This window comes from Chrysoperla carnea, chromosome 4, assembly GCF_905475395.1.
Source record: "Chrysoperla carnea chromosome 4, inChrCarn1.1, whole genome shotgun sequence".
In the NCBI taxonomy this organism is placed as follows: Eukaryota; Metazoa; Arthropoda; class Insecta; order Neuroptera; family Chrysopidae; genus Chrysoperla; species Chrysoperla carnea.
In genome coordinates this window covers 27,276,345-28,429,777 of record NC_058340.1, presented here as the reverse complement: position 1 = coordinate 28,429,777, position 1,153,433 = coordinate 27,276,345, and the positions used below count along the sequence as shown (strand labels likewise).

Genomic DNA, 1,153,433 nt, shown 5'->3' with positions numbered 1-1,153,433 from the left:
AATCAATTTTTATTAATTTTATCCTGCCTTTCAATTAAAATCTTTCCGGGGCCCCTTGTCTCTGTGGAAAGTTGGTAAATTTTTTGTCCTTGAAGCACCTTTGATATTACTTGCATTTCGTAAATATTACACCTGAAAATCCAATACTAAGAGGATGCTATTGCTCTTTTCCAATTTTTTATGATACAGAACTCGTATTTGGAAACTATTTCAACAAAGAATATCATTCCTTAACTGTCTAAGCAGAAACGTAGCTCAAGTTAAAGTGTTTTAAATTAATGAAAAAGAATAAGCAAGGTAAAAATGGGTTCTATATATACTTTCTAAAATAATTCGATATTTTCCCCGTTTTATGTCTTTCGTGTGATCAAATCCCACAGGAAAATTTATCTTCAAAACACTAAAAAAGAGTATGCAACTTAAAATACGGAATCCTTATAGTAAAATCTAATTTTCTTTGGTTTGACTAGCAATAAATTTATTAATAAATACAAATTATGGAAAAGTGTTGAAAAATAAATTCAGTAAAATAAAAACAAAATTTTATTTTATTATTCTTCTCTTATATGTGCTAGATATTCACATACAAACACAGAAGACACTATCTTTTGAATTTTTATAGCTATTTTATACAAAGAAAAATATTATAATTTAAGACAATCATTTTTAAAGATGAAAATATCCTTAAATGATACGGTTTGTTTAACGAAAGGATATAAAATTATTATTTGGTCTCACCTCAATTCAAAAAGAAGTTTGTCTCGCCACCGATGTTTCTGTCTTTTAAATTCTAAAAACGAATCTATTTAAGAGTTTTTTCGTTATGATATTCTTTTATATTCACACCATAAAATGTTTGGCAAATTTTTTGAAACTAAAAGAGTTAATTGCAAGAATGGATATTTTTGGAAATCCATGTTGAGAGTATTCTGAATTTTGGAATCGAGTTTTGCACTGATTGTCATGTAAGAAATAATTTTTTTCGTATTTAGCCAAAAGCTGAAATTTTTTTTTAAGTCCATTTCTGGTTGTTTGATTTTAATTATACTTATTTCATAACAACGCAAACAAATCTTAAATCTAGGCTCCCCAATTATAGATATCATGTCGTTTTAAAGCTTTTCGCATATTTACAACTAATAAAAGGGTTCAAAATATGGCTAAATACGTCTGCTCTCACTCTCTGAATAACGCCTGCTCTCACTCTCTGAATCATTCCTTTTCTTCAACACGTACCAAATTTCCAAATATGAGACGCCGAAGTTTTTAGCTAATCATTTTTTGTCTAGGCGCTTTGTTTTCGAAATAAACATTCTTGTAAATAAAATGTGTTATTTTTGCAATCTTTGCAGGTATTTTCTTAGTAAACGCAGCTCCTGTCAGATGAATTTTCGCTATGGCTACAACAATTTTAAAGTGTAATGGAAAAAACGTGAACTATTTATTCTTCCACTTCCACTCTCATAATTATTATTTGCATAAACAAGTGAAAACAAACAATTGACTGAGTTAATTGTTGAAGTACCATGCATAAATAGTGTTGATTACTCTATCATATTGCACATACATATACAATTTATATAATACATACTTTACAATTTACGCCTAATTTGCGCCCTCGCGGGTAAACAGTGTTGTTTACGAAAAAATGTTTCAAACAAAAGTTGTTTATTTTTTTATAAGGAACATTTTCTACATGTAAACTTTTGTTCTATCTCAAACGGTTTACAATATGGGTCCTACGGACCCATAGTCTCAAGACCCGATTGACCTATGTTGCTCATTTACGAACTCGACCTCATTTTTTATGTCCTGAGTACGCTGTAAAAATTTCAGCTTGATATCGTTTTTCGTTTTTGGGTAATCATGCCCACAGGCGGACGGACGGACGGACAGCCGGAAATGGACTAATTAGGCGATTTTATGAACACCTATATCAAAATTTTGTTGGTAGCATCAATATTTTTAAGCGTTACAAGCGTGGGACTAAACTTAGTATACCTTGCATATTACATATATGCATGGTATAAAAATAGAGTTTATGATTTGATCGATACTTGAATGATATTTGAATGAAAAAGTTATCCACGTTTCCTCTTTCTCAGCAAAAATATTGCTTCTAAAGAGCAGAAAAAACAAAACAAGATTATCAAAATTATATTATTTTACCTACATGTATTAGTTTATATGAAACAATATGATAGAGTTCGAAAAAAATAAATTAATCTAATTATATTTATAAATGTTTATAAATTATACAAAATTATTTCATTACTCATCCTAAACAATTATATATAATTAGTTGACGTAAACTGTCCAATAAAAATACTGAAAATAGATTATTGTATTAATTTATTAAATTATAGTAATTGAAATAAATATTTATGTATAGTTTGAATATTATTATTCATTATAAATGGCCTAATTACTATCACATTTATCATTTATCTATTTATTAAAATGAAAAAGCCTAATTTATTGAGTATTTTAATACTGAATCTTTATCTGTTCAAATTCATAAATTATTTAAAGACCCTTTAATGCATGTAGCCCGAAGAAGACGTTCAAATTTCCCATTTTAATATTCGTCAAAAACGGAATTTTCGAAGGGATATTCTTTGACAAATTCGGAAAATCAAGCAATTTTTATTGTTTTCGATTCTAATGAAACTCATCTGCTTAGATTTATTACCAAATTAATACCAAAAAGTAACAAAAATTTTATCGGTCGTATGGATTTTATGATATGCCCTTATATTTTCTTCGACTTTGAGGGATTTGAACTTTAGAAGCTTGGTAGATCCGCAAAACTACTTTCATATATTGATTAAACAAGTTATTTATGTCACCCTGTAAAATGCCCTTTGTTAAAAATTAGAGGACAATTAATATTTATCCTCTTCTCAATTTTTCAAAGTGAAAATGATTATATGATTTTACAATAAGTAGGGTTCTATTCGATTTTGTTCAGTGGCTTTTACCTGTATTTATCCTTCTACAGCAAGTTAAAGGTTTAATGTTTAGTATTTATGCGATAAATTTATAAAGATTTCTAAGAGGATAAGAGCATTCAATAATGTTTTGCTTTAGAGGTATAGATCGAAAACTATCTAATTGATAATTGAGAAAATTGTATATCTTTAAGAAAAATTTTTGGTTTCTTTGTTTAGGTGATACAAAATGTTCAAAATCGTTTTTTTGTCTTTTTACAATAGTTTAAAAATCATTTTCCTGAAGATGAGAAGCGCAAATAATTATATGAACACCTTGACTCAAAAACACTTTCGCTAACATCAACAATTATCATTCTTTCTGATACAAATTGTTTGCAATATAACAGTTATTTGCTTCGAGAATTACCCCTTTTATTTTGTTATTTTGTGTTATTCAGAATACTTTCCGGTTCGCTTAATGTTTTTATGTGTCTGCCACAAACAAAATATGACTACGTGTTATATACGAATTATAACATATATCTAATGTTTCTTATGTGTATTAAAGTTTATTTAAGAAACAAACAAATAGTATGCTTATATACACACATTTACCAAACGTGTTCTGCAAAATAATAATTTTTTGTTACTACGAAAGCATTTTCTTAGTTATAGACCGAAACTTCGACGAAAAACAGGTCTTGAATCGGATCTAGACGCTATGTAAATGATATCAAACTGTAAAACTAAAATAAATACCATAACAGAATTTATAAGCTTTCATAGTTTACTGTCCGGCTTTTTTTTTGAAAAATAGCGTTTTATAAGAAGCATCTACGGGGATTCTAAGAATTAATGTCACTTCTATTATATCACCTGCTTTACCCAATTAAGAGAATTCTATATTCATTTTTACAACGTAAATTGGCAGCATAGGTCAATTGGGTCTTGGGTATGTAGGATCCATCTTGTAAACCGTTAGAGATAGAACAAAAGATTAAGTGTAAAAAATTTAAACTTAAAAAGTTTTGTTTGAAACATTTTTTTTGTAAAAATCACTGTTTACTCAGGAGGGCACACATTAGATGCAAACTGTATAGTATGTATTAATATGTGTTTATCAGTTATGTATTAGTGACATGTATAAGTATATGTGTAATGTGATAGAGTAATCAACACTGTCTATACATAGTATTTCAACAATTAACTCAGTCAATTGTTTGTTTTCACTTGTTCTCGAAGAAAATTCGTCATTCTTAATATGCAACGAAGAATATGATTATTATTATTTGAATTTTTATTCTAAAATTATTCACATCTTCAAATTCGTACTTAGTAAATTAAAGAATATTTAACGCGCGATTACCGAACGGTAGACGGGGGTCCTGAGTGTTCACTACCCTGTACGTGAAATATAAGTTACAATGTAGCTTTTATCATTGTTCAAGCCCTGGCCAACACCTTTAAACAAAATATTATACTCTTAGATTGGGAGATAGTGAAAGGTATCATTTCGTGACTTTCTCGTATTATTTTTGCTTAAATATGGAACCCTTAACAATCTTGTCTCTGCAGCTTTTGTAAAAGATTCTCCCAAGAAAAAATATAGGTCATTTGTGTAAATGTTTTTTTTTTATCTGACGTTTCATTACCGGAGAACTATCTAAGCCGATAAGAATTCTTTCAACTATTTAATGAATGATACTTGGATTGGAATCTGCTACCAATTTTCGAACAAGCTACCAATCTATAAGTTAAACAAACAATATGGAGAGAAATGTAATAATGGACAATAATAATACACAAATATTATAGTTATAGATATTAGTTTTTTTATCAGTTTCTTTTTGGGGATAATATTTTCATGATATTGTTTATGAAAAAACTGTCGTTGGAAAAAATATTCAATAAATAATTTTGGAAATATTCCAGTGAAATACAAAGTACTAGACATTAAGAATACAAAAGAAAAAATTAAATTTCAAAAAAATAATTGGATTTATTATAAATATATCGAATTTCGTCAAGGTTGTCTCGATAATAAACTGAATCATAATTTGTTTGTATGAGCGAATTGCCGAAGAAAATGGAGCTATTGCTTTTGTACTGATAATGGATTTTTTAAACCATCCGTGATATTATGAAATTCGAAATACACACTGTGAATTGTAATAAATAACAGTAAAATACCTTTGCCAGTTTTGAAATGAGAAATGAATTTAAAAGTTCATCGAAATCTCATTTAGTTTTCTTCTAACTGTGTCGAAAAGTTTCTTTCTTTAAACAGTGCTACTGCATCTTTTCTGATTGGGTCGTTTTTTCGAGGTTTTTCAAAGAAGATTTTCCAAAAGTGTGTCAAATAAAGAATGGTTTCTGTACTGACCCAAATAAAAATGGGAAAAATATGTTCATAAAAGAATATGTTTCAAAAATAAGAATAACATTCATTCAAAAATATTACCACAATTTGAGTTAGGTACACAAGATAAAAACCATTGGCATAAGTTTTTTTTTCTAGTATGGGTAAATAGTTTTTACGTTCATATCCGGAATGATTCAATAAAAATAGATTCACCATGAACTATTTACGGACAGATCAAAACCTATTTAATATCGGCAAATACACTCACACATATACAGGGTGTTCTGTTATTAGAAAATTATATAACTAAATTAAGCTTATCCAGACAAATCGAAAAGTCTTTACCAAATTTCGACCTGAGACCTGATTCGGGAGATATGGCTATGAGAAAAATAGAAAGATTTATGAATTGACAGATCGATCAAATTCATTAAATTAGTAGGTGTCACTCTCTTTAGAATATAGAGGTGACTATCATAAAACAATAATTGAATGTAAATTAATTTAATTGGGTAGGCAATACTATAAAAACTATTTTGTTATAAATAAAGACAACAACAAAATATTACATATTTATCAGATTATTTCACCAATACAGAGACACTTAGATGTGGGAGTTATCAAATTACATATTAATATAGGTATGAAGGAGAACTAAATTGTGTAATACATAACACAAAATCTTATACATCGTATCCTTTACAACTTTTGTGTGTATCTTAGAATCTATTGTATTAAAACGGACTATGGTCCGTTTTTATATAATATATGCTTAAGGTATGTGATATTCGTATAATAGGTTGCGTACATAACTTAATGTACAAAGAAAGGGAGTGTAATAATACTTGGTTTTTAAGGGTTATTTATAATAATATAAGAAGTCAAATAGAGTTTTTTCTTTGTAATAATTTTCATTTAGAGACTTCTTCCACTATGATAAAATGCATCCTCTGTTTAAGTAGTGTTTTATTGGATGAATTTGATTTTGAGGAATTCAATTCTTATTAATTGATTATAATAAGATTAGGATAATTATCTCGTAAATTAGGCGTCAGATGCAAATTTGGTAAAGAAGATTTTCTTCTTTTTTTTGTCAGCTTTTTCAGGAGGCAAAAGTTTTGCAGTCAATAATAGGACACACTGTATATACACATTACATATATTAGGCATAAACGTTTATATGTGTGAAACCCACACACATAATAATAATAAGAAAAAGTACCTTTCTCGAAAATATTTTAGTCGAAAATATACGAAAATATTTTTGTGCATGCATGTATATTACCTATACAGAAAAATAAATATATTTCTGAAAGATATAAATGAAGTGAACTGTAAAATATACTCAAGTGACAAAATATAGATGACCTAGAATCTTCGACTCGGCGACTCAATTCGACATGTTTGTGCAGCAATATATACTATATATGAGTAGTATATGTACAAAGTTTATTTCCTTTCGTTTAAATAAGAAAGATTCTTTTACGAGTGTTTCCTCCATACATAAGATGCAACGTGGTATGCGGTTTTATATAAGGCATGTAATCGAAGTTCAATTAAACGTTCTTTTAACCCAATTCGATAATGGGAGCATGAGACGTGGACGTTGGATCTAATTCTAATAGATTCATAACTCTTTAGGTGCCCTTTAAACCACTATTTAATTAACTAAGCAAATCATTTAAAAAAATTTAACATGTGAATAAAAAGATGATGGTTTGTATTGTCTACGAAAGAGGACAAACAAATTATTTAAATGGATAAAATATTGACATAATATGTTTGCAAAATCCAAAAATATAATACATAGTATTTTCTGGAATATTGTTTCGATGTTTTGCAGGAAAAATTGGGTACTATTGAAAAAATACAAAATTAACGTCAGCGATAAGATAAAATCTGACAGATTCAATAGCAACTTTGAGGAGAAATAGTGGATTATGTTTTTGATAAAATGCAGTTAATGAACCTTTTAAGGTTTTAAAGAGACTTTAGCTTAAAGGTAGACGAGTGGACACGTGAGGCGCAAATTTAACTTTGCTGCTTTTCTTTCTTTATTTATATGTGACTTGATCTGACTAACACTTAACGGTTCCAGTGCGAGTATAATATCTTCAGTAACGGAAAAAAATCAAATGTAACTTTGAGGTGCTATATCAAGTCCACTTTTTTTTTGCCACGCCTTCTTTTAAAAACCTAGTCTTCGAACCTCAGCAATTACCCGCTCAGTGATATTCAATAAATAATTATTAATTACAACGAGCTTGATGGTCCACCCTTTATTTTTGATAAAGTAGTTGTTGCTCCAGTTCCCACCAGATTTATTTTTTAATAATCCTATTTATATCAGTGTACATTATTCATGATAATATACGAACAATTTTCTATACATAGATTTATTTTTAAGAATCATGTCATAGTGTTGTTGAATATTGAAATGATTGGTATTGATATGTAAAAAGAAAAAAAATTGTTTAAATGGATCATAAAAAAATTGAATTTATTATAAATAAAAATGTTGAATAATAAATATTTTAAACAGCTTTATTTATATAAATAAAAAGAAAAAAGCTTCTATTAGAGAATGAAGAATAGAAAAAGTTATGATTAAGTAAACTTTATATGGTATTTATTGAGAAACAAAAACTTTCTTGAAAACTCTATAAGCAGATTCAAAGTAAATTTTCTTCAATTCCTATCTTTTTCCCTTGAATGACCACATAGCTTCTTTAATATTTCGAGAATTTCAGCTGTCATTCTTTTTTTATAAGCTTAAAGACCAGGAAATCAGAAAACAAACTTAATCATATTATTATCAATTCATCAATTTCGGATTTGTGATAACGTGGAGGTTATAGACAGAGCAAAACTATAATATGTAGATAAGATACTTATTTTTAGAAAAAAACTCATCGTCTAAAGTCTAACAAATTTAATAATTTAACTCGATCGTATTGATAAGAGAGAATCTATTGATAGAGACAATATCATTACGACCATAGTTCATTTCTTAATTAAAATCGAAAATCAATGGAAAGTAAATTTTCTTAACTATGTAATAAAAACTTTTTTGCAAATTATCAAATTTGATACTATTATTTTACGTTCTGAATCATATAATTTATATATTGAATTTATTTTCTTTAAAAGAATTGTACATCAATTTGAACATTTTACTCGAATAATGATAGAGAGTAGCACCAAAAAAAACGAATTGATTTCTAAAATACATCCCACATGATCAGTACTTTTAAATAGTTTGTTTAACAAGGTTAATAATTTGCTATTTCGTGATTGCGTGGCTAAAGGTTTTCTTTATTTAGTACTCAATATCAGGAAACCGAGGCCCACCACCTCGAAGACGTCATGTTCCCTAACCAAGTGTAGATAAAACAAAAGTGTTATTTTATCTCCAATTACAACCTATCGACTATTAAGTAGATTGAAATTTTAACCTTTAAAATTTAGAAAATAAATTTATTTAATTGATATTTTTCTTTCCGGGTGGAAAGTGTGAAATTTCGTCTCGCTGTGCTAGATGAAGCGTTGCTTTCCGCTCCCGTCGCGTAGAAAAACAATAGACATACCACGAGTGCAAGTAAAGAATGTCTCAGATCTGATGTTCAATGTCCGAGGCGAAGCCGAAGGCTCTTAAATTCGGTCCTAATTATTCCAGTCGTTATATTTGTTGTTAACTCATTCAATTACTTATTTGTTTTTTGTTCCACTTTATATTTGAAGTTGAAATATTTGTATAGATGATTGGCGTCAGTGTCCTCGATAAACATGCCATTCAATTCCAATATAGGTTACCAATATAATTTCTAGTAAATTTTTGAATTTAAATTCAATTTATATTTTACGTATACTTTTTCTATCAATAATGGATGTTTACAAATAAATTGTAGTTATTTTTTTTATACTTTCCAGTTCGTTCGATACCCATCTCGAATAGCCGTAAAAAACATTCTTTTGTTTATACAGTAAAATATTTTGGAAATTTTTCAAAAATAATAAATTTTTGTACGGAAAACAAAGTAATTTCTTGAAAATTGTTCTTAGTTTTCTTCTTAATTTAAAAAATTGAATATATTTTGATTTGCAGAAAGTTTCAGAAAAACTAAAGATAATAAACTACTCGTTCTAAGTAAATGTCTCTATCTACAACAACCTTACCGTATTATATTTGCTTGTTTTAAGAAACTAAGTACCTAAATACCTACATAAAACATGAATTTAAATGATATAATATATAATACTCTGATATTAATGACCTACTTTTGCCTTTCTTCGAAATTTAGATCAAAATAATTCAGTACATCATCAGTCATTCTTTAATCTGGTATAAAAAAAATTCAAACAAGACTATTACTGGATTGCAAACATGAGCTTTGATACATAACATTGTACATAATTTTAATGCAGGAAAACGTCTATTACCATTATAATAATTTTATCGATTTTTACAATGTGTCTTAAAATAAATTACAATATTTTTGGAACTATGTTCATTATCACACACTATCGTTCTGATTTGTTTGATGGTTGGCAGGTAAAACCAAAAAAAGGTCGACAAAAATACGACACCAAAACCCGACACATAGTTTGCTTAGAAAGCTATTACTTTTTCAATCAATTCAAATTGTCAAGAATTTTGAGAAAATGAAAAAATATTTTTTTAACTGTTAATTTGTATTTTTCGTCAAAATTTTATGTTTTATCATTTAAAAAAGTGAAGGAACGAAAGTTATCAGAAGTTAAAGGTAACAGGGATAATTTATTACAATGAAATTTTTACGTTACGTCATAATAAGTATCCTGATCAAAGCAAACGTAATGTACATACATTGACTACTAAATCAGACGCATGTCTACTTTAAACAAATTGCGTGGTGAAAATCGTGGTGTACGTCAGTATTAGATATTGAAAAATTGTTCTTTAAGAAGCAAAACCTATCCACTCTATGATAGACTCTGAAATAGAAAGATATTGCGATAAATCAATAAGAAACCCTCTGCAGTAAACATCTAGAAAGTATCGTTAGATTCATCTTTAAATATGATACAGTTTTATGTCATCTCATTTTAGCAGATATTAGTTCTTGAAAGCAAGTATTCCTAATACTATTAATAATAGCGTTACGTTTTCAACCCAAACGTTTTGAACGAAGATTTGTTCCTGGCCAACAGCTTTATTATACTTACTATTTTTATCTAATATATTTAAACGAGCAACTCTTGTATATATCAAAAATTTGGGAAATGGCTACAACCATTTTCATGAAATTTATTATAGAGGGGGTTTCGGGGGCGAAAAATCGATCTAGCTAAGTTTCATTTTTAGAAATGTCGGTTTATCCGTATTTCCAGAAAAAACTTACACATCAACTACAAAATATGAACCTTCCTGACATCTATTGGCGAGTATATACACTGTACGTGGTTCGCTTTGTATGAATTGTATAGTGTGAAGTTCGTGTGACTGTTCGTGTCAGTTTTGGTTGACGAAAAAAAGTATATTAGCCGGACATTTAAATTGGTACTTGCGTGGAGACATTTCAAACTGTTCTTATATTAGTAGTAAAATTTGTATCTTTTTAACTAAAAAAATACGGAGCAAAGCTCGGTCATACGAGTATTTTTATTGTAAAACATTTTTATACAAAACGTTAAGCAAAATGCTTTGTTTAATAACAATTTTCTTGGGTCAAAGTATATAAAAATGTTTTTCAATGCAGTAACTAGTTGCGCTGCATAAATGTGCGTCGAGTCTATATCTGTTGTAGCACTGCATTTCTTACTCAAGTTTTGTTATACTTTGTTTTTACACTTACAGCTATATATAATTTACATATACATGTTAAACGTATATATAACATACAATATATTTTCTTTTCTATACTATACATATAATATATACATACATATATGTAGACATATAATGTGATAAAGTTTTTTTAAAAACGAATAAAATATACCTTTTGATATATTTTTGCAATAAAAACTTTGTAAAGAAATTATAGTTTGAGGTCAAAAAATTTATATATATATATGGAAATAATATAGTACAGTATTATATACATTATGTTATTATTGTTGTTATATAAAGTAATATGTAAAACTACAACAATATATTATCATCATATACATCATACAATTGTATTGAATGTGTTTTCTCCGATATCCACTGTAAAGGACCTGAAAAATGTCCGCCCTATTCTTCATCATTCCCAGAAATGTGATTAGAGTTTGGTTAACACGAAGAATGCCTTTTTTTAAACCCCGAACTAAAAAAAAGGGGTGTTATAAGTTTGACCGCTATGTGTGTGTCTATGTGCGTTTGTGGCTATGTGTGTGTGTGTACGTCTGTGGCATCGCAGCCACAGACAGCCAATCGGATGAACCGATTTTAGTTTTTTTGGTTTCGTTTGAAAGGTAATTTAACGGAGAGTATTCTTAGCTATGTTTCAAGTGCAAGTTTAGCATTCCGTACCCGAAAACTGTGTCAGGAGTTTTTTAAATCTTGTAAATTTCACTTGTTATACTAATGTATTTAGGTAAGAGGAAAACGTAAGCTGTAGAATCTACTTGTAAATAGCAGATGTAAGGTTACTACTCCTTATGCTGATCACTGCAGTGTTTTTCTAGGAAAATGAATGAAAATTTACTCGAATAACTCTAAATATTTAAACGTACACCAGCTTTGCTACCCTTTGTGAAACGTTACTTTCCTTTTGCTATCCCCATTTCTTAAAATAGCACAGGACAGTTAATATTTTGGAATGAAATATCGGCCAAATGTAAACCTACCATGGTTGTAAGTCACGGGAAAATTAATAGAATCTTCGGAGCCGATCAGCTCGCAATTAATATAACCTACCTTTCGTACACAAGCTACTGTAAGCATCCAAATGTTTCCCTGGTGGTCTGAAAAGTGTGCTAGACAAACTTTTAATTCAACAAGAAATATATGGACAGAGTACAATCGTAAGCATTCTTAAGACATTTATACTTCTTTTCAGAAGATCTATTATAATAAAAGACTTACCATTTCAGCCTACAAATGCATAAAGAATACTGTAAGATCTGCCTATTGTTCTTGTTGTACTTTCTTATGGATCCAGGTGAAGTAGGTATGCCAATGGTCTGTCTAAGTATGCTAACAAAACTCTTTATCATTAACATTTTAGTTTAACTATTTTTGATAAAAATTGATACATTATTTGGTGACAAAGGAAATAAAGACAATTTTACCCACTTTCTGGGGATCCCACTTGTTGTGATCCCATATCCAAATTTTATGATTGTGTGAAAGTGTGAAATTCTATGATTGATTTTACAACAAGTTTTAAATTGTATAATATAAAAATATAATTATATTTTATGTGCGAACATTTACTTTTAAATAAAAAAAGAGTTTTTATTACAACGATTTCAACGATTTTTATCATAATTTTTATTTATATATTTTGTATTTTTTTGTACAAAAAAAAAAGATCATATATTATAATCGTGTGAAAAAAAGGTTTCCTTATTTTCAATATGTAAAAGCTAGTCTTTATGGGCAATAGTTTTCAAATCCTAGACCTTCCTTCGACCTTCATTTTAATTTGACCTACTATTTTCTCATACATTTTAATACTGAAAATAGTGAAGCAAATCGAGTAAGATGATGTCATTTGCTATTCGATTATCTTACTGTTAAAGTAACAAGAAAAACTAATACCTTTCAATTTAGTGCTTTAAGGTGTAATCAAAAAGCACGAAGAATTTGTCTGTGATGCAGTTCGCAAAACCATAAAGAACACAGTCAAATACAAAGTCTTAATCGTAATGTAATCAGTAAAATGTTTCAGCTTGAGCCTGCGAACCAAAAATGATATACTTATTCTATAAAAATATGATATTATGATGGAAATACTCAGGAAGAGATTAAAGTGACTTAATAACTCTTAAGTATTTATTCAATTGTTTATTTTCGATAACAAAACTTTAAAATAATAGACAGTATTCCCTATATCAAAATAGAAATATGTGAAATAAAATAAGATGAAATATTATATTTAGAATAAAATATACAATCCTTTTAGTTTAAAGTTAAATTGTTTACTTTCTTATTTATATTACAGCTTTAAGGCATGTGAATATACACGAGTTTTAAACAAAATGTAAACAAATAAATAAAATTAAACTGTGTAGACTGCACATTTATTACTTCAACTGCCAAAAAAACTCATATTTAACCCTTAAATAGTCTTGTATAACAATTTTTAGATAAAAAATATATTTAAGTAGGTAAATCATCTTTAAGCATTAGTTACATTATATTTTTTGTTTTTAAATTCTAGCAACCATAGAAAACATAACTACCGCTATACGAAATTCGATTTCTGGTAATCGACTCTTTATCGAAAATTTATCAACTGTTTGTAAATAAGTTCCTTAGAAATCGAAAATTGTGAGCCTCGTAAATTGGGTCTTTTCATAATTTTGTTTATTATTTGATAGTATAATTTTACATCCTATTGACAAAAATATAAATAAGTATTGCACGTAAAAGTGTGCGCCTACAATCAGCTTCAAACTTAACTTTGTAACTTCTAAGTTCATACGTAGCAAGAAACTTGTGGAAATCTTGTACGATTTCATTGACGTTTGTTTACTATATATATTGTCAAACAAAATCATTTAAAATGTATCTGTTTTAGGCAACGTATCTGTTACATTTAATTAATCCATTACGAGAGTTTCAACTTTGATAGTGAATATCTTTTAAAGTTAACGAGCAAAAAATTTTGAATTTAACAATTCACAAATGACGGTCACTTCATTTATCTACTCAAAATTTTATTTAATGTCTGTAAAAAAATGGATTTACGGACTTTCTACCTTAATGTACTTTCTCTATGTCTAAATACTCCTTTCCACATCGGTGAAGACATAGATGTCCTTTGAACATTTCGTTTTTTAGAAGATATCATGTTATGTAAATTTTCACGGTTTTGTGTTGTATAGGTAATGATTAATGAATACATATTTTTCCAACATATCATCAATTCTATGTTATCTTAACATGCAAATATATAATTTAAAGAAAAGAATTTAGAATTTCATACAAAATATTTTTCTTGGGCTGTATTTTTACTTTTAATTTAAATTTGTCTTTAATTTCAAATGAAAGGCCTAAAAATTTATCTTAGAAATTATGTTGGGTCACATACCGTATATTTTTTTGTAAATTTACAACTGCAGGGTTCATATTAAAAGCACATAATTCTCCAAAATCTGTAGGTATTTTTAAATTGATTTTGAAGCTTTCAAAATGCGCACACTACTTAAAATCAAAATTTTAAGAACAGACAAAGCAAAATATTATTGGCAAAATCATTTTGCTATTCAAATTTTATGTACTTCATACAAGTCAAAGTCCCTCATACATGATAGTTTTAATAGCTTTTTCTATCTCAACAGACTATATCACTTAACATATGAGATTGTACACTTCAATGGAAAACGCACATTAGGTATATTCATTTGACAATAACATAAAGACGAAAAAATTACACATTTCCCGAGACTCGAATCCGAGCCCTCCATATACCCGGTCGATTTAAAAATTTGCAAACACTCATGTCACGGCTTAAAAAATGATTTTTTCCTTAGACAACTTATATTTAACAATCCTATAGATATGGTGGTCAAAAAGAATCATCAAAATTTCATTTCATTTTGGGATAGTATTATAACAAATGTTCCAAGGGCTGTGCCCACGTAAATTTTGAATTTGTCACCAATTCGGTATTTTGTAACGAATATTTATCAAATGTCAAAACTTGACTACTTAGAAAACTTCTCTAATAACTCTTCCGAAATAGAGGTTTAAGCTTAAAGTTCGTTTTTTTTAAAGTTTGATGTTTTATTTATTTATTGCAAACTGAAAAAGTGTCTTCTCTATATGAAGAGTATATGAAAGAAAAAAAAAATGTAAGAGAGACGATAAAATGAATAATTAATTTTTATTCTGAAATCAATACAAATATTGAAATATGGATACAAATAGATGATATTGAAGGAAAAGTTAGTTTTTATATTTGCTTCTAGCAATATTTATATTGAATCATCATCATCGTATATATAAAAGTGTATATATATACAAGTTCTTTCTCCGGTTATCTCGGTTCAGTTGTATGTATTGACTTATTGAATATATTAATTTTATATGTATGCCTGCAATAAATACAAGATGAAAAAAATCTGTAGAAAGTACAACTTTCTTTTTATTACATATTGATTGAAACAAAATATTTTTATATTACTCAATTTACATTGCGCGATCATGATCATGTCGCAATTGAAAATATGTTATTTACTCGCTGCGTGTAGAACCGAATTTAACGCATATCACGGGAAAGTTTGTAACTTCCATGCATTTTTATAAACTATTTATATGAACTTTCTTACAAACTTTTCTTCGTATTATTTGTTCGTTAACTATTTTATTTATATATTAGTTGGAAATATAGGAAATATTGTTACATAATTAAATACTTTTATGAAAACTCATATTAATAATAATTGAATGGTGCTCAGTTCGATTCTGCACAAAACGAATAATATTTTGTATTTTACGGAGTGAAATAGATATTTTTATTTTTATACCTGTTAATTCAAATATTTTATTTTGAAATTCACTGGTACAAAATAACATCTTTGCTTTCCTCATAATTATTTAATTCCACACATATTGTAGAAAATATTTCTTGAAAGTCTTAGTTCAGAAATATAAATTTCTGGTTTGAATCTTGCAAGTTAAACAGCTTCAAATGTAGTTCAGGCTCTTTAGAATGGTTTTTGTTGTACGATTAAAACTGTATGAATATTTATTTTCTTTATCACAGAATGTCTTAAGCAAAAAAAATTTGTCGTGGTTAGTCAATATAGACTTTGCACGGAATGACCTTGAATTTGAAAGGAACATAAAACCTCAAAACCTTCCACGGCGATCAGATTAACGTCTCTTAGCTTTATTTTCTCCGAAAAATTCTTCAAGCACATGCTGCTCTTATCTAAATTTTCCGAGAAGCACCTGATTTTCTTTTTACTTTTTATTCTACATCTATATATATTACAAATGCGAAAGTAAGATTGTTTGTTTGTTTGTTTGTTTGTTTGTTACGCTTTCACGCTAAAACTAGCGAATGGTTTTAAATGAAACTTTTATATAGGTTATACTTCAGAATAACACATGATATATAATTTATAAAGATATATTAATAAAAAAAAAAAATTTAATTTAATTTGACATTACCATAAATTACAGATTTCTGTAAAAATAGTCATTTGACATTACCATAAATTACAGATTTCTGTAAAAATAGTCAATATTTCAATAGGCTATCTTTTGTAATATACCAAATGAATAATTACGACTATTATACATTTAAAAAAAAGGAAAACCATACATATATTTTACCTGTGTAAAACAATCCTTGCCATTATTTCGAGTGTTCTAGAAAGGGGATAAGCGAGAGCAATCTTATTAATCTTTACTTTTACACCAGCAAAGCGGGTGGGTATCACTCTAGTGTTAAATAATAAAGGCAACTGTAAATCTACATTAATAATACATGTTTACCGTTTAAGTAAAACAACAATTCCGAAAACCGTTCATTGTTAAGTAATAAACAATGTAATATTGGATGCTTGAACAAATTTTAATTAAAATCAATGCAGAGCGTGTATTTGAAAGTTCATTTTCTCAACAACAACAAACTTGTATTAAATTGAAAACTTAATAATATGTTATTATTTTATAGAGAAAATATTGTTTTATTTTTTTTTTAACCATAATTATTCTTTTTATAGTAGTAACACATAAACAGTATGTTCCCAATATCCTTGACCACCAAACTAAAAAAATGAATGATTTTACAGGTATTTTATCTCTTTTACTCCAACAATATGTGGCTAAAATTTCAGCCTAGGTGTCCATGCAAATTTTAAGAAAAAAATCATCATAATACATTGTTCAAAACCAATATAATACATTGTTCTTATGGAGAAATCTCAAAAAACGACTTATTTTGAAAGTTTTTGATAATTTTGTTTTGGAACGAATTAAAATAAATTAAAAAAACTTTTTAATAGAAAGTAAACAGATTTGAAAAATTTAAAAAAAAAAAACTGTATGTGATGGTGAGGTTATCAACATCAGACAGTCACTTAACGGCTCGTCAATTGTTTTTCAATTCACTTGTTCAATCTGGCCGGAGAATGATATGATGCGGTTTATTCTTAGCGTACTTGTACTACCGTCGAGACGAATCTGTGCCTATAGTAATGCGTTCTTCAGATAACCACTTCCAGATCACGTTGTGTATTGATTGAACAATTTCAAGTGACTGAATTGCATGAGCTTTGAACCCTAAAACTATGGATTAGAAGTCCAACACTCTACAAAGCCTACCACACAAGCCTATTTTTTGTTGCTTTGAAAACTAACTCTTTGCACAATTTTGTCGTCAGAAATACCTTAAAATCCAAAACATTTATTTCATAATAAATTTATTTGAACAATTTATTTTCCTCATTTACATTATTTATGTGTTTCAAGATCTTACCCTTATAAATCAAATTATTGATCAATTTTCTATTCGCATGTAAATATCCTAGAACATTAATTAATTAATTCATATTAGTGTCATAGATGGTATCGTATCTCTGAATATTCTATGAATTATACAAAATAGATTATAATTTACTTTACGTACTAGTAATTATGTATGCATGTTACTACACACATCTCAAATATAGATGTGAAAATAAACTATTTAAGATTATTTATGGTATCTGTAGTAATTAATATAAGAAGTACGTATTTTCCTTTTCATAGAGTTGTTATATACCTATATATTATAAATGTGAAAGTAAGTATGTTTGTTTTTTACACTTTCACAAAAAAAACTAGCGAATTGATTTGAATGAAACTGTACAACAATATAGCTGATACATCAGAATAACGCATAAGATATAATTTATAAAGATTTAAAAAAAATATAAAAAAATAAATTTAGTTTGACATTTTAGTGCCCCATCTATGATCGTCATTTTAAACCATAAATTAAAGATTTCTGTAAAAATTTCTAATAGTAAATGTCAAACAATTCATACCCTTCTTTTCTGATATACTCAATGAATTATGGCTATTTTACACACACAAAAATTGAAAATTGTACAAATATTTTAGTTGTGCAAAACAATTCCTTCGAGTGTTATGGAAAGGAAATAATTGAGATTAAGAGAGTTAGAGGCTATTAAGGTGGTTTTTACTTTTCAGCCCAGTGATGCGGGCGGATATCAATCAAGTTAATAAAGTAAAATCAGGTTAATATAATGAATTGATTTAGAGTTTCTGAGATATCGCTATATTTGGATCGATTTTTGTCTGTATCTCAAAAACTATTCGATCAATCATCAAATGCACCCTATTTTTGTACTTTTTGGATCAAAATTATACTGACTTTTATCGAAATTGGAGATACAAAAAATTTTTCGATTTTTTGCAATTTTTGAAGGGATACTTTGAAAAAATCGAGAAAATCGCAAAAAAAAATTTGTTTGAAAATAATAAATTAATGAATTGGTGACAAATTAGAAATTGAGAAATACTTGTTCTCATTTGGATTGGATGCAGAGTTTCTGAGATATCGAAATATTTGGATCGATTTTAGTCCGTATCTCAAAAAGTATTCGACCAGTCATCAAATACACCCGATTTTTTTACTTTTTGGGTCAAAATTACTTTCATATTTCTAAGGTTTATCGAAATTGGAGATAACAAAATTTCTCGACTGCAATTTTTTACCCTTTGAAAAAATCGAGATAAACGCAAAAAAATAAAGTTTTGTTTTGGACTTGGACAAAATTTCATTATATAAAAAAAAGGTTAAGTTGCCTCTATCATCCTATGTTTCTCTTCGCATACTACTCTACAATAATATGTAGTACATTATTTATTCAGTATAATAATAAATCACTTGTATTTTTGCATGTTTTATACAAACATCACGTTCAAAACGTTTTATTAAACCAGGAAATGATGATTTTTTTTGTACAATTTCTATGGGCAGAAGAACGTATAGAAACAGAACAGAACAAAAACATATGACATAATTAAATTGAATCAATTAGGATAAATTTATATAACTTATTGTGTACATAATTAAGTAATGTTACGTGATGTTATTTTACAAAATGACTTTGAAGAATTAAATAATATAAAAAAAGATCGAGAAGTATCGTGGCACATCCGGTAGGAACTACGCTATAATTTTTATATACCTACTTAAGGTTTTTTGAAACCACTTTAGAAGTGGGCATCGTAGCCATAAAACCACGGCCTCATTGGAATAATTTTAATATTTCAAGCCAATAAGCTACAGCTAAAATATTTGCACAATTTTAATTTTTAAGTGTAAAATAGATATAATTCATTGAGTGTATGACATTTACTATTATAAATTTTTACAGAAATCTTTAATTTATGGTTTCTAATGATTATCATAGATGGAGCAATAAAATGTCAGATTAAATAAATTTTTTTTTTAAATCTTTATATATATATACCGATTTTGAGAAAATTTGCGTGTGTGCAAGTGTGCAATTGTTTTTGAAAAAATGAAATTTCTTTAAATGGTGGGAGCGCATATAAATCATATTACATTATATTACAACTTTCTATGTCTACTATGTATTTTTAATAGTATTCAAGTATTGTCAATAGGCATTTATTAGAGCCATATATATATTAGAGCGCAGCGAGCTTTAATATCAAAGGCCAGGCCAAAGGTCGAAGGTCAGGCTAGTCCAATAAATAGAAGTTAAATTGGGGTTTAGCGGGATGGGTTTAGCGGACAGGCTAAACGTAGTATAGGTATTAATGAATTGGAGTTACGTTTGCACGGGACAACGTCTGTCGGAGCCGCTAGTATCTTTACTAATTATAGCTCATGTGTTATTCTTATTCATGAGCTATATTGTTGTATCGATCAATTTTATTGTAATTACATTCGCTTTTTCGATAAATAATCGTCAATGTGTATAAATTTTCATTTTCTTAGAATCTGTTCGACATTTTCTTGATCTTCATAATTTAATACATAAGAAAATAGGAATTATGAGAGAAAATAAAACAGAACGAATACTTAATCTAATAATTTAAATAAATAAGGTATTGAGAAGAAAAATAAATTTAATTATACCGTAAAATAACAAATTGTTCACAGAACAATGTACACGTATGTAAATGCGTCTCAATTAATATCTTTCATCTAAATTTTCGTTTGATTTTGAACATTAAATAGATACATAATTATTAACATATAAACATATCGTCCTCAAAATTGATGATAATTTATAGGGTGAGTCACTTAAATTTTTTATACTTTCCTATAATATGGCTATGGAATGAAAGGATTTATTGCAAAGAATACGAATAACTTATGCAATGACAATACATTTTTATGGTAAGCATGACCTGATTTTTCCATCGCTTCTACTATAATTAATGTAGGTTAGGTTAGATTAGGTTAGATTAGGTTAGGTTAGGTTATATTGGCTGTTCATGAAGGACACACTTAGGTTTTCTGAGGTTGGGTGCACCTCCTTCATGCATATACCATGCACTACACCAGTCCATCACAACTATTAATTAAATTAATTTTGTTGCGACGGCGGGAATCGAACCCGTTACCCTAAACATACCACGGACGGAATTGGTTATGCCTTAAGCAACTGAGCTAATAGGGCGACGATTAATTAATTAATGGGTCCGAATTTCGAAATCGAAATTTTCAACATATGTTAGGACAAGGCATTAACACCAATTTCGAGAAGAAAAATGTGTGTGTTCGCGTTCGATGTCATTTTTTTCGAACATGGTCGTCGATATCGCGCGAACAAAATATGATGTCGACTTTGTAGAAGTTTTGAAAACAGCGACAATATGTAGCGGCAGTATATTTTAACGGCAATATGATCCGAAAAGAATCTCATAACATTCGGTGGAGTCGTTTCTAGTCGGTCCAGTTTTTATTTTTTTTTTTAAATATTTATAACTATTTATTATGCTGCAAAGTTACTCGTGTGGACGTCAAAGGTCGCTCCAGACCCTACCTACGGATTGTTTTCTTCTTTAAGTACAATAAAAGATTATCCTTTAAAAAGAATATTATTAAAAATTTTTGTCTGAAATCATCACTCTGTTTAATTGTTATTAACAAGTTTAACCCAAGGACATTAACTTATATAGGTACAACATGTAAAGTAATTGAAATATACATGGTTGAAGATGAAACATGACAAGTACCAAAATTATAGGCATTATTACCATGTTATGTTATTCTTAGTAAATATATTTACATACCTGAGGGTATGTTTATATGGTATTATATTCATAAGTTATGACATTTAGATCACGATGAAAGTACAGTTCATTTATACGAAATAAATTACAATCTTTGATCTATAATATATCGATTTAGTACGTAAACAAATCATATGAAACTAAATTTCTATGATTCTTTTTTTCTGTCATTTATAGAATAGATAAATTTAATAATCAGAATAATATCTTAGTTGTGGCTATGATGTCTCCCTGATGAAGAACTTATTACGAAAAGTCTATGTTAAAAGAAAAGCTTTGATAACAAGTAGTAACAAACGGTAGAAGGCTTACTTACAACTGTTGACAAGGTTAAATAATTGTTTTGAAAAAACAAAAAGTTGTATTGTAAATTTACCTTTTATTACCGTATATTGTGCAGTCAATGACTTTTTTTACCCGACAGTCAAGTAATGGTTATGTTTTTTACGTACTTCTTATATGTAACACTAGCAGATACCCGCCCGCTTTGCTGGGAATAATTTTTTGAAAAGTTTTGCCTATGATACGTGCTGACATTGTAACTTTCTACAGGTCCAATCATTAAATTAATCTGATTTTTGTACTTTTTGGATCAAAATTAACCCATCTACTGAGTTTCATCAAACTCCAAAACAAAATTTTTGTTTGCAATTTTCTCGATTTTTTCCAAAGCGTAAATTTTTTTTCCCTTTTTGTAATTTTGTCCCAAAAAGTACAAATATCGTGTGCATTTGACGACTGGTCGATTAGTTTTTGAGATACAAACTAAAATCGATCCAAATATTGCGATATTTCAGAAACTCTGCATCCAGTCATTAAATTAACCTGAATTTTGTGCTTTTTGACTCAAAATTACCCCTTCCACCAAGTTTTATCAAATTCCAAAAACAACAATTTTTTTTGCGTTTTTCTCGAAATTTCGAGGGGACCACTCCTTAAAAAAATTGCAAAAAATCGAGAATTTTCAAAAGTTAAAAGAAAATGCACGTACCTAGTTTATAAAATTATCCAAAAATATCGTAATTTTTCAAATATTATCCAAATTTTCTTCCATTATAAAAATTAGCTGATTTTTTTTATTTGTTTGTTTAACAAATTAAAAATATATAAATTTGTTAGTTAAATTAAAGATTTAAAGGTAGGTATAATATTTCATGTTTATATTAATTTATCAAAAAATGTACAGCAAAACAAAAAAAAAGTGTAATTTTCGTGTATACGATAATTTCTTCATCAAGTTTGTGTTTATTGTATAAACCAAAATTTATTATGATTATGAGCATAATAAAAAATAAACGACTAAGTGTGTGTTTAACCACTACCCTATGAGAATTATGCACTTATATAAATTGTTCTCAGGGGATGTATAGAATATATATTTTGGTGTCCCTATACTGTCTTCATGGATAGAGAAGGTATTCTCGTTATGCATTTCTTGTACCTACAGGAAAAAAATTTATGGGAACAGTGTTTGGAGAAAATTTGTACTTGATAATACAATACAATTTATTATATAAAAAATCAGTCTGGGAAGGAACAGTTCAAATCTAATGCAATTAGCAAAACTATAATAACTTCACACGTACAATAATAAACAATTTGGTTTCGCGTCAGGTTTTAAATTTTATTGCATTTTCTTTTTATTATGGAATCTTCAAGCCTTTATTGAAGCAAAATGAAAATCTAAAGAAATTGAGGGCCTTACAAGAAACCCATTTTTATATCATGTATATGAAATATACCAAGGTATACTAATTTTAGTCCCATGTTTGTAAGGCTTAAAAAAATTGATACTATGAACAAAATTGTGGTATGGGTGTTCATAAAAACGGCTAATTAGTCCATTTCCGGTTGTCTGTCTGTCTGTCGTCTGTCTATTCGTCTGTCATCACGATTACTCAAAAACGAAAAGAAATATCAGGCAGAAATTTTTATAGCGTGCTTAGGACGTAAAAAGTGAAGTCGAGTTCGTAAATGATCAACATAGGTCAATTGGGTCTTGGGTCCGTAGGGCCTATCTTGTAAATCGTTAGAGATAGAACAAAAGTTTATATATAAAAAAATGTAAACAGCTATAACATAAATATAAACAGCCTTATAAAAAAATAAACAGCTTTTGTTTGAAACATTTTTTTGTAAACATCACAGTTTACCCACGATATCGCAAATTATGCGCAAATTGTATAGTATGTATTATATGGGAATATCAATTATATATGTGTGACATGTATGTATGTCAATGTAACAGAGTAATCAACACTGTCTGTACATAGTATTTCAACAATTAACTCAGTCAATTGTTTGTTTTCATTTGCTTGAATTGATTTTCGTAATTGCATTTATTGTTCGTTTGAATTTTTGAATTATAAATTCCGTGAACTTTGCAGAATTAAAAAATTTAAGCTAGTTTTATGATATTATTTTGCTTCTTGACACACATTTTTCCGTTTGATTGAAAGACACAATAAATTCCTGTTAAATTATGCTTAACGAGTCTGATCAACATAAAAATCCGGAAATATATTCCGTTTATTTACAAATCGAAAGCGACAAGTTTCATTAAAAATCAAACGATACCCGTTTTCATATGTGAATATCTAATTATTCAATCATCTGTATAATTATTGAATTATTTTTCGATACAAGATCCTAAATAAATCACTATATATATCGTTTTGTTTTAAATATACGAAACTTGAAAGTTTACATTCATAACAGATTAAATATTACAATAATGTTTATAAAGATTAATATTATATGAAAAAGTTATGAAAATTATTGTATTACGTGCTAAAATATACAATCTGATGATGTTATAGGTTTTGTGGGTCTCTTTACTACAGCCAACAATATTATATACCTACCAACAACAGTTAGAAGGTCGAAAGTATGAATGTCTTCTATGTAAACAGAAATAAGAATAGTAGTAAACAATTCGTTGTTTTAGAGTTTGTAGTATCGTACCTGTATTTTACCCCATATAAATATGCAAATAATATTCAGCAAAATGATAAGTATGTTTATTTCAAATATATAGTTATATATTTTATTTATTTTTATAAATTTATTATGTATAGAGTGCATAAAAATGTTTTATCGAAGAAAGTATCTGAAACAAAAGCTGCTGAGCTTCAAGAGAGATATCTTAATGCTGGTGACATCACGATGATTTTTAACACGCTTTTGTTAACTTCATACATATGTCTGTTAGTATGTTAGTATATTCGCATGTAATGGAAACTTTGAACAAGATTTTGACCTCCTTCAAAACGTCGAATTAACTCGAAATTTGGCATACTTATCAAGGATCAATGGCAATATAATAATTAAGTAGATTTATTTGAATATCCTTATAAAAATGAAAATTACGATTTTATAAATCTGAAAATATATATATATTTTTTTACGGTCCTACCATATTTATACTGAATTTTTGATAAATAATAGTTTAAAAAAACTAAAAAACATGCTTTTGTTACTTGCTTAGCTAAAAGGTAGAAAATATTTTCTTCACATTCAAAAAAATCAATGTATCGTAAAAAAAGCGTTTTAACGTAAAACTATGAGAAAGCCGTAATCATTTCTCAGATTTCTATCGATTTTTACATAAATTTCTATAATGTTTCCATTATGTTCAAAATAGCTTTCTGATTCAAAATTTTCTCTTTTTTATTAGTAATGTTGTCCAAATTTTACTTTTGAAAGATACTAAAAATTAAGGTGAAATATATCGCCAAATCGGAAAGCATCATTTTAATGAAACAATATTTACCTGAAATATTTTTTGTTGACTCCGGATAATTAATTGTGTGCTCTGATTTTTTGATTACACTCAGTATAGAAACCATAAAAAAATTATATTAAATTAATAAATGATATAAATAGTTAATTTTTTAATTAACCTGTTACCTGTTCGTGTTTTTAGAAAAAGCACTACTAGTGTTTTCTATGGTCCCACTTATATTTGATAGACTGGCATCTTAGGAAGTCAAACGCACTGAAAAACATTTCAATGGATATCATATCAAACAAATTGTTTTATTAACTTGCAAATATTATTATTAAATTACAAATATTAATAAGAAATGATGACACAAACATTTTTTCATAAAACTTTTTGTTCGATGACAGTAGTTAAACATTTTGTGCTTTGTTGTATGTAAATTAAACATTTTGTGCTTTGTTGTATGTAAAATCTAGGTTTATAGCATCTTGAAGTACACAATGTTTTGGCAGGGAGAGAGCTTCATCGTTTGATGGTACTAATTTTCAATATTATCTAGCGCTTCCATTCTGATTTTAATAAACATTTTTAACTTCTGTGACCTGTGAACACACTGTACCTATATATAATATGATGTTATAGAAGAAAATGTTTAATATTTCAAACAGGAAATGTTTATTTATGGCTACGTAAAATAAATATTTGGTATAAATAATAATATGAATGTGAAATTTGTTTTCAACAATGTTGTATGTGTGTTTCTGTTGTTTTTATATATAATTTTTATATATTTCTCATATAATTGCATTTTGTTGTACTAAAAACTTTTTCTTTGTTAGGATTCCGTAAATCAAGTTTTGATTATCTTTTTTTATGTATGTTGTTTGTTCGGATCAAATTTTGCAATTAATTTTATGATAATTTTCCTATGATCTAGTGGCTTGTAATTTTGAACAAAAAAATTAAAATTGGCAGTACATAGACGGTGTGGTACTGAAGTCGTGTAAGTGCGAGCCCTGTAGTTCACACAGCTAACTTCTCAGAGGGGAAAAAAACATTAAAAGAAAGTCTTCTTAGCCTTCATAGATTATTTTTCGAACATGTACAGGTTATGCTGGAACGATCTCCATAAATAAATTATGTGTTTTACCCACTTTTCAGATTCTGTTCATTAATTAAAATATTCCAATGTTTTATTACCATTAAAAAACGGATCAACTAATTCGACTGAAAACTCTTTCAGGTCTCAAATACACGATAACGCTTCGAATAAGCCCAGTCAAGTGTTATTGTCATAACTGGTTCACGAGATAATCGAGGCGAAAGAATCCGAACGAACATACGAACATACGCACATATGAACATACACACATACGCACACACACACACACACACACACACACACACACACACACACACACACACACACACACACACACACACACACACACATGGTTTGATTTGGATATTGCGGCCTTGAAACCTTTCTCTTGGAAGTTTGCTAAGAAACTGAATGCCACAGACAGACCGACAGACAGACGCACACACATAGCGGTGAAACTTGTAACACCCTTTTTTTTAGTTCGGGGGTTAATAAATTGGTGGTAATTGTCTGAAACATGTTCTTTTTTATGCCAACTATGTACGAAGATAAACAAGAACACCATTAACTTCACTTCTTCTCATAAAATAAATCTCACAAAATCTGCTAGAGCAAAGAAACCAAAAACCCGAAAATACTTTTTGAATAATGTACAAACAGATAATCGTTTGTCAGAAAAATGTTCATTAAATGTACTGAATCATTTGTAATCTATATTTAGAAAGTATCTCAGTGAATTCTAATTTCAATTATGTACGAGGCCCTCTATTTACTTAAACTTCATACCAAACATTTTTATTGATAAAATTTTGATTTGATATTTATTATCAAAATATATTTTTGGTTTTTATATTTTATATAATATTCACTTTTATTTCACACAAAATTTCAACAATGTATTTAATGAAATATTTTTATTTACTCACTGAATTTTATAATCAAATCTATTAGCAAACTTTTTGATAACGAAAAACCCAGGAAGTTCATAAACTAAAAAGATTTTTGACTAGTTTTTCTAATTATTGACATATTTCTCTCAAAATTAAGATTTTGACATGGGTGCACGAAAAAAATGTATGTTTTCACAATTGTTTCGTGTTACACTAATCAATTTTGCTACATTATCTTTGAAAAGTTTTAAAACTCTTACTACAAGAAAACTTTTTTTTTATTTTTCAAACTAATATTATTACTTTTAAATAAAATTAATTTAAAAGTATACTATTTTTCCAATATTTCATGACGTAACAAAAATATTAACCAGTAAAGTATCACGTTTTTTAGATTTGCTCACAAAAATAAAAAAGTCACATATTGACCATTACAGAATCAATATACAAGAACAATATTTTATACTGATACACACAATATATTAAAATTAAATTCAACACTTTGTAACTATGTAAATGTACTATAATTAAAATACTAATTAATTAAGCTAATTTGTTTGTTACATAAGAATTTATTACACAGTGTTTTAATATTTTATTAAACTATGTTGTTACGTAGGTACCATTTCTTCTTCATAAAGGTTGATCAGATAAGAGTTACGTTTTTAAATTGGTATAAAAATAAAACGGTATGAGATATCAGTTTGATTTTTTTTTTTTTATTTTAGAAATATTATAGTAATTTTATGTAAATGAAAGCCTTTTTAACTCCCGATCAAAACAGGGGTGTTATAAGTTTGACCAATATAAGAGAAAGAGAAAGGTAATTTAATGAGGAGTATTCTTAACTATATTTCAAGTGCGTGCTTGGGGTTCCGTAAAAAATAGGCGATCGATGATTCTCAAAATAGGTTCAGTTTTAAGGAAGGCTCTATGAAGAAAGGTAATTTAATGGAGATTGTTCTTAGATACTTTTTTATTGTAAAAAGTAATATATTGTTTTTTGGCTTTAAATAAGGAATTTTCTGTGATTTTCTGCATATCCGTTATTTCATAAAAGATTCGCTGGAAAAATTCGGATCTCGATTTTTGTTAAATGGCTTCGATATGCCCGTTTAACGGATAAAAAAACAGAATTGTTGTTATCGCAAAAGCCGTTCATTTACATAACAAAAATGCCTACACTTAAAAAGAAATCATATTGATATATCAAATCGTTTTTCATTTATGTCAAATAAAAAATGTATAAACTCAATTTGATCACCCTATATTTACCTTATGCTGCAATTCTACTCTATAATAAGGTATTACAAACAAAAGAATAAGTAAGCTTGTTGTTAGAGCTACTAAATACTTAACAAAACGTTAACAATTTAACCTGAGAAAATGAAAAATTAACAACCATGATAAATATGAAATAGTAAAGAAACTAATTTCCTTACATGATGATTAATTTAACTTTAACAATTGAATTATTTTCATCGACTATTTAAGAAAAAATATTTAAAAAAAATCAAATAATCAGAGTAATGTCTACAATTTTTTTTTTCGAACAAAAATCATTTAAATTTCACAAAATGAACTGAAAATATCAATGAAATGAAATGGAATCAGAATAACATTTAAATTTCACCCCAAAATACCGTAAAATCTCAGTTTTTCTATAATCTACGACTGATTCCCAACAAAAATGTTAGTTTTTAAGTTCTTGTGGTTAAATTTCATCACAGTGATATAATGAAATGTCAAATTTTATAGAAATAAAAAAGGTGTAGAACGTACTAAAACAGTTCACCTTTTCCATATCTATGAATTGATTTCACAATTGAACAAAAATTAGAATTAATTGTAGAAAATTTTAATTTTTATTATCTTGATTAAATAGAAAAAGATCAAATTTTAATTAAAAAGTTTTTAAGGTGTTTTTTACCAAAGATTTCATTTCATAATCGATCACGATGAAGGCAGTGCCTGGTTTTGTCCGAATATTTATCGTTCACTAGATTTAGAATGTCCAATTATTTTTATAAATATAATCTTAGTCTTTTCATTCACAGTAGGTTTTAAAGGTACAAAGAAATATGATTACACAACGAATATTTTCAATAATAAGAAAATTCTACTCTTATAATTTTCCAAGAATTGTTGTTTTCAATTATATTTACAAAGTAAACAATTTATTCAATAATTCAATGATTCTGTGAATCGAATGGTTCAGGAATGACAATATTAAATTCCTGTTTAAATAACTACCAATACATTGAATCGAACATAAATTCAATATGATTACCAATGGCAGCATAACTTAAATGAATTTTATGCTGAAACAACCTCGTCATACACAAAAGATCGGGGACAATATATATTTTTTTTCATCTCTTGCTGCTCTTGAAAGTGGTAGAGTTGCCTTGGAACCACTTTTATATTACTGGAAAAATAAAAGCAACTGGGACAATACTTACTTAATTTAACTACTTACAACAGATTAAGCTGAAATTTTGAATACATGCTTAGTTTTGATAACAATGTAAGATTGTCATCCACTTCCTTGATATGGATATCAAATGAAAGGGTTTGCTAAGAAAATACTAATAACATATCCTATTGGATGGCAATGAATTTTTAAGAGAACCAAGACCCATCGTTTCCAAGCATATTGTACATATTTTTTGTAGCTTTAAATTAAAATTTTAAATAAAAAGTACTTTTCAATGGACAAGCCGTAATTGTACTTAAAAAAATTATTATTATGAGTCAAGCATACATTACTATTGGTAAAGGCTTGAGGCGCTCCGACGATCGTTAATATTTAAATTGATAGATCAGATTTTACAAAGAAAATAAGTATTTGTGTACTTAAAAAAATTAAATTTCAATGAGTAAGTATTTTCTCGAATCTTTTACTTGTTATCATGTTGAGAACATATTAGATTACAACTGGTATTTACTCTGTGTTCCTGTGCCACTGTGTAAAATACTTAAAATATTTATTGCTGAAATTCATTAGATTTTTTTTAAACAAACTCTAATATTAATTAAATAAAACAGTATTCATTTCATTTATATATATTTGAAATTAAAACCACAAATTAATTTAGTTTTTCAGTTCTTTTAAATTCAAACCAACAAAACTACACCTAATGTAGGAATTAGTTATACAGTGTGTCTAATTAAGTTGGCTGCATATGGAAAACTTTTTTACTATAAACTTAACAAAAAATAGTTATTTTTATAAAAATCGCTGTTTTCGAATATATTCACATTCAGTTATTCATTTTTGACATCGAATTTACAGGGTGTTAAATAAAAATTTTGCAAATTCTACGTATAAAAGAAGTTATTTGTTATTCTATTTAACTATTCATCCTATTTCAAACGTTTACTACACCCTTCGATGTCAAAAGTGAATAGCTTAATGTTAATACTTTCGAAAGCAGAGATTTTTTTACAAATAATTTCGTAAACCCTATAATAAAAAATTTTTCATATACAGAAAACTTTAGTAGACACACTTTATACCGATTGTTTGTCATTAACTTTCAATTTCGAGTGTATCCTTATAAATAATTATCCAAGGAAAGTTAGAGAAAAAACCGATTTGGAAAGGGGCAAGAATATATGCATACACTTTTACTTAACAATCTGGTTTACCTTAAAATATGGACAAATTCTGACGCCATTCAGCAGTTTTGTTTCTGTGTTGCATCTTATATAGATAGTTTAAGCGGCTTAGGGTGTAACCTCCTATTTGTGTAGATAAAAGTGATTTTTAGAAGTAAATGGAATTGAGAATTATTGGAGTAATAATCTAGTTTAGAGTTTTTTAGAGTTAAAAAAAAATCATGCATTCTGAAAAATGCTTTAAGCACAACTTTCTGGTCATCAATCCGAATACGGAGCTATCACACGTATTTTTAAGACCATTATTTCTATATTTCACCAAATTGACTATAAGCTGTATTTTTGAAGTTTTCTAGCAATTGATGGAAATGATATCCAGATCAGAGTCTCAACCAGTTTTCTGGTTTAAAACGCTATCGAATTGGAACATTCTGTATTATATTATATATTCAGTGCATTCGTTTATATTAAACTTTAATTGATTGATTTACACAGCAGATAAAGTTTCATTATTACTTTCGTCACTATATAATACTAGTGATTTTAATGGATTTTGTTTATTTACTCTAAACATACGTACCTACATAGTGGTAGTGTAGATAGTGTAGATATCTATCTCTACATCTTATCGTTTCCTTTATTTGTATTTAATATTGTTGTTACTATACAGTACTTTAACCATGATGGTAAAGTCCAAGTTGCCATTGCAGTAGCAAATACTACATGAAAAACTTACAAAAACTGTTTAAAACGTTTATAAAACAGAAGTTAAATTGTTATATACCGAATTTTTTGAAAATAGAAACGAATTTCACCATTTAAAGAAATAAAATGACTATGAAGGTTAAGAATGGTTCTATCCCGAGAGAAAAAGTTTTAAATGAAATAAGTAAGAGTAAAAAAAAATAAAAGTTAAAAGTAATCTGTTTATTGAAACTGACAATTATTTTCTGAAAACCAGATTTGTGACAAACCACGCAGTTATTTCAGGACGAATCACGCAGTTAGTCTGTATATTAAATTGTGCTCGGTTTAACAGTATTTATTTACTACTATGTTCACGTTTTAGGTGGTTTACTATAGACGTACTTGGTACTGCCACAGTAGCTTTGACTTTCAGTATTGTGGATCCAATTTCTAAGCATTATTATTGTTCCTAAAAGCATACTACACTTCTTATGAAACTAAATATTATTTTAATTGAATATTTGATTAGTAATTACTAAAATGTTATGAAATGTAATTAACAAAGAAATTATTAATCATTTTATATAATAATTATATTGAATTCTAAATATGATAAAATAATAATTTAATTTAATTATTTTATTTTCTTGTAATAATATTTTAAGAAAATAGTGATTAATTCTATCATTTATTTCTAGAAAATAGTGATTAATTTATACTTTAATAAAGAAGTTTAATTGAATCAAATGTTCTTTGTATTCATTCTTCGATGGCAGAGCTCATATGGGTCTATCCAGACAAACCAGCCATTAGAAATGTTTGCATAATAGAAATATTTTTTGGTTAATACAAACAATTAACTTAAGGTAATACTATCGGTAATATACTTCGCTTTCAGAATTTCATGAAACTTGGCATAGTTGTCCATTATTATATCATAATTAGCCAGGTAAATTTTTAGGGGCCTTCAGAGAACTGAAAATCTGAACATCCAGTTTTGTGAAATAAAATAAAATCTGTGATTTCCCATAAGGATCAATGTCAAAATATCTTTTTTTCAGCTTTCTGAAGACCCCTAAAAATTTAACTGGTTAATTATGATATAATAATAGACAACTATGCCAAGTTTCATTAAATTCTGAATGCAAATAGTACTACCTTAAGTGACCGATAGTACTACCTTAAGTGATGTCTAGAGTAGAGTACCAACATATTATTGTTTTTTTTAATGTTAGGCTGACATAAATAAAACAGAATATTAAAAAAAACTCTCCATTTGTACTCTAGCAATATAAAATTCAAGGTGTTTTACACATTTGAATCCATTTTATACATTTTAAACATATCAAATAAATCTTTTAATATTTATGCACATATGTTCATAACATAAATTCATTCTATAAAACGTATGTCGAGATTTCGTAGAAGTTGAGTAAACATTTGGTAGGTTAAAAGTTAAAATTTTGGGTTGTAAATTATATGTTATTAAGAAGGCATTTATCTTAAAAAGACTATAAATAATTACTTACCTATGTTTAAATAAGTTTTGATAACACAAATTACCATGAAAGTCATGTAAAACAAGTCAATTTCAGACTAAGAAATATGTTTTGGCATGAAAGACATGTCTACCAATTTTATAATCCCACTTTATTAATTGTAAACACTCCTCAGGATGTAACTGAATCAAAATCAAAGCTCAATAATCTTCTAAAAAGTTCCTTTGAGTGTGACAGTAATTCTAAATTAAAATGATTTTATAAATACTTTCGGCCTTAGAAAAATTATTTTGCTAGATACCCTAACCGAAAGGACAATCTTCCCGGTCGCATTTAACTCCGGATAAAGCGATTTTTATTGCGTTCTTTTTTTGTGTCTCGGTTGCATCCGGCGGAATCCTAAACTCGCTCTTGATACATATCTATGAAGACTCTCAATTAAATACCGTTTTCCTTAAAGCCTTTTCCAAATTGAACCACTTTTGAACATCATCGCAAATTTTTAGTTTTATAATTATTTTAAATTAAAATTTTTAGGTAAATAATCCCAAGCGCGTACTTGAAACGTAACTAAGAACACTCTCCATTAAATTATTTTTCAAACGAGACGAAAAAAATCAAAATCGGTTCATCCGTTTAGGCGCTACGATTCCACAGACAGACACACACACACATATATAGCGGTCAAACTTATAACACCGCTTTTTTTTGTTCAGAGGTTAATAAAGAAAAAAAAGCAGTATATTTTATACACATCCGACAAAGTGATGGCTCGACATCTCAGTCATTTTTATACGAAAAAGATTCACGGACGTTGCCACCCAGTCACTGAAAAATGTTGATCGACCTAAAGTGAGACTTAGATATGAAACTTATACTATTACTCAAATGGTATTAGTTTCAAGAAACAATATAACATAATAATTTGTGTCATGTACGTTATAGTTTTGCTGAATCCGGCTTTTTCTCAAATCATTCATAAGAACGTATATATAAAGTTTTAATACATATATTTTATTTTTATGTGTGAAAATAAATACTATTTTTATTACACAGACATTTATTTACCTTACAATTTATATATTTTATAACTCAATATAATGACAAGTACTTACACCATTTGTGAGTAATTTACTTTCGAAAAATACAACCAATGATAAATATAATCTTCGGAAGCTAAGTCAATATCTTTCTGGTTTATTAAATTGTCGTGTTTAAATTATATTATTTTAAAAAGAGTCAAATTTAAGTTCACTCTTACCACACAGTTTGCCGTACAACAAATAGCAAATTATGTGCCATATTCAGGTAAAATTTCTGACATCTATTATTCGATAGCAATCAAAACATAGAAATTTGATCACAGCTACAAATGCACACCCTCCCAAACACACACATATATTTTAAATAAACCATTGACGGAGTTAATTGTTGAAATACCCTGAATAGAAAGTGTTCGACTGCCATTTATTTGAATTTCGAAACTTTCGAAAACCTTCTAGTATTTTTTACAATTTCTTTTTTTCATTTTCGAGTATGTTTCACAAGACCACTAGTTGATGCTACCTGACATAGTTTCTCTCCTTTTATTGTTTTGAAGAAAATAGACTACAAAGTTTGGTCCTAATTTGCACCCTCACGGATTAACAGTGACATTTACGAAACAAATCTTTCAAAAGTTGTTTATTTTTATAAACATTTAAAAAATTTAAAGTTCTATCTGTAACGTTTTAAAATAGGGGTCCTACGGATCCAAAACCCGATTGACTTATGTTGCTCATTTACGAACTTAGCCTCACTTTTTACTTCCTGAGCACGCTATAAAAATTTCAGCTTGAGATCTCTTTTCGTTTATGAGTTATCGTGTTCACAGACAGACAGACAGGCAGACGGACAATGGACTAATTATATGACTTTATGAACTCCTATACCAAAATTTTGTTCGTAGCATCAATATTTTTAAGCGTTACAAACTTGGGACTAAACTGATAACTAAACTTGATAAAAACTTGATAACAAGATAACTAAATAGAGGAAAAAATCTTCCATTACTCGGAAGAACGATGGTCATCTTACTTTGTTCAATGTGCGACAAAAATAATTCTGAGTCGAATATCCTCCTCGATTAATTTTACGAATTTTAAAAATGCCCATTGTGAGGAACAAGAAAATATTTCTTGTGTCAACGATCACAATATTTAATTCATGAAAATAATTATTTGACTGATAAAACGCGTTTACTTAGTTGCCGTTATTCTTATGATAAGTAAATATTTTTGAATCAACAAAGTTTCTTAAAAAATTTCTTGAAACAAGAAAATGCTTACTTGCTACCATGTTTAGACCACATATTTTACCGCTAGTACTTCACAGTGTATAGGTACAACCAGATTAGAAAGAAAGTTTTTGATTCCAATTTTCTGCTCATTTACTTAAACTTTCTATCAGTAAGGTAAAATCAAATTGTTGTTGTAACCCATATAGGCAATACGTAGAGGCAACATTGATGAAGTCATTACAGTCATTACTTAGTAATTTTATTACATGTAAATATAATCAACTCAAATTACCACCATGAATAATATTAATAATATTATATAATATATTATTTATTCATAACATCATGGCTATTAACCTTTTTTTCTACTCATTTTTCCAACGTTTTTACTCAAATGACTTTCATTAACTAAATTGTAATTTCAAGAATAACAACTTACTATGAACTACATACATAACTGAACAATGAACGTTATAGTATTTTTATATGTTCAATGACTTAAATTATTACTTTTAAGCATGAGAAATATTTGAAAAATATTGTAATAAAATGGTTATGTAAGTAAATAAATTATATAAGGAACTCAATTTGAGTAATACTATTTTATGTATATGTATTAGATCGTGAGTTCATAACGTAGCGAGATTTTCATGATTTTGCCCGTCTTTTAGAAGATATAATAAAGAAAGTTTCAATTGTTTCTCAGATGATGAATTCATGAAAATTGAAATTTTTAATTTTCCAAATGAAGTTAATGTAATGGGGCCGATTTTGAAAATCTCCAGTTTTATATACTTCCGCGGTTTCAAGGCCGCAATATCCGCATCAAACCTTTTCAATGTGACGTCTGTGTGTGTGTGTGTGTGTGTGTGTGTGTGTGTGTGTGTGTGTGTGTGTACGTATGTTCGTATGTGCGAATATTTGTTCGGATTCTTTCACCTCGATTATCTCGCGAACTAGTTATGACGTTAACACGTGACTGTTAATGTATTTAACATTCGCGTATTTAAGAACAGAAAGAGTTTTCAGCAAAATTAGTTGAGCCGTTTTTTAATGGTAATAAAAAATCTGGAAAAAACTAAATAAACAGAATCTGAAAAGTGGATAAAACACATCATTTATCTATGGAGATAATGATTGCTCCAGCATAAGCTGCAGTATATGTTCGAAGAATAATCTATGAAGGCTAACGAGACCTTTTTTTAATGTTTTCTCCCGATCTGGGAAGTTAGTCGTGTGAACCTACAGGATTCGCACTTACACGACTTCAGTACCACACCGATTATGTAATTTTCGTATTCTTTTTTCGGCGATGTATTTTTGTCTTACGTATATTTTACAAGAAAGTTATTAATCAGAAAAAAAAATAAGAGGAAGTTTTGAAATACAAAAGGATTGAAAAATGGAATATAATTGTCAAATACAAAAACATTTTTCAACCCTTTCACTATTTGCAAACTTCCTGCCTTTTTTCTGAAATTGTATTGTTAATAACATGCTTTTAACATATTAAATCACCAATAAAATCAGAAAACTCGCTTTTCATAAATTCGGCATTTGAAACACAATCATTACTTCCAACTCAAAACAAGGAAACCAATGAACTATTGGAAATTATAGGCACACGGTCTATGTAAAAATTGTTTTTCAAATAAATATTATATGGCGAATTATATTATAGAAGAATTCAATTTCATAGCTACAGAGGAGACGATAATATTGACATGAATCATTATACCTTATAGAGCCGCGGTAGCTTCCATTTTCCTTTATCAAACTCCATGATTTACCCCTCATTTCAAAGCTTATCGTTAATAAACAAAAATAGACTCTTGGTCTAAAAATGTTCCGCTTCTGAAAAAAAAAGCTAAAGAAATTATAATTAGCTGTAGTTTTGTTTATTAGGCAATTTTTATACCACATCTGAAATAGAATTGCCTATAAAATAACAGAAAGTAAATTATCACTTATATATTATTTCTCCAGCCGGTTTCCAGTAAAGACAGTACATAATGTAATGACTTAATGAGATAATTGAGTATAGCTTGTAGATGTTTCGTTAGCTTGATATTTGTGGAATTTAAAAGCACATGCTGTAATAAACAACCCTTATATACTATTTTATTTTAGTATTAATATATTATATGATAATAAATAAGTACTCTCAGTACATATTATTCTAAAATAGAACTGCCTACCCCAATTTCCAAACATAGCTGAAAACATATAAGCGGATATTATTCTCATCATTAAATGAAAATCTATCTACATACAGCAAACAAATAAGCAAATATTATTAAATTTAACATGTACAGAATGTATCAAAATATGCACTATGAAACACTCTCTGTAAGAAAATATGTTCTGAACATGTTGAGAGTGCCATATTTAATTTATTGAATATGACCATCATATAACCTATAACCAGCGGACAATCAAGACGCTTTTATCGAGACGTCATTTGTCAAATTATAACAAGTAATTTAGAAGCTAGGAGGGAACAGATGAACATACGTGTATAAAAACGCATAGTCCTAGCCGTCGTCGGTATAAAAATTGAATACAAATTTTTCAAATTAGTTCGTTCTTATAACTACTTTGTAATCGAAAATATTTTCTCCACCTTACCATTATCAGAAAATGAAGTATCTTTCCAACCAAAGACAGAAAATCTTATCTTTCAATTTTCGCCGAATTTATTACAATCTCCTCTATCCTTTCTTAAGTCAAGAAATCTTTAAAATATTTTTCTGAAAAACAAAACTCTTCTAGCCGAACTTCATTTGATTTCTCCTGCCACGCAATGAACTATTATATTCATTTTGGAGCTTTCTTATCAATCCAAAACCCCTTTCTAAACGTTAGCCGAAAAACAAAGTGTTCCTTGAGTAATTTTTTTAGGAGTATAAGACCCTGTGAATTTATTTTTGAACTTTCTGAGGGTACTGTAAAACCACATTACGGTTTTTAAATGTGATTTAACAGCTTCTGAAAATTCCGCCTATACAAGAATAAAGAAAGAGCAGTCATAAATAAAATCGAATAGAAAGATAACCAAAAATAGGAAATTTTATCGCCAATGCGTAATAGAATAAATTTTTAAGTATCTTGTATTTGAAACCCAAAAACATGTAGGTATGTTAACATGCGATGTAAATTATATGCTGTGAACACACAAATTTACGTATTCATAGAATATAATTTTTTTTCTATTGAAGTTTTCAAAATTTAATAATTTTGGTAGCTACGTAAAAAAAATTTTATTTTTAATAACCAACAATAAATAATTTGTTTAGGTGAATATTACTTTTTGTTTTTTATATTTTGTTTAAAAACATACCGTTTTTATTATTTATTTTTATTTTAATATTCTTTTTCATTTATATAATATTTTCAGTAGTTTCATAAAAAATAGTATTTTCAATGTGGTTTTATACTCAAATATTTTGTTGAAAATTTATTACTTCTAAAAAAAAAACTTTATTTTAATATTTTTTTAGTTTTAAATATAGTGGTTTTCTAAAATTTTCTCTTTACAAAAATTGTGTATGCATTATAGTTGTTTTTCAATAATTGAAAACTATTGAAAAACAACATACTGATGCAAGGATATACGTATATAATATAAGAACCTAACGATGAATTTCAGAGAAAGTTTACGATCAACGAATAGTTAGGAAAATATACGAGTGTACTGTTGTTTTTTACCCGATTATCAAGAAGTGGCTATATTTTTCGCGTGTATCATGTTAGTATGTATGAGTATTTGTTTGTTAATTTCTTTATTTCCTCGTATCCTTCAAACGTCTTGATGGATTTCAACATTTAAGATATCGTTTTATTTGTCATTTCAAAAGATTAAAAAATTTTCTTACCCCCTTTAATACTTCCACCTTAACAAAACAGCTCATAATTCAATAAACATTATCTTTGTCGGTTTTGACAATCGTTATCATGCTCGGTCAAATTTATTCAGCTATTTTTGTCGGAATGTTAGAGAACAATTGAAAACAATTTATAAAAATAAATAAATAATTTAGTTTACAACAATTATTTAAAACATTTACAATCTTTTTTACAAAAATTCTTTAATCAATAGTATGAATATTATTGGAGAGGTCGTCTAAGCTATGATCATCTTCTGAAGCGTATTTATCCTGGAAAAAAAAATTATCAATATTTTATAAAACTTTCATTCAAATCTTAATACCATTGTGTTCACTTACCTTGATATCCTTTTTGGCAACATCTGTTTTCTTAAATGTAAAATATTTTCGAATAACTGGTGATAATAACAACGGATCCATATCTTGTGGATCATTCCAATCTGACGTGAGATAACTGACAATAAAAGCAATCAATATCGATATTATACATCCAATAAGTGTGTACCAAAGATATGAAATTCGATACAGAAAAAAAATTTCTCTGGAATTGAAAAATTTAATTTAATAATAACTAAAAGTTCACGATTTGCTTATTTACTCACTCTGATTTGTCTGCTATATGAGTAATATTAAAAACATCCTCTGACTGTGTGAAACTATACTGACACCCATCGGTTGTCAGAGGCTTTCCTTCAAAGCTAATAGCCCCGGTGACAATCGCAGCTTGTGCATTTAAACCAATCCATGCCATGATTAGCAAACCGGATACACCGCCAATAAATGCAGCCTTTTAATTCAAAAATTGATAAAAGGATCACAAATGATTATATTAAAATTGTATTTACCTTTGCACGAATCCACGGCAAAAGAATTCCCATTGTGAAAATTCCAAGATTTGGTCCATTTGTAATTGCTTCCAGGCTAATAGCTAACTGTAAAAAAATAAAGTATCAACTTTGAAATATTTAGTAAGCTGTGGTAAGGATACGGAAGGATCTTATAGTTGGAAGTTGACCAAAATCCAAGACAAAGCATGAACAATAATTTTAACTTTAATGAATTCATTAATTCAAAAAATACTTTTTATATTTAGTCAGGATCGAATAACTTGAGTCAAACAAAGGACTATCATTACTTAGGCAGTTTCATTATCATTTTTTAGATATTTTACCTGTAATACAGTTCCCATTTTTTCCACCAAAAATGCTAATCCAACACAACTCACCCCAACAACCACAACCACGGTTTTCATAATAACTTCAGCTTTAAGCGGTGACGGCTTACCAAAGTAAAGTTTATAAAAATCTTCCAAAACGATAGCGGACATTGAATTTAAACCTGTCGATAATGAACTAAGTGCTGCACTAAATACACCAGCTAAAAATATTCCAGGTAATCCTGGTATATCACCTAAAGTATCCATGACTAATAGGAGCATTAATTGATCTTTGGCTTTCACTAACTGTAAATTGAAATTTTTTTATCATAATCAATCAAAAGTTTTATAATATTTGTATCCAATCCCTTACTTTCGTTGATAAAGGATCACAATCATAATATTTTGCATATATCAACATACCGCCATAGCCACATGAACATAGCAAACATAATATTCCCAAAACAAAGTTAAACACAGCCCTGACAACAACAGAAATATTATTAGTTCAATCTTATATATTATTTCCTTAGCCTGTTTTTTTTTCCTGTCCACGAGATATCTTTCGTATTCCTTTATCAAATTCCATCATAAACCCTTCATTTTAAAATTTATAATTCCGGCAAATGAAGAAAATTCACGGTCTAAATATGAATGGACGAGGAAAAAACAGACTAGAGAAAAAATATTAATAATTATCTTTGTTCATTATGTAATTTGTATATCATATCTGTAATAAAATTGCCTATAAATAAAAGGAAGTAAATTATTACTTATCGGGTACCACACTCCGTACTAGTTCCGTGTTAGTATTTACATAATTGAATAAATTTTTAAAGATTCTAATTAATATTTGTATTAATTTTAATTAGAAAGATTTTCTATGTTTTTCAGAACATGAAGCCGAGTTTACTATTAAATGATCCTAGTGAGAATATTATTTGAAGTTGATTTTTACATGATGTTTTCATATTCTTAACCATAATTAAAATGGATTAACTCTTGAAAAAAACTTGTAATAAATTAAATTAAATTACCATCGAACTTTTCTTAAATTCGGAAGAGATAAATATCGTTGTAACATTAATTGTGAAGTACCATTTGCTTGTAGCCAATACGCAAATCCACCAATTGCCAAACCCCAAATAGTATGTCGGGTTAATAGACTTGGATCAGTTCTACAAAAACAAAAAACAAAAAATACATAAAATCGATAATTTATTTATTTACAATTTACTAAAAATGGACACATTTCTTACACTGGTAATTCAATTCGGCCACTATCATAGTTACGCTTCAATACAACATTAATACCACCGACATCAATTGTTCCTTTTATTACGACCAATAGAATGGACCCATACATAACAAATGATTGTATCACATCGGTCCAGACCACAGCACGAATACCACCCTTTAATATAAATTGGTTGAGGTTTAATACATTTTTTTTTCAATCTAGTTACATCGAAAATACATGAATTTTATAAGATTTTTATACCCTATGTGTACATTGAGTGTACCAGCTGTTACAAAATTATGTAGCCCACTTAGTAGAGAACAGTAAGATTTATACCTGGGAATCCAAGAACACTCAAAGAATCTTTATAAAAACTTTACGACTGCATTGTTTAAAGCTTACTGAAAGAAGTTAAAAACAAAAATTTGTGCGATCTTGCCCAGGGTATGGTACCCACCCCTTCTTGGATGTGGAAAAATTTATGCTAAAAATGCCAACGATATCGATATAGGAATGAATTCTGAGCAAAAAGTGTCATCAATCGCTAATAACTTGGAAAGTATTGACTTTTCGAAATATGTTTCAATGAATGATGTTTGCTTAGAATTCATTTCCAATCGATTCCCGTTATCATTTACAGCATAAATTTTTCTCTCTCCCACTTCCTGGGCAAGATCGCACATTTTTTTTTTTAACTTCTTTAAGTTAACTTCAAACAATGCAGTCGCACAGTTTTTATAAATATTCATTGTCTTTCCCTGGATTCCGAAACTTTAAGATATTTATACCTTACAGCTTTCTATTAACTATATTAAAGCAGATTCTATACACAGAAATGAGTAGAAAATTTACTTACTTATTACTTTTTTCGAGTAAATTTCAGTTTGGTTTAAACGTTAAAGTTACTTTTTTGGAGTAAATTTCTGTTTGGTTTAAACGTAATCCGCTATTTTCTTTATTTTTTTCAAGAAAAATATAATATCATATCAGTGCTTCAATGTTAATTTTTCAAAGGTGGACAAATTATTAAATGTTTAAATAAAACTTATAGTTCAAAACTAGCAAAAATGTATATTTCAAAACCAGGAATCATGGTATGTTATTTCACGATACTTATTTTTTACAACCCGGTAATTTATTTTCAGTTTAATTTGTAACGATTAGAGAAATAGAACGTAGAAAATGTTACTTTAACTTACCACGCAAGTGTAAAATATGCAAACAAGACATACAATTGGTGTAATTATGTGAACATTTATTCCAGTCACTGTAAAAATTAAAAATATTCCATAAAAATAATTGCAAACTCTATTGCATAATAATTAAAAATTTAAAGAAACCCCCGCCACATAATCAAGCCTGATCGTATCATTTGCGTCACTCCTAAACGAGTAAACCGATTCTTTTTGCGATAATTTGATCGATAATGTTTTAGCTACGTTTCAAGATAAACTCCTCCTTTCTACCCTTTAATGAGGCGGAACCCTATACTTAAACTTGAAATATAGCTCAGTGTGTTACTCAATCCAATTGCCTTTAAAAGAATAATATAAATCAGTTCATCAGTAGAAGTTACGATGCAACAGGCAAGCACACAAATGCCCAGATACGTAGAAATGTTAAACTTATAACATCCCTCTTTGTAAGTCGTTGAGTTTGTAACAAATAATCTTATTCGACTTTTACCTTGATTAAAAGCTAAAGCTGGAACAAATATTACAATCGGAAGCCAATTTATCTGAAATAATATAATTTTAAATTAAAAAGTGTTCGGAATTAATCCTTAAAATAAAATGGTTCAATAACGCTTGAATTATTTATGCTGGGAGCTATATAAATAAATATCATTATTCAAATTTTACTCACTGTCGTAAAAGTAAAGAGTGTTGCTGCTAATAAACGCATTCGTTTATCAAAACGCAACTGTAAATATTCGTACGAAGATGTTAGTTGCAATTGATGTAAAACTGGGACGTAAACTATGCTCATTACAACACCCATGGATATGATACCAAAGGCAATATACACATATTGTATACCATATAAGTAAATTTCTGTAGGAATACCTAATAATGATATTCCCGATATAAAACTGGAACAAAGAAAAATATAAAAATTCAATATCATTACAATTTTTTTAATACTGGTAATATAGAAGCTTTTTACGTTTCTCGTGTCCATACTGCACTTAATTAACAGGAGTTTTTATTTTTCTTTTAAATAGGTAGGGCGAAAGTGCCACTGCTTAAAGAAAACCGTTTTGGTCTATACCTCCGTATAACTCCTTTATTGTAGATAATTAAATTTTTTATCTATTTGTAAAAAAAAAAAAATTTTGAAACACTAATCATTTATGCCATATGACTACGTCGATTTACGTATTCTAATATTTGTTTAAACAATGAAATGCTAGTAAATTAAGTTTTAAATCAACAAATTGCCTAAATCTTTCTTTTTTTCTAAAATTAATATTAATGTTATAACGCGTTCAGCGTTGCAACTACCACAAAAAACAAAGGGAATTTAATTATCTACAGTAAAGGCCATTAAGATTATTGGACTGAAGTGCACGATTACGGAATTATAGTACAAAATGGTTTTTTCTGCAAATACCGGCACTTCCGCCTTCCAATTTTGTATGGATTTTCTGCATTTACATTCAGTACGTGAAACTGAACCTATTTAAATAAGAAATAACTCCTTTCATTTATTACAGAAATAATTATCTGTAGTCTGTATTAATGAGGAAGAATCTATTCCTTAAAGCCAGAAAAAATGTTTTTGAAATTCTATAATATTCCGTTTTGCAAGTAAAAGCTTGTTAGTAGATAATATTGCTGACCTTAGCTACCACTTAGTAAAAGATGTCAAGCTGAATAAACTAATACATTGCTAGCTGTGGAAGCCAGTGGTCAAGGGTGAACTTCTTAAAATTTGGCTAGGAAGATATTTCATATAATTATTCTGCCAGTGCAAAATTTTACCTTCCTAGATTTCATGCCTATAGGATTCACAACATAATATCAATTTTACCTAGCAACTAGTGATAACGATATTGGAATTACACTCATACTTCGCCCACCCACCAAATAATCTTGAGCATTTTCCGACACATTAAAAAATCCGAAATATATGCCAACTAATAAACACACACATAACAATAAAATAAATATTGTAAAATCAATCCACGTAAAATTTGTCGCTGCACGAGTTTCAAGTAAAATTTCGGAAACATTCATTTTTTCTTAATTTTAGTTCAAACTTTATTTTCGATAAAACACAAGTACTTTTTTTCAAACCAATTTTTAAATTTCCACTCATTAAATTTTCAACTACATTTCAATTAATTCGATACGGATTTTTAAGTTATTATCAAAAATAATTTTACGCAGTACGCACATATTCTTGCATTACAATTATTATCGTCTTATTTTTAACAGGGAACAAATGGTAATAATGTCAACTAATTTAAAAGCTACTTTAAATATTATGATTATGTTTTATGGATCCACTAATCTTGTTTCATTAAGAATTAATATAGGCTGATTCAAATAAATCGTTACAATAAAATATTTAAATTAAATTATACAAACATGGCTTCTCTTCTACTTCACTATTGTCACGCCCCTTTTCCATCTTGTAATACTTACAGAATTATTCCCTCAGGCTTCCTCTTTCTTCTCAACAAAAATTTTCATTGATCTAAAGCAAACAAATGCTTTTCAGTCTGCCTTTCTCGGGGTTAAAAGTTTCCCCGTACCAAATGTTAGGAGGGTAGAGATAAATAGAACGATCTCTGTATATAAAAAGTGTCCAGCCAAAGGCAGAAAATTGGTGGCGCTGCTGTAGCAAAAGTGTAAGTTTGAAATAAAAGTTAAAAGAATAAGATAAAGATCTAAACAAGTTTTTAGATAAGGGCAGAGAAATTCACATCCAACGCTTAGTAAAATAAACAAGTTATTAGAAAGGGATAGAGAAGTTCAAATCGAACACCTTTTGCTATACAAGCGCCATTCTGGTCAAATTTAGAACTATTATTTTTTGTTTTCAGTCGGATACTTTTTTACTTTTTGGGATTATAATTGTATGAAGCTTTATTTTTAATAATGGTTTTTTATATTTGAGATAAAAATAGTTCTTATAGTTATAATTTTAAGATTAAAATAGTTATAATAGATAGGTTAATAGGTTCTAGAATTAGACACACCATTAGGGCCTCCGTAGAATTATTTTCTTTCAATGTCAATTAACTACCATAATGATAGTGACCTTAATGTCTATATTTATTTACAATCTTTTGGAAAACCCGTTAAAATCAGTGACAAATCACAAGAAGTTTTTTTTTATTAATCAAAATGTTATTATCAAAATTAATTCTTTGTGCATGGATAATGATTTGTTCTAAATTATGTATTCTTCGTGTCAAGAAGAGATGACTACCTTCTGAAATGACAAATTATTCTTTAAATATTTTTGGACAGACAACACAGTACACCAAACACTCAGTATTCACTCATAAAAATGCTGACGGAATGTGTGCTAAGTAGAGATGAGATCCTTGATATATATATAATTTGGTTATTGAAATTTGTTAGCTATAATTTAAAGTGATTGCATAAATGATAATTACGTATGGTGGTACACTAGTATAGTACATACATATTTGTATCTTTAATTCATTGAAATGTTTTAAAAACCGGATACTATACGTCCCTGTATAAATATATAATTGAATAATCGCTTCAAATTGAAAACAACGCGAATGTAAAGTGTATTTTATTATTTTTATAATGTAATAAATTAATTGGTATTATCCATTCATTTTATATTTAATACAAATTCTATTTGATCAAACAGAGAGTTAATTTTTTAAAAATAATGAAAAATTTACCCTATCGATACGAAATTTAATTATTGTACTTAAAAAAAGTAACTTTTTTTTTGACATTGGGAATTTAGTCAACTTACATAACTGTTTATAAGATTTTACACAAAAGTGTCGCTGCTGGAACTAGAAATCATAACCTTCAAGCTCTAAAAATCAGTGTCTCAGACCGTCTTTGAGCAAATAAGATTAGATTTTGTGAATGACGTAAGAAAGATACGCAAAAGAAAGATTTTATATTTTTTGAGTAATTCAATAAAATAATGATGAATACCCTTTATAAAGTTACTGCCGGTTTTTCAAACGGTCTTCTAAATTTACAATATTTAAAATCCCCCAACGAACTTTTCGGGTACGGACCCCTAAACTCGCACTTGCAAAGTATCTAAGAACTCTCCCCATTTAATAGAGCCTTCCACAAAAATTTTTTCATAGAGCCTTCCACAAAATTGAACCGATTTTCACCTATTTTGTAGTTGTTCCGGGTACGAAACCCTAAGCACGCACTTAAAACATAGCTAATAACACTCCTCATTAAATTACGTTTCAAACGAAACAAAAAAATCCAAATCGGTTCATCTGTTTAAGCGCTACGATGCCACAGACTGACATACAGACACACATAGTGATCAAACTTGCAACACCCCTTTTTTTGATTCGGGGGTTAAAAATCGCCAAATACGACTATGGTATCTTCGGCTTTTACCAAATACACTAAATTTTTGAATCGAGTTCACCGTGACTGGTTTTAAGCATATTCGTATAAGATTTCAAGAGATCCATTAAACTGTATATATATATTATGTGAATCTAACATTTGATTTCAACTAGGGCTATTAATTTAAGGCAGTTTACTCGTGAAATGACTTTTCTTAGGAATTCAATAAAATGGAAATATAAGATTAATAAAAGTATCCTGAATGATGGTGATGAAAAAAGAAAAAAAAAGGAAAAATCCAATGAGATTAAAAAATATACGAAAAAAGCTCCACGATGCAAAACTTTTCAATTTTACAAGGTATTAGTGACAAAAAATGTTAGGCACTACATCATGCCGCAAACGACTTCTTGACCTTAAATACTTCTCGTTGAAAAATCCTACATATTTAACAACAACAACGCCCATTTTAAATAAAAATCATGAACATCAGCTGATGATATAATAGCATAGAAAAACCTGGTATATTGTACTCTTATGTGTTCCTATGTTGTGGTTATATTTATGTATAGTCCATTATACACATATTGGTGAGAGAAATGGATGAAGGTCTTCATACCTTTACCATATGGAAGGTGGAACTAACCAACAATGAACGGTGATGTTATGAACAGTACAAAACAATGTTAGTTGTGTATAGTAACACAGTGGTCTAAAATAACCTTTTCATTATTGAGTTAAATGTTTTGCCAGAAACTTTAATGTATTGATAATGTTAAACACATATCTATATAGATATACTTGAATACGTTCATATACAAAATGGAGCAAATAATTTGATCCTATGGAAAGAAAATTAAGAGACAGTTTGCTTAACAAAATAACTACTGATAAATGAACTTCGTCTTTCAATTATCATGTGAGAATGCATTGACTCAAAAAATTTGAAGTTGATCTATAATGAAGTTAAATAGCCAATACGATTTCCTCCAAAATTTGCAGTTTTTGTTTTATTTGTCAACTTTCAGCCAACTGGTTAAGAATGATGTGTTTTTCAACCAATGTTTTACTTTTAGTATCTTTTGACTTATTTGGACAAAAAATCAACGTTATTAAGATTTTTTTGGAGAAACTTTATAATTTATGGCAAAAAGAAAATAATCAATTTTTATAACCAGTATTAAAGAGCATAACCAAATTTTTGAAGTGAAAACTGCTAGGGCGCGTTAGACAATTTGTAATATATGTATAATAAGGACTATATTGAATACAGGAAACTAAAACTTTGTTCCATTGAAAAACGATAACTATGTAATAATAATTAAAGCTGTACAATTTAACTAAGTGATTCAATTCTGATCTTTGGTCACATCTGATTACTGTTCATAAATAGTGGTCTTTTATTATTTATAATATTCTTTTTTATAGAAACTTTCATAATTTCAATTCCTGTATATTATAAATGTGAAAGTAAGGATGTTTGTTTGTTATGCTTTCACGCAAGAATTACCGAATGGATTTGAATAAAACTGTAAAATAATATAACTCATCTTTCCTGATATGCTCAATAAATTATGACTATTTTACACTTAAAAGAATTGAAAACTGTACATATATTTTAGCTGTGTAAAACAATCCCTTCGAGTGTAATGGAAGGAGGATAAGTGACATCAAGAGAGGTGGAGCATTTTAAGAATTTTTATTTTGAAAACTAAGCGCCTAGAGAAAAAATTACAACAGTACTTTTTTGCTTAAAACTGTCATTTTTGACGTCTTTTAGATAGTATCGATTTGAAGAAATTGAACATTTGAAGAAATTTTTCCAAAATTTCATCATCAGTACAAATGCAATAGCTCCATTTTCCGGCAATTTGCTTATAGTGTGTATTTGTAGTCACATTAACAGAAAAATTGACAATCATAGTTTAAATAATCTTGTTTAAATACGCTTTCCAGTTTACAGATAGAACTGTACTAATTGGCCAATTTTATTCCCAAGATCATCTGACTGTCTCTTTCCCATTTTCATTCCAGTTAATGTTAAAGTAAATCTATATACTTTCAGAGATCAGTTCCACTGTTTTATAAACTCGAGTGTACATGTATGTATGTATGTATGTATGTAAATATATTTCTACCTACTTCAAGTAGGTACTTGTAATGATAGTCTGTATCTATATATATGTATGTTACAGAGAAAATGTAACAACAATTACACAAACCATTAACCTATTTAAAATTAGCTTTTTATATTCGGTGTTTCATTACAATATGTAAAGCTATATAAATATTCACATTTATTACACCATGTTATAGAAATGAATATCTTTATTATATTCTGTGAAAATTATTACATAATATATTATGTATTTATATTTAAAAAAAATTCGGTCAAATGTAATTCAAGTTCGTATCTTAAAAAAATTCCATTTCTCTCGATTCGGTACAAATTACATTAAATATAATCTCTGTTTAGATACGTGAATTCAGTGCCCAGGATGAGAGTTAACCTTCTATCCTAGAGTTTAATCTATACTACTATAATAAAGCTGAAGGATTGATAGTTGTTTTTTTATATAATATAGCCCGATTCATGAGAAATACCATGAGCTACATTTTATCATCAAAAAAATTAGAATTTCCTACGAAAATCACAAAATGTAGCCTAAGGTGTCAAAAATTTGCCTATTAATTCCATACTCGACCATTCGTTAAAGCTTCAGGCACTCAATTTAAAATATCAAAAATGAATCGGAACGCCTCATCTACTCCACGTCGGGTATGAGTGACTCATAGATAATTTGACTTACAAGATTTGATTACAGACAGACAATGGGACAGGTGAAACTAAATAAAAGGTTGTAATAACAACTTAAACCGATTTTAAAAATTATTTCACATGTAGAAACTAAGATTATCAACAAGTAAGATAAGCTGCTTTTTATTTTCAGAAAATATTAGGATTCCACACCGAAAAATTAAACGTAAGGATAAACCACGGAATTGTTAGCAAAGAAGGGTAAAGGAAGTGAAGGTTATAGCGCATCTTAGAGAGCATCTTGGGAATGAAATGATCAAATGAATAACGAGTATAAAAATAGATACTTTTCTATATATCTCGAAAACTTCTCTTACCATGCTTTTCAAAAACAACGTATTGAAACTTTGAGTAATGACAAATATTTTGCTACTCAAGAAACAGTTCTTGCTCGTTACCCAAGAAACAGTTCCATCAGTTTGTAAGCTAGCTAGTAAAATTATAAATTTGACACCCAGACCAAATGAACACAACGCAATGGTTGATTTTCGTTCTTAGGTGTTCATTTATCGCTAGTTGGAGTGGTTTTTTTCCCTTGGGACCAGTCTTAAATTTGAATTACGTTGACTTACACATGTTTTAGTATTGCACACTTCTGTCTTTTCAAGGCTTAATTATAACAAACGTTCACTCTTAAAGTTGAAGTTGCCCAGCAATGCGGGAGGTAAGCTTCTAGAATTATATAATTTGAATCCTTTTTTACATCACCAGCAGTTCAAAAGTATAAACTAAACCATCATGTAAATACATATGATTGAATGTAATAATGTTTTGTATGTAGTATAAAGTTCAATCTTCTGATGCTGATTCTGCATTTATTGATTAAATATATCTATCTTACCAAATTCAATCGAATCCGGTATAAAATTCATGTATGTAGTTCGTACATATGTGTGTGTATACCACACAATAAATCAAAGTTTTTCAGTACACAAAAATATAGTTAAGTTTTTTTTACCAATCTTTCTATTTTTCTTATATTATAAAGTTATAGACGAATAAGAAATAAGTACATTATCGTAAATTTATGTCTATAAAAGTTTTATTGCGTATATCGCACAAGAATATTGTTTAAAAAAAAATACATTTGAATATGGATGATGGTTAATGAGTTAGAAAAAATAGGTAAGAAAAATGTGTTATTATTATTATCCATCACACAAGGTCTATTTTTTGTTCACAAATGAATATTATATTATAATTTAATATTATTATTTATTGTTGTATACGTGGATTATTGCGTATATATAGAGTGGTACATAAAAGTTCCACTATCTTATCTTTTTTATTCTTATTAGAAATTTATTCTTGAAAATTGATTACGATTCTACATTGGAATCTACTTGGAAACTTAGCTATAAAAGGTTCTCAATCAAATCAGTTCGACCGTTTAGGGACTACGATGTCACTGAGAAACACACAGACGCACAGATAAACACTTTAAACTTATAACACTCCTTTTTAAATCAATATCAAAGTGATGGTCAAGGACATCAGATGAGATGAAAAGGATACTTAGAGAGCTATCAGTTTTTGGGACAAATTTTTGGAAATATTTTAATTGAAATTGAAATATTTCAGTTGAGTTTGTTCTTTTGAATTATTGTTTTGAATTACCTAATTATTTTACCATTTCACTTTTAGAAATGAATTGAGCCTGGTTTATTTGACCAATCCTTTTTTATAGTAATTATGTATAAGTTAAAATTATATGTCATGCTTTTTCCAAACTGAATCGATTTTAAAGATCATCGGCAATTTTTTAGTTTTTTCGAGAACAGAACTCTAAGCTCGCACCAAAAAAAATTAAAATCGCTTCATCCTTTTAGGCGCTACGATGGCACAGACAGACAAACACACAGACACACACACATAGCGGTCAAACTTATAACATCCTTTTTTTATTTACATTTCAAACTTATAACATCCCAGGGAACTTGGAAATTGTACAAGATCCCGAGATTGAGTATTGCATTTTTTATATAGTAATGGATGAGAACAATCATAATTTAATGAAAAGAAAGTTTCTCGTACTTTTTTTTCTATATTTTATTTAGTACAAAACAAAAACTGATGCATTTACCAGGGGAATTAAAATTAATGCTAGGCGCTTTCCAATTTAGTTTCCCTAGTTTAACTAGTTAACAGACATACTAAGATAGCATGTTTTATCTACTTCAAATTCTTTTCTGCAACCGCAAAAAAATATTCCGAAATTATTATCTTATCAAAACAATATAGCTAATTATTGAATTAATTTGAAAATTTTATAATTGAAATTTATCTACATTTTTTAAATGCAATTTTTATAAATAAATAACTAAAAAAAAAAAATAAATCTGCTGCTGCAAAAAAAATAAAATAAAATAAAATGAATACAAAAAAATATAATATACTAAACCGTTTGAATATAATAATATCCGTCAGAAACGATGTTGAAAATGCATGTTGAAATAAATAAAATTTATGCTGCCATACTACATAAATCTCTCTTTTCATGAAGAAGATGTGCTTGGTGGAGAAGGTACTTACAACCTTGTATAACGTACTACTTTACTTCTTTTATCAAATACGTAACTACGTACGTATATGCTATATTTTAGCCATGAAGAGAATTACTTTTATAACACAACAAATTTCTACTTGCTGGTTTTAACTACAGATGAAAGAAGAGAAAGCAATCCGGGCACTAATCTACGAGTTTTTGATCAAATTTTACATCGTAGTTTGAATTTCTTATAATCTTTTCTTTAAAAACACGCTTATATTTCGTTTGTTACTAACCATTAAAAAAGTCTTAGAAGCCAAATTATATCTACTTTTAATTGTCCAATTAAACTTAAAAATTAACACATTTATGATGATCCGATGACAATACAACATTTTAATAATTTTATTCTAATTTCCTGGCCAGAACCACCAATATCGATAATCTTATCGTTATTACATTAATAATATGATCCTGAAATATCCATAAAATCTACAACGACCTGATTGTGTGATACATTTCTCATTAACTCCGTATGCGGCAGGTCAGCAGTTCGAAACCCTGCTAAGTTATTGGATTCAGGTCATTTATTACTATTCCAAACTGAAAATTTCTTGAAGCTATTATAATTAACAAAAATAAACGCACTTCGAAAATTTTTTTTGGGGGCGAAGCATCATTAGAGTAAAAACTAAGGAAATCGAGGCCCTCAAATCAAAAATTTTACGACATACGTAAGTATACCACACTCTTCCATAATTATATTTTTACCTTAATCAAATTCGTAGTACCTAGAATCAAAATTTTTCCTTAGAATATGACTATCGTTTTTATCCAATAAAGTAATAGATATAGTGCCCAGACAGCGCATGCTCGTAAACTTTGTACCTACGGTGTATGATAAATATGGAGAATATTTGGTTTCTTTTGTAATACTTTTCGTTTAATATATATTTAATTAGAAAATTTAATATTATATTCTGTTTAAGTTACATGTCAAGCTCAAAAAACTTGAACTGAGTGTACAGTTTCTTACATACTATCTATAATTTCTAACCTAACGTGTAAATATAAAACGGTTAATTGTAAATGACTCCCAAAGCCCTGATATACAGTGTAACAATTGAAGTATAATCTCTCTTTCTTAAATTCATTGTAATTATACAGGACGGCACAAAATTCCCTCAGTTGAAGTTACTTCAAATTACTTTTATTTTTGTATTAAATCGTATACCTTTACGATTTCTAGTGAATTTTGGATAACTCTGTATGGTAACAATTCTAAAATAAAATAACTAAATAGTTTTTCCATTACTGTTGGAACAATTTTTTTTGAACAAACTTATAAGTAAAACAGACATAAACAGATATTACATATCTATAAGATAAAAAGAAAATTAAAGTTTTGTATGCTGGAAATTTTTAATTAAGAAACACTTTAGATCATATTATAGAAACTATTTAATATAATATGTATAGAATTACTAAAACTTTCGAAGTCTAACTTAAATTGAGTTTTTTCGAAGTCAATATTTGGTTTGAGAATTGCAGTTTATAGAATTTCTTTATATAGAAAGGATATTTTCAGCTTAATGCAAATATATTTATATTGTAGGTAATTTTGAGGTATTTTTTATGTTATTTTGAGATATTGTTTCTAGGTTAATTATTCTGTCAAAAATATCATGTTTTTTGTTATTTTTAATACTGTTAAAAACCCGATCATAGTTAATCCTCTTAGATACTAAAAATGCCTCAAGACGCAAAAAAGTTACTTATTATATTGAAAATATTAGTGTTTTGTTAATTACACCTTAATATCACACACCCTAAATCTGCAAATAATTAAGGAAAAAACAAGAAAAATCCCGAGGCTGACTTTCAAATGTTTTGCTTTCAAGAAATTTTTCTCGCCTTATTCATTTATACATTCATATATGGAGAAAAGGTAGATTTGTTTACTGAAAAATATCACTTTTTAAAAACAATTTATAAAAATATTGAACTAAGAGAAGAGTTATCAGAAATGAAGAGTTTAATACGGTCAACTCTTTGACCCATATATTTTAAATAAAATATTTTATTCTTTTAATTAAAGTTGGTTTTTTATTGATACAAAAAAATTTTATAAAATGAAAAATGTAATTACTTTTTTTTTAATTTGATTGAAATAATATAATGTTAATCTCTTTGAACTGAATGTTTTAAAAATCAGTAACTCGATTCATTTAAAAAATAAAAAAAAACTACATAAAATACCATTGAACAATATTTTTTAGCATTCCGTATCATGACTGATGTCCGTATCATGGACTAGCGCCAGTATAAAATTTGAAACTTGTTTCATTGAGGAACGAAACTTAAAAGGCTGTTATTAAGGTCTAGACAAGGTTCAAACTCAGGACGAGATATTTATAATTCTTAGTCTTTTATTTCGATTATTTTCTTGTTTGGATAACGTTCTATACGAATTTACGTCAATTTTAATATTTTTTTGCTTGTAAAACAATAAAAAATTTCCCAGAAAGTAGAATAGTCGTAGCTAAAGTGAAAACTTATTTACTTTCAAAATTTAAAGGCCAATTTTTTCTAAATATCTATTTTATATAAAAAACAAGAAGAGTGAGATGTGTCGTAGGACACACGGTAGGAACTATGTCCCCTTCGTTATAAATTATATATTATTTACTAAAAAGCATAATAAAGGAATAATAATAAAATTTCATTTAATTTCTAGTTTTATTTCATGTTAAGGAAATAGACATCTATTATATATGTTTCGAATTTGTATATTAGATGTTAGTCACTGTACTCCTCCTAAACGGACGGACCGAATTTTATGAAATTTTTGGGTGTGTATTCAAGTGAATCCGATTATGGTTTAGATTAACATTGTTTGATCCACTACAACTGTTTTCGAGGGTTCCGCACCAAAAAAATTCCATTAAATGGTGGGAGCGCATATAAATCATATATTACATTAAATTACAACTTACTATGTACTATGTATTTTTAATACTTATGAGGTGTTATTTATTATTACATTATTATGTAATATACTACAAATTCTAATGACTGTAAAAATCAAGCCAAACGTTCAGTGAAGATGAATTCGCTTCGGAATCTTAAATCTAAAATATGTTCATACTAATATGAACATTTTAAATACAGAATATAAAACCACAGCATAAGTCTTCATTCATTAAAACCATATCTTGATCAATTTTATGTATCTATATAACCATTCAATTGGTTACTGATATCTTCAATTCAACAATTCTATTTATTCCGTACACCAATTTAAAAAATTGGAAAAATAATATAAAATTCACATTTCACAAAAAAAAAAAAAAAAAATTCTATAACCATTTTTTTTATTGATTTGTTTCAGTTCCACCAAAAATTCATCATGTGTCACACACAGGACGTCTAGAATTGTCACAGGGGGCAACTGTCAGATTAGAATGTCGCGCCTCAGGGAATCCAGTACCAACAATCATCTGGTCACGTAAGGTTAGCCACTATATTTCAGTTTATTAATAATTATATCTAACTATATTTAGTATCAAATATTACATATTATTCATATCAAATATGTAGTATGTTCTTTTTGTACTCTAGTGTATTTATTATATGAGAGTAGGTAAAAAAGGATAGTTTTATAGCACTGTAATCGCACTATCTTTTTTTACGTAGAATTTATGTATTACACCGAAACCAAAAGAGCACACTTATGTTAGTTGTAATTTTAGTTTGAATGTCAGTAATATTAGATTACATTTTGCAGATAGACAGTATGACCTAAAATTTGCTTATATGTTTTTGTGTCATGTTAAATAACATGCATAAATACCTCAAAGGATTGACGTTTATTGTTTATTTGACTTGTATACCTTATGCACCGGGTACGACTAGACAAGTAGGGTATTCCCGCCTAAGATAATTTTTTTATACAAGGAACTATAGTAAAACTAAAATTTAATATTTCAACGTTAAAAAACAAATATAAGTCTTGGCATTCATTTTGTAACAGGTTAGCTTCTTGCTTGTAAGACGAACGCAAAACGTTTCTACTCAAAGCTTTCATGGCAGACAGAACTTAGTCAGTTCGCTTTAGGCAGTTTTTGAAACAATGGTGGAAGCGACGGGCACTTATACAGTTATTCACTATAAGCCAATAGTAAATTTTTTGTAACTCTACCACAATAGTTTTTCACCTTTGGGCCACCTCAATAAAGAATTATTCAATTTCAATAAAATCAACAACAGCAGGATGTCCTTGAGCCTGGAGAATGATTAAAAGCTTTTTTTTTTAATTTTTTAAAATGACACTGAAGATTTTTAAGTCATTTACATTTAAAATATACAAAGTCTTCAGTATATAATGTTCTTTGATAGAGTCGGTTTGATTGATATCCATCCATTCTTAAAACATGTGTGGCTTATGAGAACCAACGAAATTTTTAGGTTTGAAGTCTACGATGATAAACTTATTTGTGAGAATAGTTTACTAATTTTTACAAATTTCACGCGATAGACATGTTAATTGGTATCCAAACTCACTTGTCTATAAGCTAGAAGTGGTTTAGCACTTGAAATATAACGAATACGAATACGACAATAAATTGTCATTTATTGAAACAAAGAAGGCTTTGATATCTAGATACTATTCGAATACATATTCGTGCGCAATTTATGCATTAAAACAGACTATAATTCGAACATTATACATCTAGGCGATTTACATCTAGGCATATAAATATCATGAGTATGACAGAGTACATACATTCAGCAATGCATCTAAGTAAGAGGTATTATAGGTGTTATAATTAATTGCAAAAGTGACTTGTATCGTGGCTTATCTGTTGTAGTTCATCTATTCAACTAAGAAACTCCCACTCTCCAAGCGTCTTACAATTATATTAACGCATATCGATGCTCCAACACATGTATATAACACGTCTCACTTAGATGCATTGCTTACCGCATGTATTCTGTCATACTCGTGATATTTATATGCCTAGATGTAAATCGAACATTCTGTATATATATTGTTAATAAACAAACATTATTAAATATTTATATAAAACAGGCACATATTCATTAGTTAATTCAACCTTGTATAGAATTAGTTCGTTTATTTTAACGTCTTTTCTTAAACGTAAATACTAACGTGTAGGTAAAACTAACTTTAATACTATTAATAAAATACACTTTGAGAAAATTCTTTCATTTAACGTAATATAAATGACTTTAGTAGATAAACTAAACCAAAAATTTATATACACAAGAAAATTTTGCTAATGAATAGTTAATTAAATTATTTTCTAGGTATTACCTTTATAATGTAATTTTTAGTTATATTGATTACTAGCTTGATAACCGCCCACTTTGCTGGGCTTAAAAGTAAAGACCACCGCGTTTGATGAGTTAACAAAACGAGTAATGCAAGTTGAAATCAAAAACTAAGAAATTAAACTTAAATTAAAAACCAATTCTTAAAGAAATTTTAATGTAGACCTTTTACTGTCACCACGCGAACAATGTCTTCGTAGATTTCTTAATAAGGATAAATGTATAAAAAAAATGATACATAGATTTTAGTTATTTTTTATTATAAAAATTGTTTATTGTGACTAAATTGTTCCAAAATAAATACATTTGTCTAAAAAAACTATTTAATTGACAAAAACAAGTTGTTGAATTTTTCAGAAAGAACTCCATATTTTAGTGTCAAATGTATCTATATTTATTTTTTATTTATTTATTTTTCCAGAACAATGTGCTACCAAGTGGTGAACGATCAGTAACAGGATTAACACTTCTATTACAACATGTCGATCGCCATTCAGCTGGTCAATATCAGTGTAGCGCTGATAATGGTGTTAACACACCTGACACTCGATACATCAATCTTGTTGTAAAATGTACGTATTATATTATATAACTATGTTTTTTAACTATTTTTCAAATTAAATGTTTTTATTTATTTGATTTATCACTGGAAATTTTCAAATCAATGTTACATTACAAATAGACCGTAAGATCACACAACAGGCCCAAGTGCCTCGTTTTAACGATTTTTCTGCATAGAATATTTTTGTTCTTTAAAGGATTTATTTTCCGTGTGCAATCATTTTAGGACATACTATATGTGCATATTTCAATCATGAACCAAATTTTTTTAAACTAAAAGACAATATCTGTCATATGACGTCAGAATGGAAAATAATATGTGCCAAAAATAAATGTGATTAACCCCTATCTTATATATTATTATTCCAGCAACTTTTTTTCTGTCCTACCGTTATGTTAGTTTTTATAGATGCTCTCCTACTACTCAAAATTTTGTAAGGCAAACATGTTACTTTTTACAGATGCTCTTTTAATACTTTAGACATAAAATACTCAAAATATTATTAGGCAAACATGTTAGTTTTTACAGACGCTCTCTTAATACTCTAGACATATAATTACTATTTTTAATACATGTTCTTCTAATATTAATTTTAGAATTTTTTCCCACCACTTTTCTACGAAATTTGTTGTTTGTTGTTTTTAGCCACGGGTTTCGGTAACCAAGGAAGCGCAATTTCGCACGGGTCGAGCCAATTGATAGTGTTTCTTTGATTAAATTAAATAGCCTTGCATATGTCAAAATATTTTCTAAATCAATGTGTTAATTTTCTTACTTCTAAACAGATCAAAGCATTGAATACGTTATTACAGCATCGAAACTTAATTAATAAACCACCAATAACCAATATATTAATATTAAACTCATTTCTATACAAATTTCTATGCTTAACTATCTATTTCTATATATATTCAAGTCACACAGAGTTTATGGAAATTGATTTCCTCTTAGGGGTGACCGCTTGGATATTTGATACTCATAGTGGTTCAAATTGACTCCTTCGAAGTTCAAGAGTTTTTTAAAGGTGGTACATAATGACATAATAACAGAACGAATTATAAATGTCATGGTACAAAAACTTCCTCTTATTCAGAATTTTATGCTTAGGTATTAAAAAATAGACAAGAAAAGGAAGAAACGCATCCATTAGTTTACATTGCGACTTTAACAGCCCTTATTGGATAGATTTTGATCGGTTTAGATTTTAATGGCCCCCGATTCTTATAGTTTCTGTGTAAACTACCGGACTTGTATCTTTTTTTCTGATTTTAATTAACACAATCGGGCTTTTGATTTTTTAATAATAAAATGCAACTCAGTTTTTTGATACTAAACTAAATTCAACGATGCCCTTAAGAGAAAATCTTATTTTCTAAATTTTTCTATCTATAAGAATATTATTACTTTCAATATTATTAACAATATAGGAGTATAGTACAAGTAAATTTAACGAACCAATTTCCAATCGTAAAAGATACGATCAATCAATATCGCACATACCCTACATCGTAGATATAGTGGATAAGATACTTGTAAATAATTAGATTATTTTCCATATCTGTGTTGCCGTATTATACCAGGTGTGCCATTTTAAACATTCTAGCCCAACGGTTTTTTTTAACGAAGGACCCAAATAAAACTTTGACTTGCGAGATCACTTAACAAGTGAAATTTACAAAATTTAAAAAACCTCCAACAAATTTTACGGAACCCTAAACTCATGCTTGAAACATATCTAAGAACACTATCACTACCATTTTCCTTAAAGCCTTTTTAAAACTGAACCGATTTTGAAGATTATCGCCAATTTTTGAGTTTTTCCAGGTACGGAACCATAAATTTGCACTGAAACCTAGCTGAGAACATTCTCCAAAATTTCCTTTCAATCAAAAAATATCAAAATCGGTTTATCCGTTTAGGAGCTACAATGCCAGAAAGACAGACTCACAGACATAGGGGTCAATCTGTCATTCTATCTGTCACGATTTCAAAAAATTGAGCCCATCATACACATTAACACTTTGTTTCAAAAAAAATTGTCTATTATTTTATAAAAATGTTAAATTTACGGCTTCTGAAAACTTTTTTATGTGAGGCATTTAATCCAAACATATCTCTTTTAAAAATATTTTCATCTGGACTGTTTAAAATGGGACACCTGGTACAATAACAAGATAGATCCAGGGGGTAGGGCTATTTACTTACATATACTTAATATATGAAAATACAAAATCAATGCATAAATTATATGTTATTCAAAATCAATATGTGATAATAATAATTTGGGTTACAGACGCTCCCGAAGTGGAAACTGAACGATCTTCAGTACATACTGGTATTGGTTTAGAAGCACAACTTGTATGTATTGTACATGCTGAACCATCGCCTCAGGTAAATGATACTATAATTATTCTAAAATATCATAGTTATACGTTGTAATTGTTATTATACTTACAGGGTGTTTTAGAAAAAGTAATATGTACTTGTGAAAACAAGTGAAAACAAACACCCTGTGAAATACCCTGTATAGAAAGTGTTGAATACCAGTGCTTGCATTATTTTTTATAAATTAGAAAAGTTTAAAAAACTAAATCAATAGGCTTTTGCCCTAAATTTGAAATATTGATTGAGTTCTATCGAAATTGGAGAAAATTTCTTGATTTTTTGCATTTTTGCAATTTTTTACTCTTTTGAAAAAATCGAGAAGATCGCAAAAAAAATGTTTGTTTTGGAATTTGATGAAACACGGTAGATGGGGTAATTTTGATCCAAAAAGTATAAAAATCAGGTTAATTTAATGATTGGATGTAGAATTTCAGAGATATCGCAATATTTAGAGCGATTTTAGTCCGTATCTCAAAAATTATTCGACCAGTCAGCAATTGCACCCAATTTTTGTACCTTTTGGGTCAAAATTACCTTATATACTGAGTTTTATCGAAATTGGAGAATTAACCTTTATACCATTAATATCTCGTTTACAAAATTTTATATAATCATAATGTACTTTGTCAAAAGGCTATTTGGGATAAATTGTTTCTCTATTAATTCTAATTATTACATATTTAATTTACCGTAGTTTTATGGAAATTTTATTTTGTAAAATATAATAAATTCTTAAACAATAATGTTACTCACTTTATTATATCAGATCAGAAACACAGTAACCCACTTAAAAATAAGCAATTGAAAATTTATTTTTACAAAATCAAAACAATCTTTTTGTTTTTGTTTCAGGTGATTTGGTACAAAGATTCAACGCAAATTGGAACAACAGAAAAGCATGCATCACAGTATCGTGGGAATAGACACACGCTGTTTATCAGAAATGTATCAGCGGGAGATTTTGGCAATTATACGTATGTAGTTTCTATCAAATATATGCATATATAATTGTGTTGAAAGTCCTCTAGCCTCAGTCGAAAATAAATCGGATCTTAAAGCAATAAATGCAATAACAGCTTTAAGGATGTATGAGTCTTTTTGAATTAAAGGCTAAAAATTATTTAAAGGAATACTCTTACTCAAAGAATATGTAATGCAAATTTAAAAAAAAAATCATTGAAAATCCCCAAAAATGACTTTTTTCGAAGGAATTTGATAATTTTCACTTGAAATGAATGAAAAACATATAATCAATTACATATAAAAGAAAAAACCAAGGTTCTCCATCCTTATAAGGAATATACATACGAGCAAGGTAGATTTAGGGTTGAATTTATTTTTATCATATTTTCAACTTTAATTATGAATTCATAAATGTAGGCAAAAATAGGAATAAAATTTTTCGATATCTGCCTAGATTTTTGAAATATCGAAAACTAAATAATTAAAAAAAAATGTTAATGCTCAATATTTTGTTAATTACGCCAGATATCGAAAAATTGTATCTAACTTTTCGTCTTATATCGTCAAGTTAACAAAATTCACTATCAAAGTTGAAAATATTCATTTTTTATCTGTTTACCTAAAATAAACTCTAAGGTATCGTCAAAACCCATAAAAGAAAATCAAATTTTGATTTCAGGAAATATAATATCAGACAATATTCATTTAATAGTCATATACTATTACTAATCAATACTCGAATTAATAAGTTTTTAGCATCGGAAAGAAAAAACCGTTATTGCATTATTGTTTTTACAACGGGTTTCGACTGATATACCAATAACTTTACAAATTTAAAACCTCATTTTTAAAATGCAGCAAAAGCTCTTGGCTAACGTTCTAAATATACTAAAATAAAATAAGATAATTTGTTAAAGGTGACTGCTGCAATAAATTTAAATAAAATTTATTTTTATTATTTTTATATCTGAAGGTGTCAGGCAAGCAATAGCCAAGGAAAAGCACGTGGGCATATAACATTAACGGGCACAGCAGCAATGGCCGTATTTGAAATGTCAGCACTTGGTGAATCAACAAATTCATTTAATCTTACTTGGAGTGTCGCCAGCTATTCACCAATTACTGAATTTCGGTTATTCTTTCGACCACAGCCACCATTGGATAATTTACATCATAAACCAATTTATCAACCTGACATTCAAATGAATAGCATACCTAAAATAGTAAGTTTATGTGATTTTTTTATTTTTTATATGTAATTATTTATGAGAGCACCATTTTTGTATATATTACATACAGGATGTCGACCCCAATAAAAAACAGCAAAATAAGCCCATCGTGATAACGCTTATTGAGTTTTTATATTTATTAAAGATACACAGAATTGTACATATCTTCTTACGAAAAAGGGGCAAATTTATGTATTCCTTCATAGGAAGCAACAGTTCATATTTGGCACTCTTTTATCAAGAGCATCGCTATCAAGGGCATGAATTCATTTGAAGGATCTTACGGCAAACTTCTCAACATGTGCGTAGTCAAAAATCATATATCGAAACTTGACTTCTTTGGAGCAAGCGATTGTTCAAATTGTCGGAAACTATTTGTTTTATAATATTCAAGTAAGAAATGCCAAACTAGACGTTAGTAATCAACTTTGAAAAAGGTTTATTAATCTAGGCTTGATTAATCAATCCTAGCCCAAGACTAAGCTGAGGGCAATGAATCTAGTATTGATTTGTCAACCTATTCCAATCACTTAACTATGACCAATAAATACAGTTTTGGCTTGTTTACCTTACAGTGAGTGCAAATAACTAGTTCACAACCGATCCAACGAACAGGTAACTGCGTTTACCTCTGTTGGATGTCAATTTTCCTGGTTTCAATAAATAAATTAAAATAAATAATCAGTAGACATTATGTTATACTATACATAAGACATATCAGATTATCAAAAAAACTTAAAATGATACTATAAACAAGTGAAAACAAACAATTAACTGAGTTACTTGTTGAAATACCATGCATAAATAGTGTTGATTACTCTATCACGTTGCACATACATACACAATTTATATAATACATACTATACAATTTACGCCTAATTTGCGCCCTCACGGGTAAAAAGTATGTTTACGAAAAAATGTTTCAATCAAAAGTTGTTTATTTTTTGATAAGGAACATTTTTATATTTAAACTTTTGTTCTATCTCTAACGGTTTACAAGATGGGTCCTGCGGACCCATAGGTCAAGACCCAACTGACCTATGTTGCTCATTTACGAACTCACTTTTTACGTCGTGAGTACGCTGTAAAAATTTCAGCTTGATATCTTTTTTCGTTTTTGAGGTATCGTGCCCACAGACCGACGGACGGACGGACGGACGGGCAACCGGAAATGGACTAATTAGGTCATTTTATGAACACCTATACCAAAATTTTGTAGGTAGTATCAATATTTTTAAGCGTTACAAACTTGGGAATAAACTTAGTATACCTTGCATATTACATATATACATATATGCGTTTAAAAACGAGTTCCTAATTAAAATTTTTTTAACTGCATCTTGATTCGGCCGACGTTCGAAAACCAGTCGAAGATAAGAGTTGATTCCAATACCTACCAGTAAGCCATATGGAACAAATCGCTTTAACCTAGTCTAACCTATTGCTCAAGAGTTGGAACATTTGTTGTGTGCAAATCTGTACCTTGTATGTTTATTGCACTAAATATATGTTTTTTGAACTAAAAATGTTTATTTTTTATTACATATGTGTTGTGATAATGACTATTATAGGCGAGACAAATGTAAAAACATATTTTTTTACAATAATTTTCATACAAATTATTACCAGACATTTTATGTTATCAAAATACATATTTAATATAGCTTTTTTTTGTATAAATATGCAAAATAAGAATGTATTATTTGACACGACACAACTTTGAACTATAAAACTATTGCCTCCACCAAGTTGGTTCATCAAATTAAAATTCTTATAAAGAAAATAAATGTAAGAAATGTTCTGAAGGTCATTATCAGGTCATGGTTTTTCAGCTTATTTCATTGGAAGGTCACCCATTAGATAGTGTACCCCTAGCATAAAACAAATAAGAGGAGAGCTGGATCAATGCCAAAAACTGGGAAAAGTATTCTTTGTAGTATTAATAAAGGGGTTTAACCTCCGTTTCTGTGACATTTATGCCTATAACAGTGGGTGGAGTCGGTTATTTCGTTCTTATCCAAGCGACGACAATGTGATCAAGTCTACCGGCCCATTAATTATAATTGCTCACACTACCGATGCCTGGATTCGGACCCGCAACCTATTCTAAGTAAACAAAAGTTTATCGCCTTAGACCGCTCGGCCACTTAGGCTCATATAAGAAAAGTATTCTTTAATGTAATAGAAATTCATTAAATCTATTATCGTAAATTTTGGTTTTACAGAAAAAAATGGTCAGGAAAAAAATAATTGTTGAAGTGATTGTTCGAAACTATACAGCAAAATATAAAGTTCAGTTTTCTAAATGAAACTTTTAGCAATGTACTACTTTTCTCAAGGTAGTAAATCGAATAACAAAATTCCAGCACTAATTCCCGCCCACCCTATATATTTATAGGGACTAAGTAGCTTATTGCGAGTGGAGGCTAAACAAAAAAAGTGGCCGATTGATACTTCTTTTAAAGATTATTATCTGGAAATATTTATTTATTGTGGTTTAGGTACTCGCTCAGAACTAAAGTTAATGGCTTCAAATCGAAAGCCATTCACGTCAATATCTTATTTTTTCTATTCAACACATTGTTAAAAAATTTCTTTTTTCCGATCTTTTTGAACTCCTGATTACTGTTCATAAATGGCTTTTGAAATAAAATTTGAAAAATATATTTTGTTTTGATTACTTATTTCGGTAATTTACGGATAAAATTAAATAGATACCCATGCATAAAATAATGTTTTACCTACAATTACTGTGCATGTATATTTTTAAAATAGGTAATAGTTTATCATATAATATCTTTTTTCATAGCTTGATAAACGAAAACCTAGTTCCTACCGAAGGTCCCACATATACGTATAGATTGAAATGATAAACCTAATTATGTTTGGAAAAAACATCCATACAATTACAATAACACAATAAGTCACAACATATGAGTGCTCTTCCATCTCTTATTTCACAAATTTATTAATGAATCCACCTACTTACTCTCTGCATAGAGACGACTATGTATAAACATCGTTCATGTAGGTTCTATCCTATTACATTTATTATATCATTCAAATAGTTGATAGTACTTGATTACAGAATGTTTTAAGAACTTCTAGCATATCACAGCCCCGTCCGGTGTTGACATTGCAAGTTTTTTTTTTTTTTTTTAATAGATTACATCTATAGATATAGACAAAAGTTAAGATGAAGCCAAGAATTTTTTATGAAAATTCTGATATGCAAATTACTAAAAATAATTCTTGTACCTACGCTTCTAATTCCTGTCTCTCGATGGATAATACTCGAGTCAAATTCATTGCCTTTGATGGATAATACTTTATGGGATTACTGCTTTATGGAACTTCAATGCTATTCTGTGATTTTTCAGAGCTAATCTGCTGGTGCAATGCCAATTTTTGGTGACTGTAAAATGTCTTATGCATATTAGTTAAGTTTATGAAATAGAAATTTAGAAAATTTGTACTATTTTATTTATAAGTATAAAATTAAAAGTATAAAATGATTTAATTGGATTAGGTCAAATTATCCCGCTTTTTATATTATTGTGAGTATACATTAGTTTATTAGTAAACAATCAAACCACGCCCGTTGTGGCTTAGCTTATACTTTTCTTTAAATCCCTTTCTTAATTGAATATTATTAAATAAAATTTAATAATATCTACTGATTATCATTGGCTACTGCTTATCGAATGATAGTCAGTGAATGAACAAATTTATCAATTTTTACCAAACCCGCATCTCTTAAATTTGGCGTCAGATTCAAATTTAGAAAATAGTTTTTTGTTGCTCTTGATGAGCTTATATTGGTAAGCTGGATTTCTGCAATCAATAACAGAACACGGTGTAAATGCATGCATACATTAAAATCGTTCACAATCAGTGTATTAAAATACATACATATACATACTATTTTACTACATACAATCGTACACAATAATACTCAATATATAATATTAAATAATGCACATTGAACTTATTATAATTTATACAACATGAAATTTTACTAATGTCATTACATGTATTTCCACTTTTAGTATGTTGTACATATATCGTGTATTTATTATTATGAGACTACAGTATTCTACAATATATATATTATATAATATTATACAGTAAACATGCTGTATAATTGAATACAATTTTTCGAGATATGCACTGAAATATGAAACTTCATATCATACTAGCAGATATCCGCCCGCTTTACTAGACAATTTCTTCTTTGAACACGAAGACTATCACGTTATAGCCCTCACTTATCCTTCTTTTTGTTCATAATTTTATGGACTTTAATTCAGGTGGGGAACTCTAGTTTTTTTTAAAAATTAAGTCTTGCTCATTATACTCGCTGACCTTGTAGCTTTCTATAAGTCTAATCATTCAATTAACCTGATTTGTAAACTTTTTGGATCAAAATTACTCCATCAATTGAGTTTCATCAAATTCCAAAAGAAAAACTGTTGTGCGTTTTTCTCGATTTTTTCAAAGGGGTGTACGTACGTACCCCTTAAAAAAATTGAAAAAAATCGAGAAATTTTTTTATCTACAATTTCGATAAAACTCAGTATATAAGGTAATTTTGACTCAAAAACTACGAAAATCGGGTGTATTTGATGACTGGTCGAATAGTTTTTGAGATATAGATAAAATCGATCCAAATATTGCGATATCTCAAAAACTCTGCATCCAATCCAAATGAGAACAAGTATTTCTCAATTTCAAATTTATCACCAAATCAGTAATTTATTATTTTCACTGTACTCGGAATGAGTAGGTTAATACACACACATACATGAATACATTCACAAACATGATTCATGAATTTCATGGTAAAAGATCACATTGATATTAAATCAAAATAGATAACTGAAATACAAATGAACAATAATAGCACAGTAGAGTTTCAAAAAAAATGTAAAAAAATACAATTTCGATAAAAAATTTATTGTTAGCTACATTTCAAAACTAACATAATACTAAACATAATATTTTGTAATTTTACAAAAAAAATTGTATAAATTATTATTAGTAAAATCACTAATGAGGTTAAGTAGTCAATTTGGAAGTTATGAACAGGCTTAAAAATTTACAAAAGAAAACTAGATAATAGATTTAATGGGCATACTTTTATCAGATATCTAAATACTGAAAAACATAGTGCTTCAAAATACTCAAGTTTCGTACATTCAATAATATATAAAAGACTAGCGTTACTGTGGCTAAGATTCTTGTTGTAGTACACTATTCAAGGGGAACAGTAGAAGGACATCAGTCATGAAGACTGTACTATGTTAATACTAAAAATTGAAAAAGTAAAAATTGAAAAAATAAATTTAGGTTATATCTTAGCCTCAGCAAAACGTGGTGTTTATGCTATTAAATTGTGGCTTATATGAAACGTTTGTATTTTTAACAAAGCACCATCTTTTGAATACTCAATCCAGTCAACAGACTTCTCCATCTGTTAGAATCGTTTGGAACTAACAAATAATTGAGACTGCCAAATAATAGACAAATAATTTGCAATAAAATAATATTAAGACTATAAATTGAGATGTAAGCTATCCTATCTTTAAGTTGGAACAAATTGTACCCGATGTGCAAATCAAATTAAAAATCGGTTCAGTAGTTTAGAAGTCCATCGCGGACAAACAACGTGACACGTAATTTTTATATATAAAGATGATTTCATAATGACAAACAATTTTTGAATGAAAACTAAAATTAAATGGAATAAAAATTATTATTAAAATATCGATCCACTATTTATCAAAAAAGAAACATTTAGGTCTTAATATAATAAAACTTTCGAGATAGTGTGACAAAGCATTATTATCTAATGCACCTAAAATATTCACAAAGACAAGTTTAAATTCTAATGTTATAGTTCCAAAACGTTTCGATAGTTTTCAACACTGCATATTCACAGTAATTGACTTGTTATTTTCAACATTAACATATTTAATGTCTCGTGAAAAATCGATTTTTAAAAATAGTATAAGGTATACCATTTAAAGTTACTTTAAAAAGTAGCTATGTGTTCCATGTAAAAATGTCCTCTTTTGTATACCATCGGTCTAAAGGAAGCCTTTAGCGTCGAAGTAAAATTCGACTTCTTTATTAACTTCCCAGAGGAAGTTAATGTTATGGGGTCAATTTTGAAAATCTCCAGTTTTACATATTTTCGCGGTTTCAAGGCCGCAATATCCGAATCAAACCTTTTCAATGTGATGTGTGTGTGTTTGTGTGTACGTATGTGCTTATGTTCGAATGTGCGTATGTTCTTTCGGATTCTTTCGCCTCGATTATCTCGCGAACCAGTTATGACATTAACACGTGACTGGGCTTAATCGATTATTGAGCTTATTTAAGAACTGAAAGAGCTTTCAGCAGAATAAGTTGAGCCGTTTTTTAATGATACTAAAAAAGCTGGAAAAAACTGAATAAACAGAATCTGAAAAGTGGATAAAACACATCATTTATCTATGGAAAAAATGATCGTTCCTGCATAAATTGCAGTACATGTTCGAAGAATAATATATGAAGGCTAACAAGACCTTTTTTAATGTTTTTCCCCCTCTGGGAAGTAAGTCGTGTTAGTACCACACCGACTATTATATGTACTGCCAATTTATTAAAATTTTCTCATATTGTCCGTCTCCGTTCGAGTTTATATATTTCAAATTCGAGTTAATTTATTTAAAATAATCTCTCGTCGTGTCACTTACCACAAAAGCCATTTCTATTCTGAATTATAACTTTAATAGTAAAATCCGTATATTATATTTTCACAAAAGTATGAAAAAAATTAATTATTCACTATTTTAAGGCATTGTGACGTCTTGCCGAAAAGTTTTTTGAAGTTATAGATCGAATTAATGCGTAAGAGCAAGACAGAGGAACAACATTAACTGTGTAAAGTAAAAATGAGATAAGCAACAAAGCACCAAAAGTTTATCATAAATGTCAAATATTGTCAAATTTATTTGGAATTCACCGCTTTATCTCATTTAGAAAAAAAAGAAAATGTTAAATTTGTTATACGCGATGAAAACATTTCCTTTGCATTATTTACTAAAAATATTGATTTCCTATCTAAAAATAAGTTATATAAAATACGTAAATATTTTTTTTTGTTGTAACATATAGAAATTATTCATCGTGGTATAATTTTAAAGCACTGTATCAAATGATAAGACCCTTGGGTGATACAAATTTTATCATGTTTTTTATTCATTTATTCATTGGAAAATATATTTTATATGTATTAGCATTGGGATTATTTTCAAGACACGCATACTTTATCCCTTATTAACATGTTTAACCGTTTAAATCTGTTTCATGTTAATATAAAATTGATTTTTTTTAATAGCTGAAATTCTTTTGGGAATTAGAGGAAATTATAATTATAATAAAAATTATCATTTTCATATACATATACATGAAATTTTCATTTATAAAATGATTACAGGAAAATGGAACTTCAATTTATCATGGCAGTTACATGGGAGGCAGTATTATTTCCAGTATGCGAAAACAAGATTGGAGTAGTGTTATTTTACCAGGACCATCTGTATATACTGGTTCAGTATCTTATCCGTCCTTGACACGCCAATATATGTCATATGTGATCAGAGGACTACAGCCAGCAACTCATTATGAAACGCGGGTACAAGCAAAAAATGCACATGGTTGGAATAAAATGTCAAGTATTTTCCATTTTACAACTAGAGCAGAAGGTAAATGGTCATTTATTTACTATTGGTTGTTTTGCTAAATAATATAAATTGTCAATATCATTATGAACTTCGACAAATTAACTCTTTCTACAATTATTTAGGGAATGGATAAGCCTTATATTCTACAACCTAAAATTTATCTCCAGAGAAATCCGACTGTAGTAAATTTCTAGTCTTCATTTTTCCTAATTCAATTAACCAGGTTTGTTTCCACCTTGAGAATATCTTGAAATTTGCTCTGATACTTTACTCAATTCTTGCTGAGAAATCGTTAACACTCTGTCGAAATGCAAATCCTCTTGAATAAAATTATGTCATTAATGAATATCCAAACACAAGTTAATGTGGAACACACGCAACCCAAAAGCCGATATAATTTCAGGGTTTGGATTGGTCTTGGAGCAAGCTACGATAAAAATTAATTATTTTTAATGATATTTTATCGAAATAATGGAGATGTAAGTACCTATATGAGATCAAAAAGTCGTCTCCCCAAACACCAGGAATCAACTTTTTTTTAAACTGTAAGATCGAAGGAATACAATCAGAGTATTTTTTCGAGTAGAGCTACTACGATGATTAAGGCGCTTGCGGCTCAGCTGTCTTTCTTCTCTTCAAAGAGATCAATCATATGGTCAGCCGAGAAAGCACCATTACACCAAATACTAAATTAAGACATAGAAATGATTATTCATGAGCAATGCCAATAAGTTAATGTTAAAAAGCGGGACACTTACACCATAAAATAATTTAAAAAAATGTTAGAGCAAAAAACGAAATACCGTAATAATGACCTCTTTTAATCCCGCTATGGCTCGAAAAGCAAAAGATCCAGAAGATAACCAGAATCGCTGCACTAGAAAGTAGAATCTGACCCATTTGTCTAATAAGGTCGCCTCAAACAAGAACAATTTAATGGTGATTTGAGAAAAAACAACAAATAAAAAAATTTCAAGTATTTTAAATTTTTGGGTATATAATTTTGAAGCAACCTTTATATTTTACAGAATAAAATCCAATCCAAAATTGATTTATTTACAGATATTGAACCAGTAGTGGAACAATCAATACAAACTAATTACGGTATGCCATCAAACATAAATCCAGACTTAGCAGCTTACAACAGCGCCACCATCTTAAATCACAAATTAGTGTTTTTATTTAACCATTGTAGTGTTTTATTAATATTTATTATTAATAATAATTGGTGTTCTACTTAATTAATAACAATTTCGTTCTTCATTTTTTATTAAAATATATGAAAATAATCTTTTTTAAAAAAATTATGATCACAGGACTAAAAAATTTAAAAAATTTCAAAACTAAACGTAAAAAAATAAAAACATAAAAAATATGACCAGTGAAGCTTAGAATTTATTTTGAAATTAGTAATTATATTATTCAATAAGTTGTTTTTTTTAAACAAAAAATGAACTTCATAAAATCTAAGTATATCGAGAAGAAAAATTTTTTATAATTACATAAAACAAAATGCAAAAAAAAAAATTAATTAATTAATATTATTGATCAGAGGTAATTAAAATTTATATAGTCTTTTAGATCGAATTAACGCAATTAATTATTTAATATAAATAAAAACTAAAAGATTTTGAAGAATTTGATGCATTAAGAATATGTTGCTCTATTTATTAAGTAACTTTTATTTCATACAGGTTCATAATGAAACTCAAACAACCTAAATAAGGCTTTGTATCGAAACGTCAAACTTTATATCGGCGTCCTCGTGTCTTCTTGTGCAATCGACAGTCGTATATTTATTTCAATATTTCCCTCCTCAATTAATCCGCTTGAGAATTTTAATTTCACTTCGATGATCCTAAACTAAAAACATATACTTACGTTTTCGTGTCGTATATTATTTTGTACAAGTGAAATTTACAAAATTTAAAAAGCCCCCGACAAATGCGATTTATTCATTGTAAACTGATTTTTGGAAACTTAGCTATAAAACGTTCTCAACCACAAGAAATCGGTTCGACCGTTTAGGGGCTACGATGCCACTAAGAAACACTTTAAACTTATAACACTCCTTTTTAAATCAATATCAAAGTGATGGTCAAGGACATCAGATGAGTTGAAAAGGATACTTAGAGAGCTATCATTTTTTGGAACAAATTTTTGGAAATATTTTAATTGAAATTGAAATATTTGAGCTGACTTTGTTCTTTTGAATTATTGTTTTGAATTACTTAATTACTTTACCATTTCACTTTTCGAAATGAATTGAGCCAGGTTTATTTGACCATTCATTTCCATAGTAATTATTTATATGTTAAAATTATATGTCATGCCTTTTCCAAACTAAATCGATTTTGAATATCATCTACAATTTTTTTCAGGTGCAAAACCCTAATCTCGCACTTGAAACATAGCTAAGAACACTCTCCGTTTTCATTTTAAAAATTTGAAAGGTAAACGTTTTATTTTGCACATTTGTACTTTCAATTTCTTCATTATTTTCTGGCGACAATTTACAATAATATTTCAATTTCTTTCGCGAAAATTTGTAGGATACACTGTACATTCAAAATCGATAATAAATTTCAGTGTTTGTAATGAAAATATTAAAGCTAACATATAATTTGGTGACTTATAAAGACTTAATTATACATCAAGAATTATACCTTTCACATAATAACTTATAATTTAAAAAATAAAAATAATGTGATGATTTTAATCTGAAAATTATATTATTTTTAAGTGCTTGTTCATTTTAATGAAACGAATTCTCCTCTATTATTATTTCAAGAAAATATTTGTTATAGAGAAAATAACATACAAGACACGCTCCGGTTGTTTTTTTTAAGAAAACTGTAAATTCGTAAATGTATTTCGAAATCTTTGTACCTTCCTCTGACAAATATTTTTTTCGAAAACACTTTTTTATTGCTTTTCTTTAAAAGCACATTATCTGAAATTTCTAAAGTTTCATTGTACTCATAAACGCTGATTCGAGGAGAGATCCTTACCACTTAAAAAAAGTTGGTAAATTACAATTTCAATAATATATGAGACATTTTCAAGAAATTTTAATATAAATTTTGTGATGAACACAAATTGAAAACTGAACACATATCTGGTAAGCAATATTTATGCCATATTTTTAATGCATCTTTTCTAAGGAATGAAATATTATTTAGAAAAATTGAAGAAAAAAAAATTAAAATTAAAACGGAAATATTTTTCCATTCCGAGTAAAAATATATATAATAATAAAAAAATATAACATATATCGGGTGTCCAAAAATTTCGGTAACAAATAATATGTGGTACTTATTTGCAATATTTTATCTGTTAACTACTTTTTTGGAACACCTTGTATGTACATACATATAATTTATAATATGTAAAAAAGTTATCATATTTTTTTCACATGAACCCTTAAAAATGAAAAAATCGAAACTTAGTGATGAAAAATTTTCTTAAAAATGAAAATACAGGTTGTTTTTATATAAACCAAAATAAAATTAACAAATTTTTAAACACAAATTTATTATAATCGATGTGTTGTGACCTATTTATTAAACAAACAAAAAAGAGTCTAGAAAAATTTATCTCCAAAAATTCATTGTCCACAGTTGACCGGTATGTCAGTTTATCTTATGAATCGTTGACATCTTCCCAATTTTGTTCAACATATTTTTTAAAAATCACTTTGAGTATTATACGCTAAGGTTTTAAAAACTCCACATCACCATTCGATTCCCCTTTTCCTATCACTGTTGGTAAGGTAAGCAATGTTGGTAAGTTGGGCAAAGTCATTCAGCTATCAATATTCTACATTATTGTTACATGTATCTAATCGAAATTTGCCTATAAAAAAATGAAATAAATCGAAAAAAGGTTTCAAAAGAGATAGTTTTAAATAGTCATCATAAACTTTTATGTATGTAAGCCCTCATCAATTTGTAAATTTCTCAATTATAATTGCAAAAACTGAAATTTACATCTAAAAAGTAAATTTTAGCACAATTATACCTCTCGTCATTTTTTCCCCTTATATAAGTTCTGCAATGAAAAAAATCAATTTTTTTTCAACTAACCGTAAGAGAAAACTTTCCTTACTATAAAATTCATTCTGCAGAAATTGTCAGTGCGAAGGATTTTTTACAACTTGTGAATTTTCAGCTTCAAAAGTTTTTATTTTTAAGTTAAAAAAACGATCTGACATACCAGTAAACTAGTAAGGCGGTGTAAAGGACAGTAAATTGCTGAAGATAAAAGTTCCCAGACACAAACATGTTCGATAATTATTTATATAAATTAACAAAAAAAAAACCAATATAATATTATTAAAACAAAAAAATGCTAATTGTAATGTTAAATTGTAAAATTGAATTGAGAATTAATTAATGTTTACCTAATATTAATTATTATTATTACTATTAATTAATTATATTTAATGTGTGTAAAAAATAAATAAAAACCAAAAAAAAATAAACAAATGCTGAACACTTTCGTGTGGAATTGTTGTAGATAGCAAAAGACTGATTAAGAACATATTTTATATTTTTTAATATTTATTATTATTTTAAATTACTTGTATATTTATTTTGTATAATATTCAAAAATTTTATAGCTTTACGTACATCATACAAAGGGCTTATAAAAATGAAATCTTTTGTGATTTTTTTTTAAATTTTGTGATTATTCGACGTCAATTCAAGTCAATTTTGCCTATTATTTACAACAAGAAATCAAGAATCAATTTGACAAGTGCTGCGAAAAAATTTTCTAGAATCGCAAGTAGCGAAAACCTCAAGTACAAGTAATAATTTCATCAAACTATTCCGTAAATACTATGTTTCTAGTCCGCGCTAAACACGCGGCAATCGAAGACGAGTTTATAAATGATATAATCTCCACTGGTAACAAATTATATTTTTTGTAAATACTGCAAAACTATCTATATTTCACCCTGCTACCGGAAGTTATTTACCCTCAGTTAATGAATTACATTGTCTATGGAAAAAAACCCAGTATTTCTGAGATTCACCTATGATGTATTTAAGGCTATTAAATTTTCATTTTAAAAAACTGCGTATTAGCACTTTTAAATTACACAAATTCTAATCATTTTGAGCAAATATTTTGTCATTAATTCGTGTCCATCACTACAAAAGTGTCTATTTTCGGATATAATATTGAAAAATCCAAGTTCAACCCAATTTAATCCTTTGATAAATCACAGAAAATTCAAAAAAAGAATACACGACTTGGATTCTCTATATTCACTTAAAAGAATATCAAATTCAATTGAGGACCAATATTGTTTATAAAATTTATAAATACTTTCTCAAAATATACTTTCTTCTTACTATTTACTCAAATATTTAGAATTTGTGTCTGAAATTCTATATTTTACGATTATGTATTAAGTTTTAATTTAGTTTTAACATTCAATCAAGCAAAATTCCTTTAAGGGTTTATGAGCACAATATCCTCCAAAAAAGGATAAACTGAATTAAATGAGCAGGAAAAAACCTTACATTTAGTCGAGCATCGAACCACAGACCACCGAATAGTGTTGAACACTCAGACCAATAAACCATAAGATGTTCCCTAATTGTTTCCCGAACAGTAATAAAGCCGTGGTTCGATTTCCTACCAGAAGTGTAATTTTTTTATTCTGTATTCATAACAAATATTTCTACTTGTATTGTCTAAAGATTAAACACACAGTCCTACTTAACTAATGGTTTCTTTTCCATGTAGCTTCTAAAAATTCCTGCTCTCGTATTGTGCTCGTGTGTTTTTGAGGAATGTAATTGAAAGCTAATTGATTTAAAAATTTTTCATCATGGTTCTTATACCGAGTCACTTTTAATGGTTGATCAAGATGTAATCACTTTTACGCACAAAAACGTAAATTTACGACAAAATAAGATTTTTAACAAGAAAATTTAGTTTTTTGTTACATTTAGCATATTCCACACACTTGAATGTTTAACTCATTTTAATCAAATATTTATTAATTTTACAAACTTCAGTCATAAGGAGTGACTCGATTTAGAGGAATAACTATAAGAGATTCAATGACGGGAAAAATGATTCAACATATTAATTTTTGTATATTTCATTTTAATTATTTATAAATTAACTAGACTGTAATATGGCTGTCAGGTATAGAAAAGGCTTAAAACAAGGAAAGTGAACTTCGGATTTCGGACTCGTTAATAACAAAATTTTATAACCAAATCTTTTTGTACAATTCTCTTCATTTCAATCAATCAAATCATGTAGGAATTTATTTAAACCCTTGCCAGTTTCACCTCATATGTCGATTCCCAAAAATTTCCATCATAGATCTCAGGTAGTGAAAAATTTAACATGATCACTGTTAGTCAACACAGAGATACTTTCTTGTGCCAAGCAAGGAGGAAGTGGGAAAATGAAGCAAAGTGGAATGTCACCATTTTACGGTCTAGTATAAAAACTTTTGTTATTCTTAATTATTTATTTATTAATATTTAATTTTTAAAATAATAGTTATTATAAAAAAAAAAAAAAAATATTGTAAATATTACAAATATTTTATGTATGGCTTTTTCTTATTTTAGAATATTTGTCTATATGTGCAATTAAAATAATTAATTTACAACAAAATTAAAGAAATTTTAGTTTTTTTATTTTTTGCTTCAATACACTTTTACATCTTTCCAGAAATTATTAGATTAATTTACAAATTTATCAATTTATATGGCAACTGTATTTAGTGGAATCATCTTCAAGGTAAGTCAAAATTAAATTTCCTTAATTTTAATTATCAAATGATATCCATTCTGAAAATTTATCGATCACCTTTTTCAATAAATTTCACCTTTCAGTAAAAAAAAAAAAAAACAATTTTTTCAAAAACTTCTCAATGGTATACAATTGTTCTATCGTTGAATGCGTAGTCATGATAGGGACAATAAAGTCGATGCCAGCGCTTCCAGTGACAAATTTTGGCGTTAAAGAAGGCTTTTATGACTAATTTGCAATTCTTTACATGTAAATGTTATAGTGAATGTCAAATTAAAATTATTAAAAAATAACAATTAATTAATCTAAATGCATAAAAAATTGTGAAAATAAGAAATCAAATTGCATAAATATTATTTTTTAGATGTAAATTATCATAATTATTTAAATTTGTGAGACAATAATATTAAATTATCAATGTAAGTCATAAATGCAATCCTTACAATTATGTATGCATCCATACAATTCTACAATTAAAGTAGTATATCGTTACGATGCAAACGCCTCCAATAAAGCTCACACACGGTGCAAATAATAGTATCTTAGTAAATGTACCTAAGTATAATTGATCATTGAACAAAATAATTATAACTCCATCAAGGAGTTATTGTTCTGACTGTAAATGTCTTTTGCTTTACCGATGGTCTTGTTCTATAAACTATCTACCTTTAATTTATAAATTAACATATCAAATATCAAAAATAATATATATATCCTTTCATTTTAATATGGAGTAATTTTTTAACAAAAATTATTGCTAACATTTATTTTATGGAAAAAGATAATTAAACTGCAATTGTATATACAGAAAACCACTAATAATGTAATTTACAACTACCGCAATACATATTTTAACTATGTACGGTAAGATGTAGCACCTAGAGTTTTTATAGAAATGAGACTATTTAAAATAATGTGGGTAGGCTGAAGACTGGCTGTCAAAGTCGTTTTTATTTTTGAAAAAAAATAAAAATAAAATTTTTTTTTGCGAAATAATTAAAAATTTATTTTTCTAACGGTCTATTTACAAATTAATCATTTCATATTGTTTTATAAATCATACTTATCGTAAATCATCGATTATTGATTGTTATACCACATTCCAATTTTAAATATAACGGTAAACTGACATCAATTGCATATATATTCTTGCTTTTATGGGTTATCAAGTTCAAGCATGTGAAGTATAAGTACGAAATAGAAGCTTCACTCACATTGGGTCATTCGAAATTCCAGTTGCTACTGTTACTGAATCCCTCAGATTTTTGAATACCTGTAAGTGAAACGTGCAGGGCACTACACCCTCCCCTATCATGTAACTGCAATTATCCATTACATTAATTAAAATGTAAAATTATTGAAATTTTTTATACTTATAACTTGTAATTCAATCACACTACTCATAACATGAGAATCCATCTTCAAAATAATTCTTTCATCTCAAGGTACAAAGTTATTAAGTCAAAAATGATTATTTCTTTAGTTAAATTACATTAAAAGTTTATTAAATGTAGCTCCATTGTCACAGGTTTGGTAGAGGCAGAAATTATATTTTTATCCATAATATGGTGGTCGTATCATTTTCTTTAATTTAAACTCAACCTAACCTAACCGGTAAAGTACGAGCTAGCTTTATAATTAACTAAAGACCAATAAGTTAATTATTCATTTTTGACCAAAAACGCTTAATTATTTTTTAAAATAGCAATTTTAAGATTATTTCTGGTTACGACTTCTTTGAATTAAGTAAAATAACTTTCGATACAATTGTCATTCATTTACATTATTTGTGCCAAATAAAGAACTTGTTTACATACACATTCCCACAAACTTATTAGGAACTGGCTATTTTTTGACTTGAATCCTTTTTACCTGTACAGTGAAGAAGGAAAATTTAATTATTTAATTGGTTTGATATAATTTATTTAAATTTATTAAACATCGTAAAATGATACACAGTTCATATTTTCGTTACAAAAGTTTCGAGTATATAATTAATATTTAAAAAAAATTAAATCAAAAACAATAAAATTATCTTATCTATATATATATAGGAGACTTTCTATAGATCTATATAGATAGATAGTCACTCATCACGATATCTCTGGAACTATAAGACCTAGAGACTTGAAATTTGGGAGGAATTTTCCTTTTGCCAAGTAGAGGTCAGCTAAGAACGGATTTTACGAAATTCCACTCACAAGGGGGGTTGCGGGGGTGTTCATGAATAAAAAATTCATATTTTTCAATTATGGCTTTTAATAGTTCAAAACTTGGTCAGAATGTTTTAAATTACATTTAGAAATTTTTTTAACCTTCGGAAGGTAGAAAGGTGTAGCGAGAAAGTGGGAAGGAAATATCGAATATTTACAAATATACCTAAGTGGGGTATCAAATAAAAGAGCATGACCTGTACATTACAAAACTGTTATCCAACGCAAGGAAATGTGGAGGGAGGGGTTCAAGTGGAGATGTTGCCCAGCAAAGCGGGTATATTTTACGCCACGCAAAGCGGGCGGGAAACAGCTAGTATATATATATTAGCCTGCCGTACGTCATTTACTTTATTGAAGATGGAATATTACATTACAACAGAATCTTTGGTAATGATAAATGTAAAAATTGAAGATATTGGTTAGATTTTTACGACTCAGCAAAACTCGGTCTATTGAGTTTTGAAATAATCAACTTCAAATTATTAAATTAGTTAATGTTTTCCTGCATTCCAAATTTATCGATTTTTATATATATATGAATATCGATAAAATAAACTAATCCGACTTATGGAGAAAAAACGATTCAAAAAAATTCGAGAATAAAGGCTAAATTCAAAAAATAAAAAAAGGAAATGACGCTCCTGTCGACGACCAATTTGCAGTGTTTTGATTAACTGTTGAGTTCCGGTTTTTTTAAAAGTAGGTTAACTTAATAAAATAAATTTTTTATAGTTTAATTTATTTATAAAAGAAAAGCAAAATAATTCCAAATTATGTAGGTTTTCAATTAAATCATACCATTAATTGCAGAAAAACACAAAATACTAGGAAATTACTTTATGAAAACAAAATCCTGTTTATATCATAAAGTAGCTATCTTAATAATTAAAATAATTTATTATTAAAATAAATAAATAAAAAACATTCATGCCATGTTGGTGCTATACTTACTCGTTTTAGCCTCGAAGGCTCTGTTTTAACGTAGTGGAAGAAATGAATATGGAAAATATACAGTCAGTATATAGGAATTCATTTTTAATGAATAGCAGTATTGAAGAAAGAAAGGATTAGAATGGCCAAGTAAACATTCCCGAAAAAGCTTTTTGACCAAGTTAATTATAGTCAAAGCAAAATTATACTTCCAATTTTAAAATTGAATCTTTCAAATACATAGATGGAGTTAGTATACTCTTGGTCGAACGTGATAGGGCTGTTAATTAAGCTCCCAATGTTAGTATGAGAATGAAGAAAACCGATGGTATGGAAATTTTCTACAATTTCACTTGAGATATGTACACGTTATAATGAGCATGTTCCCTTTCAAAATTCGTCTACAAATGACTACCAACTCCTAGTCTTCGTCAATCATCTTTCCTCCTAATCAAATTACATGTTTGCCTTACTAATTTTTGCCATACTATCTCCTTCCAAAATAAGGCACTGTCGCTTACAATGATGCATTTAAATATTTAAACAAATTTTTAGTAAAACAGGCTTAATCACCGCTCCTTGGAAAGGATAAGTGGAAGTATTTTTTAACATAGATCGGTGTGATTAGTATCATTTAGCTACGATATCCTGAAAATATGATATTTTTATACATTTTGTACTTATTATATAACATTATGATAATAATTAGAAAAAGTCTACAACATTAAATTAATTTGAAAAATATGCAAAAAAGAAAAAAAAAAACTACGTAAAAATATTTCTATTTTCTGCTACTTAGCATTTGTTTTATATTTTCTTTGAATTAAATTTTAATTTCTTATGTTTTTATGAAAAATTGGAGAAAAATTTTTTTGAAATCAAAAACAAAAGAAGAATCCCAGACTCATTTATTTTTCTTCACCACTTAAAGATATAAATTAACTCAATTAATAACGCAAACTGCATTGTTCTCATATTTTTACAAAACACTTTTTTTCACCATATCATCTAGAAAGGGTTGAGTTTTTACTTGCGAGAAATCTTGACCTTTCAATATGTAATTTTGAATCTACCAGTATTCCTTTACAGGAGCTAATTTTTCTCCTTAACTGCAAAAATGTCCTTTTCTACTCTCTAATTTAGTAAATACAAGTTTTTTTTTTTTTAATTTAATCTATAATGGCTAATAGCTCGTTTTGTAGTTAACCAATCAGTTTGATGGAGCACATCATATTCTGACATCAGATAGGACCTAGTTCTTCGGGTTGCTTTAATAGCCAATTGAAACGTTTATCGTTTAATAGTTTATCGATAATTATAGGACTTTTGACTAAAGTATTTTTCCGATGTATCAACTTTCAAATTTAGCTTGAGTTTTTACAGATTTTGGCTATATATTTTCATGCCCGAATTGTTTGTCTCGTTTTAATGGTCGTCTAAACTTATTTCCATATTTTCTTTGGATCTATGGTATTTCTTATTCTTCATTACTTGTCTATGAACAGCTGCAAACTTCTACAAATAATTCTCCAAAAATTATTTTTATGATCTTTGGATGATTGTCGGCAATGCATTCAGTAAGCTAGGTATCCAAAAGCTACGCCCTCCAGATACACTTAGAAATCGTTTAAAAAAAAAAAATACTCCCGATACTTCTATAAAGGAATGGCTAGTCTAGTAATGTCAAACTTCTCGCAATGAGAGGTAATTTAAACACTTTTAGTATGTTAAAACATTTTGCAAAAATAAAATGTGGTATATTTTCATTATTACCCTTCGAAAAAAATTAGTAAACAATAAAATATTGTTTATTATAAACAGGAAAAAAATGCAACAATAATTTCTATGTCGCCATATGTGAACAACAGACATTCTCCACATACAGTTTGCACCAAAACACACAGCAAAAAAAAAACTACATAAGAAAAATAAACAAACATCTCATATATATATCAGAACAAAAATGGAAATAAACGTGATCTAGATATTAAATCGGTTTCATTATCGCTATAAAAATGAAAATTGTTACACGTTTTTCACTTATTTCAAATAATAATGCTAGTAAATATGCCACATACAAAACCTGAAAAGCATGTTATTGTTGTCATATTCTTAAAACTTATTATACAATAGCGCAGCGCACCAAGCCAAGCAAAGTAAGGTAGTATCTAGTACCAGGGAACAAACATTGCAATTATAAGTTTTTTATAGCAATTGTTTAAAATATAACTGTGTAAATAGTCTTATTTTATAGTGCTATTATTCCTACATAGTCTAGGGATCACAATCGTATAATGTTTCAAATTGAAGCAATGAAAACTCAGAAGTCTTTAACTGGTGTCTTTATTGACTTGGGGGTAAATGAGCCTTCTTTTTTTCCAATTGTATCACACTATGTAGAGAAGAATAAAATAGTAAAATTTAGTTCGTACATAACCATATATCAGGAATACAATTCACTGTATGATTCAAGGTACATGACTGTGCTTATTAAACTCATCAACATTGTAACATTGTAATGAAAGTTTCTTTAAATTTAGCTACTATCTCGTAAATGCTCGCCGAGAGTGATTCAAGGTACTAGATACTACCCTAATATTGTTGTAAGGTAAAGGATAAAATATCCTATCCATTGTTTTCCTTTCTGGTAATACATTGTCTGTGTGTTTGTTTTTTAACAAAAACAGTACCCAAAAATGTCACAACATTTTTTATATTTGCTATTGTTTATTTTTGTTTTTTTTTATATAACAATAACTTTCCAAAAATAAAAAACTAAGCTAGTCATTTTTCTTGCTTGCGTAGGTGTTTTGCATATTAAAATATTTTGTTCCATTGAAATAGGCTACTTTTCATTTGGAATTAAATTTTGAAACAAGTGTTACGTGAGACATAAGACAATCGAGAACAGATCCTTACATTTCTAAGTAAATAAGTGAGTTTTTGGAGTAAGTTATTGATTCCTGGATAAAAAATTAATAGATATTGATTTTCTATTATATGGCGTTATATGTCTAACGATTGTCCAAGAATGGCAAACCAAATCTTGATACACCCATTCTGGCTTAACATGAATTCTATCGCCAAACTTTGTAATTTTCACATGAGTAATAATTGCTATTTTCATTTTATCAACACTAAATGATGATAAATTTTGAGTTTTATCTTTTACCTTTGAGAAATTGCCCGAATATTAATATTTTGCTAAAATTTTTGAGTATCATTTTCAGAATTAAATTTATTGTTAACTAAGTCATTTTGATTTCGGGTTTCCATAAAGAAGACTCAGTTTTTATAACTAATGACATTAATGATGACATTAATTTAATAGAATAAACCACAAGATGAAGATATAATGAAAATCTAATGGAATGCGAGTTCCATCCTTCTAATCGAAATACCAAATAGATGTGGCTAAAATTTTAGCACAGGCAGCAGACATCTCACATCCAAAAACATTTTTTAAGAAACTCTAAATATTTCTAATCGTCTTAAAATATGAAGATATAAAATTAATCATTTCTATTTTCGAGGTGAGTGCAATAATTTTCTATTTTAGAAAGTTAATTATGTATATACATTGAAAAGAATAGACTTTCCACTTGTATTCTATTCAATAGAATATATATATATATATATATATATATATATATATATATATATATATATATATATATATATATATATATATATATATATATATACTCAATTTTTGTTTTTAATTTAATAATTCAATAAAAAAAAAGTCATTTTCTCTGTCTTAGTGTAGCAGCGATGAAAATGTTAAAAATGAAAAGAAAAAAATTCTCTAATCTTGTTAAAACCACTGAAATTATATTATTTAAATGCAGTGAAGTATATTTTTACTATACATAGATATACTCTTATATATATAGTTTATACTGGCTTTCGAGGTTTTTCTAGGTAAATATAATATAATACGGGTATTTTCCACCAGCATCCGCAACATAGTTATTTGGTGATGCGATCAACTAGTGTAAGTATATTTCCGATATAGTTTTAGTTGTATACAGGATGACTAGATTTAGCAACATATATGTATAGTTAGTACTACAGTGGTCAAGGTCGATTTGTGCCGTATATGGTGTAGCCCTTTTCACTCAAGCTTTTCCTTAGTATTTTGACCCGTGGATGTTGAATTTGGTGGTTTGGTTTCAACTACAAACCTTGCCGTATTTCAATTTTTCAAAAATTTCTATTTGGTTAAAAGTTATTACAAGATAATGGCAATTTGCCCCTTAATGTTCAATTTTTCGATAGTATCGTCTCTTAGAGCTCTTCGATTCTACGAGCAATCATTTTATTGAGGAGACTTTCAGAATGATTATTAAATGTCTTTGACGCATATATGTTTACAAACTCTAATAGATCTGTGTATAGAAAAAATCTGAAGTAAGGATCAAGTTCTTAAAAAATTCTTGATAGATATAATAAGAAGATGATTTTCATCTGATTTTCTGAAGCATTATCAAAAAGCAATTAAACAGGAAAGATTTACTTCCAGCAAGAAATTTCTACCTTACTATTGGCTCAAGATATACTCAAATTAAAATTTTTCAAAATAATAATGTGAGTGGGTTCTATTATAGATGGCTTCGTCTAAGAAACGAAGCTTAAGCCCAACTTTTTTTTTTTTTAATTCGAATATTCTGTAGTAAAAATGTGGCCGAATGTTTCTTGTTGCAAGCTATAAAAAAAAAGTACCTAACCTTAATAAACGTGGGTGAAGCTCTATCTATTTAATAGTCTTTGCTTGTTTTGTTAAAGTCGGTATTATGTATTATTTTTAACATGAATTGTATAAAAAGCTACCACCAAACTAAATATTATCTTGTTCAAAATAAAATTACGAAGAAAAGTTTAACAGACATCAACTTCATTCTTCATAGATATAGAAAATTCATTTAATAATGAAAGTAAAAGTAAGAATATATTAGCTAGCTAAAATAGTGATTTACGATATTAGTGGGATAAAAGCGTTATTAACGTTTGCCTGCGAGATTTGCACAATGAGTGCGTAGCACGAGTTGTACAATCGCAGAAGTACGTGAATAATTAATCAAACGCATATCGTACAAAACTTTAACTACGTCTCTAAAATGTGAAAATAAGCGATAATTATTATTTAAAATTTGGCATGGATTATTTTGAGAAAAATAGAAAATTAAAAAAGTTGCTATAATAACTGAATTCATTACCGCCCTAGTGCGGGAATGAATTCAATATCACACTGGGACGGTAATGAACTATTTTTCACTCACATACTCAGTGAGAAAAGTACTTCTTTTCTCACAAGCGTAGATAAATAATCTTATCACAGCTTTGGCGTTGATATTTGCATAACACTAATGCATAGACTGAAATTAAAAAATAGAAAGTTAAATAAACGGAAAAACTAGTTTCTTTGGAGCAAATTTCATCATATTAAGGCATATTTCGAGCCAATCGAATTGAGAAATAACGGAAATGAATGGAATGGTAAGCTGTTCTAACGATAGCAAAGGGTACATTCTATATCGCGAACTGCACGCTGATCATAAATCTCACAAGAAAAAAAGTTGTAATAAACACTTCTTAAGAAGCGCTTCAAGAGGAAAAATTAAAATTAAACATGGTTCCGAACACTTATTGATATTTATGCGACAAAAAAGGTGTAGTTTTTGATGTTTTTTTGTAAATCAAATATCATATTTCACTTGCATACGTTTTGCAGATCTCTCAGTTTGGAGGAATGGCATCCAAATACAATATGTAACTCAATTTACGAAATATTAACAAACTTGAGATTGATTGGCTGCCTGCAACACCTTCAATATTGGAGGTAACATCTGTACCTATAATCAACAATAATAATAGTTCTACACTTATATCCATATTATCCTGTTAGTAAAGGCTTTCTCACGTTACAAAAAGGAATACACACCTGTAATAGAATACTTTCTTCTTTTATTACGACAACAACACAAAAATAGATTCAGTCCGTATAAGAAGTTTGTTCGTTCATTGAATAAACACACGTTTAAATACAGAAAATTCTTTCAAATGGAAATAATACAATTCTAGTTTAGTATAAACATACAATACCGTTAGTCCATTTTTGAATCAACCAACTGAATTTTTCTAGCGTTACGGACCCTATTGAAGCAGTTCAGCTCGGGCTAAACGTTTTATGGTGACCCAGCATTTACTCTTGCATCCTTTGTGGGGTTTTACATATTAGTCCACGAAATCTATGAACGGCCCAATGATTAAGCCTTAAGCATGCTATCGCGGAACAACAAATTTTTTCCGATAGAAGAAAAAATTCTTAGAAGCGTTTTTTTCGCATCTTTCCAGCTGATGTAGAATAGGATTGTACGATCTAGTGTGACAAAAAAAAATTGGTTTTTCACTTTATAACTTCAAATAAAAATCATGATGATTTCTCTTTCTTGCCCCTTTTCGTTCTGTTTTGCCATGTATGTAAGTACAATACAATTTTTCACAGTAAAAAACGCAATATTTCACAGCGAAAACAAAAATCGATGATTTTCAATGAAATTTTGCGATTTTCTCGGCAAAAGCCGAATATAATCGTACCCCGCCTATGTCATTTGATACTTTTTTTTCTCTACAACTCTTACATTCTCTACAACTTTTACATTTAATTTTAAACGCTTAACGCCGTGGTAATTCGTATTTTTCCTCTCCTCTGTATTTTGGCCTACGCTTTCAATTTTGGGGCTGAATTGATTACCGAAAATCAAAAAGTCATAATGAACGCCAGAGTTATTACAGGGCACCGCACGATACCTGTTTATAAAAGTTTTCATAAATCTAGCTTGTTCAAAATAGTACACCCGGTAAAATGTAGAGTTACTTTCTTTTTATAGCTCCTAGAAAATATTGTGAAAATGGATATATTTTACTGTTTATTTACTTCTTTTGTTAGACGATGAAGACGACGTCGAAAAAAACTTGGTGTAGTAGCATGCGTAAATGTGGAATTTTGTCGTAATATATCGTATGCTTAAAGGTAGCAGACATATTATTTACTCTTAGGTACCACAAATTTTTTTATCATTCTAGTTCATTTTGAATTTTGTGATTAAGCTTGAGAGAAAATAAAAACTGGTATCTAGAAAACTATTTCTCAATTCATGAAAAAACTTTGAAATAATTTCGATTTTTGCCCCAATTTCCCAGATCAATTTTTTCTATTTTATAAATACGTATTTCGACTACCCAGTAGTCACCAGCAGTATGAATTAGCTCATTGTAATTACTCTTATTGTGTTTGTTACTCGTTGCTAATTTGGTGGCGGTATAAAAGTAAATTTGTGTGTAAATTTGAACATAGGAATCAACTGATTCAAAGCAATAATTAACTGGTTTAATGCATTTATTACTACAAAATTCCACAGACTACATTTTCCCTAAAAAAACTAGGTATAACAATTACTTGTTTCTGTATCAAGATTATTAAAGTGAAGTGGTGTAAAGTATTTAAATCAATAATTTCATAATCCTAAACACGTTCCAGTCGTCATGCAGAAAGAAACTAAGTTGGTTCCAAATCAGTGGTCCTGCAAAATAATAAAATGAAATACATTTTAAATACTTTATCTTTGAGTTTATTGTAAAAATTTTACCATAAATTTAGATGGAGGTTCTTTTGGTGGTTCTGGTGGATCTGCAAAACCAACTAGACGACTTGGTGGGGCAGGTTTTTCATCATCAAGTGGTGCAGCGAGTGCAAAGTTCTAAAAAAAAGTATATTTTATGGTGTGAGTTTGAAATATTTAATAACGTAATTTTCAAAAGGAATAATTATGGTATTATTTGTGTTTATGATTTGTAATATTGATGGTGAATTCTGATAAAGCTTGAACTAAATTATTTAAGAAGTAAGGTCTCTTATTGTAAGCTTTCCCCTCAAAATTTTAGGTTTCAAATTTTAATGTATCTCTGCGTCACAAAATTTGCACCAGTTGCTTATCTATTTTTATTAATTTAGTAAAAATTCTACGATTTCTAAGGTTTAAAATTTCTAAAGTTTGTTAAAAATAGTTGACATTTTTAAAATGAAAATACATGACATGTATATTTCACATGTATATCACCAAATATATTTTAGAGAAAAAAGTATGGCACCTTTTTATATTTGTTACAAGCAGATACCCGCCCATTTTGCTGGGCAATTTCTCCTTTGAAAACAAAAACTATTACGTTATAAGTAGCCCTCACTTATCCTCCTTTTTATTTACAATCCTATGGACTTTAATTTTTTGAAAATGAAGTTTTGCCTATGACACTCGCTGACATTGCAACTTTCTTTAGGCCCAATCATTAAATTAACCTGATTTCTATACTTTTTGAATCAAAATTACCCCATCCACTGAGTGTCATCGAATTCCAAAACAAAACTTTTATTTGCAATTTTCTCGATTTTTTCAAAGGGGTACGTACCCCTTAAAAAATTTTAAAAGCCGAGAAATTTTTTTATCTCCAGTTTCGATAAAACTCAGTTTATATGATAATTTTGACCAAAAAAGTACAAAAATTGGGAGCAGTTAGTGACTGGTCGAATAGTTTTTGAGAGGCGGACTAGATTCGATCCATATATTGCAATATCTCAGAAACTCTGCATCCGATTATAAAATAACCTGATTTTTATACTTTTTCGATCAAAATTACCCCATTCACCAAGTTTCATCATGGATACTATCCAGATTAACTACAAATTTTGCTATTCCTTTACGTCTTATTTTTTCTGGGAAAATTTACGGAAACCCAACATTTTGGATATTTCTAAATGCCAAACTACATCCGATAGAAAGTTGCAAATTTATATTATATGGCTTATATGAATTTGCATCTTTCCAATAAAACTATCAAAAATATATATAACAAATTTGAGATTTTTGTCCACCTCTTTACTCGAAGATAATAAGTCTGATTTAAGTTAAACTTCCGTATCAAGTAACCTTAGTTTGAAATAAAAAGAAAATCCTAGAGCATTCGGGGCAAAAAATGCCCAATTTTGTACTTTAATTTAAACTCGAAGAAGTATAGTAAAAATTTTAGCAAAATAAAAAAGGTTATTTTTACTTACGGTTAATTGCATTACAGCCAAAACAACCAATGCAAATACGAACCAGAAACGCATTTTGAATTGTTGAATTGTTTATATTCACAATGTTAGTAAATCACTAGATTAATTGAATTTGATGTTCGTTTCAAAATATGCGCATATATATACGATTCAAAATCAAATAAATTTCATATTGACAACGAAAAAAAAAAAGAAAAAACAAATCATCAAAAAAACTTTATTATCAAATAATTTTTACAATTTGACAAAAAAAATTTTTTTCAATTTACATGAAATATTTTTTAATGATAAATATTTTTCAAGGTATTTAAATAATAAAAACGACATGAAACAAAACTGGATTCGTTTTATTCAAATAAAACTTATGCGTCCGGTCTATTGAGTATTTAACACGAACGGGAAAAGCAGTACACAAAAGTGCATGAATTTAAAAGGCCGATTGAGAAGAACTTTACATGATGAGGAAATGCAATTTATTTGACCTTAATTCTATTTTTTCAACGTCCGTTTCATTTTTAACATGTTCGGTTAGAATTTTGTAACTGATATTAACTAACTTCCCGATTAGCTAGACTCTTGAAAATTGTACCATCGCTCAGAAATGGTTGGCAATCTATTCCTATAATCCTTAAAAGCAGAAAAAATTAAATGTACCTTGTTTTTATAACGGCCTAAAAGAATAAAATAATTTTTACTTTTGATAAATATTATAATACTTGTTAGATTGGAAACGAAAAACTTGGTTTCATCATAAAAAACCAGCACCTACTCGTTCAGCATAATTTTAGGAACGATTGTTTCTCGTTACAATCTTACAAGTATTTTTATAGGTATCAAAAGTCAAAATTATTTTATACTTTTTAGTCCGTAATTAAAACATGGTTAACAGTTCTAATAACAACCAAATTTTATGAAAGTTAGTAAGGTTTTTACTGACCCACAATCCTAGAGAAAAAGTTTCTCTTTTAACAACATCATATTTCTAGATATCATTAATAAGAAAACCAAAAAACCACTTCAACAAGAAAATAACTGACTTTATAAAGGCCGAACTTAATCAACTTGAAATAATTTTCAATATTTTATTGATTTGCTTTTATGAAAGCTAAACCAAAAATGTTGAAATATGTTTTAGTTTGAATTCTTTAATGTACAGTAAAAAAAGCCATTTCGGACATTTCCCCAAGTCGTTAAAATATATGAAAACGATGATCATTTTAAATATAAATATTATCATACAGAAATACAGAATCTATATCATATAATACATGGTGTTACAAGAGAAGCTATTGTCTTTTGAAGATTTCGAGAGCCTATCTCATCATCTTGTCGTCGATTTTCGAAGTCGATTTGAATGTTTTGAATCCCATAGTTGAGGATGCCAAGATCTAAAAAGGTACTAAAATTTATCTACAAAAATTTGTATAAACAAATAGAAAAATTGTTTTTTGGGGGTATATTTTGTTTTACGTTTATAATTAGCACATTTGACACCTAAAATATATCTGGTTTTTTTGTAAAGTTGACCGTTTTCTAGTTTATACAATTTCATGTTTGGAAAAACGATTAAAAATGACCTATTTGATGACGAAAAAATGTTTAAATATGAAATATTTGAGTTTTTCAATATTCATAAATAATCCTTAAACGATTATTTCACTCGAAAATTTAAGTTTTAACTGCTAAAAATACGTTAATCAAATTCGTTAAAAAATTATCTGAAAAAGCATTTATTTGTATTCTATATTCTAAGCTCTCTACAACTTTTTTTAAGGATGTAAACAACGAAGAAATTAAAAAAATAGACTGTAAATCACAGAATGTTTTAGAACTCCCAAGCGAATCATTTCTTCGCCTTTAATATAATTTTTTTTATTCAATAGCTATTTATTAGTTTGCATTTTTATCAATTTGGCAACCATAAAAGAAAACCGCCTTGTCCTTCAACAATATTCTTCAGCAAGCTGCCTGTTACACACTGTAAATAAAGTTTATCGATCTGAAAAAGGGAATGTTTGTTTATATATCTAGGACAAGAAAAACGATAATGATAACAAGAAAAAACGATAATGATAATAATATTGATAAAGACAAAAATAAATGGTATTAATAAAAAAAATGAACTACTACTCACTACATCGAAAGGAAATACACACAATGGTGATTAGAAATTATGAGCTCGTTCATGTTAGACCGGTATTTAGAACAAAAAATTGGTCGAGATGTGATTATGGGCGCCATTCATATCGAATGTTGCAATTCCATTCTAGCATACTCCAAAAACGCCAGAAATTTTAGCCTACTCATTAATTTCTTTTACTTGGAAAGATTCAACGAATTTTGGAACTTCGGAATTCCACGAACTTCGGAATGCTTTAACGGCATACGGACTATTTGAAATGTTATAAGCTCCTATTATTTTATTCTAGAAAATATCGAAATTTTTGCTAACCACAAAGAGTAACGAATCATTTTTCAAAAAATACAAATTTCACAAAAATCATTTTTTTTAAGTTAAACATAATTATTTCAAGTCTATCTGAACAATTGATATGAATGTTGAATAAGTATCGAGATTCACGAACTATTTTTCTGGTTTGATACAGAACTATATGATTACTCTTACTCTTGAAAAATTTGTGCCATGACCATTTGGTTTTATATCAAGAAGAAATTCATATTATTTAAATCCATCAAATATGAAATATTTATAGGTCTTGAAGTAAATAAAATATATGTGTTTTTTTGGGAACGGTAAATGTGTTTGATATCTCCATGATAAAGGATATATTTTATCATTCGTAACAGATGACATACCTACCTGAATGTGTCTCGTACGATAGCTTCGGGACATTATAAAAATGTGCTTTAATAATTTATTTATTCTTTTCTTACCGTCCCTTTTCCTTTCGTGGTACCTAACATTTGCGTTCATAAAAAAATTTCGGCACTTTTACAATGTAAAAATAAAACTTTGGTAAGTACGATCTGTGACGATATTGTAGGTCATTTTTAATCCACAAGTCCTTCGGTCAAATTGAATTTATAAAAGTTAAATATATTGATATATACAGATCAACTTTAATATTTGTATGCTATACCGAGAAAAGTTTAGAACAAATTAAATATCATTATTCTGTGTAATTTCTTCTGAGATTTTCTTGGAATAAGGTAGAAATATTACGCTTATCCCATTGTTTCCATATTCCGCTGTCAATAAACACACTGTATTTACAGAATAAAACATTATCGTGATCTTTTCTCAGCAATTTTTATTCCTTTTTTTTCTTCTTGAGTTTTACTTTAAGTGGTGTTAGAAAAACTTAATCAATTTCAATAAGTTCTTGCAAATACAATGTCCATTGAATATAAGCAGACCTAACCCCGATACATATAGGTAAGTTCGTTTGTATTTGCTATACATGACGAACGTCTGATACAAGTATATGGGAGACTGTTTTACCTTGGGTCACGATTTACAAAAATATGTTAGGACAAAACTTTGATGCCCATTTTCTCCAAAACTATACAAGATAAAGAGTTGAAAATTTGCAGGTAGCATCAATTAGTGATCTTTGAAACTTTCTGAAAAAACAAAAAAAATTTGAAATTTTAGAAAAAATTACCGAAATTTTCGAAAAAATTACCGAAATTTTCGAAAAAAAAATAAATGGCTGCCGAAAAGTTGCCATAATTGTGGTGGTTTTTTAAATTCTACTAATTTATAAAAAAATTATGCAAGCACTGATATTCCACAATATCTTTACAGGGTATTTCTGTAATTAACTTGATGACTTGATTAATTGTCAATTGTTTGTTTTCACTTGTTTTTATTAATATGTGCTCCATTATACAAGACGATAATATACGATAGTTCTCTTGCGTACTACAACAGTAATCCAGTTCTGCCTGGGATTACGGAGTGTTTTATCACAGCTTCCACTGCTAATTTCAAAGACTCAGGGTTGTTTAGTTAGACTTTATTCTTCTGATAAAAGGTGGTATACTGACCTATGTCAATTGATTATATAATTCTAACATTAACTGAGACGTTCTCTTAGGTTAAATCCAATCTTCAAATCGTTACGCCTTCAACGTTAAGTTAAACAATATCGTTCACTACAGTTGATTATCCTCTAGTAATAAAATTCATTTATATACTCGGTAATCATTGTTATCAAGGTACAACACTTTATTTGTTGGAAAGTAAGTTGAGGAGAAACTTGTGAGGAAAATGAAAAGGTATCAATATAGTTGTTGTTGTTGTTGTTGTTGAAGTAAAATGAACATTACCGATTAATACAAAAAAAGCGTTTATTTATATAGTTAATTCAATTGAATTGGGTGTTTAATTTCAATGAAACGAAACGTGTTTAACAAAACATTCACTTTATTTTAACGATAATGATTTTGTTGAAAGAAAAGTTAATGTAAAACATACATTATAAAAATGTTAGTTTTGCTTCTTTTACTTTTCTACTTTTTTTTTTATTTCCACTTCAACTGTTATTTTTCTAATTCAAACATATTATTGGAAAAATCATTTTGCTATGCAACATAACTACCAATCTTAAACTGACTTTCTGCAGGCGTTGAATAAATAAATTTATATTATGAAAACCATAGTAATTTAAAACAATACTAGCTCGTTCAAAATAAACCCACCCATTTAATGGTCGGTCATTCCATTGATCACTGTTGTTTTTTTTAAAGATTTAAGTCATCTTGTAACTGACTGCTTAACGTCTATACTGTTTTTCCAAATAAATCTAGAGGTATTTGACAGCTGGTAATTCGAGAGACTGTCGTCATTGTTGTAAGGAAAGACGGATGGAAAATTTCTAATTAGATGGCAGTATTTAAATTCAATGCTGTTTGTTGAGAACGACACGAAAATAAGAAGATAATGAAAGAACGAGATGCTTGCTGTCCGAAAACTTCAAGGTATCGAACGACGTTCATCCTACTTTGTCAAGTGTTAAAGAAAGATATAAGTATATTTAAATTTATTATTCAAATTCGACAACTGACCGGAAACCTGTAAATTCATGCAATTAATGTATCAATGTTTTGATTTTAATGAATCGGATATTCGTATCTCTTGTTAAAAATACAAAAACCAAGGCCTTTTCCTGTTTTAATAGTCTGATAAAATCTTATTCATAACAAATCGACAAAAATAAATTGATTAAATTTTAATGTGCTTATTGATTTGCAGTTTTATAAATTTGTGACAGAAAATTTAATGAAATTGTGAAAAATATGTATTGAACAATTTTAAATTCGGCTTTTAAGTTTAATTTTATTTTTAAGAGCATGTTCAATGAAAAGAAAGAGCATGGCAGCACCAACACCGTAAGCCCAAATAACAAATGCCCAATAACTTTCTATTATTCCAACGGGAACAAAATTTGCGACCGACGCTCCACATTTTGGTTTAGATTTATAAATTCTTAAGTACCATCTTTGTTGTAAGCCCGTCTCGTCTAACCGTAGAAGCCTATAACAATTCTTTATGAATCTTCTTATAATCAATTTAATGTAAATATTTCACTTACCCATTTCTAAATAATTCGACGTAGGGAGAATTATGCGGTGTTGCATGAAATAGGGCAAGAAACTGAAAGTAAATTTTTATTTTAAAAAGATTCTAGCTCTAAAATGGGGGAAGATAAGGCTAGATAAGCTCGCAACTTTTCTGAACTGGAGCTAATAGTGATAGCATATTAATTGGGCATTTGAATCTTCCTAGAGAACCTATACACTGTTAAAAAAATACTTGTAGCAAGAACATACATTCTTAACATGGTAGTAAGTAAATAATTTTTTGGTTCAAGAAAGTTTTCGAAGTCCAATTAAGATGCACAAAGAATGGGTTGATAGATATACATACGAACGATATAAAACAATGCTTACCTCCCCAGGAGTACCAATTTCTTGTAGGTCACATTTTTCATTTTCTTCAAAAGTCTTACTTATATAATGAAATACAATACCTGGTTCTGCATAAAATGCAAAACCCCCTTTTCTTATGTTTTCGACACCCTTCGCATACGAATAATAACCTTTTGAGCCCTTATTAACTTTATCATCATAAATTTGTTTTCGTATTGGATTCGTTGAATTCTAAAATTTTTTGTTAAAATTAATCTCATTTTTTTAAGAATATAAACTACTTTTATTTACTTCAAACATAAGTTTAGAAAATTCAAAATCCAGAAGTCCTGCTGTTAATGGACTTTGCATAAATTCATCGACGTTTTCAATACTCGCTGAAGCTTGTAGAAGAGCGACAATATTAGCTGAATATGATGTATAAATGAATAACATGGATAAATAAACAAAAAATGTACCCACACGTCCTGAAACACCCTCTGGTTCTTTCTCGACACCTAGTGATTATAATATTTTTATTTATTCAATTTTATCAAAATTAAAGTAGAAATAAAAGAAAGAATAGGAAAAATTACACTTCCAGGCCAAAGTTTCCCGGGATCACACCTAGCGATTTTACTGGTGCCTATGCCATTTCCCTCCTTTCTATTATTTCTATAAAAAGCTTAAAATTACCTTGTTGGCATAATGAACCCACAATAAAAACAAATATAGATGCCCATCCTTTTTGTAGAGATAAGGATTCAATGTTATAGGTTTTATTTTTCTGAAACAATCGACAAAAACAACTTCAATCGATTCAAAAGACTAAAAATTAGTTGTTACCCATTTATATCACTTACAGTTCTATTTCTTTTAACTTCACTTGTAAACAAATATTTCATTATCACTATAACCAAGACCAAAAGAAGCCCCAAACCACCCCATAATTTAGTTTGGAACGACAAGCGTAAAATATTACTAACTTTCGATAAAGCAGGCATTCGGAATATAAAACCAGCTCGACATTTTGATGTTCTAGATATATAACGAAGTATATGTAAGCGAGTGCCCAAAATAGCTATAGCTGAGCCTATAAATAAATTAATTATTGAGTTAATCATTTAGCCATGCGAAAACCGATGATTTAAAATGGAACTACGATAAAAAGCTTAAACTGGATTTCAGCCGGCGTTGGATAAATTGATAAAGATAAGAAACCATGGTTATTTAAAAAAATACTATTCACAAAGTATGAATAATTTGGCTACTCATTTGGTCTATAGACCACTGCAGTTTTTTCAAGATTTGAGACTACAAACAACAAAATATAATCGCTTTAATATTCTAATTAACTTTCTGGTAGAAAGTGACTGTTTTCACACCGAAAAACAATTATTTTTACGTTCTGTGGTTAAAGATGCGCGTATCTTTGTCCGCCTGTGTTGCCTGTATGGTTCAAGTTTTGTAGTTGTGTGATAAGAGAATAAGACTTCTGTCCCTTTAGATTTTCAGCCAAATCAAGCAAAATCGTCGAAAATTAATATTAATTGAATTTTACATCTTCATCGTGTCTTCTGTAAGACAATATTATAACAATAAAATAGAAATGTTAATCATAAACAAAGTTATAAAAATTAATTAACTGTCATTTCCTTAATCAGAAAGTTCACTACGACTTTTTTTTTTACCTGTAACGTCATCTTCTCCTGTTTGCACTTTCTTTACCACACCAGTCCATGATCCATTTGGTAATAAACGACCCCAACTATTAGTAAGTCTGTATTTTTGGGTTGCATTTACATAAAAGCATAATAATTTGTTCATATTAAAGGAATGCTTTCCATTCGAGTCGATATGTGCATCTCTTAAATATTTTCAATAAACAAATTATTATTCATATAAACTCAGTACCTGATTCAAAAAAGGTTGAAGGGGTTTATTTATTTTCTGGTCTAGAAACTGGTTTTAATTGTGGGCATTTTTCACACAAAGGTAATAAAAAATGAAAATCGTTTTTGTAGCCATTTTTTCTTAATGATATTTAAGAAGGGCCTAACCATTAAAAATATGCAAAAGAAATCGATTTTTTCAAATTTCTAGACCATAATACTGCCGCAAAATTTAAAGTTCAACCCCATTTGGATCAATTAATATAAAAACACTGCAAATATGAGAAAATCGAAAAATTTCTTACACAAAGTCTTCGAGATGCTTAGGTGTATCTTTTGAGAAGAAGAAATATGATTGCTTCATTTCATAACCATTCAGATTTCTTCGTCGGTGTGTTATCACTTTTTGAGTTCTTTGATCAAATACTCCAGTATCCTTAGCCCAAAATCCAAATGTTTCATAAACTATAAATGAAAAATATGTATTTCTTCGATAATAATTTCATATTACTACTAGTAATATGAAATAAAAACTAGTAATATTTCATATTACTAGTTTTTACTTATTCTTTAACTAAACTTTTACTAAATATTTTTTATAAATTAAGAATTGTCACTTCACGAGTAGAAAAGTGAAGGTGGTTTTTTAAAAATATATACTAGTATGAAGACGTTTAAAATTCCTTATTAAACAAAGAGGAAGATACCCACTTGTTACGTAATACGTGAGTATCGACATAGAGATTACAACATATCAAACTTTGTTAAAAGAAGCTTGGCAGCCATCGAATGCAATCTTTGATAGCGTTAACTTCTTCGTTTTTTAATCAATCTTAATTTCACTTTCGGTTTACCCTTGCTCAATATACATCGCGGAGTAAAAGTCGAGAGTTTTGGAAAATTTTTTGGATAGCTCGCAGAATTAACTTGAATAGTGACTGAAAATCACATTTTGACATAATAATATGTTAATGTTAATCGAAAAAAGATTTTCTCGTTTTTATTGAATTTATGAATTAACATGATGAACAAAATTTTGAATCCCTCCTTGGATAATTCCTGCGCACGGGCCTGGAGTATAGACTAGAAATGTATTTCAGAGGAATTTTAACAGCTTTTTCAATTTCATCACACGTCAAAGAAAAAATTTGAATATTACCAAAATATGTTTCATAGCGATTGTACTTGTACGGTTGCTTCAAATGTATCAACTCATTATTAAAAATTCTAGCTGTAAGAACATTGCTATCGACATCCAGTAACAAAGACTCACTCAAATCGCTGGTATTTTTTCCAAATAAAAGTACCCATCTGTTAGGTAATATAAAATGTAACGTTGAATTAGCCTGGAAAAACGAAAAACTGATTATAATATGTAAATAAAAAATATATATATTTACCTCCAAAAGAATTTCAATTGCGGATGGGCAATCCATATCTAACACTCTAATCAATTGATGATACAATTTATCATTTATATAATGAGCGGAATTTTTAACAATATTATATTGACTACGAAGGCCTAATTGCTTTTTTGTGGTAAAATCTATAAAAACAAATTTTATTTACGAAGATTTCAATTAAACAAAAAAGTCATTTTGAGATTTATAATTTATCTATTTATAAACCAAAATAAAACCTTGCATACCAATTGGAAAACAGACATGAAGAAGAAATCTTGTATTTTGTTCAAATTTAAAATAATCTTTTAAAAAATCAATTTTCATTTGGGTTTCATCTGCTTGACCAAATGGTAATAATACAAAATAAAATAAAATTAAAAAAATCCAATTACTTAAGCTATCCATTTTTTACTTATTCTCCACAGCTGACAATAATCAGTAAAACTCTTTCAAGCGCGCAATGGAAATTTTCTTTAGAATGTCCTATAATTTCCTATATAATTTCCTCCAGTATATTTTCCATTTTATTGATATGTTATTTAGATATTTTAACATATAATTTATTGATAAAACTGCTTTACCGTTATTAAATTGTGTATAAAATTATTGAAAAAACAATATTATTCAATAATTTTCCGCTAATAATATAGTTTAGAGTAGAATTCTCCGTTCGCTGCAAATGTTATTATTTTCTATTAAAATGAGGTGAAAATCCGTTTTTTCAGAATTAAGTAGCACAACGAAATAATTTGAAAACCATCATTATAGTTTAAAATAAAATATTTTTTATATTAAAATTAATTTTTTCCAATAACAGTTTAAAAAATATTTATGTATCATTAATTCAAATATTTATTTTATTGATAATATTTAAATGTTGCATGTAAATAATTATGGACATTATTAAATTAAATAAAAATAACAAATTTTAAATGCAATTCGCTTATAGGGGTCCACAATTAATAAAATTTGCCTTTTTTTATTTCAAGGACATTCATAAGTTTTCAATAAAATATAATTCGATTGACGCATACCTAAATATATCTGCATGATAATTTGTGTTTGTAATTTCATGCTGATATATTTGAAGTTTAATTGAGTTAAGATTCATTTCAATAACTGTTGACCTACTTGAGCTTACTTTTATATTGTTAATATAATTGTTTACAGAATATATTAAAGGTACCATAAACTCCTAGAAATATTAGTGTTAGAAATAAAATTCCTGTACAGGTGTTCATATAATCATTTTATCAGTCAACTTCTCTTTGCTCGCCTGCCCGTGAACAAAAGAGCATAAAAAGAAATATACCGCTCACAGCCCATGCAAAACGCTTTTCCCTACAAAAATAATAAGCAATTAGTTTTATCTATTTCGCAATAAGGTTCGTAGAAGTTTTAAAACTATTTTGTTACCCTTTTTTTAAATTTTAACGATATTAATTATGAAAATTTTATATATTTGAATTCACTATTTGCATATAACAATATCTGATGTTTTTTGACGTTGTAAAGCTCTGAAAACCATAATTAAGAAACTATTCTTGTCCTAATGTTTCGTGAAAAATGTAGACAAAAGTTATTTATCGGATTTTTTTACAATTTTCACACCCCTTTGGAATAAACGTAAAATTCATAAATACACCTATGTTCGATAGACTCAAAATCGAAAATATATAATGAGTTGAAACTTTCATAGATTAAACGATTTTATTCGTGAACAAGTAAATTCGGTTTATTTTGTAGAATCGGATTGATTTGGCATACGTATTTGCAGAACAAAATAAACTGAGACTTTTGGAAGCTGAAAAAACGATGTTTCATTATATTGCTTTATTTTCTTGCTCTCCAGCCCTTGAAAGTTTGTTATTATTGTATTTAATAGGTATTTTATTAAATAAAAGTCAGTTAATTCTCAGCAATTATGATTTATTGTGCATTTGGATTTGAAAATCTATTAAATTATAGCGATATCAAGTTTAATTATTACATTGAATCAGTGTATAAGTGATTTACATTTTTAATTCTAAATTCTTCTCTTAAGTTTAATTTTATTTTTAAGTGAATGTTCAACGGCAAATAATAAAATTGCCGCGGCAATGCCATATACCAAAATATTAAAAGCCCAATAAGTTTCTCTTATTCCGACTTGAACGAAATTTGATACAGACGCTCCACATTTTACTTGAACTTTGTAAAATCTCAAATACCATCTCTGTTGCAAGCCAGTCTCTTCTACTCGTAGCAATCTACAAAAATTAAAATTAAATAAAGAAGTAAAATAATAGTCATGGCGCATTAAAAAAGTTCAAGCAATCATTCCTTTTCAAAGTTTGTATATTCAGTCTCAAAAATATCTGAATTTAGCTTACCCATTTCGAAATACTTCAATATATGGGGATTTATGTGGCGTCGCATGAAATAACGCTGAAAACTGTGAACAATTTTAAATTGTAATTAAATTGTAATTAAATAATTTTAAACTTTGTATGCAATGTTAGGTTAGGTTAGGTTGCATTGGCTATCCACGAAGGACGCCCCTAGGCTGTAGAGCCCATGTACGAAAGCTTGGAATAAATTTTTATTTACCTCGCCAGGAGTTAAAATTTCTTGTAAATCACATTTTTCACTCTCTTCAAATGTCTTACTTATTACATGAAACATAATACCAGGCTCTGCATAAAATGCAAATAAACCTTTTCTGATTTTTTCCACACCTTTCGCATAATTATAGTATCCTTTCGGGCCAACTTTTTCATCAAAAATTTGTTTTCGTATTGGATTTGTTGAATTCTATAAGAATGCCTTATAAAAGTAAAAAATGTATCCAGAAATTTTTCACATATTTACCTCGAACAATATTCTAGACAGTTCAAAATCTAAAAGGCCAGCTTTTAATGGACTTTGCGTGAAATCCTCGAAGGTTTCAATACTAGCGGATGCCTGTAGAAGAGCGACAATGTTAGCTGAATATGAGGTATAAAGAAACAGCACGGCCAAGTATACGAAGAATGTTCCAACGCGTCCTGAAACACCCTCTGGTTCTTTCTCCACTCCTAAAGAATATAATAATTACTTATTGTATATTTTGACATTGTCCAGGAAGCTTACCTTGTTGACAGAATGAACCCACAAGAAAAACAGACATCGATGCCCAACTTTTTTGCAAAGATAAAGATTCAATGTTGTAAGCTCTATCTTTCTAAAAAAATGAATAAAAACGGTTAAAAAACTATTATCTTTAATACTAGGGATACACGACGTTGGGTTTTCATAAAATTAAGCTAGTTCTATCTAGGCCAAGATTCTATCTTGGCTTCGAATTCTGGCTTGCATAAGGCTACACTACATTGGTAAATATTATAAGCGGTAAATAACAAGAGAACCAGAAAAATTGTTTCTAAATTTGTTTTAAATTCTATCAAATAGATTGCTGGAGAATTTCTAAAACAAACATATTCGAACAACGCGTGAAACAGCGACCAAAGTGCAGGGTTTCCATTACTCTTAAAAAAGCTTTACTGTGGAGATTTGGGCAGGTTTGTTCTTAATTTTCATCTGACAGTGTTCTTAAGTTTCAGTCTGACAGCACTCATACGTTTAAATGGACTTATAATTACTTCACTAATAAATTCATACTTTACCAGCATATTAACTGACCACCTTAGCTTAATAAATTTGGCGTCATGTATTCCAGAGAAGATGTTGTACTTACACTTGCATTCCTTTTAACTTCGAATGAAAACAAAAATTTAATTATTGCTAACATTAGCAATGCCAGAATACCAACGCCAACCCATAGGTTTGGTTGAAAAGATAAACGTAATATATTACTGACATACGATAAAGCAGGCATTCGAAATATAAAACTAGCTCGACTTTTTGAAGTCCTAGCTAAATAACGAACAGCACTCATACGATGCTTCATAATAACCAAACCAACACCTAAATGAATTTTTAACCGTGTATTAAACACTAATGGTACATACTTCAAGAAGCTCTAACAAATTTTAGATGTATTTTTTAAAGCAGTAATAAAGTCTACCTGCTGTTGTAGAGCTTTGAGTATTTCGAAACACACTTTGACCACTCGCTAGACTACTGTCTTAAGTTGATTATATAGTAGCTTAGTTGAAGATCAAAATGCGATTGAGCTCACAGATCTACAACTGTTCGTAGACATTACTTCTGTTATTTTCAGGTAATAGTAGTTATTAGTTGTACATTTTCATACCGTTTACTTCATCGTCTCTTTGTCGTATTCTATCTATCATAGAATCTTTGTTCCATGTCCCATTTGGTGCTAAAAGACCCCAGCTATGTGTGAGTCTGAATTGTTGCGTAGCATTTATAAAGTAACATAATAAAGTATTGACATTGTAAGACACTTTGAACTGAATCCACATGTGTATCACTTTAATATAAAAAATTATATTAGACTTTCTGAAAAAGTTTAAAGCTCAATCGTCCAATCTTACACAAAATCGTCGAGATGATTGGGTGTATCTTTCGAATAGAAAATATATGATTGATACAATTTATAACCATTTACATTTCTGCGCCTATGCGTTGCCATTTTTCTTGTCCTTTGATCCAAAATTCCAGTATTTTTTGTCCAAGATCCAAATGTTTCATAGACTACAAACGTGGTATATACATTATATAAATTTATTTTTAAATAATTTCAATAAACGATATCTAGGAAAGCTAAATTTTAATATAACTCCCATAAAGATGAAAATGCAATGGATTCCTAAAGTCTATAAACTAAACTAACAAGTACAAAGAAAGCATATCAGTGGAATTCTTATACGGAAAAATATCTCGACATTTTTCCTTTCCACGATTATCAGGTGGTTTTACTTAGAATGTTACCCATAATTTTGTTTCTTTTTGCAGTTTTTTTTCTGCCTTTGTCTAATTTGGCTCCAGAACTGCTTACGATTTTTATCTTAATCGTAATTCTTGATATGATAAGGTTGCATGTTACCTATGATTATATGTGTTAGCATAAGCATTACCCAAAAATGTTTCATAACGATTGTATTTGTAAGGTTGCTTCAAATGTATTAACTTCTCATTATATATTTTCGCTGTAATAACATTACTATCAATATCCAGTAACAAAGATTCACTTAAATCAGTTGTATTTTTTCCAAATAAAAGCAACCACCTGTTAGGTAAAGTAAAATGTAATGTTGAATTTGCCTGGGAAAAAAATACCTCTTTAGGATAAAAAAAGTTTGTAAATAGGTACATTAATATTTTGGAGACTTTTGTTACCTGTAAAAGGATATTATTTGCTGAAGAACAATCCATATCTAATACTCTAATCATTCGATGATCTAAATTATCGTTTATAAAATAAACTGAATTTTTTACGTCATTGTATTGATTACGAAGACTCAATTGCTTTTTAGTCGACAAATCTAAAAAAATAAATTTCATTTCCTTGCTATATATTTAAAATATAAAAATTGTTGAGCCTTTTATACTTTAGAGACAAAGTATGTTCTCTTGCTTTATAAAAGGTGTGGACGTATATACAAGAAAAGTATTCTTTTGTATAAGCCTGTCTTAGCTACTTCAAATAGACACAATTATATAAATAAGACATTTTCCACTCATATTTCTACAGAATCATATTGGTCTTAAATATCCCTACCAATTGGAAAGCAGACATGAAGAAGAAATCGCGTATTAGGTTCAAATTTAAAATAATCTTTTAAAAAATCAATCTTCAATTGATTTTCTTTTGCTTCATTAAATGGCAATAAGCCATAATATATGAAAAATAAAAAAATACAACTTTGATACATTTTCATTTTGCTTATTCTCAAGAGGTGCTGAGAATAAGTAAACGTCGTTTACATGGATAGTAAAAACATTTATCCTATATTTAATAAAATTTGCATTGTATCGATATTTTATTATTAATATAATTTATTTAAAAAATTACTTTAATAAATATATTATTAACTAACTACATATTTATAAAAACTAAGTCCTACAACGAACTCATCCCCTAGTGTGTACTTAAATGAATTATTTTTATATCTCTCTAAGCACGTGAAAAGGTAGGTCAAGGGTAAACCACCACTAATCATGATTCTTCAGTAATGGTCATAAGAATTGATACTGATTATTTTAAAAATATAAGTTTTTTTTTCTATGGTTCACAGTTTTTGCATGTATTCAAGTACAATATGAATATGTGAAAAAAACCAAGGCTTAATGTTCCTTTAAAGTCCACATTTTATAAGCTTAGGTCATTGATCGCTATCAGCGATTTTATGTAACATTAGTTTTACTTTATTTGCAAAACAAAGCAAACTTAGTAAAGAATCAGACGAAGTCAGATCTATACAGAAATATAATTGCAAAGCTTATAATCACCCCAAACACAAGATTCATGATAGTAGTATAAAAACTCAAAGAAACCGAGAAATCATTCTCCACTGAGTGTTAGTTACTGTCAACTTCTTAACTACCGCTTTATTTATTGTGCTCTGCTTGGTATATCTCGGTATAAATAGTTCCAATCTTATATCAATGACTAATTTCCCCAGTTCACTACCTAGTACACTTGGATCTGAACTAGTTTTTCTGGAAAAAGATTTAGATTCTTTTAAGATTCAAGTATCTGTTTCTGTAGTTGTGGTTCAAATTTAAAAATAGGTCCAACATTTGTTAGCGATTAAACTTTATTGTGCTTTTTAATTTGAAAATTAACTTGTGACAAAATATTCCATATGATATTGCATTAAGTGATTAACATTAAGTGTAAATGTAATTGTTTGCAAGTTAAATTCTACTTTTAAGTTTAATTTTATTTTGAAGGGAATATTCAATGAAAACTATTAAAATTGCTGCTCCAACACCAAATGACCAAATAATAAATGCCCAATAACTTTCTCGTATTCCAACTTGAACAAAATTTGCTACAGATGCTCCACATTTTACTTGAGATTTATAATATCTTAAATACCATTTTTCTTGCAAACCTGTCTCATCTATTCGCAGTAATCTAAAAAACGAGGGAATGAAAAAATTTGCATATCAATATAACATATTTATATCCTATTTATAGCATATATACACTAAAATCAATTTATAAAACGTTTAATAAATTGATAAATTCTGTTAAAGGGCACTTGGACGAACGACGATTAAAGTCTCTCAAGAATTAAATATGTTTTTTATTTGCTGATTCGTATTTATTCAAAGGCTGTAAAACTGTCACCCTTAAGCCATAGGCAAATGCGCTTGTCTACACAAGGGACATATATTTCTGAATATTGCGAAACATGGTGTTTCTCGTTCAAGAATTAGAAGTAATGGTACTTCGTGTTTAAAATATTTAACTTACCCATTTTTAAATATCTCAATGTACGGTGATTTATGAGGTGTTGCATGAAACAACACTGAAAACTACAATTAATAATTTTCAATTCATTAAAGTTACCCATAAACCACATTTTTAACTTACCTCGCCAGGAGTAGGGATTTCTTGTAAATCACATTTTTCACTTTCTTCAAATGTCTTACTTACATAATGAAATACAATACCTGGTTCTCCATAAAATGCAAAAAGGCCGTTCCTTATTTTTTCCACCCCCTTTACATATGAATAATACGATTTTGGTCCAGCTTTCTCTTCGTAAATTTTTTTTCGTATTGGATTTGATGATTTCTAAAATAAATTATTCGAATGTATTCAATTGATCGGGTAAATAATAAATAACCGAATTTACCTCGAACAATATTCTAGACAATTCAAAATCTAGAAAACCTGCTTTAATTGGACTTTGCATAAATTCATCGACGTTTCCAATACTCGCTGAAGCTTGTAGAAGAGCGACAATATTTGCTGAATATGATGTATAAATGAATAGCATGGCCAGATATACAAAAAATGTACCCACACGGCCGGAAATACCCACGGGTTCTTTCTCCACACCTATCCAATACAATTATTGACAATTAACTCCAGTTCCCGATATTAACATTAATAAAATTACCTTGCTGGCATAATGAACCGACCAGAAACACAGACAAAGATGCCCAACCTTTTTGAAGATCGCAATTTTCAACATTATAAGCTTTATCTCTCTAAAACGATGATTAGAAAACATTCACTTTTAATGAAAAACAGTTTAGATCAAATTTTAATAGTTTCGGTCCAACTTTGTATGAGTTTTAGTACACCTTGATGAATCAATCAAAGATTCTAAACGCACAAATTTCCAGAAACTTCTTTGATATAAGTTGTCTCCCATTTGACATAATATTCTCCTGAGACAGTGACAAGAAGGCTTAGTCTCTATTTTTAAAGCCCAATTCAAAATGTTTTGTCATTATGCTTGAATCTTTATCATAGTTACATAGAAAGTTTGACCGAAAATGTATTCCAAAAAGGTTTTGCAGAGTTCTCGGTCATACTTACAGATCTATTTCTTTTAACTTCAAACGTAAATAAATATTTCATTATTACCATCATCAACAATAAGAGGACTCCTAAACCTGCCCACAATTTGGTTTGAAAGGACAAGCGTAAAATATTACTAACATATGATAAAGCAGGCATTCGAAATATAAAACCTGCTCGACTGTCTGATGTTTTGGCCAAATATTTGACTGCGGGTAATCGATTTGGGAAAATAGCCATTCCCATGCCTAAAAGTTTTCTTATCATGTAAACACATATGTGTGTGTTTAATCTAAAATTTAATGCTCCGAAATGATCCTTACCATTCACTTCATCTTCTCTCCTACGTATTCTATCTATCATTGAACCTTTATTCCATGTTCCATTTGAGTCCTGAAGGCCCCAACTGTATGTGAGTTTGTGCCTTTGTGTGGCATTGACAAAAGAACATAGTAATTTATTCACATTATAGGCCACTTTACCAACTGAATCCACATGTGCATCTCTTTTATGTAAACAACGAGATGTTTTCAAAACAATTTAACATCAATAGACAGACTCAGCACGAATGCGACTGTTTATAGATTAAGATCACAAACCAGTTGTAAATCAATTTCCATTATTATACATTTTACAAAAATAAAAAAATGAAATTTCTTAAATCATTACCACGAAAATCCCATTAAATCTATTGAAAACAGTTTCAAACATGACTCATTCTGACTAAATTAACTGGTTTGAAACCTTTATCTCAACCGCGCATACCGTGCATCACACAACGGTTTCTTACACAAAATCATTGAGGTGATTGGGTGTATCTTTCGAATAGAAAATATATGATTGGTTCATTATGTATCCATTTACATTTGTTCGTCTAAGAGTTGGCATTTTTCTAACTCGTTGATCAAAAATTCCAGTATTTTTTGCCCAAAACCCAAATATTTCATAAACTATAAATAAGCATTTGAGTTAAATCTAGGTAAAGGCACAGTCAAAGTAAAGGTTTAGTTGCTGTTTACACTCAAGTATCAAGGCAATCAGTTCTACTTTTCTCTGTACCTACTTTCTTTGTTAGAGATGTGTGTTTATTAGTTAAAATGATATTTATACCCTGTGTATATTAAATATATCAAGGTATATTTAATTTAGACGGAATTTAGATGGCAATGAGAATCCAGTTTTGGGTATAAGTATAATATGCGAACCTTGTTCTTAAAAAAAAATTTTGCTAGGTGTATTGACTTGCAGTTTTTAGTTATGTTTTCAGAAAATAATTTTAAAAAAGGCTATATGATTTAGAGCGGAACTTTTTAGTTTTAACCCTCGCACCATTTGGGGGATGAGGATTTAAATCGTAAAGTAAATCAGATAGAATAAAATAACTTTTAAAAGATTTTAAAAGTGTCAAAATGCCAAAGTAATCCAAATTTTAAGGTATTTTTTTTAATGAACTCGACGATCTACCGTCATAAATGTGTTCGTTTTTAAGACTTTTAACTTTTCTAATTTAAAAAAAAAAAAAAAAAACAAAAACAAAAACAAAAACAAAAACAAAAACAAAAACAAAACAAAACAAAACAAAAACCGCCAGCAATGAACTTCAACGCTGTCCATACAGGATATCTACAATTAACTCAAATTATTTATTTTCCATTAGTACTATTTGTATTATTTAATTTTCTGGAATGTATTTTAAAATTTAACTATCTATAAGACCCATGTATACTACCTAAGAATGTCTCAAAACGATTGTATTTGTAAGGTTGCTTTAAATTTATTAACTCTTCACTAAAAATTTTGGCAGTAATAACATTACTATCAATATCTAGGAGTAAAGACTCATTAACATCACTTGTATTTTTACCAAATAAAAGTACCCATCTATTTGGAAACGTAAAATGCAATGTTGAATTTGCCTAGAGAAACAAAAAAATCTAGTAAGAATGGAAAATCTTGGATAAGCAAATTAAAATCTTATAAACGTTTTTTACCTCCATTAGTATATCATTTGCTGATGGGCAATCCATATCTAATACTCGAATCATTCGATGATCTATATTATCGTTTATAAAATAAGCCGGATCTTTTACATTATTGAACTGATTACAGAGACTTAATTCTTTTTTAGTTGCCAGATCTACAAAACATAAATTTCTTTTATAAGTTGACAATAATTTTACACATCTTTGTCATAAAAGTCCGAGAGAATTGGTTTAAATAAAGTACAAATAATTTCAACTCTAGTTCTAAAATTGCCTTGGCGTTCATACTACCTTCAGAAATAGGGAGCAACAAGAATATATGGGCTAAAACCATTGAGTAATGGTACCCCGGTAGTTTACTTTTTATTATACTTAAAGCATACCCTTTTAGACAAAGGACCCAAACTTCTTAAAGCACGTTCATCGCAATCAAGTTATTATATTAATTACATTTTATGTTCATATTGTGTGAAAAATTAAAAAAAAAATTTCCTACCTATTGGAAAGCAAACATGAAGAATAAATCGAGTATTGTGTTCGAATTTAAAATAATCCTTTAAAAAGTCTATTTTCATTTGATTTTCATACGCTTCATTAAATGGCAATAAGCCATAATATATTAGAATTAAAATCCAACTTCTAAATACCTCCATTTTACTTGTTCTAAAGAGCTGATAAGAATAAGTAAACGTCATTTGCATCGGTAGTAAATTTCTTCTTCATTTTCTATTATTTGCAATACTTATACTGATATGTTATTATACCTATAGTTATTATTTTTATACAAGTATAATTTATTGTAAAAAATATTGCAATAAACGTATATTATTAAATTATTTTTCTAAAATAATATCATTCTAAAATATCGAGATATTATGTTCTACGTCATTCTTCAAGTGCATTTTTTTGGTGACAGTAGGTATAATGCAAAATTAGTTTACAATATTAGAATTTCTAATCAAAACCTTGAATTACAATAGTTGTATAACTCTTAGACCATCCTCATTTTCTCGGAACTCTTTTTTAAAAAAGTGACCGAATGATTCATCCTTATGTTTGTTTGGTCAATAATGCCTCTTTTTTACTCACTCGTACAAATTAAAGAAATTATTGTAATCTAGAAAATACTGGATGTGATGTTTTCGACGGAGTGAGTACATCGCCATTTTGCGGAACTCCGGAAGATAGTAAGATTAAAGACCCTGATAAGTTACGAGAACTTGGTGTTTCAATCGGAATGGGTGAATGACAGCTGGATGAAGATTTCAGAGAAGTTTTTTAGAAACGAAAATGTAAGCTTTGCATTTTATCTTACTTGGGCAGGAATACTACTAAGAATGTAAAAAATAAACTTTATGAAAAGTAATTTCATAGAGAACAAAAGAAATTTTCTTATTCAAAAAAATATCTCAAAAATATAATAAAACATTAAGTTTGTCGAACTATAAAATCTTGTATGGTTTTGTACATAAACAATTTATTTGTATTATGAAAAACATAGAATTTATACAGGACGCAAGGGAAAAACCTTTTATAAACATGAAACTTATAACTAGCTAAAAATAAATTCAATTTTTGTCAGGTTTTGTCGCGAATTTCGCGAATTTTATGGTGGTTGTTGTTTGCTTATGACATGTTATTTTCAAATACACCCGTAGAACTTTTTGAACAGCTCAAATTATTTTAATGTTCATCATTTAAGTGTTTTTATTTGTGTTTTTTTTTTTTTTTTTTTTTTTTTTTGTTCGTATATAACTCATAAATGGGAGCCGATCGATAATATCTAATTATATATTTGAGCTTAACATGCCATGTATAACCAAAAACAGGAAGAAATTTCCCAGCAAGAAATACATCATTGTAAACTAGTTCTTATGTTAATTTGTAACAAATTTTCTATTAATGAACATTGCCATTTTATGAATAGCATTATAAAATACAATTTATAATGCAATAAAATAGCACAAAAAATAGTTGAAATATGTAACGCAAACCATGAAATAGCAAACTCTGATTGTTGTATCCTATGTTTAGTCAAAAATATATTTGAAATTAGAAATTCGGCATAATACTTTGCTGTTCTTTTGACTAAACATGGCGACTGTATTCCGTGGCAGACTCATATTTCATTGCAAAAATGAACCGAGCAATGCGGTGCAAAATAACGAGCACACCAGGCAGAGCAGTTTAGTGTTCTGTCAAAACTACTAACACAGAGCATCTGTAACTATAGTTATATAAGCGCTCTCATCAACAAAGCGCAGATAGTAGCTCTGAACTGAACTACCATGTCTTAAAAAATTTAAATATTGCGTTCATCATTCATCCTGTATAAACAGACATAGATTGAAAACAATTTCAAAAATTGACACAGCAATGGTTAACGTTTCTGAAATATAATTTTTTATAAAAAAATAATATAAAGAACAGAAAAAGAACAACAAGACACAACTAACCTCTTTTCATGTTTGAATTTAAAAATGTCTCTTTTTATTTACATCCCTGCCAGTACAGTTTTCTTCTTGTTGATTTTCAGATGACCTGTTTTCCAGATACTGTCCGTTTTCTTTCTTATAATTTTTTCTAAACAAAACTTATATTGCAAATATTTATATAAAAATATAGTATGTTTGTATAAAAATGCGTTGACGCATTTTTTTAACGTTTTGGACGAATTTTTTGGAATGATAACTTGATTGTTCAAAAAGATTTGACGTATACTTTTGTGCAACTCAAATATCATTAACAATTGAATTATAAGCATATAATATTTTTTTGGAATTAAATATATTAAAGGCAATTAATATATTAAAGAAGCTTCCGATGTCATTGTTCGGGAGCAAGTTAGTGAAACAGAATGCAATTTTTTTGCTTAGATTCAGAGTGTTCCAAAATCCTCGAAAATTTGCGAAAATGCTCCAGAGTATTGTAGTATATGTAAAAATGATAAAATGTTTTTCAACAGAACAGAATGTCTCCTGAACATCTAAACATTCAAATTTAAATTTTAACAACCAAATCGGATAATGTGAACTAGTATTTAATAAAATTATTAAATAGTACATTCTGTATATAGGAAATGGATTATGTCTTATTTGTAACTGGAAAATGAGAGGGAAAAAATACAACTGTACGCATAAAAAAATCCTATAAAATTCATTGCATTTTATAAAATAGTTGATTCATACTTCCGTCGGGAGATATCTTCACATTTTATCTTGTATTGTAGAGAAAAAAATATTAGATATATATTTCACACAAGTTTATAGATCATAATACAATGCGGCTGAACGATATATTATTATTGTTATTGAATATCAGATATGGTTTTCTGTTCAAAAAATGATTTTAATATCGAGTTATACGTTAACCGTAATCATTATTGAGGTAATGTTTTCCAACCGAAAATTCTCAGCTGAATTTTCAACGAATATTTATGATGTACTAAGCTGAAAAAAACCATTTTGAATCATTAGCCAGAATTTGTGGGTGAGTGGATGCTTCCAAAATGATTTCAAGCAATCCATTCATCGTTTTTCGATTAGATAAATATTATGTGTATGAGAAGCATAGGAGCTTTTAGGCCAAACTGGAAGTGGTACTAGTTTTGCAGATTTCAATTGTGATGAAATTCTTGAAACGGCGAAAATCGACAATTAATTGTTAAGCATTTTCAAATTTTCTTAAAAGCGGTTCCAACCATTTTTCATTCTCATTGCTCATTTAATGTGTCCTATGAGGACCTACAATTTAACATGACAAATTTCGGTGTTTAAATTTTCCTTGAGTCGAAAAGTTTTAAATTGATGGATATATATATCTGTTTTTGTTATTCTAATTACTTAAGAGTTTGAGTCTAAAACCTGTATAGAATAAAGCAAGGTTTACGTAAGTATACAATCAGAATCACGCCTTATTTTTTACCTAGTTTACGTTATTAGGTTTATCCCTATCCCATATATTATAAATGTGAAAGGAAGGATGTTTGTTTGTTTGTTTGTTACGCTTGCACGCAAAGAATACCGAATGGATTTGAATCAAACTGTACAACAATATAGCTCATACACCAGAATTACACATAAATTAAAGACTCTGTAGAAATTTTAAATAGTAAATGTCAAACAATTCATGGCCTTCTTTTTTGATATACCCAATGAACTATGGCTATTTTACATTTAAAAAAAATTAAACTGTGCATATATTTTAGCTGCGTAAAAATATCAATAAAAGTTTAGGCTATAAAGTGATGGCTTTTACTTTTAAGCCCAGTGCAGCGGGTGGGTATCAAGCTAGTTATTTATAAATATCTGCCATTGCTTTAACCAACAAGAACCCACAAGTATTTACATATTCGTCTATGATGTGACGGCTTTGACGAAACAGCTACATAAAGGTACATAGTAAAATTTTAATATTACCTTGAAAAGTGACATAGATACTCATAGGTAATTCGTAATGGATTCCGAATCTAGACATGTTTTTTTTTACGATAATAATTTTATTAATTTTAGTTCTTACATTCTTTCTCACGAAAAATAACGCAATAATTAAATTAAGCTACATTTTTTTTCAACAATTTTAATTTCGTTGTAGATAAATACAAAGTTTTCAAAAATTTATAGCACAAGTAGTTTCCATTTTGAAAAATCGGCTTCACTGTTGGTTAAGCCGATGGATAAGTCCGTACAATAAAACATCTTCATTAGTAATTCAATATCTGATAAATTATTGTTCTACTAAAAAAAAAAATGAATCATTGAACAATTTCAAAAATCATTTGTCCTGTAATATAATTTGGCAAAATAATCGTAAAATTCATATTATTCTTATAACTTAATAGGTAGTTATTCCTCACTGTACCTTCTATATTTTTTCTAAACGCATCGTGAGTAGCAGAAATATTTTTTTTCTTCCTTTCTTCTACTTTTTTGTTTGAAAATTAAATGAAAAGTAGATTTACTCATTTGCTAAAGGTGGAAAAATTTAATAGAATTTTAAAACCGATTAAAATTTCAAATTGCTCTCTCATATATTATGATTGAACTAAGAGAAAAACGTTGAAATTCCAAAAGCAACTGTAACATCAACTCCATTCACATTCTAATTTTTAACCATTGAACTTAGCCTAAGTATCTAAAACCTTAAAATCATAAAAAGTGAAATGAAAGTACAACAAACAAAGTTTTATCACAATATCTCAATTCATACAAAAAAGTTCAACCTCCGCTTGAATTTTTCTCATTTTGCGCCTTCCAATAATCGATTTTTATCCTCGATTCTTTAAAGTTACTTCCAAAGCAACACTACGTACCGAATTTCTGTCCATTTGATTTAAAAACAGTTGCTTAGATATAATGCAGAGCTTCGATACAGTATTTTATTCTAAAATTTCTAGTGTCCCGTCACTAAAAAAAACTCTTATATTATACGACATTTCTTTATTAATTAATGTATTATTATTTCACGCCAGAAATCCTCCATGTTGTTTTTTTTTTCAAAGACCTATCTAAGAACCTTTGGGTTTTTAAGACGAATATCACGATACCTTAATTGTCGAAAGCTATCTAACCGTTTGAAAGATACGAGGTAATAAAGAAATTTAAAAACAAATAAACAAACATAGTCGGGTAAAAAAATGGCAAATAAAAATTCAAAGAGATACACGGGGTGATATATCAGATACCTCAGAAGCTTGCTGTTCTATCACAAAAACTTTTCGTTCCAAATTTCAGCCGATTTGATTTAAAAACAGCTGCTTAAATATAATAAGGAGCTTCGATACAGTGGAAAAGTCTTTTATTTTCTTTTAAAACATTAGTTAAATCAAAAAATGGTCATACTTTTTCGACACCTTGTAAAGATTTTATCTCATTGAATACATAATCAATTTATATGTGTACAACGTTTTAGACATCATGAATAATAAAAAAATATTTATTCAAAGTGTTTTGTATCCATCTTCTTTTATTTTTGTGTGTGAGGATCTATCACAGAAATATAAATCGTAAAATCATGAACCTAAACACCCACAAAGAAAAATCAAATGCTATAAATTGTATGTGTAAATATTTAATAGATAATTCTTATACGATATGACTCTATATTGTATGGCTGAATAGCTAGCATATATTATTCCATATACAGCCGCCAAATAAACCCATACCAACCCATAATCCTAACAGGCGGCGGTGATTATGAATTTTACATGCAAAACCAGCATCTTTCTGGTTAAATAAATATTGTAGGCTAATTTGTATAGTACCATGGATATAATATACCTTGAATCACCCTATACTTCTTAACAGATATTGACATTTGATATTGACAAATTTTACTTACTAGAAGACCCTTACGGGTTTTTCGCGATATTCGACGGTAAGTAAAATAAAATTACAGACAAAAATTGTGGATCAGATAATTAAAATAAAAATGTGTCAATACACTTTTTCCTTATTTGTTTATCTTTCATATACATGCTATTTCATCAATTAACTCAGTCAATTGTTTGTTTTCACTTGTTTTTCAATAATTTCAATTCGACTTTAAAAAAATTAAAAGTTCAAATCATATTTTAAACAAAACACATGATTTGTTGCTAATTTTATAAGATAACAGCGCCTCGGTTGATTTAGCTGTCCCCTCCACCTACTATGCTCTCTGCCAATAACCCAAAATCAATACAAATTAAAAGTTAGTGAAGTATTATAGAACCACACTATAATCAAAAATTCAAATTGATCACCTTTTTCGTAAGAATTCTAGCAGTGTAGATTCATCTTGAAGGCATTATAAGATTTTGATTTTCGATGTAAAAGCAATGACTTTCCTCTCAGATAGTTAACAAGTCACAGGCAGACACTACGTTTCAGAGTTATACTAAAAACGCACAATATTTATTATAGTATTAATAATTTATCTAATGAAAGTAAATATAACTTAACATTTGAACAAGCGAGGTTTGGTAGTAGCTAGTAAAGCACAAAACTCCGTTTTAAGAAGAAAAAGAAATATATATAGTGTTGCGTCTGACGAAAAAAAAATATATACAAACAAACATTTATGTAAGTGATTTTAGATTTACCCCTAAATATTTCACAAGAACAAACTTTTTTTCTTAGGGGACAATTGAAATTTACCAGACAATATTTTGTACACAGTTGATATAAAAAATTGAAACTTAATTCTCACTTTTCGCTGACTACTACCAAAAGCAGGCTGGCAAAATAACTTAGTAATCGCAGAACAATGTCCATTGCTATTTTTATTTTTTAGAGCAGATTAAAGCTTTTTATTTAAATAATCTTAAAAAGATATACAGGTAATATTTTAACATTTAAAAGGATTCATTTCTTGTTTACGAGATGTCGACTCAAATCGTATAGGCAGAGCTAAGGTCCGGGGAATTTCAGTCAATATGTCGGACACTTCTGGATCAATCGCGAAATTATGCAGATTTATGAAGTTTTTATATATAATTAAATGACTGCGTTAAATAAAATCTGAAAAGGCAGAAATAAGTCCAGTAGTTTATATTGCGCCTTTAACAGTCGGGGCCCATTATTGGAAAGATTTCAGTCGGTTTAGGTTTTAATAGGTTTAACACTTGGGGTTTTGAGACAAATATAATGATACCTTAAATGTTGAAATTCATTGAGCTGTTTGGAAGATACGAGGTAATAACGAAATTTACAAACAAATATACATACAAACATACATACAAGATACGCTCGAAAAATATAACCACTCCATGGCAGTCGGGTAAAAAAAGATCAAATGTCAGGAAATCACGAAATAGGCTAAGGCAACGGAACAAACTAAAAAGTAAGATTATGGGAAATAAAACAAAAAAGTTGATATTGCACTCAAATAATTTTCTGCATTCGCTCTTGTAAAAAACGTTTTACTACAGTGGTCGTCAATATTATTTTAGATTAAAAATCTATTTTTTGGTAATTCGTTTTCTTTTTACACCAGTGTACCCATAAACTTACTAGTACCTACTCAGTTAGCATTTATATATTTGTTTATATTTGTATTTAGGGTTGTGAGCTGTTCTTATATGAGTAACTGAGTATATTTGTTGCTATTTGTTGTTATGTATTATCCAACAACAACAATAATAACAAGAACATTATATGCCAGTAATGTATAAAGTGTAATATGTAAGGACATAATTTATTATAATGTTTTATGAATACCCTACTATTATTTCATATTAAACAATAAAAGTCGTATTTTATAACGTAATAAAATCTTTAAAAATATGACCAATGTATACTATTTGTGTGTCTACTTCCGTAATACATTTTAATGACAATGTCATTATGTCAAAATATTATGTATATATATATATATATATGTGTGTATGCATATTTTTATAGTTTTTCTTTGCAAGAGAGTAACAAATTTTTATTTAAAACTGTATTTCTGTAAAGTTATGAAAACTTGTCTTTTATGATTAACAGCAAATCAAGTGAAAACAAACTTACATATTAATTTCATATACATATTAGTTACAACTTAAATGATTTTGATTAAACTTCTATAAATTATTTTTTATCCTTCCTAATAGTAAAGTAATCCTAGTAGTATATAAAAATTAAAAAAACTTTAAACAAAAAGAAAACCGACTTCAAAAGAAAGACTTAATATGCACCGAAAAGTAAAAAAATAACGACAATATAATGTAGTTAAAATTATTGTTATTTTTGGAGTCAGTGTCAGCCAAGGAAATAACTCTGACAGAATAGTTTGCTACATTAGCTTGGCTGACACCGACTCCAAAAATAACAATAATTTTAACCACATAATATTATCGTTATTTTTTTTACTTTTTAGTGCATATAAATTTGTTTTAGAAAAGTTTTTCTTTTGAAGTCGGTTTTCTTTTTGTTAAAAGTTTTTTTATTTTGTGAAGTATACTAACTAATTTGTCGCTAAAAAAAGAATCATCGAAATCGGTTGGCGTCATATTGAGTTATTCGTCCTCTTGTCGTGCATACTTAATGCAAATTTAAAAATTTTATGATTTTCTCATGGATGCCGTTGTCAGAGCTGGACCAAAATAAAATGGGACCACACCAGTTTTCAAATAGATAAAAAATCATCAAAATCGGTTTACCCAGTCGAAAGCTCTGAGATAACACACATAAAAAAATACAGTCGAATTGATAACCTCCTCCTTTTTTGTTTGAAGTCGGTTAAAAATGTTTTATTCAACTTTTTATTTATTTATTTTGTGGATTGACTCTAAAATTAAATGTGATTGATTTCTCAAAAATTTCATTTTTTTTTCAGTAAAGGCAATATACATTACGTAAGTTCAAACTTTGTATACCATTATAAAACTATCGAATATTTCTTTATTTTGCCGAAATAAAGCTTACCCACCCAGTTTTTATTGAAATAGAAATTCCTTTAGTCACCAAATTTTTGTTAATATCTATCAGATTATTAAACGTCGAAAAAAACTGCAATATGGTGAACTATCCTGGTGGACGCAACGGGAAATACATTTTCAATTTAGTGGAAGCAATGATAAATATAATTTGATAGTTTAGTACTTAATTTAAAAATTGTGGCTCTAAAAAAAATTGACAAAAATCTGATTTGATTTAACTCTCCAGCATTCGCGTTATGAGCATTTTGCTCACGCTTGATTTAAAACAAAAATAATAAAATTTTGCTTTGATTTTTGTTTTAAGAATAGCTTTGAAATTGATTTTGTATTTTACTCAATTCTTTTGAACTTCAATAAGAACTTATTTCCTGTATAAGCAAAAATATGTTATTATTTATTTAAACTTTAAAATCAAAAAATAGATACACAAAGCTAAAAATAGCTAATTTGTCATCTCTCTAAATATACATATGACATATATTTATGTAAATATACAATGTATGTGATATTATTAAGAATTGAATGGTACTGACACATACCTACCCTAGAAATATCACATATGTAAAAAAGAATGCTATTTTATATGGAATTTTGACAGCATAAATTAGCTATTTGTAACAGGAAGTTGTTGAAAATATATATTTAAATACGGCGTAGTAGAAAGTGGTTGTATATATATTACGATATATAAATATAATATTTTTATCATATTTGTTATTATTTATATTTTAAAGTAAATATATTTATTTATAGTAGATTTTTTTATTACGGACATTTATTTCAAAATGCAATGGTGCACAACTTAAAAAATATGAATATATAAATTTAAATATTTATATTTATATAATGTACATAATCTATAATAGACCAAGCTTCCATGGTAGTAGCAAATACTATTTAAAAATTATATTGAATTTTGTTCCTTTCTTGTAAGTTCTTTTCTTGTATGTGAAAGAAATTATTTAAAATGATTGAAACTAGCTTTACATGGTAGCAAATAAATAATTTCTTTGTTCAAGAAAATTTTTAAGCAGCTCAATACTTTTTAACCTCAATATTTTTTTTTTTATGTTTGTTACCTCAGAACTTGCGACTGGGCGAACCGATTTTGATGATTTTTTATAGTTTTGAAAGCTGGTGCTTCCTGTGTGGTCCCATTTTGGTCCAGTTCTGATAACGGCATCCATGAGAAAACCATAAAAGTCTTAAATTTGCATTAAGTATGCACAGCAAGAGGACGAATAACTCAATATCACGCCAACCGATTTCGAAGATTCTTTTTTTAGTGACAAATTAGTTAGTAAAAGAAAAACTTTTCCAAAACAAATTAATATGCACTAAAAAGTAAAAAAATAACGATAATCTAATGTAGTTAAAATTATTGTTATTTTTGGAGTCGGTGTCAGACAAGCTAATGTAGCAAACTGTTCTGTCAAAGTTGTTTCCTTGGCTGACTCCGACTCGAAAAATAACAATAATTTTCACTACATTAGATTAACGTTATTTTTTTACTATTCAGTGCATATTAATTTGTTTTGGAAAAGTTTTTCTTTTGAAGTCGGTTTTCTTTTTGTTAAAAGTTTTTTATCTTGGATTAGGTACTGAGATCGTTGACTCAAGAAATATTTACTTGTTATAAAAATCCAACAACCAACTAAACGGATTTACCTCATTCGCATTTTTATTTTTACTCTGTAGTAAATAAAGACATATTTAGAAGATCTGACTAATCTAATGATTAATTTATATTCATATTTTTATAGAGATTGTTTTGAGATGTTTAAACAAGTTACCAAAAATTTATGAATCTGGCATCTAAATCATATTCCGGGCATGGGGTCTTGAGCTACAATATATAAGTATTTGAATCTTTAAGAAAAGAGATATGGAATATAGAATAAAGTTATGACGCAAATCTTAGTATATTAATTTAAATAACGAGTGTGAACACTATAACTTTCCTTAACATATCTCATAATTTTTTTCAATTATTCAGATACGCGAAATACGATACGAAACCGACTAACGACATTATTTAAATAAAACTTTGAAATTATTCGGGTACCAAACATAATGAGCATAAAGAGCTACTTGCGGGACACCTTCTAGAAGTGCACCATGCGAGAGATACTTCCCTACTCTTTAGCGATGAAACAATAGGCATGTTGGCTAAATTTTTTTATCACTTCAGTTGAAGAATTCTTCAAGTACGAAGAAGTGTTTATTAGAAGTAAAAGAACGTTTAAAATTCCTACTTAAACAAAAAAGAAATACAAAATTGACGTCATTGTTGAGTGTCGCCATAGAGATTACATGTAAAACTCTGTTATGAGAGAAAGAGGGCAACAATCTTTGAATGCTTATATCTTCTTCGTTTTTGAATCAATTTTAATTTAACTTTCAAATAATTGTTATGGCATCAAGTCTATTTTTACATTTTTAGTGGGCAAATTCGATATTAGTCATCTACCCAATTCTATAACCACTTTTTATAAATGTTGAATACAAATTTTGTTGTAACTATTGACACACCTTTCCAGTACTTTCATATAATACAAAAAGGATGGACATTCAAAGGGGTGTTTCATACCACCTTTAACACAGAGGGTTCACCATTCAATTGAAGTACCTACGTATATTATTTAATGTAATAACGGATTTATTCAACAAAAATATTTTCACATGAAAAACATTTTCAACCATCAGAACAGATAATATTGTAACGGATTCAAATGAAAATTGTATGAGGAAAATGTTAACATTTTCATTATGTTTCCATGAAAAGAAAACGTTAGATGGTACGAGAGCTGTCGACGTTTTTGATAGTTGATTTTGAGACATATGAGTTTTATTTTATTTTTTAAACTAAGATAGGGAGAAAGTACATCTCGCACTTGAGAGTAAAGCAAACGAATTTCTGCCTGGCAAATTAAAATTACATTCTTTAAATTATAGAAGTAAAGCTTAATCAAATAACAGTCACACTTAAATGATATGGAACGTTTTTTTTTTTTTTTTTTTGAAGTGAAAACTTCTGTAGGCGCATTCGACGATATATAATACAGGGTAGCGTAAAATCTTATGGTTTCGCGTCAGCAACATGCTATGAACATAGCTATAAATATAGCACCGTAACAATTGTCAACTTTCGTGTCGCTGTTTACCGAGACGAAAGTTGACAATTTTTTACCGAAAACGAATTTACCGCTTACTGCCTGCGTCGGGGAGAAAAATATGCACTACTATATGATAATATTTAAAGCTGTAAAATTAACAAGTAAGTAAGTGATTCTGATCTTTAGCAACTTTCGATAACTGATCATAGATGGCGTTTGTTACAAAAATTGATTAATTTTATAATTTGTTTATATTTTGATAAAAAGAATTTTTAATACACAAGTTAATAATTCAAATTTACAAATTATGAAATTTTAATTATACATACAATAATGAATTTAAAAAAAAAAAAAACAAAACAAAACAAAACAAAACAAAGAAAAACAAAAAAACTTCATTCCAATTCTCATTGATTAACGCTCTCATTTTCCGGGCGTACTTCATTCCTTACTAATTATAAAAACGAACGGTTTTATCCAAAATCCCTTTCGAATTCTCATTGATGAACGCTCTCATTTTCCGGGCGTACTTCATTCCTTGCTAATTTCAAAAAGAACATATTTATCCAAAATTCCCTTCGAATTCTCATTGATGAACGCTCTCATTTTCCGGACGTACTTCATTCCTTACTAATTTCAAAAAGAACATATTTATCCAAAACCCACCCGTTTTGAAATTAACTTTCTTTTATGACGTTGCCAGCTCTTTTACCATTACTAACACATAAATAAAACAAAATGAATTTATTTTCAAATTTTCTTAATATTCATTAAGTTTCATTTATTTATTGAAAAATATATTATTTCAATAGCTCAAAAAATAAAATGGTAGTCGTAGTAAGATTAAAATTTATTTTTGTAGAAATGATTTATTATTAAATAAGTATATAATGAATTTCATGATACGAAGTATTTTAGGTTTACCTCGAAAAGTTTCTTGATATATTCAAATTTTAAGGTGTAAATATATTTCTGATACCTACAATATAAAAAAGTGCAAATAAGGTGATCTGTTAGACTTTCAAACAAATTAAATCATATTTGGAGAGGGGCGTGAAACACAGTCTAATTTTTTATATTGTTATTCACAAAATTTGGAAATACTGTGAACCTTGGGTTATCTCTTGATGGTTATTTATTCAGTTCTCAATTATGATTTCTCACAGAATTTCACATGCAATTAATGGAAAATCAACGCGTTAGTACTTCAGAATAAGAGTTTCGAACAATGAAGTGAAAACGTCTGATTGTTCTTTTTATATTTCAATGCAAAGCTATGAAAACCTTTCAACAATTTTGTTATAATACTTTTATAGAGAATTCATTTAAAGATTAAATCATTCACGATTCTCAACTTGACAATAAAGTGGCCTACATGGTCAAATTTACGCCAAATCCAAGGCCACTTTCAGATTTTACCACTATTTATTTTTGAACACAATATATAAGTTTCACATATTTGTGGGCTTACTTTTTAGTTGTTACAATGTAGATCAAGAACACCTTAACAATAGAAACCTCTTTTAACGCATATTCCGAAAATATATGCTCAACTTCTTTCAACAAATGAAGTAGCCTTAAAAACATGGTAATTGGCCTCTTAACAAAGAATGAAGTATTCCAGCAAAACGAGTATTGAGAACGCGATACCCCATTATTTTTATGAGATTATTACGCTGTGGACCCCAAACACCAAACCGATTTCAACAAATGAGGTATCGATACAAAGCTGAAGACCGTTGGGCCGTTACTGTAGGCATTTGACTACAAGGCTTATTGGAGTCGATTTTTATTTGGTTTTTTAAAGTTTTATTTTATCAATTATTAAACTAATTCTCAATCAAGGAATGATGATCTGACCTCTAAGATTGATGTCCATCCCGCCTTGTTAATTTTCATTTTAATCTATACGTATTTTGTACTTCTATAGAAATATAGATTAACAATATATCTTGTATTTGTCTGTTGGTTTTATATTTCAATCAGTCTGTTGGTATCACCTTAAACATTTGTATGGGAAAATGAAGATAACTTTATGAGATGTTTGAAAAGTGTATCACCTTTTAAATGAATCTTTTTATCATTTAGAAAATTGGTATTTTATACAAATGCAATATTGAGTTAGGATTAGAGCTATATTGAATTTAAAATATGACACCCATATTTTACAATTTCGAAAATATAAAATTCCCATGTTATCACCAGATTACTTCTTTACTTTATCTGAACTTCAGATTCTTATTTTATTTTTATAAATTTTGTTCTCAAACATTATTTAAATTAATATTTTGTTCTATGTTTTGACTAAATTTCGCTGGGATGAAATAGTTGTTTTGGCGTTGTTTTGACGTTTCTCATTAAATAATTGCATGCAGTTGATAAGCTATTTGGTCGACTTTTAAGCTTAATCAGGTCTCACGTCATACGAAAATCATGCTAAGGGAGGAGATTAATACTTGTGGTTACTGTGGCCTAACTAAACGTACCACTCTCTATCAACGCTAGGTAAACGACCGTCTAATTTTCAAGGTTCGACGGCAAAGCATTTTACTTTTGCAATGAACTTTATACTTTCTAAAAATCATTTTATTACACATTCATCTGTAAGTAAAAAGGTTTTATTTAATCACGTTTTTTCCCATCAGCATGTGTCTTGGAAACTCCCTGTAATGTACACAATTTTATTGTTCTTTTTGCCTTATTGTATTACACTTAAGTCAAGTTGAAATGTATAGGCTATTACCTACACTCAGTGTAAGCAGAGCAAATACTAGGGTACAAAAAAAAACCATGCTTAATTAATTGTACCATAATATTTTCTGACATTGTTTATATATATATATAGTCAATGTTGTAGATAAAACATAATAACATGAAACATGAACAAGCACAACATGACAAAATAAATACTAGAAATAAGAAAAGTATTAAAAAAATATTTATTTTCATCCTAACAAATAATATAATTAATTGAATGAATGTAAATTTATATCATTTACAGAATAAATATTATGAAATAATTAAAATAAAATATAACACAAATGTAACCAAAAAAAAATACAACATGAAAGAATATATAACTGCAGAAAAGGGTTTATGAAGCTACATTTCGATAAAAAAAATCTTTCTTCATTTCTCTACAGTTTTTTTAAGTTTCTTTTATTTTTTACGTCCATATACCGTGATCTAATAATGAAATTTCAATGATTATTCTTGGGTGGCTTTTTGAGAATTGATAAAGGTAAGAAATCAAGTTTTTTGGTTTTCATATTTTTCTAAAATACTATTTTTGTCTCCTTTACCTGCCAAACAATTGGAAGTACAATGCGTGAAAAGGATGGCAGTAAATTGACTTAAAGTGTTAAAATTGCATTTTTCAAGCCTTTCAACATTTGCGTTGGTGTACGGCAAACAAAAATAATCGTAGAAAAACAGAAAAATTGAAAAATTTGATTTTCATTAATTCTACACCTGAACCATAGTAAAAATCTCAATTTTATTTATTAGCAAACTTACCTCTCGTAATTCTCAAAAACGCAAAAAAGCAGAATACTGTTACAGACATTCGTAATATAGATGCGATTTTTTGAAACAAATCATTCAAATTAAATTTGTGTCTTTAAAATTTCGTTGTTATCAAAAGCATCAACTTGAAGGGTCGATGTTCGAAAAACAACACACTTATTATCTTATATATAATTTCTCTAAATTGTTTCTCTCCGGGCTGGGATATCTTCCTTATTATTTTATAAAATTCCATGATTTACCTTCTATTTTAAAGCTTATCGTATCGGCTAACAACAAAAAATAATAGGTCGACTAGTAATACTTATCTTAGTTTGAACGATTAAATATCCAAAATAGGAAACAATTGACATCGACCCCGTAGCGTAGCTAGATGAACAAAGGCCCCGGTGCGAGAGACAAAAAGCGAGCCCCACCCCTCCTTCCAGGTAGCTTGAATTTATAATGATTGATTGAACCTCAAACTTATTCCTAGTAGGATTAGTTTATACATCGTCTTTATATAGGGTAGAACCCTTTTGTGTTTAATGAGGGAAAATGGGAAAATAAATAAAGAATTCTTGTGAACAGGCTTAAGGTTTTCTAGCTCCGGGAGACGGCTGCTCTTTTCTTGCATCATATACAAAAAACTGTATGCATGCTTAAAAAATTTCTCGAACAAAGGACGTATTTGTTTACAACTATAGTACTATTTTTTACAATGTATACAAAACTTTTACTAATTACAAATAATTTCAAGAACACGCTGACTTTATACATGCCTGTGTAAGCGCGTTTAAAATTATTATTTAAAAAAATTAATTGAATTATAATCCGGAAATGTTAGTATTTACATTATTACCGGAAAGGTAGTTATTTTACAATTGGAATTAATAACATACCTAATTAAATAGATACTAAATCGAATAATAAATATAGCTTATTGATTTCTTTACATATAAATATTTCACGATCAAATTCATTTGGGTAATGTTTGTTAGATAAATATCCCTTAGAGATCGTTTCCTCCGGTATAATAACAATATTCTTCCTCCGGTTTGTATTCGTAAACAGGTTAATCCATTTATATTAAATGAAGGGGTAAGGAATTTCTCCAAAGGCTATTAGCACCTAGTATGAATTACTTAATTTTCAATACGGTTAAATAATGTTTATTGTTGTTAAAATATTGATGGTAAAAAGTGTTATGGGAGTTCCTTCATGGTTAGCATGGTGTAGGTATTTTATATTCCTTGAATGATACAATATGAGTCAGTTTACATACAAACAATGTCTACTTATGTTTTTATAATTCTTCCTATGACAACTATGAACTGGGAAATTATATGTTCCGTGAATTGCTGACTAATGATAGACAAGTGAGTATATTGATTGTAAAACTTTAAAAAGACTTATGTAGTAAGTGAACTCATTTTATTCGAAATGCTTTTAAACCTCTGTGCAACTGGTTGAAAATAGCTAAAACCAATTCCCAAAGGCCCAAAATCTGGCAAAAACGTTTTTTTTTTTTTTTGCTCTTATCATATAAACTTTTGACCAACAACCTGGTTTTTTTTCACAAAAACATGTGAAATTTGCTAATTTTTATTTTGACTAATTTTATTTTGAGATAAGTTACCAACCCAATATGTTTTGTTTTCTTGTTTTAGAACATAGAGATCAATGCTGCTTGAGTAGGAACCGATTCATATCTCATTTTAGTGCAATCAACGTCAATGTGTTTCGTTAAAAAATTAATTTAAAAAAAAGTCGATTTCTTTTTCTAAATAACTGAAAAGTCCCGTAAATGCTTTTTATTGAAGACAATAGTATATTACACATGTAGTGAGCAAAATTAAAGAATGTCTCACATGTTCATTCTCTCTCGGATCTCAGAGGGTCTCAGATCTCAGATGTCGCCGAGGGTGACAAACATGAGACATTCTTCACTTGCTCCCGTGGTGTATATACTTCCCGTTGAAAGTAGCAACTTCGTTTAGTATGCACAACAGAGTGAAAGTTGAGCCTATCCGCTCATAGGGGAAAAAAAATATTTTACGTTACTCTTATATGAATGGAAGTCGTCTGATGTTCATAGTTTCACCATTTAATGTTCAATAAGTCAATATAACGTGCTAAGGTAACATGCAAACTTCTATCTCTCATTCAATTTATTATACAGCTTATTTTTCTCCAGATAAAAAAGTAGGTTAGAATGTCAAGAAGAACAAACGTTATAATAGACCGCGATACCAAAATGAAACGAAATTTCTATGATTGTATTTGTCTGCCATTTGGGGAAATGATAAAAAGTTTAGTTTGGTAACAAAGAAAAATGAAGTTGGAAACGAGGTTCAGAATCAAATTTAGAGAGTCATTGACAACAAACTACATGCAAAAAAAATATATGAGTTTACTAATGTTGAAACGGTTTTGATTAAAAAGCGAATTGTTTTTTTTAAAATTACACCCACTTTTCCAACCCTTTATGTTCTTAACTCCCTGATAGTTTTGGATCTATGTTTCATATCGCGCGTGGATTATGCTTGACGATAAAAGCAGCCCACACCACTTATAGTATTTTTAATGCGGACATCGTGTGGTTGGGAAACCCGTTACATATGCGGATGGTCGTCAGTTCAAAAACCATCCAAGGCCTTAAAATTTTTTTAAATTTTACAAAATTAAATTTTATAATTTAATATACATAATTTATAGTAAAAGGAACATAGTTTCTACCGGGTATGCCAAGGCACCACTCGCTGTTATTTTACGTATTGTGTTATCAACAAAACTGTCGAAAAACTTAATATCGGAAAACTGGTAACAATCGAATCATAAATATTTCGCTTCATTTTGTGTTCACGGTCTATAAAGTAGATTCACCCACCTTTTTCGAAGTATAGAAAGAATGTTTTTTTAATAACTAATATATGAATATTTAATAAAATTGTTATTTATTTCATACTAATATTTTTTAATAACTGGTTATTAAAATTTTTTTGTGTTTTTTTTTAACAAAGATTGTTATCATTTGTAATTACAGTATAGTTTATTTGACATGCTTATAAAAATGTCTATAATTAAATAAATAAATACCTTCAATTTCTTTTATTATTTTTAATGATAAAATTCTTGTTTTTATTACTTAAATGAAATTGTTAAAATTTTTCATTTCTTTATGACAGATCAAAGCTTCATCAATATTTCGAATCGTTTTAATTTATATACATATACTTTTTTAAAAGAATTATGTTATTTTACGACATCCATCTACTGTTTTACTATAAAACTAATGTTAAATATGCATACTTTCGAAGTCATTTATTTATTTAATAACCCCCATACAACCCCCCCCCCCATACAACTTTCAGAATTAATTTAGACTTAGTCCACCTTCTTTTAGAAAAACATCAATCTTTGTGTATAATAATATGATGTGAAATTTACAAAATTTAAAGAACCCCCGACAAATTTTTCTGGTACGAAACCCTAAACTCGCACCTGAAACATATATAAGAACACTCTCCATTAAATTACTTTTTTCCTTAAAGCATTTTGAAGATCGTCGCCAATATTTTTGTTTTTTTCGGGTACGGAACCCTAAACTTGAACTTGAAACATAGCTAAGAACACTCTCCATTAAATTAGGCCCTACAATCCCACAGACAGACAGACAGACAAACACAGCGGTCAAACTTATAACACCCCCATTTTTTAGTTCAGGGGTTAAAAATAATCACACAGAAGACGGCAAGGAGCTAAGGGGAAATAGTAGATTCCATAAACTTAGAACTTGGAAAAATATAATGTTTTCAACACAATAACAAATAGCCTTCTTGTAATAATAATTTTCTAATACTTCTATTGTCCATTTCACTGAATGAAAAATGATTTCACAATTTATTTTTATTTTTTTAATGAATATCTTCCGTACCTATTTGTTGAAAATATATTTTGAACCCATTTGACTAATAGAACTCATTAAAGACCTTTTCTTTTATTTATTATTGTTTTTTTTTTTTTTTTTTTTTTTTTTTTTTGTAAAATAACACACTCATACAAAAACTTCAAAGGAAAATTTATTATATAAATAAGATAACATTTATAATTTTGGTAACAGAAAGTAATAAAGGAAATTATGATAATAAAATATGAAAAAATAATTATTTTTAATGTTTTTTTAAAGTACTTCTTCAATGTATATTTATTGTTTTTTAAATTATTTTGTTTTTACAGGATGGTGCAAAATGAACATTGCGGTTTGAATTCTTTGTTGATTCGAATTACTGATTATCATGCTATAATATTATAAAAGGTGATAACGCCATGCAAAAAATGATTTTTTTCAACTCCGTGCAGAAAGTGTCAACCTCCGCCCAGCTGTGCAAAACGAAGTTGTCGCTTCCTGCCTCCGTCGTGAAGGAAAATAGTATACACACCACGGGAGCAAGTAAAGATTGTCTTAGATCTCATGTTCATTGTCACCCGAGGCGAAAACGATTTACTTCTTTATTCTTTACTTTTGCTCCCTAAAAGTATAATATACTATTAAAACAACTGGATATTTCTTTTCTGATTGGAATTTGATAGGAATGAAGTAAATTAGCACCCAAGAGTAAACTACGTTAGCTAGTGAGCATTCACGAAAAAACTGCGATGTTTGACAATTTTTGTTTGTGTTTGTTTTTGTTTGTTTGACTTTGCAAATGAATGCAAAGTCTATTATATAAGTCTATTATAATCATTTTCTGAATGCAAAGTCTATTTCTGAGAGTACTATCTTAAGAGAGTATCCCTGAAAAATATTGCAAAAATAGGAAAAAAATTTCTTTTTTAATGGAAATCACCAACTAAAATCGAAAATCGAATGAAGAATTGAATTTTAAATTTTATTCCTACGAAGCTGTTATCTCGAGAGCTTTAATTCGGAACGGATTTCCGCTGGTGAAACTTTATCTAAAATGATACTCTCCTCGCTAAACCTGAAAATTAGTGTTTCTCCGAATTTTTTCAATTTTTAAGGGGAAAAATTTTCAATTTTCAATTTTATTAAAATATTAATCTTAGATTATAAATGTCTGCCATCTTCATATAATTTAGAAGAAAAAATGTTTTAAGAATTGTAACGATTTTGATTTTTAAAGGTCAATCTGTATAAAAACAAAAGTAATGTAATCTATAAAAAAAGTAAATGGTTTAAGACTGTATTTAATTGAAAAATATGAAAATGTACCAAAAAAAAAATAAAATAGAATAAATAATATTTTATATTTAAATATAAAAAAAGGAGGAAAAACAAATATTAAACTCGAAAATTATGTTGAGAATATGTTCACACAAAATAATAATTGTGTACCATATTCCTATCTAGCAAACGAAATACGAACGAAGGTGTCTTACTTATATTGTTATTAATTTTTATCTTTGTAAACCAGGTCACGAATATTGTTATTATCATTATAACTGTTTTGTTTTAACTTGTGTATATGCAAAAGGTTGTTATTGGTTGGGGTGAAAACGAATGGATGGATGGACTGGTTCAATTTTAAATAAAAACCACACATTTTTGTTGATTATTATAATAAATTTAAAGAGAAATTAACTGACATGAAATATTATAATTCCCAAGACTATTCCTATTCAATGCTTGGATGATAAATTAAAATCTAAATTTATTTTTTATTCCTCGAACTAAAAAAAGGGGTGTTATAAGTTTGACCGCTATGTATATGTGTCTGCCTGTCTGTCTGTCTGTCTACCTGTAGCATCGTAGCACCTAAAAGAGTGAACCGTGTTTGACTTTTTTAGTTCCGTTTGAAAGTATAATCTAATAGAGAGTGTTCTTAGCAATGTTTCAAGCGTGTGATTAGGGCTCCGTAACCAAAAAAACTAAAAATTAAGGAAAAAGGTAATTTAATGGAGAATGTTTTTAGATATGTTTCAAGTGCAAGTATAGGGTTCCGTACACGAAAAATTTGTATTTTTTTAATTTTATAAATTTCACTTGTACCTAAAATGTTTCCAAACAATAAATAATAAAATGTTCATGTAAATGCAACCCTTATAAATCACACTTCTAAAGAAAGATCCTTCCCCGAAAACAACTGAATATAACCGCCTTAAACACAAGCTTATTTAGTCCAAGAAAATAGAGGTTTTTCTGCTTAAAAAAGTAAAGCTTTCACCGGGATTTTCTAAATTCGGATGCAAGAAATAGCCCATGAGAACTCCATTGCAAAATCATTTACGCAAAAAAAATTATTCGTGGTCAAAAATTACGAAAATAGGTTTTTTTTTTAAAATATCTCGGTATGGCGCTTGGCAGGTCTCCAAGAAGTCCGGGTATGAGTCCTGGTTCGAGTGTATTTTATTCAATTATCTTTAATTAAGATAACTAGACAAGATATTTGTCAATCTTTAGTTTACGCTGTATTTATCATATTAAAATCGTCAATTATAATCGAGAGACTTTGATGTAAATAAATATCGTATACATGACTAAAAGTAAACAACACAAACAATAATAATCACGTAAACTGCTAAGTTTTAGCCTTTATGAAATTTCAGTTAATTTTACATAAAAAAGTTTGTCTACAACATTTCTGTCATTCGATCGAAAAGTAGTGGTAATTTATTGTCCTTACTATGACACGTAAAGATATGGAAGATTCATATATTTATCCGGCTGATAATCAATGTCAAAGGTATCGGTTGTCATCAATAATGTGTGATAAAATCGATTTTCAGCGATTATTTATTCGCGACACGATAATAATTTGTCGTTTAAGAACATTTAATTTTCTTTTTAATCTTATTTTAAAAAAAGATTCTTGATATAATATTTTTAAAAAAAATAAAGTAAACCAAGTAAGAATTCAACAATGAGTATCCAAACATTATGATCATGATTTCGTTTCAGTTTGGTTTTGCTATATGCAATTCAATTTCAGACAGGCAACAGAAAAAAGAATGAAATTACTTCAATCAAATAGAAAAGTGTTATTGAATGTTATACGGTTGAGATATCTAGTTTATACACAGTAGGTATATACGTGTATGTATGTCTACAATATAGTTAAGATACTATACCGTAAATATCTAAAGAATGGTTCAAGGAGCGAGGCGCACACTATTTTTGAAGTTAGAAATGTAAAACTTGATATATGAGCTCATGGTTTGAGACAAAAGTTTATTTTACTTTTTCATAAAAATTCATTCTTTAAGAGGGTCAAGTTGGGGATGAAAGTTTATATGAAGCTCTGTAATTTTGTTGGTGAAAAGGGGATGATAGTTAGTATGAAAATTCGTCATTTTTGAATTAAGTACTTAATCGATTTTAAAAATTATTTCACTTATAATAAGTTACATTGCAGAGTTTCTGGAGTATTGCAATGTTTGGAGTCAGTATCTCAAAAACTATTCGACCAGTCATCAAATGCACCCGATATTTGTACTTTTTGGGTCAAAATTACCTAAAAAAAAATTTATCGATTTTTTGCAATTTTTTTAAGGGATACCCCTTTGAAAAAATCGAGAAAATCGCAAATAAAATTTTGGTTTTTGAATTTGATGAAACTCAGTGGATGGGGTAATTTTGATCCAAAAAGTATACAAATCAGGTTTATTTGGAGGGCTATAACGTGATAGTCTTTGGTTTTTAAGGAGAAATTGTCCAGCAAAGCGGGCGGGTATCTGCTCTTTTACATATATAGCCATGAATGGCCAGAACTACAGCATAACAAACGGGCGTTTTTTTTAAATTTTAAAAACCCTCGATAAATGTTTTGGGTAGGTAACCGTAAACCCGCCCTTGAAACATAACGAAAGAACCTTAGTCTACGAACACTCTTCCTTAAAGAACCTTTTTCTTTACAGCCTTCTACAAATTGAACTCGCACTTGAAAGATAGCTAAGAACACTCTCGATTAAATTACGTTCCAAACTAAACAAAATAAATCAAAACCGGTTCCTCCGTTTGAGAGCTGCGATGCCACAGACAGTCAGGCAGACAGACAGACACACATATCTGTCAAACTTATAACACCCCTTTTTTGTTCGGGAGTTCATGAATTACTTAAAGCTTGCGGTTAAAGGATATAAATTTTGTTACATACTGTATAGAAGTACCCATACTTATACAATTCCAAATTGATATAAAATGTCGAATTTTTCTTTCCTATACATATCCATGTAGTATGTAATCTTAAAGTTTTGTAATCAAATTGATTGATTCATCACCATTCGCCATCACTAAAAATGATGTTATATTACATCACAGCCAGCATACGAAGAAAAAAAACTGTGCTGTATTTCCTAAATACCTATCGATTATTTTCATTTTGTTATTATTCGATGAGAATAAAATATTATTTATTTTATTATGAGTATGGGATTTATATTTTTGAGTTATTATTTTTTTCTATCATCGTGAATTTACCACCTACGCAGCTTTTAATGTCAAAGAATAATTGATGTTGAAATGCTCAACAAGATACCAATTTGTAGACATTTTTATGCTACAGGATAATGTTAAAACCAGATAAGATTTTGAATATTTAAGTTCATGGTATTTTATTATATTCTGAAATAAATATTAATAATTTGGAAGATTTTTAGTCGATTTTCAAATTATTCAGTAGAGTACTTTGTCAATAATTTTGCCCATAAATTCATATATATAAATGAAAGAATAATTTATCTACAGTAAATTAAAGTAATTTTTTTTTTAAATTATAATTAATGGAACAAAATGGAATTATTAATTAAAAAGAGTTATATCTATGAATAAAAAAAACGATACTGAAGACTTTACACCCGTGAAGACTGTGAACCAATCGGAATCACGCTAAATTTAAATATTTTGTTTGTTACAATGGAAAATTACGTTTAATTAGACAAGCCATTTATCATTGAGCATGTTATTTTATCATTTCTTCGTGCGGTGGCGTTGCTAAAACGATGTGTTGACGTCGTTGACGTTTGAATTTATAGTTTAGAAAAACTATTTTCAATTGTAAAATTACATCGTTTTTGTTCCTAGTTATTTTTAGTAAACAAAAAAATATAAAATTAAAAACATGCAACTTCTCTGTTCTTGGCGGTTTTATTCTTCTTGGTCGTTGTTTTTTTCTGTTCAAGACAATTTTTGATCATTTCGTTAAAATGAACTCTTCAGAAATATTCGATGAGTAATTTTTCCTACCCTCAAAAGAACAAGACTCAGTTGCTACAACTTTCTTACTGAAAAACGTGGTGGATCACAGCAAAATTAGTTAAAAAGCTTTTTATAGATAATATATGGTTAGGATTTATTCATTTGAGATTTGTTCAAAACTAGCTTACCCGCTCAACTCCATTACATCTAAAATTGATTTGATGAAAACATTTGATCAGCGATTATTAATTTTAATTTACCTGTAGCTTCCAATTCCTTTTTAACTATACAATACTAATACCCGCTTCGGCCATTCGCTAAACACAATCTTTACTTTAATCTCTTGGTCAATTAGACGGCCTACGGAAGGCTTGGGCTTTCGGCTCCAGAGCTCATACCGCTCGCTCATACAAAGTTTTAGCACATGTAGTAAAAATTACAGGGTTCGAAAATATCCGATATTTATTATAAATATCAAAATATCGGATATTTTTTATATATATCCGATATATATCAAAATTTGGATATTTAAAAAAAACTAAAATGTTTTAAAGGTTTTATTTACTTAGGCGCTTCAAATCAGACAAATGAAACCAAAACATAAAATATTCTTCTAGATCAGGCAAAATCAATTAAAAATAATATTTTTATTAATAAAAATCAACTTTAAAACAAAAAACAATTTTATAAATTGTTATCAGTCAATGGTCATACCTACACTTAGGCAACAAAACAATAAACATTACATTCTAGAGTATAATCAGTCTTTAAATTATCAAATCAGTCATCAGTCATTCGTAATAAACTGTTAATTATCAAAAAAAAAAAAAATGTCGTTTCATATTGTGCTTGGTTTGACTGCAAGGAAGATAAAGCTAGATCATCTTCCGATTCTGAATCTTACTTAAACTTACTCTTTGAAACGCATTTTTTCTGACACGACACGATTTGAGCTCAGTATTAGTAGGTTTTAACTCTACTCCAATGCCATCAAAATTTGGGAAGTAGAAATACGGGAACAAACGCCAAAAATTACTAAATAATATTAAATTTATTAAAATCATTTTTGTATTGATATATATCATTAAAATTCACGTGATATATATCGGATATATGTCGGATATATAACATGATATTTACCCTCGAACCCTGCTCGAAACCTAATAGAGCTAAGTTAATTTTGACTAAAAATTTGAAAAGTATGGCCCAAATCTAGTAGGATTATATACTTGGTTTATCAAAATTGAATAAAATTTGGATGTGATAGAGCAAAATGAAATTTTTTGGATTCTGATTACGTCATAAAGTTCAAAAATTCGATTTTTTTGATAACACAGGCAATTGTTATCCGATCTTATTGGAATTTTTTTTGAAACCAACTAATTTTGGGTCATTCTTTTCAGCTGTGATGTCAGTTTTTCGCTAGCTATCACATATGTGCCTACTTCCAGGACCACACCTCCACAATCTTGAAACATAATAGAACTAGATTATTTTTGACCATAAATTTGAAAAGTATGGCCCAAATTTAGTAGGATTACATACTTGGTTTATCAAAATTGAATAAAATTTGGATGTGATAGAGCAAAATTAAATTTTTTGGATTCTGATGACGTCATAAAGTTCAAAAATTCAATTTTTCTAATAACACAGGCAATTTTTAACCCTCGAACCCTGAAAAATTAACATACTCAATACAAGAACGTTATAATATTATATCACTGAATTATCGGCGAAATATAGTTACTTCTCCTATTTGATTTATATATTAAATATCTCTGTATATAATAATTGTATATGACAATGCAAACAATATATTTATATCAAAAACAGATTTAAGATTCATAATTTCAATATAAGGTAGGTGGTAAAATATATTCGAGGACTAAAGAGTGCTATAAAAATTGAAGTTGTATAGACAGTGACGCCTATGTTCTTCAGACTACAGAGAATTTTTTTCTGCATTAAATTACTGGAGTTTTTTTTTATTTAAATAGGTTTATCAAGTACTGAATGTAAATGCACAAAATCCTTACAAAAATAGGCGAGGGAATTTAAAGGAAAACCGTTTTTTGAATATCTCAAGAATGTAAGTAAGTATCTTTCTTGCAGATAATTAAATTTCCTGTCTTTTTTGTGAATTTTATTTTTTTTTGGTATCACTAACCGTTTATTGCTTGTACGAATATGATGATTTACTTATTGATTATTTGACCGATATCTCTTCTAATATTTGTTTAAACAATAAATTGCTTGCTAATAACTTAGCTTTATATAAGTTATTAGCATTTAATTTATATATATAATATATATATATATATATATATATATATATATATATATATATATTATATATATAAATTATATATATAAATTAAATGCTAATAACTAATATATAATATATATATATATATATATATATATATATATATATATATTATATATATAAATTAAATGCTAATAACTAATATATATATATATATATATATGTATATATATATATCAGTTTTATTTTTAGATGTATATAAGTTATACGTTTAAATTTAATTAGGAATAATAAATTAGCTTTAGAGTTTTAATATAGTAAAATAAGAGAATTTATTTGGTGCTGGAGCACTAAAAATTTTTAAAATAAAAACCCGAAAAATAAAAAACCCAAAAGAAAGAAACAAGTCCAGTAGTTTACATAGCGACTTTAACAGTCGGGGCCCATTATCATAAGGACCTACTCGAATCTTCCCAATAATGGGCCCCAACTTTAAAAATCGCTATGTAAACGACTTGACTTGTTTCTTTCTTTTCATATTTTATTTAACACAGTCGGGTTTTTTATTTTTTTTAACTATTTATTTTATGTTCACGATATTTTCGAGAACAACCTATAACTATAACATACACCAAACTTATATGGATTAATGCAAAATTTATGTTTGGTACCAATTTAAATCTATAAAATAGTTGTTTTTGTATCAATAAATTCTATTTAGAATATTTAGATCATATTTCCGAATTAAATTAAATCTGAACTAAATTTAGTAAAATGTAAAATTTGATTAATTTTATTTGAAAACAATTTTAAATATTGTTAGATTCAAAACCCGACATCTGATTGTGATTTACATAACAACTTCGAACTTTAAGTAAGTCATTCACTTATAAATCAACTCCAATCCATAGTTCATAAGGATAAGACTTTAAAAGTCAATAATTTTTTCTAAAAACGATTTTCCATAAAAATGCATGGAAAATATTACATGCAATTGTTTTTCCATTAAAGTCACCAAGCGGAAAGTAGACAGTTTTAAAAAATTTGTTAATTTTTTAATAAGACCAAGTATTTGTAACAAATTTGTAAGAAAAGAAAATACCGATTAAATATTACACTTTGTCATTTAAATACGTAACATTTTTTCGTCATATTTTTTTCCCCATGTCGTAAAGTGAAAATGATATTAAATTAAGTTTTTTTTTTTGTAATAAAAAAAATGTAATATCATTCTTTTTGCGCACTATATTTACAATACATATCGGTGTATCGAAAATTCAAATCACGAAAACTGTTATATATTATATCGCATACAACTCCTAGTCTGTTCTTTTTGTCCTAGTTCAGCATACTTTGTGTAAAAAGAAAAGGATAATGCTATTACAGTATAAAAAGGCTATCGCTCTATATTTTACACTCAGTGTTAATAGTGTATATACAAAAAGAACGTAAATATTATTATACATGCACACATTCTTTTGATCCATTCATCCATCTATCCATTTCTCCAACGTTTTATACAATCTACATAAATTTAAAATCATTTTGTATGCTCTCCTTTTCTGCCCAACAACAAAAACATACTTTTACAAGAATAGGACATTATTATTCATTTAAGAAAGTGACTTTATTACCGGCGTACATAAATGGATATTTTCATCTGAAAGAATCACTGGGCAACAAACAAAAAATGTTGTCACATTGATGCGTTAGAATATCTTTTATAGTTTTTTGGATGTTGAATTCAAATTCGGCATCAGAATTTCTCGTTTTTTCAACCTATCTACAGTTTTTAAAGATATTTTTCCTTTTCATGAAAGTAAAGGTGTAAGAAAAATAATATTAGTACTTTCATTAGTTTAAAATAAGTCGTACTCAGTAAATTAAAAAAACTTGTGATAAAAATATGGTGAAATTAGTTAAAATTATGTGGAAGTTATGATTTACAAAGTTATTTCACGCGCAAAATATTATAAGCTTATGCAGAACGCGTGAGTAAATCTCTTATCACACGACTAAAGATTACCGAATGGTTGACGCGAGTACTGGTGAGTGATTGGAAATTCAGATTCATAATAAACAAACAAATCGTTGCATTTTCATTTTCAGCGCAGGCAAAGTAATTCCTTCTTTCATTCCCATATGTACTAAATCAAAATTCAAAGATGAAATTTGTTAAACTTCGGATACCTTTTTTTTATTTTGGAAAGTTTAAAATGAGAAAATATATTCTTATTCACTTTTCCTTTGATCCTACTAAATGAAAAGTCGTGTTGAATATTTCTAAATAAAAGGTTTAACAGATAGATATTAATAAAATTCTATAAAAAAACTTGCATCCTTTGGAAAAGTTTGGATTTATATTTTGAACGAATTTCTATTACCCTTCAAGTAATTTTTCGATGTAGTTTCCCAATAAAATTAGACAGAATACTTGTTATCAATAAGGTATATTCGAATTATCAAACGCAACAACTAAATTGTACAACTTAATGTTCCCAAACAAAGTAACTAAATAAAAACATGCCATTCCACATTAATATTGGCAGCAAATAAATTTATTTAATAAAAATTTTTAAACTTAACTTACTATGTTTACAAAGTTAAAGTTATTTCTTCACTTGTAGAATTTTATCGATTATAAAATTTTTAATATCAAAGGAGCCGTTTTGGTTCACGATTTAACTAAGATCTGCAAATGTTTCCAGGAAGGTTGACCATTTATTCATTAAACAGTTTTCTAACCTTTTTTTGTCCAAGTATACAATTTGTATTGTACTTTCATATTAAACGTACACTTTTCATCGTATTAAAAGAAATTAGAACTAACGAGATCCTTTCACAAAAATTAAGAATCTAGTGACTTTAAAATGTAAGACAGATTAAAATATATCAACTTGTTCCTATTATTTCGTCAAGTGATTTTATACCCTATGTATAAATATAAAATATATATCAAGATATAATAATTTACTGTCCCAAGTTTGTAACGCTTTGAAATATTCAGGACAGGAACATTGCCGTAACTTCCATAACTGAAAAACGAAAAGAGATATCATGCTTATATTTTGCTTGTTCAGGACATAAAATATTAGCTCGTAAATGGCCGACATAAGTCAGACCGATCCTGTAAACTGTAAGAGATACAACAAAAGTATAAATGTAAAAAATATTCCTTATAGAAAAATAAACATCTTTTGTTTAATATATTCTTTTGTAAACACCACGGTTTATCCGTGAAAAACGAAAATTAAGACAAAAATTTTATGTGCATTTTCTCCAAAACTATAACAGATAACGAGTTAAATATTTGTGAATAGCTTCAACTAATGATTTTGTGAATCATTTCCGAAAAACGAGAATAATTCTAGAAAATACTTTCGAGAAAATTTTCGCAAAGCAAATCAATATTTGTGTTTATTTTTTAAACTCGTAATTTCTTCAAAATAATGCAACACTTTCTATACAGGGTATTTCAAGAAATAACAAAATCAATTGTTTGTTTTCACTTATTTAAATCATTTTTTCTATTATATACCAACAATGCTATAATAAAATCATGTTATAATAAAATCAATTCCATTTAGTTGAAAATTTATTACAAATATGTTCGAATAAGGATTAAAAGCTCTCGACCAACAGCAAAACACATCCAGCTCACAATAAAAAACACGTGTACCAGACATATTTAACCCTCCCCCATAAAATTACGATATTGAACCCTATATCTACAAAAATGACAAATTTAATTAATTAAAACAAGTTTGATACTTGATATTTTAATACTGTATGTGAGGATGGTGTAAGCTGTGTTATATAATATGAGTTAAAACAAAATTTTAAAATAACACGTTAAGTTGTTAATGATTTTTAAATGTAAATTGTATTATAAATTATTTAACATGATTATCTCATTAAATATGAACTTCAACCCTTTGATATCACGAAAATAATAATGACACATTAATGGATTTGCTTAATTGATTTGTCTCTACGTATTTTCTACGTTAATAGTGTAATAATTAGTTTTTCTGAGATAATGGTTAAATATTAAGTAATTTTTATTGTGTTCGAATGGAGAGAGATGAGAAACTTCATTGCCTACAGGAGTTTTATATCTATGCCTAAAAATATCCATCAGTAGCTTCGGAATATATTAAGATCTCTTTAAAATGTAACAATTGTTAATTTTTTCAAACAAGATCGTAATTCGAAAGCAACTTATATGAGGATTTTAACGAATCTAAAAAGAAAATTGGGCCAAGACTTAACGAAACGAAATTGTAGCTTTTCATCCAAGGAAACGAAGAAACCTATAAAAATATAAAAAGCAAAAAAATTTAGCAATATGTCTTTAAGAATGTTGAATGTCTTTGAGATCTATTATGCTCTTGGAAAGCGTCATTACTAAAAACAATAAAACTCCTATCCCTATTTCGAGCGTTATGGAAAGGATAAAGTGAAAGCAAGAGAAGTAATGACTCTAACGCGATTGTCGTTAGCGTTAGATCCAGCAAAACGGGCGGATATCATGCTATTCTGGTATAAAACGTATGGTAAAGGCAAATCCAAAATACTTTTATCTTTCAGGTTTAAAAACTAAGGCAAATCTTTGGACGATAAAACAAAAAGAGAATAGTCAAACAAACGGGGATCTTAAAACAATACCGAAAAATATGCGTCTAAGAGCATAAAGACATCGTAAGGCTTTAAAATGTACAACTATGGAGAAACACCAAAACTGACCAATATCTCAGAATTTAATTCTAGTTATTGCAATTACGTTCCTCTTGAAATTACCATAAAATATTAACGACTTCCTCGCGTCTATTGGTTTCTGTTCTACAGACTTTGATCATTATTAAATTATAAAAGTCTGCTTCTCGATTAAATGAAATAGTGGGAGATAGGACATTTTCATGTCTTATTTGGAGACATATGTGATTACAAGATAGTACTCAACACGGTTTAGTCTTTCGAGTTAAATTAGAAAACTTTTGAGCATTTCTCTTTTACCTTTGGTAAATTTCTAAAAATCTGAGAGTACTACCCAATCAAGACTTTATCAACTGAGCCACAAGATCATATATCGGATAACATGTATACACTGTATGATGCAATAAATTAATTGCTGTTTTTTAACTGTTATTTTACTGATTAAGTAAGATTTAATTATTTTATCACGCATTTTATTATTATGTAATAATTCTATCATCACCCCTTAATAATAAATTTCTTCAAAGATTAATAATAATAATTACATAAATTTATTATTCATACAAAAACCTTTCAATATTCTCTATAATGTATATTTTTATTTTATTTTATTAATGCATTGTTTTTAATAGAATGTTTTATTATATCTTATCTAAAATATTATTCATGTTTTGATTTCTTATCTTTTGACAAATGACTATGTATTCAAACCATGAAAGGGTTAAATTAAAAAATGACTAAACTTTTTATAAAAGGAATAATATATTCTAGTTCATGATTTGTAATATTCTTAAATTAATATAATATATTTTCATGATTTGCAAAAATAAACATTGAGTCTACGTAATAAACTTGATTCAAAACAATGGTGGCTAGATTATATGGTAGGAAGCTCTGTTCGTCTGATTCGTCGAAGAAATCATTTAGAATATGAATTATTCCCATCAGATATGATTTCTCGACTGCCTTATTTGGCAACCGCGTTGGAAAAGAGAGTTTTTATCATCGCCTTCCTTGATATCAGGTAAAATCTGATTAATTATTAATTTATTTAGTATTTAGCTTGCTACTGATTTTTTGGTGATAAGAAAATCTACCAGATATATTTTATATTTAACTTTAGGTTTGTAATCTTTTTGGATTGTGTTGAAAGTCACTAAAATAGACAGTTGAGATTAATATTGTATTTAACTCAACCAGAAACGAGATTTGAATTAAAAATTGTTTTAACATTTACAACTCAATGAAATGATATGATACGAAGAATCAGTTTCGGTAGATTTGTGTACTTGTCATGGTCAATCGCCCGTTAACCAACTGAATAAATACCACTTGGTCGTGCACATACAATATTTTTAACACCCTTTTATTAGCTTCATACGTACGTATGTTAGTATGTTAGTATGTAACGGAAACTTTGAACATGATTTTGACCCCCTTCTAAACGTCGGATTAACTCGTAATTCGGCATGCATATTAAGAACCGATGACAATATAATTATTTGATTATATTGATAAGGATTTTCAGGAATAACGATTTCTGTATCAGAAAATATATACTTGTATTTGCGCTTACACCATATTTATACTGAAACTAAAAACACGCTTTTGTAAGTAGCTGCACTAAAAGAGAAAGTAATTTCTTTAAATTCAAAAAAAATATTTTATCGTAAAAAAGCGTGCGGTGCTTTTTAAAATATTTTAAAATGACTGTTACCAATATTTGTTATCAAATATTAACAATAATTGTTAAGTTACTGTTTCCTTCATTTCAGCCTATTTCAAATATTTCTAAATTATATATACTTTTCTGATAACATATAATAAATATATTAGTATTATATAAGTAAAATAATGTATGTGAATTCGGATAGTATTATGTTTTTTATAGAAAGTATTAGAAAATTTTCAAAGAACATTCCATCCTTTGAAACAACTTTTAAAAGTTCATTCTTCTGTAAATAACTTATAGATTCCGTGATGTACATAAGTACTTACAATTTAAATAAAATATATTGAAAATATTATAAACATATAGATAGGCATATAATGATCATAATGTTACGCTATAATATGGAACGAAAGAGGAAGAAACATCAGTCTGTTGTTATTAAAGTGAATTGATTTTATATACATCTTTTAAAGTCAAATGTAGAGGAGTGCAATCAATAGTCATAGAGTTTAAATCACTTTTTATACCATGTATATATGAAATATTTCATGGTATACTATTTTTAGTCCCAAGTTGTTTAATCATTTTAATAAGTAAAAATTTAAATGTGCTTATTTACTTCTTGGTTCATATAAAGATTATTATAGTAGGGAGCCGATTTTTACATTTGGGACAAAATTATCTTATATACTGAGTTTTATTGATTTTTTTTTTAAGGGAGAAAATCGCAAAAGTTACTGCTTATGTCAGCGAGTATCATGGGCAAAACTTCATTTCCAAAAAAGTTACAGTTCCATACCAAAAAATTCAAATCCATAAAATTGCGAACAAAAGGGAGGATAAGTGAGAGCTATAGTCAATGTTTTTAAAGGAGAAATCGCCCAGACAACCGGGCAGGTATCTGCTTGTATATCCATATAATTTTCAATAAAGTAGTGTATCGTAACCATGGGAATCGCTTGATATAAAACTCATGCACGATGCCAATTCAACAAATAAATGTATTTAATTACCAGTAATTAAATACCAACTGTTCAACAATAATTTCATTCACCATCGTTCAAGAAATAAAAATAAAAATATAATGAAAATAAAATGGTTTTTTTATTTATTTGTTAAGTTATCACTTATTACGAGATATTATTGAAATCCTTTTTTGAAACAAGAGATAAAAGTAACTTTTATTAGATTAAGTACTACATAATATAATGAAAATGTATGATATTTGTAGATAGCAAACACAAGAAATAGAAGAAAAGTGAAATTTTATTACAAGCAATAATACACGGCGACTTTTTTTGTAAAGTGGCAAAAAAGAATGTGTTTTAGATAAAATTATCCAAAAACATTTTTAACCCTCGAACTAAAAATAGGGGTGTTATAAGTTTGACCGCTATATGTGTGTGTCTGTGACATCGAATCGCCTAAACGGATGAACTGATTTTAATTCTTTTGGTTTAATTTGAAACGTAATTTAACGGAGAGTGTTCAAGTGCGAGCTTAGGGTTCCGTACCCGAAAAAACTAAAATATTGGCGATAATCTTAAAAATCGATTCAGTTTGAAAAACCCATGACCAATAATTTTAACATATAAATAATTACCATGGAAATGAATGGTCAAATAAACATGACTTAGTTCATTTCGAAAAGTGATATGGTAATTCAAAACAAAAATTCAAAAGAACGAAATCAACTCAAATATTTCAATTTCCATTCAAATATTTCCAAAAATTTGTCCCAAAAAATTATATCTGTCTAAGTATCCTTTTCATCTCATCTGATGTCCTTGACCGTAAATATTTAATATATTCAAAAACATGAAAAGACAAAAATCACATTTCATGAAAACAAGCACCTAATACGGGAGAAATATGAGCTCAGTGATGGAGGTCTATTGCCCACAAGTCTTTTTTTCAAATGAAACATCGTGTAAAATGTATTTGTGTGTATATAAGGTGTATCAATTCCACCTCAAATATATTAAGTAGTCTCAAGTAAACCCAACTAGATCTAATAAAACAATAACTTTAACAAATGTTTTACAATTTATTTGTCTTAATTCAATTCATATCAAAAATTCTAAGTCTACCAGTTGATTTAAAACACACGGTGAGAAATGATTCTATTAATATTTTAGTCCGCTGTGATTTTGTATCATTACACATGGAAGTTGTTGCATTTAAAATTATTACATGTGATGGTAAATCCCTATATATTATAAATGTTCAAGTAAGGATGTTTGTTTGTTTGGTTGTTTGTTTGTTACGCTTTCACTCTAAAACTAATGAATGGATTTGAATGAAACTGATCAATAATGTAGCTCATACATCAGAATAACACATGAGCTATAATTTATAAAGATATGTTTAAAAAAAATTTTAATTTAATTTAATCTGATATTTTACTGCTCCATCTATGGTAGACAAGAAAACGGATGCCACATTTTAATTTAAAGATGGTGGATTTAACCAATTTGTGAATTGCTTTTCTGATAAAGATACCTTAAATTGTACTGCAATTATTAAGAATGATGACAAAGCATCAAGTGCCTGAAATAAATTAAATTTATTTGAAAAACAAAATTAAACAATTTAAAAGAAAAATAAATATTTACCCCCAATAAAACATAGCTATTTATTGGTATTCCTGAAAATGATATTTCTGGATTTAAATCATACATTTGATTTAAAAACATTTCTATCTGCAACATAAAAACAGATAAATAAAATACAGACGAATAAAAGATTCAAATTTTTGTCGCACACTCCGAAACGAGTGAGTCAATCGAAAACATGGTAAATCCACATTTTTAACTTGTTTCTTAGGAAAATAACGTTATAATATTATTGAAAGAAAGTTTAGAAACAAACCATTTATCATTTTGCATGTTACATAATATTTCTCCGTGCGGTGGCGTTGCTAAAAACGATGTATTGACGTCATTGACGCGTTAGTTTAGAAAAACCACTTTCAATTGTAAAATTTTCTCTGTAATTTTTAGCAAACTTTCGAAAAAAAATAAAATTGAAAAAAATATAAGTTCTCTAATAAAAACATTCTGAGACTCGTTTAAAAAGATACCTAATATATTATTGGATGGTTCGAAATAAGCGTAGGCCGTCATTAAACCAAATATAAATGTGTTGAAAAAAAAAAAAAAAAAAAGAAACTAGAAGTGACAATCGAACTTATTTTTGTGATTAAAAAATGAATTATCGAATAAGACCTCAACACCACAGAAACAGATATTTAATAATAACTGATGAAAAAGAAACTCTGAAATTGATATTTATAATTTTTTTTTCCTGTCGATACCAAACAAATTTTTTAGATTCGTCATTCAATAAGAAGTCTGACATTGACACAAACCACATAGTAGGAAAAAAAGAAATGAATACCATTTATGAAAAACATATATATCAGCCGTATTTTTACTTCTTTGAATGTATACAAGATGGATCATAAATCACGATGAATCTCTCTACAGGATGGTTTTATCTCGAAAATTCGAAAGAAATTTATGTAATTCGATGGACCATTAACGCGTTTAAAATTATATTCCCTAATAAGAACTTTTAATTTTGGAGTCTAAGACCATAAACCCATGCTGAAATTTTTCTTGTGAAATGACCCAAGAGGAAATATGTTGAAAAAAGTCCTATATGTTAAAGTAAATTTAATCACCATGGTGTCATTTTTGCGTGGTACATGTGAGTGCAGGTGAGAATATGGATGCCACCCCCTTAGTATCTCACCCCTGCCCCAACAAGTATGTGCGGAGTTACTGGATACTAACTCTGCATAAGTATCCAGGGCGAATAACATAAATGTCATACAGAAATAAACACGATGGGCTTCAGAAATTGACGGGAGATCAAAAGAAGTTACCGGATTTATTTCTGTATGGCATTCATGTAGTTCACTTCAAATATCTATGCAGAGAAAGTATCCATATTTGCTAGTGCAGAAGAATCCATATTTGCATATTAAACTTAGAGAAAAAAGGCTCAGATGATAAATTGTTTTAAATGTATTTTTCAAAAACTCTGCTCTTTACAAAAGAAACTTTGTTGTGATATTAATCGAGAAATTCTCAAACTTATAAACCATAATTAACGAAGACACTATTTTGTTAATTTCTGAAGACTTTTAGATGTATTTTGAATTAATAAAGTTCGTCGTGATTTATGACACACTCTGTATTTCACAGAACATATATATGTATAAAAATAACTTTTTTATTTCATCCTAATCTTATTCCATGTGCTGCTTCTATTCATAGCAATAATAGTATTGCCCAAGTATTCTGTGAGTTTATACATTGAAAAGAATATTGAATGGTAAGCAAATCATACTGATAATAATTCACAATTGATAACAAGGAACAGTTATAATACCTATCTATTTTCTTAATGTACAATATGCAGAAAAATATTGTTAACACATTCAAATACATCGCGTAGTATATATTCATGGAAAAATGGAGTGATTCACAAATATAATTGCTATTCTTATTTGTTTGCTCCCTCTCGTTGTCACAAAATATTGCTGTGGGTCTAGTCGACAACCAGATAAATTTTATGTCATCTAGACTCTCGAAAAAAATTACCTACCATTAGCTAACTCGATACGTATCGTTTCGTTTAATTTTAAAAAACAACAACAACAAAAACAAAATTTGCAACTATTTATTTATATATTTGTTAACCAGCCAATTGACTGAGGTCGTTAGGGCGTTCAAAATCACAGCGTTTGACTATCTACTACTTCAGCATAGTTTTGATCAAAATGGGTAACAGAGCTTATTTTTTTTTTTCTCCTTCTAAGATATCTTGATCTTTCTTATTCTGATAAAAATACCTTCAGAACGACCTCAACTATAAAACGCGTTATGAAAGGGAACATAAAAAGGTTTCCGTATTTGAATATATTTCTTGGCTATTGTAGGTGTACAAATAAATGTTTACCTTAAAATGTATATATGTGTGATATGTAGTTATAACAATATTTTTAGTACACATGTAATCAATCTTACATAAACTGTATACACACATCTTCGATAGAAAGATACATACAGGTATGGTATATACAGTGTATTTAAATCAATACTTGTTTCAATAAAATAAAACTTATTTTGTTTTAAAAAATTCAAATTACATTTTTATATGAAAAAGATATAAAACTTTCAATTTGATTTATTTATTTTTCCTTGAAAAATGTAGTAATATTGTTACATTATATCACAAATATCTTTAATAATTTACGAGAATTTATTCGAATTCTCTCGTACAAGTTTCATTTATTTTTTTAGCATGTGTATAAAAAAAAACTTTTAAGAAAAAGGAAACCGACTTCAAAAGAAAAACTTTTCTAAAACAAATTAATATGCACTAAAAAGTAAAAAAATGACGATAATATAATATAGTTAAAATTATTGTTATCTTTGAAGTCGGTGTCTGCCAAGGAAATAACTCTGACAGAACCGGTTGCTACATTAGCTTGGCTGACACCGACTCCAAAAATAGCAATAATTTGAACTAATTAGTGAATCGGATTTACATTAGTTTGTCACTAAAAAAGGCTCATCGAAAAATACTCTTACTCTTTGTTAATATTTTCACATACTTTGACCGAAAAAACTACATTGACCGCAAGTTTAATTTTGAACATAAATATCGTATATGTTAGGTTAAGTTATATTGACTGTCCACGAAGAACACACTTGCTTATAGGCCATAGAGCCCATTGTATTACCATATCTGATTTTACCACCTTTTCCGCTGATAATTTCATTTATCAGCTCCTCAATTTCAGAGGCTGAGTGCACCTCCTTCATTCATATACCATGCATTATACCAGCCCATCACAACTATTAATTAACCCTAGGCATACCGCGGACTGAATTGGTTTAACGCCTTAGCCAACTGAGCTACCAGAGCGACAAAAATATCGTATAAAAAAACAATGAATCGAAATTACCTCATAAGCATCAACTAAATCGACATTTGTAAATTCAAATCCATAAATAACATCTTCAAACTTCCTTGCCTACAATAAAATAAAAATTGAGAAAAAATTTCTATTATGCCCTTATATTCGACAATATTGTATACCCCATTCGAAATTTTATCACAAATATAAAATACCACGAAACCAATAAAAATAAGTGCTAAAGCACCATTTCCATATGACCAAAAATATTGTTTTTCCAATCCATCCGTCATTACCGCAAAGAAAATATAAAATGTTATACCAATGATTGATGCTATATGTATGATGGAAACAATAATACCCGGGTCATACATTTGATAATGTACATCCAGAGTACATTTAAGTGCTAAGAATAACCGTCGTAAATCCTTAATGCGATCACGTAAAGTCAATTTTTCATGAAAGTTTTGTTGTTTTAATACTTTTTGAAATGTTGTTTTCTGCATTTCTAGATAATCGACATAATTTAATGATGTATTTTTTTGGCTATTTATTATTAATAAACGTTTTAACTCTTCGTATATTGACTCAAATGCAAAATGGTAAACCTAGAATAAAAAGAAACATCATTAAAAATTTCTTTTAAAGTAAGTATTAAAATTGATTCTTTCTGAATGAAAAGCTTCTGTCTGCCTGACTGTGGCATCGTAGAAATCAAAAAAATTGGCGACGATCTTCAAAATACTTTAAGGAAAAAGGTAATTTAATGGAGAGTGTTTTTATATATGTTTCAATCGCGAGTTTAGAGTTCCGTACCCAAAAAATTTGCCAGGGATTTTTTAAATATTGTAAATTTCACTTGTCATTCAAATTATTTGTCTAGCAAGTTTTTTCCTCAGCGGCATCAAGTTTAGGCCGTGAGTTTATTTTTCGTCAAACCTAGACATAATAAACTTCAAAATGAGACAAGGAAAGTAAACTTCAAAATGAGAAAGGAGAAAGGATTGATAAAGAAATAAGAAAAATAAGGCTAGGACCGAAAAAAAGAGTAATAATATATAAGATGGAGGCCTTTTGAATGGCTGAGATGACGAATACTATGTAAATTACATATTTTCTTGTAATTAGTAATTTATTATATTGTAATACCAACCATAAATACGACAATGCATACAAATAACGATGTTATCGTAATAATTAAACCAAAATCATGAAAGATTTTTATAATCAACTCCGATACATCAAAATTATTCACTAATAATAATTGTTTATAATCACTAATTAAACTTAATAAATAAATAAAAATAATTATATATAAAATATAAATATAATGTTTTAATTTAATTTCATGTTGTTTTTTAATTAAATAATATTTAATATTATATCGTTTATAATTATTTAATAATATTTCAAATTTATAAAAATTATTTATATAAAAATATGTATTACGTAAACTGAATATAAATAAATTTGGTATTGATATTATTATTAATAATGTATTAATATTTGTTGCAAATTTAATATCTGTATTTATATCATCTGAATAGATTATATTATAAATTAAATATGTAATAATTAAACATGAAAAGAATGTAATTATAATATTTTGTATTAATGAGAATTTTTTTAGTTCACATTTTGAATTTTTGAGTTTTTTATTAGAATGGGAACACGATACTTTTAATGGATAAAGACCAATTATACTACAAAATATTGTTAATGATTTAAATGCGCAAATATAACATCCTCTTGATTCGTTGATAGCCATACTTTAAAATTTTGATATAATATTAGTAAATCCAATTTCTGAATAATAGAAGTAATAATTTGGTTTATTATATTTTTTTATTAAATCATTTAAATTTATAAAGTAATGTTTTAAATGAATTTTTAGAAGTTTGTACCTAAAGTGGAAACAAAAAACATACTTATATTATACTTTTTTTTGAATCAATGAACGCATTCAGAGCAAAATTAATACCTACTATAGACAAAAGATCATTTAGATCCTTTTATAGGTAGGTAATTGTAATACCATTCAATTGTAAATTTTGTGTTATTGTCAAATCGCACATGGCGTTTCATTAATTTAAGCGGATAATTTCAAGTAAATATTTATCCTAGAAAAAGGCTTCTGATCTAAAACTTTGGATCCGCATTACCCTGTTTTGGTAAATTTGAACAAAATAAGATAAGTCGGTTTTTTGTATCATAATTCAAGGGTTTTGTAGTACAAGTTTAGACAATGACTATCTATTGGAACTGTAACTAACTGGATCCTAAAGGTGCAAAAGTTTAATTTCGCGATTTTTGTGAAAAATTGTAATCGCTATTTCGAAAATGACTCATTAAATATCTTAAAATCTTCACGAGTATCTATTTTATAAAGTGACATATGTGACCTCTGCTGAATGCACAAGACAAAAAGTACAATTAATTTAAGAAAAGAAATAAATACGAATCCTGATCCTTGCAGAAACAATTCTAAGTATTCTAAGCATTTCGAATAAAAATTAATTCTCTTAAACGTCTTTAAATAATTTTGAAGGTAATGTAAAATCTGAAGGTAATGTAGAATCCCATGTAATACAGAACCCTCAAAGCATGAGTTTCCCTCATATTTACCTAATTTGTAGATTAATATCAATGTTTAAAAGATTAATTTCATTGATTTTAGAATTAAAAAAATATTTACCTTCATTAAAGTTTAACAAATGTTGACATTTCATTTCATTGAATAATTTATAAACATAAATAAGCATTGATTTTTGTTTAAATATTTATACACTTACAACGTTTTTATACTTCACTTATCAGTTCTTTTTTTTAATATTTTCATTGGGGAAAAAATCACCAAAGCAATTAATTGTTTTTAAATTTTCAACTCCAAAATATTGACAGAAAAACTAATACTACTACAATTACAAACAAAAGTTCAGTATGAGTGAAATTAAAACGCTAGGATTTTGTTCAAAAAGGAATTTTTATATTTTCCTGAAGAAATGCACCTCGAATGTACCCATCTGAGATAAAATTCTAAATATTTCTAAACCTATAAAGTTTCTCAACGAAATTTTAATACTTTTGTCTTTCACCGAATCTTTTTTTTAAGCATTGTCGATATAAATAACTTTTATGACATTCTCGATCAAATAATAAACACCATTTCGTTGACATATTCTAGCTTTTATTTTAAAAATATTTATTTCCAAATTCTATGAGATTATTATGCCTCTTTTAGTGTGTACAACGACTTATTGGCGCCGTTTTACTACTTTTTCATAGAATTTTAGCTTTTTTCTATAATAGAAACATTACTCCGTCTTCAATATTTTTTAAAATAAATAATATTGTTCTAATATACAAGGTGGTCTAGGGTGGTCCACCGCCGGTTTTCGTCATTTATAATCATGAGCTGTAAATCAATGAAGCTTTCCCCTAAAATAAGTTTATTGAGATATTAATGTTATTACTTTAAGGTTAGTCCTGCTGACAACTTGGATCACTACCGATTTGTAATTTAATGGGATATTGATATTTTGAGAAATTTACAAGAAATAAATTAGAATGAATTAAAAAAAGGGGTGTTATAAGTTTGATCGCTATGTGTGTGTGTCTGTCTTTCTGTCCGTGGCATCGTAGATTTCGTAATTTTGATTTTTTGTCTAGCCGTTTTATTAAAAGTTACATAAAGGATTCTTCCTGTCTTTCAGACAAATTTTTAGTCCTGTATGAAATAGTTGAGGCACATTAGAGGTTCCCGTAGCTATTTGAGGTCGCTTGATTTAAAAAGGATCACAAAAACATGCACATAAAAACTGCATGCTAGATAAAACCTAACTCGGCCATAAAACTGCTTGAGCGCCTTGGCTAGCTGCATTCTTAAAATATTAAACTTTCATATAGAAATCGCCCAACATACACACAAGATATTTCTGCGATTAAAAATTTTTTTTTCTATATAAATATATTATCCAATTATCTTTTTCTAATCAACAGCTTAGAGATGGAAAAAGAAACCTTACAAAAAAAATCAAACTCCTTCAGTTCAATGAAACCATACATAAACGCAGTATCCTTGAATAAGATTTATCTAGATGTATGCACGTGTAACTGTAAACCTAAATATAGATATATTTTCTCACATCTTGTTGCTGGAATATCATATCATTGTGAATAACTTAGGCATGTTATTAACACAAGACGGATGGACGGAAAAATATGAGAAAAATGATATAACATTTATAACAATCGATTTACAAACTGTTGAAAAAGTATGTTCCCGTAACCGAAAAGGATAATAAAACAGTAAAAATATTTACTATACTAAACCATAGCCTGTACATGTATACTTTAAACAGGCGTGGGCAAACGTGGCTCACAGAAGTCCCTCAGACTACTGTATCTAAAATACGAGTAAGATAGTGACAACCTAACCAATGATAATCACACATAGCATCCACTTCTTTTTAAGTAATGGAACATAATTTTGGATCATTTTGTACAGTCAGCATGACAGTCAAACGTAAAATAGAATTTATGTTTTATGCTTAAATGTATCTATGTTTTATTTTTTTTAACTGACACTCGATGAAGACAAAATCTTGATAAATTTGTTCTACAAAATATTTTTTATTTTATTTTATTTGTTGGAAATATCTATATATGTATTTGTAATGAATCACTGAATAATGACATTTTTATAATTAAAAAAATTCGTCACACAATAAAACTTCTTTGTTGCGTGTCATTTCTACTATATTTTTTCTTTTAAGAATTGAAAACAAACAATTGACTGAATTAATTGTTGAAATACCATGTAAAGACAGTATTGATTACACTGTCACATTACACATACATACATGTCACACATATAAATATAACTGATATACCCATATAATACTAAGCAATTTGTGCATAATTTGCGCTCTCACGGCTAAACAGTCATGTTTACGAAAAAATGTTTCAAACAAAAGTTGTTTATTTTTTTATAAGAAACATTTTTTACATTTAAACTTTTGTTCTATCTCTAACGGTTTACAAGATGGGTCATACGGACCCATAGGTCAATACCCAATTGACCTATTTTGCTCATTTACGAACTCGGCCTCACTTATACGTCTTGAGTACGCTGTAAGAATTTCATCTTGATATCTTCTTTCGTTTTTGAGTTATCGTGCCCACAGACGGACGGACGGACAACCGGAAATGGACTAATTAGGTGACTTTATGAACACCTATACCAAAATTTTGTTCAAAGCATCAATATTTTTAAGCGTTACAAACTTGGGACTAAACTTAGTATACCTTACATGTGCATGGTATAAAAACATAAGTACCTGTAATTCAACCGTTTCACGAATAATAAGCATCAATATGACATAATTTTCAGTATGATTCTTAATTCGAGGGATTCAAAGTTGGTAACTCGAATTTTGATCTTCTCAAAAGACCCAAATCCAATCCTAACTATGTAGTAAAAATTGGCAAAATGAAACTTAATTTCTTGTTTATTTTTTAATATTTCAATGAAAGCAATAATTTTTGTGAAAAACGCACGACATATTCCAAATATCATGACACGTTTTGATATTTCAAGCAAGAAAAGTTTTTGACCATGGTATTAATAATATACTCCTTTATTAAAGTATAGCCAACATGGTACTAGATTTTAGTAACAAGAATAATGAGATAAATTATTTTTATTAATTAGTACCGTTGTATACAGCATACATAAAAATATTATTCTACATTAAAATATCTAAAAAAAATTTAATAAAAAATACTTTTTCAGAGACAATTTTTTATTGTACTAAAAAGTAGAAAAAAATTTGATCCATGAGTCACTCATATCCGACTATCTGTAAAAGCTTGAGGCACTCAATTTAAAATATCATAAATGATCGGAACGCCTCATCTGCTCCACATACCTAATTATTTTTTTATTCATTCTTGATATGAAGCGCCTCAAGCTTTTAAAAATAGTCGGGTATAAGTGACTTATAGATAAAATTATTTTCTACTTTTTAGTACAGTAAAAGCTTGTCCCTTAAAAAGTACTTTTTATTAAAATTTTACATTTAAGACTAAAAAAAAGTATATTTATCAAATATGGTGGAAGCGATAGGAAAATCAGGACGCCACAACTTTTCCATGCATTGTCATCCAAACTTAATGTGCATGCAAAATTTCAGCTCAATCGGAACCCTAAAAGTGAACAAAATTTGACTTGCAAGATTTGATTACAGGCAGACAACAGGACAGATAAAACTAAATAGAAGCTTGTAAAAAGAAATGAAAATGATTTACACTCCGATAATATATATTAATAAACTATGGTGGAAGCCACTATGGTGAAATGTATTCAAAATTCTTTCCATTCAAAAAATCAATTTTTTTTTTGCAAGAATGAACAAAATATGTGTAAATTCAGATGTAAAGAGAGATATTTGTTATATGCCCCACTTTAGTTTATGCAGTTTTCAGGCAATTTTAGGAGATAATTCGATACTTACTTCAAGAAGATTTTGGTGATATATTAAACATTGCTTCGGTACTATACAATAATATTTTTAGGGGTTTCTATGAATGAAAATATACTCACAAATCGTTAAACCATCAGAGCAAAATGTTAATAACACACGAATTCTATTGTTAATATAATATTTAAATTAGTTAGCAAATTATAGCACCAATTATATAGGTACTATTTTAGTTAATATTTCAGTCACGCAATTTAAAATCATATTATTCCGTTTATATACACAATGAACAAATCAAAACAAGTGCAGGAAAATCCACTAAAAGTAACATACATTTATTAAATGATCAAAATAAAAATGCAATATAAATTCACCTTGAATATTCTCATTAAAAATTTCAAGGAATACTTGGTTTTTTTTTATGACAAAAAGCAACATCAAAAAAATTTTTTAAAGTCTTTTTATTAATAAATGAAAGATCCCTTTAACTTTTTACTACATAACATTTGTAGTTCATATTAAATTTTTATTATACTTCAATAAAAATTACTAATACAAGAAGGTAACTTTTTACATGCACGAAAAGAAAATCTAATAAGAAAAGCACTAACAACGTTTAGGATTCAATATAGCAGTCATAAGAAAAAATGGCTCATTAGGCAGGTCGTTCGTACAGTATTGTTGTCAATTACTATGGGCTCTTAATATTCACCTATTTATTCAACGCATTCTGAAAGTCAGTTTAAGCCTGTTATCGTATTTCCTTTTATAACGCAAAGATTGTCGCATTGCAAAAAAAATTTCCCAATAATCACAATAATTAATACAATGATATCACTTTTTGGTATGTGCCAACTTTGAGGAGTGTAGCGTCTCTTATGCCACCCCCGCTCTATCGATGTCTTTATAGATGGCACCTCAAAATATTTTTTTTCGTGAATTTCTCAAAATATATTCCTCAAAAGGCTGTCAATTTATGTAAATATAAAGAACAAAAGTCATTTCTATTCGAGAAATAAATAATGTTATTAAAATGTTTCATTCTGTATTTGTCTATTTAAATTTTAATTTAACCACAATAAACAACCAAAATAATTTTAGTTAAATTGAAAAATTAATGTTTTAAATAATAATAAAATTATTTTCGCTGTTTTTAGTGACTTGTATATCTTGGTACAAAATATGTTTTTTTTTATTAAAAACAATTAGAATGATAATTAAATTGACGAATACAAAAACTAAATGAATTTTCCAAATTAATTATTAAAAGTACATAATTATACCAATTATTCCTTTGTGTTAGTACATAGTTGTAAAAATTATTGATAACTGGGAGTTGCAACTCGCCAATTGGCGATAGTAACACGTACTAATTGAAATAGAAGAAGACCCAAACTCAGTGGTTACAATTTCGACTACCAGATGGCGATACTTGCACTAATCATGTATTAAGGGCAATAAAAACTTTTAAATTCAAATCATCTAAATCCCGCCCACTGACTATAAAAATTTATACTATTAAACAGGAAGTGGACCGCTTTTCAGTAGTTCCAATTTAGACCAGCTGATTTTTTACCATTTATCAATATTAGATTATATTACAAAAATTTAAAGTCTGGTACTGCGTGACCCTCATAGAGATCGAAATATTCGAATAACTCAAAAACTAAAAGTGATACTGTTAAATAATTTAAAATAGGGCTTGTTTCTCAAAAACTAATTTAAAATATTTTGAAGTAAAAAAATTTGGGACCTGGGTTCACTGAACCACATATCCATCTGGTACACTGAGGCACACAAATAAAATAGAGTTGGCGTTCAACGTATTAAATCAAAACTATTTATGACTTTATGACTTATATAAAAATCCACGGTCCATTTTAGCTACCAAAGTAAACAACACAAAGATAAATGTACGTTTGTAAATAATTATTCTAATAACAACTCAATATTCTTGCTAACACTTACAAACACATATCTCAATGTACATCAATCTTATTTGCATACTCTATATACTCATTACAACTAGTGGTAAGTTAGTAGTATAAGTAAGACGACTTCATGTCTATAAACAATGGTTAACTTGCCATTAAATAAATAAGGAATAATGACTGTCATGTATGTATATATTTTACTATACCAGCAAACCATGTCTCATGACTTACATTTATTTATGTATTTATTTAATATCTTATTAGTATAATTTATTTTGGCTTCAATGTCTAAAACGTCATACGGTAGGAAATAAAGCATTTGATCAAGAAACAGACTACCCGTCAGTAGATTTTTATAGGAGCCGGCGGAAAATGTTAGCCTCCCATGTAAATATACTGACGAGGAGTCAATTTCTCATTTAGACTGTTTTTTCGGGTTTATTTGCTCGATTATCATTGGAACGAAATTTTATTTATCTTACAATTATTTTCAAGATTCTCAACTCTAGTGGAACAATTGGTTTTAAATCGTAGAATTAACCTATTCTCTACGCGGTATGCCTAGTGCAGTGAGTTCGATTTCTCAAAATAATTGAAGAGGTTAAAAAATCAACGAAAAAAGTGGTAAAATTCATGTAGGGTAACATAATGGATCTGTAGCCTTCAGTGAGTATTGGCACTGCCTTTCAACCTACCTACCAAACTGGCAATCTAACTAGGGCAGTTTGGCAATACACTGAATTGCGAAAACAATAAATCTCATATAAACTACTGAAGCAGATGATGAAAAATTGTTCTACTACTTCATCGAATTTTGGTATGAGATAAATGAATAAAACAATATACCGATGTGCCGATGTACATGAAATTGGACGTTTGGTTTAAAATAATTTACATTCAGAGGTCTTCAATTGCATAGAAATTTGTTTTATTGAATAATTGATGTTTGAATCGTTACGTTATCATTGTATTTAAAAATTCAGAACTAATTCAATAAAGCCATGAGCTTGTTATAAGCTTCTTTATCAGTGCCGTATTTTCAACTGTTGTTACTCGCAAGCGGATTTTTGATGGGAGCCCACTTATGGGAATTAAAATCCATATACATTCAAAAAGAGGAAAATTTGTAGAAATAAAACTAAGTTCTAAATAATAACTAATTTAATCAAAATAACTGCTTTTTTAAGTTATTATTTTTACTTTATATGATACAAAAACTAAACTTTATAATAATTCAATTTCAACTTTACAAATATTTTATTCTTAATTTAAATAGAGACTTTATGTTTTCTTTTTGGAAATTCGTCTAAGACTACATCATAGTCCAGGTCTTTTAAAAAAATCTTTTTCAATACTCACTTACATGAAAGATTTTAACCGACCTTGTAGAGCTTTTTTGGTAGAGGCCCCTAGCTATGATAAATGCAGCACTGCCTTTCACAAATCCCCTTCTCTAATAATAAAATATGGCTAATTAACCCCAACATTTTGCATATTTTAAACAATACATTTATCAAATATAGTAAACCTTCCAATTATTAAAAACACAAATGTTAATATTTACAGATAGTATTCTTCCCTCAAAACATGATAAAATCATCATGTTAGCCTTAAGCTTTTTAATGTAATTTACATATAAATTTATTAAACCAGAATTTTCAAAGCATTATTATTTCTATTGAAAGAATTTGTACACGGAGAATTAACAACCATAGAAGAAAATGGAATAAAACAAGTGAAAACAATCAATTGACTGAGTTAATTGTTGAAATACCATGTATAGACAATGTTGATTACTCTGTCATATTACACATACAAACATGTCACACATATGTAACTGATATTCCCATATAATTCATACTATACAATTTTCGCTTAATTTGCGCTCTCACGAGTAAACAGTGATGTTTACGAAAAAATGTTTCAAACACAAGTTGTTTATTTTTTTATAAGGAACATTTTTTTAAACTTTTGTTCTATCTTCAACGGTTTACAAGATGGGTCCTACGGACCCAAGACCCAATAAAACTATGTTGCTCATTTACGAATTTGACCCTACTTTTTACGCCCTGAGTACGCTGTAAAAATATCAGCTTGATTTCTTTTTTCGTTTTTGAGTTATCGTGTTGACAGACGGACGGTTTAAACACCATGGCGTCAGTTTTGCGCGGTACAGGTGAGTACAGGTAAGAATTACGCGGTTACGAGTACAAATGGGAAGCTGCGGTAAAGTATTTTTGCACGTGTGTTAGAATCTTATTAAAAAATGACAAAAAACCTGAGGCCGTACAAATGCAGCGCTACCGGAAGTTTAAAAAAAATTTGATCTCCCGTCAATTTCCAACTCCCTACGTGATTTTTTTCTGTATGGCATTTATGTAATTCGAATACCTATACAGAGCTAGTGCCCCGTAACAAAATTCTCCCTGTATGTATAAAATTTGTTCATATATCCGTCTTCATGAATTTTAAAAATAAACACTATATAAAATAGGCAATAATTATAAAATGTATGAGAAAATATTCTAAAACTATTAATAATCATGTTTAAAACTCATAAATAACATTCTTTAGTCGTGTAATTAATATGAAAAATTTAAATCATTTTTTTTAAAAAGATGAAGAACCGATATTGTGTACCTATAAGTTCAACTTTTGTGAAATATTGCTATACAGGAGGTTTAAACAATATAAATTTTCATTCCCAACGCTTCCACCAATTTTTAAATAAAGATTTGGAAAACGAGAGGTACAAATTTATTCACCCAATGGATAAAAGATATAACATGCTTATATCTTCTGTCCCTTGAATGAATAAATGATGAGAAAAATGTTATTTAAAGCACCGTTATTGTCTCAGGAAGGAGTTCTTGGGCCTTAAATTAGTAAACCTCTTCGAACTTATTGTCAAAATGAGTATATTTTCTAATCCATATCTTAATTAATAATCATTTGAAAGATATTCAAGTTTTTCGGAAACTTAATTGAATGAAAAGCAGAGAAAAGTGATTTTGAAAACGCTGCAAGAAAGAAACTTTTACCAAATTACTTTATACCTTCTTTAAATGCATACATATAAGTAAAATATATTAGTTTAAATGCATAAGCGAATTATATATTGTATTTTTTAATAAATATAGAATAGTACCTGAATATAACTGAGTTGAAAAACCTCCAGTAAGATTACGTACATTCACGCGTACACAAACTTTCGTATAGACACAAAAGTTATTCATAATATGTAGCAGGATTCGAATCACCTACTGCCAGTTTCGGTTTTCCAGTTCTTTATATATTGGTGGTCAGTTACACTGGTACAAATTTTATCACTCCTGATACTTTTTTACAGGTAAACTCAAATAACTTTATTTAGTTAAAAATACAATATAAAATTTACGTAAAATAATACTAGTCTAAGATCCCAATTCTAGAAATAGAACTAATACTAGACTAAGATCCCGATTTTCTGAGACCAATTTAATAATAATAATAAAAATAATAATAGTAATAATGGGATTTAAGTCCGTTTCTCTGACATATTCGTCTATAACAGAGGTCACCCACATCATTATTTTTAAATCTTTATTTATTAAACTACAGCCGCATACAATTAAATTTATGATGTGGGTGGAGTCGGTTACTTCGTTCTTATCCAAGCGACAACATTGTGATCAATTTTACCGCCACATTAATTATAATTGCTCATACTGCCGCTGCGTGGATTTGAACTTGCAACCTTTGTTTACTTTCCCCTGTGACAAATTTCAAACCCTATCAATACATCCTGTATATATTATACATAATATATTTTGTATACCATGTTTATTTATATAGTATTTATATTGTGTATTGTAAATACATAACATTTCAAGTCTTATCATAGAGACACATCTATCAAGTTAGCTCGACATTAATGTATTTTTAAACGTTTTTCATCAACTCTGTACAACGTACATTATATCATCAAATTTTGTATAATTGATTTTTTTTTTATCCATGTCAACCAATAATCCAAAGTAACATTTAAAATTTTACCGAGTAAACTAAGAGTCAACTCAACAAACTCATCATTCAAAAATCTCTGAAATAAACTTTAAATAAAATGAATCTAATCGAGTATTTTGGATCATACATTTTTTATTTTAATAAAAATAAAACGGTATGTGACATCATTTTGCATACATTAGATCAGGACATTTTCACTTAAAAATCATTCCATGTAAATGATATCATTTTCGCAATTTTCTATTGCAAAATATGTTTCATTTTCACTATACTACAAAACCACGTTAAACTGTTAATTTTTTTGTATGTAAGCATAGTTTATGAACTGCTTTATTAACTCCAAAGTGTCAATTTTTTTACTCACGAAGCCATTCCACAAAAAATTATCCTAATCGCATCGATTTTTAGAGAAATAATGAATCTGCTTGAACTACACACGTTAACATTCACAAAAATGAACAGTTTGAAATGTCTTTGTTTGTAATATGAAGGTGTACTTGGATCATTTGAAAATCAAACTAGCCTTGTTTTTCCTCAAAAAAGCATTCATATACATGAAATCATTTTAAATTAAAAAAGCCATGATCAAATGTCTAAAAATTAAAAAAATTATATTATTATCCTATACCGTTTTGTTTTTATTCCAATTTAAAAATGTATTCTTATGTGATCACCTTTTGGGTTGTTTGAGTCTATTTAAATTATTGTTCGTACAAAATCAATGACATCGACTCTCTGCCTTTAAATGATAAAAATTTGTTGATATAATATGTATTATTAAAAACCAATTAATATAATAGTGGTTTAAATATAGGTCTGCTTTGTTTCTAGCTAATTTAAGCTAATGGATATATTTTTCTAAAAGTCAAATACAAAGACATCGTTTAACACCCCATTGTAGCTCAACAACTTTTGTTAATAACATATCTCTCAAAAAAAATTTCGCGTTTATTACATGCGCCTTTTTCTGAGCTAACTTCGGATATCGTGGTAGGTTTTCGAGGTTTGAATTATTTAATATTTATCACGCGTTGTTAGAGTAGACTACGACCCAACGTTTGCCGTGAGCCGATTGTTTTTATTTCATCTAGAACTGGAGATATTTATCAACATGCGTTTGGAACTACTCTGGGGTCAAGTTTGGGTCTAGGAAAAAATTGTGGGCGGAAGATTTGAGCCCCAAATTTGTGACCCCCTATCTATCAATAAAAAAATTCTACAGCTATTTAAAAATCAAACAAAGTAAGCGAGTTATATCTTTCCGACGTAAATTTCCCACTTTGCTCACCTCGAGGAGCAAAATAACTCAAAAATTCATGATTAGCGCACAAAATTGCTCCAAAAAGCAATTTCAGCCATTCGCAATTTTTTTTAATCAACCAGTTTAACAAAAATAATAAAAAAGTTACCAAATCAAATTATGAACGTAAAGTGTGTCAAAATAACACACTGGTTATTGAAGTGTGATATTCTTTTGCATCGTGTTAAATAAAAATTATTCAAAATAGTAAGATCTACAATTTATTATTCTTATTTTTAAAACTCTGTTTATGACAACAATTCATATCATTTTTCGGTATAAAAAAAACTGTTACATTGTATATATAAGTATTTATTATACACAGATGCCTTTCATACATATAAGTGAAATATTCAAATTTTCATATATCATGTAATGTAAGGAAAAGTCTTTGAAACTTGTATGTGAAAATTTTCTAGGTAATATGTGCACATGAATATAAACAAGTCCTGGTGAGCATGGCTTTTAGGAATCGGGCTAATATATTCCCAATAAAAGCAACGCACAAGTCTGAGGGATATCAACGAGATGTGACATTTTGTGACAAGGGATAGGAGAAGTTAAAGGCTTTGTGACGTCACATATCAAAATCTATCATGTGACTACATGTTTTAATGGAAATAAAAAAAAACTATTTCTTAATATAAAATTGAAAATATGTGACGTCACACCAAGGGGGAAGGGTTTCACAAATGTGACCGCCTGTTATACAAAGATGGGCGGGGGCGGTAAATGTCAAAAATCACAAAATGTGTATGTTGTTATTTATGCATGGCCCCTCATAAGGGAATCGTATGACGATCAAACTTTTTAAAATTATGTAAATGAATAGTTAAGAGTGACACACACATGCCTAAAAACTTTATGAACGTTGGACGTTCTCAAGGCTCGAAAAATGACGAACAATGCTAACAAATAGAATATCACTTGCTTTACACAGCTAAAAGATTTGCAAAGTTTTCAATTTTTTCAATTGTAAAAGAGTCATAATTCATTGAGTATATCAAAAAAGGTGGCCATCAATTGTTTGACATTTACTGTTTTAAATTGTTACAGAAATCTTTAATTTATGATTAAAAATGATGATCATTCTGCTCCATCTGTGATAATCATTTTGAACCATAAATTAAAGATTTCTGTAAAAATTTAAAATAGTAAATGTCAGATTAAATTTAATTTTTATAATTTTTTTTTAATATCTATATCTTTATAATTTATAGCTCATGTGTTATTCTGATGTATGAGCTATATTGATGTACAGTTTCATTAAAAATCATTCGCTTGTTTTTGCGTGAAAGCGTAACAATCAAACAAACATCCTTACTTTCACATTTATAATACCTAGGGATATGGATAGGGATAGGGATTGCTCGACATTTTTCAATTGTGTTTTTCAATATGAACCGATCACTTGCTAGCATGAAATTAAAAATATGTGTCAAACAATATTTATTTACCTTTTATGTAACCGTTTTTTACATTTTATATATTTTTACTTTATGTATATATTTTCATCTGACAACCTCTTCTGTATATGTTCTATTTGTTGTATGTCTGCTGTCTCTTGTATATATTTTTCTTTAAATATTTTGATCGATTTATATTAACCCAGATATTCACTATTTTTATAAATCAATATAATAGTTTGGAAGGTACCTACACTTGGAAGTCGACAATCTATATACCTGACGTGTTCTTAATAAAATGTATGACAATTTTCGTTTGTCACATTTGAACTCATGATTATCCTTTTTTTCAAAATAAAATGTATATTTTAAAAAAGCTTTTCTGTCAAAATGTTTTTGTATCTTTTTGGCTAAAGTCGGTTAAATTCTGCATAATTTGAGTCCAACACAAGCTATTTAGGTAAAATAGTTAAAATACAAGGCTTAAAAACTTTCATTTTTGAAAAAGTAAAGTTATTTTGGCCAAAACAAACTTCACTTTTGCGGAAAAATGTGACTTTTTTTTAAATAGCTAAGTACTTCGAACAATTTTTACTTGTATCAGCAAGAATGATTGTTGTTCTCAGAGACATTTTTGTTTGCGTGCTTGTTACATTTATTCAAGTGGTTATGCAAACTTCCCGGATTGCCAGTGTGGACTTACAATAGAGTAATAAACATATTGCATTATAGGTGATAAAGAACCTTTACTCACGACATTGTAATTATCACATGCTAATTCATAGACATTAGATTCTGATAATACATGGTATTATCTTCATAGTAAAGTCTACAATACAAATATATAACCACAAACAATAATTACTCACTTAGTTTTGTATAAATTTATTATGTACAAAGTGGGGCGTAAGTGGATGCACAATTGTAATAGTTATTTGACTCAATTGTTACGATCTAATCAATTGCATGAGTAACGTTCTGTTTCTTTTAAATTTTAATACAGAAATGAATGCCTTGTACTGTATATTTACGCTGCACTCGATAAAGTCTGAATAAAAGTATGCCTCTCTCAAAACCGTAATGCGTTTTTAAAAAATCTTCGTATTTTATAATTAATCTCCAAATATTCCAAATCAAAAATTCTGCAAAAAATAAAGATAATATACTCGTAAGTGATGAATAAGAATTGACTTTGTGCAAGGCATTGTGTATTTAGGCCCACTCATACCTTTCATAAACTCTAAAGAAATACAAAGAAGAATCGGTTTCGATGCTTAGAAACGGTTCTAGCCCCTGAAGTTCATTCAAAAGTTCACTTCAAAAATGAGCTTACTTTATGTGTAAAGAAGAAATCTTCGAAAAATGTACAGTACCATTATTGACACACGGCGCACATATATAATCTATCAATGAAAAAAGTTATCTGAAGCTTACGACCCTGCCAGAGAGCAATGGATGATCAATTATCAACAAAGCCCAAAAAGTTAGGGTAAGGAATACAGCCCTTGAAATTGGCGAGACTTACGGACGTCGTCTTTCAAGCAGTTCAACTAAAATGAAATTGAATTGGAGATTTGCTGAGAGTGATGGATAATAGATGAATCAAAGATAACCAAAAAGAGGTGGAGGGACAAGCTACGTAAAACAGATAAATTTGGTTTCGTAAGCATAGAATGGAATGGTAGAAAATGGAAAAGGTCTTTACCTAGCAGTGGGTGTCATAATAATAAGATTAAGATTAAACATTTACAAGAGTATGCTTTTATTGTATTTTTTATTTATATTTTTATTTGTACCGCAATCGTATTGTATATTTTATGCCCATGAACATGCTTACTTATTATTAATATTATTATTATTATTAAAATGTAATTGATATTGACAGTCGGCGGCCGTATAAATGGCTACTAATATAAATATTTAAAATATTGTTTTGAAAAATAAATCCCTTGAATTTGTGTGCAATAAATAGAAAACCTCCCAAAATTATCGCTAGGTTACCCTTTATAGATCTTCAATTTCAGCTTTCAGCTCAAAAATAGTCTTCTCCTTTCTTTTCTTTGCTAATAAAATGAGTTAATTTTGTTAATAAAATGAGGTAGCAACATTCTTGCTTTCAAAATCAAACTTAAACATACATGGTATTTAATTCTCAATAAAAACAATCCATAAACTAATTTATTACAATTGTAAACTTTCTAATACAATTATAAATTACATAGAGATTTACATTCCGTACCATTTATAAAACAAACAATCTGAATAAACAATAAAATTTATTGTCAAAATTGTACAGTACAAATTATGGTAAGATATTTATCTTGAATAAAAACTTTGTCAAAAAGTTATTTGAAAATTATTCCATATTGATCTTTTCTCTCAAGCCATCTAAAAATAAATTACTTTTCCAAATATATTTTCGATTCCAGCCAGTGAAAGGACTACCTTAAGAATGCTTAAGACTGCCATATTGACTGCTTGGCGAAATTACTGATTTTCCCAATAAGAAAAAAGAAAGTAAGTATTCCAAGTTTTAGAAAATAATACAACTGGCTTCTAAGACTCCTGAAAAATTCGAATTATTGAATCTAGCAATTTATCTTTAACTAATCTTGTAGAATTTCTAAACAAAAAATTCTTCGACTAATAATAATGATAGAAATAAAAAGGCAAAATATAATACCAAAGAGATAAAGTTTACAGAGGTTAATACTTATCCCGAACATCCCTTCCTACGATACCTCATTTATCAAGCTAAACTATAAATTTATAATATTCAATTTTCGAGTTTTCATTTTAAATTATTTAATTTTATACTAATTTGCATTACTTATTGCTAGTAGATTTTGTACGTATATGTGAATAATTTTAAATAATATGTACATAATTAATTAACTGAACATATTTTATTTAATTTTTAGTTTAACTAAACGGAAGAATATAGTTGAAATTTACGAGTATCCCAAAAGTATGGATACAACTGAACAATTCGTCGGGAAATGGAAATATCAAAAAATGACATGTAGAAAAGTTTTTGAGTATATTACGAGACATTCTATGCAAATCACGTCATTTTTTTAGTCGATATAGAGCGAACAAAAAATGATATCAACTTCTTTTTAGTATCATTTTCATTTTACAGTACCGAAATACTAAATAGATTGGACAAATCTTTAGAGACTTAATCACTGGTGAGTTTTAAGCCCTTATACCGAATCATCAATTACGAACAAATTTAAAGGAAATGAACACTGGCCATCGAATTACCAGCGTTTTCATTAGGTTCGACTTCTTACACTTTAATTTAATCAAGATAATCAAAATTTTCTGAAAATTAAAAACCATACCGAGAACAATATAGAAAATATTTCGAAGAAAAATCGCTGGCGTATGTTGAATCGAGTATTGGAAATGTAACAATTTCCAACCAATTGAAAACCATAAAAATAAAAAATTCCCAAATTCAGAACCCAACAATCTAGAATGGAACACAATATTTGAAATATTTAAACCAAGTAAACATGATGACCCTGACCTAGTTAATACATGCGCAATAAAATTGCCAATCGAAACTGCAATAATACAAATATTCAACCATATTGGTACTTACTGAGAGGTCCGAGCCCCCATTGTGCTGAGCAGTATTGAAAAATCCATTAACATCTATTAAGCCTTTGATTTAAAGCATTTCTAGATCATTATTTTCATTTGTATTATTCACACAGATTTATCAATTAGCTTTTTTCCTCTGAAGATTAAAAAAAGATCCTCTAGATGGCAGGATATATTTGTACCCCTTCCCCTAGTGTTGCCATCTAGAGGATTTATTTTAATCTTCTGAGTAAAAAAGGCTAATTAAAGCATTATATTTTTTAAATAATACTAATAAAAATTTTTAACTAACTAAATAAGACAAATTATAAACATTGTCATATTATCATTAAATCCGGACATACAATAATTAATAATTCCAGGCCTTTTTACTCTGAAGATTAAAAAAATCCGCTAGATGGCAATACTAGGGGGGAGGGCAAATATATCCTGCCATCTAGAGGATCTGTTTCTAATCTTTAGAGGAAAAAGGCTAATTCAGCACAGTCATTTTATGAAATTTTGATTGATTTCATTTACTTTTACCTACATCCCGTATTATCTAATACCATTTTATGTTATATAATGTTTATTTTTGAGTGATGTGAAAATATCTGAATAATATTTTGATTTGCTTCAAGCTAAAATGGAAAATATTATTTAATAATTCATTTTCTATTAAATATTCATTTATTTCTATTTTACCATCATGTGTATTAAAAGGGTTTATTTTCTATTTGAATATTATTGTTTAAATAAATCATAAATAATTAAATAATTTGTGCAAAAATTTTTAACTAAATTTAGGTTAACTACACACAAAATATTATTTAATATATTTAATTATAATATTGATTTAAATGAAAATTTTCATATAAAAACTATAGAAGAAAATTTTGTAAAAAAAAAAAGGAAGTAGCAGAGTAATGAGCAATTTTGAAAAAACTGTAAAAAGGCAATTAATTGCTCCAAATTAAGTTAACTTCTTCTTTGTCTTTTTATCAGCTTAAATTAAAATTAACCAAAATCAAAAAAATTGACTAATGGAAAACGAATTGTAAAAATAACTCCAGCCAGATGATTTCATAACATTATCAGCAAGATTTGATTCATGTATTGCCTGACCCGTTATTTAAGGGTTAGTTTAAAACAACAATTTCTTGAAAGATCTAGCTCACATGAATAGTTGGGTAGCCCAAGAGGGGATTTGTGTAGTAACTCGTCAGATTAAGATTTGGTGGGTTAATTACATGCTAAAAAATGTATATTTCAATAATCTGATGATTTAAGAGAGATGTAAAGAAATGGGAAGCTTGCAAAGTTGCGTTACCCGTAGTAACTCGAGCGCGATGAAAATTTTTTCAGATTATTGAAATTTACATTTTTTAGCATATAATAAACCCGCCATATCTTAATTTGGCGCGCTCGAGTCAATTTACCTATTGCAATTTTGTTTTTATTAATCTGATCGTCTTCCCTTCCTGCGTCCCCCCATATTTGGGGTTAATCATTTGTGGAAGTATTAAGAAAGGTCCAAAAAACCCCCCATATCTTAATCTGAAGCGCTCGAGTTACTACACAAATACCCTCTTGGGCTCCCCTATTATAAAAATATGATAATAATTCCAGAACAGAGCAACTGACATCATTTTCCCTCCCTCACAGTAGCAATGGGCTCAAAGTTACAAACAAATAAATAACGAAGTCTTCAAATATTGAACAAGATTTGAAGACCATATTTAAAGGCAACGAAGAAGTTAAATGCTATAATGAATAATCGAATAAATAAGGAACTCTCAATACAGTAAGCTTCGAAATGAGATAAAATTTAAACAATAATTTTAAAGTGGAAAACAAACCCATAAAATGATTTTTGGATCCGCGCTTGTCTTTAAAATATAAAATTATATTAAATGCAAAATCATTCGGAATCCTTGAAACTTTCAAATAATAAGAATTCGTAAAGTTTTTTTTTTTGGTGAATTCAATAAAATAATTCTAACAAATCTTTCTTAACAAACTTTTTCCTTTCATAACAATAATAATAATTTAAACAAATTATTTTATTGTTAAATGATGTACAAATCCGATTTCTGCAATAAGAAATAGGAGAAGAACAAGGAATATATATACAAAGACCAGTAAAAAAGCTTACCATAAAGTTTAATATAACTGCTATACATATTACCAGGATATGTTATCGATGTATTGTTGTAGTTCATTTTGTATGGTTTTTTTGGTATAAAAATATATTGACTTCTATACGCTTAGGCGAAGAGTCAGAAAAACTGCTATCTAAAATTCATGCCATTCTTTATAAGAGTGACCTAGGTAATTTGGATCATTTTTCGACAGTCTTTCACGAAACTCATTATAAATAATGTTCGAAAATTTTTAATTAAAAACAAAATTAACCTGTAAAAATAAAATGAAGCAAGTGGCAAATTCATTAGACCACCATTAGACCAACCAAGATATCCCAAGATAGATCACGATAACTTAAAAAACGAAAATAAATATCAAGCTGAAATTCTCATAACGTACTCAGGACGTAAAAGGTGAGGTAGAATTCGTAAATGAGCAACGTAGATCAATTGAATCTTGTATACCATTAGAGATAGGACAAAAGTTTAAATGTAAAGAATATTTCTTATAAAAAAATAAGCAATTTTTGTTTGAAACATTTTTTCGTAAACGTTATGTGTGTGTGACACCACAGTTGTGATTTATAAACACGACTGTGGCTATTTTAGAGTGACTATCTTTACTAAAAAACGAACGATTGCATAAAAAACAACCGATTGCGTTATCATCACTGTCTATACATAGTATTTCAACAATTAACTCAATCAATTGTTTGTTTCCACCTGTTATTTCAACAATTACATCAGTGTTTCAAATCTCTATAGAGAACAGCCTTTATTATGCAAAGCCTACTCCTCCCGAAACTTAAACAGATGATTTTAGCCTTAGCCCATACTATCTAAATAACAAAAGAATATAAATAACAAAATGAAGGAAAACATTGTTCGACGTTTTTTCGAAAAAAGCTAAATTGGAAGAAGCTTTACATAGTTGGCAGTAGATTACTAATATTAACTAGTTACTTTTGTCGTCTTGTAATTAGAGTTTGTTCCAAAGTCCCAAGACTGTGTAGGAGAATTATCACCTTACGATTAGATGAGAAAACAATGCTAATGTGGCATGACGGTACATTGTGGCCTGGCTAATATATTACGACTGCCACATACTAGCATGATTACAAATTTTACAAATTTTAAACAACTGTTACAACTCATTTAGAAAGTGCTTGTTTTATTTTCATATAATCTTAGAACAACTGGCTCTTGGTCTATACGTCCCCAAAAAAAAGTTGTTAGTTTTGATTCACAATACAAAAGAAGAACTGTCACACATATGACCGTGTGGATCAGTAACAGATGATTACATACATCGGACAGACAATATATCGAAATATAAAAGTTTTTAGTGCAATCGGATATCCATATTGCGATTACATGAAGATCAATGATACCTCAACTAACTTCAATAATAGTGAAGTTTTATTTGAAGGGAAAACGATGATGACTTAAATCTTCTAGTACACAAAGTTTATAAAACGTTGCAGGTTGTATTGGAATTCACATCTTAATTAATTATACCGTTGCATTGAGAGGTCGAATTATTGTATTTTTTTGTAGGATACATTTTTCTAAAACGGTGTCAAAGAATGCCAATTTAGTACCAATGAGTAATATTCATAAATGCATGTGCAAAAGACCACATAATTAGAAACGCAAAGGTTTAAACAACTAATTTTTTGAGGCATTCCATTAAAACAAGAGAATAATACCTTCACTGATAAAACAATGGAATCAAAGGCGAAGGAATAAAAGTATTATTTGTCATGTTTTAAAAAGATTGAGTTTAAATTTAAACAGAATCGAAATCCTTCGCGTGCTGGTGATGACACTAATTGGTCAAAACTGATTAAAAGAGATTCTTCTTGATCATTTGCAAAGCGTTGTTTTTCAAATGAAAAAATTATTTAATGAAAATTAAGCACATAAAAATGCATAGTATAAGTGGTCACGGTATTGGGTTCACTGTAGAGCTAAGTTTATGTCTTTTGTGTTAAAATATGGCTTTGTGTTCAAGGGCATCGTGTCTGGTTTGAATTAAGCGTGAAGTGTACATATTGCAAAACCATGCATGACACATTTTATTTCTAATGGGTATCAATTTATTGATTTGTGATCAATATGTTTTGTTATTCAACCATAAATAGACGTACGAAAGAATAAAACTTCTAAAATGTAAAAAATTGCACCATTTTTGTGATACCACACCTCTCAATTATTTTCTGTAGTGATATATGAGTCGCTAAATTGAGCCTAAAAACTACACGCATAAGAGTCATTTGAAGCCAATATTTGCCATCATATTGCCAACGTACGTTTCTTAAGTTTTATTGGAGTCAGCCAAGACTCTATCAGTATAAAAATAATACTAGCACAAATAGCTTTAATTCTTTTTGATTTTGATTTAAAATTTATTCCCTTTTAAAAAAGCAGCAACTATCAATTCCACATGCACTGTTTTATAAACTCTCTGTAGTCTCCGCCATAGACACAACACACATTAGTAAGTTGAATAGAGGGAATGTGTTTAAAATGTATATAATAGTCTCATACTATACGTAACTAAATTTCAAAAGGAAATTTATATGTCACTGAAAGTCTATTAGGTATGTATTTATCGATACTATTACTTACTTTCACTGTTATATTGGCTACAAGTTATTGCACTCCTCCCCTGTTTTTCTTATACACTTTACCTATTATTTTATGTATTTTTTTTTTATTAAAGGATGATTGTTAACTTTTAAAAACAACGAATGGAAAGGTATAGCTGGGCGTATAAACACGCTAAGCAAAAATAAAAATCAACTCATTTTGTTTCGTTAAAAATACACAAAATTCAGAGGCATGTAACTTTGTTATTCTTGTTCTTACTGGGTTTTACCAGTGGTCATTTTAAAAGTAAGGACGGTTGAAGATGCTCTTCTGTTATAAGTAGGCACTACCAATAAGAGTCAAAATGTTGTCATGGATAAATTATAGTTTAAAAAACTAAAAAACAAAATTTCTTTTCAGCTGTGATGTCAGTTTTTCGCTAGTTATCATTTATATGCTTAATTCCGGGATCAGGACACCACATTCTTGAAACCTATTAGACATATATTAATTTTGATCACAAATTTGAAAATTATGGCCCAAATTTGTAGGATTACATACTTGGTTTATCAAAATTGGATAAAATTTGGATGTGATATAGAAATTCAATTAGTACTGCATCACTGAACCGGATTCCTTAAAGCCGCAACTGTTCAACCTAAACCCAAGAGATACAGTCTCTGCCATGGTGATCAAGAGTAACTAGAAGAACGAAGATTTGTAAAACGCCAGTACTTTCAAATCACCTATACGATACACACCACAATATATTTGTTATTATATGCTATTCACATACACAATTCAAGCGTATTTTCTCTCAACATACTTACTCACATACCACCTAACCTATAATACGTCAATTCGTATATACAACGTGTTCTGTTATTAACTGCAGAAACCTAACTTCTCAAAATAAGCTCATCAAGAGCAACAAAAAAACACTTTTCCAAATTTCGATCTGAGCCTTAATTTGGGAGCTACAGGTATGACAATGTAGTCAATAGTAGCCAATGATAATCAGAGGATATTAGTAAATTTTTTTTAAATAATATTCAACTGAGGTAGGGATTTTTAGAAATTATAACATGATTTGATTCGATTAAATTATTTTGCAAAAACATTAAATTATTGTACTTAAACAAACAAACTATGTGACAATAGGTGTGGTTTGCTTGTTTACATCCAATGATAAATTGTTTACTTATAAGTATTATTATTTTCTCAGAATAATAAAAAACAAAAAATGTATAAAATTATTAAATTGTCCCACTTTTTATAATTTAAATATTTTTATTCTATTATTCTGAGAAAATAATAATAATTATAAGTAAACAACTTATCATTGGACCTAAGCAAGCAAACCACACCCATTGACACATAGTTTGTTTGTTTAAGTACAATAATTTAATGTTTTTGCAAAATAATTTAATCGAATCAAATCATGTTCTAATTTCTAAAAATCCCTACCTCAGTTGAATATTATTTAAAAAAAATTTACTAATATCTTCTGATTATCATTGGCTACTGGTTATCGAATGACAGCCAATGAATAATCAAATTTATCAATTTTTTCATACCTGTAGCTCCCAAATTAAGGCTCAGATCGAAATTTGGAAAAGAGTTTTTTTGTTGCTCTTGATGAGCTTATTTTGAGAAGTTAGGTTTCTGCAGTTAATAACAGTACACGTTGTATAAAAATGTTTCACATTATTTGGCTATATGTACTATGTGTAGTAAGTAGGCATTAAGATGTGAAACATATGAAGTGCTCCAATCATTAGCAGTAGCAGGCTAGACCGAATAAAAAAAAGTGGTGGACCCTCAGAAATACCCCCACGTTATCTATGTTGCAGTGGTGGTTAGAACTATGCTCTACTAAAAGTGCGAAAAGTATCCAACATAAAAAAAAATGGCGAAAAAAGAAACTGTACAAAAACAAATATAAACGGTAATTTGTTTTTGATTGCTCAGCTTAATAAAGTTATTAAGTAATTAGTTATTATAATTTAATAAACAATACGAGTACTATTTTAATTGATAAAAACCAGCATAACATATTTTATACCAAAGTTGGGACCATTTCTTTCAAAGTCTTTTTTAAAGCAAAGTATTCTTAATTCTCTATTTTGGTTACAATTCTCCCAGATTCTAAAATTGCATGAGAGAATGAAACCAAGATAAAACATCGCTCCAATAATATAAATTATCCTCTTCTAATTTAAATTATCCACAAATGAAGAGTCAAACAGTGTATTAATGAAAATCGAATCAACTTTTTAAGAAAAGTAGGATTCTGAATAAGAAAGCAAAATACAATATTTGAATAACTAAATTGTTAGGTGTTTGTTTCCCTACAGTATTGTAGAAAAGTTTTGGTCTATTACACGGTACATAGAAATAAACCAAATACAAGCTTTGTAGTCAAATAATGTGTTATTTTCCGCTTTGTAATACCACGAAACTACAAAAATATATAATATATTGTGTGCAAGTGCTGCTTATAAATTTGATAATATAGATATTTCTCTTCAATCATCAATACTCTAACTATAGTCGTTTCTGTTCATCAAATGATGGATCTTCGATGAACTCATAATTAAATTAAAATTTTGTTTTTATACCATAGGCAACCTTATATTTTTATGGTATTGTTATAAACAACAAGATTGTCTAAATATTTTAGATAGTTTTTTATCACACTCTCTTAATTTTTCGATATAGAAATATCCAATTGAAAAGGATAACCTATACGATTCATCATTTTTTCAGCCAACTTTGAACGATAAAATAATAATAAAAAGCCCTATGACCTAGGAATTTTTGTTGAAAATATGTAATTATAATATTGCTTAATTCAATGAACTTACACGCGCTAAGTATGTATGTCAAATTATTATTTATATAATGCTTTGACTGCATTTATTTAATATATATAGATTCACATTTATAACAATAAACCACTTCTAAATATTTAACCACAAGGGCTTTATTTCGATTTCCTCAACATGGTAGCAGAGCGTAGTTGAAGCCTAATTGTTGTGGTTAATGTAAAATAAGAGGTCTATCTTGAAATGATATAAAACTTTCAATTGGAATAAATTATTTTGTGTTCAAAATAATTTTATGGAATCTTGCAGAAATAATTTTTGATAATTATTTATTTGATTAATTTATGGAAAATTAATCAGTGGAATCTTGCAGAAATAATTTTGGTAATTATTTATTTGTTTAATTTATGGAAAATTAATCAGTGGATTCCTGCAGAAATAATTTTGATAATTATTTACTTGTATTAATTTATGGAGAGTTAATTAGTGGATTCCTGCAGAAATAATTTTGGAATTATTTATATGTAATTAATTTGTGAAAATTTAATTATTGGTTTCCTGTAGAAATAATTTTTGTAATTATTTGAATATAATTAATTTGTGGAAAATTAATTATTGGAATTCAGTGGAAATAATTTTTATAATTATTTGAAGATAATTAATTTGTGGAAAATTAATTTTTGGATCCCTGTGGAAACAATTTTGGTAATTATTTGAAGATAATTATTAGTTTGTGGAAAATTAATTATTGGAATCGCGTGAAAATAATTTTTGTAATTATTTGAAGATAATTAATTATTGGATAATTAATTATTCGATTCCTGTGAACATAATTTTGGAAATTATTTATGGAAAATTAATTTGAGAAAAATTAATTGTTTGATTCTTCTTTGTGGTAAAATAATTTTTATTATTTTTTTATGGAAAAAATAATTTGAAGAATCATTTTTGGAAAATAATTTTTTATTGTATAATTATTTGTTGGAAATAATTTTTTTTTTGGTTCTGCAATTATTGTGTTCCTGTGAAAATTAATTTGTGGAAAGTTAATTTATGAAAAGTTATTTGGATTCTTCTTTGTGATAAAATTATTTTTATTATTTGTGGAAAAATAATTTGAAGAATCAATTTTTGGAAAAATAATTTTTATATTTAAATTATTTATTGGAAATAATTTTTGTATTCTCCCTGGAAATTGGAATTTATATTTGGAATTAGGATTTTTTAATATATTGTGTATAAATATTAAAAAGGAAAAATGTCGACAGAATTTGGTATCCTAAAATTAAATGGGAGTGAAAATTATCATACCTGGAGTTTTGCAGTCAAGAATGTGATTGCATACAAAGGTTTATCTGGTTGTATAACAGATCCAGTAACCGAATCAAGGGTGGACAAACTGGAGAGCTGTAAGGCATTGCTGTCGCTGTGTGTTGAATCATGTATTTATGCTCACATTGATTCTTGCGATTCAGCATTGGAAATTTGGAGTACCTTAAAAAGATTATACGAGGACAAGGGATTGTCACGGAAAATTGGATTGCTTAGAAGTTTGATATCAATCAGATTGGAGGACACCGACCATATGCAGTCGTATGTGGACGAAATTATTTGTTGCTCGAAAAAGTTAAGTGGAATTGGTTTCACCATAACAGATGAATGGCTTGGTGCTATTGTATTAGCAGGTCTAAGCGACGTATATAAACCATTCATTATGGGAATCGAGGCATCGGGAAGTAACATGACTTCCGATCAAATAATTTCAAAGCTGATTGATACTCAGGGAAGCCAACAAAATGGCTACGAAGCGTTTTTTTCGAAAAAACAAAAGAACGCATATCAGAAGAAGCAATTCAAGAAAAAGTGTTTCAATTGTGGGTCGACTAAACACTTAAGCTACAATTGTGACAAGTCAAAGAAATCTCCAAATAGAAAACCGGAAAAGGAGCATTTGTTTCAAGCTATGTTGTGTGGAAAACAAAATTCAAACGACTGGTACATAGATTCGGGAGCATCAAGTCACATGACACCGAATGTTGATGCATTCAGAGAATTAAGGTCCGCAAATGTGAATAAAGTAATGGGTCCAAATGGTTCAAAAATGAAAGTCAAGAGTGTTGGCAATACTACAATTAGAACGAATGAACATGATATCGAAGTCAAGGAAGTATTACACGTACCTACATTATGTGCCAGTTTGTTATCGGTTAACAAAATTGTCGAAAAGGGAAATGTTGTAATCTTCAATAAGGACGGCTGTACAATACGCAATAAATACAACAAAATAATTGCAAGAAGTACACCTGAAAAAGGCATGTATAAGATTCGTTCGATAAGTAAATGTATGCTGAGTCAACAAAATGAAGCTACTATGAATGGACGTAGAAAACTGGGTCACATGAGTTTGAATATAAAAACGCGGAATTATACAAACAGTATAAAATGTGCTGATGACAACAATAAATTAAAGAATTGTAAAACTTATGCTTATGCTAAGCAAACAAGAAATTCTTTAAAGGTCAACGAAACCAAGTGTAAGGAAATCTTGAAATCAATGGAATCTGATTTAATGGATAGTATGGATCGTAAATTAAATCAAATGGTTTTTGTTGTGGAACCAAGGGATATAAATAACTGTAGTGAAGCAGCTGATATGAAAAGGGAGTCAGCTGAAAGTTTAAAAGATACAGTTAATGTCATGGATGAAAGTCTACCAATTATGCCTGTAGATACAGGAAAGTCGAAACGAAACGTATTCGAAGGTGATGAATATGATCGTATGACAAAATTAGTTATTGATCCAACAAGAATATTCCGGAAAAGGAATAATGTGGATTATGGAAATGCGATGGATATGTTGAATGAAAAAACACATACCAAGAAGAAAATTTATGAACAATGCAGTTTGGATTACTATGATGATAACGTAAAGGAAACTGGCTTGACATTAAAAGAAGTTCAAAATATTGAACAACTTCGTAGACCAATAAATCAACGATTACCTGTTGAAAAATATGAAGATTCATCTAAAGACGATGAAACGCCTAAACCAACTACAAATGCATTTTGGGAAGTTCCAATGGTACTTCAAGCACGGGTTAAAGAGAGGCGCAAGCAAAAATTTCAAAAGAAAGGTGATCAGAAACCTCTACAGAAATCGAGGGTTGATATGGTTGGTAATCTTAAAGGACAAGCTCTAGATAAAAATGTTTTAATTAGTAGAGCAAAGAACAGGAGCAAATGCTTACACAATTTTTAGTGTATTTAAACAGAAAAATATTTAAATTAGATATGTGATTGTTTTATTTCAATAAATTAGATATATACTGTTTTGAAATATGATACCTAATATATTTTTACTATTGTAAGCAAATTTTTATTTTTGTGAATGCAGTGTCTAGGTCATTTTTACACTGCATAATTATATATTTGTAATAATTTTGTAGAATTTATGATTTATATAATTTTTGTTATTTCGGCTTATCAGTTCATTGTTTTTTCGGTAATATTAAATTAAGGGACGGTGTTGAAAATATGTAATTATAATATTGCTTAATTCAATGAACTTACACGCGCTAAGTATGTATGTCAAATTATTATTTATATAATGCTTTGACTGCATTTATTTAATATATATAGATTCACATTTATAACAATAAACCACTTCTAAATATTTAACCACAAGGGCTTTATTTCGATTTCCTCAACAATTTTTTGTGATTTTTGGAAACTTTGTTAATCAAAAAATGTATTTATAAAGTTTTATTGAAATCTCTAATATTATTCAATCCTTAAAAAAAAGCATTATTTATTTTTTGTCAGCAGCTTGAATTTAATTTTGCGAAAAAGTTCAACAGTACTAAGTGACATAACCTTGTCAGTAATTCTTTGTAATCATTTAATAAGGATCACTCCGTATGTCCTTCAACTCAATGTGTGTACTACACATATGGAAGACGAAAAATTTATATTCATCATAGGGTTTATACTTTTAAAACGTTTTTTTTGATCTTGACAATATTTATGTTGTGTTCCATTCAACATAATATATGTAGGTGACTCTACTATACCTACTACATAATAACTTTTTTTACATTCTGCCCCTCTCTTCCACATTTATACAGGGTATCCCATTTAACTTCAGATTGAGGTGTAACTAAGAAAAATGTTTTACGAAAAAAAAGTTGATTAATGAATTGTAGAGCAACATAAAATTTTTCTATTTAACACAATGAGATTGACCAGGACTGAGGGATACTAAAACATAATTTTAAAGAAATCTAAAGCATAATTCTGTATAAGCTTATTAGAATTATATGTTATCTAGGGAGCCAAAGTAAAGAATAGTTCAGATCTTATGTTCATTGTTGCATGAGGCGAAGCCGATGTTGAAAAACATGAGATCTGAGACATTCTTTACTTGCTCCCGTGCTATGTATACTGTTTTTCTGCTCGGCGGAGGCGGAACACGACAAGTACGTTTAGCACAGCAGGGTGACAATTGACACTTTCCAAACGGAGGGGAGAAAAATAATAAAGAAAAATGTAACGATCAAAAATTGTAGATCTTATTTCGACCAAATGAAATGAAATTGATGCCTCTATCTCTTACCAGTGACGAAAAAGGATTAAATTAAAAGATCCTATTATTCCAGTTCAACCTTACAATGCTGACTCTACTACAACAACTTTTTATTATCTACAATTTTTGGTTATAACTTTCTTGTAAAACTTTAAATGGAACACCCTATATAAGTTCAAAATAAAATGCGTGTAAGTTAATATGTTTGCCGCCACAATAACATACAATTCTTGTTATCATAATAATACGAAAGGTTCTTGTAATTTACATCATTATTATAAGTATAAATAAATACATGTACTTAAGGTGTTTGTTTCCCTACAGTTGTAAAAAAATTTTGGTTTATTGCACGGTACATATAATATTATATGTAAAACGAGCATTTTTTGTGACATTAAGTATACATATAAACCAAATGCATGCTTTGTAGTCAAGTAATGAAATATTTTTGGCTTTACAATACCACGCCACTACAAAAATATATATAATATATCAAATTGTGTGCAAGTGAGGCTTATAAATTTGATAATATAGATATTACTCTTCAATCATCAACTCTCTTACTAAAGTCGTCTCCGTTCATCAAATGATCGATCTTCGATGAAATTAATATTTGTTGTTATATCATCGGCATCTTTATATTTTTATGGTATTATTAGTAGATACCGCCTAATAATACCATAAATTAACGCCGGGTAATTTCTCCTTCAAAAACAAAGACTATCTCGTTGTAGCCCTCACTTATATTCCCTTTTGTTCACAAATTTATAGATTTTAATATTTTGATGGGGAACTCTAACTTTTTTGAAAATGAAGTTTTGCCCAAGATACTCGCTGACATTGTAACTTTCTATAGGTCCATTCATTAAATTAACCTGATTTTTATACCTTTTGGATCAAAATTACCCCACCCACCGAGTTTCATAAAATTCAAAAACAAAAAAATTTGTTGCATTTTTCTCAATTTTTTCAAAGACAACCCCTTAAAAAACTTGCAAAAATTCATCTTCATACAAGGTTAGGCGCGCCTCTGAGAGTTTGACTTTTTGGTACGATGGTATGATGTTTTTTTTTTTTTTTTGCTTCCTAGTAAAAATTTCTATATGAACACATCTTGACAAGTTGATAGGATTAGTGTGTATTTCAAAAATTAATAACTAGTGGCTTGTTTTTAAACGATAGACTTCTTCACATGCACAATATTTCATATAGGAATGGAAAAATATACGCTTTCTTGCACAATCAGATAAGATACCTCTGATTGACTTCGATATCGACACTGCAATTATTTTCGTTGATTGAACTATTCACATTAAATGAATATTAAGGAAAACACAGTCGCAAATAACACTTTAACAGCATCATCCTTTTCTACTTATATTCAGTGTAATGCACTGATGCAAAAAGAACAAATTTTTGACCAAAGAAAAGCGGTTGATTTAAATAATATATTAACTAACATATAAGTAAATAATAATCTAATAGCTATAGAGTCTTAAAGGTAAATGTTTGTTTATATTTACAATATACCTTTGCTTCCTTATATTCTTGTTCAAGATAATTTTATTTATCACCAATTTACAAACACTTTTGTTTATTGCATGTAAACAATGTTCTCTGTTTCATTACGGGAAAAAGGGATAGATGGTTACAGAGAAATACATACTAATGGAAAAGCCAAATCTACAAGACATTTTGTTATTCATTATGCGTTGCTTTGAACAAAGTTAAAGTTAAAGATTATTTGGTAGAATTTTATACAAAAACAAATCAAAACAAACAATTGACTGAGATAATTGTTGAAATACCTTGTATAGACAGGCAGCATATCAGTGTATGCATTATTATTTTATAAATTAGAAGAGTTTAAAAAACCAATACAATTATGGCGGCCTTTCGACTGTCAGTTATTTGGTTTTCGAAAATTTTTAATATTGTCGAAAGTTTTTTCTAGATTTTTTTTCGTTTTTCGAGAATGTTTCACAAGGCCACTAGTTGAAGCTACTTGAAAATTTTAACTCTCAATCATTTATAATTTTGGAGAAAATAGACTCCAAAGTTTTGTCACTCACGGATCAACAGTGACGTTTACGAAAAAATGTTTCAAACTAAAATTGTTTATTTTTTTATAAGGAACAGTTTTTATATTTAAACAGTTGTTCTATTTCTAACGATTTACAAAATGGGTGCTACGGACCCAAGACCGAAGACCCAATTGACCTATGTTGTATGTACTATAAAAATTTCAGCTTAATATCCCTTTTCGTATTTGAATTACCGTGCTCACAGACAGACAACCAGAAACGGACTAATTAGTTGATTTTATGAACACCTGTCCCAAATTTTGTTCGTAGCATCAATATTTTTAAACGTTGCAAACTTGGGACTAAACTTAGTATACCTTGATATATATTACATATATACATGGTATAATAATCCTAAAAACATTTGATAATAACCATAGACTTGAACGATTTTTCCTAAATATCTGTTTATACACAGGAATAATTCTAGAGATTCGTATCTAGAATAAGCACCGTATTTCAAAAATGATTCTTAATTTTTACACAAAAATATAATCCATATTCAAAAATCTTTCTATATCGATTTTAAAATTTATTAACATAATATTCACATAAGGGTAAAAAATATTTCATAGAGTATTCACGTTCAATGAATTTTGATAATCTGATATTGGCTATTTGTCTTTCTCAAACAACAATTAATTGGATTAAATGATGCGCAATTAAAATTAATAAAAATGGTGAGAGCGCAAATAAATACATCATATTAAAGTAAGAATTGATATGCTGCATGTTTCATTGCGTTTCCACCATATTTGTATGTCTATATAACTATTTATATGTATTCAGTTATATTGTATCAAATTATGGAATGGTAACAAATTTTCAAAATGTTTTGTAATCGAATTCTTTTGAATTGCAGCTTTATTGCAATCTATAATAAAATTTATTTTCAAATGAAAAATAGTACATTGTATTTCATTTATTAATGGAATTAAAAAACTAATCAAACAGAAATATTTGTAATTATTCATTATTTTCTAGAAATCAATTAATTTTTTTGTTAAATAAAATTTTTAATTAATAATTTTTCTACCTTTATGCCATCGAATTTAATTAATAAAACACGAGCATACGTTTGAAATACATTCAAACTTTTATTTTTTATTAGAAGGTTTTATTTTTCAAGTTTGTAATTTATAAAGGACAATTAAACCATAATTTTTTCTTGGATTGATAAAGGTAAGTTTCGTAAGAAAGAAAATAAACATTGAATCTAGTGGCAGAGTACACAAAATTGCACTACAATTTTCAATTATTTCGACTATTTTATCCAAGAAACTTGTGTCATTTTTTTCGTATGTTATCAATGGCTTAAAATTTACTTATTCGCACCGTGCGTGAGTTTTATTAGAGACGTTTCCATGATAACGATACACTACTTTAATTATAGAATTGTATGGATGCATATATAATTGTATGGATTGCATTTATCACTTACATTGAAAATTTAATATTATTGTCTCACAAATTTAAATAAATAATTATGATAATTTACATTTAAATAATATTTGTACAATTTGATTTCTTATTTTCACAATTTTCAATGCATTAGGTTTAATTAATTAGTGTTTTTCAATAATTTTAATTTGACAGTTTCTATAACATTAACATGTAAAGAATTGCAAATTAGTCATAACAGCGTCCTTTATCGCTAAAATTTTTCACTGGAAGCGCTGGCGTCGATTTTATTGTCCCTACTATGACTACGCACACAACGAATATTAAAAAAACTAAATAAAATGAGTTTAAACATGTGTGAATTTTTTTTTTGTTGTAAGTAGCTATTGCTTCAAGTAAAATGGTCTAAGCGGGATTAAACCGACAATTTGTTCTATAATATCATAATCAGACAAAACTTAAATTATTGTATTATCATCGGTGCGAATTTTCAATTCAATCCGATGTTTTACAGTGGTTAAAATCACGTTCGAAGATTCCGTTACATAGATGCACACATTTAAACATACCAAGCTAATAAAAGCGGGTTAAAAATTATATTTTTGTAATTACGAATAATTTTTAAAAATTCGTCTGGAATCTAACTTTAGTACAGTATTTTTCCTTACTTCTTTTTCCCACGAGGATGAAAGAAAGAGAGGGGAAGGGGGAGAAATTTACAAAAAAGAATAATAATATTCTTAATTAAATAAATTATTTAAAAAAATATTTACCATGAATATTCATTTTATTTTAATAATAAATGAAAACAATAATAAATTTATTTAAGTAAAAGAATTTATTATTTGTGTTATTTAAGTAAATAATAAAAAAGACGAAAGTAAGAAAATAAAAATAATAATCAATTATGTTAGAAAAATAATAATTTATGAATAAATGGTTTTGAAATAATAATAATAATAATATTATAGAAAAGTTTGTCAACACAACCATAAAAATATTAGATAAATCAACATTTATTTTACTAGTGACTTTCATCTTCAAAGAAAATGAGCTATTGGTCAATTCAACTGAGAGATTGAATATTCAGTAATTAAGGATTGTTGGTAGTGTACCATTAAAGAACGAAATGAAAAAATGTAATAAAACCAATGAATACCTGTTGATAATTACATAACACCCGATCAAAAAATGTTATGACCTTATTTCGACTTTCGACAAGGTATAAACAAAAAATTTAGTTTCAACATTAAATTAAAAGCAAATCGCTATTATTATAGTGTTTAGACGATTTAAATAATACATCAAGAAATGACCAAAAATTCTTTAAAGACTTTCTATGTGTAATGAACAGGGCCGTAACGAGGGTCTAAGATGTTCTAACGATTTTGGTTAAAATTCGTATACTGATAGTATTTAACATAGGAGTAAAGGCAAAATTGTTTCCGAGCAAACATATTTTTAAAGAACTCATTAGATTTCTGAATGATACTGGGCTATTTTGCAAAAGAAACTGATAAATCTCCAAAATCAAAATTTTGTTGATAATAAATAAACTAAATAATAAAGAGTAATCACATTCAAATTTTATTCAATTTTGATAAACCAAGGATGTAATCCTACTAAATTTGGGCCATACTTTTCAAATTTGTGATCAAAATTAACCTACCTATAATAGGTGTCAAGAATGTGGTGTCCGGGTCCCGGAATTAAGCAAATGAGTGATAGCCAGCGAAAAACTGACATCACAGCTGAAAAGAATGATCCAAAATTAGTGGGTTTCAAAGAAACTTCCAATAAGATCGGATCAAATTTGCTTGTGTTATCAAAAATCAAAAAAATCAAATTTTTTAACTTTATGACGTCATCAAAATCCAAAAAACTTAATTTTGCTCTATCACATCCAAATTTTAACCAATTTTGATAAACCAAGTATGTAATCCTACTAAATTTGGTATATAAGTTATTTAGGAGTTCGGAGAATTTCTCTATAATATTTTTTTCTACAAATTATAATTTTTACAATATTGTAAATAAATGATCGTCTTTTACATGATTCTTTACTAACTTTTTGTTTTACATATAAAACATACTCTTTGTTTTGCGCCTCAATTTCTGTTGCGCCGGTGGCGTGTGCCACCGAAACGGACCTGGTAATGAACGCTCTAAACTTCTTTTAAAGCTTCTTTTAAAGAATTTCTTTTTATATACTAACAAAATAGTAATCAATACTTTAAATAGTTTCTTTTCTTTATTTTTAATTATCATTTACAGTTAGTTTTAATACAATAAGCGATATATAATTAATTACAATCAACAGAGAATTCGCTTGGTTTAAGCAGATTTTGTGTGAGGAATTTTTTTTCAATTATTAATAATATAATAATCATAAGAATGATATCTGGACATTTTTCTTACATTTACATAAAACAATAGTCCATGTTGAAAATTAAAAGAAGCCCGCAGCTTGACAATATTTTTATTCTTTAAACCAAACTTCGTTGTACTAAATTTCAACCCTTTTCGTAATTAAAAGATGTGCGAGACGTATAATTACATCCATATTTTTTCACAAGACATATTTTATCATATTACAAAATCATTGTTAAGAATGTGATTGGTATTATAGTATTTTAAAATAACGAGCTATATACGTTCTAGAATCGAAAATATGATATCTAAAAGTGAGTATTGCAGGAGCCTATAAGTAATTTTTTTCCGTAAATTAAGAAAATCCACTTAAAAATATGATTAGAATTATGATTTTCATAAAATTAATCTATACACGTTGTCGAATCGAACAATCTTTATATAGAAGAACAGTTTCTTAAAATGACAAATCTAACATCAATTTGGATCAGATTTTCTTTTTTCTTGAGTCCAATTTATCTTAGAAAAACATTCCCAGCAAGTCTAATAACAAAATATTTCTGCTAGTTTTTTGGAATTTTTTTAAGAGTATCTCTTTGAAAAATTGAAAATTAGAAAAATAAAATTTATTTCTTATTTTTGTATAATCCATGTTTTTAACTAATTTTGTACTGTAAATTTAGAAAATCGGCTTAAAAATATGATTGGAAGTATAGTTTTCTAAACAGATCTATGCACGTTCTCAAATCGAACAATTTATATCTGCAAGAGAAATAAATCTTTTTTAGAAACGACAAATCTAACATCAATTTGGACTAGATTTTTGTTTTTTTGGAGCCCAAATTATCCTCGAAAAAAGTTCTCAGCAAATTTAATAATAAAATAATTTTGTTGGTTTTTTTGAAATTTTTCTAATATGCCTAAGAAAAATCGAAAATTTCGAAAAAAACAAAAAAGGCTATAAATGTCTTTACTTAGAAAGAACTAATAAAAAATGAATTAGTTTTTCGTTTTTCTAATTTTCAACATATAAGAAAACCAACAGAATATTAAAAATTTAAAAATAATCTACACTAAAGATATAAATAAAAGTAAATCTATATATTTAAATATGAAAACTCTATATAAAATATTAAATCTATGATTTGCACAAAACTAAGTACATATAATTTTTCATTCGTTTGACTATTTCCTTTCGTAACGTCGTTCGAATTGACGCTATTATAACGGAAGATAAAAACTGATGATGGACGAAAGCATTGATTTTATTCGTATCCACTTTCAACATTTCTTAATGGAATAACGGAATGGGCGGTGAATTCTCAAAATAAATATTATCTTTTTTACTATTTGAAAGAGCTGGCAGCTTATATCTACTCTTGTATATACGTTATATTTATTAAGTATATACCCATTCTATACTGTATGTTCAAAAAATTACAGTAAACCTACAAAACTATTTTTAAAAACACTTTTCCTTAATATCTAAAAATTTCTTGTTTTTTTTTTACCAACACTGCTTGAATGGATTGCTCTTAAATACAGAATTTTCGATTCGAGAACGAACACAGATCAGTATTCGCTGATTTTTACAGTAAATTTTACTTTGTATATATTATAAGCACCCTGACTGACTTACGTAGTTTGGAGATCTACGGTTGAAGATCGTATGCTCGCTTATTCCATCAGCTATTTCCTGATTGATTTTTTTCCATTTGTTTATTGCATTAATTGAGCCCTGCAAACAATTGTTGTAATATCATGTATAGACAGTGTTGTTTACGGAATCGTTTGTTTTTTCCACGTCTTGTCAGTAAAGAGAGATAACCACTCTTAGATAGCCAGACATACATACATATATGACTGATATTCCCATAAAATACATACGGGAATATGTATTATAAACTATATAATTTGCGCCCACAGGGGTAAACAACACGAAAAAATGTTTGTTAAAAGACTTTCGGTCCAGGGCCCCTCAAATATTTAATCCGACCCTGCGTGTTCACTTTCAAAGTTCTTAGTAAATTATAAGATAAGTTTTCTCAACCTTCCATTTTACTCGGAGATACAGCTGTTTTCAATTTCGCAAATATTATATTTTTCTAATTTTATCTATGTTAAGAATAGTTGAAACTGAGAAACTATCATGCGATAACTTAGAATTTTTGATAAAATTTGACATTCGATATATGAAACTATAAATCTTCTTCTCTGGACCAACAGTTTTAATTTATCGTTTGAAATTTTAAACTTATTTTCAAAATTAGTGTGATAATCAAAAAATTTTTACAAAATAGATAAAACCCCCGAAAATGCGGTTTTTCCCTTGTAGCTCTCTTCAGACTAAAGGAATTTTCTTGAAACATAGTTATAGATTCGGGGGGAGGACAAAAATAAGAAACAGTTTTGTTTTATTACTGGATATTTTGCACCAAAATGAAAACGGAGGCATCTAAACTCGGCAAATGAATAACAAGTGAAATTTACAAAATTTAAAAAACTCCCGACCAATTTTTCGGATATGGAACCCTAAACTCGCACTTGAAATATAGCTAAGAACACTCTCCGTTAAATTACCTTTCAAACGAAACCAATAAAATTAAAATCGGTTCATCCGTTTAGGCGCTACGATGCCACAGACAGATACACACACATACACATAGCGGTCAAACTTATAACACCCCTTTTTTTTTAGTTCGAGAGTTAAAAAAACACTTTTCAGTATGATAGAAGTCTTTGAACATCCTCTATATAATAAAGAAAGCACAGTTTTATTATTGAAAGAGAATAAAAAAAATGAAGTTTACTTTAAGCAATTGTAAATGTGTGTATAGTCATAACAAATTACGAAAAAAAAAAAAAGACAAGTAAACAATATTTTGAACAATTTTTCTTTTTTGTTTTTCTTTTTTGCTGATGAAAAAATATTATTTTTTACAAGGAAAGAAAAACAATTTTCTTAAACACTTCATTCATTTTGTTATCATTTTTTTAATTGAATCACTTTCAATAATGAAGCTTATTTTAAAAATATAAAACATTATAAACACAAAATGGTGTTTTTTGACTGCTTTCCGGAACCGATAGAAAACACATTATACATGTTGGAAAAAAAGTTGTAATCAAAATCAAACTAATTTATGTTCAGAAAAGCTCTCAACACTGATAAAAAGAAAAGAAAAATTTCGTCGTTGACATCAACTGCAGAAAAAGAATTATGGAATTAGCCTGTAACCACGGCATTTACTGCAAATCATTAAACATCTGAATAGGTGTACTCATAATTAATTTCTATCTTTCACCTCTTAATATGTTATCCCCTTTTCAAATATCCTTCTTTCAGCTTTCATCACTATGGCTTCGTATTTAAACATTTTCCGTTATCAATCTTTTGCTCCTGATTGTTTATATGTTACTTACTGGCATACCTTTAAATGGAATCCAGTCTGCCTAACCTGCGACGTTAAACTTCCAAAATCGATTCTGTTGTAATAGCATAATATCTTGTCCAAATTTTTTGTCACAGAGATCATTTAAAAATCTAAACAGTTCAGTTTTTTCTTCTTTTGACCCAAAGCAAAGATTTTCACATTAGTTTTATCTGAACCAATGTGAGACACTTGAAATTTGTACATGACATACATAACTTTTGTCCAAAACGGTTTTTCAAAAACCTTACGGATTATGCAGGGATTCGGCATGATATGCTTGTTTTGGTGTATCTTATCAGCTCTAAATTATTAACCTTTTATTGTGATACACGCGATATATACCTCACAAAAACATAATTTTTTTTGAATGTTGGCTTAGCGATTGTCAACGAAAATATTTATGTTTTCTCAAAGTTTTTTGGTGGCTAGTATTTTACAAAACTGTTCAAATCTCCTTTGATGTTTGCAAAATGTTTTTTGGCAAAAGAAGATGAAGTATAACATTCTTGTATTGGCTCTTAAGCATTGCAAAGAGTTTTAACAATTAAAAATTTCACCTTTTATCAAGGTTTAGTAACATTAATATTTATGGCTCTAGTTTTTTATAAATGCATAAACTATAAATATTAATTTTATTAATAGCATTTTCTAGTGAAACTCAACATAATATAATATAATGGTTTAGAGTAATGTCAAACATTCCATCCAAAATATATGGATCATTCAACAACTCATTAATAATGGACAATAAACATACGGGTTGAAAGCGTGTGTTGACATTGATAGAAACATATCAACGTGTCAATGACAAACGTAATTATATTACAATAAAAACTATTTTTACACATACCTAATGGATGCGATTATAAAGTCTTGTTATCCGCCATTTAGAAGGTCCTACTCCAAGATTCTAGAACGTCGGTTTTACAGTGCCGGGCCTGGGCACAGCAAATGTTCTATCAATTCTTCTTTCGCATACCATTCCTTGCAGAAGTTGTCATTTGTGATCTCCCACCTTTTGAGTCTGATTCCGACAGAATAGTTTCGAGAAATAACATCAGTGGTTACGTAGAAAATATTATTTTTATGATTCAATATTCTCGTTTTCGTAGTACAAGCAATATTCGGCCAATTTTGAGCCATGGGACAATTATCTCGATCATGTCATATGCTCTCCCTTTAAAACAATATGGATAATTGATCCTTCAGTGATTTAATTGATGGTACCGATGAATTCCAAAACCTCATACGATCCTTTGCTGCAGCAGGCTTTACCAGATTCTCCAGCTCCATGTTTCGCTTCACATCTCTGTTGCTGGAAAGCAACAAATTTGTCAAAATCCAAAACTTTAACATTCCACGGAAGTACGGATGGTGACTTTCATTCACACTCGTACACACGCCACGCCATCTGACTATAGTCCGAATAGATTCAGGGATGTTTAAAATAGATATTTCCATTGAAATCTTAAAAATGAAATCTAAACGATTACATTATTATACCATGTATATATGTAATATATATCAAGGTATACTAACTCTAGTCTCAAGTTTGTAACGCTTAAAAATATTGATGCTACGAACAAAGTTTTGGTATAGGTGCTCATAAAATCACCTAATTAGTCCATTTTCGGTTGTCTGTCCGTCTGTCCATTTGTCTGTCTGTCCGTCTGTCTGCCAACACGATAACTCAAAAACGAAAATAGATATCAAGCTGAAATTTTTACAGAGTACTCAGGACGTAAAAGGTGAGGTCAAGTTCGTAAATGAGCAACATAGGTCATTTGGGTCTTGACCAATGGGTCCGTAGGACCCATCTTGTAAACCTGTTTTAACCCTTCTATCACTGTTTTCCCGTGTGGGCGCAAATTAGGCGTAAATTGTATAGTATGTGTTATATGGGGATACCAGTTACGTATGTGTGATATGTATGCATATGTAATGTGATAGAGTAATCAACACTGTCTATGCATTGTATTTCAACAATTAACTCAGTCAATTGTTTGTTTTCACTTGTTTCTTTAACTTCGTCTCGTATGCTGTCTTCGTACGATATCTAGATTCTTTATACACAAAACACAACTGTTTCAAAAATTACTAACTAGTACTACTAAATATACATTATAGATGGCACAAATGGCACAGTAACTCATCTAGTGACAATCTTTAACATCTTCGAACTTAAAAACACGGCTCTGTTCCTTTCCTACTATTCCCTAGTATCAAATTCGGTATGCCATCTATAAATTTATGGTTTTACTAATCGCACAAAATCCAGACATAACCTAATAACCCACAGGAATACTTTTAAAATAATCCTGTAATTCTTGAAGTCAGTGCATTTAATTGTCATAAATAAAAAATGTTGTGAATTTTTGACGTTTATTCAAAGTATGTTCAGAAAAGTAATTTATTTTTCAGCAATAAATAACAGAATGTATTATCGTTTATCTATTAAATCATAACTATTTAAAAAAATGACAAGACCATCAATAACAGTGATTTTATCATGTCTTTTTATGATATATATTTTAAACGATTTATGGTCGTTAGCACGATTATTTATACCTCCAAAGTGTTCTGATGATTCTTCAAATACTTGTTTAGAATCATATTTAACTTCAAAACCAACTTTACAACTATTTTTATACACGTCATCAAATGTAAACATTAAAAATTTAAATTTAATTTATCATAATAAAGGATTTGATTACACACAACCGTTTAATAAGTAAGTATAGAACACCGGCATTATTTATATAAACCTTTTTATCTATGTTTCTGTCAGAAATTACCGAATAATTTCCCATTTTTGTAGGGTACTTGAAATCAATCTGCCGAAAGAAACTACACAAAATGGATCTCTTGTATTAACTGTAGCTTTATTAGATAAAATTCATACATTAAAAAAGAATTGGGATGAACTTAAATTTTTAGACAACGCAGCAGTAGAACGAATATATATAACCAAATATGCTAAGCCGCAAGCAAAAACGTTCAATTTGCTGGGATCCGATAAAGTGGTAACACAGATGGTAAGGATATCAAAGAAATCATAATTACATAAAACTTAATTATTGTAGGAAAAAAGCAATACGAAGGAAGAAAATGTTAAACCAGTTACTCACTTAAAAAGTAAAGTAAAATTTAATGTATTTGCTGACGATGTGAAATTGTCTACAAAAGAATTACCACCAGAGTTAGTTCGACTAATAAGGTATTTAAAGTAAATCTTACTTAAACTGTAACTTTGAATAACGCAAATAATTTTTTAGATTAAACAAACAAAACAAATACCTGCCAATTTTACAATATAATTTTTTGGAATCACGTTTAGATGATTTAGTCTTAATTACACCGAAAACAACCTCATTGAATGTGACCTTTTCTTATGCTCCTATTGGAATTGGAAAACTACGTTTACTTCTACATTTGGAACAATCAATGAAGCAACTCTATAATTTAGGTTTTACCGAAAAAGATGTTGATTCAGTTAAAGATTTGTTTGCTGAATCCAATTTATATGTTTTGTGTCTTACAGTATTGATTGGAGGTGTACACGTGAGTATAAATATTCCCTTTTAAATAAGAACTTCTCTTTTTTTAAATGAGAGCTGAATATTTTCATAAAGTCGCTGTTCTCAAAGAGAGGAATCAAAAACCAAAAGATTTTTTATTCCTGATTTAATTAAAGCAGACTTAATACTAAAAGTATTATATTATTTCTTTCAGTTACTGTTCGATATATTAGCATTCAAAAATGATGTTTCATTTTGGAGGAATAAAAAGTCATTAGCAGGATTATCACCACGATCTGTTCTATGGCGAAGTTTTAGTCATGCTGTGATATTTCTCTACCTATTAGATGAAAATACATCGTTATTAGTTTTAATTCCTAGTGCAATTGGAACGTTAATTGAGGTATGGAGTTTTAATTTTTTTTTAAACCAATTTTTAAAGAATAATTTAAGTTTAATATTTTTTTTTAGTTTTGGAAAGCTACAAAAATTTTCAAAATATCATTCAAATTAGGGTTTCCTTGTATTAAATTTACATTGAAAGCAAATAATGACGATGAACGTATTACTTATAAATATGATGCTGAATGTATGAAATATTTAAGTTATGTTTTATATCCGTTATGTATTTGTGGCGCTGTGTATTCTTTACTTTACGAACCACATAAAGGGTAAGATTTTATTCGTTAAATTATGGATTAAGTATTAAGGTATTTCCTAACTATTATTTGGTTGTCAATAATGAAATTCACGATATTTGTAAAATGAAACCTCAGAAATCAGCTTAATTTTGTTGAAAATTTATCCCTGACGCATTTTTGAGAAAATCGCTTCTGAAGTTGGAGAAATTTAACATGCATTTTCATAATCATAAAGAAATAAAATTCACGATTCCGACTGTTTTTGCTTCTAACTCTCACAATGTACCTTCCTCCATTCCTTGAAAAAAAATATGCATACAAATACATACTAGTGTATATGTATGCGCGTGCATCCGATCAGCTGAGATTGTTTGGAAATACCTTAGTCTTAGTCAAAATAACGCTGTAAACGATTTTTCAAGTTTATCATCCTCACATTTCATGATTTTTCCTTAGAAATATATTAATCCGACCCCCTGGCTCAATTGCTATAACTATATTCTATAACTCATTTTTTTAAATAGAAATAGAAGTTAAAAAATGAAAGTTAAATCGATTTTTTTAAATTTTGTTTTCAGGTGGTATTCATGGACTATTAACAGTATGGTGAATGGAGTGTATGCGTTTGGTTTCATATTTATGTTGCCACAGTTATTTGTGAATTATCGCCTTAAATCAGTGTCAGCTTTACCATGGAGAGCCTTTATGTATAAAGCATTTAATACATTTATCGATGACATTTTTGCATTTATAATAACAATGCCTACAGCTCATCGAGTTGCTTGTTTTAGAGATGATATTATATTTATTATTTATTTATATCAAAGATGGTAAGTTTCCATTTTAGGATCATTATGTTTCATAATCAAAATTTGACAATATTTTATTTAATATTTTGTATGTTGCAGGCTTTACCCAATTGATTATAGCCGTGTTGATGATCCTGATGTCCAAGCTTTAGGACCTCAAAAACCTAAGGAAATAGAAGATAAGAAAAAACAAGAATAAATCGATGGCATAATAGACGGCTGTGCAATAATTACATTACAATTATACCAAAAAATTCACCTTATATAATCATTCCAATAATTTATTCTAGCAATTTTGATGGAACTATTTCATACATTTTTTATGAAGAATTGTTATCAAATATTATTTTATCTTATTTTTGAGCTTAAATAATAAATCTAATTTAAAAAATCTCAATTTTCAGTTACTTTTTTTTTATGTACCCTTTAATCCTCGATGATTAATTAATTGATAAAAATCATAGTCGATTTATAATTATATAGTTCCGTTGATTATCTTTTACGTCAATGTATTGTTTGTGGCGCAATAAAATAGGTTTGGTGATTAGAATTACAAGAAAAACAGAAAATTTCGATTTTCATTGATTTTTTTATTTTAAGAAAATAAATGTGATCATCAAGAAGTTTATCTTGCAGGCGGTTGGTGATACTATGACAAAATAAATACAGATAATTTCAGGCTCAAAATAGTATGGTTGACGTTTCCAAAAGAAACTTAGATTTTTGTACATTTTTCATCATTTCTGTCCACAACGTATAATATAATATGGAAGGTGTTTTTCCCAATTCTAGAGAATATTAATTTAGACAAACCTACTCCATTGAAAAATTCTACTCTCTGTGAAATGAAAATGATGGCTGAAAAATTTTTTTGTATACAAATCATAAACTATTTAAGTAATGACAGATACGCACTCCAAATTTCCCCTAATGTCCAATTTGAGTCCATTTACTTTAGTGCCCACGTCTCGATCAAAATACCTTTCAAACAAACATAGAAAAATCAATATTGCTTCATCCGTTTAGGAGCTACGATACCACAAACGAATCCATCAGACCTGATTTTGTGTCGGGGTTTTCTTTTATATTTTTTTATTTGTATTATTTTTCCATATAGGTATATTCCAAACATTTTTTTAAGATAGTAAATGCCAAGAAAAACAGTAACACTATCAACCCTGCTTCAAATAAGCAACTCAATCAGCTAGAAGAATGATTTATTAAAAAAACGTGGGCTTTCCTATTTATGATAAACCATGAAAAGTCACCAAATTTTGTTCTGTTTGAATGAAACTACTTTTTATTTATAAAAAAACAATTAATCGTTAACACTTTAATCCAAAGTACGTGTTTACTAAATTAATAACTTTGAAATCTTAAAGATATAATTTATCTAATTTTGGGTTCCGTACCTAAAACCGAGTATTATGAAATTAAGACTAAACTATCAACTTGGTAGTAATTTTGACCGGATGGTTGGAGAAGACAGCCTCTGTCTCTTTGGGCATGGGCTACTTTCCACTAGGTTCATATTTCTGATGTATTTTAATGCAATGTACGCACTAGCTCCCTAAATACATTGCACCTAAGATGGCCAGAGTTATAATGCGGTGCGGATTAATAAGTTCATTTCTTTTGGTTCTCTAAAGAGTTTTGATGCACACCATTCTGGTTAATTAATTTTACTAAAAAAATGCATTCAACGTCTCACGGAACCTCTATACAATCAAACCTAATATTATAAATGTAAATGGGAGTTTGATTACTTTTCTATTACACTGTCACGCCTTAACTACTCAACCGATCGTCATGAAATTTCGCATACACGCTGTTAGGGGTGCAGAAAATTCCATAGGCAACCTTTCATCCAGAAAAAAGGCATTGTTTCCAAGGAATAATAAAAATTGATTTTCTATGATCGTCCTTAAAGTTGACATTGTCTATAATGCGAGTTTTTTAAGGAGGGAGTGTGTATAAGTGAAGGTGAAGGCAAAAGGATAATCTTTGTTTTTAAAATTTAAATTGCACAGCGAAGCGGACGGGTAACTGCTAGTTATTTTTTACTTAGGAAATCTTTTTTTTTTTTAATTTATTAATTAATTAATTTTTAAACTCCGTATATTTACTAAAACGCCGAACCCCTGATTTAAATATTAAGAATACATTGATGCTTGAATTTTATAATAATTAAATAGTATTATTTAAAAGCACGTTTTTTATGAATTTATAAAACACGGAATTGATTTTTTTTTATAACTTTTATAATGGGGTTTATATACATAGTTTTTCAATTAGTTTGTGCTTTTTTCATTTGTTTAATTAGTTACAAATACATTTTTACTAAAAATTCGTACGCAGGTATGTCTGTATTTTGTTTGTATGTTTTTTGGAAGGATTAAGATCAAATCGATTTACCTCTGATTTTGTCGTTGTTGAACAGATGATGAGTGAATTAGAATAGAAAACAAAAGAAAAATTGTATTTAATTAAGAATTTTTATACCGTTTTTAGATTTTAGCAGCTTCAAGAGCTGTCAGCCTAGAACAACCGCTTTTCTCAAAGACCATTTCACGTAAATGACTGTAAATTGACAAAATTATTGTGAACAGTTTAGGTACTAAACAAAAGGCATGAGATGCAAAGCTCGAATTTCTAGCTAAGAGTGTTGTTTTTTTTAAGCTAAAAAGGAAACTACAAAAAAATTATTTTATAGTCTTTAGTTAAAAAAATGTTTAGTTTATTTTAAATGTTTAGACGAGATTGAATAAATTTGGTCAGAATCAAAACGATTTTGGGCGAGAAATTTATTATTATTAAATTTTTTTTTTTTTTTTTAAATTGTCTTCAACAAACAATTAAATTATGCTTCAATTGTTAAAATTAGCTGTCGATATTAAAGCTTTACTATTTTAAACAAGTATGTAAAACAAGTTGCCTATAAGAAAGAATATACAGCCTCAAAACAAAGTGTCAACATAATATTTTTGGGCTTGATATCTTACAGTTCGAATAACTGTTAACACTTATTATATTACTTTAGCCCCACCCCCGTTCTCTTTACCAAAACTTCTATATCCATCTTACCCATACGCAAGCTTAGTTCTGCCCAGGAATCTTGTATTGTTATGAGTATAAAAGAACTTAATATTTTTATGTACTAGGTATAATACAAAGCCCAAAATCAATTTACAACGAATATAATTATTTCACTTTGATTAATTTACAGGATTTAAAAGGCTGTTATCAAAGATACACATTAAACAGATTAAAAAATCACAGGGTCAAATTAATTGGCTTAAAAATGGTTGGGATTTTGAGCAACCAACTATAATTAATAAGGCAGAGGTAAAATTTGAAGAATAGTTTGAATTTGTTCAAATTCTAAATGTAAAAAACATATTTCTAGAATTTTGATGGTTTAACTTTTTATGGATACGATCATGAGGGTAATTCGATATTAACAAGAATTACTAAACAGCATACTGATATAACTGAAATTTGGTTACAAATTCGATTAAAGGATGGTCAAATCTATCAATTACCAGGTATAAACTCAATTAATATTTTGCTAGCTTGAATTAAATATTTATTTTTCCAGAACATCCATCAGCAAGTATTAACTGTAAAAAGTCCAAAAAATGGTCAGCACATGGACTTGATTTTTGTATATTGGAACCATTTAAACGTATTCGAGTTACATTTAATGGATTACTTCGAAATTGTATACGAGATAGTTACACGTCAGAAGTCGGAGATATTGTACATGTGAAATTTAATTTTATGTAATTTAAAATTTTATTTAATACTGATTCATCCGAAGTAACTATCCCTAAGTTTCTAAAGACGGTATTAAAATAAACAATTTAGAAAATTAGGAATAGTAACTTTAGAATATTTTTAATAGCTTTCAAAAAGTTCATATTAAATGTTAAGTTTCTAAATTTAGATGGTCTTCATGTTCTGCCCCAAAATCCTGGCCTTTAGAGGAAAGTGCAAGTCTTCTTAGAAAAGCTATTAATCAAGAATTACATAGTAATCAGAATGGCTCGAATCTTTTGTAAGTATATACCTTCATAAAAATCTTACTGCAATATAATATTATGATGTTTTGCTATGACTAGCACAGATCCAGAAAAGACTGGCATCTTAGTATAATGCTCACCATCTCCAAAGTATGGAGGTAAACTTTGAAATAATTTGGATATAATTTATAATTTAATAATATAATTAATAATATTATATAATTTTAATTTTTTTTTTCTTTCACCTAAATTTATGATAAAATGACAAGAAAACAAGTTATTAAACAAAAAAAGAAATTTTAGATTTTGTTACTTTTTTGCTCATATCTTTTTAAATTTTAAGTTTATCGCAAAAAGTCACATTGACAAAATTGTAGCCACGACAATTTGCTACAAATTATGTCTTTACAAATTTTTTGAGAAATCAATATTTTACAAGATAAGGTAAGTGTACATTATTACGGGTTAGTACGTTATTCCGGGAGTTTTTTATTTTAATCAAGAAATAAGCAATACTAAATAAATTTTTAATTTTTAAAAATAACAGAGCCTCTAGCACTAAAATATGAACAAAAAAAATCCACTTTTGAACAAATCAAATCACACTTAAATACTTTAATTGATCGAAAAATTGACCGATCGGTTAACATCTGGTGTTATTACAAATATGTTGTCTGTATACGTAAGGTGACAGTGTTGGATTGTTAAGCTTTTTTTAGTTAACTGGTAAGTTTATCATTTTTGAATATGTAAAAATATTGATTAGCATGAATAAATAAATCGTTTTAAAGCTATTTCAAAATATTTTAATTAATTATTTTCTTTAAATAATGATTCCCGGAATTATGTTCTTAAATCAGTGATAGTGAACCATATTACGGGAGTCTACCGTAATTAGGGAAAATAAGAAGTAATTATTTTTAACTCTCATTTTAAATTGGTGTTATAATTATTAAAATATTTTTTACTGATTGAAGCAGTAGATACAGTAGATTATTGTGAGGTAATTACGGGATATATTTTTTTTTTTTAATTTGGCTAATTTATGCTTAAATACTTGCTTTTTATGATAAGTATATAATGTGTTTTTAACTCCCGGAATAATAAGCAGAGTTTTTACATATGTATACAATTCCGGGAGTATCACATTGTAAAGGAGAAAATTGAAACTTTTTAAAAATTAATTTTTGATGATTATTAAGGTTAAAATAACTTTTACTATTATTAAAAGAATTTAAAAAAATAACAATTCTATTAGCTTCATTAATTTAATAACGATAATATTTATAATACCAGCGATTTATTTTCATTAGTATTCCGCAATATATTATGATTTTTTTAAAATTAATTAAAAATTTGTATTTTTCAATTAAATTTTATATGATAATACTCAATAATCTTAATTACATTTAACAAAATTTTTTAATTTACCTATGTTAAGTGTGTATCCCGGAATTATGTACTTTTATTCCCGGAATCAGGTTCAAAACCAAATTTTATCACGGAATTAGAGACAAACTCGATGTCCAGAAAATTAACGTTTAATACTATAAATTAAAGACTTAGGGGTGAAAAAATGATCAAAACTAATTCTCAATAAATCATTTTATACGACAAATCAATTTTTATTGTGGTAATATTTATATTTATTTCAATAATCAGCTTCAAAGTACATTATGCCTAAACATCCCGTAATATGGTACATTTACCTTACAGCAAAATATGTTTCCACCCCTTTTTTTAAGATGGCGGGCGGGGGGCAAGGGCGCCAACCCCACAAGCTTGGGGTTAAGGTTGTATTGACCCCCCCCCTACATGTTCCACAAATAAAATCGCGTCCTCCCCAAAAATGTTCAGTTTGGCCCTAAAATTGTAACATTTCAATGGACTAAATAGTAATCGAGTAGACAGACACCTAAGAATACAGTTAAAGGCAATAAAAAATAAATATCAAAATTGATTTATAGGTAAATTACCCAAAAGACTTTCATTGAAACACTCCCTCCAAAAAATTTCTTGATTCTCGAAGAGAGAAATCAATACTAGTCAAGTATTTTTTAAATTTTTTCTAATTTTATCCTCTATTTCTAATTTTTAGAATTAATTCGCCCGTTTATGGATACGATCAATATGGAGCACTTTACGGGGAACTGTATTTGCCCGATGAAAGGCTTGAATTAAATTTACCTTCGTTGAGGAAACGAAGAATGGGACTTTTGAATCATGAGAATAATTATCTTGACATTTTGGGAATTTTCAAAGACGGAACACTTTATAATATAGGAGTTTCGTCAAGGGAACATTTTAAAAAGTTTGTATATTTTATTAATATCAAATGAATTTTTTAGTTAATAGGGCTTTTAACATCACAGTTTGCTCGATCAAGGTAACTTCTTTCGCCGAAGGTATCTCACATTCTATAAGTGACCAACAATCAAAATTTAAAAGCCAAAGCAGTAAAGATAGCTATCTTCAGTCGAATCAGTATCTTCAGGCTAGCCGAATTACTAATTACTATAATGATGTATAATAACATCAGTTATATATATATTCATATTTTGTTTTATTTTTAAGGCATGAGTTTGGAACAATTCGAATGCCAGATGGTGATATTTTGTCTATAACTAATTCTGATATAACAGAAATTAAAAATAGTGAAGCTATTATTGATGGTGGAAAATTGAAAATTCAATGTTTAATAAATTTTCAAGGTATAAACAAAATTTATCTTAATTTCCATAAAGCTTTATAGTTTTGTTAAAATATAAATTAAATTTCAGCTGGATCAGAAAAATTTAAATTGATTGTAAATTTGATAATGGATCATTTATCGATAGTTTATGGTGGAAATCCATGGAATTTTAGATATAACATTATGCCCACGGAGTGCATATTAAATGGAGTTGAATGTGGATATGGTTTATCCATTGAGGGTAGCAATTCTGCTGGTAAGTTTTCTTAAATTAATTTGATTACCTCATTTTAGCTGCAATTAATCCTTAAAGAACTATTTCATCCTTAATACCCTTCTTATTTAACTAAATTTTCGTTTTCCTGGGGTATAAATTTTTCTCATCAATGCATTAATTATAACTATATAACACACTCAAATTCTAAATATAATTTATTGGTACAGTATTTTGCGAGCCTCCATTATTTACACCAAGAAGTTATTTGGAGTTTTCTGATATTCCTGATCAAAAGAATTACAATAAACTCATCGTTCAATTTGATGAAATCGATTGTCGATCGGTAGCAATAGTTGGTGGCAAAGGAGCATCGTTAGGATTACTACAAACATCTACAAATTCAGAAGTATAAAATTATTATTGTGATGAAAATTCAGTTTACAATAAATTTTGTTACTTTTTCTGTAGTTTACTGTTCCATTAGGATTTTGTTTAACATCAAAGGCACTCAAGAATCAATTAGAATCTCACCCAAATGTGTTAATTTTAATTGAAGAATTAAATTCTAAGAAAAATGATTTAAAATGTTTAGAAGAATCTTGTAACAAGTAAGAGTTAATTTTTAAATATTTTAAAACCAAAGATTCGGTCGATTCCTCAGAAAGTTGTTCAATCGTAAAATCAATCAAACTATGGTGTCTAATTTAGAATAATTAGAACTTAAAAACATAAAAATTCAGCTCATTAAACAATTAGATGAGTATCTTTCGAGGTATCTTCAGAATCGCTTCAAAATAAAATCTTTTCATGCAGAATTTTTAGCGATATTTAAAAAACGACTGACCCAATTAGAAATGAACCCAATTTTTGTACTTTTTGAATAAAAATTACCACATACCATGCTTTATCAAATTCCAAATTCCTAAAAAAGTCTAGTGAGCATGAAAATTTCAAAACTATTTATTTCTAAAAAAATGCTTATGAAAGTTAGATATTGCCCCTTCCAAAAAATGCTTGTTTAATTTAAGCATAAACTTTTTATTCTTATTTTAAAGAATACAAAATATAATTGTCGAAATTCCTTTGGATGAAAACCTTTTAAAGTTATTAAAAGCATCTTTGGAAAGAATTCGACTCCAAACAAACGTACCATATAACGGAAATCCACTAAAATTTGCTGTTCGATCATCAAGTTTATTGGAAGATGGCGAAGAATCATCAGCTGCAGGTCAATATGATACCATTCTCGGATGCCTAACCGACGATGATATTAATAATGGCATTATCAAATGCTGGGAATCAATGTTTTCTTTTCGTAGTGTTATGTATCGAATGTAAGATAAAATTTTCTAATAATTAATATCTATATTTTCTAATAATATAGTATTAAAAATTGTTTAGCCAACATGGACAACCGATTAATTGTGGTATGGGTGTAGTAGTTCAAATAATGGTACCTTCAGAAGTTGCTGGAGTAATGTTTACATGTCATTCTACAACCAATGATCCTAGTAAAATATTGATAACTGCGAGCTACGGATTAGGAGAGGTATGAATAAAAGCATCCTCAACTACTTACAAGTTGAAACTATTATTGTTATATTTTAGAGTGTTGTGTCTTCATTGGTATCACCAGACGAATTTATTGTTAATCGGACATGGGATAATCAAATAAGCGTACATTCAAAAACAATTGGAGAAAAATCAATAGTTTTAGAAATGAATGGCAATTTTATAGAAACAAAAAATTTAACAATGGACAAATCCACAAGTTTATGTTTAACAGACGAAGAGGTGTTAAGAATTGCAAAAATTGGAATTAACTTACAAACTCTGTACGATCATCATTGTGATATTGAGTGGGCTTTTTATCAAGTTCGTTGTTTTTATATAAAAATTCAATAAAAATTCGTTTATTTTATAGAATTATTTGTATTTTTTTAGAATAAAGTTTATATTTTGCAAAGTCGAGCAATAACAACTATTAATGGATTCACCGAATTCGAATTACTACATGAATTTGACACACCACTTTTAACGAATAATGAATTAATTTCGTTTTCAAATGTTGGTGAAGTTATGCCGATGCCATTATCCACACTTGGTCTTAGCATTATTTCACCATACGCTAATAAAGTATCCGATTCACATAAGCCAACTAGTTATTTACAGAATTTATACAAATATTTTTACGTATCATTTCCAGTTTATAATCACCGTTTAACTCTTAATCTATTAGGCGTGAGTATTTTGAGCAGACTACGCTGTAAACTGCACTTATGTAATCCAATATACTCAGAGAATAATTTTCATTATATTTCAGAGATTTTTAGAAGATGTGGATGCAGATAAAATTTCTATAATGAATCGTGTTGTATCGTTAGCTGTGACTGGTAAAGATGTAATAAACGAGAATCTTCATAAAATTGCAGTTCATAGATTCAAACCCAATTTATTTAAAAAACTTCAATATATCTGCCGTATAATTCGAGTATGTAATTCATAATTATTAAATAATCAGCAATGATAATTCAAATATAGTTCTGGATTTATACTGAGGCCACTCGTAGCTAATTCCCAGTGCGGTAAATTTTCATGGGCTCTTTTAAAATTTTATTGCTACGAATTTCTTGTTGTTTCTTTTAAAAATTGTGTAGGTGCTATTATTTTACAGTGTATGTGCCAAATAAGTTGCCTAGCTAAATATGACAAAAAATATCCTAAATCAATAATCATATGCATTTTTCCAGATATTGTGGATAAATAAGCATGTAAAGGCTCGTGCAGAAAAAATTGAATCCACCTACAGAATTCATGAAGATTATGATAAATTTAAAAATTGTGGTGAACTTTTCGATTTCATTGAAAAACATCATTTCGTTATCGGTGAAATATTTCAGTGTCATAATGATTCAAGTTTTGCGTCAATATTTTATAAAGTTCTTTCAACTGTTATTCTTATGGAAAATAATGAAGAATTTTCATCCGAATATTTAGAAGATATTTCTGTTTTATTATCTATGAATAATGAAGCATTATCAGCAGAAGTTCCAATGAGATTAGAAGAAATTGCACAAATTATTTCCAGGTATTTTTCTAAACTGATTTTTTAATATTTACTACCCTCTTAATAATCAATACTGTCTACCTTAAATCCCAAAAAAAAGTTCAAGAATCCAAGAAGATGCAGAACCCAATTGAACTAGTGATTTTAAATTGTATATACGTCCCAGGCAACTATCTTAATAAGCCGCGTTCAATTAATTTCTTAGACTTTTTACTAAACGGTATCATTCATTCAATCAAACGACTAGGCAAATGACTTAGATCGATAACGTTAAACTATACTTGACTAGCCTAGGCATTTAAAATTATTCTCACAGTTTGATTCCGTAAACAAATAAAGTACCTACTTCATTTATTTTATTTCAGGTCTGGAAAATTACAAGAATTTCATAATTTAAAAACTGACAGTATTTATGATTGGCTTAGAGTAAATATTCCAGATGCATTTAGTAAAATTGAAGATTTATTAAACGAACATGGCCATCGTGGTATAATGGAAGTAAGTCCACGCCAATTACGAAGGATGCCTTTTTTTGATCCCCTGAGTTTTTTTGCTGCTTGAAAATTTATTCATTTCTAGTTGAAACGACAAGCAATATAAGAAAAAGGCATTTTGTGTAAATTGTTTCCGTGCTTTTATTTCTTTCATAAATTGTACAAAATTTTTATTTGCAGTTTGATGTAGCAAGTGATCCATGGATATTAAATCCAAAACCTTTACTCGAATCTTTAATCGTTACCACTAAATCATATCAATCACGAAAAATAAAAAGTATTTCTGTTTCTGATATTCTAAATAAATTAAAAACACCTAAACGTCTCTGGACAAAGTATGTACCAAAAAATTAATTCATGTATTTTGAAAATATCCTTTACAATAAATATTTCTTTGCAGATTATTATTACGAATTTTATTACCGAAAATAAATGCAGCTGTATGCATTAGAGAATTTACAAAATCTATTTCAATACAATGTTTTCATAGATTACGACTTGGATACCGAAAATTGGGTAGAATGTTGGAGTCAGAAGGTCGTTTACCTGATGCACAATTAATAAATCATTTACATCCAGTGGAAATACGAAAATTAATTTTTAATAACGAAACACATTTCATTCAAAAGTAAAAAAAAACTTGAGAGATTTATTTAAATTTAATTGTTATTTATCATAACATTATTTTTTAGGGCGATTAAACGGCGAAAACTCCAGGAACAGTGGCGACAATTAACGTACGATGAATTTTTTTATGGACATCCCGTACCTTTAGAATCAAATAAAAATGAAATGAATAATAATGAATTAAGTGATGAAAGTGAAACTTTAGTTATTGGCACTCCTGTGTATCCTGGATATATTAAAGGACGTGCATGTGTTATTAAAAGCGTATCTGATGCCCATTTAATACAATCAAGTAAGTCGCGAATAAATTAAAAACCTCATCATTATTCTTTATAAAAAATTTTAGGTATTTCTTTATTTTTTCTCTTTTAGATGATATTTTAATTACAACTGCTACTGATATTGGATGGTCGCCATATTTTCCTATGGTTTCTGGTATCGTCACTGAATTGGGCGGTCTTATTTCACACGGTAAATTTTATTTTTAACTATTGCAAATTATTTAATAATTTCTGATTTCCACTTATTCGTATAGGTGCCGTTATTGCCAGAGAATATGGAATACCTTGCATAATTGGTGCTAGAAATGCGACTAAGAAAATTTCAACTGGAGAAGAAATTATTTTGAATGCAACACAAGGAAAAATTTTACGAATTAAAGAAAATTTAAGCTAAAATAATAAAATAGTTTAATATCTGTTTAAAAACTGTTAATAAAAATGTTAAAAATTTTTGTTTTTTATAGTTCTTTCTAATTTTTTTCTAATTACATAAATAGCAGCAGCATATCCTGGATTTTGACATTAGGCGGTAATTAATCCAAAGAAATACACTTTTTCTAAACCCACTCAAATAATGTTCAATTCACCCAAACGATCCTGTCAATTGAAAGCTTAAAAGATAAATATACTCATATCCATAATTTTTTGATTTGGTATAGTCGGATATAATATTGCCGCCTGTATAAGCAATAGTTTTTATTTATTGTAGCCAGTTTGATAAAAAAGATATTTTATTTAAAAATGAAAATTCTCAATTGATTTACTTTTTTGAAGTACCTAGTTGTTTTTACAGATAATTACATGACAAAGCACTATTTTTGTTAGTTTATCGTAGAAAACATTTAAAAATTTTGTGAATATGTGTAGATATCAGTCAATCATTTGATAAATACCTACGATTAATAAATGCTATTGACATAGATAATATTTGTTTGTGAGTAGATAAAAAATCTAGCTTAGAGCTTGAATCTGCTTATGAATGGATATTGTAGAACTCGTTACATAATGTACAATGAATTATTCGTTATTATGCTGATTAGCATCTTTGGGTATAATAAATAGGCGTGGTGATTTAATTGCTAATGAAATAACGAAAAAAATTCACAAATATTTATATAATAAAAAAATTCGTCGATTTTTTAAGTATCCGTCTAAATTATTTCAAATATAATTAAATTATAATTAATGCATTTAAAATTCGTTTAAAAATGAATAAGTTGAACTGTCCGCTCCGGTAAGGGAGACACTCCCTACTAATAGACCGGCGTTTATAATAATACCTTGTTGTACCAATTTAAAATGAATTTACTCAGACAAATACAATATGATTGTTAAGTGACCTTGTATTCTTTTAATATGCTAATATAACTATCTATGAAAATTTTATCACAAAAAAAATTTACGTAGTTCAATTAAGAAAAAAAATGATTTATTAAATATAAATATTATGCATTAAAAATATTATGCTTTAGAATGTATCTTTTACCGGTAATTTAATCCATATGCAATTAATTTATCATAGATTAAATAATAACAAAATAATTTTAATCATCTTAAGTTACTCATAATGTGTGCGCAAAAACACAACATTATAATAAAAATTAATTTGGTATTTTAGTTTTAAAATGGATACCACACTTGTACAATTATTTTCGATTGTTGTGGTTTTAATCTGTACATATATATTTTTTACTAAGAAAAAAGTGAAAATTGGTAATATTAGTAAATTAATTTGAATAATAAATGATTATTATTTAAAAAAATTTAATTAATTACCTATTTTAGATTGGAATTATTTTAAAAAGATATTAATATCGTACCGTATATCAAAATTTAAAAAGAATTTAAAACATGATTGGGTGACTGATGCTAAATCTATTGAAAGTACGACAATACTAAACAATGATAATGTAAGTTTCATTACTAAATCTTTAACCGGCAACGTTTATCACACGTATAACTCTTAAGGATTTGTAAGATTTTGGGTGCTGCTCTAGTTACCCATTTCGATAAATGGGTTATAGTTTTTTTACTAAAATTTAAATAGCATAATTCCAATTGGCAATTTTTATCAAGACTTACCTACAGAGCCGGCACTAGAATTAAAGAGGCTCCGGGGCAAGACTAAGTTCAAGGCCCTATTTCTCTATTGAGTTTGTCAACTCAATTTTTGTAAAAAAAGTGAAACAAGGCATTATATTTCTATTCATAAATCATTTGTTTTAATTGTCTTACACATTTTTCACGTTGTTTTACATATTAATTTGTAAGTTAAAATATCAGACATTATGACATCATCACTACATAGTATAAAACAAAGTCGCTTTCTCTGTCCCTATGTCCCTTTGTATGCTTAAATCTTTGAAACTACGCAACGGATTTTGATGCGGTTTTTTTTAATAGATAGAGTGATTCAAGAGGAAGGTTTATATGTATAATGACATCCATTAAATAGTGGAGAAGTACTGCTATTTTTGAGGTTTCTAATGTGATGTCGTAAATAATTACTTTTTTTCCGCATACATTGCAAACGCAGGCTGAACCCTACGAGTTTTATCAAAATAAAAGAAAGGGGGATTGTTTTACTCCAAATTTAACGCGTGCGGGCCACGGGCAGTAATGAATAAATCAAAACTACTGGATCGATTTTAATCACATAGGCTATATATTTTATACCCGTGCGAAGCCAGAGCGGGCCGCTATGTTTTTATATACAACGTTCACAGTTTTTCTGTAGTGTATTTAGTATCAGCATTGCACCCGTGCGAAGCCGGGGCGGGTCGCTAGTCAATCATATAAAGTAGTAATATATTCTAAGCTATAACATTATACTATAATATTATATGAATTATATAAAGAAAGATGAGATATTCGGGAAATCATTATAATTCACTTTTACTTCGCTAATATTCAGAAGTTATTCGATTAGATTTTGGTATTTCGATAAGTTTTTCTGATTTGTCTTCGCTCAAAACAGGGTTGTAGTTCCTGCCCTGCTTACCTACTTGTTTGCATACAACTGCCTTTTTATAAATAATTTATGAGATTTCACTATTATTCAAAATATCATATCATATAACTCCTTAACTATGTCCTAACGGTTCTTTTCAGTTAAGATTTTTTCTACCTCTGAAACCTCAAGATGTGAAATAGTAGGATTTTTTTGGTTCCATTAGTTTGAAAATATCTGGTTGACACAGATTGATACATGATTGATACAGACTTTATTTTACAAATTTAATTTTTTTTGCAGCAATTTGATAGTCATGCTATTTATGGTTTCGATACAAAAGGCAACTCTTTAGTTGCTCGTATAAATAAAAGAGGTTTTCAAATTGTGGAAATATGGTTACAACTTCGATTAGCTGATGGAAACATGTACCAATTACCAGGTGAAATATAATCCCTATTTCTGGATTATTTTATATTACCGTAATTTGAGTTTTTTTCCAGTTCATCCAAATACAAGTATTTGTTCCCGAGAAAAATCAATTTGGTCAGCAAATGGACTTAAGTTTACTATACTAGAGCCGTTTATACGAATTCGAGTTACATTTAATGGCTTATTACGTAATTGCACACAGAATGGACTCCATAGTGAAGAATTCATTCATGCAAAATTTAATTTCATGTAAATTAAATTGAGATTTAACAGATTAGTTTTTCACGAAACAAATTTTTTAACACAATTCCTATTTTAGTTGGTCTTCGTGTGCGGAACCGACTCACTGGCCACTTGATCATAGTACATCGCTATTAGCAGATGCTTTATCTTTGGAAACATTGCAAGATGAACCGTGGTAAGACATTTTATATTCTTTCTGTACCATAACACACATTTTATACTGGCTCCTTTTCTAATTTCCTAAAAAAAACTAAATATAGTGAGTTATGTTTACGAAGTCGGCTAAATCGTATCTAGTACAATTTAAATATTCTAGATCATTCACATAATAATCTAATTTTTTCTTCCTTCACTATCTTCTAATATTTTTTCAGATTTCTATTTTATCAAAATAAATTTTCTCTATTTTCAGTATAAGGCCATCTATATCAGGCTATGACCAATATGGGGTACTTCAAGGTGAAGTGTTTTTAAATGAAGAAGCGATTCAATTAAGTTTACCATCGTTACGAAGTAGACGAAAAGGGAATAATGTTGATGAATTGAGAGATCAATTTGAGTTAATTGGAGTTTGTGAAGATGCAGTATTATTTCAAATTGGCGTTGCTTCGAATAATACTTTAACAAAGTAAGTTTTTGGCTAAAAAACCAGATTCCTCTCAGATTATGTTGATTTCTTTTAATACCAACATTTATCCATTCGATTGTGAACTTATTTTCTTAAGTTATGACTGGAATTGAAATCTTTGAATTTATTTTAAAATACTTTTATTAATATAGCTTTAAATATGGAACTATACGAACAATGAATGGGGTAACTCATCCTTTAATCGAAAGTGATGTTTCGATAGAACTTATAGGAACGTCAATCGATAATATTCCAAAAATGTTTGTACTTAATTTTAAAGGTAGGTAATAATTAGAAAAATATTTTCAACAATTTCTTAACCAATTAAATGACAAACACGCATGAAAACCTTTTAGTTAATGGCCAAAAACATAACAACATTTTCTATTTGCAAAATAAGGCCACTACAAAAATGTATGGTGGCAGTCCTTGCAATTTCGAATCGAATATAATTCCTTTCCAGTGTTGTTTTTCTTCTGAAAATGGAAACGGTTTAGCAATTTTTGAATATAAACATAAAGGTAAGTAGCAAATCTAGTAAGAATATTGAGTTTGCGACATGCATTTTATTTAATACTGACTTTTTAGGGGCGTCTAATAATGAATCGCAAATTGTTCCACGTAATTATTTGACATTTTACGATATTCAAGACACATTAAATGAATCTTTAATTGTTAGATTTAATGAGAAATTATGCCAAGCAGTATCCATTGTGGGTGGGAAAGGAGCTTCGCTTAGTTTAATGTCATCAATTACTACTTCAGAGGTAATGCTTCCATATTCTAATCCAAAATGTGTCTCTTTAGTAGTGTTTTATGGCTATTTTAATTTTTTTAGTTTATTATTCCTGAAGGCTGTTGTTTAACGAAGTATGCGCTTCAGAAACAATTACAAATTTCAGATTTAATATTATTAGTGCATGAAGTCGAAAAGTACTCTTTAAATGACATAAAAGAATTAGAAACGGCATGTAACATGTAAGTCACCCTGCTACGTCTGCTTGCAGAAAAAAATTATTAAATTTGTTTGTGTTTTGAATATTTTTAAGAACTGAAAAAAGATTTACCACAACTCCAATCGACGAAACAATAGCCGAAATTGTTAAAAAACATCTTAATGAGTTGAGACAAAAATCCATTGAATTATACGGACAAGAAACATGCCGTTTTGCTGTACGGTCATCGGGGTTGAATGAAGATAGTGAAGAGTCTTCGGCTGCAGGTCAAAATGAAACTGTACTCGGTTGTTTAACAGATGAAGATGTTTTAAATGCTATACTAAAATGTTGGGGATCATTATTTGCTTTCAGAAGTGTTGCATATAGAAGGTAAAACACCTAAGTTGCCTTCTTTCTCTATCAAATCAATAGTTTAAGAAAGCTTATTTTCTATTTAACGCCTTAACAACTAATTTTGGTAGGCAGTTGTGTCATATGTCCCTGATTTATTCTGCCTACACAGTTTGCATCCGATCATTTGCTTAAAAAATTTGATGGGAATTATAATTTTAGACAACATGGTCAGGCAGTAAATTGCGGTATGGGAGTTGTAATACAAGTCATGGTACCATCAGAAGTATCCGGTGTAATGTTTACATGCCACCCAACAACACAAAATCCCAGTCAAATATTAATAACTGCCAGTTATGGTCTTGGAGAAGTAATTTCTTACACCCAAATTTTATTTACTTGTACACTTAAGTGAACTGTTTTATAACTATTTCAGAGTGTTGTTTCAGCCGCTGTACATCCAGATCAATTTATAGTAGAGAAAACTTGGGATAACAAAATTAGTATTCAATCGCGACAAATTGGTGAAAAAGCAACACAAATTGTTATGTCCGAAAATTCAACAAGTACTGTAAACGTAGATAATTTGCATGCTCAAACATTATGTATGACTGATGAAGAAGTACTTACTGTAACAAAAATTGGAATATTATTACAAGATCTTTTTGAATATTATTGTGACGTTGAATGGGCAATTTACAAGGTACCTTTACAAGGCATTTTTGTGAATTTTTATTTAAAGAATTTTTTGCAAAATTCAATCATCGATACCAACCCTTTAGCTCACTTTCTCAGAAACTGAACATCCTATGCAGAATTCACATTACGTAGCTTACGATATTAAATATGAGAGAACTATTTTGTTTACTTATTTGGACACGGACTTATATAGATTCGAATCATGAATCTCTTGCTATGTATGCACTGTCTGTCCATTAAGTTTCTCAATTGCTTAATTACGTGTTTGCAATATTTATTAAAGATTTATGTTTTTATAGAACAAATTATATATTTTACAATGTCGAGCCATCACAACGACAAACAAATGGACTGAATTTGAGCTAATTCATGAGTTTGATTTTCCAATAGTATCAAATTATGAACTGACTTCTTTTGCAAATTGTATTGAAGTATGTCCGAATCCATTATCAACGTTGTGTATTTCAATTTTTACATATTATTTTAACAAAATTCAGCATCAGTTTAAAGGTAATAGAGAATTGCATCGCTATTATGGTTACACAGTATTTAGTCAAAGATTGGCCCTAAATATCTTTTGGGTAAGCTATTATATGAAAAAGTAGATCACTGTATTTGGAGCTTTTAAGATTTCATATCCACAACTTTTCTATATTGCAGACATTTCTGGCTGATCTAGACAATGAAGTCAAAATTCAACATAGAGTATCATGTTTGGCTGTGCTTGGTGAAGACATAATAAATGACAAAGTCCATAAATTAGCCGTAAAAATAAATACACGAAATAATTCGAAGAATGATAAACCGTCTCCTTGGATGATTTTACAGGTTTTGTATCAATTTAATTATTTAAAAAATTAATCCATGTACTAAAAAATAACTTTAAAGTAGGAACTTTAACAGTCATCAAAATCTTGACCGACTTAAATCTTGCCCAATAATGGGCCCCGACTGATAAAGTCGCTATGTAAACTAGTGAACTTCTTTCGATTTCTTTCGAAATCTTTTCACATTTTTTATAACGCAGTCGGGTTTTATTATTTTTTTAATTATTTATTTTTTGTCGCTTATTTTTCACTTTTTAATTACTGCTTTTAAATTATAGATGATGTGGCTATTTAGCAAAAATTTTGAATTTACAAAACAACTATCAGAAAATTTCAAAATAGATTTTAATGAAATAGATAATTCAAAAGACTTATATAAATTAATTTTGAAATCATTACCAAGTTTAATGGAATTTTCGAACCATCATATGATGAGTTCCGGTGGATCAACATTTTATAAAATATGGATTATGTCAACCCTCTTAGGCTCCAGTCAAGGTAAGAGATAGAACTGTTGGAGGGATTTAACTTTTTTACAAAGTTTTTGAAAAAAATTACTTAACTGTTTGATTGATCATAAAAAAGGTACCTATATGTTTTATTTCAGAAATAACTGAAGATCACCTAAATGATTTTACGAAAATTTTATCACTTGAAAACAACGTTCTTTCAGGGGAAATTCCTAAGAGGTTGAAAAACGTGTCGAATGTAATTGCTAGGTAAATAAGAAATACGAAAGGAAAATTTTCTAATAATAATAAGTGATAAATTATAGATCTGGTAAATCGAAAGAATTCCAAAAATTGACTCCTAAAGAATGTTTACCTTGGCTTCAAAAACACGTGCCAGAAGCAGAAAAACAATTTCAAGAAATATTAAAAGAACATGGTCATCGAGGTATAATGGAGGTATTAGTATAAATTTCGAAATCGTAACATTCTACATAAATGGAACAATATATTTTAAATTTCCAGTTTGATATGTATTATGAACCTTGGAGTTTAAATCCAACACCCTTACTAGAAGCCTTACAAAGTACATCACACATGGAATTAACCAACACAGAACGCGGTGAAGTTAATATAAAAAATTTAATAAACAGTCTTAAAACACCAAAAAGCTTCATTTCAAAGTAAGATTATCTTTTAGTTTTAAATCTAACTTTATTATTTTTTAAGTCTATATAATTTAAAACGGGAGTTTATATAAAGTTAATTCCTTTGACGTTCTTATAGAAAAAATCGAGACAATTTTTCTAGCTTATTTATTTTCAACAAAAAAAAAAGCTATCATTACTTTTTCTTTAAACATTCCTTTCCACGGTCAGAGCAGAAGAAGATAAAGCGTAACCAATATAATCCTTTTTCGACTTTTTCTGTATTCTAAAGACTTTTATTTATTTTTATTTTATTTTCTTTTTTGTAGGTTGTTTTTAAGATATTTAATACCAAAATTACAATCTTGTATACGCAGTCGAGAATTTACAAAATCTGCACTCATTCTAGTAGGACATAAATTCCGATTGGCATTCCGACATTTAGGATATCTATTGGAAAAAGAAGGGAAGTTACCAAATGCCAATCTTATATTTTTCCTAACCAAATATGAGCTTAATGAATTAATCCATGAAAATAAGACTGAATTACTTGAGAAGTAAGTTTAAAAATGTAGTCTGATAATTTTTCACGAATTTTATTGTCTAATTTTTGAATTTACGTAGGGCCGCCAGAAGACAAAAGTTGTATCCACAGCTGAATAAGATAACATATGAAGAGTACAATTATGGGAGACCTGAACCAATTCCAGACGTAATATCAACCATTGATTTAGAAAGTGATTGTACACTAAAAGGCACTGCTGTTTATCCTGGTTTAATACAAGGTCGTGCTTGTGTTATTACAGATATTTCCCAGGCTCATTTAATTCAACCAAGTAATATAATTTATATCTAATGTCTAGTCACAAGCTAGAGTAATTTTTCATACGTCTAACATATGAATTGCATCATTTATAGACAACTGTCTATGCTGGCAATAAGAGTCGATCGATAATGTTTGAATGTTTGAGAGTTTTTTCTCTGAAAAAGAGTCTAACAATTTATTTTGCCTTGATGCATAGTTTTATTTAAAAATAGCTGAGGTATTATAGAAAGTTTCTTAAAGGATTGTAATCATGCTCGCATGTGACTAGACGTACCATAAACTCAAATTAAAAATCTTTAATGGCTTAATTACTTTTTATTTTAGATGATATTTTAATAACTACTGCCACGGATGTTGGTTGGTCACCATATTTCCCAATGATTTCAGGTCTTGTAACAGAAATAGGTGGTTTAATATCGCATGGAGCAGTGATTGCTCGTGAATATGGTATACCTTGTGTTATTGGTGTCAAAGGTGCTACAAGAATGTTTGCAACTGACAATCAACTAATTCTGGACGCAAATAAAGGAAATATTTCACGTGTAATTACTAAAGATCAATAAAAACCAGTATTTGTTATTTTTAAAAAATTTTTTAAATGCTTACACATTTTTCCCCTTAAAAAAAATCGAGAAACGCAAAAAAAAATTTTGTTTTGGAATTCGATGATGATGATTAGATGGGGTAATTTTGATCCAAAAATTTAAAAATCAGGTTAATTTAATGATTGACTGAAGAGTTTCTGAGATATCGCAATATTTGAATCGATTTTAGTCCGTATCTCAAAAACTATTCGACCAGTCATCAAATGCACCCGATTTTTGTACTTTTTGGGCCAAAATTACCTTATTCACTGAGTTTCATCGAAATTAGAGAAAAAAAAAAATTTCGATTTTTTGCAATTTTTTTTAGGGGTACCCGTTTGAAAAAATCGAGAAAATCGCAAATAAAATTTTTGTTTTTGATGAATCTCAGTTTGTGGGGTTAAAATACATAAAATTGTGAACAAAAGGGAGGATAAGTGAGCGCTATAACGTGATAGTCATTGTTTTTAAAGGAGAAATTGCCCAGCAAAGCGGGCGGGTATCTGCTAGTTAATACAATATATTTTCAAGAATTCCCAGCAGCGATGTAATTATTACAGTACGTTTTGACATCGCACTGTACCTATTTTTTAAACCATGTGATGTTAAAAAATTAGATGTTAAAAAAGGATGAAATTTTAATAAAAAATGCAAATATAAAATTTTTAAGGTGTACAAAAACCTGTTTAAAAATAAAATTTAAAAAAAAAAAAAAAAACTAATAGAAGTAAAGAAGAACAGTTTGTAAATCACTTTCGTTATTTATGTATGGCTATCACCAATAAAATTTGATTTTAAGCTTTTAATAAGAAATTGAAACATTCGTTTTCCAACTTTTTTGAAAAATTGTTATTTTTATAAAAATTTTATATAAGTTGGAAATCGGATAAAAATGAGACAAATAATAAAGTTATTTTTCAATAAATTTTCATATTTTTGATTAAGACTTCTGTTTCAACCATACTGTATGCATGCGATTTTGAATTTTAATCTTTTGAATTTTTTTTCTCAAATCATATCAGAGTCAAGTGCCTTTTTGATAAATATGATGTAAGATTAAAAATAAAAGATTGGATAAAAATAGCGTACCTAATAACAATTCATACTATCAGTTATTTTTATGGATAAAGAAAATACTTGTGAAAAATGAAAATCATTTTATTATTATTCAGCATAAATTAAAGTTTATCCAAGAACATATAGGAAACTTATTATTGGCTTTCAATTAAATTTATAATTAAAAATTTGAAAAATTATGAAAATGTGATATTATTTGAATATAACTATTACAAAAAATTATAAAATCATTTTTAAACACTTTGTAAAAATTATTGTAAAAAAAAGTGAAGGTCAAGTTTAAAAAAAAAATCATTTTATTTATTTCATAAACAATAATTTTCAAAAAATCAATATCATTTTCCAGCCAAAATGATACACACACTCCCACCATATGTCAATTACTTCTTTCCACACCCTCCATCATAGCATTGGAAGTGAATATGATTTTTGTATCAAGATGTATACAAATTATGTAATGTATATTTTAAAACATCTTCCAAAATCTTCTTCAATCAAACTAAATACAACGACTGAGAAAATGATATTAAACTCTTCTATTAAAAGAATATAGAATCTCATTCCAATGCCTGTATTACCGCAATAGTTTTAATGTTTATTTAATTATAATAAATTAAAAAGAATTCGAATGAACTTATACGTAATTACTATATATATATATTTTCAGGGTAGGTTCTGTAAGAAACTGAAAATAAGACGAAAATTATCCAATTTTTAACTTTATGACGTCATCAGAATCCAAAAAATTTAATTTTGCTCTATCACATCCAAATTGCATTCAATTTTGATAAAAAAAGCATGCAATCCTACTAAATTTGGGTCATACTTTTCAAATTTCATCAAAATTAAACCTAGCTCTAATTGAAATCAAGAATGTGGAGTTCTGGTCCCGGAATTGAGCACATTAGTGATAGCTAGCGAAAAATTAACATCACAGCTGAAAAGAATGACTCAAAATTAATGGATTTCAAAAAACATTCCAATAATATCGGGTCAATTTTACCTGTTTTATCAAAAAATCGAATTTTTTAACTTAATGACGTCATCAAAATTTAAAAAATTTAATTTTGCTCTATCACATACAAATTTTATCCAATTTTGATAAACCAAGTATGTAATTCCACTAAATTTGTCTCATAATTTTCAAATTTAGGATCAAATTAACCTAGCTCTAATAGAGTCAAGAATGTGGATTCCTGATCCTGGAATTAAGCACATAAGTGTGATCCAAAGTTAGTGGGTTACAAACAAAATTCCAATCAGATCGGATAAAATTTGCCTGTGTTATCGAAAAAATCGAATTTTTTAACTGTATGACGTCATTAGAATCCAAATAATTTAATTTTGTTCTATCACATCCAAATTTTATCCAAAATTGATAAACTAATTATGTTATCCTACTAAATTTGGATCATACTTTTCAAATTTAGTGAGTTTCAAAAAATTTTTCGATAAAATCGGATCAAATTTGCTTGTTTTATCAAAATATCGAATTTTTTAACTTTATGTAAATTAATAAGCGCCTTTTACATGATTCCCTACCAACTTTTTGTTTTACGTTTAAAACATACGTTTGCTTTGCGCCTCAATTTTTTATAGGTACGCCAGTGGCGGGTGCCTCCTTTGCCATGCCCTAGTTACGGACCTGAATATAGGATTTACATGTTAAAAATGCTTTTAATCTATAAATTTAACATCGTAAGGGATATTCAAAGATTTACCTGCTTATAAAGGGCATTAATGAGAATGTATGTACACGATTTAAGGATGATCCTACGGAAAAGTGATTTTTTGAGATCGTCCTAAAGTACAAAGATTGTTTAGGAATTATGGAAAACTTTTAAACATCATTTTCAACATCGTTTTTCAGCGTTATTTTTAAAATTCACTTGTATACAACTTGAATTTTATTCAGACACATCAACCGAACATAATAATTGCATAATAATTGCAAAAAAAATCGAATTGGAAAGTTTTCCCTGCTAATTCGAACTAGTCATTTCATCCGAGAGGGATTCGACATATTATTATATATTTAAATCTCAACATATTAATCATACTTAACTAATATTTAATTTGTTTATGTAAAAATGACGTATATATTAAATATCTGTATTTATTTATTAAATTAATAGTTCTCTCTTTTAAATATATTAAATCACAAGTGGGGAGAAGAAATTCTTCTCTTTTTAAATACATAAATACAAAGTTCATTATACCTTGTTGTACAAATTTCAAAATCATTTGTCCAGAAATATGTTATAATGATTGTTGAACGACCTTGTAATTTAATAATGTAAAAAGTTTAGTATCATTATTATCAATAAAGTATGTTTAAGTTATTTTAATAATAAATACAATTAGAGGAAAAAATATTGATTTGTGAATTCAGAAATATGTTTTAGCTTTTTATCTTGCAGTTAATTTAATCCAAATGTAATTAACTAAATTTATCACTGATAATAAATTATAACAAATAATTAATTATCATCTTGACTTTCTCAAAAGTATGAACAAACATAGCATACCTTAATTATTTACAGCAGAAGAATTAAATTATTTCTTTTAATATTGAAAAATGGATATTACATTTATTATACAAATATTATCATTGGTTGTTCTGTTCATTTGTTCATACATATTTTATTTAAATTCAAGGAAAACAGTGGAAAATGGAAAATATAGCAAACCAGGTAAATTAAAATTAAATTAATTTCAATAATATATCATTAAAAGTAATTCTCTTTCTAGTTTGGAATTATTTTATAAAGAAATTCATATCTTATTATCGTTTATCAAAATTTAAGAAAAATTTAAAACATGATTGGGTCAGTAATGGAAAATGTATTGAAAGTCCAACAATTGTGAAAAATGAAAATGTAAGTTGAACATCAGTAATTTTTTTTCACCCTGCATACTCAAGATGCTTGATTTTGAAGTAGTATATTGTGCAACACGTGAACAAGCCAATTCCTTACGAGAGGTGAGCAGAATTAGTTTTAATACTTAGCCATGGAAAGTGCGAAAGGCAGGTTTAAAGTCAGAAGACATTAATTCATGGTATGTTATTATTGATATCGATGCCACGCAAAGTTTCACCGTCTTAAACACACCTAAAGTTCCACTAAATCTCCCATTGGCTTTTTTTATAGTCGCTTTAAAAATAACGTCGCTTCGATCCGCTATGTGTACCTACTGTATGGAATAGAAAAATTACCCCGGATAAGATTTAAAAAATATCTGTCTTTAATTGATTTTTGCTTTTAGCATTTTGATAGTCATACCTTTTATGGTTTCGATACAAATGGTAATTCCATAGTTGCACGGATAAATAAGAGAGGTTTTAAAATAGTTGAAGTATGGTTACAACTTCGATTAGCTGATGGAAATATTTATCAATTACCAAGTATGTATAACTCTTTAAAATATGTATTGCTTATATTTACGTATAGGTATATTATATTTATTTAAGTCATGCACTAATTCGCTTAATTCTAGAAACTTCTGTCTGAAAAATTCCTATTATAAATTGATTGAATACAATAAATTTACAAAATTTTTAGTATAATTTTTAATTTTTTTTTTTTTTAGTTCATCCGAATACTAGTTTAAGTAGCCGAGAAAAACCCACTTGGTCAGCAAATGGGCTCAAATTTACAATATTAGAACCATTTATACGATTTCGAGTTACATTTAATGGTTTATTGCGAAATTGCACACAGAATGGAATTAACAGTGAAGAACTTATTCATGTCAAATTTAATTTCATGTAAAAAATTAAATAAACTATACTGAGTATAACAGAATAACTATAGTAAAGTTATCTTGTTATTGTGAGCATAAATATTAAAGAAGGACTTTTTTCTAGCTGGTCATCGTGTGCCAAACCAACACATTGGCCGTTTGATCAAAGTATACCATTATTATCAGATGCCATTTCTTTGGAAACTTGGCGAAATGGACATTGGTTAGATACAATGTATATTTTTTGCATGCTAATTTTGTTATTGTAATAATTATTAGGCACAGACCATAACATTTTTATTTATTTGCAGCATAAAACCATCTATATCTGGGTACGATCAATATGGAGTACTTCATGGAGAAGTGTTAGTAAATGAAAAAAAAATTACATTAAATCTACCTTCACTGCGAAGTAGGCGAAAAGGGAATCGTGTTAATGAATTACAAGAGCATTTCGAATTAATTGGTGTTTGTGAAGACGCAGTATTATTTCAAATTGGCGCTACTTCCAGTAAAAATTTAACTAAGTAAATTTTTGATTTTCTTTCTTAAAAGATTTCTTTAAATCCTAAAAAACTTTTATCAAACAATACAAAGAAAATTAATTTCTATAAACTTAGTTTTTTAATATAAATAATTTATTGTAGTTTTAAATATGGAACCATTAGAACCTTGAATGGTATGACCCATCCTTTAACAGAAAGTGATGTATCCCTAGAATTTTTGGGTACATCGATTGAAAATATTCCAAAAATGTTTGTGGTTAATTTTAAAGGTACACAAAGAAATATTATACAATCAGGAAATCTTATGTCTAAAACTCTGTTATCAAAAACTTAATTGTTTTAGTAAATGGTCAAAATCATAACAATATTTTTTATTTACAAACTGAAAACGCAACAAAAATGTATGGTGGAAATCCTTGCAATTATGAATCGAATATAATTCCTTTCCAGTGTTCTTTTTCATCAGAATTGGGAAATGGTTTAGCAATTTTCGAACATAAATATAAGGGTAAGTGATACCTTTATTAGATATCATTTGCTAAAGTTTAATTTCCATGTTTAAATTTTTTAGGACCTTCTAATGATCCTCCAATTGTTCCACGAAATTATTTAACATTTTATGATATTCAAGACACATTAAATGAATCATTAATTGTTAGATTTGATGAGAAATTATGTCAGGCAGTGTCCATTGTGGGTGGAAAAGGTGCTTCCTTAAGTTTACTGTCATCGATTCCTACTACAGAAGTAAAATATACTTCACGATGCTTAAAAGATTCTTATTTTTATTTGACACAAATTTTATTTTTTAGTTTATTGTTCCTGAAGGCTGTTGCTTAACAAAGTATGCGCTTCAAAAACAATTACAAATTTCAGATTTACCATTCTTGGTGCGTGAGGTTGAAAAATATACTTTAAGGGACATGGAAGAATTGGAAAAAACTTGCAGAATGTAAGTTGTACCGAATTCTATCAATATAGATATATCTAGAAAAAGAATGGTATAAAAACAAATTGTATATAATTTTCAGGACTGAGAAACGAATAATCGTAACTCCAATCGATGAAACCATAGCTAAAACAGTTAAAAAACATCTCAATGAACTTCGACAAAAATCAATTAAATTATACGGGCAGGAAATTTGCCGATTTGCTGTACGATCATCTGGATTGAACGAAGATAGTGAAGAATCTTCAGCTGCTGGTCAGAATGAAACTGTTCTCGGATGTTTAACAGATGAAGATGTTTTAGATGCCATACTCAAGTGCTGGGCATCATTGTTTGCTTTCAGAAGTGTCGTATACAGAAGGTATAACTATAATACATAGACACAATTCAAGAAACGCAATAAAAGTAAATAAGAACAAACGCACTTTGCAACTGCAGTTTCATAATTAAAATTTACATTTCTATGGCAAGCCTAAATCTATGTTCTCCTATCTTACTTTCTTTTCCAGATTTTAAAGATTCTTGTCTTATTTTGATCTGTGAATTTTAGCACCTGGATATAAAAAATTCTTAAATATTAAAATATTATTTTAGACAACATGGACAAGCAGTAAATTGTGGTATGGGAGTTGTTATACAAGTCATGGTACCATCAGAAGTATCCGGTGTAATGTTTACATGTCATCCAACAACACAAAATCCTAGTCAAATATTAATAACTGCCAGTTATGGTCTTGGAGAAGTAATTTCTTACTGAAATTAATTTTCTTGTACATTTAAGTAAACTGTTTTATAACTATATTTCAGAGCGTTGTTTCAGCCGCTGTACATCCAGATCAATTTATAGTAGAGAAAACTTGGGATAACAAAATTAGTATTCAATCGCGACAAATTGGTGAAAAAGCAACACAAATTGTTATGTCCGAAAATTCAACAAATACGATTAATGTGAATCATTTGCATGCTCAAACATTATGTATGACTGATGAAGAAGTGCTTACTGTAGCAAAAATTGGTATCTTATTGCAAGAACTCTTTGAGTATTATTGTGACGTTGAATGGGCATTCTACAAGGTATTACTTTTATGAATTCTTTTGTATTTTTCTATTTAATACTTAAAATTGTCAGTTAAAATTTTTGTATTTTTATAGAACAAATTATATATTTTACAATGTCGAGCCATCACAACGACAAATAAATGGACTGAATTTGAGCTAATTCATGAATTTGATTTCCCAATTGTATCAAATTATGAGTTAACTACATATGCAAATTGTATTGAAGTATTGCCAAAGCCATTATGTACGTTAGCCATATCGTTTCTTCCATATTATGTTAACAAATTTCAACATCAATTTAAGGGTAGCACCGAAATGCATCGCTATTATGGCGCACCATTGTTCACTCAACGATTAGCTCTAAATATTTTTACTGTAAGAAATCGACTAAGTTTTTTGATAGAATTATTATTAACCAATTTTTAACTGATTTTATATTATGTAGACGTTTTTGGCAGATATAGATAAAGAGGCGACAATGCACCATAGAGTATTATCTATGGCAGTCTTTGGTGAAGATATAATAAATCAAAAAATTGAGAAATTAGCTGTGAAAATAAATGCACGAAATAATCAAAACAAAGGTTTTAAGGGTACTTGGATAATTTTAAAGGTACATTGACTCTTCATCTATTAAAAATTTATTCAGCCTATCAAAAATTAAACTTGATTCATAATTATCATCCTAAATACATGCTAATGAACCTATAGTTATTAAAAAGCGATCTTAAATAAAATAAATAAATAAAAATCCTAATTGGTTTTTCAACGCAGAAAAAGGATTGCTTGAAATTTTTTCTTAAACCAAGAATAATTATCTATGTATTTTAAAAAGATGGAAAAAATATTCATGAAGCGAGAATAAAGTTACTTGAAGCAAGAAATCTCAGGAAAATTTTTGTCTTCGTTCATGAGCCAAGAACAACATTTTTTCTGAGAAATAGAATTTTTCTTGGCGTAGATCTATTAACATATTTCAAGAATTCTTTATAAATTATAGGCAATGTGGCTTGGTAGCAAGAATTATGAATTTACAAAAAAGAAATCAGAAAAATTCAAATTAGATTTTAATCATCTAAATAATTCAAAAGATTTACACCAGTTAATTTTGAAAGCAGTGCCTAATATTGCAGAGTATACGAGTTATCATATGTTAGCTACTTTTGGTTCAACATTACATAAAATTTGGATTATGATGGCCCTCTTAGATTCTAGCAAAGGTATGTAAATCGCTACTGCGGCTAAGCATATTTTAGTGAACAATTTTAGAAAGGCTGAGAATTTCATAGGTGTTAGCCAGCACCGATCCCTCAAGCGAAATAAGCTTCTCAAAATGGGAAACTTTGACTCCAATAAAGAGTTAAAGTTTAGCGTCTGTCTCAAGTTTTAACTGATTCTAGAAAGGGTAGAACCGGTTTCAATCGACAGATACTTCAAAAAAAGACAGTCAATGTGAGGTAGTTAATCGATGGAAGAGAAGGAGTTGTTTCGTGGTTCGCTAGCCCGCAATCAGAAAAATTAAGTTTTATAGTTTATACTTTAAAATAAATATTTATTTGAATACAGAAATAACCGAAGACCATTTAGATGATTTCACGAAAATTTTATCACTCGAAAACAACGTTCTCTCAGGGGAAATTCCTAAGAGGTTGAGAAATATATCAAATTTAATAGCAAGGTAAAAATAAGAAACTCATCAATAAATATTCCTGATAATATTTATGATTCAAATATTGTAGATCAGGTCAATCCAAAGAATTCCAACAACTAGCTCCCAAAGAATGTATACAATGGCTTCAAGAGCATGTACCTGACGCAGATGCACAATTTCAAGGACTATTAAAAGAACACGGTCATCGAGGTATAATGGAGGTAGGTGTAACTATTAAACTTGATAAGTTTTATATTAGTGGTCTAATAAATTCTAAATTTATAGTTTGACATGTACCACGAACCTTGGAGCTTAAATCCAACACCCTTACTAGAAGCCTTACAAAGTACATCACATATGGAATTAAGCAACTCAGAAAGGGGTGAAGATAACATACAAAATTTAATAAACAGTCTTAAAACACCAAAAAAAATCGTACCAAAGTAAGATTTCCTCATTTTATATTTAAACTTTCTAACTCAAAGTCTGTTTTTTTCTAGGTTGATTTTAAGATACTTAATACCAAAATTACGATCTTGTATACGAAGTAGAGAATTTACAAAATCAGCAATTGTTCTAGTTTTACATAAATTTCGACTAGCATTTCGTCATTTAGGATATCTATTGGAAAAAGAAGGGAGGTTACCAAACGCTAATCTTATATATTTCCTTAGCAAATATGAACTTAATGAATTAATCCATGAAAATAAGACTGAATTACTTGAGAAGTGAGTTTTATGATTATACTGATAATTTTTAAAGAATTTTCTTATTTTAATTTAACAATTGAATAGGGCGACCAGACGACAAAAGTTGTACCCACAAATGAATAAAATTTCATACGAAGAGTATAATTATGGACGACCTGAACCAATTCCAGACGTAATATCAACGAATGTAGATTTAGAAAGTGATTGTACACTAAAAGGTGCTGCTGTATATCCTGGTTTAATACAAGGTCGTGCTTGTGTTATTACAGATATTTCCCAGGCTCATTTAATTCAACCAAGTAATATAATTTATATCTAATGTCTAGTCACAAGCTAGAATAATTTTTCATACTTCTAACACATGAATTGCATCATTTATATATAATTGTCCAAGTTGGCAGAAAGCGTCGACTGATAATGTTTGATTGTTTGAATGTTGGAGATTTTCTCCTCTGAAAACGAGTCTTACAATTCATTAGTTTAAAATTTGGATGCATAGTTTTATTTAAAAATAGCTGAGCTATTAAAGAAAGTTACCTAAAGGATTTTAATCATGCTGGCATGTGACTAGACGTACCATAAACTCAAATTAAAAATCTTTAATGGCTTAATTACTTTTTATTTTAGATGATATTTTAATAACTACTGCCACGGATGTTGGTTGGTCACCATATTTCCCAATGATTTCAGGTCTTGTAACAGAAATAGGTGGTTTAATATCGCATGGAGCAGTGATTGCTCGTGAATATGGTATACCGTGTGTTATTGGTGTCAAAGGTGCTACTAGAATGTTTGCAACTGATAATCAAGTAATACTTGACTCAAATAAAGGAAATATTTCACGTATAATTACTAAAAATAAATAAAAATCAATACTTATTCGTTTTTGTTTTAAATACCCAATACCAATACCCAAATGACCCTCTAGAAAAATTTCGCAAATCATCCTACACACCCAACTTAAGATGCAGCCAGTAACGAAGGCGAATAAAACACAATAACAAAGATATAGACAAGTACCAAACAGTATATTACTTCGCAAAATGAATACAATCCAATCAATTCACAACTAATAATAATTAGTAAGATGATAAGTACAGAATAAAATGAATCAGCGTTGAAATAAAAAAATTTCTTGAGTATCCTTTCAGTAATTTGGTATGATAAATTTTCTGTCAACATCTATTTCTCTGGCTTTTTTTATTGATATAGATATTCAAAGATGAAATCCTTGAACGTATCCATGTCTTTCTTAGCCAGTAAGCCATTAATTTCAATGTTTGAAATAGTCCGCACTATACTATAATAAAAATTGATCATATCAAGTTGAAATAATTAGGAAAAATACTTGATTCAAAATTAAAATATTTTATCATTGCAATTTTTTCGGATAAAAAAAACTTAAAAATTTTGAAAGTAGTACACAACAATGTTGAAAATAGTATAATTTATCACCCACTTAAATGCATTGATTGATTAGATACTTTCAAGTTTTTGAAACCCCGTATCTAAAATAAAGGATTTTATAAAATAATAAAAAGAGTAAATGGGGCTTTGAAAGCAATCTTATGCACGCCCGACCAAATATTAAAATTTAATTATTTATAATACTAGCTCCACTCGTGCGGATTACCGAAGTAGGGTAAGGTACCCGTAGCTTAAGGCTAGATAAGTTATATAAAATATCATTAGTAATTTGCTTTCTTTTTATTTATAGGCAATTTTATTACAGATATGATATGCAAGTTGCATAAGTTACAATATTATTTCTCTAGTCCGTTTTTTTCCGGAGCGGAATATTTTTAGACTGCGAGTCTATTTTTCGTCATTAGTCAGCACGATAAGCTTTAAAATGAGGGGCAAATCATGGATTTTGATAAAGGACGAAGAAAGATATCGCGTGGACAGAAAAAGAAATGCTAAAGAAATAATATATAAGATGATATGATATAAGAGGGGTGATATTTCAGAGCAATTTGTCCAGTCAATAGGTAACTCAGAAACTTATCGTTATTTGTTAAGATAAGTAAGACCCAAAAACATAAAAATCGAGCTCATTTGACAATTAGATGAATATTTTTCGCGTTGTCTCCACAATCGCACCGAGTTTTAGCTTTTGAATACAGTATTTTAGGCAATAACTAACAAATTATTCACCCAATCAAATTCCTAACCAAAAATTTGTGTGTGATTTTTTCGTTGGAATACCCCTCCCAAAAAAATTAGTTGATCCGCTCTTGTATTATGAAGCCCTTTTTACTTCAAGTAAGATAATAAAATTAGAGCCCCACTTACATACTTGCAATCGATTTTACACCACTACACATTTGATAATTGGAATTACTAATTAAATTTCATTTAAATTTTATTCCTAACAAATCTACTTTTGGAACCCAAAATGATTATTTTATTTTTAATAGCATTAATGCAGCCAATTTTTGGTAAATTTGATAAAAGTTATAAACAAATGAGTAACATTAAAATAATATTTTTCATTCAGGGTCTTCTAGTTTTTTGGATAGTCGAATTATTGGTGGAGAAGTAGCAAAAGTAGGGGAAGTTCCGCATGTGGTAAGTTCAACGAGAACATATAAGAGTTTAATTTGATAAAAAATTGAATATTGATTGTTTTAGGTTTCATTGCGAAATACAAGTGGCATTCATATTTGTGGAGGAAGTTTAATTTCTGATGTATGGGTGTTATCCACAGTTAAATGTGCGCAATCGTATGTTTTTCCCAAATTATACATTTTATTGTATTAAATAGAACTTTCTTTACCTTTTTTTGGTAGGACCTATTCAATTCAGTATGGAAAATTAAATATCACTACAGAAAATGATACTGAATCCGTTATACGTGTGAATCATACCATTGTGCATCCAGAATATAACCCAAATGATACTCAACACGATATTGTCCTACTCAAAGTAAGTAAAATTTTGTAAAAACTACAAAATTGAAATATTTAAAATATTGAATGTTCAATAATATCACATTAGGTCGTTCAAAACGAAATGAGATCGGAGGAACTTGCACTCTCTCTCGGACAGTTTCATTTAGTTTTGATCTACCCATAAATAATATTATCCCGATTAGAGATTAAGAAAAGAGATAGATAATTCACATAATTTCTTCATTACTAGATTAAACGTTTTGGATTCTCCCTATCCCCAAAAAGTTAGTTGAATATTACGTATATTTATTAGGGATTAAAATTAGGTATCTATTCAATTTGAGATAATCATGGCAACTTTCTCTTCAAATACTCATTTTCTCTTCAATCTAACAATTTTCAATTTTTTCAAAGTTTATCTCAACATTTTTCAATTTTAAGTATGAAAACAAATGACCATTAAAAAATTTTTAAGCCCAAGAATTTTGGGTCAATTCTAGATGCGTACAGAACCCTTTTTCCGTTTTTGGCACTATATGAACAAATATCCAGGGCCCTTTGATTCATGGGGTTCTCTAATTGCTGCCAAAATCACTGCAAAATTCCATGCTTTTATAGAATAGGTGCCCCATGAGTCAAAAGTGTCTAGAGCCTCCAGTAGGTCAAGCCCAAATGCGTATATTATAGTTTGTAGGTATATGATGACCATTGTGATTAAAATTCTTAAAATAATTTTCCAGTTAGCTAATCCAATTAAAATAGATGATAATGTAAAACCAGCAAATTTACCACCAGAAGACGAATTCACGTGGCCATGGAGTGTGGGAACACTAGCAGGATGGGGTCGTTTGAAGGTAAATCTTTCGATACTTCGTATATTTTTACCGATTAACAATTTACTCTAATAGGTGGAAGGAGAATTCCCTAAGCAATTACAAATCGTAAATACAAGTGTAGTTGGTTGGGGGGACTGTAAATTCAATTTATGGAAAAAAGGAAATGTCTATCAGACTAATATTTGTGTTGGAGGTCGTCAAGAGGCATCGGGACAATGCTATGTAAGTATAATCATAACCTTGCGTACGGGGCTTTCGATTGACCTTGAATCCTTACCATGCATTATAGTATTGTGGTATCATACATTAAACTAAATCCGTACGAGTTCAGGTACCATCAACATAAAAATTTTAAGAAGGAAGGCCCCGGTTTTTGAAAATCTAGTCATGCCGTTATATATATATATATATATATCATAAAAATCCTTTTTTAGGCGGATGATGGTGGTCCATTCACTCAATATGGAATGGTTGTGGGCATATTGTCATGGTTCGTAGCACCACCTTGTGGCGCAAGAGGATTCCCTGCGGTCTATACACGGGTTGCAAGTTATAGAAACTGGATACGCGATAATACGGGAATTTAAATAAGTTTGCATAAAACCTTAACCATTTCTTGTAAAATCATTAAAAATATTGATGAATATATATGTATTTCAAAATTTATTTTGTCAAATCATTCTCATTTTAGATCTTGTGATCCAATACAAATTCATTTTCAAATCTTTAAGTCTTATGAAGCAGAAATTATTTTCCATATGTGTATATACGAAACGGAATCCTATGTTTGTTTTACAAAAGAATGTTCCTAGCCATAAATGTTTGCGTTTTCATAACATTTTCTTATTTAAAATACCTTTTTATCTCTTATTAGTACGAATTAATTTAAGAGAAAAAAGGAGGGAAGAAGAAATTACAAACGTTTTTAAAGTAACGATGTATACCTACGTAAAATGCGCATTTAAAATCATGACGAGGTAACATTACCAAATATTTCAGACCCTTCATCTGCGTTCCTGTATTGGTTTATGTGAATGTCTCACATCCGACAGTGCTACCAAGTGTCAACAAGCTACGAGCATTGATGCGTTGCCGTTTATAAGTTAAGCGAACACAGTTTGTGATGTTACAAAGATAACTAGAGAAATCAAGATGGAAGTCGAATTAGCAGGCAGATATACATATATTTAGTACTATCTACACGCCCAAGCCTATTGAGCGTTGCGGGGGAAATAACATTAATAAGTTAATAACACAAATGTAGCCGACTAGCGGGTAGGCACCATGTAGGCACGCTATTCCGTAGGTAATCGTTTTGATATGTTGAGAAGACCGACTGTCGACACACTCGTGTATCAACCACAACCAATGTCTTCCACCATTGCTAATACTTTGTAAATAATGCATTCTGTCTTATGGTTGTGTTACATTTTGCTAAATTAAAAAATTTTAAGTGTGTTAAAACCTAGAAAATAAATGAAATAGGCAGACAAGAACATAATTATTTATTATCGACCCTTGATTTCCGTAACCTAGCTAACTTTACCTATAGATATTGATTCCAAATTTCAAGCATTGAAAAATTTCAGAAACTAATTAAATTTTAAATGGCCATAGACTAGAATTTAAAAAAAATTAAAATTAATAAGAAAATCAATTATGTTCCAAGAAATAGTGTACCACATTCAACTGAAATGGATTGTCATCGTTTAAATAAAATTACTAATTAGAACTATTTTTACTACATTTAAGTTTCCCACTTAAACTGCTACCGCCAAAATCATATAAAAAAATTAACACAAAAATTCCTATGAAATATTATAAATAAATTATAAAATTATTTAAATAATTAAATTAAAAAATAGAATTAAATCGATTAAAAAATAATAAATAAAATGTATAAATTTTTAAAGCATTTTGGCGCTGTTGTATAACGGTATAATTGTAATTTAACGGTGAAGAATGTGTATATATGCCGGTTTTAATGCAAGTTTGACATAAAATATTGACATCCAAGAAAAAAAGCTTATCAAATAAAATGTTATGAAAGTTTAATTACAAGCATTTGCATTATTTTTTTAATTATATAATAACATTAAAATTTATATTTGATTAATTGGACAACTGAAAAGTTTTCAATATGATTAATGTATGTAGGTTGTGTGGTAGCAACTCGAACGATTTAATCAACATTTTTTCTAAAGACAGTGAGAGTGTACAATATATTACTAAAATTAAATCATGTTTTCCAATTTTGGTAAGTAATTACAAATTGATTTACGTAGAAAATATAACGTCCAACATAAATAATTATTTATTGTTTACAGATATACCGTTCCGATCCATTATCCAAATACATTTGTTCTACTTGTGGCGAAAAAATAGATTCATTTTATCAATTCAAATCGGAAATCATTGAAAACAATAAACAGGCAATAAATAATTTACTTGCTTATAAAGATAGCAATGGTGTTGAAATTTATTTAAACTCGTTAAAAACATACAATGGATTGGTGAGTATACTCATGAGAAAAAATTTAATTATGCTAAGGAAATCATGAAATACGATTAAAAATAATCTTTGGTCATGTTTTACACTTTTTGATTTTTAGTATTTTTTTGCTTTAATTATGTTTAGAATACAAATGAGTGAGTTTCTTTCAAAATGGGTCAAGTTTCTTTAAAGCGTGGTTTAAGAGTAGCTAAAAGCCTTACAAGGGTACCAAATTGTATTATGGCGCGAATATTCGCAGTAAATCGTGTAGCCATCCTGTCGCACGTTGAGTTAGTTGGGTCGAATTGAGCTTAATTTGTGGCTTAAACAATATTATATCGGTACTAGTGTTTAAAAAAGCTAATGCTCAAGAAAAATGTCATAACTTTATTATTATCAGATTTAAAGAATTTATTCAAATAGCTAAACCCCTATAATAATAACTTGTTACAATGTAGTTGACTTGGGTCAAGTTAATTTGACTTGAACGGTAAGTCTTCGGTCTTCCATTTCGCTCGATTCTTGATTACAAAGACGTTTTTCATGAATTTAATTGGATTCTTGCTGACCGAAAAAAATTTTTAGAGGCATCGCTAGTCAATAATTACTAAAATTTATTAAATGGTTAAATAATAAACCCATAAAATGATAAATTTTGTTTAAATGTAAGAATCAATTCAAAACTCGAAAACTTCTGAGCAAGGTTTACAATAAATTAGTATTTTTAATCAAATGGTCTTACAGATCTCTCATAACATAATTTTGAGTTATAACGATCACTGAAAAGTATAAAAAAATTCCAATCTGTATTACTAACTTCCATTTTAATGTCCATGCGGGAAGTTATAAATTAACTCGAATTCTCATAAGCACAAAATTTCTAATTTAACGGTATTTTACGCTTGAAAAAGTATTAAATTTTAAACTCTTTGTATACTTTTCAGGAGGAAATTAATAAAATCAAAAAATTAGAACTAGAAGAAAATGATGTTCCAACTAATAATATTCATTCTGAAGATGATGATTCATGTAAATCATCAAATAATAATGCAGCTATAATCGCTGAATTGTTAAAGCTTCAATCTGAAACTGAGAAAGAACTTTCAGCTGCTGCAAATCGAGATCAATCATCTTTACTAAAAATACTATCTCCAACTAATATTAACAATACTGCCGTGTCTGAAGATGATGATATTAAAAAACGACTAAACGAAATAGTTAAAACAGAAAGTAAACCACAGTTATTCGAACCAAAAACATTACTTCAATTAGCGTTACACACTATAAATCTAAAAATTAATCCAAATTACCAAGCTGAAGAGAAGATGAGATTAAAAATGCGAGCAAAACGACGTGAATTTATTGAATTTGAACGTAGATGGAAATTATCAATGTCCAGCCGAAGTGTAAATAAGCGAACATTCGATGAATGTATTCCAGTGTTTAATAATTTATTGAATACATGGCAACCACCGATCAAGCAGATTAAATTGGAATCAATCAATCCATTAGCTCCAGAAATTTGTATTACGCTGAAAAAAACAGAGGAAACTAAAAATTCGAATTCGAATGGTTTGGATATTCGATTAGAATATCCTCAAAATAGATGTAGATATTGCTTTAAAGATTTTTGTGACATCCAACAGTTAGCCTTACACGAAGGTTCATGTCACATTCAAGTATTTGTTGGAGCACGAATTGATTCAGATTTTTGGCGTGATTACGAGGAAAATATGGATATTCGTAACAAATGGTTAGAACGGCGAAATGATTATGATTTCAGTTCTACTTTACAAATCAAAGAAGAATTATTTAGTGATGAAGATGAGGAAGAAGAAGAAGATGATATCCCAGAACCAATTCAAGTTGAAGTTGAAGTAAATATTAACGAAGAAGATGATCCAATGGAAGATATAAATGGAGAAGCGGAAATGGTTGACTATGAAGATAGAAATATGACGTATGAAGATACTTCATATACTGAAAGGCCATACGAAGAGAGACCTCAAGAACAAGAAGCAGAGAGCTACGAAATGGAACCATTAAATGTAGATGAAGGTAAAGTTGGAGATGTACCATTTCATTCGCTTTCCAAAAAAGAACGTTTTCAATATTACAAAATTGTGTACGAATCTGGACTTAAACGACGAGAATGTCCATTCTGTCGACGATCGTTTAAAGATGGTTGGTCTGTGGATGATCATATTTTAAAAAATCGATGTCGGTTTATTTGCCCATTTTGTCATACATACTTCCAAAAAGAAGAGCATGACACGTTTTATCGTCATTTGGACGAACATAAACACGAACCAAATTACCATAAGCATACAGCTCGTTGGAAAAAGAATATTATTCGATCACAACAATTATTCCGTAGTCAACAGATGCAACAAATGTATCAACGGTCAGTTAAAATAGAACCAATTAAAATGAAATATTTACTTGAACGGCAAAATAATTCTCCACCAATGAACAAACCAGAACAGCAACGACCTATGGCAATGATCCCACCACATCTTTTAGGCTTACAAATGTCCGGTGGTAGTGATAGCGGTAACAGTCAAGACGTAAAGCGTGTGGCGAAACCATACCGTAGTTACTACTGTCGTAATTGTTATAAAATATTCTATCAAGAACACGATTTAAATTTACATTACCCAAAATGTTGTGAAGAAAATCCAGCTACTGAAATTGGTCCACCAAATGGTTTGGATATGAATTCGGATACACCAAGTAAAACTGAATTTGTTCCGTTTACGGAAAGTAGTTCAGAAGCTAGTCCTGCACCGAAACAAGTATTTCGATGTGGATTTTGCCCAGCAGTATTTTATAATAGTAATGCGCGTAACAGTCATATGCGGGTGCATAAAGAGAAATTATATAAAAAGAAACCACCAATGATGGTTATGGGCGGACAGCAACATAGCCAACAACAACATTATCAACAATTACCCCAATTACAACCAAAACCTGCCCAAGCTGCCCCACCTCGAGTAATGGATGAAAATTTAGCACGATTAGCTTCAAATCCACATATAACAATCAAACCTAGCAATGTGAAAAAATCAAGTCAACCTCAGGAAGATAATTCATCAGCTGCTTATCCTCGCATGCTCCAACACTTAGTAGAACCAGTTATGGTAACTGAACGTAGCTTTCAGTGTAACCCCTGCGGAACAAGCCATCCATCACAAAAAGCTTTGTATGAACATAAACGAACTTGTCCGGAAACGTTAGCACAGAATGCTGGTTATTTAACATTACCATTGGCTGGAAATGATAGAAGAAAATTCCGTTGTACACAATGTAATAGACGTTTCAATTCAAAAGGAAATTTGATGTTCCATAGGAAAAGTTGTCAAGGTCGAGGTGCAAGTGCTAGCAGTGGCGGAGGACAAGTGTTTGAATGTCCATTTTGTAAAAGAAAGTTCGCTACAGAATCTCAATATACAACTCATATTTTGTATAATCATCCTGAATGATTTGCATACAAAATTATTAATTGTATATAGTTTAACTGTTTTAAAATCTTGCAAAAGTATAATTAAACATAGGTTATCTTCTTTTTTTTAATTTCATTTTATTATTAAATGTGAGTATGTGGAAGCATTTTAATCAAATTTTGTCTTTAAAACAATTAGAATTTATACCATACATTGTACAGATTTATCATATTAATTTTTTATCAAGAAAATTAATTGTTTCTGATTTTAACAATGAATTAATCATAACTGTAAACAAAAAAATTGAATCACAGGGAAGTTTGATTAGAAATATCAGAACATTCCATTTGAACCAATTTGACATTTCGTCTCTTTATTGAAACTTCTTCAGCAACTTCAAATTATAATTATCAAAATTACAATATAACCTAGAAAACAAAATTGCCCAATAAACGCGAACGGAATTTTAAAATGAAAATTGAAATATTAATTCAAATTGAGAAAAATTAAAATTGCGATGTGTGCCCTCTGGTAGTGGGTAGGTTTTTTATAATCTGCCATTTTTTGAGTAATGTCCACCTTTCTTGCAATCGTATAGAAATCATTTTCGTAAAATTTATTCTCTTTTTTAATTCATTGTTAAAAATTTGAACAATTTATTTTTTAAGTATATAGCTTACATTAAAAAGTTACATCGGTTAATTTTTTTAAATTTATATAATTCGTCTTAAAATGCGTAAATAATTTTAAACGAATTATTAATTATAAATATTCATAATTTTTAATATTAAATATTTTTTATTTATTTATTAAAAGGATCATTTTCAAAGACTATATGAAAGAATATGTTGTCTATTTTAATTAATTTAAAGAAATATAAATTTTAATCGAATGAGTATCTTCCACACTTAATTTTTAAGTTGCATAATTTTTTTATTTTGATTTATTAAGAAATAGATTCGAGTGGTTGTAAATTTGTAATAAAAAAAGCCAGTTGACAAAATAAAAAATAAATTCAATAACAAAAATCACGCTTGCTTCTGTGCAGGTGAAATATCATTTTTGATTATTCTTAATATGAACTAACACTAGATTTTGCTACTTTTGATGAACAACTGGCTTCCATCGTAAGATAAGTGGGATTGTTTGGATGGATTCTTTACGTTATCGTTTAGCATAACATCATTTATTTTCGAAAATGAACAGACATCACAGATTTTTGTTACAACTGCTTATTTTTGTTCATTATTTTCAGTTATTTTTAATGTAAGTTACAAATTAAAACCAAAAACCAATATATTTTTTTTAGTTAATAACAGTGAAGTATGAACATAGACTGAACAATATAATTTTTCTTTTGGGTTAGAATAACGTGTTTTGATTTCATTTTTTTGTCACATGACTGAAATTTGTTTTTAAACTTTTATTGAATGGAATTTAATAAAAAATATGATTAAATGCTTCGTTTGTTAAATAAAATTAAAAAAATTATCACACTTCTGTTTGTGATAGTTATAAAAAAATTTGAATCTAACATTGTTATGTAATATGTATAGACTATGGGCTCATTCATTCACACCAAAATCGAGATCAAAAACAGACTCAAGACTAGATATAAGTATTATATTTCAATTTACATCAATAGAACAGAAAATATAGTGAATGAAGAACGATTTGACTTTGTACAATAATGTGTTTGAATGAACCCTTTGATAATATTTTGTTCTATTGTTTTTAAGGATTTAAAAAAATGAAAAACAAATAAAAATTCGTATGTTCCAACTTTAATATTAATGTATCATTTTAGTACTAAAACTTTCCACGCGTGATCGATATTTTTGTATGCGATTTTATAAGAATAATGTTGTTTAATTTTCTTTTTGCAAATATACACTCGCGAAAAAACTTTTCTGTATTTACTCGTTTGATAGCAAACATTAGAACGAATCAGCGATTATTAAGGGCTTACTTAACACTAAGTTAATCTGAAGTTTTTAAAATATCGACTACAAATAAGAGAGTGACACTACGTAATCACATGCTTATTTTTTAGATAAGAGTTGAATTTAACTCTGCGTTTTTTAACAGACAGAAATTGCCTGACTTTGTCTAAATGGAGAATTTTTTCACCCCTAAAGCAATTCTTCATTTATAAGAGAACCAGTACACGTCCGTTATTATAAATTAATTAAAATACACCCTGCGTATGTGCTTTTTTTATTTTGATAATATCTTCAAAATAAAAAACGATGCAAGAAAGTAATACAGCACTTCCGTACTGAATTGGTACATTAAGCATTTTAAGCATTGGTACATTCGTAAAATACTATTAGTTTCATAATAATATTAATTATTATTATGTAAGGTACTTTGTAAATTACATAATCATAAAATGTAAGGTTATACAGTAATTTTTGTGTATTAAAAAAAACATAATAATAAAACGTACATTATCTAAAAAAATTATACATTGTAGGTTATTGTAAGATTTATTTAAAATTAAAATACGTTTCTCAATACGTTTTTGTATTTATTCTAACTAAAAACTACTGCAAAAAGCATTGTTACACTAAATTCCAATGATTCATATGCAGAATATATTTTTGTCGATTAAAACAAGAAGGGCGTTAAAGTTGAAAGAATATCTAAAATTGCAAATGTCTTCTTTTTTAAGGAATTTGTTTAGTGGGGAAATGTTTATGTCTGTTCAAAAATTTAATTTATTTAACGATTGGTTCAATACATTTAAATGAAACTAGAATGAATACAAATAATATAATTTATTAATTTGCCTCTAAAATATAAAATATCACATTCATTTTATTAACTACAATTTTTCTGATTTATTTCAGAAATTATTAATTCTACAGCTTCCACAAAACTTTTACATACAGCTGTTGGCTTAGGTGTAATGGTATTTTCATCCCCTGCTCGATATTTACCAGTTTGAACTAAGAAACCTTGTAAGCCAGCATCCATTGCACCTTTAATATCATCTTTAACATCCTATAACATATTTATCAAATATTAAAACTTGTTATGGTTTTAGAACAAAACTTTAGTTCTTACATCTCCAATCATAATTGCATCTTGAGGCTTAATATCAAGTAGTGCTGACCTGAAGATGTTGGGTTTTGGTTTTCCAACTACCTCAGCTTTACATTGAGCTGAATATTCAAGACCTTTAACAAAACATCCCGGTCCTAGAGATAATAAACCATCTTCAGTTTTGTAATATTTTCCCTCGTGGATAGCAATTAATTTTGCACCATTTAGCAAATATCTATAAATAGATAGATTTTTTTAAATGATCTTGAATAATATTTATGATAATTCTAATACCTAAAAGCTTCATTCATTTTATCGTAATGGAATTGGCTAGGCGCCAGTCCTACGACAACAGCATTAATGTCATTTGGATTAGCAGGTATTAAATCTTTAAAGTCTTCCATTGCTTCATTTTCAAGTAAATAAAAGGGCTTTAAATTATTGGATTCAATCACAGATTTGGCTGCTATTAATGAACTATGCATTTCCTCTTTTTGAAGTTCGAATCCCAATTTTGTTAACCGATTAAATAAGATGTTTCGACTCTCCTTCGTTGTGTTTGTAACAAATCGAATAAGTACTCCAGTTTCACGTAATCTAAAAATAGAATATTTTTTATTAAAATATTCCTTCTTAAGAAAGAAAATTTTTGAGAAAATACTTTTTTAAAGCTGCTTGAGCCCCAACAATTGCTGCATCTCCAACATGTAAAGTGCCACTTAAATCAATCAACACTGCTTTAATCATTTTCCGATTTGTATGATGTATTGTTTCAATAGGAAAATTTTTAATTTATAACATTTAGGTATAATTAATTACGCGATTGCATTAAATTTAAAAATATGATATTACTAAACGATAATTAAAATAGAATAGAAGTCTGTGGTTCTGCCTGCAAAACCACAGACATATATTTTCTATTATACATATAAAAAGCTACGTATACATGAGATAAAAAAACTATCGTATAGTTTTAACCTTTGAAAATACACTACTGGAATTGTTAACAGAGTGAGAACCACGTCTCAAAGTAGATTGACAAGGATAATAAATGCCGAAGCATGGTCATAATACACATGGCGCGTATTTAAAATAAGATTATACCACTTTTAAAAAAAAGTTAAAATAGTATATTTTGAACAAATTACCATTTTACCATTTTTAAAAATTTTTTTTCATAAAATTAACACAAAATTATCCAACAATATTACTCGTTTGAATGAATAAATAACAAAATAAATTTTTATGCAGTTGTGTTTATATTCACATCTTAGCGTTAAAGTCTAATACGACGCCTTCATACGGCTGTAGTCACTTTCGTGTATGCGTAGCTTTAGATTTTGGTCATAATACATGTGCTTGTAATTTTGACAGGACAGCAATTTACAGATTTATGTGAGGTTAACAATAACCTTCTGCCAATATTTTATTTTTTTTTAATTACTTGAAAATGAACGAACAAAGCAACAATCTTATAAAAATCGATGTAACGACGGTTCCTTGGTTTAATAAGTATGAAATTTGACATATTTTAAATTTCCTTAAAATAAAGAGTACTGTAAATTAAATGTTGATTTCTCTGTTTGTAGAAATGAATGGATGATGGTATTTGATTTCCTATACTCACAGTTACCACAACGAGCAAAGGCTATGGAAATAATAAAAATGTGGAAATTGAGATATCAACGTTTGGCTGCCGGTATTGAGGGAACGTATATTTTGTTACAAGTTTTGGAAAAACCGTTACAAGATAATGACTATTATGATTTGCAAGTTTTATTTTCAACAGCGATTCTGAGGTCTCATTTTTCTTTTTATACTAATTTATATATAATGAGAGAACGCTCTTATTTCAAACAGAAAATTGTTTAATATTTCAACGTTATTTTATACTTACAAGTTTAACCGCTTTACAGATTTTTGAACGTATGTGTTACACACGATAGAGTGCAAGGAACATTTTCAATAAATGCAAAACAAGCTAGAATCCCGAGCTGGATAATTGATATGCGTCATGAGATTGCACATGGTACAAATCTACCTACTTTAGATTTACTTAAAAAAGCATGCGAATTTGGTTTCGATTGGTTATATAATAAATATTGGCTTCCAGTATCACAATTATTACGTGATTATGTATTTGAAACAGATGTTGAACCTATGAATGATCAAGAAATGATTTTAAGTAAACAAAATGAAATTTCAACTCAGTCGATATTTTTACTTGATATTTTTGAATGCATTGTTATATTTCAACATCCAAAATTTAACGTACAAACTATTAATGATATACCCGATCCTGAATGTAGAGAAAATCTTTTAAAGGATCTTAAAAACTTTAGAGCATTTTTTCATATAAATAAAGATACAGAATTATCAGAATTGTCCAAGTCAGTAATATATGCAATTCATGGATGCTTAAGTATGGCTAGGAAAGACACTAAGGAACAGATTGTAGACAGTTTACTAAATGGAATTGGTTTCTTATGCGAGGAAGATTTACAAATGCAGTTATTTGAAAGTAAGATATGATAATGACTAACTTGAGGATTTAAGAAACGAGTTTTATGCAAGGCGGCCGTACCATTTTCAATAATCCAGTTGAATATTTAAAAAACGAAGCGTTTTTTTAAATGACCTAAATAAACGATATTCAACCCAAAGGGTATTATCGTACCTAGATCTTGATTTGAGTCTTATTGATATCTTCACAGGGAACGACCTTTCCAGATTTTGTTCTAAAGAGGAGAATGCAAAAGCCTCTCTCTTAAACGACATCAACACTTGAGATAGACTGATTTCCACTCAAGAGAAATAAAGTGTCGCCCAGGAATATCCTTAAGTTTTTAACAGGGCTTTTAGAGCACCTTTGAAGCAAAGGAGGTATAATAGATCAAACTGGTCGTAGAACAAATGATCTTCAAAACTTACTCCTATCTCAAATCTAATCTAATCTTATTAATTTCTTGAAAATTACCTTCTTATTTAAATATCACTTTCAATGAATATTCATCAATTTTGAGCTTGGTGCACAATTAATTAGGCACGACCTTGACAACAGCTTATCAAATTTTCCAGCTATTCCGAAATGTCTAAAATATACGCTTGGCTCTATATCTATGTTTTTTAATTTATTATGTAATTCAGGTACATCTTTAGAAATTTTGCCATGGAGTTATGTATCGCTATGGCTAGAATTATTACAAGTATTTTGTAAACTATCTATGATTGAATGTTTATTTATAAAATTGTTTAATATAATGTTGGATTCAAATCAGAATGAACATAGAAAAAGAATGGCATCTTTATGGGTGATTGAAATTGCAAAAGCATTAAAAAAAGTACAATTATTTCAAATTGCTTATGAAACAAATTTCGAAAATGTAAGTTTGTGTTTTCTCATCTTCGTTTTTGTAATTAAATTATCATTGACATTAATTATTTAACATTTTATTTAGATGGATTCAAGCATAAAATCAAATCGGTTAAAATGTGCGAAATATGTAATCGAAAAAATTGAATCTATTCATCAAGCATTGAATCTTATTATGACTTTCGACCCAGAAACAAAAATTCCATCAGTGATTAGCAATTTTAAACAATTTTCGAAATTAGCATTAAAAGAACCAAATGAATACATTAAATTATGTTTACCATTGTAAGTATTATAGTATCCGTAACGTAACAAAATAGATGTTGCAAACTCTTTAAGTAAAGTCATGGATATAGGAATATTTTAAAAGGGATGGAGTATAACCGAGTGGGGTGAGTCTCATTCAGGGGGGAAGAGGCAGGGTATCATTGTGCCTACTTTCTATTGGCTGTTAACTAGGTGCATGCTGAAAGTTACTCAAAGCCTTCTTTAAGTGTTTTTGATTCGTTTGTAAGCTTGCAAGCGTTTGGTTGACGTGTGTGGACAACATAAATAAATAATCTTATATTCAAAAGAAAAGTAAAATTTGTAAAGAAAAATAAATACGTGAAGTATTTATGCTTGTTTTAAAACAATTTTTCAACGATATAAGTAACCTAAAAGCAACAATATTATATTCAATTTAGTGAATACATACATACATACATTATTTAAAAAAAAAAAATTTTTTTCTTTAGGGTAAAAGATTTTGCTTTAAATAGAAAGATTTTTTGCTGGGACCAATCTACAACACACGCAGAATTATCTTTTAAACCCATTTAAATTTTCCCGCAATTGAGAGTGCGAACAGCCGCAGCCAATCAAAAGCAGGTATATTACTTGAGGCAATCTAAAACCATGGATATAGAAATATTAAAATCTAAAACACACGAAATATTATGGTTCTATTTAAATTTCCCGCAAATGAGAGTCGCATCAAATCAAAAGTAGGCACATACCTTCCCCCCTGAGTGATACATCCACTTCGTTTAAAGTAGGACTTCATACTCCATCCCTACTATAATTACTAGATCCGTGGTAAAACCTCTTTGATTGTAGTGCTGTTTAGGATATTTCGAAATAAATTTTGATTTTTGCCCCAATTTCCTAGACCATTTTTTTGTATTACATAAATACGTATTTCGACAACCAAGTAGTCATCATCAGTCGTAATTACTCTTATTGTGTATGTTACTCGTTTCTAAATTGATGGCGCACTGCACTAGGAAATTGGGGCAAAAATCGAAATTTAATTTAAAACAAGTGAAAACAAACAATTGACTGAGTTAATTATTGAAATACCATGTATAGTCAGTGTTGATTTCTTTATCACATTACATATACCAACATGTGACACATACATAACTGATAATCAAGTATAGTACATATTATAAAATTTCCGCCCTAATTGTCGCCCTCACGGGTAAACAGTGATGTTTACGAAAAAATGTTTCAAACTAAAGTTGTTTAATTTTTGATAAGGAACATTTTTTACATTTAAACTTTTGTTCTATCTCTAACGGTTTACAAGATGGGTCCTACGGACCCAAGTCCCAATTGACCTGTGATGCTCATTTACGAACTTGACCTCACTTTTTACGTCCTGAGTACGCTGTAAAAATTTCAGCTCGATATCTTTTTTCGTTTTTGAGTTATCGTGTCCACAGACGGACGGACAACCGGAAATGGATTAATTAGGTGATTTTATGAACACCTATACCAATTTTTTTTTGTAGCATCAATATTTTTAGGCGTTACAAACTTGGGACGAAACTTAATATACTATGTATATTTCATATATACATGGTATAAAAATATTTGTATGCATTCTAGCCACTATATTTATTTTTATTATTACGTCTTTTGAATTAAAAACTTTTATTTTAGTATTTTAGAATTGAATACTCCAAAATTAGACAGTGATTTAACTGCACAATTAAATCAATTAATAGATAAGTTTATAAACTCTAAGTCTGTTCAAATTACAAATGAAGGAAAATCATCTGACGAAAATATATATTCTGTGGAAGATTTAAAAAAATATGTGGGTGGTAAAATACCTAAATTTGAGGAAGAAGATTTAGAAATAATGGACAGCGATGATAGTACGCCAGTTATTGAAAATACTTCAGTGAACGATATTTCAACAAATAAAGATGTTGACAAAAATAATCATTGGAAAATGGCATCAGGTAAATTGAAACTTTTTAAATATATTTTTTTTATATAATTATCTTTTGTAATATTTTTGTAGAACATCTCAAATTTGAAAATTGTCCGTTAGGATTATTACCTTGGCAAGATAAGAACATAAATCCAACACTTCAAATATTTTTGGAAAGTCAATCGTAATAAAAAATAAATATTTATTCATTCTTGTTTTATTTATATTTCAAAAATCTCCTACAGCTTGAAAAGCAAGGTCAGTTCAATTTTCTTTAACTTAACTATGTAAACCTGATAATCCTGACTTAGAGGGAGGACCTGGAAAAAGAGAAAGTTGTTTTAATTTAAAACAATTTATGTAATGTATTCATAATAACCTTTATGAAATTGTTATGCTTTAAGCATGTCAAAATTTCTAATTACACAACGACGTTTAGAAAAGTGGTCTTGAATTTTAAATAATGGAAACATGTTTAAAACACTTGGAAAACCACAGATGATTTTTCTGTCTAATAATAATTGCTAAGCATGAATATACATGAATTTAAAAGTTGGAATAGGAAGATTTTTATTTTTTAGTGGCAAGAGTTATCGGCTTTAGCGCTTGCTCTCTTATTGGATATTGAAAGATCCGAAAATCAATTTAATACTTCTTTTTGGCGAAATCATCAGATTTTACTAAATTTAATACCAGTCCGAAAAGATTATTTATAGATCTTATCATTTAAAAAAATGATTACTTTTTGTTTCGGGCAGATAAATATCTCGTATCTTTTTCCAACTTTTTATTGTCTGCTTAAAACAATAGCGTAGACGCTTGGGCTTAACGGGATGTTAAAAGGCCTATTTAATGTAAAAAAAAAACTACCTATCGATAGAAAAAGAACTATATATGTTAGCTCGCATAGATTACAAGTTGAACCTCCAGTGTGACAATCTGACGCGCTCAAATTATTTTTTACGTTTTAGGTATGGGCGCTTCGTTGAGATGTACTTAAGTCTCTTATATAAATCTGGCACGCTTCAATTGATTTTTTCTTCTTCATTTTCAACCCTTCCGCATTGCCACTCTCACTGCCCAAACAGTTGGGTGATCACCACCGTTATCAGTGATACGTGGGAGTTTTACGGTTTCAATATCTGATGCGCTCCAGTTACTCCATGGGCCTGTTTTTTTAAATTTTCTAAGGTCTGTAAGCCATTTCCCCATCACTAAGACTTTATAAGACCTTATATTCAAAATCATCTAAGGTACTAAAATCCAATAGGTTTTGACGACGCTCGACTATACTTTTAGCATCGAGGACTCTCATACGTTAGCAGAGTGAGTTTTTCAAGGGAAAATAAAATTTGCACATTAATATTTTTAACAATTATATAAAATTTATTTATGAAAATATTTTAATAAATGTATATTATATTTTATTATTATTATATACAATAAAATTTTTGAAACAAAAACAAATAATATTCAAAATTTATAAATCCTAAACCGCACAAAAATGATTAAACAATAGAAAAAAAAACAAATATAAAATTTAAAACTGTTGTCCTTACGAACGACTTTCTTTTTACGACGAGTATAGTAGTTCGTCTTCTCAAGCAACAAATGAATATTTTTACAGATGGAAGAAATATTTAGCATAAAAAATCGTATTTTAATATTTGAGCATATTTTATGTAGCTGAATAATGACCGTTAATGAAAAAAATCGTTTTTGGGTTCCTTTTTTAAAAATTTAAAATATCAAACCCTATTACTGCACAGTTCGCCTGTTCGTATCTTTGAATTGTATAAAAGTCTTTTTATTTTGTCTGTATTATCAACCATAATCATTTCTAATAATACACTAATTATTTCATTAATTCTTAAATATTGTAATTAACATCTTTCATATTCTTGATTAAGTGTAAAATCCGTAAAAAACTTTAAATTCTAAATTGGTCACCTTAACTTAAATAGATTTACCTCCATAACAACGCTCTTTAATATTAGTTCCTAACCAGTCTTTAAATATGATTCTGGGCATAAAGTTTCGGGTTTGAAAAAAGTGGAATCTACAAAGCCAATTTTTGATGGTTACTAATTTTTTCGCTCCACGTTATCCAATCGTGCAGCGAAAACAAAAACGAAAAATATTTTGTTTCAACAAAACACTCTCATGCCACTGGAAAGAAAATCACAAAAATATAGATACATTTTCATTATTATGATTAATGCGTTAAATAGTACAAGTGTGACTAAACTTGACCCCAAAATTAAGCTATAACAATTAATCAAGAATATGAAAAAGAGGTTAAGTATTTTGAAAAATTCACTAATTTATATTTAAATTGGATTTGGATACTTAATTTCTTAAAGTTAAAATTGGATTTGGTTTATAACGGCCGCAGTATGTGTGCGTTTCAAAACTTCCTCTAACGATTTAGTCGTATTTAAACCATAAATATCTAATTGATCACGTGACATCACAGCAATTCTAGAAAATCATAAAATAAAAGAATAATTTTAGTTATTTAACCAGCTAAATTAATAACTTACCTAGCTCCTGAAATTGTATGTAAAAATTTCCAATAACTTGGTCGTAAATTGGTTGGTTCAAATATAGCTGCATGGAATAATGTAGCTGTACTTAAAGCGTATAGGAATATTGTAAAACCAGGTAACTCTGATACAAATCCCCTTTTTACAGCAATGGAGTAGGTCCTCTGAGAAATTTAAAATGTGATAATTAAAAAAAAATCAAATAATTTTTTATTTTATAATAAAGTAGGTACCTGCAACATTTTCCACATAACATATAATGCTACTGTATTGTCTGGATATTGTGTAAATGTTGTACTGGCTAAAAGACCAGCTGGTAATGCAAATAATGGACTATCTCTACCAGTCGACCATCTTAATAAACAAGAAATTAACTAAAAATAACAAAAATTGTAAATTAAAACTAGGTTCCATACCAAAATAACTTTGGGAAATTGAACTTTAGAAAATTTTAGGGTGACAGGGTGGGCGCCACCACAGGTTGAACGCAAGGGCCAGAAAACCCGCAGCCTGGTTTCATAGTCTTTGTTGCCTTTCAATTCAAAACAGGTGGTCATGTCATAAAAGAAAATAGAGACCGAAGTCTTTCCAACCGCACACTTCTTTAACTTTTATCATTCTGATTCGTTTTATCTAGATCTACGTTCTAGATTATCGATGCCTGTCTTGTTAATTAGTCATAATACTTGACCAAGCTACGTATTTTATGGATGCTTCCGTACAGATGGTAATCAGGGTTTAGTTTTACAGTTTACTAGAAAACAGTACATACCCTAAATAATGCAGAGTAACCGCCTAAAAATAAACCTAACGACAAAATACTCTTATTACATAACACAGATTTAATATGTTTAGGTCTTTTAATAATACGTTTTGCATTTAAAAGTAATTTTAAACACAATTGAAGGCCAAATCCAACTGAAAATTGTTTTACACCTCCCTAAAACATTAAAAAATAAAATTTTTAATTCGAAACAAAAATGTAGCTGTTATTAAGTAAAGAAAAAAAAATACTTACAGACATCACATAATATAAACAGCTAAATGGATGCGGACAAACATTTTTTCGTGCTCCGCATTTAATTTGATAAATTAATCGTTTATAGACTTTCAGTGCTTGCGTTAATGCATGTAAAAATGTTTTCTTTTTTGTAATGGAATGACTTCTTGAATATCGACTATTTGGATCAACAACATGATCTGGTGCATTTTGTACTTGTCTATAAAATGTATCGGCACGTTGATTTGAACGCATTTCAGCATAATTATTTTCTTCATATGGTCCAACAACAAATCTGTATCATATAAAAGTACTTATCAAATCAATCAAATGCATTTTGTTAGGAAAGAGACAAGCAAAGTTTGATAAAATATGGCGATGATTCAAACATCGATTCCTATAAATGTGTCAAAACAAATCGATATACGGTATGTAGATTGTGATCCGAAAATAATCTTTAACTGAATCAGTCTGTACATTCGAACTTTTAGTATGTAACTAAAACCTTAGAAATTTTTACCTGAGTAGATCAAACATTGAATCATTTTTATTATCTTCATCTTTATGTTGTCCACATCGGAAATAGTACATTAATATGGCTGAACTGATGCCAAATATTAAAACGGCGCCATATTTTATAGGTGACACATAATTTCGTGCTACTGCCATACGCCACGCTGTTTCGGTGGCAACATTTGCTACATACAAACATAATAAACTTCGTCGTGATGGCCGCTCGATTAAAATTGAACATACACTTGATAAAAATGATGGTATAAATGATATTGTCAAGAAATTAAAATGTCCAATTGTATTCCTAAAACAAAAACAATACAATTTTAAAAAAAATTTTGAATTCAGAAAAAGATAGAATTTTTAGCGTTATAAACATAATTATTTTGGACTTAGCAAAGTAAATTGGAAATTTTATTTCTAATCCTAATTATGGAGTTCCACAAAGTAAAGCTCTCTACAATTAATTATAATTATTTTGTTTTTTCTGATAGAATTTCGAAAACTGTATGTTAAAAGGTGGAAAGATCGTGTTGTTTAATGCAAATTATCTTTAATATTGATTTTTATCCAAATCGAAAAGGAAATTTTTATGATTTAATCGACAATTACTTTTCTAGCCCAGAAAATACGTACCTGAGAAAACAGGCAAAAAATGAATAACTAAATGCGCTCATCGTTAAAAATGCGCTTGATTGTAGAACACCTAGTATAAGTCGTTTTATATCAATCAGCCTTGGTATTCGACCTTTCATTAATAACGCTAGCTAAAAAAAATTAGATTTTAAGTTAAATCTTTCAAAATTTTGAGATTAATCAGAAACTTTACACTTACTGTATAAACTGTTACGTACAGCCGTAGACAATCCTGGATTGCATGGAGTATAAGACCGGCTTGCGCCTCTGTACAGCTGGTTGTCCATGGATGCACATATTCATGGCATGTCATGGACAGGGTTGCAAATTTACTTTGTACAGTCATTTTCTGGCAAATAAAATTACGTACTAATCAAGTGTATTAAAGCCTTGGTGTACGCATCTGAAAACAACAATACTCATATAAGAAATTTGTCTAATTAAACAATTATTTTTGTTTTACAATCGACCTTGAAAAAAACTTCTGTTAAATTTACATGCGAAATTACTGTTTATATAAATAAATGTGTGGAATTAGATAACTGAGTAAAACAAGGTAGTTTTGGAAAGATTTTGGGTCTAAAATTTACGCAACGTCACCTATTCAAAGTGTTGAATATATTAAAAATCAATTTTCATATACAAAATTAATTTTTTATCATTTACTATGAGATTGTGTAAGCTGATAACTACCCAAAATGTTTATTGTTGACATTCAGTAATAAAAGTAATTGATAAGTAAATATAAATTTTTTCAAATAATATTATTTAAACTCCATAAGTCCTCTATTTGCAGAGTAGCTAGTCTGGGTGCCGTCAGCAAATGTTCTCATTTATAAATACACCTCTCTCTAGTAGTTTAATTATTCTCATCCTAATAACTCTTCGAAAATTCTCACAAGCAGTGCTTTATCTTTAAGAACCCCTCCCCCCCCCCAGTAATTTTTGTTTCTGTGTTTGACAACAAATAAAGTAAAAATGGCATAAATTAAACATCTTCGTTCAAATAACGATGACTGCATTGTAGTCAAAATGTATCTTTGTAATAGAAAACAATCTACCTCATTATCATGATGTACCTAGTACATAGAGGTGCGATTATAAAAGTTTATAATCTTTTTTTATTTGACTATCAATCGTAAAATCGGACAAAAATCCTTACAAATATACTTAGTTATTTATAACTCGTAATTGACCCTTAATTTCCATAAAAAATTATGTAAATAGAAAAATTTGAAAAAAAAAAAAAAAAAAAAAACATTGAAAAAATTGAAATGCGTTGAATTTATCAGAAAATGGCATTTATTCTCCGTCACACTTGTAAATTTAATAATTTACATAATATTTTTTTTTACGATAAATAATCAAAGGGTTTTTTTTTTATACAGTACAATCTCTTCGAGTATTTAAATTCTAAATTTGGGGTGTGCGATATAAAAAATATTGGCTCAATCATGATGAATGGTATATAAGAAATAAAATAAAAACTGATCAAATTTCATTTTAGAAGTTGATTTAACAATCTATTACAATGTGCAAATTTTAACTAATGATAAACTTCCACTCTAGTTTTACGTCCTTAATACATATGTTCTTGACGTGCACACTTTATCTACCTCTCTTTACTGTGATAAATCGGCGTCGACTTTGCAGCTCTATGGTATTATCTCTATGAAAAAACCTGACTGCCAAATTTATTTTGAAAAGCAATTTCAAACGATTAATTATTATTTATTTATGCTGCTAAAAACAATGGATTTATTTATTTATGTTTTTAAAATAAATTTGCAAACGTTTATTGAACTAAAAATGCACATTCAAATTAAAATTTTAAAAGTAATCAATTGTTTAAAACTCACTTATATTAAATATTAACAGAAAATTCACATTTTATGCTTTTTCGAAAACAATAGAAGTCTAATTTGTTTGATAACAAGATATAAATATGTACTAAATTTTGAAATTTTGATTAAATTATTATCAAAATTAATAGATATTAATTAAAAAATCGAACCATAAATAAATGAATAGTTTTTTTGGTACATTTATTTGATAAAAATATCCGAACAGATTAAAATAAATGACAAAAAACCGGTTAAGTGCGAGTAGATTTTGCGTCATGATGGTCTCACATTACAAATCATTCAAATTTAATCACTTAAAGGTTATTGACTTTTCGTGACGAAAAGATTTAAACCTTTCAAATTTCGAAGTGAGTAAGGCATAATATTTATTAGCTTAGTGACAAAAAACGTGGTTTAAACTTAAAATATTTGAATCTTTTTGGCGGTTACAATAAAAATGTCTCCATTTTAAATTCATTTCAGTGCAATTTTAACTATTTATGCAGAGGATATATGGAATTCCCATCTGATTTGTTTAACACAGAAGTTCGCAAACTTATTTCGTCTATTGCCTACTTCGACAATCAATTATTTTTCAGCGCAGCGTCCTCAAAGAGTGCAACATCAGTCTTTTCCCATTAAATTTATCCTATACAAGAGGATGTTATCGCCCACTTGGAGAAACACTGGTTTAACACGTCTTGCCTTGTTTTAATTTTTTCAAAATTTATTGTAAGAATATTTCAGACGCTGTCCGTAAGACCCGTACTTACACAGGCGATGTCCAATATTTTTATGTTTTTGAGGCGAGTCACGTCTTAGCAAAACAATAAAAATTACTTTATTATTGTCTTGCAATTGAGCGATCATGACCATGATCACTCTACTATAACTATGCGGTGCAGTATAAAGAATAAAGTGCATAATATAAAGTGGTGCATGACAAAGTTTTAATAAATATAAAACGAAACGTCGCATTTTTTAAAACAATAGCTTAATTGTTTTTTTTTTTTTTTTGTTCAAATTCCCATTAAAAATCAAAATTAATTGAACATTGGACGTGAACTAGATGCCAAAAGTAAATCATATGGAGAAGTATTATTATTTAAATTTTAGTTTAACACCTTTTATAAACATAAATTAAATTGATATGCATATTAATAAATTTTGATTTATATGATAAATTATATTTTTATGATTTTTATGCACGCAATTTGCATTCCTGAATTATTTAAATTCTCCGAATTCATTCTCTAGAAGAGGCATTTAAATTTAGCCCATTTAAATTCAGGGATATTGAAAGTCCATTTAATCGAAGTTTATAAAATATAACTGATAGGATATAGAAGAAAATATGATGAGAAACAGAGCTTGTAGGGAGTGAAGCAGTACAGAAAACAGTATGTTGTCGGTTGACATCTCTTCAAGATATGATTATTTTCTATAAGATAATTTGCGGAATTTGGGAGGACATATATTTTTATTTGTCATCATTTGAAAGGTAATATAATAATTCAATACAATATCTTTGGTTTATGTACCTAATATATTCCATATGGACAGAGCTGTCCTGTTGGGCAAAGCCAAGAGTTTCTCCAACTATAGTTTGTTAAATCCGTTTTTAACACCATTCAATATATTATGTATTCCAAAACTTTTTTATCACAAAAAATAGGCTTGTTCAAATAAAATTATAATACGCCCATTGGGGTGCCGGTGCTTAACTAAGCGTCCAGTTTGTCAAAAATGTGGCTATTGATAGTAAAAAAAATTTACAAAATAACCGATTTTACAACTTAATTTTGTTTATTGAAGTTTTTGTATGAGTATCAATTAATGATTTTTCGATTTTTTCAACTACATATTTAATTTTTACAATAGTGAAAGCTGTCATAATTATTAAATTTATATCGTTATAATTAAATGGATTTTAGGTTTTTTCCTACTGAACAAAATTTTTTTATTTTTTCTGTACAAATGATATAGATCACTAGTTTTTTTACTTGATTGTACTACACATAGGAATAAAATTTTTTGATGACCTTGTAGTTAGTTAAATCAAAGTTCATAACAAAATATGATGATATACAATTTTCTTGTTATTATTTTAATAAAATACAAGACAAAATTTAAAATCAGTAGAAAAAAATTATTATAAACAAAAGTAAAAAATCCTTGAAAATTAAAAACATTGTTGCAAAATATAAATACAATACTATTCATATAATTGATCGAATATTGAATAGATAAAACTTACATGTAATTATAAAAATTTATATTAATTCATAGACCAAAGTTCCCAAGTTTTGTCTAATCTAGTACAAAATCAAATCTTAATATTTATTCTACATTTTAATGTTATTACATAACCCTTAATTCGAAAGTAAAAAGTGAAAAACTTTCTCCTTATCATCCGATTGTAAATATTTATAAACATATTTAAGTATATTATCAAAAAAATTGATTGTTTAAGGCTTAAGTAACTTACAAATTTGATGAAAACACTATTTTGTAGATAAACATTTCATTTTGTAAAGATTTTTTTTGTAAATAACAATAATCTGCATTATCTTGTCATATTTTAGTATGATGTTTTAATAAATACAAATTTTAGTGATTTTGTACAAATCCACAATTATTTTTCATTCACCAAAATTATAATAACACCAAAAATTGTTCTTATAAACACTTTACGGCAGTAGTAAACACAAATGATTGTTTCGTTTGCTAATAAATGATTTATAATAATAATACATACATGTTGTCATATGGTCACACTCAACTCATATGTATGTGCTATAATAATTCATAGAGCTTGTATTATATGGAGAAATAATAGCCAAATAAATTTTAACTAGTGATTCCATTTTTGACGAATAAACTCCCAGAAAAATTTTTTTTATGTAATGATTATATCATACATATGTAACCAGTTCCCAGTGTTTATGTAAAAACCCAATGTAAGAACGTGATGTAGATACATATAATGTTTCACGTTCTTACGTAAAAAGGTGAGAATTGTTAGTTTCGAACAAATGGGTAGGATTGCTTCATTTAATGTAGGTCCTAAACAGAGGTAACTCAATCAATTTAGCTCTAGTTATGGCTATCAGGTTATCACACGTTAAAAACGTAAGATTTAAGCAATTTAGCCAATCAGAATTAAGTATATTGTTAGGTCCTGGTTCCCAATTGTCAGGTTCCCAATATTCTCGTCTCACATTTTATTAATGTGAGAGCCATCAGTTATCGGTAACATCTAACGTCAAAACAAAACCACGGTGTCTTGAACATCGATTGCCTATTTTTTTTAAGCTCAGTTATAACTTATTTGAAACTAGTCGATACTTCTATTTTCACTTAAAAGATGTGTTTCCTCTCCATATACAATATTTTATAATTGTTCTAAGGTTTGACGCACTTGTATAAAATGCCAACTATATACCTAATGATTGCTTGTCATAGCAATTTTAAAGTTTGTAATTAATACCTTTTTTCGTATGATATCATTATTTTTATAATTTTCCAACATGTTAATTTTGTTGCGATTAATGATTAAATTGTTATGTTTGAACAATGTTAATTATACGTATTTTAAGGTTACGTTATCTATAAAAGCTATCCACAAATGTGCATACATTTGAAACACACTTGTTTAACAATTTCATTAACAATTTAATAAATTGATTCAAACTTTATAACAATGCTATCTGCGATAACAATCTATTATTGATGGGAACCTTGATAACAGATATGTCGCTTAGTTTGTAACGAGGCATATTATGTATATTTATAATGAATGCTATTATTACTTTAATTTGAATATTAAGGGTCAATAAACTGGTTCTGCAGCCAAAATAAATAAATTTTTCCATCATATCAAAATATTTGTTGAATCATTATTTTAATGGCTGAAAAAATTGTTACAATAAATTGCATCCAATTTGCAAAGATCCGGGATGAACATTTTGGAAGTCTTATTTATAAATGGAATAATAATATTTCAAAAGAATATAAAGGCAAAAATAGAAGCGGTTATAAAAAATGCCAAGAAGCACTTAAATGTTACTACCGAAAATTCGCATTATCTTTGGTTACTTTTACATGTTGATTACAAACTTTAAATTTTAAGAATGAAATAGATACAGGAACTTCAATCTATAAGAAATTTTTTGCGTATTAAAAAATCAAACAATGCCAATTTTAATTTTCAATTTTCTGTATAGCATCATCTTAAAAATCCCACCAAAATTTGAATGATACAGCCACCTGTGTAGGGCAAAGTGAGCTACAAGGTAAATGTAACAATTTTATTTACCATGCAAAATTTAACCTAGATGGGAGCACTAATGACTTTGTATTCACTGTTCCGTTAGGTCATCAATCAATGTTTAAATGATAAGCGCGCGTTTATTGATACAATTATGTAGATTTATATTTGAAAATTTATGTCTTATATTATATCACCTTTGTATCATAGTCTCGTAATACAAAATTTTAAAATTTTTACTTCAGAAACCAAAATCACTATCTTCATATCTCCGTGTTTTAGTTAGTAGTAATTATAAGAAATATTGTGTTTTATAAAGGAGTGTTCCAAAATTAACGCAAGAAGTTCGAATCAGACGTTAATCTTGGTATACCCTTTTATTAATATTATTATTATTATAAAAAGTGATAGAATTTTACTTATTTTGTTTACAAACTTTAATAAGAAAAGAAGAATCTCTGTAAATTTGTTTTATGAAAATGTACTTTTTATTGTTATAAATAAATAAAAATTGTTACATATTTTAAATTTTTTTTATTTTTTTAAATTTTCTATCCTAATTTTTCTTTCAGAACAAAATTATCAATTAATTAATAATTTAGTAAAGGTAAGTATTAAGTTAATTATATCGTAATGTATAAGCTGGGTGGCTGTGTGGGTATAGCACTTGGCTCTGAAACCAAGGTACGCTAGTTCGGATCCTGGTATGAATACCATTTTTACTTTTAAATTAAATGAATTTTTCCTGATGTTAAAAATTTTCCATTCTTTTTATAGTTTAAAACTTTAAATTTTCTATATAACCCGCCCTATTGCTATAAATAACGTCAGTTATACATATGTCATAAATCAGTATTCTGTCAGGGGGTGGGAATTTAAATAATCATAAATATATCTCACTCTTTAAAATCATGTTCTCCTGTTAAAAAATATGTACAAAATGGCTGCTTATGCTAAATTTGAAACTTTTTAATAGGAGAACATGTCATATAGTTTATCTCACTCATATTCTCCTATTACAATATATTAAATTTTTTAGTTCTAAAAAAAAGCTCCGCGATCTTAGCACCTCATGTGCGGAATTTCGATTGACCAATTATACCATCTGAAAGGTCAGAAATTGGTCATAAAAGGTCAGTTGGTCTCATTAATTGGTCAGCATCAGAAAATTTTTTATTAAAGATTAAAGTTTTTCAAGGTCAATTAATAAGTTTAGCACCTCATTCGCAGAAAAAATAAAAAACTCCACCTATGCGCGATCGGGAAGCATTCGCTGATAATTGGTCAGCTAATATAAATAATTGGTCAGTTTAATTTTATATTCAAAAAATAATATAATTTCGAAAAAATTTTCAATTTTTTCAACATTTGTACTAGGAGAACATAAGTGGGAATTAGTAGTTCCTGATAAGGAGAAAGGCGAGTAAGTGTTTTCACCCCGAAAGTCTAAAATTTTATTTTGGCAGAAAGTTATTGGTCTGCCCACTAGAGGTCACACTCACCAAACACGGGTGTGCAGACCACTAACTTTCTGACTTACGAGGTGACAACAATTACCTTGCTATCAGGTACTACTTATTCCGTCCGTCCTTGATGTTCTCCTAGTAGAAATGTGAAAAAAAATTGAAGTTTTTGAACGAAAAAAAACTAATTTTTTCATCATTTACTAGGCAAACATGCTGTGGTGGAAATTTGAAAAAAAATGAAAATAAAAATCAAATTTTGCTTAAAAGATTTAATGAACTTTTTTTTAATATATGTCCTCACCTAGTTTCGAACCAAGGGACTATTAATTCGAAGTCAGATACGCTAACCATTATACCATTAGGGCTCTGTTATTCTTATTAATAAATAATTATATTCATATTTTCGACTTTCTTAAATTATAACAAAAAGTAAAACTCATTTTCGGAAAATTTTGAGTAGTATTATTACAAAAAAAAAAATGGCAAACGAAGTTTGAAATACTTACCTATCGTGAAGTTCGAAATACTCACCTATTTTTAACTGAAATAATATTGTATAGCTACAGAGAGATGGGGAAAAATAAAATAAAAACAGGGTTTGAGTTTTCAACTTTATTTAAATGAAATCAAAATACATAAAAACTATTTACGAATTACTTGCACATAATTCCATATAATTAATTTCATCTTAAAAAAATTTTTTTGCATCAACTTTTTTTTTACAAACCAAATACCACACAAAAATAAAATGAAAATCCAAAAAGAATATTACGTATTTACAATCCAACTTCTTTATCTCACCTATATTTTATAAGAATTTGTTTGTACCTTTACTAAAAAAAAATTAATTAGTTAATTAATAATTTTGTTCTGAAAGGAAAAATGGGATAGAATAAAATAAAACAAAATTTAAAATATATAACGATATTTATTTATTTATATTAATTTGAAAACGTTATCCCGAAAATTGATTTTTTACTATATAAAATAACCATTATTATTATTCATTCAAATTTTTTATAGGTGACATATGTACAAATATATATAATACAAGTGAAAACAAACAATTGACTGAGTTAATTGTTGAAATACCATGCATAGTCAGTGTTGATTTATTTATCACATTACACATACAAACATGTGACACATACATAACTGATAATCAAGTATAGTACCTATTATAAAGTTTCCGCCTAATTGGCGCCCTCACGAGTAAACAGTGATGTTTATGAAAAAAAATTTTACATTTAAACTTTTGTTCTATCTCTAACGGTTTACAAGATGGGTCCTACGGACCCAAGACCCAATTCACCTATGATGCTCATTTACGAACTTGACCTCACTTTTTACGTCCTGAGTACGCTGTAAAAATTTCAGCTCGATATCTTTTTTCGTTTTTGAGTTATCGTGTCCACAGACGGACGGATGGACGGACGGACAACCGGAAATGGACTAATTAGGTGATTTTATGAACACCTATGACAAAATTTTTATACTAACATCATTATTTTTAAGCGTTACAAACTTGGGACTAAACTTAATATACTATGTATATTTCATATATACATGGTATAAAAAGAGTGAAAAATTTAAATAAAAGGAAAAATTTCATTTTTTTAAAAGTAAAAATTTTATCCATTTTTTTTTTTTTTGATATGTACTACTATCAAATATACATGTATATTTGATAGTAGTACATATCAAAAAAAAAAAATTATAAAAAAAATATTTCCCCTACTCTGTCTGGTTTATAGTGAAGAGCTGTGCGTAAGTACTCACTGCCCTGATAAAACCATCCGGCTCTAAGCATGCGCGTTACGACAGAGACAACTTTTTTAATTTTTTTTAATATTAAATTAAACTGACCAATTATTTATATTAGCTGACCAATTATCAGCGAATGCTTCCCGATCGCGCATAGGTGGAGTTTTTTATTTTTTCTGCGAATGAGGTGCTAAACTTATTAATTGACCTTGAAAAACTTTAATCTTTAATAAAAAATTTTCTGATGCTGACCAATTAATGAGACCAACTGACCTTTTATGACCAATTTCTGACCTTTCAGATGGTATAATTGGTCAATCGAAATTCCGCACATGAGGTGCTAAGATCGCGGAGCTCTAAAAAAAAAGTAGCTTTTTGAGACTAAAATTTGAAATTTTGTAACAGGAGAACATGGTTTATATTTTATCACACTTTTTTATAACATATTCGCCTATTACAAAATATTAAAAAAATACTTATTTTAATAGTTAGTGAGAGTTACATGCTAAAATTTATTCTTGTTAAATGAAATTTTATAAGATTTTGTAATAGGAAAACATGACATTTCACAAAAAAAAAAAAAAATAATAATTATGTTAGTCCCACTTTCCCCTACTTATGTCATAAATCATTCTTCTGTCACGGAGTGAGAATTAAAATAACATAAAATATACCTTGCTCTCTTACTTTTTGTCTCTTTCCCGGAATAATAACTAATAATTTAATTAAAAATTAGTCAGGACAATACTAGTTACGAACCGATAATCTCTGTAACCGGAGGCGTCTGAGATAGCCACTACTCCACTTTTGATATATTAATTATACTTACCAATAATGTAATCTATACTTACCCATAAGTATTTATTTTTACTCACCGAATTTTGCTGCTCCGAGTGATCTAAGTATAAATCCAACGCTGTAATGGAGTATAGAGTCAGGATATGGTAAAAAGTAACGGCTCAATTACTTGTAATAAATTTTAAGAAAAAAACACGAAAATTTATTTTTTACTTTACTAATATATTTATTAAAAACAAACATTTGTTTTGTTATTTACAGTTGTTTGTCAATATTTATAATAATAATTAATTAATTGAATTGGACAGAATTTTTTGAAATGTATATTACACATGATGCACTTAATAATTACGGAGGGATTTTAACACTAAATTCATTCAACCATTTTTATTTTTTTATTTTGCTTTTATTTATATTATTTATATATATATTTATATACCAAAGCTGAGTGAGCCGAGCACTAATCATAAATATACTTTTTTCTTAACTTACAAGTAAAAGGTATATTAGCTAGCTTCTTCTGGGAAAACAATAAATAATATATAATAGCTTTTATGAACAGAAATTATATTTAAAATCATTTTTTATTTTTACTTGTAAGCTTTTTGTATTTATATTATTATTAATAATATTCCATTTTTTTCATAGTGGTCAGAAAAGAGTTCTTAAAAATTTTTTGAATTGACTTTCAGTATTTGATAGTTTATTGTATTAAAATGAATTAGTAAAATAATACCGGGTGAGTTGCTTTTTAAATTTAAACATAACCTCATAATACTTGAAAATAGACGATAATTTTTTTAAATTTATTTTTTATTAAGGCTATGCCATTGAACTGTTTTATTAGGAATATAATTTTTTAAGTACGTTGCCATTAGGAATTGATTTAAAGCATGGAATGAAGATCAAAAGATAATTTTGGCGTGGTAAGTACATATGGGTAAGTAACGGTCCCCCCTTTTTCAAACATGTAATAATTAATAGTCAAAGGCATCTATCTATGCATAGCCTATATATTGAAGAGGATCATAAGTCACTTTGAAAGTCTGATAAAATTCATTTTGTTAAATAAACTATCAACTTTATTTTTTTTTTTTTTAAATAATTTTAAAATTGGCTTTTTCCTGGTCACAGTGAATTCTTTATTTTATTTTGCAACTACAATTAGTAAAAAATATAAACCGAAGTGCACATTATTTATTTAATTTGATAGGAATGAATATATTTGTTTTTATTTTTAAACGTTTTTTGATTGAGCGGTACATTATTTAAATATTTGTAGCATTCCTAAATTTAAAATTTTTTTTTAACAAAACTATGAATTTTCGTAAAAAGAATAAGTCAAAAGTTATTTTTTGAATATGCAATTCTATATATATATAATTTTTTTAATCTTTTTTTATTATTATTTTAGTTATGTAAACCAGTATGAACTTTTTTTTTTATTTGCCATATTTATTATTTTATATGCAAAATATTAAAATATCATTAACTCATCATTATTATTAATATTTACAGCATATTTATTAATTATAAAAACGAAATATTTTTTATTATATTTATAATAATTAGCCTGATTGCCAAATACCAATAATTAATTACAGCCTGAAATTTAATCGCCACATCTAATTTTTGTATTATATGCACAATAATAATACCCACCACCATCTTGTTTTAAAAACTATTTAAAAAAAATTATACAATAATCTAAAATTTAAAATGACGATTGAAGTGAAACAGCACTTTTACATGGCAAGAAAGCCTCTATTTAACTTCATTATTTTACGATAAATAGTTAGTAAAAGGCTTTGTTTATATACAATTCAAAAGCAATAACACCTTATCTTCACTTTCTTAACTGCCAAACATTAAAATCTCTCCAATATAGCCAGTTTCACTTCAAGAAAAACAAAATCAATAATTTTTGTCTAAATTAATTCCCAAAAAAAAAAATTAAGTACTTATAATAATACGAAAATGTTTCAACAACAAAATTTTTAAGTACAAATTTAAAAGTTAAGTACATACTAAAAATGGATGGAACAAATTAAAATACTTTTTTATATATTAATATATTAAATTAAATATATTGCACACAAATGAAATTATAGTTATATTGCCCTTAAATCCGTTTACGGATAAATTGTTTTAAAAATTCATTAGATTTATCAGTAATGAATATACTGATTTTTCAAATAAATATTATGAAGTACATTATTATCACATTCGGAAAATGATTAAAAACGAGATGCCCATAAAAATCTTTCGATAACAATGTTTTATTTATTTGAAACATGTTTTTTTTTTATTAAAAATAGTTTCCCTAATTGATGTTGAATATTACCTTCTTATTCACAACAAGTAGGGATAATGACTAATGGCTAGTTTAGCACTATTTAATATAATACTTTAATCCCTGCGAATTCATCTTTTTATTTTTTGTTTAAGTACTTAAAAAGTTTCATTTAGTTTTAGTTTTTTTTCTAGCTTTTTTATAACATATGCACTGTACTTTAATTTGCTTTGAAACGTAATTTTATCATCAATAGCGTTGTTGAAATTCATGATGCCAACGATTGAAATCAATATGGAACACCACTATAGATCCTGTCGCCAAGCCAGCTAAAAGGAATCTGAAAACAAGTATCATTAGTATTAAGCAAAAGACAGAAAAATATTAAAACTAAATAACACATTCAGAAAATTTTTAAAATGGTAAGGAACTTAATAACAGAAGAGGAACTGAATTCTGTTAAAGTGAACTAATAAATAGCAATTTGTGTTTCTGCCTTTAGACTAGCAATCGGAATCTGAATAGGAATCTGTGTTTTTTTTTTTTTTTTTTTTTTTTTTTTTTTTTTAAATGGAATGAATGTAACGATTAAGTTGATAATATTAAAAACGAATTTTTAAAGTTAAAATTGAGTTTTTAGTTACAAATAAAACTTCCAATTCAAAATTTCCAGATTTATTGAGACTTAAAGCTGTTAAATTCAAATACTGGTTTTAATTTAGTTTTAAAACAATTGGACAAGCAACTTATTAAATTCAACAAAGAAACTTCTGGTGGAAATTGAGACGCAGAAATGTATACCATGTTCTTAGATGTAGGAAAAGTGGGATATTTCTTTATTCTGATTTCGAGTAATAAGTAATAAGTCAGTATAATGAAAATTCATTGAGAGCATAGATTGAGAAAAAATTAACTTTAATGTAATACTTACTTTTGATCATGCGATAAAGCTAACGATCGCACACTGCTATCACAAGCGGGAAAAGCGTACAATAATGCTAAATTGAAAGTTCTCCATACTTCAACGATTCCTTTATCGCCACCAGTCATTAAATATTCACCATCTCGACTTAACAACAAACACTGAAATAAAATTAAAATAATTAGTTTGGATTCTTGGCATCATTGGAAATAATTAACACTAACCTGTAAATTATCATTATGTGATTCACTGCGAAGACGTTTTCCATTAATTGTAAAAGCTGCAATATGTCCCATTTCATAATTGACGACAATTACACCTTCACGCGACATTGCAATGTTTTCGGGTGAATTAAATCCTGAAGGTGGATCTAAGGATCGTAAAAGATCACCAAATGTTGTATGAACTAATACTGGACCATCTGCATAGATAGAATAATTTATTTAATAGCAACAATTCGAAGAAATATTATTCAATAACAAATAACTTACTTATTGATCCGGAAACAATCAGTCCTAACTCAGCTGAAATAACTACACTTGATACAGGTTGTTCATGACCTGTCAGCGTTGCTCTAGGTGTTGGCATTTCTCCTTCACCCACAATTGTCTGGGTTCGAGCATTCCAATGCCATAACAATACAGTACAATCTGCTGAGCCAGATACAATATAACAATCTGACGTAATATTACATTCAGAACGGGATAAACATGTAACAACACCATAATGGCCAAATACAATTTGTACAATTTTTGCTGTTTCGGTTGAGAATACACGAAAACTGTTATCCCAAAATCCGCATGCAACCAAAAATCGACTATCTACCGTTGTTACAAAACAATTTGAACGTATTCGTAATTTTTGACTGAAATTATCACCTAAGTGCCGCCTTAAAAGTGGATTTGAGTTATTACTAGTTTGAGCTGAAACAAAGACTTATTATTAATAACGTCATAGATATAAGTCTTGTTTGCCTTTCTCTAATAAACGTCTTTTTCTCATAAGCGTTGGTGACGAAATAGTTTATCCTGATTTAAGAATAAAACATGATTCGACTTACATAAAACTGGATCCATTGATAATGGTAAATTAGCAGCAGCATTTTGTGGCGTATCTGCGTAGCTAGGACTTTGTACAGATGCTGCATAACTAGAATTCCATCGATTTACTGCAAATTGTTGATTTGTGGTTACAGTGACCACTGATGGCAATGGAAGTTGTGGATACGTATTGGCAGATATATGACATATTGGTGAATTTGATAAAAATTTCATTGTCATACAAATGTCATCAGGAATTGTTGAAAACATCATTGGTGACTGAAATAAAAAATAAAACATTTATACCTTATTCATTAACAAATTTAACAAATGAGACAGACATACCAAATGCATTGCAGAACTACGAGGTGGATGTGGCTCCATCAGTAATTGTGATGGCGTTTGTCCAAAATTTCTAATTTGATTTTCTATGGCAACTTTCATGACATTATCCGTAATTGAATCCATATCTACACTGCCCTCATATGTAAGATAATAGAATACATTGCTAGCTCTTACTGCTTCGGGTCCTACAAAATACAAACAAAATTTTATATCTTCTGTCGTTTCGCATTTTAACTCTGCTGTGAAAAGTTTTCTTACCTCTTTGTTTATATCCAAAAATAAGGTCTATCCATTGATGTAATTGACACGAAACAAATTCGGATTCTAAGGCCTAAAACAAAATCAACAATAATTTAGTCATTATCAAAGATTCTGATCACATTAGGAAATCTGCAGCGGTGTGGTATTAAAAAAGGATTATTATCATTTTCGGCTTTATTGAAATTTTTATTTAATTTGTAAAGAAAAAATTAGTAAATAAAAGAGCTGCAACATATATCTGCAGCACTTATTTTGCAGCAGGTTAGTTTCTCGTTTTTAATTACAAATACCTGGATGACCGAGCTTTGCTACTAGGTATTTTTTGAGTTAAAAAGACACAAATTGTATCACTAATATAAGAACCATTTAAAATGTATCCACATAAATACCAATTTGAATGTCCCGCTAATGTATTGTATTTCGTAACTACGATAAACACCAATAGATGTCAGGAAGAGTCGTATTTTGCAGTTTGTTTCATTTTTTCCTTAAAACACGGATTAAACGAAATTTTCTTAAAATGAAACCTAGCTAGATCGATTTTTCGCCCCACAAACCCCCTGCATATTAATTTTCATGCAAATCGTTGGAGTTGGTCGATTAAATATATAAGATAAGATAAGATGTACTTAAGATAAGTTATACTTTTCAACAATCAAACTTACCATTCTATTAATTCGAATAAATTCTTCAGGTGAATTTGCCCATGGTGGTAGCTCAACGTCATCGACGATACTCCCGTCCTCTTGTTGTCCTAATCGATAATTATTTGAATTAATTAAAATTTCAGGTAAAAAGAAAAACTCTGGTATTAATTCTTTAACATCAGAAGTATCTCGTTGACAATTTTTCCACGATAATGCTATAGATGAAAATAATCGATTTGGATGATCAAATTTTCCACCTTGTAATGCTAAGAACATAGTGGTCATAGGTTCCTAGAAAATAAATTTTATATAAGAAAACAATAATATATTTATAAGCGAAAATTTTGGAAAATTATTTACCACTCTTATAAGCCAGTTCAATACAAAAGCTGACGTAGAGTAATGTGTTCCATAATGGAATGGCGGTATACTTTCATGCTCCCAAGTGGAATATCGTTCATCGAAGTAAGCACGTCTACTTGGATTTAAAGCACCAATTGGCTGTTTAGAAAAACAAAATAAAATTTTGAATTAAATCAGTTCTTGAAAAGAAAGTCTAGTTTTTTAAGCTGTTACCTTTGATAAATCTCTATAATTGCTTGGTAAACTTAAGTCTAATTCTTTTGATTCGTAATTCGTTAATACCCATGGAAATACTGGATATTGATTTAAATCATTGTATGTACGACCTAAAAATTAAAAAAGAAAAATTATTGTATCGATTCAAAGAAATTTTAATTCCTCAATGGAGTTCAAGAATTACATTATTTTCTGGCAAGGGGTTGTTAAGGATTTCAATTGTTTTCTTACAAAAAGCTAAATGATGGATGTTACTTAGGCTCAGGTTTAGGCTAATCACCTAATAGTGACATCATTACGAAGTAAGAATTCAATTCCATGAATTGCTGTTTTGATGCGAAGGGGAGCGAAAAATAAGAAAATAAGAAATCATCCCGAAGAAGATGATAAACTTGGATGAATTATTGAGTTTGGAAAATTGGGAAATACTTTAGAACAAGAAAAATATATATAAAGAATAAACATTATCAGATTGAACCAAATATTGAAAATTCTAAATGACGGTAAAATATCAGAAATGAAATTATTATAAATGGTTGAAGCCATGGAACTTTGACAAAAAAAAACCCTTTATTTAGCTAGAAAGAATTCTGTAGTTCAGACTACGTAAATCTCTCGGTATAAGTTATTTTAACTGACGTTATAATGTTATTAAAATGTGCATCTGAAAATAAAATGAAAACGGATGGTAATGTCAAATCGAATTAGGCGCCAGTTTAATCACAAATAACCCGGAGGCTTATATGTATATATGTTTAATAGTACTCTATTCCCCTTTGTAGTTTTAGAACGTATATATATGTTAAATATACAGAATGTGCAATGTAAGCGGTAAAGTACATATTATTATTATGATAACAGCAAATATTACACTACTGATTCTGTATGGGAATATAGAAAAGTGTTGATTTTAGACTTTTTCAGGGAATTTTTTAAATTTTCCTCTTCGTAAGAATCATCCTCGTACTTTAAGGAATATTATAAAAAAAGAATTAGCGAAATCGGTTCAGCTGCTCTCGAGATTTGCGCTTAGCAACACATTCAGCGATTCATTTTTATATATATGACTAGCTGATCCGACGAACTTCGTACTGCCTAACAGTCTAGACGTTTACATTTCAATTGACATTTTACCACAGACAATTTACATTTTGTCATAGACAATTTGTTTTTGAGTAATGTTACAATAGTATAAATATTGATAAATATTGACATTAATATTTATACGATACTAACGTTTGCTTTCCCGGAACCCCTCTACTAACATTAAAACTTTATGGTACGGTATTAAAGTTCAAACTGACTTTTAATTATAATTACGATTCTTCTGTATGGAAATATATAGAAAAGTGATGTTTTTGGACTTTTTCAGGCAATTTTTTAAATTTTTCTCTTCGTAAGAACCATCCTCGTACTTTAAGGAATATTGTAAAAAAAGAATGAGCGAAATCGGTTCAGCTGCTCTCGTGATTTTCGCTTAGCAACACATTCAACGATTCATTTTTGTATTATAGATTAAGGTATTATCAAGTTACTTTTGAACAAAATCTGGAGAAAAGTATTCAATATATGATTTAAAATGAGTCAGTTTTAGTCAAGAAATAAATTTAATTCATGAAAAAATTAATTGACGGATAAAAAATTTTGAATTAGACAATTTTCAAGGTGACGATTATTCGTAAAACAGTAGGTTTACGGACAGTCTACCTTAACATGAAACACTCGGTATACATAGATATACGCATAAAGTAATATGTTACATTAAACATCTATATACCATACAACATACATGTATTTGTTATTTTTAAATTAAAAGTAATTTACAGTAATCATGAACGAATTCGACTAAGATATATGAGTTACTACTGTACTAGTAGGGAGTAAATTAAAATAAATATGAATTTTAAAATTAATACAGAATGAAAACATAAAAAAATTGAATGTTAATAACATTTTCATCTAATTTTAGTAGTTCATTTACCTGCAATTGTATTTAAAAACATTAAATATTCAAAATTTGATATTTCACGACGTTGCCATTTTTGTGTCATATTTGAATTTCTCATAAGTTGTCTTGGAGACATCATCGATGCTCGTCTGAAATTGAAAAAAAAATCCAAATTAAACTTTCAATTAAAACTCCAAAATTAAAAAATTTTTAATTTTTTTGCTGATTGGACAAATATTTAGTGAGTAAAAACTTCATCAAAATTTAAAGTGCTCCTCATTTTTGTATTTTTCATTTTATAAAGTATTTTAAGAAATCTTCTTTTTGAAAAATCGAGAAAAACTCCGAACAACCCAATTGAAATTCGGTTTACTTGAAAATCATTCATTTGTAATTTCAACAATAGTAATTTTTGACAAAATCAGGCGTAATAAATTTTTTCATTTAAGATCGTCGATAATTATGGACCCTAGATTTTCTTAACTGCTGAATGATTTCAGCATATTCCCTTGAATGTATTTTAAAATCTATGTCAGCAAAGTTTTCATTCTATGAATTTTTAAATTAGAAAATAAATATTTGTTTTTACCTTGTTTGTGGAATTCCATATTTGATACCAACACCCAATCGTGGCAACGCTTTGATGACTTTTTTCACAGTGGCTTGATCGGGGAAGGCAAACATAACTGATGTACGACTTGCCAAAAATATTTCCACAGCAACATTTTGTAAAAGATATCGTCGTGTAAAAATAGCACGAATTTCTGAGAAATACCATTTTCCGTGTAGATGATCACAGTATTTCAATACCTGTAATGAAAAAAAGTAGATTTAGAAAAAATAGTACATAATTTAAGCTTTTGGAATACACTAAAAATAAAAATATTTTTCTTAAGAAAGTTGTTTTTATAACGTAGGGGAACTGTAACCCAGTAGTAAAAGAAAATCGATTTTCTATTTTGGCTCCTCCTAAAATATTAATCCTCATCTCAACGGCCATTTTACTTATTACCCTTGAGAGAAAATGTATTAAAACAAATATTTTTCTAAAGTATGTCTTATATTTCTCATTTTTATACGGCTGATAATATTTTTTGTTTTACTATTTTATAAAAAATGATTTTTATTGCCAAAAATCGTTTTGAATGGTCAATATGTATTGCAAATATTGTTAAACAACGTGCTTTGTTTAATAACGTTTTTTGCTTGATTTGTTTGACTTAAAATCGTGTTTTATTATAATTTTGTTAGATCTTAGATTAATCAAAAAATTCAACTGAGAATAGTTTAATGAATTTTATTGTGCAAATATTCCATAACCCAAAAGTTCTGGAGACACCTAAATGTAATCATGGTGCTAGTCAATTTTTTTTAACTAAAATTAAAAAAAAAAAAATTTTTTTTAACTAAAACGAATTTTTACAAACATAAGTAACTTATTATTTACTCTGGTACTTTCAAATAAAATTTAGTAAATTAAAAAAACTCCGATAAATGCGGTTTTTTTGCAACTTTCTCCAAACTGAACCGGTTTTCACATAGCTAAAAACACATTCCATTAAATTACCTTTCAAACAAACAAAACTATCAAAATCGGTTGATCCGTTTAGGAGATACGATGCCATAGACAGACAGACACACATAAAGGTCAAACTTATAACACCCCTATTTTGGTTCGGGGATTAAAATAGAATCCCTGAATCATTGATCAAAATTATTTCATAAATTCAAATTTGTTCGCCATATTTTATTTTGTGTCCTAGAAAGATAACTTTCCATCTATTACTTTGAAGTTTGCCATAATTTTGCGAAGGCTTTTTGTGCATCGAATCAAGAATATCCTTTTCATTCTGCCTCAAATTTAATCTTTGTTATCGTTTTTGCAAATGTTCATTTATAAGATTTATTCAAATCGGATAAAACAATTATTTTTTAAGTAAAAAACCCCATGAAGCATTTACGGGTTAAAAAACACTTTGATCTATTTAATTATAAAATAAATACTTCAATAATGCATGTGATAATAATCAGATAATAATGTTTTATTAATGATGAAAATATATAAAATAATATATTTAAGATAAATAATAATTAATAATATTAATAATAAACACAAATGAAAATAAATTGCATGTTGTGGTCGCATCATTTATATCAATTGCTCTAATTAGTTCCACATTTATATTTTATAAATAATTGTGGGTATAAATACACCTGGAATTGGAAATATTATTCTATTTTAAGTTTTATTTTTTTTTGTACCCACCTATAATAACTGCAGCACAATGCAATGAAATATTTATCCTGCATTACATAATTACAGTGTGATTTAATCATTTGTTTATAGTTTCTTTAAATGAGGCTAGATTTTATACACAGCCCACTAAAAGAGTATGAACAAATCCCTTGCCAGTAGAAAATTCAAGCAGTCAATTTCTTTATCGTTCTATATGTTTTTCGAAGTACTGTATTTGACTTTGAAAACTACAAAGCAAGTTTATTGGAACTTTCGAAGATATACGCAAAAAAATCACATTTCCTACTTTTTTACTATTGGTAAGAAATTAACTAATGGTGGAGGGAACGGGAAGATGAACTTACTTATAAAAAAACTGAATCAAACTGAAAGCGCTTAATAGTCTTTGGGACTTCTTTTCCTTTTCTGTCCCCGCTTTCTTACAAATATACAAAATAATCGTTTAAATGATGAATTCTTATACATCTCATTTTCTGTCTTATGATATCATTTTACTACTGATTGAGTTTTTGATTCGTAATAGACTGTGAACTAGTGATAGATTTCAATGCTATTTTTATTAAGCTGGAAAGTATTTCAGTGTTCATTAAAATGAAGGGATATTTAAGCGTGAACTGCGCGGATAACATATCGAAAAATAAGTTTTTCATTTTTTTTGGATTCATTCAAAGATCTTATGCCTATATTTTTTGTAAATACAAAATATCCACTTTCATATTTTTTATTTGCTGAATACTTCTAAAACGCAAAAAATTCCTATTTTTCTTTAGAAAATCAGATCCTGATTTTAACTCATTCCACACTTGAAAGATTTTATGCCAATCGTTTTCCGATGCTGGATTCTATTATATAATTTATTCAGTAAATATGATAAAGTTGACAAAATCGTATCTACTTCGAAAAATGGAAAATAAATTTTTCAATCACGTGGAAAATTCGGAAATTTTTACTCATCCTGGAAAAATAATTTTCAACTAATTTCGAGGCAGAATATTCTATATTTCGATGGTTGTAATAAAGTTATTGAATCATAATGTACTTATTAATAGGTAAATAGTAAAATTTATTGTCTATTAATTAAACATATGTCACATAAATAACGTATATTTTATTATAATAAAATCTATCCCCTTAAAAATTAATTTTTATTCATTTTTTTAACAAAAATAATAATAAATTTATTTTTATTATTTATTGTTTAAAAAAATAACAATTTGTTCACTATAGCCCTAGTTGATTACCCCTTGTTTATCCCGAAAGGTTGAAACTATAGCAAAACAATTAATTTTACGATAATCATGAATAATTAAATTTCTTATAATTTTTTCAAGGACTGTTTCCAGTCTCCAATTAGTCATAAAATAATAAAAGTGTTAAACATGAATTGACTATCTCGCTGACGGGAATTTATTGTGAAAATACAAGGAAATGTAATAATTCCTTTTTTTAACTAATTCAAAATTCATGAAAATCTTTTTTATTATTCAGGAAAATTGAAATATTTTAACTACAAAATACTAAAATCACAATTTGAATATTATTAATTTTTGAACTTAAAACATTCAAAAGTAATTAAGAATACAAACAAATTCGTGATATCACGATCTTCAGAAACAAACCAAAAAAGCAACCTTCGATTTAATTTATTTCAAAAGTATTTTTTGACAAATGTACGAATTAACTTAGATTAAGTGCAAGATGCTTGAACATTAAGTAGACTTAACGTAGCCATACATAATATATTGTACACCTAAGATATAAAAATACGTTTAAATAAAAAGAAACATGGGTAAAAAATTTATAATGAAGCATTCAATTTTCAAGAGGATCTTGGTGTCTAACTAATTATTTTGAATTTTTATAGCAAACATTTTGCTTCTTTTTATTTAAATTTTATGGCATTTGTATAAAATAAATACAATAGTTTGTGCAACTCTCAAGAACACTTTTTATGGATAATAAAGTGTTTATTTTTTGGTTCAATTAAATTTTGAAAAGATTCTTTTATGGATGGAAATAAAATTTTTGAATACAATTTTGAATTTTTGTTATATAATCGTTTGTAGATTGTAGAATGTATTAAATTGTGAATTGTTTAATTTTGATTTTCTGAGTTTAAATTAATTTCAATGATAAATATATTATAGAAGTGATCCCATAACAAATAGAATTTGCAAAATTTAAAAAACTTCCGACACATGCGGTTTTTTCCTTGTATGTCTCTCCAAACTGAACCGATTTTCCTTGATGTATAACTAAGAATACTATCGAATAAATTAGCTTTCAAGACAGACATACATACATACATAGCGATCAAACTTATAACATCCCTCTTTTTGGGTCGGGAGTTAAAAATTTGGAAATATTAAAAAAGAAATTTCCAATCACATTTTTTTTTTGAAAGGTATAAGTATATCAAGGTAGAAAATTTAATTATTTAAATTTGATTATGACCATATCCATGTTAATTCATACTATTTTCCAACCCAACATAATTCACATGCTATTTTTTAACAGAAAATATAATTTACAGGATTTATTTGAAACAATTTTTAGGAAATCTTGAATACTCTTGTTAAATTTAATTTAAAGTATCACAAAAAACTTAAAAAATTGAAAACATTGCTGATTTAAAAGTGCATCGCTAAAGTATGATAGCATAAAAATTATAAATTAATGCATATCTCAAACTCAAAAACATGCCATAGCTTTAAAAATGCGGTCAGATGCAAGTGTGAAATCCTTACTCGAGGTTCTAAATCAGGAATGTATGTGTATGTAACTTAATAAACAAATAATCTTAGACACTTTCTTGGTAGTTCTTATCAAAATGGACGATGGGGGCATCTGAGGCTAGTTGGCTTATATCGATCTGAGTAATGAAGATAGGCAACTTCCGAAGTAGGAAAGGTTGAACAACTTCAACATTAATGCAGTCAACGTATTCTTTTAAATGTATACCGAACAAAAAAAAAGTTTTTTTGAAATAGCTGATTTAAAGCAGCTAAATAAATAATTAAGTGCTCAATAAAATCGGTTTCATCGCACATGCTTGATATAAAGATGAGACTACTTTGCAACTATAGTTTTGAATCAATTGCATGCGACTTCTTTGGTTAATTTGTATACAAGTTTTATTTTGATTGCAAAATGTCCTAAAATAATACTGTTTTACAAATAGTGTGCAATTTTAACCCCAAAACAGGCGCAATTGTGAACACTGGGCTTAAAGGTCGATTTTTCTAAAATAGCTTTGATGTTATTTAACTGTGCAATTCAAAGCACTGAATACTTTTATTATCACACAAAAAATGGTTCTATTGACACAATAAATCATTTTTTCCGTGTATTATTTGGTTTTCCGACTTTTGTTATTGAAAAATTACAATGCAATTAATCTGCTTAAGTTCTTCAGGATGCTGTTTCACTAATTAAGCTCCAGTAAAACATGATGCCTTTTAAATACGGAGTCCTAAATACAAAAATTATTACTTATTTGATAATAATTTTATAAAAAGTGTTTTAAAGAGTAGATACAATTTATAATGCATTTATTTTATAAATAATGTCCATTTTTATTAGTAAACATATAACATATTTAAATAAATAAATAAAATAAAATAAAAATATATAAAAAATAAGCGATATTAAATTGTATGTTCAAAATAAAATATATGGAGTTACAATAAAATAATATAACAACATACACACACATATAAAACGTTGCAGCGCTTATCTTTCAAGAATATATTTACGACAAGATTTTATTAACATTATAAATGCATTAAAAGTTGCATGTATTAATAATGGTCTTTTTTATTTTAGTTTTGTTTTGGGTTCTATTTTTGTAGTGTTGGGTTGATTCAGAATTCTAACCCAGAAAATGATAAATTTGCTTGTTTTTTTATAGCATGATTGTAAAGAAAAACAAAGCCTTAGAGCAATGGATTCTTGGGAAAAATTGGTTTTATTCAAAAAATTTATAAAAACAAATGGTGAAAACAGAAAATTTTCTTTTCTCCTCCTTTATTTCGTGGACCTCTACACCTGAGACCGCTACTTGCGTGTAACTTCATAGGCGACATTCGAGCGTATTTTATATAATATGCAATTATTTTAACTACAAGTGAAATTTACAAAATTTAAAAAACCTTTATTCCTTGTAAACCGATTTTTGGAAACATAGCTATAAAATTTCCACAATCAAGTCGGTTTGACCGTTTAGGGGCTACGATGCCACTTATAAACACACAGAGGCACAGATAAACACTTTAAACTTATAATACTCCTTCTTAAATCATTATCAAAGTGTTGGTCAAGGACATCAGATGAGATGAAAAGGATACTTAGAGAGCTATCATTTTTTGGGACAAATTTTTGGAAATATTTTAATTGAAATTGAAATTTAAGTTAACTCTGTCTTTTTAATTATTGTTTTGTATTACCTAATTATTTTATCATTTCACTTTTCGAAATGAATTGAGTCAGGTTTATTTGACCATTCATTTCCATTGTAATTATTTATATGTTAAAATTATATGTCATACCTTTTCCAAACTTAATCGATTTTGAAGATCATCGCCAATTTTTTAATTTTTTTCGGGTACGGAACTCTAAGCTCGCACATGAAACATAGCTAAAAACACTCTCCGTTAAATTTCCTTTCAAATAAAACCAAAAAAATCAGTTCATCAGTTTAGGTGCTACGATGTCACAGACAGACAAAACACACAGCGAAAACCTCCATAAGCGAAAAAGAGATTGAAATTTGCTTATTCAGGTTCGACTATGCACTCTCAATAAAATTTAAAAAAACAGAAGTGATAAAATTATAAAAAATTCAAATCAAAACGCTCATGACTTTATATTTCAGTCACTTAGACAGCTTCGTTCTCTTTGACGGAAACAATTAAAATGAATAAAGTTTGATAAAAAAAGTATTACTCAGATTCTTATTGTTCTTCAAAACTTGAATCAAATTTTTTCAGTACAACACTACTTTTTTATATTTTTATGTATTCAAAGCACAAATATATTATAGCCATGCATTTTAAAATACCAAAAAAAAAAAAAACTTTGGACTGATTTACTGATGTAGTTTAATTTATTTGTTGCTATTTTTATAATCTCATTTAAAAGTATAGGTTTTACATAAAAAATTTTGCAAAAATTACTAAATTTTTAGGTAAAATGTTTTATTTAATTTACGTGATTGCTTAGGTAAGACTAATTCGAATGAAGCTACAGTTTTAAAACTCATAAAATCATTGTAGTTTTAAAGACAATGCTCTTAAATATTTGAAAACATGTTACGAAAGAAAAATTTGTTGGGACCTATAAACTTTTTGGCTATATTGGATTGGATATTTTTTCGACATTTGTTAGCTAAAAGAGTGATAATATATCGAAAAATATATAAGTTTTAAATTACATGACTTTGGACAAAAAGAGGAAAAAGTTTTGGAAAAATTCTCAAAACTAAGAAGGAGCAACTATCGAAAAAATGAACACAAGAAAATGCATAATGGTAGATAAAACAAGTGAAAACAAACAATTGACTGAGTTAATTGTTGAAATACCATGTAGGTATAGACAGTGTTGATTACTCTGTCACATTACACATACATACATGTCACACATATATAACTGATTTACCCATATATCACGGGTAAACAGGGATGTTTACGAAAAAATGATTTAAACAAAAGTTGTTTATTTTTTTATAAGGAACATTTTTTACATTTAAACTTTTTTTCTATCTCTAACGGCTTACAAGATGGGTCCTACGGACCCAAGACCCAATTGACCAATGTTGCTCATTTACGAACTCGAACTCACATTTTACGTTCTGAGCACCCTATAAAAATTTCAGTTTGATATCTCTTTTCGTTTTTGAATTATCGTGATGACAGTCGGGCAGACAGACGACAGACGATAGACAGACAACCGGAAATGAACTAATTAGGTGATTTTATGAACACCTATACCAAAATTTTGTTTATAGCATCAATATTTTTAAGCGTTACAAACTTGGGACTAAACTTAGTATACCTTGGTATATTTCATATAGATGGTATAAAAACTATAAACTACTATTTATATTTGAAATACGTTTATATAATAAAAATATTATCTAAATATAAGAATGAACTATTAAATTTTATGAATTAATAAAATCTTAAGTGCTTGTTAATTAATGTAAAATATCCATTTTGTAATTTTGTTTTTTTTTTTTATATTTTATTGTTTAATTATTATATGTAGGTTTTCTATTTATTAATAAATAATTATCTGTATGAGTGACTAAAGAAGAAAAAAAACAGTTGTTTTATTTTGAATTTACAATTTATTTCCATGTATTTTTAAATTGTTTATTTAATATAAATATCTTTTAATATAATCTATCTTTATTTTTAATACTATGTGTAATAAAAACTGAGATTGAGTGTTTTTTATGCAATCATTATCTTATTTATACAGGTTCTTCAGTTGATTTCTTTGAGTATTCTCTTCTTTGATGTTTCGTGTGAAAAAAATAAATATTTTTTATAAAATATGCAATAATTTTTTTTGATTTGGTGTAAAAGTACAAAAATTTGAAGACTTTTTGCTAAAGAAAGAAGAACGTTATTTCTTCAATTTTCGGTTCAAAAAATCGAAATGTTACGGTTTCTAATTTGCACATCCTTCTTAATATACAATCAAAATCGGTTATAATGACGAACCGATGATAAGAAAATGAAGGGTACCAGTCGAATGTTTTTATAAAGACATATATGAAAGAATCGGTTATAAGGACATTTCGGCTAAAGCGACAAATATTCATTGGAATTATAAGCAAATATATCGAATAAAAGGACCAACGCACGTAAACACACTTTTTTACTTGTACTTTTTCATTTATACAAAAACACCATCGCATCGTGACACTATTTCCAACCTTATAAACTTCTTTTAAGTCTTATTAACTCATATAACGGTTATAGTAACCACTCGTCACTGGAATAAGTCAGTAATAACGACCGACATATGTACATATATACACATACCTACTTTCACTTTAATATAAAAATATAAATATCGTTTATAAAGGCTATCGGATATAACGAACAAATTAGTTCGTTCCTTCAATGTCATTATAATCGATTTCGTCTGTGCTATAGATTCGAAAGTTTCGAGAAAAGCTTGATGAAATCAGAAAAGTATCTCCAATTTCGTCTCATCGTCAGTCTTCGCTTCCCGATTCTTCAAAAAGTTTTTCAATATTGTCAATTCTGGTTCACTAGAAACTTTAAAAACCCTTAAAGTATATGAATTCGAGCATGTTAGTAAAAGCCTTTAGAGTTTCATGCTGATGGTAAATTATTTCAAATTACCCAGTTTTTTGAAAACGTTAAAATGGGATTATGATGGAAATAGTAGTAACAACCTCTTGATTATCCAAGAAGCGTGCATTGATTTCATTTATGATCAAGACATTCATTTTAAATATGTTTAAGCTTCATCTTCTATTCCTGTAGGTCCCCATCATTTGTGCGATTCTTCGAGTAACCTCAATGCTTGATATTTTTCTAAATACTTATTAGTTTTTTTTAGGACGTAGGGGCTACCAAGTCGCTAGTACGAGCATGCCCGTGCCTGGATACGGACCTATCTGAAAGATTTGAATGATTCTTTTCAAAGCGGTGTTAATAGAATTTTATCAAGTTATGATTTGTGAGAAGTTACCTATAATTTTCGATAAAACTAGTATCGTTAAACACTATTAATTTCAATGACGCTTTAAGATTATATAGAAAACTATATCCATGAAATTTTACTTATCATGTCGAAAACATACACTGGGGTATTATTACCATGCAACAAATATAATATCTGTTATATTATTAATATTAATAAAATATAAATATAAATACAATTTACATTTTAAACATTTTCAGATAAAATAAATAATGTTTGGGAAACCGCACACGTTGTTGATATCGCCTGACTATGGACCATAATTTTCATAAATGAAATCTATGAAATAATTCATAAACACGTATAATAATATTTATTTGTTTGTATAGGGGTTGAGGACGTGTACAATGTACAAACAGCACGACTTTTTACTATAGAGTTAGTTAACGACAAGGTAGAATACTATTATCAAGCACTCGACGTTCACGTTCGTTATATTGTTTATTCAATTTATTAATATCGAATATCATTTATCACAAGTAAAAACACCAATTGTTTTTCATTTATTCTATTTTTGTATTTTGTAAACGTAGATTAGACACGGAAACAATGTGCTGTAATATTAGCGAATTTCCGATGGAAATGAAGCTATTGCTTTTGTAATAATGAAGGAATTTTGTAAAATTTCTTCAAATGTTCATCGATCCTACCTAAAAGATGTCAAAAATGAATACAAAATTTTTGTATTTTATAATCAGTTCTAAGCAATAAAGTACTCTTGAAGAGTACTCTAGATGCTTGCTGTTCGAAATAATAATTCTTGGAAAACTAAAAATGCAATATTCGATTTTAAGAAAAATGTGTTATTTTTCAATCTCTGAGGGAATTTGCTTAGTTACCGCAGATTCTGCGCCATGATTTTTTTTCGATTTTGGTAATGTCAGTAGATATAAATTTTAATTTCAAGACCTAGTCATAAGGATGTCATAAAAATATGGAAGATGTTCAAATATTCTGACTGGGCATCAACGCATACTGACTTTTCTCATCGTTTTCCCGACCAAATTATCAAAACTTACATGTCGCTAAACTTAAGTTTCGATAATATTCGAAAAATATTTTTGTGGTTAGTAAAAATATTCCTTATAAAAAAATAACCAACTTTTGTTTGAAACATTTTTTCTTAAACATCACTGTTTACCCGTGAGGGCGCAAATTGTATAGTATGTATGTTATGGCTATATCAGTTATATATGTATGTGTATGTGTAATATGATCGAGTTATCAACACTGTCTATACATTTTATTTCAACAATTAACTCAGTCAATTGATTGTTTTCACTTGTTTTATTTATAAATTTTACCCCGCAAAAGATAATGACTTGTGGTACCCCACAATTTTTTAGAAAATTCGCTAAAAACGACGTAACTGAACGTTACGTTAAGTTACGTCGTATATTTAAACCATGTAGAAAGTTTTGGAAATTAACACATTATATATTTTCTCTATATAATGTTTTTAAATTGATTAAAATTAACTCCGACATTTGCCAATTATAGAAGATCAACATTTTTAATTAATCAGTAATATATTTCAAGATTATTAAAAACATTTAAAATACATTAAAACAGAATTTAATCGTATTATATGAACTAGTACTCTTAAAAATCATCCATTTATACTTGATATAATCAAATCTTCACTCTTATATGTATGCATTTGTGACAATGAATAATTGTTCGTATTTTGTGTGTTATTTTAAGAGAATTGAATAAAAATAATATATGACCATCATACGATTATTGTAAGTTTTATAAGGGGAAAAGAAAATTTGGTTATATATTATTATATGAGAGATCAAGTAATCTAACAGAGCAAAAACATTGATGAAATTGTGCAGTAGAGTGTAGCAAATTAGAAAAAAAAACCTGCTATGTACAGCATCCACACAGTATCAATTCTGGAAATGGAGAAAAGTTTTATGAAGCGTTCATTTATTGTGATTCTATTTTATAGATATATAGATTTGAAGTAGATGTTTTAGTCATTGCAAAACATTAATTTTTCCTACGTAAAATTTTTTGTTTTTGGAACTATGTTCCTTATTGTTGATTTGTTTGCTGGTTGGGAGGTAAAACCAAAAAAAAGTACAACAAATAAAAACAACCCCAAAATACGACATGTGCATAATCAATCATTCAAATCAGCAAAAAAATCAAGGCAAATCTGAGTAAAAAAGTAAGCGCTAAATTTGTAATGTACGAAGATACGATAGGACATAGTTCCTACAGAGTGTTCCACGACACCTCTCTTTTTTAATACAAACAAAAATTTTTTCTTTTTGTTTTTTGCCTTTCTATTTGTTCGGCATTGAAGTTTTGCCCTTTTAAAACATATTGTGAATGATCTTAAATATACGCATTTTTTGTTCAAAGCATTTTTACTGTCTCGTCTCTACTAAGAACACATCTCGTCAATTTTATTAAGGAAAGCTATATATTTTCCAGGATTTGTGTGCAAATGAACGCTTAAAACAATCAGGTAATATATCCTTCAGGGTATTTTCTATTGACATCCACTACTAAATTCGTTTCCAGAAGAACTACACATTTTTCAAAATTGTCTAGTATTCTGAATAAATGAATAAACCAAGCTTTGGCACCACAAAACTAATATTTATAATTAATTACTAATACAGTTATTTGTATGAAAGGATCATAGTTCGTAACGAGTGTCTCACGAAACCTCTCGTTATTTTTTATGTTTGGGAGGGGGTTTATTATCTACTTCAAATGATATCAATAGTATTTTTGTCATATGTTTATACAATACATACACCCTCTTATCACTAATGTCTACAAATTGGATTATAACAAGCAGACTCATCTAATATATTTGATTATATAAAAAGCATTGGAAGAGTATGCAGGCAACAGCACTTACCCTATTTGTATATAAATAAAATTACTGTCATATATTTGGAGTTTATTTGGATTTATTGATGATATGAATATTATTTTGTTATTTTCATTTAATGTTGTAATCATTTTTGAAAAGTAGAAACATGGAAAGCACAATATTTTCGAATAAATTTGATAAAATTTTAGAATTTAAGTAGTTAAAGAACTAAGCATTTACAAAAGTTTAAAAAACATCATTTAGTTTTGGTAATTCGATTTTAAAGTACTAAATTAACTTTAAAAATTAACATTCCTGGGCAATAATAGCTATTAACGATACAAGTGGGGTAAGAGCATTATTAACGTACGCATGCGAAATTTTTCTAAAAGCTTCTTTGCGAAATATTTTCTGTTTAGGAATGTGATAAAATCGCGAAATTATATTTCGAATGTCGCTCTTCGAGATTACAATAGCAGATCCATCTGTAGTCAATATAATCCACTCAGTTTAGAGTAAAAGATTTCAAAACAGGGTTGGCTGTGCTCCTCTTTATGCCTGTTTGTTACGTTGCCATCCAAGATCATTGTTTTTCTGTGTGTTGAAAAATCCACATCGTTTTGTATTTTATACAATTAAATGAAAATGAATAAATCTAAAAAACGGAGTCATTCAAAAGATAAAAGGGAAGAGGAACATTTGAAACGAAAAATCTTAAAGTTAATGAAAAATATAGAAAAATTAAAAGATCGATCATCGTCAAGAGATCGTTCACCGCATAGAGAAAAGGGTCCTACGAATTAGGACCAAGTCGAAATATTTAGATGAAAGTGACAAAACCTTGAACATAATCTTTTAATAATTACCTTTAGATAAATGATTTATTAAGTAATTAAAAAATGATAAATTTTAAAATGTCAATTAAACAACAACACTTTTAATTAATACATTGAAATAAATATTATAATTAATTTTAATGATTTTTCTTTAAGTTACATTAACAAGAAATGAAATATACAGAGTGTAACAGAAAAATAACTTATTTGAAGGTTTTTACTTATTTTTCTGCTCAAGTGCGAGCTTAGAGTAACTACTTGGGTAGAATCTTCAAAATCGATTCAATTTGGAAAAGGTATGACTTATGATTTTAACATAGGCATAAGTAATTACAATGGAAATGAATGGTCAAATTAACCTGGCTCAATTCATATCGAAAAGTGAAATGGTAAAATAATTAGGTAATTCAAAACAATAATAACAAAATCAACTCAAATATTTCAATTTCAATTAAAATATTTCCAAAAATGTCCCAAAAAATGGTAGCTCTCTAAGTATCCTTTTCATCTCATCTGATGCCCCTGACCATCACTTTGATATTGATTTAAGAAGGAGTGTTATAAGTTTAAAGTGTTTATCTATGCGTCTGTGTGTTTCTCAGTGGCATCTCAGTAGTCCCTAAACGGTCGAACCGACTTGAGAACTTTTTCTAGCTAAGTTTCCAAAAATCGGTTTGCAAGGAATAAATCGCATTTGTCGCAAGTTTTTTAAATTTTGTAAATTTCACTTGTTTACATTACATCTTGTACCTGTATAAGATTTTATTAATTGATAACAATTATAACAAGACATATTCTACAAATATATAAGCTTCTTTATCAGTACACATAATTAAATTTTCAAGCATCATAACATCATACTCGTATTTAAATCGTGTAACGAGTATTTTAATCTAGAATTAAAATAAAAAAAAAACATAGATAAAAGGTACCTACATACACATTTATTACATACATACATGTGTGGAACTTAACAACCAATCAATGCTTATAAACGTGTTTGTATTATAAAACCACGCCCAACGTGCGACAGCTTTATTCAGGTGTGAATAACATATCTGTCCACATATTATTATCATGATTCATTTATTTTATTCATGGTAGTTTATGTATTCTGTATAAGATATTGTGAGCTTGGCTTTCTTTTATTTCTTGGTAAAAATAATATTTTTATAGTGACGAGGATTCAAACGGCATAAACAAAATATATGCCAAAATAGAGATATTCAAAATTGTAAAATTTTTATTTCATAAACAGAATAAGATTCGAAAAATACAAAATTAATTTTCAAGAAATTGAAGCCTTAAAATTGCACAATTTTCGAAGTGTAAACTTCTAAAGGCGTGTTATAAGTAAAATATTATGATTTCGCGGCATTAACATGTAATGCATATGACACCGTAATCTAAGAAACTAAAACATTTTTCATTCGGTAAAACGACACCTATGTTATTATCATTAAAGCTGTACAATAACCTATAAAATAAGTGATTCTGATCTTTGGTAACTTGTGATTACTGTTCTTGATGGCATTTTTTATTTAAAATAGTTTTTTATACACATGTTAATAATTTCAATATACAAATTATGAAATTTTAATTTTAAATACTAGATATAATTAAAAAATTTATAAAAAAAAAAGTTATTCCAAAGTTTTAAGTTTTCATTTAAGTCGTCAGTCCTCCTGACTTTCAAAAGTTTAGATTTTTGGCTTCTAACGTTTTCTCTCAATCATTTCTGTATTCTTTTAACTAGTATTTACCGTTCGAAATGGCATCCGTTTGAAAATCTATACATGTTTTGGAAATATAAACTGTCTCGTTTCTATTTATTAAATGATATGTCACGTAAAAAAATCCATAAATGCTAATTTTTTCCCGCCTGATAAATAAGCTCCAGAGTCGATGTGGAGCTCTCATAGGTCATATATATGGCACAGCGGCCATTTTCGAGGGTAAGGGCGAAATAAAATGAATAAAAAATGAAAAAAGTTTCTAACGACCGCAAAAATGTTACGTAATGCTTGCAGACATATCCATCCTTCCCTGCCCGATTATAATCAATCAAACCATGTTACCCTTTTCGGAAGTTTGAGGGAGGAAGAGGAGGGAAAAATGTCTGCCAGCAGTATGTACCTAACGTTTGTGCGATCACTAGGGAGCTTATTTGGTAAGGACCAGAAATTTTTCTCAATTTTTACTAATTTTATTTCCCAATTCCTCTTTTTATATCTTATATCCTATGGGAGAAAATGCTCACGATCGACTCATGAGTTTATTTACCACGCGGCAAAAAGTACGGTTTCATGGATTTTTTTACTTGCCTTACCCATAATGTCACTGGTGATAGTAGTTATTCTTCCAGTATCAAGACGTCTTGTGTAAAAACTTTATTACTTACAGGAAACTTTACTTTGCGACTGAGAAAAAAATCAAGAGCAAAACTTTTTTTTTTTGACTTCCCTTTGTACTTTAATGCAACGTTCAAACACATGATTATGGAAGTTACAAAAATCAAAATACCAGTGAGTAAGTTATATTGATTTTTCATATTAAATAGTCGTCTAAAAGTCATAAAAACGATAAAATGAACACTAAAAATTTATAATAATTATTTTTTTAAATTTATACTTATCAATATCAATAATAATACGTTTTTTAATCTAAGCAATGTTAATAGTAAAATGATGTTTACCTACACCTAGATTTTTTTAATGAAAATATTACTATATTTTATGATAATTGTTTAGAAAAAAAATACATTGTATATCTTGTTTGTCAATTCAATAAAATCAATAAATATAATAATATTGTTATCTATAATGTGTAAAAATAATTTAAATATATTCACTTTTTTATCATTTGAATTGGGTATATGTGTTTTTAAAAAGGTACTTTTAGATCAGTAGTAAAGTGAAATGCATAATTTTAAATTAATAAACCGGATTATGTAATTAGGAGATCGTGCCATTAATGTTTAGTGCGATATGGAAATTACTTTAAAGAAATTCTATAAATAGAGAAATAAATATTTAAAAAAGATAACGAAAAAGTGAAATATTTTATATATTTATTTTAAAACACATCATTACCTATCTAAGAACAGAAATTCTGAAAATGTGTCTGATTTTCCAAGTTAAACAATTTTTGCTACTTAAGGAGCCAATTTCTATTTGGCTTGTACTTAAATATAGAACGGAGTATGTATTGATTAAGGAGAACTAGAAGACGAAAAAAAAATTAAAAGAAAATTTATCGCAAATTTTTCCATTTATTTTCAATGATTAAAAGTAAAAAGCTTTACGAAAAAGTCTATTTAAATCAAAATTTATATCAATTAAACAAAACTAGAATAATTAAAATTTTCTATTGAATTTTTAGAGAATTTTCAAGAGAAGAAAATGGGGACAGAAAGCAGAAAAATCAAAATAGACTTATCGCAAATTTCCCCATTTATTTTCAATGAAAACAAGCAGAAAAACTCTAAATTAATCTTTCTTTTGATCGTGTTTGTGACATTTATGATTAAGAATAGTAACATTTTTCACTTGTGGCTAACCAAAACCTGAATCAATTAAACAACGGTAGTAAAATTCCATATTTTCCTATTTCCTAGCATTTTTAAAAGAAGAAAATGAGTAAAATTAAATTCAAAGTATTTCTCAAGATATTGCCTAGAACGTGATTCTTCCCTACATAGAGTTCAATAATTCACGGGAAACATATTAGATTTTTCATCATATTTTTGATTTCATATGTCATTTGGTTACTTTTTGGTTAGGAACTTTGTCCTCAAACAAATTGCGCTATTGGGTTTGCACCTATTATGAAATTTTCTTTAAATGCGGTGTTTGGCGGATAAGATTTTAGTCCGATCGGAATAAAATTTGATAACGAAGCTGTTTTTAGTGTTAGAACAAGGTCGATAAAAGCAAAATTAAAGCGTATACAAATGGGGTAAATACAGTTTTCTGTTCTAGTAAGGAGAAAAGGTAGTTTTCTGCTCAAGTTCAAAAGAAAATAATAATTTTCTTGAAATAAGAAAAAAAATTGCTAGCGTAAAGAATTTTTTTCCTATAAGTGAATGTTTCTTTTAAATTATTAGATAAATAAAAAAAATTTCTTGGTTCAAGCCAAAAATTTCTTACATCAAAAATTATTTTTTTCTTTATAAAATTGAAAATTTTAAGAAAAACAAGACTACGTATTTTAATAAGATTTATCACCGCATGTGTCCACTAGACCTACCCTAAGCGAGATAATTCTTTGTTAATATTTAAGTGAATTTTTTTTCCATAATTTGCGTTGGTTTTATACTGTTTTTTCTTTCAATCATTAATATTATATTAATTAATTAAAATTGAAACACTAAAAACGACTCAATAAATTATCAACTAAAAAATAAAAATATTTAAATCAAACCTGAAATTACCTAACCTGATTTATTATCAGTTATTTTAAATAACGAAAAAAATATATAAATAAATATTTTTTTGTAGATAATTACAATTTTGAAGTTGATTAATTGCTCAAAAATAATTATTGATTCAAAGCAGAAACAAAAAACACAGAAACTGATTAAAATTTAATTTAACAGATAATGTCACATAACACATTCTAAAGTAGGTAAAAAATAATTAACTAGAATTTTATATATTTTTGTTTTAAAAACACGATATTTATTATTTTTTATGAAAACTCGATTCTTCGAATATTATTTGATTTTTTTTTATTTGATGTTATTTCTAGATAAATATAAAACTAGATGATACAAGTTTTAAGTTTTTAGTTTTGGGTGTATAGTATATTAGGCCTAAGGCCAGATGTAGTTTTAAATTTCACAGTAGCTAAAAATTTAAGCGACTGTTTTCAAGGTCTGTTTTCAAAGTTTTCACTTATGGGAAAAAATACACTTAAAAAATTGGAATCGTGTCGAACACTGAATAATTCGTTGTCAATATTTGAATATCGTCCTCAATTTATCTTCATTAATTTTAAGCTCGCCTTAATTTACAGATTAGTCGCTGCCTCTGGAAATTATCGTAGTGGAAAAGTTGTTAGGCAATTCAATCCAATTCAAATTTTATTAATAATTTTTAACAATTCATACATTGTACAGAACATGTCATAAAATGGGATAGAGCAAATAGAAGAAAGGGGGAGATATGCAGCTATGATTGGCTTTGTAAGGAATTATCCCAGAATTTACCTTTTTGCAAACCTAATAGAAACCATCGAAAACAACAAGGTAAAATAGTTTTCATTTGTATAAATGAATCCAATATAATTACAATTTTAATATTAATTGACTATTTATTATCAATTCAACTAAGAAGTCAAATATATTGACAACTATCTCTCAAATTTTAAGAGGTTTTGAAAAGACTGTCAAATATCATGTCTTGCTCTAGATCTATTAGGTGTATGTATATGTGTATAGTTTTCGACATGTCTACATGTTTTGATTATTTATGATCGAGTGGACATTTTTTTTCTCTACCATCATATAGGTAATATGTTATCAATTTTGGACGATGTGTTTCCAGTATACAGAGAAGTATCATATATACCTTTATTTTTTTGTCTTTTATATTTTTGTTATTAAAAAAATCAGTGGCGCATGTACGATTTAACATGTCAAAGATTGTTTTTCAACAAGTTATGTTTCAAAAATTCGAATACAGTAAAAACAAACAATTGACTGAGTTAATTGTTGAAATACCATGTATAGACAGTGTTGATTACTCTTCAGATTACACATATACCTATACATGTCACACATACATAGCTTATAATCCCATATTAATACATACTATAAAATTTGCATCTAATGTGTGCCCTCTTGAGTAAACAGTGATGTTTACAAAAATATATTCAAACAAAAAATGTTTATTTTTTGATAAGGAACATTTTTAGATGGGTCCTACGGACCCAAGACTCAATTGACCTATGTTGCTCATTTACGAACTCGGCTTCACTTTTTACGTCCTGAGTGCGCTTAAAAATTTCAGTTTGATATCGTTTTTGAGTTATCGTGTTGACAGACAGACGGGCGAACGGACGGAAATGGACTAATTAGATGATTCAATGAACACCTATACCAAAATTTTTTTCGTAGCATCAATATTTTTAAGCGTTAAAAACTTAGGACTTAACTTAATATACTATGTATATTTCATATATACATGGTAAAAAGATTACTGGATTGAAGAAAACTTTTCTGTTGATGTTAACAAGTAAATATTTTTTGTGTCAACGATCTCAATACTTAAGTAAGAAAATAATTATTTTTCTTGAACCAAGAACATATTTACTTGCTACCATGATACCAATATCGGTCATCCAAACATTTTGATTTTTCTGATCATCATTTTTTTTAAGTCTTGTTTTTAATTGCATGCTTAACTTCAAAATTACCTTGCACTTCCACCAAAAAAAAATCTTCGCAACATAATCTTAAATTGAGAATTTTTAAAAGTCTTTAATGTTAAAAAAATTTTCCTCTATAGAAACTAACATCTGTTTTAAGTTCAAGTTACTGTTTAAAGTTAAGTTAAAATCAGTTACCATATGAAAATAAGTTCGAAAATATGAAATTTTCATTCAGATTTCATCAAAATATTCTTCCATATGAGCTAAATTACAACACTGTAGTTTTTTGAATTCAAAAAATTGGTAGCATAATGTCAAAAAGGCCGGAACGTAAAAAGTAATTGATTTTTTGACATTTGATTTTTTTTGGAAAGGTGTGTCATAGAATCTGTATAAATCACACCTAAATTTTCTTTCAACATCGCAAAAGGAGAAAATTTTGACTACCTATGCGAAAGTTTCAACTGGGAAAAGCAAAAATTTTAAAAAGGATTTTATAAAAACAACAAATGTATTTGAAAAAAATAAACAAACGTCACTGCTCTTTTAAAAAATAAAAAAAAGAATAAATCCACAGGTAACCAAGAAGAGGACACTTAGTGATATATATTTCAACATAAAACAATGGTATGTGGACCTTATCATTGTCTCCTATCTAAATTACAACCATACAACTTTTGTATATAATATTAAACGAGAAGTTCTCTTATTCCAACGAGAATTATTGCAACCTTTCTAAGAATTACGACAGACAATAAATACATTCTTTATTTTTATATTATGGATATATACAAACAAACGAATATGTACGAATGAAGTGGAGAAACTCCACAGTTAAAAACTTCATTGATTTGTCTTTACTGGTCTTATAATAAATATGGGAGAGTGATGTATCTTGAATTTTTCATTTATACGTTTTTAAAGATATTTTTTTATAATATAACGATGGAAATAGTCTTACAGCACATTTTTACGCATTCTAACACTTTTTTTGATAAATTTAAATACTAAACAATTTTTACAGGTTTATATGTAATTAATATTTGACCATGGTACAAGATCATATCCTACCATGAATCAGATTCACGTGTAATATAAATCACTTTTACAGTAGGCATTCACATCTTTGAGCATCAATGATCAGCTTCAACTGTTTTTTAACCAATCCAGGGTAAATAGAACTTCGTTTTTTCTAGTACGGTCACCTGAGAATGCATACCAATAAAAATGGAATAATCTCAACATTAAGTACCTAACTATTGTACAGTAGTTGCTGTCTTAAGAATATACGAGCGCCAAGGCAATTTTGGATAAAAGGCTTGATTTTTTTTATGCGAAATTCGACTAAGTCTAAATCAATTATGAAAATTTAAGGGGGAAGGGGTTGACCGATTATTTAAATAAATAAATGACTTCAAAAGTAGGCATATTTAACATTGGCCTTATGGGAAAACAGCAGATGGATGATATGTTTTCATATATTTCTCCAAAACTAGTCGGTGGAAACTAAAAAAAAGCTATTTAAATTAAAGTTAAAAACTTGATAAATTATTGAAAATACAAAAAAATCGTTTTGCCCGACTAATTGAGGCTGTATGAGCACAGTAGTAAGGACACAAATTAAAAAAATTTAAATTTTAATGGTCAATTATATTATAACTTGACAAAGACGAAAAGTAAGTATACAATTTTTCGATATCTGAATTAATTTTCTAAATATCGACAACTGAAAATCTTGTTTAATTATTTAACTTTCAATATTTCGAAAGGCAGATGTCGAAAAATTTTATTCTATTTATCGTCTACATTCATGAAGTTTACATTCATGAAAATTTATCATCAAAGTTGAAAATAAGGTACAAATAATTTCAACTACAAGTCCAAACTTGCCTTGGCGCTCGTACCACCTTAAAGATATAATTTTTCAAGAAACTGAAGACTAATCTAAAAGGTAATTCTCCATGGAACTACACTTTACCCTATTATATGGACCTATTGTAATCACAACCAGTCTACAAAATCATTAAAACTATGTTGTCTTATAAAATATTATTAATATTATTTTTTATTATTTATTTTTATTTATTTTGATTATTGTATTTCTTTATTATCATCGATACGTTGTGACACACCGTTAATGTAAAATTCATCATCATACATTTATAAATTGTAAAAATATTTTTATTGTATAAAAAAATTAAAAACATTTTATGTTTTAATAAAATCAATCAAAAGTTGCTTATTAAGAATATAAAAATTTAATAGAGATATTAAATTTTTATTTTTTAAATTTAATTTATTATTATTAAGTGAATTTTTTTTTTTGTACTTTTCTTTATAATATGTAATATCAAACAAATAAAGTTCCATACATATGCATATGGCAAGGTGTCCATCCATAAGGTACAAGTTTAAAGATTGCGATCGCAAAATTAGGTATAATTTTTGAACCGTTTGAATGTTTACATTAAAAATTCGAAAAATTAAAACATGCATCAAGCAAAAAATGGAGAACATCCCGAAGGATAGTAGTAACTTCACGATTTTCTATGTATATTTATATTTTCACATAGTAGAGAAATTTGTAAAATTTAAAAAACCCTGACGCAAAATTTTTATATACTTTTTTATTGTAGAACCGCTAGGAAAAAATACAATTAATATATAAGTACTTTGTGTCTATATCCAGGCCCCTCTTTCCTGCATTAAGAGCTTGATGATTCACTTAGGACTCTGCATTAAGAGTCGAGTAATATTTTTGTTGCCATTCAGACGGTTTATGTGGATAAAGCATGACCTCAGCCAATTTTCAAGATCCATTATACAAATTTTGATTAATTTAATATAGCAATTCGCATAAAATATTTTGAAATAAAATAATTTATTTGTTAAAACAAAACTACAGGCTAACCTGTTTATTAGATTTTTATATATTGATAAAATGAGGTGCCTAATAATTTTTTTAATAAATTTGTTGACAATTTAAAACACATGAAACCATTAATATAATATAATTATAATTTATGCATAACATATTATACAAATCCAACATTTAACCAATGATGGTTAAGTGACCAGGCGCCAAATGTCAACAAATATTATTCAAAAGTCATCAACGGTATGATAAATGAATATCCGACCCTTATTAATAACTTCCGTTCAATTTTTTTTAGTAATACGCAAAAAAAAAAATATTACATTTTTAATTAAATATTAAAAAAATTCGGTTAATTAAATAAAATAATGAATTTATAATTAGGACTATTGTCTCATAGGCGTCAATTATTTTGATCTAACGGTCTAACGGAAAGAGCTCTATTGGTACGTGATCTAATGTAATGTTTTGATAATCTTGAACTGAGAATGAAAAAAAATTCTATTTCTTACTCGTGATTCAATTTTCCTCTAAAGCATTTCTAAAATAGGAGCAAATTTCTTAAAATAAGGGAGTAGTTATATGAGTTTGTATTAATAAATTAAGGGTAAAGCTTGAATATTAAATAAAGAAGTGCAAATTATATTAATTATAGAGATTTTTGATTGAGCTTTGAGGACAGAAAAAACAATTTTACTTTTTGTACTTCTATGCCTTAATATTTCTACTCCGCAAATTAATATTCGTTCCTGATCAGTATATTGACGCACTTTCAATGATTTTGTGGCACCCTATCATATATTCCTGGAATCATGGTTTTTTTAAACTTATAAATCTCTGAGTGTAGCATTATTTTGGAGTAGAAAAATGTTAGAGCAGATTTTTTGTAGCATTATTTAATTTTTAATAAAAATGGTGGAAGCGCAAAAAAATGTATGGGCACATGGTAATAATATATTCATAATGTGTTAAGTGGAGGAGGGGACAACTGATCCGATCGCAGTGTTGCTCTCTTATGAAGTATGCAATAAAAGTTTTATTTAAAATAAGACTACGTTTCAATTGTTTACATGTAATTGGTATAGTAAATGTAAAATAAAATATTATTGAATTAAAACTATTAGTTAAAGACAAAATTGCATAGTATTAGTATATTTTAAATGTAAATTAAGATAAGAACTTTCAATGAAAACCATTTATGGAAACCATAGACTTTGATAAAATTATATTAATAAAATGTGTGTAATTATCATGGAAACTATTGAAATAAAACTCATGCACGATGCGAATATACACGATTTAAATACATTTTCAAGCATTTAAATAGTTTAAAACAAAAGTTTTTAGCTCCAATACAATCATAAAGGGTCGAGGAAGAAGGAAATTATGACTAAATTAGTCTAAACAATTTTTTTTTTCTGGTATGAAATATTAGTTTGTAAAAACTGTCATCAAAAGAATGTTTATACTTAACTAATACCAATTAAAAAATTTATAAATTACTAGTCGAAAACATTTGTGGTATTTGCGACCACCCTCTAATAAAACAATTAAGTATGAACCAGAGGAGGTTGTCAAATTTTTTTCTAACATAATTATTTAAGTAAGTTCCGTGTTGTGTTTTTGTACATACTTTAAAAATATTTAAATCTTTATATTTTACCTATGTGGTATTTATTTTATTTATATGTGTGTGTTCGAAGCCTAAAAACTGTTACTTACTGCTGTTTGGTCTAGACAAAATATTCTTCAACCTTTCCGTATACAGACCCAGATGGAATGCATTTTTGTAATTTGATACCATATGTGTTTTTCAAAAACATTTACATGAATTTCAAAAAAAAAAAAAAAAAATCAAATTGAAGATTAAATTTATATGTGAATTTATATTTTCAATTTTAGTAGAAGGTATTTTCGATTGGGCGAGTTTACATTTTTGTTATAGCTAGGTCCACGCCAAATTCAATTCTACAATGTATTATAGAAAAACCGAAGGTGTTCAAATATTTCTTCTTTATATAATTTTCTCCTTAATTTTCAATTTTAATATCACCAAAGATAATCAAACATAATTTTCTAAAATAAAATACCATGTATAGACAGTGTTGATTATGTAATTGTATGTTTTTTACGTCATGTAAGTAAAGAAAGATAGTCACTCTTAGATAGCCATAGTTGTGTATATATAACACGATTGTGGTTTCACACACACATAACGTATATTGCCATATAATACATACGTTATAATGTTATACCATATTTTGCGAATTCACGGGTAAACAGTGATGTTAACGAAAAAATGTTTCAAACCAAAGTTGTTTATTTTTTTATAAAGAATGTTTTTTTACATTTAACATTTAAACTTTTGTTCTATCTCAAACGATTTATAAGATGGGTACCATAGACCCAAAAAGTTTTTTACGTCCTGAGCACGTTATAAAAATTTCAGCTTGATATCTTTTTTTTGTTTTTAAGTAACCGTTATCACAGAAGGCAGACGGGCAGATGGACAACCAGAAATGGAATAATTAGGGGATTTTATGAACACCTATATCAAAATTTTGTTTGTAGCATCAATATTTTTAAGCGTTACAAATTTGGAGCTAAACTTAGTCTACCATGATATATTTCATGTATACATGGTATAATATAATTTATTCGTTCCTGGGTCAGAATATTTTAGCACTAGATGGTTTATATCTAAACTTTACAAAAGTATAAATTCTAAAAAGCAGATAAATTTAAACGGATAAATCTTTTAGAGTAAAATTATTAAGGATTATAAAAATAACAAAGCAGAGTTTTTCTACAGTAGAATTATTTAGGAGTATAATTTAATTAAAGTATAATTCTCAAAAAGTACAAATATATTTAGTAGGAATATTTTAACGTAAAACTATTTAAAAGTAGTATAAGTATGAAAATTGTACAGTAGTAAAATAAAGAATAGAACTTTTTTTACTGAAATTTTGAGAAAATATAATAAAAAATGTGAAGAAATTTCGTTTAAACTCAACATATTTGTAAAATATAATGTTTATACATAAATAAATACTATTTATATAATAAAAGAATTTTTAATATATTTATACACTTTTGAATTGTCAATAAATTTGTAAAGTTTATTTGTGCCATTCAGAACAAGAACAAAAATTTATTAAAGTTACCACCTACGTTTTAACTAATAAATAAATAATTTAAAAATACTTCATGAAGTGTATTGCACACATGAACACAGAACAGTCAGTACTTCTACCGGTATATATTTTATTAAATAATAAAGTAAATGATAATTATTGTTCATACAGAATTTAATATTCCTTTTGATTATACAAATAATATAAAGATTATATTATTTTAAATAAAAAAAAAAACGTCTTTTCATTTTATTATTTAATATTTTTTGAAAATTTTACATTGGAGAGAATATAATTTCATACAATTTATTAGCTTAGAAGTATTTTTAACCTTCGATTTACATTGTAAAAATCATCCTACGAAAATATGACATTAGATGATACTAATAAAAGAAGTTATTAGCTTTATATATCGCGATCTCAAATTACTTATTGGTTTTTTACAGGCTCACTACAGAGGCGGATTAAGAAATTATTTGGACACAACACCGCCAAAGTTCGCCTAAATTCAAGAAGACCTAAATCCACTATGTAATGAAAATCCAACAAAAAATTAATTAAAAACATATTTCTTTGAAAAAACTACCTTAAAAGTGTAAAAATTTAAAATTTATGAAAAGTATTCAGTGCCAAAATATGTCGTTGCGAGTCTTTCTATTTCAAAATATGACATTGTTAGCCAGTTCAATATGAAAATGATATGAAAAAGCACTTTTTTAATCGAAATTTTTGTTGCCACCCTTGCACCTTCAGTGACGTATAAGGTAATCCGTCTAAGTATAAGGTAATCCGTCTATGGAACACTATATTATAAAGTAAAATAATATAGAGGTTTATCTTAACTTGAAATACAGGAGATATCTTTGGAACAGCATCTTAAATTTTAAACTATAGAACTATAGTCAATAATCTTCGTTATTTCATCATTTAAGGACGTTCATGCGTCAACGATATTAGTAGAGAAATTAAAAACAATATGATAAAGCGATAGTTTAAATGATTTTCTATGATTTAAAACAGGAAAAATATCCTGTTATCGAATTAATTTCATTAAATTTTAAGTTTAAAAAGTGACTAAAAGTAAGGTTTAACATGAGACTATATGGAAAATATAAATCGATATTTTCAAAAATTATATCGATAACCATACTTGAAACTTTTACCAGTTAACTATTATTTAAACTTTTAATAGAATTTCAAAAAAAATTTCTATTTTCTACTAATTTAAAATTCTTTAAAATTTACATACTGTTTCCCTATGAACGCACATAGCAAAACAGGTACACGCATGAACGTCCTTAACGTCGAAAAAGATTGTAATATTTACAGTTATGAAACTGCATTATGAAAACTGAGGGTTAATTTTATACAAAATTTCTCTTTTAGAACGAAATTTTATAAGCAGGTGGATTTCACTTTTACATCAGACATTCATAAAATCTTAAAAATATATCAGAAAATTTTGTAATATCAATGAAAATTATTTTTGTAAAAGATAATTTTCGTTGAATTCATAATTATATATATTTAAAAAAAATAGCTTTAATTTATGCTTACAATTAAATTTTTTCATTGCAGACAAATTGTTAAAGAAAAAAGTAAACATTGCTAATATTAAAACAATTATTGTCGAAGTCAAAACAAACTCACTGTAGACAATGGAGTAAAAAGAAAACTTGGTAAGTACTTAACTTCTAAGTAATACAATTTAGATATATGGATCTGAAAACTTCAAAATAAAAGATACACTCGGGGACAAAAGTAATGGTACGATAGTAATTGTTAAAACAAGGTGATGGTAAGGAGAGTAGGCAACATTTTGGATAGTTCATTTTAAAATGGTCGAATTTCGGATATTTTATTACTTATTGAACTTAAAGAAGAATTAAAGTATACGTTGCATCTGAAAACGGTAACATTAAGTAAAGCAGGATGTAGAAATATTTAAACTTATAAATCTCTGAGTGTAGCATTATTTTAGAGAAGAAAAATGTTAGAACATGTTTTTTGTAATATATTTAGGAACTTTAAGTTTTAATAAATATGGTGGAAGCGCAAATAAATGTATTGTACATTATAATAAAATATTCATTATGTGTAAAGTGGCGGAGGGGACATCTGATCCGATCGCAGGGCTGCTGAAATTTGCAATATTTTGTTTTTTTTTTATTTTATTTTTTTTATTTAAAATATGACTATTTTTCAATTGTTTACATGCAATTGGTGTAGTAAATGTCAAAAAAGGAAGAATGAAGAATGAAGTATATATTGCACCTGAAAACGATGGCATTAAGTAAAGCAGGACGCAAAGTAAAGCTACTGAATTTTTGTCTGTCAAATTAAAATTACCTTCTTTAATTAAAAAATTAAAAAATATTAAAGTCATACTAAAATTTATTTAATTATTTGAATAATATCCAGATTTTAGTAACGGCAATACTGTCTGGCGCTTATAATTTATTTTGTTAGAAGGACATAAAAACTTCTATTCTAAGCCAAAACGTGATTTTATGCGAAATTCTAATGGAAAATGAGATTGATTGTTGTTTACGTATAATTACGACTTTTAAATGTTAATTTTTTGAAACTGAAATATTTATTTATCTAACAGTGACAAATAAATATGCGGTCCTGCTGAGAACAGCATCAGTTTTTCTAGCAATATTCTATCGATCTGTAGAAATCTAGGTGCTATAAGTTTCCTAATTGTTCGAAACAAAATTCGTTCTTAATAAAATACTGTAAATATTTTGATTGTAAAAATTAAAATAATTTACACCACTTTAAGTATTATTCAGACATAAAAATATAAAACTAATTACATATCCTTTATAAATGTCATTATGATATTTCTGTCAATAAAATAAAATATCCACAGGAGGTATCGTTGATTATTAGAAAAGTTTCTACCTTTCTACCTTTAATGTAAACAAATGTTCTGTCTCATTGCATAATATGATGTACAATTATCATAATTATATGATCGATATTCTTAATATAAAATAAGCATAACAAAAAGAGCTACGTGCAAAGACCACGTAGACAAAGTTATGTTACGTCAAAATCATACAACATAAACAAAGTTAGTATACAGTTGTTATTCACGAGTTTTTGTAGTAGTGAAAACTTTTTTAGTCTCGTTGAGCGATTTTATTATGAAATGAGTTTTATAGTAACGGATAAAGGGATAAAGTCATCTCGGAAAGGGACATGCATACCATGATGAGAACAAAGGTTCACGACCGATCACTAAAGTTAATCGTCACTGACCACAGTCAATACTTGGACGGGAGACAGCTTAAGAACATTGTGTGCTGTTGTTGTTGTTTTTTTTTTTTTATATACAGAGTGGATCATTTAAATCGATGCATCTAAAGATCTCACCACCAATTAAAAAATGACCATAACAAAAATTATAGAGTTTGATGAGACACATCATGTTCTGACATCAGATAAGGTAAGAGGCAGAATAACACTTTAAAATAGAAAGTTGATCTTCATAACAAGATTAGCATTTTTCATATTAACGTGAAAAAACAAACGAAAAACTTAGGCAAATATTTCAAAATACAAGTCGGATTGCCCTGTCGGATAATCGAGTAATATGATATATGTATATCGAAGTTTACGTTAGAATACCAGAATATCAACTTAAATTTTAGGAGAATCGTTGAGTGTCAATCATCTCTGTGAATAATAATTTAACGTAGAAAATGTTTTTTTGTTCAAAGAGTAAAATGACATATTTTTAAGTTTGTACAGAAATCTTTAATTTATGGTCCAAAATGATGATCATTTTGTGATCCATCTGTGATCCTTATTTTGAACCATAAATTTAAAGATTTGTGTAAAAATTTACAATAGTAAATGTTAAATCAAATATAATAAAAAAAATTTTTTTTTTAAATATCTATATCTTTATAATTTATAGCTTATGTGTTATTCTGATGTATGAGCTATATTGCTGTACAGTTTCATTAAAAACAATTCGCTAGTTTTGGCGTGAAAGCGTAAAAAAAAAAACAAACATCCATACTTTCACATTTATAATATATAGGAATTTTCATCAATGAAGGCTATTTTTGTAAAAGATAATTTTCGTTAAATTCATAATTATTTACCTATACTTTGAAAATAACTGCAATTTATGTTTAACAAACATTTTTTCATTGCCTACAAATTGTCAACACAATAAAATGTCCACAGGAGGCATCGTTCATTATTAGAAATATTTCTACCTTTCAAATAAACAAATCGTCTGTCTCATTACATAATATGATGTACAATTATGATAATTTTCTGATCGGTTTTTATTTCTTCAAATTCCGATGATTGACGATATTCTTAATATAAACAAAACACAAAGAGCTACGTGCAAATACCACGTAGACACTTATGTGACGTCAAGTCGTAAGTGATAAGTAAATTTTGTTCACAGTTGATATTATTTGTGTAAACCTCAAGGGTCGCACTAGACCCTACCCACGGCTTGTTGTAAAATAGCCCTTATTCGTTTATACCGTGCGTTCAAAATTTTAAATAAGATAAAAAATAATTCACCAGCATTTGCATAAAATTTCATAAAAAATTAATTCGATAAATGTTGAGACATTGGACATAAAAAAAAAAAAACTACAAATTACCTTGACATTAATTTTCGACATTGTATGTTAAATACAAAAATTTTTTTTAAAATTATTTATTTTATTTGCGTAGTCTAAAAGTCTACATCAATGTTGCATAAAAATATATCTTAAATAAAAAATTTCTATGAATAAACACATAGGTATAAAGCTAACGTAATTTTTTGGACTTGAATAACAAGGGAAAATTTTTGTGGGGTAGTTTCCATTAAGTCGATTTTCGTACTAGTAAACTAAAATAATCAGATTTCATCAAATTTAAGAGCGCGGCATAATTTAAGAATTGGTGGCCCCAAAACTTATGAATCACAGCTCTCTCAATGTGTTTTTGTACTATCTAAGACCTATCCCTATTCAAATTTTTGACTTCCAATTAAGTACAAAAATGTAAGCTAGCTTTATAGCTTATATATAAAAATATTCGAATAACAAAAAAAAATTTCATAGGCATTTTATATTTCAAATAAAAAAAAAAAAAAAAAATTGTTTACACGTTTTCAAAATAAAATATTTTTCATGTTGTAAATTTATTACATAGAGAAAAAAAAAACAAATGAAACAATAAAGCCTGTAATCATTTTATTTGAAAACATATATTTAATGATTGTTTCTGGAAAACAAAACATACATGATTTAAGTTAAGTACGTGGGTTGTTAATGAACTTATATGAAAGAATGATGCGAAATATTTATAAAGCGGTGTGCAACACTCTTCTAACGTCTATCCACAGATTATAAACTTATGGATTTTTCATTGAGACATTCTATGCATAGAAGTCTCAAATTTTAAGAAACCATAGTTTAAAATTCAACAATTTTTAAAGAGAAAACTCTAATTTTTATTGCGTAGTGTTGCATTAAACTAAAAAGTATTGATACAACAATTTTGGGTTGGGCGGATTTTTGCCGAATGAGGACAATCTATTAATCAACGCAGTTGTGATGATGTTAAGTCAAAGTGAACTACTAAAAAAAACAAGTAAAAATGTAAAATAATTCTGCAATTTTTGTTAATAAAAATGGTAAACGATCTGGAAGTTTTAAATTCCGACTCATTCTAGCGTGTTAGGGGAAAATTTTACTGGCAAAAATTAAAAGCCGAGTCTCCAATTTTTTTTTAGGAAAACATAATAGATAGATAACATCATCTGATATGATCAGGCATTGGTAATCATCAGTCAAATTTTTTAACAATAAAAATTATGATCTATGAGAGTAGTCTAGAAGCTAGGTGCGAATAGATGAACATACATACATATAAGATTTTTCGTAAAAATAAGATTTTCTTCAAAAAGAGGGATCAATTTACTTAAAACTCGCCGTATTCTTACTTTTTGTTACTATAGTAACAGCACATAACTTTATGAATAGAATTGTATGGAAGAACATCCATACAATCTGCGGATTGCAAATATTGCGAATTTAATACTACTTTCTAACAAATTTAAATAAGTAATTATGTTAATTCACAATTAAAAAATATTATTTATGACTATACTCATTGTCATCCAGTGTAAGTAGATTCATTCACTGTAAAATTTTTACTAACAGAGATGATTAGATTACTTACGTTGGGATACTTTATAATTTTACCTTCAGTTCTGAACAATTTCAATATTCTTAATGCTTCTGGTGTTTAAACTGAATATAGAAGTAAAAACATTAATAGTTAAGATGTGCAAATAATATTTAAATTTATATTTTATCATTTAAGTACCTTATGAAGTCATAAAATTCTGTTTTATTGTGGGTTAGACTTGTTTTATGGGTATATGATTAACCTAGTGGCCTAGGTTAGTTACTTGACTTTTATAAAAAAATAGTTTTTTTTATGGATGCAAATTTTTACAAAAAAAAACCGTGTTCAACAGAGTTCAAAGATTCATCATAAACTTTTATGATTCAATTTATTGGTTAGTATCTACATCTATTTTCCATTCTCGATGAAATCATGATAAAATTATCAATAATTCATATCCATATTTACAGAAAATAAGACACGGAAATGCCCATTTTCTGGTGGTTAAATTATTATCTTAAGGCCTGCTGATGCTGGAAATTTAGAAATTTAAACGATCCATCTCTTAAGCGGCGAGGTCTTGTTCCAAGATTTTCTGAACATCCTGGTACCCATAATTGGTTAAATTTTTGTTTTTGGTCAGCTAGCGAGTTCTACAAACGCACAAGTACTCAAATTCAGATTTTTGACCTCTTCTTGACAACTTACAGTTTAATTACGGATAACGGTTTTGGGAAGCTCTTCGACAACAAGTTCAGCACCTGGCAGATGGTTTAATAATAGGTACCGGTGTTCAGGCGATCTGTCTAAAAGAAAAGTTTATGACGCACCATGTGTCATTTTCACTTAAACATCTCCTCAGTTACAACTTCAAACTATAAAAGCAATTATTATTCAAAAAATATAGATAATTTATAAACAACAACTTTCTAATTTTAAAGTATTCGTCCAATGTTTACCAGTTATGAATTAGGGGGGGGGGGAGGTTTTAATTGAACCTGAAAACTTAGACCGAATTCAATACCCGTATAAAATGTGTGCATTTGATATAGACATTTTTCGTATTTTTCGTTTGAAGCATTTTCCTGGATACAACTTTTTTTTGAGTTTCACGCATATGTCTAGTTAAAAAAAACACCCTGTATACAGGGTATAATAAATGAATCACTGAATCGTATAAAAAGTCAGAACATATTGGAATTTTGTGCCAAATTGATGAAGATATTTCTCAATTACTTACAACTCAGTATATTTGATATCCGCCGTGTGGCAGAGATTATAGCTTGAAGGATTTTGTTTCATTAGTAGTACTACTTACATATTATATTTTTATTTATATGGATTAAAATATATAAGTGTGACTTACGTCAACGCAGCTTTACGTTAAGAACTGTCAACGGTATTAGATATACTATTTGTTTTAATGGATTTTACATATGTTCATACAACATAGTCATTCAAATAAATAACTTTATGTACGTACGCAGATCTCTATTTATTTGTATGACATTTATGTCAATTAAAAAAACCTCTTTTTTCTCAAAGTCACAATAATATTTAATAAGAAGACAATTGCGAGTGATGCTTTTGTGTAGGAGGTGGGAGCCACCCCTTCTAGGAGGTGGAAAAATCGATAAAGCAATGGCTGAGCAACGTTTAATAAACACACTAGCACATCATTAATTAGCATTTCTACAAATCATTCAAGTCAAAATATAGGAGAAAAAAATCGCGAAAATGGTAGTAATTTAAAATTAGATCTATTTTAACGTGCTCATTATGTAGTTAAATAATTATCCCAGCTATGTCGAATCTTTTCAATTTCCGCATAAATTATTTTATTCGATTTATCCAAAAATCGCTTTTTATACAAAGGTTCTACATTTTTATTAAAAAAAAAAAAAAACGATATTTTATATGTAACAAAATATATATTTCATGCATTAATATTGCCTATATTTTTTCAGAAATGAGAATTAATTTTTATACTTTGAAGTTGTAAGGAGATATTTAAATGAAAATGACACATGGGGTACCCGTCGTAAACTGATTTTCTTTAGATCGCCTAATTACCGTGGTACCTATTATTAAACCTGCAAGGTGCTGAACTTGTTGTCGAAGAGCTTCCGAAAACCGTTATCCGTAATTAAATTGTAAGTTGTCAAATTGTCAAGAAGAGGTAAAAAATCTGAATTTGAGTCAATTACGGGTTCCAGGTGTTCAGAAAATAATTAATTTACTTGAAATGCGATTTGATCAAAGTAAATGTAAGTTTTAAATTAGTATAAATATTACATTTCTAAATGAAATGAATAGACTTTCAATCATTTTTAGGAATCTCTAGAGGGGGGCAGACAATGCCGCCTATGAATCGTACAGATATTCGACTTGAAATTTATACAGAAGTCGTATTATATATACTCATTAATTGACAGACATTTCAGTTTGAAAACACTTTCGTTTTGGTATCGAAAACCTTAATTTTTAAAAATAAGACAGAATTTATTTTAAATAGATCAATCGATATTTCTTTCTCAACAATCAGATTTACCAATAGAATAAAGTTTATGTTTCAGAAGCATTCAATGAATTAATATTTCGTAAAATAACTAAAATAAAAGAACAAAAAAAATTAACCAGTCGTTAAAATGCGTTTTATGTATTAAAAGAAATTTCATCGAAAAATCATTTTGAAAAAAAAAAAAAAATAATAATAATAATAATTCAATTAAAAACATTATAGTTTCAATAAAAAAGTCGTTAAAACTTTCAGAATAAAAATCAAGAAGTTTCTTGGTCTCAAGGGGCGTTACAAATGAATTAGTCAACAATTCAATATGTGATATGGTGATGCTTTTATAATATATGTTCAAAGTGAGTGACTGTTTTGATGTCGCGGTCGTCTGGAACATATCCAATTCTTCATTTATGTGACTCTCTTCTGAAGAGTGAGTGATTTCGTTCTTTTTTTTCTTCTTAATTCTTTGCTATTAAAGATGTATATTGTTATCTCTTTTCAACTTCTATATGTTTAAGTGTTATATTTAGTATTTATCTTTATTTATGGCGCTATAATCTAAAACACTTGGTTTAAATATCTATCTAATTACTTTAATGTGCTTGATATAATTAGAAACTAATTAATATATTTCTAAGAATAAAATTTCTTCTCAAGGGAAGTAAAAATATACGGTGACTGATAATCATTCGTCTCATATTTTTTTATCATACAGTTCCTTTTATATTCAATCTTTTGCTAAACTTGAAACTCATTTTTAGATAAAATTTTTTTTACTAACAATGGCTTGAGCCGATATAGGAATTTAAGTCTAGGGTTCAGTTTTATCTGACTAACATTTTATTATAAATTATGTCGGTTTTCAACCAAACGGACAAACAAAAACAAAACAGAAACTCGAGTCGAAAAAAACTCTTTCTACTTTTTAGTACAATAAAAGCTTGTCTCTTAAAAAGTTTTTTTATTAAAATTTTTAATTCAAGACTAAAAAAATGTATATATATCAAATATGGTGGAAGCGATGTGAAAATCAGGACGCCACAATCTTACCATGCATTGTCATACAAACCAAATGTGCATGCAAAATTTCAGCTCAATCGAACCGGAAAGCAGATCTTTGACTTGCGATATTTGATTACAGACAGGTGAAGCTAAATAAAAGTTTGTAAAAATATACTGTTGGCGAATTAATTCCGTTGAATTTTAAGTTTAAAAAGTCACAAAAACAAGGTTATATATACATGGGACTAAATGGAAAATATAAATAGATATTTCCAGCTCACTACACAAGTCCTCCACAAATGCTATTATCCGAAAATTTTCTCTCCAATTTTATAAAAGTTCTGTTCCACTATTATTTTTAATAGATAAGAGAGTGTTAAAAATATGAAATACAAATACAAACCGAAGACAATAGCTTCGAAGCACGGGCTTAATAATGTTACAAAAACCCCAGTCGCATTGTTCAATTTCAACGTCGTGACGCATTTGTATAAGATTATATCAGTACTTGTTCGTGCGTTGTTCTAGTTAGCGTTTTAAGTGTACACGAAGTAAAAAAGAATCCTCGCTTGGTTTAGTTTCTTTTTTTTTGTTTGCTGATAGAATTTAAGATACAAATCTCGTTTATTTTTCAACTAAGAATGTGACATATGTTAAATAGGAAGGTGGGATACATAGTGTCTAATAAATCACTAAGAACATATAAAAAGCATATACAGTATTTTTGGTTGTATAAAGGTGATTATTATGTATCCAAAATTTATTTTTCAAAATGAATTAATTGAAAATTTCATATCAATTAAATTTGAAAATTATAAAAAACCGTTCTAATTTGGTAAGAAATAGATGTTTTTAATAATGAAAACCCGCTTGTAATCAACAAACTCCCGCTGCTGGGACCCATGATGTTCTCAGGAGGTAAAAGTTTGTTTCACTTGAGGATTTCGACCTAAAAGTTATCTTTAATACATTTCGCTTATGCCCTATACAACCAGTTGGTTTACGTATGGTTATTTGCTTTTATACAACCATTTGTTTTGATTGGGAAATTAATGCTAAAAACTGACCTGGAATTAGTAACAAGCTTATGCGGTTTGTAACCAAAAGTTGTATTCCTATTGTATTCCCTATTATTGATACACGCGTACCTATCGAATATTGTTTCGGAAAATGAGATATCGACTATTTGTATATGACAAATGGTTAAAGGCTACGCTTAGATTTGTACATTCGTTTGGGAGCTTGATGTACAAATATAGAATAACGGTCGAGGCGTTGGGCACATTCACTTTTGAGACAAACATTTAGTGCAATGCAATGTACTCTGATCTTCAAATTTTATAATCAGCAACTAGGAAGAACCTAACGATATCTACAATGTTGAACAGATTTTTATTGAATGGCTGAGAATTATTTTGAGGAAAAAAGATTTTATATAAGAGACAAAATCATAATAGTCCTCTTTGAACAAACATTTGTGGTAAAATTTAGTTTCACAAAATCTGCCATTTTTGGTTTTTTTTTTATGGTGTTTTTAACCTCCGAACTAAAAAAAGGGGTGTTATAAGGTTGACCGCTATGTTTGCGTGTCTGTCTGTGGCATCGTAGGGCCTAAACGGATGAACCGATTTTAATTTTTTTGGTTTCATTTGAAAGGTAATTTAACGGAGAGATATGTTCCAAGTACGTGCTTAGGGTATCGTACCCGAAAAAACTATACAATTGCCGATGATTTTCAAAATCGATTCAGTTTGGAAAAGGCATGACATTTTTAACATATAACTAATTACTTTGAAAATTAATGGTCAAATAAACCTGGCTCAATTCATTTCGAAAAGTGAAATAATTAAGTAATTCAAAACAATAATTCAAAAGAACACAGTCAACTCAAATAATTTAATTTAAATAAAAATATTTCTAAAAATTTGTCCCAAAAAATGATAGCTCTCTAAGTATCCTTTTCATCTCATCTTATGTCCTTGACCATCACATTGATATTGATTTTAGAAAGAGTGTTAGAAGGAGAAGATTAAAGTGTTTATCTGTGCGTCTGTGTGTTTCTCAGTGGAATCGTAATCCCTAAACGGTCGAACCGACTTGATTAAGCACATTTTATAGCTAAGTTTCCAAAAATCGTCTTACAAGGAATAAATCGCATTTGTCGGGGGTTTTTAAATTTTGTAAATTTCACTTGTTTATTCATAGGGTCTTTATAAAATGTATTCAAATTTCAGAAACTTTACTTAAAAATCACCTATATATAGATAATATACATAAATTTACTTTTAAATACATTTTAATGTAGTAAAAGACAAAAAAAAAAAAAAAAAAGTAAAACATTACACACTACTTAAACATGGACACCAATCGCCACTTAATTTATCTTATTTTAAAAAGAAAACAAAAATATTTCATGAGTAGGTTATACTTTTCTATAAACAAATGTACACAAAACAATAATTTTATTTATACACATATTTGTTTGAACATTATTAAATTAGATTAAAATACTTAAAATATCAAGTAAAACACATTATTTATAAGAAAAAAAATTGATGTTGTTAGCGAGTAGATTTTTCTTACTTGTAAATGTCTCATTTGAAAAATTACTACGCGAATTCGAGACACTACAATATTGTGTATCGCAAAGTTTGTATACCATGTGTATATGGTATACAAACGAAAAGGCAACCTAAGGCTTACAACGCTTCCACCATATTTTCATTATTTTATATGTGTTGATAATACCTATATTATACAGAAAGCAAGCTAATAGAAAAATAAAATAACTATATAGGGTTTTGAATCCTCATGTTAATATTGGAAATTATTTGCAACAGGAAACAATTTTTATTTCTAAATTTGAAATAAATTAAACTTAAATATTATTATTAGTAAAAGACTAATTTATTTCAAATAATAATATACAGAAATCTTCCATATGAGAAAAAACATATATTAATAAGAAAAAAAAAAGATAAAATCACGTCTCGCAACATTTCCCATTTCATTTCAGTTTAGTCAAGCTTCGTTTGTCACTTAAATACATTTTTTAATTGGTTTAATGAATTATATTTTATTTCTATTTTAAAATTAAAAAACTAAAATATGCATTTTTATTTTTTGTGTCTTATATTTTTTCTTGTTCTTTTTGTACTCTAGTGTATACACTATTTTAACTTGGTGTAAGTACACAAAGATAGTCATTGCATTGTCATACCTCGATCATGTAGTACACCGAAGAAAACAGAACAAAGTATGTTCATAATTTATTATTAAGATGTGTTGTTGCATTCTACATATTTAGAACTAATTAGTTACAATTATTTTTAAATTTTTTTATGTCAAACTATATTATTTACACATAAATATGTATTTGAATACGCAAAAATATTTTTATGACCGTGAATATAATATAGTTAGTGTTTGATGTCTCGTTCAAGTATGAATAATAGATTTTATCTTTGTTAATTTTTCGAATTCAGTGATTATATGAAAGAATCAGTTTTTAGTTTGTCTCATGGTGCTCATTAGAAAACTTGTATTTTTTTCACGCTTCTAATCTTCATGTAAAATTTAAGGATAACATTTCTTATCCGTCCGTGCAAGCGGCATGGGACAAGCAAATAGAATAATAGATTCCAAAACTAGAAAGTACAAGTTTTCAAATGAGCGATTGCTGGGCCTAATTCGATGATTTTTTGCCGAGATACACATGAAATTTAGGTAAAAGTTTGTGTATTTTATGTAAAAATTTTGTTCCTTTAATACTTTGTAGCAGTTTATAAAAACAAAACAATATTATACTATTATTAATCCTATATAATATTTGAGCGTTGTTAACTTTATTTTGAACTTTATAAGCTAGTATATCGGTTATATCGACCAAACGTAATTTTCACTAAACATAAAAAATATAGATATCTTTTATAACAACTATCGGTTATAATCGAGTATGGTTGTATTGCACTCAGAATACACAGTTTTGAATTTTAATTAATAACTTTTTATTGAATTGTACCCTATGTTGGTTGCTTTGATCTTTTTTATGGCTTTCGTAGCTACAACAGTTAGAGTTGAGTAACGGATTTTTATCTATGACTACCAAATTAATAAAAATAATTTTGGGAATTCATAAAAAGTTCTATATTCCTGTAAAATAGGGTTGAGGATCATATGTATAGCAATTATAAACAAGATATCCGCTTTCTTTTATAAACGAAAATAAATAATGTTGTTTCTAAACCCATGTCATAACAAAACGAAGTTATTAAAAATTGTAACGAATTCATTTCAAAACCAAAATATTAAATATTTCGACATTAATAACATACCAATTGCCAATTATATACAATAGAAAATAACGTATCCATTTTTAATATTAGACATATTAGTCCCGGTACCCGATAACATATAATGTCATTGATAAACAAACCTCAAGAAACTGATGTGTGTCTTAGTTAGGCCTGTTAATTTGTTAATAGAGCAACCTTTTCACGTCAATGCGGTCTTTTTCACGTCGCTCAGAAAGTTTTGAACGCGCCCGCAAGCTTAAAATTGACGATTATCCGTTGTTTTTTGACTTTCTAAAATGAAGATAATTAAATAAACACAAAAATCGCTTAAAACTCCTAATTAAACAAACACGAAGATTAGGGATTGCACGGTATCACCATAGAGATGATTACATATAGAACTCTCTTTTGCCGGAAAAAGGTAACAATCTTTAAATTATAACTTCTTCATTTTTTAATCAATTTTAATTTAACTTTCAAATTTTGTTATAGTACCAAGTCTACTTTTACATTTTTATGGGTGATGTGGCAAATTCGATATCAGTCAACTACCGTATTGGTGTATCTAAGATACTTTTTATCCATCTGAGGAACGAAAAAAGATATATAGAACCAATATAAAAAATTTCAAATTTTGACATACAATCTTTTAAATTACCGTGACGAAATGTTTTGAACGGCACTTATTAAAACTGGATTCCCGTTATCCAATCTACAGAAAATTGCACCGAACATACCTTTGTTTTTAGTATCGGAATATGTCTTTTAATTTAGTATAAGAATAACAAAATAATCGATTTACGTCAATTTTACTTGCGATAAAAATATTCCGAGCAGCGAGAAAGAGAACACATAAAAAATAATTTTCTTTGAAGTTAGCAAGCTAAACATAACTAAGTCATAACTTCTAGAGGTGTATTTATCAATGACATTATATGCTGATGTGTACCAGGACTATATCTACAAAATCCATTGGATAATAAACAACCTCAAAGTTTTTTTTTCAAGCATTTATGAACACACACATAAAATTACAAATAATTACACTAAAGAAACATATTGATAATCCTCTCTCTGTGTATAAAGCCTTTTGTTAAAAATAGTATACACTAGAGACTATACACAAAAAATAAGCCCTCTTGAAAAAAATAAATAAAATAGCAACATTTTTTCCCTTATTGTTGTGTATTATATAAGTACTTTTAATAATGTATTTTATATATAATATATACATCCATGTAAACTGGGTACTATGTTAAAAGTTTTACCTGAAAGAAAAAATCTTTTAATGCCATGTCAACAAATCAGTGCCCGGCTTGTACAATGTTGCATAATAAGTTGTAGAGATGCGGTAGTCGTAAAGATAGAAGTTTACGTTCTGAATGAAAATTATATGGGCGCCTTTCAATCTTTTATTGATGATTTCCTCCTGAAGCAGCTTGAAATTTAGAAAGAAACACCTGGATGTCTATTAATGCTTCAGCCTGACAGGTTTTTGCCTTTTCTGATGAGTTCATCAACTCAACAATCCCATACAATAATGGTGTACTGTACTCCTTGATCGACGCCCATATTATTTCAATTGAGTTTTGTATTTCTAAAAGCACTGGACTATCGATATTAATTATGATGAGCATTGATCAAACTCAAAAACTATTTGACTATCTTTGTTTTAAACACTGCACATTGATCTTGTTACTTCCACAATTAACTATATCTGTCTTGTGCACGTTTTTTGTACTTTAGTCTTGTGATTTGTGTGATTTGTCAGATTTGTACACATTTTAAAGATCAAGATAGACTTGCGAGATCAAGACTAATGTGTAAGAAAAAATCTTAAATTTAAAAGATTGTGTATGTTAACAAAGATAATCAAATACAGCCTTGATTTTGGCCTTGGTCTTGAGATTGCTCCTCACTAGATAGTATTAATCATAGAGATATGAATACATAGAGCAAGGCAGGGGAAAAAACATACGATATGCGTAGCGAGAGAGAAAAATGCCAGTGAGTTCCCCTTTGTCCTTGTCTAATACTTATACTAATGCGTAATATACTGACTTTCGTGTATAATAAGTATATAAGTACATATGATTATTACAAGGACACAGGAGAACTCATTGACAGTTTCCTCTTTCGCTCCACGTATCGCATCCAATTACAGACAAGCAGACCCCGGGGATACATACGGTAGTCAGTTGAAAAGTTACGGTAGTCGGTAGGACGATCATATTTGTTTTGCATTGCAAAAAATAAAGGGACCTCTTGTTTTAATAGTAGCTTTTTTGGGACATATTTCAATTAGTAGTAGCTTGCAGTTTGAAAAAGGTACACCTAAAAGTTTAATAAAGCTTGCATCCCGACTACTGAACTACTGAAATGTTAATATAACATCTGGGTTTTCAAAGTAATTTTCGCAGGTCACAGATCACAGTTTAAACTCACGCGACTTGGCCTAACCAAGTTTTTGTTCCATTTCTGTTACCAAGTACATACATCTAGGTTAGTGCCCAAATAACATACACCCTTATACATTACATAAGTTCTATTAATAATAAATGTATATCGTAAAATGTGTATCGATAAGTGGTTTGTTGATTATAAGGTAACCTCTATTGTTTGGTTTTATATAATATTCAATTCTTTGATACAGATATATTTGTATGTCATTCAATTCATCAACAATTTTATTATTATTCAATCTCTTGACAATGTTTTGTCATTTGGTCGTCATTCTTATAGACGAGTATGTATGTGTACCTACTTAATAACATATTGTCATATGTCAATATGTTACTTATATTGTATTAAAAGACCTATCGATAGTTGTATGTATGGATATGTTTAAAGTGTAAGCTTTATTGTTCACATAGATTAAAAAATAACATTTTATTACTTCGTGAAATTATTGTGTTGCTCTTTTACAGTCAGTTTCGTTGTATTCAAGCAAAGTAGGATTAAATACAATTATGGTCTTTGAAATTTGTGAATGTGCTTTTAGTGTTGTAAAAGTATTGTCGAATAAATAATAACAAAGTAGAACAACCACATAACAGTCGGAAATCGAACGTTTAGTAGATTCTCTTTTTCAAAGGCACTTCTAGTACGAATAATGTCTTGTTCTTAGATCACCGATACCAAGACCAAGACCATAGGTGATTAAAGTTAAGTCTCGTGAGAATAAGTGTTTGTGGTCTTGGTCTTGGTATTGCAGTTCTAGGGAGAATGAGACCGAGACTGCATACCTAGAGACTGATTTTGATCATCACTACTAGCTGGCAATTTATTGCTTAGAGAGTGTTAGCTTTATTGTTCACAAATATGAAATTTAGTGTTTTAAAACTATTGTCGAATATATAATAACAAAGTAGAACAACCATGCAAAGTAGGTGTTTCTAGTTTTCGAATCTAATGTCTGGAACTTAAATCATCGATTATTGGTATAAAAAAAGAGCCAAGTCAATATCAAAACTAGGAATCGTAGATCTAGGTCTTCCTAATTTCATGATGAAACGATCCAATATCATTCAGTCTCAAAAGGAAATTCACAACGGGTAGAGCTTTATATAAGTCTCGCGAGAATGAGTCCTTGTAGTCAGGTCTTGGTTTTGCAATTCAGGGGAGAATGAAACCAAAACTGTCTACCCAAGACTGTCTACTAATGTCTTGTTCTTATACTTGGCTTACTGTAAGTGAAGAGTAAGACTTATAATCAAACTAAGACCCGAAGATCTTGGTCATGGTCCATTAATATCTGATTAATAGTAATACCGTGGTGAGTACAATCCAATAACAACATAATAGTAAGTGTTTGTAGTTTTTGGTTTTGTTCTTCTTTTAATTTTATCGTGGTCTAAAAACTGGATACTTGGAGTCTAAGATTGCTGTGATATCCGAAGGGACACCTCACAAGAGTCTACTATTCCGAGCCCCAAGAGCTGTTCAAGAACATCAAAAGAGATTTGACGTCAAACGATTTCCAGAGGCATAGTTTAATGTGTTTAGAAAATTTCTCTCAGCTCTGAAAATATAAAACCAAGTTTCTAGGCTTCCAATCTCTAAGCATTAAGTCAACTCCCACGTTTTCAATACTCTTGCATTTTGTATGCAAACATTTAATACAAAAAATTTATTTACTTACCCGCCCAATAGAATTTGGATTATATAAAAACACAGTAAACTCACCTGAAAAAGAAAAGAAAAAATTAGTTTATAAAAAAAATACAAAGTCCATTTTTAACTCAACATAAGCGAATAAAATTCGCTATATATCCGAATTTGTAATTCTTTGATTATATATCTATTATCTGAAGTAAATCTAAGTATCACTTAAATATATAAAGCAACATTTGAGAAAACTGTAGTATTTGTACAGATAATTTTACAGACTCTTGTTCATAAGCGTAAATAATCATTTTATATTTATAAACGTGTTTATTGGTTTGGAAATATATAATTTTTAATTCAATTTCCAAGTACTTAAAGGAAATACTTAGTTATTTTTAGACCGAAATGTATATCATTTTCTATAGAAATTATAATATTTTTTAAATTGAAATTAATCCTTGAATAAAAAAACATTCTTTTGATATAAGCCTTATACATTTAATATTATTTTTAGAAAAAAAAAAATAGGGTTTTACATTAGTATCCCTTGTATAATGGGTCTTTTACCATTGAATCTACCGTCAAAAAGTATTCTATTTCAACGAGTTTATAAATTATATACATATTGCGTATAATAATACAGATTAACAAAATAACGGGATCATCATATAATAAATTTAATTCATTTTTGATGAAAAGGAATAGCGACATTTTCGTAAGTATCAGCTTAATCTTGATTGCCTTACATCATTTTAAAAAAGTCTAAAAAAAAGCTGCTAGAGCTGAGTTTGACAATTGTAAATATCATAAGTGCTGTTGCTAACAATTCTTTTTAGTGGTGGAAGCGCATGTAAATTCATTTTATGCTTATTATTCAAAGTTTCACATTATCACTTTTCCATTTTGATAAGTTTTTTAAATTCGCTTTAATTACGATTAAGTTGGAAAGTTATTTGTCTTAATAGTTTACACCATTGTATTATAAACATCATTAATAATCGAAAGACTTCGACGTTTAAATTTATATACAAAATTAAGTAAACAAACCAATAATAAATAAGTGAATGTTGACAAACAATTGACAAAAATTTAAGTCTTTGAGTTGAAAAAAGTACGCATTATGCCTAGAGCACAAATGGCCCAGTTGGTTAAGCCACTTGGCATTAATCTGAGAGACCCAGGTTCTACTCCTGGTATATGTGTATTTTTTCAATTTTCTTTAATTAATATTTAAGTTAGTTTACGGAACTACGGTTTATTGTGGTTGCACATCTTTAACGAATCCGGAAGTTGTAAAGACACTTAAACAACGAAGCTATGAAAATATAGCACAAGTCTCAAAAACTTTGTTAGCAGATCTGCATCTCTATGTAGATTGTAGATCTGTCTTAAAGCCCTATAAATTTTAGATTAAAAGCCAACGAATTTGAGTCCCATAAATTTAAATTTGGATAATTCTATAGGCAAATAATGAAAATATCTAGAGCTTCCGGTTTTTAATAATTTAAGTGTGTCTTTGCATGTGAAAAATATTCTTTCGTTTTGCTTATCAAAAGAAATAACCAAATTCATTTAAAAGAATTCGTCTTATGAAAATTAAGCGATGACAGATATACAAACTTTGACATTTTTTTTCCAAATATAGTTGACCAAAACAAAGGATTATTAAAATGAATTACGCATTTATAGGTCCATCCAAAAGCGGCCATTTTATTCAATGTCAAAAAATAATTTAATTTAAGTTTTATATACTATCGGTTTATATTATAAATTATTATTTGAATAAAATAATAGATTATTATTAAAAAAAAAAAGGGACGGACAGTTAACAAACAAAATTCCAAATTGTAAGGGACATTTATTGTCACATTTAACAAAACGAACATTAGGTATATATGAATAAAATATATATAGGGATAAAAGGTGAAGCCATCGCGTTACTATAACGAACGAATATGTATAGTAGTTTTATAGTAAGATCAATATCAAACAAAAGTCGTTTAACGAGGAGGCGTTATCCAATTTAATACACATCATCAAAGGTGGAGCACACAAGTTCCGCCTTTATATGTAAGCCCAACCTAATAGACTCGATCCCACCAAATGAATATTGTTTGAACAAACAGAGATGTAAACATACAGGCTAGGTATAACGTATTTCCTCGAACAGTTTGTGGAGACGATAGTCGTTGTCAGTACCAAAACAGATGTTAGCCTATACTGACTGAGTCTCGGATCACCCACTATAACAGTCAACTATTTGTCATAACAAATAATTTTCACACGACTTGAGCTGTCAATTTTTTAGTGTTTGCAATGTTGGTGCCACCTGATATGATGGCTGCTCAATCAAAAATGTTATATCAATTGAATAAATATTATGGTGAACGGGTACAAAATCGTATGGGCACTATTGCTAAAACAATACGTGAAGTGTGCAAAGTTGTGCAAGATGTACTAAAAGAAGTTGAAGTGCAAGAGCCGAGATTTATATCATCATTAACTGAGTGCAATGGACGTTATGAAGGTCTTGATGTAATATCACCGGGTGAATTCGAAGTGGTTTTATATTTAAATCAAATGGGAGTTTTCAATTTTGTGGATGATGGTACATTACCAGGTTGTGCAGTGCTTAAATTGAGCGATGGTCGTAAACGATCAATGTCTTTATGGGTGGAATTTATTACCGCATCTGGATATTTATCAGCGCGAAAAATCCGATCTCGATTCCAAACATTAGTGGCTCAGGCTTGTGATAAATGTGCTTATCGCGATTCAGTGAAAATGATTGCTGACACCACCGAAGTTAAATTACGTATTCGAGAACGATATATCGTACAAATTACACCAGCATTTAAATGTTCTGGTGTCTGGCCACGATCAGCGGCACATTGGCCAATACCACATATACCATGGCCACATCCTAATTTAGTAGCTGAAGTGAAAACTGAAGGATTTGATTTATTATCTAAAGAGAGTATTGCAATGCAAGGTAAACAATCTGCTATGGAAGGCGATGCGTGGGTACTTTCTTTTAATGAGGCTGAAAATCGATTGTTGCAAGGTGGTTGCCGACGGCGATGTTTAAGTATATTAAAAACATTACGTGATCGTCATTTAGATTTACCTGGGAATCCTGTTACTAGTTACCATATGAAGACTTTACTATTATACGAATGTGAAAAGCATCCGCGGGAAATTGAGTGGGATGAAGCATGCTTGGGTGATCGCATTAATGGGATATTCCTGCAGTTAATATCTTGTTTACAATGTAGGCGATGTCCACATTACTTTTTGCCAAATTTAGATTTATTCAAAGGCAAATCACCCAGTGGATTAGAGAATGCTGCAAAACAAGTTTGGCGATTAACTAGAGAATTACTAACTAATACAAGATCATTAGAGAAATTATAAAGCGACGGATATGGTTTTGTTTCCTCTACTTATCCCCAGTGATATTTTAAAAAGTGTACGATAATTGTTATTTATTTTTTATTTTTAAAGTTAATACACACATTCCAAAAGTATTGAAAGCTTATTGTAAATAATTTTAGTGCAATCGATAAAGCCATTGGGTTTCAATATGTATTTAATTTTGTAGACAAGTTTTTATTGTCAAATGTTTTCGAATTATGCCTATTATTTTAGCTTTAAATAATTTCGATAATTTTCGGAGTTTCGAACTGTTTTATATGTAAATACATATTTTTTTAAATTATTTTTAATTTTTTTTTTGTTAATATTGTTGATATTTTTTATAAAATTAAAAATTTATTATATTCTTTGTACAAAAAAATAATTTTTGCAAATTATGTTTTCGTTTTGTAAATATATATTGAAAGAAAATATGCATTATTAAAAAAGACGTTTTAAATCTAGATTGTGTTTTGATTAATGTTTTACCCTATTTAGAACTTGTCCTAGAGTCGTTGAGTGGAGTGCTAATTTCCACGGCATTCCAAATTAATTTTAAAATAAATTTAGTTTTTTCAATACGAAATATTCCTCTCGAAATAAATTTAGTTTACACAAAATCCCCTGAAGCTCTTTTCTTATTTTGAGCGCTCCTCATAGTAGAAAATATCGAATAGTATAAAAATCCAAGTACAGATTTTTCATAACCTTTCTTGAGATATTCAAATTGAGTTATATAGAAAGTGATCGTAGTATTTGTTAAGGTTTTTTAGAAATTTCTACTTCATAGTTAAGCGACGGTGTAGGTTAATTACATAGGTACTCCACCTGCAAATATCGATTAAGATTCTAAGCAAGTTTTTATTACGAAATTATATTGGCATAAATTTATTTATTATTAAACGCATTTGTCAATTTTGACTAATTTAGTCTAGTTCAACGAATTTGGTTGTTTAAAGTCTTTAAACAATTTCCTTCAAAAAAATTATGCAAAAAGAATATCTCATGGTGTAGGCGCAGGGAAGCGTAAAAAAATTAGGTATTTGCATATTTTTTTGGAAATGAGATGTGTTATTTACAAGATGGATCCAGAGATCCAGTGGAGTTTAATTAAAAGTATTTAAAAAACGTAGGTATTGTTTGAATAATTAACTTAAAAATTTCTATTTTCAAAGTAATTTTCGCAATTTTTAAATAAAATTTTTACGATGTAGTTACGTAACATACATTTTTTAAACCAATTTGAAATTTTTTTAAATGTTTTAGTAATAAATTTGATTTATGACTTCAATTTATTAACGTTTTGACCTAAAATCTTCTATTTGGTATCATACGGACTTTACGGGGTAGATTTATTAAAAAGAATTTAAGTATTATGAAGAAAAATTCCATAAAAACCAAAAATTTCATGCAAAAATAAAACATATGCGTTGAATTAAAATTGAAAGTCATATAATATACAAAACAAAAAATAAAAAGTGAAATTTATTGTTTACGAAAACACATTTTAAAGATCCATTTTCAATAAATTTAGAGAGAGGCCCCATTTAAATTTTGATAAATATCTGTGATACTAAGGTAGATACGATACTCCGATACTATATTATACTTATGTTTGTTTAAAATTTCAATAAGTTTGTTTTTACCTATTCAAAAAATAATGATAATAATAAATACTTTTGAAACCGGTTTCAAATAAACAAAAAATCAATAAAACTTTTTTTTAAACAATAACACCTGCTATTTAATGTCATACTAAATAAAATCAAAAATATTATATTTGCTTTTCAGTTCTCTTTTTTTATTAGTTTTTATTATACGGGTAGGATTTTTATTATTAATATATTAGTAATCAATGAAATTATAACGTTTAATTGTAATTTGTTTCGTTTAATTAGTAGCTTTTTTTGTGGTTGTTGGATAAACTCGTAAATAAACACTTGAATCTTTAAAAATAAGAATTTTTTTTTGTTAAAGGTAATAAAGTTTTTGTTGTTGTTTTATTTAATTGATTACTTGTTTAAAAGAATTTATTGGTTAATTTGCTCTTACTTTGTTTATTGGACACAAATCGATTGACTTTCATAAAGAATTGTAACACGTTCGCTGTCCGTTTCTTTACCTGTTCGATAAAAATATGATATTTAAAAATTAAGATGGTATAGAAAGCTTAAAATCACAGTACATGTGAAAATCACAGGCTATAGGATATTGTGATTATAGAAATACATTGGAAGTAAAACTAAATTTCTATTTACTTCCCGTCGCTTCCACCATATTTTTATATACCTTTAAAACGAAAGAGGATAATAAAAGCTCTCCATGCATTATTATATACTTTACCATACATGTTTTTTTAGACTATGACTAATTTTGACTTTAGGAAATAGAAGATGACTTTACTAACAAAATTTTGTTTGTGCGATGCTAGAGTGTGAACCTCATTTTAGAACTATCACCGTCAATGTGTTCTTCGTTGAGGGAAAATAAATTTGGTTATGCTCTTAAAAATTTGCATAATATGTTTTGCCCTTAAATTTTGATGGGGCTGAATGACTGGAGGTTCTGGAAACTGAATTACCTTTCACTAATTTAATTATCATTCTTCAATATGAAGATAAGCAAACAATTCAATAGAAATTTTACACAGAAAAGGAAGAAAAAAATTCATGGATCGAGAATGTACTGAGGGTAAAAATGTCTTGCTTTTTAAAATCCACCAAACAATCTCAAGCCATGAAACCGTTTTTCTGTGTACATGAAGTAAAGCAGTGATTAAATGTAGGAGAAATTTCAGAGTATAAATTAATGGTTTTATAAATGGTTTTTTGAATATTTAATTTTATTAATTGAATATTTGCTTTATAATTGAATCTAGTTTTTAATTGAAACCAGTTTAAATAAAATAATATATTAACTTCAAATAAGATATTAATTGAAAATTAAATTTGAATATTTTAATTTTTTTAAATCAATTAATTAATTCATTAATTGGACATTTATAAGAATTATAAATTATTAAATTATATTTGAAATATTTAGCTTAAATATTTACTCTAGATCATTTAACGGATTTATTTATTTATTTTAATTTATATTCTTAGAAATTCATTTAGAGCTGTAAAGTATTATTAAAGAAAAAGGTGGCTGCCTGTAAATAATTGTCAGTAATAGTCGAATTTGTCTAAAATTTGTCCATGGGTTAAAAATAATTAGAAAAAAATTCAAAATTATTATGTTATACAATTTTTACAATATAGTTATTTCTGAGGTTTGATTTTCTTTTGCCTTTTACCATTTGCAAATACAATTGCTTCAGACAACAATTTTAAAAGTTTTATCTAATATTTAAGGAGGATCCCTCACTAGTAATAGAAAAAAATAAATTAGTAGAAAATGATCCAAATTTTTAGTATGTTGTAGTTAACGATACATATTATTAAATCAAAAAAAAAATTTGGGTATCTTATCGATCAATTAAGAGAGTAATAAATTTATTAAAAATACACTAAATAACATGATATGAGGATGGTTATGTTATTTAGTGTATTTTTAATTAAGAATTACTCTCTTAATTGATCGATGAGATACCCAAATTTTTTTTTGATTTAATAATATGTACCGTTAACTACAACATACTAAAAATTTGGATCATTTTCTACTAATTTATTTTTTTCTATTACTGGTGAGGGATCCTCCTTAATTTTATTTTCTGTATAAGTACGACGTCATACAAGAGTAAATACTTGTGTTCAGGTGACAATTATAAAATTCTTCAAAAATTTTGTTAGTTGAAACGTATTGAGAATCAGCAATAAGAAGCCTGTTAGTTTTCTTAGGCCAGACACATACTGATGGTATATTATGCTGGCCATCTTAAAAGGTAAATTATGCTGGCCAAGCAAATATTCGCCAACCAAGTAAAATATCATATACCAAACAAAATATTTTCCTTAAAGAAAAATGTTTAACTAGGTAGTCAAATGTTTAAAATGATTTGTTTCAATAATACCTGGTTATATCAATTTTTTTTGCGCCTCACATGATGGATATTAAAAATAATTTAAAAAATTTCAAATCTTCAAAATTAGTAGGTGACCTAGCGTTTGAGATTTAATTAGAATGAAAGAAATTTAAAAGTATTTGGCGTGTTTCTATTTTCAAGGATTTTTGATCTCAGGATATTCAAGAAACTTGATGTATGATAATTAATATAACATAATATGAAAATATGCAACGGTATCTTGTTCAAATATTTTGCATAAACATTTTAAGTATGCCGTATATAAAGTGTCTAATTAGTTTGTATTTTTATAAAAATAATATCATAAAAGACATATTTTCGAAAATGTCGCCTGTTAAAATATTATTATTCAATGCAAACTGTTATATTTTATAAATACTTTCGCTTGATTGGACTAATGATATTTAATATACGTTTTAATTAAAATTAATTAAGTACAAAATAACGAGAGTCAACTGAGATGTATGTGGATTATTATTATTTGTTTTTCATAAAAATTTATCATAACAGTATACAAGCAAGAGTACACAAATTATCTTACAAACTTACCGAAGTGAAAAAAGTTCTGGATTATTTACGTGCATTGAAATTAATTTTGAATATGCTAAATTTTAATTTTTAATCCAAAAATGGTTCTTTAAGTTTTTATAATCTATTTTGGTGATTTTGAGTTAGGTTCATAATTTTTTTGGTACATCTATTCTAGTGCATCAAACCAAACCAAAGTAAATATCCAGGCATAAAAACCGTAATTTATAATTTTCCCAACTCATAGGTATTTTCGATAATTCGAATTTGCGAAGCTATCTATCGAAGTGAAAAAAGGTTTAGATAGACTTGTGTCGAAGTTAATATGTTAAATTTGATTTATATCCAAAAATAGTTTTTTTAATCTGTTTTGTTGATTTAAGTTGATTTGTACTTTTCCTAGATGTTTCCATATTTTTTAATGCTTTAGATTAGAAAAACGCAGGGAAATAGATTAAAAATCTATTTACTGTTTTAAATAGTACGAATTATTATCGCCAGTTGGCGGAGTTAACTGAAACAGGTCCACTTCTTGTTTACGAATTATTATCGCCAGCTAGCTGGGTTTTAAGATTCTAAAAAAAGTAGTTTATCTGAATTTTCCAGTGAAACTTTCCAGGGCATATCCTTAGAATCGTTTTCACCAACATCAAACTTAAAACCATAAAAAATATCAGATGAATAAAAAATTCGGTAGGCTCGTGGTGAAAATTGGAAATTATTGTCTTCATTTACCTCAACATTTTTATTTTAAAAATAGAGAGGTGAAAGATTTAGTAAGAAGAACAATCTTAGATTAAAATGTACCAAAATAGAAACCATACCAGGCAATTCAAAGTTATTTTAATTATAAGAATAAAACTAAGAATCAAAATAATAAAACCAAATAAAAATTAAATAAAATATTAAAAAACGATTCTAAAAAATTTGATGACTTGTACACGCATTCATAAAGTCGAATTAAAATTTGCAATAAAATAATAATATTTATCACATACTGTGATTGCTTTATTGAATAAAAATGATATTTTTATATTCTTCAACCACCATTATTTCAGTAAATTTTTGATGTATTTAAGATAGTTCATACGTTCAACTTGTTTTTTATAACAATAGCAAAGTTGCATGTTTTTTTATTTACAATTGGAAATGGTTTTTCTAAACGATAAATTCAAACAGCAGTCACGTCAACACCTCGTAACGCCATCGCGATAAATGATAAAATAACATGAATAATGATAAATGGTTTGTCTTTCGGCTGGCTTTCATTATATTATAACGCAAATTTCCCTAGAAACCGATTGGCTCACAGCCTCAACGGAGGTTAATAATCCACTACCGTTTTATTTAATCAAAAATATATGTATTTTTATTACAAGTAATTAATAAAAAAATGTAATTATTAATTTAAAAGAAAAATTACTTAAATATTCTTTAGATGAATTATTCTTTCATTTATATATGAATTTATGACAAAAAGAAATTAATGCAACTTTTCTATTTGATGAAAGTTTTTTTAACGATTTTCAAATTACAAAATATGAAAATCTTTTAATATATACAAAATCAGAATCATTAACTATTTACAACCATAGCAGTCATAATAATTAAGGGTAACTTATTCTAAAATTTCCTAGAAACATTCAGTTTTCTAATTTATAATATTTTGTCTCTGATTTGAAAATTAATTATTAAATACATTCGAACCGAGTAAAGAGTCTAAAGTTAGTAAAAGCTACATAGCCTCTTAAATTGAACATACATTCGCTACTCGACTTCAAGGTCGAGAACTTATTGGCTTCTTATTAAAATCAAAACAAACTGATACAACTTTATTTAGTATCTAATCTTACTTACTTACAAAAAAGGGGAAATTTAGAATTCCGATTATACTATAATAAACAAATACCAAGAATCGATTTTTCTTAAATAAATAAAATCGAGAAGTTTATTTGGCGGAAATATCAGCATTATTTTTATTGTCACGAGTATACTACCTTTATAAAAAAATATTTGTATTTTTTCTGTAGTTGCATGTGTGTATTTTTTTATATAAACAGCATGTAATCGATAAAATAAATAAAAATTAACTCAATCACGAGATATGTATGTTTTTTGTTGTTGTTGTTGTTGTTGTGTATAATTCCCCTGTAGCGCTTTTACATTTATATTATGAGTGAGGATGCATATTCGTAGTATATTACATCAAAATTTAGCTCTGAGAAACACATATCGTTCGTAAAACAAACGGTTAAACGTATATTTAGTTTTATTAATAACATTTTAAAAGTATATAATTTATATTATAAATAAGTATACATTAAATTCAATTTTAAAATGCCCATGGATCTGATTTTTATTGTTATACCATGCATATATGAAATATGTCAAGGTATACTAAGTTTTGTCCCAAGTTTGTAACGCTTAAAAATATTGATACGAACAAAAGGTTGGTATTGGTGTTAATAAAATCACTTATTTAGCCCATTTTCGGTTGTCTGTCTGTCTATGGACACGATAACTAAAAAACGAAAAAAGATCAAGTTGAAATTTTCATAGCGTGCTCAAGATGCAAGAAGTGAGGTCGAGTTCGTAAATGAGCAACATAGGCCAATTGGCTCTTGGGTCCGCAGAATCCATCTTATAAACCGTTAGAGATAGAACAAAAGTTTAACAACTTTTGTTTGAAAATTTTTTTCGTAATCATCACTGTTTACCCGTGAGGGTGCAAATCATATAGTATGTATTAAATGGGAATATCAGATATATGTGCTTGATATTTATGCATATGTGGCTTTATTTACTTACATGATATAAAAAGAAAACCGATTTCATAATTAACACTGTCTATACATGGTATTTCAACCATTAACTCAGTTAATTGATTGTATTCACTCGATTTTGGTTTAAATTCATTATACAGTGTGTTATTCTATCGTCTGTTTTTAGCATCGCGAAAGAAGAAGGAAACTGATAAATTCGTAGAAACGAAGAACTCAGACAAAAACCCGACATTGTAGCATTCATCAGGTGAGGAAAACTTAGGTACGTTGCCCATGTTGACGCTTCGAATAACGAACTCGAAATTTTGTAATTGATTAATAATTTCCCAGGGTCATGAAGGTCTTTTTCCACGAAGGATTGCAATCTAAGAAATGACGTCCAAAATAAATTTATGGTGTCAGAGATGCCATATAGTTTAAAGGTTCCATTTTAAGTATCTTGATTTTTTCAAGAGTGAAGTTAATTTGAGTTAACAGAAAATAATAATGCGATCTACATGAATCGGAAAAATTGAAATCTTTATAAGTTAGGCAGGCTAGCCCCCCCCCCCCTCGATTTGATTCGATTCCTTTTAATACTAATTATACTATAGATAATATACGCTTGTACGCATGTTAAAAAATTTTTAATCTTGCAACCTAGGAAAACTGCATTATTTCATTCTGATAATAGCGTAATTTTTACAGTAAAATAAACATTTTTCAGTCCCCATTCGATTTCAATAGGAAAAGAGTCGTCAGAAATTCATTCCTGACGTTGTGTCGAAAGGAGTCGTCATCCATTTTAAAATTATCTTTTTCGGGACGTTACTTATATATATATATATATACGTTAAGTTATTTATAAGTCCATGGTAAGAACAAGAAAATACTTCCAATCGATTTTATAGTTTACAAATCGAGATTAAAAATTCTTAAATATTTTTATCACTCGAAGTGTAATGTGACTAATTGCGAGAATTACATAAAAGGCAAAATACAAAACAAACTAGTTATTATATTACTTTTCACTTCTGGCAACCAATCTGAAGTAATTGCAACCGTTTAAAAAAATTAATTGAAGTAGCTAGTTTCCTTTTGATTGGTTGAATTTAATTGTTGTCATTAAAATGGAGTCTTTAAAGTATTTTAATAAAAAAAAACCTTCTTCAATTAAGAGCATACACTTTAGGTGAAAAACAACATAAGCTGCCATGTTGTCATTAAAATTTGCTTAGTATAAAATAAATGCTAATTTTAAATAATGTTTGTCTTTAAATATGTCTATTTTTGAATAATTATTAATATTTATTGGATATGCAGCTCAAATATGGTGTAATACTGTTTACAATAAGTAAGAAAGTTGCACTGACTCAAAACTAGTTTCGTTTATACTTGTGTCTAAAGATGGATTTAAATATTCTAATAGTTACATTTAGATAAACATTTACAATAAACTTGCATTTATTCGAATAAATTAAATAACAAATTAGAATAATTTATTCTAGCCAGTATTTGTCTCTAGTGAAAACAACCATCCAAGAAAAGAGTAATAGTTTATATGGATTCAACTGTATCCAAATTTGAAAAATTCGATTCTATAAATTTTCTAAAAGGATATTTTTGTAACGGCTTTGTATTCAAAAAGTATCGAAACGTAGCATTTTTTTTTAAAACGGGGAGAAAGTATTCTTAAACAAGTATAAATATTCAAAGTCGGGGAGGGAATTTGCTTAAAAACAGACTTTTGAAACATTTCATTAACTGTTTCTACTAATTTAGCGGTTCGTGATTTTATAGAATCACTGGTTTAGGATATGCGTTGTCTGGTTTATGTGGGATGTCGAATCTTAGATTTAATTGTACAGCTGACATAATTTTTCTTATTTTTGAAACAAAATGTTTCTTCCAAATGAATTGAAGATTAAAATTCATTACATGTAAAATAACAACAATTATTAGGATTTAAACGAACAGAACTTTTTAGAATTTGAACAAAATTGACAACAAGTAAATTGTAGTATGTAAATGATACTTTATTTATTAAAGGTATGTTTACTAAATGAATATATAAATAAATGCATATTTAATTCTACAGTGTCTTCCAACAACGGTTGTTAATATTTTGAAACGAAAGTATATTACATTCAGTTATTTGTATTTATTTGAAGAAAAAGATCAGTCAAAAAGCAGTCTGACAGTGCTGGAATACGATAATTTCTTATCGTTTGCTTGTTTAGTTTCAACAGGCTATGGTTTTGAAGCCTAACGCCAGGTTATCAATATTAAAGTAGCTAAAGGTTACTTGTTTTATAAGTTCATATCATTGACTTGGCAACTATTGTACTTGTTTGATAATCAATTTCCCACCAGATAGGTGCTTTGTGTTTAGTTTAGTTTGCTATTTCATAATGAATAGACTCACGTCAGAACAAACCTTGCAAATTGTTGAAATTTTTTATTTTTTCCCGTACTAGTCCTGTTACTTACTCTGTTCAAGTTCGTGGGATCTAAGCTCCTTAGATTATTTTCTTTGGAGATATATAAAGTCTCTTGTCTACGCCGATAAACCAGAGAATGTTCGACACTTTGAATACAACGTTCGGCAAGTTATTGATGAAATGACCGCAATTAGTACGAAAAGTGTATGGAAATTCGATATCCAATTTGCGCCAACTGCGCGCCAGGCGCAACGGCCACATGGCCGACATCAAAATTCAAATATGCGAATCAGTAAAATTAGGTGTGAATTTCTAAAGGGCACTTATTTAACTGCTGTTGAATGGGTTGGAATTACGTAACTCGTTATACCGGTGTGCAGTTTTTCTACGACAATGCTTGTGAAGATTTTTTTTTGCAGTTGAAAATAGTACCCACAGAAAATAATCATACCTTAAAACATTCAATACTATTGTTTTATACAATTAAATGCAGAAGATGCAAAAAATAGAAAAAGACAAGTCATTCATTTTGTTTTGTCTTTTTCAATACAAAACTGACGATTTTTATAATTATTTCTCTGAATTGAGTCTTTGTCAAGGCTATTATATTACAACATGGAAAAATAATTAAATAGTAGCTTATATATCGACTTAATTGATTTTTTATCAATTAAAGGTGCGCATAAAGATTTCACGTAGAAAAAAAACATAAATGTTTAAATAAAATATGTTTTTTACTTAATTTTATTTCTTAATTTAATTTTTTTTTATTTTACAATTTATTTTTTCTTCAAAAGGCTTGTTAAAACTGGCGTTTCTATAAAACACTTGGTTTTGTTCTTTTATATGTCCTTGCGTTTCAACCATTAAATTAATCAATGAGATAGGAAAAATTTAATTGTCTGTGATTTCGAAAGTTTTCCATTATTTCTATACGTTTAAGTGTATTTTACTCAACTTTATTCCTGAATTAACTTTTTTTATTTAAAAATATTTGTTTCTTCAAAATGCGTGTGTTAAAACTGCAGTTTCTCTTAAAGATATAATTTTGCTCTTTCATACTTCCTTGCGTTTCCACCATAAAATTAATAAATGTGGTAGAAAAAATTTAATTGCCTGTGATTTCGAAAGTTTTCCAATATTTTTATACGTTTAAAAAATGCTTTTTACTCAATATTATTTCTTAATTTAAGTTTTTTTATTTTAAATATTTGTTTCTTCAAAAGGCGTGTGTTAAAACTGCAGTTTCTCTTAAAGACTTAAGTTTGCTCTTTTGAACCTACTTCCTTGTGTTTCCACCATAAAATTAATAAATGTGATAGAAATCATTTTTCTAACCGCGTAGGAAAAATCGGAATGCTCTTTAAATATTAACATTGAGTGCTTCATATCTTTTCCATAACTATTTTAGATGTGTCGTTGTTTTTTCTAAATTTGAATTCAACAAAATCTATTTTCTGGCCCTACAATAACGTCGGTGTAAAAGGTTTTTACTAAAATTGTAAAATAATGTTTTTATGTTTGCACATTTTCATAAAATTTCATGAGTTTCTAAAACGACTGAAAATACATTAATTTCAAATTTATAGACGCATGATGAACAAGATTGTCTTTGTTGTAATAAAAATTTCAAAAACATAAAAAAAGGAAAATCTTCAATTTTGAATGAAAATCCAGCAGCTTAGAAATATATGTATGCATACAACACTATTGTGTACACGTTATAAGTAATACTATATGAACGCATGCGTTGATATAGCATAGTGTATATAAAATCTCATGGGTGGTGAAGATGAAAGCGAGATGTTTTGCAAGGCCAGCCTCCTTGCGCGGACTGTAACACCTCTTTACAAGGGACTACACATCTCTCATATATTAATACATTATTCAGTGATTGTATACACCCGAATTGTTAGGTTTTGTACATATATAAATTTTATTTTATTTTCACCCAAAAATTAAGTCTAAAAAGAAAAAAAATTATGAAAAATTTAAAAATTATTTTTCCATAGATGTTTACGTTTGTTTAAGAGAATGTGTTGTTTTTGCTGTGTATGAAATATATGAAAATTTATAAACGTTACCGAAAAATTAGTACGTCGAAAATTTCGAACACACTTTCACATCCAAAAATCACTAACGCACTTCGTGTAAGATCAATTTTAAAGTAACAAAATGTTACGGAGTTTCAGAATGAAGACGGCAAAAAAATTCATTCGTCATCTTTGACATATCTGTGATTACTAAAATACACAATAAACATAATCAAAAGCTTTACCGCCTAAGAAGTGAGAAGTAAACTCCCTTCAAAATCATTAAAAAAAACCATACAGTAGTTGGATATTGAGCAAAAACCCCACCCTTAAAAAATATTTTACTATAAACTGACAAAGAAAAAAAACTTAATGATTTATTTTAAATACAATTGGTGTGAGTGACATAGAGCTATGTTATTGAAGTTTGTGTGTGTTTGTTTGTTTGGTATCGAAGAAGAAAGGAGGACCTCCCGCTTCAAACAACAACAAGGGAAAAATAAATACATACGTGATATAACAACATTGTAGTACAAATATCACTACCTGAAACAAAGGAGATAACACATACATATAGGCCCTAGTGAATGGGTAATGACGAAGTGTCGATCGATGTCGCTACATTTTACAATCATACAACGGTGAAAAACGTCTATAACTGAATACCACTTCCACAAAACCGTATCAACCTATCACCAAACCTGATCCATAAAAGTTTACTTCAACAAACATCCTGGATTCTTTATAAAACTACTCAAGAAATGTGATTAGTGAACAAATTAGTGCTTGGAAATTATCTGTTTAAGAAAATTATTATCAAAACTTTTTCAAAAATGTTAGTGCCACCTGATATGATTGCAGCCCAATCCAAAATGGTCTATCAAATGAATAAATATTTTAGTGAACGTGTTCAAGCGCGAAAAATTCAAATTAATAAAACAATCCAAGAAATTTGTCGTGTTGTCCAGGATGTGTTAAAAGAAGTCGAAGTACAAGAACCACGTTTCATATCGTCCTTAACCGATTATAATGGACGGTATGATGGTTTAGAAGTCATATCACCGGTTGAATTTGAAATTGTCATCTATTTAAATCAAATGGGTGTGCTTAATTTTGTGGATGATGGTACATTACCCGGGTGTGCAGTGTTAAAATTAAGTGATGGTCGTAAACGATCGATGTCATTATGGGTGGAATTTATCACGGCATCTGGATATTTATCAGCGCGAAAAATCAGATCACGTTTTCAAACCTTAGTAGCACAAGCTTGTGATAAATGTTCCTATCGTGATATTGTCAAAATGATCGCCGATACAACTGAAGTGAAATTACGCATACGTGAACGATATATCGTACAAATAACCCCCGCATTTAAATGCGCTGGTTTATGGCCCCGATCAGCGGCACATTGGCCAATACCCCAAATACCATGGCCCCATCCTAATTTAGTGGTTGAAGTAAAAACGGAAGGATTTGATTTATTATCGAAGGAATGTATAGCGTTACAAGGTAAACAATCTGCCATGGAAGGTGATGCTTGGGTTTTATCATTTATTGAAGCGGAAAATCGATTGTTACAAGGTGGTTGCCGACGGCGGTGTTTAAGTATATTAAAAACATTACGTGATCGTCATTTAGATTTACCTGGGAATCCTGTTACTAGTTACCATATGAAGACTTTACTATTATACGAATGTGAAAAGCATCCGCGGGAATTAGAATGGGACGAAGCATGTTTAGGTGATCGAATTAATGGTATATTCCTACAATTAATATCTTGTTTACAATGTAGACGATGTCCACATTATTTTCTGCCAAATTTAGATTTATTCAAAGGTAAATCACCAAGTGCATTAGAGAATGCAGCAAAACAAGTGTGGCGATTAACACGTGAAATGTTAACAAATAGTCGGTGTTTAGAAAAGTTATAATTTGTGTTTTGTTGTTGTGAGAGAAATCGAACGATTTATGTACGTTTCTTTTTTTTCTTTTTTTTTTTTGTTATCGTAAAGATGAATGATAGACAATTCTTCATCAAATCCTTAACGAGTGTCCAGTTAGTGTGATTGTCAACTGCTCATATCATATAATATAATATAAAAGTGAACTGGAATCACTCGCAGCAGGCATACTGAATATATTTTATATCAGAAGTTTTTTGCATTTACTTTACATATATGTCAATCATTGTAGCCATCTATAAATGTAATATTGCAAATGTCAAAATGTACTACAGGTTATAATTATTCATTATTCTATATGATTATTATTACAGTAGAATCCTGATTATTCGAAATGTTAAGGTAGTTGAGTTTGGGTTGACCGTCCCATAGTGATACAAATAACATTTTTATACTTTTGAGAAAATAAACAAAATGTGTTTTTAAATTTTAAAGAAAAAATTGAAAGAATTTTCATTTTTCTCGCAACCATATGTTAAAATCTTTATTTTACGGTTCTACCATCGTCAATTGTGGTAAATCAAAATTGCCCTTTGATTGTGAAACAAAACTAGCGCTGAGGAAGCTAGTTTAAAAATTCAATACCTTGTAATAATTTGTATTAATTGAAAAATATATGAAATATTAATGCAAGTGATAGACGTTTTGATGGAGGAAAAGTCCCATTTAAACAATGAACTATTAATTAATTACAAAAGACAATGAGGATTTATTTGAATGAGGAATATAAAAAATTGTCTGGGTTCCTCATGAAATTGGCTGTAGAATAAAGTTATATAAATTTCTGCGAGGTAGGGCTAATTTAGATTCTGCACTAAGCGAAAAAAATGGTATAAATGACAAAAAGAATTTAAATTGAATTTGTAGTATTATTTCAAAATATAAATAAATCAGCTAGCGTTTTTAGCCAAAGCGTTCGATGCATTTTGAAATTAAAATTCAAAGTGTGGCAAAATTAATACTCTTGTATACACCGGTAATGTTACTAGTACAATTTTTACAAACGATAAATAATTTTTAAATAAATTAGATATTTTTATATTTTGAATAAATTACTACATATTAACCGATTTCATAGGCAATGCATTTGACAAGATAATTTCTTTAAAAATCATACTTATATCAAACTTTTATCGTCAATTTTTACCGTGTGTTTAAAACAAATAGTGTTCGGACACACTTTTATATAAAATAAATTTTATTACAAACATTTTTTTTTGAATGTATAAATGAGTGAAATTTAAAAACAAAAATAGTAATCATAGTTTGCGTTTAAGCGGGGTTCTACTGTATTATCTATTATTATTATCGTGTATGTATTTATTATATTGTTTAGTAATGTTTTTTTTTGTAATAAAAGTTTTATATAATTTATTTGAATAATATGTGTTTGGTTTTGATTTATTTCGTAGTAAAAAATTTAAGACATATATAAAAAATGAAATATCATTGCGTTCCTCTCTTATTGGATATAAAATATTTATTTTATATTCAAATATAAAGTCTTAGAAGTATAGTAATGGGATACCTGAGGCTTCCGACGCGTCGTCATGTTACAAACTTCATTCCAAAAATAAACTCATAAAGTTTATTTGAAAATATTAAACGGCGAATTTATTTGCTAAGATTGAATAGCTTATAAAAATTCTAAAATAAAAATTAGGATAATTTGCGGTTATATTTATAAGAATATTTGGAGTAATTTTTTTAATTGTGAATTTGAATTCTGTTAGAAGTCGACAAAATTATATGACAAGTAAGAATCATACTTTTCGATAACTATAGGTAGGTAAATTTACGAAGAGAAAGAAAAAATTAAATTGATTTCATAAAAAATCGCATCCTAATTAAGAATCACCCACTCAAAAAAAAGATAATAAAAATAAAACAATTACGTAAGGACGTTCCCAAAAAGCCACGTGTTTCTTAGGATCATCTTTTAATCATGCATTCTCATTAATGCCCTTTATATGCACCTTAGATTGTTAAGTTTATAGATTTGAGCCGTTATAGTTTGCGTTTTTAACCTTTAAATCCCATAAAGAAGTGTTTTTAAAGGTATGCTTTATTATGCAACCAGGCAAATTTTCCCAATATTAATTTGGGAAACTAATATTCAATAGTTAAAAATATGATAAGATTTTCCTATAAAGAAAATTTTAACAAGCGGTACTCGTTTTTCCAAAAAATACTTTTAAAGTGATGAAATAAATGGCATTTGCGTTAAGAAAATATGTATTTCTTCTATAAATGATTCTCTAAATTTTTAGGGATCAATATTTCAAAAACTATTGTATATGCCGAAAAATTTTACCCTTGATTTTCCTAAGTTCTAACAGCCCTCAAAATTTGAAATGTAGGTCTAAAATATTTTCATACATTCGCTTTTTTGGTAACGTCCTTAAGAGCCTATTTTAACACATTTTATAAAATATGAATAGTTTAAGTTTTTTTAAATGCTCTTAAGAAAATAATCATTGTTTAATTTAATAAAACATCATTTTTAAGAAACAGCTAAAAATTGGGAAGAACCTGAGGTATTCAAAATTGTCCTATGCATGCCCTATATATATTTGGTTCCCTCTACTCAAAACTTTATCTTAAAACGCTCCAAGAAGTGGACACTTTGCTGTAAATATTAGCTGAAAGATATGCATGAAATATCTTTAACAGTTTTCATTATAAGGCATAAGAATTTTCTGTTAAATGTAAGAAAAAATTAGTGGCCTTCGTAGAATGTAATATGATTCAAAAATAGGTTTTTTATTTTCGTACATTTCACGATGAAAGTGCAGAAATATAAAATCAAGAAACAGGGATTCCTCGCTTCGATTAAAGTGCATATTTTGATGAAATAAGCTTCGCTTTGTCTCTTTGTTTATCATCTGCATTTATTGTTGTCTAAAGAAAACAATGATTGTTTAGTTGGCAATGTTTTTTTAGATTAAATGGAATACATACACCATAAAGTTACTGCTGTTTGAAAATTCTATAACCACAGTTGAATCCGTAACTTTTATTTTGCACATCCACAAATCAGAAAAACATTTTTTAAATATTTAACAAAAGTTGACGATCATATTTTTTAATCAAAACTCGTAAATTGGTTTGAAATTAATGATCCAAAACTAACTAATAAGAAAAATAATTCAATTTTTAAACAACCGAAAATATTTCTAATTTGATTGTCAGCCAAAATGAGAACAAAATAAATTAACAAAAACTAATAAAACAAACGAATGTAAATTTTATTTGTGAAAAACATAAAAATGATAATAAAAACAAGTGAAAACAAACAATTGACTGAGTTAATTGTTGAAATACCATAGACAGACAGTGTTGATGACTCTATCACATTACACATACATGCATGTCACACATACATAACTGATATTCCCATAATTACTTACTATACAATTTACGCCTAATTTGCGCCCTCACGGGTAAACAGTGATATTTACGAAAAAATGTTTCAAACAAAAGTTGGTTATTTTTTTACCCAATTAATCTATGTTGCTCATTTACGAACTTTCCTCACTTTTTACGTCATCAGAACGCTATAAAAATTTCAGCTTTATATCTCTTCTCGTTTTTGAGTAATCGTGATGACAGACGGACAGACAGACGACAGACGACAGGCAGACAACCGTAAATGGACTAATTAGGTGATTTTATGAACACCTATACCAAAAATTTTTGTTTAGCATCAATATTTTTAATCGTTACAAACTTGGGACTAAACTTAGTATACCTTGCATATTACATATATGCATGGTATAACAATTGAATATTTAAATTTCTTTTCGTGAAAAACATACTCTGAAGCAAAGAAAAGCAATTTACTATTTAGAAAAATAGTGTCATGTTTGAGTGATATTTTCAAATACATTTATTTTAATATATTAAACACGAATAATATTACTAGAAATTTTTGACAGTCGTATCGGTCGTATTTTATTATTTGTATATATATTTAGTGGTTCGTGATCTATTTTGTGTATTTTTATATATATTTTTTTAAATTATTAAAATAAATTTTTATAAAATATGATTTCCTTCGGATTTTTTCATGTAATTTTATAAACATTTCTTTTCATCAGTTTAAAATATTTTCAAACAAATAATTTAAAAAAATTTATGTAATATCTTAATTTTACAAATCACTGACGTCTAAAGATTTAAAACTGTAATATTTTAATGCGAACAAATTGAAAAACTTTGGATACAATTTTTTCGGAACACAATAAGTTCTTACAGTGGCATATTTCAATTAATTTTATGCTTGTGGTTTTGATGCTTTTCCAAAATACTGGAACGTAAAAAAAAACGCCACTAGCGTTTGCCAATTTAATTTGTTTACTAGAAATGCTTAAAGGCTTAAAAGCTTAAAAGATGGACAAAAGAGTGATCGACCTTATTGTTTTCTGAGGATGATTGAATTTGTAAAATAAAAATTGCTTTTTTCGATCGACTCCATAAAATAATATCCACCAGATCTTGAGAAATCGTTTATTCTTAAAGTTCCTTAATCTAAAGCAAAATGAAAAGAGTTGGAGAATCTATCCTTGGTTTCCGATAATTTCTTTACCACTTAACGATGTGTGGAATTCGTTACATAGAAGAGAATCCGTAAAAATATTATAGTTGCTTCTTAGTGTGGTTTCAAGATTTTTGGACTGGTAATATGATTATTGCCGGATCACGGCTTCATGATTTCAATGTTGCAAATTTTATTTGATGTTGTTTTTAAAGTCTTTATAGCAGGAAATTAACACACTTGATTGAAAGCTTCTAAGCTTTTCGAACAAATACAAAAGCAAAATATAGATCTTATGAAAATCTTCCACATTTTTTAATGATTATCAAAAAAAGATACCGTTTATTTTGGTGGTTTAAAAAAATTGAAATTTGAAACACAGATATAAACAAATAACATATTTTGTTTCGAAATATGAGAAAACATGTTCGTGTTTGAATCTATACGAAGCCGCCGTGTTTTAAAAAGTTGTACAAAACAAAACTTTGAAATTATATAATTTATCATATTAAACGAAAAATTTTTATATTAAAAAAATACAATCAGTATGCTGTCTCTAAATAAATATATAAGTAATCAATATTTCGGCAGATTGTAAAAGCAGAAGAGAAGGAATATAATCTTGTGTTTGTAGTATATTTAATAGATGATATCACGACAGTATGATATAATAGAATATTATAAACAATCTATTTCAATGACGTTTGTTAAAAATGAAATATATTTACTTTTATTTATGATATAAATCGAAAAACCCGTCGAAAAATTTAATATAAAAATTAGACGAGCATATAAATAAGAAAAAACAACCCAAGATACAAAAATTTTTATTAACATAAACAGCGGTCGCATAATCTTGACTACCACCATAGCAAAACTTACTGTATCTCTGTAAAACCGCCACACGCCGTACAACCAATAGACGCTAACAATTAAAATTAAAAAAAAATTAAATTAAACAAATTAAAAACAATATTTGCGGTACAAATTAAAAACAATATTTGCAGTTTTGATCCCTGTAAATCCGAAGGAGCTACTCTACCACACTCTGTGTACTCTTCGAGAACAACCTGCCACTTAAGGTGAGAACGTCCTGAAGTAAGAGACTGCTTTAAGCATATGAAGCTATAAAATTCTGTCGAGACCAGATGTCGTACCCGAAATTTTTGACTAAAACATTCTATATAATCCATACAGGTCTTAAAATTGGAATCATCAGAGATCCCCCAGTTATGAAGGTAGTAGTTCAATTGGGAGTGTTCTGTCAAAAGACCCACCACCCTTTACTTTGTCTAAACACCCTTTACTAGCATTTCAACACTCGCTAATACAGCTACGAATTATATTTCTTTTATTAGCTTGCTTATTCATCAGTGAATGGTGAAAATATTTCCTAAATCTTGCACATCTTTTTAAACAAGTGAAAACAAACAATTGACTGAGTTAATTGTTGAAATACCATGCATAGGCAGTGTTGATTGCTCTATCACTTTACACATACATAACTGACAATCCCATATTAATACATACTATAAAATTTGCATCTAATGTGTGTCCTCGTGAGTAAACAGTGATGTTTACAAAAAAATATTTCAAACAAAAGTTGTTGGTTTTTTGTATTTAAACTTTTGTTCTATCTCTAACGGTTTACAAGATATATGTTGCTCATTTACGAACTCGACCTCACTTTTTACGTCCTTGATATCTTTTTTCGTTTTTGAGTTATCGTGTCCACAGACGGACGGACGGAAAACCGAAAAAGGACTAATTAGGTGATTTTATGAAAAACTATACCAAAATTTTGTCCGTAGTATCCATATTTTTAAGCCATACAAACTTGAGGCTAAACTTAGTATACCTTGCATATTACATATATGCATGGTATAAAACCAAATTATGTCTATGGAAAATACAAAACAATATAGTGTTTTTGGAGATATTTAATAAAGGATATCTGATACTGAACACCAATGAAAGGATATTCAAGATGATTTTATTAACTTTTGTATAATATACAATAGGTAGGTATATATATATATACGAAGGAATGAGCGCTTAGAGTTTTATTTATATATATTATGAAGCGTGTATTATTACATTACATACGCGGTTCGCTCATTACAAACCATATTACATTTTATATATATGGTTAAGAAGGTATGTATGTGTATCTGTATCGTCTAATGTAACTTATTATATACGTAAATGAATATATATGTGGTCAAAAAGGCTATGGGTACACATCTTTACAAAATTATGTTCAGGCCCAATAATTATTTTAAGTAAGTTTTCATTTTCTTCAAAATTTTAGATAATCTTCATTGGAAAATTTTGAAATTAAAACTGGGTAGTGAATGCTTATACTTTTAGCATTGTTCGAAGTATTGGCATTAGAAGCCAATCAAGAGATGGCTTCTATTCCCGAAGTTTTCTGTGACGTAATCCACTATCCAGTGTTTTATACAGATCAGTGGTTGTTAAAGAATAAGGTGAATGGGAAGAACTTTTATCCCTCGGATTTATTCACAAGGAGATTATATTCATAAAATTGTTGGAGAAATTTGTTATTTTCAGGAACCACATTTTACGAAGTCTCGGGTGAACGTTACGTCCGATATGCACTCCGAAGGCTTGTATTTTGTCCTTCGTCTAGGCTTTGAGTTCCAATCCGATGTTGAAATTTGGAATCAATCCCAGTTTCATTTTAAAAGTATTTGTAACTAGAAACTGTATTACTGGACTACGAGCCTTCCTGTTGCTTTAGAGACGTTATATCTCAAAAGAATTTTTAGAACTTGAAGATTTTTGATCTTCTAATTATAAAATCTATTACTAACAAATGTAGAAATTTTGATTGAATCTCAAAAGGCATGGTGACTAAATTTTTTTTATCACTTTTGGTAAGAATTCTTATTTCACCGGCAGAAAAATGAAGTTGGTTTTAAAAAATCTTTAGAAGTACGCAAAATATGAACGTTTAAAATTCCTAATTAACCAAAGAAGAAGATATAGGTTAGTGACGTCATTGTCCGATATCACCATAGAGATAAATATAAAATATATATAAAACTTTGTTTTGCTAAATGGAGATGGGAAACAATCTTTAAATGCTTATAATCTTTTCGTATTTTACTTTAACTTCTTCAATTTTAATTTCAATTTCAAATTTTGTCATGGTATCAAGTCTGGTTTCACATTTTTATGCCTAATATGTAAAATTTGACATCAGGCAATTATCACGCTTATTAATATCACGCTCAATGAAATGGTTGGATATTTCTAGTCATCTGACTCTACATGAAAAGTATAAAAGGATTTAGTTTTTATTAAAATGCTTTATTGGTGGAAACGATGGGAAGATAGTAATTCAGGAGAGATGGTTTGTCCAGGTTGAGTTCTAGGCTAGTTCATTGCCATGTATCTTAAGAAAAGAGTTCGTTCAATAAACTAACCGAGTACATTCAAGGATACGGTTCTGGCAAACCAAACTATCTGTAATAAAAAGAGTTCGCTCAGTAAACTAACCAAGTATTCGCGAGCTTATAGTCAAATCTCATTGATTCTTCTTTAAAGTTACTTATTCGAATGATTTATCGCTGAGTAAGTTTTCCTAAATAACTAATAACTAATAATTAATATTGTGAGAATATTTTTGGAAATATCTGTATATAGGTACTTAGATATTATAAATAAATAAAAATAATCTAAAGTAAATATGAAATGTTTAAAAGAAGCATCAGCGCATGAATACATTACGTATACGTATATGTAATGTAGTATGGAACACGCGGGAGGGAAAAAATAATTTAATGGCTGAGTTAAGAACAAAGATAAAATTGCCGCAACCAATTCAAGTTCTTAATGCCGACTTCTCTTCTTATACTTTATCGACATGGTCCATCTTATTTGTATTAAAACAGTAAATATTATTTAAACTTTACCATATATAAAAAATATGTTCTTTTTGTATCCCAGTTTGTTGTACACTATTTAAACTGAGTGTAACTAAAAAGGGATAGTTTAATTACACTCTAATGTCCTCATCCACTTCTGTTCACTCTTAGTGTACAACATTGAGAAAAATGAACAAAAATTATAGTTTTAAATAGTTAGTAGGTGTATTTTACTGTAATATACCATCCATACCAATCACAAGTCAATGATTGTAAAATGTATATATGTATAAAGGTGATATTATAGTTCATATTAGTAGATAAAATCAATCATTTGGTAAATAACATCAATTTTATCATTTTCAATCATTTAATCATGAGTAAATGATGTAATTTATTGTATTATATAAGCTGGTTTATATATCCTTATGTATAACTAAGGGCCTTCTCTAAGTTACCAGTTTTCCCTATTAGCGACCTTAGAAATCTATTTATGTTTTGCAAATTTGGTACTTTTGCTTGGAACTCTTTGCTCCGTTTGCTATGAGCAGTCCAAACGGATGTCTTATAGTTTATCCATTATCGCCAAGCCTAGTTATATGACCCATTGACTTCAACTTTTTTATTATAAAAAATTTTACTTTTATCTTTTTACGATAATTTAGCTGACAACGCAGATAAGTGTTCGTGAATGAAGCGTAGCCACTTCACAAATATCCATTAATGTGTTTCTGGGACTCACAGGCATATCGGGATTTGATAAGCTTTTGATGTAAGTAAGCTTAGGTTTCCTAAGTTTGATGATAATATCTTAAAAAGTATGTGCAAATAAGGAAACTCCATTACAAAAATACACAACCTAACACCGTCATATGCCCACAGTAGAGTTTTTCATCAGTAAGGTGAAAATTCAACTTTCAAGACTATAATGAATAATTTTCGTGAAAAAGAATCTCCTTGTTTGATTCGATGATCTCTCTAATCTGACCTACTCTAAACTTTTCCTATAAATACTTTCCTTAACACGTTTGTGTAAATTTTAGGGATATCTTAATAGCAAAATAATTACCAAATGACACATTGTTCCAGACTATTGAATGTATTTATAAGTGTTTAAATAAAATGCATTAAAAGTCAAATTTCAAATCTAAACTTATTATCGTAGTTTCAATTTTACCGTTAATTAGTTGATAAGGATCAAGTAAATTAAAAACATATACTTGATAAATTGATATCTGTTTCGACTACAGATTTGTGGTTATGTTATTTTCTTACTAATAAAATTATTCAAAAATTTAAAAATATGTGCCCAAAAAATTAACAAAAAATTTATTAACAAATTTTAAAATCATTAAAAATACTAAACAAATTTTTAATGTCTTCACAAATTGATTTATTTTATCTAAAAAGCAGCTAAATAATCAAAATAAAATATTTTTATTTCGATTAATTAGTAAAATAAAAATTGATTTTACATACATAAAAGTCATGTCACGGGCGGACGTTCATGATGATACCACAAAGTGGTTTCTTTAGCACATGTTTAGCACAAAATGGAAGAAAAATAAATTAAATAAATAAATAAATAATTTAAATCCATTTAAATTTATATTTATAATTAAATATAATTTACATAATTTTTTTTTAGTTTTATTTCAAATTTAATTAAAAACCTTTTTTTTTTTGAATTTATAATAAATATTTGTTTAAATAAATGTTTCATAAACTATTAACATTAACGAGGAGTTGTTTGTTGGTGCTTTTGGAAGTAGTAATTATTATCTATTTGTTTTAAATATTTATTTATATTTTTTGTTAATTAATTTTATTTAATGAGAATAGAATTGCCTGTTTGAATCGGAAGTGGGATGAATATATTATCATGGTATTATCTTTTTTTATTTATTTGGTTTATCTTTTGTTTTAAACCGATTTCAAAAAAAAAGTATCAATAAATTTAGGTACATTGTGTTTTTTTTTTCAACGGTATTCACTTTACAGTAAGACATATATGGTCAAATTTTTGAAACAAAGTTTTTTAAGAAAAACAACAGCTTATCTATAGTGCACATACATATATATCGCTTGCTTAGTGCCACTTTGGTTTGATAGAACTCTACTAGTCAATAGGATGAGGCTTTAGAGCCTCAACGTAGTGGGCACACATAACTTGGGCACTTTTGTGAAAGTAAAATTCTTGTTTACGAACCGTACCAACTCCGTACCATAAAATAGAAATTTTGGAAAATAAAAACAAATAAAGCATCGCAGCAGAATACGCCTCATTTAGAAAGGTAGGGTATTATTTAGATTAATAGAGAAATACTTATTTCGTCAAAATAGCCCTTATCTATACATGATGAAAGCTTCAGTTGTTCTAGTTACCTGAGGTAATGAGGCGTTTCAAAATTAAATAACATTAATGTCACCTCAAAAATTATTTTATATTAATTATATTTTATAGTTGTGTATGAAAAAATAAAAAGTCGTTGGCGAGTTCTAGTTTTGCTAATTTACTTTATATTTCAGTTTTTTTAAAGTAGTTTCAATCTTTTTCTAAAAAGTTTATATTTTTTACTAATTTTACTATCAAACTAAATATATAATTATTATTTTTCAAAAAAACAAAATACATATTTTATATTTTTCAGTAGTGTAATTTACTATTTAAAATTTGTTATACCAAAAGGTGAAATTAATTGTAGACTATATAAGTTTGGTTATATAATTATTTTACCCAAATCAAAAGTATAATGATATTTTTAGAGGTCATTTACCACACATTTTGTTACTTAAATTATTAGATACGTTTTATTTCTTCCTATTTAATAAATTTTAATACAATTAATAAAACTGCACCGTTTTAATAAAATTCTTATATTTTTAAACTTTTTTTTTTTAACACCTTGCACAGGGAGGATACAAGTAAATATTTCATGAGTTAGCCACCTTAATATTAAGCCAAAGAAATAAATATGTAACTGTTTTTAAGTATTTTCTCGAACCAAGAAAATATTCTATTAAGAACTTGCTATTCTTGCTATTCTATTAAGAACATATTTTCTAGTAATTAGCTCCTTCTCAATGTTTTGAGTCAAAATTCGGGATCAATAAAAATATCCTTAAATTGAGTCTACGGTACTAAATAATTCTTCTTGGTGTAGGTACAAAAGACTAACAATTTTGTAATACATTAATTTTCGTCCATTTTTGTTTCTGAGGTTAACTTTAAAAGATGACTTCCGAAATCTATTTAATCGATTTTAGAAGAATACCAAACTTTTTTTTAAATGATTTTTTATTTTAATATAATATTTTATGAAGGTCTGATGAATATTTATGAAGATTGTTGAACTAATTAGAAAATATATGAATATTCAGGAAACAGAAAATTTTATTTCGATTATTTTAATTATGAATTTTATTGTAGATTTTTCTTCATTCATATTACGGAGCAAGCGCAAGATAAGTCGGTCATTGTAAGCTTCATGAATTAGGGCCTGTTTGAAAAGGTCCAAAGAATCGAGGAAACGAATCGGGTACCTAATGCAGATAGCGGAAAAGGTTAAGGAGGCGGGTTGATTTGGGACTGTAAAAAGACAACAAAGCCTACCTGCTAGGCTTCTGGCACTGCTACTACTACCAAAACTATGAAATAAAATTAAAAGAGAAAACTACTCGTTATTTCAATCATTTCAGCAGATGATTCGTACATTTTCTGTTACGGGACACCAAACGCCGACATTAAAAGCATTTTAATTTTATTTTAAAGGCTTGAAAGCTTTAATCTCAACAAATTTGTCAAATTTGTGCATAGAGAAGTGTTCATTTTTGGGATATGCTTTGATTGATGAAAGTTTTTCTTAAACGGCGGAAAATCAAAAAATTCTACCTATACATTCTCATCTATGACATATTCAAGTCGGACTTGAACCAGCGACCTATGTATTACTATTATTTTTAGTGTTTTAAGTCCACCGCTGTACAAATTGGGCTATCGATGGTCTAAAGCCTAAGTAGCTGAGCAGTCTAAGGCGTTAGACTTTGAGGGTTTGTCTACTTAGACTTAGGTTGGGTCTCAGAATCCAGGCGGCGGCAGTATGAACAAATATAATAAATAAGGGCGGTAGAATTGATCACATTGTCGTCGCTTGGGTAAGAACGAAGTAACCGACTCTACCCCACATCATAAAATGTAATTGTAAATATGAATGTATTTAAATAAATAAAGATTAATAAATAATGATGAGGGTGGCCTTTGTTATAGGTGTATAAGCCAGAGAAACGGAGGTTAAACCCCATTATTATTATATAATATCTATGATATCTATTGTATCTAGCCTTATAGGCAGCTACATTCTCGTTGAATTTTTCGGACATACCTTCATTTTGGTACAATGTTCGCACATCTTTAAATTAACTTTTGATTAGTCAGTTAACAAATAAACATGACTTGAAGAGGAGAGAGTAGGTATTCAATTAATATCATGTTAATTTGATGTAGTTATTAAAAACGACCAATTATAATATTATAATTTACAAAAAGATATGTAAGAAGAGCGTCCCGTCCAGTTCCAGATAGAATATCGTTGACTACTTATACTAACTAGGTAGTAACACATATTATCTGAATTAAAATTCATACATAAAACACATGGTGGTTGCAGGTTGAGGTTGATAGTGTTGGTTCTTCCTTCATACCAACTTGTAATAATGTTTGCTAACTAACATTTCAACATCTTGGTGTATGCCTGTCATGCCAAACTAGCTGACTGACAGACATCACAACAACATATCGTTTCCTTATCGTATCGTATAATAATATTCGTAATCAACAAAAACACTCACTCATTCAACCATATAATATAATATAAGCATTTATAGTTGTTTTAGGTGTAATTTGTTTACACAAAATATTATCCATATAGGTTTAAATTGGGTTAATTATTGCTATTTTCGATTTGGTATAAGACAAAGTTGATTTCCAGATGACTAGTTTTTTACATTTCTTTCTTATCGAAATTGCTTAGGGATAAAGTACGCCTAGCCTCTCCCCCAAAAAAAACGCAAAAATTGCTAGTTTTAGAATCATTTCAGCCAATTTTGTTATAATCATTTCCATGTCCTTTTGGCTAAAAAAAATAATAATTACTTAACAGTTTTTCCGTTGCTTTCACCGCCAAATATTGCGATATCTCAGAAACTCATTTAATTAATCTGATTTTTATACTTTTGGATCAAGGTTGGATCAACCCTATCCACCGAGTTTCATCAAATTCCAAAACAACAATTTTTTTTCGTTTTTCCCGATTTATCCCTTAAAAAAATGCCAAAAATCGAGACATTTTCAGTTTTCAAACTCAGTATATAAGGTAATTTTGACCCAAAAAGTACAATAATCGGGTGCATTTGATGACTGGTCAGTTGACTTTGAGAGTATTTTCAAGCGGCCTCACATTAAAGAAGGTACTGACCGTGTTCTGTGATCGGTGATAGGTCTAGAACTGACGAATTCATTCTATAAGTTTTACCCTTAAAAATCGCTTAATACGGCTAAAGAAGTTTTCACTTCAAAATAATTTTAAAAATAGACTTTCAGCACTTTTAATGCATACATAAAATTTGCATATAAGGTCATCTAGACAAGAGTGAACTACAGTCCTATATAGATATAGTTTTACAAACAAGAAGTCGTAGGTATTCCTGTTCGCTATACATACATTTGTATGTTAAAATATTCATTACCTACAAGTTGAATATTTACTTAATTAAATGAATTCGTAAGTAAGTGTATACGGTTTTTTTTATCGAGATAAATTGAAAAGATTATAATATTCATTTTTTGTTTTAAACATAAGCTTCAAGAATGAAAATGATTTATGATAAAAAGTCCAGTTTAATCAATTTTAATTTTTATATTTCATTGCATGTAGGCTAGTAGTAGTAGTCTAAAAATGGACCGGGACTCTAATCCTGATGCCACTCACATTTATTGTTGAAATTCTTTTTAGCATACTCTAATAATTTTAATTAATATTTACTTCAAAATATAACGATTTAAAAATTTTTTCTTCAATTTGATCGCCATCAATACACACGTGAAGTTTACAAAATTTAAAAACCCCCCGACTAATTTTTCGAGTATGGAACCCTATACTCGCATTTGAAACATAGCTAAGAACACTCTCCGTTATATTACCTTTCAGAAGAAACGAAATAAATTACAATCGGTTCATCCTTTTAGGCGCTACGATGCCATAGACAGACACACACACACATAGTGGTCAAATTACCACACACCCTTTTTTTTTAGTTCGGTGGTTAAAAATAGAAGATGATTGATAAAAAGGGTAGGAAAAGAAAATTGGATTGGAATTTTGTCTATGAGACAAAAAAACAACGACTTTCATGTAAGGTTTTGACGTCTGAAACTTGTGTTTCTGAATCAACTAATATCACCGAGGATCACCGGACACAATGCATTCTTCCATATTTCAGGAAATATAACGTGTGCATTTCGTAAGAAAAGCATATTAACGGATTCCCAGGGTAGAAAATTCCATAGTCGTCCGGGAATGTATTGCTTTTCCTGCTACTTTTTTTTACATAAACTAATACTTTTGTCGTTGAATGATTAATGACGAATCTTAATGTTTCTTAAGATTTCTCCGCCTCGATAAATTCCGAGTCACATTTACGCGGTAATTACCAATCTAATTATATAATATCCTTATATATACCTAAGTATTCACTTTTATGCAGTGTGATTTCAAAAATAGAATCAACAACATATGTTCGTTGAAATCAATAAACTAGATTTTCTACCTAGAATAAATAAAATAGTTCATAAACAAAATAAAATATATCGAGGTTATGAACTATAAAAGTATAGGCTATTCAAATTTATTTTGATGGATATAAATATTTCAATATTTTAATAAGTGAAGACTTTTTTCAATAATATCATTTTCAATTTTAGCTTCATTTTAAATTAATCGTTAAAGACAATTGATATAACATTTATTACATTACCAATTACATTGTAAGTAACTCTCTAAGTAGTAGGTACTTACTATTTATGTAGTTACTTACCAGGTTTTTCATAATTATAGGTATAAGTAGTAATATAATGCAAATATTGCGTGCAAATAATTATTATTAATCATATTTTATATATAGTTTGTAAACGTACTTAGAGAACATGTATGTAATATTCAACTAAGAACTTAACAAAAATGTCTATTTTAACCAACTTTTTCTTATACAAGCAGGTACACTTCAATGGGAAAAATCTTAACATTAAACTTAATTTAGACATAATGTCCGTAAACCCACTTTTTTATAGAATATATATAGATATAAAATTTTTAATAAAAATCGTCACCTTGAGAAATACTAAATTCAAAGAGTTTGAACTACTTGAATGAGTTAAATGTACATTTTCAATCATATCTTAAAAACTGTTTTACAGATTTTGTTCAAAAACAACTTAATAATATTTTAATTTATGAAATAAGTTTTTGGTACTAAGAAAATGCTTCTTGCCTATCTTGTAAAAAAAGATAAACAAAAAGCAATTTATAAATATGCAGCTGGGTGTGTATAATTTGTATATGTATACATACGATGTATAAGTATTTTGTACAATTACACGCCTGTTGTTATAAATAGCGAACGTATATAGCAGCAGAACACCAGAAGAAAAAAATTGCCAAAAATCACGAATATAAAAAAAAAAACAAACGATTTACATAAAGGTGATACTTAATCCAAGACTGAAACCTCGATTTTCTTCAATTCCAAACATATTTTCATCTTTTCTCAACAAAAAGTTTAGAAAAATGGCTTTATTATGTATCTTCTGGCCTATATCAAGAAATTAATAAGTTCGACGAAGACACGCCTGTGAAGAAGAGGGTTAATAAAAGCGTTATAACGTGACAGCTTCAAATTAAAGCTGATTTTTAAGGTCAGCGCCATAAAATTCTACTTGTTTTATTTATGCAGGAAAAATAATAAAATGTATTAAAATTCAGGTTGGTTCAATTTTTTCCAATAACGTGAGTATAAATTTAGTTATTATAAAAAATTTCATTACAAAATATAAGTGACATAACATCGACATTAATTTGTTCCTGACGATGGTAAATTGTTTTTGCTATACTTATTTACAAATTTATTATATCTTTTAACAATATTCGATATTAATTATGCTTAAAATATATAATTAATTTTTTTAATAAATTTTTATTAACATTTTAATTTAACTTGTAGTATTTATTAATTATATTAATTATATTTTGATTAATATGTGTCGTTAAATATATTATAACATGTGTTTTTACCTATCAATTGAATTTCAAAGCAGACACAATAAGTAATTAACCTTGGGATAAAAATTGAGTTGTTAATTGAGTACTAATAGGTTTGAAATTTTTCAAAATAAAATTGTAAATGATGCTATCGGTTAGTAAAATTTAATGTTCAAATTTATCGTTTTATTTTACCATACAATAAATATAAAATTTGACGTTATTGGTGATGATCAGTTGGCCAATCCGATTTGAATATAGCCTACTAAAAATTAGTCCCAAACCAACTTGCAATTCCCAAACCATTCTAAGAATTTTGGGAATTTCTTGAAGACCAGAAAAAACTCAAAACTAAGGACCGCAAAGCTCAAACACTTTTAGCTTGTACCTCCAAGTTTTAAAGGTTAACAGTGTTTGCGCATGCTTCATACATACAAAATGATCTTAAAAACTGGCGTTTTTTGAATATTTCACTCAAACCTCTATTTCGAAAGGATGTACTGGATATTATGAAATTTTGCAACAGTTACATAAAATATATATTCATACATATATAGTTACATAAAATATATATTAGACTTACTTAACACGCGAAATACCAAATTTTGTGGCGTGGATATGTAAAGCTTTACCATCAATCAAAATTTTATATTGCTCGCATCGATTATTCGACAGTTATTCAAAGATTTGACTAAAATCAGATTCACAAACGGATTAATTTTAAAAAAATGGAATTTTTATTTCAATTATCGTGTTGCTTTGACATTTTTATGAAAAGTTTCGAATATCAACTAAAAATTTTTTTATAAAAGGGAAATGGGAGAAAAATTTATTTTTCTTTTGGATAATAAACATTACACTAAAACAGTATACGTCTCATTAATAAAAAATACTTCATAGTGTTAATAATACAGTTTAGAACACCATATGCGTTACTTAGACATAAAACGTTTAAATTGTATTTATATGTATAAAAGCTTTTAACGTTTCAACGTTTTGGTTCTTAAGGTGTTTTTTAAAGTGTACTTTATGATCTTATTTTGATATCCATTAGTATTACATTAATAGTTTAAACTTTACGAAATATAAACATAATTTTTAGTGTCACTATAAAATACATTCACAAATGTGAAATTAGTATTTAAAATTTTTTAAATTCTTTTATTTTTTAAAATAACATTAATAATAATATTTCGGAATCATATTTTAAGTCGCTTCGATCCCAAAACGAAATTGTTACAAAAAAACTGAAATTTTGTGTGCCAATTATTGAGTACCTAATATACCTTCTGGATAAATTTCAAGTCGGTCTCTGTACGGATTACGATACATGTTGGTATATGAAGAAGTCGTAATAAATATTGGTTTTTTAGTCAGTAACTACTTTTAAAAATGTTACCATTTACAAAAAAAACTTTTATCAATATTCCTCAAGCTTAAAGCTTTATAGTCATAAACTGTTCATAAAATTAAAAACTTTTTTTGGTAAAAACAATGACTTTGATAGTTAATTTCTCATAAACCGTACAGAGAATCGATATGAATTTTTCACAAAAGACGTATAAAAGGATTGAGAAATAAAATTTTTAAATTTTTGGGTATCGAAATACCTAAAATGACTAAATCTGGATATCGTAGAGGAACTACAATTTTGAAACAAAATTACTCTCGTAAATAAAGCCACTTTTAGGCTTATTTGAATTTGTTATTTGAAACTGCGCTGACTAAAATCGGTTCTTTTAGAGCTCAAATAAATCCTCCAATTTAAAATGGAAAATAACCATCCCATTTCTTGAAATGGCCATTCATTAAGAAAAGTTCGATTTTCATAAATTAATATTTTAAATAATTAAGCTGTATTTTTTAATATCCATAATTCAAACTCCAGGTATCAGATGTAATCTACAAACGTGTTGTAAACTTATCAATTTTTCATTCTCGATCATTAAAAGTTGATATTTTTAGCATGTGCATATAATCAAAAAAATTTCAAAAGTAATATTTTAAAATATAAAAACGCAGCTATAAAAAACGACATTATCAAAAATTTTCGTTGACAATATATTTATTATTGAATAAAATCCATTAAATTAAAAAAAAAAACGAACTTAAAACAAAGCAGCAGAAAAAAATTATGTTTATAGAGATGTGAAACATACATATAAGAGGTAGATGTGAACTAGGGTCGAATGGCGCGGGTTTATTTTCAGAATGATTCAATGATCATGTCTTTCTGAGTGACAACCACCATTCATCAAACATCCCCTTACATCTCTTCTTTATCCCTCAATAATGCATTCTGTGTGTTGTGTTCCAAGGAACTAAAGCTATTACGTTTTCTTGTTATTATATGAATGAGTTTGGTTCGATTCGAATATTTATTTTAAAAAACGATTTTTGTTTAGAAAACATTGTATTTATAGGCATACTACTAAATCAAAATAGAGGATAATCCTGATGTCGAATTGACCATATTACCCATAAAAAAGTAAAAATAAACTTGTTACCATGGCAAATTTGAAAGTGAAATTAAAATTGATTAATAAACGAAGAAGTAATAAGAAATCAAAGATTGCGTACAAAGGTTGCCCATCTCCTCAGCAAAACAAAATTTTATATGTAAGCTCTATAGCGATACCCACGTATGTCACTAATGGGTATCTTCCTCTTTATTTAATTAAGAGTTAAACAAAGCGAAGTGAGAATTCTTCATCGGAAGTGATTAAAAAATTTTAGTCCGAAATTTTTTTTTTTTTTTTTTTTTTAAATATATTTATTATACTGTATTTTCAACAGATAATGTTATTTATACAGTAATCCAATAATTTTTTCCAAATCCGAAATTGAAATCCTGTAAATTACAAATTTTTGAGTACTGTCGCTTGTTTCAAACGTCAAATATGTTAGTTTGAAACAGTATATTTAAGATATACATCGTTTATTCAACGCTAAACGTTTAAAAATTGTTCAACAGTAATTCTGTAACAACTGTGTATAGACTTTTATGGGAATATTTCATCGTCCTTCTAAGCGGAAAATTCGTAACATTGTTGGTAACATTGAAGATAGGGTGAGTATCATCGTAGAATATTGCCGAGAATACTGCTTATTGGAGTAGAAGACCTGGAACTATCGATTCGCCGTCGATCGCAAGTTTTGAGCTTTTATAATGGCCTCTCTACGCGCATTTTGCATAGGGAGTTTTAACTCGAACGAATCAACTTCCACAGAAGGTGTAATGTCAGACGATTTGTCTGACATTATTTGTCATATATTTAATAAATTATACTTAAGGGATATGCGAGCACCAACGCAATTTTTAATAAAAAGCTCGATTTAATAAAAGTTAAATCAATTCTGAAAATTTCAGAGGAGAAGGGGAGCTGCGATTTTGTATCTCCAATAATAGCGTAAAGATGAAACGAGAAAAAAAACCTTTCGTTTCGTGACAACACTTACAGAATTTCATTTTTATAACTATATGATTTCAGAACAGTTTTTTCTATATGCGAAAATTAGACTCTTTCGAAAAATCGAAATTTAGGTGAGATGTATGTACTCATTTTTAACTTTCGAACCAAAAAAAGGGCTATAAGTTTGACTGCTATGTTATAAGTCATAAGTTTCACTGCTATGTGTGCGTGTCTGTCTGTTGTTATTTTCATTTTTTTAGTTTCTTCTGATAGGTAATTTCATTAAAATTTGTTATTTTTTTAGATAAATCCTTTGGGTTTCAATAACCATTTTATTTAACAAATACTTTATGTCCATATGATAAAATTTTCTAGAGAAAGATAGGTTTCAAAAATTCGTAAAAGTTTATGAAATTTCTTAAGTTTACTTGAGTAGCGTACTTTTAAATATGGTATGTATAAGCACAAGTATGCAAGCACGTGCCTCCTACGTAAGTTTCAGTTATGTAATGAATTTATATTTTTTTAAATCAAAAATTATGATGCTAATTAATTTTACAAGTCATGTAATTTATTAACAAAATATGTCATTAGAAAATTTGTGTAATAATATTTAAAACACTTAACGACAATTATAATTTAAGTATTTAATAGCTGATTCAGTTACGAATGCCAATGGTTTCTATAACTATGCCAATATGCATGCATATTGTATATATTTATTTTATAATGTTAAAATTTTCGAAAATGTACTTTATTTTATATTTTCTATGTGGTGAAAAAATTAGGGAGTAATCTTTTGTAATTAGTTAATTTAATGTTTAAAACATTTGTTTATAAATACGGGGTATTTTTGAAAGCTGTTTGCATATCGTATCAAAGGATTGTTGCATTAGAAATATTGTTGATGTGAACGGTTTATACACAAAACCAACAAAACTATTCATTAAAATAATTTTTGTTGTGATAGAAATCGAACCCGCTACCCTAGATTATGTGTTAAACAACTGAGCACTAGGGCACTAGAAAAATTTTCTTTTCTTTAACATTTCTTATAAAAACTTAATTTAAAAAAATAAGCATTTCCATGGGGTGTATTATGCTTATTCATTTTGTTAAAATATATCCCCCTCAGGATTCTTAAAAAACATAAGTTCTATATAGTATGTTTTTTAAACTTGACTTGAATTTAAACTTGCTCAACTATAACCTCATTTAATTCAATACCCTATAAGATGCTACTTATCGTATCTTTTTGCGTGTTTCTTCATTCAATTTTAACAAAAATGGTCTTGATAGAAAAACAAACCACTTTTATTGGAAAATTTCTTTCGAAGAGCGCCTAGATTCCGCAGAAAGCATACTAAAAACCAATTTGGGGTATAGCCCGTATAACCCGGGGTATAGTCAGTTGCTGCCTAAACTGTAGGGTTTGCGGGAAAATGTATCGAAGAGAAAATTTTACTCTTTTAATCGTAAACAATTTTCTAATTTAGAGTGTTCGACTATCTATTATCAAGTATGGAATATAGTGAGCTTTTTATTAAGCCTGGAAACTTGGGTCAAGTTTAGTGTCTGCGTAATATGTGTGCCAATAGACCCAAGTATTTTTATCGGCAAAACTTATTTTTCGAGTTCAAGCATATGTTAACTCAAAAAAGGACATCCTGTATATTGTGAGTCAATGCCTTGAAACTGAAAATTATAAAGAAGCTAACTTTGAAGGACATTTCTGTGAATATTTTTACATTTAACTAAGATAAAACTACAAGCAGCTGTTTTTATTCAAGTTTTATTTAATTAAAAAACGATAATTATTTAAACACAAATTACACTCTCAAGTGAGCGCATTATGTAAGAAGAGAACATTGATAAAAGTATGACAGTTGTAACATTGAAATATAAAATCGCTTCAACGTTAATATTTAAGATATGATATTATATTATTTGAAAGGCAATATATTTTTTATAGACTATTGGAAAAAATGACAAACCCTTTGATATACGAAGGTTTAATTTAATTTTGCACTTCCCAAAGCTTCCAACAAAACTTTACATCTCAATAGTTGTTCATTATCGTGATTCTATTCTTATGTTTTTCTAGATAGGATAATTTTAATAGTAACTATATTCTTAAGTAAAAGCACAAAAGCTCAGAAATTGGTGCATTCCTTATAAATCTTATCGTAAGAGTATAAGCTTTACAGAGTGTATCATGGGTCATTAAGAATCTCTGGAGAATGAATTTGTCAGAATAGAGATATTTATGTTCAAAATTTAAAACACAAAATTTGAAATAAATCGACAAATTTCGAAATTTACAATGGTCAGATGATAAATTATAATAAAAAAGAGATTCAACAATTTTATTTCCTACAAAAATTACCATTTTCCGTATTATAAATCGCGAAATTATCAACGATAATTAACGTAGCCTTATCTCGTTAATGGAAAAAGGCATTTAAAAATTTCTAAGAACTTATTTTAAGTTGTCGAATTTATTCTTTAGAGATACGCCGTGACTTATGATGCACTTTGTATTTTAAAAATGCTATCGTATCAACATCGTTTCTCTGAGGAAAGAATTGTAATTCAGATTTTTGAGAGTTTTCGCTAGACTGGTATAATAAGAAGCAAATTTAGCAACTGCATGCTAAAAGATTTAAAAAAATAGTATATATGCAGTATGTATTATATAAATGATCTAACTTTTATTTTTATTCTTTCTGTGAAGAAGAAAGTAAATTTATATCGTTTATATAATCAGTGTTGTATTACATATTTAAAAAGATAATATAAACTTATCTGTTCTTCACCTATTGCTACAGAGTCATTTTGGTACAGCATCTTAAAAACTCAGACGAACATTATAATTAACGAAGCTTGATTAGGAGAAACATATTCTGGTATAATTGCCACCATAATTGAGATAAATATATCAAAATCAATTAACGCACTTAAAAGTAGTTTAAAACCTATAATATCGGTAAAAAAGTACTTAAAATAATAGATAAAATACCATCTTCGTTTTTTAAGTGTATATATTTACTAGTAATCATTTTAAGAAACAAGTAACTACTCTTTTATACAACACCTGCATTTAACATTATCGTTCCCTCTTAACTAATCAATTTTTATATTAAACAAAAATTGTAAAAAACGATAAAAAAACAAGTAAGAAATCATTTATTTTCATTTATAAAATCTCGAGGGTTTACTAAAATTATTATGTTTAGGATATGTATATAGATTGAAAAAAGTAAGAAGGGGGAATTGAAGAGAAAATATATATTTGGTTTATTTCAAATTTGATGCAAGCATATTTATCAAAATGATATATCAAAATAATTTATTTCAATGTGGTTTTGCTACATGTAATTAAAATAATTACTCGTTATTTACTTAAGGTAAAAGGATTAATGTTTCCTGATGAAATCATCAACTATTACAAAGTTAATTAAATGTAATTCATTTGTGGCATAATTAAAATAAAAGGGTTAATAATTTTAATCATAATTAATTCCTATGAAATAATACCAGAAATTTTAGATTAAGAATATGCTTAACTTTTTAAGACGTATTTATTGCTTAAAAAGTTGCTGGTGTACAAAAGTTTAATATTTTTTACGTTGTCGCCGAGAGACAACACATTTGAAAATGGTGTAGAACAACGACAAATCAAACGCTGTAGAGTTTATAGTAATTAGTAAGAGAGGTTGTTGTAAATTTCGTGTCTAACGACCTTCTCTTTCCTTTTTTCCTTCTTCCCTTTTTCGAGAGAACGGAGGTTCTCTAAACCAAAGGCACCCAAGAAAGTTTAACTGCAACAAAGCTTCAAATTGATTCAGATTATCTGTTTAGGGACGGTAAATCAAATTATTAGGACGGTTTATTTGTAGGGTCGTGCTGAATACAATTTTTATTTGGCTCATTAATTACGAAAAACTTAATGTTGTCTTTAGGAGCACATTAAAAAATAAAGGATAGTCAATCATGGAGACTGCCAGTGGGGCTCGTTGTGTTCACATAAAGCTATAATAATTACCTATTCACAATACTTGAATAATTATAAATAATGCCTCAATATTATTCAAATAGCTGTTCGTAATTATGGATAAATATGGTGGGAGCGCAAATAAATACATTTGAATAGTAAGTTGTAATGAGATAATTTATTTATATGCGTTTCCACCATTTATTTCATGAGTTCATGAGTTTGTGAATGCATTGTGAATGTTGCCATCCACTTCTGAGCAATGGTCCAAATTTCAAGTCTCTAGCTCGGGAAGTTAGTTTAAAATCAATTACAAAATTCCATCTGGACATACAAAATAAGCGAGTTAATAAATACATGTTAATAAAAAGAGTTGATGATTACGAGACAATTTATCAAATTTTCATCAAACGAAGAAATAGAAATTGGTTAGTTCAAAATTAACTGAAGTTTTTTAAAGTTTGATGTCACTCAAACGACTGTTAAATGATAGAGCTAAATATAAATAATCTGCAAGGTAATCGTATGTAATAAATTAGGATTTGTTGAGTATTGAAAAAAATTACTTTCGTTTTTCTATTCTTTGAAATTTTTCAAAATTTATTTTTATAGAAGGTCTATTGAACAAAAGAAACAATTAATTTGTTTTCAAAATCCTTGAGAAACAATTCGGGTATACAGAAAAAAATTACTATAAGCGCGGCTTATGTTTGACAATCAACTTAAGTGGTTGGTTAAATTCAAGTGGATATAGACACTTTTTTTTCTGTTTACATTATACAAAAAGAAGTATTGTGTAAAGCGGCACCTGTGTGCATTTCTTTTAAACATATATTGTTCACAATTTTTTTTCATTACTTTTTATAAATATACCCTTATGTCAAACGAGCCACTTGTGTCACATATAAGAGAAACATTTGATTTACAGTAATTTTTTTCAAGTTTTAAAATGATACTTATAAATATTACACTTATCCTATAAAAAAACTTATGTATATGAGTTAAGTAATTTCATATGACACTTATTTTTTTATGTAATGAAATTTATGATTTTAATTTGAAAACTATGTGTAACGAAATTTAATTACAAATGGAGAGTAGTGTTAATTATTTTGATAAGTGTTTGTTGAAAATACTTGAGAGATTTGTGGTCATTAATTTTAATTCATGTTCGTTTTGAAAAGACCGGCTTTGGAACTGTAAAACATTTGTAAATAATATTTTAGATTATACAATTTTCAAAAATTTATCATTGTTTATGTTTACATTATTGCACGGATTGCAATATATTATTTAAATTTAATTTTAGTGTTCGCTTTATATCGAAACAATTGGCAAACTAAAATTTGGTGGAAAAAAACGCGCTTGATAAGATTATAATTGCTTAGACTAGGGCTTTACAGGGCAGTGATATTTGAGATAACTAGGTAACTAGTTACTAGTCGAAAATATATAGCTTATGATTTTCAAAAACTAGAATTAAATATCCACATCAATTAAAATTTTAGGTACAATTCTTTATTATTTATTTTTTTGGAGATAGTACAACATGAAGACCGAGACAAGAGACCAACTTTTATGATAACGAGAAGCTTTCGAGGAAATTTTATCGGCTAAAATTAAAATACATGTGTTCATCCAGTCAAACTAAAGTTTAAAATTAAATAGTCTGCATAATCTGAGATATAACTAGCTCTGAATATTTCTTGGTCGGTCACAGTAGTTTCAAAGAAGCAAATGAGCATCTCAATTCATTTTGAACGAAATCTACTGATTGCAAATGGTATCCCATTAAAAAAATTTTGCATAACAATATATTAGCGCTAGAACTTAGATTCTGATAATTTAATCCAATCTTTACCAAATATTCTTGAATTCAAACGGTTACCTATTGGAGATGAGTATGGTACAGTTGCTGTTAAACATTTCTTCAGAAAAATGATTCATTACCATTACACATTCCCTTCATTTCATAACTCCTTAACTATTAGATTTTGGACACCGAATACATTTTTAAGCTATGTTCATCGAGTCACGGAACACTCTGTATAAATAATATGCAATATGTATGTCTAGGTCTTCATTTTCGTTCTTTAAACAAAAAAATAGGCGTGTTGTAAGTTTAACGTATCTGTGTCTACCTGTGTTTATATGTTGTTATTAGAACTCTTAAAAATGAGGCACGTTAAACCTATAACACCCTGCTGTTAGTCGGGGGTTCAAAACGCAAACCGTTCAAGCATAGGTCATTCGAAACGAAATGAAACTGTTCAAAACAGGGTGTAAATTCATCTGTTGATCTGTTTAGGAACTACAATTTGGAGATAAATTTTTAATTTCGTTAAATACACAGATACTTTGTGAGATACCATTTTCGGTATTTTTGTAATTATAAAAGAATTGAGTTATTTTTTTAATATTGCAAAAATTTTCAAAACCTATGACGACTTTGGATTACTGCTGATATTGCAGTATCGTTGAAATTCTTTTCTTTTAACATTTAACAAATGATTTATACATCAAATGTGTTTTATTAATTAAATATTCATAAATAAGTGCGTATACAGGAATACTATAGTCATACCAGAATACAACTTCTACGAGTCGAAGAACATACCTCATACAACATAAACGTTTATAAAATTATAATGTTTAGACTAGGGTGATGAAATATAACATGTTAGTTTGAAGAGAAGTATATATTAATGTTAGTTACTGGTGTTGTTGGTACCGACGTCGAATGAACATCAGTTCTTCATTAATCGAACAACCGGATGTCACATTTCTTCTTGAAGTTTTTCATAACAACAGCAGCAGCACTAAAGAAATATACTCTCTTATAATATTCGATACAAAATATTTCTTTTATATATAAATACAAATGTTCGTTTTGTTGGTCCTTTGGGATATGGTTGGAGCTACCACATAAAATTCCGGTCGTGAATTATTGCACTATTAACATTTATTTATGTTTTGTTAAATAGCAAATAATTTTTACTAAAAAAAATAAAAAATAAAAATGTTAAAAAATTTGTACATAAAAATTGTTTTGATGTCTTTTAATTATGGACTATAAAGCAACTGCTGTGAAGTCTGAATGGTATAGGTATAGAGCATCCATGGGCAAACGTGGCTTTGAGAAGCCACTCAGACTTCTGTATCTAACATACGAGTAAGACAGCGATACCCTAACCAGTCTCAACCAATAATACGAGTAAGACAGAGAGACAACATATTTTTCTATCTATCTCATTACTATTATTGAAACTAAGATAGGTAGAAGAGTCGTATACCTGTCTCGCTTCCTCCATCTATGAGCAATGCGGATTTGCATAAAAAGACACACAATAAACTTTATGGCACGCAAAAAACTTATAACAATGATGGCTTTGACTTAAAATAACTCGCCCACGCCTGCTATAGAGTATAGATAGTGTTTTTATTATTTTGTGGTTTGAGCCCTTAAATTTTAGTTAAATTTCAAGCAGTCGTGGGCAATGGTTACTCTACAGAGTATCTCAGCTCTCAAGGTAGTAGCAGGTACTCTCACTGAGTATCATCCACCTCCCTTCGGAATATACATATAGTACATCATTCATCTCACTTTGGAGCATACCTCTATTGCTAAAAAGTATTTGCATAGTTTGATAAGGACATGTTCTGACATCAGATTTGACCTATTTCTTCAGGTGGCTTTTAGTTAATTTAGATCCTTAAAGGTAAGAGATAGAATAACATTTTAAATTAGAAAGTTGATCCTAACAAAAAAACTAACATTTTTTATTTAAAACTTTTTTTCGAAAATCGTTAGCTTTGGGAGGAATTGCGACTAGAAAATATGTTATTATTACATTTAATCGAAAAAAAATCCGCTAGCTTTAGAAAAATTTTCTAGACGAAAGTTATTAAGGACAATAAAAGCCATTCGTCTGTGTTACTAATTTATAAGTCTAGCTAAATTTTGAAGATCAAATGACCTATAAACTAGAATTTCAGGTCAAAGTCAGGTCAAAGCGAATGCCCTCTATGGCCTATAACAAAACTTGGCTTAAAATTTTTCTAAAGCTAGTATATTACAAAATTATAAAGACAGACTGAAAATTTCAGACTATGTCAAGGAAATTCGATTTGTAAAAAAAAATTCAATTTTTCATCAAAATAACTTATATGGTACAGTAAATCTGGCATTTTGACTGGAAAAAATTATAATAGTGACTCTGAGGTTATAGATCGTTAGGGGGGCATGAAAATAACTTAAAAAAAAATTAAGAGAATTTTTCGTTCCGCTGTTTTTGAGAAAATCCAAAAAAATGGGAAAAAAAAATTTAGAATGCGTTTTTCTCGGAATCTATTGGTTTAAGGGAAAAGTTTTTCAAATAAAAAATGTAGAAGACACTGTCAGCTACATTTTATGTCATTGGAGCAACGTCATACGAGTTAAATTACAAAAAGTAGGTGGCGTTAAAGTATCAAAAAAAGGGTTTTCCACGGTTTTCATTAAGAAAAAATGATTTTTTTGTAAAAGTGTAGATGAAAAAGTTGTTTGACTCAAAATTAGCTTCAACTTTTATTTAAACAATTTTTTTGTAAAACTTACCGTTTTTAAAATGCTAAAAAATCTGAAAGTTAAGTTTTTTTAAATTTTGAAAAGGAGTACTTGATTTCCTTTTTATTTTCTTGGTTTATTTAAAACATACATTGTTTTACTATAGCTCGGAAACGGTAAGTTTTTCATAAAAATTGTTTAAATAAAAGTTGAAGCTAATTTTGAGTCAAACAACTTTTCCATTTACACTTTTACAAAAACATCATTTTTTCTTAATGAAAATCGTGAAAAACCCTTTTTTTGATACTTTAACGCCACCTACTTTTTGTAATTTAACTCGTATGACGTTGTTCCAATGACATAAAATGTAGCTGACAATGTCTTCTACATTTTTTATGTGAAAAACTTTTCCCTTAAACCAATAGATTCCGAGAAAAACGCATTCTAAATTTTTTTTCCCCATTTTTTTGGATTTTCTCAAAAACAGCAGAACGAAAAATTCTCTTAATTTTTTTTAAAGTTATTTACATGCCCCCCTAACGATCTATAACCTCAGAGTCACTATTGTAATTTTTTCCAGGTCCGGCCTTTTTTTCGTCTATATTGACTGAATCAATAAGCTATAATTGAAATATTCAAAATTATAATATAACTGCATTATAGAAACAACATCAAAATTGAAATAACAAAGTTTCCACTACCAAAATACGTTAAAGAAAATAAGGATTTTATTCTGATTAATAAATCAGAGTGAATGTGGCGAAGGAACCACTATGGAAAGCATATCAGTAAGGGGTCCATTTGTATATACATACAAACATAGTATACTCGAAATGTAATCAAATTTAGTTTAATCAGTTTTCCTGATGTTATAATAGCACTCTCTGGTGTAAATACACTCATATAAATTATATAGAAAATAAAATATTTAACCAGGGTTCTACTTATTTATATGTATCTGGTTTTTAAAGGGTGTAGTATACACAGGGTGTATGTAGACATTAATGACTTCTAAGTGAACAACACATAGTGAAACATCATGAACATAAAAAGGGGTTTTGTTACATTACATTACACATTGATGTTTGCTGGTTATTACATCACATGTTAGTTATGACAAAATGTGACATTTATTTTTATTGAAAATATATAATTATTATGTAATACGAGTGTAATTGAATTGTTTTTTTTTGTGATGAAAATATTGTAACAATTAATTTATAAATGTTTGAGGATTTTATTTGTAAATAGGAATTAAGGGTAATTAGGGTGGCGATCGAAATAGTGTTTTCTGATTTCTTGGCTGTCCATGGGCTATTTTTGGATTTCTGACGTTCACTTTAACACGATATTTGAGGTACTATTTAAAAATAATAAAGAATATATATCAAATTTGATAGAATTCTAAATCGTTTTAATAAATGACTTAAGATCTACAAATATCCATTTTTAGTCCCCGGCTTAAAAAGAGGGGTGCTAGAAGTTTAAGGTGTTTTGAGCTGCTTATTTGTGTATCTATGTGCCTGTCTGTGGTATCGTAGGAAATAAACGAATGAGCTGAGTTTGATTTTGTTTTGTTAGTTTGAAAAATAATTTGATCGAGAGTGTTCTTAGCTATGCTTTAAGTTCGAGAATAGAGTTCCGTACCCGATAACAACTAGAAAAGAGCTGAAAATCTTCGAATGGCTGAGCAGAATTTTTTGGAATATAGTTAAGAACCTTTAAAATACCTCTTACAAGACAAATTGTGCTCCCGCTCCGACGTACGACTGAAGTTTACTCTTTACGTGTTGTATAGTGTGGTGTGTCGGTCAGGTTATTGTTAGTTTCAAACAGTGGATGCTTTGTCTGTGTTTTATAGTATCATTTACTATATTATACTGTATTTATTGTAGTCATTGTATCAGTGTGTAACAAATGCACATCTATTTGTACGAAGTTCGTCTATGAATGTGTTGTATAGCGTGGTTTGTCCGTCAGGTTATTGTTAATTTCAAACAATAAATACTTTGCATGATGTTTAAGAACTATTATGACAATAGATAATTTTGTACGAAAATTATTTTGACCGAAATTACTTTGACCAGAGTAGTTATTGCCGAGCTATTTTGTTTGTTATTAAAGCTTTTTAGTCATGAGTTATTATTGAAGATTACCATATAACCCAAAAAAATATTAAAAAATAAAAACTTTTTCAAAACAAGACAATGAATTTCTTTTGGAATTTTCAATGAAATTGCTAATAAAATAGAAAAGCAGTGTGTTTAAAAGATATACCTAAATTGGAAAATGAAACGAAAATTCTCTTCGTATGTTAAAAAATATATTTAAAACAATTCTCTGTTGTAAAGTTAACTAAAAGTCATTAATGTAATAATAATTGATAATTAATTATTCAAGTTAAGTATTCGTCTCTTTGTTTTGAGTAAATAACAAATGTCGCTGTTGTCTGTATGTATGTAATTTTTTAATGATGCTCCAATGTATAGTAAATAGTTGAGTGGTACACTTTTATTATGAGGGTATATTACCGATCATTAGAGCCCCTCATGGGAAATCTACTTAAGTGCTTCTTGTGAATGAATAGAGGTATGTACATATCAAGTATCATTCTAATCCTATTTCCGAAACAGCTAAAGTGCATTCAAACATAAAAAGGTAATTTCTTAAAATTTATGTTTTTAAAAATTGTTTTTATATTTCTTGCAACAGGAAAGATGCAGAAAATATATCCTTATGAGCTAAAAAAAATATCGACTTACTCATGCATTTTATAATAACGGGGATTCAATATTTCACCTCTCTCCTATCCCGAATGAAGTCAGTACACGTATTCACTGAACTTCTATTGTAGTTATATAAACTTTGGTAATCCGAAGTTGGAGATGACGTTTTTTGAATTAAAAAAAACATTAGAAATTAAATGAGCATGGTTTTAATTCAAGATCCAGCATTTTTATCTTAGTTTTTTTTATTTATATTTCATGATAGTTTTAATTTTTTTTTGCGTAGGCGGGTTTTGTTTTTCAATATTTCAACTAGGGCATAGCACAGAAAGCATGCGCCCAGACGAAAATGTGTTTCAAGGGTAAAACAAAAGATTAAAATCTAATAAAAAATTGTATATGTACTTTTTATTTCCACGGCGTGCATAATAAATTTTGAAATATTTTTATTAAAACTACATGAAAGTGCATTGAATCGATTTTTCTTTTTCAGTAATTAAAATTTACGAGTAAAAAGAACTTTCATTTAACAAAATAAAATGTTAAAAAATATAATTAAGTCTTACCGTTTTGAAATGTAATCATTAAAAGATGATGACTTACCTGAAAAATAGAAATTTTCAAATCAGTATTTATTATTAAAAAAAAAAGTGAAATATGATTAAAGTTTACATATTTTATTTTTTTTATTTCATTTTCTACCATATTGATGGCATTTTATTGAAAATGAAAGTTAAAATGGATTTAATTTCGAAGATTATTTTTATACTAGTTCGTAGTTCAAAATAGAATTATAAACTGTAATATCTTCTACAACAATGAGTGAAAACATGGTTAAAATACCTTTCACAAAATAAAGAAAAGAAAATATATTTCATTCTTTTCAAAAAGAAAATCGAAACTGACCGGGGAAAATTATTTGATTTTGATGTAAAAATAAATATTGGCATTGGCTGTCGATTTCCCGACCCCTTTTTTTTCCTTAATTTTCGCAATTTTTATAGGGTTTATCTATAGAGCTTCCCCAAATTGCGATTAAGTGTTTAAAATCTGTATGTTGGTTGTATAATTGATATGTTAAGTGTATTTCGTCGTTTTTATAACTTTCACCATATATACGGCTTTTCCAAATTGAGCTGGAGGGTTGAAAATCGAAATATAGGTTAGCATACGCCAAGGATGTGCTTTTGGTTGGCAGTCAACGTCGCAACCTCTCATCTTCTTTTTATACCAAAGTATATATTTCTCGGTTTTTAAGGCTGTGGCCTTCTTATACAGCCTTCCAAAACTGATCTGGGGAGTTGAAAATCGGTATGTAGGTTTAGTTTCAGTCAGAGATCTGCCTTTTGGAGAAAGCTGCCCACAACTTCCAACTCCCTTAAAGAGATGGGAAAAATGCGTTTTACAAAAATTTAAGCATTCCACATAACGAATTAATAATGATTCATTATTTATGACAGTAAAAGTGTTTTCGATTTAAAATCGAAAAATTAACATTTCTGTGCTTCAACAAATGAAAAATAAGATTTCTGTGTAGACGAATTCAGATGCTATGCTTTCATAATAATTCCTGGAGAATGATTTGTAAAATATACTTTCAAGGTTTGCTTTCATGGTCGAATCTAACAAAAATGATCTAAAATCTTTTTAAAATAAATAAAAATCTGTAAAATAAGCCGAATAATACTGATTTTATAAACTGATATACATATTATTTTGTTTATAAAAGAAAAGGGTTGGTATATATCGTACTTAATCTATTATAAGATATTTGTATATGGCTGTCGCCAACATTTCAAAAATCCCACATAATAATAGATCCTTTTTTTTATTTAAATAATGAACACAAAACAAAGTATAATGATTATATCCATCTATTTTTATATTTAGAAGGTAAAAGAACAAACTTTGTGTGTACAATAGAGTACAAAAATATAATATAACAATGACAGTGAACAGATGAGCATGTAATTTGAGTAGTTATTTACTACTATTGTAAACATACTAAAAATACTATAATGTACACGGATTCTTAAGTTGAAAACATATCCACAAATATGGTGTAATTTTTATATTTAGAATAATCCTTTATGAAGCCCAAATGCATTCTGGCCACTCAAAAACTAGGTCTTCACCAAGATGTATTGGATATAGCAAGATCGCTGTATGTCCACCATTTGGTCTGTGTGATTTGGTTTTGCCTAAAGTGATTAAAGTTGGTGTATTTCAAGAACACAAAGCAATATTAAGGTGATTGTAAACCTACGGTATTGTAAAAAAGTTTTGGTTTATTGCACGGTACATACATATAAATCAAATACATACTTTGTAGTCAAGTAATAAGTTATTTTTGGATTTACAATACCAGGCAACTACAAAAATATATAAACTATTGTGTACAAGTGTTGCTTATAAACTTGATAATATAGATATCGCTCTTCAATCCTCAATACTCTAACTATCGTAGTATCTGTTCATCAAAAGATGGATCTTCGATGAATCATAATTAAATTAAAATTTTGTTTTTATATCATCGGCAACCTTATATTTTTATATGGTATTATTATAAACTTCAAGATTGTAACACCTACATTAAAATGAATTCAAATTAAAATTAGAACCGATTTATAAGAATATTTTTTTATATTAGAAAGCAGAGAGAGGAGAGTGATGGAATATTATGAATATAAAAAATAAACTATTTACAGAAATATTTATGTTATGAATACGATAATCGTTTAGAGGGTATTAATTTGTACAATACATGTATGTAATTTAAAACTTTGTTTTGTTATTTGTATTTATTATTGTATGGTTTTTATCGCTTAAAACAATCTGTCCAAATTATGAAAGGTGGATATTTTCTATAAAACAGAAAAAAGATAAGAAATGCATGGCGTTAACTATAATGTTGGTATGGTATAGAGACAGACACTAAAGTATCTATGTAAGCATAATGATATTACAGTATTGAATAGGGCTATCCACCGAAATAATACTCACGCCCATACTGCATTGACTTGTCCACCAATTGAATTTTATATGACAATTAAAGTTTTTCTCCACTTTTTAGTGCAATAAGGCAATTTTTTTTAAAACTATAAATTATTCCAATTAAAACGCGAAATGTCCTGCTTCATTAAGTTAACTTTGTAATCTTAACGTGCTTTAAGAAAAAGATGTTAAAATTACTAAAATTTTAATCAAAAACTGAAAATTTATTTGAATTTAAACAAATCTATTTTCCAGAAGAGAGACTAAAGCTTTACGAAACATGAAAGAAGATTAAGATAAAATTTATGTACACAAAAAGAGCTTTTGGTGTTGGATAAAATTATTATGTTTATCTGTGGTGATCTCATTCGGTATATTATATAAATATGTGTAGCTAGCTGGTGAACAAAAGTGATTTCACGCACTGTCAAACTGAGCGACGCATCAACAAAAACACTATACCACACCATGCGTCGCATTGATCGAATTCATGATCACCATCCATGGCACGACGCCCTTCATGATTTTCTCTCATTTGTTATATAACTTCAAATATCTATAAATCACATCAGGATTAAATTTATATAAATGAAAAAACAACTATTTTTTTATACAATATATTCTTTAATACAGGGTGTCTTTCAATTTGCGTCTAATACATAGTTTTGTTTACAAAATTTGTATAATTTTCATTTTTTCCCATAGGAATACATAGTGCAAAATTTTTGTTTACAATTTTTGTTTCTAATTTTGATGAAAATCACGTTTCAACTAGAGTCATGCTGACTCAAAAATCACAAAAAATTGCGTTTATTTGAAAGTTATCCGTATACTGGATTAAAAATTTTTGCATTTTTCAGCTGATATTTGAGAAACGTAATTCTGAACAGATTTCAAGCCGTGGCATCGTTTTCGCTAGGTTACAATTACCCTAAAAACAGAATTTTTGTGAAGATGGGAGATAAACTTTTTTTACCGAATTTTAACTATTTTCTGAAAGAGTCGTACGCTTTTGGAAAAATTGCAATTTTGAAAAAATTTTTCATTGCATTTTGACCCAAAAATTACGAAAATGGTATTTGTTTGTGCGTATAGTCTGTGTATTTTAAGAAAAGACGTTATCAGCTTATTGAATTTAAAATTTTTGAAACTGATATTTCGAGAACCGTAAATCAGACTGGATTTCAATAAGCTACACCGTTTTCATCATCAGGTTAACGTTAAGCTAACACGGAAATTCGTGGGGATGTGTAATAAAAATTAAAAAAATAAAAATTTTTTAATTTAATTAGTTTAATAATAGTTTTTTGACATAAGAATTAATGAACAAACCAAAAAAAAATTTTTTTACATTAAAAAACTGATAATCACCAGACCTTAAAATTCCTTAGACGCCAATGGATAATCACAGATTACGTGGATATTATTTGTCGGTAAGAATCTTTGTAGGCTTAAGATATTATCCTAGAAAATTATTTTGAAAGAATGCATGCAAACAAATATTCATTTAACTTCTGTAAAAATAGTTGTTTTTTTTTTTAAACTTAAAAACTCTTTAATTTTATAAATTTTTCAACTGATTAACTCGAAGAGAAACAAAACTAGTAAACAAGATAAACCAAAGATTAAATTAAACAAAACCAGAGAGCAATTGTTTGTTCACTTTGCTACATTTTATTTTTTTTTTTGCACTAATCTAAATTCAAAATAGAAAAAAAAAAATCTATTAAGAAATCCTCAGTGTTTTTACAGATTGAACAAAAGAATCCAAACAAAAATGAACTCAAAATTGCAAGTGAAATAAAATTTAAATTTCAAATTGCCTTTCATAATTTCGGATAAATTATTTCCTTGTTTCAGAGGAGTTTTATCTCGAAAAATACCAAGCGATTCACAAGTGGGAATTCAATTAGTATTCCCAAATTAAGACTACAGACAATTACCATTCTAAACTTTACGAAGCCAGCGAATTAAATTTAAGAAAATATTGCCCAGGAAACGAACAAATATAGGTTCATTAATTAACAAAATCATAAAATAAAGTATGAATATTAATTTTGGTGTCCTCATGTTAAAAATATTTCAAATAGTCCATAAATTTCAATTAAAACTTACTCTACAAAATTAATTTTTTTTTTTCATTGGTCAAAACATCATAAAACTGACGTGACTCGTCGAATATAATATAATAAAATAATCTGTATATAATATAAACTTTTCATGTTATAGATAAAAATATCTATATAAACTGCAATAATTACATTAATAAAAGACAAAAACGAATCGTCATTAAAACATGGTAGACATTACAAATTCTCACCGTACAAGATAAAAATCTTTGTAACAAGATATGGTTTTTTTTTGTTTTTATAAAAATTATTTTTATTGTAAATCATTTCAATAAATTCTATAAATTTATGTAAAATATTTTCATTTAAATTTTATAATGAAAATATTTTCTAATTGCAGCAACAAAGTAAACGTCTGATAAAATTCTTAATTTAATTATAAATGTCATTCGTTTGTCTAGTTTAGTTGGAATGATCGAATGTACGCAATGAGTGGTAAAAAGGACCGGTATAAATGAATGTGTGTTGTAATAACAATTTGAAGTTGCTTGACGGATCATTAGCAGAGCATAGCAGAGGCTGTGTTTTTAATTCTAAGAGAAAAACTAAATATCAGAAACTTTCAAAAAACTAATTGATAAACAAAGATAAACAATTTTATTATTGAAGAGAGTATTGTCGTTGAAGAGAAATAACTATATTATCAGAATTTAAAACTCATCATAAAGTTTCAGTTCAAGCTTATATACTCGTCCCGTGCATATAATAAAATTTTTTACAATATTGTAGGAAGACAACAATCATAATACAATCAGACATTTTCGAAATTAATATTATTCGGATTATAGGTAAGTACACAACTCAGTGTGGATGATTTTTTGTAAAATGGTCATTTTTTGTGATCGAAAATAACACATACCCAGAATATACTTAAATTATTTGATTCTTGTATTTATTTGATACTGCTGGAAAAAGTAAACTCAAAGAATTTTTATGTATTTTCTTAACCGCCGATAACACATATGTTAGTTTTAAAGTATCTTTTCAAATGGGTGTCTTATGTAAATGTACAGGGTGCTTTAAGTTATAATAGCAGGTCTTCATCAAATGGTAGATAACGTTAAAAGAATGTCACTTAAAATGAGACTCTTATAGTCGGAAAAGCGTCCTTTTGTTGGTGTAGAATGTTGGAATTTATAAAAAAGGACATTATCGTAAATTTTGTCTAAACGGTTTAATGCCCAAGAATGGGGGATTTTATAACATTGTTGTATTTGAAAAAAAGTCAGTAGAGATAGAGATTATTTTCATGAAGTGGGATCATGGCACGCCTAGGACTTAAATTATGACGAAACATAAAATATACTTTATGATCTAAAAATTTATTAAAATTTTTGCGGTTGAGATGTTTATTTGCAATATAACATGTCAGCAATAGGGAATATCAATGATTAATTCCCGCCTTTTTTAACAAAAAATATGAAAATATGGTAAAAGAGATGGAAAACATTATTAACTACTAATTAGACAGATATTAGACAGAGAGATCGGACATAGTGTTTGACGTCATATACTATATTTTCATAAAAAGTCCATGCTAAAATCTGTTTTGCTAGAAAGAGATAAAAGAAAATCCTTGATGACTTTTATCCTAGCTGTTTTTATAGGAAAATAATTTTTCTCTGCTTTTTTTACATGAATGAGCTTTTATAAAAGTAAACAAAACAATTTACCAATATTCCCTATTTATATGGTTTTATTAACCCCCGAACTTAAAAAAGGGACGTTATAGGTTTGGCAGCCATTTGTATGTGTCTGTCTGTGTGTTCGTCTGTCTGCCTGTATTTTGATAGGTAATTTAACGGAGAGTGTTCTTAGCTATGTTTCAAGTGGAGTTCAGGGTTCCGTACACGAAAAAACTAAAAAATTGGCGACGATTTTCAAAATGCTTTAAAAAAAATGGTAATTCAATGGTGAGTTTTCTTATATATTTGTCTGTTTGGTTGCGGGATAGTTCTAAGCTATACTCTCGATATACTCTTTGTTTTAAGCTTAATAATGCCGTTCTGATATAAAAACTCTCCTTGCATCTCATTAATAAAGTTTATGCAGATTTTAATTGAAACATCAAAAGAGTCTTGCATTGAATAATGCATTTTTAAGTAACATCTTCATTTGCATAATAAGTACACATTGTTGCAAAGTTAATCATAAAAAATATAGAATGATTAAACCATGGTTCACTGAATCCTAAACTTATTATTATATGCAGAATAATCCGTATATAAATTATATAAGTAAGCAAAAAAAACCATCTCTTCTGTATCGAATTCAATTGGTACTAGCAAATTTGTGCTACGATGTGGAAATTACTGACAGATCCCACACCTCGTCTCTTTTGTTTAATAATGTACTTATCATACATATTCTTGTTTATTCCTCTCCCCTTATTGTTTGCTGTGCATTACTGGTGAATTATATTGGATATTACTTGGTGAGTTATAGTGGAATGATCACTATATAATTCAGTAATGATTCATATGATGTAACTGTGTGGTCCGAATAAATTTCTTTATTCAACTCGATTTACTAATTCGATTTAATTGACTCAGGTGACATACTAAATAACGATTTAATTTCGCAAGCAAAAATAAAAGCAACTCTTGAGAAATTTCAAAAATACTACGTGGAACCAGACCTTGAAAGGGTGGCTTTGTCAACATATAACCCGTTATTTAAGAATCTTGTAGCCACAGATGGATTTCAGCACTATTGAACTTTTAACTGTCCTCCATCGAATGTTTCAACTTCGTACCTCGAATAAACAAATTTTGCGTATTGTTTTCAGAAAAATCATATATGTCATTGATTTGGCTACCAAATACACTATTTGCAATTTGAATGTTCTAGAAACTTTTTATAATTTGTTGTTTGTTTGTCCCGTTTATAACTTTCAGCGTGATGGTTTTTTCATGAAACTCAATTCTACAGCTTGGGACTTGGACTATTTCATATATAAAAAAAGTTTTTATTTTCTTCAAACAATTCTCATGATAAAGTCTTTTCACATGTGTTTGCTTTTCTTCAAAAATAATAAATAGTAATACATATGTCGCTGGTTCAAATCCGGCATGAAGAAATCTATTTATTTTTTAAATAAATCTATTAGAAGGTTTTATTTTTTTTACCTGCTAGTGTAGTTGTGCCAATCACATCAGTATTTTGTTATAATATTATTCAAAACAACAATATTTGAAATTTTTTAGACAGTATATTACTTTCATACAAACAACTCATGCGTTTGTGTCAACTTCACCACTCAATCCCGTATGGTAGTTGTATCACATTCGCCATATATGATCTCGCGAAGAGGTTGAGGCATCCTCATATCGGTTGGTATTAAGAATTTTTTAGTGCAGATCATACCGATATGATCTATATAAATCCTGATTTTTGTAGGAAAGGTACTTCTTGATAATCCAATTACTTTTTTCAATGAATTTTTATTTATATTTAACTAAATAGACAAAAATTGAGCATATGATTGAACCAAATATGTAACAACATAAAAACTCGATTATCAAGGAGTAATTTATACAAAAATCACGATATAAGAAGTACACGGGAAGAACTTCTTCTTTTGCACTAATTAAATTATTCTTCTATAAGTAATACACATAATACACTTGTTTTCGACACCTATTGTTTTACATATTTGGTTCCACTTTTGATTTATTTTAATATTGATTAAAAAAGAACCAATATTACCAAAAAGATCACTTCTTCATTATTTATTGATACAGGTGTTTGCTTTTGTTAAAATAATAATAAATTAAGAGTTCTAGATCATACTTGGATATCATCAAAATAAAATTGCTCTACATAAATCGTGGTTTTCGTACAAATTACATCTTGATAATCGAATTACTTTTTTCCATCTATTGTCTTACAAATTTGGATGCTCATTTGTACAATATTAACTAAAACTTCTTTGAGTATTGACTAAAAGTTGAATATTTTCAATGAATTTTTAACTATACACAAAAAAATTGAGCATACGTTTGAACCAAATATGTAATATCATAAAAACTCGATTATCAAGGAGTAATTTGTACAAAAATCACGATTTAAGAAGTACACGGGTAGAGTAGTATTTTTATTATTCACTATACCCAAGTATGACCTATAACTGTAATATTCTTAATATTCTTATTTGGTCAAAACTAAATCAGTAAATAAACAGAGTATGAATTATTGATATAAGTAATAAAACTTCACATAACTTCCATTATTTACAAAACATTTATGATTGTTATTTCTTTGCTCATACATTCCAAAGATATACGAATGAGAATCAGCTGGTATTTTTATAATCCTCGTAGCCATAATTAGATAATATATTGTACAAATAATCAATATAGAAGACTGTTGTACCTTAAAGTACTTGGTTCGAACCTAGCATCATTTACATCTCAGTCGACATGCAATTCTCTCACTAGTATTGAGAGCGTGCATGAGTTTTATTTCAGACTATTTTCATGGTAATATACACTACTCTATTAATACAATTTTATGGATGGATGTATAACTGTATGGTTTGTATATACCGTTTTCATTGACAATTTAATAATATTTTATGAAATTATATATTCAAAAAATACAAAAATCAGGTTAATTTAATGATTGAAAGCAGAGTTTCTGAGATATCGCAATATTTGGACCGACTTTAGTCCGTATCTCAAAAACTATTTGACCAGCCTTAAAATACATACAGATTTTTGTACTTTTTGGGTCCAAATTACCTTATATAGAGTTTTTTCAAAATTGGAGTTTAAAAATTTTGATCCAAAAAGTATAAAAATCAGGTTAATTTAATGATTAGACCTATAGAAAGTTACAATGTCAGCGAGTATCATGGGCAAAACCTCATTTGAGAACGTCTTAAACATACAAGTATGGAAGTGAAAATAATACATTTTCATCTACTACAGTATTATTTTATAAATTCAATACATGATCATTTTTGTAATAATATATAATAACATAATATATTTTATATTATATTTAAGGAATAAAATTTATGTTATATCGAAATTATAATGAGATACAAAAAGAGAATATAGTATAAAAAAATATATTTATAATACAATTTATAAGTACAATAAATACACAAATATACCTTTTAATTGTTTTTAACTTTAAATAATCGCCGTAGGAATATTATATTCGATCAAAGACTAAGAACCGAACATAAGTTATATGTATATAACAAGTATAGTATATATCGGCTTTTATATCGTCATGTAATTTGTGGATTTTAATGAACAAAACTAAACATTAAGAAAACCAATATATTATTTCTACATAGAGTGTTTATTAATGCCCGCCCGCTATGTTTCACGATTACAATGTATATACTTTCGCTGTATCTTGTCACACGCTAGCGTTTATAATAGAACATACATTTGAAAATTATTTGCAATAGATTAAAAATTTGTGATGTCCTTAAGTAGTCAAGCAAAACTGAGCAAGGGTGTTGTTTGAAGTACCTACTCTGCTCTTTGAGTATACCGTGTTACAACCGATATGGCTTTTTGAAGATAAATTCATGTATGTACTAGCAGAACCCGTCCGCCTTGCTGAGGAATTTCTCTTTTAAAAACAAAGATTATCACGTTATATCCCTCACCTTTTATTCTCCCTTTTGTTTCCAATTTTATGGACATTAATTTTTTGGTGGGGAACTCTAACTTTTTTGAAAATGAAGTTTTGCCCATGATAATCGATGACATTGTAGCTTTCTATAGGTCCAATCATTAAATTAACTTGATTTTTATACTTTTAAGGTCAAAATTACCCCATCCACTGAGTTTCATCAAATTCCAAAACAAAAATTTTGTTTGTTAAAGAATACTTTTTTTTTTTAACTATCGTATCGCATTTGTATGTTGAATATTAAATTTAAATCACGCTACCTTTAGACTAGACACACTCGTTAATATTTGTTTCAATAAAGTTCTTTTTTATTTCAATCATATACTATGCAAAATACCTTTGGAATTTTTTATTAAACAAGATAAAATTTTATCATCAGATTTAAATTCATTGGATTTGAAACTGGAAAACATGACGCGTGTCATTTTTTTGGTTTCAAGTTTTATACCAAATATAGATAAAATAAATAGGAATTATGTATAAATCATAACGCAGGGAATCAAAATGTTTGATGATTTAAAATAAATCATTTATTAAAATAAATAATTTATTTCAAAATATGTTTCTAAATTTACAAAACATTATCTTAACATGTTTTAGAATTACATTGATTGTTATCTTTTGAAAAAATGGTATAATTCAGTTAAAATGTAACTTGACATAAATTTATCTGCTTGTGCCGAAATGTTGAAATAAACATTTAAATAAAAAATACTTTTTAAAGTACACGCTTTGTACCTCCTTAAAAGTAGAAAATAATTTTATAGGAGCCCTTCATACATGATTATTTGTAATTGTTGGAGGAACTCAATATAAAATGGAGTTGGAAGATTCCACTGTACAAACATTATTACAAATTACTCTGTGTTATAAAAAACGTACATGTAAAACCGAGCGATTTATGTGACACAGAGTACAATGAGGTGTGTTGAAGCAGTGTTGGATTTTATATTGAGTTACGAACGCTGTGAATTGAAAGCAATTCAAAGCCAGAGATTGCTTCTAGTTCATAAAAATGTTTATGAGTATTAAAAATTGACTTTAATTAACATGATTTTTATTATCATATGAATAGATCACCGATTCTTTTCGTTTGAACAATATTCGGCAAAGTAAAACATAGGAAAAAATAATATTCGCAAAAAATTGTTGGGTCTAATGGTGTGGTTAATTGTTTCCAATGCTAGTCATTGAGCTTACAACTGCAGAACAATCAATATAATCGGCTAACCGGTCATAAAAATTCATGATTATAATTTGTAATATCGAAGACACAAGTCTGTTAAACTGGACATAAGTAAGCATGATTTGTATAGGAAGCAATACTTAGTTCACTTACAGACTGTTTTCACTCCATCTTTCAGTTTCCTAACCTACGGTTCGTTTATTTTTTGCTTGAGAAGATTTTGAGGATACTTTAATTTCAAAACGACTCCTTGTACAAAAGACAGCCAAACAAGTATTTTAAGGTACAAAAAAATACATGATTCTCTGGAATTCAAAATGGTCAAGTTTCTAATCCTAAATTTACAAGCATGTAACACCACAGGCCCTTCATAAATGAATTATACTATTCAATATACTTTGTCATATTTGATTATATAAAATAGATTATATATTAATCAATGTCTATCAAATTATTTATAAAATCATTATTACAAATATAAAAATAATAAATAGTTATTTGATATTACCGACACATAATCATTTAAAAAAAAATACTTTTTATTTTTATAAACATATTCTTATAATAATACTATGTTTCAATATAATTAATAAAAATAATATCAATTAATTATATTCTATTTATTAATAGTAATAACAATTAATTTTAAGTAGCGTTTTTTTTTGTGAGAAAGTTATACTTTTGAATAAAACAATGTTATTTTATTTTTTTATCGTCTTTGATTTATAAACTTTGAAGATGACGTAAGCATTCGTTTTTAAATACTTGTTTTATTAAAAATTATAATTCTTGCTTTTTTAACGGTGTTCAGCACAGTAGGATATCAATTTTTTTCTAATAGTTTCTGTTACAGTAATGATTTTGTCTACGAATTCAAATAATTTTGTTTTTATAAATATTGAAAGTTGATATCATCAGTGGATAAATTATATTTTAAAAAATTCTATTTTGAGTTTGCTAAATATTTTGGTAAAAACGTTGAGGTAAATTTATGTATACTTTAATAACAGATTTCATGTCGCCTTTCGTCATAATTTTTAATTATGTTTATACAAAGTTACCCATTCTACTCAAATTCCAGATTCTTTTAGAAAAATTGGTTTTTTAATCTTTACTAAAAATTATAAACCTTAGTTTTTATTCTTTTTGCTAAACCCACAGTTTAGAAAAAAAATATTGCATAATAATAAAATATTTAAGTAATCAAAGCCGAATATATGAATTAAAACTTATAAAAGCCGGCAAATTATAAAAACATAAAGTTATTTTATGAGATTATTAACGAAAAAACTTGCTTTTATTAAAAAAAAGAGTCCGCAATGAATATTGCCCTTGGAAGCCAGACCAATAACTTACTTGTCGATTCAATGAATTAATGTATTCGTTAATCAATTATAGTCAAATTTATTTTCTAGAGCGTAGGTGATGTCAGATAAATATTTTGATTCTGTTAAAAATAGTCCAATCTAGATAATCTGATATTTACAAGCATGACACGTTTATTACAAGCGTGTATTAATATTCCATTTACGATTTAAATACCACCCTCGGCAAATCTGAAAATCTTTTAATCTGACGATGTCTGTCGGGGTGTCACGTCAGGACAGTATTAACCGAAAAATTATAGATACTGCAATAAAAATTTCCTTTGAAATGCAAATATTTATCACCTTTGTAAACATAACTATGGAAAAAAATTAATAATTTACTTTGATGTTTAAAATTCAATTATCTCGGGATATATTTAACACAGATATAGAAAAATGGTTTAATAAATTATCGAAAAATTTATTTTCTACAATTTTTATAAAAATTTCAAATTTTGTACCATTACCATCCAAAAGCCAAAATGATTTTACGATCATTTTCCATTAGAAAACGATTGAATACTTTGACTTATAGTTTCTGCGAACAAATCTATATGATAGGTGTAGATACATATATTGATTAACCTGTTCAGATGGTATGAACAGTTCTACACCGATCTTTAACCAATCGAAATTGGTATGTCTGAAAAAAACCGTTCATGGGAAAATTGATTAAAATTAATTTAAATAAAAATAGCCATGAACACTTTTCGATATAAAAACTACGACATGATCGTTTTATAATCAAAATAATTTCACCAATAATATGTCTCATATGTTTATTAGATGGGTGAAGATCAACCTTCTACTGTCTCTTGTACTATAGCTCCTCAGATAATGAATTATCATAAATTTTCAATTTCGATTTTTGAGGTGAACGCTATAACTTTTTATCACAAGAACGTAAACCCTTAAGAAAATATTGTCGAGTGAGTTTTAAGGATTGGGATGATATAAGAAAGTGGTATCATGCAGTAAAGTAAACAATATTTAAGACTGCACTTATATAACTACACAAACCCATTCATTAGTAACTAATGAGTGTTGAATATATAGTGGAGATGTCAGTTCATTTATTGTGTGTAGAATGATCATCGTTTTAAACTGTTTTTTAAACCGCGACGACGGACATAATGTTTGTCGGCATCCTTTTAACATAACAAAAACAAACACATCGTTCACATCCACAGGCGTTGATTATAGACATCATCAATGCGATCGTGGGTACCTCCTATTTTATTAATAAGCAGCATAATTTACTTTATGTTTTGTTATGATTATTTTTTTTTTTAATATTTAAAATTTATATTATAAGTGTGTGCAACATAATTGGGGTCTTATTTCTCATCTAGGATCAACCTTAATTTTTTTTAAAATCAATTTGATTTATTTATTTTATTTGTTAAATTGTATGGTTTTGTATAGACAAAAATAATGAAGCTCGTGCTGATTATAGTTAAATGGTTTTATATTTCTTGATCGTTAATTGTATTCTTTTTGGAATGTTGTGTAACTGTTGAAAAATAGAATAGTGTAAGCATATTTGTTCTCATAGTCGACAAAAAAAAATCGTAAAATGTAAGTTTAAAGCCCCCACCCCTCAAAACCGCTCCAACAAGAAAGGGTCGTAAAATGAATTCATTTCGGTAGTTTTTAAATGTTTTTAATGCTATCATTTTAGTATTATTTGAGTAAATCTTGAGAGAAGTACATCAATCACATATTTTTATTTGAAATGGTACAATGGGGGATAATCCTGATGTCGAATTGGCCATGTTACCCATAGAAATGTAAATAAACTTGATACCATGACAAAATTTGAAGGTGAAATTAAAATTGGTTAAAAAACGAAGAAGTTATAAGCAATCAAAGATTCCTTCAAAGGTTGCCCATTTCTTTTTAGCAAAACTGAGTTTTACATGTAATCACTAAGGCGATAACCACATATGACGCCACTAGTGAGTATCTTCCTCTTTGTTTAATTAAGAATTTTAAACGTTCATATCTTGCATAATAGTAAAGATTTTTAAAAATCAACTTCACTTTTCGTAGTCCAGTGAGAATTCTTCAGCTGAAGTGATAAGAAAAATTTAGTACGATCCCCTATTGGCTCGAAACCGAATCAATATCTTTTAGCCTATATATTACGTCCAGGTCAAATAAAATAAAATAGCCCCTATGTTTTACAAAAACATTAATCGGTTTAAAATTATTCGGTTCATTACTTATAGGTGTAAGAGCAGATACTCGCCCGCTTTGCTGGACAATTTCTCTTTTAAAAACAAAGACTGTCACGTTATAGCCCTCACTTATCCATCCTTTTGTTCACAATTTTGGATTATAATTTTTTGGTGGGGAATTCTAACTTTTTTGAAAATGAACTTTTACCCATGATACTTGCTGACATTGTAACCTGATTTTTATACTTTTTGGATAAAAATTACCCCATCCACCGAGTTTCATCAAATTCCAAAACAAAATTTTTTTTTCGTTTTTCTCGATTTTCTCAATTTTTTTGTACCCCTAAAAAAAAATTGTAAAAAAGCGAGAAATTTTTTCTATCTCCAATTTCAATAAAACTTAGTATATAAGGTAATTTTGACCCAAAAAGTACAAAAATCGGGTGCATTTGATGACTGGTCGAATAGTTTTTGAGATACGGACTAAAATCGACCCAAATATTGCGATATCTCAGAAACTCTGCCTTCAATCATTAAATTAACCTGATACCTGTTTAAATATTGTCTTTCAAAAAAAATTCAAAATTCTAAGGCTATATCACACATCTATTCTTTTTCAAATCATATAAATTATACTTAAAAAAAATAGACGTATGTTTTTTAAGAATCTATCATACCTAATATATTTTATTGTCTTGACAAAAAGTCAAATTCTTTGTTTTTATTCACAAATCTTTATGAAAAAAATATTAATATTTTATCTTATGCAGTGTTTTAGTTTAATGTCATAAAATAATAAAATTCTGAAGGATTTTTTAAACGTATTACTTATATTCTTAAAGTTGTTCGCAAGTTCTTTATAGCTCGGATACAAACAAAACAAAACTATCTCACGGAAAAACCATCATTTTGAAATAATTGCCGGCGTATTTATAAATTTAATTATATTTTTGTGTATTGGAGGTTTTTGATAATTTTTTAATTTCCTTAAAGTTACTCCTTTTTATATCAATTTCAAAGCATAATAAGCCATCTCGAATTTTTCTTTACTATCAATTGTAATTATTCTTTGTGATCTATTAATAAATAGAATAAAGTGACTATTTAGATTCACTATTTCGTAAAATTCATAGCCATAAAACATGGTATCTATACAATTTATACTTTACAGGCATAAACAAATGTTAATATTTCTACATTTTCAATGTTATATTTTATTCATTTAAAAGATTCTACGTATATATTTTATGTACAGAATGACTTAAAGTAGTACTATCGGTAATAGACTTTGCATTCAGAATTTAATGAAACTGGGCATAGTTGTCCATTATTATATCATAATTAACCAGTTAAATTTTTAGGGGCCTTCAGAGAACTGAAAAAAAAGATATTTTAAAGATATTTTAACATTGATCCTTATGGGAAATCACAGATTTTATTTTATTTCACAAAACTAGACGTTCAGATTTTCAGTGCTCTGAAGGCTTCTAAAATTTAACTGGTTAATTATGGTATAATAATGGACAACTATGCCAAGTTTCATTAAATTCTGAATGCAAAGTCTATTACCGATAGTACTACCTTAAAGAGTGGCTACTAAAAAAAAGCTAAAATCGGACAATTTATGGTGATTGAATAAAATGCTTATATATACTCACATTTAATAGCTATTGACATAAATTGTCAGTTATAGAAGACTAAGTGTTTACTCTTTTGACAATGGAAGTGGAAATATTTTTATCGAAATAGATTATGAAATAAAATACCTACGTTTGTCGGAAATCGAACCACGGAACTTTAATAAAACCATTTGAATCCTCAAAAAAGCAAATCACGAAATATTCTGTGTATGCTTCGATTTTTTTTATTTTGATGAATTAATTTGGCACCGTTGTTAATATTTATCAAATGTTTTTGTTATGTAAATGTATTATGCCAATTTCTCTCTCAGGTGCGGCTCTCAGATGCTGGTCTCACTCTGCACTGAATTGCATTACAGTCATGCACGGATTTTACGAAGTAAGTGATGAGCGAGACCAAGATTAAGATCAAGAGCAAAGTTATCTTGTCTTGAACTTGTAACGACCTGGTCGTTCTTATTTCTTTTTTATCTTATGCAAGATCAATTGGATGCATAGTGTATTATTAGTTCTAGCCTTGATCTGTGTCTTACAAAAATATGTCTTGATCTTGCAGAGTTACATCAACCACGTTCGGACTTTTCAAGTTTTAAAAGGTGTAATGAAAAATTACATTGAAATAGTCTCTAGGGGGTTCATTAATTATTTTCAGCAATAAGTTTGGTAAAAGCCTTATTATGAATCTTGGTCTTGCGCAAATAAGTCCTGTCTTGATCTAATAAGTGGTCTTGGTCTTGGAGAGTTGGATCTTGGTATCGATCTTGTCGAAGTGATACTACATTGGTCTTGGTCTAAGTTTTGAATTTGAAAGACCAAGACGGTAAGACCGAGACTAATTTGGCTCATCACTAAACGAAGGTGCTCACTTGCAAGATCCGTTGACTACGATCTAGCCTTTCTTTACTTAAGGAACAAGTTCTTATTAAAGATACTCACCAGACAGTATTGGAGTGAGATCTTGGTTAAGCTTTCTTACTATTTGAAAGAAGTTCCTATGAAGGAATTATGGTCTTCTATCTATTTAGAGCCAAATAAAGATTCCGTGATATGATATAGTTGATTAGCAACAAAGAATAATTCTACTTACATTTTTATGAGTCCCTGTACACAAATAAATAACTATGCGCATGTAAATACTAATAAATTTTTCTGATGTTCATTTAAACATTAAATTGTATTTATTATATTGAACTCTGCACGCATTGAAAATTAATGAACGATGTAATGTCTTCATTTTCTTTTCAACATTATGTTTTCAATACTTTATATACGTGCACTAGTAGTTTATAATTCTTTATTCATTAGTTTAATTAATGATATATCTACATGTTTATTCATAGCGGTTTTTTTAGAGGGAGGTAAAAGATACTTATTATAGATAATAGATTCATTTATATCACTTTCATAGATCTAAGTTATCTATTCATATATATGTATTAATTTATGTATTTATTTGTTAATTAATTGCATTTACAGAGTTTATAAAGCAGCTTCGACGTGTAATACATATTCCATATGTCTACGTATGTAATCATATGTACTACCTTGGTGAATACAGATATTTTGATATGTCAGATTAAACAGTCAAATTATTTTTAAGGAGATATGCAAGGATTGAATAATACTAGGGATTTCAATAAAACTTTATAAATACATTTTTTGATTAACAAAGTTTCCAAAAATCACAAAAAATTTCTAGATTATCGGGCTTTTAATTATTATTTTATCGTTCAAAGATGGCGGAAAAAATGATGAATCATATAGGTTATCCTTTTCAATTGGATATTTCTATATCAAAAAATCAAGAGAGTGTGATGAAAAACTATCTAAAATAATAAGACAATCTTGTAGTTTATCATAATACTATAAAAATATAAGGTTGTCGATGATATAAAAACAAAATATTAATTTAATTATGAGTTCATAGAAGATCCATCATTTGATAAACAGAGACCATATAGTTAGAGTATTGATGATTTAAGATTAAGGATATCTATATAATTAAATTTATAAACATCACTTGCAAACAATATATTATATATTTTTGTAGTTGCGTGGTATTGTAAAGGTAAAAATAACTCATTATTTGACTACAAAAAGATGTATTTGGTTTATATGTATATACCGTACAATAAACCAAAACTTATTTACTTTCTACTTCTTAGTACAATAAAAGCCTGTCCTTTAAAAAGTATTTTTCATTTAAACTTTTAATTTAAAAGTTAAAGGGTATGTATATCAAATATGGTGAAAGCGATGGGAAAATCAAGTCATGTTTACCATAAAAATGTATTGTCATCCGATACATATGTTATTCGTATCTTTCTCAACAAACCCTTTCATTTGATACCTGTATCAATAAAGTGCATAAATTATAACCAGTCCGCCATTTTGTCAATTATATTGGATATAGAATGACGTAACTTAGCTAATTATGAATTGTCATCCAAACTAAACGTATATGCAAAATTTCAGCTAAAAATTTAGTTGCAAGATTTGAACCGAGCATACATACAAACATTAGAGCACCGAGCACACATACAAGTTCAATAAATGCTTGTTAAATAGTTCCAAAGATTAAAATTCCACTTCACCCCTTTTTCGATTTGCCTGAACACTGTTTTTAGCTTGTGTTACAACACGAGTAGATTGAATATTTTAACTTGTTATTTGAAAACAACTTTATTTTGATATCCTTTTTCGCAAAGCTTCATTCCTTCACTGATCAACATAAATTAATGATTTTAATATTTAATAATCAGATAAGTTGGATGTACATATTTAAACTACTGTCAGCGAATACATTATCATATAAAGAAAACCCAAGAACCAGAACTAAAAATGGCTGACGTCTTTTCAAATTCCATATGTACATAGTGAAAACATAACAATAACTTCATTAATCATATTATATTTGTGTACCATAAAAGGTATTGTAAAATATACTGTTAACAGTAATAATAATAATTATTATTATATTTAATAAATAATATAAATGTATTTATTATTTATTAATGTTGCAAATATAATAACATAATTTTATTATTTATATTTGAAAAAATAAAACAATACAATTGTAAAACTAAAATATAAGACAATCAAATCATAAACATGCCCATAGAAGATTCGGTAAGGTACCAACATTTTTACTTGTCACAAATCTATTTTTTTCTTTTCAATCAAATAAGGTTTCTGTATTTGTTTACTTAATTTTGTATACAAATTGAAATATCAAAGTCAATTTTCGATTATAAATAATGTCTATGATACAATGGCGACTATAAAGAGAAATAACTTCTCGAGTTTACCCTAATTAAAAATAATTTAAAAAAAACACATATACCTGGAATCGAACCCGGGTCCCTAGGATTTAGATAGCTGATCAAGGCGATTGGCATGAATCCAACAGAGATTACACATTAATGAATTAGTTTCCGAGAGAACCCTCAAAGTCACTCAAAAGTCATAGTGAATTAGAAAAGAGAAGACTTGGTTTATTAGTGCAAACCACAAAAAATACCATAGATCACCAAATTTGATCCCGCTGACTTTATTCTGTCATCCAAACTAAAATTAGCGCTTCGTAGTTCCGAAAATTACAGATAAATTTCTAGCAAATATGTATAGATCGATATTTTAATATCGATATACTATTCGAGATACTTTTTACAAACTTTATTGAGAAATAAATTTTGCTACGGAACCACAGAAGATCATATGACTTCTTTTATTAATATATTGATTTTAAAATTCAATTGTAGTATCAGTTTACCTTCAAATAAGAAAAAAAAATTATCAATTTTAATATTATTATAATTTTATAATAATATTGTTAAAATTAATATTTATTATAATTTATTAATGTCAATTTATATCAACAATTTATGCTAATTTGTTAACATCATTAAATATTTATAGCTAATCCGGGAATAAATCATGATCTAAATAAATATTTAGATATATGTTAATTTTCTACATATTACATAATCGAACACATTAAACTCGAAACCTATTAAGTTAACACTGGAATTTGAAACTTAAGAACACAGAAAACCTTATTTAAAAACCTCTGTTTTAAAATAACTTTTTTTTTGATTTTTAATTAAAAATTTTAATAAAAAGTATTTTTTAACGGACAAGCTTTGATTATACTTTAAAGTAGAAATTATTTCTATTAGTACTCATAAATGATTAATTGTAAAAGCTTGAAGCGCTGCAAATCATCCTTGATATTTTAAATTGAGCGACTCAAGTTTTTATATGACGTTGTTAAATTTTTACCAATACTCCCGCTCAAGAATAGGAGTACTCCTGTACATTCTTGTGTAATGTAATTACTTATTACGACTAGTAATTTAATACAATTACTGGTCGCAACTTAAAAAGCATTTCATTAACGAGCAAAATAATTTTATCTTAATTAGAAAATTCAATCCAAAGAATGTGCGCAAATAAATTTCTACAAACATATAATAGGCAAACAATAACTATTATTTTCTCCATTTAATTAAAAAACAATGTTAAAAACTGTACAAAAATACAAAAGTCAAACAGTAAGAAATATAATGAAACTATTAAATACAATTATTTATATATAATGAGATAATAAAGAAAATATCATGGATTAATTAAAACATTTAGTTCAAGTTGTGCATTCCATATTAGGATATAATTGGAAATCGGACACGTCTGGAATAGGCGCGGTATGTAGCCAAGTTGCAAATCCCGACACCGCGATGTATTCGTGGATTGTTTTTGTCGCACTATATAAACTTGCGTTGTTGGAATGTTGAAAAAGAGAATTGTGAATCACATAAAAGATATCTACTTTTATCTGTACCTCTATGTCTATGTGTATATTGCTTTATCCTTTATGGCGAAAGTGGGATTGAGTATTATAAAAAAAAATATAGCGCATGCAGACAAGTGATAAAATAACATGCAGAATGATAAATGGTTTGTTTCTAAACTTACTTTCAATATATTATAACGAAATTTTCCATAGAAACAAGCTGATAAATGTAAACTTAGTGTGATTCCGATTGACGATGTAAATACGTCACTACCGTTTTTTTAATCAAAAATATTTTTTATTAATAATTTAAAAAAAAATGAAATTATTCATTTGAAAAAAGTGAAAACAAACAATTGACAGAGTTTATTGATGAAATACCATGTATAGACAGTTTATTACGTATTCGTTTTTTTACGACACGTAGATAAAGAAATAAGCACATGCATAATCTATGTAACGTATAAATTTAAAATATAAACAATAGGTACTTGTATATACATATACATACTATAAATGTTTTGAAGCATTATTGCGCCTTCACGGGTAGCATTATTGCGCCTACAGTGATGTTGGAAAGACAATATTTAATTACATTTTTATTTAAAAAATAATTTTCGTTTTTATACATTATAAAATCAATTTTTCATGAAGTAAGAATTTGTTATTTCTCGGAGAAAATGATACAGTGACACTTGGATGAGTGTGGCATGTAAGAATTATGAAGTATGTCTTTTTTGTGTACAAAAAATAATACTTGAATAACTATAGTTCTACCTTCGTCAAATTATGTTTAATGAGCTAACCAGCGCCAAAAAATAAGAGCGATTGGTTTTTTTTTATAAGTAATTGTTTATTTTAAATATAGAAGTAGTGTGAGTGTTTCACCTCAGATTTTAACAACATATTGTTAATATCGAAAGCCGGCTTCAATCTTGTATTATCAAATGCCAAATGTATTGTCTTAAATAAATATTTTTCAATCCATTGTTTGTTGATTCTTTGGTTGTTTAGTTTTTTGTTTTTGGGTACACAAAAAAATAAAAATAAAAAATTTCTATACGAATATTTTGAAAAAGAATTCGTTGAGAAAACATTTTTGGTGCTAACATGTTGTTTAATAATTACATATCAGGTTTGAAAACATCTAGTTTTTGCATGGTTAGTTTGCTGTTGTGTTTATCTTGTATTAAAACGATTCACAGTATTTGCTGAATGTTTAGAATGAAAAGTTTATAAAGTTTTCAACGGAGAATATTCTCAAATAACACTCTTTTATAGCTATAGCTCTGTTAGCTCAATCACAAAATAATAGCTTTTTGCAAATAATAGCTGAAAAAAGTGCTATATCTAAAATATAGCAGTGGAGTTGCTAAGTTACTAGTATACTAAAAAGTCGGAATGGAAAATAAAAAATATAATTTAAGATTTGCTCAAAATATGACATGAGGAACCTTGTTTATGAGTTGGGTTCAAAAGGAACCTTTTTCTGGTAAATTCATATTTAAGGTAATTTTTCGAAAACAAAATAAATATCTCCTTTTTGAATTCAACATTTGTCTAAAACAGTTTCCTGGTTTTCGTTATAAATTTATTCTGTATTCGATTGGGTGCTTTAAAAAAACTATTGAAATTGTATGATTTTTAACAGCTAATTTTAAACAAATCATTTTCGAAAATTTTCTGAACTCTCTGTATTTTAGAATATCAAAAAATTCATCACCAACGACTATACAGACAAACTTTTATTGATTATTATATCAAAATAACTTCACTAAATAACTTTTGCCAATTGTCTAAACTAGTTTTTAAATAAAAATTTTTATTATTATAGTTCATTTTATAACACACCCTTATAGTAGTTTTGTTAGTGACAGACTGTTGTTAATCTTAATTGATAATATTGGCAGTAGTTTTAATTGATATATAAATTTGTATTTAATAAATTTGTTACACTTGTACAAGACTAATTGTAAAATTAATAAATTACTTCATAAAAACTATAAATCAATTGAAATTTTTTTAAATAATTATAATTTATATTTTTTCTGCAATTTTAGAATGGTTTAGAATGGGAAAATTGTACCTACAATATAATGTTTCATATAAAAAGTTAAATAATTTCAGTATTTTTGGTTTTGTCAATTTTTACTAAAATAATATAATTTGGAAGAATGACTATTGCTTTAATCTTGAAAAAAAATTAATTTCAATTTTGGTTCGGCTTTACATAAATAAATAAAAATTTCTATTATGTATGCGAAAATTAAAAACCGTTCTTGATTTTCCTAAAAATGAGTTTTAGAAGAAAAAGTCAATATTTTAGAGCCATTGTCTAGTTTGTGAAAGGATATATTACATGTATTTTTTTCACAATAACAATTTTGCAATTTTCATATGAAGTTAATTGTAAATTATGCATTTTCCTCGTGAAAAATGAAAGATGCACAAGTCCGTAACTAGGGCGTGCCAAAGGAGGCACGCCCTAGTAAAGTTAGTAAAGACTCATGTAAAAGGCGCTCATTAATTTACATAAAGTCATAAAGTTAAAAAATTATTTTTTTTTTACACAACAGATAAAATTTGATCCGATTTTATTGGAACTTTTTTTGAAACCCACTAATTTTGGGTAATTTTTTTCAGCTGCGCTATCTGTTTTACGATAGCTATCATTTATGTGCTTCATTTCGGGACCAGAACTCCAAATTCTTAAAACCCATTAGACTAGCTAGGTTAATTTTTATCACAAATTTGAAAATTATGACCAAAATTTAGTAGAATTACACTATTAGTTTATCAAAATTGCCAATATGATATTTTTTGATATCTTTTAATGAACAGCGAATATATTAATAATTATTAAAACTTTAATCCAATTTTGTTTGTGAGTATATGAATATTCATCAAAATAGTTAGAGCCGATCCCGATATATATAAGGCGCAACCTGAAGATTCATATTTGTAAAATGATTTTTGACTATAAACCAGGTTTAATAAAATGAATTCGAACTTTAACACTATTCAAAATATGCATCAAATTGATGAGTAAAGAATGAATGATATCTAGTAAACTGATCAAATTAAAATGGATGTCGAAGACCTCAAACATTATCTATTCATTTAATAATTAATAATATTTGACATTTTAAAAATAATTAAAATAAAAAATAAAATAAAATATTTTTTGTGTCGCGTATAATTGAATATGAAAGTTGAAAATGTTCGACATGAATTTATAATAAAAATATACATGGGGGCGAGTGCGACAAGAGAATCATTATAGTGTCCGGTAGTAGTCCAGTTTAAAAATAAATAAAAATACTGTATTAATAGAAGGATATATTAAAAAGTCTTTTTTTTTTCATTTGTTAAGGATTGGAAAAAAGCAAACATTTAATAGAAAATGGATGGCAGAAGAATCAAAAGGAAGTAAAAAATTTAAATTTATATTTAAAGGAAAAAAAGGATATTTAGTTTTACAGTTTAAGTTCTTCAACTTAAATAATATTGGTTTTGCAATAAGAATTTTTTTTTATTACCGAAGAAATAACAAATTTCGTATTTCACTTCGTTAACTTTAAACAAGAGCATGCAAGGTGTTTTTTGGATGTTAACACTCTTTTGATTAATAACTGATTTCACAGGAGACAGTTGGTGTTTAGTTTCTTTTCCCATTTCATAATGAATATACTAACGCCAGAACAATGCTTACAAATTGTTGAAATGGGCCTGATAATTGGTCTACAAAATCGTGCGATGTAATCCCTTTCGATTATTTTCTTTGGGGATATGTAAAATTACTTGCCTACGCCGATAAACGAGAGACGGTTGAATACTTGGAATATAGCATTTGTCGAGCTATTGATGAAATACGATTGCATCAGTGAAAACTGTGTGAAAAATGGAGATCCAGATTACGCCAGTCGTGGCGTAATCTGGATAGCTACACAAAACACAAAAACAACACCGGTAACCATGATTACATAAAGTTTTGATGTTATAAAAAGGTCCTGTTTTTCATCCCACTAACAAGTTTACTAAGTTGTTTATTCCAGAATTATATTTATAAAAATAGCGATCTGTAAATAACCTACGGATCTTTTTAAATACGTAAACGCATAATTAATACAATACAAAAAAAAGTATAATAGCTGAATATGACAGAAGTCACGTGACTTGATATAGGGAAAAACTGTTATTCCTTATTAACTTCAGGTAAAATAATTGTCGTAGTGAATATAATGTGCCAATCAACGTTATACGAAAAAAACATAAAATGAAAGCATATAATTAAAAAAAATTATGTATAGTTTTTAACAAATGTAAAAATATGTTTGGCAAAAAAAAAATTGCATGCAACTTTTTAAATCATGAAATAGTGCAATTTATATTTTAACAGAAAAAATTCTTTTTTACAATGCATATTTGTACTATATTTAAGGTTTGTTATTCAAATTTTACATAATTTTTCACTTAGCACCCTATTTTTCAGGAAAAACTATAATTATTAAGGGATTTGTAAATTGTTTTCGTGGGTAAGTGTTATGTTTTGTGTTTTCTGTTGAAGAAAGTGTTAATTTTAAAAAGTAAAAATGATCTACTTTATTTTAACTCACGATTATATAATATATGGTCAAAACCTTGATAAAAGTCTGAATTTTGAATATGTTTTTAATCAACAGTAAGCTCTAAAATTGCAAAAATGATTTCCATTTAGGAGAATTTCATTCTTTAAAGTAAAATTGAATAAAATAAGTGTTTGTATATAGAGCAAATTCAAGTAAAAGTAAGCTATTAGAGGCCGGCGCAATGTGGAACTTAAGCCCTTAATTTAAAGATGCATGGTCGATAAAACCCAAAAATACAAAAATACTGTTTCATTAAATGATGAAAATGGTACCCTTGTATAAGATTCCAATCGATGACTCAATGGCCGCTCATCAAATCGCTTATATCCTACACCTTTTGTTGGTATAAGATTATACCTTTAATCAATTTGTTTCTAAATTTTTTTCATTTTGGATTGAAAATTTTTACTCGAAAGCATAGTGAATAATCGTAAAAAAAGTTTCCTGTTTTTTGTAAATATTTACAAGATATTAAAATGACGGTAGGCCAATCAACAAATTATTTAGATACACCACTGATATTTTATACACTCACAAAAAATATATCAATTGCAAATTATTATTTTTAAACATTGTTTGGACAGAATTGGGCGGACAGTTTTTGTTGTTTTTTTTTTCTGTTTATTCTTTTTAAGTCAATGCTAAACAGGTAGGTATATTATACGTATAAAAAAATCTACACAAAAACTTTATACGAAAAAAACAACTCGTGAGCATCAGATTTCTATCACTAAAGTCATATTTCCCCCTCAAAATATATTTCTGATTAAAAGATGCTTTTCATTGAAACAGGATTTTTGTTTTTCAATTTTTCGAAAATATAAAATATCTACATAAAAAGGCAATAAAGCTGGCTGAAAAGTTGACACAATCAAAAAGCAGAGTCCTTAATCTGTACTCAATTCACGTACAAATTATTATAATCGTTTAACTCCACTTAGATACTCTGTAGAGGACCTTAAAATTTGACACATGCAACAGGATTCTTTGATACTGGTTTTTATACAGATTTTTAACAATCTTTCTCAATTTGGAGAAGCGCATATGTTCAAAACCAAAAAAAAAATAAAGACATAAAAGCTGAGGAAGGTGGCTTGAGAAATTTCCACCCCCCAAAAGGCACTTCCTATACGGTAACCCAACCTATTTGTCCATTTCCAACCTTCTAGATTAATTTGAAGAAACTGTACAGATGATCAAAGCCATTAAACCGCGAAAAAATATAAAAGGAACATCCTTGATCCTAACTAAATTTCCATACACATTTTCAACTCTATAGGTCAATTTGAAGAACTGGGGAGGCTATAATTAAGTTCAAAGCCAAAAATCTCGAAAAAACGGGTTTTCTCTTGTTAATACCCCCACCCCCTTTATTTTTGAAATGAACTTGAAATGAACCTAGTAAACAACCTTATACTTCGAGGGAGCCGCTAAAATAACTTAGTCAAATATGTATCAGACATGTCTAAAAACCCATAAATAGGGGATTTATTCTCATTGAACTTCTATCTAGTGTGTAAGTCTATATTTTCGGACAAAATATGGCCAAACATGAAAAGAATACACAGTAACTGTGGGTATTTGTTGGCCAGTCGTCCGTCCTTTCGCCTATCCGTGTGTACTGCTGTCTAGTTAATCTTATTTCATATTATACAACAAGACATGACAGTGTTGTGTCTATCTATAAAAAACATCAGTTTATATTTTAACTATAACTAAAACGTTAATTATTAGTTTTTAAAACAGATGACAGCTTCAGAAAACTATCACATTTACCTGTTTATTTCCACAAAAAAAAACGTATATTATGAGACCATAATCCAAAATTATTAAACAGGTACATAACAAAAAATGGTGTATTTATTCTAATTTGAAAGTGGTATCTCAATTGTGAAGTTCTGGATAGAATTTCGACGCTTATAGAATAAATGCAAAAACTATTCATTACATTTGTACCTGGAAGCATGAATCTTTTGAAAAAACTATGATCCAGTTTTTAAAACTTTTAATAATAAGTTATAATTGAAACAAATTGCTTCCGAAATCGATATCTAGTCAAAAAGGTCAAAAAAATTTCTCAGAGCTCAAAAGAGAGTCAGACATTGGGAATAATAAAAACAAATGCACTAATAAGCTATGAAACTAAAGGCAAAAGTATATAGTGCGTTTCTTGAATGAACAGCTTAGCAGAGATTAGATCATTGGTATAAGATGGCTTCAAGGGTTGAGAAAACTCTTGAATTTAAGAAAATGAAAAAACTACAAGTAATGTAATGGAAGTTATAAGCCATCTTACCACCCCGAAAAAATGAAGAATAATGGCCCAAAATTAGTTGTTTTTTTTTGTTTTATACTTTCTCGATCAACGTTAAAGTTCAAGAAAAAATAGGTAATTAGGCAATTTGTATGACGTAAATGTTAAAGTGTTTGTCAAATAATCAGAAGCTATTATACATGTATAACGTATACGTAATTCAAGTTACCTATTTCTTAATTTTGTAAGTAAACTTTTACATTAACCGTTCCATTGAATTAACAGTTTATTGCTTTTTAACAAATAGAAATATTTGTGTCACTAATTCATGCGTTACTGATGATATTTGACAGTTTTGACACCAAAGAAACACATTCCATGAGGTTTTATCAAAATACAAATCTTTCATTTTCCTTTATTTGTAACATCATTAATTGTACTATATCCTCGTTTAGCAGAAGTCACTTATTGAAATTTAGAAATTTGGCAGGAGTAGCTGTGTAGATCAAATAAACCACTGAAATGGCACAAATGACATTCATTTCATAAATGCTGAAGTGAGAAAAAAACCTGCACTTTGCCAACAGTCCCTAATCCTAAGAAAAAAGTTTATGAGAAGCCATATACAAAATACATCATAAATTTATTTTGTATCTGAAAGAAACAACACTGAAAAAATAAATGGTTACTGATACTCATTTTTTTCTTGAAGCTACTGATTTTTAAAAATGATAAAACACTGTGAGTTTATAAAAATACATTGAAAAATCAGTGTATAAATTACGTAAAGAATTTACCATAACAGTGTATACACATTATCTTATGGGAATTATCAGAAAAATTAATACAAAAGTGTACAAAACGTTGGTCATTAAAATATACCAGTAGCTATCGTTGTATTTACAAAACTATAGTTTTTCTATTTAAAGAAAAAAAGATTACTCAGTAATTGTAAATGAAATTAACACGTGTAATACAAAATATTATCACGCTATGTAACAAATAATATTTAAAAAATTTAATTAAAAGTCCAAATTATAAAAGATTTAATGATTCGAGATTATTCAATACATTAAATAAAAATAAAATGATCATTTTAATTATAAAAATTATTTACGATTTCATAAACTTATTAAGAATGTACGAGCGCCAGGGCAATTTTGGTTAAAAGGCTGGATTTTTATTTATAGGCAGCTCGACGAAATCATCAATTCAATCCATTCTGAAAATTTTAGAAGGAGGGGTGAAGGAATCCATTTGCCAAAAAATACACCGGCTCCAAAAAGATCTGCTTTTCGGCATTGCATATGAATCTCAATTATCTTCTCGAAAACAAATAAATCGATTTTCATGTTTATAATCGTTTGAAATGTAATAGCCTTAGCCTGTATAGCGTTAAACTTCAAAGATCTAAACTTTTTCGATAAAAGGTTGGGAAATAATATATTTCTTGATAGCAAGATTCCTATTTGTCTAAACGTATTATGGCGTTCTCACCAAATTCTTTTATGTCAATTTTTATAACATGTATATATAGGTAATATATATCAAGGTTTATATATATTACCAAGTTTGTAAAAATATTGATGCTATGAACAAATTTTTGGAAGAGGTGTTCATAAAATCACCTAATAAGTCCATTTCCTGTTATAGGTCCATCTGTCCGTCTGCCTGTCTGTCAATGGACATTCAAAAACGAAAAGAGATATGAATCTGAAGTTTTTATAGCGTGCTAAGTGCGTAAAATGAGGCTAAGTTCGTAAATGAACAACATAGGGCAATTGGGTCTTGGGTCTGTAGGAAATATCTTGTAATTTATTTCTTGTAAACCGTTAGAGATAGAACAAAAGTTTAAATGTAAAAAATTTTCCTTATAAAAAATTAAACAACTTTTGTTTGAAACTTTTTTTCGTAAACTTCATTGTTTATCTGCGAGGGCGCAAATTAGAAGAAAACTTATATATTCATTTTCTCCAAAACTATAAAATATAGCAAGTTGAAAATTTGCAGGTAGCTTCAACTAGTGGTCTTGTGAAATATTCTCGAAAACGAAAAAATATTCTAGAAAATACTTTCGAAATACTCCAAAACAAAATATCGGCGGCCTTTTGGCCGCCATAATCGTGTTGGTTTTTTAAAACTTTCTAATTTATAAAAAAATAATGCAAGCACTTATTTATATTCAACACTTTCTATACAGGGTATTCCAACAATTGACTAAGTCAATTGTATGTTTTCTCTTGTTATGTAAAATAATTGTTTAAATTTCGAACAATACTTACATTAGTATTAAAATTTACTTCCCTGCAGATTTGCCCTCCCTTGAATTCATACATTTCACTACACATGATGGGTATAAATGTTTCGTGAAATACATACATCATAAGTTGACCACCTAATCAGTAAACTATTTTTCAAAAACTTGGCATGTTTTCTAACATATTTATATATAGATGTTAAACATAAATAATATACCTTGTCAAAATTAATGACTTAATGTGTTTTGCTTTTTTTTTCTCTTTAACTTGAAGCAAACAATTTTGGCAAAAACTGACAAATTACCTTTTAATAATGTCTATTTTCAGATTTGTTAATAACTGTTTGTTGAATATTAAAAAATTTTTTTATATTACGATGTGTGAATACAAAACTAGTAGCTATTATTTACACTTGAAAATGTTTATGTAAATTAATTTTGTGATGGAAGTTCATCACAATTTATATTTTTGAAACAAGTGAAAACCAACAATTGGCTGAGTTAATTGTTGAAATACCATGTATAGAAAGTGTTGATTACTCTGTAACATTACACATACATATATATCACACATATACAACTGATATTCCCATATAATACATGCTATACGATTTGCGCTTCCACGGGTAAATAGTGATGTTTACGAAAAAATGTTTCAAACAAAAGTTGTTTATTTTTTATAAGGAACATTTTTTACATTTAAACTTTTGTTCTATCTCTAACGGTAACAAAATGGGTCCTATGGACCGAAGATCTAATTGACCAATGTTGCTCATTTACGAACTCAACCTCAGTTTTTACGTCCTAAGCACGCTATAAAAATTTGCTTGTTATCTCTATTCGTTTTTAAGTAATCGTGATGACAGACGGACAGACGACAGACGATAGACAGACGACAGACAGACAGACAACCGGAAATGGACTAATTAGGTGATTTTATGACCACCTATACCAAAATTTTGTTCACAGCATCAATATTTTTAAGCGTTACAAACTTGGGACTAAACTTAGTATACCTTGGTATATTTTATATACATGGTATAAAAACAAGTAATTGGTCAATTTTCTCCTTTCTCTTAATATAAAATAAAGTGTGTCCCCTATGGTGGGTTGTTTGAGAAGGCTCTCCGTTTGAAAATTATATTACCATTTGCCGTGAGAACACAAAGACACATTTTTCTTTACGTGATCAAGTGACCTACTCAATAAAGTGACCTAATAACTAAGGCCATACTGATCACAAACGTTGCATCTTTCTCAAAAACATGTAATAAACGGAACAATAAAATATTGGGCTGATAAAATTTAAAAAATTTAACTCGAGAAAAACAGCCATTAGGAAACCATAATTGAAACGAGCAAGATAATTGAATTGAATAGATCGATCATAATGCGCAAGTCTCGGAGCTCACCAATCGCTCATCACAAAATTGAAGTAATTGAGTCGAGTAAGAGGACTAATCGTTCGCTATTTCGAAAACATATTTTCCGATTTATTGCCTAAAATTGAGCAGACCGCACAATTAGTGCCAACATCATATTGAATGCGAATCAACCAACTTGTATGGGTATTATTGTACTGGCGGTTTTTTTCCAGATTTTAAAACTTCGTGCCTGAGGGTGATAAAAAGTTTGTTTTCCATATACTTAAAATATAATATCAACGTTCGGTTTAAATTGGAAGCTTTATTTTTAATACAGCTTATTTTAGCTTGATAATCAGGAAGTGATTTTTTGATCTGAAGTACAAAATAATACGCAATAATATATATTTCGAATTGAACAAAGAAACCCCACAATTCACATACACACTCATAAAAGGATTCATGACACATGGACAATGGCGCCCAAGAGGGGTGACATAGACCCCCCTTTGCTGTGTTATACTATTCAAATATATATTCAGTAGACGTAAATTCTAAACAACTTGTTATACAACTATTGGTCAAAAAATATTATTTTTTCAATAAAAATACCTTTCTTATACTTTTTAAAACATTATTATGGTCTAATAAATATATTCGATTTAAAGATTAGAAAAATTAGTGGTTCAGAAAAAAAATTTTTAGTTAAAAAAATGTTGACTACTGAATCATAAAAAACCATAATTGTAAAAAGCAACATTTTATCTACCTTACTATCTATTCTAATTTTCCTAAAATCACTTTTGGAACTTCTTCAGGAATTTTTTTGGAGATTTGTGGTATTTTATAAAAAAAATAGTAACTAGAACAAATACACGTTGAGCTACAAATATGACAAATATCATACAAAGAACATCGAACAAGAAAAATACGTAAGTATCAAATAATAATTATTTAACGCGATGCATTGGAACCTCCTTTTTGACACATGTCTAATTGTTCGTTGTTCTATGTTCCCTTTCTAGTGTTTGTAATGGTAATTGGAAAAAATAGACCCGAAAAAAACAACCAACCCGACAACCCGAGTTGTTTGGGTTAAGTTTTCCGACTATAGAGGAGTTGGGTGGGTTCTGAAATTTTTAGCCGTTGCGTTCAATTAGGGAAACTAATATAGAAATTTTTTTCGGTATTTTTTTTACGGGTCTACTTTTTTCATTTGTTTTCTTCAAATCCGTTTGTAATATACGTGGCCCCAGCTTGTAAAGTCGTTAAATATATATTACTGCACAACAAAGAGTATGTATTTTAAACAAAATCGAAGATGATCTTTCGATTGAAAATACATCGAAAAAACGAGCAAAACCAAAAACATAATTTTAAAATGTAAATTATTTTCAACAATTTTTATTTTAGTTGTATGGGGTTGTCATTACTGATCTCTTCAATGTCGCAACGTGTCGAGTTAACAAAGCATGTTCCATTGTTTGCTTTTTGAATCAACACTAATCTTATTCGACAGCTACTGTCTCTTATTCGGTATTACCAAAATGCCGCTATTATAACAGGCTCGGATTAATATTTTTTGTTGGTTAAGTAAATCTTTCAGCTACTGTTATTGGAAATAAATAATTTAAGGTTGTTCGATTTATTCACAATTAAAATTCAAAATTTAAAATGTTTTTTTAATTTTTTGCTGGATAGCTCAGCTTATAAAGAGCTTGCGCGACTAACCTGAGGTTCTGAGCTCTCTGCTCGACTGAATTTTTATAACATCCTAACATTGTCAAAATTGAAAAAAGTTTCTGCCTTTTGCCAAATAAGTTCCGTTATGATCGCACAAATGTTGCGTAATGCTTGTAGACATAACCCCCCTTCCCTTCTCGACTATTATTAATCAAACCATAAGTTATCCTTTTTCGGGAGTTTGAGGGGAGGAAGAAGGGCGGAAAATGTCTGCCAGTAGTATGTAACGTTTGTACGATCATCAGGGAGCTTATTTAGTAAGGGGCAGAAAATTTTCTCAATTTTTACTAATTTTATTTCCTCCTTCCCCTTCAGCTCTACAATAGCCGCTCAACCATATAGAAAAAATGCTCCACATCGACTTAGGAGCTTTTCTACCACGCGGCCGAAAATTTGGATTCATATGTGTCATTTCATATACCACCGCTATTTTTTTTGAGATCTAACTTCTAAGCTGCTTATAACTGCCATATTTGCTGATTAACATCATTAGTGATTTTCCTAATAATTTTAAATACACTTCTGACAAAAGCAGCTAACAACGAAATAAAAAATTTTATTGTACATTGTATGCGTGTTGTCAATCGGAGAACATTATTTATGGATTGTATAAAAAGTAAATAAAATTTTGAATTTTGAACAATAGATACAAAGATACATATATTTTTATTATATTTTGGTTTTATACATCTTATGCTTTCTTAATTTTTATTTTGTGTTAAGTCAATTGATGGTATTGTAACCATATGGTGGTTGGCAACAATTTTTTTTATAATGTTCTTTATGGCATATATAAAATGTTTGGTCATTAAGACCCGTGGTCAATTATCGAGAACCTCCTTATTTAGACGCACTTAGATATTTAACAGTTTGAGATATTATTGAAAAGCTACTTAAAATTCACTGGATGATTGTTTTATTCTTAAGAAGAGAATTGTATTCTTAAATACCCCTAGAACAAGATTCTACAAACAAGCTACACGGAAATATAATTTCACCAACTTATGCAAGAAACATGGACCTAAAAGCGTATATTTTTGCCAATTTTTCAACTTTGACTACCTATACCTCGAAAAAATGATTGCAGTCGTAGGACCCTCTTTAGAAACGAAGTTCTGCTGCTGCGAACTGTCCGAAAGAAAATCCAAAACTCTTTGGATTTCGTTGATCACGAGATGAATGCACAAAGACTAAAGTTTAATACAAAAACTAAAATCCCATACGACGTATAACGTGTAGAAGCCGATATGCTACACCGATGTGGACTTATTTGAGTCAAGATTCAGTAATCGATTTCCAAACATGACAATGGGAGAATTTTTTCGTCCACCCGTGCAAAAAATTGAGCACTTTTCAACATTTCCTAAGTCAAAAGTATAAGTTAATTAAACAGCTACCATCGAAGACCTAAAACGCAATATTATTCCCGTGAAATACACTGCAATATATTGAAGTGTCCAAGTGGGAATATTTCGTAATATAAAATATATTTAAGACAAATAAAAGTTTAAAATATATTTGTAACTAAAATATTAAAATAATTTGACTTAAGTTAAAAATTATAATAAAAAGACTTAATTTGATAATAATCATATATTTTGACATATTTGTATTTCTTTTTTTTATGAATTAGATAATATAAAAGGAAATATTTTTTATTTAAAAATTGTTAGATATAAGGTATATTCTCTTTTAATTTTTAATGTCAGAGTAGTAAATACATGCATCTCGATGTAGTAAAAACAATAAAGCCCAGCTGGACAACTGTGAAGGGTTCCTAGGTGTGTATACATGTTAGTCTGGCGTGCGGCAGGCGGTCCACGGTACGCCCAGCGGCTTGGCGCCGCCATATTCTGTTGTGGACCCCCTAAAAATACTACACAACTACAAATAATTTTTAATAAGATACAAAAAGAATGTATATAAAAATTAAATTTAATTTAAGAGCAATTTATGCAATTTCATTCAATCACAAATCATATAAAATATTTACAACTATCAACAATTCATTCGGCATACCGGACTTTACTCGTGCTCGAAATTGGGATTGGGTATTCTCTCTTGGAATAGAACAAAGATTTGTTTACATTTATGCATAACGCTATTTTAATAAAATCGGAAGTAGTGATCTTTTTGCAAACAACAAATCGAAAAATTTCTTGTGACGTAAATACAGCTCAAAATTCAATTAATTAGACCTAAATATTGTCTTTTTGTGGTCGAGTTTTCCCTACCAGAGTGAATATACTTTAGGAGCCTTATTCACATTCAAATTCATTATTTAAGGAGCAGAGGTCCAAAAAATTTACGAGATGGCCGAGAGTATAGCTAACAATATTTTGAAAAAATCATGTAATTTTTTCTTTAATTATTATTTAATAAATCAACAAGCTTTTCGATGAATCTCGATGATTTGATACATTTCGATGATTTTCGTTGAATTTATTACTAATTTTTTTTAATAGTAGTAGCAAAAATTTAATTCTACTTATTTTTGTTCACAATAACAGCACATTTTCCGTCTTCTGTCCGCTAAAGTCTACTAGGAATTTAGCTACGAGCTTTGGGAAGAAGTGTAAGAGGCTAAAATAGACTGGCATGTTTAACCTTAAACTAAAAACTTAACTCAAGGGCTTAACCAAGAACTGTAATGATAATGATATTGCTTTATCTCTTACATTGTATAGACTTAAAGTATTAAAGTTTGCCATCGTCTCATCTCGTTTATTTTTGAGTCAAAATATTTAGGTACTGTTCAATTTTAATGCATTTTTACACATAAAAAATCTATAGGAATTAAAGGAGAGTGTTTGTTTTCTGGAAGAAAGAAATTTTCTTCCAGAAAAAACTAAGAATACTTTTGAAAAAAAAACTAAAGAATGAAAAAAATATTCTTTAAATGAGAAAAATTTACTTTTTTAAAATTTTACTTTAAGACTAGAAAAATTACTTGGCGAAAAATTTTTTTTACTTCTATCAAAGAAAGTTTTATCTTCATTTTTATATGAAGGGTTTCTTGAACAAAGAAAACCCAATTTTCCGAATAATTTTATCGTTGAATTGACTGGTTTCTCTCATTCGCATTTATGGCCTGTAATATGTTTCATGTAGGCTCCGGATATGGGTAGAACCAAAAATGTTTATTTTATTTTGATGAAATTCGCATAATGTATCGTTTTCTATAGATTTTATATAGGTAAATAAACGAGCACTCTAAATAACTTTAAAATCTTTTATGTCCAATCATATTAAAGGGAACATATAAATGTAAAACAATCAGCATCATTAAATATACATAATCAAAATTTATAATCACATATTATATAGACGACATCTGAATAATATACCTGTGATCTAAATATTCTTGATATTAAGTTACCTGAGTATACTGGCTGATCCAGATATCTCACTGCAAAGCTCATGGATAAAATACACAACATTTAAATGAATGCAGTTGCATTAATTAGTCTTAAAATTGATTTTGGTACTACAGCCAGCAACATTTTCGAGAGTGATTTGTAAGATGGTTGAATTTCGAATATTTCTTTCCTTATTATTGAAATTGAGTAAGGATGAAGTACCTCTTGCACCTGAAATCGATTGCGTTTACTTTAGGGATGCGCACTATTAAAGCAACCTAATTTCTGACTAGCAAATTAAAATTATATTCTTTAATTATAAAACTAAATCAAATTAAAATTACAGCCAAGCTAAATATGCCTGATATTTATAACTATACTAATTGAAATTGAAGATAAAATTTGTTTTCCCGATTTGTAGCTTTCTTAATAACAGAGAGCCGTAAGGTATAAATATTTTAGAATTTCGGAATCCAGAGAAAGCCAATGAAACTTTATAAAAACTGTATAAAAACTGTGCGACTGCATTGTTTAAAGCTTACTTAAAGAAGTTAAAAACAGAAATTTGTGCCATCTTGTCGAGGGGGTAGGAGTCACCCCTTCTCAGGGATGGAAAAATATATGCTGAAAATGACAGAGGAATCAAAAAGTGTCATTGAAACATGTTTCGAAAAGTCAATACTTTCTGAGCTATTAGCGATTGAAATTCGGAGTATTTAACGTCAAATAATAGAATAATTTGACGTTTTTTGAAAAAAATATATTGTACACTGTTTAAAGAACTATAAAAAACCATGAGAATGAAAAAAATTACAAGTCATTTGCATGAAAATTTTCGGACTTTTCTTTTTTTGTTTTATTCAGCACAAAGACTGATGAATTTACCACGAGAACTAAAATTCATGCTTGCCGCTTTCCAATTAACTTTGTTTAGATACTGGCAACAGGCTCAAGAAGTTCTAGTAGTTTCGGCTAAATTTTTTTGAAATGTCTTTATCGTTAAATAACTCAAAAATATTTCTTATTTTAAAAAGATCTGAATCTTCTAAACTGTAGGAATATTCATTCTGTTACATTCTGTAGTTGATATAATCATACTTTACAAATCATTATATATTTTTTAACATTTATTATATTATTTTTTTTGTAACTTGTTAGATGAAATATATGAGACATTTTTACGATGTTCAAACATATAAGCAGAAAAAATAATGTCTCTGGATTTTTTTAATGGTTCATCATGTATTTATTTTTGTGAATATGTCCATGGTCATTGTTTTTTATTTTTAATGTTTAATTCGTTTTTGTTTCTTAGTATGTGTTTGTTTTCAAATTCGTAGGTACACAGGACCGGAATTACTGCTATTTTTAATGCTAAATAATATAATCGCATGCATAATAAGGCAGCAAACTAAAACTTAAGATGGTTCATAGTACCCAATTTTTTCTTATTTCCATCCAAGAAAACGACTCCAACAGAGATTATTATATTCACCAATTAAAAAATCTTGCTGACTGTTTTATTCAGTGATAAAGTGGTAATTCTATTCAGTGTTATGCGCCCCGAAATAATCTCTAGGTATAATAGATAAACCACGAGCGCAGTGATTCGATAACACTTTGATCCAAGTATCCAAGAAATAAATTAATCACTAATTGATTTCCATACAATGATACAATTACCTTCTAGTCCACTCGGTTATAGGTCCTATCCTATAAATCCAGTGGTTTCAGATAATGTAAAATTTTATTGTAAGTCAAGCAAATTAGTTTCTTAAACCGTAAAGCAGCTAAACTTGATTTAAAAATATTAGAAATATATTATCAGAGAACAATAAATAATACTATTTTATAGCAGGATTAGAAAGCATATCGATTATCGATGTTGCTAAAAGACGAATAAGTCTTTTCGATGAGAAAGCATAAAACACATCGGTTTACAGTTGAGCTCTTTTGATTTTGAATCTAATTCAATTGCAGTTTGAGTGAAAATATGAGAATTTGTATTAATATTTGTATAAATTTAAACATTTTATGTGTTTGTCTCAAGTTTTACCCATATAATATTAAAATGAGCATTCAAAACATTTGAAAACTGACAAATTAAGTTGTACCTACTGATGTAAGGTTATAAAAAAGGCTGTCCTCAATAATTTTATTAGAGTTTCAGTTAATTACTGTACCTATTTTATTTACGATTTAACTGGTAAGTAAATTATAAAGAATAGTCTAACATAAATAATAAAAAAAGCATAATATTAGTATTTAATTGCTATTAATAAATGTTGAATCAAAAAATTTAATAAATACATAAATTATAAAAAAAATTTTAATATCACCAACTGTTGTTTGCTTGTCTGTTAACAAGTCTTGATGTAAAAAAATTTAGATGTTTAGATGGTCATAAAGTATTACTTACTACCTACATTAACCATATTAGAGATACATAAAAAACTAAAATGTAAATTGCTGTGAAATTATTGATAAACTATTTGTTTTTTCCTAGTCATATAAATCATTTATTAAAATTATTATGGAAATTATAAAAATTATGATTCAATAGTGACGGCTTGGTCCCACGGCACTGAATCATACTGTATTCTTTTTTTTTATTACAGGGTGAAGTGCTGTACCTTGGGAACAATGTACCATGTAATTTTTTTTTATTAGACGACAACTATACGAAGAGAAAGTTTATTTATCAGAAGGAAATCAACCGAGAAAATAGTTGTTTATGTACTTTTGATTTTAATTAAACAATTGGTTTTAATATTTATTGATTTGCAAGTTTTGTGTTTTAAATCGAGTACTACCTAAATCAATGCTTATTGTTAGGTTTTTTATGCCATATAAACATAAATGTTGAGGAGGTAAAGTTTCAAAAGCACGTCGTCAAGTACCAACCTTGGGTCATAGCAACGTACTGTACAACAGATCAATGATTATAAGAAAACAGTTATTGTTAACTGATCACTCCATAGGTGAGCGGGTTGTAAGATGGAAGAAAAATGAAATTAATTCAAAAAAGCAGTTAAAGCTTAAAAAAAGGGCAAATATTTCACTAAGATGTGATCACGGTACATTATGGTCTTGTACTATAGACCACATATTAAAAAAGGTAAAGGTAATTTTTATTAACAGGTAAATAAAACAGAATTTATTTAAATTGGTCTACTAAATATGCTTTAAGACATGTATGCACTCTAAGATATTATTAAAAAAGGTAATTTCTTTGTTATATGAACTACTTGACACGATCAGGGTAATAAAATCCTTCAGTTACGTTTTCTCACGACCATGAGAAAGTTGAATCAAGAAGTATTTTACATAAATTTCTAAAAAAATGGCATATATGATTAGTCATTGGCTTAGATGAAAAATCAGGTATAATAATTTTCATTTCTCGTGTTACACACATTGAAACCATAAAACCGGATTGCAAATTAGCATAATGATTATTAACAGTACTTTTTAATCGTAATCATAATAAATTAAATAAATAATATTTATCATTATATTTAAATATTATTACATAAATATCATTAAATGTTTTTATTTTTATATTAATTATTTCTTATTTAATTATATTTTACGTTGGCGGAATGTAATTGCAAACATTAGTACCTATATTAAATCCTATATATGGTGTTCAGGAATAACTGTATTCGGACAACACATAGAAACGAGGGAGAAAATTCAGAACAAGAAAGGTCGTAAAGCTCTTTTTATTTTATTTAACATCAACAAAATAATTGTTTGTCTCTATTTATGGGTTTTAGTATCCACGCATACAAAAGTATTTCTAGAAACAAAAATTCTATAATAGGTAGAAACAAGTATTCTTTTGAGCGAGAAATTAACACGAAGAAAATAAAATTTATTGTTACAAGAAAATTTTTGCCCCTTTGAAATAAATAATTTTATAATAAGCCAAGAAATTTTTTTTTTTCGTATATGGGCGATAGAAAAATCTTCTTTTTTTTCATTCATCGATACCGAATATTATTATCTAAAGCAGGCACGGGCAAATGTGGCTTAGAGAAGTCCCTCATACTTCTGTATCTAAAATACGAGTTAGACAGTGACAACCAAAAATACTAGTAAGAGATAACATTTTTTTTCTACCTATCTCATTACTATAAGAGAAACTGAGATAGGTAGAAGAGTCGTATACCCGTCTCGCTTCCACCTCTAGGAGGAATGCGGTCTTGGATAAAGAGACACACAATAAAGTTTATGGCACACAATAACGTTATAACAATGGTGACTTTAACTTAAAATAACTCACCCATGCCTGATCTAAAGAAAGTAGAAACTAAGACATATGTGGTCACCTTATTGTGAACTACGTTATTTTTATTAAGTTAAAAATTACGTACAGAATACTAAAATCCATAATTTGATTAAAATAATTTCCCTATCAGTTGCAAATTTAAAAAAAAAATAAAGAACAAAAGACAAAACAGAATTCTGACTGGAATATTAAAGACTTTTTGTTGGAATAATTAAATTTTAATATTGCTTTTAAATACTGTGTTATGTGTGGGGTCAAAATAATTTGAAAATAATTAAGTGATTTTATTAAAATTTCATTTCACGTAAAGTGTTCAATGATCTAATCACGAATAATTTAAAAAAGACACCATTATTGTATACAGTAAGTACTTACTGAAAGACTTCCAAAAAGTATCAAAAGGTATAAAAATCAAGTTAATTTAATGATTGGATGCAGAGTTTCTGACATATCGCAATATTTGGATCGCTTTTAGTCCGTACCTCAAAAACTATTGGACCAGTAAGCAAGTGCACCCAATTTTTGTACTTTTTGGGTCAAAATTACCTTATATACTGAGTTTTATCGAAATTGGAGATAAAAAAAAACGTGATAGTCTTTGTTTATAAAGGGGAAATTTCCGAGCAAAGTAACGTATTCGACTTTTTTACACCATGACGTCAAAAATAGAATTAATTCTAGAGCTATGACCTTTTGGAAAATGTTTTTAACGTCATCACGTTTACAGTATATTTAAAACCAGATCTGTCCCTTTTTCGAGTATAATAGATACAGGGAAACATGTAGATTTACATGAAAAAATGTATTCCTCAAAACAAGTATCTTTCAAATTTTTAATTTATTGAATCGAACAATTGTATTTCACGGACCCGGATTTTTTTGAACATACTGTATAAAAGAACTCATTGAATATTCTCCATCAATCACTACCAATGATGGATAATCATTTAAAAAATGTTTTTTTCAAAAAGTTGTATAAATAATTCCAAACGTGTATTGTATGTATTATAAAAATTTTTATTTTGGGTAAAATAATTACAAATTTTCTCATAATATGGAAATGACCAAATATAGGCAGGATAGTAATTTTTGCAATTTGTTTACGAATTAATTTATGAAAGTTAATCCAACCCAAACTTTGAATGAATATATCGATTAAGATGGCTTAATTTCACGGATATTATATTTTTGATTTTACAGTAATTTTGCAAATGTGTTACTAGAAATAACTTTATTTACTTACCCACTCGATAGAAACATAATTATATGAAAAGGTAGGAAACTTACCTGAAAAGAAAAAAAAATTTTAATTTCTAAGCAAAAATTATAATATGATTTATAAATAAAAACTTTTTAATTCTTTAAATATTTAGTTCCTGCATGTTAATTTTTGTAATAAATAATTATATAAGAATGTGAACTGGTGTTTTGTCAAGATTTATTCAACATATTTATTCTGTAAAAGATGCGTCTAACCTTCATTTTCCAAAAGGAAATCAAGAATATTTCAAAAAAAATCGAGAAAATCGCAAAAAAATTTTTGTTTGGGAATTTGATGAAAATCGGTGGATGGGGTAATTTTGACCCAAAAAGTATAAAAATCAGGTTAATTTAATGATTGGATGCAGAGTTTCTGAGATATAGCAATATTTGGATCAATTTTTGGCTGTATCTCAAAAACTATTCGACCAGTCATCAAATGCACCCGATTTTTGTACTTTTTGGATCAAAATTACCTTAAGTAATGAGTTTTATCCAAATTGGAGATTAAACAAATTTCTCGATTTTTTGCAATTTTTTTAGGAGTACCTTTGAATAAATTGAGAAAATCGCAAAAAAAATTTTTTTTTTGGTATTTGATGAAACTCGGTGGATGATGTAATTTTGACCCAAAAAGTATAAAATCTAAGGTTAATTTAATGATTGGAATTGTAGAAAGTTACAATGACAGCGATTTTCGTGAGCAAAACTTCATTTTCAAAAAAGTTAGAATCCATAAAATTGTGAACAAACGGGAGGATAAGGGAGGGCTATAACGTGATAGTCTTTGTTTTTAAAGAAGAAATTTCCCAGCATTTCAGGCAAACAAGTTTAAAAAAAGGATGCGGCAACCATCGCAAATTAGGGCCTATCTTACGAAATTTAAATTTAAGGTAATGAAATTAATTGAAATGCAAAACTATTATCTCCAAGGCAACATATAAAATAAACAAAAAAATAAATTTATGTCAAAGATTAAAAATATATACTTTTTCGAACAAAAAAGTGAAATTTATTTTGATGGAATTAAAGATACGTAAATTATGATTATTTTACCACAATGGGCTCGAAAATTAATTTAATGGCCTCATATATTACGATGGTAGGTTTTAAAATGTAACTTTTAAAAAGGAACTTGTAATTATTAAATATTTTCAGTCCAAAATTGTTGCTGGTAGTTTTGGATTCTTCACAGTGATAAATTTTTACAATGGAAGTGAGAAATTTTACGATCAAATAATAATGCCAGTTTTGAATTTCTTCGGACCAGAAAATACACAAAAATTGACATTGTTCGTGAACAAATATCGACTGTTACCAAAAAGTCGTTATCAAGATCCAAATATTTTGGTAAATACAAAAAATGTTTATTTTGAAGTAAATCATAGAAATTTATTAATTTTAGAACAATTCAAAACTCAGTTTAAATTTAAAAAATCCAATTGGAATCACAGCCAAGTTCGATAAAAATGGTGATTCGATATGTGGTTTATTTGATATCGGTTACGCATTTGTTGAAATTCAACCAGATCCTGAAGACATTAAACCAGAGGATGAAGCTACGGAATTATTAACAAGGACATCAACGAATTTCGAAAATATTGTAAATCGAATCGAAAAAATTCGACAAAATCCTAATTTTAATGGAATTATAGGAATTAATTTAGGTAGAAAAATGCATTCGAAAAATCCTTTACAAGATTATTTATTAGAAATACAACAATTTGGATCGTCCGCTAATTACTTGGTTATTGATTACCACGGGTAAATTCGAGACTCATCCAAAAAATTTTCAAAAAAGCAATATTTCTTTTTATGTTTTAGAGTCCAAGAAAATAAATTTAAACTGGAGACATTATTGAATAAAATAAAATCAATTTGTGAAAAATTCGATCGTAAACCGTTGTTACTATTGAAATTAACACCTAATCCATCAGTGGCGGAACGTAAAAAGGTGGCTTCGATTGTCAAACACTATCAGAGTCAAATACATGGCGTTATAATTCCAACTGCTGTCGAAAATGAACGATATTTACAATTGTTACCAGACGAAGATATGCGAAAAACCGAAGCACGCAGACAAATTGTTAATTGTATCCAAGATATGTATCGTTTAACGAATGGAAAAGTTTTAATTATAGGTAAAAAAAAAACAAGAATAATTTCAGTTTTCAAATTACAAAGACACGGTATTTCTAGGGGATGGCGGAGTTTCAAATGGCGAAGAGGCATACGAAAATATTCGAGCTGGTGCTTCGTATTTACAAATATACTTTCCGTTAATTCTACATGGACCACCTAGGATAACCCGAATTAAAAAAGATTTAGAACAATTATTGAAGGCAGACGGATTTTCGAATATTAATGAAGCAGTTGGAATTGATAATCGTATAAAAAGGAAGCATTACTTTTTCCCATTTTATTAGAAAAAAGAATATAATTCTAATTTTAATTGAAATGAGAATATTTACAATTTAATTGTATATTTTTTTAAATATTTCTGTAATAATATCGGTATTTCTTTATACAGTTGCTTTTTTAATTCATACTCAAACAATCAATGGTTTTTTTGATAAAGAATAATAAATTGATCCGGAATTTCATCATCAGCACAATACTAATTAGTTGCGCGTCTTGCTACAAGTGTCGAACTTGTTGGCCCAGAACAAGCTTTGTACAGTCTGAAACCCATAATAAAGCCTTAAGTGGTCAATTTTTTAACCAAAGTTAATTTTAATTAATTTTTGTAAGAGCCCAGTAGTATCCACAGGTAACTTTTCAATGCATGACCAAAACAAGAGTCGTTTTTTGTCATTCTTGAACTCTTTTATAATCCTAGAGGATTATTTCAATTTTGGCACCTCTGGCAAACAAGTTAAAAAAAACAGAGCGGTAATCAGCGACAAATGAGGGCCTTGCCTAACAAAAAAAATTCGAAAATAATATTTCGATAATTTATGTAAAATGAATGGTCCGCAAGCATCAAGAGAAAGAGGTAATAATTTTAGATATATCCAAAATTTGTAAAAAGTTTCCACCTTAAGCTAATAATGTTCACAACAATTTTTTAAAGTTTTGGAATTCACCCCTGAAATTCGGATGTTGATTTCCACCTATGAAGAAATCCCATGGGAGAAAATGGAAAAGAACTCGGGATTTGGACACCATATCAATTGTTAGAATTCCCCCAAAAAACATTTACAGTCCATTATGATTTGCTAGAAGTGTTTTTTGGATGGATCAAAATATTTTCGGGCTTAGATTAAATCTAAACTCAACCTTTGTAACCTGATTGAATTTTCTTTAAATTTTTACTTGAGGCAAACACCACGCATATAAATTCGATTACATATTATATTTATATTTGTTCATCATGGAGTGTTTGATTGGTCAGTGATCATTTTCAAAAAAAAAAAAAAAAACACAACACATCTCATACATAATCGAAATTGATGTAAATTTTGTGTCTCAATAAATATATTGTTTTATATTATTTATACGATAAGTAATTTCTTGTCAAACATCACTGTTGCACACAGATAGTGACTTGGGTGGTCCTGCCAACATCAAATATACTTTTTATTTATGTGAAAATTATAAATTTGTACTGTTAAAAACATGACTAAAACAAAATGAATTGAAGCTTCTTAAATGTACCTACGTATATTATTTACATCTTAAATTATGATTTAAATTTCATAATATTCAACCCATGATTAATTTTTATATTCTAAAATTTAAGATAACTTAGAAGAATTACGTAAGCACAAAACGTTAGTAAGATTCAGATAAATATAATTTAATTTTTGGTCCGGCCATTTTCGTACCATGCATTAGTTTTCTTGGTTGCCTTTCCATGGTTACGTTACACTTCTTTATTAATATATGGATTGACATATAATTCCATGGTTTGTTTACATTGAAAATTTAATTATATTGTCTATCAAATTTAAATAATTTTCCTAATTAATACATGGAAGTCGAGTGACGATTACAGATTTAACAAGTGAAAACAAACAATTGACTGAATTAATTGTTGATAGACATGTATAGACAGTGTCCATTATTTTCATTACACATACACACATGTCACACTGATAACTGATATTCCCATATAATACATACTATACAATTTGCACCTGATTTGCGCTTTCGGGTAAACAGCGGGGGTAAACAGTGATGTTTACGAATAAATGTTTCAAACAAAAGTTATTTATTTTTTTATAAGGAACATTTTTTACATTTAAACTTTTGTTCTATCTCTAACGATTTACAAGATGAGTCCCACGGACCCAAAACCCAGTTGAGCCATGTTACACATTTACGAACTTGACCTCACTTTTTACCTCCTGTACGCTGTAAAAATTTCAGCTTGATATCTTTTTTCGTTTTTGAGTTATCGTGTTGACAGACAGACAGGCGGGCAGACGGACAGACGGACAGACAATCAGAAATGGACTAATTTGGTGATTTTATGAACACCTATACCAAAATTTTGTTCATAGCATCAATATTTTCAAGCGTTACAAACTTGGGACTAAACTTATTATACCTTGATATATATTACATATATACATGTTATAAAAATAATTATGATGGATAAAAGATTGAAAAACGTGTACTATTTTCGAAAATAATAATGAAAACGTCTCCGTTATTAGGAACAAAATACCCCACTGCTATAATCATGATGATATCAGAAAAAGTAAATCGTATTACAATCATAAACATTCGTATCCTTTAGTGGTAGATTCAGCGCTAAACAAACGCTAACGGACTGATGTCAATCATCACGAGTTTTTTTCTATTTATCTTTTGAAATAAAATACACAAAATAAATTGGTTGATTCAAATTGTTGAACAGGCAGACATAGGAGATTCAGAAGACGAAACAGAAAGTCAGCTGTTGTTTGCAATTTTTATGATTATTATTTTTGCTTGTTGATAAAAACTAGTTTGTTGCAAAAACAAAAGCTTATGTACAAAATCAATGACAATGGATATTTTGTGGATGATCTGTCTATCAACCAAACAATCCAAAAAAAAAAACTGGATTTGTGAAATAATAAGCCAGGTAATGGGCATCCCATTAAGAGTGCCCAAACTTTAAACGTAATATTGTCTACATTTTGCACTAAAAAGTAGATAATATTTTAATTGTAATGCCAAATTTAAAGCGTGGGATTCTTTAAATTAGCTGATTTGGCAGATATCGACCACCCCTCTTTGAATTTTACATTACAATTAATATTATTTTCTACTTTTCAATGCAATAAAGCGTGTTTTTTAAATTTTTTTAACTTAAATATACTTAAATATAATTTTTAAAAATCTTGCAACGAACCTGGGTTTTGCCCTGGTGACTTTCCACATGTGGAGTGGATGCTATACACACTACATTCTTAATTTATTTCAAAGACTATTTCAAGCAATTTTGTGTGATATGTCTTAGCCAGAAAAAGGATAATCGTAGCTTTTCTGTACAGCGCGAAGTCTTTTATATTTCCAAAATATTTGTTCCTTTTTTACTAAAATTAGTGTTCAGTTCAAACTAATGTCCATATATTTCATTTCTTATATCGTGAATATTAGTCGACTATATGACGTGTGATAGCACGTAAAAGTCAACCAAACGTGAAGTCTGATCGAATGCCCTTAAAAGTAAGCACAAACTTGAGCAATGTCATCGATGATATCGAACCCCATTTAGGATATTGAGTTACCGAAGAATTAACATGCATGAAATATTCTTTCAAATTAATAAAAAAATTCAAAGATACCATAAACATTTTGTATAATTTAAGTTTATATTTCAGACACTTTTAATGGAAAACCCTTTATTAGTATCTACGTGACGTATATAGAGACAACAAGAACACAACAGAAAGCACAGTAATCATAACAGTCGGATGACAATCATGTTAACGCACCCATTGTGTTTGTTACTAATTAATTAATTATTGGTTTTTATTAAAAAATAATTTGGATGGATATCTTTATTAGATAATGTATCATCCATTAATGCCTCACTTAAATATTGATATTTTAATTATTATTATACAACTACTCAAAACAATTTAAGTGTTAAGTTGTAATAATTTGATTGTTAAACTGATTTTAATATTTTTTCTTGTTATATCGCTGCATGCATACATGTAATGTAATAATTCATATGTCAAAAACCCAAGTTGTCTTGATCGGTTTTGAGTACAAATTAACCTTATTATTGATATAATACTAAATCGAAAATACAATTAATTTTGATAATTTAACTAGTTAAACTAAAAAATCTGAAATTTTCAGTTCTATTAATCTCGATAATTTTGTTCATTTACCTGCTAAATAAATATTTTTAAGAAAATTATTTGTTATCAGTACGAGAAACGCTATTTTTATGGGATTTTGAACGATATCATTAAAAACTATGTATCCAATAATCAAATAAACCCGATTTTTGCATTTTTTGTACCTAAAACTACCCAATGTACTAAGTTTTATCTAAGGTCTCTCTGAAAAAATCAAAAAAATCACAAACAACTTTTGGGTTTTTAAATCTTTATATTCCCAAAAATAAAATTTAATAAAATTTCTACTTCTAGAAATCCAATAAAATCAGATCAAAAAATCATAAAAAATAACTGTGATAAAAATCATCAAAATCCGCTGCGTTTACAACAAAATAGTGGGGGGAAGGGGTTGTGGTACACGAAAAAGAAGAAAATTTGAGATATCTATTTCTTTTGTCAATGAAATCTACCTTAACTTAATATACAAAATTTGAAATTTGACCAAAGTTGATGACATTTCTGTGGGTCTTAAACGAATTTATACAAAAGTTTTAAGAGTACACAAATGGGCCTATGATAGTATTGGTAAAACGTATGTGGTCTTTTTATAATAATAGTGGGCTGAGCACGGAGCACGTTGTCTGCAATTAAACCCATTCCATAATATATATAATAATAAAAAGGCATGTCATCTTTTATATGAAATATTACTGTTTCATATACATTATAATATTGCTATAATAATAAAGAATATACTAGTAGGTACTTTGCTCCATTCAATAAGGCAACATTTGATAAAATATTTATTTTCATACACCCATATCATGCAGGCAGGCATGTTTGTTTTTGTACTTACTTCTTAATACTTGTTCGCGTAAAATAACAAAATAGTTAATAATCCCATCTGTCGAGGTTGGTCTTTCAAAACTTTTTCATTTCATTGAGAATGGTGAATTGCAAAACTATGCTGTTGAAGTAATGACATCAAAACTACCACGCATGCTCAATATCAATATAATCGGAATTTTTACTCTAATTTGCATGGTGATCATTTTGAAATTTGCCATGTTGGCTTTTATTATTTGTTGTTATAATGGCAATAGTATTACCACTCTGTCAAAATTTCAGCTGTCTCACTATTGCGGCTTATGAGATATACCCTCCTGACAGACGTACGGACGGAGCAACTTCGATAATATTAATTCAATGATTTGAGTGAAATTATATTCTCAAGTTGCTTAAGATAGTTGGGTCACAGAAGGAAAATCTCAATAATTATTTATTAAGAATTATTATTTATTAGCAACTTCGATAATATTAATTCTATGATTTGAGTGAAATTATATTCTCAAGTTGCTTAAGATAGTTGGGTCACAGAAGGAAAATCTCAAGAAATATTCAAAACTTTGAATATAAGTAGGTAATTAAAAGCCTAATACACATACTGTTAAAATATAATATTAAATATTACATTTAGAGAATTATTTTCAATGGAGGGGAGTTCATGTGTACTCATTCCTAGTATAGGTGTGAGACAGTTGGATGTACAGTAAGACTAAAAAACACTTGGTTTATAACATTAGTTATGTAGGTACGTATAGCATGGTTTTTAATAAGCCAATAATTTTTAACTGGCCTACTGAGATAGAACAATCTTATAGTCTTTCAAAACCCAATATACACGTACAATTGAAATCATTACCAAAAATTTTAAATTAAAACTTATCAATTAATCACTTGGTTATAAATCTCATTAAAAATACAGCTTATTTACCAAAAAAACACTGATATTGATAGTTAATTTCTCATAAACCGTATATGAATTTTTTACAAAAGATGTATAAACAGGTGATTAAATAATAAATATAATTTAAAATTTTTGCTATTGATTTCAACTTTACACGTTTATATTGGATCTCGAAATACCTTACATAAGTTCGAAATGAGTCTAAGCTATAAATTTATATAAATAGTTACAAGCGATTATCTAAAAGAAAATGCTTAATGTATTTCTTAAATAAAAATGATTATTAATTATATATATAATGCCAACGGTGTTATAAATATTAAATTTCTAATTCAATTATAATAAAAAATAATCATATCTTTTAAAAATAAATACTATGAAAATGCTATTTATTATTTAAACACAAATAAATATTTATCTAGCTAGCTAGCTAGCAAATAGATTGTAGGTTTCAGTATTAACAGAATTTATTAATATTGTAACAATATAAAGTACAACGGATACAGAATGATTCATCAGAGCCCCAAGAATATCCCAATTCATCAGTTCGATTCATCATCAAGCCCATATTTCGTGAATCAAAATATTTACAGGAAGTTATTTTTTGCAGCAGTGAAAATACGGCTATCGAAATGCTGAGCAGCCAATCAAAACCTTAAATTATACCAACTTAGAGAAGGAAGAAATCGATGGAATGAAATTAAAAGGCATTATCCTCAAATTTGTCATGAGATACTTCATGAAATTCAGATGATTTTCATGAGATACTTCATGAGATTCAACTCTCAATGGTACTGACAACGAAATTAACGTAATTTTAGCTTCTCAATTTTATCTTAATTTATATAAATTGCGTAGCTACAGCACGCTTAAGTGTGTAAAAATGTCAGAAATTTTCGAACTATTTTCTTTTTACAGACTTCTAAGTGTAACACCATTTTTACATACACCTCAATTGTAACTACACATGATTGCAGTTACAATTGAGGTGTTGATAGTGAAAAAAAAAAATCTTTTTGATTCCCTAGAGCGACTTTTTTGACTCGGTTGTATAGCTACCCTCTAGCAAGTCACAAAAGTCGCTCTTCCAGTGCCGCATTTACAACTATAGGCGGATTTTTGGTAGACGCCCATGGAAGTAGAGGCGGACTTTTTTTTAGTCTTCAAAAAGCTACCTTTGGCTCCATACGGCAGCCCTTGTAACAAATATTTTTCTACTTTGTTCCACTTTACTTCTATTGATGTCAAAAAAAGCAAAAATTTCTTTTGTAGAGGCTCTTTTTTGTTGGAGGTTCCTAGACGGCCACCTAGGCTGCCTAAATGGTCAATGCAGCACTGCGCTCTTTACGTGGTTAAGTAAATGCGGCCGAGAAGACTGCACTTACGGCTAGAGGAGCAAGAAAAATAGTAAACAATCCACAACAATATGAATAAGATTTCCGATATCAATTTCCAAATCTTCCTGTTCTTTACCCGTAAGTTACAAAGCCTTCAGTATCCTATTTCACAAGCATTTATATTTAGCAAATTTAGCATAAAATTAAAGTTTTAGAAGTTAACAGCTTTTTCGATTCAATTCATTTTGAATGAATCATGGACCATTCCGTACCTCACACGAAAACTGATAATCTGATGATGTTTAAATAATGTTCTAAAATAACAATAAAACAACAGTTTTTTGTTTGTATAAAAATGAGCAAGCACTTGATATAAGTCTTATAAGAAGATTACCTACAAGAAAGACGGATGTGGTTGACTGATGATAATTGGTAATGTTGTGGATATAATGGTGCGTCAGAATCACTTTGCCTATATAATTACATGTGTATGGTACACACACTCACATATTGCTTTAAATTATGTGCTTGCTTTATTTTAATACTCTCTATTCGTTACCTTTTTGTTTATACAGAGTGGTAAATATAGATCGTGATGTTCTGAGAGTGACTCGCGAGGGCTTGCGCGAGCCTCTTGATAATTTATTATGTAACTAGCAAATATAACTTTGCTGGGAAATTTCTCCTCTATCACGTTATAGCTCTCACTTATCCTTCCTTTTGTTCAAAATTTTATGGATTTGAATTTTTTGGTGGGGAACTCTATCTTTGTTGATAATGAAGTTATGTCCATGACACTTGCAGACATTGTAACTTTCTCAAGGTCCAATCATTAAATTAACCTGATTTTTATACTTTTTAGATCTAAATTACCCCATCCACCGAGTTTCATCAAATTCCAAAACAAAATTTTTTTCCCGATTTTCTCGATTTTTTTCAAAGGGGCACCCCTTAAAAAATTGCAAGAAATCGAGAATTTTTTTGAATCTCCAATTTCGATATAAGCCAGTATATAAGGTAAGTAATTTTGATCCAGGTTAAATATTAAATCTTACTTAGATGTTCATTATTTATTCCGACTACAGTCACATATTTAGCTATAAAACAGGACCTTCAATCTAAGTAGTTGTAAACTTTTACGCAAAGACTTCAGTAAATGCGCGTAGTATCGAATGAATGAACAATTTTTCGTCACAACCTGTATATGTATTTTAAACAATGTATTCACGTAGATATGATATGATATTGAGGGTATTAAAAGTTGAATATTATATGATACAAAAAAACATTTTAGACGTTATTCGAGGCTATAGGCAATAAATAATATCATGTTTATATAACATTATATTATTATAGTGCATTTAAGTGGTCAGATTCATCAAAAATTCATTCTATCCATTTATACACATAAATACTGCATGCTTTTAACTAAAAGTATCGGATGTCCCCCATCGGATATGGCGCAATCCTTTATTATCTAGTTGAAGAATATTCATTGAGAATTAGATTGGATCAAATTTGCCTGTCTAATAAAAAAAAAACGAAGTTTTTAACTTTATGACGTCATCAGAATACAAAAAATTTAATTTTGCTCTATGACATTCAAATTTTATCCAATTTTGATAAACCAAGTATGTAATCCTACTAAATTTGGGTGAAACTTTTCAAATTTTTGATCAAAATTAACCTATCTCTAATTGGTTTCAAGAATTTGGAGTCCCAGTCCCGGAATTAAGCATATAAGTGATGGCTAGCGAAAAACAGACATCGCAGCTGAAAAGAATGATCTAAAATTAGTGGGTTTCAAAAAAAATTCCAATTGATCGGATCAAATTTACCTGTATTAACAAAAAAATTGAATTTATTAACTTCATGACGTCATCAGAATCCAAAAAAATTTAATTTTGCTCTATGACATCCAAATTTTATCCAATTTTGATAAACTAAGTAAGTAATGCTACTAAGTATGGGTCATACTTTTCAAATTTGCGATTAATATTAACCTAGCTCTAATAGGTTTCCAGAATGTGAATGGTTCCGAAATTCAGCACATAAGTGATATCTAGCGAAAAGCTGATATCACAGCTGAAAAGAATGACTCAAAATTAGTAGATTTCAAAAAAAGATTTCAATTAGATTGGATCAAAATTGTCCAAACCATAATTTAGAGAAGTTAAATGGTGTTTAAATTCGATGGTTCGTGCAAGCAGGAACATATGTTTTAAATATGCTGCTTCAAAACTCAATTTCATCTAAATCGGTACAGTAGTTTTTGCGTGATACTCGAAGAAAAGCAGAAAAACAGACAAGCAGATAACAGTTTAACATAATAGACAGATTCATTTAAGTAATAATTTTGCTGTTAAAATTAAATATTGCGGACCCAATGGAACATCCTGTGCAGAGTAGGTACATGCTTGTTCATAAATAAAATATTACGTTGATAAAAACCAACAAAGACGTAACATATTATTATCTATTTAGTTAAAGTGAAATATAATTATTTATTATCATAAAAATACAGGATGAATATAGTTTAAGAGTTTTAAACCACAAAAATTTTAAAAACTTCCACACTCATATTCAGGTTAAATGATGTAATCCGGAAGCCGTGCGGTAAATTAAACATCAGTATTATCTCAAGAAATGTCCAAGGTTAGAGAATTATCGCTCAAATAATTATTTCTACTATAGGAGAGATCGTCTTCAATACATGATTTATAAAACGGATATGATTTCTTTTAGTAAGAAAACCAAATTTTGTTTTACAATTGAATGGAGCTTTTTATGAAAAAATATTATTATGATCACCAGCAAGTTAAGATGCTTTAAGAGAAACACATTGGCTTATTCAGAGGCGATCCTAGCAATTTTAGAGGCTGGTACCGGATTTTATTTTGATGCTCAGTTCTCCTACATACAATCGCTTATCAGTAATTCAGCTGTGCTGAAAGACTATATAAAGAGTTCATTTTAATTGTTAAAAAAATGAATCAATCAAAAATTTGTCAAAATACTCATAAAATTGAAAAACTAGTCGTGTGTTTTAAGCGCCGCTTTACGACGATGTCTAGTGAAGGGGAAGCGCGCCACTCTCATCGCCTTTGATCCGCCCTTGAGCCTATGTTAAGTTTTGACCCTCATAATCATTTTGGTTTTATCACTATTCTAGCAAGAAGTTATATATAATGGATGAAAAATCAACTATGCTAACCAACAGTATTAAAACAGCTACTTTACACAAAAATTTCTAGACACTAGATTGAATATTGGATACAAATTCCTTTTCAAAACTTATTACAATTTCAAAACAGACTAAACTAACGATCGTATATGAATTTTTATCGAAACAAAATGAAATCAAAAATATGGCAAATATATAAACGAATTCCATATGATTTTTTTGTGATCAAACATTTCTAGATATATATTATTTATTTATTTATACATTTTTAAAAACGATATTATAAAATTAATTCAGTTACCTGTTACACAAACAAAAGGAATTCCAAAACACTTTTGGCATTAAAAAGAAACTGTGCTCGCACACAACAAAAACAATTGACACATTCATTGAAATTCTTTTTATTCGATAAACATCAAAGAATGATTGAAAATATCTTATATATTGAATATCAATTGATATTTTAACACTTTTTATTTTTCAATTATTAAAGTTCTGATATTCAATTAATGTTTTCATCCTGAAAAACGAAAATTGTACCCTACAATGAGGTGTCTATATTACGAAAATATAAATTTTTTTCAATATCATCAGAAGATATTTTCGATAACTTAAATATCTACCGACATTACCGAATTTTATGGAGAAACACAAAATTTTAATAATTTTGAACTTTTTTTAATAATTATGCTAACAATAATTGTACACTTCTAGTAATTCTCGATTAATAAAAACTAAATCGAGATATTTATAATCAGTTTTTGTGTGTTGATATTTGTGTTAAGATATTTTAGGATTTTTAATTTTGTATACTTTACTTACAGCTTTGGAGTAGAAAATTAAATTACTCTTCTGTTTGTTAAATACCGTACACTTGTAATGTTAAAGCATAGACAATCAATTATGGAATCTGCTAGTAAAACTAAATTCAAAGGAAAAGCTGATGGACAATTTACTGAATCAGAAAGTCATTGGTCCAGATCCCAAAGGTCTTAGCCATCATGATTTATTATTTTTCAATTATTGAGTTTTATTTCAGGTTATTAATGAATTGAACAAGTTATTTTTCACAACGCAACGCATAGATTAATATCATGAGTTGTTGAAATACATGTTATTTACACGCAAAAAAACGAGGCGTCTTAAGTATTGAGAATATTTTTTTCTGCTAATCGAGTGTGTCGATGGGAAAATATACCTACAATATTTTAAATTCTTCAATTGTTTAACTTTTTACTAAAATTAAATGGAGGAATTATTCCATATTCATCATTCTTAGATATATATATTCGTAATTTTTGATTGTATCACTTTTTCTTCCTTCTTCTCACCGAAAAAATTGAGCAGAATTTATGTCAGATATAAGAAATATTTGCATTTTAATAATTTGCGAAAAAACATACACTATAAACCAGACAGAACTAATTATTCGTCGTCTGTTAAATTTATGAAACCGACAACGGATAGAAAAACACTATTTATATTAGAAAGTAATTCCGTATGGAAAACATCTTTTATCCGAAAATTTTTTTCGTAAATTTAATAGATTCACCAAAAAACGAATCTAGAATTAATAAAAATTAACCCATATAAAAGCGATCATTTTTCCTAAAAATTTCTGTATGTCTTCTTAACCTGGTACTAAAATATTATTTATCACCTGCATTACTTAATTTCAATGTTGAAAGTTAAAGATCCTCTAGAGATAGATAAAATATTTACAGAGTATCCTCCTACAAGACATCGATCATCATAACTTTTGTATGGAGGCGAGCGGTGAAAGAAAGAGCCAACCCTTGGTAATCGAGTATACTATAATCATAACAATTAGTGTTCTCATACCTCGTGGTGTGGTCTTCTCCACAATAGCAATCAACACACTATACTGTACTGTATAATATCCAAATCTGATCCGATTATACAATCTTGATGAATGTCCGTTGTCTAATTTCTTATACACGGAAATATTTGTATGAAAAAAAATACATAATATTTTTCCTGTTCAAATTTAGGAAATCTCAATTTATGAAGTGATAAGGGAATGTCGGTTGTCATTTTTTTATTCTCCATATAATCTTACAAAGATTGCGGACTTGATTTGGATTTATTTTTTCTTGCCTTCCAGTCTTTTTTGGAACATTTCAAATTTGAGGCATGAAAGAAAATGTGTGTTTTGCATTAGGTGATTTATAAACAACTTTTGTTTGAAACATTGTTTCGTAAACATCACTGTTGACCCGCGAGGGTACAAATTAGGCGCGAATTATTTAGTATGTATTATATGGGAGTATCATCAGCATTGTCTATACATGGTATTTCAACAATTAACTCAGTCAATTATTTGTTTTTACTTGTTTTCCTCTTAAATTTTTTTCAAAAAATGCTTTATTTATGCTTGAATGGGCTAAGAATAAGCGGTCTGTATTTAGATTGTTTGTGTATCATTAATTTTTCAACACGTATTTTTCCGCATATGCATAACACATTTTCCCTTAAGCTATCATCTGAATGTGCTACGATTGTATATTACAACAGCACCACACTTAAAATTTAACAAACATTCATCATTCTTGAAGATTACTATGATTATATTATGATACTTTAAAAAATGTGATATAATTTTAGTTTTTTAAATTTATTTAAATTAATTTTTAATATTCAAAATTAATATTAAAGTTTATTAATTTAATTTTTTTTATAACGTATTGACTTTTTCAATTATAAAAGATATCAAATTATACCCTAACTAGGTTTTCGACACTGCAGTTTTGTTTACGTAAAAACTTTTAAGTTTTATACGACACAACTGTGGCGTAGGTATATCAATCAAATTTACCAGATTAATAAAAACTGAACCTATAGCAATATTTGATTTTTGAATGTGATATACTTTTTTGAACAGTATCATATTGGCAATTTTGATAAATCATGTATGTAATCCTACTAAATTTGAGTCATACTTTTCAAATTTGTTATCAAAATTAATCTTGCTCTAATAGATTTCAAGAATTTGGAGTCCTGGTCCCGGAATTAAGCATATAAGTGATGGCTAGCGAAAAACTGGCATCACAGCTGAAAAGAATGACCCAAAATTAGTGGGTTTCAAAAAATATTCTAATAAGTTCGGAACAAATTTGCGTCTGTTATCAATAAAAATCGAATTTTTTAACTTTATGACGTCATCAAAATCCAAAAAATTTAATTTTGCTGTATCACATCCAAATTTAATCCAATTTTGATAAACCAAGTATGTAATCCTACTAAATGTGGATCATACTTTTCAAATTTGTGATCAAAATTAACCTAGCTCTAATAGATTTCCAGAATGTGGAAACCTGGTCCCGGAATTAAGCACATAAGAGATATTTATCGAAGAACTGGCATCACAACTGAAAAGAATGACCTAAAATTAGTGGGTTTCAAACAAATTTTAATAAGATCGGATAAAATTAGCCTGTGTTATCAAAAAAATCAAATTTTTTAACTTTATAACGTTATCCAAATCCAAAAAATTTTGCGCCTCTATTTCTTATGCGCCGGTGGCGGGTGCCTCCTTTGCTTTGCTACGAACCTACTGCGAATCTACAATGTTAGAAATGATCAAGAAATTTCACATATTATATTGAAAAATATATATCTATCATAAAATAATATTTTATTTAAAAAGTATTGTAAACATGAGATAAATTAAAATAAACGGTTTATGAGAGTCGCTGAAACTTGTACTAAAGTATCCAACAGTGTTATTCTCATTCTACAAGTTGAATATTAATATGGTAAAAAAATGCATATGATATTCTAACAAAACACGCAATACCATTTTATACATTTCACAGTAAAAGTAAAGAAATTGAAATATACTTCGACCAAATTGCGAATATTGCAACATAATCTGCTAGATGTGGAGTTGAGACAATGTGGAGTTGAGCCAACCTCATGAAGATTGTTGTTACTAATAGACAGAAAATATATAGGATATTTTGGACATATAAAACAATCATCGATAGCGAATTTGGTACAATTTTGGCTGGTTCAAAAACGATTCGAAGAAATCTAATTTTTTTAATAAATAAATAAACCTAATCAATTTGCTCATGGGGTTGTGACAATCACATCAGTATTTTGTTCTAATATTTATAATTGGTAGAACTAATCAAAAAAAGACTGTTTAAATCTATGTTGCATTTCAAAACAGCAATATTTGAAATTTGTTAGACAGTATATTACTTTCATACAAAAGCTCATGCGTTTGTGCCAACTTCACCACTCAACCTCTTACGGGAGTTGTATCACATTCGTGGCTCCATTTGCCATATTTGATCTCACTATTAAGTTGATGTCATCGCTACAGAGGCATATCAAATTGAGCCGCATAATATTTGAACGATAACAAACGCACATTATTACGTTAAAAATGTATATTAAATCTGTTTCAAACATGAATTAAATAGTAGGTGGTATAATTATCAAAGATATAATATAATATTGTTTGTCATACGAACCAAACAACATAGATAATATATTAACATTTGTTTTATTTTATCAGTATTGTGTAAAATATTATTCAGTAAGACATATTCACAAAGTAAGATTTAATCACTCACGAAGTTCAATTGCTAGACGCAAAGAAAAAGAAATCAAAGGTTTATAATTAGGGTAAGATGTACTACCTAGAATCAATCTATAGATTCTAGCAGGATATTGCTTTTTACAAGACAGCATTTATGTATATTGACCACCAAAACTAAATTTTTTTAAATAATAAGTAATAAATTTACTGTTTAGTGCATTAAGGGTTATATCTATGCTTTAAAAAATATTTTTACTTATCAAATTAAAATTAATTTATCACACTCAAATAATCTTAAATTAATGTAAACAAGGTTGAGTCAGTTTTGATAAAACTAAATTTTATTTCAGGAATCAAAAACACAATAATAAATTTTTTTTTAACAATAAATTCCTATTATTAATATTCATCAAGTGTGAAAAAAAGACCAAATTAAACACTGTATCTCTGAACTATCAAAGCTCTATTTTTAATTTAAGACTAGAAAAAAGTTTGAAAATTTTTTCCAAACAGTCGCAAATTTTTCAAAACTTTGAAACTAGAAAGAATGTTTTCGCCACTATAAGTGTACTGAAAAAATGTCATTATTTTAACGTTATCAATCATTTGTTAAAGTTTTGTGGTTATGACTTGGACCACCCTATATATTGCGATATGGATGAGAACATTATACAGTCCTTGCATTTTTTTAAATTTATATACCTTTCAATACATATACGTATAATGAATAAACAATTTTCAAATAAATTTGACTAAAATCAACATGTATTTATTTAATACGTCAATTTATCTTTTAAAATTTGACACCCTATAATATAATTTATGAAATATTTAAATTATATTAAACATAATAAAAACTAAACACATAAAAACGATTTTTTTTTTTAAATATAAAAATCAATTATGCATGCGTGGCTTGATAACAGTATACCAAGTGTATCACGTAAAGTATTACAAGAGTTTCTTTGACAATAATAATTTGTCAAATCACAGGCATCTATTGAAAAATTTTTCGATATCTACCTTGGTTTTAGAAATATCGAAGCTAAATAATTAAACAAAATATAATTTATATCCACATTACCGTGCACATACATCCTTAATTAGTTGGGCATAACTGTTTTTTTTTCCAATAATTCATTAGGGCTTTAACTTTAATTAAAATGACTTTTTTTTTAAATTTCCACAAGCTAGTTTTGGAGAAATCTCTGAAAACATATCATCCATCTACCAATCACTTTTCATTTTGTAAAGGACGAAATACTTCCTACCTTTAGTGATTATTTCAATAATTTGCCACTGTTTTTGACGTGATAGTGATTTTTTGTTTGTAAATACCCAAAGTATGAATATTAATTTTAGCTAAGCAACTTAGCAGTTATTTCATTTGGGTATTTCTTCTAATACCAGAAAAATTATAGTATTTGATGTGACACATTCTGTAAATCAATAAAGGATGAACTCTGTATAATCTCAATAATAATTTCATGATTATAAAACAAAATGATTTATTGCATGGCGCTCAACAATGTTCATCAACACAATATTACATATTCAAACAAAAATGTATTGAAAAAATCTTTATAAAAATACGCTATTAAAATATTAACATATTATTTTTTTTAGTATTCCGCACCAAAATTGTATCTAGTAGCCTTAAGAATTTAGTACTAATTTTGACTAAATACACCCATTCTAAACATATTATCCAATTTAAATGATAGAATACATTTTTTGGCACAGATTTCCTTACAGAGCAATATTATTTTTTTTAAAAAGGAACGAGCGGTGTCGTGGGATACCCGGTAGAAAATATGTTCCTATCGTATCTTCGTAGAATTTCTTCGAAGATATTTTTCTGAATATTTAAAAAGAAGTATCTAGAAGAAATATCTAGATATTAATTTTAGAAGTGAAATACTTACTTTATTCTTTCAAGATTTCAATTTTATCTACTTTTACTTTTTACTGTATCCATTAATTTAGTCAGTTAAAAATGTTACAAATAAAGGAAAATTAAAGAAATCGCTCGCATTTTGCTAAAACCTCATAGAATGTGTATACAATTTTTCTTATTATTACTTTTAATGAAAAAATAAATAGTATGATGGGGAAAATTTAAGGAAAAAGAAAAGATGGGAATTTTATTAAATTATCAAAAGTTGATTAAATTGAAGGGCATCTAACTCTATTAATTAGATATCACATAATAAAATGATTCAGTTCATCAGTCAAGTTTTTCAGAATCAGTTTATTTCTTATTTTCAACATTTGTTTTTATTCAGTTTAAATGATTTAAGATAAAAAGTTTTGAGACAAATTTATTATAGTACAAGTATTAATTTAAAGTGATTAGTATTTAAGTTATTAATATATTAAAAGTTAACTTAATGGTAATAATATTTTTTTCGTCATTGTCCAATATTTTTAATGTCGCAAGACGCCCGAATAACACCAAACTGTTTTGTAGGGAAGTCAGGGTAATGAGTCCGAAATATAAATTGATAAATTTTAGCATATCTTTACGTTTTAGAGTCAATGTAATAACATCACTTTTAGTTCGAATTTGTTCACAATTTCTCGTTAATGAAAAGTTATAACGATCTGGCAAAAGCGTTGCTTAGAAATTGGAGAGTGGATGCATTATTGCACAATTTATTCAGTTTTCAAAAATTATTAGTTTTTTATATGGAACAACTTTCTAATTGTCCTTTCTTCTCTAAAAGAATTTTTAAACGATCCTTTATATGAAAATCGAAGTTCAGCATAAGGTGTCCTCCTCAAACTCAAAAAGAGATGTTTTTGTCACAGATGTTATTTTAAAATGGAATTTTTTCTGAGGCGACATTATACTTAAATGAGTTACAGGCGGTGTTCCAAATTTTATATGACATAATGACTTTATATCATTAAAATGCTGAAGGAAATGAAAAAGTATTTTTGTTAAAATATTTGTATTGTTGTAGAAAATTGGTGCTGGCTAAAGATGGATGTTCATAAAAGAAATTACGTTAAAGGAATAATGATTTCTGCAATTATCATTATCATATCACCTGAATTAGTTACTACATCTTCTAATGTATCATTTATACCTGAATCAAATTTGTATACTCTATCTAATATTTCTACAATATTTTCTCAAAATGTTCCCAAACATGTAACAATCACTAATGAAGAAATTAAAACAATTCTACACCAATTCAATGAAGTTGACGATGATTTAAATTCAATACAAAATATTTTTAGATCACAAACCAAAGAGTCCAAATCACGCATAGTCAGATCAGTGGGACGATCAAAATGTACAATTTCTAAGCAAAAATTAACAAATTTGAAAAATGAAATAGAAAGTATACTTTCAAAGGCATCAAGCGACAATAATCCAAGTACATGCACCTTAAATCTCAATGATCCAGATAATTGTAACGAACTGACCAAAGTAATTCAATGTGGTATTCAACATTTGAAAAATGGTTTTGTCGATGCAGTTACATCAGACAATGGTTCCATCGATGAAATTATGAAATGGAAAAACGCATATGAAAGTTTACTTGATAAATACCAAAAACAAAGTGATGAATTGAAACAAGCTTTATCGGAAGAATATCAACTAAAGTTGGATAAATTACAAACTGATTTGCAAAAATTAGGGAACGCATTGAATAAGGCATTAGAACGTTTACAAACTACCACAATAAATTTATGTATTACGGAAGTTATGCTTGGGAAATTTAGCGAAGCTCTTGCACATTTTCAAGAATTAAAATCAGTTTCAATATCTGTTATTATAAAGGAGTGTTATAATTTTCAAAATGGCAATGATGAGTTCTATAACTTTAAAAACATTATAAATTTTATAAGACAGCAACCATTAATTTTAAATGATGAAATTGCTTACAAAACTTTGTATAAAGAGATGGAATCGAAAAATCATTTAAGTTCTTTAAAAATAATTTTATTAGCTTGGGCAATACAAAATTCTCCAGCAAAAGATAAACTTACAAATGTATACTCAAAAGTAGAAAATTATTTAAATAAAATCAAAGATCTATGGGCAGATGAAATTTATTATAATCGCCAAGATAAAAAACTTACAAATTTTGCTACCAAGAATCCATTTTTCTTTCGTGATATTTTAAGTGATACTTTAAAGGTGGCTTTAAAAAAGCCAAATGCATTAACAGATAAATTTGACAATATTATCCAATTTATTAAACGATTGCCAAAAATTAGCCAAGATGCTACAGCATATTCAATTTTATTCGATGAAATGCAAAAGCAAGGCATGGAAAATAATAATAGAATTACTAAACTTGCCTACAACGTAAGGCAGTCTATGGAACAACCAAATTATCAAAATATAGCAAAAGAATTTCAGAATATGTTTGAGGATGTAAAACGAAAGATACCTTCTTGGGCTCGTAATATTATTTGGAATGGCGATAAGTGCAAATTAAAGAATCGTAATTGGGACCAATATATATACGCGAATGGAGAGGATGAATATGATTCAAAGCATCGCAGAGTATTTTCATGGAAAGATGGCACAACTCAAGATATTATGAAACCAGAAAATCAATGGAAATTTGAAACTGACGATGGTGGTGAATCTTTTAAGATAAAAAATGTTCATTGGAATGAATATTTATATGCTGATTCAGATTATAAAGATAAGAGTCGTTGTCGAGTCTATACTTGGAGACAGGGAACTCAAGTACTTCACGGCTCTTGGAAAATAACCCCAACTAACAATGGAAATTATGTAAATATTCAAAATACCAATCATAATGAATATTTGTTTGTTGACAGTGGATTGCGATGGAATCAAAGATATAGTAAGTTGAGACGGAGGGTATTCACTTGGAGATCAGGGACACCATCAGGTGTAATGATTCGAGAAAGCGAGTGGGAATTAGTTTGTTAATACAGTCAAATAAGTTAAAAAACAAATAATTAATCTGAAAATTATAATTAATTTTTTTAATAAATCATAATTTTTGTAATAAATTATAATTTTTTTTGTTTTTATTGTCCTTTCAGAAACTTTCTAGTCGCCAAAGCAATGAATTGTCAATGAGTAGAATAATCATTTAACTCTATACAGGTAAAATAATTACTATTGAAGTAAAGATGTTTCCTTGACTATTGGTTCTTATTATAAGTAAATATTTATTGAGCCAACGATCACAATACTTTATTAGTAAACTACAGCCAGTAAATATATTTAAAAAAATATTTACTTGCCAATAATACTAAAAAAAAATAAAATAAATTCCCAATACAAAAGAAAAGCCCTTGAAAAGTAAAAAAATATCAAGCGAATATTTACTTCAATTCTAACTGTTGCGAATGTCTCTCATTATTCTTTGGAATCACAAAACTCAAAATTGGTTCCTTCGTTTGCTAATTACGATACCACAAACAGAAATGGGTGTGGAGGTGCTGGGAAGTTGATACTTCCTGGGCTTTACACATTTCCAATCCTTTAGCTCAATTCCAATGGATTGTGGAGAACTAGGTAATATATTGCCCAATAAGCCTTTCGTAGATACTATCTGAACTAATATACAAATCACTAAAACGCTCTATTCCAATTCGGAGGGGCTTATCTAAGCTCTTAAAACGTCAGAAAACTCGTATTTCTCCGGGAATAAATTTGTAATAATTATGAGTATGGACCAAAATAATGAAAAAATTTAAATGCGAATTTTGTCATAAAAATCGGTATATGGGTATTAGAAATTAATCTAAAAATTTTTTCGAATAGTTTTTTTTCGATATCTTTAACCATATCTGACGCTAGACAAAGTATTAAGAATCGGCCTTATTTGTGAATTTGCAGAAGGCTGAGTTTAAAGTTAAAATTTCGGTTAAGTATCTTAAAAAATGTGACCCATCACCCTGTATGGCTGTGCAAAATTTCAAATCAATATTCCTATAAATAACGAAAATGTGAGAATGTCTTTATCTTAAATGTGACACACTGTATATGCTTTCCAAAATGAGTTTCATAAACTTAATTTAACTTTGCAATCATAATATATTTTTAGTTATTCTTTCAACCACAAAAACATGATATGAGGATCCAAAAGTTTAAGGAAAAAGAAAAACTGGAAATTTTATTAACTTATCAAAAATTGATTTAGCTCAAGGGCAAATAATTTCTTTAAGTATCCTATCATAAAATAATTCAGTTCGTCAATTTAGTCTCTTAGAATCAGCTAAAATGTTATTTTTAAATGTTTGTTTTATTCAGTTTACATGATTTAACAAAAATAAGAAGGTATTAAGAAAACTTTATTACAGTTGCAGTATTTAAATTTACAAAAATTAGTATACAGTGATTATTATATCAGGGATTAAAAAATTAATATAATTTTTGTTGTTGTTATAATCTAATATTTTTAAAAACCTACGTTATACATTAGTGATAAGATACATACCAAACAGTGTTTTTAATAGGATATGATGACATTATATTCTAAATACTAAAAGAAACGAAAAAGTATTGCTATTAAAATATTTGTATTGTTATAGAATATTAGTGCTGAAGAAAAATGGGCGTTCTTAAGAGAAATCATGTTAAAGAAATAATGATTTCTGCAATTATCATTATCATATCACCTGAATTAATAACATATTCTTGTGGATCAACTATACCTAAATCAAACTTGAATAATTCATCTACTATTCTTAGAAAATTTCCTCAAAACGAGTATCAAAACATTTCCAAACCTGTAACACTGACTGAAAAGGAAATTAAAACGATTCTACACGAATTCAATGAAGTTGATGATGACCTAAAAACATTAGGACAAATTTTTAAATTACAATCCAAAGAGTCCAAATCACGTATAGTAAGATCTACGCCATTTAACATTTCTACAATATTTTCTCAAAACGAGTCTCAAAACATCTCAAAACATGTAAAACTCACTGATGAAGAAATTAAAACAATTCTACACCAATTCAATGAAGTTGACGATGATTTAAATTCAATACAAAATATTTTTAGATCACAAACCAAAGAGTTCAAATCACGCATAGTCAGATCAGTGGGTCGATCAAAATGTACAATTTCTAAGCAAAAATTAACAAATTTGAAAAATGAAATAGAAAGTATACTTTCAAAGACATCAAGCGACAATAATCCAAGTACATGCACCTTAAACCTCAATGATCCAGATAATTGTAACGAATTGACCAAAGTAATTCAATGTGGTATTCAACATTTGAAAAATGGTTTTGTCGATGCAGTTACATCAGACAATGGTTCCATCGATGAAATTATGAAATGGAAAAACGCATATGAAAGTTTACTTGATAAATACCAAAAACAAAGTGATGAATTGAAACAAGCTTTATCGGAAGAATATCAACTAAAGTTGGATAAATTACAAACTGATTTGCAAAAATTAGGGAACGCTTTGAATAAAGCATTAGAACGTTTACAAACTACCACAATATATTTATGTGTTTCGGAAGTTATGCTTGGGAAATTTGACGAAGCTGTTACACATTTTCAAGATTTAAAATCAGTTTCAATATCTGTTATTATAAAAGAATGTTATAATTTTGAAAATGGTATGAATGAGTTCTATAACTTTGGAAATATTTTAAACTTTATAAAACGGCAACCATTAGTTTCTAATGATGAAATTGCTTACGAAACTTTGTACAAGGAGATGGAATCGAAAAATGATTTAAGTTCGTTAAAAATTATTTTCTTTGCTTGGGGTATTCGAAATTCCCCAGCAAAAGATAAACTTACAAATGTATACTCAAAAGTGGAAAATTATTTAAATAAGATCAAAGACCTATGGGCGGATGTAATTTATTATAATCGTCAAGATGAAAAACTTACAAATTTTGCTTCAGTAAGCCCATTGTTGTTCCGTGATATTTTAAGTGATATTTTAAAAATGGCTTTAAAAAAGCCAAATGCCCTAACAAATAAATTTAACGATATTATCCAATTTATAAAACGATTGCCAAAAATTAGCCAAGATGCTACAGCATATTCAATTTTATTCGATGAAATGCAAAGGCAAGGCATGGAAAATAATAATAGAATTACTAAACTTGCCTACAACGTAAGGCAGTCTATGGAACAACCAAATTATCAAAACATAGAAGAAATATTTAAGAATATGTTTGGGGATATAAAACGGAAGATACCTTCTTGGGCTCGTAATATTATTTGGAATGGTGATAAGTGCAAATTAAAGAATCGTAATTGGGACCAATATATATACGCGGATGGAGCGATTGATTATGATTCAGAGCGTCGTAGAGTATTTTCATGGCAAGTGGGCACACCTCAAGGTATTATGGAACCAGAGAGTCAATGGAAATTTGAAACTGACGATGAAGGTGAATCTTTTATGTTGAAAAATGTTCGCTGGAATGAATATTTATATGCTGCCTCAGATTATTTTAATTATGATAATAATCGTCGTCAAGTGTTTACTTGGAGACCTGGAACACAAGTACTTCAAGGTTCTTGGAAAATTACACCAACTGACAATGGAAATTATGTAACTATTCAAAATATCAATCATAATAAAGAATATTTGTATGTTGACGGTGCTTTGACATGGAATAAGTTGAGACGGAGAGTATTCACTTGGAGATTAGGGACACCAACAGGCGTAATGTTTCGAGAAAGCGAGTGGCAATTAGCTTGTTAATACAGTAAAATTAGTTGATAAACAAATAATTAATTAATTTGAAAATTATAATTATTTTTTAATAAATCTTTTTTTTTGTATTTTAAATGTATTTTCCTTTCACAAACCTTCTAATCATCGAAGCGAAATGAGTAAAACACCTTTCTAGCCCAAGAAATTTTCTTTTTATTTATATGTTTATATGTCTTTTAAATTTTCGAAAATATACCTTAACAAACAGATGTTCAAAATTGTTTTCAATATGATTTTGTATTGCTGAATTTCTAGTTGATTATTTTCTGGAAGGTCTACTTCATAAAGAAAAAACCAGAAAATCTCAAAGTATTTGTACATTTTTCAGTTTTTCGCTTAAATCTCGAAAATTACGAGTAAAGTATGTATTTCGAAGATCTACTGTATAAAATATGCATTATATGTATCTTGTGTTCAATAAAAACGCGACACTATGTCAACTATTAGGTAGAATAGTTTTGAAAAACACAATAAAGGCATAATTATCCAAAATCAATAAAACTCGATCATACATATTAAATCTTTAAAGCAAAGCATCACTCTACTGACCATCCTTGATTGCTCATTCATTAACAATACTGGGAATTATTATAATTTATCAGTCACAGATAAAACTAGAGGTCATTCGTTCATATAAATTATGAATATTTTAATCTTTCTGATGGAAAGTTATTTTTTTCACACCAAAAGACGAAATTAAAATTGTTGATATTTACTAATATTTTGTTGCTATTATTCAAATAAAAACTTGAATATAATATAGCAAATATACAGAATGTTCGATTTACATCTAGGCATATAAATATCACGAGTATAACAGAAAACATGCAATGCTTCTAAGTGAGAGGTATTATATACATGTGTTGAAGCTTCGATATGCGTTGAGACAGTTGTAAGACGCTTGGAGAGTGGGAGTTTCTTAGTTGAATAGATGAACTACAACAGATAAGCCACGATACAAGTCACTTTTGCTATTTCATATAACCCCTATAATACCTCTTACTTAGACGCATTGCTTAACGCATGTACTCTGTCATACTCGTGATATTTATATGCCTAGATGTAAATCGCATTCACATTCTGTATAAATAAAGTAATTTGTTTAATTTAAAATGTAGCGCGTTATTAATTAAAAATTATATCTCTAGAAAACAAAAGGCCTAGAATTATTATTACTTAAGTTTTCTGAACAAAAAATCAAAATGTGTAGTTCTGAATAAAATATACCAAATTTTATAATGCGAAAATACAAATCTTCTTCGAAGAAATTACAAAATTTTGGGATTATTGAATTAATAATAATATTATAAGAAAAACTGGTTTTTTGGTCAGTATGGTATATCTACCGGAATTAAAATTTCTCGTATTCGACCACAAAATATCAGTAATTGGAAAATAGAAATATTTTTCAAAAGCAAAATCTTAGAACCACATCCAATAATTTATTTAATTAAAAAGATCTTGATTTGGTCCCCAAAGTGCATATCCGCACCAAAGCTAGTTATTAGAAATAACTTTCTTTCATTTTTATATGAATTATTCATACAGTAATTTTAAATTAACACGAAGTTTATAGGTCTCATCACCAGCGCATGAGTTTAAAAGAAGATTAGAGAGTAAAAAGTGAGTATCGTATTGATTTTTTTAATATATTTAAATATTTAATTTTGATATATTTTTAGGTACATACCGATTAGAAATGAACTTACACAGCACAAAGTTTGTTTGCAATTACATTAAACAAATAACTATTTCCATAATAATTACTCAACAAATATTACATTGTCAAACATTTTCAACTAATCAATCAAATTGGGATACGCTATTTAACACTTCAATAACATTACAAAATGGGTCAAAATCAAATTTCAAACATGTTTCATTCTCTGGCGAAGAAATTCATGCAATTCGAAAACAATTCGATGGAATTAATGAAGATTTTAACGCATTACAGGATATTTTTAGTTTCACATACCCCGAGTGCAACTTACGTATTATCAGGTCTTTGGATGTGCGTCCTAAATGTACAATTTCTAAAACTAAATTAACAAATTTAAAGAACGAAGTCGAAAATTTATATTCGCATTCATCGAATTATAATCGAAATTTATGTACACAACAAAATTTAAATGACACAGAGAATTGTAACGAATTAATAAAAATAATTCAATGTGGATTTCTACATTTTAAACAAGGATTTGAAATTGCAATTAAGTTAAAAAACAGTTCGATTGATGAAATCATGAAATGGAAAAATGCATACCACAGTTTATCTGATAAATATATAAAGCAGAGTGAAAGTTTAAAACAAGCTTTATCACAAGAAAATCAACTAAAATTAGATAAACTACAAACTGATATACAAAATTTAGGCAAAATATTGAATATTGCAATGGAACGTTTCCAAACTGCTACATTCAATTTATGCGTTTCTGAAATTAAGCTTGGAGAAATACAAGAAGCTATTCAGAATTTTAAAGACCTAAAATCAATTTCAATATCGTTAATTATAAACAAATGCTATAATTTTCAAAACGTTAACGATGAATTGAAACATTTTGAAAATATTATCAACTTTATTAAACATCAACCAAACCAATCGGATGAAAAAACTGGTTATGAAACTTTGTATAAAGAAATGGAAACGAAAAATGATTTAAAGACCTTGAAAGTTATATTATTGGCGAAGAACATAGAAAATTCTACTGTAAAGAATGAACTTACAATCGAAAATATTTGTTTAAAAGTTAAACATATTTACCTAAACAAGATTCAAGATTTGTGGACGAATGCAATTCTTTACAATAGCAAAGATGCAGAACTAATAAACTTTGCTAAAAACTATCATGTTTACTTTGATAAAATTTTAAGTGAAACATTAATAAAAGCCATAAAGAGTAAATATAATGCTTTAACTGATAAATTTGAGAATGTCGTTAGATTTATAAAAGATTTGCCGCATTTTCATCAAACAGCCATAGCTTACAAGACGTTCTTTAATGAACTAAAAAGGCAGGATTTGTTAACAAATAATGATAGAATAATAAAATTTGCATATCACATTAAAAAAGTAATGAATATGCAAGTCTATTCGAATGCAAATATAGAATACCAGAGCATGATTGAAGGTATCAAACGAGACCTACCAACTTCGGCTCGTGATCTTATTTGGGATGGTTATGCATGTCAGTTAGAAAATCGTATGAGTGGTCAATACCTATATGCAGATGAGAACATGTCGAGAAATAATAAACTACGTCGAACAATACTGACTCAAGATTTAGATAATATTATTCAACAAGAAAGTCTATGGATTTTCCGAACTGATGATGGGGGTGATTCTTTTACAATTATGAATTTTTATAGGGGTGAATATTTGTATGCTGCCGCAGATGATTTAAACTACGGTAAACATCGTCGAAGTGTATTTACTTGGAAACCTGGAGATCGTGTACCCGAAGGGTCGTGGAAAATTAAACTGCGTGGAGATTATATAACTTTACAAAATACGTATTACTATAATGAATATCTATATTCTTTTCAATACAGACTTGGGGGCTATCGTAATCGAATATACCGGGTACTGACTTGGGGACTAGGAGAATACGATTTAAGCATAGAAAGTGATTGGAAATTACGGTGTTAATAACGTCAAATATACCAGTGTATACTCTAAAAATGAGGTCGTAACATCACGGTATTTGTTTAAAGTTGTTTTTAGTGCTAATAGATACAAAAAGTATCTAAAAATCAACATTTCGTGAACACTCAGTAATTTTTATACGATTATTCCATGTTCTTAGCCCTCTACTCAATCAAAATAGTTGTACTTGATGTTGTGAGATATCCCGTTGCGTTACAACATCCGTGTAACAAGGACTCTGTACACCACCCTCGCATCACACGTCTCATTCAATACTCTTGAAAAAAAATAAGTTTTGGTTATTCAAATAACAACAATACATATACGTGGATTCTGTATTGCTCTAAGATGTGATTTTCTAAGCTGTGATAGCCAACCCGCAGAATACACGACTGTTGGTTTTCTGTCATTCTTCTTTTGTTTTAAAATCATAAGAAACCAGTATTATACAGGGTGTTCTCCAAAAAAAAAAGATTGTATAGTAAAGGATATCAGAGAATAATATCGCACAAAAGAAAAACGTTAAAAGAAATAAATAAGAAAACGGAAGAAAATTAGCCATTCAGGCGGAAGACGTAGCCAAATTAGTTAATAAAAGTTGGGTGTTTCATTCTCCTAACTATCAAAACGTACGAAGTAAGACATATAATTGGTCAATTTGCTGAAGTCTTACGTTTCTTTATGTGTGATAGCTATAACAGTTATACATCTTTAATTGGAATAAAAGCAAAACAGTGTAAGATACCAATACGACTTGATTTCTTTTCTGTGCACTTAAAAAACACTTGTATATAAAAAATAAAACTACAAATATTGTAATATATAAATTATATTAATATATTATTTTATAGTACATAAATAAATCCCATAGCTAAATAAAGATTTTTTTTACTTATGTGGGTACCTTATTAGTGAAAGAATTTTGTTTTCTTACAGAATACCCATAATATTATGATATGTATTATTTGATTGGAATGTCTGTTGTATGCGCATAAGTGGCGCCCAATTTATATTACATGGGCATGATTTCATTTTCTTTTCGTTTTATCAATTTATATAAATATAAATGAGAACTCAAGAATATTTCGAAATAAATTTCGATTTTTGCCTAGATCAATTTTATTTTTTGTATTACATAAATACGTATTTTGATTATTCAAAAAAATGTTGTGAAAAACCGAAATTCCTATTTAAAAAAAAAAATTCTGTTCGAAATAAGAAAACAAAGCTGTACATATACAGATTCCTAAAACTCCTATTAAGAATTTTGGTAAAAAAAATTTGGAGGAACACCTGAATCAAATTGTCAGATCCACTTAAATAAAGTTCTGTCCTTTTTATAAAACTCTACAACAAATTTGACAGTTTTTTATAATAATTTATTATGTAATTTGTAATAAATTAAAAAAAAATACAAAATCTCACGGAAGTCCTTAATTTTTTGCAAAAAAAGGTACCTTTTTTTAGTTAAAATGACAAAAAATTCTAGTAAAGATGTAGTAAATCACTAATAAAATTGATTGAAATATTTGTTTTAAAAACATTCATTTTATTATAATTTTATAAATTATGTAAATATATAATATAATAAAAAGAAACCCAAACAAGGCATAAATAATATTAATTTTCATGCAATAAAAAAGGATAGGATGTGAGTGGTACTGAGGATTCGTAAAATATTACTTTTATTTCAACTAGGAACACACTAAAAAACTTAATTGGTTAATTGGTAATAATATTGGTCTTGTTGCTTCCTTTATTAGTCGAATTTCGTTATAAAAATACAATTTTTGTGACGAAGGGAAAAGTGAAGTAAAGTGTAGCAAGAAACACGGACATATGAATATGGGTGACCAGTACTTCAAGGGTTTCCCCGTCCATTTTTCACTAATTGAAGTTTTGAAGGGTAAAATTACAGGAGCTAAAGTCTGCCTCGTACAGTTTTGATTTTGTTCAAGTTTAACTGTGTTGGAAATATTTGAAAAATGAAGATTGCCTATATTTCCACCAATTTATTATCAAAAGGAAAACTATAGAATATTTAACAAACTCACAGTATTATTTAACATAACAGTCACAATAGTAGTGTGTCGAGAGAGGTAACAGAAACATTAGTGAAAATATGTTGATGATAATTATCTATGCCCCCCGTCATGTCATATAAAGTTGTATGTTTGTTTTTTAACAATAATAAATTTTATATACAAAACATGTTGAGGTTGACGACTCGATGTTATAACCCAGTAGGGAATCAATTTCCATCTTTCACACAAATCTTTATAATATCTCTATGACGTATTATTATAATAAAGTACACTAACTACGCTATATCGAGGATCTTAAGGTCTATCATTATCATTTACTTGCAGTTGGTTTCAAAATAACCTGCAATTCCTACGTTATAGTCCATAAAATATTCCATGAATCATTTCCATAATAATTTTTAAGATTTGAATTAGATTTCGATTTGTTCTCCATTTTCTTACACCAATAGGGAATATTCATGAAATTTAAATTTGGTTCAAATATTTTTTTTCCGTAGCTTTATTGGCTGGACATTTGGAAAATTATTTTAGTAATTAATATCCTTTTATTTAATTACTTAAAATTAATTAATAAAAGTACAAATTCAGTGACAGAATCTCAAATTTCTAAACGGAAATTATAATTTTAAAACGGACGTGATCTCATAGTATGTGGTTTGCCAGATTTAATTACTTATATTTTGTATGGTATTATCATGGATATATACTATAATTACTACATACGTAGGTATTACACCTGTAGTAAACAGTACATTGAACTGTCACCAATTGACAGGTCACATATTAATACGTTATCTACAGAGAGCGTTGAATAACGTTGGACAAAAAATTATCATTAATTAATTAATTGAATGATTAATAATGAATAGTAACGAAATAATGTAAAATTTAAGAAAAAATGTTGATGTAAAATATATTTGATGTAAAGGGCAAAAAGGCTAAACGTTTACAACCAAAACAAATATTCAAACTCATTAACAATATGATCGTGATGTGGCGCCTTGAGCGACGTATGCAAATCATACATACCTACCTACACATACTTACAGGTAGACAGATAGACATATCCATACAGACGAATAATATACAGCATAAAAAACACAAAATTATATAATGTTTATTCTCTTTGGCTTAGTGTGTTACACTGAGCGTAAGTAGAAAAGAATATTCCACTATCCTTCCATTTCTATATACACCCAATGCACTATACCGAGCCAAAAAGAATAAGCCTATAAGTAAATATACTAACAAGGTTTGTAATGTATGAATTTCAGTTCGAAATAAAAACCACTACTCAGTAGTTCTTTAGTAAAATTATTATAAAATAAATTTCTCTGATACATAATTCATTTATGAATACCGTTAATACATTTCCAAGGACAAAAAACCTGAGAAGAATTTTTCTTTGAAATCAAGAACTCACCTGTCCTAACAATTCTACTTGGCATTTGAAATTTTGTTCTAGCCACTAACGCGTTACGGAATGTACTAGAAATTACAAAGTGCTGCCATCTCACTTATAAATTTGAATTATTAGAGGTAGGTGGTACGTTTGAGACAGAAGATCTTCGTCGTAACACCATAAGGTTGGATATACAGGTTGTTCTGTTATTGATAGCAGAAAATTATACCAGTAAATTAAGCTTATCAAGACAAATGGAAAAGCTCTTTACCAAATATCAATCTGAGGCCTGATTCGGGAGTGGTAGCTATGGGAAAAATAGAAAGATTTATAAATTCATAGACCTATCAAATTCATTAAATTAGTAGGTGTCACTTAAGAATATAGAGGGGACTATCATAAAACAATAATTGATTGTAAATTGGTTTAATTGGGTAGCGAATACTAAAAAAATATTTTATTGTCTTTATTTAAATAGAAAACAAAAAATTATAGATATTTATCAAATTATTTCACCAATACAGAGACACTTAGATGTGGAAGGTATCAAATTATACATACGGGGGGATTATATTTTGTAATAAATAACACATAATGTCTTAGGATAACACAATCAAGGCTGCTGTATCAAAGTTGTTATGTTTTGCGAATTACGTATGCAAAAATTGATTCCACAGAAATGACTTTTCCAAATTAAGAGAGATTAACTTAGCTAAAACGTGGATCAAACAACCTCGTAAAGAATCGGTAACATATAATTTTGAGTTTCAATCGAATACTTTTGTTCTACTTACTACGATGTAATCTGGATAAAAAGGCAATACTAAAACAAATACGGATATTGTTTATTGAAAACAGAACTATCCTATCATTAAAATACGATAATTTATTGAATATATTATAAGCGATAGCATAATAACATACCCTGCGATTGTTTGTTGGTTATGTTGTATTTGGTTTGCTGTGTGTGCTTCGTTGAAAAATCATACAAAATAAAACACGCAAATATGATACCAAACATATTATTCAAGACAGTTGGCAGCAACACGGATACTCAAACAGGGTCGAATCAAGGTGTGTATTGGATTATTGGATTCATTTGAGTGGAGATCATTCCATCCCAAGTGATGGTATCTTTTTACATCCTGTATATATGAAATATATCAAGGTATACTAAGTTTAGTGCCAAGTTTTTAAAGGTTAAAAATATTGATGCTAAGAACAAAATTTTGGTATAGGTGTTCATAAAATCACTTAAAGAGTCCATTTCCGGATGCCCGTCTGTCTGTTTATGTTAATGATAACTCAGAAACGAAAAGATATATCAAACTGAAATTTTTATAGCTTGCTCAGGCCGCAAAAACAGAGATTGAGTTCGTAAATGAGCAGCTTAGAATTTGATCTTGGGTCCGTTGGACCCTTCTTGTAAACCGTTAGATAGAATAAAAGTCTAAATGCAAAAATTGTTTCTTATAAAAAAAAACTTTTGTTGAATCATTTTTTCGTAAAATCACTGTTTACCCGTGAAGGAGCAAATTATTTTATAACATTACATAGTATGTATTAAATGGAAATATCAGTTAAGTATGTGTGACCCCAAAGTCGTCTTATATATACACGACAGTGACTATCTAAGAGTAACTATCGTTCTTTATTTACATGACATAAAAAAAACGATTGTGATATTGTGACAGTGATAACACTGTTTTCATTTTTAGGGCTTTGTTAAGAGAAAGAATGAAAATTTTTTTAAAGGTTTAAAGTTTGTTTCCTAAATCTTGTTGAAGAACTAACCCGGTTCTGCATATCAGGCAGACAATACTGACACAAACGATAATAAATGTTACATAAATTATTTATACAAACATATCTTTATATAAATACTATGTAAATATAATTTTATATGCTACCACTATTTTATAGATAAGTAAAACTGAAAGAAAAGCAAAAGAAAATCAATTTTAATTGTGATTGTAGATAGTAATTAATTCGAAAATTTATTCTTATATTGGCCATTTGGTGATTAAGGGTTAACTTTTTGTACTACAATCGATATTTAAGGCAAAATTTTAAACTTTATAATTTTATTTTCTTATGAATTGAGGTGTTTATGAAGGCATGATACTCGGGCAAAATAATCTATTTAAGGAAAAATTTTGTTTTGCAAGGTAATTTCGACGCTCTAATTGTGAGTTTAAATGTAGAATAAACTAATTATTTCTAGATAACAGTTTACGCCCCTATCTTGTAATCCCCTTCAATTAACCTATACGTGTGTAGTTTTAAGCGACTTGTAAGAAAGCCAATAACCTGAAAAAGAAATAAATTCAAAAGAGGGGTCTTATCTATCATGCAACGATGGTAAGATCAAAATTGCTTTGAAATTTTTTTAGACTTTCGTGACATACGGATTACATATAAGATATTTGAATTTTTTCTCGTAAAAATTACAATATTTGGCATATTTGGTGGAAAAAACTTCAGTGATAAATTATGACAAATGCTATGTTAAACAATTTTCGCAGATTAAAGGAAATCATAGGCGATAAATGTCTTGTACTTACAAACAGCATGTTAGAGAAAATTTTATGAAATTCTCTTCAATTCCGTGATATGCCTATTAAAAAAATTATGCATATGGATACCTTGTTGGCCTAGATTTTGTATTTTTACGCTTCATTTCATTACAATTCTATTAAAATGAGTAGACAAGACTATCCGATGTCTTGTAAATCTTTAGTTATCCTATCACATATACATTTTTCATTCCTTTCACTGAATATAAGTAAGAATTTATCATTTAATTAAAACATTAAATGTTAATTATATTTAACATTTAGTTAAAATGCATAATTTTATTGAAAAATGAATATATGTCAAAGAATTTACATGCAAAAGTGTTAAAGTAATAAATATACGTTGACATAATTCATGCAGATAAGAATTATTTATATAATAAATTATTTATTTTTATATTTTAGAAATATGTAGTATGTTTAGACACATGGAAAGTGTTACAAAAGTAACAAACTAACTAAAAGAAAAAAATAAGAAAAAAAGTTTACAAAAAATAAGAAAAAATATTTTCATGTAAAAAAAGAAGATCTAGGATTTCTCTACTTCTCTATCTTTTTTTGTGATAGCACAGTTTAAGCCTCCCGAATACTTTGCTATCAAGGAACGTATACGAAGAATCATTAGCGTCCAAGCGAGTTTGATTTCCTGAGTCAATATTACTCGTAATTAATCGCAATGAAATTATTATATTAAAATTAAATTACCATTAAAGTAATCTGATTTTTATACTTTTTGGATAAAAATTACCCCTTCCGCCAAGTTTCATCGAATTCCAAAACAAAAACTTTTTTTTGCGTTTTTCTCGATTTTTTCAACGGGTACCCCACCCCTTAAAAAATTGCTATGATCTCCAATTTTGATAAAACTCAGTATATAAGTTAATTTTGGCGGAAAAGTACAAAAATCGGGTGCATTTGATGACTGGTCGAATAGTTTTTGAGATACGGACTAAAATTGATCCAAATATTGCGATATCTCCGAAACTCTACATCCAATCATTAAATTAACCCGATTTTTATACTTTTTGGGTCAAAATTACCACATCCATCGAGTTTCATCATATTCCAAAACTATAATTTTTTTTTCCTTTTTCTCGAATTTTTCAAAGGGGGTATTTCTGAATAAACTATCAGCAATGTAAAAAAAATGTATTTAAGATCTTGGAAACTTGATATCAAGAACTGAATTTTCATTTGTTACGATAAGTCACGAATGGTATATAATTGTACAATTTTTGTAACACTTTGTAATCTTAGAGTAAGTATTCTAATGAAAATGTTTTGAAAGTAACTTTTTTTGCCTTTGCTGACACCTCATTCATTGCTTGCCATAATATAACAAAATCTAAGTGAAAACTTTCAATCATATGATTTATACGGTAATTAAAGATCCAATCACACGATACTTGACACTTATAGAATAGTAAACAACTGGTAGTTTGAAAAACTCTACAAACATTCTGATTATTTAAACTAGTGAATTATCTTGATATATGCGAATTTACAAAGAAATTTGATAACTTTAATCGCCACAAAATGCAGTAGCGATTTTTTCAAAATTTCACGATTTTTGCGTAAACCGTTCTGGCTAATTATGTAACCAGCTTTTGACGCAAGTGAGAGCAAAACAGTAATTTTTGCTATAGAAGGTAAATCACAAAAATTTTACCTAAAGTCCAGGGAGACGGCTAGCCTGCCCGGGCTCTCTCTCGATACACCTATGATTATGGTAAAAGGGTAAAGCTCGTGTACATATTTGATACCTCAAAACTGATTCTTCTTCTATAAAATGTTGATTTATTAATTGTCAAATATGTGACACGCCCAGTCATACAAAACATTCTTCCATCACTCTACTCACAGTGGTGGAAGCAAACTAACAAAATAATAAGGATAGTCTAAACATGGCTTTAGTATGCAAGTAATCAGAGTATTTTACATAATATATAAATTGTATATTTAACATTAACAGTCATATTAATATGGCGAAGATAATAATGTGATAAAAATAAATCACACTGTTTTTTTAAACTGTTAACAAAAAATTACAAACAACAATTTAATAATACACACTTTTATTGAAAAACATGTCTGAATTTAGGTTACATAATAGGTTTATTTATTCACGCTTTATTCATGCAAATACTATCTCATTCTTATTTAACCGGGACATTCCCTTTTACTTATCATTGTGGACATTAAATCACTCACTGAGCTTAATCATTTATTTTTATATTATGACAAAAACATAATAGCAATGACAAGTGTTGAGGATTATTTTTGTTCATAAGGTCAAATTACGAATCCGAGTCCATTTCACTGTCAAATACAAAAAACCGCGGGAACTTACATCTATATAATATTGTAAATCATCACTTTCGACGATAAGTCATGATAGACCTAGATATATTGCCAAAAATGATCAATCTTGCAACGATGACCATGGAAAACTCGAAGGCAAGAGTCAAAATTAACAACAAATTGAGCGATTCCTTTAACATAATAACCGGTGTAAAATAAGAATTGAACGAAAGATCATAAGAAGGATATATGGCGCAATCCGAGTGATCCTGGAGGGAGAAGATATTGCGGAGTTCATCAAATCATAGAGGCTCAGAAGGTTCGGACATGTGCAAAAAATGGAGGAAGGAAGGATACCCATGAAAGACAATATTGCATGCCAAAGTGTACGCCACACGAAGAACAGACAGGCCCCGACTCAAATGGTTGGATCAATTTATCCACGACCTGAAGGTGATGCGAGTCACTGGATGGCGATCCGCTATCAAGGACCGAGCAATCTGGAGTAGAGTGGTCGAAGAAGCCAAATCCCATCCCAGGCTGTACGCCTATTGGATGGATGGAATCACTTTCCACGTTTTATTAAAAATCTTGAGCGGAGCTACACTCGATTTTACCATACATAAGTACTCATTCAATAATTTAATGTCTATAATAAGTATAATATAATTGAAAATTAAATGTTTTAAATTAGTTTCTGTGTACTTTATGCTTCACTTCGTATTCATTTCAATCATCGTAAAACATGAGAAATTTCCTATCTATGATGGTAATTCTTAGCCATTACATTGTGCCCATTATCTTTGCCTTAATATTACTAGTTTAGTTTCAGCATACTGCATGTAAAAGGAAAGAAAAAGAAAAATTGGTTCGAATATTTTTCTATTAATTGTATACATAAAACTTCCAAACAAAAGTTGTCTGTCTTTAAAAATAAACTATTTTTTTTCTTAAAGATTTTCTCAATCCATCCTGTTTATATAACGTCTTAAACTTTCACAAATGGCAACTTGCGAAAGTTTAAGGTAGCCAAATATGTCCAAGTCTCTACGACTTTTCATTAAGATTAAGGAAAATAACTCTCTCTTTCTTTTTTTTAAATTTCCCAACATTTTAATAAACAAATACAATAAAAATAACAAAAAATTTTTAAATCAACATTTAAAATATACTAGAAATGATATTAATATAAAATAAATATATTAGATTCTAAAACAAACATTGCAAGACATAGAGTACGACCACCCGGCGATAGGTGTTCTTTTAGGGATGGCCAATTATCTGGCACCCTGCCGTGGGCAAATATTTACAGACAAGCACGGAATATATGAGAGTTTAAAAATGTATATCTATAATAAATACATTCAAACTGGCGCTTACTCAAATATTTAAAAACTACTACCATACATTCTTATATCCACATAACAATAACCAGGCAACTTTATAACCAATCTTTTAACTTAACTCTTTTTTTAACAGTTATTAGATTATAAAAAAAAATAAAAAGAAGTCGATCAAGTGTGAAGCAGGTTCAATATGATTAGTGTACCGTTTTCATTTCAAGCCAGATGGTTATCTTAAAAATCAACTTTTACCATAATTATAATTTTAAGTTATGACGTTCAATTTCATTTTAGCTGAAAAACATGAAATAATCGACATTGCAAGTTGGCCACTTGATTCATTTTGGACCGGGTTTTTTAAGAGAGCAGTGGCCTAATATTATTGAATATGCTAAATCATTGGTATATTATCTATCCTTGTCAATCAATTGACTTTAAACAAACGAAAAAGAACTCACAATGAAAATAGATTCGTTACCCTTCAGCGCGGTTGCGTAGATAGATTCTCTCACGCATATTTTAAAACGGTTTTTCTTTCTTCAAAATATCAAATAGAATAAAATTTTTAGTTTTAAATTTTTTTTAAACTCAAAATATAAAGCAAAGGAAAAAAAATTTATTAAAGCTCTGAGAGTTTTTTTCATCACTTTAGTAAAGTCGGTTAAAAATTCGCAAATCGGATGGTTTCGTTGTACTTCGGATATCTGCGAAGTTTCCAGTCGCCATATTATAAATTATATATAGATATTCAGATGCATTGTGTTTTAATGACAGATGACAGATAAATAAAATATGATCTAAAATCTAAAAACATATTTTAAACAAAGTCTGAAATTTTACTATAGGCGCTTGCGCAATAGAGTGAGCTTTTCTCTCATTAGAAGAGTAATGATGGAATGTGGTATGAACACGACTAGCCTGAAGGATTAAAGCACCCTGCACAAAACCTACGAAAAAGAATATACTGGCCTAATGTTTTTTTTTTTTTGTAGTGTGATTTTAAATAAAAATTTGCTACCACTAGACTAACGCAAATTAATGACAGATTTTCCAGTTATTCGACTTTCAATTTTCGATATTATACTTTATTTAAATGGCTTTCAATATAAAATTTATGAAATTATGTATTGTATTTGTCTATATCGAAGTTTTTTAAATGGGTAATTAATTAATTCCATTTTTCAAAAGATCAAATCACATAAGCAATACACATTACATAATTGTAGAGTGAATCTATAATGAAGCAAAATTACTATGAATCTCTTTGTCCGCCGTTTAAAGGACTGATAAAAGTAAGTTTGGCAATAAAGAAAAATACAGTTTTACAGGCCTATATATGTTCAAAGCAACTCAAAAATCGTACACGAAAATCGAAAACCTCGATTTCCCTAATTTCGATACTCGAACCGCGATTAAAACCTCACTTTTCATTATTACCAAACTTACCTTTAGCGATCCTTCAAATGGCAGACAAAATCCATAAAAGTTTCGCTTCATTATGTGTTCATGACCTAATATACCTTATCTCAAAACCAACGACAGCAGAACCTATTGATAAAGCATCCTAACAAAAAAACTAAAATAAATAACCAGAGGATTTAAAAAAAGATTATAAAGTATATAATATATTTTGTATGTGGTAAATAATAATATGCATTTGGTATAATTTGAAATTAATTAATATGATATTTAAAGTGAGCCCATATATAAAAAGTACATAATTATTATTATGGTCAAAGAAATTTATGATACTTATGAAATGATTTATATTGGAACAATAAATATATCACGAAACTATTTTATATATTTTTTATTTAAAAAATAAATTTTATATTAAAATTCAAATATAATCTAAATATTATGATTCAGTCGACCCCCTCCCCCCCCGAAAAATCCTTAAAAATAGCTAGTTAAGCGATTGGAAGAATAATTTCCGAGATGAACCCTCCTATAAGAGTTTTTTAGTTACTATTTCCTGTGAAAATTAGGTTTTTATTAAATGGGAGAAGAAATTTTTTTATAATTGTTTTCCAAGATAAAACAAGCCGTGGGTATGGTCTGGTGCGATCCTTGAGGTCCACACGAATAACTTCCCAGCATAATAAATAGTCAACTAAGTCGATATCATTTTTTGTTCGCGCGGTATCGACGACGAAAAAAATGTCTACGATCGTACGGACGTACGTACCTACATACATACACACACACACCTACATCAAAATTTTGTTCGTATCGTCAATATTTCTAAGCTTTACAAACTTATTAAATTTAATATATCTTGATATACATTTCAAATATACAGGGTATAAAAATATATTAGGAAAATCTTTTTTTCATTCGAAAACCGTTACTTAAAGCAGTACGAGCACCAAGGCAATTTTAGATTTAGGGTTGAAATGATTTGTACCTCATTTGTACCTTATTTTCAACTTTGACAAAGAATTTTGTAACTTAAATAACTTCATGATTGTATACGAAAAATAAGAATACAATTTTTCGATATCTGTTCGATATTCGAAAGCTAAATAATTAAACAACAAGTTATAACATAATTCTCCATCAAAATTGAAAATAGTTTTTTTTTTTTTTTAAATTTGTGTCCACTCTACCGAGCTCATACATCCTTAATTAGTCAGCCACAACGGATTTTTTTGGTTTTCAATAATTTAGGCTTTAATTAAGGCTTTAACTTTAATTTAAATAGTTAGTTTTTAACTTCCACCGACTAGTTTTGAAGAAATGTATGAAAACATATCATCCATCTACCGTTTTACCATAAAACCAACGTTAAATATGCCTACGTTGAAATAATTGAGCAACCCCCCCTAAAAATTTTAGAATTGATTTAGACTTAGTCCAACTTTATATAAAAAAATCAAGGTTTTTATTTAAAATTGCCTTGGTACTCGTACATCCTTAAAACAAATCTACGATAACATTTTTTATGTGAGTTTCAGTAGGCTAAAACTAATCCTACGTCAAATTACTTCCTTGGAGATATATGAACTCTTCTTTCTTATTTATGTGAAATTAATTAAACATGAAATTCTTTGATTAATATATTATAGGTTTTGCTCCAAGTGTTACGTCGTTACGAGATAATTCAGGTACGAAAACAAGTGAGTCTATTACAAGCAACTTTTATTTAACTTATTTCATAAACTCTATACTTATGCAAGTTGCAACAAATTCAGAGGTTTTAACAAATTTTGTACTGATTTTTAAATCAGTTCAAGTGTCATCCTAAATTGTTACAATGTTATAAATTTTGAAGATCCTATATTATAAAATATAAAGTTAATAAATCAACAATTTACGAATCATTTTAATAATAAATTTTCAAGTTGATTTAGTTAGACAGGTAATAAATAGGTTGGGCTTAACCGTGATAATCAATTAAAATAAATGTTCAAATATACTACAACACATTCATAAATCCGTCTTCATTAGAACTCCCACTAACATGTTTTTTACTTCCATATATAATCATAAATAGGGTTTATACGTAACTGAACAATTAGTATTCGCAAAATAAAAGCAAAAACGCCAATCAAACCATTAATATACTATTAAAAACTTCCACATTTTATTATTTTAATAGAACTAGAAAAATAGTTTACGATTTCCAAACCTATTTTTCAATAGTTGTGTCCACAAATACCATCTATACGCGGAGGTCATGTTTTTTCTAATTTTATAACATCATTCAAAAGATGATCTACTTTTTGTTTTACTTATAAATATAAGTTGAATGTACATCAATTAAAATTAAAAATTTTAGTTAGATAAGGTCATTAAGGTCGAAATGGAAATTATTATACATGCCAGCGATATTTTAGGAACAAGAGAGTTGATTCTATTTCAATTTTAGAGCCTAAAATACAGGTAAATGTGATAGAATTAATTCAATTCAAATTTCTATCAAGTAATTGCAAAACTTTTTGGGAAAACGTTATATTTATTAATTTCGTAAAATTAAAATTACTTTCAAGACGGCTGAACGACTTGCTTCATTGTATTTAAATGAAAAAATTAATAATGAATGTATTAAAAATTGTATTTTATCACTTACCTCAGAGTCAATTTTTCTAAATTCAGGATCGTCTTCATCAACTTCGAAATAAAATTCCGTTGACGTAACCGAAAACATACCAGGTGCGACGATACCTGGTGCAATTAAACGCGATTTTGTACTTATATTAACAGGCCCTGTAAATAATTAATTACAAATTAATAGCTTGTCTAATAAATTTTTATTGGTTTTTAATCGTTCATTTTTCTTACCGGTTAAATCAACATCTAAATCTCTATCATCAGTTAAGAGTTCACCATCGTCCATTAAATCGGAAGATTGTAGTTGTTGTTGTTGATGGTTACGCGATGCCGCTAACTGTGCGTGAATTTCTTCACGTGCCTAAATTTTCAAATTTAATATCTTAGCACTAATTTTTTGTTTGCTTTTTTTGTACATACCTGAAGGATGGCATCTTCGGGTGCACCATGTTCCAAAGCAGCTTTTAATGTTGCTTCTGGATGACTTGAACCAAGAGGATTATGTACAAAACGTTTTCTTCTTCGTGCATCATCTTCCCATGCATCCAATTTCCAAAATTCATTCATCCTTTGAAATTTATTTAAAAAAATTAATTCCACATTTCAATTAAAGCTTGTATTATAAATGTTAAACTTACTTAGCGCCTAATGGATCCATATAGCCCCATGCACCGTGTTTATTTGACATAATATTGCGTACTTTTTCTAGTAGGCGACTTGCAATTACATTATCGCGACGTCGAGCAGCTGTTATCAAATGATCACACATTCTTTCTTCTTCTCGGCGATCAAGTAAGGTTTGTGCACAAGCAGACTGAAAGAATTCGAAAAATACAATACACATAATTCTCGAAATACGGAATGTTCTGGCAGAAAATATCATTTTTACCTAAGGAATTTGTAAACTTTACTCAAGATGGGAACAATAGTTGCGACACTCATTTCCTAACAGGTTAGTTTCTTGTTTATAAATTTATTGAACACATCATGTGTTTATTTAACAAATAAATACATAAACCAAAAATTGAATAAATTTTAAATCCTGATTTTTGCCTACGTCAAATATATAAGATGTAAAAATTACAACTCTCTTAAGTTAGTTAGAATTTAATTCTGAAGATGGCGAATTAAAAGACTTCCTTATAAAATACTTACTTCAAAATCAGCATGTTTTAATACGTCATCAGCTCGCATTCGATTCAAAATGAATTCAGCCTCATTAGCAACACGAACAATGTGATCTTTCATGGCATGTGACAGTAGTCGGCCTTCATTAATCAGTTCAATAAATGCAAGACCAGCATGTTTTTGTAACGAGTTTTGCCATTCTTGTGAACATAACAACATTACAAGTTCAACAACCGAATTACTATTTTTAAAGGTTGTTAAACCTTTTCCTTCCATTAATAATTCTTGTCCATGTGATCCAATTAATGTTTTCGATAAGAATGGTGCAAAATCGACCATAATTTCTCTTAGCAACGGACATACTGATCCTAATGCCATTTCTAATTTTTGCGTCAATGATGCCTCTCGCGATGGTGTCGGTACAGGTAAATGTTCAACTAAATTTTTAATTGGTAATTCATCGGGACGTGCTTGCTGTTGAGTTGGAGGCGTACACAGATTATCAGGTACACGTACAACTGATATTTCACTTAATGGCTTTTCACCACGCTCTGATTGTTGTAAATTTTGAATATTTCCTTCAATATCGACCATTCCACCACCTTGTGAATGTGCCATATTATGAATATTTCGTGGATCTTCAATATCACGTAGATTGTCGCCATCTTCGTTTAAATTTACATCAGTCCATGATTCATCATTACTTACAAGTTTATTATCGTCAAGTAATATTTCGCTACGAGTCTCAATATCGATATTACTATCATTTGAATTTAGATTTACTTCTTCGATGGATTCCGTGCTCTAAAAAAATTGTAAAATTTATTTGATTTGGAATTATTTTGATATTTAACAATTTTAATATGGTGAACCGGTTTGGGAGAATTGTTTAATGGTTAAAATGTCTGGGGCTTATGCGATATTAGTTCTGCATACTTGATTGAAACCAACAAACAAAGACTAAAATAAAACAATTCTTTATAGCTCAAGGTGTTGATCCGTCGTAACTCAACCAAAGTTTCCACTAAGAGTCATTTCCTTGGTTGAAATTACTTTCAAAAGCTCATTTATGTATTATTTCTTGAAATTTTTAGACAGATATCAAGTTGGCATAATTTTGGAAGTGCCAGCCAGCATTTATATTTTAGCTTCAAAATTTATTTAGGTAGTTTGGAAACATTATTTAGGTAATGTGGAAACTAAAGATTAAAATGAATAAGTATTTTTTTTTTTTTGTTAAATATTTTTAAAATTGAAGCCATAGACAAAATTTTTGAGAATCTGTAGCTAGAGAATCGTCTCTAACATTTTTAACATCTGACGCAAAACGAGGGGTGTTGTAAGTTTAAAGTGTGTATCTGTCTGCCTACCTGTGACATCGTAGCTCTTAAATGGGTAAACCGATTTTGATTTAGTTTTTGTTTGTTTGTTTGAAAGGTAACTTTATCGAGAGTGTTCTTGGCTAGGTTTCAAGAAAATCTGTTCTGTTTGGAGATATTCCCAAGGAGAAAATCACATTTGTAGAGGATTTTAACGAAAATAGGTATCTTGGTTAATTATGTATGCAATTTGTTAAACTAAATTTTGAATCGCTTAGCCAAAGAGAATGAGTAAAAACTAAATTTATAATTGAAAATCATGCGACATTATATTCAAACAGTTAAGAAAAATTTGTATTAGATAATAGAAAAAATATGGAAAGAAGAAAAGTTATTTACAAAAATGCGATGGGTGGTGTATGCTAAGAGAAAATGCGGGACGTAACTAGGTAGAGGTTTAGCTAAACTAAATTTCTAAAGATGCCATTAATAAATGAAAAATCTTCCAAACTCTCTGATCTTTTAAAATATTTACAAACAATTTATAAAAACTGCTTCTATGATCAATTTTTTTTTATATTACCCTATTCGTGATAAGTTATATCGATAAACGGCTATATCATCATTAAAATATTGCCAGCGCGTATCTCTTTGTACATCATAATACAACTAACAAAATTTTTCATTTATTACATAACAAATTTTCATTATTGTGGTACATGCACTTTGGGTTATGATTTACCTTAAGATTAGTACGGGTGACGGAGTGATGTGGACGAGCATATCGTGGTCCGTCCACTGAGTGTTCTACTCCGTAACCCCCATGTGTCAGAACTCTCTGTCTAGTACTACCACCCTGTTTAATTTTACAGAGACAATCAAAGAAAGCGTACAGTTAGTAAGTAGTAAGTTTATAACAAAAAGAAAAAAGTATACAGAAGAATTGAAAGAAAAAAAATCACTAGTCAATAAGAATTTTTGAAAAATTTTTGCATTCGATATTAAAACCAAAAATAAATACAACAACAATTGTAAAATTCTATAAGAATAAATGTAGTTAACAAAGTTTATCGTATTTTTCATCGTTTTCAGATAGAAATACTAGCAAATATTAGAAAATCTAACGAAGGTATGATCTTTACATCTGTCGAAAAAAATAGTTGCTACACTTATTTATATCAGGTTAGTTTCTTATCATATGAAAATTGAATGTTAATTGTAACAAATAATTTCATGAATTTAACATTAAAACTGATGCGTTAATACCAGTTGACATATTTCCAATCTACTTAGACCAGTTAATCCGATAATTCGAGTATTTAAATAGAAAACAATAAATAATCTAGAATATTAATTGTTGTACAAAACCGTTTTTCTTTTCGATTGTTATTTCCAAGTAACATTAAATGCACGGAGTTTGTGCCTAGGGATTTATTAGATTATTATGCAAAGTACTTAATTTACTATTTACAGGTAGGTACTATCTACTATAAGATATAATATTATTATACTACATTAAGCTTAGCTTCTAAAGTATTTTAATTTCACTGTTGAGCAAGAAGAAAAAAGTGAATAAGCTAACGACTATTTCTTGAAATATTAACATCTGGAACTCGCGTTGTATTCAATTTTAAGAATTTTACAACCAAACAATATGTTTCCTTTTTATAAATTCAAGCAAATAAAATTAAAGATGCAATCAATTATAATCCTTAAAATATACTTTAATTTTTAATTATGTCCAATTTTGTTTAATGAAACAAGCAAAAATGTTTACATTTTTAGAATTTTCCAATTTGTTAAAAAAAAAAAAAGTTAGGATTGCTTGGAGATTAAAAAATATAATTCGAATAACAGAATTAAAGCATATTTTTGGATTCCCTTTATTTCATTAAAATAAAATATTAACTTCACAAGCATCAAATAAATATGTTAACTACTATCGCTTTATTTTTTATCAATATTTTTATTTTTTCAATTACGGAAGTTAAAAGAATGTTAAATGTTAAAATTTTTTACAGTTTTGTGTACATTTATGTAAAATAAAAAGAAATTTTGATTAATGCAAAAATATTTTATAATATAATTTATTCAACGACAAGCATATTAAAATTTTCAAAGAGCTTACACTCTTTCCCTTAAACCCTAACTCGTAACAGGAAGTTGCCGTGGGTGCTATGTAGTGTTCTTTTTTTTTTTTTTTTTAAATTTAAGATCATACACGTATGCATTTTTCGATCGTTATAATATCTCAATTTCTAGCAAATTCGAGATGTTGTTTACAATGACATTGAAATGGAATTATTGTTTATAATGACTCCCGCATTCCAGTAAACAATTATTTACTTTTTTGAACATAGGTGCGTATTGTTTCAAATTAGATGATCGAATTACAACAAATAGTTTGATTTCATTTATTGTATTTAAGTTTTTTATCATATTCAAAATATTAAAACGCTTCAATGATTCAAAACTATGTTTTAACACAATGAACTTTAAAAGACAATAACTTGTATAGGTAAGAAAATTTAATAGAATCCAAAAAGTTGGAAACACCCCCATGACATAAATGACATTGATGAAATTAAAGATACCACAAAGCTTAACAATTCTTATTAAATTTACCAAATAATTTATAAAAGCGTAAGCTCTTTCAATAATAACTAAAAACTCAAAACAATTATAAAAAATAAATTAATAATGAATTTTTTATTATTTTGGGACGATATTTAGTGTAATTAATAATTAAACACAAAAGTAAACTACATTTAATATTTCATAAAAAACAAAATGATTTGAATGAATCAGTTAATTCTCAATTATAACTTTTTGAATAATAAAGGTTGTCTCAAATAAACTTTCATTTTGCAGTTTTCGGTGATGTTAGCAAACAGTAAAATTCCCAAATTTATAGATTTAAAATCTTTTTTTGTAGTAAAAAATCGTCTCGTTACTCTCAAATCTTAGAACCTATATAACAACTGTGTTAATTTCAACGCGACTTTTATATTTTTGAGCCCAAATTCCTGTGTACAACGATTATAAATTTTTTTTAAAAGAGAAACAAACCCCTTAGAAAAATCGAGAAAAATTACTTGCCTGAGGTTTTAATCAAAGTCATATGTTGGAATAAATAGGACCCAAAAAAACACAATTTTGTTGTTAAAATCAATTCAAGATATGCAGACTCTGAGATATTCATAAAAAAGCATCTTTTCAACTGGAAAAATTACTTTTTCATAGTTAAATCTCGAAAACTACATTACTGTTGTTAATTTTAACAAGATTTTTGTACTTTTTGGATTCAAATGACTATGGTATAAAAATTTACATCGATTTTTTCCAAGGAGAATAAATAAATCGAGCAACTTTCGGAGCTTTTGTGTAATCATGATTTATTTATAAAGCATAACCTTAAATTACTGCGGAGAGCTAACATTTTCTGGTGGGCAAAACAAAAATATTCTAAAATGAATTTATACAAAAATACAAGATTGTGTTCCTATACTAAAATGAAAGATTTTATTTAGATTGCCTTTAATTTTTCAATTCCATTCATTTAATAAAATTTAATTGTAATTTTACTAATGTTTTGATAAAATTTACTAATAATATCGTCTGGATTCATACCTTTAATGACATTGGACCACTTGAATCATGATCTGCTAATACTGATGAATTATTCTCATCGACAACAATAACTTCGTATTCACCATCGTCTGTCACACTGTGAGGTTGTTGGCAATGTCCTCGGTTAACTGAAGCATGGGAAAAAATACAATAAAATATTAATGCTTTTAAAATTTTTAATTATTTACAACATTAAAATACTTTAATTTTAGAGAATAACTTTGCAGTTTGGTCCCAGCGGGTAAGATAATCATTTTGATATTTTTCGCTAATTTTATTTCTACTTGAGATTTATATGATATTTTAATTGTTTAAATTTCTTTTTTATTTCCAGCAAATGTGTTATTTTATGTTTAAAATGCTCAGATTGGTTGAAGTAATCCACTCACGCCTGTGAAAATGGTATTCACTATCATTGTAAATGAAATTTTCGCAGGAGTAAATACACCAATTTAGCACGCAAAAAATATGACTCAGTAACGATTAATTTTCTCTCTCAAACGAGGAATCACAGTTATTCTCTAAAAAAAAGAGTATAGGATAAATGCTTTAGAATGATTCAGGCTACAAATATTTTTACATAGAATAATTGAGAGAAAAACATATATAATAGATATAAAAACTTTAGAAAATTCGATTTTAGAATTTTTTCCAACAAACATTGTGTAATCAAATTATGGCCTGGTGGTAAGCAATTCAACAATGTGCGTATTTAATGAACTGTAAGGTAGATTCTTAATAGAAAAAAATAGTAAAGGAGCTGAATAGCTATTTTGTTTGCACAAGACTTATTAATTGTAGACCAACACTTTCAATTGTTATGGTATAGAATGTGATTAGTCTCTATTTAATATAGGTCTGTGTGTACCTCAATCAATCACAGCACCTCTCTCGAATAAAAAAGAGGGCGAAGTGAGATACCCAGTTTACCATAGCAGGTAATAATATATTGTAGAGACATTCCATTGTAAGGTTTAAACGTTTAAAGAATCCACTTTAGTTTGTTTCAAATAAATTAATTTGATTTTGGATACTTTTTAATTTTTAATAAGAGATATTGTAATCAGTTTTGAGCACCAAATGAAGATGTCACAAATTTATAATCTATTCGATGATGAGAGTAAGTTATACTTTCCATTATAGAATGTAGAGATAAGGAACACAATCTTATATGGCTGTTTGAATCAATTGTCCACAAAATAGCATTAAATAAAGGGGCCATAATGGCGCTAGTGTAGCAAAGGATATACCATTGTACCAGCAAGTGAGAGTATTATACAACTTTATACATCGTCCTTACTTTTCCTATGTCTATGATGTATTGCATGTACCAATGCTACACCAATGCCATTTTAATTTAATGTAATTTTAGAGTCACTTTTTAACACAGAGATTACGTTCCTTATCTCTACATTCCATAATTTTCCATATTATCGTCTAATACTCTTACAGTAGCTCTAATTATAAGTTTTTATGAAAACCAATGTCTGTAACAATAAATTATTGCCAAACGTAATAAATAATAGCTTTTAAGTGTGTCATAGTCCCTTTCTATTACGTAGCAGTTTCGATTAACTAAGACTCTCAAAGAAAGAAACCTTTAACTAAAATGTATTTGAATGTATTATTCTTAGTTAAAGTGATCTACTATACGCGGTATACCTAGGGTATACAATAAGAAGTTGAATGGATCTTTCGTGGACAGTCAATATAACCACTGAAAATGTACGTATTATTTTGAACGAAGCTATGTGACTTTAGCTTCGCCTAATACAATTTTATTTAAAAGCTTCATTCTCTATTAAGAGCCTATTAATTATCGAAAATTTTAACATATTTTATGTATTCTTTTATTTTATAATTCGGTTCGACTATCTTTGTGACACTTTCGAAATTATAATTTAAACAACAATAAATTATACAATAATTACACACAAAAATAACAAGACATGCATTTCCAAAATTTTAATGTTCTTTGTACAAAAAATTAAAATTCATGCAAAACAAATCAACATTTTAAATTAAATTGGTCGAAATAATTTTTTTATTTTTTTTAAAAACAAATATACGTGCAAACTTCTGAATTACAATTTTACATTTATTAAATTAAGATAATATTTCTAAATAAAAAATAAAAAGCGACTGGCATTACACTTCAATAAATTTTAAGGTTACGATAAGTTTTCATTATAATAAGAATCTCGAGACTAGCGGAATCTAACATTCAAAAAGTTAACATCTTTATGGGTTTATATAATTATATTAAATGCCAAAATGTTTTTAAAATATGATATTAGATTTATAGCACTTTATTTTCGTAGCACATTCTAATTTTCAGTTTCCTGAAATCACACAATCTGTCACGCTTTTCTTAAAATAAAATTTCTCGGCATATTTGAGTGGATTGTACTTCATGCAAATTATGTTACTTGAAAAGTCTGTCATTGTCCATTTTAATTGTACCTTTATAACCGAAAAATTTGACTATTGTGCTACATGAATTCTATTAATTGGATTTGAAATAAAATTAATCCCAGTTCGTTTTCGAGTTATTCTTCCTAACTCAAGATTTTCGTTTTTTATTCAGTCAAGATTAGTCTAGTCAATCGTATTATAGATAAGCTGTGCCAAACTTAGTAAATTTTGGCAAATTTTGTTTTTAAGGTTTTTCTTTGATGATGCCTGGCAGATCCTCAACCTGTGACGCAACACACCTTTTAAAATTTTTAAATCAATCCATGATGGTTTTTTTAGACGTGTAGTCCTTATATTAAAAATTGGGCTGGATTAAACAGGCTGCTAAATAAAAATTAGTCCGTAACGCGTAGACCTAGGTAGACCTTTCTTAACTTTTCCCTTCAGAGTCCTAAGAGGGTGGTACTAATATTAAGAGTATAGTTAATATCTTTTACTAGGAATCCGTAGAAGGTAACAACTACTATAGTAAAACTATATAAATCTAAAATACTTTTTTTTATTATTTAAACAAATTTTAATAACATTTGGCATTTAAACTAACAGACTTTATAAACAAAACGATAGTTTTACATTAATTAAGAAACATTGGGATAAAATAATAACCAAATAAATGAAAATTATAATAGTTTACAACACACTTTATCGTGCGCTTATACAAAGTGTCCTTTAATGTACTCAAAAATCAAGAATATAATTCGTTTCAACATATTTTAATAAAGACAATATCATAAAAGTTTAAAATCTTATAAAAACATAAATTTTTGAAAATCAGTACATTAAAAAGCAATTGGCTCTAATTTTTGTATTTGACCTAATTAAATAAAAAATGCTGAGGGTTATACTGAGCGCACTCGAAGAGGGCTAATAAATTCTGGCGACACATTGAAGAAGACAAACCACAGGAAAACCTCCGCCAGAACTTCGAGTTTACGTGGAAGCAGGCAAACGTTTTTTGTGATTTGAAAGGATATAACATCATCCAATTCACGCTCCTAAAATGAAGGTAGGCTACTCGATATTTCTAATGCAACTGTCTAATGTACGGTGGCCTCTATATTTAGTATAAACAAAAAAAATTACAAAATTTAAAAAACCCCCCAAAAATTTTTTGGGTATGGAAACCTAAACTTGCACTTGAAACATAGCTAAGAACACTTTCCATTAAATTACCTTTCAAACGATACAAAAAAATCAAAATCGATTTATTTGTTTAGGCGCTACAATGCCATAGACAGACACACACACACATAGCGGTCAAGGGGTTAAAAATCTTGGTCTGTTACTGATCCGATTCGCTGGTCACAATATGTATATTTAAAGAAGCTGCAAGGAATTTCTAAGTCATATGTGTATAAAACAGCTAAAAAATATCTTAATTTTCTGCCAGTTTTCTTAAAGTAAAATAAAAACATGCATAAAATGGTTTAGATTAGAAGCTCCTATGATATTGGCCTTTATAAAATAGTCGGTTGAATTTCATTCCTGTTTCTTGTAAGTCACACACATAGAAAATCACTTTGTATAATTTATATATTCCATAAGTGTTTTTAAAATATATCGGAATATTTCAAGAAATAATTCTTTGCATGATTTTTTCAGAAATTGATCCTTGTCACGTAATAGATATTTTAGATGCCAACGTATAGAGTTTGGAGAGCCAACGTTTATTTTGTATAACGATTTTATATAATCGACAAAAAAGTATTGTATTACATTTTAACACTTTGAGATAGTTAAAAAGTAAATTCCCAATTTTCTAAGCTTATTTCTTCAAATGTCTGGATCAAAGAATAACTACACTAAACTATTACATCCCTAGAGCAAAGAAAAATTTGAAAAAACATTAAGGAGCAAATCGTTACGAAATCACACAAGGAATTACTTTCTACAAATTTCGACACATTAAAAAACAACCTGCATCATATATAATTAATAAAATAAAACATAATACTGTGACAATTTGCACGTGAATTTGTTTTACCTTGTTGATAACCGATCACAGTTGTATTTCTGTGATATGAGGAGGTGCGTACTTGTTGTTGTTGTTGTTGTATGTGAGGATCAGAGGACATTGTATGATTAACAACGTTGTTATGTTGATGACTATTCACATGATCATTGTTGTTCATAATGTTGTTGTGGTTTTGTTTTTGATAATATGGTTTGCGTCGACGATAACACATCTCAGCGTTTGGATGTGATCCCGGTAGAAATTGTGGGTACACATGATGTGACCATTGAGGGAATAAGGGCCGTGCACTGCCCTCTGTATTTAACCACACAACAATTACACGTTAACATTTTTTGTTTTTGTATCCCAAATGTATAGTTTTGAGAGACCTACATGTTTGTTTTTGGGAAGTGTATGAATGGGATGGCTTTTATGACCATGGATAAAAAAGTAAACAAAAAACTGTCGAATTTAATGTGAAGAAAAATTATTTCACTTCCAAATTAAAGTCATGTGAACTTTTATAATTTTCTGAATTTCTTAATAATCTTCATTAAAACCTAAAAATTATCATTTAACGAAGATTTAATTGTTCTTATCCTACCTACAAGCTTAATGAGAAAGTCAGCGTTCCTAAAGACCATTTCCACATATAACGGATACGACTTTTAGTGTAAAATATATTTTATCGGAACTATAAACCACTAGCCAAAGGATTTAAAAATGTCAATACACTCATATCTAATATTTAAAAAAAAAGACTAAATGTATTCACTTGGTCCTGTGGGAACCATAAATTTCGTTGTATGTGAAAATAATCTCTTTGACTGATGTAGTAGAAAAATGGTTTAAGATGGAAATAAATTACTTTTCTCCACATTTTTATAAATAATCTTGAATTAATAGTAACTAAATTCTATCTGATTGTTATGTTTAGCCAGACAGACTATGATGGTAATAAATTCGAAAGTTTTAGAAAATTAGAGTTTACTTATCAAGTATTTGTTCGTAAACTTGAGTGTATCTATTCGTAATTGTACGATAAAAACAAAACTTCTATAGTCAATGGTGTTTGATTTTAAACTAAGTTTGTTAAACCGATTGTTCGCGAATGTAAATGTCACATTGCATGGTATGATTTAAATCAATCTTCTACATCGTGTCTTAATTTTTCGGACTATAGAAGTTTTATTTATAGTAAAATAAAGTTGTAATGAAATTTGTTTGCTTTATTGTATTAACTTTTTGTAAATTAATTTAAAAAGTACGAAAAAAATTTCTATACGTTGTGCAATTTATACAAAAAATAAAAAAATAAAAATTAATTAGTGGAAATGGGCAGGCAAATTACTTCATTATCACATCAAAACTCTAAACGTCCAAAAAAAACAACATTTATTCACAAATTCGAATTGGGTAGAAAATTCATCAATCCATCAGTCAATTAAAAATACGGAAGGGGGGGGGGGGGGACAGAATAAATGGAACACACAGTGTTTTGTTAAAAAAAATTGTGTATGCTAAAAAATATTCTATGAAATGCATGTGTTTAATAAAATGATCAATAAAAATAAAATACCGTGCAAATGACTACTTTCATCAGAAAATTATGATTATTAACCGAATAACATGACATGAATATTAATCAAATTCAAGTTGGTAAAATTTGTTAGTAGTTCTGTTTAAAAAATTCGTTTAATTTGTTTAAGAAATAAACAAAAAATTTTCCTCAAATTCCTTTCTGACATAGGAATTTTGTGTGCAAAACTAAATAAAGTATTCCACTATTTTTGAAAAAGTACTTCAAAATGTTGATTTTGCTTATAAAAAGCTACAAAAAATTTATTTCGGAAAAATACACACGCTTACTTGCCAAAAATTTCAATTAAATTTTAAACCTTTTTTAAACTGTCAAAAACGCGGGCATCCACTTTGATGACGTAACATGGGTATCACTATACGAAATCACACAAATAATTTTGACAGATATATTCATAGACATCTGATTATAATATAAATATAAATACTTATCTATGTATATATTATACCCAACTGTCTACACTGAACTAATTGATGGTCTATGACTCATACCGCTATGACATCACAGCAGGGCTTACCGCGTTTTAGGTCACGTGATATACAGTTTAAAAATTACGATTTTTAATTTTAATATTTTAAAAGAAAAAAGTGCTTTTATGACTCGAAATGAGAATATTTAAGTATATTTTTACATAAATTTTAACTTTTTTCAAATTTCATGATTTATTTTTGACTAACGATAATACCCTATTAACCGTTAATAATGAATACATGAAACCATATCCATACGCTCTTTCGTCAAACTTCCCGAAACAGAAATTATTTCTGAAACAATTTGTTCCTGAAACTATAATTGTTACCCCACAGTATTCGCTCTGAGTTAATCGAGGCTATAAAACAAAATTCGTTAAAGGGCATTTAAAAGCTCTTATAAAATATTTTCGAAGTCAGGGCAGTCTAAAAGCTGCCGTAAATATGTTGTGTCAAATTTGTGGTTTAGGCGTGAAAACGAAACACATAGACAGACAGATACAGTTACTTTCACATTTACAAAATTAGCTAGGATTATTTTCGGAAATTTGTTGACAGTGAAGTAAAATAATTTTTGAGAAAATTGTTTCCTGCAACTTATTGTAAGATAAATAAAAAACAGTCAAATTTATTACCTTGGCATGATTAATAACCACGATTGTTTCTGATAAAAATAGCCAATGATACGACACAATTATTACAAAACAAAATAAAAGATTTTTGTATAAAAATTTGTTAATTTAAAAAACATCATGCATTTCATCTTGCATGTAAAGTAGTGCGATCACAATAACGTCTGAGTTTTGATACGAAAATGATTTTTATTCCACAACCATATCTAATATGTTTAAAACAACGGTCTTAATTTTCATTTTTCTCCTTGATTTTTCAAAGCTTTTCTATTCAAAAACAAAAACTATTTGATTAGTGTTAAAGCTGAAATGTGTTATAAGTGTATGCATTGTGTTCCTAAATAATTTTAAGACCGTTCTAATAAACACAATAAGGTGATTTCTAGTAAATTAAAAAAAATTTTTTTTTGTTAATATAAATATAGGGCACATTGAAATTATTAGTGAAATAGTTACCTGAAGAATTTTCATTATGATGTGATGTGCCATTGCTACGTATCGCTGGCATGGGACTAGGGGCACGTATGGACATTGGTGGCTCTAATATATCACGATATTTGGATACCATTAACACAGATATAAAATATACAATAGCTAATGAAAGAAATTGAGCTTGTTTTGTTTCTTCCTGTAAAAAATTCAAATAAAATTTTGTTGAATAAATTTTTTTAAAAAATAAATTCAAAAAATCTTACCACATCACGATAAATAACAGCTCTTAATCTATTTACATCCATGTCTTGTAATAATTTTTGTGGATCTTTCACAGGACTTGACTGATTTGCCAAATTTTCAACAATGTTCTGAAAAATTTATAAATAAATATACAAAAAGGGTAATTTTATATGCTTTTGGTATTTCAATATTTATTACATTAAGGGGCCTGTACAATATTATTTTATTATGTAAAATTTTCTAATTTCACATTTTAAGCAAAATTATTTCCAAAATAAAAAATTTCTCTAGATTTGTTGTTTTTAAGTGAATTAATGTATTTTATTAATACAGTAGTAGGATAAACTGTAGGAGCGATAAACAGTCTAGTTTATTTAGTAAATCTATCGCAGTCGTAACATAATATACGTCTGTGAATAATATATTACTACACACACACACACAAATATATCTTATAAAAAAAAGATTATTTTATAATATAAGCATTGAATACATTATTTCATTGAACCAATATATTGTTACATTGAATTTCAATGTAACAATGCATTGGTATCCTCCCTTATTAATTCAGCACACTAGCAACGCTTAATTTAAGCCCTTTTTAGAGATTTTCTTACATAAAACCTAAACGTTTCCTAACAAAATAAGCCGGACTTTTATACGAGAAATTTTTAGATTTGGACGAAAATAAATATCAATATAAATACAGTTATTTTTTTTATACAATAGTTTTTTAAGTATAAGTGTCATGTTCTATTCTTTATGAACTATGACTTCATAAACTATATGACTTCATATAAAGATCCGAAATATTACAGCATATACACATACGCGTAAGATTGAAAATGAATTGGATTGTACAACTTCAATCCAAATAATTAAAAAGATAATCTGAAACATCAAAAAGCATATATCCAATACCATATTTTTGTTACCGCCATTAACATCTTTAAATGTGCGAAAATTTCTAGATATTCGAATTTTAAAAACTTGGAATGTGTTTTTCTGTCGTTAAAAAATTCGTCTACAAAATATAAAAACTGTGGATGGAAGTATGAATTAAAAGCAACAACTGCGTATTTAAAGCATCGAACGAATGGTTAAATCGAACATACGTACGAGAATGAGCGGGCATGTGAATTACATGAAAGGCTAGTGATTCAAAGCCTTAGCAATTATTTGGTATAAAGGTGCTAATCGAATCTCGAAAACTAAATCGAAGACTAAATTTCAAATCTTCAATCTTAGAATATGAAATCACAAAAAATACTTTACAAAGTGAATAATACAACAATTTGGTAGAATATAGCGCTGAAGCTTAAATAATATTCACAACAGTTACACCGCAGTTGATTATAATTTTTATTGGCTGCAATGTTAAATACATGGAGATTAAGGATATTAGACATTAAAACTTCGTTCTACAAAAATTATTTGCTATATCTATTTACCAATATCTAGCCTACAAAAACTATAATTTAAAAACTGCTAAATTTAAAAAAATAATTTCTCAAAATTAGAAAATAAAAAAGTGCAATGAACAAAAAATTTCTATCAAAAAAAGCATACCTTCGGAGATGCTTGTACACCTCGAATCAACGATTGCAGATGTGCTGTTTTAGCCGCAGCTGGAGGCATTGTTGTTGGAATTGGTGTTGCCATAACGGCATATGGTCGACCACGTTCTTTACACTCCAAACAGTTGCGCACTGCGCATGTGCATACCTAACCACAAGCAACCACACCACACTATGTACACTTTGCATATGTATTTTCTTTTTTGTGTATTTACAAACAATTATGAAATTTGAATATTCGTACGAGCAATTTCCATCAAAATTGAATTTAAAAACAATATTTTTTGAAGAAGATAGAAATTTTTCCAATGTGCGTGGGAAAAATTTCTATACATACTTCGTTGTAAAATATTTTCCCGAATTTTCCGACATCCTATTATTAAATGCGTTAAGAATCCATTAAAAAGTATTAGAAACAATTTCTTTTCGTTCAATTGGCTTTGAAAACGATACAATTTTGAATCAACATACAAGTCGAATATTCAAACTTTGGAAAAATTTTAATAGCGTATGTTGATGACACAAATGCAAAGTTCATAGATTTATTTTACACAAGATAATATTATAAACACTAATTTATACAAATTAAATTTTCCAAAATATTAATTTCTAAATAAACTAAAATTTATTTTTTTAATAATTGAAAAATCTCTTTCTAATTCATTCGTTGAAAATCGGGACATCGTGTAAATTGGCTAGCAACTTAGAAAGATGATCTTCGCATGAACTAATTTTGAACTGGTATGAAATTATTTAGTTCCTAAATTTTGAACACTTCTAGAAAAATCAGTTATGTCTATTTTGTTTTCGTAAAATGAATTTTTGATAAAAAATTATCATTGAATTGGAAAAACTTTTGTGAGCCTTAACTGAACCATATACGACATTTTCAGTTATTTAAAGCCTTTTCTAACCGTGTCGTATTTATTGGAGATTTTAAGTATGGTATATATAGGTCTAAATCAAGTGCTGATATTGGCATAAATGATGGTTACTAAAGCTATTGTAAGGTCCTCGTCAAATTATTTTTAGCTACAATTATTGTCTTTTCTTTAAAGTACTTTTAACGACATAAGAGAAAAAGTAGTTTTGCACGAAATTGTGCATAAAGGTAGTTTTCAACGACATAATGTTGAAAAAAAAAATAGTTGAAGCATTGATCGTGTTTTTAAAGTTGTCGACATTTATTACGCAAAGGATAGGTATTCATACTATTTAGAAGATACTATTTAGAATATTATTTAGATATATGTAAATTAACAAATTAGGGATGCTTTGAGCCTAAGTAGGCTGTAATCGACCTTTTAGTTTATGAAAAAACAATAAACAAAGATTACTTTTTGAAGAATATTTAGTCTAATCCAAAAGTGAATTGCACAAGCGGCAACTCTGTTCAATAACCTATGTACTGTGACCATGTACTACTTGCTATACTGTGACACATATGAGCAATATATGAAAGTATTTGTTGTAGCATTGACAGATTTACTGCACTAATACAACTACTATTTAGATAACTATAATTTTTCTCTTTCTAAGATATTGCGTAATCTCTCATTCAGATAGGAGTACCTTAAAATACTTAATATTAACTCCGAAATAAAAATGATTTATTAATACTTTTTCTTTTTATTCTATTCACACATTAATAAATAAACTACACTAGAAATTCTAAGTTGTATTAAAAAGAAAAAAGTAAATAAATATTCTAACTATTTAAGTACTAAGTAAATTGATTTAGAAAAATAATATCTGAACAAAATTAAAGATTTAATTATTTACACAAAAAAAAAAAAAAAAACTAAAATAGAAAATTTAAATATTTATATAAATACTAACCAAACGCAAACATTGTCGTAGAATTCCACCACTAGACATATTTTTTTCTGCTTCTAATTCTCCGAAATTCAATGAACTAGCAAATATTAATACATCGGCCATATTTACTAATCTTTGTAAAAATGAAACGGCCACATCAATAGGCATTCCTTGCGTTGGTTCAATCACATCTAATTCACTCTAAAAAAATTAAAATTATCGATTAGTTAAGAGTTTTTTTTAAATTAAATATTTGGGAAAATCTGAATCGTAAAACACATATTTTTGCAAAATGTTTCAAATAAAACGGTTTTTGTTTTGAATAATATAAGCTATTTACTAAATAGTGGCGTTTTTGGTTACTGGGACAATTTGACTATACTACTAAAAACCTACAGAAACCTTATATAAAGACGAAACGTTGCTGATTAGTAAATTTCTTATTTTAATTTATATCACCTCATCAACAATCGGTTCAGCAAAATGCGATTCATATTGCCCCCAACAATTTAAATATACACAGGGTATCTCTATTAAAAAGGGCAGATTGAATTTCTATTCGAACTAATTGGAAATACAGTTACTGGTTGAATCGAAATGCTTTATTGTAAATAAAAATACACATCATTTACTTACATTTGGCGAAGTAGCTGATGCTAATAATGGCAACAAACCACCACAAGCTATTATTAAATTGTCGGCTAATTGTGAAATCAGATGAACGGTATTTACAACAAATATTGCATTTTCGCTACTATTCACAAAATCTAATACAGATTTTGTCGAATGACTACGCCATACTTGTATATCAGTTTCTAATGAAAACAGTACATCAGATAATAGACGTTGATGTATATAAGACCATTTAAATTCTGGTATTCGAAATGGCGGTCTTGTAGGTCCTGGACTAAACATTGGTCGTGTTGATGCTGATCCTGATTTGGGACGTTTATGATCTATTTTCAACAAAAATTATAAATCATTAAACATTTTTTGGTAAACAGATAAGCACAGACCTCAAAAGATGGAATTTATTATCAACTTAGCTTTTATATGAAAAAGTTTTATTTTTATTCCACCTTTTTTAGCCATTCCACCAATTCCTTACCATTTCTCTAGTAAAAATTTTGAATTAACATTCAATGCATTATACATTTTTTTTCTCCAGAAAATAACGTTTCATCGACAGACGAACAACGAACAAGTTGAATAGAAGTATCTATATTCAGCTTTGGCATACAGTATGTATAATATGCGTATCATACAGTTTCGCTTAAAAAGACGTAGGCTAGCTTAATAGACTTAATTTACTATAAGACGACTAATATCTTATTTATTTATCATTTTTAGCGCTATGCCAAAAAAAAAAAAAAAAATACCGACCGAAAATTTGAAATACTAAAAATAAAGCCATATTAAGGATCCCATATGAATGCTTACTAGAAATGATTTTCTTAGAAATTAACAAATGAGTATAGATACTTCTAATATATATAAAAATTATTAGATTGAATATTGAAAATGAAATTACGGTTACCAAATAAGTTTGGATCGACTTGTGTAGAGGTAGATGCGCTCCTTGGTCGTTTTTGAGGTGATGCACGATATTGTAAAGGAACTGTATTATTATCAGTATTATTGGTTCCGTCATCCGAATTTATTTGAAAGTCTTGTATTTCTGTAGAATTTATTGGTAAACTAACACGCCTTTGTATTACTTCACTTGTCGTCTGTTCTTGTTCATTTTCTTGTTGAAGTGGCAGCGGTGGCGGTGGTGGGGGTAATTGTATTGTTGTTTCTTCCGTACTATGTTCTTGATTATCTTCTTCATGTACTTCCTCCTGTTCTTCCGATTGTTGGCATAAATTCAATGAATTTTCTAAATTTATATTTTCCTCAACATTTTGAGTAGTTGATGTTAAACAATTTTGATCACAGATTGTTGAAATCGTTGGAATATTATTATCTACAATTATATTTTTTGATTCACTAACATTAACATCATATTCTGGAATGTTTATGAGACTAGTTTCATTATTATTGGACGGCTCAACTAAATTATCATCTAAATTAAAAGCACTAATTTCATTTTTATTAATTGGCACATTATTTTTTCCACTTTCATATTCATTTTCAATATTGTTTTCATTAATTTCATCAGTTTTTTGTTGATTTTCTTGTGTATTCAAATGAATTTCACTTAAAATAACAGTATTATTTTCTTCTGGTAACTCATTTTCACTAGATATAACATCAATTAGTTTTTCTTCGTTATTATTTTCTAAAATTCGTTCTTCAATGATGTCTTTTGTTTCTAATTCTTCTTCATGTTCTTCAATAGGTATACAATCGTCTAAAGAACTTGCTTCTTTCTTTTCGACAACATTTTCTGTGTTATCAGTTGGTGTTAAGTACGGTTCCGATAAATCACTATCAAATATTTCTTTTTCCAAACATTCTAAATCATCGGAATGTGTTTGAATTTTTAATTCCTCATTTTCTGGTAAATGTACAACCGAAACACCTGAATCAGCCAGTAAATCGGGTGTTATCGATTTTGTTTCGATGTTATTATAATCAATTTCATCTGGTTTTTTATCGGATTCATTTACAACATTATTAACAACTTCATTAACAGCTAAAACAATTTCTTCATCTTGTATTACTGGTGATATTGAACCGGTTTGTGATAGTACGGGTGGTTCAACAATTTTATCATCTTCTATTTCATCATTGATTGACAATTTTCCTGTATTTTCAATTATTTCATCTACAATTTCAGTCTTTTGTTTATTAAGTTCATCGTCATCGGTCATTGGTGGTTCATCGTCTTCGTCTTCTTCACCAATATCAACGCCATTGTGTAAGGCAAGTGTATTTACATGATGATGATGGTCGTAGATGGGTGATGAAGATGATTCTTCAATATCTTTGCTACGAACATCACAACACAAATCACTAGTCCTAGAATCTAAAGAAATTGCTTCACTATCAGCCGAATACACATCATTTGTATTTGGATGTTCCGGTGCACAACTAATTGGACTTTCTTGACTAACACACGAATTTATGTCACATTTACACACTACCGGTTGATGATGATTCGTGGTGGTGTCATCGTCATCATGGTCATGACCATGTTGAACGTCGTCGTCATCCAATTCCCTGAGTTGTACACCATTACTGTCCACTTGACTCCATTGTGTTTGTTTATGAAAACCATTTGAAATTGGTGTATTTTGCTCTTGAATTATTTGTTGATTCTGTTGTTCCCATCCACATATTGTACTAATTGGTCGTTGTTGTCTTAATGCTGGATCTGTTACATGATCGATACGTTGACGCTCAAAATGCTCGTACATTTGTGCAAATTGTAGTTTAAACTCTTCATATGATACCTTTATAAGAAAGAAAAAGATATTAATATTGTTTTATCATTCAAAATTTGCTAAATGAGGTGCCTCAGGCGTAAGCACTTCGCCATTTTTTACAACGATAAATTTCAAATGGACGTAGTCTTGAAAAACGTCTAGTGAGAAACGGATAAAAGTTTTGATCTCATTTAAAAGAAAAACAGCAAAATACAGTTTCCAAACTCATTTTTTAACAGGTTATTTTTATCTTTAATTGAAAACATTACTGTGATTTTAGAATCTTCTCATAAGTGAAACTTCCTATAATAGATAACACAAAAAATTACTCACTTTCGAATGAACAATTGCCAGTGTATCAACCCATACTCGCCATCCACCATATTCATGCTTAATAGCGTGATGTAATAACATACGAAATAATGAGTAAACCATATCAGAAATTTTTTGTTCTTCAGTATTTTTTGGATGTATATATGCTAATGCGATTAACCATTCTTGCCATACAGACATTTGTAAAACAGTACGACGATTTTCACGATTATTATTACATAATAATGTCATATCTGATAAAAATAATTTTTTTACTTCAAACAATTGTTCATTTTGTTTTGATTGTCGAACCAAAGTTGCTACAACTTTTAAAATCACTGAAAAAAATTAAAAAAGAGTCAATAAAAGATGAAATAATAAAGTAAACTGATTTCTCTACAATACTCAAGCACTTTCGAGTAACGTGGTATATATTTCAATAACTATGTCTCGAAGTCAACAAAAATTCATTCTTATTGTTTTATAGGTCTTAAAGAATTAGTTCTTATATATACTTACTTGGATTTTCCAGTCTGAAATGTGATTCAGGCTCAGGATGTCTAGTATATAAAATTTGTTGACTAATATGTTCAGTCATAATTTCATAAAGCACGTTATATGTGGGTAAGGACAGCGTTTCTTCATTTAACAGGAGGCGTTCAGCTAATAAAGTATACAGATTATGCGGACTCATTACATCATATTTTCTTCTAAATGAGAAAAAGAAAAAAATTATTAAAAACATTTTAATAATATTTTAATCAATTTAAAAAAAAAAGTTTATTACTTGTGGGTACTACGGCTTAAAAAGAAACCTAATAGTTTAAGAGCTTGTAGACGAATTAATTGGCTTTCAGCAGCTAACAATTTGAAAATCGTTCGTACACCTTGTTTCACATCAAATGCGGGTACCATTGATGCGGGATGTTCTGACATCAATGATATTAACATTTGCAAGACATCATGTAAATTTTCATCCTAAAATGAAAATGATATTTAAAATTACAAACAATTTGAATACTTTTGAAAATTAAAATATTTTTACCTCATGCATTGTCGTTAAATAATTCAAAATACTTTGTAATTCATCGTCTTTTACACCATTTCCAATCATTATCAATTGTTTTAGAAATAATAAAATATATGCTCTGATTGCCAGGATATCTTTTTGAGCAGGTCGTGGCCCATCTAAAGATAAAAATAAATTAAATTAGAAATTTTATAATAATCAATAAATTTAGAGTTTCTCTATACTTTTGAGTCAAAGGATGCAGCAAATAACATTCTTATCCAGTTTTATGCAACACATATACCATATATGTAATATGTATTGCATAAAACGTGCGTTTAAATCGATGCTTGTGTGACCGAAGTTTATATATATATTATCTTGATCTCAAGAGTATTTGATCAGTGACATGCAAAATAATCAGAGGACAAAAGTTTATAAATATGAATCTTACCTAAACCTTTTGGTGTAATGCCACTTTTCGTTCGTGGATTAACAACCCAATAATAATATTTTAGTGTATGGACTGTTTGTAACACAGTTGAAACTCTTCGTACATTTGAATAAATTTGTGTATCAGAAAGGAACTCTGTCGCCAAATATGAATATAGACGTGACTGGACGGGTGCAGGCGTGTAGATCCATAATGCTGGATTGAACAGGACGTGATCGAGCAACTGCCATGTGAGGAACGAGAAGCAAAACAACTATATCACAATTGATCAAATCTGTCCTCGGTACTTACCATCAGCGTTTATTCAACGCACTTAAAACTAATTATATATTAACTTAAAATTATCATAACATGGATTATCATTCAAAATTATTATTTTAAGCAACGCCACGTAATTATTGAAAATTATAAGAAAAATGGGAAATTAATAATTGAAGGCAATAATAATCTTTAATTTTGAATTTCAATTGCTGCGTTATTTTGACACAAACTTTGATAAAATTAATAGAATATTAAAAATAGTCATACATAAAAAAAAAAAAACAATGAAAATAATTTTAGTTTCTCTGATTTAACTTAAATTTGCGGTAAAATAATATGTGCCTCAAATATTTGGCAAAGACGGATATCTGAGTGAAGTATCCCCTTTATAATTTTTAATCTATACTTTGACAAATTAATAAGCCCCAATTAGAGAAAGTGATAGATCATAAACGCGGATCCGTGCAGTAGGAATATAATTTATTTGGTATGGTAAAGTCGACACAGCTTCTTGATAAAAAAAGAGTAATATAGAATAACAATAATTAAAAAAAATTAATTATTGAAGTTTTTTCCCTTTTTAAAATTAAAGTTTTAATACGGATTTTGCATAGAACGTTGTCATATTAAAATTTTCAGTGTTTGAGTTGTCTTAAAATACAGTTAAATTAAAAATGAAATGTTTTGTCTAAGGAATTCATAAATTTGTCTAATTGTAGCAATCATTTCGTAACAGGTTAGTTTATAAGTAAATTGAAAATCGTATTTTATACTTATATATAATAATTAGTAGGTAAGATTATTAGATTAGCAGTTAGCATTTCGATTTCTTTAGATATCTAATATTCAATCCGCATATTAACATATTTTCATTGTTTCCTTTCATTTCCTTGACTACTTTTATTACAAAGGGTAACCCATTCTAATCGATAAACTCAAATATCTTCTAAAATATTTAACCTACAAAAAAAAAAAATGTTTAGTACAAAAATTATTCAGATTGATGGGGAGCTCATATATTTAGATATGAGATTGAACCTGGCTCTTCGGTTCGCTTTAATAGTCAACTTAAACTGTAAAGAGATAGATAGACTTTCAAATGACCTTGACCTTCAAATGATCTTGAAAATTTATCTGGGATTAAATGTTATCAACACAGACGAATGACCTTTATTGTCTTTGATAACTTTTGTCTAAAACATTTTCCTGAAGCTAGCGTGTTTATAATAAATAATGAGATATTTTCCGTCGCATTGCCTCCGAAAGCCAAAGATTATCGAAAAAATGATTTAAATCAAACATTTGAGTTATTTTGTGAGGATCAACTTTCTAATTCAAAGTGTTATTCTATCTCTTACTGTTTAGGTTTTGAATTGACTACTAAATCTCTCACTTTAATTTGATAATAATAATTTTTGTATGAAACATATTTTTGTAGGTTAAGTATTTAAGAAGATATTTGGGCCCATCGATTAAAATGGGTTACCCTGTATATCAGATACATTAAATATAAAACTTAATTTTAAAAAGCAACTTTTAGAATAATCATCGGGAAAACTTATTATGGTTAGAAAAAAAAAGATTAAATTACATGCGTTTCACATTAATCCATTTATAGGTATAAGTAAAATTTATATTTGAAATATATTATCTTGAAGGGATTACCAGTGGCAGCGTTAACTAGTTAAATCCTTTATTGTAAATTATTGTTCCGAGTATAAAAAAAATTACATTTTATTTATTTGCGCAAACTTATGCGAAATTTTCGTTCATTTAATATCTGATTTCTATTTCTTTTCGCAACTAGCATATGCAATACATATTACATGATTGATATAGCTTTTGAATGGGAAATTTTGTTTTTCACAGTATCAAAAATTACGGTTTATTATCAAGTTAGATAATAAATCAATAATTTTTAATCACTTATTTTAATTATATCAAAATGTATGAGGTTTTAACTAGTTAAGTACTCGACCAAAAGAAAAAAATAAATTAAGAATAAATAAATGTAATTTTTAATAAGGTATAAAAATAATCGTCATGCTTTTTTATTTAATCATAAATTAACGATTTTGATTTAAAAAAAAAATTAAAATTTCTACTGCTCAGCATGCGCGATGGGTTGCATAATAGTATTAATATATAGAAAATTCTATGTTGTCATTCGTTATATCTTACGTAATTCTCCACCTGAACTAAATATTATCAATTTTAATATATCTAAAAAGTAACTAGAAAATAGTCACTCGCACTAATTATGGACAAGTGTATTGCAAGTCTGTAGTGAATTTCTTGTCCAAAAATAAATCATCTATTTTTTTTAATTAACTAGTTTTCATGTTATCAAAAATATAAATTTTTAAATAATATTCACCAATCATATTGCATACTATCTTTTCATAATATACTACATATTTCTTCCATAAAACGGTCGCAGGAAAATGATTTAATATTAAAATTATTCAAATTACAGGATGTTTCAGAAATAATATTCTGTCAATATCCGGAATATTATAGTAATGATTCTCAGAAATTGTAACAATTGTCATTAATAATCAAAGAAAGTGAGATAATTTAGACTAAATACGATGATAAAGACAGAAAACTGTTTATGTTTTAAGTTTTGAATTTCATATAAACTGCCCAATTTTATTATTATGTATACAATTTTTTGGTAATCCCCTCCATATAAACAAGTGCACTGACTTTCTGTGCTCTGTGAATGGTTGAATTTTTTTATTTTTCCAATAAAGAGAATTAATCTTGATAATCTTATTCAGGAAGTGTTGAGTTCTAAATCAATTATAGAACACCCTGTGTATGTATAGGGTATAAATATAGGAAATCCAACTGAAAGTTTATTATCTAAAAATAATTTCCTGACTACAGTCCAATAATTATTTTTCTGATACATCCTGATACAAAATGTTTTGTAATAATATTATGAAAAGAATTTTGATACATTTACATTACAGACAAAGATATTAAAGAGTAATAATAATAATAGTAATAGTAAAATTTTTAGTATAAATTTAAAAAACTCTATTCCTCAAACCAAAAATATTTATATGTACCTATAGGTTAAAAATATACAGAGTGATTTATGTAACTTACCTGTTTAAGTAGAAGTTCACTATTGGCACTAATACATGTGACGAGGTATTTTGTTAAACTTAGAAAGGAACCAAGTACTTCTAATGTTAAATGATCTCTAGATGAACGTTGTAACATATAACTGATAACCAAAAAACCACGATTTTGTATCATATGTTGTTGTACAGTTTGCGATGTTTCAACTAATTCGCAAATAAAACCAAGAAGTTTCGAACTGTAATTCAAAAACAAAAAGATTTTTTACCAAACTTAAATTTTTTAAAATTATTCTTTCGTTTATTATCAGAATTGAAAAAAAGCATGTAAAAAAGACTATTTAGGCAACAACTACCTCTCCAGACATTTAGCATCCCATATATTGAAAAATTGGTTGCATTTGTCAAGTTCGGATTCAGAGTGAGGCATTCGGGGTAATATCTCCGGTGTTGCTTTGAAATTAAAGCTACTCGTACGCGAAATTGGTTTTGTACATGCTTTAGCGGATTACTTCGATCCTCTTCAAGTTTGGATTATTTTAAATTAGCGAAAAACACAGTTTCGTTGAACGATAATAATGGATTTAAAAAAATAATAATAATTACCATAAAGTTGGATCACGTTTTGTATCATTGGCACCAATACAATCATAAGGCATATCTAACTGAGAAAAAAGTGGAAAAAGTACTTGAATACCACCAATTGAATTTAACGTACTGTGGATGGAATGTGTAATCACGGCTTTAACATCCTGCAATTTATTTATAAAAAAAAAAACATTAATTAATAATTAATGAATGTATAATTAGCGCTGAAAAAGTATATTTTACCTGAAGCATAAGCGCATGTGGTGTATGAACAAAATAAGAAATATTTCCTTTGGGTGCTGATTGTAGGCAAAGTTGACTATCTGTAGCTACTGGATTATACATAAAAACTAATGCACTTGATAATTTTCCATCATAAAGAACCTGTGAAATTTTAAATATTTTCATTAATTGAGGAGGCATGCTTGCTGTTTAACATATTGACATTCACTGATTTATTACAGACGTGTAGCTGTACAAAATACTTATACATATATTCGTGTACATATAATATTCAAAACAGTAACGGTTGCATATTTATAAATTGTTTTTTATTTTTACTTTTTTAACAAGACATATTACTACTATAAAAAGTTGCGTTTGAACAAAATCTGTAGTTTTTAAGATATGATTTACAATGTGTCAGTTTTAGTAATTTAACCTATGCAAAAAGTTCCAACTTCGATAGCGAATATCTTTTTCAATTGATGAGCAAAATATTTTGAAATATTTGAAATATCTTTTTTAATTGATGAGCAATTCTCAAGGAGGCAGCTGTTTTTAACATTTACTCAAAATTTTATTTCATTCTGACTTGAAGAAGTCTAAATACGTATATGTCACCGTAATATTTAATTTCCGTCAGACTGTAACTTAACTAGTAAAATTGTAAATTTGACTTCAAAAAAAGACCCTGTTTTTTTGCAACCAGATTACAATCTGATGGAAATTAAAATATTGCATTAACATAAACACGAAGTGTAGCAAATCAATCCAATTATTTTCATGGTTTTTCACTGTCTAACTTCCTCAAGGACTTTTAATGCAATTTTTTATCTTCTTTCATAATTTTTAATATATTTCTACAAATTTGAAATTTTCTGTTATCACTTATATCTTTGAAATTTTCGATTTTAATAGGCAATTATCAATCATGCATTAATTTTCTACCCTTACAAACTTTAAAAAAGTAGTTTCAAAGCTAGAAAATATATTTCTTTAAACAATAAATTGAAAAGTTTTTCTTACGTTATTTCTTCTAATCGCAACATCCCTTTGTAACAGGATTTTGAATATTCCTAGAGCCGACACTGACTTTAATTATGTTTGTTTGTTTGTAAAGTTATGATGCAGTTTGAAATAATACGAAATACTTTTTTTTCACTTGGATAAATGGATTTAGTTGATGCTAGGAATTATCTTTGAATAAATATATCATTTTATGGCTCCGTATCGTATTTAATAAGAGACCTCTTGGTGGGATAATAATTGTCTCATTTTGAATTAACAATTTATACCATGAATAACGTCAATATAAGAAGCTTTAGCTAGAGATAAAATAATTTCCTCGCATTGGGAAAGTCAGTAATGATGTCAAGCAGTCAGTACGGCAGTGATTTAAAGAATGGCTAGATGACCAGACCATTAAAAGAGTGGGCTATTTTTTATTAGGCAGTTCTTTTATAAATTTGAACAGTACCATTGTAAGTTACTATGGTTTCTTGCTATCCAACTATCTATTATCGAAGTTCTATTTAATGGCACCAATTGCCGTACGGTTAAATGATTTTCCAAATTTGCAAACACTTATTTGCCTTATATCTATCTAAAGCATTGTAGCTTCTAAACAGTTATAATACTTATTATGTTGTGTTCGATGAAAATCTTAAGATTTGGTGTTTTATGTCATGGATGTTTCAAAATATTGTAAATTTTACTTGTTTTTATATTACTATACCTCCGATTCTTGATCTAAAATGTCGCTTGTCCGATGTTTATTTTTTTAACTAACCAATGGCAATCATTTTTTTTTTTTAATTTCTAGAAATTTATTAAAATAGAATTTATTGAATATAGTGAGTATAATATTTATTGGAGTTGCAAATTGTATTTTCAAACAATATAAATTGAATTTTAACGGACATACTCACTTGTCTCTACAGGATGCTCCAAAAATGAATAATTTTATTAAACAATTCATTTTGTAACATGGTTTGAGTGTATTGTTATCATATCATTTATAAAAAATTAAAAATTTTATGAAATTTCTCGAAAAAAAAGATTAATGTACACAGTTACGATGACTGAGAGCAATTATATAAAAATGTAAATGAAAGGCTCATAGCTACTTGTAGAAGTTTGAAGTTGGGATATGATTGGATATATATCGAACATACCTTTCGAATCTTTCCAATTACGTGTGGCATACACGCCAAATGATTATTAAGAAAGTATTAATCTGTGCAAAACCATTGGACAACGTACATGATGGCCTCTTCAGAAGGGTTGCGAAGAGAGATTCTCTTACGCTTATTTAAATACTTTTTTTGTCCAAAATTTCAAATGGAATGAGCACTTGGAAATTTTTTTCCCTTCATAAAATTTCATGCTTTACAGTAAAGTGAATAACAAATTTTTTTTTTAAAACTCAAAATACAAAGCAAAAAAAATTTTATTCAAAGCTGTGATAGTTTTTCTTATCACTTCAATGAAATCAGTTAAAATAAATCGCGATTCGAATGGCTTTAAGCCTAACTTTGTTTTCGAACATCCAGTTATTTATAAAATGTTTGTATATACAATTTTTGTGTTTGCATTCTACATGTATATTTATTTTTTCGATGAAATAAGCAGGATTGTTTATTTTGTTATGACGTCAGCTTACTAATCCTATCTTTGATGTATGAGGATATTATAAACATAACATGGACGTATTTTTGTTTGTATATTGATAACAAAGTTGACGTTCTTATTTTTGGCTATTCTTTTTGAAAATCAACGTAGGTAATATCATATGTCGCAGATGTTGACGTTGAGGTAACATATCTACACTTTTTCACTTATAAAAGTTATAGGTCTGTGGCCAAGCGTAGTTTTAGTGAGTCATTTCAGAAAGGCAGAAAATTTTATATGTGTTGACTTTTTCGCTGTACGCTAAGTATGTCTCATCAGGAAATTGATTTCAGAATGTACACGTTTCTACGAGTACTGGACATGTTTCTACGTACATAGGATATCAAACGGACACAAGTTCAAGCTTTCTGGATTTAGTCTTCGTGAATTATAGTTTATAATTTTTTCTGTTTGCAAATTGGCCAAAGCCTCCCACCTACATTGCGGAAGATATGATTTTTGTGATTTTTAGGTTTAATTCTGAATCTGAGCAGAACTGATATTTAGTGTTGCGGGCTAGCTAAGCACTCCCATTATCATTGCGGACGATCTCACATCGAAGATATATTTTTTGAATATCTATGTCGATTAAAAGCGGTTCGATTGGGGACAAGGGGCTAACATCTACGAAATTTTCAGCCTTTCTGAAATTACTCTCTAAAACTACGCTTCGCCGCAGACCTATTATTGATTTGAGGATGTTTCAAGTCATGTGGTTTAAGGAACAAAGATATATTTTGATTATTCTGTTTATAGTAAATATTTAGATATTTATTATAGTCAAGGAAAAAGGACTATTTATATTGTTATGTTAACTTTATCGTCATGTCAGTTAATCTACGAACCCTTCTGTCAAATATAAACAAGTTATGTTTGAGAAACTAAATATATATTAAATGCAAATATAAATATTTCAAATTAATCAGGAACGTAGGTATCGAAAGCTTTGCATCATAATTTGTTCATACAATAGTCTATATCTAATGCTATGAGTTAGTAGCTTCTTATAAAAAGGAAATAGTATTTTTATTCTAACATTTGATCAAATTAATAACCAAAAAAACTCTGTTGTGTTTTTTTTTTGTTATTTAAGTACCAACAACGACGTTTTATGAAAACACAGGTTGAAAGCGGAAATGAAATAGATACTAACGATAAAGATTTAACAACATGTACATTGCATGGACATCAGAACATCAAATTTCAAAAACAATCAACTGAGCGTGAATGGAGAGTAGAATGTAAACCAGTAAGCCAGGTAATCTTTGGAGGAATGATTGGAAACCTCACAAAGATATTGATTTTAGCGTGTAGGATTAGGCTGTGGCAAGAATAAGAACCTCCTTACAGACAAGATTGTTGATAATAAATTTTGAATTTTTTTAGATAAAATCAGTTATAGATCCACCGGTAATCAACTTTTTAATGCATGATTTTCGGAAAAAATAAAGCTTTTGGAATTATCGATGGAATTAATTTTAAGCACAACTTTAAAGTTTGATTTTAGAGGTAGTTTAATTGATTGATTGATAAGACGTAGTCGAACATTGACTCGATCAAGATTTGGCAAAATTTCGAACTTTGACGATAAAATATACAGAAATTAAATAGCCTAGATTTTAAATTATGATATATGTATTGTATATACTATTATTAAATTATGTAATATTATTTGAACACCAATTATATTTCATAATTTGGATTTTAAAATGTATAAAAAAAAGAGATATTTTATTTTATATGTTTCAAACAGATAATTGATACGACAGACATATCTAGTTTGAAAATCATTGTTATTAAAATCTACGAACATCGACATTAACAATTTAATACTATAAATTTAAAGCAGAATAAACTAAAATAATATAATTATTATGCCATTTACCTCCAAAATTTTAGAACTAAAATTATTAAAAACGAGTAAAATAATATTTCTAATTTTTTTTTTTTTTTGGTTTCTGTTGACGTCATAAAGTTAAAAAATTCGATTTTTTTGATAGCACAGGCAAATTTGATCCGATCTTATTGAAATTTTTTTTGAAACCCACTAATTTTGGGTCATTCTTTTCAGCTGCGATGGAAGTTTTTCGCTAACTTTCCCTCATGTGATTAATTCCGAGACCAAGCTTCCAAATTCTTGAAACCTATTAGAGCTAGGTAAATTTTGATAACAAATTTGAAGAGTATGACCCATTTTTAGTAAGATTTCATATTTGGTTTATCAAAATTGGATAAAATTTGAATGTGATAGAGCAAAATTAATTTTTTTTGATTCTGATGACGTCTTAAAGTTAAAAAATTTGATATTTTTGATAACACAGGCAAATTTGTTCCGATCTTATTGAAATTTTTTTTTGAAAGCCACTAATTTTAGGTAATTTTTTTCAGCTGCAATAGTAGTTTTTCGCTAGCTATCCTTTATGTGCTTAATTCCGAGACCAAGTTTTCAAGCTTCCTACTTATGTTAAATACTATCAGTATAAGAATTTTCATCAAAATCGTTAGAGTCGATCCCCATATATATATATAAGGCGCAACCTAAATACTTGCCACCGGCGTTATGTACTTTCGTTATGGCCCTATTTTCTTGTATGTTTATTTTAAATAACACAGCTTGTGAGTTGTATCATCATCGAAGTCCTTAGTTAATTGAACAAAAAACGCCAAAAGTTTAAGTTACTCCATCATTCATACAGTGGATAAATAAAAATTTTAACTATTCAACTCTAATAAATGAGATATTTTCGGATATAAAATAATACGAAAATTTCAAAAATGTATGTACACTATTTTTCTACAAAATAAATTTAAATTTAATAATAAAATATTCACAGTCAAAATTATTTACAAAATAACTAATTAAAAACAAAATAATATCCGATATTTGTATGAATAACAACTATTTTTTACTAATTGATTTAAACAAATGACTATAATAATACATAATGTAATATGTAATAATAAATAATTGCTAATTAATTATTAAAACAATTTAAAACAATAAACTAAAAATAACAAAGTCTACAAATGCGAAAAATAATATTTATAATAAATTTTAATGTATATTTTTCTAATGAAATTATTAAAATAATAATAATAATTTATAATTAAATGTAAACAGCTAATTTTATATATTATGTGCATTAAATTAATTGCATATTAAATTATAATAATTTAAAAAAAATATAAATATAAGTGATGAATATGTGATTATAATTTATATTGTATAAATTGTATTTTACGGGGTCATGCCTTCCAACACTCTTTTGGGTTCTTCAGAAAAATTGTAAGTAAATAATATAACCACAAAAATTGGACGTAATGTTTTCTCACCTATTTAAAATTTTGGTGGGACATTTAAATTTTACATTTTTTAATTTCGCGCGTAATTTGACGAAAACGCTGGACACAGTGGACGCCATATTGCTCTGCAGTGACGTCAGTTGGCTGTGTAAACAAATGTGCTGATATTTTGTATGATAATTGTTAATAATTTAAACTTTTTAGTTTACACAGCTGTATGACGCAATGACATGACGCCTACTATTTTATGTCATCAAAAAACAGATGAAAAAAACTTATTTTGTTATTTTATGAACTAAAACTAAAATTTTCCGAATGCTTTTTGCCTATCTAAAAAATATATTTTTATATTTTTCTTATATATAGTAAAATACTCTATTGCCAACAACTGGTTGTAATAACAGTGCCCTTCTCCGAGTAAATAGTCAGTCTCACGAGACATTAGTATGTCCCCTGAAATATATTTATAAAATGTTTAAAAAAATTTTTAATTCGTCACTGCGTATTTTTGTTTTTAACAACGCAATGGCAGTGTACTTGAGAGAAAGGTTATTTTTTTAATGCGGCATTGTTAATTTATAGTTGATATATGTGGATATGATTAAATTTTTTCGGATTTTACGATATTGCTAGATTCCTACTGAAACTTCATAGAGCGGGTAATTAAAATAAAATTAAAACTAATTTGAATAGAAATAAATAACCACTCTCCCGCAAAAAAAATTGATTGGTTTTTAATTCCAATAAAAATCACATATTCATCAAACTAAAATTATAAAAACTAAAAAAAAAAAACAAGTGCTTACGGATGCAGTGTTTTGATCCAGCATGCATGACGGAGGTTCATCATCATTTTCACTCACCCTTTTGTGATTATCTGGTAGATTTAAATGGCACTCATTGTCAAACCGAAATTGGCTCTAAATCAGAAAAAAAAATTTAGTATATTTTAGATGGATGTGTGTGCATGCATTATTTGAATGCACAGTTCATTACATTTTACATATCAATTATCGAAATTGTGAGTTAGGATGATTTTTAACACATTCCATATTTACACTTTTAGGTTTTTTTTTTGCATACGAATCGATTGGGAAAGGCAAAGAAAATAGGACAATATTACTATAAACTGTCATATATTTTACTTTTCAAATAAGTGGTTCTTCAAATCTTTTTCGAACAGTTATAGCAAGATATATCTCTAAAGTGGTAATATTACTTCTATTACTTCTTAGCGATTTGGTAGTTTTAAACACATTTGGTAGTTTTATATATTATTAATAGCGCTGTGTAAATTACTATGCCAATAGAAAACCTTACCATACCCTTGCGACTTTCCCGTTGGTTGTCACTTTATTACAGGCCCGTAGCTAGATCAAACTAGTAGTACAGGCACAAAGTAACAAAAGAAGGGTAGGATAAATTAAAAAAAAAGAATCTCCTCCTAAAAAATGAGGAGTCTAAAATAGCTGTCATTTTTGATGATTTTTGGGAGAATTTTCAGTGGATTTTTGTTATTTCGGAATTTAGGAATTTAAACAAGTCGCTAGTAAGGGCATCACCTGGACATGTGACTACAGGCCTATTTTATTTCCAACGAAGAATAAAACCCAAAATACGTTTCCACATAACTTATTAAATCGAAGAAACACGAAAACATTAGATTGTTGTAAAGATAATTAGCGGAAAACCACTAAGTGTCTTCTGTCTCTCGACTGATCTCTCTCTGTCTCTGACTGAATGCCTCAATAAGTACGATCAACCCAATTAAAAAATACGCAAAAATGTTCCCTGCTATTTATTTTATATGTTAAATAGATGTTTCTAATAAAGACAGTAAGTGTTATAATTTTAATTGTCCCATTTTTTTTTTGTCAACCAGTTAAATTGATTTAAATATTTTGTGATTTATTCTTCTAATTTTACAACTGAATGAAATTTATATATATTATTTAAAAAAAATGTATATAAATAATTTATGGTGCATCAATAAATTAAATGGTTTTAAATTTATGTGTTTCAACATTTGTTTTTATTTTTATGTTAAAAATCAAACGATTTACATAACAAATTTAAAAAATAGTAAAAAAAATTTTTTATAAAATATATATTTTACCTTATATCCAGGACCTAATCTATGCATTGCACAAATTTGATGTGTAGTTAGTGCTTCACTAAAAAGATATATCGCAGACATTTGACCACAAAATACTCTTTCTTCATCTAATTCCGGCGTTGCACCAATATAACATTTGTCGAATGGCTGAAAAAATAAAACAAACATTTTAGTTTTCAAAAATAATTTTTTGTCTTTGAGAAGTAAATATAAAAAAACTAGTTGGCTACCTATTCTGCAATGAAACGAGTTGTATATTTGCATTAAGTCTGGGCTATCAAACCTTTATCGATTTCTTTCTATTTTGTATCAGTACTAACATAAAATAAATAATAAAAAGAAAATCCGACTGCTTTAAATAAAATCTGAAAAGAAAGAAACAAGTCCAGTAGTTTATATTGCGACTTTAACAGTTCGGGCCCATTAAAATCTACACCGACTCAAATCTACCCAATAAGGGGCCCCGACTGTTAAAGTCGCTATGTAAAGTACTGGACTTGTTTCTTTCTTAGCACTTTTGCTAATTAAATGATGACGTTAACACCCCAATTGTTAAAATTGTATGAATTGTATTTTGCTAAGAAACGGCTGACATATTCTGAAAGTGCTGCAAGCGGGGTGTCTAATGCGAGTCCGCCAAACCTTGCATCGTCTCTCACCAATGTCCGTAACTTATCGGATGAACCGATTTTGATTTTTGTTGTTTCGTTTGAATGATAATTTAATGGAGAGTGTTTTTAGCTATGTTTTACTCTGGGTTTCGTACTCGAAAAACTAACAAATTGGCGATGATATTCAAAATCGGTTTAGTTTGGAAAAGGCTTTAAGAAAAAAGGCAATTTAATGGAGAGTGTTCTTAGATATGTTTCAAGTGAGAGTTTAGGATTCCGTACCCGAATTTGTCGAGGATTTCTTAAATTTTGTAAATTTCACTTGTAAATAAATGTAAACAGAAAACAAATTGAAATACGAATGCTTAGTATAATATTTATAATCTGGCACCCGTAGAGGGTTCTTGTAAACACATGTGGTAAGAATTATTATATAATACGATGTTTAAAACATAAACAGTTTGAGTAAACCACAGAAGGTAAGTACATACCTACCTACTAACAGTTATATACTACGTGTAACTTTAAAGTTAATGTATTAAATAAAATATTGTTTGTAAATTATTTTGGAAAATATATTAAAATTTATTTTCATTTGAAATTATTTATACTTGAGGATATTAATGTAAGTGGGTTTGTTGAAGATAAATATATGTGAAAAATTTATAATATAGTCGGAAAATATTATTTAATGATTTTTTAAGTAGACATTAAACGAAAATATTATTTTAATAGAGAGAAGACTTCTTACAAATACACAAGAAAAATTTTGGAATAATATTTTTTGGTTGAATAATTTAATTTTATACTCGAATGTTTTAAAAATATATTTTCGAAAAATAAAACAGAAAATTTTATCATTATGTATTTTTATATGAATTTATTTGGATGTAATTTTGTATGAAAATTGATTTAATTTTAGTAACCTAGAATTGATTGAAATAACATAAAAACTTACCTCATTAGTATTAACAAACCATGCCATTTCTGTACTAGACGCTAATTGACCATTTACTAAACATTTAATTTCACTTTTCGTCCATCGATTATAAATATATACAACAGCTAACATATACCACTATAAAATAAAACAAATTTATTTATAAACCTCATTAAATCACAGTGTACAAAGTACTTTTTTTTATAATAAACATATTTAAAAGTGTATTAAAAAAGATTTTTAAAACAATTTTCCACTAAAAAGGCAAATGAATTTCATTACATAACATGAAAATCCTATTTATATAAATTCTATTTAAAATATTTTTGTTTTGAAATGTTTTATGAAATAAAATTAACAACAAAAAACTAACCTTTCTTGGTTGAAATTCATACTTTACACAATGTTGAAATCCTTTTCCTTTAATTTTCATTGATGTTAATACTAGACAGTTTCCAACAAAATGCGCTGAATATCCAACACCTTTGCTGGTTTTAAAACTGAAAAACATTTTATTTACGAAATAAAATTAGTAAAATTTTATCATGTGTTAATAGATAAGAATTTTCATGATACAGGTTGTGGTTAAAAAAGGGATAATGTTCCTTGAAACTGATAAAATGGAGTTTTTACAGACTCCAAGTTATAACAGAGAAAATAAATAACATTTTGCTACAATAAGATAATGGTGGAAACGCAATTAAGTTATGCTTATATCATAACATACTATATACTATACATTTACCTGCACTCCCACCATATTTTTGCAATAAATCACTTCATTTGTCAAATGAATTTGTGATTGAAATTAAATGAACTTAATTTAAAAACGAAATAGTAATTAAATAGAAAAGTGTATTATTTCGTATTGACAGGAATTTAGACGTTGAAAAAGAGTGATAATTTGAAACAAACGAATACATAAGTACTAAAATATTTAAGAGGATATATAAAGAAGTGTTAATCATTCTGAAATGCTGTAATATATTTTTTCGTTCACCTTGTATTTAAAGCTTTTATTTAAATATTATGCTTTTCCCATAATTTTAAATACTAACCAACTAAATCTTCTTATTTATAGGAAGACAATATTTAGCAAACAAAATAAAAACGACTGAGGTACTTTTTTGATGAATTAAGCGATGAATAAAAAGTTTTATGAATACATAGGTACATACTTTTTTGGAGTAGAAATACACATTTATTTAATTTTCTCTTTGGTGTGTTTTTGTCTTCTTTACGAAGATGAAAACAAAACATTTATTTAATAAAATTCAAATTGTATTAAAAATTATATAAAAACAATGATTTTATTAATCAAAAAGTTAAATATTTTTATTTGAAATTTCTATTACAAAGAAAAAGCTTTCGTTTTGTTTTTAAAAGTAAAATTTAATCAATTATTTGTAATTTTTCAAATTTCTGAGTGTCTCTGAACTTATATTCGAAATTATTAGAAATCCATTCCATCCATTCCAATAGGGAATATTCATGAAATTTAAATTTGGTTCAAATATTTTTTTTCCGTACCTTTAATGACTGGACATTTCAACTAAACCATTATTTTAGTTATTAATATCTTTTTAATTACTTAAAATTAATTAATAAACGTACAAATTCAGAGAGGGCATTTAAAAATTTCTAAAACGGAAATTCAGATTTTTATACGGACGTGACATCATAGTACGGGCTTGTCAAATTTGTTGACATACTGTATGATATTAATAACTTACATTTTATATAGTATTTTATTAAATTATACTATTCTACGGCTTTTTATTCGAAAACTTAATAATAACGAGTGTAAATTCTGTGTTGTAAATTCATTTTTTTAAAGTGTAAATTATACATTGAACTGTCACCAATTGACAGGTCACGTACTTATACGTCATCAACAGAGAGCGCCAAAAAACTGCGTTTAAATATCTCAAAATTATAAGGTATTTTAAATTTTTTAAAATATTAAACAAATACATGAATATTCCCTATTGTATTGCTTTTTATAATAGCTTAAAAAAGACATACGGTCTTACAATTTTTTGAATCTATGCAAGAAATAAGTGATTCAGTTCAAGATGAACGAAATCGAATATAGGTTTTGGCTTCTACGACAAAAATGTTGCTTTTTTGGGGAAAATTTGTTTTTGGAATTAATTTATTTCAAAAACAAGAATTTTACCAAATAACCTAGTTATCTCGGCATGCGTTACAAGTTTATTAATAACGTATATTATTTTCTGTGTAATGAGAGCAAAGAGGGTGATAACCATATTATTAAACTGCTAATAACGGACTATATTTTAAAGTCATATTTGTATTATAATTATTCAAACACGATGGTTCCATAATATAGGTATATCAATATTGATTTACCAAATGATATATCATTCATAAAACAGCTGACAGTAATGGGTTCTCTAAATATGTGATATGTGGTAGGAAAAATGACACCCTTGGCATATTCGTTTTTAGGGGATATACAAACTTTTCACTTCTATACGCAAGCTTTAATACCGAGGCTGTGTTACATGCTATGTCAATTAACAAATGTTTTTGAGGTTTATTGAGGTTGGTATCTATGAAATGCTGCTGTTTGAAATATTTTTCTGTATCTAAATTACTGTAGATGAGGTCTCCTGATATCGGAAATATTATTTGTATCCTTAGAAGGAAATAAAAAATATGTAAAATAGATCAAAACAAGTTAAAGCAAAAAATAAATCTCATCAAGGTATGGAAAAATTTTATACGACCATTGCATTACTGGCTCAAAATAACCAAAGGTTTTGCGAGATCCACCGCAGCTTGAGTGTAATTCTCTTCACATTGATGTCAAAATATAGAGGTTTATATAGAGGTTAAAGTTCAATATAATGAAAAATGTTTATGAAACCAGTATATGTATTCCATCATAAATTCACCTAATTAATTGATTCAAACATAAAGTAGCAAATTAGGGAAACATATTTTTCTAAAAAATCATTTTTACAAATTTTTTAAAGATATAAAATAAATGATAATGTTCAAATCGTATGTTTTTAAAAACGGAAATAGAATTTTGACCTAGCTCAATATACTTTATGAAATATTTTTGTAGCGCAATATTTTTTAGGTTGTAAATACATTTCATTGCGTCGATGAGAAATATTGAATTTGGTAAAATCATGATATGAGACAGCTGGATTTAAAACAATTATATTCGCTTGTCAATCAAAAATCTCTATGCCAATTAATCATTTAAAAATCATCCATATTTAAAAAATTAGGTATACGTATATTTTCCATACATTTTTCAGCTGTAAGCATAATATATTTTAGTCAAATACAAATAAGTTTTTGTCGAATCAGCAGCTAATAATCAAGATTATAGCCCAAAGTACGTACGAGTTTATCAGATAACTTGAGAACTGTTTATCAACTCCTCAAATCCTTACGATTTTTGTATTATTAAAACCTTATTTACTACAATCTGAAAGTTTTGATGGAATGGGATAAAAAATTTTAAAACAATTTTGAAATTTATTGTACATTTTAGAACAAAAACAAAGGATCGTGATGTGCGCTCTGCATCACAAAAATCGCACGGATTTATATAGAGATACATACCAAAAAATTTTTTGTGACACAGTGATTCGTTTGTGTTTCAGTATGTTTTAAAACTTTACAAATTTTCAACAGGAGATGTACAAATACTTAACAGTTTTATTTCGCAGGTATTTTCGCTTTTTAAAGTGTGTAAATTATAATCAAATTGAAATTTTGATAGACAGTTTCCGAGGTATGGCGTGATTGTCTTAAATTATTTTTGTTTAGAGACTATGCCTAGGCAAGCAAAATTAGTAAAATTTTATCATGTGTTAAAAGATAATAATTTTCATGATACAGGTTGTGGCTAAAACTGGTATAACAAAGAAAATAAATAACTTTTTGCTACAATAAGTTAATGGTGGAAACGCAATTAAGTTATGCTTATATCATAACATACCATATACTATACATTTATTTGCGCTCCCACCATATTTTTGCAATAATATCAATTCATTTGTCAAAATTAGTTTTTGAATATTCATTGAAATTAAACGAACTTAATTTAAAAACGAAAAAGTATTTGAATAGAAAATTGTATTATTTTGAGCTCGTATTAGCAGGAATTTTTAAGTACTAATGTTTATAAGGATTTCCCCCCATATAAGAAGTGTTAATCATTCTGAAATTATATTTGCTTCGGGACTATGCCTAGGCAAAGAATATTCTCTAAAATTTGACATTATACGTACATTACATATACAAATCAATAATGGATAATACTTGTTCGTTATAGCTAGCTCGATGCCAGTTTGCTATTACTGTTTAATAAAATTTAACCCCTGAGATTAATAATAAATGTGTTTCATTTTGAATGTTACATAATTAATATGTAATGATTCATATAATATACATTTATGTTATCTCTTGTGTAGTTTGAGTTTAGTAACACATATATAGTTAAAGTTTTGTTACATTTGTTTTTAAAAAAAAGTTTCTTGTTTAATATTGTACGACTGTTTTAGGATTATTTGATCAATTGTTTTACACTATTCTGCTTAGAATGTGGGAAAATTTCATTCTATTACAGATAAAAGTTAAATAGTTAATCATAGTGAACTCGCCCTGTTAACTTTTATTTTTAATATTGAACTTTGAGCGTAGTTAAAAAGATTTTTTGAAGTTTATCAAAGTTACGAAAAATAGACACCTTGAAAATGTTCTTACGATTCACCATGTAATGCTGAATCCTTAAATTTTTGTTTAAATTTTTTTTAAATCCAATACTTCCACTTTGTAAACTATGGCATACATATTGAGGGTATAATTTTTCAAAAGTAAATTCATCATAAGAATGAAATTTTTCAATATCTGCTTTGGTTTTCGAAATATCGAAAACTAAATAATTAAACTAAATTTTCCATATTTTGAAAATTACTCCAGATATCGAAAAATTTTATTCTTACTTTTCATCTTATATTGTCAAGTTATAGCAAAATTCACCAAAAGAATGAAAATATATATTTTCTTAAATTTGTGTCCCCACTATCCAGCTTATATATCCTTAATTAGTTGACAAAACGGTTTTTTTTTGTTTTGCTTTCAATAATTTAATAAGGTTTCAACTTTAAATAGTATTTTTAATTTTCACAGACTAGTTTTGGAGAAATCTATGAAAACATGTCATCCATCTACCGTTTTCCCATAAGCCTTATAAAAATAAAGCCTTTTATTTAAAATTGCCCTGGCGCTCGTACATCCTTAAATTCCAAGCGAATATTAGTAGAAATTTGGGATAAAATACATACATAGCCAGGCTATTTTAAAATCAATATCACTAAAATTACATTAATATTTAATACGTGACCTTTTTGGCAACTTTGCTTGTAACAATTGTTTATAAAAACTCCTCTAATATATAACCGTACTTTTTACTTCATGGATTCAAAGTATGGTACAGTTTATATTTTGATATATAATTTGCCGATCGAATAACCTTAGAAAAAATATGACACTGCTGCTTTTTATTTCAATATTAGCTTTACTTAAAAAATCACATTGGAGCAATTTCATTTATTTTTTTTTTTGTTCTTAGTTACGACAATCTTTTTTTGTATTGCTGCCAAAAACAATGTATGTCGTACACCTCATACAATTTTATCTGTTATATTACTAGAGATATAATATATTAGAGATATTATGAGGGTAATAACTGTATAATATTATGTACTGAATTATAAATATTTGTGTCCTTTTCTTGTAGTTTGGCAACAAAATAAGCTATTTTATATAAAATATTGATAATCCATAAAGTTTTTTTTCAAATTTTTGTTTACATTTAACGCAGAATTTTTCTTCTAAGTATGATAAATTACAATGTAAGTACTTGCCAAGTAGAATATTTTTTTATTCCGGACTATCAAACCCTTAAAATTTCGCTGGGCAGCGAGAAAAATTTCTTGTATACATTTCAAGTTTGTAGTTTTCATATATAAAAAAATAGGGAAAAAAATACCGAACTTTTTTTAAACGTTCGTTGTTTTGGCTTAGAGAACGGAACCTCCTCGTCAGTTTATATTCGAAATGTAATAGATAATATAGTTAACGATGTACGAGTGCCAGGGCAATTTTGGTTTTTTTTAAATATGAAGTTGAACTAAAGTCTAAATAATTCTGAAAATTTTAGGGCAGGGGTGGCATTTTCACGATTATTTAAATAAATAAAAGACTTCAAAAGTATAGGACAATAATATTGGTCTTATTAAAAAACGAAGATGGATGATTTCTTCAAAACTGGTCGGTGGAAATTAAGGCAAAACTATTTAAAATAAAGTCAAAACCTTAATAAATTAATGAAAAAAAAAAAAAAAAAACCCGTTGTGTCCGACTAATTAAGTATGTATGAGCACGGTAGTAGGGACACGAAATAAAAAATATATGTATTTTCAATTTTGATGGTGAATTATGTTATAACTTGTCAATATAAGACGAAAAGTAAGAATAAAATTTTTCGATATCTGGAGTAATTTTCAAAATAGCGAAAATTGATAATTTTGGTAAATTATTTAGCTTTCGATATTTCGAAAACCATAGGCAGATATCGAAAAATTGTATTCTTATTTTTCGTCTACATTCAAGAAGTTTTCAGTTCAGTTAATTTTATGATTTATTTTATTAAAAAACTATGATTTATTTATGAACTATGATTTAAACTATGATCGAAATAATCCTATTACACTTCCTTTGCGAAATTCTATTTCTATAATTTTTTTTTCTTTTTTGAACGATTTCCCATAAAATTTTATGTAAGTATGAAAATATAATTTTGAATTGATATTGGTTATATATTCTAGAATTGATATTAGGTATATTTTCTAGGTAATTTCAAACATTGAGTTGAGATTATGGATAAAAACTATTCGAATGGAAAGTTTGTTACGATAGTATACCTACATAATAATAAAAATTGAAAACAAAGTTGAAGTGTTATTAAAAGTAATGTTTGTTATAAGATACGGCGAAGTTGTTTAAGCTGTGCCAAAAATATAAAAAAACCCTACACAGTGGTATTAAGATAATTCTTACATTTTAGAATTACTGAAGAGTTCAAAATTGTTAATGGTAGTTAAATTACGGAATAGTAAATAGGTCATGATACTATATTCGAATGCAAAATAGTTAAGATAATGAAATCAATGTTCGATTAATTTACAAAAAGACGATGTCCTCAAAACTGAATCACTCATGAATCTACCATGCATAACTTTAGGAACAACCATCAGAAACTGTGCTGGATTAGAGTACAGGATCAAAAGACAAGTCTAATAGGCAAAAAGAATGAGGAACAAAAGATAAGATCACTTTAGTGTCGAAGAATCTTTTAAAATGTGATCTATCTGTTGTTGTTTTAGTTGAGTATCAAATTCGAGGATCATTTTATTATCTGAATAATAGAGATAAAATAATAATTTTTTAAATAAAATTAGTAGGAAAAGTTTTGTTGTGATTTCAATTTTTAATAAGGAGAGAGTTGTTTTTGAATATAAAGCTATTTTTTTATAAAGCTCACCACTTTGTATTTTCATTCAAATAATATCCACTAAATAAATGTTATTTTCCTGAATGTAATAAAATGAATGACACACCAAATATTATGAAAGCATACAAATATTTTGTTTGCTCTTATATTGTTGTTAAAAAATAGTCGCAAGATATTGTAGGAGAAATAGAAAAGAAAAAAAAACATGAAAAAAAAGTTGATTGATTTATTGTATGAAATACATACCAATAAAGATAAGGTTTCTCTCGTTCAATATTGACTGAGTTAATTGGATCAAGACGGAACCACGTTGTAAAGGTAAAACCATTCTCGTGAGGCCATTTCGCTAACGGTGGTAATACGATCGCCTGTAACAAAAAAGAAATATATACTTAAAATTATTATTTTTGAATATTGTGTAAATGTAAAAAAATTCTATACGATTATTTTTTTTTATATTTTGTGTATTTTTGTAATTTGCAACAATCTACAAAGTCAAGACCGAATTTCCCCCTTAGGAGAAAATTTTTCGGAGTGTACGAGGAAATAAAACTTCCAGGGAGCTAAGTCGAGAACTTAGAATTTGTCTAAGTAGACAAATGGTTAAAGTCTATCGCTTTAGACCGCTCGGCTACTTAGACTTCTAAATAGGTGTCGTAGCTCGGTGTATAACGAGTGCGATTCGTAGTTATAAGGTCTGTAGTTCGAAGATCGGTCAAGTAGAATTTTTAAATAAATTTTATTGTCTTGTAAACCTAATGGTTTTGCCACAATTCGATTGTAAGAACTAATAAATACATAGCGGATTTAGGAATTTATAGACCGGAAAAAATGGACCAAAAAAAATTTTTATAATATTGTCCCATTTTTGAACACAAGGGCTAAATACTTCAAAGCCCAGCCAACTCCTCTATAGTCGACAAACTCAACCCAACCAACTCGTAATTACAACAATACTCCGGGTCGAAAAAATTTTCGGTCTATTTTTCCGATTACCATAGATAGCATCTTTGATGGTGATAACGTGAAACAAATTGTCACGCTTTTTAATGTAATTGTTATCAAATCTTGTATTGTTATCAAAAATGACTACGTTCTACCAAAAAGAAACTGTTTTTCACTATCAACTGATAAAAGTGTAATATTATAAAAGTTAAAATGGTTTTCATACATTCTAAGAAAAATGTTTACGAAAATATTAAAAAAATATCATACGTAAACGATACAAAAAAAAAAAAAAAACTTTTAAATTTTATATTTCAATATCTTATATAATGATTATCGAGAAGTAGACCAAAATAAACATTCATAAAAAATATGAAAATACCTACTTCAATAAAATTTATTATCCGATTTGTGAAGAAGTTTGTCATTTTTTTCTTTAAGAAAAGAAAAAATTCGATTACAATTCATAATGTATCAAAAAAGAAGAAAAAAAACTTTTTGTTGAATAATAATAATATCTACAGGATCACTCAAAAATTATGTTATTAGTAATTCCAGCAAACATACTTTGTCTTTTCTTATTCAATGTTCTATAAACTTTTCTTTCTCTATTAACGTTTTTTACTGGTTGATGGCTTATTTTGAATATGATGATAAATAACTTGTGTATTTACAAGTGAAACTAGTAAACTAGTCATAATAACGAAATATTTACGGTTGAGCTAGGTTAGATTAGAGTGACTGTCCTGGAGTGGGACACACTTAGACCACAGGGTCCGTAGTGCTGCCAAAAAAAAGTTGGCCCATCGCCGACCACTGCTACATGGACTATTTGGAGTTGTTTAGGAACAGCAGGAGTGCTTTGACGTTAACGGATTTCATGTCGGAAAGATCGTCAAAGAAAGGCTGGCTCAAGTGAGTCCTTCTCCTCGTGGCGAGACCTGGGCAGTGACAGAGAAGGTGAAGCATCATTTCTTCCTCCACCTCTCTGTATATTCTTTTCACTAACATATTTTCTTTGAGGAGAAATTTGCAGTTCGCAAATGGAATTTCTAGCAAGCTCGTTGGCTACACAATTTCCCAGAATGACGCTGTGTTCAGGTACCCATACCAGCTTTACATTCATTTGTCCCGCCAGCTCGTTTAAGGACATTCGGCAATCAAATTCCACCTTTTAGGAAATTTACGGTTACTATAGTAATAAAAATCTTTGATACAGATAATTATTCAACCACAAAATAAATCAACGTGTACAACTGTTACTAAACATTACCTGTTAGTCATATCTAGACCACTACCATTGAATTGGCGTTGTTGTCTTTCTACACGCTAGTTATCTATATCATTCACTCATTGCCCATAATTTTTGAAATGTGAATTTATTTCTAGTTACAAAATATATTAGTATAATCATATTTTATAAAAACAAAAAGTTTTTAAAACCTAAACCATAGACTTCTTTAAACGAAAAGATGGTAAAATGGCAAGCCTTTGAAAGATTGCATATTAGTCTATAGATAGAATCACAGTTTCATCTGCGAATGTAGCAGTAGTTAAGCATAGTTACTGTAGCCAGCTATAGTTAGATATAACTCATGTAGAGTAATGGATCTAGAATGCAGCTTTGGGATACACCGGGTAATGATAGTAAACTTTCAAAGTATGATTAATATTTGTTTGAACATTCTGTATATATTTTGTATGGCGTTCATTCATAAAAATATGGTTGGTTTTGTATAAAGAAGTCTAGTATTCATTATATACTTGTTGTGTCGTGGTGAACCTTCTTCTGTTATAACTATGCATATGTGCTTCATTATAAATGACTTCTTGCTAGAGCTAGATATGTTTTTGTGATAAAATACGTTTCTGTTACCAACAATTCTAAATGTTAAGTGACAATACAAGAGTCACTTGTGTGGTATACATATATAAGTACTTGTATAAGAATGTGGCAATGTGCTTGTCTCTCTTACTTTTGTAAATTAAGTTTAATATAGGATACAGAATTTTCCATTGAATATGAAATATTTTTTACATTTAAGAAATTATATATTAAATGTAGGGTAAATGTCTAACTTTTTTTTCGTCATTGCTGCCTAAAATACATGCTAGAATATAGAAAAAAGGATGTCGCGTAAATATAGCTGGAAAGAAAGATAATTTAAGGGCTTCTTTCCGCCCCCCCTTTTTTTGACGAAAAAGGGTATTAAACTAGGGTATACTTTTAAAATGGTTCAATAACACTGAGTAATTTAATTAAAATTTAATATAATTTCAAGAAGTATCAAATATAATAAAATTTATATAAATAAATTTTTCAAGTATCAGTCGATGGGCATGACCATTTGCCGATTGTTTGCCAAAATTTCGTCTTTCAGAATTCATTGATATTAAGCTCGTGGTTCAATTGAAAATTAACCTCTTACTATAAAAAAATTGATTTGAATGTAGATGATAATTTATAAAATAACGTAAGGTATATAACATCTACTTTATTTAGCCTACGTTTTTCCAAGGTCTAGTTCAAATAACAGTATCAAGTTATTAAAATAAGAAATATGGTTTTTTTAAATCTTCAGTTTGCTTAATTGAAAATGTCAACTTCACTACTTGAAGTTAAAATGTTTTAATAAAGCAAAAACACATTTATTATTAGTTCATTATAACTCAGTAACCGCAATTTCAAGAGCCATTTTATGCTAAGAATTTTTTTTACACATAGTGTTTATGTTAGAATAGCATTAATAAAATTACCCAGCTTTTCTTTTTTATAGATTGATTCAAAGAAATTTTTCATCAATATGACAATATAACTTTAAAAACTTTACTATAATATTATAATTTATTTTGTGATTTTTCATTGTTTGTGGTCTCCAGCCAATTTATGTCCATAATAAATGTCATAAAAGTGAGATAAATATATGGTGGCGTTAGGACATTCGGGAATTACTTCATAAATATTTTTTCTTCTGTTTTTATTCTTAGCTTATGCACTTTTGGGACAAACCTTTTTCACCAGTAAATACATTCCCGTATATAAATTTTATTGTTGTTCAAGAATTCGTCTGTACCTTTGCTATTATTATTAATCTATTAGTATTCAAAAACTATTTTATATAAAATTATGTTTAAATCGAAAATTTGTTTTAATGTTTTCTTAAGGAAGTCAAACAACAGTGAATTATTGGTGTAATGACAAAGGTACGGACGAATTCTTGAACAATGAGTTAGTAGTGCAAAGGAAATTTGTTCCAGAAATATATATATATACTAGCGGCCCCGACGGACGTTGTCCCGTAAAAACGTAACTCCAATTCATGAATACCTATACTACGTTTAGCCTGTCCGCTAAACCCATCCCGCTAAACCCCAATTTAACTCCTATTTATTGGAGTGGCCTTACCTTTGATAGTAGAGCTCGCTGCGCTCGCATATGGCTCTAATAAATGCCTATTGACAATACCTGAATAGCTCGCTGCGCTCGCATATGGCTCTAATAAATGCCTATTGACAATACCTGAATACTATTAAAAATACATAGTACACATTGTATACATAATGTGATATGATTTATATGCGCTCCCACCATTTAATGAAATTTCATTTTTTTGGTACGGAGCCCTCAAAAACAGTTGTACTGGACCAAATTGTAAATCTAAACCATTCTCGAATCTCCACGAACACACACAAAAAATTTCATCAAAATCGGTCCAGCCGTCTAGGAGGAGTTCAATTACATACACACGCACACAAGAAATATATATATTAAGATATATATATATATAATTCTAATGTTAGTACGTGAAGACAGGGTTTTCTCTATGACCATCAACTCTAATAATCAACTTCCCGTTGGGGCGGTAAATACCCGTTGGTCTCCTGGTGAAAGTAAGGGAGTTTGGTTGCGGTGGGTGGTTGTGGGTGGCAAAAATGTCAAAAAATTTATATCTATCCTTTTCTTACTCATGCGAACTTTCGGAAATTTTCAGAACAAATTTCTGGAATGATCTAGAAAGTTCCAAAATATGTGTACCGGTCAAAATCGATTCGAAATTTCTAGAAAATTCTAGAAAGTTCTAGAAATGATCTAGAAAATTTGCTTAAACCGACAACTATAATCATGATTAACTTTAAATTGACCGCCGAGAGCTGTTAACGCCATCTCTAACCGGGCACGAACTTTTCCGAAATTAAAATCTTTGAGTAAGTTATTTATATTAAAATATTTAGTTTGACATTTGACACTTAAGAAACACATTTCATGAGGTTTTAGCAAAATGCGAACGGTTTCTTTCATTTTCCTTTATTTGTAACATCTTTCACTCTACTATTATGTATAACACAATTATAAATAATAATAAATCATACTTATATGTTTTCCAAAAGCAACTATTATTATTACAGATCGTTCGAGTCAGTATAGTGTAAGCACATCGAGCATCGATATAGGTGGTTGAATGAATTGGTTACGGACAACCTACATACTAACAATAATATAATAATTTGAACATGGTGATCCTATGAGCATAATTAAACATACATTTACAAAATACAATAACAAACAATATAATATTCATAAATATGAATATTATACCTTACGTAGTTTTGTTGTTAATATTGTATTAAGTTTACACAATATGGTTGTAATATTGTTATTATTATTATTGTTATTCAAATATATAATTATATTCTGTTTGTTTTTGTAATTTTGAGTTACTTCAATAAATATCAATAGTTTTATAAATGGTAGGTATATGTTGGGTAAAATGTAGTACCGAGAGTATCTCTCTGATGCTGAAGACTGATTGTCAATGTGGTCTTGTTTTCGAATAAACTAAAAATAAAATTAAATTAAAATAAAAGTACCTCTTTAGAAAAATAGAAAAAACGCCAAAAAAATGTTTCGATTTTTTGCAATTTTTTAAGGATATTTCTGTGAAAAAATCGAGAAAACCGCAAAAAAAATTTCGGTGGATGGGCTAATTTTGATCCAATAAGTATATGAATCAGGTTAATTTAATGATTGGACCTATAGAAAGTTACAATATAGCGAACGAAGCGCATGAAACAGGAGTAATGACAGGAAAATCTACAAAAGACGATGTTCTCAATCTTATAAAACAGAAACTGGAAGAAAAGCGCAACAATGACTGGAAAAACATCACCAACAACAAGCTAAGGAAAATAAAAAGTGATGCAAACCTATGGAAAACCTCAACCCAACTCGCCCGACAAGACCAAGTGATACTAACGCGACTGAGACTTGGACATACAAAACTCACACATCAACACCTGATCAAAAAAGAGCCAATTCCAATATGCCCAATCTGCAACGAACCTGCCACCACAGAACACATCTTATTAACCTGTAAAAACTTCAATAACCAACGAACTAAAAATAACATAATAGGCCACATCAAAGACATCCTTTCCGATAATACCGAAAACATTAAGAAAGTGCTCAACTTCATTCAAGACTCAGGGCTCACAAATCAAATATAACCAATATGTATTAATGCAATTACTCTATTTTATTAAGTTTACTGTATAAATAACATTATCTGTTGAAAATACAGTATAATAAATATATTAAAAAAAAAAAAAAAAGTTACAATGTCAGCGAGTAGTATGGTTATTTATATCCTTCATATTTTCGTGGTTATTCATGTTTTGGCTCGATATCGAACGTCTTTTCAAGTAATGAATAAATTTTAGGAAAAAGGTCATTGGAATAGATTTTCTAATTTTTACCTTAAACTAACAATTAATGTTGGCAGTGTAACAGCTTATATTGCACAACCATTAAGTGTACATAAAATTTACAAAAAAAACTTCTTTTTTTTTTTAAATTCTAGACTAGAATGCGGCTTTAATAACTTTTAATAGTAATAAAGGACGTTTTACGATGGAGTTATTTAAATGTTGCAAATTTCAATTATTTTGACAATATGAATTATTTTAATATTTACAATACTATTTATTATTTCAACATTGTCTTGAAAATCAAAAATAATAAAAGCACTCTTCAGCCAATTAAAAAGAATTACACAATATAAATACCTAAATGCAAGTTTAAAAAGTTTCTCAACAAAGTTACATTATAATAAAAAGAGAAATTATATAATATATGACCTAGTTAAAAATAAAATTGTATAATATAATAAATAAAGTTATGATGATAAAAACGATGCTTTTTTTACAATTATTTTGTTATAAATAATTTTTAAGTTACGTAAACAGAATAATAGACACAAACTTATTAAGTTGACTGAGTTTTCTGTAGTTATATAGCCCGTCACATGCCATCAAGTAATGTAAGAACATAATATACTTGCTTCACCATGTTAAACCGATGCGGGAAAAGGATGTGCATATTGTTCATAGAACCTATAGTCGTTGTGAAGAAGTTTTACCGTCAATCGCTTTTGCATCGCTATACCAACACTAACAGATAAATAAGCCATAAGATTATATTTTGAGCTAATCCACCTTTTTAGATTTTTTATGTTCAAAATTTCTTATAATTTAAGGCTTCAGTTATCTTTTTTCGACCTCAAAATAACTCTTGAACCGAATTAAAAAAATTTTTCTTTTCAATGCGCCCTTCGACAAAAAAAAAATTAAGCACATAGGCGTAGTTAATAAATTTTGTAGGCAAAATTTGTATTTTATAACATAATTACTATACACTTGTTGAAAAATATTATTCTCTAATCCGTACGTCTTTTGCTGATTTATGGACTTCATCATACGAAATATATGTTCAGTTTTTGTATGTAAAGCATTCAATTTCAGTCGCATCATAATGAAATTTCTATGGTAAAGGTGAATAACACTAAGAATAAAAACACCAGTCGGAGTAGAAAAGGCGCAAGCACACTTACGCCCTTATTCTATCCGGCTCCTGAATTCTTACGCGAGGTTAGTTTATTCTGTCACCATTTTTTCAAATTCTAATGTCTCAAAAATAACATTAGCAGAAATTTTGACCGCAATATTTATGAAGCCATGGTATTTAAAAAACGATATTTTTTATAATATGGTAGATAAAAAAAACCCCGGATAATCGATTCTATCAAAAATCTTCACATCCATCCTTGGCATCGATTTACCATAGTGGCGGAAGTGTTTCAAGTTGGCATAATTTTTAATAGCACGTAATGGACTAATATCGTAATGGCTATACCGACTAACTACTGTGTTGTTGATAATGATGCTACTCCTGCTAGACAGTACTATAAAACTTTTTCGTATTTTGTTGTTTTTTTATTGTTATTTTTAAATACAAATAGTTAACAAGCAACAACCCAACATGACAACTGAATAACTAACCGAAAAATAAAAAAAAGAACACATTGAAATGAGAGGAAACAGATGAAAAACGAGATAAAAAATATTATTAACTGTTCGTTGTTTTGTTCCGTTCGAGAGTTCAGATCCAGTTGTTGTTTGTTGTTGTTTAATTATAATCCGGTATGAAATGGCATTAATATATGGAAAAATGTTATTTGATCCGTTGCTCTTTACAGCTTTAAGTCTGGTCTTTACTAAAGTTTAAGCTCGTCTGAAACACGAGTTATGAAATAAAAGAATTGGCTATACAACCATTCGCTGTGCGTCAAAATCTGCAAAGGCTTTTAACGTTTTTTATATATATTTTTAAATTGAAACTAACACAAAATATTATCAATTGCCTTGATATTTGGTTCATTAAAAAGCTAATTTTATACCGTTTGTGTTTAAAAATGGTTTTGAGCCATTATGGGTTTCTCGCATTCTTCGACCTTTTTACAAGCTGATAGGAAAATATCCACAATGTCACGCAAAATGTTGAGTTTCAAGTGAACTTATGTGAATGGTTTATTGACGCCATTTAGGGAATGTACATATCTCACACCTACGAAATAATTCATAGATCTGAGATCACATAAATGGTGCAATTTTTCACTCCTTGAAGTGTTATTCTGACATATGATTATTTACTGTGAAATAACAAAACATATTTATCACAAGTCATCTGCCAAATGTCAAATTTACTAAAACCTTGCAGACACGTGTCGTTTTCGACTCCAAACTTTACACTGTAATCCAGTCAGTCACGACCAGTACCTTGATCTACAAATTTATCACAATGAAAACAAAATGAGACCTAACAAAGCCTAATTTTTATTGGAATAATTGCGCACTGCATGACTCGAGAAAAATAAAGACAAAGCCATATAATTATTGAAATCATTATCGAAATTACGATAAAAAGAAAGAGTTTAACAAATGCTGTACTACTGTTCAGAGTTTCAAAAGACTTTTCATATTCCAATGGGATTAAATGATCTAAAGGAGACAGTAAGGCCATAATAATTGAAAAATGTAGAGGCGAGCGAGAATATCACGGAGACAACATAGTAACCATATCCATCGAATATCATAACCATAACGATATCGTACGAATTGATCACGAAATCCAACTTAGACTATGGAAGTTAAATATTTTTCGTAATGCCAGATTACACTAGACTAGTTAGTTGTTGAAACTTTTTTTACACAACAAAAAAGTATATATCCTGTACTAATTGCATTTTTTTCTGTTATGCACTATTTGTTTGTCTATCTCTCTCATCAGGATGAAAACAACGATACTTACAACTATATTTTCACAAACTATTCTACATGATGCTAGCACGATTGCTAGTGTTAGTATGCTCGTAATAGAAAAGTTGAACAACAAACAATCCGTCAGTATGTATAGTAACTTGAACTCGTGTGCTATAGTAATAGTATATTTATTAAACTAATTAACTTTTTCTATTAAATATTTTCGTGATTATTATTCTATTATTTATTTTTCTATATTTATTAAAACTTTTCTAATACTGTTCTTTTGTTTCTCAAACAAAAAAGTTATAAATTTCAAAAATTTTTAAATTTATGGAATATTTTATCTTTTTTGGGTTTCATGTTTTTTCTGCATTAAAATAATAAACATTGGAGATAGACTTCCGAAAGTGGAAGTATTTTATTGGAAATTTCCTCCTCTTAAAGAATCTTTTTCTTTCTAATTTCATAAATACTAATAGTTTATGAAATATTGGCAAAAAATATATACCTTTTTCTTCCTTTGTTATTTTAGCTTTTCCTTTAATTACGTGCTAAAAAACGCTTCCGGAACATTTTTCTTTTCATCATTTCGAATCCAAGAAGCTATCGCACATATTTTTATGAGCATTATTTTTTCACTATTTTCAACTAGTCTATTAGCGTAAGTAGATATGAGCCTAAGTGGCCAAGCGATCTAAGTCGTTAGACTATGACCGATTGTCTACTTAGACTTAAGTTGCAGGTTCGAATCCTGGCAGCGGCAGTGTGAACAATTACAATTAATAGAGGCGGAAGAATTGATCACATTGTCGTCTTGGATAAGAACGAAGTAACCGAATCGACCCACATCAAAATGTAATTGTAAATATGTTTATAGTTAAATAAATAAAGATTAACAAATAATGGTGTGGGTGGCATCTGTTATAGGCGTATATGTCAGAGAAACAGAGGTTAAACCCCATTATTAATATTATTATTTTACTAGTCGGCTAGACTACAGTTTCGACAACTCATTCTAAGCTAGGTATTTGAGGCATCGTGAAATTTTTTTGTAATGCCTCAATATAAATCGAATAGAATAAAAGACAAAGTAGGGTAAGAAAAACAAGGATAAAATTTACACTGAATTAAAAAAAAATTCTTTACATTGATACAAAAGCTTATCTGTATTTAATTTTTATTTAGTACCTAAACCCGTAAAAATAATTATGTTTTATTATTAGGGAGAGATCATTTTAATTGAATACGCTTTTTATCCTAATTGGTCAAACTAATTCTCTTGTGAAACATAAAACATACTAACATATTCATGTACAAAGTAATTTTTGCGTTGTAGTAGCTTTTTAGTTTATTATTACATTTTTTGTAAAAAAAATTATACAGTGTTGTAATCGAGTAATGTGAAAAATGACCCTTTACAAAATTTGAGAATTTGCTTTTTTAATGACGTACAATTTTCGAATACAATAATACAGCCGCAACTATTTATATATTAATATAAAACCTAAAGCTTCTAAATATTTAAGAGTTGAACAGTAATAGATAAAAGAAAAAATTAAACTGTTTCTTACAAATCACTGATAATGTTTCTTTGTATAAGCAAATATTTAGGCTGGATAAGTTTTCTGAGGTTTATTACTTTAAACGATTGTAATTGATACGATACGATGGCGCTTATTGGAATATAATAATAAACTTTTGTAGAATAATTTACACTGTTTTAAAATGTATCCAGTACTAGAAAGTTAAAGTAATACTCTCATGGTACCTAACATTTAGTATACAATAAGGGCATTTTTTATTTTATTTTATTTTTTTTAAATATAAAACCAATTTTTACTTAATATTTTTTGTATTTTCCAGCGAAAAATAATAATATAATAAAAAAGTGGTAATTAAAAAAAAATTGAATGGTTTCTTTTAAAAAAAAGGTTAATTCTTTTTGTTGAATGCCTAAAAAAGGTTGAGAGTAAAAATTTTATCCGATTTAAAAAAAATGTATTATGTAAACTTATATTTAGTGATTTTTGGAAAAACAATTTTCTCTGATTGAAAATCGCCTACGGATAGAATATTTATGTACCGAAACTGAAGTACAATCATAGAAGATGGAACATAAGCCCGACTTTAACGCAGATTAATTTGCATTATATATTTCATTATATATCTCAAAAGGAGGAGGAAGAAAGTAAAATTGAGTCGAATCTGAATAATTAATTTATTTTGTCTGCATCACAAACAAATTGCCTTAAAGCATTAGTACTTATTTTAACTTTAGTATTTGTATGTCAAAAAGGTTTCAGATTTCAACATATATTCATTATTATAACTTTAATTTTAATAAAAAATACATATTTATATTACAATGAAAAAGGTTCATACCAATTTCTATCTTAAACTTAATTTACTAAAACTAATTATTTTAATTTTGAAAAGTCAACTCGAATAATATTATTTGAATTATTTTTACGCTCCATCAAAAAATGACTCTTATTATCAGATTATTTAAAAAAAATGTTCTATTTGATTGTCACTATTTTATAATTTAGTCAGGGAATGAATCTAACATTTAGTTTGTAAATAATTGAGTGATGATCAGGATTTTGATGTTTTTTGAGTTTTCTTTATTCCACATATTTCAAAAGATAAATTAAAAATTTGAAAATTTGAATTTCTTGCTATCTTGGATTTTCTGTAATTTGGTCAAAACTCAAAGGGCTTATTCAATAGAAATAGGTGGTTTGATGCGCATTCGTTTGTATACGGTCGTTATAAAAAAAAAGCGCTACTTTCCTGCTGGAAGAAAATATCCTAATGTAAATTAAAAGTGCTTTCAATTGCCTATTTCTGCTGTACAAACCCCTAATCTCAGTTAATTAAAATCCAAAAGCACTTAATTTGTAGAGTTTCCACAATTTTTGATACTTTTTAATTTCCGTAATAATGACTTGAAAGCAAGACTAATTTTCCAATTATTTTTCTCACTCAAATTTTTCAAAACTTAAAAAAAAAACGGTAGATTAAGAAAAAAAAGCGCTGAAACGGTAGGTTGGGTAAAAAAAAATGAAACCCTACCGCTATATATAACCCTAAAGTACTTACCGTACACTTAAACATGCTAATAAATATTTCAGAGTAGGCCATTACATAAATGAAGAATACATTTAATTTGATAGTAAGGTAAAGGTAAGAAGTACCTGATAAACGTATGTTTATGTATGAGACACACGAGAGAAGAGGAAACGTTACTAAAGATTAATAATGTTGTGTTTCGTTATTATTATAATATACATAAAGGTATTATACAAGAAAAATCACTTACCGAGCCTTTCCTACCCGGAAAACTGAAGAAAACATCAGGACCATTTCGTTGTGGCATCTGTCGTAATACATTTAATAATTTTGCAGAATGACGTGGCTAAAAAATAAAAAAACAATATGTAAATTAATATGATATTTTTGTTATTGTTGTAAAGAAAAATTGATTGAAACAAGTGAAAACAAACAATTGAATGGGTTAATTGTTGAAATACCATGTATAGACAGTGTTGATAACTCTGTCACATTACACATACATACATGTCCCACATATATAACTGATATTCCCATATAATACATACTACATGGGTAAACAGTGATGTTTACGAAAAAATGTTGCAAACAAAAGTTGTTGATTTTTTTATAAGAAAACATTTTTTACATTTAAACTTTTGTCCTATCTCTAACGGTTTACAAGATTGACCTATGTTGCTCATTTACGAACTCGACCTCACTTTTTACGTCCTCAGCACGCTATAAAGCTTGATATCTCTTTTAGTTTTTGAGTAATCGTGATGATAGACGGACAGGCAGACGACAGACAGAAGACAACCAGAAATGGGCTAATTAGGTGATTTTATGAACACTATGAACACCAAAATTTTGTTCATAGTATCAATATTTTAAAGTGCTGCAAACTTGGGACTAAACTTAGTATTCCTTGGTGTATTTCATATATATGGTATAATTGGTATATTTCATATACATGGTATAACAATACTTTTCATGTTTATTATAAATTGTTAAGATGAAATTTAATTAAGAAATGAATTGTTTCGTGTATGCAGTTGAATATAGGAATGATTTCCATGTTAATTAAAATTAAAATATGTAGGTAGAATGTTTTGAAATTCCTCTAGTTGCAAAATTTTCACTTACTAGCAGCAATGTTATGCTTGGGTATAAATTCTTCGCGAATATCTGAATCAGAAACAAGTTACTTTCACGAGTAATTTTTGGTATATGTGTATTAGTTTGTGGAATCCAATGGTTGTATAGATGTATTATTTTTATTCAATGTTAGTTAGAATAGTCAGTTATGTACAGGGTTGTTCAATAAGATGTGACCACGTAAATAGAAGTTATTTTTCCAAAAGAGATTTTACCACTTAAACGGGAGAAATTTAACAAATATACATTTTCAATTTTGATGATAAATTATATTATAACTTGACGATATAACACGAAAAGTAAGAATAAAATTTTTTGATATCTGGCGTAATTTTCAAAATATCGAAAATTGTGTTTAATTATTCTGCTTTTGATATTTCGAAAACCAAGATACATATCGAAAAATTTTGGTTCTTATTTTTCGTCTATATTCATGAAGTTATAACAAAATTCATCATCAAAGTTGAAACTAAGATAAAAATAATTTCAACTCTAAATCTACCCTGCTCTTACATCCCTAATCTGGACGAAGACACTAGGACGAAAACTTTTGTTTAAATTTGTTTTCATTCATTCCATGTGCAAATTATCAAAAACTTTCAAAATATGTCGTTTCATAAGAGCCAATGTATTTTATATCGATTTTCAATGACTTTTTTCTTAAAAATTTGAACGGATAGCTATGCTGAAATTTTAACCACATATTCTTTGCGTAAAACTCTGCTTATACAAAAATTTTGTCGTTGAATTCGTATCTGACATTTATTAATGCCTTCAATTACTACTAACTATAAACAATAAAATATGCCGATAAAGAAGAATGCAATGAATTTTTTTGGTTCCCAAGCACAACTATTTTAAGTAAATATGATAAAAAATAGCAGACAAAAAGGTGTAGAATATTTATAACATAAAAATTCATCAAAAGTCGTAAATGTTTTATATAATACGTGTATGTATGCAAGTATGTATTTTATTTATTTATATTTTGCTTTATTTAATAAATCATAGATGTGTTTGTTCGTAAGTGTAAACTTTATTTCAGAATTTACACAATAAATGTATTCAAACTATATCGAGTGTTCAAGAAATATTTATGATTTTAAATAAAGTAGAGATAGAAATTGGGGAGGGGAGCAATGGTTTGTTTTTTACGTCAAGTAAAGAAAGATAGCCACTCTTACAGACAAAGAAATAAGTTCTTCTCACTTCCTCAATGGATAAAACATATGCTATAACAAACAAACGCATATATAATATATGTAACGTATAAATTTAAAATATATACAATACGTGTAGACATACTATATGTTTCCAATCTAATTTGATCCCTTATGAGTAAACAGTGAAGTTTATGAAAGAAAGTTAAAAAAAATTGTTTTTTGCATTTAAACTTTTTTATTATCTCAAAACCCAAGACCCAATTGACCTATGTCACTCATGTAGGAACTTGACTTTAGCACGTTTTAAAAATTTCTGTTTGATATATCTTTTCGTTTTTGACTTATTGTGTTGACAGTCGGGCAGACAGACAGACAACCGGTAATGGACTAGGTTAGGTTAGGTTATCGGCTGCCCACGAAGGGCACACTTACGCTATAGAGCCCATTGTGATACCGTATGTGCTTTACCACCTTTCCGCTGATAATTTCATTTATCAGCTCCTCAATTTCAGAGGCTGAGTGCATTTCCTTCATGCATATAACAGCATTCACTACACCAGCCCATCACAACTATTAATTAAATTAATTTTGTTGCGACGGTAATGGACTAATTAGGAAGTGATTTAATGAACTCGTATCACAAAATTTTGTTCGTTGCCTCAATATTTTTAAGCCTTATAAACTTGGGGTTAAATTTAATAAAGCTTGATATATTTCATATTGACATGGTATAAAAACAATGAAATTATATTTTTACACACAAAATATCAACTGGAAAAACTAGTTTGATAAAATTTTTCGATCATTCTGAAGCATTTAGTACAATAATAAAGAAAAATTGTACATAATAGCTTCACCACATACACATATACTCTGCATGCTAAGTATATACAAATGACATGTTAGTTATAGTGTAGTCTACAGTTGAAATGAATTGTGTATTAAAGTATAATGTATATAATATGTGTATGAATATAAAAGACAACCGAGAATAATGAATATTCTGGGACTAATAAAGACTTACTCATCCTATACTGAAAAATATATTTTTACATCATGTTTTGATAAAAAGGTCGTTATACAAATACAAGGGTATATTATTTGAATATAATTAAATCGAAATTAGTTTTTCCATCATAACTTTATGTCTTCTAGAAGGCGGCATATTCAATTTAATGTGACACCATATATCCTATAACCAGTGGGCAATCCAGACGCTTCTAACGATACCTTATTTATCAAATTATGATAAGTAGTTTAGAAGCTAGGTCCGAACAGATGAACACACATACATATGGGTCAAACACATAGCCCTCGCCATTGTATGGTCGGGGTAAAAAACAGATTATTTTGTGTAATACAGATTTAGAAAAGTAAGCTAATAAAGTTGTAGGTATTTATTTAACGTTTACATTTGTTTTTGTACAGATTTCGTAAAGAACTTCATTCCGAACGGGGGTCCCACGATTGTTTTTTTATTCCAAAGTATATTCATACATTTGAAAATAATTATTGTAAATTATTATGGCTGCTGAATATCTAGCTATTTCTTCAACGCCAGCAGAATCTCAGTCAGCCAGCTTTTTATCGTAGTTCTATGTTAAGACACCGGATAGCAAAATAACTTTCACAATATATAAATATTTAATGTTTTTATTAAAGTGAATTAAACTGTCTTGCTAAGTAAAATATTAAACTTTAAATTCCACATTAAAACCTGACGTAATCAAAACTCGACTGCCTTCAACGATTCATTAAACACTGTGTATAAATTTATATTTTAGATGAATGTGTTTTATATGATGATATAAGAGTATTGTGAATATAATACTGACCCATTTACCGTTGACAGCTTTCATGGCACCAAATAAAAGTTTCAATTCTTTCACTGTTATACTGTAACTTGCAAGCACACCTAACATTTCTATCAGTAAATCTGTAACAAAAAAAACAATAAAAAGGATAACAGTTAGTTTTAGTTGTTGATAATGAATAAATTTATAAGTCTGTAAGGTTATTCTTTCATTTACGAAAATAATAAATAAAATGAAAGATATGGTTTATTATATTTTTTGTCATGCATTTGTTTATATATTTCCTGACGTCATTTTAAAAATAAATACACTTTGTGGTCATATTTTGTCCGTTTAAAAATAGGGGTGACCGAAGCGACTCAACCCGTGCATTTCAACCCGGATCTCAAACTTCAATTATTTTTGAATTATAATATAAGTAACTCAAGCATATATTAGTAGATTTCGGCCTTGAAATGTTGTTAATTAGTTACATCATACTTTGATCCTATAAATATCATTCCCTTTGCTAAGAGACCTTTTGATTGGCTTGAGTTATCACGGGTTGATTTTTTTTGGCTAGAAGAGTTATATATAAATAAAACACTATATGGAGATAAAAAATTGAGAATTGGTTGTTAAGGTAAGCATAAATACCATGTATGCAAATAAAAAATAAGAAAAAACCAAGTATTGTTACGACGTAAATGCGTCTATCGTGTGTAACTGCCTTTAGATCGATCGCTCCTACAGTATTAACCTACATTTATATATATATTACTGTATTCGTTAGTTACTAAACTGTCAAAGTTTCAACACTAGTGACTTTCACGCTATCAGTTGGTTTGGAACCAGACATGCTTTCATGTTCAGAAATGGTAGACAGTGAAATGCATATTCGGAGGGTATCACTCATGTGTTGAAGGGGAGATCAACTTGGTCTTTTTTTTACCGAACGTACGTTACCCAAGATGGAGCAAGCGTAATTAGTTTTTTTAAAATGTGGAAACATCATCTTTAAACATCTGATTCAAGGTCTGATTATATTTTTTAATTTCGTTATGGTTGTGATCGCCTGGTTCGCGTGTTGTTTAAACACGAAGCATTTCTTCTTTTTTTTAACCTAAAATAATTTAGCCACGTTTGGTAAAACAGAACATGCTGTATCCAGGGAAATCTCACATTTCTTTGAACAAAATGCGATAATCATGCTCGAGGTTCATATTAAAAATTATCGCGTTTAAATATATAAATATAGGAATTTAAAAGGCTACATGAATAAATTTAATGTATTAATATTTTGTTCGATGTTTTGTAGTTGCGTAGGGTAAACTTATTCATAATGTACGAGCGCTATCGTATTTAAATAAATTTTATTAGTTGTTCATATTTTAATGTGAAAAGTTCTTTGGCTTTTCGGTTATTTTTTTTTAGTTAATATAAATATCGTAACATTTAAAAATTTCAATTGTTTAATTTTAGTGTTAAGTTTGGTAGTTCGTTAAAAAAAATTTCTTTGACTAGTTTTAGTTCATATAAATATTGTAGCAGTAAAAATTCCAATTCTTATTTTTAGTGCTGACTTAATAGCTCTTTGATAGTTTGTTTTAGCCTAATGTTTTTGTTAATATAAATATCGTAACACTTAAAATTTTCAATTGTTTAATTTTAGTGCTAAGTTTAGTAGTTCGTTAAAAAATTGTTTTGACTAGTTTTTAGTTCATATAAATATTGTAGCAGTAAAAATTCCAATTCTTATTTTTAGTGCTAATTTAATAGCTCGTTGATAGTTTGTTTTAGCCTAATGTTTTTGTTAATATAAATATCGTAACGTTGAAAAGGTTACAATTGTTAACCGTTAGCTCCGATTGTAAAAAGTAGTGGTTAAATTTTAGATTAAGTCACTGTCAAGGTAAATATCGTGACAGTTAGGTCAAGTTTTGATAACAAAAAATGTTTCATTAAAAAAGCAAAAATATAATATTTGGATGTATGTATTGATACTGTTAAAAATTGCTATCAGTTGTTAAAATTGTTATTCTTGTACGTGGTAACTAACTTATATTGATTGTATAATAAATGTCAAATTTGTTACATTTAGTTATTTCTTTGGACTGACCTTCGTTTACGTTGCAGGTATTTTGAAATACTAAACCATAGTAATGCCCAGGGATTCCTGAACGGGAATTAGGTTGGCGGGTAATTCCTCTGGAAAAGGGTTGTTATCAACCCCTACTAGGGCCCATTTAAAGACCTATGCCCGTACGCTAAAGCTGCGCTAACTCTGCGAACCGTTTAACATGGTAATACCCGGCCTTAGAGTTCAAACGCTCTTCGTAATTTCGAATCAATAAATATCAATCAGATAACCCAATTTCGGTCCAATTTCTTTTTGTTACATTTGATACCAGAGCCAAATGGGCATTACTCTATTAATGTTATTAATTTTAGCAACGTTGTCTTAGTGTAGGCATAATACTTATTTTTTTTTCAAAGAATTTTTCTAAACATCCTTTCATTTATTTTCCGAGGTACATGGTTGATTATATTTTGCGGTCCAATAGTTAGATTTTTTAATGAAATACGGTTAAGGAGTTCCAAGCCAAGATGCCTGAAACAGCGAACGACAGCATATCCAGCGATTCCCGAAGATCTGCAACAGCATCTACTCTTTTAGTACTAACACAGAAGATGGACACCCTAGTGGATTGCGTCAATCAACTTACAGCTAACGTTTTACAACAAACCAACAATGTCTCAAAGATGAGTATTAAAAATAATTCTGACTCTCTTATCTTAATACGAGAATTGTCGACGCGTATACCTATGTTGAACATACTTATTTCTAGTTCGGTTGTAGATTTTTGTATCGAGGTCGAGGATGTAGTTAATTTGAATATACTTAAGCAAGATGTACTTCTTAAATTTTTAATGTCAAAAATGTCTCCTGACTCTAGGCAGTTATGGTCCTCATTTATTGTTCAGGATTTGTCGTGGGGTGTCATTAGACAGAGACTCTTGTCATTATTATCCTCGTCTGAACTTCATCAGGTAGTCGACAAAAATATCCGTAGAAAACAAAATCCTAACGAAAAATTTTTTACATTTGCATCGGATATTCGTAGATACGCAAGAATACTCTGCCCTAAATTTAGTCCTGTAGAAGTCATTGAAATTATATTTTCACATCTTAATCATTCTACATTTGATCTATTAAAATTACATTCTCAACCAAATAGCTATGATGAATTGGATAAGCTCTGCGTCAAGGTTGAAGAAATTCAATCCCGCGTTAGAGATTTTTATCAAGGTTCTGAGCTTGCAACTTCATGTCCGTCTGTCAGTAATTCGTCAGGTCATACGCTGTCTGTAGCTAATAGTATGCCTAAGGTCGACACACCTTCACCGTCGACTACAGATTCGTCTGCTTTACCAGCCCATTCGGCTATATGCAACGCTAATGCGTGCACTACTTCGGATCAAAGTCCATGTTCCTCCATGACCAATAATGTTGTTTCTCATGGAAATGCCCCTCAGGCTACGTGTAGCTCTTTATGTTACACTTTAACGGGACATAATTGCCCAAATAGGGTTTCGAATATAATTTCGGCCCAAACGTCGAACGCAAATTCAGTCTGTGGATCCGGCAATAGTTATTCTTGTACTCGAGATAACTCTCAATGTTTAGTTTCAAACATCAAGAATTGTAATTGTGCTAATGCTACGAGTAACTCTCATCCTAATAATTGTCGTTCTGTTACCTGTGCCTACTGCAAAGTTAGAGGTCACCATATTTCGGAATGTCGTAGAAGACGATATAACAATTCCCGTTACTCGTATTCCAATAATAATCATAGCTCCTCAAATGCAAACGTAAACGCTCAATCTTCGAATAACAAGCCCTCTATTGCCAGATCCAATACACCGAACCCAAAAAACTAGTTACTGAACCTCGATATCCTCGCGAAAACAATACATCCATAGCAAAACTTCCGTTAATTTATGTAGATTTTTATAATGCTCCATTTTTAACCCTACTCGATTCAGGGAGTACCTTAAATTTAATCTCTTCAAGATGTTTTTATAAAATTTTCGATCCGCGTTATACTAAAGTTAATGTATCTAAAATCGAAGCATATTTACCTGGAGCTCTGTCTTTAAAACTGAACAAATATTCGCTCTTACATTTTAAATTAAATTCGTATTCCTGGACTGCTAAATTTTTCATTACTGAGTTTTTACCATACGATGTTATCATTGGGTCCAATACTATGTCTAAATGCGGTATGTTATTAGATTTCTCAATTTCACGCGTAAAGTTTTCATTTAATCTTGCTGCATCCATTCCTTTTGAAAAACAAGGATTTATTCAAAACTCTATTGCGCTTATTACGGAATTTCAGGCGGATTTAAACGATTGTCAAACTAAACGTCTCAACAATATCATTAATAGTTATCCTATGGTTCTCACCAAAACACCGGGTCGCGCTAGGAATTATGAGTACAAAATCATTTTAAAAGATTTCGAACCAGTACGAAAGGGTCCTTATTATTTGCCTCCAGACAAGTTACCTTTACTTGAAGAACATATTAATGAGTTAGTTGATTCTGGGATACTATTCCCATGTCAAAGTCCATACGCCTCACCAGTATTCTTCGTAGCTAAAAGTTCGGGTGGTGTTAGGCTATGTGCCGATTATCGGTTCTTAAATGCAAAAATTCAGTTCGATCCCTTTAGTTCTTGTAAAATGAATACTATTTTTAACAGTTTAGGCTCCGCAAAATACTTCACTATATTGGATCTTAATCAGTCATTTTATCAGATTCCGTTGACCCAAGACTCGCAGCACATTACCGCAATCATTACTCAAATTGGACAATACGCGTTTTCCGTTTTACCCTTCGGTTTGGTAAATTCAGCACAAGGTTTAAATAGATATCTAGTCAGAGAGTTCGCTCAATTTAGACGAGAGCAATTTTTCTTACAATATTACGATGACTTAATCATCTATAGTTCGTCCCTGGATCAGCATATATCTCAAATTGAAAGAGTTTTATCAAAATTTAAAGAATTAAACCTAACAGTGAATCCGGATAAAGTTAAATTTTGCATGACACGTTTAAAACTTCTAGGTCATATCGTTTCGAATCAAGGTCGAATTCCTGATCCGGATAAATGTTCAGCTATTATAAATTTAGCATTTCCTAGAAAACTTAAAGACCTACAAAAATTCATTGGTATGTGTGCTTTCTACTCAAAATTTATTCCAAATTTTAGCTCAATAGTCGCTCCTTTGAACGCTTTAAAAAAGAAAAACGCAAAATTTGTTATAGAGTCAGCTCATTACGAATCTTTTGAAACGTTAAAAAAAGCGTTAATTTCACCACCGCTATTAAGGTTTCCTGATTTCAATAAAAAATTTATATTAACCACGGATGCTAGTTCCAAAGGTATAGCCGGCACCTTGAGTCAGGATTTTGATGATGGCAGGCATCCAATAGAATTTTTTTCAAGAAGACTCCAAGGCGCAGAAGTTCGATATTGCGCTCATGAACTTGAACTATTGGCAGTCGTAAAATCTTTAGCACATTTTAAAGATTATCTGTTGGAGAGGGAATTCGTCCTTGAAACGGACGCTAGATCATTAATTTGGATATTCAAACAACCACAAGCCTTCAATAAACTTTCGCGCTGGATACTCCAGATGTCACGGTTTAACTTTACCCCGATTCATGTTCGTGGTCAAGACAATTTTGTAAGTGACGCTCTGTCACGTTTATTTGATGATTGTTATAAAAATGTAAAAGATGAAGATGCTTCAGAATCCGACCCAGTCGCTTTATTAAATACGTTAGTTCATTCGAACCCTCAAGGGTATTTGTCTGTTCGCGAAGCACAAAAGCTTTCGGAATATTGTAAGTCCGTTTATGCTGACATTAAGTCAGGCAAAAATGTCAAAAACTTCTTTATTCGTGACGGTTTACTTTGTCGCTTCGTCGGAAAAAATCGTAACAAAAGAATCGTATTACCAAATACTATGTTGGGTTTTATTCTGGAGTATTTTCATTCTACCATACACCACGGTACTTTAAAAACTTACAGGGACATTGCCAAGCGATTTTGGGCTCCCGAATTATTTAAAACTGTTAAGAACTTTGTGAGTGAGTGTAAAATATGTGCTTCTTCAAAACCATCGAACTTATCTGGTGCTCCAAATCTGGCCTTAATTCCCCCAGATGAAGTGTGGTCCCACCTCTATATAGACTATATTGGTCCCCTTATAACATCTACTGATTCTTCACGTTTTATTCTAGTTGTTGTGGACGCTTTTTCGAAGTATGTAATCGCAAGAGCTACTCGCAGATGTACAGCTGAAGTTACTACGAAAGTTTTAAGAGACATTTTTCTGCAATATGGATTTCCCAAATTGTTAACGTCAGATAACGGATCGGCTTTCAAGTCACAAAAGCTTGCAGATTTTTTAATGCAACATGGTATTAAATCTGTTTTTACATCAAATTATAACCCGAAGAGTAACATGTGTGAAAGGTACAATAAAAACCTTAAAACAAATTTAACCGCTATCATGAAGCAATGTAAACTTCAGCATAAAATGTGGAGCGATATGCTTCCATATGTGATCTACAACTGTAACAGATCGTATCATCAAACTACAAAATGTACTCCAGCGGTTGTGTTTTTTGGAAGAGAACTATATACCTCTCTGGATCTGTCTCTTAACATCGATTTGGGCGAAGAAAAGCCAAATTTATCCGTAGTTTTCAACAATTTAAAAAAATACTTCGTTAAAGCATCAAAACCCACGTTAAACTATGCTTCAAAGTTTCACGTTAACCAATCAGTCATGGTCAAGAATCACTCTTTAGTTTCTACAACAGAACTTGACAAAAAGTTTATGGACAAATATAGTGGCCCTTATAAAATTTTAAAGTTTACTACGCCAGTGTCTGTGGATCTTCAAGAGATCGGCTCCAGTTCCATCAGAAAGGCACATATCAAAGACATTAAACCGTATGGAAGTGTTACATAATTTAATCTTGTTTAAGCTCCTTCAGAGATCATTTTAATTTAACTTGCCGTGGATGTATTATACTTTCTTGAAAACAAGTTAATTTATGTTGGGTATTTTCTTACGAGTTCGCGAGGCAGGTGATGACAACCAATTTCTTTATTCTTGTGTACGTATGTACATATATATATATATATATAAAAAAAAAAAAAAAAAAAAAAAAAAAAAATTTTTTTATAAAAAAAAAAAAAAAAAAATTTTTTTCCCTTAACCCGCTTGGGATGTTACGACGTAAATGCGTCTATCGTGTGTAACTGCCTTTAGATCGATCGCTCCTACAGTATTAACCTACATTTATATATATATTACTGTATTCGTTAGTTACTAAACTGTCAAAGTTTCAACACTAGTGACTTTCACGCTATCAGTTGGTTTGGAACCAGACATGCTTTCATGTTCAGAAATGGTAGACAGTGAAATGCATATTCGGAGGGTATCACTCATGTGTTGAAGGGGAGATCAACTTGGTCTTTTTTTTACCGAACGTACGTTACCCAAGATGGAGCAAGCGTAATTAGTTTTTTTAAAATGTGGAAACATCATCTTTAAACATCTGATTCAAGGTCTGATTATATTTTTTAATTTCGTTATGGTTGTGATCGCCTGGTTCGCGTGTTGTTTAAACACGAAGCATTTCTTCTTTTTTTTAACCTAAAATAATTTAGCCACGTTTGGTAAAACAGAACATGCTGTATCCAGGGAAATCTCACATTTCTTTGAACAAAATGCGATAATCATGCTCGAGGTTCATATTAAAAATTATCGCGTTTAAATATATAAATATAGGAATTTAAAAGGCTACATGAATAAATTTAATGTATTAATATTTTGTTCGATGTTTTGTAGTTGCGTAGGGTAAACTTATTCATAATGTACGAGCGCTATCGTATTTAAATAAATTTTATTAGTTGTTCATATTTTAATGTGAAAAGTTCTTTGGCTTTTCGGTTATTTTTTTTTAGTTAATATAAATATCGTAACATTTAAAAATTTCAATTGTTTAATTTTAGTGTTAAGTTTGGTAGTTCGTTAAAAAAAATTTCTTTGACTAGTTTTAGTTCATATAAATATTGTAGCAGTAAAAATTCCAATTCTTATTTTTAGTGCTGACTTAATAGCTCTTTGATAGTTTGTTTTAGCCTAATGTTTTTGTTAATATAAATATCGTAACACTTAAAATTTTCAATTGTTTAATTTTAGTGCTAAGTTTAGTAGTTCGTTAAAAAATTGTTTTGACTAGTTTTTAGTTCATATAAATATTGTAGCAGTAAAAATTCCAATTCTTATTTTTAGTGCTAATTTAATAGCTCGTTGATAGTTTGTTTTAGCCTAATGTTTTTGTTAATATAAATATCGTAACGTTGAAAAGGTTACAATTGTTAACCGTTAGCTCCGATTGTAAAAAGTAGTGGTTAAATTTTAGATTAAGTCACTGTCAAGGTAAATATCGTGACAGTTAGGTCAAGTTTTGATAACAAAAAATGTTTCATTAAAAAAGCAAAAATATAATATTTGGATGTATGTATTGATACTGTTAAAAATTGCTATCAGTTGTTAAAATTGTTATTCTTGTACGTGGTAACTAACTTATATTGATTGTATAATAAATGTCAAATTTGTTACATTTAGTTATTTCTTTGGACTGACCTTCGTTTACGTTGCAGGTATTTTGAAATACTAAACCATAGTAATGCCCAGGGATTCCTGAACGGGAATTAGGTTGGCGGGTAATTCCTCTGGAAAAGGGTTGTTATCAACCCCTACTAGGGCCCATTTAAAGACCTATGCCCGTACGCTAAAGCTGCGCTAACTCTGCGAACCGTTTAACATGGTAATACCCGGCCTTAGAGTTCAAACGCTCTTCGTAATTTCGAATCAATAAATATCAATCAGATAACCCAATTTCGGTCCAATTTCTTTTTGTTACAGTATATCGAAATTTTATTTTAAAAATAAAATTTATTTTTATAATTTACTATAGTAAAATATGCAAACAGATTTTAATTTTCACATAATCATGTTATGAACAAAAATTTATTAAACAATTATTGTTTTATAAATAAATTATAAAAATTTTATTGATTTCTGCATTAAAAAAAATATTGTATGCTATGGATTAAATTATAAAAGCCTATTGAAAAATATGAAAACAAAAATATTTATAAAAAACATTATCGGATGAAATGAATTTAGTATAAAAAAAGTAAAAGCCTTTTCCTAGAACAATTACTAATTTTTAATAGTTTTTTGTACCAGCACGGGTATTAAATTATTTAATGAAAAAAAAGTGTTTTTATAATGGATTTTAAATGTTCGATTATGGTTTTATAGAAGAGACCGACAGAAGCTTCCAGAGGAGAAACTTTTAAATTTAAAAGAATATTATCCCATAAGCACTTATGGGATGTGCGTTATGAGTACTTTGCTCACGCTCGATTTAAAGCATAAATAACTTTTATTTTTCAAATGGTATATGTGGTTGGATCTTATAATCATTTTATATAATCTTTCTTCATACAATTTTATTTATTTTCGAATTATGAATAATTCAGATTATTTCAACCTATGAGCAGTTTTTAAAAATATATTTTTTTAACTCCTGTGAGAAACTGTGAGAATTTTTCTCATCACAATGAAAATTTTTCATCACGTGACTTAAGATTACCGAATGGTAGCACGAGTGCTGATGGGTTGATAAATCAAAAAATCCATTAAAATTAATTGTGTTGGGCGTTGAAACTACCCTTTCTGATAGGATAATATGGTTGATTTTGGTAGAGCATGTTTACCAGTATAAATTTTCAAATCCTTTTGATTTAAACAAAAAGTTTTTAATTAATAAACAAATTTTAGCAAAAATCCATTTAATTTAATATATTAAAATAATTTGAATTTTGATGATATAATAATGATTGATATAAGTCCAAGGTTTTAAAAATAAATATATATCTATTTTTTCAAATCCTATTAATTTAAACAAAAAGTTTTAATTAATAAACAAATTTTACAAAATCCTATAAAATGTAATACATTAAAAAAATTGAAATTTTGATGATATAATAATGTATAGAAACATTATTATTTCACACAAGGTGTTTATGTTGACAAATAATATTTAACAAAGTATTATAATAAGTTTTAAAGGTAACAAATAAACTTTTGTAAAATATTAAAAAATATGCATAAACTTTACACAAAATATTATAAACTTTGTCTAATATTATGAAAATCAAAGTAAATTTATTTTGAATAATCACATGGTTGGTTGGTATAGAAAAGATATGGATATGATATAATAATCATGTGGGCTTATAAAATGTTTAATTCAAAGCATCGTATTAAATATTATGTTAATTACTATCCAACACCGAAATTTGTGCAATTAATTAGCGTACAATAATGTAAAAATAATAATAATGGGGCCTTAAGTCTGTTTCTCAAATCCCGCCTATAACAGAGGTCACCAGCATAATTATTTTTAATCTTTATTTATTTGCTAAACTACTTCCGATTATACAATTAATTTTGATGTGTTCTTTGTTCTTATCCAAGCGACGAAAGTCGAACCCACAATCTCTCAGCCAATAGTCTAAACGCCTTAACTTGCTCAGCTACGGAGCCGGCTCAAATGAACGATAATGTGCAGCCAAATGATCTGGAAGTTTTTTGAGTCTTTTTAGACGGATAAATCACAATTTTGAATTTCTTCTAACCATACCGATAAAATGGCAGAAATCAGAAATTGATAAATAATCATAATATTTGCATAAAATTTTCCGATCAATCAATAATCCCTAATAGCCTAAGAGACGGCCTTCACCAATCTAATAACCAACCAGATAACATAGCTGATATGAAATTTTATTGATTGATAAATACGCCTATGATAGCTTATCTGCCGAAAGTGTTCTTGACTAGTTTTTTTTCAAGATTTTTTTTTGCAGTCATTGCTATTGCAGTCTATGTCAGTATTTTCGTAATTAAATCATCTTTCTTCTAATACCAATTTAGCAGAGTGGGTTGTTTTTAAAGTTGAAATTACCCAGGGACGCGGGCGAACGACTGCTAGTTTTAAATAAAAACGACCTCATATGATTTCTAACTCCAATGGTATATTGACTGTAAACGTTCCACAGGAATAACTTAATAGTTGTTGAAAATTTGTGGTAAATGCATCCTTCTGTTTAAAATAGTTAGTATATTTCATAATAATAATAATAATAATAATAATAACAATAATAAACTTTAATAAAATCTACACCGCTAAATCTGTAAGTTAGTAAGAGTAGTCTACGAGTTAGATTTTTGCATGGAATTTAGTAGAATATAACAATGATCATCAACATCGCGAGCTTAAAATTGGATGGTAGATAGTTCGAAAACAAACTTTGTATTCTGTGCCCGTACTCGCTAATAATAAATAGACAAAATATGAAATATAGGAAGTATAATAGTCTGCAAGCACACGCCCTAAAAACTTATTACATCACTGTTGAAACTTTGTATATGTATTCTTTATGTAATTGCGATCAGCACCTTACATGGAAATTATCTGCATCTTGGTAGCGGGTTCTTTTCAAGGGGCTTTGCAAGTTTTTGATTGCGCTAAGAAAATTATTTTTTGAAAACTCTTTTTTTGTAAAACAGGGAAAAACGAATGTCGGATAACGGACACATACGTTATATTGATAGTCGGAAAAGTCCTATAGAATAACAAAAAATGAATATATTTCAATTTGAAGCTTGAAAATTTTTGATAACGCCCCGTGAAAAAGAAAGTCCCACTACCGAGATGGTAGGTGTTTTTTAATGTAAGAAGCTAACCGCAAGGACAGAAAACGGACATATACAAAATCTCAACCGTGATTTTTTTGGGTGTGGTACTGTCGATTATACGAAATTGTGATTACTTGTATTCTAAAGAATTAACATAATTTTCATGATATAGCAACATTTCTATGATCGTTTTGTCTGCCATTTAGAGGATTGGTACAGAAAAATGAATGAAATATCTTTCGATTTGCGTATTTTTTCCTAACAGTTTATGTTATTAGAAAATCATTTACAACTATCTCAATTGAAACAAAAGGCAGGAGCTGTAGAATTGATTGAAAAATCATTCATTCTACCATTTGTTTCTGCGTATTATGCTGTCAATAAATTTCTTTTATGTAAATGGGGAGTATGAAAAATGCGTTGAAAAACAAATGTCGAAAAACTCAATTATCATTATTAATCTTTATCTTTATCTTTATCAATCCCCTAATTGTTCGACAAAAAGAATCATGGAAATTTAGCTTAATTATGGGGAATTAAGAAATTTAAGATACTTTTTTTAACAGCCAATTTTTGTAGTGTTGTCTGCACTGTAAATAGTAGATTGCAATTTCATCTTTACAATAAGTTTAAGTCCATTCCTTGATTGAACAAATTTTTTGCGTTCATTTATGAAATTTTTAGCTACATTGGACTGTTATTGTTAATTAAAGTGGCAAGTCCGTAGGTAATATTAATAATAACCGTGAAGTAAATATGTAACAGAACTAATTAAAATACATTATGAGCATTGTGTTATATTCATGACACAGAAAATTATACTAATTCTAACTAAATATTTAACAACAAACTCAATTCTGTTAACTAACAATGAATTAAATAAAATAATATAAAGGTTGGATATTGATAGATTTCGAAGATTACAGAGCTTGATGTGGTATTGATTAATCTCTATCCCTATATATTATAAATGTGTAAAGTAAGGATGTTTGTTTGTTTGTTTGTTCGTTTGTTACGCTTTCACGCAAAAACTAGCGAATGAATTTGAAGGAAACCGTACAATAATATGGCTCATACCTCAGAATAACACATTAGAACACATTAGCTATAATTTATAAAGATATATTTAAAAAAAAAAAATTAAATTTATTCTGACATTTTACTGCTCCATCTATGATAATTATTTTAAACCGTAAATGAAACATTTCTGTAAAAATTTATAATAGTAAATGTCAAACAATTCATGGCCTTCTTTTCTGATATACTCAATGAATTATGACTATTTCACAAAAAAATTTGAAAAGTGTGCAAATATTTTAGCTGTGTAAAACATTTTCGTCGAGTGTTATGGAAGGGGAATAACTAGAACTCAAGGTGGAGCTCAACCATTTGTAATGGGAGAAATAAAATGTAAATTTAATCATAAATTAATAAACACACTGTATATTTCAACACAGAGGAGCTTTCATTGAAATTTGGGCCATAAATGTCGAAAGAATAATCTTTGAACCACAAGTGAAAAATTTAATAACAATAAATCAATGGTTTTTACCTGCAACCACAGTTTCTGCTCTTGACAATCGATGAAGAATGTGTTCTATTAATCCAACATCTGTGCATGCTTGTAAATTGCGAACACTCTTCCTTAGTATAGCTATGAAGACGCTCCATATTTCAGCCTGAAATCGAACAAAAAACAAAACCTAAATTATCTTTCAAATATAAATTATATATTCATTCAAATATGTTTTTTTTATAATAATTGTAATTTAATATACTGAAAACCACAAAAAATGGAACATTGCATAAATCGCGTTTTCAAATAAATAGTATAAAACTATCTAGAATATTAATTTTATATCGTTAATTTATAAATAAACTTCCAACTGGAAATCACCTAAAAACATAATTTGCGACTGCAAATTCTAATGAATTTTGATAAATGACTAGCAGTTACCCGCCCGCTTTGCTTGGCAAAATCCTTAAAAGACATAGAGTATCACGTTATAGCTCTCACTTATCCTCCCTTGTGTTCACAATTTTATGGATTTTAATTTTTGATGGAGAATTCTATCTTTTTTGAAAATGAAGTTTTGCCCATGATTCTCGCCGACATCATCTACATCCACCGATTCCACCGTTTCATCAAATTCCAAAGAAGAGAAATTTTTTTTAACTCCAATTTCGAAAAAACTCAGTATATAAGGTAATTTTGACCCAAAAAGTACCAAAATCGGGTGCATTCGATGACTGTTCGAATAGTTTTTGATATACGCACTAAAATCGATTCAAATATTGCGATATCTCATAAACTCTGCATCCAATCATTAAATTAGCCTGATTTTTATACTTTTTGGATTAAAAATACCCCATCCACCGAGTTTCATCAAATTCCAAAACAAAATTTTTATTCTAGATTTTCTCTTTATATATTCTCTATAAAATCTCTCGTCTATAAAATTATTTACATGCAGTTCACATATACAAAATTCACATCCCTTTTAGACCACCAACTTTTAGACCACCTTAGTAGATGAATTTCCAAAAATCCCTTCTTAGTACTCACTTATGTTACTTAAGGAACGTGTGTACAAAATTTCAGGCTACTCAGACCGAGCGGTTTCAGCTGTGCGTTGATCGATTAGTCAGATTCCATTCTTATATAGATTTAAATCTCCGAAATATACTTTTGGACATCATAACGAACACGGGCTTCAATCCTAACGAAGTACATCAGTATTTATTAAATATTTAACGAGTTCAAAAAACAGTATGTTCAATTCGACAGTATTTTTTTCTCCAAATAATCCTTTTGATTTGGGGACAAAAATAGTAAAATTGACAAGTGCTTTCAATCCCAAATTATTTTAAATTATGTAAATTTAAATAAATTTAATTTAAGCAAAGTGGTATTTTCACCCCTGTTTAAATTAAAAAAATTTGATACTTGTAACTTGATCAATATAAAGTACCTCTCATTATAGTTTGGAGTATTCAAAACTAAAGTATATTTACTAAACGAAAATCAGATTAAGTGGAAATTATATAAATAAAACACAAAATTATTGTTTATTTAGTTGGACATTATACTATTTACAAAGTACTTATAACCCTTCTGGTTTTATTTATCAATTTATTTATTTATATATAAAGGCTTAAAACATTGGTTTTCCCTAACAAACATAATTAGTTTTGACGTTATTTTGATTGAAATTCAATTAAATGAAAATTATGGTAGTATAACCATTTTGGTGATATTTTTTATCAGAAGCCATTACCAAAAGTTCATTTTGGGCGTTTTCTGTCCATAAAGACTTTGATTACAAATACTTCCAAAACTGTGTGTTTCGGTATGTTTAAACAAAAATTGATAGGTGAAACCCATGTTGGAACCCCAGGACGAGAGTACTATACATTAAAATTGTGGGGAAAAAAACAGAGCATAATATTTAAATTAAAATATGTTGTGTATGTAATCCATCATGTAAAAAATTTAACAACCATTAAGAGCTTAAAAAATATAAGTGAAAGGGGGTAATACATTTTATAGAAAATGACTCTGATGCCTGTGATGGCGATGAAATTTATTACTATTTTGTTGGCAATAATTTCATATGTATATTCACATCTATTGGAAACCTTGTTGGTGAAGAGACTGATACATATACACGACATAAAAATCAAAACATGCTTTTCAAATCAGTTATCAAATTTAAAAGCTAGAAACGTACAAATAAAACTCACTTTTGGCAGAAAAACGGAATAAAATAAAATATTTAAAATAATTAATAAAACTGTTAATTGCTTGATGGTTAATACATACTTTTAGCTAGTATGTATTATAATAGCTACCTATCATGTACTTATCATTACATAATAAATATGTATCATATACTAATAAATAAACAAAAACGTGGTTACTCATATTTAATTTTGAAATAAAATATTGTTTGTTGTGTGTTTGTTTACCAATCAGACATTTAAAACATGTTAAATAATATTATAATAAATTATAAAACATGAAACATGTTTTTAAATTGGATAAACGTGTATAATGATGTGATATCAATTTATAATTAACTAATAATAATAATTGTTGCTATTAGTTCATTTATTATTAGTAACATATAATGATGGCCATAATTAATTAATAACATAATTTTATGTCATCTATTATAGGCTAGTATGACACCACTATTTTAATAGATTGTATCATCAAACTACACTTACAAGCAAAAAATCCATCGAGTTGAATTTGAAATTTGTATGAGCGTTATGGTCAAGTAATTTCAGGTTAACAAATAAAACAATATATATATATACTAGCGGTCCCGACGGACGTTGTCCCGTAAAAACGTAACTCCAATTCATTAATACCTATACTACGTTTAGCCTGTCCGCTAAACCCATCCCGCTAAACCCCAATTTAACTCCTATTTATTGGAGTGGCCTGACCTTCGACTTTTGGCCCGGCCTTTTATAGTAGAGCTCGCTGCGCTCGCATATGCCTCTAATTGACAATACCTGAATACCATTAAAAATACATAGTACACATAGTAAGTTGTAAAATAATGTGATATGATTTATATGCGCTCCCACCATTTAATGAAATTTCATTTTTTTGGTACGGAGCCCTCAAAAACAGTTGTACTGGACCAAATTGTGAATCTAAACCATTCTCGAATCCCCTTGAACTCACACAAAAAATTTCATCAAAATCGGTCCAGCCGTCTAGGAGGAGTTCAATTACATACACACGCACACAAGAAATATATATATTAAGATATATATATATATATATATATATATATATATATATATATATATATATATATATATATATATATATATATATATATATTTGACATTATGTTATCACTTGATGATATAAGAAAAAAGTAAGAATAAAATTTTTCGATATCTGGAGTAATTTTCAAAATATTGAAAATTCTTTAATTATTCAGATTTCGATATTTGAAAACCAATTCAGATATCGAAAAAGTTTATTCTTATTTTTTGTCTACATTCATGAAGTTACGATAAATATTATCTTCATGGAGATGTTCTAAGTGCGAATTAAGGGCTGCGTACTTGACAAAACTAAAAAATTGTCGATGACCTGCCAAATCAGTTTGTTCAGTTTGAAAAAGGCGTTACAGAAAAATGTAATTTAACGGAGACCTTTCTTAGATACGTTTCAAGTACGAGTTTAAGATAGCGCACCCGAAAAATTTAACAGTATCAACGTTTTTGAAACAACTTGTCTGATAAAAATAACCAAACATATTTTACATGTATTAGGTACACTATCATACTGAGTACGTATTAAAAACATTTGTTTACACTGATCAGAATGTATTATCATCACATTGAAAACTGTCAACATGTCATTTGATTTAGCTTTATTTTTGAGGGTAGTTTTTGTTGATGAATTCAAATCCAGAGGATAATTTTTGTAAACTAAATACAATATACATGGATGTATATTTTATCATTTTCAATATGCAGAAAAGCTTTTGATTTAATAAAAAAAAAAAAGTGTAAAAAATTATAATTAAATAGTTTTCGGTCGATAGATTTGCATTTGTATTTTAATGAGACCTTGATGGTATTTTGTGAGAATAGAAGTGAACAAAAGAATAGCGAATCCCCTGCTATTTCTGAATAAAAGAGCTTTTAGAATATAAATTTTTTGATTTAAGAGAGGAACTTCAGCTCCTATTACTACTACGGACAAGTTATTGTGATTCTCAAGCCTATAGGATTTATATTCTAAAATATCACATATTTCGATTGCCCTTCCTGTTATAAACATGGTAAATTAAATTCAAAAGAACAAGATAAGTTTTTATTTAAAAAAATTTGTACACTGAGATAAAATTAGTAATATTAAATAGATGGTGTTACAGTAACACGGCAACTTACACACCATAATTGTAATTATAAATTTAACAAAAATTTGGCAAAAAATATTTCTCCAGGATCGTTAAATAGTATTGATTCATATGCGAAATTTGTGTAAATGCAGTTTTACTGTCACGGGCTCCAGGGATAATTGTTGTTGAAAATATTTTCTTGTGTCTACCAATCTACCAAAATACAACTTTTTTCATCCGATTTACTTATAATTGGAAAGATGCCTATTATTTACTCTCCCTTATTTTACATAACATAATAAATCTACTTAATTTACATAAATAAAATATATTTTAATGAAATTAGTAAACATATAAAGTTGAATTGATAAAGTGTATGTTTTAAATGTGTTTAACTAATTGATATTAGTCCTTCTAGATCGTGAGCCCATAATGAAGTTAAATTAATATGATTATTTTTGTCTGTCTGGAGACAAAATCTTTAATAAACGTATGATTAATAGTAAGGAAAAATTTGGTTTTATTCGATTTTCTTGTTTCAATTTTCAATTTTCATTTTTTACCATATCTATCGCCTGGCATTTATGTTAAAAGAAAGACATTAACAGGCACTAAACTATAGGAGGAAACAAATTGCAGGAAGTTTTAAACTCTTGAATGGCTTGACAAATCTTCGAAAAATTTCACTTCAATAACCCTTGGATAGTTGAAAACTTCCTTTCTTTTGTTATTGTGCAGTGTTAATAAACGGCGGGCATATAAAATCGCCGAAATGTGAAAATCGAAACAGTAAAATTTCAAAATTCTATTTTCATAAATTCGACATTTTAGGTCACGAAAAACTTCATTTTTCTGATCTTTATGAGTTCTCTAATTGTGAACATACATTCACTTCATTATCGGCTCACAGACTATTCTGTATGTATTTATGTGTTGTACGTTTCAAAAAAAATGTTTACATAAAAATTAATTTTTTTTTGTAGCGAAGAGAGAGTACGTGTGTAAACATTTGCGATAACTATAATTAACTAACTTAATTAAAAAACATTTTTATAAATTTTTTTATCTCGTGATTTACAAAACAGATTTATAGCAGGGTTTTATATTTATTTTTTGAGTATTAGCTTCTTGGCATCACAATAAAACGATTATTATTTAATGTATTTTATTATTGTTTAACATTTTATAAAAAAGAGTGCCTAAACAAAAAATGACTGTTTTCTTTTATAAGTAGCATAATGAATTTTCTATTAATTTTTGATTATCTGCTATAATTGTAATCTGAATGAAACGGATACATTGTATAACATTTTCAAAATATGGATGCATTACAGTTTGATAAACAAAAAAAGTTGTTTTTTGTTTGTTTCTTTGTTTTTGTTTTTGTTTGTTTTTTTTTTTTTTTTTTTTTTTTAAATTCGGTGGACGATTAACATTTTTAGATCACAAAACATTGCTAAAATTTTTCGGGTGAAAGGACCCACCAGGACTCACGTTGAAAATGATGCTGTTATATGTAAAAATAAATTTAAGCATCATGGCGTCAGTTTTAATCGGTACAAGTGACAATATTATTGTCACACCCCTTGGTGTCTTGCTCCTGCACTAGCAAATATGTACGTCGTTGTTGCATACTAACTCTGCGTAAGTATTTGAAGAGAATTACAAAAATGTCGCACAAAAATAAATCCTGTCAATTTCCGAAGCTCTACGTGATTTATTTCTGTCCATTATTAATGTAATTAGCTTTGAATACTTATTCAGAGGAAGTATCCGGCCACGCCATACATATTTGTTGGTACAGGGGTGAGACACCAAGGAGTACGCCATGGTACTTAAACACACTTTTACATATAGGTGCATCTTTTTCACCGTGATTCCTGGTGGGTAATTTCTCCCAAAAAATTTTAACATGGGATTATAGTCTTCTTATTTTATAGGATTTTTTCTATATTTGTTTATTACAATAAAACGGTATTTTAAGGCAAAAAATACCCTGTTGAGGGTGAAAATATTATATAAAATATAAAAATTTTCTTTGTAGTCAACGTTTTGAAATTAAATGAGCCTTCGGCTATAATTTTGTAGAAAAAATTCCAAAAAGATTTCTAAATAAATCTAACTACAGTTGCTGTCTGCTTACACGCCAGCTGTGCTGCATGTCCTGGTGTTTTATAAACGTGATAAATGATACTAACTCAAGTCACTTATAAAGTATCTTTATCATTACTAACAACCAAAGAAGGTTACTTTTGGCAGTGACAAACTGACAAACTAACTTGTGTTGAACATTGGACATGACAAGCAAGTAGAGTAGTTTCATTACATGGCGGTAAATAAGTAAGTCGTTTCAATTCTCATTGATATATTGAGTTAGTATAGATAATCACATAACCACATTACATCATGTCCACGACCATAGATACATCTATTAATTAATTCAATAGAGACTGGTCTTTTACGTGTGACAGATATTTCACGAATAAATGTTTGAATTATAGTTAGGTGTTGATTGTATAGGATGAGTCACGAAGAATGTACCAAACTTTGAAAATGTTTTGTGCTACAGAAGCACGTTATGGTTTGACTCTCTACGAATATGTTAATTTCAAATTTATATCAAAGATTTCAGAAACAAACTGGCAACGTTTCTGGCAGAGTTTACTTTAAGACAGCTGAATTCTAGATAATTTTTTGTTTATAAGCGCGCTAAGAAAGCAAACGAATTTCTGACTGGCAAAAAAATTACATTCCTACTTACAAAACTAACTTATGAGCAACATAGCTCAATTGGCTTGTGGCTTCGTAGAACCCATCTTGTAAACCGTTAGAGATAGAAAAAAAAAATAAAAAACTGTTCCTTATACAAACTTTTGTTTGAAACCCGTGAGAGCGCATATTGTATAGTATGTATTATATGGGTATTTCAGTTTTATGTGTGTGACATGTATGCATGTGTAATATGACAGAGTAATCAACACTGTCTATACATGGTATTTCAACAATTAGCTCAGTCAATTGTTAGTTCTCACTTGTTTCTATCTTATTTTCGCAAAACAACTTTTTATATGTAGGTAGTCTCTATGGCAATTGCAAGTTATGACGTCACCAAGTGTTATTTTCCTTTCTTTCTATTTGTACATTTAATTCCTTCATATTTTGGTAGTTATTGATTTCATGCAAAAATTGATTTCATACGATGTTTTGGCTGGATAACGAACGTCTTTTGAAGCAGTAAAAAAATTTTAGGACAAAGATCCATTGTAATTTATATTGCTTAAAGTAGATGGAAATGTAAACGAGGTAAATGCAACCGTACTCAGATCTTCCGCACTCTCAGATCAAATTTTTCGTAACGCTACATCATATTTTTTATGCCGTTAAACTGAAAATAAGATGATTTCATTTTAAAGACTCGTAACTCGCGAATGATTTTTAAATTTCGAATAGAATCAGATTTAATTACAAAGTGGTTGTAATTAAAGTACATAAACTTTTTTCCCTTTATTAAAACATCTATTATTTAAAAGAATTTTTCTGTCATAAACTACATATAGGGTAAAAAATGTTTTATTTATTTTTTGTATGTCGGGTAAGCTATCATATAAAAAGTATAGTAAATAATTTATATATTCAATATCTATTTTCTAATTCATATATCCAGGTCATATTATAGAAACATATACATTTTCTTTATGTATCCTATGAATATTTTCTCAATGTATCCCATGAAATACTATTCTTCGATAAAGGAATTTTATTTTTGTGTACATGCGTTGTATATTTCTAAATTATTATGATTCTTATTTGAATACATAAATATAGAGTGATTCAAGAAATACGACAAACTTGAATACCTTGCATAAAGAACCATGTATATGAAATATACGGAGTATAATAGTATATGATACATAGTATAAGTTTAGTCCCAAGTTTGTAACGCTTAACAATATTGACGCTACGAAAAAAATTTTGGTTTAGGTGTTCATAGAATCACCTAATTCTGTCTGTCGTCTGTCGTCTGTTGTCTGTGGTCTGTGGTCTGTGGTCTGTCGTCTGTCGTCTGTCATCTGACGTCTGTCGTCTATCCGTCTGTAATCACGATTACAAAAAAACGAAAAGAGATATCAAGCTCAAATTTTTATAGTGTGCTTAAGACGTAAAAAGTGAGGTCGAGTTCGTAAATGAGCAACATAGGTTAATTGGGTCTTGGGTCCGTAGGACCCATCTTGTAAACCGTTAGAGATAGAACAAATGTTTAAATGTAAAAAATGTTCTTTATAAAAAAAATAAACAAAAATTTTGTTTGAAACATTTTCTTGTAAACACCACTGTTTACTCACGAGGGTGCTAATTAGGTGAAAATTTTGTAGTATATATTAATATGGGAATATCAGTTATGTGTGTGTGGCTATTTAGAACTGTATCTTTCTTTACTTACATGCCGTCAAAAAACAAATGCGTCATTAAAACTGTCTATACATGGTATTTCAACAATTAAATCATTCAATTGTTTGTTTTCACTTGTTTTTAAATTAAGTTAGGCTTAAAAAAATATATAGATTAATTTTCTTACCATTTATCATATTTTAGTTTTGAAACGAAAACATCCTTTACCTCGTAATTGCCCCAACTTTTATTTTTGAATCACCCAGCATTATAACTTAGAATTTCTATATGTGTCTTATAAGTACGAAGGGTATAATAATCGTATTATATAAAATACAAATAACTGAAATTTTTCGTCTCTTATATCGACGTTTGTACGAAATATACTGTGTATCATTTGATATTTTTCTTGGAATTAAAAAATATCCTTTTTCGATCACATTTCTTTTTATATTTGATGATATTCATATAAAATTTGATTAAGATTTCGATGTGTACTTTTATCAATAGGGTTTGATGTTATTTGATGCTAAAATAATTGTTTTGAAAACTTGATTCTACTGTATTACAAGAAAAATAAGAATTTTTTAATCGAGACTATTTCACCGGAGTGGAAGTTTAATTGAAATTATAATCGAATTTCCATTACTGGATTTCCAGTTTATCGAGATCTGGAAAAGCTTTAATTTCCAGACGTAAAAGTGAACCATTATCATTTAATATTACCATCAACCATTTTTATTAATATTAAAAATCAATCTTTCAAATCAGTCATCCATCGGTCAAAGTCTATATTTTTATTACTCAATCATTTTCCAAAAATAATATAATGATTCAACTTAGCATAAAGCTTAAAGAATTGTTGCAAGTATGTTGGCTTTGAGTAATTGGTGATTCAAAAAGCAAGTGATTTAATTCCCAAACAAAATTACTTTTCACTTAAATAAAATTTATAGCATAATGTGAACCAGTTTTCAGGCCATTTTCATTTATAAAACAACTTTTCCGAAAACAATAAAAGGTAATTTAGCAATCATAAGAAAACTCTATTCATTGACAATATAAAATTTAGTATGTATGTATGATATAAAACTTTTAAATTGGGGAACTTTTTGTATTCTGTATTTTTGTCGAATGTATATATAAAATACTGTCTGGAATGTTTTTCTATAATAAATTTTTTTTACTTTTATTATTTAGAGTTAAAGAAAAAATTATAATAAAAACTTTTTAAAATTCAACACTGATTTTAACAAATGAGAGTAAGGTACTTTAAAAATAAATATATTTTATTTTTATAATCGTAAATATTCAAATGTACTTTATTTATTAAAAGACTGAAATATAAAACTTAATTAAAAAGTTTTTTATTTTTTAAGGATAGTAAGAGTGAGACTTCATTTTATTAACTTAGTAATGTCTAAACATTTATAAACAAGAAAATTGATGTTTTCTTTCTTTAGTTTTCGTAGTTTAGTTTTTTTGTCTCACTTTACAGGACTCATTGCATACATTACCAGATTCAGTTTCTTACTTCATCATTTAAATTAATTAATTTAAGAAAAATAAAACATAGAGTTTTTAATTTAGGATATGGCGCGTGAAAAAATCCATGAACCCTAACTTTCTGCCGCTTGGTAAATAAGCTTCTGAATCGATGCGGAGAATTCTCTCTCAAAGAGCATGTATATGGCAGACCGGCCCTTTTCGAGACAGAGGGGGGAGAGAGAAATAAAATTATTAAAAATTAAGAAACCGATCATAGAAAACAGCTTTGTTTCTCCGTTTAAGTAGTTCCTTGTAATTAGCGGTATTGTTACAATAAAATTGAAAAGAAAGTATTTTTTTTTTTGTACTTGAATTCATTAAAAACCAATCGTGTAGGCAATATTTATAATTATTATGAAAAAAAAAATTTCTGAAAAAAAGCCACTTATTTTATAAATAAACTCCTTCTCAATAGTGTCTTTGATCAATTGAAATAGACAAAATTCTAAAACGAAATAAAACGAAAAAAATAACTACATATATAAAAATAAACGAAGAATATGTCTGATCATTGAATTTTTTTACAGAGAACGAAAGAATTTCAACAAAATGTAGATACAGAAAACTTTTTCATATTCTCGTTACAGTTCCAGTCTGAAATTATTCTTGTGAATGCATGATTACTACTTTAACTTTTCAATATATCTTGACCGTATTTATCATATTTTTGAAAAGAGAGAAAATCTAAAATATTGAAAAATTTATTGTCAATAAGTGAAACTTTGAAAAGCTGCTTAAATTTTTCTAAAAAATAATTTCCACTAGCACAAAGATTTAAAAATTCGAGGTTTTGGGGTGGGGTCAAATCTTAGGCAAAAGGAATCAACACATGTCTTCTCGAGCCGATATTTGGCGTATTTTCTTGAAATAATAGTCTCACGAAGATATACCATTATTCATTTCTGTTTTTTTTTTTTTGAAACCTATACAAAAGATCTCCCCCTCCCCTGAGGCTTTTATAAAAGTTTCATGACTCAGTGTTGTATGTACATAAGAACATTAGAATGAAATGACTGGACTTAAATGTTAATCTTAGTTCATTCCATTTCGCTCTTGTTAGACGTTCTTATAAGTTCTCTAAAATGAACTTTTTTTTTTCATCTTTCAGCAGGTTTTCTTGTCAGAGAACCAAGTTTTTCCTATTAATGACTCGCAAATTCAAGAATTTAAATTTTGTTCTGGGTAGTAAAATAGAAATACCTTCTTACGTCGTTTACGACATGTACTGCATATGTACAAACAAGACAAGGAAATTATTGGCAGTAGTACATAGTCGGATCAAACTCCAGTATTATATATTCCACATCAACGACTCTGTTCCAATTCAATTTTTTTCATATTTTCTATCAAATATCAATATAACATATTCTTAAGTACAAAATGTGACAGTAGCCCAAGTGATTTCCAGTATAAGGACCCCGTTTTTACTGTAAGGGGTCCGAAATTCCTAATCGAAAGGGCAATGCATTATCACCATTTTTTTATTGACGTTTATGTGTACGTTTGTGCGTTTGTTCGTTTGCAGAAGATTTTTTGTTTATGATTTCGTGAATGTCAGGTGATTCTGATCTCGAATTTGCATCAATCGTCACGTTGTGACATCAAGATGTGCTGAAAAAAACTGACAAAATTGGCGCAGAAGAATTTGTTAAACTAGACATTTTTCTGTTAATATTAAGAAACAAGAAATTTTGATCATTATTAAAAATGTACTAAACAAAAATTTATTCCCTTAAGCTTTGTTAGAATGAAAATAGTTTAATCATCTGTAAAAAGATGCATTGACAAAAAAAAAATTATGTATAATACATGCGTAATATAGTAGAGAAACATTGATAATTTTAGAGGTTAAACGAAATTGTGAACAAAAGGAGAGTAAGTGACGGTATATGAAGTGAAGGTTATAAAGCAATAATCTTTGCATTTAAAACTGAAAAAGCCCAGCGATTTAATTTTATTTTAGATTAGAAATTTAATAATGTAATTTGGTTTTTAATTTTTTTATTAACAAAAAACGATTTGATTTATTTCTGCTACCTTGTAAAAAGGATGCAGGAGAAGCAGGTGGACAATATTGTTCGTAAGATCTATGTTCGTTTCCCATAATGAGGAGGTAATAAAATACATACTTTTTAACTTTTACCAAAACGATCTGAAAATGAAGCTATTGCAATCTACTTTTGCTTTAAAAGATACTTTATTTAATTTATACAAATTGTTACCTAAATAAAATTTACACAAATACACAAATAAATATTCTCCATAAGGGTTTAATAACGAATAAAATAAAATAAAGTGTTGTACCTTGAATGCGTTATAATTATGAGACACCAACTACATGAAGATGATGTTTGCTTAACAAAAGGCAAGCAACCGATTGAATGATTGTCTATGAGATATTGTTCATGTAAAATGAACATCATAATCACTTAGACCGTGTGGCACCACGGATTAAACCAAAAATAAATACATACTTGAAATTTCGTGAGTGGCTTCCTTTTGACGAGCCTACCAAACTTTCTTCTACGATTTTTTTTCGAAAAAGCTGACTTTTTATGGTCGATCAGACTATTTATTAAAGCTTAAGGCGGTCAAATTAAAATATCCAAAATCTATCGGAACGCCTCATCTAATCCACATGCCTGATTATTTTTCGATTCATTCTTGATATTAGGCGCCTCAAGCTTTTACGAATAGTCGGGTATAAGTAACTCATAGATAAAATTATTTGTTACTTTTTAGTACAATAAAAGTTTGTCCATTAAAGAGTATTTTTTATTAAAATGTTTAATTTAAGACTTAAAAAAATGTATATATATATCAAATATGGTGGAAGAGATGGGAAAATTAGGACGTCACAACGTACATTGTCATCCAAACTAAATGTGCATGCAAAATATCAACTTAATCGGAAACTGGGAAGTGGATCAAATTTGACTTGCAAGATTGGATTAAAGACAGACAACGGGACAGGTGAAACTAAATAAAAGCTTGTAAAAATGGCATAAAACGTAAATTATTTAAACGTAAATTGTGATCCGAGATACGACACTCTCCCATACAATTTGTTTTATAAACTATTTATATGAATATACATTGTGTATATCCAACATGAATACTTTTTAAAATACAATTGGAATATACATTTATTTGGGTTGATGACTTCTGACTTTGTTACTCTTTACATACAATTTAGAAATAAAGATTATTTACAAAGTTTTATACAGGTCAGTAAATTTTAATAGTTTTGTTTGAATTCTACAGGGATAATAATAAATATAGTTTATTTCAAATTCTATGAATGGGATAATATATTTTCAAAATAGTACAGTTGTGCTCATTCAGTTTAGGTTTTAATAAAATTAAATTTAACGAATAATATAATCGTGGTGCGTGAAATTAGCATATTTGTATATTTTGTTGTGTACACAATTCTTAAGGCATAAGCGAACATTAAAACAGTACCATAAAACTAAGCATTCGTGTTAATTATCATTAGGTGAATTTCGTTATTGGGAAACTCACAAAAAACGTCAAACATTCAACATGGAAGTCATAAGCAGGTTTAAATTAAAAAAAAAAAATTGGCAGTCATAGGGACTGCCGATAGAAGTGAAATTACATAATATTTGAATTTAAATTATCAACATCAATCTAGTTTTCACATCCATTGATAATTGAACAAAATATAAATATAATTCAATTGAAATAATAATTAATATACAATCATATGATTTGTGGATATTATTTGTATTTACATAAATTTCAATGTACTTATTATATACGCAGCACTTATGTTACACAATACGTCAGCTGTATAGCTACAGATATACTGCTATAAGCATGCACGCGCACACGATGTCGGTGACGTGAACCCATAACATTTTCCCCTACCAAAAAGTGCCCAACGTGGCTAAAGAAGTTTTCACTTCAAAAACAGCTGGAATGACTAGACCATTAAAAGAGTCAGATAAAGTTTTATTAGATAGTTCATTCATACAACTGAACAGTTTTTTGTAAATTACTATGGTTTTTAAATATTCATTAATTTATTTAACGTTTGCTGGAACACAGTTTGAGTATGATCAGTCAATTGTATTTTTTAAATCTTAAAATTACTTCGAATTTAATTCTGCCCATACCTATGTGGCAAACTGGTGTAAATTTCGACAAATGATGTTTTATAGTAAAAAAAATCTTTTCAAACCTTGAAGTTTTTAATATTTGTAAAGATAGAAAAAGAAAATTAATTAGATTTGTGTTTTTAAGAAGAACTGTTAAGTTAGGAAACGTATTATCTTATATTATCCTTTAAACCGAGTTTTTTTCGTGGTATTTTAAGCTATTTAAGTTTCATTCTAGGTAGAAAGCTTTAATGATTATGTAGAAATGTACATAAAACTGGATGGAAAATCCTACGACTACAAAATGCATTTCGAATTATGTATAAATCTAACTTTAAATAAATATGACGTAGTCTTTAAGCCATACGGATATTATTGCCAATAATTTATTACTAATCCTCCTTTATATAATGCATACAGAATGTATCAAAAATAACTGCGAACAAAATATGGCAACAGAGTATGTACGGTCTAACCTCGCTTTTAGGTGTTTGTTCACAATAATATATAATAGCTAACGAAATAATGTAGATAATAAATATATGATTAACCTATTTCTTGATATTAACACACATAATGTTATTGTGAAAAAGTACACATTATATTTTGATTTTCAGTCAGCTTCAATGATTTCAATGATTTATGAATTTCGCATCTACCAAAAAATTATCCTGTTTAAAATGAGCGGTACTATAATGCAATGTTGCCACATTTTGCTGCTGGCTTTAAACTCACCAAAAAGACAAAAATAGAAGAGTTGTAACTTCGTAAAATAATTAAATAGAGGTTGATTGTTGTCAAGTCTATTAATATTGAGAATTCTTTGAAATCCTATACACTTCCTGTCGTTGAAACCCTACTCGTATGCATTTGTTGGCATGTTTAATAATAAATATATCGGAAAGTGTGTGGTAAAAAAAATTTGGTGTAAAAGTTTCTCTTTCTATTGGTATAAAAAATATGTTAAGTTAAGTTTGAAAAAAATAGCATCTAGCAAATTTTTTTCATTCGTTTTGGTACATCTTTTGATGGTACATAAAAATTTTGAACACGTAGACGTTTTTTCGCGAAGAGAAGCAACGCGAACATTTCGATAAAAGCAAGATAGTAGTTACAGATACCGTTTCTTTTTCAACGGGTTAAATTCTTGTACTTATATAAAATTTATATGTACATATAGATCTATTACCTCCAGTTGCATAGCTATATAAAGCTATTGTAATAGGTATAGATATTGGATAAAACTACACCAGGAAATTGCGGGATAATATAAATAAAGCATTATACATTCGCAATTGTATACGGTTGATTGGAAAATTGGATTGGATTTTAGTATAAAATGCATCAACATCCGATTAAGGTAATCACAATATATTCTGTGTTATGTAGTCGTTAGTCTGGTTCTATGAATAATAGCAACCATATTTGGTTTGTTGATACAAAACAACAACCAAACTGGCAATAATTTTATATAAAGAACAATTACAATACAAATAATAGAGAGGTAACATAGATGTAAATATATTTATTTGAATTTGATAGGTATAAGTCTGATTTTAATTATATTGAAATTTAAATCGATAATCATGTGTGGTTATCTCAAATCAATATAGCTTAACTAAAGCCTAACACACATACGTTTGAAAATTTACCAAAATAATAGCGGATCTAAGGTTTGTAGGGTTAAGGGTAAGAAGTACAAGAGTAAACTCTATTTTTATTCCCTGTAATATAACAAGGTATACTAAGTTTAGTCCCTATTTTTTAACGCTTGAAAATATTGATGCTACAAACAAAATTGTGGTATAGGTGTTTATAAAATCACCTAATTAGCCGAATTCCGGTTGTCCGCTCGTCTGTTTGTCTATCTGTGAGCACGAATACTCAAAAACGAAAAAAGATAACAATTTTAAATTCCGTCTTGGGTTCATAGGACCCATCTTGTAAACCGTTAGAGATAGAACATAAGTTTAAATGTAAAAAATATTTCTTATAAAAAAAGTTTGCTTGAAACATTTTTCCGTAAACATCACTGCCTACCTGTGAGGGTGAGCTAGAAACATTATATAGTATGTATTCAAGTATTGAATATATTTTACATTTATAATTTACATATGTTATGTATATGTTTGTTTGTTTATAGCATATACTATATCCATTGAGGAAGTGAGAGGAAAGAAACTTTTAATACTTTGTGTCTAAGAGTGGTTATCTTATAACGTAAAAAAACGAACGATTGCGTAATCAACACTGTCTTTACATGGTTTTTCAAAAATTAACTCAATTGTTTGTTTTTACTTGTTTTTAATAACTTAATATAACTTACATTAAAGTTTCTTTCAAAGTTCGTATTCAACGAAGTAAAATACTTACAGAAAGGCTTAGGCATAGAGCAAAGCATGCGTAGGCTTATACTTTTATTTCTAGTTTTTATTTTACACAATGGTCTTGGTCTAACTAAGTATACAAGGTAATATTTGACCATCGTAGTATTACCACGATAGTTTCCAAGTTTAAATCTTTGTCTTACACATAAATCTTTTGGTAGCATTATGCTGTTATAACTATATAATATTTCAATCTCATAACGTGTCTTTTTTCGATGTGAAGCATTCAAATACTAAGTTAGTTTCATTTGTTGCGGTTCAGTATAGTGCCAGTAGGATAAATACACTGAAAAATGTAAAAAATTTACCATATACTTTTTATAATCACACAATAGTACACCACGCAAATGAACACGTAGTATTTACACCGTACACACAGTGAAAAAGCCTACAGACTTGGGTAGAATAAGAAAACACGAATTTCCGACTATTTTCGACGTTATACTGCTTGTGTAGACTGAGTTTTCGATACTAAATAACGTAAATAAACAAGAAACTTGATTATAATAGGAGACAATAAATAGGAACATTAATGAATTATTTCCTTTATTCATTTTAGTTATACATTTTGGGAGAAACACCGAGGAAAACCGTGTAATCGTCTTGAATTTGGCACTTTCCTGCGATATCTGGAGAATGTTTCGACGAAGTATAGAAAATACTTCGGTAAGTTATTTAATATCACTCTCTCTAATTCCAAATAAGTAAATGCCAAAAGAGAAGATTTTCTAAAAATAAACCCACAAAAAGGTTAAATGTAGCACAAACTATTGTCGAAAATATATTTCAAAATTTAATGAGAATTCATGGCAGCAATTTTCTCTTCAAACTAATTGAAAAGTTTCTAATAAATATACAATGAGACCGGTGTGAGGTAAAAAATGAATATGGTTTTTTGTTGTTGCTACAAATGTAAACATTAAAATTTGTTTCGCTCATTTAAAACGTAATTTTTAAAAATAAATACACTAGTTAGTATTTTTAATTTCATGCAATAATCATTATATAACTGACCTATAAATGAAAATGTTCAACTTTTATTGAATAAATAAATGAATATATGTGTATGGGATGGTTATAAGTACGGCCAGGCTCATTATTACCACATATTATGTGTGTAGATATGTTGTTTGTATAGGCATGCAGGTAAAATTTTCAGTATTTTAGCATATAAACAAAAGTTCGGTTGTTTTTTTTTTAATTTAAAAATAAAAGCTCTAACATTTTCATATATACAATAATGAAGTTTTGGTACAGGTTGATTTCATAGGCCCCAAAAGTTTTCATTCTTTTATTTTGATTACACCCGCAATGTTTGGATCGCTTTTAGTCCGTATCTCAAAAACTATTCGATCAGTCAGCAAATGCACACGATTTTTGTGCTTTTTGGGTCCAAATTACCTTATATACTGAGTTTTATCAAAATTAGATAAAAAAAATTTTTCGAGTTTTTACAATTTTTTATGGGGTACGCCGCCCTTTGAAAAAATTGAGAAAAACGCAAAAAAAAATTGGTTATGAAACTCGGGGGACGGGGTAATTTTGACCCAAAAAGAATAAAAAACAAAATTAATTTAATGATTGGACCTATAGAAAAATGCAATGTCAGCAAGTATCATGGGCAAAACTTTATTTTCAAAACATTAAAATCCATAAAATTGTGAACAAAAGGTAGGGTAAGTGAGGACTATAACGTGACAGTCTTTGTTTTTAAGGGAAAAATTGCCCAGAAAAGCGGCCGCCTATCTGCTAGTCAACAATAACATAGCACGAAAGTTGGCAAGAGACAATTCTTGGTTTTCAATTAGTTTTGAAACATCAAAGATTTTGTCGGCTCTGTAATGTTTACTGAATTAATTCAATGAAAGAACTAAGCATTGGAAAACAAAAAGTAAATTTTACATTATTTTACTCTCGAAAAATGTATACAGCAAAAGATACCCAGGCAAAAAAGGTCGATAGTCAATTTTAAAAGATTTATAAGACAAGTCCCTTACACAAACGGTGAAAAACAAAACAAAGCAATAATTCTTTTAACTACGCAAATGAAGCCGCAGACCTATTACTGTTGTAGTATGTATCTATCTACGTTCATAAAAAAAAATTAAATTTAATAATGCGAACATAACGAATTAATTATTTTAGTTGTTGAATTTTTTTATTATTATGATACTAACAAGTAATATTAAAATTAATAACAAGATAAAAAAAATTTTTTAATTATAAAAAATATCTAATGCAAATTGTATTTTATTATGTGTTTTTTCATACAAGTAAAATAGTAATATTTATGATATAATTAAAAAATAAAAAATCATAGTTGGAAAATTATGTAGAACCTCTATATGGAGGGTTTTCCATATATATGTGGTTTCCGATATATTTTCAGAGCTAAAAATAAGATTGATTCTCGGATAAAATATAAGTTTAATTTTGTCCTAATAGTTAACGTTTCAGCACTTGACAAATCCACTGTTTTCGCGTCTACAACTCCATAACATATTATTATGAGCTTTTACAAGAAAAAAAGACTTTCTAGGGGTCGTGGATTGAATATAAGATTTTTTCGTATCTAATATTGATGACGAAAATTTTGAACATTCTTTATTTATAATACTAAAATATATTTTAAACAATAAATTATTATTAAAATTAAGATGAGATTTTGTTGAAATATATTTTTGGTTTTAACAACCATCTTTTATAGTATTTAATTAAAGTCGAGTTCTTAAATGCAGCTTCAAACTCGATTTAAAAGTATTTTTGTACATAGATGCCGCTCTGTCTGACTGGATTATAATATTATACGATTTAGAGAAATATAATATTACTATTTTTTAAGTTAATATTGTTGTTTAGGATCAAAGAATAATATGTAAAAAGAATAAACAATTTAAGGATGAATTTAAAAAATATTCATATACTCTATACTCTATATATTCTTAATGCAAAAGTAAGCATATTTGTTTGTTTGTTTGTTTGTTACGCTTTTATGCTAAAACTAGCGAATGGTTTTTCATGAAATTGTACAGCAATATAGCTGATATATCAGAATAACACATGAACTATAATTTATAAAAATATATTTAAAAAAAATAAAAAAATTAAATTTAATTTGACATTTACCATTTTTTAAATTTTTACAGAAATCTTTATTTATTTTTATATTTATCTTTATCTGATCCATCTATAATCATCATTTTGAACCATAAATTAAAGAATTCTGTAAAAATTTAAAATCCTTAATGTCAAACAAATCATGGCCAACTATTCTGATATACTCAATGAACTATGACTAGTTTACATTTAACAAAATTGAAAACTGTGAACATCAAGAGAGGTGTAGGCTATAAGGAGATGTTTTTTTACTTTTAAGCGCAGTGAAACGAGCGGGTATCAAGCTAGTATTCATATAAGTATTAAAGTTTCTATGTTAAAAGTTATGTAATGGATTAAAAAAACAACATAAAAACTAGAAATATAATGTGGATTCTTTTGTTTTAAAAAAGCATACGTTCACTGAAAGACTTTTCAAATATACATTTTTTTTTATTTAAATGTAAATCATAAAATACGATTATGCAATTCTTTATAATATCTGATAAGATTTTTCTAAGAAAATGATAACAATGAGTAATAGTACAATAAATACCTTTTTATTTAAAGTTGTAATAATTTATCTATTTGAATTCCTTCTAAGAAATTATCTCTACATTCATCCATATAAAATAAGTAAATAATATTTAAAATAAATTGGAAATTGTTTTTTGTATTGAAGTGTACATTTTTAACATATACTTAAAAGCAGTTTTTAATAAGTTTATTTTTCAAACTAAGCATCATGAAAAGTAAAAGCATTAAAGCTTTCAAAAATGTATTAAATTAAAATATTGTTATTATACATAATACTTTTATTCCTATACATGTAATATTTAGTAAGACTTACATGTTTCAATGCAAGAGGTTTCTAGGAGAGCGGTATCGTTATATAGCGGATGAAACGCTATTATAACCTACCTTTGTCTACGGTTTTTTTTCGTCGCTATATAATGCTACTATTCAAAGAGAATGCCAGAGTTTTCGACCCGCATAGAATTTACAAATAAATTTCGATTTTATTTTATATTTTTTCATGCTTGTTTTCCTATTTTGCTTAATCGGGTTTTAGTTTTGTTTAAAATAAAAACACATGATTGATATATGCAAAAAATACATTCACCAACTAACTTTATGGATTACAATTTTATGTGACTTTGGATAGAACTTTTCTCTTCGAGACATTATTTTGACCCTTTTTCGGAAACTATTGACAATGGCACTTTGCAACCATGTACTTTTATGCAGAAAACCGTAGGCTTCAACATACAATTTCAGAAGATTTGACCAGAATTTGACATTCTGACATTCAGCTCTTTGTAAGATTTTATTCACAAGCAAATTTAGTGAGGTGAAAGAAAATATACTATAGAATAAAATGATAGAGTAAGATTCTAATGTCGTCTTCTGTGCTGTGAAGTGATTTCAATGAAACTCTCGATGCGCTTCCAGTGAAAAATTTTGGCGATAAAGGAGGCTGTTATGACTAATTTGGAGTTCTTTACATGCTCATCTTATGGAAAATGTCACATTACAATTATTGAAAACACTTATTAATTAAACTTAATGCATTAAAAATTGTGAAAATAAGAAATCCAATTGCACAAATATTATTTTTTAAATGTAAATTATCATAATTATTAATTTAAATTTGTGACACAATAATATTAAATTTTCAATGTAAGTCATAAATGCAATCCATACAATTATATATGCATCCATACAATTCTATAATTAAAGTAGTGTATCGTTACCATAGAAACGTCTCCTATAAAACTCACGCACGGTGTGAATAGGATGATTTCCAAGAGGTATTGATACAATAGAAAAATTTACTAGCGATGGTGATAGTGTATAGAATGAGAAACCGTAAAGGTTTAACCCTCGTTTCGTCTATCTGAAATAAATTTTTACAATATTCATGATCCTAGGAGTATAATTTTGTTTTGTTTTTCTATCACTAGACGGTACGCCTAGAATTATCAGTTCCCTTTTCATTACTCTTCAGGCTTGTGTTATAATATACGGGAAAATATAGAAGAAATAAATATTTATAACAAAATATGACAATTTTTAATTTGTGATGATTCAAAGTAAAATAACAAAAATGTTTTATTTATATCTATCAGAATTTTCAGATATAAAAGGTGAGATACCTACATTTTTGTTGCTTGTGATATTTATTTGTAAATGTTCATCACGTATTTACTGAATTTTGATTATAAAATAATCTTTTCTGTCAAATATTATTATGAATAGAATATATTCATAAAATATTAGATAGAACCAGAGTTAAAAAGACTACAAACGATGAATTTTATAGGGGATTTTTGATATACATATAATGTGAATACAGGGATTTGCGTAAAATCCTTGTATTTTATATTATAAAAAAACACTCATTTTTGTTTGATTTTGGTGAAAATAATTTTTTGTGTAATAATTTTATCTATCAGCGTACAATTGCCTTAAAAAAAGGCTGATCAAATATTTAGTTAGTTTGACGTTCAGATTAGACATTGATAAAATCAAGAGGCAAATTTCGTAGAAAGACTGCAATATACTATCCAAAAGTAATCTAAAGATATGTTGCCATAACTCCAGCCGTTAGCACAAATTCTGTGATCATGAAAGAGTTGACAAGATATTTAATTCATTTTCTTTGGTTTTTTTGAAATGCAGAATAGATTTTTGTCGATTTCAAACTCGATCGGCCGGTCAGTTTCTCCCTTTCCAATTTGGAGGGCTGTTTAATTAAATCGAAAGTGCCCAGGATGATTTTTTCATAAATTGAACCGTTTTTGAGATATCGTCTCCGAAAATTAAAAATAAAACAATTTTTGTGTATTAATTCTAAGCAGTAAAAACCTTAGAATTAGATAAAACTGCTTATATTTCTCTGGTCGACAGCAGGGGGGTTCTGCGGGCACTAAGAGGATTTAGTCAAGATATTTTACATAATTTATTCTGCTATATGACCCGTAGAATCGATTTTTATGGAATCAATTTTTAGACTTAACAAGATGCGCAATCAAACAGTGATTTCAGCTTCCGAAAAGTTTGCGTTAATCTTTGACTACGCCTGTGAATATATAAATAAAATTCAAACGTATTTGAGTCGGAAAATTTAATTTTCGAGATGTGTGTACAAAACCTTACTTATACTTTGTTTTAAATAGAACCTTTAACAAGCTATAGTGTTTTTTCATACCCGGTACATAAATTTTTAATAAAATAACAGTAAACAGTTTTACCATACAAAATATTCCAATATTTTTCGTGAATATATTTTAAATTAGATGTGCTTATTATAAGTTTTTAATTTAGTTTGTTGGTTGGTATATGTTAGGGGTTGCGTTCATTGCTTTTCTTTCTATAATATTATTCATCACGACCCTGAATACAAAATAACCCTGCATGAATCATGTGTTAAAATGCTTGTGTGTAGAGAGAAAATGTTTTCACTTTGAATCTCTGAATCACAATTACTGAATTATGTATGAAATATTTCATATTACATGTTTTTATTTCCAATGAACCGTCTCGTTTTTTTTTTTTTTGGATTCTTTGGGGAATGACTTGAAAAAAATTATTTGAAAATTTACCTTTAACTGCTACCTTTTAGTTTTTATTTTAGCTTTTACTGTAATTCGTTATTTCGATAATAATTTTATTGACTTTTGTTTTCTGCTTATTTCTATTTTACGAAATACACTCTTGGAATACTTGTATGATTTCGTAAGTTTTAAGCAAGTTTCTTTATATTCCTAGAGAAAATAATTAATGAAAATGTTATTTTTGAAAAGCGAAAAATTGACATCACAGCTGAAAAGAATAGCCCAAAATTAGTGGGTTTCAAAACAAAATTCCAAGAAGATCGGATCAAATTTGCCTGTGTTATAAAAAATCGAATTTTCTTAATTTCATGACGTCATCAGAATCCACAAAATTTAATTTCGCTCTATCACATTCACATTTTAATCAATTTTGATAAACCATGTATGTAATTGTACTAAATTTGGGTCATACTTTTCAAATTTGTGATCAAAATTAACCTAGCTCTAATTGGTTTCAAGAATGTGGAGTCCAGGTCCCGAAATTAAGCACATAAGTAAAAGTTAGCGAAAAATTGACATCACAGCTGAAGAAAATAAGAGTATTCATAAATTATCATTATTTAAACATTATCTACCATTACATGAAGTCCAGCTATTATAATTTGGACAACACTGAATATCTTAACACAGACTCTCTTCAATGGCAATAAATTTTACCTGCCATTTTATAGTTTAAAATACTTCAAATTGTTCACTCCTTTTCACAGCATACCTGAAACAAGAGAAACAGTTTTTATTAAAATAAATATTGATATTTTATTTTACAGATACTTCAAATAAATTCTTAATCTTTAAGAGTCAGATAAACTCGCGAATAATCCATTTTATTGTTTTATTTAAAAATTCATACGACATATTTTATTACATGAGTTATTTAATACTTCAATGACACAATAAAATCTAATATAATGTTTATTTTTTTATAAATGGAAATTTCATGCTCTTAAAACATCTATCTAATGGTACTTTTTTTATATGTTTAAAAAAGTGTATACTTAAAAAATTTAAGTATTTCACGTTTTATGATATATTTTTCTGAAAAATTTTCGTTGTTGTTAAATTTACGAGTGTGTAGAATCATAAATTTGTATTCATAAAATCTTATTTGTAAGTACAATATACATGAATATAGATATATAGTACCTACATATTAAAATAAGGCGTGATAGATGTGGCCTTTATAGATCAGACGAATACTTTCTGAATAGGTAGGCTTTGATATTTTTTGAAAAATACAAAGAAAAATTGATTGAAACAATTGAAAAAAAAAAAATTAACTGAGTTAATTCTTGAAATACGATGTATAGACAGTGTTGATTACTCCGTTACATAACACATTCATGTATGTCGCACATATATAATTGCGACATACATGAATGTGTTATATAGTATTATATACCCATATAATACTATACTAATTGCGCATAATTTGCGCTATTATATTATTGCGTATTATATTAATTGGTATACAGTATTATATACCCATATAATACTATACTAATTGCGCATAATTTGCGCTCTCACGGGTAAACAGTGATGTTTACGAAAAAATTTTTCCAACAAAAGTAGTTTATTTTTTTATAAGGAACATTTTTACATTTTTAACTTTTGTTCTATCTCTAACGGTTTGCTAGCACCCAATTGACCTATGTTGCTCATTTACGAACTTGACCTCACTTTTTACGTTCTCAGTACGATATAAAAATTTCAACTTGATATCTCTTTTCGTTTTTGAGTAATCGTGATGACAGACGGACAGACAGACGACAGACAGACAGACAGACAGACAACCGGAAATGGACTAATTAGGTGATTTTATGACACCTACATCAAAATTTTTTTTCGTATTGTCAATATTTTAAAGCGTTACAAACTTGGGAATATACTATGTATATTTTATATACACATGGTATAAAAATTCATGGTAAAAACACTTTCTATCAAATAAATGAATATTGTAAACCGTGTTATACCCTATTCTTTTTTTAACAGAAATGAATTTTATGAACAAATATTAAAATACATTTTTTTAATACTTTTTAGTACTTTTTACGTATAAAATCATTAAAATTACATTTTAAATTCAGTTGATTTTAAAGCTTGGAAAAAAATATAATCCATTAAAAAGTTGTGTAGAGAATGTAAAAAAAAAATTAAAATTTTCATTGAATTTGATCAAATATACTCGTATTTTGGAAAACAAATTTTCAGATTAGTTTTTGAATAAAAAAAATTACTTCATATTTTGTTCTATTTATACTGAGTGTGTAAAAATAATATTGTCACAACTTAGATCGAGCTACCGCTTTTATTTGTGTGAAACGTAATTGAGAATAAAATGCAAGGGTAATAGATTGAAGAGAAATGTGGAATTTCTCAAAAGTTTTTTTTGGCATAGGATCCGTACGTATAAAAATGCGTATAAAAAAAATTTGTATCACGATTACTCAAAAACGAGAAAAGATATTAAGCTGAAATTTTTATAGTGTGCTGAAGACGTAAAAAGTCAGGTCGAGTTCGTAAATGAGCAACATATTTCAATTGGTTCTTGAGGCCGTAGGACCCATCTTGTAAACCGTTAGAAATAGAACAAAAGTTTAAATGTTAATTAAATGTTAAAATATTCCTTATAAGAAAATAAAAAACTTTTATTTGAAACACATTTTCGTAAACTTCATTGTTTAGCCGTGAGGGTGCAAATTAGGCGTAAATTTTATAGTATGTATTAGATGGGAATACTAGTTATGTATGTGTTACATGTATGTATGTGTAATGTTATAGAGTAATCAACACTGTCTATACATGGTATTTCAACAATTAACTTAGTCAATTGTTGGTTTTCACTTGTTTAAAATATTAAAATACGTAATTGTATAATACTCTAAATCAACATAGGCAAAAATTAATTATGATAAAATTTACGATTTTAAGTTGCCAACAAGATGATAATAATTATAATACAGATGGTAAATCTTACCTGTATGATACAGCGAACAATTATAATAGTTTTTGCAATTATCGATATCAGTTAGTCTGTTTTTACAATACTTGGATAGCAATATTTATCATAAAATTCTCTCCGTGTACAAAAAAACTGAGCCACGTCATAAGAACAGTAGGGATTGAGATGATTAGATTGCATACTCTAGCACTCGAGCTCGATTCCCGACCGCTGTGCAAATATATTTAATGTTATGGAGTAATATTTAACAAGTAATTTAAAACACTAATTTGTACTTTTGTCTTAGACTTCATAAACCAAACGTTTGTTTTAAAAATTTACTAAAAAAAATTCAAAACTCCGTATCTATTATGTACCGGAAAAGTTCAAATAAAGACGCAGTTACTTCGTTGATCCTTAGTTATAAAATATTAGTGCGGGTACTAAAATATAACAATATGCCTTAAAATAAAATATAGTAGGTTAATTATATAATTTTAAAAGGAAATCGCACGCCTACTTAAATATTATGTTTCATGATGCACATTATTTAAAACATGCTTTGTTATTACGTTCGTAGGTGTGAGTCAAATCAGCTCGACTAATATTATCTTCAGCACGTTCGTGTATTATGTTACTGGAGTTACGACGTTGGTATTAAACGTTATTAAAATTACAGAGGTGAAAATCATTTTGGATATTGTATGTCATTTATATTATAATTCTTATTTTAAAATTAAATAACATTTTTATGATGGTTTAAGATTAGTGGTATGATATTTTCATTGAAAAATATGTTTCAACAAAGAAACTTTTAAGAATTTCTATTTTAAATTTCATTTTCTCGGAATAACTGTTATTGAAATAAAATACAAATATTATTTCTTAAGATAAAATTTTTAAAAGAAAATCCTTATTTTATTTTTTATTGACATTTTAGCATTAGACTTAAAATTAGACCATTATTAAAAAGAAAATTATCTGAGAATCTGATATTGCGAAAATCACTAATGAATCAGTTTGCAAATTACCATAGTTTCTTAATATCCATCTATTTATTCAAAGCCTTCTGAAAAACATTTTAATCGGTTATCGTATTGAAAAATATTTTCCCAGGAAGCACTTTACTTTAGAAGGGTGATAATACACTGCTTAAGTCCGAGATCCTAACCTCGAAGTGTAAAAAAATTGATGGAGGATATCAATTAAACGTATATATATCTAACATATAATGAAGCTATCGAATAGAATTCGGTAGCTGCAACACAGCAGTTATTTAACGTCGATATCTTTAAAATTGAAATGCAGTACTCTTGGTGTAACAATTTTAGAATGGGTACTTGCAAATAATATTAATGGAGGTAAGACGTCGGTTTGTAAATGCTTCACGAGGCTTTTGTAATATCTGAATAAATAATATCGAATCCTGTTTCGTATGTTTACATACATATCGCAAGTGTTTTTATTCCATGGTAATAATTCAGTGATCATTTTTAGATACATTTAATGAAAATATGATCACGGAAACTTACTTTAAGGTGTTTTTGATAAAAAGATGATGACAACAGAGTTAAATCTTTTCCGCAAGTAAAAATCACAGGCATGAAATTGACCAGTGATGTGGTAAGCAAAGTTCCAAAACAGTTCAATTGCCTGTTTTTCTACAAAACGTATTATTCAAGATATAATGGGATAGATATTAAAAAAGATTCTGTCTTACACAGATTTTAATATTAACCCCTACGATTAAATGTAGTAGGTTACAAGCAAAATTAAAACTGAATAATAAGAGTATAAATAACAAACTATATTAATATGCATGTACGTCTGTAATTTTAATCTTTAACTTAAACTCAAATGTAATTTAGCCATTAACTTTAAATACAGATAGAAAGAATATCATAGTTCATGTACATTACCGTGAAACTAAACTTCTTAATTAGTTTTAAGAATATTATTCTATTTCTCTCTATAACTAAAAATTAACACAGTAGCGCAGTTGAACGTAAGCGAATTAACCTGAATTAAATTGAAGCGCATAGTTGACAGAATATATAATGTAGAGTAATGCAGAAAGGTTGAAATTAGAATCAATTGTTCAGTAGACATTATTGTAGCTGTATTACTCAAAAGAGTTTCAACTGAAAAATAAATGCGAAAATTGATGAAGTTTCAATTATCTTAAAGTAGTTCGGCTGTTTGTGCAATTACGGTAAATGTTCATTTTTTTGCGGAAAATGACTGTTCAATGTCCCTTGATCACAATAAACACAGTTTTGGGGCTTCTTGCGGGGCAAAGTTGTGAATTATTTCATTTAAAATTGTGATTTTTAACATAGTACTTTATGGAAGATTTCACAATAATGTTAATTGTACGAAAATTAATTGGTTACTCAGCTTCAAAAAAATTTTCATCATGAAGAAAATTTATCACAGATTCTGTTTATGCAAAAAAACCATTACCTTACGGTGCTTTCCAAAAAGGAAACATAAGAAAACCTTGGTTTTTGACGTTAAAACGTCAAAAATTAGTCAAATTAACGTATAAACTTTTACGATATTTAGCATTTTAAACAATTACGTGATACAAATATTATTTTTATTCATAATTTTATTCATAACATTAATTCTTGCTTTACTGGCGTGTATATCGAGTTAACGCTAACACTCTCAGATCTAAGATGTCCTTTATCCGTTCATAAGTTCAACAACGAAAGGCATACCCGAAAGTCAGCTGCCTTAAAACAAACTTTCTGATAGAATAATATGAGGCAACATTCCTGTACTAAATATACATCCCTGCCTGAGTGATTTTGTTAATTAACATTTTTGTATAAAATTACTTTGAAAATAACACACACAGAATCACGAAATATCATTAACAAAAACAGTGATAATAATACAAAACACATCCAACATTCGATATGAGTCGAATCAAATTTTATGGACGACAGTCGACATAGATAACATCATAGAATTAGATGGATAAGGAGGAAGTATATGTATATGTATTATAGAGGATGGTGTAGGTACATATATACCTAAATTGAGAACAATAACAATAATGATAATTCAACAACAGAGACAATAAGTCAGTTTCGTGGAATGAATTTACAAAAGCCTATTGTGTAACAAATAATCAGAAAGAGAGAGAACAGATATGATATACATATGAATGCCAATAAATGGAATAAATTGTGCCACATTTATTGGTGATCCATAAAACATTGCAATCAAACGTGTAACATATACCTATGTGCAAACGAATTTATAGTATAAAAGTAGCGGAATGTGACGTCATAAATTTACGATCCTTTTCCCTAGAAAAAAAATTAATTCTGTAATAATCAAGAGCTTACTTGGTTCACATATCGAGATTGAATTTCTTTGCATTTTCTTAGGATTCAGTTATAATTTTTATACCCTGTACATATGAAATATGTACCAAGGTATACTCATTTTAGTCTCAAGTTTGTAATGCAAAGAAATATTGATGATATGAACAAAATTTTGGTTTAGATGTTAATTAATCCTAATTAGTGTTCATCCGCTTATCAGTATATTTGTCCGTGAACAAGATAGCTCATTAAACAAAAAAGTAAAAAATAATTTTAATAAAGTTCCAAATCAAATCAATAATTTCTTTGAGAGCGATAATGTTTTCAGAGCATGGGTACATTTTTGGAAAAATTAAACTTTTTTATTGCAAATTTAAAAATTAATTTTTATTTAAACACTAGGATTGTTTTGCTCTACTGTTCACAATTAACTTAATTGTATAGGAAATCCCTCATACCATACAATTTTATTTTTTTGTTAACTGAAACAAAAGATTCTCTCTAAAAAGCCATTGGCACATAAACAATAATTGTATTCTCTCAACCCATGTTAGTTTGAATGTGAAGTGTAAAATAAAAAAAACTTCGTAGCGCAGGAGCTGCGTTAGCAAAGCGAATTTCCTCAGAGATTGAACAAAAATAACACATTTGTCTAAAAATCGAATATTCCATTTTTAATTTTTCAAGAATTTTTATTTCGAAAACTAAGTGCCTAGAGAAAAAATCATAAGGGTACTTTTTTGCTTAAAACTGATCAAAAAATAGAAAAATAGTTTTTATTTTGAAAAAATTCAAAATTTTGAACTTTGATCACACCCCCACCCCTTGTTTATCGGTCGATTATTCTCATTAACGAACATAACCTTTAAAATACTAAAACCCTTCTTGATACCAAATTTCATTCAAATCGTACGTAAATTGCGACCGGTAGAAAGTTTACAGACACATAAACGTATAGATATACATTATACATATATAACATTTGAAGAAATTTTTCCAAAATTCCACCATCAGTAAAAAAGCAATAGCTGCATTTCCTTCGGCAGTTCGCTAAAAATCCTTTCGAGGTATGTTGTTAATTTTAATTACACATATTGATATGTGTAATTATTACATTGATTTAATGAAGTTATTAATTTCAATTTTTAAAATCGAAATTAAATTAATTCGTAATATTCCCCAACAGTAATAATAAAAAATATATATTTGAAAATTGCATATATATTTTCTGTAGCGTTCATAATTGTTTCAATTATGTAAAATAGAAATGCGAGGGGTTTGATTCTGTATTGGTAAATAGAGTTTTAATCATAATACTCGACGCAAATCCTGAATAATTATTACGTTTTAACAATTTTCATAAAAATTAAATACCACACACTTTAATCGTAAATGTATTTTTGAATTTACTGGCGTTAGATACTTGCATGTCATGTAGAGCTCCAACTAAGCACTTAAAACTTCAGATTGTCTGGACCAAAAAGTCTGCGTTCAATCTTCCAATAAAGTGGAGTTTTTGTAGATTTTTCATAAAAGTACAGAAAAGTTTTCGTTGAAATATATTTTCAAAAAATGAAAAATAACTACTTGTCCAGCTGGATTGAAATTGTTACAGATTTATGTTGAAAATCAAACAAAAATCGTATTTTTGGAACGAAGTTCCTTAACGCGCCTCTCCATGGTGAGCAAACTGGCAAAAACCGCCACGTAACAAAATGAGATATGCTTTGTGTGTGCCATATCCATGGTAACCACGATATATTATCTTACTTTGTATTATTTTTATATTATTGCTATTTATTTATTATAGTACACGAATTTTCCATTTTTGTACTATTTATATCCAAAACTAGTTATATATACATATGCATAACTAGTTTTGGATGAAAATAGTACAAAAATAGCAAATTCGTGTACTACAATTTCTTAGAACCCTGCCTACTTGACACTACAGATTATACAGATAACCTATATGTATTTATTTGACGTTTACATTTGTTACTGTACAGCTTTGTAAAGAGCTTCGTTTCTAACGGGAAGAATCCAAATAAGAATGCATTAATTTCTTATTTACATTCCAATTTGGTACATTCTTATTTTTAGATGTAAGATGCTCCCAACTGAAAGTTATTCTTTAACTGAAAAGAAATTGGTATGCCTAATGTTTGATATAAGGTTATTTTTTTACTTTTTTCTGGTTGAAACAATAATATGCCATTCTAATGACAGTACAAGAGTACTGTATGCCTTATTTCATATTTCTTAGTAATGGATGAAAAACTGCTAGTGTATTGCTTTTAAATCAACATAGGTGTGACGTATAAAAACTTACTGTTTTGTAAAACGTTTAACTTCAACAACAACAAAAATTAAAATTATTTCAACTGATTTTTGGATTGTAACTATAACGGTTACACACATAAATTATAAATATGTAATAAGTTCCAAAATCAACCTAATATAATGCTGAATTCGACACAATTGTATATAAAATGAACGAAGAATAGGAACAATAATGCAATTTAATTTATTGATGCAATTATTGAATTCAATTGTTATGAAATGTTTGTGCCTGAGAGTGTAAGCTTTGTATAACATAGATTCAAATGTAATATACATACAAGAAGATTCAATTCGAATTTAGAATTCTGTTGATAAATCTTACAGATTTTTTTAAAACTAACCTTGTAATTCTTATTTTGTAAACTAGCCTGTTAAATTTTCGCATATTTCCTTGGGTTGTATAAAACTTGTACTATTTTGCGTACATTTGTAAGACATTACAACTTTATGTGAGTAATCAGGTAGTTTGATTTGATTAAATCTCTATTAGGATGCTTTTTCAAATTTGGAATCATTGGGAAATTAACAAATGATGTCAAGCAGTTAATATGGCAGTAATAAGCAAATATAAATTTAAAAAAACTCTCAAATGTTTCTCAAATGACTAGACCATTCAAAAAGTGGGCTTTTTATTAGATAGTTCATAAATGCATTTGAACAATTTTGTTTTTGATGACTAGTTACCCGGCCAACTTAAACATACGAAGATACAAAAATTCCCACCCCACTGAAATTTGGTAGGATTAATCAAAACACCAACATAAATGAAATATAAAAAGTCCTCATCTATCCGAGATATGTAAAAAAATTTACGCGGGTAAATTGGTACATGGCGTACTTATACATACAATGAAAATTGCAACTTGTCCAACTTGTTCAATCGTTATACCTCAGAAACGGTGGCTCTTAGGAAAAAAAGTATTGAGATATTTTTTTATTTAACTATCTGGTCTGAAATTTTCTTCTGAGCTAATTTTATGATAAAATTTACCGTTTTGCTGAAAATCGCGAATAACCCGCTTTTGTGTATTGACTAAGGGTAAATTTTTTCCAACGTCTCGGATCGATGAGGCTTTTTTAGATTTCAACAAAATTTTTTCCCAAATTTCATCCGGGTGCGAATTTTTGTACCTCCACTCATATTTTTTTTTAAAATTTGACCGGATAATAGTTTATGAATACCTATCTGTTTCAACGACTAAATAATTCCATTTTAAGCTTGTTATCGTGGTTATTAAACGACCGAAATAACATCAGTTTTGTAGAGCAAATTTTTGATAGAAAACTGAAACAATAGTTTTTGAAACATTGTGTACCGTTCAGGTACATTTGTAGTAAAATATATACAATTCATAGTGAATACGTATTATGAACTGTAGTACACAAATAATTTTTATATTCAAGTAATACTGAACACAATCACTTTAAAAGCGTGCATTCGGTACATTTTATATGCAAATCTGTAAATCTGTAATATATGTAATAATGTGTGTACCGTATACATCATTCTAACCTACTTTTTTCAAGCTTAATATTTTCGTTATAAAAATATATTGAATAGTTTACGCCATTTGTTAAAAATATTAATATTTTATAGGGTGGAATAATATTCATATTTTGTGGGGTGGAAAAACAATATTATTTCTATTATTTATTTTGTGCTTCAATTGTGTAGTATTGCCCATTACCGATACCACCACTGTATTTTGAGAATCTTGATATTTTATTTGCCGGTTTACCCTTTCTTATATGTTATAGATTTTCATTATATGTGTTACAAAATGAGTGCCACAACTGTGTGTGGTAATTCACTCAATTAGCAGGTTGCGTATTCACTTCGACTATGGCAAAAAGGGTATAAACATTGTTAAAACATGTGAAAGCAAACAATTAACTGAGTTAATTTGCGCTCTCACGGATAAACAATGGTGTTTAAGAAAAAGTGTTCGAAACAAAAGCTGTTTATTTTTCTATCAGGAACTTTTTTTACATTTAAACTTTTGTTCTATCTCTAACGGTTTACCCAAGACCCAATTGACCTATGTTGCTTATTTACGCACTCGACGTCACTTTTTACGTCCTGAACACGCTATAACAATTTCAGCTTGCTATCTTTTTGCGTTTTTGAGTTATCGTCTCGACAGACAGACGGACAAATAGACAAACAGACTGACAAACAGACAGACAGACAGGCAGACAACCGAAAATGGACTGCCTAGGTGATTTTACGAACACCTATACCAAAATTTTGATCGTTGTATCAATATTTTGAAGCGTTACAAACTGTGGACTAAACTAAGTATACCTTGATATATTTCATAAATGCATGGTCAAAAAAGAGAAAATGTCATCTATACCTACATCAAGCATGCATACGCATTAAAAAAAGAAGAAAAAAAAACAGAAATTTAAATGAATTCTGAATATACCTTTTTATAATAATTTTATTTCAAACATGTATGAACTAAATTTTTTAATTTTATACAATTTCTAAAATAAATATAACACAAAAAATATGAACAATGAATAAATATATTTTTTAGAAGTCATCAGTCATGAAACATTTCTATAAAAAATGTTATACAAACAGTTTCTGTAATAATGAAAGTATGATTTTATCAACATTACCAAAAACACTTAACATGAACTCAATCCTCCGGTATGTTTTAAATCGTCTAGTTCATTTTGAAGAGGCTATGCGGGTGTGCAAAGTCTAAAAAACAGCGATCCGAGGGGGAAAACTTCCTCCTAAAAGCCCTTCCGTAGCGCTAGCTTAACCTCAATTTCAATATTTATTCCTTCCACTAAGATTGAAGGAGCTGTACAGGTGATCAAAGTTGAAAAAAGGTTTTTTTTTTTCTGGAAATACAATACAAATATCAAGTCCCGATTTCATAGCATTGATCCGCCTAGTAAACCTTAAATAGCAAAATTTCAGCTAATTTGAACTAAAAGGAACCGCTGAAAGTGCTTTAAAGTAGCGGGAAGAAATACTTCAGACAATCAGACATCCCCTTAATCCCTAAAACTTTGTTCTAATGGTTACAAAATGAATTTATAACATACTTCCACTCTTCTGCGTGCGCCTGTGCTACAGTGAGTTTAGCCTATATTTTCGGGGATAAGTAATGGTATATAAAATTATTCCTCTGAAAATAAATAAACTCACATAAAATAAATATGTATAATGTACGACTCAATTCATATTATATTCACTTCACATTATATAGAACATGAACCTGTTGTACGAATGTCAAAATAAAAGAATGGCATATGTCTAAAGCTTCAAAATGATTTTAAATGTTGCCCAAATATAGGTACATTAATAAAATATTTTAAAGTAGGTATCTGCGTTTATTATATAATATGCTTCCACCACATTTTACTTAATAAATAAATATGTTTTGAATATAATAGCAGATCCTGAGTGTATATAAAATGGCCTTAAATATACAGAGTGACACAAACTGGTAACTTTGTTGGTTATTTGTCGATGGTGACTCATAAGATGAAGTTTTTTCGTTATTCATAAAGTGAGCTCAAAAATAAATACCACCGTTTTATAACCTCCAACTCTCTTGATCTCTCTTGATCCCACTTATTCCTCTTCCATAACACTCTAAAGGATTGTTTTACACAACAATATCAAATATAGGCACAGTTTTCAATTTTTTAAATGTAAAATAGTCATAATTCATTGTGTATATCAGAAAATATGATAATTAAGTATATCAGAAAAGGTAGCTACGCATTGTTTTACATTGACTATTTTTACAGAAATCTGTAATTTATGGTAATGTCGGATTTCATTTAATTTGTTTAATTTATTTTTTTTAAATATATCTATATAAATTATAGCTCATGTGTTATTCTGATGTATGAGCTATATTACTATTAACTTTCATTCAAATAAATTCATAAGTTTTTGCGTGAAAGCATAACAAACAAACAAAGAAACATCCTTACTTTCACATTTTTAGGGATAGGGATAACGGTCGTTCGAATATATATAATAATAAAGTAGTACTTATTGAATAAATTTGCAATTTTCTGGAATAATTATAGAGTAAAGTACCATTTTAAATTAGAATCATCCTATAGTTTATTGTGTAACGCTTGTGAATTAATATATGACATATTATAATTATTAAGAAGAGGTTGGAAAATGTCAGAAAATATTTAAATGTAATTATTATTCATAGGTATAGTACAAGGGTGTATATGAAAAGTGTTAAAACAAATTTATGATTGCTAACATTTAAAACGTATACCACAATTAAAATATAATTAATTCTAACATGATGCTTAATAATGAAATTTAATTAAGAATATTAATGAATATTTTAACAATTTCTAATTAAATGTAATTACTGTTTTACGATTATTAATTTTATTGAAAAACATTAAAAATAAATACGAATCGTTTATTTGGAAAAAAAAAAGATAGATGTATATGTTAGATCCTTAGCACAGTTAGGATTACAGAGATGGTTTGTTTTAAAATGCTACTATAGACCTTAGAGGAGAATGGAAACCCAAAAAAAAAAAAAAAAATTGGAAAGACTAGTTAAATTTTTGTTCTAATTTAAATAATTCCGAAATATTCGATTGATCGCCAAATTATACTTCTGGAACTATTGGATACAAAATTAATAGTGTCAACCGAGATATCGAGAGCGATGCTGTGTTCTGATCAATTATCGAAAAACAAATCATGACAGTTATCTTTACGTTAGTTAGTAACATTTTTGAAAGTTATAATTATAATTAATTTTCAAAATTTTTATGATATATGTTTAACCATTATGCTAATTCCTGCTTTTCCAATTGTAAGTTAATCAACTGATCCTCTAACGTTATTTCGCAATGTGTATTTATACCAAAAATATATTGAAGTTTTTAACATAATCTGATTTATAACAAGAACGATATTTAAATCCTTTAGGAATAAAGTAGTTAATAGAAGCTATATTATACGTATATGTCACCGTAATATTTAATTTCCCGTTAAATTGTAAGCTGACTAGTAAAATTGTAAATTTGACTTCCAAAAAGGGAAAAAAACCACCCCAACCCGTGATAATTTGACCCAGGGTAACTAAACATAACGCAATGAGTTGATTTTCGTTATTGGATGTTGAGTCAGCACTAATCGGAGTGTTAATCATTTTTAAAGCCAGTTTACAATCTGACGGAAATTATAATATTACGTTGACATATTATGGAACTTTTTCCTCTTCAAAAACTTTCAAAGCCGGGAATTCATTTTTCCTCGATAAACTTAAAATTGATGAATATTTATTGAGGACAATATTTAAATCAGAAGATAAATAATAATAATATCTTGTTCCATCAAGAATAAAACAAAATAATCTTTTCATTTATTAAATTATATATTTATTCAACGTCCACAACAAATGAATAGTCTTCGTGAAAGAAAAGTCCTCGGCTATGTAATTTTCGTAGAGAATGCAATTGTAAACACTGTCTTGGGGGCAGCTGGTAATGCGCAATATCAATTTTAGTCTTGCAGTCTTGGTTCCTTAAGATTTTCAAGTTCAAAACCAATACCGAGACACTCATTTGTATCCAAACCAAAATCAAGACCGAGAACATGTTTCAGTCAGACAAGAGTTTCGCAATGATGCTTTTTTTCAATGAATATTTTTTAATATAACTTTTTTCAAAAAATTCCGCTCTTGTTATTAAGTACTTACCGAGGATCGAGATTTGCTCGATTCGCGATCGACCATTATTTACTTTAACAGCTTTCCTTTTCGGGAAGCCACTACTTTTATTTATATAAGAGATGTATTTCTCAGATTTTATGTGCTAGACCACGACCAGGACTTTCGAGTCTTGGTCTTGTTCATCATTAACAGCAACAGACAAATTACTAGTCTTTCTAAAATGGTTGTTAAATACTACGTGCGACTCTAGACTTAAATATATTCATTCTGAAAAGTAATACATAATAAAAGAATTAATCTAATAGATGTCGAAGAACACAGAGAAATTGTAAAACTATATAACGGGTAAAATATATATCCAGTCAATTTAATAGGAACTAATTGGAAGATACAATTACGTTATACATGCTGTAGGTTGGTTGCTTGTGAAACGATAGCGAAGTAGATTCAGTTCACAGTACTCGTTAACTTGCTCTTGGCATTTTCTTAATTAATGCTTCACATCTTTTCTTGTTTGAATTAGTTGTTTAACTCATGCTTTTTCTTTACTCATGTTTTACCGTACAATATTATTCACTGTCGTACACAAGAACATATGTTTTATTATTTGTCTCGATTTTCTATTAAAATTTCTTTGTTTATAGCAACAACTAGTTTGACAAATAGTCAGTTTTTAGTCCCAAAATGACGGTTTCTGTGATTACATATTTCAAAAAAATATCAGCGAAAAACTTTTCAGAAATATTTTCACTGGGACAGAAAAATTGTCCTAGTTTTAAAGTACTTGAATAATGGAATTCTTTTAAAAACCATCTGATTGAATATCCTTTATCGGTCTCGATAAGTAAAAATCAATAAAAATAAAAAAATGCAGTAAAAAAATTTGTATATTCCTTTTAAGTTATAATTGAATTACTATGCGATCAAATTGAATTTCCAACGGAAATTATCCCATTTGTCTTAGTATGTATTTACAAACTATTAATGTACAAAAATCTACTAGTGTGCAAAAATCTACTTCCTGTTTTGTCGAGCAATTTCTATTTTTAGCAATACAAGAACTATACGTGTGAATCATCATTATTTTTAATCCTTATTTATTTAAACTATATCCGAATACATACAATTAAATTTATGATGTGGGTGAAGTCAGTTGCTTCGTTATTATCCAAGCGACGACATTGTGATCAATTTATCCATTAATTATAATTGATCAGACTGCCGCTGCCCGGATTCGAACCGGCAAACTCACAGTCTAAGTAGTCAAACGGTTTGAGGATATTGCGCCCTTACTCGTTCCGCCACTTAGCCGATTGACACAAAGAAGGCAATATTACTATTAATTTGGTTTTCTAAAATTTCTGTGTTCTAAAACTTTATAAATAACTAATAATTTCGATACCATTGACAACAAAATTCAATAAAATACAAAGCCTTTTATTGACAATACTTTTCTATCAATATAAACATGGTCTCAATCGGGAATATTATTAAAACATAGTCGAAATACCCGTTTTCAATATACGTAGTATCATTCATTTGACTCAGGATGTTATTGACATGTATAATGCTTATACCAACGAGCACATATATTAAAACAGTCCTGTTTTGGATTTAAAAGAGAAAAGGATTAAACAACACATCCACACATCCAGTTTGTATAGCATGTGTATCATATTGACTTTGTGTGTTTTGTTCGTACAAAGTTAATGTGTATATAAAGGCTCTATATATATAGTTTTCACACCCAATCTATAGCGTCTGTCGGACGGCAACATCTATTTGTGAGAAGAAAACAGGCGCCAATATGACGGTATCCTTTCTATTCACAAATGTTTTGTTGTCGATAATGGCAATACGAACGAGGTATTATATAAATAATATTTTCTCCGTATGTATAATATTCGCTTGTGTCAGTACAAGTTTTCTTATATTTTTCCTGAAAATATAGACTTATGAACTGTATCGAGGATCAACAAGGAGAGAAAAAAGTGCTTTAAAAAACCGTTTCATAATTCGTATTCCACGATTTATAGGGTATCGGGAACTATTTTCTTCCCGCTACTTTTCGGCACCTTCAGCGACGCACTTCAGTTCTAAAATATTGAAATTCGGTATACAGGGTTGCTTGTTAGGCGTATTGATTTAAGTGGAGATTGATTTCAACAATTTGGAGGTAATTTCTTGGGGAAAAATCGCTCTTTCACGTTTATAGAGATTTGCGCACAGGCACAGACGCTCCAAGGGGGCCTTGAAAGTTGAAGCTGGGTTTTGTTTTTGATTGAGTTTGTATCAAGGAAGTCCCTTTGAGGATGTCAACAACTAAGCCACGCCTCTTTTTTAAGTTTTTCCACCCCCAGCACAGCTTCAACAAATCAAGTTAGGCGGTTCAAATCTATCAATTTGTTAGGCTAGTGTCAAAAAAGTGCCTTTTGGGGGTGTCAAATTTCCAGTAGGTATTCTTAAATGTCGTAATAACATGTTTTTTTACTGTTTTAAGGAACTTTCATACCTCTACAGTATGAGCCATTATTTTATAAAATTTCATTTCAATTCATTCAATAGTTTTTGCGTGAAAGCGTAACAAAACAAACAAACAAACATTCTTACTTTCACATTTATAATAATTGGGATGGTCCGAAACATGGAAAGACATCCCATGACAATAAAATGCATACAATAATAAGAAGCATGACGGGAAAAATTTTTCTTAGTGATGATACTCGGCTGCTCACATTATATATAGAGCTTTTTATATATAGAGAGGACAATATCATCTTAACGTCCTTGATTTGTTGATTTGTAATACGCATGCGTTTAATTTTTGTTACCGTAGGATGTATTTTATTTATTAAATGAATGACGCACTTAAAAAAGTTTCGTAAAAAAATGATGAACATGATTTTAAGTTTTTTTTGCTGGTATTTTATTTTTAGAATTTTTTTTTTTTTTCATTGAAATGTCACTTTGATTTAGTTGATGTTTAGTTGTTTGTTGTTAGATTTTCATGTTGTGATTTTTATCACATAAAAAAGATAAAATATTCTGAAATTAAAGTATTATTGTCTGCTAAAATTGGATAAAATCAAAAAGCAAAAAAACCAACTTTCATCTAATACACGGCACACTAATCTTTCACAATATGCACATATGAGATCTGATAAAATCTGAACAATTGAGATGAAAAACCATTATCCCATGAAAAATCCTCGAAAAAAATTAATTCATCGTGTCAAATTTAAACCTTAGACGTGAGTTATTTAGGCTAAAAAGCCATTTAATTGAGGAAGCAAATAAAAAAATTGATGGCCGTCATTGGAGAGCGCGAAGATAGAATATGAGAGCATTTGAACTTGATCAACAAAGAGAAAGTTTAAGTTTTATAAAATTTAAGCACATTCGTCACCTGCACGTGCTTTTTATTTGTTAATAACTTTTGATTTTATCACTTAATTTGGAAAATTCAGCAAGGTAAACTTTACTAGCGCTTTATTACTATTAATTCCACAAATAGGTTCCAGCAAAATTGAACATCGGCCGACCAAAATAAACGGTCTCATAAACCCAATCTCATTGCAGTCTACAATTTCACGATACAATTATTTTGCCAAATAATACGAAAGACCACTAACGGAAGTATTTTTAACTTAACTCGTTTATTTTATTTTATTTTTTTATTTTTTTTTTTGAGATATTTGCAATAAAAGTTTTTTTGGGTAGAAAAGTTTTCAAATGCCACATCCCAGTTCAGATGTAAACTTTTTTTTAATTGATTCGACTCATCAAACACTTTATGTACCCATAATCTTGTTTATATTTTTTCGAAGTGGAACTCCAAGATGATTGTACTATTAGCAGCAATAATACAGTTTTAAGGTTGATGTATTTTCACTTTAGAAAATCATTAAATAATTCATATTGTGTAACAGAGGAATAAATACAATAATAAAAGTAAATTATCTTACACAATAAGAAAAACTAATAAGATATTCAATGTACCAACTAGATAAAATTTTACAAAAAAAAAAAATCAATTTAATATTTTCACATTATAATATGAACAAGATCCTTTCTTCATAAATATTACTAACTAAATAATAAAGTTTAAATTATAAGAATACAATGCATATTCAGTCATTCATATAATCATAATCATAATACTATATATGAGTAGAGAATATTTGAGAAGAGTATCTAGTAGGGCAGCATTCCTATTGTAACTGTAGGAGGTAACATGAGATATATGTTGAATAATAATAAAGAAAAGTTAGTTGAATTTCATCATTCAACCAACCTACCCTTATCACATTTAACATTCGTTTTTACAATCTTTCTAAAATCTTTTTCAAATAACATAATATACACATATGGTATATATGTAGTCAAATGTAACTGATATCTTAGGTAGAGATTCCAATGAATAATAACAAGTGAAATTTACAAAATTTAAAAAACCCCCGAGAAATTTTTTGGTTACGGAACCCTAAACTCGCACTTGAAACATATATAGGAACACTCTCCATTAAATTACCTATTTCCTTAAAGCATTTTGAAGATCGTCGCCGGTTTTTTGGATTTTTTCGGGAACGGAATTATAAACTCTCACTTGAAACATAGTTTAGAACACACACACATAGCGGTCAAACTTATAAAACCCTTTATTTTACTTCGAGGATTTTTTCCCTGATGGATATCGCGCGAGCAAAATATGGTATCGATTTTGTTGAGGTGTCAATCGAAGCGTATATATATAACGATAATATGATGCAGACAAGAATTTTCTAACATTTCGACGAGCCGTTTTAAGCCGAACAAGTTTTTTACTTTTTAACCGACTACAAAAAAGGACACAAATTAGTTATATTTGTCACTAAAAAAGTAATCATCGAAATCGGTTGGCCTGATATTGAATTATTCGTCCATTAGTCGCGCACATACTTAATGCAAATTTAAGACATATATGGTTTTCTCATGGATGCCATTGTCAGAACTGGACCAATTTGAAATGAGACTATACGAGAAGCACAAGCTTTAAAATAAAAAAAAGAATCATTAAAATCGGTTAACCCAGTCGAAAGTTCTGAGGTAACAAACATTAAAAAATACACCGCTGAATTGGGAACCTTCTCCTTTTTTGAAGCCGATTAAAAAACAACTGGAATCGAAAATTGGGGAAATCGCCTTATTTTACTCATAATAATATCAAATGGAAAAGGTATGAAAATACACACTTAAGACGAATTCAAAGCTATATATAATTTTCTTCTTGCTAATTGAATTCATGGTATTTTTTGACAACAGCGTCGCGTAGCATCGTTTCATTTTTTCAAACATTCTTTATGTCCTCAACGATGTTTTCGAAGTGGTTTATTGATGGATGTTTACAAAAATTGTAAAATCTTTTCATATTAGATCTATAAACATAATCGATCACAGTGAAACGTTAGCATACGATATAAAGAATTGAATAATGGTTACAATATACGTAGGTACTACCTACATAGGTGGTATATAGTTATATAATATTCTTGCTATCCATTCAATTTTATAGTAATATTTCAATATATACAGACTTTCCAGTAACCAAAAACAGATTGGAGTTTGAGTATACACCAGCATACAAACACATGTACACACACACACACACACACATTTACAATCGGTAAGTTCGTTCATTCGTTTTGACTTTAGAATATAGTAACGTGAACTCTACCGTCGTATAGCTCGCAAAAGTTCACAAGATCACACAATATATTATATTTATATGTATACGTATAATATACATATATTTTCTCTATAGAGTATTAATTCTATTGTAATAAATAATGTAATAAATTACAATATTATATTTTATGTAGACTGATAAAGGTTTAAAAAAAAAGGAGATACCATTTCAATAAGAGTCTAATTTCATATGTAACAAGTTAAAAGGATAGCAGAAAAATTGTTAAAAAAAAACTGACACGCTTTTGTAACAAGCTGACCTAAAGGATAAAAACTAATTTCTTTAATTCAAAACAAACATTTCATCATAAAAAAACGTGGTTTTATCGTAAAAAAGGAGTAAACAGATAATACAATAGAAAACGGAAAGTTTGATTTAGTATATTTTTTCCAGATGGAATGCCGAATCCGTTGTAGTACAAAACATTCCGTTATGCATAATAGTTGATAACGTTCAGCTGGATTGTCTTTGCACTACGTTTAACAAAACTGCTACTCAAGCTTAACCGTAATGCAAGTAGGCTTATCTGTAATCATAATAAGCATTTGGTGTAGGGCAACCATGATGATACACAAGTGAAATTTAAAACCGCAACATTTATAAGAACATTCCTCGGTAAATAACCTTTCAAACGAAGCCAAAAAAATTAAAATCGGTTCATCCGTTTAGACGCTTCGATGCCACACACAGACACACACACATAGCGGTCAAACTTATAACACCTCATTTTTAGTGAAAGTTAAAAAAAAAAAATACAGTTATAAACAAATAAATTACTAGGATAATCAAAATGAGCCTTTACAATCCGTTTGTTTCTTTATACCCGTATTAAAGTAGAGCCGTCCGTATTAATGCATTAAACAAAGCTATGCATCTCTCGTTTTCTAAACGCTTCTTAAAGTTTTAATTAAACTATTGTGTTATTTATTGAGGAAATTTTGTGACCTAAATTGATTTGTAAGAAATTACAAATATGCAATTTGCATAAATATGCATTTTGTAATTTTAAAGTAACGTAAATATACTAAATTCACAATTCGGTTAATAATGATTAAAATGATTACAAACTTGTTACTAGGGGGTTTTTGTGGTCGCTGAACACGAATATCGCGACAGATTCAGGCTCCAGGTACCTGGTGCCTGGTACTGAACACTAAACTCGCACTTGAAAAATAGCTAAAAACATTGCACATTAAATTACCTTTCAAACTAAACAAAAAAATCCAAAATCGATGCTGAAAACCGCATTCAAATCCGACTTATTGTTCAATTTCGAACCTTGACTGTTTTTAGTGTTTTATTTCTGCGATTATATTCGCAACAGTTATTAGAAACGACAGAATACTTTTCTCATTTCCAATTAAGTTCTACAAAATTTGTTGATCAAAGAAACTTGCAATGTTTATTTTAAAATAAATACATAACATTTCCTATAACAATTTGTGAATGCTTTTACAAAGAGAAACACTTTATAACAACGCGCGTACACATTTTATACATTTGAAAATATGAAGATCATAAATTTTCTCAGAATTTCTATTTATTCGAATAAGAAATAATTCTTTTTATATATAAAAAAAATTTTTATAAAACTATAATAAACATTATAAATTAAAACATAATGATTTTGATATAAATATTTTTCTTTATTATTCTACTCTAAAGCTTCGTAAATAAGTGAAAAAAATTCTACATTACGGAATTCATAAAGAAAACAGATTTATATACACATTTTCCACTAAAATAATATAAATGAAAAAATGGTGTGAAAGTAACAAAACCTCGATGCACATGATTTTCAATATACAAACTCGAATATGGCTGGCAACGTCATGAAAAAGTTAACTTTAAAGCCGTTACATAAAGAAATAATTTCTTTTTTCGATTACTACTAGAGTGATACCCACCCGCTTCGCTGGGTTTAAAAGAAAAGATAAAAATTGCTCTCACTTATCCCCTTTTTATAACACTCGAAAAAGTGTTAAGGATTGTTTTACACTGGTAAAATATATGTATGGTTTTCTATTTTTTTAAATGTATAATAGTCGTAATTATTCATTGAGTACATCAGAAAAGATGGCCATAAAATATTTTATATTGACTATTTTTACAGAAATCTGTAATTTATGGTAATGTCAAATGACTACTTTTACAGAAAACTGTAATTTATGGTAATGTCAAATTAACTTTTTTTAATTTTTCATTAATATATCTTTATAATTTATATCTCATGTCTTATTGAGAAGTATGAGCTATATTGCTGTACAGTTTCATTAAAATCCATTCGCTAGTGTTAGCGTGAAAGCGTAAAAAAGAAACAAACAAACAAACATGCTTACTTTTGCATTTATAATATATAGAGATAACAGTCAAACATTGATGGCATTTTCATTACATTCTATTGGAATAATTTACCAATTTGAAAAAAACATGGCAGCGTTGTTACAAAGATTTTTACAATATAAATAATATTTTTACAAGATCAAGAAATTTTGTTCAATGAAATATTCATGGTGATAAATTAATTGAAATAGCCACTTGCAGGTTGTTGTATATGGATATAAAATTTTTACCTATAACAATATTTCTTTTCATAGAAGGTATTATATAACCTGTTTTATTTTAAACTAGTGTATACAATAATAGCATAGTAGAAGTCGGGTAAAAATAAAGCTCTTTGTATACATATACATACATATATATAGTGAAAATAATGTTGTTTTATAATATAAACGATTTATAGGTTTCCTATGTTGTTCGTTTATTGAAAATTTTCTGTTATTTCATATTTTCAATAGTAATGTAAAACAAAAGTCTATTAAAAAAAATTAAATTTATTATTCGTTTTTAAGTGGGTTGAATTTTTCACAATTGAAAGGAGAATATTATTACTATTTTGTTTGTTTTAATACGCAAGATTTATGTAAAGTAAATTTTCCTATCGATTTGATGATCTAATTTCGAAAATGGAATTTAAAAAAAAAAAAAGCAGGATATGCCCTTTTTATAGCATTTATAGGAAATATCCCAAGGTATACTAAGTTTAGTCCCAAGTTTGTAACGCTTAACAATTTTGATGCTATGAGCAAAATTTTGGTATAGGTGTTAATAAAATCACCTAATCAGTCCCTTTCCGGTTGTCTGTCTGCCGTCTGTCGTCTGTCCGTCTTTCATCACGATTACTCAAAAACGAAAAGAGATATCAAGCTGAAATTTTTAAAGCGCGCTGAGGACGTAAGAGGTGAGGTCGAGTTCGTAAACGAGCAACATAGGTCAATTGGATCTTGAGTCCGCAGGACTCATCTTGTAAGACCGTTAGAGATAGAACAAAAGTTTAAATGTAAAAAATGTTTCTTATAAAAAAATTAACAACTTTTGCTTGAAACATTTTTTCGTAATCATCACTGTTTACCCGTGCGAGCGCATATTATGCGCAAATTGTAGTATTATATGGGTATATTAGTTATATGTGTGTGACATGAATGTATGTGTAATGTGATCGAGTTATCAACACTGTCTATACATGGTATTGCAACAATTAACTCAGTTGGTTATTCCTGTGTTGTGTTCGAATTCCTGTAACAATACCAGACAATTTTTTACAAAACCTTTAACGGCATCTGGAAGAAACGTTTTTTCTCTCTTCAAAGTTAATTTTTAACTAATTTTCAATATCTCTTTTTTACTCCAAGAAATCGAATAACGTTTGCATATATAAAATAATTTTTGCTAACGCAATATATTTTTAACAACGAAATTTCGATTAAACCTAATAAACTTAAAATGGCGTTTGAAAGGGATATTTATTTCAGATACCGTTAAGCATTTTGCCGAACCAAATTCTTTGGCATTGTTACTGTAAAATATTTTCAAAAAAGTTTAGTATCAAGTGATAACGTCAACTTCACCAATAATCAACTTCACATATAACTTTACGAGCATCTAATGTAACTAAAAAATAATTTTATTTCTATAGCCTGTTGTAATCTACAAGTATAAGGTTTTTTTTAAAGTTTCTTTCCATTATTGGAACACGTTTTTGTCCTTCGGAGCTTTTAGTATTTTTGGTCAATATCATTGTTCATCCGTCAATTGTTACTATCTCAAAGCAGTTTACTTATTTGGAGATTGATTTAATCAGAATATTTGCTAAAAATCTGGCTTCAATAATGGTAGTTTTGGTATCCATCCCTATGTTTTCACAATAACAAGTAATATGCAATAATATCCAATGAAATTCAATTCCCTTTTTTACATCGGGGATTTTTTTTGCATATATAACATGGTTAAAATATTATTTTAAAATAAGTATAGACGGCTACCGTTTTGATTTTTCGGTATAAACTAATATTAAATGCCTATATAACAATGTTCATTTTTTTTCAAACACAAACAAAACAAAAATAAATTTTTTGTAAATATTTATAAACATATATTCCATCTGATCCATAGGGTAAATGTACATAGGGTAAATATAATATACGGGTACCTACTATGTCTATTAAATATTGAAATATCTTTAGGCTACATAATAAAATGTAATATTAGTATGTATCTAACCATACGGATGTTCTATTTGCCTACACTTTTTACATACGGTGTAAGTAAAGAAAAAAGATACTGTCATCTGGTGTATCATAAGTCTATCATTTTCTATTGCAAAGAGTGTAAAAAGTGTAAGCAAAAAGAACATATCGTTATAATGTATTACCTACATGTAAAATGTATATATATATTTTAAGTAAAAATGGTTTTGGTTTAACCTGAATGTTTGGACACTAACTTGTTTATGGATATCTATATTTTGCTTTATGATACACGCCGAGTTTTGATAAATTTTAAGGTAGAATTAAAGTCTTTTTTCTGCATAGACGGAAATCAACTTGACCTGAAAAAACCATTGATATGAATAAATAGTACCGTTAAAATTCAAAAATTTCTTAGTTTTAAAATATTTGATGCTTTAATAAAGTTTAAAAAGAGGATTATTTAGAAAGAATTCATAGAAATTTATTCAATCGAAGTTATAGAAACTTTGAGTTCACCATGAAGCAAAAATTCTATTACAACTTTTATATGCTTTTTGGAGGATTGATAAATGATATAACTTTGACATTAAAAATTGAGAATCAAACCGAGTGGGCTACGAATTTATGGAAATAGAGTTTTACTTTTTCCGTATTTAGGTTATCGTGTTAAGACTATTTTTTCTTTCTTATAGACTATAAAACACGAACAAAAATAGCAGACAGTTCGATTTCTATAAATTAAACACTCAAGTCGCGCTTGAAACTATAATTATAATTAGTAAAAATTGAACTAGTAATTTAAGTGTAAGTCTTCGATGGATATTAATTTTAATGAGTATATTTCGACTTAGATATTACAAAATTTGTATAGGCCAGAAGATCGAATAGTCAAGTCGTCTAAGATGTGATTATCAGCCACACTGAAATGGATTGGATGAAGAAGTCAATCAAGAAGACAAAGTGGCCTCGACAAACATGGACTAATAAATTTGGAAAATACGGCTTTGGACAAAGAAAAGTGGTTTAAAATTCCCAATAAAGTTAAGCCTTATCCCAACCTTTGCCGTTGCAGTTAGTAACTTAGATAAATTCCTCCATCAGTATTTTATGAAGCCATTTACAGCACATATATGGTCACAAATTTGTTTTTATATATAAAACTTCATAATATTTCATAGGTAATATTTTCACATTAGGTAGGTAGTTGTTATGTAATGTATTTTGATATTTTATGGATCAATAATAACTGAATTTATATATGGTTGATAATAATAATTTAGTACTCTCTACGCAGTAAAATACATATTCTAATGCTTTTACATATTCTAATGCCTTTTATAGTTTAATGCGTATGCTATTAAAAATTTACGTGTGTAGGTTTTTGGTTTGTACCGAAAATCGATTTGCGAAACGAGAAAATATCAAAATCGTATTATTTATTAATAATTTTGAATTTAAATCTTATCCTTTCTATTTCGCATTGATACTATTATTATCCTGCTGGAAGTTGCACTTTATTTTAAAGTGAAATTCAATCGAATTCTTTGATAATAATGTAAAATATACCTTAAAATGGATTATATTTTTTGAACTCTCGATTTCAACTGTTAAAATGGTCTAATTATTCGATTTTTATGTGATAGATGGTATAATAAGAGTTTTCTAAGTTATTGACACTTTTTTGACTTCTTTAAAAATGATGACGAAGTGCTAGAAAAAATTTTAATTTCTGGTAATTTGGTAATTTTAAAACTATTTATATAGCTCTTTGCAATTTAAATTATAATAATCATTAACGTAAAATGCAGCAAAATGTTTTCTGTTTTAAACAAAATTGGATAAAAGTTTGGCATTTTCCATGATATAAAAATAAGGCTTGGATCATTTGATTTTGAAAATAAATTAAATAAGAGAACTTTTTAAGGCCTTTTAAAAAATGAAGTTGCCATAGGACTAAAATTGTGAATATTATCTTATTAAGGAATAAATTTCCACTTCAATGGGATATTTTAAAAAGAAAACCAACGCAGGAATTTCGGTTCATAATTTTCAACTTTCGTTTTTAGAAGTTTTTCGAAATAAAAAATCGATTCAAATGAGGTTAAATTTACGAAAGCTGAATTCAATGAATATAATATTTCTTTGTTTGTAAAACTTTGTTCCTTTTACGTCTTCAGAATCAAGCTACAGATAAATCTAACAGTCAACATATAAACTAGCATAGGGATTTAATACTACTTGAGAACAAAACCTACGTTTAAAAAAAGGCAAAGTGTGTTCCCACGACTTTAGATAAATAGAATGGTTTTTTATCTGCGGAATCCTTTAAACTAAAATTTTAAATTATTTACGACAGCATTAATATATATATCACATAATATTTTACTATAAATATTCATATTTTATATTTTAAAAACTATTATAAAAATATTATGTAAATATAGTAATTATTTTGTAAAACAAAAAAAAATGTTAATATTTTATATGTATCATCATGCACTGTGTTCAACTAACACAAAAAATTACTCGTGAGCAGCAAAGCTCCACCACTAAAGTCATATTTCCTCCTCATTTAATGTTTTTTATTGCCGGTTTTGTATTGATATAAATATGTCACAAAAATGTTGGCACCCCCAAAAGAGATATTCTAGCGATTTTTAATTCTCAAATGGAGGGAATGAAGGCTCAAATGGAAGGGTCTGTGAAGGTATGCCAAGGCTTAAAAAACGCAATAAGGTATGGCTGATATAATTATGGTATAAAATAGGAGGAAAAAGAGCTGAGATGTTGATACTCCCAAAAGGCCCATACTTGGCACTAAATCAACATAAAGATTTTCCACTCAGTAGCTCAATTTGCAGAATATGTACAAAAGTAAATTCCTCCCTCCATATTACTGAAAAGCGGCTCCGTTTTAATAAACGTAAATACGGTATGTATACTATACTTTATATCAAATTTTATATCAATTAATCTAAAAGGGGGACGTTACACAGCCCCAAAACCCTATAAATCGTGTTCAATCCGTCATGGGGACTACGTCTTCTGCTTCGTTTCTGTTGACCTTCTAGTACATAATTCTATTTTTTCGGAGGGCAAATATATGCAAAAAATAATTTGCACCACATCTGTGTATTTAAACACAAAATGTTATTATCATCGGTGTGTTTGCTGTTCATAGTACCCCCAACTATTGTTTATTATTTTAGCATATGTTTTTTAAACTATTTTTTAAATGCATTTTTATATGTTTTAAATTATTGTTTAATGTTTGTGTTAATTAATATTTTATGTAGTCGTTCATGATGGTACTAACTACTCGTTGTGATTACAAAACCAAAAAAATATTTGTATAAAAATATGAAATACATGTGAAAAATGTTATGGACCAATTACTGTAAAGTCTCTTTCATACAGAGTTAACAAAGCATCACTTTTCTCCGTTTTTTCTTCTTAAAATAAAAAGTGATTTTGCTAAATTAACTTTCAAGTCAACAAACAAAATTTGTCATTTTTGAATTAACTACTTACTTAACTACGATGCAGAGTTTCTGAGATATTGCAATGTTTGGTTCGATTTTAGTCCGTATCTCAAAAACTATTCGACCAGCCATCAAATGCACCCGATTTTTGTACTTTTTGGGTCAAATTTACCTTATATACTAAGTTTTATCGAAATTGAAGATGAAAAAAATTTCTCGACTTTTTGCAATTGTTTTAAGAGATATCCCTGTGATAAAATCGCAAATTTTGTTTTCGAATTTGATGAAACTCGGTGGCTGGGTTAATGATTCAACCTATAGAATGTTACAAAATCAGCTAGTATCATGGGTAAAACATCATTTTCAAAAAAGTTACGAGTTTCCCACCAAAGAATTAAAATCCATAAAATTGTGAACAAAAGGGAGGATAAGTGAGGGCTTAAACATAATAGTCTTTGTTTTTAAAGGAGAAACTGCTCAGCAAAGCGGGCGGGTATCTGATAGTGCAGTATAATTAAACAAATAAGTATGGTAGAATTTTACACGTCTATCGTGCAACTCGATAGATCTTACACGGTTGAGTACTGATTCACCAATTCGGAAGTTATGGGTTCGACTCTAATGATTACCTTTCGAGTTACGTAAATTTTTAATTTTCATACAGTGAATTTATAACTAGAGTTTTTTATTCCACTGTTCACTGTTCATAAATAACCGAGTGGGATAGAAATTAATTTAAAATATAATTACAACTTGAAACAATACGTTTATATAACTAAATATTATAAGACTTGAGCGTTAAATGCAATTTAACAGGCTGGTTATTCTGTATTAGATGAGGTAATGTACAGAGCGTCTGCAAAAGACCTGTAAATGTTAGAAGACTTTTTTTATCGAAAATCTGGAAATAAAACGTATATTTTACATAAGTATACTCGTAATTTTGATTTTTTCCACACTCTAAAAAAATTATTGGATTAGTAGTAATATAATAATAGTCAACGATCTCAATACTCAATTCAAAAAAATATTATTTATTAAAAAATGTACCAAGATAATATTTACTTGCTACCAGGTTACAAACTAATTTTATAACTCTTTCTTTTTACAGTACGGGATGTGGTTAATTGAACCTATAAACCCAAACACCTTGTAAAAGCCAGTAGTCGTTACGTAATTTATATGTAATGCTAACTATATGTATCTTATTATTGTTTTTAATTACACATGAAAAGGAAAATAAATTATATAAATATAATTTAATTTTATCTTGTTTTACACAACAATGGAATAAATAATTATATAATTTATAATTAAATTACAATATTTTTAAATTGCAGGTATTGGAATATATTTAGAAATGAATGTTAATTTACACTGACGTAATTGTATGTCCTATTTATTGTAATTAAGTGAATTTATTACCTAACTTATCATTATGAATCCTAACAAATAGCAAATAAATCAATTTCTAAAAATTCTGATTTAAAAAATAAAAAACTTATACCTTTATAAATTAAATCTCGTACATAACGTAAAGATAAAACTAAAAAAAAATAGTCTGCAGACAAAGAGTTTTGTAAAAATTATAATTAAAGAGGATAAAAAATTGATGATAACTTTCGCCTGCCAAGATGGACACTGTGAAAAGATTATTATTATTTTTAGCCATTAAATAATTTCATTAGAATAACACTGGTGATAATATATTTTATATCTGAATTAAAGTAAGTAAGTAACGTATTAAAATTTCTAATTTGTGTTTTAAACAAAATTAAGAGTGTTTTGTAAAATTGCAGTGTAATGTCCGATCAACCTCAATAAAACGTTTTTCGTCGGTACCATTTTTACAAATAAATATTCAGATAGATAACATTTATTTTTTATTTATAATAAATAATTTGCATTTATTTCATTCCTATACGATAACAGACGAGATAACAATACACTAATAAAATATAAAATTGAATTAAAAAAAAAAAACAGTGTTTGTTATATTCTGATAGGTACAGGGCCAGGCGTAATATTTGACAATCATTTCAGAGTGGCTGGAAAATCGAGAGGCTTTTGTCAAAGTCAAGATAAACTTTTAATTTTTCTAATAAAATCTAATTTTATTTTTATTTGAACATTGTTTTTAATGGATATTCATCAATTATAAATTTCCCACGTAATGAAACATATTCCTTCCTGAGCCCTTGAAAGAGAATTCCCCTGATGTGAAAGTTTTCGTAAAGTAAATGTCCTTTTCAGTTATCATTCAACAGTTATCAAATTTATAGAAGTTCGAAAGAGTTTGTCAAATAATACGTCTGACCCAGAATCTACAAACAAATGAGTTTAAAATATCAAAATACCATTATGAAAATACCGTCATAAAAATATAATTTATACCGATTGTAATTTAATACAATAGAAGTCACTTCAAACCAAAAATTTATAGAACACAAACAACACAAAATTTAATATGTTTATGGCTAAAATAAATATTTTTTTTCCATCGTTAAACTAACAAACAAACAAAATTATCGTTTGATCGAGGCGATGATGTTACCGTTATTAAAAAAAAAAAAACACACAAAAAAACAAAAAACGATCAAACACAATCAAATGAAGTTTTTGTGTATTGTTTCATGCGATCACAGAAAAAAAATTTATTGGATAGTGAGTGGAAAAAGTCGATTTTTTGTTTGTTTATGTTATACAGTTAATATTTTCAAAAGATTTATTTCTATTCTGTTCAACCTCTCTATGGACAAATCGCAAATGATAGCTTGAAATAATACCAGTAGCGGCTTTATGATACCCATCTTGAAATGAATTTCAGTTAAATGGATTTGTGGAAAAGTTGAATTTAGCCTTTGCAACCTCATTTAGCTCCGAGAAGAGCATATTGTCGATTATATTTTGTGGCTAGGTAGCAGAGCAAAACTCTAGCAAGTCACAAAAGTGGGTCTTTTCTTAATTAAATACGGTGGGAAGCCCTTTTTTACCGGTAGGTAAAATATATAATTATATAATTATGAGTCAAGAAAAATAGTAAACAAGTCACGGCCAGAATTTTGGGTACCGTGGTGTCTGTATTATGAAGCATAGGCTTCGGTTTATCACATACGCCACGAAATCCAACTTTTTGGTCTAAATTCGTAATGCATCGTATATGAATCAATACTTTTTAACAATAGGTAAAATATGGACTAGGTGTGTCAAGATTTATCCTGGAAGAAATATTGTTTGCCAGGCTATTTTAACTTTCTACTGGTGTGACAGATATTTTGGCCAAGTTTTCAGCTGTAACACCGAGATATTTTGAAAGTAGAACTCAAAACGAATACATTAAAAAAAAAGAGTAATTCCGTGATAAGAGTAAAATTTTATTGGCTTTATATATTTAAAATAGGTGTGGCAGACCTTTCTGCAACGATAAGAGCTGCCCACCTAGTCCATATTGTATCTATATTAAATAGCATTGATTCATATGCAAAATTTCCGTGTAAGTTCAGTTTTACTGTCACGGACTTTCCACTTAAGAGGGAATATATAAATTAATTACCTGAAATTGTAGTATTTAAAAAAAAATTATTTCGAAAAATAATTAGACGTACAAAATCAGGTATTGTATTTCAGAACTTTACATAATTGAGAATATCATATTTCATAGAAAATTGAAGTGGTATCAATAAAAGGAAAATATAAACCACCTAGAAAGTTTATTCAAGTAACTATCTAGTTCTATTACGACCAACACTAGGAGCATCAATAGTTTTAGTTATTTTTATTGGAAATAGTTTACCCAGTTTATTGATTATTATGTTCAATAACTTTTGTTGATATAGTAACAATATTGGATTTATACAACAAATATTTATAAAACTAATAACTCAAAGAAATTTTATCTTTTTCAATGATTTGAAAAATAGGATTATCTTTTAATTAGCTTAATATTGAGATTTTTATTTTTTTTGTTAAATCAACAACAAAATATTTATTAAAATTGATTCGAAAATTTTTGTAATGGTGAAAAAAAATTCAGAAACATATCAAAATAATTCTTCCAATCTGCATTTAAATTATTTTCTTTGGTAATAGAAAATTTTTTTACGCAACTTTATTGGCTGGACATTTGAACTAAACCCTTATTTTAGAAATTAATATCTTTTTAATTAATTAACTACAAATTCAGTGAGAGAAATTCAAATTTCTAAAACGGAAATTCAAATTTCAAAACAGACGTGACGTCATGCGATGTGGCTTGTTGACATACTGTATGTTATTCATTATTTATATTTTGTATGGTATTACATGGACATATACTATAATTACAACATAAGTGGATATTACACCTGTAATAATATTAATACATCATCAACAGAGAGCGCCAAAAGGACTTCGTTTAAACATCTCAAATTTTTTTTTTATGATTCAAGAAATACATAAACTTTATTTGCCCTTCTAATTTAGCTAAAAGGTTTTTAGGTTACACATAATTTATATCATTATAGAGAAGAATCCAAAGAACTTTTTAAAAATTCAACTGTTCAACTAAATTTATTACTTATGTATATCGTATCAATGCTGGTATAAAAAGCACGACTTTTTTTTGGGTAACAGTTTGTGAAAATGTTCTTTACTTTAACATTTTCGGTACAATCATACGTGTGATAAGATAAGAAGAGAGAAAAATGGTAAGTATAAAAAGGAGAGAAAATGAAAAAATACTTGTGGTATGAGAAACTACAAGATATGAGGGATAGGATAGATGAATGAATGTGATATACGTATAACAATTTTATACACGGGGCGTTTTCAGGATATGAGTTTAAATGTTATTTTCCTTTCTGTAGTCAAGTAAATTGAGGTGATATACATAAAGAATGATCTACGACACTTAAATACTAACGTTTATCTAAACTTTATTGGTCTTAAACAAACGTAGTTTTCAAAATAAGATGATGGAGTCATATTTAATGGTCTAAAGAAACGCAGCAGAGAATTTGTTGGACACTATGACCACTTGGATAACATTAATAATCTATATAAATACGAATGGAAGCTGATTATGTGCAGAGTATCTGAGATATCGCAATCTTTGGATCCGTATCTCAAAAACTAATCGACCGGTCATCAAAAGTCATTTTTTGCAATTTTTTTAAGAGGTAAAAAGTCGAGAAAAACGCAAAAAAAAATTTTTTGGAACTGGATGAAACTCGGTGGATGGGGTAATTTTGATCCAAAAAGTATAAAAATCAGGTTAATTTAATGATTGGACCTATAGAAAGTTGCAATGTCAGCGAGTGTCATGGGCAAAACTTCATTTCCAAAAAAGTTATCCACCAAAAAATTAAAATCCGTAAAAATTGTGAACAAAAGGGAGGATAAGTGAGGGTTATGAAGGACGCTGTAGGAACATATCAAGTGACTAGAGTCTCTTTGCAACTCGACATGTTTGTAACATCAGAAGCAGCTTTAGAAATCGTTTCATAGTTGCATCATAGGAATTTCACTTTCAAATTTACGATTGATTAATTTAAATATATCAGCCAGTACATTTTTATATTTTATATAACACTACGTAACAATGTTTTTCTTCTATAGTCACAATCATTATAAGGAGATATAACGTTAGTGGCTTATTTATATATCCTAAAGTAAAACACGTACTACGTGCGACTATTGAAATGTATTATTATTATTGCAACATGAATATTATACAAGCAGGGAAAGTCGAATGAAGCAAAATAAAAAGAAGAACAATTTGTCTACCTATTTTTGATGATGTTGATATATCAGAGAGTTTTGTATAGTAAAGCAAAGAGTAAAGATGAGAGGTTTTAGACTATTACATCATGAATACGCGGATATTATGTAACATTAAAGAGCAATTTTATTTTTTTTTTGAATTATTATCTCTAAAAATTGACTGTAACACCATAGTATACAAAAGAGATGCCTTATAAACAAATTTGAATTGAGTTGTCATTGAATATAAAAAAAATTGTACTACTATTTTGAAAAGCAATTTCAAAATAGTAGTACAATTTCTACAATTCAGTACAATTCTTGAAAAGAATTTTTAGGCAAGTTAGACCGAATGGTGTTACTTTTTTAATCGGCATATATAATTGAGGGCTGACTGACCATCCTTGTTCTAACACCAAACTGACTGACAATCATAACTGTTATTTATATGCAATATACAATCTGTATAACAATTTTTAGCTTTAGTAAATTCATTTTAGTACCACGTAAAACTAACTACACGGTTTCGATAGCATATATCTGATCCCTGTTCTTTCATTCGCTTGACTAACGGCAGTATTTGTGTATACACAACTACTATAACCAATCCTCAAATGATCAGCTTTAGTAAATTCAACGAATTTTTTTTGACCTGGCTCTTCCATTATTATCGGTTCAAATTGGTGGTAATTTTTCCACCAATGCAATTTCCTCCGCTATGCAATATATTTTTTAGTTGTATCGATAACTAACCGCAGAATTGGTTAAGAACAAATCAAGTTTTCTTTTTAATTCTTAAGGTCCTTACGTAAGAGACATCGCAAACTACCTAAATGATCTAGAATCATTTACCCTAAACGTTTTTTAATTTTCAACATCTTACAGTAGCAATCCTATGCCAAATGTCTTGATCAAATTATCCTACTGTTTCTAATTGAACACCCTATATAAGCATTTTTATTATATTCACAAGCTGGATTATATAACAGAAAATTCTTAATAACCTTACACTAAACTTAAGTTTTAACAATCTTGTATATTATTACTCTAGCAAGTTTTTCTGTCTAACTCCAACTTCCTTATTCACCCCTCATTTTCAAGTTTATTATGGCTAGGTTTGACGAAAAATATACTCACGGTCTAAAAATGTACCGCTTAGGAAAAAAACACGCTAGACAAATAATTTCAACAAAAAAGCAAACATGTTAGTTTTTACAGATGCTCTCCTAATACTCTAGTCATATAATACTCAAAACATTATTAGGCAAACATGTTAGTTTTTACAGATGCTCGTCACATATAATTACTATTTTTAATAACACACGTTCTTCTAATATTAATTTAAGGAATTTTGACTTTTTTCACCACTTTTCAACGAAATTTGTTGTTTCTTGTTTTTAGCCATGAGTTACGCAACGGGAGCGGAATCCCTCACGGGTCGAGCTAGTATTCTTATATTGAAATACTAAAATAATGTATATTGTATTTTCAGTGTAAAATTTTCGAAATAACTATTGTTTTTACTACAAATAAAATTGTTTTAAAATATATGAAATAAACATTTTGCAAAACCACAAAAATTTTATAATTCGTTTCACGAATTCTATTTGGCATGTGCTGGTGGTGGTATCTCCACACTGTAGTGGTTTAGTTTCGAACAAAACTTGTTTACAACATTATTATTATTATTATCATTTTAGAATATAATTTATGGGTTAGATTTTCTTAGAACACAAGGAATATAATAGCAAAACAAACAAATAAATGTTTATTAAACGGCGTGTCTAGTCACACACGCCTCACCATTTATAATATACGGCAATCAAATTCTACATTAAAATTGGAAAACACGATGTAAAGCTACTTTTTCGGTATGTTATTTGGACCCCTTAAGGCAGTGTGAAACTACAAGCAAAAAAAAAGTTGTGCTGCCTGCGTAATGCGTGAATAATTGCAAAATTTTCGGACATTTTTCAGTGTGTAGTTTCAATTCAAAAGATATGAGATTTTTATTACATTTCAAACAAAATATTTTACTAAAACATTAATGCATGCTGTGCTGCCATGAAACTCTCGCTTCTTATATTCCGAACATTTATTCTTTGAAGCTAAAAACAAGATTAAGGTACATCTATTCTTTAAAACAAAATAGCATTTCTTGATAAAATTTAGCTCTTTCGCATTTCCCATCAATTTAATCAGAAATTCCATCTTTAAAAGAGCAATACCAGATTCAAAATCTGAGCAATTTAAGGTAATAAACATGTTATTCACGTGAAAATAACATATATGTTACCATTTAGATAGCGTGTAGTTATACTCGGTTCTTTCTATGATACTATGTTTACATGTGTTTTTGTTGCATTATACTCATTTTAATAAGATAATATGAAAATACACAACTTCTTATTATTATTAAAATTAAAGCACTAAGTACCTTAATTCATACAGGGTGGTCCAAGCTATAAAAGCAGATAACATTAAAATAACAAAAATTTCTCCATAAAGCTTATAGCCGAAAAAGTATCGTTTTTAGACACAGAGTATTAAAATTTTAAGAAAAGAAGTTTTTGTGAAAATTGATTAAACAGTTACTTTGAAAAATTGAAATTTGGGCATATAATTTTCCAAGCATGGGACATTGCATGACGTTCATGGCTATTTTTAATTTAATTAATTTCAATTAATTTATTCCATGAACAGTTTTTTCAACCAAGCTTATACCATTCATTTTGTAATTAAATTATCTTTCTTCTGATACTAATTTCGATTAGTTAACATATTTTTGAAGTAACCTCATCAAGTATGAACAGATAAGTCAATATAAGTAACTACACCGATCTGTTAGCCAATCGAAATTGGTATCAGAAGAAAGATAATTTTATAACGAAAATAACGATGGCTTGCCTAAAAAAAAAACCGTGCATGAAAAAAATTATTTAAAATAATGAAATTGAAAATAGCCATGAACACTTTTCGATAGAAAAAATATGTATAAAAATCATTAAAATTTCATAAAAAATATGTCTCAACTGGTTATCAAATGGGTGAAGATCGACCTTATACCGTCTCTTGTACTATAAGCGCATAATGACAAATGTTCTATGCAGCCGTTTTGGCAATATTTACAAAAGCAAATTTCTCTAAACAAAACTTTAATATCCTGTATTTAGAAAAGAACTCTTTGTCGATTTTAAGTATATTGAGATATTGTCATCTTATTTTAAAGTTGTCTAACATTTGATTCGTTCTGTTATAACGTGGACTACACTGTATATATTTTGTGGAGATTAGAATATTTAATATAATACCCATAATATTGGGCTTTAATAATTACGAAAGGTACTGTTTAATATTTAAATAAATGTTTTAATTGGATTGCTTTCATTATTTTTTCTTCTTATTTTTGTGAATAATGTTAATCACTAACAAGAAAACATACCTACTTTAAAATAAAAATTTTTAATATAAAAATTTATATTAAAAATTTTCTTCAAATTGAAAGAGCTCAAGAGAATATTTTATGAAAAACTATTTATATTTTTATACAAAATGTAGAAGATAATCAAATAACATATTTTATATTTTATAATTTTATAAATTTTTTAATTGGTATTATTCTATCGTTATTTCTTTTTTTAACCGACTTCAAACAAAAAAATGAAGGTTATCAATTCGACTGTATTTTATTTTATGATTCGTTATCTATTTGAAAGCTGGTGCTTCCCGTGTGGTCCCATTTTTGGTCCAGTTCTGACAACCGCATTTATGAGAAAACCATAAAAGTCTTAAATTTGCATTGTACGGCAAGAGGGCATGATGCACGACAAGAGGACGAATAACTCAATATGACGCTAACCGATTTCGATGATTCTTTTTTTAGTGGCAAATTAGTTGGTGTATTTCAGATTCACTAAAAATCACAAATTAAAAACACTTTTAACAAAAAGAAACCTATTTCAAATGAAAAACTTTTCCAAAACAAATTAATATGCACTAAAAAGTAAAAAAATAACGATAATATATTGTAGTTAAAATTATTGTTATTTTTGGAGTGGGTGTCAGCCAAGCTAATGTAGAAAACTGTTCTATCAGAGTTGTTTCCTTGGCTGACACCGACTCCAAAAATAACAATAATTTTAAGTAAATTATATTATCGTAATTTTTTTTACTTTTTAGTGCATTAATTTGTTTTGAAAAAGTTTTTCTTTTGAAATCGGTTTTCTTTTTTTTAAAAGTGTTTTAGTTAGTTAATGTGAATGATGCTAATCAGTAACAGGAAAACATATATACTTTAATATATTAAAATAAAAATTTATATTAAAAATTTTCTTCAAATTGAAAGAGCTCAAGAAAATATTTTATGAAAAACTATTTATATTTTTATATAAAAATGTAGAACATAATCAAATGATATATTCTACGAATAAATATTATTGTTTTTATTTTCTAAAACATGCAAATGCTTTTGAAAATTATACGGTTTGTTACTTTTTATAAGTAAACAAATAACGTTTTTTCTCTTAGTATTTTAGATTTTTTTTTTTTAATTAAACATTAGCTTTTATGTAAATTGACAACTATTGAAATTATCAAAATTCGAAGTCACAATGTCGATTACTGTTTATTATGATATTTTTCTCTGTCATATAATGTATTATGACCACTATGACCACTTGTTAATATTACTAATTATTAAATAGTAAAATATTTTTTCCCAAAGAAATCCTGGTCCGATGAGCTTGCCTACCCCCTCAGACATGTCGTACTTAAACATTTTTGCTTTTCGATACATATATAAGGTCAGTTTTGCTGTATTGTTTAATAATCATTAATATTATCAAGTTTTCATAGTGCTCGACAAATTCCCGGCTGAGTTTTTTTTTCAGACCGATAGCTTAAATAGAAAACGTAGCACTCTCGAAAGAAAGTTTGGTAGAATCGCCAAAAGGTTTATCGAGGTTTTTAAGTATGTCTATGATCATTTAACAAACCAGGTGCTGTCCTGCGGAATATATCATGTAATTATTTTTTTCTTTTAGTTTAATATTTACAGATATAGTCCAAAATCGAGTTAAGTATTTACAATCAGAGATATTTATATTTGTTAAAATACAAAACAAAAATTTCTTTTAAATAGTTTTAAAGTATATTCCACATCATTGAACGGTATAAAGTTTGCTTTCAAAGCTCTCGAATGGTATTTTAATCAGTGCAAAAATCGAATGAAAATTGCAAATATCTTCAAAAATCGTAGTTTAAAACAGCAATAAAACAGTTTTTATCATCAGCAATGACAATTATTTCCAAAGTGGTTTGTTTTCTATGTACATATAACTAACTGCCCCTCCCCCCACTCATAGAAAATATATTTGACCTTGAAAAAGTAATTTAAAAAAAAAGAAAAATTTTTTTAACTAGAAAATCAATTTTATAGAAATAAATTGTTGTTTAATGAAATGAAATGTTTTTCCACTAATTTTATGAAGAAAATCTAAAAAATCTCATTCGTATTTTGTAACTAATGATTCATATATAATTTTTATGAAACCAACCTCCTACGTATGTACATAGAAAGTAAACAAGCAATAAGGTTTTCTGATTTTATTCTCAACGGCAAACAGATATATATTTTTCATTCGCATCGTAAAAAGGTTAAGAGTTATATACGATACACATATGCAAGTAATGAAAATATATCATAAAATATTGACACCCAACACATAATTTTCTCCAAATGATCAAAAATACAACCATTGCACGATACAACAATTAGTTTCTTAGATTTTCGAGTTTTAATATGTGAGATGAGCATAAATGTGGATAAGTCAATCACAATAAATGTATACCCTGCCCTGTGCATGAAATGTGCGTTGTCATAGTATATATCCCGTTCCCTATATATTATAATTATGAAAGTAAGGGTGTTTGTTTGTTTGTTTGTTTGTTTGTTTGTTTGTTACACTTCCACGCAAAAACTACTGAATTGATTTAAATGAAACTTGATAATAATGTAGGTCATACAACAGAATTAAGAGCTATAATTTATAAAAATATATTTAAGGACAAAAACGCGAAGGTGCAGGTAAAAACTAGTTTTAAATAAAACATACTTCAGAATATAACCGTAGAGCTATTTTAAAGTCTCTCGTCGACTAGCACAACACAACGGGTTAAAAGAAGATTTAAGTCGGACAAGAGTCTCTTCTTAATCGGACACATGATTTAATGACTTTTCCCACTGGTAAACTTAAAACGAATTTTGGTTCAATTCGAGGCTGGCTTACCCCAATTAGTATTTTCGTTCAACTGCTACAAATAAGTAGTAGGTAAAAATTATATTACATCAGTGGGCAAAGGGAAGAAATCTCTGTCACTGTGGGTGATGCAATGAGAATATTCGTTCCTTGATAACAACATATACACGAAATAATTTTCAAATAACCATTTTTCATGGTGGAAAATACATCAAGTATAAATGATACAATTGTAGCATAAACGTATTTTCAATTTATTTTCCATCCGTAGATAGTCATAATAATAATAATAAAAATTTCACAAACTTGCCTTCGTAACTTGCTGCAATTTAATAATATTTTTATGGGTAGAAATTTCTATCCAATTTATGAAAAAAGACCTAAGGGTACTACAATATGATTATTATAGTCCTGATAACGAGATATACTTGTATATGTATGGATGCTAACGTTAGGTATAGATTTAACCTGATTAGAAATAATTTTTAAATCTGATTTTTATATAGAATTGTATTTATCGTAAAAATAATTCAATCGAAAAGGAACGATGTTTTAAAATTATTAATATAACTACGCGAACTTCCTTTCAGGTTGTTTGCATTTTTCAATCGCGAACGAAAAAATAAACATAATTATCATAATTATATATTATTGGAGCTCTGTGAGAATGAAAATCAGGACGGTAGAGCCATAGCGATCCAAGTTACATTTTTTAATTTATGAGAAAATCAAGAAAATTGTTTTTTTAATTTGAGAGGAAATTACTGATATGTACACTAATTCATATTTATAAATATTAAATCATTCTTGTTTTAAAAATTTGTATTTGTTTTTATACATTAAAAAATGAATTCTTCGAAAAATGGCGTTGAGATTTCACGGGAAAAATGAACCCAATGGCACTTAGGTGAGTGTAAAAGAATTATGTTTTCTTCGTGCCCACATGCCAAAGCCTTGATTTTGTAGAAAAAGAAAAGTATTAACTTGAATCACTATAGCTCTACCATCATCAAACGTTGTTGCCTTTTAAAGATTTGAAATATTGATATGAAATCTTGCATTGAAAAAATCTGCTTTAATTTTTTTCACAATCTAATTTGCCACTTATGATTTTAATTAGGTGAATTTTTTTATTATTTTTTAAATTGTTCAAAGAATATTTTTCTTTTAACATTATGATACAAAACCCATCATTTATCAGAAAAAAGGATTGCTGTAAAGTTATAAAGAACACATTCTTTTGAGTTCACTTATGTATATATTTTTTAAATGTTTAAGAGACAACAAAAGAGATACCGAGAGGTTCAGTGAGTTTGGAAAGAGATTCAATGATCAGTAAAAGTCCAATTTAACGATGTAAAAACCTTTTTTATTTGAAAAATTATTAAAATATTAGAAAAGAAGGAAAAAGTTCTCAAAAATTTCTTTTCTTACGTAATAAATTAATAATTATTTTTATTTTGACATTAAATATTCTGTAATTATAAAAGTTAGTATTGAAATAATACTTTGTACTTGTGGGAATAATACTATCAATAGTTGGGTTAAGACATTTGTTTAGTTGCTATTGAATAAATCAATGTGATTAAGAACGATTAGAGTATAAAAAATTTTAAATAATAATAATAATATATTTATTTATTTAATTCTTTTTAACGTTATATTGAATTCGAATATTAGGGATGTGGAGTAATCTTTGGAAATACCATCAATTTAACACGATTACAGAAGTCAGTATTTAACATTTGGCCTTAGAGCGCGTTTTACATCCAATATAGTGTGAATATTTGGACTACTATGGAGTTGTGGTTAATAGTAAGTATGAATTTTGATACAGAATGTCGTTAATTCTCTACTTCTATTATTGTAGCTTTTTAAAATATATCAAGTTAAGTTTAATAATAGATATTGAATGCTTGACAGATATGCAAAAATTTGGTTAAGGAGATATGCAAGAATTGAATAATACTATTTCAATAAAACTTTATAAATACAATGTTTTGATTAACAAAGTTTCCAAAAATCACAAAAATTCCTATGTCATCGGGATTTTTTATTATTAGTTTATCGTTTAAAGTTGGCTTAAAAAATAATGAATCATATAGGTTTTTCTTTTCAATTGGATATTTCTATATCAAAAAATCTAGAGAGTGTGATAAAAAACTATCTAAAATATTTAGGCAATCTTGTAGTTTATAAAAATACCATAAACATAAAAGGTTGCCGATGATATAAAAACAAAATTTTAATTTAATTCTGAGTTCATCGAAGATCCTTCATTTGATGAAAAGAAACGACTATAGTTAGAGTATTGATGATTGAAAAGCGATATCTATATTATCAAATTTAAAAGCATCACTTGCACACAATATATTATATATTTTTGTAGTTGCGTGGTATAGTAGAGCTAAAAATAACTCATTACTTGACTACAAAGGATGTATTGGGTTTATATGTATGTACCGTGCAATAAACCAAAACTTTTTTACAATACTGTAGGTTTACATTCACCTTAAATCAATAAAATCGAGTAACCATGGGTCATCCTGTAAACGTTTTCATTCATATTTTTCTTCTAAAAACATCAAAAGTTGATTTTATATGATATCAATGATCAAAGTATGTAAATACTCTGTTGAAAGATATATACATTGTCGTCCCAAAGGAACATGTAGGTATAACACGCGTTCATCTTTTTTTTTTGAAATAATACCTATGTGATATATGTGTGTGTAGGTAGGTTTGTATGTATGTGAAACTTCAACTTTCTTATTCTTTTGAATTGAATATTTACGTTATAAGTCTTCATCATTATCAACATGATCGCTTTGGGCTAACCTTTTGTGCCTATCTATCAGTTTTTACATTTTTTTTCTCTTATGTAACATCAAACTCATCGATTTTGTTGTTTTTGAAAGGAAAAATTTTGCAATATTTTAACAATTAACTCAGTTTGTTTTCACTTGTTTTACATTATCGTCGGTTCAATTTTTTGCAAACAAATTTTTATTATTCTATTTTTCTATAATTCGATCATTCCACTAAGAGATCCCCATACTATTATTATGTATATATGAATATACATAGAAATTTTTGTAAGTGAGGTAATGTTGCCTTTTCGAATATTTTTTTTATGATGAGTTTAATTCAAAAATGGTAAAGGAAAATTTTATTAAACAATTTTCTTATAAAAAATTTTTTAGATAAAAGTACCAATACTTGGAGACAATGATACAAAATTTCAAACCATTTATAATAGTATGGGGATCTCTTAGTGGAATGATCGAATTATAGAAAAATAGAATAATAAAAATTTGTTTGCAAAAAATTGAACCGACGATAATGTAAAACAAGTGAAAACAAACTGAGTTAATTGTTAAAATACCATGTATAAACAGTGTTGGTTACACTGTCACATTACACATACATAGATGTCACACATACATAACTGACATTCGCATATAATACATACTACACAATTTATGCCGATTTTGCGCCCCCACGGATAAACAGTGATGTTTACGAACAAATGTTTCAAACAAAAAATGTTTATTTTTTTATATGCAACATTTTTTACATTAAAACTTTTGTTCTATCTCTAACGGTTTACAAGATACTACGGGCCCAAGACGTCTTTTTACGTCCTTAGCACGACGAAAAATTTCAGCTTGATATCTACTTTAATTTTTTAGTATGGTGTTGTCAGACGGACAGACGGACAGAAAGACAGACAACCGGAAATGGACTAAATAGGTGGTTTTATGACCACCTATACCAAAATTTTGTTCGTAGTATCAATATTTTTAGGCGTTGTAAACTTGGGACTAAATTTAGTTTACCTTGATATATATTACATATATATACATAACATAGTATAAAAACTGTCGTCGTCAGGGGTTAATCGAAGAACAATTCAAATAATTTGGTACTTTCGTTCTTTTATTAATAGAGGAAATTTCTTTTAGTTAATAATTTTCAAGCAGTCACCACAAAAAACTTTGTATCAGACTTTTTCGACAGTTGCAAATAGCAGCCATACCACTGTAAAAGGCGCCAAATTTGTCTTATATGTAACAATAAATACAAATTGTTCTGACGAAACATGTTATTCACATAACGACAGAATGTTTGATCAAGGTGTGAATTTTGAGTAACAAGGCTTTTTGTATTAACATGAAAGTGTGAATTATAAAAATTTAAAAAAAGGCACTTTATAAAGAATAACTTTCTCATCTTTCTTTCTGAATTGATTATTAAGACTCAAGAGACCCGAGTGTAATATTTATCCAAAGAGTTCGATCACAGGTTTAAGTTTTGTTGGTTACCGTATGATGAATAAATATTACATAGTACATAGTAGGTTACTCTGGTTTGAAATTAATGTGTCGTTTAAACATTCTGTATAAATGATGGCATGAAAATTAGTAATCATCAGATTGCATTAAATGTAAATATTCGTGTAAGTTCCGCAAATGAATCTATAAAATAAAATAAAAATGCTTTTTTTCAGTATTAATTCCGTGATTAAAATAAATTGAATGAAAAACGTTAATTTTATATTTTCATATAATAATTTTTTGTATTAAATTAATATTGACACTTAATTAATTTTTACAACAAGAAGAATGAAGAATAATGATGGAAATTATTATAATTAAATCATGCGTATACACTGATTAAATATTGATAATTTTTATGATCATTCTATGTATTATACATGGCGGCCCAAAACTACCGCTCTAGTGGAGAAGTTCGATATAGACTATGGAGGAAGTAAGTTTAAGAAAAAATTTTTTTGCAGCTTTTCGGCCCAATGTACCAACAACCGAGAACGTAAAGTATCTTTAATGTCAGCCAGAACATATCGATTGATGCTAGTCAAATAGGAATTCATATAGTTTTAGAAAATAATATTTACGAATTTATGCTCTTTGACAAGCCTTCGCGATCAATATTAATGTTTCAATTAATGATAAAATTGGGGTGCCCTCACCCGAGTCTATAATTTTTTCTCTACATTGAATGTGTAGAGAGATATTTACTTTTAATAACTTTAGAGAGAGAGGGAGGGAGGTAATGAAAGAGAGGGAGAGGGAAAGGAGGGCTATTTAGTAAATTTATTTTTCTATAATCGTCCTCGTGATAAAAATTTCAATTTGACTTTTATAATTTGATACGTATTATCATAATTACGATAAATAACAAAGCTGGACCTCGTTGAAGGTATGTCTGATCCCAAAACTGCAAAATGTTTGTCCTTACAGTTGCACCACCCTCAATATCGTTCTACTTTTCTAATGTAGTATTTTTAGGACACTCTATATATAATACGCATCTATTTAATTTGTAAGTGATATTCTCGGTTGACTAAAATCTTAATTAATGTACAATTTATATTCATACAACGTTTAAACTCACTCCTTTCTTGTAGGACCTCCCAATAATAAACGAACACAAAATATATTAAAAGTAATCTCAATATTCAATTTTGTTAGGGATTTGGGAGTTGGAGATTGGAATGGAGGAGCAACAACTCATTATGGTTTTCTTGTGTAAATAACAAGTGATTAGTAAATTATATTTTTATCATTTTTTGAATTTTTGTTTGTCCTTAATGAAAAAATCATTTTCCATGCGACAATCGATGACTTAAAATAAAACTGTGGAACCATGCTTAAACTTGATTTCAATAGGTATATATATTGAGAAACCATAGTAATTTATAACAATACTGTTCAAATGTATGAAGTATCTAATAAAAATAGCTTATCTTCTGGGTTAAAATTGTTCTAAAAAAGAATTTTTACTCAAATCAGAGACAATCACTTTTTTTCTTTTTTAATTTTCTTAAGCCCTTGCTTACTCCTTAAAAAAGATAAAAAAATTATTTAAAAATTCCCTTTTTTGGAATTTGTTAAGACTTGGTAATTAAAATAATTTCGACCTTAAAAGTAACAAAAAATTTTTCATTTTACAACTAGATAAATAGTTTTTTCGATATTGTCTAAAATTCTGCTCGAGAACTTTCTTTTCGGATCGATCCCTGGTTATATAGAATGAAAGCAATCCAATACCTACTATCAAAATCAAGCCATTTCAGTATTTTGCTCATTTCAAAATTATTGAAGTTGAAACCATATCGAATACTACATTCAAAAAAGCATGTCTCTTGAAAATGGAAAGAAAACATTGAAAATATTCACAATATCTTAATAATTTTCTAATGTTAGGGCAAAGCAGAAAAAAATTCTTTATATTACAAGGACAAATAAAAATTAAAAACCATACCGTTCTCATTTCAAATTGTCTTGCTTTTATGTTAAAATGCGAAACTTATAAAAGTATATTAAAATTAAAAATCAATTAAAAAAGAAAAAATAATTATATCTTGAAATTAATAAAAGAATTTGAATAAAAATGATTACACAAAGGAATGTGAATAAAATTTATACGGATAAAGTTTGAATTTGGTTGATACGAAGGTTCTGTGGTAAATAAATGATTATAATAAATAATAATAATTAAGCTTGTTAAATATTTAGCCCACTGCAGGGCAAAAGACTTCCCCAGATCCCTCCACTTGTTACGATAAGTAGCGAGTCTTTTCCACATTCCTCCTGAGTAGCTCAAAAGACTATCCCTCCATCGTTTAATCTGGCGTCCCTTCCTTCTTTTGCAATTGTATGGCGTCCAGTTTTTGGTGCGCACTGTCCAGCGATCGTCTACCAGTCTAGCTATGTGCCCAGCCCATTTCCACTTTAGTTTGTTTGCGTAAATCGTAACGTCTTTTAGTTTGGTTTTGCTGCGTATAGTTAAGGATCTTATTTTGCCCCTTAGTTTTATTTGGCACCTGCTACTCTCCATGCTATTGTAATGATATTGTAATATGGTAAATACTAGGAAAATACCAATCGGCATTCTTAATAATCTTCCTATTTGAAATTTTTTGCCAATAAGATCTCCATATTTTATTTAAAACACATTTCATAAACCAGTTATGTTAGAAATAGTTCCAAAAGAAACATTTTTATGATACGTAATGCTTAAAACCAAACTAAATTATGAAATACTACGTTTTATTCGATTTAAAATGATATATATCTATCTGAGAAATAACGAATCGAAATGAATCAATAATTTTTAACCGACGGAAAAAGAGGTAGGTTCTCAATTTAACCAGCATTTTTGTATGTATGATCACACATAACTTTTTAGAGAGTAGTTAAGTTTCGATAATTATTTTTTTATGGGATTGGGTATAAGAAGTTGATATAAATTGATAATATTTCGCTTCCAAAGGTAGAAAAATATGAAATGATTGATTTCACCCATTCAATTTTTTCTGTGATCCAATTTTTATTTACGTTTGTTTGTGTATACCCTTCAGGTGGTTCCATAATTGTTTCATTAAAATCGGTTCAGTAATTTTTAAGGCAGGGATGAATACGTTCAACTAACTTTGATTATTAGGTTCGAATTGAAATTTGCTTGCAAAAATTTGAACCGACGATAATGTAAAACACATACATACATGTCACACATGCATAGCTGATATTCCCATACAATACATACTATACAATTTGCGCTCTCACGAGTAAACAATGATGTTTACGAAAAAATATTTCAAAAAAAAGTTGTTTATATTTTTACTAAGAAACATTATTTACACTAAAACTTTTGTTCTATCTCTAACGGTTAACAAGATGGGTCCTACGGACCCAAAACCCAATTGCCATATGTTGCTCACTTACGAACTTGACCTCACTTTTTATGTCCTTAGCACGCTAAAAAAATTTCAGCTTGTTATCACAGACGACAGACGACAGATAGACAGACAGACAGACAGACAGACAGACAGACAGACAGACAGACAACCGGAAATGGACTAATTAGGTGATTTTATGAATACCTATACCAAAATTTTGTTCATAGTATCAATATTTTTAAGATTTTACAAAATTGGGACTAGATTAGTATACCTTTGTATATTTCATATACATGGTATAAAAGTAAAAGTAATTACGCATTGTAGTCGACGCCAATGAATGGATTTTTAGTTAAGTATATGGTTAGGGTCGATCTCAAAGTGTAATTTCTCACAAGGAAATTATTGATTAGAAACCGAAATTTAATGTTTATGTTTTTGTACATTTTTTGTCGGTTCTATTTTTTTTCAAAAGATTTATATTAGAAATGAATTGTAAAAAAAGACTGTTCTAGTGTTTTCATTCACAATTCTGAATATATGATTATTTCTTTATAATTCCGTTCGTATAACGTCAATCTACAAATCATAATCTCACCATTGAAAATAACACATGAATAGAGCACTGATTTACTGACATCAAATGAATCTATTTTTTTTTCTTTTAAAATCATACTTCCCTTTTGCCATATAATCTCTATTTGATGTATCATATCATTGCAAATAATTCTGTTAAATTAACAACCTCCGGAAGGAACTTATATAGGTTTTACGGATGATAAAAACATAGGTACGAACGTATCTAGATATCCTATGAATGTTGGTACGTGCTTCAATGGAATTAAGTCCTTTTAAATATAATATTTTTACCGTGTTTTAAAACTATTTTAAAAAGTAATTTTATGAAAAATTATTAGAGACTTAAGTTTTGAAAACGAATTAAAAGTTTTTTAATCAATAGTTTCTATAACTGAACTGATTATTTGGGATTAAAAAAATTATTATTTTCTAAAACGCTACCGAGAATTGTGTATTTCATGGTTTAACAGTCGCCCTATTAGCTTAGTTGGTTAAAGTGTAACCAATTCCGTATGCGGTATGCTCTTAGTAGCGAGTTCGATTCCCACCGTGCAACAAAATTAATTTAATTAATAGTTGTGATGGGCTCGTGTAGTGCATGGTATATGCTTGAAGGAGGTGCACTCAGCCTCTGAAATTGAGGAGCTGATAAATGAAATTATCAGCGGAAAGGTGGTAAAGCACGTAGGTTAGGCCTAACCTAATCGTTTAACACACTTCCTTATATATTTCTTTAAATATTCATAAAATATATATAATTTTGAAGATCTTGGTGTACATATATTGACCATTTTACTGATTCTATAAAATAAAATTAAATAAAAGTATTGTTTTAAAAGAAGATATAAACTTATTATATGATGACTTCTATTATTAAGAAATTAATTAAAAGTTACCAGTCAGTCTTGTTTTAATTATTACTACTAATGGTACATGTCAGACACAATTACAATGATATTTTCATTTAAAAAGAAATTTGATTCAATTACAGAGTGTTTCAGGAAGACTAGTAAATATTTTGAGTACCTATTTAGTAGGCATTGAAAATAATCATGAAAAACATATATATTGAGGATGAGGATAACATATTGAGGATAATAACAAAGGTAAAGACTGTTTGTAGAAGTTCTTGGAATATTCTTTTAGTCTCGAATCCATAAGGAGCATAAAATTTAACATTTACTACTTTTGCGTGGTTTCGAAATTACTTGAAAAAGTTACCTGAAAATAATCTGTGGCATCAAAAAAGCAACAGTTAAGGCAGTACCAACAAAAAGTACAAAATCCGCTGCCAAAAGTCTTCCTGCTCATAAGACAAAGCCATCCAAAGCGTAGACTAAGTGAATAATTATTCTATTAGCATGTATTAATGCCAAAAAGTCCATCTCACAATCAAAATTTGATAGGCTTGGCTCTTTATATACTAAATTTATTCCACCCGCACATCAGAAAACAATTATACTGTATTTGTATTTGTTGAATACCCAATTAGGTCGAATATTAACATGTTGATTCAATTATATTTGCGTTATATTTAATAGACTCGGAGAAACTGACACAGAAACTGCTGCATGTTTGTTGTACTATTGCGGCAATGTGATATCGACGAAAAATTTGACATGAAGATTTTTGTAAATGACTTTTTGAAAGTGTTAAAACAGAACTAGCCGGTGACAAATAAACTTAAGCCTGCAACGAGTTCTCCGCTAAAGTTTGAAACAAGTTTTCGAAAACATCATTGTTTTCTCCTGTGGGAAAAATTAGGGCAAAACTATCCATTTTTTCCTGAAATATAAAAAGTAGCTTCAAATAGCGAGAATCATGGAAATTTGTTAAAAAAAACTGTTTCTGGGTAATACTTCGAAAAACTTCAATAATTTTCGAAAACTAAAGTGCAAAACTACGTATTGAAAAAAAAAAAAACTGTGTGCTACCTGTGTAAAAGGTGAAAAACTTTTTGGAATTTTTGTACCACAATTTTTTTATTGTTTGCAATACGTAGTTTCACACTCCCCTAAGGGGCAAAATAACATACCAAAAAAGCAGCTTTACATCGTGCTTTGAGATTTTATTGTAGGATTTGACTGGCGTAATAGTATAACATTTAAATATGTGTTTCTCAGTCTATAAATCATAGAAAGAAATATGATTAGATGCACAAACTATAATACAGTATTTATATGTATGTTGAACTCGAACTGGAAACGAACGTGGGATCAATCAATACAAACTAATATTACAAATAAATTATAATATTATGCAGTGGAGCCAATACCTACATATAAGTATATTGTTGATTATAATTTTCAACAAACTTTATCGTTATATAAACTGTTAACATATCGATTAAACTTAATAACAAAGTTTGATTAAATTCAAACATAGTAGTTGTATTCATCGTATAAATTTTATTGATTATCTACCTAAAACTACAGAGTGTACAAGAAAGAAATTCTCGGTTTTATATCTTAAACAAAGAAGTCATCATCAGTAAGAATTAGCTAAGTGTAGCTAGTACTCACTAGCTAATTCTTACTGATGATGACTACTTGGTAGTCGAAAATACGTATTTTAAAAATACAAAAAACTGATCTAGGAAATTGGGGCAAAAATCGAAATTTATTTTATATATTTAGGTATTTAAGGTAGTACGATCTCCAAGAGGTAGAAATTTGAGGTAGAAATTATTTGTACCTTATTTTAACTTTGATGATGAATTTTGTTTTAACTTCGTTAATGTAGACGAAAAATAAGACTAAAATTTTTTCAGAATTGATTTAGACTTAGTCCAACTTCATATAAAAAAAGTCAAGCCTTTTATCCAAAATTGTCTTGACGCTCGTACATCCTTAATGACTTTAGGTAATAATATTTTCTACGAATTTCATAACCGTTTCTTCTACTTCTAAATTCATAAGAAATAAGCCAAATTAAATACAGAAATTTGATTCTTATAATTTAGAAAATATGATAAAGGAATTATGCTGATTAGCTAATTTGAAATTTAAATTGAAATATCAAAAATAGACTTTTTTATCCAATTTAAAAAGCATACTTATGTGCATGTTAACTTAATTATTCACAACAGCGTTCATTCGAAAAAGATTAATGATGACTTTTTCTTCTTGTAATGACTAAAGCATGAACAAATGTAGGCCTACCTTTAGTATATGTTTTAAAAGAGCAAAAAAATTGTGTATATGTTAAAAGGTCGTGTTTTAGATATATTTTATTATTTTATATTAATAGCGTTCCAATGTTTTCTGTCAAACAATCCATGGATTATAGAAATCATTGTTTCAGTTACAGTTTGAGAATATTGAATGAATTTTTATCATGCAACATTTTTTTTTTAAATACAGCTAATAGCCTTCAGTCCGTATAATTTCGACTGCGGATCGGCAGTTAATAACACAGGTTGCCTTTGTAAAAAAACTTTGTGAGACTACAATACAAAAACTTACTTATTAATATAAAAAAACAAGAAAGATTTGACAACTAGGCAAAGAATCGGAGCTATGCTCGTCTGTAATGATTGGAGATGGGGATAGGCAATCAACCATTAATAATTTAAATTATTGCGCGGTATAAAAATGTTCAATCAAATGTATGGAATTAAGACAGTAAACAGGTGTTCAATAAAAAATCATAATTTCACTTGGACTAACTTGTGCTTCCGGTCAAGGACATACAGTGCGTGCATAAACTTGATGACAATTTTTTGAATAATAAGAAAAAGTTAATGCAGCCTTTTTTTCTTATTCGTAATAAATATGATCAGATAAGAGTCAGGCGGCAAAATATGAAAAGACACGCCATAAGAGTGTCTATGTGAGTGATTCATATTTGTTTATTCGGAAGTCGATTATCGTATTTCAACTAGCTTCTGAAGCTGCAAAGAAACATGTAACAACGAGTGATGTATGCAATCATCACAAGATGGAATTGAAATAATATGAATATAAAGAGTACATTACATACACGTTTTTAGTTGAAGTCAAGACGGACAGACACACACACAGATAACCATTACTATACGACTTACTTTACATTTGATCATATAACAAGTTGATAAATGGATGTATGATTTGATTTGTCATTTCTCTTATATAAAATTAAAGTACATACTTTGTATTGGAAGGTAGCTATCTACCAACCGTAACCACTACCAACTACTGGTAAGAGAGCTGGCAACGTTTTTAAGACTTTATTTTAAAATGATTTTGAAAAAAAAATTTCATGCTTATTTTTCATCTACATTAATGAAATTACAACAAAATTCATCATCAAAGTGGAAAATAAGGTACAATCACAAGTCTAATAATTTCAACCACAAGTCTAAACTTACCTTGACGCTCGTTTTACCTTCAGTAATTTGCAACTTTTTTCGGGAAATCATTCATTGCAGTTAACGCTATCACTCTCTAAATTTCAAATTAGCTAATCAGCATAATTCCTTTATCATATTTTCTAAATTATAAGAATCAAATTTCTGTATTTAATTTGGCTTATTTCTTATGAATTTAGAAGTAGAAGAAACGGTTATGAAATTCGTAGAAAATATTATTACCTAAAGTCATTAAGGATGTACGAGCGTCAAGACAATTTTGGATAAAAGGCTTGACTTTTTTTATATGAAGTTGGACTAAGTCTAAATCAATTCTGAAAAAATTTTAGTCTTATTTTTCGTCTACATTAACGAAGTTAAAACAAAATTCATCATCAAAGTGGAAAATAAGGTACAATCACAAGTCTAATAATTTCAACCACAAGTCTAAACTTACCTTGACGCTCGTTTTACCTTCAGTAATTTGCAACTTTTTTCGGGAAATCATTCATTGCAGTTAACGCTATCACTCTCAGATTGCAACCGTACTTCATCCCTACTTAATTTCAATAAGAAAATAAATATATAAAAATTTCCTTGACGTTGCTAGCTCTTACTCCAGACAAACCTGAATGGTTATTTGTAAAAAAGGGAGTTTTTCATTTGGTTGGCTTCTTATCGTTTCTATTTCTCTATTGTATTGTACAATTTTTCTAAAAAAAAAAAAATTATTGTTTCTTGTTGAATGTGTTTTTCAATTTTTCTTTTACTTTTTCTTTTCTTTTATATTTTGTAACATAACATACCAAGTTCCTTTGTCTATAATAATAATAGTAATAATAAGAACAAAAATGTGTTCTCATATATAAATGCTTTTGACGAATCAATACAATTATTGTAAAAGATGAAAAAAAAATTCAGTCAAAAGTTGTATAAAAATTGAATTGTTTGTGAATATAGAAATGAAATTCGTATTGAGATCATGTCAAATAAATTTTTCAATCAATGAAATCGAAATAGAGTTTTACTTCTGTTTCTCAATACTTCTTACGGAGAGAAAAAAGAATAAATGAAAAATGTTCCCCGCATACATTTAGGAGAATATTTTAAGTAATAATATGGTGTATCTAGCCTATTTTATTTGCAATAATAATGAGATCTGATGAATCGGAGGGTAAAATGTTAAATGTAAAAGTTATAAAACCCAAAGTGACCTTTATCTTTTGTATGTCGTGTTTAAAATATAGTTATCCGCAGATGTCCTTCGATAGTAGTTGACGATGGTGGATTTTAACTTTGAAAGTAAGTCTTAACACTTTTAAAAGGTTCATTAGTTGCAAGTACCATTTTTTCAAGTAAAAAAATCGAATCTAAACTGGCTAGAATAATAGATAATAGAGTTCATCTAAGATTTTTATCGATATATATTCCCGCTAAACGATTGGATAATTCTTGTGATATTATTATTGTACTTGGAAGAGCTATTCCTCGAGAAATAATTGAATCTGATGGCTGCGCCAAAAGTTGATTATCTTTTGTTCATTCTACTTTCAGTAGCCGTTCCTGCAATCACCATGGTCCACTATAAGATTCATCCGCTCAGTATGATTTTTTATCCTTTTTTGAACTTCCTTTTATGTACTCGGTGGACAGAAAAAACGTAAAAATCGAAAAATTAATTCATTACCAAACTCTTATCAATCTCTCTCTATTTCATCGCGTTTGTCTATAAAACTTAATTCAATGGATGTTTACTTAGAATAAACAGTTTTGATTAAAAAACATGGCTTTACTTGGGAAATTCATCTCATCATTTTAGAAAAATTTCTCTTATTATTGTACAGAATAATAATACAGTATTTTTCTTTGTGTATGATAAATATTTTTCGCATGTCCATAGTATGCGCATATAGAAAAATACGTGATAAGTAAAAAATTAGTACTTACATAATATAATATTTTATTACAACAAAAACAAAGTACCTATAATAAAAAAAAGCAAAAAAACAAAAAAATGTGTTCCGGTTTTTAAAAGATTAACTCTCTACTTGAAACTCTTGTGTACATCAGATAAATATCGTAAAATACACTCCCAACCAAAATAAATTGCATCTGAGTGTTTAGCTACGAGAAAATGGACGTGTTGCCGAGAAAACTAACTTTGCTTATTCACTTCAACATTTACGGGCTGGTTCAAGTTATAACAACAGCACTTCTTCAAAAGGTAGATAACACCATGAGCCTGCCTGCAAAGTTAGAAACTTGATGAAATCACGGGAAAAGCGTGAAAAATCGATCGAAAGTTTTTCAGACAGACAAGCAAAAAACACTATTGTGAATACAGCTGCTTTGCAATGAAGTTAGTGGCGGTAGTGATTTTTTTTTGAGACACCCATATTTCTACCACTATTTTTCGTAATTTATTGCCATAAGCTTTTAAATCATGAATAATTTTTAGTTTAGTTAAGTTTTACTAAAAGCTTGTTAAACATATGGAAATCAATTCGTGCTAAGAAGGTGCGCATAGTTTTGATACCTGTACATAATCGGTGTAGTACTGAAGTCGTGTGATTGCGACCCCTATTGTCCAAACGACTTCCCAAAAGGGTGAAAACAATAAAAAAAGGTCTTGTTAGCCTTTATAGGATTATTCTTCGAACATGTACTGCAGCTTATGCTGGAACGATCATTATCTCCATAGATAAATGATGTGTTTTATCCACTTTTCAGATTCTGTTTATTCAATTTTGCAATTTTTTTTAACACCATTAAAAAAACGGCTCAACTAGTTCTGCTAAAAACTCTTTCAGTTCTTAAAAACGAGATTACGCGTCGAATAAGCTTTCTCTGGGAAGTTAAAAATATTATTTCTACCAAGTCATAATTTCACCTGAAATAGTTTTAGTTCAATTTTTTCCTGCTCGTGTACGCTACCAGTATGGGCTAGATATAATATAAATACCATTTTTCGAAGACTAAAAACAAAAACACTATACACGGATGAAATATCTGTTTATAAAGGTGTCATAGCCATATCGTAAAAATAGAATAGAAAAGATACATGGAGCTATAAAAACATGCGTTGTTGTTAATAATATATATATCGTGACCAATATCTTCGTCTTCATTTCCTGTTTGCTGTTTTTATTGTAATATAAAAACTGGCAATGGGTATGAAGTTATGCTGTGCCTGAAAGTTCAGTTTGAATTATGTGTATTCTTTTTTGTGTAGGTTCGTTTCTTTTTTTTCGTAAACAACTGATCTGATGACTACCTATAATATTTTATGGTGTTTTCATGTTGTGAAAACAATTTTTAATTAAAAGCTTATGTACGAAGTGAAATCTCAAAAGAGGATATCATGTGTATAATCTTCACAATATAAGAAAAAAAGAAGATAATGTAAAAGTCATGGGAATAATAATATTGATTTATTATTAGTTTTATTCATATGTATTATCTGTACCTGCGTTCACTCTGTGCCATAAAATGTTTCAAGATTGAGGTTTGAGACTATTAAAGGCGTCAGCATCCTTTTCATGTCCAGCTTAAATTAAAACCAATCGATTTTTTATGGCTCTTGACTAAAAAAAAATTTTTCCATAAATTTAACCCAAAAGCTATTACAGTCAGATTTATTTGAACATGCGATTCAAGAATTCCAAAATATTCGGCTACTTGCTCTTCTTTTTTGATTTGATCTGAGACCTCAAAGTTAGGAAAATCTAATTTGCTATTCTTATAGACCACAAGCCCATGCTGAAATTTTTCGAGTGAAATGGCCCACCAGGAAGCAAGTCGAAAAAGGTGCTCCTATTTGTAAAGGTATGTTTAAGCACCATGGCCTCAGTTTTTTGCTGTACAGGTAAGAATATGGATGCCACACCCCTTTGTATCTCACCCCTGCACCAGCAAATATACACGGCATTGCTGGATACTAACTCTGCATAAATATTTGAGGCAAATAACATAAAAGCCGTACAGAAATAAACACGGACTCCAATAATTGACGGGAGATCAAAGGTTTTTTAAAGTTCCGGTACCGAAGTAACCAGGTTTATTTCAATACGGCATTTATGTAATTCGCTTCAAATACCTTTGAATACTTAGTATCTGCCATCGCCGTACATATTTGCTGGTACAAGGGTGAGATACCAAGGGGAATAACATCCATATTTTCACCTGTACTCAGCTGTACCGCGCAAAACTAACGCCATGGTGTCTAAACTTATTTACGTTCAGAAAATGAAAGGAAGTTGGTGAATGTCGAAAAATTGGAATACGCTTGTAATAAACTAATTCATTTTCAAGCTTGTTCAACACTTCCAACAATTTTTTTAAGTATATTTTGTTGTCAATACTTTCTTTTAACATATAACCCAGCCGGAAGTTCTTGAATGATCCAACAAGTCTTTAAGAGGACTTGACCACCGACAATAAAAATGATTCATGGAATATGAAACGAATTTTAACAAATTAAAAATCCCCTGCGCTTGTAGAGAGTGTATTTTTTTCCAATAGAATGAAATATAAACACGTCGAAAATAAATGTATTAATTTGTAGCAATTTTTGGAAAGTGAAAAATAAAAATACATAAAAATTGATATGTATGGGTAAAGATACGTATATATCGTTATACATACTTCACCGATAGGAGATATGATATTTGTCAGAAATAATATCTACATGAAAAAATATCGTTGTAAAAAAATATGTATAAATAAAAAAAATATATTTAAAAAAAAGTTTTTGAAATTATTCACTGAAGCGTTCAACACTTCCTGTGTAAAAAAAAAGTTTGAATATCGCTGTTTATAAATTTCTGTTCATGTGTGAAGTATTGTAATCAGCACATTTCAATAAATTAACGGATGATATAAAATTGGTTAGCTACATGGGACTGGGCATTTTCAGATTACATAAATACGTTTCATTTAAACTCGAATGAACAATTACTTTATTTCATGTAACTTGTCTGTATAATATTTTATTGATTTCATTACGTTTCCTGGACTTTTGTTTTTAAGTAAAATATAATAATTTACTACTATGATTATTAAGGATGTACGAGCGCCAGGGCAATTTTGGATAAAAGGCCTAATTTTTTTGTATATGAAGTTGGAATAAGTCAATCAATTCTGAAAATTTTAGGGGGAGGGTTATTTCCGACTCTTAAATTAAATATCTTACTTCAAAAGTACCTAGGTATATTTAACATTGGTCTTATGGGTAAGCGGTAGATGGATGATATGTTTTCATAGATTTCTCCAAAACTAGTAGGTGGAAATTAAAAAAAAAATTAAAATTAAAACCTTAATAAATTATTGAAAAACTCATTGCGCCCGACTAATTAAGGATGTATGAGCACGAAAGTGAGGACACAAATTCACAAAAATAAATATTATCCATTTTGATGGTGAATTATGTTATAACTTAACATTATAAGACGAAAAGTAAGAATACAATTTTTCGGTATCTGTAGTAATTAAATAACTTTGATCAGCATATTCGAGAATTGTTAATTTAATCAAAAAGAAAAAAAAAGTAATATTTTTTCAATATTTTCGACTATTTAAAAAAAAATATATATATATATGACTGATAAAAAGATTGGCCGAAAAATATAAGAAACACATGCATTCCTTGATGAATTTTCCAAAAAGTTTTGTTAAATTTTTGTTTCATTTTCAGATCTCGTTCTTTGCTTTGGATATGTAACTCAAAATGAGCCCAGAAACTATTAAACTATCTTAATGCTTAACATGCAAGTAAGAAATATCTGAATATCTCAATTAATCCAGGATTTCATAATAAAGAATTACTATTTTTATCGGATATTTAAAATAACAAGAAGTTGAAATTATTGCAACTTTGATCTACACAAATATCAGCAGTTTTTTAGGGACAAATAAGGATAATCGTGTGTGATTGGAAACATATGGATTTCGGAAGATTAAAAAAGCACTACCAAAAACGAAAATCGGGCCAAATTTCAAGTATTTGTGATTGCATACACTCTTAGAAGTTGTTAACTCGATGCTCATTTCAAATTTAATGAAAGAATATATTCGGACAGCTACAAATTTCAATGAAAATAAATTATCGTAAAATGAAACCCTCTTAAAGTTGATAAAACACATTCAAAAAATTCCCATTTCTTATTCCCTAGTGAGCATCAATATTATTATGAAATCAACTAACGTTGTTATATATAAAAGATCGCATAAAAAATAAAAATACAAAAAATAAGCATAACAAAACAAAAATGTAAATGGGGAAAAAACAGGAACAAAACTATAAGGTGGTTTGGTTTTTACTATACTACGAAAAACAGTCACGTGATACACATTAGTGTTACATTCAGATCACGTCAATGCTGGAGAAACACAACAAGGACACGCCGTCGAGGTGTCCCAATTCCGCTATGATGTGGCAACACAACGTATATAGGTATATCTTACTATTCTGCATTCATACATAGAAAACTAAACCATATGGTGATGGTATATGTTGTTGCAATGTTGAAGTAGTAAAATTACACTAAAATAAGCACTAAAAAACGAAGAGAAATACTATATATTTTCAGTGTGGTATCTCCCCATATGTATACTATATTCATATAACTAGTCATCCTAGAAACCAGCTCATAATCGAATAGCCACCACCGCTAACATCAGCAAACTTGTCTATACAGGGTGTATCAATTAAGTTCTGTACCGAAAATGCTGTGACGTCATTGGCGTACGTTACACACGAGATGGAGCTCCATTAGAAGGTAAATTTTGAGATAGAACTTCATAGCAAAAAAATAGAAATAAGAGTTATAAACGAAAAAAGGGCTTGAAATAAAGACCGGATTTTTCCGAATCAACATGAAAATTGTCTTCATTCTAGAAATATTTTAGAAGTGATCTGCAAATTAAATTCGCAGCGCAGAAGCTGCATTAGCTAAGCGAAATCCCACAGAGATTGAAAATAATAATAGTTCTTTCTAAAAATCGAATATTCCATTTTTATTTTTTAAGAATTTTTATATCAAAAACTAAGCGTTTAAAGGAAAATCACACGAGTACTTTTTTGCTTGAAAAAACACAAAAATAATTTTTATTTTGACACACAGATACAGACATGAGGCTACTGAATTAGTACAAAGAAAAAGACAAACGAAATCTTGATAGCCTTAGTAGTTTTTCAGAAATGCATTGGAGAAAAATGGCTACTTTTTTATTGGTAAAGAGATATTAAATGTATTTTATTTCATGTGATCTATAATATATTTTTGAAAGACCCCGTATACCGTATCTATAAAATCCACCAATACAGCATCTATATATCGCATATAAGAGAGGTTTTTGTATGAAAATGTACGTGACGTCACATATGTATTGGAAAATATCCCCATGACGATATATATGGTTAGTTTATTGGTATTCGCGTTAAAACCATGATAGTTATTAAATATGTAAAACTAATATAATCATTATCATAATACTTTTATGATATTATAATGATGTTCTTATGTAGCTTGCTTGCATGCATTTATGCACTATTCTGTATTATTTAACAAAAAATAAAATATTATGATAATGTTAATGGTGACTAAGGAAGAAAGCTGCTATAATAGTAATTAAAATTAATGAGTTTTAATAATAAGATTTGAATATTAAAAATAATACTATCATAGATTAAACCTATTTTATAATAATAGTATAGTAACATCATACATTGAAGTTTCCATTAAATCGAAGAAATTTTAATCCAACGTAGAAAATATTCCATTAATACTCCATTAAAATTTTCGATCGAAAATGAATTTTAATAGTAGAATATCGTTAAATAATGAGTTTACGTGAAATTTTAATTTTGAAAGTTTCATAGTGTAAAGGGACTTAATGCAGAAAAATCCTCCATACCCTTAAAACTTTCATTTTTGAAATCATGTGGCTCTTTAAATAATCAGAATTATGTAGATTAGGTTAGGTTAGAGTGGCTGTCCTGGGGTGGCACACACTTAGACCATAGGGTCCGTTGTGATACCGAAAAAGGGTTGGCGCATCCCCGGCCACTACTTCATGAACCATTTGAAGCTGTTTAAGAACAGCAGAAGATCTTTGACGTCGATACCGAAAAAAGAGACAATGTCCTCCCCCTCATCACTGTGACAGCTCCTGCAGCAGTCGTGATACACTGTCAGGCCCAGGCGTTCAAGTATTATGTAAAAAGATGAACAAAATTTTTATAACTAGACTTAGAAAATGGTGTTCTAAAATTTTTGTCTTAACTATTTATCACAGATCATCGATTGACTTACTTCTAAAATTCAAGATGGCGACAACATCTTGAGGAGTTCAACTGTTAAAGCCTGATTGAAGTGATCTGGGATTCATTTCCTGCCTTACATTAAAATTGCCACGGACTTCAAATTAACGCAAAACTAACCTTTGTTTTCTATTTTTTTTATTATACTATAAAATAGTAAATAGTAAATAGTAGTTTTATTTTACTATAAACTTTTAAAGGAATATATATTTCCATTGAAATTTCAGAAATGAAAATATCTTTTTTTAAAGAATAGAATATTTAAAATTAAATTACGAAGTTATAAAATTTAAGTAGTAATAAATAAATTCGATTTTATTGCCTTTAAAATTTTATCTAGTTTAATCGTAATCCAATAATATAAAAATTAAATTCAAAATTTTATTGCGAAGGGTAAGACAAAATAAATTTTATAATAATTTTATAGTTTAAATCGTGTTATAACTTTTTAAGATTCCTGTATAACAATTCTATAATATATATATAGGATGTACGGCTTAAACTTTTAAAGAGAAATGTCTTTAATGAATTTTTAGATACAGGAAGATTTTTGAAACAAAAATTACTAGATTCAAAGTATGATATCTTCTAATCACTAGTTTTTAAGCAATCTAACTCATCTTTGTAACTACCTTCTAACTTGGTTGGAGACAATCTTTGTTTAGTGTGTTAGAAGTTAGCACATATTTTTAACCACCGGCCTAAAAATAAGTGTGTTAGAAGTTTGACCGCTATGTTTGTGTGTCTGTTTGTGTGGCTGCCTGTTTGTCTGTGGCATCGTAGCGCCTAAACGGATGTACCGATTTTGTTTTTTTTTTAGTTTCGTTCCAAAAGTAATTTAATGGAGAGTGTTATTAGATATGTTTCAAGTGCAAGTTTAGAGTTCCGTACGAGAAAAATTTGTCGGGTGTTTTTTAAATTTTGAAAAGTTCACTTGTATTATTATACTAAATACATGATGCAGCTCAGAGTTGGTCCGAGAAAAGGGATTTGTTCAGATAATGTTCCTAAATATAAATGGAAAGTTTAAATATGTACAGATGAATTTTCTTTCGATTTATCGTAATTACTTCTAAACATAATTTAGAACCTTCTAAAACATTAGACAAAATTAATAGTAAGTAATATTTAAACTAAAATAAATCACCAATATCTTATGCACACGAACGTTTTAAATGTTTGCATAAGACTACTTACTATTAGGGTTTGGTCGGTTTTCTTCTATAATATAAATTTGTTCACATGAACTTATACCTAGATATCTATTCTCTACCTTTAGTGTTATCATTCTAGCAGATGCATAAATTTTATCAAAACATACACCAACTGTTTAAGTACTTAATATCTCTTCTTATAATATGTTCTTTTTTGTCAGGATGTTCTACACTTTGTGTAGTTAGAAACATCTAGTGTTACTGAATAATAAGGCTATCCTTTTCTATCTACACTTATTATTCTATCAAGTCCACCGTGAAAAGAAGAACATAGTGTGTGTAATACATGAAAATTATTTATCTGGTGCATTGTTTGTAATCACTTACCAATATTGTTTATTTTAAAGATATCGGACTTGTTTTTGGAAAATATTGATGAAAATTTACCTGGAACATAAGAATAACAAATGTTAAAATTCAAATATTGATATGAAAGATGTTGGAACATAAACAAAATAAGCACATTATGTAATATCTGTTGCTGAATATTATTAATTTAAGGTTATAATAGTAGGTCAAAACCCTTATTGCAATATTGTATCTTGTTTTCTACAACTTTTCTACAAAAATCACAAATTTCTTTTGAGATATTCAATAACAACTTCAATAACATTAGTGATAATTTTTTAAGCTTCTTGATCCATTATTGAAATCTGCCATTCCACATTTTGATTTCATATTACAGGGGTAGGTGAAAGCTTTGTATTAGAAAAAAATGAGCGAAAGTTCCAAAAACTTTTTCAACATATAATAATTTTTAGCTGCGTTCCACCTATTGGTACCAGTGCCTTGTAATCTACATTTTATTCAACTTATCAAAACCTACACTTTAAGATATCGATAAGTTAAGGAGGAAAAATACAGAAGAATTGGGAAAAACATTAGATAACTAATCAATTTCAAGTGATTACTTATTATGTTTCGACTAAATGTAATTGCTTTGAATAAAAGAAGGTGATTGTTTGAAGATAATAACGTAAATAAAAAATTAAAAATTAAAAAAATAAAAAACCTGACTGTTAAAGCCCCTATGTAAACTAATGGACTTGTTAATTAAATCTAAAGACATAACTTACATATATTTTTGTAATTCCCTTTTAATTTCCTTTATTTAAAAACCCTAATCGATTGGTTTTTTTAATTTTTTAATTTACGTATTACTATCTCGTTGCAAAAATCCGCCATTTTGATTTGTTTTTTCAAACACTTATCTAAGAACCCTTGGGTTTTTGAGACAAATGATAACTTAAATGTTGAAATCAATTGAGCCTTTTGAAAGATACGAGGTAATAAAGAAATTTACAAACAAATATACAAACAAGATTCGCGTGAAACTCACTCCTTGACAGTCGGGTAAAAAGCAAATAACTTGATATTTTTTCATTAGAAAAACACCCTAAATACAAATATGCAAGTATGAGTTTAATGTTCCGTTCTAAATAAATACTAAGTTGTTAGGCACATTAAAACTACTTGTCAACCTAAGAAAAATTTCTTTGAATTCCAGCAAAAATGTTCATTGAGAATCCTCCTTCTTCAGTCTTCAGTTAAAAAAGTAGCGGGTAGTCGCATAGGGTGTAGTAGTTTGCAATGTTTTTTTTACCGATTTTTGGTAAGAAAATGGTGAAGATTTCATTTTAAGTTATTTAAAATATAAATTTAACCCCATTTTAAAATAATTCTCTTGAAAAGTATTTAAAATCCTATCTATAGAAATTAAATAAATTTCTCCAATCTGACAACGGTTCAACACAAAGGCGATAATAAAAACAAAATACTTCGATTTCATCCACAGTGAAAAGAAAATTACATTGTATTTTTATTGCATTAAAAATGGGTAATTTTTTTAAAAGCATTTTTGTTTAAGGTTTTTTCAGTTGCAGACAACGAATAAATAAATAAAATACAATTTAAAAAAAATACAATGTAGTTACTGTTAACAATACGGTTTTACAGTACATAAAACCTTTTTTCTTTTAAAATATAAAAAAATTGAAATGTTTATATATTTTTTTACCCAGAAAAATCTTTGTATTAAAATTTGTACATGGGATTTGGTAGATAGGAGGATTATAGAAAATATTTGTTTACGACAACTATTTGATTTACAGGAAACACTTTTTTCTTTCGTTGGTAAAAAATAAAAACGGAAAAATAATTTTAGTTTTAGCCTCTTTATTTATTTTTTTTGACATGTGTCTACACATAAAGACGTTAATATTACAGTCTTCACATATTTAAATACTTTTTGATACTTCAATATGAAAATTTATAAGGGTGAAAAAAAGTTACAATTTTTATTTCAAGATAGAGGAAAACTTTCGTAGAATAAAAATATTCTCATAAGAAAAAGTTGATAGTAGGGGGAATGTAGATTATTTGATGATATAGAATATATTAAGTTATTTTTTTACGAATAAAGATTATTTTTGCACTATTTAACTTTAAAAACAAATTAAAAGTTTTTTTTTCCCAATTCCAAATTATCCGGAGAATTGAAAGACTTTGTATATGGTTGAAAATTACCGAATTTCAGGTTTTTTCAAAATTTTTTAAATTGCTAATTCCAAAATAAAAATTAAAAAAAGGTTATAGTTTCTGAAAAAACATAGTCATAAATTATTATAGAAATATCTTCAAACATCGAGCGATTGCTCAAGCCTTGCTCAGTTGAAAAATGTTTGAGAATCGTTCAATATATTGTCAGTCATTTATGTTTGGGATGAAACCATCTCTTACTATTTTTCCAACGTAACGTTAGCATTTGATAAGATGAAAATATTTTATAAATTTTTTGCATCTTAATGGTTAGAAAATAAGATTTTCCGTTTACACAAATAGTAAAATCCATTTTCTTTTCCATTTTCACACATAAATTATGTTAAACAAAATATTTCATCATTTATATTTTAGAAATATATAATGATACATTATATCCGGATAATATATCCATTAAAGTAAAAGTTTTCTAAATTCATTCAAGTGCTCACCAAAAATGTTTTTACAATTATTTTTTGTCCAAACCACTGTTTTTAAATGTCCACTGATGATTGTATTTAAATATACTTTGACCTATTTCAAACTGTATAAATATCCAGTCCAAAATTTAACAAGACGATTTTTATTCTTCAGTAAATGATAACTTACATGGTAGAAAAAAAATTAAGTTTATGGGATACAGAATGAAATGATTAATGATTTATGGGATACAGAATGAAATGATTAATATAATAGTATCAGTTATTAGTGCCAAATAAAAATTTTACATCCTTCCTCGACCTACGAAAAAACTGATAGCCATAATATTTTTACCCATTTCGCTTGCTCAATACCAGCCACGACGTTTGTCCGATCGGAATTAAATTTGATGCCTAAGAAATTGAAACATATATTATTAAATTACCCTCCTAAAAATCGATAAAATGGAAAGATCAACACTTTAGAATTACTCTGTAGATATTTTACATTAATCCTAACTTTTTAGGTAGCCGTTTGAAATAATTTGTTTCAATATTAAAATGTCGTAAAAATAAAAAAAAAACTGAGACCTGTAATTTTGTTTTTGTACTTGTCCTAATTTTGTTGTTCGTCGAATTTTCTTTTACATATAGAATAGAATAATAGTTTGAGGGTTAATCACACTTTTTTATTAGAAACTCAGTCCCTGAATGTAAGGTTATAATTAAATTTGAAACAATAAACCAAACATTAATAGTAACAATTGTTTGTCGTTTATTGAGAGCATTTCTATTTGGAAGAAAAAAATGTAATAACTTTTTATGATAAACAAAAATTATTTGTGCGTGCAGGAAATCATTACGACTCGATATCTAAATTACCACAGTAATAAAAAAAAGCACAAGAAGAAGAGAAAAACGGATATTCACTTTATTAAATAAGAGAAAGCCATCTGAAAATATTATTCCTTATTTTTCCTTTGTTCTGCTATTGAATTTTTGATTGAGTCTCATTATTTTCTTTTTCTTACAGCAAATAATACCTACTATGATCCATCCATAAAGAAAGGAGGCGAATTAGGGATGGCACGAAAAACAAGATGAACAGAGATGAGAATTATTCAGCGAGAAACAAAAATCAGATAACTTATTTTCAATAAAGATATTAAGAGCAAAGGTTTCAAGCTACTGGCAGTAAATCATTTGGTGTGGAAAAGGATTGAGTCTGTATTGTGTCAATAAACGATCAACCGGTCAATTGGCCATTACTTTTGCTGAAATACAAAAAATTTTGTAATGTATTTTTTATAGAGAAATTCAAGAAAATGTTACTTAGAAAATAGACTGTGTACGAAATGATTGAGAATTTTTACACATCGGTGCAAGGATTGTTTCTAATATAATCTCGTCTCGTATTGTAGCATCACTAGGAAGAATATATAAAGATAAGAGAAAACAAAATGTTAAATCCAATAGCTATACTTCAGTGGTGATTCAGGTTTATGCATACCTAGTAAAAAATAAATAATCTACAAAGGGAATCAGAACTTTAAATTCAGCCTACTACAAATTGACAAATAGGGCTGGTTCCTAATATTTAGCCTAGCGTCAGAGAAGGTTACGGGTATTGAAAAAAACTATTAAAAAAGTTGCTTAGAATATTTTATTAGGTTCATGTACCAATTTGAATGCTTTTTTCATTATTTTGGCCTTTACTCAAACTTATTACAAATTTATTGAAATATTTGAGAACATAACACTATTAATTTATCATTTTGTCCTGTTTTTACATTCCATAGCACACTAGTTATAAAATTGAAAAATAAACTTTTATAACTAGTGATCTATGGACTGTAAAAACTGCACAAATTGATAATTTAATAGTATTATCTATTCAAATATTCCAATAAACTTGTAATAATTATAAGTGTGGACCAAAATAATGAAAAATGCGACTTTTGTCATGAAAATCGGTATATGGGTATAAAAAGATATTCTAAGCAACTTTTTCTAATAATTTCTTTCGATGTCTCTAACCATCTTTGACGCTAAGCAAACTATTATGAATCAACCCAATTTGTCCATTTGTAGTAAGCTAAGTTTAACGATAAGGTTAACATTGTGAATCAACCCAATTTGTCCATTTGTAGTAAGCTAAGTTTAACGATAAGGTTAACATTATGAATCAACCCAATTTGTCCATTTGTAGTAAGCTAAGTTTAAAGATAAGATTTCGATTAAGTACCGTAATATGGGGATGCCTTCATCTTAAATACTTCATCTCACACTGTATATAAGTTATCTCAAATAACATTTTATTCGGCATAATTAAGACTACTTTTTTACTTTTCAATTTAAATGAAGAACTTAACTACGAAATTTCAGAGGATAGTAAATATATTTATCATATAATTGTATGATTTTATTATCATAAAAGGATAAAATCCTTTCATAACTGCTACACAAATAAAAACCATAAAATAAAAAACTAACTAACTCTCTTATCATTGACAAAACACAACAAATGGATACTGAATTTGTATATATAAATCATTTATACCCACCAATAAATAATATGGCATGACGCCACATATCATGCCATTGCGCGTATCATTTCGTCAATTTATTTCATCTCAACCATTTTATTCCGTTAGGTATATTTATATGAGGTTTGTTTTAAATTCATACAAGGTAGGTTTAGTGTAGTACCCTGAATACAATTTACCTTGCATCACTCTCTATATTCTACAAAAATATTCTTTTATTTGAGATAGTACCAATATGAAAATTAATTTTAATCATAAATCAAGCAACCGAGGCAATGATTATCCCAGTGCCGCTAAAATTTAAATTTAACTCAAATTAACTCTAAGGCTAATGCAATGTAGCCGATTTTGAAAATCTCCTGTTTTACATATTTCCGAGGTTATAAGGAAGCAATATCCGATTCGAACCTTTTCAATGTGATGTCTGTTTATGTGTGTGTGTACGTACGTGCGTATGTTCGTTCGGATTATTTTGCCTCGATTATCTCGCGAACCAGTTACGACATTAACCGTGACTGGGCTTATTCAGTAGAATTAGTTCAGCCGTCTTTTAATGGTAATAAAAAAACTGAGTAAACAGAATCTGAAAAGTGGATACAATACATCATTTACCTATGGAGATAATGATCGTTCCAGCATAAGCTGCAGTACATGTTCGAAGAACAATCTATGAAGGCTAACAAGACCTGTTTTTAATGTTTTTTCCCCCTTGGGAAGTTAGTCGTGTGGACTACAGGGGTCGCATTCACATGACTTAAGTATCACACCGACTATGTACTGCCAATTTACTTTAGATATAATTTAGATATAATTGGTGAAAGTGACCATGTGATCGATGGTACATTAGGGTTTTTTAACATGGTAAAACTTAATAATTGAAATTTTTTATCAGCATCTCATTTAATATTAAAATTGTCAAAAATACATATTGCGTAAATATAAACGTGTTATAAGTAGAGACTATTACCCTTATTAACTACATCTATTTGAAATAGTAAGAATTCTATATACTATTAAAATTTTGATCGCTGGTACTACACTCTTCCCTACCAATAAAATAGTGTATTTTAATTGTGTAACAATTTAAATACTTTTCGAACATCAATGATATTTATGGTATTTTGTTTTCCACAGTTTTTCTATCTGTCTATCCATCCAAACATACATAACATGTAGTATTATTGACCTATATATGTCAATTCAACTGTCAATGTTATATTTTACAAATTGATCAATTAACACCACAATTAAGGTTCATTTACATAATTTACTTTTAATTGCAATATACTTTGATTGTATGTAGTTTGCAAACATTTTGTAATTGTTATTATTAGTTTAATTTACCCCTAGCACAGTTTAAAAAATTGGATAGTCAAATTCGTCATAGATTTCTTTCAGGAAAGATTTAAGAGAGAGAGAACCGATCAGAACTCTTACCACAGCACATTGAAGGTCGATTTTTTTAAAGAAAGTATTTACAAATGTACAAAAGGCAAATTTTGTATAGTATTTCTTATTAAATTCAGAGAATAATTTACACTAAAAGGTATTTAATCGAAATTCCATTAAAAAAATTATATTTCTAGAAGAAAATCTGTCAACAAATTGCAGTGAAGGTCACTAGAAGAAAATTCTCTGGTCAAAAAAAATAATATTCGAATAACTTCAAACAAATTTCACATCCAATTACCCTCAACTAATAACCTTATCTTTAAAACCGCAAACAATGCTAGAGTTTAAACAAATATATATATATTTCATTGAAACAAGAATACATAATTTATGAAATAAGAGATGGCAAAACCACAATGTTCAAAATATAAAAACCAATATCTAAATAAACCAATATTATTAATCATAATTGGTAACCTGTCGATTCAACATCCGTTCAAAGTTCACCAAACAAAATTGTATAATAATATACCTACCAATAATTAATTGTGCTACGGTTTTTGTATTATTTTAGAAATATAGGCTCTACACATAAATAAATTTTCTATGTAAATTATATTATCATATTCGTTATTGTAAAGTTTATGGTGTGCAGACAAGAATAAGGTAGGTATTATTATTCTATAATATATTTTCAGTATAACCCGATTGTATGAATGTTTTAAAATGGTAAGAATGAGTATTGTTTGAAAGGAAAAATTTCAGTATTTCTAGACATATTATACTGACTGCTAAACTTATTTTTCAATCTCAACCAATTTAGACACTTAAATATTTTAATATCTCTAGTTTTGAAATAAAGAAGGTCTTAAGGACTCAAATAACATAGCCAGATTAGTAGTTTTAGAAATTCCACCAAACACAAAATAGTATAGGGATTTTGGTCGATAAAATGATTTAATCTTCTAATAAACCCGATTTTTAATAGGGTATTATCGTTAGTCAAAAATAAATTTATGTAAAAATATACTTAATATTCTGATTTTGAGTCTAAAAGCACATTTTTCTTTTAAAATATTAAAATTAAAAATCGTAATTTTTAAACTGTATATCACGTGACCTAAAACGAGGGTAAGCCCTGCTGTGATGTCCTAGCGATATCAGTCATAGACCATCAATTAGTTCAGTGTAGACAGCTGGGTATAATGTATACATAGATAATAAGTATTTATATTTATTATAATCAGATGTCTATGAATATATCTGTCAAACTTATTAGTGTTATTTCGTATAGTGATACCCATATTACGTCATTAATTAGATGCCTGCGTTTTTGACAGTTTAAAAAAGGTTTAAAATTTAATAGTTTTTGGCAAGAAAGCGTGCGTATTTTCCAAAATAAATTTTTGGTGGCTTTTTATTAGCAAAATCAACATTTTGAAGTACTTTTTCAAAAATAGTGGAATACCTTACTGTTTCTGTCACAGACATTTTATATACTGAGTTTTATCAAATTTCAAAACAAAATATGGTTGGAAATTTTCCGATTTTTTAAAAGAGGTCACGAAAACTTCGAGAAATTTTTTAATTTGCAAATAACAAATTCTTCATCGAAGTTAAAAAGACTCTAAGCTATTTCTGTGATGATAAGATGGTCAAATAGTGATATACTAAAATTTACATTATTCTAGCAAAAGATATATTTCGATAAGATATACTGACTTTTAAAAGCATAGGTATATGTTTCTTATTTGGTTGTGTAGTATGCGGGAAAATCTGCAGAGATTGTAGTGACAGTAATAATTTAGAGGTATGTATGAACCTACCTTCCTACAAGAATAGTAGTCGTAGTAATAATACTATTCTCAACACAACTGTAGTGTGGGTTTTGTGGTAAAGGATGCTGCGGCCTTCACTATATTTATCAGATAGGTATGGCATGAACCATTCGAGTGTTGTATGAATGAAACTACGAAATGTTTTATACCAGATCATTCATTTATAATGGGGTCTGAAGAAGCTGAGTATGTTACAAAAATATGACCGAAATATGACTATACCCACAGATGATGATGATTTGGAGTAGGTACCTATCAAATATTTTGGTAATTCTAATGGCAGCGGTTCTCAACTGTTTTTAAAGGTAATCGGAAAAAATAGACCCGGAAAAAATAAACCGAGAAAACAGAGCGAGAATTTTATAGACCCGCAATATTGTTGTAATTACGAGTTGGTTTGATTGAGTTTGTAGATTATAGAGGAGTTGGTTGGGTTCTGATGTTTTAAACCCTTGCGTTCAAAAATGGGACATTATCACAGAAATTTTTTTCGGTCTATTTCTTCCAAGTCTTTTTTTTAAATTCTTTTTTAAAAGGAGGAAGAACTGAAAGGATGATTTTGTTCATTAATATTTTAGTAGCCTGTACTCGAATTGAAAAACCAGAGCAACCGGTTTGTGGCCAATTTCACCAGATTCCCTTCTCGAGCTGGGGATAAATTACGCCTTAGTTCTTGATGAAAAATATGTACCAGCCACACAGACTTCCTACCCTCTATCTCAGGCATGGGCATATGTGACTTAGAAAAGTCCCTAAGACTTCTGTAACTAAATAACGAGCAAGACAGCGACAACCTTACCAGTGTCAACCAATAATACGAGTAAGACAGAGACAATATTTTTTTCCTACCTATCTCATTACTATTAGAGAAACTGAAATAGGTAGAAGAGTCGTATACCCGTCTCGCTTCTTCCTCTATGAGCAATGCGGAATTGGATAAAGAGATACATAATAAAGTTTATAGCACACGATAAAGTATTAACAATGGTGCGTGCAGTTGGTTTATTTTATGTTGGGCCTTACAAACAAAGACAGTAAATAATAATAATACATATATACATATTTAATACTATTTATGGTCTTTTTTGTAAGATACAACATAAAATAAACCAACTCTAATTAAAAGAATTTTTAATTTTTTTTTTGTATTTTTGAAATGCCAAAAGAGATTAATGCAAAATGACTACAAAAATGCTTTCCATTTTTTTTCATCTTACTTTGAATAATGCCTAAAATAAGGTTAGTAGTAAATCAGAATAACTCCCTTTAAGCTATGCCCATCGAGTTACAGGACATCCTGTACATTGTTAGAAAAGATGTAAAATGCTGTAGGTTATGTGGTTATTTCTCTGGGCATTTGGTTATACATTTCCCATTCATTTCACTTATTATTTCACCTGATCAATTGGATCAATCTCTGTCAATCGCATATTCATAATGTGCCGTGTGAATGGTTTTAGTGTTCCGTGTTCGTGTTCTCGTTGTTCTCTACTCCTCGTTTTTGTATGTTGTCAATATGAATATCCTTTTTATATCAATATGAATGGATCATGGATGAGTGGTGGGGATGAGTTGTGGATTGTATTTATACTGGCCAGAACTACATGTTTTATTCATTCAATGATAAATGTGTAAGGTGGTCAGCATTCATATCGATGGTGGTCTGGTCAGTTTTCATGTGCATGTTTAATGTAATAGAAAATAGTGGAAAACGTATCAGATATTATTTGTATCAAATATGTAAAATATTATCCAAGCTATTCAAAAATTTTAGTGATATATGAATGAGAGAGTATGGTTATTTGACCAAATGAAAATGATTTTAAAGTTGTATCATGTATTATATGGAATAATAAATTTTTCGTATTCGACGTTTAAGCTAAGCAATTTACAATTCTAATGATAAATTTGAAAAGACAACTTGGTCTAAGTTAAGGTTATATAAGGCTAAACTGGCTAAGTGTTTTAATAAATTAATTTTAGAAGACACATATTTTCAAAATACCCATCAGTTTAAATTACCAGTAACTCTTGGAGGCATCCTCTTGAACAACAAAAGCAAGCAAAGTATACAATTTATGCTGCGAATGTTCATGCTCATGATGGTATATTGGATAGGCGGGGAGAGATTTTGGAAAAATCATTTAATGTTATTATTCTGTCTTCGCTTCTCATCTTATAGAAACGGGACATATACCTAATAAAGGTTGGAAATTTTACACAAAGCAAGAAAGAGCGCCAGGTTGAATTGGTTGGAGACATTAGAAATCTATAAAAACAATAACTCGCACCTATTGAACAACCAAATTGATCTAAAATATTCTCCATTGTTTTCGGGCATATACTAGTGCATTCACGTATGTTAAACCATTTCATTCTTTACGAAGTCCCAAATTTCTCCCATTTTTTAATTTATTTTACTGACTAAAAATAAATGCATTTTTTATTTTAATTTTATATCTTGGCAATTTTTTGCTATTTTTTTTAGGTAACTGTAAATTTATTATTTATCTGTTTGTTTAATGTTTTAATGTTTCAACCTGTCTAAAATAATTAGTATATAAACAGCTGTAAGAATTGTAGAATTTTATTGTTTGATAATGGCCGTAATGGTCGAAACAATTGTTGCAATATTATTTTAATTTATTTAAAATTAAAAATATATAGTTGAAATTTTGCAAAATAATTTAATTTTATTTGTTTATCATGGAATTCCACAAATTCACGTACAAAAAATTACTTAAAAATAAAGCCTAGCCAATTTTTGTCCAAGCCTTGGATGATGAAGCCCAAGCAAGCTAGTTGCAATGAAGCCTAAAGAGCAAAGCTTAATGGTAAGTCTTATTTATATTTTTTGCTTGTATAGTAGCAATAATTGGTATATCTACGGCAGTCATATTTAATATGGTTGTATAAAAAAACCTATCATACTAATATAAAATATCCCGGGGTTGAGTGAATAGTTAGACGGAAGATATATTGTTGGCAAGATATTTTTATTTATATTTTTAGGCTTAATTTTTTTTAAGGATATTATGTCCTGGCATTTGCCAATTTGAACCGAACGAACCGACTTAATAGTAGATGAACCAAACTGATTTTAAGCAATATTTTTTTTATGAAACTAGGGCATTTAAACTATTTTTACAGAATTTTACCGATTTTAGTTTCCTAATGATAACTAAAATGAAATTGAATAGGTAGAGAAGGCAGTTAGTTTGTTTTAATAAATTTTCTTCTCCTCTTTTTACAAATTCGTGACCTGTTTTAGTATAAAAGAACGATGAAATAATTCTCTTATAATTTACGTTTATTTTTCTTAAAGTGATATATGTCGTATTCGTCTAGCCATTACAGAAATATTTCTACTAAAAATATTATCTAGTACTCGACTAAAATTTACAACCAATTTCGTTAAAATTTTTTATCTTTTATATATAGAAACTATATTTTATTTCTAGACACGTCACATAACTTATTATCATTTATTATTATAAAATGAAGAAAAAAAGAAAAAAAACCTAGAAATAAGTTTTATGTGCGCTGTGTTACTACAACGTGTATATTATCAATCCCACGGGACATAACTTGTATAAATATTTTAGTATAATTAAGGTAAAAACTACCTTCTGTGTTTTTACCGAAATATAAAAAATTAAAACTTTTTTATATGAAATCTAGAAACAAGTACGTATATAGTTTTGAAAGGGAAATACCCAGCTGAGTGGATAAATTTTTCCTTCTCGAAACTAAAGTTTATAGATTCGAATCAGATAATTAGTAAAAACAAACGTAATAAGAAAAAAGGTTTCACCGTTAATAATAATAAATTTGACGGAAAATATTACTGCATAAACAACATACTTTTAGAACATAAAGGGTGGGACAGAAACATGTATATTTTCGACGCGGTAAAAACAAAACCAATTAATTTATTACACTCTTAAACTACGTAAAAAGCATTTAGGCAAAATCATGTACTGAAGAAAATAATTTGTATTTTTAAGTAAACATTGTTAAATAAGTTTTGTTTAACTTTCAAATTCCACGGGCAGTGTTGCGGTGACTAATTAAATGCATAAAGTTGGATGTCTTTCAAAATTATAAATATTAAGGAACTTTCTGTATTTTGACCACGTTTTTAGTTGACCATAAAAATTCATAGGTTCATTTTCGTGTATGTTTTTTTATTGGAAGACATAAATCATTATATTAAGAGCTTAGTGTATACACACAGATGATAAATATCTTGGAAACAAATAAACATAGTTTGAGCTATTTTTTCCCTAAGTTTGTTTTTATTTATTTTCTTATTAGTTTACGTTGCAAGATGTTTAGTAATAATCGTATACCTTAGGTACAAAAAACATAGTAAAAAGGAAATTCTGTTTTATTGTTTTTCTAACAAAATTTTTATTATAATTTTAGCAATTTACGATAAAATGGTAAAAAAATAATTATAATAAATAAAACAATATTAATTTACTCTAAAACATTATACAATGTTGTTCGGGAAGATGTAGTCATTTATATAGATTTTTTTATTTTCTAGGCATTGGTAGATAGAATAGTGGAAGGTTGGACATTTTCACTAAACTACTCTGCATTAACTCAAACTACAAACTTTAATAATTGCCAAGCTTGGTCAGAATATTTAATACTTGGTTTAAAATTGATTAATTCATAATTAATTACACGGTAATTGGGTATTAATATTAAAATACAAGCCCATGCTAAAATTTTTTTTTTGGGTGAAATAACCCATCAGGAATCATATTGAAACAGATAATCCTATATGTTAAGGTAAGTGTAAGGATTGTCCGGTTTCCTGGTACAGGTGTGTGCAGGTCGAATTTAATGTCACACCCCTTGGTGTCTCATCCCTGCACCAGCAAATATCTACGGCGTTGCTGAATACTAACTCATGCGTAAGTATTCGAAGTAAATTTCATAAATGTCGTACAAAAATAAATCAAGTAGGGCTTCGGAAATTAACGTTAGATCAAAAACTTTCGGTACCACTGCTTTTTTAAGGCACTAGATTTTCCGGCCTTTTTATAAGATTCTAGCATGTGAAAGAAAGCCGTATAAAAATACTTCACCGTAACTTCTTTTTTTTTGTACCTGTGACCGCACAGCACCGCAATCTCACCTGTACTTACCTGTACCGCGTAAAACTGATGCCGTCTTGCTTACTTTTACATAAATAAAGCCTTAAAATTCTAGTTTCAAAAGGGCACGTTCTTGGTGAATTTTGTTTCTTATATTTGCTAATAAAAACGAAGTAAGAAAAAATTGATTTTAATTTTAAGTTTCATAATATCTCATTAATTATAACAAAAGCACCATAGATAAAGTATTTCTTCTATCAAGCACTCAATGAAAATTAAAAACTTATGACATAATAATAAAATGTATCTATGTCAAACCAATCTGAATAATCTTTTAAACATAACCAAAAAAATTGATAAGTATATCTACAAAAAATTAGACAATGTATTACGATCATCTTAAATGGGACACAAAGGTTTTGATTTTAGCCTAGCTTTTTTTTTCTTTATAAAATATGTATAGAATTACTTACTGAGTTGTTAGTATTTCCTTTATGTGTATACATCTCCAGCATGAAAATATTAAGGTATAAAAAAAAAGAGGAAAAGAAATTGAGTTCATAAAACCTTTTGTTAGATTAATTTAAATGAATTAATTATTACCCAACGAAGTAAATTTAACATGAAAAGAATGAAAAAACCCACTTTTACAGTACACATATTTAATTATCTATCATACTCGTTCCCTGTATTCTGCCCATTTATCCGGATGGTATGTATTAAGAACTAATATAAGTTTTATTCTAGAGGCATTTTCCAGTAGAACAAAAGAAAATATAATTTTATTACATATGCGAGAAAAGAATTCTTGTTCCAAGCACTATTCAGATTGAGAAGAAGCCGAGTCAGTCATCAATTATCCTACTTAACTTAAAATTTATGCATTCAAATACAGTCAAACCTGGGTTAGTGAGAACTGGATAAGTGAGAAAACTGTATAAGTGATAGTAATAGCCAGCACCCGTCATTTCAAGCTTCCAAAATCTTTATTAGCGAGAAACAGAAACCTCTGTAAGAGAGAGTCGTTTTTCCCTAACGGACCTCCGTAAGTGAGACTGCTACTTATCTATACCTCTATAAGCGACTGTCGAGCTGTATTATATGCACATAATTTTATCATATATATTATGCACATAATTTTATCATATTACACATTTACTACGTTTTACTTGCTGTGACTTGTTTTTGCTGCAGACCTCTATAAGAGAGAAACGCTACCCATGTAGGTACCTGCATTAGCGAGAAACTCGGGTTAGTGAGAAACCTATATAACCGAGAATGAGATTTTGCTCCCTTGAACTCTCGCTTATCCAGGTTTGACTGTAATCTGTTTTTCATATGTTTTCACCTCTTCCCATTATTGTCTTAAAGGAGCTAGTTTTTATGCTACCTCACAACTTTACAAGAGATGAAATTATTTTTGTGTAGCAAACAAACTCAAAATACAGTTTTTGAGATCGGAAAACTTCATGGCCTTCAATTTAACTTTCTGTTACTGTAGACAACAGAAGTTCTTGATTTGTGGTTCAAATTTCTCCACGATCAAAGTCCTAAATATTCGGGTTTTTGAGATATGGATGGCAAATTTAAACAAATTAAAATAACTAAAATTTATTATTAACAATAACATGTTTAGATAGTATTCATTACTCTATCACATTACACATATACCTATACATGTCACACCAACATAACTGATAATCTCATTTTAATACATACTATAAATATCCATCTAATGTGTGCCCTCGCGCGTAAACAATGATGTTTCAAAAAAATGTTTCAAACAAAAGTTGTTTATTTTTTGAAAAGGAACATTTATTATTTTTAAAATTTTGTTCTATCCCTAACGGTTTACAAGATGGGTCCTACGGACCCAAAACCTAATTGACCTATGTTGCTCAGTTACAAACTCGACCTCACTTTTTACCTATAAGTACGCTGTAAAAATTTCAGCTTGATAACTTTTTTCGTTTTTGAGTTATCGAGTTGACAGTCAGACGGCAGGCAGACATGCGAAAATGGACTATGTAATTAGATGATTCTATGAACACCTATATCAAATTTTTTTTCGAAGTATCAATATTTTTAAGCGTTACAAACTTGGGACGAAAGTTAATATACTATGTATATTTCATATATTCATGGTATCAAAATTAAAATTTATTATACCTTACGCCTTGGATAGCTTTATTTTTGAATTTTGACCCTCCAATACAGTCAAACCTGGGTAAGTGAGAACTTAAAACCAATATTAAAAACTGTGATTTTTGAGAATTTTCTGTCGGCGAAAAACTTTTGGGCTACTCAACAAAAGGCATAGCTTAATTGAAAATCGTTTTTCGACGAGTTTCAACAGTTCTATATATAATTTTGTAATAGAACAAGTAAGTCAAGTTAAATTTTTTATAAACATACAGTAACCAAGTATATTGTACCGTGGCATGATGTTATATAACCCATATCACATATTATAGTCCCATACTCCAATAGGTGTTCGTTGTTGGGATAATATAAATGCATGGCATTAATGTTAAAATACTCCTCGGTTTATTTGAAACATTTACTTTTATTGACAGTACTTTTTCTTTTGAAATTTATCACCATCTAAAACACTTAACTGTATAACGATAAATTACCATTATCGATGTTTCAATGTATATACATATATATATACTCAATATGTTTACTGACAATGATAATCTTACCAATATTTGTAATAAATAAATAAACAACAATAAAATTTTTGAGGTTAGTTTTCGATTTATGGTGTTTTCGAAAAATAATGGAAATTTATGTGCATTCGCATGATGTAATTTTGTAGAAAACGATTGACAAAAAGGGTGGAGTACACTGATCTAAAAAGGGAAAATATATAATCGAAGTTGAGTTGAATAAATTAAACGAAATAGATAATTCGAATATATATTGACATAAATGAATACGTTGTGCTTTACCAAAACCAATACAGTTCTAGAAACTCCTCACAAAGGGCGCTCGTTGTTTATTTTTCCAAAAACAGACAGAATGAATTGTTTGGCGTTTTTGAGGTCGGTAATTTACTTAGTCATTCGAAAACCTCATGGTAATGTTTTTTGTGAGCCTGACGGTATAAAAATTTTATACTTAAAGGCCATAGCGAAAATTGCATTTTTTCTTTAAGAAATACTAAAAAATGTGTTCCCGGTATGCGGTATACCTATTTAATTAATGGTTGTGATGGGCCGGTCTAGTGCAGAGTATATACATGAAGGAGGTGTACTCAGCCTCTGAAAATAATTAAAAAGCTGATAAATGAAATTATCAGCGGAAAGGATGGTAAAACTCATATATGGTATCACAATGGGCTCTATAGCTTAAGTGTGTCCTTCGTGGACAGCCAATATAACTTTACCTAACTTAAACTAATAGTTGTACCCCCCCCCCTTTCCAATGATTTTCCGTTATCATAGATTCTATCGAAGTTAAAGAGTTATCATAGTATAGCAGAAAATCTGAGTAGTTTCAAAAAATTGAAAGCCGAATTTTTCGTTATGTTAGCCATGCAGAAAGTTCGCAAACTTTCTCTCATACATGTCAAAATTAATCTAAACTTTCTTCTTAAATGATTCATAGTACATACTTGGATATATACATAGTTGTAAATAACTTATCGAATTTCCTTCGGGCAAAAACTTCATACGTGCTGATGATTCAATTAAACCATAAGATGATGGATTTGCATTACATGAAAATTTATATACATGTGTTTGATACTTAGCTTGCATTGACGTTAACATCATTTCGTAATACGGAAATCCAAGTTTTTTTAGACAATATCTTAGGGCTGAACAAACATTCGGTATATATACTGATTGAGGGAATATTTCTCATCAATAATTTATTACCAATTAATGCAATTTCATTAATAATCACCCCATTTACCATGAAACATACATAATAGACATATTAATAATTCATAAATAGTAATATGTTAATTAATAATATTCTTGATATAGTTTCACAATGGAGATAATGCGAACAATTAATGTGGTGGAAAATTTCTAGATTACAATTCGAGGTAAAGTGTTCTCATTAACGAGCTAAATCCTAATATGAAAAGGTTTTCAGTTCATTAATTAGAATACCTAAATTGTAGTTAGTTGAAAATTTTCTACCATAGATGTCTTATTGTAAGGAAATATTTACAGTAACAGTAAAAATGTCATACTTTTCAGCTAAACCATCATTCACCAAATGAGAAACGTGCCTTAAGAAACTTCGTTAAGTTTAAAAAAAAACTAGTTAATCCGTACGATTATTTCGAACATCAACTTGGAATATGCTGTTATATGCAAATACTAGCAGTTACCCACCCGCTTCGCTGGGAAATTTCTTCTTTAAAAACAAAGACTATCACGTTATAGCCCTCACTTATTCTCCCTTTTGTTCGAAATTTTATGGATTTTAATTTTTTTTAAATTTTTGAAAATGAAGTTTTGCACATGATATTCGCTGACAATGTATCTTTTTATAGGTCTAATCATTAAATTAACCTGATTTTTATACTTTTTGGATCAAAATTATCCCATCCATTGAGTTTCATCAAATTCTAAAACAATAATTTTTTTTGCGATTTCTTCGATTTTTTCAAAGGAGTAATAACCCTTTAAAAAAAATCTAAAAATTCATCAAATTCCAAAAGAAAATATTTTTTGCGATTTTCTCGATTTTTCAAAGGGGTAGTACCCCTTAAAAAAATTGAAAACAAATCGAGAAATTGTTTTATCTCCAATTTCGATAAAACTCCGTTTATAAGGTAATTTTGACCCAAAAACAACAAAAATCGGGTGCTTTTGATGGCTGGTCGAATATTGTTTGAGATACGGACTAAAATCGATCCAAATATTGCGATATCTCAGAAACTCTGCATGCAATCATTAAATTAACCGGATTTGTATACTTTTTGGATCAAAATAATCCCATCTACCGAGTTTCATCAAATTCCAAAAGAATAATTTTTCTTTCCGTTTTCTCAATTTTTCAAAGGGGTACCCTTAAAAAAATTGCATTGCACAACAAAAATTGCACAAATGTAAATAATAATAATACGATAATGGCGCATAAGTATTTTTGTATACAACAAAGAAGTGTCTAAGAATGATTTTCTTCTCAAAAACTAATAACTTTCAATTACTAGCCCCATACTCTCTATTCAGATGGTCAGGACGCAATTAAATTCCCTCAACTTTGTTAATATTACCCATTTTAAGTTATTTAAAATGAACTAATATTCATTTCAGCATATGTTCATGTTCAGACATATTACACATAACGAGACATATTATAGCCTGGGCACAAAGGACAGATTTTAGGGCTTATATGGTCAATTTAAACATCTGAAGGTATCAAAATTTGCACCCGGCTGAAATTTAGTATGATTGTTCAAAACACCATCATAAATGAAATCTAAAAAGTGGAATCGATCCAAAACGTGGGAAAAAATTTGTACGAGGTCAAAGGTCTCAAAAACGGGTTATGCGTGATTTTCAGGAAAACGATAAGTTTTATCATAAAATTAGCTCAGACGGAAATTGTAGATCAGATAATTAAATATAAAAATTTGTCAATACTTTTTTCCTAAGAGCCGCAGTTTCGGAGATATAATGATTCAAAAATTTAGGAGACTTAGGCAATCTTCATAATATATATAAATACGCCACGTACAGCTCAGACGAAAATTGTATATCAGATAATTAAATATAAAATTACATGTAAGTTACACTGACCGATAGAAAATATTATACTTGTATTACAGCTTCAGTGATGTACGTGGCGTACTTATACATATTATGATGATTGCAAGTCTTTCAACTTTTTGAATCGTTATATCTCAGAAACTGTGGCGGATAAGAAAAAAAAAGTACTGAAACTTTTTTTATTTTTAATTATCTGATCAACAATATTCGCCTGAGCTAATTTTATGATAAAACTTACCGTTTTCCGGAAAATCACAAATGTATAATAAGTATAGTATGTAATATCAGTCACAGAGAAATGGCTGATTAAAAACTATCGCTCGCTCCCAGACTATTAGTAGATATTTGAATAAAGCATTGTTTGAGTGTATTAATAAACGTTATGTAGATAGGTATGTACAAAACCATTCACCAAACATGATTACTTCACTAAGTTTAGTGAAAATTCATGGTAATTAAAAAAGTTTTGTTAAATTAAAATTCTTTTAATAAAATAATATTCATTTCATACAATAATGTGTCAGTTTATTATTTTAAACGTTTTTTTTTTAAGTATTCCATTCGTAAAACAATTAAAATGGAGATGTGAATGTTTTACAAAGCAAGTGTTATGTTAAACTTTTCAATCAACAATTCATCAGTGACGAATCAAAGCACTGAATTTGTAATAATACAATATAACAATGACGGTTATTTCGAAGTAGAAACTTACAAAGAATAAGAAGTTTTGAAATAATTATACAAAGTTTTTTGTACAATGGACATTTTAATTATTTACTAACCTTTTATTGTAATACAATCAGAAAACTTTTTATACAACAATCAACATTTTTAATTTTCTTTAAATCACCAGATTTATTGAAATATTTTAGGTTTACAGATTTTTTGACGCTCAGTTTCCTACCCCTGTTTAGTCACAGACTAATATTTCAAAAATTTGTTTGTTTTTGTTTGGAGACAGTCTCAAAGATTATTGAGTTGATATTGTATTTCTTTACCCTATGATTTTATTTCGATATTGTCGAAACTAGCTTTAGATTTTATTTTATTTTGAACTTACAAGAGACTAATAGTTTACTGTACAGGAGTGGGGAGGGATGTATGGTTTCGTGATTAACATTCTTACGAAAATTCGTGAGTGGTTTCATTTCAGTGTAACCTACAACGTTAAAAAAAACTTTGGAAATTAGGGAATTTTCAATGCGGAAAACGGGAAAAATGTCAATAAAACTACCCATTGAAAAATTATGAACAACCATTTGCTTTTTTTCTTGAATGCAAGATAAATGAATATAACAAGAGAAAAAAATAGTGGCCTACAAAAATACTGGGCCGTTCGGCGTAACCTCTACACCCAGCATGCAAGAAAAACTAGGGTTTGAAAATTTATCAACAACCAGCTATTTTTTACGCAAATGTTTAATAAATATTCGTAAAAATAAATGCACATACTGGCCTACAAATTTCATGAGCCGTTTTTTCAGACCTACGCCTCAAACAAGCCAGTTTAACGACTACTTTTTTTATTACAAACACTTGTAGGCCACGAAAAACACTTGAAAGCTTAGCTATTTTATGAATAAAAAAAATTGTGGCAAATATATTCAGCGTATGTCGTAACCTACAAAATAACAAAAAAAATTTTGGAAATAGTAAACAAAGCTGGGAGGAAACAGGTTTTTCTTTTTATAAAGTTGTGCCCAAATCGAATACAAAAAATTATCGGTACCTCTTTCAATTGATTACTACGAAGTTAAATCTATTTTCGCAAAGAAATTTTTCATAATTTTCCTCTTTTTCTCTCTATCTGCCTCTCTTATTAGTACTAAACAAGAGTTACTTCTAAGAAAAGTAATAACCTTCTCCAAGCAGAAAAACTTTAACATTCAAAACAAAATGCGACACCCAATAAATTTAAAAATTATTACCAATGACTCCCACGCACTCGAAAGATTAATAAACTTTGCTAAACATAATTGTTGAAAATAATTATATCTCATATATCTTCAACCCAAAAAACATAATTTTTCTTTAAATTGAAAATTATATCAATAATATATATTATAATTATTATTTACGTTTGTTTTTCTTTATGTAAAAACATTAATAAATTCATATGCTATCTGTTCGTACCTGCATTTCATACCTTTGTTTAACAATTACTCAAAAGGTTAATAAATCAAGTTAATAATGAATATAATAATTTCTCTTCGTTATAAATTTTAATTACAAAGTGGTTTCGTTGCACAGTTGTGTGTAGGGAATGTTAATATAAAGGGTGTTTTTAAATGTATGCAAAAAAAATTCAAAGAGACATCCTTAAGATTGACAGTAGTAGACATTTGTTTATCCCAAGTAGAAAATTCTTTACAGCACTTTCATACATACATGTTATAATAATTAATGCAAAGAATATCAATTCGTCACAAACAAACAAAAATAAATAAATCTTAAAGAAAAAATTTGCAACTGTTCTAGGATATGTCCATTTAATATTTGCTTGAAAATTCGCGAAAAACAAAATATAACTGCAAAATTTGATTTGCTTCGAAATGACACCACTGCAAATATCAACAAAACTATTAAAAAACTAACCCATTAAAATCAATTTATTATACTCCCTGTATTTCTTTATTAATTTTTTTTTTCTACCTGAAAAGTTTCAGATCGATTGGGCCACGAGAAAAGGGCAATCTATTCAAAGTTCTTCGACAGACAAGCAGAGACTACGAGTTAAAATCAAGGGAGCAAAAATAGTACCTATTTTTAAAAATCAAAATAACTCCATAAATCAGGCATAGGCGAGTTATTTTAAGTCGAATTCACCATTGTTATAACTTTATTGTGTGCCATAAACTTTATTGTGTGTATCTTCATCCAAGCCGCATTGCTCATAGAGGAGGAAGCGAGACAGGTATACGACTCTTCTACCTATCTTAGTCTCTCTAATAGTAATGAGATAGGTAAAAAAAATGTCGTCTTTCTGTCTTACTCGTATTTTAGTTACAGAAGTCTAAGAGACTTCTCTAAGACACGCTCGCCCATGCCTGCCATAAATTATTATACTCAGTAGGACGTTGATAATTGTTTCAGCTCAATATATATATGAAAGCTTACGATTGAATGTGACAATTTAAGATCCATTAAGATTTTCTATTCGATATTTCATGGCAAAATCTTACTTTTCAATAATTTCTAAACGAATGAATCAATGACAATGCACTTTTGGCACTTCAGCGGGTATTGTCATCTATTTTCATCGGCTGAAATTATTAATAATTCTAAGATTTTAATCTTTAAATTATTGGTGAATTTCTATTTTGTAACGTCTTGTACCGCACTTCCCGCACTATTGAAAATTTAATTTGAAGCTGTTTAAGAACAGCAGGAGGGCTTTAACGTCGACGGACTTTAGGTCGGAGAGGTCGTCAAAGAAAGGCTGGCTCAATAAAACCAGATACACTTGGTAAGTAGTATATTCTTTTTCATAATTGAAAAAATCCCCTGTATATAACAGCTGTATCTTGTACTAAAACATTGTATATTGTATCTTTCTAGAACTCATTCATATTGTCTCATTTATAATGAATTCAGGTTAGTATGTAATATTTACAATATAATCAACGCCCAATGCTGGTACAGTAAGCATAGATAGATAGATAAACAATATAGTATTTTGTTTGTATAGGTACAAAGATTCATTTGAGTTGGGGATAGATAAATTTAATATTTAAATGAAAATGTAACATTAAAATGTTTTATTTAAAATACTGAGAGTTTATTTTCAAATATACCTACTAATTTACTTTAAAAACTTTTTATTTAAATTATGAATTGGAAAATGGATTAGGAATAATGACAGGCAACCAGGAACCGTAGGTCTGACTGAAGAGTCAAACATTCACAAAAAGATTATTGACCGTTTCATTGTTGACATATAATAATGCAAATTTAAAACATTTTTTTGTTGAACAGAAACGACTATAGTTACAGTATTGTAGTTGAAAAGAAATAGTTATATTATTATATATCAAACTCATATGTATAAAAACAGTTAAATAGTACAGTTTAGTTAAAAATGATGTATTATTTCATTTCAAGCTTGTTATACTCTAACTGCGATTCCACTTGGGGGTGGTATGGATTGGCATTTTTAACATTTTGACAAAACATCAGCCACGTATCTGTTCGTGACAAAAAAAAAATAGAAAAAATTTTTCATCAGCCACGTAAGATGTTCTGGCATTTGTTAGAGCAACCTTAAATCTTTACTTTCCGCAACAGAAAACTCATGTACCTGCTCGAGGGTAAAACTTCTTAGGGTATTATGTTACCAGGTAGAAGTTTACAACCAAAGAAATAGAAATTGGAAAAGCTGTCTTATATGTTTTCATTGTGGGGTAAAACAAGAGTATAAAAAGTGTAACATGTGAGTACAGACGGGACCGGAGAGGTTAATATTCATTTCATGCAAACAAACTAGGGTTTTCTTGGATAACATTATAATTTAAGGTAGTGCCTATCATTAAAGGACTTTTAAATTTTGTTGTTGATATATGGTAAATATTTGTTAACTTATTTATAAATTATTCATTAGTAAATAAACTTGAATAGACCACAAACATCAAGACTCGTTATAAACAACTTTTATTGAACATAAATAGATGATGCGCACTCACATAGAATATTATTGTTTGTTTTATTTTAATAATTTTATATTATTTTTAGATAAAAATTCAATTAATTTTTGTAAATAATTTTTTCGAATTCATTGTGTGTATACTTTTAATTTAAATTTTTCGTTATAATATTCTCTGCATGTTCGTGTCGCTCGTATAGCACTGGATAAAAATAATATTTGTAAAGTAATTTAATTAATGTTGATTGATAATAGCAACGAACTAATTTGTTGTCAACAACATGATTTTTTACTCAAACAATTCATATTTTTTTAATTGGCTATTGTTGTTGTGATATTTAATAAATCATTTTAATTAGAAAATATCAATATGCAGTAATTCAAATTTTGTTTTAACAATTATGCATTATCTGATATAGTTCTTGTTTGCATTTAGTAATTTGCAATCCAATGCATTTAGAAGAATAGGAATCAATTGTGTCAAGTGGAATTATGATTCTATATAAAGAATATAAAGCCATTTGATGCTCATACTCCAACATAATTACCGATATAGTGAGGAAAGTTAATGTTTTTTCTCGATTTTTTCAAAGGGGTACGTACCCAATCTCCAATTTCAATAAAACTCAGTATATAAGGTAATTTTGACCCAACAAGTACAAAAATCGGCGGTATTTGATGACTAGTCATGACTGGTCGAATAGTTTTTGAGATACGGACTAAAATCGATCCAAATATTGCGATATCTCTGAAACTCTGCTTCCAATCATTAGACTAACCAAATTTTTATACTTTTTGGATCAAAATTACCCCATCTACCGAGTTTCATCAAATTCCAAAAACAAATTTTTTTTTGCGTTTTTCTCGATTTTTCAAAGGGGTAGTACTTTTTTACTAAACACTTTTTTTTTTAAATATTTTCGCAAAACATTCACTTATTACGATTTTTGTTATGCAATCCGCCTAAAATAGAAACACAAGGTGCTTATAGGTTTTATTTATAAATGAAATATTTTTTATAAATTTGTGAATTTTTTGTTAATTTATTGCTCCGTCGCCCTATTCCGTTTCAATTATTGACAATCAACCGTTCATGGTTATTAAAATGAAATATCATATACAATCCCTAAAATACACAGCATTTAAAACAAAATCAATACAACATTTGGAAAATTATAATAATTTTAACTGAAAAGTTATTTGGTTATAAACAACAAGTTTTCACAGAACACATCATTTTCTGTTTATGCTTCGGCACAGACTGCCATTCAAATTTTTAAATTCAAAATATATTATTTATTTATGCACATACATAATATATGAAAATCTGTCATAATACAAATAAACAACGTATGACGTTTTTGTATGTTATACACTCTGCATAAAACACATAAACAGAGTTCAATTCTTATATTCGTAGCTTTCTATGCCTTAAAAATAAATATAAAGCGAATAAATAAAGTTTTTACCCGACTGTCAAGAAGTGGTTAGGTTTTTCGCGCATATCTTGTATGTATGTATGTTTGTATGTATGTATATATATAGTACGGCTCAATCGATTTTAACATTTAAGGTATCATTATTTTCGTCCCAAAATCCCCCAAGTGTTCTCAGATAGGTTTTTTTTTTTTAAAAAAAAAGGCGGATTTTTGGAGCGAAATAGTGATAACAAAAATAAATAAATTGAGTAGGGTATCAAAATAGATGAAATTAAATGGGGATTACAATAATATATATTAGTTTATATATGTTTAAATTAAATAAGCAAAAATAAATTGCTTTAAAAGTTTTAATATAATATAATGGAAGGATTTTTTTAGTGCTGGGACACTAAAATCTCATTAAAAAAATAATAGAAAAAAATAAAAATCCGATTAAATAAAATCTGAAAAGAAAGAAACAAATCCAGTAGTTTACATATCGACTTTAACAGTCTGGGGCTCATTAAAATCTAGATTCAAATCTTCCCACTAATGGGCTCCAACCGTAAACTACTGGACTCTTTTCTTTTCAGATTTTATTTAACACAGTTGGGTTTTTATTTTTATTTTTTTTTAAATCTCAAAAATTTGTTCGTTTGGGATTAGAGGATGTTCTCAGACTGGGAAGCCTACTTGTCAAGCGTAAGTGCTGGGTCGCAATATTTTTGACAAAAAGGAATGTACTTTTTCTAGTTATGTTGTCAAATGACGTGAATTTTGTATAACTCACGCAAAGTGGCAAAAACTTTGTTTCTCTCTGACTATTAACCCCCCGATTATTCAATCTGATCGAAGCCGAGATACAAGTACCTACAAAATACTGATTTAACAACTTCGACTTAAATTATTGGATTCTAGTTGGAGCTACTATAGCTATACCTTACGTAAAAGTTCTTTATTCAAGAAAATTACCGATAATGAAAAGCACTTATTATGTAAACGTAATAATATAATTTTCTTATTTACATATCAATTAAAATACTTAAATCGTGAACGAATAGATATTTAAGTGCCTCTACTCGATAATAATCTAATTGAAATTAGCTCGTACTTGGAAAATAAATTTACTTATTAGACAATACATTCCAAAATACTGTATTCTTCAAAATAGTTCATTTCAATCGATTACACACACTTTACAATGCTAGTTAAAGTTGGTATGTAATATACAGTGTGTTATAAAAATACGTATTGGGCTATCCCGTACCGGATTATGTAAAAAAATGCATGTACAGATAAGGCAATATATTAATTTATTGACATCAGTTTATTGATGCGTCCGCTACAACTGTTATCCGACTTTTGCATACACCCTTTAGGACATTAGGACTCATAAACACTCATTATAAGCAGTTAAATTCTTTGATACCTCTTACGGTGTTAAATTTATAAATTTGAACTGCTAAAATTTTCGTTTTTAACATATAAATCCTATATAGAAATGTTTTTAAAAGTATGTTTTATTTTATAACAAGGCTAATTTTATTAAGATTAATTTGGAAAACTAATATTGATTAGTTAAAAGCATGACAAATGTTATCCGATAAAGAAAATTATATCAAGAGGCACTCGTTTTTCTATAAATTACATTGAAAATGGTGAAATGGGATTTGTGTGTTATTTCTCCTTAATCTTTGGGTATCAATATTTCAAAGCTCTAAGAGAATCCACCCTTAAAATTTGAAACGTCCCAAATATTCACTTTTTTGAGAACGTCCTTAATTGGTAAAACTCTAACACAGCTTAAATTATTTTTCATATCCAGGCAAAATCAAAATACTGGGCATATACAAATATTATAAAAATCAATACCTAAAAATAATCAAACAAAGTTGAACATTTTCATTATTTGCTTGTATAGGATCCGCGCATTTGTGTAACACCCTGTGTGTAAGTAAGTTCATATAATAACTATTGTGGCGGTTTTGCAATAATTGAGAATGTTACTTACTTGTTTCTATGTACTTGATCTCAGATCTAATTATTTGTAAATATTCATTGCTGTTTACTGCAATTGTTATCCATTTCGAATGTATAATAAATGTTAATGATAATGATACTTGAACGGTGAAGATAATTCCTTTTGCCTTATACACTTATTATAATTAGTTGTAGTCATTTTAAATAGATGCCATTATTTTAAATAATATGTTCTTATATTAGTATGGGCTTAATAGTTTGACATTTTGCAGATAAGATGTTTTCAAAATTTCAGAAAACTGGAATTTAAAAACAACAAAATATTTGCGTATGAATTCTCTATTCAAATATGCATTGCTTGTTTCTGTGATAAAACTACAATAAATGCATTAATTTTAGTTGCTTGATTTTTAGAGGGGAATAGTTTTTTTTCGTTTAAACTTTTGTATAAATCAACAGGACTATTTTTATAAAGGAACTGTCTGTGTCTGGGCTTCGGTTATATTGGCTATTGACTGTCCACGAAAGACACACTTATAGGTCATAGGGTCCATTGTGATACCACCGTTAAGTTGATAATTTCTGTTCAGAAATTATTTTTAGGGAGGCTGATTACACCTCGTTATTGTATACCATGCATGTCACTGCATGCACCCATTAAAACTATTCATTTAAATAAATTTTTGATATGACGGCGAAGTTTTAATCAGTAAATGGTAGCTAGATAAAGCTACCATTTGGATTAGCCCTACCTCTTATGCATATACTTTGGGCTAACGTAACTTGATTATTCATATGCGTTTTACGCCAAATACAGTTTTCCACAAATTTTTGTCTCTCTTTGTCAGTTATGAACCTGAGATGAGTTTTTTTCTTTTCCATATTTTTGTCAGTTCAAAAGTCTTTGCTTTAATGTCCAGAAAAAAGCCTTTTGTGTTTAAAACTTATGCAAACCCTGCGAGTATTTATGTAACCTTTGCTTTTACTAAACAAAGATAGTGCTATCATTTTTTAATGGTTCTCAGTCAAAACTGAATAATTTACTATTTCATAAATCTAATTATAGATTTTGCCTGTTACCTACATTTTACACATCCCCTTACCGTATATCACTTAATATTCTATCATGTCTCATAGACTTAAGTTATTAAAATAATATTAAAGTTTATTTAACGATTGAATGCGTCAATTGATGAAATATATACTTAAATAATTATTATTCGATTTACAATATATTATTAATATTATATTATAAACGTGCTTTAATATTCTATTTAGGTATTATTTCTACTTAACTCCCATCTCTCTTAAAGCTCTCAAACTTGTCATTTGCTTATCTAAATGATTTCATAATATAATGATGCTATAAGTACCAAATTCAAAGTTTGTCTATTCATATTTATGTAAGGAGAATAAACGTATTTAATGTATCTTTTATCAGAGAGAGTGTATTACTAATTACACACAGTGTTTTCGATTTATATTTGTTTTAAAAAAGGGTGATTCAAATTAAGTTTCCCAACTTTCATTAAAAAAAAGGTAATATTATCTAACTTATATTTGTACTAATGGAACATTAAGTATACTCTAGGCAACTCTTTGATCCTAGGTTTACGAAAAGTACAAACATGTTTAATCGCGTTCACATTTTCAGTGATTGTTTAGTCATTTTCCTTTCTACGCACTTTTTCAGGGGTTTGCCGCGTATCTACTCCACTTAATATGAAAAATGATGACAACCAACCATCTTTGAACCCTTTGGAGCAGAAAATTCGTTAGAGGTTATTTTCTATTACTTTTCTATGGTTTGCTCCATTTTGGTGATCGTTTCAATATTTGTTAATATAAACGCTACTCTTAAAAAAAAAGAAATTTAATGGTGTATTACTGACTCAAAGCACAATACAATGATACACACGTCTTACCCTATCTCCAATGAGTACAGTTTCCTCAAAATTTTGACAACGGTGCGAATTCTGTGGAAACAAGGGCGATTAAATTATAACAGTGAAAAATTGGAACGTTGAACAACGCTGAACGTTAGTTAGGCGATTCATATCGTAATTAGAATGTTTCAAATTAACATTTGACGAAATAAACGAAGGTATTCATACCATTCTAATTTACAGGGTTGCAAACATGGAAAACTGACATTGGATCACCCTTTATTTTCAAATTAAGTACACTTTTAAAATAAATATGTTATTTAAACAAAATTCATTTATATTTTATTCAATATTTATTTAATGTAATAAATATTGATTTAATATAATAATTATAGACGAATATTATTTGTATACACTCCACACAAGACACGTTTTGAGAATCTTCAAATCTTCATTCTGGAATAATTCAAGGATATTTACTTGTTATTAAAAAGACATTATGAGTTTATAACGACAAGAGATACAAAAACTCTTTAAAACACAAATATTGGTTCCTAGCCAAAAAAATAACTAAAATATTTGCGAAAAACTAGATTCGACGTAAACTAACTTAAAAAACCAATGCTTGAAGTGAATGTTTGCATTCAATTTCAGTGGATAAAAAAACTAAGAATTTTAAGTAGAAAAAAGAATTTGGCATAGGTTGACTGTTAAGACCATGCTTTAACTTGAAAGCATGTTATTCACAAGTAATACGCCTTTTCGAAATTTGAACAAATTCTGGAGGATCCACAAAAAAGAAAAAAAAAGTATAATTTTTAATTCTATTTCTACATCCTTTCGATAAAAACAAAAAGTAAATTTCGAAAAAAATATTTTCAGTTTTTTAATTGAAAGTTTTCATATACCATACCGCTTATGAATCTGAGTTCAAGTGATCCTTCAGTGTAAGTCGTTTTCAAATAGCAGATCCCCACATCACAATCAAATAGTGATACCCCTCCCTCCTCTTTGTATCAAGAACTGATTGCGTAATTAAATACGATAGCTGATAAATCATTTTCAGAATATAATATTAAAACAGAAATGGATAACTTAAATCTAATTTCGCATCTGAAGTGAGAAGAAAAGACACTCGCCCAATCTATCCAGACTTCAATCTCAATCTATACAGGATATAGGATACAAATTGTAGTCAATTAAGATTAAGGTAAAGTTTTGATGAATGACAAGCGTCATTAACTATTTACATATATATTCTGATACGATGTTATGCCTACTTGAATTTTAATTTTGTAATTTCCAAATTCATTTTCATAAAATATTATGAAAGCAATCGAGCTGACAAACTCGCACAGATAATCCTATAAAATGGTATGTAATTTTCAAACATAACTATATTAAAACAATTTAAATTTTACATAAATATTAAAACACATTCATAAAATAATTAACAAATTCTGAAATTAAATTTGTGTAGTTTATTTATATAAATCAAAACTAAATAAAAGTCATTTCAATGATAATAATAATTTTAGGACGATGCTCCGTTGCCCAAGTCGCAAATAAATAATTTTGAAATACTGTGTTTCACAGATATTCAATTGCAATTGGCACATGTAAAACCATATAGGTATGTATATTCATTTTCGTCACCGGTAACTGAATTACTTTCTATATTAGCGAACATAGATATTGTAAAAACTTTACTTGAATGTCCAATGTGTTTATCGGATACCATTCAGAACTAAAATGATAGGCTTATAACAAAAAGATATTGGCCGAAAGATTGTAAAAGAATGATCATTTTCTATGGAAACTTGATAATTCTGCACATTGTATGTGCTAAAGAGAATGTAGAAAATAAATTTAAATGTATACCGTAAATTTTCAACTAGCTTTCTTTTCTTTCGATACTAAATAATAAATGTGTGCATTAATAAACATGTATATTCATTAAATCAAAATATATATAACATAATTCTAGCTCATCAACATAAATTCTAGCTAGTTGCCATTAGAAATTCTCAAAATTTTAATGATTCTTATTGACACTGTTTGCTAGACTGATAAACTCATAGAAGGTTAAAATTTACAAAAAATAATACAAATTTATGCTTAATAACATTCGCACATACAAGACACGCGCGAAAAACATAACCACTCCTTTTAACAGTCGCGGATAACAAGTGAAAACAAACAATTGACTGAGTTAATTGTTGAAATACCTAGACAGTGTTGATTACGCAATGGTTTGCCTTTTAACTGCATGTAAGTGAAGACAGGTAGTGACTCTTAGATAGCCCAATCGTGTATATATAGCAAGCCTGTGGTATTACACACACATAACTGATATTCCTATATAATACATACTATACAATGTTCCTAATTTGCACCCTCACGGGTAAACAGTGATGTTTACGAAAAAAATTTAACATACAAGAGTTGTTTATTTTTTTATAAGGAACATTTTTGCATTTAAACTTTTATTCTATCTATAACGGTTTACAAGATGGGTCCTAAGATCCAATTGACCTATGTTGCTCATTTACGAACTCAACCTCACTTTTTACGTCCTGGGCACGCTATAAAAACTTTAGCTTGGTATTTCTTTTCGTTTTTAGTTACCGTGTTGACGAACAGATAACCGGAAATGTAATAAATAGGCGATTTTATGAACACGTAACGTTTCGTAACATCAACTTTTCTAAGCGTTACTAACTTGAGACTTAGTATACCTTGATAGATTTCATATATACATGGTATAATAAGAATACTTTTTTGGAATATTAATTGTAAATTATGTCTTTTTGAATAAATATTTCACCCGGTATTAATAAACCATAAATAAAACATATTTTCAAATTGCATAAATAAAAAGACGCCTGTAATAAAAATAAATTTTTAATTCAAACATTAATACCATATGGCATTATTTTTTTAATTAAAAAATAAATAAATAAAAATAAAATATTAATTTCATCAATAAATATTATATCATATAAAATAATGTGGTTTGACCAATATCGAATCCTATATGATGTCGCTTTTACACACTCATATAATAAATTTTTATTAATAATACAACAAATTTACATGTATTAATATGCATATGAAATATCCAATAATATTGTAAAACTATATTATAAAGTTTAAACTACACGAATGAATAAAATAAAATATGTATATATGGAAATTGTTATACTTGCGGGTAATTTCAAAAACCCAATGATGTTCATTTTAAAATTATATTAACAAAAACAAATAGTACCAATTCTATGTACATTGTTTGTGTACAGGTGAATATTTTAAAAAGTTTGTATCCTTACATTCCGAAAGCGAAATGAATAAACGGTCCGAAACATCGGACAAGACTTTATTATATTATGAAATGGATATATTTTTCTTGTAATATTTTTATTGAAAGCAGCCAATTGTAAGAATTATTTAAAAATACGTAATGAGGAACAGGCTTAGGTATTTATTGGATTTAATATAATATTTAGAAGGATGTAGTTTGGTAAGGGTGAGGTTAAGCAAAGATTACAAAATTTACTTAAAAAGACATTTTAAATAATATTTGCTCAATTTTGGGTAGGGTTGATTTGACCACTTTTGACGATTTCATCCCCTCCAGTTCAACGGCTTCAGGGAGAGGGGTCCTAAAGGGTAGTTATATAAAATCTAGGACCTTGTTGATATAAATCCTGATACGAAGTTTCGCTGCTGTCCCCTCAGCCTCTCCCTAGAAAATCGTATTTTCCTGTATTTGGATAGGTTTTCCCTAGGGTGTGGGCCTTCTCGAATTTTCCCGGATATGTGGCTTATACCAATTATAGGAAAACCTTAAGGTCTAGCTTTGTGCCACGTTTAATCGAAATCGTTAGAGCCGTTTTTGAGAAAACCCCAAAAATCTTGTTTTGGTCTAGAGGGAAGTACCCTTAAAAAAGGCCCAGGGAAAAATCCCGATATCGATTTTTTTTTTCGATCACAATACTTTATTATGTTTATAAAATCTAAAGAGAATGGAAATAGTATCTAGTTTTTTCACCAAACATTAAGGTCTAAAAAAATTTTCAAACAAGATTAGATTTATGCCCGATAAAGACAAACAATCTGCAACAAAACTCGGTAAAAACAAAATTAAGTCTTATTTGTCCATAAAAGCGCTCCCGTATAAAGACACTGAATACTATGATACATTTTTTGAAATGAAAACTCCTTTAGCGACGTTGGGCACTTTTTGGTAGGAGAAAATGTTATGGGTTCGCGTTACCGACATGCTGTGCGTGCGCCGACATGCTTATAGCAGTATATCTGTAGCTATACAGCTGAATTATCGTGTAACATAAGTGCTGCGTATATAACAAGTATTATGAAATTTATGACAATACAAATACTATCCACAAATCATTTGATTGTATATTAATTGTTACTTCAATTGAATAGGATTTATATTTTGTAATAATCTTGTACAGCCCGTAATATATTTCAGTAATAAAAAATCATATGAACATGTATATAGCTGCTGAAAATTTTAATTCAAATATTATGAAATTTCAAATTTTATACTAAAAGTTCTAAGTTTTCACTTCTATCGGCAGTCCCTATGACCAATTTTCTTTTCTCTCCAATACGTGTTTTTTCGATATACGGTTTTCCGGTCCGTTTTCGAAATATTACATTGGTAGTTTTTTGAAAATCACCCTGTAACGTTCTATTATAACAAAATAATAGTTTATTGTAAAATAAATATAACAATATCAAACAAAATAATACACATTTAGCAAATTTATAAATTGGTAAATAGTAAAATACTATACCCGTATATTGTTTGATAAATACAAACTATTAATAAAGTTTGATTTTTATACTGAAACAATTCCATAGTTTCCCCTTTTAGAAACTAGTTTTTATAGCATTTTTCATTTCCCATTTTGATCAATTTTATAATATTTAACATGTAAAGATATTAAATTTATTTTCCATTTCCATTCATTTTATTTGCTGTTCCGTTTGTGGTTCTTCGGAGAATTTCATAAATTTTTTATCAATATCTGATTTTACTATTTTATATTTACATCTAAAAAATTAAAGTTTATTCCACTGTATATAAGAAAATATAGAAACTTTTGAGGATCAGATAAGATTAATTTCAGTCCCACCAATAATTTATAATTTTGAGAAATTCTCGAATATAGTCAAATTGAAATTTACAGTATGGAAAGTTGTATAAACTAAAATTTGCTATAATTTTGCTATAGTTCAGTATAATTATAGGCATATTTAAAGTTAATATGCATTTTTTTGGGCCTCTGTGGTTTGGGACATAAGCCTGTCTTTCCCAAAAACGAATCTAAAAAAGTAAGTACCTACGTCTAGTTTTGATGACAAAAACTAAAAACATTACTGAATGATGATAAAGTATTTTAACAGTTCAGATAATATTAACAAACCATACATAAATAAAATCTGCTGTTGTCATCCAAACGAGTGTCGTATATTTTCAACATTTTCTATTTTCGATGTTGTATACATCTAGTTTCTAAAGAATATTTGACCAGCATACATAAATACAGAATATGAATAATCCAATTTTAAAAACATTTTCAATCCCTGATCTTCTTACAATAACTAAATACATTTCACTTGAACAAGAAAATTAAATCGAAATGTTTTGTAAAAAAAAAAAAACATAACAATGCAGTATGAATACAAATTACAAACGATACTTACTAAATAAAGATACAAAATATATGACCTACTTTTTTGTCATCGCATTAAAAAAAAAAAAACGATTGAGAAAAATAAAACCACACATTTCTGAGTGTTTGAAAGTTGGGCATTATATTTAGTACCTCGCTTGAGCCAACTGTATTTCCAACGTTTCATTTTTTGGCCAACAAAAACATCATTTATTTTTTTATAAAAGATAGTTCTCATTCCCTTCACTCGATGCAAACGAAACAAAATAATTTAGTCCATTTTATACTTTTAAGGGTTACGTTTAAGGGTTAAAATTCATATAGAGTCACATCCGTTTCGAAAAAAACAAAATTATAAAAATGAAACTTGATTTAAAATTCAGGTAGAGAAATGCCCCAATTTTAAACCATCCATGCCATGATGCTTGCCAAAAAAAGGATGAGAAATGTTATTTTTTTATTTTCAGTATTTTTAAACATTTTTTATTTAAATCTAGTAATAGGGGAGAAAAGGAGATCAAGGGAATTTATAATGACGGTGGGGTTTTGGAATACATACAATTGTCGTGTATTTTATAATTTGATGTATTCGATTTTATCTTTATTATCATAATAACATTCATTTTAATATTATACCAGGTGTCTCATTTTAATTTATCAACGCCAATGCATTTTGACAAGAGTCACAAATGATCTGAATGAAAAGCCAATATACATTAAACCACGTTCATAAATCCAATTACATAAAATAGCATCTATGAGCATCATTTTGAACCATAAATTAAGGATTTCTGTTTCATGGCCATCTTTTGGGATATACTCAATGAATTATGACCACTTTACATTAAAAGAAATTGAAAACTGTACATATATTTTACCTGTGTAAAACTATCCCTACCCGTATTTCGAGTGTTATGGAAGGGAAAAAAGTGAGGAAATAGAGGCTATAACGCGATGGTGTTCACCAATCTTTACTTTTTAACCTAGCGAAGCGGGCGGGTATCAAACTAGACGTTTAAAAACGTTAGGTTCTTAGAAAAATTTAAGTAGTGAAGCGTAGATTAAACCCGGTACATCGGGTACATTTTGTTTTGTTCGTATTACAATCACTTTTGCGGCTCTACATTCAATGATATTTAAATATCAAAAGCATCATTTTTTCAATTGTAAATTTATTTTTAATAATTATTTTTAATGATTTGTAAAATCGTACCTATTTATAATTCGGTTTAGTTATTTCTGCTATGTAAATGTTGGCCTGGATACATATTTAAAGTAGATAGTTTTTAAACAAAAAAGGAAACAAAAGCATCCGTGTGTTATATATGATAATACCTGTCTAATAAACCTTTCTGGCATTTAATGTAAATGAAACTATGAACACAAATAATCCTCCATAAGTAAATCAAAATCCACCAAAGTCACAAAGCCACAATCATATTTGAACTTAATCATAGAACATTTTAAAAAACTTAATGCCATGTTTCTAGATTTTTCATGTTCATCTAAAATTCACATTTAAATTTCCATAATCAATTTACCAAACTTTTTCAAAATCGAACTATAATCATCAAAATAATATATGATTTGTTAAACCGACACTAAATATTAAATATTCCCTAGAAACTTCGAAATTTTCAATGTATATGTAATAGTTATCATTTATTTGCTAGAATAAAGTTCTTGTTTTCATCCCGAAAATCAAAACCATAAGCTAAAAGATGGCTTAAAATGCTCTGTTGATTTGAGTGAATCTAAGTAGAAAATTAACTTCGATAAAAAATTTTTGTTTTGGAATTTGATGAAACTCAGTGGATAGGGTAATTTTGACCCAAAAAATATAAGAATCAGGTTGATTTAATGTAGACTTTTTGAGCTATCGCAATATTTCCATCGATTTTAGTCCGTATCTCAAAAGATATTCGACCACCCGAATATCTTTTGTACTTTTAGGGGCAAAATTACCTTTTATACTGAGCTTTATCGAAATTGGAGATAAAAAAAATTTCTAGTTTTATGGATATTTTTTTAAGGATATGTCCACCACGGTTCGCACACATAAAACATTTTGAAATATAATAATTGGTATCGTGTTAGTTTAACAGGAAACATTATACCATATAAATAGTTTACACATGCATGTATGTAATGTGTAAAGGGGTGAGTATGTGGTCAGGCCATCTCATCTAATACTGGTTTAATAAATAAATACTTCTATTCAATTGTATAACATTTTGTATTATATAACGTATTCATTATAAAACGTTTGTGGTCATTTTCAAAATATTAACACACTAATATTTCACATAATAAACATTACGATTATATTATTTATGAATTATGAACGTATATTTAATTATTATCTGATACAAGTACCACTTACTTGATTCTAGCTGAGATCCGTAACTCCTCTACGTGATTGCATAACCATGGTTTTATAAAAATAAGTTTAAGGTAAGGTGATTTTATAAAAACAAGGTTTACTTGTAAAAATAATAGTTTAAAAAAACTAAAAAAAACACGTTCTTATCAGCTGTGGTGACAATTTTTTGCTAGCTATCACTTATGTGCTGTTTTCTCGGAACAGGACGCACATTGTTGAAACATTAGAGCTAGGTTAATTTTGATTGACTTGGTTTATCAAAATTGGATAAAATTTGAATGTGATAGAGCAAAATTCAATTTTTTGGATTCTGATGACGCCATAAAGTTTAAAAATTTGATTTTTTTATTAACGAGGCAAATTTGATCCGATCTTATTGGAATTTTTTTGAAACCCATAAATTTTGGTTTTTTTTTTTTCAGCTTTGTTGTCAATTTTTCGCTAGGTATCACTTATTTGCTTAATTCTGGGACCAGTTCTCCACATTCTTGAAACCTATTAGAGCTAGGTTAATTTTGATCATAAATTTTTGAAAAGTATGACCCAAATTTAGTAGGATTACATACGTAGTTTATCAGCACAGGAAAAAAATTAAATTTTTTGAATTCTGATGACGTTTAAAAATTTGAATGTTTTGTTAACATAGGCAAATTTGATCCGATCTGATTGGAATTTTTTTTGAAACTCACATGTACAAACCCTTTAAGGTAAAATGACACGATTATGGCTACTCTCTCTAATTTTGCCTTTACTCTTATGTTAAATACTATCACTAAACGAATTTTCATCAAAATCGTTGTCAATTGAAACCTTTTAATAATTTAAAATTAACAGTTTAACAATCTTGAATAATTTTTAGAAGGCTATCTTATTTATTGTTTTTAAAAACAGGAAATTTAATAAAAGATGAAAATAAAAAAGTTAATTAATTCAGTTATCTTCTAATATGTATTTTCTTTAAAAAAAAATCATGTATACAATTATGTATCATTATTGTTAAATCCATATTGCTTGGATTTTCCCAACAAAAAAAAGTATACAAAAAACACTGCCCATTGCCTGATACTGCTATTTTTAAAATATAAATATTTTAAAATATGATATTTTAAATATATATAAATTATTAATAAAATATAAACACATACCTGTAAATTTGGTGGACAATGATCAAGTAATTCTAGCATATGTTTGATATTTTGAGCATCCTGAATAACAAAGTTCAATTCCATATCAAATTCGCCGCCCACCAACTGTAACAAAATAGAAAACATTAAAAAATATAACATGATAACAATAATCAAATTACACACCATGTTATTGTATATATCATACACAACTCAAACATGTTATGCATCCTATTCTATGATACTACCATTATAGTCCGATATCCAAGGAAAATTTAGCCCGGGAAAGTTGGAAAAATCTAGGAAAATTTATTTTTTATAGAAATTTTCATCAGAAATTCATTCAAAATAAATAATTTTGTTTTGATCAGACACGAACTTCATTTATTACAAGCTTTTATTTAGTTTCATCTGTCCCGATGTCTGTCTGTAATCAATTCTTGCAAGTCAAATTTGATCCACTTCCCGGTTTCCGATTGAGCTGAAATTTTTCATGCACATTAAGTTTGGATGACAATGCATGATAAAGTTTTGGCGTCCTGATTTTCTCATCGCTTCCACCATATTTGATATATATATACATTTTTTTTAGTCTTAAATAAAATATTTTAAGAAATATTTTCGAATAGACTAGCTTTTATTCAACTAAAAATAAAAAAAAATTGTATCTATGAGTCACTCATACCCGACTATTTGTAAAAGCTTGAGGCGCTTAATATCAAGAATGAATCGAAAAATATTAAGGCATGTGGGGTAGATGAAGAGTTCCGATTCATTTTTGATATTTTTTAATTGAGCGCCTCAAGCTTTTACAAATAGCCGGATATGAGTGATTCATATATTAAATTATTCTCTGCATTTTAGTACAGTAAAAGGTCGTTCCTTAAAAAGTATTTTTTAAGAGAAAATAAACATTTTTATAAACATTTTCGCTTATATCTTCGCTTCTATAGATCATAAAGTACTCAAATAAAGCTCAAAATGTTCGTTATGAATTAAGCTACAACGAATAATTATTTAAAAAGCTTAATTTAATTGCTAATAACAATTAAATTGTAACTACAAAAAACTCTATTTTTCCTTGATTCAAAATTTCCAAGTAGTGTATAATAAAATGAAGCCAGGTCAAAATCAGAAATAGAATAATTGCTTAGCGAAGTGGGCGGATAACTGCTAGTTTAACATTAAAAAAATAACACGAAAATAACATAATACCATCATACAACAACGATATGAACTAACAAACATAAAATAAAATATATTTTGATGAATTACATAAATTATTTATTCGCTTTTTGTATTATTGAGTGGGTTGAAATTCTTGTATGACATAAATTTTTGTATTTGACATACATCAAATTTGATTAAATAAACAAACGAAAAAAAATTACACAAATATTTTGTGTTATATAATGTTTGTACATTGACATGGCTGTGTTCAACACATGATTTGTAATATCTCTCTCAATCTGAATATCTGACGAATTTATCGAATATTTTCACTGATAATAAAGATGGGATGACATTATTTTGACAAAACAGATCTTTAGATTATATTATTTGATGCTTTGTGTTTACTGAGTAATTTATGGAATTTACTAACATAATTAGAAACAATTTCAAAAAATTTTTTGTAAATGGGTTATGTATTATATCCCAGAAACTAATTTTTCTTTTACCCTTGGTACAGTTTTAAGTTTAACAAAACAAAAAAATGAACGTCGCTTTTCGAGAAAAAGGACCATTATTTCAATTTTTCTTTGAAACAACTATAAACAACTATTAAAAAAATCCACCAGTTTTGATTTTGCTAGAATTGGCCTCGACATATAGGAACTAAGCCGAAATATTTCTTTAAAATTGAATTGTATTTTATTTCTTTTGCCTTTTTCATTTTCAAATTTATGTTTTAGACAGGTAATATTTAAAATCAATATACAAAAATCAAAACCACAGAATTTTTTTAATTTAAATAAAATTTGTGAAACCACAAATTACTACTTAATTTAATTAAAACCATTTATAAAATTTAATCAAATATTATATTTCAGAATAAATAATATTAATTAAAAATAATTAATTAAATAATATTGATATAAACTTTTAGAGGCGCAAATATGCGAACGACTAGGTGCATTCGAGTCAAATAATCGTAGAAATTTGGTATAAGAAAGTAAGAACCTAATGTTCAACAGAGTTTACACGGTTGCGTTTTAAACCTTAGTGATATTAAATTTTGATATTATTTCTAGCCAGTTTCCGAAGGCAAAAACGTACTTTTGCGAGTTTTTCTCTAGATGCTTGGTTTTCGAAATATAAGTTCTCGAAAAACTAAAAATGCTATATTCGATTTTCAGAAAAATGTGTTAATTTTTCAATCTCTGAATGAATTCGCTTAGCTAACGCAGCTCTTGCGGTGCGATTTTGTTTTAAATCGAAATATTTATGTAATAGCTTATTACATAAATATTAATTAATTGACAGGAGATTATTAATATTTAATAATGATCGAAAATAATTTTCCTACAAAATAATATATTATATTTATGATGAAAAAATGAAAAATAATATTGAGCTTTAGAAAAATTAAAAATTCATTCGAATTTAAAAAAAAAAATCATCGACATTTCACATATTTTCCGATTTATTGTTTTACACTGTAAAACAATTTATGAAACAGGTAACCGAGAAACAATAGGTTTATTTAATATATTTTAATCCTTTAATCATTTCAAGTCATAGATGGAGAAATTTTTTTTAACAAAAGACACTTCATTATTGAATTCCTTGAATTAAATAAAAGAAGTTTACGAGTTCATCGGAAGTGCTTTTGACCGTCAAATTGAATTGTGGGCATAGTATTTTATATATATTCGTCACAAATTTTATGCGTATTCGCCACTGATTTAAATACCCACTTAAACGTTTAGATTAATAGAATTACTTAAAATTAAATGAAAAGGAAAAAAATTGCTTTCTTACATTGAACTTTAACACAAATATATTATATCCACTGAAAAATGTTTTATACTTTCTAAACATTATGTAAATGTTTAGACGTAGAATCTCTATTATTCACTGTACTAATATTGTAACATCTTCCTCCTTTGACGTTCACAAACCAATATGAAAACTGAATTTCACAACCATATCGTATCAGTAATTAGGAGCTTAATGAAATTTGTCACACACAGATCGAAGTTACGTAAGATAAACGTATTATTGATATTTTCAAGATGAAGCTTTCTTGGAAAAAGTGTCACAAGGTAATAAACAATTTTGATGGAAATATTTTAGGGAGGTTCTGAGAAAAAACAACCTAATTGGGGATGGTAGAATCACAGGGTTTCAAGTAAAACTTTTATAACATACAGCAAAAGTGTTTTTAAATTATAAGGAAATAAATTAATGATATTTACCGATTTATATATTTATAAATATTAACCATTGCATTGTTTGATATCCAAAATGAATATTTAATTAACTCTGGTTAATTAAGAAAAAATTTATCAAAATTTATACTTAAAAATATGTTATTACTAGAGTGATACCCACCCGCTTTGCTGGGTTTAAAAGTAAAGATTGGTAAAGATTGCTCTCGCTTATCTCCTTTCTACAGCACTCGAAATAATGGTAAGGATTGTTTTACACAGGTAAAATATATGTTTAGTTTTCTATTTTTTTAAATGTATAATAGTCGTAATTGTTCATTGAGTATTTCAAAAAAGATGGCCGTGTAATATTTTATACTGACTATTTTTAGAAATCTGTAATTTATAGTAATGTCAAATTTAATTTATTTTAGTTTATTTTATTTTATTTGTTTATTTTTTTTTTATTAATATATCTTTATAAATTATATCTCATATGTTATTCTGATTGATCAACTATATTGCTGTACAGTTTCATTAAAAACCATTCGCTAGTTTTAGCGTGAAATCGTAACAAACAAACAAACAAACATGCTTACTTTCGCATTTATAATATATAGAGATTGCATTTAATCGAATGAAAATTCACTTAAAGTTTATCGATAGTTGTAGGTCATGGACACAGTTGAATGCCCTCTCTTGCCCTTGACAACTTTTGGCTTAATTATTTTTCCATCGTTAGCGTGTTTTCTTTAAAATTAAATGCCACAATGGCATATTTTTAAGTCGCATTACCTCCGAAAGCTTACGTTATTCGAAAAAATGCTTATAACAAAAATTGTTAGTTTTTTTTATGAAGATTACCTTTCTTATTAAAGTATTATTCTATCTCTTACCGTTTAGGATCTAAATTGACTAATAAAAAATCTGACGAACTAGGTCCAATCTGATATCAGAACCTGATGTCCCCCATCAAACCCTGCAACTTTGTTTAAGTTATTTTTGATTGATTAACTACAAAACGAGATATTTAGGTGTATAGACTAAAATGGCTCACCTGTATATAGGATATAAAAATATGGCTTGATATATTATTAGTCTTTCAGCTTTAACGACCAGAATTAATAAAGCCCAATATTAAGCATCGAACAGTGAACGTAAGAATTATGATTAAAGATGAAATTATAAATTAAATTGCATTAAGGATAACAATATTTAAATTATAAATGACATTTTGTTTATCCTTGTCCTTATTTATGTATTAAAATTAAAATATACACATAACATAATTAAAATTAATAATAATTGAATTTCCATTTTGATTAAACTTAGGATCTTAACAATTACCGTGCTGGGTTTACAACAAGTATATAATAATAATAAATACATTAAAATCCCTGTACAGAATATACACCATCGTATATAGATTTTCTTTCAATTAAATTTTCAATAACAAGGAGTATAAATTTTAGAGTACATTAAAAGGACCAAAAACTTTTGTATATGTGGTTGGTATTTTAGTACAGAGATTTTCCAATGAAACTTTAAAATGTTAATTGACGTTTTTTTACTAATGTGATTCTCATAAACTCTAATATAATATACATGTTAATAAATAAATACCGGGTATCTCTTAAACAATTCGATTTTCAATTTTAAGGTTCAAAGTAATCTGTTGAATGTAAAATATACGATTTTAAAAACTAATTTTTAATATTCGAAATTATTATTTTTTATATATGACACCATACAAAAGTAAATCAATGACATCTAATAGTCAACATGGTACGCATAAATAGGCTTTAATCTAAGAAAAAACAGCAGTAGCCTATGGAATGATTAGACAAAAAGTTTCGACTATTTTTTGTAGACAACGCATTTGAACATTGAACAGAATTTTGCAAATTATTATGATACTAGCTAAATATCACTGAGTTATAGCCTTCACATCCCTTGCTCTCACTTATCTCCTTTTCATAACACTCGCAATAAAGGTAGATATGGCTTTGCATAGGTAAAATATATGTACAGTTTTAAATTATTTTAAATGTAAAATAGTCATAATTCACTATTGAGCATATCAGAAAAAAATGGCAATGAATTATTTTACATTAACTGTTTTTACAAAAATCTTCAATTTATGGTTAAAAATGAGGCTCATAGACGGTGCAATAAAATGTCAGAATGAATTTAGTTTTTTAACTTTCTTCTGATGTATGAGCTATATTGTTGTAGAGTTTCATTCAAATCTATTCGGTAAGTTTTGCATGAAAGCGTAACAAACAAGCAACCAACAAATAAACAAATGACCAAACAAACAAACATCCATACTTTCACATTAGATATATTAGAAGTATAAGTATGAATTATTCCACGCCGGTTAAAAACCATTTCGAGCTGTTATCGTAGTTTTATTCTAAGGTATCAGTTGGCGCATAGAAAAATAATTTTCTCAATATAGGGAATCAAGCAATTCTTCCCAATACAAGCAGTGTATATAAAAATATGTACATATTAAGAAAATAGAAAACAGAAAGAAAAAATTCAATCAGGAATCTATTCCTGATATAAAATATTTAAAGGAAACATTTTCTCGCACTGTCGATTCGTTATTAAAGCCTATTTTACTGGTGCATAATTGACTGTTGCGTCCGACTTTCATCCCAACAATATAACATATGACTTTTATTTCAGAAAAGACTTTGTAGATATTGAATTTGAAAAACATTTTAGTTAAAAAAAAGTTTGCCTATTGGATGTACACACTCGGTATTCATAAAAGCTCACATAAAACCTCGTACAAGGAGTGTTTTTTGTTGATGAGGGTTTTTGGATAACAAATGGAATTAGTTGATATATCTTCACCCATGATAATGTAAAACAAAAGTGAGAGATAATTTTAAAACTATACATTTATACTGTGAAGATATACTAGAAGCTAGGTGTATGTTTGGAGTAATTGGGTGTGTTTTGTGAGATTAAACACTGATGTATTTGTGTGATAAAAGTGTTATTCACCCAATGAAAAATGTAGTAATATAAGAACTTGCAACGACACGAAGAAATTCATTTCAAGATTTTTTAAACTTTTTTTAAACTGTCAAAAACGCGGGCATCCAATTTGATGACGTAATATCGGTATCATTATACGAAATAACACAAATAAGTTTGACATATATATTCATAGACATCTGATTATAATAAATATGAATACTTATTATTTATGGATATATTATACCCAGGTGTTTACACTGAACTAATTGATGGTCTATGGCTCATACCGATATGACATCACGTGATATACAGTTTAAAAATTACGATTTTTAATTTTAATATTCTAAAACAAAAATGTGCGTCAGATATTATTCAAAATAAACGATTTCAAATCATTTTAGAGTGGCTGTAATTTTTAACATGTTTAATCATAATAATAACGTGTTCCATGTTTGCTATGTGCAAACTTTGGTAATCATAGAGCTCCATTTATTACGATCTTCAGCACTACGGTAAAAGTCTACCCTTCTCATTTTATTATAAATCAAAGTACTTATTAATGAAGTTCGAGTTCTTTCTCTTGCTTTTGAACATAATTAAGCTTTATAATTAAATAATATAAATTTAATTTGCCAGACAGACGCAATGCAACTCAACGTTAATTAGCGCAATCGCTTTTAAGAGCGAGACATACTTTATCCCTACCTAAGTTCTATGAGGAATATCTAAGAAATATTTGAAATTCAGCCATCTTAAATAAATTTTCGAAAACCTTAAAATAAAATTGTCAGCACGCGAATAATATTTCGAATGGATTGTAAACTGTAAAAGCTTCCAACGCCAGTTTTTGTTACTCAAAAAGTTACTCTTTTACACTTCTCATTAATTAAGAAATGAAAAACACCCTAAGATAATTATGATTTAAATTTGTAATTTATGACAGGCCTTCATTAAGAATATTGAGTAATTTTCATACCATCCAATTATGTAATTTGCAAGGTATACTAAGTTTAGTCCCAAGTTTGTAACGTTTACAAATATAAATGCTATGAACAAAATTTTGGTATAAGTGTTTATAAAATCACCTAATTAGTCCATTTTCGGCTGTCTGTCCGTCTGCAAGTCTGTCTGCTAACGCGATAACTCAATAACGAAAAAGGATATCAAGCTGAAATTTTTACAGCGTACTCAGGACGTAAAAAGTGAGGTCAAGTTCAAATGAGCAACATAGGTCAATTGGGTCTTGACCTATGGGTCCATTGGACTCATCTTGTAAACCATTAGAGAAAGAATAAAAGTTTAAACGTAAAAAATCTTCCTTATCAAAAAATAAACAACGTTTGTATGAAACATTTTTTCGTATCGGGCGCAAATTAAGCGTAAATCGTATAGTATGTATTATATTGGGAATTCAGTTACGCACGTGTAACATGTATGTATGTGTAATGTGATAGAGTAATCATCACATTCACTGTCTATTCATGGTATTTCAACAATTAACTCAGTCAATTGTTTGTTTTCACTTGTTTTAATAAAATTTTGTTCAATTTAGACAGTTCTATGCCAAAATTTAGACAGTGACATGATTGCTTAACAACTGGGTATAAATTTCGAAGTACAATAGTAAAAACCTTTTGGTTCGAAAATAAACTCTTACATAGTTTTATCTACATCACAAAATCGATTTCGATTAGTATTAATTCAACCCATATAAGCATGTAAAATAAAAGGATGAAGAAAATATGTAAAAAAGATTTTATTTTTAAAAACAATAAATTTGTAGATAAAAACGAGGGAGTCAAGAGAATATTTACCCTTTTATTTTATGAAATTTTGTGCAAACAAATAATTAGTTTAACAGCATGAAAATATGTAAAATACGTTCGTTCGTTCCTTAGAGAAATAAATTTCCTTCTCTCTCGCTGTGTATGCTGTAAATACAGTACGTCGCAAGAAAAGGATCGACCAAAATGTACAAAATTCAAAATGTACAAAAGAGGACAAATAAATAGATAGATCTATGCATCCTATGATTTTACTTCTACTTTGGAAGGAGTTGAGAAAGCTGAATATACCAACTATGATTCTTGGCCCTGACATATTTACTGAGTGCATTCTGTTATAGAACCGAGCTTCCTAATTTTTTAACTCCAGAACTAAAAAACGGCGTGTTATAAGTTTGACCGTTATGTATATGTGTCTGTGTGTTTGTCTGCCTGTGACATCTTAGCGCCTGAACGGATGAACCTTTTATTTTTTTTGGTTTTCTTTTGAAAGGTAATTTAACGGAGAGTGTTCTTAGTTATGTTTCAAATGCGAACTTAGGTTTCCATTTCATTTTGAAAAGTGAAATGGTAAAATAATTAGGTAATTCAAAACAATAATTCAAAAGAACAAAGTCAACTCAAATATTTCAACTTCAGTTAAAATATTTCCAAAAGTTTTTCCCAAAAAATGATAGCCCTCTAAGTATACTTTTCATCTCATCTGATGTCCTTGAACATCACTTTGATATTGATTAAGGAAAGAGTGTTATTAGTTTAAAGTGTTTGTCTGTGCGTTTATGTATTTTTGAGTAGCATCATAGCCCCTAAACGGTAAGTTTCCAAAAATCGATTTACAAGGAATAAATCGTATTTGTCGGGGATTTTGTAAATTTCACTTGTTTCTATACCACCCTTTATATTATTATGATGTTATGTTTGTTATTCAACTAATGGAATCGTACACACTAATGTAATATGCAGAATGTAATATGTATACTCTGCGTCACAAAATTTGCACAAATTGATTATCAATTTTTATAATTTCATTAAAATTCTAAGGTTTGTAAGGTTTAAAATTTCTAAGGTTTGTTAAAAATAGTTATGACATGTATATATCACATGAAAATCACCAAATATATTTTAGAGAAAAAAGAATGGGATCTTTTTTACATTTGCTATGTACAAATTTTGTGACGCTGAGTGTATGTTTGTGTGAGTTTATGCCTGAAATTGTCGTTCGTATAATTATGTACCTCAAAATGGATATAAGCCTTACAGCTATGTTATAGATAGTTAAGCCTATATTAATTACGTTGTACTTACATAACATATCCGTCCGTCGTGATAACCAAAAGGGTTACTTGGCAGTGTCATAATAAATTATTATCATCTTAATTATCTTTCCGGTATTTTGGACCATTTTTGTGTATAATAATTTCATCAAAATATGCGTGTGTTAAAACTACTAACTATAAGAATACGTAATCAAATCTCGAGTTTAACTCCTGTATGTGTACGTTCACCATTATTCTTGGTTAGATATTAAAATTTTATGTTTATTAGATATTAAATTTTGGTCTTATATTCATTCTAATAACAACTGATAAAGGTTTATCTTTCACAAGTGTTTTCATATTTGATTATGTCAAATGGTGAAGTAATAAAACGGAATCAATAAAGTTTTGTTTCTTTGATTGTATTAAAATTTTATTGAAAATAAACAGAGTTTTGCAGTTCGACAGAAGTTGGTATTGTTGCAATAAGTCTTACGCGAAGATATTAACTAATATATAAAATTCTTTATTCATTCTTTAACAAGGTCAACTTGGGGATGAAAGTTTATATGACACTGTGTTATTTTGGTGGTGAAAAGGGGATGATAGTATGCATGAAAATTCGTCATTTTTGAATGAACTACTTAACCGATTTCTGAAATTATTTCACCTATAATAAGTTACAATGCAGAGTTTCAGAGATATCGCAATGTTTGGATCGATTTTAGTCCGTATATCAAAAACTATTCGACCAGTTATCAAATGCACAAGATTTTTGTACTTTTTGGGTCAAAATTACCTTATATACTGAGTTTTATCGAAATTGAAGATGAAAAAAATTTCTCGATTTTTTTCAATTTTTTTACGTATAGCATTAAATAAATCGAGAAAAACGCAAAAAAAAATTTTGTTTTGGAATTTCATGAAGCTCGGTGGATGGGGTAATTTTAATCCCAAAAGTATAAAAATCAGGTTAATTTAATGATTGGACCTATAGAAACTTATAATGTCAGCGATATCATGGGCAAAACTCCATTTTCCAAAAAGTTAGAGTTCCTCCCCAAAAAATTAAAATACATAAAATTGTGAACAAATGGGCGGATAAGTGAGAGCTATCACTTGATAGTCTTTGTTTTTAAAAGAGAAATTGCACAGCAAAGTAAGCGGATAAATGCTATTAACCATATAAAAAGTTATAAAATTTTGCTTATCTTGAAAATTAAATAAATTTTTAAAATCCGTTAAGTCAAAAATTTATGTGGGCGTAATACAGAGTAAAATAATACAGCGGCTGTCAAGAGACATAAATCGACATTAATAACGCCAACCCAATTAATATTTTGCGTATAACTCCCTTATTTAATTTGAAGGGGCTGTAAAGATGCGTAAGATCTTAAAGAACAAAATCATTAAACTTCTTCGAAAAGTGACGAAGGTGGAGGGAAAAGTCAACACTCTCTTCTTGGGCATACGAAAAAATATCACACACCGAGATTTCAGTTTATTAGAAGTATCATTAACTAATTTAGAGATTACGAAATACACTTAAAATGCACCCTCGTTGTTTTTCAGTACAATGCAAAGGTTACTTAACAGTTACAATACTTTAAAGGGTGAGAAATACTGGAAATAAATTCTAAGATCAATATGATACGTTGAAATAAACGGCTATCGATTAAATAAAGGACATTGAATACGTCTATTCATCAACACAGAATATCTTCAATTTTCTCAAGTACTCTATGTAATAAAGTTGAGATAGAATAGAAATCAAAAACTACAATAAAAGTGGCCATAAAAACAAATCTAAACGAACAAAAATGTTTATGTTTCGTTCAAAATCGTATTTATATGTCTACAACAACAACAACAACAAAAAGCTTATTTTTCATAAGCAACACAAACTCAATAGTAATTTCGTTTTTACCTCGAAAGTAAAATATATATCTGCGAACATGCATGATTCGAATGATTTATGATAGTAACGTGTAAATGGTTGAATTTTTTTTATATAATAGACATTTCTTGTCAGTGAAAATTTATTTTTCATTTATTTATGAAAGTGATTTTTTTCTAATATGTTTTCGGTATGAAATAATATAATAAAATACTATAAAAGTGTTTCTAAAATTTCTTATGTGTAGCTTAAATTAATCAAAAAGGTTTTTCCATTTCAGGTTTTATGTCCATTACAGTAAAATCTTTGAAACAAATGATTATGTATACATGTTTAAAACCATACACGTGCACTATTTGTGGCAGCAGTCATGATACTGTACTTAATACTTAGACATTATATCTACACAATATATACACGAAACTGCATACTAATAAGCTGTTGTTTTATTGCTGTTATTACCCAGTATAGGAAGTTATTGTAATAGGATCAATTTTCGAAATCGAAACTTTCAACATATCTTTACGTTTCATGGTCAGGACAAGAAATTAACACCAATTGGGAGAAAAGTATGTGTGCGCGTGTGTGTACGTACAGACTTGAGGTGCCGATCGAACGTATTGACGGCAATATTATCCGTAAATAATTTCATAACACTCAGTTGAGCCGTTTGGAGTCGGCGAGTTTTTACTTTCTATGACTATTTATTATGCTGGGAAGATATTTCTATAGACCTCAACTTTCCAAAACCTGGAAATGATTCAAAGACTTAGTATAAGCAAGTATGAAGTAGAAATGTTAAATTTAAAGTCCAGAATCAAACAACATAAGCATTTTAAATAAATTTTCCTCTCTTCATTTGAATAAAACAACAATTTTTATTATTTCATTTGGATATTTTTTAAGACTTGTAAATATCCAAGTTACATTCTTATATAAAAAAAAAGATGTAAGAACATTCGTATTACATAAGAAACTGCCCTACTTTTTATTCTAAGAATTAATTTTGACAAGCTTTTATATTAATTAATTAACTGAAATGTACCAGAGAATATTATCATACGTCTAATTCCCATATTACACTGCTGAGATATATCTGCCAAGGATATGGTTTTAAGCAAGACTATCATTAACGTCTCTGTTTTAAAAGTATTTTTTATTTATTTTTATTTTAAAGGAAAAGTACATTAAAATAAAATTGAAGATTACAGTAAAAACGTTTTATATTATACAAAAGAAAATTTAACTTTTACGGATATGCGGATGCAATGTTATATATTTTTATTTGAAACAGGATTATGTACAGGATTTTTTTATATATTAAATGAGTGAAGGGAAATGAGTAAAACAAATTCGTGAGTTTCGATAATATGTACGTTTAAAACAAAGAAAAAATTGCATCAATTTTTGAAAAATGTAAATAAATTGTTAATTCGTTCCTGTATTTTAGTCCCTAAGTGTATTTTCTAGTATCGATTTTGAATCGTTGCTTTTGAAAAGATAGATCTATATCAATTTCTATTATTTTTAAAACCTTAATAAATTCGAAAATAATAAGAAACAAGCCGTAAGAGTTTCAAGACTTTTTAGAACAGCTTTTAAAAATATACTTCAATTTATCGTTTGAATACTATTTTTGAGCTTTCAGTAATGGTTCTCATCGAGCTCCTTTCGAAAGTTATCTCTATAGTTTCAAAAGTTTCTAGAAAAATATTTAATGTTCGTAAATTTTAACCATCCGACGCTTATATGTGACTAAGGCTTCTTCACTTAGCAAAAGGCTAGAAGAAATATTTTAGGAATAATTCAATTTTTTTTAGAAAAATGAAATTTTTTTTCGAATACGTCACTTAATAATCGCTAGGCAACTTAACTGAGTATATTCAACAAACAATTTTGTCAATTACCTTAATCTTTCATGAAAAGTTTTTCCTGTAAGATTTATTTGACATTTTATTTAAAATAATATATAAGTATGCTTGGGATATAAGTACAGAATTAAAAGTAGAAAATCTTTTATTCTAGCAGATTTAGAACAATATACTTATGATAAGTACCTGTATAAATCTTTACTAACATCTACATACACTCACTTATAGTGAAAAATATTACAGGTTCAGAAGTAGGTACTTTTAAATCAACAAAATAAAAAAAAAGAAGGTGGCTATTTAAGAATAAAAAAACCCACTAGTAGAAAAAAATCAAGTATTTTATTATTCTAAGCATTTGTTTATTTGACCAAAAAAAAAAAAGTTTATATCTAGTAAATCAAAACATTTTATTATGTGTTTATAAAATCCATCTAAATAAAAATACAATTCTCTTTTTGTTATGTTATTGTATTCCACTATTTCAAGTTAGAAGCTATTGTAAAACGGTTGGAGCCCTACTAATGGTACTAATATTCTAATGTATATAATGTGAACCACATCTTCGACTGATAAGGAACACCTTTTGCGTTTCTGAGCTATTGCAACTTGAATCTTTAACAATAGTGGCAAGCAGCAGTGTGTACTTTACAAACAACAATGATTGTTTAAGAAAAAAACGTGTCGGAACCTGTCGCTACATGATTCACATGCTATGAGATTAAGGGTCATATATTGGTTGGAACGTTATTTAAAAGTTTTGGGTTGACAAAATTCGTTAATTAGAGGTTTCTTTTTTTATAGTTGAAAATACTACATTTATTTGATAATAGTGGAAAATTCGTTTTAAGTAGGTTGTTGGCAAAAAATGTTCGCAATGTAAAGGTATATTTTACATTGACTCTTAAGGACAATTCAAGAGGATTACGAAAAATTTGTTTAATGCAGGATCTCGTTATATTGAGGTACGTTACATTAAGGTTGCACTTGTATATGGTGGAAGCGCAAATAAATGTATATATTTTAAGATTTGAAAATTGATAATGCAGAAAATCCTGATCAGGATAATCAAATAAACTTATTAAATTATTGAATCGTCATCGGTCCTTGATAAGTATGCGAAATTTCGAGTAAATTCAATGTTTTGAAGATGATCAACTCATGTTCGGAGATTCTGTTACATAGTAACATACAAACATACTTATAATAAATGCGTGTTAAAATAGAGCTTGATGTTAACTTATTAGTTAACATTTAGCTGTATAATGTATGAGTATACCTAGACAAAGAGGGGAGAAAACTTAGTGTGTGCCAGTAGCTCTGTTTTCAGTTGACCAAGTTCCGACATATGAAAAGTAAATGAAATCTCAAGGCACGTTGTGGGGCTTGTAAAAGCAACCGATGCTCAGAAAGCTAAACTTTTTTTATTCATTTCTTCTTGTTCCAAGAAGAATGTGAATTTTGACATCCACTGGTGGTTAGGGACTAGTGACACAAATATATGTCTTCTCATAGCAAGAGCTGGTCTCTGTTGCACTAGGAGAAGGCTGATACTGGAGCATATAATCTGAAAGAAGACCCATCTTGCAGGACTTCAAATACGTACCTTTCACCTTTGTATATTGAACCTTTCTTAAGATGGATTAGCTTAAAATTGGTAAGAGATACATCTAGATGTTAAGAAATGCAAGTTTCCAATAGCTTTGGTAAGGATGCATAAGGATGCTGGAAATCCAACACACTATACCTCAAAGGTAAACTCATATCAAATACTAATGTTTTATGATTTAAAATCGTTGTTTTAAGATGTTTCGAATCATTCTGTATACTAATGTTTTAAAATAGAATGTTTTATTTATTTAACAATTTAGTAACAATACTGTTTACGTTGCTTGAAGCAAAGGTACAATGTTTTGTATACGTTGTACGAATTCAAGTCTTCAAGAAAAAAAAATATACATAAATATTTTAAATGCAAAAAAAGTAGGGTAGCAAATAGATGTAAGTAAAACTGGAAAACATTTTATGGGCTCATGATGAATATTTGATTTAATGGAAAGACTATGAAGAAAAATAACTTCAATTGACATACACACAGGCAAAAAATATATATAAAAACGACAAAATATTTTATTATCAAGAGCATAAAATAATCTGCTGTCGATTCCAAATGACTCACTTGTACGCTTATAAACTAGTCGAATGGATATTTTTATAAAAATCCAAAAAATTAAAGTTTTCGATTTGACTATAAACAAGAAACTAGCTGTGAACTATCCGCTTCGCTAGTTAACTTCGATTTTAAATACAAAGATTAATTAATTTATTATAACCTTCACTTCATATGCCGTCACTTACTCTCTTTTTGTTCACAATTTCGTTTAACCTCTTAAATTATCAGTATTTCTTTGTTATATTATGCATGTATTATCTATATCTATAAAATTCTTTGTCCTGAATGACTGACGGATCATTGCACAGCCTAAAACACTGATCGTACAGACCTGAAACTTGGAGAGTTTGTTCTTTGTATGACGTAGGCATCCGATAAGAAAGGATTTTTCAAAATTCACCCCCTAACTGGGTAAAAAGGGGATGCGAATTTTGTATATGGAAAACCCATGTTAATAGTTTTATAGACAAATATAGATCAACGTATGTATGTTTGCCATGTTGCTATAATTTTTTTTAAATTCATGTAGTTTATTTTACAAAGAAGTTTAATTTTTGTTCTCACAAGCGGAATGTTTGGAATCATGGTTTATAAACTCAAAGTCTGAAAATTAATTTTATCGTTGTACGAAATATTTGAAACGATGATTATAGTTCTGTATATTAGAGGCCTTAGCTGGCAGAAAAAGTCTAGGGCAAAATCGTTGAAGATAGAAATTTGAATTATGTTTAAAGGAAAAACAGTATAATAGATTTATTTTGTATCAAAATCAAATATCTTAGGAAGAAAATACAGTACTATTAATAGAATAATGTTTCTATAAAATATCTACTAAAATTATTCTTTCCTCTCATGAACCCTATGTTCCTATTCATATTTTTTTAAGTATTGAAATTGGTATCCAATTTTGTTCATAAAAATAAATACAAACTAATAAAAAAAAAAAAATCAATCACTCCAGTTTTTAATTCAGAGAGGAGAGAGAGAGGCTAAATAAGGTCGATCTGTATAAGATGAAAGTTTAGTGAACGAGTGAACAAAAGGGAGGATAAGTGAGGGCTATATCGTGATAGTCTTTGTTTTTAAAGGAGAAATTGTCCAGCAAAGCGGGTGGGTATCTGCTAGTTATACATAAAAACCTTCCTCTTGAATCACTCTATCTATATAAAACCGCATCAAAAAATGTTGCACAGTTTTAATGATCTAAGCATACATAGGGACATAGGGACATAGGGACAGATAGCGAGAAGTGATTTTGTTTTATACTTATTTGATACAAAAAAATACAAAAGGTGAGGCAGCACAACTAGATGTTATACAAGAGTAAAAAATCCAAAAATTTTATATTTTGCAGCAAATAAAAATTTTCTATACCGTTCCGTACAAGAAAGTACATGATTAAAGAGGTGCGAAACTAAATATTACTAGACTAAAATTTTTAAATTTTGCAAGATACGTATGTATACGAACTTAAAGACTTCACGGGGAAACTAATGAAAATAAACTAAAGAATGTCCAAAATGGCATTCATTAGCCAACTTATATTTCCTGTATTTCTGTTAAAAATTCAGCCCCAAAATTTTGCATATTTCCGAAACTTCATTTAGCACAAGGAAGTAAAAAAAAGAAGTGTCGTGCTAGAATGTTTTCGAACAAATAAAAATTTATTTCTTTTCATTTTATTTTTATCTTCATAAACCAAATAAAACGTAAAAGAAATTAATAAAACAATTGTCTTTAAACTATATATATATATATATATATATATATATATATATATAGTACTTACATTGTAACTCATTTTTTTTACTCAAATGTAAATAATAAAGATGTAACATATTCAGAAAAAATGAAAGTAATAAAATAATGTATGAGAATACTTATTTTTGAAATTATTTTCTGTGTCAATAAAAAGTTTTCTGTCATTTTTTTTAAGTACCGTTGATGTAAATAAGGATTCCGTATCATGACTATACCTTATGATTTTATACAGAAATCTCCGCAATTTACTGTAAAGCAAAATTAACTGTAACGATAGCATAATTTTCGTGAAATTCTATTTTTGGAGGTGATCATTATTGGTTATTCGCAATACTATCAATATTGTAACTTTTTTAAATAACGTTTTGAATTTTTTTTTTTTTTAATAACTAGAGTTGTTTATTAGAACGCAAAGTGTAAAAATTTTGTTTATAAGATTATTCTGAGAATAGATACGATAGAGATTAGATTTTACATTCAAATAAGTAAGGGATTCTTAGATTAAAGCTGAAAGTACTGTGCAATCACTATTTTTAAGGGACATTGGGCTTAGCCAAACTTTAGTATTCCTTCAGGATTCGACCAAAAGTTTTTAATATTCCCTTCCTCTTCAGCAAACAGTTCTCTCGATATACCTTACAGATTAAAATTTACAACAAACACAGTCTTTTATCGGTTTATGACTTTTTGTCAATATTCAAAATTATATTAATAATAAAATTATAAAATAAAATAATAATAACACCGAACCCTTCAGGCATCCTTGATTTCACGAGAACTTAATTTTTTTTTGTTAATACAACGAGAAACGTAATAAAAAATAATTTGAAAAAAAAAAATTAAATCCCTTTATAATTCAAAAAGAATAAAAAAATTTTTATTAACTGGAATTTTATTTTGAAAATCAGCTTAAACTTAAAAATACAATCTAACTTTAGTTAATTTTAATTTCGAGTGCCTACGTACTCTATTGTTTTCAATTTTATTTAATAAATTTTGTTTTTTGTAATTAGCTTATTCAAATTATTTTGAACATAGAGAACATAAATTATTTATTTTGAACATTTGAAAAAATTACACAAACAAAATTAATATTTCTGGTATTATATATAAATTTTAATATAGTTTTAATCTCCCACAGATTTTCATTTTAATATATACATGGAAGCCATTACATACGCAATTCGAAATATAATTACATACAAAAATAACGTTGTGGAATTACGTTGATTCAATATTAAATTAAAAAAATATATCCATCTCATTCTATCACGCTTAAAGCTGTGCACAATTTACTAAATAAATATAAATAGAAAATTTACCAGCTATGGGTAATGAATTTTAAAAATTTAATAAATAAATTTAGGTAAGCCGGATATTGTTGTAGGTCACATTTTCTACATATATTTAAAAAAAAGAAATTTGTTTCGAATTTTGAAACTCCGTGTTTAAAAATCGTGTTTATTTATTTTCTACGAAAAGCATTTATTTTGGTAAGATTGAAGATATATCTAAAAAAACACTCTTCGTAAACTGTCCTTAGATACAAAAATCTGGTTTTACTATTAAACTACAAAACTCTGAGGTATCGACGAAAGAAATATGTCCTGGATGATACTCCTTGTATACGTCGAATAAATACCCGTCCAACTGTCGAATAAATCAGATTTTTGAATTTTTTGTGTTAAAATTACTCTAGAGGATAATTTTTATCCAAATCGGAGTTAAACTAATTATCTCGATTGTTTGTAATTTTCTTAATGTGTACCCAGAAATCCAATTTTTCTATTTTTGGGTTAAAATTACCTTTTCGCCTCGGAAATTGATGATACTTAGCTTATAGTTCATTTAACGATTTTATAAGTTATATCGCCTCAAAAACTTTACGAAATTTTTGTATTTCATTCCTTTCTATTTCAAAGAAAATACTCATCAAGTTGCAATTTTGCGGTTGAAAGGCAAATTTCTGAGTAAGTTATTACGAAATCCATATCAATTCCTATTTCCATCGTATTTTTTTGTGACATTTCTGTATATTAATAGCGAAAATTTCAATGACTATTTATATACACATACATAGAAATGTAAGTTTAATATTAAATTCATCACATCTATTCTCATAAACTATTCACATGGAAAACTGTATACGATGGTTAAATAACATCAAACCAACAACATGCCTTACTCGGTTAGCTTGTTTATAACTAGACTACAGTAGCTAACGTAGAGTAACTAAGTGAATGAATAACATATATCATACAAGGTGTTGGAAGAGTACCGGAACTGCAGAAGAACTAGAAAAATAATGATTTTGAAAAAAGTTTTGTACAAAAATTATTGGGTTTACTGTTTATACTATGTGCTGATCTTCAAATAGTTCTTAACTTTCAGGTAGAGGAAAAGTTTAAATATGATAGTGTATCACAAAAATCCCAACAAATTTTGTAAAAGTCTATGGTCGGAATGCAAAAATCTATCCACAAGGCTATTCATTCAGCAATTCATGGAGTGGGTATTTGCTATCTGATAATCGTAAAAGATAGATAAAATATTGGAATTAAAAAGTTGGTCCTTATAAATGAAATACCATTTTTTCTTTTTATTTAAAGGTGAATAATTTTTACTTTTTTTTGTAGAAAATGAAATTTGAAAATCTTTAAAAATACGCATGCATATAAACCTTTAAATCCCCTAATTAACTAATAAAGAGCGAGATGTAATAAAAGTGACGTTATCGTTTTTGAACTACCTGTTTATTAAATTGCAATAATGTTAACAATATCTAGCTTATGACATATAGATTAGACAGACACATAGGAACTAACTGGCAGTCTTCTCTCTCATTCATCATATCGCAAATTTTGGGTTATGGTGTTCTCTATATCTAATATTCTATGCTTCATATACAGCGTTTCGCAAGAAAGAGACGGATAAAAATATTTGAAAGTTATCAATTATTTGTTTTTTAATCAACCTAAATTTAATTTTCAAGTTTTTTTATGATATTTAATCTATTTGTACAGTTTGATGTGCAATGAGGCCAATATTTTGTCACAAAAGTTGAATTTTGTGAGGAACAATTTTTGAATTAAAAAATTTTCAACATCTCTTATTAAGTTATAACTCACTTTTTAACGACTTCGTAAATCAAGGTCACACAAAACTTTTATGAAAGTCAACTTTTATATAAAACTTTTGTTTTCTAAAATCATTATGTTTCGAGTTCCTCCACTTTTCCGGTACTTTTCTACCATCCCATACAGAAGCGTAGCTTCACATTTAACATTATAATACATGTCTATCTATCATGTATACAGAAGTTTAATATTAAATGGTACTTAAAATATATAATATGTATAAAGATGTTGCATAATAATGACATAAAATATAATTTAAAGTGAACATACTAGTTACTCATTTACATAAATATGTTAATATATTATTTTCTATTATGACTATGTATGTAAAATTTGTATAATATACATAACATTGTTAGTTAGCTTCATAGCATCATATAAGGTGATTTTGTAACATATCAGTAGGAAGATCATCCACACGGAATGTTCAGCTTTATCGCGGAACTAATCGAAAATAGTGATGGTATAATGGCGATATTGGTTGTAAATTTAAACAAATTGATTACAAAGGGGTTAAGGACAAATGCAAGGATTGAATGATACTAGGAAGTTCATAGAAACTTTATAAGATTAACAAAGTTTCCAAAAATCACAAAAAATTCCTATGTCATCGGGCTTTTTATTATTATTTTATCGTTCAAAGTTGGCTGAAAAAATGATGAATCATATACGATATCTTTTTCAATTGGATATTTCTATATCAAAAAAATCTAGAGAGTGTGATAAAAAACTATCTAAAGTATTTAGACAATCTTGTAGTTTATAATAATACTATAAAAATATAAGGTTGTCGATGATATAAAAAAAAAAATTTTAATTTAATTATGAGTTCATCGAAGATCCATCGTTTGATGAACAGAGACTACTATAGTTAAAGTATTGATGACTGACGAGCGATATCTATCTAATCTTTATAAGCATCACTTGCACACAATACATTATGTATTTTTGTAGTTGCGTGGTATTGTAAAGCTAAAAACAACACATTCTTGTTTAAAAGAATAAAATCCGTTGCATTACTATAAAATTATACCCTATATTCATATATATGTATATAGAGAGAGGTTATTTTAGATCATCAGGATGTCAGCAGGTGCTTTGAAGCTCAATAAATACTTTGCTACCATGAACATGGTGTTTTAATGTAAAAAGATTTTATATATACAATATTGTTCTCATTATACATTTTTATTATTTTCATGTTCAGTTAAAAAAAAATTATTAAGCTAGTGATATACAAAATTATGTTTAAATTTATTATGATTTAATCTTCAAAAAGCAATTCAAAATGTGATTTAATTACAAATGAAAAAAGTTGGCGTTCTTATTTTACTGCATAGTAAAGTTTTATCAAATTCCATAAAATTTTTTTTTGCATTTTTCTCGATTTCTTCAGCAGTGCTCACTTACGTTACTTGAGGAACGTGTATACATAATTTCAGGCTTCTAGACCCAACAGTTTCAGCTGTACGTTGAATCCACTCCACTTCCATTCTTTAATATATATAGATTAAACATTTACACAGATGCCCAGTAGCTTGGTGGCAGAACATTAGACTCCGAAATCGGAGACCAGATTTTGAAACCGGCTACTGTCTATTAAAATCATTTTTTTGTCTTATTTACTCAATAACTAATATTTACTCTATTTGTAACATGTATATACACCAAAAAGTGGTGCTAAAGAAGTTTTACTTCAGTCCTGTGGTCTAAAGCACACTCGTTTTTACAGGAGAAGCATTACAATAGCATATTAAAATAAAAAATATATGAAGAAATAATTTATACGTAATTTATATACAATTAATTCAATATTAAATACATGGTTGTTAATTAAAACAAATGTAGGTACTGTAACTAAAATGTAATTCAACATTGTTACCAATAAGTAAATGTTTCGTATTATTGTTAAACTGAAAATAACGTTGCAGACATCCAACAATATAGGGTAATGTGGAATAAAATGTACCTCGCATCACAGATAGTCTCTTGACAGTTATTTATATTTATGAGATAGCAACTATATTTGAAGACAAGTCTATTTACCAGAAGTTAAGTCATCGAGAATTTTTTTCCATGTGTATTTGTTTTCTAGTAAAATGGTAATAAAATTTTGTAGCGTTTCAAAGAAAAATATTTAGCTTTTACTGTTACTGATTTCATATCACATTCTACCATAATGACTGCCTATTGGTGGGTATATTGTTATGCCATATTATAGTTATAAATTTATGTACCTTCAATAAAGTAACGTACTACACCACTGATACATGCGCACGAAGTTTTGAAATTATTTACTATTTTGAAAGAAATAAATGGAGTAATTACAATACCCGATCCAGGACGCTCAACACACCGGAATTTACGTATGGGCAACATGGGCCATGGTTTTAGGCGGTAATTTTTGGGGGCGACAAATTGATCGAAAGGTCATAATATTTTTGCACACATGTCAATTTAATCTTGGACATGACGAAAAAAAATTTATCAAATTCTTCAATCTTTTGATTTTCACTTTCATATTCTCAACCAAACATTATATATTGACGAGAGTGCCTTCAGATACAATCAGTTGAGGGGGGCGGGCAGAGTTCTAGATACTTTGTGAGTGATCTAAGTTCGACGAATGATAATTTTGATCCCTGCTACTACACTTTCCCTTACCGTTTATTGCATGTTAGTTAAGTAAGATGATGATAATAAAATTAATTACATTATTTGTTTCTCTTCCAAATTCTGAAACTATAATTCATTTTATATATACTAAAACTAGAATACACACACATTTTGTTAGTTAATTGTTTGAAAGTTTTACAAACAACAATAACCTCTGTATATCTCATTCTTAAGTTCGCTGTTGTGCTATTCTTTAACAAGAATACATTTGTTTGACAACTTATACTAAAGCTTAATAAGCTTAATAATACAATAAAATGAATTTACAATTAGTTCGATATTATTGTTATCGTAATGTAAAACTTTCACAAACGAAATGAGTATGTAAATTGTATCGATTGATTTTATTATAGAATTAATCTTTCTCTTACTATAAAAATGATTCAAATTGTATAAGTAACAAGAAGAAACTTTCATTTTGCGATAATAAAATAAATAATACGCCTAAGTTTCTTTTGCAATATATTGGGTGAAAATTTAGGACGTTCTATGTATTTAAATTAATAATAAAAATATAATACTTAAAAGAAATTTACTCCAATATTTTTCCACTGCAAAATAATTATACTACTCTCAAAGATTTAAACATTGAAATACTTTACTTTTAAATCAGTTCAATCGTGAAATAGCTTTTCTTTTGATCTAATTCAATAAAATTGAAATATAAGATTTGGTCTTAAAAAAACTTTTTCACCGTCTGTGGAATGAGATATTCACAATCAAAATGAGCATAATTAACATGCTAGAAGTATACAATTTTTTTTTCAAAATACGTATTGAAACATTAATTTATGACGAATTTTTTCGTTCCACGAAAACGGTTCTTGCTCGTTTTGATTAGCACATGTATGTATACATACAATGTATTTAACACTAATGTCTCAGCATGATTTTATGGACTGGATTAAAACGATTGTACTAATTAAAATATTGACATTTGAAAAATAATTATATTTAAAAAAAACACTATAACGGCAAATTTTAATTTTTCTCACTTGATTCTTTAAAGACCAGATTATCGATTGTGGGTGTTTTTTGTTGTTGATAAAATCGAAGTAAATCGCCGTTATTATGAAAAGTATTATAAAAGGTTTAGAATTGACAATTTTTTAATGTACCTTCATTCTTATGTTGAAATTAGTATTTTACTAATGGACGTTATAAGACTCAGTAATAAAATAATAAAAACATCTCATACCTTTGTGGTATTAATGAATAACATGCTCATATTGTTTATGAAGGAAAAGTAGCAAAAACATAAAATGACAAACAGAAAAACACATTAAGATAGAAAATAGTACAACAAAAAGAAAAAAAACATCCACCCGTCATTACATTCTGTAATTTTCAAAAGATTAACTCATCGCATGATATGAAAATGCATTTAAAGAAATACTAGGTTTGTTTTGAGAGCTGTGGAAAACAAAACATTGAGAATTTTCTACACAAGCATCCATACAAACACATTAAAAATAAAGCATAGAATAAATATCAAACAAAACAAAGACTTTTATGAAGTTTTAAGTATGTTCTAGTAAATATATGAAAGATGATTATAGATAAACTGTGTGGGAGTTCGACTTTCTGTATTAGCTTGTAAAATAATTATATCAAATGGCTTTAAAATTGCATACAACGTATTACAAACATAAAATTCCATAGGCACTCAGGATAATTATTATTATGTTCTAAAACTAACAGAAAATGTGATGGTTATTATTCTTTACACGTGCACAGCCACAAGTAATAAGCTTTTGTTGTAAAATGATGAACAAATAAATAAAAAATGCAACAAAACATGATTATAAAATAGTGATTTAAAATAGTTTGGAAAGTTGATTTTAGCTTAACAATTCAATTGATCTTAGCTTAACAATAGATAACATATTTAAATAAAACTTCGAACGCATTGACTCACACTTCGCAGGCGGGGGTGCAAAAATAATTTTTTTTAAGTTAAAATTCTAACGCTATTATACTAGCTTGATATCCACAAGCTTCACTGGGCTCAAAAGTAAAAACCACCGCGTTATAGCCTTCACCGTTCCTTCCATAACAGCGGCAATAGGGATAGGAATTTCTTTACGCAAGTAAAATACATCTACAGTTTTCATTTTCTTTTTTATATGTAAAATAGTCATTCTCAATTCATTAGGTATATCGTTGCCGCCGCATCCATAAATACAATTTCTCGAAGAAAACTAAAAAATTTAAAATTCTTGTCGAAAATTATCGTGTTATATTTTCTAGGAAAAATCATCACAAACTCAGAAACCATTTAAAAATATAAAAACAAACTTTGTCTGAAAAATTCTCATTATTGAGTCTTACTGACGGATCAACTCATAACAAAGTTTAATAATATAGTTCACGAAATTAATAACGTCATGTTTGTTGTTTCTATGAAAAGCTCGAGTAATTTATTAACAAAATGATTAAATTTAATATTCATAAAACCATTATTAATACCATAGCAGACAGAAATATAAATTAAGATGCCCACTGGTTATTATTAACCTAAAAACGAGCAGTACAATCTTCACATAATAACTTACCATAGACAAATTAAGTAAATATGTTTAACAATTCAAGCACAGCTTCTATATATTGTAAATTTAATCATACCTGATAATTGTTTTAAAAACCCAAGGCTGTGTTATGTTTAAAGTATGTTCCAAAAATGAACGACTGCTTAATTTTTTTAAGAATGTAAAATTCTAGAAATGATTTTTCTCAAAATTTCAAATCGATTTCATATTTATTCCATTTGCTAGAGTATAAACATAGTGAGGAAACGAGGTTTGTTGTGTTATATTAAAGAAGAATGAAGCATTAACACCCGTGAAAAGGTTTAGAAACAAGACGAATCATTTGACGTCAACGGACCTAAAAGTGTAGAAGTTTTCAACGAATGACTGCCTGAAGAGGGTTTATTTTCTCGGGGCAAGATCTCGGAAGTGGCAGAGCAGATGAATCATCGTTTCTTCTCCTTCCACATTATTAATAACTCCTACAACAGCCGTGATTCCTTACAACGCTTAGGCTTAACTACAATAGCGTTCCCTCCTCTCAACCATTTGATATTTGTATTTTTTAATTAATTTGTATTAAGGTCATAAAAAAGTAGGTCAAAATTTAAAAAAGTTACTCTCATATACTTGCGTACCATTTAAGGCCAGGTAGACGGAGCTTAGCAAGGATCTTATCACTGCTAGACTTATAATATCACAATTACTGCAATGATCTGGAAATCGAATTGATGATCTCAGGTTTTCTGAGTAATCTGAAAAAACAGTTATTCACCTCTAGAAAATAGCAACAAAATTTCGATAATCTGTGAATAGTATTAACTTATGTTCAAATTAAAACAATCGTGAGTGTATGGCTTATCCTAAGAGATAAATAATAAGCATTTACTTTCCTGTGGGGTTAAGTAAAAATTAAAATGTTTGCCAATTTTTAGGACACACTTTATGTTTTAAGTGTTGTCAGGTATAATAAAGACCCAGGATTAAAAAAGGATTATAGTAAATAATATAATGTAGAATGTTGTTATTATTATATAAGAAACCTGTAATATAGTTTAAACATACAAAGTCTTTTAATACTTGGCCGAATTTCATTGTTACAGTGTTTGTACTATTTTGTCTTTGATCAATTTGAAAATAATGAAATTTGTTATGGTTAGTTTATTTGATCAAAAATTAATGAAATTCAGTAATTGTCTTTTACGATGAATATCAACTTGGAAATAGTTGATAAAAGTTTCATGTGTTATGTTATTATTGAAATATGTAGTTTGAAATTTGTTTAAATGAACGCCTTTACTTTTTGTTGTTGATAAAATGTTTACTTGAATCGAGATAATATCTTGTCATGTTAATTTTTGCAAACTAGTACATTTTTCATCTTGTCAAGCTTTCCTTGCCTTATTAAGGTTTCATAAGATCTTCTACGAAGACTTATACCTATGAAACATGTGGTCAAAGTAAGCTAAGCACCTGTCACGAATCGACTAGAGAGTAGGGCGATAATTTCCGCTAATTAGTCGTGAATTAGTTGTGAAAATACCGAAATGGTGGTTACTTAATTTTTTTTCGGGTGCTTTGCTAGCTTGAACTTATTAAATTAATGTATTTATTTAACTGTCCTTTTCTCTAATTCCGATGTGGCAAAACCATATGTACGCTTCATACCCTACAACATCTAAAAAGTCATTACTGAAAGATAAGCTCGTATAATTGAATGAAACAGATAGATAGTAGATTGGTTAATTAATCAGTGCAATAACCTTGTTATTGCATTTCCTTAAAACCACAATATCATTTTCTATACAAACAACATGCGTTACCAGTTCAATGAAACAAAAACAAGTTGGCTTTAATTATTAAAATATACAATACTCTTTATAAGGATAGCATATGTAAAGGGTGTTTGATCAGGAAAAGGGTGTCCTAGGTTTTTCACTCTTTTCTCGGAAGTTTTGAGAGTATGTTAAAAATGACTTATTTAAAAGTTCTAGGTTTTCGCGTGATCTAAAACTTTTCTATTGATTAACACATTTTATTTTGACCGCAACTTTAGTCAGAAAATGCAATAATAAACATACTTTACTGCTGGGAAATAAGCTTTTATCTTATATCTCTCTTACATCATTTCCAATCGTTAACTGCTGCTTACAATTTATTTTTCAAAAATGTTAATACAACTTAACTATTTCTATAGTCGGCAAACTCAGCCAAACCTAATCATCATTACAGCAATACTCCGGGTCTATACAACTTTCGGTACATTTTTTCCGGATATATTTTCCCAATTACCTTTTATACTACACCAAAAGCGTATAATTTATGTTATGTATACAAATATTTTTAGCTCTATGGGACATCTTTTCGGGAGTATGACATGAAAATTAGAGCAGATTCATTCCATTAGGACATGGTTAAGTAGTAAAAACACAGCAAGAGAGAAATATATACAACATACTCTTAACACATCTCATTTTGGTTTAATTTAAACAAATAATATTATTTAATCTCATAAGAACCGAACTTTGTATGAATGTACGTACTCTAATAAATCCATAGGTACTCAGTAGTTACTACCAACCACCCAGAACTAAATATTATACTAATAAATTTATATATTTCACTGTACTATACGTTAAATTATACTAAAAACTTTCCATTAGTATATGTATACAGTTAAGTATTATTACCTAGAATATTCGATATGCACATGTAGAGATAGAATCAACCAACCGATAATGTACAGTGTGACGCATTTAGGATGAAGACACCATTAATAGGAATAACATTTTGAAATTTGCACAGTAATATAAGTTACATTTTTTAAAATAGTTAACAGAAACCTGAACCCTAAACTCAGCCTACCTACTACAAATTGACAAAAAGGACAAATTCTTAAAATTTTGTCTAGGGCCAGAGATAGTTTTTTTATGTCTTTATACCGATTTTCATGACAAAATTCGCATTTATAATTTTTCATTATTTTGGTCTTTACTCAAAATTATTACAAGTTAGGCGTCATAGATTAAACTGGTCCTCCCTGTATAACAGAAATAATGTATACTAAATAATTTCAATGTGTTTAAATAGAATTTGCAAACAATTTTCCTTTTTTTCCTCTGTTTTTTAATGTTAAATTTTTTTTCATCGACTAATCATTGGCTTTTCATTAAACGCTAGTACAGTGATTTACCCGAGGGTATAAACACGAAGTAAAAATAAAAAAAATGTTGAAATTAAGCTTTGACATTAAAATAAATTGGTACCCTCCAGATATTCCGGAAAATACTGCACTATAAATATACATTTTTCAATATTGCAGTTTCATCATTTTTGGAATTTCATGAAAGTAGCTTCCCTAATTCAATAAAACGCTACCTGTTATAGTTTGGCTATTATTTTATTTATGTACCTTTTTAAGAAATCAGGTAATAACGGTTTTCTAATTGATTGAAAAATTTAGAAAATTTCTGAAAATTTAGATAATAATTACTAACTTGTAAAAGTTTTAAGTAAAAGAATCGACTTTGTTTTTGAGAAATATCGATTTATTTTGTCTTTTTACTTTTTAGTACCACTTATATATAACCTTGCTTTTTGTCACTTTTATACTTATAATTATGTAATTATGTGTATGTGACATGTATGTATGTGTAATGTGGCAGTGTAATTAACAGTGTATACATGGTATTTCAACAATTAACTCAATCGGTTGTTTTTTTTCACTTATTTTTCTACTAACATCGTTGACGCGTGAACATCCTCAAACTGTTACAATTTTGAAGAAATCAAAATCAATAAAACCAAATTAAATGGTATTATAAAAAAATTTATTCGCGTATTATTTATTTTGATTAAATACTGAGGTTCATAACTCGTTCCAATTTATAATTGGTTAAATTATGAGTATAACACAACTGTATCTTAAAATTAACTCATTTCATTTTTTTGGTATATGATATTTGTTTCAAATGAAATCAAGTATGAAATTTATTATTTTTAAATTTTTTAAACATATATTTTATTCTATCAACGAATTCAATTTTATTTATAAAATGTAAACCAGTATCTCACAAATGTAGACAACAAAATAATAAATGACTATTCAGCTGTATACATATAGATACTGACAATAAATGACAATTACTATAAAGTAAAAACGACAAGGGATAAAATCAGCTGACCATTGAAAACGTGATTATGAACAGTTTGTTGATTTGAAAAACTGTGTGTACATTGTATGTGTGTATGTTTGTTGAAAAAAAAAAAGAAGTAAGTATATTCCCAAATTTTATACATATTACATTTTATACCAACGCACTTAAATGAATTTTTAAGAACGAATTTATTATGAAAAATTTTATTGAGGTGAAACTTCAAGGAGGGTGAATGGGTAAAAAATCAGTCCACCCTTTTTTCTTCTTCTCACTATACAATATTAACAATGATTTTATTTCATATTGACAGGTGGCACTCGTATTCTAAAATGTAATTATAGTTCTATTTCTCATTTATAGATAGCACACTAAGTATATGCATGCACATATAATTCATAGAGAACACCGTATATATTTTGACACAGGCTTTGTAACACACCAAGGTAATAATATATATCTTTAAAATTGGATGAGTTAACCTACGACCCAAAAAAAATCACACACGCGGGAAAAGAAATACAATCAGTTGTGAAATACTTTAAAACCAGCTGTTTTTATTTGAACAAATTGCAGCAAATTGCAGGAAACATTTTATTGAGGTTTACATAATGTGAGAACTTGAAATTTAAGGACAAGTTTCATTCTTCGGTTTAAATCTAGAAAAATCGTAAGTATACAAAATCTGAAAATCTATGCATACAAAGTTTCAGCAAACGTGGAATAAATAGATGGATTAAAAAACATAGAAGATTATAAAGAATTAAGAGTAATACAAACAAAACTGGATAAAAATTATAATTATTATTATTATATTCGCTGTGAAATAAAAGGTATCAAAAAGTACCATATTGGTAATTTTGATAAACCAAGTATGTATTCCAACTAAACTTGGGTCATACTTTTCAAATTTGTGATCGAAATTAACCTAGCTCTAGCTCTAATAGGTTTCCAGAATGTGGAACCCTGGTTCCGGAATTCAGATAAGTGACATCTAGCGAAAAACTGGCATCACAGCTGAAAGAAATGAACCAAAATTAGTGGGTTTCAAAAAAAATTCCAATGAGATCAGATCAAATTTATCTGTATTATCAAAAAAATCGAATTTATATACTTCATGACGTCATCAGAATCCAAAAAATTTAATTTTGCTCTATCACATCCAAATTTTATCCAATTTTAATGAACAAAGTATGTAATCCTACTAAATTTGGGTCATACTTTTCAAATTTGTGAAATTAACCTAGCTCTAATAGGTTACCAGAATGTGGAATCGTGGTTTCGGAATTCATCACATAAGTGATGACTAGCGAAAAACTAGCATCACAGCTGAAAGGAATGACTCAAAATTAGTGGGGCTTTAAAAAAAATTCCAATATAATCGGATTAAATTTGCCTGTGTTATCAAAAAATTAGAATTTTTTAACTTTACGACTTTATGTAAATTAATGAGCGCCTTTCACATGATTCCTTACTAACTTTTAGTTTTACGTATAAAACATATGTTTTGTTTTGCGCTTCTATTTCTTATACGCCGGTGGCGAGTGCCTCCTTTGCCACGCCCTAGTCACGGACCTGGGTCTAGCTATTCCATAAAACCAGTGATATATAAGTCACTGACTTCTAAGTCTTATCAACGTTCTACTTACTCTACGTTAAAAATTGTATCTTCATCCCTGAAGCTATAATCATTAACTAGAGAAAGTCTTTTGAGAATAACAAATAAAATTATATTTAAAAAGAAATTACTCAATTTTTAATGAATGCGAAATAAAATTTAAAGAAAAAATATTTATTAGTATAAATAACGTACAAAACAAAAAAAGTATGAATAAAATACTTACCAAACGAAAATTATATTTTCATGATAATTATAAAATTTTAATTATGTCTTTCTTTTAAATTATAGAGAAGACCTTGGTTATGTCTTAGATCACCCATCGGTTTCAGGTTTCATCAGGCAAATTTTATTTACTAGACTGCAATCAAACGAAGGAGTGGTTGTGCGTGTTTCTTTATTTTCGAGTGAAATAGAAATAAAATTTTCCGTATAAAAGCAATTTCAGTGTAAACTGACAATGAGAATTTGTGTTTATAACCCACTAAAAATAAGGGGTGTTAAATGTTTGACCGATCTGTGTCTGTCTGTGGCAGCGAGGCACCTAAACGAATGAACCAATTGAGATTTTTTTGGTTTCGCTTGAAAGGTTATTTAATGAAAAGTGTTCTTAGCTATGTTTCAAGTGCGAGTTTAGGATTCCGTACCCGAAAAAACTAAAAAATTGCCGATGATCTTCAAAATCGGCTTAGCTTGGAAAAGGCTTTAAGGAAAAAAATAATATAGTGGAGAGTGTTCTTTGATATGTTTCAAATGTGAGTTTAGGATTCCGTGCCCGAAAAATTTGTCGGGGGTTTCTTAAATTTTGTAAATTTTACTTGTAAATCATAATAAGTTTATCTAAATCACTTCTTATTTATGTGTAATTTATTATGCTATATTTCAATTTTAAGTATAACGTAAAAATTTTAGGGGTTAAAGTTTGGAAGAAACACTGCTGTGCCATTTTTTTGCAAAAAACAACAAATTTTTTTTAAAGATAACTTAATGAAGAGTGCGGCGCCCCTGAGCGATAGAATGTGATTCATAGAATGTTATGGTTTTGTGCAATGATCTTCGACCATATTCTAATGGTATAAGTTGTGAGGAAAGGGAATTTACAAATATCTAAATGAAAAACAAATGTTTGTAGGTATGATAGTCATTCATAAAAGAAGTATGGCAGTAGGAAGAAAGAATGGAAGAAAAAACAAAAAGTTGGTTGTTAACTCATTCTCGAGATTTATATACAGAAAAAAAGGCTATGGATTGGCATATTATTATTATTTAGATGTACAAATTTAATTATTTTGTATTTCTTTTGTATGTTTTTGAAAACAATTAAAAATTTAATTCAACTTATTAAAATATAAAATAAATTCAATTAAAAACAAAAATACGAACAAAATGTCAGTAACAAACTATGCAGAACCAGTTAAAATTACTGTTTTTTTTCCTTTTTAACAAAACAATTTGTATTTCCTTCGATATTTATTTGTAATCGATTAGTTTTTTATAGAAAGGAATGTATGAGAATATTATTATTTAATAATGGCAAACATTTATTTATTTATTTGTGGTTTATTAGTTTAAACACATATTATTATAGGTTTATTAAAATAAACACACTAAGATACTTCAAAATAATCAAATAATTTATATTAATAGTAGGACATTTAAAAGTTACATTTAAGGTTGCGTTCGTCAGAGGACGCAATTTTATTTTTTGGAAATCAAGGACAGTTTAGTGTAAAGTTAAATCCATGTTTGTGGGTTTGCATCCCTTGGCTCTCGGCCGCCATCTTGAAAAACGGTACAAATGATTTTTGTGGTTAATCTGACAAACTATCGGCCTCAATAAAAAATTGTTACAAAATTTTTTGTTGCATGATAGTTCTCTAGAACTTTGATAAAATAACAAAGACTAGATTTAGACGTAGAACCAAAAATAACAAAGTTATAAGCGAAAATCTATGAAAATTTGAAAACAAATTTTCTATTGGTTTACTGGGATTAAAACTATAATCTGAAGTTTTTTTCGATGGCAGGTTGTTATATAAAAATCATACGTGCACAAAAGGTGCCATTTTAGTTATATAACATTAGTTTTGATATAGGAGTGGAACTATTTTTGTTTGATAATTTCCATTTTATATTGTTTGATTAATATTCATGGAAAAATACATTGTCATTACCATTTAATGGAATCATAATCCAAAAAAATATTTTTGGATTTGACTATAAATGATTATGCATATAGAACAAACAATATTGACATAAAAAAAAAACACAATTTATATAAACATGACATTGTTCATGACATCAATATTGATGAGATGATTTAGATAAACAGACTGGTGACAGATGTTTAAAACATACATACCACCATCAAATTCCTGTAACCAAACTTATAACAAAATAATTCATATTGACAATTTTCACAATAATTTAATTAATTGTAGTACCTGCCTACCAAATTCAATATTATAATCAGTTTTATAAGTAAAAATGGATTACTTAGTCAGAACTAAATGAAATAACGCCGAATACCTGAAGTTTAAAAAGATAGTCAGTGATAGGTACTGTTGACAGAATTGAAATCTTAAAATTTTGGAAAAAGTGTTTTTTCTTAATTATTAACGTGTATATAACATAAAAATCTATTATAAATAATAAAAGATAAAACGCCCTCTATCAACAGTAATCAGAAGTTACCAAAGATCAGAATCACTTAGTACAGCTTTAATTATTATTACAAAGGTATCATTTTTCTATTAAAAAAAGTTCATAGCAAGTCGATGAAGCGAAATTCGAAGTTTTCACATTACTCGGTAAGAAATGCATGGTGGTTACTACAATACTGGTTAGGTATAGAGGCACATACTATTTTACTCAACAAATTTAGAAATGCATTTTTTTCTTAGTTTTTAAATAAATTAGAAAAAAATTCCTTTCTCAGCATATGAAAACAGTTGTTCTACAAATTAAAATTTACAACTCGCTACTTTTTACGTTTATTATTTATTATTCTTATTTTGGGTCGATTACTTGTCGATTACAGATTCATATATGTATATTTTTTTTATGAATTCTAGATCAAAGTGGAAAGAAAACAGCTTGGCAGTGGCGAGTTTTTAAAAATAGCACGAGCAGAATAATAAAATACAAAATTTTTGTCATTTATACCATTGCCAAACTATTTTTAACTTTGTTCTAGATCATGAGTTTACTGCGTTCAATCTTTTCATGCATATTTACTTGCCTATATATTAACTGCTACATACAATAAATTTGTAAACAGAAAAAAATAAGATTAAAAGATTTTATGTAATTGGAAATCTGTCAACAATATGTTTATAATATGATATCCTGGATCATCTCCATATAATATGGTATCTACAATTGCATATTCGCATTAAATATTATATGTATAATCATAATATAATATGTACATGATACTCTGGAGTATAAACTTGCACAAGATTTGGCAACGTATTCGAAAGTTTATTTTAAGATGACTGATATCACTTCAGATATTACTTCCTTTATTAAACTTAGCTAGGAATAAACAATGCTCCCACCTGGGCTTGGTTACATTAACTAATAAGCCGTGGATAGAGTCTGATGCGACCCTTGAGGTTTTTCACACGAATAACTTCCCAGCATAAAAAAAATTTACAAAAAAATAAAATTCGACCAACTTAAAACGACTCGATCGAATGTTATGAAATTCTTTTCGCATCATATTGACGCTTCGATCGGCACCACAACGAAGTCGATATTATTTTTTGTTCGCGGGATATTGGTCAGAAAAAAATTTAAGAAAACTCTCTCCCGGCTCGAAACGACTCGACCGAATGTTATGAAATTCTTTTCGAATCATGTTGCCTGTACTATGCATCGGTCGACATCTCATCGAAGTCGATATCAATTTTTTGTCCGCGCGATATCGACGACGAAAAAAATGTGTACGGACGTATGTACACACACACACACACACATACTTCTCCAAATTAGTGTAAAAAATGTATGAAAATAATTCATTCTTTTTTAATCGTTTTGTCTGATATAAACATCCAAAGATTGATGACAAACACTGTATTTTAATAAATGCCGTACATACGTCAATATAATTATATCTTTTCAATGAATTATGTTCATGTAACAATGTTATATAAGTAACACATTATACACTAACATATTATAATCACATCCAATATTGAACAGGACAGAAGCAATTAGTAAATGCAAATTGGAAATAGATAATTTGAATGTTTAGTTATATTACGATACGACACTACATGCCTACACTATACAGCTCATACATGTAAACATACATGCATGCAAGATGGAGGATTTAAACTAAACAAAATGTTTATACATGTGGTGATCATTTTATAATAATATATGTACTTTGATGGTAATATATAATGATAATATAATTAAAATGTATTTATATAGTTTATCTATCTTAATAATATTCAGGTCCGTAACTAGGGCGTGGTAAAAGAAAGCACCCCTTCATTCCGGAACCATAACTTCACATGCTTGAAACCTATTAGAGTTAAGTTAGTTTTGATCACAAATTTGAAAAGTATGTGCCAAATTTAGTAGGATTACATACTTGGTTTATCAAAATTGGATAAAAAATGGATGTATTATTATTTTTTTATTCTGATGACGTCATAAAGATAAAAAATTCAATTTTTTTGATAACACTGGCAAATTTGATCCAATCTTATTGGAATTTTTCTTGAAACCCACTAATTTTGAGTCATTCTTTTTAGTAGTGATGTCAGTTTTTCGCTAGTCCTCACGTGTTTGTTCAATTCCGGGACCAATACACCACATTCTTGGAACCTATAAGAGATAGGTTAATTTTGATCACAAATATGAAAAGTATGCCCCAAATTTAGTAGGATAAAATACTTGGTTTATCAAAATTGGATTATATTTGGATGTGATAGAGCAAGATTAATTTTTTTGAAAGTAACTTTCTGGTGCAATATCGTCCTCCATCGAATTCAATGAATATTGTCGCCTCACCAATTCAACAAACATATAAAAACATATATGGAAACATAAGGGATAACAGATTAAAAACGATTTTAGAGTTAAGTTTTAATGTATTGAAATTATAAACGCAGCATATTGAAAGCTTTTCTTTGAAAGCAAATAAATGCATACATTAAATTACAAAATTACAAGCAATGATTTCGAAATAATCAGCTTACAAACTCGCTTAGAAAGTTTGTTTTTATGTGGTATACATGTTACAGTCAAAACTCTTAACCGGTCCAAGGTACTTTTTCATTATTTTACTGTTAATTTTTAAAGTACTTGTTACTTTTTCTTTGTATCATTTGTAATACCAAACCTTTGTAATCAACAATTTTGCAATATTAAATATAAAAACAGTTTTATTTCCATTTCAAAAATTTGGTATAATAGCTAGCAACGCCACGAAAAAGTTGATTTAAAGTTGAAATTAAGTAGGGCTAACTACATCAATCAAAGGTAAATTTACAAACAAAAGTACTTTCGACTGATTTTGTTAGTTAGTGAAGTATTTTTGACCGGCTTAAATTTTTGACTGTAACATATACATATTAAAACAATGCTGGATTACTGTAACCACTAAATGAACGAAACTTCAAAATCCATTCCATTTTAATATTTTGATAAAACTTACCTTTACCCACTACCTTTCAACTTTATCATTAAATAGGAATTTACAATTTAATAAAAAAGGCGTATAATAATAGTAATATAAGCTCACGAAACTTAATTAAATTTATTCCAAGCTTTCGAATCAAATTTAAATAAAAACTCTTTAATTGTATTAGTTCTTTTATTCAAATTCTTTAGACATTTTACACCTTCATCAATATAATTGATGTCCAAGAAAGATGTCTTCAAGAAACGAAGATGCGTAAAAAACAATTTCTTTGACATTGTACTTTTTTCATTACCTAGTTTTAAATAATGACATTATTATTGTAATATTCTGGTTGTTAGATAATATTAAAATCACTATAAACTCAGAGCTTTGGTATATACAAAATAACAGCAGGAGCTATGCTTCTTGCTTGTAAATATTACATAATATATTTGTATTCAACAAGCAAAACACTGAGTCCTATCCAATCGTACGTGTGCTGTAATATAGGGGTTAAAAGTTTATCTCACAACGTGATGACGTCAAACAGGAGAGTAATACATAACCATTAGGATATAAACAAACGCGTGAACAATAATTATTGTATTTGGAAATTATCGATAAAAAAAAAATTGATGATGTAATAATTTTTAACCAAACATAAAAAAGGAGGTTGTGTTGTGTGTAATAATCATTATTGTTATTATCACAGGGATGTGTTTTACCCAAATGAGGGTAAATTCAATTTTATGTTGAAAACAATAAAATGTTAAAAAAAAACTCATTAAGAAAATGAGATAACATAGAATACAAATTGGTTTTGTGCGAAACAATTTTAATTTTTTAATAATTGGTTTTAAAATTATTGTAAATTGAAATACATAATGAAAAAAAAAAGTTTAATAATTTCTTTATCGAACACAGCTGTGCCACTAAATTGGAATAAATTATAACGTTTTTAAAATATTCCAGCGTATATAATAGTAGCATCAATGAATGTTTTTACTAGGAAATCTTCAATTGCATTTCCAATTTTGAAAATGTTTCTTTTTGCACATTATTTAAAATCAGAAACCTATCGGAGGGAAATAATTTGAAGGGAGATGAAATTTTGTATGAAAATAAATACAAACCAAAATGAGTTCACTACTTAACCCATTTTTTTTAAACCGAAGTGCTATTGAGGACCTTCTAAGAATATTGTTTTTGTTTCCTGATTAGGAATACATTACTCTCTCTCCTACTTTTTATTTTGGGCTTCATGGTTTTGTTGTGAGCCAAACAAAGAGCATTCGATACATAATCTATATTTAAAGGAAAATGTCTATTTATATTCGACCGCAACCAAAAACAAATTCGTAATTTTGTAAAACGTTGATAAAAATTGTGGGTGGAATTTATCTAACCATTTGTACAGATTCCCATTTCTTGCTTTTATACCACGAGCAAAAGAAATAGCTAATTTCTCATTAATCGAAAACCGCTAATCTGATTAACGTGATATCCTAAGTGTTTAAGGAGGAACGTTGAAAGTGAATGCATATTTGGGAAGTTTTTGAAAAAGAAAGGCATGAATTAAAACTTGAATACTATTAATAAAAAATAAAAAATAGAAAAAAGAAGTTTTAGTAAGTCTATTTTCCAAAATAAATTGGTGAAAAAAAATCATTTTCATTAAATGTTTACACTAGATGCTAATAATTGTCTTTTTGCTTCCGGATGTCTAGTTTCGAAGGGTTTTAGCTGGTTCTATACTCTTTAGCATCATATTGACTCTATATATATATATATATATATATTGATTCAATAGAAAACTATCTAGAGATCACTATTATGCAAATATATTATAATACCGTATCGGTATCAGTAATAATAGTCTAATTCAGGGCTTCTTAAACTATGGGTCGCGACCCCATTTGGGGTCGCGTAGCAAAATTCTGGGGTCGCGAGAGGTAAAAATACAATTTTACAGAAAATGTTTTTTAACTTGTAAAATTATTGTTATAAAGATAAAATAACAATTATCGTAGATAAATATATCATAAAATCTTCTAGTTCGGAAAGATTGTTTGTACCTGCATTTCTATTAAGAGTATTATAATAACTTGAATAACATTTACTATGAATTATGAAATGTTATTGGAATTAATAAAAAATATAAATTTATTTTTGTCAATCTCTAAAAGCCGAAATAATCCCGAGAAATAATTATCAACAAAATTTCTAGGTATTATTGCTGAAGAAACAGCTTTAACACATATTAAATCCCAATATCGTTCAGCGATAAAAAATGTTAAAGAGGTCTTACGTCCAGCAGTTTCAAACATTCCACCAAAATTTGATTTGTTTTGCAATAAAAAACAGGCACATCCATCTCATTAAATTTTTAACTTATACTTTAATCTAATACTTACTACGCAACTACTTGAATATATTCGAGAGAATTAAGACGGTTAGAATCCACTTTTATTTTTGAAACTATAATAAGTACAATTTTATAATTTTTTGTGCAATTTTTAATTTAAGACTTTTGTATGTTTCAAAACGAATTCTAAACTTATATATTTTCATATGTATATGTATATTGTTACCTAATAAATAAATCATCAAAAAATATTAATTTATTTTTCTTTTATATTTGTATGGGGTCGTCAAGAAACTCGCAATCATAAATGGGGTCGTGAATTACAAAAGTTTAAGAAGCCCTGGTCACTCTAATTAAATTTCAAATAAGGTAGGCAATGTTTAGAACATCCCACAGTTAATTTAATATACTTAGATAATCTATCTAAACCGTCTTCAATGTTGGAATTCTTTTGAAAGACACGTTAAATATCATTGACGTTTAGATATTAATTTATAGTTAACTACCTAAATAAATTCAAACAGTTACTTAGTTATTGTTGGAAATTCTATTTTAATATGGTATGTGCCATTAACGTAGAATATTGTCTCAAAGTATTTAAATAGATTAGATTCATCAACAAATCAAAGTTCGCGCATTTTCAACATTTCTCTACACACAGCTTTATTTAAACATAACGTATATATCAAGATTAACTATTTTAAGTACATTTTCTACAGTATATCATGGTACCCTTGTTAGTGAATATGTAAAATGTCTATTATAACGATCTAGAATTTGGAATACGAGAAGGATTATAATGAAAATTTTATGTAAGAAAAATTGTTTGTTGTTAATTTGGACGAAGAAACGAAGCACAAAAAATTATCAAAGTTCGAAATATTTAAGCAGTGAGTCGGATTTGAATGCGGTTTTTGGCATTCGATTTGTTAGAGCGTTTGAAAATTTTATGACCTAGTCGGATTTATAAAAGATTAAAATATGCAATTGACCGTTAATATAAAATTCACAATTCGGTTAATAGTGATGAAAATGATTTCAAACTCGTTACAAGTGTCGCTGAACACGAATCTTGACGTCATTGGTCTCAGAGGTACCTGGCGCAACGGTATCCCCGTCGCCTCCTGGAGTCTTCGAGAAATTCGTCATATAATCAGTTCAAACTCGTACGCGAGAGTTTTTGGGGTCGGCTGAACAAGAATATTGTGACGGAATTGGTCTCAGAGGCAACTGGTGCAACAGTATCGTCGCCTCTTGGAGTTTTGTTTGGACTGATTATATGATGAATTCCAACTCCAGGAAGCTACGAGAATACCAGGTACCTCTGAAAATCGAATGACGAAAACCACATTCAAATCCGACTTACTGCTCAACTTTTTCGAGCTTTGTTCCTTCGTTTCTTCGTCTAATTGATGCTATATTTCATATGACGAATGTTTAATTAAACTTTACGTATAGGTACCTACCTTGATATCATATTCATGATTTTTGCATCCAGTATTTCTTTAGTAGTTTGTCAGAATAAACAACCTTTAATGATTGAAGATAGGAGATAAAACATGTCTCTCATTTCATAAAAAATTTACTAAGCATAATTTATTTGTTGCTAATTTGTACACAGCCCTTTTCTGTTTTGTTTTCCTTTCCGCAGTGCAATAGATATATTGAAAATTAGAGATTGAACGAAAAAACAGATACATTTTCGTCAATGATTAGATCAAAAGCGATGATGAGTTTTAGTTGAAATTGTGGATGAACTATATAAACAACCATTTGTACAGATCCCCATCTCTTGCTTTTATATCATGAGCATCTCGTTAATAGAAAACCGCTAATCTGATTAATGTGATATCTATTGTAGCTGTTTCAGCATTTTCAAAAAATGCTAACTCTCTATCAACATCTGCATTCAAGAAGACTAAAAATGACTCAGTAGTCGTATGAAATAACTTCTTTAAAGCAAGGAGACAAAAATCCACGAAGATTGCGATATACATCGGGCATTGTTCCTCATGGAAAATGATGATAAAATATGAACTTGTGAAATATGAATATGAACTACGAGTAAGGCTTTCACTACAATTTTCTGGAAAACTAACAAGGCTTCGTTTTATCCTAAAACTCAGAGTCTAAAGCCTAAAATTTTTAAACAAACTTTTTTTAATCTAGTAGAAAATTAAATTTTGATTCCTTCACAAATATTACTCACATACTCTTCGAAAAATCCAAACATAAGCGAATTAATTTGTCAAAATAATTAATCCTAGAAATAACGTTATACTGTTGTTAATAAGATTCATAAATTTTCTTCATTTCAAAATCAGTGACACAGAACTGCCAACATTATCAAGCCATATTTACATATTTGTTATGTAATTCAGTTAAGTCAATATGGGTATACAACCACATAATACAGGCATACATTTGATCCCTCGCTTACGTAAATATAAACATTTTTGTCATTTAAATTTATGTTTACATTTGTGAAAAAGTATCATCGAAAAATTTCTACGATAAATTTTTCAAACATTAACTACAAAACGTTTTCATATGAACGGAAATTTAAAATTTGCGATGAACCGTAATATTTTCACATTTTCTTAAATTGGTTGTTTGAAAATTTGATTCTTAGAAATTCAAATACGTTTATAACATACGAAACTTTTGACATCATCTGAAACCATAAAATTCCACAGAGTATCAATGTAATTAGAACTCCGGTAGGGTTCAGTAGTGTGTCACGTTAGATCGTTACCATAACCGTATTATATTACTATCCAGTTTCCATAGATATTACCTAGGTTACGTTTGTACTAGAAAATTAAATGTAGGTAGTATTTGTAGTATTGTATTTCGTAAGAGCTGTTGTTATATGTTTTGTTATGTTGATTTTAATGTTTTTGATATTCATAGTAAAATGTGTGTTTGCTTAAATAGAAATAGAATGTCGTTACCGGGTGGTTCATCAAAGGGCAAATGTATAAAATTTGAACTTCCTGGTTAGTTCATTGTCGTATACACCTTAGAATAATCACTGGACTGTTTTAAAGACATTAACAAGTAAAATTTACACACTTCTCACAACTTTCAACGCAAAACAACAAATTCCGTATCATGCCGTAAAGGAGCTATGGTGTAGAATAAAGCTTAAATTTTTAAAATATCGATAGATACGCTATTGGCAAGGATTTCATACATATACAGAGACTACCTTGTTCACAAAGGATACAAATTAAACGTCGGTTAAACAGGGACACCATTTTGAATTTATGTCATCCATATGCCATTTTTTTACATAAAATTTCCTGAGCTCTCTATCGAATTGATGTTGTTGGGCTTTCTATAATATTTGCACGAACCTGTTTCTGTTTTCATGTCATTTATAGACCCAGTTTATTCAAAATTTTACATTAATCTTCTTACAGTGGCTTCATTTAGAGCATTTCGATGACACATGGTTGTGCGTAATTTGCGAACTGTGGCTGAAATACTTTCACCACTGTGATAATTATTTTTCACAATGAAAATTTTTCGTTGTTGTGTATTGTAGCGCTTCATTTTACTTAACCTCCGACCGTCTACTAACGAATAGACATTTCTTTTTTAATGCCAAATAATGACACTACAAATAACACGCAATTAAAAATCAGCGTCCTTATTGGAACACCCTTTTTTAATACCTGTGAAAAACCAATCTTGGTGAACATTTAAATGATAGTATTTTTAACCCCCGAAATAAACAAAAGGGGTGTTATAAGTTTGACCGCTAAGTGTGTGTGTGTCTGTCTGTGGCATCGTAGCGCCTAAGGGGGTGAGCCTATTTTGATTTTTTTGGTTTCGTTTGAAAGATAATTTAACGAAAAGTGTTCTGAGCTATGTTTCGAGTTGTTTCATGTTTCATGTTTCAAAAAACTGAAATTGACGGCCATTTTCAAAATGCTCTAAGGAGAAAGGTAATTTAATGGAGATTGTTTTTATGTATGTTTCAAGTGCGAGTATAGGATTCTGTACTCGAAAAATTTTTCGGGGGTTTATTCAATTTTATAAATTTCACTTGTTCATGACTAAAAAGTTAGAGAGAGCTAAATAGGCAAATTTTAAAGAAGCCTATTTGAAATCCGATACTTGATTTTTTCACACCACTCAGTAAAATAAATAAACATAAAATAACAACACACCCTTCGAACACTACACACATCTTTAAACTAAAGAAGAGTTTAATTAACGATTGTATAAACTGTTGTTGTGGTTCTTGTGAGGTACAACAAACATTGCATATAGTATATACGTATATACATACGAAGGTATACCATCAACGATTTACTTATCCCTCCATTTTGTTAAACGAAGAATTGTGAAAATTTCCACACATCTGGTGTATTCCTTTATGTGGTATTAAATTGTTATTTATCTTCATATACAGATGTTTATAAAGATAATTATTAATAATAGTAATAATAATAAAGGACTTTATTATTCAGTCAGATTTTGCTTTTATGTTTATAAATCAATTTTAAAGGCAATACCTGTGTTGTGTTTTTTGTGCTACACTATGTGAATACACAGTTTCTTACTTTAGGTTATATTTAACAACAGGATAAAATATAACAAAGCATTAGAAATTATTTTATATAAATAGATATTTTAATTTTAACATAACACCTGTTTTAGACAAGAATTTATCTTAATCATGATAAATTGAATTTTGTGGAATATTTGAGAAAATACTATTATTTATGAGTTATTCTCTGGGCGTTGTCATGGTAAGGAGATTTAGATTGACACCAGCGCTTCCAGTGGATATTTGACATCAAATGAGTCTAATATGATTAATTTTTAATTGTTTACATGTAAATGATATAGTTAATGTCAAATTAAAATAATTGAAAAATTAATTAAACTTTTTGCATCAAAAATTGTGAAAATATGAGACAAAATTGCATTAATTATATATTTTAAATATAAATTAATATAATTACTTATCAAAATTTGCTTGAACAAAGTATTGAATTTTCAATGTAAAATATATACACAATCCATAGACTTATATGTAAGTCCATACAATGGCATTAATAAAGTAGTGTGTGGCAATGGTACAAAATTAAATCCCTATCCCTATATATTATAAATGTGAAAGTAATAATGTTTGTTTTTTGTTTGTTTGTTACGCTTTCACGCAAAAACTACTGAATAGATTTAAATTCGATTTTACAACAATATAGCTCCTACATCAGTTACAATAACATATGAGCTTCAATTTATATAGATATATTTTTAGAAAATATGAATTGAAGATTTGAAAAGCCTCTGTTAGAAAACCACACATACATACACGCATATAACTGATATTTCCGTATAAGACGTACTATATAATTTGCAAATGTACTTGTAAACAGTGATGTATACGCAAAAATATTTCAAACAAAAGTTTTTTATAAGGAACATTTTTTACATTTAAACTTTTGTTCTATCTCTAACGGTTTATAAGATACCCAGTTGAACAGAGGTTGCTCATTTACAAACTCGACCTCACTTTTTACATCCTCAGCACGCTATTTTATCTCTGTTCGTTTTTGAGTTATCGTGGCGGCAGACGGACAACCGAAAATGGACTAAGTAGATTATTTTAAACCAAAACCACTTATACCAAAATTAAGTTCGTACCATCAATATTTTTAAGCGTTACAAACTTGGGATTAAACTTTGTATACCTTGATATATTTCATATATATATATATATGGTATAAAAATGTGTCTTTAGTTTTATACATTCTAAGATCATTTTATTCAATGATTAAACAATGCCATCCACATCTACAACTTATGCTATTTCAATAAAACCTCAATTGACAATGTAGAACGTATAACTAAATTAACACTTCAACTGTTAATAAAATTCACACATAAATTTAATGATATTCAAAATATGTTTTAATTTGTATGTCAATATATTTTCCGTTATCATTAATCGTCACTTGCTCATTGAAAACATATAGTTTCATTTTACATAAGCATATAGACTAGTACCATGTATTGTTATGTAATGTTTGAAAGTTATATAACGTGACGAGTAGGTATGTTATGTTATATAGATAGTATTACAGTGAAATAACATACTTAACGACACACAACTCTGTTTCTCATGTCTCACAGAAATAACACAACCACATATGATACAGCAGCAAGCAATACAAATAAACAAACATTCTGTATGGTTTTATCTTTGAAATGTTTGCATGTACGTGCAGCGGGAAAATGTAGATTTTTACAGTGAGCTGAAAAAGAATGAATCAAGTTTAAAGTTTAACTACCAGCTACGAGATGTCTTGATGCACATTTCAAAGTGAATTTCATTCTCGTCACTCAAATAGTTTTATTCAGAAAATTTGATTCAATTAGAAGATATGTCAGATAGGCATGAAAACATCAAGGTAAGAATTGAAACATATATTGAGATTCATGCCGAAAAGTAAGCCAAAGAGGTTATTCAATACCATAACGTCTTTAGTTGTAGAAAAAAAAATTATTAAAAGTATATATATATATATATATATATATTGTCTGTGTAATCGTTTTAGCCATGAACTTAGTCAGTTTTAAAAAAGTAGTCAGCTAACTATTTCCTTATTTCGAATTAACAATAATAAAGATTGATATTTCATATCATTTTAAATTATATCTACGTTAAGCTCCAACGATGGGTTAACTTTGACTGCATCAATAATCAACCAGTTTCACGGGTGATAGAATCGTATTCTTCATAAACATTCCTCACAAAGTCTATAAAAACCAAGCTCAGTTAAATATTCGGGCTCGATATGTTATTTTAACCATATGGAGCAAATATTTTCCTTGCCAGAAGACCAACTTTAACTCTCAATAAATCTAATCTGCCTGTCCTTCTGTCTGCAGCATTGGAGCTCTCAATTAATATAAAATGGTTTTGTATTTTGTTTAATCATTCAATATCTTGATGACCGAGCTGTGTTCGGGTTTTTTTTTTTTTAGTTAAAAAGACACAAATTTTATCACTAATATAAGACCGTTTAAAATGTCTCCTCACAAATACCAAATTGAATGTCCCGGTAATGTATTTTATTTCGTTAACTACGTTATATACCAACAGATGTCAGAAAAAGTCATATTTTGCAGTGCATGATTCAGTTTTTCATGAAAAGACGGATAAAACGACGTTTTTTTAAAATGAAATCTAGGTAGATTGGCTTTTCGCCCCAAAAAACCACCGCATACTCATTTTCATGAAAAGAGGAGCCATTTCCAAGATCGTTGATATTCATATATACAAAAATTGCTTAATATCATTCGATCCTTTTTAATGTAAAATTATCATATGGATGATAAAAATGAAGCGCTGGAAAAAGCTTCAATGTAAGCAACTATTTATAACTTTCCAGCAGATTTCAAAACAAACAGCAATTATTTGTTGAAAACAAATAGGAGATGTAGGAAAATATTTGTTTAGAATATTCAGTAAGTACCAATTTTTAAAATGTTCAAAGCACATTAATTTTGAAACAAATTGTAATCTGTATTGGAATAGATTTCAAAACTATGCAATACAAGAATATACATGCACTATACCGTCATAATATTTACCATGTACCGTATAGGTTCCTTCAAATTGTTTGCATAAACTGGAATACTTGTGTATATGAAATGCATTTCCTGTATATATAATGGCAAGTAAGTATATGTCTTTCTTCTTATGACCAACCGCATGCATGCATACATACATACACTTACATCCATGGATATAGCAGAAGACATGGTCAACTTCAAAATCTAATTTCTATTCAAATTATACCAAACAATGCAATTTATATAAACAATAATGTGAATATGTTTGATTAACATTTCACTTGGAACATTAAAAGATAAAAGCATATTTATATTATTATATAATGTTAAATTATTGTCTCATAGTTAACAGACAAAGTAAACAATCTTTATCGCTCAATCAACATCCCAGCAGGATGCTGCTTTAAAACTTCTATTCTATCAAGTAATTTCTGAGATAAGATGTCTTGCGGTTTACAAGAAGGTGTATCTTATTAAAATTTATCAAAGCATATGATCAAATCTGAACTAGATATACATAATTATACAATGGCTTGCGATGCTAACATAATTTTTTGTTGACTCTAATAAAGAATTTGCGTATATTGAAACAAGGCGAGTAAACTTTCCTTACAAAAAAATATAGTTTCAACATTATCAACATATAATACAAACTTGGCCAAAAGCTTATGAAGAATCACTTAAATTGAATAAATGATGATTGATTTAATAATCACTCAAACTGAAATAGGAAACTCAGGCAGAAAAAATGCTTTTTCTGAATCCAGTTTGAGCATTAAGTCTAATCTCATAGCTTCGAATTTTTTTCGAAGTTACCGACCGTTCTGTAACCACAATGACTTTTTAAAAGTAAGAATTCAATAAAAACAAATGAAAACAAACAATTGATTGAGTTAACTGTTGAAATACCAAGTAGAGACAGTGTTGATGATGCAATCGTTTTTTGACGTCACGTAAATAAAGATATCCACTTTTAAATAGCCAACCACACATAACTGACATTCCCATATTAATACATACTATAAAATTAGCGCTGGTAAACAGTGATGTTGACAAAAAAATATTTCAAACAAAAGTTGTTTATTTTTTTATAAGGAACATTTTTTACATTTTAACTTTTGTTCTATCTATCTCTCGGTTTACAAGATAGGTCCTAAAGACCAAGGCCCAATTGACCTATATTGCTCATTTACGAACTCGACTTCACTTTTTACGTCCTGAGTACGTTATCGTTAAACTATGTATATTTCATATATACATAGTATAAACATGCAATGAAAAATTTGCAGTTGGTTCTGAACGACAAAAACAAGATAGTGACCTCTTTAGAATATCAAAAATTATTGAAAATGGGTCATTTTAAATATCTAAAATATCTCGAAGGTAGCATCGTTTCGCAAAGAAATCCTCCTACAAAAGCTCTATTATATTGGAAACATTCATAACTTCTTGAAATATTGAAATGCGCTCAAATTTCTGAATAATTCAATTTCAAATGATTTTACAATTTTCGCCAAACAAGCATTTCATGAAACATTTCAAAAACATTTTTTACTTAAATACTAATAGAAACCAAAGTTTAACGAAGATAATAAATATACGTTATAAATAAATTAAATTTATGGAGATTTTCATCTAGATCTAAAACTAGCTTTAAAGAAGAATTTAACACAAAAAATTTATGTTTTAAACAAAAATTATAAAATTAATTTAGATTAAAATATGATATCACCCTATTCTAATCTACATTTAGTTTTCTGCAATCAAATTTGTAGGGTAAAACGTATCTCGTTAGAGTCTTATCTATGTTAATAAGAGCCAAGAGTGAAAGAGTAAAATCCAGTATTTTCATTCTAAATAATTAAAAAAACAGGAAAATATTCAAGTGTATATATACATACATTTTCTTCATTACGAAGTACGTAAAAAACTTTTTTATAATAGTTGTATTTCATTGGACGAACTGATATATACTTTTAGAAAATAAAATTGTAAAAATGAATGAAGACACTACAGTCTACAACGTGTCATGAAAGTGAGAGTAAAATTCTGTAAGCTTATAGTAAAAATTTGATGTAGGCATAACATTAATTTCTCCTGCGTTTAAAGATTAGTCGAAATAAATGTATCTGAAATTTGATAATCGAATATTTTCGATATCACTACGAACAAGTACATACAAAATAATAAACTCAGAATTAAAATCAAGAAGTGAGTGACAAAAAAATGCAAGCACTCAATCTCTCGCTGGCACCAAATACTTTTAAATCGTTAATCTTAATTAGCCTTTTTCCTCTGAAGATTAAAAAAAGATAATCTAGATGACAGGATATATTTGTACTTCATAATTTCTCCTGCGTTTAAAGATTAGTCGAAATAAATGTATCTGAAATTTGATAATCGAATATTTTCGATATCACTACGAACAAGTACATACAAAATAATAAACTCAGAATTAAAATCAAGAAGTGAGTGACAAAAAAATGCAAGCACTCAATCTCTCGCTGGCACCAAATATTTTTAAATCGTTAATCTTAATTAGCCTTTTTCCTCTGAAGATTAAAAAAAGATCATCTAGATGACAGGATATATTTGTACTTCAGAGGAAAAATCCTAATTAAAGAATAAAATAGTTAGTAGCAAAAAGGCTTTTTTGCCTATAACTCGTTATTACTTTGCTAAGGTTTTCATGAGCCTTTTAGAATACAGAAGTACTTTACGAGTATGACACAACTACCATTAAATAGAGGAAATTAAATTCAGGAAATTGAAATGTAAATGAAATTAAATAAATTCCTTCAAATGATTCTGAATTCGAAAAAAATCGAGGTGAAATAAGTTTACCTGTATGATATCTACAAAATAAAGATACACATAAAGACTTCAAACTTATAACAAATATCTTTTTTGGCCGGAGGTTGAATGACACAATTGATGAATGTGTTTCTTTTGATGAGACATCTTGTATAATCTCTGTTTCAGTAATAATATGTTTGTTTTACTCCACATAAAACATAGAATTCTCATCAACTAGACGGTACACAGTACCTTACATTCATAGTTTGTTTCTAAAGTTGTCAAAACATACAGAAGAGTTTTACTTGGTGTAAAGTTTCAACTGAATAAATAATACATTGAGTTTTGTTAACGAACTTTTTTGGTGAAACCAACCAATATTATTTTTGTATGTAAATTTTAAAAGAAAGTAGATAGGTATATTCAGTTCTTCTATTCACAAATTCTTCCTTCTTCATCTTATGATGCTATACTCGTGAACAATGAAACAGGCTCTCAATGAAGTATTTTGAAATTTTTCGTATTTTACTTTCGGAAGGAGAATATTTTATGAATAATTTTATTTTATTTCGATTGTATCTCTGACCACTCTATTGGTTATTCAAACAAGATCTCTGCTTTGATCGTTATAGATAGTAGCAGCTGAAATTTCCGTTTTTTGAGCTTGGCTGAGGTTCTGCCGTGCCTATTTTTGTTTTATAAGGGTAGTTTTATTCATATATAAGCTTCCCAGAATGTGCACTAAATTATCAGAAGGAACTTTAATACATTTTTTAACAAATTCAAGATAAGTCTTCTTTTCACAAACAAAAAAAATTACAAACTTGATGGGTAAATCCATCAAATTAGCCACCAGTTACATATTTCCCAAGACTTTCAAAAGTCTGAAGAACAGTAGTTCTACAATCGTGGGGGCCGGGATTCTTTCAATGAAACTGTTAATTTTCGTTATATCCTTTTATTTTGCTTTTCAGTACGAAATATCTGTTCGTTTTTCTTATCTTACTAAGCCCTTCTTTACTTCTATATAAGTCAGTCCATCAGCTTAACGTTTCTTTTCCAACTGCTGCATTCACGTATGTTTATTTTCTGTGCTATCACTTCGAGGAACTGCCTGATTATCTTTAGAGATTGTGGCGTACAGGTTTGTCACTTACATCCGACGCAGGAAACATAGAATCCTTTTTTGAATTAGATTCTTTGCTCGTGAGTATTCTATTCATATAAAAGACCTATATTATTTAAACTAAGAGTAAGTATATATTATTTATATTTGTGATTACTTTACTACCATTACTTCTTGTTATATGTTTGTTTATGGATTTGTTTATTGTATTTATTTTATTTAATAAATATATAAAGCTTATATATTATGTATTTTAATATTTTTTTTCATCCTGTTTCGTATGTCATAATACTTTACAGCGTAATAAAGAATTTACGTCTATTACTGATGAAAAATCATTTCAATGTTATTCTTTAAAATCCATTATTTACGTTTTTAACTGAAAGAAAAAACAATTTTAAGGAGTTTGTATCCCGTTAACTTTTAGTATACTTCTACAATATGTTTTTTTTTTTTTATACCATGTATATGAAATATTACAAGATATACTAAGTTTAGTCCCAAGTTTGTAACGCTTAAAAATATTGATGCTACGAACAAAATTTTGGTATAGGTGTTCATAGAATCACAAAATTAGTCCATTTCCAGTTGTCTGTCCGTCTGTCCGTCTGTGTGTCAACACGATAACTCATAATCGAAAAGAGATATCAAGATGAAATTTTTATAGCGTTCTCAGGACTTTAAATGTGAGATCGAGTTCGTAAATAAGCAATATGGGTCAATTGGGTCTTGGGTCCGTAGGATCCATCTTATAAACCGTTAGAGATATAACAAAAGTTTAAATGCAGAAAATGTTCCTTATCAAAAAATAAACAACTTTTGTAAAAGGAATTTTTTTGTAAACATCACTGTTTACCCACAAGGGCGCTAATCAGGTGCAAATTTTATAGTGTGTATTAGTTTAGGAATATAAGTTATGTGCGTGGCTATTTAAAAGTGGATATCTTTTTTTATTTACGTAACGTCAAAAAAAAAAAAAAAAAACAATTTCGTCATCAACACTATCTATATATGGTATTTCAACAATTAACTCAGTCAACTGTTTGTTCTCACTTGTTTTTATATTTTATTTTAATTGATTATAAAATATTCACAATTTTTATTATGTAAAAAAATTTAAAAAAATCGTTAAAATACTTTTGTTTTGTTTGAATCAAAAAAATTTAAAAATTGCGTATTTTCGCCGCTTGAGCGAGGAATTTCTGATATATCAAAATAAGTACTTTTTCGTAGCAAAATTAGTAAATAAACTTTCCGAACACTACCTGTCATACCGATAAAATAACCCGATAAAAAATTAAACTCTTTTTTTTTTTTTTTTTTTTAAATTTTATATTATATTTTGATAAAACTCGGTATGTTAGATAATTTTAAAAAATAACAAATATGGAGTTCATTTGACAAATTGAATATTATGTAATTACATGTTCTTCAAACGTCTTCATGATGATACCCTACAACACATAAAAATTTGTACAATGAAATCAAATAGACAAAGTATTACAAAATATTTCGACAAAATTCAAAACCGTCCGAATCTTTTTAAAAGACATTTAACCGAAGTATTTTATATTTTATTTTTGGTTATGCACAATATTTTTAACAAAAAGAGGATCATATTTATTATGTTGATATACGGCACATAAATTATAAATTTTTTTCCCTGAATATTTTGTTAACAAAAAACTTTTTTAAAGCAGATACACTTTAAAAAGCTTTGTGTTGTACAACGGAAGGATATCCAACCGTATACTACAACAGAAAAAAGCTTTATCTTGTATTATATTTGTGATAAAATCAAAATACATAATATAACTACGTTTTCTTTTATAAAAAGAAAAATTTGATGGTGTTTTAGCTGTACGGCACGGCACATAGCCAGTAAAAAAGTTGACTAACACCTTGCTTTTAATGTTAATTTCTAATTTACAATGCGTTCAGAAACTGAGATTTTTTCAGTTATTTATTTTATTTAATGAAATAATAGACCTGTTTGATCACAGGAATTGTTATTTTTGAAGTAAAAAACATCCATATACTCTCTTCTCTTTAGTAAATCTTCGTTTTTTAACATCCATGAAAATTATTAGGTACTTGTGACTTCTACGTTCGTATATATTTTTTAACCGAGTTCAAACAAAATAAAGAGGAGGCTATCAATTCGACAGTATTTTTTTATGTTTGAAAGCTACTTCCCGTGTGGTCCCATTTCGTTTTGGTCCAACTGACAACGGCATTCAAGACAAAACCATAAAAGTCTTAAATTTTCGTTAAGTGTGCACGAAAAGAGGACGAATAACTTAATATCACGCCAACCGATTTCGATTATTCTTTTTTTAGTGACAAATTAGTAAGTGTATTTCAGATTCACTAAAAATCACTAAAAAACTTTTACCAAAAAGAAAACCGACTTCAAAAGAAAAACTTTTCCAAAACAAATTAAAAAGCACTAAAAGTAAAAGAATAACGATAATAAAATGTAGTTATTTTTGGAGTCGTTGTCAGCCAAGCTAATGTAACAAACTGTTCTGTCAGAGTGTTTTCCTTGGATGACACCGACTCCAAAAATAACAATAATTTTCACTACATTAGATAATCGTTATTTTTTACTTTTAAAAGCATATTAATTTGTTTTGGAAAAGTTTTTCTTTCGAAGTCGGTTTTCTTTTTGTCAAAAGTTTTTTTTTTTTAATGATTGTACTGCGTGTTTAACTATCAAGGTTATATACGCAATGTCAGCAGGAAATCGTATATTTGAAAATGAAAAAAGCCTTTGTTGTTACTTTGGAGAGGTGTTCATTGACATTTTTAATGATAATGTCTAAAATTGATTTCATAACATCTCTTACCGTTTTGTTTTTATTCCAATTAAAAAATATATAACTCTAATTTGATCGCTCTTTACAAATAAATAAAACATTATTCCAATCTTGCATTAAATTTCGCTTTTTATTGATTAACCAACATCGTTTCACTCACTTGACTTTTGTTGTTCAAGCTGCCAGCTTGAACTTTTGTTGTTTAAGCTGCCAGTTTTTTATGATCTACTAATATTAAGATTTAAATCTATTCGATTATAGATTTCTTGTTTATTAGAATTTCGAGACACTTTGTATTTGGCAAACTATTTCGAGACACATTGTGATATAAACAAATAAAGTATGCATATAACATTCCATATATCATGTGTCATTAGAAATAAATGTGAGAATAACATACACAAAAGAGGAGACTTGTTCTTTGTTTCACTAAAATTTGAAAAGCAGCAGGATAGTTATTATATTATCTTAAAAGTTTTATCTTTTTAATGAAATGAAGAGATGAATGAATGTAATACAATGTATTTATCTGAACACATTTCATCTTCATTTTCTGACGAAGAGAACAAACATATACATACAAAAAGATTACTAAAGTTTGTTATTGTCATATGAATAATAGTATCGAATTGCTAAGCTTTAATAGGAATAGAAAATAGGAACAAATAAAAATTGATTTAATGACAGTTTTCACTCACTTTATATTTTACCTACAATTTATCATTTTATCAAATGCAATGGAAATGATTACAATATATACATATTGGAAACCTGTTGAACTATTAACAATCTACTTTTTTAGATGAATTCTAGTGTTGAGCAGGTAATTTGCGATTTCCATCAAATCCTGTGAAATAACTTTTCTAGTTAGTTATTTCTATCTTTGAACGTAATAAGATCCAGAATGATTTTATCCGATCAAATTAAATAAAAAATGTGAGTGTAGGTTCGAAAAACACCATCATAAATGAAATCTTAAAAGTCCTCATCGATCCGAGACGTAGGACAAAATTTACGCGAGGTCAAAGGTCACAAAACGGGCTTTTGAATTTCATTACAACTCTTACAACTTTTTGAATCTTTATATCTCAGAAACGGTGGCTTTTAGGAAAACAAATATTGCAACATTTTTATATTTATAGTTATGTGATCTAAAATTTTTGTCAGATAAATTTACCTACCGTTTCGCTGAAAATAGCGAAAATCCCTTTTTTGTGACCTTTGTCCACGCATAAATCTTTCACACATCTCAGATGATCACTTTTAAGAGTTCATTTATGATACTGTTTTGATCAATCCTACCAAATTTCAGCTGGGTTAAAATTTTGGTACCTTCGATATGTTTAAACTTACCGGATAAATTGTTCCATTAACTTGGGTTCCCACTGTGGTGTGAAGTAAAAAGTAGCTTTAAACCAAGCATCTTATCTACATAATCACAGAGTTAAATAACTGAACCTACTGTCGAAATAAACCTCAAAGATGGAGAATCGCAATAGCGTCAGAACGGATGGCATGAACCTTTCACCTTAATCTGAACTAACCAGCCAACAAATAAAAAAAAACCGCATTAAAATCGGTTGATCCGAAACCGCACAGAGAATTCTAATTTATAATATCCATTGAGAAGCTCTCACCTCTTGATGTAGATGCGGGACAAGCTTCAGATCTTCTCTGAAGTATGCATTAATAAAAATAAAAGCTGCCACAAAATGGAACGAGTCGATGTGAATTTTAAAATTGTGATACTCTGACGTTTACGAAGGATATAAAATATAAATTACTTTGTATGAGAATATTTATTTTCCAAAATCTCAAAAAAAATTTATCAAAAATATATTTTATGTACATTTTTGGGTAAGTTGTTAAAACATTTATCATTTCAAACATAATAAATTCAAAAACTGCATTTATAGTATTCTTGTTGAATTGATAGTAGAGAACGGTGGTTGGTTGGCTATATATAATTCTATGTGGTAATGTACATTTTACTTTTTTACTGCAGTAATCTAGCAGTCCCATTTACAACAATCTTATGAGTACATTGCTGAACAATAAAACTGAAACCTTTCTTAAAAGTTGAGAGTCCATTAAAAAAACAAAGTTTTTAATCGTCTTAATTTTTAAAAAGTTTCATATATTTCATAGATCTTCTTAAGTAAGATTTCTCATCTTTGTTGGTCATCTCTGTTTAGTCGATGTAAAAATCAAAAAATTGAATATTGAAAAGTACCAGAAACAATCTTTATAGAAAAGGGAGCTTAAAATCCAGTGAATATGGTGACAACAGATCGTTTCTAAACAAGATTTGTAGCGAACACGCGTCACTTGCTTGACGCCGGGCAAGAACTACCAAAGATCTTTTGCATGACGGTCAAAGAGCATCTAAAGGCAAAATGCCATCGAAGACAACAGACAAAGCTTGACCAAATCCAATTTGGAGTATAAATGCCTTTGCACAGTTAAATTTTTTGAGTTAAAGACACAATTTTTATCGCTAATATAAGAACCGTTTCAAATGTCTCCACACAAAAACCAACTTGAATGTCCCGGTAATGTACTTTAATTCGTTATCTACGATAAACATCAATAGATGTCAGGAAGACTGACATTTTGCAGTTTGTTTCAATTTTTTCTGAAAACACGGATAAAAACAACATTTTCTAAAAATATAACCTAGCTAGACCAATGTTTCACCCCAAAAAACCTCTTGCATACTAATCTTCATGAAAATCGTTGGAGCCGTTTCCGAGATTGCTGAATATATATACAAGAATTGCTCGTTTGAATATATAAAATTTGTAAAGAAACAGAAAAAAGTTACGAGTCTGTGGAAATTAGGAAATTCTCCAAATGAAATGGACTCGTTTAGAAAATCAAAATCTTAGTTTAGCCTAATATAACGTTACGTATGGCTAATTCAACAGAGCGCAATTAAAAGTCTATTTCAATACAAATCATTATTTTACTTATGCTCTGAAACTTTATCCGATCTGTAGTGTACATATAGGAAAAACATCGTAGAAACGTATTGTGAAGCAGATAGTTTTGTAGTCAGTTGTTATATAACTACAAACTAGAATATATATTGTCATATAGATAAAATTGTATGTCGTATAACAAAAAGATTACTATACTTATACAAGTATGTAGTGACTTTGTGTGAAATAATGATGATAATAATAATACTTCAAAAGTTAATGAGACTTCTCTAGTCGTACGGTATAGTAAGTATATATAAATGTTGGCCAATAACTTTCTATTACATTTCATTTTTGTCATATATTTTATTTTATACAATTTTTATTTTTCTACAAATGAAAAACCATAAAGCTACAAAAGCATTACTTTGTTTTAAATTTTATTGAAAATTTTCAATTTTAAAATACAGTCCTGTGACATAATTGACAGTTTCCAAATTGCACGATGTAAAGAATATTTGTTTTTATTTTTTGCTCTTTCTAATATAGAGAGAAATAGTATATTACATACCCAGGGAGGGAGGGATCTGAGACCTTCTTTACATGCTCCCGTGGTGTGTATAATATTTTTTTCCACGGCGGAGGCGGAAAGTAGCAACTTCGTTTTGCACAGTGGGCAGAAGCTTACACGCAGGTGATAAGATGTTTCTCTCTCTCTCCAATGTACTTAGAAAAGGACTGAAATTATATTTAAAATTATCTTACTTAATTCGTTCAGATAGCTTACCCCCTCCTTACATTTTAAAGTTTCTGATTGATTGCGGAACACTAATTGCAGTCGTTTGTTATACAAAAATTTTGGGGTTTCTTATTTCCTTTCATTAGTCCTGTAATTATATAGAACAAGTTCTTCTTACGACGAGCATAAGTCGTTTTTTGATATCAATACTGAATCACAACTTTCAACATCTGACACAATACGTCCATTGTTTATTTCTGCTACGACTTTATCGTTGGTAGTGGCAGCTCAATTACATCTCCACGATTCTACAGCACACCTAGCTTTGTTTTTTTTCCCTTGAGGCTTTCCTTCATATGTCTGTGAGTGGCATCACAGTTTACACAGACAATGAAGTATACTCAAGACATTCTCATCTGTATTGTCAGACTTTCGATTTTATCAACATTACTGCTTGGCATACCTTAGGGTTGGCAATTTTTTTCCTAGTTTCGAATTCTGAAATTAAACTAAAATTTAATAAAAATGTTGTTTAGATTTTTAGGAAAAGCATTTTGGCGGAAAAAACAAAATCAAAATATTCAATCAAAAAATAGATTAAATATATAAATATAACTATTAAATATAACTATTTTTTAAGACAAAAGACCAACTTCAAATTACCACTCTAAGTAGAGATGAGTGTTATAAGACCACTTAAATGTATGTTAAATCACGTTGTATCGTTGAATAACATAATTAACACCATTTATATCCTCTTCCGTTGTGGATTGCAAACATACACTAGTATGTTGAAAAGGGTAGAAAATATGAATTCAAAGATTCTAAGTTCAACATATATTTTCTTTAATCGTCTCTACTGTAGGTATAAATGAAACATTCCTCTTTACCTCTTATACCTTAAAATCCCATCACTTATAAGATCACTATCATGAATTTAGCACCTGACATTATTTAACTTGGCTTAAATGAATTGTTGTTCCTTACAAGCTAGGTAAGGTATACATATATTTTTTTTTGTAAAAGTACTTTACAGATAAGATAATAATATCCATTAGATATATCAAATATCCAAACCAGTGTATATGCAAAAGAAAATACTGCTTAAGATGATAAATGATACTTCTTAAAGAAATTTTCTTTCTTTGTTTACAAAGTAACAATTTTTTTTTAATGGAATTTTTTATTTCTATTTAAACAAGTATTCTTGTATATCAATACGTAATAATTGATTCGTTACCTTGTTTCGATACCTATTATGTGCTTTTTCAAGGACATAAAAGATGGATATTTGAAGCGTTTGATTGCTTGAGAATGTGTTTCATAAAGAAATTTTCGTAAGGATTTGAGAAATGTGGAACCATTACGTACGACAAAGTTGTTTTAAATTTTGAAATTTTAGTTGTAATTAAGTAGGCTGACATGTTAACAAATCTTGAAACTGAATTTTCTCCTCAGTTCATCTAAAAAGTAAATTCCAGAAAGTGTTTTCATACTTTTTTCATAGATTTTGGTTCCAAGAAAACCTGCATCCAATCATTAAGAAACGATTTTAGGGACCCAAAATAAAAAACCAGGAAATTTTAAAATTATTATTAGTTATAAAAGGATGTAGTTATTTTAGTTAAAATAGTAGAAAATGATATTTTCTTTATCAACCGATATGTTACTTTGTTTCGACAGAAATATAAATTTTTTCATTCCTGCATCCTTTCACTAAATCATTGTTTTTTAATCTGTTGGACAGGATACGTAGATGGTTTCAGCCATGCTCAATTCAACTGTCATCATCGTTCCGTTTACATAATCATAATAGTGACCAAAGATATAGTTTTGATACCACTCAAGGGTCGCAAAGTTAGTAAGTAAAAAAAATATTGTACATAATTATTTCGAAGTCCGTAATAATATTTTATGTCTTATTTCAAAGAAGATTATATAAGATAAGTAAATGTTATCTATCTAAACTAAAAAAACAAATACTATTTTAATCTTTGAATAATTTACCATACAGTTTATCTATTATTACTTTTCAACAAACTTAAATACAAAACAAACATAATAAAATCAATACAATTGAAAAAGTAATACACATAAAATCGTTCAGATGAATGAAGATTTATAATCCTCATTTTATATCGATATTAAACTATTATGGGATACTTATTTGTAACATCCTCTATTATGATTGTATTGTGTTTTATACAGGTTGCATTTTTCAAAAGTGTATGTAGAAAATAGAGGAAAATCTACAACATTGACTCAATCTAAGTAAACAACTGATTATTCTGCCTAAGAAATTTTAATAATAATTTTAGTTTTATGAAACCAATTTTTTAACGTTGTGTAAATGCATTATTAAAGTATGTTTCAGTGTCGGAAGATTTTGGTTTAAAGTCAATCGTAGTCATCTCTTCACGAACACTTTCTTTGTTAAGGAATTCTCTAAACCTGAAAAATTTTTAGTGCCCGGCAAGCTTAAAATTGTTAAATATTCATCGAGAATAATATTACAATAAGAAATGCAGACTCCTTTTGTTTGACACCCCCTTGTTCAAAGAATGAGACCCTTGTTCAACACTTTTAAAATTGCATTTGAAAGATGTCAGACATCGGACACTCAGCTTTATTGAATGACGGACAAACCATCTTTCCTATGCTATGAAAATTTACGTTGAAGAAAAAATTGTAACAATTCTCACCTCAAGAATTTCCAAGCATAGGTATGTACAAGCTTAAAAAATACGACCCGTGTATTGCATCGAAATGTTTTATCCAATATAACCATTTACGATTATAAATTAAAAGGAATAAAATTGTTGTTACTTTTCTTTGTCTTTAAATTGCTTTTTTATTTCCTGTTTCATATATATTTAATTATAATTATTTTGTATTTTCTCCTTCAGTTTTCCTTCATCTATGTGTAATAATGATACATTATTTTGACTGTTATAACGATTATTATGCGTCATAAATTTGTTTAAACTGGCTTTTTTTCTGTGTCCTTAATACTGCTATTATACTCGTAAATAGTGTTCGATAGTTTCTCAGGATAAATTAATATTAGAAATTTTATAGATAAAATTGTCGTTTTATCTGCAATCTTTTGATAACAATTCTCTTAAATTTATATCGTAATAATTTATCGAAACTTCTCTCCAATTATTATTTGATTCTCGTTTTCTTGCTACATTAAGTCATGTCTAGCCCTTTTGAATTCGAACAACGATGTAATGAAAGTGAAGATTTATTTAAAAAATTTGTAGGGGGACTTCCGGTGATAAAATTAAATTTTTTCCAACGTTTTTAAACTACTCATCTCTACAGTTCCTCAAGATTTAACTTAAGGATTAAAAATTGGTATGTAAGTTTGAATATGTGCCAAAAAGTGTCTTTTGAGACAGTCAACTTCTAGGCTTCTCCACATCTTTCTTGTGTCGAAGACTAAAGAAGTCTTCGAAGTTCTCTTTGTGTAAAGCAAGTACCTTTTTAGAGTTCCAGTTTCCAGCATCACTCCCCTGATTTTATGTCGAAACTGCTTCCATTTTGTGGTTTTTAAGATTTTACACGCTTTTTAAGCTTTTCCAAATTCAGTTAGTTCCCTTCTACCCCTTAAAATGTATATATTTCATTTATTCAAACACATAAAAATTCCGTTTCAATAGAAAACAATGAATAATAAAAGCCAGAATGAGGGAGTTGTTTTTAGCTGCTCACGAGTTGAATAAATTGAAGCAAGAACCTAAAGTAATAGTAGAGTGAAATTACGCCTTGTGTATGGATTAAAAGTTCGAGCAACGAAACTTTGGGGTTTTTCTTTTCACATCAAAATAAGTATTTTTTGAAATTTTTTACTTTCCCGGAGTGGTGCAACATGTTTAAAAAACAAAATGGCGTCAAAAATGAAATTTTTTTCAGAAATTTTATCATTTTTATTTTATATTCGCAAAAGGAGGCATCGGTGCATATCCAAATTTGGTAGGTTTGTAGTCCATGTTAAGAACTACTCCTCATAATTTTTTGGTGGGGTTTCGTCCCTTCCCCTCCCGGTTATATATATATGTATACATACATATGGTAAAACAGTTCATTTGACTATAACTTGAAAAATATTCGATTGATTTTAATGAAACTAATATCAATAGTAGGTTTTATTACTTACAACTTTCGGTTAAAATTTTAGCGAAATCCGTTAAATAGTTCGGCCAAAATTTCCAATTTAGGAAATTGTTTAAAATGGCTGCCATTTTATGCCATTTTGTCCTACGAGGTTAAATTTTTTTTTAAATTGTAGCATTTTTTATTATCTTTCGATTTTATAATAAGTGGCTTACCCGTAAAATGACTCCTTGATCCATATTTTTGCGAAAAACGGAAAATTTGGCACTTTCTGGAAATAATTGTTTGGGGGGTGTATGGACTGGCTTTGGGGGGTGTTTTTTGCTTTGGCATGAGAAAACTATTTTTAAAAGAGGTCTATATGGTTTAAAGCAAAATTTTTAAGTTTTAACCCCCGCGCTGTAAGGGGGAAGGGGTGTATGAAATAAATGTGTCTTAAAAGATTTTAAAAAGAGGTCAAAATAGTTTAAAATGCTAAAGTAACTCAAAATTTTAGATGCTTTTATTAATATAGCACTTTGTACAACATCCTCCCCTTCCCCTCCCGCTTTCATATTTTTTGCAAATTCAAAATTTTTATGACGTATAAAGGGGTTTTTGGGGTCGCTGATCTCGAATTTTGCAATAGATTATTAAAAACAATTGTAATATTTTTAGGGGGTGTACTTATTTGGGCCAAAAGTTCGAGATCAGCGACCCCCAAAACCTCTTTATACGTCATAAAAATTTTGAATTTGCAAAAAATATGAAAGCGGGAGGGGAAGGGGTGGATGTTGTAAAAAGTGCTATATTAATAAAAGCATCTAAAATTTTGGGTTACTTTAGCATTTTAAACTATTTTGACCTCTTTTTAAAATCTTTTAAGACACATTTATTTCATACACCCCTTCCCCCTTACAGCGCGGGGGTTAAAACTTAAAAATTTTGCTTTAAACCATATAGACCTCTTTTAAAAATAGTTTTCTCATGCCAAAGCAAAAAACACCCCCCAAAGCCAGTCCATACACCCCCCAAACAATTATTTCCAGAAAGTGCCAAATTTTCCGTTTTTCGCAAAAATATGGATCAAGGAGTCATTTTACGGGTAAGCCACTTATTATAAAATCGAAAGATAATAAAAAATGCTACAATTTAAAAAAAAATTTAACCTCGTAGGACAAAATGGCATAAAATGGCAGCCATTTTAAACAATTTCCTAAATTGGAAATTTTGGCCGAACTATTTAACGGATTTCGCTAAAATTTTAACCGAAAGTTGTAAGTAATAAAACCTACTATTGATATTAGTTTCATTAAAATCAATCGAATATTTTTCAAGTTATAGTCAAATGAACTGTTTTACCATATGTATGTATACATATATATATAACCGGGAGGGGAAGGGACGAAACCCCACCAAAAAATTATGAGGAGTAGTTCTTAACATGGACTACAAACCTACCAAATTTGGATATGCACCGATGCCTCCTTTTGCGAATATAAAATAAAAATGATAAAATTTCTGAAAAAAATTTCATTTTTGACGCCATTTTGTTTTTTAAACATGTTGCACCACTCCGGGAAAGTAAAAAATTTCAAAAAATACTTATTTTGATGTGAAAAGAAAAACCCCAAAGTTTCGTTGCTCGAACTTTTAATCCATATAACAGCCTTTTTTTGCTTAGATTTACTCCAGTATAAAAGTTTTTATTATTAAAAGAAATGATTAAAATGACAATTTAAGGAAGTCAAAAATATAAAAAAGTAAAATATAAGAACTAACAGGAAATGTATTATTAAGTGCTACTTTGAAATGTCGTTCATATCAAATATGAAATCAATTTTCGTACTGTCACTATTTTTATTATTGCAATGCTGTTATGCTTTTTATTTTTTCTTGGCAAAATGACAAAAAATATTTACCGAAAATGAAATATTTGCTATAACATAATTCAGACATATGATGCCATTTTTATTGTGTATTGTTGTTGTCGGAGATAAAATATCATCAAATACCTATATTTCTTATTTTGATTTTATATTCTTGTATCGATATGTATTTCTTGAGACAAGGTATTTCAAAATTTAATATTAAAATTATACCAGTAAATACTTGCAAAAAATCTGTTTTATAAGATAATAACTTTTATAACATAATTGCAATAGTCGATGATGATAATAAATCGAAGTTCGATTGAATACGATAAAATATAAAAATCCGAGAACCATATTTTATCGATTTTAGTCTTAATCTCAAAAACTATTCGATCAGTCATCAAATGCACCCGATTTTTGTACTTTTTGTGTCAAAATTACCTTATATACTGAGTTTTATCGAAATTGGAGATAAACAAAATTTCTCTTTTTTTCAATTTTTTTAAGGGGTACCCCTTTGAAAAAATTGAGAAAAACGCAAAAAAATTTTCGTTTTGGAATTTTATGAAACTCGGTGGATGGGGTAATTTTGACCCAAAAAGTATAAAAATCATGTTAATTTAACGAATGGATGCAGAGTTTCTGAGATATTGCAATATTTGGATCGATTTTCGTCCGTATCTCAAAAACTATTCGACCAGTCATCAAATGCACCCGATTTTTGTACTTTTTGAGTCAAAATTACCTTATATACTGAGTTTTATCGAAATTGGAGATACAAAAAATTTCTTTTTAAAAAAAATTTGAAAAAATCGAGAAATTTGCAAAAAACATTTTTTTTTAAACTTGTCAGCATTATGTTTTTTTTCATACTTTCGAATCGTTCTGTTTTATACAAATTGAAAACAATTGCATTCGATATCGAATGTATAAAATATATATTAGAAGAATCAGATTGATAATTCCCAGAAAATAGAGCAATTTTACTCATTATTGATGCAAACAAAATAATTAGGAAGAATTTCGTAACTGGTGATTTATTATTTTATAAACCAAAATTTAATATGTTTTTGATACAATAGTCAGTTTTGTTCAAACAAAATAATGAAGGTAAAGCCGGTATCTAGAAAACCACTTATTTTTGTTTAGAAAATGGATTAAATTATAGCGATATCAATTATCCTATTCTTAAAATATTTTATTCCAAACCACAAAATATTAATTTGGGGGACGAATTTTTAAATTTAAAAAATAAAACATTATTGAAATTAAATTAACATTCAATGGATGTTAATAGACGAACCTCCCACTACAAATATTTAACACAAAAGGTCTGAAAACCATCTATGTATTCAAGAAATGAATTTATTCGAAAAAATATCCATTTTACTTTCTTTTTTTTTATTAAAATTTTAGTCCAGACTAATAAAATAAAATACGTAGAATATCAGAGGAAAATTGATTAAAATCTATTAAATTTAAAAGGAATTTTTTTCATTAAGTAAATAGAAATGAATTTTTATTTATTCTTGGAAAAAAATTTATTAAATTTAAATTAACCATAATCTGTCTACATCAGTGGCCTTCAAACTTTTTTTACTCATCCTTTGTCCATACATCATATTAGCTTGTGAATCCCCTCCCCCCACACTTGGTTAAAATGCAAAAATACATTTTAGTTACAAATTAAATTTTTATTATTTATGAAATAGGATTTGTTTGAAAATAAAAAGTATTTCAGAGGAGTAATTTTCGACTACCTAATGAGGCATGAGGACTATTTAAATGAAAACTTAAAAGTTTGGAATAACTGTGTTTTTTTTAATAAATATTTCATTAATTAAATTATTGTATATTACTTAAAATATAGTTTATTGCACAGCTTTAATTATTATTATTATTTTAATTGAATTATAAGTTTTAATATCTTACTTTACGGTGTTATATCTGTAGCTATATTTATAGCATGTTGATGTCACGAAACCATAATATTTTACCCTACCAAATATTATTTAATAAACGTATTACATTTCGTCTTACGCGTCTATAGAAATTTTCACTTCAAAAACTATTGTTTGCCATGAACCATCTATCTACAAATACTAATCAAGAAAATAAATTCATCATCAATCAATATCGATTATCATTCAAATGAAAATAACACTTCCTAAAATAATCATCTACACAAACAGTCGATTTCAGGAAGGAAAAAAGCTGACTTTCCTAATAAAGATTTAGTAAAATATAAAATAATAATTAATCATTATAGATAAGTATACATACCTACAAATGTTATAGACTTTTCAATGTTAGATAATTATAAACGATGATTAAACATTACTATAGGATACTACATTAATAGTAAATGTTTAGTTCATAAATTAAAGTCTGACACAAGGTATAAACCGCAGTAAATTCCAGCGTGTAATGCTTAAGGTAATTCCATTGAGTGCATGTTTCCATAGGCCACGTGGAGAGTTCCTTGAAATAGGGGATCGAACTAAAATTTTATATCACTTCAGATGAAAAATTCTCTCTTCACGAATAGAAAAGTGAAGTTTGTTTTCAAAAAACCTTTACTATTATGCAAGATATGAACGTTTAAAATTCCTAATTAAACAAAGAGGAAGATACCCACTAGTGACGTCATACATGGGTATCGCTATAGAGATTACATATAGAACTTTGTTTTGCTAAAAGGAGATGGGAAATCTTTGAATGTAATATTTAATTGCTTATGACTTCTTCGTTTTTTAATCAATTTTTATTTAACTTCCAAATTTGGTAATGGTATTTAACTTCCAAATTTGGTCAAGTCTACTTTTACATTTTTATGGGTAATTTATGACCAATTCGACATACTTTATTACCAAAACCTGATTGTCGGTACTTTCTGTGGTTAAATGATGAAGGTAGTTATTCGGTTGAAAGCTTATAAAAAGCCACATTTGTTAATTGTAAATTGTTTGTTCTTTTGAGTGGACAGTTATAGAAAAACTTTCGATGAAATGAGAAGATAGCTATAGCTTTTTACCAGAAATGTACCTAAATCCCAAAATGAAACTATATACCAACATATAACAGTGTTGCCATTATATCAACTCTTGATATAAAATAATTAAATCGCGAAACTTAAAAATCCGAAAATCGACTTCACAGGAAGATATGTATTTTCTATCCCAAAAATATTGTAAAGTGTTTATTTCTGATTCCTTGACAAATGTAAACATCATACTGACATTTTAATTTGATCAAAACTTTCCCTACGAGTTTTTTCGAGTTTTCGGGGAAATGTAAACATGCAAATATTGTACCAAGCGACAAAATAAAGACATTTGTGAAGATTAAGATGAAATTCCGTCAAATTTACTAAGTGATTTCAAATACTCCCACTACTTTTTGTATGTTTATTACCGAATAGTATCCCCTCAATTCAAGACGAAACAGTATATCAAACAAAATGAAAATCTTTGAAACAGAAATAATCTACTTTATATTGACAAAGCTGTATTATATATGTACCTATAGTGTGTTTATGCGACTATTGACTAGTTGGAAAGTACATAGTGGTAGTCACATATCTATATATAATTTGATATTTATCAATTCAAATTATAAATTGTTCATCATCATTGAGTGCAGAAAAGGGTGGTGGTTTTAATCAAACTGTATCGTTAGTAATAATTTTGTTTGTAAAATTCAATGAACCATTTATAAAATATAATTTATATTATTCTTTGTTTATTCAATCGCTAATAATAATATTTGTATTTCTCACACGTGAAGAAAATGTTATCACGATTTCGTCCTGGTCTGCAATGATCTAGATTGTCCATGAATTTAACAATATCATTCCTGTTAAAAAAAGTTAAAGCACAGGAAACGGTTTGGATTATTGTCTTTCTAACTAAAACTCACATATCCAACATGTAACACCTACAATCTTGGTATCCTCTTCTCTCAGGATGGATTCCAAAATGGCATGAATAAGTTGCATGAAAACTTACCTGAAAATAAAGAAAAAGCAGAATTAATAAAAATTATTAAAATCGTAATTATCTATTAATAAAATTAAATTCTGTCGGCCTGTGTTACATCTGTATTTTGCGCTTAACTCGTAATGTCTGATTGACTCCTCCTTCTTTTGTATTTCCTTCAATATTTCCATTTTTCAGATTTCAATAGAAATATCTATTTTGACTACCCTCTGAACACGTTTTGAGAAGTTTATATTCAGTATTTTCTTCGCATTGCTTACTCTACTATTTCACTTTATTATCTTCAAAGTGATTTCGAGTAAGTTTGTTACTCTTTTTTACGGCATTTATGAAAATTATAATTGTAGTATCGAAATACCTTAAACATACTTTGATACCAATACTTTGAATTATCATTAATTATTTTATAAACAATTTGTGCCATTTTATGGATAGATAATCAGTCAAATAGATCTAGAGAAATACTTAATTTAACATACAATCGTAATCATAATGGCGCCATACTCATACTCATATTGAATTATTATTATACGAGATACAGAAACACTATCTCTTTCTTCTTGAAAGTATTTAACTTACTAAGGAAATTACTCGTGTTTATAAACTGCACCTTCTTGAAGAGAGACAAGTCGCGTTTCCTGTCCAAAATCCTCATCCACTAATTTTTATCAGATTTACTACTTTACGTAAGCATTTAATTTAAGCAAAAGCATCATTTTCTGGCATAACGTTTGTTCTTTTTGCCACGGTGTAATAAATTACATAAATATAAAAAAATACCTTTAAGGAAAACAAATTCATATAAAACGCAATTAATTTTTATTTTATTGTTGATATAAACGTTTTTAAACTGAAAATTTTCATTTAAAATAGTGATCGAGCACTCCAAAATGGTAAACTGTTGGTAGTCACGAAAAACGGTTTAGCAGACGAAACTAAATAATGACTTTTCTTCAAAAAGTATTTCTCGAAACCAAACATTATATTTTAAAAACATTCATTTTGAAAGCTATAATTTAAGATAATTTCTCTCTACCTGTATAATCGGATAAGGAAATATAAAATAATGTCCTATGTTCTTTATGCTAAGAAAATATTCTCAGTTTAATAAGGATTAAAACAGAAATGTATTTAAACATCAGTTAATTATAACTATCCACTAGATGATACCGGTTAGATATTAGGTTGATAAGATAAACAGTAAATTGTCTTAAATTTTCTCTAGTGTAGAATTATAGTGACGTATTGAATATAGCTTTCACGAATTAAGGTTAATAGTTAGTTAGTCCTTATTAAATGTCCTTAGGGTTTACCGATAAATGTTACAAGTCGTCAACGATTATGGGTCACCACAGATTAATTTCACGTTTGAAATTACAAAACTAATTTTTTTATCCACATTTCCACCTCTTTCCATACTAAATTTCACTAAAATTCAATTTATAGCAAGTTTCACAATGATTCGTTGTCATTCAAAACTAGGTAATAGGAAAATGCAAATTGTTTTGTAATATTGACAAAAATAAAAACACTCAAATCGAAAACTCAATTTAAAAATTTTTGGGGTTTATATGCAAAGTATATTCCTCGTGTGTCAATGTATATTTTTTTCAATGAGGTGCGAGTGTATGGGGGTTACTAAAAAACTACACTCTTCCTACAATACACTTTTGTTATGTTTATTTGTTGTTTGTTTTTGTTTTTTGTTCAGTTTCGAGATAAAAAAAAGTTTATATTGTGTACTTGTATCAACAACTGCTCTCGAATGGATATAGATTTGTGTTTCTCTATTTTATTAGAAAATTCAACATTTTGTTTTTTTTGTTATAGTTCACTTTTTTATGAAAATACATGCAAAGTAAATATTTTCGCTTAGTACAGTTGGAAACAAAAAAACGTTTACTCTCTCGTCAAAAAGTCAAAAGTTCATATTGTACTCAATGTACTAAAATTACAACATTGCGTTAAACAGATGGATAAATTTGAACTAGAAATGGGTAATAGTATGAAAATACCTTACAAAATCTGTCAAAAAAATGAAAATTATTTTGTCAAGCGACAACTAGTATCTTAAAATAGAATCACGATAACAGCCTTAAATTCGGTTTTAGTAGATTTATATTAAAAACCCACAGTAATATTTCTGTTCAAGTATATCTATGAATAAAAATTTTTTTAATGAACTGATAATTTCATAAACCATGGCTGTTTCTATACCATTTATATATGAAATACATTAAGGATTACTAAGTTTAATCCTAAGTTTGTAACGCTTAAAAATGCAAAAATGGTGTTAGAATTCCAATATTATTCCAGTCTATATAATTATAATAAAATTCAAATCACATAACTTTAAAATTGCCAAAGTGGTTTAAATAAATATACAATAAATATTTTTATAGATGCTAATGTGTACTTTCTTGTCGATTTTTATAGCTATTTCTGAAAAATATTACATTGAAACAGCCACCCTATTTTTGTATTATAAAAATAATGTAATTTCTTTTTCACTCGCAACTTTACTGTTTGTTTATTGTCCAATTTAAATTGTTCTCATATGTACAATACGTTTCAATTTAAAATGAAGATCAAAGCCTTACTATCTGCAGATGATTTTTATTTGTATTTACCAGGTAAAGTTTCTAATTGAAATGTGAACAAGTTTGAGAATAATCTCTAATTTGTTAACTCTAGAGATAATTAATTAAAGAGAATTGAAAAAAATACTCTCGAACCAGGACACGAACCCAGACTTTTTGGATTCATGTCAAGCGCCCTACCAATTAGGCTATTCGAGTTCTAGACACGAATGTAATTTTTTCAATTCAATGAATTTTTTAATTTGTTTATCCACTTATTTATTATTATTATATATTGTTTTGACCATGATGTAAATAAATATCGTATGCATGATTATTAGTAAACAAAAAACAATAAATAATAATAATAAATAAGTGGATAAACAAATTAAAAAATTCATTGAGTTGAAAAAATTGCATTCGTGTCTAGAACTCGAATAGCCTAATTGGTAGGGCGCTTGACACTAACCCAAGAAGTCCGATTTCGAGTCCTGGTTCGAGTGTATTTTTTTCAATTCTCTTTAATTAAGATTACTAGACAAGATATTTGTTAATAAATATCGTATGCATGATTATAAGTAAACAAAAATAATAAATAATCAGAGATAATTCTTCCGACAAAACCTTAAGCCTTTTGCCCCTGATAAAAAAATTTCGTATTTTTAAATAGGCTGTTGCTCGGCATTAGAAAAGCATTTCTCATTTTAAATTCGAAACAAAGGAATATTTTATGTACTTGTTATAAGAAACAAATTTGAAAAATACACAATTTTCAATCGTCTATAGACTTTGCTTGTGTCTGTCACCTATAATAGGTATTTATTATTTTTATAAGAATCTTTAATTGGTTATATAAAATTTTTTCAAAGTATTTATTAGTAATTTGAAACAAAGCTATCATGAAAGATAGTTAATTAAACGAGTCTTTTTCTAAATATTCTACAAATACTCTGTACATTTAATTAGAACAGGAATAATCTTAGCAATAACCATGCACAACTGCACATCAGTAGTTAAGAATAATAGTAATAATAATAACGTAAAATCTGGAATAATATTTGAAACCTTTTGTTTTATTACACTATTCACATTTTAAATACAAAATTAAATTAATTAGGTTATAAACATATATAAATACAAAACATAATTATTGCTTAATATGCAAAAGAGTACAAAATATATGCTCTACATACATGTGTACAGAGTGATTTATATAGATACTATCCGACAAAGAAATACATAGGAACCAATTACTTTGCTCATGAAAAGTGTCTGCTATATGCAACTGTCAAAAAAAAAGTGACGATGGTAAAATATAAACGTTGGCTGAACGTCTAAAATTTTGAGAATTCAATACGAAAATGATAAGAAGGTATCCGATAATGCATATTACATATAATAATTATTTGCCATCGTAATTATTGTAATAATTTTCTTTATTGAGAAAATATTACCAACTTTTTATGGAATTTGGAAAGCATATTTTTTGAACAAAATGGCAAAGTTTCTACACTAAGGATAAAGCAGGCAATTATTGTAGTTCGATGATCGTGTTATTTCTCGAAGAGGAAAGTATCTACACAATACTACCGTCTCATCCAACAAATAGCTTCTTACCTATTACTATCTATGACAAAATGTTTTGATAACTTTATCCTTTTAATAGGAGCTTTGACAAAATTTTTATTACCTCCCAATTTTTTTAGATGGCACTTCTAACAGTTAATCAGCATCAGATCATTTCATGTGTGGAAGAACTGCATCTGTTTTTATAGTGATCTAGAGCTCTAAAGCCAGAAAAACCAAACTTATACCCGAGGAGATGTTCTTTCCTGTTTCCACTGAATTAAAAATCATGGTGAAACATAAAATTGATAATCCACATCCGATTATGAACAGGAAAACTCGTTTTTCAAAAAAGGACTATTTCTTAAAATCAGACGGTATTAACATATATACTCATATACCTACACAAATTCAATATGGCGCCTTTTGTTTGCTAGCCTATTTCGTTAACAGGAGATGATATAGATGTGGTGTATTTGTTGATGGTTTGTGTTTCGAATAATATTATAGACGTAACTGAATCGATTATCAGTTTACCATCATCACAAACATAACACAACAAGGATGACTACTTCTAGAATATAGTTTCACAGGCTGACGCGTTTCGGATGTCGTGAGTTGAATCTTTATATTATTACTACATGTATATGTTATACAGGATGAGTTTTCTCAAAAGTTCTACCATTTTATTTCAAAAGAAAAGAATGAAAAATCAAAATATGTAAAAACACGTATCAGCATACCACGTATAGCGTAATTAAATTAGTTTTTCGAAGAATTAATTTTCAGCAAGCTGGAAATCGTATTTATACCTATAATCGTATTTGGTCCGAAATGCGTAATGAAAAATGCGAAAATGCAAACTGGGAGGAGGCAAACTTGGATTACACGCATTTAGGATCTTAAGGTATTAAAACGATTTCCAGCTTGCTGGAAATTAATTCCGCAAAACGTTTTTTATGGATTTTATTAGCCTATTTATTTAAGAGTTTTCAGTTTAGGGGCGTCTTCGTGATATAACTTTCCCTTTTTTAAATAGAACTATGATTTTTTGTAGCAGATTCCTCAATAAGTCATAATAAGTAATCCTGTGCAAGTAAACATATATGGGTCTCTATTATACTCTCTCTATATAACTTAATATCCAGTTTTAATGTATTAAATAGGAAAGGGATTATACCGTTGAATTTATTAATGATTTGATATCCTTACCTTCTTCTGCTTTTCTGTGTAAATGAATTGCACGTTAAATATATTTTGATATTAATATATATTAAATTTGTATAGTGTGAATCAATCTTAATGAATCAAGAGCTGTGTTAAAAATCAAATGTACGAAAGTTATAGAGTTTAAGGCAGTTCAATCTTGAAATGACTCTTCTTAGGAATTCAATAAAATTCAAATATCAAATTAATAGGAGCTATATTAAATAAATGAAAAGGAAATTTTTTCACCGTTTGTGGAATGAGATATTTACGATTAAAATGTGCATAAATCAAATACTGGAGGTATATTGAGTAAAAAATATATATTTTTCTACATATCTCGAAAACGGTACTTACCAATTTTACCAATTAATAACGAATTTTTTGGTACAATGAGTTCCGGCACGTCTTGCTTAAAAAATTAACACGAAAACAACTTATAAATTTCCGTTTGGGGGGTTGTATTGAATATATGGCTAGATAAAGTATCTTAGTATTGTACACAGTTGCCACCGATAGTTCACGACTTATGGACTTACCTATTACGATTGTACTACCGTAAAAGAGCGCCCTGTCATCTTTTGTATTTCTGTATCGTTTCTGTACGTGTATCGTAAGATAAATCAAACTTATTTGATCCCCATCAAAAGGGATCATCCCTATCAAAAAAAATAAGAGGATTTTCGGCGGAATTTATTGACCTACTGATAAAAAAATTATGAATTCTGATTACCACCATTTTTACTCTCGCTACGAAACTATTGGGGATATTAAAAATTGTTGAGTTTCTGGATAAAAAATGAGATGAGATGGTAAGTATGTACAAGCTTTCGAATAAGGTGGAAATCTCGTAATCAATTTGATGGGTATGTTTAAACGTTGGTGAATGTATAAACCTTGAAACTAATAAAGATCCTAGTTTTTTACTTACAATCTAAAGACTTATTATTAATAAATATTAAATAATATAAGGTTTCTTAAGAGGTTATATCTACTTATATGTTACACGAAGTAATAATTCGAACGTTTATTGAATATTATGCTTTTCTATTATAGATGTACAAACAATACCTTAGCAATATAATATTAATTTATTAAAGTGAAAACATAGTAAATTTTAAGCAAATCACAAGATTCAATTATTATTATTTTTACTTTTAATAAATAATATTTAATAACAATATTATATACTATATTTAATTAATTTTCTAATTTGATCTTATAAATAAGAAGACTTTGTATACAATTTATGTTTGTTAAAGATTAAAAATTATTTAACTTAAAAATCTGTCCAAGGAAAATTTATAAGATCTGTTTGGTGAAATATCATAAAAACATTTGCTAATTACACCTCTGTTGAGACTTTGTATATGTGGTCTTTAAGACCTGTTGGACAGCTAGTTACGTAGGAAATTGTTGGTAATTGGCCGATCTCTTTTACTGGAACCAAAAAATTTTTGATTATCCTCACTAGCAATTTGATTGGATAACCGTTTTTAACTACCAAACCAAGAAAAGCGATGTTATAAGTTTGACAGCTATGTGTGTGTGTCCTAAACAGATGACCCGATTTGATTTCGATGATCCTCAATCGGTTCAGTTTATAAAAAGCTCTAAGGAAAAAGGTAATTTAACGGAGATTGTTCTTAGATATGTATGTATCAAGTGATAGTTTATCGTACTGTACCAAAAAAATTTGTCGGGTTTTTTTTTAAATTTTGTAAATTCCACTTGTGTTATTAGAAATATCATCGAATAATAAATGACATTTCATACAAACACGAGTGAGTGGTTCAATAATCGGCACTTTAAAAATTGTAATTTTTAAGCTGTCGGTAATTCGGATTCATATGTAGTTTGGAAAGGTTTGGAAAGTAATACCTACTAACTTCGATAGGTATTACATGTCAATTCGATATAACAACATCTAATACACAAAGGAAATGGGAATGTTAGCTTATCAAAATGGCTTATATCACTTGTATTTGATGTGACAAATTTCAAATTCGATGTACAATCTCTCCAAGTGGACGTAAACTGATTTATTATACATAATGTATACGTATTGTATACTAATCGCTTACAATCTGATGTCATGTTGTGTTGTAGAATTAATTTTATTTGATTTGTCAAATTCATATGAAATAGGTTTATTATTGGATTTAAAATTTCTAATCAGAACATTTTGTCATTTACAGCGATACCTACTAATAATTACTTAACAACAGGAGTTAACATATTTTCATAATAATTACTCTCATTTATTGAAACAAATTTTTATAATTATACAAAAATCATTTAAAATACATTATTGCACCATCCTCTCACTTTCTGCAAACAAAGTAAACTTTTGGTTACAGAGAATTTGATGAACATTATCTAATAAAAAACAGGTTACATCTCTAAGGTGAGCCCAAAATAAAAATGTTGATAATTTTGCCCACAAAAACTATGATTACAAATATCTCCAAAACAATTTGAACAAAACAATTTGGAATTTTCAAAAACTCTCTTATAAAATGATTGTAAACCTACAGTATTGTAAAAAAGTTTTGGTTGATTGCACGGTGCATTGTAGTCAAGTAATGAGTTATTTTTTGCTTTACAATACCACGTAACTACAAAAATATATAATATATTGTGTGCAAGTGATGCTTATAAATTTGATAATATATAAATCGCTCTCAATCATCAATCCTAACTATAGTCATAATTAAATTAAAATTTTGTTTTTATATCATCGAAAACCTTGGATGGCTGGACCGATTTTGATGAAATTTTTTGTGTGAATTCAAGGGGATTCGAGGATGGTTTAGATTTACAATTTGGTCCAGTACAACTGTTTTTGAGGGCTCCGTACCAAAAAAATGAAATTTCATTAAATGGTGGGAGCGCATATAAATCATATCACATTATGTATACTATGTGTACTATGTATTTTTAATAGTATTCAGGTATTGTCAATAGGCATTTATTAGAGCCATATGCGAGCGCAGCGAGCTCTGCTATCAAAGGTCAGGCCAAAGGTCGAAGGTCAGGCCACTCCAATAAATAGGAGTTAAATTGGGGTTTAGCGGGATGGGTTTAGCGGACAGGCTAAACGTAGTATAGGTATTCATGAATTGGAGTTACGTTTTTACGGGACAACGTCCGTCGGGGCCGCTAGTTATATATATAATATCATAAAAATATAAGGTTATAATATAAAAACAAAATTTTAATTTAATTATCGTTCGATTTAATTATCGAGTTCATCGAAGATTCATCATTTAACGAATAGAGACGACTATAGTTAGAGAATTGATATATAAATAAACTACAAAATTCTCTCAATATTTTAGATAGTTTTTTATCACAGTCTCTAGATTTTTTGATATAGAAATATCCTATTGTAAAGGATAACCAACTTTGAACGATAAAATAATAATAAAAAGCCCGATGGGCCTAGGAATTTTTGTGCTTTATGGAAACTTTGTTAAAAAAATCGCTAGTATTATTCAATCCTTGCATATCTCCTTATAATATAATAATAATAATACACACATATAATTTTTTTTTTTTTGACGAACTTAGGTAGGTACTAGTGTTATTCACACTTGAAAATTTTGTACCCAACTTTAAGATACATCCAGTATTGTCTTATATTTTAAACGAATACATACAATCTTCTATTGAAAGTATTTTATCACGATAATACCCACTTTAAAAATAAATATATCTAAAAATAAAAGTGCACTTCAATTTTTTTGTATATATGTTTGCAAATTGATTTGTTTTATTCGTGTACACATAGAATAGATACTTTCACAATGTTTTGTATCTCAAATCCACACTGAATCAACGGGAATGTACCAACCCATAAACCTCATTTCTCCACTTCTCAATCCACAAAATCTTTATTTGAAGTGTTGTAATTGAAAAGTAGAGAATAGATAGGTAGGTAAATATATATAGCCATAGACAAGTGAACCAAGAGCTGTTGCAACAAATATAAAAGCGATTGAAAAATGGGATAACTTTATTAAATTTTTGATAGAAAGATGTTGCTAACCATACTGAAAGTCCAAAAAAATGACGATTTGGCATGTCTGCAATGCAATTACATAAAGTATGGATTTTTTTTCTCAAGAATATTAAAAGCAAAACGAAAAATTTCTTGAGACAAGTGCCAAGAAATTTAATTTCCTCTCGCTCGAAGTAAAGTTTTTCTTTTTCTAAACAACAACAAGGATAGTCAAAATGAATATGTTTATTGAAAATTGAAAATAAACAAATTCCAAAATTAAACAGCTATTAGTTTTTGATTTATGCGGGATGTTGAAAACTTTCAACCTCACTACGTACAAAAACGTGCAAAACGGGAGGTACACAGTCATATGACATTCTATGGCTAATAACTTTTAAGATATGAGAAATGGATACTCAAACGTAACTCAAAATAATTGGTATGGTTTCTTAAAAATATATTTATAGCCTAATCTGATAATTCTCATTCATATTTATTCCGAAAATCATTTAACCGATTGCTTTTGTTAGATTTGTAAATTTAATCTGATTGCCGTTTATACCAACGATAAAAAATGCATATCTCCAATAAAATTGATAAATGGTGTCTCGATTTGTTTATATTTTAGGACGAGACACGTTACTTACCAAATCCTTTGTGTATAAGATTTGCGCCTCTTTCTAAAATATGTTTCAAATTAAAAGTAAGGTGACTATATCCGATTCGCCATTATTAAGAATTCTTTTTTCGTGAATGATCTGTTAACAGCTACTAAAATGCTCTGAATATTGAAAACCGCTCGATTGCACAGTTAATTTCTACAAGGGCAAATAGGTTGCAACTATATTATGTAATATAAATTGTCCAGAAAGTTATATGACATTTTTGGTTATATATGAAAGTTATTGTACGGTCATATTCAACACATCTTGTTTTACAGTGTTAGTACATACCTAATACTAACTAGATAGGATTTCCATGAGTACGTACAACAGTCCACCCGTATACATACAGCCGATATGTTTTACATTTGTACAAGATAAAGAAATAAGTTTAAATTGATTAAATATTTACAAAGAAAATAAATGTAAAAAAATGTATAAAAAAAAATTATATATAGCAGATATCCAATGTAAATGGTTACTTGGAGAATTGCAATAAATTACGAACACTGAACGAACATGCTCTCGTCGTTCATTCAATGGGGAGTAGATATATCTCTGTTATTGTAGGGTACAAACATTGACATAGAAAATGTAGCGTAGACTATTAAAATCTTAACTGGTTAATTTATTACTGTAAAGAAATTAGAATGTTTTCATAAATGAACTATCACAAAATTAATTCAAGTGCTTGTACCCTCCCCCTCACCCCTTAACACTACGCAATTCAGAGTATTATTATATAGACATTTTTTGATTTAAAAGAATTAAAGGGAATACATACAGTTGAAATTATATTAACTATATCGAATCTACCCCCAAATATTATCATTATTACTCGTAGGTAATAAAACGTTGATAAAGAAGAACACTACAACTGTTAGCTGGTTTATAAAAGTGAATATCAAACATAGAATATTAAAATTTGAAATGCTTATAGCTAGTCTGCTGTAATCTTAAAATCAGATTCACGGTTTATTTACAGTAATTTAAGAGGGTAAAATTTGTTCAATTTTCAATAAGCACAGAAACTTACTTGTCAGACCAGACCACAGGATATACACCGTGCTAATATGTCTAATAACTACTATTTTTCTTTAAAGGCGGAAACATCGCTCCATTATTTTCTGGACGTCAGACAGTGGAGTATTTATACGAAATTTCTGGACAAAGTACAATCAAGAGATTTTTATGCTTAAAATTGATCCAAAAGACCAAAAGTATTTATATTTGCCAAAAATAAAAATATGTTTTCGTCATATTCATCTTCAAACCATCTTTAAATTTAAAAAATTTATTTTTTTTGCTTCTGAGCCACTTTTTTTCTTATCTATGCTTGCTTTTGGTGATTTTGGAATTATAAGTTACAAAGTGTCACTGGAAAGAAAGATACAGTGGCCTGTTTGTGATGTAGTGGTTATCTAACTACGCCAAAAAACAACTTTCAATGCAAAACAAAAGAGATGAGTTTTCTGATTTTGTCCCAAAATTGGCTATAAATACTTCACTGTGCGTCAATATATTATATAAACATTGATCATAAAAAGAAATTTTAGCCATTACAAAAATATTAAGCTATTACATTTTAAAATAAAAACAATTTTGCTTTATAAATATTTCACATTTAAGTAAAAGCAATTTCTTTTAAAATGTGGATCGAATTACAATCAAGTAGAAGAATCACGTAATTATAAAAAGTTTTATTTTAAATGACACCGATAATAAAAAAAACTATAAACAGATGTTACTTTAACGAGTTCTATTTGTATAACTATTAATTTCTAAAGTAATTTTCCTATTTGTTATTGCAACATTACCACGATTACAAGATACTTCACGTTTGAATATCCTTTCTTAAATGCTGCAACAAATTATTGATGTTATATAATAGGAAGAAACTAATAAAAAATAAATGAATACATGCACTCTGATAAATAAAGAGTGTATACAACATGTTGAACTAATAAAAAATAAATAAAAACAACAACTTCAATTTATTAAAAAATGATAATCAAGATATCATCATTGAATTTTCATTTAGTGGATAATATGACGATTCCGTAGGATGGCTCTAATTTTAATTAAAATCATTAATGAATTCTTTTTTATACTTTTCTATACGTCATACTTTAATAAGAAGGGAATAAAATTCATACGAGTTATTTGCTTCTCTTGCCCGGATTTTCGACCTTCTTTAGCTACAGCCATGGTTTACTGTTTTAGAGGAGCGGGTCAATCGTCGTTGGGTCATCATTGCATAGAACTGGCTATCCAAGAATGGCTATCTTCTCTCTTTACTTACATTATGTGAAAAAACAAACGATTCCGTAATCAACACTGTCTATACATGGTTTATCAAGATTTATCCCAAAAGTCAATTGTTTGTTTTCACGTGTTTAATTTACTTTTTTCGAATAAAAACGATATTTCTTCTCATTTTAGAAATCTCATTTAAAAAAAACTATGAATCAAGTTTTCTAATGAAAATAATTTTTGATCTTCAAACGATTTATCTTATTTTCATCCAATATACTTTACGGTCATGTTAATAAGATCAGCTTATTTCTTCAAGGGAGTCAGTTTGTTTGGGAATTATAACGCTTTAATCTTTTTATAGAGATAATTTTTAAAGTTCATCTAATAGCATTTTGCGTTAAGATTCCTGCGTTTACATTCGGTCAAAAAGTAGGAGAAAACAGTGAGTAAAAATAAAACTCGAAGTAGATTTTTTTCCACTTTTACTACCGCCTCGTCTTCAGTATTTTTAGACTCATTTTTTTAAAATCCTACACAAGTTTTTGTTGTATTCCTTCATGTACCTTTCTGTGGTTTCAAATGAGTAGCAACCGATTATTTCAGATTTAGTGTGTAATGCTCCTTTAATAGTTGTATCGATATTCTGTTGCGTAATTTGGTTTTTATAATATAAATAGCTGAAAATAACCTTTCCACGGTGGCGTATGACCTTTTCACGAAAGACATTAAAAATTAGGAATGAAACAGAAAACAGAAATATTAATGTAAAAACAGGTTTAATAACTTATTTTACCCTACATGATACTGACCGTAAGTAATTTAGTTTACCAAAATACAAACTGAAATCCACTGATACGATACACAAATAAAACAAAACAAAATCATAATTCTCTTGTAATAATACTGTAATCCCTTATGATTTGAATTCTATACTTTATGAATTAATAAACCCAGAAACTATCCAATCTTAATATACTAACAAACTAGAACATATAACTATGCAAATATGCATAATTAAACAAAAATTGAAGATTAAAGGTTTTATGATAAAGAGATTATTATGACTTTACTAATGTTATATCCACATGGGAGTTATAATCAACGTCAAGTACCCAAGGTAGGTATCTACTTTCAATATAAACTATGTACGTATCCATATTGTCTGTGTTCTGTATGTAAAATACTAAGTAAATGATGTAATTAGTATATTGATGTATTTTCATAGAAGTACCTACCAATATAAATGCGGTTGATATTATTTCATTAAGTAATCCAATTTTAAAATATGTTTTGTACAAATACATAATATTTATTTACCAATACAGGGTGCTCAAAGTCATAACAGCAGCAGGACTTAATGAAGTAGGTAGATAATGTAAGAAGAATAACGGCAATAGGAAATATTCATGATTTTTATTTTGCGCATTTCTTCACAAAATAGGAAAATAACGTAAAATAATGACAAAAAGTGAATTAAAAATCGGCTAAGAAATACGAATGTTTTTGATGAAATAATTAGACAGAGAGATCAGACATAGTATTTGAAGTCATATATGTTTGCCGTACGCACTCCGTGCTAAATTCTTGTTTGTTAGAAAGAGATACATACAAATCTTTGATGGATTTTATCTTTTTATGGTTATTCGAAAATGTATTGGCCTCTGCTGTTTGTTACATGAACAAGCATTTACTAAACAAAAATCATGAATATTCTCTATTTCTCTATGAATTTACAGCCTGGCATAATGTCCTTTTCTAGACGTTGAAATTTTGGAGGAAAAATTAGTTTTTTGGAATGAAGTGAGGACTCCAGCTAAGAAAAACTGGAATCCTTCGTGATTTAAAGTTTATAGTGATAAAAAAGGAAAACTAAGCGATAAGGATATGAGAGTGCTATGATCCCCTTTCGAGAAAAAAAGTTCTAGCGCCTTCCACTGTATCTAGTAAAAGACGTATTCCCGGCTATGAGTTATCACTATTTTAACGTTATCTACTATTTAAAGAAAGCCTTCAGTTATAACTTGGACCACTGTGTATAATATTAATGTATATACATATACATGTTCCTCAATATAGACAGTAAGAAAATTATTGAAGGCAAAATAAAAGGGGCTGACTTACCAAAAAGGTCTTTTTTTAGCTTTAGCTGACACTAAAAGACGATAACAGTCTACACAATTTGCTCCTTTAGTTGTATTTACAAATTAAAGAAGAAATATATTGGCAACTATTGGAACACATTAAAATTTGCGCAATACTCATTTTTTGCAAGTAAATATCGAGTAAGTTTTTCAGATATATAGTAATGGATGCAAAAACTTATCGAATTCTGGAGATATCTCGATAAAAGTTCTCATCTTATCGTTAATTAGCTTTATAATTGTGTTATTATCTAAATGAGCTTTAAATTTTTTGATTTCTTCTATTCTAAGTTTTATTTTAAGTACCATCCCTGGGATACGAATGTAACCGATTTGTCAGAAAACCGAAATTTTCTAATCGCCACTCTAGAATATATATCTTTTCTACATATGGGATATCAAATTATTGTCCCGACTTTTCGGACGTTATATAAAGAAAATCGTTTCGGAATTTGTTGATACTTAGTTAATAAGATAATAAAGACCCACTAAATACCAAAATCGAGTTAATTTTACGATTGGGTGAATAGTCTTTAGATATCGCATCAAATCCTGTACGATAATCTCTTTCTCCTAACTTAATGCTCATTCAATCAATGGATAATACTCTTACCACATTACCACCCGCCCTGCAATTATCGTTACAGTTTTTGGGTTAGTTTCATCTTCAATATTTAACAATTTCCCTATAATTTCTCTCTATATAAACATAAACAGTTTTAATTATTACTTACCATCGTTAAAAATAAACAAGTCAAATACATATATATAAGTTTTTAATTGATGGTAAAAGTTTTTGATGCATTTGTATAAACATGTTATATTCTACATATCGTATTTGTGTGTTTTTAATTTACATATTTCCAACGAATAAATATTAGAAAATTTAAATTTTTAATGGATGTGGTTATAATTTATAACAGTAGAGTTTTCTCTAAATCATTTTAAAACATCAGTATTTCAATATAAATTCGTAATGGTTACCAACCAAACGAATTTTTTTGTTGTTGCAAAAGTACAAGATAAAACTCTTCTAATTTCATGTACGCCCTACCTCATCCAAGGACGAACAGAATAAAATATTATCAAGATAGAAAGAAGCTCGGAACACGGGATATTTCTAGCGAGTATAGGAGATTTCTGACGAGTATTCCTATTTACATTTTTTTCACTTCGCTTTTATGTTCAAAAAAAATTCGTAACGCAGGAGCTGAAAGAAACCGACAAAGAATACAAATATACATAGAAGGTCATAAGTCCTTTTTTCTATTCAGTTCTATTAGTTAGTTACCTTAAAACCATAGTACGTACTTAATATAATTAAGTAACTTCTGGCGAGCTGAAACATATCGAAGGGTGAATGTAACAAAGTGCTTCCTTTTTTTAAATAATGTGGGATAAACTTAGTGGGAAATGATTTAGTCTACTTCAGGGTACTTTTTAACAGCTAATTGTGGGTACACAAAAAATGGACTTATGAACGAGCTTCTACGTGCGTCTGTATTCTTTGCCACCGTTAATGCTATCAAAATGTGTTCTAATTTCTTGGAATGGAAATATCACATGATGAATAAACATTTATCCATTTAAATATATCTACATTTTGACGGAATAGGTAACCAAGAATATATTAGCTATGAACAAAGCTATCCATCCGTCATTTTATATATTTGCTGTTGATTCAATTTGAATTTGAACGTATTATTATTTAAATATTAATCAAAGAGAGAATTTGTGTGACCACAGCATACAACCAACCAGTGAACTCTATACGCTCAAAGATGAATAATAATATTCAATTGAGAATTTCTCTTTATTAAGATATAAATCTCATTTTAAATGGTAATTGCTTTTACTTTATAAATAACCAAATACAAGAAGGTCTTTCATAATAAATTTTCTTATTCATGTAAGTGAATTTTCTAAGCTAATTGTAATGTGTTTGCATAATTATAGATTAAAATTTATCAATAATATTAACTTTAAACTTGGCTTTACATGTGAAAATAGTTTTCTCATTCGTGAATAGTTTTACATATGAATAAGTTTTCTATTTTATAAAATCGTTTAATATTTTCGATCAAAATAATATATAGGGTAACATAATATATAGACCGTTATAAAATACCATGGTAAAGGGAATCCGGTAAGCAAGGTCTACTACACCCAGCCTAGGTAAGGTTAGGGTGTCTGTCCTAGGGTGCGAGACACTTAGCACTTAGGTCCGTTGTGATACCGAAAAAGGATTGGCTCATCTCCGACCACAACTCCATGCACCATTTGAAGCTGTTTAAGAACAGTAGTTGTGCTTTGACGTCAACGGACTGCGGGTGGGGGAGGTCGTCAAAGAAAATCAGGCTCAAGTGAGCCCATCTCTGAGGAGACGATGAAACATCGTTCCTTCCTCCCCCTCCTCACTGAGACAGCTCATGCTATAGTTATTTTATACATTATCAGGCCCAGGTGTTAAGCGTGTCTACCGCCTAACTAGTATCCTGTAGCAGCAGCAACAATTTTGCTAATAGAGGCCCTTGGAAGTGATATAAGACCTTTGAAACTCCTACGACTGTACCCAGCCCATATCTGCCTTGTCTTGTCTCTGCTACAACCAACAACAACAAAAATTATTTAAAAATAAACGAAAATTATATTCTAATTATTTTCTTATTTTCTTTATTTTGATTTTCTTAAAAGAATCATAACAAATGTAGCGATAAGTGCTATACTTTTCATACTTTTACTTTTTAGTTTGTTTCGTTTTCTACTAGTATTGGAATTTATACTTACTTCAAAAAAAAAATACGACGAAAAAGTGGTTCATTTTGGGAAAAAACAAAGTTTTAATTTCTACAGAAAATACTACTAAACACTGTTCAAATATCATTTTGGTCGATATGTTAGAAATAACACGTTCAATCGACAACTGCATCTTTCAATATTTTAGGTCATGATGATTTTTATCCAAATTAAAGCCAAAATAATTTCACCGATTTTTTGCAATTTTTTTTATAACTTCGTAAAATTGAGAATAAATGGAAATAATTTTGTTTCGAAATTTGATATTGCTAAACAGGATAATATTTATCAAATTGGTACACAGGATAATTTTGCTTCAAAAAATACAAAAATCGGGTTTATTTCACGAATTGGTTGATAGTATTTGAGATATCGCCTAAAATCCTGTACAAAAAACATTAATCATCCTAATTTATCCAAAGACACGAAGATTTTGGTTATTTGTGCCATTGACAAATAACAAATAATTATTTGACACTTACTTACTATGTTAGTTGAATCGTTGACACAAAAACCTTGACTTTTCCTTGAACTGTTTGGCTATAACATTTTTTTACTTTAACAATATCTAATAAACATTTTAAAAATCGGAATAGTTTTAATCGCAATTATAATAAAAGTACAATAAAGATATTTTAACTTATTTTATTAATAATAATAACAATTATTACATATTTTTAGGCAGCCTACAATTTACCTCCCATTTGATGACTAGTAATATTAATCACTGAATGTAATTCATCTATACTGGCTTTTAAGTCTAGGATATTCTCTCTATTTTTAAATACTATATAAAAATCCTTAAAATTTTTTTGTATCTGTCCCATATAATATTGTAAAACATTCGAAGCTAATTGTTCTGCATATTCATCATCTTTACGGAAGTAGTCAATTAATTGCGTAGAACAATCATCATAGCACAAGAATATATCGTTTATATTACTTTCGTAGTACGCTTCAAACTTATCTTTGTTTTCCTGGACTTCAGCGATTGTAATATTCCGATTATTCGAATCTTTCATTATAATCGAATTGCATTTATAATACCAGTGTGGAGTTGAACACTCAACACCGTGAAGGTATGTAGGTTTATAACCGAGTTCTTGGTACGCATCCATAACCATAAATCGGAAAGTATTACAGTAAATGGTATGCATATTGGCCATCCATAAATTTAATTTATCTCGCAAAAATTTTCGAACATTAAAATCACTTAAAGGATTTCGGCTAATATGAAATTCTTGTAAATTATTAGCTTTATAACAATTTTCATGAGAAAATGATTTGATAAAATTATCACTTAAATCCAAATATTTCAAATTGTGTAAAGTTGAAAGCGCTTGATTTTCAACTTGCATTATTCCATTTGATTTTAAAGATAAATATTCTAAATTCGTAAGATTTCGGAATAATTCTCTGAACACTCTTTCGATGTTACATTTATGGATAGATAGCTTTGTTAATTTACCAAAGTTTTCAAATAATTTTGATTTCCATAGTAATTCTAATTTAGTATTTTCAAGTGTTAATTCTTCAAGTCCAATTTCTTGTGTTAAAGGACGCTCTAACTCTTGAATTTTTAAACCACCAAATACTTTATCATTTACAAATACATCTAAGTCTTCATTTTCACGTATTTCTAAGATTTTTACAAGATTTGGATTGTTTAAAAACAAGGATGCAACACTTACTAAACTTCCATATTGTACAATTAATTTGTCATATCCATGAGCAGCGCCAAGAACTTCACTTTCAGTTGTATTTTTACAGACTAAAGCACAAGTGTTGGAACATACTTCTTGACGTTCGCAGGTTCCTGCTAATGTATTTGTTATTTGGTAAACTTGGAAGCATAGCAATAAAAATGTAATTTTTAACTTCATTGTTGAATCTGTAAATTCACCATAAAATTATTGATTGAATAATTTATAAAGCTTAATAAAGGGGATGTTTTGCAAAAAATTATTCCAATACATTGTTGTCAAAATTGTAATTTACTTTCACTGTTCTTATTAATTTTTTATTTGTTCATGAAACGAATGAGCTCAAAAGGTCAAAGTCAAAAAATATAAATTAAAAATAAAATTTTTTTATCACATTTTAGTTTTTAGTTATTTATAATTATTTAGTCAGAGTTTAAGAAAAATACCAGAAAATTTAAAAAAACTAAATAATAATTTTCTAATAAACATACTTTAGACATGATTTAATAGCTATTACTAGTGGCATTCAAAACATTCACGCAATAATTATTTTAAGCTACAAAATATTCGAAATAAATTTATTTTCAACGGTTTCGTTTTTGAAACAAAATTTATTAAATAAAAATTTAATTGGTACATACCTTTTATTTTTAATAATTAAAATTGTTACTCATCATTTAAACTGTATTAACACAAAAATTTTTGTACACTGATCTAAAGAAAAAAATATTATATAGTGATAAAAAGAATCCAAATAAAAATGATAACCTTGTCCAAAAACTTTTTAATCAAATTCACATAATTTTTATCTTCTCAATTATCAAATATCCCTATAATGTAAATGTATTTTAGGTTGCATAACAACTTTTTTGACATTTTCATTAAATGATTATTGCATAATTAATTTTTGTAGAAGTTATAAGGCACATATAGAATTGAGTAGAGTGAGCTAAGCAAGTATTTATAGAAAGCTGTAAAAATTGGTCGTAAACAGACACAATTTCCTTTCGTTTTTTCTCATCACGCTGTGTCAATTTAGTAACATATGTCAAGAAAACATTACAAATATAAACAATAATGCTATCAGAAGAAACAACACATCGTGGATGAATTCAAACCCATGATTTCTTCGATTCGGGCTAGCACTCTAATTCTGAGCTAGCTCTGAGCAACAAGATGATATGCATATTTTTAGGAATAAAAGGTTATATTTATTAATTAGGTACTTTAATTTTGTTACTCTTTTGCGTACAGGGTGTTCTAAGAATGGATACAATTGAGTATCTCGGTAGGATATTAATATATCAAAAAATGACCTGAATAAAAACATGGTTGCCCTGATTAAATCTTAAAAATAATTTTCAATGTCACTTATTATTTTTTGGGGTGAAAAATAAGAATATGTTTCTTCCTAGATTTCAATTGTTTGTTTTTCACATTAGACATTTCAATATTAGTTTATAACATACTCATAATATCCACTCAGTAGATATCACTGAATTTGTTACCGTGAACTTTGACCTGTTACCACTATTGAAACAAAAAATATATACATGGATCAAACATCTTTCTAATTTTCAGAAAACATTTTTCACGTCGACTGAAGACCCAAATATGATATTCATTCCTTGACTGCTTGAATTTATAAATCTATGACCCACTTGACAAATGAATTAGACAAATGAAGGGCAATATGTATAATTTTTGGTATAGGACAAAATAAATAAAATTTATAAATTATGTTTTTTGATTACTTTCTTTATTAACAACAAGTTTAACAATTACAAATTTCATTAAAACTTTCAAGACATTTTACAATTTACCTTCAATTTGAAGGCTTGTTACATTAATCACGGACTGTAACTTTTCTAAACTTGCTTGCAACTCATTAACATGTTCCATGTAATCATATCGCAAATAAAAATCTTTAAAATTTTTCTGCAAATGAGCCATATGATATTGTAAAATATTCGCAGCTAATTGTTCTGCATATTCATCACCCTCACGGAAGGAACCAATTAATTGCGTTGAACAATCATCTAAGCATAAGAATATTTCGTTTATATTATTTTCATAATACGTTTGATACTCTTTATTATTGTCGCGAATTTCAGCAATTGTAATATTTCGTTTGTTCGAATCTTTCATAATAATAGCATTACATTTGTAATAAAAGTGTGGAGTTGAACATTCAACGTGACGAAGGTATGTAGGTTCATAGCCTAACTTTTGATATGAATCCATAATCGCATACCGGAAAGTGTTACAGTAAATGCTATGCATATTAGCCATCCACAATTTCGGTTTATCACGTAAAAATTTCTCAAGATTAAAGTCATATAAAGGATTTTGATTCATATAAAATTCTTGCAAACCATTTGTTACTTTAAAATTCTCATACGATAAGGATTTGATTAAATTTTCACTCAAATCCACGTATTTTAAATTCTTTAACCTGTAAAACGCATGGTTATCAATTTCGATAATACCATTAGATCTTAAAGATAAGTATTCTAAACTTGGAAGATTTTGGAATAAATTATAAAATACTCTTTCAATGTAACATTCATGGATGGATAATTTTTTTAATTTATTAAAATTATCGAATAATTTTGATTCAAATAATAATTCCAGACTATTTTTTTCAAGTGTTAACTCTTCAAGACCACATTCCTGTGTTAATGGACGCTGCGACTCTTGTATTCTCAAATCATTTTCATTTTCACGTATTTCTAAGACTTTTACAAGATTTGGATTGCTTAAGAATAACGAACCAACACTCTTTAAACTTCCATACTGTACAATAAGTTTGTCATATCCTCGTGCAGATGCTCGTACTTCAGTTTCGGTTGTATTTTTACAAACTAAAGCACAGTTGTTTGAACAACCTTCTTCACGTTCACAAGTTCCTGCTAATATATTTCCTGTTTGATACAGTAGAACGCATACCAATAAAACTGTATATTTTAACATGATTATTTTATCTGAAATTGAATATAAAAATTTTAGTTGATTTTGTATAAACCTTAAAGCAAAAAGAGGATAATAAGTAGCTGTCTCCTCTGTCCTATATTTTTAAGATTCAGTAAATTTTTGGTTTTTAGTTTTGCTGATATAAATAGATTAAAGATCAATGTCAAAAATTACAAATTATTAACAATGTAACAATTTTTTATTAAATTTAATTTGGTCAGACTATAAAATATGAAAATGGAAATTATATTAATAATTATTTATTAAATTTTTGTTTCGAAAAAATTATTTAAATTTAGAAAAGTAAGCAAACAAGAAAACAGCAAAGAAAATTTTAATAGAACAAATTAAACTCGATTGTATATAGGGTGTATTCGAACAAATGGTCAAAAATGAAGACGATAATTGGCTACAACGAAGTTTCTAGCTCTTGAGTCTTCGAAGAGAAGTGTTCTGAATACATGATCCTTTAACGTAAATGCTTATTTCGACCTAAAGTTTCAACACCTTGATTATTATATTATTTCAATATTTTCCTAGCCTAAGAGAAATTTTCACTTCACAAAATTTTTTTACTCACAATTTCACTTTTAAGAATAACAATAAAGAATTGAATAACTCACGTTAAACGTAAATTTTTTACCATACCTTTATCAAAATTTTAAATATGCATTCAATTATTCAGTTTTTTATCCGTTCACTATGCAAAGTTCTTGTGTACTGATTTTTTACAGTAATAATTACATAAAATGTTTAAATAAAGCCAAAAAACAATGATAACCTTTGAAAAAAATTCAAGGCTGAAAAATGAATTTTTGATAATTCAAATTTATTTAAATTTTTATCTTTTAAATAGTTAAGAATGAACATAGGTATTCATTAATGGCTCTAAGCGAAATTATTGTAGTAAACTTTTGTATCTTTACATAAAGACTTTCACTAGCGCAAAAAAGTGCAAAAGATAACAAAAATATGTCAAGCAAAAAAAACAGGCTTTGAGATTCGACCAAATATACTTTGCAGTACACTTTTTGTTTGTATTTATTACTGTTTGATTATGAACCAAAATTAAAATATTTTATCATCTCATTCTCGAAAATATTAATTTCTATTGAAAAGAAAATTATGAAAATCAAGGTAATGAGAAAAAAGAAAACGAACCTATAAATTAATTAGGAAATAATTAAAAAATACTTTACCAAACGGAGATATAATCTTCTATATAAAATATTTGTTGCTTACCTGAAACAATTAAAATATAATTTATTAATTTAATTTAATTAATTACAGTAATAAGGTAAATTTATGAATTATATGCATAAAAAATAAAATATTTCTTTTTATAAAGAATTAATTTTCTAACTTTAAGTCCGGGAAATGCACTGATTAAAATCATCGGAGATGACTGGTTGAACATGTAAATACCAATCTCACTTATATATCCTATCGGCTGTTTTACACCAAGACTCGATAAAGCAATTACAAAAGGAAAACTTTTTTGATTGGAAAAATCTCCACGCAGATGTTAGTATTTTTCCTGTGCATTTTTCGAGCCACAATCTCATTTTATAGTTTAGACCTATCATATAATGGAAAAATTAGTATATAGAAGGTAAAATTAAGAAAAATGAGTTTAGCTTATAAAGGATTCTTTGACGCATTCATAAGATGTGAAATTAAACGCTGTTATTAGACGTCAAGTTGGTCTCAAATTTAATAAAAAAAAACTGCATGTTGAGTAGAGCACTGTCCTTTCCAGACTCTACTACAAAATAATTAATATTTAGAAACAATCCGATTATTAAAAATATGCAATCAAGAATTGTGATTACTTTATCTGGGTAGTATATCAGTGTAGATATAGGTCTACCGGATAAAGCAAAATTGATAAATTCCTTATTCCTTCAACAACCAGATGATTATTGGTCACTTTAGCCGATAAGTTGTTATAGTCGAAATATTCATGTTGGTGCTTATGTAGAGATTCAGTTCAGCTGAGATCTTTCATTTTCGTCGTTATAACCGGTTCGGCGTTATAACCGATTTTGACTGTAGTTAAAAATAAAATTTTACTTTTAAAACAAATAAAATTGTATGCCATGCGAAGAAAGTTCTATACCAAATTTTACGTAGAAAGTTATCAGAATAGGTAGTCATAGTTTTTAGTTGTTCAAACATAATAGACTAAGTACTTGAGTGAATATTTTGTATGGTTTGATAAAATCTTACCACATTACTACCATTTACTTAAAGTTGTTGTGGGTGCAGGTAGGAAGATAACATTAAAAGTATGAAAACTTTATAAACGTTATCACAAGTAATATGACCGCGACTATTGTTATATCTATAAATGTGTACCTATACCATCATTTATAGGACATACGTGAGTTTAAGAAATGTGAAGAGATACTGTGATCAAAATTGTTCTCAGTACTTCATTGTAAGAAAGTTTCAATAAAAATTTTAAAACCACAATCTCATATTGAAAGCTATATAAAACGCTTTAAACTTTCATGATTTTACAAAAAACTATCAAGTAGTAAAGTGTATATATTTGGCTAACATCCATATTTTTGTAGTAGGGTAAGATGCAGTACCTTGAATTGTTCTATAATTTCTGGACATACATTGCAATTTCCTAGTATTTGTATTTAAATTATTGTATTTTATCAAAATGCAAGAAGGCTAAAGATTGGCTGTGAATATAGTTTTGTTTTCGAACAAATATTTATAATTGGAACTATTGCAACAGATACCAAAAACCAACATCTAGGTTACCTAGGAAACTGACTACAGGAACTATGCTTTCGACATGCATTAACATATTTCAGGTTACAAATCATGTCGCGAATACGAAGAGAAAGAAGAAAACATAATTTATCTTCTGGGTCGTTGTCCAGAACTGAAAAGTTCGTGTTGAAATATTTGGTACAAATATTTTAACAAATCTGGAAGCTTCAGTGCATAGAGTGTAGTTTTCAACGACATGATATGTTAAGTCACCCCCGACAACCTAGCTATAATGGAAATGTCTTTTTTCCACTAATGGTAACCTTTAACATCCCGTTTACTAACAATTTGAGTATGAGACATCGTTTTGTAAGTCGCGCATTAAAATTAATAGTAAAAAAAATCGTTACACTAACCTAAAAAAGCCTTTTTCAGTATATAGATTTAAAAAAATTATAAAATTAACGTTATTAAAACAGTATCTTGAAACATAACCAGACATTATTAAAAAGTTTTGTCTAGTTAAATGTTTAAGTACTAGAAAATAATATAGTGTCTTTGAATAAAAAGTGTGGCAAAGATATATCCACTTATAAAGTCAGTATGCATTTTATTATTATTATATACTTATACAAATATTAAATATAAAATTTTACACTTTGAAGTAAAAAGAAATTAAGAGAAAATAAGTTAATTTTAAGTTGAATCGTCATCCCCAACTTTGAGAATTGCATTGGAATTAAAGTCAGTAAATAATATGAAAAGGTAATTCAAGAGTTCTTTTTACAGCAGCCATGCATTTATTTTTAATTCACTCAATTAATTTTTCTTTAAGTTGTGAAAATTATATCATGTCAATTATTATACAGTGTGTTCATTTCAAAATTCTCCACCCTTAATAACTTTTGACCTGATGTGATTATTATTTTGTATGAAAACAGACAGATATCGATATTAGATATCGACGGGAAAATTTAAAATTTGTACATAGAAAATTCCATCCTTGTGATACATCATTTGAAAGGGCATACAATTCTCTCTTCAGCCACGCTAGAAAAAATTAAATCGATCGATTGGTTTTTAAGATAAACTACACAACGTTTACGAAAGAATGTTTTTAAAACTATTTGCTTATTTTTTTTATAAAGAACCCCTTTTAACCCTTAAAATTTTTTTCTATCTCTAACGGTTTACAAGAATTACGAACTTACTTTTTACATCTTGAGCATGTTATACAAATCTCAACTTGATATCTATTTCGTCTTTGAGTTATCGCCATGATAGGCGGACGAACAGGCAGGCAGACAACCGTAAATGGACTAATGAGTTGATTTTATTAACACCTATACCAAAATTTTACTCGTATCATCAATATTTGTAAGCGTTACAATCTTGGGACTAAAATTAGTATACTTTAATATACATTTCATATACACAGAATAAAAATATAATTCTTAAGGCACTTTAAAGCACAGGAAATAACCCAAAAAAAAAAAAAAAATTACAAATAATATTTATTTCACGAAAGTTTTAAATCCATTTATAAATTGAAATGTCAGTAAATAAAATCAAAATTAGAAGAAGGCTTTTAAAATTTTATTATTGAAATAATTTTTTTTGACTATTTCGAAAATGAATTTTTAATATAAAAAAAAAAAAAAAAAATTTCTTTAAAAAATATTAAAACAGTTTTCTCAAGAAATAAAAATGTAAATTATATTATTTCGTATTTATTTTTCTTCTTACATTCAAACGAAAAAGAAAAGAAACACTAACTTCAATAATCTTTTGAATAGAAAAAAGCAAGTATTTTGGTATTACAGTAATTGAAAGGGAAACGAAAAAGAAAAAAAATCACTACATGATTGGTTATATTTGTACGAAAAATATCAAGATAAATATTGTGAAATCTAAACAAAATAATCATGTCAATGGGTTTACAATGAAGTGGAAACGATTTTCAGTCAATGTCTTTGGTTGAATGTTTTTCACAACGTAGTAATTCTTTTTAAGATTTTTTTTTCATTCTTTTTGTAATATAAACCCCAAACATATTTTCTTAAATGTGATGATGGTAAACTTGTTTTGCTTGAACCAGTTTTTCTTTTTTTATGTGTTAATGCGAGTTTATTTAGTGATCCCTGATCTTTATATACATAATATTCCACTTCAAATTCCAACTATGTAGTATACCAAGGCGATCGAACACAAAACACTAGGTTGATGTTTATAATGCAGTGGAAAATTCTTCGAACAATGTACATTCCATTTGAATAATAATCTAACAGGGGAATATATAATTTATAATTGATTGTTCCTGGAATTTTCTATTCAATAAACCACTTTCTGTATTTTATTCAACACAGAGTTTCTCGGATCTTGAATTAAGAGCATTTAATTCTTCAATATTAAGACAAAATAGAGCCAGTGGGGGATAATGATATTCGATTCTACGATATTCTGAATAGATATTTGGAGACTTATTCTAATGAATTTTTATACCATGTATATATGAAATATACATAGTATATTCAGTTGAGTCCCAATTTTTATAGCGTACTCAGTACGTAAAAAGTGGGGTCGAGTTCGTAAATGAGCATTATAGGTCAATTGGGTCTTGGGTCCGTAGCAATCATTTTGTAAACCGTTAGAGTTTACAAATAAACAATTTTTGTTAAAAACATATTTTTGTAAACATCACTGTTGACCCACGAAGGCGCTAATTAGGTGCAAATTTTATAGTGTGTATTAATATGGGAATATCAGTTATGTGTGTCTACTTAAAACTGGATATCTTTTTTATTTACGTGACATCAAAAAACAAACGATTGCGTCATCAACACTGTCTATACATGGTATTTCAACAACAAACTCATGTTAATTGTTTGTTTTCACTTGTTTTAAATAAAATTTTCTCTAAAAACAAGGAATAGGAATATCTAGTATCGATAGTTACATGGTGCAATAACCAATATGCTCTTGCTTGAATTATTACAAACTTAAAGAGTATGTTTCTTTAAACAGAATATTGAAGAGACTCCAGGAAATTGAATGTTTTGAAAAGAGGTCATATTTAAAGACAAAACATGATTCAAAATAATATTTTTGGCGTCTGGAGTTCTTAAAACAAACCTACTGAAAGTCTTTATACAAACATTTTAATTTTCATGATGAAAACCACAATTAATTAAAAGCTACATACAATTATTTATTATTCTCTTTCAGAGGTAATGTTTACATACTAATACTCACTCTATATTTCATCTTAAAGGTACTTAGTTACTTCTTCAGATAATAATAAGCACTTAATAGTATTATTATTCTTCCCCCACGAAAAAAAAACTCGAAAAACACATTGTGAAAATATTAATTTAATAACATTGTTTTGCTGTTATAGACAATAAGAAAATTCCAATTAAGAACAAAGAAAGGAGATACATTAAGGGGACATTTAATTAAACATCTTTTGATTTATTATAGGTATTTATTTATTTTTTTTGTTTTTTATTTGTTATCTCAATGTGGATCTCGAACTGTTGTTGTTTAATTCATGAAAAATGTTTTCTTTTTTATTCACACTCACATACAGGAGAGAAAAACCGGAAATTAAAATGTATCTATCCTAGCAAGGATCGTCAAACCTGCTTTAAAATAATATAAATTGTATAGCGTTCATCATCAGTTTAGGTATAAAGGTTGAATTTGATAATGTATCGCATCAAAACACTTTTCAGGTATCAAGGTTCTGTATCAAAAGCTATACATTAATATCATAATCAGTAGCCATGATTGTTATAACCATGTTCCACGACTTTCTACCTCCAAAATTTACCGAGATATACCAATTTTAAAAAGGGTGTATTTTATGCTTTTTCAATCAAATGTAAAAGTATTCATCTTGTAAATCATTAGAGATAGAACAAAAGTTTAATGTAAAATTTATTTCTTATACGTAAATTAACAACTTTTATTAGAAATGTTTTTGCATAAACATCACTGTTTACCCATAAGGGCGAAAATTAGGACAAAACTTTGGTGTCTATTTTCTCCAAAACTATAAAAGATAAAGAGTAGATAATAAATGTAACTTTAACTAAATTGGCTTTATGTCTCGAAAAACGAAAAAATTCTAGAAAATACTTTCAAAAATTTGGAAAACTTAAAAAAATCAATATCTTAGTGTTGCTGAAACTTTTGTGTTTGATTCCGCTTAGCTTCTATGCTTGGGTACTTCATGAAACTACTATCTCCCTCCCCCGTTGTAACTTTTTAAAGTTAATCGATTTAAAAAAAATTAATTGATGATTCATTCATTAATATTGTATGGTTTACGACTTACTTAATTGTTTTCTTACAGAAATTATCCTATCGAGCGTCCAGAAAACAAATAAATTGCCTCTTGTTTTCCGTTACACAGTGTTAAAGAATTCTTTCTTGTACTACCTGAGTATTTTGGATGAAGATTATATTTTTGAAGGAATATTCTTAGGCTTGAGCCCTGTACCCTTTATTCCAACACTAATTAGACACTATCTTCTCGAAAACTTTCTAATAAACATTTTCTTTTAGCTCAAAAAAATATCGTGAACAATTCAAAGATAACGTTGCTCTTCCGAAAATTTGTGAAGCAGTTTTCTTGAAAGGTTTTCAAAAATACTTTTATGACTACCGCATCTCAAATAATATATGCCTTAACAAACACCGAATATAATAACGATACTTCATATCCAACATATCACACACCGAGAAAGAAAAAGAAAATTTAAAAAAAAATAGCTCACTTTTTTCATTTGTTTTATACCTAACTTCACTCTTGTGTTTTTTTTAACACAACAAACAATGACAATATTATAACAAAACACAAACACAAAAGGTATGAAAACAATACATTGTTTTTGAACCTATATATGAATTCTTCATTCCCATATTATGTAGGTGAAATATTCTAGTCAGTAGGTATATGTAATGCCACTTTACTGTACTCGGGTTTTTGTCTCACGATTCCATTATGCACAAGAAGTGTATGTTATTTCAACACACAAACTTTAGAGATTCGCTTTTTTTACTTGAGATTTTGTTTAAAAAAAAAAAATATCATCTTTGAAAAGAACTTTGCTAGAATATTGTTGTTGTTACAAACATTTATCCCACTATTCCTTTTTGTGTACGGAAAAATTATATAACGCAATGTAATTTGTTTATACCATGGTTGAAAATACTTTAGGATATTAATATTTTTGAAAATGTTCCGTAAATAAACTTTTAAACGTATTATAGAAATGTATATTACCAAGAAGTTTATAAAATATTTTAGCATAGGTTTTGCAGTTTTTATACCATGTATATATGTATTATATATCAAGGTTTACTAAGTTTAGTCTCAAGTTTGTAAGGATTAAAAATATTGATGTTACGAACAAAATTTTGGTATAAGTGTTCATAAAATCACCTAGTTAGTTTATTTTCGGTTGTCTGTTCGTCTGTCTATCTGTCTGTCAATACGATAATTCAAAAACGAAAAAATATATCAAGCTGAAATTTTTATAGCGTGATCAAGACGTAAAAAGTTAGGTCCAGTTTGTAAATGAGCAACATAGGTTAACTGGGTCTTGAGTAGGACCCACCTTGTAAACCGTTATAGATATAACAAAAGTTTAAATGTAAATAATGTTTCTAATAAAAAAATAAACAATTTTTGTTTGAAACATTTTTTCGTAAACATCACTGTTTAGCCATGAGGGCGCAAATCAGGGGCTAAATATATAGTTTATATGGGAATATCTGTTCTATATGGCTATTTTTCTGTCTATAAATGGTGTTTCAACAATTAACTCAGTCAATTGTCACTTTTTTAATTTTTAAAAAAGATTTAAGAAGAAATGCAGTTATTGATGTATTATCGGCTATGGTATGTATCGCAAGTTATATCATACCATCACGGTAAGAAATGTATGGCGTTTACTATAATGCTGGTATTGTAGTAAAGAGACAGATATTATTGTCTGTTTGTTGGCATAAGTAATATTACCTAAAGTATTGAACAGGGCTATTCCTCAGAAGTACTGTGATATCGCCGACCCTTATGGGCCTGACGCCCATACCGCATTGGCTCGCCCATATCACTATGGCCATATCACTACGGCGTCACACCGATACTGACCTAGTGCTATCTACAAAACATTTCTTACCATGTATGTGAGATTCAAAAACTTTCTACTCAATGTAAAAAACAAATATATCGAAAGAAAAGTGTCCTTTTTTGCGTAGTAAGAATCTAAGGAGTTATAGTTAATGCGAGTTAATCCCAGAAGTTAGTTAATAAGTGCAAAGTTAACTTAACTCTCAAAATCACCTGAAAATAGCCTTAAATCATAATGAAATATATACCAATATTTGTTAAGAGAACGTAAACAAAAAGTTTCCAAAAAATTATTTGTCTCCCAATGTCTCAATGGTATATGGTGGTTCTCGATATCCCAACATTTGGCTGAAACATATACCCGAACCCTTTTTACCAGAGGGTCGATGGATTTAAACATTTAAGGTACCATTATATTTGTCTCAAAAATCCAAGTGTTCTTAAATAGGTGTTTAAAAAAAGGCAAATTTTGGGAGCGAAAATATAATTCGCTATTTAAAAAAATTTAACAAATCTTATCGAGTAGAGTATCAAAATAAAGGAAATTAAAAGGGGAGTACAAAAATGTATATAAGTTATATGTTTGAAATTAATTAGGAATAATAAATTGATTTAAATTTTTAAAATAGTATAATGAGAGGGTTTTTTAGTGCTGGGACAAAAAGTCTAAAATAAAATAAATAATTAAAAAATGATTTTCATAGTTTTTCTAATATCATCACATTTGCATTGATTATAAAGTCCATCGTTTCACAGTTACATTAATGAACCTACTTATTTATGGAGTTTGGCCTCACTTTGAAGTGTGTGCTTAGTACGCCTGACACTAAGCCTGATTTTATGAGATGCGGTCGACAAAAGACAGATCTTACCTTTAAACCACTTTGAGTAGGATACCAACTAAACCACATCTGTTCTGTTATAAATCACAATAAATTGATTTTAAATAAAATGAACAGTGACAAATAATAATTATTTTCTTTGTAAGCATAGTTTCATGAATAATAAATATATCTTAATGTACTTATGTAACACTGTCATATCAAATTTACGTTTAGAACACCCACACATACAGACCTACATCCATACCCACGCACATATCTATTTATCGTTTGATAAATGATATTTAATTCATATAAAGTGTTTACTGTTCACTGATTTTATGAAACTGTGCGAGGTTTATCACAACTCCACTTAAATACCTATAATTAATGTATGTATTCTACAGGATGGTCCAAGGTATAACGACAGGGCTTCATAAAATGAAAAATAAAACTTATGGACAAGAAAACGTTATTTTCTAGATACAGAGTGTTAAAATTTTTGAGGAACAATGATAATTATGTGAGTATTATCAAAAAATTGACAAATTGACAGGATAAGCTAAGGATCATTCATGATTTATGCTTTACGCACGACTTTTTGCGATAAATTACGAAAACCAGCGCTAGAAATTTGGATGTGTCATCAAATCCTTCGAAAAAAAATCTCTAGCACCACTAGCTTCATTGTAAATACAATAATAGTATATTTTTCAGAACATTATGTGCCAAATTTCTAATATTCTACGCACCCGTTTTGGAAATATTTAAAACTAGAAGTTATTCGACTACTTCGCTGGGCAATTTCAACTTCAAAAACAAAGACTACTGCTTTAAAGCGTTAATTTTCCTAGCCCCACTTATAAACTCTCTTGTTCTCTATTTTATATTAGTGTAGATAATGATATTTCAATCTAAAATTAAAACATTTAGACAAGAGCGCTTTTCCGGCTATAAGTTTATTAAGAAATTGTCACTATTTTAATTCCATCTACATTTCAAGATGGCCTGCTGTTATAACTTGGACCACCCTGTACGAGTGTATACAATCTTCATTAATGCTTTATCATATAGGTATATTTTGATGACATATACAACTCTTATTCGGAGGCAGTAAAATAGCATCTACATCTACCCCTCGTTTTATACTTAAACTCAATACATATCTGTAAGATATGTACATATTTTATGTCTAAAATGTTTAGATATTTACATACTTAACGTTAATGTTCGTAATATATACTTACTTAATGACTTGCTGATTAGAGGAGTATCGTTTCACATCTCATGTGTTCAATTATGTAGATGTAGATTACTTTTAAATGTAACATTACCGGTTTGTGTAAGTAGATTGACTAATTCTATACTAAAATTATACGATCAATAATAATGAAAAATTAATTTTAATTTAACGTATAGAGGAAAGTTCCAACTAAACGTTCTTCTTAATCAACGTTTCACCAACACAACAGTAGGAGGGTGTTTTATGGCCTACATGAGCAAAAAAACATTTATATTGTAGAAATTGTTGTAATTACCATTAATTATTATTTATTTTATAATTTAAATACTAAAAATCCCGCCCATAGAAGGAAATATTGGTTATGCCTTCATCGTATAGATTTTCTTTTCGCCCAATTTGGCAACTCTTTACTTAAGAAAATACTTATAAGCTCTATAGTTGGTTCTTTTGAAGTTCTCTCGAGAAATTGAACCTAGTTATTTTCTGAATGTCGATAAACGGTTGCAAGGAGCGTCTAATTATCTTACAGTAATTTTAAATGTTATCTTAATCTACAAAACCAATTAAAACCCAAAATAGTTTCAAACTTAAAGACAACTGATTTTCTAATATATATATCTACTATTCCCTTTGAGAACATTTGTAAAGAAGAACGTATCGCGGCAGTGGCGTTTATCATCGCTAAATGCGCGTTGGTAAGCCTTGTGCAGAGACTAACCCTCCCCCCCCCCTTTAAAATTTTCAGAATTGTTTTGACTTAGTTCAACTTTATATAAAAAAAAACCCTTTTATCCAAAATTGCCCTAGCACTCGTACTTGAAATGAATTTAAAAACAGCGTTATACAGCTTTTTTCAGCCTATTTTGTAGTGAAAATAGTTACTATTCACTATTTGCTAGTGAGAAGTATATTTTCACTATTTCAAACTTAAGAGCATAAAAACGAAACCACTTTTGAGTAGATGACACATATTCTTACTCATTTCAGTAAGAAAAGAAACCACTTTTGAGTAGATGACACATATCCTTACTCATTTCAGTAAGAAAAGAAATATCCAAAAATACATCCGTCTTGGAATCAACCATTTCGTTGCTGGCTTTTATACAATAATTATGAAAAAAATTTCAAATAAAATATAATTTGAAATTTAATTTAACTCAATTATAGTTTATTCCTTGTAAAAAAGGCGAACAATTTTTGTATGAAATCTTTTCCTTAAACAGAATAGATTTACATAATTTACAATAGACAAACATAATTTCGTCTTTTATACTTTTCTTTCTACAGGATAGGCCTCTTTAATAAAACCTATATTATTCATCTATGTACACAAATTCATGATAAATTGCTTCAAGTCGTTTTTTCACCGCTCTATACTATCATAAGTAAACCCAATGAATATGTTATAAATATATCAATTTTCATTCATATAATATTAGAGACGGTAAAATTATGGTAGCATTCACTAACATTTACTTTACTTTGCTTGGCATATTGATGATATATTGATGTTTCATTTATATAACTATTCTGTTGTGTCCTTATAATATTATACTTAAAATGTCTCGTTTTCAAATACACAATTTATTTTTAAAGTTAAAAAATATTTTATTTACAATATGTTATTGCTTTAAGATACTTTAAAAATTATTTATCAGATTTAAGACTTTTGCCCTTTTAACAGAATGTAATCCTTGGTGGAAAAATGTATTTAAACTTTTATTTTTGTCTAAATGTTTTACTCTGCGACGAGAAATTTCAACAATGGGACTTATTTTTAGTATGAATATACTCATGGCAGGTGCACAATTGGTTATGACACCGTTGGTTCCAATACCTACGCTTCTAAATAATCGCATTTTACTGTAATTGTTTGTGAATTCTGTGCAATTTTCTATTAGGAAGTATCATTCTTCTTATAATTCTAAAATTTGAAAATGATGTTTTCATAGCAACAACATTTTCTCTTTTTCATTTTTAACCCCCGGACCAAAAAAAGGGGTGTTATACGGTTGACCGCTGTCTGCCTGTATGTGTGTGTGTTTGTCCCTTTTAACTGAATGTAATCCTTGGATAAATGTATTTAAACTTTTTTTCTGTTTTCTTTCCGCTGTCTGTCTGTGTATGTGTTTTTCTGTCTTCTGTCTGTCTGTGGTATCGTAGCGCCTAAGCGGATGCACCGATTTGGATTTGGATATGTTTCGTTTTATTGGATTCATAATTTAAGGTTTAAGAAACTGTTATTTCAAAATATAAAGAACCATGGATAATGAAACTAGAAAAAATTTTACAGTCGTATCAAATTTGTTGTGTAAGACACAAAGATAAAACAAACCCCATTTAATAAATATACATATATCAAATAAATATGATAGTAAAAACTTTTTTTATGCACGTTAGCAATATTTTTATAAATGGCAATAAGATTTTTATTAAAATTTGGAAGTATTTGTACAGAGAAAATTATGTTATCAATCATCGTCAAATAAGTTTTTTGTTACAAAAAATATTACAATAACAAAATGGCTTGGATAGGGGCAGTGAAAAGGATCTACTAATAAATCATTATTTTGTAACAATTTTTCTTTTGAACAAAACCGTCTTTATTCTGAAGAATTTTTCTAAAATGTGTTATCCAAATGTTTTGAATATTTATTATAAAGCTTTGTTTTCATTCCAAAAGAAATTTCTTTTATTTTAATGATTAAGAGTGCTCGTAGTATTTTGTAAATATAGTTGGACTAGAGGCAGAAAATTTAGAACTTCTCCAATAATAATAAGTTATTAAAAAAAGTTTTAAAAAAACAATCAGAGTGATATTGAAAGTTAGGCGTCTTTTCCAGCTTACTTAAATACTTCCGCTTTTTAAGTGATGAGATATCAATTTTTTTTTAAATATGATTCTTATAAAGCTAATAATTTAATAAATTACTTTTAAACCTAAAAGCATAAGCTTTATTGCATTTATGTTTGATATAAATATATTGTGATAGAGAAAACAAGATTCATTTTAAAATGTATATAAAACAATAAACAGGTAAGTACAAAGTAGAATTTTATAAATTTTAAAAAAATACAAATAGTGATTTATATAAATATGTCAAAGAACACAAATTAAAAGCAACTTTATTTTTATACGAAACTTTTTATAGAATAAATAACATTCAAGAAAATAAGTCAGCAATTCTAAAAAAATAAAATTCATAGAATAAGAAATATTGTTAAGAATTATTTCTGCCCAACAAATTGTAAATTATTGATATAGAATGTTTAAAATAAAAATATAGGTACACATGATTTTTGCAAAATTCAATGGAAACGACACATAGAAGGTAAAATAGTTTGCAAAAAAAAGCTAAACTTTTTCCCTCAAAACTGTTTTCTATAACTTTACTATTTTTCGGGTTATTTAACGGTTAAGACATTTTTATTTTGTATTTTTCGAACTTTTTGAGCATGTTTCCAGTACCAACAAATTGGACAGCGGCAAGGGTTAATTTTAGCTCCCCGGGGTAAATTTATTAGTTTTTGTACTGGATAAAACATAAAAAGCAAGGTTCGAACAACTTTGTCTTCATTATAACTCCGTCAATTTTCAAAGTTTTTCATTTTCAAGGTTTTTCCTACTTTAAAAAGTGTTTGGTATATTTTTTTCAAAAAACGTCAAATGTTTTAATTGTTTGACGTTATATACTCCACATTTCAATCTTCAATAACTGGGATAGAATTGACTTTTCGAAAACTGTTCTCACTTCCCGAGCAAGATCGCATTAATTTTTTAACTTCTTTGTATCAGCTATTAACAATGCATTAGAACAGTTTTGATAAAGATTCATTGTCTGACCCTGGATTCCGAGGTATAAATATTACTGCTCTCCACTAAAAAAATTAATTTTATAAAATCACGTTTTTGAAGTGAACAATCTGTACTAACATTTATGAAATAATCATAACTGAAAACAAGCAATAATAGCAAAACAAAATGGAGCACAGATATAATAATACCGATATAAAAGCACTATTATTTCTATTACAAAATATATAGTAAATATACTTTTCTACGGTTGTTACCTATTTAAAAAGTATTATGGATTGTAAAAACAAAATAAACAAAACAATATCATACAATAATGTTGTTGTATAGTAAGGTACTAAAATGAAACATACTTTTATCATAAAATAACAAATCATAAATATCATAAATTCTTACATTTCTTCGAATGAGTGAAGTTCGAATGGGGTTGAGAATTTTGTTGAAGTATACAAAGTATTTAGGTTAAATTGAACTAATTTTGTATGAAGCAAAGATTTTGTTGTTGAATGTATTGAAGTACTATAAAATTATACTCGTAGCACCTACTCGAATAAATCTGAAGTGTATACGCCAAAGGACATCATCAATAAAAGGACTTAAATCTCAGAGTTAGTGGGTGCTTTAATCACTTCTCTTTAAAATACAAATAATTCTAAATTTTAGTAACATAAAATGGCAAGAAAAATACTTTCGGTATCGATTTTTCAGTACTCGAATTAAATACTAAATTATTAGAAATTTTTATAGTGAAATAGAAAAAACGTACCTACTGAGAAAAATTATTAAGTTAAAAATGATTAAAAAACATATAGAAATTAAGACCATTTAGCGATTGGGTAAGTAGATTTCGTAATATTTGAAATGAGTCAACGTGTCTGTGTATCTATGTTTCTATTTGCGGCATCGTATCTCCCTCCTAAGCGAATGACCCGATTTTGATTTTTTGTTTTTGTAAAGGTCATTTGATCGAGTGTTCCTAACTATGTTTCAAGCTCGAGTTTAAGGCTCCGTACCCAATAACAACTACGAAAGAGGCGATGACCATCAAACGGCTGCGCAAATTTTGTTAAAACATAGCTAAGAACCGATCAAATTATCTTCCAAGAAACAAAAATCAAAATTGAATCATTCGTTTAGGAGCTACGATGTCATAAACGAATCGGTCCGACCTGATTTTGGGTCGAGAATTTCTTAAAATTTATAATAATCAGATAAATCCCGCCAACTGGCGATACAAATTTGTACTATCAAACAGGAAGTGAATCGCTTTTTCAGTAGTTCCAAGTTCGACCACCTGATTACTTACCATGTATCAATACTGTCTCGAATAGCCTTCAATCTTTCAGTTTTTAATACACTCTACGCTTCTAGCGATAAACTTTGTACTACCATGTAAAATTTATTGGGTCTAATAATGATTTCATCCATTACAGTTTGATTATCCGATAACTAGATATAACTAGATATGTAAATATTAACTGAATCGCATAATACAAATATGTTATATTCTACAAATAATTAATCATTGTTGATGCTTATTTACATATGCATACAGCTCCAAACCCAGCATCAAACTCAATGACATATAAAACCAAGTACTTTGGTACGGGTGGAAGGTTTCTGTATATAGTTCAAATATATATATAGCACTTGTATGTCATAACAAAAACAATTTCAAGTACATGATCATTCTTAACAATACAGGGTCTGTAGCTTTGTTCGAATAATTATAAAAGGCGTAATTTACGCCAGCATTCGTGAACCGGGTTATTTAAGTTTTTAGTAGGTGTTGAATTAGGGTTTAAAATATATTTGTTGAGTCCACAAGAGTGAAACGCATTTGGCATATTTTGTAAATATGCTATAAAGAATAGTAATCTAATTAATCTTCGGAGGCCCAATGTTAAATACCAAATGGATATCAGAATACCAAAAATACATTGTTATAGAAGAAAACAAGCCAAGAATTGACGTCTGGTAGGTCTGATTTGGATGCGTAGGTGCCGAGAAAATTTGAAAAAATGAGCAAATGCTCGATTTCGGCATTGCTATTAAAGATGTGTGGGAGACAACTTAAGAAAAATTATGTTTCAGTTTTAATTTTTTTTAATTCTTCATAAAAGAGCAAATTTGGCTGATTCAAAAGTATTAAATAATAAAAAATTATAAAAGCGTGTGAAAAATGTATACAGCAAATGGGCTTATCTATTACCAATTATTACTTGAAAGCTTTTTAAGCTTCTATAAATTTATTACTTTTCATCTATTTTTGCCGTCTTAATGCATAATTATTTATAGAATTATTATAATTTGTATGCCACCATAACTATTTATATCTTGAACGCATACAATAAATAAATAAGAGTCATATTCTCATGAATAAATAAATCTTTATGTAATAATTTACAACACCATTTCTATTATATTCGACAAGTGAATAATATTATGAAATGGCAGCAACAAAACTTACACATACAAGTCTGCTTCACAGTTGTTGGTATCATATCGATTTTGCGGTATGTTATGGTGGTTTATTCCCTACTGTTGTAAATATTATTTTCAATACTTCAAGAAACTAGAAAGCTTTAGGCAGAGTGGTTCACTAAAAATAAAAAAACGCAGAAACTAATGTTTTTGTTTTTCCAAAACTTTGACGCTTTTTATATTGATTTCAGAACAAAATCATTGTCATAGTCACGAAATCAAGAATCAGCTTTTTAAGGTGATTGTAAAGCTACAGTATTGTAAAAAAGTTTTGGTTTATTGCACGGTACATACAAATAAACCATTAACATGCTTTGTAGTCAAGTAATATGTTATTTTTAGCTTTACAATACCACGCAATTACAAAAATATAAAATATATTGTGTGCAAGTGATGCTTATAAATTTGATAATATAAATATCGCTCTCCAATCATCGATACTATAACTATAGTTGTCTCTGTTCATCAATGATGGAACTTCGATGAACTCGTAATTGAATTAAAATTTTGTTTTTATATCATCGGCAATGTTATATTTTAATGGTGTTATTATAAACTACAAGATTGTCTTAATATTTAAGATAGTTTTTTATCACACTCTCTAGATTTTTTGACATAGAACTATCCAATTGAAAATAATAACCTATATGATTCATTATTTTTTCAGCCATCTTTGAACGATAAAATAATAATAAAAAGCCAGGTGTCTATACATGGTATTTCAACAATTAACTCAGTCAATTGTTTGTTATCCCTTGTCTTATGTTTAATTCTCGACATCCTCCACAAGTAAGTCATATTTGGTTTAGTTTGACGTATTCTTTGGTTTCTTATCAGTCGACTGTTTTGTATGTTTTTCTTTGGATGAATTGGTCTAAAAATAATTAAAATTAGCTTCAAGAGGCAAACCGTCAGGTCTGCTAGCTTCACTCCGTACTCTTATCGCCCGCGTACTCTTAGAATAGCTTACCCTACGTTACGTGTAGACCACTTTGTAGGTTTATCATATAGCTTTGCCACCACTACCAGTTTAGGTTTTTATTCAAAAGATATGTGTTCTGTTGTGTTTGTAATATATTGCAGCATGTTGATAACGACGAAGAATGAATATTTGGTTCACGGTTCTTGGGCACATGTTATAAAAGTATTGTTATATTTGCTGCATGACTTTTTCTTATGCATACTTCATAGAATACAAAATGTCAATCACTAACCAAAAGAAAAGAACATGTCGATACAACAGACATTTTTCCCAAAATTTAGAACTTTTCTATTTTTACCTAAATTTTGTTATGTTATCGACCAATTTTTAACTTTAAAGAAGAATGAAGGAATTTGATAGTATTTATTTTTTAATTTCTAGTAAGAAGGATTGTTCGAGTTCTTATTTTAGAAATATTATTTGATTCTAGATGTATCTTTTGTATTGAATCTTTCAGAAACCCATGTTGAAAACGCACATTTTACATTAAATAATATTTGCGATATTGTAATTGAATAACTGTCGTTTGCTCTAGAAAAAATGTAATCAAACTCTCTTATTACTTTGTGTGTATCATAAGCCCTAACACCAAAAATAGTTTCGCATCCCTTGCTAAATTTACTGATTGAAATTTACTTCATACAACGGTAGAAGATACCGGTAGTACAAACCTTCATCGTGGAAATAGATTTTCTTTCGCGTTATTAAGCACGAGAGTCTTCAGGTTAGAAACACAAGAATATTGGATTGAAAAGTTTATAATAGTTGATACACTTTTTCTGCTCATTTTCTTTTAGAGTTTACTCTTTATATAAAAAAAAATTATATAATCTACTAAACCATTTTAATAATCTGTACAGATTTGTTTTTCTAAAAACATATTCATTCACTCTCCCTTCTTTACTCAAGCTCTCATATTATCATATGTGTCATCATTCTTTCATTTATTTTTGACATGTACATTTATTTTGATAAAAGAATATATTATTTATAATATGTGTGTAGATGCGCATATATGTATGCTAAAAAATAACGAAGAATATCTTCTTTTACGTCTATATACAAATGTAACGAAAAATTTATTAAATGTGGAGATTTTATTGGCCTTTTGAAGTCCTTATTTTCTTAAGCAGCAATAGTAAATTTCTTAAATGTGAAAATTACCAAAAATACTTTGCTCTTAACAAGATCCAAGCCCAAACAATAATCGAATTAGAATTAAAGTATTCAAAATAATGGCTGAATATTAAAATATTACAGAATTTTGTTTTCTGCACTCCTGGAAAAAAATTAATGATTTTAAGGGGTTTACAAAACTTTAATCACAAGTTCAGCTCTGATGGAATCTACATATTTTTGCTTACCTTGAAATCAAAATTCAAGTAAAAATCTATCGATCTTTAACAATTTTTCGAGGATGAACATGAATTTTTAAGACAAACAATTTTTTAAGGATGTACGAGATCCCGGTCAATTTTGAATAAAAGGCGTGATTTTTCTTTTTCATATGTGGTTGGACTAAATCTAAATCAATTCTGAAAATTTTAGAGGGGGAATGTCCGTTTATTTAAATAAATAAATGACTTCAAAAATAGGTATATTTAACATTGTTCAAATGGAAAAACTGTAGATGATATGTTTCCGTAGATTTCTCTAAAACTAGGCGATGGTAATTAAAAAAAAAAAAAAAAAACCTTAAATGAAAGTTAAAACCTTAATAAACTAATTGAGGATGTATGAGCACGGTTGTGGGGACAAAAATGGAAAAAAATGTATATATTTTAAATTTTGATGATAATATGTTATAACTTGACAATATAAGACGAAAAGTAAGAGTAAAACTTTCCGATATCTGAAGTAATTTTCGAAATATCGAAAATTTTGTTTAATAATATTGCTATCGATATTTCAAAAAAAAAGGCAAATACAAAACAATTTTATTCTTATTTTTCGTCCACATTCATGAAGTTATAACAAAACTGATCATCGAAGTTTTGAAAATAATGTACAAATAATTTCAACCACCAAGTCTAAACTTGGATTGGCGCTCGTAATACCTTAAGAAAAATATACTTTAATTTTCTATTAAAAATCACGCAAAGTATTGTCATTTTATGCTGTAAGTGACATTTTTCTCAACATTTTTCTTAAAATAACTTCTAAGCCCGTTTGAGTTTAGAATCACTTCTAAATCTCGATATATCCAATTTGTTGTTTATTTCTATACAGAAATCATGCGAGTATTTCAAACCAAATTTTCTAGGTTATGAGTATATAGTTTATACAATTTTTTTTTCGTATATCACGACATGCACACACATCACATATTTTTACTCGAGAAAATTCATCTTCATGTGTGGTGTATAAAGATGTTTTACTCTTTATTTCAATTTTCATTGAAATTGAATTATATTTACTTTAATGTTATGAAGGTGGTTCCTTCTTCTGTTTTATGTTATGTAAAACGTATCCCGTAAATCATAGAATGTGACAACTTTTTGTAACCTTATTTCTGTTCACACCCATGATAATAATTTGGTTGTTATTATTTGTTTGATGAAGGTGTCCCGTTTAAAAAAATGTTGTCTTCTATTTAAACTTGAATTGTATCTCTTAAAGGGAGTAAATTTTCTATTCAATGTGGTCAATTATTAATCATTTTTGGTTATATTATAAACTCGAATTTTCAGCTGTGTAAATATTATATCTTAAAGTAAACAACAAAATAATTATTTCTACTATTAAGTATTTTGTCAAGGATTTTAGTCGAAATGTAGTTTAAAATACAGATAATAAATTAAAGATCAATACCAAGACTTTTTTAACAAATTCGTTGGTTCTTAAAAAGTTCAGCATATCTTCCAAAACATTACAGGAATTTTTTGGTATTAAAAGATTCATACTAAGACTTGACAAACTAGCTCCGCCTCGCAGTGTAAGCAGCGATAAACAAGTTTTGATAGTTTTATATTTACTGTGTAAATCAATCAAGCCTTGAGAACGAACTTTCATAAAACCCATTCAAAAACACGGTTTTTGTATGCTACACCATAGGAACCATGCATTTTTCCAGGATAAAAATTAGCGGTTGTCATGTTCTAACCCCTAAAACTAGCACTGCCTATACACAAAATTATGTCGATCCTTTTGTCTATAAAAAAATTAAAACAAATCTATTCCACAGAAACCACACACCATCAGATATGAGATTATACAAAAATAATAACAATAATAATATCCTATTTATTTACAATTAAGCTTACAGCTGGTTGGTTAATAAATTTTAGATTTATAAAAATAACATTTATAAAAAACCAACAAATATGAAAAAAAATAAAATAAATAAAAAATAGATAACAAACCAACTAAATAATAAATAGATAATAATAAACAATAATGTGGATTAATAATAAGCGATTAATAATAAATGAGTGTTTAACGATCTATAAAGAGACTTAATCGACAATTCACAATAATATTGAGAGCCAAAATACGGCATAACAACATACGTTCGTTCCCATATATATGTGTAGTAAAAATTTTAAATGTTAAATAGAATAAATTTTAACGAAAAGTTTGTTTGAATAAATTTCAATCATTCAAAATGAAGCTTTTAGTTTTCGGTGCTTCACGTATACATAATAATATTGTATATGGTTGACCTTTTCTATATTGAAAGGCTAATTAGCTATTCTATTAAAGTTTGCTCGCGGTTGTGTTGCTTTATAAATTTACTTAAATATTGCTTATAATGGATTGCCTCATTTGAGGTTTGATTATAGTAGTTGTACACACATATACTACGGTCAGTCAAGCGAACAATACCAGCACTATACAAGCTTTATAACAATTTTCAGCTTCAATAAATTCATTTAAATACCATAGAAATCATCTTATCTATTTAATGTTCATAAATAAGGGCTGACTGACTAGCCCTGTTCTAACACCTAACTGACTGACAATCATAACTGTTATTTATATGCAATATACAATCTGTATAACAGCTTTAGTAAATTCATTTTAGTACCACGTAAAACTGAACCGTTTCAACAGCATATATCTGACTCCTGTTCTCAAATATTTGTTATAGCATATTTTTGGTAAACAGTTGATGATCTTTTTGAGATCATAAATAATATATTTGTACAAAATTGTAATATATATTAATAAAAATAAATATTTATTCATTTTGAGAAGTCAGAAGTCAGCCAGATCAGGATGTTTGTCAGTGCTTACGTCGATATGTGGTTTCTACCTGTTTCTGTGCGTATAAAATATTGCTGTGTATTAAGCTATCAGTTACCCATCATTTTGAACAAATTTTTCGAAAATAAAATAGTAGTTTGGCCATTTAATATAGTATTCTGAAACGTTTTATAAGATATAGAAGTGAATTAAACAAATACTTGCTCGATATCAAACATTTCTACGAGTATAATATTATTGCACAAAACAACGATATCGGTTCGAATTTCTAATATAATCATACGAACAAAGATAATGTGTTTCACAAACAACAAGAATATCGATACGAATATATTGACTTTGTCATTCTTAATAAGAGAAGTAAACTACAACGATTTTAACATAGTCAAGCAGAAAACAGAACTGTACGGGATCGAATAAAGTATACATGCACATTTAAACGTTTTGAATTCAATACCGAAGCATTTCTACATTAATTCTATATGCCAACAAATATTATTCATATTATGTTATGCAGTGTTGATAACTGTAGAATATAATAATAATATGTGTACATTCAACATGACAAAATAATCTCCAATATTAATATTTATGAGTAGGTATGTAGGTATGTATGAGTAGGTATATAGGGTGTTCTGTTATTGATAGCAGAAAATTATACCAATAAAATAAGCTTATCAAGATAAATGGAAAAGCTCTTTGCCAAATTTCGATCTGAGGTCTGATTCGGGAGATGTAACTATGGGAAAAATAGAATGATTTATGAATTCAAAGACTTATCAAATTCATTAAATCAGTAGGTGTCACTTTAGAATTTAGAGAGGACTATCATAAAACAATAATTGATAGTAAATTGATTTATTTGGGTAGCGAATAATTAATACAGACGCACTTAGATGTGGGAGGTATCAAATTATACATACGGGGGAATTAAATTGTGTAATACTTACATAACACATAATGTCTTAGGATAACACAACGTTGTTGTGTTTTGCTATCAATAACAGAACATCCTGTATATTTATACCAATGTAAAATATTTTCCAATAGTATTTAGAATATTGTGGTAATTCCACAAACCTTTGTGTACCTATAATGATGACTATTACCTATGGTTCAAAATAATGTTTTAGAAAGCTTTCAAATGTAAAAGTGAATGAAGTTTAAGTTTAGACGCAAACTTAAAGGCTAGAAGCAAGTATAGAATAAGTGTATTTTCATCGTCAATTTTATTGTAAAAAAAATACAGCCTATACTTTGTCTATAATACATCAACCTTTAAAAATATCAACCTTTCAAAAATGGAAAAAATGGTACAAGTATCAATATTTAAATAATCGCAAGCTAAATGAATAGATAAGTCATCCCTTGTACAGTCGATGCTTCGATGACCCAACATTTTGGCAGTAATGCAAAGTTCATAGAATTGCAGAGCTCGATATCTTCAATTTAAGTCGATAAGAGTAGTAAGGACTTGTAAAACTCGAAAATTGTTTTGAAGAAAAAAATATCACATAATCGACAAATCTCAATCCTTTAAAACAAAAAGAGACAACCAGCTGATGTCAGTTGACAGCCAGTTATGATTCTTGAATATACCCTTTCACTTTTATATCAATTCATATCACAAATTATTTACATCTAGCTAGTTGGAAAATGCTCAAACCCTGTCTCAATAGAGCAACAAGAATAGAAAGTTCTTTAGAGAAATTTTTGGCTAGGTCGGTTTAATTTTTTTAGAATGCATGTATCTGCTAGAACAATCAAAACCTATTCGTTAATCATCTGCTTTATCTTGAACCCTGTTGATCGCCTTCTTGATCCAAATTCACTAATGACTACAAACAAGCAAAACATAAACTTACTAATTTATGAAATTAATTAAAATTTTTGGTCGGATATAAATTTTATTTTTAATATTTATCTCTTTAAAACATTTTTCGTTGCATCTCATATTTTTGTGACATTTTCCTAACTGCATGAGAAGTTGTAAGCATGAGATGAAAAAGTACTGTCCTAGATTATTTCATTATATACTAAAAAGAATGCTTTTTTGTTTCATTCGTGTAAAACACATTCCTGTACACACAATGTATATGAGACAAGAATTTTCACAACCTCATGTTTTCCATGAATATGATGATGTTAAAAGGAAACACAAGGCCATATACATGTATGTGTATATAATAGAAAAACGTATGTTTGAAATAGTACAATACACAACTCCACATCATACATAGAAGTATGTCGGCGTAGTCCACCCACCAACATATACAAACGGATGGGTTCACTATATTATTATCATTATTCAATTGTTTAGTGTGTCTTCTATTATTTCTATTTCTATATTATGTATGTTACCATTACAAATACTAAATGTAATATGATGTATAAAGTGGTTCATGTTTCTTGTCCAGGGGTGAAAAATCGAGAAAAACGCAAAAAAATTTTGTTTTGGAATCTGATGAAACTCGGTGGATGGGGTAATTTTGCTCAAAAAAGTATAAAAATTAATTTAATGATTGGATGCAGAGTTTCTGAGATATTGCAATATTTGAATCGATTTTAGTCCATATCTCAAAAACTTTTCGACAAGTCATCAAATGCACCCGATTTCTGTACTTTTTGGGTCAAAATTACCTTATATACTGAGTTTTATCCAAATTATAAATTTTTTTTCTCGATATTTTGCAATTTTTTAAGGGTACCCCTTTGAAAAAATGGAGAAAAACGCAACAAAAAAATTGTTTTGGAATTTGATGAAACTCAGTGGATGAGGTAATTTGGATACAAAAAGTATAAAAATCAAGTTAATTTAATGGTAAAAGCTAAATCGATCGTTGGAATAATGAAAATTTCAGTCGTGTTATTTCAAAAATTGTTTGTGTAGCCACTATTCTCGGCAATACTCCAAAAGTTAAACAAAATATGTTAACAATATATCAACAACAAAATCACGGTATCGAGAAAATAATGCGCTCGAAAATATTTAGAAAAAACACTAAACACTGTCAATCATAGACAAAAAAAACCATGTCATCAACTTAATTTCACATTCAAAAAGCATTTTCTTGTATTTATCCAATTTGATGTAAAAAAGTTGATTCTGATTTAAAAAAGTAAAAAAAGCCATATAATAATATAGTAATTTGAATCAGAAGAAGCAAATAGAAAGATAAACTTTTTTCCAAGTCAAAAACACAAATCACGTTCTCGTCAGCTTAAAGCTCCTCTTCTTCAATAGATCGTCCCACCGCTCAATACTCTGTAGAATATATCCTATGTATATATAGGTTATAAAGAGCATAACACATATATAGTTAGACGAATTTTCTAACTTTTTCGAATTCCCTAATGACTGACGTTTTGCGTATATATTTACTACGAACCATTCTCCTACACTAGCACACACCATATGTATTTATACAGCAGCATCTCAACTTCTAGTTTGGGAAAAAGGTATAACTAATTTTTCTCACATTATAAAACTAAGTTTCATTCCACAGTTGAGTTCACAGCGTTGCTTTTAACACCTCACTTGTTCAAGTTATCGAATTTCAAATATATATACTATTTACATCCACCAATCTCCATCCTTCTTACCTAGAAAACACCTACCACATAATATAAGAACATTATACAACTTTTCTTGGATTTAATTCTATCTAGTAAACTTTAAATATGTTTTTTTAACTTTTCATCAATAAATGTACCGATAAAAAGATTGATTACTTTGGGTTAAATACATATTCAACTTTTGTCAGCCTTGATTTTTATGTAATAACCCTATCACAATACACGGAACATAACGAATCAAAAATTTTTTGAATAAATAAGTAATCCCCCTCAGAATTTGAATATGTTACCTGGCTGACGAAAACTTTTCCATTTTTACAAACTAAAAATAATTCGTAGCGCAGGACCTGAGTAGCTAAGCGAATTTCCCCAGAGATTGAAAAAAATAACACATTTTTCACAAAATCGAGTATTACATTTTTTAATTTTTGAAGAATTTTATATCGAAAACTAAACCCCTTTAAAAAGGGTACCGCTTAAAAAAATTGCAAAAAATCAGGAAATTTGTATCTCCAAATTCGATAAAACTCAGTATAAGATAATTTTGACCCAAAATCTACAAAAATCGGGTGATTTCGGGTGGGAATATTATCACTTACAATTATTTTAAGAAAATCATATGAAAGTATAACAATAAAAAACACGCCCCTCCCACTGATAAAATACACGCCTCTCCCAATACTTAACATCTTTTTGGTCAATATGTTTCACCCATTTTAGTGATTAGTTACTACCATATTTTTCAAAATATCTTCCTTCCATTTATTTACTAAAATCTTTTTGAATAGCTTTGATTGTTTTATTGGAAAAACGATGCTTCCATTTTCTACTCCATAATTCAATAATTTCACAATTATTTCTCCTTTTAAGTGATTATAAAATTTTATTAAAAACAAAATTACATTAAATTCTTCGAAAATTTTAATGGTGAATCTATTGAAGTTTATATCAAAAATAAATATACCTTTCAAATTCTTCGAAGTGAATTCCTCAAGGAATAGCAAACGAATTTGAGATAGGACTAATAAAATATATTAAATTAAAATTTAATGTGAACAAAATAAGTTATAATAACATAAAATAGAATATATTATTTATTCTATTTACTTTCCAAGATTTGATTTCGATAAGAAAAAGAAAACTATTTTTTTATTACTTTATGTATCCCATTTGTATAATAAAAAACGGATATTTATAGATAAACCCCCAGCGATGTTGAAAGAACGTAAATATTTAGGTATTAAATATTCTAGAAATTGTATGAAACTATCAAGGGATTCTAATTTTTTTTATACGTTGAAAATCGATAAATTCTCCTATTTCCGTCTTATTTTGTTAAAATATGATAATGGAATTTTAGTAAAAAATATATTTCTAAAATTCCATATATATTTATTAATCGTATATATATTTATTAATCGAAAAGTCTGGTGTAAATCTGGAATTTATGGCTTATCTTACGGTATAAACATTAAACTTATAACGTTTGTAAAAATTCAACTATGAAAGATTCAAGAGAGGTTTTGATATAATGGAAAGACCTCGCAAAAATGACTGATTGCATGTTTAAAACAAGTGAAAACATACAATTGACTGAGTTAATTGTTGAAATACCATGAATAAATAGTTTTGATTACTCTATCACATTGCACATATACAATTTATATAATACATACTATAAAATTTACGCCTAATTTGCGCCCTCACGGGTAAACAGTGATGTTTAAGAAAAAATGTTTCAAGCAAAAGTTGTTTATTCTATCTCTAACGGTTTACAAGATGGATCCTCCGGACCCAAGACCCAATTGACCTATGATGCTCATTTACGAACACGACCTCACTTTTTACGTCCTGAGTACGCTGTAAAAATTTCAGCTCGATCTTTTTTGTTTTTGAGTTATCGTGTCCACAGACGGACGGGCGGACAACCGGAAATGGACTAATTAGGTGATTCTATGAACACCTATAGCAAAATTTTGTGCATGGCATCAATATTTTTATGCAACAAACTATTTTTTACAAACTTGGGACTAAACTTAGTATACCTTGCATATTACATATATGCATGGTATAATGATAGTAGAAGAATGAAGTATAAAAACCACTCGAAAAAAATTTAAACCTTACCATTATGGCAGTGAAATATGGATCCTAAACTGCAACAAAAATGAGTTGAGAATTGTCAATGCACTTGCTTATAATTTTTATAAAGAAATTCTATGTGTTCCGAAATCTACCCCTAACTCGGCAATTAATATTGAATTAGGTGTGACATCCATTGAAGAACTCATACAAAAAGCCTTGTGTTACTTTTTACGAATAATGAAAAGTGACAAATATTTACAAAATGTATGAACGGAAGTTGGAGCGACGAATTTGCTATAAAAATGAACGAATTAAATATCAGGGAACCTTATGATAGTATAAACAAAAACGTTATCCAAAGAAAAGTAAATGAAAAATCGACAAATCAAAACAAAATCAATTTGAATTTTCAAAAATCAATTTTCAAGTATAAGTACGGCTTTAAATGGAACAGCCGAGGGATAAATGATGAACGTGTTTGTGTTTTATGTGGCAGCATAGAAAGTGTGGAACATTTGTTGGAAGATTGCGAAGGTAAAGCTGGATGTTTAAGAGACAAGGTCAACGAATTCACTCTGTTTTCAGCATTAAGCATCTTGAATGAGTGTGACGAAAAAAAGGTACCCATCATAACAAATGTTATCTAAATCATATTTTAACCAGAATCACATATTGCACACTTATTAATTATTTTGTGCTTTTTTATCACTTAAAAATTATATTTTTGCTTTCATGAATAGATTCATTTACAGAATTACTTTTTTTTAGAACATTTATAGAATTTAATTTTAATATTAATAATTTAAAATATTTGGAATGTAATTTTAATGTTTAAAATTTAGAATATTTAATATAATTAATTATTGTTTTTGTAATTGTTTTCTTTTATATTAATAATTTGACTTTTAATGTCAAAATTTGTAAAATTGATTATTATATCAAATAAATGTTATCTAAATCATATTTTAACCAGAATCCATATATTGCCCACTTATTAATTATTTTTTGCCATTTTATCACTTAAAAATTGTATTTTTTCTTCATGAATAGATTCATTTACAGAATTACGTTTTTTTTAGAACATTTATTTATTTATATAGAATTTATTTTTAATATTAAGAATTTAGAATATTTGGAATGTAATTTTAATGTTTAAAATTTAGAATATTTATAATTAATTATTGTTTTTGTAATTGTTTTATATTGATAATTTGACGTTTAATGTCAAAATTTGTAAAATTGATTATTATATCAAATAAATGATGAATAAAAATTGACAGTAATTTACATGAACTGAAGCGCATTATATTGATTAATTATCACAAAAATTATGTTTTAAAGATTGTTCGAAACACATCAATTTAGTTTTTTTTCATTGCAATAATAATTCACACTTTAACTGAATCTATGGATTTTCTAATTAATATATTGATTAATTATGATTTCAACTACTAGAACATGTCAAATCGATACACGCTATGTCCAACGCCTAGCTAAAAGTTACCAGGTGTACCAATATATAAAAGTTAAATTAAAACATCTAAATTATGTATATTATATATATATATATACAAGTGAAAACAAACAATTGACTGAGTTAATTGTTGAAATACCATGTATAGTCAGTGTTGATTTCTTTATCACATTACATATACCAACATGTGACACATACATAACTGATAATCAAGGATAGTACATATTATAAAATTTCCGCCCTAATTGTCGCCCTCACGGGTAAACAGTGATGTTTACGAAAAAATGTTTCAAACTAAAATTGTTTAATTTTTGATAAGGAACATTTTTTACATTTAAACTTTTATTCTATCTCTAACGGTTTACAAGATGGGTACTACGGACCCATGACCCAAGTGACCCATGTTGCTCATTTACGAACTTGACCTCACTTTTTACGTCCTAAGCACATTGTAAAAATTTCAGCTTGATATCTCTTTTCGTTTTTGAGTAATCGTGACCACAGACGGACGGACGGACGGCCGGACAATCGGAAATGGATTAATTAGGTGATTTTATGAACACCTATACCAATTTTTTTTTTGTAGCATCAATATTTTTAGGCGTTACAAACTTGGGACTAAACTTATAATACTATGTATATTTCATATATACATGGTATAATGACTGTATGCCTGATTTACTTATGCACTGTGGGACATCTACTAGAAAAACTGGGTAATAGAGTGTCCCAAACACTGAAATAAGTTTTTGATAGACGCTAGCATTGAATAATTTCATTGGCATAAATAAAAACATGACAATTTTAGAAGTACCTACCTGAAAAAAAATTGTTAATATCCATCGATATGAGGTTGTCTCAACTTCGTCGCGAGAGCAAATATGGCGAATGGGGCCACGAATGTGATATTACCGTACGGGGTTGAGTGGCGAAGTTGACACAATCGTATGAGTTGTTTGTATGGAAATAATATACTGTCTAACAAATTTCAAATATTGTTGTTTTTAAATACAACATAGTTTAAAACGCTAAGTTTATCGCTGCATCTTCTTCGACCTCTATTTTAAAAACGGTTCAACGTACAAAAAAATGTTTCAGACAAAATTTGTAGAGAATTTTGTCCTCTACAACTAATAAATGTATGATACGGTTGAAAGCGAAGAAAACGAGATATTATACAAATAACTGATTTTTTCGACCTTTGACCATGAATGTGTGAGGAAGCGCAAACGTGACCATATGTGACTTTTAAGACAACGTTTGTATAATCAAAATAAAGGTGTGTAAAAACATTCAGGCCCTTTCCGTTAGATTCCAAGGTTGACCACTTTTTTTCACTAAGATTACCAAGCAACATGTTATCCATGCGTTTCACCTGCACATTTCCCTTCAGTTCAGTCTATATTTAAGAAGTTTCCTACCCCTTCTGCGATAAAATCGCCTAAAAGAGGCACACAAACGTGTTTCCATCTTAATATTTAATACTTTCTCAAATTGGACTTATTTATCAAGAGATTATGTTATGGCTTTGCAAAAACGACCAGTATTTATTTTAATTAGATCAACGTTTATGATAGATATATCGTTAACTTAAAAGCATCGAGTAATATTTATTTGGATTTTTATAATATAAATAACTTCATAGAAAATAATCATTAAATATATAATATACAATATTCTTTCATGTTGGTAATTAAAACTTTAATATTTACGTAAACTATTTTAATTTTCTCTGATATGAAAACTAACTTGATATCTCATTAACGGAGTTTTCAAATAAAATACATACAATACTGTAAATAGTTTTGATTTGTTGCTATGAGCATAATTTGAAGTTAAAATTATTTGACATAATTTTCTTGAGGAGCTTATGCACGCTGTCTCTCAATTAAGAGGCTCTATTTTATTCAATTCTGTTTAAATTCTACTAGATATCATCTCTAAGGACCACATCAAATATCTGAATTTTATAAACAGAACAAAGAAATTTTTTCTTTAGTTAAAAAAGACAATATTTTCAGGCATTTTAACTATGCTATCTTTGGTCCTTTTGGACTCTTTCTGAGCTCATGTAAATGGTAAAGCAGGAAAAATGCGCTTTTATACTCTACTGTCGATGAGTAAAATGATAAAACAACAACAACATGTTTTTAGTGTATTCATTTGGATTATTCTTTGTTTATTTACTTTTTAATACCACTTTTAAGATTAACATTAAAACTAGAACAAAAATAAGCTTGACTACCATTAGATTATCAACGAGTTTCAGCTAGTTAATTCAACCAGATAATATTTACTGTTTATACTAGTTTCTATGAAACACCTCTAACATTCAACATTAATTAAATGTACTGACAATGTTTATTAATAAAGAAATAATAAATTGACATTCTTTGAAATTATTAATTATCATTTATCAAGTTTTTTGTACCATTACCAATAATTTCACTAGATTAAATGGGCAAAATTAAAACCCGGTGTTTATATCTTATTACACAAACCGAATCAATTAAACAATGATTTCCTTAAAAACTAAAAAAAATTGAAAAAAAAAATTATAACGGACTTAGGGAATTCCTAGAGACTTTTTAACCATACCATTACTAAACAATAATCTTCTACTTAAAATTATTTTGTCATTTCGTTAAGATGTTTTCTTGAACGAAGACGTTGACAAAGCCTATTGCAGAATAACTTATACACATTAATGATATAAAATAAAATATATTAAAATATATGAAAAAAGGACAAAATTAAAATTTTTTTTAAATATACGAATTATTTATTGACATAATTTATGCAGCTAGCTAATGCTCACTTGAATTATAAACATCTCCATGCTTTATGTTGATCTACGCATACTTTATGTTGATCTTATTAAATTTGATATTGCCACTTCTCTTTTGTGCCATGTCCGATGTTATTTCACATATTAGAAATAGAAAATCGGTCAAAAATAGAGTAAGTATAGTATTGGTTGTTTTTGAGCAAATCATAGATATTTTAACTCCATGTTATATATGAAATATATCAAGGTACATTAAGTTAAGTCCCAAGTTTGGAACGCTTAAAAATATTGATTCTAAGAACAAAATTTTGGTATAGGTGTACATAAAATCATAATGTTTACAGGATTCATCTTGTAAACCGATAATGATAGAACAAAAGTTTAAATGTAAAAAATGTTCCTTTTGTTTCAAATATTTTTGTTTCAAATATTTTTCGTAAAAATCACTGTTCAACCGTAAGCGGGCAAATTATATGGTATGTATTATTTGAGAATATCAGTCATGTGTGTAGCTATCATTCATTACTTACATGACAGTAGCTATCTGTCATTACTTACACGACGTGAAAAATAAAACGATTCCGTAATCTATACTGTCTTGACATGGTATTTCAACAATTAATTCAGTCAATTGTTTGTTTTCACTTGTTTTTTTAATCAAATTTGTATGTCATTAAAATCTATTACCTTATACTATAATTGATAAATAAGAACACTGCATATGTTAACTAGTAGTACATAGTTAACGCAGCCAGATGGTAGCCTGTTTTACTTGTCCATTGAATGATTTTGCAGATGAAAGAGAGAAAAGAATAAATATTTTACGCCTTATAAATCGTGAGCATGGGTCAACTATCGTATCGGATCTAGAAACGTGAATCTAGTATCGTTCCGGATTTACATGAAAAACGTTTTATTTTTGAATCTGGACATAAACTATTTAAAACTAGTTAATAAATGTACATAAACTATGTTTAAAACTAGGTACCATTAATTCTACAACTGGTTTTTCCATCTTGTTTGAAAAATATCATATTATTCTTGTGAATAAATTTTAAAATCTGTTTATGAAAACACACACTTGTAATGTAAATGAGTTGAAATAATGATTTTAAACGTAATATTACGCATATATTGTAACAAGTTTCGTTATGAATTTCTCACGTTTCAACACTTAAAAAAAGTGTACACTTTCTATTCATTTTTATTTTCTTAATTTTTTTTCTTTATAAATTTATTCAACCTCCCTCTCGTTAAAAGCCCATCCTGCAGTTTTTTGTAATAAATATATAAAATTATTCTAAATGAACAAACAATGTAGGTGTACGTAGGTTTTTGTGGTATATTGTGGAAGTGTTCACGAAATAAGGTCTTAAGCATTTTTTATACCTCGGTATACAAGCAAAACTAAAAAATATTTATCGGAAAAATCATTTTACCACCTCACAACCGGTAGATTTTAGTAAAACTACCATAACCGGCTTCTATTGGTCTTAAATTTACAACAAAACAGTTCATTAAAACGTCTGATGGAACTGTCCAAAAAGATATAGCTCACCCTTTTAATCATCTAGTCTATTGTTGATTCTATTTTAGGATTAAAGGTAGTAAAATCTTCAAATAAAGTTCAAAAAAGCATGCTCTTATATTAGTGCGTTGTTTATGACGACAATGTACAATATATTTCCATATTGACTGCTTAACGTCTTTAAAATTTTCTTAATAGTAACAACCACAGACTTAAGTTGAAGTAGGTATAAGATAAACATGTTAATCTATGAAAATTACTTAGATACTTAAATATTATCAGATTCACTAGAACAAAATGTTGTACTTTAGTTGTTATTATTGCCTGACTAAAAGTATGATTCCTATGGTGCTTCTGATGCATACTTGACTGTTTCCTATTCTGCGGCTGACGCAAGCGTATGACGCGCACTACTACTGTCATCTTGACTGTTAAAAAATAAAGTGAAGTAAAATGAGTGATCGCGATATTCTATTGCACCTATTAATGCTTGAAGGGAATGCTGAAATCCATACCTTATATAAAACAATGAAAAATTACGGTTTCTTAGCGAAACTTATCAATCAGCATTTACTGAAGGAAGACAAAAATATTGGGAAATTTTTTAGGCTAAACGTCACACAATTTAATTATGTTATATATCTTATAAAGGATGATATTAAAACCGATTTTTCATACAGATATCAGTACACTATTACCCCTACTTTGGAAGCCATAGGGGAGGTATAGCCGCACGATTCCTTCCAGTTGCAGCCGCACCAGACACAGTGACGCATAATAGACAACGGTTACATTTGATTTCATGAGAGCGTATACTATGAGTCAGACGCAGCATAGGAATCATACCTTAAGATAATCTACTAATGTATATATAAAAGGGAAGCACGTATAAGTAAGAGGAAAGTCTGTTCAAGAGCTCATTTTAAGTATTTTTATGTTTAGTACATAGAGGTAAAAAGCTATTATGCCTTTTTAACAAACAAACATTTTCATAATTATCATTTGAAAGCAAGAATTCCGTATTTTTTGTATGTTGGTAATGCTCTTAGTAATTATCATAAATTGTTGTGTTAAATACATCCTGTGCCAGTTTCGAGAAATGTTAGACAAAATTTAAAAAAAACAATGCACCATGTAAATGTATTAATTGTAGTAAAAACACCAGCAGAATAATGAATCTTTTATTCAGATGGCGTATATTACGTCTATACTTCCGTTTTTGGTAACTGATAACTCAACGGAAATACGTAAATCTTTAATTTATTTGGATAACACTTTTTTAAATAATATTGCAGGTCAAAGTTTTGTTCCGATCTTCCTTTCTAGAATTAATTCAATTCAAAATCACAATGAATTATTTCTTGAAATAATTACAAACAGTTCTATTAAAATTTTGATATTGAACAAATCAGATTCAACCAATTGAATTTTTTCATTAGAATTCTGGTTTCATCATACAAACAAATTAAATAGAAACTCACAATGTTGATTTCTCAAAGATAAAATGAATTTGTTATGAATAAATGAAAATTACGTTTTCCCTTTATTGGTAAGTTCACTTTGTGCAAAGTTTTCCAATCATCATTTTTAACTATGTAATAAGTTTTACACAAATGTTCTTTTATAAACACATAAAAAAAACGAAATTTAAGAATTTAATTGATTAATAAAAGATTACCAACATCAAAGTATTGAAATACAAACGTATATATAACTCTAATTCTGTTGGTGCATAATTGGAAAATGCACAGGGTGTCCCAGAAACTTTTGTTAATTTATTAATATTGTGAAGATTTTTACAAGGGTGTGAAACCATGTTGTGAAGACTTTTATAAGAGTGAAAACTTATAAAAGTGTGTACTCAGAAAAATCTGAGTTTCTAAATATAACAGTTTAAAGAGAAATCATTGTGAAATTTTATCTTCGCCAGGGAGGAAGCCATATCAAATCCAATTAACTTTTAAAATGTGTTGAAAATCATGTTTCAACATAATTTTTACTTCAGAGATACAAAATTCATGTTGAAAATTCACTGGCTATTTCAAAGATTAATACCAATTTAAAGCTTTGTTTAAGGAAATCTTATATCTATATTTCATATTCTGTAAGTAGATTTGTTTAAAAATTCTTGATATTGTTATTAAATTATTTATTTATAAGGTAAAACTTATTTTATCCTGATTAAAAATTGATACACTCTTCCGATATTATATTTTAAAATTTTAAAAAGCTATTAGCTTGTATGTAAAGAGTAAACGAATACATGCGATAGGAAACAGGATATTTGTTGTTTTTTGAATTAAGAATATATACAGGATGTATACAGCAGGCTATTTAATCCAAAAAAGTAAATCAATAATGTTTAGTACTTCAGACTATTATGATTTTTTGTTGTTGTTGTGGTTTTTTCGTCACATTACGACTGCAATCTAAAATTAGTAAAATATGGAAAAATAAATAAACACTCATCCATGGCATGACTGTTTGAGTGTTTATATCGTAAGATAGACAGACATATGAAAAATAAATTTTTTAGTGTTGAATAGAAAGTTTAAAAAATGCGAAGTGTTGATTAAGATTATTTTGGTTCTTGGAAACAACGTAACTTTATGAATAAATGCGTGTAACCTCTTACAATTTTTGAAAACTGTGTAAAAGTGTAAAAGATTTTTGGTTATGGTCACAAGCAAATGGGTTGCAAATCCACTTTTTTCTTATTCTAATAGGAATAATCAAATAACAAATGGAAAATAGTATTTCCAACATTCAACAAAACGGGGTGAAAATTTATTATGTCTCACATTCAAGGGGCTTGAGTACAATCAAAAATTTCCCGGGCGTCGTGAATAATAGTATCCCGCTACACGTTATGAAATTTTTTGTGGATATCAGTATGTCCGTATAGGTCTGAACGCCAACTGTGTACTAATTTGATGGAATAGGAACATTAAATATTTCAGATACGATAGTATCTGTTTCTATATACCATACCAACATTGTAACGAAACCATACATTCCTTACCGTGTACGAAGACTTTTCTTCAATCTTATCATGTGCCTGTTGGGGTGTAAAGAATACTTATACAAGTTCTGAACGGTGTGTAAGTTTTTAGGAGTGTATCTGTCTCCTTCAATCCAACAATAGAAATACTAGGTTCTTAAAAATAATCTAACGTGAAGCCTACCTAGAAATCTCATCATGACGATAGATATAAAATTCTTCCTAAACCTAATACTATTTCCACCTTGGTTATTTTCTGAATTCTATATATTTTCTTTTTCTTTATATTATATATATTTTCTGTACTGTATATAATCGTTTCTGTATAATTAGCAGGTTCATATTTCTGTCAAGATTGAAGTGCAGAATCAACATATACACGTTGCATAGTAAATATTGTGACTTCACTTGCTCACTCACTTATTATACCTTATATTGCTTGGAGCTTTTAGTTATACTTTTTTTCATTGGATAGAAAGAAGGAGATGCAATGGATGGATGGTTGAATAAAAAAGATGGTTGTTGTTGTTGTCGGCAACAAGAACTGCTTGTGCATAGGTCTCAAGTGCCACCTCTTTTCTTATTATTTGAAGAAGTCCTCTCATTTTTCACTACAAACATCATCATCAACAACGAGACGAACGTGCGGCGGCTTCATTTCATACGCTTTTGTAACATACACCATCGCATATATAACTTCTCATGTAAAATACAGATTGTGTATAAGTATACCATTCTACTTATCCAATGCACTTGACATTAATTATCCGATCAAATAGGAGCTCAAAGTTGATAGAATTGTTCAAAACACCAAAACAAATGAAATCTAAAAAGTCTTAATCGATCTGATTTTTTGAAATAAATTTATTTGGGATAAAAGGTCACAAGAACGTGGTTTTCACGATTATCAGAGAAACGAAAGGTTTTATCATAACATTAGTTCAGACAAAAATTATAGGTCAAATAAGTAAATATAAAATGCTCCTATACTTTCTTCCTTAAGAGATACTGTTTCTGAGATCGAAAAAACAAGTGCAGTTAGCTTGTCTTCCTCCAACCTCAGTGGCTGCTCATCAACATTTTTTTCGGATATGTTACCAAGTGCAAGTGTGGCTTGGTTATCAGCTAGACTACAACTATGAATGCGTAAGCTGAGCTTAAAAATTATTTTGCAAGATATTCAATATTGATTTAATTACCTTAATTATAAATAAATAAAGATTTTTCATCAATAAGTAAATATTTGGGACGATAGAAGAGCTATTTCAAAATTATGGTTATGCTACATCTCCAGAATGAAGAAATATAGTATTCATTTGTATGATTTTTAGTGTGATTATTGAATATATAAACATACACAGTCTGTACTATAAAACTTACAGTTGTTTCAGCCTTTCAGTAACAATAATCATCATCACAACATCATGACTTTGTCTCTAAAGTAGAAAACTTTTTCTTGGAAACAAAAATAAATACAAAAATGTATTATGAAAAATATAAATACTTCAGTTATTTTTCAATATATTTTCAATATAAAGAGAAAAAATCTCACAAGGAGAAAAATTTAATGAGATTATAAGGAAGCTTATTGAAAAATATTTAAATAAACTTTTTCTGATAATAAAAGCATTTTAATAATCTCAACCATGACTATCGGTAATATAAAATCCTCGTTGAGAATGCAAACAAAAATGTACACAAAATTAACGAAGCAGTATTTTATGAACTCTTCATAAAGAGAGCAGTTTTTATATTTACATAAATACCAAACCCGTAAACATTAAATATTCTATTTATGGCATCGTAAATTTTAGGGCCTAGGTATACCTACATTACAAATAACTTTTTATGGGTTTTTTAAATGGAGCTTAGTGCCTAAAGCGATGAACCGATTTTCATTTTTTTGGTTTCACCTTTAACAATAAGCTACGTTTTAAGAGCGAGCTTAGGGTTACGTACCCGAAAAAACTAATAAATTGGGGATTATTTTCAAAATCGATTCAATTTAGAAAAGGCATGACACATAATTTTAACATATAAATAATTACTATGGAAATGAATGGTCAAATAAACATAACTCAATTCATTTCGAAAAGTGAAATGGTAAAATAATTAGGTAATTAAAAATAATAATTAAAGAACAAAGTCAACTCAAATATTTCAATTTTAATTAAAATATTTCCAAAAATTTGTCCCAAACAATGATAGCCTTAAAGTATCCTTTTCATCTTATCTGATGTACTTGACCATCACTTTAATAATGATTTAAGGAGTGTTATAAGTTTAAAGTGTTTATCTGTGCGTCTGTATGTTTCTCAGTGTCATTGTAGCCCCTAAACAGTCGAACCGACTTGATTGAGAACATTTTAAAGCTAAGTTTGCAAAAATTTGTTTACAAGGAATAAATCGCATTTGTCGGGGTTTTTTTGTAAATTTCACTTGTTATTGATTATTTATAAAAATACATAAAATAATTAAAAGTAACCAATTTTTAGGGTCTTTTTGGATAAGCACCATCGGGAGCAAAAGGTTTAAATAACCTGAAGTCCCTCGGACTCCTTATTTAAAATAAGAGTAAGACAGTAACAACCTAACCAGTGTCAACCTGGTAAGACAGAGAGACAACATTTTTGTTCTATCTATCTCATTACTATTAGAGAAACTGAGATAGATAGAAGAATCGTATACCCGCTTCCTCCTGTACAAACAATGCGGACTTTGATAAAGAGACACACAATAAAGTTTATGGCACACAATAAAGTTATAATAATGGTGACTTCGACTTAAAATAACTTGCCAATGTCCGGTCTAAACTTTCAACCAAATTATTAAAACCGTGAAAACTTGAGTAAAATGCCGTTTTACATAAATATTTAATACAAGTCCAACCATCGTAAAAATTGAGCAACCAACTCTTGGACTAAACTGTTCACAAAAATAATATGTAACGTAACAAATGATACTTAACGTCCTATGATATGTTAAAAAATAAATTGTAATTTTAACATTCTAGAAGTGTACAAAACAAAATTTATAAGTATAATATATTAACCCTCATTGGTCAATGCCAAAATGTTGTATAGTATCCATACTTATATGTATGGGAAAATGTGTTGTATAAATATTATAAAATGTTTGAACAAAAAGCGAGGTAGATATTTAAAATAATTGCATAAGATAAAAATGAGTTTGTAATTGAGTTCCAGAGTGAAAAATAAATAATGTAATTCTCTCAAATTTATATTTTATACATACTATAAATTTTATAAATAAATGTTGCCCAAAAGGCTTAAACAATATTAATTAGAAAAAAGGGATCAAGAGAAATTAGATAGTCATTTGTGTTCTTTATGCTTTTTTGCATTCACAAATCATTCTTAAATTACGTTTCTTTAATTTTATTTTAATTATGTTGAACAAGAAACATTGAATGCAATTAAGAAAATAATTCATTTCAACTGTATTCCTAAATTCCTACCAATGAAAATCCTGTTAAAATATAGGAGATATAAATTGTTTGAGAACCTTTTGGTAAAAATCCACTACAAATTTCAATATCTTTAACGTAAGCTCGTTCTTTTCCAAGAATCAGTTAACACAATTTTGTAGATCATACCTAGCTTGAATTGAAATACGGGGAAAATATAATTATTTACCAGCCACATCATACTCGGTAGCTGATTGAAATTCAGAGCAATAGTGATATGTATCTTATGTGGTATAATATGCTAAGATTACAAAATTTATTTAAAGTACCGTGTACGAGAGACTTTGACTTATATGACTTACACGAAATTTGAATGAAATGTAAAAATTTTGTTTATTAATAAAAATGTACCATTTTAGTGTTCACTTTATTCTTCGAAAACCCGGGTGGGGCTAAAGCGCATAAGCAAGTGGAAAAAGTCACATTTTTATTTTCAAAATTAAGGAGATATGCAAGGATTGAATAATATTAGGGATTTCAATAATACTTTATAAATACATTTTTTGATTAACAAAGTTTAAAAAAATCACAAAAAATTCCTAGATCTTTGTCTTATTATTTTATCGTTCAAAGTTGGCTGAAAAAATGATGAATCATATAGATTATGCTTTTAAATTATCTAAGATATCTAAAATATGTGGACAATCTTGTAGTTTATAATAATACCATAAAAATATAAGGTTGTCGATGATATATAAACAAAATTTTAATTTAATTATGAGCTCATCGAAGATCCATCATTTGATGAACAGAGACGACTAACGTTAGAGTATTAATGATTGAAGAGCGATATCTATATTATCAAATTTATAAGCAACACTTTTATAAGCAAACAATATTTTATATATTTTTGTAGTCGTGTGGTATTGTAAAGCTAAAAATAACTCATTGCTTGATTACAAAGCATGTATTTGATTTATATATATGTATCGTGCAATAAACCAAAACTTTTTTTAAATGCTGTAGGGAAACAATCACCTTAGCTACAAGGTGTTTAGAGCTTTGGTAAAACGAAAAAAATGATACTTCTTTATTGAACTCACATTTATGTCTCTAGATCTGATATGAGAAACCCTTTGTCACAAAGCTGATTTACAGAAACTATAATCTTCTCAATGGATTTCAAGAACAGAACAACTCCATAGCAACGTTTGATAATATCCTACACCAAGTTATAACATGGCCATCAAATACAATTTCTCACATATATATGGGAATTAGACCACAATAATAACAATTTAAAGTGACATTATATAAATGGATGTGGGATGACTGGATGTGTGAATAAGGAAATGGGAATGGTTAAGTAGTGAACCAATAATCGTCATCTCGTCCAATCCGTCCACTGGAGTACATGTGGTATAATCTACTTGACTCGGTGTGTGGCTATAAACTTCGTCTTCTATGTAATAATATTCGTCTAATTTATGTTATGAAATCAATAATTCAATATCCATAATAAGTAATAATATTAGCTGTGTATCATTTTGTATTGTTCATGTTGGTTACGATTGAGTGTTATCAGAGTAATAATATAATGTTATGTTCTTCGTTATTAGAACATACATCATTACATAAAGTATAGATCGTGTATTATAAAGTAAATTATTTAATTTAAGGTGATTGTAAACCTACATTATTGTAAAAAAAGTTTTGTTTTATTGCACGGTACATACATATAACCCATATGCATACTTTATAGTCAAGTAATGAGTTATACAAACTACACAACGAAAACAAAAGAATAATACCCTTCACATTTACAGTTAGCAATTTTTTCGAACTTCCTGCATCATATACGTACTGTAATCAAATTGCATTAGATATTAATTCACATCCTTTGTACAAATTGAAATAAAACTAATAAACATTTGTTAGGCTGAAAAGGGACGAAATATGACTCAAAAGAAAACCACAATAATTTGAGTATACTGTACACGTTTTAATGATACATCAAATTTCTTTATGTATTGTGGTTTTCTTTCAACTTCAACGATCAAGAAATATATATACATTTAAGTTGATGCTAAAAGAAACTATTAAATTGAAACTGTTTGTCTTACTAGACATTGTTCCGTATCTTAAGGATACATTTTATACAAGCTGATAGAAATTTCACTTATATTCGTCTACAACCAAAGCCATTTTAAAATTTAAATTTCTATTGCAATCAAAAGGTTTTGAACTCTGTGAATTAGAACACCCCACCGTAAACGTAAAAATTGTTAAACATAATTAAAACACGCAAAAAATTAGGATTGTCAATGGTATTATATGCTGACGCACACCTGACTAATCTGCTTCAAAGCCTTAAGCAACAAAATTTATTTCCATGACTAATTTCTTCTATATGTGCATACTTCTATTCACTTTATATACTCCTATGATTTCATTGTGCTCCAAGTGTGTTGTGACCGGTTCTGTAAGTTTTGCATGTAAAAGTTTGAGTTTCGGTAAGTTATTCATACTATATGTATTAGTTAACAGGGAAGTCTCCAATCGAAAATCATTCAGTACAAAATCTCAGTACAGAGTCGTGAAAAAAGATATTAGAATTAATGTTTTGTTGCGTAAATAAACTCAAGAGCAAGGCATTCGTTCCAAATATTCGAGAAAGTGTTAGATAGTCCGACATCTCAGTACATTATTTCAGATATATCTATACAAAATAGAATAGATTTCTGAATTGAACTAAAATTGAAGTTGGATCACTAAAATATGTAGATCGATCTTTATTTGATTCATTGGGTAGCAATGGACAGTGGTACTAAATTTAGCTAGGATCTACAAGGCCATGAAAAATTGAAATATATGTTCAAAGTTGAAAAGCGATGGAGGAACAGTTCATTTACCACTGTATTAGGAGTATTATTAAATATTAACAACTTTCGTTGGAAAGATTTATTTGAAAACTGAATAAATAATGCCGTAACTGAATGCAAGAATTTACCTAATTTTATAATGGAATTATTAATATATTACTTGCAAGGATATATTAATAATTCCATTTCCGATAGCAGTAAGGTATAGAGGGAATCTATAAATTACAAAGTTAGTCTTAAAAAACGAACAACATTTGTGGGGAAAATTAATGTTAGTTTGTTAAGCTTTCTGAAAAAAAGTTATTTGCAAGTTTTTTCAGTATTTTTTACTTATTGATTTAATTTACTTGAATTAAAAATGATTCTTAAAATCTAAGTCGAATTTTTGAAATTTACAACTGAGACATTAATAATAACTGAAGACAGTACAGGTGAACAATCGACGCTAATAAATTAAAATCAGTCGCCTGATATGATACTAAATGTACTCAATCAGTCTGTACTTATGTATTGCGTAAAATCGCAAATAGTGTAGTATAACACTTGATTAAATTTATATATCCGAAGGCATTCAAAATTCAAACACACCATTTGCAATGTTCGAAGAGTAAAAAATCGATTCCGCAATTTGAAAATATCTGACAATATAAAATGTTTAACGATCTGTTACTGTTTAATATTTGACGACAGTGTTTGTACCATTCTTCAAATAGAAATGTCGATAGCATAGCAATGTCGATAGCATTCTTTACAATCAATAGAGCATCAAACCAATATATTAATTCCAAGAAAACAATTACCCATATTTATATTTATAAATATAGAATATTCTACGAAAAAACTGATTAACATTGAGTAAATATTCTGGGAAGGAATTTATTTTAAAGAATGCTCATCATTTCATGTGAAAAAATAAATCATAGTTAGAAACATAGTATAAAACAAGTGAAAACAAACAATTGACTCAGTTAATTGTTGAAATACCATGCATAGTCTGTGTTGATTTCTTTATCACATAACACAAAATTTTTTTCGTAGCATCATTATTTTTAAGCGTTACAAACTTGGGACTAAACTTAATATACTATGTATATTTCATATATACATGGTATAAAAATCAAATTGAATATATAAACAAATATTTCATATTTACACTCCAGCGTAAAAATATTTCCGGAAATTAAAGTTTGAAAATTATTATGGTTAATAGCTCATTTTGCCAATCCCAAAATCAAATCAAGTTCATAAAAAAATAACTTAAACAAAGTTTGATGGAGAACATCATGTTTTGACATCAGATTGGACCTAGTTCTCCGGGTTGTTTCAATAGTCAATTTAGATCATAAAAGGTAAGAGATAGAATAACACTTTAAATTAGAAATTTGATCCTCACAAAAAAAACTTACTATATTTTTTGAAACATTTTTTCAAAAGTCGTAAGCTTTCAGTCGTTAGCTAGATACAGAAAAAGGCAAAAATTGTCAAGCGCCATAGAAGACATTTTTCGTCAGTTGCATATCGGTGGCCACGAATTCTCTATTATTTGACTAAGGCTGGGACTAATTTTGATCAGAGATAGAAAAATATCCAATGAACAGTTCCTCTATTGCAGATCAAAAAAGTTAGAATTTATGCCAGCATCAACTTCAGAGTTGCTTGAGTATTCAAAGTTGATTTAAAAACAAAATTCGTCTGCTTTGTCAATTTGCTTCACTTTTATGAATTTGGTTATTATCGAATCAAGAATTTGTCGATTTAGATCCGACACAAGTACTTTGTTCCGGCTTGCTCATCAAAATGTTTCAAAACAAATTCCATTAGGACATCATTGATTTGATCAACAATTTTACACAGACGCTAGGACGATTTAAGCTATCATGTGACTAAATACAACCATAAAAATATTTCAAATAAAAATACTTCGATTATGAAACAACAATGTTCTTGATTTGAATCAGCATTTTTATTTTTTTTCTGTATTTGTAACTATTATCTACACATCCTTATTTATTATTCTGTAAAATATTTAGTTTTACATATAAGAAACTTTCATATATCTACTGAGACGTTAAAAGCATATTTATTATTCAAAAGAAAATATTAAGTAAGATGTAGCATAATATGTTGTTCAACTTTTCTAAAAGGGTTTCTTCTCATGTATAATATACATACCAGTAAAAAATGCTGACTTTTCTAAAAAAACATAAACCTTTACTGGCTGTCTAAATTAATAACAAATATAAACGAGACAGATTTTTATTTTAAATTGCAATTTATTTTTCTATGAATAACTAGATTGCTAGAAATTCTAATGTCATTATGCATCAACAGGTTAATTTTCATTGCAAGGAAATCACATTAATAAAAAATTTTAATTTTGCTTCATTGTTACTTCGGAAATGTATTTGCTTGAATTTTACCCTACGAAATTTATAAGGAGTACCTGATTTTGAAGTTCCAATTGTGACAAAAATTATTATTAATTTTTAATATAAGCTTCTTTTTCAATTTTTGGACATTTGCAAATTAAAAGTTTACAAAAGAACTGTTAAGAAATAAAGAACTGAAAAGAACGAAAACTGCCAATCAGAGGCTTGAAATAGTTTTCTAAATACAATTCTATTTTTCTAAATAAAATTAAACATTTTACATTCGATTTTCACTTCATATTTTAAAGTCAAAATATTTTTTGCCTCCAAAACTAAAGCGGCCATTTCTGTAAAATTCCGAAAAGTATCAAATGATGATGTGTTCTGAGAGATTTTCCCGGGTATGATTTTCAGGAAAACTTGATGGTACTATATTGCTCAACTATGTAAGAATTTTGCCGTCATAATTTTAAAATGCAAAGAAACTTGATTATTTGACATAAATTAGTTATAAACGTTGTTTTACTTCACCCGGTTATTACAGTCATCAGTTACCGTAGTACATCTTTGAACTCTATGATGCTATTGAACACTCACCTGAAATGAAAAAAAAAAAATATTAGTTTTCAATAGAACCATAATTGTCTGTTTTATAATTTAAAAAGTGATTTTTCCTTCTTTTAGTGAATACTTTTGATGAATTTGAAAATTTAATATATTAGCTTCAATGTAAATAATCAACTTTTTATTAATACTTCTGAAAATCATGAGATATAGAACGAATGAAAAAGGTATATGCATATACTTGTGTTTTTCATCTATATTTTATTATCTAAGTTATAAATTTTTTATATCGTAAGAACTCTCTATTTTGAGTTAAATTTTTATGCTCTGTATATATGAAATACGAATCACGGTTTACTAATTCTAGTCCCAATAGTCCCAAAGGTTAATGTAATAATTTTTGACAACAAGAAATTTTGCTAAATAATTATATAAAACGTTAAAATAATTGTTATACCCTGTATATTTGAAACATATAGAAAGATACACTAATTATAGTCCCAAGTTTTTCAAGCTTAGAACTATTGAAGATACAAACATAATTTTGGTATAGGTGTTCATAAAATTACCCCTAAAAAGCATTTTTTAGTTTGTCCGCCCGTCCGCTTATCTGTCTGTCAGTACGATAACTCAAAAACGTACAAAGTTATCGAACTGAACTTTTAATAGCGTGTTCGGGACGTAAAAAGTCGGTTTGAGTTCGTAAATGAGCAGCTTAGGTTAACTGGAACTTGGGTCCGTAGAACCCATCTTGGAAACCGTAAGAGACAGTACAAGAGTTTAAAAGTAAAAGTTGTTCTTTAGAAAAAAATTAACAACGTTATTTCAAAAATTTCAGCAATTTTACTTTTACTAAAATAAAGTGTGATATTATAATAAATTTTGTGTGTGTCGTGTATTGTAAATATAAATCGATAGCTAATTTTAACGTGACGTAGACAGACTATAATGGATGACTTCAGATTCTATGTGAAGTGTAATCAGGACAAATCAGAACGAGTAGAACTTGTGACAAACCCAACATTTTCTTTTATTAAATTTAATATTCATAAATCAAAATTGATACAGCCCACATTTAAAACCACAAACCACACTTTTGTAAGCATTGGTTGTAAATATAATATTTCAATCAGACAACAAGCAAAATGAAATAAAGCTGAGTAAGCAAACTTCGAGGTAATCATCCCTTATAGTTGTAGCATAGAGTACGTAAGTATATAAATGTATTTATATATATTATATATGTATAGAATAGACCTTCGATATAATGCTCATTTCATCCAACGTCCGTTTCTATGTCTGGCTTCCTGTTCATAGAAATATACAGAATATACACCCAACTTGTGTGCAATTGTAACTGTTGACGACGTTGTCGTTATGAAACGGCAGTATTCGTACAGTCGTAAAATAGTCGTTATAGACATGAAGACTGGCATAGTTTTCGTTAAATATTGAAAGCAATATCATATCACAGTTTCTGTTCTGATCAAATATAGCGATTTTAATTACGGCAGCAAAATAGCCCATAAAAAACCATCGAAGAGATGACAAAAACTAAATATATGCATACGAGTTAGCCAGCTATTCATCAAGACAAGGTTGGTCAACCAAGTCCAAGTTATATATGAAAAAATGACTGTGTAACTTATTTACAAAAGTCGAGGATTGTCGCAGGATTATTAACATTGTCGAATAAATTTTAAAATCCAATTATCTAGGCTAGTACTTTGATCAGCATGAAAATAGCCTGAGATCCAATGTAAGTATTCATCCAAAACTCCAGATAATATTTTCTTTAAATTGAGAAAACATTTCTTGAGTCAAGAAATTCAATTTTTTGGTGCGAAAAATTTCAACACAATTTCGACCACTTTCAAAAGAACATGTTTGCAGACAAGCACTAACGGTATTTCACGAACTGTGTGTAAAATATTCCTCGCTCGTAGATTCCTATCATCCTATATATTATAATACTATTATTGCCAACCTCCTCCTTGTGTTGTCGTCGTTGTGACGTTGTCAGTTGTTATTACCAACAAACCCATCACACGACTGTTGTTACAAACATACACACATACAAACAAAACATATAATATGTGTTAGAACTGGAAAATAGAACAGATGAACAGTTTCAAACAAAAATAGTGGTAGTAAATTATTATAGCGTGTATATTATTTTCATGAAAAAGTTGTTTCATCCGGCATATAATATGTGTAGCATATATTCTCTACATGACAAGATATGATATATAGTATGGGACAGAGAAGAGTGCGATTTTGAAAATGCTGTAAAACAAAAACACATTAATATATCTTTGTATATATTAAATAATAAATACCGGATGCTCGTACTTTTTTTCTCAAAAAACAGATTGGCGAGAGATTTTCCGAAAATAAAAATAATTGTTAACATTAAAACTTCGGTTATTTTTGTAATACAAGTTGTTAAATATAAAATTCCCCTAGAAAAGTAAATTTAATTTTAAATAAAACCTTTTAAAGTTAACACAATATAATGCAATAAGATATTTTCAAAAATATTCTTTGATTATTCAATCTAGAAACATATTAAATTTAATAAAAAAGAGTGGCGTACTCAAATTTTATAATTATAATCTGTATTTTCATAGCCACCCCGTATATTGTGAAATAAAACCAAGAGTACTTGTTTTTACTCACTGTCAGTTGAAATCATACACATCCAACAACAAGTAATCAACAAATATCATTTGTAAAATTTAAAAAAAATATAATATTTAATATGTCATTTTACAAATGTTTTTCATGTATATGGAAACCATTGTTGTGTATGTTCGGTTGAGTGTGGTGTACAGTGATTCAGGAGGCAGTAATATATTTATCGATTTTCATACTTTCAATTCACAAAAACTAACACATTGTTTATTTTTTGATAAGGAACATTTTTAACATTTAAACTTTTGTTCTATCTCTAACGGTTTACAAAATGGATCCTACGGACCCAAGACCCAATTGACCTATGATGCTCATTTACGAACTCGACCTCACTTTTTACGTCCTGGGTACGCTGTAAAAATTTCAGCTCGATATCTTTTTTCGTTTTTGAGTTATCGTGTCCACAGTCGGACGGACGGACGGGCATCCGGAAATGGACTAATTAGGTGATTCTATGAACACCTATAGCAAAATTTACTACTAGATTCTATTGGCTACAAAAACTTTACGATTAATGCCTCAAAAAAATATGCCAAAAAACAATACGAAAGACAAAATGAAAAATGTATCTAAAAAACTTTTCAGATTTTTTGTCCCAACTTATCTAATGTTTTTTTTATACAAATAATCAAGTAAACATTTCTTAAACGGAACCCTTGAAATCATACATTTAAAACAAATGTCAAATCCGTTAAAAAAAATAATTTTTTTAATGAAAAATGTTTGCAAGTGAAATTATTAACTGATATTACGTTCATACGTTGAAGAAATTAATTTCAATTTACAACATTTTATATTAAATATTTGATGTATGTTTTAATTAGTTTAAAAAAAAAAAAAGTGTGATACTTGAAAAAAAGCTCGATTTACCTGCGAAAACAATGGAGATAGAAATACCTGATATGCATTTTAATAAAAATGAATACGTAGAAACTGTTTCAGGAAACAAGATATCCCGACAAACTGTTTTATGTGGTTCACAAAATATTATACTAAGTGGTAAAGTAATCGTTCATGACGATGTTATAATTCGTGGCGATATAACAAATATTGTAACCGGTCGATACTGTATTATCGGTAGAAATTCTGTGTTACGTGGACTGGGAATGTTTCAATTACAAATTGGCTGTCATGTTTACATTGGAGCGGATTCAATAGTAAATGGTGCTTTTGTCGGTTCGTATGTGTATATTGGAAATAATGTGATTATTGGTCAACGATGTATCCTTAAGAATTGTTCTATGATAGCTGATAATACTGTCTTAGCACCTGAAACAACTGTGCAACCATATATGCGATACGAAGGTTCACCTGCAAAATGTGTTGGAGAATTGTCAGAATGTATGGTAGATTCTATGATTGAATTTACTAAAAATTATTATGAACATTTTACAGCTGCTAAAAGTGACGTAAATGCAGATTGATCAAAATTAGAAAATAAGTAGTGGATTAGGTATAACTTAAAACGCTGAAAGATTGTTTAAGGTTATTAAGTGTTTTTCGAGTATTTAACCTTTTCTTTCGCGTGGAAGATGAAGATCGAAGTGAGAAACGTAACGTGGATTACTTTAATATGAAACATTTTTTTTATAAAGACATTGTTTTTTTATAAAGAGAATTTTCTTAAATGTTCTTTTTTTTCTAAAATGAGTAGTTTATATCAACTCCAAATCAATCAACGGTTGTGGAATATTTACAAAACAACTTTTTCTACAATTCATTCCATTTTTGATTAACTGAAACATCGCAACGTAAGTAGCTCGCTATTCGTTATGCTAACAGTAATTTTAGGCTAGAATCGTATGGACCAAATTTTAAAGAGTTTATTCTGTTTTTATACCATGTATATATGAAATATATCAAGGTACACTAAGTTTATTCCCAAGTTTGAAACCAAATCACCTAATTGGTCCATTTTCGGTTGTCTGTCCGTCTGTTTGTTCGTCTGTCTGTCAACACGATAACTCAAAAACGAAAAGAGATATCAAGCTGAATAGCATGCTCAGGATGTAAAAAGTGAGGTCAAGTTTGTAAATGAGCACCTCAGATCAACTGGGTCTTGAGTCCGTAGAACCAAATCTTGTAAACCGTTAGAGATAGAACAAAAGTTTAAATGTAAAAATATTCATTATAAAAAAATAAACCACTTTTGTTTGAAACATTTTTTCGTAAATATCACAGTCATAAATACTCGTGAGGGCGAAAATTAGACGCAAATTGTATAATTATGTATTTTATGGGTATTTCAGTTATGTATGTGTGACATGTTTGTATGTGTAATGTGATAGAGTAATCAACACTGTATTCATGGTATTTCAACAGTTAACTCAGTCAACTGTTTGTTTACATTAATTTTGTTTAGAATACAAGATTTTGTTGCTGAATCCGCCATCCTAGTTATACGAATGCGGCATTATCCACCCAATATAATAAAACTGATAAACCAAAACAAAATGTTATCATATAAGCTTTAAAATTATTGATCAATAAAATACATTTTATCAATTTCCTTTTATATGATCACAAAAACAATGCAATTAAATAACAGCATTAATTTATAGTAGTTCTAAAGTACTTAGTACTTAATTATAAATTGTTTCCATCACATGTTTAATAGATTCAATGCTATTGGTTTTGATGATAAGATCTAGGTAAGTACCAATCATATTATTTATTAACTTCATATTAGTGCTATTGGCTATAATATTCATTAAACAGAGTGTTTCGTAATAAAAGTCGAGCGTACCTACCCTTCTTTACAAAGTTCCCAAAGGTGTTTGATTATTATAAACTTCGTATGTTAATAATGAAAAATATAAGATTTCTATTATTTGCATATTTATAGCACAGTTTGTTCGTATCGGATTTTTCAGCTAAGAGATGGTTTATCTAGCGTTTTTAATAACGTCACACCAAGTAAAATTCCTACCACGCAAGTTTTTATCTAACCTCCCGCCAAACGGTTGTTTTACATATTCATTGGTTTCCAGGGGTGGGTTACATTAATAGAAATTAAGGGTAAAAAAATAATTTCGATTTATAACTGGGTTTCTTGACTGGTGTTAAGAATAATGCAACCAATGATATTTTGAAGATAAAAATGTTTTTAAATAATCAAACGAAAATTTCGTGCAAAATTTTAGTTTTAAGTCAAACCACGTGAAATAGCATTACTGTTCATACGTAATCCTCGGTCTTTTTTCACATACTTCTAGCCGAGAACCTGAATTAATTTCAATTCAACGCCGTTTCAAATTTTCCTTGTTTTCAATGTCTTCCATTGTTCAAAAAGCTACCTACATTTAGCATAATATGAGAAAATTTTAGGAAGGTATAAGTTTTGAAAATTAACATGTAAATTTTGAGTGAATGAGACTTAAAAGTGGGACTGAATTTGTTTCTTGGTACAGCCTGTAACAAATTCTATAGGATGTGATATATAATAAATATAGTTGCAATAACATTATTATTGCATAGCTTACAGTAGGGTTGTAACATAATATACATATTTCATTTATATTATAAAATCAAATTTGAATTTAATGAGACGTTTCCATCAAAGGCAATTAACAGCAAGCACATCGATGATAATGGTGGGTAAATATGATAATAGATAGACTTTACTCGTCTAGCTATATTCTGTTAGGAACAAATATAACACACATTCCTATGAAAGTGTATGTGTTGAACTACTTATTACATACTATCAAGTGTTACTTCTTCGATATTAGTTATTAGTAACCAAGTTATATAAACCCAAGTCTTGTCCGTTGTTTGAGACAGCCAATCAATTTGAATTTATAATTTACTTTGACAAGTTATACAGAGTGAAGCAAACAAATAGTTCCACTCAAGAACGTGGGATACTATCAAATGTTTTTAAACAGAGGAGAAACATGATTTCTTAAAGTAGTTTCTCAAAAAGTGAACTATCATGATGAACTTGGGAAAATTAAACTAAAATTAAGAGTAAAATTTTACGATATATAACATGGTTTTTGAAATATTGATGCCTGAAGATTTAGAGAAAATCATTTATTGAAGAAATAACACACAAATGGATGCAATTTCATGACATTAAATGTATTTTATGGAAAAACGAATGCCGCTTGCTAAAATTTTTTTTATAGTAAAATATTTGTGATGCTATTAACTAATGAATATTTTTCAAATTATTCTGAAGAAAATTAGCTTTTAACAGCCTTTTTACCTACTTATAAAGGGAATTAATAAGAATGCATATACATGATTCAAAGATTTTTCTAAGAAAACAAAACGGGATTTTTTCTCCTTCCGAAGGAACGTCCTTAATATAAAAAAAAACAATTTGAGTGTCGTTTTTCTATAATAGAAGGTATTTCTCGTCCTTATCTACTAAAAGTCATAATTTTTATCAATGACATGACAAATCTTGCAGTTAGAAGTACAATAATTTGTTGATAGCCCTGAATTTTTCCCTATATTTTGAAACGTAAAAGCTCTTTAACCCCCGAACTAAAAATAGGGGTGTTATAAGTTTGATCGCTATGTGTGTGTGTCTGGCTATATGTCTGTCTGTGGCATCGTAGCGCCTAAACGGATAAACCAATTTTGATTTTCTTGTTTGGTTTGAGAGGTAATTAAATGGAATGTGTTCTTAGCTATGTTTGAAGTACAAGCTTAGGGATCCGTATCCGAAAAAACTAAAAAATTGGCGGTGATCTTCAAAATCGGTTCAGTTTAGAAAAAGCTTTAGACAATAGGAAATTTAATGGGGAGTGTTCGAAGATTGATTTCAAGTACGAGTTTAGATTTTCATACCCAAAAAAATTTCCCGAGGGTTTATTAAATTTTGTAAATTTTACTTGTCAATAACATAAACATATGTAAATTTCTTCATGATTAACAAGTTCACTCACAGATCACATGAGTGGCAATTTTAGCGCAAGCCTTTTTCCACATCAAGAAGATTTAACGCCTGTTCGTTGGAATTAAAAAGATTTTAATAGCGCTGTAAAGTACGTTGAAATTGACATCCAATTGAATAATTTTATTGAAATTGACTTCGATCTAAGAATGATTGTTGCATGTTTTTCTCAGGTTCACACTGTATTTTTAATCTCTTCGTACAGTATCTCCAAGCTAATAATTTTATTGATAGATTAAATTTATATACATGGAGAATTCATGCATTGAATCATAAACTTTCTGCACAACAAAACAAGCTATTTAACTAAAATATTATATTTGTAATTTCAAAACTTCAAAGTTTAAACACTTTCAAAATGAACCAAAAGGCGGCCGCAAACTTTCCAGTGCATTTGTTATATTGAAGAAAGCCATATTTACGTTTCTAAAGAATAAGCACCATGGTTATAATAAAGTTTTTAAGGAAAAAGCTACATGCTGAGCTTCTCATGCATTTTTCACTCAATATTTGGTGTTTTATTTTTACATTTTTATAAACATTCTACATTTTACGTTCAAACGAAATGAAAAAAAAATCTTTGTTGAAAATTTTGATGAAAAACAATATCATGTTGGTGTTATTGACCAAACATAGATGATGTAATTTATGTTGTGATGTAATTTGTACTTACAGTCAACATGGGGTTCAAAAGTTCATTATCAACAGTTAAAAATGGTGTGTGAGAAAACACTTTGATTTCCCAATGCTACAGTTTCATTTATTTTCACCTTCCTTAATACTAAAATAACAGTTAAACTCTCTATGGAAATCAAGGAAAATTCTCATAATTTACATTGAAACTACCATTGTACTGGTGTTATAACAACACTTTGGTGACTTTTATTTCTGTAATATGTGCAGCACATAACACACTGAGTGAAAATCATTCGTTACATAAAAATAACCATTGTTGTATATTATACCGAGTAAAAGTTGAAACTCGTTGAAATAAATCACCCGTACTGAGTATAACTTTGACTTAATACTTTATAAGACATTCGATAAAATATCTTGTAGAGGAATAAATTGCAGTATTAAAATGGGGAATTTGGAAAAGTTATTTTGTCTTCAATTTCGATTAAAATCATTTATTATTATTATTTTGACTAAAAAAATTAAAAATGGTACCTTTGGTAATTGGGGAAATATTTTCAAAGATATCCTCTAGAATCATGTACCGAAGAGAGATATGCCGGACCAATTTCTTAAATCGTTACGTCCGAAACTTGTCGATCAATCACAAAATCAATTAGATTTGCATATCTTTGAATTTTTTAGGTTAATAAATAATGGAAATAATGGCTTTTCGTAAAGAATTTTACAAGATATTTACAACCAATTCTTTTTTATGCGTCAAAAACCCAATTTTTCGACTTTTTGAAACATGCCTCCATTTTTCAAGTATCCCTTGAAGAAAATTTCAAAAAATCGGGAAAATTATTATATCCTCTTTTGCATAAAATTTTTTTAGGGTAGTCATGATTCAAAAAACACAAAATCGAGCCAATTGGAGTTGGAGTTAATATGGGCTAAAGCATAATTTACCACGTAGAAATGAAAATCAGATAGAGCTCACAAGCTGGTATTGATTATTATGAACTGTGTTACCAAATCACTACAATAGAAAGAGTTAGTATCGAAGGCATCTGCCATAGGAATTCCGACATGCACGATTGCAAAACGTTCGGACAATATAAACTTTACTTAATGTACTGGGTTTGTAGTACATTGTTAAAAACATCATTTTGGTTTATTGGGACAATTCACATATGGTGAAAAGAAATTTAGCAGGTACACAAATGGAAAGCAATAAATGAAAATAGTTTTTATTTTATGGTAGTGAAAATTGCTAAGAAAATTTTATGTAACGTGAAGATTCTATTAGGCACTTAAAAGTGAACATTTATTTATGTAGTTGTAAGAAAATTACTTTCATATAATCACGACCGTTGACGCTCGTGCATAATAGATTTTATTCACAACATGCAAAACTTAAATAATATGTAAACAAGGTCGGAATTGTTTATAACGAGAAAAGTTTGATTTTCACAACATGCCATCATCGTATATTTAAAAAATAGTCAAAATGGATGTTTCCAGTGAAATCTTAAAATCCTTGATATCAACTATAAACTAATTTTGACTTATGCGAAGGAATTACATACGAAAAAATCAAAAAGGATTTAAGAGTGATAAAATTGGGTTTCCCAAAATTACAAATACATTACCTTCACTTTGCACATAGAAGTAAAATTTCGATTCCAATTTTTTCATTAAAAAAATTAAACGGCCTTGAATTAATCTTGAACTTACCATTTAAAACTATTAAAACAATTGAAGATCAATCAATAAACCTATCCGAGTATATTTTTAAGATCTAAGCGCTAATCAAAAAATGATTTTTTCATTTGGTCATCCAGCTGAACATTTTCGTTTCGTTTTTGAAAAGATTATGAACCGATGATAGAATGCGTTGATATAATTTATTTTACAGCTGATTCCTTTTGTTTTTTAAAAAGGATTGATTTTCCTGTGTTGTTGATAATTTTAATTTTCTGATAAGTGTTTTTCTTCGTATAAGATAAGTTATTAAATATATCGTGTACTTTTTACTTTTGCGAGCCGATAGATAGAGTCTTCCTTAGTAGAGTAGTCCAATAATGTGCGCTAGTTTGGCTCCAATGATTTGTATGCCTTTTCAAATAGGCAGATTCAGGCGACTTTTGGGCAAAATCTAATAATACGAGAATCAAGTGGCTAACGGGAAGTGTTTCTCAAAGTGGAAGATCACGCCCCCTTGTGGGCAGTAGAGACTTACAGTAGGGCGGTAAGGCTTATTTGTAATATAATATTAATATATTTGCACACAAAACATAAAATATCGGGTAAAAATTATTTATAGATGGCGCTGAAAAATAATTAATCTCAAAGTGGGCGGTACATGAAAAAACTTTGAGAACCTCTGGGCTAAAAAGTATTCATCCGCAAGAGAGAAAGCTCATGTAATGTTATGAGGTGCTGAGTCAGCATAAAAATTCAGTTAAATTATTTATTAGGGCTTGATTTGTTGCTGTGAGGCGTAAATTAGAGGCGTAATTTAAATGATTCCGAAATTTCACTGTATGATAGACGAAGTAATTAAAATGCAACATATTTTATGTAAATACCGCGAATTTTTGTTTGTACCTAAAAAATATTTTCAATAAAATGTCATCATAAAAGAAAAATTTCCTTGACTCTTATAACATTCATTTTTTGTATTAAAACAATCATTCCGGTACAAATCTCTTTGGCTCCCTTTAAAACGCGTACATTTATAATTAAAACGTAGAATCATTTAATAATTCACCTTTTACCAATATGCAAATTCAAGTAGACAGAAACAATAAAAATTATATTCAGAGATGAAACCCTAAAAATAAATGTCATATTTAAAAGTTATGGTACGTGACTCAAATACCTTAAAATTAAATCAATAATTAATTATACGCACATTTTGAAAAGAAAGAAATGGAAACCCTCATTTAACAGATTAATTACATTACCGACCGTATACCCATGAAATAAAATTTTTTTACCTAGATATTATAATTTAAAACATTTTTATTTTGGAATTTAAAAAAGTGAAAAATGAAGAATACAATAAATGGAAAAATATAAAAACCTCATACACTCATTTCTAAATTACTTCTCACGGAAAAAAATTATTTTAAAGAACTTTTTCATGTTTAATTAAAACAAAAAAAAAAAGTACCTTTACCTTTTTTTTAGTATTTGTAAGATATATATTGCATTATTTAAAAATATAAAATTACGATTTTCATTTTTTGTCACAGATTAATTCTGCTACAAAGAATACAAATATCAAAGAATAATGAGCAGGAGACATAACACAGTATGATGATGATAATAATAATTCATTTGTCCTTTTTCCCAAGGCGTGTAAGTATGTATGGCAGTAAGTACACTGTAGTGCAGGCGAGTTATTTTAACTCGACGTCACCATTGTTATAACATTATTTTGTGTCATAAACTTTATTGTGGGTCTTTTTGTCCAAGTCCGCATTGCTTATAGAGGAGGAAGCGAGACGGGTATACGACTCTTCAACTTATCTCAGTTTCTCTAATAGTAATGAGACAGGTAGAAAAAAGAATGTCGTCTCTCTGTCTTACTCGTATTTTAGGTTGTCACTGGTTAGGTTGTCGCTGTCTTACTCGTATGGTTAGGTTAGGAGTCCGAGGGACTTCTGTAAGTCACGTTTTCCCATGCCTGTCTGTCACATTTTGACACTACAGTGTAGTGTCAAAATGTGACATTTAGTTCTAAAAAATTGGTGATAACCATAATGACAACCATGATTAATACGTACTTGTACTTCAAGTGTGGCATTCTTTTGGTGAGTCTACCAAAATTCTCTTTACGACTTTTTTCGAAGGTGCTACGTTTTCAAATCAGCATGATAACGTCATTTTTAAGTTATCGGTCTGAAATTGTCGGGCACTACGACCACTTGAGAGCTATTATGATCAAAGATTTTGCAAAAGAATACTGATAGGTCATTTCTTGCATCCAAATAAAGATAATTCTGGTAAAAAAACACATTTCTCTTTGTTATTAATAATTTAATTTAATTCGGCATAAATACTGCACCGATGAGCTTGTCTATCACCTCAAACATGCCGTCCGTATTTTGCCGTGAGGATTTGTCGGCCATGACGTTTCATCATCATGCTCATAAGAGAGAGAGAGAGAAAGTTTCGTAGACTCGCCCAAAGGATGCCACTCACGAAAAAACAACTCACAAAGTTCCACCTGGAGAATGTTTTGATCCGATCTCATGTCAAAGCGGAAAACACCACCAGCTTTTTTAAATGAAATATTGCTTATCTTATGAATCAGCTGAATACCTACTTAGACTGCTCTCGTTAGATCGTGTTAGCATTCTGTTAGTGTAGCTCAAAATATTTGATCAGACGTGTACTCACATACACTCACCAACAGCAGTATAAAATAAAAGAATGAGTGAGTGAATGGTTTGATGACTATGATGATTATGATGGTTGAGTATTAAGTGAGAATTATATAAATGTGTATTCATGTATAATAACACACAGTACTATATAAATAATTATCTTGAATATCCTCTGTTATTAGTCTTCTTGTATGTTAAAAACTATAGACCCGCAAACGAACAAATATTTGGCATAATATTATGTCCCCGGAAAACTAATGTCTCTTTTTGATCTTATAACCACCACCATATCTTGTGTATTGCAAGAGTCAAACCATTTTACTTTTGCAGCAATTATTTTATCATCACGGTTTCGATGCCTATTATACAGTCGATGGTTTTCCGGATACTGAAAAGCCTTACACGGCTTTTATGACTTTTCAGTAAATTGAAAGCAATTGAATTTAAAGTAAAACTTTTTCATGTCTTGTTCTGTTATTAATTAATCAACTTAATTTTCAACGGGTTTTCTGTCTAGTATTATATTATATATAAATATAATTTTTTTATTATTATATATACTGTGTAGTGGAATTGTTTAAAAAATTAATTAGAATATCATTATATTTATAATTTTCGCTTACAGATTATAATAAAAAGCGTAAAATATTAATAATAAAATTTTTTTATATACTGTGTCACAGAAGTAACATTTTTCTAAACACTCAATTATAAAGTTGTCAAAGTAAAAAACAACTGAAGCATGCTGTACCAAATAATGAGTTCAAAAGAATTGTTAAATAAATGATTAAAGAGCCAATTTTTTCATTTCAATAAATTCACTGGTTCATGAAGAAAGAAAAGTGAAAAAATATTACAATATGGATGATATTACAAGATGGCTAAAATATTTAAGCAGGTGACCCATAAGACTTAGTATTTATGTCAAAGAATCAAAGAAGTTGTATATAAGATAGAGGCTTAAAAGCATAGGAAACGAAATAAGTAAATTTTTGATCGTTAAAAAAGGGAGCGAAAAAGGGATCGTCTTCCCTCGTTGTCTTTCAGCCTGACAAAGCTTTCGTTGTATCTCTTTCTAATATTGGAACATAAATTTCATTGAATGCGCACTGCACTCTATATTTATAATCTCTTTGATAATAAATATTAAAAAGAATAAATTATTTAAAATTTTTGATAACCTCAAAATATTTTGCTAGGTTGCGGAAATTTATTTCATCAATTAAGTAAATAGTGAAGAAAACCTCGTGAATAGTTTGAGATGGCTATTTTCAACAAAATATTTTCCATTAAAGTCTTAAATAAACCCGCATTTGAACGGAAACCTTTACAATGACCGCTTCTGTGTAATAATTTAAAACGAAATTGATCACATTTGATGTGGTTTTATGTATTCAAAAATGAATGCATTCTGCTATAACCAAGAAGCAAGCAATGATGGTACATCATATCAAGTTAAAATATAGACAGATACTAGCTATACTCACTTGATCAAATTGAACATTTTAATTGAATTTGAAAATGGTATTTAGGTTTGTGTCACCCGCAGAATCACTTTACAAACTTACATTAACACACTCTAATATTAAATTTATTAAAGATACTCGTTGAAACTATTTGCAAAATCAAACCTGAAAAAATATTAAGGTTCTCGAGAATATTTTTTAGTATACCTTGACATATTTCATATATACATGGTATAAAAATAATATTCAAAATCCAGTTTTAAAATAAATTTTTTCGTAACCTTTACCAGCTCTTATTTCGAATAATTTTTCAATGATTTACTTTGAAGATCTTTCTTGTAAATAAATACCGTATCTATTCGCTTTTATCACCCAATTTAATTTGCTCAAGTATTCTCTGGAATAAGTAATGCCACGCGATATAAGAAAAGATAATAAACGATACGAAAATAAGAACTCTAAGTTTCGAAATGTATTCGAGCGACACATATTTGTTCTTTTTTCAATCTCTCTTCGTTGCATCTGTGGCTGGCTGGCTATGTTCGACCGACGAACCTTTATTTATAAACGTGCCATTCTTTCTAAGGAAATGTTTAATGAGGCCACAGACTTAATGTATCTTCAATAACAAACGAGCACCTGTTGGTAGGATCAGTCGCGTTTGTTCGTAATATAATACTTCATAGTCTACTTTCTGATCGGTGGCGTTCCCAAAATATTGTATCGCATGCTATAAATGGTATGAATGTCATTCAGTCCAATATCTGAGGACAAAATTGTGTAATCGGTACACTGTTTTAATGGATTCCCGATGCTATTTACTGGACATAGGACAAACATGATAAATATATAAACAAACACAAGTAGTTCAATTAATAATTTCATCTATAATGGTAGCGCTGTTATGCAATTCTATGATATTATGATGATATTTCATCGATGACTCTTCTACGTAATGACACTACTTTGGTAAACACATACAAAGAACATACCGAGCATCATTGTCGGTGTGAAGTATTGAATGGTGTTCGTGATAGATTTATGGGAGTATTCAATGTACGATTCTGTTTTTGATTTACAAACGTCGTAAAATGAAATCTTATGAAAAATTATTGTTTTATGTGTTGTGTCCACAAACTTAACAAAGTTCAGTTTATGGTGTAAATCAAACTTCTTGAAAATGAAGTTTTGCCCATGTAAATCAAACTTCTTGAAAATGAAGTTTTGCCCATGATACTCGCTGACATTATAACTTTCTATGGGTACAATCATTAAATTAACCAGATTTTTATAATTTTTGGATCAAAACTACCCAATCCACCAAGTTTCATCAAATTCCAAAACCAAAAATTTTTTGCGTTTTTCTCGATTTTTTCAAAGGGGTACAAAAAAATTTCATAAAATCGAAATATTTTTTTATCTTCAATTTTGATAAAACTCAGTATATAAGGTAATTTTGACCCAAAAAATACAAAAATCGGATGCATTTGCAGAAACTCTGCATCCAATCATTAAATTAACCTGATTTTTACACTTTTTGGATCATACTTCATTCTTACATACATACAATACATTGCAAGTTAAATAAAGGCTTGTAAAAATAGATTTTTTAAATAACATTCAAGAAAAGAAAGTGAAATAATTTGGAAATCTAAGTATAATCTTAAATAACGTAATAATATTTGGTCCTTCGAGCCGGATAAATGAATTAACCTAGATACTTTACAATTGATATTGTACAATGCAATCAAAATATACATTCAATACTACGTTATATCAATTTTCTTCCTAATTTTACATAGAATATTTAAGTTTTTTTACTAATAAATTGGAATCGTAAAAAAACAAATTTTAATCAATGAATATTCATTTCATGATTGCAATCAGTTGTACCAACATATATTTGGATGAATTCAACCACTACTACTTTAGTGAATGAATTCATTCGAATGATAAATACATATACATTCTTTTTTAATAAAAAAATTCGACAAAGTATATTGTTACTAATTTTTCAATTCGACTGTAACCAATGAACACACACACACACAATCTCTCAAATATTCTCGAATATTCAGCTACTATACTACTTAACAAATAAATTGATTCCCATATTTTTTTTTTATTTTACAATGCGAAGAATATTATTTTTGAATTGACATTCGGTGTTTTACTATACGATGACGGTTTAATAAAGCAGCTTTATATGTATTCAATGAAGTACACATACTTTACAAAGTGTATCAAATATGTGAAGCTTAATTCATAAATGGGTGAAAATCTCATTCCTAAATGGATGTAGTTTACAGCAGGTCGAATGAGGTAGGTTAAGAGGAAATGGGATATCCAAAGAAATCGAGATTCACCTGGTTAGATGTAAATAGCAGAAGAAAACTTATTCCGACTGGAACAAAGGACCATGATCAGCTGAATAAATCTATTTGTCCCTTGGAAGTAGTAATCTCTTACTTGAAGAAATGGAACTCCAAACAAAATTCTTGAACGAGCTTATCACTGATGTCGGAGTTGTTAATGGTTCACTTGATTATCAAATCAATTCTTTTACGTTCGAACTACAACCACGGGAAAACGTTACTCTAGTTGAGGTTTGAAGATGCAAATTATGATCTGATGAGAGGTGTGAAAGAACCATAGAAGGCAAAGAAAGCTTACTAAAGTTCCATGGCTTATCTTAAAAAAGTGATATCAAATTAAAGAGGTGGTCGGTCTTAAAATCCTGATCAATATTAAATACCAAATTTTGTTTTGATATAGAATGCCAATCTCTGCATCACACATCAATTGGATACCATATTAAAAGGTAGAATTGCTTCAAAGCATTGCTCTTACCTTGTGTAGAAGAATTTGTGCAAGTTATCATCTAATACCATCAAATCAATGGATAATTTTTGTACACGCTGTACAAAAATTCATATATTGAGATACGACGGAGTACAATAATTTATCAGAGTTTTAATTTAATTTAAAACTTTCCTCAGAGGTATTTGGCAGTGTTACTACGTACTGTATATTTCACATTCTATGAAATAGGTAGATGTTTATTCATTCCATATCCATCATTCACAAATTGTCCCACGATAAATGACTAATAAAAATTTTTTTATACTGAATACATAAATTTAGTTTCGCATATAGAGTTTGGTAACGGCTTTTCTAAAAAGGTTTTTTTAATCTAAATAAAGTTATTTAAAAAAAACAACTGCTATTTTAATCTATTTTCGTGATGAAATATTGAAGAAAAAAAAGTAATTAATTATGTGAACAATAAATTTTGAAAATAATTTGAGAAAATTTAAAGTTTGTTGTTGAAGGTGATTTTACACATTTGATGAACTAACAAATTCAAAAATCAGTTTTGGTCGAAAAATAAGATTGCAGCAATAATAGAAACATAAAAATACAATTAGCACAAAATTTAACTTGCACAACGGTAAAATTTCAAAATTCGCCATTCGAAATTCCAAGATCAACTTTGTAACATCACTTGCATTATTATTTTCGATACATCATGCTATAATTTTGCACTACGATTTTATTCTATACCTATACAGAACGTGATTGGCCGGAAGCATACTCCTGTAGCCACGTGTCCCCGTAAAATGTATGAAGAGGTTAAGAAAAAGAAAGTAAAGTGGATTATTTAAAAAAAAAAAAAAAAAAAAAAGGATGAAGATTCTAGGGATTCTACGCTGGCGAGCACATTACGAACAAAAGGGGTAACTGTTTTTATCAGGAAAATAAAATGTGTGAAATTACGTTGTTTTGTAAAAAAATTATACCAAAAAAAAAAACCAATCTTAGACTGTGAAATAATTTTTTTCTTCACTTGTTCATAACTTGTATTTTAAAAAGATAAGTTAAAAAAGTATTCGCTTCAACAATTAGTAAACTAACTCAAAATTATATTTACCATTGAAAATACAGTAAGTAACTAGAAACCAATTTAAATTCAATGCATTAAACTTTAAAAAAAAAAAAAAAACTTTGTCTAGATTAGTGTAAACGAAGATATAGAGTATAAACCTCATATAAGAGTTTGGAATAGTTTTTATTAACTTTATAAGTGTTTTTATTTCTTATTTTATATACAAGTATGTGTATGCGTCGGAGAAGATATAGAAATACGTAGTTAAAGAAGGTTTCAAAAACTTTTTACTGAAGTACCAAGACATATAATAAAGTTATACATTAAACATATATGAACAAGTACTAAATAGAAATGAAAAAAATGAAGTACCTAAAAAAATTTTAAGCAAAATTGTTTTATTATTTGGTGAATGATCGCAAAATCTCACTTAAGATAATCCTCAAAATTTAATTTTAATAAGATTTGTTGCACTATGTAACCGATTCTTTAAAAAGTTTTATTGCAAATAAAGCAGGTTGAACAGCAAATATGGTGGGAGCGCCAATAAAAATATGGTATATGTTAAGCATTGATATATTGAACAACTTACTTGCGATTCCACCGTTTCTTCACTGTATATATTCAATAAATAATACACTGCGCCAATTTATTATAGGAACAAAATTTTTACATAAAATTTAACTGAAATTACAGCTGTATCTCTGCGAAAAAGCATCGAATTTGGAACTTTAAAAGCTCATTTGAAAACTTGTACTTTCTTGTTTTAGAATCTATCCCTCAAATTTTTTTGTTCTCATTTAGTAAGCAAACATCAAATTAGGTGATACAGTAAAATTACACCTCCTATTTTATCCATTTAAAGAATTAATTTTTTGAAAATAGCCATACAGTAAGCTTTTGTTTTGAACCATGAACATATATATCAATTTTTACGTTTCTAACTTCAAAAATGACAAAGTTACATATAACCCCCCCCCCCAATTTAATCCCCTTGAAGAATGAATTTTTTGAAAATAGAGATCAATATATTGCAAATCACTTTGACCAAACTACGGACCATTCTTCGAGACCTACCAGGAGAAATTCAGAGCAAAACTCCATAAAATTAGGTAGATTGAATATTTATAAAATATTGAAAATCCATTGAATAATTCTTAATCGTTGCTTGTTGCTTGAAATACACAGATTGGCCCAAGTTATAACAGCAGAACTTCGGATCAAATGGACGCTTGGGTTTTTAAAACTGTTTTTTTTTTCTTTTTTTTTTGTCGAATTACACAAGGACTACGTCTCTGGCTACCTTTATGTTCGATTGTGGAATACTTATTTTGGAACAAACATTATTATTATTATTGAGTTGAGATTTGGCAAGATTTTTTATGTTGACCTATTTTAACGACCGACCTAGTTTTTATAATTCACAAAATGTTCATAATTATAAAAACACGTGCGTTTATCATTTTTACATAAAATAAATATTTAAAAAACAATGAATAACTAGGTAAAAATATAAAAGTTGGTTATATCTTCGTAGTCGTACGCCATACATGAATATTATTATATTGTTTAACAAATAAACAAAAGCAACACAAAAATATTCGCATCAATTACTTGACTTGTATTTAATTTATTCCATGCGAAATAAAATAAAACCTTCGAGCAGAGAGAAAAGGTATACATAATTTTTCTTTAAAATACAAAATAGAATAGGAAAAATTCAACAATGTATGAATAGGAATGCAAATAATATTTATATTTCATAAGAATATTTGTTTTTATTTTACATTTGAAAATATTATTTAGAATGGGAATGAATATAATAAGAAAGAATGAATATGTTTATTGAAATAACAGATTTAAGTTATTGTTATTTTAACGGAATGAATCATTTTTAAAATTCATGTTCAATAATTATTTACAATACTCAAAAATACGCTTTATTTTGTTATTAAAACAATTCTTATTTTAATTCTTTATTATAAACAAATTTTGTATAAATTAAAAGGAAGTTAGGAAAATTTGATATTAATTAAAAATACTTGTAGTCATACACTAATAATAAAATTATTTTTTATTATTTTATTTATTTATTATAATATAGTATGTACTACCAAAAACCTAATATAAATTCAATTAATTTTTATTTTCTTTCCTAAATGATTAACATCCGGAGCGTAAGTCTTTGGTCATTGTAATATATCCAGAATAAGAATATTTGAATAGTACAAATTTTCATAGGTCATGTTGACAATTTGATTCAAGTTGTGTAACATTAACCTCAAAATAAACAAGTGCACGATCGATAAAGTAAATAAATGAATTCTTGATTGTTGCTGTTTCAGAGTTATGCTTGGTTAAGTTAACATTTCCCACAAAAGTACTCAGGTTTAAGCGGAGGCTCTAGCAATGACATGTACGGCATTCAAGTTTTTTTAAGAGCGATTATAAATACTGCATTTTGAGCAAAAACGCGAAGAACACAATACAATAATATTTCAAGTGCCAAACCAATTTAATTTTGATCGTGAGCTGCACTGGACTTTTGAATTAGCACAAACCAATAGAATAATCGATAAACACATACCGTACCGTAAACTTAACTGCAAGTCTGCAAATTGGAGGCTTTAACAGCTATGTCGTTTTTATCATTTAACCCAAATTCAATCGTTTCAAGAAATTTTGTAAAGTAGCATTTAAAACAGCAAATTTTCATTGAATTTCATTTCTTCGAATTTCTATCGAGATTACATTTTTCATCGCAATTATCTTCATAATGAACTAAAAAAACTGCACCGAAAAGATTTGATCGTAGTTATTTATCATTAAATATAATAAAACAATTTATATATTAATTTTTATAAAAAATCCACCAACTAAATCTTCTTGGAACACTTCTTTCAGTTATTTAAGTTGACTACAAAACATAGAAATAAAAAAATTGAAGAATATAAGTTTATAGTTTTTGCAAATAAAGCATCCCCGTAATCTCAGCTAATAATATCTGAAAATTATTATTTTCATTATAATAAAACAATAAAATAATTATTTATCACCAAAGGGATTAAAAATAAGAATAAACCATTTGTCTAAAATATTCTGCTAAAAATAACATAATAAATATTTGGTGAGAATTTTTAAAAATAAAAATAATTTTTATGGTATCTTAAAGATTAAGTGAATATTATTTAACTTGATCATACAGAACACCAACCAAAGACGAATGAATTTATTATTTTATGTATTTAGTACTAAAAAGCTTTAATGGCCTATAATAAAAACATGCCATTAAAATAATTTCAGTAATTAAATTTAAAGTATATATCTAATAAATAACTCATTTTATATCATAAAATTGTAAGTGAATTTTGTGCTTGATAAGTTGTGTTTGTTGTTGGTTGCAAGTATCAAGTATTTTAATCATGACAGATTACTAATATATTATTATTAGTCCTTTTAATGGTAAGAATTTATTAAACCATCTAATATCTTGTATGTTGTATTTTAACCATAAAATGGTGGTAAAATATTCTCATTAGAGTTTATTTTTGTTTACTTTACATTGAGTTAAGGAGATATTCAAGGATTGAGTAATACTACAGATTTCAATAAAACTTTATAAAAACATTTTTTTATCAACAAAGTTTCTAAAAATCACAAAAAAATCCTTGATCATCGGGCTTTTAATTTTTATTTTATCGTTCAAAGTTGGCTGACGAAATGATTAATCATATAGATTATCCTTATCAATTGGATATTTGTATATCAAAAAATCTAGAGAGTGTGATAAAAACTATCTAAAAGATTTAAACAATCTTTTAGTTACCATAAAAATATAAGGTTACCGATGATATAAAAACAAAATTTTAATTTAATTATGAGGCATCATTTGATGAACAGAGACGACTAAAGTTAGAGTATTGATGATTGAAGAGCGATATCTATATTATCAAATTTATAAGCAGTACTTTCACACAATATATTATATATTTTTGTAGTTGCGCGGTATTGTAAAGCTAAAAATAACACATTTTTTGGCTACAAAGCATGTATTTGGTTTATATGTATGTACCGTGCAATAAACCAAAACTTTTTTACAATACTGTAGGGAAACAATCAACTTAATTAATTTGTTATTAACTGTGTTTGTTCATTGGTTTTGTATTTCAAGAATTACAAGGACACCAAGATCAACACATAAAAGTTATGATTCTAGTAAAATACTTGAATTTTTACCCACTAACACATTTTATCAGACAACTCAGAAATGTAATAATATACACAGTCAATCTGTGATTAAGGAGGATGATGATAAATTAACGATTCCAAGTATATTTCAGGGCAACTTGAGAAATCATACTCACAAGTTTAGATTGGTGTCCTTTTGCAGTCATCGATATCACCCATAAAATAACTAAGTATTTAATCGATTGAAACATAAATATTAAGCAGGGCAGGTTATAGCAGAACGATGGTCGATGATATTTGGCTCAAACACCTACCTAATCATAAGAATGGATTGCAAAGCCATACGTTGAAAATCTCCTCTTTATTTTTCACTTCTCGTCACTTACAAAAGTCAATTTTTGCGAATTATACTGTTATTCTTAAAATCAATAAATATATGTTAAGTATAAATAAATAACTAGCCGTTACTCGTTTTGACCCCACTATCTTTGATCCCTTCTTGAATCTTTTATCCCACTTTATATCCTTAAAATTCAAATGAAAGCTTCCTACTCCGTAAAGTATATATTTCATAGTACAGTATCGATATACCTTAAATAAATTTTTTTGAATGTCTGTTCTCTGTTCCCGACACTGTATCAAATCCAATGACACTTATAAACTTAAACAATTACTTGTAGCGTATTTTACAAGTTCGGAAGATATTGAGATGTGATATAATATTTCAGTACTCCTTTTAAGGTAGTACTATCGGTAATAGACTTTGCATTCAGAATTTAATAAAACTTGGCATAGTGGTCCATTATCATAATTAACCAGTTAAATTTTAAGGGGCCTTCAGAGAACTGAAAAAAAGATATTTTAAAAATATTTTAACATTGATCCTTATGGAAAATGACAGATTTTATTTTATTTTACAAAACTCTGTGTTCAGAGTTTCAGTTCTCTGAAGGCCCTTAAAAATTTAAATGGTTAATTATGATATAATAATAGACAACTATGCCAAGTTTCATTAAATTCTGAATGCAAAGTCTATTACCGATAGTACTACCTTAAATTGTATTTAACAACAATTTATCTCTCATTATGATTTGAAATTACATATGACATTATGCAAACTTTCACGAAACTACGTGCTAAACAAAGAGGAGAAACGAAGGAGATTTTGCTGGCAATGGTTTGACTTGTATGTAAAACTTTACTAGAGAAATAATAATTTACCTTCAATTTTCGAAGAATAACACAAAAATTTGAATGAAATAATTTATCTTAGGAATATTAAAAGTATGTTTTTTTAATAATATTAATATGCAAATGACATTACGTTTTATTTAAACCAGTAAAAAAATTATATTTTAAATAAGAAAAAGAATTTTTTTCCTTTCAAAAAAAAAAAAAACATATTTTTTTATCAGAACTGAATAATTCTTGTCAACAAATGTATAAAGTAATACGATTGTCTCATATTATTCATATAAAAAGTTAAATTACTTTTTTTTCAGATATGTCAACATTTCTTCAATACTTGTGGGATTATCTCTTTTTCTTTCGGTGTCTGCTTTTTCATACTTCGTTGTGTGCTCAGAGTGTATTTCTAATTATGAACGAAAAAAAAATTTACAGTTCACAAGACCATCAATTTTAATTTAAAAAGCATAACATCATGTGTCAAATATATTTCATTTTAACATACTATGAAGAAAGTTGTTTGCAATGTCAGCTGCAAAAAATAAATATTCGTGTTTTTAAGAGAAAATTTTATACTTTACTTTGATTAAAACATGAGAAAATTTATTATTAGAACTTAAAGTAGACGCTCAAAAACAATATTTGTTATCAATATTTTGCACCCGATTTATCAAATTTATTTGAAATGAGCCAGTTTTAGAAAGTATGAAAAAAGCACACTTTAAACAAATTATTTTTAAATAAAACTACTTTTTTTGAAATGATTACTTTTACTGTAAATGTTATTAAATTTAAATAAAAAAGATAACAATGCTAATAATCGGTTATATAACTACTTAAAAAAAAAAAAAGAAAAAATTAGTTCTTTCATGGCAATATGCCAATGAAAGAGCCGCCGTGTGTTATGAAAGAGTCTACCATTGAAATTGAAATTCCGGGCGGATACATTTCGCATTTTACGCTCTTTGTAACAATAAACCCCGAACCTTGCAATGAGATAAAAATTTTTCCCCCTATTCGATTACAACAATTAAATGAAAAAAATAAAAAAAACATGAATAGCTACGTTCTGTACTTGAGTTTGTAATGTGTAATCTATAACGAAGTCTAAAAGAACGGAACCCTTGTAAGGCGTGATATAACAAATATAAAAAAAAAAAAAAATTATGCCAGCGACATTACAGTGACTTCTACAACAAGTTTTAATGGTGCTTGTTTTATTCTTCGCCTGTTTTTCTTGTTTGTTTTGATAAAATTGCTTCATAATTAAAACAATTTTGTATTTCTTGAAAAAACACGTAGACCTTTTTATGAAAGACAAACAAAATTGTACTTGGAAATGAGAATATTCAACTTTATGTTTTTGTTATTTCGAATTCGATATTGTTATAAAATCAAAACATGAAAATAAAGAGGTAAAAAAAAACTAGCCAGGCACAGGAAAAAAACCATATCATATACATTTAATAAAATCTGATAGTACGCATGAGAATACATTTTTTTTTTTGTACTAACAAATAAAATGGTTCTATTTTCATAAAAAAAAACTTTTAACAGAAAGAAAACCGACTTCAAAACAAAAAACTTTTCCAAAACAGATCAATATGCACTAAAAAGTACAAAAATAACGATAAAATAATGTAGCTAAAATCATTGTTATTTTTGAAGTCGGTGTCAGCCAAGGAAACAGCTCTGACAGAACAGTTTGTTACATTAGCTTCAACTCCATAGCTCCGAATCCAAAAATAACAATAATTTTAACTACATTATATTATCTTTATTTTTTTACTTTTTAGTGCATATTGATTTGTTTTGGAAAAGTTTTTCTTTTGAAGTCAGTTTTCTTTTTGTTAAAAATTTTTTTTTATTTTGTGATTTTAAGTGAATCTGAATTACACTAACTAATTTGTCCCTAAAAAAAAATCATCGAAATTGGTTGGCGTGATATTCGTCCTCTTGTCTTTCATACTTAATGCAAAAAGACTTCTATGGTTTTCTCAAGGATGCCGTTGCCAGAACTGGACCAAATTGAAATGGGACCACACGGGAAGCACCATGATTTCAAATAGATAAAGATTCATCAAAATCGATCCACTCAGTCGAAAGTTCGGGTGAACCGATACATCACACATGAAAAAAGTACAGTCGAATTGATAATCTCCTCCTTCTTTGTTTGAAGTCGGTTAAAAAGAAAATATGTAAGAGTTTTTTTCCATAAAAAAATAGGGCTATACAAAAGCGTATTGATTTTCTTCTTTTTTTAAATTATCGCATAATTCCTATACAAATATATTTTATCCGCATATATTCCATATAGATATAATACGAATAAGAAAAACAGAAAATTGATTTGAAGTTTTCATCAAACGGAGATTTCAGTGACTAAATGGGGGATTTTACGGATTGCTCGATATATTCTCTTTTTACCGTTGCTTTAACAACACAAATCCATACCGCACATTAAATTCTTTCCCCTATAAAAACATGGATATTTAAATAAACTTACACACTCCAGCGATAGAACAAAAGAAAATACGCAAGAAGAAATCTAAATAAATAAACAATAATCATTTAAATATATGATATATAAATATAATTTTTTAACAAAAATTGTTACTGATATCAAAAAAAGATGAGCTAAAATAATAAGGGTTTACTGAAAGACAAAGGTGTCGTTGAACTTTGGTATATATTTCAATATAACACTCAGAAACCAAGGTAATTTCCCAGTTATAGCATGATTCTAAATAGAGCTTTTCATTTACAAAATGATTCTTTTTTTGTTTCGGACTGTCTTCAATCAAGTAAAGACATATCTTATATCTTCTATCTTTGTCAAAAAGCGCTGCTCGAAAAAGAAAAAATATATTTAACTTTCATAGGTTGAATAGTTTTTTAACTGTCCGAAATAAAAGCAAATCGATGAAAAGATCTATACAAATTTATTGAATTTTGAGCGATTGTGTTTTCTAGATTTGATGATGTATAATTATATATTTATAATTTGATGCTGTTTGGGGAAAAAAGTATAATTTTTTTTTTTTTTTTGGGAGTGTTAAATTGACTACTTTTTTCCTAAAAACTCAGTGATTACAGTTTGATACTGTTTGGCCAGGAAAGTATAATTTTTTTGGGGATTGTTAAATTGACTAGTTTCTGTCTAAGAACTCAGTAAGAATCAAAATGGATATTTCTATTGAAATCTGTCTTGTTACATATAAGAAAATACAAAGCAGAGGAAGGAGTAATGTATAATAAATGTTACAAAAGCTCATTTTTTGAGCTAGACAGGATACACCCACGACGTCACGCCGATACCAGGCAAACTCAACACCATGTTGAGTTTGCAAAAAAAAATATTTCCTTTACATTGTGCAAGGTAGTAAAACTTTTTTGAAGTCAATTAAATATAAAAATAGAAAGAAAATAAAATTGCCATTGAGCGTAATTTTATATTATAAATTTTCTTTTTTTTAAATAAACCGTTGTACGATAATTTAACTACAAGGTTTTAAATAATGCTTTCAGTGTTTTTCTTTATACAACTTCCGCTGCATCTGTTTGTAGTAAATTAAACAAAAATTTCTTAAAGCATATTCGGTTTTTCTTTCAATTTGTATACTTTTTTCTACAAAATTACCATATGTGATAAATTCTTTATAATAATTTTTATTTTAATTAAAAATGGCGATTATCCAACTAAGTTGAACTAGCGATTTTAAATACATCGCCTTCTTTTCACTTTAGTGATCTGATTTCGATATACGTCGCTGTCTATATTTTACCGGTTATTTTTTGACTGTTATTTCGGAAAATCTATGAAATTTATTGAACCTTACACTAAAAGAGATACACTAAATTTGAATTGCTCCTCTGTCTCTTATCAGTCACAAATATCATAGAATCGAAATCTCTTTTTGGGCTCAATAACTTTTTTTAAACATCTTTCTTGATAGAGATGAGCAAATTTCAATTCCTTCAAATAAAATATGGAACGAAATGAAAATAATGTCAAATTATTTAGTCGAATAAAATTTTGAATTAAAAGTAACCGGTATATGAATAGTTTTTCATAATAATTCCAGCTAAATGAAACCATTAGCATAATGTGAAAGTACACAAATATTAAAACAAATTTTTACCTTTTCTTCGTAATTTACCCAAACCTTTTATTGAAATTCATACCCGAAAAGTTAGGGGTATTTTAAATTAGGGATACAATACCCAATAAATATCAAACAAAAGTTCATTTATTAAAGTAGAATATAAATAAAAGAGTTGTTCAAAAATAGTTTTGGCTTCAACAAGTAAACATAATATAGATTGTATATAAATTGAATATTTGAAAATAGTAAATATATATCACATAAATCCTTACCGAAAATGCCTTTAGGAATACAAGACATTGTATAATGCCTTCCATAGTGTCACCAGTAAGACAAAATGTACCAGTGAGATGTCGTCCTTTACGACCAACTGCAGCTGTCGCAAGACTTGCATGGACCAAAGCACCACTGGTTGGTACAGTTGATGTTGACCGCCGACCACTTGAGGGCAGAGGTCGGGCTGCGCTCATCAAGCGCTCTAGTGAGTCCATCACTTTAAATAGTGATGTGTCTATAATGTCACTAGAAATACCACATAATTATGTACACATATACACTCTACTGACTGTTTGTTATATTCTGACACTAACTCATACTCCCATATTTGATTATATGGGAATACCGATCATGTTCATATGTTAGAAATGTATTTATTGTGTCGTTTGTTTTCGATTCGAAATTAAATGTGACGTTTAGATTATTAACTTATATATTTCTGTCAATTTATTGTATATTTTATTCACAAACATTTAATTTATTGTTATTAAATTGAAGACATTTTCTTATTGTCCATCTGAATTTAGAACACAAATAAAAAATGCAATTATTTATTTTAAAAATCACTTTAGAGTTTACGAAACATTAAATGAAAAAATTTTACGAAAAAAAAAAATATATAATTAAGCTAATGGCTAAAATGTGTTATCGACGTTTCTACTTTTACGGAAACTCGTTTGAAAATGGAAATTTACAAGACTTCTTGATAACGTTACAAAATAGATCTAATTTCTTTAGTTTGTCAAATAACGAATGATTTGATAAATCGTGAGGAATGTGTTTATTAAGCCTAATCAATCGACGAAGATATAGGCACTGAAAATCGATCTACGTAGGTATGATATGTCAACCTCTCACAACACTACGTTCATATACCTGCATATTAAGAACCTTTCCCTAACAAATTGTAAACAGAGTCTGAATATGATGCACATTCGCCATTTTTAGTCAGAGCAATACCTAAAGGAAAGAGAAATAATCTGTACTTTAGTAAATATGGTGCACCAATTGTGACCCTTGTCTCCACACTTAGTCAAACAATGAAGACATCGTCAAAACTATATATATATAGAGAAAATCAATAATGATGTCAAGCAGTCAAAAGGCTTAAATCTTAAAAAAAAAACAGTGGTTATTTATGGAATGACTGAACCATTAAAAAAGTGGACCATTTCTTATAAGAGATATTCCAATCTTGTTATCATAGTTATATTTTAAGACATCGAATGTCACATGACCTAATGTTCTCCGTACACACAAATATTTTCTAATGAATTACTAAATATTAATTCCAGTATTTAACACAGATGGCTAAATAAACATCAAACTAATATAGTGTCAATACATTTTTTTTCTCTGTTCCAACTTTTACGATGATGAATCCCTTGTTATAAAAAAATTCAATTAATAAAAAAGATGGGAACACACTTCAAATAATGAATGAAAATACAAAATACACTCTATATATTATTTGTTGTTATCTGTTGATGTTTTGTGTATATTTTGTATTCATCAATCATAACTAATGTCATGTCCAAAAATAAAATTCATTAGTACTTTTCTTTATATATATTTGTCTCATCACAAATTTCTTTTGATTGGTATATATTTAATTAATTTTATCTCTAATATTTATTTTTGGGATGAAAAGAAGAAAACTAATCATATTTTTCTTTCGAATATTATTGCATAATTTCCTATACGCATTCTTAAAATGGATAATACTTCACGCAGAAACATACATAGAAAAGATGATTAGAACTGAGAAAATTTTTAGACACGTAGTTGGTAGAAAAATTCCCTAAATATTTTATGCCTGTCGGCAATTTCTGCTATCTACAAAGTGATTTCTTTTTCTACTGCTAATTATGTCTTAAATAAGAACGTTTTCCAAATAATGATCCTAATTCGCTATGACCAAATATTTTTTTTGTAAGAGGCTGTTTAGTTCCACAAACGAAGCAATGAAGTTCGAAAAATTTGAACAGGATTTGAAGACGGTTTTCGGCATTCTATTAGTTAGAGTGTCAGGCAATTTGGTGACAGAAATTGATTTATAAGAAATTAAAAACATGCAATTTGCAAAAATAATATGCATTTAATAATTGCATTTTTGATTAACCGTAAAAATACCTAATCCACAAATTCAGTTAATGGTGATGATTCCAAACTTAATACTTAAAGGTTTTATTAGTCGCTGACACGAATATCAGAGTTGGTCTCCGAGGTACCCACCTAAGGTAAACGGTAACCCCATCGTCTCGTGGAGTTTTCCAGAAATTCGTTATATAATCGGTCTAAGCTCTTTACTCAGGGATTTTTGGGATCGCTAAGCACGAATATTGCGACAAAAATAATCTCCAAGATATCTAGTTCTTAAATTATCTGCTCACCAACCGAATATTCGTGCTTGGCGACCACAAAAACCCCCGAATAACGAGTTTGGACCGATTATATAACGAATTTCTGGAAAACTCCAGGAGAAGATATAGATACCGTTTTCCTTGGACACCAGGTATCTCGAAGACTTGAACGTATCAGAATTGACACGATATTCGTGTAAAAATGCAATTTGAGAGCTATACAGCAGTTATAAGAGCATGTATTCTTAGCTCTGGGTAAATAACTTTACAGCTCTATACCTGTAGTTAGATCGTTTGAAATATCTAGCTTAAGAGCAAATCTAGTAGTATGGTTGATGGAGTTAGCCTGTAAATATGATTATTGAATCTAGCTAGATAAACTTTAGTAACAATCAAAATGTACCTTAACAAGTAGAAGAGAGCTGGTAATTTGAGACGTATGGCTCCGTATGGTATATTGAGAAAGACTTGATAATGAGAGATATATCATAAATAATTCCAAGTAGTGATAAAATAATATCACAAAGAAAAACTGAAAATAATGCAAACCAAAAAATTAATAAAAAATGAATGAAAATTATTATAAAAACTAAAACAGTTATAAAATTTATTAACAAATAACACATAAAAACAACCAACACCTTTTTAAATGTGAAAGAATTGTATGAAATATTCATAATAATTATTCATAATAACACTTCCTTGAACATTATTAAAAATGAGTTTAAAATATTTAATTATAAAACAAGTACACACACTTACTATTTATTATTACGAACAATATTATTTAAAAGTTATTTTAGATTTCAACAAATTCTTCAGTAATTGTATAAATTTTCGATGTATTTTTTGTTGATGATGACGATGAAAACATTTTATTATTATTAAAATGTTCTTGTTGCTGTTTGTTTTTCACAATTGTTGTTGTTGTTGTATTATGATTATTACATTGTTGTTCGTTTGTAAGATGATCATATTTAATATTTTCTTTGTTTGTACAATATCGTTGTAGTAATTCACATATTTCATAACATAATACACATACACCAATTATTAAAAAAGTTTCCATTTTTATTTTTACTTTATTTCTTTATTCGTGTTAATTTATGACTGTACTATAGTACACGTAAAATAGGGCAAAAAATGATTGTTTTTTTTTTTTATAATTTTCTATTTCATAAAGTTTATTGGCATGAAAATAATGATTTAATGGTCTTTTGGAATTAAGTAAGAGAGAACAATATTTTCTGCTGGATATAATTCATTTATTAACATAATTTGCCTCAAAAATCACGAAAATAGGACTTATTTGAGTATAGAGAACTTCAAAATATGACGTTGTGAAATAATTTCATGAAAATTGGATAATAAATTTTGTACAAAATTTTTAGAATTTTCTTAATGGTACATCCCAATTTTGATAAAAATCAATTGTTTAGGTAATTTTGAATCAAAAATTTCGAAAATCGTACTTATTTAACATATTGTCCGTATACTCCTTTGGTAAATCCTTGGATTTTAAAGATCCCGGTAGGGCTGATATCTCAAAAACCACAATTCAGAACGATAACTAGAAAGATGTTTTCATGAAAATTAGAGAAGAAATTTTTTACCAAATTTGTTTGATTTGTTAACGGGTACCCCTTACAAAAAATGAAAAAATTAATGTTATCAGTTTTCATGAAAATTATTTGCTAAGGCAATATTGATCCAAAATTAACGAAAATCGAATTTATTTTAAGGTTCTAACAATTTCAATGATGTTGCCAATAGATAAGTCTTTAAATTTGAGCAATGTGAAACTATCTCAAGGACCCTATTTTAATGGAGGGGGGGGGGGTTTAGGATAGTTTCAAACTTGAGTAACTTTGTATGAATAATATTTATGACTAGAAAAGTAGAGTTTTTCTTTTAAAAATTCATAATTTGCCAGTTTATAATAAAACTTCTTGAAAACTATATTGTCCATTTCTTCCAAAAATAGACTTTCCACTTGATTTCCAATGATATTTTAATCCATATATTATGAATAAAAAAATTGTGCATTGGCCTATTTTACCTGTGCTAAGTAGGAAAACCCCCCACAGAAACACTCGCCAAAAAAAAAATAGTTAAAACAAAACAAAACTAAAATAATATTTCATTAGGTACCATATTTTATTATTTATATGTATTAATTATAAACTTTTTGTGTTACATAATAGAGTAGTGAATGTTGTTGTATTGTGTGCTATGTTGGTTTGTTATAAACATCAAAAGTTTTTCATAATAAACTATACACTAACTGAAAAGAAAATTAATTAATATCAACAAACTAGTAGGTATAGGAACACAAACTCTATTGTATTGGTTGCTGGTGCTTGAGTGTGTTCACCAATGTGTGTGCACTGAAACTTTTTTCATATATGTGGTTTTATATTGTTCATTATACAAGAACTAAAAAATACTTGTATCAAATATCTTTTAAACCATGTTTAATAAATTTTAAATTAATTGATTAAGAAGAAAGTTTAGAAAAGTGATCGAAAAATAATGTAGTACTTAGTTATGAACATAATTTTGTTATTGATCGAATCTCGTTTACCTACTCTACAGAATTTTCATAATCTCAAAAAAGAAATCAAACTTCATATGCTCTGCACAGTCCATCCTTGCATAGTATTAAACAATTTCAATACGTATAGGGTTGAGTACTTTTGACTTAAATTGACCCTTAAACTTTTTTCAAATACACTTAAATAGTTGAATAAATCTATCGGATTCTAATGAAGAATTCGATAAATTTCTGCAAATGGCTACTTTTTTTTCATAGGTTTCTTTTGGTGGCGTGCAAAAATGCAAAAAACTTGAAAAATCCAGATGTAAATCATTAAAAGGTACAACGTACGAGCTGTTGAAGTTTTTCAGTAAAATTTTTTTTCTCAAAATTAAGGTTATGCATTGGGTTAAAATGTTCCACTCTTTTTTATGATCGTAAGTTACATCTTTTTCCAGAATTTTAACTAAACTCCTTCATTTATCGAAAAGTAATCAGAGAAAGTTGAAAATTGGAGGTACAGGATATCAAAATATAAAATTTTTCTAAATACTAGAAATGCTTCAAGACGAAGGTTTAATCAAGTTTAATGGGTTTTTCGTATAGAGCAAAACAAATTTTGGATTTATACTTGAGTTAAAAAAAGAATGAAGACTTGGTTAAATTTACCTTCAACTAATGGTAAATGAATGCTACATGCACACTAAACTTTTATAAAATATGCAAACATGTAATGTAAATCAATTAAATATAAACTGAATTTAACAATTGGATTTTTTTATCTAAACTGAATTATTTTATAGGGACGTGAAATAAACAGCTTGAAGGCAGTAATCAGTGTAAATGGTATTTTCTAAACCACCAGTTTAAATAATAAATGCATGACAACACATTAGAACAAATACAATTTTCTATTACAAATAAAATTAGTAAAGTAAAATCAGCAAATTGTTTTGTCAGTACAGTTTAAATGATTGTACATTGTTTTCAAAGTTGATTAACACTAGAAACCTCGATATATACAACTCTAAAACAGTATCTAAAATACTGTATATCTTGCTTGATGCAATTTCGAGAACCAACTTTTAATGTTAAATAAAGTTGTTGTTCTCACCAATGCTTGTTAATTAATATGTTACTTTATAAATTTAATTATTAAATTGTAAAGGTGAGTTCACATTTACAAATATTTTTATTTTCTCACAAATTTTGTTTACGTATAATTTTAAGTATCTATCGATATACAATGCTTATCGAAAGTAGTGAAAGTTAATATTATTGTTAATCTTAAATAAAGAGAGTCGAACCAGAATCTCCTGGAATCATGCCAAGCACATTAGACAATTCGATCGTACGAGTTCTAGAGTGAGTGTATTTTTGAATTTTTTTTATATTTCAACATTAACTTATTTATTTATTATTCATATTTTGTTTACTAAACTCTTGCATACAATTTTTACTTACTGTCAAAGTCAGTCGATCATAATTGAAGATTTTATTATGATACAAGCGGCGTAATCATATAAAGACAAATAATTTGTCGAGTTTATCTTAATTAAAGAGAATTGAAAAAAATACAGTCGCACCAGCACTCGCCCTCGGACCTCTTAGAGTTTCTTTTAGCTGAAAATCTAATCAATTTTATCTCGGGCCGCGGTCCCGACGCCCATACTGCATTGATTCGCCCATCATAACTGTTGCTAGTGTAACTGTTCCCTCAATGCTAAAATCAGTATGGCGTACACACCGATATTTACATAATGCAATCCACAAAAAATTGCTTACCAAGTAGCATCTTTTTGCTCGTTAACTCAGCCACGTTCAATATAACTCAAAAAAATAGAAAAATTGGGATGCAATAAATTTTTCAGGAAGCCTACACTCGTCCACACTCTCCGTATAGTGATGAAAATAATTTCGTCGAACACATTCGGCAAAAATGTTGGTAGTCTGAACTCAGCTTTAGACTTGCACTATAAAATGTAATCGTATTTGACAGAAAGCTTTTACAATGAAAATTATTATTAATTATCACGTAGTGAGATTTATTAATTTGCATTCATTTGTTTGATAATGTCAGTGTGAATTAATTTTGAAATTATTTTGATATATTTTATAGAATTAATAAATAGGGTGTTTTTATTTCTGAGAATTATTAATTAGAGAATATATTTTGTAATCTGTTTAATGAGCATTATAACAAACTTTTTTATAAATATAGTATAATATAGTATTACACGTAATAAATACCATTACCCGGGTGAGTTTCAAAACTTTCTCCCTGCTACGTTTTATCAAATATATTAAATTAATTTAAAAAAAAAAAAAAACACCAATGTGTTTAGAAAATATTTTCACTATAAACTTACTCATGGATACTCTGTTTGGAAGAAGTCAAACGTCAAGCATTACGTTAATATAAAGTATATTTTTTGCGTTCCCATCGCTTTCACCAATTCGTTAATCAATATTTTTACTACCCACTCACATTTTCAGATACGGTTACCAAGCTCTCGTAGTATCAATGGGAAGCAAAGGCCTTCCCCTGTCCTATGAGTGGAGTTTAGAAGTGATTTCCTCAATTTAAAAGATTTCGATTTACGATTTACACATCTACTAAGGCTATAGTTATAGCTAGTACCTATTGTTCGTCTCACTAACTTGCAAGGTTGTATTCCGCAACTGATGATCGTCTATATAACCCCAGTTAATATACTATAGTCACATCAATGAATGTTTTTACTCGGGAGTCCCCAATAACAGCTCCGATTTTTGTGATTTTTTTTCAAAATGATTCTTTTTGTTTATTACTTAAAATTTGAAACATTTCAGATGAAATAAATAATCTGGAAGGGGGATAGGCAATGTCGCGACTGATATATCGATGCCCAGCTTAAATTGCTAATTATAGAAGATTTTTATTTCAAGAGGATATTGATTTTATATTGTAGGTGTCGTTTAAGAGAGGTTTTTTCGGAATTCATCTTCTAAAAGGGTGAACTAGGAGATAAAAGTTTGTATATATACAAATATATACAAACTACCTTAATATATATAAAGTACCTTCAAAACCACTCTCTCCCTCATAACAAACCTCATGAAATTATTAGAATAATTATCAGAGACAGGCAGAATAGTAAAAGTCAGAGATATAGAAATTTAAATTACAGTAACATGATGATGAATAACCATTTCAAGAATGAGTAAAAAAAATAAATTGCTACAAAAAGAATTACATTAGTATAATCTTTCTTTGAATAAAATATTTATTTGCATGTTTACGAGTTAAAACACAAAGGTTAATTAAAGTTATGTATATTTTAAGCCCTCGTAATAGAATGTAATTATCATGTTAACATTACGAATAAATATCATACCTTTATTGTAGCAACGTGAAGAAAAACAATTTAAAAAATGAAGAGGGTATATGACTACGAAATGGATTAACATGTGTAGTACCTAACAGTTGACAAAGTTACACATTAACATCAGTTTCTTCTGTAGTCTAAAACCAAGGTATTAACCGTAAATTCGAGGCTCGAAGTGCGAATATCGAAGTTAGACGTAATAATGTTATTTTTTCAAAAGATATCATATGCACTGAAAAAAAATTCTTATTATCAACCGATATGAGGTTGTCTCAACCTCATTGCGAGATCAAATATGGTGAATGGAACCACGAATGTGATACAACTACCTTACGGGGTTAAGTGGTGAAGTTGACACAAACGCATGAGTTGTTTATATAAAAATAATAATACTGTCTAAAAATTTCAAATATTGTTGTTTTATTTTTTATTGGTTTTACCACTTAAAAATATAATAACAAAATAATTATGTGATTGTCACAGCCACATGAGCAGGTTGATAAGGTTTATTTAAAAAAAAAAAATGCAATTTCTTCGAGTCGGATTTGAACAGCGATATATGGATTATTATTGATTTTAGTGTCTTAAGTGCACAGCTGTACCAACTGCGCTATCACCGTTGTTGTTACATGTACAAAAATATCCTATAACTCTGTTAATTAGTAACAACAATCTTTCTGTTCAATCCATCAATAAAATGCATGACTTTAAACTAAAATCAATCTTTTTCATAGCAGTAATGATTTTGTTTATTTAACTTCAGTGATTTTGTATCAATTAATTCATATTTAAAATTCAGTCCCAATCTATTGTGAATACAAATATTTAGCTTGTTCCAATCATTAGGAAATTGTTTGAAAGTAATTTTACTTTATTTCAATATGAAACGACCAACTTAGGGATGAGGTTGACATTATTTTAATTTTTTTTCAGTTCAGTCTATATGATACGCCTCCAAGAGTAGTAAATATTGAGACATTAAATTATATACAAAGTGAGACACACTGTGCATATCTTAAATAGAAATCCATATATATTATGTTTAATAAAAACTTAATTAATATTGCTTTATATTAAATATTATATTCTTCCGTTTATAGTATTGAAATACGATACTGAACAGCAGTTTGAATTATATTATTCCATCTTAAAATATAGTAGAGCAGAAGAGAAACGAATGTTTATTGCAATGTATAGTATAGGGTATAGAGAGTTTTTAATACTGCCTAGGGAACTTAAGAAATATGGAAGAGATGGACTGAAAAATGTTTTACAAATACATATTATAAACATACAATATGCTCCAGGAGTCTTGAGCCGTCCTTTTATAAGAAATATTAAAATTGATGCCAAAAATGTGATGGGCATGAAATAGGATATCTCAAACTAACCCATTTTTGTCCTGCAAGATCATCTAGAAGACAACTCGATTTCGTAACAGAAGGTTTTTATAAAATAAGTAACATTTTTTTCGAAATATAAAAAAATTCGATATAATGTAAATAATTTCTTAATCTCCTACAGACATCTAAACAAACAATTTTGGTACACGGTAAGAAGTGCATGGCATTTACTACAATGCTGCTGTTATGGTATAGAAACAGATACTATATGTTAGTATCGTAAGTAATATTACAGTATTTAATAGACCTATCACTCACATGTATTGGGCGTATCGCCGGTACGCTCATACTGCATTGACTCGTATGCTATTGCTTACTATTGCTAATCAACTCGCAAGATTGAGACAAATCGATTGACATCAGAATCAACAAAATCGGCCCACGCGTTTGGGCTCTAGTGTGCCATATAGGAACATACATACCATCTTTTTCACAATATGGCGTCTGGTGATCGCCCTATTGAATTTTCATTACTGCCATATCTTCAGTAGCATTCCCAAGGTAAGAAAAATCGAATGAGGTCAAAATAATCAAAATCGGTACACGCGTTTGATCTCTAGTGTGCCACATAGGAACACAAATTTTCACAATATGGCGTCTGTTGGTCACCATATTGAATTTTCATTACTGCCATATCTTCAGTAGCCATTGCAAGGTTAAGAGAAATCGGTTGACTTCTGAATCATCAAAATCGGTCGAAGCGTTTGGTCTCTAGTGTGTCATATAGGAGCACACATGGATTGATAAACACATTACCACTTCTTTCCGTTGCTCATTCGGGTAAAGAATACGATTGTGCAAGCAACACTTTCTATACGTAGTATTTCAACAATTAACTTAGTCAATTTTTGTTTTCACTTGTTCGTATCTAAGTATTGAACGTCCCTGAAGACATAAATTTTCATAGTTGACACTCTTAAACACGTAAAGGATAAGATAATACTATTTGGAAGACATTTTTGAAAATTTTTAGTGCTCGCGTTTTTGCTACAGACCAAAACAAAATAGGATATAATTGTTTAATTAACGAAAATACAATTAATAAAGATTATTCTTTCACGAATGTTTAGTCTAATCCAGAAGTGAATTGAACAAACTGCAACGTTCTTCAGGTTACCTATAGTTACATTTTTTCTCTTTCTAATATATCGCATTCTCTCTCACACCATTAAAAATACGTTAAATGGTCGTTCAAGATTTATGAAACATACAGTACATAAAACACATTTACTATATACTACGAGTCAATACGATGTACGTCATACAGGATACGATGAGAAATGAAAAACATTTCATTTTAAATTTATTAAATATATTCAAATAAATTTATATTCCTTTCTCTCAAAATTTAATAAATAATTAATATCAAAGAAATACATAATAAAGATAACTTAATATGACTGTGCTCCACATATGAAAATGGTTAAATATTTGAATAATTTTCGAGAGGGAAATTTGTAAATATTATATAATTATATTTAAACTAAAAATTTTTTAACTATGTATGTTGTATTTACCAAAATATACCTGGCTATGAATACTACCAATTTTAACTTAAAACAGAGGCATATTTTGAGATACAGTGACTCGGAAAGAACTATATCTATCTATATTTTATATAAAATATAAAATTGTTTCTTGGATCATACAACTGTCTCTGGGACTTTTATAACGGAAACTTGCACTGGTCCTATACATATACGACTCTTGTTTTTTCCTATTTTTACAGGAAAATGTATCTTTATTGTTTTTTTACTGTCGGTGTGAAAGCTTTTAATAGTAATAGTACGTGTACGAAAGTACAACTCTTGCTCTTAATAAAGCCAAACCAAAAGTGGAATAAATTTAATAAGCAGAAATTGATTATGAAAGTTCTGTTCTGTTTTTTAGCAGCTTAAAGTTGAACCTTCAAAATATTAATCAAACGTATACAGGGTATAATAATACACGCTTTTAATATTTTATTGAACACCAAATAACACAATAGACGCCTTCATTCGATAAAGGTATTTACTTTTTATGAATATTATATAATTTATTTTGTTAATTATCTCGCAATTATGAGCTTATTCTAAAGGCCCACGTTCTGCAGTAAATAACAGAACACCGTGCATATCATCATCAGTATTTGTCTTGCTATCAGTCTGCTTTGCCTGATTTTTTATAGGATCCATCCTACTTTATTGAAACAAAAACCAAAATAATGTCAAGCAATTGGTAGGTGAACAGACTGTTAAAAAAGTGAGCTGTGAACCTTTTGTGGGCAAAATTTAAAACTATAGACATTATTTATTAGGTAGGTACTTAAATATAATTTTAAGTTTGAAAACAAATAGAAATTATCTAGCATTGTGTGAAACTAGCAGAGAAAAAAATACTGTTATTTAAAAAGTTTGTTTTTTTTTCGGGTAGGGAAAGAACATATAGGTTAAAATTATACTTTCGAGAAAGAAATATAATTTATAAACACATAATTTTTCTGTACCACAGAAATAAAATAGATGTCAAACATAAGTACATAAAAGTTTCAACGTGCTTCCGTAATACTTTATGTTATGTTTTAATACTAATAACATACAAGTCTACCCACGTAAGTTTTATGTAACTTTTAACAACCTATATTTTATACCATACCGTACCAAATGTTATCGAACATACACAAAACAAAAATTAGAGTCATGACAGACTTCCATATACCATCATTATCAGATGTTTCAATATCCACAAATAAGTTTGGGCTTTGTGATCAATAAAATATTTCACGAAATGTAAATTTTTCACAACTGAACCTTTGAATGATGTCCAATTTTTTGTTTACTTTACGAACTTTTATTTCATTAATGATTTCAGCTTGTCAAAGACAAGTTTTAATCTGTTGTTACAGTTTTTCGTCAAGAAATATGTCACAAAGTTTGTTTTTTTTTTAAATGTGTATAAAAGAAAGTACCTCAGTATTAAAATTGATGATCGATTTATTTTGTTTTCTATGACGTAAATACTAGAGAAAATTTTATAAAAAATTCACTAAATTAATAGAGAATTTAATCTGAAATGAAAAATCTTATAAAGAATTTAAGGAATAAGATCCGTAAAAGAAAGGGGTTACTTATGACGTACCAAATTTTAGTAAATTTATCTATTTAAGCTTCATGGATTAGTTTAGATGAAGGTAAATATACAAAGAAATACTCCGTATCAAGTCAAATCAAAACTACTGAGTCTGTAATCCACATCTACGCACCCTTGAATATTTTCATAATGAAAGAAAAAATCACTTCACTAACTGTTTTAATATAAAAGCGTATATTTAAAATAATTTTAATTCATACAAGTTGTTTTCCCACTGGCATTGCAAATTGTCAAGTGTCATAGTAAGTTCAAAGATGATAGATAATAGAGGTATTTGTACGAAAACAATAGAGATATCATCTACTTTAGATATACTCACTCTTACCATTTGAAGTGTATAATATAATTACCAATACAATATAATCTTTAAGAATATAAAAGCAAAAAAGCTTCGAAAAAACTAAAGCTTTTCTTTTTGTATATACTATCGGGGCATACCTAAGCTTTTTTTTCGAATTATTCAGGACGGTGGTCTCCATTTACAAAATATAGTTGTTTAGGTTCAAGACATATATATTTTAATTTTACTGTGGGTTGTTGAACAAAAATTTCTTTTGTCAAAAATAGTAGTTTTATTCACAGATTATAAGATTATTACATAAATAGATAGGAAACTCTATACTGAACATGAAATATTGTCCAAAAAGCCTCCTGGTGTAACGCACTTACAGTGAACTATTTTTTTTTTTTTAATGGTGGGAATGTGGTTTTATTTGAATTATTTCTATTCAGTTTATTAATAAAATAAAGTTTTTTGTACTAATATGCCTTCTAATAAAATAAAATAACAAGTATTAATAAAATAATAATTTATTGCAATATTTGAAACAAATAGCATTCATTTTTTTATTAACATATTTAAAATTATTATTTACTAGTTTGGTGTATGTTAAATGCAATGCCTAACAATTTTAGTTCGTTAATAGTCAATAATAATCACAAATAAATACGACCTAAAGGTAGTCAACACGATTTACGAGACCTAAACACTAAAATAAACTCAATACATACCATAAAAAAAATTAGAAAATAATATAAACACACCTAAAACGATCTAAACTAAACTACACTAGTTAATGAAAACGGCCTAAACATCTGAATAAAGTCACTATACAAATGGTCAAAACAAATTAATAAACGCAATCAATTGAGAATACACAAAAAGAAACTTAACGAATTTTAACGACATGCAAAGTTTGAAAGATTATCTGTGGTTTTATAACAAAATCGATTTAAGCTCAGGCAACGGAAACGGCACAAAAAAAAAATGATCGTGAATCATTGTGCATATAGTAAATATTTACTTAATTCAAGAACATGGCTAACTTTGTCTTTAATAAGTTCATTGAAATAATAAATGATAAAACATTTGAAGTGAAATCACGCGCTTACATTCTACAACACAATATGAAACATAACAATTAAAACAAATTACTTGTGTTTGATAGATCATAAAAAGGTGATAGAACAAAAATTAAGGTAATTAATCAATAAACACCACAAAAACCATAAAATACTAAGTAATGAATATGTTAGAGTGCAAATGATAGCAGTCATATGTTGTAATACTCAGCAGTAAGGTAAAGTACTTTGTTAAAAGATAAAATAATTTCCTGTTCGTAATTAAATAGAAGACTGGCACGCTTTGTTTGTTAAATACGTACACTTTTCCATAGTACAAAAATTGTTCAACAACTTTTTTGATTAATTATAAAATAATAATATATGTATTATTTTTTAGGGGTAATTAATTAATTTAGGAATATAATGAAATTTAGAAAAAAATATAGGAACATTAATATATATTTTGTGGGTTGGATGAAAATGTTGAAAAAATAATGATTAAAAGATAATTAGAACTCGGAAAATATCCTTGGATAAACAAATAAATCCGTTTTAAATTAATTTATTTTACAATAAAAAAACATCCCTTAATAAGTTAGAAACAGTATTGTGAAGGGTTGTTTTTGTAAGGGAATGTGGTTGGCACATAAATCACACATATTCAAGAGAATAGATCTTAATACTCTATAGATGTAGAATTTCATATCCAACACATATTATTATCTCAAGATAAAAATTGTTGTGGCAATTGTTTATCCATGACTAATAGACCGGGTATTCAGTCCGAAAAATGGATTAAATTGTTGGAAATCTTACAATACAGGTCACCCGTTTGGCAAGTCCTTAGCATTTTCAAATACCTTTTAATTAAATACGTGAAATACTCTCTTACGAAATCCGTTTTTTTAAAACGAAACACGAAAAAAGGTTTTTTTGTATTTCCATTATTGCTATTCACAGCCTACTAAAGTTCACAATACAATACACAATAATTATAAATCAATAAACAAATTAAATAAATATTGATTTCTTTTAACGGATATAAGGATGGCAAATAAATATCCTGTTTCGAATCAAGAATTAATTAATTGGAAATCAACGCTGAAATGAAAATAGTATTGGAATAGATATAATATACTTTTAAAACAAAACGGAAACAGTAAATATCCGGATATAATGTTATATAGAAGCCAGTCATCAACAAAAAAATTGAAATGACTACCTCGTTCATTAGAATCTATTTTGACCCCGACTACGGTGAGGCTTATATAATTTCATATTATTATTTCATGTGAATTAACTATTTTTTGAAATGAAATATTTTTTAATATAATCATTTTGCATATTTTAATAGAATATTGCAGTATGCATCGTGCTCCAGAAAAATGATTCTTAAATAAAATTGCGAATGGAGACCAGCATTTATTAAAAATGATACAGTGGCATCTCCTTTTCGTATCCATAATATTTGATGGAAGTTGGAGGATTTGTTTATAGTCAGAAAAAATTAAAATTGTTCAGCGGAGCGACAGGGTAGCGGTTATCGATTATGGTTTGGAAGTTTACAGGTCTTTTGAATTTTACGACGCATCTATAAAGTCTATATAATTTTCTTTACTGTACGCTATTAGACGAAGAAGCTCTTCAAACAGCACAAGTCTCGGAGGTAAAACTTTGCAGGTCAAAGAAACATTAGACGACGTCAAGGAATAAAAACTTGAGTTATTGAGGTTCCAGTGTATTCGCTTAGATTTAGATCAAATATAGTTCAAATAAACTGACAGTAAATAAAATAACAATTTTTGGACACTATATATAAAATTTATTTATAAACATATAAAATATTCAATTTCAATTTTTGCTCTGAGCAAAAATTACATTATAAAAATTATCGTATTTTGCAGTGGTGTAGGTGTTTTTTATATATATATATATATTTTTTTTTTTCTATTATTATTTCTATTTCAAATGAACATTTGGAAATGTTAATTTAATGTTTAATTGCCTAAATGAATGATTCAAAAATTTAATACCTACTACATTACATTCGTTAATGGCTTTTTCATTTTAAATGGAGCAGACAAATATTTTGCATTTAGTTTTACTATAACCTCAAAAATTTATGAAGTATTTTTTTAATAAAGTTTCATCTTTCTCAAAACGAAACTATTGTTACAGGGTGGTGAGAAATATATATGTTTCTATCCCTTCCTAATTTAAAAAACAAATATTGAAAATATTTTGATCAATTATAATGGGCAACAGAAGAAGCATTTATTCGCTATATCTGGGTTGTGCAAAAGTAAGTAATTTTAAATTTTGGTAAAACAACATTTAAATATAGAACGCATGCGCTTAAACAAATAAATACTAGTTGTCAGCAATTTTCAATAATATACTCATAATAAATTGATTGCGCATGCGTATAAGAAACAAATACAACATAAACATCAAAGAATACCATAATTATATTTTATTATAAAAGTTCATAAAAGAAAAACAAAATTTCAAAGAAAATTAGCACTAAATTGAGTTTTTTTTTTATAAAGAACATACTAACTAAGGGACAAATTAAAAATTTTCAATTCCATCTCTTATTGATAAATAAATTAAAAAGAAAAAAAAACATAATTCGAAAGTTTAATAAAAAAATTTTTTTTTTCTTAAAAATAAAAACGAAGCAACATATTGTTTATTCTTTCTGAGTGTGTAAAGACGATTTACGAGTATTTTTATTATTATTACTACCATGATGAAGAAGAAATATAGCCACCACCAAACACGTAAAGTGAATCACTCAAGCAAAAAGGATTTTAGACAATTTTTTCAGTATCTATAGTCTATCTATACATATATACTTCAAAGAAATTGTTTAAGAATTGAGAAGATACGAAGATATTATTGATTTCTAACAAGCAAAATACAAAAATGTTATAAAAATTAAAAATACAATGTACAAAATGATTATGTTTAGATGAACAAGCAAATTTTAACCATTTAAGCCTAATTGGGCGAGCTGTCTAAGGCGTTAGACTTTGACCGTTTGACTACATAGATTTAGGTTGCGGGTACGAACCCAGGCAGCGGCAGTGTGAACAAATTATAATTAATGGAGGCGGTAGAATTAATCACATTGTCGTCGCTTGGATAAGAACGAAGTAACCGATTCCACCCATAAAACTACATAACTACATAAATGTAGTTAAATAAATAAAGATTAACAAATAATGACGTGGGTGGCCTCTGTTATAGGCGTATGTCAGAAAAACGGAGGTTAAGCCCCATTATTATTATTATCAAGCATACGTACTAACCATTCACAAAAATGAACACATAGTGGAAAAATTTAATAAAATCTTTTCTATTATAGCTCTGAGATGTTGATTGAAGCGCTATCGTGGCAATAAATGAACTATGAAGTTGTCTTGTTTGTAAACAAAACTTCATATATTTGAGTGAATTTTTATGAGATTTTATTTAGCTTTCAAGATTCGTATGTGTGTAATATGTATGTTTTGTCGGCTGCCAAATTTCCAATCGATTAAAACTTTTGCAAATAGCTTTAGTTCCTAATGTCAATACCATTTTATTAAAAGAGTAATATTGTGCTGATTCTGAAAAACCAAATTACTTTTTTTAGAGTTTTAGTTCGATAAAATTGAGGCTTTTGTTTCAGAAAGTATTTTTTATGATTTACGAAAACGAAAATATTTAAATGAAACAACTTGAATTTATACTAAATATATAAGTATTTAAGAATTTCATTTTATCTTGAAAAAAATGTAAATCTTTTTACTTTATTTACGTTTTAAATTTGAATATTTTCTTCAAACTTAGTATTACTTAAAAGTTACAAATCAGAATCCACTATCATGGCACCAAATGAGATAAATAATGCGACTAGAGTATAAAATCATTCATGCATAATTTTCAAATATTCAAGCTTCTATTTTCTAAAATTTCGTTTCTAATTGATTTATTTCGTATAAATTTTAAACATAGTTGGTTCCAATATGAAAACTTATTTTTCACGAAAGCTTTAAAAAGTGATTTGTCAATGTAATTAAAATACATGCTGAGGAACAATTAAGCCTTTCATCTTTTGATAGGTACGTGATCGCACTTTAAAATAAAACGTATGAATACTATAGGTACTAAACGAGGCTATTTATGTTACGCCTACCAGAAAAACAATATCATTGGCGGCAAAAAAATTACTATGCAATGTAATGTACATTTCTAGATAGATTGAGATAGGTCAAGATTTCTTTTCTCCGAATCGTATCTATTGAAATTTTTCATGTAGAAATAAATAATGAAAAATAGTGATCATTAAAAATAAATAAATTTGCACTCAGAAAATGGTAAAATATAAAATCACGAAACATGGTTTAAACAGATGACAATTCAGTGCACACACAATGAAAAGTCACAAAAATAGACCACCAAAATTTTTACACACATGAAAAATTGTTCACCAAAAATTTTTAAATAATAGTTTTCACCATTTTTTTTTTCGTCGATTTAAATGTTGAAATGATGTGATAAAAACACAAATAACCAAAACATTGAAACAATTCTCATCATTCGAGAAAAACTAGCACATTAACTAAGTCGAAACATAGAAAATCTGGTTATATTTTTTTTAGTGAAACCTCCCTATATAACATTTATAAAATAACAACTAACAAAAGTGACTACTAAATATGACTGAACGTTGTGTATGTTATATGTTTGGTTGCGTAACAGAGCAGCACCAGCACATAGAACGCTCACAATCAACGGGAAGAGAGATCCTGCAGGAACCGAGGTCGCCGCGATACTGGAGCCGTCTACAACAGCAGGAGATCCAACTATATCTCTATCCTATTTTAACATTGTTGTGACATCTTTCACATATACACACGTATATTTACACCCATACGTATGATATCTTCTGTTCAGATATGGAATGATGCTGAGTATGTAGTTGTGTGTTTATATGCGGCACTCCATTCTAAATTGAATTATATTTATTACCATTATATATTTTTTTTTTTTTTGGGCGAAAATACATTTTTTTTTTAAATTGTTCCATAACATTTGTACCATTTCTATGATCTAGTGTGTGTCATCATACTTTTTTTCTTGTTGAATTACATAATTTTTTGGAAATTTAAAACAATTTTTTTTGTTCGTTTTACGTGTTTATTACTTTCATATTTCGCATAAAATATATTACTTTTATAGCAATAGGACGGCAGGTAGTCTGATAAATTTTTTTTTATGTTATAATAAAAATAGTAATATTTAAGAATAACAAATTTGTAAAATATAAAATAATGTATAATATAAAATAATTTTTTGCAATTTTTTCAAGGTACCTTTGAAAAAATCAAGAAAAACGCAAAAAAAAATGTTGTTTTGGAATATGATGAAACTCGGCGGATGGGGTTATGTTGACCCAAAAAGTATCAAAATCAGGTTAAATTAATGATTTGATGCAGAGTTTCTGAGATATCGCAATATTTGGATCGATTTTAGTCCGTATCTGAAAAACTATTCGACCAGTCATCAAATGAATCCGATTTTTGTACTTTCCCGAGTCAAAAATACCTTATATAATGAAATTTATCGAAATTGGAGATAAAAAATTTCTCGATTTTTTTCAATTTTGATAAGGAGTACACCCCTTTGAAAAAATCGAGAAAAAAGCAAACATAATTTTTGTTTTGGATTATGATGAAACTCGGTGGGTGGGGTAAGGTATCTAAAGGCAAAACAAGATCAGTGATTTAATTTCACTGCTCGGACTTCTCGCTTAGCAACCATTTGATTCTAAAACTGGAAAACTTTAAGATATTTTCTATATATTGGAGCGGAAGAATGCACTTTACTCTTAACTATAAAATTTTTGAATTTCACGCAACAGATGTTGAGGGTTAGAGTTAGAAATCTTTACAAATGAAATAACATTTCACGAGATTGGAGCCCTAAAAAAACTGGAAAGGATTTTGAAGTTATATGTCTTCTGTGTCTGTTCATTTGGAAACGGAATCCTAAGAAGTAGTAAACACCTTTGTTGCACAGAATTTAATGAAGATTTTTACACGAACGCATATGTTGTGGTTTATATAATTAATACTCAAACACCACTTTTCCGGTTTATTTCCAAAACGGCAAATTTCGGGAATTTACTTCTTTAATTTTTGCTATTATTATGGAGGGGGAGAGTAATACATTTTTATAAAATGTATCTTCCCTCATTTTACCTTTTGCCACTCTTGTACTCTAAACTTGGGATTATTACCATGGCAATTAATTAAAAATAAACAAAAAAATTATTTAAAAAAAAACATTTTAATAATTAAAAAAATATATAAATTAAAAAAATATAAAAACAAAAGTTTTAAATAATAAAAATTCCTTTAGGGCAACACAAACATAATTATAATAATGAATTTAATTCTGATAAAATGTAAGTCCTAATGATTGTATGATAAAACATAAAATATCTGTAGCCTCCACAATTTGTTTGGATGTTGGTTTACCACCACCATGGTCGACTTTGGTTTCAATCCGAATTAATATGGGATTATTTTGTATATTTGACTGACTACACACATGCTGCAATATTGTGCAATAAATTTTAATGAATGTAAAGGTACTACTCGATCATCATGATCCGCTGTTAATAACAGCGTAGCCGGATATTGTGATTTTCCATATGGAGTCGGAATGAATGTGTTATGCAATGGAGAGTACTGTAACATAGTATGAAAATCATTTTCGTTATTGGCTGCACCGTAATCACTTGCCCATGCATGACCGATTGTGAATTTATGAAAACGTAACATATCGAATACACCAACTTGTGCTATAGCGCATCCAAATAAATCCGGACGTTGATTGATACAAGGCGCTACTAATAGCCAAGCATTTGAACCACCTGGTTTACAAAAATTAATTAAAAATAGGAGAATCCTCAAAAAAACAACAGTGGATTTAGGTATAAATGTTGTATAGGCTTTCCTTTTCAACATTTTCAAAATTTGAAGAAAATGGTTCAATTAATAATTGTAAGCCGATATAAAACACACAGAATCTATCTATTGATAATTTGGAGTTGCAATCCGCGTTAATAATTCATACTAATCAAAGTAGGAAGTGGGCCCGTTTTCAGGAGTTACAATTTAGACTACCAGATGGCAATACTTGTACCTACCATTTTAAACGGACGATCAAAATATTCAAATTCAAATCAGCGCCAACTGGCGATAAGAATTCGTAATAATTCAAACAAGAAGTGGACCACTTTTTCAGTAGTTCCAATTTATACCACCAGGTTACCATTTACCAATAGTTGATTAGTTTTTGTCTAAAATAAGCTAAATATTTTTCGAGAACCCATCCGTCACATTGTTTCAAAAATATTTTGGAGAACCAATACATTTGAATAAGAAAATGTTAAAGATTATTTTTAGGAAGGAAATTAATAATTTTTAATCAAAATCTGTAGATACCGACATAATTTTTCCGCTATAGTTCTCTGACTTTGAATGCAGTGGGTCATGTAAACAAGTTAGAATTATTAGAGCCTACATTCGACGATTAAGCGGAATTAATGCAGCTTCAATTTTAATGGAATTTTAGTATATTTAAAGGGAACATGAACATTGAACACATCATTTATACCAAAATCATTGGTGCTAATTTTTTTTGGTTCAAACCTTATGTTTGTCAACTAACCCTGTATTATTAACAATTCTTTTGATGTATATTTTTTATTAATTAAATATTCAGCAGCTGCTTGAAAATCATTAAAGCCATTTTGTTTGTTTATTTTTCGACCAGCATTATGCCAATTTTCACCATATTCTCCCCCACCACGTATATTTGCACTAATATTCCATTTAAATGTTGCATAAATACAAGAAGTGATACACTGAATGAGCGTTGTATGCTTACACTAAATCCACCATAAACATACAATAAACACGTTTGTGTACCATATAATGGGGAATTTTTACGATAAACTAAAAACATTGGTACCCTGGTACCATCAGAGCTTTCATAAAAATCTTGTTTTAATTGAAATAATGATGGATCGAAATCGACTAGTTTTGAAGAAATCTATGAAAACATATCATCCATCAGTCGTTCTCCTATAAGATCAATGTTAAATATGCCGCCTACTTTTGGAATCATTTATTTATTTAAATAAGCGGTCAACCCCCTCCCCCCAATATTTTCATAATTGATTTAGACTTAATCCAACTTAATATAACAAAAATAAAGCATTTTATCCAAAATTTCCCTGGGGCTCGTACCTCCTTAAAGTAATGTTCCTCCCAACTTCCAGTTTTTCAAAGAAAAACGATTATTCATAAAATTCGAATCACTTACTTAAAAGGAATGCTTTTCCTGGACTAAGTGGGGTATTCCTTATTATTCTGCGAATTTGAATATACCTGGTATTTTGGTGACAATATTATAGACAATAATACACTAAAACCTTTACGAATCCCTGGTTACTGAAAATGATTTATTCAATTCTGAATATAGTTTACACCTTTGGGGAATAAGGTATAATACAGTTTATGAGGTACACAATCAGTTCATATTTAAAAACAGTTTTTCTCTATATATTTTCTCTAGAATAACACGTAATCAAATATTGTGGCAGAATTCCTTTAAATATTTCTCAATATAGAAAAAAGGACTAGGAAATAGTTTATATTTTCTCTGAATTAAATTTTTAGTTAATAAATATAGCCCCAAAAGCTACAAGACAAAAATAATTAAAGAACATCACCTTTGTAGATCGCATTATGATTAGTATGATTGAAGAATATTTAACAAAACAAAATAATTATTATTTTAAACTAACTAATAATTTAGTTTATTGCTGTTGAACCTTTTATAAACAGGTCACTTTGGTAAAGAAGGTCTCTTTGGAATGTGGTTATAAACAAATCATCTGTATACATGGGGAAATTGTTTAGGTATTTAAATACTTTGATAGGCATAAGAAATGGATCAAGCTACAGTATCGATTATCATATATCCTTTTCAAAGTCGTGACTGCTGTAAGATTTATACTTCGGAATCCAGGGACAGTCAATGAAACTTTATAAAAACTGTTAGAGTATTTAACGTCAAGTAATTGAAATATGACGTTTATTTTCAAAATGTATATCGTACACTTTTTAAAGTACTACAAAAAACCATGAAAATGAAAAAAGTTTCAAGTCATTTGTATGAAAATTGACGCAGTCATAATTTAAAAAAAGTTTCTCGTACCTTTCTTTATGTATGTTATCCAGTACAAAACCTGATGAATACCACGGGAACTAAAATTAATGCTTGCCGCTTTCCAATTTACTTTAGTTAGGTACCTGTCTTTCCAATATTTGCAGAAAATGTTACTATGAGCCATTTTCCATTGCCAAAACGATTCTGTTAGGTTTGTGAACACGATTCTTAGAAGCTTTCTGTGTTTTCAACCAGATGCATTGAGTATGATGATGCAAGAAAGCATATAGTATTTTCTACGGATACGCACGCTGTGTTATATGATATATTTGATACCCATATGGAATAAATAACGCAATAAACAGATAGGTAGCCTATATGTGTCATTCTTTTGTGTCTCTCAGTGTACTTAGAATATTTTCGAAGCTTTCAAATACATTTAATAACAGAGTGGATAACATAATTTAATAATTGTGCGTTTTATAGTAAAAGAAACATAATATAATACTATAGGTAATATCACATTTTACCTACATATCAACATTTTGGTGTGAAAATTTCATGGTGGTTTTCATACCGCCATTTATTTTATTATTATAGTTATTCATTCATTTATTATAATACCAAGAGTATTTTTTGTTTATACAACATTTTTAATCTCATTGATTTTTGTCATTTTTGAAAGATTGCTTTTCAATTTTAATTAAATCTCTTTTTATACCATGTATTTGAAATATCCCAAGGTATACTAAGTTTAGTAACGCTATATACTAAGTAAAATATTGATACTATGAACAAAAATTTTGGAATAGGTGTTCATAAAATCACCGAATTAGTCCAGTGTCTGCCTGTCGTCCGTCTGTCCATCTGTCATCACAGAGATATTAAGCTGAAATTTTCATAGCGTGCTTAGGACGTAAATAGTGAGGTCAAGTTCGTAAATGAGCAACATAGGTCAATTGGGTCTTGGGCCATAGGACCCATCTTGTAAGCCGTTAGAGATAGAACAAAAGTTTAAATGTAAAAAAATAAATAAATAAAACATTATAAAAAAATCCTCCTTATATATAAAAATAAACAACATTTGTTTGAAACATTTTTTCGTAAACATCACTGTTTACCAGTGAGAGCGCAAATTGTATAGTATGTATTATATGGGAATATCAGTTAAGATGTGAGACATGATAACACATGTATAGGTATATGTGTAATGTTAAAATGATTTTTGTTTGTTGTCACATATGTACCCTTTTATTAATTTGAATAGAATTGATCTAATTTTAAAATAATTCGGTTGTTTTAATAACGCAAATTTCGAATAAATAATTCAATCCCTATAGTTCAAAATAACTTTAACGCAAAATAATTGTTAACCGTTTTTTCATTTTCCTTTTTCGATTAGGATTTTTGATTTCCAAAAAAATTGAGCACTTTTTCGTTTCGTTTATTCGAATATTAAACCGGCAGTCAATTAAATTTAAAAAAAACTTTCAATCATATTATTTATTTATAAATAAACAAAAAATAATAATAAAAATAACAAAAATCACATTTGCATTTTATACAGGGTCGTTTAATAATGATGATGATGCCACTCAAATAGGAAAAACCCCTTTTTCGAAAATATGTTACCACGTAAATGGAGGAGACTTGTCATTATACATAATAAAAAAAAAAAAAAACTAAGTAGTAATAAGTTTTTGGACAATGTGTTTCTACCATTTAAGTGAAAACAATTTTTTGGACAAAATATCTCTCATTTACGTGGTAAAATCAAATTGAACAACCTTGTATGACATATTTTGCAAAATTTTTTTTTTTTTTTTTTTGTATTTTTGTTATATTTTCATTTTTTGATTGTATTTTTATTCCATCAATAAATACACATTTGGTAGTAGTAACTCCATGGTAAATGTATTTCCTATTTCATTTTATAATTTTTACTGTTACTCAACTGAACATTTTCAATTTTAAAATGTAATATGTGAGTGTCTTGTTGCTTGCTGTATAACATGTAGGTATATACTGAGAGTTACAAATAGGAGAGTACTAGTTTTAGGATATTACGCAGAGTAAAGTAAGATTACAATTTATCTTTGGGGCATAACTAGAGAATTGCAACTATTTAGAGAAATAAAACTGTTAAAGTCAAATTTGAAATAAAGGACAGCAGTAATAGCGTAATTTAAGTCATTAAATACACCAAGGTAAACATTAATTTAAATTCGCAAATGACACTGAATATACTATTCAAATAGTATATGGCATTGCAGAGAGCAACTATCTTCTTGTCTGTCTCTTAGGAATGTCACTAACGAATGTTACAGCTGTTATTGATCTAAATATACCTGTCCTGCTAAACATAATGCTGTCAAAAATAGTTTATGTCAATTTTCTTATTGAAAACTAACTTCTTTTATTTTAAGTGTCACCTTATGATTTCGATAATAATTTTTTAAGAGTATTATTCTTAATTTAGAGTATTAAAATATATTTCTAACAATTTTCTTATAATGTACTATTCTAATAGGACGTGGCGTAAGAGATGTACAATTATATAAAGAAGTGGTGTCTTTTATTAGCCGTTAATGTGTCATATGTACTAGTTCTATTATTTTGTAAATAATCAAAATTTGTATTTTTAGCTCCCGAACTAAAAAAAAGGGGTGTTATAAGTTTGACCGCTATGTGTGTGTCTGCGGCATGGTAGCGCTAAAACGGATGAACCGATTTTAATTTTTTATAGCATAATATAAAAATTGCAATGTACTTACTTCAAATTATCTCTGTCTTTTCTTGAAACTTCTGATAACTTTCCTAACTCAATTTTTTTTAAATGATTAAACATAAAATTTTGACAAAAATACAAATTGACAGTTAAAAAAATATTTTTGAATTTTCTCAAACATGGCAACCTGGATCGATTGAAAAAGTTTTAGCTTAATAGGTAACTTAGAGATCGGTTTTTGGTTTCTGTTGCAATCAGTTTTTTGGTTTTATCTCCCAACCAGCAAACAAATATCATGCGTTAAGGAACATATTTCCAAAAGAGTCTGACCATAATAAAAGTGACGCCTGATGAAAGCAATCTGATAGTAAAATATTATCAAAATCGTACGATATAACGTTTATTCGTAGGAGACTGTAAAACTATGGCAGTCAGGCAGGCTAGATGGAATTATACACATTTTGCAATAGCTATTTTAGCAACTGAGCCCTTAAATAGTACACAAAACAATTTTTATGCACGGAAACAAAACAAAACATTTCCGGATCCATAAATATAAACTTTTGTCGCATTGATGAACATTCTCTACCCTCAAAGGATGGTACTCCGTTTCGTAACATCCTGTACACATATATTTTATATATATATATATATTTTCTTTTTTTTATTGAATCGTGTTTTCGACTACATATATATGCTTACTTTTTTTATAAAAAAAAGAATACTTTTCTGTTATTTCATACTTGTGCGGACACACAATTGATATAAAAATACATTTTCCATGAAAGATATCTTCGAAAAATAAATATTTTTCACCAAACCAATTTTATTGGGAAATACAATTTTTCCAAAATTTTTCAAAAATTTTATGGATTCTCGTATACACACATTAATACACAGCATAGGGTAAGGATCTCTAAAAAGATGATACACGGTGTTGAAATTTTGAAGTAAAAAAGTTTTCATAGTGGAATAAGTTGAGGTAAGGTTGATCATAAATTCGCCCTGATTTCTTGGTAAATTTTTAGTTTCATGAGGTGACACCAAGTTCAGCAAAAGTACCTGCAAATACTGGCAGATATCTGATTAGATTCAAATCTGCATGATTATATTTCATGATTAATTCGTAAAAAAAAATTGAACAAAATTTTGGAAAACACTGTTTAAGAAATACGATACAAAATAAATATTCACTTCACATGAGAAGTATTTAACTCAGACTAAAAAATATATTTTATCTACTCGAATACATATAATACTTCAAACCATAGTAGTTAAATCGTCAACAATATTATTTTCTCTGTGAACTAATTAGGTAATATCTCAAATATCAAACGAAAACAAAGGATACCACGAACCACTTTACACAAATAACTACAGACCTGATTATTATAAGCTTTCTGATAATAATAATAATAATAGTAATAGTGTACTTATTTGTATTCCAATTATCATTAATAGTAGAGACCTGTTAGATGTATACCTCTGAATCCAGGGATAGTCAATGAATCGTTATAAAAACTGTTCGACTGCATTGTTTAAAGGTTGCTTAAAGAAGTTAAAAACAAAAATTTAGGCAATCTTGTCCAAGTGTTGGGGGCCACCCCGTCTTGGGGGGTGGAAAAGTTTATGTTGAAAAACACCCAAGAAGGTGTGGCCCCCACCCTCCGGACAAGATCGCACACATTTATGTTTTAAACTTCTTTAAGTAAGCTGTAAAGAATGCAGTCGAACAGTTTTTATAAAGATTCATTGACTATCCCTGAATTCCGAGCTTTTAACATTATTATACCTTACGGATCTCTGTTATAAATTCATCAACTGTACCAAATAGAAATTTGTTGAATATTGTATTCAGTGGCTGTTTGATGCACAATTCGAGTTCACATATTGACCTAAACGGTTAGTTTATTTATATTTTCGTAAATATAAGGATTTAAGGATGTATGACCATGACCATGATGTTTAATTTAAAGGCTCAAATTTTTTTATAGACAGACTTTGACTCAAAGAACATGTGGTTAAAATTTCAGTATAGGTATCCTTGCAAATTTTTAAGAAAAAGTCATTGAAAATCGATATAAAATACATTGATTCTTAAGGAGAAATCTCAAAAAAACGACATATTTTGAAAGCTTTTGATAATTTTCATTTGGAATGAATGAAAATAAATTTTTTTCATAGAAAGTAAACATATAAGCAATTGCATAGAAAAGAAAAAACCCAAGTGTCTCCGTTCATATAAGGAATGTAATAGCAGGGTAGATTTAGGGTTGAAATTATTTTATTTTGATGATGAATTTTTTTAGTACATGAATGTAGATAAAAATAAGAATAATTTCATATTATTTTACTTTTTAAAGATCTAGCCAGTTATTTACGGACAAAAATGCAGGGGCAGCAGCGGATAAAAGCTAGTATTAAATATATTTGAATTTGAATGTAAAACAATAACCATCGGAATAGAATATCATGCCTTGCTATTATTATTTAAAATAACAGATATACATGCTTTACGTATACCTATGTAACAACAATCATATTTTAAAACATAATTATTATGAAAATGAATATAAACGAAAATGAATAAAATGTAAAGCATAAAACATTAATAATAATAACTGGAAAATTGTGATAACAAAATAAACAAAAATTTGTTTTTAATACGAATAAACTGATGAAATATTCATAAATAAAAGAGAGAACACAAATATATACAGTTCACTAGTAGATGATGGGGTAGTTCTAAATAATATGAATGAGTGGGGGGTACACTCAGTAGCACTAAAATATTATTCAGGAGCAAAGCATCATATCATTATTATGGAACTATACAATCAGAGACAAAAATATCGAAGATTATACTAGGAAAAATCTCATTTGTCCAATATACAATTGTGTTCAGAAAAATAGAATAGCACAAATACAAAAAAAAAAAAAAAAATAGAAAATAATTTAAAAAAATCTGACTGCGTTAGATAAAATCTGAAAGAAAAAAACAAGCAAACTAGTTTACAAAGCGACTTAACAGCTGGGGCTCATTATTAGGAAAATTTCAGCCGATGTAGATTTTAATGGACCCCACACGCACACACATACTTCTTTTCTCAGTTGGTGTTAATGCCATGCTCTGACCATGAAACGTTGAAAATTTCAATTTGGAAAATCAGACCCATTACAATAACTTCCTATACTGAGGAGCTAAAAATTCCAAAGCTATACAGTTAAAATTTTCTCGATAACCAACAGAAGTTTGAAACTAAAAAAATGAGCACATCGACGACTTTCTAAAAAAAACTATTTACCTGACAAAAAAAGGAAAAAGAGGATAATTTGTTTCATCAAAATCTATTTAGTAGTTTTTAAAATATGGACTTATTCATTTAAGTGACTTTGTTTATTTTATACGATGGTAGACATTTTAAACTCACAGAAAAGTATAATATAAAACTTTTTGCAACAAATAAAACCGGGGAAAATTCCACAAAAAAGTAAAAATTTTAAAGTACCACCTCCAATCAATAATTTCCTCGTGAACAATTACGCTTTGAAGACAACGTCAATACGATATGGATATGGATATGGTTCACATCGACTTCCAAACGAAATTGTATGAAGTCTATTTATATCAATATTGAAAATACGCGGTTTATATTAACGATAAGGTAAATCAAATAGCCATAGATAGGACAGACAGATAGTAATATAAAAAAACACCGAATATCACACTTCAGATGAAGAATGATGAGTTCTGTTGGGTCTATCTCGTTCTTCGTTTTAAAAGTTAATAAAGTATTGGACTATTTTTAGTAAAAATTTCAAATTGGTTCATTTTGTGTTGAATTCGTTGACTTATATTTAGCAACTTCGTACACGAAATACGGCATATTAATAAAATACAGAGGGAAAAGAATACGCAACGTAAAAATATGCTAATCAAAATTGCTCCAATTATAAATTATCATAATTGTATATTTTATCCTGTAGGCACGTAAACAAATGTTAAGGAACCCGTATAACGTTTTATTATTTATATTCTCAACCGGATAACACCGAATGCATAAGCCACGCAGATTTATTTTGGGCTATAACTCAAATATTAGATTGTCAGTAGGCTTTGGAATTATGTTCCTTATCGTACGTTATGATATGTTTGCTTGTTGGGAGGTAAAACCAAAAAAAATGCAACAAATAAAAACGATCCCAAAATCCGACAAGCAGGTTACATAGGAAACTAAAACTTTTTTAATCGATTCAGCTTGCCATGAATTTTGAGAATATTCAAAAATATTTTACAATCTGTCAATTTGTATTTTTTGCCCAAAATTTGTTTTCAACTCATGTTTTTTCATTCAAAAATGAGTTGTGAGTTATCAGAAGTTAAACATGATAGAAATAATTAGAATCAGAAGTAAGGACAAGGAAATTATATGTTATGTCAAATTAAATATCCTGATCAAACAATATGCATGATAATACATCAATGTGCGATTCGAATTGAATATTTTACAAAAGTTGAAATAATTTTAGTTAGAAAAAATTCCACCTACCTGTACCAAACATATTCCGTTTTCGGAAACGGAATAAAAAGCTAGCTTTCATTCAATTTATATACGAAAAATAATACTATTTAAAAATATAAAAATAATGTTGGCGTTGTTTTCAAATTATTGATGATGAAGTATTACTCACCTGAAACAATAGAAAAATTAATTAGCTGACTATGTTTGCACATGACAATTATTATATTATTATACGGGTCACTCTTTATTCAACAAATTAATTAATCAACTTTTATTATGTATTTTGTAAGTTAGTACCAATCCATTTCAGTCGGATATAAAGAGCGGTCAAAAAGTTTGGGTACGATTAGGTAAGTTTCCAACATTCGTTTTAATTTAAGAAAAGATTTTTTGTATGAAAATTGATTTAATGGAGAGTGAGTGTACTTAGCTAAGTTTCAAAACCAGTTTAATTTACAAAATTAAAATAAACCCGAACAATGCGGTTTTTTGATTGTAGCTCTCTTCAAACAAAACCGATTTTGTTGAAACATTGTTAAAAATAATCGGTTTATTCGTTTACGACCCACCGGCAGACACATACATACATAAAGCGGTCAAACTTTTAACACCCTTTTTTTGTATCGGGGGGTTAACAATAAATAAATACAAAAAAAAACACAATTGTTGGAGAATTTTCAAGTTTTGTAAATTTCACTTCTTAAATGCTAGAGACTAGAACGTAGAGAGACTTGCCCATATGGTATCTCGGGATTTCTTGCCTCGTTACGAAGCACCAAAGGGATACGAAGCGCGAAGATTAATTAGTACAAACGAGCTTTCCTTCTGATTTAGCGCATGATAATCATATAATATAAAAGCTGGATTGTCTAACGTAAATTTGTAATATGTATTTTTACAGTTAATTATACTGCTTTGAAAAGAACTTTTTACTTTACATAATATTTCACGGTTTTCAGACTTTTTATGCACACGGTATGCATATGAAGTTGTTGCTTACTTCATTATTGCAGGTAGGCTCGTCGGTCGGTTAGGTGTTGTTAGCATGTTTGAAAAAATAATAATTATAAATTAAGTAATTGAGGTTTAATTAAAAAATCATCCAATTAATCAAATACAGGCAATGGTATTTTTATCTTTATTAGAGTGTGTTGAATTCAAGTGTGAAATTTGAATAGGTTACAAATATATAAAATTCATTGCTTGTGTAAATGTTTGAACTGGTATTATTTAAAATCAATTCGATGGATTAATTTTTGAGTTTATTGGTTTCATTTTATTATTAAGCAATGTCACGAATGTGTTGATTTCAAGATGGTTGGATTTTTAATTTTTCGTTTCTTATTCAATATTGCGCTTGCTACGTTCCCAAAAAAGCTACAAAATTTGACAATTTGTTTTTAACAGTTTTTTATGTCTTTTCAGAATTATAAATTATAATATCCAGATAGTCTTGCCGTAGTTAACACCACTCCAGATATTATTCTAATAATTTCGCCAAACAAAAATTAAGTTGCTTTTCAAGCTGGTATCTTCGATTAACGATATCCATTTTAGGTGCAAGGCGCCAAAATTGTTAAAATATTACAAACAATTTTTGGACTTTGAAATCATAATGAGAATCTATGCATATCCTGTTCCGTTTTAAAAACTTAGAGCGCTATCGGGTACGATTTACTTAGTAAGGTGGCTTGTAGCGGAATAATATCACATTTTTCCCCATTGTGTACTTTTCCGTTTTTTATTAATTAAGTAATGCTAATATCCCAATATCCCATACAATAAGTCAATCAAATAGTAGAGCCAATCACATTTATTTATCATCCGTGATAAAAAATATCATAAACGAAAATTTATTAAAAAATATCTCTGATGAAATAAGTACCCTCCTAAAAAATATAATTATCAGTATGATATTGGAACGATGTTTATAAACAACAATAAAAACCAATAAATTATCGATGATTTTTAAAATATTACACATATTGAGAAAAAAATTATTAAATTTTGATTAAAATATGTGTTATTCTCTTCTTGTATTTCGTTCCATAATAGGAAAAAGTCGTGAATGAGATTTTTAAGAGGTAGACCAATAACTGATTAAGAAAAATAAACGAATATTAAATTTAAGTATACTAGCGACACCTTTAAAGATGAAATAGAACTATTGTCAAGTTTTAGAATATGAGCGCGGAATGAAATTATTTAAAAAGGATGGAGTTTTCTAAAATTCCAATGTGATGGCGTCACGTATTTTTACCGATTCACTTTCTGTATTTCGTTTATGATTGGTGCGCGTAAAGTTGTTGCATTTACAAACTCATACACACAAACACATAAATTTTTTTATTGAAATGAAGATTTCGATTTTCTGAATAAAAGCAGTGTTTTTCGATCGGAGAGTTAAAAATATGCCTATTGGAGTTGCTTGAATAAATAATGAATTATGTATGCGTACATGAGTGCTTTGAAATAAATTCCATATCGTTTGTTTTTAAATATTTTTTGTTTTAGTATTTTATACAAAAAAAAAAAAAAATAATTTGAATATTTTCGTTTTTTAAAACATCAAATACCCTTGATAAATCGAATGATGAACGAATTGTCTTCATTTATTCATGTTAACTCGTGTAGGTAGGAAGGTAGGTATGTGCACACAAAAAAAAACCATTGTCATCCCAAAAAAATGTATTAAAAACAAATATTTAATTATAACATCGTATTAATTGAATTGGTATTGTGCTTAGTGAGCAAATATTAAATTCGTGAGCAAATATTAAATACTAAATTTTGTATTATTAAAAACTCTAATTGTATGTCTATTTAAAGTAAATTAAAAATTTTGACGAACACTTGAAAAACATGAAATGTTATGGAGAATAAAAATTGTCCTAATTTGTGATATCTGCATAGATTGTGGGGCTTTAGAAGTTTTTACCGTAATCTGAGTTCGAAAAAAATAAATTTTTTTAGGTTTTGCCACGTGATTTGAAAACAAATTGATTCGGCTGTCGTTTTGGTGTAATTTCAAATTATTAAATATTAGATTTTCTCAAGGAAGAAAAACAATTTAATTTTTGGTTCCTCCATATACAGCTTGAATTCTAAGTCCACTAATGGGTGCTGTTCTTATACTAACTACCATAGATATCAAACCTATTCGGGAGAGAATGGTGGCATTGTCTTAGCTTCCCTTGACCAATTTTAGTAAATACAAAAGTTAATGTTTGTGACATCACAAATTTTAATTTCGACCCATATTACAAATACCGTTTCGATGGACTATTAAACCGAGTATTTTTAATTAGTGATTTTTTGAGACCATTTTATAATCTGAAATGTTTTCCAAAAATCAGTCCTACCCTTTTATGAAGATATTCAGTCATTATCTCTGTTTGCGTTGCGGAAACCCACAATTACCTTATTAATTTTTTACAATTATTTTAGGTACTAGCTGATGATACCATGCTTTTCTGATAAGAAAACGTATTTTTCGGGGAACATTTTTAAAGACCTCGAAGCCCCATAAAAATATCTTTATAGAAAATAAAATAAACCATTAACATAAGAAAATAAACTTGAAAAATAAATACAAAATTGTAAATGAGTGACAATGTCAGAATGCCGTCACCATCACATGTCTGTAGTATATCTGTCTTATGTCTAACAACATTGAAATGTGCTGCAATGTCAGTTTATTTCGATAACAACCCGTATCATCTTTAATACAAATCGTTACTGCGGAACAAATTTTACAACCATTTATACGTACGTTACTTATACATATATTTTACAACATCCAACACTCGTTTATATGTCGAGGAAATTAAATTTTATTGCAGATATTCTTCGTATCAATTGGTTTTTATTTAAAACAACAAACTCCTGTAATATTATTTTCTGGTAGAAGAGCTGGCAACGTCAAGAAAAAGTTGATGTTAGGACAGCTGGATTTTGGATATTTCTTAAAACACAAAAAAAAATCATGGTTACAAAGAAAAAAGTGTTTCATCTTTGATATTTTCTACAGATTGTAAGATCGGTCACTCAGAAGTGTGTTTAGACCCCATATTTTTAGGTGATAGTTCGGGGTTTTAATTAGTTTTTTACAAATTACACAAAAACTAAGCATCAAATAAAAAAAAAATAGTTCAGATAATAGTTCTTGATGAGATTAATTGTGCACATTTTTGTTTTTATTTCGATTATCTAGCTTCATAATTGACCGACATACATTAAAAATGGTGTATTTTTTTCCATCTTGCCATCTATTTCTTATAAAAAAATTACCATTACCAAATTATTTTTGTTTGAAATATTTTGTCAACTACCCCCTCCCCAAAAGGGGGTTAAGCACGCCCCTGAGTAGTCAATTTTTGGGACGAAGTCTTCACAACCTAATAATAAACAACTGTGGAAAATTTCAAAGATGCGACACTTTTTTCCTTTTTGATACTTAGTTTCATTTATTATTAAAATATAGGTATTATAAAGTACCTCTGACATATGTGAACGATTGTGTTTATTGCGTTTACTAATGCGCTGAAACTATAAATAAAAACGTACTTCACCCCTAAATAAATCCAAAAAGGGAAGAAATGTCCGAAATTAATTTGTTTTGATATAAACTTGAGAAAAAGTTCCCAGTTCTCGTTCCCATCATGACAATTATACTTTTATTTTTATTAAAAATTACACTTTTAGATTATTTAAATAATTGTTTTCTTTATCCAACGATTAAATTTTAAAATTAATAGATGTTTTGGTAGAAATGAAAGAATTTTGAGCTGGGTCCCATAAAAAGTCATATTGGTCCATAGAATCACAACTTTTGACCTTTTTCCGGGTTTATTTCTTACAGTATTTTGAGTATTGTTGGTTGAAACCGAGGGAATTAATAAGAGGTTTAACGGCATTATTATCATTGCTTGGAATTTTTGTAGGAAAAATAATTCAAAAAAAAAAAAAAAAATTTAAAGCGTATAATTGACATCTATGTGACCCTTTTATAACTACTGAACATGTACTCTTTGTGTCACATCAAAACATCAAAGAATAATGAATACATGCACGAGATAATTAAATTAGATAAATGATAAAATGTTAAAATAACCAAAAACTAGGTAAATTTTTTTATGAAAACATATTCTGTTACCATGAGTAACTTTTTTATCAGATTTTTATCAACATGTACTAAAAATATTTTTCATAATCAAATTTGTCTATGTAAAATTTGTTTATATCATATTAGCTAGATATATATAGTCGCCTTATTCATGTGAATTTAACGTAATCAAACTACTTTTAATTAGCTAGTGCATGGAAAATAAATTTATATAAAATAAGGGGAAAGTGATCTATAATAATCCCTCAGGGTAAAATGATCCCTCGTTGTTTTAAAAATTTCAACGTAAAATTTCTTTTTTTGTGTTAGTGTTCGCCGGCTGATTGTTTTACTCTTGCCTTGTGTTGACTTTTAATAGTATAATAACACATTTTGATAGGCGTATAATAAATTTTAAACTCAGTTTTTATGACGATATTGGCAAATATGTCGTTATGGATAAAATGATCCCCATTTTGTGTATAAAATTATAATAAGTAAAATGATCCCCAAGCATGGTGCGGATTTTGAATGTGTTGATAAAGCTGATTTTACCAGTATTTTTTCTTTTCATACTAATCGTTAATGCAATGTAAAGGAACAATTAATATTTTATGTGAACTGTTTGGTAAAAAATGCAATGGGATTATTTTACCTACCATACAAGGTCAGTAAAACAATCTCTTTTGAGAAATATTGAAAAGGTCAAAAAATTTGAGCAAATCATAAGAAATTGACATGCCAATATTGCAACATTTCAATAAAGAAACAAAAAATATTTCGACATTAAACATATCTCAAATAGTTTGGCTATAAATTACATTTTTCTTCGGATGAATTATACGACACATTTCCCTATGTAGAGGTTATGATTTACAAATTTAAAGATTATTTAACGTGCGAAATATTTGACGCATGTTCAGAAAACGTGAGCATATCTCTCATCATGCGACTTAATATTACCAAACGGTTGACACGTGTGTCACATGAATATACGATTTTATTATTGAAATTTTTGATTTTATCTTTCGGTTATTTTTCAATATTTTTTAATTCACTCAATATAAAGGAATATATTTATTTTAAATATCCTATCTCGATAAAAAAAGGCATTTTTTTCAATGCTACCTATCGGCTAAATGTTGCATTAAAATAAAAAATGCAAATGAAAATATTTTTGTACACTCTAAAGTCCATTAGAAAAAATAAAAAAATTGGAAATATTAAACGTTTTATATTTTTTTGCAAATTTAATTTCAAAAAAATCTATTTGTATTTTTTTTCCAAGTGTTTTACAAGTCCCCTTGATGTAAGAGAAGTGATAAATATTACCATTATATTTGATAGTAAAAATATCAACATACTTAAAAATGATAGCTATATCACTTGTGAGTTGTTTGATTATTAGTTTATGAATAAATAAAATTGAGTATTTTGTATATAAACAAAACTTTCTTCTATAATATCGAATGTTTTTTCATCTCTATCTCTATAACATTATATTATAAATGCGAAAGTAAGCATATCAGTTTGTTAGGCTTTCACGCTAAAACTAGGGAATGGTTTTTAATGAAACTGTACAGCAATATAGCTCATACTTCAAAATAACACATGAAATATAATTTATAAAGATATAGTAACAAAAAAAAAAGTTTTAAAATTAATATAATTTGACATTACCATAAATTACAGATTTCTGTAAAAGTATTCATTTGACATTACCATAAATTACAGATTTCTGTAAAAATAGTCAATATAAAATATTTCACGGCCATCTTTTCTGATATACTCAATGAATAATAACGACTATTATACATTTAAAAAAATTGAAAACCATACATATATTTTACCTGTGTAAAACAATCCTTACCATTATTTCGAGTGTTGTAGAAAGGCGATAAGCGAGAGCAATCTTTATCAATCCTTACTTTTAAACCCAGCGAAGCGGGTGGGTATCACTCTAGTAACATATATTTCACATACACTTTCACAATCTTTATAATGAACGTGTCAATAAATATTTTTGTATTTCAGCCCTCTTGAGTAAATAACATATATATTATTATTATTATTATTATTATTATTATTACGAATAATCTTACTCCTTATTTCTTCTTTTAATATTTTCTTGATATAAATCTCAAACATTCATAAAGTCTCATATTAATAATATTTGTAAACGAAAAACTTTTTTCTGTATAATGTAAATATCGATGAAAAACAAAGTATATTTGATTAAAGAAAAATCTGCCGGGTGTATAAAACCACATCCACAGTAATTCCTTGAATGTGAAACTTTTCATAAAAAGACAGAGCCGGATCGATCCATTTGAAATTACTTAAAACCATTTTTACGGCATGATTGAGGAACATTTAAATTTAGAAAGTTTTTTTCCATTAAGACTAAAATTTGTTTTCGTGCTGAATCTGTTCAGTTTTTTGAAAAATTACGAAATTTGATATTATTACGAATATAGGTATTTAATAATTGATTTTTGTTTAATGAATGATTTAGGATACCCAGTGTTCTCTAGGCAGACTAGTTTGGAAATAATACGTAATAATTCTTTTTTTTAACATTTAGTAATATTTAAGACGTAATCAATCTTATCAAACGAATAAAATATATACTTTTACATAATAATCGAGCAAATATGCCTCACTCAAATTAACAATTCTGAATATACTTAATTTAATTGTTGGTAATTTTAATAAGAATTTTTTTCTTTTCAAACGGTAAAAACTTAAATAGTATGAAACTAATTCAACAAATCATATTGTAAGGTTGATGTGAAAAATATTGATGTAAGGCCGGCCATACACGTTCCGGTATACCGGAGCGATTTACCTGTAAATGTCACTCGGGTGACACGGCCGTGTAGGTAGGTCAAAGGGTGTGTGGTGGTAGCCGCTGCCACACAGGAGTAGAGTCGAAATTAAATTATTTTTACCTACGCAAGCGAGTAAACCTGACTCTATGTGTGAGTTACATACCGCAAACGTGCAAACATAAAAGGTTAGTTGTAGATCGTTTCTTGAGCAGAAAGCTTCTTTTCTTGCTGCTTCTTTGCTTCCCTTCTCTCGACTGAATAGAAATCTTCGGGTTTATCGTAGCTTCAATGTGCTCTAGCCAGCACAGATATACTTTTCTTGTTTACTTGTGCAGGTTTACCTGACCGGTATGCTGTAACGTGTATGCCTGGCCTAAGAAATTTTTTCTCACAATTTTCTTTTCGAAAAATATATATAAATTCATTACACTTTTACTGAAATAATATTTATTAAATTCCATAATTAATGACTACAGGCATGGCTGAGGAACATTCCAAATTAAAAAGTTTTTTACTTAAACACTAAAATTTGTTTTGTGCCGAACCTGTTCAATAATTAAAATAGAAACAATTTTTGAATTTTTCGTAAATTTATTTATTTGCGATAACTGTTCCGAGAACATAGTCTCTTCTCAATGAAGTAAACATCAACTGAAATATTCCAAAACATCAAGAGTATCCATAAAAAAGTTCTATCATGAATGAAAAAATGTTGCCTATATGATTAAATAAATGGGAATTATTTGTGAAATATGAAATTGTTAAATTTTCTTCCTACGGGGAATAACTTGATTCTGTAACGAATAACCATTTTTGTAAACAACAAATGAATTTTCATTTCAAAAATAAAAAAAATAAAATGATAGAAATATATTGCCTCAAAACTGACTATTTACATTGCAAGAAATATTAAATTAAACTTTATGTCAACATAATGATAGATATATATATGATTATTGTCTGTGTATCGTAGGGCTCAGCCTAAGGCCAAATTCATCATAAATTTTCCACGAATATAGAAATGAGTTTACATAAAAAGACATAAGAAATTGATTACATATATTTTTATAAAAAGCACATCATATTCAAATAATATTCTATGTTTAAAGGTCTAGGGCCACGCATAGTATTAGACAGTCATTCGATAGATCGGCTGGAACTTTAACAGGTTGCGGGTAATGCCGTTTTTAATAACTTTTCCTCTACGGAAACTTGCATAGTGCGGAAAATTATTCTTCGGGGAGACTGTAAAATTTGCACGGCCAGCTAAAAATTATTGATGACAATATCCACACAAGACGGGATAATTGAATAAAAATTGCAAAAATAATTTTGTTTGGACTCAAACAAACGGAAAGTTGACAACTTGAATTTGCGATTTTGGCCTATCTCGTTCTGTCGGGTGTCGAGAACAATGATTTTTGAATTTTTGAATTCGAAATTATAATTTTTACTTCTACTTTCACTAATATTAAGCTTGTCACGCAATAAAAAAATTTTTCGAGACCTAAAACCTCACCTATGGAAATGTTCATAGAAAAAAAAGTTATTAAGTGTAATCTTGATTACAGCCTTTAAGATTTCCATAGAAAACAGTTCTATAGCGTGACCTTGGTAACACTCTTTCTAAGTTTCAGTCTTTCTGAAATGACTGTGAATTACTACGTCTGGTCATATACCTAATATGGTATGTTAGAAAGTATATAGAAAAGTAGATAGTATTACGACTGTTTGGATGGAGTAGTAAAGTAAAGAAGAAAACAAACTTGAATTCAAACAACTTCACATAAATTAAAATATAATGACGTCAATAATCTAAAGAATATGCGCGATTAGATTGAAAATAGCAGCAACTAACATATACATATATATACCACACCCACAAAATTAAACAATTTTATATGTTTATAAAAATTTTCATTCATGTGTGTGTGTATGTACTTTCATGGGTGTGTCTGATCTAGGGATCCGTGACGATGATATCCTTTGAGAGCAAATTGAAAGTCTCAACTACAGTTTAATCAGTCTCATCCTTTCTATATTGACAATACTTTATTAAGGCTCTTGCTACAATGTTCAAAAAATTTTGGATTATATGAATGATAAGAATATAAGCTTGTAGTCAAATAAGGTATAGTTTTTGTCTTCTACTGTGCTACACAACTGTTTCTCATACAACTACACTGTGTACGATCATTTATTTAAAATTTTGCTACTATAGTTATATCTGTTACAATCATAAAATTAACTATAATTGTTTTTGTTCTGAAGAAAATGGTCTAACTTTGCATTATTAAACCTCAACAATGAAACTGTCAATATTGTTTTTTTTAACACAACAAATACATCAATAAACAGTTAGTTTTTGGAAAATTTCTAATAATTTTTTTAAATTCCAGTAAAAACATAACTTCTCCATAATGCTCTTCATTTTAATGATCCGAAGTAACTCAACTTTTTATGGTATCGTATTATAACATATCCTTAAAGGGTATACGAAAATTAAGAATTTGCTGATACAATGTCTATAACAACAACGGTCTTAAGGAATCTGTCTTGTGCCAGGCAAGCAATTAAATAAACATTTATAAAACAGTTTTAATACCTCACGTAAACTTTGGAAGATTTTCCATGAAACAACCAATATTTATTATTCCGATAATTTTTACTAACCATTACTTCGAAAAATAACAGCGACTTGTACTAAAGATAAATGAAAACTTACTGAAGCTTACTGAAAAAAATAATGTTCAGATTTTGATGTATTTTAAGTCGAGCCAGATTATTGCAAAAGCTTACGATTCAAATTCAATCACTCATAATGAACAGTTTCGTATTGATATAAATGAAAATCAAAAATAAGAAATAATATTCAAATCGATATAATATCGGTGTGGACATGAAAATAAAAATAAGTTTCGTATCATAATTATTTCAGTTATCCAAAATGTCCAAATTACAGCGTAATCAAACATTTTGGTGTGTTGTCACCAAATGAACCAAATGAACCTAAATCATCGAATTTCAAAAGAGCGAAATTGTTATTAAACAGACAAGTTAATATTCTAGTTTGAAAATTTAAGCATTATTCCCGGGAAAATATCAATGAAGCAATATTATTCCAAAAGCGATTCCAAGCTTCGAATAGAAAATTGGGTATTATACTGATACAGCACCATATTTCATTGGGTGTAGATACTCTCAAGCAAACTAAATTGGTGCAATTCCACGTATACTTCGGTTACTAAAATGGGGACACCCTGCGATCCAATCTTTGTATTCTCTAAGGAAAGCTTATCGACCTTCTTAATATTTTCTCCTGATTTATTTTAAAAATTTGATGCAAATAAGGATAATTAGCTTTACCTAAACCTATATTAATTTATTTAATTTTCAATCAAATGTAGAAAAAACTCATTACATGATAGCAACCTATACACATATCAATTCAACTGTATTGTTTTTCCTGTAATTTTAACCTATTTTCCCAAGTATTTGATGATGACGTCAAAATAGAAGAAAAATACTAATTACTTCCATTCCCTTTTTTTTATAAGTATAATACACCTTTAATACTTAACAGTATAATTATTCTATCATTAAAAATGTTTTTTTTCTTTTATTTTTCTTTTTTTTATTTATCATTGTTCATTTTAAAGTTTTCTGTAATTATCTTACGAGTGAAGAAGAAAGAATCGCATTAGCTATTTGTTTTATCTTTTCTTTACTCACAATCATCGTCGTTCTTATAAGTTGATTCAAATTGTACGCGGAGGGTGAATGACGAACAATTAAAAAGGTAGAAATACAATATGGAATATAAGATTATTTCAAAATGTATACATATGTATGTATGTATGAAATGAACAACGATATTTTTTGTTTTAAATTCTGTGCCAAAATAAAGAATCATAGTATTGAACAAAATATCACTAATTTAAATAAAACGTATTTTTTTCTTGAATTTTACACAATTGGTACTCATGATACGACATTTGTAGAATTATTTCGTTTGTCGATTTCGTTTCACATTATTAACAATGAACTTATTATTTCAAAAATACTGAACAACTTACTTTTAAGTATTTGTGTCCTTTTACTTATAGTGACTTGAAACAAAAATTGCCAGACCAGAGACTTTACAATTATACAGCGCGGGCATTTTAGTCTATACACTTAATAAACAAACTTGATAATAAACAAAAGTTGCAGAGTTTGATGGAGAATATCATGTTTTGACATCAGATTGGATCTAGTTCTTCGGGTTTCTTTAATATCCAATTTTTATCCAAAACGGTAAAAGATAGAATAACACTTGAAATCATGGAAATAAAGGACTATGGAAGATATCGCGTAGGCAGGAAAAAACAAATCTAGAGAATTAAGATATAAGATGTTTAAATAAATAAGTTGAGGCTCAAAAGTGTCAAATTTTTTTTAAAGAAACGAAGAACTTTAATTATAGCACTTAAAATTTTAGAAATTAATTAATAGAACATTAAATTGTAGACTTTAGTGTATTTTTTAAATATTTAAAGCATAATTTTTTTGTGTAAAAATTTAAAAATGAAAAAATTTCTTTTATATTTTATGCGACAAATTATATAATACATCACCATTATATGGCGGCTATTATATTACATAACGAAAGGAAAGGACACTATGTATTTGTAATTTCATTAGTTGAATTTTATATCATGTTCAATTTACGACATAAAAATAACCGCTTTTAAAAACTGAATATAATATGAATTACATGAATTATTAGTAAAAAAATTATGATACGAACATCGTTAGACTTCCAGATGCAAACTAAAATAGTACACAAGAACATGTATAAATAATATAAAGTCTTGTAAAATTAGCCCAAGTATTGTACCTACTTTGAAATCACGAAAACCGAATTTGTGTGAATATAATTTTAGTCTATTTCAAGACAAATTTTCAGTTCATTGGATTCTAGTATCTACAAAATTATATTTTGAAAAGTATTTTATCCGGCGGCATCGTTTTCGCCATATTCAAAGGTTTTCATGATAATTGTCTTTTAAAAAATTATAATCTTACTTATGACTTTTTTCGGAAAAAAAAGAATTTCTTTTGTTTTCAATTTGAATGAAAATTGTTAAAAATTGCTAAAATCGAATTTTTTCGCATGTAATTTCAATCTATTTCAAGATATGTACGCTGTAAATGCAAAGGATTTTACATTTGAGCCCTGTAAAGCTGATATCTGTAGTTCGATGCGGATTTTAGTCAGCGGCATCGTTTTTACCATTTTTTTTGCCATCGAGTATTTCAAGGAAATAATTAAAGGCACCCTTGGAGGATGAAAAAATTTGTCTTCAATTGTAATGGAAATCATGAAAAATAATTTTTTATTTTGTTTTATTCTCAAAGTTGTATCATGCATTAATCGAAAACTCCGATTTCCATTTTGTCTTCTTTCAATAGCATTACTAGAATCATTATAACACCAAATCGGCTGCAACTAACTAACTAAGGCTGTAAACAAATATACTTCATTTAATAATTTCCTAGAAGTTAGAAGTATAGAAACTTTAAGTTATTCACTCTACGAGTACGAGACTATGATTTTCCATTTTTGACATTGAACTCCAGAATACACTTAATTTTTTAGTAACACACGGAGGTTATATAATATGTTAACGTATATTTTCAACATGATGTTTAATTAAAAGCTTTTATTTAATTGAAAGCTATGGTACATAAAACGAAAAGAAATATATTTATACAGCAATAATAATAATGAATCGCTTTGATGTTACGAAAAATTATTATAACAAGTAAGAACCGACCTATTAAGAAATGAATTTTGTTTGTTCAAACAATTATCCAATATTTTAAAAAAATTCTTAATTCATTTTTATTTAAGTATTTTATTAATAGGCAGCCATTTTCATTGAAAGCCTTGCGTTTGTCTTCAATGAAGTTATGTTGTAAAAGTTTTTGTATTTTTGTAACAAAAAATAGAGGAAACAAATCATTTTATTGTAAAAAAGAGTGGGGTGCTTTATAAAAAATGATTTTTACGAATATCTATGAATAAAATATTTACAATAATTGAAATCTACTATCCCATGCTTTCTTACGATAAAATGATTTTTTTTATACTATTTCAGTCATCAAACTTAAGTTAAAAGGACCCGCTCCATTCTGTCGTAATTAATTCAATTATTTATATAATAGTTTGGTTATTAGGCAAACAGCAAATAAATTATTAAAATATTTTATTTTCATTTGGCATCCACAAAATTCATGTATATATAAGTTGTAAGTGCCCATCAAAACGCATCGATAGGGGCTTCTGCAGCAAATACAATCGTTGAATCAATGAGTGAACAAAAAAAAAAAGAAAGATATCCGTAAATAAAATTTACATGTTCCTGTATAAAACATAAAAATTGTAAAAATAAAAAAAATTTGTTTATTCTATTCTTTGAAATATTTATATCAAAATAATGATAAGTACATAAAACTTCAATATACATGTAATGTTGCTAGTCTCATTACACTTCTATCTATATGCTCATATTATATGTATATAACAAAGAAACCATCTTATATATTATTCCTTTAAACGGTTTTTCCCTGTCCATGGGATATATTCCATTCTCTTCGATCAAAGTCTGTGATACCGTGCTGGCTACTGACATAAAATAGACTAACTGCCTAAACGCACTAATTTTGTGTCATTTTTTTCAACTGCGATGTCTGTTTTTCGCCAGCATCATTTATGTGCATAATTCCGGAACTAGGACTGCACATTCTTGAAACTAATTAGAGCTAGATATTTCATGATCACAAATTTGAGAAGTTTGATTTAAATTTAGTGGGATAACATACTTGGTTCATCAAAATTGGAAAAAATCTGGATGTGATAGAGCAGAATCAGATTTTTTGGGAGAGTAATGAATTCCTTGTTTTGCTCGGAAACGTAGAGAGAAATTAATACTTTAATTTGATACTCATAATTTGATCATTTGAAAAATTAAAAAAGTTACAGACTCTTTAAGGTAAATGACACGATTATGGTGACTCGACTCTCCCATTTTGCCTTACTCTTATGTTAAATACTATCAGTATACGAATTTTCATCAAAATCGTTAGAGCCGATCCCGATACATATAAGGCGCAATCTAAATACTTGCCACTGGCGCTATGTACCCTCGTTACGGCCCTGGCCGTATATAGATGTTGAATGGAGCACTTACATTTTATAATTTTTTGTATATTTAAAACAGAATACCGTATAATACCAGTACGCTACTCTCTATCCCTTTGAGAGAAACACTATGTTTTTTATAATAATGTATAAAACTGACCAAACTTTCAACTTCAACCACATATCTGTGGCTTCATTAATGTTTATCTACATATGTGTTGGCCACGCTTATGCTTTTTACACATGGAGCACTGATATAGTAAATACTAGTTTAGCAATATTGTTTGCCGCATTATGTAATAAGTTTGTATATTTATTTATATACATTCTCATTATCATCAGTTATATAATAATTATACTTGGGAATAGTAACAAAAAAATTGGGTCGAGAAAATGTTTTGATGTTAATAAAAAGTATACGAGAGTTATTATAACTAGCCTTTAGCAGCTCTGTTGTTTAAAGTTAACTATCGATTGGTGGTCTTGTGGCATTGATGTTTAGTGGAAGCGATTTTTCCGTTATCTTAGTATGTTTAATCAAATCTGAAACAAATTTATAAATTCGAAAGAAAAAAGAAAAGGATTTAGTGTGCTTCTTGTGTGCTTTTTTGTTTTGTTTCTCTTCGTGTGTTCTCTGTTAGTTCGTAAGTTTTTTTTTTTTTTTTTAATTTTTACTTTTGTAAATATCTCTTTTCTTAATCGTTTATAATTTTATTACCTCTTTTGTCCCAATCCGTATATTAACCGCGCTTATTACTACATTTCATTAATTTATTACCAGTGCCGGATTAAGCCCATCGGGGCCCTAGGCCAATAAAATTTTGGGGTCCCCCTTTTTTGAATAATTGTAAAATTAATCGTTATTTGTGTATTCATAGTATTCGTACAGCCTATTCATATCATTCCAAGGTTATAAACGAAATAAAATGAACAAAATAATTCGAAATTTCGAAATTTGAAAAAAAAAAAAACTTGAAATTGAAAATTTTTGTTCAAAAATAATCATATCAGATTTTCGTGGGGGCCCCTGCCCGTCGGGGGCCCTAGGCCATAGCCTAGTTCGGCCTAATGGGTAATCCAGCACTGTTTATTACAATTAACCAAACCTATAATCAAAATGCTATAAACCTTTTATTGAACGGTTCAGTCTTTAATAGCCGTATGCGAATTCGATAGGTAATGAATTCGATAAATTTTTGAAGGTTTCTTGGAAAAATACAGAAAAAGAGTTTTCCGGATCCGGAATGATCCTCGCAACCTTCTGCACGCGGTTTTATCTCCACATTGTTTTCTTTGGTTTGTTTTCTTGAAAATATCTGTTTCTATTGATCGGATTGAGAAGAATGAAAAAATAATTGTTTGTAAAGAATCGACATTGCCTGCTATCGAACCATGAACATAGCAAAATAACCTTAAAATCTCAATAAAACCTCTGTAACTTCACATTTTCAACTTTCTCTGCCAACTTTTCAAAAAATGAAGGAATTAAGTTGAAATGCTAGAAAAATGTTTAACTTATGATCATAAAAAAGGGTGGTAACTAATTGCAAAAGAAAAAAAGTTCAAGCTTTGACTTAACACAGTCACACCTTTTTAATGTAATCTGTTTATGAAGTCGATAATAACAACGATCTACAAAATGAAGTATAGCGTCAAGTATAAATGTAAACAGGAAACTTGACTGCGATGTTACTATCGAAAGTTTCATTGCAATTTTTTTCGTGTAATTAGATCAAAACAAAAAAATAATTTGCTTCTTGCAGTTTTAAAATGCGGTTGTTATGCGGAATACATTAAATACAAAATAGTTTCTTTTTTTATAAAAATTAAGGACTGTTTATTTTCCTTAAAGTCAGCAAATTAATTTTTATAAACAAACAAAAATTCTTATGAAATTATTCAAATAAATTCAATCAACATAAAATGTACTTATTCAGGTGTAAAAGAATGAAGAAAAAAATTGTTTAAGTAAATAAAATCTTTGCAAAAATATTATAAAAATTTAAACACAAGATAAAAATATTTTTTATTTCATTTCATATTTAAAATGCCAACACAACACAATACTTTTTTTTTAATAAAAAAATTCATGTACAGAAAAACTGTACAATATTGAATGAAGTAAATTATCAATAAATCATACATTTGGTCTTTGTATTTAGCCGACTTAATAAAGATTGATTTCTACAAGAAGATTCGATCCTTCGAACAAAACAAAGAACAAAATTTGTGAATAAAACTATGAACAGTGTGTGCACTAAAATTCTTTGTTTTCTCTTCAGTAAGTTTTTATTATAAGTAAATGCCCAACGATCTAATATGAAGTTGTAAAAACATATTAAGTCCTAAAAGAAGCTTCAAATCCTAAAAAGATTCCCATTCTTTGTTTAAAATCACGAATAAATAAGTTTCCTTGACAACCCAAGGGTTTGACTAAGAATTTTGGACATGTACCCATATCAGATTTTCTTCTTCATTTGGTGGAAATAGTAACCTGACACCTGAGGGCTGTTGCATTTATTGCGTTTACTTATAGGCATTTCCGAAAAAGCTGTGAAAATTGATGAATATAAAATTAATTTAAGAAAAAATATTTATGACCTTTTAGCAATATAAATTATAATTACCAAACAGTTTTGTAGTTGTCAATAACGTACCAGATATTAACAATACAAAAAAGAGACGTTTTCAAATTCTTTAAGTGGAGCTGTAATTTTAAAATGCTTTGGTTTTAACGAATGTGAAATTAGTTAACGCAGCCGCTCTCAGGTGGGAGACATACTTCATTCGTGTTTAAGTGTATACCTTATGTATTTATAAATTTTTGGATACGGATGGGTGTCTTTACACATAGCCTTGTTTTTAAATTTGTTGAATTAGTTACTATCTGAATATTTCTTGAAGTCCCAATATAAAGTAGATATGTTAAATGTAAACTTTATATTTGAAAGATTACCACACGCTAATCTTGCAAATATGTACTTTTGACGCTTGATTTAAAACACGTTTATGTAATCAAATGATGCTGGTTTGAAAAATTGTTAATCATCACTTATATTAGAGATATAACGATTTATATTTTATTTCAAAAATATTTTATTTTAAATATATTGTATTTTCGAATTTATCTGAAAAAAGGCGTACGTTCTATGAGTGTATTTATGATTTTCATGCGATATTGATTGACGTACATGATTGAAGGCTTCTTGATCGAATCTTGACAGTCCCGCGTGTGATAAATTGAATAAACCGTAATATTCAAGAAGAGCACTAGTGTGAACTAAGACTTCAATCGAAATTGATATTACTTTTGGAGCGCAACCAACACTTATTTACAATTATTTTGGTACAAGTCTTTTTATTGGATTATAGAATTGTTTGAGAAGTTCCGTGCCATTACTTTAATCTTGTCTATAGTTAAAGTAACCATCTATTTATATAAAGTATGGATCAGAAAACAGATAATTTACGCCATAAAAACTACAACCTACTTTTCATTCATTTTTCTTAGTACATGTATAAAAAAAATACAAAAAAGTTTTTATTGTGTAAAAAGAACAAACTCAACAAAATTTCACTAAAATAAATAAAAAATGATAGAAAAGGCGCCAGCCGTCTACATAACAAATCAACATACCATCTCCATTCAATTCATTATAATTTATGAATTGTATTACAAAAAGAGGGTGTGAAAAGTCACCTAGCCTCGATATACACATCTAGCCTCGATATACCTCGATAACATCGTCCTTTCATTATTGATGACCGTAATAGTCTTCGTCATGATTATACGTTAAAATAACAAAATTGGCAAATCATTATTCGTTTGATGAGAATGAGTGATCTATCTCAGTTGGGTACACAATTAAAGTCATAAAAGAGTTACGTGACACCATGTTTTTTTTTTCACATAAGCTGCTATTATATAATATGTTAGACATAAAGAACGTTTGTCAACCTGTTCCCTTAAAAAATGTCAATAAAGATATAAAAAAATTCAACAATGAACAAAAAAAAATTATAAAAAACTCTCAAACAAATGAGGAAACTATAATGGTGGAAGCGCAAATAAAGCAATACTACATAGCAAGAACTTATGTATTGTTTAAGTTCACTGCGTTTCCACCATTTATTTACTATCTACATATTTATTTGTCAAATATAATATAATGTTAATTTCCTTAATATAAAGTAAAATAGACAAAATTCGTGCCAAAAATATAAAGATTAGTATTTATTCTACACGAAAGCTTACGAAATTTTGAGAAAATTAACAAAAATTTAAGAATTCTCAAACTTCTACTTCTGAAATTCTAAAGCTTATTAATTACATGTCTCTTGATCTGCCTTTTCCTAGGGCGATTATATTTCATATTCATTATGTTTCACGTAGCTACCAGATATTTTTCTGAATAAACAATGTTAAGACATGAAAAATATACAATTAAATTAATGATAATAATTAAAAGTTGGTTATTTTCTGCGATGCTAAATTTTTACAAAAGAGCATCAATGCTAGGACTCCGAAATCTTTAATGTCAAGAAAGATTGCTTGCCTGTATCAAAAATATCATAATATCTAATTTCATGGATAATTTGAAAAAAATGAAAAACTAAGTAGAGAACCAGAAGTTTATTCTCCTTCTGACGATATTACATTGAAATTTAAACGATGAGCAATGTAGAGACACCGATAAGGATTTTTATATCTTTTCGTTGCAAACTTAACCTTGTTATTAACGTGTAGATCAAGATGTAAAACTACAGAATGTATGTGCAAGAAAAAGGTAGATTCAATACAAAAATTTTCCAAATGAGTGGAAAAAATCTTATAAAATCAAAAAAGAAAAGTTTCGTTGAAAGTTCACATTTTGAACAGAGAAAATTTAAGTGGTCATATATAGTCTGTATACAGAAGTAAAAAACACAAAAAATTATTTGATACGTAAATCGATAACTGCTATAAAAATATTTTTATAGAGATAAATTATAAAAATGGCCTTAATGTAAGAAGTATATTTTTTTTCATTCATATTTTTAATATCAATAAATTAATTTTCATATTTTTTAATTTAATACACTTTTCAAGAGTACTCTCCCGTCATTTCGTATATGATGATGATGATTCATTGTAATGTATAAAAAATATTATATAATATAACGTATACAACCCGCCTCTATTTATGAGACGGGAAAAATATTAATAATCACATTCAATTTAATGTAGGATAATTAAATAGGAAATAAGTTGGTGAAAAAAAGAAAAATTTTTGAATAAGATAAATTCTGAATATTATATACATCGCGGTACTTCCATTGAAACCTTATTATTCTTTGAAATTGAACTTAGGGGACTGTAAGCCAGAAGATCCTTGGATTCTGAGAGAAAGTTTTGTACACTTATCTTTTGGTTAATGTAAATGAATTTTTTGTTAATCGTCGCTTGTTGAATATTTTTTTGATCTGTCATATATGTTAAAGGAATTCATTAGCATAGAACAATTGGCCTAGCTAAACTAAAGAAATCGAAACTTATCTTCACCAGGCACAGTATAACACCTACCAGCGAATTATACAAAGATTTGCCCTTAACACCTACATTTAGTATATACTGTGAGGTTCTCAATAGTAATAAACTTAAATTCCTTTAAGAGTAATAAGCTTCAAAGTTCCACGATTCAATATCGCGATCAGAGCGTAAGTTTTGTAAAGACTAAATAACGTAATTATTGATAACGAAATTAGAAAATTCAGCGCAAATTGTGTTGAAAAAACACAAATCGAAGACCGAAAGAGCTCCACCTGATCGAGAAATCTGTGATGGTCTCTCTCGAGATACTTTCTATCCTGGATCCGATGATCTAGATGTTATTCATTATTTCCCCATAAGTTTCAAATATTACACAACCAAGATACTTATATCAATAAGCCAATTTTAATTAATAGGGACTGCATAAACACTGATTTGATGTATGAAAATTTGATGTATGTATCCACTAATTTTTCAAAAAAGACGTTGTTGTAACATTTTTTCGAATCAAATATCGAAAAGAAATCTTAAAGAAGCTGTTTTTCGCGTTTATAAAAAGTTTCTCAAGTTATATTTTACTTCAATTTAATCAAGAAAAGTTTTCTTCGAATAAGAAATCGTTGTATCGAAGAATAATCCCGTAAAAATTTTACTATACAGTTTTAACTTGATAACTAAATCACTAGAAAGATTATTAAAACAAGTTAAATTATTGTCTATATTAAAACAAAACAAACCTTAAAAGTGAAAGTACTCTACAATTTGATAACAACTTATTTATTAATAAAATTACCCAAGAACCTACTGATAAAGTTAGATAATATGCTCCACGCGTATTCTTACATTAAAAATGGAAGTACAGAAAAAAAATAAAAGTATATATAAGATTTAATCAAATTAAAAAGATACTTTGAATTATTATATGTATATCTTTTTATCTTAGTTCGTATAAATTGTTAATGTAAAATTGTAAACCAAACTCATTTATTGCTACTTATATAAACTTATTTTGTATATCTATAAAGCATATGCTTGCTGTCTCTCTACACTTACTAGAAAAGAAAGCTCGCTACGTTTATCATACACTTATAACAGTCAGTCAAGTAAGTTTTTTCTCAATATAAAGATAAAAAGTTAATGTTTTGAAATTATAAGGAAAAAATAAATGAGAGTATTTATTTTATTATTGATTTTTTATTTAAAGTAAATTGACATTTTTGATGCTTGAAAATTTGAAGTATACTTTCAAAATTTGTAGAACCATATTTTTTTGTATAACCACGCAAAAAACCCAGCATCAATTCATTACAGTATACCATTATTGACTCCTCGAAAATCCCCTTAGAACCTGGTCTGCCAATTAAAGTTAATGTCTAACATCTATAACTCAATGTTGAATATAATAATAAATCGTACTGTTCTCCAGAGCCAACTTGAATTAAGCTGATGACCTAACCTAATCTCCAAAAATGCGATCAGAACCTTAAAGTCTTACAAGCCCATGCTTAAATTTTTCGGGAAAAATGACCCACCAGGAATCGTGTTGAAAAAGATGCTCCTATCTGCAAAAGAAAGTTTAAGTACCATGTCGCTAGTTTTGCGAAGTACAGGTGAGAATATGGATGCCACACCCCTTGGTGTCTCATTCCCGCACCAGCAAATTTGTACGAAGTTGCTGGATACAAACTCTGCATAAGCGAATCGAAGCAAATTACATAAATGCCGTACAAATTTGCTGGAGACGGGATGACACACCAAGGGGTGTAACATTCATACTCAAACCTGCACTTACCTGTACAGCGCAAAATTGTCGACAAGGAGTTTAACTTTTATATATAAGAGCGCCTTTTTCAATAGAATTTCTGATGGGTAGAAAAAACGTATGATTTCATTCGAATATTCAAATTGAATAATGCATGTCATATTAACTTTTATTAGTTTTGTTCTATTAACAAAAAAAAACTGTGGTAACGAACTTTGTAATAATGATGTTTAGTTTGTATTAAAATTTAAATAACTTTTAATCATCTTTAAAGTTACTATAGTTTTGTAAAGTTAAAAAAAAAAAAAAAAAAAAAAAAAGATTTTAGTTAACCTAAATAACTAATACGAAAACTTTTAAATAACCAAACTTATTATAATATAACAGAGTTTCTGCAGGTACATATACTTGTGACTACTCCAACGGGTTGTTGTTTGTGCTTCCCAGAAGCTGTATTTATCTATTAATACAGAGTGTCTCTTAAAAAAGTGCAACTCACAATGAGCCGTTTTAGCTATACGTATTATATATACATCCTTCTTCTTAGCGATATTTTGAAATTTAAAGAATAAAATACAGTTATGAGAACTGCTTTATTTCTCATAGCTACGGAAGACTGACTGAGGTTTCTTGCAGCTAGTCGATCGTACGAATGTCTCAAGTATTTTGTCAGCCAAAGCGGTAATCTACACTAAATACAAAATTAAATACAAAAAATACGTGCTCTCTGCTTGTGGATAGTTGTTTAAGCCTGTACTGGTTTACCGACCTCTCCCATACACGATCAGGTACCTTTGCCTGTGCCGGTAGTGAGAATCGAATTTCGATTTTTCTCCGGTCGCTGCACAGGTATTCCTGCAGTGGCTGGCACACAGGCTATGATTTATTTGTACAGGTGACCTGTTCAGGTAAGCTTGTCCGGTATGCTGTAACGTGTACCGTATATGTTTACCAAAACAGGTAAACCTGTATGTAACGCATGCAAACGTTTACCAATATGCTGTAATGCACGGCCTAAGAGGCATTCTACAAACCTATCAGATACACCCGGTTTATTGAACAAATGCACACAAAACTCTGACTGAGTTGAATTAATTAAGTGGAAAACATACTATACAACGAAACAGATTGTTGTAATTTGTTTTCTTAATCCAAGATTAAGAAACATTTAATGTTTGAAAATAAGCAAGGATTTAATATATTTCTATATACATAATTCATATATTTATATTTACTAACTGTATGATGATAGTCAAAACAGTTTTCTTGAAAGTTTTTCGTATTTAACGATTGAAGAAATCTTTTAATCGTTTGTAATAAAACGTTTTAACGAAGCAAATAAACGACTTGAAAACATAATGCACACAAGAAAATACCTGTACCTTTAAACAACAATACATTTTCGACAAATCAATGAAATTATATTCGGAATGGTATCCTATAAACTTATACATGCATCACTAACTCATTTTTTAATTATTGTCATTTTTCTATCATTTTTCAAAAATTTTCACTTTCAATTGTTTTAATTTTATCTAGAGCTTTATGATGATAATAAAATAAATGACTACTACTACTGATAAAAACTTGAAAAAACTTTTAGTTAGAGAGTTTAGACCGTGGGACACCGCGAGTTTTTTTATATGGTAAATACATACTTAAAACACCGCGAATGGCTTCCTTTTGGCGAGTCTACTAAATTTTGCCCTACGATTTCTATTAATGCTGTAACTATTAATTTTATCAAGTGGTTTTATTGTCCGAAAAATTCTCTGTAGAGTTTTTTCAAAACGATAACTCAAATATGACGTCATTAGACTCATTTTAAAAAGGAGATTCTTCGAAAGAAATCATAAAGGAGTTTGGTATATTTTTCAAAAAGAAGACACTTACGTAGTTTCAAGTATGTATTCATCATTAAAAAAAAAAACGTGATGGACCACTGTCTGGTTGCCGAGGCGAAAAATGTCGTCTATAATATCTTATTACTTATACTCTCATTGAGATTGAGATTTTTAAGTTACACCTTTCATTTTCACCATAGGGAATATGTATAAATGTTTTTTTTTGTGCATTAATAAAGGCTCGTTTATGTAACAAACAGAGGAAAAATTATTTTTCCAATAACTATAAAAACCATCTAGATAAAAGCTATCAAAGATTTCTTTTTATAGGAAACTAATTGTATGACGCGACATAGTCCGATTTCTCTGTCTAATATCTGTCTAATTAGTAGTTTAAAATGCTCATAGGTGCTATACGTATATCTTGACCAATTTTAATTTCACTTTATGTTATCTCTTTTATGGTATTAAAGATATTCGGCTCTTTACATTTTTGTTTCTACATTTTGTACAGAAATGCGAAAAATCAATTTCATGAATATTTCCTATTTAATATCATATTGTGTCGACTTTCTCCATTCCTTGGTAAGAGTAATTTTAAAATCACTTTGTTTTATCTTCACAATAAACCGAAGTTTACCATTTTTTTACAAAACATCTAGACATAATTCAAATAATTTCACCATTAAAAAAACTTTTTATATTCAAATTGCATGTAATTTACAGTTTATGAAATAAAAGAAAAATTAATGACTGAAAATAGAATAAATAAAAACAATCATAAACATACGCATCTCATTTTAATTAATTTCCAATAAAATAAAAAATACCAACTTTTTAAGTTTTTAAATAATCGATGAAATAAAAATTTTATTATTTTGTTCATTAGAAGTATACGTAACTAATAAAATATAATGTAAGGTTATTCTAAACGAAAATTGAAAACTTAAATAATAAATTATGATTTCTTTATTTGATCGATACTGCCCTAGAATGTCCATATAACCATAAATATCAACAAAACACGTTATATTTTTTGTTTTTGTAAATATCAAGATGAGATACAATAATTGGTAGCACCACCACCCCTACCATGAAATGCAAAAACGTTATTTGGCGGGCGGCAGAAATTTGTTTCAGTTTTTTACTTGCTTTCGAAAACTTTTCCGCGCTTGATTTCTAATTACCACCAGCATACTGCCAGTTGACAGTGTCTACCAATACTTTTCCATAAAAGTATACGTTGTTAGATGAAAATCACAATTGAATGTATCCGGTTAGGATCTTCCTTCCCTCCGAAATCACCATAAAGTTTTGTCTGCCTTTTTTTGGATTTTTTAACTTACCGATGTGTTCAGACGGTTAAGGTCTACTTTTTCCTCCAGATTTCTACACCCTCCTCTATCTCTAAAATGACCATTCTGCAACAAATATATATCCTATGAGGTAAAATACTCCACATCAAATCAGGAGCTTATTTACCACGCGGCACCAAGTAAGGATTTGGGGTTGTACTAGATATGAGATATCACTCATAAACTACTAATTGATGGTCGCATTTCTTAATTAAAAACTATTCTACTTCAATATCGAATTTAATTTTCTAGGAAAAAACATCCAAAAGCAGTTTGGCATTTATGATTAACAAGCTAAAATAAATAATAATTTGGTGGCGTTAATTGGAGCTATATATTTTACGAGTTCAAGAAAACGGATGTAAACTTTTATGTGAACATTTACTTCATAAAATCTTCATAAAAAGATTGATTCGAAGCACACCCTATCTAGAATCACACTCTATTACATTACATGGAGCCAAGCTAATAAAGTACACATACGGACCACGAACCCAAAACAAACAGAACGGTTCGTTAAATATCTTCATATTATTTTAAATCAATGATGTTATATTAAATATGGCGCCTACAGTTAGTATATGAATGGTTGTGTGTGAATATTTAAAAGCGTGACAGTGAATAAATGAACTTGAATTTCCTTTAAAAGAACAAAAATTATGTAATGATCTGTAAAAGCGAGACTCCTTAATGATATTCAAAAATAAAACATTATTAATATGTTGATAAAATAAAAAAGTTTTTTCTTTTAAAAAAAAAAATTTCCTTTCTTCTTTTTTTTTTATTGTAGTATGAAAACTTTTTTACTGATTATATACATAGAGAAAAGTTCATTGTTTGATTTTGTATTTTATTTTAATGCTTCATCAGCGTTAGAAAATCAACTATACTAATACAACAAAATGAACGCAGCAAATAATCCATGCATATAATTAAAAATTTACATAATATGATTTATTATAAATAGATTACATTTTGTTTTTGTTTTAAATTAAGTGTTATCATGCAAAAAATGTTCACTTAAACGTTAATTATTGTCTATTATCGACTGATTAAAATTGTATTTTTGTTTGTTTTTGCAATAACAAAAAAAAAATATTAGATTTGATGTGAGTGAAAAAATTAGAAAATGTAACAAATATAGAGCGAATGTACACTCAGCTCACACTCGATTTACCAAGAATCGAATTTCCAACGTTATTGTCATAGTGTGTCGTCAATCGCAAAGCTAATTTCTGATTGGAAACTGAAGAATTAGTCCCTTGAACTTGAAAACCACTTATATCGATATCTAGAGACACAGTTCTGTGTAAGAAGTGAAGTATGCAAAATATGAAGAAGTCTAGAGGATTTTTTGCCTAAATTGATTCCAAAATTTGAATCCCAAGAACAATAATTCTAAAATATTTCTTGCTGAATCTAAGTAGTACAAATTTTCGAATGCAGAACGAAGGCTAGTTAAGTTATTTGATCTCATTCGAAAGTTTGTAGGTCCTTATAAAGTAAACAAAAATAGTTTTTTTTAAATTGTTATTCAGACGCAATATTTTATAAACTACTCAATTAGAAAATAAGGACGTCGGATGTAGGATCCGGTGCGAACCTTGAGGCCCACACGAATAACTTCCCCGTATAATAAATAGTTATAACCAAAAAAGTTAGGTTAGGTTAGGTTATATTGGCTGCCCATGAAGGACACACTTAGACTGTAGAGCACGTTGTAATACCATACATGTGTTTTACCACCTTTTCCGCTGATAATTTCATTTAAATGTAAAGATATATTGAAAATTTCGATTTCGAAAATTGTACCCACTACACTAACTTCTTATGCAGGGAAGTTTTTAAATTTAATCTTTACAAAATAAAATTAAGTATTCAAATATTTAGATTGTTGTAGCCCAATAAAGAATGGAAATCACTACAGTATTGAAATCTAGAAACAAAGATTTTCGTGTGCCTGAAAGCCTCAGATTTTATATTTTTAGCTACAGTCAAAACCTGCACTTTTAATTAATGAGCATTTACTTTTTTTGCTAATTTTTACATTAACGCATCACTCATTGGAATGAAAAATTAAAACAAGTTCTGATAATTAAGAATAAAAACTTAATAAATAATATTCAAATTACTAAAACATATAAGAAAAAGAAATTTTTCTTTATATAAAATAATAAAAAGATAAACTTAATAATTCTATATTTTCTACACAAAATATTCTTGAAAACTCTAAAAGGTGTAAAAACATTATTATTTTCTTCGGATTGAAAAAAGAAACCTGAATACATAAATTATAATCGTTTTAGATAATTTAAAAAGTAATGTTCTAATATAAATTTTTTTCCACATAAATATTTAAATTTTAAACTTCAACAAAAATGATGTATTAATCATATTTTTTTGTGCTGCGAGAAAAAAAAAACGATTTTGATCGAGTATACAATGAGAAAGTCTCATGTTTTTAAACGGTATAATGTTCTTATTACATATTTCGTTCGGTATTTTATATACAAAGTGATTTGGTTAAAACGGATAAAATATGGGAAAAGTTCGCTTCTAATATAACAATTGTGTATTTGGTTAGTAATTACTTTTATTAATAGTAAATTATAAAATTCTTAATTGGAGACAGTTTCCAGTTTTCCTACACACCAAAAGAATAAAAAATATTTGTATGGCAAAGCCTAAGATTTTCTGTATTTTTTTTAAAGAAAAAAAAATATTTTAAGCTCAGACTCAACAACTTCCCAAGAGTTACTAAGCGACATCTTTAAAAAGTTAGAAAAATCCTTTTTAGTTGTGTCTTAAAAAAATTATTTTTAGAACGTAGAAAGGCTTGAAGACACAAGATTTGAAAGGTTAATCATTACTTGAAAAAAGTACTTTCATTTGACCTTTAAGAAATGATCACATTTCAAAAATTTATTTAAAAAAGTCCAATTTTCATTTGTTTTTGTTTATGTTCTTGGAATTTCCAACGGTCATTGTGGCAGCTTGGTAGAGCATTGGCCCTTTTGTTAAAATGGACGTTGTTTATCACTGATTGTGTTGTCTAAATAGACCATGTCTGCCTATTGTCTGAATATAAATAAATGAATCTGAATTTACTATATAGAGGAGACATACCAAAGATTGCCTGTTTGTGAAGAAACTTGGAGTTAACAAGTTCAAATTAAATTCAAGAATGAATTTTTAATAAGAAAATTGCATACTTCTTCTAGTAATTCAAAATCTAAAATATTCGAAAACTAATATAAATTCTCCCAAAAACGTAGTTTTACAAAACGATCATTTTCTTTTCACCCGATATAAAATAGTAAAGTCTAGAACTACAATCGTCCGTCTTCTTGTAAGGTGACATATATTTCATGTAATAAGAGTCAGGTTGGTCCTGAACGATAAATCTTTGTTGAAATCCTAAGGGAGTTAGTTGGTTCTGTACGTTTTTCTGTACATCTTTCGCTTGGAATGTTGTTTCATACCATCTATTCATTTATCGTTTTCTTTATACCTATCTTTATACATGGACCAATTTAGGTATGTATGTGTAATACGATTGTCTAGAGAGATTCTCTTATTCACTTATTGCGTACATCATTATACAGACATAATAATACAAAAGTTGTTTACAAAGATTATTTGAAAAATTCTTTTAAATATTATTTATTTTTTTATAATAATTTTTTTATTATATTTTATGAAAATAATAAGTCTTTAGAGAATTTTTATAACAAGCTAAAGCTTATATTTTGTCAAAGTTGCATATTATTATGTTTCGTTATATTATGATCGCATGTCTAAAGTCCAGTGTGCACAATTATCCTTAACAAAAAAGTTCCACCTGCGGCTTCGGACACGAGGATGTTACTATCGAATTCTTGTCGTAAAGATTATCAAAGAAAAAACAAATAAACGGTCCGAAACAACCGACAAAACTTTATTATATTATAGAATTGATATATATTGTAATATTTTTATTGAAAGCAGCCAATTGTAAGAATTATTAAAAAGCAAGAAAATTAAACAGACATTTTAAATAATATTTGATCAATTTTGAGTAGAGTTGATTTGACCACTTTTGACTAATTCATCCCCTCCAGCTCCACGGCTCCATGGGGAGGGGTCTCAGAGGGGAGTTATATCAAACCAAGGACCTTGTTGATATAAACCCTGATACGAAGTTTCACTGCTGTCCCCTCAGCCTCTCCCTAGAAAATTCCGGTATTTGGAGATTTCTCTAGGGTGTGGGCCCTCTGGAATTTTTCAGGATATGTGGCTTATACCAATCCCAGGAACCCTTTAAGGTCTAGCCTTGTGCCAAGTTTAATCGAAATCGTTAAAGCCGTTTGGGAGAAAACCCTGTTTTGGCCTAGAGGGAAGTACCCTTGAAAAAAGGCCTAGGGAAAAAATGAAAAAATCTTCTGGAAGTATCACCAAACTGAATCTATGTACCGAGTTTGAGAAAAATCGGTTGAAAATTGAAGGCTTCAGCTTGGTAACAGACATACCGGCATACCGACATACCGACGGACGCAACATTTTTTAAAAACCACTTTTATGGAATCAGGGACGTGTATTTTCGTTGAAACCACGATATCGATTTTTTTTCCGATCGCAATACTTTATTATATTTATAATGTAATAAAGTAAAATCAATGTGGCAGAGAACGTTAACGTTATTATCTGATATGAAGACATAAGTATACTTATCTGGACGAAAATCAAACTTTCAACGTCTGTCATTACGTTTGTCCACTATCACCGCTTAGTATTTTTTATTTTAGTACAAACCACAAAAATATTGATAACACTGATAATTATTATTTATTAATTACTAGAAACATATGTGGTCATTTTGCAAACCAAAATAGCAATATATTTAAAAAAAATTATGAATTCGGTTCAATATATATTCTATGTAATTGGTTGATAGTTGGATTTCTACATATTACATTGTTATATAAATATATATGCACAAATGCATACGTTACGTACTACCTTGTCAGCTACATGTTACATAACTTTACCTCTATATAGATAATATAATAGAATTTTGTTATTTTGCAACCACGTCACAGTTATCAAAGGAATAAAATTAGATTATGCTTCTCGAAAATTTAATTCCTAGTTTTGCTTGCATTAAACAACAAAATTTCAAATTTAGGATAATTTCTGGTTCAAATTATATTTCCACAAACTATTTCTTGAAACCATTAATCGAAAAAATTCAATTTAACCTCTAACAAGTGAAATTTACAAAATATAAAAACCCGGACAAATTTTTCGGGTACGGAACCCTAAACTAGTACTTGAAACATAGATAAGAACACTCCCTCCATTAAATTACGTTTTTCCTTAAAGCATATGGAAGATCGTCGCCAATTTTTAGTTTTTTCGGGTACGGAACTCTTAACTCGCTTTTGAAACGTAAATAAGAACACTTCTCGTTAAATTATCTTGCAAATGAAACTAAAAAAAATAAAATCGGTTCAATCGTTTAGCGCTACGATGCCACAGAGCGATACACACACATAGCGGTCAAACTTATAACACCCCTTTTTTTAGTTCGGTGGTTAAAAAGCATCCAAAATAATAGTCGAAATGCATCAATGTAAGATAGATAGTAAGCTGAAAGTTGTTACACAGTTTTAATTAGGTTATTGAGGCACCGTGAAATTTGTTGAGGCAGATTTAAAATGCTACCAGGCTTTCTAACCTACCCTGTCTATAAACTTAACATGCATTCATCGAACAGGTGCTAAACACTACAAATGGTAAAATAAGTGATCGCTCCATACCATTTTAACTCCTAAAGAATTGACATCATACACTCTAACATGGCAGTCACATGAGTATTTAACATCACATATTCGTATATATTGAAATACAAAATTCAATCTATATTCTAAATACAACGATGTAGGTACATTTATTCAAAATGTATAGATAGTTATAGTTAGATCTATATTTAAATTGCTTTCAAATTAAATGTATTGAATTTCAGATTTAATGCATTTCATATTACAAATATGAACAAGATTTGAAACAATTGAAATTGACTATGCATACCTATACATAGTTCATATAAAGATTGGGATCCTAGGGGCAAAATTCTATCTCGGTAACTTTATCGGATAAAAATAGGTGGAAATGAACTTGCGTTACATATTCGCTACAAGAACTGCATATCGCAAAATTAATTTCCAACCATCTCTTACGATTCAGAATTAGTTTATTTGCAAATTAGGTCTGATAGGTGCAGTTTATATTATCCATAACGGTTAGAAAACTGAAAAAAATTAATAAATATCGTTTTGATTTTCATATATTTTTGACAGGGAGGCAAAAATATAGGCCAACCGTCAAATAGTATGAGATATTTTTACGTCCAAATAACCTAATACACGAAATTCTGATCGATTTATTGAAATAAATCGAATTGAAATCGTATAAGATATTAGTCGATATCTCAGAAACTACTCACACAGTTAAATAGAACCGATTTTTTTTTTTTTATATCATATATACTCTAAAAAATAATTTATTCCCAAATCAGAAACAAACAAATTATCTTGATATACAAAAATCCAGTTCATTTTAAGATTTGATGCGTAAAAATTGAGAAATCGGACCAGAAAGGACTAAAAAATTTAATTAAATTTAATTTACTTTTACAAAAAATATTAATATAAATAAAATTTTGCTCACATCGTAAAACAATAACTTTCAATTTGATTAAAATAAAAATATTAAACGTAAAATTATAAAATTGTTTAGAAAATAAAAAAATTTAATAGTTTATGAACGTGTCATTTTAAATATAATAATTCTATTGCTCTGTATATATCAACTCTATAGACTTGGAGACAGCGACAAAAAATTTGTAGACCATTTGTTACATCTACCACTATTTAAAGCCGCCGAAAAGGAAAATATTATTTTCCTGTACGAAAAAAATAACTCCTTTAACAAATTCTTGTAATCTTCCTTCGATTACACCCTGTCAGTTAGTGCTGTGAGCAAGACTTTCTTTTCAACAATAGGGAATATCGATTATGTATTTTTTTGTGCTTTCATTAAAGCTCATTCATATAACAAACAACACAGAAAAATTATTTTTCGAATAACTATAAAAACAACCAAGAAAAACCCCTTTGGGGTCTATTTGTTCCTTCGCTATTTTTTCCGAGGCTATTTTTTTTCTAGATTCGCCTAACATTTGTCTAATAAGTAGTTTAAAATGTTTATATTATCCGTATTTCTTGACCGATTTTAACTTTTATTTCACTTTTTATCATTCTTTTTACGATATTTTAAGATTTTGTTGAGAAATTACTATAAAAAAGGTTTAAATTGTCAACGATTCCAAGTCTATTTCTTTACTGCAAAAAACTAAATATATAAAGAATTACACATTTGTTTTATGATTGTAATGAAACGTGACTGAAATAATTTCTTTTATAACACTCTTCAAGTTATATACTTAAGCGATAAAACATTTTACAATATTTTCTATATCAAATATAAATAATTTTAATAATTATAAATAAGTGGTAAATAAATATCACAACAGTAAAATAACATATAGATGCTGATGATACAAAACGAAAACAAGTGATGATGGATTTGGCCTTTACGACACAATATTAATAACTTTCTGATAAGAGTTTGGATAGCGATTTGAATTTGAATATTAAGGAAAAACAAAAAATTGTTTGAACTGTATTTATCTTATGAATCAAGGAATTAACAAATTTTTGAATACATAATTTATTTAAAATCCTTGTATGCCAGTCAAATTCTACATTGAAATCGCAAAACGCGATGTGAAGCAGCTTTTTGGTTTCTATATGGACCCCTTAGGGGAGCGTGAAACTACGTTTTACAAGATAAAAAAGTTGTGCTCTAAATATTCAGCCCATTTTTTCTACTAGTTTTCGGAATTTCAAGGCATTACGTAGAGACATTATTAAAATTTGTTATTTCTATTTTCGAAATGAAAACCATAATATTTTATGTGAAACTAAATATATTTCGTGGATAGATTAGTAATGGAAAAGTTTTCTTTATGTGTGTTATTCCAGTGAATAAACACATACAAAGTTTACAATTTTAAAGTTAACTTATTATTTATATTCATTTCAAAAAGTTTTATATACCATAAAATAATCAAATATATTTAATGAAGTTCACGAAATTTTGTAACAGTTGATATAATTGTGAACCCACATGAAAATGATTTGAATTACATTGAAATGAAATTCCAAACACTGAAATCTTGATGAGATTTTATAGGTTTAAAATACCAGAAAGTTCAGACAAATTCGCATATTTTTCTTGCTTCATTATTGAAATTGTACAGGTTCCACCTAGCCCGTGTCGGAGTTTAAGACCAAAAAATTTGTGCAATAGTGTATTTAACGTTTGTATAAGCTGCTATAAAATTGATAAATTTAACGCCTGCTGCGAAGAATGGGCTTAGATACTACAGTCGCTTCAAGTATTCCGTTGAAGCCTTAATGTAGGCATATTAAGACAGTAATACGGTAGTTGCCTAATGTCGAATTTGCCATATTATCCATAAAAAAATGTAAAAGTAGACTTGATACCATAACAAAATTTGAAAGTAGAATTCAAATTGATTAAAAAACGAAGAAGTTATAAGCATTCAAAGATTGTTGCCGTCTCTTCCGACTAAACAGGATTTTATATGTAATCTATATAGTGATATCGTATAGATGACGTCACTAATGTATATCTTCCTCTTCGTTTAATTGGGAATCTTAAACGAATTTTTTGCATACTGTTAAATATTTTTAAAAACCAACTTCACTTTTCTGCCCGTCCAGTGAGAATTCTTCACCTGAAGTCATAAAAAAAGTTTATCAACATACCTACTATATGTTTGTTTATTCTCAGCGAATTATCTGCAATTTAAATATTTAGTTCATCTTTTCATTTTCAAAGTCAACTAAGAAAGGATTTTCTGTTATTTTTAATTTGAAATAAATTAAATGTGGTACATAACCTCTAAATATAAAATAATAATACTTCTCTTGTCTTAAGATTTTTGTATTTGACTACTTAAAATTACTGTTCATATTTTGTGTGAATAATAAATTTTCAAAATTACTTAAAATCTAGTTTATATGTCTTGGCTCTTCAAAAAAAATTACAAATAAACATTATTTTACTGTAAATAGCAATACAACGCATGCCTAGTACAGGCAGGTGTGCATCAAAAACTACTGAATAAATGAAAAATTTTTAATCTGAAACACCACCGACTAATTATAGACACGGTCTTGTTTAACATAATATTTGTTAGATGCATTTAATTAGAACCTACCTATAATACGGTAATATAATACGGTGTCAGCCATTAATATACCACTTTACTTTCAGTGTGGTTTACGAAATTCGATACAGCTGGAAATTAGATAATTATCTGTTGTAATTATCAACGTTATAATGACTACATGTCTATTCGTAAACTATTGTCTGTACAGCATTCTAGATATTGCTCCTAAACACGGATGTTAATTCAGTCCATTGTTCGAATTTTGATTTTAGCAGAAACTCTATGACTAAAATTTCAGATAATAAATGTATTATTTAGCCAAATTATTTTGATTCAAATCATATTAAATTGCATATTAAATTACCAAATGGGCAGAATGAAATACCCAACAGTAGCTTTATTCGTTGACCAAATTAGTTTTATTAATATCACCTTAGACATATTGAACCATTGGAATGGACACTGCGTTATTTTTCAATATTACTCTGTTTTTCTAATACAACTCTATGGTTATTCGAATGAAAACGATTAGTAAAAAAAACCCAGCTGGTGAATTAAAATAAAATGAATAAAAATGCTAAGCCCTTGAATGAATAAAACTAATCGTAAATATGCGACGATTTTGGTAATGCCTCGTTCAATATTCAGATTTGATCGAATTAAAAGAAGAAAAGTTATCTTTTTTAACGTCTCTGTTTTGCTTATGGTTATCAGTCGACCTGTTGTACATCTCTTTATAAATAATATTAGAAATCGCCGACTTCAGTACGTTATTGCTAATAAGGAAATTGTCGAGAAGATAATTATTACTTTTTTTAGTATTTTTATAAGACGTTTTAAAAAAAAAAAAACTATTGAAAGAAAATACACACTTATAATTCTTGTTTTTTGTCGATTAGAAATTAACTGGTTGAACCTAAGGTCAAGTAGCTTTTCGCAATAAAAACTGCTGGGTTGTATTTTGATAAGGAAATAAACTGGGCACCAATCATAACACAGAAAAAACTTCTAAGTAATTTGAAATTCAAAAAGTTTATTTCTTGTTCGAATATATGAACTTATACTGGTTTAATCGTCGATGACCACGATTTGTTCAATTTTACGAATAGAACAAAAAAAAAAATTCCAATTATACAAAATTTAACAATGTAAATGTAATATGGTTTTTGTTAAATAAACTCAAAGAAAAAGTTTCCAATTGATCTTTTTACAAAACCAAAAGCACAAGATAAAAAAATCTATTTCGATTTAGTTGATGTATATCCTGTAAATTTAATCTAATGGACAATTTTAAATCTTGTTATATAAAAAGCATGAGACAAGGATACGAAAAAAAAAGGAAAATATAAAGAAATAAAAGAAAAACCAATAACAAATCGATAATCAGGATATTTACCATCATCCTTTTCGATAACAACCCTACTTACAATATACATTATCAATAAGTATCAATTTCAACTATGAAGGTAGGTATTTGAAAATAAATGAATATCACTTTGTTAAACGTTCTCGTTGCATTCATTGATGCACATACAATTTTCTATAATATAAAATTTTATCCCAGTTAAATAAGAATATTTTCCTCAAACATTTGTTATATTAAAATTTCATCTATACGTGATTTGATAAAATAATAGAAAAAAATAAGTGAAAATAAACAATTGACTGATTTAATTGTTGAAATACCATTTATAGACAGTGTTAATTACTCACATTTCTCATACATACATGTCACACACTTATAACTGATATTACCCATATAATACTACAATTTGCGCATAATATGCGTTCTCACGGGTAAACAGTGATGTTTACGAAAAAATATTTCAAACAAAAGTTGTTTATTTTTTTGTAATGAACATATTTTAAATTTAAACTATTGTTCTATCTCTAACGGTTTACAAGATGGGTCTTACTGACTCAAGACCCAATTGACTTATGTTGATCATTTATGAACTCGACCTCACTTTTTACGTCCTCAGCATGCTATAAAAATTTCAGCTTGATATCTTTAATGAATTTCAATTAGATGATTTTATGAACACCTTTAACAAAATTTTGTCCATAATATCAATATTTTTAAGCGTTACAAACTTGGGACTAAACTTAGTAAACCTAGGTATATTTCATATACATGGTATAAAAACCTTGACACTTTTTATATCAATCGACTATGCATTTATTAACGCTAAGATTGATTTGCGTCATGCGCGATTGATAGACAAAATTGTTTGCGTCAGGTGTCCAATAGGCAAAAAAAACTATCACGGATATCAAAATCTATAAGATTATGGATGGCAGACACCACAACGTAATTTACTAAATTCAGAGATAATTCCGCTGTTGATAAAGTTTTTTGCACCCCAAAAAGTTCGGCAGAAGCTGAAAAGATTTCTGAATAAAATTTGGAAAACTTAATGAGGTGATCTTTCAAATAACAGTTGTTTGCAAAAAATAAAATCAACTATCCAAATTCTTATTTATAATATTAAAATATTTGACAGTATATTGTTGTTTTTATAATAACCTGAATGTACTAACGTGATTGGTGTAAAAATATACAATTTACATTGACAACAATACATAAAATATAAATTCAAATATAATCAAATAGAAAAATATTTTTATATCAACATTAAAATAAAAAATATAAAAAATAACAACATCCCTATATCAAGGAACATCATGTCTACAATAAAAATATATTTATATTTATAATAATGCATACAATAATCGTTTTAAAAAATGGTACAAATATTAAATGTAACGAACGATTTAGTTGTAATATTATAAAAAAATGTGAATGTGTTATTTTGTTTTAGTCAATAATCACAACTAAGTAAGTAATAGCTAGAGACCATTCCCTAGTGAATTGTATATCCTTTAGTACAGAATGTCTTTGATAAATTTATACTGAAGTATTTCTATAACTTTTGTTTCTACAAAAAATTGTTTTTGAGATATATTTGGAAAGAAATCGATCAATTACATTATGCAAATTTTTGCATACCCTACAATCTACAAATAAAACCCAAGATGCAACGTTTTTAATAGAGCAGAAACATATATTAAGTATGTACTGATGTACAATGAAATCTATTTGTGACTAGAGTCACTGATTCAGTCAAATTGTAAATGAAAAAGGGGTGAACCTTGCATTAAATCGGTATTTTGGTTTTTTTGATGTATTGTTTGCAATGTAAAGACAATGTTAAACCCAAGTTTTCGATCTTGAAAATTTTGACCATTTTTTAGTTTATGCCGATTTTGATTTGGAAGGGCTGGTTTTCCATCTAAAATTAATTTTAAAGAAGGTTCAATTTTCAAAAATCTGAGATCAAGTCGGTTTTTATAGGGTCGAGTTCGTCTATTTTTCAAGTTATACGATTTTTCGCAAAATTTCTTCTTGTTAACCATTAGAGATAGAACAATTGAAATGTAAAAAATGTTTCTCATAAAAAAATAAACATATTTTGTTTGAACTAATTTTTCGTAAACATCAATGTTTATCCGTGAAGGCGCAAAATAGAACAAATTTTTGATTTTGGATTTACTCTAAAACTACAAAAGATAGGGAGTTGAAAATTTGCAGATAGCTTTAACTAGTGGTCTTGTGAAACATTATGAAAAAAAAAAAAACTAGAAAATGCTTTTTCGAAAACCATTCATGTTTACGAAAAATTGTTCAAACAAAAGTTGTTTAATTTTTATACGAAACATTTTTTTTATTTAATCTTTAACTGAAATAAGGTTCAAATTTTTCTCATTTTTCGGCATGATCCGGTCGTTTTCCAAGGTCGAAAACTTGGATTAAACATTGCCTTTACATTGCAAACAGCATATCAAAAAACAAAAATACCTGATTTGATGCAAGGTCCAAAGTTTAATTTGATTGAATTACAAACAATATGTTAGCAGAATTCAACTCAAAATCAATACAAGGTATGTTGAAAAATGTATCTCAAAATAATGCATATTATCAACTTTTTCGTGACATTGCTAGCTCTTAGAAACTATCAAAGAATAACATACCAGTTTATTCGTGGAATTTGACGTTTTTATGAGCCACATGGTAAAAGTATGAAACAATACACACAATCGTCATATACATAAAAATAAAAGAAACGTTTTGAGAGGAAAATAGGTCATTGTAACTATTATTATATGTACATAGCAACTGTGAACTTTACATTGTGGATGTGATGATGGAATGTAGAGGAGGTAAAGTAAAGAAAGCACAGAAACACAACCAGTGTACGGTATATGGTACTCGGTGATGGGCAACAAACACTTCTATTCTCGTCTTCGAATGAATTGGCAAAGAGTTAAAATGTCCTATACATTGTTTTCATTACATGATACAAACGTTTCTTGAATACAGAAAAATTGTATTTATTTCTCAAAAAAAGAAAAACTTTGTTGTGTGCATCGAAACATTAATTTCCTTTTCTTATACCATTTTTCTTTTGACTTTATTATACGATTTTCTTTCTCCATTACAAATTGTTCATGTATAGAGATTTTGTTGATGTGAGAAATGATTGAGTACTCAAATTTCTATTAAATATTAACCCGCATCGTTAAGAGTGAATTTAACCGACACAAATATTTGAAAACTTTTGTTTTATTGATCTTTTATTAGAAACTCGATCAACTTTTTCTATTCCAAATTGTTATTTTGTTTATTGTAAATACTCAGAAAATTTACGATTTGTTTGTCTATTGTTTGCCTATTTACAAAATACTTATTCGAAAAAACTTCGATAAAAGTTTCTTACAACCATGAATCAATAAATGAATGCACTGCTAAAAGTTATATGTTTTATGGAAAAAGAAAGAAAAATTACCTCTACATTCTTTGGAATATGCAAAATTGTTCATTTTCATAATTAGCACAGATTTGACTTCTTTAGCCCACGCCGGACTATTTCAGAAACGTCCTTACAGATTTTTCTGTCCTTTCGTCCTTTAATATTTCTAATCGACATCACTGAATAAAACCCCCTTCCCCACAAGGGTTTGCAAATAAATCGGAATTTTGTACCATTGTCTTAATATCCCACCCTTATTCTAATTTTAAATTCCTTACGGTCATCAATTGTTGAAAATCACAGCCTTATTGTCAAATCGAAAGAGACGAAAATTGAGTAAATTTTTATATAGTATCTCCTTCCTCTGTTAAGCGTTGCGTGTTCTCTTTCTTTCATTAACCTTTTTGTCAAGTTCCTCGGGTCTCATAGATTTTCAATTTTTAAGAAAAATGAGATATTTTTGTAATCTCTGAGAGAATTTGCAGCTCCTGCGTTATAATTCTTCTCGTATAAGAAATGTTTTGAATTTCCACAAAAACCTATGTACTCTTATATAAATGTACCGTAACCAGAGATGCATTTCTTAGAAAAAGATAAAGCAAAATAATCACCTAAAGGCTCTAGCTTAGCTTTCGTTTGTTGGAAAGGAATACAAAATCAAAATAGTTGTGTGGCAAGTTACTAACAAAAATAAAGCGGATCGGTATTTTGAATGTATGACTTATTATAAGGTTTATTGAAATTGATAACTGTCTCGAATCAAATCTCACAAGTGTAAGTTTTAAATGAAAATCAGTTTGATAAAGTTTGTAAACCGTAAACACAATAGTATACTTCCTGGAATTGTTATTCAGAAGGAATGAGCACATATATAACACTCCTTTTAAATTAGGTCATAGATTTTAATTTTCAATGAACTTCAAATTACACTAATTAGATAACTTTCAGTAAATTGATCGAGCACACAAAAATAATTATGAATTTCATGTCAGCATTTTTATGTTGGTTTGAAAAATATTTGAAATAAATTTTAATTAACCATAAATGTTCATATTAAAAATTCTGATCCCACTCATTTATTCAAATATTCCTTCAACTTTTTAATTGAATATAAAAGTATGTGTAAACAAAACAAATTTTCCATTTTATTTATAATTATACAAAAAATGTATACACATAAATTCTATGCGTTGCGATTGCGCGTACTTAGAAAAAAACTTATCCAATACAATCATCTATCTGTTTAACTATTTAATAATAGACACACTTATATGAGGTAGGTATCATCTCTCAAATAAAGACGTCATGCAATTTTCTATCTCCTATTTATGAGTCGAGGAATCGCCCGAAGGATAAAGTAGTATGTTCATAACAAACATTATTGATTTTATAACATACAGCTTTTCCAACAATATGGTTTGGTACAAGTAGCGACATCTCATGAAATATGTTTGAACTATTAAAGAATGGTTAATATTATAGATTGGTGAATTTTCCACCATGAAAATTGTTTGTGAAAATTGTAATGTAGAAAATCATTGTAGTTCGTACATTCGGTAATAGATGGCTACACTACTGCCATGTTGGAAAAACTTTACGATAACTAACATACCATTTGAAAAGTCATGATAATTTAAAAACACTTTCCTAGAAATCGCTCGACTCGACAACCTCGACTTTCTTTTCTTTTCTTTTTTTTTTTTTAAAATTGGCCAACCTCGACTTTCTTGACGTGAACTAACCAACCGTTTGAAAGTATCATTTTAATGTAAATTTCCTAGAAATACTATCTAGCAAAGATAACACAAACGAGATATTATTTAACATGTAAATTGGGGTTAAATGTTAATTTGTAACTAATTAGAGGTAATTAGAATTTGAAATATGATAACGCAAAACGCCAAATTTATGTACGAATAAGATGTTTAATAATTTTAAGAATCTTGTTTGTCAAAACATTAATTACGATTAACAGTTAGAAAATTTTCAAATTTTGTTATTTTCTTTTTAATTAGAATCATTTTTGTGTAAAAATTAAATATTGTTTAAAATTTTTTCCTGGAATGAAAAAATAATGACTGGTTCAGTGAGTGAGTTTTAAATGACAATAGCAGGAATGAAATCGTTTGGATTCGAACTTTACATGATTATCAATTCTTGTTATTTTATGAAATATTTTTGGGATTTAATTTTAACTTTTTTTTTTCATTTTAACTTTTTGATTTACTTTTTTCTTTTCAGTTTTTTTTTAACGCAGTCGAGTTTTGTAATTTATTCTTTAATTAACCCCCGAACCAAAAAAGGGATGTTATAAGTTTGACTGCTATGTGTGTCTATCTGTCTGTCTGTGTGTCTGTCTATGGCATTGTAGCGCCTAAACGAATGAAGCGATTTGAATTTTTTTTGTTTCGTTTGAAAGGTAATTTTATTTTTGAGTTTTTTATTTAACGTAGTCGGGTTTTACGATTGTTTAAATTGATTATGGTTTTTGACTTGATGTTTACCTCAATATCATTGACTTTATGCATATTTTTTTCAAAGTAAAAGTTGTTTATTTTCAAAAACAGAAACATTTGATTGTTACATTTTTTTTTACATATCCTTTATTTGAAAATATCGTTTTTAATGTTTTTCTATTCGGTCGCCATGGATCTCCGTTTAACCAACTATGGTTTAATTATTTTATTTTGAATAATTTGTTTTGCGAACATGATTTTGCAATGAATTTTTCATTAGCCATTCGTTAATCCCGGTGAAAAAACCTCACTAGGATTTCTTAAGGTAGTACTATCGGTAATGGACTTTGCATTCAGAATTTAATGAAACTTGGCATAGTTGTCCATTATTATATCATAATTAATCGGTTAAATTTTTAGGGGCCTTCAGAGAACTGAAAATCTGAACGTCCAGTCTTGTGAAATTAAAGAAAATCTGTGATTTCCCATAAGGATCAACGTTAAAATATCTTTTTTTTCAGTTCTCTGAAGGACCCTAAAAATTTAACTGGTTAATTATGATATAATTATTGACAACTATGCCAAGTTTCATTACATTCTGAATGAAAAGTTACCGATAGTACTACCTTAATCAGATTGGGTATTTTATTGTCTGATTTTTCTGGGTTGCATGAGAATAGTTTAAAAAACTTTTAAACCATTAAAAATAAACTATAATGCAATAAAATAAAGTTATTACAAAACACACCAGTAATTAATCATTTAATTAATAAATAAACTCGTATATTTTAATTGCTATATAATATTTATATTATACGTCATATTTTCCATAAATCGTAATCGTTTTATTTTCGTATTGTTTAAATCGCTTATATGAATTTTTCATGATTATATTATGAAGAACGCATATGAGTACCCATCCAATTTATCCACAACATGTGATGGTGAGCTCTGTAATACATTGAACATAATGAGGTTATAAATAAAAACTCTCATTAATTAGCGTTTATGAATAATATATATAATCTGGTTTAAAATAAAAACTATTAAATGAAAATTTATTCATTTTTAATTAGTAAATCATATGAAATATGGAATGAAGTGATACCTGAACGTAAATGAATTCGATAAAGGTTACATAATTGTTGAAATATTCATATTTTCTAGATAAAAATCAAAGGAAGTTTTTATAGTAATGCTGTGAAAGATGTATCAGAAAATAATATAATCTACGTTAAAGTTCAAACTATTGCAAATATTCTTGAAATTCAGACTTAATAGTTTTATTTTAGTTTCAGATTTTGGAGAAAAAGCTTTATTTGGATTGAGCTTAAATACATAAATGTTACCGAACGTCGGTTTTGGGTGTCGTGATCGGTAGAAACGTTAATTTTCTTAGGAAGAAAAGAGAAAATTCACTAAAAGTTATATTTTTTTTTATACTTTTGATTCTTATACAAACAGAACGGAGCTCATGGGGTCTGCGTATTTATAATTATCTCAATTTTATTATTATTAAAAACGGTGGTATGTTCATTTCACTGTCCGTCGGTTTACTTCGCTTCTCAGATTTTCTATTTTTTTAAAGTTTCTGTAATAGTTTTTGTAACAAAGTAGCTTAATTTGAAAATATACTATAAACTTTCTTCGCTTCCACTATTGGGTGATTTTGAACAACTTCCACTATTTTGTAGACAAAATATTGTTAATAAGTCAAGTGTTTACGCCTAAAAAGCGTTACAAGGCTATTTTTATACCATGTATATGGAATATACCAAGGTATACTAAGTTTAGTCCCAAGTTTGTAAAGCTTAAAAATATTGATGCTATGAACAAAATTTTGGTAAAGGTTTTCATAAAATCATTTAATTAGTCCATTTCCGGTTGTCTGTCTTAAAAATGAGGTGTGTGACATATTTCAACAATTAACTCAGTCAATTGTTTGTTTTCACTTGTTTAAATTCATCTTTTCAGTTATCACTAAAAGAAATAAATAAGACCCGAAAAACAAGATTGCTTATTTTCAATTTATAATTTATTGTCTTAGAATTTATATTTATATTTCCTAAATGACAATAAATATTACTTTCAACAGAAAGAGTTATGTATGCAAATTTCCTGAATGATATCAAATCACGGAATGCTATTGAAGTAATCAATTCGAGTGAGTGAAATAGATATACAATATATGCTCTACATAAAAGATATTCTCGTATTCTCCGTCTAACTGTGGTAAAACTGGGATCTCTTTCATGGTTCATTGTGTACGATAATTATGATTTCATTTATATAATACGCGCGCAGCGAGCAAAAATAAATTGTGAGGTATGTTGTATTATTACTCGCTTTTATAATTATATGTAAAATTTATATGCTATGAATAATTATTTAATAATTACTCTAAAATAAGTACAAATAATATACTGCAAATAATTATATTTTACATTTTTCTACCTTGATTATATTTGCATTCGAATTTATTCATACAAATTGTGTTTTCTTAACTGTATTTGAAAATGATTTTAAGGAAATATTTATCAAGACGGCTATCATCATACGAGATATTCGTAATTCGGAAGTGGAAGTGTCAACGGGAATTTATGTAAACTTATATAAAAAGGTTGCTCAAATATGTTTATCAGGTTTGTATGTACGTTTGTGATACACAAACGCAGGCCACAAACAGCACTTCAAGTTAATATTATTGTTCTTTAAGCTTTGATGATAACTATCTTTAAAAGTTTCAGCAAAGAGTACAACCGAGCTTGAAATTTACATTTTCCAACAAAACTTGATAATTTGAAACGTGATATATTGGCTAAAATATGATTTTTATACCTTGTATATATGAAATATATATCAAGGTATACTAAGTTTAGTCCCAAGTTTGTAACACACAAACATATTGATGCTAAGAACAAAATTTTGGTTTAGGTGTTCATAAAATTCCTTAATGAGTCCAAATCTGATTGTCCTTTCGTCAATACGATAACTCAAAAACGTAAAGAGAATATCAAACTGACATTTCTATAGCTTGCTCAGGACGTATAAAGGGAGGTTGAGTTCGTAAATGAGCAACATAGATCAATTGGGTATTGGGTCTGCAAGACCAATCTTATAAACCGTTAGAGATAGAACAAAAGTTTAAATAATGTCCCCTTTAAAAAATTAAAAATGTCCCCTATAAAAAATAAACAACTTTCGTATGAAACATTTTTTCGTTAACATCACTGTTTTACCGTGAGAAAATTAAGACAAAAGTTTTATGTCCATTTTCTCCAAAACTATAAAAGATCGGTAGAAAATTTGCCCGTAGCTTCAATAAGTAAACTTCGAAAAACACAATTTTCGAAAAACTCTTCTAAATTATAAGCAATAATGAGGGCTAAAACTATTTGGGGTATTTCAGCAATTAATTAAGTCAATTGTTTGTTTTCACTTGTTATAGAAACTTTTGCTAAGGAAAACGGACAGTTTTCAAACACTTCAATAAAATAGAACAGAAATTATATGCCGTTCATGCTGCAATAGAAGTATAGGTAAACTTTACATTTCATCCAAACTACCTGCACTTGCCATAAATTTTCGGATTTTTATTTTTATCTACCAAAACAAGTCTTACAAAACAAAACAAGACAAACTAACACATATAAATCCAGTATTGCAATACAAACATTAAAAATGGGTTTACACTACACTTATAATTCTTTTCAATTGAGTTAAAATTTTACATGTGGCATGAAAAAAAGCACATGAGGATTTATAGCTAAAAACTGAGGGGAATTTTGTATATGTAAGGGTTGATTTTCTACCCTACTCTTTACCAGTAAACACATTCAAACAAACATATGTTGTATCTGATTGTGAACGTCACGTGAATAAATAAAATATACACATTTGTTAGTATTAACTTTCTAGACAGAAAATTTGTCGATTCAGTGTGTTTAGTCAGTCAGTGCTGCTGCAGATGTAGAACGAACGTGCAATTTTCACTAATTTGTAATGCAATACTATAACAAAAAGTTTTATTAGATGTACCATTTGAATGTGTTGATATTGAATATCTATTACTAGAGTCATTTTAAACGGTTTGTTCAATAAACTTTCGAAACAATGCAAACAAACTTGAATTATGAGACCGTGTAGAGTGGGATAAACCGGGAATAGACAATATTTTTTGAACTGAAAATTCTACATTCGTTGAATTTGTTTTTTCGTTGAATTTGTGCGAAATATTTGAAGCAATGGTTTAGAAGCTATATGCTTAAATTCAAACCGGTAAGAAGAGTTGAGGGAAAAACCACTGAAGGTAGAAATTTAATGATTCCATGCAGAGTTTTTGAGATATCGCAATATTTGAATCGATTTTAGTCTGTATCTCAAAAACTATTAGACCAGTTATCAAATGAACCCGATTTTTGTACTTTTTGGGTCAAAATAACCTTATATACTGAGTTTTATCGAAATTCTCGATTTTTTGCAATTTTTTTAAGAGATACACTTTGAAAAAATCGAGAAAAACGTTATCTTCTCATCAAACTCAACAAATTCTAAAATTTCGACAGCATTCTGGTTGTTTACATTTTTTAACAGATGGGAGGCTAAAACGATTGTCGTATAAATCTATAAACACTGGTTGAATTTGCATGTTATTCTGTCATTAATTTGCATTCTATGCAGACCTGTAAATTTTTTTCAATTTCGATATAATATGAACAAATTTTCAGTTTAATTGTCTCCGATACATATATATTATTATCGCTTCGAAAAGCAAAGCAAAGGAGAAATAACAACATTTTTTGTCATAGTATATTTAGGAATTTTCAAATTTTCATTCGGCATACATTTAATAATTTTACTTACCAAAACCGTAGCTTGAGTATAATAATTGATCGACTTACCTGCAAAAAACGAAAAGAAAAAATTAATAAAAATGCTTACTAAAAATAAAATATACATATCTATTAAAAATTTTTCAAAACCCAGAAAAACGTAATGATGTCTATCTTTTCCTTTCGATTTCATCTAACAAGCAGAAAAATATAGCTGGTTTAAACTTCGAATAATGGCTCATAAAGTTAATTCAGTTTTGGCCTAGACTTTTGACAAACATTTAAAAAAAAACCACACAACATATTCTAAAATACGTCTCTGCCCTTTTAAAACACAAAAAAAAGCTTACTTTAAAAATTATCTTTGCGAAACATAATTTAATTTAAAACAAAATATTTTCTGTATTTTACAACCTCTTGTCTAATAATTTAAACAAATTTTATGTGTATTATAGAAGAATAAATTTTTTAACAAAGATACTCAGAGAGTTAGTGACATGAATTTTAAAGAGGCTTTTTTGTTTAATAAATTACAAATGTTTCCACACAATGAAAAAAAACGTAGCGCAAGACCTGCATTAGCTAAGCGAATTCTCTCAGAGATTGAAAATAACACATTTAAAAAAAGTCGAATATTGCATTTTTATTTTTCAAGAATTTTTATTTCTATAACTAAGCGTTTAAAGAACAAATCACAAGAGTGCTTTTTTGCTTTAAGCTGATAAAAAAATACTAAATATTTTTTATTTGGAAAAATTTCCAAATTTTTTACTTTGCAGACCTCCCCATCATTTGTTTATCGGTCGATTTTTGTCATTAACGAACTTGACATTTCAAATACTAAAAACCCTCTCGATACCAACTTTTATTCAAATCGGACTTAGATTGCGACCGCTAGGGAGTTTACAGACACATAAACGTATAGTTATATGTGTATACATATATAAATATAAACTTTAACGATGGTCATTTTTGACATCTAGTAGGTAGGACCGATGAACATTGAACCGATGAACGAAATTTTTCCAAAATTCTACCATCGCATCAGTACAAAAGCAATAGCTCCATTTCCTTCGGCAATTCGCTAAAATGTGTGTACATGAACATAAGTCCCTAAAATAACGAGTACAGAAAGCATCATATTTATAAAAAAAATAAGATAGCGAGAGGGTGTCGTAAAAATGGGATGTAAATATTAATATACGTGTAACATAACTCTTTCAAGATCATAGTGCTACAAGTATAATATAATGAATTAACTCTCTCCGATGATGACTACACTGTAAACGAAATACGTATTTAAAATATAAAAACTGATCTATTTCTTATCCCACCCTGTGCTCATCTTTGTTTGAACGGTATACGATGACAGCTTATGTTGCCATTTGGACTTGTTGGTGGTTAAAATACCGCAAGAATATCAATGTCCATTTCAATTATTAATATCAGTGATGAAAATTACTTTATCACAAATCAAATGAAATATGACATATAAATCAGTATCTCAACTTAATAAAATTCATCACTGACTCTCGAATTAAGAGATGTATGAGTAAAAATACATTAATAATTGTCATTGTTGAAATGCATACCGAGAACATTTTATTAATATGCAAATTTAATTAAAAAATAAATATCAAACTATAAAGATTACAGCATCGCATATAGTGACTATAGCAACACATAATCACAGTATATAAAAATAAAAAAATATTTTAGTCAAACAAACCATTACTTTAGTGTGGTCACTTTCTAGCACAACAATGACTGTACGAGCAGTAGAATAATATTATAAAATGTCATAGTTTTTTATGATTATATAAAAATTTATAAAAAATCGTTGAATCACATGGGGGTTGTTTTATAATAAATAGAACAAAGAATGATTATACAGAATCATTGATTATAAATTTAAATATAATGGACATTTTATACCATAAATTATACCATACAAAAATATTGATAACAAAAATTACAGTAGTTTTATTTCAAATTTTATATATTTTTCCTCTAGCCTGTTTTATCCTGTCCATACCAGATCTTTCTCATTCCTATGTGTTCTATTCATTATGAAATTTGTATAACATATCTGTAATAAAATTGCCTATAAATAAAAAGTAATTTACTGTTGATATTTAACCCCCGAACCAAAAAAGGAGTGTTGTAATTTTGACCGCTTTATGTATCTCTGTGTGTGTATGTCTGTTTACGTGTCGCTGTCTGTCTATGTGTCTGTTTGTGGCATCGTAGTGTCTACACGGATAAGCTGATTTGGATTTTTTTGTTTCATGTTTCAAGTGCAAGTAATTTAATGGAGAGTGTTCTTAGATACGTTTTAAGTGCGAGATTTGGGTTCCGTACCCGAAAAATTTATCGGGGGTTTTTAACCTTTAGCCTATTTATAACCACGTATAGAATTCCTTACGGGTAGAAATAGTTGTTTTTATTTTTAAATTGTTTTAAATCAAGGAAATTTTGTCTCTGATGGATCTACTTTTAGAATCCATTTTTTTTAAATATATCAAGCCGGACCTTGATATCCAATTAAGATTCTATACAAGCTTGATAGAAAAAAAGAAAGAATATTATATATTTAACATTATTTTTTTACACAGACCTGTTTTTTAAATATATTTGAACCGATTTCTGTATCATTTATTTTAAATCTTATAGACGTCCTCTAGAATATATTTGCATGTCTGAGGAACGGAGGTTAAACCTCATTATTATTAATAAAAAATTAAATAAATATAAGTAGTTTTTTATACAGAATTTTAAACTATATTATTTCACTTTATTGATTAAATATTTCAATATATTTTTAAACGAATCGAATATCAAACATATCGTAGTTTTGTTGTATACAGACATGTTCATTGTGTTTATTTTATTTTGGAGTGAAACCACAAAAATTTTAATTATAAATTCGCTATTTACTCTGATAGCCATTATAGACACGTTTGATTAGCAAACACCATGCCACCTCTTGTAATTATGGCTGCTAGGTATACAAAATTGAATATTTTTTCCTATAAATTAAACCCTCGATTTATACGAAATCAAGTTAATTCGGCTATTTTTGTTGGAGGTACAAATATACCATTTATTTTAGATTCAAAAATTTTTACACAAAACTAATTTTGCTTCATAAAAATATATAATATTAATAAAATTTTGTTACATTTTCATGACTCGGAAAATCGAAAATACATATCATTTTATTTCGTTTACAACATTATTTTTAGATGATTCTTACCAGGATAATAAAACTAGTAATAATAGTTTAATATTGGATTTGTATTCAATATCAATAGAGTATAAGCTTAGGATTCCGTAGGCGAATTTGATTGAGCGCAGTTAAGTCAGGAAGGCAGAACATTGGATAACGAGATTTCCACCAATCTTTAAAACAAACACTCAGATGAACTGATATAAACCCATTAATGTTTCAATCTAGTAGTTTTTCCTTGTATAAAATAATAGACAGGAAAATTTATCTGTAAAAGTAATAAAAGTTAAAATGTGCGTTTTTGTACTATTAAAATATTGGATATCATGTAGAAAAAAATCTCACGACAAAGATAAATTCGCCAAAAATTTTATGTATTTTCTATGAGCTGTTTTTGTTTCTGTGGTTCTAAATAAACAGCCAGGGCCAATATTCCCAAATTTCTACGGGAACATAGTTCTGTGTAGAAATTTGGGAACATGGTAGCTTTCAGGAATCCATAGCTGGACCCTTTGTATATTACTCAAAAAGTTGCTTGAAAGATGTGGAGAGCCACTTAAAAGTTTTCCTCAATTATTTCACACTTTCCCATCACTAAAAACGTATTTCGATGCCACATTCCTTAGGGGTCATCAGTAATCTTTGTCGAAATGTATGCTGATGGGTAGCCAGCCTATTATATAAAAATCAGTGTTTTTATAAATACAGCATGGAGCTGGTTTGTCATTGATAAGTAAACCTCTATAATTGGTGTGTGACTTAAATATGCATAGCCTATGAACATCTTTATTTACGTTTTATTTCACGCTGGTCGTAAAGTTTTCGATCGCCTTCACAGGCTTCAATTTGGTGGATATTCATTTTGTAATACCATTAGAAAGATAATTAAATAACAAATTCAATCATAGTTAAGAGTGACAATGAATTAAAAAAAATCTGACAAAACGATCATTTTTAACTCAATTGTCTTTGTAATGCACCAACAAAATGCGAATATCCGTATAATTTAAGCCTGTGAAGATGATCGAAAACTTTCCGAATCGCGTGAAAGACAACACCCGCAATAAGAAGATTTTACTAATAACAAACAATTGACTGAGTTAATTGTTGAAATACCATACATAGACAGTGTTGATGATTCTATCACATTACACACACATACACAACTGATATTCCCATAATTACATACTATACAATACAACGACATACAGACAACCGGAAATGGACTAATTAGATGATTTTATGAACACCTATACCAAAATTTTTTGCTAAGCATCAATATTTTTAAGCGTTACAAACTTGGGACTAAACTTAGTTTACTTTGCATATTACATATGCATGGTATAAAAAGAAGTGTTTAGGCTTAACTTAGCTAAGCCACAACCCGTTTCTAAATGTGTATCTTTCAATGATAATGTATGCTGATGAGTACCCGGCTATTACAACACAAATGAAGATCAGTGTTTTTATAAATACAGCATGGAGCATAACACCTACTAACATCTAGCAACAAAAAAACCTTTCACTCATATACATACATTATGTTTATCTATCCACATATAAAGGCTTTATAATATTTATATAAAAAGAAGAGAAAAAATTTTATTTTTCACTGTCAGGATTGTATATTTACTTTACTACAATATTTAGGAAGGAAGAAACATGTTTACTTGACTACATGTTAAGCTTTAAGCATAAGTTTTTGATATATAAACTGTATGTTTGTGTACCAATCTACTGCTTCTACAGAAAGTTTATCAAATGTTAAAGGGCGATAATTAGAGATACCCTTTTTTAAAAGAAAAAGTTTCAAATCATGGGAAGTCGTAATTTACTTAGATAGCCATTCAGATATCTATCTAGCCACGGAGACAAAAGCACGATGAAATAAAAAGAGGCAGAAATGTGGGCAAAGTAAAAATTTTAACGCATCACTTCCACCGTAGTAGATATTTGACAGTCATTTTAGAATATATGGAAATTTGGTTGGTTGTTGACAAGATTATCTGTAGCCAAAGCTTTTTTTCAGGAGGATAAGAATCGTTTCATGCTTAAAATTGATGAGTGTTGATTGAGGACGTTATTCAAACAGAAATAATAATTGAATAAAATTTTCAAAAATCATTCTGTTCGTCCCATGAAAAAGAAATGCTCGGCTATAAGGTACGAACATAATTTTTCCTGTAAAATTTCCAACTGTTCTAGAAGGACTGGCAAATACTATGCCTGACTTTAGACATATTAGATAAAAATAAGACAAGTTCTAAATAAGTGCGACTTCATAGCAACAGGAATAATTATATCGCAATTAACCTCAAATACGGTAGATGATCTCCCAAGGTACTTATGACAACCATTGTAAGAAATGCGAGAAGGAAGCTAAGATGTCCTAAATATATGCAGTGTCAACTCTTGAGGATGTAATCATTTACAACTGATTGAAGATATTAAAACAACGAACACTTCATCATATATTTATTGAAAACTGTTTCGGGGGATTATTTCGATTATAATCCTTCAGCTATATTAATATTGGTGCATGTTAGCTCTTAAGAACTCTAACGTTGCCGTTTTGTTGACATATACGCGACCATTAGATGATGACACACAAGCTCTATCTACAATGATAACAGTTTTCTCGAACTTCGAATGATGCAAATTGTTCGCTCACTAAGACGATTAAATTATTTTAAGATAATTGTTATTTCTGTAGAAAAGAGAACAATTGCACGTTGCGCATTGTTATTCTCAGCATTCTAATTTACAGAGTTTCAAACATGAAAACTGAAATGGGATCCCACTTTTCTTCGGTATTTTTGCAAACTCCCCATATTGCTATAAATACATAGGTACTAAAAACAAGTGGGTCATGGTTGATTTTATCTCCCAACTGCACCTAAAATACTTACATACATATACTCATCACTGCTACCTTACTACCCTCCAATATTTGACGAGTAATAAGCTCAGAGAATATTTTGTTATTCATATATGTAAATTATATATATTTTCAATATGAAATCTGAATGTTTGTAGGTAAAGAACGTTTTATATTTACGTATACCTACATACATACGTAAATATGAAACGAACGAAATATTATAAGAAGATGTACACAAAACTATAATATTGACACGTTTAAATATCAACAATAAAATGCTTGAAGCATATTACATATATGAAAAGTAGAATTTAATTTTTTTTTCTTTTTACACGTAAACTTACTTTTCACAAACGTAATTTTGAGTGAAATACAATTTATTTTATGAATATATTTTTTATTGATGAAGAAAATGACAAGTAATGGGCTTTAAAATTGTCGGGGATGATTTTGTGTCCAGAAAAGGTATGGAAACAACTTTTATTAGTAAATTTTTTGTTAAAGTTTGCACCATTGATTTTGATAAAGTTTAGTTCGAAATACTTGACATGAAATACGCTTTCATATTCTAGACTCTAGAGTCAGTAAAGAAATGAAATTTCCTTGATTAATTTTGCCAAGAATGGTAGAGATAAGTTTGATAACTAATAAAACAGTCATAAGTTTTACTCGTGAATCGACTATCGAATTTATGCAAATCGAATCTGTAGTTTATGTTAAGTCGTTGAAAACAGGATAAGTAAAAAAAAATGGTAGGAAGCTTGCAACTATCGGAAGGGAGTATAATTTCAAGAAACAAAACCGTTTTCTACCCAATCGACAGTTTTTCCTACGTATCATATCGATAATAACTTTACGAACTTAAACGCCAGACAAAAAAATCATTAAAAAACACAAAAATCGAAAAACTCGATTTCCATAAATTTGACACGAGAGCTTCAACTGAAATTTCAAATTTATTTATTTTCAAATATTCACTTATCAACTCTCCAAATCACAGACAAAAACAATAGGGTAAATTTGGGTTCATGATGAATTCAGGGTATTACGGTTAGATCTCTCTCTGATGAAGTAGTTTTTAGCTTTACCGAGATGACAGTTGTCAAAAATAGCCTCTTTTGAAAAAGTCGTCAAATAAGTTATCAACTTCGAGATAAAAAAAAACATTTTTTTTTTTTTTCAAAGGAAAAACGTTGTTTATTTTCTAAAATGAATACAGATTTCTTCAGATATACTTATTGTAAGAGTTTAGTTATAGTCGTATATCTCGAAAATGTTTTGTTTTGTTTTTTTTTTTTTTTTTTAATTAAAATGACTTTTTATGTATAGCTCAACTGATATTTTGACCCCGTATATTATCTAGAAGTACTGAAACGCATATCCCTTTTTATACCAAATTCCGTATCATTTTATTTAATCTAATTGTTTTTTTATTTTACTGTAACTAATAAAGGTATAATTATTTTGACATGAAAAACAAATCAATAATTCAATTTTTAACTTCTAAAAAAAACATAAAAAAAGAAAAAACAAAACAAAACAAAACACAAAAAATAAATAACAAATCAAAATATTTTATTTCTTATTTAATCATGAAAACAAATTATTATTTATGATACCTAGAAACTTTTTTTTACGATCAATACAACAATATTGCTGTATCATTTTTTAGTGCCACATAAAAAGTATGATATATTAATCATAATGAATTTAATATTTTAATACTTTTTTTCAGTCTTACTCTAGGTATTTAATAAAAAGTAATGCTGCTGCGATATGTGATAACTGTGTATCAAGTGAGATAAGAACATATTGCATTGTTTCGCACAAAAGTAGTGTCACTTTTTGTTGAAATAATGAGGCCGTTCTCGAATATTTTTGCAGTTTTCCGCTTTTTGTTTGGTAAAATAAATTATTAACGTATATGAAGTACATTAAGATGATTTTTTTTTCTAAGATTAACAGGATAGGTTGGTTTGATAATTGACAAAATCGACGTTTTATTTGAGGGCCAAACATGAAATTCGACGGTACAATTAAAATCTTAATTTCTTTATTATGTTTGGTAATTCTCTCTTGTATAAAAAGTAATTTTTCAATTTACTTCTATTTTCAAATTTATTTTTTCAATTTTCTTTAATCTAAATTTTTTAATTAACAACATAACTACTACCTTCATAAAATCTAAAAAAGAACCCAAAAATAAACCTTGAAATTTTGCTTTATCATAGGCTCACGATCCAACAGACAAAATAAAAATAAAAATGATACACGAAGTATGAAGAAAAAGTTACCTAAAAATAATTGAATTATCCTTTCGCCTTCCTCCTTATTATGGAAGCATCCTATTACATATATATCTAATGTTAATTTTTGGTTAATCTTCGCTTTATCTCGAAACCCTCGATTCTCGCGGCAGTACTAGTATAGAGCAAAAGAAAAACATTTTTGTTGGTTTTTTGTTTCTTTTTTCTCCTTATATCATCATCACTATAAAAAAGAAAAATTTATTGAAAAACTGGATTTAAAAACAAAATATCTCACATGAATTCCTTTAGTTTAGTATCCTTGGAGAATATCTGTGTATACCAATGTATAAACATTATAAAGAACATCAAAATATTTTTACATCATATTATACTTATTTCTTCATAATATCATAGTATAGTCAAAGAGCCATAAGTTTTAATTTAGCCATAGATCAACGCTTACCTTGCATTTAATTGGCGCTTCTACTATATAATGTGTGTATTTTGTGGAAAAAATCTAGACTAAAAACAGTGTTTTAAGACTTTTCCATTACGAATTTAGAATTTAAAACTGAATGGCGATTATAGCTGGATTCGAATCAGGGTTTTTATATTATTACGAGAAAAACATAATTAATTGTGAGTAAACATTATATCATTGAACGTAAACAAACAAACCAAGCCCATTGTCGGATGGCTTGTTTGTTTACGTAAAATAATCTAATGTTTTCTCACAATAATCTAATAAAAATATAAAAAATGGCATAATTTGATCAAATCTAATTAAATAATTTTATACTTTTTAAAAAATGCCTTCCATAATTAAGTGAAAACTAATATCTACTGATTATCATTGGCTACTGGTTATCGAATGATAGTCAGTGAATGAACAAATTTATCAATTTTTGCCATACCCGTATCTCCCACATTAAGCCTCAGATCCAAATTTGAAAATATTTTTTTTTGTTGCTCTTCATGAGCTTTTTTCGCAAGCTGGGTTTCTGCAGTCAATAACAGAACATGGTGTATAAGTGAATCTTTGTTGTTTAGAAGCAATTTTATTACAGATATGACATACAAATTACAAAATGAACAAAATTAAATCCAATTATTATTTGTCTAGCCTATTCTTTTCTTAGCGGTATATTTTTTGATTTTGAATCTATTTTCATTATTAGCTAGCATGATAAGCTTTAAAACGAAGGATAAATCATGGAATTTGACAAAGTTATAAAGAGGATATCGCGTACCCAGGAAGAAACTGGCTAAAGAAAAATAAATAAGATAAATGAGATGGACATGGAAGTAATAATTCCACTTCAACATATGTGAATCAACGGATATAAATTTCGACACATTTTGTATGAAAACATACACACATGCCCTCCAAATAATATAAATGGTCGTTATGAAAACCATATATTATTCAGATTCATATATAAAAATCGGAAGAGAATAATCGTGCAGGTTTTTTTGACTGAAATGTTATCAATATTGTAATAATAATATTTATATATTATATTGTAGCTTATGCCATGTTGTTGTATCCCCAATACGACATATAGACAAACCTTTAGACGCAAGAAGAGCGAGATGTCTGTGTAAAAATTATCGATATATGAAATATTATCAAACTTATTACATTTTATATAAAGATTTATGTATTTTATGGGGCATTGCTGCTGTTAATGCTCCTATACGTATATATTATAGGTATAAAAATATCTATAAACATATTATCTCAAGATACAATAAGATATCACTATCACAAAAAGATAATATTTACATTTTGATTATATAATATTTATCAAAAAAATGTCGTTTTAATGTATTATTCGTGGTATTTATTCATTTCGTTGTCGGCAATAAATTGCTGTTTTGTACATGTAGAAAATTAAAACGAGCGTAGAAAGGCAGAGACGTTTTGCAATATGTTAGGTAACTTATATTAAAAAATTACGTTCTATATAACAAAAATATTGTTATGTCTAGGAAAACTTTAAAAAAAATGCTAAATTAAAATTTAAAACAGCGGAATATTTTTACGTTATTGAGATCCCAAACAGGTTTCAGTCAGGTTTAACTGAAGAATTCATTCAGTTTTAACTGAAGAAAGGCAACCAATTGCTTCAAAACTTCAGGAGATATTGAGGTATAAATCAAGAAAATTTTAAAGTATTTTATGGTTTAAACATTCCATGCCCAGGGCTCACTGAAGAATATAGTGGAGAACCGTAAGATTTATATCTTGGAATACAAGAATAGTCATAGAATTTTTATAAAAAATGTGCGACTGCATCGTTTAAAGCTTACTTAAAGAAATTAGAAACAAAAATTTGTTTGATATTGTCCAGGGGATGGAATCCTTGGGGGTAATATTTCAAAAAATATTTATCCGAACTAGAATTTCTTGAGCCTGCTGCCAGTACTTAAATAAAATTAACTGGAAAGCGGCAAGCATGAATTTTAGTTCTCGTGGTAAATTCATCTGTTTTTGTGCTCAATAAAACACAAGAAGAAACGTTCGATTAACCTTGTTTTCATCATAACCCAATTTTCATGCAAATGACTTGAAACTTTCATGGTTTTTTATAGTACTTTAAAAAATGTACGATATACTCTTTTCAAAAAACATCAAATTTTTCTCAAAAAACGTCAACAATTAATGATGATTGTGTTAAGACAACTGTTTTTGTGTACTCATGCAACTTCGATAAAACATTATATGAACTTACTGTAGGGTTAAATTTCAGGTCAATAAATAACACCTCTATTATTAAAACATTGTTGGTACATGGGATTGTAGTTTGAAAACACCTTTATATTATATAGATAGGCCTGTTCGGGATACTTAACAAAAGCATCCTACACAGTTACGGAGAAGAGATTGTTGTGTTAGATACGCTATTGGATAAATAATGTATGGTAACTATATTTCCTTTTTCACAATGTATAACAAGTTGTTAATAATTCATTATTTATTGAATATATCGGAACATTCTTATGGTACGGAAAAAATAAACCTTTCTATAGATTTTTACTTTAATATTGATTCCACACGTTCTTCGAAAATACAATATAACTTACTTTTTTTCCTTTGTGCGTTTCTTGAAAATTTCTTATAATTTGTATAGATTGGAATTTAATTCTTGTTATATTTTATCTGAGTGGAATTTACATAGATTTACGAAGTTTGTCTATTCTAGGAATATTTCACATTTGTCGGAATTTTTTCCAAAAGATTCATTTTATAACTTAAGAATATGATGTTTTAAAACATTCTCAGTGATTTCGTGTTTAGATAAAAAAGTCATTTTCACATTCTAAGAATTATCTTGAAAAGAACAGTTCTCGCAGGTAAATTTTTTGCACGTATAGGTACATTCTAATTGATTATCTTTAATTGTTTTCAATGATTAATCTCATCAATAAGTCATTGAATCCGTAAACAAAACGAAAAAAAGAGAAAAAACAAAGAAGTTGAATAAAAAATCGCATCATGTCATATTTATTACCATTTATTAAATTTGATATAATTTTGATTACATAAAAAAAGAAAAAGAAAATGAAATATAAAATGATGTATTATATTCAAGTAATAACGTTATTGCGCAGAAAAGATTTCTTATTTATGGTAAATGAAGTAAACTTTATTATTATTATTATTATCAAATATGAAAAAACAATTTTATTTCTGTACATAGCATATCGAAAATAATATTTTTTTAATATAGTATTATCTTTGTTTAGTCTAGCGCGTATCGAATTACGAAATCGGAAAATTATTCAACAAAATTATTTCAAAATTTAATTTTATCATTCTACTCTTGAGTAGTATAAGAACGTCTTTTGTTTTTTCGACAGAAAGTTTTCAACAGATTTAGGATAAAAAAAAAAAAAAAAAAAAAACTTTTGATTAATTGCACAAAATTGAATAATTGAATGAACATTAAACGCGTTATAACTTCATAAATATTAATTTTAGAAAAAAAATTTGAAGTAAAAATATGAGGAAATTTGTAGATTTAAAAGTTAAGTTACTATCATTTTCTTATTCAAGCAAATATTAGAAGAGATATCGGTCAAATAATCATTAAGTAAATCGTCATTCTCGTATAAGTCATAAACGGTTTAGTGATACAAAAAAATGGTAGGTTATTTAATTATCTACAATAAAAGTTGTTACCATGTTTGGTCTAAAGTGCACGGTTTTGGAGATATAACCTAAAACGGTTTTCCTTAAAATGGAGGCAATTCCTCCTCCTATTTTTGTAAGAATTTTGTGCATTTACATTTAGTACGCGATACTAAGTCCTGTAATTTAGTGCATTATGGACAAGAGTTCTAGCTTCTATATAACCTGTATTAAATCGAATGGAGTTAGGGAGAATAATAAATCCTATTACTGAGTAAAAAATATTTGTTCTAAATGAATTTAGTTTAGTCATTATACTCGTATTTGCTAACATTTTACATTTACATATAATTATTATGCACATTTGTACATTAATTTTGTAACACGTAAACTAACAACAATAATTGTCGAAAATGATTATGGATTTTATCTAACATTTACATAATTCTCTCATCTAGATAATTACCACTTTATATAATTATAAATATTTAATTACTTAAAGTTTTGTTTAAATAATGTGTGTGTGTATGTATTTTATAATATTATATGTACAGTCTAATACTATACTTTGAACCACTGGGTCACAGTTGGTTTTAACTTCTAGAGTACCTAGCTAGGTATATTATAGACCTAGCTTTATCGAACTTGACACACTGTAATAACTCGAAAATTAAAGTTTATCGAGAAAATTATTCTATAAAAATGATAGAATCAAAGAGACACTTATTTTGCTGATTTCTCCTACATCTTTTTTAAATGTTTTCAACTTGATTTGGAAATCAACATTGACTTAGACTAAAATTACTTTTGATGTTAGACTAAAATCGCTTCTGATCAATCAACATGTGAAATTTACAAAATTAAAAAAATTCCGACAATTTTTTTGGCTAAGAAACCCTAAACTCACATTTGAGAACATATCTAAGAACACTCTCCATTAATTTATCTTTCAAATAAAATCAAAAAAATCAAAATCGGTTCATCCGTTTAGGCGCTACGATGCCACATACAGACAGGCAGACACAAACGCATAGCGGTCAAACTCCCCATTTTTTTAGTTCGGGGTTATAGCTGTCACATATTAACTGTAAAGGTTAAGCTTCAAGTTTCAATTTACAATCGAGTATTAATGTGATAGCATGACGAATACGTTTTTCTAATATTATGGGAAAAAATTGACCTTGCGAGAATTTCGAATGGCAACTTATATAAAGATTGGCATTTGAATTGTATAAAATAGTTTCTAGATGATTTATATTGTGTTTGAGTGTACTTTTCAGTTTGTGTATATATTGAAAATTATATTTTATAAAACTTTCTGCAAATGATGTGATTAGTTAGTTCTGTTAATGATTTTGGGTAAATTATTATTGGTCATTATACAAGTGGCAACGTTTAAAATGTATCGTATAAATTATTAAAACTTATAATGTATTTTAGTAGAAAATTCACTAATAATAAAAGTAACCGTAATTATGGAGCTGAAAATTTTTCAGCCTAAAAAGTTTAAAGCCTTATGCTGAGTGAGTTTTTTAGAGATATCTCCTATGCTTTCTATGGTAATTATCCGAACTATATTTTAATTTACTTCGAATTAGGGACGGCCAATCATAACAATTGTATTAAAATATCCTTAATAAGCCCAAGAGGTCAAGAACTAAGAGCAGTGATGTTTAATTCTTACTTGCGTTGTTTTAATTGATAACAAACTTAACTGCGGTAAATAAAATCTGAAAAGAAAGAAGCAAGTCCAGTACTTCAAATAGCGGCTTTAACAGTCGGGTTCTATTATTGGGAAGATTTCAGCCAGTCTAGATTTTAAAGGATTCCGACTGAGCTACTATGTAAACTACTAGGCTAATTTTTTCTTTTCAGATTTCGAAAGGTTTTGGTTTTTAAACACAATTCTAAAAACACTTGATTTTTCAAGACGAATATAACGAAAACTTAACTGCCGAAATGCATTGAGCCGTTTGGTAGATACGAGGTTAAGAGAAATTTACAAACAAATACATACACACAATAATACATACAAGATTCGCACGAAAAACATAGTCGGGTTATCACACTTTGATAGTCGGGTTAAAACATTTTCTTTATATTTCTTTCAAATGAATCTAAAAATGAATAGATTATACAAAATTTATTACAAAGATACTCAAATATACACATTGAAATTTGTTAGTTATTTGTGTTACGTAATGTTACTGTAAATAAGGAAACTTACACATAAAAGGTATATATATATAACTTACTAATGGATTTCTGTTAACAAATGTTGATAATGATGTGGGAGTAACTCATACACATACATGGTTATAATAATAATGATGATTTATAACTGAAAATGATGACATTCAGCAGTTACAGTTGTTAGTGGATGGTTAGTTAGTTACAACCTTTTTGTGGAAGTATGAGACGCAACACAGAACGTCGTAATATAATGTAATGTATACAATATTTAGTTAACTTATCAAAATAGAAATTAAATACTTTGATATTGTATACTAGATTTTATGAAACTCGTTGAAAAATCACATATCCGAGAATATTGTTAAGATCTCAGAGCCACGGTAGTTAAAAAATGAACTTTCTATCAGGTGTCCAGCTAATCATTTTCATTGAACCTATTATGCGATATAATTAAAACTTAATATATTCATTGCGGTTGATCAGCTAAAATTCAATTCCTGGAGACCTTTTCTTCATTCGAACCTACCAACATCCACTTTAATAAAAGAAGCAAAAGTAGGAAATGATATTTGAGACGAAATTGTTGGAACTTTCAAATGGAACAATTTTCAAAATTATAAAGGATAATTAACGAATCTTTACTCATTAATGGTACATGGAATCGAAACCTTTCTAAAGGCTAATTCGTAAGACACACTTTGCGTATGATTGAAAATAATTTGGCTTACAGGCGTGTAAAAATTTGCAATGCTTTTGTAAAGGACAAACACAAACTATTTCTATGTAAGCAGAAATTCCATGTGGTAAAGCCCATTGTTCCATTTGAAAGTTCCGTATAGTATTATTACTCGTCAAATTGTATTAATAACATTTCCAACAATTTCGTCTTTAATATCATTTCCTACTTTTAATTCTGTTTATAAAGTGGATGTTGCTAGATTTAAATGAAGAAGAGGTCTCTAGGAATTGAATTTTAGCTGATCAACCGCAATGAATATATTTAGTTTTAATTATATCGCATAATAAGTCTCAGATATCAGTAAAGCAGCAATAAGTCATATTTTCCAAGATAGTAGGCAGGGTAGGCATATGCTATAGATATGCAATGTTTGATTATATATAAATAACGTTTATGCTGTGTATATAATAAATTTGAATAATATATTATGTGTATATATTTGGCATATAATAGGTATAATGACTTAAAACATCAAAGGAAATTTATTTACACTACAGAGTATTCAAAGAAATATATATGAGATAATTTAGAATTGAAACAAAATTGACAACAAATTCATATAATTGATTCACGTGGAATGAGTTATAGAAAATAATTCTTCATTAGTGTGAGCACATTCTAAGATAATCTTCTAATTATTTAAGGTAAAACTAGTTTTTTAAATAAATATGAGCGTCTGAAATAAAAGTTCTCTTGACGTTATTAATTCACTATTAAATTTCAATCTTTATAACAAAAATAATTTTCCGAAAGCTTCAATAATAATAAATGAACAAACGAATTCAACGAATCAAATTCTTTTGTCCATTTATACCGAATTTGTGTATTTATATCATTACAATCAACTTCTGTACTTCGTAGCCATAAGCCATTTCCTAAAAAAATTTATATTCTAATTTTAATGCTAAATTAATTATAAATAACTAACGAGTTGTTAAAAAGAAAAAAACTTTTGGAGGATAATGAATGGTACTAAAATTACTTCCCGGCATAACATGAATTAGAATTAAGATTGCGCGATAAAAGCAATTTTGAACAATGATTCGGATTGAACTCGACAAAACATGTTTGTTGAGTGCAATTCAAAATAAAAAACTATTCCAAAGCAAATAAATATGCACTAAAAAGAAAAAGAATAATGTAGTTACAATTATTGTTATTTTTGGAGTTGGTGTCAGCCAACGAAACAACTGTGACAGAACAGTTTGCTACATCAACTGGGCTGACACCGACTTCAAAAATAATAATAAATGTAACTACATTATTTTTTTACATTTTATCGCATATTTATTTGTTTTGAAATAGTTTTTTTGTTTGAAATCGGTTATTTTTTATTTTGTGATTTTTACAGAATCAGAAGTTTGACTGAATTAGAAATTAATTAATTTGTCACTAAAAAAGTTAATTATCATCAAGACTTATATTTTAATCAATAAACCCATTAGTCATGGAATCATATTCTTCGACGTTAGTAATCGTAATTAAGGTAACCAATTATGTATGTTATGAATAACTTCATGAATTGTTAATTAGTAGTCAATAATTTACAATTTAACATTTCAAAACATTTTCCAGAACAATTAATATAAATTCATAATGAGGCATACATTATTATTATATTATTGTATCGATTTGGTCTTCATTTGGTAACTGTTAATAGCTTGTAATATAAATCGTCCCTTTATAATTATCAATTCATCCAATAAGGAGGAGGTATGTTATATCTTCGATACATCTGTTTGACATTACTTGAATACACACAAACATTCAAATATGTTTTGATTCAGTGAAAATACAGACAGTAATCCACAAGCTTAGCTATTCATTTAATGTAATTGCAAACTTGAATTAAACAAGTGAAAACAAACAATTAACTGAGTTAATTGTTAAAATACTTTACACAGACAGTGTTGAATACGCAATTGTTTGTTCTTTTACGTCATGTAAGCAAAAAAAGATAGTCACTTTTAGATAGCCACAGTCGGGTATATATAACACGACTGTGGTGCCACACATAACTGATATTCCCATACAATACATACTATATAAAGTTCGAACCTTATTTGCGCCTTCACGTGCAATTACGAACTCAATCTCACTTTTTACGTCCTGATCGCGCTTTAAATATTTCAGCTTGATATCTCTTTTCATTTTTGAGTTATCATGTCCACAGACAGACAGACAGACGCACAGACGAACAGCATTATTTATAAGTAATTACAATTAGCCAACTATATATGATGTGGGCCAGTCTTCATTGTAACAGCCTTGGTAGTAAACGGAATTCCATTATAATTAGTTCTAAATTAATTAGAATACCAGCTGGTGAAACATATGCCATTAATGTGTAAGCATATAAGCAAGAGATCAAAGCTAAAAATGTGAGCAAGTTGAATTCCATTGCTAAGATTAAGACGAAATCAAGCAAAGAATTTTTCATAAAATTATTTTGAATTTCTTATCAATATTCAATGAACAGAACTCAAATTACTGTAAAATAATATAAAACTGGACCAAACAAAACAATTTTTACTTATTCGAAAATTCAATTTTCAAAAGTACACCGGTATCCATTTTGCATTTCATGTAAAACTATTTATTGTCTTTGCGACAAAACAGTATTTATTACAACTACACTGAGGAAAATTTATGAAATCGATACAACTCCGTGCGGAGTTGACAAATTCCAAGTTGAGTCAATAGAATTATGATTCACACAAGTATGTAGCTTCACAAAGTAAGCATGTAGCTTTTCTTAGACCAACTACGCGAGGGAATTGAAGCTCAGTTTTAGGTTGAGATGAGTCCACTTTTGAATTGAATAAATGAATTTAATTTTGATACAACAAAATAAATATTACAATGAATCAATCTTTATCTGGAAGTTTTTACATTTCAATTTGTTTTAAATTTTATTTAAAATATTGAAGGATTTTTTGCAAATTTTTACGGGTGATTGTTTAAAACATATTGTCAAAGAACATAAATGAAAATATATTTCGATTTAAAAGAAGTAAAATTGCAATAATTCCTGCAGTATAATTGACTTATAGTATTGACTTGTATAGAGAAACATATAAAATATATAGGGATAAGAATTGGTTAGGATTAGTTAGAATGATTTAAAAAATCCGCTTAATTATGTATAAATGTTCCCATATGTTTAAAATATATAGGGTAAGCAGTTATAGTTCAGTTTATCTATTCAAATTTACGTCAAATGGTTTTGTTTCTAAGTCAAAGCTACCAGCGGTTGCATATACAATTTCTTTAAACTGTTGCAAAAGTAAACAGTTTTAATTAATCAAATTTCTTCAATTGATCCAAATATCATTTTTTGTAATCAATAGTAATAATAATCAAACTTAATTAATAATTATTAGGATAAAATGCTAATTGCTAATTGAACGTATCATAATTCCTAAATTGATAATAATGACTTAATAATATTAAGTCTATTAATTATTAATGATGGGCTTCGTATCCAACTGCGCCGCGCAGATAAAACAACAGAAAATCATTTGACTAAAAATATATTTTTTTCTCATTGTACATTTTTATAGGTCCGATACAACTTGCGTTACCATAACATAAAAAAATACTACTCTTGTTTTTTTTTCGGAATATATATCAGGTATAAAAATAGTTTAAATATAAGAATGAAATTACCATAAAGATCTCTGTATATGTTTATTAAACTAGACGTTTGGATGAATGAACGAACCCTGTTGTTGGGTTCACTTCACACACCCTATTTCGATTTACATAACATTATCATTATTAGATAGTTAGGTGTAGCAAGAAAGATGGAAATAGTTGAAAAGTCCCTCACATTTTCCAATGTGTTATCGAGTTCATATCTCAATATATTGAAGTATATAACTCTGATTAAAATCATACTAGTTAGGTTTATGCTTTATCAAGCATAAATGCGACTTAATATTAAAATCAACTTTTTTAAATAAAATTTTTATTATAAATTATAATATTTTAGGGATGTCAAATTTATGTTTAATGTTTGTGAAATTTTACGTTGGTCTCAGAAGATTTAATCACAAAAGAATAAAATTTATTTTTGCACGATGAAAAATCAAGGAAAGTTATAGTAAAGGAAAATAAACTGACATGATTACAATCAAATAGACCAGCTCAGCATCATTAAGGAAAACTCATTTATTTTAGATGAGATTAAAATATGTCCTTGTTGCTAATATTCAATCAATCGTTTAGTCGATATTTTAGACTGAAATGATTCTCAAAGCTCTTGTATTAAAATTGACTTTACCGCAACAGTGTAAGTAATCTCAATAAAGATAAACTTACCAACAAAAGTCAAAGAACTTACAAATAATAATGTGCCTTAAAAGATGTTTGTATCATTGAAACACTCACCTGTAACAAACAACAACAATAATTAGACAATTGTGAATTGAAATAAAAAGATAATAAGATAATTTCTTTAAATACGCCCAAGATTCCCGTGATGAGAAATTTGCTCATGTGTTCTTAACATGCGTCAAATATTTCACGCATTTATTATATTTTTTAATTAAATGAGTATAAATGAATGATGAATTTTGAATAAATGAATAATTTTAGAACCAAAATCAAAATAATCATAATCATATGCATTGATTACACTGTAAATATAAAAATGAGGATTATATATAGAAAATAAATATACTTTTAAGTTATGTACCAGTAAGAATGCTTTCAATAAAAATAATAATATAACTAAATCACAAAAAAGTTGCAACAACGTCATCAGCATTTATTAAACTTATTATTAAAATTAATTAATAATTCTTGATTATTTATTATTCAAGAACTTATACCGTTAAGAGCCGAATATCCGTAAATTGACTTTCTATAGTTTACAGATTTTTTTAAGGGCTTGAAATTTACTTTGAGAGAATAATTGAACCTTACTCTACGAAAATACAGTTAATGATAGTAATCACTTATAGAAATTGAATTCCCAGATTAATTGACTTTTATGATATTCATGACCATTGCATGAAAATAAAAACCCATTTCAAGATATGAAACCTTCGTTACAGGAGGCTTAAACATATTAAATCATGATACTAATTCTTTGATCCATTATTTCTTAACGATACTACAAAATCATGGGATAATAAAAACGTACCACCACGCAGTAAAAGCTTATATAATAAATCAAATTAATAAAAAAAATTATATAAGTGGAAACACTCTTAATAGTGAAAAAAAGCACAAACCATATATTTTATACGAAAATTCAATCGTTGTGTACTGTGCTATTACCAAACACTATTAATAGAAAACCCATTGATGGAATTGACAATCAATAAAAAGTAATAAACATAAATTATTTTCTTTTTTTTTTAAACGTATTTATTGGATAAAGTGGTCCCTCTTCGCTCATCCCACGTTTACACTCATATAATTCATTATATAAGGGATTTAAAATTAGTGAACTAAAACAATTCACTACAACAACCAAAAAATATATGCCACGGTGGATGTGAACTTTAAACAACAGATCAAGAAGTTATTACAAATAGATATTGCTATTTTATTTAGAGTAATAGACCTTTTTCATGAAAAATAGAAATGCTTTTTGATACTTTTTTAGAAAATAAAGGTCGAGTAAAACAAAGGACAGCAAAATGTTTGAAAGTTGCTTAGGGATGGCGCAAAACTTTAAACCATAAAATTGTTTTTCAATAAAAAATGTTAACATTTTCTTGAAAACAATACAGGTCTGAGCCCAAAATTTCTGAGGCTTGCTGTTCGACGAGCGCATTCCTGATTATTTAGTACTATTCTACTCTGACTACTGACCACTTGATCAAAAACATTTTGTAAAATGGGTTGATTCTAAAGGACTCATGGGTTAATATTTTTCGTGAAACAGCGTGCACCCAATTACATAGACATACAATCGACTACACAAATTTGTTTTCGACTTTCAGAATAAAATAACTCTATATCTGGAAGTAAAAAATAAAATATTCAAAATAAAAAAAGACTTTACAAGCTCATAAATAAATTGAATTTTGTATGTAATAAATAAAACGAATTTCACACATAAAGCTATAAAGTAAAAGTACTTTAATATCGTCACGATTGACTGAACATGTTGTTTGTATTTTTTGTTTGTTATTTTGTTTGCGTTTATACAGCACCAACGTTTTTACAACAAAAATAGGTCTTTTTAATAAAAATGTAAATTGAAGTTTGCACAAAAACAGAAATATTTCGCCTGCGATATTCTTGTAAAGATTGGTCTACGCATAAATAAAATAAATTGTAATATTTTAAAATATAAATTAAGAAAATTGTAGAAAATTTTTTAACGGGATTTTTTAAATTAAATGAATACAATAAAATTATTAAATTGTGGACATTGGATTTCTATAATTGTAAGCTGATATCTCGAGAATCGTAATTAGGAATGCCAGTCGGAGCTTTTAGGAATCTTTTGTAAAAATTGGAGGTAAAAGTGTTTGGTTCATTTTTAAGCTAATTTTAAATCTCAAATTATGAAAATCGGAAAAATTTAGGCGTATTGCATCTGTATTCCTAGACATGACTAAGCAGATTTTGTGTTTTTGAAGCTAATATCAGAACATTTATTCGCTGGTGGCATCGTTTATACCAGATTTAACTTACTATCTATGCTTTCGCCAAAATTTGACGGAAAAATTCTTTCCCTAAATTGTTGGGATATAAATTTGAATCCTATGAACACGATTTCGATTGGATTAAAATGATGGCATCCTTGTCATTAGCTTCAAATTAACCTAAAACGAAAATTTCGTGAAAAAACAATTTTTGAATCTGGCACAGATGAATTTCTAATTAATTTCTATTGAAATTATTTCGAAATATTTATTCGAATATATCACAACGGAAAAAGGAATTTTAATTTCGTGTTTTTCTCTTGTTCATTTTGATTCGAAATTTTTGCAATAGGCTCTTATTCATTTCAATAACGACATTCGACTTTTAACTATTTCACTACAAATTCGACTTTTAACTAGGAAGGAAGGCGAACAGATTCATTTTATAAATTCTTAGAATATTTAAGTTCTAAAAATAGCATTACTCATGTCCATGCATACAGAGGCGTATAGGTTAAAACGTCTCTGATGTTTCACAATATAAAAAAATAAATAAATAATGTCTTGAAAGTTTTACAATTTATATAAAGTGAAATATCACTTGAAGCTCACCAGGACATAAATATACAACGATTTTTATAGATATCCTTTTATCAATGATATTCAATGCTACGTAAGTAAAAACATCCCCCGTACAAATAATGCCGATATCCAATAAGAAATATCTAACGAAATTAAAAAATAATACCTATTACAAACAAAGTAATAACATAAAAATGATCCCTTAGCGACCACCAATTGTGTTATTTATTTACAATAGCATCATTCTCCTAGTTTGTAAGCTTTGTAAGCTCTAAACTAAACCCGTTTACATTATTGGTCAATAACAAAATAATATATAAACATAAAAATCGCATGACGCTGGATCTGCGTATACTAAGCGAATTTCCATAGAAGGAAACTTAATTATATATTAGTACTTAATAAAAAAGACAATTTTACGAAAAAAGGAGAAGGAAAAATGCGGTTGTAAAAAGTATTGATACTGTTTTAAGTATAGGCAATCATGACAATTAAAACAACATGACAAAACTTACACGACCTGGAATGGAGCTTCAGTGCTTCCTTTCGGTGAGGTACAAAAACAATAGTTTATGTTTCTTGAAGAAGGAATTCACTAATATATGTGTATATGTAGGGTAAAAGAGTGATATATACAAAACTGTACAAAAGCATACATGCAAGACTAAACAGTTACAAATAGTACAATAGGGGCTTTTTACCTCCCAAAACACCGATCAATTCCATTTAAGAGTTGACTTAAAAAAATTACCAACATTCGGTTTGTGTTTACTTTTCATTAATCTGGATCAAATATTTGTGTCATATTTATTTTTAAGCTTTGGTGGTTTGATGTAATATGTAAATTAAATATTAATTTATCGCCCATACTCAAAAAAATTTGCTTGTATTTTTTATTTGTTTTTACTATATTTTCTTTATTTAACTTTTTATTTTGTTTTTATTTCCATATCCTCTAGCCGAAAGTACGTACTTTCTGGCCACATTTGGCTCCAGAAAGAACGACTTTTGTGGTCAGCTTTCCACATCATTTGATCACTTACTTAGCGCCATATAACTTCAACAATCACAACATATCGATTATTACACCGTTATTTCGATATAGAATTTTTTTTTTCATCGCCACTAGTCTGCCTGCTAAGTTTCAGATCGATTGGATCACGAGAAAAGAGTTAAGAATTGAAGTTTTTTGGACAGACAGCAAGAGACTACGAGTTCAAACAAAAAGATTAAAAATATAATTTAATTGTTTAAGGTACACAATTTTAGTGTAGAAGCTACGGAGATAGTGATTCTTGTTTCAAAATAATGTGAAAAAATAATTTTTTACCTTATCTCATTGGGACCGAAATAGAGTCAGAGAAGATTTTAATTACAGACTTCAAGAAGTGAAAAGAAACAATTGACTGAGTTAATTGTTGTAGTGTTGATGACTCTATCACATTACACATACATACATGAAACACATACATAACTGATATTCCCATAATTACATACTATACAATTTACGCCTAATTTGCGCCCTCACGGGTAAACAGTGATATTTACGAAAAAATGTTCCGAAGAAAAGTTGGTTATTTTTTTAAAAGAAATATTTTTTACATTTAAACTTTTGTTCTATCTCTAACGGTTTACAAGATGGGTCCTACCCTGGATGGAACCCAAATGACCTATGTTACTCATTTACGAACTCGAACTCATTTTTTACGTCCTCAGTACGCTATAAAATTTCAGTTTAATATCTCTTTTCGTTTTGGAGTCATCGTGATGACAGACGGACAGACAGACGAAAGACGACAGACAGACAACCGAAACTGGACTAAACTTAGTATACCTTGTATATTACATATATGCATGGTATAAAAACATGTCATATAAAAGTTTAATCTAATCTAAATGGGCCATTGAACATTGAAAAGTGTCATTCTTCTCAAATTCTTCAAGGCTAGAAAATATAAAAGAATTGTTCAATACAAAGAAAAATTTGTATCTATAAAAGAATTTTCATGCGATAAATATCAATTGCGATGGTAATCTCAACGAAATTAGATACTTTAATAATATTTTAACCTACCTATCCAGACATTCAAGGTTAAAAACAGCCGTCTGGTGAAAATCTTTTTTTAAGAACCCTAACAAAATTGAAGACACGTAGCATTGCTATTACATATTATAATTCCATAAAACGTATGAAATAAACAATGGTAAAATGTATGAGTATACGCCGAATCGACAACACTGATCCAACTATATGATCTAAAAAAGGAAAACCTACTGGTTTGAAATTCTATCGACATTGGTTTTCCTTCCTAATTTTTCTCAAAAAGTCGTTGCATTAGTAGAAAAGATTTAAGTTAAGTAATTTACCCGGGCGATACACATAACCCCTCATGTCCGTAAACACCTAAAGAATAGATTTCTCCACGAGATGTTGCTACTCTTTGAACCATTTACAGTTTCATTCAAGAACGAAGAGATAAAATGGTTCTTCAAAAAAACCAAGAATTGTGAAGTTTTTTCTAATAGATTGCACGTAAACTTTATTCTCATTCCCAATAAAAACCCAATAACGTTTCCTGTCCTCTCTTATGTTCGGTATTTTTTCAGATGATTTCATAAACGAGCTGGGAGCTTCACAAAGGGTAGACGTAGATGTTGTTAACGATGATTTTTAACAATGACACGATGATTTTTATGACGATGATTTTTATGACTTATTGACCTCTTTCGTCCTATAACTAGTTCTACGAATTTTTTGACATCATCTTAACCCATTTTTACACCATGTATATGAAATATATCAAGGCATACTAAGTTTAATCCCAAGTTTGTAACGCTTAAAAATATTGATACTATGAACAAAATTTTGTTGTAGTTGTTCATAAATCATCTAACTAGTCCATTTCCGATTGTCTGTCTCTCGTCTGTATGTCTGTTCGTCTGTCATCACGATTACTCAAAAACGAAAAGAGATATCAAGCTGAAATTTTTATAGCGTGCTGAGGACGTAAAAAGTGAGGCCGAGTTCGTAAATGAGCAACATAGGTCAATGGGGTCTTGGGTCCGTAGGACCCATCTTGTAAACCGTTAGATATAGAACAAAAAATGAAATGTAAAAAATGTTTCTCATAAAAAGCTAAACAACTTTTGTTTGAAACATTATTTCGTAATCATATACACTTTTTACCCGAGTCTACGGGTTTTCACTTGTCTTCTAATAAATGTTGTCTTGGGAAATTTTGGTCGAGAATTTTTTTCAAAGTATTTTCCAGTTTCGATTATTAAATACATTAATATTTTAAAATTAAGTGTACCATCATTTCAGCAGTAATATATAAATAATACAGTAACGCACTAAAGTCCAGACAATAAAACAATCAGTTAGTATAAATGTTATAAAGTTACCTCTTCCATTCATACAGATATTAAATCGTCTACCATTATACAGGCCACCATTTGTCCCCCCCCCCTCCTAAATTTCTTCTTGTTGTATTAAATAATGCTTTAGTAGTAAGTATATTATATTATACAAACATTACATTACTTACATTTCTCCATGTGCTAGCTATGTAACCAAACAACAAACAAACTCATACATATATTGAATGTGAAAACAAAAACGACATTTCCCGTCGTATTTTCCTGTTACATATATAAAATCTATTGTTCATATGTAATGAACCTTACATGAACATTAGGACATGTAACAACAAAACCCTTAGATATATATTTATACATATTCACCACTTTTTAACCTAACAACTGTACTATATACTACTGTCCAAGACTACCTACCTACGGAAGCCTGAATGGCTCACTGTCAATTTCTGAGAAAGTGGCACTACACTATCTTATTTTTAGAATGTGTACTACCCACAAGTATAAAACATAGTTTTAAAAAAGTCACTAGTTCACTTTCAACAAGTGCACTTGTGATTTGTGGCATTATGGAAACGAATCTTTTTGAAGATGTCAGTCGGTGATGACTATCCTTTATTTAGACACTATCGAAACTGTCTGGAATTATTAATAATTATATGCCAGGATTTAATAATAATAAGATAATCTTTATAATTTGTCTTATATAGTTAGATCAAAATTTTCTTTTGTATCATTTAAAAAATAAAATGCTTTAATTGTTGATGTTTTTCTTTTGCATCTACACATTTCTAATTTCTAACCTTTAAAAATATGATTAAGTGTTTATAATGAAGTATAATTAGAAATCTGCACATGACAAAATACCGACACCTTCAAAAAGGTTCGTTTCCATAGTGCCACAAGTCACAAGTGCACTTGTTGAAAGTGAACCAGTGACTTTTTTAAAAGTTGGTTTTATACTTGTGGGTAGTACACATTTAAAAAATAAGCTAGTGTAGCCCCACTTTCTCATAAATTGACAGTGAGCTATTCAGGCTTCCGTACCTACCTCCCTTTACGATGTCAACATGTCTATATATATGTAACTCTAAACCTGTTATTTATGTCTTGTGTTGAGACCTATACAAGTGCACATATTCCAAATACAAAGTGATTTTAAAGATATGACCGTATACACGTAGACATTGGCAATCCATTTATTTAGAATAATTGGTAAAAATTTGCATATTCTCATTTAAGCATACCAGAAGTGTAAAACCCACCGTTATTCGGATACATAACTTTTATTTTCGAATCTAACAAAATGTTTTTGAAAGATTTAGAACTGCGGAGAAAAAGTATGATCACTGGTAGGTACACTAAGACAAGTATTTTAAAATAGTATAAATCATTTTCAGGCTACTTTTAAGAAACCGATGTGAACAAAAAAGATTTTCACCTTATTCTACCACGTATTTGGAAGTCAAGGGCATATAGATAATACAGATAGAGAACGCTAGGGGTCTGCTGGCCTGTAAGTGGATGCTGTACGTGGAGCGAGAGAAAAGACTGTCAGTGAGTGCCCCTACGCCTTGAAATAATCCCATGAACATAGATACTTATTATACACGATAGTCAATTATACACGATAGTATTAAACAAGGACACAGCGGAACTCACTGGCAGTCTTCTCTCTCGCTCCGCATATCGTAAGTTTTGGCCCCTAGCATACTCTATGTATTCATCTTGATCGCTATGGTCAAGAGAGTTCTTTGAACTATGTGTTCAAAATATAAGTTTGATAAAAAAATCATACTACCAACCACTTTCAACATTTTGCATTTCTAAACAAGTTTTTCATCTCAAAAATAAATAAATCGTAGAGTGGGTTTAGTAGAAGTTCACACGAAAAATTTTACAATATAATAAAAAGTTCTTATTATACTGGGAACAATAATATAATAACTTTACAACATAATAAAAAAAAGAAGATAAATAACTCGACCGAATACTACGGAATTCTTTTCGGATTATATTACCGAAATGATAAAACGCTTCGATTGACATCCCAACGAAGTCGATACCACACAAACTTATACTCCAAATTGGTGTTAATGCCTTGTGTTGACCATGAAACTTATGTAAATTTCCATTTCGAAAGTTGGGCCCAATACAATAACTTCCTATACTGAGAAGTTTATTTTGTTGGTCAAAAAGAAATTCATCTTTATCTCAAATTTGATAGAGTAATGTAAAGTTTTCAAAATGTCGAAAGATATATATTTACTGTGTCTAGATATGAGCCCAGTAAAAAAAATCCATGTTAATAAAAATAATAAAAGGTAAAGATAATATTTATTTAGGAAAAAATAATTTTAAAATCAGTAAAAAAGACAATTTTTTAACAAGATTTCATAAACAAACCTCAGAGTTATGACAAAATAAATACATTATTTCATATCAACATCAATCATAATAATACACCTACGCATAATGAGACCAGAAGAGAAAAACGAGAAAACAGGCGACTATATACAATTCTTGACATTTCGTTAAATATTATTTTTTGTTTATCTGGTTTTTGTTTAAAAAAATTATATTTTTAATGACATCAAAAACCTTGTAAAGTCAGAATCATTTCAAATATAAAGTGTTCAGAAAGAATTATCACGTTTAAAAAGAGTTGGGTTCAGAAAACCTAACTTATTTTTAAAATTTGTTACTGCAAATTTAACATTATTTGGAACAATCGCCTCTGACTAATACAAAAATCTATATCCCTATCTCTATATATTTTATAAATTCGAAAGTAAGCATGTTTGTTTGTTACGCTTTCACGCTAAAACTAGCGAATGGTTTTTAATGAAACTGTACAGCAACATAGCTGATATATTAGAATAACACATGAGATATAATTTAGAAAGATTAATTAAATTTTAAAAATTTAAAAATAAATTTAATTTGACAATAAATTACAGATTTCTGTAAAAATAGTCATTTGACATTACCATAAATTACAGATTTTTGTAAAAATAGTCAATATAAAATATTTCACGGCCATCTTCTCTGATATACTCAATTAATAATAACTATTATATATTTTAAAAAAAATAGAAAACCATATGTGTAAAACAATCCTTATCATTATTTCGAGTGTTATAGAAAGGGGATATGCAAGAGAAATCTTTATCAATCTTTACTTTAAAATCCAGCGAAACGGGTCGGTATCACTCTAGTTATATTATAAATGCGAAAGTAAGGATGTATGATTGTATGTTTGTTACGCATTCAGGCCAAAATTACTCAATGTATTTTAATGAAATTTGGCAATAATAGAGCTCATACATCAGAATAAGGCAAGAGCTATAAATTATAAAGATATATTTAAAAAAAATTATATTTATTGTTTTGACATTATCGACCGAATGACATTAGCTCATTCGAAGACATTTTACGGAACCCCCGACTTTCGTTTCAAAACAGTTAGAATTTTATTGATTTGATTATATGTAATAAGATATTTTGCGAGTATTCTGTAGAATTATATCTATTGCATTTCAAAATTTCTTTTTACACTATTATATTTGATAATTTAGTTTGTTCATATACAAATTATTTTTATCGAGCATAAACTATATGAGTAACTGGATTTCTAGAAAAACATTTTATCGATAAACAAAGAACTACATTCACAGAAACATTGAATTCTATATAGTTTGTTCCATAAATAAAAATATGTGATCCACTAAATGTCAAAAATAAATGACACATGATCATCGCTGTGAAATATAATCACCTATCGCAATATTTTCGTGTTACAATACAAATATGAAGCCATTAATTACAACTTTATAACAATGAACAGTTGTACAATGAAATGTTTTATATAATAACAAGAATTGTAATGCTGTTAAAAACTCTAAAAATTTTCCAAACGTTTGTAAATGACATTTCTGTTATAAATCTGCTTGAGTTAGTAGAGAAAAACTCAATTGTACTACTACCACTATTACTATCATTTATAAAATTTTGTTGTTTATTCGATGTGTTGTGGCTTTTAACTTAACCGTCATCGAAAGTCTAAGGAGTTTGTAGAATAATTGTGAATGCAAAATCAATACACTCATCCCTCTTTCATAAAACTCAAAGGGATTGTTGTACACAGCTAAAATATACTCATAGTTTTAAATTTTTTTAAGTAAAAAATAGTCATTACATAGACAGACGGACAGACAACCGAAAATGGACTAATTAGGTGATTTTATAAACAACTTTACCAAAATTTTGTTCATAGCATCAATATTTTTAAGCGTTACAAATTTGGGACTAAACTTAGTATACCTTGCATATTACATATATGCATGGTATCAAAATTGCTGAATTATTGCAACTCTCAAATGTGACATCTTGGGGTTAGCAGTTATAATTAGTTTAATTTTAATACATTCATTCATTCTCACAAATTTTCACATTTATAAATATATCAGGATAATAAGCTCAATAAATCGAAATATCTTTAACGGGTTATTGTTCTCATAACAATATAATGTAGAATTTTCGTATTGAATGGAGACATATATGGTATTCGTCTATGCTGTGTAGACGAAAACTATACCCTATTCAAGAAATGTCAATCTGAGTATGGAACTATTCATTCACTATAGCTAATATGTTTTGGTTGCTACCACAAGAACTGTACCACATTCATACTACCAATGCTGAAAATCTACGTAGATCTACCAATAAAATGCTAAATTAGATGTCAACTTTTTTTCGCATTGATTCTCAAATCTTTTTGTTTGATTAAAACTAACATTTCTATCAATAAAATCAATTTATATAAATTGAAGCAAGAGCAAGTGTGAAATATGATCTTTTTTTATTTTATTCAAAATTTATTTATTGTAAGTTTTTCCATTTAATTTTTATGGTATTTGGTATGATTGACGTTGCAAGTTATGAAATGTATGAATATGAAGAATGTTTTTGTAATGTTAAATAAAGTTTCTTGAAAGTTAAACATCAGGCAAAAAGTCACTTGAATGTAATATCATGAAATTCAATTCAGCCATTTGCACTATTAAAAGACATATCCTTATCCTTATATATTATAAATGTGAAAGTCAGGAAGTTTGTTTGTTTGTTTGTTTGATGGTTTGTTACGCTTCCACGCAAAAACTACTGTATGGATTTTCATGAAACTTTACAACAATATAGCTCATACACCAGAATAACACATGAGCTATAATTTATAAAGATATATTTAAAAAAAATAATAATTAATTAAATTTATTCTAATATTTTACAGCTCCATCTATGATCATCTTTTTGAATCGTAAATTAAAGATTGCGGTAAAAATTTAAAATAGTAAATGTAAAACAGTTCATGGCCTTCTTTTCTGAAAAAATCATACACCATGACTATTTTACACTGAAAAAAAACTGCATATATTTTAGCTGTGTAAAACCTTCCTTCGAGTGTTATGCCATGGGGGTTAAGTGAGATCAAGAGAGGTGGAGGCTATAAAGCGGTGATTTTTACTTTTAAGCCCAGTGAAGCGGGTGGGTATCAAGCTATTTTTTCAAAAGCTTTGATTTGATATGAACAATAACCAACTGTGTTTTGTGTATCAAAGGTCGTAAAACAAGCGTTACTAGCCTATGAAAAAAACTGACTGTTTTAAGATTGATTTCAGTCTGTTAATCGTCTGCAGTGAATTCAAACAGGTGCGCTGGTTTTTAGTAATGTTTGATTAAAGTATGAAAAGCTTTTGGAAAATTGGGAGTTTGTTTCAAAATGTGAACATATTTGAAAAGCGATTAATTTGTGAAAGCTACGCTTCGTGAATAAACGTTTTTATTTTGAAAGTTATTCGATTATATTAAAAGTTAAATTATACTTTTAATTAAAACCTTTATAATAAGCAAAGCTTTTTCTCTAATTCTATAATTTAGATAGATGTATACATTCAATACTTGAAATCGAAATTTTTGAATTTTAAACTTTCAAATTTTGAAGTACGTTTAACGTAAATATCCTTAACTACTGAAGATAAAAAATAGTTAAATGAAAAAATATACTAAATTTGACTTTCGACAACTTTGCTTCTTTTTCGAACACTCTGTATTTTCAAAGCTTCGTAAACTTTATCTCGGCCAAATAAAACACAGTGGAATGTTGAAACAATTTCATCTTAAATAAACAGACTTTTTAATTGAACCTTCTATTTTTTTTAAATAACAAGAATCATTGCATTTTCGTGTAATTGTGCCATTTATTTTACAACCCTTTCTATCCCGTTGGTTTTTTAATTACGATATCAAATAATGTTATTAAACATTGGATGTATATCTTAGTGACAGCTGTCATGTTATTTAAAAACAACTTCATTTAAAAATGTAAAAATGTTTACTGAAATCATAATATCAAAAAAATAACCATCATTTAAATGTTAAAAGTTTGAGAAAGAATATAATGTCATGCAATTTTTTTTCTTGAAATACAATGAGTATTGATTCCGAAATTAATATAATTTTAATTTAATTTTTAACTGGCTTCAAACAAAAAGGGAGGAGGTTTTCAATTCGACTGTATTTTTTTTCTATTTGAAAGCTGGTGCTTTCCGTGTGATCCATTTCAATTTAGTCAAGTTCTGACAATACCATATAAGTTACTGTACTTCAAATTCACTTAGAATAAAAAAATAAAGAAACTTTTCACAAAAAAAAACCTACTTCAAAAAGTAAAAAAATAAAAATGCACTAACAAGTTAAAAAAAAGAGTCGATGCTAGCCAAGGAAACAACTGTGGCAGAAATCAGACTCCAAAAATAACAATAATTATAACTACATAATATTATCGTTATTTTTTACTTTTTAGTGCATTTTTATTATAATAATTTTCGAAGTCGGTTTTTTTTTATTGTCTTAGTTTGTTCATTTTTTCAGGTTGCAGAAAAGATGATACAGCAATAGCGAAGAGGACGCAATTTTGCGTGACTTGTAATTAATAGCTCTAAAGTTATAGTAAATTATAGTAAATTTTACTTTCGACAACTTTCTGTATCTTCTTTTTCGAACACTCTGTATCTTCAAAGCTTCGTCAACTTTATGTCGTCTAAATAAAACACAGTGGAATGTTGGAACAATTTCATCTTAAATGATGAATGCAGTCAAGATTCGGACATGAATTAATTTACAATACAACCGAATTGATTTAAATCAAATCAATTAATTGTCTTTACTATTTTAGGAATCAATTAAAGAATTATATTCAACACGAGAACGTCCTAGAATGATTTAACCTTTTCACAACCAAAGAACATTTATGCAAAATTAATAAATAACAAGACGTGTTTCAATTTGAAGATGTATTTGAAGACGACAATACGATGGATTTGAAGAACGACATTAGGCTGTCCATGAAAAATTTACGCATATAGAAAAAGGTAAACATGATATTAATTTATTCATTCGAAACCATGTTGTCTCCTATATTATATCCACAACTACTTGTTCCCACGTAGTGTTCTCGTACACGGTACGGTGTAGAAGACCGTTCTCCTTGACGGTACGATGAAGAAGACAGACAGACCTCCCTTCGACCTATCGATTGAGCACCGAAAAATAAAAATCAGTGTACACAACTTTGTATTGGTGATTTGTAGAATAGAAAAATTCCCCAGATTCTTAATATTAACTTGTTAGATAGTTCGGTATTTGAATTTCAGCGCGTAAAATTCAAATACTAAAAAGAATACTATACAGACCTTATTTTACAATTTTATTTTCTTACAAATTACCCTATATAGGTACCTTTGCAAGGATTTATCTTTAATTTTAATGAACTGACAAAAACAATCGAAATACTACAGAATTCTACTGTTGAACTGTCTTAAAACAGAATAAAAAATAAAAGACGTTCGAACCTAATCGATTTTATAAACACATTCGTATCACATTTTATGATACACATCGGGTTCAAAAACAAAAATATTTAGTTCCACATACACACATATTGAGTCTGTCGGTTTTTATCATTCCCTGGTGTATTATGTTACGTCATGTGGTTTGATATTATATGAATACTAGTAGGTTTCGTTCGTTTCCTATATTGACCGAAACTATTTTAAAATTTTAACAGTATACATCTTGGTCTAGAGCCAGGCGTAGTATTCGACAGATATTAAAATATTACGAGATGATAATTGACTCAAAAATGAAATAATTGTGTCCGATACTCAACGAAGCAGAGTGTTCGTTAAAACAAAGCAGAGTGTTGTAGAAAATTTCAATCTTTCAGAATTTGGACAGTTGCCATTTTGTTCATGTGAGGATAAAATGATTTTTCCAGTCCTGGGGGCGGAAAGTGTCGACCTACACTCCACTGTGCAAAACCGAGGTAGAAAATAGTATACACAACAGGAAAGCAAGTGAAAAAATGCCGCATTTTTCATGTTAATCACATAATGAACCTACTTTTGCTCCATAGATGTGTAAGGTACAACTAAGTTTGTTTATTTAATTTTCTTCTTGTTTGAAAATGTTCTTCCAATTTTAAGCTAAGAAAATTAAAAATTACTACCTCCCTCGAAAGAAAATTAAAGCACATACTTGACAAAAACTTCCCGAAATCTCATTTTGTTTAACGACTGTTAAATAGTACACCTGGTCCTCGACCTAACCTAAAAACCAATATCAGGGTATAACATAATAACAACATAACTTTTTAACCTATACAATTCGTTTGCGTCTAATTTATAATTTATCCAAAGGTATGTAATACACACTGTATCTACAAATAGGGAACATACACGCGATTCATATTTAGGTCATTGTGGTCATACAGATTTGTATTTATTGTGGATCTTATTATATTTCAACTACCATATTCATTATGGCTGGGTTTGTCGCAAACGAATGAAGAGATTAATTTCGAATTAAAGCGATTCTATATATGCCTTAGAAAAATGCTAAACAAGTTGACCTTGTAGGAGCCATGGCTAAAACAATTCTTACAAAATCTGAAATAGAAATTTTGTCTAAAAATTTAATGATTTAGTAGAAGTAGTACATGTTGAAAAAGTAGTACTCAATGAAAATGAAAATCATTTTTAAAGGTAACCCAAACATAATGGTTTAAAAAAAGTTATGATTTATAAAATTGTGCGAGCGCTTAATTTCCGTATTTTAAGATATTTAGTTTGCAATAGTTGGATTTTGCTTATATATCTATTCATTAAGTCTACTGCAATTGACTGAGTTAATTGTTGAAATACCATACCTAGACAGTGTTGATTTACGTTTATTTGATTACGTTATCGTTTGTTTTTGACGACTCATAAGTAAAGAAAACTATTCACTCTTAGATAGCCAAACACACATGTAACTGATATTCCCATATCATACATACTAAAAAATTTTCACCTTATTTGCACTCTCATGGGCAAACAGTTATGTTTACAAAAAAAATGTTTTAAACAAAAGTTGTTTATTTTTTACATTTAAACTTTTGTGCTATCTCTAACTATTAACAAGATGGGTCCTACGGACCCAAGACCCAAATTGACTTATGTTGCTCATTTACGAACTCGACCTCACTTTTTATGTCCTGAGCACACTGCAAAAATTTCAGCTTGATATCATTTTTCGTGTTTGAGTTATCAAAAAATCGAACTTATGAGGTGATTTTATGAACACCTAAACGAAAATTTTGTTCGTGGCATAAATATTTTTAAGCGTTACAAACTTGGAACTAAACAAAATATACTATGATATATTTCATATATACTTGGTACAAAAATGTATAACATAATTAATATAAATAGACCGACCATAGTTAGTACGGTGTTTCAAAGTTTCTATAAACACAGTAGTACCTCAAATAAACATAAATACATACCGAGGGTTAATCTTCACTTTTATCTATCCAAGAATAACTGTGACAAAACTGTTCAAAAACTTTCTCAAACACAAAACTTGTGTTAGAATATAGGTACTACTCAAAGCACATATAATACGTTTAAATATTCTCTGTCCGGTCACTACTTTTATTTTTGTAAAACATATCTGCTTGTCTTTATTTTTTGACAAACCTCTTAAATCCCCTTTCGGTGTTCTAGATTTAAGCTATTAAAGTTAACACCCCTTAAAGTGTTAAATTTATAGATTTGAGCTGCTTATGTTTGGGTTTTTAAGATTTAAATCCTATATACTGAAATGCTTTATTAAGTAACAGGGATAATTTTCTTAAGATTAATTTGGAAAACTAAAATTCATTAGTTAAAAGCATTACATATAATTAATTGTTACATATATTCTAATAAAGAAAATTATAACAAACGGCACTCGTTTTTCCATAAAACACATTTAAAGTGATGAAATGAATGGCATTTTTGTTCAGATAATAAGTATTTTTTTTATAAATGAATTCCTTAAATCTTTCGACATCAATATTTCAAAAACTATGGTATATATCGAAAAATTAAACAAAAATTCTAACAGAATCCACCATTAAAAGTTAAGACGTATGTCTCAAATATATTCATAAACTCATTTATTGATTTTAAAACATGAAAACTCTAAAAATACTATTTTCAGAATCACAGCATTGTCTCTAAAGACGATAGTGTGGATTTTTCAACGAGCTTACCACATTCTATATATAATAATAACTAGTTCCACTTTCCACCACTAAATAACACATTGGCATTGGTTGTCGTTTGTACGCTGTGTTATTTTCTTTATAAATTAGTGTCATTACTTATTATATACCATACCGGGATAATTTTCGTTAATTATATATTAATTGGAAAATTTATATTGACATAATTAAGGTTGTAATTATTATCAATTAAGATATAGTTTACCACACAAATTATTCTTGTATAAAATTAGTGGAGTTTACTTCTTATTGTTTTGTGTTTTGTATTATTAACAGTGTATTATCCTTAATATAATTAACATCATATATCATTAGCTAAAAAGTTTATCGAATTTTATCCGAATGTGTCTATTTAAATTATTTTGTTTCAAATATAATTTTTATTTTTATAAAATCAATTATTATCAATTTAGTAGTCTTCTAGACCACAAATTGCTTACCAACTTAATCTATCTACATTATTATAAATTATAGGAAGCTTAAAACGGCTAAGCTATCATTCTGAATTTTTTTTTTTTTTAAATTATTCACTGACTCCGTAAGAAAGTCTTTAGCTTTATTAAGAAAGGAACATTGGAAGTAACTGAAAATGAAATAAAAAATTGCAATTAAATAAAACTTCTATTAAGGTATTGACACTTAAAATAGTACATGAGACTTAAAATAGTTTTGAACTAAATTGTGAAAAGAGTTAGTTTTAAAGGAGAATAATACTATGGATTCCAATAAAACTTTATAAATACATTTTTATTTAACAAAGTTTCCAAAAATCAGAAAAAATTCCTAAGTTATCGGGTTTTTTGTTATCATTTTATCGTTCCAAGTTGCCTGAATGGAATCATGTAGGTTATCCTTTTTCAATTGGATATTTCTATATCAAAAAATCTAGAGAGTGTGATAAAAAACAATCTAAAATATTAAGACAATCTCGTAGTTTATAATACTATAATAAAAACATATGGTTGCCGATGATTTAAAAACAAAATTTTAATTTAATTATGAGTTCATCGAAGATCCATCATTTGATGAAAAGAGACGGTTATAGTTAAACTATTGATGATTGAAGAGCGATATCTATATCATTAAATTTATAAGCATCACTTGCACACAATATACTATACTTTTTTGTAGTTGTGTGGTATTGTAAAGCTAAAAATAACTCATTACTTGACTAATATTATACTCTTAATGTTAACCATTTCAAATATTCAATGAGCTATCAAAACCAAAATAAGTCTCATTTCTTAAAAATATTTCTTTCATTTGTTATTCATTGTCCCATAAATTTTTAGTTATCAATTTTGTTAGTATTTCAGGTATGTATATGTAATTTTAATAAGTCTTGAAATATTTATTGTATTTTATATCTTGTGGTTTTAGTTAGAGGACAGTTAAATAGAATTGAGGTCAGCAAAATAACAAGTCAACTGGAGTGAAGTTCTACTGACAAATTGTATGAAAATGTATATAAAAATAGTATATAGTGATTCATTTAAATGAATATGGAACTTGAAATCAGGAAGAATACAAAAAACCAACCTCTACGATTTATGTAAGTGCACTAGACTAGTCATAATATTGGGAGGTTTCGCATCTCTATAGCTCTCCTCTATATATTATAAATGCGAAAGTAAGCATGTTTGTTTGTTTGTTTGTTTGTTACTCTTTCATGCTAAAACTAGCGAATGATTTTTAATGAAACTTTGCAGCAATAAAGCTCATACTTCAGAATAACACTTGAGATATAAATTATAAAGATATATTAATTTAAAAAAAATTAAATTTAATGTGACATTACCATAAATTACAGATTTCTGTAAAAGTAGTCATTTGACATTACCATAAATTACAGATTTCTGTAAAAATAGTCAATATAAAATATTTCACGGCCATCTTTTCTGATACACTCAATGAATAATTGCGACTATTATACAGTTCCAAAATAGAAAACCATACTTACATATATTTTACCTGTGTAAAACAATTCTTACCATTATTTCGAGTGTTGTAGAAAGGGTGTTGTAAACCCAGCAAAGCGGGTGGGTATTTCTCTAGTTTACATATAATTTGCATACAAAAATGTTTATCTATCTAAACTAAAGTAAGAAATTAAAAATGTTATACCGTTCATATCAGTAATACAATTTTAAAATCATTGGATTAAGAAAATAGCAAAATAAGTAATTTGTATTTAAATACACTTATTTTTCATAAAATATGTGAAAAATGAACGTATATATTTTAATCTCATAGAATATTCTACTTAAAATTTAATATAAAGTTTATAATGAATGCATGCAATTTACACTTGCTATTAAAAGATAAACTCACTAAACAGAACCAATATTTTGCATGATATTATAACACAGAAGCTTATTAAAATCCAGTAAAATGAGGGTTGTCATCATATATAGTTAGTTCTATGTCCGATATTCGGTACAATTATTGTTTATTTTCGAATGAGGTCTTGGAAAAAGACAACTCGAGGTGAACACGTATATAAAGGTAACGTTTTAAATCCAATTTAAAATTAAACAGTTGGTAAATAACTCAACGATGGCCATTTAACTTGGATCATCAAGTTTTCTTTTCAGCGCGTTCTTTAACACGTTGGAGTATTCTCTTGATCTTTAGTCATTCCTAATCAATGGATGTTATCATAACATTTTACTAGAAAGATAGTAGCTTAATCAATTTCCATAAAATAACTATCTCTTTATACTTGCTACAACAACTTATGACACAAAATTTGTTTTTCAAGTCCTTCAGGATATTTTTAAATGATTTGTCACACTGGTACAAGAGCTGGCAACATTTTCGAGAATGGTTGACATTTTAATAGGTTGAATTAACTATTTTTATACCATGTATATATGAAATATATCAAGGTATACTATGTTTAGTACCAAGTAACGCTAAAAAATATTGATGCTACGACCAAAATTTTAGTACAGGTTTTCATAAAGTCATCTAATTAGTCCATTTTCGCTATAAAATTTTCGCAGTTTATCGAAGTAAACGCAACAAATCTCAGGAGCTAGACAATTATTCCCTACTTAAATTCAATATAAAAGAAATATTCAAAATCCAGTCATTGTGATATGAATTTTTTCAACTTTGCCAACTCTTATAGCATACTACTCATCATGAGTTATAGATACATACTGTTTTTGTAAAACGAAAATGAATGTCAACCCTAAAATAACATAACTAGTGTCCTTATTACTCCTTTTTACGATCCAATTCAATGTGTATATGTTTATCAACAAGCACGAAAAGAGGTTACGTTAAAGGCGGTTTTGCTGTTAGTTTTTCAACTTCATTGGTTGTTACTTCTTCTTTATTCACAGTTTGAATAAGCTTACTCAGCTAAAATACTAAATCTTACATTTGAAAATCCTTACATTTCTATTTATCGTTACAAACAAAAACTATCCTGGTTTTTCTAAGTCTCATCAATTCAAAAAAGTATTTCTAAATAATTCTTAGAAATACGAGACTTTCTTAAAACGTTCACTGAGTGCAAATATCTGCCGGCAATCAGCCCACGAATACCCAAGCAACTACACTTTAGGGTTTCGTCTCAGTTTAAGTTAACGAAATAATTTTAATTGATCAACATAGTTTATTGGTGGTAACAAATAAATTAATTACAAAATGGCAGAAACTAATACATTCGATTGGAAACACCATTTCCAACTTTTGGAATAAATATGTATTATTATACATATATGATACTCCTGATTGTCATCTGTTCAAATTTTTAACCCCGGAACTAAAAAAAGGGGTGTTATAAGTTTGACCGCTATTTGTGTGTGTGTGTCTGTGTGTTTGTCTGTCTGTGGCATTGTAGCGCCTAAACGAATGAACCGATTTAAATATTTTTGGTTTCATTTGAAAGGAGAGTGTTCTTAGCTATGTTTCAAGTGCGAGCTTAGAGTTCCGTAAACGAAAAAACTAAAAAATTGGCGATGATCTCCAAAATCGATTCAATTTAGAAAAGGCATGACATGATTTAATAATAAATAATTACTTTGGAAATGAATGGTCAAATAAACTTGATATTGGTTAAGGAAGGAGTGTTCTAAGTTTAAAGTGTTAATCTGTGCGTTTGTGTGTTTCTCAGTGGCATTGTAGCTGCTAAACGATCGAATCGACTTGATTGAGAACATTTTATAGCTAGGTTCCCAAAAATCGGTTTACAAGGAATAAATCACGTTTGTCGGAGGTTTTTTAAATTTTGTAAATTTCACTTGTTCCAAATATTTTAAGTTTTATAGAGATTAGCCCACTTTAGATTTAAACCCCAGAGAGTATTAAGTAATCAAAGTAAACACATTAATGTAAATTTGCTCAAATTATGTAATACTTATGTTCATAAACAAATGTAAACACATGTATAACATATGTGAATGTTTACATTAATATGATGATCGGCACACGTACGTACGTGGAGACGAATGTATGTTTTGAATTGAATTAGTACTCATACATTGCCACCATGTGTGGTGGGATTGTAACAAAAGATAAATTTGTAACCGAAATCCTATTATATGTGTAATTAGTACTGTACAGCGAGTGTCAGTTGAATTTGCCTATTTTTAAGGGAGAATAATGTGACAACTTGGTGTTGTGACGCCACATTACCTTTAACCAGCGGACGTTCAAGACGTTTTTACCTAGTAGTTTAGAAGCTCGAAGGGAACAGACGAAAATGCCTACATTTTAAACTGTTTTGCGCCTATAATTTCATGATTAAGAATAACTATATATATTTTTTTGAAAAGTTCTGACTCCGTCCTTTCATTTGTCCTCTTTAAGTCCTCTAGAGGACGCCATATTCAATTTAATGTGACACTTCATGGCCTATAACCAGCGTCAAATTATGATTCGTAGTTTAGAAGCTAGGAGCGAGCAGATAGACATTAATGCATACCGGTCAAACACAAACCCTCGCTATTGTATAGTCGGGGTAAAAAACAAACCTCTCTACTTTTCCATATAAATCGTGAAAGATCCTGTACAATTACCTGCTATTCAAATGTATACCGTACAGTCATTGTTTTAGATGTTTGGTTGGTCGACACAAGTTAAATTCTATTAAATCCTACTACATAAATTATTAAAATCGTGTGGTATACACCCCACTTTATTCATAAAATACTCATAAAATGAATATTGTGTTATGAAAAGGTTAGCCAAACCTTCATAATATAACAGTATACAAATGTGCACATACAAAAGTCTATGGAAAACATGACGTTTTGTCCGTTCATCTCTCGTTTTCATTGTGCAAAATAACATTATTATATTACTTAATGAACTAGCTCTCTCCATATTATTACATGGTTCAAAAGAATACAAAAAAACAAGCTGTAATGAATTTATCCTTTGGTGGTCAGATCAACAACTCTCTAATTAAGTAAATAGTTACTACATTCCTATATCTTCAACCAACTTTTACAGGAAATACATTCTATGATCAAAATTAATACAGTAAATTTCACTTCTTCTAAGAAACATGAAAGTAAAACTACTCAGAAAGTTCCGATGTGAGCCACTATTACTTTAAACGAGTTCCTTGATCTACTTTTTATAAAATTTGAAGTTCCTTATAAAAAGAACGGAGCAGAAAATCCCTATCGCTATATATTATAAATGTGAAAGTAAGGATGTGTGTTTGTTTGTTTGTGATCCTTTCACGCACAAAATACTCAATGGATTTTAATGAAAATGGATAAAAATATAGCTCATACATCAGAAAAACACATCAGCTACAAGTTTTAAAGATATATTTTTTTTTAATTTAAAAAATTATTGTTCTGTTTCATAAAACAGGGTGAAGGCTGTCAGACATACTTCTTAAATTTAAAAAAAAAATAATTGAAAACTGCAGGCTATTAGATACATATACTTTTGTCTATGTAAAGCAATCGAAGAAGTGTACTTTTTATTATTGCATATTAACTTTTACATAATAAAAAAAAAAAAAGTTTGTTTAACGGTTAGTTTGAAACCTACTTTCTCTTTATTTATTTCCATATGTTAAAGCAATAGTTTCTAAACAAATAAATTTTTAAAACAGAAGTATTTCCGATAACCTTCATTTATGAACAGGTGTCCACAAATTTTATTTCCTTCACCTACCCGAACGATACAGTAGTAGTTCCGTCGTTCCTTCCTTAGTAGCTGTCATGGGTTATGCTTTTTGGCAGCAAACTACCGACAATCAAAATATCATTCCAGTTTTGCAAAGCTATAACCACAAGCTTGTATACCTATTTTTTTTTAACTGCATTCCGCCATTCTCAAAATCACCCAAGATAAAAATATCATATATTTTTTTGTTTCATTTTTCAGGGTGAAAATGATAGCTTCCTATGAAAAAAGTTAAAAAGATAAAAAAATCACCGAACCATCCTTAAAATTATCTTCTTTCATCCTATGTTTAAATTGATGCAGGAAGGAAGCAATGGTTTATTCACAGCATTAGCATTATTACTCCTAAAGCGTTGCTTATTTTTGCTTTTACGTTGCTTATTAACTGTAAAATATAATGTTTCATTTTTTCAAATTCATTAAATGAGAATGTTTTAATTTTTTTTAACACTGATGTTTATTAATTAAAAAAGGATTGAAAATTAAGAGATTTAGTTAAGGGATTAACTTCCTTTAACTTTTTTTTTTAAATCCAGGCTGATAATGTTTCATGTTAAGTTTTTCATTTAGTTAAGTAATGTAAACAACTTTTCATTTTTTTTTTTTAACTGAATATTTTCCTTATTTATAAAATGGCTCCAAATAGACATTCAAACCGTTTGTGCAAAACATTTCTGCAAACAGATTCATGGTTCATTCTTTACAAAGGTTTGTACAAATAATTTGCATAACAAACGTTAAAATGTTCGCAAAAGCCAGTGTATAAATTAATACCAATGTTATAATCATTAATTATGTTTTAGTAGTTCGCCTGTGTATGAGGGATTTAAGTTCACGATTTACTAATAATTAATATGGATTCCCATGTCGAGAAAATAGAAAAGCAAGAATAAAAACAGGAATACAACTTATTAGTTTTTTGACCGTGATTTTTTCTATTATTAATCGAAGTAACTAACCCTTATAAACTTCTAAGGTTTAAATGTAAAGTATCCAATATTTTTTATGTAAAGGTACACAGAATATAATTAATAGTAAAATTGGCAACATATATCCGTGGTAAACTAAATTGCAATTGACAGTTAAAGGTAAACTTTGTTACAATAACACAACCTAATGAGTGTGTATTGACAGAATGATGTCATGTGCATGCAAAATGTACATATATTCTAATCAAATATTAATGTTACAAATGCCATCCATATATCATCAAATATCTATCTATAGGGTAACCAAGAAAAATGAGCGCAAATAAAAAAAAATTATAGAATAATCACTTTTCATAAAACAGTTAGACTGTTATGGAGTGAGGAATCGAAGATAAAATTATTAAGTTAACGCCTATACTATTTTCCGAAGCGGTAATCCCTCAATGACGATGGTCTTCGCTATTAACTTGTTGACTCAGAATTTCTTTCTTAGAAATGTTAATACAATTACCCCATCGTAATGAAAGAGATCTTGAGGAAGTAGCAGAGATACAGGTCTATAAATCTTACTCTATAAATCTTAAAGCCGGAAATACTTCAAATCGTAAGGTTAGAACATAGTTTTTGAGTCCAAATATTTCCAAACTTAAAATTTTCAGAAAAATATCTTGTGAATGAACATTTATAATGTACCAAAATACGAAACTAATATGGTTCCTACCGGGTGCCCCACGACACCTCTCGTTCTTTTTTTTATTAACTATTTATTGTCATTCTACCGTATTAAGATATTGGTTAGTAGGCACTTTTTCAACAGACCCGCCTATTTTGATAATTTTTGTCTTCAAAAATTTCCCTGCCTATTTTTATTACTTATCAAAACCAATATTTCATGAACCCAACAACGCCAATTTTGTTGTCGCTCGGATCTCTTAGAAAGAGGCTCTATATACCTTAAAGATTTGAAATATCTTAAACATTTTAAATATTTGTAATGCTTCTATGTTTGATGAATGTTAAGTTAGAAGTTCAATAGATCTTTCAAACTTTCAAAGGTGATTCGAAAAGCGTTTAGAGTGCTGTAAGAAATAGGCTAAATTACAAGATGCTCATGAAATATTTTCACTTATTGTGCGAATAGGGACGCCATAGCCTATATTCAAGTTTTAAAATAAATCGAATCTATGTAGGATTTCAAAAGTGTTCATTCTGGCAAATTATATAGAAAAATCACTTAAGTGTGGGATTCGTTCACTTAGCATAAGATGAGAACATATGAGGCATCCTGTAATCACACAAAATACATCTATAATCTAATCACAACGAATGGACAACTATTATACGATAGCTACATCAGCATCACAACACTGAAAATGACGACGAACCAGGTACAATTGCGCATGCTTTCGTGTCCAATATATTACGAAACATAGAAACGTGAATATCTCTTTTTATACTACGTATTTCTGGCGGTACATTTTGTTTATGTTTTCAAAGGCAGGTAGATTAATAAACCTATATTGTTATAGGTAGTATAGCTTAAAGGAGCTTTCCAAAACTTTCTTAATTAAGTTAAGAATAATTTAATTGCTGTATTATTATTTTATATAGAAAAATATTCGCATATGATAAAATATATGGCTAAAGTTATTTATGGTTTAGTAAGTTTATACAATAGAGAGATTAATTATTTATTTGAATTTCCAACGTACGGATAGTTCTTTTAGTATTTAAAACTTTGAAAAGCGTTCAAGCTTTTAAAGGAAATTTTCCATTCAAGACAGCAAATTCAGGCTTGTAAAATATTCAAAATTAGTTTTATTCGATTTCGGTTTGGCTGTCGAAAATTAAGTAAATTATAACACATTCTATTGCAAATTAATTCATATTTTATCAATTCAAAATGCTAGAATTTATCTAAAATTAAATTAGAAACTCAAATCATGAAGAAAAAAGATCTCTTCCGTCAATCATCGTTACAAGCGTCGAAAGAATGTTTGTTGCGTTTGAAACCTTTCCTTTGAATTTTTTAACACTACTGAATAATTAAAGCTATCAACACCTTGTAAATATTTCTTAACTGTAATAATTCTTTGTCAAAATTGGTTGACTAATATTATGTTTTTTTTATAAGTTGTGAAATATTAGATTAAACTACAAGATTTTCCCAATTTCACAAATGAGAGTAAGCATCTTGGAATATCTAATGGTGCATTAGCCACACTCTATCTCGGAACCATACCCAAATATACTGCACAAATTTTTATTGGCAAAGTTCTGTACTTTCTGAGAAAATTCAAAAAAATATCATTTTTTAAGATTTTGAAGGTATAAAAATAGTAAACACTATCCGATAATATTGAGTGAAAAAAAAGAGCAAAAGTTTTATAAAATTACAAAAATAAAAATTTTTTTCGGCAATATTACAGTGAGTATAATTTTTATAATCTTATATATGTTTTGAAACGAATTTTTACACAAAAAAAAATTACAGTTACCTAGAAAAAACTAAGTTTCATTATGGATATGATTTTGAGATTAATAAGCTTTTGGCTAGATTTACAAGCGTAAGTGGTGAATAAATAATTCGAACAAAATCGATTGCTATTACTACATATCCTTTCGAATGGCCGTAATTGTATCATACAATTTTACGATCGTAGAGAAGTAATAAAAATTGTGTGCTTCAAATATGGATAGTAATCATATTAAAAAATATAATTTAAAAATTGTATCTCATAAAATATCACAATCAGTGTAGAAAAAAAAAGACTAAATGGATCAATTTCTATATATTATAAATGCAAAAGTAAACATGTTTGTTTGTTTCTTTGTTTGTTTGTTTCGTTTTCACGCTAAAACTAGCGAATGGTTTTTAATGAAACTGTACAGCAATATAGCTCATACTTCAGAATAACGCATGAGATATAATTTATAAAGATATATTTTAATATATTAATTTACTTAGAAAAAAAAATTTTTAATTAATTTAATTTGACCATAGATTACAGATTTCTTTAAAAATAGTCAATATAAAATATTCCACGGCCATCTTATCTGATATAAGTAATCAATGAATAATTACGACTATTATACATTTAAAAAAATAGATACCCATACACAAATTATACTTGTGTAAATCAATCCTTACCATTATTTCGAGTGTTATAGAAAGGGGATAAGCGAGAGCAATCTTTATCAATCTTCACTTTTAAACCCAGCGAAGCGGGTGGGTATCACTCTAGTTATTACATAAAAATAGGTTATTTTGTTGGCCATTATCGCACGTAGAAAAATATATAATATAATTGTCATATCGTAAAGAAAATATGATTTTATTTGTCTCCCAAATGTGGATATTTTTTATTTCTTATTTAATGTATGAAAAAAAAACAAGATATCATATTACGTTTATGTAGGCATGTATGATTCGGAAATAAAACATATTTTTATGTCTTGTAGACTTTTCATACCATGTATGTATATATGAAATATATCATAGTATAATAAGTTTAGTACCAAGATTATAACGCTTAAAAATATTGATGCTATGAACAAAATTTTGGTATAGGTGTTTATAAAATCACCTATAATTCGTCCATTTTCGTTTGTCTGTCCGTCTGTCTGCCAACACGATAACTCAAAAACGAAAAATAATATCAAGCTTACAGCGTGCTCAGGACATAAATAACGAGGTCTAGTTCGTAAATGGGCAACACTGGTCAATTGGGGCTAGGGTCCGTAGAACCCATTTTGTAAAGCGTTAGAGATAGGACAAAGGTTAAAACATGTTCTTTAAAAATAGTAAAAAAACTTTTGTTTGAAAATTTTTTCGTAAACAACACTGTTTACCCATATTATATGGGAATATCACTTATGTATGTGACAGTGTAATCAACTCGATCTATACATGGTGTTTCAACAATTAACTAAATCAATTGTTTGTTTTCACTTGTTTTTTATGTATATTTTGGAAAATATAATATCCAATAGATAAAAACTTGATTGTAGAACATGATCCAATATGTATTGGAAAATATTTTCTTCTTGCATTGAACTGGACTATTTACAATAACTTATTAAAAGTTTTATAAGTAAGAAGAGTCATAAAATTTACCACTATATACAATAGGCCAATCGTGAAACTCGATGAAACTCGAATAAGCAAAAAAATTAGTTTTTTGGAAATACATAAAATTATACTGAAACGATCAATTTAGTATTTGATATATAATAATCTTGTGAAATGTCAATACTTCCTCAAGATATGACTACGATATTAAATTGAGGCACAAGAAACATCAATGATATATCTGCGTCACAAAATGTGCACAGGTTTTACCATTCTAAGGAATATAACTGCATGATATGGTACAGCTACATCAACTTGGAGTGCAGGTAAAACCTGTGTACATTTTGTAACGCAGAGAATGCATGCCGATGCATTTTCACAACAGTGATAATCAGAGTTGATATCTAATTTCTATCGAATCGCACAAACTGAAAAATGGTTGTAGTAACTTAGGATGGAAATCTGCGAATAAAAGTGCCCTAAATCTCGAAGAAATAGGCAACCGGGCTCGTAAATGAAACAGTGAAGCAAATACGGAATAAAATAAGAGTCACAGATAGTCAGTTAACAACCAGCGTAATCATGGGTGTTAAGAAGCTCGTCTTTTGTTTCGGAACATATTATTTTGAAAAGGATTAAACGTGATACGCGGTCAGGGTAAAGAGTAGGTGATTGGATTTTCTAGCGTGTGCAGTGATAAAAAGGCCGAGATTTTATTTTACACACTCCAGAGAATCCAACATTCTGGCCTTGGATTGTATACTATTTATACAACGAAAAATTACGATTAATGTTATATAACGATATATTTCATAACATAAACCATGAAGAAAATCGTACATTTGAATGTGAAAATCTCCTACTGCCGTTGGAAATTTTTATATATAAATTAGAAACATTTTCTTGACCCCATTGTGTATGGTTTTCCCGTATTTTACTATTTTTTAAATTTAAAATCGTAAAAGCTATATCCCAGTGGTATTCCATTGCATTTTTGCTTATACGAAAAGCATGAAAGTGACGTTTCAAGATATTGAATTATTTTTACCCCCAATACTCACTTGATATACACCAGTGGACTAGAAAAATGCATCATGTAAGTAAAGCTTAAAAATGTAGAGAAGTTTTTAGTTTGTTTTTCTGTTGATAAAGTGGTTGCAACCACCATGTATTAAGAATGCAATTAGCGTGTTTATTTTCTATAGTCTGCAGTTGACATTTAACAAAGCACCAAAAGATACATTTTTATGACAAAAAAGAATAGTCAATTAAGTATTTTCTACATTTCTACACAATTTTTATAGAAATAGACAACAAAGAGAATAAACACTTTAAAGAAATATTTTCAATTGTTATATGTCAATTTTAATTGTATTTTCTAAATACGTATAACGATTGATTATATGCAATTTACATTACCTTTATTGTCGTTTCATTTAGCCTTCAAAACAATAAATAAGTTGAATGGAAATGTTTTATTAACTACAATCTACGGTGTTGCCCCGGGGAAGATTTATATTCATCTAGAGAAAAATGCTATTATGTTTTACATCAGAGCTTCAAGTATCATTCACTTTAATCATCTCTTGGAAATTCAAGAACTTTTTCGATAGCTTCAAAACTTTCTCGAGTTTTGCGACCTCCAATCCAACGACTGACGGTCGATATTATTTTTGTTGCGACGTAGAGTAGATATATCTAAAGCACTCCATTTTCTTAAGCAAATTTTCTAACGAGTGTACTAATCTCCGATCACCCTATCCCAAAAATGGTCCCGTAAGACGTGTTGATGGACGTCTGAGCGATGAGTTCTTTGGCTTTTTTCACTTCTAGTATAATTTTTACGTTAATTCGGAAAATTTACAGTTTTGTAGCCTTGCATATTTTATATGCTTATACTATTCCAAGTTCATTGTAGCATTGTAGCTTGATATATGTTATTGATACTCTGGCTGGAGTACCCCAGGTTGCAGAACCTGTAAACTTGTTCTATTTATTGATCTAAAGCAACTTCTAACTAAAAGTAATTTTATACAAAAATTGATTCTATTAAAACAAATAGATTTGTCTTGTATTTTATAAAATAATTAATAACAAATTTATTTATAAAATATTGTCACAATATTTGATTTGTGTGTTTGTTAATTAAAAATAATGATAGAAAACAAACAAATTATTACAAAATTACAAAAAAAATAGTGAGTTTATTATCACTTAATCAATTGCATTTGTTGTTTTATTTTATTATATGTAAATAACAAATAGACCGTGAACCAATAATGAATCGAAATTTCTATGGTCCCTTTTTATCTGCTATTTGGAGGATTGATTAAGAAAAGTTTTGAATCGTGGAAAAAAGATTTAATCCTAGCTCGAGTGTCGAATTTGTGGAAATCAGGTTGTGGAAATCACAACACAAAAAGAAAAATCAACTGGAAGGAAGTTTCCAATTGTCGGAGAGGTTAAAAAATAAAGATATTCTTCCAATATTTTAAAACGATTTTTCAAGTCTTTCAAACAGTTTCAAATTTCTTTCTACATATTGCATTGCTAAAAACTTTTTGTTAACACCAAAGTTAACCCATTCAATTCAAGCTTTATCAAACTTTTCAAATTTCATAGAAATTTCGCTACACTATGGGCTCACGGTCTAAAAATAAATGTCTATATTTACAATTATAATATATTTACAATGATTTATATACCACTCTGTTCATTGGTTCAATATCTACAAGCAATGTCTCTCTATTGTCAATCAAATTGTATTTAATAATGATTGAAAATGATACGTAAAATGACACATGAATATAGACACAAATTTATGTACAGAGAGTTTCTCAATGCTGGAGGTAAAGTTATTACGAAAAGTGCCATTTAATCCACCAATAGTAGATATTAGATAATCCTACTAAGAAAGACTCTATCCATCGACTTGAATTGGAACCTTTTTAGAGGTCATTTTATAGACATAGAATATTTACAGATGTACGGCCACTTCTTGTTAAGTTTATAACACGAAAAAAAATAATACTAACTAATACCAGTACCTACTAAGTTTATACAAACCACACACAACACATTGAAACTAAAAGTAGAAAATGTATAAGAAACACAAAACACAATAAAGTAGGTACAATATTTATAAGAAAAACAGTTATCAGAAAATTGCAAATATCAACAACCCAGGAGGAGCAATCTTTTTAAATAGCGAAAGGAATCAGCTCTCAAAAGCACGTTTTCAACACAATCGCATTCTATTATCGAGCTTTAATCGTTTTATTCAAAGAAAATGATCAGATGGGTGACCTAATGAAAAGTCAATTTTTTTATTATCGGGGCGCTATGATATTAAAAATATACTCGGATAGAAGTAATATTTGTCTGAGGCTTGATACGGTCTAGCGAGAAAAAATCGACTATAAAAACACTTCTTTCATGCTTATACCAATACTCAAGCCTACAGATATTTCGTAAACGGTAGTTGGTACACTTTACCTGACTAAGCACCCTGGTTTCACGAGAAAATGAATTGAATACTTTGGAAAAAACGTCATAAATGAATAATCAAAGAAGATTTCAAGTGTGAATAAAACAGATTACGGGCTTTCTTAAAATACCACGAAATGTTTTGCACAATAGATAGGATTTTTATTATTCAATATTTTTAAAACTCCCAATAAGTATAGCTTAAATAAACGCATTCCAATTATAAATTAAACTAGTATGAATAACTATTATTATTGTAGGGAATACTTCTAGTCAGTCAGTTAATCGCAAATCGTATGTTTATATCTACTCTACTAATGCAAATGTGTGGTACATATAGGTACTTGAACTTCAATATATTATGTAATCTAAACATAATAATAATGGTATTGAAGTATAATACTTTATATGTGAAACAAATGTGCACTAATGATTTAATTTTACTACAGAATTCATTTATTTACATTTCTAATAATTATACACAGAAATAATTTGTATAACAAAAACAGATAATTCTCGATATTAATTCCCTAATGTTAATTCTCATACCTCACAGCGGACTACCTTGGCAACTTGTCAATTTTATATAAAACAAAAAAGTAATCCAGTATCCACCAGCCGCTAAATTGGTTTACCGTAAATTTGGTACCGGCTATGTTTAACCCCCGATCTAAAAAAGGGGTGATATAAGTTTGACCGCTATGTGTGTGTGTCTGTCTGTGTTTCTGTCTGTCTGTGGCATCGTAGCGCCTAAACGGATGAACCGATTTTAATTTTTTGGTTTCGTTTGAAAGGTTATTTAACAGGGAGTGTTCTTAATTATGTTTCAAGTGCGAACTTAGAAGTGTTAAAGGGTCCGTATTGATAGTACAAATGTAATATCAAAAGTCAGATATGGTCACGCGGCGTGCAATAGATATTCTAGGGCAAAGGTCGCGAAAATCAGTTTTTTGTGATTATCTCGTTTCTTTTGACTCCAATTGTATTGACATAGATTATGAAAGCTGTAGAAGATAAAATTTTCTACAAATTTTGTCCGAAACTTTTTTTGGTGCGCGTTGAGTCGTTTTTGAAATAGAGGACGAAGAAGATGAAGCGCTCACCTTAAGTACGTTAAGGTGAGCGCTCATAATTGAGTGAAATTAAGTTAAGCGCGATAATTAAGTGAAAAAGCCGTGTAATAGACAGAGTGAATCGTGAATCCCAGTCTATTATGTGGTTTTTTTCATTAAATACTATTTAAATAACAACTTCATATTCATTTCTCTATATCAATTGAAACAGAACATGTTTTTAATCACTTTCAATTCATTGAAAAAGACAAAAAATTGAAAACAAAAGACAGCCTTATACGCACATCACCCTTTTTACGTCTGGGGCTAAAAACCTTTACTTCGTTTCTGAGATGAATATTTCAAATTATTACTATATTTTTGAAGTATATGTATAATAAATAATATTGTCTATGTCTAATTGAAATAAAAATGGTCATCAAAGTAACAAAAAAGTTGTTAGTTTTGCACCCATCAAACAATGTCAAACAAGTCAAAATAATAATATATAAAACATACAATATCATTTGACGGTCACTTCTGGGAGACGGTAGACACACAAAATAACATAAAAATTCAATTATAATTTTCGCACATTTGATAAAGTAATCATTAATAAAAAGAAAAACGTAACAAAAATTAAATATTTATATAACGTAAAAAAAAAAATATGTAAGAGATAAAATTTAATTCCCAAATTAAGATATGACATACCTTCCTTTAATAATAAATTATGTCAATAATACTTGCTACTCATAGCCGTAATAAGCGTAACAAATAATGTCACAACATCACGTACAATATAAAGTTTGTTACGCAGGAGCGGCATAATCTAAGCGAATTCCCACTTTATAATTACTCAAAGTATAATCGTCAATTATTGAAAAATTTTAAAAAAAAGACCCCAAAAAATAGGGAAATAAGAAGTATTATTGAAAAATTATTGCATTTGAACTTACTATCTCTTTTTTGAATTCGAGTCATGAACAAACAAACTCCTTTTATAATCCCAAAAAAGGTCTTCTAAATTATCTGGATATTAAGATTAAAATTAATAATAGGAAAAGTCTTTAAAGAAATTTACATGGTATGTATAAGCAGTGGAGGGTTAACCATTAGGCGGATAAGGTAGGAGCCACAGGAAAAGATCAAAAGAGAAAAATATAAATTTGTGCGAGAAGAAGAGGTTCCCAGTTGATTAAGATAAACGAAAAAAAGAAAGAGAAAAGGCAAATATTTAGGAGTAGGGTAGGTAAAAAAACTCTCTTTTACATTACCTAGGGGCTCCGGAGAATTGCATTGCCAACGGTCACTGACATGGGTTGATCCGGCACTGTGAATATGGTATATACTGATTTCCACAAAAATAACTTAATATTTTGTAAAATTCCAACATTGGTTCAAAAGCAGTAGCTCAATTTACTTAACGAGGAAATTCGTTACAAAGAGAAGAAATTATAACCCAAATGAGACTTACTTACTTCGACTCAAGTATGGAATGAGTGATGGGGCTTATATAGTAGGGTTGGTATATATGTGTGCTTGTTTGACTTCTCAATGAAAAATCATTTCTATTTCTCATCTTTTTATGGGTAGGTACTGTAAGTTGGTACAGTTCAAGTGTACTCACAAGGGAAATAAATATAACAACAATATTTTTTTAAATATATTGTTAAAGTCAAGTAAATCATAATTTAAAAAATAATAAGTACAGTAAAAACGATCTATACACGTTGAGTTTGTAGCCATTAGTGAATGCAGTAAATTATTATAGAAAATTGTTTAAAAAAATGTATATAATAAATTTAATAGCTATTGAGATAGTAAATATTTGTTTTAATATTTGATATTTTTCCCAAAAATTAATTTATGAATGTTGTATGTTCGCCATAAAACCTCTATATACAATGTACATAAAGTACAGAGACGATGGCTACAAAAAGTTGACTTAAAAACGTAATTTACCTTAGCCTGGAAGGCTATTTTGAGTTAAATTTAAATTTATCACTTAGAAACCCATTTTTGTGTTAGATATCTAAATTCAATTCACGCTTTTTAATAATTCGGAATAAAAAAAATTGGATTTACATTCAAGAACCTGGTCAATATCTTCCAAAGGATATGTCAAGATAGGAAAGTTTTTAAGCTTTAAAATCTGTGACCAAATTTCGAGACAGAAGTGTCAAGTTTTTAAGCATTAAATTTAAGTAATAACAATAAACAAAATGCTAAAACCAATTTACCTGAATATTAATTTTTATAATACTGGAATTTGAACATTACATATTAATCCTGTATATGGATGTTAAATTTACCCAAGAATGAAGATATCTCCATAGTTTTATTACTTTAATACGAATTTAACAATTTTTATATTTATACTACACAATTTATTGGTTATTACTTATAAATCATAAAATAATATAATTTCCTTTTCGATATTACAAACTATTATACAGAATAGACCAGAATCCCATCCCACCCTAAACAAGATCATAAGGTTTTAAACGTCAAAATCCTGTCAATGTTCTCAGGCCCGGATTTAAAAATTTGGCGCCCCTAGGCAGTTGCAAAAAATGTTGCGCTTCTCCCCATCAAAACTTTGAATTGCGAAAATTGTAAGTTAAAAATCCGACATAATGTCGCAGGTGGGTTTAGAAATTAAAATACAAGAAGTGCACTTTGTAAAAATAGATAATTATCGTTCAAAAAATTAAAATAGTTAACGTAAATATCTAGTCTGGATAACGATCGAAGTTAAATGTTGTTTAGTCGTTACCTAACCTGTCTTCTTTCACCATTTTTATTATTTTGAGTAATTAAATAAAAATTGGTCACAGTGCGCCTTTTGTCATTCAAATGTTTGAATTCCAAATTTAAACTTTCCACGAATAGTATAGTCATCAAATTCCTATTGGAATATTTGACTTATTTCTAAACTAACGCAAACGATATCTTTTCTCCTTAGCCCTACAAACTGTTTAGCACTTTTAGTCAATCACCTTTACGAACTTTTATAAACCTTAAATTTTTAAATCTACACCATCAGAGTTATCAACATTATTACAAACAACAGATTAATAAAAATTTAATAGGAGTTATAAAAGATTTCGTTTGGAAAGAGATTTAAAAAAACCACTATAGTAGGATGTATAGTAATTTCATTTCAAAGAGGTTCAATACAACGGTAATTTGTTCGCCTTTCAATGAAAGCTCGTCCAAAGTATCATTGTATTGAATATTAAAACATGCTCTTGTTAGACAGACCATCATAGGGGCATGAATAGTCTTTATGGATATTATGTAAAATAATAACCATTATAATAGCTGCCGTACATGTGAACTACAAAATATGTATCGTTTACAGAGTCTTCCAGAAAACTTTATATATTTTTTTGCTGTTGAAGTACAATAGATCAAAGAACTTCTATAATAAACATGAAGGGCCTCTGTTCTCAGATTAGGACGACATGGCCTGTATTTATATTAGTAAAAAAGTCTCTTGTGTAAAGCTTTTAAAGTTTTCTTCACATGAAAATTTAAAAAGAAAGGCTGGTGAATTTAAAAAAGGTAAAAGAAAATGCAAAGAAATACAGACAGACGTTTGAAACCCTTCAAAAGCCGGATTTTACGTGTCCGAGTGCCCACTTTTCATACAACTGATAGTTTTTATGGCGAATGAGACAGACTTTATTTCTTCCCTGCGCTTTTATAACACAAAATGTCTCCAAATACAAACCCTTGCAGTTTCGAGGTAGTACAAACGCCAAGGCAAGTTTAGACTTGGGTTTGAAATTATTTGTAGCTTACTTTCTTATAATTTCATGAGTGTAGACGAAAAATAAGTATATAAGTTGGGCACCTTTTTTATTTTTTTCAATAATTTATTAAGGTTTTAATTTCAATTAAATAGTTTTTTTTAATTCCCCCGGCTAGTTTTGGAGAAATCTGTGAAACATATCATCCATCTACCATTTTTCTATAAGATCAATGTTAATATGCCTACTTTTGAAGTTATTTATTTATTTAAATAATCGGGCAACCGTACCTAAAAATTGTATAATGGATTTAGACCTAATCCAACTTAATATTTAAAAAAGTCAAGCCTTTTATCCAAAATTACCATGGCGCTCGTACATCCTTTAACCATCTTCATAATCAAATTACGCTTACTTTTATTATATTTACCTACTTTTTTTACCTACTCTTCATTTATATTTGAGGTATAAGAGAGCAATAATTGGAGGCTTTATTCATTCTTTAAATTAGTATTACTGCTTCCCAATCACCCAGTATATAGTTTCGGTGAAAACTGTTCATAGTTATTATATTGTGTGGTCACTGGTATCATTGTGTTGGGTTGCGATGGTCGATGTGTGTAATGTCTCATAGGGTTCACACAACTCTTTAGCCTACTTTAAATTATAACATACATACACAGACATAACACATTCTTAATGTATAATCTACTTGTTAATTTAATACTTGAGTGTGTTGTGTATGGAATACTTTAAATATTCACTAGTATAGTGTATATACTTTTTAATGATGCTATAATTTACTGTGGTTTTTAATAGAGCTTCTCTCTACCCTGTAAATGCACAAACTTTGGTTATTTTGTGTTAAGTTATTTGTTGTCTATGTATTTCGAAAATTTGTTTTTTTTTAAAGTTAATTTGATCGAGTGTTAAACCCATGGTTAGGTTAGGTTAGATTATATTGGCTGTCCACGAAGGATACACTTAGGCTATAGAGCCCATTATGATATCATATATGTGGTTTACCACCTTTTCCGCTGATAATTTCATTTATCAGCTACTCAATTTCAGAGGCTGAGTGCATCTCCTTCATGCATATACCACGCACTACACCATCCCATCACAACGCGGACGGAATTGGTTACGCCTTAACCAAACGAGCTATCAGGGCGAAGTGTTCAACCCATTCTCACATAAGATTTTATGAGTTGAAATTTAATATTAGAAATAATGTATGTATATCACGAACTTAAGTCTCTGTGCTAAAAAATACCTATCTTTAATTTACTTCAAACAGTGATTTTTAGTGTAACTGATCCCTTCCAAACTGAACGACTTGAATGATTGAGGTGCGATTTATAAAATATATTCGTTTAGCCGAAAGAATACAAGACCACATTGAGAACAATATCAGCTTCGAAAACTGAACCAAACCGAAATCATTTTTGATTTCTCCTATTCGTCTTTGTTTTTTTTTTACGGTTTGATGATTAATTATTTATACCATTTTTCAAACAAAGCGTTTTCTTATTGCGAAGGCATCAATTAGGTTTTCAACCTTCTATGGGATCAAAAAACCTAGTGATACCTAGCTTCTAAAATAAATGAAACATTTATTAACCTACCATTTAATTTCTGACGTCAGTAGGAGATTCGTTATATTTTAGCAGATCTTGTATATAGTTTTTCTCTACATGAAAATAAAATTTTATTATGAGAATTCCATATTTAAAATCAAGCAACCTCCTTCAGTTTATAAACATTAGTGTTCTACGTTCCTTTTAAGGTTTATTTCCAAGTTGTGTACCTACATTTCAAAGACTTCACTATTTTAATTTCACATACATATAATATATAAATGAAGTCAGCAGACTATAAGACTAAGAAATGTTATGGACTGAATAGCATATACATACAAAGATTAAGGCATACTCTAAAAAGTAAACAAACAATATAACATAGAAGCTTCATTTATTTATATATATGTATATATGTATATATTATATATTAATATATAAAATAAACCAAGATTGAATAATCACTTACAAATAAAGAGAGATGATGATACGATATGTATAGATACTTACAACAAACTTTTGTGTATAATCAAAGTTTCGATGGAATTAAGAGCTCACGAGATATGATTGTATTAACATTTATCATGTTTATACGTTTAAAATTGACTGATATTTTACAAAGTAATCATAGTCGTCTAGTATTTATACAGTATGTATCTAAAAATTGCCAAGGTCAATTATACAAATGAAATGAATGAAGCGTGGTGGGGCCAAGTGAACTAAGGGTCCAAAAATATTATATACTATTACTCTAGCAAGTTTTTTTCTGCCCTACCCTTATCTTCTATATTTCTTTAACAAATTCCATGATTTACTCCTCATTCTCAAGCTTATTATGTCTAGGTTTGACGAAAAATATTCTCACGGTCTAAGAATGTACCGCTTAGGTACATTAAAAACACGCTAGACAAATATTTTGAACGAAAAAGATCAAAAATTTAAACAATAAGTTTATTAGGCAAACATGTTAGTTTTTACAGAAGCTCTCCGTATACTCTAGACATATAATACTAAAAAAATTATTAGGCAAACTGTTAGTTTTTAACGATGCTGTCTTAATACTCTAGACATATGATTACTATTTTTAATACATGTTCTCTTAATATTAATTTAAGAAATTTTTTTTCCATTTTTCTACGAAATTTGTTGTTTATTGTTTATAGCCACGGGTTGCGATAACTACTATCGATTACTAGACAATCATGATATGCACTGTACAATAACTATACTTTAGTTGACGAATTAGTACATGGTTCCGTTGCTCTCGCAGCAGAATCAGTTATGGCAGTTATGGAATCATTTCAGTTATGGCCAAAAATAAATACACTCGATCATCAAAATCATCTCGACTACAATTTTATCTTTTGAAATTTTCATTTTGAGCATTGTTTGGATTCTTACTTAAGTGTAGAAAAATATTATACATATAGATTTAAAACCTCATTTAAATTACATTATAGAGCAGCCAAAGGCACAAAGTGAAACAAGAATTGTACACTTTTTGATGATCGGCGGTCATCTAATGGCATATCGTTGGAAAATTCTCTTTTCTCAAGGTATTTCTCTATTAATGGTGTCCTAAAGTTCTTCGACTTACTCTAAAATCAGCAACGATTTTATACTTTTTGTACGAAATTGATGCGCAATCTTTTGGATCGCTTTAAATATGCGATAAAATTTCTTGATAAGCTCTATTCCTCTCGAAGAAAAATCGTGAAAGACTATTTGCTTGAGTAACCTCCTCAAGCAACAATTTTCTCCTGGGTTTCTAGTTTCAATTTTCTTTCTGCTCTGCAGTAAAAAAAAATCGTTGTAATAATCTTTCGAAATAATAAAACTAATTAACCTCGAAATCATGTGTGGTCGAAATCAAGTTTTCAGCAACAGGGCATATATATATAAGTTTATGAGGATTGCAGATTATAATCAATTAACTAACCAACAATAAAATTAATCCTTTTTTTTGTAAATATCAAAACTTTTAATCCAAACGGATTAAAATAATATTTTTATTGTTAATGTAAATTGTATGTAATAAATTTACCAAATTAATTTTCATACAACTAATTACTGAAGTTATTGTTTTAATCTTCATTTCGTAAATTACTAAAAAAATTTTATTTGAATATAATTACAAATTTATGTTTAATGAAATGATTAATTATATAAATAAATAACTAAGTTTATCACCAGCACCACGTGAATACTATTAGTCTGTGGCGATAGCGTATAGTAAGTACAGTTCGTATACCTACCTCTACCACAGAAGAATGTTTAATTTATATGTATTGTATGTATGTATGTATGTATACATGGAGTAAGTTCTCTCCTTATTTTCATTTGCATAGTAATAATACCGATTCGTTGAAATGTTTATTCGGATTGCGGTGAAAATTTTAATACAAAATGCTTACTAAATTTATTTAAAATCTCTTATGTATGTCTATCGCCAGGTGCTGCCGAGAATGTGTCTGATTTTGTTTTCTAAAAAAATTTGCATAGACAGGAACTATTCTTTCAAGAAGTCAAGAAAATTTTTGATTGAATGGAAAGCTATAAATTGTTATACATTGAGGATGATAATAAAATGAGATAATATTCAATTAAAAAAAACTAGATATTACCTTTTGCTTAAGCTCATCTCAATCTATGTTTTTTGGTTCAATTTAAAGGCCCCTCTAATTCATAACAGGGAAAAATTTGACGAAAACTTTAAATCAGAAAGTTGCTCTTTATAAAAAGGCAAACACATTTTTTGTTTGAAACATCATTTTGTTAACCGAATAATTTAGTCAACAACAGCAAAAATACCCCATAAGACTCTATAAGAAACTACATATGATAGCTTTTTGCGCGTTTCGTCATTTAATTTGGATAAAAATGATTTTTATAGAAAAACAAACCACTTTTATTGAAATATTTTTTTGAAGACAACAAAACAATTTTTGGGCAATACTGTTTTTGCTAAAACTGTACGGTTTGCGGAAAAATGTTTCAAATATAAAATTTTACGATTTTAATCTAATGTAAAGTGTTTTTCTATTCTATTACCAGGTATAGAATAGAACGAGCTTTTCATTGAGCCTGAAAAACGGGGTCAAGTTTAATGTCTGCTTAAAATGTGCGCCTATAGATTTAACATTTTTTGCTTGAAGCATTTTTATCCCTTCTCTATAATTAAGCTCAACTCCTTGAAAGATGTTACTATTTTCCAAAGTTTGACTCGTGGGCATTTCCTTCATTCTCTAGACTATAAATTTCATTCTGATAACGCGTAATTAGAATATGATTGCTTAATTTGTTCCAGATCTGTTTAGATCGTTAGAATTCAACCATCAAGAGTTGATGAAGAAACCATGAAAAAACCGGAACTTCGAAATTCATAAACCATCTCCGTGGGGTGCGCGTAATGATCATCTGAAAAATAAAGTTTCCACAAGCGATAAGAAAATTGCGCGTTTCAGTGATACATAATCGGCTCGCTTTGAACGGTATTCAAACATTAAACTGATGAATTTTATAGATGTTTGAGACGATGTGAATAATATCCCAGTTTATTGTATTCATTTAGAAATTAGATCTAATAGAAGTTATCTTAGAAAACATATATTGGCGTCAGACCTATCAAAAATTATGCATGAAAATTTGAACAATTACCGTGTAATTATGCTCTGATCAAATAAATCTTTAACGCAATATGTTTCGTGGAAACCTATCCTAAAACGAAAATTCAGTTGTAAAAAAATTTCGATCAAAAGTGTATTAAATGAATGACTTTTACAGTTGAAATAAAAGGTTTTCAAAGAAATTTTAAAAACAATTGTGAACAAATCTTAAAATAGTTACACATTACATACTTGAAAGAATATCGTTTTACTTAAAGTTTAATTTAGAAATAAATCTAGATAGACGCAAGTGGTGATAATGTTACGTGAGATGTCAACTTTATATTTCACATTGTAAATGTAAGTAACATTACATTTACGAGAACAATGAAAACAGTACATGTATGGTACGTTTAGTGTCGTTAAAAGCTATCATCTCATACACCACCTCGCCCACACGCAGACTATCGTTGGTCCAAAATACAATGTCTCAACTGTCTGACATAAACCGATGTATGAGGAGAGTATATGTTAACTTTCTTATACAAAGTTGTAGTTTTCATACCGAAAAATGAAATAAAAATATATGTGTTTTGAATTTTTTTTTTTAATTTAAAAGAATATACAATCGAGTGTTCCGTCACTCGATGGACATAGCTTAAGAGGATAATTTTTGTATAATTTAGAATCGAAATTATCTCATATATAGTTTTTCCGAACCGCTATGGAACGAAGAGTTATGTGCACTATTGAACTTAACCAATAAATTAAAGACATTGTTGAGAAAAGTAGTTTAATATTTTATAAATTAAATATTTTTCTTCGTGAAATGCTAGAGGAATTATTTTCGAACATGTTAAGAAAAGTTCCTTCGTTCACGTTCTGTAATGGATTTAGAAAAATCACCTTCTTCTGTAAAATGACGATACACATTTAAGAGTTATTAAGAATTCTTCGATTAAGAAAACGGCGCTGATATTCTCGAGCTGACGCTCTTGCATTATCGTCACAATATCCTTAAATGAATTTAATATCGGCATATTCTTGATTTTAAAACGTAATCATTAAATTAACCTTAAAATTACAACTTCAAAAATTATAAACACAAACATAAACAATTAAACGTCACCAGCACAACAATTTAGAAAAACAATTACATGACCTATTTGATTAATTTGCTATTAAGTTTACTCCTATTGATTATTATATCTTTGGGGACATATAATAGCACAAAAATGTATAAGCCACTTTCGACTTAAAATTGTCCAAAGAATACGCTCTAAAGCTATATCCATCGAGTCACGGCACACCCAGTATGTAAATGTCGTGCGATAAAATTAAGTTTTACCCTATCTACCCTATAAATTTCCATTCAAATTGGGATTTTCCAGAAAACATATCATAGTTTATGATTTAAAACCAAGACTAGTTTATGATTTAAAACAACGCGTTTTGTTATCTGCACGAATCTTTGACAAGAGGCGTTTCCTTGAGAAAAAGGCGTTTCCCTGCTATATTTTGTATACACCTAAACTGAAGGTGTGATCTATTTTATCATGTGATGAAATTAAAACACGTCGATTTATTTTTATATTGTTATTGATTGGAGGACCAATTTGTAAGACTTGAAATTAAATTTGAATAAATTAGAAAAGGACAAAGTTATCATACGTTGTATAAAATAATTTACTGAATCGGGAAGGAATGGATCCGGTTTCAATAGGCCATATTCACCATAATTTCGATTTCCTAAAGTTTTCCTTGTTCATACATGGTGTGTCGTTACAGCGCAAAGGATGATACAAATACTGAACAATTGTTCTGTTATATTACCTTCTATTTCCATTTACCCTGTTTCCCATCTCTTATTATTTGTATGAAATTTACTGTGAATTGTTTTTCTAGGGTGGTGAAAATGTATTTTATTTGTACATCAGATAAAAATATTTTTTTTCACACTGTGTGATAGAATTTTTTTATTTATCAGTCAATCATTCCTTTTATAAATACAGGAAACATAATTAATGATAATTTAATATAGGGATAATTTGATTTTACAAAACTTTATTATATTCTTTTATGTTACTTTGACCTATATTTTATCGGGTTTATAACTTTTGATGAAATTTAAAATGATCTTCAAAAAATTCGAAAGATGACTGATTGCAATAATTATTGATTGTCCGTTTTCGAAAAAAAAAAAAAAACAACTGATATTGCTTGGTAGTTATTTCTACCAAACATCCAAAAGTGTAAAACATAAAAATAGTATAAAGATGGCACTATTCTGCAACTCAAATTTTATCAGACCTTTTTGAATCCTGTTTTAATTTTTACTTACCAGTAACCTAGCATCGAAGTTAATAATAATCAGGAGACTTACCTGTAAACAAAGAAAAAAAATAATCATACATATTAAAAAACATTATAGTTCAAAAATCAGAATGCCGAATCATACTTGGAAAATAATAGTTTAGCTCAAGCCCACCAATTAATTCTAACGTTTTATTTACTGTGATATCCATGAGAGTACCGAGAATGACATGCCCTGACCTGCATTACCCTGTAGACCGGGATTTACCATTGATTTATCCTTGATAATATCAGTACGAGTTTCATACAGAATCCTATTAAAAGATCTACGTAGCAACATCAATTATGCATGAAAACCTACTGAAATTAAAGCACCTAGAATCTCGTAATAAATATAAATAATTTAACCAAATATAATTAGCTTTGGATAAAACACATTTTAGAACTACGAATTAGTTAATAAATTACAATCTCAATGAGATGACGATAATAATACAAAAATCTAGGTTACATAATACAACAACAAAAATACCCGACACTAAACAGTTACTATTAGTTGTACTAGTAGTAGTAAAGTTACTTTGTTTGTTTGAAAATTGCGATTTAATTATTTAGAAACTCGTTAACGTTTATTTTGTTTTATTTACTGACTTCTCTTATTTACCTGCCTGCTTATATTGTACACAATGTCCACAAAATTAGTGTCTTAGAACGAGTGATATAAAACAAAAAATTCCAAAAAAAGATAATTGAGGTTGGGCCAGAATTAAACTATTCCACCTTAAACTGAGCCTTGATTTGACAGCCTTTGCCCAAAACTTGACTAAGGTTAATAGATCAAATCCTGGTTCAGCGCTCCTGCTAAGAATAATGAACTAAGTTAAGTGCTAAGCACCAAGCCTAAAAGAAGACTTATTTGACTGTCTTTATCTTACACACTTAGGCATGGGCTTGGGTCTTTATATTAAATATTGGGTATGGTCCTTTTATAACTAACGACTGCTTCTGTCTAGCATATTTGTTGCTGTACTTTGATCTTGCTCTTACACATATGTTTTCTAAGTAGAAAAACGGTCAAAGTCTATCACTTTAGATCGCTCGGCCACTTAAGCTTATTCCAATTTTATTTGTTCGGATTTTTTTAGTACACGCTGTATATTTGTTAAGGTGGAAATTGAAAGAAAGTTTTAAATAAAATAATACAATTGTAAAAACATTTACGTTCACACAATTAATAGCCGAAGAACGAAGAAGCATTACAGAATTTATATCTGTAGGCAATAAAGATCATTAGAACGTTACATTTTTAAAACATTATGTTTGTTTGTTACATAGAATTACCTACACATATTATATTGCCTTGCATTCGATTCGATATTATTCTAGTATATTTTGTGAAATGTTATTTAATGTAATTATCAATAAATAATTAAGAGTATAAACATAATAGGAGTGTACATTTCCATAGTACAGAGCCGGCTTTGGCAGTTCCAGCCACAAGCTACTATAGATAGTTCTTCTTCAATAGAAGGATATTATAAAAGGGAAGGAGATGGTTCACAATGGGAAACAGAAGAAGGTGGAACAACGTCAATATTTATTTCCTATTCAAAGAAAATTCGAATTACAGTTAATAAGTCTGGTTAGCTGAAACTAAATAATTCTGTGAAAATTTTGTTGAAATAAAATTCAAACATTACAGTTTATCCATTGTACGGGGTGTTGTATTTATAAAAAATCGCTATAAAGAAAGATATTCCAGACCTTCGATTTAAGTCCAACCCTGATAACAGTAATATTCATATAACAATTACATGAATACATAACTAGATATGTACATAATATCTACATTTCAATATTCACTATAAACTACAATCCAGGACCTATACGTGAAAATATATACATTCATATCTATCACTGCATTATTGTAAGAATCGTTAGTTTATAATAAATCTAGTCAGATTTTAACCAACGATAGATTGTGAACGAACAATAGGACGTCTTAGCGTTGTTATTTTCGTAGCTTTATAAACTAGTATTGCTAGCTGTTAGTTTACAATCTATCAGTTTTACAACCTAACGATTTTCAGCTGTTAGTTTATATTCGACCATGTACGCTATCGTCAATCACTGTTTAGCCGTACTGTTGTAGGTGACAAGTATTCGAGTTTATAGCACGCTTTTTGCAGTTGGTCATGCGCTTAATTACGATTTGACTGGTAATCACTGTTAATTTATAATCTAAGGAAAATAAAAACGTAAAATTGTAAATTGTTTGTTCACCATCTATCGTTAGTTTAAATTTTGATTAGATTTAATATAAACTACCGATTCTTACAACAATCTGGTCACATATCCATTCATATAATATAGTATTCATATCAAGAGTACAAGGTATTTTAGAAATAAAAACTTTTTGACCCGGGAGAAAGTTATAATACATTCAAAAATTGATTTTAGACCAATTAAGTTCTCATTACTTACGAATATAACACAGCTTGGTCTTAAAATGATTAATGTGCGATTTAAAAAGGTGAAAGGCGACGTACCTTTATTTAGAAGTGCTGTTCTGGATAGAAGCCAATCAAGAAAGGCTATATATTTATCTCCGCCATATAAAAAGTAAGACAATTTCTTAATACATGTTTTTGTGAATATTGACAACACGTCTTCTTAGAATTTTGACACACAATGCTCTAAGCATGACACATTGCACAATAATTCTTGCATTTTACTTGCAATAAAGTAAGTGGCACTAAAGATTTTCTCTCGAAACGGGGTACACATATATATCGCTATCGCTGATTTTCGTTATTTATCACTATAAATCTTAAATCATAAAGAATCCTTAGCTCATGCCTTAATATCCTTGTTCTTTCAAAATTAAAAGACCTATATCTAGACAAGAACGCTTTCCCGTTTATAAGTGTATTGAAAAATTTTTAAATGTTATCTATCAGTTGTGGAAGTCATGTTATGATATAGGTGTACTTATTGGCATATTAATTTTTTAAGCAAAGAAAGCCTCATATATAACTAAAAAGATTTCATCACTACCTAGACATTCTGTATACAATATTGGATATTATATATGCCTTTCTGTTCATTCAAAATAATACTATACCTAAATATAAGGTATGGGTCTATCCTATATAGAGTAGGTATATGAGTCTATCCTATCTACCTAATATGAAAATTCAATTTTCTACTATACAAACGTATACCTTCCTAATGCCAACCTAGTACTATATTAAAAATTGGATTTTTATTTACTTTTTTATGTTCCTTAATATGTAATCCACACAAAAGAGTAAAATGAAATTAAACATAACCTTACTTGTGAAAGGTTCGATTTGTTCATTTATCATGGAAAAAACCACGTAAGCAAAAAACAGTAGAAGAATAAAAGAAAATTGAATCAAATATTAATGAAAATTAATATTTTATACAAAAAAATATAGTTACCTTTTATTTGCTAACGAAATGGTAAACTACTCGTTGAAAAATTTGTAATACACTTTTACGGTTGTAGGTAGTTTTATGGTATACAATTGTATACATTAAATTATGTAATTTACATTAAAGCGATGTCTATGTAAATTATATTATATTATTATAGCAAAACCTCGGCACTTTTGAAAAGTGACTTTAAAAAAAAGTTTTCACTGGGCTTAAGTGATCGAATGTAAAAGTATCGGTTCGCAAGAATATCTAACATACTCAGTATAATCGAAATTGGAAATAATATAACTTTTTCGTTTTTTTCATTTTTGTTAAGACTGTTATGTGCAAATATTTGATTGGCCTGAAACATTCTTTGATTGGCGTTCAATTTTATAATTTATTGGCGTGAAAAATTTATATAGAAAAGCGGTTTTCCAAATAAGAATGGTAAAAGTTACAATTGAATTTCAAGCACTGCGATTGTACACTTTACTCTATCGATTTGAAATTTGTCCTGGGAGCTTTTCGAAAATTTTGTTAATTTTCCCAATTTGTGAAAGCATGAGGCGCTTAATATCAAGAATGAATCGAAAAATAATTAGCCATGTGGAGTAGATGAGGCGTTCCGATTCATTTTTGATATTTTAAATTTGAGCTCCTCAAGCTTTTACAAAAAGTCGGGTAGGAGTGGGTCATAGATAAAATTATTTTTTACTTATTAGTACAATAAAAACTCCTTGAAAAGTATTTTTTATTAAAATTTTCTTTTTTAAGTTTATTTGGTTTAAAAGGCAAATGAGATAAAAATGTACACTAAAATATAACCCCGAACAAATACCTTTTGTAATAATAATAATGGTTTGTTTGTTTCATATTTCCAATAATTTATTTATAAACACATCACATTTAAATAACATTACACGTACACATTATCGAACAACAATAATGTTTATTACTACAACAAATATTACAAAACCCGAATCCAATAAAACCTTTATAAAAAAAATATCTAAATAAATAAAATCATATAAAAAATAATAAATAAACCAATTTATCCTAGAACAGCATAAAATCCCTTTTTTTTTCCCAAAAAGTGAAGCGAATGAACAAACATAAAGTATAAATTTGCAAGAAATAAATATGTTTTTATCTAAATATAATCTCATAAATGTGTATAACAACATAATAAAGAGATGGGTGGGTGGTAGTAGCGTACTTGAAAATTTATGTTTTTGGAAAAAAAGTATTATTTCCTCTTTGAAAAGTATATGTGTGTAAGTATCATGTATTTGAAATTCATTCTATAAAAAACAATTATTAGACCAGTGCCGAAGCCTTCAAAAATGATAAAAAAAGTAAAAAAATTACAGTAGGATGAAACCCATTAGAAAAGCAGGGGAATTTGATCAAAATAAAAGGAAACATAAATTACGGTCGATCCGAGTTCGGGAAGTGGGAGGGGGTGAGCTTTTAAGGGTAAAAAATGGTTTATCTTGATTTCCGGCAAAACTACAAGTCCTATGGAAAAAAGTTAAATGGCAAAGTTGTAGGCAATAAAAAGATCTACAACTTTTGTATTTGCAATTTTTTCACATAACCTCAAAATTTAGGTGAAAAATTCAAAAAACCAAGTTTTTGGTTTTTTATTTATATCTTTTTCAAAAAATTTTGTTTTTCTACGAAATTTGCTGAAAACTTACCTTATTATGTCCCAAATACACTGTAATTTATTTGATTAAAAATATTTATTTTTTCGCTTCATTTTAACTTAATATCAAAAAAACACCCTAATTTTCAATCGAAAATTCTGACGTCAAAATATCAGCTTTTTTCAAAAAGTTTGGGGGCTTTTTGTTCGTTGAAATATCTACTTTCTGATGGTGTAAAAAAAAATATACATTACTATAGAAAATATTCTTAGAAAATGCAAAAAATTGAAAAACCTCAAATTCGAAAATTTTTTTTTATTCATTATGTACAATTTTGAGGTATTTATTAAAATTTACACTTTAATTACTCAAAAAACGTAAGATTTTATGTTTTATTGATAAACGAAAAAGTGGCAAATTTGTGAGAAATTTACTTTATTCAATGATTCTAAGTGATTTGTGAAAAATTTACTTTATTCAAAGAATCTAAGTGATTAGTGACAAATTTACTTTATTCAAAGAATCGGTTGGAATCTACATAGCAAAATCTACATAGCAAGGTAAATACTATCTGTTCAGGCTCTGGAAATGGTAAGGATCTATTTTTCACGTCTAATAGTTTCAAACATGAATCCTTCAAAAATGTTGTTGCATTTCTGCATTGTTTTTCTGGTTGCGATACAACATCTGGATTTGCCGGAAAAGGAAAGAAAAGTATCGTTAATTCTATATTAGACGCGAAAAATTTGTCAAATTTGGCCAATGTTTTTTATAAAAAAGATGAAAGTAAAGAAAATATAAAAAAAAAAATGGATTACAATTAATCAAATCTATTTATAAATGTAAAAAAGAAAAAATAACACTGAATAAATTAAGGTTTCAAAAATATCAATTGGCAAAAATTAAATCATCTTTCATTTTGGCAAAACTTCCACCCACAGAAGGAGCAGCAGAACAACATTGTTACAGAGCATATTATCAGCTTCAAACTTGGTTGGGTAACGAATTGACAGCAACAGATTGGGGCTGGAAGCAACATCAGCGTGGCATTATGCCCAAATTTACAGAAAAGGATTTAATTCCGGAAGTATTGCTCAAAACTATTTGCTGCAGCTGTGAAACTGGATGTAACAGTTTAAAATGTGGCTGCCGAAAACATGGTTTAAAATGCACAAATTTATGCACTAATTGTCATGGTTCTGAAAATTGCTCCAATTTGACATGAATGTCGAGTAAAATAAATAAACTTTTTAACTAAAAAAAATTGCAGCAATCACATTTTTTTTATGAAATTGTACATAGTAATTAAAAAAAGGTTTTTTCAATTTTTGCATTTTCTAAGAATATTTTCTATAGTAATGTATATTTTTTTTTACACCATCAGAAAGTAGATATTTCAACGAACAAAAAGCCCTCAAACTTTTTGAAAAAAGCTGATATTTTGACGTCAGAATTTTCGATTGAAAATTAGGGTGTTTTTTTGATATTAAGTTAAAATGAAGCGAAAAAATAAATATTTTTAATCAAATAAATTACAGTGTATTTGGGACATAATAAGGTAAGTTTTCAGCAAATTTCGTAGAAAAAAAAAATTTTTTGAAAAAGATATAAATAAAAAACCAAAAACTTGGTTTTTTGAATTTTTCACCTAAATTTTGAGGTTATGTGAAAAAATTGCAAATACAAAAGTTGTAGATCTTTTTATTGCCTACAACTTTGCCATTTAACTTTTTTCCATAGGACTTGTAGTTTTGCCGGAAATCAAGATAAACCATTTTTTACCCTTAAAAGCTCACCCCCTCCCACTTCCCGAACTCGGATCGACCGTAATTTATGTTTCCTTTTATTTTGATCATATTCCCCTCCTTTTCTAATGGGTTTCATCCTACTGTAATTTTTTTTGGTTTCAAAAATTATCTACTCTGGTCTATATGATTATAAATCATAAAATAAAAAAAATATGCATATATGAAAACGGAGAAAGTTGTCTAAGTCGATCCACTACCATTTATTATAAGTGTCATTCGGACGAATATCCATTCATCATGGATATTCGCTCCGCCCATGAGTTTTATTTCAAGAGTTACCATGGTACTATTTTATTAATATAATTCAATAGATGGGCATATAACTCTATGGTTTGAATATACGGTTTACATTGAAAAGTTAATCTTATTTTCTAACAAATTTAAATAGGTTATTATGTTAATTTACATACAGTGTGTCGCATTTAAGATGAAGACACCTTCATATTTTCGTAAATTATAGGAGTGAAAATTTGAAATTTTTCACAGTCATACATGGTAAGGGTTCATATTTTTTAAGACATTTAACTGAAATCTGAACTTTAAACTCTCTATTTTTTCACACCATTATACCGATTTTCATGCGAAATTCACAATTTCGCACAAAATTATTACAAGTTTATTGAATTGTTTGAATAAATGAAACTTTTAAATTATCAATTTGTCCAGTTTTACATTCCATAGCACACTAGTTATAAATGTGCCATGCTAATGGCATATACTAATGTGCCATGGAATGTAAAAAGTGGATAAATTGATAATTTAATAGTTTTTTATATTCAAATAATTCAATAAGCTTGTAATAATTTTGATTGTGGACCAAAATAATGAAAAAATTAAACTTGTGAATTTTGTCATGAAAATCGGTAAATGAGAATAAAAAAATATTTTAAGCATTTTTTTTGATATCTTTAACTATTTCTAACGGTAGGACAATTTCCCAAAAATATTTTTAAGTTATGCCACATCAGCCAAGCGTATACCCAACCTTGACGACATTCCCATATATATAATACTAGTATTTACCAAAAGTGTGTATAAAAAGATACATAATAACTTTAATGCACGGTAGTTAATTGACGAACTTAATAAACTTAAATAAAAATTGGGGATAGAAAATTCATGTAACCTCTATTCGCACCGTGCATGAGTTTTATTGGAGGCGTATTCATGGTTACGATGCGTTTCTTGATCAGTATAATTGTATGGATGTAAAAATATAATTCTAAAGATTGCATATATAGTTTACATTGAAAATTTAATATTATTTTCTAACAAAAAATAAGCAATTGTTTGATTATGTTAACGTCTCTTATTTTCAAAATTAACGACAAAATTTTTCGCTGAAAGCGCTAGTGTCGATTTGAATGTTCCTACCATGACTACGCACCCAACGAATACGTTAAAGTTTTTCGATTATTATTGGTTTTTTAATGAAACAATAGCGTAAATTATAAAGACACCCGAGTCTCTTGGATTCATAATAAATTTTCGTTTAGTTTTTAATTTTTTATATAAACTTTTCATTTTTTTCTGAATTCCGATAGTAAATAAAAGCATGAACTATTTACAGAGTTAAAGTTACATAGTTCAGCATCACATTACAAATCAGAGGCTAAAATTTGCACATATTAAATAATAAAGCTTGTCTGAAAAGCTCACGTTTAGGCTAGTGGTTAACTGACGAATACCACACATTTGATAAACAAAAAACGCAAAACATACCCTACGTAATATACTCTCTCTTTTTTATGATTATAAAGTTTGACCGGATTGGACTGTGTGTGTAGCATTATAACACAACATAGCTGACTTTGCAAATTAGTATTATGATAAAATATTTATATGGCTTATTTTCTCAGTGTGTTTGAAATAATAACATTAGTCACAATACTACCTTCCCTCTGTACATACCTACCTCGTCTTCATCATATTAAATAAGCCGGGGTGGATATGTCCCTTTGGTACCAGAACAATCCCTTTCTGGTCCAATCCTTATATATTATACATGTGTAAGTAAGGATGTTTGTTAATGGAATGAAACTGTGCAACAATATAGCTCATACATCAGAATAACACATGAGCTATAATTTATAAAGATATATTCATAAAAAAAATTAAAATAGTTAAATTTTATATGACATTTTACTACTCCATCTATCATCATTTTGAACCATAAATTAAAGATTTCTGTAAAAGTTTAAAATGGTAATTATCTAGGTCTTTATTCTTACTTGGCCATTTGTTTATGTACTTTGTTTGTGGGTTTTATTAGTATTCACTTTTAAACAGATCCATAACTTTCGAAAAATTAAAAACGAATTTTCCCTTATTCGAGTGTAACAAATGATTTCTTGTGTACTTTTTAAGGCATAAGCGATAAAATGAGGTACTTTGACTATTCATCATCTTACGGCCTTCACATAGAAGTACACAACAGTAAAAATATCAAATTAATCGAATAATTTGTTCGTTAGTTATTGCGCAATAAAAGTTTAGAGACATACATAGAAACGTATATACCTTTTTTCTAAATGTAGGTATATATTGACAATGTGACTATCTACGATTTCCTTTTACGAGATGAAAACAATAATTTTCTATCAGAGCGTAAAATATTAAATGTGTGTGTACATAACACTACAGGGTGGGTACATATAAAAGGATTCATGAAAAATGGGTTTTTAAGCTTTTATTTTTATTGTAACTTTTTCTATGTGTATTTTCGTTCAATTTTTAAATGTTTTATTATTAGTCATTTTAAGTCGTAGGTGTCAGTGTCGCAAAGCCTAGATTATATCATACATAGAATATATATTTTGTTAGACTTTGGTTAAACTGGATTTAGGTTTGTAACAAGAGGATATTGGAATAAAAGAAAATGATGTATTTCAATTAATTATTTTTAATATAACAAATTTATTTTTTCCTAACAATTTTTATGAGAAACTTTTCAGTTCTATCATTAATTAGAGTCTGAACAAAACTGAAAAAATCAAAAAGAAAGATCTATGGCAATACTTCAAAGGTTCTTATATTCCAGAAGGGGCGAATTATTTAGAAAAAAACTTTTGTCTGACCTTTATATTCTTTCTACGTAGATCAGAGATGAAATACGATAGTTTCTTTCACAACAGTCAACGAAAAAAAAACAACTGTGTAAATATGTTTTCTGTCTATTTGTTTAAACAAAGACTTTTCGAACTACCGAATTTAAAAGATTCAATTTCTGAAAATGTAGACAATATTTCCAAAATAAAAATTTTTCATACTATTCAACTGAATTTAAAAAAAAAAAGAAAACAATATGCCCTTTTTCGGTCCGTCTCTGCTTTATAAAATAAACAGACATTATAATCTCGACTCGACTCTGCAATATATTATCTCGTTAAGTGTTGGTGCGAGACAAGAATACTATTTTTCTAAAACAAAAAGGAATATGATAGCCAGGTATGGGGCCTGTCAACGGAAATAAAACCTTAAAACTATGGTATAACTATGTTTTTTTTCTTCAAATTTTTTAATTAATCATACAAAATAGGTGTGAATATTTGAAATTTCATAATTTAAACAAATCATAAGTATCACCATATCTATGAGCAGTAATCAGAAGTAACCAAAGATCAGAATCACTTAGTAAACAGTTAATTGTACAGCTTTAATTATTAGTAAATAGGTGTCGTTTTTCGCATGAAAAAATTTTAGTTTCCTATAGGTTACGGTGTTATATTTGTAGCTATATTAATAGCATATTGTTGACAACGATGATGATGACATAGCATTCCTAACATGAATCCATTGTACCCTACCGGCCCTATAAAAGTTTTCACTTCAAGAATACCGTATAGTAATAGAGACAAGGATATATGTTACATTGAAATCAATTCACACAAAAATGTTGATATTGTTTACATATATTGTCATTTTATTCAATATGAAATGTTCGGATATATCTGATCATTTCCAGACATCTCTAACATCCTGTATGTTGTACACATGTTGTATACAATATTTCACCATATACACATCCTATGTGTAATAACTGAACTGGATGAAGAAGACTGACTATTCTAGCCGATTTTGCATCATAATACTCTAACCATATAAACTGCTAAAATATACGGTTATGTGTACATTTTTGTCGGTTCAAAATCACCATACACTTCAAAATCTAATTCATATCTACCACATATACATTGACTCATAGCGACATAAACAGATATATACTCTTTTTTTCGGTAAAGTTTCTATTTTGTCCTTTTTTCTCCATATTAAATAGATTTATCCCATTCTCGTATATGGTAGAATCGTGTATACAGGATAATGTTTAAACTGTTTTTATTTTGTATATTCATCCATTTTCACAAAGCTACAGAGTGAGTTTTTTCCTTAGAATCGATAACTTGACAATAAACGTTATTACTACTAAATAGTGATAAGAACTTCTGTTAAAACCCATAACGATGATTTCTGTGAAATGTATGTTTGTCGCAGATGGATAGTCGAATCAGCTATTTTACGTAGCCTTTACCTATAAAACAACATAAGTTAGAGAATCACAGAAGTATCACAAGTTGGAGAATCACAGAAGTACGTTATTAATGCGCTATATTAACGTACACGTATATCGTCACACGTATATCAAAACTTTATCGTAACCTCTAAAATGTGAAATAAACGATAATTATTATTAATTTTAACTTGTTGAGAAAATAGAAAATAAAAAAAAGTTATTATAGTAATTTACTAATTCTGGCAGTAATTTGAAGTGGGGTAATGAATTCATTACCTCTCTGGTATGGTAATGAACTATTTTTCGCACGCATACTGGCTAAGAAAAGTAGTTCTTATCTCACGGGCGTAGATAAAGTATTTTGCCTACTGTGTTATTTTACATTATAGAGGACTTGCGTATTACAGCAGCTTTCTCATAGGTTTCCGAAATGATCTACGAAGAGGCTATTCGTACATAATCTCCTAATACCTAAACGTCATTGATAAGCTGGATACTTTCAAAGCGAGAGAAGTCAATGCAATTTGACTAAATTATCTCTTATTAGTACCATTTGACGTTTAGATCAATATTTTCCATGTTCACGAAAAATTGATTATCATCGATTTGAAATTATGCATGTAAGGAATGCTGGTTTATTGCTTAAAAATTATTAATATAATCTCCAAATTTAAAAGCTCTAGTTATACTAAAAAGGCCGATGTACCGCTGTGGACCAAAATGCCGTTTTGTTATAATAATTAATAATGTTATCTTACAATAAAGATACAAATTTATAAAATTTAGAAGCCCACTCATGTAAAATTTACAAAAATCACGCACTATGCTACAAACTAATTTCCAAACAATAGGCAGTGATTTTTCAAAGTCACCCCACATAAAACGTTTCAAACAATTACAATTTGTGTAATATAATTTTTAAAATTTATTGTAATTGAAAATGACCTTACTTATTTTATTACATTTAATTTGATAAAATTTTTACTAAAATTTTGAGGCGATAAAATTAACAAAACTACACAATTTTTCATATATTCAATTAAACAAAAGTTTTATACAAATTTTTTAAATGATTACAATTACGTTGTTTAATACAGACTGTTTCAGGAGAAGCGATAATAAAAAGTTATATTAACATCATTTAGAATTTAAATGTTCTGACAAAGCCATTAATGCTCCAGTCATAGAAAGTACTGACAGAAAAAAAATTGGCTATCTTTGATATCGGCAAGTTGAATTCGGCCAGTATTGTGTTTTGTATGTTATTTTGTGCTATAGTAGCAATCTAATTGTGCTTAATCAACTAAAATCACTGTGATCTCGGTAGAAAAATAGTGTTTGTAGGACGCGACAGATATAAAATGCTTTGGTAATGTTTAATCAAGAACTATTACCTACAATTAATCTCTTCTGGACGTATTTATTTCTCATAGATACCTTTATTTGGATGCGAGTAGTTTACTATGCTATGGTATCATATAACATGATTAGTTTGAAGTGGCTGAATACACTGTTGCAGTTCGTAGTGGCTCAGAAAATAATGCAAATGTCTTATTACAATAAGACTTGTTGTCAAATTAAATTACAGTCATTTTTAAGTTACCGTAGATATAATTAGCAAAAAACATTCTGTGAAAACTAGATTCCTAAGCTTTGATTTCCAGCGATAGTGGAATTTTTCATTTATTCACTAGTATTTCTAAGACACCTTGTAAAATATTTCGTAGGTACCGAGTATGGTTCATCGTGATATCACCGCTTATATATATTGTGCTGGTATATGAATTGCAAAAATTTTTAAACAGTAAAATTTTATATGATATAATTATTGTTATCATTTCACCGGTCAAATAATTAATACACATCATAAAAATATTATTTGTACTTTGAAATTATATTTTGGACGAAATGAATGTATACTTTTTTCTCACAAATCATATAATAAAATAGATTAAAAATTTAATTTTATTTTAAATAAATTTTTATTATTGCAATTATTAGATTCAATTTTAATTGTTACTAATAAATTAACAATGTAATTACAGCAAAGTTTGTGGAATAATCACCAACGGTTCTTGTGTTGAAGATTTATTTCATACTATTTTGTACCTCTGTACTGTTGTTTGTTCTTAAATCAAACTTTCATTGCAACCTTAAAGGATAGGTTCAGAGTAAAATCATGTTCTGTTTTAGACAAATGAAAAATAATCTAAAAATTCGTTCAAATGATTTTCATCATCTTTATTAATGACAAAATTAAAATTTGAGTGTTTTTTCAAGGGAATCAACTTTATATCAAAATTTTTAGTTAAGGCCATTAGTGTTTAAATTATTTTAGTACTAGGGGCATTGTAGTTGGCTCCAGTGAAGTATAAGCTGTTTTTGACCTTTCTATCGAGCAGTAAGGAGTGTATGACAGTTGGATCAGTCATATGTATTTGGTTTATCAGAACAACAATTAAGCGACTTTGCATACTCCCAAGACAATAATCCTTAACAGTGAAATCACACAAACGATGCCATCTTTCAAATTTTTGAAGCAATTTATTGAGTTGGTGTAATAATTGTGAAATATATAGTTTCGTAGCGCCGACCCAAGGGTAGAGCAAATGGAAGTACAAAAGGCGTCAAAATGCCAAATGCGTAAAACAATTTCGCATTTTAAGTGTTGATTAGAGATTAAGTTAATTTTTGGAAATTAAGTTTTCATTTTATATCACACATTTGGCATAAAATAAGCTTTTCAATCAACCGAGTGAACCGTGGTGATTAATATTTAATGTCTTGCATTTCGTTTTAAAGGTTATTCGCTTCAAAAAATCTTCTTTGTTCAAAAAATACAAATTAGTTCCTTCATAAATTTATACTTTAAAAAACTTTTATTAGATAAACTCAAAAAATTAGAATTTTTAATACAAGTTACTGTGATGTAAAACTTAGTACATACCTTAGTTGAAAGACGATCGTATAATACATAGTATAATACAAAAATTGAACAAAAAAAAAACTTGAATTGCATTTATATTAAAGATCACAGAATTTCTGAATACACAATACATTTACTGTCTCGTTGTGGATAAAAAGATTTGCATTTATCAATGACTTGACTGATAATAGAAAAATTCTATTCAAAATCCTTGTTTAAATTCGATAGCTTCTTCAAATAGAAAATAGAAACAAAATTGTCTTAAAAAAATTTTAACGTTTTTTTAAAAAAAGAAAAAATTTACGCCGGTTGATTTAAGCTTCAGTCGTAAACGGAAACAGGATCTAAAGCTTCTTGTGTAGAATTATGAAACAAAAAATAAAAACAAATAATTTACAAAATTAGTTAGCCAAGTAACCAGTAAAGAAAACGACCGTCAGCAAAAAGCTACTTACGCACAGATTCGCAATCGTCACTTTCTTCTGAACATCTTAAATAAGCAGGATAGTATGGTACCAAAATATCATAAGGTTCTGATTGTCCCAAATCATATTGATAATATCGTGGAAATTGATAATATTTGGGTTTTTTCAATCGAGCCATATTTGTAACGAAAACCATTGACAATATTACAATCTAAAATTGGAAATAAATTCTGAAAATTTAATTAGTGATTACGTATTGGATGGGTACTAGGTAAAGATTTATCCCGTTTGTTTTAAAAAATGACGGATACTACAATTGCACCTAAATTATGATAACTTCTGAGAGGCCTTATTCTTTGAATCATTATACAAGAATGGCAGAACAGATTTAACGTCGACCGATTATATCTTTTAGAGTATGTTTAAAGAATGACTGACATTAATATGTCAATCTTATCGTTGAAGGGCTGACCAGTAACAAAGGAAGGAAGACATAGTTTCATCATCCTCACTATAACCGCTTCTGCATACTTTTGTGCCCAAGCACTTAACAAACATACCTTCCAACTAGATGAAATGGAAAGATATGGAAGATTACAATAAGACAGCACTACCGGTATGTTCAAACTGTGGTTTCGATTTACCCTTAAGATGTATTTTTCCTCATGTCCAAAAATTTATTAATTACTTAATTTGTTTGCAAAACTCCTTATTCGGAATTAGAACCCAAAACCATTTACACATTAGTAATAAAAGTCCTTGATTTGTATAGAATAAGAATATAAATAAAACTTTACTTACAATTACGTATTTCATGTCAAAAACTACTTTGATATTTTTGGAAAGAAAACCAGACAATATTTTGATTTGAGGTAAGAGATACTTCTCCTTCGTATTTATAGTTTTAGGAATGCATTTAATCCCCCCTACTTTTATGCATGAATTCTTAACTTCATTAAAAAAAAATTCAATAAAAAATAATCTCTGAAATTACGAAACGCTATTTTTAAATTCATTGTTTGAATGATAAAAGTTTTGAAGAGATATTATTATAGGTAGTAAAAATTGACATTATTGAAATATTTATGATTCAAAAATGGCAATATAAAACAATAATTTTTGTAAAAAACTCAAAATACATTTTATATTTAAGAGAATTTGGTGTTTTAAGTATAAAAATTTAAAAAAAAAAAATATATTGCGTAAAATCTTTTGTTTTGTAAGGAAAAAATATGCTTCTAAAATATAGTGAAAACTGTTTAAACTCACCAATTTTGACAAAATTAAAAAGTAATGTGAGATAAATGAAAGTACTTAAAACGAAAAGATGATGGCGGTAATCTATGAATTGAAACGTTGGTCTTATAATCATTAGAGTGAGTTCGGTTACAAATAAACGACGCCACGGGTAGAATACCCGATCAATCGACCATTGTGATAGGAAGTTTGATTCAATAAATTGTTGTTAGATATCACGTTGCTCAATAATAGTATCTATTAGAATGGGCTGGGAAAATTTGTCATTTTTATTCTACAAAATATAAACCAACAAGTAAAATTTATAAAATTATAAAACCCCCCAACAAATTTTTTGGGTACGCAACCCTAAGCTCGCTTTTGAAACATTTCTAAGAATATTCTCTACTAAATTACCTTTTTTCCTTAAAGCCTTTTCCAGACTGAATCAATTTTGAAGATCATCGTCTATTTTTCAGTTGTTTCGGATACGGAAACCTAAACTCTTACTTAAAACAGAGCTAACAGAGCTAAGAACACTCTCTATTAAATTACCTTTCAAACAAAAAAAAAAAAAAATCGGTTCATCCGATTAGGCGGTACGATGCCACAGACAGGCAGACACACGCACATAGCGGTCAAACTTAAAACACCCCTTTTTTGGTTCGGTGGTTAATAAAATTAACTCAAACGATACTAAAAATTCCTTGGGTGTCAATGGTTTCGAGTGTAAAAAGCTTAGTAAGCCATACACAAAAGTATCAAATTTGTTTTCAAGTATGTTTTTTATTCGAATGTATATAAAATATTAAAATCATTTTTCATAAAATATAATAATCGTATTGATAAATATTGTGAGAGTATAATCAACAGGACTTGATAAATTATTATAATAAAGCACATATACTATTTTAACCTAAATTTTCACAAAAGCCATGGTTAATTAATAAAATATATATAATTTTATCATTTCTATATAATTTTTATACATAGTTAATTAATTCAATATGTAAAAATAGCTCTGGTATTCGATATATTGAATGATTAAAAATATTGTGACTGTATTTGGGTCCTTACAAAAAAGAAACTAAAAAATACACAATGTAAAACTTTTCATTATACAAATGTTTGATAATGAATTAAAAGAAAAAGAGGAAAATAATAATTTCTCTTTGTCCGAATTCGGTAAAAATGCGATTATTTGTACCAGGGGCACCACGAGGCATCTACGCAGATGCAGGAGAGTATAATCTGAACATTCTCGTGATTACTTATGTAGTTATTCAAAATTTTAACATAAAACAAGTGAAAACAAACAATTGACTGACTTAATTGTTGAAATACCATGTATAGGCAGTGTTGATTACGGAGTCGTTTGTTTTTTCACAGCATGTAAGTAAGAGAGATGGTCACCCATACATTCATGTCACACACACATGACTGATATTCCTATATAATACATACTATATAATTTTTGAACCTAATTTGCGCTCTCACGAGTAAACAGTGATGTTTACGAAAAAATGTTTCAATCAAAAGTTGTTTATTTGTTTATAAGGAGCATTTTTTACATTTAAACTTTTGTTCTATCTCTAACGGTTTACAAGACCCTATTGACCTATATTGCTCATTTACGAACTCGACCTCACTTTTTATCTCTTGAGTGGGCTGTAAAAATTTTAGCTTGATATCTTTTTATGTTTTTGAGTTATCATGTTCATAGACGGGCGGACGGAAAATGAACTAATTAGGTGATTTTATGAACACCTTTACCAAAATTTTGTTGGTAAAGGGTTACAAACTTGGGACTTTACTTAGAATACCTTGATATATATTACATATATACATGGTATAAAAAATTCGATATGAGGCATAGCAATTCTTGCAGCCACAGCGATACTTAAGACGTTAATGTGGTGGTGAATGCTTCAATTCGGCTAACTTTGGCAAGTATACTCGGTCACGATACTCCTCGATACTTTGGAGGAGGAAAGGAGTCTTAGAGATCCGAAAAAAATAATCTGCTCATCACCGTCATATTTTTGTTTTAACTATGTCACCTCGAAAATGGAATACTTTTAAATGTACGTTCGTTCGTACAAACTTTTTGAACTTTCAATTCAGCGCATCCGTGCCTGAAGTTTGTCGGAGTATTTGTGAATCGCCCTGTAGATGTATAAAATATTTAAAGAATATAACATTTTAATTTATTTAAAAGCTACATTAAAGTGTTTGTAAATTAAAACACACCCTCAACACTGAATATTACATAAATTCGTTTATTTGTTATAATGTATGTAGTTAAAAAAATATAATAATAAATAGCTGGTTAATCATTTAATACTGGGAAATACAAGGAGTCAAAAAAAGAACCATAGGAACGTTTATTTATATAGAAATTAATTCATTTCTGTTACATGCTGTAATACACACCTTCTAATCGATAATGGTTCAAAGGCCGAACATGCAAACGATTATATCTAATCAACGTTTGAATAATAGTTTTATTTGAATATTTACAATATTCGCTTTAAATTTATAAAACGATTTAAAAGATTCCACTATAAAATATTTAAAAATTTTTTGGAAATTACGAAATTAATTTATGCGTCATTCAATTGTAGGTGTTAGTAAATTTCCATTTTTATTTGAAATTTAATTATGATAGTTTTATTCAATTTTTAACAAATAAAATTTTTATCTTAATAAAATAAATTCAATTACAATTAAATTTGATATTTAGTTAGGTCACTGCACTAATTATACCATGTGTATATGAAATATACATAGTATATTAAGTTTAGTCCCAAGTTTGTAACGCTTAAAAATATTGATGCTACGAAAAAAATTTTGGTATAGAGGTGCTCATAGAATCACCTAACTAGTCCATTTCCGGTTGTCTGTCTGTCAACACGATAACTCAAAAACGAAAAGAGATATCAAAATGAAATTTTTATAGCGTACTCAGGACGTAAAAATGGAGTTCGAGTTCGTAAATGAGCAATATAGGTCAACTGGGTCTTGGGTCCGTAGGACCCATTTTGTAAGCCGTTATACTATGTATATTTCATATATACATGGTATAAAAACTATACAGTTTTTCAACACATTTAAAAGTTTTCCTGACTTTTAAATATCTTATGTTTTAAGATTTACTTCAAATTATTTTATTTTAGATTTGATAAAAAATTATTTCTTGGATAAATTATTATGAATATTTATAAAATACATATTGACTTTTCACTTAAGATTTTCACAAACGGAGGAATTTACATAAAAAAAACAAACTGTTTGATCAAATTCCCCAAAGATTTGTTCGTTGAATAAATAAAATTGAACTGTAGGATTGGAAAAACGTTTAAGAAGAAAAATACTAAGTGATTTCCAACGAGAAAAACATATATAACTTTCAGTAAAAGAATCTGTAAAAAGTGTACACTAGTATAAAATGTAACAGTATACCTCGATTATGCTATTTAAAAAGTTCTCCGAAGTATTGGTTGAATTTGGCTTCCATAAATATGGCTTCCAATACAAAAAAAATCGTAACTTTTTAGACAGCAGAATAGTTATGATTTTTATACCATGAAAATATGAAATATATCAAGGTATATTAAGTTTAGTACCAGGTTTGTAACGCTTAAAAATATTGAATCTACGAACAAAATTTTAGTATAGGTGTTCATAAAATTACTTAATATGTCCATTTTGTCTGTCTGTCTGTCCGTCTGTCATCACGATAACTCAAAAACGAAAAGAGATATCAATCTGAAATTCTTATAGCATGCTTAGGACGTAAAAAGTGAGGTCGAGTAAGATGTGAGCAACATAGGTCAATTGGGTGTTGTTGCTATTGGGTGATGGGTCCGTAGGACCCATCTTGTAGGACCCATCTTGTAAACCGTTGGAGATAAAACAAAAGTTTAAATATAAAAAATGTTCCTTATAAAAAAATAAACAACTTTTGTTTGAAACATTTTTTTGTAAACATCACTGTGTATTCACGAGGGCGCAAACTAGGTGCAAATTTTATAATATGTATTATATAGGAATATCAGTTATGAATGTGCGGCAATCTTAGAGTGGATTTCTTTCATTACTTACGTGACGTCAAAAAACAAACAATTGCGTCATTAACACTGTCTATTCATGGTATTTCAACAATTAACTCAGTCAATTTTTTGTTTTCACTTGTTAACTATACCAAATCAATCCGCTCTAAACTTGTTGCTTATAAGTTGTTGTATATAATTTGTGTTAATTAATTGTATTTTAAATCATCCAGGCATTAGTAGAAAATTAATTATTTATATAAAGCCAGATGATGCATTTTCATTGATGATATTTACTATCGCTATTGTGTTGATTTAGTAGATAAAATTTAAATGAACAAACACTATAAAATATAGAATGATTTATATATCAACAATATTGGAGAATTTAATGATCAAGATATACTGAACGACCAAAAATATAAGATTAATTTGTCTGAAATTATTTTTAAAATAGCTAATGAGATTTTGAATAAAAGTAATCTTTAATATGACATTTTTCGAGTTATCTGTAAGTGAAAATGAGATATTTTACACCAAGCAAACCGATTTTCTATAAACAAAAATCATGCACAATCATGTAACAGATACATATAAAACATTTAATTAAACTTGGTGCAATAGAAATTGTGAAAATAAGAGACGAAATTGCATGTTTTTTTAAAATGTGAATTAAACATAATTCCTACTTTTTTTAATTTTGTTTCAAAATAATATTAAATTTTCTATAATCCATGTATACATACATGCCCATCCATACAATTATATGAATAAAGTAGTTTATGGTTACCATAGAAACAGCCTGAAATAAAACTCACGGTGCCAGTTCATGATTTATTTTTGACTACTGATGATACCCTATTCCAATAACAAAATTTACAATACCTAGGTTTAGCAAATTTCACAATTTCAGACGACCGAATTTTTATCATTCATTTTTTATGTCAATTAGAGTAAAGGTTGTATTTATGTGATAGTATAAATCCAATATATCCATTAAGGTAATAACTAAAAACTAGTTAATTAATCTTAAAAATTGGATACATATTGTTAATACAACTATGAATTATTGATATGATTGTAGGCGGGATATGTAATTAATTTGCAATAATTGATTTTCGAGGAAACAATTTTCATTTTATTTTTTATTGAGTAAAATACTACATATTTTATATTAGCTGCAATCGTAGTCTCAGTAGCTCTAATAATTTAAATTTTAACATTCACTTTTATTTGAAACAGGATACAAAAATGCTGGAATATACCCAATATGGCCATAGTTTATTCGTGATAAAATATACTTTACTAGAATCTATTCGTTGTGTGCGTAGTTATGATAGGGGCAATAAAATGGATGTTAGCGCTTCCAGTGAAAATTTTGGCGATAAAGGAGGCAGTTATGACTAATTTGCAGTTCTTTACATGTTAATGTTATAGAAAATGTCAAATTAAAATTACTGAAAAACAATAATGCTTCCATACAATTCTATAATTAAAGTAGTGTATCGTCATCATGGAAAAGCGTCCAATAAAACTCAAGCACGGTGCGAATAATCTACAAGGTAATTTAGATTTCGAGCAACAAACCAGTTAAACGCATTTGTTTATTTATGTTTAAATAAAAAAAACTTTTAACCAAAAAAAAAACCGACTTCAAAAGAAAAACTTTTCTAAAATAACTTAATATGCACTAAAAAGTAAAAAAAATAACGAAAATATAATGTAGTTAAAATTATTGTTATTTTTTGAGTTTGAACAGTTTGCTACATTAGCTTGGCTGACACCGACTCCAAAATAACAATAATTTTAACTACAATATATTTTCGTTATTTTTATTACTTTTTAGTGCATATTAAGTTATTTTGGAAAAGTTTTTTTTTTGAAGTCGGTTTTCTTTTTGTTAAAAGTTTTTTTATTTTGTGATTTTTAGTGAATCTGAAGTACACTTACTTATTTGCCACTAAAAAAAGAATAATCGAAATCGGTTGGCTCGATATTGAGTTATTCGTCCTCTTGTCGTGCATACTTAATGCAAATTTAATGAAATGGAACCACACGGGAAACACCAGATTTCAAATAGATAAAGAATCATCAAAATCGGTTCACCCAGTCGGAAGTTCTGAGGTAACAAACATTAAAAAAAAAATACAGTCGAATTGATAACCTCCTCCGTTTTTTTTAAAGGTGATTAAAAAATTCAAATAATAAGCTACTCAAAAATAAATGAAATATTAAATAATTTTAGAATTTACTCTTGAACTTTTTCAAATATTTATTTTAATCTGGGGGGCGGCTAGACGGTGTTCGGTAAAGTACAAGGAATTTATGTTATGTCATAATAAATATCCGGATCAAACCAAACGTAATCTACGCACATATTGGTTGACTACTAAATCAGAAGTATGTCTTTTTTAAACTATTACTACAAAATTCATACAGTAAAAACTGAAAGTTCCTATAAAATTAAATTCTTTAAATAATCAATTAAGTATTTGACTTGTAACATTAATACCTTAAAATTTCAGAAAAATATCTTGTTAATACAAAAAGTAAGCGCTAACTTATAATGTATCAAGGTACGAAAAGGAAGGAATATAGTTCCTACCGGATGCCCATGACACCTCTCTATCTTTTTTGTTTGTTTGTATAGGATTTTATGTAAATCAAAGCATCGTGTAGAAAATCCCAAAATACTTTGAATAAATAAGGTTCCAAAAAAATCCCGACTAATACAAATTTCATCTGAAATTGTTATTCAAAGTACTTGACGAATTTACTTAACATAAAAACAGTTTTTATTGTTTCATACTTTTTGGAGCGTGATTTTGTAGTAGTCGGGGGTTTAGTTTAAAACTTTATTTTATTCATAAAAAGAAAAAAAAGAAAAGCAAAAGTAAAACCATGATACGTTTCGCTAGAATGATAGATAATAGCTTGAACACTATCTTATGCTTGTTAAAATTACAATTCTAAAAGTTTTAAAGTTATTATCGATATCCTTTGTACCATTTAAATGGATATATTGTTAATGGAGTTTATTATAATGCACAAATGGGAGGTTTGCTCATTTATACAATCCAAATGATTAAACCTAGAATTGTTCATATCAATAAGAGGTACATAGTCTACAAACTCTATTATTTTCGCTTTAGTATTATGTTCAAGTTAACCACAAAGTTAGTTAATAATGCATATCTATAGCCGTGGTTCACCGAATATTTCTATTTAGCTGCAAATATACACCCAACAAGCATTATGCTGGTTAGCTGTTGCATAAAATAAAATAGGTCAATTTAGGATTGAATAAATGAAAATGTTCTTTTAATTTCCGATTTTACAGGAAATTTATTACTTTGTACTGTTTTCATAACAATTTTTAGAGTTTTTTTATTTTAATTTTGTTTTGTAGAATATTTTTATTGAATAGCAGCCTTTGGTATTGTTTGCTTCGTAAGGATAACAAAGATTTTACTGCGCGAATAAATATCGTGCATTCTTCGTCTAAAAAATCATCGTTTTATTAAATGAATTTAATCATGGCACTTTTTCTTTAGTACTTCTATTATTCGTGAGTAAATTTTTGTATTTTTAAAATAATAATGGGGTTTTACCTCCGTTACTCAGACATACGTCTTTTACAGAGGTCATCCACATCATTATATTTTAATATTTATTTATATATTAAATTAAATTTTTATGATGTGGGTGGAGTCAGTTACTTCGTTCTGATCCAAGCGATGAAAGTGTGATCAATTTATCGCCATATTAATTATAATCAAAGAAAGTCAAACGAATAAACGCGATTGTGTCTTTTAAAAAAAAAATGATTAAAGGCGTTTGGGCTTTTACTCGCTAGGCCACTCAGTCGGTTTAAATTTAGAAATGTACGAGGTCTAATTCGGCCTTCATTCTACAAAAAAAATGTATTACTGGACACTTCAATTAAAATGAAAATATATTCTTTACATGTTAGCAAGTAGATTTTTGATTACTTATGAAAATAATACTCAAGAAAATTTTAAGCAGTCAACAATTTTCTTTAATTTCATTTTCTTGAGGTAAGTATTTAGATCGTTGACAAAAGAAATATCTACTTGTTATAAGAATATCAACAATAAAATAAACACGCTGACTTCAATCCAATAATTATTTTTACCGTGTTATTCCACGTAAAATTTTTACTCCTGACGCAAGAAAGTTTGGTATCTTAATTCACGAGGTCTATTAAATTTTGCAATGATTGAGGAAGTTGATCAATTCCATAAATATTAAAGTATTTTTCTTCGAAAAAAAAGACGGGAAAACCACCAATAAAAAAAAAATTTTTAATAGTAAACAAATAAAAAAATACATCAATGTCCGTTATCCATATTGTATGTGGGTGCAACTGTGTCACTAAAATGTCTATCACTTATATGTTTCAAATGTATAAAAAATAAACATTCAGCAATAATATACGTTTAGTCGGTATATATCAATCCAGTGTGAGATATCTTGTCACCAGCATACATAAACGTGGGGTAGAAGTATTAGACCATGAGCCCATAATAAACAAAGTAATAACTTTTTTTATTCTTTTTAGAGAATGGATAAGGTAAGTTTTTTATTATTAGAGAATTGACAAAGTAATCTTATAAATATTATCAAAGATAATAAATGAGAGCTCAATAATTGCCCCAATTTGCTAGATCAATTTTTTGTATTATTTAAATGTCGACTACCAAGTAGCCCTCATCAGTATCAATTAGCTAAAGTAATTACTTTTATTGTGTACGTTACTCGTTAGTAACGTTAGTAAGTATCTGTCAAATTGTAATGTCAGTGACATCAGCCAATCAGCTTCATTCAGGTGACTAGTGCTTCCCCGACGGTAATGAAAGTAGGATACGAAAAAAGGTAATCTTGATTATAAAGAAAATTGACGTGTATGTCAAAAGAGAGTCATTCATAACACAATACGTAAAAAAAAAGTGGTAGAAAGTTTACAGTTCACACAAGTTAAAGTAATTTTCTTTACTGTAAAAGTTAACTTTATCAAAAGAGATAATAACAATATATCACGAAATTTTACTTCGTTATGGCACACGGTCTATGTCAACAACTTAAATAAATTTTATCCGAATGCATAAATTGTGTTAAATTGTATACCATTTATAGTGTAGTGTCTCCTGTCCTATATTACTGTCCGTGAGCAATGACCACAAGAACCTTTTGTTTATACTAAATTTTTCTTTGGGGTCTATTGTATATAAATTAAGGTTTGTAATTAAAAACATTTATTAAACATATGGTAGTGATATAAAATATCTACGTTAACGCATTCGTTATTACAAACAACAAGTGTAAAGGTATTTTGTTTTTGTTTATGTTGTCCCGAAAAACCACACATTTTTCAGAAAAAACTTCTAAGTTATTAGGAAAATTGAAATTCTTTTTCTTGATTTAACTTCCAAATTGAATTAATTAACAGTGAGCTTAGCCCTACAATAATGCATAAAAATTCATTCATAACTATTCTGAGAAAAAAAGTATTCTACCTACTTTAGCATCCTGTAGTAGTAAAATAAGTCAATTTAAGGACCTACTCAGCACAGATTTATTCAAAATTGAGTGCAGAGGACATAATCCCAACGAGCAGATACCTAGTTTGATTTTACGATCTCGAACTCATTTATTAACGTTTATTAACGTTTATTAACGTTTATTAACGTTTATTAATTCTTCATTTAAAATATCAGAGAATTTAACAGAACGATTTTTAACATTTTATCAGCGTAGGATGATTCTAAGCTGTTAAATATTTCGTGATACCAGTTATTTCGATATTTAAACCGTTTTGGTCTTTTCAGTAATCTGTCGATCAATGACTAGTGGCACCGCAAAAGGAAGCGTGTAGATTTGAGTGCACATACATAATAATCTACACCCTCTCTTGTTCGGTACCACTTTGGCTTGAACGACGCATAACTGTTTTCAGAAAGATAAATTAATTGTTTAAATTCAGTTCAATTATTTGTACTTTAAGAAATGTCTTCTATTTAAGTTAAGGCTTCGCATCTGCTATAAAGCATAACACGAAAAAAAATAAAAATAAATATTTACTTTAAGAACGTTATAAGAAAATTCTTAGTTTTTTCCTCAATCATGAAACAAATTTTTATTAAGTTTGCGTTAGTAAGTCAACTGTTGTTTTAATAAATTTAACAATACGCATAATAAAAACAAATATAGCAAAAAGATTTGTAGTGTAAAACTCATGCTACTTTCGTATGCAAATAAAAATTTTTAATGTGTCCCATCATACAGAAAATGTGTTATGAGTTCACAGACTTTTGAATATGTTACATTTAATTTCGATTGTAACACAGAATGCTGCAGGAGCATTTAAATTTAAAAAATTATATATTCTTTAATTAATTCTATACACCGTCATACGAAAATTATAGTTAACAGTCATAAATGAATGCAATTGGCAATTTCATATTGGGTTATATTGGAGTGAATGGGTATTCAATCGGAATGAATCGGACTTTTTAATTATAGTTATAATTATTCGAAAACCACAATAATACTTGTTTAATGCTGTGTGTACAGTCTCGCTAAAATAAATACTTTCCAATGTTATTTTTTGAATGCTTTATTTTATTCATAAGGAATTTTTTAATTGAATCGCAGTAAGTGAAACAAATCCATTAATCGGAACAATCCAGATTTCTATTAAATTCCGATTAGCGAGATTCTACTGTATTTATCTCGTGAATTTATAAGGAAGGTATTTATTAAAAACTTTTTAAAGCATTCAGTATAATAATATTTCGATGGATATAATAATTTTTCTCCCTACAGTAAAGAAAACATACACCTAGAGTCATCATACACAAAACACAATGGATTAGAGATAACTGTAACTGATCAAGCATACTATAATGATTTATTCGAGTGGAAATTTCTTCGCTATATAATTTGATTGTTAAGGAATATTTAATAAAGGCGACGACATTTCAATTTATTGTCATTTGTAATTTTCTATTTTTGAAATTTTTCATTATTTTCTTTTGATGTGGGGTACGTATATAATATTCCTTCAAGATAAAGATTTTAGTTAATTTGATTTTTCTTAATATAGTAATAGATGGAATAATATTGTTGTTTCAGCTGATTTTATGTATTCTTATTAATCTGTACAAGAAATCGCACGCTCTTCGCACTTGTAATTATTCTCGGGCCGTTATTACAGAAGCTTGGCTGCTTGTATAATTTGTATCAACTTCCAAATAAGTGGAATTTTAAAATAATTATAAAGACATTACATCTTCCAACCATAACTTTGCAGGTATTTCCATTTAAAACGTAAGGCTTCTTTTAAAGAAGCCGAAGTGCATTCATTTTTTCCACTTTTTTCAAAAATTGGTTTATCTAACATAATATTTTCACTGGTTTGAAAAACATGATATTATTTCACTCTTGTGGAGTAACTACTTGTTTTTGCTTATTTCCTGTGCAAGACTTACTATTGCCTGAGCTAAATTTTGCATAATCATTAAACAAGTTGTTGGGTCACTGCATTCACAAGAAAATAAATAACCAAGTGTTCCGCGGAAATTACTCGTGTGGATGAATTGATTTCGAGTCAATTACTGTATTTTTTCTTTCGACAAAAAAAAGTTTTCACAACTTTCACGCCATTAAGAAAATGTCGCCTACTTTATTTTCAGAAAGTCCAAAAGAAGAATGCAATTCCGAGTTTTTGAATTCCCATCTCATGAATTTTTTCACTTATTACTTTTTGTATTTTTATTACTATCAACTTTAAATGACTTCAAATTTTTTTACACAAATTTCCAAGAACTATTAAATGAAGCTTAATTAAATGAATCCTTATTAACTTTTCAACGCTTCGAGAACAAAATAAAATGTCACGTTAATAACTTTATAAACAAAGTACCATTCGAAAAACATAAAGAATTTAAGTAAATTTTATTTAAATTCCCGGAAAAACGTTAAATAATCCCCAAATAAGAGGTATTACCAACCCTTACATAAAAGCATTCGTATATATTAAATATTTTTTTAAACTTGAATATAAAACCACCAAACAAGAATTCCAACCACACAAAACCACTTAAATTTTGTACATTCATATGTATGTCTTTCTGTTTTACATAAAATAATAATAACATTATCATGTTTTACAAAATACAGAGAAAAAAGAAAAATTAATAAATAAAAAGAAAACAACATCCGAATTTACAAAAACAAGAACAAAAAAAAATTAATAGTGAAAAGTCTACTGTTATAATATGTGGGGGTGAACAACACTGAAATAATGAGGTTTTATGACTACATCATTTGTCTGAAACAATAATAAAATTCATTCACAATCAAGGTAATGGTAACCTTAGTAGAGAGTGGAAGTCTGGAGGTACTTATAAATTTGTAGGTCGTGTTATCTTATCATAGTTTTTAATACCATGCATATATGTAATATGTAAGGTATACTAAGTTTAGTCCCAAGTTTGTAACCCTTAAAAATATTGATGCTATGAACAAAATTTTGGTATAAGTGTTTATAAAATCACCCAATTAGTCTATTTTCGGTTGTCTGCCCGTCTTTCTGTCAACACGATAACTCAAAAACGAAAAAAGATATCAAGCTGAAATTTTATGGAGATAACAGTTATGTATGTGTGACATGTATGTATGTGTAATGTGATAGAATAATAAACACTATCAATTGACTCAGTCCATTTTTTTTTTTCACTTGGCTTATTTTAAGTAGTTAAATTATTTAGCCTATTCTTACCGGTGAAGTCATTGACTTTAGAGTATACATAGACTAAGCATCGCCTATCTTTTCTGAGGTAATTACCTGAGGTAGTCCTTAGGTCAACTAGGGACATTTACCAAAAGAATATAGGAACATTTATCAAAAAAATATACATTGAATATAGGGACATTTATCAAATAAACATACATTGAATGTCAAATTTTCATATTACAAAATGTTTTACATAAAACATCGTGATTTCATTAAACTTTTTCGCTTTTTGAAAAATACTAATCACGTATCACTTTACATTTTTCATACGATTTTACAATAGATTTGACCTAAGCAATTACCCCATGTGTTGGCACGCTTAAAATCTTTTGACCTCAGTCTATGTAACTAAAAAGCCAATGGGGAAGTCGTATAATGCTGCCTCCAACATGTAGCGATTTTTATGCGAAATAGTTATATGGCGATTAAAAGTAAAAAATAATTTTAATATTATTTCTCTAGCCTGTTTTTTCCTAAGCGGTACATTTTTAGACCGTAAATCTATTTTTCGTTATTAGAAAGCTTTAAAATGAGGGATAAATCGGGAAAAATAGGCTTGAGAAATAATATATAAGATTTTTATATATTGGCTTGAGAAATAATATATAAGATTTTTATAAGGAGAAAGTATGGCAGCAAAATATTATGGGCATTTGCTTATGCAATAATTCCCTTGAAATGACGCATGTTCCATTTCTGTACAAAATGTGTTAGTCCTTTGATGTGCATTTCGACATGCAATTTACTTTTTATATAGATATGTTCGTTTATGAATATTAAAATTTCTACATTTTACAAAATCCAAACCCAATTGAAATCAATATTACTGACACGAAAACACCTGATGCATTATGTATACCTAATTGAAAATAGGCGTAAAACATTCACCTATATAGGAACAGAATAAAATACTCATGAATTGTTCAAACTAGAGATAGAATTTTATCAGCTAAAAATTTGTTCGATTATTCAACAAATATTATAATCAGAATTCCAGGAATACGGCGTCGATGTGAGAATACAGCGTGTACCGTAATGACACAATGAACAAATTTTTATATTAAGTTTTCTTTCAAAATCTTCATATGTATGTACGTCTCTTCCACCATAATCATATTTCCTAATATATTAATGAAGAATGCGGTCATAGATAATGGTCAGATAAGGTACAAATAATTTCAACTACAAGTCTAAACTTGACCTATCGCTCGTACTACCTCAAAGATAAACGTTATAAATATAGGTTGCTTCAAATAGTGAGTACTTTATATTGATTCTAGTTTCTGGCTAAGCACATCCGATAATATTTATTTAAAAATTCGTTTGAAAGTGTGTAGATTAACAAAAAAATTCCTGTTTCTTAAACATACACTAATAGAAGTACTGATTTGGAACATTTCAATATAGTGTATTTCAACAATTAACTCAATTGTCAATTGTATATTTTCATTTGTTCATAGTTATATATTTATTTGATATTTTTGGTAAACATAACTAAATTATAGTTGAAACTAAATTTTATATGTAAGTATAACAATGTGTACCTATATTCAGACTACTGACTCGAGTTGAGTTTGCATATACTGGTTCTGTATGTATTTGTGTAATTTTCAGAGATGTAAAATGCATTATAGTTATATACTACGTGCATCACGTAAAACTCTACAATATTATATGTATAATGTATTTCTATTTATATCAGTTTGTTCATATTGTTAAAAAACAGGCGTATCTTATTTATTATAACTCTAGCAAGTTTTTTTTTGTCCAACCCTTAGTTTCCTTATTCCTTTATCAAATTCAATGATTTATCCGTCTTTTTCATGCTTATATTGTCTAGGTTTGACAAAAAATAAGTATACTCACGGTCTAAAAACGTACCGCTTAAGAAAATAACAAGTTAGGCAAATAATTTGAACGAAAATATATCATATATTTAAATAATAAGTTTATTAAGCCAACATGTTAGTTTTTACAGATGCTCTCCTAATACGCTAGCCATATAATATTCAAAACATTCTTAGGCAAACATGTTAGCTTTTACAGATGCCCCCCCCCCCAATACTCTAGACATATAATTACTATTTTTAATACAGAAGATCTTTTGTCACCACTTTTTTCCAAGGAAGTTGTTGTTTGTTGTTTTCAGCCACGGGTACTTGGTAGCCAAGGGTTACGGTAATTACAGAAGCCAAATTCCGCACGGATCGAGCTAGTAGCATATATATTTTATATTAAATCATACAAGGTGTGTACTAAAAAATTAGATAATATCCTTTATTCACATCATGTTGTTCAACATTTGAATTAAATAGTTCCAATGGATTGTTACACACACAGTTTGACGCTAACTAAAAATATAAACATCAAATTTATTGTTCTATTCATTGATTTTACATTATCGATATAAATTTCATTCCCCAAATATATTTATTTATACGGAAATGAAAAATTCGATATTAATTTCCTATTTTTATCGACAAAAATAAAAAAAGATATAATTTTACGCATTTTATTTTATCGCACGAAGATACGTTGATTAATGAATAAAATTAAATTTAAAAATAACAATAAAAATAATAACAATTTTAAAATCTACCATCAAATCATAAAAAAAAAATACTTTTTTACATTTTAAATCATGAAAATGTTTTTTTAATTTTTGCGTTCATTTAATGTGTTAATTGTTTTGACAGCTTTTATTTTTTAATTCATTTTTGTGATTGTTCAAATTTGTTTAATGCCTAAAAATAATATACAGTAAGTAATACCGGAAATATAAACAATTGAAGTTAATTAGTTTCATGGATTTAAAAAACCAAATAGTATTTTTCAGCAATGATAAAGAAGTGTAAACATTCTTAAAATCTTTTGCAAAAATGTGTACTTAAAAAATTTATAACAATGGCGTTACACTGAAGTAGTAGTTGAAGTGTTGAAACATTTAGCATAAATCATCATTTTCATTGGTGAGCCTATTGATGGATGATTTCTTATTTAGAAACATTCTTTCAAATACTGCTTTTTTTTCTCCCAGTAGAACGTTGTTTCTTTTATCACTTACCCTAAACCAGAGTTTTCGAGGTAGGTTATAGGAAGGTAACTCACCTGTAACAAAATAAAATAGCAAAATAAATACACAATTCTTCATTTATTAGAATATTACTTTTTAGCTTTTTTGAGGCATTTTGTAACGTTTTAAAGGCATCTAAGGGGGTTTTTGCTGAAGTTGAATTTATGATCAAATTGATTCGATTTTCACCTCACCCCTCTTTTAACTTACATAGTAGACCTCCGAATTTCAACCTTACTAAGGCATTTAAGGCATACAAAGTCTCTTAAATGCCTTAAAAAGGGATTCTTATACTTCATTAAAAGTCTTAACTTGCAAAAAAATGTTTTTTTTTTTTTCATTTTGTGTCTTTCAGACCCCCGAAAGGGAAGGGGGAAGTGCACAAAGAAGTCTATTAATAAAAATATCTTATATTTCGGGCTACTTCATTATTTTGACTTTTTTAAATCTTTTAAGAGTTATCTAATTTACTTTACCCCAATGGTGTTTTCAAACTAAAAAGTTCCGCTTTATTCATATTGACTTTTTTGAGGATACTTTTCTGAAGCCAATTCAAAAACCCGAAAATCAATACACCCAGCAAACAATTTTTTTTAAGAAAAATGTTCATTTTTTGTTTTAAATAAAAAATCAGTATAGAACAATGTGTCTTTGAAAATCCGTAAAAAAAAACAGTTCAATTCGGTAACGATAGCGTGTGATGTGACAACTAAAATTACATTGTGTTGGCGCCGGGTAACCACTATACAGTGCAGTACTCACATTGTCATGTTAAGAATACAACATTACATTCTAAAGAATATAACAATTTACACTTGCCACAACAATATAAATACATGTCTGTATATAAAATAATAATGCATTTTGTAAATTGATGTTTTCATTATCGACAAAACAGTCAACAATGTAAGTGTGAGTGCAGTCTGCAACCAGCCAAAAACTCATTCAAGTACTCAGACGGTGTAAATTTTATATACAATATTATTTTAATGAATACTTTAAAATATATAAACTATTGATTTGAATATTTTAAATTTGTATATATTTTAATATGTTATTGACGTCTATAAATCAGAAAAATAATATCGGAATTGAATAAAATTTTTACTAAATTAAATTTTCCATTTGGCCTTTAACGATTAATAGTTTGGTCTCTTATTTTGTACTACGTAACAAAATTATAAAAATCGCAAAAATTATTTCTCATCCATTTGGCTAAAATCGTCTTGGAAGTGTGATAGTTCGGAGCACTTTTTTCAATCTTCTTTAAATTATCGTTCAATCGTAAATTCAGCTAGATTTTCTTGTTCCACAAAGGATGATAACCCGAAGCAATCGGCATTTTGACTATATTTTTTTATCACTTCAGGTGTAGAATGCACGGGTAGAAAAGTGAAATTGGTTTTTGAAAATCTTTAGGAGTACGCAAAATATGAACATTTAAAATTCCAAATTAAACAAAGAGGAAGATATAGGTTAGTGACGTCATTGTGAGATATCACCATATAAAATATATATAAAACTTTGGTTTGCTAAAAGGAGATGAGCAACAATCTTTGAATGCTTATAACTTCTTCGTTTTTTAGTCAATTTTAATTTCACTTTCAAACTTTGTCATGGTATCTCAAGTCTAGTTTTAATGCTTAATATGGCATCGACATCAGACAACTACCGAATTTAAGCTGATATTCCACAAACTTGTTTTGAACAAAAATGAACTATATTTTAAACAAAAGTCCAGTGTCAGTAAGAACAAAAAACAATTATTCAAAACAATTTATGAACAAAGTTTTCCATTTTGTTTTCTTCGAAAAATTTTAAAGCCTTGCATTTTTTTGGTCGTTCATTGAACATTAATGCATTCAAATCGCTAAGAAAAATAAATAAATATTATACAAAGTAAAATGATACCTTTTTACTTTAACGAAACAAAAATTTAAATAAAATATTCAAATAAGGATTTAAAATGAAGCTCATTAAATAAATACACAGAGGTCCTTAATTCAAACAAACATTTCCTTTATTATAAAATATAATTTCATTTTGAAACATCATGAAATATGATTACAATTTAATGTCTATATTATAATATTGTCTTCTTCCTTAACTGTCTGTAGGTATACGTTTGCATATAAATCTTATTGGATGGTAATGTCCGTCTTGAGAGTACTTGAACAACCGTCCTAGTAAACTACCAACATAAATGAAGTGACTTCACACTGATCACACTACCTACTACATACCACCTTTGAATATTAACCCCTTCTATAACTTTCTCATATAAAATTTATTGTTTTCGCACCGAAATTTTTGAACTAAACTTACATGAAAACTTTCCTACAAATGTTGCTTGTATTCTTTTATTACTAATCAGTAATTGATCAGTAGCTTTTACATGTCATTTCTATGTATTGACCATTGTAAATTATGACGTCATCAAGCGAGTCAGTTGCTGGTCAGTAATAAAAAAACACAAGAATAAGCTTTTCAGATCGGAGAAAAGGCATATTATGACAACCTTCAATTTGACCACCACTTTCAAAACCCATTTCATCCCAAAACTGACAAAATATAAAGAAAATTTTTTAATTACATAGGTTGGTCTATAAAAACATTACCTTATATAATGTCAGTAATCCTCCGTACACAGAAAATATTGTCTGTTTCTGGGTTTGAATAAACAATAAAACAAATGCTTGAACTGAAATATTGGGAGGATTTTATTAAGTGTTTTAGATTACAATCATCAGTTTTACATCCAAACTCCAATCTGACAGATCTATATTGAAATATCACACACGGTAACAGCCGTTGCCAACCTTCTTGTCCTATATCTTATTTATATGAAAACACTCAGCAATACTTTCGACGATCTCTTTAAACTTTCGATCTCTGTTCCGTGCTTTTTGCTTCTAACAGCAAATTCACTTTTTTAATTAAAATTACACTGACTACTCAAGGTCCTGATTTAATAGAGTTAAGAATTCTAAATCAGTATCACAAAGAAAAGCTGAACGAAGAGAAGCAAAAGTGAAAATAAAAATTATGATTACGTAACATGTCCTTACACATAAAAAAATACTAGCAAAATGTAATAATACACAATTGTCTCAAAAATAGATAAATTATCAATGGATTGCAATTTTCTTTTAAAATTCATTTTCAGTAACATCTCATTGTCTTTTCTTAATAAAATTAAAGATTTTTGATTTCACCGGTAGTTTATTGGTTGGACGTCCTAAGTTCTTATACACCAAAACTTATTCTATAACTTATGTACTTCACTAAGTATATCTTCTTCGATGTCATTCTGCACTTTGAAATACACCACACCGACTCTATATCTCGACATGTTTTGTAAAATGGTGTGAGATTCATTAAGATGATAAGTGAAATTAAGTACAGTTTTTGAAAAAAACAAAAAAGTAGTTTATTTTTGAACCGTTAAAAAAAACGATTAATATATTCTGTAAGATAAATCACAACACTGAATAAAGTTTTTAACTATTTTTTTTCAGTCACCATTAAAAATGAACTTTTTAAATGAAATTGAAAATGATAAATGAACAAATAAAATACATTTTTGTTATCTTTTTGTTTTCCGTGACTGTTTTAAAGCCTAGATTATTGTTATTCAAGAAAATCTTACCAATAGTTTAGGATAGATAACTGAAAAAAATCGATTTATGACTTCAAAATGTTATCCTCTCTCTAATACAAATGTGTAAGATTATTTATACGTGAAAGTATATTTTGGATTAAATTTCTAATACTTGTAAGCGATACCGAGGCGCTTTACCTAGAAGAGCTGATGTTTATAAGAAACTCAATGATAATAATTTATAATAATTAATGGATAATTAAACATTTTACCGTCTCTGCTTATGTATATCGCTAATTTACAGCTCTAATTTCACATTTGTTTTTTGGCAGAACTAAGTATAAGACTTTCGAAAAAATGTTACCTTTTTTATATGGAACAACCTTCTACTTTAAGGCGGTATTCTGGCCTAGAAACTTTAAAAAATCATCTCTTTTTTGGCATATTTTCAAAGTTTAGACCTTTCAGAATATGTTCTTAAACGAATTTTTCAAAAAAAAAAAATTATTTTCGGAAACAGTGGATTTTATTAAGCGGCATCTAAGCGGGTCAAGCCGGTTTCCGAGTCTCTTGTAGACTCCCTTTTTCCAGGAACTTCAGAAGAAGAAAGCCCAATGTATAGATCTGGGATCGCCGATTAATCGATAGTGAGTATTAAATTATTATTCGAATTACTCTGCCGGAATTGTCTATTAAACTTAAAACACGTTTTAAGTTAAAACTAAATATTTCGAGCTGGTTGACATGATATCTCAAATTCTACTCGAGCGATTCTTGAAAAATGCCTAAAAATGAGGCTTCTAGACATTTTAGACTACTGGACCAGAATACCACCATAAAATCTTCTTTAAGTTGGTAACTTTAAGATGACAATCAAGATCAAGTTCAAATTTAAAGATTAATTTTTTTGCTTAAAATTTTTGTCCTGTATTTTATTCACCCAACAAAATTTTCCTGCCAATTAAAACGGTCCGTTATGTATAAATTGTATTACAATTTCCAAACAAAAAACTGTAATAAAAGAAATGAAACTTTTATTTCACATGTGTCGCGCTTTCTAATAATAATTTGATTGCTGTCAAAAACATGAGCATAAAAACTTTGTAAAAATATAAAACAATATAAATATTTTAGAACAAAACACAATATTCAATAAATCATATTCAAGTTTCATTTGCTTCGAATCCATCACAAATATGTCTCAGTCGTTCATTAAACTTTTACACTTTAAAATATTAATATATAACAACTAACTTTTGACATAATGGTCCGTTCGTTCGTTTACGTTGTTCTTTCTTCTATATACGTTATATTTCATCATCTAATGTTATTGCTTACATAGTAGTTCAAGATCTTATAGCAGTAACAAGTACCTTTAAGAAGAAAATGATCGATAAAAAACCGTTTAAGAATAGGAAATTGATAAGAAAACAGCTTTTCATTGAATGTCCAAATATAAGATCAAGAAAAAAAGAAGCTATGTTATTCACCAATTTTTAAACAACGTCACCATTGGATCAATAACTTTTTTTGAGGTTTCTGGATGAAAAACAAAACCAATCAATTGCCACACGCTTGTGCATCTTCGTTGAATGATCATATTTGTAATACCCTCATAGTAGAAATCCCATCTTCACACCGGCTGTAGACGAATATTTGGCAGAATTAAATTCCGGTTATTTATTTTAGTTGGTACTTCCAAAATTTTATTTTTTTAAAGGCGATTAATGTATTTGTTACTGCTACGGAAGCTTGGGCTATGGTGTTGTGTTTTCTTCATCTTAAAATATTATTATCATGAAACAAGTGTTACACCATCTCCATATCAACTAGTTTTCTTAATGAAATTTTATAACGAAACATGAAAAAAAATGAATACATGAATTTTTTGTTTTTCTGCAGTAATGTTTTTTTTAAAGCTTTCTACATGATTAAATTTTATTTATGAGTTAATCCACGGTCGCGTATTTGTACACTTATTGAAGCGACCTTATCATAAAAAAAAAGTAAAACTATATATATACGCATAGTAAATACACATATTTGAAACTGTCTCTACTAAAGAGATATTGGGTGTTTTTTTTTTTTTTTTTTGAACTTATAAAAATTATTTTCTACTTTTTAGTTCAGCTAGTTACAAAAGCGTATTTTTTAGTTTTTACCCAGTTGATCCTGACAGTAGTCATATCATTGTTTCAAAGAATTGTCATATCATTGTTTCAAGAAGAAGTTACATATACTTCAGTACACGACTTGTACGTGTGCGCGAAGATTCAATTCAATTCGACGCGACGTTTTGAAGTGAGTGAAAACCACGTTCAAAGATTCCGTTACATAGATACATACCAAACTAATAAAAGCGGGTTACAAAAATAATCCTTAACGCTACTGACTTTATTCTAATAGTAATGCTTCATATTTGGACATTTCCAAATTGTATGCCAAATTTCCAATTTTTCAAACCAGCAGTAACTTTGGTAATAATTACATAAATTATCTTTTTAACCCACAAACTAAAAAAAAGAGTGTTATAAGTTTGACCGCTATGTATGTGTGTGTGTCTGTCTGTGGCATCGTAGCGACTAAACTGATAAACCGATTTTAATTTTTTTGGTTTCTTTTGAAAGGTAATTTAACGGAGAGTGTTCTTAGCTATGTTTCAAGTGCTTTAGGATTTCTTACCAGAAAAAAACAAAAAAATTGGCGACGATATACAACATACTTTAAGGAAGTAGATAATTAAGTGGATAAGATTGTTATATGTGTTTCAAGTTCGAGTTTAGGGTTCCGTACCCGAAAAATTGTCGGGAGTTTTTAAAATTTTGTAAATTTCATTTGTTTGTAAAATTTCAACACCTTGTATCTAAAAAAGGACGCTTGTCATTATTCCTAACTTATTTACCATTAGATGAAGTCCTGTCTTCATAGCTCCCCACACTGTATAAAAAGGGTCGAGCACTTTCCAGATATCATTCAAAATGACATAACAAAGCTCTACATGAAAACCTACTCTTTAGTTAAAATATTCCATATAAAACTTATCGTTATTTCTTTTCGTTATTTAAACAAAATTATTGTTGAGTTATTTGATATATTGTTCTTAAAAACTTTTTCCCACAACATTTTGTTTATTAAAAAAAGGAAAAAACCATTTTAGTTAAATAAATTTATTTTGAAATACTTTCTATGTGAAAATTTGTTTAGAGAACTTTTAATTGAAATAGTTGAAATTTATTTGAATAGTTGACAGGATTCAAAAAAGATATGTGCTTTATATGTAACATGAGAAGATATACGAATTCTTCTTAGAAATGTAAGACGATACACAATTTTAACAAAATAAGGAAGTTATTTATTACATTTTTGGACTAAAAAAGTTTTTATCACAAACATACAAAGGTGGCTGAAAGTCGGTGAGTGTGTTTGTATGTTGTGTGCAACAAATTTTGATTTAAACTGAAGATTTGTTGAACTTTTTAATATAATTTTAAATAAGAAAATTAACTTTTTTATATTATATACGTATTTATTTAGTTTTTGTAGTATTTAGTCCAGGAGATGGTTATAAAATATACTAAAAAATTGACCAGCAAAAAATTTTCCATCGTCAATTGAGCACACGGTTGGATTAATCAAACTCAAGTATACCACTTTGGAAATCAAAGAAATTAAACAATTTCCATATCAAAATTTAAATTTATTCTCTTTCAAGTCCAGTTTCCAAAAAAACCAATACACATACTGTATTTAATCTTCGAAAAAAGCTTCTCCTTCAATTAAAGAAAAATATCATAAATAATATTCAAAATTTTTTTTTTGAAAACCAAATTTCTGGAAACAAAATTTATTTTTGAATAGTATCAAATACTATTTTTAACCCCCCAACTAAAAAAAGGGGTGTTATAAGTTTGATCGCTATGTGTGTGTGTCTGTCTGTCTGTGGCATAGCAGCGCCTAAACGAATTAACCGATTTTGATTTTTTTAATTATGTTTAAAAGGAAACTTAATGGAGAGTGTTCTTAGCTATGTTTCAAGTGCGAATTTAGGGTTCGGTATCCGAAAAATAAAAAAGTGGCGATGATCTTCCAAATCGGCTCAGTTAGAAAAAGGCTTTAAGGAAAAAGGCAATTTAATGGAGAATGTTCTTAGATATGTTTCAAATGCAAGTTTAGAGTTCCGTAGCCGAAAAAATTTTCGGGGGTTTTTTAAATTTTGAAAAATTTCACATTTAGGAGAAATTAGTAAATGTTAACTTCCTCCGTAACGTATACTGATCTCAGAAAATACTTTGTTTCTAGTATCTTACAATATTGAAACAGCTTTGTTCCTAGTTACTGCCTAAATTGACATACCGATAAAGAACAGACTCATCGATTTAGTAAAATGCACATAATATAAGCAACGATTCCCCTTCACAAATAAAAGCTAATATTTAGGTTAGTAAAAGTTAAGTCAGAATAATTTCAATTTACTTGTATTTCAACTACTTATAATTGCAGGTTTTATTTTATTTTTTTTATTTAAGTTTTTATTTCTGTTTACTTGAACGTTAGAAAGATTGACACAGAAATATTTTTCAAATCAGTAGCAAAGACTTTCGAATTATTTTGGGGAATTTTTCAAAACGAACATCAGTGAACGTAAATGAATTTATGAAAATATATTAAAGACAAAGAAAATCATTTAGCTTCAGTAGATTGGCAAGGGTAAATGTTTACTTCAAATTTCGAGTACCTTCTAGTCTACAGATAGATAATTTGTAGGATCTCTATTTATTCATCACAAATAATTTATACCAGAATTTAACAAACCTGCAAATATATATTTGACAAATAAACTAAAAAAATTTAAATGTTTTAAAAAGATAAATGTTTTATCGATTTACATAAATAATTAAGTACTTTCTAATAACAAGATAACCTGTTCTACGCTATAAAAAATTTAATTTAATTATTTTATTTGTAAATTTCATTAGTTTTTCACCTGATTTTTCCTTCACGTTGTAGGAAAAGTTCTAATTACATTGAATAAAAAAATTTAAAAAAAAAAACAGGTACAAAATAACTATGAAAAAAAAAGATTGTAAAACTAGAATAACTAAATATTTATATTTTAATTTTGTTTGCATTCGTTTTTCTTGGTTTCAAATTTCACTCACGGGAAATACAGAATAAAATTTAATGGTTTAAAACAACTATGGCATCGATAATTTCAAACAATTAAAATATATAGAAGGTATATATAAATTGTTTGGATAATCAGAATGAAAATATTCATACAAACATTTCATCATGAAAATACTTATTCTATTCTGTATTGTAAACTATATCGGGAGTCGAAACCAAAGGAATGGTACGTTATTCCATAATAGAATAGACCCGGATTAAAAAATTTAGGTCCAGGCTTATTATTATTCTGACATTTCAAATTTCAGAAGCTGTGATCAATAGATATACAAAATATATAAAAGCTGTAAGAAACTTTGTATAGTCGGAGACTTCTCTTTCAGGAACCTTGAAAAATTGCGCGGTTAAAATTAAAACTGGCCAACTTTCAAATACGACGATGTTCAAATTAACAAGATTCAAAAAAAGACGCTACTTGGCATTTAAAGAAAATATCATTCTGTCTAACAATCAAGAAAAATTGTACATCATTCGACATGCTGAAAAAAGCAGTTTTTAAAGTGTCAGACACCGAATATATAGTTTTTTCGACTATTTGACAAAATAATTTTTTAATTAGACCAAGTCACCTTACACTTATGACGTTAGAAAGGCATCATAAGAACATTGACCAATATGCTTTCATAGCTGAATTAATGTATTTTTAAAACATTTGATTAGAATTTACGAGTAACCATGGAAAACCAGAATACAGAATACCTTCTATGCAACAAAAATAAAATCGTTATAAGCTAGCTTTTTCTGTAATGCAAAAAATTCTACAATTCGTAATCTTGCAACGGATAGAAGTTAATTGAACAAACAAGAATAATACCTCAATTGACTTAAACATTGATGGAAACGATTTCGCTAAACTTTGCTATTAATTTTTGAGGATTTTAATCAGATTTATTTTATTTTAATTTCTATAATTTTTTTATACATCATTATTTTATATAAATGCAAGTAAGCTGTTTCTGCAAACCAAAAGTTGCCTGATGTAGAACCCATTCTTGGACATTTTAGCAAAGCTTAACAGGGTAAATAAATGACACTCTCTATGTGTGAGCTTACTATATGAAAAAGCATGATCGTTGACGGCGACGGTTGGCTACCATGTCATCTGAGTACTTGTATCGTATTTGTTCGTTGCTCATTTCATATTATAACAATGTAACATTCGTAGTACGATGGTAGTTCACTGCTACCTTGGAGTAGTAACTAAAAAGATACATCATGATCATAAATGAAGAAAAACAAAATACAACAATGTAACGTATGAACGTGCTATATACAATGCATGTGATATGTAATGATTGGTAAAAACCTAGATTTTCGCCCAAAATATCCATTCCTAGACTAAGTTGATTTTTTTAATATGGAGAGTATGTTCATACTGGATAAAACTTTGAAGAAATGTACCTCCATTTCTTCAAAGTTGCTATACGAGTTATATAGCTTTAATAAGCTAAGGCCTATTTCGGGGCGGCAGTTCACTTATTTCATTTGATTGGGAATCACCCCATCCTAAGTTATGATTTCGCTTTCGTTTCTGAAGATAGTGTCCATTGAACAAGCATGTCTATACAGATAAGCAATCTGGAATTGGCTAAACAAATAGGCATCAAGATTATAGATCCCGGCAAAATAGAAAACATACTTGGAAAACTCCAGCATAGTTCAAGCCTTTTCGATATTTTAAGGGGATCTTTTCTACTATAATCATGCAGTCTTCACACCAAGTAAATATGAAATAACTACCATAAATTGTATCATTTTGTGTGGACATAAGGCTCAAGATACAGTTGGTAAATTTCCAAGTTTGAGTGTAACATTTATTGTACTATAACAATGTAAAAAGTAGACACAACAATTCTGCTGGTTGGTTGATACTTCTCTGCAAATGGCACAAAATGTTTGCGACTACATTCTAGTCTCTACAATGACAACGAAGAACACTTTATTTTACTGACTTGAACGAATGTTACACATAAACATACAAGAGTATAAGGGCGTTATGCTACAGCTTGAGATACATAAGATACACACGCACTTTCATAGCAAAAAAAAATTACATCTGTCACCAAAAGAATTGTAAATATTTGTCAAAAGACCGTGATAGTATAGGATGGATGTGCAATTGCAGCAAAAATGGTTTGTGTAAAAGGAACATTCATGTATAGAAAACCTTCAGAAGAAAAAGGACGGCTGGAAAATTTATGTCGGTGAAATGTCGAGAAATTGGTAAAGTCAAAAGAGTTTATGACAGATTTCAAGAGTATTGACTCAATAAATTCACTTGTCATACACACAACAGTCAAGTAATCGTATTTACTTAAATCCTGTGATTTTATTTAAAAGTGTGGCGGATGTATGAGAATTATAAAAAAGCTAAAGGTGAAATTGAAATGAGAATAAAATACTAATCAAAGGCGCTTCCCGCTGTCTGTACCTATTATGTCCCTATATATGTTTAGATCTTTAAAACTACGTAACGGATTTTGATGCTAATAGAAAAGGATTCCAGCGGAAGGTTTTTATGTATAATACATGCATAATATAGTAGAGTATGACGTTGAAATAGCGATTGAAAGGGATGTCCCCCCATATCCTCTACGCATTGGATATGGGGGGAGGAATAAAAGTAGGGATGTTTTTCACAGCTAGTTTTATTATCAATTGAATTATTAACTTATGCCTTGGAAATCATTTACTCGTAATAGCACATGTAATTGCAGCCAATTGCCTGTTGGTATACTGGCATACCAGCCAACAACACATTAAAAAGCTTTTAATAGCAAATGTATTCTCTCCCATAGATACAGTACAGAAACCCTACAAGTAAATTGTCCTTATATACATACTACATATATGTAGTTCAATTATGTATCTCTTATTGCATTTTGTATGTAGTTAATATTATTCGCATAATGGATACCTGAGATGTATTCCATTAAAAAATAAATTTATTTACTTTTCAACTTTATAGTGCTTCTCGTATCAAATAAGGAAAAAGAAATTTTTATCAGAAACTAGAAAATGGTTTAAAAATAAAATAGCATCAAATTATTACTCTTGAATGTAAAGTGCTAACAGAACTAGCTATAGTCGCACGATAATAAGCTGTATAATTAGTGGCTATACGGTTGTCATCACAAATCCCTCACAATTTTTTTAAAAGGGACTGGGGTTTTATTTGGATAGTTACTATTGATAAGACTTATTTAAGACTAATTTATAACTTCAAAAACAAAAAATTCAGACCACATTGGCTATATAACCAGGCCATACTATTGACAATGCTATATTCGATATATATTAATGTACTGGAATGAAGTAAGCAAGAGACAGTTCAGTCAGCTACATGGAAAATAAAATTGTTTCTAACGTATGATTATTAAAATAGAAAGGATTTCCTTAAGGATTTCGATCTAAAAATGACAAATTTTAAATGAACAGTGCAAGAAATCCGTTAAAAATTACCATTAACAAGGGAATTAATGGAAAAATAGTGGAAGCGATGAACAGAATATTTACTTATTTATATTTCTGTAATCGTTTATTTTATTTTACACTTATCGTTAGTAACTAAAGAAAAACGGACGATAATTTGTTATAATTAAACCAATTAAGAGCAAGATAATATCTAATCATTTTACATTCATATTATTCATCGCTTTACAATTTTATAAGTAAAATAAACTCATTCTATTCACGGAAAGGTATAAAAAATTTATTTTTCAAATAAAAATTATTGAAGGAGTTTCATAACACGGATAATAATTTATTATAAACAAAAAATAAATGTAAAAAAAAAAAGTTTTAAATCCTAATGATAGGTGGAGATTATGATACTGTTATTACAGTTATTACAAGTTGGCACTTTATGATTGATGATCTATTTTTTATAAATAATTTATTATATTATTTTTGAATAGAAGCATAAAAATATTGTTTTATATAAAGAACATTTATTGTTTCCAATATCCTTTCGAAAAAACTGGAAACCAAATTTAAAAAAAAATCATTACTTGGTTTTTGAATTCAATGAACATGACTAGGGAATGATGAAAGAGCGAATTTACTTCAAAATGATTAAAGACACAGTAAGTAAGTCCTTAACCTACCTTTGATACGGTTTTTCTTCTAAGGCAAAACAGATACAGAACAATATTTCAAGCATAATTTGCTCGTTATCGAGGTTAGTCTTTTCATAGACATCTTGGAATGGACTATAATCTTGAAAATCAGTTAAAGGTATACTCTATTTCATTACAGGTAAGCAATAAATTTTAACTTTAAGAAGTTTTTTCTCCTTAAAACACTAAAATTACAAAAACTATAAAATTTTGTGTCTAACTTCGAACTTTTAAGAGTTGAAAATTCCAAGACATTTTCATATACAAGTAAATTTTTTTATTCAATATCTGCTGAATCTAGTCATATTTCACAAAAAATACTTTTTTTTTACAAGGAACAACTTTTCTTCTAGTTTTAAGTTTTCTTGCCTGTAATGAAATTAATGTATCTTTAACTGATCTTCAAAATTAAGGTTCCACCAAAGATACCTATGATTTACGTCAGAAGAAAGAAAGAAAAAACTATAATTTCTAAAACATACTGAATACAAACAGGTATACTAACAGTTAATGCAGTTAAGCTCACGTTAAACAAAATGCAACATTTTTGATGGTTATAAAAATCGACTTTTTGATCACTCGATTCGGGACGTCTCTAAATTCCAGGGTGATACCAAAGAGGTACTCGAGAGAGAATCCTGGTATAATGAAAGCCGGATCTCGGAATCAAGAACACAAAATTTAACCATATAAAAAATTTTAACCGGTTATAAAATTTAACCATTACTTGAGTAGAAAAATTTTTTATATAGCTATTTTAACAATAACGCCTTCGGAAACAACACCTTCGGCAGATTTCATGGTACTAAACATTGAATACCAGAGGACATAAAAAAGTTGAACATAGCACAGATGTTACCAATGCATTTATTTAGCTTCAAGCAAATGTTTTAATATAAAATTTTTATTCAACGAAAAAAAAAATCAAACTAATTCCGATAAAGTAAATTCTTAAATTTTTATAAGATAGAGCAAATTCTACATTTTTGTTTAAAGATTTTTTTTTAACATGGAAAAAATTTCTTTTGTTTCTATATTCACAAAAAAAATTCCTCAAAAAAAAAAACTCACGAAAAAATGTATTTATTATATCACAAAGAAAAAAAGAAATTAATTTAAAGGGAAAAAATAAACGTTTGTTTTACGTTTGATTGAAGACTAGAATAGTAAATACGAAAACTTAAGAAGATAAGATGTTATTGGTGGTTTCCATTGAATTATAGGAGATTGATCGAGATTGGTTTTATGTATGTATGTATATGTGTGTTATATGTTGTTTGAAAAGGATTTATTTACTAAGAATGTTGGCTTCCTGTAGTTTTACCATGTGCATATATCTATTATATTTAGTACAAAATTGTTTACTTATACATAGCGGGTGCTCGATAATTGAATCAACAGTGTATTTAGTTCTATTAGCGAAATTTTGAAAATCTAAAACAAATATAGTTAATCGTCAAAAATATGAATATATAATATAAGTGAAATATTTATCGCCTACTTTGGGCAATTGGGCATAAAATCTTTTTCCCAAAACATGTTTGAATTTATATACAAAATTTAGGTTTGCCAAAAACCCTAGGATCTTTATATTAATACTTAGATTAATACTTTTGACATACTTTCGCTCATTAGTCTTGATCCTTTCACAATTGATTATCTCTGTTCTACAACACTAGAAATTTGCCCAAACATATTGGAGTCCAATTGGTTATTGATGGAGAAGTCCAAGTTAGGACTTGCATGTGAAAAGTAAGGCATCAATGCAAGTTGGGCAATCCCAGGTGGAAACCTGTTGGGAATAACTAATGTAAAAATAAATTTCTCGCTATTGGGCTTGCCCAGTTGAGATTTGGACCGAAACCCGCTGGGATACCTCAATGAAGATACAAAATGGCTCAATATTGGGCATGCCCAGTTGGGGCCCGAGTGGGAACTATTGGGGTAACCCAACGTTATAAAATGATTTGATATTGGTCTTGCTCTGTTGTAATACGTGTGGTAACCTGTTGGGATAACCCAATGACTTATCGAACTTTTATTTTAAACCACCATAAGTTTTCTCTCCTCGGAACATATGCAGGAACTCATTTGGACAACTTTAGTAAATTGAAGAATGCCAAAGCATTCACTGGCCCGTCACAGAGTGGTACGTACGGTACGGTAGGATGGACGTCAACAAAGGGTTAACACAAGGGCTACAAGGCACATAAACTCACGTTAATTTACTGTTATATAAAAACCCCATTAGAGGCCTGTAAATTGGACTCTGTCATTACATTCATCCTGTGATCTGTACTAATGTGACCTCTAATATGGTCAAATTAGCACGGGTATGTGAGTTTTTTCCCTTTCGTTCATCACAGGATGAAAAAGCATGAGCCTGTGGGTTCCTGACTCTTGCGTTAAACTTGTAGGGACCCTTACGTTCATATTTGCACGTTATAAATTATAAAGTTAAATTTTCAAAGTTGTTCTGGTCGGGCACGTTTGAAACAATATTGAAATATTTAAATCGCATGTATATTTAATAGAATGATGATCCGATCATTGAAAGTGTAGTTCAAATTGTGTATATGCATTGTATATTTTAGAAGAATCTTTGAACCACTATCTTCACAGGAATGAGACGACAATCTAGTATATAAATATCTTTGTAATGGTATAATATGTATGTATGTATGTATTTTCATTGAAAACTTGAAAATGCATCTTCTATCTCTACATATACAAAACAAAGCTTCCTGCCTCTTTGATTTGCAATTTATATTGCACTTATATACAAATATATATTATACTGTAAGTAGTCTGAAAACAATCAATCAGGCGGTATATCCTCTTTGGAATATCTTGTTTTATTTTATATTAAGTCATCGATATTATAGGAAAAATGTTATTAGTAAACAATTACCGGAAGTAAACTGATTGATTTAAGTTTATTGTTAATAGGCGTTAGAGCAAATTACTCTCACTTATCGAAATTATTCTGGTAATTCAGGAAAAACAAACACAGATTCTATTCAGACAAATAGTCAATGAATTCATTTCCTCTGGTTAAATGGATAAGACACATTTTCATTTCTTAATCTGCTTAAGCTTCTGGTTTCGCTCTGAACTACAAAAATGAAAAATTTAATAACTCAATTTTTTAGTTAATAAATTGAATACATTTTAAGATAATGAAAATAATGTTATGTAGTGTCACATTTTCCAGGTACAGAGGTCAAACAAATGATCAGTTATCATCCTGCTGCTCTAATAACTCAAAAACGAACGCATTAAAAAGAAGTTCAAAAAGCTGCTTAAAAAATATACTATTATCTCAAGACAATAAGAAAAATTGTTATTTTGTGTACAAAAAGTAAGCTTTTTGAATTTTTTTCAGTCAAAATTGAATTTGAACAACCACCAAACAGGAACAATAAATTGTATTCATAAATTTGTCTATACTAAAGAGCAATTTTTTACGAAGAAAATGCAACCATCGAATTGTCAATGCACCAGTAATGAAAAACGAAAAATAAAGAATTTTTCTCCTCAACCTTATCACTTTATACGCCGACCTGGGCGCGGATTTATCGTCAATTAACTTGACTAAGTATGTGTTTATGTCAAAATTACTGTTGTCGAAATTTGTAACCACAATTTTAAACCCTCTAGATCAAAATTTCAATTCAATGAATAAGGTAAGGAATGTATAACGTTTACTACAATGCTGGTATAGTATAGAGACAGAAACTGTAATATCTATGTAGCATAAGTAATATAACAGTATTGAATCTAAGTAACTATCTACCAGAAATATTGTGGGTACCACTAACCAGTCCGAGCCTGACGCTTGTATTGCATTTCCTCGACCGCCATAACTATTCCTAATTTTTCTATCCCCTTAATATACTACATAGTATGCCGTTCAAACTGATACTGACATAGTAATGCCCACAAAAAATTTCTTACCGTGTAGCAAAGTAAACGAAAATTAGGTGACTCTATATCAAATAACAATTCGATTTTCGAATCAGATTGGCTCAGAAAATGTTGGCATTTTAACTTTATTCCACTTATAGATATCAAGAAAAACTACATAAAATATTAATTTAATGTTTAAATATTTTTCCAAACACTATAGACCTAGGGAAATAAAGCATGCTTCGTTAAATGATTAATACACACATGAAACTTCGAGAGTGGCTTCCTTTTAGCGAGTGTACTAAACTTCTCCTTACGACTTTTTCGAAAGTGCTGCATTTTCAAATGAGCATGAAAACGACATATTTCAGCTATCGGTATGAAAAAACGTTGCATGGAATATTTTTATAAAACTCGTTTTTACACATCTTTTAGAATTTCTCGTAAACATACAAGCGAGAAAATTATCGGGTGACATCTGTCTCCTTTTCCCAGTCTATAACACTTAAAAATACAATTTTTAGGATAAAATCAAACTAAAATAAATGACTATATTTTAAGTAGATTGATGTAGAATTTTAAGGATGGTAACGTATTAATAAGTATACAGTTATTATCCTATATTACCCTTTACATTATCTTCAACCTAGGTAACATACATTTATAGCATAGGAGAAAGTGTGATATCAGGGATCCAAATTTGCATTATGGTGTTTTTAAGCCAAATATAACAACGGATGTCAATACAGTCAAAATATTCGTTATAAGCGGTGTGTATTTTTTTATATTAAAGTCAAATTATGCGTAAATTTACTCATGTGGTATCACAATGGGCTCTATGTATAACCTAACCTAAACTTTGACCAAGTATCAGTGGTGCACCATGTTGTCGAAACAAAGGTACATAACATGAATCAGTAATTTTCTTTTCATGATAATATAGTTGCCATCTCATAGATATCAACCATTTTGAAATCAACTTTATAGTGAGGTTGTCTAGCTCCTATAACAGTAAGTCATTCGCGGTAGAATGTATGCAAGGCACAATACTTTACCATACATACACACAAATAGCACCTAGTTATAGCCATGTAGTTACCTAGTTGTTACATTGGTATATAAATAAAAGGTTTGAGATTTATACCAAGAAAATGTCTTGTCTTGTTTATTCATCATTACGACAACAAATGGGTTTTTGGTTCTTGTGTGTACTATTGCTGTGTACAGTACAATTGATTGATTGACCTTCTGTCTGTTGTGGAAACCAGATAGATATTTTGCACGTAACAAGTATATAGAGTGTGTTTTCAGTTTAATGTTATACCAATAACATTTTATTTATGCATTAACCTTCTCATTTTTTGTCATACATGCTTTAACGACCGCAAAAGACAAACGACCACAAAACCTTCTTCTTCAAGTCAGATTTGATTTTAGTGTCCTTAATCTACAGCTTTACCAACTACGCTATCAATGCTTGTTACATATATAAAAAAATATGGTTAATTATCTTAATATATATATTTCTTGTGTGCGTGTGTATGTAATTGAACTCCTCCTAGACGGCTGGACCGATTTTGATGAATTTTTTTGTGTGAGTTCAAGGGGATTCGAGAATGGTTTAGATTCACAATTTGGTCCAGTACAACTGTTTTTGAGGGCTCCGTACCAAAAAAATGAAATTTCATTAAATGGTGGGAGCGCATATAAATCATATCACATTATTTTACAACTTACTATGTGTACTATGTATTTTTAATAGTATTCAGGTATTGTCAATAGGCATTTATTAGAGCCATATGCGAGCGCAGCGAGCTCTACAATCAAAGACCAGGCCAAAGGTCGAAGGTCAGGCCACTCCAATAAATAGGAGTTAAATTGGGGTTTAGCGGGATGGGTTTAGCGGACAGGCGAAACGTAGTATAGGTATTAATGAATTGGAGTTACGTTTTTACAGGACAGGACAACGTCTGTCGGGACCGCTAGTTATCTTATAAAAATGATCAATGTGTTTATTTCAAACTCTCTGCTAACTGATAACAACAATCTTCATGAAGTTGGATCAATCACGTATGGACTAGATATGATAGACATGCGATCATAGTAACCAAATAATCTATTTAAAGCAAACACAAAGAAATTTTCTTTTAATTCATCGATAAGCTATATTAACACGATTATATAATATATAACATGATAAGTTATGGTTTTGTTTATTTAACTTCAGTGATTTAGTATCAATGAATACATATTTTAAATTCAATCCTATTCTATTGTAAATACAAATATTTAGATGTACTTCTTCCAATCGTTAGACAATTGTTTGAGAGTATTTTTATATTATTTCAATATGAAACGGCCAACTTCGAGATAAGGTTGTCATTATTTTAATTTTTTTTTTCAGTATGAAAGTTTGGAGGATCCTGAAGAACAAAGTAGATCCTACTCATGGTGTTACTTTGCCAGAAAAATAATAATAATAAAAAAAAATATATATATATATATATATATATATATATATAATCCTCTTGAATATGAAACCTGTAGCAGGGAATGGTTCTAGATGATTTCACAGGGATTGGCAGTATTTTGAAACTTTGTGTTGTTTCCAAAATAATTAGGGCTTTTTTTTAATATGCACAATGTACAAAACGAATAAATGACTATCATACATAATAACATATTTTATGCTGCGTTATTATTTTTCAATATAATTCGATACTCACGTAGATTGCTTACTTTTTTTTATGTATTTATTGGAAAATATGTATATGTACGTTTTGCTTGCTGCCATATTATATTTTGTACAAACACGTGTTTATTCCTATGAGAAATCAACGATAACATCGAAAAGTTTTGTTGATATGTGTGTGGTGTACATTTCTATTTTAGATTTATAATACTTTGTGATGTATGTCGATATCGACGATAGATGAATAATACGTTGATGGTCAAACATTCAATATCATCTATATCATACTTTATTTGAAAATATTTATTTTTATACCATGTAACTATGTATTATATATGAAGGTATACTAGATTTAGTCCCAGGTTTGTAACGCTTAAAAATATCAATGCTACCAACAACACTTTGGTGTAGGTGTTCATAAAATCGCCTAATTAGTTCATTTTCGATTGTCCGTCCGCCCGTCTGTGAACACGATAACTCAAAATCGAAAAAAAGATATCAAACTGAAATTTTCAACGTACTCAGGACATAAAAAGTGAGCTCGAGTTCGTAAACGAGCAAGATAGGCCAATTGGGTCTAGAGATAGAATAAAAGTTTAAATGTAAAAACTTTTTCTTATAAAAAAAATAATCAACATTTTGTTTGAAATATTTTTTCGTAAATATCACTGTTTACCCGTAAGGGCGCAAATTGTATAGTATGTATTATATGGGAATATCAGTTATATATGTTTAACATGTATGTATGTGTAATGTGATAGAGTAATTAACACCGTCTATATATGGTATTTCAACAGTTAACTCAGTCAATTGTTTGTTTTCACTTTTTTTTTACATTTAGTGGACTTTAACATGAAGGTCAGGTTAAGTTATCGTGAAAGCAAAAAGAAGTGAGAAAATAAATGAAACTTTCATATCATCATATTCAATACGATTTATTAAAACGAATAGAAATTTTCAATTTTATTAAACGAATTTAAAATTCTATTTGGTTTATTAGTGGATAATTTCACCTAAGTCCATCAACATTTTACTTCATCCTTATCGACTAACATTTTTGTTAAGCGTTAAACCATATCTAACAAGCTGTGATAGAGTCTGGTGCGATCCTTGAGGTTCACACGAACAACTTATATACGCCAAAATTGGCTGAAACGAAGCTCTACCGCGTTCGCATACAAAATTTCAAATATCTCATAACAACGGCAAAGTAAAAAAGTTAATATAAGGCCTAAAGTTAATATTCTCGCTTCACAGCCTCCTTCGGGGTACTTTTCGGAAGTGCGGAAAAGGTTGAAGGATATCATGAGAATAAACTTTTATTGATATCAGGTAATTTCTTTTATGTATTTCTCAAGAAAAAATAATTAAGTTATGGTATTTCCCACACATTAGCGAGCAGAACATTGATAAAATTATCCTATCCAAAAAGATATACTTATTGTTTTATGTAATACTAGAGTGATACCCACCTGCTTCGCTGGGTTTAAAAGTAAAGATTGATAAAGATTGCTCTGGCTTATCCTATTTTTATCACACTCCAAACAATGGTAAGGATTGTTTTACACAGGTATAATATATGTAAGCATGGTTTTCTATTTTTTTAAATGCATAATAGTCGTACTTATTCATTGAGTATATCAGAAAAGATGGCCGTGAAACCTTTTATATTGACTATTTTTACAGAAATCTGTAATTTATGGTAATGTCAAATGACTACTTTTACAGAAATCTGTAATTTATGGTAATATCAAATTTAACTAATTTAAAATTTTTTTTTTTTTTATTAATATACGTTTATAAATTATATCTAATGTGTTATTCTGAAGTATGAGCAATATTGCTGAACAGTTTCATTAAAAACCATTCGCTAGCGTGAAAGCGTAACAAACAAACAAACAAAAAAACATGCTTACTTTCGCATTTTTAATATATAGAGATACAGTTATGCGATAGGGAAAATAGTGTTGTTATATATATATATATATATATATATATATATATATATATATATATATATATATATATATATATATATATATATATATATATATATATATATATATATATATATATATGTATATATATATATCAATTAAAATAAAAACATATCGTGTTTGAAAAAGTAGGTTTGAAATTAACACGAACGTTTATGACATTTTCACATAAAATGAAAGATGATTCATTCATCAGAAAAGGTATGTTTTTTTGTATATATGTGCTAAATTATTGTTACTGGTAGCATAATGGTGGTTTATAACCCATGTAATATAACAATTAATCATACAAATATGAATATTACAAATTATAATTCATATAATATTGTTTGGATAAAAAATTATTGAATACTAAAAACTGAAACAAAAACCACTGTACATAATGTTGATTTATTTATATTATTTCATGGCATTTCGAAAATTTTTAACACAGTCCAATTCGATGTACAAAAGTTTCTACTGTTCTATACTCTGCGTCACAAAATTTGCACAAAGCAAATTAGAAAAGGTGTCATATTTTTTTCTTTGAAATATTGGTGATATATATGTTGGTAAACATGTCATAACAATATTAAAAAACCTTATAAATTTTAAACCTTCGAAACATTAGAATTTTTACTGATTTAATAAATATGGATAATCATCTTGTGGAAATTTGGTGACAATGAGTATCGTCAGCTATTCTGTATGATAATAAATATCTGTAATTCTGTATAAAATAGACATTTCGCTTACACTACTTATACTATAAATATAATTGTTTCTGTTATACAATAAATTTTATAATTTTTAAGTAATTATATCTCAGGAATGAAGCGGTCAATAATTTTGGTCTGAAACTCAGAACAAATACTTGAATGTTCAGTTAGTTTTTTGAAAATAAAATCTTAAATCTACTTTTTTTTTCGAGAATTAAAAAACTTGTTGAAAACACAAACTTTCTTATGCTCACCATGTTATTTATCCGAACTTAAAAATGAATTTATCTCGAGTTAGAGACGGCTTCAACCGGCTTCAAATTTCTATGGTAATGTATTTATTATATTCTTAATAAGTATACACAAATTTAGAATTTTCTGTCGATATTCTCATAGCGAAACAACAATCAAAGTCAAAGTCTTCAGTTGTTTTAATCTGTTTTTAAATACCATAAAATAGTAGTAGGCCATATTACTACGTCATACAGCTATGTAAACAAAAAAGATTAAATTATAAAAAATTATCAAACAAAATCAGCACATTGGTTTACATAGTTGTTGTATGACGTCATGACCATACAGCAATTATCATTATTAGAGCGGTTCCGTCTAATTTCGCCAAATGTAATTGAATCTAATTGAAATATTTAAAAAAAAAAAGGGGGGGTAATAACCTGTTGTAGACACATTTTTAACCCTCTCTCTCAATTTGCTGACTATACAGATGAGCAATGCCTAATAAAGTCGAAAAAGACGAACTTTCGCCAGCAATTGTCACCTTAATAATTCGGATACGATTTGTTAACAACCCTACATTTATAATTGTCTTTCGATGATTCCCGATACCCGTCGAAACAACACTTAAGTCAATGTTACTCAATGACGATCAAGTTTTCCATAAATTGAGACAGAGGAACATTTTGAAAATCGTTTTTCGTGTCTAAATGTTGTACTTTATAATTGTATCTATTTGTAGTTTTAATGGATTTGCGAACTCCACTTGATCGTCGTTCCACATGCCAAAGGCTATGCTTTTATATACTAAAGCTTATTCTCGGAGCTTGGTACACAGTATGCTTTATTATTCTTCATTTCACACGATGATGAAACAACATGATGTAAAAACATACAAACATAATAAAATCAATAAAATAAATATTTTATCATAATTTATTTAACCAAGCAATTGAAATATTGTGTATTATAATTTTATCAGAACTGTTGAAAACAATCAAAAAACAAAAGACTACCACCACAATTTATAATAGTAAATACATCTAATAATATTAATTAGTATTAATAATATAATTATTATTATTTTACTATAATAAGAGCTTTTAATAGCATGCGCATCTATACGTAATAGTAATAGTTAATGCATATGTGAGTATGGGAGAATGGCACGTGTGTGTTGTATGTAAAGTACGGAAATTGAAATGAATTCCGTTTATTAATTTAATTTCTAGTCTTATCTCTTAATTCGAACATAAATATCCGCTTTCGCTTCTTTTACAACTCACTGAAATTGACGTTTTTCATTATTTCTACATGTAATACTTTAGATCTTAGGTTAGGTTAGGTTAGGTTAGGTTCTATTGACTGTCCACGAAGAACACACTTAGACTATAGAGCCCATTGTGATACCATATATGTGATTTCCACCTTCCCGTTGATAATTTCATTTATCAGCTCCTCAATTTCAGAGGCTGAGTGCACCTCCTTCATGCATACATATATCATGCACTACACCAGCCCATCACAACTATTAATTAAATTAATTTGTTGCGACGGCGGGAATCGAACCCGCTACCCGTTACGCCTTAAGCAACTGTGCTAATAAATTGTTTAGATCTTAGTCACGCGTTTAAAAAAAATGTAACATTTAATACCTAAAGTATTCTGACCTTTTGGTAGTTTCTGTTGGTACTTGAATGTTTTTAGTTTGGTTGATTACTATTTTGGAAAAGCTTCTAAGAAATATAAAATAGTTTGAAATCTTAAGTGAAATTTTAGATAAACGGTATCTACGCTCCAAATACTAATGCTCAAGATTTGAGACCGATGTGTACACTAAACTTTGAACATCTTGCAAAATTTCTTTTAAAAGAATACTTGATCATGCAATTGTTATCCGTCTGTTAGGTTCCGCCTTCACTTTATCAGGACAATACAGGATTAAATAGTTAATCACTAGCATTTTTATTCTTGCAATTCAGGACCGGAGATAGTGTTTGACATTCTTTTGCGAACGGCACAAAATTTGAGAAACTTTTGTCACTATTATTCAAAGTAATAAAAATGCAATGACTTTTTTGTTCGATATTTAACTAAGCTAAGCGTGCGTCAAACGACAGTTGAAAATTTGTCGGTTTTCAAGATTCAACACATTTGAACATCTTACCCACGGAATATTATACATCAATTTTAAGCTTAACGCACATTTGAAAATTTTCTTTTACTTTAAGAGTATTCCCTTATGAAACTTTTATCTTTTTCTGGCTATGCAAATTCGAAATTTCCATCAAGAAGATTCTGCCTTTGAGAAGTTTTGTTAACGTGAAAGCTGTTAGATACGTTTTAAGGCGCAATTTCACCGACACAACACTGACCGACATGTTGCTCAATATTTGTTGCCAAGTGGCCTAGGCGTGCGATAATGAACAAAATGAGTACATGAGTTTACCGTACTCTTTATCGTACATGAGTGTGGCATGTGGCTAAAACGACTCCATTCAGGTAACTTCAGATTCACAGTTAATGTCATTGCAAAAATGCTGCTGACCTGGTATTCGCTTTGAATCCTAAAAGGAAAAGAAAAACGCTACCATATTGAAGAAGAGAGCTACATGTCGTTGATCAAGATATTCAGTATAATTTGGTATAATTTATGCAACAAGTTCGTTGCTGACGATGGTGCTTTGTTTCGAAATTCCACACGGATAAATAAACATTTTCAGTATTTATTATTTGAAAAAATCTCAATATGATAAAAAAATATGATATCAATTTTTGGGAAGCAATAACATGAAATTGCATCGCATGAAATTGTTAGTGACATTGAGTCATTTGGCTACGGGTGATAGCTATCCATCGCTTATGTTCTGTTTCAAATATCTGAGCAAGCATTTCTAGGCTTATCTTTTTTACTCTTTTATCTTTGTATCCAGCGATTTTATTATTCCATAATTCGGGTAAATTCTGATAATCTTCTATAAAAAAAAACCTAGTTTTATCTGTCAAATACTACGCCTAACCCCATATCGAGCAATACAATTGATTGATTTTATTATTTGGTAATTAAAAACCACAATTTAAATCCTCTTATGACTAAGGCATAAATTAAGTGACAGATTTTGTCTCTTTCCACCCTAAAACATACGTAAAGAGTGGATACAATGAACAAACAACAACGAACTCTATAACGCCTACTAAAAACAACAAAACCCTATTGTTATGTTTGTTTTGTATAATCAGCTCAGAAGTTGATGATGATGATGATGATCATGATGATGAGTGGAGAAATACAACTTATTTTTACGGTAAAGTAGCAAATGTAAGCAATAAACATACAACAACTACAGTGGTATTCTAGTTGTTCTCGTAGTCAACCAACTTCTATCTATACATACAATATTGCTGTAGTAGGAATAGATAAAACATCATACATTTTATAATAGACGATTCATTTTAGATAAAAAAGGCTAAAATGAAGAGTTTTTATGTACCTATCGGGCCAGTTTTTTTTAAAAAATTTTCAGGAAGGTCCATATATCAAAATCTACATCTTACTTCTTGCCGCTAGAAAGTTTAGCCATTGCTATGGGCCAAAACAGCTCATTATTATAATCTATTTTTGAAGTGATTTTTGAAAATCTCAAAACCTTGAAAATATGCAACGAAATGGGCCAGATCTTATTGCTGATCACTATTCTGAAGTCAGATTTTCGAGATACTCCCTCTCTCCTGGAGTAATTCAACCCGCTGGTCCAAATTGAATATTTACAGAAAATCGCAGTTAGGTTAACGAAGGTCAAAAATCCCCAAAAAGATGGGAATATATCCCCATTTTTACTTCAGATCGTGATCAGTGACCCCAAGTATACTTTTTTGGACAATTTTATCGAATATTTACAGAAACATGCTGTTTTGGACCAGCGGGGGTGAATAACCCCAGAAGAGATTAGTACATCTTCATTCTGACTTCGGAATCGTGATCAGTGACTCCAAAATCCCCTGAGTATACTTTTTAGATCTATTTTGTTGAATATTTACAGAATATTGCAATTTTGGACCAGCGAGATAAATTACTCCAAGAGGGGGATATTATATCGAAATTCTGATTTCTGGAACATATTTTCAAGATTTTAAACTTTTCAAAAATCACCTCATAAATGGATTCTAATTATTGGCCTATCTGGCCCATAGCAAAAACCAAAACATTTAAAAAAAAAACTGGCTCGATAGGTTGAGGTACAAAAACATTCTCTATAAAATGCTAAAATGACACGACTATAATGTACTACTGGATATTGTTAATTCAGTATATGATAATAATGCTGAGGTGAAGCACATATATACACACAAACACTTTTTAATAGTGTTTGGGTAATAAATTTTCCGGGGCATGTGAAGATCATGGATCCAGGGAGGAGGAGCGAGATGGGCAATCACACGGATCGACAAACATGTGGGGCGACAAATTCTTAAAATATGATACACAGAAATCTCGATAATCGAAACTAACTAAAACCGGGGCTATTCCGAAAACTGGGATTGCATGAAAAAATTCATTATAATTTATAAATTATATAAGGGAAACTGTACATATAATACATATACCCTGTATACAGAATGTTTATTTTAAGTTGACATATGCTTGAAAATCATATCAATAAATAAGTTTTATCAATAAAAATGCTTCAAGCGAAAAATATTAGGTGTACAGTCGCACATCTTACGCAGAGTGCAGACAATAAACGTTGCCTTGGTTTTCAATCTCAGTTTACTCTATAACTGGTAATCGATAAAACACTTTAAATTAAAAAGTTGTTATTAAGTTAAATTAAAAAAGTAACATTTTATTATTTTTCGTATCAATAATTGTTTTTGCTCATTTACCGCTCATTTTTTTTTTTGGACAAATTTATTGTAATTTTGTATTGTAAATTTGTATTGTAATTATGTATTGTATTAATGTATTGTAGCTTAATAATTTACTTGCTGTAAGTTGAAAGCTTAAAAAAAAAAAAAAATTGTTTTTGCAATCAATAATTGTTCGAAAAAATTTTTCCAATACATCCAATCAAAGTATTTCTTTTTTCTATAAAGACCATTTTCGTTCAAATTGAATGAACAAACGCACAAAAAGCAAGATTTTTGCTATTAATTACTGTGTTAACTATTCAATTTACAAAAAAATTTGTCAAAAAAAAAAATGTAAGCGTATTTATCAAAAACAACTTTCAAATTTAAAGCGTTTATCTAATGTTTGTAAGTTAGGAATCAGAGTAAGGTTTTAATTGATCCTGAAAACTTCGACGCCGATATAAGATGTGCCCCTTTGAAATTAGTATTTTTCTTTTGAGCATTTTCCTCGAGTAAATTTATTAATCGAGTTTCAAGCATATGTCAACTGATACTTCTTGACACCCTGTATATGGTTTAAAGGAAAAGAGCGGCAAATATTATTTTTGTCAGGAGCGGATAAATAGCGAAATCGAACCCTGATGAAAATTGCCTTATTTTACACACGTATACAATAAATTTTAGGCTGGATTCAAAAAAGTGTTTCCCAAGAGCCAAAAACTTAGTACAAAAATATCACATCCTTCGATATTACCAAGTTTTCGTTCCATTCCTACCTCGAAAGTATGCACAGAGAAAGGTTTTAGACATAAAATAAAAGGAAGAATTAGACATTCCATACGACTAAATGCACAAACCTTCAAGGTTGTCCTTGTCAATTAAAAAATTAAAAAGCAAACCATGCGATGTTAGAAAATAATCCATATTCGACAATATCTGGCAAGTTTTATTTACAAAAATTGTAGTTTTGTTATCTTATAACTCAATCATACCATATTTCGTGAAATATAGGATATTGTGTGTAAGAGCATCATGTTTACAAGACGCAAAAAGAAAGTAAATATAATGTTTAATTGAATAGAATGAATAAACAAGAATACAATGTAAATGTGAAACAGGAGGAGAGATTATCGATTATCTCCTAGAGCTACTATTATACATCATATACGACACACAAAGAGTCATACACCACCTTCAATTCATTTCAATGTGTAGTCGGAGATATGTATAATAAAAACGTCTTTCACGAGAAAAACTTCTTACAGTAATAAATTATATAACTCTATATGCGTCAATATTCATCAACACTTTTTGTACACAGAAGAAAAAAAATTGAATCATTTTCATTTGCAAATTTTATTTCATTCAAATAATTTTCTTTTCAAATTTAAATGATTAATAAATTAACGAAATACCTTTTTTCATGTTGAATGTGAAAGTGATTGATAAAATTATTCAATTCATTTTAAATTATCCAAAAGTATTCATTCATTGACTTACCTAAAAGAAAAAAAAAACAGAAAATTATAATTGGCACAGTAAACAAATTTTTTAATTCATTAAATTTTAAATCATCAACTAATTTTGATTGAATATGGATTATACCATAGATAAAACATTTGTTTAATTAACAACCTGTTCCGAGATAAAATGCAGGCAAAGAATCAACCGAATATGCACATTAATATGATCTAAATTAGTTTTAGATTTTTAAAAAGTTTCATACAAATTAATGCGAAACTCATTCATCGTTTTATCTACTGAACTGTAATACTTCTTCAAGATGATGACTCTTTTCATATTCATAAAATGCAATAGCTAAAGCAATTTTGTGATTTTACCAGGGTCAAATAAGAGGAAGGGAAGTCTTAAGATTAAAGCTAATTAAGGTTACAAGGCGTGAACAAAGCTCAAGTAATGATTAGTATTTTAATATATAAGGCTCAAGTATAATTTAAAGATCACTTTTCAACAGATTTATTTTTGTACTTTAATTTAAAAATCAAAGATTCATGAGTTATAACCTTTACTTCATATACCGCGACCGTCACTTATCCTCCTTTTGTTCACGATTTCGTCCATTTTATTCTTTTGGTGAGAAAACCCCAATTTTTTAAACCTTTCTATGCGTGAAATAATTTTACAAATCGGTTCAGTACCTAGTACCTACACGTCTATATCTTGAAGGCTACGGCCTTAGTTCATATCTTCTGTTGCTTTCACCTTTCTAAATGAACACCTATTATACGTTAATTCAGTCAAACAGTTTCACATTTTGTAAATAACTCCGTAATTTTCTGTATTTTTTCTATATCTTTAATTATTGGTACGTAAGCGTTTTGCGGACGTCATCACACAAAAACTTTCACCCCCTACTTTTACAACCTTCAGGATAAAATTTTCACAAACTTTGAACGTCGTATTTATTTATACCTACAAAAAAGCCTTAAAAATAAGATTCAAGCTTCTAGCTTTAAAAATCATGTGATTTCCATAACACTTACATCCCCTAATTCAACCCCTTACAGGCCCTTTTTACGCATTAAAAAGTTGCATACTATCTCAGACTATCTCTGTACTAAATTTCATTTAAATCGGTTCATAGGATATTTTTTCGTAGCATCGCCTGAAACTTGATCCTCTATTCCAATCCCTTACAGCCCTTTTTTCACATTAAAAATCCTTTGTCAGGTACTTGGCTATATCTGTACCAAATTACATTTAAATCAGCTAAGTAGTTTAGGCTTGATTGCATAAAACACAGACAGACAGACAGAAATACTTTTGCATTTATAATATTAGTAAGAATTTACAAAATCACATAACCTTATTTAATTACAAAATTTTGTAAACCGTTTTGTTACACTGTATAATATAATAAAAAGTTAAAGCAATTCTATTACAAAATATTATTTTTAAAAATAACATAAAACCCTCTTGACGTAATAAATATGTCTAAGAATAAACATACAAGTTGGTAATTAAATAATGTAATTAGAAAGTCGTTGGTTTTAATTAGACACTTAGAAATTTATGTTGTTAATATTACAACAATAATTATTATTTGATTTTAAGTGTCATTTATTTACGCAAATCTTATTACTGATGTTTGATACTAATTAAATTCACAACATTTTTAAAATTCAAATAATAAATTTTGATTAATAAAATTATCATTACCATTTAAATTATTGAACATGTAAATTTTTAGATTGGAATCGAGTTCCTTGAAAGGAACGAAAATGTGTTGTGTAAGGATAATTATCAAACATATTGTTAAGAGTCGTAACGAGGGTACATAACGCCGGTTGCACCTCATATATATCGGGATCGGCTCTAACGATTTTGATGAAAATTCGTATACTGATAGTATTTATCATAAGAGTAAAGGCAAAATGGGAGAGAGTTGCAATAATCGTGTCATTTTACCTTAAAGAGTCTGTACTTTTAATTGAGAAACTTTTTAAGTTTATTCACATGAAAAAGTATCAAATTAAAGTATTGATTTCTATTTACGTTTCCGAGCTAAACAACGAACTCATTACTCTCCTAAATGATACTGGGGTATTTTTGGTTCTTAAATCAAAATTTTGTTGAAAATAAATAAAGTAAATAATACAGAGTTATACAAAGAAAATTGAATTAAAATTGTATTTATTAATATATTAGTTGTTCATTAAAAGGTATCAAAAAGTACCATATTGGCAATTTTGATAAACCAAGTATGTTGTCCTACTAAATTTGGGTCACACTTTTCAAATTTGTGATCAAAATTAATAGGTTTTAAAAATGTGGAGTCTTGGTCCCGGAATTAAGCACATAAGTGATAGATAGCGAAAAATTGACATCACAGCTGAAAAAAATGACCCTAAATTAGTGGGTTACAAAAAAAATTCCAATAGATCGGATCCCATTTGCCTGTGTTATCAAAAAAATCGAATTTTTTAACTTTATGACGTCATCAGAATCCAAACATTTAATTTTGCTCTACCACATCCAAATTTTATTCAATTTCGATAAACCAAGTGTGTAATTCTACTAAATTTAGGTCATATTTTGCAAATTTGAGATCAAAATTAACCTAACTCTGATATGTTTCAAGAATTTGGAATCCTGGTCTCGGAAATAAGCACATAAGTGATAGCTAGAGAAAAATTGATAGCTTCTTGTGGTTTCATACTATAAATCTCGATGAACATAAAATTAACTTTTAATTCACGTAAATGGAAAAACAAAATTAATAAAACAAAAAGATGGAATCAGAAGAACAAACACCATACAGAAAAAATAGAATTTAATTACCTCTCAGAATTCAATTAACAATACATTTAATCATTTATTTAAGTTCCTTTTAAAAGCTAAACAAAAACAAAAGGGTTCGCTTTGTGTGTACAGAAAGCTGTTTTTTATATAGGGTGTCCCGAAAAGGTGATTAAGGTGATTTTATAACGAATTATCTCATCAATGATTGTTTGTTTTACATTTGTGTTAAAAATTGACACAACATCGTAGAGAGCAACGTGCTTCTCCGTAAATCGGGAAAAACTTCGAGATATGGAAATAAATCTTCGATCATTTTAAGCTGTTCGGAATGATAAAATAACTGAAGGTCTACACATCCATTATCTGTAAGTCCCTAAAATTAATTATACCTTTAGTAACGGAGGGCATATCTCAAAGTAAATACTATTCACCTTAGTTAGTGAAAGCTTGTTGAAGCCATAAATAGTAAATAACACCAATTTCTAAACAATTAAAAATATGTAAGATGTCACGCAGGTGTATCTTCATATCTAACAATTTCAAGTTTATATAAAGATTTGATCCAATCTGTATAAAAAAGATGGTTTTATTTCACAGTCAAAATTAATTATTTTCAATTTTAAATGGCTTTAAAATGTGAAATAAATAATGAAAGCTACTAATTTTTTTTATAAAAGAAAAAAAAAGTTTTTTTTATAAAAAAAATTTTAATTTATGTGATGTAAAGGAAATTAAAGAAACTTCAACCGTTAAATAGAAGAGAAAAACTTTTTAAGAAGAGTAATGAACAAATTATATATGCACTTTTAATGATCTTCTATTAAATGTAAAATATATATGTTAGTAGAAAAAAAGTTTACGGCAACTTAAAATTTACGCTTAATTAGACGAGGAAAGTAACTAAAAACAATTTAACTGTTTATTTTAATTACAATGAAAATAGGAAGATGTAAATAATTTGATCCTTAATAAGAATATTATGGTTGTTGGGTCCTGTACTATTTACGATAATCTTAGGGTCCTTTTGACTTTGAAATTAAACAGCATAAACCTTCAGTCAAAAATTATCATCGCTAATTCGGCATCAATTTAATGAAATGTTCGTATTGATTCCTACATTTTGTTATATACAGGGTACTCAGGGGTAACAGACGTCCTTGTTGCATCTGATAGAACATAAAGTTCCAAGCTTCATAGATAATTGGCTATTAGTTAAAATAGGCAGCCATACAGAAGCGCACTACAAAGGGCAAAAGAGTGATGAGGAGAGTAAAAAGGAAGAAATTACGAGAGTGAGAAGCGAGAATTTCAACTGTATGCTGGCGTGTACGTATGCATACGTGTGCAAGTGTGTGAATGTGTAGAAAGGCATAGATAGCCGAGCATCAGATCAAAAACTGGAACATCTAGTATAAACCTTTTTTTTTGTATGGTAACGCAAAAACCAAAATATACCTCCTGAAATTGGATCAAAATAAGTAAACTTCAGGTAAAACTTAAAGAATTTGCTAATCTTTCTTTGGTCGAACATAGGAAATGAAATAAACCAAAGAAAAGCACATTTGCTGCTAATGCAACAATCGCAAATATAAAAAAAATTCGGCTTTTATCAAATGTCTGTTTTGCGCAGAGTAACAGTTTTATGGGAGTTGCTTAAGGAAGAATTAAGACAATACCGCCATTTTCACCAAAACAAGTTTGCTATCTTTTGTAGGTATAAGAGTTATTATAGGGAATCATAAATTTATGATCAGGCTGTAAGTGGTCGAATCAAAAATTAAATTGTATTGGTTTAACTTTCCCTGTAGCAACTGTCATATTTAATACAATTTTATTTCGACACAACAAAAGCCAATCCAAACCGTATTCCATCACGCGACAACGGGTACATTTATTTTTTCGAGGTTCTTGTTTTAATAAATCTTTTTTTTTTTTTTTGTTAGATTACGGCAAATAGATTTTAAAACTCTATGTAGGTATCACTAATTATGGCGATATTTTTCATACTGTCAAATGGTCTATCGCACAGCTTGGCAGGGCTGATTCAAATGTCATAACACAACAATATATAAATATAGACATCAGATGGAAGTTTTAAGGATTCAAATAGATTAGGATCTAAAATCAGAATGAGATACCGTATTGAATGAATACATTGTTTGTATGTACGGTTATAAAATAATTTTCTATACAATATCTCATCATAAAGACAGACCTAGCTACGTTGAGAATAACACAAATGGTAGCACAAAAGTGTATACAGTTAATAGCTAAGGTAGTGATTATCCATGTCATATAACAATACATATCTACCTCCTTTTATTATCATCAAAGTGTAATAACGACTGTAATAAATTTGTCAACGCGTATAAAATACTGAATTTGTTACTTTACTGGTTTTTTATTTTACCTCTATGTAAAAAAAACAGCCTGCGAGGTTTCATGTTCTTCAGATTTTTGTTCTGATCATGAAATTTATATTTACATTCTCTACTTGGCTAGGCATTCTTATTTACATTTTTTAACGCACGAACGGGGCATGTATGTGTTTCAAGTAGGTGGCCTTTTAGTTGTTCAACTGTAAATCAAAGGTACCTGCACTGATTTTAACAACTGTGGTATTTTTAATTCGAGGCAGTCCGGAGATTATTGGATATTGGTCGTCATATTGACAAATACCAATTAGACGGCCGTAAGCCTCGAAATTTCCGTAACGATTCAAAAAGCCGTGTATCCGGAGGCTTTTATAATGTAAAATATTGAAAGCCTTATATTAGTAAGACTGAAGTCTTCCGACTACATAGCTCAGAGAAAACCGAAGTTGGTTTCATAGTTCTTGAGTTGTTTAAAAAAAATTTCTGACGTTTATTCCCAGAATGTAGGGTTTTCCTTATTTAAAACGGAATCCTAAAAGAAGGGAACCTTCTTGTGTAAATTTTTATAGAAATTGAAGTCAATCTCTTTCCACGATAAATTTTAAAAGGCTGATCTGGCGCAACGAAAATAACAAAATTTAATTAATTTTTTTTCCTGTTGATTTTATTTCTAGACTTTTAGTAGGCTTCTAATTGTTCCACATATTATGTAGATGACATTGGAGTGTCTCACACCGAACTTTTTTCAAGCTTATTGTTGACCTCACTACATCATCTCTCTTCAAGTCAAAGCAAAATTATTAGCACATACAAAGTTATAAGCTACTAAACTGCTTTAATTGTCAACAAAGATACATTAAAACAAAATACATTGGTCCTCATTTCTTTATTCAAGTATTAAATGTACTTTTTTTTGCCTCTCATTCTTCTACCAACAAATGACAAGCTTTTTATCAACAAAAAAAAAAGTTGGTTGCTTCATTCTTTTAGTTTATATACAAATAAAATTCGTACAGTGAGAGAAAATGCAATTTAATTAAATTTCGAGATAATTTTTTATTTAAATCATAGCTCTAATCTGCTTACAGCTGTTCTTTTTTTATTTACAAGTATTTTGAAATTTACAAAAAGATTGAAAATAGAAGGGGTGTCTCCCTTTTATTAAAGTTGATTTCATTATATGTTGGGTGGTTTAGGCAGTGTTTTCAATAAAGCGTAAACGAATTGAAGTTGCAGAAGGAGAAACTTTGCTTCTTGTATGATACTTCTGCCTACTAGTGACAATACCGCTTGTGTCATTTTGACACGTTCTAATTTATTTTCGAGAGATCCGGAGATTTTTAGTTGGCAACACTGCATCAACATCTCTATCTCGCCTTGCGTCTATTGCGCTATAATCTCACTAATTCTCGAGACATACATTCCTTTCGTGACGAATTTTTAATTATGATTGAGGGTGATAAAGATAAGCTGAAAAATATCCCCTTATAGAAAGAATTTGTTGCTTGTGAATATTTCACACTAATTCAAAAATGCACATATTCTCTTTGGATCAAACTAATCAATCATTTGAAAAATAAATTTTAGAGTCAATAAAGACGAATTCATCTTTCACACAGCATCGTTTCTAAAATACTTTATGTATTGTTTTAGATAAAATCGATAAGCTCCAACCATATCATCATATCTTTGTTTTGGTTTTCATTTCGAGTTTGTTTTGTTCTATTGTCCTTTTTATGATTCTACGTACAAATATAACATAAAAAGGATTGTAGTATAGTTAATCTTCCAATGTGTATTTTACGAAGTTTAGTTTTAACAATTCCCAAGGCCACATCTATCATCTGAGAGTTATCTACTACTGGTGTATTTTATGATAAGGTTCTGCCCGTTAATACACTTGGGTGATTACATTTCAACTGTATAAATATAATAAGTCTTCATATTATTTTGTTCTGACAAAAAAAAAAAAAAAAACACGAAATATTTTATTCATTTCTTCCCTATTTTACAAGCCATGTGGATATAGCTCTTGCAAGGCAGACCAATTACTTTCTTCACTTTCTGAATACAATAATCAAAACAACTCAACTCATTTGAAACAATTTTACGGCAATATAAACCGAATTTGGCCGGATTCCATTCGTTTCGTTACCTTGGCAGTCGTAGGGTAGAGGCAAAGTTTAGCGCCATAACATATGTTTATAAAACTCATGTGCCTTTCTAGAGGACTAATTAGTAATTGTTTCTACAATCGATGATAAAAGTTGAGATTCTAAAGATATTTAAAACAAATTTAAGTCTTTAATTTAATAATTTCTTTTACCACAACTAAGAAAACAAATTCAACTGTTTTCTTTCCAATTTAGAATACTCTTTTATATTACACTCCGAATAAGTCGAGTATCTTGTTCGAAATCTAAAACTCGATAGAAAAAATTAACAACAGATATACACAGATTACAAAAAAATGTTTTTTTCATACATTTGACATATCAAAAAATAATAACAAACAATTTTCGATTACGATTTTCGTAATTAATACGACACCATCCTATCAGAGTCAAAAGGAAATACTTTTGTTCAAGTCTTCATTGTTTAAGGATGAAAACTTTACGAGAACTTAATAATTTGATTACTGCCATTAGTCAATGATTTTCTTTACAATAAATCAAGTGTAATGTTTATATATTTATTTATTCATTGTTGAACAGCTTGCAGTTATGAAAAAACAAGTTGAATAATCTTAAAATAGAATATGTAATTCCTTATATTTTATTCAAGAACTGTACAAAACCATAGAACTACCTGTAAACTAATCCCACGGATGTAGTATTTCAGGAAAACACAAAATTTATGACTTAAGAGGATAAATATCTCTAATTCTTTAATTTTCCTCAAGATATCACACGCAGGGTTTATTTCAAATTTGTTCGCATTTCATTGATTATTCATCGAATTGGAAGCAAAAAAAAAAAGAAACTTTGCTTAACGAAACATAATAATGACAAGGGTATAAAAATTACTAAAGATAATGATCCGACTATCCTGTTCGTGTGTCTTCCAGTAGCTTCGCAGCTCCCAAAAGATGATTAAATTCAACGGAAGTCTTGTTAAATTTCAATAGAGACATTTGGTGCTATCAAGAAAATCTGTGCAGCCGTTTGAAGATCAATAGTCATTTTATCGGAATGAAAGATTTAGAAGCGTTGAAAAACTACTTTTAAGTTTCTAAAAATTAATATACAGTTTTAAACGCCGTGGCAAATCCGATTTCCGGTTTGCTATTTTACGGCGGGTTATAAGATTAACCAATTTCCCTCAAGTTAAAATATAAAATTGCTTTAGGGTAATAATAATATTCCCTTCATTTTGTGCAAATTAAAATTACAAAATATTTATGATTCATATTTCATGACAAATTGCTGAAATTTTATAATAAACCTGCAATAAATTTTTTCGTAATATGAATAAAACCATGTTGAATGCTGAACATGCACTTGAAATATATAGGTTATTGCTCTTATTATCTGATATAGTCAGTTTGTACACATATAATACACATTCATGTTTATTTTATTAACAATATACGAACAAAAGGGGTGCGACATGCCTGCATATCATTAGATTTGCCTCTATTTTATAAAGAATTTTAAAATATATACACTTTCAGTTAATACAGAGTGTTGCAAAATTATTTGGCAAATTTAAAAGACAAACAAAGCGCGTATAGTAATACATAATACTTTTTTTTAGATCAGCGTTTACAGCCTTTGCGATTAGGAAACTGACCTACTTAGGTTAACTAACTTAGGTTGACTATTCCTTGGTGACATTGGGATAGAATTTTAACATTTCAATTCCCTTAACCAGTTCTAAATTTCTAAAGAAAAAGTAGCCGAACTAAGGTATTACAATCGATTTTACAGTATGAACTTCCCAATTTTGTTTCATCTCTTAAACGTTCAAAATCGAAATCAATCCGTCATTCCAGCAATTGTAAGAACGCATTATATTTCGTTTCAGTGATGCCACCCTGAGGCAATTGTTATCCTGTTATCCGCCTAAGTTTAGTAACATTCCCTGTCCATTTCCACTTTAACTCTGATTATGACGCCTTTAGTGCGTTCTCTACTTTTAAGAAGCTTATTATGTAACTAGCTTGATACCCGCCCGCCTCACTGGGCGTAAAAGTAAAAACCACCGCTTTATAGCCCCCACAGCCCTTTATCTCAGTTATCCCCCTTTCATAACACTTGAAGGGATTGTTTTACACAGCTAAAAGATATGCATAGTTTCCAATTTTTTAAATTATAAAATAGTCAATTCATTGAGTATATTAGAAAAGGTGCCTCTGAATTTTTTGACATTTACTATTTAAAATTTTTACAAAAACCTTTAATTTATGGTTAAAAATAATTAATTTATGGTTCATGATCATAGATCTGCTCCAACTTTAATCATCATTCATATCATTATAAAATATAGCTCATGTGTTATTCTGATGTATGAGCTATATTGCTGTACAGTTTCATTGAACACAAAGCGTAACAAACAAACAAACATCCTTACTTTCACATTTATAATATATAGCGATAAGCGGTTATTTTGGACGAAATGTACCTACCATTCCTATTATTCCTTGTGCACAGTAAACAATTTTTTGTGGATATCACTACATCAGTATCGGGCCCATACTGGTTGGCGATACAAACAATACTTCTGGTGAATAGCCCTATTAAATACTATAATATTACTTATGGTAAGGTAGATACTATAGTATATGTCTCGCTATACCATACCAGCATTGTAGTAAACGACATCAAGTATGTATTTCCTATTTATTTTAAAAGTAGCTTTTTTATATGTGATAACGACCAATCCACTAGCCAAACCTCAAAGAAAAATTCTGCAGGACTTTGTACATTCTATAATGTTTGTTTATGGAAAACCACATGCATGCAGGAAAATTGGTAAATATCATTATATTATGTTCTTTTTAATTAAATCTACATGTGAATCAATGTGAGTATATATTAATTAAATTTGAGTACCCCATAATTTGTACTACACTCTATGTAAACGCTATTTAGAGTATCGATCCGTTTATATATTAAGGTTATGACCTACACAATTCACGGTACGAGTAGATGTTTATTTTGATTGATTCAATAACTTTTTACGTGGCGGTTGCTCATTTCACTAATATCATAAGTTAAAAACAAACACAAACATTTTTTTAAATAAATAAGAGAAATGGAATTAATTTTTTACCTTATATTTACGGTGCCAGGATTTTAGCATCGTACTTTTGCCATGCGATAATATTTTTTAACTACATCAGAGTACTTTATTGCTGAAAACTACAAAATTGGTATTGAAGACCGCCTTTTTTGCTGGCCTTTATGAGATTTATGAAAAAATTTACTATTTATGTTGGAACGTTGGAGACATCAAATGCATCCGATTTTTTTACTTTTTGGGTTAAAATGACCTTATCGCAATATTTGGATCGATTTTAGTCCGTTTCTCAAAAACTATTCGACCAGTTATCAAATGCACCCAATTTTTGGGTCAAAATGACCTTATGTACTGACTTTTATCGAAATTAGAGATTAAAATATTTTCTCGATTTTTTAAGGGAAAAAATCGAGAAAATCGCAAAAAAAAAATTTTATTTTGGAATTTGATGAAACTCAGTGGATGGGGCAATTTTGATCCAAAAAGTATAAAAATCAGGTAAATTTAATGATTGGACGATGTTATAGAAAGTTACAATGTAGAGCTCCCCACCAAAAATTTAAAATCCATAAAATTGTAAACAAAACGAAGAATTGCCCAGCAAGACGGGCGGGTATCTGCTAGTATTTCATATATAATAACAATGTAAAAGTATTAACGCAAAACTTTAAATAAAGGCTTCGTATTTATTTCAAAATAATTTTCAACGTTTTCTTAGGATGAACGTTTCATAATGAATTTGAGTATTTAATAAGACAAATTTTGATCAGATTATGCTTGTAGATGTTACGAGTAATCATATTGAATAATAATAAATTAAATAACCTAATGAATATTCACTCGAAAAATTATCAGTATTCCATCAAAATAGTCAATAATTAAACTAACATTCCTTTTTAATTAAAATAATAGAACAATGTTGAAAGGAAAAGTCCTTGAGAAAATATGATCGTTTTCTCAGTACACACACACACACACACACACACACACACAGACACACAAACACACATTTACGTTTCATTTTCATTTTCCTTTTCCATATATTATTCAGTGAAGTTGGTTTAAAAGCAAATAATAGAACAGACGAAACTATCATATGAATTATTTATGTGGCTCACACAAATATACACATACACCTACCTAGCTTGTTCTTTTTGGCTTGGTGAAATACACTCAGTGTAGGTAGTAAGGGACTGTAACGGTTCTAAAGGACCATCACTCTCAATTAACATTCAGTGTAAATAGTGTAAAACTGAAGTAGAAAAAAAACATATCCATTTTTATTGTATACACAGTAATTCTAAAACTTTTTCATTCCCACGCATAATGAAACTTTAAATAACTGTTACATAAATTTCAGCATAAATGTTAGTATGACTAACTCAGCTGTGTGCAAATCCGGTTATTTTTCTTAATAACAGAGAAAGATTACGGGGCATCAAGATAAATTATTCAATATTTGTAAAGTTTTTCTTTTACGAATGTTTGGCTGTACGTATAAGGTGAAAATTCAAATGCAAAAGCATTCTATTTGAAAATAACTAGAAGAATACTAATTTTATTTTTCTTGGCTGAAATGACTTTCAAAATGGTATTTCTTCACTTAATATGCTTTTTTTAAAGATTTTCACATTTTAAACGATTCTAATGCCAGCCAGTGTTGATTCGCCTTAATTTTCGAATACTCTTTGATGTAGAGTTATATTTAGCTCCATTAGAGTACCGACCCAAAAAATAGGTAGGGACACTACTCGCATGGATTGTTATAATTCCTTCAAAAAGTATTAAAAGTACATTTCTATAGTTCTCATTTACAAGAAAAAGTCAAACTATCAACAAAAAAAAGTCAAACTATTTCAAATCGGTTTTAAGATTAAATAAAATAACTAATCCAAATTTATATATTTATCAAACACTTTACAAATCTTGTATTGTCATAACGCTCATTGTATTTCGAATTTTCGAAGTAAACCTGAATGAAAATTATCGGAAGAAGTTTGAAATAATGGAAAGTAGGAGGAGAGGTTGCTCTAACAATTGATTCGAGTGGCGTCCAGATCAGAATTTCGATTCATTTTTCGAGCTAAATACCAACTTATATTATTTTTCTTAGAAAATTAATGCAAAATTACGCTTTAGTTTTCTTGTTGGTTGTATGTTTTAGAATCACGTCTTGGATTTAAAAACTGCTCTCAAAAGAAACTCTTCAAGAGTGTCTAAGTCTGTCTAAAAGGTTCCTACATAAAATGATACTGTCTAGACAAGGATGAATGACATAGGTAGGTACTCTATATACACATCTAAATGAAAATAAATAGAAAATACTTGACCAAATTTCGTACTCCATCGATTTTTATCGAACATAAAAAAAGTTATCGGATGAACAAATATCGTATAGAACTTTATTTTTATAGTTTTCATAGACAATCAATTTTGAAATCAAAGAAAAAAAAATTATTACCATAACATTATTTAGCCATATTGAACGTCCAGTCATATATATTTTTATAAATAATATTCATAAGATGCATTACATCAAATAAAAGATTATATTTTAATAAAGCTTTATTAAATAGTACTTACAAGGAATGTCATTTTTTTAAATACACGAGCTTTAAAAATATGATTCAGACAAAAATTATTGTTGACTGTTATAATCTACCCTAATACTAGCGGATAAAAGATATGGAAGCACTTTGAATAAGAAAGTTGTTTCTGAAAATTTTTTATCGGCAAGGCCTTAAGGTCTTTGTCATGAAGATCAAACCAAATACCCCGGTGATAAAACATAGAAGACACTTTAAGATTTGTCTCATTCAAAACATTTTTCAAGGGTTGAATCGAATTATGAAAGGAGTGAAAATTATCTTTAAGATTATTGCAGCTGTATTAATAGTATGAACTTTTCTGCCCTTGACAACTTTTATTCAAAAGATTTATTTTATATAGCTGACGTATTTTCGATTAAATTGAACAATGGATGGAAATGGAAAATCACATTTTTGCCGAAAGTATTAAATATTCGAAAAGCTGTTTGAAATAAAAAAAACACAACTTTCTACTTTAAAGTGTTCTTATATATCTTGTCAGTAACGTACTTGAAGTGACTATAAAAGGACCCCAAAGAACTAGGTCAAATAAGAGGTCAGAAAAGTTCAATTTTTCCCAAGCTGGATATTTACAGCTCGAATATTTTAGTAAATTTTTGAAAGTATCGGTTAAAAAACGCCCTTTGTGCACAACGTCAAACTAAAGAAGTATCTTAAAATATATTAATTACTTACCCTTGTCATGTAATTAATATTGATAAAATATTTTGTTCGTAAAGAGTACAAAGAATTTTCTTATTAAAAGCATATATTAATATTATAATATAAGAATAATTATATTATAATATTTTTTATTAATTTTATACATAAAAAACAAGTGGCTAGCTTTTCGTTGTTTATCAATTTGAATATCCATCGTAATTAATAATAATGCTAAAATATATAAATAATGGTAGGTAGAATGTAATTAAAATTTTATTATCTTTGAACTGTACTTAAAGCTTAAGCGAAATTGTTGGAGATATATCTCTAATTAGTGGAACAAAATTGACTCTAACACCGAGCGTTTCATAATTTCAGTGGATGTTTTTGTGTGACAGCTTTATTTGATTTAATTTAAAAATTTAGTTTTTATTTACTGGCATGATGAAAGTAAACCAAGCTGAATAGTTAATGACCAGGTGACACTTTTATTAAAAAGATCGAAACATAAATCTTAACCAAGCACAGGTAAAATCCAAAACAACCAAAGTAAATCCCATGAACGATCCCAGCCGGGGCTCTACCGATATGTCTGGTTCACTTCGAACCAAGGTTCTTGGTCTTTTGCACACATTTTATTTATTTATTAAAAAATTTGCCAAATATCATGTGAAAACAAACAATTCACTGAGTTAATTGTTGAAATAACATGCATAGACAATGTTGATTACTCTGTCACATTATACATACATACATAACTGATATTCCCATGTAATACATACTATACAATTTACGCCTAATTTGCGCCCTCACGGGTAAATAGTGATGTTTACGAAAAAATGTTTCAAACAAAAGTTTGTTATTTTTTTATAAGGAATATTTTTTACATTTACCTTTTTGTTCTATCTCTAACGGTTTACAAGAAGATGGGTCCTGAGTACGCTGTAAAAATTTCAGCATGATATCATTTTGTCGGACGGACAACCGAAAATGGACTAATTAGGCGATTTTATGAACACCTATACCAAAATTTTGTGCGTTGCATTATACAAACTTAGTATTCATTGCATACATATTACATATATGCATGGTATAAAAATAAGACGTTTATCCTACACAAAAAGAGAAGTCATATTTTCTAAAAAATATTTTGAGAATCTCTGTTTTAATAAAAAGTTACTACATAAAAACGTTTAAAGTAACTCTTAAAGCGTTATTTAATATATAGTATCTCAATTCCATCAACGAATCTAGGCAATATATTTATTTTGTTCAAATTGCCACGTCAGTAAAAGAAATTTGGCGTTCAATTATTATCATTGATTTTTTTTTACCAAAGTTAATAATATATTTAGAAGAAAGGCCACACATATACGTGCAGCACACATATCGTAGTACCCGCAATAAAAACATACATAATGGATCGATTTAAGTGAAATGACTTTGTTTGTGACTAGAATCATTCACCATTTAGTATCATATTAAAAAAATATTCTGACCATAATAGATAAAATTACTTTTTTATCCTAAAGATATAATGTCGAATTTATCGATAACAACAGGAAAATACTTAAGCAATTGTGTATCCTAGTCGACTGAACCTGTAAATTGACCAACTCTTCTTAATAATAATGTTCCCAAATTTTTTCCCATAAATGAAAATATTTATTATGATTTTTAAGTTGGCATTAAAATTGGACAATATTAAGCCTGATTGCTCCAAGTTCTTTCCAGCTTGAAGAGCTCGAATATACAGGGAGCTTTTTCAAGTTGACATATACGTTAAACTGGAAAAGTAAGTTTAATGTAGGAAAATGCTTCAAACGAAAAATGTTGATTTCAAAGGCGCACATCTTAACCATTCAACGGCCGAGGTAAGGTTACCCAGGCTTGGCGCAAGCTTGGCTGACTACGTGCTTGGCTAAGGGTAGTGTAGCCATTCGTGGACCAAGCTTGGTTTACCATTCATCGGGTAACTCAGACTTGGCGCAGGATTAGCTCACTAGCGGTTTGGCGAATGCTGGTCTAGCCAGTCTTGGCCATAGCTTGGGTCACCATTCGTCAACCGAGGCGGCGTTATCCAGCCTTGGCACAAGCTTCGCTGACTACAGGTTTGACCAATGATAGGCTAGCCAATCTTGGCCCATGCTTGGTTCACCATTCAATGGCCGAGTTTGGGTTAACCAGCTCTGGTCCAAGTTTGGGTGACTACGGGCTTGGCCAAATCTGGGTTTGCATCATCGTAATGAGTCAAGACTGGTTGCTTAGATATAGCCCAGCATGGGCCAATATAAGGGTGCCGAAGATGGGTTTGCCAGTACTGGCCCGGGCATGGTTCCGTTTTCAACTCTGGGGGTTCCTGTATGGGTTCTCATATTTTCTGACACTGTCCTAAGTTTTTTTAATTGACGGCCAAGACAAAAAAAAATCGTAAATAAGTTTTAATTGAATTGTATTTGTTGTTTAAAAATGTATTGTTGTTGTTGTTGATGTTTTTTTTTTTTTTAGTATGAATGATAGACAATGCATTAAACAAGGTCTCTTACAACTTCATAACGGTATTAATTGTAATAAGAGAAACTTGATAACTCTGTGACCTGTTACAAAAAAACAGTAAAATGTACAAATGTGATTCATTTATCTTGTGAGTATTATTTGCGGAAATGTAACAAATACATACCACCAACATATATGAAAACGAAGAAGAAACATGATACTGTTTGGACGATCACCCGACGACTGATATAAAATATCAGTCTTGTTTTTGTAAATATATTATAAGGTTTTACACATCACTGTTCTAACATTCTGTGCAAGTCTTAAATTTAGAATGCACTCTGTCTTTTTGCCGTTTATTGAGTTTCGGAAAACGAGAAAGAATATATAGTTCGTTTTTGCTTCCACGAATCCACCTTCCTGTTCCGTAAATGTAATTTTTCTTTCATAATTTTTTTAAATACACTCTTATATATCCCGTCAGTGATTTCTTGAACCGTTTCCTTTATAATCTGTTCTAAATTATTAATATTTATAATTAGTTCCTATCGAACTCTTTCCATGTGTGGGCCACCCTGTACATTCGATTTCAAAAGTGAATAACAGCTGACTGTTAATAATTTCGACAGCAGAGGTTTTTTTATTATAAATAATAACTATTTTCCTAAACCTTATAATAAAAATAGTATTCTATATGGAGCCAACTTCAGTAGGCACGCTATATTCGTTGTGTGCGTAGTCATGGTGGGGATAATAAAATCGATGCCAGCGCTTTAAGTGAAAAATTTTGGAGATAAAGTGGGCTGTTATGACTAATTTGCAATTATTTACATGTTAATGATATAGAAACTGTCAAATTAAAATGATTGAAAAACACTAATTAATTAAACTTAATGCATTAAAAATTGTGAAAATAAGAAATCAAATTGTACAAATATTATTTTTCAAATGTTAATTATCGTAATTATTTATTTAAATTTGTGAAACAAGAATATTAAATTTTAAATGTAAGTTTTCAATGCAATCCACACAATTATATATGCATCCATTAATTCTATAATTAAAGTAGTGTATCGTTGTCATGGAAACGAAATTCACGCTCGGAGCGAATAGGTACAAATAGCGTATTTTGCATAAAACATTGTTTACAGATAGGCAACAGCCTGGTTAATGAGTGCTGGCTGAACTTCCACTATAAACAACAAACAGAATATACGATGCTAGCAGTGACAGGTATTATCCTCTCTACTCAGAATTGTTTTCGAAAAATAAACAATCGAAAAAGCTGCTGAGTATTACTGGTATTAATGATAAATATTACTTGTATTGAAGCGATTTCATCTGAAAATAAACAATTCCGAAAAATAAAACGATACTTTTAAAATAGGATAAAATTACAAATAGACTAGATTCTGAATTTAGATTTTGACTTGAAATTATTGACAATTTTCAACAATTCTAATCTAATAAATCTTTCGAACTATAAAACTATTTCGTAACAGACTTGAAGTAACATTCCAATAATTTATTGTTGTATCATAACCATAAATAATATGTATTTCAAAAATTGTTGTATGGAGAAACTGTCAACAGAGAATTATTTATTGCCAAACTGTGTATGAGTTATATTTATCGATATGTGTACGTCAAATGCGTACTAAAATATTTTTGTACGCCATCGAAAATAGAGATTGAAAAATATGCGTCCGGATTTACCACTCTGGAATATACATCTCTATTTTGTTTAACACGGTATGTGTGTTTCTTTTTTACGTGATCTAATAACGACTAATATTATTCTGTTTCTCCTTTTGTAAAATTTATTGTCAGAGCAAGATGAAGATATTCGTATTATTAATTTTTCAATGAGTTTCCTTCACTCACTTAATATTCCAAAATAAAAAGATTTTTTGTATATCCAAAAATAAAAAAATAAAATGAAAATAGAATTCAACGTTCACAAAAACATGTAAAGAATTTAAAAAACTTCAACACAAATAATAATTTAACAATGATTGATGGAAATTCGACTGATTGTATGTCAATCTTTCACACCATCACTTGTCATTGTGAAATGTGGTTTGGGAAATTATTCGAAAAATCACAAAAAGAAAATCAAGCTTTAACTATTCATAAAGTATTTAGACACGAATTATTTTGAAATAATGAAAGCCATTCTGTAAACAAAGGCTTAAAACATGAGTACGTTATTCTCAACAATAGGTTTTAATTATGTACTTACTAGCTTGATTTCCGCCCGCTTCTCTGATCTTAAAAGAAAAGACCACCGCGTTATAGCCTCCCCTCTCTTGTTTTCGCTTATCCCCCTTCCCCTTCCAGACCACTCGAAGAAGGGGTAGGAATTGTTTTACACAGTTAAAATATATGTACAGATTTCAATTATTTTTTTGTTATATAGTCTTGATTCATTAACTGTCAATGTTATATAGTCTTGATTCATTAAGTGTACCAGAACAGATGGCCATGAATTGCATCTCGTTCATCATTTTTTAAAGAAAATCTTTAATTTATGGTTCAAAATGATGCTCATAAATGGTGTAGTGAAATGTCAAAGACCCAAGTGTTAGTCTGATGTACAAACTATATTATTGTACAGTTTCATTCAAACCTATTCAGTAATTTTTGAGTGAAAGCGTAACAAAAAAACAACCTTACTATAACAATTATAATATAATAGGGACAGGGAATAGGAAACAGGGATTTAGAACCACTTTTTACGAATGTTTTTGGAACGAGAAATATATTTTTGAATAAATATTGTAGATTCAAATGATGACTCGGAATTCATCATTATGAATTGATTGTACATTCAAAAATTAAACCTGTGTGATTAATTTTTATATTTTACGTTTTCCTTGCTTAAAAATTACAAATAATCATTATGAATTACTACACGAGTGAAAATATGCAAGATAACTCGTACAAACAGCTCACATTGTTGTTAAATAAATATAATAATGTCATTTCCAACAAACAATACAGTTTAGAAGTTTCTTATTTATGTGGGTTTTCATGAGTAAAATATTACTATAGGGAATAAATATACAGTGTGACGTAATAAAGATGACGTTGGATTCAGTATTCGTAAAGCGGTCTACAATATATTTCTATCTTTATCAGCCATTATTTTCTCAAACAAACTCTGTTATAAACATACATATGTTCACTCCAAACGAAAATCAAAATAATACATGATTTTTATGCCACTTAATAATAATAATAATAATAAAAGCCAATCATCCCAAAGGTTGGCAAAGGCCTCCTCCAGAATACACCACTCTTTCCTATTGAGAGCCTTGACCAGAAATCTCTAAATAACTAAATAAAATGTACTATTATAAAACATATATTTGCTGTGAAAAGAAAACCATTTTATGTATTGTAATAGTAAATTAAATAGTTCCAACATTAATACCCAAACATATGCAGAGTATTTAAACAAGTAACTAAAATAATTATTATCTTTACTTGTTATTTCTATTAATGGATCAACTTATATAAATGATAACACGATAAGCAGTTGTAGGCATTTATTACTATTATGTTTACATTCTTTTTAACTTTCTTTTTCATGTTATAGACATAAACACAAAAATTTATGTATTTATGGAAATAAATAGCAGAATGTTTTACCTGCATAGGGATAGAAAAGGATATGCGTTGTTCTTTTAGATAACAACCCTATATGTACTCATTTTTTTATGTAAGGTTTCTTGAGGATTTCATAGATTTTTACTCTACAGAAAAAATTATTGTTATTTATTTTTTTAATATTCAAGCTTATTACTATTTTAAAAAAGAAAACACGAAATCTAGTTAAATTATTTTTTTTGTTTTGTGTTTATATACAAAGTTGTTTTATTTAATATTTGTTCCTTACAAAACTAAAAAAAGTCGTAAAAAATGTTTTGTCTTGCGTAAACTGTGACGCTATCAAAATAAACTCTTATCACCAAGGTATCAAAAATGTTATATGTATATCTAGAAAATTGAAAGCTGTAGATAAATAGTAAATATATTCTCCTAGACACTTTCTTGGAATACATGTATGGAGAGGATGAACTTCTTTCGCAGAAATGTCTTCGGGAAATAATAGAAGAAAATATATGTGACTGTTCTTTGATATTTTATTGATATCTTGTCAAATAAATCAGTTTGTTTAAAAAAATAGAATGTATACAAAAAAATTGATTTTTCTTAGAATTATCAACGTCAAAAACTAATTGTCTATGTATTTGTTTATAAAGAATAAACATGATGAACGTGATACAAATTCTGAATTTAAGCAGAAATGCTTACTGTACTATGGTCTAAAAAGTCGTAAAATTTTTCCTCTTCGTACATCCTAATTTTTTATCATTTTTACCAGAAACGCAATAGATATCTAGTCAGCATTTTTAAAGAGAACATCCGTATATCGTATCGTATATCTTTACTATTTCTTATTTAAACCAAGTCGAATACCGCTATATTATCCAACAGGGGGAAAATAGTTATATGTTAAAGGCAGTATAGGGGCGTACTAAAGAAAGAGTTGAGGACAAGCGGAGACATCAAGATAAGTATGAGGTGATATTTGTTTTTCAAGTTGGCATTTTCCAAAAAAACGAATGGTACAAGATAAACCAAATCATCTTATGTATTTTTTAAACTATAAAGCCAGTTTGTTTTCGGGTAAGATTTTAAGTAATTTTAGAGAAATTTCCTTTTTATAGGCTTTCAAAGAGCCTATTAATATAAATCAATCCGTTTTTAAAAAATTATCTTTTAGTATGAGAGCTGAAAACGATTTCGGGAGTTTTTTCTTTTTTGGCTGAATTTCGGACATTTCTTTCGATATTTAACTATAATGTAGCGATGATATACGTCTTGCATCTGAAGAATTGTTACAATCGCTCTCAACTTTTAAATGTACTTTACCACACTTAATTTTCACAAGAAAAGAAATATCAAAAATCCAGTCTATAAATTAAGTACCTGTCAGATGATTTAGTTAACACAATTTTAATTAACTCCATACATATTGAATTATAACTAATTTTTATAAATATAGATATAAATAATAAATGTAAATAACAACTCCATAGTACTATAATAATACACATATATGTACTTAATACACATATATGCACTTAAAAAAGTTAAAAGAATTACCATACAAAAACATACCACTTCAACTGTTACTCAATAAACAGTTACAATAAATGTATATATTTTATAGACATATAAAAACATTTCAATTGATATATTCATATATTTTCTACCTACCAAGTACCTAACCCTACCTGTATAAATAAATATATGCCATACGTGTCTATATAGGTAAAATGTTTTCCATTAAGAATGATACAGCATTAAACTTACTTCTGGTTGTGTATCACCTACAATAAAAAGTTTATTTTTATCCGACTGCGCAACGTAAAGGAGTGGTTATGTGTCACCAGTCTATATATGTGTGTTCCTATATGGCACACTGACCAAACGTTTCAGCCGATTTTGATGATTTAGACGTCAATCTGTTTGTCTTAACCTTGTGAGTGCTACTGAAGATATGGCAGTAATGAAAATTTAATATGGCGACCATCAGACGCCATATTGGAAAAAAGAATGTATGCCTGTTTCTATGGCACACTACAGAAAACATATGCATGTTTCCTTGGTGGCGTTTTCCATAGTAACGATACACTATTTATAAAATTAATACTATATTTATATAATTGTATTGATGGACATATAATTCTAATGTTTGTATACCTAGTGTTCAGTTTATTTCTAGGCATAGGCCTACCAAAAGTATGCCAGATTACATGCGTTAAGCAATGCATCTAAGAAAGAGGGTTTGAGTTAGATGTAAGAATTTTGCAATGTCATATAACATCTATAATACCTCTTACTTAGATGCATTGCTTAACGCATGTACTCTATCATACTCATGGTAGGTTTATGTCTAGATGTAAAGTGAACGATAAGTATACGGTCTACATTGAAAATTTAACAATATTTTCTATTAAATTAAGTAATTTTCTTTTAAAAAAAGTAAGTAATTATGTTAATTTACATTTAAAATGGATTATTTATGCCATTTCGTTTCTTATTTTCACAATTTTAATGAAAAAAGTTTAATTAATTGTTATTTTTCATTAATTTGACATTTCCTATACAATTTACACGTAAAAAAATTGAAAATCAGTCATAACAGCCACTTTTTACGAAAAAATTATCCACTAGAAGCGCTGGAGTCGACATGATTATCCATACCACCAATCCACGGATAATGTTACAAAACATATGGAAATTATTAAACTTTAAAACTTAAAAGAGACGCTCTTTTCGAGGGAGTTATCGTGTAAGACGTGATTTTTATTCGGTTTTGTCATAAATAGACTATACAACACGCAAACGTCACCACAACGCTGTTAAAATTAATGACAAACAATGCAAACAGTAAATTTTGACATTTCTCAAACAGATTTAAACTTCTATCATTCTTCATGGAAAACAGTTTATAAATATAGGCTTTATGTACAAAAGTACATATGATATAGTTACTGCAAACCACAATGTTTATACCTTGATTTTAACACTTATAAATTCATCATAATGATTATCAAGTATGTATTATATTAACATTATAGTTTAAATTATACATTCAATTACAAAATAATATATTACCACAAGAGTAAATGAAGTCTGTTCTTTATGTTTAATTATGCCAATTATGAGGAAATCATGTTGGGGGAAAAACTTTTCAGATAAAGTATACAAAACGCCAAATTGAAAAGTGGTCTGTTACCCCTTGCTTCCACTTCTTGTTTGGGAGTTGCAAAAACGTCAAATCGCTCAAATAAATTATGTACGCAAATCTGGTTATTCCAAATTTTGTTTCTCATATTTTCTATGGAAAAAAATTGAACGAATATCTCCTTTCCGAGATACTCCATTAAAAGAATACCTTAAGATATTTATCGATTCATCGAATCGTTTATTTTATATTGGTGATACACTGTATAAATTCACTTCATGAATTTTAAATTGAAACTCGAAAAGTAATTTTAAAAAAATACTTTGGTGACTTCACTTTGTCAGTTACTTACATGCTACTCAAGCAAATTCCTCTAACTCTTCATTTTGTACCACTTAGAATCACTAGGAAGTCATTTAAAACAGAGAATACGTATATAGACTTTTAGGTCTAGAAAAGATGAAATGTGTTTTTATAGCCCTTGAAAAGTATAGAGAATATAACCTAGGCTTTATCAAATTGATATAATATAGGTTCAAGACTATCCTCAAGAAAACTTTCAGCCGAAGTTGTAGCGTAGTTAAATAATTTTGTTCTGCAATTTTGTATAAAAAATTGGACATTTCTGTAACTTTCAAATTAAGCAATAAAAACGGACAAAAGCAATAAAAAAAAAACCAAATTAGCCAAAGAAAAACACCATTATTTAAGTTTTATTTCATAATTTGGTTGCGATGTTGTAATGCTGAAGTTAATTAGCGTTGCCATAACTAACTACATAAGACAAATTATAAACAATATCATATTATCATTAAATCCGGACATACAATAATTAATAATACCAGGCCTTTTTCCTCTGAAGATTAAAAAAGATCCGCTAGATGGCAACACTAGGCGGGAGGGTACAAATATATCCTGCCATCTAGAGGATCTTTTTTTAATCTTCAGAAGAAAACGGCTAATATTTCAATATCTTTAAGTACAAAATCTTTAAAAAACAAACAAAAAAATTAATTTATGTTTAGCTTTTAATGAAAATGGTAAGAAAAACTTTATCCATTTATACCTCTCTGATTCTAATAACATACAGTCAGAGAAAAAAGAATAACATTTCATTGTTTTAAGAATTTCCATTATAGTGTTCTTAAAAAAGATATAGAGCACCTCAAGAAAATAAGCTCTATTATGACCATATTTATTTTCAAAACTATTATTTCAAATCTATTTCAAGTAATAAAAACAACTAAAATAAAAAGAAAAAATAGGATGATTTTTTAAAATTTTCCTTTCTCATTTATCGAAAATGAGTGAATATCTAATAACGTTAAAACACATATCGGCTCATTTTTACATAGCATTTTTTAATGGAACTACATAATTTTTGTACCAGATTCTTGATCTTGACCTCAATTTTAAGCACCTGATTTCAGGTATTTTCAGGTTTAAAATTTTCCTCCAAAAGAAAAACCTTAGTCCGCAAAATTTCTTCTATACTATTACTACAGTTTTTAGTCTTAAAAACCGTTAAACTAATTTAAAAAAAAAAAAAGGTTTATTAAAAAAAATAAGACGGTCTCATATGAAGAAAAATGGTAAAAAATGTATTTTCATTTGCCCAAAGAATGAACCGAAATGTATTTTATGATTTTCTAATCCGTTTTGCAAATAGAGTGGAAGCTTTTTTTAAAAATCATCCTGTATGTTTTGTTATGTTATTATTATAAAATTCTAAAAGCAGATGGGCAAAAGTTTTCCTCATTTTATACATTATAAAATATTGTTAAAAGAAAATCCTTAAAGTCTAGAATACAGGATCTCACTGCCAAAAAAATGCATTTTTATTTTTCGGCATTTTTATAAAGCCACTTATTAACGTTATGTTTGTAATATTTGCCTGTTTTAACATTTTCATCATCAAGAATATTTTTTTTATTAAATTTAAGAATATTTCAATTACAAAATTTATTGGTTATGTATTTTAGTAAATTTTTTTACCATTTACCACTTCAGATGAAATAATTAGGAAGATACCCAATAGATGACGTCATACGTGGGTATCGCCATAGAGACTACATATAAAACTTTATTTTGCAAAAAGGAGATGGGCAACTTTTGAATGCAATCTTTGATTGCTTATAACTTCTTCGTTTTTTTATCAATTTTAACTTCACTTTCAAATTTTTTCATAGTATCAAGGCTGGTTTTACATTTTTATGGGTAATATAGGCAATTCGATATCAGGATTATCCCCTATTGAAAAATAGTCATAAAACGAATGATTTATTGCAAATTTTATAAGAGGGCACCGCTGTAATCGGCTTAGATGTACCCTTGAATGACTATGCACACAACTAACAAAAATCTGTGAAAATTAAGCAAATTCAAACATCTAAACATTTCATCGTAAACCCACATTTTGAACTTAGTAAATAAATATTATGCAACCACAATCTAGATCTAACAACTTGAGTCTCTCTGTATATTATACACTGGGGTTTAATTAAATACCAACTACATGGAACGAAGACTTTACCAAACTTTTATTTCACTAAGAAGAAAAAAAATTACTTCAATTAAAATGCATTTTGAAAACTCTTTCAACTGGTTTTACACAGCACGTTTATTCATTTAAAATTACATTCGTTCGTATTTGTTGGCCAAGCGTAATAAAAAACCGAGGCCGAATTGAAAAATAGCACCATTGAATCTATTATGTTGTCCTAAATACCAGAAACTAGCTCGTTACCGAATCCCAGTTGAAATGCTTTCGAACAGTTTTTAAACTAAAAATCTATCTTTAAAAAACTTTTGCTACAATTTTCTTAAAACACGTATTATTCAAAAATGCATTAGTTTATATTTCCGTATGAGAATTAAATAATATAAATCATATAATTTTTAATTAAAACACGTACATTTTCAGATAAAGCCTCCGAGTATATTAAGAGAAAACCTATTATCTGCAATTCGTTAATAACAATAACTTTTTTTTACGTTCAAACTAAACCTGTGTTCTCGGATTCTTAATTAATACAATGACTTTATTATAAACAGATATATATTTCATCAGAATAAACTCGCTATAAAAAAATATCATTAAAACTAAATAGTCGAGCTTTCTGCGTGGAATAAATCAATTCATGGAATAATTTCTTGATACACATCCAGTGTATCAAGAAAATCGATACTATAATGGTACACAAATTGTGAGGCGAGGTGATACCAAAATTTCACCTCTCGTACATCGTGAGACTATAAAAAAGGAGAAACTTGTCAGGAAGGATCCCATAACAGGGTGCCGAAGTTCATAAGCGAAGGCAAAAAAGGGAGGAGAATACAAATTCGGATAGAAGAGGGGCCCAAGGTCATTAATGAGGCCTAAGAAAAAAGTCTCTATATTAATAACTAAGTCAGCTGTCAATAATATTATTGAAAGTACAATAATTTCATAGCCCTGATACAATAATAATTGTTTACGGGCTGCCAAAACGGTTTACAACAGTCTCGTTAGGTGTTTAGAATATTCGCAGTTTAATTAATATCTCTTCAATAATGAAATGATTCTGAAGCTAATTTTTACAAGCAATAAAAAACGTGATTTAAAAAATGTGATCAAAATGTCTTTGATGACATATTTTAATAATAGATTTCAAAGAAAATAATAAATTCAATAGTAATAAATACATATATGACAGCTTGCAGGCATAACCAAGCAAAACAATTAGCTAAAATAATATAATATATAAATGGTGGTTGAAAATGTCTTTAAATGTTAGCATTTAATCTATGTGTCAGTATGGTATGAATGGAATTTTCATCTGATATTAGCGAATGTAGCAGAGCACACAAAGCTCTGTGGTAAACATTATTTATATGTCCTATATTATTTATATAGAATGTTTGCTGTAAGAAATTTCTTTGTAAAGTTTACTGTATCTACATTGTGTATATTTTAGTTACTTCAATAAAATTCGCATATTAATTCAACAAAATTCACAAAGCGATTAAAATATTAGTTCAAATCTTAAGGTTAACTTTACATGCAAGTAAGCCATTTTATTTTCTAGTCATTGTTTTAAAAATATTTGAAGCATTAAACGGATTAATTCAAAAATCTAGCGGCACTGCAAACACTCAAGAATATAATCGAAAAGAAACAAGTAACAAATGTATAAAAAGGTAATTTTTGAGAAATCAAAAAACCAATCGTCGAATTTGTAACACAAATTTTACATTTTGGTACTTTTATTCTTATTTAACATGATACTCGTAGCGACCTTTGTATTTGTTGCCTTATTACGGTTTGTCTGCTAAATCGATTTTCTCAAAATTTGGTAAGGATATCCGTAAAGGCAGTTCGAAAGAACAAAATTTAACTTAAATATTTTAGTAGACGATCCATATGAGAAGAAAACAAAAAATTGTAATCATTTGTCAAATTGATTTGATTGAAACTTCCCTTGTGAAATGGCTTATTCTTGGGAATTCAATAAAATTGAAATATAAGATTAATAGAAGTCTAAGCTGCTGTATTTACTGGAAAGAATATTGTCACAGTCTGTTGTATGAGATATTTTCTCTCAAAATTTGTCTAATTCACATGCTGAAGGTATACTTAGTATTAAAACATAGAGAATTTTCTATATACATATCTCGAAAATGGTTCTTACCAATTTTTCAAAAACGTATTGAAATATTAATTTATGGCAAATTTTTTGGTACCAAGAAAACGGTTCCTGCACGCCTTGTTAAAAACAAAAACAATTTTCAAATATACAGTTGTGTGTGCATAATTTGTATATTTAAAGATACAATGTCTTAGTATTGTACACTGTTGAGCACACATAGTGCACGCATAAAAAACTTGTTTTTATGGATTTGACTATAATGGTCGAACTACCTTAAGTTAAATGCGGCTATATAAAGATATTTATATCCATAGAACTCTGACATTATTTTAGAACAGGCATGGGTGAGTATTTTAAGTCGAAGTCACCATTGTTATTACTTTATTGTGTGCCATAAACTTTATTGTATGTCGTTGACGGGTATACGATTCTCCTACCTTTCTCACTTTCGCTAACAATAATGAGATAGGTAAAAAAAAAAGTTTTCTTTCTGCCTTGCTCGTAATTTTGGTTGTCACTGATTAGGTTATCATTGTATTACTCGTATGTTAGTTACAAAAATCTGCGCGATTTCTCTAAGCCACGTCTGCCCATGCTTGATATAGAACATATTAGACTGGAATAGACCTAAAAAAGGATAAACTTATCGTCTCAAATACATAGCGGCATCATTAAAAACAATCATCCTTTACTGCACATACGAGTATTTTCACCCCTTCAGTATATTGTTTCAATTTGAATTCATTGAAACAACTGTTTCACATGTTTTGTGTGTAATAATTTTGTATGAGGGAAAATGTGTAATACTCTATCGGTAATAATGTACTATAGAAGAAAACAGTTATACAGTGCATATAGAAAAAGACTTCTCTCTTGAATTTATATGTTCATTTAAAAATAAAAATAAAACTGTATATAATACTGACTGACTACATAGCATTCACTCTTGTGCACAAGAGTGAATTCATTATAAATTAATAAATGAACAAGAAAATTGAATGCATTACATATTTCAAAGGTATACAACATTTTATTTTTATCTATTAGGTAATATGTAGTACCTTGGAATCATTTGTATATTGAATAAATCTTTGTTTCTTGAAACATGTGGTATCTGCAAGACACGCCTATATACCTATATATTATAAATGTGAAATTAAGGATGTTTGTTTGTTTGTTTGTTTGTTACGCTTATTGTTTTAAATAAAACTGAAGCTCGTACATCAGAATAACACATGAGCTATAATTCATAAGGATTGAGATAGTAAAAAAGTTAAACAAATGAAAATTAATCTGACATTTCCTATCTCAAATTTTTTCAGAAATCACAGATGGAGCAGAGCTATGATCATCATTTTGAACCATAAATTAATCAAACAATTCATGGCCCGAATTCATGATTCCGTTACTCAATGAATTATGACTCTTTTACAATTTAAAAAATTGAAAACTGTGCATATCTTTTAGCTGCCTAAAACAATCCTTTTATCGGAGACGGATAAATGAGATCGAGAGAGGTGGAGGCTATAAAGCGGTGGTTTTTACTTTTAAGCCCAGTGAAGCGGGCGAGTATCAAGCTAGTCAAATATACTGTTTGTAAACCATACCGTTAGCCATATTATATGAAGTAAGAGGAGTTCTTACGGACGTTCCTACCTACAAAACAAAGGAGGATATTATATGTGTGTATATAAACCCAGCTGGTCAGACTCGTCACTGGACACATAAAATGACATACAGAAGTTGTACACATACAATACAAATCAGACACAATAACACATAACCCTAATACACCATAACGCGTGATCTTTCCTTCTCTGTTTTATACATATGAACGTCCATAAAAATTCTTTTTACTTCATATATTTTTTATGACAAACGATATAGCTTACAATCGGTTTAAAGATAAAGTTGATTACAAGAAGGCAAGCACACAAGGGTATTATTGTCCAGGTGCGTCAACAAAATATAAATTATGGTATAATCGCAATATTTGTATTTTATGCCAGTCTTGTAAACTTAATCACACATTAATAAAATAAAAATATCATTTTTGTCGAGAGCTAATAAATATAAAAATAAGTCTTGTGTTGGAATAATAGGGCTATAAGGGGAGACTACTTCCGTTGCTTATTTAAAAATGACTTTAAAAACAAATCAATATAAATTTGAATCCCAGGTATTGCACACTTCCTTATATGTTTGAGACTTTTTATTCGAACAGAAATTTGGGTCACAAAATAAAACCTATTTTATATGACATGTAGATGATGACTCTGAATGTTGATGAATGTTATGTAGTGAAATTTATATGGGTAAGCAATGTTGGTTTTATGACTTCACGGCCAGTATGTTGTATTCTAAATGTTCGTTTTTAAATAAAAGATAAGTTGTGCTACATATCTTAAACATAAAATACACGACTGATACAAATAAAATAGTTTGTACAATTACTTGATGGGTTACGCTAAAAAGAGTGCAATATTCTTCCTCATAAAACCATTGACATTTTCTTTCATACATTATTTGGGGCTGATTAAGGAGATATGCAAAGATTGAATAATACTAAGAATTTCAATAAAACTTAATAAATTCATTTTTTGATTAACAAAAGTTTCCAAAAATCACAAAAAATTCCTAGGTCATCGGGCTTTTTATTTTTATTTTATCGTTCAAAGTTGGCTGAAAAAATTATGAATCATATAGGTTATCCTTTTCAATTGGATATTTCTATATCAAAAAATCTAGAGAGTGTGATAAAAAACTATCTAAAATATTTAGACAATCTTGTAGTTTATTATAATACCATAAAAATATAAGGTTGTCGATGATATAAAAACAAAATTTTCATTTAATTATGAGTTCATCGAAGATCCATTATTTGATGAACAGAGACGACTATAGTTAGAGTATTAATGATTAAAAAGAGATATCTATATTATAAAATTTATAAGCAGCACTTGCACACAATATATTACATATATTTGTAGTTGCGTGGTATTGTAAAGCTGAAAATAACATATTATTTGACCACAAAGCATGTATTTGGTTTATATGTATGTACCGTGCAATAAACCAAAACTTTTTACAATACTGTAGGGAAACAAACTCCTCAAATTCTATATATACCTTGAAAATTAAGAAGCCATGGAAAGTATCTTATTTCAATTGAAAAGGAAATTGAAAGAAATCACTAACCTAGAAATGTTACACTTCTATTATATTAAACCTAAATAATTGTCAAAATTATAGAAATGCTTGAAAGAGAATTTTCTTTATAAGAGTCCCACGAAAATATTGCTATAGGTTCTAGATAATAGTGGGCAAGTGAAATTAAATGTCCTAAAAATTTAGCAAATTTATTAGTCAACTCTAAGATGCACTCTCCGAGGTTACAGCACGAAAATGAGACGTCCAATCTGCCGCTATTACATGGTCTATATTAGGAATTTCAAACAAAATAGTAATTTTTATCATGGACTGAAGAAATGAGGACTTACGTTGGGCGGCCGGAAGATTCTGTTGGGAACTTAATTTAGTGGACTCATGTACCGAAAATAATACAAAATTTAGAAAATATTAAGCGTTCTTTTCTTATAGAAAAAAGGAAATGGCTGAGAGTAAAAACAGTTGACAAATACCAGTAACTTTATGATTATAATAATTTAAACGCTTTAAAAATTATGATACTATGTTACTATGGACTATCATGGTGATTCTACCTTATCGTTTTATGGTAAGTTAATGAGAACAACTACCTACATGGAGCTTATTATAATCAAGACAAGAAACCACATACGGTGAAGAATATTCTCTATGGTAAAAATGAAAACCACAATTAACCTCATAAATGTCAGTTAGGTAACAAAGTTATTATTTCAAATGTAATACAGATAATTTTTTTCGTGTAGATTAAAAATTTCTTAAACCCCTTATTAATAAGATTATAATTTATAGTTTTTCATTATTTGCTTTTGTTTAAGTGCTAGTTATTTTTCTTTCTTCCTTGATTTTGTACTCGAATTTGAGTTTAAGTCATAGTAAAGGACAGTATAATATTATAGTCTACAATACAGAGAGGTGTATGAGTTCGTGACTAACACACTAACGAAACTTCGTGAGTGGCTTCATTTCAGTGTAACCTACAACATTGCATTTACGAAAACTTTGGAAATTGGGGCGTTAGCATAATAAAACATATAGTCGTTAAACTGACGTAGGTCTGAGAAAAACGGCTCATGAAATATGTAGGACAGTATGTATAATTTAATTTTACTTATATAAAATCATTGTGTAAAAATTAGCCGGTTGTTCATAAATTTGCATACCCCGTTTTTCCGACATGTTGGGGGTGGAAGTCATACCAAACGGTCCAATATTTTTGTAAACCACTATTTTTTTCTCTTATGATATTCATAAAAAAAAATAAATGTAGATACTGGCTTACATATTTCATGAGCTTTTTTCTCAGACCTATGTCAGTTTAACGACTATATGTTTCATTATGTTAACGCCCCAATTTCCAAAATGTTGGAAATGCCGTGAAGTATTAAAAAAAATTCAAAATATCTTTACTGAACTCTCCGTGAAAAATCGATTGCATATAGATTTGGATAACTTTATAACCTAATTATTATTCTACAATTAATTTTTTATTTAGTTTTAAATTTGTTTTTATTACCATTTTCATTTATTAACGATTGATTAATTATTATAAACAAATATATATTATGTAATATTAAAATAATTTTTTTTTATTATAACTTGTGTTGACATTTTAAAATTAATGATAAAACATTTTGATGCTCTAATGTTAATGAAGGAGTTTATTGTTTATGAAGATTAATTATTTATTCAAAGAAGAATACAAACACATATTCAATATAACTCAAATTATCTTAGTCACACGCCAACGTAAAAGTTACTATAACAAGTCACATGCCAACGTAAAACTTACTATAGCATTCTAAGCAACAGATTTCAATTTCGAAGTCAAAGCTTGATTTGCTAGTATTTCCTCCATTCTCTACCCACACTTATAAGTCAAAGCATAATTGCCCAGATATCTTCAAAGCTAAGGAACACAGGTGTCGTAGAAAACTAGTTCTGTAATCCAGGGTAAGTGGCGTATACCCAGTGGCTTCATATGACAAGCGTACGATTTGTGTTCATTGAACTTTTACGGTCTATACAGGCTGTTCTGTAATTGACTTTTTAACCCTCTTCATTTTTTCAGGCCTACTTTCGGAGATATGGATATGGGAAAAATTGAAAAATACATTAACCGCTATGTGTGTGTCTGGTTGTGTGTTTGAGTGTCTATCTGTGGCAACGTAGCGCTAAAACGGATTAACCGATTTTGATGTTTTAGTTATGTTTAAAAGCTAATTTAATGGAGAGTGTTCTTAGCGTTGCGGATCAAGTACGAATTTAGGGTTCAGTGCCCGAAAAAACTAAAAATTGCCGATGATCTTGCCAAATCGGCTTACTTTAATGGAGAGTGTGTCTTGGATATGTTACAAATGTGAGTTTATGGTTCCGTAGTCTGTAGTCAATTATAGAAGAACAGCACTGGAGAAGACGAGATACTCATACTTTGGTCGATCAATCATGGCAATCCATTTTGACTTAACGTTATCATTCGATGTTAATTCAAGGCAGAGTCACAGTCTGGGTATAGCTCACAATTATAGTTTATGTATCCTTCTAGATTTGAATAATTATTATTCCAATTGTTATATCTTAAATGAGAAAGCGTGGATCTGTTTAACGCTAGCGTGTGACTAAACATTTACTTACATCATATTCATATAAAGCACACATTTACATATTATGTATACAATTTAAATTTGATCAAAGAAACAAATCATCATCATCACATTTCTTTATCTCATTTACAACAAATAATTATAATAACTCCAAACGACATTATTATTAAGTTAATCCCTCTTTTGATAACGTAGATACGGTACATGAGAACGTAGTTAGTATTACTAATAAAAAATATAATAAAACGCTTCTTAATAACCAAGAAAACTAAAAAAATAAATACATTAAAAAAATATTATATTAAATTAAACTCATTATGATCGTATCACATACCTTACATCCTAAGTTTAAAGAAGAAAAATCTTAAATGTGTTAGATAAAAAAATATTTTTTGTTAAGTGTGTAAAGATCTGATGTTAGTTGTGTTCAAAGGTGAAGTGTTCTACTTCATATTCATGTAAACATCTTTGCGTGGGTTTCAGATATTCGCAAAGTATGTGAGTTTTATTGGAGGCGTTTCCATGGTAACGATACATTACTTTAATTATAGAATTGTATAGATGCATATATAATTGTATGGATTGAATTTATGACTTACATTGAAAATTTAGTATTATTGTCTCACAAATTTAAATAAATAATTATGATAATTAACATTTGAAAAATAATATTTGTTCAATTTGATTTCTTATTTTCACAGTTTTTAATGCATTAAGTTTAATTAATTAGTGTATTTTAATAATTTTAATTTGACATTTTCTATAACATAAACAAGGAAAGAATTGCAAATTAGTCATAACAGCCTCCTTTATCGCCAAAATTTTTCACTGGAAGCGCTGGCATCGATTTTATTGTCTCTACCATGACTACGCACACAACAAATGCTATTCTCTTGAAAGAATATATTCTGATAAGCACAGTATCTTAGAAACAATTCGGGATGAAAAACATCAAAATTTAGTTTAATATTTTTTAGAGAATTTGACTGATTATCTTAAACAAAAAAAGAAAGAAAAAATAGACAGAAAATTAATAACCAATAAACGCCCACCAGAAAAAAAACTTCAGTATTTGATATTATGTATCCAAGTCTGATATTATGTATCAATTTTTGATACATAACGTCCGAGAATTGTTGACATTTTAGTTGATTCTAAAACCAGGAAAAATATTTGACAGAAATTTTAGAACTGCATACAATTTTTTCCTCAATGCAAATTTTCGAAGATCTGGAAAACTACAATTTTCAATCTTTGGTTCAATCTTTGATTTTGGGCGACGAACCCTGCTAGATCGGGGGGGGTTGCTCTTAATTAGAAGAAAATTGTATAACCTATTGAAATTTTCCATTAAAAGTTTATAAAAAATTTTGAATTCAAGTTTCGTAAAAACTGAACTATAGAAAATAGTATCTATGCCCAAAAAAGTGTTTCAAATTTTAAACAAAAGTTTTAGAATCATATGCATTACATACGAAGAATACATTATCCTAAAAACGTTTGCACATGAAGTTAAAAAATGATAAAAATAAAAATTGAAAACCAGAATGGAGATAATAATAATAATAATAATATAGGAAGAAATTCCACGTAGCTGTAGATGAATTATACTACATAACCTAACCATACAGAACAACACAGGAGAAAATATCATCTTTCATAAATAAAGTTTATCAACTGTGTACCTTTCACTCTATGGTTATGAACGATACAAACACTGTTTTATAGAACGTGTGCTCACTGCTCGGTATTGTCAGTGCTAGTGCATACAGAAGAGACTATACACACAAAACGATATACTTTTACGTTATCACAGTGAAGAGCAGTAACATAACAACAGAGCACAAAGTTTTTGTGTGAAGAGCTATGTATATAACATATACTATCTGAGCACTGTACATAAAAATTTTAAAGAAAAATACATAATGTGTCTAAAAAAACAGGATGTGGATACTAGAATTGAAAAAGATTGCAGCCAATCTTAAATGATTTATGATTTTAAGTCCTAATTGTTTGGTATCAGTTTGAGTGATAAACAAACACTTACTTATAATTACTCAAAACATTTAATCAAATCTTAAGGTATTAAAACTGTGAAAAAAATTCCAGTAGAAAGTAACACATTTTTAAAACGTACTAAAAAGTATAAGATAAATAAAGATTGCAATGTAATTTTGTAAAATTAAGGAGGTAGATCCCAAGTCGACATCTTAAAATCTCACTGATTACCATTGAGACTATCCTCTTTCTTCGAAAAATACTTGAATATCCTTATAAATTTCGGAAAAATTGATTTTTTCAATTATTATTCAATAATCTTCTTGTTAGAATAAAAAAAAAAAAAGGATATTCGTCAATTTGAAGTTTGGAGACGAAAGACAAAAATTTCATTGGGACTTCATTGTCCGTAGTCAAACCTAGATGACTCAGTCTCGGGCAAGCGAGAAAACTCTACAAGGAGTTAGAGTAATTGTCAGGTACCGTTATTGTAACCCTATAAAATCCCTACAAATGAGAAACATAAACCCTCGTCTCCCTCGTGGACCTCTTGTATAACTGAGTTAATATATACTATTTATGACCCATCCATTCTTCAATTTCGTGAAACTAACATTGTTTTTGTCTAAAACCTCTGAAAGTGAGAAAACTACTTCTGTATCAGCAAGAAACTAGTTTAGTGAAAAACTTCCATAAGGAAAAAAGAGATTAATGTCTTGAAGTCTCGCATATTTTGACTATCTCTGAATTCATTTTGATTTTATACTTGTACAAAGAAGTCAAGATTTTCATAGATAGCTTTGCAACTTTGCATGAGAAAAATACTAAATAAAAAGTACTTTTTAAAGGACAAGCTTTTATTGCACTAAAAAGTAGAAAATAATTTTATCAGTCACTCATACCCGACCAATTGTAAAAGCTTCAGGCGCTCAATTTAAAATATCAAAAATGAATCGGAACGCCTCATCTACTCCACATGCCTAATTATTTTTCGATTCATTTTTGATACTAAGCGCCTGAAGCTTTTATAAATAGTCGGGTATGAGTGACTCATAGATAAAATTACTTTCTACTTTTTAGTACAATAAAAGCTTGTCCCTTAAAAAGTATTTTTTATTAAAATTTTTAATTTAAGACTAAAAAAATGTATATATTTATCAAATATGGTGGAAGCGATGGGAAAATCAGCACGCCACAACCTTAAATTGTCATCCAAACTATGTATGCATGCAAAATTTCACCTCAATCGGAAAACCGGAAAGTGGATCAAATTTGACTAGCAATATTTGATTACAGACAGACAACCGGATAAGTGAAACTAAATAAAAGCTTGTTATTACGTTAGTTTAGGTTGGATAAGGTTAAAATATCCGTCCTTTAGTGGGTGTCACACTTAGACCATAGAGTTCATTGTGATACCACAAAAAAGAGGGTAGATCCATCCCCGACCATTACTCCATGAACCATTTGGAGCTGCTTAAGAATAGCAGGAGTAGTTTCACGTCAATGGACTTCAAATCAGAGAGGTGTTTCAATAAAGGCTGACTCAAACGAGTCCATCTCTAAGACAACAACATCATCGTTTCCTCCTCCCTTCCAATTACCTTACAAATATAAAGATTCAATTTTTTTGAACAAACGTCTTAGAACAAATTTTTTTTCAAGAAAAGTATAATAATGTATGTACAATAACACGATATGTACACACAAAATAAAATAAACTTTTATTTTTGTTCCTTGAGGCGTTCATTTGCTGCTACTACTGCTCACGTTCAAAGCAATTTTTATTTTTTAACGTTAAAAGAGAAACACTTGACTATTACATCTATGTGTGTGTGTGTATGTATGTTTGGGAACTATTCTGTATTCATCAAAGGAAAAATACAATTTTTTTTTATATCTCACCAAGTCACTTTTTTGTGTGACAACAAAACTGTCACACAAAAAAATAAATAAATAAAATGATTATGACATAAAATCGAACTCTCAAGTACGTACCCAACGATGGGTGTTAAAAATGTTTTGACGTATCATTTAAAATATTTGCAACTTTTTAAGAATACATTTTTCGATAATAATTTTTTGTAGTTTCATGTACCGGTGTTTTAGTTGTCTTGTTAAAATAGCCAGGCTAATGGCCTAATCTTTTTTCCTTGTACACGATTATTAAAAATATTTATGATCATAAAATAATTGCATTTCAATCTCTGGCAGCCATGATAATATCAAAGCGATCTTCTCAGAAACTATACATCTAATCGATATATAAGCCCAACTTAAAAATATTGCAAAAAATCGAAAATTTTTTATTGCCTCTAATATCCATAAAATTCATTATATAAGATAACTTTGACCCAAAAAATGCTAAAATCAGGTTTATTTAATGATTGGATGCGTTGCTTTTGAGATATATTCCAAAATTGGAAACAAACAGCAATTTTCTCAAAAAATATACATCCAATCGATGCCTTAACCCGTTTTTTGTATTTTTTTGGGTCAAAATTACCTTTTATATAGAGTTTTATCGAAATGAGAAACATATTTTCCCGATTTTTTTAAGGGAGTACCCCTCAAGAAAATTGCAAAAATCGATAAATTCTTTTTGCCTCCAATATCGATAAAATTCATTGTAAAAGATAATTTTGACCCAAAAAATCTAAAAATCGTGTTTGTTTGTTGATTAGATGCATGGATCTTGAGATATAATCCAAAATTGGATACAAAGAGCTACTTTAACCCGATTTTATGCGTTACAAACTTGGGACTTAACTCAGTATACCTTGATATGCATAAATATATCATATATACATGGTGTAATTAGTGAAAAAATTAAACAGTTGCAAATTTCATGTCAAAGAATGTCAATTAATTAAACAGTAACATATTTCATTTCAAAGAATTTCAAAAAATAAACAGTAATGAATTTCATTACAAAACAAGTTTCAAACATTAACAAATTTAAATTCACAAAAATAAGACTAAATTTTTATAAAAATAAAAAGTTAAAAATTAAACATTTTAATATTAATATAACGTTGTAATACATTTTGATTGATATCTCAGATACGGAATCCCAAACAAAGTATGTACTTAAATAAAAATTGTAAGTACCTAATAGAATTTCAGTATACCTAAAATAAAAAAAAAAATAAAAAAGTTTTTCTTAAAGATAAGTTTTAATGAAATTTATTATAATAAGTTTTATTACAAAATTTCTGAATATAATGAAAATGAAATTAATATAGGCATAAATTTTCTACATGTAATAATATTCACGTCACAAAGAGTAGATGGTATACATAAATAATAATAAGTCTTATACAGCATGAATAATTTCCGAGATGAATAATTACAAACTCTAATCAATGTTTCAAAGTACAATTGAAGTAGTTCTAAAGAGATGAATGATATGCGTTGTGTGCAAAACCGATTTCTGTGCCACACGGAGAAATATTTTTTAGTTCTTTTTATGTTTCCATTATACATATTATTAAAATGAGTTTACACACAATGATTAAATTATTTATTGTGTTATTCGATTACAATATTATTAAGAAGCTGACATGCTTCCTTGTCACAAAATCTTAGTCGTCTGATGACAAGTTGACAGTTGGTGATAAGACACAGTTGATTTTAGGCTTCTAAAGGAGGTTAAATTACAAAATTGTTTCTTAACCCTTAACTGGGTGTTATCGCGCACCAAATGAACTTATAACAACGCGATTTTCAAGGTTACAAATCAATACTGATCAAGTGAAGAAACCAGTTCGGAGGTCAGGTGTAAAATTTTAACCCATTCAGCAAACCCCGAAAGCCAAATATCTCGGAAACACGGCCCGGCCAATTGTAGAGGAAAAAAACTATTGTATTAACATCAACTGCCAATCTACCAAGGTAGTACTTCAAGGGTATCGTACCCGAAGGACAACCAAGGTGAACTGTCACTAAGACGACGTTGTCCGTCCATCCATCTGTCTGCCAGCGAGCTGTATCTCATAAACCGAAATTTAGAGTCAAGATCGTACAAAACCTGCTTTAAATTTTATAAAAAGTACCAAGTGTTATATCTTCTAAGATGGTACCGAACCCTACATGTGAACTCCTGAACTATTAAGTTAGGTTAGGTTAGGTTATATTGGCTGTCCGCGAAGGATACACTTAGGCTATAGAGCCCATTGTGATACCATATATGTGTTTAACCCCTTTCCACTTATAATTTAATTTATCAGGTCCTCAATTTCAGAGGCTGAATGCACCTCCATCATGCACTACACCAGTCCATCACAAATATTAATTAAATTAATTTTGTTGCGACGTCGGGAATCGAACCCACTACCCTAAGCATATCACGGGCGACTACCTGAACTATTAAGAACATACTAAACTAAATCGTCAACTATTTCGACCGTCACTAGCTGAAATATTTATAAGCTCAGTATCTTTTCATTCTAATATTAAAATCAGTAATTACATAAAAGATTTGTTCGGAATTTAGAAATATTTCAGCTAGTGGCGCAGAATTCGGTTCTGTGTGCAACGAATTTAGTTCAGTTATTTCTTTGTGAACCATGTACCTATGTAGGCTATATGTTTGTTAGGTATATGAAGCCATAGTTACAACAATGAAATTGACATCATGTATGTTTTAGTTATTCTAATACAATTGTAATATATAACCCTATATTTCGTTTAAGCAAACCAAACTACACGTAGCAATATATGGATATATTATGTATTAATGTAAAACCATTCATGTAATGTAATAAATATCTATCCATATTCATATATACTTCCATATTTATATGTGGTAGTTCCCATATAAAAGTGTATCCATGAAAATAATTGTTCTCAAAATTTGAGGATATTTTATATCTGAAAAAAATTTTAAGAAACGACGAATAGTTAGGATTCAATATAATACTTTTTTGACATTAAAATTCGAATTGAAGAACTTTTCGCATTTGGACTGTTTTGTTTCGGATATCGTCGAAGAAAAGCACATTGTAGATTCCTACATTTCTGGAAAGTTGAAATGAACGAAAAATTATATAGATTCCTAAAACTAAAAACTTTTCTTAATTTCATGGAAAAAGCAGACTTTTGAATCATAAATATAGACAAACAGACGTGGGAGCTTATGTCTCTTATATTATGCAGAGATTATTAAAAAAATTCGCAGCAAAAGAGCTGCGGTAGCTAATCGAATTCCCTCAGAAATTGAAAGAAAAAAAAACCTTATATTTATATTGCATTTTTAATTTTTCCAAGAATGTTTATTTCGAAAACTAAGCGTCTAGAGATAAAATCACAAGAGTACTGTTTTGCTTAAAACTGATTAAATATATTTTTTATTTTGAAAGAATTCAAAATTTTGTACTTTACGCACCCCCACCCCCTTGTTTATCTTTCGATTTTTCTCATTAACGAACTTCGTCTTTTAAATACACAAACCCTTCTTGATACCAAATTTACCAAATTTTATTCAAATCGAACTTAAATTGCGACCGCTAGAAAGGTACAGACACAAACAAACATATATACATACATACGCATTCATGGTTATTTTTGATTTATTAGGTAGGATCGATCGATGAACATTTGAAGAAATTTTTGCAAAATTTCTATCAACAGTACAAAAGCAATAGCTCCAAGAGAAATACCTTTTCCCCACCTCATTTATCTATCTTAAGAAGCTTTGGCCTGATTTTATTTTAATTAGTTGCGGTAAGACGATTGTGTAAATATGTTTGCATGTACGCAAAAATGATAAGCCTTCAAATTCAATATTATTGTCGAATTTATAAGCGAGTAACGAAGTCTCTCATATGGTACCAACATCAAATTTTTTTAATTAAATTCAAATAATTTTGCTGGTTCAGATAAGTTTTTGAAAAACCGAACAGCACCTTTTAGTATAAAGAACACCAAGACCCTATTATCTCCCAATGATTGACAAACAAATAGATTAAAAACATCAATCATTTTTCAAACTTAACTTTTTCGGTTAATAATATAGCCTACAAAAAGTGTAAAATTAAATATGATTATTCAGTTTTGTAGGTGTTCTCCTACTACCCATGTCACTATAGTTATGTCAATATAGGATTAAGGCCATAACTCTATAGTATATTATTTATATCGTAAAATATTGTTGTAGCAATAATACATGAACAAAATTTTCACCCAAAGGGACAACCCACGCTCTCCCACTCTATGAAAACGATATGCCTATCGACCGTCGCCAACGGTACAAATGTTTTCACCATAGAGATGTCTATTCCCATGAAAATTACTCTAAAAGCGAATGAACAATGAAATTATTTACATTCACCATTGAATATTTCACGTATAAATATATAACGATAATTCTATCATTAGACAACATTTTCCAGGAAACACGTTTACGGTTATATTTCGTAGTGATTGGTTGTAACATAATGTACCCATATAAAAGAGAAGACGTAAGCAGTAATAATATACTATAATTTAAATACACACACAATTCGATTTTGTCATTTAAGTGAAAAGCCTAAAATATATGGTCATGTCTAGTCACAAGTTGAAAGATAAAAAAAATTCTTATTTTATCTCTAGTATATCACGTGAAGTAACTTTTTATCAAAATGGAGGTAAGATCCATCGAAGAAGTTAATCGGCCTAGAATTTTGAAATCAGTAAATTTTAAACCAATAATGTCGTCATAGAATTTCTAATTCAAGATGGATGAGATCTGTATATATATTTCTTCTTTTCTCTCGTTATTCCAGCTCTTCCGTTTAGACTGTTCTATACACAGTTTTGATTGGCGTGAAACTTTATAATTTTTTTAAGAAATTTCATAAATATTCATTGGTGGAAAAAAATGTATATAGAAAAGCGGTTTTCCAGGTAAGAATGGTTAAAGTTACAATTCAATTTAAAGCCCTGCGATTATACCCTTTACTCTATCGATTTGAAATTTGGAGGTATTTATATTGTACCTGCCTTGGGAGATTTTATTTTTTGAAAATCCTGTTAATTATTTCAATATTCATTGTTCACATTCAGGTACTTTTACTTTTTCGACTGAATTTGGAGATGAACATGAAAAATTGGGAAAACAGGATTTTCGAAATATAAAGGTAGGTAGAATATGAATACCTATAACATATTCAAATTTTTAGATCATTCGATACCGAAGTATATCTGTGAGTATCGCTTCTCGTGAGCTTCGCATAATTTCCCGTTGGCATAAAGTATTCAGGAAGAGTTAAGCTGTTTCGGAAAAAAAACATTTTCAGGTAAACATAAAAATCAGCATAGCCACGTTCATTTTTTAACCCCCGAACTAAAAAAAGGGGTGTTATAAGTTTGACCGGTATGTTTTTGTGTCTGTCTGTGTGTTTGGCTCTCTGTGGTGTAGCGCCTAAACGGATGAACCGATTTTAATTTTTTTGGTTTCCTTTGAAAGGTAATTTAACGGAAAGTCTTCTTAGCTATGTTTCTAAGTGTTTAGGGTTCCGTAACTGAAAAAAACAAAATAGGCGTCGATCTTCAAAATGCTTTAAGGAAAAACGTAATTTAATGGAAAGTGTTCTTATATACGTTTCAAGTTTTAGTTTAAGGTTCCGTACCCGAAAATTTGTCGGGGCTTTTTTGAATTTTGTTAATTTCACTTGTCATGTGTCACTGTCATTAAAGATAATTTCCACGTTTTCCACAACCATTAAAAAATATTCATGCTAACGTGTGACTGGATACTTCCTAAATATACTTATATTTCATTGGTGGTAAGCAGTTATGTTGTTAAAGGTGTGTTTAATTATATACATAGTTTATGGGATCCTTAATTTCTTTGTTTAAATTCATTGATTGAAACACAACATATAGGTACACATTTAAGGTATAACATTAAATTTATTAGAATAACTATCTAGTAACTATACTAATAATGGGTATTTATGTAGTTTGTATAGATTTTATAATGTTTCCTGTGGGGTCATGGAAATTAAAGTTTATAATCAACTTAACAGATAAATTTTCAATTCATTGTATGTACATAATACACGAGTTTATATCGAGCAAAGAAACCTTTGATCGATAAAGTTCACTATGATTGAAAAGTATTGTTTCAATATATTATAATCATATAACAGAGCAACTGAATTCAAAGAGATATTGACAATAATTCGAGCTTAAATATTGAAATATATAGGCGAAACAGTTCTAACGATAACCATCTTTTTTTACTATGCGCGCCTCCACAATCGTATGAAATTGAACTTAGGGGCTAAAAATTTGAATATAGATTCAGATAGTATGAAGAAAGTACATTTTGGTAGTGTTAAGTTTCCAATACCCCTCTTACCATTTTAATTTCGAAAAATAATATATTTCCTCATATTTTAAGATTTTGCGAATCTCTAATTCTCCTTTAAATTGAGCTAAGTTTGCAAATTTATCTAAAAATTCAGTTTCAAGAAGAACATTTTGGAAGAGTCGACATCAAACCATCTCCCCTTTCATCTCTGTGTTTGAAAACATGAAAAGGCCAAAATCTCAATTCAATAGAAAACATTAAATAATATGTAAGTAATATATCGGCGTAATACTGAACTAAAGTGGAAATTTATCAAAATTACAATACGAAAAAATAATTATAAAGTGTTTATTTTCTGTCTATTGTAATATTTGATTTATTTTCTAGTTCAATTAATAGTATTTCTACTGCATTTAGACAATTTGTTCTTCTCTATTCCTCCCGAGGTTCTTCGAAATAATTTTTCAGGTTTCCCAACGCCACATCAATGCGTATTTTGAGATTTTTAAACTTTGGTGTAAGAAAAATCCCACCCTTAAGTTGTGAATTTGCAACGTCCCTAGTCTTAAATGAATTATTAAATTGAAGCATATTACAGACAAATAAATAAATGCAGACGAATTCGATCAAGTAATGTTCTAAACAAGTATAAAATAAAAATTTCTATAAAATTAAAACAAATCCGACAGTCAAATTGAAAATGTTATTAAGATATTTAAAACAAACAAAAAATTATACTATCACCGAAAACTCAAGAATGAACTATCATATTTTTATATCAAAACTTTACCTCATGAAAATAATAAAACACATTTCTATAAGAGTACAAAACGGAAGCCTTTCACCCCCAACCCAAACATTTCACTACTTAGACATGTCATTATTCTGGTGTATAAGAGGCTTATATATAACATATTATATTATATAGTGTTTGTAAGTGAATGGGTTTGTATATGTATTATTTTTTTTAGTAATCGTTTACCACAAAAACTCAGTTCTTAAAAACTTTCAACAAACATAATAGAAAATAACTGCGCATACATGAGTTTACGTGAAAAGAATTTTAATATATTACGCCCAGAATAAAGGTCTACTAATGTACACACGATTTAGAATATGTGATCGAATGTTGAAACATTCAACTAGGGCAGTCAACATTAATTTGCACCACGAAAATTGATAAAGCATGGGAAAATATAATTGAAGAAATAGCCGACCTTTACCTTGATCGAAATGTTTCTATTCTCCAAATAATAGACGAGCTGCCTCTATGAAACAGATAAACAAGTAGTTATTACTTTTGAGACCCTTTTCCGAATTCCAAGAGTTTATTGCCTGGAGATAAATAAAAAATTGAAACGTTAGATTGTCAGTTAAAGGCATATCTTCAAAGCTATAACGTAAGGCTTCAGTGCACTCTCAGCAACATTAATGAGAAAGGCGACTTTATGGAGGTGAAGTAAGCTCCGACTTGGTCCTTTCTATATAGATTAAGTTCAAAGGTTAGAAGTTTAGGTTGGAAAGGCAAAAAAAAAACGAATCATGACGACATTAAATTATAGATAGTCAATGCGAGAGTTTTATTTAGATCTTACATGAAGTCGTGGAGAAGAAGCAATCAGATGAGGATTATTCAGAGATGTCACTATTTATTCACATAACGGTTAGCATACAGTTAAATTTATACTTAAGATGACAATTTAATGAATTGCAGTGAGCTACCGAACAGCACTGTTTTGTACACACGAGCCAAAGTCGAACTGCACTACGTTCCTATAACGACGGTGCTGAGAAAGGTAGCATGACGGCAAGTTGATACCATACGAAAGAGTCACCAATTTTCTTTCAAGTGGCTTCAAGTTTTGTGATCAAAAATATACAATAATATGTTTCTTGTATTATTTCCAACCCTAAAAAATCGGTGAAATAATTTAAACAATTTTTTTCTAACAAATTCAATAAAAAAAGTATTTCTCCATTACAATTAAACACAAATGGTACACAGGAGAGATTATTAAAAGTAAATTAATGATATTCAAAATCGATTCAAAGTATAATTATGCAGTATTATGAAAATCATTAGTTAAGAAAATGAGAAATTTAAAATGTTCCGCGCACAAAACTGCAACAACATTAACTTAACTGTACTAAGTTTTAATACTCTTGAGTTTATATTTTAATTGATATGATGAGGCTGAGAATAATCTTATCAACATTATTCATGTAAAGGATGAGAAGTAGGATTATCCATTATATATTCTATAACAAATTATTAGATAACGTATTGTATGTGAATATAAAAGCCATGTACTAATTATTCCAGATTTTATTTAAGATTTAGGTGAAATGCTCTCATTAATAGAAAGTTTAATTTTATGTAAATAATATAATATCATTTTGTAATAACTACGTTTTAGAACGTTAAGCTGTTATGTCAGCGTCTCTTTCTCAACTTCAGGTCACACGGGATTTATCATGCCCCCATCCTCCTACACCCCATTTCCAAGTTGTTAGAGACAAAATTCTTAAATTTTATTAAGATTTTTAAATCGTTGACGAAACTTTCTTCCTTGGCGACGCACAGTGAAGTAATTATATCAAATTTCTGGGCGAAAGTCAGAAATAAACAAATTTTTTTCTAAGAAGGCAAAGTTTAAGTATTCTTTAATATATTGATGAAAAAAAAGTATTATTGAATATCTAGAACAAGGGAGGAATGGTAATAAAAGTAAATGTCATAATTTTTTTTCAAGTTCTCGTTTATTAAATAAGGAAAATCGACATTTTCTTATTAATTATTATTATAAAAATATAAAAAAAAATTAATTTTATGATCATGTATTTTATATAAAACGCTAGCTAGAAATAATAATCAGAGGTTACCAAAGATCAGAATCAATTATACGTACAGCTTTAACTATTATTACATAGGTGTCGTTTTTTTGTTACACTAAATTTTGTTACCATAGGGATAACATATATTTGTTACACCATAGAGATAACATACATTTGGTCTAACTTTACTAACTTTTCATTACAAAAAACAAAAAATCAGTTAATTTCACCAACTTTTCAGAACGCTGTATAAACTTAACTTTTCATTATTTCGTTTACTTCTTTCATTCACCAAGCGTCAAACGAATGAGCTTTATGCATCTTAAGTTCTGTTAACAACGAATAAGGGAAGCATATCATACCTGTTTAAGATATTTCAAAACGTAAATTCTCATTACTTTGGATAACAAGCAAAGCAAAAGTTGGACCCCGATGTTTTACATGACATTTTCCTATACTCTATTTCTGTTTTCGACACAAATCATTCTACACTGCTGGATTGAATGTCACGACCCTTTTTTCCTTTGTACAATTTAAATAATAACCTTTCATTAAAAATTAATTTAAATAAAAATAAAAAATTGAATTAATATTTTTGTAATACAATAAATTCTTCAAAATTTCTTAATAATAGACAATACAAGATAAAACAAAAAAAGGCATTTAATAATTTGATAGTGAGGTTATTAAAAAGAATCCTTCAGAATATTATAGGGTAGTGTGTAGTGCCTCACGTACCGTAAAACAAGTGAAAAAATAAATCTTATTCACCACGATTCAATAACAAATTGAAGGTTTTACTGAACGCTCAGAAAATTGGATGTTTGAGAGAGAAACTTGTAGGATTTTTAATATTAAAGATTACATATTGAAAAAGTGCCTTATTCAAATACAATTTGATAGAGAGATCCTTGGTGCATTACGAGTGCCAAGGCAAATTTAGGCTGGTGGTTGAAATTATTTGTACCTTATTTCCAACTTTGGTATTGAATTTTGTTATAACTTCATGAATGTAGACGAAAAACAACAATACAATTTTTCGATACTTGCCTTGGTTTTCGGAATATCGAAAGCTAAATAAATAATCAAAATTTTCATTGTTCGATATTTTGAAGATTACTCCAGATATCGAAAAATTTTATTCTTTCTTTTCGACTTATATTATCAAGTTATTACATAATTCACAATCCAAATTGAAAATATATATTTTTTAAAAGTGTCCCCACTGCCGTTCTCATACATTCTTTATTACGTCGGATAGAACAGGTTTTTTTGTTGTCGATAATTAAGGTTTTAACATTAATTTCAATAGTTTTTTTTTTTTTTTTTTAATTTCGACCGACTAGTTTTGGAGAAATCTATGAAAACATAAACATATCATCCATTTACCGTTTTCCTATAAGACCAATGTTAAATAAATATGCCTACTTTTAAAGTCATTTATTTATTTAAAAAATGGGGCAACCCCCCTCCTACAATTTTCAGCATGGATTTAGACTTATTCCAACTTCACCTTTAAAAAAAATGAAGCTTTTTATCCAAAATTTCCCTAACGCTCCTACAAAAACTGTAAGGTTAGGTTAGGTTATATTGGCTGTCCACGAAGGACACACTTAGGTTATAGAGCCCATTGTGTTACCATATATGGTAACACACAAAGATGGTTTTACCACCTTTCCTTTGATAATTTCTTTGATTTATCAGCTCCTCAATTTCAGAAGCTGAGTGTACCTCCTTCATGCATATACCACACCAGCCCATCACAACTATTAATTAAATTAATTTTGTTGTGACGGCGGGAATCGAACCCGCTATCCTATGCATACCACGGACGGAAATGGTTAAGCCTTAACCAACTGAGACAAAAATTGTAAATGAAAATTAAAAAAGTAAATGTAAATTTTGATCTTAGGTACTACATTCGCTTCAATTTATAAATTCGTTTTCATTTAAGATTTTTATATTCGAAAAAAAAAACAGATGTTACAAAATGAATTATAAAAACTTTTCTATTAAACTGACAAAGTTTTTTTTCCTTCTATATATTAAGATAAATTTATATCAAAAAATAATAAAAGATTGTGCCACATGTCTGTTGGTTCGCATCTTCTTTTTTTGATGTGTGAATAATATTTTAATATTAAGATAGAAGAAGAGTTGTATTATATGCAGCAAATATCCAAAACTTTCGAAATATATTCTATACGCATATAAAAATATTGTAGTTATATAGCGTTCGCATATTAAATCAGTTGGATATCGACAGTTCGACCAGGATGTTAGCCATTTATTATTATATTTTTGCGTTTTGAAGATTAATAAAAATTAGAGCAGTGATGAAGTAAATTTGAGACAAGAGCAGTGACTCGAATGTCGTCGTAATGAGGATAGTTTATCGTTTTTTGCTGACGTACATTTTAAAGAAGTCGAAGTTTTTACGAATTTTCAATATTTTTTTAAAATGTATGGATAAAAACAATCTATTATTTATTAATTTCGACTTAGAAAAATAATTTTTCCAGCTGAAAAAATGATCACTTTTCTACGTAACAATTTGATACATTTTAGATCCCTACACACAAGTAAGATCTCTACACACATCCCTACACAAGTACGGAAATAGCAAATCAAACTCTGCTATGATTCATTCAGTGAGCTATAAAAAACAAAGATCGCTATATATTATAAATGTCAAAATAAGGATATTTGTTTTTTTGTATGTTTATCACGCTTTCACACAAAAATTAATGAATGGATTTGAATAAAACTTGAGTGAGATATATATAAAAAAAAATTAACAAAATTATATTTAGTCTGAATTTTAACTGCGCCATCTACATTATGAACCATAAATTAAAGATTTCTGTAAAAATATTAAATGTAAAAATGGTAAAAATACAATTCATGGCCATCTATTCTAATATACTCAATAAATTGTGACTATTTGGTTTTTTAAAAAAAGTTGAAAACTGTACATATATTTTACCTATGTAAAACAATCCCTATTTCGAGTGTTATGGAGGTGCAGGCTATAAAACGGTGATCTTAACCATTCTTTACTTTTAAATCCAGCGAAGCGAGTGGGTATCAAGCTAGTATACATATAAATTATTTTTGTCGGTGGTTAAAAGAGCCAACTTTACCCAAGATACCAAGAAATTTTTTTTTTGCCTTCAAACATTACTTTTGGATTAATTCTCTAACATATTTCAATATTTTTTTCCGCAGACAAATAATTTTGGTGTAATGAAGTAAACCGTAAAAAATTTCCTATTAAAAAACAATTCAGTTTTAAGCAACACTAACATTAAACCACTATAAGTTTCTTTATCCTCTCGATTTCACGGTCCGTAGGAAAATAGTGAACCTTTTAAATATTTTTTTAACTGCTAGTCTTTTAAATATTCGTATAATTTCGATAGTTGTATGTTTGTACGTAAAAATACTTTTGGTTGAACTGACCAACTTTTAGCTTTGAATACTTTTTGCGAATTTTAAGGAAACAAAATTGATTACACGGTAATTCATAAAATGTACAATTGTGAAGAGGTTCGTCCCCGCTCAAAAGAGTAAGTTGAATTTTGTTGTAAAGTGCATTTTACTCCACTTTAGTCATCCTAAAGCAGAAACATTTTCCTCGGCCAAGCAAAACTACACCCTCGGCATATTTTCTGGTATTGAAGTTAAGCATCAATTTTTTTTTTTAAATTTTGTCAAATATATTTGAATACTTACAACACAAACAATAAATTATTCAAATTCTGAAGAAATTCGTAGCTTTAAAGAATCCGAAAACTTGTAAGAACGAAGTTATAAAATTTCCATTTTAGTTGTTACAACACGAAAGCTCACTTGCAATTGAAAAGATAACTTCTAGCCACATAATAATATGAAGTGCAAACTGTATTAAGTAGTTTGAACATTTTAAAGATACAATGGAATCAGAATCACATTTCAGTTGAATACATTGTGTGTGTTGATACAGTCGGTTAGTTTGTTTAATAAATCGGTTTAAACATAAAACTTTTATGTTTAATACCACACATATCAGAGTTGTGGAGGGTTAAATCCTAGTTACTTAACTACTATCGTATACAGTATACAACTAGCTTTACAGCACCATACGATATTGGTTTTATATTTTAATATAAATCGTAAAATCTTCTAACTACAGTGTCGTCAAAAAAACATACAAAAATCAAATTTTCAAACCAAGAATTGTCTGTGTTCTTCATGGAGTAAAGGAAAATGATATTACGTTGACATATTTTAGCCACAGATTCACGATTTATACTTTTGAACTTTCATGTGTCCCAAATTAATACGTCGTATTGAATTTAGACACAAATTTGAAATTCGACGTATTGTATATATATATAACAATTTAAGTACAAAAAATAATAATTTTTAGAGCATTGTATCGAGCATATTTCTTCCAAAAGTAATTTCAAAACTTTAATAGCCAAATGCTTCCAATTTTTAATCTAAAAAAAATCTAATTTGTTAATTAATCAATGATAGAGCAGTTAGTCCCTTAGCCAATCAGTTTTGGAGTCTCTAGAATTGCTATCGGCAATAAGCTCGCTTGCATCGTCACCAGCTACCCTAGCAGACAAATCAGAATCTCGGATTGTGGTCACTGAAATTCGTACATTAAAATACTTCATCCTAATTTTGGAATGTTTGCTTTACTTTTTCCCATAATTTCAGCAACTAGGACATGAATGAATTCCTTCGATTGGTAATTTCGTTATATAAAAAGGAACATTTTTCTTCGCCTGAATTTACCTCAAAAATTTAAAATGTGGTTTGCCCATGTAAAATTTGAGGGAGAAAACTAAAGTTCAATATTCTAATAATTTCTCCTACCTGTGAATAAAATTTTCCTGGATTTAAATTCGACGCAAACTGACTTTCTTTACTGGCGATATTACTGTATTAATAAGAAACCATTTAACCCTTCGCTTAGATATGATGAATGCCAATAACAGCATGAAACGAATAGTCACCCAAACAAGATCACACTGTATATAAAGACTACAAAAGCCTTTATCATATACATTGAAAAGTATAACACAGAAAATTGTTTATGTATGGAAAACCAAGACCTTTCCAATTAAATCCTATCATGTATGTAAAATAGTGGAAAATAGTTTATATAGAAAAGGAGAGAAAAATATACATGAAATATCGTTTATTCTATGACTATATAATACACGGTGTCTCCTATATTTGTGTAGTACAGAACAGAGGTAGTGCCAGAGAGGCAGCAAATTTACCATCGTCAAGCAATAAAAATTATTTCCATTTATTAAGGATAATCCTCATAATACACAAAATAATCAGAACTATTGTATAGACGTTCATAATATTTAGGATATTTGAATTGATAAACTAATATAATCATTCTTACACTACAATAAAATAATTAGAAAACAACTAATTAATAAAAAAAGCTAATAAAATATTATGTAATTTATATATATTTATTCTTTATTTGACATAAAAAATCAAAAAATAATACAACAAATAGAAACAAAAATATAACTTGATTCAATCAAAATGTAAAACTAATGAAAATGATAATAGTAATAGCAATGTCACAAATACAAAAAAAAGAAAAACAGACATTCTTATATAAAAATGGAAACATACATGGCATCATTTGGCCGTAAGCCTCGCTTTTATTAAGAATATATTTCAGGTAAGCAAACATACACTGGCTTTATTTTATCCTGTTCGGGCACATTCAGGGTATCCAAACCAGTGTATATTTTGAGCTGAATAAGTTCATTTCTTTCTACACCTGCAGTTCCAGGGCAGTCTTCTATCAAGTGTTTAATACTTTCAACTGTGTTACACATGGCACATACTCTAACACTCTCTACTTTCTTACTGTTCCATTTAAACCCATACATATGGAAACTTGCAATCACATAAATTTCACTCCTCTCACTTATACTCAGATACCTGGCTCCTTGCTCGTAGTGATGGAACATAGAAAACATATACATTGATTCCTTTATGCTAATATCACTCAGATACTCACTAATAGCAAGTTGTTAATTTTTTTTTTGTTAATAATTTATCATACCCATGAAACTCACTTAGTCCTCGTTCATTCAACAATTTATTCAGCTTACCCAATGACACTTCATTCATACAATTTATTTGCAGCCTTTTGGCGCTGATTTGTATTCTAGAACGATAATAATTGATAGCTTTCTGTATACAAAGATATTCCACACTTTTGGTTCCCAACTCTAAATTAATTGCTGAATTAGATGTGCATTAACTTTCTTAAAGTGATCCCTATATTTGGCACTATTGTTGACACAAATTTCGCTATCATATGTAGGAATTGGTAGTATCAAGGCATTACACATTTTCACAATCACGTTTACGGGAAAATTCCCGTACCTATACCTTCTTACACTCATTGATACTCTTTTCGCTTTAACACACATGGTCATTCCAACTCCTATTCCATGATAATACCACACCCAGATACTCAAAGTTTCTCACATTCTCTATCACATGCTCTTCAAACTTCCATACCTCTTTATGTAATTTATAAAATATAATATCAAAAATTTGTGTGCAGATATAAATATTTCTGCGAGGTGGTTACTTTGGTTCTGCACTAAGCGAATACATAAATACATACCTACATACATACGATTTGTATAGTCTTTATCTAGTGAAATGTTCTTTTATATGCGAGTGAGAGTCGATTAAATGATGTAGAAAAAAATTGTGAATTGGCACGTTAAATATGACCTACAGTTTGATCAACTAATAGCTGATTAGTGATAGTAATCCATCATTCCATCCATAGTGTAGTGTATACATAGGGGCATCAATAGTTTATAAAAATATAAATAAAAAAAAATTTAAGTATTTACTCTTTGGGTTTCATGTTTATCATATGGTACTTTTTCCATTTGTGCAGTCAAACCTATTTAAACTAAACCCGATGAGAGCCAAAGTGGCCGAGCGGTCTAAGGAGACAGATTTTAACCGTTTGTCTACTTAGTCTTAGGTTGCGGGTTTGAATCCAGGCAGCGGCAGTGTGAGCAATAATAACTAAAAGGGAACAGAACGAAGTAATCGATTCCACCCACATCATAAAATGTAATTAAATGATGTCGGTTACCACTGTTTTAGGTGTATATGTCAGAAAAACGGAGGTTAAACCCCATTATTATTATAACTAAACCCGATAATAGATTAAATTGGGTATATAAGGACTGTGCGTTTTTGTGCTGCGGTTGATTTGATCTATAATACTTCCATTTCCTTCAAAGAAGTGACAGGAATCCATAGTCTTGACAAGAGAATAGGATTCCGATTTCTTCCTCTTAATAACATTCTACAGACATTATTTTGTGTTATGGACAGTTTTCGAAGACCAGTAGGTACGTTTCTTCAGTTGAATTTTGCTTTACAAGTGTAAAAAAATAATTGCTTATCTAACAATCTATTCTTCTTTTTCGAGGTGTCTCCAAAAATAATAATTACAATAAAGTTAAGATTTAATCTATAAATTTAGAGACAAAGGTTAAGAAAAAAAAATTTTTAGTAATATTATTACGCCCATAATTTCCTCAATGCCATCTTGCAACTACAAAACCCACACCTAAGTCCATTATTATCCCATTTAGAATCCAGTTGAGCACTTTCCTGACTAGCCTGACTTTCAATAAACGATGGTTGTATTAGCAAAAAGAAATATCTGGTTTTTGAGAATTGTTACCATAACTAGGTTTCACTGTTTTTAGAAAATACTTTTATTATATAGAATTTTCTATATGAAAATATACCAACGATTACGGTGAACATTTATATCCTTTTAATATGTATGTATATAGGGATATGTCTGTCAACTATGACAGATTTCACAAGTCGTAGCGTAGTGTATATGAAAAAGATGTACTCAAGTAGCGTGTTTCAATTTGTAGTGAAAAATTACTAATAGATGAATATAATGGAATATGGAATATTTAAAAAGCGAATAATCTACAGTCAATTTACAGGACACTCAAGGGTGTTTATACCATCATGGAAATCCGTAAAAAACATTTTTTTATTATCTTTTTTTACTTATTTGATATTTCCCAACTTATTGATGCCTGGATTCCAATAATATCAATTGTTGGTACAAAATACTACAATTTAAGTCCATTAAGACATTTAAAAATCCCAACTATCTTTAAAATTTGTTTCTAATTCTAGACAAAAATTCAATCCATCAATGATAACCAAATGATTTAAAAAATATTTTTTTAATGATTTTTTTCTCGATGGAACGTGAAGAGGATTATATATAAATACCGGTAACAGTTTTAAAAATCGACGACTTACGCGTTCTGTTTTGAATGAACACGTAACGTATAACAAGGAAAAATTTCAGAAGAATTAATTAAAAATTAATTAAACAACCACTTACGGAAAGGTATTATAATCAATACTTTATTTATGTCGATGAAATGGAATGGGAAACTCACCTGTAAAAAAAAGAAGTAATTAGATATGTGGTTTATGGTTTTAGAAAACAATTAAAATGTAATAATAATTATAAATAATTTAAATACTTCATTTACGAAAAGTAGGTCACTCTTCAATTAAATTTTATATTGAATTTTTTTCGAAAATTGTATTATCGGATATGTTGATGAAATAATACCATTTTCTTTTTCTGGAATTATTGTTATTAAAAATTTCTAAACTTTGGAACATTTAAAATAAATTTATCAATTCTTGATTGATACATTGTGTTAATTCATTCGTAAAATATACTTCATTTAAACTTTCTAAATAGTTTTGGAAATGTCAATACCACCCAACATTATACGAAACGTGATGTGAATTTTCAAACTAACCAACCATTGAGAACGTCCCATACATCTAAAAAAAACTATTTCCCTCAATTCAATAGCAAAGAGAAATAAAGAATAATTCATTATTCGAATGGTATATTTAATCTTACGTCACCATCCAATAGAAATTATTTATCAACAATCGATTTATCTCACCTATATAATATAATTGAAAAAAAAATCACAATAAATGTTTCAATAACAAAAGTAAAATCGGAAATGAACATTAATACATCTCTAATGGCAATCTGTAAATGTGTCAGTTGGATTTTCTATAAAAGAAAAAAAAACTACAATAAAAAAAATATACTTCCGATCAACGTAAATCACCAATTATTTATAAAAAATAAATATAGAGAGAGAGAGAATTAAATGCGTTTACTATCCGTAAGAATTTGCTCACTCCTACTATGACCATGAGCCATATCCGTAATTGATACTTCGATAAATTTTTCTAGGCCCTTAAAGTTTGATATGCTCACTTCTGTCAAAAAAAGAGCCAACAAAGACAACGAATTTAGTGCGTGAGTATAAACTTCGTAATACTTTTTTTTCAAATCTATGGACTTTCCGGTGTTATGACATAATTGAGAAGTTGTCATAGTCCGTTAAGACAAAAATTTCAACATAATTAGCCACGACAACTTTTTTTAAATAATAAATCCTTGTACAATGAAATTTCTGTATTCTTAAAAATATTTCTTCACTAGGTTTGAACTATCCGCTTCGCTGGGCATCTTTAATTTTAAATACAAAGATTATTATGTTATAACTTTCACTTCATATTCCGTCATTTATCCTTCTTTTGTTCACAATTTCGTCGACATCACATTAACCTCTAAAATTTCTCTGCTTTATTATGCATGGAATAAACATAAAAATCTTCCTCTTGAATTACTCTTTTAAAAAAATCGCATCAAAATCCGTTGCGTAGTTTTAAAGATCTAAGCATACATAAGGATATAGGGACAGACAGCGAGAAGCGATTTTTTGATTCAATGATGACCAAAATACATTTTACCACTATTTATTTCTCAATAAAAAATATATAAACTGTAAAAAATATCGCAAAAACTGTGAAATAAACATTTTTGTAAAAGCAACCATAGTATGAAAAATTTTAACGACTGCTAAAATCGGACGCACTCCTAATTACTTGTTACATCAGGCTACTTTGCGCTCTCCTTTTTATGATGTTTGAATTTATTATTTTCCAACACTTGCATGAAATATTAAAAATTAAAGTATAATTCTTTCGGGTTCAAACATTTTAATTCATTTTGAAACTTTCAAAATGAAAACATACATGTACTATACACCGAAAATTAAAAAAAAATTGATTATTTCATTTGTCTACGGATCCTAAAACTTTTTTGATTACTAAAAAAAATTTGAAAGGTTATCTGGTTCAAGATAATTAAAATTTGCATCAAGGGCAAACTATCAAAAATAATATTTTTATTAAAATATTCAACACAATTTAAAAACAATTTTCTGGGAACTAATTGAATTTACTCTAAATTGATTTTTGTACGTATACAGATATAAATTTTTCCAAAACCAGGATATATCGAAATTGAAAATTAATTTTAATTTTCTAGGTTCACTACATCAAAAACATGAAACTTCAATTGATAATAAGTGCTTTCATTTGTAGCACATTATTAACGGAAATAAAATGCCAACGTGAGTGTATTATTAATTCAGAATCAACAATGGTGTGTACGGGCGCAAGTGAAACGATTCTATTGGAATATGTGAAACAACAAACTGATGTAAGTTTAATTGATTCTAGTTTACAATATATGGATGCTTTATTCGAAAATAATAACCAAGAATCTTTAAAAAAATTACAAATTAATAAAAATCGTTACTTATTACATGTTAAATATCGTGATGTACCCTTAACTTATTCGATTAATCTGGAAGAACTAGAACTTTTAAATCTATATATGAAATTCTTTAGTGGAATGTTTCAAAACTTTCTGAAATTAAAAAAATTAACATTTTCTGGAGTAAGAATCCCGACTGTTTTTAATGGATTATTCGATCATGTTGATAATTTGGAATATTTAAAGTTAACTGACAATAAAATTGAACAAATCGAAAAAAATGCTTTGGTGAATTTAAAAAATTTAAAATATTTAGATTTGAGTAAGAATTTAATTAAAAGTTTCGATTCAACGAATCTTGTAAATTCGATTAATTTAGAACAATTTTATATGGAAGGAAATCCATTAATGAAATTTAACGTGCTTAATTTTATTGAAAATAAAGCTCTTTTAAAAGTGATCAACATGCATGGAATTTTCTGTAGCACCTTTAAGTATTCAGTACAAAAAAAGTTAACTGAAATGGGATACGATGCTGAATATGTAACTGATACCCAATGCACTTACATAAATGGAAAAAAGTGTAATGTTATAAATATGAAAAAAAATGATCGAAAAATTACTATTGCTGAAATTGAAGTGAAAGAACGATTTTATGACGTATGGTATGAAATGAATATTAATGAAGTATTTTCATGTTTGGATGATTGTTCAACGAATGTGATACCATATTTTCCTGAAAATGACGTGTATGCCGAACAAATGGCTGCAAATATTTTAACATATTACACCAAAAAAATTCAAAATGAATATGATGATTTATCGAAAGTGATTGATGCTGAAAAATTGAATTCATTAACGAATAATTTACAAAAGTTGTCGAGTTTAATAGAGGTTGCTGATACACAAGTTAGAGGACAAGTTTAGCATATTTACTAGTGTTATTTTGATAATTAGTCGATTAAGTGTAATATATCGATTGTCTCATTTGAATAAAACACGCCAATATTTCGTCAAGAAAGTCGACAACAAAAATAGATCTCTGTCAAAGTTGTTGTTTTTCTAAGAACATCTTAAGATGGATGATCGTAAATGTGACCTTGACCTAAGATTCAAAATTTGTTTCGTACAAACTATTTTTGTTTGAAATAATAAATTCAAAAGAAAATTTAACATGTACCAGTTTTTGCCTTCATTTTTTTGCAAAATTTTGTTTATTTTTTTTAAAACCTTTTTCTAAAACATGAATTCTGCGGTTTGTCAAAAAGAATTTCCACCAGAGTTTGTCTGTTATCAGTTATGAACAAGAATTGAATTTTAAATCATTATGAAGACTTAAAATATAATGTCACAGTTAAATATCGTTGCTTCCCCTCTGTCTGTGAACGTATTTTCTTGCAGATAGATAGTGATTGAAGACTTTTCTGGCGAAATGTTGGAAGTGAATAAAATATGGTTTGATATGAAACTTGTATCATCCGCATGTAAAATTTGTTTCTAACTTAACTTTTTATAAATCTGCTTAGAAGGATTATCCAAATATATTTTCGTAAGAACCTTTTTTTTCAATTTCAATTATTTTTAATTCTAGTAAAGATACGTTAGCAAAAAACCATTCATGAAAAAACTTAATTAAAATTAATGAAGTTAAAAATAGCCATGAACACTTTTCGATAGAAAAAATATGATAGATATGCTTAAAAAACCATAAAATTTCATAAAAAAATATGTCAGAGTATAAAAACCATTTTTAGCTTGACTAAGTAAAAATGTTATTTGAATAAAATTATGTTTTACATACATTCCAATATTTATTAATTTGCCATATAATCAGAAATTATGTAAAAATTGTTTGTATTTAATTAATAATAAAGTTACGAAAATATTTGAATTCACAGCATGGAATATTATTATTAATTAAGAAAACAACAAAATTATTAAATACGCTACATATTATTTAAAATATTTAAATTATTTCAACATCAAAACACTTGGATTTAAAAGAATGTTTTATTCAAGGAATGCTTACAATAGGGTATTCTACTGCATTTGAAAAGGTACTTCAAAATGTTGATTTTGCTTATCAATAGACATCAAAATTTTATTTCGGAAACATACACACGATTTCTTGCCAAAAACTGTGAAAAATACGGGCATTCAATTTGGAGACGTAATATCGGTATCATTATACGAAATAACACTGATAAGTTTGACAGATATATTCAACAACTAATTATAATAAATATAAATATATCTATGGATAAATTATACCCAGCTGTCTATACTGAACTAACTGATGGTCTATGGTTCATACCGATATGACTTCACATTAGGGCTTGCCCTCGTTTAAGGTCACGTGATATACAGTTTAAAAATGACGATTTTTAATTTTGATATTATAAAACAAAAATGTGCTTTTATGACTCGAAATCAGAATATTTAAGTATATTTTTAAATAAATTTTTCAAATTTCATAATTTATTTTTCACTACCGAAAGTACCTTATTATATGTCAGTCAGTCATTAAGGTGTTATCAACGACACTATCTGCTGTCGGAAAATTAATCGATTGAAGCACGTTTCAATGATATTTATATTTCTTCCCGAAATAACCACTTTCATTGCAAACGCTTTCAAAACGACCGATTGAGCTTCTTTTCCCCGTGTATTAACTTTTATTTATTTATTCTGTTTTACTTCTTTATACAAAATTTTATTTCTTTATATCAAGTGAAGGAAGCTATTGTAACGCAAAAATCTCGAAAGGTCCATAAACATTAGTTTTAAAATGTTGAAACTTTAGATTTGAGACTGTGGTAACATATAATTGCGCACATACACTTTTAAAATTCCCTCCTACGAAGTAGTATCGAAAACCTTCGATTTAAAGAAAAAAAAGGAAATATTTTAAAATATGGATATTTTGTTGCCATCCCTGTAGTTAAATTACCACATTTATCCTGAATGTATAATGTAGAAAAAATATGATATCCTTGATTTTGTTCAAAATCGTGTTTCTGTGACAACTTGAGCCACAAACCACGAAAATGTACTTGAAAATTCGTTAAAATTGTAAGTTTCAGAATAATTACCGTTTTGGTCATTAACTTAAAAATCACTACTCGTGCATTTAATTAGGCTCGATTTTTGTTTTCTTTGGGTTCAAATTGTCTTAGGAAATCATTTTTGTTCAATTCGAGAACAAAAAATTGTTCTCTATTTTTTATAATTCTTTTTAAATTTACCCAATCATTGGCCTCGATTCTATGAGAATACTTCTTATACAAGATTCTGCTGTTTCCGAACTTTGCAAGCTTTTTGTTTTGAAAATTATTTTGTCAAAATTAGTGAAAAAAGCATTCATTTTGGGAAGGTTGACACGCAAACACAATCCGTCTTCATTTTCAGTGATACTCAATGCAATGAAATTCGAAACGTGAACAATCAATTTTTTTTTAGCATTTGACCTTGAACTGCTCAGTTAAAAGGTAAATGTACGTAATCCCTCAGGTTGTTCACTTCCGTAAATCTTTAACAATCATTTTAATTTTTGAAAACAATAAGGAATTCAAATTAACAATAAATAATCCACCATCGACCTCATTTAAATAATATCAACTTCAAACATGAAAAAAATGCTCTTTTAGACATTCCTTTGTACGATTTCATTAAAAATGTGTCTGTTTATACGCTGTTCATAATTAAACTTCATTGACACGCAAAACACGTCATTCTAATTAAAAACTAATATAATTTGTGCTAGTTGAAAAAAAAAAATGGCAATATTACCAAACATTGGTACCAATATTTATATTTTTTTTATTTTACTGAAATCGTGTAAAAAATAGCAAATGTGGAAAAACAAGTAAAAATTTCTTTGGTAATTTGTCAAACCTTTTATTTGAATACTAGCATGATACTCGCCCGCTTTGCTGGGTTTTAAAGTAAAGACCATTGTGTATTTTTCTTTTAAAGTTCACGATATTTTATGATCCAACTGATTACAAAATAGGCAAAGTAAGCCAAAAAATTACATTATTACATAACTAAGCCAAAAATTTTATTTTCACGTTAGCGTTTGATTATCACAGTGTTTCATTTTGCAAAGAGTATTAATTTCTCGTTAAAGAAAGGAGCATCGGTGTTTCAAATAACAGCCGCTTTACATCACAAACGAATTGATTCATTTAATTTTTGTTCCATATATATGTTTACTATAGGTGTTACAGCACGGGAGAGTTGTTAAGGTAAGACATTTGTTGTATATTTTTCCTAAAAATAATAAACTTTTTTATTACCATAAAATTTTTGAAAGCTTCCGAATCAAAATGTTTCCCAATAAGTAGCACACAATTTTACGAACTTTTCTGAACCAAACTGAACCTATGTAAAGATTTGAAGAAAAATTGAAGTCTCCAGCTTGGTAACAGACATACCGACATACCGATGGACGCAGCATTTTTTAAAAACTACTTTTTTGGAATCAGGGACCCTCAAAACGTGTATTTCCGTTGAAACCCCGATATCGATTTTTTTTTTTCGATCACAATACTTTATTATATTTATAATATTATAGAGTAAAAATAACATTTTTTCATTCTCAATTCAATTAATTTGCGACACAAAAGATAGTCTTTCTCGAGACCCATGCACCAATGTTTATAGGTTCCTCTAATTCGTTCTTAAATGAAAGTTTTGATCATCAAGTAAAAAGTATGGTCGACTTTGACAACCTTCCCATACAATATTCATAGGCAACAGAACCCCTTAATAACTAACACCATCACATTACCGTATTAAAAAATACCCATACACGTAACTTATATTTATTACCCCCCATAAAATGGATAAAAAACATATAAATATCGATGCATTTGAACATACATATAAATTGGAGAACATGGTATTACTAATTGAATACAAATTTCCGTTAAAATAAATTTATAATTCCAATAACACATACATATTCTCATTCAGATACACACAAAATGGTGAATCATATTGCGCACACGGTGGTAGCATATATTATTACGTTATACGATATTATTGCAATTATATAAAACAAATTGAATAAGTATGTGGATCATATACGTTGGTACGTACTATGCTGATCGAAAAAATTCACTTGCATGTTCTAAAAATTATGTCTCAATAAGCTTTTGTCCTAAATTTGAAAAATTGGTTTATACGTTACATAAGTTTCTGATTTAAACCAGAAAAGTATTATTTGAAAAGAATAACGATAATATAATGTAGTTAAAATTATTGTCATTTTTGGAGTTGGTGCCAGCCAAAGAAACAACTCTGGGAGAACTCTAGTTTGCTATATTAGGTTGGCTGACTCAAAAAAAATTATAATTTTAACTACATTATATTATCGTTATTTTTTTACTTTTAAGTGCATATTAATTTGTTTTGGATGAGTTTTTCTCTTGAAGTCGGTTTTCTTTTCGTTTAAAGTTTTTTTTTTTATTTTGTGATTTTTAGTGAATCTGAAGTACACTAATTTGTCACTAAAAAAAGAATCATCGAAATCGGTTGGCATGAGTTATTCGTCCTCTTGTCATGAATACTTAATGCAAATTTAAGACTTTAACCCAGTCGAAAGTTTTCAGGTAACACACATTAAAAATAATACAGTCGAATTGATAACCTCCTCCTATTTTGTTTGAAGTCGTTTAAAAAAACTACTTGCATTTTCAAAAACCAGTTGAAAACTTCGAAACAATGTAGAGTGTCATGGCGTCTTGAATGACATCGCAACTTGGCATACAAGCATTTTTGTATATGCAAGTTTAAGAGCATTTGTATCAACTAACCTGCTTCGTTCTAATAAAAGTACTTAAAATAAACTGATATCTATAGAAATAAAATTATTTGCCCTGAATGACTGAACTGACGGATCAACGCACAGCCTAAACCGCTGATCGTAGAGACCTGGAACTTGAAGGATACGCTCTTTGTGTGACCTAGGCATCCGAAAAGAAAGGATTTTCCGAAATTATTTCTCTAAGCGAGTCAAAAACGGGGGGAAAAGTTTTGACGGGATAACGTGATTCGTTAGTTCAATCTACTTCAAATTCTGCATAAACACTCTTTAACAGAATTGAAGTATTTTATACGTATATCAATTTCAAATTATCCAGCAAAGCGGGTGGATATCTGCTACTTTCAAATATAGTGATGTAAATTTCAATAGTTGAATCATGTTTCACATGGAAGTCAACAAAATTTCATTTATGTTACCAGTATTATAACCATTTTCATGATCGTAAATTATTGGAAATTAAGTTCAGAAAATAGATACTCGAATTTTATAAATAACGAAGTTTGTTAGAATTTTATTGTCCATTATCATATACTGTGCAGATGTGAATTTTCATCAATATATTTTCAAAGAGCTTTTGTATCCATCGTCATTAATGAAAGTTCAATTCAAGCATATTGAACATAACATAATAATATTAAAGGTATATCCTCACATGCCATTCTCTTACAAATATTAATGTGAGATTGTACAGCTTGTAGAACAGTATTCCGATCGGTTCTCAGTTGTCTGTTGGAACGATGTTATTATTGTATTCTGAATATTACTAGAACATTAAGTCACAGAACGGTATGATATGATACTTCAATGGAGTGTATATGTGATTGTAACAGCAGATTGGCTTTAGGGCGTACGAGCGCCAGGGCAATATTGGATAAAAGGCTTGAGTTTCTTTTCATATGAAGTTGGACTAAGTCTGAATCAATTTTGAAAATCTTTGGGATGATTGCCCGATTATTTAAATATATGAATGATTTCAAAAGTAGGCATATTTAACATTGGTTTAATAGATTTCTTCCAAACTAGTCAGTGGAAATTTAAAAAAAAAAACTTTTTAAATTTAAGTTAAAACTTTAATAAATAATTCAAAAAAAAAAAAAAAAACGTTGTATCCGACTAATTAAGGATGTATAAACACGGTAGTGGAAATATGTTATAACTTGACAATTTAAGACGAAAAGTAAGAATAAAATCTTTCGATATCTGGAGAAATTTTCAAAATATCGAAAATTGAAACTTTTGTTTAATTATTTACCTTTCAATATTTCGAAAACCAAGGCAGAAGACGAACAATTTTATTCTTATTTTTCGTCTACATTCATGAAGTTATAACAAAATTCATCATCAAAGTTGAAAACAAGATTCAAATGATTTCAACCACAAGTCTTAACTTGCCTTGGCGCTCGTACTACCTTAAGTGCACGAAGTATCGTTAAATGAGATTACAAATGTCTTAGAATAATAGAAATGTACATTTATGATTTCCGGTATATATTCGGTTGAGAAAAACTGCCTTTCCAAAGAATAATCGAAAATTTTTCATTAAGTAACATTACAATCACCTTCAAATATAAAATACTTTTAATTCACTATATCTAACGTGTTTATAATCGCTATATCTAACGTGTTTATAATCCCTATATCTAACGTGCTAAGAGACCAAGTAGTTTCTGCTCAAGCTTCTACAAGAATGTTAAATTAGGCCTTGTTTAAAGACATGGCAAAAGTTTGGAAAAGTCTAACCCAAATGAAATACAGATAACTAAAAATTCAGTACTATACTTTTACGGATACGTAACTTTAAACAAGGAAATTCCATGTTGAAAGGTCACAATATGAGCTTCTGAAAAGAGCAGCTACATTTAGCTAATATTTATTTTCCCTATATTAGATGCAAAGTTAGAAATTACACACGTATTTATCTTGGCTCACACGTCTTTAGCTATAACTCAGAAATTTAAGACAACAAAGAAATTATTTCAAATAAAACCGAAATTCTAAGCGTTTACGTTTTCAAAACAATAGTTTAAAATAAAATGGATAATAATTTATAAAATATTTTTCACATTAATTTTCATTTTATGTAAATCCCTAGATAATATTCGAAGATGCTATCTTATACATAAATTTCTTGAAAGTTCTCTGTGTTTTGTCTGGCCAACAATTTATAAGAAACTACGACTTACGAAGGTAACAAATACTTACTCAATTCAATTTTAGGGACAATAGTTATCCTTTGGTCCAAAAACAGGTTTTATAGCGGTATATTAAGTATAGGACATTCAAAACGCATTTTTCTAGGCATCAATTGGATTTTTAACTCGAACAAAAAACAGGTGTGATGTGTGAATAAGTATTATAGTTGGAGCCCGTGACAGTAAAACTGCACTTACACGGATTTCGAAATTTCGCAATATCAATCAATACTACTGAACGATATGTACGATATGGACTGGCTGTGCCAGGGTCTATCCTGGCAGAAATATTTTTTGTCAGGATTTTTTTATTTTTTACTGGTGGGACAGATATTTTGGTCAAGTTTTGTCACACCGAGATATAAGTAGAACTCAAAACGAATAAATTATAAGGTTAAAATTTTATTGGCTTTATACATTATAAATCGGTGTGTCAGACCTTTCTGCCACGATAAGAGCTGTCACACCAAATTTTCCTGAAAATAGATTTTTGAAAATGGAAATTTGCAATAAAATGGTCTCTTACATATTAATTTCCATAGAAGTGCAAAATACTTGTAATTATTAAAAATATAAGAAATATTTCTACCACGATAAACCGTGGCACACCTAGTCTATATTGTAACTACCGTTAAATAGCATTGATTCATACGCGAAATTTTGAAATCGGAATATGTTTTTTGAACACACGATTAATGGATGATTTCTATTTAACATGAGGAGAATTTTAAAATTTAGTAAATTTCACGGGTTTCATATAGTTTAGGTATATTTGTTTATTACAATGTTTGCCTAGATAAAAATGATACCTGTTACATTATATTATATCACAAACGTACGTGCCTGAAGTAAACGTTGGTGAAATAAATTTTCTATTTTTATTACGAAAAACATGGTATAAAATATTTTCTTAACCAAATTGCTTTACAAAAAAATAAAAACTAAACGAAAATAGCAAACATTCTTTTTGCTAGTTTTATATATACAACAAAAATTTTTAATATTTTATTTGTTTCGTTTTTTCTAACCAAATTTATTGATTTGTCGAAAAATTTGCTTACTAAATGACATACACTGTGTTATAAAAAACAAGTTATATAGTACTTAACTATAGCAAGTGAAAACAAACAATGGACTAAGTTAATTGATGAAATACCATGTAAAGACAGTGTTGATTATTCTGTCATATTACACTTAGATACATGTCACACATATGTAACTGATATTCCCATATAATACATACTATACAATTTGCGCCTAATTTGCGATCTCACGGGTAAACAGTGATTTTCAAAAAAAAGGTGTGCGAGCAAAAGTTGCTTATTTTTTATAAGGAACATTTTTTACAATTAAATTTTTGTTCTATTTCTAACGGTTTACAAGATTGGTCCTGCGTACCCAAGACCCAATTGATCTATGTTGCTCGTTTAAGAACTCGTCCTCCCTTTTTACGTCCTGAAAAACTACAAACGCTGTAAAAATTTCCGCTTGATATCTTTTTTTGTTTTTGAGTTATCGTGTTAAGAGGCGGACGGATGGGCGGAAAACCGGAAATGGACTAATAAGGTGATTTTATGAACACCTATACCAAAATTTTGTTGGTATCATCAAAATTTTTAAGCGTTACAAACTTGAGACTTAATATGCCTTGATATATTTCATATACATGGTATGAAAAGATCGTCTACTTTTAATACTATGATCAATAAGGTATTTTTCATTTCAAACACAGTATTTATGAAGATTGAAAACATAAAATGATTTAGATTTATTCGACCTGTTTAATAATTGGAAAACAAAAGGAAGATTTATTTAATAACATAATATTTATTATTGTTTCAGTAAACAAGCAAATAATAAATCCGATTAAGAAGACCGTTCTTGTTATGTTCCTCTTGAAAAGGATTACATTCATTATATTATTTTATAAAATTGTGTATTAGGTACTGTTAGTATGTGTATTTTAATTAAACACAATTATTGTTGAAGAACTAACCAATTTATTTTATTTTCCTTTTTAATTAAGAGTTCAATCATCCTTACAATTTTTTTAAGAATTAGGATTGTTATATTTTTATAACAATGTTTAAATAAATTAAACACATATTCGTATGATGTATTCAGACTTTTTCTAAAACGTGTATTTCTTCATTTTTTCGTTATCTATAAGTTTAAAGTCCACCTCCTCAATATGTAAGTGATTGTCCATAAGGACATAAAGTATACAAACGCAAAATTCTAGCGGTGATGTAATGAGTAAATTTTTTAAGCGTACTTAAACAGAGTGTCTTTCAGTAGAAATATGCTTGAAACTCAAAAAATAAATTTAATCGAAGAAAATGCTTCAAACGAAAAATGTTAGTTTCAAATCTTTTACCAGCATCGAAATCGAAGTTTTCAGGTTCAATTAAAACCTCACTTTGATTCATAAATGACAAATATTAGATGCTTTAAGACCAAAACCAAGACTTAATTTGACTATCTTTGTTTAGCCATCTTATTGTAACGGGCTTAGCATCTTTGTTTTACTCATTGATTTTTGTCTTGCATATGTGAAATAGAAAATAAACTCTTTTCACCCTGAAAATTGCTAGTCGATTAACGGGCAACCCACTTTATTGAATTGCGAACAAAACCACTTCTCTTTTTATTATTCGACAATGTTCCTGGTCGTATAACAAAAAGTGGATATCCATCAGTTTGAAACTTGCTATTTTGTATGTAAATTTCTCTTGGTACGCAAAAATGGCGCCAGCAGTGAACCTGCTATTCGCAGATCAAAAGTTTAATCGTTTACATTGTATTTTGTATTCGATAAACCGAATTATTTTATAATACCTCTCCTCTAAAAATGATGGGAATAAAGGAATGGTAATAACAAATTTCGCTTCTCACTTTTTGTATACTCAGCTGCTACCAGAGAAATATTTCGATTTAAGCTATGGTATACAAATGTTTTATTCACTTCTGAAAAAGCATTACAATAAATAAATATGTTCAACAGACTGTATGCGCTGTTGATACTACTCATGAAATGCATATTTGGAATGAAAAATATCTACAGAATGTGTAATCAATCATGTAGAATTAATACATTTTTTAACAAAACAATCTCAATATTCCTCGGGCTTTATTTCGTCTCCCATCTGATCTCGGTTAAATTTTTCAGAGCTAAAATCTCAATAAAATAGAAAAAAACATTGAGTTCGCAGTAAATTCATTTGGGAGGTACGCTTCCCCGGCAAATACAAACTTCGACCGTTTCATTTTTTGTCGGGGTTTAAATTCAGATTACAAGTGAAATTTACAAATATTTAAAAACCCCCCACAAAGTTTTCGGCTGGGGAACTCTAAACTCGCATTTGAAACATACCTACGAACACTCCATTAAATTGCTTTTTTTCTTAAAACCTTTGCCAAACTGAGCCGTTTTGGAAGATCATGGCCAATTTTTAATTTTTTCGGGTACAGAACCCAAAATTTGCACTTCAGACATAGATAAGAACACTCTCCATTAAATTGCCTTTCAAAGAAAAACAAAATCAGTTCATCCGCTTAGGCGGTACGATGCCTTATACTAATAGCGGTCAAACTAATAACGCCTTTTTTTTCGTTCGGGTGTTAAAAACAGGATAATAGACAACTACAGTCATACAATAAAACGCTCGTCATGATGAAGTGGAAGTTGAAACACAGACTTTTAAGGCATATAATTTTTTTCCAAGCAAAATTTCTTTTCGAAAACTCAACTATCTGTACTTCAAAATAAAAGTAATTTCACATAAATATAAATCTCAAAAATCACAAAAAATAGGAAAAACTCTTATGTCTACATTTAAGGCAGATGTCTAGCAAACGAAATATTTTATTATTAAATCAGACAAATTGCCAACTTTTAGTTGTATTGTTATAGAAAATCGAATTTATATATTTGGCAATCATTACATATATCGAAATGTATCGAATTATGTATTAGATAAGCACGTACTTACTATATTCCTATGCTAGTATTACGTACAACGTACATTATCATTATAGATATACGTATGAGCTTTGTGCTTTCAGACGTAAGAACAGTTCAATAACATAACATAATCTCATATATAGTTCAATTTTCTATATAAAAATTTTAAAACAATAACAAAACGAAACGAAGTATTTTTTATCAAAGACAAAGGAAAATTTATTTGGTATTAAAATTTATACTATGATGAAGATTTTCATTAAATCAAAAATTTCGTTTAAGCAGAATAAAGCAAAAATGGTAAAGGAAACATCCACAAATAAATCCCCTTAATCCTTCCCCCTTGCCTTTTTCCACTAAAAGTGTCACAGTTGAAATTGATTTCGCGGGAAATAAATTGTATTTCGTTATTTTATGAAAGAGGTTTCAAAAAAACGAACTTCACAGGGTGTAATTATGAAAGATTTAACATTAAGCTTCGAAATGGTATGGTTAATTTTAAAGTTGATGAGTTGGTTGAATCCATAAAATATTTACAAAAAAAATACTTTTATAGTGACCAAGTTTTTATTGTACCTACTAAAAAGTAAAAAATAATTTTTTCTTATGAGCCACACAAACATGACTATTGTAAAAGCTGGACTTAAGCTCAATTAAAATATCAAGGATGTTCGGATCGCCTCAACCTTTTACAAATATTCATGTATATGAATGATAATAATAATAATAATTTAACCATCGTTTCTCTGGCATTTACGTCTATAACAGAAGCCGCCCACAACATTATTTTTTTATCTTTATTTATTAAACAACATCCGTATACAATTAAATTTATGATGTGAGTGGAGTCGGTTACTTCGTTCTAATCCAAGCGACGACATGAGTAATCAAATTAGCGCTCCATTAATTATAATTGTTCACACAGCCGCTACCTGGATTCGAGCATGCAACCTAAGTCTAAGTAGACAAACGGTTAAAGTGACGACTTAACTCGCACAGCTACTTAGCCTGGATGACTCATAAGAAAAACTATTTTCCACTTTTTAGCACAATAAAAGCTTGTCCTGAAAACTTAAAAATGTATATCAAATATGGTGTAAGCGATGGGACCACGAAGTAGGTCATATTTATCTTGCAAGATTTGATTACAAACAACGGATAAAAGCTTGTAAAAGAAGTTGATGTTTATATTTGAAAGTTACTTATATTTTTATTAGCAATGAAAACAATAGTGTTTTAAGTATAAATAAATTTGCTCAACATTTTATAAAAAATCAACGAGAATTATCTATAAACTATATTCATTGCAAATATAGAGTCAAGTGGAGCATGTTTGCATAACATGCGGAAACCTTAAGATTCGTTAATGGAACTTGATATATAATATACATACAAGAAGAATGAAAAATATTTATATAAAATAAACAATGCATATAATACACATCAATATACATAATAATATAGCAAAAACCTTTTTAGTATACAGCGTGTCTCTAGCTAAGTTGGTTACAAATGGAAATATTTTTTTATTATAAGGTTTCCGAAAAAAATGGATTCTTTATAAAAAGCTATGCTTTCAAAAATATTCACATTCAGCTATTCATTTTTGACATCGAATATTCAGGATGTCCACAAATTAACACAGTTCGATAGAGATTTTAATAGTCGTTTAGAAATGTAAACCACTTAGAACAGATGATAAGGGAAACTGTTCAAGAAATCACTCTCAAGATATGTAGGAGTGTATTTAAACAATTTTATATAAATCGACTCCAAAAATAAATAAACAACAATTTTAACTGCATTATATTATCGTTATTTTTTACTTTTTAGTACATATTAATTTGTTTTGGAAAACATTTTCTTTTGAAGTCGGTTTTCTTTTTGTTAAAAGTTTTTTTTATTTCGTGATTTTTAGTGAATTTGAAGTACACTAACTAATTTTTCACTAAAAAAGAATCATCGAAATCGATTGACGTGATATTGAGTTATTCGTCCTCTTGTCGTGCATAATGAATGAAAATTAAGACTTTTATGATTTTCTCATGGATGACGTTGTCAGAGCTAGACCAAAATAAAATGGGACCACACGAGAAGCACCAGCTTTCAAATAGATAAAGAATCATCAAAATCGGTTCACCCAGTCAAAAGTTCTGAGGTACATAAAAAAAAAAAATACAGTCGAATTGAGAACCTCCTTTTTTTGGTTTGAAGTCGGTTAAAAAGAACAATAAGGTACATGTATGAAATACGAAGGTGGATACGTTAAAGGGAAAAACGAACTGAAAACAACTATTTAGGATGTATTGTTAACGAAGGGAATGTTTTGACCGCTTCAATTTTAAATTAAACTACAAATCCTGCTTATAAAACACGTTATCTGTTATCTGTTATCCAAATTAACCAGTCATTATAATTAAAATGTTTATTTGCGTATTTGAAGCATTTATAACAAAATACTTAATACAGACCATTTATTTTTCATTGATTACGTTAAAATTTATATTGTTGGCTTAAGTAAAAAAAATAATCTTCGGTTCGTTTTTACCTCGACGTAGCCACCTTCGCGTTCCATACATGCAATTGTCCTATTACAAAATTGTTTAAATGCACTCCTTAACGACCATTAACATTCCTACAGAACTTTCTCAATTTGTGGACACTATGTTAATATTTTTGAAAGTAGACCTTTTTATATAGAATAAATTTTTTTCGTAAATTTTATAATAAAAAAGTTTTTCATATCTAGCCAACTTAGCTAGACACCCTGTATATAATTCATATTTATGCATAAGTATTGGGTTACATACAAAAACTATTTTAAATTCGAACACATACCTTCTGCTTAGACATATTATAAAATTTTTCTCGAAAAGAGTCTTGAGATTCTATGACAAACATAGTTATTATAAATTAAATAGATCCTTGTACATTATGAATAATCAAAATCCTTGTTTTTTTTTTATGTGTAAGGCAATCCTCGCCTAAACTCGATAAAAATTTTCTGTTATCCTGCAAGTGATGACGTCGGTGACTAAATACAGCATAATGTTTGACTGTAAAGTATAAATGAAGATTTTGAAAATATGGGAAATAAAAGTCTATGGACCTATATGTGATACAATGGGCTTGTTCAGTAGCAACAGAAGGTTTATTGCTCACTTTGTTCAAAGGTGCCTAGCAGAAAATTAGAGCCTTCTCTCTTTTAGAAAACATAAAAAAAGGAACCCTTTTTTGTGTTCAGCATTTCTGCTAGACTCAAAATATTTTTGTGAGTTAGCTTAGAAGCGAATGCGTATCCAATCGACAATTTTGCTGAACATGCCCAATAGTTTATGGAGTACAAGATCTATCCTCAAACTGTAAAATCTATTTAGATTTCAAATTGGTACTGAATACATGCTAAACGAAAATGGCTCAAGATGGCAACTTAGGAGGCACCAAGCAAGTTTAGCGATAAAGGTTATGACTTCGCAGGATCTACTGGATTCGAGAACTAAAAAGCTAAATCTGAAGACCTTTTTAAGATAGGCAAAGATTCTATATTAATCTTGAAACGAAAGTTATGTTATTCTAAATTCTTCTAGACTTGAATTGAGTACGCTGTCATTGTACATCCGCCGAGAAAACTCTTTCGTGAACCGGTCTGATAAAAACTTTATGTACCTAAGTATATTTCCATTAAAAAACATTTTCCCGTATTCTTGCAACTAATATATAGGTTTGCATATCATACAAATATGTTGCGTTATATGTTCATTACCATAATGTACCTACTGAATAAAGTTATATAACTTTCTTGCATTTTTGTAACAGGATGGCCGCTATTATCCCTATTCAAGTTCTACCTGAAGATTTCAATCCATCTATTTTATTATAAAACCATTTGCCGAATATAAAATCATTTGCCGAATAAGAACGATCAAACGTCTAGGTAAATATTTGCTTTCAGATAATATTCGGTTTTAACATGGTTTTAACTATTTTCAATGTAAGACCACCCTGTATTCAACTTTACAAAGTAAGGAAATATTAAATTTAATATCTACTTTGTTAGAATTCTAGGAATATTACATGACTTACAAAATACTTGCACACAAAAAGTTTCTTAAATTAAATTTTGAAATCTAGTGACGAAAACGTAATGATAAAAAGTTTTTTTTGGGAATCATCAAGTTTCATTGTACGTCATTCATAAAATTGAAAACTTTTGAAATTTTCCTACTTCAGAATACTTGTATAAACATTAAATAGACATATATATATATAAAAGACGATACTTTTCGATAGTATAATTTTCGTCATAAAAATATCAACTAAAAAAGAAACCGTAATCTTTAAAAATAACGACGTACTTAAAAAAAGGCACTTCAGAATAACAATTTAACAATCAGACCCTATTGACATACAATATGGATTACGTGTTAATGTAAATAAAATTTTAGGGTATTATTGGATAAAAAAAAAAGTACATTAAAAATTAATCATCCTGCTCACATGAATTTTAGGTTTTTGAATAAACTTTAAGGTTGTTTCTTACTCTTTTTAACCTCTTGAGTACTGGTGTCCCGTATATACAGGACAAAAAAATTTGTCCAGAGTCCCAAATAAACTCTGAAACTGACTGCTTATCAACTGGTTTGCAGCCTTTTAATCAGTTAGAGGATAGCCTTTAAATCAACAATGTGTGATTATGTAGCCCTTACAAACTTCATCTCTTATTAATAAAAATATTGTAACTCAAATTCGTAATTTTTCCAAGATTATTACACTTAAGTTATCGTAAATTGATAAAAAAAAAAGCAATTTTTACATTTTGCCAGAATCAAAAGAGTTTATATCAAACATTGCTTTGAACACTGCTTAGATTTAGCTAGAGAAAAATAGTTTTGGGAGTGGAATCGAAATGTTTCAATTTTGATAGCAGTATGATAGTAAGAACCTTTACAAACGAACTTACTTTGTGTTCAACGAACTAACTCTATATAAATACTAGAACCAATTTTACGATTTTAATTTACTGCCGATAGAAAAAAAAAAGTCCACTGAGTATTATTACAATAGATAAAAACAACATCGTCCAATGATATATTTATTTCCCAATAATCGTAAAAAAAATATTTTTTATTACGATAAAACACCTCGAAATCATTCATACTAGTACACGCACTACCGAAACCTGAAGAGGATATTATTACAATAAATGAAAGTGAATTACTTCTTACATAATGAGCCATCTAGACACACAGTAAGCCTACGGTTCTCATAGAATATATCTGCTGAACTTAAGGTACAACCACACAAAGAATTCTCAACAATGATCACGATATGATATGATGATGATAATAATAAATGAGGTTATTTTCGATATTATATCTTTGGACAAAATGGATAAAGCCGTACAATGGGATAGGTTATTAAATTGTTATTGAACAATGTGAATAGGTAGAAAAGTATATTCAATATTTTTATAAGAATCGAGAACCCAAGTTGATTGTGGTATGGAAAAACATACCACTATTATCGCATGCTCATTTTAATTTTCAGAATTCATTAAGACATAGTCTAACCTCATATAGAAACAAAAAAAACAAGCCTTTTAGCCAAAATCTCCCTGGCACTCGAACATCCTTAAAGGAGCGTTGGTCTAGCTAATAAATCCTCATCTCTTGCACGGTAGATCTGTTAAAATACTGTCAGTGTAGCCTCGTGGTCCTAGACCAAAATTTTCGAGTTTAAAACTTGCCACAAACAGTTTTTTTTTTGTCTGCATTTTATAAAATATCTTACTTTTCTTAGATTTAAGATCCCAGTTGTTCATATCCTTAAAAGTTTTGAAGGTTGGCGATTAGGGCCTGGGGAGGTGTGTGTGCAAATCTCTCACAGGGTTTGAAAACCTTTATTCAAAGAGGCAAATATAGTTTTTTATAATAACAAAGGTAAGGATTTAAAAGAACACACTTCTAACTTTCAAACGATTTCAGAAAGGTTTCAACGTATCTACTACTTCACGAAATAAAGAGTTGAAAGCCATGAAGCAACAACTTTTTACAATATTTCAATAAAAGTGATGGTTTTTGGAAATTGTAATAAATAAATACGTATTGGGGACCTTTTGTTTGTGCAATGACTTTTTAGAGCTCTTGTGAGTAACATCTACATTTCTCTCATTCTATTTCATTTAAAAAAAAAATGTGTTAAAATTTGATAACCTCACATTCACATATATGTGGTGAACCAGCATCCATCTATCTCGACTGAAAAAAACTGCCTCTAGTCTTTGTTATAGTACTTACAATAAGTTTATCCCTACAAACAACATAAAGAATTGGGAATTTTCCTTTTGATCCGTTGTGTTATGTGTTCGAAAAAATAATATTAAGCATGTTTTGTATAATTCATTGACGAAATATATCAAATAGTATTAGATGTATGTTAGATTGACTGAGAAAGGAGCATTCAAAGTTTTTACTATGAAAAAGGCTCAAATGCACGTTTGATCGAAATCAAAGATAGACCTTTACAATTTTTGAAAGATATTCATTCAACTCGTTGAAACGATCATCCCAAATCCATCACAAATAAAATCCGTAATTAAGTGTGTGGAAATGTATTGAATATTCTTTTACTGATATTTTATTAGCCTCTAACGCAAAAAACACCGAGGGGCGTTAAAGTTAGACCGCTATGTGTGTCTGTGTCAGTTTATGTCAGTGTGTATGCGACATCGTAGCTCCTAAATAAAACAGTCAGGAAGAAAATCGGTTCAGTTTGCAGAGAGCTTACAAGAAACAAATCCCATTTGTCGTGGGTTTATTAAAATTTGTACACTTCATTTGATATAGATCATTTTTCGCGGATATTTTCCCAAAACTTTCTCGCTAAGAACATGTTATCGACTGCTATTTATTATAACTTATATAAGCGCATACCTCCAACAGAAGCGAACATTCTAGCTTATTGTTTACATTCTTTCAAGTAAAGAATTTTTTATTTGAATAAACCACTAAACATCAAGTTTTCTATATGGTAATTCAATGACTTAAAAGCATTTCCATTGTTTTTCCAATACATATTTTATTTATTGATATCATATCATTGAAAAACAACCTTTAAAAAGTATGAAATATTCAATTTATGATTCTTCTATTGACAAATGGAAACGAATATTGAAAACCACTTTCTTTAAATAAATTCATCATTCGCTTCTTTCCAAAATATATTCAACATTATATACTACTGTGTTAAACATTAGTTTATTTGACCGTTTGACAAGACGAATCTCAAAATAAAAGCACAGTACAGTGGACTCACGGTCATCCGACAAACGTTTCGCAAAGTGGTGTCGAATTATCGAATTTGTCGGACTATAAAGTACTGCCACAAATCCAAATAAGAGAGGTGAGCGACAAAAATTGCAAGGATTTTCTAAAGATTGATTTTGTAATATTTACGTTATATTGGCGGAGTAAAGAAATAGCCGGTTGTCAGTCAGCCGGTTTCTGTAACATTTATCGCGGAAGCGGCTTTAGCTCTGTAAATAACGTGAAAATTTGGTCTTCGCTCTGAAAATTTATATATTGGTACAGAATATTATTATAAAACATAAAAAATATAGTCAGTCAGAATATTTATGTAACCAGACGCGTCAATCACCTTTAATCGGGGGCGGGGGGGGGGGGGTCCTGACACCCTCTATTACAGAAATATACTAACTGACTATATTATTTGTGTAAACATATTTTATATGTTTATAATGATATTCTTCCCCAATATACAAGTTTTCAGATTATAGAAAATACTTGCAAGTTTTCTGCCCCGGCAGAGTTAAAACTGCCTCCGCATCAAACGCTACAGAAACCGGCTGACTGAAGACAAGCTATTTCTCTACCGACTCTCTCTACATAACGTAAATATTACCAAATTAGATTTAAGAAAATGATTGCCAATTTTTGTCGCTCACCTCCTAGACTAATATATTTGTTTTGAGGAGTAGAAATATCTATTCATGTATCCATTTGCTTTTAGTTGTCCACTAAAGTTTTTAAATTTAACCAAAAAAAAAAAAAAAAAAAAAACAAAACGAAAACAAAGTATAAAATCTTAAATAATACACTGTAACGAAACTTCAGATGCGAAAAAGAAAAATTAAAAACAAAAAACGTTAATCACACATCAGACGGTATTAAAAAAGTGATAACAAATTGCTGAAAAATATTATCCCAAAAAAAAAAAAAAATATTAAATTGGAAGGTTGAATAATAATTATTGACTACTTTTAAAAAGCTCTTATGAGAGTTATTTCATGATTTAACGTAACACTAATGAAAATATTATCATTATTCAAAAAAGAAAAGAATGGTGTAAAACAAAATAGAAAAATAAAACTTGATTACCCACATTACCCTTCACTCTTCCCCCATCTGCATATCTTCCTTGTACAAGAAAAGTATGTGGTAAAAGTTTTGATGATAAAGATGATAGAACGACTTGTGTTATGAGCCATAACAAACGAACTACGAACAGACTGACAGACTCAGCTTGAGACTACATATATGGGGGGTGAATATTAACTGGGCATTATTTATTATGGCATTGTAAACATCCATGGCCCAACCATAAACGGTCAAATGATCATGTTCTTTTAGGCACGATCAGTCCTATCCTAGTATAAATTTTTATACCAATTGAATATAAGCTTTTAGAGGTTTTTGCCATATAACTTTTTATATTAATAGCTCGGAGGTCGTTATTTAAATTAAGGGTTTCCAAATCTACCGCCTATTTATTGATTTTTTTCCTAGGTCCAAAATTGGGCCCAGAGTAGTCTCAAACGCATATCAATGTCCCGGTTCTGGATGAGATAATTAATCAGTTGACGGAAAAGTTGGGTAAAAAAAAGGTAAAAACTCAATTTTACGATTTCCCGAAAATGGTTGATTTTGGCGCCGGAAGTGGAGATATTCAAAAAAATCAAAAGCAGAATGAACAGCATAAAAACCTGTATCTTTACCGGCGCACATTTTATTTTTATAGTCTTCCTCTAACTAACCTCCCCTTCCTCTAAAAAAATCATGTAAAAATAGGTTTTTAATGGGCGGAAAATTGTGCGTATGTACTGAAGGTACAACTTTAATCTGAAAACTTTTTTGATCTGACCCCTCTGTTCAAAGCTAGACTCAAGAAAACCGAAATTTCTATGTTCAATTCAAATTTGGCGCTTAAAAATCGTCATCTTTTTTCCCTCATCGCGGGAAGCAAAAAATTATTGATTAGCACATTAAATTACTCCTTAGTATAGTATTTTCAGCCATTCGAAAAGTATTTTTAGCCATTCTTGGATTTAGTTAAAAAGATTATTCTTTTTAAATTTTCCTTGTTCCTATAACAGTTTTCGTGCTATCGCGTGCCCTGATAAATTTTTCGGGTTTATATTAATAACAATTATTTTTCGAAATGAGAGTACATTTTTAACTTTATCCCTTAAAACGACGCCCGGCAAACGACTTGAATTGTATGATAGGTTTTACGAAGGTAGATAGTTTGGTAGGTTGGATGGCTCATTCGGTATTATGAAACAAAAGTAGTATTCGTTTGACTTATATTATTGTTGCCTTATAGATACCATAGCTGAAATCACTTGTCAAATATAACGTTCGGGCAAATAAGTGCCCAACATACATATACCCAACAATAAATGCAGTCGTTTGTTCGCTTCTATATCATAATAATAATAATATTCATCGTTTAGAAATGGATACAATAAATTATATAAAATTGTTTATAACTACAGTCGTGCACTGTGTATGTAGTATGATTGTGGTTTTTTTGTGTAGAAAATATCACCGTACACAAAACTTTCTTATTATAATTTCATTCTTTTTTATTTGCGTACATTGTTTTCGTTTATGCTTTCAAAATAAAAAAAAATAAAAAATTACTGAAGATTTACGCATTTTAATAAGTATGAACGTTATTTTTTACTATAAAAGATTTTACGTCCACATTTATAATAAAAATATACGGGATGTATCATTTAAATCGTATGATAACCGTAATATAACCGTATTTACGGTTGTATTTCTTTGGAATACATGAAAAATAAAAGCTTTTGACTACTTTTTAAAACGTTAAACTTAATAAATTTCAGTCAAATATTTTACAAAATTGTATACCCTTTATCTTACTTTAATCCATAACTACTTTATTCCCTTCGCATAGGATGACATTTTCTTAGCCAGCTTACAGGACTTTTAAATAAGTTTCCGGACTGTTCAAATAATATATAAAATACGAACACATACAATTTCCAGGGGCATGGGAAGCATGCATAAAAACCGATGAAGTAAGTTTCTGCATCACAATAATGTGAAGGAGAATACAAAATCAGACAACTTTTCAGACCTAGAGAAAAGAGTATGTAAAAAAGGGACGAAAGGGATTCACTATTTCTATATTTAAGTATCTACGACCACTTATAATCAATCCATTAACATTATCCATCAGAGATTGTATAAAATCTTGTAGATCTGATTTTTTGCAACTTGTTTATGATGTTGACTTAATGAATAGTACAAGTTTTTGACCAAGCGAGCGAAAAAGCCGTGAATATTATTTATGATTTTGGTGATTATAGCTCTAAAGGAAGTTTTTAATAGAACTTGTCCAGAACGTTTTTTAAAGTTAAAGCTACAATATGAGACTAGAATTGTCTCAGAAGATCCAATATTTCTGAGATAAAGCTTTTCATAGTTCAACCACCAGGAAAAGATCTGGTCTCAATGAGGATTTTGAAGAGGCGATGTTGGAACACATAACATCTAATGCTTTGTTTCGCAGTGAAGATGATGTCCTCACAAACGACTACCACTGCATCATAAGTAGAGGTAACAGTTACAGCTGTAGTGATGATGAGGAGCATCTTTCTGTGCTTGAATGTTGTGATTTCCCATTTAATGCCAGTTATACTAATCTTATAGTTATACTTATCATTTCAAAAGAGTTTCTGTTGAAGAACGAGTACAGTGGTTTTCTTATCAAAGATTATATCAAGCGATGAGTATGACTTGGCTCTTCGAAGACGTTCAGAGCACTTTGTATTTTTGTGAATAATTCTAATATATGATGAATTTTGAAAAACTTTATCTTGGTCCACAGAGACAATTCTAGTCTGAAATTATAGCAAATTTAGTGTACTTTAAAAACGTCCTGAGAAGGTACTATTAAAGACCAGTACTCAAGGGTTATAATCGCCAAAATCTGAAGAAAAAATACTAGCCGGTCTTCAATTACGTATAAACCAATTAAATTTCTTAATTAAAAACAATCCTTACATCTTCATTTAATAAACATTCAAAACGGTATTGCTTTAAAAATAAAAATCAGAAATAAAAGAGGCTGGATTTTAAATAGTTGGTTTAAAAAACATTAATTATTTCACAAAATGAATAAATATATTGTGACAGATAAAAAATTGTTTAGCATGAAACAAAAAAAAAGTTTTATAGCATATATTGAAAACACTGAAAAGAATACCACGAAGAAATACTTCTTACATCATTACACAAATATAAATTTTACAATTGTCTTAGTTCGAAAATTTATTACATGAAATAAAACAACTGGTGTGCCAGCTAAAAATATTAACTGGAGTCAGTGAGTGAGCGAGTGAACCCGCTAGCGCGCAGCTCACTATCTGTTTATAAGTCACGTTCACTCTAGAAGAATGACAATCAAGTTTTGTTATAGAAAATAACTGAAAAATGTTGCACTAAAAAAAGCACTGTATTAGAAGTTTTTTACTTTTTTATAGTGACGAGTTGAAATTTATTTACTTTTTTTCGTGTATATAATATTTTACAATACATTAACTATTCGATCGTATTTACATTACAAATGGAATGTTGCAATATATTTTAAATTCATTGAAATCATTTTAACGAATTTCCTATTTTAAGAAAATAAACTAATGGTTTTGTTTCTACTTTATCTCTTTAGCATGTCTGCTAGTTTTATAGTGCTGAAAGTTTTTTCTTCTCCGGTCGTTTTTTTCTTCTTTATTCATCTCTACTCTATTCTCAGCCATCTTAAATTCATATTTCGATTAACGAATTCGTTGATCTTTTAATAAGTACCTATTGAAAAGATAAACGCACTTGAGATAAGCAAAAAAGGAACGTGCATGGTTGACTTTAGGGAGTCATATTAAATAAAATAAATTAAATAAAAGATTTAAGATTTTACTGGTATTGAATAAAATAAAATTGATGAAAAACAAGTGAAAACAAACAATCGCCTGAGTTAATTTTTGAAATACCATGTATAAACAGTGTTGATTACCAGCCCGATATAAATTCCACACACACATGACTAATATTCTCATATAATACATACTATACAATATTCGAACCTAATTTGCGCCCTCGTGGGTAAACAGTGATGTTTTCGAAAAAAAGACAAAAGTTGTTTATTTTTTTATAAGGAACATTTCTTACATTTAAACTTTTGTTCTACCTCCGTTTGCAAGGTGGGTCTTACAGACCGAAGACTCAAATGACCTATCTTGCTCATTTACGAACTCGACCTTTCTTTTTACGACCTGAGCACGCTGTAAACTGGATATATTTTTTCGATTTTGAATTATCGTGATGACAGGCGGACAGACAGACAGACAGACAAAGGGACAACCGGAAATGTAATAATTAGGTGATATTTTATGAACACCTATAATAAAATTTTGTTCATAGCATCAGCATTTTTAAGCGTTGCAAACTTGGGATTAAACATAGTATACCTTGATTTAATTGAAAAATATATCTCAGTGGATGGATGATATCAATATCTACCTCACTAAAATTTTCAAAACACAGCAAATAAGAATAATAAAAAAATATTCTACTAAACATATTTTCCACAAAAAATAATAATAATCCACGTGACGTCACGTATAAATACTTTCAATTAACACAGAAATAAAAACACCAATAAAGATTTTTCATGAAAAAAAATGCAATAAAAAATTTTAAAATATACATAAAAATAAAAAAAGTTATAATAAATTCATATCCCAATAAATTTATTACAATACAATAAAGTATAAATTTCATCTTCATTATACATAAACCATTCCATTATGAAAATCTTTCATACCCATCCACGGTTGTCGCCGGGAGCTGCTTACACTGAATGTAGGCAGAAAAGGCAGCTTTATAGTGTAACACACAGCAACATATATTTTCACCTCTATGCATAGACTACGTTATCGATGAAATGGAAAAAATTTATTTCAAAGCTAGTGTGATACCCGCCCGCTTCACTGGGCTTCAAAGTAAAAACCACCTTTTTATAGCCTCCACCTCTCTAAATCTTACTTCCCTTACACCCGAAGAGATTGTTTTATACTACTAAAATATGCGCACAATTTTCAATTTTGTAAGTGTAAAATAGTTATAATTCATTGAGTATATGAAAAGATGGCCATAAATTGTTTTACATTTAATATTTTTAATTTTTTACATAAATCTTTAATTTATGGTTCAAAATAATGATCATAGATGGAGTAGTAAAATTTTGGATTCAATTTAATTATTTTTATACCATGTATATATGAAATATACATAGTATATTAAGTGTAGTCCCAAGTTTGTAACGCTTAAAAATAATGATGCTAGGAAAAAAATTTTGTGTTCATAAAAACACCTAATTAATCCATTTCCGGTTGTCCGCCCGTCCATCCGTCCGTCCGGCCGTCCGTCCGTCCGTCTGTGAACACGATAACTCAAAAACGAAAAGAGATATCGAGCTGAAATTTTTACAGCGTACTCAGGACGTAAAAAGTGAGGTCAAGTTCGTAAATGAGCATCATAGGTCAATTGGGTCTTGGGTCCGTAGGACCCATCTTGTAAACCGTTAGAGATAGAACAAAAGTTTAAATGTAAAAAATGTTCCTTATCAAAAATTAAACAACTTTTGTTTGAAACACTTTTTAGTAAACATCACTGTTTACCCGTGAGGGCGCCAATTAGGTGGAAATTTTATAATATGTACTATACTTGATTATCATTTATGTATGTGTCACATGTTTGTATGTGTTATGTGATAAAGAAATCAACACTGACTATGCATGGTATTTCAACAATTAACTCAGTCAATTGTTTCTTTTCACTTGTTAAATGTATACATTTATAATATATATAGATTACATGATCGGCACAAAAGCAATAGATCCATTTCCTTCGAAAATTCGCTAATATGGTTCGATTTGTCATTATCTATATACAGAGGTTAGTTTCACAGAATAATTTTTTTCTATACATAACAGTGACTTATAAACGGTAAAACCGTTTGTAAATAATGAACTTTTTAATATAATTTTATCACGCCTACCAAATATTGTCTGATATTATTTATAAAATATATTATTATACGTCCCATATTATTACTTATTTAATATTCAGGACCTCTTTATTATATTTTATAAACGAAGGACTATCTAATACCAACCACCATACCACCCTAACATACAGCTATTATTCTTTTCTTTATTTTAATATATTATTCAATGTTACCAACCATACATAATACATATGTATATTTTACAAATAACTTTTATGTTTATTAGTGATGAGACAAATTTTTCACGCATTTTCACCAAAGATAATATTTGTTTAGGCTGTTTACCTAATCACTTGGAGAAGAGAATCCAAATACTTCAATTTTTATAAATAGTTATACTGAAAAAAAAAGAAAATATAGTCAAATACCTATTGTCTTGACATAAGTATGAAAACATTTACTCGTTATAAGAACATTGCAGCCATGTAAAAGCGAGTTTTCTTTTTGTGACCAAAGGAAAAAAACTACACAGCATCTTATATGTAAAATTTCAAGTTTGAAAATAGAGCTGAGGTTGAACAAGTATTGCGAAATCTACCCTTTATATTCGAATCTTTGCCCAAGTCTCGACGAAATTTGATTAACCAGGTCTTCGTTAGTCAACCTTTGTCCAAGTATCGTCTAAACCTAGCAATTCACTTTTTAGTAAGGTTGAAACCCAGGGCACGGCATATACGGTTATCAAATATTAAATCTGGTAAATATAATTCTAGTAATCAGTTCATATACTAAAAAGCATATACAAGTGGAGATAATCGATTTGAAATTTCGAAGTCATACAGAGTGATGAGTCATATTTTTTAAGAAACTTAACGGAAATCAAAACTTTAAACTCAGCCGATTAAAAATTGACAAATGGGACCGATTCTTAATATTTTGTCGAGCGTCAGAGATGGTTAGAGATATCGAAAAATTGTATTAAAAAATATGAACCATCACCCTGTATGACTGTGCAAAATTTCAAATCGATTTTCCTATAAATAACGAAAATATGAGGGTGTCTTCATCTTGAATGCAACACACTGTATATAAGAGCCATTACATGAAAACTTAGGTACAGTCTAGACGAAGACAGATGAGAGTATATCCAAGATTTATCACGAACAGATCCGCAGGCATGAATTAAGGTCTGGCAAACAAGCAAGCTTAGCATGATGTAATCATGTTTTTCAAGCTTGACTCAATCCAGAAAGATCTACTCCAATGCTTATTATTTACTACCTGGGCTCCAGGAACGAAATTATGACATCTATTTGTAAAACATAGTGTTTTCCAACCGCAGCTGAGATTTTCTAATGTAACTCCCCATTAGTCCTATTAAACTAATATTGACCTTCAAAGATTATTTTTATAAACAAATCACGTCGTATATAGGTAAGAGACTTTCGAATATGCAGAGGTTTGAAAATTCGGAACACCACTAAAAAGGATAACATACTCACGTGGATACGATTCTTGTACGAAGATAAATGGAATAGAGTATAATACTTTTTGTGTAATATTAATTCTAGTGTTCAGTGATTATTTACAAGGGTTCTACTTATTGTATAACATACAATCTGTAATACAAATTTAAATTGTTAACCTTTTTCTGAAAAACATTATAAATCACTTCTTAAAATTATGTCGACCTTTCATTGATTTATAATTTAAATTTCGGATAATTGGAGGCTTCTGAGCTTTAAACATGCATTATCACTTTAATTTTTCCCACATTTGCTACTTAAAGGTCTAGGTCGTTTAGACGTACTCTTAAGAGACAAGTGAGTGAACTGCAAACTTGTGAATTCATTTCTTTTTTGGACCAATATAAATTATGCGTCGGATTGTAATATTTATACCGTTCTTTTAATTGTTACTTGCTTTTATTCCCCTAAATTATAACCAGAAGGTGTTAGAGAATGTTGAATACGAATCCGGTGAAAAATTGGTAAATTTCAAACGTCAGGTTTAAATAAAAAAAATAACTTTTACAGCAATGACGAATTTTCCTAATCGAAGCAAACTTTCCCTCAGATGATTAATTCACGGCTCATAGAGAGAAGTATTTATATCAAATTTCTGCACAAATTCAGAAAATTCAACTATTTTGTTTTGCATTTAAAGTTGTTTTTTGGTGTAGTTAGATAGCCACTCCATCTCAAACAGGACACTTGAGTTACCTCAACCTCGCTCCCGCTTGCTTTCCTTCCTGTGCTTACGGATACATGTTATTATTGTTGTCGCTCTCGAATTACCGTGTCATTCAAATTACGTTTACTGATTCATAATTAAATTTTTTGATCAAATAATTTTTTCTTGTATTTCTTTGGAGCTTATAAGTGATAATGCAGAGTTAAATACTTTATTGCATTAGGTTTTAGGATTCTTTTAACAATCCTCCGTTATCCAGCAAGGAATGGATGGGCAGACTTGTGTCTTTTAAAGAACCACTTCATCTCTATTAAACTGTATAAGACCCCTTTTTAAATTTTATATTAAATGTAATGAATAATGATACAAAAGGTCTCCACATTGGCACTTCTGAAATTTCGGAGCATATAACTAATGTTGTAGTGGAGCCAATTGAACCTTATAAAAATCGTTGGAGTGTATAAATTTTTCGAAAATAAATCCTAAAATTTAAATAATATTTTACATCAATCATATAAGAGGTAAGAATCAAAATTATATTAAATTTTAATAAACGTTTATTTTTAATTAAAACTACTTATTTCATGCAACATATGTTGCATGAGGCAGAATATTCTGCCTAAAGGTAGAACAATAATTATAATTATATTATGATTTTCAATTTTAAATTCAATATACCATAATTTAATATATTTAAATCAAATAACAAACATTAGGTAATCAAATTCTTTGTCAGATAAAAGTCAATAATTGTATGCTTGTTAGCGGCGAATAATTATTATATACTCAGGTGCTAATTAATTAAGTACTTATGTTCATATAACCATGACCCATAGCTATAGTATAACATTATCGATTTTTATGTTTAATAGGTTATAATACTCACGAATAAAACACGGTTAAAACATCAGGCACAATAATTAAACATAAGTGATTTTGAAAATTTTTTTGAATATGTATAATTTGAATATGGATTTCTGAATCCTATTATTGTTTTTCGTGATTAACAAAACTATATTTAATTTGTTTTTTTTAATATTAAATAATTATAACTTCCATTCCACAGTGGGTGTTCTAGAAGAAATTAGGGAAGTGTTTCGATATTCGTTGTGAAAAACTTAAATCTTTTTCTGAAGACAAAGGTAAGATTGTTTGGATGAATTCCATGTAAAGTGTTTGTATTTAGGTATAACGAAATATCTTCAAACAAAATAAAAAGGTTTTGTAACTTTTGTTTCTAAATCGTGGAAGAGTCAAAGAACACTCAAAATTGAAATTGAGAGTTCCGAGAAACAATCACTTTCTTTCTTGAGAAACTTTTTCTATTGATGTCAAAAAATATCGAAATATCACTGCCAGTTGTCTCTTACTCTCAAAGTGTTCCACAAGCCTCTAAGTTTTGTGTTATTAATTCATTATCTGCAATGTTTTTCGCTTATGAGAGGTCAGGAAGTACATTTTTTTGTAACTTACATGTTCGTCTTTGTCATGAAATCGATAAGAAAAAAGTAGGCCTCGTTTGAATGGTTTACTTACAGGACACATAGTTTAGATGAACGTCGAAAAAATTGTAAGCCTAATGTAGAAACTCGAACGAGAAAAAAAAAGTTTTCCGCAAAGAACGGTATACACTAATTAAAAAAAGTATCCGATACTTGGCCACATATCTTATATACATATTTAAACGAGCAAATCATGTATATATATACCAACGATCTTGGAAATGGTTCCAACGATTTCCATGAAAATGAGTATGCAAGGGGTTTTTTGGGGCGGACGATCTAGTTAGGTTTCATTTTTAAAAAACTCGGTTATCCAGATATTAGAAAATTATATACAACGAAATACACTGAGAGAAAAAGATAAAGAGTTTGAAACAAAAATAAATTAATAAAAACTGAATTAATATAATCATTTGTAAGAAAAACATACCATTCGATTACTTCAAATCAAAAGAAAAAAAACACCAATCAATGTATATTTTCTTCTTAACATAGAAAATTAAATTTCATTTTATTTTATATTATTATTTTGATTAAAAACAAAATCGTTTTTTATTTTTTGTATTTACATAGAAAATTTTATTGAATGCCTTAATTAAAATAATCAATTCAGCTTTTCATTTAATTTCATTGAAAATGCATTTTTTTATGAGAATTATTATTATGAGAATTATTATTATAAAAATGTAATGAATTTATTCCCATACTTCACGAAGCACATTCTATAATATCGAGTGATCATAAGGATTTATACTAACTAATATATTATTTTAAATCGATAAAAACGCAAAAAAAAATTTTGGTTTTGGAATTTGTTGATTTGAAACTCGGTGGATGGGGTAATTTTGGTCCAAAAAGTCAGGTTAATTTAATGATTGGATGCAGAATTTCTGAAATATCGCAATATTTGGATCGATTTTAGTCCGTATCTCAAAAAATATTCGACCAGTCATTAAATGTATCCGATTTTTGTACTTTTTGGGTCAAAGTTATCATATTTACTGAGTTTTATCGATATTGGAGATTTAAAAAATTTCTCGATTTTTTACAATTTTTTTTAAGGCTTACTCCTTTGAAAAAATCGAGAAAATCGCAAACAAAAATTTGTTTTTTAATTTGATGAAAAGATAGTGTTGATTGTACTACTAGAGCTCGTTATGAATTACAAATGTACATTCATTCATATACTTTCTATCGTAAAAAATGGATTTAGACGCAGAAGCATAATGTTTCAATTCCCAGCCCTTTTACCTATCCACATAAAAAAGGCTAAGCCGTAGATTTAAAAAAATTGTATACAAACTAGCGCTTGATTGATTGTAAAACATCTTCCTTTATTTACTACTATCGCCTGTTCTACGCTTGAAAGAGTTTTTTTTTTTTATAAAAACTTAAACTTTTTAAAGGAATTAACTCAAAAGAGAGAATAGTGAAATGATTTTTTAGCCTGATTGTATCTTTTCCGTCGCTGCATCAACATCACTTGTTTCTGATCTCTCTGTACTGGATTTAAAATAATAATGATGCAGAGATATTATATGAAGTAGATATAGATATGATATACAATAGATACATGGATAAATTTTTCCATATTCCATGCTTTAAACTCTCAATTTAGATAAAAGTACTTAAAATAGAAAAAATATTTATTATGGTTGTACATTTAAAAATACTACACAGTGGCGTATGAATAGTTACAGGCTACATACTTGCTGTATACGTACAATTCAAATTGAATTTTTATAATAAACCAATAACTTGACCGTTATATCGCATATCATCTTGTTGAAGGTAAATCAATCAATGCAACTGATTGTATGTATTATTATATAATCAATTGCATTGATTGATTGCATATTATAATTATTCTATGCAAATCCGCCATTGAACTACCACCCATTATTTGAATATATTGAACAAAGTTTTATGAATTCAAAAGTCTTTTCAAATGATTTCAACAACTTACTCGAAATAATAAAATATATTATATTATTAATAATTACTATGGAAATAAATGACCAAATAAACCTGACTCAATTCATTTCGAAAAGTGAAATGGTAAAATAATTAGGTAATTCAAAACAATAATTCAAAAGAACAGGGTCAACTCAAATATTTCCATTTCAATTAAAATAATTCCAAAAATTTATCCCAAAAAATGATAGCTCAATAAGTATCCTTTTCATCACATCTGATGTCCTTGACCATTACTTTGATATGGATTTAAGGAGTGTTATAAGTTTAAAGTGTTTATCGGTGCGTCTGTGTGTTTCTCAGTATCATCGTAGCCCCTAAACGGTCGAACCGACTTTATTGAGAATATTTTAAAGTTTAGAAAAATCGTTTAACAAGGAATAAATTGCATTTATCGGGAGTTTTTTAAATTTTGTAAATTTCACTTGTTTTGAATTAAGTATACCGAACAATATTTTTTACTGTGTATGAAATTATTTCATTTTGGGTTAGTTTCAACGGTTTTCATCAAGTTATCAATACTATAACAAACATTTGTCTACGTTTAATTAGATGATAAATAATTTTATTATTATCTATTTACATAACAAATGTTATACAGCAGAGAGCGCAGCGCACGTGGGCTGATAGGTTATTATTAAACGACAATCATGTATAAATAATTAAACATGAATAGCATCACAATCTACAATTTTAATGAATATTCGATCTTTTATGTCCTCTAAACAAACAAAATTATAAACCCAAATGAATTCTATTATTTTTTAAATTGAGACTATTTTCAGTAGACCATATAGCTTGTATTATTAAACGAACGAATTTTTTTATAAACTATTAAAAGTAAACTTTTAAGTTCTATTTCTATATCAAAATTGTGCCGATAGTTACATCTTTATGAAGTTTTTTATCTCGCAAACGACCATAATTTATTAATCGTTAATTACTGCAATTACGGATTAGTGAAAAAACCACTGGCGACGCCCAAAGAAAGCGAAATGGCAGATCTAAGATGCCGCAAATTTAAAAAAAAACAGCAGTAGAAGAATAGAATAATTGGACAATTAAAAAAGTGGGGGTATATTTTTTGACAGTTTTCATATATTTATTCGAGTAATATTTTTGTAAATGAGTGTGGTTTTTTAATATCCTTCTATTTACTTAACTCTTTCTGAAACATAGTTTAAGCCGAATTTCCAGGATGCAAATTTTAAACTATACATTTTTATGGATAGGTTTGCAAAATAGGAAATTTGTATTTTTATTTAAATGTATCTACTTATGCACATTAAAGCAAGAGTTGATCTAGCTAGAATCAACGACCACGTTTATTCGCTATTTTTATTAAATGTGATAGCTAGAATATAAAATGCATTATGTAAAACGTAGAGTGCTCGACATGTATAAACACCCCTTGAGAGCTTTTGATAGAGCATTAGGCAATACTAGCAATTGAGTCTAGCTGGAGCAACTCTAATTACAGCGTATGTGTACCGTACGAAAATACGTTGGTTATTTTCATGTGAACAAAGGTACAACATTAAGGCTCACAAAACAGGACAGGTTGGTGTTCAACGTGTTTACATCTCGTAGTATCTATAATTATTATTTTCCACGACAACTAGACTCCAATGTTATTTCCACTAACAAATTTGATTGATGTGTATTCCAATTTAGCTGTTTAACCGTTACTAAGTTTCTCTAAAGTATACACCAGAAAACATACAGACTGTGTCGTCAATAATAAGACAATTTCATGAACAATTAGTGATGCTTTCCCGGATTCCTATGGAACTTCACATGCAAAAGAACGGAAAGGAATTAATAGTTAACTTTTAAAATTTGTACTTCATAGTTTGTAAAATAATAAAACTCCCAAAAGCAAGACTACTTTCCACTATCTTTGTTTAGCACTCCTAGTATTTGTGTCTTTTTTGCCTTATACACAAATCCTAATCTTGAAAGTCTTGCTTGGTCTTCTTAACGTGTAGTAAGATCAAAGTACAAAATCAAGTGTACAAGAGAGCGAATTATGAAAGGATCAAGACGAATTTGTAGGCCAAGATCAATAATAGTTGTGTTCGAGTACGATTATAAGATAAAGATAGACAGATTATACTTTTTGTTGGTTAGACGATACTTGAAACTTCGTGAGTGGCTGCCTTTTAGCGAGTATACCAAACTTTCTCTCTACGACTTTTTTTGAAAGTGATACGATTTCAAGCAGGATAACGTCATATGTTTAAGCTATCGGGCCGACAAAAAGGAGCAAAGACACTATGACCATCTTGGTAACAATAATATAATTACTTAACATTTCAGAAAAAGTAAACTATAAAAATCAAAGAGCGAAAGTTTGCTAAACTCGTCAAAGGAAATCACTCACGAAGTTTCAAGTATGTATTGATCATTTAACAAAAAAAGGTGCTAATCCACGGACTATTGTAATTATTATATAATTTTTTTTATCAGTGTATCTAAAATTTTGAAATATATTAAACGCCTGTTAGAAACCCAATGCAGCTAACTAAATACCTTATGACGAAATGTATACCTCAATAACACAAATTAGATTGTATACTCCCAATTATCTAGTAACCAATCTGTAAAATATATCCGATAGCAATAATATTAAGTGACAAACTCACTAAATACCAACCTAAACAATGTTGGTTTGAAATTTATTGATCTTTAATAACTAGTAATTAATATGTTTACATATAATTATATAGTTTTTGAGGGCGAAAGTTTATATGTACAAATATTTAGGAAAATTTTCTAGCTATATGAATTGATTAAGTGTGTTTGAAATGTATATTTGATATTGTCACGAAACATAAATTAATACTATTTTTATGTGAAACAATATAAAATAAAAACAATGTCCTTGAATTAAACTAGCTAATGTATTATTTAGAATAATGAAGTAGTAATCATGAAAATAATGCAACTATATTAGTTATAGTATTGACAATGAAAAATCGTCAATGTTATTGCATTTCCAAGGATATTTCTTTACAGAGAGATTTATTATACCCTGTATATGAAATATACTCAGGTATACTAAGTTTAGTCCAAAGTTTGTAACGCTCAAAAAAATTGATACTATGAACAAAATTTTGGTATAGGTGTTCATAAAATCACCTAATTAGTCCATTTCCGGTTGTCTGTCTATCTGTCGTCTGTCTGCTCGTCTGTCATCACGATTACTCAAAAACGTTAAAAGATTTCAAGCTGAAATTTTTATAGCGTGCTTAGGACGTAAAAGTGAGGTCAAGTTCGTAAATGAGCAACAAACATCAATTGGGTCTTGGGTCCGTAAGACCCATCTTGTAAACCGTTAGGGATACAACAAAAGTTTAAAAGTTTGAAACATTTTTTCGTAAACACGACTGTTTACCCGTGAGAGTGCAAATTATGCGCAAAATATATATTATGTATTATATGGGAATATCAGTTATATATGTGTGACATGTATGTATGTGTAATATGGCAGAGTTATCAACACTTTCTAGACATGGTATTTCAACAATTAAGGCATTCAATTGTTTGTGTTCCTTTGTTTTTTATAAAACTAATATTGAGTTGCAAATGCTGTCGATTCATGAAGGAATTTAGAATTGATGCATTTGTCTATTTTTAACACACAACAATATAGAGATATATGTTTACTAGTTTCATGTGTACGCGCTACATTTCTTGCATAGAATATTATACAGAGAGAACGCCATGGCCTAAAATTTGCGATATGATGAATGAGAGAGAAGCCTGTCAGGTAGTTCCTATGTGTCCTTGTCTAAACAATGTCATTGAGTTGTATCGAAATTGGAAATTTTTTAAGTGGTACCTCTTGGAAAAAATCGAGAAAAACGCAAAAAAAATTTTTGTTTTGGAATTTGATGAAACTAGGTGGATGGGGTAATTTTGATCCAAAAAGTATAAAAATCACACAATAATTTAATGATTTGACCTATAGAAAGTTACAATGTCAACGAGTATCATGTGAGCTTACCATTTATAAAAAAATTTCATTTATGTGATGAAAAAATGTTTATTAACATACGGGGGGCTCAGTTTTGATTTTACCAAGGATTTCAGTGTTTTAAATGTAATTAAAATTCATATCTTAATTAACTACCTGTAAATTTTATGCAAAATATGTTGTTCATTGTAAATTTTTTATGTTGAAAAAAAACATTAATAAAAAAACTTTATGAGGTTTTTCGTTGCATATTTATCAAATTTTATTTCATTTTTTCTTATTTTAAATTCATGATAAACAGTTTTTCTTCTAGAAAGATACACACACACAAGTTGCAGCTAAGCTCATACATATTTCTCCATTTTTTTTAAAATGTTCATCATATTTTACTAAAATTTTGTTTTTTGTTGATCCTAAGAAAAGCGAAATAACTGGATAATAAATTGTTTTTCAAACGATTTTCTTACTTACCAACTTACTTTTCTCTACGACTTATTTACTTTAATAATTTTTAAAGAAAGGCCTATCAAATGGAATTACGATTTTGATATATCACTGTATCATACAAGTTTTCAGCTTTTTCGTATTTGGGAACGTGTTGTGAAAACTTATATAAAACTATTTGAATAGAAAATTGTGAATCAAGCAACGCAGCAGTCAAAATATTGTTGCTTTGTTATGGTTACTTTTAGTATTGAAGTATTGACGTTATTCTCACTCAACTTCATTATTTTATTTAATCCAAAACGTCAGCAACGTTACCGTGTAAAATGATTCGTTCCGTTTCTTGATAAGTGCTTATTTGCCATGGTTCCTCATATTTGGTATATAGTTCTCTTTATCGGAACTATGTTTATTAAAATTCTATATTTTAAAATATCCACATGAAACCCTTATATAAAAACGTAAAAGACCTGTCCCTAGACCCAAAAATGGGTCTCTCATTAATTGTTAAAATTTCATCAAAAATCATCTTTCTACCCTACGAAATATAACTATTTTAAATTTGTTTTCTAAAATTTAAGCGCCGTTAATGTCAATACAAAAGTAAAAGTTAATAAATCGCAAATGGATCATTTAACTGAAATTCGAAAAAAAGGACGAGAACTTGATATACATAAGATTTTGATTAATAGTCTGCCTCGTCTTAAAATATGTAAAAATTGAAATAGGATTCCAAAGATTCAATTCACGCGACAACAAAAACGTTGAGTCAAGCCTGACGTACTATTCCGTGAGTCTATACACATTTTTCGGGTTGGGGGCTGATCTACAAGTATATTTCTATATTCATAACAAATACATTTCTATTTCATTTTATAGATAAGTACAGTGGTGATCAAAATTTTGAAACACCCAGTTTAATCAATTATGATTCGATCGATAATACCTACTATGATCATAATGAAAATACGTTCATAGACACTATATTGTACGATTTAATATTAGCATTTAACAGTGGAAAATGGAAAATCTTATTAAGGTGTGGCAATGATATATTCTGTTCTAGTCTATAAAAGCATTTTCAGTCCCATTTTCTATATTTGCTATTTTTCTATACATGTATGTATATATACACTTAGAGGTAGGTATTTCAAAACAAAAAAGAGTACCACTTTAGAAACAGGATACAAAAGGAGTACTGAAAACATGAAATCATTTTTCAATCACACACAATTCTACATGAAATAAGTGAAAAATGTATACCCATTATTCTTCGTTTTAAGTAGTATTTATTCCGATTAATATATGATTTATGGATAATATTTTTCACATAACTGAGAATATAGGTTTTTTAAAAATGGAGTTTGCAATTTTAAGTCGAAAACAATCGTTGGAATAACGACTTAACTGCGAAAAGATGAATTAGAAAAAAAACGAGAGCAGTATTAACCGCCTTAATTATGGGACTTAATATTGTTGGCTTTTTTACTTTTGGATTTGTTGAAGCATGAAACTTATGTCGCCGTCTATAGGAATGAAATTAAAAGCTTTATTAACTAAATTCAGTCAAATTAATTCCAAATGTTGGAGTAAATAGCTACTCTCACATCAAATAAAATTGATAAATGTGCCTCTATAGGCACTCATCTTAAGGATGGAAAAATAGTAGGAATTTTCAATAAGACTTTATAAATACATTTTTTTATTAACAAAGTTTCCAAAAATCATACAAAAATCCTAGGTCATCGGGCTTTTTATTATTATTTAATCGTTCAAAGTTGGCTGAAAAAATGATGAATCATATAAATTATCCTCTTAGTTGAATATTTCTATATCAAAAAATCTATAGAGTGTGATAAAAAACTATCTAAAATATTTAGACAATCTTGTAGTTAATAATAATACCATTAAAATATAAGGTTGTCGATGATATAAAAAGAAAATTTTAATTTAATTATGAGTTCATCGAAGATCCATCATTTGATGAACAGAGACGACTATATTTAGAGTATTGATGGTTGAAGAGAAATATCTATATTATCAAATTTATAAGCAGCACTTGCACACAATATATTATATATTTTTGTAGTTGCGTAATATTGTAAAGCCAAAAATAACTCATTACTTGACTACAAGCATGTATTTGGTATATAAGTATGTACCGTGCAATAAACCAAAACCTTTTTGCAATGCTGTAGGTTTACAATCACCTTAATTTTAGCACATATAGAAACTTGCAAAGCTTAAAAAAGCACTAGGGGCCATATAAACAGGGCCAGTTATCATGACACGTTGAATATTTTCTATCCTTATTTATGTAAATAAATTTAAATTTAAACACACGTAACTCAAAATTCAATAATAAATAGGTATGTTATACATGTTCATACAGTTATGAATACGTAGCGTTATACAAAATACGTAGAGCGTTATGATATATTTGCATCATGCTCCTGGGATATATTAGTGATGCGACGAATCCTTCAAAAGTTTCTAAAGTGGACAACTTACCACGACGATGCTTTAATTTATCATAGTATGGAAGAAAAGAAAGCATTCGTGTCATTAAAATTGATTGAAAATTCAACATTTCTTCTTACGGTTTTATTTTGCAAAATTAATACATAATTGTACTAAATGAAAATTTACTTCAAAATGTGTTTTTTTTCTTTTATGGTTGCGCACATTCAGATTACTCAAAAGTCTCTGTTCTAAGATTAAATTATTCTTTTATAGAGAGAATGGATAAGGTTTTAGCGTTGGTGGTTTTTAAGCATCTGGTTTTTTAACAATGTCGGGGCTATGAAGCAAACCTCGTGGCTCTTCCATATCTTCGTTTTTTTCACCAAGAGAGTGATGATTGAGACCGAGATCAAGACCAAAACCAAGACTGCATTTAATTATCTTTGTTTAACGAATTTATTGTAATGGGTTAAGCATCTTTGTCTTACTCATTGGTCTTGGTCTTCTAAGTCTTGATTGGTCTTGCATATATGGAAGAGCAAGATGAAGTATGCTAGACAGAAATAGTTAACTACAACAGGACCAAGTCTAATGTGTAAGACAAAGAGCAAAGTTCAAGCCTAAGTGTGTAAAAAAAGACAGTAAAATTAGCCTTGTCTTGGTGTTGGTGTTCATCGCTACATCAAGATAATTTTTTCTGCAGCCTTCTTTTCAACCCACATAGCTCAGTAAAACGTAACCAATTCCGCTCGCGGTATGCCTAAGGTAGCCAATTCGATTCCCGCCGCCACAGCAAAAATTTAAATTTAATTAATAGTTGTGCTGGACTGCTGTAGTGCATGGAAAATGTATGAAGGAGGTGTACTCAGCCTCTGAAAATAATTGAGAAGCTAATAAATGAAATTATCAGCGGAAAAGGTGATAAAACTCATATATGATATCCAATGGACAGCCAATATAAACTAACCTAACCTAAGCTAGTTTGTATTTGATACAAGCACTGGATATCAAACTTCCATTATCTTTTAAACCAACACGGAAAATTTTCGACACAAGATCTGTACCAACCCAATACCGTGATCTTCACTAACATTAAACTATGAACCTGATGTATATACATATATACAATCTAATAATAGCATGTTGATAAATTATAATATGAATTTCAGAGTATAGTTTTTGAAATAATATTAGGCGTTACTCGATGCATAACTTTAAAATTAATCTTAAAACATTACAATGATATGAGAAGTACCCATTAGGGAATACAACATGTTCCTCTTTTCTATATATAATACTTAGTTCACTTATTTTCAAGTTCGAGAATGTGCTCTGACTCTGAATAAATTTGTGAAGTTAAATATAGGCGATATGAGAAATTATCACAGCATCTGTGTTTGTTTTATTATAATAAAATAATTTTATAGAATTAATTAAAGTTTTTTTTTATTTTATTATATTAATTATTATAATTATATTCGATTTTATTTTTAATTTCACTTTAAAATTAGTTCGTCAAATTTTCGTATACATTATGTTCAATTTTATAAAAGCTGGAGAAAAGTAGGATGAGTACGCTTTTTAATATGCTAATTGAAAGTAGAGTTTTAATTTTACTTGTTTTCAATATACATATTTTAATATTGCTTCGCATAGTAAGAATTAATTCGCTTTTCCTCATTTTCCCTATTCATCTATTATTCGCAAAATTACGTCGATCCATGCAGTACCTACAGCTATAAAGGGCACACGATGCATGGCCGTCGATTAATACTACCTTTTACTTTTTAATTGACTGCCCTTGAACATATTTTCTTTAAATACACCTCAACATATGCAAAACTTTAAAAAGTTACATCTCGATATCTCTAGTGTTTTATAAACAAAGCAAGCACAGATACGATGTGGGCTACAAGTTTATTAACATAGATTACTTTTAATGTGACAAGAAATATTAAATACCGAATTGCGAAATCAATGTTCAGTTTCTTGCCCAAGTTGTCACGAAGATAAAATTAAACAAGCATGTTGATACTTAAAGACAATTTAAAAAATATACACTTCCACCGGACTCGAACCCGAACCTCTTGGATTCATGCCAAGCGCCTTATCCAATTTGGCCATACGAGCTCTAGACACAAAGTGTAATTTTTTCAACTGATTTAATTTTTATATTTGCCTGCTTATCAACAATTCATTAGCGGCAAGATATTTGTCTTTATAGTTTACTCCATTGTATCATAAATAAACATCAATAATACCCAAAATACTTTGACGTTTAAATTGTATAGAAACCAGTAAACAAAAAACATAAATAATAAATGCTCATAATAATTCGCATTATGTTTCTATTTAGACTAGAGGCACTTCAATTTTAATTTTCGTTAAATTCATATTCTTTCATTGTTGGTAAGCTTCTGTTTAAGGTTACGTTTTATCAATAACGTAGGGAATCACCATTTACTTACTTTGACATACAAGCAAGCCTGAACAATTATAACGTTTTTACCGAAAATATAGGACTTTCCCTCACTGCAACATGACTTCAGAAAAGATCCAATAAAAAATTCATCCAATTTAATTATCAACTCGATGAAAAATTGTATGGATGCAAATAGAATTAATCACTTGCGTCCTCTATAACTCAAAATAAACGTGTCTTTACACTTGAACAAATATACAAATTACGAAACAATAAAAAGCCAATCATGTCTATTTCATAAAATTATTATAATCATAACTGGTAATCTGAATTTATAGAGCAACATAATTTTCATGAATATAATGTTGTGAATTTATTGTTCATAAACAGTGAACTGTACCCGCATGTTACATCGAAAGTTCGACATAGATTATATATGTTTGTAGCACATACATACATCGACTTAACAATATACATATATTGTAGTTTGTTTTAGAACTGTTTATTTATTATAATTACATTGAAATGAGATAAATATAATACCAACACAGAGTTGGATTCGAAATCCATTTTCATTTCTAATTATTCTACAGTCATTCGAAACTGAACATGGGGGTTTATATTATTAACTTTAACCCAGGAGAAAGAATTAAATCATGTACAAACTTTACGTTTGCTTTAATGCATGTCAAGCTAATGTGCAGTTGAGTCAACTACATGAAGATTGTTGTTACTAATTTACAGAGAGTTTGAAATGAACTTATAGATTATTTTTATAATATATTTTTGTACATAAATAAGAACCATCGGTAGCCAAGTTGGTACATCGGTGAACTTAAGACACTAAAATCAATAGTAACCATAGGTCGCTGCTTCAATTCCGACTCGAAGAAATCTAATTTCTTTTTAAATAAACCTAATAAACCTGCTAATGTGGTTGTGTCAATCACATCACTATTTTATCATAATATTTATAAGTGGTAGAACCAACCGAAAAAAGATTGGACACTATTATTAGACAGTATATTACTTTCATACAAATAACTCATGCGCTTGTGTCAAGTTCACCACTCAACCCCGTACGATAGTTGCATGTGGCCCCATCTGTTGATATTAAGAATTTTTTTCAGTGTACCTCTTCCTTTCTCTATTGGATGTCAAGCCAACTAAAAGCCTCAATTTACTTATCCACCAAGCAATGATTTTCTAATGGAATCGAACTTGAAAGAGGCGAATACGTCAGTTTTGATTTATGTTAAAACCACGTGCAATTTTCTTAATTCAAAATTCCGGCAAGTATTCATTGGTAAGGAAGTGGATCTATCTACAATAAACCAGCTTTCATTTGAGTTGGATAAGATGTAGCATCTCTGTATAACATGCGATATTAGTTTCAAAACTAATTTTCTCAATTTTCATCCAATTTGAAAACCTATTGAATTGTTCTAAAACTTAGTAGTTCGTGTTTAATTACGCCAGCATTAAATGAATTTTTTATGCCAACCACGTAGTTTGAAAACAATACTTTCTGTACCAAAATAAAAGCGGAAGTTTAAATAGGAAAATAAATAGAAAACAATTTACAATATAACAGAAGAAACTTAGAAAACCGCTACACTTTACTTTGTGCATAAATAACTCAAAATATGTACATGACATACAGGATGTTTACGAAAATTTGCTGAATCATGGAATATTATACATAGAGAACGTAAGGAGTCTGTTAGCCTGTAAGTCTGGCATGGGCAAATGTGACTCATTTTCTTGGTTACTTCTGTAACCAAATAACGAGGAAGACAGCGACAGTCTGCCTAATCAGTGTCAACCAATAATACGAGTAAAACAGAGAGACAAATTTTTTTTTCTACGTATCTCATTACTATTAGAGAAACTGAGATATTTAAAAGAGTCGTATGCCCTTTTCGCTTCCTTCTCTATGAGCAATGGGGACTTGGATAAAGAGGCACACAATAAAGTTAAAACAATGGTGACTTAGGCTTAAAATAACTCGCTCGTGCCTGCTGTAAGTGGATGCGATATGCGAAGCGAGAGAGAACACTGTCAGTGAGTTTCATTGTGTCCTTGTCATAATCATATGTACATATCTAATTTTTATATGTATTAGTAAGTATAAGTATATGTATTAGACAAGGACACAGGGGAACTTACTGACAGTCTTCTCTCTCGCTTCGTATATCGCATCCATTTACAGACTGGCGTTCTCTATCTTCACATCTCTATGTATATATATTATAACAGAATAATATCTACCTTTTAAATCTCTTGCTAAGGTACTTGCATGTAACCTAAATTTCAAAAATATCCTTTTGGCTTTTATGAATTTATAATTACGATACACCTTTTTCTAACTGCTGCTTCGCAGAAGAATAATTACAATTCTTTTTTGTAAATATTATAAATAACATGAAGTTAAAAAACCCTAGTAGCAGGGCATCATATAGCAATCGCCTATCTAGGCTTCTAGACCTAGTGGTTTCAGTTGCGCTTTGCGTTGATCGATCTGTCAGTGTCTTGTTTTATATATATAGATCAATGAAAAGATGGAATATTAATAACTTGGGCCACACGCTAGGTAAACAAGTGCCATTTTATAAAACGAAAACTTTAAATTATAATAAACACTATGTATACAACAAAACTGTATGCAATGACGACACGAACACTTTTCAAATCAACTTTGTTAATTTCTAAGATTTCCTTTACGTTTCTAAGATACAACAAACATCTCTCTCTATATATATTTCAACTATATGATGATGTTTGTTTATACAAAAACTTCCTTTACTTGGAAGTGAGTTCGAAACAACATTTGTATATTACACATCTCATCAATACGGTACACTTTAATAATTACCATACCATTATATTTATTATGGTGGTTGGTTGGGAGTGTAGTAGGTACCAACTCATGGTGAAGCAATTTATGAAAGGCAAATACATTTAATTATTCTTTAAAATGAGTTACTATGATGAATTTATTTGTAAGATTTGTTTGAACTTTTCAAATTTATTATTTGCATTATGAACAAAATATTTTTTAAATTGATATAATATACATATCTAAATTATTTCAACTTTTACAATTTATGAATTCAGATATTTTAATGTTTTCATATAAAAGACTGTGGTAGAGGCTTCCATAATATTAGGAGTTTTAGAGCTCAAGGAAACAAACAGAGGCTTTTTGAAGATTTCATATTTTTTCAACAAGTAAAATTTGCAAAATTTAAAAAAACCCCCGACAAATTTTTCGGATACGGAACCCTAAACTGACACTTGAAACATATCTATGAAGACTCTCCATTAAATTACCGTTTTCCTTAAAGCCTTTTCCAAATTGAACCGATTTTGACCATCATCGCCAATTTTTTTTTCGGGTACGGAACCCTAAACGCGCACTTGAAGCTAGCTAAGAACATTCTCCATTAAATTACTTTCAAACAAGACCAAAAAAATAAAAATCGATTCATCCATTTAGGCGCTACGATGCCACATACAGACACACACACACATAACGGTCAAACTTATAACACCCCCCTTTTCTTTAGTTCGGGGGTTAAAAATCAGAAAAAATAGAATATCGTTTTAACTCGAATTTAAATAGGATGATCCAAAAAGAAATTCTTCTAGTTGTTATTCAGATTTATAGTAGTCTCAGTAATAAAAATACTCAATAATCCGAAACATCCAGTAATCGGAACACTTTTTCCACACCGCTCCTTACGCCTGTGAGAGTACAATTGCTTAAAAATTATATATTTATATTCATATATAAATGCATTTTTTTATACAATCCCAGTAATCCGAACAAATCCAGTTATCCGAAGTAACCCTCCGGCTTCATTGAGTATTTTACTGCTAACATGCAATTGTATTTTTAATGATTTATACAGAAGGTTTTTGACATAAACGAAATTTGACAAATGTATTGAAGATATAGGTATAAAAAGTGGCAAATTACTAAAACAGACTGAACGTTAACATATACAAAAAAAAAAGGTTCCAAACAAAATTTGTAGAGAATTTTATCTTCTACAACTTTTATAATAAATGTTAATGTAATACGATTGAAGGCAAAGGAAACAAGATATTCTCAAAAACCTGCTTTTTCGATTGCTCTTCAACTATTAAGCTTATTACGTTAGATTCTTAGGTGAAATTCTAAAATAATTGGACTATCATAGCAGTTTTTGGTTAAATAACTTAAGAAGAAATGGGCTAGTTTAAAAATTTAAACAATCAAACTTTTTGAAAGGAGCTAGAAAACTTTAAGACCAATTCTGTAAATTCTACATCTAATCTAATTTTTATAAAATCTACATAGTCTAAAAAACAGGTAATAGTGATTATTAGGTGAAAATTACAAGTTTGCAATGAAATATCGTTAATCAATAATGAAAATTAATGAAATTTATACTTTATTTATTTTTAGGCGTTCAAAAGAAAATTTGAATACAATATTATTTCCCCTCGAAACGCAATTCATCATTTTTGTTATCTTGCATCTACACCCTATCAGTCCTTCCAATATAGACTGAATCTTTATTGATAATATACTTTCCAATTTAAAGATTCATTATCATGAAATTTTCAATCAAATATAAATTGAAACATATTGAAAACAAAATTTTCTCCAAAATTTAATTTCCTGTATCGATTTTCAAAAAAAGAAACAAACAAATTATAATTTAAATCGATTTTTCCCATTTTAAAACATTGTCTCTTTCATTCATTTTCGTGTGTTAAATATGAAAAATGAAAACAATTTTTCATGTATAAAATGAAAACGTCATAAAGTTGATTTTCTATATTAAAATTTGTAATTTTAATACATTAGTACATAGTACTTTGTATCCCTTGTATAAATTAATCTTGTTCACAATTTGCTTATTGGATGATATTTTTTGGATACCAACAACTGTGTCATAAAGTTCGTTCGTTATAATAGGTGTGTAGTGTGCCGATGTAGATGAGAGGGTGTCTTTTTTTGCTCCATGCTTGTTAGTTTGTTTTATAAACTGATAAATTGAACTTTATGTTTGTTTGTTGTAATAATGGATTAATTTATTCTTCTCTGGTGACATACCATGACAACATTTTATTTATATCCAGATTTTTACATATTAATCGCTGTATTTTTATACCATGTTTATGAAATATATCAAGGTATATTGAGTTTAGTCTCAAGTTTGAAACGCTTAAAAATATTGATGCTTAGAACAAAATTTTGGTTTAGGTGTTCATAAAATAGCCTCATTAGTCCACTTTCGATTGTCTGTTCGCCCGTTCGATTTTATAGCGTGCTCAGGACGTAAAAAGTGAGGCCGAGTTCGTAAATAAACAACATTGGTTAAGGTCTTGTAAAACGTAAAGTCCTACGGATCCATCTTGTAAACCGTTAGAGATAGAACAAAAATTTTAATGTTAAAAAATATTCCTGAAAAAAGAATACACAACTTTTGTTTGACACATTCTTTCGCAAACATCGCTGTTTACCCGTGAGGGCGCAAATTAGCTTAAAAACATAATATAGTATGTATCCACAAGTATATATTGTTAATATTTTAAATTTATACGTTACATATATTATGTATGTTTTTGTTTATCTTTCTTTACTTACATGTCGTAAAAAAACAAAGGAATGTGTAATCAAAACTGTCTATGCATAGTATTTCAACAATTAACTCAGTCAATTATTTGTTTTCACTTTTTTTGTGTATAATTTAATAAAGGGAATTTGAAATTAGAATAACAATTGGAGGATTTTAACCAATTATTTGAATACCTACTTTGCTTTAAAAAAGTAACAAATAATTTTTTATTTTCCCTACGCCACTGCTGAAATAGAATTTATCAAATCAAATTGAAAGGCAGTGATACACGAAGGAATTAAATTTCTCAAACCAATATACCCTGTATATATGTAACATATATCAAGGTATACTAAATTTAGTCCCAAGTTTGTAACGCTTAAAAATATTGATGCGACGAACAAAATTTGTGCAACTTTATTATAAGTTATGTATTACACAATTTTATCCCCACCGTATCTATATTAATGTATAATTTGATACTTCCCACATTTAAGTGTCTCTGTATTGGTCAAATAATTTGATAAATATGTATTATTTTTTTTGTTATCTTTATAAAAAACGACAACAAAATTTTTTTTTTTACTATTTGCTACCCAATTTAATCAATTTACAATCAATTATTGTTTTATGTTAGTCCCTTTTATATTCTAAAATGACACCTACTAATTTAATGAATTTCATAGGTGTGTGAATTCATAATTCTTTCTATTTTTCCTATAGCCACATCTCCCGAATCAAGCCCCTGATCGAAATTTGGTAAAGAGCTTTTCTATTTGTCTTGATAAACTTAATTTACTGGTATAATTTCCTGCCTTCAATAACAGAACACACTGTATTAATATTGACTAGGCGTAAAAATTCACCCATATATTTTTATATTCGTTATTATAATGATATTAACTTTTATTTACATCTATTTTATATGTAATAATAGTAACTAGAATTCCTTTTATCCAAATCAAAATGTGTTAATTTCGCAATACGTTTTTCTTAACTTTGTATTTCGATACTAAAAAGAATGTTTTATATATTATATTTTCTTCAAAGAAATATAAATACGTATACATTTTCTCCACATTTTTATTATACTAACTTGCATATTCTTACTCGGTCAAAATGTTTTGTTGATGTAATAAAAAAAAGAATACCTTACAAATAAAATAAAAAGTTTTTATTGCTCTACTGTTTTTCATATTATTCGTCTACTTTTCTTTTTGTTAATGAAATTTGATGAATGGTGTTATATACAGAAGCACAGAATATTATTGAATTTAGTGTAGGTATGGTGTTTTTATTCAACTAGAGTAAAAGGTGGTGTATATTCTCACTTGACACCTGGAAAATAATTATTGTTTTATATCAAAAGAGAAGTTTTATGTTACAAAAACGAGAAAAAAAAATATTGTTGTTCATTCAGTGAAACCAATAAAAACAAAACAAAACAGAGCTTTTACGTAATTTCATTTTATTTCGAAATGATATGAATTAAAATTGTTTGATAAAATTTTTGAAACTTGAATAATGGATTTCACATTTAAGTGCTTATGTAACACAGGAAAAACGTTTGTTATTTATTTACTTTTTACTTTTATCAACAGATACATACTGACACGATACGATTTTTTATATGTAAATCAAGTTAAAGATGTTATTACTTAACACCTACGAGGGCCTCGATTTAACAGCCACTTGGCCGTTCTCTTCTTCTTGGTCGTCGGATAAAAAAATAAACACACACAAAAACTTGTAAATTTTCAGTTTTATGTGTGTATTAAAAGTATATGTATAGATACAATGTCTTAGTATTGTACACTGTTGTTACAAATAGTGCACGAATATAAGAGCATGTTTTGATACGGACTTGACTATAACGAGTAAACTACCTAAGTTCTAATTGCGATTAAGTATCTTAAAAAATGTGTCCTATCACTCTGCATGATTGTGCAAAATTTCAAATCGATAACGAATAACGAAAATATGAGGGTGTCTTCATCTTAAATGCGGCACACTGTATATCAAAAAATAGGTCTCAAACTCGAAAGCATCTAGAAATGGTTAATGTTTTAACTGTTTTCTCGATTTTCACCCGTTTCAAGAGGCTTGTCTGAGAATTGACTATCGAAATGTAATTCTTAAAAAAGCGAATCGAATGCGCTACATTCTAGCCACAGATTTTCATGTAATTTAAACAAAAAGTAATCACAGAAGTCTAGTAACTTCTTACGTAGCTTAAATGTAAAATTTTAATAACCTAGGTTTATACATATTTGACTTGCCGAGTAATCACAGAACACTAAAACTTAAAGATAACTTAAGATAAAATTTTCTACCTCTATTGTTACGTCGAGAGTTAAAAAACGAATTATCATTCATGCATAAAACTTTTCGAAATAATATGAATAAATCTACATTGACTTAAATCTTCTAGCATTTAAATAGAACCGAAAAATAATCATTTTATAGTTACCAACCAACATATATGATCAGTTAATACCTAGTATTTATCAGAACTACGATAATATGTGAGACTAAAAGAAAAAAAGTCAAAATCACCAAATGATTGATAACGTAAAGATAAAATGACCAAATAATGAACATCTTTCTAATATAGAACTGTTCATATGAAAATATTACCATCAATCATTTTTAGATAATTTGTATAAATAATTATATAACATATTCGATCATTATTTAATTGACAATATTAGAATCTTACTATGGTATAAGGTTATTCGGTTTTACCCACTAAACACAGTTCGTCGATTATAATTTTCGGATATGAATGCATGTTTGACCTTTTGTGGCGTTCTAGAGACCAACCGAGTGGACCGCTTTTTATAATTGTTACGTCAATTGATTTGTCTGTTTAATACCTATTCAATGAGACCCCACTTAACATCACTTAACACAGTGCGTCGACTTTTTTTTCACAATACAGCTATGGGTTGTCGCCAAATTGAATTTCCATTACTGCCATATCTTCAGTGACACTCACATGATTAAGACAAATCGATTGACGTAAGAATCATTAAATCGGTCCACGCGTTTGGTCTGTATTGAACAAACATAAATACATATTATTTAGACATATTACCACTCTTTTCATATTTAGATATATTACCACTCACTTCCTTCAATAAAATACCTTCTTTAAAATAGATTTTTTTCCAACATAATAATACTCTTTTTAAAATAAAATTCATGAAACGGAAAGTTTTTAAATGAAAAAACTACAAAAATTCAAGATAAATGATCCGAAATATTTTAAGTGATACCAACCTAAAAACCGTAAATTACATTTTTAAAGCATCAGTAAAGAAATATGCCATGAGAAGATGTGTGCTTTCATGTTTGATATGCAAGCAATGATAGTACTTTCCCATTAAAATTCAGAACAAATAGCAGTTGCATATAGGTTGGTAGCACCCTTGGGTACTATTTTAGAACACTGGTTTTAAAAAAATAAAACATACATCACACATCTGCCCTTGTCTTACCAAGATAGTCATTTATTTTTTCTAGAATAAAAAAAAAAGTATTCCATCGTTTATTTAATATTTTTATGGCTAGAAGAAAATATATATAACGTCGTTGTTTTACGTAAATATTAATGAGTTTTTCGATTATTAATTTTTTAATCGATATTCACTTTATTTGACATCATAATGATAAGTTTGTTGAATATGTATGAATATACTGTGTCTTTCAAAACACATTAACTAAATTATGTAGAAAATTCTCCATGCAGAAGTTGTGTTTTCTTATAAATTACCACAAGCAGTTCAAACGCTACAACAGTGGCCTTGCACTCATTGTAATTTAACGTTATTAGAAAATACAATTTTTGAATTTTATTTTAAGTTCAATTTACTTTAGGTACTTAATATATTTAATAAACTTAATTTTTATATTTTTCCAAAAAGAAAGTTTTTCAGTCGATATCACGATAACTATAAATGATTAAGTGGCAATTTTTTTTTTTTTTTAAATCCTATTTTCTATTATCAGTTCTTGAAAGGACTATAAATAGATTTAGTGACTAAAAGGTTGACTTGAACGGTAATCCACCCATTGGTGATAACCTTAATATGCTTAAACTAAGTATATGAATTGATTTCATCTAATGATTATGTTAAATAGAGCTAAATTTTAAATCTAGCACATTTTTTCTGTTTAGTCTGTTCAAATAAATCTAAATCTTAAATCTAACACGTTTTGTTTGTTGAGTCTGTTCACATTGTCACACTTGACCAAGAGTTTGATCACTTCAGAGTTTGGATGCTGCTCAATGCGTGCCAGGTATCTATCACTAAAACGCGCAATTTCTTCACGCACTGTGGTCACTTCGAGACTTCAGTGAATATCGTCATTACGCACATATCACGGAGAATCACTAATTGTTCGCAACACTTTTGATTAAAATCTTTGTAGAATTTCGATTTTACTATTCTAGCATTTCCCCAAAGCTGAAGTGGCGAATGATTCTGATTTGAAAATTTTTACGAAATTTATTCGAATTTGATTTATTGTCATTTAATCGATAAACCTAAAAAACTGCAAACTGCTTTATTTTCTAGAGTTTCCCAGGATTTACGAAAATCTAGGCAATTCTATTATTAGGCAAGTATTTTCTTATAAATTGCCAGAAATCGAAACGAGAAATCATAAGAGATATTACAAAAACTTTGCATTCAATCATTTAATGAACCCGATTTTTGAATTTTTTGTCAAAATTACCCCATAAGTAAGTGAGTTTTCACGAAATTGGGGCACACAATTTTTTCGCAATCCTGTGCATGAAGTTAAAATAAACATTATTACTTCACGAACATGACTCACTTTTCCTGTAACACGTTTATCGAGACAAAAATGTGACAATTGGAATGTGAGACTCTGTAGACGATTTATCATTTCAATTAAAAACTGATAATGAAGAAAACTAGTTCATTATTTTATGTTTTATCAATAAATGAAGTACTTATTCATCCATATATTGCACACATTACCCAAGTAATATTTGTTTTGTAAATTCATATTAATTTCAATTTTTTTCGTCTGAATTATTCTTGTTTATTTTGTCTGATGCATACAACATATTTCTAGTTTTTTATGATTGTTTACCATTAACGTACACTATGGATCAATAAATAGTGGACCTATAATGGTGACAATAGTACAACAATAAAAGCTTCATCTATTTAATTTTTCCAATTCTCTTTTTTTATACAGGTATCCAAAAAACTTCAATAGAATTCATAAATATTTATTGATCAATTTCAAGTTACTAATGTATCTTGATTTGATGTTATTGCTTGAAATAATATCATTGTTGAAACACTAGTGCCAACCTGATGACAAGTTTTTGTGAATTTTGGGAATTCTCAAAATTGATCCAAAACGGATGAACTAATTATAAGTGTTTTTTTAAAGTAATTTGATCGAAAATGTTCTTAGCTATTTTCGAGTTTCGAGTTTAGAGTTCCGTACCCGAAAACAACTAGGAGAGAGGTGATGCTCATCAATAGGTTGAGCTTATTTTCTTAAAATATAGCTAAGCTTCTTGATCAAATTATCTTTCAAACAAACAAACAAAAATCAAAATCGATTTACCGGTTTAGGAACTACAATGCCACAAACGAACAAATCAGCCCTGATTTTGTATCGGAGATTTCTTTAAATTTTTAGTTTAAGTTATTTTAAAAAATATTTAAAATAATGAACAGTGAAAATTCAATTTTTTTGCGATTATAAATAATATTTATAAAATAAATACAATTATTTTAAACAAAAATACTATAAAAAAATGAATTTTTGTTTAATTTTAAAACTAGCGTTATCTTTCAAAAAATTCCCGTGCAGATAAAACAAACCCAACCCAGAACAGATACGTATATAAAATATATTATTCACTATCTTTGTATATTATTCATATACGTCATCGAAATTAATTGCAACAGGAGAAAAAATTTACATATGATACAACAATAGCGTTCTGTATTTTGAAAACAATTCTTTATATATAGTCCCGTTGAAAAAAACAACAATCGACAAAAATGCATGTATAAAAAAGCTCGATTTCGATAGTTTGTGATGGAATTTTAATAAAAATTAATATGTAAGAAAAAACTCACACGCTTGGCACCAGGAATCGAGCCACGGACATTGTTCTTTCCGGGTGGATACTCAAATCATAGGCTATACCAAATAAATGGCTAGTCTCGTGTCACAATGTTCTCAGGAAGTGTAGTCAATGAAAACCTTACCATTGTTACTATCATGTATGAGTGAAGGGTTTCATTTCCGTTGCTCATTTCGAGCAAGATACTAGATACCAGAAATCGACCTTCCAGTACGGACCTTCCACTTTCCGAGTGAATACTCAGACCACTAAGCTATATCATATTAGTGAACCCCTTCGAAAAAAAAGATTGGTGGTGATAACCTAATACTGAGCTATTTTTTAAGCCGGCTCTATTAATTTAGCACCCTTCAGATATTTTTCTATAAAAGATAAGCTATTAATTTAGGAGATGCTAAAACAGAGAGAGGAGTAATTTATAAAAACATGCATTATCTTTTAAAAAAGCGATACTTCAGTTTCTTAAATTCTTCTTAGACAACTGTTAATACATATAAGCAATGCACCTGTGCATACGTGTAAACATTTTTTTTTTAATACTGATAAAAAAAATTAACTTTGATAAATTAAAAATAGAATTTTTTATTTATCAAAAACTTTATATTTTTCAATAAACAAATACACTCCTGCCGTTCTGAAAATTTGATTTAGTAGTGATACGACTATGACACGTACATTTTTTTTGACGTAACCGTCTTCACTTCAAATAAATTCTATCAAAGCGTATCTTTGTTATACGAAAACATACAGGAATATTAGTTCAAGCCCCTATAGCAGTTACAAATAATATCATAAAACATTCAAAGAATAAAAGTGAAATTTTTAAACACTAGCGAATTTTTGATAATATTTCTTCCTTTTAAAAATATAACTAAGAACAATCAATTGACAGTATAAGCCCATTTTTCAAATTTACATAACAAGCTTATATAATGGAAAAACTGCTTCCGGGAATTTATTTAGATCATACTACAAAATTAGGAAAATTAGGAACAGTAAAATTTTAATGTTAAGTAGATAAAACACCTGTTATTGTTACACAAAAATAGTTGTTATTATTGACAAATTAGAAAATAAAAGTGTGCTTCTTGCCAAGCAAGTATCATTTAAAAGAAATTTATTGATACTTATAAGCATACAAGAGTTATTGTCAAATTATATTTTACCAGAGGATGCTTCTTGTTCAGTAAATCTCAAATAATATTTTATCAGTGGGTGCTTCTAACACGTAAATCTCGTTTGTATCGAGTCGCCTGTTTTTGCTGTCATATTATATATATTATTCTCATTATTTGCTTCTTGCTAAGAAAATATTGGAAAAATTACTAATATTGATTATTTTATTTAAACAACCAGATAGTAAGCTTTTGAATGTATAATTAGATATATTACTTACAATTACAATCATGTCAATTGGAAATGTTTTTATTCCTTTACTGTTTTAAAAAATTATAAAAAATAAAGATAATTAACATAAATTCATTAACCTGTTGAGTAAATCACTAATTACATCAAATTAAATCTAAAAACAAGTGTAAACAAACAATTGACCGAGTTAAGTGTTGAACTACTATGTATACAAGTGTTGATTACTCTGTCACATTACACATACAATATACATACATGGCACATATATATAACTGATATTCCCATATAACACATACTATACGATTTGCGCATAATTTGCGCTCTCACGGGTAAACAGTGATTATTACGAAAAAATTTAAAAAAAAAAATGTTTTACATTGAAACTTTTGTTCTATCTCTAACGGTTTACAAAATGGGTCCTGCGGACCCAAGACCCAATTGACCTATGTTACTCATTTACGAACTCGACCTCACTTTTTACGTACTAAGCACGCTATAAAAATTTCAGCTTGATATCTCTTTTCGTTTTTAAGTAATCGTGAAGACAGACGAACAGACCACAGACAGACAGACAACCGAAAATGGACTAATTAGGTGATATTAGGACCACGTATACCAAAATTTTGTTCACAGCATCAATATTTTTAAGCGTTACAAACTTGGGACTAAACTTAGTATATCTTGGTATATTTCATTTGCATAGTATAAAAATAGCAATGGTCTATGGAATGACTGGACTATTAAAAGGTGGATTAACACTTCATCCACAGCTTTGAACAGTCTTGTTGTAAATTACTGTGGTTTCTTAAAAAATATATCTTTTTATGCAACGCCTGAATTTAACCCTCCTATCCAATCGGGATAGCAAAATTAATTCCCAACCCGACCTTATCATTTTGATCTATATTCATTTTTAGGAATTTTTGGACGTAATTGTTACTGTTATGGAAGCTTGGACTATATGACTCCATAAGTCAATATAATATATTGAGAATATTTTTAAATTTAAATTCCTTCCTTTATACAGTTTAATAACATTGAATATAAATTCGAAATAAAAAAGAAATTACGGTTGGTTTATTTGCAAGTAAAGTAGCAAAGAAATATTTCTTTATATAGCAAAAGAAAATTATTCCTATGCATATTTTATGTGAAAAAGATTTTGTGGGCACAATGAAAATGAATAGAAATCATTCCTTTTTTTATTTTAGTAAACTTACTGCAATAATAAGTTGGTCGTATTACGCTTAATATAACACCCTCTTTCGAGTGGCATTTTTATACCATGCATATATGTAGTATGCAAGGTATAGTAAGTTTAGTCCCAAGTTTGTAACGCTTAAAAATATTGATGCTAACCAAAAAATTGTGGCATAGGTGTTCACAAAATCACCTAATTAGTCCATTTCCGGTTGTCTGTCGTCTGTCATCTGTCTGTCTGTCATCACGATTACTCAAAAACGAAAAAAGATATCAAGGTGAAATTTTAATAGCGTTCTGAGGACGTAAAAAGTGAGGTCGAGTTCGTAAATGAGCAACATAGGTCTAGGTAAATTGGGTCTTGGGTCCATAGGACCCATCTTGTAAACCGTTAGAGATAGAACAAAATTTTAAATGTAAAAAATATTCCTTATAAAAAAATAACCAGCTTTTGTTTGAAACATTTTTTCGTAAATGTAACTGTTTACCCGTGAGGGCGCAAATTGTATAGTATGTAATTATGGGAATATCAGTTATGTATGTGTAATGTGATAGTCATCATCACTGTCTATGCATGGTATTTCAACAATTAACTCATTCAATTGTTTGTTTTCACTTGTTTTCTTTTGTAATTGATCTTAACATAACCTTATGGACGTGCTTCGTACAACTATGGTATTATACGGGGTGTCACACATAGCATAGTTTGAGATAGCGCCAGCTAAGTCGGCTATTGAATAATTAATCATTACTTTCTAATCATCGTATTTAATTTATCAAAATTACAAATCAAGTACTAATTTTAAGTGGAAATATACTTATAGTCACTTATCAATTATAAATATCACATAAATAAGTACATAAATAAGTTAAATTCTTGAAAAAATTACGTTAATTGACTACAAATTATAGCTGTAAGTATATTATTAATCAAAATTTGTTATAGTGACAACACAAAAAGTATACAGTGGTGATGTATTAGACCTGTGCCATATCAAAAATAGTCATATATTAAACCAAGTAGCCTGAGTCATCTAATAACCAAAATCATAGCATGCTAAACGATTAGATTTTAAAACTTAATAGGCATGTTGACTAAATTTTTATTATCACTTCAAGTGAAGAATCCTCACTGCGCGCGCAGAAAAGTGAAGTTGACATCACTGTCACATATCACCATAGAGATAGCTACATATAAAACTGTGTTTTGTTAAAAGGAGGTAGGCAACAATCTTTGAATGCTTATAACTTCTTCGTTTTTTAATCAATTTAATCATCGTCAGTAGCTCAATTTATTCGTATAACATAATACAGACATTTTTTACTTGGTTGAAACATGTAACGCATTATCAAAATTACAATAACACTTACAAAATATAAAAATTTTAGTGATCTCGAATTAATTTTTTCGATTTTTTTATTATTTTTATTTTGTAAGTTTCGAACCTAATGTTTTAACATTATCTTTTTCTTTATATCCCAGAAAGGAATCTCACACTTAATTTATTTTAGCCATATTTTTAATGCACCAATTAGATAACACCATAATAATTTAACAATATAATTTCTATTTGATTTAACTAAGGAAGACAGAAAAAAAAAGGAAAATTTCCCAATTTCAATGGGAAAGCCAAAAATATAATTGAAATGTACACAACTGATCATAAAAATTAGATACAATCTATATAAAAAAAATAATGTTCAAAGTTTGCTACTAAAAACTTCGACGGTGAAAATTGACGTCGAACTTTCGCTACCTGTAATTATGTTACGAATCTGTAAATGTAACCAAGCTAAAAGGCCTCGCAAAAATTATATGTAATCTGCATTTCGGTCAAACTTTTTCAAATTTTGGGGATGATAGTTTAAGTCATTCTAAATAAAAGTTCCCATGGTCACAAGTCATGAAAATGACAGGATTTCAAGTTATCGCTAAATTAAAATTGGAAATTGTACTCATTTATATTAAAAAAATTATTGTAATTTAATTGTCAAAAATCATGTACGTATATATGTAGCTGAAAATATTGATCTTAACAATTTATATTATTAATCCACTGAACATTTAACACTGATTCTTCTTCGAATTTCGTATCATATTCTTTAAAAAAAAAAAAAAAAAAAAAACAAGAATTAAAAAACAACACCCTTACATCAAAAAACATACGTATTCATGTAGTTATACATATCTGTATATGTATTTGCCTATACACACATAGGCATATATTACACAAATAAGTACATTTTCCAACTTTAATTTAGTTTAACTTGAAATCCTGTCATTTTCATGACTTGTGACCATGGGAACTTTTCTTTAAAATGACCTAAACTATCACTTGCCAAAATTTAAAAAAGTTTGACTGAAATCAAGATTACATCTAATTTGTGCGAGGTCTTTTTATTTTGCTACTTCAAAAATTTTTTAAGCAGACAATCCATTTATTAAATTAAAAATTACCTCATGTTTATTTATGTAATAAAGTAATTTTTATATTAAATTAATCAATATTTTATTTATTCTAAAGTATGTTATTATTTATTAAAATCTATCGATCCGATAATAAAAAAAACTCATGCAAACTAAATTCCATATCACTTTTCATTACCCATCAAACTTCAAAAAAAATCGATATTGATTTCAAACATTAAAGAAGGTTAAAGCAATTTTCTCGAACTTTTTAGCATTGTACATATTTTGATTAATAATAAAACAATAGATGTGAAACCTGTTGAAAAATAAACAGCATAAACAAATTTTTTGAGGGTTGTATTATACATCCTAACATTCGAATTTTCGACTGTTTGAATATACTTAAAACTGACTACATGACAAAACACTTTGTTTATGTCTACAATCTACGAAAGTTGGTCAACAAAAATACGAGTTTACAAAATTTCCTATTTTTATAAATTTTTCTACAAATATTAAGTATTAAATATTATTCAATATTTATCAACAAAATATGAGTAAAAAATTATACTATAAATTGATTTAGCACTTTAATAGCCTTCCTCTGTTTCTTAATTTTTGATATATTTTTGGTCGAAATTTCAAAGTTCAAAAAACTTGCATTCAATTTAGATAAAAATGCATTTATTTGTGAGATAACATCTACCAATTTTCTGAAATATTTGGCAAACAGCCAATAAAGAACACAAACGTCTGGCATGCATGCAACAAAGAAATAGTTTTCCCGCAAACGTCAAAAATGATAAATTTTTTAATTGTTTCTAACTTAAATTTCTACAAATGCAATTAGTTTACATGCTTAAAAAATTTGGCTTCTATTAAGTCGGGAAATTTCGCAGCATTGAAAATAGAATTAATTGTCCAAAATTTTACTGTCTGATAGATTGCCCTTAGTGTACCTTTAATCACGTCAAGTGTTTTATAATTTTGAACTGTCAAATAGACTAAACTGATTTCTAAAATTTTAACCCTTAGAGCTGTTTTTTCTCAATTTTCAGCCTATCTCACTCAAGTTTTATACTTCCAAAAATTTATTTGTAAATATCAACTTTCTAGATCGACAATTATATGAATATTTTTATTCGGAGAAAAAATCACAGACATCGGATTTGCAAGAAAACTAAATTTATGATTATTTCAAAATATTATTACTGTGTTAATTAAATCAAGTAAACAATAAGACAAGCTTGTGTTAATTAACTAATCACTAATTAACAATAGTAATCTAAACATTTAAGAAATTGATGATTTATCACAAACGGTGGCGAAAAATGACTGAAAACTTTGTCCGCAAATTGATAACATTCTACGCCTTCATAAATTTTTGAGTCGTAATAAAAATTTTCATATTGATTTCAAAAAACAAACAGTCAACTAATTACATTAAGTAAAAAAATGTCAACTTATCATAATAAAAAATACCCTGAGACAACAGAAAACCTTACAAACTATTTATTTCCACGTCATTTCTAGATAATATGAAAAACTGATAAACGAAAAAAATACAATAATTTGTTTATAACACGGTGTTTTTCATTTTTGTTGTAAACATTCAAATAATTTATTAATAACACTGTAATAAAAAATCGGTGTAATCAATCAAGCGGTAAAAATTGTGTGATAAGGATTATGATTATCAATTTTTTACTGACCAAATGTAACACGCTGTTTACGACTTCTCGATTAGACACCTGTCCCACTTCAATAAGTCCAATTAATACGGCAAATTTGAGATTATCATTCATTGCCATTCGCACTACTTCTTCGGGATGTTTGATATCACTATACGGTGGATTATTTAAATCCGCCATTGTTTACAAAAAACACTATTTGTCAGTTTTTTCACAGAAATAATGCACAAACACTATATGATTTACATGAAAAACAACATTACATTCGACACATGATCATACCGCAAACACAAATCTTCCATGTTGGAAAACTGACATCGCGTAATTGAAAGGAGGGGATATTATGTCGCTCTGACTGACTACGCTGCAACCTTATGCAAGAAAAATCACTATTCATAAACATTTTCAACTAAAACAAAGATAACATGTTCATATCTCACTTTATTTTCTATCTCATGTTTCTTCTATTTATGTTTTCAATAATTCCCGCTATTTGTCAAAAATTGTTATCAAATTACTATAATATTTAAATTTTTAAATATATTGGTCAAGCATTTTCCTGTCTCTTGTGTATAGTTATTTTGGATTGAGCTAAACACGACTAGACTTCATCTAATCAATACTGCCTGTTTCGTTTCACTCTAAATAATATACACATAACATACATAAACGTTCTTTCAAACTCCATCTACTGAGTAATGCATTAAAGTTAAAGTATTTTTTGACGTTGGGCGTCTTTACATTTTTTTAAGTGACTTATATTTCTTATTTAATTTTTAATAATGTCAGTTGAAACAGAAAAACAAAATGTAAGTAAATATTTCATTATCAGTGATCCAATTCAACTTTCTTTTATCTATTAACATTGTTTTACCTATGTTTCTGTGGGGCGTTGGTTTAACTTTCCCCATTTTATTTTGAAAGAAGATTTGTGGTATGAGTCATGTTTTGTAAATTTATTGTTTTGATTTTTTAAGGGCGAAGAAAAATTTCGTACACTAAAATTAGCCGGCCATGTCGGTTTTGACAGCCTTCCAGACCAACTTGTTAATAAAAGTGTCCAAAGTGGATTTGTTTTCAACATTTTATGTATCGGTAAGTACCTAAAAAAATTCTATTTTAACAAAAGTTTCATCGATTTTTGTTTTAATAGGTGAAACCGGTCTTGGAAAATCTACGTTGATGGATTCATTGTTCAATACAAGTTTTGAATCTTCGCCAAGTCCACATACATTACCTACTGTAAAGCTTAAAGCTCACACTTATGAATTACAAGAAAGCAATGTTCGATTAAAAGTAAGTTTTTTTCATTTTGTCTACGGAATCGCAGTTCTTTGTTAGTTGAGGAATCCATTATATGACATATGTTGGCCAGAAGTTAAAAAGTTTACTTAACGTAAACAAAGTATTACTATTTTTATCTTAACCATTCCAGTAAAGTAAACATAGTTTTTAATAACTCTGAATATTTCACGAAAAGACTCATTTTATATAATACAGTATTATGACTAAAACTTTGAGGTTATCTTTACTAAAAATTCAAGGAATCAATATAAAATCAAACATAATTAATGATTTTACATAATAGCCACAAGAAAATGAATTGAGAGCACGTAGAGGAAATACGTACGTGTATTTATTTCCAAACACACTTTTATATCAAATTTGTTATTACTTTAGCAATATTACATGATATCCTGGCCACCAATAAGATCGGTTTGGTTATAAAATAACAAATATTTGATAATATCTCGTTTAGTTTTAATTCGAGAAATCATCATTTTGCACACAAAGATTGCGACCTGCCTCGAAAATCTGAAAATATTAAAGAATTGGAATTCTGGGCAGATGAAGAAATTTTAGTGTCCGTTAAGGAATGGGATAAAAAAAAACCCTGAGCCTCTAAAATTGAATTTTGAGAACATGATTCTTCATCGATATTCTTTATCAATTTTAATTACGAAATCTCCGTTATTAGGTTCGATTTAGTGGATATTTTTTATCGAGAATATGGCGCAAATACAGGTTTCTGTCTTTGTCGGTTTGACGAATTTCAATTTATGATACTTCAAATTCTATAACCATGGAATGGCCAGCGAATTTCACAGAAACAATCCAATCGTCACGTGTATTTTTGTCCGGTTTAAATTGTGGTTGTCGACTTTCATTTTTAGTCTGTTATTTTTTTCAACTACATTCATTCTTCTCCCTTAAAACAGTCCTAGCGCAGCGTGCACAATTTGAATGTAAGCAAAATGACGAAGGTTTCGTCAAATCTTATCAAATATATCTTTAGTGTTCCTCTTTTTAATTTCTCTTTGAAAGTAACTTTTGAACATAATTTCTAAGTTTTTATGCAAATCAAAAATTTGTTATCAAAAAAATCATACAGAATATTGATAAAAAAAACTACAGATAAAGAAATGTAATTTTATGTAAAATACATAAACTATTTTTCCTTTTTTTTTTTTTAAATTTTAATGGTAACAATAGACCGGAAATAAATATCTATTTCTTATTCGTTTATGGTCACGTAATATATTGCATATAATGTATGCAACTATTTTTAAACGTATAATTAATTTTCTACTCTATATAGATTAAATGTTTATTTAAAAAAAAAATATACTGAGAGGTATTGAAATTAAATTAACACTAAAAGTATGGAAATATTGTAACTAAAACTTATATAGAAAAAACTTTTGGCTCAAATATAAATACCACTCAAATTTTATACGTTACTGGAATTATTTTACTGATGCTTTAATAAAAATAGAAATGCAATTCTATTTACCAATCGGTAATAGAAAACATGACCGCTACTACGGCAAGGCAGAATTCCTCGAATAATTTTCACGAGGATGTATTTTTCTCGAAATTTTTCAACGTCATGATAGCCAGGCACTTAAAGTTTTGACCCAAATATGGGAATTTTAATTATCACATACGCATACAGACCAACGCTATAATCAAAGTTGATTTTTTCAAAAAAACTTTGCAACATTCTCGAAGAATTTATAATTTATTCTGATATTTTTATTTTTAGTTGACCATTTGCGATACAGTAGGATATGGTGATCAAATTAACAAAGAAGATAGTTTCAAAGCAATTGTGGACTATATCGATGCACAATTTGAAGCATATTTACAAGAAGAGTTAAAAATCAAACGGTCATTATCAACGTATCATGATAGCCGTACACACGTTTGTTTATACTTCATCTGTCCAACAGGACATGGCCTAAAATCCATTGATTTAGTTTGTATGAAAAAATTAGATACAAAAGTGAATATCATACCAATTATTGCAAAAGCTGATACCATTTCAAAAACAGAATTATTAAAGTTTAAGGTTTGTATTTTAATAAAATAGCCATTTTATTTTAGCCCAAATTTTTGAATTTGCTATAGCAATTAGAACCCAGATGTAACCACAATCAAGTTCATTTGACTGTTGGGTAAATATATAGTTAGAAATTGTCCCGAGAAGTCTTTTAGATACCATTGGTTGGTTTCGATAATCAACTAATCGTTGCAGGAACCCCTTTTTATTATTTTTGGATCAAAATTACTCTATATATTTTTTCAAAAGATACCTTAAGAAAATTGCGAGAAAAGAGATAAATATTTTGTACCCAATTATTTATTGGATCGATTTCAAAAATTTCTTAGAAGATATTAATATATTGGTCAAATAAACTAGATTTTCAATGCTTTTGGATTCAAATTAGTGTAGAAATATAAAATATTGAGATGAAATTTTTTTTGCAACATTGTGTAAAACTCAAAAAACAAAAATAATCAATACCCATGAATCGCGATCATTTATTATTAGTTATATCAATTGCTGAATTTGAACCCTTGCTTAGAATAATTTTTTGAGTTATTAATATACAAATTGCTTTTTTTTTTTAATTTTTAGTCAAAAATAATGGCTGAAATAATTAATAATGGCGTTCAGATTTACCAATTTCCTTTGGATGATGAATCAGTATCAGAAATTAACACCCAAATGAATAGTCACATGCCTTTTGCTGTAGTCGGCAGCACAGATTTCGTTCGTGTGGGTAATAAAATGATGCGATCACGGCAATACCCTTGGGGAACTGTTCAAGGTACGTATTTTTTTTCATTAAATTTTTTTTAACTTTAATATTACGCTAAATTTCTTTTTTAGTTGAAAATGAAGCACATTGCGATTTTGTTAAACTTCGTGAAATGTTAATTCGCACAAACATGGAAGATATGCGCGAAAAAACACATTCGAAACACTATGAATTGTATCGTAAACGACGATTAGAACAAATGGGATTTAGTGATGTGGATGCTGATAATAAACCCGTTAGTTTTCAGCAGTCTTTTGAAGCTAAACGCTCAAATCATGTTCATGAGTTACAACAACGAGAAGATGAAATGCGACAAATGTTCGTTGTTCGAGTTAAAGAAAAGGAAGCTGAATTAAAAGAAACCGAAAAAGAAGTAAGTTTATCTATCTATACAATAATACTAATTTCTGGTTGTGTTAGTTTAAAAACTACATAACTACAACGCCGATTGTCGTGAAACTTATTCAGTTATGTTTCTCAGCTTACTGGATAATGTAACGACGCCATATTTAGTCAATTACTTTTCTTATTTATTAAATGCTAATTGCAAATCGTTTGATAAAAGAAACCATTGTATACGACAGAAACAAATTTTGGTCCCCAATTTCGAGAAATCTTATAGTATATCGTAAAGTAAACCAAATAATTGCAAAAATCAAATTCAATTGATGAATTAGTGCATAGTTTCTACGATATCGTCCAAACTTCTATTACTAAAAACGATCTATCGGATCTATCTAAGCAGTTTCTTACAAAATATTTGTTTTAAAGTTAAATAAACGAATTTTCGTGAAGTCTTAAGTTCTAGTCACTCCTAAAAAAATCCAAATACGTTAAACTTTGGTGTGATTTTAGTATTTTTATTTCTAAAATATTATTACACTGAAAAAACGGGAATTATCTCACGGATATTTTCTAAAGTTTTCTTATGATCACCCTAACCATATAAAATCTATTGTGTCCATTTGTTAATTCGATATTATTTTTAGTTACATGCAAAATTCGATAAATTGAAAAAAGATCATACCGAAGAGAAGAAGAAATTGGAGGAAAGTAGGAAAAAATTAGAGGATGAAATAATGGAATTTAATAGACGGAAATTTCAATATCAACAGTTGGGAAGTCATCACACACTTACTTTAAAAGGAAAAAAGAAATAAAAATGATAAACGCAATTTAAATATTGTGTAAAATAGTTTTTATTTTTGCTTTATATCATCATGTTTTTTACGATTTAATTTTTTATTTTTATTTATTTAATGGAGAATAACAGTTTCTTACAATGTTAAAAATATAAGAATATTTATAAAATATAAGATATGTTCTTTTTCAACATTTAAAACTAAAAAAAAGAGAGATAAATTTAAATTATCTTCCATTTTATATATATTGTGCTTAGTTTTAGTTAAAACATATTTTAAATAAAGTATTTAATTTTTATTTAAGTTTGTGCTTTTATTTTTTGCAAAAAAATATTTACAGCGCCAGGCGTGTTATTTGATAGTCATTTCAGAACGTCTGGAAATTCGAAAGACATGTCAAGGAACTTTCTCTTCTAGGGGCCTGGAAAATTGATAAAAAATAGGACAGTGAATAGAGGACGCTATTCAAATAAGAAGGTATTTTAATAAGAAATAGGAAAATAGTTTTTCACGACAAAGCAGGATGTTTTTTAGATACGACATTGTTTCCAGTTCTGAAATGATTATCAAATATTTCGTCAGGCCCAACACCTTTTAATTTTGTTAAGAGTTAATTGAATTAATACATCTTTTTACCCCTTTGTATTATTTTCGAATTCAAGCGGTTTGAAAAAATATTAACTGTTCGTCATAAAACTTTGAGGAGTCAGTCAGACCATTTATTGCAGATCGAAATTAGTGAATAATTCTTGGTTGCATTCAAACATAATTAGATGATTACTATAAAGCCAGAGCGAGTCTTTGATACATGTGTCTTCTTTGAAACTATACAACAAAATGCAACATCTTACATCTCGCTTAACGCAACGGTCAGTTGTCTATTAACTGGCTACTAATTATTTTAATTCCCGTAGGTAGGCTACTTAATACGTTAGAGCCCTTGTGTAAACTAACTTAGAAGCATCAATTTGTATAAAATATTCAAGAAAAAAGTGAACCAATTTTAGCCAAAATAATTAACATAGGAGGATATGTTTTCTTATAAACCATGCCGGGCCATTAAGGCAGGTCTTAAAAAAACCACTTCAAAACCTTGTATTCTTTGTGTGTGGAAGTAAAATTGCTATTAATGCTTAAGAATAATGCCTTAATATTAGAAAGAAAAAATTACAATTGGGCTCGGCCGGGATTTGAACCCGGGACCTCTCGCACCCTAAGCGAAAATCATACCCCTAGACCACCGAGCCAGTTGCAAAATAGTACAAATTGGTGGCATGTTTTATTTCGTATCTAAGTGCAAAATATTTAGTTTGAATTTCAATAGTCGTAAGTGCAATAATTTATTTTTCATCAAAATTTATTGTAATTGATCTAAAACAATCCTTGGTAAATATCTGTGAACTTTTTTTATTTTACGTCACCTCTTATCACAATTGGGAAAAATTCGCTCACGAGGAATACATTTAAAAATTAATTTTTAGCTAAATTCTAATTTTTGCGAAACAAAATATACTTCTCATTCATACATTTGTTTCTTCAAACAGTTGAAGTTTTTAATAATTTATTTGCAAAACGATTATAATACGTAAATTTTTTTGCAACATTTTTTATTTTCACTGGATTCACTGGTTCTTTCACTGGATGACACTTACAGCCCTTTATTGTGCAGTTCTAGAAAAACAAAGAAAATTAAGTAAAGTACAAAAAGAATCATATTTTAATAAAATTTTATTGGACTTTCACAAATTATTACAAAAGTTATTAATTATTTTATTGTTGACCGGGTGTAGTAAATATACATGGTAAGTAGTAATACTGTTTTATTAATCTTTATTGATAATTTGAATTAATTATAAACGAATCCATATCCTAATTTATCCGTATTAAATATATACTTTGTAAATTTTATTACGTCTTTTCGCATTAAGATAAAATATTAACTGTTGTTTTGGCTATGAATATTCAGTTTTTATTTGTATTCATTTATTGATTCATATGATATTACTAACAAGATTTATCATATATATTCATATGCTTCAAAAAGTTTGTTTTTGTCCTTTTTACTTGCACTAAATGCAAGTAAAAAGATTTTTGATATTACGGTGCATTAATTAAAATAATCTTTTTCTTCACTCACACTTAATCTACTTCGTTGAACTAAACTGATAATCCCGCCTTAACGGTTAGAAGCGATTAGCGCCAAGTTAACCCGCATCAGAGATATCAATCAAGTTGAACTTCATAAAAGACTCAAGTCAACTCAGCATTGTGTTGATAATGTTAGTAGCGGAGCTTAGTACATTCTAGTTCATTAAAATCGTACGAATTAAAGTATTCTACATGTACTCCTTACATGTAGGAGTTATTAATCCCGTATGGAAAGGTATATACTTATAGTTACGATTTTTTTTGTAACAGATTAGTTTCTCGTTCTTCGAAATCCTTTGGTCAGTTTGTAATAAATTACTTTTCATTTTACCCATCTTAGTAGATAGATGGAAAACTACTCTGGTTCACCTTTGACAGTCTATTTACTATATTATATCTGCGATTCAAAAAAGTGAACTTCATACATCAGCGCAAATGAAAAATAATAATAAGTAATGATTTCGTTTACGTATTTATTTTTAAACAAACTTTTACAAGCTTTGTGAGAATCAATAAGAATGTTGTTTGCTTTTGATTGTCTGTCTTATGAAAATTAAAATTTTTATCCATATGGAAAAATATATTTCATAAGCGATATATTTATTTTATTGTTATTATAAAAATATGGTTCAAAATTATTATTCCCTGTTAGATGATTTTACAAAAATATTTTGTAATATTGCTTTTTTTTGTAGCATATTTTTATTGGTGTGTAAATAAAGCCAACATGCATACATTATATTTAAGGCAGTTATGAATACTTCCTGTGCATTTTAAATTGAAGGCAGTTTTAGGTTTATGGAGGATATGTTTTTAATAATTTACTTATACGAGTATTGAACTATAAAATTACATAATTTCAAAATATTGATGATTTATTAAAAACAAATTTTTGGTAACAACGAATTTTATTATCTCCTACAGTGATCTTATGTTCTATTGTTTCTAAGACTTATTGCATAAGTATATACTTATATCACTGATAGTAGGGGATTGTAATCAAACTTGTACATAATACATACAAAAACGATATTGTTTTACTTAACAATACAATATTTCACCACGTGATAAGATCTTTTTGTTTTTTGGCAATTCTTATAATGTAAAAGGTGTCTCAAAATAATTGAAATATCAGATTTTTAAAATATGTTGTCTTTTGAGAAACAGTTTAAGATTAACATTTTTTAGAAAGAAAACCCACCAAAATGGCGTAAACTGTTTTTTGAACCATTTATTTCAGAATGGCATACATTTCTAAGGTAACAAGCAAATCATCCTACTTTAGAAAAGACATCTGTCTAATTTCTGTAAATTAAATCCTCTCTCGAAAATTCTATCTTAAAAGTTGTAGTTCTTTCTGAGACACCCTTTATTTTAGTTTTGAGATCAATATGCTATTATCATTGATAATAATGTACCCTAACCATCTCGTTATTGCATGCATGCTTATAAAAATTCTCATAATTTTAACATATCGGAAAAGCCTCACGATAAGAATTACCTGATTTAACGTTTTCCAGACTTGAGTATCAACTAACGCAACACCTACCACGCTATTTGAAATACAACAAACTTTCATATGTAACTAAATTATACTTCCAAATTTTAATCATTATTGTAAAAAAAATTAAACCATGGCGAATTTATTATTAAGTCTCTTAATATTTGAAGAAAAAAAACTTATTTTCCTAAAGAGGGTAATTTTTATAAAAATGAATTATAATATATTTTCATGAATTATAACATGGTTTAATTAGTCGTTTATTAATTATATCTGAGAAGCAAATAAAATGTGATAAACAATGGCGCGTCTACAAAAGTGATTCACTTTATTTGTCAATTTTCTAAATTAAACTCTATGAATAAAAATAAACTACTTCGCACATGGCTGCTCAAGTTTCCTACTCACAATTTAATTCCTCGCTATAAAACATCAATTTTTTTATAAATTAGAAATGGAATGTCACAATCGTCAGACATTTGTTGCCTTCACACATTTCAATTTTCTTTCCGCTGAATGATTTTCTAAATTATGATATAGAAATTACGAAAATTACGAAATATGAAGCTGTAATTTTAATAACCATAAATAAAATTAAATTTTACACCCGTGAAGTTGATATCTTAATAAACATAATTCGGGAGCGATTTTAACCAGTGAAATCGTTTTTAAGAGTTAACCTACACCGTTTTGGTAACTTGAAACTATAAGGAACAAACTCTTGATTCTTCAACAGGAATGTGCGAAAGAAACTAAATATAAACAATACCCTTCTCTGCTCGAAAACAAAAAAATCCTGCAGACGTGCCTGGTGGTAAATATATAATTGATAATATTGTTTTAGGTACAGTAAAAAATGATTAAAAAAATCGGATAATCAAGGAAAATGAAATAAGCCGCTCCCTTTTTGATAAAACCTGGTGGAATGTGTTTTTTAGGAGTCAAATATCATTCGTAAGTAATACCATGAGCTAGTTTCGCAAATATTTATATTTGTTATTAAATAATAAATTGTCAATTAAATGAAACGGTTTATAAATAAGTTGACTTAATAAATTAATGAATAGGCAACTTGTATTATGTATATGTGTTTGTCAAATTGGAAAACTACTACATGTGTAACATATTTGTCATATAGGTTGCCTATTTATTTTAAATTATATGGACCTTTCATTTAATTAAAAATTTAGTGTTTATTAACAAATTGATACATTCGGGCAACTAATTAATGGTTTATGAAAGATATTTTACACCTAAACAACAGATTCCAACAGGTTTTATAAAAAGGAAAGCGGTTTATTTCATTTTCCTTAATCTATTACATTTCTGACTGTACTAATAATTAAAGCTTTTAAAATAATAAATGAAGCAAATAATTCAAAAATTTATTTCGTAGTTAGTGATATTTCTTTTTTTTTAAATCTAAATACAAAAATGACTTTTTTATAAATGTAATAATTAATATACAATCAATGGTGATAAAACAGAGATTACAAAACAAATATTTGCTACATAATAATGTGCTTAAGTTTCTAATGATATTAAACTTAAATAACGAATGTAAATTATTTAACAACATACAAAAAAAATTGATGATCTTTGTAAAATAATTACAAATTACAAAACGTATTTAGAGCACTCAGAAGATCTTAATCATTTTGGTATTTTGATTGTAATCATATTTTAACCAAAAAAATTTTGTATCCGCGAGCCCAAAATCCATACCATTAGCATAAAAATGTACTTTTTGGACCAATAGCTTGTTATTTATACTTACAGTGCCGATTACGGCTTGATCTTGGTTTATATTAGTTTCGATAACACTCTTGTTTCGACAATCATTGATTAAAAAAAGTATTTTATGAGTGTTTACATTGTTTTTTGGTTTCAATTTCGTGTTTTTATTAGTTTTACATTTTTTATTTCATTTTGTTTCCATTATTTATGGAATTAATAAGTTTCGTTTCATTTAACGATCACAAAAGACCACATAATTTATTTATATCAACCACAATCTTTCAAAGTGGGGTTTTTTTCCTTTATTTTCTTACAAACTTTTAAAAAATACACAGTGAAAAGCATGCTGATAAATATGTGAAAGTTTGGTAAAATTTCCAATCTATAAATTATTTTGGTTTGGGATAAAAAAATTTCTTGTTCAAAAACTCAACATTAGTAACACCCTAGCATTAATTGGAAATCTAAAAAAATTAAATAGCTGTATAAAATCATTATGGCTTAGGGCATCCATAAAGCTCTACAATTTGCGAACGCAACGATTGTATAACTATGTTATGGTCACAGGAATTGTGATCATTGAATGAAACTTGAAAGTAAATAAAAACTGACGAGTTTAGATAAAAATGCTTAAAGTTTACATGACCGTTAATTATTTCGATTGTATCGATAGTATCTCTTGGAGAGCGTACCGAAAAGAAACCGAAAGCGACATATTGGATATTTTCTGTGAAATGATCAAGTACAAGTATCTATTGATATGGAATCGCGATTTTCATTTATTTTCGAAAGGCATTCTAATAAATTTAGAACAATATCTTCGAAAACTCAAAAATAATTTATCTTATCATATTCTAATCAATTTACATCTACCAACACTTCTTTCTAATTATTTTGCGGCACGGATGTGAGTATAAGGTTGTAATTTTTTATCTAAAACACAACCAAAATTCATAAGAGATCAACTGAGATGTTTCTATGTTAAATTATATATAACAAAATTACATAATTAAAAGTGCGATAAATTTGTGATTTGCAACAACTATCGCATGATAAAATCTCTTTCTCGTGGCAATGGACTGCGGTGAAGATACTTAGCTGCTGATGCAGGTCGATCTGGTGAATTTCGTGATGGTGTTCTCACCTGACATGGATCGTGCCGTGATAAGAAATGTTCCAATGTATCCCAACCACCTCCAACACGCACCATCATATGTCGGCCTTTTAGTAACTATAATACAAAAAAAAAAATTGAAGCGAAAACAAAAAACTAAAATACTAACTACATAAAGCAAATTTTCAGGTGAAAAATAGAAGACAAATTTTTCATTATCTGTTTTATAATTAATAATATTTTAAAATTCTTACTCGAATAAAAACATTTCGTCCCGCAATATTATACCGTCCTTCTCCAACCTTTCTTACTTTTAATTTTGAACATTTTCCATCAGAGCAATGGCAAGATTTTTGCATTAAACGTGTGGCATTTTGTACCTGAAACCAAAAGATACTTAAACTGATGAACTTATTAAGATTAATCATGAAATATTTACTCGTTTGTCCAATTCAGTCACTGGTCCGGAGCCGTGATCACCACTAGGACCATTTTGTGGTGGATTTAAGTCAACAGTTTGTGTATCAATTTCCATATCTGGATCTTCACCACTACCTCGAGACCAATCATCTTCGGTTGTGTCAGATGGTACGCCATCACTGGCACCACTCGCAGTTATAGCTGTGGGTAATGGGGCTCGTGGTAAAGGAGGTTCTGGTGTCAATAGCACAACTCCACAGTTATCATTCCAGTGATTGATACTAGATGTTGATATTGCTGAAGAAGAGCTAAAACAAATTCAAATTTATATTAGATCTTCGGTTGTCACTAAATTTATTGAAGATATCCAGGTGCAGTAATAAGTTGTAATGAAACATATGACCTCTTAGGAGATGCCTCAAGTATAAAGTACAAGAAAATCTGTTTCTTTATTCCTGATGTGAAAACAGTGATAGGAAAGGAAATAGGTTGTCATTATGGTGTCATTGAGGCAAAGAAAATGGTGAGTATGGGATATTTGCGTGATGTAATAACAGGGAAAATTATGTAGATATTAAACATCGAGTCCTCTATAACGTAACGTACATAATCAGTTACGTAAACTTTAAAAATTACTAATAAGTTCGATTTTCGACTTACCTACTATGTCGTAATTTGTCAGATTTCCTTGAATTAATGTTGGCAGATGCGTGGAACTGCCAAGATAGTAAAGAACTGTGTGATAAACCAGAATCTTGTGATTCCTCTTCAGCGATTTCCTTTTCAAATTGGACTAAACCTGGTGGTTCTACATTAAATCGTGTAGCAAGACGCGCTACTTCCAACAAGCAAAGAACAACATTCCGAGGTTGTCCGTGAAGCACTGTTGGCAAAAATATTTTTATTTAATCAAAAATAAATTTGAATAAAAATCAAGCCGACATACCTAAGTCATCGCTTTCAAATAATAAATTTTCATGAACACCCAATTTTCGACAAAAATGAATAAAATTTTCCATATTATCTCTAGCAAAAAAACTACGCCTTGCAGCTGTTTCCCAACATCGACCACGAATAACAGGTACAGGCTAAAAATTTTATTTCATCATGAAAAGTAGTAGATTTCAGTATTACGAATAAAAGGATTACTTACGCCTTTCGCATAACCGCCATGCACTGCATGTCTCGCTTTGTCTTGGATTACTCTTGCTAAATGGCATACAATGACACCATTATCTAAGGCGTCGAAGAAATTTTCTCCTGTGATATGATCTACACCTGAAATAATAGAAATTTTTTATTAAAAAACTGCAACAATAAAGATTTTAGGACCACGTGAAAGATAAGGTCGATGTTAATGCTACACAATAGATTCGAGATCATAAAAATGGAATTCGTGAAGTTATCGAGGACATACAGCCGTAAAAATGTGTGAGAATTGGTTATGGAAAATTTCATGAAAAGGATATGGTACTACAAGCGTAGCCGTGGCGGCCATTTGGCTGATATCGTTTTCCGTTATTAATAGCATGCCTTCCTCTCTACAATGAAATAAACATCCATTGATTTCTCCTAAAAAATACTCTTTTTTTAAAATATCAAGATGAAACCTCTTATTGGAAACCCTGTATATCATAGCCTTAAGACTAAATTGGTGTCACATAACATTTTGAAATTTAGATGGTTATTCGAAGTGACGTTATAAATAGTCTGATATCTAATAATAGCAATCTAATGAACTATGGGTTTAAAAAACCACTCGTGCGTACGAGAATAAGTTTTCAATTTTCTACCTTTTGCACACCTGTCGTCCTTGATCTCTTTGGAATACATTGGCTTCATATTGTTGAATAAAAACGGTAAATTTTAATAGATATTTGCAACAGTACCGTCAATGTTCATAAAAATTTTTATAAATAATTTTTCCAATCAAAGCATGAATTAAAATGTTTTGTCACAATTTTTGTATGAATGACAGTAACATCAAAAATAGACAGATAGATAGATTGTTATTCAATTCTCATTAGTATTCATAAAATAAATGCAAATTGCACTATCATATGTTCCGCGTTATAAAATTTATTATGCTAATTATGAGGTCATTCCACTATATTTATAAATATAATTGTAAAATATATACTACTAGGAAATAAATAGTGTTCAAAATTATAAATATAAACAGTTATTATTATTAATTGTCAATTTCAAATGTCAAATTGTTTTAATATATTTTAATTTAGTCTTTTATCTTATAATTCGGGCGCCGTGGAATTTAAACCAATAATCCTATTTTTGGGTCATTTTTTTCAGCTGTGATGTCTGTTTTTCTCTAGCAATCATTTATGTACTTATTTCTGGGACCAGGACTCCACATTCTTGAAACCGTAAGGTTAATTTTGATCACAAATTTGAAAAGTATGACTCAAATTCAGTAGGATTACATACTTGGTTTATCAAAATTGGGTAAAATTTGGATGTGATAGAGCAAAACTAAATTTTTTTGATTTTTATGGCATCATAAAGTTCAAAAATTCGATTTTTTTTTATAACACAGGCAAATTTGATCCAATCTTATTGGAATTTTTTTTGAAATCCACTAATTTTGGGTCATTATTTTCAGCTGTGATGTGAATTTCTTGCTAACTATCACTTATGTGCTTAATTCCGGGATCAGGACTCCAAATTCTTGAAACCTATTAGAGCAAGGTTAATTATGAGCACAAATTTGAAAAATATGACTCAAATTTACTAGGATTACATACTTAGTTTATCAAAATTGGATAAAATTTGGATGTGATAGAGCAAAATTAAATTTTGGATTCTGATGACGTCATAAAGTTCAAAAATTTGATTTTTTTTGATAACACAGACAAATTTGATCAGATCCTTTTGGAACTTTTTTTGAAACCCACTAATTTTGGGTTATTCTTTTCAGCTGTGATGTGAATTTCTCGATAACTATCACTTATGTGCTTAAATCCGGGACCAGGACTTCACATTCTTGAAACCTATTAGAACAAGGTTAATTTTGATTACAAATTTGAAAAGTATGACCCAAATTTAGTATAATTACATACTTGGTTTATCTAAATTAGATAAAATTTGGATGTGATAGAGCAAAATTAAATTTTTTGGATTCTGATGACGTCATAAAGTTCAAAAATTTGATTTTTTTTGATAACACAGACAAATTTGATCAGATCCTTTTGGAACTTTTTTTGAAACCCACTAATTTTGGGTTATTCTTTTCAGCTGTGATGTGAATTTCTCGATAACTATCACTTATGTGCTTAAATCCGGGACCAGGACTTCACATTCTTGAAACCTATTAGAACAAGGTTAATTTTGATTACAAATTTGAAAAGTATGACCCAAATTTAGTATAATTACATACTTGGTTTATCTAAATTAGATAAAATTTGGATGTGATAGAGCAAAATTAAATTTTTTGGATTCTGATGACGTCATAAAGTTCAAAAATTTGATTTTTTTTGATAACACAGACAAATTTGATCAGATCTTTTTGGAATTTTTTTTGAAACCCACTAATTTTGGGTAATTCTTTTCAGCTGTGATGTGAATTTCTCGATAACTATCACTTATGTGCTTAAATCCGGGACCAGGACTTCACATTCTTGAAACCTATTAGAACTAGGTTAATTTTGATTACAAATTTGAAAAGTATGACCCAAATTTAGTATAATTACATACTTGGTTTATTTAAATTAGATAAAATTTGGATGTGATAGAGCAAAATTAAATTTTTTGGATTCTGATGACGTCATAAAGTTCAAAAATTTGATTTTTTTTGATAACACAGGCAAATTTGATCCGATCTTATTGGAATTTTTTTTGAAACCCACTAATTTTGAGTCATTCTTTCCAGCTGTGATGTGAATTTCTCGCTAACTATGACTCATGTGCTTAAATCCGGGACCAACACTCCACATTCTGGAAACCTATTAGAGCTAGGTTAATTTTGATCACAAATTTGAAAAGTATGACCCAAATTTAGTAGGATTACATACTTGGTTTATCTAAATTAGATAAAATTTGGATGTGATAGAGCAAAATTAAATTTTTTGGATTCTGATGACGTCATAAAGTTCAAAAATTTGATTGTTTTGTTAACACAGACAAATTTGATCCGATCCTATTGGAATTTTTTTGAAACCCATTATTGTTTTACTTATTTAAATCTAATAATAAATCAGTTTCTTCCCAACAATTTTTTCATGTGAAATATTCAGGCCATAAACACTTTTATTGTTGTCTATTAAAAATGTATGTACTATTGGTAAAAATATAATTGAAATTGCATATTATACAAAAGTCCATTTAAAGTTACAGTATAGGTAAATAGGTGTTGATATATTGATTCATGATGGAGTTGCATCCGCAGTTTGTCTATATGCATTTATACATAAGCTACATTCAGTTTAATTAAATTGTCTAGACAAATAATGATGTATAGTTTATAATAGTTTATATATCCATCACTATAGTTTACTAAACTTTATATAAACTGGATATAAAAAAAACGAGCCACTTCTTGGGACATGCAAGTATTTGACAATCATTTCAGAACGCTTGGATTAACTCAGGGCCGAATGTAGGAAGGAGTCAACGGCACCATGGCCCCAGGACAAATTCAGATAAAATAGAAAAATTATTGGTATGTTTTTTAATTGATCCCAAATTTGGTAGAAACTAAGAAAGGCTGAGATGACCACAATGGAACATTCTCAGTTGGAACTAAAGGCTAAAATTCTTGTACATCATTACCCTGATGATTTAGTCTAGAATTAACTTATGATTGATTCATCTCGCCACTTTTGCAAAACAATACGAAAAGAAACCGGATAATTTTGCAAAATAATGTGCGATCTACTTTTTGTAACGCAGAATTGACACTTTGTATTTATTTATCGATGATGGTAACTAATTTCAGTGGAGAAAGATCATTTTCAAAATTAAATATTTATAAAGACCAGATTGCGAACGTCGATGACTTATATTATGAGATGAATCATAGTATAAGAACACTATATAAGAAAAAATTTTAGCGGCCCCCACAAAATTTTGGCAACAGTGCCGTTGAATTCTCAATACGGCCCTGGACCATTAAATTCTATAAAAATTTCATAAACGAGAACTTTTGTTTCAGTGTGTCTGAAAAATTTTAATAGCGCGGAAATAGTTTTTATGAAAATTTGTTGCAGGATATATTCAAATAAGAAAGTAATTGAATATCTTCTTCACCGCACAGTTAAAAAATTTTCAGGACACTGGAAGAGTCTTCGGGTATGGAAATTTTTGTAGAGGAAAATATTGTTATGGCCGTAGAATCATTTAAGAAAATTTGAACAGCTGTGCTTTTAGTGAAAAATTTGTGTTTCCCGTGTACGCTATAAAAAAGGTAACTGGGTAATTTTTATCAACAATCATTCAACAATTCTTCACACAAAGCGTTAGAGAATTTCTGTGTATAATTCAAAAACTATAAAAAAACTTTCGAATGAACGAACTGTAGACGAAATTTAAATTCAATATATTCCGATTTGTGTGATGATCAGTGTAGTTCACTATAGTTGTTATATATTTTAAATAAACATCACATTTGTTTTAAATCAATTAAATATTTTAAATAAATAAATTAACTTTTAATGTACTCAACTAACTCAATTAGGGGAATAATATTATTAGAACAAATGAGAAAATAAAATCAATCATTGGTTCATTGCCAATTACATTGTGGCTAATTGACTTGGTTTGCGAAAATTAGATTTGTGTGTTTTTTAACATGCTTTTAAATTCAGATAAAATATCAAAAAATAAAGAAAGGAGTGGAGGCAGTAGTAGTGGGGAAATGAGAATGGCTTTTTTTTACAAGTGAGCCAGATTAATCTTCAAATGAAGTTAAATGAAAGATTGAGGAGACTTTTAGAGAATTTTGAGCAATACTCAACAATGACGTCACTTTTAAACTAACCTCTTTGTTTAATTTGGATTTTTAAACGTTCACATTTTGCGTACTTCTAGAGATTTCAAAAACCAACTTCACTTTTCTGTCCGTCCAGTGGGAACTCTTTACCCGTAGTGATAGAAAGTCATCATTCCAATTGAATACAGACATAAATGTATGTATCTGTAATATGGCAATAGTATAGGCCAAATGCATAACATCTTTGTAACTTTTTGCATAATCTCGCTTCACTATCAAAATTTTTTATAGATAGTACAGTTTAAGACGTTACAAATAAAAGATATAATTTAATAAAAATAATTACAGAATACGCGAGGGTGGAGAGGGGTAAATTTTAACCTCATAAGATTAAAGCATGGGCTTATTATCTACTTATACGTATAATTGGTATATACTACTTTTGTTGAGACTTTTGTTTGAGATCTTAAACATTTTTAAAACTCTCTGTATAAAGATAAGAAATAAAACAAAAATTGACAATTACTTTAAATGTATATACTTTGTTTTTATACGCTTTTAGTTAGAAAACGATTATTATATTATATTATACTTGAAGTTATTTTTAATCTATCTGTACTCAGTGAGTCTATCGTGTATAGAATGCCGACCACCCACACAACACGGATGTAAATGACATAAGAAGCCTGTCGCAGTATCACGCTTGTAAGTTGTAAGACTACGTTTAATCAAATTATAAAATGTAACATTATTGTGTTAAATGCGGCAAACATTAAATATTACAAACAGTACATTATTTATAGTACTTTGCTTATGGTAGGTAGAATTATGGATATGGTAATGGTATGTAGATTCTATTTGTGTAATAGTGCAGTTCAAATGCCATGCAAAGGAAATAAATAGACACATTAGTAATTAGTTTTGCTTTGTATCTATCGCAGGCATTTCACCATATTCCGACATTTAAAAAAATGCCAATTTGTTTCAATCAAGTGGGAAATGAAATTTTTCGTATATATTTTTACATTTTGTTTATAATTAGAAAAAAGTAAAAAAAAATCGGGAAAATACATAAATCGGGTTTATTATCGATTGGATGCATAGTTTCTGAGAAAATGACCCTTTGTGTCCCATTTTGGATTGCATCTCAAAAGCCACGCATTCAATCATTAAATAAACCTTATTTTTGGATTTTTTGGGTCAAAATTATCTTATCAAAACCGCGGTTAACGATTCGTTGTTACAGGATATCACAAAAACGCATACTTTTCTTTTATGGAAAAAAGAGGAGTATAATCCCACGTTATACATTTTGAAATAAACCTGGATTTTTAAATATGCAGGTCATGTGTTTTGATAGCGCTTATATTTAAAAATAGTATTGTTTATTAAAAATTATGCTCCAATTAAATAAATCAAAAACAAGTTTAACTGGCAGAAACAATACAATAATAAAAATATGATAAAAAATTCAATATGAATAATAATAATAATTTAAAAATACCCTTATCAAAGTTTATAAAAATAGAGAATCATTGTAGTAATACTGTCTATAACATTTTATAACTCAACATATTTAGTTGAATAACCTTTCAACTGTGTATACTTTTTTGAAAGATGTTTCAGGTGTTACGAAATAACACGGCTTTTTTCATAAATGTTATTTTTTAGACACGAAACTACATTTTAAGTTTTATGTTTCTCAGATATTTTTTTAAGAATTTCAAGAGATCTTAATCATGATCAAAACATTTGATGTGCATGATTAATTGAAAATGGTTTTAGAGATGGTTAAAATAAACTTCTATTTAAATATTAATATCGAAAATTTTTGACAATTTTACGTTCAACGAAGTACAAAACAAGGAAGTGGTTTTAATAGAAGATTAATGGCTAGAGAAGGTTTCAAAAAATTTCAAATAAAGTCAAAATTGATCATGTATGCTCAAGCCCGTAAATAGGGCATCGCAAAGGAGGCATCCGCCACCAGCACATAAGAAATATAGGCGCAAAACAGAACGAATGTTTTATACGTAAAACAAAAAGTTGGTAAATTTACATAAAGTCATAAATTGAAAAAATTCGATTTTTTTGATAATATAGGCAAATTTGACCCGATCTTATTGAAATTTTTTTTGAAACCCACTAATATTGGGCCATTATTTTCAACTGTGATGTCAATTTTTCTCTAGCTATCACTTATGTGCCTGATTCCGGGACCAGGACTGCACATTCTTGAAACCTATTAGAGCTACGTTAATTTTGATCACAAATTTGAAAAGTATGACCCAAATTTAGTAGGATTACATACTTTTTTATCAAAATTGGATAAAATTAGGATGTGATAGAGCAAAATTAAATTTTTTAGATTCTGATTACGTTAACAAGTTAAATTTACAAAATTTAAAAAACCCCCGTAAATCACTCTCTCCATTAAATTACGCTTTTCATTGAAGCATTTTGAAGATCGGTGCCAATTTTTAGTTTTTTCGGGTACGAAACCCTAAACTCACATTTGAACACTCCCCGTTAGCTAAGAACATTTAGGCGCTATGATGCCATAGACAGATACACACACTTAGCGATCAAACTTATAACAACCCTTTTTTTTAGTTCGGGGGCTAAAAATTCGCTGACAGTGGGCTATCCATCATTGCCCTACCATGACGTCAGTGGAAATAATGTTGATGTGCGACTGAATGATGTCACATTCATTCATTTCAATCGCACAGCAATAGGCCAGCCACAAACATCTTTTTAAATTAGTGTCATAAAATCGTGAAACACTCTGTATAAAAACCACTACTATCATATGTTTACGTAAACAAATTGCTAAGTGCATTCTACCTTAACGTAATGAAATGATGATGATATGATCTTCATTGAAGAATAAATGCTCCACGTCTGACCCAACCCAGAAGAGACGATTTATTTATCATCCCCAATGAATAATAGTCATCCTGGTGTGTTTATTTGTATGAATATACGGGTGTGTTCTTTCAACTAAGAATATGAACCTATTCGATATAATGTATATCATAAGGGCAGACTATGTATTAATCAATGTTTACGTGTTCATTCATCAAGTTCAGTTTTATGAAGGTTATTTCCTGAATGTACTATTAAAAGGAATATTTTCGTGTTTTCAAGGGATTAAACTGTTTTCCGAAACTGTTTTCAGTACCGTATTCTTTAATATTCCTAACGTACTTTGCCTGTATTGACAATTTCACCAAGAAAATAGCTTTTGTTAGTCGATCAGACACGCGTATGCGAAATATATCCTGATGTTTATCCTATTTTCTCGATTTGTTTAAAGGTATCCGTTTAAAAAAATTGCAAAAAAATCGATAAATTTTTTTAATCTCCAATTTCGATAAAATTCAGTATATAAGGTAATTTTGACCCAAAAAGTACAAAACGAGTGCATTTGATGCAAAAATTTTTTTATTTCCAATTTCGATAAAATTTCGGTAAGGTGATTTTGACCCAAAACTGTCCGATCAAGATATCAAGATTTTATACTGTCCGACCAAGATATGTGAACAGTCTGGCTATTTATAAAAGTTTCGCCTGTATACATCAAAGTTTGTAGTTTTTTTATACACTAAAATAACAAAAGAAAAATGTAAACAACAAATCGATAAGGTAATATACATATTGTATATCCTTCTATCAGGGGTGATTACACTCAAATAGCCTCTCTAGTTAAATGCTAAATTCTAAATTTCCATATTTTCATATGAATTTGTAAATTCATATGAAAAAATTCATGGTCTTTGATCATAGTCTTTGAAGCATTATTTTTGAATACATCGAACATTTCAGTATTTAGTTATTTTCTAACGATTATTCGAAAAATCTTAAAATAAACAAATTTGTCAAATAAAGTATTTTTAGAAGTTGACAATTTAAGCGTAGTATTTGACAGTCATTTCAGAATGATTGGAAATGTGGTAGGCGGTTTTCAAAATCGTGTCTAACAATTTGTTTCCCCGCGAAAATTCATAGCTGGGGACTTCTATTTCAAAGGGGTTTGCAAACTTTTCAATTGCGCGACATACTTCAAATTGATGAATGCCTCAATAATTTATAAAAAAAACCTTGATCATGAGTGACAAAATGTAATAATTTCTTCTCTTCCTTGTATTTTTAAATAATCGTGAGAAATCTTAAATAATGGCGTTTTAATTTCTTATGTAATTTTCGAAGATAATGGTATGTATAGGGAACTCATATTACATTGTTTCACTATTGTTTTTAACACCTATTGTTTTATTATACTCAAAATGATAAATAAATGTATAACATTATCGGTTAAAAAAAAAACACAAGTGTTCAATTAAATCTTTATCCAAGTACAAATTTGGGAGAGAATATTAATAAGCTTTCTAGAACTTCTTCAAAGACAATCAAGGACAAGTTATTTTAAGTGGAAGTCACCATTGTTATAACTTTATTGTGTGCCTGTTTATCCAAGTCCACATTGCTCATAGAGGAGGAAGCGAGACGAGTATACAACTCTTCTACCTATCTCAGGTTCTCTAATAGTAATGAAATAGGTAGAAAAAAAAATATTGTCCCTCTGTCTTACTCGCATTTTCGGTTGTCACTGTCTTAATCGTATATTGCGTCTGAGGAACTTCTGTAAGTCACGTTTGCTTATGCCTGCCCAAAAATTATATCCTAAAATAATTGATATTATAAAAAAATATGGTTTGTATTAAAAATGCAAACTTTAGCAATTTAAATTAAAAAATTTATTACCATAATAAAAGGCGATTTTGAAGGGTTGTCCTTAATCCACAGAATGAGTCTTTCCCCTACATGCCGATTGACGTGCGGCACACCTCTTTCCAATAATAAATATTGTATATTACTGATATTGTAATGTAATTGTAATATAGTAACTATAATAATTGTTAATATACAACTGCATGCTAAACACATGGCATCATGACAATATTATTATGTCATCGGCAGTTATTATTATTTAAACTCATTTATTATAATTAATTATATTACCAAATAGACATAGGCTCCATTTTGTCTGCATACAATTATATTGCATTTATTTTATCGTAACCTTTATTGTGAACTGTTTCTTTAAACTTGTTATAAAGAAAACATGTTTTTGATCTCGTGGTGTGCCTTATAGCCAGACATGGGCGAGTTATTTTAAGTCGAAGTCACCATTGTTATAACTTTATTGTGTGTCATAAACTTTATTGGAATCTCTCTATCCAAGTCCGCATTGCTCATACAGGAGGAAGCGAGACGGGTATATGACTCTTCTACCTATCTCAGTTTCCCCTAGTAATGAGATTCGTAGAAGGCAAAAGTTTGTCTCTCTGTCTTACTCGTATTTTCGGTTGTCACTATATTACTCGTATGTTGAGTTAGGAGTCCGAAGGACTTCTGTAAACCACGTTTGCCCATGCCTGCCTTATAGTCTAAGTCTAAGAGACCGTGTAAGATAAATCTTCACCCATCAGATATCCCCAGATGAGACATTTTTTTTAATGAAATTTTGATTGATAAACGAGTCTATGATTGCTTGCCTATCAAAAAGTGTTCATGGCTATGTTTAATTAAATTAATTTTAATCAATTTTTTATCATGACAGTTTTTGTAGGCAAGCATCTTTTTTGCGATACCAATTTCAATTCGTTAGATCCTGAAACATCCTAAACTTTACTATTTAGAATGTTTTGATAAATAACACGGTAAATTGTAGCCTTGGTATATGAAGAAACGGAGCTCTAAAAAAACAATTGTATAGAAACACTTACCCACAGTTTTGTTCAACCAGTCAGCAAGATCCTCTTGTAAGGGATATAATTGTCTATTTTGTGTCGAGAGAACATGTTCTTGATATAGTTCGGCATAATCTTCAGGTGTGCCTGGTGGATCCGGTCTATGTATTGATGTACCAGTCATAGGACCCCAGCTGCTACGATTTAAACGGCCAGGGGTTTTACAACCCCCAGACGCATTTGGAATACGATATGAATATGACATTTAAAACTATTTGGTTCCTTGTTCCGTGAATGACTTCGTTTTATTCGTAATATATCTAGAAAATACAAATTTTTTAATTAGATAAAAATAAAATTTATATAAAAAATGAGATAGTTAAGGGAGCTGATTATCATAAAAAAAGCTGATTGTATAAATATTATATATTTGGGCCCAGGAAATGCATCAATCAATACGAAATTCGACGATAAACTGCCCCCCACTAAGAGAAGATCTGAGCTTTCTAAATAATTACCAGCAAAAAATTTTCTTTAAAAACCCAGCCAACCAATCATGAATAAGAATGTTCAATCCCGAGATAAACCATTAATTGCAATAAAATGTTACTTAAATAAAAAATCAATGTCATTTGAGCAGCCATTTAACAGTAATTTGAGGATTAAAACAAAATAATGAATATGTCGATGAAATCTTCATAAAATCAGATACACAAAAGCCATATGGTTGTTATTCAAAACTCAACGGGTGTGGATGAACACTGTTTATGTATTAAATGCCTCCCTGTTTATTTAAAGTATTGTTTTCTTGCTATGAAGAGAATGTAATAACATGCTGTTAAATAATTTCTTCAGAATCAATAAGACCACCCTGAAATTAAATTATGTTAAATAATTATACTAATTTTTATTAAAATTGTATTATTTAATATTTATTTTCATACATTTTACAGTGGTTGTTATAGTATTTAATGGTTTTCTAGTAAGAAAATGACCCTATAACATAAAAATATATCTAGTATTAAGGACCGTTTATAAAGTAAGTCAGAATGTGAGAGGAAAAAGTTTGTGACTATTGCTGGTATGGTATAGAGACAGATACTATGTTAGGGGCCATCCATAAATTACGTGACAGCCTGAAGGGGGGGAGGGTATCATTCGAATGTGACATTGTGTGGCAAGGGGCAGGGGGGGTCAAGTGTGACAGGGGGAGGTCAAAAGCTTTGTGACATCACATTTCAAAATTTGTGATGTCCAAACATTTATAGGTAAACAATAATTAAGTGTCTATTATTTCTTAAGTAGTCATTCGTTGTCTCTATACTTTGAATATTTAACTAAAAGTTGATTTTATTAAAGATTATTCAATAAATATAAGAATAAATGGAAATAACTAAAAATGGAAATAAGTAATAATTTTTTAATATTATTTTTTGATATAATTGGAAAATGTGAGACGTCACGTCAGGGGGAGGAGTTTTTCAAAATGTGACAACTTGTGACAAGGACGGGGGGGGGGGAGGTTAAAAAGTCCTGAAATTGTGTGACGTAATTTATGGATGGCCCCTAATAGCATATTTATTATTACAGTATTGAATAGAGCTATCCACCAGAAGTATTGTGTGTATCGCCAACCAGTATGGATCTGACTGTCATATTGCATTGACTCGTCCGCCATAACTATTGATAATGTTAATATTCGCTCAAGGTTCAAATGAGTATGGCATTCACACCGATACTAACATAGTGATAACCACAAAAACTTCTTACCGTGTACACAGCATTCTAAAAAAAATCAGGGGGATCTGCAGTATTAGCGGCGGTGATTAGAAAATTGTATGTTCTTTCTGAAAGCGAGGTCTTTCTTTAGAAAGTATGCAACTAAATTGAGGTTTTCGTTAATAACCAATAAATTGCCCAATGTAGGGAACCCAAGATATAATCAGCTATAGAAATATTCTTATTATAATTCAACTAAGGGCATTACCACGTAGTGCTTGCCTTTTACGGAAAGAAAGGACAAAAGTTGGATGTAAAAACCGTAAAATGGCTAAATTCTTAATTTTGTTCGACTTATATTTGTTTTTTCATTAGCTGAAAACCGTATTTTAGTTTTTGTGCATGCTATTCAAATGAGGATGGAAGGTAAACTCAGAAAGCTTTGACTCTATAGTTTTTTCATTACGCTTGGCAAGAATTTTTTCCAACAATTTCTAAATACTATAAAATTAGTTTTTAATAAATTATCCTACTTTTGTCGAATATCGAACCATTTTATATTTATTAGCAACATGCTTGATAAATATATTAAATAAATGTACTATCGCCCAAGGAGCTACATGTTGAATTTATTCCTTTGCACAGTAAATGCAATAATCATAAATTCCTCTAAATAAAGTTTTATTCACGATCACCTAAAACTAAATCATTAAAATTGTAACCGAATAAAAGTAGAGTAGTCCGGTATAAATTGGCAAAGGAACATGAAAAGTAGTACCGTATACCAATGTTTGAAAATTATAATTATTTAAGAGTGATCCAATTTTAGTTTCCTATGTTTTCAACTCTGTCAATTAGAATAGTGTGAATACTTTAGCTTAATTTGGATCACCTTTATCGATTTTTTGCAATTTTTTTAAGGGGTACCCCTTTAAAAAACTCGAGAAAAACGCAAAAAAAAATTTTGGTTTTGTAATTTGATGAAACTCGGTGGATGGGGTAATTTTGATCCAAAAAGTATAAACATCAGTTTAATTTGATGATTGGGTTCAGAGTTTCTGCGATATCGCAATATTTTGATTGATTTTAGTCCGTATCTCAAAAATTATTCGACCAATCATCAAATGCACCCGATTTTTGTATTGTTTGGGTCAAAATTACCTTATAAACAGAGTTTTATCGAAATTGGAGGTAAATTTTACCCCTTTTGAAAAAATCGAAAAATCGCAAAAATAATGGTATTTGTTAGTATTCGATAAAATTTCGCCAACATATGATGTACTTCAGAGGATATAATAAATGTATATATATTTATTTTGTTTGGCTTAAAAATAGGTTGTTTTTTATACACTAATTATGATATTAAATGATCACGACATAATAATTATATTATTGTCACGAACTAGTCACAATAAGTGAGTGAGTGTGTATGGACTCCTTACATACATACATACTACATAGTACCTACAAACAAATAATAATTATGAGAATTGTATGCGATATCGTAAGAAAAATGGTACAAGTTAAGTAGTAGTGATTGGTCTACCATAATAATAATGACTTCATGTAGATGTACTCATGATTTACAATTAATTTTTATGAAAAATACTGAATGTCGGGATAAGATGATATTTAATATAAATATTTTGTTTAAGCTAATTTCTTAATTAAACAAATATATACTCAGTCAAAACGTTGTTTTTTAAAACATTTCGTGGCAGAAAATACTAGAAATGCAGTTAATATAAAAGCAAGTTACTCAAATTAAAGAGGACGGAGATGTCCATTTAAAGGATAATCGCTTTGGGCTATATCTCCGTAACCGTGTACCTTAGACCAAAAATGGCAATAACCTTTATTAAAATGACAATAACTTTTTTCCAGATAATAAAATTTTCTATCTTTTTTGTATTTGATCGATATCTGTTCTCTTATAATTGTTTAAACAATAAATTAATATTCATGAAGTTATAACGCGTTTAGTCTTGCAACTACCGGGTAGTATATAAAAAAATATTAATGATAGTGACATAATTAGCAATAAATAATTTACCTTCTTACGTGCAAAAATAGCGACTATCCAGGATTTTGTACATTTACATTCAGTACGTGATACTGAACTTATTACTAATACAATGTCTTACAATTCATTTTAATTAGCAAGAAAAATAGAAATAAATTAAAAAAATTTCCCTTCTCTTCCCCGATTCCCGAAGAATCTGACGTGGAATTCTACGAAAATTGTGGAGTTCTAAAAATTTTCTTTTAATTTCAAAGCAATATTTTGTATTTTTAATGATATTAAGTCATATATCGCAACAAAAACAAAGAAGTTGTTTTTTTGCATTTATTTCATTGATCAAAACGTCTTTTATCTAATTTTATAAATATATATTAGTAAAAGATTTAAGCATTACATTGCAACATTATTTATTTAAAAAGAATTATTTATGCAAAAAAGTTTTACAATTTGATTACATGAAATAAATAAATTTATTCCTTCAACATAAAACGATTTATAAAAGAATTTTATTATTTATTATGCAGTAATTGCAAAAAGTTTATAATAATAATAATAATA

At 28.5% G+C, this 1,153,433-nt stretch overlaps 23 protein-coding genes and 1 non-coding gene across 29 annotated transcripts; 13 read left to right on the top strand and 11 right to left on the bottom strand.

Annotated features, from left to right (window-relative positions):
* Window positions 1-39,540: 39,540 nt before the first annotated feature.
* LOC123297891 (sodium-coupled monocarboxylate transporter 1-like) lies at window positions 39,541-45,068 on the bottom strand. The gene is made up of 12 exons (XM_044879709.1): window positions 44,836-45,068; window positions 43,669-43,894; window positions 43,489-43,540; window positions 43,002-43,069; window positions 41,822-41,976; window positions 41,600-41,740; window positions 40,936-41,044; window positions 40,578-40,868; window positions 40,252-40,338; window positions 40,009-40,193; window positions 39,746-39,947; window positions 39,541-39,676 (listed from the first exon to the last, which is right to left on the bottom strand). Exons 1-12 carry the CDS (start codon window positions 45,039-45,041, stop codon window positions 39,608-39,610), a joined length of 1,791 nt encoding a protein of 596 aa, XP_044735644.1. The 5' UTR covers window positions 45,042-45,068; the 3' UTR covers window positions 39,541-39,607.
* Window positions 45,069-47,996: 2,928 nt separating this feature from the next.
* On the top strand, window positions 47,997-72,596 carry LOC123298649 (neuronal growth regulator 1-like). Its single transcript, XM_044880741.1, has 9 exons — window positions 47,997-48,030; window positions 56,043-56,164; window positions 58,428-58,578; window positions 60,862-60,959; window positions 61,806-61,927; window positions 62,890-63,139; window positions 70,629-70,896; window positions 71,938-72,047; window positions 72,570-72,596. Exons 1-9 carry the CDS (start codon window positions 47,997-47,999, stop codon window positions 72,594-72,596), a joined length of 1,182 nt encoding a protein of 393 aa, XP_044736676.1.
* Window positions 72,597-94,931: 22,335 nt separating this feature from the next.
* On the bottom strand, window positions 94,932-99,382 carry LOC123298648 (ionotropic receptor 75a-like; the record flags this gene model as incomplete). Its single annotated transcript, XM_044880740.1, has 12 exons — window positions 94,932-94,960; window positions 95,271-95,422; window positions 95,481-95,542; window positions 95,839-96,048; window positions 96,109-96,314; window positions 96,493-96,583; window positions 96,660-96,889; window positions 97,488-97,663; window positions 97,994-98,153; window positions 98,848-99,034; window positions 99,089-99,234; window positions 99,337-99,382. Coding segments are annotated over 12 exons (1,695 nt in total), but the record flags the coding sequence as incomplete, so codon positions are not given.
* Window positions 99,383-101,459: 2,077 nt separating this feature from the next.
* LOC123298647 (glutamate receptor 1-like) lies at window positions 101,460-103,497 on the bottom strand. Its single transcript, XM_044880738.1, has 6 exons — window positions 103,326-103,497; window positions 102,807-103,036; window positions 102,203-102,293; window positions 101,942-102,147; window positions 101,681-101,884; window positions 101,460-101,525 (listed from the first exon to the last, which is right to left on the bottom strand). The coding sequence occupies exons 1-6, from the start codon at window positions 103,495-103,497 to the stop codon at window positions 101,460-101,462; spliced, it is 969 nt and encodes a 322-aa protein (XP_044736673.1).
* Window positions 103,498-104,077: 580 nt separating this feature from the next.
* LOC123298646 (glutamate receptor 1-like) lies at window positions 104,078-110,154 on the bottom strand. The gene is made up of 12 exons (XM_044880737.1): window positions 109,998-110,154; window positions 109,511-109,656; window positions 109,249-109,435; window positions 107,843-108,022; window positions 107,538-107,767; window positions 107,113-107,203; window positions 106,846-107,051; window positions 106,581-106,784; window positions 106,461-106,522; window positions 105,946-106,118; window positions 104,375-104,520; window positions 104,078-104,299 (listed from the first exon to the last, which is right to left on the bottom strand). Exons 1-12 carry the CDS (start codon window positions 110,152-110,154, stop codon window positions 104,078-104,080), a joined length of 2,004 nt encoding a protein of 667 aa, XP_044736672.1.
* Window positions 110,155-191,679: 81,525 nt separating this feature from the next.
* Window positions 191,680-194,741, top strand: LOC123297743 (cleft lip and palate transmembrane protein 1-like protein). Of its 2 annotated transcripts, none has more exons than XM_044879505.1 (8): window positions 191,680-192,148; window positions 192,236-192,437; window positions 192,501-192,634; window positions 192,693-192,978; window positions 193,150-193,338; window positions 193,407-193,606; window positions 194,155-194,406; window positions 194,485-194,741. In XM_044879505.1, exons 1-8 carry the CDS (start codon window positions 191,895-191,897, stop codon window positions 194,582-194,584), a joined length of 1,617 nt encoding a protein of 538 aa, XP_044735440.1. In that variant the 5' UTR covers window positions 191,680-191,894; the 3' UTR covers window positions 194,585-194,741. The 2 variants fall into 2 exon arrangements, with proteins under 2 accessions (XP_044735440.1, XP_044735439.1); XM_044879504.1 differs by having other exon boundaries at window positions 191,688-192,148; window positions 192,236-192,440.
* Window positions 194,742-213,184: 18,443 nt separating this feature from the next.
* On the top strand, window positions 213,185-215,359 carry LOC123297328 (prodigiosin synthesizing transferase PigC-like). The gene is made up of 7 exons (XM_044878940.1): window positions 213,185-213,351; window positions 213,461-213,572; window positions 213,629-213,761; window positions 213,828-213,985; window positions 214,279-214,506; window positions 214,574-214,785; window positions 215,100-215,359. The coding sequence occupies exons 1-7, from the start codon at window positions 213,261-213,263 to the stop codon at window positions 215,336-215,338; spliced, it is 1,173 nt and encodes a 390-aa protein (XP_044734875.1). The 5' UTR covers window positions 213,185-213,260; the 3' UTR covers window positions 215,339-215,359.
* A 3,749-nt stretch (window positions 215,360-219,108) lies between these two features.
* LOC123298644 (prodigiosin synthesizing transferase PigC-like) lies at window positions 219,109-225,921 on the top strand. Its single transcript, XM_044880736.1, has 22 exons — window positions 219,109-219,129; window positions 219,208-219,315; window positions 219,704-219,842; window positions 220,028-220,205; window positions 220,305-220,415; window positions 220,492-220,707; window positions 220,828-220,955; window positions 221,030-221,194; window positions 221,258-221,433; window positions 221,499-221,638; window positions 221,718-221,996; window positions 222,230-222,377; window positions 222,443-222,709; window positions 222,788-223,069; window positions 223,140-223,307; window positions 223,695-223,914; window positions 224,261-224,372; window positions 224,434-224,566; window positions 224,631-224,788; window positions 224,846-225,073; window positions 225,140-225,354; window positions 225,683-225,921. Exons 1-22 carry the CDS (start codon window positions 219,109-219,111, stop codon window positions 225,919-225,921), a joined length of 3,831 nt encoding a protein of 1,276 aa, XP_044736671.1.
* Window positions 225,922-227,371: 1,450 nt separating this feature from the next.
* On the top strand, window positions 227,372-229,451 carry LOC123298600 (trypsin-like). Its single transcript, XM_044880661.1, has 7 exons — window positions 227,372-227,496; window positions 227,556-227,626; window positions 227,690-227,781; window positions 227,848-227,983; window positions 228,690-228,803; window positions 228,858-229,007; window positions 229,220-229,451. The coding sequence occupies exons 1-7, from the start codon at window positions 227,454-227,456 to the stop codon at window positions 229,370-229,372; spliced, it is 759 nt and encodes a 252-aa protein (XP_044736596.1). The 5' UTR covers window positions 227,372-227,453; the 3' UTR covers window positions 229,373-229,451.
* A 1,441-nt stretch (window positions 229,452-230,892) lies between these two features.
* LOC123297322 lies at window positions 230,893-235,356 on the top strand. The gene is made up of 3 exons (XM_044878934.1): window positions 230,893-231,042; window positions 231,113-231,298; window positions 232,224-235,356. Exons 1-3 carry the CDS (start codon window positions 230,926-230,928, stop codon window positions 234,759-234,761), a joined length of 2,841 nt encoding a protein of 946 aa, XP_044734869.1. The 5' UTR covers window positions 230,893-230,925; the 3' UTR covers window positions 234,762-235,356.
* A 2,164-nt stretch (window positions 235,357-237,520) lies between these two features.
* On the bottom strand, window positions 237,521-238,609 carry LOC123298321 (haloacid dehalogenase-like hydrolase domain-containing protein 2). Its single transcript, XM_044880289.1, has 4 exons — window positions 238,432-238,609; window positions 238,065-238,367; window positions 237,792-238,005; window positions 237,521-237,728 (listed from the first exon to the last, which is right to left on the bottom strand). Exons 1-4 carry the CDS (start codon window positions 238,515-238,517, stop codon window positions 237,546-237,548), a joined length of 786 nt encoding a protein of 261 aa, XP_044736224.1. The 5' UTR covers window positions 238,518-238,609; the 3' UTR covers window positions 237,521-237,545.
* Window positions 238,610-239,137: 528 nt separating this feature from the next.
* On the top strand, window positions 239,138-244,698 carry LOC123297737. Its single transcript, XM_044879497.1, has 8 exons — window positions 239,138-239,282; window positions 239,360-239,569; window positions 239,687-240,291; window positions 240,918-241,153; window positions 241,229-241,428; window positions 243,070-243,374; window positions 243,437-243,604; window positions 244,318-244,698. The coding sequence occupies exons 1-7, from the start codon at window positions 239,221-239,223 to the stop codon at window positions 243,532-243,534; spliced, it is 1,716 nt and encodes a 571-aa protein (XP_044735432.1). The 5' UTR covers window positions 239,138-239,220; the 3' UTR covers window positions 243,535-243,604; window positions 244,318-244,698.
* A 147-nt stretch (window positions 244,699-244,845) lies between these two features.
* Window positions 244,846-252,590, bottom strand: LOC123299358 (transmembrane protein 135-like). Of its 3 annotated transcripts, none has more exons than XM_044881734.1 (9): window positions 252,374-252,590; window positions 248,241-248,444; window positions 248,042-248,172; window positions 247,413-247,709; window positions 246,911-247,187; window positions 246,665-246,832; window positions 246,126-246,266; window positions 245,890-246,056; window positions 244,846-245,827 (listed from the first exon to the last, which is right to left on the bottom strand). In XM_044881734.1, exons 2-9 carry the CDS (start codon window positions 248,385-248,387, stop codon window positions 245,710-245,712), a joined length of 1,446 nt encoding a protein of 481 aa, XP_044737669.1. In that variant the 5' UTR covers window positions 248,388-248,444; window positions 252,374-252,590; the 3' UTR covers window positions 244,846-245,709. The 3 variants fall into 3 exon arrangements, with proteins under 3 accessions (XP_044737669.1, XP_044737670.1, XP_044737671.1); XM_044881735.1 differs by lacking the exon at window positions 252,374-252,590 and adding an exon at window positions 249,901-249,970; XM_044881736.1 differs by lacking the exon at window positions 252,374-252,590 and adding an exon at window positions 248,512-248,651.
* A 7,653-nt stretch (window positions 252,591-260,243) lies between these two features.
* LOC123298643 (neurobeachin) lies at window positions 260,244-1,125,572 on the bottom strand. Its single transcript, XM_044880735.1, has 45 exons — window positions 1,125,287-1,125,572; window positions 643,565-643,669; window positions 519,153-519,279; window positions 505,776-505,876; window positions 501,891-501,986; window positions 489,272-489,393; window positions 481,835-481,961; window positions 481,480-481,599; window positions 479,911-480,057; window positions 478,601-478,714; window positions 471,843-471,983; window positions 471,618-471,763; window positions 471,037-471,250; window positions 467,659-467,881; window positions 467,241-467,383; window positions 466,983-467,173; window positions 466,715-466,905; window positions 466,217-466,533; window positions 464,663-465,910; window positions 464,050-464,629; window positions 463,149-463,468; window positions 462,534-462,713; window positions 460,687-460,842; window positions 459,138-459,245; window positions 458,899-459,070; window positions 455,771-456,055; window positions 451,312-451,439; window positions 448,424-448,537; window positions 446,390-447,166; window positions 445,873-446,048; window positions 445,655-445,802; window positions 445,466-445,595; window positions 445,254-445,390; window positions 266,808-267,028; window positions 266,252-266,367; window positions 264,268-264,380; window positions 264,052-264,192; window positions 263,710-263,982; window positions 263,042-263,114; window positions 262,784-262,968; window positions 262,459-262,717; window positions 261,890-262,321; window positions 261,623-261,819; window positions 261,408-261,559; window positions 260,244-260,816 (listed from the first exon to the last, which is right to left on the bottom strand). Exons 1-45 carry the CDS (start codon window positions 1,125,443-1,125,445, stop codon window positions 260,726-260,728), a joined length of 9,696 nt encoding a protein of 3,231 aa, XP_044736670.1. The 5' UTR covers window positions 1,125,446-1,125,572; the 3' UTR covers window positions 260,244-260,725.
* LOC123297264 (protein mab-21-like) lies at window positions 312,526-313,988 on the top strand. Its single transcript, XM_044878860.1, has one exon. The coding sequence runs from the start codon at window positions 312,675-312,677 to the stop codon at window positions 313,770-313,772; it is 1,098 nt and encodes a 365-aa protein (XP_044734795.1). The 5' UTR covers window positions 312,526-312,674; the 3' UTR covers window positions 313,773-313,988.
* On the top strand, window positions 326,045-327,926 carry LOC123297263 (protein mab-21). Its single transcript, XM_044878859.1, has one exon. The coding sequence runs from the start codon at window positions 326,394-326,396 to the stop codon at window positions 327,489-327,491; it is 1,098 nt and encodes a 365-aa protein (XP_044734794.1). The 5' UTR covers window positions 326,045-326,393; the 3' UTR covers window positions 327,492-327,926.
* Window positions 421,546-427,874, top strand: LOC123297258. 2 transcript variants are annotated; one of them, XM_044878852.1, is made up of 3 exons: window positions 421,546-421,562; window positions 422,136-423,518; window positions 427,288-427,874. In XM_044878852.1, the coding sequence occupies exons 2-3, from the start codon at window positions 422,156-422,158 to the stop codon at window positions 427,857-427,859; spliced, it is 1,935 nt and encodes a 644-aa protein (XP_044734787.1). In that variant the 5' UTR covers window positions 421,546-421,562; window positions 422,136-422,155; the 3' UTR covers window positions 427,860-427,874. The 2 variants fall into 2 exon arrangements, with proteins under 2 accessions (XP_044734787.1, XP_044734786.1); XM_044878851.1 differs by lacking the exon at window positions 427,288-427,874 and having other exon boundaries at window positions 422,136-424,125.
* LOC123297257 lies at window positions 429,448-432,291 on the top strand. The gene is made up of 2 exons (XM_044878849.1): window positions 429,448-429,494; window positions 429,554-432,291. The coding sequence occupies exon 2, from the start codon at window positions 429,571-429,573 to the stop codon at window positions 431,515-431,517; it is 1,947 nt and encodes a 648-aa protein (XP_044734784.1). The 5' UTR covers window positions 429,448-429,494; window positions 429,554-429,570; the 3' UTR covers window positions 431,518-432,291.
* Window positions 728,575-730,312, bottom strand: LOC123297261. Its single transcript, XM_044878856.1, has 2 exons — window positions 730,290-730,312; window positions 728,575-729,836 (listed from the first exon to the last, which is right to left on the bottom strand). Exon 2 carries the CDS (start codon window positions 729,826-729,828, stop codon window positions 728,632-728,634), a length of 1,197 nt encoding a protein of 398 aa, XP_044734791.1. The 5' UTR covers window positions 729,829-729,836; window positions 730,290-730,312; the 3' UTR covers window positions 728,575-728,631.
* Window positions 731,386-733,352, bottom strand: LOC123297262. Its single transcript, XM_044878857.1, has 2 exons — window positions 733,270-733,352; window positions 731,386-732,632 (listed from the first exon to the last, which is right to left on the bottom strand). The coding sequence occupies exon 2, from the start codon at window positions 732,619-732,621 to the stop codon at window positions 731,461-731,463; it is 1,161 nt and encodes a 386-aa protein (XP_044734792.1). The 5' UTR covers window positions 732,622-732,632; window positions 733,270-733,352; the 3' UTR covers window positions 731,386-731,460.
* On the top strand, window positions 782,237-782,852 carry LOC123297611 (dynactin subunit 5-like). Its single transcript, XM_044879353.1, has one exon. The coding sequence runs from the start codon at window positions 782,310-782,312 to the stop codon at window positions 782,850-782,852; it is 543 nt and encodes a 180-aa protein (XP_044735288.1). The 5' UTR covers window positions 782,237-782,309.
* Window positions 1,125,573-1,125,897: 325 nt separating the features above from the next.
* Window positions 1,125,898-1,130,559, top strand: LOC123297260 (septin-2). The gene is made up of 7 exons (XM_044878855.1): window positions 1,125,898-1,126,074; window positions 1,126,243-1,126,360; window positions 1,126,419-1,126,561; window positions 1,128,312-1,128,617; window positions 1,129,188-1,129,380; window positions 1,129,443-1,129,744; window positions 1,130,361-1,130,559. Exons 1-7 carry the CDS (start codon window positions 1,126,048-1,126,050, stop codon window positions 1,130,529-1,130,531), a joined length of 1,260 nt encoding a protein of 419 aa, XP_044734790.1. The 5' UTR covers window positions 1,125,898-1,126,047; the 3' UTR covers window positions 1,130,532-1,130,559.
* A 1,129-nt stretch (window positions 1,130,560-1,131,688) lies between these two features.
* Window positions 1,131,689-1,131,760, bottom strand: Trnap-agg. Its single transcript has one exon. It is a non-coding gene; the product is annotated as a tRNA-Pro (tRNA).
* Window positions 1,131,761-1,135,673: 3,913 nt separating this feature from the next.
* On the bottom strand, window positions 1,135,674-1,149,449 carry LOC123297259 (growth arrest-specific protein 2-like). 2 transcript variants are annotated; one of them, XM_044878853.1, is made up of 7 exons: window positions 1,149,170-1,149,449; window positions 1,138,587-1,138,711; window positions 1,138,380-1,138,521; window positions 1,138,094-1,138,316; window positions 1,137,453-1,137,741; window positions 1,137,268-1,137,393; window positions 1,135,674-1,137,130 (listed from the first exon to the last, which is right to left on the bottom strand). In XM_044878853.1, the coding sequence occupies exons 1-7, from the start codon at window positions 1,149,396-1,149,398 to the stop codon at window positions 1,136,942-1,136,944; spliced, it is 1,323 nt and encodes a 440-aa protein (XP_044734788.1). In that variant the 5' UTR covers window positions 1,149,399-1,149,449; the 3' UTR covers window positions 1,135,674-1,136,941. The 2 variants fall into 2 exon arrangements, with proteins under 2 accessions (XP_044734788.1, XP_044734789.1); XM_044878854.1 differs by having other exon boundaries at window positions 1,137,268-1,137,423; window positions 1,137,528-1,137,741.
* Window positions 1,149,450-1,153,433: the final 3,984 nt, after the last annotated feature.

Coding starts and splice junctions, on each gene's coding strand:
- LOC123298647 (XM_044880738.1), bottom strand. CDS start 103,497: ATGTGGATTCAGTTCAAAGTGTCTTACAATGTCAATACTTTATTATGT. Junction 102,148..102,202: donor GGGTTCATTCTGTCAACAAG/GTAAGCTTCCTG, acceptor TATATTCTTTAG/GAGTGGAGAAAGAACCAGAG. Junction 101,885..101,941: donor TGTCTAGAATATTGTTCGAG/GTAAATATGTGA, acceptor GCATTCTTATAG/AATTCAACAAATCCAATACG.
- LOC123298643 (XM_044880735.1), bottom strand. CDS start 1,125,445: ATGGCGGATTTAAATAATCCACCGTATAGTGATATCAAACATCCCGAA. Junction 480,058..481,479: donor GGTTTGTTAATACTAATGAG/GTAAGTTTTTAT, acceptor TTATTTTTTCAG/CCATTCGACAAATGTTATAT. Junction 267,029..445,253: donor TTAGAAAAATTGACTCTGAG/GTAAGTGATAAA, acceptor TTTTCATTACAG/GTATTGAAATACTGTGATCA.
- LOC123297258 (XM_044878851.1), top strand. CDS start 422,156: ATGGATGTTCATAAAAGAAATTACGTTAAAGGAATAATGATTTCTGCA.
- LOC123298646 (XM_044880737.1), bottom strand. CDS start 110,154: ATGGAGGTATTTAGAAGTTGGATTTTAATTCTAATATATTATGGCTTA. Junction 108,023..109,248: donor TCGTTTTGAGACATTCTTAG/GTAGTATACATG, acceptor TACATAAAAGAG/ATGCACATGTGGATTCAGTT. Junction 107,052..107,112: donor CGGTTCATTATGCCAGCAAG/GTAATTTTATTA, acceptor TGTATTGGATAG/GTGTGGAGAAAGAACCCGTG.
- LOC123297262 (XM_044878857.1), bottom strand. CDS start 732,621: ATGTTAAAATATACAGTTTTATTGGTATGCGTTCTACTGTATCAAACA.
- LOC123298321 (XM_044880289.1), bottom strand. CDS start 238,517: ATGATTAAAGCAGTGTTGATTGATTTAAGTGGCACTTTACATGTTGGA. Junction 238,368..238,431: donor GCTCAAGCAGCTTTAAAAAA/GTATTTTCTCAA, acceptor TTCTATTTTTAG/ATTACGTGAAACTGGAGTAC. Junction 237,729..237,791: donor ATGCAATTATGATTGGAGAT/GTAAGAACTAAA, acceptor AATATGTTATAG/GATGTTAAAGATGATATTAA.
- LOC123297259 (XM_044878853.1), bottom strand. CDS start 1,149,398: ATGTCATATTCATATCGTATTCCAAATGCGTCTGGGGGTTGTAAAACC. Junction 1,137,394..1,137,452: donor TGACTGAATTGGACAAACGA/GTAAATATTTCA, acceptor TTTTGGTTTCAG/GTACAAAATGCCACACGTTT. Junction 1,137,131..1,137,267: donor GACGAAATGTTTTTATTCGA/GTAAGAATTTTA, acceptor TTTGTATTATAG/TTACTAAAAGGCCGACATAT.
- LOC123299358 (XM_044881734.1), bottom strand. CDS start 248,387: ATGACTGTACAAAGTAAATTTGCAACCCTGTCCATGACATGCCATGAA. Junction 247,188..247,412: donor TCAATGTTTGATCTACTCAG/GTAAAAATTTCT, acceptor TATATGATACAG/ATTTGTTGTTGGACCATATG. Junction 246,833..246,910: donor GTTTATATTATGTGATGTCT/GTAAGTATTTTT, acceptor TTAATGTTTTAG/GGAGGTGTAAAACAATTTTC.
- LOC123298644 (XM_044880736.1), top strand. CDS start 219,109: ATGGAAAATATAGCAAACCAG. Junction 220,416..220,491: donor GGACATTGGTTAGATACAAT/GTATATTTTTTG, acceptor ATTTATTTGCAG/CATAAAACCATCTATATCTG. Junction 221,639..221,717: donor TTGGAAAAAACTTGCAGAAT/GTAAGTTGTACC, acceptor TATAATTTTCAG/GACTGAGAAACGAATAATCG.
- LOC123297260 (XM_044878855.1), top strand. CDS start 1,126,048: ATGTCAGTTGAAACAGAAAAACAAAAT. Junction 1,128,618..1,129,187: donor CAGAATTATTAAAGTTTAAG/GTTTGTATTTTA, acceptor TTTAATTTTTAG/TCAAAAATAATGGCTGAAAT. Junction 1,129,745..1,130,360: donor TAAAAGAAACCGAAAAAGAA/GTAAGTTTATCT, acceptor TATTATTTTTAG/TTACATGCAAAATTCGATAA.
- LOC123297322 (XM_044878934.1), top strand. CDS start 230,926: ATGATTAATGTATGTAGGTTGTGTGGTAGCAACTCGAACGATTTAATC. Junction 231,043..231,112: donor AATCATGTTTTCCAATTTTG/GTAAGTAATTAC, acceptor TATTGTTTACAG/ATATACCGTTCCGATCCATT. Junction 231,299..232,223: donor TAAAAACATACAATGGATTG/GTGAGTATACTC, acceptor TATACTTTTCAG/GAGGAAATTAATAAAATCAA.
- LOC123298600 (XM_044880661.1), top strand. CDS start 227,454: ATGATTATTTTATTTTTAATAGCATTAATGCAGCCAATTTTTG. Junction 227,627..227,689: donor TAGGGGAAGTTCCGCATGTG/GTAAGTTCAACG, acceptor TGATTGTTTTAG/GTTTCATTGCGAAATACAAG. Junction 227,984..228,689: donor ACGATATTGTCCTACTCAAA/GTAAGTAAAATT, acceptor ATAATTTTCCAG/TTAGCTAATCCAATTAAAAT.
- LOC123297611 (XM_044879353.1), top strand. CDS start 782,310: ATGGAGATAGAAATACCTGATATGCATTTTAATAAAAATGAATACGTA.
- LOC123298649 (XM_044880741.1), top strand. CDS start 47,997: ATGAACGGTGATGTTATGAACAGTACAAAACAAT. Junction 56,165..58,427: donor CAATCATCTGGTCACGTAAG/GTTAGCCACTAT, acceptor TTATTTTTCCAG/AACAATGTGCTACCAAGTGG. Junction 58,579..60,861: donor CATCAATCTTGTTGTAAAAT/GTACGTATTATA, acceptor TTTGGGTTACAG/ACGCTCCCGAAGTGGAAACT.
- LOC123297263 (XM_044878859.1), top strand. CDS start 326,394: ATGTTAGTGCCACCTGATATGATTGCAGCCCAATCCAAAATGGTCTAT.
- LOC123297261 (XM_044878856.1), bottom strand. CDS start 729,828: ATGAAGTTAAAAATTACATTTTTATTGCTATGCTTCCAAGTTTACCAA.
- LOC123297328 (XM_044878940.1), top strand. CDS start 213,261: ATGGAATTTTCGAACCATCATATGATGAGTTCCGGTGGATCAACATTT. Junction 213,352..213,460: donor CCTCTTAGGCTCCAGTCAAG/GTAAGAGATAGA, acceptor GTTTTATTTCAG/AAATAACTGAAGATCACCTA. Junction 214,786..215,099: donor GGCTCATTTAATTCAACCAA/GTAATATAATTT, acceptor TTTTTATTTTAG/ATGATATTTTAATAACTACT.
- LOC123297743 (XM_044879504.1), top strand. CDS start 191,895: ATGACAAGACCATCAATAACAGTGATTTTATCATGTCTTTTTATGATA. Junction 192,635..192,692: donor GAGTTAGTTCGACTAATAAG/GTATTTAAAGTA, acceptor ATAATTTTTTAG/ATTAAACAAACAAAACAAAT. Junction 194,407..194,484: donor ATTTATTTATATCAAAGATG/GTAAGTTTCCAT, acceptor TGTATGTTGCAG/GCTTTACCCAATTGATTATA.
- LOC123297737 (XM_044879497.1), top strand. CDS start 239,221: ATGAACGAACAAAGCAACAATCTTATAAAAATCGATGTAACGACGGTT. Junction 239,283..239,359: donor ACGGTTCCTTGGTTTAATAA/GTATGAAATTTG, acceptor CTCTGTTTGTAG/AAATGAATGGATGATGGTAT. Junction 241,154..241,228: donor ATGAAACAAATTTCGAAAAT/GTAAGTTTGTGT, acceptor CATTTTATTTAG/ATGGATTCAAGCATAAAATC.
- LOC123297264 (XM_044878860.1), top strand. CDS start 312,675: ATGTTGGTGCCACCTGATATGATGGCTGCTCAATCAAAAATGTTATAT.
- LOC123297257 (XM_044878849.1), top strand. CDS start 429,571: ATGAACTTACACAGCACAAAGTTTGTTTGCAATTACATTAAACAAATA.
- LOC123297891 (XM_044879709.1), bottom strand. CDS start 45,041: ATGAATGTTTCCGAAATTTTACTTGAAACTCGTGCAGCGACAAATTTT. Junction 41,977..43,001: donor GCATATTTTACACTTGCGTG/GTAAGTTAAAGT, acceptor TTTATATTAAAG/GGTGGTATTCGTGCTGTGGT. Junction 40,194..40,251: donor TGCCGTGGATTCGTGCAAAG/GTAAATACAATT, acceptor TTGAATTAAAAG/GCTGCATTTATTGGCGGTGT.